The sequence below is a fragment of the Rhinoraja longicauda genome, chromosome 13, assembly GCF_053455715.1.
Source record: "Rhinoraja longicauda isolate Sanriku21f chromosome 13, sRhiLon1.1, whole genome shotgun sequence".
Taxonomy (NCBI): Eukaryota; Metazoa; Chordata; class Chondrichthyes; order Rajiformes; family Arhynchobatidae; genus Rhinoraja; species Rhinoraja longicauda.
Window position 1 is genome coordinate 31,467,927 of NC_135965.1, and position 1,153,433 is coordinate 32,621,359.

A 1,153,433-nucleotide genomic window follows, 5' to 3' on the forward strand; every position below is an offset into this window, starting at 1 on the left:
AGACTTTGCCTTCCATCACAGTGAGGGTATGCCTAGAGCAATCACTGTGATGGCTGTTTGTGTAAAAATTATATCTGTGTGTCTTGTGCTTTTTGATGTCTACTGCCGGACCCTGACGTGAGAGGACGCTGGCGTTGTGTATTCGCCGCTTTTCCTTCAGGATAGTTTGTCTGTTTGTTTCTATGTTAATTGTTTTTGTAAAGCGCTTTGAGCACCCGATAAGGCGCTATATAAAATAAATGAATTATTATTACTATTATTAAACTAACCTGTCTTCCTCCTCACGTGAAGCCACTCCCTCCATGGGTGGTTCTGCTCAGTTGCGATTCCCTCCACCAAGTGCATTCATAGAAACATAGAAAATAGGTGCAGGAGGAGGCCATTCGGCCCTTCGATCCAGCACCGCCATGCATTGTGATCACACTCAGTAACCATTCATTTCTTGTGTGTTACAATTTGAGTTCCCCAAACTACTTATGCAGAAATACTCTCATTGCAAAGATCAAGGTAAAACAGAACTTTGATTTTGAAAAGTTATTTATTGAAATATTTCCAACAGCTCATAGCTTTCAATAAGAAAACAAAGCAAAATACCACACTTAAAAACATCTGATAATATTCAGTTCAAGCAAATGTGAGTGAATTCATTGCTTTCCAGTTAGAAATAATATCTAACAAAAAAAACTGCTGGTGGAACTCAGCAGGTCAAACAGCATCTGCAGAGGCTAAGAGATTGTCCTCATTTTGGGTCGTGTCCCTGAATTATTAGGATGTTTGACTTGCTGCAGGACCTGATGAGTTCCTTCAGCAGTTTGCGTTTTGGCTCCAGAATCTGCAGCCTCTTGTGTCTCTGATGTCTGACAAATTGCTTTGTCAGTGCTTCAAAGCCAGCTGTGTAGAAGCAAATATGACAGCCTTCTTTTAGTAGATTTTAAGTCATAAGCAAAGATAGGAAAGAAGAATACAGCTCCAAACATTTAAATAAATCTTTCACAATTTCTCAATGCAAAGCATTACATGGATAGGACAGGTTTGGAGGGATATGGACTAAACGTGGGCAGGTGGGACTAGTGTAGCTGGGACATGTTGGCCGGTGTGGGCAAGTTGGACCGAAGGGCCTGTTTCCATGCTGTATTACTCTGACATTACTTTTGGAATTAGAAGAGGAAAGTGATCAGCTTTGTGGCCAACTTCAGGGGCGCAGCGATAGAGTTGCTGCCTTACAAAGACCTGGGTTCAATCCTGACTACGGGTACTGTCTGTGTGGAGTTTATCCATTCTCCCTGTCATGGCGAGGGTTTTCAGCTGGTACAAGTTCCATTTACCAATTTACCAGCACTTAGTCGGTAGTTGTTTAAGCCTTGGTGATTCAAGTATCACCTAGATCATTCTTAAATGTTATGGGAGTCTCTGCCTGTGAGAATACAGGGCATTCCTGGGTTACAAACACATATGACTAATGGATGCCCACAGATACTAAAGAGCTCCCATAATATTATTACATTCAAAAGTACAATGTCTGTTCATATGAATGGTAGAACAAGTTTCCTCTCTCTCTCCCTCGCTATTTTTAGTCATTGTTTTTTGTTATCAGTCTTGTGTGTTTTTGATGCCATCCATTAGATACTATGGAGGTATAGTTCAATTGCCACCTCTACCAATCCCCCCCCACCCCTCCCATATACATATTCCATTTCCCTGCCCGCTGAGTTCCTTCAGCACTTCAGCACTTTGATCTTTGTTCAAGATTCCAGCATCTGCAATCTTGTGCCTCCAGTTATGAAGTGAAACGTGTTTGGGTAAATCTTGTGTGAGCTGGTGGACACATTGGGTGATTGGCAAGGTGATAATAGAAAATAGACGATATGGTATCTGAAACTACAGCTTATACCCTTCATTCAATGGCAGGCCTTGAGAGAGGCTTTTTGTAGAAAATCGCTTCAGACAGGAAGGCAAAGCTGCAAAAGTGAGCATGTACAACGTATAAAACCCTTTGGGACAGTGAGCTCCATAACACACTCTTGAACTGCTGTTAATTGTGTGAGCCCTCAGGCTAGGAGGAGATGCAAGTGTTGACTAGGTGTTGTTTATCGGAAATTGTTCAGTCCACCTGGACGTGTCAATGAAAATGGAACAAGACCCATGGTAAAACCAGAGGCGTGGCAGGAAGCTATCAATAGTCCACACATCTTTACCACAATCATACGCTTCCAACTCCACGCTGTAGTCACCTTCCATTCCCTTCCAGTGGCCACCCGTAACATAGATCTTCCCAGCAATCGCCACCATGCCACCATTTTCATGTAATTTGTGGAGCAGTTGGACCTAAAAATGAATAAAGCAATGGATCAAGCATGCATGTACATCAGTATATGAAGTACATGAACATTGTGTATTACTGTACACACATGCCTCAAATACACCAGATACACCTTTTTGAATAGACAATAGACAATAGACAATAGGTGCAGGAGTAGGCCATTTGGCCCTTCGAGCCAGCACCGCCATTCAATGTGATCATGGCTGATCATTCTCAATCAGTACCCCGTTCCTGCTTTCTCCCCATACCCCCTGACTCTGCTATCCTTAAGAGCTCTATCTAGCTCTCTCTTGAATGCATTCAGAGAATTGGCCTCCACTGCCTTCTGAGGCAGAGAATTCCACAGATTCACAACTCTCTGACTGAAAAAGTATTTCCTCATCGCCGTTATAAATGGCCTACCCCTTATTCTTAAACTGTGGCCCCTGGTTCTGGACTCCCCCAACATTGGGAACATGTTTCCTGCCTCTAACGTGTCCAACCCCTTAATAATCTTATACGTTTCGATAAGATCCCCTCTCATCCTTCTAAATTCCAGTGTATACAAGCCTAGTCGCTCCAGTCTTTCAACATATGACAGTCCTGCCATTCCGGGAATTAACCTAGTGAACCCACGCTGCACGCCCTCAATAGCAAGAATATCCTTCCTCAAATTTGGAGACCAAAACTGCACACAGTACTTGATACACACAATACCTGTGCTTCCCACATATTTCTCTGAATTAAACAGAAACTCCACTGGGCCAGCCACATTAATATGGGGTACAGCCATATTAATAAGGCAGCAGAGGCTGGGTATCCTGCAGCAAGTAACTCACCTCCTGATTCTCCAAAGTTTTTCCACCATTTACCAGGCCACAGTACTCGATGTCCTCATTTTATGCTTCCAAGACTCAGACAAATTTAAGTCACTGGAAAAACATCACCAATGTAGATTCTTCCAATTTTTTGCAAATTCAGCGGAAGGATAAGTAATCCAACATCCGAGTCTTCTTCCAGGCCAGTCTCCAAACATTAAGGCCCAAGTTAGACTCAGTCAGCTACACTGGGCTGTCGCTTGGCCTTCCTGACACCAGACTCTTATTCTGAACTCATTCATGTGAAGGAATTGCCTGTTGCACAGAGAAAAAGATTCAAGGATGTGCTCAAAGGCTTCTTCAAAAGATGAAGCATCTCCACTGGCTCCTGGGAATCACTGGCCCATGACTGCACGAAGTAGAGAAGAAGCATTGATGATGGTAATGAGCACCCTGTGTCAAAGCATCAGGAGCACGCAGAAGCCCGGTGTAAATGCTAGACCTCACGATCTAGCACGTCAGGCACTTTCTCTCCTATCTCTGGAAGAGACTGTGGTCCTCACGTCAGCCTCAATGGACTTCCAAGAAACCAGAAATCTCAGAGAGATGAGGCTTGTTTCCAAGATGCTCGGAACCATTTATACGAAAACAAGCAAATTTCCTTGATGCTGAGGGGGATCGAAGAAGTAGACAAAGAAGGGGAAGAAAGTTTGAGAAGAAGAAGGAGGACAAGGAGAAAGAAAAGAAGATGTCACTTACCTTCTGCCAGATGTTGGCCTCGGAATCATATGCGTAGACCTTCTTTGTGTTGTCTCCAATTAAATAAATCACTCCATCCACTGCCACACACCGGGGAGATGAGAGGTATTTTGGAATGAAGGGAGATGCAATGACACTCCAGTTATCTGCAGAGGGAAAATTAAACACACAACCTTTTTTTAAATTCAAGTCACTTTAAGATGGGAACAGTGAAATATGCTGTTGAAAGAAGCATGGTCAGAAGGAAGGTGAAAGGTTTGTGATTATTGGAGCAAGAGGAAGTTTTTTATGTATAAACTCCATGCGGACAGCACCCGTGGTCAGGATAGAACCTGGGTCTCTGGCGCTGTAACGTGGCAGCTCTACCGCTGCACCACTGTGCTGCCCATTTAGCATTTAGCTCCTCGGAAAATGAAGCATTCAATTCCCACAGGCAGAAAGACCCTGATGACATAAAGGCTTGGCTGATAAGTACCAGGTAACATATAGCTCACATAAGCGAGGTAAAGATCACCTCCAGCATGAAAGATTCTTGTCACCTTCCCTTGACAATCAATGATGTGATCATTCCCAAGTCTCTGGCCATCCACAGCAGGGGATGCCGGTGGTCACTAGAAGCAATTGGAACAGCCACAGAAACACCGTGCTGAATAAAGCATGTCAGAGGTCATGCATTCCTCTACGTGGCTAACCTCCTGACTCCATAAATTATTTTTTAACCATTCACAAACTATGTTGATATACTCTGAATTTGTCCGATTGAGTGCAGCTTCTGTGACAATCAAAAGCATTAACAGCATCCAGGATGTTGCAGGCTACTTGTGGAGCAGCTCATCACTGCTTTAAGCATTCACTCCACCCACCGCTAATGCAGCGTGGACACACTGTGCACTATCTACAAAGTCCACTGCAACAACATGCTGAGGGTTCTTCGATAAGAAAAGCAAGGTTAGCCAGTGATTCTGATGCCATCGACTGCAAGTTCCCACCATTTCACAGATCACAAAGAAATGCAAATAAATATCAATTCTCTCCTGTCTTCTACACAGATGGCTCCATAGGTTTTTTGGAATTTTAAAAGAAAGAAATCTGAGGGTCATGATGTTAGCATGCCAACAGTTATCCTGGAGCTAATGGGGAAACCTAAAAAGTGGGAGTTGGTTGGCAGCTACAATCTGCAGAGTAGGTGATACATAAATGAGGATTGCTCCGATCTATATTTGTTCTTTTAAACATAGCGCCATGCCATCATTCCATCACCAGGTGCTGCAAACCTATTGACTAGCACAATACATTCAAGACATTTTGTAGCAAAATAATATTATTCCAGCGACATTCCTGGGACATTCCACTATTAAACACTGCAGGAGTATCTACACTACTCCACACCATCTGGTACTATTTGCACCTACTTCCTATGCTATGATATACTCAATGACTTCAACATATGAATGACTGTGGTACATGTAGGATAGAAGAAAAGGAACAAGGTCTCAAAATGAAGGTAGACACAAAATGCTGCAGTAACTCAGCGGGTCAGGCAGCATTTCCGGAGAGAAGGAATGGGTGACGTTTCGGATCGAGACCCTTCTTCAGACTGAAGAAGGGTCTCGACCCGAAACGTCACCCACTCCTTCTCTTCAGAGATGCTGCCTGACCGCTGAGTTACTCCAGCATTTTGTGTCTACCTTCGATTTAAACCAGCATCTGCAGTTTTCTTTCCTACTAAGGTTTCAAAATGAGTTTGAGTTGTCACCATTTCTACAGTTTAGATTGTGATTCCAACACTCACTGTCGCTGAAATAATATTCTTTTGCTAGTGAAATAACAGTGAAACTAGTATGGCAACTAGGGTGAGGGAGGGATGGAGAGAGAGGCAATACAAGGGTTACTTGAAGTTAGAGAAATCAATATTCATACCGCTGGGTTGTAAGCTGCCCAATGACTATATGTGTACAGTCATTATGGTGCACAAGGGAGCTATTCAGCCCATTGACAAAAGAAGCAAGGGAAAAGGAAAGGACTGGGAATGGCGTTCAGGTTATAAAATACAGCAAGGTATTTGAAAGAAATAACAATTAAGGTAGTACATTCACTTCTGCTTCTTGGGAATCAAACTGGGACCTACCGATGACAGGATTGTAACACTGTAAAGTGAGTACATTGTACTTGGCTGCACATGAACCAATCACATAGAGCTTTCCCCCGCATCCTGTGACTGTGAAGTTAGTCACGTACTTCACTGTGGGACCAATCAGAGTCCAGCTATTGACGTAGGGGTCATAGCGTTCCACCTCCACAACATCCAATGTCGTCCCTGCAATTCAGAAAGTGCCAGACCTCATTACAGAACAGTACAACTTAATTCCCTTCTGCTGTTTAGTTTAGTTTACTTTAGTTTAGTTTAGTTTAGAGATACAGCGCAGAAACAAGCCCTTCAGCCCATAACAGGTATAACAGAGCTTTATTTGTCGTTCGGTCCCGATGTACCGAACGAAACTACATAGCAGTCATAGAAAAAAAAAAGAACACAAGACACATAACCCCAACACAAACGTCCATCACAGTGACTCCAAACACCCCCTCACTGTGATGGAGGCAACAAAACTTCCCCTCTCTTCCCCACGCCCACGGACAGACAGCTCGTCCCCGACCGACCCGCACAGTCCCCGCACCGGGCGCTGAAACGTCTCGCGGCCGAACCGGGCGATGAAAGGCCCGCGACCAAGCCTTGCGCAGCTAAGTCCCGCAGCCGAGCCGCACCAGCGGTGAAAAGTCCCGCAGCCGAGCCACACCGGGCGGTGTTAAGTCCCGCAGCCGAGCCGCACCGGGCGGTGTTAAGTCCCGCAGCCGAGCCGCACCAGCGGTGAAAAGTCCCGCAGCCGAGCCGCACCGGGCGGTGTTAAGTCCCGCAGCTGAGTTGCACCGGGCGGTGTTAAGCCCCGCAGCCGAGCTGCACCGGGCGATGTAAAGTCCCGCAGCCGAGTTGCACTGGGCGGTGTTAAGCCCCGCAGCCGAGCTACACCGGGCGATGTAAGTCCAGCGGCCAAGCCGCACCGGGATGTAAAGTCCAGCGGCCAAGCCGCACCGGGATGTAAAGTCCAGCGGCCAAGCCGCACCGGGATGTAAAGTCCAGTGGCTGAGCCGCACCGGGGGATGTTAGGCCCCGCAGCCGAGCCGCACCCCGCGCCGTGAGGAAGAGAAAAGTTCCCCACACCCACCCACCCACACCCACCCCCCACACACCACCACCCCCTCCCACACATACACAACCAAAAAAATATATATAAAAATCATCCCAACACCGACACTCAACAAAAAAAAGACGGACAGACTGCTAGTCAGCCGCTGCCGTTAGGCGCCGCCACGTCCACACCGACCAGCGATCCCCGTACACTAACACTATCCGACACACACTAGGGACAATTTACAATTTTGCTGAAGCCAATTAACCTACAAAACGTCATGTCGTTGGAGTGTGGAAGGAAACCGGAGCATCTGGAGAAAATGTGTAAGAAAAAACTGCAGATGCTGGTTTAAATCGAAGGAAGACACAAAGTGCACCTGGAGAAAACCCACGCAGTCACAGGGAGAACGTACAAGCTCCGTAAAACAGCACCCATGTGCTCAGGTTCGAACCCGGGTCTCTGGCGCTGTAAGACAGCAACTCTACCGCTGCGCCATCATGCCGCCGTGCTGTATTAGGACATTTTATATGCTTCCCAAACACCCAGAAAACAGATGTTTCTTGCCTTGCATCTCAATACCTGCAGGGAATATTAGCAAGAAATGAATCCTCAGGCAATATTGTTTCTAATTAGGCTTGTTACTGCTTTCTATATCAAAACGTCCCGTGCAATAAGAGCAACAAGCAGGGTTAAATCCTCACTGCACTCAGAAGTATCTCTGGATTTTTTTGCCAGGGAAAGAGGTTCTCCCACAAGGAGAACTGTTTTACTCATGAATCCCCGAATTGTCTCCAAGAAAATGAAATTGCATTTGGGATGCCCAAGTTCAGTGGGAATTATGATCACCCCAAGAAAAACACACAAGGCAACAGGGATATCCTGAAAATAATTATTGAACAAAATTGTGGGGAGGTGCAACAAGGCAAGGACTAGGTGGCATGGTGGAGCACTAGTAAAGTCATTGTTTCGCAGTTCCAGAGATGCGAGTTCAATTCTCACCATCGGAGCTGTCTGTGGGGAGTTTGTAGCTTCCCCCTATGAACGCATGGGTTTATTTCATGTGTACTGATTGCCTTACACATCCCAAAGATATATGAATTGATAGGTTAATCAGCTACTGGAAACGCCCCATAGTGGTGGAGTCTGGGATGAGCTGATGAGAAAATGGCAAGAATAAAAAAATGGGGTTATTATAAGGATTAGTATAAATGGGTGGGTTGATGGTTGGTGTGGATCTGATCGTAGGATTTAGATTTGTGCTGTTTCTCTCTATGACTCCATTGTGAACAAGGATTAAGGCAGAAACTTTCATCACGTTGAGAAAGTACTTGGATGCGTGCACAAATGGCTGTAACCAAGGCCCATGGAACAAGGGCCAAAAAGTGGGATTAGGATTAGTTTAGTTTGGAGAACCCAAGACCCCAGCAGTGCTCTGCATTGGAGCCCTGCCAGATCTCAGCATTTTGTTTCATTGCCCGAGACCTGCCTTCTCCACTGCCTCGAGGACCTTTGTCCTTCTCCGTCCTCTGCTATATTATTGGTCTTGTGTCCCAAAGATCCTTATAATGTACAGCCCAGAAGCCCTTCTTCCCCGATCTAATGCAGAGTGTATCCAAATGGTTGGTCAATGTGACTTAATAACATTGAATTCAGTTAAATTTAACTGTGAACCTTTTTACTTCAGTTGATATGTTTAACACTTACAGTACCTACAATGCTTCAATGAACTTTCTTCTGTCATAGTGTGAGCTACCTCAGACAGAGGTGGAAACTAGTCTCCAGGGTTACACTGAACTCTTTGAATGGGGTATTGCTAAATTAGAATATCAACGTTTCTATGCCACAATAAACAAACAAGCGTGAAATTGATTTGTATTCCTGGAAAACCTAACCACAATGGCAATAAAAGAGCTTGTTCGTAACACCAATTTCCTCCGCGTGTCGCTCTTTGCTTCATGCCACTATGCTACCTCCAATGGCGTAGATTTCTCCATTTAGTGCTGCCATCGTGTGGTTAGTTCTGGGTTTGAGCATTGGAGCGATGGGCTTCCAGGCCCCATCTTTGGAATCAAATTTCCAAGCCTGGGTGGTCGACCATGTATCTGTCTTGCTGCCTCTGGAGCCTCCTGGAAGGACAAAAGTAAAACTGTTTGTCAACTGATCTTTGCTTAACAACCTGTACAGTGAACAGTAGGGCTATGGGAAGTGTTGTGGAGCATAGAGAAAAAGGAGTACAGGTACATTGTTCATTGACAGTGGCATTGCCAGTTTAGAGGGTGGTTAAAAAGGCTTTTGGCATATTGGCCTTTAACAGTCAGAGCAATGAATAAAGAAGTTGGGAGGTCATGTCGTATTGGTGAGTATTTAGAGTATTGTATTCAGTTTTGGGCACCATGTTATAGGAAAGATTTTGTCAAGTTGGAAAGGTGCAGAAAAGATTTACAAAGATGTTGCCTGCCAGGACACGAGGGTTTGAGCTATAGGGAGCAGTTGAGCAGGCTAGGACACTATTCATTGGAGCACAAGAGGATGAGGGGTGATCTTATAGAGGTGTACAAAGTCATGAGAGGGATAGATAGGGTGAATGCACAGAGTATCTTATCCAGAATGGGGGAATCAAGAACCAGAGAACATAGGTTTAAGATGAGGGAGGAAAGACTTAATAGGAACCTGAAGGGCAACTTTTTTTACACAAAGGGTAGTAGGTATATGGAACAAGCTGCCAGAGGCAATGGTTGAGGCAGGTTCTATCACATTTAAATAACATTTAAACAGGTATAAGGATAGGATAGGTTTAGAGGGAAATGGCCCAAATGCAGGCAGGTGGGACTAGTGTAGATGGAGCATGTTAGTCGGCATGGGCAAGTTGGGCTGAAGAGCCTGTTTCCATGCTTTATGACTCTATGAATGAAAATTCCTTGCAGGTAGCACAAGAAATAAATGAAGAAGTGAATTTATTTCCTGTGCTCTGTGCCCTTTTTAGCTGTGCAGATTATTGTTTCCAATTTGACAGGAAGGATTTTTTCACACTGGTCAATACTGTGAGGCCCCCAGTTTAGTGGACAGAGCTCTGAATTATTGCACATGAACTAATCTCACAATATCTTGGGATGCAAATTCCAGCTCCCTTCGTTTGATCATTACCAGAATCCAGCTACAGCAAATATATAGAAATAAAGAACTGCAGATGCTGGTTTGCATAGAGGACATAAAGTGCTTGAGTAACTCAGCAGTCATGCAGCACCTCTAGAGAACATGGATAGATGACGTTTCAGGTTGGGACCCTTCTTCAGACAGAAGAGTCTGAAGAAGGCTCCTAACCCAGAATGTCACCTATCCATGTTCTCTGGAGATGCTGCCTGACCCGCCGCTGATTACTTCAGTAATTTGTATCCTTTTGCAGGAAATATGCCATGGAGCACAGATAGGTTCATTGAACATGGTGGATGGCAATAGCAAGCCTCCCAGATTTAAACCCAGTGCCAGGTGGTAGCTCCACTTCCTGGGATTTTGTCCAGAAATCCATCCTATCTGCCCTGCCCACTCGCTTTCTCCCCAACCCTGATGGAGTATCCATGACTACTTTGAAAGACTATCCACTTTCAACATCCACAACATATTTCTTGGGATTGTTCCAACACACTGGGATGGTGGCTATCAACAAATCTGTTTGCTGAGTTGCTGCAGCATTCCTATCTGTCATGACATTTTTGCTTATGTTTTAATCCATGCTAATGCAACGTCATATTAAAGTTACAGATGCAGCATTTCACAGGACCTTCAGCCCACCACAGGTTGCGTCGATCAACCACACCTGTTTACAATAATTATACCTTAATCCAATGTTTTTATTTTCCCCACATTGCCATCAACTCCCCCCAGATTCTACCACTTTCCTACACACTAGACACACTAGAAGCAATTTTACAGAGGCCAATTAAACTACTTTGTCTTTGGGAATGGGAGGAAAGCAGAGCACCTGATGATCACATAGAGAACAGCAGCAGAAGTCAGAATTGAACTGGGATCTCTGGAGGTCTGAGGCAATAGATCTAATGGACGTGCAGATGCTGATTCAAACCGAAGATAAACACAAAAAGCTGGTGTAACTCAGCGGGTCAAACAGCATCTCTGGAGAAAAGGATTAGGTGATCTTTCGGGTCGAGAAGGGTCTGAAGAAGGGTGTCAACATGAAACGTTACCTATTCCTTTTTTCCAGAGATGTTGTCAAACCCGTTGAGTTACTCCTGCATTTTGTGCCTATCTTCGATCCACTAGACGTGTCACCTTACTGCTTGCAAAGATCCCATTGGCAGAGGTAGAGGGATAAGGTTTCTGCTTTGACCACAATCATTAGGCTGGACACAAATAGTAGTAATTTTGGAAAGAGATTGTTTTCCTTGAATATCTATTCCAGCTCATTCATACATCATCCAATGTTAATTTGCCTATGGAATCAGAAAGAGTTTTAAAACAAACTTCCAATAAAAACAACTCTGCTTTAAATTTATTTTTGCATATACCCAAGAGTGATAACTTGGTGGAGTTTGTTGAACATAGATTTATCACAAAAAATAGGCAGTTTTAATCTCAGTGTTGATCCACCACCCATAAATAAACTGATTTTAAATGACTGAAAATAATTTTTAATTTTATACAAAACTTTTTGTTAGTTGCATTAGGACACAGAAGTCAGTTTCTTAGTAAAGTAAAATAATTATCTTGAGAAGTTTTTAAAATGTGCCCATTAGTATCCTTGTAAAATAACCATCTCAGTATGTAGGGGTTCCTCAAATGCAGTAAATGAGTGCAAATCCCAGAAATTCCCAATGACAATTAATCCACCTTACAGATATGTCTGTTTTTTGCAGGTCCAATCTGCTTTCTGACTAGTGCCTCTTAAAATCAATGCTGAAGGTCAAAGAAAACCACACTAACATATCTGACACTTAAAATTCTGCAATAATCTGTGTGCGCTATAATTGACCGTGACTAAGCAGGAATCTCATAATAAAGCTCATTCATCCGAGTCAAGCAGCCAATTCAATCTTGTAGCAAGGCACTGTAAACCACAGGATCCTACTGACCATAAATGTGCTGAAATAGTGGGACGATATCACACTTTACAACAAAGTAGGAGGCCATTTGGCCCATCAAACATGGTACTCTTAGAGGAATGCCATCAATCCTATAATGACGCCCGCAATGGCCGCCTCGCCAACAGTCTGTCTCGTTCTTTCCATCTTTGTTGTTTTTTAGTATGTGTTAAATGTATGCTTTAGTGTTCTTTAGCTTGGTATATGTGGAGGGTGTGGTTGTGGGAAACCTTTTTTTAAATCTCTTACCTCGACGGAGATGCAATTTTTTTCCATATCGTATCAACATCCCCACTGTGGCCTAACATCGAGGAGCTGGCTGGCCTTTGCTGGAGACCGACTTCGGGGGCTCCAACCACGGGAGCCTGCAGGACTTAACATCATGGAGCTGGTGGTCCCTGTCGGGGATCGACCTTTGGAGCTCCTACCGTGGGAGCCTGCGGACTTTAACATGGTGGAGCTCCTGATCCCTGGCTAGAGACTGACTTCGGGTGCTCCAAGCCGCAGGAGCTTCGATCGCCCCACCGCAGGAGCTTCGATCGCCCCGACGCGGAAGCTTCGACTGCCCAGATTGCGGATGGATCGACTGACGCGTCCATGGGAGAATAAAGGGGAAGGAGATTGAACTTTTTTGCCTTCCATCACAGTGAGGAATGTGGGGAATCCGCTGTGGTGGTTGTGTGTCTTGTTGCTTTTTTTTTTAGTATGGCTGTATGGTATTTCAAGTTTCACTGTGCCATAATTGGTACACGTGACAATAAACTGACCTTTGAACCTTTGAATCCCTTTCTCCCACTTATTTCCTTGCAATTCATTTTCCCACGCATGACCTTAAACAGTCCCCCAGCATAACTTCTCCCACTTACACTGAGAGCAATCTACAATGGCCATTTAACCTAACAACCAACATGTCTTTGAGATATGGAAGGAAACTGGGAATCCTGGAGGAAACCTATATTTTTACAAGAAAAAACGTGCAAACTCCACTCAGACAGCACCCAAAGTCAGAATCAAACTGGAGTGGTGAGACAGCCACTCTACCAGCAACATTACAGAGCAGTCCTAGGTCATAAAGCTCAGGAAGAGTACACTCCCACCTGCACCCTCCGCTCTGCTGCTGCCAATCTCCTATCCCCCCACATCCGGACCAAACTCAGATCCTGGGGGGACAGGGCTTTCTCCATCGCTGCTCCCACCCTATGGAACTCACTACCCCAAACCGTTAGAGACTCCTCCACACTCACCACATTCAAAACATCGCTGAAGTCTCACCTGTTCAGTACTGCCTTCAACCACTGAAGGTCACCTCACCTTCTGTCTCCTTCCTCTGTTCATTTACTTATTTACTTATTTATCTATTTATTCATTTCCCTATGTTCTCTAAATCTCTGTAAAGCGTCTTTGAGTATATGAAAAGCGCTATATAAATGTAATGCATTATTATTATTATTATTATTATGTTTGATCCATATCATTATCTGATCTCATCAGGGTATTACCAAGTTCCAATTGGTCCAATCATTATAGTTAATTCTACAAACATTTGAAAAAATGCATTCTGATCAAGTTTTGAGAAATCACTCAAAAAGACTGGAAGATCCAGATTGCTCTGACCGGGAACACTTCTTGTGCACTCTTTGGCTCAGAAGAACATCAGAGGATTAAGCAAGGTTTAATCATATTGGCTAAACTAACATTTACTGCCCAACGTTTTATTTTCAGGTGAGATTTTAAAATCCCATTCCGTTCTAATTATTTAGAGAAAGATTAAAGTTCTAGGCCTGTTTGAAGGGTTCATCCAAAATCACCAGACGTAGATGAACTGTTTAGTCACTTTACTGCTGTTTGCAGCTCCCCACTGCACCCATCAGATGCAGCGTGTGTTATTAAATCTATTTATTACCTGTGACATTTCTTGGGATATTCTGAGGAAGTGAATGGTGACAAGTAAAGGCTAGCTCTTCCTTGCACAAGTTTCTATTGAATGTATCTAATAACTCACCCGTGATGTAGACGTCATTGTTCAGTGCTGTGATGGCAAATCCCCACTTGTTATAATCGGGGAAGTCTGGCAGAACGGACCACTGCTCTGGGGATGGAAGGGCAACAGATCAGCAGCAACATCATCACCCGTATCTTGAAAGATTGCATTCAAATCCTAGCAGCACCCAGTATCCAGAAGCCACCGCAGGAATAGACACAAAGTGCTGAAGTAATTCAGTGGTACAGGCAGCATCTCTGGAGAGAAGGAATGGGTGACATTTCGGGTTGAGACCCTCTTTCAGACTCCCACTGTCCCTCCCTGTCCCACTGCTGGAATATTGGGTTGGTGGGCTCACGTGCAAGCTAAGTATTATTTGATAATAATTTGAGCCTACTACATTCCTCTCTGGAGATGTAAATCTGTCTGTGCAATTGTAATTTTGCAACACAATTCTCAATCTGTAAAACGTACTCCTAAATTTATATGAAAAAAAAATCGGGGATCTGCTATAAACAAACATTAAAACCACAGAACATATAAAAGTATAGCACATGACAGGCCCTTCAGCTTATTATGTCTGTGCTGAACATGATGTCAAATTAAGATAATCCCTTCTGCCTGTACATGATCCATGTCCTACTATTTCTTGCGTATTGAAGTGTGTATCTAAAAGCCCCTTAAATTGCCATTATCTACTTTCCACCATCATCCCTGGCAATGTGTTCTGGTACCTACTATCCTTTGTATAAAAAACTTGTCCTGTATATCTCTTTTAAACTTTCCCTCTCTCACCTGAACGCTCTGTCCTCTGGTAATTGATAGTTCCACCCTGGGTAAAAGCTTCTGTCTACCATATCTATACCTCTCATCATTTTGTATATTTTTATCACGTCTCCCCTCGGCCTCCAACTCTGCAGAGAAAACAATTCAAGTATGTCCAACCTCTCCTTACAGCTAATAGATTCTAATCCAGGAAGCATCCTGTAAACCTCTTTTGTACCCTCTCAAAGGCTCCCATACTATAATGGAGCAACCAGAACTACCCACAAAAGTTCCATAAAGCTGCAATGTGACTTCCTGCCTCTTGTACTCAATGCTTCAACTAATGACACTCTGATATGCATATCCTTCAACATGCCTCTCTTACCACTTTATACATGGGGTACAAATCTCGGAGAGACATGAACTTGGACTCTATGATCTCCCTTACATCAATACTGTTTATGGACTTGCAATTCACTGTATACTTTCCCCTTACATTTAACCTTCCATAAACACCTCACAATTGCCATCTGCCTTTTCTCTGCCCATATCTGTAAATAATCTATACCCCGCTGTATCCTTTGATAGTTTCCTTCAATTTCTGCAAGTATGCACCAATGTTTGTGCCATTTGCAAACTCACTCACCAACCCATCTACATTTTCATCCATGTCATTTATATATAATCACAAACAAGAGCCCCAGCAATGATCCCTATGGAGCACCACCTCCAGCCAAAATAACACCCTTCCACTACTAGCCTGTCTTCCTTCAATCCCATATATCTTCATTTTCTGCATCAGCATACTATGAAGGACCTTGTTGACTGCCTTAGTAAAGTCTAAGTGGACAACATCCATTGCCCTGTATTGATCAATCATCTTTGAAAACTCCCCATAAAAATCAATAAGACATGACTTGCCGTGAACAAACTTATGCTGCCTGTCCCTGATTAGCCCATTCTCTTTGAAATAAACCTAAATCCTGGCCCCCAACATGGAGAACATTTTTCTTGCAATTAGCCTGTCCAATCTCTTCTGAATTTTATATGCTTCTATAAGATCCCCTCTCATCCTTCCAAATTCCAGTGAAAAAAAGAACAGTCGACCCATTTTTTCATCATAGGTCAGTCCCGCCATCCCAGGAATTAACCTGGTGAACCTGCACTGCACTCCCCCAATAGCAAGAATATCCTTCCTCAAATTAGGAGACCACATCTGCACACAATACTCCAGGTGTGGTCTTACCAGGGCCCTGTACAACTGCAATAAGACCCAGGGGTGCAGTGCTGCCAGAGATCACAGGAGCGCCGCTCCGGCACCTCTGTAAAGAAAAAAGCCAAAATAAACAGCGGGGAATTTTAACAGCGGCCGCTCTGGCACCAGTGACAGCTCCGGCACCTAAAAAATCAGCACTGCAACACTGGTAAGACCTCCTTACTCCCAAACTCAAATCCTGGCGCTCTGAAGGCCAACTTGCCATTTGCTTTCTTCACTGCCTGCTGTACCTGCATGCTTACTTTCAGTGCCTGATGTACAGAGAGACCCAGGTCTCGTTGCACCTCCCCTTTTCCTAATTTGACACCATTCAGATAATAATCTGGCTTCTTGTTCAATATGCAACTGTTCACAATGAAATGTGAACAGAAGCAATCAAACTGTTATATTTTTAGGTTGTGACATGTATTACTTTATTTTAGTTTTGGTTTTTTATTGTCGCTGGTACCGAGGTAGAGTGAAAAGCTTTTGTCGGAGTAGTAATCCTCCGAGGTTTAATCACTATAATTATCTGCCATCCCTTACATCCACAGAACATCCCGTTGTACATATCACAGCACCACTCACTGGTCCTAATGTTGTAAAAAGCACAATTTTTTGACAAGATCTCATTATCTTCATAATCTTCATCCGAGTCCTCCAATGCCCGTCCTCCAATGACTACCAGAACCTCCTGAAATTTCTTGAGACCGGGTTCAGGTCTTTGCTGGGCTTCAACCTAAGGCAGAGGAATGAAGAGCAGAGACAGTTTCAGCCACATGCAGAATTCAGCACTTTTGCAACTGGGAATGTTCAACAATACAATTCTGAAACTGGAAGAAAGCAAAGGATCCCTCATCATGAGACCTCGTGCTAAGTATGCAGGGTAAATTTGGAAATGTTTCATTTATAAAGTTTTAGGTTCTACAGCTGGCCCTGTGGTAGACAGAGCATCTTCACTGCTGACCTACCCACCCTCTCTGCCATTACCCCAGCACCCACTAGTCTAGTCTAGTTTAGTTTAGTTTAGAGATTCAGCATGGAAACAGGCCCTTCAGCCCACTGAGTCCACATCCACCAGTGATCCCTGCATATTAACACTATCCTTCGCACTCGAGGACAATTTACACTTATACCGAAGCCAATTAACCTACAAACCTGTACTTTTTTGGAATGTGGGAGGAAACCGAAAATCTTGGAGAAAACCCGTGCGGTCAGGGGGAGAAAGTAGAAATTCCGTACAGACAGCACCCATTGTCGGGATCGAACCTGGGTTTCTGGCACTGGCAAATTTGAGGAAGGACATTATTGCTATTGAGGGAGTGCAGCGTAGGTTCACCAGGTTAATTCCTGGGATGGCGGGCGGGACTGACATATGATGAAAGAATGGGTCGACTGAGCTTATATTCACAGGAATTTCGAAGGATGAGAGGGGATATAAAAGAGACATAAATTTGTTAAAGGATTGGACAGGCTAGATGCACGAAAAATGATTCCAATGTTGGGGGAGTCCATAACTAGGGGTCACAGTTTAAGAATAAGAGGTAGGCCATTTAGGACTGAGATGAGGAAACATTTTTTCAGCCAGAGTTGTGAATCTGTGGAATTCTCTGCCACAGAAGGCAGTCGAGGTCAATTCACTGGATGTTTTCAAGAGAGAGTTAGATTTAGCTCTTGGGGCTAAAGGAATCAAGGGATATGGGGAAAAAGCAGGAATGGGGTACTGATTTTAGATGATCAGCCATGATCATATTGAATGGTGGTGCTGGCTCGAAGCACCGAATGGCCGACTCCTGTACCTATTTTTCTGTTTCTATGTTTCTATCTTAGGTCTAGGGAGGAGACAAATCAAATGGTTCAGCAATTGTGTTTCTATATATGCTCAGTGACTCTTGTTTGAAAATGTGTGGACATTAGGAAAATAAGAATTAGGGTAGAAGGATTTAGGGGATTGTCTACAAAGATTGCTGAAAATAGCGACATGGGTTAGCGAAAGCATTTACAAATGCATCAAGATGGTGAAGTTCATTGCTAAGAGAATAATCTGTAGAAGCAGTGATCCTTGGTTAAATTTTACTTGGAACACAATGTAGGGTTGTGGATACAGAAACAATGGAGAATATGCAAAACCTAATTTATGAAAATAGTACTACAAATGATTATGGTGACTAGGGAAACTAAACAGAGCTTAGACAATAGACAATAGGTGCAGGAGTAGGCCATTCGGCCCTTCGAGCCAGCACCACCATTCAATGTGATCATGGCTGATCATTCTCAGTATTCCGTTCCTGCCTTCTCCCCATACCCCCTGACTCCGCTTTCCTTAAGAGCACTATTTAGCTCTCTCTTGAATGCATTCAGAGAATTGGCCTCCACTGCTTTCTGAGGCAGAGAATTCCACAGATTTACAACTCTCTGACTGAAAAGGTTTTTCCTCATCTCCGTTCTAAGTGGCCTACCCCTTATTCTTAAACTGTGGCCCCTGGTTCTGGACTCCCCCAACATTGGGAACATGTTTCCTGCCTCTAATGTGTCCAACCCCTTAATAATCCTTTTAAGAGCTTGGTGCTCTTTCTTCTGCCAAAGTAAGACTATGTGACAATTGAGGACTTCAGGATTATGAAGGCATTTGGTGAGCTGGAGGAAGAGAAGCAAAGTCACTGAGAACTAAAATTCATAAATGTAAAAAAAAATAATAGGAATTATGGAGTGAAATGTTGGCCATGCAATGACTGAAGAAGGCACAAAGTGCTGGAGTAACTCAGCGGGTCAGGCAGTATCCCCGGAGAATGTGGATAGGTGACGTTTCGAGTCGGGATCCTTCTTCATCAGTCTGACCCCCTGGGGACTTTGTGCCTTTTTTTGTAAGCCGGCATCTGCAGTAAAGTTAATAGAGCAGAGCAAGATAGGCCACTCGACCCTAAAAACCGTAGTATGACATGGCACTATTTTAGTAGGCAGAAACTTGCAGTAACATTTTAAAAGAAAAATAACGAAAATCTGTGAATTGATAGATGAGATATATTCTGCATTTTAATGGTATCATCACACATACTGTTCCCCAAAACACTGATTACACTGCGAGAGGCAGGGTTTTACTTACTAAAATGGCTCCTTTGCGTACAACACTTCAGTATAGGTGATTTCGACGGAGTGGTCTATCTTGTACTGCTCTATTATCTTTGATCTGCAGTCCCTTATTTCTACATTGAATGACTGAGTTGTGGAACTAGAAAACTGGTATTGGTATTTTCAAAGGGAAACTTGATATGCTGAAGAAGGAGAAGGGAATAGAAGGTAAACAGATGTTAGAAAGGGTGGCATGGACATTCTTTGATTATTTGGACCGCATGTCCTGTCCCTGTGCTTTAAGTAATACTTGACAATTTGCCGGGAATAGTGCGATAAACAAACTACAGTTGCAATTCAGTGGGTGCAGCAATATCTATGGATGGGAAATGGACAGTCAATGTTTCAGGTCAAGACCCTTTCCCTGTTTTCTTTGCTCCAGATTCAGCATCTGCAGTTTTTTCTCTTCTTCATGTTAGGAATGGAATTGGATTCTTGGCCAAATCACAAAATAAAAATCCATTGTTGCTCAAGTTTGGATGTTGTGGTGCTAAACCTCACTACATAACCATGTATTTTTTCTAACCGCCGAATATCCCACTTAAATTGAATGGTGAAACAAAATTTATCCATGGACTTTTGAGGCTCCATGCAAGCTGGGTCTGGGTGCTGATTAAATATGGTTTTAATGCTGCGCTCTGCAATAAGTCTAATGATTGGTCTACATAATTTTCTAGTCAGTCATATGTTGTCTATGCAGTCATGATCCAAAGATACTTCCAGCCTGTTATACAATATTCGTTGTAAGGTAATAGCACAAAATGTTATTTTTTCCTTCTCGGATAACACTGGAGATTCAAAACAGTATAAAGTTACTCAACAATGAAACCACCACAAGGTGTCATTGCTGGAAGAAACCAAATGCTGTCGTGACATCAAAAACTATCAGAGCAAAACATAGGCAATTTAGAACTGTCAAGGAGATGGCTTGATTTAATTTCAGGCTGGAATTAATCTCCAGCGATCTTTTCTTTGTATATAAACCACTGGCCGGCCTTGATAAAATTACAGGCTGTGATGCCAGGCATCTCTTAGTCACATGTAAAACTGAATCACTCAATGTTGGTCATCCCGTATCTCAAAAATGTCCGGCACTGATTACATTCCAACTTGTAACTCTCTCCCGGATACTCAACGTCATCTCCCATTTATAAAGCATCTTACTCGCAGTAAACAGTTCATCGTGCTTCCAGGCAGTGTTATTAAAAAATAAAACATGATGCTGGGTCACAACAGGAAACATTAAGGTGGGTGAACAAAATATTGGTCCGAAAGATCAGTTTAGTTTATTGTCACGTTTCAGAAAATGGAGATTTGCTTAAACTACCTAAGGATATTAATCAGAGATTTTTGCAATTTTATCAGTCATTATATTCATCAAAAATAACAGATACTTCTGCGCAGATGCAAATTTTTTTGCAGGAATGTAACCTTCCTGGTTTGAATGTGAGTGATAGAAATTTACTGGGCGCAGAAATAACTATGAAAGACGTTGAAGAGACCATTAAATCCATGAAAAATGGGAAGACTCCTGGCCCTGATGGCTTAAATAATGAATTTTATAAAAAATTCAGTGGTTTGATCTCTCCACGTTTGCAAACCGTATATAGTCACGCCTTTAAACAACAGAGATTACCACAAACTCTGACAGAATCAACAATAATCCTCATTCCTAAAAAAGATAAGGATTCTGAAGACCCTGGTTCGTATAGGGCGATAGCTCTTTTAAATACTGATCAGAAGATATTAGCGAAAATCATGGGTGAAACTTTTATATACATCCCCAACAGCTAGAATATTAACTAATCAAATGCTGTCATCTAAATTTCATTTAGCTAGGGGTTGTAGACAAGGATGTCCACTATCACCACTTCTATTTGCCCTTATTATAGAACCACTTGCTGAGAGTATTAGATCAAATTCAGATATTCATGGCTATAACACTAAACATACAACCAATAAAATTTCTTTATATGCGGATGATGTATTAATATATATTACAAAGCCAGAAATTAGCATTCCGAATTTATTAAATCTCATAACTCAATTTGGTTCATTTTCAGGTTATAGAATTAACTGGTATAAAAGTGAAATTATGCCAATAATGGAGCATAATCCGGCCATACTTCAACAATTTCCTTTTAAAATTGCCTATGAAAAGTTTAAATATCTTGGAATTTACGTGACTAGGAAATATACTTCTTTATTTAAATTAAATTTTCCTCCTTTACTCGCTAAATTACACAGAAATATCCAATTTTGGAAAACACTCCCTATATCATTAGTTGGTCGTAGTAATGCTATAAAGATGATCTTTCTTCCACAGCTACTATACTTATTTCAAGCAATTCCGATCTATCTTCCAAAAAAGTTTTTTTTTTAAATTGATTCAATTGTTACTAATTTTATTTGGGACTACAAGACTCATAGAATAAATAAAAGACATCTATGTAAGTCTAAAATTAATGGAGGAATTGCTTTACCTAACTTTTTATTTTATTATTGGGCGCTTAATATTAAAAATATAACCTGCTGGTTGGATGATTCTGATCAACAACCGGATTGGTTAAAGATGGAGAAAGAGGATTGTTTACCATTCGATATTGGTGCGATCCTCTTAGCTCCAATAAATTTAAATAAAAAAACATATGGAGGTAATCCCATTATACATAGTGTTATCCGTACCTGGAAACAATTAAAGCTTACGTTAAAATTGAGTAAATTATTTGTTTTCCTTCCTATTGTGAATAATCCTTCTTTTAAACCGTCTGTCTTAGATAGAGGCTTTGCTCAATGGAAAAGTTATGGAATCAAAAGGGTGGGAGATCTTTATCATAAGGGAACTTTTCTTTCTTTTCAGGATTTACAGCAGAAGTACGGATTACATGTTAATAATTATTTTAGATATTTACAACTTAGAGATTATGTAAAATCACACATGCATGAATATAAGTTTAGAGGTCCAGAAACACTTGATGTATGCCTGAATCGACATTATAACTCAAATAAATTAATATCCTTTATTTACAATACTCTCCTTGACACTGACATTCCATCATCAGAATCTTATAGACGAGCATGGGAGGACGAATTGAATCAATTTATAATGCAAGATATATGGGATGAAAGTTTACAACATATACATCAATGTTCATTGAATACTAGACATTCCTTAATACAATTTAAAATAATACATAGATTACATTATTCGAAGACGAAATTAAATAGGATTTTTCCTAGTATCTCTCCTATTTGTGATAAATGTCAATTTCAAGAAGCTAATTTAACTCATATTTTCGTAACTTGTATAAAAATGCAAAACTTCTGGTTGGAGATTTTTAAAATAGTTTCTAAAGTTATTAATAAAAAATTAGATATGGACCCAAAATTAATTATATTAGGATTATCAGAACATACTACAAATTTTACAGTAAGTCAGGTACATTTTCTTGATTACAGTCTAATAACTGTGAAAAAATTAATACTTAAATTTTGGAAAAAACCAATAACCCCCACAATTAAAATGTGGACTACGGAAATGACAGAGACCCTGCATTTGGAAAAAATAAGGTTTGCCTTAATCGACAAACCTGAGTTATTTTTAAAAATATGGTCTCCATTTATTGAATTTTTAGAAAAGTAAATGGGTTTGGCACAGGACTAAAATAAAAAATTTAAATTAAAAGTTGAAACTTGAGTTAGGGGTTGGATGTACAACTGTGGTTATTGTCTCCCGGATCTACTCCCGTTAATTTTTATTGTTAGATCCTTTTTTTTAACCCTCTTATTCTCTCTCCCCAAGTTTATAGTTTTTTATTTTTATTTTTACTTTCTCTCTTCAAAAATTAAAAAATTGAAGCTATGTAAGAACTTTGTAACAAATGTGGTTTTTTTCTTATTTCTATTTGTACATATGCTTTTCAAAAAAATAAATAAATAAATAAATAAATAAATAAATAAATAAAATAAAAAGAAAAGCGTTCGTTGCATGCTGACCAGTAAGGAGAAAGTCAATACATGATTACAATCGATCCGTTTACAGTAAATAGATTCACTTAAGGCAATAACGTTTAGTGCAAGGTAAAGCCAGAAAAGTCCAATCAAGGATAGTCCAAGGGTCACCAAAGAGGTAGAAAGTAATTCAGCACCGCTGTCTGGGTGTGGTAGGATGATTCAGTTCCCTGATAACAGCTGGGAAGAAACTGTCCCTAAATCAGGTGGTGTGCATTTTCCCACTTCTATATCTTTTGCCTGATGGGAGAGGGGAGGAGAGGGAGTGGCCTGGGTGCGACTTGTCCTTCATTATGCTGCTGTCCTTGCCGAGGCAGTGTGAGGTAAAAATGGAGTCAATAGATGGGAGGTTGCTTTGTGTGATGGTCTGGGCTGCGTCCACAATTCGCTGCAATTTCTTGCGGTCTTGGATGGAGCTGTTCCCAAACCAAGCTGCGATGCATCCTGATAAAATGCTTTCTATGGTGCATCTATAGAAATTGGTGAGAGTTGTGGAAGTTTGTGAAGTTGGTGAGATGTTTTAAGCAATGTCAAAAGAGGAAAAAGAAGTGGAAATTAAAAGGTTGAGGAATGAAATTCCAGAGTCTCAGCAGCTGAGGGAACACTTACCATCCATGGTTAGAAATGGAAGAGCACAAAGATTTGTGGAAAAGAGGAGGTTATAGTGATACGGTAAACTATGGATAAGTTTGAGATGATAGATCTGAGATCATAGATGACAATTTTCAAATACAGATTTGGAAACCAATAGAAGACAGTAAGCCCAAGGATAATAAGTAATGAGTGGTGGTAAATGGGGTGGAGTGAGGTAAGAAATAGGCCTTAGACTTTTACTTTAGAGATACAATGTGGAAACAGGCCCTTTAGCCCAAAGAGTCCACACCAAACAGCGATCACCCCGTACATTAGCACTATCTCACACACTAGGGACAATTTGCAATTTTATCAAACCCATTAACCTATAAACCTGAATGTTTTTGGAGTGTGGTGGGAAACTGGAACGCACAGAGTAAAACCTCACTGTCAGAGGGAGAACGTAAATACTCCATAGAAACAGCACCCATAGTCAGGATGGAACCCGGGTCCCTGGCACTGCAAGACAGCAACTCTACCACTGCGCCACCCCAAAGGCAGAATGCTCAAAGATAGGAAGTTGTTTATTAAGGGTAGCTCAGCTCTGAGGCTAGCAGACCCAGAAACCTGGGTTTAATCCTGACCTCGGGTGCTGTCTGTATGGAGTTTGCATGCTTCCTCTGTGCCACGTGGGTTTCTCCCTGATAATCTGGTCTCCTCCCACATTCCAAAGGCAATGAATTGAGTAGATGAATTAAGTGCTCTATATTATCCCAAATGTACAGGTGGGTAGTGGAATCAGGAGGGAGCTGATGGGAATGTGGGCAGACTAGATTACAAAGAAAATTAGACTGTAGGGGAAGGGATTGCACTGTGAACCAGCATAGACCTGATGGGCTGAAATAGCTCTCTTCTTACATTGTTTCTCTTGAAGCTCATGTTTTTTTCATGGAGTAATCTCTTTTTATTCGATAAATTATTTGGGTCAGTTGGCACAATAAACATGAACCCTTACCTTGTTGTGAAAGCCTTCAATCCTTTTCCTGCAGTGCTCACACTCCTGAATGAGTTTGTCAGGCAAGAGCTGGTCTCTCAGATATTCCACATTCAGCAGTGGAAGGTGTACTAGCTCAAAGAGCTTGGGAAGGAAGCAACTCCGCTCCACCTCGTTGTACCTTATCCACCTGAGGAGGGCTTGGACCAGGCTTTCCTCCTCTTGGACCTGCAACATCTCAGCCCCCAGGTAGGCCAGGAGCCTCTCGATGCCCAGCAGCAGAAACTCCTCACTCAGGGACACCGCCTCAAAGTTCTCCAGAAGGAAGGAGTGCGCCTTGGCGATGACCTCTGGACACCCATAGATCACTCCAAACTCGTAGATGCCGAGGCAGTTGGTGGGGGCCATCTGCTGCTGGAGATAGCGACTGCACACCTTCTGCACTGCGCTGAACTGAAGCCGGTTGGCGGTCTGGGTCAGGGACTCCACGTTCTGCTGGTTAATGGTCAGCTTCCCCGTGTAGGCAAAGCCGATCAGGGTCTCCATCATGGCCGGATCCACATCCTTGAGCTCCACCCGGGCCGAGATGCTTTCCACAAATTCCCCCGTGAACATGGCGTGGAAGTACATGCTGCAGAGCGCCAGCACGCTCCGGTGGCAGGGGAACTCCTGGCCGCCCACCAGCAGGGTAACATCCGAGAGTTTGGGGTTGGACCTCAGGGTTCTCAACCCCTCCAGGAGGCTCTGTGAGTGGGATGGCAGGCAGAAGTCAAAGTCATCCACGTTCCGCACCATTTTGGGATCTTGCAGAAAGTCGGATTCTTCTACAGACCGGTGGCGGCCATCGCCTGCAAAAGCGGACAAAAGCAGAGAAGTAACCATTACTTTACAGCTCAGGGGACTGCTCATGGAACGGGTATCGGCAGGGCTGTTGGGTCTAGGAGCCCTCTCAGGTCTACTCAGGTAGCTGACTACAACTTCACCAGCTGCCTCCGACAATGTACATGGGCTGAGCACTCTGATGCTCCAGGTCCACACCAACAATAGGGTCATAGAGTCATACAGCATGGAAACAGGCCCTTCAGCCCAATTTGCCATATCGACCAAGATGCTCCATTTACACTAATCCCACCTCCTGCATTTGTCCCATATCCCTCTAAATTCTTCCTATCCATGGACCTGTCCAAATATCCTTTAAATGTTGTTATAGTACCTGCCTCAACTACCTCATAGAGCAGCTCATTCCATATATCCAAGTTGCTTCTCGGGTTCCTATTAGATTTTTCCCCTCTAACCTTAAACCTATATTCTCTGGTTCTCGATTCCCCTATTCTGGGCAAGAGGATTGGTGAAGGATTAGTGTAATTAGTGCTTGATGGTTGGAGTGGGCTTGAACTGAAGGCCTGTTTCTGAGCTGTATGACTCCATGATTCCATGACATAATTAGCTGCAAACACTTTGTGATATCCTAAAAGCAGTGTCAATGGGCTTATTAATATATCTTTCTTCCTTAAGAGGTTAGAAGCCGAAAAGGTGTCCGGACGTGAGAGTATCTTTCAGAGAAGTTCAAATATTTGTGTTACTGAGAAGCTGGCAATATGATCTGCAACATCCTGACTCTCAGTGATGAGGCACTCTGTCTCCTGGAGTGACTGTGCATGCAGTGTCTCTCAGGGAGGGTGGTGACAGTGAGAAACCTGCCTGACGTTGGAGGTTGTGGACGTCTCAATGATGGTGTGGGAGTGGAGTGACTGTGCACGCAGTGTCTCTCAGGGAGGGTGGTGACAGTGAGAAACCTGCCTGACGTTGCAGGTTGTGGACATCTCACTGATGGTGTGGGGAACTGTGCAGCCTGTCACATGGAACAGCTTGCGACGTGTGAACTGATGACAGGGGAGCGACCAGTTTCACAGGAGCGGCCCGTGAAACACGGAGAACCCTGTGACACGCAGTGGTCTATGAAACATGACGGGCCTGGGAAACAGGGAGGGTTCTGCAACGCCCAGCGGTCTATAAAACACGGAGTGCCCTGTGAAAAGGTGGGTGGTGTGACTCACAATAGTCCATGAAACACGGAGTGGCCTGTGAAACACGCAGGTGCCCGTGACACGCAGTGGTCCATGTGACACACATTAGTCCCTGAAACATGGAGTGGCCTGTGATACCCGGAGGGTCTAGCGACACGCCATGGTCCATGAAACACGGAGTGGCCTGTGAAACATGCAGGTTCCTATGACACGCAGTGATCCATGACACACGGAGTGGCCTGTGAAACACGCAGGTTCCTGTGGCACGCAGTGGTCCATGACCCATGGAGTGGCCTGTGAAAGGGAAGGATCTGTGACATAGAGCAAGGCCTGTGAAACGTGGGGCAGCCTGTGACTCAGGGTAGCTTCTTATACAAACCGGCCTCTTAGATTTTGGGGCCTGTGATTCAGGGGAACCTGTGACATGGAGCAGTTTGTAACTCAGAGCGATCTTTGAAACGGAGCAGTGCATGAAGCAAAACAGCGTGTGAAACCCAGAGCGGCTTTGAAATCGCAGAGGCATGTGACACAAATCATTATGAAACAGTTAATGGAAGGAGAATCCTGTGAAGAGGTGGGAGGGAATTGTGGCCTGGCACTTACCATCAAACACATTCGGGGCTGAGAGACTTTTCCAAGGTCTTTTGCTCCATGGACGAGCAGCGATTTTCCTTGAAATCTTGTTCCTCCCAGCAGAGCTCTTCAATCTGGTCCAACGCTTCCCATATACCCCGAGCACAAACTTATTCCAGCTCTTCAAATGATTTCTTGGAAGTTTAAAAATGTTTTTTTTTTGGCAGATTCTTCACCAACTGTAGACTTCACTTGAAACAGAGGACTTGTACGGGCGAGGAGCTGAGCTGTCAAAGCCGTGTGGGTGTTGTGTCTTTTTTTACACCATCATGCTCCCGCTGTGTGCAGTTATATTTATCCTCTCTGGGAGCACAGTGCTGCCTGGGTATCAGGCTTCCTGCCCAGCCACCTGTTCTTAAAGCAACACTGCAGCAAAATAATTTCTACCAGTAAACAAGTCCTTCATTTCAATTGATATGTGTGGGAAAGAACTGCAGATGCTGGTTTACACCAAAAATAGACACAAATGCTGGAGTAACTCAGCGGGACAGGCTGCATCTCTGGAGAAAAGGAATTGGTGACTTTTCGGTTTGAGACCCTTCAATTTATATTGTGGTCAATAGATCCAAAGTTGGATAATTGCCCACATTGTTTCATTGGTAAGGCCAGATATTGACAGTGTGTTCAACACTCCTTCTCAGGCAGTTCCCAATAAAGTCATAGAGTCATAGAGAAATACAACATGGAAGCAAGTCTGTGATAATAATAATAATAATAATAATAATAATAATAATAAGTACTTTATTCATCCCAGAACGGGGAAATTTGCAGGGTTACAGCAGCAAAGTGGATAGCAAAAATAAATAAGCATTCATTAAAAAAATAAAATAACAGTAATTATCTTTATTTACTGGTGATGTCCCACTGGGTCTGTGATATCCATCAACTATTCATTTACACTAATCCTACATTAATGTCTTTTTTTTTAACTCTGTCTTCATGTCCATGAACTCCAGATTCCATAGCTCTCACTCCACACAGAAGCTAGGCCTGTCCACCTGGCAGAGAACAGGGAGGTGACAATTATCCATGGCAGTGATTTATAGATCAACAGTCAAGTTGTGCAGAAATAAATAAACTCTCTTTGAGACGATTATCTCAAGGAAAAGACTGCAGTATGAACTACAAAGGAGCAAAAGACTGTTGGAAAAATTGAGTGGTTCAGGCAGCATGCGTGGAGGTAAACTGACAGATAACCTTTTGGGTCAGGACCCTTCTACAAAATGTTGTGTACATTTTCTACCACAGATGCTGCCAGACCCATCGACTTCCTACAGCAGTGTGTTTTTTGCTAATTATTCCAGCATCTGCAGTCTCTTGGTTCTCCAAGGTATAAAGGAGAATGATTAAAGTGTTTTTTCTTATAGCAGGGGATCTTGGCAGCACCCACTGTGAAACTGAGATATCTAGCATGTACATTTTTTTAATATGAAATCAACACTTTTATACTTCTATCTTTGCAGTGGCTCAGTATAATAAACCTACTGTTTATTCCAAACAGTACAGCTATGAACTGATAGCCTCATTTAGTTTGTCAACAAAGTAACTTTGTTTAATTTCCAAAAACAAACTTTATTCTGAATAAAAACTAGATAGTAAACAAAAACTATGCAAACATCCTTCAGACATTCTCCACATTTATATATCCATTAGTGTCATATTCAGTTGTGTTTGCACCTTTCTTTAAAGAAAACACCCTTGCAACCATGGCCCCACTGGAGTGATATCCCTTCCCTTGTTTGACTTGCCTTTGGAAAGGTTGTACTGACTGACTGAAATTTACCAGCACCTTTACTTGGTCCATGCCTCGTTGAAGGGTGAGACTGCCCTTGCTCTACTTGTGCATCCCTTTTCAACTCGCAATGCATTGTCTTCACTGGAATGTAAGGAATCTGAGACATGATCTTACTGCTATACTTGGAAACACACTCAAGGTCCTTTGTAAAACTACCAGCAACAGGCATAGCTGTGCAATGCCTGCCCTTCAGCCAACACATACACACAGCTGCTGATTTCACACCGCATCACTATGCTTCCGCTGTCACACTCACTCCGTTGGTGCAAAAAGGTGCAAGGAGACCTGGAATGTGCTCTAAATTGTTATTAATTAAATAATCAGCCTGTTTCCTAAAGAAACTTTAGACACACACAAGACTGAAGATATTTATTATTAATATATGATAAAATTTACATTGAAATTCAAACAAATTTTGTTTTGTTTATTATTGTCACCTCTACCAAGGTACAGTGAAAAGCTTTTTGGCACAGAAGGCCGTGGTGTTAATATCCAAAGTGCCACCTCTTAACTTGCTCCCGGTGGTGATGGAAGGCTTAAGCACTCACCCAAGCTCCTCCGATGTTGAGAAAGGCTGGGCAGACACGTCATTGGGGTTATCAAGTAGGCTCCTACTTTCATCAACATTTTGCTGACTGGGCCCACGACGTCTCCAGTAGGCTCAGAGGTGCGTTCTGGTGTCCCAAAACCACCCCCCCTCTGCATCTGCCTAGCCTGCTTATTTGGGAGACAAGATGGGGTCTTTCCTCTTCAGCCAGAGCCACTGGCTACTCCGCTCTGCCACCCCTGATTTTAAGGCAGAGATAGATAGATTTTTGATTAGTACAGGTGCCAGAGGTTATGGGAAGAAGGCAGGAGAATGGGGTTAGGAGGGAGAGATAGATCAGCCATGATTGAATGGCAGAGTAGACTTGATGGGTCGAATGGCCTAATTCTACTCCTATCACTTATGACCTTTTGACTAACCTTGCATGACTAAAGCGTAGCTAAAAGGCGTGAGGGGGAAAATATAATGGAAATGAGCGGGGCAAGTGTTTTACATTGTGGGTGGTGGGGGCCTGGAATGCACGGCCAGGGGTGCTGGTGGAGGCAGATACAACAGTAGAGTTTAAGAAGCTTAGATATGTAGGGAATGGAGGGATAGGGATCGCTTTCAGGCAGATGGGATCAGTTCAGCTAGATCAGGCATCGTGATCGACACAAATATTCTGGTTTGTGCTGTACTATTCTATGTTCTATGAAGAAAGAGGCGAATCAAGGAGGTATAGGGATTCCAGTAGCATCTAATCGGGGTGGGTGTCTCAGCTTGGAGGTGGATCCAACTCCCGAGTCCTTTAGAGGATGGGCCTCTGTTGGGTGGTGGGGTTTGAGGTTGGGATGGGTGTTGGGGGGCCTAAATCTCAAACTCTTCATGAGCGAACTGCAGGATTGCGAAGGATCTTAACTTTTCCCTCAAGCCGTCTACACCTCCCTCCGCCCTCTAGGTTTTCCAGATGTGGACAACGGTTTACCTCGGGAAAGAGCTCTTCATCAGGCACTGCAAACTCTGTTTGCCGATGAACCAATATATAATTTACAAAATCTTTCACTGCTTTTACAAAACCACTCGGCAATTGTTAATCCCGGAACACAGTGCAGGAGGGATTCACATTTGGACCCCAAATGGAGAAAACCCGCAAAAAATATATAAAGCAGGACTTTGGAAGTGTCTTGGACAAGGCGTGACACCTCCATCAACGTTGATTAATGGAACTCAAAGTTCAAAGCAGTGCCCCACACAAAGCACCAGAAGTCATACCTTGCAACAACATGATAAATGTGTTTCTCCATTACAACCATACAGTCACAGCACTGGAGGCGACTAGCAGCTTTCTATCCAATTTACTAAAATTACCTTTACCCTCTCTGTTCCTTAACTCATGGCTATGGAGGCAGTATACCACTGGAAGACTCGCAAGAACGTTCTCTACTGACATTCAGAGCTTCGTTCAACTTGAAAATGTGTGTTTTGCTTCACATTCTACCAGTCCTTCTAACAAGTGAGAATGATTCAAATCAAGAACAAGGGAGATGTCACCACAGTCCCCGAGAATCCTATGACAAACCCTCAGACATCTGAAGTCTGAAGAAGGGTCTCGACCCGAAACGTCACCCATTCCTTCTCTCCTGCGATGCTGCCTGACCCGCTGAGTTACTCCAGCATTTTGTGTCTGCCTCAGACATCCGTATTGGAACCAACTCCATGAGAGAGAGATTGGCTATCAGAGAGGGATTGACAGAAGTCCTAAATGGCAGAGCTTGTTTAATCAGTTGACATAAAATACTTCTTTGCTCAATGGTATAGATATCCACCTAGAATGGCAAAGGATCTGATACCTGCAATAAACCATTTGGATAATGGCAAGAGAGACGGAGGAGACTAAAGTTCACTAAGGAAGGAGGTTGGAGCAAAAATGGTCCAAGCCTGTGTAATGTTGGTGATAAAAAGGGAGGAAAAAGTGAGATGTAGAAATAGTTTGTTCATTTCAGGGGTGTGATAAGGTGAAGACATGGCCGTCTGCTTACATTTGTTGTCATGAAGTATCCGTGTTGGGATGCAATGCTCCTCCTGGACAATAACACAGTGACAGATTCCCCCATGTGGTTTGATTGAGAACTAAATCATGACACAAAAATTCTTCAGTGACTAGATTTACTAATGTGCAAAAGTGGTGCCAAGTTGGAGGGCATGCACCATTTGTACATAGAATCCTGCAACCTGGCAGATATATTCTCTCCGTTATGGAATGAACATGGGAATAAGATAATCAGATCAGGTATGGATCATTTGGGAGTGGTTTGAGAGAATGCAGAGCTGGGGCAGGAGAGGAATAGAGGTATCAGGATATTGAGAGAAAGGCAATCTGGGGAAGAGATGTTAAAGATTGAACACATGATTGGTGGTGAAGATGGGGTTCAGATCGAGACATCGGGGCAACTAATGCTGAAACTGAACTCAACTCACTCAGTTCTCTGCATCAGTGGCCTATGCCACGTACTAATTAAATTTGAAACGGTACTATCAAAATATGTGTTGCATGTTATGTGACATGACAGCCTGACCACTGACCTCTCTGTATGTCTGTGCAGAATGCATGGAAGACATCTTATAAATTCTCATTGCGACACAGCTGGTATGTAATGGACTCTTTGTGTTTGTTGATCAGGTTTTAGACTGATCTACCTTAACCAGTTCAAAATGATTGAAGCAGCAGAGAGATCTGAGCCTAATGCTAGTAAACCTCTGGTTTGTAAAGGCCGAGGTGAATGATGCTTTTTATTGTGAATTGACCTGTCCCTGCGGTTCCTGAGTTAACCAGAAACTCATTGGCAAAACCGCAGTTAAAAACAGAAAGTCTTGCATTTCTACAACTCTTCCTAAAACTTTGAGAAGTCCCCTAGCACTCCACAGTCAGTAAAGTATTGAAGTGTGGTCAGTGCTATAATGTAGCAGGGGAGAGCTCAGTACAGCACGATCAATGGGATCTGACTTTGAGTTGTTGATTGTGATAAATATTGGCCAAGACGTTTGGGATAAGTCTCAAACTGATTTTAACTCCATAGGCAGCCTTCATTTTTGCTTAGAAACAGAAACATGGAAAATAGGTGCAGGAGGAGGCCATTTGGCCCTTCGAGCCAGCACCGCCATTCATTGTGATCATGGCTGATCATCCACAATCAGTAACCTGAGCCCAACTTCTCCCCATATCCCTTGATTCCACCAGCCCCCATAACTCTATCTAACTCTCTCTCAAATTCATCCAGTGATTTGGCCTCCACTGCCTTCTGTGGCAAAGAATTCCACAAATTCACAACTCTCTGGGTGAAAAAGTTCCTTCTCATCTCAGTTCTAAATGGCCTTCCCTTTATTCTAAGACTGTGGCCCCAGGTTCTAGACTCCCCCAACATTGGGAACATTTTTCCTGCATCTAGCTTGTCCAGTCATATCATATCATATCATATATCTACAGCCGGAAACAGGCCTTTTCGGCCCTCCAAGTCCGTGCCGCCCAGTGATCCCCGTACATTAACACTATCCTACACCCACTAGGGACAATTTTTACATTTACCCAGCCAATTAACCTACATACCTGTACGTCTTTGGAGTGTGGGAGGAAACCGAAGATCCCGGAGAAAACCCACGCAGGTCACGGGGAGAACGTACAAACTCCTTACAGTGCAGCACCCGTAGTCAGGATCGAACCTGTGTCTCCGGCGCTGCATTCGCTGTAAAGCAGCAACTCTACCACTGCGCTACCGTGCCGCGCTACCGTGCAGTCCTTTTATAATTTTATATGTCTCTATAAGATCCCCTCTCATCCTTCTAAACTCCAGTGAATACAAGCCTAGTCTTTTCAATCTTTCCTCATATGACAGTCCCGCCATCCCAGGGATCAATCTCGTGAACCAATGCTGCACTGCCTCAATTACAAGGATATCCTTCCTCAAATTAGGAGACCAAAAATGTACACAATACTCCAGATGTGGTCTTACCAGGGCCCTATACAACTGCAGAAGAACCCCTTTACTCCGATACTGAAATCCTCTCGTTCTTTCTGCTAAGAACCAAAATAAGACAGCATGTTAAAAATGCCACAGAGTTGGTCTAAATAACCATTGACAGACATAAGCAGAACCTGGTGAACAGCCTTTCACTGGGGAACCAAATGTAGATTCAACAACTGCAGGCACATTGGTGAACACACACTGCACTGTTTCTAGTGCAGAGGTGGATGCTGATATGGTCGCTACATTCAGGATCTAATCCTCAACATTTGATGGGTCAGGTAGTCCCTGCCGAGCTCAATGTCTTGAGGCTAGTGTGGAAGAACTATTGTTCACCATGGTTCCTGCTTCTAATCATTCTCCTGTGTCCACCACCATACTATATGTGGTTCTCAACTGAAGACAAGATTGAGCTGTGGTGTGATATATCTAATAACAGTTAATAAGTAAAATTGTTCCCAGGGTAAGGTTCAAGATGTTGGTGGGGTGGTGGAAGAGGCGGAGGTCAGTGGCCACGGAGTAAAACCCAAACAATAAAGGAGTAAACGTAACATAACAAGAGATCGACGACAGTGTGTTAATGAATAAAGTGGCGGGTTGGTGAGAGGGGCAAGGATTAGGGTCATTTTAAGAACCCACCATTAGCATAGAGAACCTCAAAAGATTGAGCAGACCCCCTACTCTTTGGATTTGCATGATAACTGAACTAAGAATGTATTCAGGGTCAAGCTGGAAGTAGGCTACACCATATAAAACCTATCCTTGTGTATGTTACTCAAGGAGTGGTCACTCAAGGTGTGAGACATTCAAGGAGCAAGACACTTCAGGAGTAAGTCACTCAAGGAGTAAAACAACCTGGCTACAGAGGACTCTGGGTCTGACAATTAATGACTGGAGTGAGTTGCACCTTCTGGAGGTCATTAAGGGTGTGAATCAACCCAAGCAGCTCTGGAGACTGGATAGTGTATACCCAGGTTATAAATAACTTTCTTCAATTACAGACTGCACACTTGGCTGCACTGCTGTTTTCAGATAACACTTACCTTTTCTTGTTCCGTTTCTGATTCATCATTTTCCTCTTCCAAGGAGGCACAACAGTGAAAACTATTTCCTCTTCCTTTTCTTGTCAAGAGTGAGTGAAGCCACGGATTAAAAACTTTAGCCAAATTGCAGAATGTCTTCAATTCCCAAGCCGTGTGTGGAGTGCCTCACAGCTTCAACCAAACTGAGAAATAAATCAGATGGCCGGTGTCTAACTGTCCAGAAAAAAACGTTATTAGTTTGCCCACAAAGTCCCAATCTGATCCTTCCCACCTGAGAACATGTATCTCCTTCAGAGCTCCTCCTCTATCACTGCTCCCACCATCCCCTCCCAAACATTGCAACCTCTCCTGGGAACCCCAACCTTTCAATCTCCTGCTGACTATAATATTCTCCCCCAGCTGCTCGTCCTTTAACCTCCCCTCCAACCTCCAGACCTTCACCCTCAGTCCCCTGTATAAACTCGCACTGAGTCCGGATACCAGAAATTTCTCAGCCATGTCTCCTTACAATCTTCTAAGCATCCTTGTTTCTGGCCAGTGAAAGGCAGTGGTTACAGAGATGCAGGTCACAAAAAACAAAACCAGTTTGGTGCGGCCACATTCGGAATGAGTGTGTTCAGTTTTCGTCACCCTGCTATAGGAAAGATGATAAGTTGGTAAGAGTGCAAAGAAGGTTTGTGAGGACATTGCCAGGAAATTGGGGCATGAGCTATAGGGAGAGGTTGGGCAAGCTACGAGTTTATTCCTTGGAGTGCAGGAGGATGAGGGTTGCCTAAGAACATGAGAGGAATAGGGAGAGTAGATGCACAATCTTTTACCCAGAGTAGGAAAATCAAGAACCAGATGACATAGGTTTAAGGGGCAACTTTTTCAAACAGAAGGTGATGGTATATGGAATGAGTTGCCAGAGCAGCTAGTTGAGGCAGATACTATAACAATGTCTAAAATATATTTGGACAGGTATATGGACAGGAAAAGTTTAGTGGGATATGGGCCAAAGGCAGGCAGTTGGGATGTGTCGATAGAGCAGGTTGGTTGGCATGGGCAAGTTGGGCTGAAGTGCCTGTTTCCATGCTGTAGGACTCTACAACTGGCATAGTGTTGATGGACCAAATAGCAATTGAGGTCATGAGGAAAATGGGAAATAGTATTTAACTGGATAAATGTTTGCTGGTGCAGAGAATGGGCAAGTTTCATTCAGTGACTGGCCTATCCACGTGGACATTAGATGCCACGATTCTACAGTGGAATCTGGTTCTACAGTGGAAAGAATTCCAAAATACATATCTAGCAATCCCACAAGCTGATGAACTACATTGTGAATTGGTTTGGCTGACCAACATACGAGTTGTCACGTATGTCATAGAGTTGTAGAGTCCTACAGCTGTAGAGTCTTACAGCACGGAAACCAGTCCTTCAGCCCAACTTGCCCTCAACGGCCAATATGTCCCATCTGCACTAATTCTACCTGCCTGCGTTTGGCGTATATCGCTCCAACCCTGTCCTATCCACATACCTGTCTAAATGTTTCTTAAACTTTGCGATAGTACCTGCCTCAGCTATCTCCTCCGGCAGCTCGTTCCATACACCCACCACTCCTTCTGTGAAAACGATACCTCTCAGGATCCTCTTAAATTTTTCCCCCCTCACTTTAAATTTATGTCCTCTGGGTCTCGTTTCTCCTACTCTGGGCAAGAGTGTGCGTCTACTCGATCTATTCCTCTCACGATTTTGCACAGTTCTATAAGATCATGTATACCTGCATAAAATCAAATATGAGAGCTTTTACCAGGTAAAGATTGTAATGATAATATACAAGGCTTTTTTATATATACACCAATGACTTCAAGTTGTTAGCTCACAGTATTATCTCTTGGTATGATCTAGTTCCATGATCAGACAGGCCACATTTCAATTGGTGCACGTGAAGCAGCTGATAACGTCAAACATCTCCAACATTAATCCTTTCCATCAAACCACGAGAAGTACTTTGAAAATAATTTACATTTCATTTTAATTATTCTGCTGAACAAACAGTGGCACACCAACACACACTATTGACATTTTACAAGACATCTTATAGCAAAACTTCCACTTAAATTTATCCAGTCTCAACAAGATAACCCGAAGGAAGGGACTCGTAATGATTCTTCGAGTCCTCATGCTGTTGAGGTGAAGTGGGGTCCTTTTGTTTTGTTTGTATTAAATCTGTGTGGTATCTGGAAGAATTTGTTGGCTGTTGTTAACCTCTAGGGGCAAATAGGGAAGAACTAATGGGTTTCTTCAGGACATCCAAACTGCACTTGCATTCACTCAAACAAACCTTGTCTAATAATCAGCACAACCTTGAAAAGCCCAGAATGGAGTTGGACAAATCTGAGAGGATGAATAGGAGTTCCAGAGTCTTGGAAAAGGTGTAAACTTGTCGTGTTCCTTCAACTGCCAGAACCTAAGCTTTCAATTTACGATGCGATACGATAGGACTTTATTTATCACAGGAGGGAATTTGAGATCTGTGCTGAGCCACATCCAACCTCTCCTCTGGGGAAGTTTTAAGTTACATCCACTCAAACTGGTCAGGCCAGCACAGAGCCCAAAGACGTCCCATTCTGGTGACAGAGAGGCAAGGAAGCACTAACGAGATGGAATTTCTTCTGTTGGATTAAATTTCACTCTGATACAGGTCAATTTGATTCAGTGAAGCGAAGAAAAGGGAGACTGCAGATTCTGGAGTCTGGACCAAAAGTGGAATACTGGAAGATTTTAACGGGACAAGCAGCATTTGTGGAGGCAAAAGAGTGAGGCAACGTTTCAGGTTGAGATCCTGCATCAGGACTGAGGGGGGAAGAGGAAAGATTGCCAGCCGATACCAGTGTGAGGGGGGGAGAGGGGTGGGAGGAAGACTGAAGGGTGGAACCAGCTGGGGATGGAATAATGGGCAAATGGAACTAAGTGTGTGGGTGAGGGTGGGAAAGGGAAATGAAGGGAGAAATAAACTAGGTAGACAGGTGGCTCTGTGTGAGTGGAGATGAAGGGGGCATGGGCTACCTGAAACTGGACAATTCAATGTTCAGACCTTCGGTTGTAAGCTACCAAAACAGAATGCGAGAAGTCGTTCTTCCCATTTGTGTTTGGCCTTTCTGTAGCATTGGAGATGGCTATGGATGCAAGAGTTGGTGTGGGAGTGGGAAAGCGACTTAGAACGACATGCAACTGGAAGCTCATGGACATCAGGTGAACCCATCAATCATTGTATGCAAGACAGATGTTACTGTACATAAACATGGCTACCAAATTTGTACATTACAACATTAATAACACTTCAAATGGTGCTTCATCAGATGCAGTGATTTTTTTTTTAGGTTCTGCTATTCAGTGACTATGCATTGATTTTGTACAGGTAATTAACATTTAGGAAGAATTGAAACATAAGACCATTCAGGATTAACGTTAACAACGCTGCAAAAGGAATTTCCATACAACAAGACATCTGTGCTCTTTATTCTAGGTGGCAAAACCTCCAAGTCTTTGAACCTTGAATCCACTTTAGACATTGTGGCACGGTGTCTTCCATCGGTTGAAGGAACTCTATGTGTGCCCGCAGAATGGATAGTCCTTCAGAACTTATTCCTCGAAATCAAAAATTTCTGCTTCCTTGTCCTTCCAGAAAGCAAAGCTTCTGTCAATGTACTTGCAAATCTCATCATTGCTGAAAGCGCCGAGGTCAGAGGAGTAGCCGTAGCCCGTGAGCAGTTCATCCTCTTCGGGTGTGGCACTTTGCACAATGACTTTGGGCACCGGTCTTATAGTCGGCTCGGACTGTGTGGGCGTGGCGATCATTTTCTCAGGTTTGCTGAAGAACCTTTGTTTAATGTCTTCAAATCCATTCGCCCATTCCCTTTTGCCAGCATCGATCTCCTCAATGACTGCCTTGTGGAATGCACGGACCAAGTCCCAACTGAATTTTCCCAAGTGGTCAAACACCTCAAAGCACAAAAGGTGCCTCATTTTCCTTTCATCCGGTGGCAGGTCAAGTTCAAGGATGTGAAAGTATCCCAACATGAAAAGGTCAAGGGTCAGACTATTGTAGTCAGCAGGAACACCATTGACACGAGGGAGAAACTGTTCAGGTGAAAAGGTCACCCTCTGGCGATACAACCGCCTAATTTGTCTGGATGGGACATGGGAGATGATGTTTCTCCAGTTGCCGATGAGTTTGGTAATGGTCCTTTTCTGCAGGAACAGATGCCTAAGTTTTTCATTTGGAATGGACAGTTTGGACTGGGGTTCAGCGTGTGTTTCCAGCTCAGGCTTACCACCACACTCTGTTTCAGTCATCTCTCCATCATTTGGTGGTTCATTGCTATTTTCAACAATGGCAGATGTACACAGGTTTTTGAGTTTCACTTTCAAAGACATGGTGTAAGTTGATTTTTTCCAGTGACCCAGGAATAACACAACTATTCGTTCTTTCCTCAGGCTAGTCGATTCCGTCACGGGGGAACGGGAGGCGTGGTCTTCCACCACCTCGTTCTTTGAGTTAATTCCCGATTCACTCATGCCCCCCATGCCGCCTGACCGCCGGACCTCATGCGTTTGTTCCCCACTCAACTCACTCCCTTGAATCCCAGTGATATCCTTTTGCCAAGATTCACCTTCACAAGTAGTGGTACCATGACACACATCTTCTGCACCTCGAGCCTCATCTCTATGTTCAGGGCCCATTGGAAAGGACTCATTATTACTTTTGTTTTCAAAGACACTTTCCTGATTTTCCAGTGGATTGGTGCTTGCCAACGTTTTATCTTTCAACACACATTGCTTTTCAAAGTTGGCCCTGAGGGTGCGTACCGACACGCCAAACTGGTGAATCTCTTTTTCTACTTTGTTCCTGCTCTTTCTTGAAGATGTTTGGTCAAGCCTTGGGGTGAAGGCGGCTGCCAGTTCCACATTAGGTATTCTAGTAATCTCCTTGCTTTCATAATCTGGGCGATCTTTATCATTCACGTTTGACAAGAGGAGTGACATAGTCCTCACGATCCCAGATATCCTGTTGCACCACACTGGCAAGGGCGTGTTCTCCTCCTTGCCTGAATCCTGAAGCTGAGTATTGACGGTGATGTTGACGATGGGAGCAGGAAGAATCGTTCGCAGCTGAACTGCCAAACGGTTCAGCTCGCCTTCGTATTCCTGGCACCTTTTCATCACTTGGACATTTTCAATCTGCTTCTCCAGGTAGATAAGGTCATCCTCAGTCAGTAGCTCTCCAAAGGGGCCCAATATGGCATTGTGTTCCTGGGAATACCTCCATATCTCTGTCTGTGGGTAACCTCGTCCTTTGTGCTTGATAGAAAAAAAAATTGAAATGGACGGTCAGTATCCATCATAGTCACCGACTAAGGACAAGACAGGCTTTCAAATCAAGTGTTATAAAGAGTGCAACTCGTGTTCTTTATTCACAGATTGGACTATTTATGTGTTATTTGAATCTTTCTCAAATATGTATCAATTCTATTAGTTTGAATAATTCACTGCTTCAGATGGTGATGAACATCACTGGCTTCTCCAGACATATCTAAATGAATGTTTGTTCAGTCTTCTGAAATTAAGTGTCATCGGTGAGAAAAAAGAGATATTTTTACCCAAAATCACATTGACAACAGAGTTATCCTAAAGCTTCAACTGAAACATTACTGCCCTCATCTTCTGCCATTGGTGCTTCCAACCAAACAGATGTTCTGACTCCTGGGTAACTCTAACAATCTTGCTCACCAACATCACTTCAACTAATGAATCCTGCAACCTAAGGGGCATTCTAGCCTGCCCCCTGCCCCCCTCCCCTCCACACCCTCCCCACCCAACTTGAGTCATCCTAACTGCTGTGTCAATCTAACCAAACATGCTAAGCTCCAGTCACCAATGATTTATGGATCATTTTAAATCCTCACACGCTCCACACTCTTAAGTCACTCCAACTATAGTTATTGCTGGATGTTAGATTAGATGTATTCAGTTTGAAAAACATTTTTAAGAGCTTTATTTTAAAATTATATCGGTTTTTGTTTTATATGCCTTGTACTCATGAGAAGTTTCATTGTAGGAGTGCAGAACCGAGCTTTACATTACCTAAACCCAGGGAACAATTTGCCTGCTTCAGTTTTGTCAATTCCCACAAACCTGCCCTGCTACTGAGCATTGACATCAGGCTGCTTTTTACTATCACATGTTCACATTAAGAGAGAGATTCTCAGAAAGATCGTGATGCAGACTCTGCCTTTACCTCTCTCCGTAGCTCTTCCTCATCCTGCCGTCGAGCCTGCAGTTTCCGGACCATTACCTGGCGCTTCCACTCTGGTATGGGGCGCCCTTTCTCATCATGTGTGGGCACCAGCAAATCCACGTCAGTGGAAGGGACCTCCTCAACAGACAGTGGGACCAATGCTTTCTCTTTTGACTTGTCTTTCAGCTTTAGGTTTTCGCTCTGAAATGTGAGTACAATAAAACTTTTTCAGGACCAGAGATTCGAGGAGGAGATGTTGTCAATAACGTTTGACTTCCTTTCCCACCTTCATTACAACTTTCCATGAATACCTGCAGTCATATGACACCATTTTGCATTTCTTAGCATATTACACACCATGAAGTATTAAAGACAAGCCAATGTGACTCACTTTGCAGCATTCGCACTCTAGTTATATCATTTGAACTTTAAGTCTCATTTGCGAAGTTAAAAACCTTTCGGAACAATACAATTTAGCTAATCAGAGGCACAAAACACATGCATAGTTTTAATTTCACCATGGGAAGTGGCCATTACCTGTGCCCAATTGACCTTGAGTGTCTTGCATGGTGATTTCAGAGGCAATTCAGAGTCAATCACATTAGTGGATAACCAAATTTCCTTCTCTCAATGTGATCAACAATTCAATCGTTTCCTGGTCACCTCCAGCACTTCCGGCATTCCTTTAATATTTTGCATTTCAATGTAATAAATATTTGGTATAAATAGCCCAGCTGCTATGGTGAGATTTGAACTTGTATTTGATTCATTAATTCACTGTAATATTTGGTAATTAACTGCCAGTTACCGTGGTTTGAAGAAAAGTAAAGAAATAACAAAAGGACAAGATTTGTTCAAAAAAGGTTTTGGAAGAATGATAGGTGATCTCATTGAAATATACAAAATTCTTGTGCACATTTCCCCTATTAGAGATGCCTAGAACAATTGAACACCTGTCTCAACACAAGGCACCGACCATTCCAGACAGGATTTTTTTTTTTCACCCAGATGATGGTAAATTTTTGGAAGGGGTTATAAAGATTTCAATACTCAGTATATTCAAAACAATATTCCATCCACTTTTAGACATTATGGAACTTAAGAGATATAGGGTTAGGACTAATCTAAAAGATAAGATGGAGTCTCAATGAAGGGCAGAAATGGTACAAGGGTCCATATGCCCTGCCACTGCTTCTTTTAGAAATCAAAAACGGCTACAGAATGCTGTTGCACAATGTCATAAAGTCATAGGGCAAGGAAATATACCCTTCAGCCCACCGTCTATGTAAACCGTTTAAATTAATCCTACACTAATCCCATTTTGCTTCCCCTACCTTTTCATTAATCTCCCCAGTTTGCATTGCTCACCCACACACAAGGGATAGTTGATATAGATGGTTAATCAATCAACCATGTGATTTTGGGAAGCAGGAGTAAACCAGGGTACCCCCACAATCACAGGGAGTGTGTGCAAAGTCCATACAGACCCGTGGTCAGGATTGAAATCTGGCACCTGCATCTGTGAGGCAGCAGCTCTACCCGCTGCACCAATTGTACAGAGCGGCACGGTAGCGCAGCGGTAGAGTTGCTGCTTTACAGCGAATGCAGCGCCGGAGACTCAGGTTCGATCCTGACTACGGGTGCTGCACTGTAAGGAGTTTGTACGTTCTCCCCGTGACCTGCGTGGGTTTTCTCCGAGATCTTCGGTTTCCTCCCACACTCCAAAGACGTACAGGTATGTAGGTTAATTGGCTGGGTAAATGTAAAAATTGTCCCTAGTGGGTGTAGGATAGTGTTAATGTGCGGGGATCGCTGGGCGGCACGGACTTGGAGGGCCGAAAAGGCCTGTTTCCGGCTGTATAGATATGATGATATGATATGATAATCAGTGCTAGGAACAGTGAACAATCACTGTCATATAGACCAAGCATTTAAAAACAGGTTCAACAGGCATTCCATGCCAGGTACAAGAAGTATTCAGCAGCAGATGCCATAAGCCTTCAATGCCTGGGAGGTAAGTATTCACTGTCAAGAACAAGTTCTCAACAACAAATGCAAATAGCATTTGCAGCCACGTACAGTGTGCGTTCAGCATCAGCTAAAGTGAACCTACAGGACAAGAAGATAATTTAGTGCCAAAGGCAGTAAGCATGTAAACCAGGTGCAGCAAACATATGATGCCAGTTCTACTTAACACTCAGTGCCACTTAAAGAGAGCATTCAGTGCCAGATATGGCAAATATACACTGACAGCTACAGGGCACATTGAATGCCTGCTACAGTGCACATCCAGTGCCAGGTACAACATACAACCAGTGCCAACTGCAGCACACACTCAGTGCCAGGTACAAAGTACTGTCAGTGTGAGGTGCAACGCACATTGGGCATTCAGCATAACTTAGATAGGTAAGTTCTAGATTCATTGATAGGTAAAGTGTTCAATATGGCAATATGTTCAATATGTTCAATAGGTTCAATAGGCAGTATTCAATATGGAGAGTTTTGAATACCACTTAAAGTGAGAATTCAATGCCTGGAACAGTAACTATTCGCTGTCATACAAAGTGAGCAACCTATTCCAGGCACATCAAGCATTCAGTCCACAATACAATGGTACCATGAGCACGGCCGTCTTAACGCATGGGCCTAATGGGCACTTGCCCGGGGGCCCATGAGCATAGGGGCCCCATGCTGATCTGTGTATGTTAAGTGACTTGCAATAAATAAATACTACTTTAAAAATGTAGGTTCAATAAGTGCTTTTTTCGCAACATTTTCGGTCACTAAGTGCTTCTCACAGCGATCTGTAAGTGCTTTTCACAACAATGTAGCACCCTAAGTCCATCGCTAAGTGCTTTTCGGTAAGTGCTTTTCGCCGGCACGACAGGGGGGGGGGCTGGTAGGGAAAGGGGGGTGGGGGAGAGTAACGGTAGGGGCCCCAGTACACTGCTTTGCCCGGGGGCCCATAATGCTGTAAAAACAGCCCTGACCATGAGCATTACAATGCCAGCATTTGATGTTCCAAGTATTCAGTAGCAGATATGCTGAGCATTCTGCATCATGTAAAATGAGCATTCAATGCCAGGTACAGTCTACAATCAGTATGGGGCACAGAAAATGATCAGTGCCGGGATCGACACAAAATGCTGGAGTAACTCAGCGGGTCAGACAACACTCTGGAGAAAAGGAATGGGTGACGTTTTGGGTCGAGACCCTTCTTCAGCCAGAGTCTGGGGAAAGGGAAATGAAAGATATAGACAGTGATCAAGGGAGATGTAGAACAAATGAACGAAAGATATGCAAAAGATTAACGATGATAAAGGAAACAGACCATTGTTAGCTGTGGCCTAGGTGAGAATGAGTTCCAGATACAGCCGGGCACAGTCACCAAGCAGCACTGGGCACAGTCACCAATCAGTGCCGGGCACGGTGAATATACAGTGTTGGACACGGTGAATATACAGTGTTGGACACATAGAAACATAGAAAATATGTGCAGGAGTAGGCCATTCGGCCCTTCGAGCCTGCACCGCCATTCAATATGATCATGGCTGATCATCCAGATCAGTAACCTGTACCTGCCTTCTCTCCATACCCCCTGATCCCTTTAGCCATAAGGGCCACATCTAACTCCCTCTTAAATATAGCCAATGAACTGGCCTCAACTACCTTCTGTGGCAGAGAATTCCACAGACTCACCACTCTCTGTGTGAAGAAATGTTTTCTCATCTCGGTCCTAAAAGACTTCCCCCTTATCCTCAAGCTGTGACCCCTGGTTCTGGACTTCCCCAACATCGGGAACAATCTTCCCGCATCTAGCCTCTCCAACCCCTTAAGAATTTTATATGTTTCAATAAGATCCCCCCCCAGTCTTCTAAATTTCAGCGAGTATAAGCCTAGTCTATCCAGTCTTTCTTCATATGAAAGTCCTGCCATCCCAGGGATCAATCTGGTGAACCTTCTCTGTACTCCCTCTAAGGCTAGAATGTCTTTCCTCAGATTAGGAGACCAAAACTGTACACAATACGCCAGGTGCGGTCTCACCAAGGCCCTGTACAACTGCAGCAGAACCTCCCTGCGCCTATACTCAAATCCTCTTGCTATGAATGCTAACATACCATTCGCACGGTCAACAAACAGTGCCAGGCACAGTCAACAAGCAGTGCCGGGCACGATGAATATACAGTGTTGGACACAGTCAACAAGCAATGCCGGGCACGGTCAATGTACATTGTTGGGCACGGTGAATATACAGTGTTGGACACAGTCAACAAGCAGTGCCGGGCACGGTGAATATACAGTGTTGGACACAGTCAACAAGCAATGCCGGGCATGGTCAACGTACAGTGTTGGGCACGGTCAATATACAGTGTTGGGCACGGTCAATATACAGTGTTGGCCCAGTCAATATACAGTGTTGGGCACGTTCAACAATCAATGTTGTGGACGGACAAAGATGGGTACTCTGTACATATTCAGTAGCAGTTTCTGAAAGGATTTAATGCAAGGTATAGAGATCATTCAGTAGCAGATACAGCATGCATGCAGTGCCAACTATGGAACACTAAATGCTCAATACAATGCAATTACAAAAACAGTGAACATGCATGGCAGTCCCGCCCTGTTGAATGGTAATGGCAACCTGAATGGAACTGACAACATTTGCGGCTGCATCCGAGTGCCCACACACGTACACACACACACACCACATGTACATACACACAAACATAAGCACGCGCACACGCACACGCATGCACGCACACACAGCATACATCTAGACATAAATGCAAAAATAAGCACGCAATTGACAGGAAGTTGGAACTGGTGAAATGCACCATGAATTCCGACTGTTTGGTCTTGACAGTCTTGGGTCAACCATAGACCATGGCAACAGTGAGCATCTGCAATACCGTTTCCATGCATGTATTTGAACCGATGTAGATTTTGCCAGGACCTTATTCAAAAAATGAAATTGTTGCAGAATAAGTAAAATCGCCATTCACTGCAGTGCGACTGGGTAACAGCTCAAGGGGTTCACTGTACACAAGAGGGCAAGCCTCTCTGCAAATCTCATTGTTAACCATTGCATCCCTGATACTCTCGCAGTGACCGCACCAACCATTCTAATGTATTTAACAACATGAACCTGCAGTGAGTGGAGGCTCTCTGTCCCTACCTTTCCCACTTCAAGTCCCTCAGCCTGACCGAGAATATGCTATAAACGGACTGCCTGGTTCAGTCGGCAGTTACAGAAGTCCTGAACTTGCTAAATCCCTGCCAACACTGTGTTCCACTGGATTCCACGTGATTTACAGCAGCAAAGGACAAACCACTGAATCTCCCAGTATTTAAACTGGGGCTCCATTCACAAAACCTGTGCTGGGTTAAACCTGTCATTGGACCTGGATGCCCACTTATTTGAATGGAGACTTTTTCAGTAGTGCAAAAGATTTTTTTCAGTAGTGCGGTGATGGTGGCGCAGCGGTAGAGTTGCTGCCTTACAGCGAATGCAGCGCCGGAGACCCGGGTTCGATCCTGACTACGGGTGCTGTCTGTACGGAGTTTGTAAATTCTCCCTGTGACCTGCGTGGGTTTTCTCCGGGATCTCCGGTTTCCTCCCACACTCCAAAGACGTACAGGTTTGTAGGTTAATTGGCTTGGTATATGGGTTAAAAAAAAATTGTCCTTAGTGGGTGAAGGATTGTGTTAATGTGCGGGGATCGCTGGTTGGCACGGACCCGGTGTGCTGAAAGGGCCTGTTTCCGTGCGGTATTTCTAAACTAAAGGCAAGAATTAAGAAAGTTAGGTTTCATTTAATTATTTTGTTTGTGCGGTAACATTTTCAGTTATCCTTGTGATTGTTTAATTTTTTTAATATTGTTAATTTTTTCATATTTTATTTGATTTTTAATGCTTCTCAAGGTCATGCAGGTTCAGAAAAATTGAAAGCAAAAATTGACAGCTATGGCAAACAGCAAAGCTGGGAAAGGGGCACTGGCAAAGGTCACAGGTTTTCTCAGTAGTGTTGGAAGCAAGGCTTGGCTGCCCAGTGATAGTGTACAAGCAAGGCTCCACACCCTTGGTGTTTAAGTTATCTTTCATTGGATTCAACCGTCTGGATATATGAATCAGGTAAAAGTGAGCAGCACAGTGGCGCAGTGGTAGAGTTGCTGCCATACAGAGACCCAGGGACGATCCTGACTATGGCTGCTGTCTGTACAGATTTTGTACATTCTCCCTGTGACTGCGTGGGTTTTCTCTGGATTCTCCGGTTTCCTGCCACGCTCCAAAGAAGTACAGGTTTGCAGGTTAAATGGCTTTTGTAAATTGTAAATTGTCCCTCGTGTGTTGGATAGTGCAGTGTATGGGGTGATTGCTGGTTGGCACGGACTCAGTGGGTCGAAGAACCCATTTCCACGCAGTATCTCTAAAGTCTGAAGTATAATCAAAAACCTGTCAGTCTCTGCTTTAAATACACCCAATGACATCGCCTCCACAGTCGTCTGTGGCAATGAATTCCTCCTTTCCAAAGGTGCAGTCAAGACCCAATTCAACAAACAGTGGACAGACCACACTCACAAATCTGCCTGGTTAAAAGAGGAAGACCCTGAGGAAGTCTCAGTATTCTTTACAACACAGGGTACAAGTCACCACTCATGTGGAAGGGCCTTCATTACCTTGCCATCCTCCATTCCTTGCTGAAAGTTGCTCAGCTGCCTGCGGCCCTCGTTAATTGACTGGTAGTAGTCACCTCTGCTCTGCTGTTTCACGATGCTTTTTGATCTGCAAATCGATTCTTGCCTTTGCACAGAAACAGGAGGCTCCTTCAGTGGGAACTGGAAATGAAGCAGAAACCAGCGTCGAACGTTAATCGCTCAGAAACATAATGCAAAGTCTAGAATTTAGAACTTAGACTGGAAAGCACCAAATGTATTGCACCATTTCAGAAAAAAAGTGAGAGAGAGAATGGAAGTGCGCGCAGGCATCCTGACATTAATACTGCATCAAATAGAGGTCATAGCCTCAGAATTAAAGGGCATTCTTTTGAGAAGGAGATGAGGAGGAATTTCATTAGTCAGAGGGTGGTGAATCTGTGGAATTCTTTGTCACAGAAGGCTGTGGAGGCCAAGTCAGTGGATATATTTAAGACAGAGATAGATAGATTCTTGATTAGTATGGGTGCCAGAAGTTATGGGGAGAAGGCAGGAGAATGGGGTTAGGAGAAAGAGAAAAATCAGCCATGATTGAATGGTGGAGTAGACTTGAAGGGCCGAATGGCCTAATTCTGCTCCTATCGCTTATGATCTTATGATCAAATCTTATAGTCTATTGTAAGGAGCCCTGTAACAAAGCATTTGGAGAAATCGTAAAATGCCTGGGAAAGGCAAGCTGTTTTTCCCAATAGCATTTAGAGGTTTCAGCTAGCAAGCAATAAGGAAGGGTAGTCAGTGATATAGTACATTTAAACTGGAAAAGCCTTGAGAGTTGAAGGAAGAGCAGTTATTACCTGAAATTGGATTTCATATGATGCAGGCAATTTCTATGCACAGTGAAGCAGCTGGTTGAGGTGTTGCCTCACAGCGCCAGAGACCAGGGTTCGATCCTGACCTCAGATGCTGTCTGTGCAGAGTTTGTACATTCTCACTGTGACTGGTTTCCACCCACATCCAAAAGGCAAGCGAATTTGGAGTTTAATTGGCCTCGGTGAAATTGCCCCTGGTATGTAGGGAGTTGTTGAGAAAGTGGGGTAATATAGAACTAATATGAATGAGTGGGGTAATATAGAACTAATATGAATGAGTGGGTAATATAGAACTAATATGAGTGAGTGGTCAGTGGTTGGGGAGGACTTTATACGTTGGTGGGACCTGTTTCCATACTGTATCTCTAAAACTAAAAACTCAATCTAAAGTTTTTAACACCTAGTTGGAATAAATGGGCAATTTGTGTGTTGCAAGCCTTGGACTATTGGAGCTTCATAAAGATCCATGTTTGGGGTCTCAGACATTTACAAACTATTTCACGTAATTAGATGAGGGGACTGTCCACAATAGATACAAATGTGCTGCAATGGATCATCTGGTCAGTGCTCAAGTCAGATTTCATCACTCTAAATAGGTGTGAATACTTGGAGTCCGCTATCTCGGAAAATTGCGGGCATTATATAATATTACGAACCAAATTGATACATACTGAAGGAAATAAGAAGTATTGGATTGATCAGGAAGGAAGAATGTAGGATCAGCCTTGGTTGGCCAATGTAAATTGTCCCGAGCGTACAGTGTAAGTGATAGAATCTGGAGGGCATTGATGAGCATGGTGGATGAATAAAGTGCAGGATTAGTGCAGATTAGTATGACTGAGTGCATAATGCAGCAAATGTCATTAAGATGGAAAGAGTGCAAAGAAGATTTATGAGGATGGTGCCAGAGCTTTAGGGGCTGAACTATACGGAGAGGTTGGGCAAGCTAGGACTTTATTGACTGGAGTGCAGGTGGCTGAGGGGTGAGGGGTGATCTTATAGAACTGTACAAAATCATGAGGGCAATAGGTAAGGTGAATGCACAGGGTGGACACAAAATGCTGGAGTAACTCAGCGGGACAGGCAGCATCTCTGGAGAGAAGGAATGGGTGATGTTTCGGGTCGAGACCCTTCTTCAGACCGCAGAATGCACACTGTCTTTTACCCAGAGTAGGGGAATCAAAAACAAGAGGACATATGTTTAAGGTGAGAGGAGCAAGATTTAATATGAACCTAAGGGGCAACCTTTGCCCTCAGAGGGTCATGGGTACCTCCCGGGGGAGGTAGTTGAGGCAGATACTTTCATTTCATTTCATTTCATTTTATTTTATTTCGAACATGTTAAAAGACATCAATTAAAAAACAAAATAAACAAAAAAACAGAAGAAATACAAGGAATTTCATCCATTACTTAACATGTGCGAAAAGGAGTAGGAAGAAGTGTGAACTTATTTAATCCTACCCCCATTCCCTAATCAATATTTATCGTATCAGATATTAATACAAAAATACTCATACACCCTTATATGTTCATATAGATATACTTATTTAAATAATGATGTGTTATAATATGTAGACCCCTGGTGACTGTTAATCCCCTCCTCACTGAACCTAGAAAAAATCATGTGTTTATATTTGTTTTTAAACTGGATGATGTTTGAACATTGTTTTAATTCCGCATTCATTCTGTTCCATAGCTTTACTCCACTGATTGATATAGAAAATCTTTTCATTGTTGTTCGAGTATTGCGAATCTTGAAATTTAATGTTCCCCTTAAATTATATCCCCCCTCTCTTTCATAAAACATTTCCTGTAAGTTACTTGGTAGCAAATTGTTTCTCACTTTGTACATGAATTGAGCTGTTTGATATTCCACAATGTCATAAAATTTGATTATTTTAGACTTTATAAATAATGAGTTGGTGTGTTCACAAAAACCGACATTATGAATTATTCTAATGGCTCTTTTTTGCAGTATGAATAGTGGTTGTAGTGAACTTATATATGTACTTCCCCACACCTCTATACAGTAACTTAAATAAGGTGAGACTAGTGAACAGAACAGAATGCGAAGTGATTTGTTATCTAGGAAATGTTTTGCTTTGGCCAGAACTGAAATGCTTCTAGATACTTTACTGTGGATATGTTTAATGTGAGATTTCCAGCAAATTTTTTCATCTATTATCACCCCAAGGAATTTAGTTTCATTTACTCTTTCTATGTTAACACCCTCTATCTGTACCTGTGCTTGATTGTTTATTTTACTGTTCCCAAATATCATCATTTTTGTTTTGCTCAAGTTTAGTGATAATTTGTTAATGTCAAACCATTTTTTAATTTTGCTAAATACTATAACAGCATTTAAAAGACACTTGGTACATGGATAAAATAGATTAGATGGGTATGGGCCAAACGCGGGAAAATGGGATTAGTTTCGGGGGGCATCTTGATTGGCATGGAGTTGTTGGGCCGAAGAGCCTGTTTATGTGTTGTATGATGCTATGACTAACTCTGTTAATCTGCCACACTGTAGAACTGAATGATACCCAAACAGCAGATTTTCTGAACGATTGCACATTTTTTTATTAATAGTCTAAAACACTTCTGTTTTAAAACAATGTTACATGGTAACATTTAAATGAACCTATTAAGGTCAAAGGGTGCATGAGGAACAGTTATAGAGTTATAGAGTCATAGAGTCATACAGCATAGAAACAGGCCCATTGGCCCAACTTGCCCACACCAACCAACATGCCCCATCTACACTAGTCCTACTGCCTGCGTTTGGCCCATATCCCTCGAAATGTCCTATCCATGTACCTGTCTAAATGTTTCTTAATCATTGCGATAGTGCCTGCCTCGAATACGTCCTCCAGCAGCTCGTCCCATGTACCCACATCCTTTGTGTAAGAAAGTTACTCCTCAGGTTCCTACTAAATCTTTCCCCCCCTCACCTTAAACCTATATCCCCTGGTTCTCAATTCCCCTACTCTGTGTGTTTACCAAGGACGGACCAAGTGAAAGGGTTTGTGTGATCCATGGCCAAAATGCCTGCTTCCAGCCCTGGTGAGCAGGGAGCACAAGGTGAGTGAAAAGTACAAATATCACCTGGTGAGCCAGACGTTGAACCATCAGGATTTCCAAATGGTTGGAGAGTGGATTATTGGAGTTTTAGTGACATCAGTGCTGAGTTAGTGGGCCAAAGGGCCTGTACAGCTCTATGACTCAATTGTCCTATGACTCAATCCAGCATCTTAACCTCTAGTGGCAAAACACTGTCAAGTGAATCTTCACCACCAGAACCGATGCTTGATAAAGAATCCATAAATAGCCAACGGATATTGTTACAGAAACATTTTTCAAAGGTTACATCATTTTGTCAGTACTTAAGAATGGAATTAGCACAACTGACTGCCTGATTACAGAAATTAAAAATCTTTCCATACACAAAGTTCATTCTCACTTGCTCTTTGCCCTCTGTACAATGTCATTAAGTCAAAGACAATTCATCCATGTTTTTTTTCATTCTTCACCAAGTACTGACCATTCACCCATTCCACAATTGCACGGTCCTTCCCTATTACACAAAGTTCCCCAGTAATGCGACGCTCACCATATACAGTGCTCCTCAGCTCACCCTTTACATTACATTCTTTAACATCTGTAAGTCACACTGTGCTAACCCACTTCATGCTGATGTTCAGCCATGTGCAAATTGCCCCTCACAGATGCTTCCTAGTTACATGCTTGGTCTTATATGCCTCTCCTCAGTTACATGGCACTCTGCTTACAGCACCCGCTTCACCGTTTCAGAGTGCCTGCCTGTTAACAACATCCTCAGTTATTCAGCAGTTGCTCAGCACGCCACAGTTACATTCCATCAACCCACTCAATGCTTACCCGTTACCAAGTGCCTGCTCAATGTGCTGGTCAATCACACAAGCAGCACTCAGTCCTTATGGATGGATTAATCTTCTCAACCAACAATCACATCCAGCTTGTGCCTCCCTTAATTGTAACACAATTTCAGGAAAGGTCAGAGGGTTCGCATTGTTTGGTATTTGACATTACCTGAAACTGAAGTGATACTGCTCACCATCCCAATTCTAAAACCGTTGGCTGACCAGCTTATATTCACTGCCTGTGCAGAGTTTACTGTTGAACTGTCTGATGGAGTCAGGGTCACTCAGCTCACTGATTTAGTATGTATTACAGACCAACTGAAAGCTGAATCTTGCCTAAATAACAACAGACATCCCTTCCTCTGTTCTTGGATTGACATTCTCTCTGCTACAGTTGCCGGTTAGATTCCCATATCAATTGTGTCTTGAAATGGCCTGAGTTATAAAGACTATAGCACCGGATTATGGAGCTGTAATTAGCAGCCACTCAATTATTTAGTGGTGGGATCGGGTGCCTAATTAACTCGTCAGTCAAGAGCCAGCCCAGAGCGAGATATTGATGCTATTGTGGCGGGCTACAGTCTCCCTACTCTGCATCACTGCTCTCCTCTTCTCTTGTGTCACTGAGACAAAGAAAGGGTTTTAAAATATATGAGATTGTTTCCTACTTAAGTGATGCTCCTGTTTTCCTGCATGCAGAGCTGAGGCAACGAAATGAGCACACAGCAACACTGAAGGGACCAGAACTGTTTCTCAGCAATAGATATCCTTGCAATAGCTTTGTTCAACAATGTGCTAGCCAGTCAGATTAATCTATGCCCTTGCTGATTTTTAATGCTCTATCGAGATGGTGTTTTACAGAGTTTTAATACTTCATTAGGCATCATTGAACTTTGCCAAAAACGATGCTAAAGTTTTGGAAAATAGCTTTCAACTCCCAAAGTGTAAGAAAATAACTGCAGATGCAGAGTCTGAAGAAGGGTCTCAACCCGAAACGTCACCCATTCCTTCTGCCTGACCTGCTGAGTTACTCTAGCATTTTGTGAATAAATATCTTCAACTCCCAAAGTAATTCATTAAAAAAAATGTAATTTTCCTCTCATCGCTAGTTCTCCAAGACCTCTGTATTTCTCCTTGGACCATTTTAAATGTGTTTAAATGCATTTTAAACAAAGATAACGGACATATCTTTAGCTGCCTGGGACTAAGGGTCTGACACCCACCTTTATCTCTACTTTCCCCCCTAAAGCAACTTTATCTCTACTTTCCCCCCTAAAACCCACCCTGTTGACTAGATTCTCGAGTCTGAAGAAGGGTCTCGACCCGAAACGTCACCCATTCCTTCTCTCCCGAGATGCTGCCTGACCCGCTGAGTTACTCCAGCATTTTGTGTCCACCTTTGATTTAAACCAGCATCTGCAGTATTTTTTCCTACCGTTGACTAGATTGTTGGAAAGCTGCCTTTGAGGGACAGATTTACCACTCCAATACCAGTACTAATGCCAGAGCTTACCCAGATATCCTTGTGGAACTCCAGGTTTCTAGCATGTGCTGGCTGTGGCATCTTCTGCCTGTCCCTCACCTGCTGTATCATGGACCGTTCATGGGATCTCATAGGGCATCATGAACATCTGCAAGCCTCCCTCCTCTCAGGCAGGACAACTGATCAATGGATCTGTGCCAGTTCAAACCTGGTGCAAGGATGGCAGTCCCCGCTAAAATAAGCAGGAGACATCAGCTCCGTGGAGAAGAATCAGGAGTCAAACATTCACTGATCACACCAACTCCTTTACCTTAACTCAGAACTTGATGCTGGCCACAGTAATGAACAACTAAACCTTTTCATAGATTGCCCTTTATGACCTTATACTCAATCATCTCTTTACTCTATAAATGGCATTCAACCTCCACACAAAGTATTCCATTCGTGTTTATCAGACCACATCCATGCACGCACAAAGAGATTTGGTCAAGAAGAAGGTCTGTGTGTGCATTGAGTGACCAGGTCAATGAAACTCCACCGGGTTACACACTGGTGCATTCTAGTCACTAATTCCCACCCGACCCAAAGTGAGACATAGCAACTCCTTTCAGGCAGAACGCTTGGAATGGAATAAGTTCAATCAACTCCTTCATTCTCTTATCTTACAACGTCCCAGTGTGTTGGGCAGTGGTTAAAAGGATCAGACACAGCAACCGACTGTGATTGTAGCGGTTTCTGTGGCCACTATGTCTGAGCTCAGAAACCTGATCGGTATTCTATGTTTAATGAGGAATGTGATCCCCTTGTTACATCCTGTTCCGTTGTGTAGTTATTTAGTAAATACAGAGCTTCATGGGGCACAACAATGATGGATGATCATCATGAAAACTATGGTACTCTTCTTCACTCATTATCATGCACATCCATGCCTGAAAACAAGTGCAGAAGAAGTCCTTTCAAGCCTATTTTGTCCACAGACCCCAAGAGGTGGTTCTGCCATAGAATCTCCTTGACTCACTCAATCTTCTGGCAAATCCATAAAGTCCCAGGAAACTCTTCCCTAACTCAAGAAGGTAATTAGGTGAAAAATTATGGCATCACTTCACTTGCATCTAAACACTAAACTTACAACAGATTTGCCTCTAATGGTAATATATATATATATATATATATCTATCTATATACTACTAAAACTCAGATCTTGTAGCGTTGTTTGTATATATATTCCACTGATGTCGGCTGAAGGCAATTCCGGCAAAACGGTGAACCGTAGCGCCACGATTTTTGTACCGCCTTAATCAGCATGCGGTTCGCTGCTGGAAAATGATATTTTTATTTAATTCGGACGCATATTTTTTAAGTTACAGAGGTCTAAAAGTGCTGCCCCCCCTCATTTATCGAAGTTTTGACAGAAGGGGGGCGCTGCGGTCCGGCAGTGCTCAGTACGCATGCGCGGAATCTCCTCACTCTGTACTCAGCACGCATGCGCGGCATCTCCTCACTCGCACCAAAACAATGGACGCCGTTAGCGGCGCCAGCCCGCGATCACCGGCTCACCTCTCCTCTCTCCCCTTGCTTCTCTCCTCTCTCCCACACCCGGAAAAACATCTCCCCGCTATCCCCCCCCCCCCCGGACCTTTGAATGATGAGATCTCCCGAAGCCCACCCCCCACCGGGCCTTTAACTGATGCTAAGAGTGTGTCTGGGGGAGAGAGAATGGGGGGTGTGGGGACGGGCCCAACGGGCCCGCATAGAACGGGCACACTTGTTCTAGTATAATACTAAAACTCAGAGCTGCGGTGCAGATTTAGTTTTCAGCTTGTGACGGCTACATTGTTTCGAAAAGTTTCCAGAAAAGCACTGATTGTTTTGTTATTGCAAGTCAAGTCAAGTCAAGTCAAGTCAATTATATTTGTATAACACATTTAAAAACAACCCATGTTGACCAAAGTGCTGCACATCTGATTAGGAAAAAAAAAAAAAAAGAAAGCTATAGTGGTCACTTGACATACACAGATCAGGAGGACGGGCCCAACGGGCACACTTGGAGAGTAAGAGTGGGGCTGGGGGAGGAGAGAATGGGGGGTGTGGGGACGGGCCCAACGGGCCCGCTTTGCTAGTATATATATAGAAGGTAGACACAAAATGCTGGAGTAACTCAATGGGTTAGGCAGCATCTCAGGAGAGAAGGAATGGGTGACATTTCGGGTCGAGACCCTTCTTCAGTCTGAACAAGGGTCTTGACCCGAAACGTCACCCATTCCTTCACTCCTGAGATGCTTCCTGACCCGCTGAGTTACTCCAGCATTTTGTGTCTACCTTCAATTTGAACCAGCATCTGCAGTTATTTTCCTACATATATATATATATATATAGATATTTATATAGATATATACCCACTCTCAGATATTCAAATACAAACTCGTTATTAAGGCCCCACTCACCTCTTTCTTTCCAACGTGATCTTTAATGAATCAATTCAAACAATTTCACACCACCCATCTGCATCCTGACAAGTGCAGTTGAAAGAAATAGATATATTGAACTGAATGGCCCTGAAACTGAAACCTCATGATCTCACATCAGCAGAATGTGTAACTCCTGGGATGTGGTGTGACTGAGTCAGGCAATATTTAGCTTAGCAGCATGTTCCTACAATAGTTCATTCACAACAATAAAATTGTAATTCGAGCAGTTCTTCCTTTAATACATTTTGCTCTGATTGCAGGCACTGATCTTAATGATAGGGATTGGAGCCCAGTCCACCCTTAAAACGGCTGCAATATTGGACACAAAGTGTTGGAGTAACTCTGCAGGTCAGGCAGTATCTCTGGAGAACGTGGATGAAGGGTCTGAAGAATGGTTCTTATTCAAAATGTCACCTATCCATGTTTTCTCGCCATGCTGCCTGACCCGTTGAGTTACTCCAGCAGTTTGTGTCATTTTTTGTAAATCAGCATCTGCTGTTAATTATTTCTACAGCCATACGTTTTTATTGTAGGTCATTGTGATGGCAGATTTTTGCACTGACTAATTATTTCCTCCTCGGCCTTGTGCTATCCACCATCATAGGTGGTGGCATATCATCAACAATTGCCTCAAAAACTCCGAGATCATCACTCCCGTGGGAAGCAAGGGCAATAGATACCCCATTGTTCTTGTGCCAGTAACTAGTTTCTGACTCTAACACGTTTCGTAATTTATTTTTACTCACTTTGTTTTCAAATATTTACTCAGTTTCTTTTCAAAATATATTTTTTAACACAGCGTTTTCTGTGAATAGTGTCTCACTTGCACAAGGAGTTGAAAACCACGTTCACTCATAGTCTGACTTATTGCATCAACTGACCCAGCATATTGGGTGAGAATTGCCTCTTGCTTTCCTATCGCCAGACAGGGTGAAAATACCAGATCTCCTACCAGTATGGTAAGTACGGCTGTATTGATAACACTGCTGATTTAACCCATTTCTGCTAATAATGCTGGCCCCATTTTACCATTATGCCACACCAACCTTCACTGGATTACTTTCACTTCCTTCACCATTCCCAGATTAGTGAAATCCCCATTGAGTTACATGAACTGTGGGTCATTAAGCATTCATGATGGGTTCCCAAAAGACCGTTGTCATCAGCTGGAAATTCTCTTTTGGATACAATGCAGATATTGCTTCAAGAGTGGAGGAGGTAAGAGCTACATTATAAAAAATAAAATAACTCAAAATAACCTCAAGAGTCCAGCACTCAAGACCTCAGTGAGTAAGTATTTGTGGGGATGGAAAGGGATGGAGAAAAATGAAAGGTGAGGATGTTACAATGTTTTAAACTGATTTAATGGGTTGTATACTCTTCCCACTATTTCTTCACATCTCATTTTGGCATCCTGAACACAAAGACCCAGGCTGCTTTCATAGTGAATTATCAATGGAGAGCTACACTATCGGAGGTCCATGTTAAATAAAAAGCCGAGTCTTGGTCAACCCTTTCAAAATGATATAAAGCATTGGTATTGGTTTATATTTGTCGTGTGTACCAAGATGCAGCAAAACGCTTTGTTTGCGTATTATCGAGATGCACCAACTATACACCAGTACAATCACGTTATATACAAGTACAACAGGTAGTGCAAAGAGAAAAATACCAGAGTGCACAATATCGTGTTTCAGCATTATAGCATTACAATTACAAAGAAAATGTCCAAGGTCCGCAATGAGTTAGGTTGGAAAATTGGGACTACACCCCGGTTTATGGAAGGACTGTCCAGTAGTCAGTTAACAGCAGAGAAGCTGTTCCTGCATCTGGTGGTATGTGCTTTCAAGCTTTTGTATCTTCTGTCCAACGGGAGACGGGAGAAGAGGGAATGACTGGGTGAAAAAGGTTCTTTCCAAAGGCAACATGAAATGCAGATGGAATCGAGGGTGGGGAGACAGGTCTGTGTGATTTACTGGGCCACATCCACAACTTGCTGCAAGGAACCGTGCACTCTGAATCACAGTAGAAATGTTTCCACCGATTTTCTGGCCCATGTCGATCGACATGATTGATATATGTTACTGGTCTCACTACACAACCATTTGTAGGGGTTGCCAGGTGTAAATTGGGTGCTGCAATTCCCATATTGTTCCAGTGCCTGTCTACAAAATGTAGTTTTGTAAATTGTGAAAGGAAATATCGAACTGTGTGCCTGTTTTACTTCATTATGTGGCTGTTTCCTCTCAATCAAAACGCGAGAGGAGGTTTCTTCCACACTCCAAGGAATCACAATTAAATGTTGTCCAATGTGTCTGTACAAATGGTGGGAATGGAACAGAATCAGAGGGAGTATATGGGTTTCATTTTCATTTCATGAGTTCACAAGTTATAGGACTAGAATTAAGCCATTTGGCCCACCGAGTCCGCTCCGCCATGGCTGATCTCTGCCTCCTTACTCCATTTTCCTGCCTTCTCCCCATAACCCTTGACACCCATTCTAATCAAAAATGTGTCTATCTCTGCCTTAAAAATGTCCACTGACTTGGCCTCCACAGCCCAGCCCTCTGTGGCAATGGGTTCCACATGCAGGGAAGGGACAGCCAGCAGTGACTGGACATCGGGGATGGGGAGTTGGTCGGAAGCGAATAAATCAAAGGGCTTTGGGCTAGGGAGGCGAGGTGGTGACATGCCAGCTGATCACACTGTGCTTTTTTTTAAATCATGAAACAGTGGAGAATAACCCAGCATGCAATGACAGATCAGGATCACTAAGTAAATGTGTAGCATTCGACTTAAATCTATTTCAACTTGCTTTAGTGTGTTGATTGACAGCTCGTTTTGAGTTTAAACAACAGGTGTTTAAACCTTGTCTTTCCACAGGTTATTTTGGGGATAGTATTTCTCATTAAAATTCAATGATCTTTCTTAAACCACCTGAGAGAGAAATGCTCAACAACAAAAAGCCATGTAAAATTCAGCTCTCTGGTCCTTGGCTCAGTTTATGTTACAACTTTGTAAAGCAGATGAAACTGTTTGTTGATTTCTACCTCCCTAGGAAGCTGGTTAACTCTATAGCTACTGGCTGTTATTAGTCCTGTTTGCATATCCATCAACTGGCTAGTATAAGGCTACAGCTCAGTTACACAAGGTATTGTGACACCACAACTGGAATACTGAATATAGCACTGGCCTTATGTACAGGAGGATCAGAGGTTTGTAGACGTAGACTAAATCATGGAATGGCTGAGCTGTCTTATGAGAAAAGGCTTGCCTTATGGAGGCTAGGCTTGCATCCATTGGTGTTTTGAAGAGTAAGATGTTTGCTCCTGTAAGATTTTTTGGACTCGGGAGTCACTGTTAAGAAATAAGGAGTTGGTAACAGAGTGATGAGGATTTTTTTTCTCTTCAAGATTCATCAATCTGAGGCACTGGTAGACTGGTAATTAGCAGAGGGGTGAAAGGTAAATGCAGATAGACTGAGATGTGGATAAGACACTGAGATTCAGTGTCACGGAGCATGGAAACAGGCCCTTCGGCCCAACTTGCCGATGCTAACCAAGATATTCAGTCTACGTTCGTCCCACCTATCTACATTTGGCCCATATCCCTCTAAACCTTTCCTATCCATGCATCTGTCATAACCTTACTAAATAATGAGCAGACATGAGGGGCAGAGTGCTCGTGCTCCTTATTCATGTACACATATAAAAATATTTGTTTTGTTATAAGCCATAACCACATTGCATTTGAAGTCGTTAACAAAGATATCTATTTATATAGGTCATTAATACTTATAAAGTCCCAATGCATTCAAGCAAAAACTAACACAAAGCCACTTAAGGAGATATTTTGGCAAATGACCAATTGTTTGTTCAAAGAGGTAGATTCTAACCAATGGCAAAAATGGATAGAGAAGATAACCCTGACAATAGGGGGCGGCATGGTGGCGCAGCGGTAGAGTTGCTGCCTTACGGCACTTGCAGCGCCGGAGACCCGGGTTCGATCCCGACTACAGGTGCTGTCTGTACGAATTTTATACATTCTCCCCGTGACCGTGTGGGTTATATAGGATAGTGTTAATGTGTGGGGATCACTGGTCGGCGAGGACTCGGTGGGCCAAAGGGCCTGTTTCCGAGCTGTATCTCTAAACTAAACTAAGCTAAACTGACATTTCATTTGCATGCACTGCAGCACATTGCAGAAGGAAGATACAATGGTCCCAACCCAAAACCACCATGTTCTCCAGAGATGCTACCTGACCCACTGTATTACTCCAGTGCTTTGTGTGTGTTTTTCTTTTTGTAAACTAGCCTCTACAGTTCCTCCTTTCTTAATTTCTGTAGGACTCAGATGAAACCATGCGCCGAGTAAATGTAGAATTCAGGAATAAATGAAAGAGCTTGATGGGATTTGAATGCATGTCACTGGATCAGTGGTCCAGAACGCTGGTTACTGTTCCACTGACTTTACCACCACTGCTATCATATTACCAGATGCACTTGGTTGATTTTCCAGTGGGAGGAGAGATGGGGTCATGTTTGATGATCTCAGTCAGATGAGCTCTGAAGAAGGGTCTCGAACCGAAACATCACCCATTCCTTCTCTCCTGAGATGCTGCCTGACCTGCTGAGTTACTCCAGCATTTTGTAAATAAATACCTTCGATTTGTACCAGCATCTGCAGTTATTTTCTTACACTACTCAGTCAGATGAGGAGTTATTTCTATATATTCTTATTACTGTATTGTTTAAAAGTTCAGTGTATTAACGGGCTTGACCAAGAGGTGAGCTATAAATTTGTTCCAACAATCAAATTCTGATGGGTTTCAGGTTAACTGTTGGATTCAATTACGAACTCATCCTTGACTAGTAATTGTGCCTCGGCTGAATGCTGCCAAGCATATCTTGTCTCTTTGATACCAGTATCATCTCAGGAAAAAAATCACATACTTTGCCATTTGCAAGATATCTTCTGCACTATTATTCATTCATCTTCTGCTATTAGAGCCACACAAGTGGCTCCACTTTAACCTTGTGTCATATCCTTTAAAAATGTCAGCTCAAGTTGGGAAAGATATGGAATGATACTGCTGGATAATTCTCATGGGTCAGGGATGAAGTGATATCCCGTTATTCCTACTTGCTCTTCATTGCTACTTACTACTGAAAGTAGTAATGAAGAGGTGAGGGATTCAGAGAGAGCTGCTGGTCATCGGTCATGAACAGCCTGCAGGGGAATGGAAATTGAGCAGATAAATGGAAAACGAATGGAACTGTGGAAAATTTGGGGAAAAAACCCCAATCCTTAAACATGACAGTCCATTGTGCAGAATTTAAAGTCAGGAAACTGCAGATGCTGGAAATCTGCTGCAAATAGAGGTTTTGTCCTTCTGTCTCCCAGTCTTAAGACACTTTCCCTTGCATCTACTGGGGGTACAACATCTATCCTTTCACCTCTTCCCTTTCCATCGCGCAGGGACCCAAATGGTTATCCAAGTGAAGTAGTGGTTCACTTAAAGTAATGGAGTCATCCAGCATGGAACCGGGCCAATTCATCCATGCCCACCATGGTATTCCCATCTAGGTTTGTCCCATTTGCAAATTTCTGATCCATATACCTTTGAAATATTCCTAGCCATTTAATTGTCCATGTGGTTTTAAATACTGTTAGAGTACATGCCTCACCACTACCTCTGTCAGCTCATTCCATATGCATACCACAAACATACACCTTTTTTAATCCATTCTACCGCTTTCAGTGTTAAGTATGTAGTTTCTTCTACACTGATGACATTGGATGGTGACTTTGTGGAGCACCTGTACTCAGTCTGTAAAATGACCCTGAACTTTGGTTGACTCCCACTTATCCCACTCCCCCTCTGACCCCTGCAGCCTCCTGCACTGCTACAATAAGGCCCAACACAAGGTTGGTGAACAACACCTTGTCTTCTGTCTGGGCACATTGCAGCCTGCAGGACTCAATATTATATTCTCCCCCAGTAGTTATTTCACTCTTCCTTTCTCCTTGTGCCAGGTCTGGCTATTTCTAAATGTCATCGTCATGAGCCAGTTTTTTTGTTGTGTACAGTTTCTCGCTGGACATGTCCCACAGGAAGTTCACAACACATTATATGAACAAAGAAGCTTAATCTCACTTTAACTGCTCCTTAACTGCACAATAGCGTCACACATGATCAGAGACATTCCCTTGTTGCATATCCCCTCCTCTACCATTTCTGCTACCTAAAATTAACCTGTTATTATCTTTCCCAGTTCTGATGAAAGACTCAGGGCCTGAAATATGAGCTGTTCTTTCTACAGATGCTGCCTGATCAGCTGAGTATTTCAAGCATTTTCTGTTTTTATATCAGATTTTTAGCATCTGGAGTTTTCCTACAATCTCCAAAGGGTGGTTGGAGCGTGTGAGTTATCTTTATGATGTTACAATGATCTCAGGAATAGGTAGCAGAGAAAATGAGCTCACAGTCCACTGCTTTAGATAGTTTAGATACAACTTTAGACAGTTCCTCTGTCCCTCTCTTCCCCTCCCCTTCCCAGTTCGCCCTCTATCTTCCTGTCTCCACCTATATCCTTCCTTTGTCCCACCCCCTAACATCAGTCTGAAGAAGGGTCTCGACCCGAAACGTCACCCATTCCTTCTCTCCTGAGATGCTACCTGGCCTGCTGAGTTACTCCAGCATTTTGTGAATAAATACCTTCGATTTGTACCAGCATCTGCAGTTATTTTCCTTCACAGTCCATGGCAGCGGTTTGAGCATTTATTTATTGGATATGCAAAGCTAGTCTACTTGTGCACTGGAACGATTATGGTGGATGTCATAGTGGGAGATCATGGGGCGGTTGGAGAAATTCCTCTTCCCAGTGGGAGAGGCCAGATTAACCATACGTTTAGAGTCAGATGGATAGACAGTTATGTGAGGAAGCTATATTTTTATAAAAAGTGATGAAAATCATTGAACTGTCCCCCCAAAAGTTATTAATGCCCCGTCAACTGCAAATATCAAAATTCAAATTGATTTTTGTTGCAAAAGGTTATTAAAGGAAACTTTGGCAGACAAATGGAGTTCAGAGATAGACTGGCTATAATAGAACTGGATTTATATTATATTCAGTTATATGAAATAACAATATAACTTATTATATAAAAATATATATTTTATTATATATAATAAAATATATATATTTAATATAATAAGTTATATTGTTATTTCATATAACTGAATATTAATAATAAATGAGTTATACACAAAGTACTGATGCACCTCAACAGGTCAGGCAGCATCTCTGGAGAAAAAGGGTGGGTGACGTTTCGGATCGGGACCCTTTTTCATCACCCGATCCGAAACCTCGCCCATCCTTTTTCTCCAGAGATGATGCCTGACTGGCTGAGTTACTCTGGCACTTTGTGTCTATCTTTGATATAAACCAGCATCAGCAGCTCTTTGTTTTGGCAAAACAGAGTTGATGGGTTCAATGGCCTCATGCTGTTACTCCTTTATGTTCTGTATTCCTCTACCCCCCCTCCCCCCCTCCCCCCCCCCTTCACTGATGCACAATTGTTGCCCAGAAATCATGGAAGTAGTGCAGAAGGGCAGGGAGGCAAGGTAGGGAGCAGCTCCCACCAGATATTCCACCGGAGACCGGTCCTGACCGGAGACCAGTACGACCAGGGGAAAACCTGCCCTCCTTGCCTTGCCGTGCACACCACAACTTGTAACAACACAAGCCAGGTCAATAAACAAAACAAAAGAGGATGTCATGCTTCCCATTTAAAAGGTCCCAATAAAAAAATCATATTTACTAACGGTAGCCTTAATGAAATATTAACAAGGAAAACAGACAGATCAAATGGTAGAGCAGCAGTCAAGTGGAGACCCCGAACAATGCAGACTGAACACAACATTCCCTTCAGCTGTGACTGTTGCAAGAGCAACACAAAATATAGCTGCTGTCTTGAGGTCGGTCACAGTTAGAACTCATCCATTCCCTTCCATTACTAATTCATTGCAGTGTGTTTTAGTAGACAGGAGCTCAAGCACCATGCAACAACAACTAGATGTGGGTCAAATGCTGTACTTCTATAAAAGATAAGAGAAACCTTTTAGCATCTGATTTCTGAATCAACCTTTCTCCTACACACTACTACTGCTTATACAAAATACCAGTTGCTGTAGTGATGGCCCATCGTAGTGATTGCTACTACTTCCTTTACTTCATCTGCTCTTTTCCATCAGGCCAATGACCGTCCAATAACTCTGAAGTTATCCTGTTCTGCCGAGCTGTGCATCTTTCACTCCCTTTGCTCCATCATAAGTGGCTGTGTGTTCAACTGATTGGATCCAGGGTTCTGGAATTCCTTCTCCAAATCCTTCCACTGTTCTAACATATCCCCTTACATAAGACACCCCAGAATGGCTACCTCCAAGGTTTCACACTCTCAGCCTGACAGTGAGAATAGGAGCAGGAATAGACCCATCACGCCTGCACTGTCATTTGATTAAATTATCACTGACCAGCCCTAAGCCTCCTCTGCTTCCTCTACAGTACAGAAGACCATTCTGGCCATCATGTCAGTGCTGTCTTTCTCACAGCTGTCCCACTTAATTTATCTCTTTCATCACCCAGCAAAAGTTCACATCAAGTATTTAACAATTGCCTTTTAGTTATTATCTCAATTTCTCCCTCTACACTTTTGGGCAGTATATTGTAGACCTTAACTGCTCTACATGTCATCTCGAGTTTGTTTGCTAATTATCTTAATTCAGAGTCCTTTTGTTTCTGACTCTCATCTGTTTTATTTATTCCATGAAAATAATCCATCACATTCTTAAACATTGCCATCAAATCTCATCATAATCTTCTCTGCTGTAAAATTTTGATTTCCTTCCTAAAAATATACTGGACACAATTCTCTACCAATGGATAATGATTCACAAGGTTGGTCCATATTATTGTGACTTTCTCTTTAAGAAACCAAGGATTTGATGTGAATAATTTACTGTCTTCTAAAATTATCTGGATGAGTTGAAATAATTATACAATTTTCCCAAGTAACTGCTGTTTCTACAACTTCTTTGTCCTATTTATGTAACTCAACATGAAGGTTTGCCCAGGGTGTATGGAGTGTGGCTCAGGATATTTTCCAATGCAGTATGAATGCAGTATTATTATTGTTACTGTATATAGTGCCCGTACCCTCTTCTGCATGTCTAACATTTTCACATGGGTTTCTCAATAAAACAAAAGACTAATTTTGCCCACCATCTTGAAGCACATCATGCACATGGTCTATCCACCTAATCTCAAAAAGCACCAGTGACCCAAAAGGTAAATCATGCTTAAATAAGTAGCCAACAGTAGATTCCAATATTCCTGCAGTCCGTACAGTAAATTCCAACATTCCTGCAGTCACCAACATCATCTCCAAAGCAAAGGTTCTACCATCTCATACATTGTCACTGGGTATTGATTTGGCCTTGTTGGTTTAGTTCAAGGGCATTTGAACCAATGTAACCTCAAGAGTTGACACTGGACCATTCTGCCTTCCGTTTCTTGGAAATCCAGTGCCTTTACTAATTAGCATCAATAATTCCAGTTCATGAAGGGCCAAAGATGCTTCCTGCAATTCTGATGACCATTTTAAACTAGAACCAAAAAGCATGCCAGCTTCAGCAAACGTTTGGATGCTCCTTACCATTTTTTCAACGTGCCGCAAGTACATGGCACACTCCACGTTTCCATTGTAGTCTGCCAGCTCTACAGCAGTATAACCATCGTCGTCTTGAATGGTGGGGTCGACATGATTCATGACAAGGATCTGACAGCACTGAAATGCAAGGAAAAAAGTGTGATGGGGTGGAAAGAGGTTTGTGACATTCTGCAGAAGATACACTGCATTATTCCGTTTCTAAGCTTGCCTTCACTAACATCGTCAAAAAGTGCAACAGCTCCTTGAGCAACATTCAGTCTCTCCCATATCCCACTGTCTCTCTCGTCACCCTTACAGCTTTCTCACTCTCACCAATGCATCACTCACCCCAGAGCCTCTGACTCCTTCTCCTCTCTCGGCTGTCTGTCCCTTCTGATGCTCCCTGATATATCAGCCTCTCCTGATATTTCACTTTCCTGTCCCAACATAATACAATACAATACAATACAATACAGTACAATACAATACAATATCTTTATGGTCATTGTACAAGTACAACGAGATTAAGAATGCCACTTCCATATCAATGCTATAAAATATATAAATAAATCACGGCGAAAACTAAAACAACAAGGGGGGGGGGGAAGGTAAACAAGGTAAAGTGCAAAAAAGGTTCATGCAGGGGTCAGTTGTGCCAGATGACCCTGGGGGCAGAGACAGATCATGGCGGGCTCTCAGCAGGTCCAATGCAGAGCAGCTATAGCTCTAGGGATAAAGCTGTTTCTTAGTCTGGAGGTGCGGGCGTAGAAGGCTTTGTAACGTCTGCCAGATGGAAGTAGTTCAAACAGACGGTGGCATGGGTGTGTGGAGTCCTTGTAGATGCTGGTGGTTTCCAGAGGCAGCGTGCATTGTAGATGTCCTCCAGGGCTGGTAGCTGTGTCCCAATGATCCTCTGCGCTCTGCAGACGACCCGCTGAAGAGCTCTCCTATCCGCTGCCGTGCATCTGAGATACCACACATATATGCCGTACGGATATGTGTGCCTTTCTTGCCCCAAAATATCAGTCTCTTCTTCCAAAATTACTATCTGTATTGATGCATTCACTACTCCCTCTCTTCTTCCAAATGACTTTTTTTCTCCTGATATATCTGTCATTCCATTTCCAACACATCTGTTTCTTCCACCCCTTCCAACTTTCTTTCCCCCCTGATATACTAACTTATTTTACTAATATCTTGCTGTAATACTGTAAATACCATCTATAATGTTATTAATCTGTTAAAGTGCTAGTCTTTCTTTTTTATCTTAATCACTTCAGAAATTTTAAGTTAGTTGCCCGGAATCTATTGAATTTCTTTTTACAAAAACATAGGTTCTCGGTGCAGTCTTCTCAACTTGTCCTACCAAATACAAAGAGTTGTTTAAACAGAACCTATGCACCCCCTTTAAAACTGTACAATTTGTGTGCCTCAGTGGAAAGTTGGTGCTTCTGTTAAATTGAATCAAGACAGCAGAAGCAACCCAAATTATCATGGGTTTCTTTTAGTTGAGCTATTACTTGTCATGTTGGAAATTTGTGAAATGATAATTATTCTTTAGAATGGCACATGTACATGCCAATGGATAATCATGATCTATAATTCATCAGGTAAGTTGCAGATGTAGGCAGCAAGTTTTGTAACGACTATATCCTGACAATGTCACAGAGCCATACAGCACACAAACAGGGCCACAGTGGTCGAGCTGCTGCCTCACAGCGCCAGAGACCCAGGTTCAATCCTGACCTTGGGTGCAGTCTCGGGGGAGTTTGCATGTTCTCCCTGTTCTCCCTTCTCCGGGAGCTCTGGTTTTCTCCCACATTCCAAAGACATGCAGGTCTGAAGGTTAATTGGCTTCTGTAAATTGCCCATAGTGTGTAGGATGCGAAAGTGGGATAACATGGAACTAGTGTATGGTCGATCAATGGTCGCTGTGGACTAGGTGGGCCAAAGGGCCTGTTTCCATGCTGCATCTCTAAACTAAACTAAAAACTAAATTCCATCAAACCATCAAATTTTGCTCACAATCAGGCTCAGTTTCTTTCAGTTGTCAGGGAGATGGACGGAGTAGAATCAGTTGAGGGATCAAGATGTGTTGAAGAATCAAATAGCATGGAAACAGGCCCATTAATCAACTGTGTCCATGGCAACCATCAGGCACCCTCCACCTTCCATTCACGTTAATTCTTGTGAATGAATGCAAGATCCATTCACAAGGGGAAACCTACAGTGGACAATTACAACCTGTATATCGTTTGGATGAAGGAGGAAATGGGAGCACCCAGGAGAAATCCACACAGTCACAGGCAGAACTTGCAAACTCCTAATAGGCAGCACTAGAGGCCAGGACTGAAGCCAAGTTGCTGCAGCTGTGAGGCAGCAGCTCTACCAGCTGCACCACTGTCGTCATTATCAATATGCAAAATTAAGTTATGGTTTTGGATGATGCAAAGTTGAAAATTATGCACAAAAAAGGCTAAGGCTTGATCCCACTTTTCAAGAAAGGAGGGAGAGAGAAAACGGGAAATTATAGACCAGTTAGTCTGACATCAGTGGTGGGGAAGATGCTGGAGTCAATTATAAAAGACGAAATTGCGGAGCATTTTGATCGCAGTAACAGGATCGTTCCGAGTCAGCATGGATTTACGAAGGGGAAATCGTGCTTGACTAATCTACTGGAATTTTTTGAGGATGTAACTAGGAAAATTGACAGGGGAGATCCGGTGGATGTGGTGTACCTCGACTTTCAGAAAGCCTTCGACAAGGTCCCACATAGGAGATTGGTGGGCAAAATTAGAGCACATGGTATTGGAGGTAGGGTACTGACATGGATAGAAAGTTGGTTGACAGACAGAAAGCAAAGAGTGGGGATAAATGGGTCCCTTTCAGAATGGCAGGCAGTGACTAGTGGGGTACCGCAAGGCTCGGTGACGGGACCGCAGCTATTTACAATATACATCAATGACTTGGATGAAGGGATTAAAAGTACCATTAGCAAATTTGCCGATGACACAAAGCTAGGTGGCAGTGTGAACTGTGAGGAAGATGCTATGAGGTTGCAGGGTGACTTGGACAGGTTGTGTGAGTGGGCGGATGCATGGCAGATGCAGTTTAATGTGGATAAGTGTGAGGTTATCCACTTTGGTGGTAAGAATAGGAAGGCAAATTATTATTTGAATGGTGTCCAGTTAGGAAAAGGGGACGTACAACGTGATCTGGGTGTCTTAGTGCATCAGTCACTGAAAGGAAGCATGCAGGTACAGCAGGCAGTGAAGAAAGCCAATGGAATGTTGGCATTCATAACGAGAGGAGTTGAGTATAGGAGCAAAGAGGTCCTTCTGTAGTTGTACAGGGCCCTAGTGAGACCGCACCTGGAGTACTGTGTGCAGTTTTGGTCTCCAAATTTGAGGAAGGATATTCTTGCTAGTGAGGGCGTGCAGCGTAGGTTTACTAGGTTAATTCCCGGAATGGCGGGACTGTCATATGTTGAAAGACTAGAGCGATTAGGTTTGTATACACTGGAATTTAGAAGGATGAGAGGGGATCTTATCGAAACGTATAAGATTATTAAGGGGTTGGACATGTTAGAGGCAGGAAACATGTTCCCAATGTTGGGGGAGTCCAGAACCAGGGGCCACAGTTTAAGAATAAGGGGTAGGCCATTTAGAACAGAGATGAGGAAACACTTTTTTAGTCAGAGAGTTGTGAATCTGTGGAATTCTCTGCCTCAGAGGGCAGTGGAGGCCAATTCTCTGAATACATTCAAGAGAGAGCTAAATAGAGCTCTTAAGGATAGCGGAGTCAGGGGGTATGGGGAGAAAGCAGGAACGGGGTACTGATTGAGAATGATCAGCCATGATCACATTGAATGGCGGTGCTGGCTCAAAGGGCCGAATGGCCCACTCCTGCACCTATTGTCTATTGTCTATTGTCTATCCTTGAGGGAAACCGAAGGTAATGGGATGAGCACTGGAAGATAAGCAATTACTGTATGGAGTTTTGTACGTTCTCCCTTTGGGTTTTCTCAGGGTTCTCCGGTTTCCTCCCACACTCCAAAGACAAACAGATTTGTACATTAATTGCCTTCTGTTAATTGTAAATTGTCCCTAGTGCAAATAATAGTGCTAGCATACAGGGTTATCGCTGGTCAGCACGGACCCGGTGGACCAATGATCCTGTTTCCATGCTGTATCTCCAAACTCTCTGTAGATTCTCTGCCTATTACTGGAGAGATCTGAATGAAAAATAAAAAGAAGCATTGGAAATAGAAAGCAGATCAGCCAACATCTGTGGAGGAACAGACTCAGTATGTTGGGTTAATAAACTTTCATCAGAACATCAGTATTTGGCTTTTAAGACAAGAATGGGTTGTGCTGTTCCACCTAACTGACCACCATGAGAGGTCCCAGATAACGATGGCATGATCAACCACATCAAAGGCTGGAGACAGCACGAGACTCATGAAGAGGGATGAATTGTCCTGATCCTAGTTGCTTAGGATGTTGTTAATGGTTTTTCATTAACGCTGTTTCAGCAGCACAGGTAATGAGCGGCAGGGATTTAATCAAAGGGTTCTAGCAAAGATGAGCAGAGGTTAGGGAAGCTATCCCATGCTCCAGGACTTCAGAGAAAAGGCAGATTGGAGATAAGACATGAGTTTATAAAGACAGAGAGATCAAGGAGTAGGTGGTTTGAGAAGAGTGCCCATGACAGCAAATTTGGAGGGGGAAGGGGAATCGTATTTAGACAAGAACCATTAGCAATGTTGATTAATATGGCGCTAGGAAGGGACGATCTTAGTTTATTAGAAATAGGGTTAAGGGAATATTAGCTGGATACAGAGAGTGCATGAGTGGATAAAGCAGAGAAAGTAAAAATGCATTTTTGAAGTTCGGGCTAGGTGGCTTTGAATGGGTGGGGCGAGGGTGTTCACTAAAACTATTGGTTCACAGGGCTAGGGCTAGAAGGGGAAAGGGCAGAAGCAAACCAAGTGGTCTCAATTTTAGTCAGAAAGAAGCCCATGTTCTGGCTATCGGAGGCAAGGGTGGGAGAAACAAGGGCGAGGGGTTTAAGAAGATGGATTGTACTACAGCTTAGAAGCCAGTTAACTTTCCATTTCAGGATGAATCCATTTTGGCAGATGAGAGCAGGAGCTAATCCCGTGTGTGTCGTCTTCCCGGCTCTGATGAGGAATATCTGTATGAGGCCGTGTCTCATCGGTAAAACAGGAAAGAAGAGGACAGGAATGAGGGGGAACAGCAGAGTGAAAGGAAATAATAGGTTTACAATAATAACTGGAGGCAGGGGATCACAAAATGGAAGGTCTGGCTGAGCTGATCAGTAACCACAGAAATGTGACAAGGAAGTGTTAAAGATTAGTCAAAGAAGATTTCAATACTTTTTGGATTGAGACCACCAAATCTACATTGAACCAGTTTATAACTCCATTGGACAAAGAGGCATCACGTCCTTTACAAGATTTTCCATTATACTTGCCAAGAACCCAATTAAATATGATGACAGGCAACCAATTCATTAAATCTTAACTATTTCTTTTATTCCGCAAATGAACCTTTCTTCGCAGTTGCTTTGAAGAAGCAAATTCAGTCCGATAGGAAAGAGATCAAAAATCTTGAAAAGTCCTATTGCAAAATTCTGCTGTCAGTCTCTTGAACGCTGGGTTTTCCACCTTGCCATTCCACGTTGCTTCCTTTAGTTCATTACCCTACTAATTTGGCTTCTATGTTTCTCTCATCATCGAGTGAATATTTAGCATTTGCACAGCATTTACCAGCTTAAGAAAATACCTTTTTTTTCCTACAAAACCAAAAGCCTGGTGTCTGCACCGGCAGTTCCTCATTCAACAACCTAACAAACTAACTGGGCAGCACGGTGGCGCAACGGTGGAGTTGCTGCCTTTCAGCACTAGAGACCTGAGATCGATCCTGACTTCAGCCGCTGTTTGTACGGAGTTTGTGGGTTAACCCTGTGACAGCGTGGGTTTTCTCTTGGTACACCGGTTTCCTCCCACACTCCAAAGACGTACAGGTTTGTAGGTTAGTTGGCTTCGTTTGGTTGAAAAAAAATTGTCCCTAGTGCATATAGGTTAGTGGGGTGACTGCTGGTTGGAGCTAACTCAGTGGGCCGAAGAGCCTGTTTCTGTGCTTCCTCTCGAAAGTCTAAAGGTACTTTAGATCTGTTTGCATTCTTTCCATTACACCCTCACTCCACAATGCAGGAAAACGCTTTAACATCATTTAAAAAAAAATGCTCCTCCAAACTCCTCATTCTGGGCACTATTTCAATTGGTTAATGTCCTTTCTATAGGTAAATCTATCTATGGATAAAACACTAGGCCATCACACCCCCGAATGAATTTGTTGACGACACACCCGAATACTGTGCAGCAGGAGTGCTGTACCCACCTCCAGCTCCCCATTCTCCGCAGCATCATGCAATGGTGTGCCACCCCAGTTATCCTTCAGCATCCCGACCCCCATCCTTGATAATTGTTCCAAGACCTTGGCGTGCCCTCCGCTGGCAGCAAAATGCATTGCAGTTGCTCCCTCATTATCCTGTGCAGAGACATCTGTGCTGGTGAACGATTTCTGCATTAAACATAAGAGAAGAGGTTAAATGTGGCACAGGATAGATTCAGTGCAGATAGAATGGCAACAGCACGCATTTACACTTGCAGCTAGCTTCTCTCTCTAAGGAACAATATAACGTTTTGGGTCGAGATCCTTCTTCAGACTGATGTCAGGGGGGCGGGACAATGGAAGGATATAGGTGGAGACAGGAAGATAGAGGGAGAACTGGGAAGGGGGAGGGGAAGATAGGGACAGAGGAACTATCTAAAGTTGGAGAAGTCAATGTTCATACTGCTGGGCTGCAAGCTGCCCCAGCGAAATATGAGGTGCTGTTCCTGGTTCATGTTCATGGTTCCTGGTTCATGTTCATGGTTCCTGGTTCATGTTCATGGTTAAACACATGACATTTTACAAACACGCTGATATATTTCCAACATAACTATACATATGCACACACATGCACTTATATACATGTACATATTCTGCGTACACAGCCTCCATACATCCCGTACTGATGCACACACGCTCCCCATCATGCACACACAAATATACCACACACAGCCAAACACACCAAAACACAATCTTGCATTTTGATATGGCAACACATGAAGTAGAGTAACACACCTCTTCCTAAATGTTTCTGTGTCCTTTAAGAAAGGTTATTATCCCATGGAGCAATGCCCATGTCTGCTGACATGAAATGCTGTCCTACATCAATGCAGAGATGGTCCTGTCCCATTAAACAACTTGCTGGTTCCACACTGAGTTCAATGACACATCCGGATGACACTGACTTACCAGCCACAGCACCAGGGCACAGTGGCCCATCTGTGCGGCTGCATGAAGAACTGTCATCCCATCGTGTGTTCGCAGGTTCAAATTGGCCTTGCAGTCTTTGATGAGGAATTCAACGATGTGATGGTGTCCTTCCTGACAGGCCAAGTAGAGAGGAGTAGCACCATTATGAGTCTGCTTATTCAGCGCCCTGCAGAGAAATGTTGGGACTTCAGTACAATTCCAGAGCCAGGTTCTTGGATAATAACCAGGAACGGCGAAAAACCACAGCAAGTTAGGAACGTAAAACCTTGTGCTAGAAGTTCCTCTATTCTTGGGCCATATCAGGTTACGGTCAGGTTAAATACTTGAAAATGCCCTTCCCATCAACCGACTAACAGTACGATTATGTAAAAATGGATGCACATATCTTTCAGAACTGTAACATATGACCCAGTATGATGTAGTTGTAGATGATTCAATGCTTTGGGTTCCAGAGTCTGGTTATGAAGAGGAAACCTCTGCAATAAATGCTGCATGCACAGTGAATAATTATTTGGCTGAAATTGATACAATGACACATTCTATGCTGATAGTTTTATGAACAACTTGAATTTCTGGATTCAACCCTGGGACTGCAGAGACGTGGGAAAATTACCAGTGCACAAGGATCAAACTTGCAAACTCCTGGTTCCCACAAACTCAGGCTTCAGTGCAGACACAACACCTTTGGTCTCAGACAAGGAAAGTCGTGTTTCCGATTGAGATACAACATTAAGACTCCAGTCAGCTACTTGTGAAATTTCCCAGCTGTTATGATAGCAATGTTTAGCTGCTTAGATATCCCGTGCAGACTGATGTACATTGGAGCAAGAAGCAGAACTGCTCAAAGTTAAAAAGAGGCACAAATAAAACAGAATAAAGATTAAATGCAATCGTGGGTGTCACAGAGGCGCTGCAGTAGAATTGCTGCCTTACAACGGCAGAGACTCAAGTTCGATCCTGACTACGGGTGCTGTGTTTACAGAGATTGTACATTCTTCCTGTGATGGCGTGTGTTTTCTCTGAGTGTTTCAGTTACTTGCAGCATTCCAAAGATGTGCAGGTTTGTAGGTTAATTGGCTTCTGTAAATTGTGCCTAGAATGTAGGATAGATTCTGGTGGACGGGGTGATTGATGGTCGGCACTGACTCGGTGGGCCAAAGGGTCTGCTTCCATGCTGTATCTTTAAATCTGAGGTAAAATAAATGCAGTTACTTGGAATGGAACAATTGCAAACATGACAGTTATCACAAGGTGGCAGAAGATACAAGGGCCTTTAAACTATGAATTGGAAAATTGAAACAAGGCACAAGCATATAGAGAACTTCAATAATTCAGGAAGACAGAGCTAGTAATTTAAGGTATTAATGGTTTCATGAAGATGCTATGGTGGACTAAAAGGATTTTCTGCAGTTCCTAAATGGATGAAATGTTAATTTTTATATTCCAATGGGATTGGGGAGTTTTCCAAAAGACAAATGAGATTATGTGACCTGAATACCTGGGAATGAAGAAAATTCTCGACCCGAAACATCACCCATTCCTTCTCTCCAGAGATGCTGCCTGTTCCGCCAAGTTACTCCAGCATTTTGTGACTATCCTCGGTGTAAATCAGCATCTGCAGTTCCTTCCTACAATTACCTGGGTATAGTTATTAACTTGATTTTGGAGTTAATGCCAGGAAAGTACAATTTAGTTAAGAAGTAGAGGACAATTAACTATTCTCTTTCCCTCTTTTCCATTGACTTGAAATGTTCACTCTGTTTCCCTTTCTATGGCTGCAGTCTGAGCTGTTGTTCCACCACTTTCTGTTTTTGGTCACAGCATCTGCAATTTTAAAATTTCATTTCAATTATTCTGTTTCTTGGAGGAGTTTGTGTCTATGAACACAGAGATTTTTTTTTTAAGAGAACATTTGAAAACATGAACACTACCTGAGACATGGGGTGTCAGGACTGGACCTGGATAGATTGTGTCCCTTTGAGGATCAACATTGCCTCCCATTGTAGTGGCACAATACTGCAAAATCCAAAAAAAAATCCAAAATAACTTTATTTGTCATTCGTTCCGGACGAGATTACTTAGCCAGCAGTACAAAAAACACAAGACACAACCCCAACACAAACATCCATCACAGTGACTCCAAACACCCCCTCACTGTGATGGAGGCCAAAAACTTCCCCTCTCTCTTCCCCCATGCCCCTCCCACGTACAGACAACTCGACCCCTACCGAGGCGACCGACCCGCACAAGGAGATGGAAATTCCACGCGGCCGAGCCGCACCGGGCGATGGAAAGTCCCGCGGCCGTGCCGCGCTGGAAGGTCCCGCGGCCGAGCCGCGCCGGGCGCTGTTCAGTCCCATGGCCGCGCCGCACCGGGCGATGGAAGGCCCCGCGGCCGCGCTGGGCGCTGTTCAGTCCCGTGGCCGCGCCGCACCGGGCGATGGAAGGCCCCGCGGCCGAGCCGCACCGGGCACTGTTCAGCCCCGCGGCCGCGCCGCACCGGGCAATGGAAGGCCCCGCGGCCGAGCCGCACCGGGCGATGGAAGGCCCCACGGCCGAGCCGCACCGGGCACTGTTCAGTCCCGCGGCCGCGCCGCACCGGGCACTGTTCAGTCCCATGGCCGAGCCGCACCGGGCGATGGAAGGCCCCGCGGCCGCGCTGCACCGGGCACTGTTCAGTCCCATGGCCGAGCCGCACCGGGCACTGTTCAGTCCCGTGGCCGAGCCGCACCGGGCGATGGAAGGCCCCGTGGCCAGCCTCGCCCCGAGGAAGAGACCTAAAAAAGGAAAGATTTTCCCCCCCTCACATACACCCCCTCCCACTCATACACCCCCCCCCCATACATACACAACCAAAAACAAAACACCCCAACACCAACACACAAACAAAAAAAGGACAAAGGACAAACAGACTGCCAGCGAGCCGCAGCCGTTAGGCGCCGCCACACGTCCACAGTGAGTGTGTAAAAGTGACTGGTTGCAAGTGAGTCACAGAGAAGGACAGAAAGTGCTGGAGTGACTCAGCAGGTCAAACAGCATCTTTGGAGAACATGGACATTTGGCATTTTGTGACAGGCCCCGTCAGACTGAATGAAGTGTCAGAAATTACTCAGGGACCTTCAGCAGCTTCCAACAAAAATTACACTGCAACTGGAGGTGAAGGCTGCCAGCAGCTTTTAGTTTTTAAAGATACAGCGTGGCCATACGAGAACTGAACACTACTTTCTGCACTAGGTCACACTGTTAAAACTTTTGTATTTAATACATTTGTATTTATTTGTTTTGCATTTATTGCATATATGTTTTACTTTTCGTGTTACGCACTGTCAGGATTGCTATTTTTAATTTTGTTGTACCTGTTGCAACGACAATAAAGGAATTCTATTCTATCTATTCTATTCAGCCCACCGAATCCACGCCGACCATTGATCACCCATACACACCATCACCCCTATACATAAAGCTGGAGTAGCTCAGCGGGTCAGGCAGCATCTCTGGAGAGAAGGAATGGGTGACGTTTCGAGTCAAGACCCTTCTTCAGACTGAAGAAGATGGCAGACTGAAGAAGATGATCCTTCTTCAGACCGAAGAAGATGCTGCCTGGCCGGCTGAGTTACTCCAGCTTTTTGTGTCTATCTTCAGTTTAAACCAGCATCTGCAGTTCCTTCTTACACATCACTCCTACACACTAGGGGCAATTTACAAGAGCCAACTACAAACCTGCACATCTTTGGAATTTGGTAAGAAACCGGAGTTCCCAGAGAAACCCCACAGGGGGAAACACACAATCTCCGCACAGGCAGCACGCGTAGTCAGGATCGAATCTGGGTCTGGCGCTGTGAGGCAGCAGCTCTACTACTGCTCTACGGTGCCACCCCAAGTCTGAGGAAACAATCAGTGGGAGTCTCACTAATCCTGAACGAACCTTGGCAACATTATGGTGTTTACCAAAAGAGAGTTTGAAAGTAGTTTCAAGCGTTGCAGCTAAATTGTCAAGGAGAGAGTGATGTTTCTGGATCTTGGAAAGAAAGTTACGGTGGACAGAAGGCCTGATGCTGTACAGGGAACGGGAGAAAAGGAGGTGGACCCCTCAATTAATTCCACCAGATGCTGGTATACGCAAGGTTGCTCCTTGGACTGTAGCTATTCTCAGGAGCATCAAGTGCTGGAAGGAAAAACACTGCATTAGATATGAGGTACTGACTGATCCTTAAACAGACTGCACCTCCGAGTGGGGATTAGCTCTTTGAAAGGCCATGGTTGTTCCATGCATAGCCAATCATCTAAACAGGTGGCAGACTGAAGAGCACAATAGAGGTTAAAGAAGCCTGGTAACCGGATGATTCAATACACGTTCCGTGGCTATCAGAGTTCAGGCTTCCACACAGAGGTCTCCGTCCCAAAGTCAATCATTTGCATTTTATTTATGGTGAAACGGCAATGAAGTGTGTCATTTGGTATCAAATAAAAGACGACTAATTACAAAATAAAAAGAGAAAGATTGCTGGTTACCTGCCATTTCCCATTATCTCAGGCAGTGCCAACGAGAACACTGTACTGAAGTGGACATGCATGTATTAGTGAAATGGGACTTGGACCCACAATTTTAAGATACAAAGTCAAGAGTCTTCGAGTAAGGAAAGATAAAGAAAAGAAAATACATTTCATTTCAACCCCTCATTAGCGTGGCCATTCTTCATTTGGATGCCCAGACAATGAGCCCATTTGGTAGTCAAGCATCACACTAAATACAGTTACTGTATATTCCATCATACAGTAAGATCAAGACCAAAGCCGTAAAAGTATGTAAATTCTGCATGCGTCATGGCACTATCTTAAGGAAACAGAGGAGAGTTCTCACTGGTGTTCTGGCAATCTTAACTCCTCAAACAATACCATCTGTTTGCTGGTTTATACAAAACTGCTCTTTGGACTGTAGCTGCTCACAGCACCTTCGTAAGGGATTTTTGAAGTGCGGCCTAGTTATGGCTTCACAGTGGCCTATTCCAGTTATCTAGATGTCAGTCCCCTAGAAAGCCACACTGGAGAAAGGCTGTTGGTATCCACAAGAGCTGACCAAGGGACACAACCATGTATGCTGCCTCCAAATAATTCTCCATAAAAGACCACAAGAATTTAAAAAAAATGAACAGTAGCTGAGTCTCACCTTTAATTAATTTTTTTAGGATGTGAGTATCAGAGGAAAGGTCAGCTTTTACTTCCCAGCATTAATTGTTCTGAATAAGGTGTGGTGAGCTGCCATTTTGAAACGCTGCAGTCCTGCTGTTGAAAGTACTCCCATGGATGCTGGCAGATGGGGAGATCTTGATGTACAACAGCAGAGGTACTGGATCCAAAGAGCCTTGCCCATGTAAACCACCCACAGTGAAAGGAATAATTTGCAATCTCTTGTTTTAAATATGACCTCAGGGTGTCCCAAGTCACTCAACAGATTTACAATACTTTTACCAGCATGGGAATAGACACACAAACCTGCAAAACAGCAGCCAGAGTAAACAATTGAGCCCTTCGAAACAACTCCATCATACAGTGAGATCGTGGCTGATCCTATTGTAATCTTGCTGCTAAGGCGATGAAAGTATATCAAAGCCTCTACTCAGAAGTCTAAGGAAATTCTGCACATCTGCAAAGACTCCATTTCTACAGATACACCAAAAGAATCTGTCAGAAGTAGTTTATCAACTTTTATTTTCACCTGGATGCCTTTGAATGCCACTTACCTTGGAGCGTGTGCGATTAGCAGTTTCAGGCTTGCAAAGTCTCCCTTAGCAGCTGCATAGTGTGCTGGCACTGCCCCACTGTCCGTCTCCAGCATGGGATCACACCCAGCCTGCAGCAGCCACTGCACAGTTTCCAATCGGCCAAATCGAGCTGCAAGGTGCAGAACATTTGCTCCGTGGTCATCCCGGTCCTAGAGATGAAATATTTTCCTGTGGATCTTTTGTCAAAACAAGGGCCATCATTGTTTAAATAAAACCAAGTGTTCCACGTGGTAGTGTTTGCATTTATTGTCTGCTGCCTCATGAGAGCCCTGTTACAAACGACTTTAGATAACTTCAATCCTGTTCTTGCCATGCAGTATTCTACAGCACAAGATGTGTGTTGTGTGTACCTTTGCCCAGAATGAACACGATGGACAGGATACCCTCTCTGTTCCATAACTATCATTTCTAAGGGTGTGGGGTGAAAATGGAGGTCCCAGACAGATCTCATGTGGACATAGGGAGAACATGCAAACTCCACATAGACAGTACCCGAGGTCAGGATCAAACCTGGGTCACTGAAGCTGAGACAGTAACCCTGCTGGCTTTTCTACACTTCCTTAATTCATCAATCATCAATGATCCTTCTCCTTTGTGTAAATATTTCCATTGTCTACAGCTTCTCCTCATGACCCAGTGCTAAAACCTAACATATAACAGAGAACAGTTCTGCTCAGGAACCCACGATGTCCATGCCAAACATGATGGCATCATGTTGTTCTTTGCTATATACTTCTCAGTGCCTTTGTACCTTTCTTATAACACAAAAGCAGAGCAGTTCACAATAGTTCAGGTAGGCCTGGGAAATAGTTAGTACAAAACTCCAGCAAATATTTAGTACTGCCACACACAATGCTGATGACTTTACACATTTATCCAGCACTATCCTTGTAGTGTATATAATGGTAACTGTAACTTTAAGAACTGAGTACTAGAATGGTATGATTTGTGTCATGTGATATATTCAACATCTTATCAGTCTCGTGAGTATGCGCAGTGTACTTTTACAAAAACAAAGACCAACAGTGTGTACTGAAAACCTGTGCTGGTTTCTACCGACATGCTGAAGACATAATATCTTACAATCCTCAAATTCCTTTTCTGAGATACCTATAGATTAACCTTTTGCAGCTTCAGAAATTTCCACCTGCCCAGAACAATCACCTTTCATTAACCCAGCATTTCAGTCAATAAACACTCCTCTGTCAATAGCAATCCTGCCAATTCCGTCTATGAACATAGATTCCATCTATAAGCAGCACTGGCCATATTTCTGATCCATGACATATCCCAAATGCTGCCTTCATTCACAACTTCAGAGGTGCTTCATTTAAGCCTTCTAACCCATCAACCTGAGAATATATCAATACCCTCACCAGCATAAACAGAACCTAGTGATCTACTCTCTCTACAGGACATGTTGTTGCTACAAAAATTCCAGGAAGCCTGTGGATGTGTGACTTACCCCAGGTAGAGCCAAAGCTTGTTATTTGTTCCTTCACAGCACCTTTCTATCTATACAGTCCAGTCCTGTTTTACGTCCAGCATTTAGGACATGCTCCCTGCATACCTCCTGTTTAATATATCCCACAATTCCTGTTATACCTCCTATACATAATGTACAGTCTTGTTAATACCTTGTGAACGTATTGTACAGTCCCTGTTGTATCTCCTGTGTGAATTGTCCTGTCCCTGTGTATCGCCTGCTTCAAACTCATGGTTCCTGTGTGCCTCCTGCATATATTTCACTGTCTCCCTTCACCTCCTGAATATATGTTTAGTTCCTGACACTTCTGTTAGTAATGGTATATGCAGTCCATGTTTACCTCGTGTGCGTTTGTGCTGTAATTACTGCTCGACATCCCTAAAGTTCAATGTACTGACCCTGTAAACCTATATTTTTATGAGCTAACTAGACAAAGTGGACCCGTTGGGCACAAACCTCTCCTGCATTGGTGCAGCACCCTGTCCTCCCCCCCCCCCTCCCCTCAACCCCCCTCCCCTCTCCCTTCTCCCCCACTCCCCCCTCCCTCCTCCCCTGCCCTCCTTTTAAACTTTAAAATGTGAATAACTTTAAAAATATAACACCGATTTCAATAAAACTACTTGCATTATCACTAAAGTGACAATGGTGAGTAAGGTGGGCCTAAAATTGTTGTGCTATCGTGTACCGTTTTGGCTGAAGTTCAGTCACAAACAAGATGACAAACGAGAGTTTTAGTATATAGATGTCATTATTCCTCTCCTATATAAAGTACATGTATACTTTAGGTATGAAAATGTGCAACCACTGTAGAAATCCATTATGTAATGTTCTCTCCCTGCAATACACTGTACATATTAGAATAGTCCTTTTACATCTTCTGTGTACAGTTGGTTTGTAGCTCTCGAGCACATTACACGGCTCCTGAGTTTGACTTTAGTACTGTGCTCTTGTCTTACATCCTGCTGTGCTAATTATGTTTTGTTGCCGTGCTACAGCTCCCCTGTGTGTTGCTTAGCCTCCTTTACTCTCTGTGACACCAACTAAAGCTGCCGCCTCGGTCGCCTACCTGAATGTCACAGCCACCGGAGCTGGTCAGCCACTGGAGTGCCCTCAAGTTCCCGGTGGCAGCGGCGTCGTGGGTGGGGGTCGCTCCATTTTTGGCCCTTTTGTTCGCTGACAACTTAGCCTGTGTGATGAGAAACTTCAAACAGTCCAGCCTGCCGGCTCTGGCCGCCAGGTGGACCGGGGAGGCGCCCAGGTGATCCTCGATGTTCCCATTCAGCCTGCCGTGGGCGTCCAAGCCCTTCAGCGCCTCCAGGTCCCCGTCCTTGGCGGCCAGCAGGCACGGGTGAGGAACCATCCCTGTGTGCGCCACTCAACCATTTGTCCCGCTGCCGGCCGCTGTCCCCAGCTTCGAGCTGCCTTCTGTCAGCACGTTGTCACAGGAGGGCTCAGTTACCGGATCGGGTGTAGTCGGTTAATAGTACAGCTCAATAGTCAGTCCACAATAATGCTAATTACTCCGCAGCGATGCTAGTTCCTGACCCCTTGGCCCCGGCCCCGGCCCCGGCTCTCCCGGTCCCCACCAGGGAAGGGTGAATGAACAAACCGCTTTTATAAATAAGAATAGGAAGAGTACTTGCTTCTCTGCACTGTCATGTATCACATTACTCCCCCTCCCCCTCTACCTCCCTTCCTCAGGTTCGTTCCTAGGAGCAGGTCAAAGGCAACTGCTGGGGGTGGTGATCAGGCAGCCCAAAGGAGTTGGGTGTGGAATCAAGGAATTGCAAAGGCAAAGGAAGACACAAAGTGCTGGAGTAACTAACTCAGCAGGTCAGGCAGAGCATCTTTGGCTTTGGAAAGGCTTGGGTAGAGTGGATGAGGAGAGGATGTTTCCACTAGCGGGAGAGTCTAGGACCAGAGGTCATAGCCTTAGAATTAAAGGATGTCCCTGTAGGAAGGAGATGGGGAGGAATTTATTTAGTCAGAGGGTGGTGAATCTGTGGACATCTTTGCCGCAGAAGGTTGTGGAGTCCGTCAGTGGATATTTCTAAGGCAGAGATAGATGGATTCTTCATTAGTACGTGTGTCAGGGGTTATGGGGAGAAGGCAGGAGAATGGGGTTAGAAGGGGAAGATAGATCAGCCACGATTGAATGGCGGAGCAGATTTGATGGGCCGAATGACCTAATTCTGCTTTTATCACTTATGAGTCATGACCTTATGATCTTTAGAGATAGTATGCAGAAACAAAGAATTGCAGATGCTGGTTAATACACAAAAGGACACAAAGTGCTGGAGTTAACTCAGCGTGTCAGGCAGCATCTCTGGAGAACATGGATAGGTGATGTTTCAGGTCGAGACTCTTCTTCAGGAATCCATGTTCTCCAGAGATGATGCCTGACCCACTGAGTTACTCCAGCACCTAGGGTCCCCGGGGTTGGTGACTGATTGTGGTGCCGGTCAGTGGTGGAGTTTTATCTGGGCAACCAGAACCGCCAGAGCTCGGAGAAATCCCTACACGCAGACCCATTGGAGGCAGAAGTCACTGTAGATGCTGGAATCTTGAGCAAAACACAACGAACAGGGTCAGGCAGCATCTGTGAAGGGAATGGGCAGGTGACGTTTCTGGTCGGGAATCTTCCTCAAACTGACCCAACATTGTCAGCTTTCCATTCCTTCCACAGATACTGCAAGGTCCGCAGAGTTACTCCAGTTCTTTGTGTTTTGCTTGCAGACCCATTGGGATGGAATTCTGTATCCTCTGTAAACTGTGCCCTGATTGGAGGACCCCCAGGAGTTCTCTACAGTTCAGGGTCCCTCGGTAATTTGTATGCACTTTTAAGCATCAGACGTTACTTCAGGTGCCGGGCACTCATTCGCTAAAGGAAAGGTGCTCATTGCCTACGACCTCTGCTGGAAGGCGTCGCACAGTCGGGAGCACTCGGGAGCATCCAGCCAGAGATGGGACTGTGCACCCAGCTTCTTTAATGCTGCAATGCTGCTGTTCTGGATGTGTTTTCGGAGAAAGTCAACACCAGGAGACACCTTGTTCTTATTGTCCAAGTGGTCCAGTGCAGAGCGAGAGGCACCAATGGAAAGAGAAACGGTTAACATTTCACCTTGAAGATTCCTCATCACAAGCTGGTCTTTGACTTGACTCATTCACTTTTGCTCTTCCCATTATTGCAGCCAAACTTGTTGAATTTATTGTTTTCAAGAGAGAGTTAGATTTAGCTCTTAGGGCTAAAGGAATCATGTGATATGGGGAAAAGCAGGAACGGGGTGCAGATTTTAGGTGATCAGCTATGATCATATTGAATGGCGGTGCTGGCTCGAATGACCAAATGGCCTATTTTTCTATGTTTCTATGAGAGCCAGCCAGATTGCTTCCCTGTTGATCTGTTATGGCGTTTGGCAAGTTTTCTTGGGTCCAGGTCCTTATTAAGGCAGGGGTTGATCTGCATCACAACCAACCTCTCAGAGTACTTCATCACAATGGATGCTAGTGCCACTGGTCAGTAGTCACTGAGATATGTCACCTTGTTCTTCATGGGGGTACCAGTCATATGAATGTCCTTTTAAAGCAAATGGGTACTTCAGACCTAATGGTAAGTGGTTAAAAATGTCTGCAAAAACTCCACATTCAGTTGGTCCGCACAGGTTTTAAGAATAAAGCCCGATACAACATCAAGGCCGGATGCTTTTTGGGGGTTCACCCTCATGAAGGATCTCTGCCATTGGCCTTGGTGATTTAGATTAGTGTTGTCGGGGGGATGTGGGGGCTCAAGATGTATATTGATGATCTCCCTTTTAAAGCAAGCATTGAGCTCGTCCAGCAGTGATGCATTACTGTTACGTGAGCTAATATTTGGTTTCACCTTTTGGGAAGTGATGGCGTGCAAGAATTGCTACTGCTGCCGAACATTCATCTGATCCTCCAGTTTCTGCCCAAACTATCTTCACTTTCCCAATGGTATTGTTGAGGTTGCATTTGGATTTCTTGTATGACCATATATCGCCAGACTTGAATGCCCAAGCTCGGGTCCTCAGTAGATTACAGGTGTCCTCGTTCATCCAAGGCTTGTTTAGGGATCACTCAGATTGTCTTGGTTGGAACACATTCCTCCACACATTTCCTTTTGAAGTTAATAACAACGATGATGTATTTGTTCAGGTCCGTTGTCGAGTCCTTGAACATCACCCAGGTGTCACCAAGCCTCCTGATGTCAAGTAGGTGCAACTTTGTTCCTCTGCCTCCCCTGACCAGCTCCGTGCAATCTTCTCCACTGGAGTTGCGCTCTTTAGTTGCTGCATAGACACGGCAGTGAGCATAGCAAGCTAGTCCGATTTTCGAAAGTGAAGGTAAGGGATGGAGCAATGTGCTTTATTGGCGGTGAAGTTGCAGGGGTTGAGAGTGTTTGGTCCTCTGGTTCTGCTGGAAATGTGCTGGGGGTAGTTTGGAAGTGACTTCTTCAACCTAGACTTGTTTAAGTCACCGGCGATGAGTGGGATATGTTGTCCCATGTTTGTTTACCATGGCTAGCTTTCAGCCACTAGCCAAATGTCTGCCCGTGGTAGGATGTAGACTGGAGTCATGATGATGGAGGTGAATTCTCTTGGGAGGTAGAAGGGATGGCACTTCGCTGCTAGATGTCCAAGGTGTGGGGAGCAGGGGTTGGGTAAGACCACTATGAGCAGTTGACCATGAGACAGAGGCCACTGTGTCTCCCTTTTCCTGAAGTTGTGGGGAGCAGGGGTTGGGTAAGACCACTACGAACAGTTGACCATGACACAGTGACCACTGAGTCTCCCTTTTCCTGAAGAAGCCGCCCGGTTTAGACAATGGATCAAGAAATCTTTGGATTGGAGGATTGAGTCTGTTGGCCTGGGAAGAGCCCTGTCTCTGTGAAACAAGAGTACACAGCATTCCTTCATGTCCCTTTGGTAAAGCAGTCTTGTCTTTAAGCCCTCAAGTCTACTACTCTTGGGACAGCATGTTGGCCAACAGGATGCTGGTGGCTGGTGTTCACAGTCCCTGGGGCTTCATTCTTACTTGCAAGCTGCCCTAGTGACCACTTTTCTGGATACAGTGGAAGTTCCCCCAATGTCTTCTGGTACTACACTCAGTTTGTGTAGGTCACGGGGTCGAGAACTCCACTGCCGTCAGGAATTCTGTTGCCATTGGGAGATCGTTATATCGCTCATTAACGTTGTCTATTTCAGTGCTGAGTGGTGCTGTTTCTCTTCATTTAAATCATTTAAAAAGCACTGTTCTGCTGTTGGCAAAATGTTGTCGCACTCTGGTGTCATTTTTTTAAATCCACTTCTCCTGCAGAATAAATTTGCAACCTCGTTGTTCTGTTTCCTGGAATTTAGACAGTTTTAGATATTTATATGCAACAGAACCTTCCGGTAAGCTGCTGGCACTTTATTCACATAGATGCAAAATGCATGGTGAACAGGGCAATTAATCTCCCTGCTAGATTGTGCAAAGCAGTTATTATTTTTAGAGGGCAGAGAAAATTGTGTTAAGGATTCAGCATAGGGAGACTTTGCAGTTGATTTCAACATTCCTGCTTGTGGGCTTTTTGGTGATTGAGGCACTCCCAGCACCTAAATATCCAAGATAAACATGTTCACTTTCAATTAATGAAATTAAGCTAAATGCTTTAGCATAGTAGCTAATTGTCCCACCCCAACCACACATTTTCTATTTATAGAGATGACAAGAAACTAATCTCAGAAATTTATTAACCCAGCTGAGATAGGGTGCTGGAGATTTGGTTGCCTGATACATTTATTTTCAAATGTGTGACATTTGATTGAATTGTATCTCCTCATCTGCCAAGGAAATCAAGGGATAAGATAGAAGGTAAAATACCTATCATGGATCAGTGGTAATATTGAACTGAGGAGCAGTCTGGAGTGCATACATAACCTACTCTTGCAGAGGTGCTTACAACTTTCAGTATATCACATTACAATGGTCGTTAGGTGGAGTACATGCTCCGGATAAATGGTGCAAAGTGGAGATGGCCGAGAGCTTTAAGATCCTTGATGTAGATATCACCAACAATGTGTCCTGGTCTAACCACATTGACACTCTGACCAAAAGCATACCAATTTCTCAAATTCCTCAGAAGACAAAGGACATTTGCCATGTCTCCAATAACTCTTACCAATTTCTACAGGTGCACCATGAAAAGCATCCTATATGGATGTATCTCGGCTCGTTATGACAACTGCAGTCCAGTCCATCATGCAAACCAGTCACCCCCCCCCCCTATCAACTCTATCCATACTCTAAGCTACCTTGGAAAACCTGTGAACAATATCAAGGACGACTCACATCCAGGTCATTCTCTCTCTCTCTCCCCTCTCCCATCGGACAGAAGATTCAAAAGTTTGAAAGTATGTACCATCAGTTTCTTCCCAGCTGCTATCACTCTTGAACAAACCTCACATCTGCTTGGGGCAAATTCCCGATCTTCCAATCGTCCTCAATGCAGCCCTTGCATTTTTTTATATCTGCACTTTTTAAAAATTTGTTACATTATATTTTGCACGGTTTATTTTCTCTTTTGTACGACCTCGTGTGCTTAAATGTGGTATGATTTGCCCGGATTGCACGCAAAACAAGGTTTTTCACTTTATCTCGGTACTTGACAATAATAAAGCATCACCAATAAACAGTCCTGTTGTGCCTCAAGCATTGATTTTGGTATGTTTTATTTGATACATAATACTACATAAATAAAAAATGTTAGGAAAATTCCCAATAGTATGCTAGAAGTTATATGAAGGAACTTGTTGTCCATATAAATTGATATAAACTTCAATTTGTTATTTCTGGATCACTCCAGTTATATATGATGGCTTCTGAAAAGAATAAAAATGATTTTAAAAAATGACAGGTATAATGCTTCTAATGTAATAAAATATTTCAATGTATATATAGGGCTCAATCTAGCTATTTACGGTTACTACCTGAAGCCTCTAATTGTTGATCATCTCATTTCTTGCAGTATTAACACCACGAGGCTTCAATGAAGCCTCGTGGTGTTAATACTGCAAGAAATGAGATTGATGTTCCATCTAAACATTGCTTATTTTAAGAGTGACCTACTTAAGATGCTGTGAAGTTGACCTTTCCCAAATTCAGCCAATACATTCTAAACTGGAACACGGTCTCCTCATTCTTACAACTCTTTACACATGATTCTAAGGATCATACGGATTCATATCGATAGCTTCCCTACATGTGCTGGTTACAACAGACATTCCATTCTAGCCTCACGGGTGTATAACTTGACTTAGCGACAGATCTTGTTCATGTATAAGGGATACGAGATGGCTTATGTGTAACAGTAACTACTCCTGTAGACATACAGTAACTGCAGAGAAGCCGAGTGATTCCAACCTGCCTTGTAATATATATCTCGTGCCTCGCTGCCAGGTCCTGTACATTTACATGCAAGGTAGTTTTGAATAAAATCAAGAAGAACTATGGATACTGGAAATCTGAAATAAATATGCTGGGAACAGAAGATCGGCTGCACCTAACGACAGAGGAATAGATTTTGTATTTCAGATTAAAGATCCTTCATCAGAACTGGGAAAGAAACAAAACATTACATTTTAAGTTGCGGAGAAGTTGCGGAGAACAATGGATAGGCCCAAGGGAATATTTGTGATACGGTGAGACCAGGTAAAATAAATTGGTCGGGACTGCTAGATGGTGATTACATTGTTTTTTCTGATTTGTTGTTGCTAATAGCAGGATTGTGAAACATGTCCTGCAGATCAGGCTGTATGAGTGGAGAGGAAAAAAACCTGAATTAATATCATGGATGGATGACTGGAAATGGCCAGTCCTGATACAGGCAGAGAAAGATGAGGTGTTGTTCCTCAAGTTGTGTTGGGCATTGTTGTAACAGTGCAGGATAGGGACATGGAGCATGGAAAGAGGGACTTCCGCCCAACCTGACCATGCAGAGAAAGATGCCCCATATTAGTCGGCATTGGCGAGTTGGGTTGAGGAACTATTTCCCATTTGCTGGCGTTTGGCCCATATCCCTCTAAACCTTTATGATCCATGTACCTGTCCCAAGTGTCTTTTACATACTCTGATACGTCAGAGTGCGAATGGGATGGAGAATTGAAAAGACAAGAGAACTGTAAATCAGTGTGACTCAAGGGGATTGGTAGCAGTTGTTCTGCAAAGTGGTGACCCAGGCTGTCTGGTTTCTATCATGCAGAGGAGACTACACTGTCATCACCAAATGCAGTGCTCCAGATTTAGAGAAATGCAATTGAATCACTGCTTCATCTGGAAAGATTGTTTGTGTTCCTTAATAATAGGAAGGGAAGAGGTGAAAGGACAGATACTGCATCCCCGGCAGTAGTACGGGAATCTGTCTTCAGACGAGAAAGTGGTAGGGATGGAAAAGCTGACTAAGAATTCGCAAAGGGAACTGTCCTTTTTAAATGCTGATGGCGGTATCATGCGGAAGCTGGGAAAATAGTGAAGGATGATCCATTCTGGGTGAAAGGGAGTGAGGTAAATTGTGGGAAATAGATGGGATTTGAACTGTACACTACAGCACATGGTAAGCCATGGAGAAAGACTTTCCAGACATAACCCTGTTTGGAAAATACATATCTGTTCCTCGATGATTCAAGTCATAGCTTTGTTTAGAGGGTATTCTGACTGATTCTGTAGGATGAGCTTAGAGATGCAAATTGTTCTATGTCAAATTTCACACATTCAAGCCAAGCCATTATACAGTGAGGTGAAACTATGCTTATTATAGTTTGATCTTTATTGCATAGTTTCGACATCAGCATGGAAAGGTTTAAGCCCAAATTATGCAGTAAAGTATATAATTTGGACTTTGCAAAAAGTAGATTGGCAACAGTTGTACTTCCTCTGCTTTTTCAGTCTTTTCTTCATACCCATTAAGCATCTTTTTATGAGATTGTATGAACCCGTGTATTGCAGATGTGGCCTAGGGTTGTGCTGCATTCTACATCAGATGTGGATATGGGATGCAGTGCATTCTATAGTAGGTATGATTGTGGAGTATCGGTCCAGACTGCTGTAGTGTGCAGAAGGGTTGTGTTTTTCATCTTATCTGCAGATGTGTAGTCCTTTCTGTAATGAGTTTAGCTGCACCACCTCCATGGTTCACGATGAACATTATTCTTGGATGTCGATGAGCATCGTTCATGGCTATGATGAGCATCCTTCATCGGTCACCAGTTTGGTGGTTTTTGACCAGATGAGCTGCATGGCCCCAATTCTGTCAACATCTTGGACATTGTAAACCTGGAACTAAAGACAGTGGAGGACAATTAAAATTTGGGGCCCTTCTTGGCTCACCCTGTGAAAATGACAGCAAATATAAAGAACATTTACAGCTCCTAATTCTGGCTGAGTGACCAGAAGGCCCATGAACAATCATTTAGATGGCAAAGGTGAGTACCCAGACTCTTCCTTCAAAGCACATTTATTCTAAACTCTTTATATTGATGTCCGATTATTAACAGAGAGAAACAAATCTATATGTCATCCCCAGGTTATTGTAAAATAAACATGCAGCCAAAGAATGAGATACTTATAAGGTGAAAAATTGTTCAAATAGATAATGTGTAAGTGGGCCTTAAAGAGGGAGACATTATCTGAGAGCTGTAGTATGTAAGGGGAGGATACAGATGCTGAATGGCTGTGAACTTACCATCGGAGCCTGCGATCCCTTGCCTGCGGGAGCCAAGATCGTCCCCGACAACGGAAGGTTCGTGTGCCCCGACCGCGGGAGAACAAAGAAGGGAAGTAGATTGAACTTTTTTTGCCTTCCATCACAGTGAGGAATGTGGGGGAGTCGTTGTGGTGGATGTTCAAGTTAAAAAATTATTTGGGTGGCTTGTTGCTCTTTATTGGTATGACTGTACGGCAAATCAAATTCCTCGTATGTTGCAAAACATACTTGACTAATAAAGTACTATTATGATTATGATTTAAGGCTGTGCTGTACCTGCCCTGGCAATATATGATGGAATAGCGTGGGGGGGGGGGGGGGGGGGGGAGGGGGTGCTGTGAGTGAATTTAATTCTGTACTAAGCCATGCTGCCTTTGGGTTGCAAGATCTTTAATAATGTATGCATGTTGATTAATTAGCTAGGTTCCTATATTCGTTCCTCAGTTTTTCTTACAAGCTTACCTTGTTCAGAATAACGTCAAAATAAGCCGTGTTCCAGTAAAGACCCTCGATGTCCTGGATTTGCAGCAGCATCTTTACGTAACTGTCAATGTGTCGGTGCTGTGCAGGCAGGAGGTGGGTCAAATGTATCTGGAGGCATTTCTCAGGGAAGCCAGCAAACTCTTCCACCTTCTTGTAGACAGTTTGAAAATCAAACGGTGGCTGAAAATCTTCATTGAAAACGTTGATCTCAGGCATGAAGTAGTTGGGGAGATCCCTGAGGACAAGGCAGCGTAGCAACACCACCAACATCCGATAAACAGATGACTCCAGGTTAACCCAGTCTTCGGAAGATGGAAAGAACTTCATGGCCCAAAGTAACACCGTCTGGTAAAATAGAACATATGGATGGCAACCAGAAATTGATTCAACCAGAGTTGCTAAGTCATTGGTAAGCATGGGGTTCCAGATAAGCTTGATGTTCTTTACTCATAGAAGCTTTAATTTGTGGCTGCGGGATATCCCTCAGTTTCTTATTTAGTAAGCGGTACGGACAAATCCTCTCATTGTGAGTGCCAGCAAGCTCAACAATATTTCTCAAAGCCTTTTCCATCAACGGCCTTATGTTCAGGATTACAACTTTATATCCATAAAAAGACATAAAACTCTGGAGTAATTCAACAGGTCAGGCAGCATCTCTGAAGAACATGGATAGGTTACATTTTGGATTGGGACCTTTCTTCAGACTGATTGTAGAGTGGGGTGAAGAAAGTTAGAAGACAGGTGGGGCAGGACTAAGCGTGGCAGGTAATAGGCAAACAAAGGTGAGGGGGGGCGGGTTAATAGGCAGATGGTTGGACAAAGGATGGTTGGACAGAGAGAAGAAAAAAAGGTGTGAGACAAAAGGAGTTGTGAAGCCAGAGGTAGTTGGAGGGGGGAGAGGAAGGGGAGAAATAGGTGCAATGGGGCACAGGGGATGGGAGGATGGGGGGGGGGGGGGAGAGAAGAAAGGGGGGTGTGGGGAAAAAAGGGGAGGGGGAGGGATGGATGGTTGTTAGAGGTACCTAAAATTGGAGAATTCAATATTGGGTTGTAATCTATGCAAGCGGAATATGAGGTGCTGTTCCTCCAGTTTGCATGCTGAGTTACTCCAGCAATTTGTGTCTTTTGTTTTGTAAACCAGCAGCTGCATTTCCTTGTTTCTATATTCTGACTTTCAATATTAAATTGGCAGTAGAAGCAACATAGTGTCCATGGTCATGGTGAGCCTCCCGAGAGCCCTGTGTACCTCCTGAGTTCATCAACTGATTGCAGACCAATTATATTTACTGAGGCCATCCATCAAGCTGAGTATATTTTTTACTTTATTAGTTGGCGGTTCCTCACCATTTCTTTGTGATTAGTATGAATTGAATGCCCAGTGTTGTCACAGTAGTTGAATGGCCAGGACTTGCTCCCTCTTGAAATCCTACCTTGAGTGAATATATTAATATTTTATCAGTTTTTAGAGCTCTGTTCAGGATGTGTGGTGAAGGTTTGGTGGAATCAGGATACCACTATTGCCCCTTTGGATTGCTCTTCGGGGGTTGGGATGGGATGCACATGCTGTTACCAATTGAGCGGCTCACGGAGACAGGCTTACCTGCTCCTTCATGGTTAGAAACCTGCTAGTCTATCCAACTATGCAGGAAATATACTGACTATGGAAATAATTATGTGAGTTACGAGATCGTACCAAGGATTTGAAATTAGAAATCCAACAATACAAGCAGGAAAGAAGTGCGCACAAGCCCATCAGTTCTGCAGCTTGTTCAATCCATTTTTGAAAAGCAGAAAACACATCCAGATCTCCAGCCAATTATCATGTTATGTGCCCAATCGCAGATATCAAATAATTTTACATGACAAAAACACATGACATTTTTGGAATTACAGATACCACTGTATTTGATCGATGTTTGATCAAAGTCTTGGATGATAATGATACATTTTCTTTCAAAGAGCTCTTGTTGGGAGAGTGTAGTGGTGAGCAGTAGAGTTACTGCCTGAGCTCTGGGTTCGATCCTGATAACGGGTGCTGTCTGTATTTTCTTCCTGTGACCGCATGGGTTTTGCTCCTGGTGCCCCTGTTTCCTCCCACACTCCAAAAACGCACAGGTTTGTAGGTTAATTGGTTTTGGTAAAAACTATAAATTGTCCCTAGTGTGTCGGATAGTGTTAGTGTACGGGGTGATCGATGGTCAGCGTGTGGACTCGGTGGACCGAAGGACCTGTTTCCGCACTGTACCTCTAAAGTCGAAAGTAAAATTGACATAATCGATATGCACCATCAAATTGAAAAAGAGCACTCACCTTAAAATGCTTAAATTTGAGTCCTCTCTTGTTTGGCTCTGGGAGCCAGTGGTCAGAGTTAATTCTGTCCAGAAGGCACAGGGTGTCAAGCCGATGGCCTCCATCAGCATCTGCTTTCTCAAGCAACTTTTTCATCGGTCGCCCAAAACTAAATCTGAAACACATAGTGCCATGGGTCATCTTTGTGGAAACAGTGTAATTCTTCCAAGGTAGCAGAGATGGCTTTAAAGGCAATTGGACCTGTGCAGGCACAGATACGCTGCACTCAACAGTTACTCAGCATGGTTGTGGACACTTAGTACTGTTATTTATAATGGCATTGCACATCAACACTACTATTATGAAATGTGATATTGGAAGTGACCACTATTGTTATATATAGTAGATTTCAACCTCATTGTTATTGTTATTCACTAAGAAGTTGAAGATCATCACTATTGCATACAGTGCCATTGGATGTAACCCCTGTCATTATTTGATATGGAATTGGATATGAACACGTATCACTTTATGGATTCACAAGAGATTGCAGATGCTGGAATCTTGAGCACAAAACAAAGTGCTGGAGGAACTCAGCAGGCCAGGCAGCATCTGTGGAGGGAATGGACAGATGATGTTTCAAGTCGAGTTCCTTCTTCAGACTAATTCAGACCGATTTGGGTCTGAAGAAAGATCCTAACCCGAAAAGTCGTCTGTCGATTCGCTTCATAGATGTTGCTGGACCTGCAGATTCCTCCAGCAAGGTTGATTTCTGCTCAAGGTCACTTTATGGTATTGGCTAGCAAGGCAACTTTTCAGAATTGTAGTTTAGGGTATCAACACGACAGATAATGACTACAATATTGATTACATTTAGTCTTTATATTTTAACCAAGTTTAAGAAGCATTTGAAGAGAATGTGAATCCCCAAGGTGTAGGAAGCTAGATACCTTGTGCTGGCAAATGGGATTAGTATAGGTAGGTACTTGGCGGTCAACATGGACATGGTGGGCTGAAAGTTTTTTTCTGTACTGTACGAGTCCACTTTTACTCACTGTGGTATTGGACATCAATACTACTATTACTCACTGTGATATCCAATGTTAGTACTTGCAATATACCGTGGAATTAGATATCAATGTTACTGCCACTCCTCATCATATTAGACCAAGATTATCATTGATTGTGGTTTGGGACATCAATACTACAGTTAGGAGCCATGATATCGGACATCATGTCCAGTGTAACTGTGGAACGGGAAATCATTACTACTGTTAAATACTGTGGACACTGACTACTAATTGTTGAGTTGGACATCAATCATACTGATCCTCGCTGTGGATGCAGACATTAACATTGCTGTCATTATCATTTTGGGCACCAATACTAGAATTGTACAGTAACGCAACTGTTACACGCTGTGGTGCTGGCCAGCAGACCTCTTGACAATAGACAATAGACAATAGGTGCAGGAGTAGGCCATTCGGCCCTTTGAGCCAGCACCACCATTCAATGTGATCATGGCTGATCATTCTCAATCAGTACCCCGTTCCTGCCTTCTCCCCATACCCCCTGACCGCTATCCTTAAGAGCTCTATCCAGCTCTCTCTTGAAAGCATTCAGAGAATTGGCCTCCACTGCCTTCTGAGGCAGAGAATTCCACAGATTTACAACTCTCTGACTGAAAAAGTTTTTCCGCATCTCCGTTCTAAATGGCCTACCCCTTATTCTTAAAATGTGGCCCCTGGTTCTGGACTCCCCCAACATTGGGAACATGTTTCCTGCCTCTAATGTGTCCAACCCCTTAATAATCTTATATGTTTCAATAAGATTCCCTCTCATCCTTCTAAATTCCAGTTTATACAAGCCTAGTCACTCCAGTCTTTCAACATACGACAGTCCCGCCATTCCGGGAATTAAACTAGTGAATCTACACTGCACGCCCCCAATAGCAAGAATATCCTTCCTCAAATTTGGAGACCAAAACTGCACAAAGTACTCCAGGTGCAGTCTCACTAGGGCCATGTACAACTGCAGAAGGACCTCTTTGCTCCTATACTCAACTCCTCTTGTTATGAAGGCCAACATTCCATTGGCTTTCTTCACTGCCTGCTGTACCTGCATGCTTCCTTTCAGTGGCTGATGCACTAGGACACCCAGATCTCGTTGTACGTCCAATTTTCCTAACTTGACACCATTCAGATAATAATCTGCCTTCCTATTCTTACCACCAAAGTGGATAACCTCACACCTATCCACATTAAACTGCATCTGCCATGCATCCGCCCACTCACACAACCTGTCCAAGTCACCCTGCAACCTCATAGCATCTTCCTCACAGTTCACACTGCCACCCAGCTTTGTGTCATCTGCAAATTTGCTAATGTTACTTTTAATCCCTTCCTCCAAGTCATTAATGTATATTGTAAATAGCTGCGGTCCCAGCACCGAGCCTCGGGGTACCCCACTAGCCACTGCCTGCCATTCTGAAAGGGACCCATTTATCCCCACTCTTTGCTTTCTGTCTGCCAACCAATTTTCTATCCATGTCAGTACCCTACCCCCAATACCATGTGCTCTAATTTTGCCCACTAATCTCCTATGTGGGACCTTGTCGAAGGCTTTCTGAAAGTCAAGGTACACTCCATCCGCCGGCTCTCCCCTGTCCATTTTCCTAGTTACATCCTCAAAAAATTCCAGAAAATTAGTCAAGCGTAAATCCATGCTGACTCGGAACAATCCTGTTACTGCTATCCAAATGCTCCGCAATTTCGTCTTTTATAATTGACTCCAGCGTCTTCCCCACCACTGATGTCAGACTAACTGGTCTATAATTTCCTGTCTTCTCTCTCCCTCCTTACTTAAAAAGTGGGATAACATTAGCTACCCTCCAATCCACAGGAACTGTTCCTGAATCTATAGAACATTGGAAAATGATCACCAATGCGTCCATGATTTCTAGAGCCACCTCCTTAAGTACCCAGGGATGCAGACCATCAGGGGATTTATCACCCTTCAGTTCCATCAGTCTACCCAACACCATTTCCTGCCTAATGTGAATTTCCTTCAGTTCCTCCATTACCCTAGGATCTGGGGCCACGAGAGCATCTGGGAGATTGTTTGTATCTTCCTTAGTGAAGACAGATCCAAAGTACCAGTTCAACCCGTCTGCCATTTCCTTGTTCCCCATAATAAATTCCCCTGCTTCTGTCTTCAAGGTACCCACATTTGCTTTAGCTATTATTTTCCTCTTCACATACCTAAAGAAGCTTTTACTATCCTCCTTTATATTATTGGCTAGCTTACCTTCGCACCTCATCTTTTCTCCCCGTATTGCCTTTTTAGTTATCTTCTGTTGCTCTTTAAAAGAGTCCCAATCCTCTGGCTTCCCACTCTTCTTTGCTATGTTATACTTCTCTTTTATTTTTAATGCTGTCCTTGACTTCCCTTGTCAGCCACGGGTGCCTCTTACTCCCCTTAGAATCTTTTCTCCTCTTTGGGATGAATTGATCTTGCAACTTCTGCATTATTCCCAGGAATACCTGCCATTGCTATTCCACCATCTTCCCTGCGAGGGTCTCCTTCCAGTCAAATCTGGCCAGCTCCTGCCTCCTGCCTCTGTAATCCCCTTTGCTGTACTGTAATACTGACACTTCCGATTTTCCCTTCTCCCTCTCAATTTGAAGATTAAAACTTATCATATTATGATCACTGCCTCCTAATGGCTCTTTTACCTTGAGTTCCCTTATCAAATCAGGTTCATTACACAACACTAAATCCAGAATTGCCTTCTCCCTAGTAGGCTCCAGTACAAGCTGTTCTAAGAATCCTTCAATGCTATTCATTGTGATATTGGACAGCAACATCACCGTTATTCACCTAAGTAACGGACATCAAACTGTTTGCCTTAATGATAGATTCCTCCTGCTACCATGGCAAACAGTTTATTAGACTAATCAAGATGACCACCAGGACAATTTAGTTCTCAATCACTTCCAAAACAAAACCTACTAAGGGGTGCAATCTGATGCTCACAGGTGCAAATACCAAGGAGTGCAGAAGGAGAACTTTTCAAAGTGCAACCTCCTGCCTGTGAAGTTAAAACATAATGTCAAAGGCCTGAGGTGGTTGATGTGTTTGATTTATGTTCTCTTATCTTTGGCACCTCACTTCAAATCCAAATAACACAGAGAATGCTGATTTGGTGGACACAAAATGCTAGAGTAACTCAGCGGATCAGGCAGCATCTCTGGAGATGCTGCCTTTTCGGGTCAGAACCCTTCTCCAAAGATGCTGCCTGACCAGCTGAGTTACTCCAGCATTTTGTGTCAATCTTCAGTATAAACCAGCATTTGCAGTTCCTTCCGACACATTCTGGCTGAATTGGTGGGATTGAGTACAAGGGCTAATCTATTTTCATAATTCTATTTGCCAAGAAATAACATAATTTTATGGAAAAACAATCAGAATTGCCAAATGACACTGGTCAAAGTTCCAAAATCTGTGATAACTTGGCATTGTTTTCCAGTTGCTCCAATTATAAATGGTTGCACTTACCTCCAGTGATAATAAGTTCCATTCTGAATGTCAATGTTTGAGAGTGCCACCTGATTGATTGGCTCAGGAAAGATCTTGTCATCCTCACTTCCAAACTCCAAAAGGGTATTGGTTCTCCGAAGTACGGGAATGATATTAACTCGTAAGGGCCTCATCAAATTTCTTAGAACCAGTGTTATCCTGGGATCATCAAAATTTAACAAAGAAGCATTCACATCTCCTGTAAAGGCAAGGGGTATATTGAGGTGAGATGCTCTACTAAACCAAATAAAGTATTGGAATAAACTTGTTACACTTGTATGAAGTTGAGTCACTATAACAAAATCCCATGATATCAAACTAAACTAAACTAAACTAAGCTAAACTAAACTAAACTAATGCAGTCTCCACACACCCTTCAGGGGAAGTTCCTGCACTCCACAAAATATGTTCCCAATGCAACAATTGCCTGTAGGAACTAAAATTAATCATATCATATCATATCATATATATACAGCCGGAAACAGGCCTTTTCGGCCCTCCAAGTCCGTGCCGCCCAGCGATCCCCGTACATTAACACTATCCTACACCCACTAGGGACAATTTTTACATTTACCCAGCCAATTAACCTACATACCTGTACGTCTTTGGAGTGTGGGAGGAAACCGAAGATCTCGGAGAAAACCCACGCAGGTCACGGGGAGAACGTACAAACTCCTTACAGTGCAGCACCCGTAGTCAGGATCGAACCTGAGTCTCCGGCGCTGCATTCGCTGTAAAGCAGCAACTCTACCGCTGCGCTACCGTGCCGCTGGGGTGTGACTGACTAACCAAAATCTCATACAACAACAATAATACAATTTGTAGTGATATAACAATAACTGTAACAACAATAATATTTCTTTGTATAACAACCTAAATAATATTACAGAGTTGACTATGTCAAGTTGAAATTGTATTATCGCAGGAACAAGATAATGCAGATGCTGGTTTACCAAGGAAAGACACAAAATGCTGGGGTAACTCAACGGGTCAGACAGCATCCCTGGAGAAAGTCTGAAGGGTCCCAACCCAAAACCACATTTATGTTTTCCAGGGATGCTGCCTGACTTGCTGATTTGCTCCAGAATTCTTTTTGTGTCTTCCATTGTATTATCATATATAGTATTATTATAAACCTTACAAAATAAATGCAATATAACTCAGAATACTCTACTATGAGAGTTCCAATGATCTGAATATAAGAACTGGAGTTTGTCACATTTAAGCATTAATTTTTTAGGAAAGTTTTAACAAATGGATACATTTGTGACAAATAGATCTTTATTTAAGCAACAGTAACATAATTCAAAACATTTTTGAAACATTTAACAGATCAGGCCATATCCATGGAAAGAGAAGCAGCATTAAAATTTCAGGCCAAAGATTCTTCGTCTGAGTTAACTCTGTTTCTCTCGGGTAATGCTTCTAATACTGTGATATGTGGCAAACGTCAGCAGCTGCAAAGGGAATGAAGGTTGGAAGTTGGGACTGTGACAGTGATACCAATGTAGAGACCAGTGTCCAGGTGTATGTTCATGCTTAAAGGTCATCTCACAGGATGTCTCAGTGATCACAAGCTTACAAATTCATTGCTCATCAGGGAGGTTGAGGTACAACCTTGGATTGCACAACCTTCCTTTATATTGGATCTCTGCCTCTGTGCATTTTGGTGTTTCCTTCTCAGAGATGCCCTGAGTTGCCAATAACATCTAGCACTTCAAAAAGTGCTGCCAGCAGTATATCCATTGTGATACCCACTTGTTCAGGTTTCAAATTCTTCTAAAAGCACAAGATATTAGTGAACACCCTTTAAACACTTTGAGAGATGTGTAAACAGTGCAAAGGAGCTTTGGAGCTGCCTCCGAAGTGTCCAGTTATAGTCATAAAGCCATACAGCATGGAAACAGATCCTTCAGTTTAATTTGTCCATGCCGACCAAATTGGCATTCTGGGCTATCCTATTGGCCTGCATTGGGCCTATATCCCTTTAAACTCCGATTCATGAATCTGTCCAAATTTATTTTGAAAATCATAATTGTATCCACTCCTATAGCTTCCTCTGGCAGCTCATTTCAGATACTAACCATCCCCTGAGTGAAAAAGTTGCCTCTGAGGTCTCTCTTAAATCTCTCCCCATAAGCCTATGCTTTCAGCAGAATGCCATGAGTTGTGTTTTGTTTTTGGCAGCTGCCAAAGAGACATCATTTTCTGTAGCCAAGAGCTTATGTTTATGCGGAGATTGTTATTGGGATCACATCTGGTGTAGAGCATGGATCCTGGCCTGAAATACCCAGTCCAACTTTGTGTTTAACATGTTTTCTCCTGGAATGATCAGTAATGTTATTTACTAATGCCATCTTGGGTCTGAAGAGGGTGCCGACCCAAAATACCGTCTGTTAATTCCATCCACAAATGCAGCCTGACCCACTGACTTCGTCCAGCGCTATGTGTTTTGCTCAAGATTCCATCATCTACAGTTTCTTGTGTCTCCAGTAAAATGCTATTTACTCCGAATTAAGTTGATTTTGAGAAATAACAGTGCAATACAATCTAGTTTCTTGCCACCTATCTTCAGAGCCTGTCCCACTTAGGCGATTGTTTAGGCGACTGCCGGCGACTGTCATAGTCATAGCAGGTCGCTGAAAAACCAGCGACTGGACCCCCACGACAATGTCTACGACAAGCTACAACAACCTACCACCCAGTCGATGTCAAGCTAGGGCAAGCTAACGCCAACCGGCGACCCAGTCGTCGTGACTTAGGACGTCCACCTACGACCGAAATTTTTTTAACATTTTAAAATCCAGCGGCGACCAGAAAAATGCTACGACTCTCTGAAGACTAATCAAGACCATATAGCCGACACCGCGGCGACCATGTGGTGACAGTCTAGTTGCCTAAAAAATCGTCTAAATGGGACAGGGGCTTTAGCAGAATGGACTTTGCTGATGTAATCAAGGCAGGATATTTAAAGTGGAAGTATTTGGTTCAAGTGAAAGGAGAAATTGAAATCAGAAGGCACCTTGAAAAGTGAGTTAATTTTACTTTTTGTTCTTTCATTGTTGTCCAGAATGTAGAGGGTATGTGTTCCTTTGGGGCACACAATAAAACTTTCAGACTCGTCCACCTCACCCCATCTTTGATGTTAATTCATTCCTGATCCTTCTTGCCACCTCATGCCTGATTTCCTGGGACCATTCTTTTAAATCTACATCAACCTTCCACCACCCCACACCCTTCTGCCTGCTGGATTCATGTAGGAGGCTAATAGGTATCACAAGGCAGGTATGCATACTTAATAAAATAAAAAACGCAGAGCAATAAATCTCAAATGAATATAGAAAATAATAAATTCAGCAGGTCAGGTGCATCTGTGGAATAAGCAACAGTTTTGGGGTTTGTGACTCTTCGTCAGAAGGTATGTACAAAGATATGGTAGACACAAAATGCTGCAGTAACTCAGCGGGACAGGCAGCATCTCTGGAGAGAAGGAATGGGCGACGTTTCGGGTCGAGACCGTTCTTCAGATATTGTGGCTTCAAAATCTTCTAAGTGAATGCTGGCCCTTAAGAATCATTCAGTCATAGTATTGAATAGCATGGAAAGACTAGAATTGTACCTATTTCTACCGCTTCTTCTGGCAGCTCGTTCCTTACACCCACCATCCTCTGAGTGAAAAGGTTGCCACCCCATGTCACTTTTAAATCTCCCCACATTCATCTTAAACCTATGTTCTCTAGTTTTGGACGCCCAACTCTGGGAAAATGACTGTGATCATCCAACGCCCCTCATAATTTTATATACCTCCATAGGGCCACCCCTCAGCCTGCTGTGCTCCAGTGACAACAGACCCAGCCTATTCAGCCACTCCCTATAACTCAAGCCCTCCAGTCCTGGTAACGTCCTCGTGAATCTCCCCTGCACCCTTTCCAGTATAATGATATCCTTAATGAAAGACTTCAGAAACACATAATAACCTATTAAAAACTGAGGCATAGATTAGCGTTGGCTAACAAAGTGCATAGTATGATGCAAGTTGAGAGAAATCCCAGGGCAATATGCACTGAATTGAAGTTTGCCTCGAGCAGCTCTACACAACTCTTATGCCTGTTATGCTCGCAACTCTTATGCTCGCCCTCTCCGCTCCCCCTCCCCCCTAACCCTCCCCTCTTCCTCTCTCTCCCCTCCCCCCACCCTTCCCCCTGTCTCTCCCCCTCCCCCTTCTACTCTCTCCCCCCTCCTCTCCCCCTCCCCCCTACCCCTCCCCCTCTCCATCTCTCTCCCCTCCTCTCCCCCTCCACCCCTACCACTCCCCCTCTCCCTCTCTCCCCCCTCCTCTAGGTCTAGAGCTGCAAACAAATGATATTCCTGATCGCCACCCTCGTGTGCATTGGTGATGTTATTTTAGGATCAAGAAGTCTGATTCACTGTTCTACTTTTAATTGTGGTGTGGCAAGGGGTACTCGTGAATGAATTCCCTTTACACTGACTCACTCCGAAGTCAACACCCGGTATAGTGCGTGATTCTTGTGCTTCGCCCTGTATGAAATTCAGAACAGCTGACTGAGAAGAGAAGAATTTCATTTTGTGCAATTTGTTAGAATGAAAGAGGGCAGAGTGTCTCGTAAGCAGGGTGTAAATCAACAGCCCATCCTGCATTTTTTTTTAAATTACCATCCAGAAAATGGGATGGTTGGTACATCACATAATCGTCGGTTGAAGTCATCAGTTTGGCATTGAATGATGAAGTGAAGTTGAGAGTTCCAGAAGTGCTCAGCAGGTCTGCCAATAATTGTGAGAAAGGAGAGAGATAAGATTTGAGAACTGGAAGATGCTTGGGATTGAAAGAATGTAACTAATGCAGAAAAATGGTAAGGACAAAGATGAAAGGTCTGAAATAGAGAACACATGGAGTTAAATAATAAAAATAATGGTGATCCTTCGCATAAAGATGATAAAGGAATGACCATGGAAACAAAGCACGCATTCTAAGAAGCCATTACAATATATCCACATAAAAGAGAGTGCCAGTTAAAATTTAAAGTTGCTACACCCAATTTTAACACCAGAAATTTGGAAATTGCTTAGAAGTGTTTTTACTCAGAATGCTTTACTTAGTTTTGCAAAGAAAATAAAGGTCAGGTACTGAGCTAATCTTGAATTGATTAAAATAAATTTTACTTTGGCTTATAAATGAGTTTTAAATGAGTTGAGCACAACTGTCAGGTTAAATCTCAAGGGTTAGAATGCTAAATTAAGGACTTGTCCCACTTAGGCGATTTTTTTGGCGACTGCCGGCGATTGTCAAAGTCGTAGCGGATCGCCAAAATTTTATTTTACCCGACGACAATGCCGAGTCAGGTCGAGATTACACCATCTTCGGAAACATCACGAAATTCCCACGCTGTCAATGCTTCTCCGGCATCCTAATTTTCACTGAAATCGCTGACTTGAGAGTTTTGAACTATAACATCTTGTATGGGTTACTTAAAAACCAAGCTTCACTGTAAAAAGGCATAAACTGGATTTACTTCCAGTTTACTAATAGCTGTATTAAAAAAAAAATTCAAAAGTGGTTAAATGGTTTTTTGTGAAAAGTGTGTGGGCATTCTTTGAAAATGTACGGGAGTTGCATATCTGGGTTGGGAGCCCACTTTAAATGTAATGGCTGATGGCCATAAACATTGCGAAAATTCCCACGCTTATCTGACTGTCAAACTGTCGCCTCCAATCTACCTGTCCAATGTCCTGACGGTAAATAAATTGGTTAAACACAAGCATTTTATGGTATTTTGAAATGACTTTACTTATTTTAATATTATGTGCTTCTAAATGCATCTAAGAGAACCTATCAAACCTGGGGACGGCATGCGACAGCGCCCGCAATAAGCAACGATACCTGGCGACAAGAAATTTCACTCCGGATGATTTCACAGCGACGCGCTGAGATCCACTACAGTTTTTGGAAGACTCCTTACGATCATGCCCGCGACACCCCGGCGAACTGTCGGCGACAGCCTAGTCGCCGGCAGTCGCCTTAAAATCGGCTAACTGGGACAGGCCCTTAAAGCAAGTCTGGTAGCTGCCAGTGTTGTGAAAACATGTCTCAGCAGTTAAACCAGTTTTCTGGTGCTTAAGTAGAAGTTGCTGACAACACAAAGGCAACAGTGAAGAGAAGTGAAACAGATCAGTCAAGTCAAGTCAAGTCAAGTCAATTTTATTTGTTTCGCACATTTAAAAACAACCCACGTTGACCAAAGTGCTGTACACCAGTTCAGGTACTAAGAACGAACATACAATGGCACACAAACATAGCAGCACATACATAAACAGTTCACAGCACCCCCTCAGAGGGCCTCAAATGCTAGGGAGTAGAAATAGGTTTTGAGCCTGGACTTAAAGGAGTCGATGGAGGGGGCAGTTCTGATGGGGAGAGGGATGCTGTTCCACAGTCTAGGAGCTGCAACCGCAAAAGCGCGGTCATCCCTGAGCTTAAGCCTAGACCGCGGGATAGTCAGTAGCCCCAAGTCGGCCGACCTGAGGGACCTGGAGGGTTAGAGGGTTGAGTGGTGGGTTAGAGGATTTTTGATATAGGGGGGGGCAAGCCCGTTTAGGGCTTTGTATGTGAATAGGAGGAGCTTGAAGTTGATTCTGTACTGTACTGGGAGCCAGCAATTCCCTTGCTGGGAAGATGCAATGTCTCAAGTACAGCTCCATAAAGAACAATTAAACAACCCACAAAAAAAACACTCAACGTGCTAACTCGTTCCAACTGAAGCAAAATAACAATAAATGTGAGTGTAAATTCATAGAATTTAAAACTTCTACTGAGAAAGGGTGGCACAGCTTGTAGAGCTGCTGCCTCACTGCGTCAGACACCCGCATTCGATCGTGATCTTGGGTGCTATCTGTCTGTGTGGAGTTTGTACGTTCTCCGTGAGGCCACATGGGTTTTCTCCATGTGCTCTGGTTCCCTCCCACATCCCAAAGACATGCAGGTTTGTAGGTTAATTGGCCTCTGTAAATTGCCCCCATTTGTGCAGTGGGTGGATGAGAAAGTGGAATAAGATAGAACTAGTGTAAACGGGTGATGAACGGCTGACATGGACTCAGTGGGCTTAAGGGCATGCTTCCATGCTGTATCTCCAAACTAATTAGGAGAGGGAAGCAGAAATTTGTTTGCTTGAAAGGTTGTTTAAGCATTTTTAGCTTAGTTTAGTTTAGTTTGGAGATACAGCACGGAAACAGGCCCTTCGGCCCACCGGGTCCGCGCCAACCAGCGAGCCCCGCATATTAACACTATTCTACACCCACTAGGGACAATTTTTACATTTACAAACCTGTACATCTTTGGATAGTGGGAGGAAACCGAAGATCTCGGGGAAAACCCACGCAAGTCATGGGGAGAACGTACAAACTCCGTACAGACAGCACCCGTAGTCGGGATCGAACCCGGGTGTCCAGCGCTGCATTCGCTGCAAGGCAGCTACTCTACTGCTGCGCCACTGTGACCGCCCATCTGTTGCTTTGCGAAAGAGTTTTTTAAAGCAGATACAATGAAATCTTTCTAATAATAGAAAGCATGGAAGAAATGTAACATTGAACCAGTCTCTACTTACAGAGGTTTAGGGCTGTAACAGGAGACCATCCTGACAAAGCTCTAAGTGCTCTGTGGGCCAGACAACAAAGTAAATGACCATTCATCGGAACTGAAGGAAAGGCCATTGACCTAAAAATCAAATGCTGTTTTTCTCCCAGGTGTTGCCTGACCTGCTGTTTTTTTCCCATCATTTCCTGTTGTTACTTCAAATTTGCAGCATTTTGTAATAATGAAAAGAACAACATTGGAGGAAAGTAGGATATAATGTTAAAGAGGCAATAAAGGATTAGCTCTGGATTATTGTAGCAAAAAGACTGCACTATCACGATGGTCCAATGTTTCAGTCGTAAACTCACTTATTTTGTAAATACAGACTGGTTCAATTTTTATAAAACGGTTCTTATTACCCTGCTGTCAAAGGATAGCACAACTTTTAGATGATGTTTGGATGATAGGATGTTTGAAGATCAAAACCTCAGACCCAGCACAAATCTCATGGTCTATCGAGGAACAGTGATTCATGCCCTCCTGTCTGCTTCCGAGACCAGAATTGCCTACAGAAGGCACTTTAATGCACTTGAAAGATACCGTCAACACTTTGTCTGCAAAATTCTCTAATTCACCAGGATAGGTCCTTACCTGGACTAACGTTGCTAGTACTGAGCATGTCAGCTAACATCTCTGGAGAACATGAACACTTGATGTTTCAGGTCAGGAACGGGGAGAGGGGAGGATAAAAAGGGGAAAGGAAAAGAGAGGGGGAGGCGGGGTTGTTTGGAGGATAGTTACCTAAAATTGGAGAATTCAATGTCATGCCATTGAGTTGTAAGCCTCACAAAGAGATGCTATTCCTTGAGTTTGCATGTGGCCTTACTCTGGTAATGGAGGAGGCCCAGAACAGAGAGCTCAGTATGGGAATTGGAAGGGGAGTTAAAATGGTTAGCAACCAGGAGATCCAGCAGGCCTTGGCTGAGTTAGATTTGGCTCTTGGAGCTAAGGGAATCAAGGGATATGGTGAAAAAGCCGGAACGAGGTACAGATTCTGGATGATCAGCCATTATCATATTGAACGGCCGAATGGCCTAATCCTGCACCTATTTTCTATGTTTCTATGACCAAGCGCAAGTGTTCAACGAAACGGTCGCCGAGTCAGCACTTGGTCTCGCTGATGTAAAAGAGGCCACATTGGGAAATGCGGGTGCAGTAGATGAAGTTAGAGGAGGTACATGAACCTTTCTCACATGGTTAAATAAATTCTCCAATTTGAGATAGTAAAATACAAACAACAAACATCCTCCCCCCCCCATCCCCCCACCGCTCTTCCCTGTGCCCCACCTGGACCTGCACTCATTTTCCCCTTTCTCACTTCTCTTCCACCTATATTCCTTTCTCTGGCTTCACAATTCATACCGCTCATATCCTTATCTCACACCTTTTGTCTTTTCATCTCTGGCCTTTGTCCAAACGTCTGTCTATCAAAACCCTCGCGCACCTGTCAATCTTTGCCTTGCCCCTCCTCCCAGCTTTCTTCCCCCACCCCCTGCAATATGAACAATTCACTGGAATGCAATCCTGCTTTGTCTTGCCGCTCCTCCCTTCCAGCTTCCCCCCTCCCCCCTTCCAGCTTCCCCCCTCCCCCTCCCCCCCCTCCCCCCCTCCCCCCCCTCCCCCTCCCCCCCTCCCCCCCCCCTCCCCCTCCCCCTCCCCCCCTCCCCTCCCCCCCCCCCTCCCCCCCTCCCCTCCCCCCTGCAATATGAACAATTCACTGGAATGCAATCCTGCCAGAACCTGGGGGCAACCTGCAACCAGAATGTTGACATAGTTATGTATGTAAAGCCGATCTCTTCCACAGGCACTTCTAGATTATTGCTTTGTTTGCAAGAATAATAGGATATAGAGGTGAAGAGAAATATTTGCTTCTAACCATTTAATTCTCTTGACATATTGCAATCAGGTGGTGCAAAAGATAACACAAATTAAATATGGGATACCCCTACGATAATACATCATTCTATTGAACAAGCTATCCATACACACCTGCACACTGGGAGATATCAATTATCCTGAATTTATAAGACCCATGTGGGATCGTGGTTTTACATACCACTGACATTATCTACTCATTTAAACCGGGTGACGTCCGTTATAGTTGCCTCGCCTACTGTCTGTCTCGTCCTTTTCCTTCTTTGGTGTTTTTTAGTATGTGTTATATGTGTGTTTTAGTGTTCTTTAGCTTGTTTTATGTGGTGTTGGGGGGAGATTGGCGGAAACTTTTTTTAGTCTCTTACCTCGACAGAGATGTGATTTTTTTCCGTATCGTATCTCCCTCCGTCTGCTTTGCGGCCTAACATCGTGGAGTTGGCGGCCTCTTGCTGGAGATCGACTTCAGGGAGCTCCAAACTGCGGGAGCTTGCAGGACTTACCATCGTGGAGCTGGCGGTCCCTGTCGGGGATCGACCTTGGTTCTCCATGCATTGGAGCCTGGGGACTTTAGCATCATGGAGCTCGCAGTCCCTGGTTAGGGACCGACTTCGGGAGCTCCAAGCTGCAGGAGCTTCAACCGCCCCGATGCGGGAGCTTTGATCCCCCCGACGCAGGAGCTTTAATCACCCCGACTGCGGATGGATCGACTGCCCCGACCGTGGGAGAATAAAGAGGGAAGATTAGACCTTATTGCCTTGCATCACAGTGAGGAATGTGGGGAATCTGCTGTGGTGGACGTTTATGGTAACTTTCATGTTGTTGTGTGTCTTGTTGCTTTTTTTAGTATGGCTGTATGGTAAATCGAATATCACTGTACCTTAGTTGGTACACGTGACAATAAAAGATCTTTGAACCTTTACTAACCCAGTATGTACATTAAATATATCATGAGTAAGTCTCCAAGCTGAATTCTTGGCTATTGTTCACTAATCTGCCCAGCAACACCTCAGGCCCAAGACATTCAAAGTAAAGTAGAAGTGAAAGATTCCTTACCTGGTTTGAGAAGGAAATTCTGCTCACAGTAAACAATAGCTCCTATGAGAAGCTCTTTCAGGACATTTATGACTCTGCCTGGAACAATATGCCCACTGCACTGGGATGATTTGGGAAGCCTGTGGAATAGGTCACTCTCCAGCCATCTGCCTTCACTTTCCTTTGGAACAGCCAGGTAAACAAACCCCTTTCTTGCCTGGGTTTGATCGGAGATTCCGTCCACAGTTTTGGAGGTGTCACAACTCTCTTCAATCCTTAAAGACAAATCGTTGAAGTGCAGAGGCACCTCCATGTCCAATTCACTAAACTCTGTCCTGAGAGTAAGCTCAAAGCATGCCAGCTCCCTGAAGTAATCCACCTGAAATCTGCTGTCTTGCTGCTGGACCCGGTCGAGTATTGTAAAGAGAATATCTTCGCATTTCTGTATTTCAATAATCTTCATGTCCTGGTGGGATTTTATCCCCAATAAATATCTCTGATACCAGCCCAAACTACTCATCTTTGACAGCGACATGTTGACAGTCTTTTTAAGAACACCTGTAGTCTGTGGCTTCAACTCCCTGCTCATGCAGATTGTGTGCGAGCATGTGAAGTTAAACTAAAGGTAAGACGCTTTGAAACTCTGGGAGGGGTTTGGGAGTGTCACAGCACAGCCTGAGTACTGTAATCCGTGTAAATCAAGCCCAGCCACTTTATTTTGATAGACGAGGATTGATAAATGGGCAAAAGCAAAGAGCAGACGGGATGCAGGAGAAACTTAAAATTGGTGGATGGAAGGAAAGGACTGATCTTTCATCTCTAAAATTCAGTCCAGAAAGAAGGGATCACATTTTTCTTTGAATGTCTGCTGTAATAAGGAAGGGGGCAAAAATTCAACATGTAGTGACAGCTTTAACCCTTTGTTTCTGGTACCAAATCAACCCTGCCTCACAACCAATTGATACTGACACAGACAGAAGGGAGTGCAGATGCTGGAATCTTGAGCAAAAACAAGAGGGACTCAGAAGGACAGGCAGCATCTGAGGAGGGGCCAGATGACTTTTTGGGTCACGTCTCATCTTTAGACTAAATGAATGAATGAATGAATGAGTAAGTTTATTGGCCAAGTGTGTACACATACAAGGAATGTGCCTTGGTGCTCCACGCAAGTAACAACACGAACATACAGTAAACAATTAAGAATAAAGCATAAAACATTAAAACATTAAGAATACAACATTACGGTTTAAACATGTGAGTGAAATAAACCAGAGCAAAAAGAGACAACAGACTTTTGGTTATTGAGTAGAGCTGCTACTCACAGAAAAAAAGCAGTTTTTATGTCTGGCTGTGGCTGATTTGACAGTCCGGAGTCGCCTTCCAGAGGAAAGTGCCTCAAAGAGTTTATGGCCAGGGTGAGAGGGGTCAGAGATGATCGTACCCACTCGCTTCCTGGCCCTTGCAGTGTACAGTTCATCAATGGGAGGAAGGTTGCAGCCAACAACCTTCTCAGCTGATCGAATGATTCATTGCAGCCTCTGGATGTCGTGCTTGGTGGCTGAGCCAAACCAGACCATGATGGAGAAGGTGAGGACGGACTCAACGATGGCAGTATAGAATTGGACCATCATTGCCTGTGGTAGATTGTGTTTCCTCAGCTGCCGCAGGAAGTACATCCTCTGTTGGGCCTTTTTGACTGTGGAGTCGATGGTGACCCCCTCATTTAAGGTCCTAGGAGATGATGGTTCCAAGGAACTTAAATGATTGATAATTTTAAGTCACAGCACACTCCATGTGAGACCAAGCATAGCTCAAAGTTATGACTGTTTATCATTCACATCCCAAAAAATGGATTGATGCACAGTTGCAAGTCGGACTATTTTGGCCTTGCATTGAAGAAATATTTAAATGTTTTCTGACTGAATTTGAGTTTAGTTTATTGCCACCTGTACCAAGGCACAGTGAAAAGCATTTGTCGCGTGCTACCCTGTCAGCGGAAAGACAATATATAACTACGAGCCTTCCACAGTGTACAAATTAAAGGGAATAAGGTGAGTAATGTTTAGTGCAAGATAAAGTCTAGTAAAGTTCAATCAAGGATAGTGCGAGGGTCTCCAACGAGGTAGATAGTAGCTCAGGAATCTTTCTAGTTGGCAGGATGGTTCAGTTGCCTGATAATAGCTGGGAAGAAACTGTCCCTAAATCTGGACGTGTTCGTTTTCACACATATACCTCTTGCCCGATATGAGAGGGGTGAAGAGGGAGTGGTCGGGGTGTGACTGGTCCTCGATTACGCTGTTGGCCTTGCCGAGGCAGCGTGAGGTATAAAATGAAAAGGAGGTTGGTTGGTGTGATGGTCTGGATTGCGTCCACAATTCTCTGCACCAAATGGAAATGAAAATTAATGATCTAAGTCTAAAAGAATATCAAATACACTTGCAGAAAATTCCAATAGGAGCTAGGAATGTGTTACATTTGAAAAGATTGTGTGATGACATGACGTGGCAATGCTGAATGATGGCACTCATTCTGGTTGTTTGCAGAAACCTGTTGGCAATACCGTCAGCTTCACAAAGCACAGGTGTGCAGTTGCACAGAGCTGGGTGTGCACCACTAAAGAAGCCATTAAGCAGGAATGGACCTCCACCATCACCATGTTAGGCGGTATTACACAAAGAGGCATAGACCCAAATTGTTGAACAGTTTCTCTTAATGGCTTCTTTAGTGGTGGGCACCCAGCTCTGTGCAACTGCTCACCTGTGCTTTGTGACGGTATTGCCAACAAGTTTCTGCAAACAACCAGAATGAGTGCCATCATTCAGCATATTCTTCAGATACTGCCTGACCTACCTAGTGTTTTCAATGTTTTCTGTTGTTACAGATTTCCAACGCTTTTGCAGTTCTATGGCATTTTGTCTTCCACAGCAGCATCAGTTTTGCTGGAGGCATTGACAATGACACATGGAGTGGTGTTGTGACTTAAAATGATCAATAATTTGAAATATGCTGCTGAAGATATCAATGGAATTTAGGTGGGGCAGAGACTATATCTTACCTTAAACACAGTGCATGCATTAACAACAAGTCCCACCAGCTGTTTCCTGAATCCAGCCTGCTCAACATCTAAGCATATTGCTAAGTACACCCGACCCGAAGCCTCACAACATCTGAAAAAAATAGCAAGACTTTGGGAGCAAATAGTATCTTCACTGAATTCTTAAAATTCAGAAAGTGAAAAGCTTTAATCATGAATCTATACTCTCATTGTCCACATCTATTATGAGGAGGATTCACAAGAGGACCTCTGAGATCAATGAATCACCACTATCTTCTTGAAATGTAGACATCCAATCGTGGTGACTACACAGGGGTCTCTTTGACATCTGCCATTAGTAAAGTTACCACAGGTGCTTCTGACAACCCCCCTTTCCACCACCCCCCCCCCCCCCCCCCCCGAACATTAATGCAGATTCAGTCCATCTGGAGGTTTCTAACATATGGACTATCTATAACAGACACCTCAAGGTACAGGACAGCTACTACATTCATTACCTCCACAGAATCCATCATATTAACACGAAGGATAAGCAAGCCAGTCAGTATCCTCTCCCAGGCCAACAGTGAGGATCTGATTATGCTCAAATGGCTCATCTTCTCACTTTTATATTCAATCTATTGGATTTGCAGAAAATCTGGTGGATGAAACATACTTCCACATTCACCTAGACACATCATGGAAATGTAATTGTTTCTGGCTTCCATTTATACAATCAATTCCAGTTATCAATTCCACAACTCACCTGTAAGCAAATATTCCTTGCACTTTCTTCCTTTACACCTGATATCTTTGCTGCTAATATTTGCAACTCTTCATCACAATCAGATTTGGCATTTTGCTCGATCATCTACAATCAAATCAGACGGTCATGGCTGATTAGGGGAATGCCCTTGCTGGCTTCAGGAGTCTACTCATAATGAGAATTTCATAATGCTGAATGAACCGGTGCCTACTCCAGCACTGTTCACTCAGGCAGGCAAGTGACCAAGACCAGCAGAAATATAATGTAATATATCGACAATAAAGCAGTTTTTTCATATGAGACCAAGGTAGAGAGAAGGAGCTTTACACTTCTCACATAACCTTGGAGTATTTTATGGGACAGCATAGAGAAAATCTCACACTATATCTAACCCATGAATGTATCTGTAAAATCCTTCACAATTTCCCCTTTGCATTGCTTGTCTGTCTTCTTCCATCCTTTTTCCAGATGTCCAAAGTTGTTTGAGTCCTTCCGGTATAGTCAATAGTCAATAGTCGTTTATTTGTCACATACACATAAATGTGTAGTGAAATGAAACATTACCCGCAGTTAAACAATAAGACCAATAAGAATAATCAATAAAAATGCAATAACACATACAATCACAACTAACACCAAACAAAAAGAAAAATCCATCACAGTGAGTCTCCTCCAGTCCCTCCTCACTGTGATGGAAGGCCAAAAATGTATTTTTCTCTTCCCTGCCGTCTTCTGTGACTTTATTTTGGGTTATTCGCCCTAGGTTTGTCATATACTCTCTTAAAGCCTCACTGTCAATTTGAATCGGTTTATGCACCAAAGAAACTTAGATGAAAATAGAAAATATATGCATTTTACAAAATGTTATAGTGATGGTCAGAGCTCATTCTGTCAGAAGGTGGGAAGTTGTGTCAGTTCTCAGATGATTGCTTTTCACCATTTACAATGAGATTTGAATTTGAGAATCAAAAGTATATTATCTATATTTCTGTACAAACAGGAGTGCCATAGAAATAGAACATGAAGATGATAACATAAAAAAGAGATTAACAAATTTGCAAGATAAGCATTTAAATAGTAAATGGATTACAATGTGAATCAAAGCATAAGGGATAAAGAACCCTTACAATTTTTAGAAAATGGTGCAGAGGCTGAAGGGGATATAGGGTTACAGTATTTTTTAAAAAATCATTACAAGTAGGTCACAGGTTAACAAAGCACTGGGATTAAAAGGGCTAACAAAGGGCTAACAAAACCCTTTGATTAATTTCTACAAGAATAGAACTGAAAAGCAGGGCAACTATGTTAAATTTATATAGGACTGTGGGTGGATGGCAATTGGAATGTATGTACTGCTCTGGAGAAGGGTCTCGACCCGAAACATCACCCATTCCTTCTCTCCAGAGATGCTGCCTGTCCCGCTGAGTTACTCCAGCTTTTTGTGACTATCTTGATGTTGAGAAGATGTGTGAGGAAGAGCGGAGTTGGGTGACCTCAAAAAAATAAAGAACGCAGGAGAAACTTCTTTATTTATGCAATGGCTAAAATGTGAAACTAAGTTCATAAATTCATAAGTTCAAAAGTTATAGGATTAAGTCTACTCCGCTATTCAATCTTTCCCTCTCATCCCCATTCTCCTATCTTCTCCCCATAACCCCGAACACCATTACTAATCAAGAATCTGCCAAATCACTGGCAACTTGCAGCCCAGTATGAACATTCACTTCTCCAACTTTAGATAGTTCCTCTGTCCCTCTCTTCCCCTCCCCCTTCCCAGTTCTCCCTCTATCTTCCTGTCTCCACCTATATCCTTCCTTTGTCCCGCCCCCCCTGACATCAGTCTGAAGAAGGGTCTCGACCCGAAACGTCACCCATTCCTTCTCTCCTGAGATGCTGCCTGACCTGCTGAGTTACTCCAGCATTTTGTGAATAAATGCCTTAATAATATCCAATCACTTGGCCTCCACAGCCATCAGTGGCAATGAATTCCACAGTTTTGCCACCCTCTGACTGAAGAAATTCCTCTTCCTCTCCGTTCTAAAGGTGCGTCCTTTTACTCTGAGGCTATGGCCTCTCGGCCTAGACACACCCACTAGTGGAAACATCCTCTCCACATCCACTCTATCCGGGAAACTAACTGCCCAATTAAGCAATTAGCATTAATATATTTAACCAGAGGCGAGAAAAGAAATAGAGGCAAAGGCAGTACAGTGATATGTTGACAGCCTGGGTTGAAGTGTGATAGAGGGGGCTTACATCAAACACAATCACTGCACTGTTGGGGCACATGTCCCATTTCTTTGCAGAAAGTTTGATACGATCCTGTGATCTCACTTTACCACTTACAATGATCTTGTAGATTTAGCATTCTAATCATGCATTCAAATCAACTTTATTTGCCATTTCTTTTCCACTCCCATTCCCTTATCTGCAAACATTTGTTTCCAAATTAACGAAGCCATCTTTTTTTTTAACATGTTGAAATTGACTCTTTTGAAACTCGATTGCTTTGCCCCTTGACTGTTCATGTTTTTCTCAAATGTTAAGGTTGTAATTAATTTTATTGTCATCACTTTTTAAAAAATAATAAAGTCAAGTGGGGCCGGGTATGAACTAAGCTTGCTTCTTCTTGTTATACAATTTGAATTAAAATCAGTAAAAAAAATCTTGAGAATCGGTCCTCACTCTGGATAGACACAAAAAGCTGGAATAAGTCAGCGGGACAGGCAGCATCTCTGGAGAGAAAGAATGGGTGACGTTTCGGGTTGAGACCCTTCTTCAGACTGTAGAGTCATCGCGCAAACCAACTTCCCTTCCATTGACTCCATCTGCACTTCACACTGCCTTTGCAAGGCCACCAGCATAATCAAGGATGAGTCTCACCCCATAACTCCCTCTTCTCCCCTCTCCCATCAGGCTAAAGGTACAGAAGTGTGAAAACGCATATTTCCAGATTCAGGGACAGTTTCTTCCCAGCTGTTTTCGGACAACTGAATCATCCTATCACTAATTATAGACTGGTCATGACTTTATCTTGCACTAAACATTATTCCCTTTATCCTGTATCTGTACACTATGGACAGCTTGATTGTAATCATTGTTTTTCCAATGACTGGATAACATACAACAAAAAAAGCTTTTCACTGTACCTCGGTACATGTAAAATAAAATAAACTAGATTTGATATGTCAACGAATAATCTCTTGAACTTCTTGAATAGGTGCACAGTCGGGGGTATATTGACTGGTTGCATCATGGCATGGTTTCGCAACTCAAATGCTCAGCAATGAAGGAGATTATGAAACCCGGTGGACAAAACCCGGTCCGTCACGGGTACTGATCTCCCCACCTTCGAAGGGATCTATAGTACACACTGTCTCAAAAAGGTAGATAGCATCATCAAGGATGCACACCACCCTGGCCACACTTCCATTTCACTCCTGCCATCAGGAAGAAGGTATAGGAGTTATGAAAACTGTGACCACTGGGTTCAGGAATAACTTCTTCCCAACAACCATTAGGCTCTTGACCACGACGTGACACTAACCGATGAACTGAGGACTGCCTTGGTTTGCACCAAGGAATTGGGGGTTTTTTCACAAGTAGAGGGGTTATTGATTTATTGAATTTTCATATTTATTATATGTTATCTATGTAGAATGCATTACTGGCCTGTAAAGCTGTTGCAAGTAAGAATGTCATGGTTCTGTTGCCGGCACATATGACAATGAACCACTCTTGACTCTTTTGACTCTCATGTTCAACAGTTCAACAGAGCTTTATTTGTCATTCGGTACCAAGGTACCGAACGAAACTACATAGCAAAACTGTGCCAATGACGTACAGGTTTGTAGGTAAATTGGCTGGGTAAATGTAAAAATTGTCCCTAGTGGGTGTAGGATAGTGTTAATGTACGGGGATCGCTGGGCGGCACGGACTTGGTGGGCCGAAAAGGCCTGTTTCCGGCTGTATATATATGATGATGATGATGATGATGATGAAAATATAGTTCATACCTCCTGCTGAAGCATTGATGTAAACCTCGATTACGTGCCAGTGTCATGTTTATCTTGCACCTGCCCCATTGTTGCCCAATAATCAATAAATCACAAATCTAGAATTAAACTATGCTTTGTTCATAAGATCACAAGGTATAGGAGCAGAATTAGGCCATTCGGCCCAATTACTCTTCTCTGGTATTTGACCATGGCTGATCTAATTTTCCCCCTCAACTGTTCTCCTGCCTTCTCCCCTATTTATTCTTTTCAATCTTCTTTTTATTTATTTATGTTTATCCTGTACATCAAGTCCATGAATTAGTTGATTCAGTGAATCAGTCCACTGTCAATAAATAAATAACCTTCTGTTTCAATGTTTTGATAGGCAAATTTACAAATGGATTCTTGGTGAAACTGCAGGAGCTCTTGATGTTTTAACTTGTAAATCTTATTTGCAACCAAAGCCAACTATTTCCATATTTCCTTCTGCTCACTGACTGTTTCTTTTATTATTCAATACAAAACCTCTTGATTTCATGCAAAATGCTGGGATGTTACATTTGCTCATGTTTTATGTGTGATGGACACAAAACTGCCTTTAGAGTACAGCAGAATTACTCCTTTAATTTAGTGGGCAGCACAGTGGCACAGCGGTAGATTTGCTGCCTGACAGCGCCAGAGACCCAGGTTCAATCCTGACTACAGGATCCTGTCTGTACAGAGTTTGCACTTCCTCCCTTTGTCTGTGTAGGTTTCACCCAGATGCTCGGGTTATCTCCTCTACTGTCGATTAATTGGTTTTGGTAAAAACTGTGAATTGTTCCTAGCGTGTGGGATAGTGATAGTGTTCAGGGATCGCTGGTCTGAGCGGACTCGGTGGACCGAATGGCCTGTTCCCATGCTGTATCTCTAAACTAAACTAAAACTTTAATGTAGGTCATTGTACGTAATGTAGGTTTGCTTACATGTGTTCTTGGTGCAGGTACAGTTTTCATTAAACTGCAAAACCGTATTTGTCAGAGAGGTATGTAGGTTAATTGGCTGGGTAAATGTAAAAATTGTCCCTAGTGGGTGTAGGATAGTGTTAATGTACGGGGATCGCTGGGCGGCGCGGACTTGGTGGGCCGAAAAGGCCTGTTTCCGCGCTGTATATATATGATATGATATATGATATATGATAACTCACCATGTGGATGAGACCTACAAATATATCTGCTGGCTTTTCAGATGTGCTCCTATGCTCGCCTGCTCCTTCCCCCATCACAATGGTATTTGTCTTGTCTTTTCAATCTTGAGGTACATTAGTAAGAATTGTAGGGAGATGGCTGGGATTAATAGAAACAATGAACTGCAGTTTCTGGTGTTAAATCAAGACCATTTGGTATGAATAGGCCGGAAAGCATCCAAATTCAGTCAACCTTCTCCTCTGAGACAGCCTTCAGGAATTTTCAAGGTGCAGGAATGCTGACGTTTTCCAGTTCTGAGCCTTTGCTTTCTGCAGGGTATTGTTGGTTCACGTGTCTCACGTGGTGACTGAACAGACAGTGACATAGGCATGACTCAAGGAATAATAGAAGCTCAAAGGAATTTATCTGCTGTTGCTCAGTGGGCGTGTTGAGCAAACTACCCCAAGTTCCATGGATGTAAAGCTGATTTATGGCCTGAGAATGTGGATGAGCTGGTTGAGAAACTTTTGCACACATTCCACTGACCTAACTCTTATCTTTTACAGAGAAGTGATACAAAGTCAGCCGTCCAGAATGTTAATCTCTGATTTCCCCCTCTTCTCTGACCCTCCAGGGCACCATGCATACTAATGTCTTCTGCACATTAGTAACTCAGCAGGAGTGCAACATGTTGCAAAATGTGGCATTCTGCTGTAGTTTAACAAAAGGTGTGTTAATCACTACCTCATTGACCAACCCTTGTGTTATTTGTTTCTTTAGTACTCTGACAGTTATCACTGATTACCACATCACTTGATTCTCAATGATGTGGTGAAATAATTTGTTCTTGATACCTATTTGTTTCACCAGCTCAATATGCACAATTAATGAAAATTATTGGAGACCAGTTCTTCTGAGAAACCATTGGCATGAGGCAATGGATCTAATTTCTTCCATATTACGTTCTATTGTAGAAAAGGACACAGAACGTTTCACCTCAATGTATAGAAAGGAACTGCAGATGCAGATGCTGGTTTATAATCGAAGATAAACACAAAATGTTGGAGTGGAAGAAGGGTTCGACTCAAAACGTCACCCGTCCTTTTTCTCCAGATGCTGCCTGACCTGACTCCTGCACTTTGTGTCTATATTTCACCTCAATACATTTTAAGAACTTATGAATAACTTTCTCATAAGAATCAATGCAATACTCACCAGCCTTTGTCTCCCATTCCCCTCCCCGTTCCCCTCCCCGTTACATCTGCTGCCCATCCTTGTCACCCATACCCTTCACCAGGCAGTTCCCGTCTCACCCTTCTCTCACTTTATATTCTATCTCTCCTCTACAATATCAGTCCTAACAAAGGGTCTCGGCCCAAAACATCAGTCATTCTCTCTGCCTGTACAGATGCTGCTTGACCAGCTGAGTTCCTTCAGCAGCTTGTTTTCTTTTTGCTCCAGGTTCCAGCCTGTGCTGTCTCCTATGTTTCCAAGAAAAAAAAAATGTTATTTCTGTGGACTCTATTTACCTCAACCTCCAGTTTTCATTCTACATTCGCTCTTGAGTATCTGCCACACCTGATCTAGATAATGAAGTAATAAATCCACACATGGAAGTGAGAAACACTTGGGGCAGCAATCACACGGTGAGATAATGACTCCCCGAAACAACATTTTGGAAAGAATTAGTGGTTGATATCTAAATCATATTGCCTGAGCAGGTGGTGGAATCAGATACAATTAGTACCTTTGACAGCCATTTAGACAGAGACTTAAATAGGAAAGGTAAGGATACGGTTGTAATGCAAAAAAATTGGATACATGTAGTTGTCATGAAGGTTGGCATAGACGTGGTGGCCTGAAGGGTCTGTTTCAATGCTGTATGACGCTATGGTTCCATAAATCAATAAATCCCTGCTGTAACGATCGGGAAGGAGTAGTGTCAAGTCAAGTTTATTTGTCACATACACATACACGATGTGCAGTGAAATGAAAGTGGCAATGCCTGCGGATTGTGCACAAAAAAGAATTACAGTTACAGCATATAAATAAAGATAATAACGTTAATATAGAGAAGACAAAATTTAGTCCCTGGAGTTATAAAAGTTGACAGTCCTGATGGCCTGTGGGAAGAAACTCCGTCTCATCCTCTCCGTTTTCACAGCGTGACAGCGGAGGCGCTTGCCTGACCGTAGCATCTGGAACAGTCCGTTGCTGGGGTGGCAGGGGTCCCTCATAATCTTGCTTGCTCTGGATCTGCACCTCCTGATGTATAGGTCCTGCAGGGGGACGAGTGTAGTTCCCATGGTGCGCTCTGTCGAACGCACTACTCTCTGCAGGGCCATCCTGTCCTGGGCAGAGCTGTTCCCAAACCAGACTGTAATGTTGCCGGACAGGATGCTCTCTACAGCCCCAGAGTAGAAGCAATGAAGGATCCTCAGAGACACTCTGAATTTCCTCAGCTGTCTAAGGTGGTAAAGGAGCTGCTTTGCTTTACCCACCAGTGCGGCAATGTGCGTTGCCCATGTCAGATCCTCTGTGATATGGACTCCCAAGTATTTAAAACTGCTCACCCTATCCACAGTAGACCCACTTATCTCCAGTGGCGTGTACGTCCTTGGATGTTTAGCCCTTCTAAAGTCCACAATCAGCTCCTTAGTTTTAGTGACATTCAAGAGGAGGCTATTGTCCTGACACCAGAGTGCCAAATCAGCCACCTCCTCCCGGTAGGCCTTCTCATCGTTGTCGGAGATCCGGCCCACCACCACAGTGTCATCAGCAAACTTGATGATGGAGTTTGAGCTGAACCTGGACCCACAGTCATGTGTGTACAGGGAGTACAGTAGGGGGCTAAGGATGCAACCCTGGGGGGATCCTATGTTCAGGGTGAGGGAGCTAGATGTGTGTTCCCCATCCTGACCACTTGGGGCCTGGCGGTGAGAAAGTCCAGGACCCAGGTACACAGAGGGGTGCTAAGCCCCAGTTCCAGCAGCTTCTCAACCAGTCTGCTGGGGACTATTGTGTTGAAAGCTGAACTAAAGTCAATGAACAGCATCCTCACATAGCCCCCCTGGCTGTCCAGATGAGAGAGAGCGGTGTGCAGAACCTGGGAGACAGCATCATCCGTGGACCTGTTCGGACGGTATGTGAACTGTAGTGGGTCCCTGTTGCGAGGAAGGAGGGCACAGATGTGATAAACAGGATGTGAAATGATAACTCTAAAATAACTCTTAAGTAGGATTAAGAGTCCTCAATTAAGTGTTCAGGAGAGGAGGTAACAGGTCCAACTGTATTTCTCTGGAATTAAGGCTCGCACAAGTGAGGTGCAAAGAAAACAATGTGGAGTGAATAAAACACACTTTTAGAAAGAGGAACTCATAGAACTAAAGGAGCCAAACTGATAACAGGTTTACAATGGAAAAATAATCTGTAGCTTCACCTGACAGAAGTTGGATAGCATTTGTTAGGACTCATAAAATGCTCTAAGGTATCACGTCGAAGAGGTGTCACGTCTAAGGTATCACGTCGAAAATGCTCTAAGATCAGTTCTAATGCATCTCAGACCCCCATTAGCATTCTAACCCACCTACTCCAAAAGGTGCCACATTTTCAGGCTGACATATCATATGTTTAAACTAAATGGACGTCTACAAATTGGATAGTTGCAGAAATAAAGTTGAATCAGTGGATCAAGTTCAAATGCATGGAATTATTAAAGATAGAATTTCTCCATGCACATTTAATATACCATTTAATGTATATTAGTGCACTGTGGTGCAGAGGTAGTGTTACTGCCTTACAGTGCCAGAGACCCGGGTTCGATCCTGACTACGGGTGCTGTCTGTACGAAGTTCGTACGTTTTCCCTGTGACCGCATGGGTTTTCTCCGAGTGCTCAGGTTTCCTCCCACATTCCAACAAGACGTGCAGGTTGGTTTGTTAAGTGGCTTTGGTAAATTGTCCCTAGTGTGTAGATAGAACTAGTGTACAGGTGAGTGGTTGTTGGCTGGAGGTCTACTTCCACACTGTATCTCTAAACTAAACCAAGCTTAAAATAGACATAAAAAGCTGGAGTAACTGAGCCGGTCTGACAGCATCTCTGGAGAAAAGGAATAGGTGACGTTTCGGTTTGAGATCCTTCGTCATACTTTCTTCTCAGACCTTGTGAAGAAGGGTCTCAACCCGAAACGTTGCCTATTCTTTTTCTCCAGAGATACTGTCTGACCTGCTCAGTTACTCCAGCTCGTTGTGACTATCTTCGGTTTAAACCAACAACTGCAGTAAACTAATCTATTCCTACACTAAATGAATCTGATTTTCCAAAGAAGTTGGATTGGCACATGCCCCTGGATTTAACATTTTAGAAGAATGTAGGCAGCATCTCAAATTCTTGAAAGAGTGCGTGACTCTCCTGTCATAACAGGTTCTACATGAATCCAGATTTTCATTCGCACATCACTGAGCCTTTCCCCTCCCCCACCTCCCTCACCTCCCCACCTCCCCCACCTCCCCCACCTCCCCCAACTCCCCCACCTCCCCCACCTGCCCATCCCCTTTCATCATGTGGTTGATAGGAAAGAATACACAAACAGGATTGCTGGATGGGATAAGCACCAATATCAATACTGATAGGCTCACCAAACATATTTATGTTTGGTATTGATTCTAAAAGTCCTTTGAAGAATCTAATTAATTTTAACACCTGTCTGGTGTTGTTCTGATATAACAAGCATAACTGGATTTCTGACGTACCCTTCTTGGTAATTAATCGTTTACCATTCCAATTATTCCTGTGGTTTTTGTGCATTTTGCATATGTTGCTGTTTATTTGCATTAGAGGGCAGCATTATTGAGAAGTTTTCTTTTCTAAGCATTACAGTCTCCAAATTACCCACTTGTGGTTCCAAGCCTGAGTAAACAAAAAATGATTTCATTCAATGAAATGAATGAGGCCCCCACTCCCTCATCTTTACCATGGATGTCCAGTCACTCTACACTTCCATCCCCCATAAGGATGGTCTCGAAGCCCTCCGTTTCTTCCTCGACCGTAGAACCAGCCAATCCCCATCTACCAACACTCTCCTCCGCCTAGCAGAGCTGGTTCTTACCCTCAACAACTTCTCCTTTGACTCCTCCCACTTCCTCCAAACCAGAGGCGTAGCTATGGGCACTCGCATGGGCCCTAGCTATGCCTGCCTCTTTGTCGGGTACGTCGAACAATCCCTGTTCCGGACGTACACCAGCCCCATCCCCGAACTCTACCTCCGCTACATCGACGACTGCATTGGTGCTACCTCTTATACCCATGCAGAACTCACTGACTTCATACACTTCACTTCCAATTTCCATCCTGCCCTTGAATATACCTGGACTATCACCGACATCTCCCTCCCGTTTCTGGACCTCACCATCTCCATCACAGGAGACAGACTAGTGACGGACATTTACTATAAACCCACTGACTCGCACACTAACCCTAACCCTAACCCTAACCCTAACCCTAACCCTAACCCTAACCCTAACCCTAACCCTAACCCTAACCCTAATCTGGACTACACTTCTTCCCACCCGGTCCCCTGCAAAAAGTCTATCCCCTACTCCCAATTCCTCCGTCTACGCTGCATCTGCGCCCGGGATGAGGTGTTTCACACTTGGGCATCAGAGATGTCCTCATTCTTCTGGAAACGGGGCTTCCCCTCCTCCATTATAGATGAGGCTCTCACTAGGGTCTCTTCTACATCCCGCAGCTCCGCTCTTGCTCCCCCTCCCCCCCACTCGCAACAAGGACAGAATCCCCCTCATTCTCACCTTCCACCCCACCAGCCAGCGGATCCAACAAATCATCCGCCAACATTTCCGTCACCTACAACGGGACCCCACCACTGGCCATATCTTCCCATCCCCTCCCCTCTCTGCGTTCCACAGAGACCGTTCCCTCCATAACTCCCTGGTCTACTTGTCCCTTCCTACCCAAACCACCCCATCCCCGGGCACTTTCCCCTGCAACCGCACGAGATGCAACACCTGTCCCTTTACCTCCCCCCTCAACTCCATCCAAGGACCCAGTCTTTCCAGGTGAGACAAAGGTTCACCTGCACCTCCTCCAACCTCATCTATTGCATCCACTGCTCTAGATGTCAACTTATTTACATTGGCGAAACCAAGCGCAGGCTCGGCAATCACTTCGCTGAACACCTGCGCTCGGTCCGCATTGACCAACCTGATCTCCCGGTGGCCGAGCACTTCAACTCCCCGTCCCATTCCCAGTCTGACCTTTCTGTCATGGGCCTCCTCCAGTGCCATAGTGAGGCCCACCGGAAATTGGAGGAACAGCACCTCATATTTCGCCTGGGCAGTTTGCAGCCCAGTGGTATGAACATCGACCTCCAACTTTAGATAGTTCCTCTGTCCCTCTCTTCCCCTCCTCCTTCCCAGATCTCCCTCTATCTTCCTGTCTCCACCTATATCCTTCCTTTGGACCCCCCCCCCCCTGACATCAGTCTGAAGAAGGGTCTCGACCTGAAACGTCACCCATTCCTTCTCTCCTGAGATGCTGCCTGACCTGCTGAGTTACTCCAGCATTTTGTGAAAAAATGATTCAATGTCATGGTTGTCTGGTGTTCCCTTCTACGCATAAGGATATAAAATCTGCACCCGAGCCGAGAAAATGCACAGCTGTCAGTCAAAGAGGCAAAAAAAAAAGCATTTCTGCTGTTTTAGGTATGAATTCAATGAAGTAAGGAGGATGAGGGGTGATCTTATTGAAATGTATAAAATCATGAGAAGAATAGATCGGGTAGATGCACAGAGTCTCTTGCCCTGAATAGGTGAATCGAGGACCAGAGGACATAGGTTTAAGGTGAAGGGGAAAATATTTAATAGAAATCTGAGATGTAACTTTTTCACTCAAAGGGTGGTGTATGGAACAAGTTGCCAGAGGAGGCGGTTGAGGCAGGATCTATCCCAACATTTAAGAAACAGTTAGACAGGTACATGGATAGGGCAGGTTTGGAGGGATATGGACCAAACATGGGCAGGTGGGACATGTTGGCCAGTGTGGGCAAGTTGGGCCGAAGAGCCTGTTTCCACACTGTATCACTCTATGACTCTATGACTAAGAGACCAACATAGTGAAGGTAACTTAAAGGTCATGCTGGAAATGGGCAATAAATATGTATAGAGGAAGTGTTTAGATTGCAAGGCATAGCCAGTAACGGTGAACAAAAAATGTAAAACAGGCTGAGGGTAATAAAACTGTGAAAGATGAGTCACTTTATGACACATATATGACACAGAAATGAGAGAAAAGTTTCCTAAACAAATGAAAGACAAGTCTTAGTTGTCAAAGGGTGAGAGGCAAATCTAAAAGTTGGAATTATAAATTATTTCAATAATGTAAAATCTGCATGCAACCTTTGTATTGTGAGCTATAAAATGCTGTAAGTGATGTGAATGAATGAATGAATGAATAAATGAATAGTTTATTGGCCAAGTATGTACACATACAAGGAATGTGCCTTGGTGCTCCGCTCGCAAGTAACATCACGAACATACAGTAAGCAATTAAGAATAAAGCATAAAACAATTGAAGCATTAAGAATACAACATTACGGTTATACATGTGAGTGAAATAAACCAGAGCATAAAGAGACTACAGACTTTTGGTTATTGAGTAGAGCTACTACTCATGGAAAAAAAACTATTTTTATGTCTGGCTGTGGCTGCTTTGACAGTCCGGAGTCGCCTTCCAGAAGGAAGTGCTTCAAAGAGTTTGTGGCTAGGGTGAGAGGGGTCAGAGATGATCATATCTGCTCGCCTCCTGGTCCTTGCAGTGTACAGTTCGTCAATGGGGGGGAAGGTTGAACCCAACAATCTTCTCAGCTGTGCGAACGATTCGTTGCAGCCTCCGGATGTCGTGCTTGGTGGCTGAGCCAAACCAGACCATGATGGAGAAGGTGAGGACAGACTCAACGATGGTAGTATAGAATTGGACCATCATAGCCTGTGGCAGATTGTGTTTCCTCAGCTGCTGCAGGAAGTACATCCTCCGTTGGGCCTTTTTGACTGTGGAGTCGATGGTGACCCCCCCATTTAATGTCCTTTGAGATGATGGTTCCAAGGAACTTAAATGACTCCACAGATATGAGTAGGGGGAGGGGAGGGTGAGCTCTCCTAAAGTCTACAATCAGTTCCACTGTCTTAAGAGCATTGAGCTCCAGGGTGTTGCGATGGCACCAGGACGCCAGCTGTGTGACTTGTGGTCTAGGTGCTGGAGGATGAAGTGCAGGCCTTGGTTGACTGTGTCATCCACTGATCTATTGGCCCGGTGTACAAACTGCAGAGGGTCCAGCAGGGGGTTTGTGATGTTTTTCAGCTGGGCCAGCACGTCTTTCAAAGGTCTTCATGACTACAGAGGTCAGTGCAACAGGCCTGGAGTCATTAAGACCAGTATCCTTGTCTTTTTGGGTACAGGGACAATAGTGGGGTCTTTGAAGCAGGCAGGGACAGTGCAGGTTTGCAGGGACTGTTTGAAAATGTCTGTATAGACCAGTGCCAGTTGTTTGGCACAGAGCTTGAGGGTAGAGGGGGAAACATTGTCCGGTCCTTCAGATTTTCAGTAACGCTCAATAGGTCCTTTCAGAGTGCTTAGTATATACTGTTGAGGCCTGAGTGACTTGGTCACGAAACTCAACATTGTTCTACGAGATTTTCTTTGTGCACACTCCCAATCTGAGCTGTAATTAAGACAGTGATTTTGCCCCATGTGAAAGACAGATTTAAGAGTCAAGTGTTTCATTTTCACATGGAACAAATAAATTCTTACTTGCAGCAAGCACAACAGAACATGTAAACATAATACACTGTAAACAATATAATAAACAAGAAAAAAAAAGTTCAGTGAGTGTATATATACAGATGTGTGTGTATATTCATACACACATGATGACATAAAATGGCAGGTACTGATGCAGTGAAATAAGACATAAGTAGATAGACACAAGTTCTGTAGTAACTCAGCGGGACAGGCAGCATCACTGGAGAGAAGGAATGGGTGATGTTTTGGGTCAAGACCCTACTTCAGAATGAGAGTTACGGGAGAGAGAGACTAGAGTTATGGAAGGGTCAGGTGCAAAAATGCCAGATCAAAGCAGACAAAGCTCAAGGAAATGTAGAATGGTTCCTTGCTAGCTGAGGGGAAGGTGAGGCATACAATCAGTAAACTTAATCAGAAGGACAGTGAAACTAGACGGAGAACTAGGGTGGGGGAGGGACGGAGAGAGAGGGAAATCAAGGGTTTATTGAAGTTAGAGAAATCAATATTCATGCCGCTAGGTTGTAAGCTGCCCAAGTGAAATATGGGGTGCTGTTCCTCCAAATTGGGTTGGGCCTCACTCTGACAGTGGAGGAAGCCCAGGACAGAAAGGTCAGTGTGGGAATGGGAGGGGGAGTTAAAGTGTTTAGCCACCAGGAGATGGCATAGGGCTGCTGCAGACTGAGTGGAGGTGTTCAGCTAAATGATCGCTGAGCCTGCATTTGGTCTTGCTGATATACGGAGTCCACACCTGGAACAGCGGATACCGTAGATGAGGTTGGAGGAGGTGCATGTGAACCTCTGCCTCACTTGAAAGGATTGTCGGGGTCCTTGGACGGAGTTGAGGGGGGAGGTATAGGGACAGATGTTGCATCTCTTGCAGTTGCAGGGGAAAGTACCTGGGGAGGGGCCGGGGTTTGAGTGCGAAGGGATGTTAACTAGGGAGTTGCAGAGGGAACAATCTCTGCGGAAAGCGGAAGGGGGTGGAGATGGGAAGATGCGGCTAGTGGTGGGATCCCGTTGGAGGTGGTGAAAATGTCAGAGGATTACGTGCTGAATGCGACGGCTGGAAGTGTGATAGGTGAGGACTAGGGAGAATCTGTCTCTGTTGTAACTGGGGGGAGGGGGAGCAAGAGCGGAGCTGTGGGATACCAAGGAGGCCCGTGTGAGGGCCGCATCTATGATGGAAGAGGGGAACCCCCGTTCCCTAAAGAATGAGGACATCTTGGATGTCCTGGTATGAAATACAAGTGCAGCTTGTGGTGGGAGAGACCTGAGGGTAGTATAAAATAATACAAAGTATTGGTAAGGCACTCGACATACTGATGTTGGCTACCGATAAAAGAAGCACTAACATTAAATGGGGACCCAAGAGATCTATAGTACAAACAATAGTGGATCTTATACAAAATTAATTCAAATAGTGGATAGAGAAATGATACGATTTGGAAGCACTCATCGCTGAGAAAAAAAAGGTTTGGTGACAGGGCCAAGGAAAAGGGCAATATGAAAAAGGACGAATTAAACTCACAGCCGTGACAATGAAACAACAAGAAAAGTATGAGGAATGTAAGAAATCATGCAAAAGAATGGTGGTGGCAGGCGCCTAATGCCCTGCTGGTGGAAGGAGACGATGTTGACTTAGGAAGTTTGGATGACATGGCATGTATATATGGGCAAGATGTGAACTATGGACCACCCTCACCTTATAAGAAGACATAAAGAAGGTGGCCTCAGAGCCAGTAGCTCCGATTCAGACAGTAGTCAGCATGACAAGGGAGACTATGCAGACGAGGAACATTTCACAGCCCCCAGAGAAACAAATGATATTAAATCAACTGCCTGTTTTAAAATGGAAATCAAACATTTTGGTGTAAGTTATGTTTAGGTTTATTGTTGTCACGTGTACCAAGGTACAGTGAGAAGCTTTAGGTAAAGGAGGCTAAGGTGGAGAAATGATGGACCAGCGAAGGAAGAGATATCAGTGGGGACGTGTCTTAATTGTCGAAAACCAAGAATGTAGGTCACCCCGACAACATCAAAGGGAAGCACCAGGATGTCTCACAATTTTAAATGCTAATGTGAATTGGAACCTGTGAGAATCTGGGTTGATGTGGGGATGTTTAGATGTATGTCTTTGCATGAACAATGTATTCCAGCATTATTGTATATCATAGTTTGAATTATTTCCTGAATGTGTGTGTAATTGTGTTCTACTCTTGTCTGGATTTTGAAGTGAAAATTGTACTGTATTTGAAGGGTGTGAATTGTCTGTGAGTTTTAGCATTTAGCACAAGAAGGTATGGGAGCCTGAAAACTGTAATGTCCAGGTTCAGGAGCAGTTTCTTCCCTATATCCATCAGGCTATTGGGGCTCACGTTGTCGACCTCCCCGTGGTGAGCCCTGTCAACTGACCTCAGTCAGGCGCACGACAACAAACAGAGACAGCAGAAGCAGATGCAGCTTCATAACTTCTGCTGCCTCAAACACAAGAAGAAGATCAGGCTATTATACACTCCAACCTCCAAATAAGTTCCGAACTTTTCAGTTATGAGGAGGTACTGGAGAAGTTAGGTCTGATTTCCCTGGAGTGTAGGAAGTTAAATGGGGACATGATCAAGATAGATAAAATTATGAGGGCTACACAGAGGTTAGACTGCAGAAACGTTTCCCTGCATCAGATGAAGACAAAACTAGAGGACATAGATTTAGGGTAAGAAGTAAGAGATTTACAAGTGATCGAAGGAGGATCTTTTTCACCCAGCAAGTGGTGAGTACCAGAATACACTGCATGAGAGGATGGTGGAATCAGTCACTGACTGCATCTTAGATGTGTCCAGAGTGTTTGAATAAGGCTCACAGCCGAATGATAAAAGACAGGATTGATACAGATGGGTGCACACTGGTTGGCATGGATGCGATGGACCGAATGGCCTGGTTTCATGCTGTGTGACTCGACAAATTGCATGACCGTCATCCAATCGCTTTCCCGTCAATCATCATGTACTGTTTACTCCCAATAGATTGTTGTTTTGTGTCGCTGAAGGTTTCTCGCTCAAGGCTGACCGGTTCCAGTCTGTCATCACCTCCCAATAATGAATAATGCTCTGTGCCTACAGCAGGCAATCTAACTCACAGCTGGAACAGGGAGAACTAATACATACCAATATATATGGCACTTCACTCATGTAGCAAGAATCAATGAATCGCGCACCATATCCATACCGACCGTTAAGCCGTATCGATGCCCATTTCTGTGCCCACTCACATAAGAAAACTTCTTTTTCTGGGTGTGCAGGTTTTATCCTCCTGTGCAGCAGAAATGATCGGTTCTGGTTCATGACACCCTGAGTCAGGGTGTACAGAGTGCTGCGTAATTACAGTGACATCTGGTGGAAAGTCTCAATAATGATTGTACAGCATCACAGGCTGGACATTAAATGGCTCACTGCCTTGTTCCATGAAGCAATCCTTGGGGAAGAGACCTGAGGGGCAATAGCCAATGTGCTTACATCACCTTGTGGGTGAAGGTAGGGAAAATAAATGGTTGGCAGGTATTTTTCTAATAGGGGTACATCTTTAAAGTTTATAGAAAGGGGTGCTGCAAGTAAGGTCAACATATATTGTCACTCCTACTTAGAACATAAGAACATAAGAGACATGAGCAGGAGAGTACCGTCTGTTCTTTCGAGTTTACTCTATTACCACTGTTACACAGATTTCTAATTGAGCAGATTTGTTATGTCGTACATTCTTTAACTTCGACAGGTGTGGACAAGAGAGCACATTGACTGGTTGCATCACCGCCCAGTTTACAACTCGCATGTCCAGGAACAAAGGGGATTGCAAAAAGTGGTGAACACTGACCGGTCCATCTTGGGTACTGACCTTCCCACCATCAAAGGGATCTAAAGGAGGCGCTGTCTCAAAAGGCTGCCAGCATCATCAAAGACCCATACTACACTGGCCATACTCTCATTTCAGTCCTGCCATTGTGATCAATGTATAGGAGTCTGAAAACCATCACTTCCAAGTTCAGAAACGGCTTCTTCCGAAAAACCATCAGGCCCTTAAACATGACAAAACACCAAGTTTGAACTGTGAACTGTCTTGGTTGCATAAAGGACTTCGGGGCTATTTTGTACCAGTAATAGTGTTTAGTAGATAGCACATGCTGTAGACCTGGCAGGCTGGTGATAGAGTGGGTGAGTGCTTAAACGTGGAGAGGTTATTAGGTTGGATTTTTTTCAATGGTATTGGGCTTTATACGTATTAGAGGCAAAGAGAGATACAGCATGGAACCAGGTAATTTTGCCCACTGGGTCATCACCAACCACCAAACACCCATTTACAAAAATCCTATTTTATTTTCTCCACATTACCATCAACTAACCCCAGATACTAACACTCACCCACATACCATGGACAATGTGCAGTGGCCGTTACTATTTTTAAGTACATAATAACTACATAACTCTCCTCCTCTCCATTCTTCACCCATATAAGCCCTCTCCTTCTCCACCCCTTCCTTTTTACCTCCCCCCTCTCCAGTGCTCCACCCGGACTCACACCTATTTCTCCCCTCCCGTCCATCTACTGTACATTCTTTCCATCAACTGCACATTTCACAACCCTTCAATCTTTTTGCCTCACATCTTCTGTCTTTTCATCTCTGGCCTTTAGTTCAAAGCTTTGTCTTGCTCCACATTTCTTCTAGATTATTCCCCTGCCCCCCCCCCCCCCCCTCCCCCCCATTCAGTCAGAAGAACTGAGTGACTATTGTACAATATTTAGTCTATATTATTCTGTTGCAGCCATGGTGTTTATGTGACTGGTCCAATTATGTTTCTAGTCAATGATGTGGATTATTGTAATGGAGATGTTAAAACAAAGTGTAAAAGTGTATATAATTGAAAGCCTCAACCAAGTGCGTAATGTTACACAAAACATCTGAAATGTGAGAGCCTTAAGTAGCAAACTTTCCCATTTAAAAAAATGCCAAAAACAAGTTCTCACCATATATTTTCAATGTAATTTCATTTGGTTTCAATTTAAATTGTTATTATTAATGATCAAATATTGCAGTTTGGAGGTATTAAATCTTGTTGTTTTGTATTTAAATTAATCCAAAGACTTGTAATCTTGAATATTTATCCATGAACACACTTAACTACAATAAATCAATGTATGTGATCTTTTTAACGTTTTTCACAGTGCGCTCATTTATATTATCTCATGCATGAGTGAAAAAAATGCTTTGAACATATATTATTTTTTATTGCTCCTCTTGATATAGTTCTCCCTACCACCTCAACACAGACTCTCTCCCCAGCTTTCTTGATGTGAACAAATTGTTCTCAATGTAGAAAACAAAGAACTGCAAACACGACACGCCTTTCTCATTTTACTGTGATCAGCCCATCCCTACCACCTCTTCATTCCACCCACTATCATATGGTCAATGGTGTGTGGCAAGGAATGACTCTGAGGCACAGTGACAACTTTTATTATGAGAAATAAAATAAATATACAAACAGAGAGAGGCCAGTGTGACTGTACAGGTGCTGTTGGAATTGGTATCTGGGAGAGAATATTTAACGATGGGGGCGAAAGGGAGGGGGGAGAGGGGAGCGGGAGAGGGAGAGCGGAGGGGACGGAAGGGGAGGGAGGGGGAGGGATGGGGAAGGGGTGAAGGGGGAGTGGGTGGGGGGAGAGGGAGGAGGGGAGAGAGAGGATGGGGGAGGAGTGGATGGGGAGGGTGAAGGGGAGGGGGAGGGGGGAGAGGGGAGGGGGAGGGGGATGAGGGGCGAGGGGGAGAGGGGAGGAGGGGGTGCTGCATCAATGCAGGTGAGGTTTGGACCCAACGGGTCCACTTGGTCTAGTTCACTCTAAAGGTTACCATCACTTATTCTACCTATGTCGTTTGTACCAATGTGTACAACAAGCTCTGGCTGTTCACATGCCAGTTTGAGAATGCTCTGCAACTGTTTGGAGATGTCCTTGACCCTGGCACCAGTAAGCAACATACCATCCTTGAGTTTCGCTTGACACAGAATCTCCTGACTGTCCCCCTAAATGATTTGGGACTGATCTCTGTCGATCTGCAATCATGGAGTATTTCTTAAAATGGATTTATTGTAACACACAGAATATTGCCACAGAAATCTAAAAACCACATCTTCCAAAATCTAAACTATTTTGCCTGCTGATGTTGAAAAAGTGAAAACCATTCTGAGATCAGAAACCTTGTCAAAATGGATCTAAGTTAACACTGGGTGCAGCTGACAGTTGGAAGTTCCCCGCTCAAACAATTAGTTTGGATAGAACCCTGGCATATGCACAGATCATGTTAACGATGAAACAAAAGCCCTCTGGAATTAGCAATGCACAAAGTTTTGGAAAATTTCCTGAAATAATTTTCAGGTTTATTTGAAGTGGTACATCACTGCGAGTAACTTTTACCCTGTAGTCTGAAAAGTGATACGGTTACACACTAAATAACCCTTACACTTCCAAAATAAGTTGGGGGGAGTTTATCAACTTGCTACCCCAGCAGCAGACTGACATTGCGGATTAGTCTCCCAATATGGAAATCCCTGGCAGCTATCAGCCTCTTGCACTCAGCATTTATCGCTCAACATTTCCATCGCATGTCTGTGGAAACTTTTCTATTTCTGCATTTACAGCTTTTTTTTTTATCAACAAAAAAACAATCTACAGATAAGACAAAATTAATTATGAGCACAGAACCCCAGTTTAAGCACAGTGAAATATGCCAAGAATTGGCTTCCATGGATTAAGAAAATGGTATCCAGAACACTCCATCCTGTTTTGGAAATATATTCCAGGTCTCTCAGACATACTGGATCAAAATCCTAGATCCACAACTCCCCCCCCCCCCAAAAGGACAGTAAATGAACGTTTATCACACATTAATGTTCTATAATGTGGCTTACCATTACCATCTTAAGAGTAATTAAGAATGGGGAATAAATGCAGGTCTGCGCTGCCCTAGCAGCTGTGGTTCACCTGCAGTCCATTTGTCTTTTGTGTTTTTTGTTGTTTTTTGTCTTAATTGTAGTGTGTAGATGTGATGTAGTGTTTTTTGTGGTTGTGTACTATGTGAGGGGGGGGACTGTAAAATTGTCTCTTCCGAACGGAGACCCGACCTTTTTTTCTGGGTGGTGTCTCCGTTCCCGCTGCGGCCTACCATCGGCCAAACACCTGCAGCTGGCGGCCTCCAGCTGGGACCACCTGAGCTCTGGTTCGCAGAGCCCGCGGACCGGACTTACCATCTGTGGAGCTGGCTGCCTTCGGAGGCTGTGGTGGCGCTGCGAGAGCGGCTGCGACTCGCCTTCGGAGGCTCCGGAGGCTTCGGCCGCAACGTCGGAAGCTCGCAGCCCCCTGGGTGGGGGCCGACATCGGGAGCTCCGGCAGCTGCAGCGTCTTCGCCCGCCCTGGATCGCGGGTTTTTCTCTGCTCGGCGGGGGCTTCAATGTCGGGAGCCACGACCGCCCCGACGTGCAGCGGCGGCGTCTTCGCCCGCCCCGGATCGCGGGGCTTGGGTCGACCCGCTGCACACCTTTCACCGTCCGGCGTGGCCTGAAACGTGGCAACTTCAACAGCCTGACCGCGGGTGAAGACGGCAGGGGAAGAGAAAAGACATCCTGGCCTTCCATCACAGTGAGGAGGTGACTGGAGGAGACTCACTGTGATGGATGTTTCTTTTTTTTGTTTTGTGATTGTGTGTGAAATTGCTTATTTTTATTGCTCTTATTGCTGGACCGTGGGTGACCTTTCATTTCACTGCACATCTTGTATGTGTATGTGACAAATAAACTTGACTTGACTAGTGTCCTCATCAGAAAATTGTTTAAAAAATCACTTTAATTTCAAGCATTCATGTGACATCAAAGACATTGTTGTGATAATCACCCTTCCATTTAAACAATGGTGCTCAGGATGAGTGGTTTATTTCCTCCTTCACTTTAGGATGTGATCCAGAGGGATTGGGCGCCCTTTAAAGGACACGGTTTAATGGCCATTGTGGGTGCACCTAATGGAGAAGCCAAACAGATTTGTGTATCAGGTAAACTAGATTCACAGTTCAAAACAGCCATCTGACTCTTCAGTTCTGCCCGCCCAACCCAGACCAACTTTGTGGATGATGGATGGGGAATATTTGATGGCTGTCATGAGAGATACTTATAAGTGCAGCTGACTAAGACTGATCAGCTCCCCGCCTGTTATTGTTAATGGGCTACACCAGATTTTTATAAAATTCCACATGCTTATTTGTAGATGGCTTTATAAAAAAAAATCTATTATCCTGCTGCATTCATCCCAGAAACTTCTCAGGGGATTACTCCATTGTAATAAAGGTATGTTCACAATTCTGATGATAATACAGTTCATTTTTACTCTATTTAAAATTAAAATACAGTAGCTAATAGTACAACAGTCAATTCGAATTAAGGTTCATTAGCTTAAAATGTCTGTTTTTTGGCAATAAATTGTATTAGTCTAATGTGCTGTATATTATTCCACAGGAATAAAGCTCTGTCAATGGAATCCTGTATTGAAAGCAGTGGAGTCAAGTAAGATATGTATTTATTTAGGTGCATTCTCCGCTGGTGTAATTGAAACAAGCTATGTACAAAGAGTTTATTTAGAGCTCAGTGATTAAACCTTTTGGGGCAATTGTTTCCACCGTCAAACTTCTTATTCAAAACAGCTTCTAGTGGAGAGGCCTATGGAAATGCCTCCACAACTGCTTTCCAAACTCTCTTCATGAAGTTTATGATTAAGAAACATTTCAAAATGCTTGATGTGAAATTGCGTATCCTGGCTTCAAACTGGTACCATGGATAAGAATTCCTCCCTGAGATACCAATTAGCAGAACCCTCTGAAACTGGCTTGAATGTGCAAGATTCATTTATAACAAGCTCTTATGTTCAAGACCCTCTCTACACAGAGAAATAATGGACCTGACACCGAATAGAACCGTTTTAAAGGATAAAACATTCTCTTTTTCATAAGAAATTCAAATGGATGGGAGGGTTTCTAATGAGATTGAATTGGCATGGTTCCCTGTCCTTTATTAGCTCGGTGAAGTTCCTCAGATGGCAGCTGAATGATAAAAGGTAGGAAGATGCCAGATTTCAACTTTACTGCATCTGACCATACCATGGTGTGGAAAATCAATAATTCCTTGAAATCTGTTCATGGCTGGGTTTTTTTAATGCACTTTTGAGATGGGGACTTTGCTGGTCAAGCTAACATTTATCATCCATCCCTAGCTGCTCTTAAGAAGGGGAAAAATGTCATTCTGAACCAAAGTGTTATGGTGCTCATATGTTGATAAAAATAAATGCAGATTATTCTTTAAAGCCAGCCAGTCTAGTAGTAAATAATGACATTAGCTACAGATTTTACCATGCAAGAAGAAATCCCTTTACTTGCTCTCTTACGTTTCAACATTATTTTCCTTTTCTTAATGGTTGTAATTAATCTTAGAAGACACCACTTACCTCAAAGCCATTTCCATTTATAATAATTGTGTATTTGTGTTCAAGATAAGAGGAGGGATAAACCTTGTAACCACAGGCCAGTTACGATAATGTTAGTGTGGGTAATGTCAAGGGCAACATTAATTTCTACTCAGGGAAAATACAGAGCAGATGGGCAATGAAGAACTAAGATGGATTTGTAAAAAAACCCAATCATATTTGGGATGGGAGACAGAAAAGAGTGGTGTATGATTATAGAATATATTTTATTAGTTCATATTTGAATGTGTATGTCCTGGATTTGGTTGCAGGCATACAATTTTAAATAGACAATAGACAATAGACAATAGGTGCAGGAGTAGGCCATTCAGCCCTTCGAGCCAGCACCGCCATTCAATGCGATCATGGCTGATCACTCTCAATCAGTACCCCGTTCCTGCCTTCTCCCCATACCCCCTCACTCCGCTATCCTTAAGAGCTCTATCCAGCTCTCTCTTGAAAGCATCCAACGAACTGGCCTCCACTGCCTTCTGAGGCAGAGAATTCCACACCTTCACCACCCTCTGACTGAAAAAGTTCTTCCTCATCTCCGTTCTAAATGGCCTACCCCTTATTCTCAAACTGTGGCCCCTTGTTCTGGACTCCCCCAACATTGGGAACATGTTATCTGCCTCTAATGTGTCCAATCCCCTAATTATCTTATATGTTTCAATAAGATCCCCCCTCATCCTTCTAAATTCCAGTGTATACAAGCCCAATCGCTCCAGCCTTTCAACAAGTTGGAAAATGAAGCAAGAACCTCACAATGCATTTCTTATGAGGAAGGCGGTAACAGAAAGACAGACAGCAGATAATTTAGTTCCCATGTACTTTGAGAGGAAGAACATAGAGAAGAGGTTTAAGCCAAATGGTACCATTACAAGGGGAATGCAAGAGCAGAGGGACCTATGGCTACACATTCAGAAATCTCTGAAGGCACCTGCACACATTAATAAGGGTAATTAAGAAAGTGAATGTAATAGTTGTATTAATGAAACTAGGAAGTTTGGCTAAATCTTTCCAAGTCATTGATTTGGCCTCTGCTAAAGCAAGGTGTCTCATGCTGGGGAGACACAAAATGCTGGAGTAACTCAGCGGGTCAGGCAGCATCTCGGGAAAGAAGGAATGGGTGACATTTCGGGTCGAGACCCTTCTTCAGACCCGACTTGTCTGAAGAAGGGTCTCGATCCGAAACGTCACTCATTCCTTCTCTCCCGAGATGCTGCCTGACCCGCTGAGTAACTCCAGCATTTTGTGTCTACCTTCGATTTAAACCAACATCTGTAGTTTTTTTCCCTACTGTCTCATGCTGGGCATTGCCGAAGCCTTTGAAAGGGGGACAGAAGAGATTTGTTACAATACTTCCCAAACTTCAGATAATATGTTTTGAGGAAAAATACAAGCAATTGATATTATTTTCCAGGAAGCATGAAAGATCAAGGAAATTTCAGGTGTTCAAACCTATAAGCGTTTTGAAAAGTACAAGCAAAGTGAATCTGTTTCCAGTCAGATGGTTCAGTACCCAAGGTCATAGATGTAAACATTGCAAAAAAGTAAAAGAGGAAGATATTTCTCACATGATGGAATACATCTTCTGCATGGGTGCCAGAATGCATTAGAATTTTCAACAGACAATTGAAAGTATATTGGGTATTGACTAATTTGTATAGTTATAGGGAAAACGGTGGTGTAGAAATAAACTGGCGAATGAGAGGCAATAGTCTCACCTGTGCAGAGATTCTACGCTTCACTGATTCCACTGTCTGGTCTAGAATATAATCTCAAACTTTGTTCAAGGCTTGTGCACTTTATGTAGAAAATTATGATCAAACGATGTAATTTGGCCCATATTTCAAGAACCAGCCAATATAAAAGGCTAAACTCACTTCTCAATCTTGGTCAATATCTCTGGAGACGTTCCATTTCTATTACTCATCAGGCACATTTTAAATGTGGCAAAACGTGTCTGAAGAACGTGTCTCAAGTTGAAATGTCATTTGCCCATTTCCCTCCACAGGTGCTGCCTGACCTGCTGAGTTCCTCTTGCAGTTTGTGTTTTGCTTTGAATGTAACCGTGTCTTCTGCCTTCACAGCCATTTCAGTCAACAAGTTGCAGATTGCCACTAGTCTTCCAGTGAAAATAACCCTCTCTAATCTTTCCACCAAATATCTTAACTCGGTATCTTAATTGTTGACTTTATTACAAAATAAAATAATTTATTCAACCTCTCCTATCTTCCTGTTTCAAAGTAAACAACTGCAGCCTAGATAATAACCAGTATTCTCATTGCATGGTAGTAAACTTGCCACTCTCTCCTGCACCCTTGCTAATACAATCACATCCTTCCTGTAACATAGGCCCAGCTTAGTGAATTTTTAATTTTAGTTTAAAAATAACCTCTGGTACAAACTTCACATTCTAGTTTATATTACAATTTTTGGTCTTGGTTTAGATTCTTGACTATGCTTCACAGTTTTTTCATGATCTCAGAATAAAGTTTAGGCATTGCTCCCATTTTGGGAACAATTTCTGATTTAGCTATTTCCGTCTTTCATTACTTTATTGGATTGCTCACCTTAGACTCCTTACCTTGCCCTCCTTTATCCACAGAATGTCAGGCTGTGATAAAGCTCTAGAATTGGATCTCAGGCAAATGCTGAAGGTGAATAGGACTGAGATTTCAATGGCCATTGACGATCTTTTCCCATTTCTACATGGACTGGTGGATCATGACATCATCACAGAGCAAATATTCAAGGTATGGAAGTGGTTCATGTACTCCGCCTATTGATACAACCTTCTGGTAACAGGTCATGGTAATATAATTTTCAGTATTAGAAAGACTGTAATAGAACCGATGTATCCCACGAGGTCTACAGCATTCGCAAATGGTACCTGGACAGCTGTTAGACAATATAAACATGGGTTTAAGCCACCATTTATTTTGTAGATGCCAGCAACTCATTAGTACATTAGCTATGGGGCCAGAATTAGGCCATTCGGCCCAACAAGTCTACTCCATCATTCAATCATGGCTGATCTATCTTTCCCTCTCAACCCCATTCTCTGGCCTTCTCCCCATAACCCTTGACACCCACACTAATCAAGAATCTATCAATCATGCATCCTTCATGGAAAGCACAGTAATAAGTTTAAATGAACAGAACATGCCTATGCGATTTGTTGGTTTCCATCAACCAAGGCACATGGCAAGTGCGCATCATTTTCTATCAAGTGCTTCAGGCCTTGTGTACTTGATATCAGCTGCTTAACCCCTTTTTACAATTATGTCTATTGATGAAGATGCATGCCAACCAGGAGGGTGACTGATCTCTTTGTAACTGTAAACTCGTCTTAACAGACCTCTTTATAACGGATGTTGGTTATAGCGGATGGACCTAGTGACGGCTGCCCTCGCTGCCCCCGGCTCGCGCCACTTCCAGGCTGGACCTACTGCTGCCACTGCTATCCCACATCACTTCCTCCGCTGCTTCCAAGCCGCGCCTGTTGCCACCACCGCCATTGTCCACCCTTACCTGCACCCACAAGCCCTGACTATTGACTCCACCAATCCTCGCCTCTTGCCAACGCATCTGGATTCCAGGCCCAGTTCTGGACCGAAAGTCTGGAGAAAGATCACCTATCCATGTTCTCCAGAGATGCTGCCTGCCCTACTGAGTTACTCCAGCACTTTGTGACCTTTTGTGTCTTATCCAGCAACTGCAATTGGCTGCTTCTTCTACTATACAATGATAACATCCCACTCAGTTAAAATGGACAATCAGCAATAACGGACACCTTTCGCCTCCCCCCCCATCCCCCTCTCCACCTATGGTCTGTTACAATGAAAGTTTACTGTATTCAACGGGTCCCTGGAATTGTTTTACCTCCCTACCATAAATCAACTTCATAGTTTTAGATCCCCAACAGGGATGTGAATAACAGAGATTATGAGAGAGCATATGTAAGAGAAAGAAAATGTAGGTAAGAATAAGTGTGTGTGTGTGTGTGTGTGTGTGTGTGTGTGTGTGTGTGTGTGTGTGTGTGTGTGTGTGTGTGTTGTGTGTGTGTGTGTGTGTGTGTGTGTGTGTGTGTGTGTGTGTGTTGTGAGAGAGGGAGTTATGAAAGTAAACAGGACAATGTGAGAAAGAAAATATGAAACAACGAAAACAAGAAATTATGGTTATCAGAGAAAAAAGGAAGGAGATTGTGATGAATGCAGAGGGAGAATGTGAATTAAGTTTTGACAGAAAAGGTACAGCAGGGAGAAAAATAAGGATAAATAAACAGTTAAAAATTGTGAAAGAACTGTAAGTGAAAGAGAAACTTTTAAAATTTGACTTTAAATGTGATTGACAGAGGAATCGTTTTGCATCCCCCATACCCATCAGCCCAAATTATCATGACTAAAATATCCTGAATGGTTTCAAGTTGTTGCAAAGTTAATAATCCTTCTCCCACAGGAAACATTGCAACTGAAGGAGCAGAAGGGCAGCAACAAGGCTGTGTACGCTGTCCTCACTTGGCTTCTGGAGAAGAGCAACAGCTCCATCAGGGAGTTCTGGAGAAATCTGTTCAAAGATTATAATTTGGAGCGCTATCCTAAACTCCAGCCAGTTTATCAGAGCTTTTCAAAAGGTCAGTGCAGTGACTTCTGTCTATATTATACCTAGCACACGGGGAACAAATAAGTATGGAATGACGTGGGAGATATTCATTATTGGGTTTGAGAGTATTGGCCGCCAAATCTTTATTGTTCACCCGTCTCATTCAATCAGACCTTCCATGGAAATGAATAATTGCTGATGCATGTTATGACCGATAAACCAGCAAACCATGGTGATGAATTCATTGATGGTATTGCCACCAATGGAGAGCAGAAATGGTTCAAATTTGTTTTTTTGATTTTGGTTAATGCCTAATCCAAGTGTCTTGTTCAATGATTAAGCACTCAGAGCACATAGTGGTCAAGATTGCCAAAGATGTAAAACCCCATGCATAATTTTATGCATTATAAATATGTGGCCTATTTTATGCAGTTTATTTATCCTTTTTCTCTGTGCTGTACTTTCCCTGTCAAAACTTAATTCACATTCTACCTCTGTATTCGTCACATCTTCCCATTATTTTTTCTTTTATAACTTCATTATTTCTTGTTTTGATTGTTCCATATTTTCTTTCTCACATTGTTCTGCTTCCTCTCTTAACTCTCTCACAACACACACACACGTGTGTATTCTTAGCTAAGTTTTCTTTCTCTTACATAAAGAAATTTCTCCACATCTCATCTCTAAACATCTAAGACCACGCTCTCTACTTCAAGGTGCTCCAACTCAAGAAAACTGTTTCGAGCTTTTTCCCTGTCAATCGGATTCAGGATTTTCATTTTATTGAAGAATGAGATAATCACAGATTTCTAAATTCCAGTGTGTAAAGGCCAACCTCTCTCAGTCTCTCCTCACAAGACAACTTCAACTCATGAATCAACCCTCAGATTTTTCCGATTGTTTACTCTCCCTCCAGCCATAACATTTGGTAACCCTGCCCCTTGTAAACAGTTTAAAGAATGCTTCATAAAACTCAGAGAAATCCACGAGGACGAAAACAAAAATTAAACTCCATGTTGATTGGAATTTACAGATTTAGAGCTAAGCAAACTAAGACGAGGAAAGAAGATTCCCAAAGTGCCTCCTGATCAGGTAACAGCAAGACTACTATTGAAGCGGAAATCTCCAGAGGAACCCGCAGAGAATGCACCCATTGCAAATGCAAAGTGTGCAAACAGTAAGATGACATTGGGTAAGAGATAATGCAAGAGGGACAGTTGGAGAAACAGAACTGTACCATAAACATTGTTTGAGTCTGAATCACATCTCTCTGAATCACACCAGCCCTACAAACCCACAACTCCAGGAACTAAAACACACACTCATTAGGTGATGTCTCTCACATACTAAGTATTGCAACATCCCCCCTTTGGTCTGACTCATACCACCGAGATATTGTCCATGCTAGCTTCTGAGCTTTCATATGAAACATAGAAACATAGAAAATTGGTGCAGGAGTAGCTCATTCAATATGATCATGGCTGAACATCCAAAATCAGTACCCCTTTCCTGCTTTCTCCCCATATCCTTGATTCCGTTAGCTCTAGGAGCGATATCTAACTCTCTCTCGAAAACATCCGGTGAATTGGCCTCCACTGCCTTCTGTGGCAGCGTATTGCACAAATTCACAACTCTCTGGGTGAATTATTTTTCCTAATCTCAGTCCTAAATGGCCTACCCCTTATTCATAAACTGTGACCCCTGGTTCTGGACTACCCCAACATCAGGAACATTTTTCCTGCAACTAGCGTGTACAATCCCGTAAGAATTTTATATGTTTCTATAAGAACACCTCATCCTTCTAAATTCCAGTGAATATAAGCCCAGTCAATCCATTCTATCATCATATGTCAGTCCCGCCATCCCGGGAATTCACCTGGTGAACCTAATGGTGAAGACTGGCTACCTGTGTAATGGGCTATGTGCATGTTCTATAACTATAATATTGCATTTATGTATAACTTTATTTCACCCTCACCATCCCAGTTCTATCTCTGGATATGCAAAATTACCTTTTAGTTTAGTTTATTGTCATGTGTACCGAGGAAAAGTGAAAAGCTTTTGTTGCGTGTTAACCAGTCAGCAGAAAGGCAATACATGATTACAATCGATCCATTTATAGTGTATAGATACATGATAAGGGAATAATGTTTAGTGCAAGGTAATTTACGCCAGCAAGGTAAAGTCCGATCAAGGATAGTCTGAGGGTTATCAAAGAGGTAGAAAGTAGTTTAGCACTGCTCTCAGGTTGTGGTAGGATGATTTAGTTGCCTGATAACAGCTGTGAAGAACCTGTCCCTGAATCTGGTGGTGTGCGTTTTCACACTTCTGTACCTTTTGGCTGATGTGAGAGGGGAGAAGAGGGAGCGGCCAGGGTGCAACTTGTCCTTGATTATGTTGCTGGCATCTGTAGAGGTTGGTGAGAGTTGTAGGGGACATGCCAAACTTCCTAAGCCTTCACATTGGTGTGCCTTCTTGGTCGTTGCTTCAATATGGGTGGTACAAGAGAAGTTGTTGATGATATTAACTCCTAGGAATTTGATTTTTTTCACCGCTTTGCTTCCTGAAGTCAATCACCATCTCCTTTGTCTTGCTGACATTGAGAGAAAGGATGTTGCCTCCTCACCAGGACATGAGGTTCTTAATCTCCTTCCTGTACTGCATCTCATCATTATTTGATTCCTGGCGCCCAATAGGGCACTCCAAATGCAGTTTTACTACACTAGGTGCTCTAAAATCCAGAATCCCAGTTTGGAGGTGGTGATTGTGAGAATAAATGTAATTGAGATTCCGAAATGTGTATTGAATCCTCCTTCACGAAAGAAGGCCATAGCTGCACATAGTCCTCCAAATGAGTTCTCACAAAAACTCAAAGCTTTCAGTGAAAATCACCATGGATTTTTTTCAATTTACTTGTGTAGACAGTCGGTAAATGTAAGCCTTATCTGAAATACAGCACGTCAGTACTGCACCATCAACTTATCACAACACTGAAGAATCAATCTTAATTATGTAGCTCACAATATTGCTGCAACATGTGTACCTCTTAATCTGAGAGGAGTATGGGTGATTAGTACGATTAGTACGGGTGTCAAAGATTATGGGGAGAAGGCAGGAGAATGGGGTTAGGAGGGAGAGATCAGCCATGATTGAATGGCAGACTAGTCTTGATAGGCCAAATGACTTGACTTATAACCTTATGTTCTTATGACTACAGGGGATACCAACTGAATCATGTTTTGGTAAAAAAAAAGATAGCAGCAAAGCATCAATGAATAATCTGGATTCTTGTTGTAGACTCTTCCAATGATGATATATTAACCTTGTTGCTTTTTAGGAATGGCAGCAAAAGGAAGAATAACAAGAAAAGCAGAGAACACAAACATTCTTAGGCCATCTCCAAGAAGTGGTAAGTGACCCCGATTTCCAACACACCCAGATAGAGATAAAGAGACACTGTGGGAATGAGTTTATTAGAATTCGGAGAGCCCCTAAGCATTTCACGTCCCTAAATAAGACAGCTCCCATCAGCAGGAGCACGGTAGCATCATGTTATAGAATTTTAAAACAAAGCATGAACAAAATCTTAAAATATTACTATGTCCATGAGATGCTATCCTGAGTCTTTAAGATACATCTTCAGGTGTTAGTGAAATGCTATTTTGACAACTGGAGCAGACTTGTTGGGCCCTCTGAGTTACTCTTGATCTTGTTTCTCAACTTATTTGTTCTTATGGTAGTGAAATGTAACTTTAGCTCAGCAAGATATTAAGCAGTGTTAGTGAGATGTTACTCAATATGTCACTGAAAATAAAGTTAAATGTTATTTGGATGCAGCATTGCTCTGACCTTTTATAATGAATTGTAAATGAAGACTTTTTTTTAACAAATATTTTGTTTTCTATTTTTCCTTCCCATCAGGAGCACAGTCAACCACTTCCTTGGTTCAGAAACAAAACAGCCTTTCAACTAATGATCCTCCTGCTTCCAGTGCAAAAGGGATTCTCATCAAGCAAGTTTTTGAGTCAGGTCATAAATCAATACAATTTGACGAATTTCTTCTTTGAGTAGCATGTTAAAAGAAAAATGCCTTGGGGTGAGGTTGAACTGAAAGTTGTCTATTGATGGAAACAAGAATGACCCAGCAAAGAATTAGGACACTTATGTCTTCGCAAAAACAGCTCTTCATTTAACTCTATTTCCATGTTATTTCATCATAGCTCCCCAAAAATTATTCCTTAGCCATATAATTTTGTTTTATATCATTATCAATTTACCCTTTTCAAGTTATTATCTCATGACACACTAGAATTCAGATTATAAGAACTTGTAGGGTAAAAAGTAATTTATTTATGTTTCCTCAGTTTCTTTTCCCATTATCATCTACAACAAGTACTTTCACCTGATTAACTGAAATAAAATTAGTAATTGTTTTAAACAACTCCATAAAATTTCAACATAACCTTCTTTGCTCTAAGAACAACAACTTCAACATCTCCAATCCTTCAGTCCTGTAACACATTAGATTAAATGGATGGTTGCTGGTCACTGCAGTCTCATTAGGCCAAAACGCTGTTTTCATGCTGCATCTTTCGACGACCTTATGACTATTGGAAAATAATGATTTACAAACTTTATGATTTCCCACCTTTATTGGAAAAGTGCGGCAGACAAAAAGCAGGAAAGTAAGGGCCAGTTAGCTCAATATCTGTCATCGGAAAATTGTTATAACCTCTTGTTCAGGGCACAATAAAATTCAATGTAATACGCCAAAGCAACATGAATTTGTGAAATGGAATTCATGTCTAAGCATTATATTAGAATTCTCTGAAAGGGCAATATGTTTTGTGGGTAAAGAAGAATCAGTGAACATACTATACTAGATTTTCAGATGGCATTTAATAAGGTTGTGCTTCAAGGCTTGTTAGGGAATGAAAGCTTTGTGCGTAGGTGGTAATGTTTTGCTGTAGATTGAAGATCTAGTTGGTTGAATAAATATTCCAATTAAGACTGTTTTAACAGGAAGCAGAATAAATCGGTCCTTCTGGCAATAAGTACTGAGTGGTGTGTGACCAGGATTGGGTGTTGGAACCTCTATTTTTTACAATGTGTATAAATTACTAGGATCAAGTTGCGATTGCTAAATTTGCCGATGATACAAAGATAAGTAAGAAAATAAATTGTAAACAGGACCTAAGGAGGCTACTGAGGAATTATAGATGTGCTAAGTGAGTGGGCAATGATCTGGCAAAAGGTGGGAATCCGTGGGTTAATATTAGGACCATTTACCCTATATTGCACATTAATGATTTGGACTAGGGTATACAAGATATAACTTGAAAAAATTATGAAGGCAGGAATCTTGGAAGTGTAGCAAATGATAAGAAGCATGGTGACACTTCGGGAATATGTAGAATTCTGGTTACATGGACAGAAATATGGCACAAAGAATTCAAGAGAATGGAATGATAACTATTACAAGGAAGAATGAGGAGAGATGATATAAGCCAATTGGTAAAATAGATCAGGGTTTCAAGTATTCCAGGATTTGAGTATGGTAGAACAAGTAGATGAGGCTATTAAAAAGTCAGATAGGATCCTTGGGCTTGTAAATGGAAACAAGAAGCATGAAAATAAGAAATCTATCCCTTTATCCCTATATCCCATACCACACGGGCCTTGGTGCATTTTGGTCGGAAAAATGAATAAAGATAATAAAAATGTAAACAGTACATTTTCAGAAACATTTGAAAGTGGCAGGGTTAAGAAAACTACCAGAAAAATGTGAAATTCTTGGTTTTGTTAATAAAAATATTGAATGGAAAGGCAAGAATTTGTACAAAACAGCACAGCAATCCCATCAGTTCCATTCCTGTTCTTCTCCATAACACTTCAATTTATTCTCTCGCACACTCCATCGACTCTCATTTAGTTCTTTTTGCTACTTACCTCCGTGAGGGATCATTTGGATTATTCTATCAGCACCACTTTGAGATGTGGAATGAAACGGGAGCACTGCAGGCCAACACATGTGGTCATAGGGAGAATGTCTACACTCCAAGATCAGATTTCTGAGGCCATGAGGCAGCATCACTAACTGCTGCTTCACTGCGCCAGGAATGCTTGGGTAGCTATTTTACAGATTCAGAACAAGCACATTGAACAAAATTACCTTCCAAAATGATGTAATGAGTTACAGTACATTCCATGCAGGAATTTCACAAAAAGGAATTAAGTTTGGTGGAGATACACACACACTCAATAAGACCGACGATCTTGGAGGGAAAAGTCGAAGCAAAACCTTGAAGATGGCTGCACGCTATAAAGGAACACCCCTGGCACATCTCAGAGGGGTGAGTCAGGTATTGCAGAAGGGTAGCGATAACAAGGTACATTCATAATCATCTTTAATGTTGAAAATACAAGACAAAGCACTAAACTGATTCATAAATCAGGCAAAAATAGACACGGAACCAAATAGAAAAATGAGCAGAGAATGCAGGAAATATTCATCAGAGCCAAAGTACTTCAGCAGATAAAGTTTCAGGTTGCATCAAAAGGAGAGATTAGAGTTATCATGAACTTGCTCAAAGAGTATCTTTGAAAAGATAGATTTTTTGGGGGGTGAGGTAGGTACAGCCACAGATGGTGGGACAAAAGACAAGAGTCAGAGCAATGGTTGTAGAGTAGAGCTAAATGAATTTGGAGTTAATAAGAAATGATGCAATGGGGAACTTAAACATTTAGTTCGCAGAAAAAGAGTCAAAGTAGGTTAATAAATATAGGTGACATGATGAACAAAATCTGGTGGGTAGTAGTATTCAGAATGCCTTCCCTTTGCAGAACATGAAGGATGAGATTCTAATCTGAAGAACATTGAAATAATCAGGTCTGAAGCTGAGAAAGGTTTATATAATAATCGCAATAGCAAATAACTGAGATTAGAGTGGAGCAGCCAATAGAAGTATGTGATCAATAGGGAGTTCTCAACGGAATTTTACATATTTTTCCCAACTAGATTTTTACTTGGCTGTTAACATTGGTGGTTAAATAGACGTGAAGAGCTTCAAAAAGGCTCTGAGTTTGAGAACTAAATGGGAGATTCTGGAAGGATTATATGATTTCCAACCCCCGCACCCTCCCCCCCACTCATGCCCTGTTTAATTTATTTCCCCTGTAATCTGAATGGATCGTGATAGAATAATACAGACAAATGAGAATGGTCCCAACATTTAGGGGTAGGGTTTAGGTCCAATGTCTGCAATGGTGCATCAGACAGTGTGCTAGTTTATGGAAGGCCCAATTCAGAAGCCTGATAACAGAGAGGAAAAAGCTGTTACTGAGTCTGATGCTGCTCGCTTTCAATATTCAGTCCCTCCTGCTGAACAGGAGCTGGGAGGAGAAGGAATGACTGGGGTGGGAAAAGTCTTTGGTATGTTGGCTGCTTTTGCCAGTCTGAGTGATTGACTAGGCTACATCGACTGGGCTCGGGAATTTCCTGTGGTCTTGGACAGAACTTCTCCCAAACCAAGCTGTGATACAACCTAACAGTACACCTTCTATGGTGCATTCATATAAATTTGTAAGAGTATTGGAGCCATGCCAAATTTCCTCAATCTCCTCAGAAAATAGAAGTATTGGTCTGCCTTTTTGGCTAACGCATCAATGTGGTTGATCCACAATATATCGTTGGTATTATTAACAACAAGGAATTTGAAGTTCTCAACCATTTGAGAACATTACAAAACATTATACATAATAGTGTGAATTATGGACTGGTTTAAACTTTGCACACTATATTACAAGCACCCTGAGAAAGTTTAGGGGATTTCTGTCTGGCTGTGTATTTTCACGATTTAATACAGTGTGATTATTAAAGAGAAGGGGATCATTGGCATAAATTATCATTCTTCATTTGTTAACAAAATGAAAGGCAGGGCTAAGCATTGAAGTTTCAAATTTCCAACATTTGCTTTAGAGCAGAGTGAATCAAAATAGTCAGAGACCTGTTGGTAGAATTAAATTACAGTATAAACATTTCAATGCTGTATTAAATGATAGTTTACTCCAACATTCTTCTTGCAACCTTTTCTTGTTTTCATCCAAGCCAAAGAATGATGATGAATGTGCAATATGCAGAGATGGAGGTGAACTGATCTGCTGTGATGGTTGTCCAAGAGCCTTCCACTTAAATTGTCTCATCCCTCCTATCAAAGAAATACCCAAGTAAGTAGTAAGATTGTGGAAAAGCACATCACTTCATAAAATCATAAATAATAAAAGAACTGTTAAGGCCATTCTGCCAGTTCATTTCTTAAAGTCCAATGTTGAATATCTCTGTTTCCTCACCCAACCTGTCAGTCTTCACTTGTGAGCACAGTAGGATTACTTTCAATTTGGATCAGCAACAGTTAACCTTTCTCCGTCCCCTCATCCCCTTTCACCCACATTCCTTCCTCTGGCTTCACAACGTACCCCTCTTCTCTCTATGTCTTAGTATTCTTTCTCCTTTTCAAATCTGGTCTTTATGTACCATCTGCTATCTTCTTACCCACTCATCTGACTTGTTCTTCCTTTACATACTTTTAGTGACCAAGATGTATTTTCCCACCTGTCTAGCAACCTAGGATACATCAGATTTGGTCTCTCTGTCTATGTCATTCCTACAGATGAACAAAGACATTTCCAGTATTTACAACTTGGCCCATTTATCCATTATCTCTGTTCTCTGCCTGCAAACTCAAGCTATGATGCTCCAACTCCATAAGCCTTTAATTTTTATGTGACTATTTATTGAATGTTTTTGTAAATCCAAACATATTATTGGTTCCCACTGTAACTCACATCATTAGAGAATTACAATTAATTTAATAAACACTACTTCTCTTTCATAAAATGGGATTTTCCAGCCCTTAGCATTAGCTTGCCTAGTACTTTTTTTCTGGTTTAATTCCTACTCCTTTTACCCTTGGATTATAACATGTCAATTTTTCAATGTATCTTAACCAGGTTGTCTGGCATTCTTAAGTATTTTTTATTTAAGCATAAGTTGAGTTCATGAGCATTCTCAGTGAAAATATCCAAAGGTTACAGACTGTCCTCCTGTATGAAACTTCCATTATAACACTCAATGCCCATTTTATAATATTCTTATATTTACATTTTAAGACTACTATCGGTTAATAAACATGCATTTGGAATAAATTTGATCAAGCCTTTTTGCCTCTGACGTCTTCCTACTTTTGGTCCGAGCTATGTCATCTATTGATTGTGTTTCTTTGTCTGCTCAGTGGCACCTGGAGATGTTTGTCTTGTAGAAGCAAAGATGGTGACACTCGAGCTACATTAACTGCAGTGTCTGAAAAGAGTCAGCAATCACAAGGCACAGCTGGAGTCCAAGTAAGTAAACACAAGCTTTTCACTGTACCTCGGTACGCATGATAATAAACTAAACTGAATTAAGTTAATTGGAAGGTAGACACAAAATGCTGGAGTAACTCAGCATGAAAGGCAGCATCTCTAGAGAGAAGGAATGGGTGACATTTCGGATCAAGACCCTTCTTCAGACTAAGTCAACTGGAAGATTGCTGCCATCAACCCATTGTTTTTCATCTTAAAGGTTCAAAATAAATAGCATCAATTATTTGTCAAGAAAAAAATATGTGTGGGGAATTAACAATTATAGAAATCATGAACTGCTAAAATATATTCCTCCAAAGTAAGCCAGGTGCTCTGCCATCAGAAAGCAAAGGGGCAAAAACCTCTCTGGTTAGATTTAGATTTTTAGATTTAGAGATACAGCGCGGAAACAGGCCCTTCGGCCCACCGAGTCCGCGCCACCCAGCGATCCCCGCACATTAACACTATCCTACACACACTAGGGACAATTAAAAAAAACCATTTTACCCAGTCAATTAACCTACATACCTGTACGTCTTTAGAGTGTGGGAGGAAACCGAAGATCTCGGAGAAAACCCACGCAGGTCACGGGGAGAACATACAAACTCCGTACAGACAGCGCCCGTAGTCAGGATCGAACCTGAGTCTCAGGCACTGCATTCGCTGTAAGGCAGCAACTCTACCGCTGCGCCACCGTGCCGCCCACAGATCATGCTTCACCACTTCTTTTCAGACTAATCTCCACAGCACATTTTTTGTGGTACACTCATACCAGTCCCAAATAGTATCTGACTGAGAATATTTATTTCTCCCATGCTTTTACTCAATTGCTGGTGGCACATCATCTTATCCAGACCGGATCCTGGTCGATCCATTCTCTTTTCAATGCAGTGACTGTTTTTTTCTGCACTAGGTGGTCTTGTACCAGCAGAGGTTGGTGGGGGAGTTGGAGCAGCTGCTGAAATCAACATCATTTGCTAGCAGGGAGCATCCTCCTAGCTCTGGACCCCTCTCTACAGCAATAAGTACACCATCATCTTCAACACCCTCCTCAACTTCATCTTCCTCTTCAACCCCTTTTACTGGCAATGAGAAGCAACAGGTAACACATTATGAACGTTACATCATATGGTTGGCATTTGCTTCTCCTCCAGTCATCGAGCGCTTCATTCACTGTCCCGCAAACCAACCCATGCTCACAGCTTGGAGTGTGCATTCTCCCAGCTCTACACAAAATGTACTTTTTTTCTTCACCTTATAGTCATAGTCTCTCACGTCCACCATCAGCTGCTGACCCTTTCCGAACATCATTGTCCTGGAGCCATAGTTTCAGATTGACATGCCATCATAAATACTGATCTAATTTTTTGTCTCCCAACATCAATCTGCGTTTTGAGATTTTGTGCACACCACCTCCTCCTACTCTCCCCCCCTTACCCCGTATATCCTGATATCATCAGAATTTCTCCTTGCCCCTGCTCCCCCCAGTGAACCATCATTGTCTGTATTCCCTGTGCTGTCTGTTCCTATCTTTTCACTGCTTTTCTACCTCTAGGCCTGCAGTGAAGTGACATTCTTCTTTCTCCCTCTTCCTAATTATGGTTTCACCTTCTCTCTTCTCCATCCAAGGAAGTTATTCCTTCTAATTCTGCTCTTTTTAAAATTCCCTTTTCCCTCCTTCCTTCAACTCAATCTTGCCTCCTTTTCCTTCCTATCTTTCCCATTCATTGGAGCCATTCCTCTTCCACTCCCATCTACACCAATTTCTCAAATTTTTCAACATCTTCTTCAAAAATGCCTAGTTGCTCCAGACTATAGTTAACAATAAACTAAGTGCAGGAAGCAATGGACATTCGATGTTTCGGGTCGTGAAACTTCTTCAGCCTCAAGAAGAGTCCCAACTCAAAACGTCATCTGTCCAGTTCCTCTATAGATGCTGCCTGGCCACTGAGATCCTCCAGCACTTAGTTTACTGTTGACTGTAACTTGGAGCGACAGGACTTTGTTGGGGAAGTTGTGACTGACCCTCCGAGTTCCTCCAGCATCTTGTTTTTACTCAGGATTCCAGAATCTGCAGCCTCTCGTGTCTCTATACTAACAATATTTATTCCTATTAACAACCCTGCCTGCAAGAGAGTAATGCTGTGCTGAATGTTTTCTGTTCATACCTTCAGGTGCGGACTAGTGATAATGAAATATTCAATTCCAGTTGTGGGGTGTGCAAAGCCAGTGGAGATCTAAAACGCTGCACTCAGTGCCAAGGGACTTTCCATTTCCACTGCCACTTCTCATCCAGCCCAGAGAATGTGAGGTAAGTCCTCATCATTAATATGTTGAACTGACCTGGATGAGTACAGTTCCTAAAATCTCTCCATCAAACAAAAAAAAACACTTCTATCCGTCTAACACTTAACTTGGTCTGCAGCATTTGCCTGCTTAGCTCAATAAGAGGACTTGGCTAACAGACTAAGAATAACCTGAAGTGGCTTGATGATTGATGTTTTTCTCCATAGCATTTTGCTGACACATTCATTTATGGCAAGGAGGGGTTTCTTAGCTTTCGAGTGGGTTTGGCTTCACAATCTGTCATTACTAAAAACTGCAATAATAGTGCTTGTTGAATAAAGTCGGAGTGAGGAACAATGTTGGAATTCTTATTCAGCTTTCTGATTCTTTGAAATACCGGCTGTACTGATAATTGCAGGCAATATTTAAAAAAATACCAGAATTGCTAAAAAATATACAGATAAAATGCATTATATTGCTATTCGCACCACTGTGCACACAGTAGATCTTTTGCTGGCAAATTCTGTTAATTTTAACAAAAACAAAACAACACCCAAGAAATTTAATGACACTTGAAGGCTGGCTTACTACCACAAGGCTGAAACCTGTTTTCATTATGCAAAAATCTTGCTGATTTTATATGCAATGGGATCCCCTACCTCTCCCACTGTCACCCTGCCCAGGGAAATATGCCATTATCCCCACCCCAGCAAGTTTGAAAACCAATGTTCAAATTGAAATTGGTTGTGGTTTTGAGAACAGGTAGCAAAATAATCTTGGCAGGTTGAGGGAAATAATATTAACTGTAAGCATGCTAATGCTGAAGTGAATATTTAAGGTGAGGAAAGGATACAAATCAAGCAGACTGCATTACTGTGACGTGTTGGGCTACTTGAGTTGCACAAATGTAGGAAATTGGAGCAGTTTCTATCTGTTCCTGTTATCTGATGGTTGAAAGCCTTGTAGAGTCAGAAGATATATTAGTCATGTCACAATATTTGGCCACAGACATGGTCTTGCAGCTAATATTTTATGTGGTTGTGCCAATGATGATAATAGTCAATAATGACCTCAAGATGTGGATGATGGGGCATTCAAAAATAATAGAACTGGCAAGTTTAATGGAAGCAAAAATCAAAATGCTGCAGAACGTAGTAGGTTGAGCAAAAACTGTGGGGGGAGGAGGGTGGGTGAGGAAGGAACTGCCTTTCTCCCCCACTGATGTTATTTGACCCGCTGAGTTCCAACAGCAGCTCGTTTTTTTGCTCCAGTTTCCATCATCTGTAGTCTCTTGTGTTTCCACGTTTAAAAAGGTCTGGCATCAAATTTACACTATCTGACATTGAATTAGAAATACAAAAAGTTCATTCTGCATTGAGACCGTCACTGAGTTCATGACTTTAACTGTGTCATAGGTCAGGCAAATGTAATTCATGTTCAAACATGGCAGCGCTGAATATAACAACTGAGCCTGACGTGCATCAGAAACATCCAACGACACAAACATCCTCGGTGAGTTAAAGATACTTTATGAATAAAATGGTGGAGAGACTCAGTGGATTGGGCAACATCAGTGAAGAGAAATGGACAAATGGTGTTTCAGGTTGGGATACTACTTCAAGAGAGGGAATAGTTAGTAGAGAGGTAAGGGTCGGGCAAGAGCTGGCAAGTGTAAGGAGAGATCCAGCTAAGGAGATGTTGATTGGCAAATATCAGGTCGAGACCCTGCTTCAGGCTGATTGTGTGTGTGGGGTGAGGGTGGGTGGGGGAGGGGGGGGGAGAGGAGGGAGGGGGAGTACTCCAGGACCTCGCCTGTGGCGAGAGGATACAATGCTCTTTGTCAAGGCCCTTGCAATCTCCTCTCTTGCCTGTCTCAATAACGTGGGATAGATCCCATTAGGCTTAGGAATTTATCCACCTTAATGCTTTTCAAGAGACTCAGCACCACTTCCTGGTTGCGTCTGTGGAGAAAAAGTATAGGTGACGTTTCAGGCTGGGACCCTTCTTCAGACTGAAAGTAGGGGGTGGGGATGAAGAGCTGGAGGCGAGAAAAGACCAGGACCAATCAGGGTTTCGCAACAGATGACCTGAGGCAGGGAGGTGCCCTGGTAGGCTCGTTGTTTGCAAGGGAAGGTGTGAACTTTTCACCCATCCACCGCCATCCCCTATTTTCAGTCTCTAGAAGGGTCCCGAGCCAAAATGTCACCCATCCTTTTTCTCCTGAGATGCTGCCTGATCCGCTGAGTTACTTCAGCACTTTGTGTCTATCTTTGGGATAGACCAGCATCTGCAGTTATTCGTTTCTACAGCTGTTTATCTTATTCTATGAGAGGAATGGTTGCTGTGCTTCATATATTAAAATGGTGATGAACTCACTTTCTGCTGTTTTAACCATACCATTGATATTTTAAAATACCGAGTATCTATTCAAACATTTTATAAAATTATTTAGAATCTAAATTGCTGTTGAATAGCATTGGTTCTGATAGATTTTACACTTGGTAAAATGGAAATAGCTTGAGCAGTAGTGGAATTTTGACCACATTTGCATCCACATCAGACCTGCAATTGCACTGAAGCATACCATTTTCTCCACCAAGTTTAACATTCAGTCTCATGATTTTTTTTCTTTTACATCAGATGGTTGTTGAACAAGAACCAGAAATGGATTCATTTGGCAACGAGCACCTCCTCAACAAGGAAGAATTAGATTCAATCTTCAGAGAGGTGAGCTTAGGTGAACTACAAAAGAAACAACTGCAGAATGGCAGAGGGTTTAACAATGTGCATTCATAATTTAGGTCAGAGTGGTTTGATGGACCAAACCAATGTCCTTTCAAACTCTGGGGCTGGTTAACAGTGTATCAAACTGTGCCTGGATGGATCAAACACGATCCTTTCACATTATGTGATTGCATTTACATAGGCTTACAATATATCTTGTTCATGTAAAATTATATTAATTTATTTAGAGGGCACTGCCTGAGAGAACGCCAGTACACACAACATCTTATTGGACAATAATGGACAGTGTGAGAATGAGGTATTCTGATTGTTTTGATGATGCTGATGGTAAATGACAGGGAGCAAAATAAGGAAAAAAGTCACTGTACTGAGATTCCTTTCCCACTTTCTCATTCATTCCAATATCATTATTTTGCAGTTTTCATTCTCTTTCATGCAGCTCCTGATTCTACCAAACTTTTCTATGGGCTTATACTTTCAGTAATAAAACTCTGCATGTGTTGCACCCAAGACCAGAAGACATAGGAGCAGAATTCTGCCATTCGATCATGGGTGATCTATTTTCCCCTCTCAACCCCGTTCTCCTGCCTTCTCCCCGTAACCCTTGACAACCTTTATTCTGTAAATCCTGCTTATATATATCGTTTTGGTTTGTGCTAACTGAACGATGTTATTTAAAAAACATTTGTTAAGGAGCATATACTTCACACTTCAAGTGCAATTTTAGCCTGCCTTGCACAAGACAAGCAGTCACTATTATATTTTGAATGGCATGTAGATTATACCCAGTGTGGTCTGAGTAGATTTTATCTTGTGCATGGCCTCCAGTCATCTACTTTGCCCAAGTACTGACATTGTCCTTGTTCAGACATTGAGTTGGCATGACCATGTGGTTAGGTGTGCAATCCAACCTGATATTTGTAACTTTGTTCTTTGATTTTTGTCACAGGGCTCGATTGATGGCATCTTGCAGTGGGCTCTGCAAAACATACCCCGGCCCTTGGCTGAGAGCCCCAGCCTCATTCATTAATGGAGGCTTTCTCCGTAGAGGGGCTGACCTAATCCAAGCAGAAAGGTACGATGTGCAAAATCTTGCAGGTTTAGCAACAAGAGATAGTAAAATGTATCAGGTAGCCGATCTGACAGTGTTATGAGGAAAAATAAATCTTTGTTAGCCCAAACCTCTGAACACTGACACTGAACAGGTCATTGCAGGAGGTCCTGATGGTGATGGGACCAAATTTCCCTGACTGCCATCTAACTTACCATCTTTGAACAGAGAAAAACAGACAAGAATCAGGCAGCTAAGTCCTTGGTTAAGGGCTAAGAAACAAATCTGACGGTACCCAATAAAACACTGCGATTAGATCTCCAATTTCCTCTTTATTTCCCTGCTGTAATAATATTTTAGGCAGCATAACAGGAAAACAAAGGACTGTATGTACTTGGATTCTGAATTTATTCAAACCAAGAAAGGTGCTGCTCACTCTAATTGACCATGCATACAGATTGATGCTGAGCCATTGAATGATCAAGGCATGTGATTGGGATTAATGTTACTTTATCTAGTACCTGTTGGAGCAGAAAGACAATGCTAGTATCAAAATCGGCAAAATGTCAATCTATTAGTAAGAATGCAGCAGATTGCTGGAGAACATTAAACAGTTAGCATAATGGTCAATAGTATTGCATAACCAGAAAGAAAATTCTTCGGAAATAAAAAATGAAATGAAGAATGGAGAGAAGGCCAGATGTTTTGGAAGCTGTTGTCTGGGATATTAGAGAATATAAAATTGATCAAAAGGAGAGTTCCAGTTTTGAAAACTTTGAGAGGATAAATAGTGTACTAGTGAAATTACCTGTCAATTTTCAATACAAGAAAAAAAACTAAGAGAAAATAACGTATTTCTTGCAGAAGGTTATTAGAACATCGGATGCTTTACCTCAGATGACCCTTGAAGCATAGATACCAACATTATTTCAGAGGAAACTGAATAAGTAATTCAAGACAAAATATAATTGTATGCTATGTTTTAACACAGCAAGAATACAAAGGTAATTTACAGGAATATAATGAAATCGGAACACAAGCTACATGAGGCAGATGATAGGTGGTGTTGAAGACAGTGAAGATAGTTATTAAGAATTACAATGGGGTCTTGATCACCTGAGCAAGTGAACTGAGGAATGGCAAATGGAGTTTAATTCAGATGAGTGTGAGGTGTTGCAATTTGGAAAGTCAAACAAGGGCAGTGAATGGTAACATAGAAACATAGACATAGAAAATAGGTGCAGGAGTAGGCCATTCGGCCCTTCGAGCCTGCACCGCCATTCAATATGATCATGGCTGATCATCCAGCTCAGTAATCTGTACCTGCCTTCTCTCCATACCCCCTGATCCCTTTAGCCACAAGGGCCACATCTAACTCCCTCTTAAATATAGCCAATGAACTGGCCTCAACTACCTTCTGTGGCAGAGAATTCCACAGACTCACCACTCTCTGTGTGAAGAAATGTTTTCTCATCTCGGTCCTAAAAGACTTCTCCCTTATCCTTAAGCTGTGACCCCTGGTTCTGGAAGGAGGGCCCTGTGGGGACTTGTAGAGCAGTGGGATCCACGGGTACGTACATAGTTCCCTGAAAGTAACCTTACAGGTAGATAGAGTGATGATGAAGGCATGTTGGGATTCATCAGTCAGGGAATTGAGCATAGATGTTGGGATATTATGTAACAGTTACGCAAGATGTTGCTGAGGCTGCACCTGGAACATTGTGTTCAGTTCTGATCACCTTTTGATAGGAAAAGTGGCATTAAGTTGCAATGTGTACAGCGAAGATTTACGAGGATATTGCCTGGACTTGAGGACCTGAGCTTTAGGGAGAGAATGGACAGGCTAGAACTTTATTCGTGGACTGCAAGTGGCTGAGGTGTGATCTTTTAAAGGTGTATAAAATCATGAGGGGAATAGATAGGGTGAATGTACAGTGTCTTTTTTTCCCCAGGATGGGGGAATCAAGAACAAGAGTTCCTAGGTTTAAAATTTGAGGGGAGAGATTCAATAGGAACCTGAGGGGCAACCTTTTCACACAGAGGACGGTAGGTATATGGAACTAGACGACAGAGGAATTTGTTGAGAAAGGATTAGAGTAGGAAAAGATTTGAGGGAAAAGGGCCAAATGTGGGTAAATGAGCCTAGGTTAGATGGGCATCTTGGTTTGCATGGATGAGTTGGGCTGAAGGACCTGTTTCCATGCGGTATTACTCTACGATCATGAATGTGGTTAAAGAGGTATCTTTTAAGGAGTGTCACAAAGAAAAAGTGAGAGACTAATTGATGCAGAGGTTTTGGGGAAAAAATTCCAGAGAGAGTCCTAGCAATGATTAAACTTGGAAGGCTGTGACATCGGAATCGGAAGGTAACAGCTATCAGGCTGTTAGGACTGGTTGAATTACATGGCAGGGATGGTGCCTGACCTGCTGAGTTACTGTGACACTGTGTCCTTTTGTGTATTAACCAGAAACTGCAGTTTCTACTACTTATACAATGATAATACCTTACTCGGTTAAAGCGGACTATCGGCAATAACAGACACCATTCCACCCTCTCCGCCACCACCCCACACCCCCCCTCCCCCCGCCCCCCATTGTCCATTTTAACAAGGATTTACTGAAGAGGTATAATAATGCAATCTTGATAACTTCTAAATTAAAAGAAAAAGTATTAAAAGATCCAGCAAAAGTGAATACAAATTGATTGGTGAGATCAATAGAACTTCATTGATACTTGATTCAAATATTTTGTAAACCTTCCTGGACAGAACGATAATCTGTCCTACTGATCCACCCACTCCTGGAATGTGACCTTATGAAGCAGCCAGTCCCACGGTGTAACAGGATAAAGCCTGACACTCCACACCATCCAATTTCAACATGTGAAAGGAAAATATTTGATTCGTGGTTTGTCCTGATAATTTTCAAAGCAAAATACTGCAGAAATCCTAAAAATACTGAATAAAATCAGATATACTGAAAATGCCCATGGTGGGCATATTTGGTCTCGCGAATCCTCTTGATCAGCCCAAACTGTGGTTATCATTGTAAATTGAGAATGGTATATTCTAACCATAATCTTTTGTTTTGTCCTGGCATAGGTCCACCTGCATTGAAAATGAACAAACCAAACATGTTTCAACTGGTGTGGGAAATGACTACAGCTCTTGATTAAAAACAAACCATAATTGAACTGTATTTAGAATGTATTATCTTCCCTGTACACAATCCTTTAAAGGGAAGCTGAATTGGGCTGATATCAAACAGCTGATACTCTGCCTAACAATTCTAGAATAGTTTGATCAGAGAAACCCTGAGAATCCACAGATGTATTCAGTTATATAATTAATCTTTGCTCCATTAACATTGTTTTACCTTGTTTATCTTATTCTGTTACTGTGAGAAATCTTTCCTTATTAATGTAGTATTGATTTTAACATAGAAAACCATTTCAAAGAAAATGAGACACAGAGGTTTTGTTTCCTTAATCATGTCCTATAAACTCAGGGAGGGACCTGCGCTACATCGACCTTGCCGTGAACATCACTCGGGTGGTGATGGGACCAAAGTCCCAGTGGAAATGATTGGTCTGCATTTGCACCAGCAAGAGAGATGAGTCATGTTGTAAGCATGTCATCTTGTATATGGCAAGAAGATAGAACTCAAAGCTCAGTGAGGATGTTTATTGTTGAGCTCAGACTGAACAAATAGCTAGGAAGACAAGTGGAGGCTGAGAAGAAATTGGAAGATTAAGGATGGAAGAATACATAGATGAAAGGCTGCACAATAATGTTCAGGTTGGCAGGTCCAAGTTGTATAACAACATACAATGGCATAATTTTAAGTTGATGATTACAGTAAAAATCCACCATCCTTTTGTTCAAGAATTCTGATGTTTTAGCATCTAATTCACTTGGGGTTTTATTCCGATATTCCCTTAAAGCATTCTGCAGTCCTGATTCTAATGCTCCCATAAACTCACCAAGGCCCCATTGAGAACACTCCTTGTTAACTTACCAGATTCATTGGAAAACTTATTACACAACTACATAACATTTAAAAAAGTGAATTAAAAGTGTGCTGATGTATTAATATGAGTTGTATCCAATAATAAAGAAAATCTGATAGTCCAGCATCACCTCCAAACAGTTCTGGATTAATGGAGTTTCACTGCAATGGCTTTATGCGCTATTTTCCCCATTTATACAAAGGTTACAGCAATTTGTAATGTAAGTATAGAAAACTAGGTAGGAGGCTGAAAAGCAGGACCTCTTGGGTGGTTATCTCTGGGTTGCTTCCAGTACCTCGTGCTAGTGAGGGTAGGATAAAGGAGATATGGCATCTGAATGTGTAGCTGAGGAGTTGGTGCAAGGGGCAGGGATTTAGATTTCTAGATCACTGGGATCTCTTCTGGGACAGGGATGACCTGTACAAAAGGGACGGTTTGCACCTTAATTGCACAACGTGGAAGAGCATGCGTGCTGTTAACGGGAAAAAGAGTGCAGGAAAGGTCATGTTTAAACTAACAGGGCAAGGGGATGGGAACCATTGCAAGGAGACAGAGGGACATAAAAGGAGGACAGAAGCAAAAGGTAGATAAGAAAAACAAACCAGAAAACTTTGTGCCTTAATGCGAGGAGCATTCGTAATAAGGTGGATGAATTGAATGTGCAGTTAGTAGTTAAGGAATATGAGATAGGTGGAATTACGGAGACATGGCTCCAGGATGACCAAGGCTGGGAGCTGAACATGCAGGGGTATTCGACATTCAGGAAGGGTAGACAGAAAGGAAGAGGAGGTGGGGTGGCAAGAGGAGATTAATACAATAGCAAGGAGAGACATTAGCTTGGATGCTGTAGAATTGGTATGGGTAGAACTGCAAAATAGCCACGGGCAGAAAACGTTTGTTGGAGTTGTATACAGACCACCAAACGGCAGTAGGGAGGTTGGGGATAGCATCTAGCAGGAAATTAGGGATGTGTGTAGCAAAGGTACAGCAGTTATCATGAGTGACTTTAATCTACATATAGATTGGGCCAACCAAATTGGAAGGTATGAAAACGGAATTGGCTACGATCGACTGACAAATTATACTTAAAGGGTTGACGGTGGAGATGCTATGGCAAAGATTTAAAGACCGCATGGATGAACTCCAGAAATTGTTCATCCCTGTCTGGCAAAAAAATAAAATGAGAAAGACGGCTCAACCATGGCTAACGAGGGCAATCAAGGATAGTGTTACATCTAAGGAAAAGGCATATAAATTGGCCAGAGGAAGCAGCAAACCCAAGGACTGGGAGAAACTTAGAACTCAACAGAGGAGGACAAAGGGGTTAATTAAGAGGGGGGAAAAAAGAGCATGAAAGAAAGCTTGTGGGGAATATAAAAACTGACTCTAAATGTTCATACTGCTGGGGTGTAAGCTCCTCCCGTCCCATTCACAATCTGATCTTTCTCTCCTGGGCCTATTCCGTTGTCAGAGTGGTTGACCCCAGCGGTTTGATCATTGACTTCTCTAACTTCAAATAGCCCTTGCTTTCCCTTTCTCTCCATCCCTTCCCTCTTCCCAGTTCTCCCACCAGTCTTACTGTCTCCGATACATTCTATCTTTGTCCCGCCACTCCCCTGACATCAGTCTGAAGGAGGGTCTCGACCCGAAAAATTGCCCATTCCTTCTCTCCAGAGATGCTTCCTGTCCCGCTGAGTTACTCCAGCATTTTGTGTCTACATTATCTTAATGGTGTCAGATTAGGAAAAGGGGAGGTGCCACGAGACCTGGGTGTGCTTGTACGTCAGTCACTGGAAGCATGCAGGTACAGCAAGCATTGAAGAACGCCAGCATGTTGGCCTTCATTGCGAGAGGATTTGAGTTTCGGAGCAAGGAGGTCCTATTGCAGTTGTACAGGGCCCTGGTGAGGCTGCAACTGGAGTATTGTGTGCAATTCTGGTCTCCTAATTTGGGGATGAACATTATTGCTATTGAGGGAGTGCAGCGTAAGTTCACCAGGTTCATTCCCGGGATGGCGGGACTGACTTATGATGAAAGAATGGGTCGACTGAGCTAGTATTCACTGGATGTTAGATGGATGAGAGGGGATCTTATAGAAACGTATTAAATTCTTAAAGGATTGGACAAGCTAGATGCAGGAAAAATGTTCCCGATGTTGGGAGAGTCCAGAACCAGGGGTCACAGTTTAAGAATAAGGTGTCGGCCATATAGGACTGAGATGAGGAAAAACCTCTTCACCCAGAGAGTTGTGAATCTGTGAAATTCTCTGCCACAGAAGGCAGTGGAGGCCAATTCACTGGATGTTCTCAAGAGCGTGTTAGATCCAGCTCTTAGGACTAAAGGAATCAGGGGGTATGGGGAAAAAGCAGGAACGGGGTACTGATTTTAGATGACCAGCCATGATTATATTGGCTTGAAGGGCCGAATGGCCTACTCCTGCACTTAGTTTTCTATGTTTCTGTTTCTATAATATTTTGCATTCTCTGCTTGATATAGGGATGTGGCTCTAAAAGATCAACCCATCATCCTGCACTCAAAGGAATAATGTCCCAGCCTGCTCAATCTCTCTCTTTCGCTCAGACCCTCAAGTCCTGGCAACATCCTCGTAAATCTTCTCTGCACCCTTTCTAGCTTAACAACATGTGCAAAAGATTAAAAATCACCTTTTTTTTCTTATTTATTATAGACCTGTAGAAGATTTCTGCATAGTCTTGACGTCAAAGCGAAAGTATTTGTTTAATTCCCCTACACGTTCTCTCCCCTCAGTCTGAAAGGGATCCACATCAACTTCCCCTTATTCCATCAATCTGAACAAGGGTCCCAATCCTAAATATTGTCAGTCCATTCCCTCAACAGATGCTACCTGACCCACTGAGTTCATCCAGCACTTTTGTTTGTTTGTTTCTCTGTTTTGTTCTCCCATCTCTTCCTGCCTCTATACTTGCTCAAAAAACCTGCCTAGTCTGATGGAAAGCTATTAATTTGAATTACACCATTTCTCTTCCTGTAGATGTCAGTTTCCTTTCAATCTGCTAATATCCTCGATATTTTACCTCAATTAAACAGAAATGTTGACAATTTCAATAAGGCAAATAAAAGTGCCAATTCACCTGAAAGAAGAATTTAGTACCCTGAAAGGTGGGACAGAATGGAAAGCAATTTTTTCCCCAAAGTGCAATGGGATGGCCTCATCCTAGATTTGTTTTATCCTTTGAAAAAATAAACTTTATTCAGAATAAAACTATGTACAAAACAAAAACTGTGCAAAAACTCTTCAGAAATTCTCAGCATCCACACATTCATTAGTGTCATACCTTGTAGTGTTCGCACCAATCTTTAGATAACATACCTTTGCCATCCATGTAGCCCCTGGGGTGATATCCCTACGCTTGTCTGTGGAGCCCCGACCAGTGTCCAGCTTTTCAGGTCATCGGTTCTAAAAGGGAATACATTTTTCCCCTAAAGTGCAATGGAATAGCCTCGTCCTGGGGTATTTGTTTTATATATTGAAAAATAAACTTTATTCAGAATAGAAATATATACAAAACAAAACCTGTGCAAAAATGGTTCAGACATCCTTCGTGTCTATACATTAATTAGTTGTCATACCTTATACTGTTGACAGCAATCCTTTGATAAAACACCCTGGGGTGATATCCCTCCCCTCGTCAGATGGAAGCCCCTCAGTGTCCAACGGCGGAAGGGTCAGCATTGTACCCTTACTGTACACTCGAGCAGACAAAATCATTAGGAATAAATTGGGTAGACACACAGTTTCTTGCCCAGAGCAGGGGAATCAAGAACCAGAGAACATAAGTTTAAGGTGAGGGGGGGAGATTTAATAGGAACCTGAGGGGTAACTTTTTCACACAAAGAGTTGTGGGTGTATGGAACGAGCTGCTGGAGGAGATAGTTGAGGCTGGTACTGTCGTAGCTTTTAAGAAACATTTAGACTGGTACATGGATAGGACAGGTTTAGAGGGATGTGGGCCAGGTGGGACTAGTGTCTGTTTCCATACTGTAAGACTCCATGACTATTAAAGACAACAACCACGCACCGGATCGCGGGGCTGGGGTCGGCCCACTGCGGACCTTTCACCGTCCGGCGCGGCCTGGAACGTGGCAAGTTCAACAGCCTGACCGCGGGAGAAGACGGCAGGGGAAGAGAAATGACATTCTGGCCTTCCATCACAGTGAGAAGGTGACTGGAGGAGACTCACTGTGATGGATGTTTCTTTTTGTTTTGTGTTGGTTGGGGTTGTGTAATTTGCTTATTTTATTGCTCTATTGTTGGACTGTGTGTGGGTGACGAAATCTCGTCCAAAAGACCTGTTTTTTGGATGACAAATAAAGGTAATTCTGATTCTGAGGTGTGTCCTCTGAATGTGCTCCCCTCCTCGTGAACTCCGCACCTGATGCTTCTGCGCATGCTCGCGCTTGACAATCGCCGGGCAGCTTCGGTCACGTGCTCCGTGACCTCCGAACCCACGCGCGTGCGCAGTATGTCGGCGTGTGAGGGCCGCAGGAGCGGTTACCATTTTGCAAATACACAGACAGCGGGTTAAGCCAGGGTGTGTGGGGTCGGCACGGAATTAAAAGCGGGCTGACACCTGCCCGCGGACATGGACGATGAGTACTACCCAGACGGAGAGGGTAAGAGCGGTGTCGGGGGATGGATGGATCACTCACTCACTGCCAGGCAGGGAATGCGGAACCTTGGCCTCCCCGGGGCTCGGCTCCGACACATCCCCGCAACCAGCGCTTGTGTGTTGGCCCGATGGAGTTCTCACTGATCCCACCAGGCAGGGCACACAAGCACTTCACTCGTCAGCAACAGAGTGAGACACGACAGACTGTAGATGCTGCAATCTGGAGCAAAACAAACCTGCTGGAGGAACTCAGTCCGAAAAGTATCCATTCATGGATGCTGCTCCTTAACCCTCCTAACAGTTCCTCCAACAGTTTTTTTTTTGCTTTAGTCAACAGCAAGTGTATTTACGACATTACAACACACTACAATTAGTTAAGCAAACTACATACGTGAACTTCAGAACGGATTCAAAGCATGTTTTCTGTATCTAAATTTAAGATAAATCAATAAAGGAAGATACTCGGGAATTAGATTGTGGAGTTTGATGTCCAAGCATGTGAAAACATATCTTTCTGAAAAAGAGTGCAGGAATCCCCTGTGGCCATTTCCCTCTGAAACAAGTACACCCATTTGGATACTGTGTGTAGGAAAGATGCTGGTTTAAATCGAAGGTAAACACAATGCTAGAGTAATTCAGCGGGTTGGGCAGCATCTCTGGAAAGAAGGAATGGGTGACATTTTGGGTCAAGACGCTTCTTCAGACTGAAGAAGGGTCTCGACCCGAAACGTCACCCATTCCTTCTCTCCAGAGATGCTGCCTGTCCCACTGAGTTACTCCAGCATTTTGTGTCTACCTCCCATTTAGATACCTTTGGGGTGGGGTGACTGTTCAGAGGAGAACATAAGTCAGGTGTGTGGCAGTCGGTCTGGTTCTGATGCACAGTGGGGTTGAGTGAGATCAGACAGGATAATAGCGGTAGGATAAGAAAATAACTGCAGATGCTGGTACAAATCGATTTATTCACAAAATGCTGGAGTAACTCAGCAGGTCAGGCAGCATCTCGGGAGAGAAGGAATGGGTGACGTTAGTGGTAGGAGATGCATTAGTTACTGGGGCAGATAGGAAATTCTGTGGCACTAACATAACTCCAGGATGGCGTGTTGATTACCTGGTCCAGGATGTCTTGGAGGGGCTGCAGAACATTTTCAAGGAGAAAGGGCAGCAGCAAGAAGTTGTGTGTATTGGCACAAATGACACAGGTAGGAAAAGGAGTGAGATCCTGCAGAGTGAATACAGGGAGTTAGGCAAAAGGTTAAAATGTAGGACATCAAGGGCAGCGATCTCTGGATTAGACCTGGTGCAACATGCTCGTGAGGGTAAGAATAGGAAGCTAGCACAGCTGAATGCATGGCTGAGGAGTTGGTGCATGTGGCTAGGATTCAGATTTTTGGACCATTTAATGTGCGGGGATCGCTGGTCAGTGTGGACTTGGTGAGCCGGAGCCTGTTTCTGTGCTGTATCTTGAAACTAAAGCTAAAAACTAATTGCAGTGTGATCTTGATCAACTGGGCAAATGGTCCAAGGAAGGGCAAATGGAGTTTAATTCTGCCAAGTGTGAGGTGTTGCATTTGGGAAATCAACCAGGGCAAAACTTTCACTCTGAATGGTAGGTCCCTGGGGAGTGTTGTAGACCAAAGGCATGTAAGAATACAAGTACATAGTTCCCTGAAATTAGCATCACTGGTTGATAGGGTGGTGAAGAAGGCTTTTGGCACATTGGCCTTCATCAGGTAGGGAATTGAGTAAAGAAGTTGTAATGTTATTTACAGTTGTGCAAGATGTTGGGGAGGCTGCCCTTGGAGTATTGTGTTTGGTTTTGCTCATCCAAACATTTCTTGTTGCCATTAAGCTGGAAAGGATGCAGAGAAATTTTACAAGGCATTGCCAGAACTGAGCTGTATGGAGAGGTTGGACAGGCTAAGATTTTATTACTTGGAGTGCAGAGGCTGAGGGGTGAGCTTATGGAGGTATATACAATAATGAGGGGAATAGATAGAGTGAATGCACAAATTATTTTCTCAAGGTAGAGGGAATCAAGAACTAGAGGGCATAGGTTTAATATGAGAGGAGAAAGATTTAATAGGAGCCTGATGGACATATTTATACAGAAAATGGTGGAAATATGAAACAATCTGCCTAAGGGATTATAAGAAAATAACTGCAGATGCTGGTACAAATCGAAGGTATTTATTTCACAAAATGCTGGAGTAACTCAGCAGGTCAGGAGAGAAGGAATGGGTGACGTTTCGGGTCGAGACCCTTCTTCAGACTGATGTCAGGGGGGCGGGACAAAGGAAAGATATAGGTGGAGGCAGGAAGATAGAGGGAGAACTGGGAAGGGGAGGGGAAGAGAGGGACAGAACTATTTAAAGTTGGAGGTCAATGTTCATACCGCTGGGCTGCAAGCTGCCCAAGCGAAATATGAGGTGCTGTTCCTCTAATTTCCGGTGGGTCTCACTATGGCACTGGAGGAGGCCCATGACAGAAAGTTCAGACTGGGAGGGGGAGTTGAAGTGCTCAGCCACCGGGAGATCAGGTTGGTTAAGGCGGACTGAGCGAAGGTGTTGAGCGAAACAATCGCCGAGCCTGCATTTGGTTTCGCCGATGTAAAGAAATTGACATCTAGAGCAGCGGATACAATAGATGAGGTTGGAGGAGGTGCAGATGAACCTCTGTCTCACCTGGAAAGACTGTTTGGGTTCTTGGATGGAGTTGAGGGGGGAGGTAAAGGGACAGGTGTTGCATCTCCTGCGATTGCAGGGGAAAGTACCCAGGGATGGGGTGGTTTGGGTAGGAAGGGATGAGTGGATCAGGGAGTGACGGAGGGAGTGGTCTCTGCGGAACGCAAAAAGGGGAGGGGATGGGAAGATGTGGCCTGTGGTGGTGTCCCGTTGTAGGTGACGGAAATATTGGAGGATGATTTGTTGGATACGCTGGCTGATGGGGTGGAAGGTAAGAATGAGGGGGATTCTGTCCTTGTTATGAATGTGGGGAGGGGGAGCAAGAGCGGAGCTGCGGCATATAGAAGAGGCCCTAGTGAAAGCCTCATCTATAATGGAAGAGGGAAGTCCCGTTTCCTGAAGAATGAGGACATTTCTGATGCCCTAGTGTGAAACACCTCATCCCGGGCGCAGATGCAGCATAGACGGAGGAATTGGGAGTAGGGGATAGACTTTTTGCAGGAGACAGGGTGGGAAGAAGTGTAGTCCAGATAGCTGTGCGAGTCAGTGAGTTTATAGTAGATGTCAGTCACTAGTCTGTCTCCTGTGATGGAGATGGTGAGGTCGGAGATAGTCCAAGTATATTTAAGAGCCGGATGGAAATTGGAAGTGAAGTGTATGAAGTCAGTGAGTTCTGCATGGGTACAAGAGGTAGCACCAATGCAGTCGTCGATATAGCGGAGGTAGAGTTCGTGGACGGGGCCAGTGTACGTCCGGAACAGGGATTGTTCGACGTACCCGACAAAGAGGCAGGCATAGCTAGGGCCCATGCGAGTGCCCATAGCTACATGCTGTGGGGAAATTCATTTAGATTTTATCATGTCATATTTTCAAATTACAGTGTGTTCCATTTTGTGATTGTCAATTGCAAACAGGATAATTTGGATAATTGTGAATGATAGCGATCTTTGTTGAGAACTATTATTTTTATTTTGGAATGAATAGCTCCAGGAGGAGTGATTGTAGTTCATTTTCTTATGGAAGGAAATTAATGTATCAGTACTGTAGTGATGACCTTTATGTCATTATTTCAATCATGTGTTTGAATATGTAGAGCATTTGGGGTGATGTTCGTATCCCTTTACATTGGCGTCCAAGCTTATTGCATTCCCTTTGCATTTTCTCTTTCATGTTCTATTACAGTTTATGCAATATGGTATACATTTCTTGGTTGGCCGTTTATCATTTCAATCCAAGCTTGTATTTTTGGCTCTACATTTATCATATCATATCATATATATACAGCCGGAAACAGGCCTTTTCGGCCCACCAAGTCCGTGCCGCCCAGCTATCCCCGTACATTAACACTATCCTACACCCACTAGGGACAATTTTTACATTTACCCAGCCAATTAACCTACAAACCTTATTGGATATAATTTTAATAGAGTAATAAAGATATACTCAATCCATCTCATTTGATAATACACAACGGTTTTTGTCATAGTGATTCTTAATTGCTGAGCTCTCGTGCATTGTTATGGAATTTGCTGCTAATTAATGTATTCTGATTTGAAAACCACAGTATATTCCTCAGTAGTAAAATCTAAAGGTCTTTTGGGGGGGGGGGATGGAATAAAACAGAAAATACTGGAAATTCTCAGCAAGTTAGGTAGCATCAGTAGAAAGAAGAATCAGTAACATTCATGTTTGTGGACCCTTCATAAAACTTGGTTACATACTAAAACAAATTCGTTTTTAATTGCAGATAGGGTAGGGAAGGATAGCTAAAACCAAGGGAATATTGTGGATAAGATATTTATTGTATGGGATAAAGGGAATATCTCAGGTCACCTGGGACAAGACCAGGATCGCCCAGTTGATTCCAATGTTTTTAAGGTACAAGGCTATCCATCTGTAATATTGAGTCAAATTCTCTCCATTGACACCTTTTGGTCAGCTGAACATTTCTAGCATTCTCCTTTTATTTTAGGGTTTCAGCAATAATTTTTAATCTGTATTTCACAGCTTTAACACGTCTTTACGTGATATTTATCCAACTGCTTTCATTAATGTATTAATCAGATTGCTCTATAAAGAATGAGATCACCTGGTCTCATTCGATAAGAGAGATTTCTTTTTCTCATCCATTTCTCTCATCTCTGCAACTTAAAACAATGTTATTTTCTCACTTTCCTAGTTCTGAAGAAGGGTTTTTGACAAATATTAACTTTTCTTCTCCTAAAGCAGATGCTATCTGGCCTTTTGAGTATTTCCAACATCATCTGTTTATATAACAGCACAGTTACATAGAAACATTAAAAAAATAGGTGCAGGAGTAGGCCATTCGGCCCTTTGAGCCAAAACCGCCATTCAATATGATCATGGCTGATCATCTAAAATCAGTACCCCGTTTCTGCTTTTTTCCCATATCCCTTGATTTCTTCAGCCCTAAGAGCTAAATCTAACCCTCTCTTGAAAACATCCAGTGAATTGGCCTCCACAGCCTTCTGTGGCCGAGAATTCCACAGATTCATAACACTCTGGGTGAAAAAGATTTTCCTCATCTCAGTCCTAAATGGCCGACCCCTCATATGTCAGTCCCACCATCCCGGGAATTAACTTGGTGAACCTACGCTGCACTCCCTCAATAGCAATAATGTCCTTCCTCAAATTAGGAGACCAAAACTGCACACAATACTCCGGGTGCGGTCTCACCAGGGCCCTGTACAACTGCAGTAGTACCTCCTTCCTCCTAAACTCAAATCCTCTCGCAATGAACGCCAAAATGCCATTAGCTTTCTTCATTGCCTGCTCTACTGGCATGCTTACTTTCAGTGACTGATGTACAAGCACACCCAGGTCTCGTTATACCTCCCCTATTCCTACTCTGACTCCATTCAGATAATAATCTGCCTTCCTGTTCTTGCCACCAAAGTGCATAACCTTACATTTATCCACATTATACTGCATCTGCCATGCATCTGCCCACTCACCCAACCTATCCAAATCACTCTGCAGCCTCATAGCATCCTCGTCGCAGTTCACACTGCCACCCAGCTTTGCGTCATCCGCAAACTTGGAGATGTCACATTTAATTCCCTTGTCTAAATCGTTAATATATATAGTAAATAACTGGGGTCCCAGCACCAAGCCTTGCGGCACCCCAATAGTCACATTCTGAAAAGGACCCGTTAATTCCTACTGTCTGCTTCCTGCGTACTAACCTGTTGTCTGTCCAGGTCAATACCCTACCCCCAATACCATGTCCTCCACTTTTACACACCACTCTGTTGTGTGGGACCTTGTCAGAGGCTTTCTGAAAGTCTGGATACACCACATCCACTGGCTCTCCGTTATCCATTCTACATTCCACTTGTTACATCCTCAAAAAATTCCAGAAGATTAGTCAAACATGATTTCCCCTTCATAAATCCATGCTGACTTTGACCGATCCCATCACTGCTTTCCAAATGCGCTGCTATAACATCTTTAACAATCGACTCAAGCATCTTCCCCACTACCGATGTAAGGCTAACTGGTTTATAATTCCCCATTTTTCTCTCCCTCCTTTCTTAAAAAGTGAGATTACATTGGCTACCCTCCAGTACACAGGAACTGATCCAGATCCCATTCAGCATTTCTATTGCTAACAGGCATTTTAATGAGAAATAAATCTTCATGTACATTCTAATAAGACAAAAACACATATAAACGATATACCGGTGAAATTAGGTAAAAGAGTTGTAGCTGTAGCTGCAATGAGACTAACAGAGATTAAAAGATATGTACAATTACAGCGAGTGAAAAATCTGCAACAAGACTAGTTGGGGCAGGGGAATGATTTAAAAAAAATAACAGGTTAGGCAAGGTGTAAAGAGATCTGAAACATGACTATTGATAGGAAAACAAAACTGCAGATGCTGGTTTAAATCAAAGGTAGACATAAAATGCTGGAGTAACTCAGTGGATCAGGCAGCATCTCGGAAGAGAAGGAATGGGTGATGTTTCGGGTCGAGACCCTTCTTCAGACTGAAGATGGATCTCGACCCGAAATGTCACTCATTCCTTCCTTCCTGAGATGCTGCCTGATCCGCTGTTACTCCGGCATTTTATATCTACCTGACTATTGATTGTTGTTTAGGTTTATCTGGGTTTCTTGTCCAAATACAACATTTTTGTGTAAGTATTAGCAATTAATTAGTAAGGTCAGTGGGACATTGTGATGGAATAGAAGAACAAGGAAGTCTCACTAGAGTTTCCAGGAGCTTGAAGCACACATGGAGAATTGTACCGTTTTGAGCTGCTTTATTTAGTGAAGAACATACGTTGGAGATAGTGTTTGATTGTTTTGGGTTTGTTTTACGATTGTTGCGATTGGGATTATTCTCTGGATTTTAGAATTTAAAAAATGGTCTCACTGAAACGAAGAAGACTTTGAGGTGGCTTCACATCGATTCTGAGGGATATTTTACCTGCTGGGCAAATTTAGATGCAGGGAGCTAAGTCTCAAAATAAGAGGTCAGCTATTTAAATGAGAATGGAGGAAGAATATCTTCTCTCAGGTTTGTGAACAGCAATTTTCAGCTTGGGCTGGCAGGGTGTGGATACTAAGGTGTTTAATTACATTCAAGTTCGACATTGATATTTACATTACATGGCAATTGATGCTTTTGGTGATCAATTGCCATTGAGTGGCGATATGTTCTATTCTTGCTTCTGTTCATTATGTTCTGTTTGGAAATACATTGCCTGTATTTAATTGTTGCAAGGGCAACATCTTGTGTGGAGCTTTTAATGAACAGCACTGGGAATACCTTACCATGAAGGCTGGGACAGTTCAAGGAGGCTGCTTGCTTCTATCCTCTCAATAAATGGACAATAATGATATTTGTGCATCAGGGCATCCTAAAATAGCAATGCAACTAAGAGAGTAGTTTTGGTTATATCCAGTTGGGTAGTAGTGTGCTGCAATGCCAGTGACTTATTTTACTTTCAATAGATGACGGTGGAGCAACGCCAGTACAGGATGAACACAATTCAGGCTCAGACGATCCAGAAGACTCAAATGAACAGTGTGCAGCATCTGAAGCCAGCAGTGTAGGGCATCACAGTGAGGTGAGAGACTTGCCATCCCAGTCCTATACCTCCCTTAGAGTTTATTTTCTCCATGGTCATTTCTACAAGTAATTGTGACGACCTCATGAACTTATTGGTAAATAAAGATAAGCTCTTTTGTATGTATTACTACTGTTTGGCTGCCCTGTCCCCATTTGCCTTGTATGTTAACCGTACTTCTTTTGGGACTTCTAGGTCTTGGCTCTCGATGTGTTTTTCTCCATTTTTTCCTCCAATCTCCACACTTTTTCAACCTTCTGCTCGCAAGACTTGCATCCTGTTCCTGCTAAACTGCTTTTGTAATTTGAGCGTAATTGCTTGGATGAGACACATTTTCCCCCAGTTAATCATTGGACAGGGTGGCCCCAGCATAACCTCTAGCTTTGTCTCTACTTCTATAATTTTTAGACCATGGCTCTGCAACAGTCAGTTCATATTTTTTGTTTGATCTTTGCCAGGGCCTATCACCACATTCAAAGCATTGCCCATCATCAGTTTATTTGTTGTTAAAGCACCAGTTTATAATCGCACATCAAGTTCTGACCATGTCATGGAGGGATACAGCACGGAAATAGGTCCATTGATTGTGCACCAATGTTTTACACTAACATTACTTTAACCCCATTCATTATTTGCCCCACAATCTCCAGAATCTACTTCCCCAGTCAGTGCAAATTTTCGTTTAACTTATATTTCAGGATGAAAGCCACAAGGAAGATCAGAGCGATGCAGAAGACAGTGATGGTCCTGGCCGCCCACCAAGCAGAGAAGAAAATAACGTGAGCACAGACTCTGAGAGTGAAAAACCCAAGAAAGTTTGCAGTGTTGAACCATCAGATAATGAAGCAGGTAGTGATAAAGAGAATCACTTCACAAATGAAGGTAGTGGAGGGGAGCGTGAAGAAAAACACGATCAAATTAGTGACACGGACAGTGAAAAGGATGCTGGAGCGTCACCTGAGCATCATGAGAGCAGAGAAGGCAATGAAGATGACAGTCCTGGCCCCCCCAGGTCTTCCAACAGTGATGATGAGCAGGAAGAGAATGAGAAAACAGGTACTTACTGCTATTGTTTAAATAATTGTTGAGAATGGAGATTACATTTTTATTCTTCAGAACATCCGAAGACCTGAATGTCTTGATAACCTAAATTATATCTGGTGCATGCTGAACACGGTGGCGCAGCGGTAGAGTTGCTGCCTTACAGCGAATGCAGCGCCAGAGACCCAGGTTCGGTCCTGACTGCGGGTGCTGTCTGTACGGTGTTTGTACGTTCCCCCGTGACCTGCGTGGGTTTTCTCTGAGATTTTCTGTTTCCTCCCACACTCCAAAGACGTACAGGTTTGTAGGTTAATTGGCTTGGTAAAATGTTTTTAAAAATTGCCCCTAATGGGTGTAGGATAGTGTTAATATGTGGGGATTCTGGTCGGTGGGGACCCGGTGGGCCGAAGGGCCTATTTCCACACTGTATCACTAAACTAAACTAAACTAAAAAAAATTAGTCTGCATTATTTGAACACATTTTATGTGATGGTTTAATCTAATATTCTGTTAAATTTATTAATTCCAGGAAAAATAACATAGTAATCATGCTAAAAATTCTATCACATAAATAGAATACATGCAAATTTTAATTTTACGTTTAGTATGTAGTAGTTAACATTTGTCAGTATTGTATTTCTCTGCTCAGTTGATGTTTTTCAAAGTTAATTCTGCTTTTCCTAAGTCTATAGTGCTTGACTTGCCCCCCCCATAAGTTAATTTATTGCAAATTGTGATTCTTGAACATTTATGCATTTCAGAAATGCAAAGTTCCAGCGCAGATCTCAAGGACCGTCCCTTGTATCCTGCAATTTATTTTCAGAAGTTTGTTGACCAGCCTGAATTCATGTGAACACAGGTTTTGTGTTTGAATTTTATTTTGCCCCTTGATCTCTGTTGGTTAAGGTAGTTTAAGTTATGACCTGCTGAGCCTTACTGATAAGGTATGATATTTGATTCGTATCTCTACATTAGAGAGGGATGAATATGCTCATTGCCAATCCTAATAACTGTTTAGTAAGAGATTTTGTTGTGGTCAGTGAGGATAGCATTGGGCTTCACCTGATGGGCTCCATGATTGAGTAGTGGGCCTACCAGAAGAGTACTCACTTGTGGGAGACACTGATACTGCCCTTTATTTTAAAATGTCCACAGTTCTGCTGCAGCTTTACATGTATTAAGTTTGGAGCACAATATCATTTTCACAGCGGGTTTGAAATTAAAGATGGGGCCTATATTATTAGCCTGGCATGAAATGCTGCTTGCATTAGTTCATACTGTGATGATAATCAGTGGTTTGAGAGTTTGATGCTCAGCCCGGCTGAGTTTGGAATAAAGCAGCACACAGCAAAAGGTCTGAGGGTACTCTTTTACCCATGACTTCAGGTGCTGATTTCAAGTCCCAAATCATCTAATTTGCAACTTGAGTTGCAATTAAAGTTTTAGGGTGAAAATGTGAAATTCTGTGTAGCTTGTTCTTCTTGTGCGGGGTCCCTCAAATACTTTGGAGCTTGAAGTTGATGTTGGCTAATTGGGGATTAACTGCCACTGCAAAAAAGACACTATGTTGGAAAACTCAGCAGGTCAGGCAGCATAGACAAAAAAAGCTGGAGTAAATTAGCAGGACAGGCAGCATCTCTGGAGAGAAGGAAAGGGTGACATTTCGGGAGACCCTTCTTCAGACTGGTTAGGGACAAGGGAAACGAGAGATATAGACAGTGATGTGTAGAGATAAAGAAAAATGAATGAAAGATATGCAAAAAAGTAATGATAATAAAGGAAACAGGCCATTGTAAGCTGTTTGTAGGGTGAAAATGAGAAGCTAGTGTGACTTGGGTGGGGGCGGGATAGAGAGAGAGGGAATACGAGAGAAATCAATATTCATACCACTGGGCTGTAAGCTACCCAAGCGAAATATGAGATGCTGTTCCTCCTATTTGCGTTTAGCCTCACTCTGACAATGGACGAGACCTAGGACTGTCCACAGGTCTGTTGGAATGGGAAGGAAAATTAAAGTGTCCAGCAACCCGGAGATCAGGTAGGTTCAGGCGGGCTGAGCGAAGATGTTTCGCGAAACGATGGCCCAGTCTGTGTTTGGTTTTCACGAAACGATCATCTCTGAAAAACATTAATAAGCAATGTTTTGGGTCAGGGCCCTTCAGACTGAATGCGGTGGAGGGTTGGAGGGGCAAAGTCTGGCAAATGATAGGTGGAGACTGATGAGGTAGGTTTCTTGATAGGCAGATGGTTGGACAAAAGCCAGAGATGTAAAAGACAATACGATACAATGGAACTTTATTTGTCCCAGGAGGGAAATTAATTTGCCAATAGTCATAAAAAACACAAAATACATGAAACATAAAAATAAAGTGACGAATGGTAAGGCTTTGGGGATGTGCAAAGATTGAGGAGGTGGGAAGGACAGGAATAATGACTATTAGAATCATTGATGGATCTAGACGTTCTTGTTCTTGATCACTATCCTATGCATCTTATAGCAAGTGCATATGTGGATATCGGACAAGACAAGGCTTTGATTGAAATGTTCTCTATTCAGGAAACGTTAACGCTATTATAACTCATGCATGAGGAATAGCCAATACGTCTTTGCAATGAAACCAATCAAAGGAACTAATTGACTCAAGTAATTTCTAAATCTCACCTCCACCCCCTCCCCCATAATTAACATTATGAACGAAGCAGAAACAATGGCTGCTGATTTCCCTAATAACTTATAATTGGTAAATAAATCCAATAACATTTGCTGCCATCCAGTACTTCACTCAGTCAATGTTCTGTCAATTTTCATTTGAGCATAACTGTAAATGGACAATCTTCGGTTTCAACCAGCATCTGCAGTTCCTTCTTACACAAGTCAGTATCCATAAGCTATTCCTGTTATTGACCAAGTTCCAGCAAGGACCTCGTATTTCCTCATGATGTCGAAGGCCATTAATTCTATGCCAGCTCTCAAAGAAATCCCACCAATCCCATTACCTCACGTATTCCGATATAATGGCACAGTGGCGCAGTGGTAGAGTTGCAACCTTGCACTGCCAGAGACCAGGTTCGATCCTAACTACGGTTGCTGTCTGTATGGAGTTTGCATGTTCTCCCTGTGACTGCGTTTTTTTTTCCAGGTGCTCCAGATCTCTCCCGCATTCCAAAAACATATGGGTTTGTAGGTTAATTGGCTTTGGCAAAATTGTAAATTGTCCCTAGTGTGTAGGATAGTGTTAGTGTACAGGGTGATTGCTGGTCGGCGCAGACCCGTTGGGCTGCAGGGCCTGCTGCCACAGTGTATCACTAATGTCTAAAGTGAAGTAACCTATTCTCTCACTTGTCCATCAACGCCATCTGATTCTCTTAATGCCCCCCCCCCCCCCCCCCCCCACCATGGAATTGTTTTGAAGAACAGTGAGTCTCGATGGATTTTTTTTTTTCCCTTCTGATTCTATGGTGTCACCATATATGGTGTCAATTCCCTTGTTGAGGTCAACATGCTATTGGTATAATCTACTGTGTAAATCTAAATGCTGACCAACTGTTAGATTTAAACATTCTGTGTTCAGTGAACCCTTAACCAAAGGATTTCATAGCAGAATAGTGAACGACAGAGGGAAGTGGATCTTGCAAGTTACTTCCAGAGAGCTGGCAAAGGTGTGTTAGGGTAAATGGTCTGAATACAACCAATCCTAAAGTTAAATTTATTTCCTAATACAGTGTTATTTTATTTCAGCGAAGAGGAAGAAACCTGTCCTATCTGATAATGAGGATGAAGAGAAAGAAGTACAGAATAAATGTAAGTATCCAGGAGGAATCGGGTAGCTGAATGTACTTTATTTTAAATAAGCATTGATCTAAAAGTGATATGTCGAGCTATCCATCACTCCCTCAAGATGAGAAATCAGCCTGACACTGTTGCATTGTTGTACTTTTTGAAGAATGTGTGGTTGGGCTATCAAAACACATTTCCAACACCTTGAACAAATAAGTGTTTTGGGAAGGGTTAACAAGCTGATGCAATTTGTAGGATAGGTCTAAATGAGATGTTCTTTATTTTCCCACAGCTGCTAAGAAAACTCGTATAATGTCAGACAGTGAGGATTCGGACAGTGACTTTGCTCCCACCAAGAAAAGTGTCATTGACTCGGATAAGGAGGAATCGGGTAGTGATGCTGGTGATTTAAAAAGAAAGCGGGCGACCCCACAAGGCCAGGAATCAGACAGCGAAGCTGATGTTGCCCCAGTGAAGAGGGTTGTTTCAAATGATGATGATTCTGACAGCAGTGTGGATGTCCCAAAAGCCAAGCCCGTAGCTTCTGATGATGACGACTCCGACAGTGAATCAAACACTCGTGTGAAAAAGCAGGTTGTTTCCGATGCTGAAGATTCTGATAGCAATATAGGTGTGAGAAAAAAGCGGGTCTTCTCCGATGATGATGGTTCAGAGAGTGACACTGCTCCAAAGGGAAAACCCGTTGTGTCAGAGGATGAGGACTCAAACTCGGACAGTGATATCGTCGCTAAGAAGAAACGCATTCCTTCTGCTGGTGAGGATTCAGATAGTGATGCTGCACCAGGAAAACAAGAGTCTAAAGCCATCATATCTGATAGTGATGAAGAGAATAAACAGCCCTCCCAAAAAGCTGAGCCTGGTCTATTCGGCAGTGACAGTGAATCTGAGGATGAGTAAGTGAAAAGCGCTTCTAAATACAGGGTATGAGTATTGTAGATGCATGGCAGTATTTCCCCAACTCTCCATCCTAGAATATGTTGTATGGTATCAGCAAATCTTGATGGACTTTTCACAATTTTCTTAATTTTTTTTCTTTTCTTAATTTTCTCTGCGGCACGGTGGCGCAGCAGTAGAGTTGCTGCCTTACAGCGAACACAGCGCCGGAGACTCAGGTTCGATCCTGACTACGGGTGCTGTCTGTACGGAGTTTGTGCGTTCTCCCCGTGACCTGCGTGGGTTTTCTCCGAGATCTTCGGTTTCCTCCCACACTCCAAAGACGTACAGGTTTGTAGGTTAATTGGCCGGGCATATGTAAAAAAAAATTGTCCCTAGTGGGGTATGCAGGGATCGCTGGGCAGCGCGGACTCGGTGGGCCGAAGGGCCTGTTTCTGCGCTGTATCTCTAAATCTAAATCTAAAAAAATCTAATGGTTCACCAAAATATAATGAGTGAGTACCCTAATCCAGTGCTCAGTCCTCCTGCCATATAACACTAGTCTGCAGTAGTGAGGAGTAATGCTAAACTACAGATGTATTCCAGTGTACCTCCAGGATAGGATAGAAATGTAATCACTGTTTAATACAAGGATGAAGTACTGGTGGGTATAGATAATCCAGTGTAGGGTATAGGAGAAATTTAAGTCGGGTGCCATTAGAAGAAACACCTCATGCATCAAGTTGTTTTGCCTATAATGGGATTTTGTTTCCTTGTTGTTTGTGAAGTAACTCAATAAGCGAAAAAAATAATCCTCATCTGTGGTAAATCATTTTCTGAAACATTCTGGTGTGAGTACTGTATTTTAATGCTTTTAGAATTTGATGTGAACCCCTCAATTACGTTGTACAAATGAAGTTTGAGGTATTTATTATTCTATATATATATTTTCTTAACTCAATAATTGAATCTGTATCACACTCTTTTGATACTGTTTACATTTTATCTCTTTTATGTTTCTCATCCTCTATTTTTGGACCAAAAAGTCAATATTTGCGTGGAACACCTCATAGAACAGCCTCTTTTGTTTTGTCTCATGCCTTATTTCGCCATCATAACTGTTGCACGAAAACCGTTCAAACTTACCACGTGATGAATATGTTAAATTGTCCTATTAACCAGCTTTTAAGTTTCTACATAGATATCCATCTTGTTTCTTCCACACTAGCTTTTATGTTGTTTCTGTTGTTATTATTCTGAACACTTGTGTAATATTTCAAGATATTGATTGCTCATCAATGACTTATTATTTACATATAGCATTACATTTATGGTGAACAAAATCAGTCATAGTTCCATTCAATTCTATCTCCTGGTTCTGAAGTAATAGATATGTGATCTATTAACTTTCACATAACAAGACAAGCTCTCCGCTGCTTAATAAAGTAATTGTTATGTAGCATTCCATTAAGTAATTGCAGTACATCTAGTTACTAATTTGCCATAATGGTAAAACTATTGAAAATAGCATTGAAAATTTTATATAAACAAAAAGCCATATTCCTCCGTGAAATGTAAAAGTCCATGAAATGTATTTGCTACTCTCATTGTACTGTGTATTAGAGCTATAGGTTCCTTTACACTGGTTTGCTAGACTTCAGAATGTGTGCTGCCATTTAATCTCCTTTTGCCATATCTGTTGCAGGTGAGAAATTGCACAGATAGAATCAAAGGAGATAGACACAAAGGGGATTCTGGTGGAGTTAAAATTAGACCTCTTTGCTCGTTGTTGACGTATGGTTGACGTAACCAATTGTATTTTTAACTATGAATTTTGTTAAAGAAGTATAATGTAGAAGCAGGTGAGGATAATTCAGAGTGAGATTAATCTGGGCTGATAGAAAATTTGTATATTCTGATATATTAGCGCATATGAGCTATGTATTAGATTTGTGTGGATCTATGACTTGGTATGAAGCCGCAAACAGCAAATATACAGGAGTTATAGAACTTGGTGATATAATTTTGCCAATGTGATAAACTTATTCAGACATTAGCCAGTTTTTTGGTACTACATAATGATCAGGCTGTAAAGCGAAGGGTACAGAAGGCAAGGCAAAAATTGGCAAAACGAGAGACAGCAATCACTGTATGTAAGTGGAACAGGGTTGTCAACGAGAGGGAAATTGACGAAGCAGCAGGTACTGTTTACTGTGCATATAAATTATTCAGAACTGGGAAACAGAAATAAGAGTGTCCATTGTTGCAGGTGCTGGGAAGTCCATTTGTGCAACATGTATTTAGGTCAACTAAGCACAAAGGAAAGTTGGTTAATGTGGCAAATCGTACAGAACGGTGGAAAATGCAATTCAGTGAGCCCAATAAGGGAATATAGTAGTGGACATACTTTATGCAGCGAAAATATGCAGATACCAGTCAAAATCAACAGAGAAAAAGGCAAAACAGTGATTTCTTGGTGTTTCCAATTCATTAGCTATCTAGGGCTTATAGCTTACCCTTTTCATTTAAACAAAATGCCCAACACAGGAGTGGGATCTAGGACATTGTGAAAAGCTCACTGAAAGAAACAGCATGTGGTATTGCTTATTGAAGCAATAAGGAATTCCAACCAGTTAGAACATCTAGTCAGATGAGCACAGCTTTCATGATGATGTCTGGATAGGTAACGGTCCAGGGGGATGGAGCGATTGTTTTTTAATCAACTTCATTTTCAAATCCACAAATATAATAGATAATTCACAACACCTGTTTTATATCTCGGTTGTAAATCTATCTTAAAGAATTTTCAACAAGCACTGCACCCGACACTGAAGTATTTAATGCAGTTCAAGCTGCTGAGCCCAAGGTTTCCTATCTGGTTCTCATTGGAAGGAATAGCTAGAAGCTCAATTAAGTGGATCGTGGCTCCCCCGTTGTAGTCGCAGTTTATGGCCTTTGTGCCACCTTGGATCATTATGCTCCAATTTTACGACTGTAAAGTAGGCAGGAAAAAAACAGTTTCACTTCTTTGGAATAGGATTTATGATGCTGTCAGTTATCATGGGTGACTTTAATCTACATACAGATTGGGCCAACCAAATTGGTAACAGCGCTGAGGAGGAGGATTTCCTGGAATGTATACGGGATGGTTTTTTAAACCAATATGTAGAAGAATCGACTAGAGGACAGGCCATCCTAGACTGGGTATTGTGTAATGAGGAAGGATTAGTTAGCAATCTTGTTGTGCAAAGCCCCTTGGGCAATAGTGGTGGATTCTGCATTAGGATGGAAAGTGACACAGTTAATTCAGAGACTAAGGTCCTGAACTTAAAGAAAGGAGACTTTGAAGGTATGAGACGGGACTTGGCTAGGAGAGACTGGCAAATTATACTTAAAGGGTTGACGGTAGAGATGCTAGGGCAAAGATTTAACGACCGCATGGATGAACTCCAGTAATTGTTCATCCTTGTCTGGCAAAACAATAAAACAGGGAAGGCGGCTCAACCGTGGCTAATGAGGGAAATCAAGGATAGTGTTAAATCCCAAGAAAAGGCATATAAATTGGCCAGAGGAAGCTGCAAACCGGAGGACTGGGAGAAATTTAGAAGTCAACAGAGGAGGACAAAGGTGTTAATTAAGGGGGGGGGGGCATGAAATAAAGCTTCTTTCATGGGGAATGAAAGGGGAATATAAAAACTGACTCTAAAAGCTTCTTTAGATATGTAAAAAGGAAAAGATTAGTGAAGCTTATGGATACTGACAAATGTAGGTCCCTTACAATCAGAGACAGGTGAATTCAAAATGGAAAACAAAGCAATGGCAGAATAGTTAAACGAGTACTTTAATTCTGTGTTCACTAAGGAAGACACAAACAATCTCCCAGAAATACTGGACCGACGATCTAGTGGGAGGGAGCAAATGAAGGGAATCCACATTAGTCAGGAAATGGTGTTAGGTAAACTGTTGGAATTGAAGGCAGATAAATCCCCAGAGCCTGATGGTCTGCATCCCAGAGTACTCAAGGAGATGGCCCTAGAAATTGTGGATGCATTGGTGATCATTTTCCAATGTTCTCTCGACTGGATCAGTTCCAGTGGACTGGAGGCTAGCTAATGGAAGCTAATTTTAAGAAAGGAGGGAGAGTGAAAACAGGGAATTATAGACCAGTTAGCCTGACATTGGTAGTGGGGAAGATGCTTGAGTCGATTATTGAAGATGTAATAGCAGAGCATTTGGCAGGCATTGACAGGATCGGCCAAAGTCAGCATGGATTTATGAAGGGGAATCATGTTTGACTAATCTTCTGGTATTTTTTGAGGATGCAACAAGTAGAATGGATAAGGGAGTGCCAGTGGATATGTGTATCTGGACTTTCAAAAAACCTTTGACAAGGTCCCATACAAGAGACTAGTGTGCAAAATTAGAGCACATAGTATTAGGGGTAAGGTATTGACATGGTTAAAGAATTGGTTGGCAGACAGGAAGCATAGAGTAGGAATTCACGGGTCCTTTTCAGAATGGCAGCTAGTGACTAGTGGGATGTCGCAAGGCCCAGTGCTGGGATCCCAGTTATTTACAATATATATTAACGATTTAGACAAAGGAATTAAACGTAACGTCTCCAAGTTTGCGGATGACACTAAGCTGGGTGGCAGTGTGAGCTGTGACGAGGGGGCTATGAGGCTGCAGGGTGACTTGGAAAGGTTGGGTGAGTGGGCAGATGCATGGCAGATGCAGTATAATGTGGATAAATGTGAGGTTATCCACTTTGGTGGCAAGAAAGAAAGGCAGATTATTATCTCAATGGTGTCAGATTAGGACAAGGGGAGGTGCAACACTCACTGAAAGTAAGCATGCAGGTACAGCAGGCAATGAAGAAAGCTAATGGCAGGTTGGCCTTCATTGCGAGAGGATTTGAGTTTAGGAGCAAGGAGGTCCTACTGCAGTTGTACAGGGCCCTGATGAGACCGCAACTGGAGTATTGTGAGCAATTTTGGTCTAATTTGAGGAAGGAGATTATTGCTATTGAGGGAGTGCAGCGTGGGTTCACCAGGTTAATTCCCGGGAAGGCGGGACAGACATGATGAAAGAATGGGTCGACTGGGCTTGTATTCACTGGAATTTAGGATGAGAGGGGATCTTATAGAAACATATAAAATTCTTAAAGGATTGGACAGGCTAGATGCAGGAAAAATGTTCCCCATGTTGGGGGAGTCCAGAACCAGCGGTCACAGTTTAAGAATAAGAGGTAGGCCATTTAGGACTGAGATAAGGAAAAACTTCACGCCATATCTATGACTCTGTAACTCCAAATACTGCTACAATTATTTTTATCTAATGAAATTATCCTGTACTGTATTATCCTTATCCTGTATTGTACTGTAAGTAGTAAAGAACCAACACTTAAGTAGTATTTTGTTGCTTCATCAAATTTTCAATAGTCTTTTGTAACAGGAACTTTTTCATTATGTAGAAACATAGAAACATAGAAAAAGGTGCAGGAGGAGGCCATTCTGCCCTTCGAGCCAGCACCGCCATTCATTGTGATCATGGCTGATCATCCACAATCAGTAACCCGTGCCTGCCTTCTCCCCATATCCCTTGATTGTAGTCATGGTTTTATGGGTATCTAATCAGAGCACAAGGTACCATAAATATCAGTGATGGTCAGTTAATTTACTTTTGCACTTTGGTAGAAAAATAAAGTTAGCTGTTCAGCAGCAGAATGCCCAAGTTCTGCCCAACAATCATAATAGGAACAAAAACAAACCACTAGGGAGAACTCAATGGGTTAAGCAATTTCTGTGGAGGGAACGGATAGATTTTTGGATCAGGAACCTTTCATCGTATTGATGGAGTGGGGGTGGGAGAAAACTGGAAAAGGGAGGTGGGGATGGGGCAAATACTGGCAAAGCTAATTACAGTGAAGGGGGTATACGGCAGATGGGTGGAGTAAATGAGAAAGGCTGGAAGTCAAAAGGGTGTCAAAAGAGGAAAGAAATGTAAAGCTGGAGGGTGGAATGGGACATGGAGGAGGGGAAAGAGGAGGGATAAAATTGAAATATGGTGCTCAAGGATAGGAGATGAGCATAGGAAGGAGGAAGAAGCAGGGTGACTCGAGCCATGGGAGAAATGTTTGTGCACCGGGGTGGGGATGGGGGCAAAGGACAAAGAGGAGGTGGGGCTGGTATGACTTGAAATTGGAGAATTCATTGCCCAGACCATTGGGTTGTAACTTGTCTAATTGGGTTGTAACTTGAGGTGCTGTTCTTCCATTTTGTGTGTGACCTCACTCTGGCAATGGAGGAGGCCAAGGACAGAAATATCAATACAGGAACGGGAGTTAACATGGTTAGCAACTGAGAGCTCCTTGGCGGACAGAACACAAAAGTTTTGTGAAATATTTTGGTGCTCCCAACTTGGCTTCCTTTGAAACATTCACTGCTCCCAACATGGTCTCCTTTACAGGAGGCCGTGTTGGGACCATCACATATAATAGATGAGGTTGAAAGAGGTGAAACTTTGCCTCAATTGAAAGGGCTGCTGGGGTTCCTGGATGAAAGCTTGAGAATATGTGTTAGTACAAGTGTTACATCTCCTGCAGTTGCAGGGCAAGTGCACGAGGAGAGGGCAGGTTAGATAGGAAGGGATGAGAGATCAAAGGAGATGCAGAGGGAGTGGTCTCTACAGGAAAAAGGTGGGGATGGGAAGATGTGACTGGTGGTAGGATCAAATTGAAGGTGCGGAAAAGTCAGAGAATGTGTTGGATGCAGAGGGCTTGAAGGTAAGGACCAGGAGAAATCTATCCTTGTTCCTTCTGAGGGGAGAGGGGGCGGGAACAGAACTGCGGGACACATAGAAGACACAGGTGAGGGCTTAATCTACAATAGTGGGGGAGAGCTACATTTATTGAAGGAAGGGACATCTTGGATGTCCTAGAATGGAAAGCCTCATCTTGAGAGAAGATGTGGCCGCAACAGAAAAAGTGAGAGTAAGAGATGGCGTCCTCACAAGAGGCAGGGTGGGAGGATGTGTAGTCAAGGTAGCTGTGGGAATCAGTGAGTATATGTCAGTCAATAGTCTGTTCCCTATGATAGAGACGGAGAGATCGAAAAAGATGATGTGGCGTCAGATGTGGTCCAAGTAAATTTGAGGGCAATGTGGAAGTTTGTAGTAAAGTTGATGAAATGAACAGGTTCTGCATGGATGCAGGAGGCCCCTCAACTGGCACTGGTAGCTTGCAACCATTGGTATGAACATTAAATTCTCTACTTTCAAGTAATTACCCCCAATCTTTCCTCTCTTTCAAAGACAGACACAAAGTGCTGAAGTAACACTGGAGAAAAGGGATGAGGACCCTTCTTCAGAACCTGACCCAAAACGTCAACCATCCTTTTTTTCTCCAGAGATACTGCCTAATCTGCTGAATTACTCCATTATTTTTTGTCTATCTTTGGTATAAACCAGCATCTGCAGTTCTTTGTTTCAACACTCCTTTTTTTCTCATTGGCATGACAGGTTAAGTGCCACTCACTGCTCAGTGATGTTACAACTTATAGGGAGGTACTGGAGTGAAATGTGAGAATAGTCCCTCACATATCGATGATATCTCCTGTTCGGTGGTCTCCAGGTATCTTGGTAACGTTTTCCTCTGCTTCCTCTAAACAGGACTGGTGTTGGAAACTTGATAGCTGACATTTTTGGTGAATCGGATGATGAAGGGGAAGAGTTTACAGTACGTATAGTGTTTGTCTGTAAGCACTCTGGTTTAGCTGATTTATTATCACTGATTTTTTTTTAAAGCCCTGCTTATTGTTGTAAACTTCCAACAAAACGTTAAATTCTGTAAAATAATTTTTGAAATTCATGTATGCAGTCTTTCTGGGGAAGGTGTGAGGAAAACAACGTATACGAAATGTATGTTTTAATGCTAAATACCTTCTTACAGCATTTTCAATCTGATACTTGGTGTTTTTTTTACTGTCAACCAAGTAATCTCAAATTGTCATAGAAGTTTCATTTCAGCCTACCTTGTCGACCATAAAAGCATCTTCAGGCATAAGTTACAAGGTGGTCTCTATCTTTGTAAGTTATGGCAAATGGAATGCTGGTCCTGTTTAAAATGTATAAAGGTAAGAACCAAATGCCCATAAATCAAGTTAGAAAAATTTCCATCACTCCTCAAAAATCCGAAATAATAACTCAAAGCTATGCATCTGTTACTTTTGTGTTTGTAATCAAGAGAAGAAATACTTCCTGTTCATTTGTTCCAAGCATCTTATAATTTTATATACCATGATTAAATCTTTTGAAAGTTTGTCAACCATTAACCTTTACTTCCTGCACAAAGCCATTGTTACACCCCTTGGGATCCCACAGGCTTTTAGATTTTGATCATTCTACCAAATGCAGTACCATCATCATCCCTCTTTGTTACCTCCTCAACAAATCTATATCAACTGTTCTTTATCATCTGTGCTTTTCTGAGCAATGTTTTTCCCCATCCATCAGAGATTTTCCAATAATTTTCTTCCCTGGGGCATTGGTCTAATGAGCCTGCATGTACTCAATCTATCCCTTTCTCCCTTTTTGAATGAATGTAACCACTTTATAATCCTCTTGCATCTGCTCCCCATCCAGATCAATGACTCTACAGTTTATTACTTTACTTTATTAATGACCAGGGATACATGTTTCTGGGCCTGTTGATTCATCTACATACATAGATGCTGAGTCCATTAATATTAAATATATTCTCGGTCTGTTATTTGGGCAGAGATTTGGTTTTCCAAGTGCCAGTGGTCTAGCGCCAGACGACTTAAAGCTAATGATCAGGTGTTTCGGAGCACATAACCAGTTCTTATGTTTCGTCTAAAAATTAATGCAGTAATATGCCATCTATTTGGGAGAAATGGATGATCTATCATTCAGCCAGTGTTCATTTCGTACATCACTAAGTATATCTTAGTTCCAACCATCACCATATCTTAGTAATTTAAATTTTATTTGATGCTAATTTGGATCGCACATGCTTACAACACTTACAATGTTTGCAAAGAGTCTACTTGGCTCATCATATCTGCAATAGCTCTTAGCTAAATAATTCCAAAATTAACGCTTCTATACATTTAGTAACGTGCTTTAGGTGTATTATAAGTCAGTGATTATATATTCTCAATCCCTTTTGGATTTGTTTTTGTCCCCTGTAGACTAAATTCTCCAATCCCGTGTCCTATTTTGAGTTCCCTAATAAACAGAATTTAGTAATTTCATGCACTTTTACCACTCCTCACATGATTGGCAAAAGTTGCATTGCTTCACAATCCCATTTTAAGTCAGCCCGTGGCTTTACGGATGTATGCAACAAATGGTTGGTGTAAAGACAAGGAACGGCAGATGCTGGAATCTTGTCCAGAACACAAAGTACTGCAGTAACCCAACGGGTCGGGCAGCATCATTGGAGGATATGGATAGGCAACATTTTGTATCTGGACTTTTCTTCAGACTGATGGGAGAGAGAGAGTCTATTTGGCTCATCATATCTGCAATAGCTCTTAGCTAAATAATTCTAAAATTAACACTTCTGTATTAGTAATGTACTAACGATAGGGGAGAGAAAGCTAGAAAAGAGTTGGGTTGGGACAAAGCCTGCCAAGTCATAGTTGGATACAGGTGAGGGGTGCTTTTTGGTGGCAGATGTGTGGAAAGGAGACAAAATGGGAATAAAGAAGACAAAAGAGTGTCAGATAAGAAGTCAAATGTAAAGCCAGAGTGAGGGATATAGGTAGAAAGAGAATGGGAGGGGGGAGTTGTTGGGGGGAGTTGTTGGGGGGGGGGGGGGGGGGGGGAGGCAGAATAGTGTGAGAAATGGGTGTGTTATGCATCCATCAATTTCCACATAAAACTGACAGGTATTTTGGTGGTGTTGATTGAGGAACTGGGATATTTCTGGTTTTCTGGGATAGTCAAAGAATTGAACAGTTGAAAGATAAATTTTTTTTTACATCTAACCATACAGCAGATCTCAGTAAAGCAATAAAGACCACTCCCACCAGGCCAGTACTAGCTCCCTAGTAAATGTAAAATGAATTTGACCTCGTACACAATAGAAGGCATTGTAACTGTCATATTTCAGGATTGTGTTACCATAGAATATTTGGAAATACATTTTTTATAAATGGTGTGTTTTTAATCTATGGCAAATTCAAGTAACTTTAAAATTCTCTTCACAGCCACATGGCAGAGTTTAAACAATAACAAGCCTGGCATTCGAGTTGTATTCCACAATGACTGGACAATGGCTAATTATCTGTTTTCAAAATTCCTACAAGCATCTGCTTCTATTATTGGGATGACCTTATTCACTTAAGCTCGGCATGAGGTAACTGCCAAGATTCCACTCTTGGGAGGTGGGGAGTGTTGGAGTGCAGTTTATTTTGCTGACCTGAATTGCTGAGCAGGGAATCAGTTATGGATGTTGTTTACCTTATGGAAGTTGCTTCCCCTCTTCCCCCAGACTGGATATAATTAAAGCAATAAGAAGAACACACCTTTAAATAGTAAGGAGATGTGGAATGGATTGAATGCTATAGAACGGATTAAACGTTATTCCCTGATCATGTATTTATACACTGGAAATGGATCGATTTTCTTTCATGTATTGTCTTTCTGCTGACTGGTTAGCATGCAACAAAAGCTTTTCACTGCACCTAGGTACATGTGACAATAAACTAAACTGAAACTGATTTCCTGATTTAATAGTGTCAACAAAACCGAGAGAGGAAACATAGAAACATAGAAAATAGGTGCAGGAGTAGGCCATTCGGCCCTTCGAGCCTGCACCGCCATTCAATATGATCATAGCTGATCATCCAACTCAGTATCCCGTACCTGCCTTCTCTCCATACCCCCTGATCCCTTTAGCCACAAGGGCCACATCTAACTCCCTCTTAAATATAGCCAATGAACTGGCCTCAACTACCTTCTGTGGCAGAGAATTCCACAGACTATTAAATAACTTAATTATTAAGAAGGAACGATAAAAATTAAGTCCTTTAAAATTGAAAACATAGTGTACTTATTTTGTATTTGTGATAAAAGAATTCTGGCTAGTTTGATTAAAGTGAGACTTAAATATAACTAACTTGTTAGTTACTATCTGATTTAATACTGCCCTCTTCTCTCAAAATTATTGACTAATCTATTGGCAGATTGGAGAAGAACATGAAAGATGCTTTAGTCTGTTCGCTTTGCAAGTGGCGTTGTTACATAAATGCACAGGTTTTACTGTTACATGATTAGAAGTTGGTAGCGTAGGTGCACGCTTAAAAATACACAAGGGAACCGTACTGTATTGAGATTTACTAGCAGTTCTGAACCCAAGAAAATAAATGAGATATTCCAGGATTAGTAACAGCGGCATGGCCCAATGGTCAAAAACACTTTCAACAAAATTGTTATAATTGTGTTCTCCCTACTGGATAGGGCAAGTTTTCTTCCAGCAAAGGAAATAAAGTCAATCAAGCTCTATTTGATCAGTGACCATTAGCTAGTTGGTGTAAACCGTACGGGCTACTATGTTTAATGAAGCAATCTAAAGGCTGCTGTTTGCACCCCATGCCTTCTCTGACTTGGAAGTGCTTGGTACATGGTATATACTTGGTAACAATAGCTTGACCCAGGAGATTTGACCCAGAGGGCATGCAGTATTTAAAATGAAAGAGATCCAGGTAAATATGGTATTTGAAGTCCAGCCCATCTAATTAGTAATGGCTCTCAGAAGATTAGATATTGACTGTACTAACATTTAAAGTTGCAATGCACTTCAAGCCATTTTTTTTCCAAATACATTTTTAAGATTGAGCTCGTGTGTTGTTCATTTTTTTCCCAGAGTAAGCTTAACTTGTTGTAGAAGATCATTTTAATTGCATTCATAATACTATAGTTATACACTATGGCACACTGGGACCACCAAGCTTTCATACAGAATAGGATTTATTTAGACCATAAAGCAAGAGCTTGATTCAAGCAATCTCCATCCAGCTATCTTCTGGAACTGTAATCCATAACTAAACTGTGTCTTTCCTCTTAGGGTTTTAACCAAGAAGACCTAGATGGTGAAAAAGCTGCACAGGAGGCAGAGAGGAAGAAAATGGTTGCTGAAGAGTCGGACTCTGACAGTGAAGTTAGAGGAAAAGGGTTAGAGTAAGTAGATGCATTGTGTCAAAATTGAGTTTGTTCTGTATTGGCCCTTTCTGCTGTTTTGGGATTGTTGAGATTTTTGGAAAGAACGTTTATTGTTTTAGTGCTCCAGAATTTATACAAGTTCCTTGTTTGGCAAAAATGCTGACTTGAATCCCAACACTCCAGAATAGACAAAAATGCTACAGAAATTCTAGGCATGGTAGAATGTGAACACATTAGAAAAATGGTGAATTAACAGCTAACCGGGTTAAAGAACCTTGCCGTATAAATTTACTATGGCACATTTAGGATGACCATGTGCATCGGGCAGAGAGTTATAGTTCGGATAGCTTGACCTACAGACTTTGGGCTTCACAGATAATTAAAATGTGAAATTACAAGCTGTACTATCCCTGGGGGAGTTCCATGTGGTCAAGGCAGCCCTATCCTTATGTTATTGTAATTTTTATAGAATCAGACTTGTTTGATGTTCTCTATCTACTGTATCCTGTGTAAGGTAATCTTTTATTTGTTGATGAGTTTGTTTTTGTTGCAGTTCAGACTTTGTTTCTGATTTTGAGATGATGTTACAGAAGAAGAAAGATCAAAACCGGAGGCGGCGGCGAAATCGGGATGGTGGCACTTTCATCAGTGATGCGGATGATGTGGTTAGTGCTATGATCACCAAAATGAACGAAGCAGCAGAGGTAAGTCAACTGGTTACTGACAGTGAGGCTAGATGGGGCTTGAGTAATTAGTCAAAGTACTCAAAATAGGAGGAGACATAGGCCACCTTTCCTCTTAAGTATGCCCAGCCATTCACTATAATGACTGGTTAACCCTCAGCTCCTCCTCCTGTGTTTTCCATTAAATTTGCTTCCATCATGCTGTTGGATTATGAAGACTGGATGGTAATAGCTCCTTCAGTGACAGACTCCTTCACCCCAAGTGCGTGAAGGAGAGATATAGGAGGTCCTTCCTTCCCGCTGCTGTGAGACTGCACAACCAGCACTGCTCCCAGCAGACGAGTCAACAGTAACAGCTAAGAACACACAGAAAACTGATGACAATTTATATATCTTTTATTTATAATGAATGATCTCTTGCTCTCTTTCTATCCACTTTGCTGCTGTAACACTGTAAATTCCCCGGTGTGGGACGAATAAAGGAATATATTAAATATTAATATCCCATCATTTGGATGTTGGTATGTCAGCATCATCCTGTCCCCTATTCATCTTTTGAATGAATAGAATATTTTGACATTAGATTTTGTAAAATATTCCACTGATGTCAGCCAGGTAGTTTAAGAAAATTACTGCAGATGCTGGTACAAATCGAAGGTATTCACAAAATGCTGGAGTAACTCAGCAGGTCAGGCAGCATCTCAGGAGAGAAAGGAATAGGTGACGTTTCGGGTCGAGACCCTTCTTCAGACTGATGTCAGGGGGGCGGGACAAAGGAAGGATATAGGTGGAGACAGGAAGATAGAGGGAGATCTGGGAAGGCGAGGGGAAGAGAGGGACAGAGGACCAGGTAGTTGATTAGCAAGCATAGTTTTGCGCATTTCATTGGATTATAGATAACCCGATTGAATGGGAGTAATCAGCAACAAAGCAAATCAAAGTGAGTGGAATATATCACACAATCTAGTGCTGAAAACACTCTGTACCTCTGATGAAAGAATAGGGAACAGGATGATACTAAATGAGAATGTAAAAATAACTTCAAATGCTGGAAAACTAAAACAAGTAGAAAATGTTCAAAATATTCAACACTAGCAGGTCAGGCAGCATCTGTTCAAAGTGAAACAAAATTAGCATTTCACTTCAAAGACCCTTGGTTTAAGTGTTTCTAGATTTTCTGTTTTTGTTGCAGGATCATTTGCCTGTACTACACTGTAATATAGTGATTGGATTACTAGATTATTGTTTTGTAGTTTTCATCATTTGATTTAAAAGGAAAGGAGCTTGAGCTATGATGGTAGTATGAACATGTTGGAAACCATGGAGATAGTAAAGGAAAGATAGATGAATTAGTGTAGCAAATAGAAACTAGTTTTAACAGTTTCAACTTTGGTGTATCTCATTCAGAATTGTCTAATTTCTCATCATAGAAACATAGTTAAAAAAAGGGCTCAATGCTTCAGGATATAGAAGTTGCATGTGGGCAAAAACAAGTAAAAGAAAATTAGAGCAGAGAAGGCTGAGGGGTCACTTGCCAGAGGTATAAAATTACGAGAGGGATAGAAGGGGTAGATATTATTTCCCCCCCCCCCCATGGTGGGAGTGTCAAACGCAAGAGGGTATGAGTGAATGATGAGAAATAGGTTCAGAGGAATCTGAGTGAACTTTTTCATAGAAGTGTGGTTATAGTCTGGAACATGCTGTCTGACAAAGTGGTGTAGGCCAAGACTATTAGGACATTTAAGAAATATCCAATCACGTACCTGAATTGCCAAAGAACAGAAGTCTACAGATGCAATGCAAGTAAATGAGATTAGTGTAGATAACTACAACAGACGTGGCAGTCTGAAGGACTTGTTTCTGTTCTGTGGACAATATGATGTGATTGCTAAGGATCAGATGCAATTACTTGTATCTTTCCAGACTCTGTGCTATGTTTGTTGTTTTTTTTTGTCTTGGCAGGAAGATAGGCAACTCAATGGCCAAAAGAAGCCAGCTTTGAAGAAACTGACCCTTCTCCCGACAGTCGTAATGCATTTGAAAAAGTTAGTAGTGATTCACCCCAATTAGAACATAGAACAATGCAGCACGGACGAGCCCTTCGGTCTTCAGTGTCTGTACTTGAACGTGGTGCAAAGTTAAACTAATCCTGACAGCATCCTGGTAAACCTCTTCTGCACCCTGTCAAAATCTTCCACATCCTTCCTGTAAAGGGGTGAACAGAACTGCACAAAATATTCCAAGTACATCCTAATCAAAATTTTATAAAGCTGCAACATGACTTCCAGACTTAGAATACAGGATTCTTCTGTACATTAATGCTGTTAAGGTTCTTGCCATCAACTATACCTTCCCCTTGCATTCAACCTCCCAAACTGCAACACCTCACCTTCGCTTAGATTAAACTTTGTCATTTCTCGGCCCATTTCTGTACTTTTAGTTTTTAGTTTTAGAGGTACTGCGGGGAAACAGGCCCTTCGGCCTACTGAGTCCGCGCAGACCAGTGATCCCCGTACACTAGCGCGATCCTACACACTAGGGCCAATTTATAATTTTCACCGAAGCCAATTAACCTACAAACCTGTACGTCTTTTAAGCATGGGAGGAAACCCGAACACCCGGGGAAAGCCCACCTGATCATGGGGAGAACGTACAAAATTTGTACAGACAGCACTCGTAGTCAGGATCTAACCCAGATCTCTGACGTAGTAAGGCAGCAACTCTATAGCTGTGCCACCATGCCTGCCCAAACTGTGACTGCTCCATATCTTGCTATATCCTTTGACAGCCTTAAGTGTTCACAATTTCACCAATTTTAATGTCTGCAAACTTACCAATCAACCCATCTACATTTTAATTTTAAGTAATTTATACGCATCTCACAAACAACAGAGACCCCAGCGCAAATCCCTGTGGATCAAAATTACAATCTATCTGGTCATCCAAGAATCCCTACCTTGCCATCCCTATATTTCCTCCTTACTGGAACACGCTGGTCCTGAACTCTCTTCTGTTGGTCTTTAAATGTCTCTCCACATCAGATGTGGACGTGCCCAATAACACCTGTTCCCAATTTTCTCTCCCTAGCTTCTGCCTTATAATAATCTACCTTACTCCAATTTATTACTTTCTCCCAAGATCCAAACATATCTTTATTCATAACTAGTTAAGGCGTAATGGTGTTGTGATCACTGTTCCCAAATGTTCTCCCACTGTAATGCCAGTCACTTGGCCAGGCTCATTTCCCAATTCAAGGTCCAGTGTGATCCTTCTTCAAATTGGTCTATCCAGAAATTGTTTCAAGAAACCCCCTTTGAGATTTCAGGGAAACAAAGTGTTGAGTTTATTCATTCCCATTCGCATTAGTAACGCATCCACTGGCAAGAGATCCAAGCTGTACGGATTGGGCAGATACAATGATATCTTGCGTGTATGCGTGATCTCCAGATGTTCAATGACCTCGCCGACCTCAAACGGTAACTTATTGGCGCAGTTAGATTGAAACTGACAAATGCAGCGATGAACTTAAGAAAAGTGTTAATTCACAGGCCAAGCAGTGAAACGCATTTTGAGTTGAGATGCATTTTGTCAGTGACTTGTATTCCACAATGACTTCTTAATGTTAGGCCAATCCATTGCATTGAGGGTATTATTTCATAATCAACACAGATTGGAATTAATACTTTGAATGCCTTTTTATTATATCTATCAAATTTTAATTTGTGAAAGGACATGTTCTGCAGTTCCCTTTAAGAACTGTAAAAGATCCTGTGCCCAGTGTGATTGTATATTTATAAGAACTGTGAAATCCTGAATACATCTACATGTACACAATTTAAATTGCATTTTTCTTGCCTTTTTTGAATACCATTAAAACATTTTTAAGGAACATCTTTTAAATGTTGCTCTGAGATGGTGATTTAAAATACCTGATTGCATGATAATAATTTTGTAGAGCACGGCATGGATTCAAGCCCTTCAGCCCACCAGGTTCATGCTGTCCAGCAATTAGCTAACTGCACTCCATTTTCCTGCTTGCACATCCACCAACTCCTTCTCCTAATCCCTTTCCCACAATTAATTTTCCTGCCATGGATCTTTATCAGGGGAACTTTAGATTGGCCAATCAACCTGCCAACCAGCACGTTTTTGGCATGTGGATGAGGACACAAGCTTGCAAGAAAACTCTCCCACTCATAGGATGAATATGTAAACACCACACAGCCAGCACCCAAGGTCAGGATTAAGCCTGGGTCAGTGTAGCAATTAGAATTCCTTTTTATGGAGAGTTTTTTTATTATCCTGTAATAGAAAATATCAATAATAGCAAAATTTGCATGAATCACTCTCAGGTGATGTGCAGAGAAAAGACATGTAGTTGCTCGGGATCCTGAGATAGCCACAGGTTTAAAGGAGTGTGAAAACCTCTTGACCTAGGAGAATTAAAGTAATGTGTGTCTAGTTTGAGAGAAATATTTTGAGAATAATCGCAACTAAATTGTCTTATTTCTTCCTGTTGATGCTGAGTTTCCTCTCAATTCTTGCAGACAGGATTTGAAGGACACTTTTATTGACAGTGGGGTGATGTCTGCTGTAAAGGAATGGCTCACCCCATTACCAGACAAGAGTTTGCCACATCTCAAGATCCGTGAGGAGTTACTAAAGATACTACAGGAGGTAAGCAAGTGTGCACGGCCCTATGATATGAGCATTGGATTTTAAAGGCCAGTTTTAATATCTGTAATTAACATTTCAATTATTTTTGAACAGCTTTTTCTCCTCTACCCATAACCCATCACCCCACTGTACATCTTCACATTTTCTAAAGCTTAATAAGGACATTTTTAATTAAGATTGCAATCATCCAACATAGCACTCCTTCAAGTGAAAACGCTGCTCATTTATATTTTTTCTTTAATTACCCAAGCCTCCAGAAAAACCTTTGTCCAGTATGTAGTACATCTTAATTCATCTTCTGTAAGAAAATCCATTAACCCCTCTTCAGATACACCCACTTTTGTACAGGTCTCACAAGGCTGAGAGGTGAACGGACATTTGAGTTTGGTGCCAACAGGTCAAAAAGTCAGGTTGAGAATCACTTCTGTGCCTGTTCATATTTGCCTAAGATTTACCAAATCATCAACTAGACCAAATGTCTTCACTACTTTCTTCAGAGATTGGTACTGTGAAACCATTATGCCAATTGCATCCCGATGTAGAAGAAAAAAATGAAGAGGTGGGTGCACAAAAATGTTCCCCCTCTGAAGACACTGAATATTGCAGGGTAAATAGACACATAATGCTGGAGTAACTCAGCGGGCCAGGCAGCATCTTTGGATAGAAGGAATGGGTGATGCTTTAGGCCGAGACCCTTCTTCAGGCTACAGATTGCAGGTTCATGTGAGCTGCAAGTCTCAGTCTCCATTGTAAAGAAAGTGATCACAACGTTGTCAATATTCATAACGTGCCCAGTCTTGGCAACATTCTCATGCATTATCCTTGTCCCTTTCTTGGTGCTGTGGTGACTAGTACTGAATAAAACTCAGTAGTTTAACTCAATGGAGTTATCTCCTAAACTTGCCTTAGCATCTTTGAATGTAATTGATTATGTTTTTGCTTGCAGTTGCCCAGTGTGAGTCAGGAGACTCTGAAGCACAGTGGGATTGGGCGTTGTGTGATGTACTTGTATAAACATCCCAAGGAAAATAGAATTAACAAGGAACTTGCAGGAAAGCTCATCAGTATGTTTGTCTTAACTCTTACTTTCTTAATTTTTCTCCTTATTTTATAATGTATGTTGGGATATAATCCAATGGAGCTGGTTATCCCCCAGCACGTCAGTTTTCAGTAATTTATTGCCATAAACACCTGGATATAATGAAATCCCTTATTCACTTGAAGCTCACAGAATAAATGGCACACATACAGTAATGATAAATTACTGTAAATAATAAATACAATGACAAGTGCAAATCAGCAGAATGCTACAAGATTGTAGTGCAATCCAGATCAGTGCAAATAAAAATTAAAGCACAGTAATGGAGTAACCAATTGAGTTAGAGTTAACATTAAGAGTGTTAAAGAAAAAGAAACAGTACTTCTAGCCGGGGAGTATGAAAGAGGTGATTGGTTCAGGAGTCTGTTGGCAGTGGAGAGGAAACTGTTTTTAAGTGGATGTCTCAGCTTTCAAGCTCCTGTATCTTCTCCAAAAAGGTAGAAAAAGGAATGGCCAGGGTGGCAGGCATTCTGATACGATGCACCATGAAGATGGATTGAATTGAAGGAAGTATTGAGCCTGTGACAGACTGGATTGTATTCACCACACTGCAGATCCAGTCAGCCAAGAGCAGAGTAGTTGTCAAGCATTTTGTCAGTGCTTGCAACTCTGCCAGTTGCACCAGTTCTAATAAAGATTGATGGTTCCAAGAATTCCTTTGAAATAGCAATGATGGACAGGAGGCTTTTATTGCTGAAACTAATGGGTTTCTCAGAGTGGAATGGATAATAAGGAAAAATTATCACAGGGAGCAGTTTTAACTGTCCCAGTACTGTTCCTCAAAGAAAACCCAGATGGTTACACTATTTATCCGAAGAACCCCTCTCTCAGAGTACAATTCTTTGCGTGAAAGTATCTTCATGTTGTTGTGCAGGGACCAGAGGATCTATGTACATACTTCAGAAATGGTTTTGATTCTGCATGCGTTTTTCAGTGGGTCCATTGGGACCTGTCAAGTTTGAATTTTCAGTTTTACCAAACATAGGAAGGACTGATATATCCCTTAATGTTGAAGCCCATGTTTTATTTGCAGGGATCATTATCACCCCCACTCTGAAAATCTCTAGACTTTGCTGAGGTTTTGTTTCCATCGCTGCTCAATTCCCACTGTTACCCTTCCATGTAATCAGTCAACGGGCCAGTCTTCTGAGTTTGACAGCACCAGCAGGCAGAATTGGCACTGAGACATGAAGTGCCCTTGCTCTGTGTTAGTTCTTTTTGTCCAGAAGGTTTCACCTTGCAGATTATTGAAATCTGAGCGAAAAGCTCTTAATTTTCTGGCTTTCTAATTGTGATTGTAATTGTAATTTGTTTTTCTCCCAGATGAGTGGTCAAGACCCATTTTTGGCTTGACATCAAATTATAAAGGAATGACTCGAGAGGAACGAGAGCAGAGAGACCTTGACCAGATGCCAACCCGTCGACGTCTGAGCAGGTACATGATCATGAATTGTAATTAGAGGATGTACCATACATCTGTCCTTTAGGTTTCTTGTGAATGGGACCTTTTTTCACCCTCTTGCATCACTCCAGAATATGTCTAATTCATACAAAAGTGGCTGGTGTCAAACTGCTGTTGTTACACCAACAAAAAATGATCACAGTTGGTCAGGTTGACAGGGACGAAAAGATTACAATCAATGTATGAGTAGAATTTTACTCTAAAAACCAACCTCTAATCTCTCAAAATTTACCCGTCCATAAATTTGCATACGTAACAAGACTGGTGAATTCAGCAGTGTCAAAGAGAATGGGCATTGTCTAAAATAGGAATGAAAGTTGAAAGCTTGATAATCTTGCAAGTTCTCAGAAAATAGTCGTCTTGTTACCTCATCTCGTTTAATCATCTCGCAGATGATGTACCATTCAAATAATGTAGGCATTAGAAATCAGTGAATAACTATAAATTACTTCCTACTCTGTGATCTGGTGCACAGTGCAGCAGGATCATAATCACAGTGTAGCAAGAATATAAAGCCTCTAATAGTATGGTATGCAAGGTGATGTTTAGTCAGGTGGACCTGGTGTGATTGGTTCCAACGTGAGTCTTTGTTTCCAGGCCAGGCTGATGAGATGACAACTTTTAGGGACCTTGCCTGGAATCCCAGACTGAGCTGGGGATTGGAGGGGGGGGGGGGGGGGCGGTGAACTGCTACTATTGCTTCAAATGACCTAGGATTTGAATGTGATTAATTGTCATTTGATCGCATTTTTTTTGTGCTCAACTTCCTGTGCGTGTTCAGGATCTACATAAAAATAGGAATTGCTGACAAAAAGAATTAAAATTATCCTCAACATTGTCTCATCTAAAGATTTTTTTTCTGCTCTGGCCTTTCCATTTTGCATTGTAACAATTTCATGCTGTGTCCTCTATCGTCAAATTCAACATCCCCTTTTCCATTCGACAGAAAGGCTCTGTTATTCTACTGGTTAGTAAATTTAAGAACCTGTCTTCAGTTATTGATTGTCTGGAAGTGAAAATCCAAAAGGCTTCAACTGCCAAATCTGATCACAGATGTGCACTGCAATTTCACAGTATCATAGGACCGTTGAAATCAACAACATCACGTGGTATTTTGTGCCAGTTATTGGGAACAAGCCAATGCTAATCACACTATTGCCTTTGTCCTTCCCTGTTTGTTTCTTTGCTGCAAATAGTTAAGAAGCAAGACCAAGATGCAGTAATTCCTATAATGTTAGAGTTAAATGAATATGGTTTATTGTTCAAAGCCTATATTGTTATGGGTTCCCTCCTAAATTGAAGATGTTCTCCATCAATCCCTTATTTACATTCTCATCTTGGACTGATATGGTCCTCCAATGCTGATTTACCATTGGGTATTCTAGCTTTAGCTTTCCAAGCAAAATAAAAACAGAGGTCAGAATGTTGTTGTTACATAGATTAGGAAATCACCAGACAGTCAAGATGGGAAATTTCATAAAGGAAGCTATATATACGACACCATTAATAGTGAAAAAGGATTAGTGAAAATAAGTTTTGCTTAAGTCTCCCCATTCCCAATAAAGGCACAGTGCCTTTTATATCTTCTACTTCCTCTGTGTCAGCAATCCTATTAATATGATGAGATTGAACATCTTTCAAAGAATGGAGAAGGATTTACCTTCTGTATGTAACTCGGTGTTTTCTGGAATAACACTGGTGGAAAGTTCTACTGCAGGAGAATGTAAAGAATGTACCTCTTCGCCAGATTTCACCTTGGTAGGTAAAAATCACTACTGTGGTTATATTCTCAATTGGAATGTTGGTGCCTGGGTGGTTTATGTGATGACTCTTTATCTTTTCATTTGTATAGCTATATATTTGCAAAAGTTTTCGTATTGCATTAAATCTCCACTGTTGGGTCCAAAGCGCTTTCACAATATGTTAAATGATGTTTGCTGCACAAGGTTCTGGTGTTGGGAATTAGCGAATGGTGAACACGGTGTTTTTCTAGATCAATGGGAAATGTGTGATCATCTCATTGACTGTAATCATGTGATTTTGTTTTTAAGAACCAAATTTATTGTGGTGGTTGGGAGATCACCAAATGGATTGTTAAAATGGAAAGACTAGTTTGCAATTATAGCTAACCCCCTAATGAAATGAACAGAACAGATCTGCTCAGCTGCCAGACTGATAAGGAATCCATGATGGACACACATCACTCCTCACTCCATATCACCACTCCTCACTCCATATCATTTCACTAAACTTATCCAGTCCAGTTCTGAGTTTGTACTAATTCTTGCACAGTTTCTTTCACCTGATTATCTATTTCCAGTTTGTCTTTCTGTCTCCACTCTGCCTTATTATTATTATTTCATTGTTTACTGTGAATAGCCATCTTGCGGAGTTTCCGTAACATTTGCAATCTATTCTTTTTCTCCAATGTGGCTGCCCACCCTGTCCCTTAAACTCTGCCTCATTCATTCCATTTATTAAAAAATGCTAGGTACGAAGAGAGTGATGACAACGAAGCTGATGCCTTCTCCATTGATCAAGGACGCTACCCCAGGTTTCCAATTTAGTAATTTTATTACTTTTTTGGCATTTCAAAAACTTTATTTTTTTACTGCTTGTTAAATAACATTCCAGGTTTCTCTAATAATGGAATTTTTCAAAAAAATTGAACTGTTCTGAAAAATCTAGTTCCTCTTTTATTGCGTGTGGTTGAATCCTTGGGGAAAACTTCTCTATATTGTTAATATCTGTAAGTGAACATTCAGGCTAATTCCTGCCCCAGAGCCAGCCAGGCTGCAGTTCACTATGACAGTGACTAAATATTAAAATTGGCTTGGCTATGGAACACAATTTTGATTGTTTTTCATAATTTTGCTGTGATATCCCTGGTCAATATCAATAAATAGTCAAAGCTTTGTGATAAGATACCACGTTGCTGGTGTAGGAAACCAGGTTTTACTTGAACAACGCCTCATATTCCCCTTGGGTATTCTACAGCTCAATGGCATGAATGTTGAATTTTCCAATTAAAGGGAACCCTTGCCTCCATTACTCTTTTCAGTCTCTCCTTCTGATCCACCTTTTGTAATCCATTCGTATTTTCTTTCCCATATTGTCCTTCCAGCACCTCCCCCCCCAACCCTATAACCCATTTTTGATGTCATCTCCTACCTGGTTCCATCTGCCTTTAACCTCTCCCCTAATAAGTCCCTTTAACACCTTCCTTATTTATCAGATTGCACCACTCTAAGCCTTTCTGTTGCTGTTTATCTATTTTGTTAACATATGAACATTCAACCTCCACCTTCATCCTCCTTACATCTGGCTCCATCTGCCCTTTTGTTTCCTTGTTTGCTTCCACCCATCAATCCCTTGCCTCTTTCTCCCAACTCCACATCTTCCCCTCCCCACCTGGTTCATCTGCTCATCATCCATCACCCCTCCTCTGCTCACTTGTTGGCCCTTGTCTCACCCTCTCCTCCCCTCTCTTAATGCCAGGTGTCTTCCCTCCATCCTCTGTCCTGATACAGGATCTTGACCCAAAGTGTAGATAATTTATTTTCCCCCCACAGATGCTGTTTGATCCACAGAGTTCCCATCACAATTTTCTGCACTATGTTTGCACTTTTCTTTCTCTAAGAGAAGGCAATATGTTTCTTTTAAAGGTGATGAAAGACAATAATTAATCAAGTAGGGTGTGAAATGTGCAGGTCTACCAAGTGTAATTAGGTCACTGTAAGAGAAGTAATGCAGGGGGAAAGTACGATTAATTTCAGGATCAGGAATGAGAATGCAAGCATCTACTTTTTTTGCCCCTTTACTAGAGTTGTAATTTTTCATAAATTTTCAAGGTGAACATTGTCTGAATAATATTAATTATCCCAAGCGCTGGTTTTGCTATGGTGTAACTTCAGCTGTTGTAGCAAATCTTGAAATCCTATCTATGCAGATGGAGGATATAGAGATTGTTAATTTATGCTGGTTTCCTTTAAAGTAGTGCAAGTATCTTTGTCAGGTCTGTAAGTGCATTTGCAAGGAATTAAACAACTTATTTTCATTCTTTTGTAGTTCTGGTGGGCAGACCCCTCGCAGAGATCTGGATAAGGTGTTGACAGGAGAGGAAAAGTAAGTGATGAAGAAGGCAAAGTGGAGCTGAAGCACTGATGCAAAAAGCTGGAATTTAGGACTCACACGTCCATCATTCCTTATATAATCGCGTTTTTTAAAATAACTGAAAGGGGAGAGAATATAGATTGAAAGTATTTTAAAGCGTTCAGTATAAATCACTATCAAATATTAAGATCGTTTTAAATACTTCACTAAGCTGTCATTTGTTTTGCTCAACTTTAGGGCGCTTCGACCTGGTGATCCGGGATTCTGTACAAGAGCCAGAGTGCCACGGCCATCAAATCGGGACTACGTTGTTAGACCAAAGTGGAATGTAGAAATAGAGGCGAGCAGGGTGAGTAAGGAAGAGCGACTTGAGTTGGCAGTGTGATTGTGGTTTAACAAAACATGTTATGGGGCAGCTGTAGAGTTGCTGCCTTCCAGAGCCAGAGACCCGGGTTCGATCCTGACTACGGGTGCTGTCGCACAGAGTTTGTATGTTCTCCCTGTGACCTGCGTGGATTTTCTCCGAGATCTTCGGTTTCCTCCTACACTCCAAAGACACAGATTTATAGGTTAATTCGCTTGGTATAAATGTAAATAGTGTGTGTGTAGGATAGTGTTAGTGTGCAGGGATCGCTGGTCGGTGCGGACTCGGTGGGCCGAAGGGCCCGTTTCCGTGCTGTATCTAAACTAAACTAACCATTCTTTTGTAGTCTTTCTGCTGAAGGGTTAGCACGCAACAAAAGCTTTTCACTGTACCTCAGTACACATGATAATAAACTAAACTCAACTCGGGAAGGAAAGAATAACTTGATCAACTTTTTTTTCAATACTTGTCTGCTAGGGTTGATTACAGAATAGGAAACTTCTTCATTTAGAGATAACCCTGGAATAAATGTTGTTTTGGTAGGTAAGGTGACCACCCACATGCTGAGCATATAAACATTGTCAGTAGTGATACAAGGTGTTTTTGTGATGTGTTACATACATTAATAGGTCTTGCAGTTAATAATTGTCTGACAATGCCAAATCTATCTCTAGTAGTTTAAATATAAAACTGTCCAAGTTGCCGATGTGTCTATGATGTTATTTGGTTCAGTTGGCCACTGCAAGTTGTAGAGTGGCTGGTCTCTTGAGTATTCAGAGCCAGAATTTCAAGACCTTTCTGCCATTAGATTCCTGCCATGTGCACAGTCCAGTTCCACTAGGTATCTTCGGCAACTGGACTGCTGCACAGTTGGAAGGCACAGACTGAGTAGGTCCTAGCCATTCGTGGTATGGTTTGTACTCCAGAATGGGGGTGAATTGGAGTGATTTGCCCAGAATACATGACAAGGCAAATAGGACAATTAAATGGAAGATGGAAGTTGATCCATAATATTTTTTAAATCTCCACTTTGTCCCAGCTGATTAATAAAGAAGCCTTGTTGATATTTTTCTGCTATTGTTTTTGCATGAAGGTTAGTATGATTCTATTACCTCTCCAAATAGGCATGCTGAGAGTCAGCCACACTTCGCCAAGAGTTCCCATGTCATTTATCTGTGAAACACTGGATGTTAATCATTTTCCAAAAATCTTTTAAAAGTCGGGTTTTCTAAGAACATCACAAACCCTTGTTCTGAGACATTCCTTTGGTCCAATATCAGATTTGCTATTTGAACTTTTTTCTAAAGATTTTCAGTTGCTAAACTGTAAACATGTCAGGTTGTTTGAAGTTACAGGAGAAATTTTAATGATGTGTGTTGCAAGGGAACAAGGATCTGACTAGTAGAACAGAAAAAGGCTCACTCGTCTGTTTAGTTACAAATCAGATTTATTGGCAAGAGAAAACAAGAACAATATTTGTCTCCGTCCGTTTTACGGCAGCAAACCTTCTCTCACTGCCTCTGTCTGCAACGCTGATCGTGCCTCAGCCCATCGGTGAACCCCTCTTGCACATGAACTACCTTATGAACTACCTTATGGCCTGGTGAATAGTGCCGCTCCCAAATTGAAACTACAACCAATGGCAGGGGCCTGCATCCAAGCAAGGACCCCCACCCTTAGGAAACAAAGCACTATCAGCTGCAGACTTGGCACATAAAGCAATACACACAGCATTGCCGGCCGCAGACTTAGAGACTCGAGAGTATTCAGTCTGAAGAAGGGTCTTGACCCAAATTGTCACCTATTCCTTATCTCCAGAGATACGGCCTTACTCCAACATTTTGTGTCCATTGTCGAGAGTATTTTGTGGAAATACTGTACTTGTGCAGTGTTAAGGTATGTTTACCAGTCTTCTGTCTTGTCCCCTCAGGGAGCTGTGAAGAAAACATTGAATCGTCTTGACAAACAAATGCGTCGATTTCAAGACATCAAGAAAATGACCAAATCGTCTCGAGCAGTAAAAATCAGCATTGAAGGCAATCGCATGCCTCTGTGATTGTTTACTCATCAGTAACCTGGAGCTGGCGAATGTAATACAACAGCTTACATACACAATTGTGTGCTCCTACCGTCCAGCCCCATGGAATTGATATACCTCCTCTGCCCTCTTCTGTCTTCAAGCATTCTTTTCAAGTGTTTTTTTAAAAAGTCTTGAAATGGTGAACTAAAGGTACCTGTCGTGTCCGAGCTCCAGATATCCAGTCACCGTTTTGGACCACAGCATATTTGAAGAACCCAGTCTACATGTTGAGCGGATGAGTTTATTTTACTGAAGACTGCATGTATAGAAGTTGAATAAACTCTTTACAAAATTACAAAGGTGCCCAGTAGAGGATGAACACAGCTATCTGGCAGTAAGCCAAGTTGTCTAATTAAGTGGAGAGCAAGGGTTAAAAAAAGGACTTAATTAAATATAAACGTGTGCTGTGTTTGGATTTATGGCTTGAAACGTGTGCTATCTCTGCGAGATCAGCAATATGGAAACGTGCTGGTCTTTACATCTTTCAGTAAGCTCATTAACTGGGTAGGTCTGTAATTGGGTATCGTTGTTAAAGGTTGGGCTGATTGTCTTGAGCAAGCATAGATTGTAATGAAATATGTGATTGTAGACACATGCTGTATTTTTTAAACAAATAAATTCCTCTTTGTAAAGGTTTGGACTTCTCAGGAGTTGATGGTTAGTTGTAGACATCACTCCCCTTACACGCAAGCTCAGTTATTAGTGTGGTATTTGAAAATTGCCTAATCAGAAAGTTGTCTTAATAAAATCCTAACATGTATTCCCATTAATTTTAGGAGTAGAAGCTGAGGAGAACTATCATGGTGCCTTTGGTTGCCTGTAACGTAACTAATTGTTTTATTATTTCCTACAAAGCATTTGTCAAAGAATGCTATTCTTTTGTAGGAAGCTGTACAGAATAATGTGAGACAGATTTTCCAAGAGAAGGAGAAATAAATTTGTGTCTTTATTAAAAAATAAATTAGAAGGATATCATTTTGACTTTAGAAAGCAAGATACTATGTTAGGGAACGTGATAGGATGGAGAGGAATTGGATAGAAGCCGAGCAAGTGTGAGATGTTGCACTTTGTAAGGTTGAATGTAAGGGGAAAGTATACAATTAATGGCAAGACCCATAATAGCAGTGATGTACAGAGATCTTGGAGTCCAAGTTCAGAGCATACTGTAGATAAGGTGGTAAAGAAGGCATATGGTATGGTTGCCTTCATTGCTAGGGGCATTGAATATGAGGCACGAAGTCATGATGTAGCTCAAAAGGACTTTGGTTTGGTCGCATTTGGAGTATAACGTGTAGTTCTGGTCGCCCCATTAGAGAAAAGAAGTGGAAGCTTGGAAAGGGATCAGAGGAGGTTTACCAAAATGCTGCCTGGATTAGAGGGTTTCAGCTACAGGCAGAGATTGGATAGAAGGCATAGATCGGGTAGACAGTCGGAAACTTTTTCCCATGGTGGAATCGTCCAACGTTAGAGTGCATGGTTATAAGGTGAGAGGGGGAAAGTTTAATGGAGATGTGTGTGGCAAGATTTTTTTTACATAGGGAACCTGTAACATATTGCCTGAGATGGTAGTGAAGGCAGATACGAAAGTGGTGTTTAAGAGGCTTTTAAATATGCACATGAAAGTGCAGAGAGTAGAGAGATAATGGTTTATGTACAGGCAAATGATATCAGTTTAATTTGGCATCATGCCCTGTACTTTACTGTTCTATGAAGCACAATGAAAAAATTTTAGGATGAGGTTTGAGCTTTGAATGGAGGAATACCAGGTATTTTTGTTCACAATTGAAACAAAAGAATAAATTAAAAAAAATATATATATATGTAGATAATAAGCACAATTTCCACGAGTGTCTCTGTTTAACAGGTTTATTCTCTTAACAATTTAAAAATATGTAAGATTGTACACATGTCAGAAAGCTAATTACAGTAACGAGTGTATTTTTAAACCCTGTTAACGATATATTACATGCTAAAGACCATTTAGTAGATGCTTTGGATGAGGGTTGTCACTTACTGCTATCCCATGCAAGAAAAGGTGCGGGCTGCGTGTAGCGAATGGAGTAGCTAAAGCATTTGGAACACATGCTTTGTGACTAAGTTTGAATTTATTGCTGGGACTATGCAAAATGGCTACTGTGTATTGTCTTCCTGGTTCAAACCATGTCGACGGTTGGTTGGGATGATGAAATGTGCGCTGAGAAAATGTTAGAACTAATGTTTGAATGCAGATTAACCTAAAAATGAAATGACAGGAAGGTGTTGCGGAAGATCTCAACAGACAAAAATACAACTTAAAAGTTATTAGACTTTTGGCATTGTTTTGTAGTTGGTGCTTATTTCATCTGACTTTTGTATAATGAAGGTGCTGGATTAATAGATGGTGGCTATTCTAGGCTGAAGCTTCTGTTAAGCAAAAGTGCTTGGTTAATTTCTATTTCAGTGAAAATATTTTGGATTTGCATCTTTAACTATTAGTTCACCTGCTGCCATGTTGTGATTACTTTTTTTTCTTGACCAGAGCTTTTTCCGATGTCATGGTGATGGTTAAAAATCCACTGTGTATCAGTCGTTGAACAGTAACGAATTATGTATCCATGATAGGTAACCTGGCACCCTGGTGTATATCCCATATCTTTCTCTTTTGCCACAGCCTTCACCCCAACTAATGACACCAAGCAGATACCACGTCTCCCGATACAAAACTGCATATGGTCCCCCACTGTCCCCTTTACAGGAATCCTTATACTCATCTGTGTATCCAGCACAGAACATATTATCTGTAATTGTCAATTTTGTTGATTCCACGCAAGGCGTCTGATCAACATAAGGAAGCTGGACTCGCCTCAAGAATCGGGATGCCCTACCTTTTTCCTGGGTCACTCCCCAGCCACTTACCATTCCTACTTTCCCATTTTGCAGTAGGAGCTGGCCCAGGTTGGGATTCGGCAGGCAAATTGGAGCAACGGCAAAAGTAAAATTCACAGATTGATTCAAATACAAAAGGGCAATGTCATTGTCATATGTCACTGCGTTATATTGAGGGTGCGTCAGAAACTTCTTCACTAAAACCTTTTGATCCCAGACCTCTGTTCGAAGTGTATCAAATTCACCTAGAAGAATTAAGAGCAAAGGGTCAGAACCAGTTTCTGTCATTTAAATTCTGTTTTTTTAATAATCTAAAATGCATTGAGCATTTAGTGGAAGCAGATTAAATAGGCATCTACTTCCTTTCCGAAATATACTAAGAGGAAACAAAAGATGAATAGGACTAATTATATCATTCCTTAAAACACCCAAAATGGAAACAATTGGCTAGATGATCTCTTTTGTACTATAATAGACTATAATTTAATCTGAAGCAAAGGCATTATCAAAATAAAATTGAGATATAGGATTCTGCAGATGCTGGAAACAACCAATCAGCTGGAGGAATGCAGGGGGTGAGCACCATCACTAGGATAGGGAAGGAATGGTCGACATTTCAGTTTTTGTCTCTAACGACCTCGACTAAACTCTACCTCGACTAAACCTTTATCCATCAATCAGCTCTGTCTCCTGTCTCACTACTCCCACTCTATTACTGGCCATCTCCGCTCTCAGTCCAGATGCAGGGCTTCAACCTGACAATTTGACAATTCCTTTTACCCCATAGATGCTGCTCGACTCGCTGAGGGGCCTCAGCACATTATTTATTGATCAAAATAAAATCAATTTCTGAAAATCAAAAACAAACCTGCAGGTAAAGGAGATCTGAAAACAGTAAATGCTGAAATACAGGCAACATTTTAAAAAACATCTTAAAAATAGTTTCCATCTGACTTTCTGATGAAAATTCACTGACCTCTATTTCTCTCTCCCAAGCTGCTGCCAAACCTGATTCTTCAACTGTCAGATTTGCAACATCCGTAGCATTTTGTCTTTAAATGAAGGGTGTCAAAAGTGAAGAGAGAAAAGTAGCGAAGAAAAAGGTAACACGAGGTGAGAAAGGAATATTGGGGGGGGTGTGAGAATGAGAATGAACCGATGTTGCCAGAGAGAGATTGAAGTTTTCAATACTAAGGAAATACTAATACAATTTTGGCACATTGGTCTTCATCAGAGTATTGAGTATAGAAGTCGGGAGGTCATGTTGCAGTTGTGTAAGACGTTGGTGAGACTGCATTTAGAATATTGTGTTCAGTTCTGGGCACTGTTACAGGAAAGATTTTGTCAAGCTTGAAAGGGTTCAGAGAAGATTTAGGAGGATGTCAGAACTAGAGGGTGTGAGCTATAGGGAGAGGTTGAGTAGGCTAGGTCTCTATTCCTTGGAGCGCAGGAGGATGAGGGGTGATCTATTGAGGTGTATAAAATCATGAGAGGAATAGATCGGGTAGATGCACTGAATCTCTTGCCCAGAATAAGGGATTCGAGGACCAGAGGACATAGGTTCAAGGTTAAGGGAAAAAGATTTAATAGGAATCTGAGGGGTGACTTTTTCACAGAAAGGGTGGTGGGCATATGGAACAAGCTGCCAGAGGAGGTAGTTGAGGCTGGAACTATCCCAACATTTAAGAAACAGATAGGACAGGTTTGGAGGGATATGGGCCAAGCTCTGGCAGGTGGGACTAGTGTAGCTGGGACATGTTGGCTGGTGTGCCAAGTTGGGCCGAAGGGCCTGTTTCCACACTATCGTTCTATGACTGACTAAGGTGAAGTAAAAAGATACAATCGGAATGGCAATTTACACAACTGAAGGAAGGAGAAAGAAAATGGAGAAAGGGAAAAAATCAAAATGAAGAGATAGAACCATTGTACAAATACTGTTCCCTATCTAGTTTTTAAAAAGGAATAGCTCAGACTAAAGTAAAAGATACAAAGTGCAGGACTAACTCAGTGCATGGTCAGGCAGCATCCCTGGAGAACATGGATTGGTGACATTTTGGGCTGGACCCTTTTAACTGCAGTAAAACGTACACATTTCCAAAATTAGACCTGGTAGAATTCAACATCTATTTTTCAAAATGCCATCGCCTAGAAATTGGATCAGTTTTCAAACAGATTTTCATGTGTAAATCACACTTAAAGTAACTTTACCCAGCTTCAATTACACTAGCTATGATTTCCCAGTGAAATCATGCTCACTGAAATTGGCCCTGGCAATTCCATGTTTCCATAGCTGCTATTTACAGGGGATTAATTGTGCAGATGGTGATGCCACAACTCTCATACTTTGTTTTCTCCATTGCTAGCATAAATTTGACCTTTTGGGTACAACCTAAGACGTTTTGTCTGCTCTGCAGAAAAGATTTGTGCACATAGGCACTAACAATGAGGTATAAATTGAAGGACTTGTATTGTCTGATGTTTTGCTTGCAATACCTATCAGTCTTGATTTTTAATAGTCAGGATATAAACATTCAATTATGTTCCTGCAAGAGCTGCAAGCAACAATCTGCTCCTTGATTGACCTCCACCTCAGAGTGATGTGGATGCACTTGCAACACACCTTGATTGGGGCAGATCATCACTTGGGGAGTCCGCAAACATGCATGTGCCCCTCTCTCCCACACTTTCTCATTGCAGCTTTTTAGGCAGCTTTTTTTTTTTGTGACTGCCAATAAGGTCACCATCCAAAGATCAACAAACAATGTGCTTGAGGAACTCAGCAAGTCAGGCAGCATATGTGGAGGGTGATGGACAGACAATGTTTCGGGTCCGGCCCTAAACTCACCTGTCCATTCCCTCCACAGATGCTGTGTGACCTGCTGAGTTCCTCCTGTGTTTTATTTTTGGCTCAAGATTCCAGCATCTGCAGTCTTTTATTTCTCTGAATTCAACCAGTTTCAAATGGGTCCACGCAGATTCCATTTTAGATCATGCTTACAACTCCACTAGCATTGCTTCCAATGCATTTTCATACTATTTCACGGATTTTGTGGAGGTTTCAACTGGATGTGGTGTTATACAAATGTCACTATTCAGCACACCAAAGTTTCAATATTTAGGCATATTTTTGTTGTCTTTTTATGTTTGTTCATTTTAACTTAATGTCACTTGAAGCAATGAAATCCTAAAGTTAAACATTATTAACCCAAAACTTTTAGGAATGGATATCAAAATAATTTTAAACTGAAGAAAGGTGGTTTCCTAAAATTAATATCTCCGAAAGGGAAGAGCTACTGATACATCAGTGTGACTAATATGCCAGATTTACGGCAATTGCTGATTTATTTTTGATGGTTAAAGCGATATTTTAAAAACATTGCTACATCTTACCTGCTGTAATTGAGTGTGGCCGTATTGTATCAAAGCAATGAGCAGCAGATATAACCCAATGACTGTTAATCAAAGTCCCGCCACAGAATCCATAACCATCCCTGCTATGTATCAATACCTAAAAAAAAGCAAGAGAGGTAATACCTCAAATCTGTGTTATTGTAAGAGATAGTGTCCCGTTTAGGGCTTTTTTCGCAGTACATCTGTGAAGGTTAAGGCTGATTTATTATTACATTTTAGATTATGTAGGGTTGGTAATTGTTTCTGTTTCACAAATACCCTAAATTAAAGGCGATAGCAAAATGTAGATGGTTTAGTAAGTTTGCAAGCAACACCTAAATTAGTGGAGTTGCAGACAATGAGGAAGACTGTCAAAGATATAGATCAATAACAGATGTGGGTGGAGAAATAACGGATGGAGTTTAATGCGAGCAAGTGTGAGGTGTTGCACTTTGGAAGATCAACAGCAAGGAGAAAATGTACAGTTAATGGCATGACCATAAATAACATTGATGTACTGACGGATCTTGGGGTCCAAGTAGATAGAGTGGTAAAGAAGGCAAATGGTAAGCTTGTCTTCATCAGTTGGGACATTGAGTACAAGAATCAGGAAGTCATGCTGCAGCATAATAAAACTTTGGTTAAGCTGTGTTTGGAAGAATGTGTACAGTTCTGGACACCCCATTACAGCAAGGTTACAGAAGAGTTTGCCAGAATGCTGTCTGGATTAGAGAACATTAGGTCAAAGGAGAGGATGAACAAACTTGTACTGTTTCTCTGGAACACTGGAGGTTGAGGGGAGACCTGATAGAAGTATATAAAATAATGAGAGACATTGATAAACAGTCAGAACCTTTTCCCTTTGATGGAATTGAAAAGGCTAGAGGCCAAAAGGTTAAGGTCAGAGGAGGTTTAAAGGAGATGTGCGAAGAAAGTTTCAAAATACCACTCGTGAACCACATGCTGCCGAATTAGGCAGCAGGAGACTCAGGGCATAAGTGGTAATTAGGGTTCTTTGAATGCTTACTTCTGGAAAATATATCATTTTGGTATTGCACAAAATAGCCAGACTTCAAATATTCCAATTAAATCTCCACTATACGTTGCTAACAAACACATTTCCGCAGCCCAAGAACCTCTGAGCCAAATGAATAAAGCACGCCTCACCTGCCAAGGACAGAGACCTCGTCGGCAAATGGTTCCACCTACAATTCGTGTCTGAGCTTCTGGTTCACTGTAATTTAACTTTGTTAAGTAGTCATAGTCCGTATCTGTATCATTGAGGGAATATTCTTCCTCATCAATTCCGCGAGTTTGTAATCCATACAGTGGCATTCTTCCACATGGGTATTGCTCTGGGTTTAGAGAGGAAAGTAACAAATTCAAAGGAATATGAAAAATGTGCAGGTAAACTAGTTAAGTATTATCCAGAAGGTTAATTTAAATAATTGAGCAGAGGCAGATTCATATTTGATCAACTATAAATGGTTAAAGATTAAAATGTTTTCACAGCTGACCGCATGGGAGTAGTGAGCCATGAGGGGGAATTTCTCCTGCCACTAAGGTTCTGATTTAAAAACTGGCATAGATTGGGCTTCCTGACTATTATTTCCATTTTTGAGAAGTATGGGAACCATCACATTCCATGAAACATAGATCATATTTGGCTATTCATATACCCAGTGAACTCACAGCCACACCAAAGTTAGGACAACTAATTACTGTATCTGATCGCTGCACTAAAGGTGGTAGTTTCACATCCTTAGATTTCCGATCCCAATCTTTACACACTGATATCAAAACCTCAACCAATTTGCAACTAGAAATTTATGCCTTGCATGTTGATGCTGACATCACACACGCCATTTTCCCATTGCGTTTGCTTATGTGCTGAGATGAATTTGTTTGTGCTTAATCCAAATTACCATTGAATTAATTTGGCTGGACAACTGCAAAATATATTTTTGATGGAAGATTTTCTTGAAAAAGGAGTACATATTTTTGCTATAATCAAATATTTATGCTAAAAATTCTTAACCAAAATCTCATATCCAAATCCCAGTATTAATGCTCTTAAAGATTATTTTAAACACCCAGCTGAGATGCAAATCATGGCCTTGAAATCTGCCTGTCTTAAGTGTGCTAGTCAATACGTAACTCCAGACCTACCATTTTCATTGACTATTAACTAGCCTTTGAAGTGGTCTAACAAGCAATTTAATTCAAGGAAAATTTGGGAATAGATAAATATATTGGTTGAGCGATACAAATTAAACAGCGATATAAATATGAGATAGTGACAAAGTCTAATCAATACCGCTCACGGAACAGGTCTGTTGATCTTCATTTAGTCGATAACCTTCTCCACAGGAGCATGTTGGCATTTGTGTTGTCCTGCTGATGCTACAGTACTGCTGACAGTAGCCATTCTTATATTCACAATCCAGGTTCTCTGAATTAAAGAATGACAAACAAGGAAAATATCATTTCTCTATAAGGATTCGATTGTGACTACGGAGTCAGAGAGGCCCAAGTGATTAACAGACAAACTGACAATGGGAAGAAGGCAGAGAGTAATGATAGGTGGCTCGTCTTTCAGACCAAAGGGAAGTGTACAGGGCCTTGGTGAGACCGCACCTGGAGTATTGTGTGCCGTTTTGGGCTCCTAATCTGAGGAAAGACGCTCTTGCCTTAGAGGGAGTACAGAGAAGGTTCACTAGATTGATCCCTGGGATGGCGGGACTTTCATATGAAGAAAGACCGGATAGACTAGGCTTGTACTCGCTGGAATTTAGAAGACTGAGGGGGGATCTTATAGAAACATATAAAATTCTTAAGGGGTTGGAGAGGCTAGATGCGGGAAGATTGTTCCCGATGTTGGGGGAGTCCAGAACCAGGGGTCACAGCTTAAGGATAAGGGGGAAGTCTTTTAGGACCGAGATGAGAAAACATTTCTTCACACAGAGAGTGGTGAGTCTGTGGAATTCTCTGCCACAGAAGGTAGTTGAGGCCAGTTCATTGGCTATATTTAAGAGGGAGTTAGATGTGGCCCTGTTTGCTAAAGGGATCAGGGGGTATGGAGAGAAGGCAGGTACAGGTTACTGAGCTGGATGATCAGCCATGATTATAGTGAATGGCGGTGCAGGCTCGAAGGGCCGAATGGCTTACTCCTGTACCTATTTTCTATGTTTCTAAGTGTGCATTGGTGTCTCTTGGGGGCTAATTTAAGAACTACTGATTTTAAAAAATATTTTGGCTTTTACATTTTGGCGGCACGGTAGCGCAGCGGTAGAGTTGCTGCTTTACAGCGAATGCAGCGCCGGAGACTCAGGTTCGATCCTGACTACGGGTGCTGCACTGTAAGGAGTTTGTACGTTCTCCCCGTGACCTGCGTGGGTTTTCTCCGAGATCTTCGGTTTCCTCCCACACTCCAAAGACGTACAGGTATGTAGGTTAATTGGCTGGGTAAATGTTTTTTTTAAAATTGTCCCTAGTGGGTGTAGGATAGTGTTAATGTGCGGGGATCACTGGGCGGCACGGACTTGGAGGGCCGAAAAGGCCTGTTTCCGGCTGTATATATATGATATGATATGATATGATACATGCAGGACAGGATCACAAAGTTAACGCAAAACTTGGAAATGGTGAATGTCCAAGTTTTGCGTTAACTTTGGAATTCTGTCCTGAAACTGAAATGGATAAATAACAGGTGTAAGGAGGACATGGATAGAATTGTTAAATAACCTGATATATGGCAAATTAACAATGCATAAAAGCATAAAATATTACATTTCAATAGGAAGAAGAGGCATGGAAGTAAACCAATGGTATAATTTTAAACAGGGTACAAAATCTTGAGGGTATGAGCACCCGTGAAGATGGCAAAATAAGTTGAGACGGCTTCATAGAATTACAGGGCGTGAAAGCATTCTTGGATTACCTTTGAAAAACCAATATGAGTATTATGCCAAGTTGGTGGCATCACAATTTAGAAAGGTTTTAAAGGTCATAGAAGGTATGTCGAATGGCAGGAAAGATATGGGGATTCATTACATGCAGAGAATAAAATGTTGGCTTGTACAATTTCTACCTTCTGACCTTAAAAAAACATGAAACCCTATAGAAAGTATAATATAGTCACGTATGTGGATTTAATAATTGTGCCATTTGGCAAAATCAATGGGGCACTTCACTTTTATCTTTTTCTTTTGCATGGCACCTAATGACCATGTGAAGCACAAATTATCTTGGCTAGATATTGACCGCTAACAGTTACCACAACCCATATGAAAGTATAAAAAGCAATAAGTCAAACAACCACATGCACCCTCACATGTACACTGCAATGATGCATGTATGGCTGGTGACACACATGAGGAGGATAGGTTGATGCATATTCTCCATAGCAACCACTAACCTATTTCACAATTGGCTCCTTTCCACAGAGGGGGGCAGAGACAGATGAATAGGTAGCTGTCAAGCTTGCACAAACCGCCATTTAGGCATGGATTTGATTGACAAGGATTCAAATCTAGGAGTGACCGAGAAAAAAAAGCATTCAGGGAAACAGTTGAAGAACCTGTTTATCAGAAATTTTACTGATTTATACAATAGTCAATAGTCGTTTATTTGTCACATACACATAAATGTGTAGTGAAATGAAACATTACCCGCATTCAACAATAAGACCAATAAGAATAATCAATAAAAATGCAATAACACATACAATCATAAACTAACACCAAACAAAAAGAAACATCCATCACAGTGAGTCTCCTCCAGTCTCACAGCATGGAAACAGGCCCTTCAGCCCACCACATTACACTGACCATTAACCACTCATTTTCACTATTCCTACATTAATCCCCAAAAAATTTCTCTTCAACTACTACGACATTCTACAATTCACGTACGGTCTCGGAGCAATTTACATTGGACAATTAACTTAACAGCCTGAATGTCTTTGGGGTGACCCATGTGGTTACAGAAGGAACGTGCAGCCTCCACACATTCAGAACCTGAAGTTAGAATTGAACTCATACATCTGTCACTGTGAGGCAGCAGGCTCTACCACCTGGGGCACTGCACTGTCCTCTTGCAGAACAAGAATCCCCCAGGATTCTTGATAGGGGAATTCATTTTGGGAAGAATTAAATAAATGTCCCTTGGATTGATCAGCATTCATTGCATTCTTACCATGCCTGCAAGAAATTTAATTCCCCCTCCTGACCAATTCACAATTTTGGTCTGTTAATTCTTAACGTGCATCTTCTAATGCTAGAAATAACATGCAACTACTTCACATGAAAGATTATGAAAATCGTTTTACAATCGTTGACACAGGCATTGTAGACTGCTATCTTTGTCTTCACTGTCAGCTTTGGATTGGTTCACACTCGAGTTGTGAGGCGAGCGAGTGTTGTAGCTGCCTTCCCCAACCTCTTGTCAATCTCTGTGTCCAAGGAGAGGTTGTCGGTGATGGTGGAGCCGAGGTACGTGAACTGATGGACGGCATCGAGTTCGTAGTCGTCAATGGTAATGACAGGTGGTACCTCTGTATCCTGTCCCAGGACGTTCGTCTTCTTCAGGCTGATGGTCAGCCCAAAGTCCTTGCAAGGTAGATAGAAGCGGTCCATCAGTGACTGTAGTTCCTGCTGGGTGTGGGACACAACTGTTGTGTCATCGGCGAACAACATGTCTCTGATGAGAGCTTCACGTACTTTTATCTTTGCTCGGAGGCGGGTGAGGTTGAAGAGCTTGTCGTCTGATCTAGTACGCAGGTAGATCCCCTCTGTTGCAGTGCCGAAGGCATGGTTCAGGAACAGAGTGAAGAAAATCCCAAAGAGTGTGGAAGTGAGGACACAGCCTTGTTTGACGCCACTGCAGATGTCGAAGGGCTCCGAGAAACTGCCATTGAACTGCACTGTCCCCTTCGTGTTGATGTGGAAGGATTCTATCATGCTCTGCAGTTTTGGTGGGCAGCCGATCTTTGGGAGAGCCTTGAATAGGCCATCTCTGCTGACGAAATCGAACGCCTTGGTGAGGTCAATGAAAGCAATATACAGGGGCATCCGCTGTTCTTTGCACTTCTCCTGGAGCTGGCGAAGGGAGAAGACCATGTCTACTGTTGACCTTCCAGCTCGGAAACCGCACTGTGACTCTGGGTAGACACGTTCTGCCAGCTTCTGCAGGCGGATCAAGATGACCCGAGCAAAGCCCTTGCTGACAATGTTGAGGAGGGAGATGCCTCTGTAGTTGTTGCAGGTTCTCTCGCCCTTGTTCTTGTAGAGGGTAATGATCATGTTATCCCTCATGTCCTGCGGTACAGCTCCTTCTTGCCAGCACTGGCAGAGGACTTCATGCAAAGGAAGCAGTAAGGTAGTCTTGCAATGTTTAATCAGGTCAGGGGGAATCCTGTCGCTACCTCTGGTCTTGCCTAAGGCCAGGCTATCAATGGCCTTGCTGAGCTCTTCTACTGTTGGCTCTCCATCTAACTTATTCATGGTTGGCAGGCACTCGATGGCATCAAGGGCTGAGGGGGACACGGTGTTCTCTCTCGAGTAGAGGTCGGAGTAGTGTTCCACCCATCTCTCCATCTGTGGCATTTGTCTGTGATTACTTCCCCAGTGGAGGATTTGAGGGGGACTGTCTTGCTCTGGACTGGTCCTAGTGCCTTCTTAATGCCATCGTGCATTCCCCTGATGTTCCCTGTTATGGCGGCCGTCTGGATGTCCTCACTAAGCTGTGTCCAGTACTCATTGGCGCAACGCCTGGCAGTCTGCTGAGCCTTGCTCCTGGCAGCCCTGAGGATCTGCAGGTTCTTCTCGCTGGCTGACCGCTTGTATTCGGCTAGGGCGGCGCGCTTGGCTTCGATGACGGGAGTCATGTCGGTCGACTTGGCCTCAAACTAGTCATGTGTCTTTGAGATCTTCTTCCCAAAGCTAGCCAAGGCTGTGCAGTGCATGGTGTCCCGCAGAGTTTCCCACTTCTCTGTTGCAGTCTCCAGGACACGAGGTGCCAAGTTCTCTCTCCAGGAGTGGTCTGTGTCGCAGTCCAACACACCAAGGAGTGGTCTGTGTCGCAGTCTGCACTGTGGTAGGAGCGTGTGTGGAGTACGTTCCTGAGGGTGGCATGTCTGACTAGGATCAGATCCAGTTGATGCCAATGCTTTGAGCGTGGGTGCCTCCAGGATACCTTGCGCTGGGGCTTTGTCTGGAAGTACGAGTTGGCGATGCACAGGTCATGGTAAGTGCACAGCTAGAGCAGTCGCTGGCCGTTCTCATTCATTTTGCCCACACCAAACTGCCCAAGGCAGGAAGACCATGATTCATGGTCTGCACCCACTCTGGCGTTGAGGTCGCCCAAGAGAACAAGTTCTTCCTAGCTGGGGATGCTGCTGATGATGGATGCGAGGTTCTCGTAGAACTCATTCTTTGTGTGTGATGTGGAGGACAGTGTCGGGGCATACACGCTGACAAGGGTGACTGGGCCTGCGGTGGTGTTGAGGCGGAGAGTCAGGATTCGCTCTGAGCCATTTCTGCCTGGTTCCACTGTGTTCAGCAGGTTGTTCCTTACTGCGAAGCCCACTCCACGCTCTCTGGGCTCGTCAGAGTCCTTCCCCTGCCAGTAAAACATGTGGTCCTTCTCCTTCAATGTGCCCGAATCTGCCAGCCTTGTTTCCTGAAGGGTGGCTTTGTCTACGTTGAGTCTCTTGAGCTCGTTGTTTATGACAGCTGTTTTCCTAGAATCGCTGGTGTCTTGTGGGTTTCCAGAGAGGCCGGTCATCATTGTCCAGACATTCCAAGTTCCCAGTTTTAGAGCTGGTCTCTTTTGATGTGTTCTTTTGTTTGCAGGTGCGATGGTTGCGATCTGCTGTTGGGATGGTTCCTATTCCCCGTGCACCCAGTGAGGATAGCAGACCGTGGTGGGACAGCACCTTATTGGCTGGGGGCTGCCCAGCTTAAGGCGGGCGGTAGCTGTCCAATGAGATCCGAAAATCCCTCCCACCGTCGGGAGCAACCCCTGGCGCCTCGCTTTACGCCAATCTATAACCGGTAACTGTTGCTCCCCGTGTTGTGTCGACGCTGCAGGCGAAGCTGGAGTGTCCTCTCCAGGTTGTAGGCGTAGGTTTGCAGTGATGTGTGGTCGGATGCAAGCCTGGACGATGTCATATGAAGGACAGGCTGTTGCCCGTGCAGCACGTCCCCCCTCTCCACGTCGCTGATTGATCCAAAGGAACAGCAGAGCCGTTACAGTTCGGGCACCAGCACCGTCGCAGGAGCTGCCAGAACGATGTTGTAGACCACGACGAACTGCCTTCGGGACTCCGACTCCGGATTTTCTTGAGGTTTACTCCTGGAGCCTTTTCCATGACTGGATATGGCCACAAGGCAGTGGAGGTTTTAGATTTGAGTTTTCCCTCTCCAAGATGGGCTGCCTTCCCAGGCTGATGAGCCTCAACTGCCTGAGACTCGTGGGGGCGGGAGCGTTTACCTTCCCGTGCAGGTCTATGAAACCTGCCCACTGCCCAGGCAGCACTATATTACACACAGATAACTGGACAGGAGCACTGAGAGGTGATAATCTTTCATAGACTTCATTTAGACTGAGTGTCACACAATATAGGGAATGGGACCATGGAAATGAATAATTTCATTCCAAGGTGACACAGCATTACTTACTTTTGTAGGCAAACCAAAACTCCGTCTGTTTAAAACAAAGAAAAGTGTTAAAAATTCTATTAGTGGGAGTTATTAACCAACAACCCATGTAGAGCAAGATCCCACAATGTATACTTAAATAACCCTTGCATTTGAACCACAACTCCAATCAGCTCCAAACCTCTCCTGCATTGGTCTAGCACCATTCTCATCCCCCCAGAATCAGTCAGACCCCCCACATCCCCCTCCCCTGCAGTGATTAATAAATATTAATAGATATACAGTTATAACATAATATTCGTACATTATTATATTTTAAATATTATTATTATTATTATTATTATTATTATTATTATTATTATTATTATTATTATTATTATTATTATTATTATTATTATTATTATTATTATTATTATTATTATTATTATTATTTCATTATAATTTTTATTATTACCCTGAAGGTGTGTGTGTGTGTGTGTGTGTGTGCGTGTGTGCGTGTGTGTGTGTGAGGAGGAGGAGAAGAAGGCGCCCTTTTCAGGACGGATGATGACAGTGATGTAACATTTCAAACATAAATGATGGACACGAAAGAAGAAGTAGAGAAAAGGTATTGGAGAGATTAATGAGAGGAAAAACTAAGATCCCTTTGATCTGATGGATTACATTCCTATGCATTTTAATATTTGTTTTAACTGCACTGAATGTAGATAAAAAAATGCTGGAGTAACTCAGCGGAGCAGGCAGCATCTCTGGAGAGAAGGAATGGGTGAAATTTCGGGTCGAGACCCTTCTTCAGACTAAGATTGTAAATGCATTGGTTTTGATCTTCCAGAATTCCTTAGGTTATCATTGATTAAATGGATAGCAAATGTAATGTGGTTATTTATCACATTCCCTCTATACTACCATATACATATAATCTAATTATATATCACAAGCAACATACGTCCCAGTGCAGATCCCTTTGGAACTCTGCTGGTCATGGATGTCCAGCCAAAAAAATCCCTTCCACCACAACCCTTGGTCTTCTCTGAGTATGCAAGTTCTGAAAGTCTTACTGAAGTTATTTTAGGGGCCTCTATTGCATATCTTAATCCTGCGGGCACATTTCATGAGTAAAATTACATCTGAAATCAGTCCTGCACACAAAGACATGCATGATGTATACCCACAGAAGCACATGGACACAGACAAAATCGACAAGCTTGCAGTTGTGTGCACATAACCCACATGCATTATCAGAGTAAATACGCTTACAGTTTTCTCTCTGGATTTATAAATTTCTCCTGCTTCCTCAAATGAACATAATTCCTCATAGCATTCTCTCTCCAGAGATCCCGGCTTAAACTCTTCCCAGAGCCAGTTTGAACGTTTCTGAACTTTCAGCACCCTTGTCGCTTCATTCTTCTGGAAAAACACTGTAAAAATATTGTGTTGGGTGGGGTGTGGGGAGGAGAGTTTGGGGAGGGGTTGACATTTCAAGGTTAAGATCACAATGGTTAATGCAAACTGGTTCCAGCACTGCTCAGAATCCAAACTTTAAGAAACACAGAGCAAGATTCATTGTATCATGCATATTGCCTGCAGATAAAACACAGCCTATGATCTAAGGATGAAGATAGAGGGAGAGTGAAATCTCCTCATCGTTTCCCTCCCAAGAAGTGAGTTCAAAACAAATTCACAGAGTGCCCATATCTTCTCTGTACCTTTAAACTATTCTGTGATGTGACCACAAATCTTAATTGTGTATGTTTGCCTCTCAGTTGATGACAATGTGGATTTGTTTCCAAGTGCTTGAGATAATTTATGCCAGTTTGTACAGGGCTCAACAGATGGCAGGTTTTTCTGCTAAAATCAGAAGTTACTGTGGAAAGTGAACTTTACAAATGAAAGGTTCCACATCCATTATCTGGTTGTCAAATTAGCTTACTTCTTTCTTGCTTGCTCTGCCTTTGAATTTAGTAAGCTTGGCTATTAAAATTGCCCGGTCATCTTGCTGGAGACACTTGTACTGAACATTGGAATTAGCAATCAGCAGCCTGTAAATCTCCAAGTCTGAAGCCTCAAAAAGAATAAAAATATATTTTATTTTTGTTTTCAACCTGATGTTTCTCCAACTTGAGGAAGATTCTCATGTGAATCCCCACTCTTAGTTGTAGGATGTTGTTGCATAGGATGTCGGTCTGGAAACCATCCCACTATTTCTTAAACTTTCCCCTTTTCAAGCCTAGCTCTAACTGATAACAGGTTTGAAGTGAAAATTGACTCTATGAAGGGCAATGGAATGTAGATAATGTGGATGGTTTAAATAAAAATTGGATAGATAATTGATGGAACGGGGTTGAAGATCAAGGATATTATTTTTTTAATAAATCAAAGGAGAAGACATCAGTAAACAAGATAGATGGATTGGTTCCATAAGGGCAGCAACTTCAAAAGGTAGGTCATCTTGAAAGCAGCTAACCCACAGGGTCACAACCATTAAACATCAAGCAAATGGCTCCTGGCTGAAATGGACTTAATTTGTTTGTATTTTTTAACTTCACAAAAGATTAGTCCATTAGATGTTTCTACTCCCATTCAAGAAACCATACCAAAATGACGTCAAGATCAGTAGTTTCACATCATGGACAATATGAAAATTCATTAATGATATCTGGCAATTTTCTCTTTGGGAAACAGCAACGCGGTCAGTTTTATTTCTGAACACAATATGTGAATATGGGAATCTTAAGCAGAGCGAGTAAGATCTGGCACCACCTACCTGAGCTCTCAACACTCGCGCTGTAGCTGGCCAGCATCAGTGGTGCCAAACACCAATAACATCCCAGCATTTTCAGGATCTGAATGCAAAACTGGTCTGTCTGGGTAAGAGAAAGCAAGGTCAGAAAACAGAATCAGCCTTGTGATGAACCTTCTTGGTTCCTCAGAACTGTAATCCACAAATGATGACCCCGTAAAACACACCTTTTACTGATATTTTGTTTTGATGTGTTTTTGATGTGAACTGGGAAACAGTTATTTACAAGTAACAAAGGCCAATGTTTCAAACCAATTATCAACCTATGACCCATTTCAGTAATCATAACTGTCAGAGGGTACAAAATACAATTGCTTTTTGTACTCCAACTTTTAAAACAAGTTATTCGTGAACACTGGGAATTCAGTAACGAATACTTTAATACTACCTCTTGATAAATCAAACTATTCAGTGTAAGTAAAACTTTACAAAAAGTTTCCGATTACATTTTGAGTCCTTTCTTAGAGTCTCCCTTAATCAGAAAGATATTCAGAGAAATACCAGTAAAGCCAACCCCTGTTAATATATTGCCGGATCTATGCTGGCTGCCCTTTCCCAAGTCTTACCTAAATTGTTGCCAGCACATCCCACCCACTCACCCCCATGCTAGTGAATATCTGACTGGCCAGAGACTAAAACACAAATGTAAACACATTTCAAACTCTAGAATTGCACTTAAGCCCACTGTCCTAACAGCCTTTCCTGCATCTGCCAGCAGACTATTTTTGATTGATATGACCGGACAAATAATTATCAATCAGCGGTTTTCTCTCTCTAGAATAACAAAGGAAACTTTGATGATCAATCGACTAATTTTTCTTCTTACACCCTGTAAAACTCTTAGATTTCAATAGAGACACTGCCCGTGACACAGATCTTGGAACAGTTTCTGGACGACATCTAAATGTCTGATTGCTCCTGATCTTTTCTCACCTCTAGCTCTTCACCTTCCTGCGCCAAACGACAAAAAATCCAATTTCCAAGTCAATGGAAAAAAGGCGAAATATAAAGAAATTAATCATAATAAACTTTCTCTGTGTGACATTGGAAAGCGAGGTTTTTAAAACATGGAATTGGTCGTTAAATGGAAGGAGTAAACAAGCAAATCCCCAACTCTCTAAAAGCAGTCCCTCTATTACACCATCATGGGTAGAACAGAAAATGGTCAAACACTCAACATAGACACAAAGAGGAACAACAGTTTTAAATGATTCTTTGACATTGAAAACTCTCTGTATAATGGAACCCCTTTGGTTTCCTGTCCCCAACAGACAAGTGATTCATAAAATTAAGAAAAATCCCTGAAGTTCACATTGTAAACTTCCCCGCTGTTAAAAAAAACATGAATTCATACTCTGAAAAAATATATTAACTGCATTACAAGTTGAATATAAAAATGTATTTGAATTATTTGTTGAAGTTAATATTATAACTAGATTGTTCAGGTTTAAGCTATTATTCACTTACCATGTCCTTGTCCCTCTGCTAAATTCTAATTCTTTCAACTGGTTGTTAACTAACTTATCCCAAATATTGACTCAGCTAATCAATCAGTTGGAATTTGTATTTTTTCCTTTGACCAGATAGCAGACCTAAACTGTGAGCAAAAGGCAATCTGCTAGAGGAACTCAGCCATTCAGTGCACAGGAAGGGTCCCGACCCCAAACATTTTCTGTCCATTTCTCTCCACAGTTGCCTGACTCACTAAGATCCTCCATTTAATTTCCTTTTGCTTAAAAATCCAGCATTTATAGCCTCTTGTGTCTCCATTAAGTAAAACTGTAATATTTTCACTGATGCTCAATGTGCCTCAGATTTTATTTCTGGTTTGAGTTGATAGAGTAAAACTTTAACCATTTCCAGAACAGCAGGTTATTCAGTCCAGGCAGTATCTACGGTGGGAATGGTTAGTCGAAGTATTGGGTCGGGACCCTTCTAGAGTCCGAAGATGCTGCCTTACCTGCTGATTTACTCCAACACTTTGTGTTTTACTCAAAATTCCAGCATCTGCATTTCCTTGTATTTCCAGGTTATTCAATCCAATGTTTTGAGGCTATTAGAAAAAGGACCATCGCTTGTCTTGGGGACTGCAGGTTTATAGATTACTAGACCAAGTGGTCCCATTGGGCCCAAACCTCCCTTGCATTGGTGCTGCACCCTGTCCTCCCCCCCTCCCCCCTCCCCTCTCTCCTCAACTCCCCCTCCCCTCTCCCTTCCCCACTCCCCCCTTCCCCCCTCCCTCCCTCCTCTCCTCCCCCTCCCCTCCTTTTAAACTTTAAAATGTGAATAACAAAAAATTTAAGACTGATTTCAATAAAACTACTTGCATTATCACAAAAGTGACAATGGCGAGTAAGGTGGGCCTAAAATTGTCGTGCTATCGTGTACCGCTTTGGCTGAAGTTCAGTCACAAACAAGATAACAAACGAGAGTTTTAGTATATAGATGATGTTTTAAGGTGTCATAAAATATTACCATTTGGCTGAACATAGATGCTTCATTCATTTCCAATTGTTTTACAGTTAACTGAAATCTCCATCCCAGTATTAATTCCTCTACTTAAACCCAACTTCTTCAATCTATTCATGAGGCTAAAGTCCCACGTTCCTGGAATCTTTTCAGTGAATTTCTTATGTACCCTCTCCAAAGTTTTCACATCATTCTAAACTATGTCACCAGAACTGTCACCAGAACTGGTTTAGGTATAAGGAGAGGTTAGACAAAGTTGGATTGTTTTCTCCCGAGCATTGGAGGTGGAGAGGTGACCCGGTAGAAATTTATAAAATTACTAGACCAAGTAATTTTGGTCCCAAACCTCTCCTGCATTGGTGCAGCACCCCCTCCCCCTCCCTCCTCCCCCTCCCCTCTTTTGTACTTCACAGGATGTCATATGTCCTTTTAAACATTTTAACAAGCGTTTTTACACTGACCTTTTACATTCAAAGATACAGCATGAAACAAGGCCCTTTATCCCACTGAGTCCACACCGCCCATTGATCAGCCGTTCCCACTAGTTCTATAAGAAAATAACTGCAGATGCTGGTACAAATCGAAGGTATTTATTTCACAAAATGCTGGAGTAACTCAGCAGGTCAGGCAGCATCTCAGGAGAGAAGGACCCCCTTCAAGGGTCTCGACCCGAAACGTCACCCATTCCTTCTCTCCTGAGATGCTGCCTGACCCACTAATTCTATGTTATTCCACTTCCTCATCAACTCGACAGACTACGGTCAATTTACAGAGGCCAATTAACTTACAGACCCGCACGTTATGGAGTCATACAGATAGAAACAGGCCCTTTGGCCCAACTTGCCCATGCCGATCAAGATACCCTAGTCGCATCTGCCCGCGTTTGGTCCATCTCCCTCTAAACCTTTTCCATTCATGTACCTGTTCAAATGTCTTTTAAATATTGTCATAGTACCAGCCTCATCTACCTCCTCTGGCAGTTCGTTCCATATACCACCCACCACCCACTGTGTGAACCATCTTTGCAATGTGGGAGGAAACTAGGGCACCTGGAGGAAACCCATGCAGTCACAGGGAAAACGTGCAAATTCCACACAGATTGCACCCAAGGTTAGGATTGAACCTGGGTCTCTGGCGTTGTGAGGCAGCAGCTCGACCAGTTGTGCCACTAATCACCACCCAAGAATCTGAGATAAAAAATAAAACTCACACTCAAGGAATTTATGGGAATAACAATTAAATAAATCAACACAGAATTTCTTTTTTTTTTCACCTTGCGTTTCTTAAAACATGCATACATCTTAAGTTTAGGAAACTATGATAAGGACCGCTATCTACGAACACTGAAAACTCCCAGCAGCTCACAGAGTAGGCACAGTGGCGCAGCGGCAGAGTTGCTGCCTTAGAGCACCAGAGACCCGGGTTTGATGAATATAGGTGCTGTCTGTACCAAGTTTGTACGTTCTCCCTGTGACTGTGTAGGTTTTCTCTGGGTACTCTGGTTTCCTCCCAAATTCCAAAGATGTACAGGTGTTTAGGTTAATTGTCTTCACTAAAATTGTAAATTGTCCCCAGTGTGTAGGATACTGCTAGTGTATGAGGTGATTGCTGATCGGCGCAGACTCACTATGCCGAAGGGTCTGTTTCCATGCTGTATCTCTAAAAAAGCTAAGGAAAATAGGAAAGGAATAGGTGACTTTTCGGGTTGAGACCCTTCTTCATACCCGAAACGTCACCTATTCCTTTTCCCCAGAGATGCTGTCTGACCCATTGAGTTACTCCAGCTTTTTGTGTCTATTTTTGGTTTAAACCAGCATCTGCTGTTCCTTCCAACACAAAGAGAGTAGTAATGCAGGAGTCACCTGTACAATGCATAGATATCCCAGTCTCTCATGAATTTATGCTCTCTAATTTATACTGCCTTCTTTTCTCTTTCCAAAAGATTTGCAAAATTACATTTCAAATGAACAGAGGGACCTCCATGCACAAGTCCATAGATGCCTGAAGGTGGCAGTACAAGTAGATAAGGAGGTAAAGGCAGTGTATGGGAAAGTTACCTTCATTACACATAGCACAGAACAGAAGAAATACAAACAGAAACTGCTGGAAAATCTCAATGCGTCAGGTAGCACCTGCAAAAACAAAAAGTATTAAAAAAAATTAGGTGATCAGGTCCTGAACTCTTCATTAATGCCAAGAAAGAGAGAGACTATCAATGGATCAATGGTTCTTTATTGTCACATACGCACAAAACAGTGAAATTCTTTTGCACAACCCACAAATGCACAGTCACCATATTTTGGCGGCGTTTACACAGAAAATGTTCAAAGTCCAGTCCAGGTACTGGAACCCCCCCGATCCAGGTATTAGTCCAGGTGGCAGAGAAGATGGGGGAGATAGGTGGAACAAAGGGAATTTCTCCGATATGGTGAAATAGTGTGGGCATTAAGAAGTAAGTTAGCTCCTTTGCCTGCGTAATGTGTTGCTAATGTTGCAAAGTCCAGGTAATGTAGTCTGGTCAACTGGATCGAACCTGGATCTCTGGCGCTCTGAGGCAGCAGCTTTACCGGCTGCGCCATTGTGCTGCCCTGTACAATTTAAATTCAAATATACCCTGTCCTAGTTTAAACTCTCCTGAGTAGCACCATCAAACTTATCGGTTCCCCAGTTGTGGTGTAAGCTGCCTGTTTGCTTCGAGTCCCCCCTTCTCTGGAAGCGAGCACAATGATTTGGAACTCTCCCTCCTGCACCAGTTCCTCAGCTACACATTGAGCTGCACTATTTTTTTCTTTCCTCACTAGCATGTGACATGGCTAATAATTCTGAATGCTGTGGCAGGTGGAAATCTGATTGTAAGGGTCAAAAACAAACAGCTTGCAAGCAGACACAGGCTTAGGAAGCCACAAGTTCAAGGATCTTGGAGTGAAAAGGGAAGTTGATGGAAGCATTTTAAAAGGATATTGAAACTATGGTGTCATTGGAGAGAGCTTTGATAAAGATGTCTGCAAAGATGTAAGCATATGATGAGCGTTCCACAGCCTCGACTCGCTGGAGTTTAGAAGGTTGAGGGGGGACCTCATTGAAACACAGAATAATAAAAGGCATAGCTAGAGTGGATGTGGAAAGGATGTTTTCACTGGTGGGAGAGTCTAGGACCAGAGGTCATAGCCTCAGAATTAAAGGGGGCTCTTTTAAAAAGGAGGTGAGGAGGAACTTCTTCAGTCAGAGGGTAGTTAATCTGTGGAACTCATTGCCACAGAGGGCTGTGGCGGCCAAGTCAGTGGATATTTTTAAGGCAGAGACAGACAAATTCTTGATTAGAACGGGCATCAAGGGTTATGGGGAGAAGGCAGGAAAATGGGATAAGGAGGCAGAGATCAGCCATGATTGAATGGCGGAGTAGACTTGATGGGACGAATGGCCTAATTCTACTCTTATAACTTGTGAACGTAAGGGGAGGGGGGGACGGTATCTGAGTGGAAGGAACTGTAGATAATATCAGCCAACATTTGTAGAGGAAAATAACAGCATTCATCCATTACAAACATGCTCAAAGTTTGTACATATGAGATAGTATCTGTCAATATTTGGAAAAAGTTAATTATCATCTTGTGTCCTGTTTGATTCAACAATAATTTACCAAAGAACTGAAAAGTCTATGAACTCAGCCTTGTTAGACACTGGCAAATAAAACTCTAGATCCAGATTTTTGTGGCAATAACACTGATGTAAAAGTGACTGGTAATTTTATATTAAAACTCATACCGTTGGCAATTTTGAAATACCACAACTTGAGGCAATTTGTAATCGCCACTTTGCAATTCTCACTATTTGACACATTTTTTTAAAAGCATATTCATTTGGCATTGATTATAAGGTCACCAGTGGAAAAGGAGGCAAATCTGATTGCTACAACCACAGAGGAGTCTCTTGGCTATCATGTCGAGTAGGATAAATGAACGAACTGCAACATAAAAATTAATGGGAATAAAAATCTAAAAATGTTTTTTAGAAGGAATGTTGCATGATTTGTATTCATATAATGTTGAATATCACAATCCTTCTTAAACTTTCACCCAGTGGCTGAAAAGCTGATCCCTGAATCCTATAGTGGATTCCGTCCATTTAAAGATACAATGGGCAGGATTTCCACTGTATGCCAACACCAAGAAAGATTCAGATAGCAGTAACAACCACTCTAATCTATTTTGACTACAAAAGTTCCTCTATTTTTAAGCAAATTTCTTAAAGTTGTCTGCCCACATAAATCGGTCTCCATTTTACACCTGCTGCATGATGGTATGCAAGGTTTGATCTAAACAAATGATTCAATCTCAGTGCTGATCCTTGTCCAGCGAGATTGTATTGGCATCCCAATACTTCCCAATCTTTATTGCACTTCACCTCCAATGAGCTTCCATCGGGAGTGGTGTAAATCGACAAGAATGCCTCCCACCAAAATCCACCAAACACACGGGTAGAATAAATGAACTAATTACAGCATGAATATTAATGGCGATACAAATTTTAAAAAGTATTTTAGAAGGAATAATGATGTTGCATGATTTGTGTTGATATAATGTTGAAAATAAAGCAATTGGACTAGATTATACCCAGCAAACTAACTGCCGAAGACTTGGAAAATGTTCATACAAGTCAAGCCCAAAATGTTGATAGCGCATTGCACTAAGTTGGTTCCTGTATGGTGGATCTACATTCATGTTTGACCCATCTTTGGAAAAAAATGCCAGAAATGGGAAATATTTGAAGAGAATCACTAAGGATGCAGAAACAGATTGTGTGGACAGTACAAGTCAATAAAAGGGTTTATAAAATAGCACCATGTTCATCTATTTTTTTTGTTTGAAGAGTAATGAAGGTGCTTGATATGCTCTGGGATGTCAGAAGTGAGTCACTCCTTGCAGAACATTCAGCTTCTGATCTGCACATTGCACCCTGTGTTTACATGGCTTGTTCAGTTCGGTTTCTGGTCAATTGTGACCCCTAGGACATTGATGGTGGAGGATCTAACACTGGTAACATCTAGTTTAGTTTAGAGATACAGCGCAGAAACAGGACCTTCGGTGCACCAAGTCCGCACCGGGCAGCGATCATCCCGTTCACTAGCACTATCCTATGCACAAGGGACAATTTTACCCAAGCAAATTAACCTACAAACTTACACATCTTTGGAGTGTGGGAGGAAGCCGGAGTACCTGGAGAAAACCTAAATGATCACAGGGAGAACATACAAACTCCGTACAGACAGCACCCAAGGTCTGGATTGAACCCGGGTCTCTGGCGCTGTAAGGCAGCAACTCCACCGCTGTGCCACTGTCCTTGAATATTAAAAGGTGGTCTTCTTGGAGGTGGAATTTTTGTGGAACAAATATCAACTGCCATTTATTATCTCGTACTTGAATGTTCTCCAGGTCTTGCTCAAGATGGGTTTAGATGGGTTTGTTTGTTCTACAGATGTGACTGGAATCAAACATTGTGCAATCATTAGTTGACATCCTCCTTTCTGAACTTTGATGGAAAGAAGGTCATTGATGAAGCAACCAAGGATCATTGGGAGTTGAAGAATTTCTGCAGTGTTTTGCTGTGACTAGGATGATTGATTTCCATTATTCAATAGCCACCTTCAATCGTGTGAGATATGAAACCAATAATTTTTCTCTTTTTGTTTTTAATTAATGTCAGTTTTCCCAGAGGGCCTTGATGGCATTCCGGGCCAAATGCTGTCTCGATGTCAAGGGCAGCCCCACTCACTTCACCTCTACAATTCTGCTCTTTGGACCAGATTTGGACTAAGGGTGTGAAGAGATCTGGACCAGGTAAAATTCAAATTTGCAATGACGACAAAGTTACTGGTGAGTAAGTACCAGCCAATACAATACAATACAATACAATATATCTTTATTGTCATTGTACAGGGGTACAACGAGATTGGGAATGCGACTTCCATTCGATGCAATAAATTCATTAGCTAATCAACAGCAATTTAGACAGCTCAGAGAAACAAAATTAGAAACAATTAAAACAGTATAAAGTGCAAATAGGTCTGTGCCGGGTCGCTGTGTGATGTGACCATCCGAAGGAGACAGTTCATAGGTGGGGGGGGGGCACTCAGCCGGACTAGTTCAGAGCAGCTATAGCTCTGGGGATGAAGCTGTTCCTAAGTCTGGAGGTGCGGGCGTAGAAGGCCTTGTAACGTCTTCCAGATGGTAGAAGTTCGAACAGACTATTGCAAGGGTGTGAGGAGTCTTTATGAATGCTGGTGGCTTTCCTGAGGCATCATGTATTGTAGCCCTTCAAGGCTGGAAGCTGAATCCCGATAATCTTCTGAGCTCTGTAGACTACCTGCTGAAGAGCTCTCCTCTCCACCTCCGTGCAGCTGAGATACCACAGAGATGCCATGCGTTAGGATGCTCTCTGCGGTGCAGCGGTAGAAGGTCGTCAGCAGCTGTTGGGGCAGACCTGTTCTTAGGAAAAACAGTCGTTGCTGTGCCTTCTTGACCAGCGCAGTGGTTTTAGTGGACCGTGTGAGGTCCTCCAGAAACCTGAAGCTGGACACTCTCTCCACACTGTCCCCGTTGATAGAGATCAGGGCATATTCCCCATTATGTGACGTCCTGAAGTTGATGATCTATATAAAAGGAGTGTTACTTATATAAGCATAACATTTCATCCTAGTACAAACCTGAGTTGGAATCTAGTTTTGGCTTTTTCACACAATGGTTATGTAGTGACGTTGAAAATGGTGCAGAGGAGAACCTAATGTCAATTTCCAGTATAAAGTTACCAAGATGGACTGAAATAATTGAGAATGAACACTTTAGTGAAGCATATATTTGAAAGGAATACGTGCTTTGCTCTGGTTTTCTTTATTTCCTTTACATATTGCTCCACAGTAACAAAGCCAATTAAAATTATTTTTAAAATATAGTCACTGTTGTCAAGCAGGAAACGTATCCATCAATTTGTACATAGTAAGCTCCTGCAAACAGAGATTTGATCATGAACAGGTGATTTTGTTTTGAAATATTGAGAAATGGAATGCCTTGTACACGGTTAGATTGTTAATGCTCCTTCTGTTCATCTTATAATCTTATGTACCCTAATTAAATATTATCCCTTTAGCCACCTCGGTTTCAAAATAAAAACCCCAAGTCTGGCCAATCTTTCCTTTCTTAGCCAACTATTATCAGCCCAAACAACATCCTCCCTGTGGAGGTGATTAGAAAGGACCAACAATCAGTTCCAATGGTTTCAGGAATGAGGGATTTCAGCTACAGGGTTAAACAGTAGAAGCTGGGCTTGTTTTCTTTGGAACCAAGGAGGCCGAGAACAGATTTGGCAGAGATGTAAAAGCACATGACTGGTTAAAATGGGGGTAAATAGAAAGAAGTATTCCATTGGAGGTTGATTTAATGACTGGAATTATTATTTTCGGAGGAAAGGTGCAAGGATGAATTTTTGTTTTGCTTAAATTAGTTGAGATTTGGAATTCACTTCCTGGAAGGGTGGTGGAAAAGAATCAATTGATGCACTGCAGATGGCAACTGAATTATCACTGTTATCAAATATTCTCTTAACTTTTCCCTTTTATAGGAAAGATCCAGTCCACTGATTGACCAGTCCTCTAATCTGCTGACCAGTGGAAATTGTTTTTTCCATTTACACTATTAAAACTCACTTGTAATTTTGAATATTTCTGTAACTCTTTCTCACCTTTACTCTAATGAAGATCCCAAAGTTTCTGTGCCTTTATTCAAAGCCTTGCAATGATGGCCATATATTTTAGTGAAACTCTTCCATATCCTTTCCAGTGTCTAGATATTCTTCATGTTGCAGCATGGCGAAGCTGGCTGTGTTATTCTAAATGTAGTGCTCTTTGGTTTGGGTTTCCAGTTATTGCTAAAAACAGCTACAGCATTTTCTTTCTTTAAAAAGGCAGACAACGCAGAAAAGTTGCAAAAGCATCTACATGCAAAGATTTCCCCTTGCTGTTGTACCGATGTAACACTATAGGCCAAGCAAAGATTGTTGCTCTTCTACACTGCATTCTAGTTAACACTTTGATGTCCAATTTACAAATCCTATCGGGAGACAGCTTTTTAATCTGTCAAGAGCATTTAAAACTTCATCTGCAGTAAAACATTTAAAAATAATATAATTATTAGTTTGAGGTATTCTCAGAATAAATGTAATTTAGTTTAGAGATGCAGTGTGGACGCAGGCCCTTCAGCCCACCAAGTCTACACACACTAGGAACAAAGTGCAATTTTATCAAGCCAATTAACCAACCTGTACATCTTTGGAGTATGGGAAGAAACCAGAGATCCCGGAGAAAACCCACGCGGGTCACGGGGAGAACGTGCAAACTCCGTACAGACAGCACCCAAAGTTAGGATTGAACCCGGGCCTCTGGCGCTGCGCCACTGTGCCATTGATATCAGCTTTATTATTATCAATGGCAAAATGAGATTTAAAATATTTCTCCATGCTATCTATTTCATTGTGACATCCCACCTCCGCAGGCATCTTCTGCAATGTGGAAAATTGGTTTGTGGCTGTATTTTTGACGTAAACTAATTTGGGTTATGAACAGTTCCCAGGAACAGAACATGTCACAATCCAGAGAGGACTTGTGTCTACTAAATAATACAGCTGAAATGAACTATCCATTATTCACAGCCAAAAGTACAGCACCTGTATGAGACAGGGTTGTTTCTTCAGAAGAAGGCAATCAAGATAATGAAATCTTACAACATGAATTAATTGTTACTGAGAATAGCTTTGTCTCTATACAGGATGACTGTTACATGCTTTATTTTGTCCAATGTTTAATGTAAATTTGTTCTGTTGAAGCAGTTGGTTCTTGTGCAAAGAAAAATGTCATTTTCCTCTATAGGAGATATGACCATCCTATTTTGCTTGCCCTAACAATACTTCTTGTAACCCCTCTTGCTCTGCACATTCGCCACATGGTTTATTATTTTCAGGAATTTCTTTGTGATTTGTACTACACTGAAAATGTATCAAGGAAATCAAGGTTGAATTTTGAAAGAAAGTCTGCTCCTTGTTTCATACTAAATCCATTTTGAACTAAGTCTTGGTGAAATAATGAAGGAGGCAAATAATGGTCTTGTTGCCTTTCTTTCCCCTCTCTTGGGCCCCATTAGCCTCGACTAAGAGACTCTGCTGAAGGCAGAATTAAAATTAAGAATTCAATAATGGATAATTAGAAACAGAAACTTATTTCCTTGCTGAATATTATACGGTGCACCAATGAATGGTGTTCCATAATGACAGAACCCCGGGAAGATCTGATTTACTTAAAATGATTCAGTCATCACTTTCAACATTTACATTTTGGAATTTGGGGGGAAAAATCATGGAATACACTGGCAACACTGGCTAAGAATGCAAGCAAGGTAAAAGATCAAAACTGATTACTTATTTCTTCGGTAAGGCTAAGTTACTATTCTTTCCAAACTATTTACATTAGTCATTATGCTCAAAACCTATTTGCTTATTGATCATATTTATTCTTCGCAGATTAATTCATAGTATTTCACACTTCACTTGAAATATTGAAAGCTTGAAATATTTGTCCAATATTATTTATTACAATTGTAGGTGAATCAGGTACAGATTAGAAAAATCTCTTCCGCCTTCAAATCCATCAATCTAAGGAGAGTAGATCTGAAAATAATTAGTTTTCAATTATGCTTTCTATCCATTCCAGGTAATTGGATACTTTTGTGTAAACTCCAAATCGTTGGTAACGGCCACATCCTTCTCCCCAGCTGACCAGTCCCACCAGAAACTTTGTTCCATTGGCTGGAGCAACCATCGGGCCACCACTATCACCTTTACAAGCATCTTTTTTGAAACTCGGGTCTCCTGCACAGATCATATTGTGTGTAAGATTATGTCCCAGTTTGTCCTTGCACTTGTTATGGGAAACCAGTTTGACATCGATGTATAATAGAGTACTAGGGCGGATTCTGTCATCATTTTCATCCATAGCTCCCCAACCTGTGACCGTCACTTGGGTGTTTGGAATAAGTAGTTTTTCCTCTGCCATCATTTGGATGGGCAAGCAAATTGGTAGGGTGTAGTTAGTGAAGATTGCAGCTTGGGATAATTGGAGGAGAGCAATGTCATTATCCATGGTGCGACGACTGAAGTTAGGATGGATGCGCACATTATGTATGACGATAATATCCTCCGTATTTTCAATGACCGTTCTGTTATGCTCACCTGAAACAGAGATGGGAATAATGTTATTTGGGCAGTTAGTATCACTTAAAGTCGTGCTGCCTCCTCTACAAACTATTAACGGCAAGGAAAAGAACAATTCTGCTGCAGGGCTAATTTCCCCCTCCAGTCCCCAAATGATGCCATCCTTCGAAACAAAGGAAGTATGCTTCTACTTTATCAAATCTGGTTCCATTTGTTATCTGAAATCTATCAGTAGAGCCTTGCGCTAGGAGTTAACAGTAGTAGACCTATAGTTCAAAGACACAAGGGTCCTCTGTCACGAGTACCTGACCTGATATTATGTCTCCTTCTGTTGGGTAGTGCCAGGATCCCCACAGAGAATGTGACCTAAAGAGAGTCTCACTGCAGTCCCACTGACAGAGTTTAAGAACTGTCCCCTTCTTCCTGTTTCTACAGGTGAAGTTTGAAGGGAATGAAGCAGGAGAATGGAAACCGCAATATCACCTCTTTACCCTCTGTAGACCGGACCCACTCACTGTGACATGAAACCCTGGAGGTCCAAGAAAACGTTGTGGGGTGGAGACCCGATGCAATGGGTGAGTGCTCTCATTTCCTCTCGGTGTCACCCTGGAGAAGAGTCAAGGGAAATTAACTGGGGGCTCACTAGCAAAGATTACAACATCTACCTCACAGCTGCACTTTGCCAGTGAGAGATGCATGCCAACAGAAACAAAAAAATAGAATTTCATTCAGTGAGACAATAATGAATAAAATTTACAATATGGCTTTAGGTGTTTCACATTAGATATCCTCATGGTTTCAATAGAGACCAGAAAGATGATGGGGGAGTTGAGTGAACAAATTTCAAGAGCTAAAAGCACGGCCACAGATAGTGATGAAGGTAATGCTGTGTATTGCTTACGGGTGAGAGAAAGCTGTTACATTGTCAGCATACATATAAAACTGCAACTTGTCTTTGGATGACCTTGCCAACAGAAAACATTGTTGATGAGGAATAAAAAATCTGGGCAGCAAAGTGTTAGGATGCAACTCCATGTAGGCATTAAAAATAGTGAGCCTTAAGGTGAAAAGCACATTTTGCATCAGGGATGCAGGCAGCTGTATTGCTATAGCATGACTGAGTTTCCCGTACCAAGAATGACTTTAAATCGCTTTCCTTGGTTAACGCAATGAGCAGCTGTCAATATCCAAAATCGATGAATGAGGACTCCTCCACATATGAAGCGCCCACTTGCATCCATCAGGAGAACCTGTCAGCAAAAGACAAAGCAGCCTCATAAACATTAGACACGACTCCACATACATAGATTATTCACAATCCTCAACCAATAAATCCTCCGCCCACACAGACCTATAAAGTACTGTACTTCACTCTAAGCCTGGTAAAAGCAGCTCAACCTATAGGGCCCTGTAAAAGCAGGATGCCTCAAGGATTTACCTCTGACATTTCACTGTCCCAATGGCGGAGATCATGTGGCTGATATAGAGATTCAGTTTTGCTCCCTCTGAGTGGAGGGAGATAAGAAGGAAGATGTTGCTTGTCCGCATATATAGAGTTATAGACTCATTTGGCAAAGATAGAGATCCTTCAGCCAAATGGGGTGTGGATGCTTTGGGCTGAATGGCCTGTTTCTGTGCTGCTTAACTCTGATTCATATCCATGCCAACCACCAAGTACTTACCTGCAGTAATCCCATTTACCCGTACTAGGACTGTAACATACTGCACCTTGGCGATTTATTATTGGCCAGATATTTCATAAATGTCCCACCTTCTCAGGCTGTATGTTCCAGATTGCAACTAATATCAGGCTATTAAATCCTATAACCTCCAATAAGCTCTGAACTACATTGGAGCATTGGTTTTGTCTTTTTGCACTATTATTGTTCGTTTTTCATTCAAGAGATTCAAGATTCAAGATAGCTTTATTTGTCATCCAATATTGGACGAAATTCAGTCACCCACAGTCCAACAATAAAAGCATTAAATAGGCATTAAAATTACACAACCCCCAAAACACACAAAAAAAGAAACATCCATCAAAGAAACATCCATCACAGTGAGTCTCCTCCAGTCCTCTCCTCACTGTGATGGAAGGCCACAATGTCTTTCCCATCTCCTGCTGTCCTCTCCCGCAGTCAGGTTGTTGTGGTTGCAGGCCGCGCCGGACGGTCCGCAGCGGGCCGAGCCCAAGGCGAGTCGCAGCCGCTCCCGCAGCCTCCGAAGACGGCCGGCTCTGCTGATGATAAGTCCGATCCGGGGCGGGCGAACACGCTGCTGCTGTTGCTGCACGTCGGGGCGGTCGTGGCTCCCGACATTGAAGCCCCCGCCCAGCAGAGAAATATCCCGCGGCCTATCTTAGGCCGGTGAAATGTCCGCGACCCAAGCCCCGCGATCCGGGGCGGGCGAACACGCTGCCGCTGCCGGAGCTCCCGATGTCGGCATCCACGCGGCCCGAGCCTAAGGCGAGTCGCAGCCGCTCCCGCAGCCTCCGAGGACGGCCGGCTCCGCTGATGGTAAGTCCGATCCGTGGGCTCTGCGAACCGGAGCCCTGGAAGGCGCCAGCTCCAGGAGTTGGGCCGATGGTAGGCCGCAGCAGGAACGGAGACAACACCCAGAAAACAAAGGTCGGGTCTCCGTTCGGAAGGGACACCTATTTACAATTTTACAGTTCCCCCCCCCCACATACACACATAGTACACAAACACAAAAACACGACATCACAACTACAATTAAGACAAAAAAACAACAAAAACACAAAGACAAATGGACCGCAGCGCCGCTATTTTGGAACATGTGTACTAATGTGTGTGTGCATATATATATATATATACACACAATGAACTTTTTATTCTTCTCATCCATGATCGCATTGAATGGCGGTGCTGGCTCGAAGGGCTGAATGGCCTACTCCTGCACCTATTGTCTATTGTCTATTGTTTATTACATTGTTTACAGTGTACTATGTTTACATGTTCTGTTGTGCTGCTGCAAGTAAGAATTTCATTGTTCCATCTGGGACATATGACAAAAAAACTTGTTATTATCCATTGTTGGTGCTGTAGACTGTAAAAAAAAAAGGTTATTAAAGAATGTAAACAATTAAAAAATCATTGGGCTGGCATTCTCTGTGATTCTCGAGGATTTTCTGCATTGTTTGGGAACTTAAAATAAGCCTCCTTGGCTCTTGGATGGACGCGAGATGTCAAGGCACTGGAAAACAGCAGTAGAGGCACACAGTGTTCTGATCAAAGTTAACCCCTAAACCGCACAGGTAAAAGAAGCAATTTGCTGTTATTAACAGGGGTGCAGTGCTGCTCCGACACCTCTGTAAAAAAAAACCCACATAAACAGTGGGGAATTTTAACAAGCGGGGAATTTAACAGCAGCTGTTCCGGCACCAGTGACAGCTCCGGCATCTAAAAAATTAGCGCTGCAACACTGGGTAGTGAGACTTAAGTCTGTGCAAATATCTTAGTGAATTTCTCATATCACATAAGTGACAGCACTCCAAAAAGTTATTGCATGTTTAAGAATAAATATATATTCATTAATATAAATGCTGAGTAAAATATGTCAGTAAATCTATTGTGAAGAATTAAGAACGCATAACTGCAATAGTTACTCTCACAGCTGTAATTGCAGTGTATATAATGGAAACTGTAACTTTAAGATCTGAGTACTAGAATGGTATGATTTGTGTCACGTGATATATTCAATATCTTATCAGTCTCGTGAATATGTGTGAGTATGCACAGCATGCTTTGTAAAATAAAGAAGACCCACTCTGGCAACAGCGTGTACTGAAAACCTGTGCTTTGTTTCTATCTACATGCTGAAGCTGTAATATCTTACAATGGCAACGAGGATTGGATAGAGTTTGTCAACTCAACATTTAAATTCAGCGCAGGACTGTTTTGCAATATGCAGTATTGTTTAACATTTTAAACAGCAAATACAGAGCTGTGTCGCAGTTTGCGAACTGGACACGATCTTTCTATGCATGGGGTTGTAGTACAAAACAGCAGCTGTACAAATCGTCTAGAGTTTGTCAGGATATCTTAATGCTGTGTGTACATGGCAAGATGGCGTCTTTAGGGGCTAGTGGAATCAAGGGATATTGGGAGAAGGCAGGCACGGGTTATTGATTGAGGACAATTAACCATGATCACAATGAATGGCGGTGCTGACTCGAAGGGCCGAATGGCCTCCTCCTGCACCTATTTTCTATGTTTCTATGTCCCCATCGCAACCCTGGTCTAACCCTATCAGAGATATTGCCTTAGACCTGCACATACTCTCTGCACTTAACACCAATGTCCTAATCTTTTTTCCCGTTCCGACAAATTGTTTGCAGTCTGAAAGTCAACTTGTTTCTCGCTACGCAAATGCTACATGATGTGATGTTGCCCACATTTTCTGGATCACTACCACTGATTTTCCCGCAGCAATATTTGTGTTGTCACTGCTGTTATGGGGCAAGACTAGACACAAAATGCTGGAGTAACTCAGCGGGTCAGGCAGCTTCTCTAGAGAAAAGGAATAGGTGACTTTTGGGTCGAGACCCATCATCAGACTAAGAGTCAGGGAAGGGAAAACTGGAAGTATGGGAAGGTGCAGAACAAAGCAAAGCCTGCATCAATGACTTAGGAAAGGTGGAGCCCACAATGGGGACAAGGTGATAGTTAAGGGATACAAACGGTGAAATTAGTAAAAGGACTAGGGCAGTGGAGAAACGGAGTCTGATGAAGGGTCTTGACCTGAAACATCACCTATTCCTTTTCTCCAGAGATGCTGCCTGACCTGCTGAGTTACTCCAGCATTTTGAGTCTATCTTCGGTGTGAACCAGTGTCTGCAGTTCTTTCTTACACATGGGGCGAGACTGATGGGTATAGAATGAAATAGGTCGTCCAACAGTCACTGTGCCTGCGATAGCATGCTCAATCTGGGTGTCCTTGTGTTTTCTTATCTGGATAGTGTTAAAATCCAATAGGTTCTAGTGCCTGGATCAGGCATGTTTTCAAGAGGGCTTGAATTTGTCACTTGTTGAAATAGGCTGTAGTTTTTGTCAATGCTGTGCTCTGAATTTTGACCTCCTTGCTGCTCATTCCTTGTTAAAGTTTTGTGCCTGTGCCACTGCTGGCATTACAATCACGCAAGGATCCAGGGGGCCATTTTCTCTTCTTCTGGGAAGTGCTGAGAGTTTTTCAAAGAAAAGACAGAAATCCTCTTTGGTCATGTCCATACTTTCAAGGCACAGGAGCAAATATTTTGACAATGGTAGTGTGCTGGTTCTGTGTTGGAGTGAGCTATGGGGCTGTGAAGCTGTTATCTATTCCATAGAGAGAGTTGCAAAGAAAGAAGACTAACTCAACATTAAAAAAACTCACCTCATTACGACAACCTGTCTTCTGGTAGACACAAATTGCTGGAGTAACTCAATGGGTCAGGCAGCATCTCTGAAGAAAATGAGATAGGTGACATTTCAGGTTGGGACCCTTCTTCAGACTGATGGGAACTGGAAGCAAATTTTTCTACTCCCCCACCCCTACCCAATTAATATGAAAAAAGGGTCCCGACCCAAAATGTCACCTATCCGTGTTCTCCAGAGATGCCGCCTGACCCGTTGAGTTACTCCAGCATCTTGTGTCTATCTTTGGTATAAACCAGCATCTGCAGTTCAGTTTTATTACAATTCGTCTTCTGATTTTCTCTTCCAGAAAATGGAATATCCAGTGTTTGTTCTTTGTGCTGGACATCTCCTGTTCATTGTGACTCATTTGTGTCAACACCAAAGCATCTGAGTTCTTGAGCTGCAGTAGCAGAGCAGCCTTCAGCCTTCTCTCTCACTGTTGGCTCTGTCCATTAAACTCCCGAGATTCCACGTCTTCAATTTCACATTGAGGAGTGGCTGGTCCTTGTGCATGATTTCTTGAAGTGTCAGATTGCTGTTGCACACCAACCACCACACAGCATTGAAAGAGCAATGCTGAGGAGAGCAAAGATCCAGTGGCAAAGTGTCCAAGATGACTTGAGCCTAGGCCCTGCTGCATGATTATTAATACTAACTTGCAGCTCAATATTCACTGACAGCTATTACTGGGGATACAGATTGAAAATAACCTGACTTAAAAAGGAAAATATTTACAGGGAAAGCACAAAGGAATAGCACTAACTGGTTGTGCAGAAAAGAACTGCAGTTGCTGGTATATACTGAAGATTGACACAAAGTGCTGGAGTAACTCAGCAGATCAGGCAGCATCTCTTCTTTGGGGTCTCGATCTGAAACGTCACCCATCCTTTGCAGTTTGAAGAAGGTCCTGACCTGATACGTCACTCATCTCTTTTCTCCAGAAATGCTGCCTGACCCGCTAAGTTACTTCAGAACTTGTTGTCTATCTTCAGCACTAACTGGTTGTTCTTTCAGAACACCAGCACAATCTGAGTGTGGTCCTTTGTGACGTGGAATTCAATGTTGATTCTATGCTTTCCTGATCTTTCTCATTACTATTTATTATCATCCCCTTCCTAAATACTTTCACCATCTTTGGCACACCACTTATCTCTTATCCTTCAACATTTAGCTAAAACACACTGAGATCTGATCTGAAAAGAAGTTCAGGAACATGGAGCCTGTGGCCATATGTAGATAAATTCTTGAAGGCAGCAGAACAAGTTGAGAAATTAATTAAAAATGCAATAGATTGCACAGCATATCTTTACAAAACCAAGAACATCATTCTAAACACTTGTAATTCACTAGTTCTGCCTAGGCAGGAAAAATCACCTGCTTTAGTTTAAATATTATATTTGGACCTTTTATAAAGATCGGAACACAGCAATGAAAGAAATGTTGGCTGAAAAAAGGAATCTACAGAGTCAGCACCAATATTTAGTTGCCTGTACACAGAATACTTAGATAGGGTCACTACAATAAAACAGCTCACCTGCCAAGGGCTACTTCCTTTCTTCACAACACTCCCTCCTGTGATCCGAGGATCTATTTTTTCACCTTTGATAAGTCCACAAGAATATTCTTCTGTAACATACATTGGAATATATATCAATGTAATGCACAGGGGGATACAGTGTCCCCACGAGTCCATTCTTCTGCTTATTCTCCAGTAAGGGAATTTCTCCCACGTGCCCCCCAACTTCTTATGATTCTCCTTTCATCCACCCACGCAATGGGTAATTTACAGTTGTCAACCCAGCAACCACACATTTTACATTATTGATCTGATATAATTTAGTGAATCAAGGAAATCAAGAAAATTATTATCTTTAGGTTGGCAAATTCCTCACCTTGAGGTGTGCAGGAGTACCCGTTGTCACTCAGTATGTAGTCTTTCACACATGAGCATTCTCGCCTATTGATGTCTGGAATTTCTTGGCAGTTATGTGCACAGTAACCATAGTGGTCTGTGCAGTTTGTTGCCACCAGCTCTGAAATCACAAAGTGCTGAAATTATTATTATTTTTTCTGACGGATGACTCTAGATTGATTAGACTAAGAAACAGAGCTGAACAAACAAACTGAAAAATAACCACAGCAAAGTGTTCACCAAAGATATGACAGGATTATGCCATACAACACATATCCATTATTCCGAAGAGTTTATTCAGAGCTATGGGGAAATTGCAGCACTTTGATCAGGTCAGTTGAACACTGACTTCTTTTAACAAATTATCTATATTTTTAAAGTATACTAGACCAAGTGGGCCTGTTCCTCCTAGGGTTTCCATTGTGACCTGGGGAAATTGATTTTTTCTTTAAAATAAATTGTCTGTTAAAAAAAAAAAAATAATGTCAGTGGGGGGGAGAGGAGGAGGGGGGGGGGGCGGAGAGGAGGGGGTGGTGGCGGAGAGGACAGGGGGGTGGCGAGGAGTGGGGTGGGTGAGGAGGGGGGAATGGGGTGGGGGAGGGGAACGGGGAGAGGGAGCCACTGACACCATCCTTCCAGCGGCCATCTTCTTTCTCCTTCACTCCAAAATTCTTAAGGGGTTGGACAGGCTAGATGCAGGAAGATTGTTCCCGATGTTGGGGAAGTCCAGAAGAAAGGGTCACAGTTTAAGGATAAGGGGGAAGTCTTTTAGGACCGAGATGAGAATATTTTTTTTCACACAGAGAGTGGTGAATCTGTGGAATTCTCTGCCACAGAGGGTAGTTGAGACCAGTTCATTGGCTATAATTAAGAGGGAGTTAGATGTGGCCCTTGTGGCTAAAGGGATCAGGGGGTATGGAGAGAAGGCAGGTACAGGATACTGAGTTGGATGATCAGCCATGATCATATTGAATGGCGGTGCATACTCGAAGGGCCGAATGGCCTACTCCTGCACCTATTTTCTATGTTTCACTGTGGTGTCGTGCTCCTCCAGGGGAGGGGGAGCACAATTAAAGGCAGTACAGGGAAGGGGAGAGGGTGTGACCGAGGAGCCTTGGACCAAAAGCCTCTCCTGTATTGGTGTAGCACCGTCAGCCCCCCTTATCAATCCCCCTTATCCCCCCCACTCTCCGTGAATAACATATATGAATCTGTCTACATTTTTCGATTCATTGCAGTTCCTTTAGAGTGTTACCACAGTAGTGTCACAGGTAACTCTGGTGCAAGTGAAGAATTTTTATGTTACCCGAGAAAGAATATCAGGAACTCTGACACACAGCAGGTGCCTACATCAATTTCAATTTTTAATTAAATATTGGCTTTCTCATTTCCTGTTGCATTTATGCCAGCATGAAGCAGGACTACAGGAGTGCAGACTCTGACTAAAGTTTCATTATACATTATCTAGAAGCTGTCAATACATCAACTCCTATTGGCAAAAGGACCCACTTGGTAAGGGAAGACAAAGGTGAAGTGATTGAGACCTCATATTTTTGATTGGTTCCCCAAAAATCATGTTGGAGCTAACTTAGAGAGGTTGGTTATGGTGCATATCAACTCCTACCTCAACAAGAACCTCAACACATTATAATTTGCCTACTGCCACAACAGGTCAACAGAGGACGTAATCTCACTGGCTCTCCACTCTGCACAGGACGGCTTGGACAATAAAAACATTTGCGTCAGGCTGGTGTTTATAGTGTACAGCTTGGCGTTCAATACCATCATCCTCTCCAAGCTGGTTAGCAAAGTGACAGAACTGGGTTTCTGCCAATCCCTCTGCACCTGGATCATTGACTTCATCAACAGACCACGGTCTGTATGAAATGGCAGCAAATCCTCTTCCTCGATAACCATCAGTACGGGAGCACCTCAAGGCTGTGTGCTCAGCCCCCGGCTCTATTCACTCTATATTCACGACTGTGTAGCCAGACAGAGTTCGAACTCCATCTTCTAGTTCGCCGACAGCACCACCGTTTTTGGACAAATTATAGATGATAATGAGTCAAAGTATAGAAGTGAGATCGATCGACTAAGCAAATGTTGCCAGCACAACAACCTGGCTGTCAATGTCAGTAAAACCAAGGAACTGATTGTGGACTTTGGAAGAGGAATGATGAAGGCCTACAAACCCATCTATATCGACGGGACGATGGTGGGGAGAGTCAAAAACTTCAAATTCCTGGGCATGCACATCTCTGAAGAATTTTTCCTGGACCCAGCACACTGATGCAATTATAAAGAAAGCACATCAACTTCCTGAGAAGATTGCAGCGAATCGGTATGTCAGAGTACTCTCTTGAACTTCTACTGGTGTACAGTAGAGGTCATATTGACTGGTTGCATCACGGCCTGGTTTGACAAATTGAGCATCCAGGAGCGAAGACTGCAAAAAGTGGTAAATACTGCCCAGTCCATCGCGGGTTCCGACCTTCCATCATTGAAGGGATTTATCAGAAGTCGCCGACTCAAAAAGGCAACCAGCTTCATCAGAGACCCACACCACTCTGGTCACACACTCATTTCACTCCTGTCATCGGGAAGAAGATAAAGGAGCCTGAAAACTGTAACGCCAATACATCGACTCCTATTGGCAAAAGTAAAGATTATATATGTGTATATATAAATCCAGATTATATACGTGTATATTTATACACATTTATATATATATATATATATATATAGATTTTTGTTTTTGTTTATTATATTGTTTGCAGAGTATTATGTTTACACATTCTGTTGTGCTGCTGCAAGTAAGAATTTTAATGTGCTATTTGGGACATATGACAATAAAATACTTTTGACTCTCTTGGATCAATTGATTCGGTTGTGCTCCTAGGCACGTACACCTGTATATGTGTGCTCATGCTTAATGTGTATTGAAACAGCTTCAATTCTGAATTTGAGATGGATTCACCAGGATTGACAAACCAAAAGGAGGTTCTGCTTAGTCACACCCTTGACTTAGAAGAGGCACTGTTGGGACTTCCAGACTCTAACATTTGGCAGTCCACTGGAGAACATTGAGAGTTAAGGTTCACTGGGGTGGTCATGTTGTTGGTGGCACTGCCCAATTTGTGAGTCAGGAGGAGCAGGGTTGGTTGCTCATAGACCCAAGACGTAATTCTCCTTCCATTGCTGCAGTCGATTCCATATTCTTGATGTTTCACTCTCCCTACATACTCTCCACCTCCTCTCAGGTAAAAGAGTTTTGCATTGTAGAGCAAGCGTGTGATATTAAAACTCTGATTGTAACTCTCTTTGCATGCTCTATGCTGTCATTAAAGAAATAATTGCAACCGTTTAATTTTGTTGAGCACAAACAACAAGGAATTGATTTCAAATGAAAAGAAATTCAACATTACCATATTGACATCGTGGCCCATCAAATTCATTAGGACAATGACATCTATAGCTCCCAATCAAATCCTGGCAAGTTGCATTGTTGGCACATGGAGTCTCCTTACACTGGTCACCATCTATGACGAACATTTTTACTGAATCACAGAGTTTCTTGACAAATATGAACTATTCTAATAGACATCATGAACCATTCTTCGTAAGCCTTTCTTAAATGTGATACGGCTTCAGATATGGGTACACACATTCCATGAATATGGAGGTTGCTCTCTTAAATTCAAATACAGCCCTGATGAAGGAGAATATTTATTCAGAATAGGACATGTTGATTTTTTTGGTAATATATGAACCTGCTTACACTATTGCATATGACTTAAAACATCCATTTGAACATAGTGAATACCACCCTTAGGCTTCCATAAACTACTTCGAAACTTAATCATCATCCTCTTCTTTTTGAAAAAAATATTTAAATCAGTGACCAAATTCATTTCTCAGGAAACACATGGATGGGCCAACAGCTACTCTGACAGATGATACACTGGAAAAGGGCAGGTAGAAGTGCACCGGGAAATGTTCTAAACTAAAGCTCATTATTTGATATTTGATTCTTTGATATATTCACAACTGAGATCAGTATATTTTTGGATACTAAGGAACTTCTGCCGATATTGCAGGAAGGTGTTGAAGCAGCAAATCAGTAATGATCTCTCTGAATACACAATATGTTCAAAGGCTCTACTCTAATTCCTCATGTTCTCAGAATAGAAAACAGGTAAAAATAGTGCGTAATGCACAGTTCACATAAGCAATGGGAGTGTAAAGCATTTATGAAAGTCTACTAATTTGACGCAGAACAGTTGAACTAACTTCATAAGTATGATTTATTATGTCGATTAGTAAAGTACTTAGTTTAATTTCACTCCATGCAGACTTACTATATAAAAAAAAGCAAAATAATTAAATAATGAAATTGCCTGACAATGAAGTTCCCCACATGGAAATCGTTTAATACTGGATACCACAGATTCCTCACATGTTAATCTGCTGGAAACAATGTAAATTTCCCCGGTGTGGGACGAATAAGCAAATATATTATTAATATAGCATGGAAAGTTCCTGGTGGACTTATAAAAAAATATTGCATAGGATGTGAGCTGAAAAATTGGGCTTAAAGCGGGTATTTCGCATAGAAGTAAATATATGTCATGAAAGTATGGAATTGTTTGTTTCTATGGCAGAACATTTTTTTAAATTCTATGTTTTATTTGTTACCAATGTACTCTGGCTGATGTATGAACGAACATCTAATAATAAATCTAACTCCTAATCTCTTTTCAAACACCTTGAAAATAGTCAATAATCGTAATACCAGGGTGTAAATATTGAAAGTAAACATTGCTTTACTGGTGTGTATCTTTTTAAAAATCTTTTTCTACGGCATATGAAAAAGTGTTTTACTCACCCACATATTGATTCCAAAATATTAACTGTCAAAAAGATATGCAATTGATTAGATGACTTAGCAAAAAAAAACGGAATACTATAAATCTCGCATCCTGTGTTAATACAATGGTCGAAAACTTTCTATTCTATGCATTATAACTAGAACAAAACAATGTGATAGCAAAATCCTACCCATAACACACAGCCTATTCGCTTTTTAAAAATTATTCTCTCTTTACCACCATTTCACCATATCACACAATCTTGCTCATTGAATTCATCATTTTTTTCCTCAATCACACTTCCTCTGCAGATTCCCCAATCCCACTAACCCACTTTCTTGCCAAACTCACCAATCCAACTTTTCTCTATATCCCTCTATTTATTTTCCTGAGGCTTTGGTCCCTTCACCGTGGCAAAGAGATTTTTTAGTCCTGCTGATAATGTTGGTGTTGATTAAACCAGCGTGAACACTTATTCATATCCTCAAATCATATTCCTGAGAATTTAGTCTATGATTTAGAACAATTCAAACTGTTGCAAAGTAACCGTGAAGACTGTTACACTAGAGGTTCTCCTGCTTGTCAAGTTGGCAAATGTAATTATGATTAATGTAACTGCAACATGGTTTACAGGTCAAAGGTTTACCACATGCAGGCTCCATGATAATGTAAAAATTGGCTCAAAGTGCTGGGGTAGTTCAGCAGGTCAGGCAGCATCACTGGAGAACACATTTCAGGTCAGGACTCTTCTTCAGACCTGAAGAATTATCTCGACCCAAACCTTCGCTATATCAGTGATCTCCATAGATGTTGTCTGACCTACGGAATTACTCCAGCACTTTGTGTCTTTTTTTGTAAAAGCATCTGTCGTGTCTCCATGATAATGCAGTCAGTCTCCAAGATGCCTATTTACTTTAACTCACAAATATGTAAGGTTTGGATTTTCTGCTTTCTGTGTTGGAAAGGTGCTCCACAGGTAAGGCCCTGCAGCTGATCCACACTATCCAAATAATTCCGAGGAAAGGCCTAAGTATGATCAACAGCAGAAACTCGAGTAACTCATAACGTTGAGAGCAACCATAGGACAGCTATTGCCACCTGAGATTAAGTAACTCATTACATAACAGAGGTGTGGGATGGACAGAAGGAGTGCACAAGAGAGGTAAGTTTAGACATTCCCATGTTTAATGCCAATACCACTCATACAATGACACCACCAACTATTTAAGGTTGCGGATGACCACTGTGGCAGTGGAAGTCATGAACAAAGATGAGGCGGAGATGTGGACCTTAGTAACATGGAGTCAGAACAACAACTTTTCCTTCAATCTTTCACAAGATGAAGTTAGTTATCAACATTAGGAAGCATGGTAAAGTACATGCCCCAGTCAGCATCAATGGTGCCAAAGTGGAAATGATTGAGTGCTTCAAGTTCCTTGGTGTAATTACCAACAATCTATCATGGACCAACCACATTGAAGTGACAGTCAAGAAGGCACACCAATACCTCTACCCCCTCAGGAGACTGAAGAAAGTTGGCACGTCTCCAATGACTCTAACATACTTCTACAGATGCACCATAGAAGCTTGAAGCATGCACCACCAGACTCAGAAACAGCTTCTTTCCCTCAGTTACCAGGCTTCTGAATGGTCCTTCCATAAGTTAAGATACAGTTTGAGTGTCCTCGATCTCCTTGTGGAAACTGGGCCTTGTCTCTGGAACCGTTGCATTACAATGTTGAGAAATATATCCAGCATTCTGTATCTTTCTCTTTGCTCTATTGTACTTGAGTTTGGGTTGATTGTATTTATGTATGGTATTATCTGATTTGATTAGATAGCGTACAAAACAAACCTTTTCACTGTACTTGAGTCCACGTGACAATAATATACCTAAACCTTTGGTGTAGATTCAAGGGATGGAAATCTTCCCTTCAGTGTATATAAAATTACAATAGCTTTACTGAGGGAACCAGCATGCTGAGTTGATTGACTGCAGGATACTTACAGATGTATTTGTTGCCCGGAAGATCTCCCTCACCTCCTCAAATTCACATATTTCTTCATTACACTCTCTTTCTAAATCTCCAGCCTTGAATTCTTCAAGGAGCCCATTAGCCCGTTTCCTAATTCTCAAGACTTCAGTGGCTTCTCTTTCTGGTAAAAATACTGAAATATAACATGAGAAATTATTGTAATTTTTACAGTTGACGGAACAGCCTGCCACCGGTGCCATGAAACGTGGCATTGATGCCAAGAGAGGGCATCGCACACGCCAGGGCAGTGTTTGATCTAAACAAGGATGGCCTATCACTATGTCAGGGTAGCGTGCCATCTGTTCCTGGGAATGTTGCATCCTCAACAAAGGATATAATCTACACAGGGAGGAGATTCAAGTGGCTGAAGTGAAGTGGCTGCAAATGAAGGAGTGATTAAAACTGCAATTCAGAAGATGGCAGAATTCGTGGAACACAAGAGATCTCAGGGGATTGTTGGTCTGGAGGAGGCTGCACAGTTATGAAGGAGTTGCGATAAGATTTCAAGTACTCTGGACTGAGTACAATTTGTAGTGTGGTGAATTATCTATACCAGGAAAGGCTGCCCCTGTACCAATAGAAGTGTCATCTACAATTTGAACCCATGTCAGGGTTAAGAGGTTTCTCTTTATTATCCCCAGCATAATAATCTGAATTTCATACTGACCTGAGTGGCTGGATGCCTCCATAAAAGTAACCATGAGAAATGTGAAGCAACAGCAAACCTTCACCATTGTGTAGTCACGATATTCAAGCCCTCACCTGCAAAGGGAAAGGAACATCCCAATTTCCAATCAGATAGCAACTGACCACATAACTCCCTGAAGCTTCCAATCATCATTATTAAATCTTACAACGAATGTATCCTTTTCTTCTGTGTCCTTTGCCTTGTAAAATTCTCTACTTTAAAAAATTCATCCACTGAACTTGAGAATCACACACACCATTCCTCATCGCATTTGAACCCAGTAGCTTTCTGGACCATTTAGAGGGCAATTCTTGATTGCACTTTAATATTTTACAGAAGTAACAGCTCTAAACCTGCTTACCTCAGCACCATGACAAGCTTACCTGAGGATTCCTCAACCCAAACGTACAGGTTTCACCTCGCTTCACTACAAAGGCAGACAGCATCAATTAATAGTCAAATCCACCAAACAAATCCTGCCAACATTGATCAAATAAATCACCAATCATTCTTGAACAAAACCAGTCCTGCGTGCTTATTTTCTATACCTAATTTCTATTCTAATTGTTTGAAGTTTACTGAGAACATAAATATGCAGGCGTGAAATACGTGCAGGCAGAAGGAATTAGTTTCAGTCGGCGTTATGTTGGCCCATGTATCATCATGGCTGATGGGTCTGTTCCATGGGTATGTTCTATGCAGTATGAGAAGATCTTTGTCAGATTTCATCAGAGGCCCTGGCTTCAGACTGCAGTGTTTTTCGGCACCAGATACAGCATGCTTATTCTATCTTGAGAGAGATCAGGAGGAATCTGCTCATGGAATCAAGACTGAACACGATACTCTAGAAGCACCCTTTAAATGAGAGAAAATACTTAATTTGTCATATTCTGATCTGTTGCTGTCAGATTAAATGCATATTCATACCATTGGAATGCAGACTACCCTGGCAGAATATGAGGTGTTATTCTTCTAGTTTTACGTTTGGTCTTACCCAATTTCTGTTAACTGTTACCCGTATTCCCTCACATTTCCACCACTCTACCTCTGGTTCTCCCAATTTTGATTCCTTTACTATACCCCCCCCCAACCAAACCCCTAGCATTCCATCACATATTTCGACCCATTTCCCCTTGGTTTCATCCATCTGCGACTCTCACTTCACACACTGAATCCTCTCTCCCTCTGGCTCCCATTATCAACTTTCTTACTTATGAGATTCCAGCACTTGTAGCATTTGCATCCCTACTCAAAACCTCCAGAGATAGACACAAAAAGCTGGAGTAACAGCAGTATAGGAAGCATCTCTGGAGAGAAGGAATGGGAGATGTTTTGGATCGAGACCATTCTTGAGTCTGAAGAAGGGTCTCGATCTGAAACGTCACCCATTCCTTCTCTCCAGAGATGCTGCCTGTCCCGCTGAGTTACTCCAGCTTTTTGTGTCCAACTTCGATTTCAACCAACGTCTGCATTCTTCCTATTCAAAACCTCCAGCCTCTGTCTCCACCTCCGCCTCCACCTTCCCCTTCCCCCCCAGAACTGGCTCCCACTCCGCATCTGTTTTCTTTTATCCACCACCTGCTTCTTTCTCCCACTCGCAGATTCCTTATTCCTTCTTGGTCCACTAATCACTTACTGGCCTGTCTCACCCATCCCCCGCCCCACCTCCCCACTCAGGTTTACATTAGCTACCTTCCCTCTCCACTTTTGGTCCTGATTCAGAGTCTTGATCTGAAACGTTAAAAATTAGTCCACCCCACCCCTCCCCTCAAATTTTGCTTGACCCACTGAGTTTTTCCAGTGTATTGTTTTTGCTCTAGATTCCAGTATCTGCAGTCTCTTGAGTTTCTTGAGTGTTATGTTGTTGTTAACAATTCATCTATTTGCAGTTCCTTGATATCCTCAACATTCTTGAAACATGAAAACCCTATCCTCATTATTATGTGAGGTATTACTATCAGCTTGGTCTCCTGTGAGGTATAATGTCCAATTGGCTGTCCAAGACAGCTCGCGTTCAACAGAGCAAGCTGTCTTGCATCAGTAAATTAAAATATGACATACTGATGCATGGTTTCAGGCATCAGAAGCAGATGTCCTACCAGAAGAAATCCAAGGCTAATATACCTGTATGTTTCACATGACAGGAACACATACTTATTGCCCATTCAGGTTAGACAAAATGCATTTACAATTATCTCAAAAATATTTTCTGTTCTTAATACTCCTCAGGTACTTTCTCAACTGCTGCAAAATCTGTGCAGACCCAGCATAATGGCTGGAGATCCCCAGATACCCAACATGCAAGTGGGATAATCAGTGAGCCAGAACACAGGTCAGTGAACATAAGCGACCCAACTCATGTATCAGGGAACAAATGGTGATCCAGCACAAATGCCAAAGTTGTTACTTAGATACTACACCTTGGATAGCAGAGACGTAAATGATAGGTGAGGGAATATCAGTGACGTGGCTCACAGGTCAAGGAATATCAGTGAACCGTAACAGATGCTGAAGACCATCACTGACTAAATGTCCAAGTCAGGGATTATTACTGATCATACACACAGGAATTCTCTGAGCAGTGTTGGTAAAGTCAAAAAACATCAGTGCCCGGTCCACAGAACAGGGTACATCACCAATACATCATAAAGCAGCCCACGAGCATCTGAGATTCATGGTACAGGACAAGGAAGTGTAACAATTATTGCAGTGATCTGAGAACAGTTCCAATCCATTGCACAGGTCAGTACTGACCCGAAACAAAACCCAGACACCAACATTGGCACAAGACAAACCTGGGAACCAACACTGACCCATCAGAAATACCAGGAACCAACAATGACCCACCACAAAACCCAGGAACTAACACTGACTCACTGCAAACCCAGGAACTAACACTGTCCCACCGCAAACCCTAGAACTAACACTGTCCCACCGAAAACCCTAGAACTAACACTGTCCCACTGCAAACCCTGGAACTAACACTGACTCACCGCAAACCCTGACACTAACACTGTCCCACCGCAAACCCTAGAACTAACACTGACCCACCACAAACCCTGGAACTAACACTGACCCACCGCAAACCCTAGAACTAACACTGACCCACCGCAAACCCTGGAACCAACACTAACCCACCAGTAAACCCAGGAACAAACGCTAACCAACCGCAAAACTTAGGAACCAAGACTAAACTACCACACAACCCAGGAACCAACAATAACCCACTGGAACACACAGCAACCAAAATCAAATCACTATAGAACTCAAAAATTAGCATGGATCCACTGCACCATCCAGGCAAAGTATAGACTCATTGCAGAGGCCAGGGATCAATACAGACCCCCCCACCAGAGGTTGGGGATTAGCACTGACCCACCATCGAAACTCGGGGATCACCACTGACCTTCCGCACAGACCGGGGATCTGCACCACAGAGGTCAGCATTGACGATATAAAGATCTGTTTTCGTTAAAATAGAAATTGAAAGAAAGGCTGGTCTACTATATGGTGCGGTACCTTCAAATATATTTTGTTCACAAAATTCCAGATGCAATACTTTCCATCACACGATATTTAGGTAGCTCCCTGCATTTAAAATACCAAACACAATCAAACTCCAGAAAGCCTCAGTTAATGAGTAACTTCAAATATTTACCGGAGAGCTCTCAGAATCCATGGGTAAATAAATGATGGCTGACAAATCCGCACACTAGTTCGAGCATAATTTGTGCAACACTTAAAGTGGTTCGACATATTCTGATGCTCAGGAAGCACAACATGGGCAAAGTGAGGGGGAAATACAGTTGGTATTTGAAAGATTGATCAATGGAAATATGTTCTCGTCGTGAGCCCTTCAACTGATACAACGGCTAACATGTGAACAAAACACAAAGTTCTGGAACAACTCAGGCTGCATCTGGGGAAGGAGCAGACAGGAGATATTTCGGGTTGGACCCATTCCCAAGACGTGAACTTGGTTCCCTGCTCACTCTGCATCTTTGAGCCCTCCATCCATCCCCGACATCCTGCACCTGCAGGATTTCCCCGTCATAAATCCATGCTGACTTGGACCAATTATTTTACTGCTATCCAAATGCGCCGTTATTACCTCTTTAATAATTGACTCCAGCATCTTCCCCACCACCGATGTCAGGCTAACGGGTCTATAATTCCCCATTTTCTCTCCCGCTCCTTTCTTGAAAAGTGGGATAACATTAGCTACCCTCCAATCCACAGGAACTGATCCTGAATCCATTGAACATTGGAAAATGATCACCAATGCGTCTGCGATTTCTAGAGCTACCACCTTGAGTACCCCGGGATGCAGACCATCATGCCCTGGGGATTTATCAGCCTTCAGTCCCATCAGTCTACCCAATACTATTTCTCGCCTAATGCAACTTTCTATCAGTTCCTCTGTCTCCCTAGATCCTCTGTCCTCTTCCTTAGTGAAGACAGATCCAAAGTACCTATTCAACTCTTCCATCATTTCCTTGTTACCCTTAATAATTTCACCCGTTTCTGCCTTCAAGGGATCTACATTTGTCTTTACTAATCTTTTTCTCTTAACATACCTAAAGAAGCTTTTACTGTACTTCTTTATGTTCTTGGCCAGCTTCGCTTCGTACCTCATCTTTTCAGCCGATATAGCCCTTTTTGCTACCTTCTGTTGTCCTTTGAAAGCTGCCCAATCCTCTGGCTTCCCGCAACTCTTTGCTATCTTATACACCTTTTCTTTTAGTTTTATTCCATCTCTAACTTCCTTTGTCAGCCACGGTTGCCTCTTACTCCCCTTAGAATCTTTCTTCCTCTTTGGAATGAAATGATCCTGCATCTTCTGGATTATGCCCAGAAACATTGCTGTTCCACCGTCATTCCTGCTGGGATCCTTTTCCATTCGACCTTGGCCAGCTCCTCTCTCATGCCTTCACAGTCCCCTTTGTTCAACTGCAATACTGACATTCCTGGTTTAACCTTCTCCCTCTCAAATTGCAGATTAAAACTAATCATATTATGGTCACTACCTCCAAGCGGTTCCTTTACTTTGAGTTCCCTTATTAAATCTGGTTCATTGGACAACACTAAATCCAGAATTGCCTTCTCTCTGGTAGGCTCTAGTACAAGCTGCTCTAAGAATCCATCTCGGAGGTACTCTACAAACCCCCTTTCCTGGGGTCCAGAACCAACCTGATTTTCCCAGTCTACCTGCATATTGAAATCCCTCATAACCACAGTGGCATTACCTTTGTTACATGCCAATTTTAACTCCTGCTGCAACTTACACCCCATATCCAGGCTACTGTTTGGGGGGGGGGGGGGGGGGTCTGTAGATAACTCCCATTAGTGTCTTCTTACCTTTACAATTCCTCAACTCTATCCACAGTGACTCTACATCATCAGCCCCTATGTCACCCCTCGCAAGGGACTGAATTCCACCCCTCACCAACAGAGCTACCCCACCTCCTCTGCCCACCTGCCTGTCCTTTCTATTGGACGTATCACCCTGAATATTCAGCTCCCAGGCCTGATCCTTCTGCAGTCACGTCTCTGTAATCCCCACAATGTCATATCTACCAATCTCTAACTGAGCCTCAAGTTCATCCACTTTATTTCTTATACTTTGTGCATTCATATATAGTACTTTTAAACCTTTGCTCATCTCACCTTTCACATCGATTCCTATTACACTTGGCCATTCTCTCCACAGCCAGGAAGTCTCTGCCTAGGTGGAGTGAACTCTGAGAGGCAAAGTAGACTCATGCCAGCCACCTCTGAGGTGCAGAATGATATGAGGGACTTTCACAGCTAGAGAGCTGTCAAATACATTTGAGGTGTTTTTCAATTTTTCTCTGCTAGGGACTCTTAAACCTATTTAAATATATTTAATACAAAAAATGCAAATCAACCTAAAAACAGAAAACTAATTCAAAAACTTTGAAATAAAGTAAACTAATTTGCACACTTACCTGCAAGTTCTTCCCTGTAGAGCTGAAGATCACATTTAAATTAATGGAATTTGTTTGCCCTCCTTTTTCTGTTCGTTTACTTATTTATCTATTTATTTTCTTCTCTATGTTCTAGTAATCCCTGTAAAGCGTCTTTGAGTGTTTGAAAAGCGCTATATAAATGTAATGCATTATTATTATTATTATAATGTTGACTTCCAGCTGGCATCTGATGCAACATCTTGGCTTTTGACTTGCTCCTTTGGTTGACCACATGCAGAGCTCTTGGACAATCTGAGCTGAGATCAGATGTTACTTAGCTCATTTGGCACATCATTCAAAAACAAGAAATTAAGGGTGCAAATATCACCATGATTCACGTATGTAGAAAGGGATGTTAAAATTGTGGGGTACGGTAGTCTGCGAATTAAGTCACTGGTCTAGCATTCAGAAGTCTGGGCTATTGACCTGCAGGCAGGAGTTTGGCATTACTATTTCATACTTACCATTTCGTAGATGGGGAAGTTACATTTAAGCAATTTAACAAATCTGGAGAATCAGTAATACTAACAATGAAACTGCAGGTTATTATTAAACCTGGTTTGTTTTTGTTTTCTTCATGGGAGGAAACGTATCATCCTTGGTCTCGGCCTTAAGTCCTTCGACCCATGGCAATGTGGTTTACGCTCATTTGCCCTTAAAATCGCCTAGTATGCGACTTGTTAGGGATGACAATCAATGCTACCCTAACCAATATGCCCACAATTGGCAAATGAATAAGCATGTAGCCATTCCTCAGTAAAATTTTAGATTTCATATTGTTGAGCAATGCTCAAGTATTAAAATAGAAAATAGGTGCAGGAGGAGGCCATTTGGCCCTTTGAGCCAGCACCGCCATTCATTGTGAACATGGCCGATCATCCACAATCAGTAACCCGTGCCTGCCTTCTCCCCATATCCCTTGATCCGCTCGCCCCTAGAGCTCCTTTGGTTGACCACATGACCATATTCTAATTGAACTTTTTGAGTTGCTCACCTAGTATGGTGGAAATTATTTATTGTCTTTGGTCATTTCTACTTTGGCTAAGGCCGATCTGAATTTGAATGCTTTTTTTAATAAGCACAGGTACAAAACTAAATAAGGGGTATCCAGAGATAAAGAGAACTGCAGATGCTGGAATCATGTGCAAAACACAAAGTGCTGCAGTAACTCAGCGGGTTTGGCAGTATCACTGGAATGAATCGGTAGGCGGCATTTCAGGTCATGAGCCTTCTCCAGAATCAGGAAAGGTCCCGAACTATAATGTTACCTATTCAGTCCCTCCAGAGATGCTGCCTGACTCCCTGAGTTACTCCAGCACTGTGCGCTGTGTCTAGAGATAATGCCATTGGTAGGACAGAGGGACTCATGAATGACGAATTTAAAGGAATTGTGATAATTAAAAAAATAGAAAAACAGAATTTTAATTTTTTCTGATGATACTATGCACAAAGATGTGTACTTGATGATCTGCTAATTGCTAAGATTAAATTGACACCAGATGAAAACCATGTAAGTTTATGTCATAAGAGCAGAATTAGGCCATTTGGCCCATCGAGTCTACTCCACCATTTACTCATGGGTGATCTATCTTTCTCTCTCAACCCCATTCTCCTGCCTTCTCCCCATAACCTTTGACAGCCTTACAAATCAAGAACCTGTCAATTTCCATTTTAAAAATACGCAATGACTTGGCCACCACAGCCATCTGTGACAATGAATTCCGCAGATCAACCACCCTCTAAACTAAAGAAATTCCTCATCTCCTTTCTAAAGGTACGTCCATTTATTCTGAGGCTGTGTCCTCTGATCCTAGCCTCTCCCACTAGTGGAAGCATCCTCTCCACATCCACTCTATCCAGGTAGGTTGAGATACAGAGGAAAGAAGCAAGCCACAACTTTGGTACTGTGGAAATGGTACGGCCTGCATACATGGGTGCTCAAAATCTATCATATCCAATGTCTCCTTCTTGCCCGATTGTTGCAATCATGCTCAGAATGTCCATTGGACAATAAAAAGGATTTCATATCTGATCGTTACCTATTTAGTACTACACACTGTTCATTTAGAAAAACTAGCAATTCATGAGACCTTAGAACATGACACCTCACTGAGAAGTCAAATTCTTCTTCCCAGAGACATCTAAGATTTAAGTTGACTAAATAACCCCCGTTCCATACCTAGTTTAAGAACATAAAGTGGACTGTACATGTGGGACAGCCACAATATAAATTGCTAGCCACATATAAATGCATACATTGCGTGAGCTCAATGAACTTCATCTCGGACTGGAATACAGAACGAATCGTGCCAAGACCTTGAAGTTCGCTAGGCCAGGACATTGTTAAAGAAGTTCTCAATGCAGTAAAAAGGCGTCCAACTCACTTTGGTTGTTTTGTTGCTGTTCATTTTAATAAATATTTCATTTTTAATTTTATATGGTTATAGTGTTCTTTCTCCACCACTGATCCGAATCCTTGAAACCTGCTTGAATCATTACACCCACTCTGTCCCTTAAGTTCTTGACTAAGGCAATCTTAATTGATCTTTTAATTTGTAGCAATTTCATTTCAGAGAAAAGAAACAAGATAATCAAATGGAAATTTAAGCTCTTCACTACTGTCCCAACTTGATGCTTGCCTTGAGTAGTTGTGACTTTCAGTTTAAGATCAGTTACATCTTGCTTGACTTCACATCAATTAAGAACATATTTTGTTTCTTCTGTGGACCATACTCTTGGGTAAAAGATTTATTGTCTTTTTATTAACTTTGCAGGGTTGATTAGTTATCTTTCAGTTTACATGTCCTCGAGAATAAACTTGTTCTTCAGATTTCAACCTGAAAAAGACATTCGACAACAAACAGCTCACAGACTGGAGGGATCCTGGACGACATCGGTAATAAGTGAGTAGGGGGGCAATAAGTGGGTAAGCTTAGGAATGGTTGAGTGTGTGGGTGTGTGTGTGTGTGTGTGTGTGTGTGTGTATGTGTGTGTGTGTGTGTGTATGTGTGTGTGTGTGCGTGTGTGTGTGTGTGTATATGTGTGTGTGTGTGTGTGAGTACAGGGTTGAGTGAGTGAATGAATGAGTGGAGTAGCATTATCGGTTAGCATTTTCTGTCAAATAATGGAATGAAACAAGATATTCTTGAATGGTGTCTCTGCAACAGGTGACACATGGATTCCTGGTTACCTTTCCAATGTAGTTCCTGCCAAAATGTAATTCAAATAACAAAAAAGCATGGGGTAGATATTCACTTGCTTATCACAATGTACCATACAAAACGTGCAAAGAATTCTAAGGAACAGGAAAATAAGAAAAAAACATTTTACTGGAAGATTGGATCCAATCCCACTGTATTTACAGGAAATATGTACATTGATTGACAATTAATATGTACAAAACTACAGTCACAGCCATATTTATATATAAATTAAGAATAAATACCAATATGTCGACCTCATGACAAGGCAGAAGATAGAACCAAAAAAGACAATCCACTTTCTGCTCTCCAAAGGGAGAGCAAGGTTAATAACAAGGAACTATGACTTGATGAGTTAAAGTGGGTGCAGTGAAACCTTGTCTCTTGCAAGCAGTCGGATAATTCTTATTACAATAATCATTAGACCAACCTAGAAATATCAACACTGTGGAGCAGCTCTCTTCAAACAGTGCCACCAATACTTTCAAATAGGGAACCATAATCGCCCATTAAACAGATCTATTATGCTTTTAAACATTACGTTATAACCATTCGTCAAGTATTTTGAATAAAGCTAGGATCTATCTTTAAAGAAAAAGAGCAAAATCTCTCTCTCTAAAGGCAGTCATCAGTCTTAGAGAGACTATTTCTTTCAAAGGGATTTGCAGACTGTTTTTGACAGAAACCCACAGTTCCACTAAATGGAGCTATAGTCACTATAAATGTCAATAGTTTGTTGTTGAAAAGTAACTACCAATGTCTTTTCCAGACATAGAGAGCAACTCCACAGGTTTCACTGCACCAAAATGTAAGGTCTCAAAACAAGATGGTTGATACTTTGTGTATCTCTCTCACTTGATTAAAGTACCATGTTTCTTCATTTTCCTTTCTAACTTTTCCTGCTAATAGAAGATCTTTTATTTCCTCCTCTCTAGTAGAGGTATCGCTCTTCACATTTCCCTGATCTCAAATCATTTTATAGGTTTGTGGTTTACTTGATATGTATAATGAGCTCTTGCCCACAAATAAATGCAATGTGCTCCACAAAAAGAAACTCGATTGGAAGTAACTGGAGGACAGAGAAGATGAGGTTGCTTTGCCTTGGGGAAAGTCAAGGCCATTATAGAATTTTTGCCAAGCCTTCAGTACTTTCTCGTTGAGGATGACATACAGATTCCAATTCCAAAGAGATCCTGGTACCTAACATGCCCATCGTAATCTGCATGCGATGGATAACGGCAACTAATGGTGGCCACTGAGAGAGGAAATTTGAGAATAGTTGACATAATTCACATAATTATGAATGAAATTACGTGACATAATTTCACCTCTATCAGAAAACGTCTCATTCTTTATTGCTACCCCATGTTATTTTTGGCAGGATCATGGAGAAGAAAGCAACCCAATATCTCCATTTGATAGTCAATAAACCTCCATTACTGCACTTATTATTTTACTTGTTGCTGTAATAACACTATTATACTTCCATTAAGCCTTCCTCTCCACAACACTACCTCAATTTCTCCAATGTCTCTGATATACATTTGTTGTTTTCCTCAAGATTTTTCTCTTGGTTTCGGCTGAAAGTGGTCAACATGGATTCTCCAAAAACAGGAAAAACAGGTTGACCTTCAACACCAGGGACAATAAAAAACTAAATTAGACTAAAAGGTATGGACCAAACACAGGCAAATGGGACTAGCTTAGATGTGAAATTTTAGTCTGCATGTAAAAGTTGGGCCAAAGAACCTGTTTCATTGCTGTATGATTCTAAGACTATGACCATCCTTTAAAAGGGCATTTAAAAATACACCAGGAAAATAAATGTTACCATTTGTTTTCAACAACAGCCTTTGCTAACACATAAAAGTTACCTCTCCCCAGATGACTTGTGAACTACCCCTTGCAACCCTGCCAATATTCTTACTTATTACATAACAGAAGGCCATTCGGTCCATCTGATGTCTGTCTGCTCCCAATGGAACTATCCCATTCATCCTCTCCTTATTTCCCTGTGACCCAGCAATTTATTCTGTTTCATATACTCATCGACTGCTCTGATTCTTTTGTCATTTATTCACAAAAAGGAATAGTTTACAATTGCCAATTAGCCTATCAATATGCCTTTGGGATAATGGGAAGGAAATCAGAGCACCTGGGGAGTCGGTAAATTATGGGGGCCTAGATCTACCTTCAGTTCTGAGTGATTGCACTATAGCAAAGATATCCATGCATAGGAGGAGCTAAAATGCTGTAATCGTAATGATTACTAGTTTAAACAGACCGGAGTACAACATGGAAAAAATGAGGCAAGGTACATCAAAGACATGTCTGCAAATGAATGAATATCAGTTCATAGAAACATGATACTAAGTAGAGACCAAAAACATGGATAGAGAATTACATACTTGTTAAAGAGATAGAGAATAGGTCAGGAAGACCAGCAGTTAATTGAATTGGGTACAATGTCTCAATGGTCCTGAAATCAGGCCTTTATCGGCTTCATTCTTCTAAGCATTCTTCAAGGGATGTGCAAACCAGAAGATCAAACATAAAAAAGGCAATTGGCAAAAAAGTCTTGAAGGAGATGCATTATGATCTACAACCTGTCAACCTGTCGCCTCGGTCAACCTGTTTTCTTCCAAATCAAAATGATTTTTTAATTGGCAAAAGAATTACAACCCTATGGGATGTACAGGGTGTGAGATGACTCACAGTGATACAGCATGGAAATGGGCCTTTCATCCCAACGAGTCGCCAACGACTTCAACTATCCATTTACGCTTATCTTATATTAATCCCATCTTAAAAATATTCTTCACTTTCTCATCAACACCCATCCAGATTCTATCACTCATCTGTAACTATGGGCAATTTACAGTAGCCAATTAACCTAGCAAACTGTACGCCTGGAAGAAACTCACAGGGTCACAGAGAGAATAAACGACACTTGAGGTCAGGATTGAACCCCAACCTCTGGCACTGTGCGGCAACAGCTTTATTAACTTTACCACTGAGACAGGACAACAGCCAGTCCATGCCTGCACATAATAAAATCTCTGCTTAATTCACTCTCACACATTCCAGGATTCACTCTTATACATCACATGATTTAGCATTCACTCGACCACATTCCATACTCTCCAGGTATCAACTGTGGCTCAGTAGATTGCACTCTGACCATACTAAGAGTGCTGCACTATCAGAGAGGGTATATTTCAAATGAGAGATGAAAACCAAATGTTCCCTCATAATTGGATACAAACAATTCCATAACTTTATATGGAGTAGATAGTGGACATTTATGCTCCAAGGATATGATTAATGTTTTTTATGTGGTCATTATCAATGACTATTTGTGGGATGTTGCTATTGCGGTTTTCAATATTAAAAAAAGAATATACTTCAGAATTATGAGTTCTATGCTTTTTGGCATTCTTGAGTCTGTCAAAATTGTTGAAAAAACACAATTATTTTTAAGTACTCATTCTCATACATCCCAAATGCTTCTGAAATGACTCTCACGCAATGCAAACACTTCTGAAATTAGTCTCACGCATTCCAGTCACCTCAGGACCGATTCCTTTAGTTCCCAGACATACCAGGACTGATTCTCATATATCTTTAATACTCCAGAATGATATCATCCAGGGTGCACTTCCAAAGAGTAAGGCTGGGCCTAGAAGATGCCTGTTGGCAGTGTTGCACTAAAAGCTCCACTGTTGAGAGTATGAGTATGAACCCAAGCTCCTACATATCCACACACTGAAGTTCACCTATGTTTTTTTTTGTTTAGGCAATAGAAAACAACGCATTAATGGCAGGAGCTTTGAAGGCAACCTGTACAGGAAGACACTGTCATAGCATTCCCAGTTTCTTCAAGTTGATGTTCTGTAAAAGGCCTCCTTAAAGATTCCGGGTTCTGAAAAAATGTAGGGCCCGACACAAACCAAATGCCTCTTACAGACCACAATACAAATTTCTGTGGATGAGAGTTACAGTTTCATTAGGCCATATACAGTTTTTAAATGAAAGAGATGCTTCGTCCCTTTCGTAACGGAGTTTTTGAGGTTAGGTCACTGTTGTGCAGAACATTCCTTAGTCGACGAGGCATAATCCCGCTTCATTGGGATCGCTACTGAATTTTACATCAATCACACTCAATTTTACTCCGAGCTAACTTTCCGAGTAATAATCCCAACTCGTTGCCATGGATACCATGCTTGAGGTAACTTCCATTTCGAGTGGACGTTTTTTTTTTATACCTTGAATCCAGCAATATTTTGATAGCTTCGATAAACCTCGCTCCCATTTTCCTTTGGCCGTGAGATTGAGTACGAAGTCCCTTATAACTTTGATATTGGTTAGATTCTCCAAAGCCACACTTTCTAATTAACTGAAGGTGAGGCAAACACGTACGGCCAAAGGCTCGCCACTCTCATCCTCTACTCAACGGGCTGGAGACTTAGGTCGCTCTGTATACACAAGAGCTGAACACGTACATCATACTTCGCTGACAGGTGTATTCCGGCTCAACTCCTTGATCCCATGTAGGATCCGCTTCATGTGACCCACTCTTGTTATCCCCAAGTCCTGCCAAACACAGGATAGAAGACAGATGTTTAATAGTGGTGTGATAATTTGATAAATACTATAATAATACCAATGATAATCTAGATCAGGAAATTAAAATAACCTGCAAAGGAAATAGGTTTAAATGGATAGAGTAATGCTCCAAGGTGTCTGAATGCAATGCAGTACCTTCCACTCTGGTAGACCACATATAATTCACTGGAACATAATTCACAAGTCCTCACCAACTGGTCATTACACAGACCAATTAATAAATTACCTCTCTGATCAGCCTGTTCTGTGGAGAAGATGCAGGCATGTACATTTTCTATTGAGTTTTCCCAGTCGAATATGATGCCCCAGATCTGGTTATACCATGATGCTCTCCTTTAACACAGCTCAATGATGGACTTGCTGAAATAAAGCATGCTTTTGATATGGGTAGTAATAGGGGAATTTAGATTAAAGAGACCAGTGGTTGCCTCACCTGCAGAATTGCACAAGTCAATGTAGGTCACTGTCAAAATATTCATCTTCTGGCCTCATGAAAGTCCAGTTGGAAAATGTTTAACTACAAGGTACACACAGTATGTGATCATGTAGTTGCAGTACATACTGAGCATCTTGTTAGTAAACAGTGCCTTTCCATTAGTGCAGAGCTTGTATTTTGCTGGTGAAAAGCAATATCCCGCTCATGCAGAGTCTTATTGCATGAATGGACATGCCACACGTACTGAGTGTGTGGATACTCTGGCAAACACTGGCACATTTTGCACACAACCCTTATATAGCCAGTCATTCCTACAAGATCAGCTTGTAATGCATCACTTTTCTCAGCTTGCTTGGGGAAGTAGGTGAAACTAAAACACTGCGCTGTTCATATTTCTCATGTTCTGAATTTAATGTTCCCGACTAAGTTCACTGAAAAGGATTAGCTGGGCAATGTGGCATTTCAGATGAAATGGTGGAGGTCAAATCTTTTTAATAATTGTACATTTGCTTTTGGTTCGTGAATGGGAGTGATGGTGACTTAGTGAAGGAGTTTAATATTAATTGTTCTTTCAGGCCTTCAAATGGCAAATGGTACAGTTTGCAATTCTTGAAAAAATATAATTGAAGCTTAAACATTAACATGAAGCACCTGGAGAAAAGAGAGAGCTTTCCAAAACATATCTGGCAGAAAAACCACAATCATGTAATGATCTTTAACTTCTTTTGACAGCCATTATCTTGATCCTATGCAGTTCATGTGACAATGGTACAATCACAGAGCTTTGATAAGTTATTCCAGAATGGTGATGCTTTGGCATTTCAAAGTTACCTGGGTACATGACTTGGAGGGGAATTTGCTAATGGTGGCATTCCTACTTCTGCCCTTGTTCTTCCAAGTGTCAGAGGATGTGGGTTCTAGAATTATACTAATGAAGCCTCGGTGGTTGCTAGAAAATGTATTTTGTATTGGTAAACAGTGCAGACAGGGTGTGTCAATGGTGGAAACATAGAAACATAACTGACATTCAGGATGGCTGACTGAGTGCCTACCAAACCTCGATGTTGAGTTGCATGTTGAATATTCCTAGAATTACAGTCATCCATGTCTTCATTTAATCAGCCAGGTCCCGACCTACTTCCCTGCCCACAGTTTCCAGAAGTTCATGATTTGGTGATCGCAAGATCACCAAACGTCACTTGTGAAGTAGTTAAGATGGTCTCTTGTTGGAAATGCTTATTGCTTAGTATTTGAATGGTGCAAATATTACTTGCCACCTAACAGCACATCTGCCAATGATAGATTAGCAGCATGCAGGTATTTCAATATTAGAGGGATTGTGAATGAACCATTCACAAACATCCCACTTCTGACATGATGATAGGGAAGGCTACTTAGGAAGGCTGGTCCTTGGACATTCAGGGCCTAAAGTGATAGGTTTCCCACAACTACAATCTTCTCCCTTTGTTTAGATATGATTCCAATCATTGAAGTCTTTTCCCCTTGGTTACCACTGGCTCCTGATGCCACACTTTGTCATTTGCTATCTCGATATCATGGACAGCTTCTCTCACCGTCCTTTTGCATTTCAGCTTTTTTAATGACCATGTGTGGAGCTGGGAGCCCATGCAAACTGAGCATCTGCAAAGTGGATTGCAGCGAATAAATGGTCTGATGGCTTTCCATCATCTGCCTGATATTTGAAAGCAGATTGATGGGGCAGTAGCTTGTCAAACAGGACCAACTACATTTGGCCTGCCATCTTACTTGGGCTACTTGACCAATGAAGATTCATCAAAGATTGGTCAAACAACATAGTTTCAGAGTGTTGTCAAATGCAATTCCGAATCTACTGAAGGCTCATAGCACACCATTGATGATCTGTTTATAACTGCCAGATTTGTTCTGAATTTATTCCCCGTTACATGGTGTGGCACCTCGTGGAACAATGCTTCCTCTGAATATGGATATAGGAGCGTGTCTCCACGTAAATATGTTGTGGTCATTCCTACTAATAATGTCATGGATGAATCCAACAGCAAAATCTAGATCCGTGAGGAGGAAATTAAAATAAGGTCCATTATAATTCATGTTCCAAATGTAACAGAAATACAAACATGTTATATAAACGTGTTGTTCAAAATTCTTGACAGAAAGCTGCTACTGTGCAAGGAAAAGCATGCAAAAATATATACATTAAACATGCTGGGTTTCTGTTGGGTTGCACTTGAACAGTACAGTAGTACAAATCGTTGATTCGGCTGCGCTTGCAATACTGTGTGCACTTCTGGCTGCCACGCTGTAAGCAGCTTGCGGAAACGATTCACATGATGTTGCCAGGATTGGAGTGGTTGAGTTATGAGGAGAGTTTGGGGAGGCTGGGGCAGTTTTTTAAAAAGAGATACAGCATGGAAAAAGGCCCTTTGGCCCACTGAGCCCACACTGACCATTGATCACCTGTACACAAGTTATATGTTATCCCACTTTCGCATCCTAGACACTAGAGGCAATTTACAGAAGCCAATTATTGACAAACCTGCATGTCTTTGGAATGTGGCAAGGTACCAGAGCACCTGGAGAAAACCTACAGGATCAAAGGGTGAATGTACAAACTCCATGCAGACAGCACCCATGCTCAGGATCGAACTGGGTCTCTGGCGCTGTGAGGCAGTAGCTCTACCACTGAGGTGTGACCTTATAGAGGGACATAGTTATGGTAGATACCATGTTTTTTGCATGGTCGGGGAATCTAAAACCAGAGGGCATAGTTTTAAGGTAAGAGAAGAAAGATTTAACAGGGATCCAAGAGGCAAAGGTTTTGACAATTGTATGGAACAAGCTGCCAGAGGAAGCATTAAAAGGCAGGTACAATTGCAATGTTTAAATTACACTTGGACAGTTACATAGTTAGGAAAGGTTTTGAAGGGTACAGGCCAAATGGGATAAACGTTGGTAGGCATCTTAGTTAACATGGATCAGTTGGGATGAAGAGTCTGCTTCTCTGCTGTATGACTATGAATCTATGAGCGGTAAAACATCCAGCATCAAATAAAGTGTTATTTTTATAAATATACTTTACTGCAAAGTTGCCCAGATATTTCAGATTAGACAATGATTACCCTGAAAATAGTTTAAGATTGAGAATCTTGCACAAAAAATGAAAGGGAAAAAAAGTGTTTGAAATACCCACAAAGCTTGGCAACAACTGACATCACATCAGATTGTTAACCCACAAAGGCAATTTTGATAATTTTCCTTAAGATTATAATTTCTGATGTCTCTTGTCTCACCTTGTTGATAATTCTTAATTGTTCAAAAGTCAACAGGCTGGATCCAAATTTCATTCCCATCCTAAACATTTTATTTGTCCCCTGCAGGGTCTAAAATATTTTGGGATGTAAAAATTTATAGTGCATGAACTGTCCCGGTAATTTTTGTAAATGTAATTCTATTACCCATTCTTTTAAGTATCCTTTACAAACTCCTTTAGGAGTAATAAATTCAAAATTCCTTCCAACTGATGTGATCTCAGCCCACCCAGGAAATTAATGCAGATAGACGATACTGACAAGGCCAGGCCACACTAGCTTGTCATTCATGCAGAAGTGAGAATGTCACTTGCAGTACCTTCAGATCTCGCCTCTCCAGATGCAAGAGCTCTGAGCCACGGATGTCGTGTCCGATGAAGATGTCTCTGTATTCGAACAGGCTAAGATGCTCTAACCAGGCCGCCACCTCCTCAGTACCCCACTGATGCACTGTAGGAAAGCCAAGAGCAGCGCCACCTTCAGTACCCACAATCCCAAAGGCAAAGAGAAATGCACAACCATCACCCGCTAGCAATGAAGAGGCCCACAGAAATTTCAGAGAGTGCAAAGAGGAATTTCAAGAGGATTCTGTGAATCAGTGAACATGCAACCTGGTGATCGACACAGCTGTTGAAATGAAATACGTGCTTTTAAAGCTCCAAGGTACAACATCAAATGTACAAAAAACATACTTAACATAGAACAGTACAGAACAGGAATGGGGCCTTCGGCCTACAATATTTGCACCGAACATGATGCCTAGATAAACTGATCTCATCTGCCTGCACATGATCCATATTCCTCTATTCCCTGCACTTCCACGTGACTATCTAAAAATCTCTTCAACGCCACTATTATATCTGCTTCCACCACCACCCCAGGCAATGTCAATCTAACTCCAGCAAAGGAATACCCTGCTGGACAAAGAAAATAGCGTTGACATAAAAAAATCATCTGAAATACTTAGGTACAGTAAACAACAACATCCCATGTATCACTGATGATCTATTCAAATTTAGCTGATGCCTATCCTGCTACGGTTTTTTATTTTACCTGGGCTATCCACCAGGTATTGGTTGGAAATAGTGGAGGAAGCTGCCTTGTGTTCCTGTTTCATCGGGTCTATGAGTGTCCGAATGAAGAAGTGTCTGAAGAAAGAACTGGGTTTGGCTTTGGTACTATCCTAACAATCACTGCCTGAATCTATACATGAAGAAAAATCAACTGAGTGAAATTTCAGAGGAAAACTAGTGCCTTTCGAATCTGCACATAAATATAAACTTTTGAGGGAGAAGAGAAACAGAAAGGAAAAAAAGTAATTTGGTAGTGTTGGTAATTTGGTTGTGTCCATTTATCTCCACCCCATGTCCAGCCTGTGTGATTGCACACTGAATGTGTTGCACACCTTGTTAAGCTGCTCCCAGAACCTTCTGCTCAACTTCATGGCAATGGTTTAAATGGTTTGTACTCAGGTACTGGAAGGAAAGTACAAAATTAACCCAGATATAATGTCAGGATGTAGTTTACCCAAGTCCGATACCATCTATAGTTATTACTCAAAGTAAGATTATATGCCCAAACAACACTATATTTTCTTGTGCAGGAAACCTTGCAGTTTATGTTGATGTAGGTCCCATTTAAAACTAACCTGGAGCATGTCCTCAATTAATTGTGCAATACATTAGTGTCCACAAACAGGTAAGGCAGCTACTTAATCCGAACAGCTTATAATTTCCTGCAGTGTTTAAATTAAATATTCAGAACCTAATATTTTTTATATTAGATGGACAATGCCGCATAGATCAGGTGCAAAAAGAAATTCTGATAAAGTGAAAAAAGCCAGGCTCAGAATAACCAGCAATCTCCATTTGTTTGGCTTATTCTGAGCTGAATAACAAATGGTTCTCTACAGCCAAACTTGAGGCCAGGATGAGTGGAGCTGAGAGGCCTAATCTCTCTGTCTGCCTCACAGCTGACCCTCAATTGTAATTAAAATTCAGGCTTAAACATTTTGCGTTTTGAGAGAAAATTAATCTTCTTAAAAAAATTAAAGTAACTGCATTTATATATGATCACACTCCATTCTGAAAGTTGCTCCTCCACACGTACATCTGCAACAGCTTTGCTATTTCATCCAACCCATGCTCATTTGCAATTTTCTATTCTTAACAGTGTGTTGTGGCGGCTCCCAAGGGTCGGGCCATACCACTACCGACCCCTCGGCACGGGAATGGACCGGTCCAGGGGGGGCGGCCCTTTGCTACGGTTATAAAGGACGAGGTTTTGGGTGCAGATTTACTGTGGCAGACTTGACAGGTCTAGCAAACGTATTAAATTCATTCCTCCCGAAATACCCGGCTCCTCGCCTTTATTTCGGGCCTTTTTCGACGGGCCACAGTATACTGGCAATACATTTGACCAATGGAAGACTGTGACTTTCTAGTGGATAGTTCCTTTCCCTGAGACATGGCATGGTTAGCAAGATGAGATCAGATAGAATATGCTCACACCTGGCAGCATATTATACTACAAAAACATCATAGTGATAGTTATAGTCGTGGTTTGAAACTTCCACCAGCATCATCTAATCAAACAGAGACTACTTACTTCCAATGCAAATCCTGGAATGGCATGGCATGATTTCTACTCCTGAACTGTTTTCCCAGTATTTCAATGGATGACGAATGCAGACTAATTAACAAGGATATCATTGGGGAAGTCTACCTAGAGGCCCCTTATCAAAACAATCAATGATGTCTCTATGAGGCATCAAATTTTGAGATAGATAGATATCGGAGGGCACTGATTTCTTTGAATGCACTTAGCTTGAGCCAGATCGCTAACATTAAAATGGCCTCTTGAAAAATGCCTTCCACGTATCAAAGCTGTTACCATCAGCAACCACAGATAGTACTGTGAACTTGTATCACACCTGACTTGAATGAAGACACACATAGGCAAACCTGGATAACGATAAAACACACACAAACACACACAAATGATGGAGAACCAAAGTCCATATACACACCTGGCAAACCCATATTCCCTCTGGTTTCCTTATTCTTGTTATTTTTCTCTTTTTTTAACTTTGACACAAGGCGGAACTTGGCACTATGAGTGCGTTTGGAATATTCCAACAACTGACCCTGGAAAGGCACAGGAAGAAAGAAGCAGTGATAACTTTCAGTTTATTAGACACATACAGAGGAAAATATCCCACTCACACTCATGCCTTTGACGTCAGGATCAAGTGGGAAGCAGATCTAATGTGTAAACAAGATTTGACCTTGCTCATAGCATACCAGGCTATGACTCACACCAGCAAACCCTTTCAAACGTTTGTAGGAACCAGACTTTGCTAGACTTTTGGATTACTTATGCCCATTTGAGGTCACAAGGAGCTTTCATAAAAAGTCAGCTTGCATCTTCAGGAGGAAAATAAATTAGAAAAGAAACAAAGACATGGGTTTTCGACTGAACATATTCTAAAAATCAATCATTAAGTAAAATTCTTTATTTGTCTCTGAGCCTACCTCATCATCGCTTGGCTCGATGAGCTGACACAGCCAGGGGATTTCTGCCAGTTTGCGAAGCTGAAGGTCCACATTAGCCAGAGCCCCAGTGAGCTCGTCCTTCTGAGGGGGATCCAACTGCTGCACCCAGAAAAGGAAAGCATACAGCAGCATGCTCAGTAATAATCACTAAACAGTAAAATGCTAGCCTTAAACATGGGGTTGCAAATGTTTTTTTTTTCTATTCAATACATTTTCTCTCTTTTTTGAATTGTTTTATGATCAGAAATGATTGAACAAATAATTTTAGTTTCTGGGTTTCAGTGCCATCACCAGGGAGTGCTTCAGGCTAGCCAACTCTGAAAGCCCAGCAGTCTGTATGTATGTGAAATGGCCACCAAACAGTAGCAGTTTACAGAGTCTGTCAGCAATCCAATCTTGTGTGAATTAGTAATACACTATCAACCCCAGTTTATACAACACGTTATCTCTTAGAAAGGCATCAGTTACTTAAAAAGTCTCCGTAACGTTGCAAATAAAAATGAATTGGAAACATCCGAGGTTAACTAATTTTATTTCAATGTCATTCATTGTAATTAACGGAAAAAAGAATAGTACAGCACAGGAACAGGCCTTTCATCCCATAATATCTCTGTCGATGGCAATGCCAATTTAAACATCTGCCTCCACAAAGTTTATATCCCACCATTCCCTGCCTGTTCAAGTGCTTGTCTAAATGCTTCTTAAACACTGCTGTCATATTTGCTTCCTCTGGACCATGATCCTCTGGTGGGTTCCAGCCATCTACCACTCTTTATAAAGCAAACAAAATGCCTTGCAAATCTTTTTTAAACGTCCTCCTCTCACCTTAAATCCATGCTCTCTAATATTTAACATTTCCACTCTGGGAAAAAGACTGACGATTTACCCTATCTATAACTCTCATAATTCCATATATTTCTTTCATATCGCCCCTCAACCTCCGAAGTTTTAGAGAAAACAATCCAAGTTTGTCCAAGCTCTCCTTATAACAAGTACACTCTAATCCAGCTGCACCCTGGTGAATTTCTTCTGTAGCCTCTCCAAAGCCTTCACATTGTTCCTTAATGCAGTGATCAGGTAAGGAGAAAATTAGAAACAAGGAATGCAGATGCTGGTTTCCCCCCAAAGGATACAAAGTGCTGGAGTAACTCAGCAGATCAGACAGCATCGCTGGCGAACTTACCCATATTCTTCAGAGAGGCAGTTTGACCCGCTGTATTACTCCAGCACTTTGGGTCCCTAGGGGAAAATTACGCTGCATTCTTGCTTTTAATTATTTTCCATTCAACAACTCTGGACAGTGATTCTATGGGCATTATATCAAGAAAATCTAGTCTTGGTCATGATTGCCTTGAGTTGAATTCCTTGCCCTACCTCAGTGCCCAGTATCAAATGAGGATGATCTGGAAATAGTATTAGAAGGCTGGTAACCCAGCAAGTGTCATCTGCGATGAACCTGACAATGTAGGAATATATTAACAACTACAAACATATACATATAAAAGGATATGCACTCTCTTGAGCAACGATAAAAATTAGATAAATGAAATAATTATTTCCATATGCACCAGCTGATATCAGGATTCATAAGGTGATTACTAAATACTGTTGCACACTCAAAATATATATTTTTGAGATCATAGATTCACTTATCATTTTAAATGTTGGAGCACTTAATTGCACACAAATGTCGTTGATATTAAAGCTTCTTTTTACATATTGCCTTGCAACTGTAGAAAACTTACCCTCACCATTTGCATTGCACTATATTTAACATAATTCATATATTTCTTATGAAAGCATTTAATTTAAACAGTTGCTTATTCCCAACTTATCTGTTACTTATATGCAGAATAAACCTTCCAAACCTTGATCCAGCCTGCACTCACTTAATTCTATGTTATTCTTTTTATAGAACAAAGCTCATGAATATTTTCCAGCTTGTAATTTACTCCAGCGTTTCCACTATTCTATATATAAACCATCTCTACACTTCAATTAGACTCCAGTCCTGAAATCGCCAGTTGGGCAATTTGATATGAAGATCATTTGAATCTTCCTATAGCATCAGTCATTAACTTATTTTAACCATTGGAACATTTCATTTAACTTTTGATTCACTTAATTATTCTAAATTTAAGTACTAAAACCCATTAGTTCCTTCCATTTGGATCATTCCTTACCAGTGACATTTTGCCTGCCAGCAGCAACTCTGTCTCATTATGCAGGGCTTTTCCATTGTTGACCATTTCCATCACCAGACTGCAACTCAAACCCTTTAGGAAACAAAGACAAGATAACTTTAAATCCATTTTGCATCTCGAGATCTGCTCAGTGGCATAATCATCGCTGTCGCACATTACATCTTACATTTCCTGCAATTCACACAGCTTGCACTTATAAACTATCCTTTATGAAGTAAATGTTTTAATGCTCTTCACAGAAAGGAAGCAAGCATGAATCAGTAAGGAAAGGTCAGTTGAGTTAACTAAAACCATAGTCCAGAGAGGGATACCGAAAATACTTTTCAAAATGGGATGCTACCAGAAGAGTATGGACAGAGAGCTGGATTAAATGACAGGGATGCTTTCAATTGGCTGAAAGACTGAATGTAATTAGAGATTTAATTTGAAGACCAGATGAGATGGGAAATAGGAGGATGCAGAGGTTATGTTAATGAACTTCAATGTAAGGCTGGAGGGAGTTGTAGAGATCAAATGGGATGTTTTTTTAGGGATTTCTAAGCATGGGAGAAGTTATTGAATTGAATCTATCGGGGATAGGGCTCCAGTTGACACCAACTAAGGTTGTCATCATAGATGAGCAACACTCATTGCAGGCAGAATGTAGATGGTATAGGTTCCTCTTCCATATACCAGCTGAGTGGCTCTTTATAACTAGGCTAGTCTACAAAGCCCAGGTAATTGGGTTACTGAACTACACAATGGCGCAGTGGTAGAGTTGCTGCCTTACTGCACCAGAGACCCGGGTTAGATCCTGATACGGGTGCTGTTTTGTACGGAGTTTGTACGTCCTTTCCATGACCTGCGCAGATTTTCTCCGCGAGCTCCAGTTTCCTCCTACATTCTGAAGACGTACAGGTTTGTAAGCTAATTGGGCTGGTAAAATTGTAAATTGTCCCTAGTGTGTAGGATCGAGTTAGAGTGCGGGGATTGCTGGTCGGCACGGATTCAGTTTGTCGGAACGCTTTATTGGCTAGATTTATTGGGCAAGTTGCTCAAAACCTGTGTAGATGACTTGAATTAATATTGGTCAATCTCTTACACTTAAGGGGGTGATAAATAGCCAGGATGCAGAGGCAAATTCCAACAAGTTTTCTGGAGTAGGGTTTTGGCAAACTGTGGCAACTTCTGGCCCAATGGCAATAGAGTCCTTTTTGTGTAACTGCACTTCCCCCTCTTCTCCTCAGCATAGTTGCTTTTTCCCTAAGTGGATGTCAGTAGTAAGTCCAGCTCTCTCACTAAAATTCTCCAAAGAAAAACATGAAACATGGACCAAGAAAACTCAGTGCGTCAAGTAGCATTGCGGAGGCAAAGTAGCTATCTTTCCACTGTGCTCTCAGTTCTGATGCAGGGTCGCAACTCAAAATGTCGACTATCCCTGTGTCTCCAATGATGCGGCTTAACCCGCTCAGCTCGTCCAGCAGTTTATTCCTTTGCTCCAGACTCCACAATCTGCAGTCTCTCGTGTCTACATTAAACTCTCAAATGGAAAGCTTAGGCATGGGGTTTAATAGTGTAGATATCTCAGCACCAAGTTGCTGTTATCTAAAGTTACATACTTCAGATCAAGGTGTGAATTGTGCATGTTTTTTAGCTTTCTCTGCCTGCTTCTGACTATTGCTTAATTGCTGATTGTCCTTAGATCTCAATGGGACCAAGGGCAAGTTATAGCCTATACATTGTTTTGCCTGGGAGTGATGTTGAAAAACCAAAGCCAAGTCTGATCTTTTGTTATATGTGCATTTATCAAAAAGAAGCCACCAGACTATGACCTGGAAAGCCAACATGAACCATCATACTCCAGTATTCCAACACTCCCTAAAAACCCAGTCCTCTCCTCTCCCAACTGCTCACGAATAACTTGGTTCTGATTTTCACCACCAATGGAAAATATCATTCAAATCCTACATTATATCACTGCTTAATTTTCCATTTCTTAGCTGCAATCAATTTTGGCACTGATTCTTGGTAGAGTCTTGGTGGTGGGAGCAGCTCAGCAAATTGTAATATTGCCTATAGCAACTCTGTATATCAATGACAACTCTGGCCCAACTATGAACGTCACTGGCAAACCAGTAAAGAACATAACGACATTCACTTCCTTATATTTGTTGTATCTAGCCTGACTATAGATCTGGATGGCCTCTCCAGTCTAGCTGGCTGCACAGCCCACAGTTATTATTACCATTTCTTACCTCCGTTGTTTTTGACTTTGCATAAACTTTATCCATTGATTTGGCACTGGCATTTACCGCATGTGCAAGCTCTTGTTCCATGGTATGATGAAGCTGTGCTGTCTCCCGAATCCTGGAGAGACAGAGGAGGAGGAAGGTCATTGTAGGGAACAAAAATAAAAGACGGGGAACAATAGCTCTCAGAACTATAGCAAAAAGGAAGATGGGAGACGAATCAAACAGGACAGCGCACTGTTGGGGAAGCAAAGGTTGCTCCTTCATCAAGACATATCAGGAGAGTAAATTCTGACCTGACCAGTTTCGTTGTGAATCAGTCAAAGCCGAAACGTCATCGGACACTCAATTGAACTATACGAGGGATCAAAAGAAGAAGCTTGGCATTGCCTAACCTTTGAGGTCCAGCGAAATATGTGTCAATAATATTGGATGAGAATATTAGTTACACCTCTAACCCGTTCTCGAAAATGCACAGCTTATAGCAATGAAATACGTGCAATTTATACTTGATTAGCATAGATCAGTTGGGGCAAAGGGTCTGTTTCTGTGATCATAGCTCCATGACTATGACTATTACTTCTCACACCTGCGCATTAGCCTGTTTTACTGCATTGAACAGTTTATGGCACTGAACTACGAGGGGACCGAGGAATCCACATTAGTCAGGAAATGGTGTTAGGTAAACTGTTGGGACTGAAGGCTGACAAATCTCCAGGGTCTGCATCCCAGAATACTCAAGGACGTGGCCCTGGAAATCGTGGATGCATTGGTGATCATTTTCCAATGTTCTCTCGACTCTGGATCAGTTCCTGTGGACTGGAGGGTAGCCAATGTAACCCCACTTTTTAAGAAAGGAGGGAGAGCGAAAACAGGGAATTGTAGACCAGTTAGCTTTATATTGGTAGTGGGGAAGATGCTTGAGTCGATTATTAAAGTTGTAATAGCAGCGCTTTTGGAAAACAGTGATGGGATCTGTCAAAGTCAGCATGGATTTATGAAGGGGAAATCACGCTTGACTAATCTTCTGGAATTTTTTGAGGATATAACAAGTAAAATGTAGAATGGGTAAGGGAGAGCCAATGGATATGGTGTATCTGGACTTTCAAAAAGCAATTGACAAGATCCCACACAAGAGATTAGTGTGCATAATTAGAGCACATGGTATTGGGGGTAGGGTATTGATATTGATAGAGAACTGGTTTTGCAGACAGGAAGCAAAGAGTAGAAAGTAACAGGTTATTTTCAGAATGGCAGGCAGTGACGAATGGGGTGCCGCAAGGCTCGGTGCTGGGAACCCAGTTATTTACATTATATATTAACGACTTAGACGAGGGAATTAAATGTAACACCTCCAAGTTTGCGGATGACACTAAGCTGGGTGGCAGTGTGAGCTGCGACGAGGACGCTATGAGGCTGCAGGGTGACTTGGATAGGTTGGGTGAGTGGGCAGATGCATGGCAGATGCAGTATAATGTGGATAAATGTGAGGTTATCCACTTTGGTGGCAAGAACAAGAAGGCAGATTATCTGAATAATGTCAGATTAGGAAAAGGGGAGGTGCAACGAGACCTGGGTGTCCTTGTACATCAGTCACTGAAAGTAAGCATGCAGGTACAGTAGGCAGTGATGAAAGCTAATGGCATGTTGACCTTCATTGCGAGAGAATTTGAGTTTAGGAGCAAGGAGGTCCTACTGCAGTTGTACAGGGCCCTGGTGAGACCGCACCTGGAGTATTGTGTGCAGTTTTGGTCTCCTAATTTGAGGAAGACATTCTTGCTATTGAGGGAGTGCAGCGTAGGTTCACCAGGTTAATTCCCGGGAGTGTGGAATTGACATATGATGTAAGAATGGGTCTACTGGGTTAGTATTCACTGTAGTTTAGAAGGATGAAAGGGGATCTTATAGAAACATATAAAATTCTTAAGGGATTGGACAGGCTGGATGCAGGAAAAATGGTCCCCATGTTGAGGGAGTCCAGAACCAGGGGTCACAGTTTAAGAATAAGAGGTAGGTCATTTAGGACTGAGAAGAGGAAAAGCTTTTTCATCCAGAGAGTTGTGAACCTGTGGAATTCTCTGCCACAGAAGGCAGTGGAGGCCAATTCACTGGAAGTTTTCATGAGTTAGATTTAGATCTTAGGACTAACGGAATCAAGCAATATGGGGATAAAGCAGGAACAGGATACTGAATTTGGATGATCAGCCATGATCATATTGAATGACGGCGCTGGCTCGAAGGGCCGAATGGCATACTCCTGCATTGATTTTCTATATTTCTATGTAACTCTGTGTATAACAAGCAGCCCCTTTTTAAATCATGTCACAGGTAACTTGCACCTCCGATCCACTTATAGTTTGTTACACATGCAAAAGATAAGCAACTTATACATTCCCCTTAAAGCTTACAGTGTGCCATTGCATATAGCAGATGGATGTTAGCTTTTATTCTGCACATTACATCCTCTGACAATCATTCACCACAATGAACATTGCAATTTGCTGCTTGCAGCACCGAAGTTTCTCTTGCACAGGAGACTATCTCAACATTTATGTTGGAAATAAATTTTAGCAGAGATTAGACAATAAACTTTCCCTCTTTAATATTCAATGTTGAAGAACAACTCTCTTCAAACAGGAAGCCCATTCAAGATTTAGGGTTAGAGGTCTGTCCAGTCTTCTGCCACAATTGCAGTGCTCATTCCCAGGATATCTGTAGTTTGGTCTGTCCTGCTGTCTCAGCTGAAGGAAGATGTGTAGTAGGGGAAAATTAGGCAAATGTCCTTTGAGCCACTTACCGATGGATGAGTGTTCCAGCCGCTCGGCCAAACTGATTGATCTCAGCAGCTTCCTCTTCTGAAACTGTCTCGGGTTGCAAGGCGTTCTGTGATGATGGACGAGGTAGTTCACATTTTTGCTTATCTTCCCAAGACTTCAGTGTATTTTCAAAAGCCTGTGGGAGGGGCAAACACAAACACATTCAAGATTGATGAGAAATCACCCATTCAAACTCAAACTTTGAGTGCACTGGAATTTACTGCCATTCCATCTCCTTTTTCACCTTGGAGTTACAGGAAGCAAAGGTGTGACATTAAGATGCAGTATATTTTCCTCCTGTGTAGTATTTCTTGAGAAAGGCAATAAACCTTCTGCCATTGTTACATGTCAGGAAACCTTCTCGTTATGCCCTAACTATTACAAAATGACTAAAGTAACAGGCAATTAAGCATATCAATTCAATTAAGAGTAGCTGTTCATTGAAATCTGTCCATGTTATGGAGCTGGCTAATCATTGCATACATATGCAATTTGCAACAGGTAGGGCTAAACGATTTCACAAGCAACAGACCATATCATAGCTCTAGTCATCAATAGTGTGATCAATTAAACAACAAATGAAAGAAGTCTCCAAAAATAAATGCATCATCAATGACAGTAAGTCCTTGCAGGCAAGTGCACGACAGGCTGACGCATTCGTAATCATGTTCAGAGAGAAATGCTAAGTGAGTGATCCATCTGGTTTCTTTCTGGGCTCCCCGCCAACATGGAAGGCAGTCTACAGTCAATTTGATTCATTCCACATGATATCAAGAGAAGGCTGAGAGTAGTGGATACAGCGATGGGACCAGACAACAGCCAACCTCTAATACCAATGATCCCTGCTCCTGAATTGACTGTGCTCCAGCCAAGGTCTTCCAATACGGTTACAATGCAATCATTTATCCAACCAAGAGGAAAATTGCTCAAACATATACTATTCAAAATAAAAGGCAAATCTAATTGGCTATTTATCTCCCAGTCAGTTCATTCTCAATCATCAGTAAGGCGACGCAGGGGTATCATAGACAGCAGTTCCATAAGAACAGGAATAAGAGTAGGCAAATTGACTAACTGAACCCGCTTCACCATTTTATAGGTGTACAATCTTGGCAATCTTGCTACTTTTGCCATCATCCATCTTCACATCTCTTGACCCCTTGCTGTTTAAATGTCTGTCAACTTTTGCCTGGCATATATTCTATGACTACCTCAGCAGATGTGAGATTTTTAAATTCCAAAGATTAATGCTCTTGGAAAGAAAGATTACCTCCTCAACTCCAATTTAAATGGGCGAGCCATTATTCTGAAACTATGCTCTGTAGTTCCCCACAAGAGAAATTTACTGCCAGGATCACAATGTCAATATCCTTCAGAATCTTCTATTTCAATAGTTACACTTCCCATTCTTCTATCCTCCTCTGCACACAGTCCCAATTTTTTTTTTCATATGTTAACCCTTCCTACCTGGAATCAATCTAGTGAATATTCTTTGCACTGTCTCCTTTACAGGGACATTCTTCCTTAAATATGTAGAGCAGAACTGTAGGCAATATTCCTTGTGCAGTCTCAATGCCCTGTAAAGTTATTTCAAACTTCCCTTGTTTTAGACTCCACACCCTTTGCAATAAAAGTAAATGTTCCATCAGCCTTCTTAATCAATTTCTGTACCTGCATGCTAATTCTTTTTGCTTCATGTTCTCGGACTTTTAGATTCCTTTGTCCTGAAACAGTTTTTATCTTCATTCCATATAAATAATTATGTTTTTTTAAATTCTTCCTTCCAAAGTAGATAACCTCACATTTATCACATTATACTCCATCTGCCAATTCCTTACCCACTCACTTAAACTACCCAAGTAACAATGCAGGGTCTTTGTATACATCTTGCAACATCAGCAATGATACAGTAAATGGCAACTATACAGTTCTGCGTTGTTGACATTTACTGCCGATGTAAAATTTTAAAGTGTACAATAAAAACTATTTTTCAAAGTTGGCCTCTCTGGAATTTACTTTGGCTTTCCTTACTTAAAATCAAGAAGAAATTTGTACATATTGTGTGCTCAACCAGTCTTCAAGCTATAACTTACCCGGTCTCTGGTCAACATCTGTGCACGATTCTTGTGAATGATTTTGATGTAGCCAGGGGGTTGGATCCATGCTTCCCCATCCACTTGTACCGGGACTCCTTCATCACCGAGGATTGTAATCTTTACTGAACGACACTAAGGGTGGGGAAGAAAATGAATCAAGGTTAAACAGTCTTAAAAACAGCCGTGGAAGAATCCACTGCTTTAACATTTGCCCTCACCATCTCTATTCCACATAACAAGAAATAAGTCAAATATATTCAACCAATTTATTCCATTGTTGTTACACAGAAAACAAATAACCTATTCCTATGGGATTAATAATTGTGCAGTGTTTAAGATGAAAACAAAACTAAGTATTTTATGTTCAGTGGTACATATACAGGAATAACAAGAAATAGGAGTTTAATCTATTACTGGAGAGAAGGTGCAGGAGGTTACGACCGAGAGTCCTCTGACACAACGACCAAGAATATAATCTGTGCAGAATAGATCACTTAAACAAAGTGGGAACAGATATCCTTGGCATGGCAATAAAGGTTGATATGGAGAAGAGAATTGACTCAAACTGATTGAGTGGAAGAGGAAATAAACAAGCAGAGAAGAAAATAAAACAAGTAGGGGTGACCATTCTTACTTGAGTAATTCGATGATGTTGTAGATTGATGACTCGTGAAACTGCCATTTGCATGCTTCCAAATACAGCCACTACTTCCAATATCTTATCATCAAAAGAAGGGGCTGTGAATATCTGCAGAGTGAAGAGCAAGGGTTAGGTCAGCAATGATATTAATGCACATGAGATTGCAGCATTCAGCATTAATGCACATGAGATTGCAGCATACAGAGATAAGTACCAAGGCGCTGTGCTTTCTGTCTTCTATATTTCAAAAGGAATACTCCATGTGCAATCCCATTTACCTTTATATACCATCATTGGCTCTTAAAGTTGTACTTACATCGTCTTCCTTGGTTCCACCCCAAAAGTTGGTACCACCAGCATAGCTGGGGATGTTTAGCACTGCAATACCCTGCAGGCTGGGCAGGAGAATGCGCTGTCCATCACACTGCATTATAGAAGAAAACAGAAAAGATCAATACCGAAATATAGCGACACCATCAAATGGTCCAGATCAGCATTAATAACAGGAGTAAAGCAAAAAAAAAAGAAATGTCTGAGGTCAATGAATATAATCAATCATAATATACACAGAGACACAATAAACCTGTTGCAGCCAAACCAATGCTTAAAAAGATTAATCATGATTTCTTTGCCATGATTTGCCACTATACATAAAGACAAGAAACATGTTTAAAATACTTTGTCAACCTGCCTTGTAACTTAAAAAGAATTGTGTAAAGAATTATTCACAGATCTCTTTATTCTTGTATCCACTTTTAAATTGTGTCTTTACTTGTTATGCCTCTTCTTCTGTCAAGCAAAATGTAATGCCACATTTCTAGGTATAGAATGCCACCTGGCAGCTATCTGTTCATTTCACCAGCTTGGCTCTATCTTTTTGAAGTCCACTGTAGCTTCCTCACAGATCACTTCACCTTCATGTTTTGTGTCATTTGCAACGGAAATAGTACTCTGCACACTTAAGTACAAATCATTAATGTATAATAAGAAAAGCTGTGATGCCAGCAGCGACACCTGAGGAACTGTATTGCACATTGCTGAGGAACAGTCTGAGGAACAATCTCTCGCTACTATTGTTTCTTGTTTCTTTGCCAATTTCCTATCCATGCTGTTCCATCCTCTTCTGTGGTCTTCAATCTTGATGACAAGCCTATCACGCACCACTTTATCAAATGCTTTTTGGGCCAAAAAAACCATAACAATTTCATTGCCCTCATCGACTGTTCATGTAACTTCATCAAAAAACTCAGTCAAGTTATTAAATACTCAATTGCATATCTCTGCAATTTCCCCAGCAGATTTGCTCCAATATAGTCCCTGTATTCTCATCACACTTCCAGACGATCATATTCTGTCTTTGATTATTCCAGAATATCCACTGCAATATTCTCATTAATCCTCCTCCGTCTTTCCTGCATTATCGTTTTGGACCATTAGTTACTTAGAGATATTTGAAAAACATTCCTGCCTTTAGCTGTGGCTGTTTTACCACAGCTTCATAACACTGATTAATTGCACATGCAACCCATCAAACTTGTTTAATATGCTTCTTACGTTTATGTCATGCACTCTAAACCTATCTTTGACCCCTCCCCCCCACCCCCCTCTATTCTCCCTGAGACTGGTTTTGTTTTAAATCGTTCTACTTCTTCTTTGGTGCTGTTTATCTTTTCTGTATCTATTTTTCTCTTTTTCAATGCTTCCCTTCTGTACCCTATTCTTTACCAAATAACATTTTTTAATTCCCAGACTTTATTTAAACCAAATGCTTGCTTAAATTCATTGGGACTCTGATTTCTGTATTTTTTTTACTCAACAGGACTGTTTTTACCAACCTTTTAAAATTAATGGCAGTCCATCTCCCTTGCTTCTTTTACTAACTGGGGTTCTCTTTCCCTAGAGAATGTATCTCTATCTCTTGTGTTGCTTTTAAGCATCCAGAATCTCTCCCAAACTCCACATTCAATCGGGCTGTGCTTTCCATGCTCCTTTTAAATTATCTGGGTCTGTTTCCGATGCCCCTCTGAGCTCACCGGGGCTCTGTCTCTCATGCATCTTTTACTGTAGGGCCGAAACCTCTGTTTATTTTTGTTACACAGAGGGACACTATTTTTGAAGAAGAAAAGTTAGAAAAATTACCCCCAGAGAATTTCCTGTTCTTCATCAATTAATACTGGGGAATATTTTGTAGCTACCTCAATAGGCAGCTCGGGACTTATTTGAACATCTGAAAGATAGTTTATACTGATATAGCATTGTTTGTCCATGAATTGGGGGCTTGAACTCACAAACCTCTGGGTATCAACATGGACAAAGTTGCCATGCACAGTATAGATGTGCCATGCACAGGATAGGGCAGACTGAGCTTTACTGCGTCTGATCCCTGAATTTCACTCGAGGCAGCCTGGTGAAAGTTTCATTCCCTAGCTCTAATATGTGATGCAGGGAAAAACCAAAACAAATTACTTAAAACGTCGGCCACAGACAGATGGTATAGAAATTGCGGAAGTGAACAGGATACCTACCTCTAAAAGTACTTTCTGCTCCAGGTTTTTGTACGTTCTGTGTAGTAGCTCCTTGGTTCCAAGAACCCCATACCACATCATATTTTTTGTCCGACTCCTGAGAAAAAACTATAAAAAGTTAAATACAATTCATAAGACACCAACAACGAAAAACAAATTCTATCACTTCTGAGTCATAATGACGTCCCAGTCAATTCTGGACCGGTTGAAACTAAATCTGAGGATTGTTGTCTGCCACTTGTGAATACTGAGTAGGAGGAAAATTAATGCAGTCTATGACAAAGGTTCAGGACAGAGTGCACTACCAGGAATGAGAATGTAACTGAAGAGGAGAATAGACATATGGAACAATGAGACAAAAATGATAAGGTAAGAAAGTAGAAGAGGAGGAAAATTCAGCCATAAATTAAATTGGCAATAATGAAAGTTGTTGGGTTAAGTATGAACAGCAGCATAGAGATTTTCACATCTACACAATGTGAAGTACAATGTGAACTGCAATGATTTCTGACTTTTTGCTCTTCATCTGATGTTAACAATTATCTCCTTCAATGTCATGGAACATGAAGAGTGGAGAAAGAAAACTAAATGAGCAGCTTGTGGATAGATTGTAGGTTGGCTATTCTTTTAGTTCAGCTTTCAACAGTGCTCCTGAAGGATGCATTCTCAGACCGTACTAGACTCCCTGTTACACCCCCAACTGTGCAGCCATATTACGCTCTATGTCCATTTACAAACTTTGCAGTAGATGGTAGAGGACCGTATCATGAACATTGACGAGACGGAGTACTGGAAGAAGGCAGAGAGCTTAGTAAGATGGTGTCAAGAGACAGCAACTTCTCCCTCATTGTCAGCAACACAAAGAAGCTACTTATTTAGTTCAGGAAGCATGGTGGCGTACACACGATGCCCCAATCAGCATCAAAGAGTGCTTCAAGTTCGAAGGCATAAATATCACCATTAATATTTATGCCTTGAAACATTGAAACCACATAGAAACTAAGCACACCAATGCATCTTCTGAGGAAGTTCAACATTTTGTCCTACAACCTTTAGTAACATATACAGATGTACTGTAGAAAGTATACTGTTGGGTTGCATCACAGCTTGGTTTGGGAATAGCTTTGCCCAAGACTGCAAGAAATTGCAGAGTTGTGGATGTAGCTCAGCCAGCAAACGCATCAACCTCACCTCACCAACATCAACTATATTTATACATTATGGTGCCCCAGGAATGGGGACAAAATAATCAAAGACCACTTTCATCCAGATCATTCCATCTTCTCCTCTCTCCCATTGAACAGAAGATGCAAAATCTAGAAAGCATGTACAATCAGATTCAGGAACAGCTTCTTCCAGCTTACCTCATTGGAGAAGTTGGACTTTTGCTCTGGAACTGTAATGTTATAGTACTTTTAAAGAACTATAAGAATATTCTGTATTCTGGTATTTTTCTTTTTGCACTACCTGCGATGCTTTTATATGGTTTGATTGTGCTTATGTTTAATTTGACGCACAAACAAAAGGTTTTCACTGGATCTCGTTGCACGTAATGATAAACCAATGGGAGGACCAACTGAATTTTGGTTTCCTCACCTGCATTTTTCTGGATGTTCGTCACGTTTGTTGTTGAAATCTAGGGATATTTTTGCATCCAAACCAATCCCAAAGTAATTGTTCATGACGCATTTTTCCATGTACCCATTTCTAAAGAACAAAATAAATCAAACTTAGTTTTATTATCAATAAGATTCCACAGGTAAAATATCCTTTATTTCAGTTTATTTCACCTTGCAAAGGTATATTCACCAGCTGGGAGGACCTGGCCCGGACCCTGGGAGGACCCGACCCCAACCCTGGGAGGACCCGACCCCGACCCTGAGAGGACCCGACCCCGACCCTGGGAGGATCCGACCCCGACCCTGGGAGGATCTGACCCCAACCCTGGGAGGATCTGACCCGACCCTGGGAGGACCTGACCCGACCCTGGGAGGATCTGACCCGGACCCTGGGAGGACCCGACCCCGACCCTGGGAGGACCCGACCCCGACCCTGGGAGGACCCGACCCAAACCCTGGGAGGACCCGACCCCGACCCTGGGAGGACCGGACCCCGACCCTGGGAGGACCCGACCCCGACCCTGGGAGGACCCGACCCCAACCCTGGGAGGACCCAGCCCTGATCCTGGGAGGACCCAGCCCTGACAGGACCCAACCCCCACCCTGGGAGGATCTGACCCCAACCCTGGGAGGATCTGACCCGGACCCTGGGAGGACCCGACCCCGACCCTGGGAGAGACAAAAGGTGAGAATAGGAGTAATGAATAATAGGTTTCAGGGAACAGAATCAACACCTGAAATAACAGGAGTCATGAACAGGAATATATTTTAGGAAGGAATATAAAAATAAACAAAAAAAACATAAAATAATCAGTACAACTAAGTTCAATTTAATTTATGGAGTGAGCAAGAAGAATTTGCGGTACAAATCCGCATTGCCATCTCTACAAAATGCTAAACATTATAATAATCAGCTTTGTAAAGGATTATCAGAGATGTCAATAGATTTTTTTCTACAGTTTCTTTATTTTTTTAAAATAACATGTTCTCCCTTTTTCTTTGATAGACACTTCTGCAGAAGAGATAATGGGTTCACTGGCTGCTCCCTGGTTGTGACCATCACTCCTATATCTGGCCATAAAGTCAAGATAAATACCATCCTGGTGTGATCTTTAATTTCTGCACTTTCCGATGCCTAAATGAGAGATCCTCAGCTCCACTTTTTGCTTCTATCCTTCATGCAGATCGGAAGAGTGTGCAATTCATTCTCAAACTTGCAGTACTCCCACTCTCACTCCATCAACTTTGTATTAGCTAAGGAGACTTTCTTGCCAATTGCTCTTGCTTTCATGAAAGTGCTGAATGTGACCTGGGTACTGACTCACAGGCAATTCGCTCCTCTCCATCTAACTTGCCTCACCACTCTTCTCTACTTCTTCTAGACTGTGTGTCCACACACAATGGATCAGTGTATTCTGCAGCTAACACTTGCTGTATCAGATCTGATAAAGTCTGATGAGCTGTACGCTTTACGTAATCTCGACTGCAATTTCCCAATGATCACTTGATGGGAGAGTGGAGGATGCTTTATCCTGTATCTAATCCATGTTATGCCTTATGTGGGAGCATCAATAAAACAGCAAGGAGGTGTTTTAATTCTCTGTATAACATACACTGCATTTGACCTGGGAATGTTTGTTGGAACATTTTAAAGGAAGGTTAAAATTGTTTCAAACTGTTCAATGCAATGTATGACCTGTAAGTAAGTGGTACTTGCATCAGCTGTAAAGAAGTGATTAATAATCCTCTGTAATTATTACTCATCTTGAATGGCACAAAGAAAATTCATAAAAACAGATTCTGGAATTACACTGTGAAACTTTTGAAAACAGATCAAAACATTTGAAATTGTATGCCAAACACAGGGGGGAGTAATTTGGGGATTAATAAAAAACTGCAGCATCTTACAGTACATACAGCGCATCAGGTTCCGAGTTTACAGGGTCAGCATGGACAAATAACATTTTGCTGATGACAGATCCTCCGGCCAAGGAAGCAGCCAGTCCAGCTCGTAAACCTGAAGGGAGGTGCACAGGACAGAGTCAGTGACAAGGTCGACAGTGCAAGCACTTGCAGCACAAAATGGAACCAGCCACACCCCCACCTGAATAAAAGATAAGTCCCCCGAGTTAACATTGCTGAGTCCAGTATGAAAGCAGCGTTCAGATCCTCAGCCCCCTCTCCCCACACTTTGTGACACATAATGTCCCAGATGGTGATGTCAGCCATTGAACTGAGAAAGGAAAGTCAAAAGACAAAATAATTTGCAGATTATTGTGAGAGAGTAACGGCAGGATCAGAACAATCCATTTAACATGCACCAACAATTAAAACTCAGAAAGTTAGAATATCAAGTTCAAATTCTATGTTACAGTTGAGATAGATCCTCAGAGTGGTACTTATTTCTGGCTATCCTCCATAACTTGTTGAAGTAATCTGTGATATTTGACTGCAGTTTAGATCTGTCTCCCTTAAGTCTGCATTGATTAGCACTGCTGATGTGATCTCACTGGGCCAACCACAAGAGGTCCCTGCGGCATGTTAGATTTCAGTTTAATAAAATCACTTACTTGGATAAAGAATCTTGGAGTTTAACATTGGCAAATTGTCTCGATTTCCTGTTGGAGTGGGAAGTGAAGAGGAACTCCCAATGGACAGGTTTCCTTTACTGATCCTCCTCTCACATGGAGACTTTGGCACTGCAATAAGGACAGCATATTGGTCTTCAGCTACATTTTGCTGACGATTACTTGGTCAGAATACATCCATTTACACTTAAGATATATCCAAAAAAACGACTTAATATTTAGAAACCTTTTATGGATGGAACCACAAGAAGACCTCAAATCAGCAAACGTCTGCAACTCAATGAAAAACGACATGTACGTTTGTACGGTGCTTTATTTTTTAGAGCTCATATTCAATTCATTTCAAAAAACAGGCACCGTTAGCAGCAGGCTCAAGAAAGAAAAAACAATCGCTGAGTTTGCTGCTTTGAGTTTTCTGAATCGTCTGCATAAAAACAAGGTTCTATTTTTACCGTTTGACTAAATTTTCTGATATTTCACCCCCCACTGTTTAACATTCTCTTCTCTAACAGCTAGACGCAACAGTCAAATATCATTGCCACTTTTGCCATTGGACATTCGACAATGTCATTCCTAGAACTCAGCATTGTTTTTTCACAAACCTCAGTCGGTGCAATTTCTACTCTCAGACCTTGGTTGGTATTACTCCGGGCCCAGACAATGAATGACATTGTCCTTGCCTCATGACTTCAGTTCAAGTCCCTTTACTCCATGGAGCATGAACCTTGAACCACAGTTTGAATATTGACATTCTCTCCTGACCCCAGTAGGTGGCATCCCTGCCTGAAACTTTGCAGTGCTTGGTCAATGCACCAGTGTGTCAAGTTCATTTTTGCCCAAAGGCCTTGCTCAACAGCATCTTTAATATTTTTTCAGTGCTTAATGCTCTCCTAATATTCTCGCCTTGTCCATTGCCACTAACATAAAGTATCTTCTAACTTTGCCCGTATCCTAAACCTTGATCAGTGACAATCTTGATAAATAACTTAGTTAATTGTTGTTTCTGTGCTATTTCCATTCATTTCATTCACCTCCTTTAATGCCATCCTCAATTGCTAATCAATTTTCCTTTCTTATAAACACACCTTTCCTCTTTCTCGCAAGCTTTTTATAATAACCCTCAATCTCACTTTAGCCCATCTTCTTTTCCCAAGTTCCTTCCACAACCTTTTTTTTTATCTACTGTGTAGAAAGGAGCTGCAGATGTTGGTTTACACCGTAGACACAAAATGCTGGAGTAACTCAGTGGGATAGACAGCATCTTTGGATAGAAGGAATGGTCTGGATAGAAGGAATGGGTGACATCATCCATTCCTTCTATCCTTCTATCCAGAGATGCTGTCTATCCCACTGAGTTACTCCAGCATTTTGCATCTATCTATTTTCTCTACTACTATCTTTCTCCATTTCCCTCCATGATTCTCTTGAAAACCCAGAATCCCGTACCATCCATGGGCACAAGCCACCCCAGCTGCGTCTATGTTGTGCACTCTTTACACTACTACATCATAGGCAATTACTTATCCGACGTTTGATACCTTTCCGGTTGACCCTTCCTTTAATGTTGGTGCTATATGAGGACTGCAGAGAGATTTTGTCTTCGTTTTGGGTGTCTTTTCCTTCTTCTTCAGAGCAAACTCCAAAGCTATAACCTTCTTGGTCTTGTGTCTGTGCGTTCTGTTCATCAACAGCTGTATAATGCAAAAATAATAGGATCACGTATATCAGAACTTATTCAATATTTATGAAGCTTTCTTCTCTCAAATGTGCTTCGTCCAAAATAAAGATACATTAATAATTGATGGCATACTGCTATTTTAAAAAACATTTGTTGATACAAGTCAAATTTCTGCAGAAAATTAAATAGCTAGCATCATCATCGTCTTTGCACATACAGAAATTCCAGTATTTGCTGTTCCTGCAGTGGAACAGTGGTCATTTTAGATGCTCTTCTATCACATTAAAATATAATTGTAAGATTTTGGTTGCATGATAATAGGCATTGCATATTTCTGGACTTGAAAGTTTGCCACCAGTTTTCCTGTCCAATCATCACCTTCAAGAGATTGGCCCTGGCCTGGAGGGAAGAGATCCTTCAAAAAGTGCCACCTTAATTGACTAGCACAATGTGGGCAGGTGAGAGTTATAATGTAGCATTTGGTGAAGTGAATCAGAAACTGGCTGTATAATAGAGCATGATATGAATTGTGGATTAGAGTGGAGTGTGGACTGGAGACTCACCATGTACTTAAGGGAAGTGTGAGGGACATCTCTTGAGAATTGTGAGATTGGTGTAATGGGAATGTGAACATATAACATATAACATATAACAACTACAGCATGGAAACAGGCCTGTCCGGCCCTACCAGTCCACGCCGACCATTCTCCCTGACCTAGTCTCATCTACCTGCACTCAGACCATAACCCTCCAATCCCCTCCTATCCATATACCTATCCAATTTACTCTTAAATAATAAAATCGAGCCAGCCTCCACCACTTCCACCGGAAGCCCATTCCATACAGCCACCACCCTCTGAGTAAAGAAGTTCCCCCTCATGTTACCCCTAAACCTTTGTCCCTCAATTCTGAAGCTATGTCCCCTTGTTGGAATCTTCCCCACTCTCAAAGGGAAAAGCCTACCCACGTCAACTCTGTCCGTCCCTCTCAAAATTTTAAAAACCTCTATCAAGTCCCCCCTCAACCTTCTACGCTCCAAAGAATAAAGACCCAACCTGTTCAACCTCTCTCTGTAGCCTAAGTGCTGAAACCCAGGCAACATTCTAGTAAATCTCCTCTGTACCCTCTCCATTTTGTCGACATCCTTCCTATAATTTGGCGACCAGAACTGCACACCATACTCCAGATTCGGCCTCACCAATGCCCTGTACAATTTTAACATTACATCCCAACTTCTATACTCGATGCTCTGATTTATAAAGGCAAGCATACCAAACGCCTTCTTCACCACCCTATCCACATGAGATTCCACCTTCAGGGAACAATGCACAGTTATTCCCAGATCCCTCTGTTCCACTGCATTCCTCAATTCCCTACCATTTACCCTGTACGTCCTATTTTGATTTGTCCTACCAAAATGCAGCACCTCACACTTATCAGCATTAAACTCCATCTGCCATCTTTCAGCCCACCCTTCCAAAAGGCCCAAGTCTCTCTGTAGACTTTGAAAATCTACCTCACTATCAACTACTCCACCTATCTTAGTATCATCTGCATATTTACTAATCCAATTTGCCACACCATCATCCAGATCATTAATGTAAATGACAAACAACAGTGGACCCAACACAGATCCTTGGGGTACTCCACTAGACACTGGCCTCCAACCTGACATACAATTGTCAACCGTTACCCTCTGGTATCTCCCATTCAGCCATTGTTGAATCCATCTTGCAACCTCACTATTAATACCCAACGATTTAACCTTCTTAATCAACCTTCCATGTGGAACCTTGTCAAATGCCTTACTGAAGTCCATATAGACAACATCCACAGCCTTGCCCTTATCAATTTCCCTGGTAACCTCTTCAAAAAATTCAAGAAGATTAGTCAAACATGACCTTCCAGGCACAAATCCATGTTGACTGTTTCTAATCAGGCCTTGATTATACAAATAATTATATATATTGTCCCTAAGTATCTTTTCCATTAATTTTCCCACCACAGACGTCAAACTAATAGGTCTATAATTGCTAGGTTTACTTTTAGAACCTTTTTTAAACAAGGGCACAACATGCGCAATGCGCCAATCTTCCGGCACCATCCCCGTTTCTAATGACGTTTGAAATATTTCCGTCATAGCCCCTGCTATTTCTGCACTAACTTCCCTCAATGTCCTAGGGAATATCCTATCAGGACCTGGAGACTTATCCACTTTTATATTTTTCAAAAGTGTCCGTACCTCCTCTTCTTTAATCCTCCTAATTTCCATCACTACTCTACTTGTTTCGCTTACCTCACATAATTCAATATCCTTCTCCTCTGTAAATACCGAAGAAAAGAAATTGTTTAATATCTCCCCCATTTCTTCCGGCTCAGCACATAGCTGACCACTCTGACTCTCTAATGGACCAATTTTATCCCTCACTATCCTTTTGCTATTGACATATCTGTAGAACCCCTTGGGGTTTACTTTTACATTACTTGCCAAAGCAGCCTCATATCTTTTTTTCGCTTTTCTAATTTCCTTCTTAAGATTCCTTTTACATTCTTTATATTCCTCAAGAACCTCATTTACTCCCTGCCGCTTATATTTATTGTATATCTCCCTCTTTTTCCGAACCGTGTCCAATTTCCCTGGAAAACCACGGCTCTTTCAAATTATTATTCTTTCCTTTCCACCGAACAGGGACATAAAGACTCTGTACTCTCAAAATTTCACCTTTAAATATCCTCCATTTCTCTATTATATCCTTTTCATAAAACAAAAATTTCCATTTCACTCCTTTTAAATCCTTTCTCATCTCCTCAAAATTAGCCTTTCTCCAATCCAAAATCTCAACCCTTGGTCCAGATTTGACCTTCTCCATAATGATATTAAAACTAATGGCATTGTGATCACTAGACCCAAAGTGCTCCTCAACGCATACCTCCGTCACCTGACCCATCTCATTTCCTAACAGGAGGTCCAACACTGCCCCTTCTCTGGTAGGCACCTCTACGTATTGCTGCAAAAAACTATCCTGCACACATTTTACAAACTCCAAACCATCCAGCCCTTTAACAGAATGCGATTCCCAGTCTATATACGGAAAATTGAAATCACCCACAATCACCACTCTGTGCTTACTACTAATATCTGCTATCTCCTTACATATTTGCTCTTCCAATTCTCGTTCCCTATTTGGCGGTCTATAATACACCCCTATAAGTGTTGCTAAACCTTTCTCATTTCTGAGTTCCACCCAAACAGCCTCCCTAATCGAGCCTTCTAGTCTGTCCTGCCAAAGCACTGCTGTGATATCCTCCCTGACAAGCAATGCAACACCCCCACCTCTTGCCCCTCCGATTCTATCACATCTGAAACAATGAAATCCTGGAATATTTAATTGCCAATCGCAACCCTCCTGCAACCATGTTTCACTGATCGCCACAACATCATACTTCCAGATGTCAATCCAGGCTCTAAGCTCATCCACCTTTCTTACAATGCTCCTAGCATTAAAATATACACATTTAAGGGACCCATCATTTCTTATTCTCAGTTTATTTCTTTTCCCTTCTTTCTCTCCTACATATTGGGTCTGAGTGTTTCCCTTTTCTGCCTCCTGCCTCACACACTGCCTGTTAGCTATCTGTGTTTGAGTCCCTCCCCCCAACCGTACTAGTTTAAAGTCTCCGCAATTATTTTAGCAAATCTCTCCGCCAGGATATTGGTTCCCCTCAGGTTCAGATGCAACCCGTCCTTTTTGTACAAGTCATACTTCCCCCAGAAGAGGTCCCAATGATCCAGAAACTTGAAACCCTGCTCCCTGCACCAGTTCCTCAGCCACTTATTTATCCTCCACCTCACTCCATTCCTATTCTCACTATCGCGTGGCACAGGCAGTAAGCCTGAGATTATTACTTTGGAAGTCCTTTTTTTTAACTCTCTTCCTAGCCCCCTAAATTCTCCTTTCAGGACCTCTTCCCTTATCCTACCTATATTGTTGGTACCTATATGTACCACGACCTCTGGCTCCTCTCCCTCCCCTTTCAGGATATCCTGGACACGCTCAGACACATCCCGGACACCGGCACCAGGGAGGCAAACCACCATCCGGGTCTCCCGACTGCGTCCACAGAAACGCCTATCTGACCCCCTCACTATAGAGTCCCCTATTACTATCGCTCTCCTCTTCCTTTCCCTACCCTTCTGAGCAACAGGGCCGGACTCCTTGCCAGAGGCCCGGGCACCGTCGCTGCCCCCAGGTAGGCTGTCCCCCCCAACAGTACTTAAACAGGAGTACTTATTTCCAAGGGGTACAGCCACCGGGGTACAAGGACCCAAGGACCCAATTAAACATTTTCTTTACTTAATTAAACCCTTGGGCCCTTCACATCCTCCAAGGTTGATGGCTACAGGATTAAAACTATCCTAGAAATACCCAACAAAGGGCATCCTTAGGGCATGATCCAAGCTCCTCAGCAATGCTCTAAGTGGTGCATTGCAGAGATATCACAGCGCAGAAATCATATGGAGGTCACAGGTTTACAACACAGCAAGAAATGTCTAGTTGAATTTCATGATTCAAACTGGAAAATCATATAAACCATGATTTCAAACTGGTTGCAATTGTAGGGCAAAATGCAATCAAATTTTCAGAAAGTAATGGTTCAGCCATGAAAGGAAGAGTGAATCATATGTCAGTTTGGTTGTTGCTAATCTTTAATTCAATGGAACTGGAGCCTGAGGTTTGTGTACAAAGTGGTTTGATACCTTTGTATGAACTGATCAGAATGCCTAATGCCTGTAGATATTGCACAATTACAGAGTGAGCTGCTGTTGATTTCTCACCTTTTTCTGCATGTTCTATGATCTGTCGAATTGCTTTCTTTAAACTATTTGCCCGCAACATTAATTGCTCCCTGGGCCGGAATATCTGTGGCCTGGGTGAGCAGGCTGGCCTTTCATCGGCAATGTCGCACATGATGTTGGCTGTCTCGCCATCTTCCTGCTCTTCTGCAATTGTTGGCGGTGGGTTTGGTAGAGAGGATATTGCCTGAGATTCATCATTGAGTGTTTTGAGCAGCGAGTCCAGTTTTTCTTTTAGGACAGAGCACTGTAGTTAAGAGATAACATAAATCAGTCAGTCCTCCTAATCTGGCAATAAACAATGATAGTGGAAGGATGGATACAAAATTTAGATTTATGGTTTAAAGCAAGCATTGGGAGTTAGACAGAAAAAGCTGGAGTAACTCAGCGGGACAGGCAGCATCTCTGGAGAGAAGGAATGGGTGACGTTTCGGGTCAAGACCCTTCTTCAGACTTAAGCATTAGGAGTTGACTGTTGAGGTGTATATTAAAAACAAAACTGAATGACACAGAGATCTACATATAACTGCTGGGATATTATAGAGATAAGGCAGCATCCTAGGTATGCATGTTTTTACATACCACTCAACATCCTCATATTTACTGCATACTTTCTTGTTTGTGGCATTCTCCCAGTTTTGTGAATGAAATTCCAGTTGCCATTTTATAGTCCACATCACACATCTAATTCCTGCAATTGAAAGCCTACTGATTCAATGTTGCCACTCTCCCTCTGCTAAATAAAGGTAAAAGCTGATTCTGAAGAAGCTCCATTAACGTGCAAAGAGTCAGCAGAAAGACATCAGTGGGAAATCAGTGATACAGATGATTTTGTTTTTTATCACTAAAAGACAAACCACTGGAGGGAACTCAGCAGGTCAAGCAGCATCTGTGGAGGCAAAGCAATGGTCAATGTTTGAATTGGACCCTAATAAATTTTGCAATAAGCCCAATGAATTTCAAGGAAGTGCTGGAAACAGGACCCAGGTGATTTCAAGGAAATGTTGGAAACAGAATCAGGTGAGTTTATAGGAGCCCAGAGAAGATTAGTGGGAGCACAGGAACCTGGCCTTGGTGAGCCTATTGCCATACCAATGGTATTTCCAACCAGTGGAATAGTTGATTATCAGAGTTTCACTGCATAAAGGAATCCAGATCAGCAAGAAATGTGCAGAGTGTGAGAGTAAAAAGTGTATTCTGTTCAGTTAAATGGGTCTCACACCTCATGGTCCCATGCACAAGGAATGGAACACTTGTTAATGTACACAGTGAATACTAGGAACTGTAGAAATGTATGCCAAGAAGTGTCACAGTGACTAAAAACTGGAACATGAATCAGATGCCAACAGTCGCCAACAGCACTGGTCTTCCTGCATACCTTTCTTGCCATGGTCTCAGATTCTTCCCTGTTCTCTGTTGTCCTTTCATATGCCTTCCCAACCCGGGCCACAAAATCTTTAACTGTTTCACAAAGCACTCTGTAAGGAGAAAATGGGTGTACAAAGCACATGATATTATTCAATCGTGCACCTGTACATTTTGCTCTACTAGGTATAATACTAATTAGGCTCTATATTTATTTCAGTCCACTAATTTGCAATGGTTAATGAAGCCATTAAACTATTAGCACTGTCGACTAATTGCAGTAAGTTTTTGTGATTAATGCATTTAAAAAATATATATACTCCATTGCACACCTCTGTAAGGTCCAGTCCAAGTTCTGAAATGTATGGTTCTGAGACAGCAACTGTCCTCGAACCCCCTGAGCTGTGACGGCCATTTCACTTCAGTGGTGCCCATCCATTCTGGCCCATGCAGAACTAGTCATCAGCCGCTGAGCACTGAACCGAACTCCTGAAGAACTGAAGCTATGTGCTTTGCAGTGCAAAGTCTGCTTAGTCCTTCATTGTGTTGACAGGGCCACTCCAAATTCAAAATAATCACAAACAATGGTCTATTACTATTTAACAGTGCGATGAAACTGCAATGAATCAATAATTATTCTTTTTAATCTCGTGGTTAAAGTTTTAAATTTTGACACCTCAGGTAACTATATAACTATCATTGAATTAGAGTAACTGCTGGGGATGCTCTTTGGGGTCGGAAATCACATTCCTGGTCAATAAAGACCAAGAAGTTACAGCACTTAGCTATATTTATTACAATATAACTTGATTATATCTTTTGCTTTCATCGCATTTCATCTGATTTTTGTTGATACGTTCGAGAAAGCCAAACTGTTCTTAATGCCAGAGTAGTCATGCACTACAATTTTGCTTCCACTGGTCAAATAATATTTGATTCAAATTATGACAGCAGCTATTTCAATGCTCAGAACAGTGGCTGCTATTCTGATTTGGGGAATAAAAGCCACTTTATACTTTGGCCTACATTTAGAATGGGATCAGTAGAAGAAGAGGACTTGCAGATGGATAAAGTAATAAGGATGGAGGAGGGAGTATTTGAAGTAATTCAGATTGGTAAAATGAGCTGGCATATTCCAGGTTCTTCTTGTTGCAAGATACTCACTTTGCTGATGATATTACCACCGAATGTTGATCTGATGTCAGGATTTTGGACAGATGTGCTGCAACTGAATCCTCATAAGATGAAATCTGTGGTACCTGAGCAAAATTGGAATGATAAGTAAATCAGCTGCTCTTACAATTTACCCTACACCACTTCAACAAAATAAGGTGGCTATTGTTTTTCTTGCTTGGGACTAAAGGAGGGAACTCTAGAAAACAACCTGGACAATCAAACCTGCAATGAGATTAATGTGTTACTCAATATGACCATGTTTGATTTCTATCTTTTACCATTGGAACACCCATCAAATTATCCCTTACTCTTGTCAATTGTTTTTTTTTTACCATTTGTTAAAAGTTATCATTGCAAAGGAATTGTGATTAGAGCTACATGCAGACCTGACAGAGAACTCAGATTTAAAGACCAAGTTGGAACTTGCTAAAATCTGCAAACATCTGTGCCCCATGGCAAGGCTATATCTGTGAACACTTCCTCTGAGTCGCACTATAATGTTTAATATGATAATGTGTACAATGTGCTATGTTTGAAGGCTCACCACTTTCGCACCAGGCGGGTGATGAATTCATTAGATAACCATTGTTTTCAACTAATGAAATCTATTAAACAGAATTAAGGGGTGGCTCAATGGCGCAGTGGTAGAGTTGCTGCCTTACAGTGTCAGAGACCCGGGTTTGATCCTGACTACGGGGGCTGTCTGTACGGAGTTTTCTCCCTGTGACTGCATGGGGTTTCTCCGGGTGCTCCAGTTTCCTTCCACATTCCAAAGATATACAGGTTTGTAGGCTTCAGCAAAAATTGTAAATTGTCCCTAGTATGTAGGATAGTGTTAATGTACGGGGATCACTGGTTGGCGCGGACTCATGCCGAAGGGCCTGTTTCCGCGCCGTAACTCGAAACTAAACTAAACTTCAGAAGGGCAGTACAATGTGCAGCATGTGACCGAGGATAAAATTCTACTCCATTTTGTTTTTCTCTCATACTGTGCAACTCTTTACCTCTAAAACATCACAGAAATCTTCTGTTCCTATTGAAGGGGAGAGATGTCGAGGGAGTTTTGTTTCATAAACCATGATACCCCACCTGTAAAAACGAAGATAACGGTTAGTCATTCTTTACTGTTTTTTTCATTTTCTGAAAGGCAGTCCATTATCTTTAGTTACAGTGCCCTACACAATGTTTGGGACAAAGACCCAATCGTTAAAGTGCATATTGTCAGATTTTAATAAAGGCCATTTTTACACATTTTGGTTTCACCATGTAGAAATTACAGCAGTGTTTATACATACCGTATAATGCCACGCTCATTAACGCACTCTTACTCGTTCACCTTATGCCTGGCACCTTTACTCCGTTCCCTGCAGCACGCACCATTCTTTTTCCACCACAACATGTGCCATTAACCCTCTATGGCTTGGAAAGCCATATGAACATCATTATGTTCCAGCATTATCCCATTCCCACTGCCACACTGAATTCCCTTCCAAATATTTCCAACTAACCGGAGTTAGCATGTGCATCCTCAGTGAATAGCTTCTACCATATGCAGAACTTCCTGTTACTGCTCGCTGCTGTTTCCTAGTTGCTCGGCCCTCATTCCCTGAGCTGGCTCATTTGTAAAACTTCCAAGAGTTGGTAAACATGCTATTGTCTCAGCAATATGCACAGTATGTAGTGATGTTTAGTTATTAGGTCAGTAAACAATTTTATCTTTACTCAATCACTAACCATTTTTGGTTTCATCTCAAATTTTCACTGCTTCTGGATGGGTTTTCTTATATCCTCTATTCCTTGTTAATCCACCATTTTGAGTTAGCAATTCAGCAAACATAAACAAACGCCCAAGCCCAGAATTTCAGAAGATGACTTGACTTAGCAGCCGAGATTGGGAATTGTAATTAGAAGCAGGAACTCTGATTGCTTAGTCCTCCAAAGATTAAAGGTGGCAAATTCATTATGTCTCCAAATATGGAAGCAACAATTGTGTACATTAATGAAATCAGTAAAAGAGGGATATAGCCATATCTCACTGATTTATCAATAGAAAGGATAGCCAGTGCACTCTCAAATGATGCTCTCACCGATCCAGCATCTTTGTACTTGCTCGTTCCAGTTTCTCCAGGATTTGTGGAAGTTGCGTGTCATCATCACAGGCTGATCCCCATCCCAGCACTCGTGCTAAGTCATTCCCTGTGCCCAAAGGCAGTACTCCCATCTGGCACTGAAGAATGTTTAAAGTTATTAAAAAAGAAAACAGACCCAACATCAATTTCTAGAAACATCCCATCCTAAAACACAATCGCCTGTGAGCCATTATGAAACGCACCCTTCATCCTTGAACTGTTTCCAACTTTGGAATATAACCTCCTGTACCATATCTCTCTCAAATTCTTGTACTATACTACCTTCATAGGCTGCGGCAAGAATATAATAGTTCGGACATACAAATCATTGCTTGGACTACCACTTGGAGTATTATATACAATTCTGATTGCCACAGTATCAGAGAATTTGGTAGCAATAGAGAATGTAGGAAAGATTCACCTGGGTGTTGCCTTGAATGGAGGGCTGTAGTTGTAAGGTGAGATTAAATACTCTGGTTGTATTCTCATTGGAACATAGATGGCTGAGGTGGCTTTATGGAGGTTTACAAAATGATGTAGGGTATAGATAGGCTCAATAATCAGTATTTTACAGAGTGAAGATTATATCCAATGGGGCACTGGATGGACAGAATGCACACTATGATTTAGAGAAGACAGTCGTGGATGACTTTCTCTTTCATAGACAACAGGGAGACTCCTCTCTAATTATCCAGTTGCACTTGAAGATGGTCCCAATTACAGCAACTGGTATATCCTCTTCTTGGATGTGGGTGATGAGATAGTGGTTCGTGATAGAGTCTCTTTATTACCTGTAGAACCAGTTTTAGGATTTCAAATAGGGTACTGTCTGCTCCAGATAATTTGTTATTTTCGAATTGGGATATCAGCTACTTGTTCATCAGAAGAGCAAGACTAGCCCGACTAGTTTGTTGGAGGATGGAGTGAACAGCAAACACAGCCTCCTGTGTCTCAAACTTTTCCCCATAACCATCCTCAAAAACAATCTCCCCCACCATAAATATAGCTCCTTATATGTGAGAGGTTAGTTGATTCAATGTTGGAATTGACAGATATATAATCAGAATGGATCTGGACAGATTGACCTAAAGGTAGAATAACCAGATAAACCAGACATACTCTAATAAGTGTGAAGACGCATATAATGACTGATCCACCTTTTCTTGTTCTGAATTTACAAAGCTGGGACCTTGAAACATAGAAACATAGAAAATAGGTGCAGGAGTAGGCCATTCGGCCCTTCGAGCCTGCACCGCCATTCAATATGATCATGGCTGATCATCCAGCTCATTAACCTGTACCTGCCTTCTCTCCATACCCCCTGATCCCTTTAGCCACAAGGGCCACATCTAACTCCCTCTTAAATATAGCCAATGAACTGGCCTCAACTACCTTCTGTGGCAGAGAATTCCACAGACTCACCACTCTCTGTGTAAAGAAATGTTTTCTCATCTCGGTCCTAAAAGACTTCCCCCTTATCCTTAAGCTGTGACCCCTGGTTCTGGACTTCCCCAACATCGGGAACAATCTTCCCGCATCTAGCCTCTCCAACCCCTTAAGAATTTTATACGTTTCTATAAGCTCCACTCAGTCTTCTAAATTCCAGCGAGTATAAGCCTAGTCTATCCAGTCTTTCTTCATATGAAAGTCCTGCCATCCCAACAACCAATACAGATTGCCATTGCGCCTCTGGCTCAAATCAAACGAGACAGTGGATTTTTTTTTCAATAAGCCATATATAATAAGGCAATACCTGTTTGTGGAGATTGAGGCTATCGATTTCAGACAGCACCCATCCAACACTTCCGTCTCCGCCACACACAAGGATGCGAAATGTGTCAAACTTCTGGAATAATCGCAAACTGAAAATGAAAGCAGCATTTAAAATGAAATATTAGATCTTCTATGCCATTTGAAAACACATGTAGGAAATTACAAGATATAGAAACACAGAAAATAGATGCAGGAGTAGGCCATTCGACCCTTCGAGCCAGCACCGCCATTCAATATGATCATGGCTAATCATCCAAAATCAGTTTCCCGTTCCGGCTTTTACCCCATATCCCTTGATTCCCTTAACCCTAAGAGCTAAATCTAACTCTCTCTTGAAAACATGCTCAAGTTCATTTCATGTTCCTATTTTGTCTGCTTGTACCCCTTGGTCACTGTCTTCATTTTTTCCAACAATCCCTCAACTTAATTTGTTTTCATTCATCCACCTTTATTGTTCTAGCAGTGATGGCACACTCCAAAAAAGCAGTAAACTCTCAGAATGACATTGTGGTTAATCCTGGTGCCTTCCATCTCCAGGGAAGGATCGATTCTGATCTTGGTCTAGTCTGTAGTAGTTTCCATGTCTCTTTGACTACGTTCTCTTGCCACATGCTGAAGATTTCCTGATACACAGGCTAACTGCCCAGTGTAAATGGCCTAAATGTAGGTGGGTGGCAGGAAAAATGAGGTGCTGGGGGGGCAGAGAATGTGGAGGGGAGTTAATGGATTTGTATGAGAAAAAATAATTACTGTAGTCGGTCCAGACCCAGTGGGCTGAAGGACCCGTTTCTGTGCTGCATGACATGAATCCATGAAAACATCCCTGTACGTTTTCCTTTGCATATGACACAAAAGATGATAAGAGTGCAGGGATAGTCATCGACTACAGGTTGATATTGATCAATTGTTAAGATGGACAAAGGAATGAAAGAGGGAATTTAATCCTGACATATTTAAGATGCTGGGTTTTGAGAAGACTAATAAAGCTAGGACTTACACAATGAACGGTATGCCCTAGGGTGTACTGAGGAACAGAGGGAGTTTGGGTGTACAGAACCAAAAAACCCTTAAAGTGGACTTACAAGTAAATAAGGTGGTGAAGCAGGTATTTGGGACATTTAGTTGGCTAAAGGCATAGAATATAACAGCAGGGAGATTGTGGGAAAACTTTATAAAACATTGGTTAGGCCACAACTGGAATACTGTAGTCACTGTTGGTCATCATACTCTACCAATAATGTGATTGCATTGGAGAGGGTGCAGAGGGCATTCACCATGACATTTCACTTATGAAGGAAGGCTAGACAGGTTGGGTTTGCTCTCCCTGGAGCGGAGGAAGCCGAGGAGGGAAACATTAGAGATATGCACAATTATGAAAGGCATAAACAGGGTACATAACAGGGAACATTTCCTCACGGCAGATATATTGAAAACTAGAAAGCATATTTTTAGGATAAGGGGTCAGAGGTTCAGCGAGGATCTGAGGAATAACTTTTTTTCACGCTGAAGCAGGTACTTTCACAATATTTAAGTATCTGAATGAGCACTTAAATGACCTAGGCGCAGAAGTGCTCAAAAATGTAATTACAAAATCAATAATTGATGGTTGGTAAGGACAGATTGGGCCAATTTCTTTGTTGTATGGCTTTATAAGAATGGCATAACATTGAAAGTGTCCCAAAATCATCCACAAGAAACACTATCATCCCAATTTCCTGCTTAGTATTTTGTTTATTTGCCTTGTCAATCTTCTGTTTGAATACTTCCAGCTTACTTGTGACTCCATTTCTCAATTTTGAATTTAATAAATAATTTATATGTCACTGTTATTTAATTTGCTCTCGTCATCATTCCCTTTCTTCAACTTGAATCAAATCATAGTGTAGTTATTGCATTCAAGCATTTCTCTCCTTTTAGATCATCTCCTTGCTATGAATCATTATGAAGAAACATTATACATATTGTCCCCATCCTCAATGGAGTAGCAACTTAGTCACTAAGAAATAAATCAGCCATAAATGGATATCAAGGAATCAATATGCTACAACAGAAAGTTTTCACGTATCCAATATTTATAAATAATTGAACATCTCCAATCAAAATATTTGATACACCCATAATTCAAACTACTATAATTCCCAAACATACAATATCTACAATTTTAATATTGTAATTCTTGCATCTCAATAATAATTCATATATCTACAGGCCATCCTGGATTACAAACACCCCACTTATATACATCCGTACATATGAACGAACTCCCATAACATTATTAAACTCAGAAGTCTGACGTAGGTACACACGTTTGTTCCTATGAGGAGCAGAATTGGTTTCTTATCTCTTTCCATTTTTAGTAATCTGTCGTCCACACAGTTTAATGTGCTTTTGATGCCATTCATTACAAAACTGTAGAGGTTTGGTTACCGTATTAAGTATTTTTAGGTATTTTCGAACCTATGGACAAAATTGATTTATGGATGCCTGTAAAAATGGAACCCTTTCGTTACCCAGGGATGGCCTGTACGGCTATGTTTTGGCTCCTCAAACATGTTCTAAGCGGAACAATTAACACCATGGGTCTGATGGTTTAAGGTCATTTCTTCCCACAGGCCATCAAGACTGTCAACTTTTATAACTCCAGAGACTACATTTTTGTCTACACTATAGTAACTTATTAACTTTATTTATATGCCGTAACTGTAATTCTTTTTTGTGCACAATCCGCAGGCATTGCCACTTTCATTTCACTGCACATCGTGTATGTGTATGTGACAAATAAACTTGACTTGACTTGTTGGATATAGATTCAGCAAAAACACCCCAGTTTGTCACCATGGCCTTGATTTAAATAAGGGACTAAGGCAGCGAGGACAGCAAGGGAAACAAGAGTATCACACAGTAAGGATCAATTCAGTCATGATCTGATATCCATTCATGAAGACTTTAATGCAAAATTCACTGGATGGTAATGAGAAATAGGAAGTTTAAATGATCTTTCCCTTCCTAAACCAAAAGCCAACATACATCATTGCCCACCACCCATCTTCCCTATCACCCTACTCTATCCTCCACCATTCCAATCTATTTGACAGCAATTCTGCTTTTGTTCTAATAAAATGCACCTTTCAATTCAACCAAATAACAAGAGAGAAAGCTGGAAATATTCTGTAAGATAGGCATATATAGGTGGGGCAAGAAAAAGATTTGACATTTTATGTCAAGGATTTTTCAACAGAACTGGAAAAGTGTGGAAACATGCATTTTTTTTCAAAGTTGTAGAGAGGGGAAGGTTGAGAGAAGAAACATAATGTCTTTAATTGGGTGCAGAAAAGAGTTATCAAGTAAATAATCACTTTAAAAATTGGTAGTTGGAACAAAATGATACAGAGGCAAACCAAAATGGTAAATGGACACAGGAAGGACCGGCCACATCTGTGGGTGTAAAACAAAGGTTGATCTTACATTATTAAGCGTAATATTAAGTTCTGAGGGTTGAAGTTGGAAGAAGAGGTGCTGTTTCAGTGGGGATTGTTTCTCCAGCTTTCCACGAGATCTTATAATCCCCACTTTTATATTGAGTTTAACAATTGCAGATAAATCCCTTTTTCTGGCGAATACCCTTCTGTGCTAATTTGTTGTCTTTCAATTTGTCTCTATTATTTTGTTCCATCAGCTAGTTTACCTGCAATGTATCACATACTTTCCCTCAGTTCTCTCTACCTCCCTTTCCACAACTCGAAACATGCTTTTCCTCTCACCTTTCTAGCTCTGACAAAGGATCCTGACTCTAAACATTAACTTTGTTTCTCTCCCCACTGATGTTCTTTGTCAGCATTTCGCTTTTGTTTCAGATTTCTAGCATCTGTGTTTTTTTGCTCGAAAATGAGATGATACCTATTAAATATGAACTGCAAAGATATGCGCACTGAGGAAACTTGAAGCACCTCCTACCCAAGATGTGGGCCTCCATTCATCAAGTCAAACACCTGAGCCGGGTTCAGTAACTGCTTGAATCTCCTCAAAAACTTCACCCCTTGATTATCTCCACTCTTCGAATTCACAAAGACCAGCAGCGGACTCGTACAGGATGGTGGGCATGTCGCTTTCCAAAATCCTAGAGAACAATATTGTGAACAGAATGTTACTGAATTAGTTGTGCTCTCGGTTACTCACTCAAAGAGGCGCTTTTAGCATTTACATGACCATAACCCTTCAACCTTCTCCACTATGATATCCCTATTTTTGACCCCATTCCATCCCTGTCGTTCTAGTTCCTAATATCTCTTGCACTGTCTAACTTGTAACTGGATTACTGTTACTTTTTCCACCTTGTTAAGCTAGATGTTATTGTTAATAAGTGTAGCACGGAGGGCAGGTATGTATTTGTCATCCGAGCAGATACCAGTTGACAGCAAAAGCTGGAATTTACAAGACTGGAAGAGTTATGGGTTGACACAGCATCCTTAAGCATAGTTATGGTGCCATATTTTACAAGCCGTCCCCTCTCGCCCATGCAAAGCTATTCAGATACTCTCCCAGGTCTTCTAACAGACACTCATACATTTTATTGCAGTATCTGCAAATGCCTGCAGACTCAGCCATTCGCACTCTCACAGTCACTCACAAACTCTTGTGCACTGTCTCCAAATAATTGCTGTCAACCACGCTCGATCTTTTTCCAGACTCACTTACAATCACACCCTCAACTGCTCAAACCTATCAACAAACTATCCTAAACTCTTTAAGAGTTATTTACTCCCATAAGACAACAGTCAGCTATAAACTCTCTTTCATGCAGTCCAACAACAGTTTTGCTTAGCTTCACAAGGTCTTTCTAACTTGCACTCAAATATGTCATTCATTGCTATAATCACAAATAACCTCAACCATGCACTGTTCCAGGAAACCTTATATTTCTCAATACGTCTTATATTGATTTTATGCTGGTTATTAGCTCTAGTTAGCACTATGCATATAGACAATCGGCTCTTTGAACCGCAACTAGAAATAAGGTCTACAACTCACCATCAGAGTCTATACTGTTGAGTGCAGTTGGAGGAATAACAGAAACTTTACATTGCCCCAAAGGACATTTGATGGAAAGCATGTCTTTACAAGCTGTGTGCACCTGGAGATAATGAATATTACATGGAAATTAGCAATCAGAGCTCCACACGGGTGGAGTGTATATGAACACACGAGAAGTAAATAGAACACTGATTTAGAGATACAGAATTGAAACAGGGGCTTCAGGTCACAGAGTCCATGCCGACTATCTATCACCCGTTGACACTGGTTCTACGTTATTCCACTTCCTCACTCCCTACATATCAGGGACAATTTGTCGAGGCCAATTAACCTACAAACCCGCACATCTTTTGGATGTGGAAAGAAACCGGAGGATCCAGAGGATCGCAGGAAGAACACGCAAACTCCAGACAGACAGCACCCGAGGTCACGACCGAACTCGGGGTTCTGGTGCTGCGAGGCGGCTCTACCAGCTGCACCGCTGTGCCACCTGAAAACTTTCTCATAAAGTGTGCTTTACTCTGCAAACGTAAGGGAGAACATTCCAAATGAGTGCACACAATTGCCTCCTGTAAAATTCCAATTTAACCGGGATGATGTCTTAATTCATTTTCTCTGTATACCGAGGCAACCGACACGTTAATTCAACAGCCTAAATACTTTTAAAATTTCAAATACACCTGGTTAATTTGAAATAAACTACAAGGTGTCAATATGTACATCATTTCTTATTGATTGATATTGATTATGTAATTCATCAAGGCTAAATTAACTTCTAACTAAGACTTGAACAGTTGGGACTATAGTAAGACACATTTGGGGTCGGGAGACAAGGAGCCGGGAGGGCCAGTAGAGCAAAGATAGCAATTGGTGAGCTGGCATAAGAAAGGGCAATGAGACAGAATTCAACGCAAATGGAAGCTAAGTTTATGAAGACAGCTGGTTGGATTATGAGAAATTTATGTAGATAGGGAGCAGAGGTAAGAGGGGAAAACTAATTTCTATCAGACAAATGGCAAATGAAATGTTCACAGATTAAAAATAAAAATCCTATTTTTATCTCTTCAATTTGTTAGGCTTTAAAATATAAAGCATCTACTGGGCTCACTTAAATCCAAGTGTAAGAAATCAACAGGAAATTTAATTCATTGCAAAGGTATTAGGACCTTGCTCTGATTTACAACATCGTAAAATTACTTATACTCACCATCGCCTTACACCACAGGCAGCGCCAATCCTGCAGGCGCAACACACTACCACACGTCTTGTCACAGACAGTACATTTTGCACTGACAGGCAAGTTACCTTCTAACCACTGGTGTGGCATTGAAACCTAAATAAAAAAGAATCAGGATACAAAATAACCACCAATAACAGCTATATTAGCAAAAATAGAACACAAATCAAACTAAACTCGATGACATGCCGATTTTTCAATGTAAATGAACAGTTCCTGAATTATAGTCATATTATGGAACCTGCAATGTTCTCAGCTACGCTTCAAATCTTGGAATGGGATTTGAAATGTTTAGCATCATAAGATTCTGTTTCGTGTTTATATTATTTACAGTAATCTTGATGAGTCTTTGGTTGTGTTTCTTTTTTCCAGGATATCCTGGATGGTATATTGAGCTTTCTTAACAATAACAAATAACAATTATTCAACCTGCCATTTGCTTCTTCTCATTCATAGAATCACTAGTATACTTTATAAAGAGCCCCAAAGAACTTCCCATTTTCCTAAAATTGTAACTGTTAAGAAACTGGCACAGATCCGAGTGAAAGAAATCAGTAAACAGTTCAGCCGAGTTAGCTTTGACACGAGCAAAGACTACACAGTCTCAGCTGTGTGCCAGGATCAGCACTCACCCTAGCAAAAGGAACTAACTTAGCTAAAGGGACTGGCACAGACTCCAGCTAAAGGGACTAGCACACAACTGGGCTAAATGACTAGCATATATCCCGGCTAATGGACCAACACAGTTACCCACTAAATGACTAGCATACACCATGGCTCAAAAGGACCAGCACAGACCCAGGCTAAAAGGACCGGCACACATTCAGGCTAACAGGACCACCACAGACACAAGCACAAAAATAATAAATCACTGCAGACCCAGGTTTAAAAAAATTACTGCAGACACAAGCTAAAAGGACTACCACGGACCCAGGCTTAAAAGAATATCACAAAACCAGTTAGGAGAACTACAACGGACCACGATTAAAAGGACCAGCACAGTTACCGGCCAAAGAACCGGCACAGACTGAGCCAATGAACCAGCAAAGACACCAATTGATTTTCAGCATTTATCCTAGTTAAAGTACACAGCATCAATGCAGGAAGAAGCTGCCAGCATCATAGAACTAATTCAGACAACCTAAAAGATGCTTAGATTCCTGCATAAGGGACCAGTTAAGAGCCCAACTATGAACTCAACTAAATGCTACAGAATTGTTGACACAAAAGGGCCAGCAGAAATCCCAGCATCTTAGGACCAGTACCAATCTCTGCAGAAACTATTTTTGATTTTTTGTGCAAGAGTTCAGCACGGATCCCAGCTAAAAGACTCGTAGAGATCTCAACTAAAAGATGCAATTAAGTGTACAAACACTGAAGTAATGTGAACCAGTGCAGCTCTCAAAATAAAGGCGTCAAGTCTATGCAGCAAATGCAGCGATGAAAATGAATGGATATTGTGAAAAGGTTTACGTGGTGCTTTGTACAGTGGTGAGCAAGTAAGCAGAACAAACCCCAGCATAGATGACTGGGCATGTGGCCAGAAATGGCTTCACTGCCTCAACTCTTCACTCAGCTACAGCAATGAAATTAAATGAAAGTGAAAAACTTCAATGTACGTAGGTGAGCAAGTAAGCTAATATGGAAGCAAAGGATGAAACATATCACCAGCTCATAATTGCAACATTGGCAAAGACTTCCTCTGGCACTGTCAAAAAAACTAAATGAAGGGAACAGAGAAATAATTCAATCCTTGCAAAAGCATCAATGTAAATTAATATCCTCCTTAGTTCAATTGAAGCATCTGTGCGAGATCCTGTCAATATAAATGCCATTGAGAACACTGGGGGATATAATCTAGGCTGACATATCAGTGCCATAGTGATGAAGTGCTGCATTGTGAGAGGTGTTATTATTTAGATAAATTTTAAACAGAAAAGCTGCTTGTTCGGTTTGATGTAAAAAAAAGCACAACTTGAAGAATAATTTGGGAATGCTCCTGATGTTCCGGAAAATATTTATCCCTCAATCCAGTTTGCTATAAACAATCGGGCCATTTACACCATTGCTTATGTTACAACAATGACTCTACTACTAAAGTATTTACTTGATCTTCAAGGGCTTTAAAATAGTTTGAGACTGTGAGAGAAGATAGTTCATTTTTTTCTTCTGTCACAAACATCTCATTAAACTAGAAAAAAAGGTTTGCCTTCACCAAGCTCTACCAATGGGTGGAGCCCCAATATTCAAAACTCAGATATTGGGATTTTCAAAGAGAGTTCAAGCTTTAAACTTTTAGACTTTAGAGGTACAGTGCGGAAACAGGCCCTTTGGCCCACTGGGTCTGTGCCAACCAGCATTCACCCTGTACATTAGCACTGTCCTACACACTAGGGACAATTTACAATTTTTACCGAAGCCTATTAACCTACAAGCTTGTACGTCTTTGGAGTAAGGGAGGAAACTGGAGCTCCCAGTGAAAACCCACGCGATCACAGGGAGAACGTACAAACTCCGTACAGACAACAGCTGTAGTCAGGATCAAACCTGTGTCCCTGGTGCTGTAAGGCAGCGACTCTACCACTGTGCCACCCAAGTTCTGCAGCTGTCCAACACATTATTATTTTTATAAACCATCAGCTATCAGGCATGAATTCTCACTGGAAACCACTTGAAGTACTTTGTTCTGCTTCATAAGCTATCACAGCCCAGTCCCATCTTTCAAAGTAACTGCTTGTTGTATATTGCTGTGCTCTTTCCACCAGCAACTGCTCAGCACCCAGTGCCATATTCTTTTGGTAATCATTTGCTGTCCTGGTCTACATTCTTCATGGTAAACATTTAGGGTAATCTTGATAATCTTTTACAAGTTTGATGTAAATAATTTAATGCAACATTTTAAATTCAATCCTAATTGGTCTGGACTCCAACTATAAAAGGATCTGAACGCTCAATATCAACATCACAATCATGTTAAATCATTCAAAAGCAGTGAATGATTTCCAGACTTTGATCAGCATTTGCTCAGTTTTTCATTTTATCAGCATTTCCTTGACTCCCATTCACAACATACCCCATCTTCATCTTCAATTATATCTTTGGCAATTGAGGCCAGCGTTGTCCACTTGCAGTTGTTGGTGGCTCTCACAGCACAGCGTTTGTGAGCTTTGAACTTACATACTGTGAACCAGAAAGGAAAGGACACATGTGAGAGTAAGAGAGAGCGAGAGAGAGTGAGAGAATCATCATCAGCTATTCTGTATGTACGCGTGTGTGTTACGTTTGTGTGAGTATGTGTATGTTGGATAGCCACAAGGACAAGTACTAATGTTTTCATGGAGCGATGGGAGAAAAGGCTATGAAAGGGGACTTCCCATGCACTAAATGCAAGTTCTCAAAACCCAAAGCCAAGCACGTACTAATCCATTCCCATAAGGACGTTCAAGGCGGAAGTGTCTTATTGTCATTAACTAAGCTTGTAGGGGTCACTGTTGGGTAAGATATGATGGTCCCTTCGGTATAACTTGCTATCATTTGGGCAGTTGGAGGTTAAGTCTCTGAATCGGGACAGCAGTCACTCTATGCAGATTAGGCTGTATCTGTGTACAGAGAAACAAAGCTAACCTTTTAGATCAAAAGTCTTTAATTAGAACTGTGAAAGTGAGAAACAAAACTAAAAGTTGTAGGGGGGTGGGGGGGATGGATGGATAGGACAAAGGAAATATGTCCAATAGGATAAGGACACGGTTGGCAAGGTGATTTTGCTCTTCACAGTCAAGTGGTTGATGGAGGGCAATTAGAGGGAAAAAGAATGCAAACAAGATTTAGGATCTTCCACTTAAAGCTTTAACTCTGTGTCTTTTTCCACAGATCTTGCATGATGCTAAGTATTTCTGGCATTTTTTTTTTCATATGCAGCATCTGAATGTTTTTGATTTTCAAAAGCTTTGGAAATGCCTTGTTTAAAGCCTTTGAACCACTGGGATCCAAGTTGTCCATTTAACCTTACAGAGTGAACCTGTCGCTTATCACAGGATCCCATGTGATTTTTTTGGCACAATGGCATTATTGAGGCCTCAGGCACCAAGGGTTACATTATAAAGATTTAATGTTTGAAGACATTTTGCAGACTGAAATTTTACACTACTAAATGCACAAGGCTCATTATCAGGAACTCGTTCTGAGAGTCATACTTTGACAACTACTTTGGGGTTTGGTTAATTCTAGAGTTTATTTTTCTCAAATGTAAGTATTAAGTATTGTTAATTATATAAAATGGTCAAATTGGTCACATTATCGGCACAATGCAGAAAAGGATTAACAAACACAACATGAAAATCGATACTGACTGACTTTGGTCATTAATAAGTGCAGCGATTTAAAAAAATTAAAAATGAAGGGCATTCTTTATAGTTTATTTTCAAAATAATCAAACTCTCCTTATGAAGATGCATGGCACATCAACAGCCAATTCCATACAATGAGGGTAAATTACCTCACATTTTATAAATCAATAAAGCATCTCTCCTAATGAGGGGAAATCTGCCAAGATCTGCAGATAAAAAGCACATTCTTTCAATTAGAAAGAATATAACCAATACGCTCCAGATCAACATTCTATTCCTCCTTGTGGGATGAACTGCAAATATCCTGCGTGCAAAGTATTGCACAAAACCAAAGCTCACCAATATAATGAAATTATACCTACTCGATCTTTTTCTTTTTGCAGTAATTAAAATGTATAGCAACTTTGATTGTCCTCAATAGGACTGGTGGCACAAGGAGAGTGCTGAAAATAGCACATTTAGAATTGTTAACAGGATAAGCTGGGGCATGAAGAGGACTGAAACAGGAAAGGGTGGTGTTGTTAACAAGACACATTAAAAGTAGTATAACCATTAGACCTCATATCAGCAAGATAGACTTAGTGAGAATGAATGAACTGAGACATCATTCTTATATCATCCGCTTACCTTCACAGGACAATCCATGAGATGTGACACCAGACAGAGCTTCTCGGCAGACGTTGCAATAAGTAGGCCGTGCGTGCGAACAAGCGTACCAGTTGTGCATTCCTGAGAAATGGTCCATACTGTATTGGGTTGACTGCTCAGAGAAAAAAAGTATACAAAATATTTAGCAGATTTTACAAAATAACTTCTTGCCGTTCCGGTCACTCTGTTGGATTCAATTAAGGCAAAAAGAATCGTGGATTTTGTAGGAGCAGTTATCAAACAATGGAAAATGTGCTCAGTTGTATGCCATTTTGGAAATCATTTCAATGTAAAGTCAGCATTTCTTAACTGCCAGTTTATGTATAGTTTGACCTAAATTATCTGGTGATGGCCATAGTTCGTTTGCAGCACATGAGGAAAATGCAGAAGCACCATTTAGTTCTTTACTCCAAAGCTGTGAATGTAACCACAGTTCTGAAATATACTGGTTAAATGAATCACAATGCAATTTTGTACAGGTTCATCATCTCAACTGCATAACTTAATGATAGTTAATTCCTCAATTAGGATTTGAATGTCTAAACTGGTGTCCAAAGGAATCAACTGCTTATTGTAGCTTGTGGGCAGATTGGGATAGTGAGAGTAGATGTGATGAATCGTAGAATGTGGTCAAATTTTTATCAGAACTCAACTACTATGTTTAAGAGATTTCAATGAACTTACTGCAAACAGGCTTTTTAAAATGTATTCTTCTGTCGGATTCAATCATTTCACTCGATTAAATAAAGATTAGACAGAAACTGGCAAAATAGTCTCTTGTGAGCTTACTATGCTTACACAATAGATAAGGTAAGTAAAACAGGAAAGGGGTAATTATGAGCAACATCATGAGCGCATTTACCGTGACAGAGTACAGTTCTCAAAAATTGACACGTCATGCAGTCAATTAGAAGAAGACATATTTAACTGCTTATTTAACTGCGTTCTGAGTTTCAAATGGTGCCTCACCTTGCAGAGTGAGAAACTTAACATTCATAAGTAGATCAAGAAAATCATGGAAAAAGCCACAACTAATGACCTATATGGAAATTAATCAAGCACAACAACGCAGGCTGGAAATTCTACCCAGAAATTTTGAGAAATTAAGTGTCAGTGGTGGATAATGGAATAGCATTTGAGAACAAAAGATGGAAAATAGCTAATTAAACAAATTGTCATCATGCCAATCCCAGACCTGTCAGAAATGAAAGGCAGAAGATCCAGCAAAAGGAAATGAGATGGTAAACATCACAGAGATCTGCCTGCACTCCAGGCAAAGGTGAGCGCCCAACAAAATAGAATGTGATTTTAGAAAGAAGCAAACAAAAAAAAACACAAGTTGTGATGGGGAGGGTGGGGGAAGTGTGCAACCACTATTGAAATACATTTTTCGGATGACTGGAAGCATTCTAACTGGATGTAATCAGACAGGTAGAATTGAGGAAGGAAAAGAACAAAATGTTGGAAAGAGATGTAGCGGATATCCTTGTGATTATATTGCATTGGGATTTATACACTGAAGGAGGCTTCCAGACTAAAACAATTGTGGCAGTAATAGACTTTAAGCTCTGCACGGACAGGAAGGAGCAATCTCTTTATCCAGAAATTGGTTAGCATACAGAAACTTGCTACTACAAGGAATAGCTGCATCTCATAACAGAGAGGAACTTAAAAGAAAAGCTGGATGAAAGGAGTAGAAGGATATGTTGAAGACGTTTGATAAAGAAGGGTGGGAAGAATCCAATGTGGTGCACTGGCATGGACCTCTTGAGTTGAATGGCCAATTTCTGTTTTGTAAATACATTGTAGCATTAGACAAGGAGAAGAGAGCACTTTTATTAAATAATTTAAATTGAACTGCATAGGAAGCAACATCATCATCATCATCATCATATATATACAGTCGGAAACAGGCCTTTTCGGCCCTCCAAGTCCGTGCCGCCCAGTGATCCCCGTACATTAACACTATCCTACACCCACTAGGGACAATTTTTACATTTACATTTACCCAGCCAATTAACCTACATACCTGTACGTCTTTGGAGTATGGGAGGAAACCGAAGATCTCGGAGAAAACCCACGCAGGTCACGGGGAGAACGTACAAACTCCTTACAGTGACAAATAAAATGCAACACTGGGTTGATAATTATAAAAGGAGGAGGAGGAGGTGCATTCAGAAGTAGGACAACAGTAGGGCATAAATTCCAAGATGGAATTTCTAAATTACCATTATGTTTAGATGTGCCACACAGTAACAGAAAATCAGGAAATCTGGAAATGTGACAGGTAAAATAGGATTACAATAAAGGCAAAAGTGCTGACAAGTGAAACAAATGTATTTGAAAAAACCCCAGAAAAGTATAAATTTATTACATATAACCTCCCCAAAACCTGCTATGTAATATCCATGAATTAGAAGGCAGTCAAGATGACCTTTATTCAAAAATGAGATAAATCAACTAACTATTGGTCAACTAATTTAGACTCAAGATTGAGAAAAAAAACACCAGGCTTCGTTGCTAGGGAAGTGAGCAATGGTAAGGATGGAATTTAGTTGAGAAGATCAGCTTGGTTCTGTTAATCAGACCTGGATTTTCATTTGGAAAACAATTTTCCTAACAGAAGCAACAATCTTTGGGACTTCAGAACTTGTCAAATCTACCTCTCAATCTCAAACCTTTTTTACTTTTGGTCAACCATCTCACTGTTATCCCATCTCATATCCTCCACATGTAAACATTTTATTCTTGGTGCTTTACTAATATTAATGTTCATGGAAACTTTACATGTGCACTTATTAGTTCACACTGGGATTTCAATTTGCTCAATGCTTCTTTTCATGCCTAGCTCCACATATGGCAAATAGTCACCTGGAGAAATTATTGGAGGATCTGCATCCCAGCCTCAGACAATACATTAATGGTGGGTGAGGAGAAAAAGATAAACATTGATTGCAGCATGTTCTGGGAAAGCTATCTACCTCAGGCAGCTGGAAAGGATAAGAAAAAGAAGGTCCTTTAAAAATGAGAGCAAAGATTACAAGTATTTTAAAGAATATGGGGCAAAGCATCACAAACATCCCGGTTGTTTAGTTTCCAATAGAAATACCTGTGCAATTAAAAAAAACACTATTTACACAACATATAGATTAAATACCTTGAAATAAAACAGTCCCCATAAATAGTTCTTGAATGGATGCGCTAACCACTCTTATGTTTACAACATAAAAAAACAGCTATTTACCTTTGACATCAAAGATTCAACTGCCTTAACTGAGTCCTAGCACTTATGGTAGAGGCTGGGTCGTTTTAATTTACTACACATTTAAATGCAGTGCATAGAACTACGGTTCAGGAAAGTTGTGGCAACAAATTTAATAAATCTTTAAATAGCTTCTCTTTTATGTGTGCACAGCATTGACTATCATAAAAACCAATATGTTCACAAACATCCTACCAGGAAGGCCAAGTGCCATCTATATCTGATTTCACCAATATGTATTGCTAACAATGCAAATTCTTACTACCCAGCAAACAGTTTCAAAGCAGTTAGGTGATAAATAACATTGCCTTTCTAATGCCAGCTAATTTCAGAAACAAATAATAAAAATATAGTGTTGTTAATTCAGAATCATCATTCTAGGAAATGGAAGATACAATAGACTGCCAATACAAATGACATTTAGGAGTGAATAGAGGATGCAATGATGCCTGGTTACAGAAAACACTTTTCTATATAGAGCAATCTATTTTCCTGTTTTCCTGAAATGTTTGAAGGCTTTCACAGAAATCAGGTATTAAAATCCATAACACTGTTTAAATTCTTCTTTAAGATTTGAAACCTTTCAGCTTACCTCTCCTCTCCTGTAACTGCCCAGTACTCAGTAGGTAACTCACATGCAAATTACTGATTCACATACGTAAATGCCTGAAGGTGTTGAAACTGCCAGGCTTTGAGCTATCTCACCTCAAAGTGATCCCTGTTTTGGATCATTTTCATTGCTGCAATCCAGTCTTCCATTTCCTTACGGTTTTCAGCACACAAAATTAACTTTCGGAAAGGAGTAATTATCTGCAAAAGCAAACGGGACATTTCAATTCTCTGGGGGGTGATATTTGGTATTAGTGCAAAAACTGGCTAAAAACTGTAAAAGATAAATAACATTCAAGTTTTGTCTGTAATGCAATTGTCTGCTTACATTTCACTACACGAGCACGAGCAATTAGTCTTTAAATGCCATCAGATTAACTCTATACAAAAGGTTTCCAGTGCAGCACCTCCAGAGGAAGATCGAGCTGGATCTTGTTTGCTCAGTTAGCGACTGAAATGGCTAAATGACAAGTGAAAATGAGATTTGTCTTGGTCAAGGCCGAGCAGCCCATTGGCATTCATTGTTATGCTTATTCTTGACAAACGGGATAATTTGGATTTGGTGTCAGTACGGCTATTTTCAACCAACAGCCAATGTGTTCTGGACTAGGAGAAATGTTCTCACTAAAAGTCTTTGCCATAATCAAAACATCCAAAAATAGAGCAAGTTAAAAATAAAACACCACCAACATCTGTTTGAGATTTCAGCATTTCACAAAAATAGAGAAGGCTTTCAAATGTATTAATGAAACTATTTGAGGAATTAGCTGGAGCTCCAGCATTTAATCCTGCATGGTGAAACTTCTCTTGACAAAACTTTTCCCAGAATGAACTATGTAGTAATGTCTGTGGGCTTCTCCCTCATACTGATTGTGCTAACTTCTCACTCAGACTTATGCACGACTCACCTCTTGCTCATACTGTCAGCGTCTACTAACCTTTCCATTGCACTGACAGGCTCTGCCCTACTATCCCTCTATTGTCTTCCCGGTAAATGGTTATGCAATTGCTGTTTCTGTTCTTATTTATTCTACTGTTGACAGAGGATAACCAGAAGAACACATGCTCTGCCTCGACCACTGGTATTTTTTTACAGAGGATCTATCATTAGGTCCCTCCTTATTTTTCATTTCCATGCCATGTTTCTACTTGATGGAAAAAGTATTGCACCAGTTTCTGTATGCAAATCCAGCCTTGCCTCACCAATTCCAAATCGTGAACAAGTATGTGACATTCAGGACAGGATGTGCAAAAATCTCCAATTAAATATTAAGAAACCTGTCTGAGGTCTCCACCATATACTGCGTTCTTCTGCTACTGATTCCATTCCTCTCCTTAGCAACTATTTAAAACTAAATCAGCCAGTTTGCAGATGTTGGTGTCATATGTGAGCTTAAGTTGAGTGGCGGATCTTATACCTGTGCGTATGTAAGACCACCAATTTCTACCTTGACCCCCAATCTTACATCAGCTCATTTGCTGCTCAGTCCTTATCAATAGTTTTGTTACCTAGTAGAACAACTGACTGGATTCAGTATTTCTACTACGCAAAAAAATACCATCTAAAACTTAAGGTCGATTGTGCCTTAACTCATTGAGTGAGTCATAGGGAGAGTCATAGAGAGATGCAGCAGGGAAACAGGCCCTTCGGCCTATTTAGTATGTGACGATCATCAATCACCCATTTACACTAATCCTACATTAATCCTACATTTATACCAACTCCCTTCAGATTTTACCACTCATCAACACAATGGGGGAGATTTAGTTGCTATTTAATCTACCAATCTACAAATCTTTGGGATGTGGGAGAAAACCAGAATACAGACAACTTCCTGAGTTACAGCCGTTTAGAAATTTACCCGTACAGAATTCACAATTCACAACTGAAAATTCACAGCAGAAGCTTCAAACAATAATCATATGCAGGTTTAGAAAACAACTCTGGGAGGTAGAGGAACGATTATGGAAAACAGAAGATACAAAAGCTGAACTGAACAAAACAAAACAATAAATTTGGTACCATTTCATTGTTTTACTGCTTCAATACAAGGATTCTTGCAAATATGAAGGCAATGAACTAAGAGCATAGATAGAAATGCATTAGAGTCATAGAGTGTGGAAACAGGCCCTTCGGCCCAAGTTGCCCCCAAGTTGCCGGCCAACATGTCCCAGCTACACTAGTCCCACTTGCTTGTGTTTGGTCCATATCCCTCCAAACCTGTCCTATCCATGTACCTATCTAACTGCTTCTTAAATGTTGGGATAGTCCCAGCCTCAACTACCTCCTCTGGCAGCTTGTTTTACACCCACCACCCTTTGTGTGAAAAAGTTACCCCTCAGATTCCTATTAAATCTTTTCCCCTTCACCTTAAACCTATGTCCTCTGGTTCTCGATTCACCTACTCTGGGCAAGAGACTCTGTGCATCTACCTGATCTATTCCTCTCATGATTTTATACACCTCTATAAGATCAACTCTCATCCTCCTGCGCTACAGGGAATGGAGTCCCAGCCTACACAACCGCTCCCTACAGTTCAGACCCTCTAGTCCTGGCAACATCCTCATAAAGAATGTTGCAAACAGAAGTAACAAACCAAGGGCAGTATTAAAATGTGACTTAAAGATTAAAATAGAACTGGACTGAAGATGTTGGAAATCTAAATTAAAAAAACAAAGATGGTGGAAATACTCAGTTGGTCAGGGTAAATCTGTGGAAAAGAAATAGAGTTAACTTTTCAGATTGACAGCTCTTGATTATATCTGAGAAGGAGAGACACAAAAATTTAGTAAGGAGCAGGGAGGGTGACGATGTCCCTGACTGGGTAGCACCAGAGTAACCGTATAGATAAGCTGTTGAGCCAGCAAGATCCATCTCCTGTCACACAAATGGAAGCTAGAATCTCTTAGCTTTTGCAATGTCAGGTAGCCTCCATCGTTCAGTGATTCAAGATTCAAGATCAAGGTTCAAGATAGCTTTATTTGTCATCCAAATTGGATGAAATTCAGTCACCCACAGTCCAACAATAAAAGCATTAAATAGGCATTAAAATTACACAACCCCAAAAACACACAAAAAAAGAAACATCCATCAAAGAAACATCCATCACAGTGAGTCTCCTCCAGTCCTCTCCTCACTGTGATGGAAGGCCACAATGTCTTTCCCTTCTCCTGCCGTCTTCTCCCGCAGTCAGGTTGTTGTGGTTGCAGGCCGCGCCGGACGGTCCGCAGCGGCCCGAGCCTAAGGCGAGTCGCAGCCGCTCCCGCAGCCTCCAAAGACGGTCGGCTCCGCCGATGATAAGTCCGATCCGGGGGCGGGCGAACACGCTGCTGCTGCCGCTGTTGCTGCACGTCGGGGCGGTCGTGGCTCCCGACATTGAAGCCCCCGCCCAGCAGAGAAAAATCCCGCGGCATATTTTAGGCCGCGCCGGACGGTGAAATGTCCGCGACCCAAGCCCCGCGATCCGGGGCGGGCGAACACGCTGCCGCTGCCGGAGCTCCCGATGTCGGCATCCACGCGGCCCAAGCCTAAGGCGAGTCGCAGCCGCTCCCGCAGCCTCCGAGGACGGCCGGCTCCGCTGATGGTTAGTCCGGTCCGCGGGCTCTGCGAACCAGAGCCCTGGAGGCCGCCAGTTCCAGGAGTTGGGCCGATGGTAGGCCGCAGCAGGAACGGAGACAACACCCAGAAAACAAAGGTCGGGTCTCCGTTCGGAAGGGACACATATTTACAATTTTACAGTTCCCCCCCTCCCCCCCACATACACACATAGTACATAGTACACAAACACAAAAACACGACATCACAACAATTAAGACAACAAAAACAACAAAAACACAAAGACAAATGGACCGCAGGTAAGCCGCAGCTGCTATGGCAGCGCCGCCATTTTGGTTAATGATCAAGTTCTGACAAGATTTTTATTGTACAGATGAGTGACCTCAAGCTGAGTGTGACCATGGACATTTCTGGAACATCTGGCTCAGTTTGGGCCTCAGGTGGTGAGAAGTGAATTTTATAGTAGACACAAAATGTTGGAGTAACTCAGTGGGACAGGCAGCATCTCTGTAGAAGGAATGGGTAACGTTTCGGGTCGAGACCCTTCTTCAGACAAATTTTATGACAGTTTGCTCAAATTACCAGCCAATAAGAGACATTTTAAGCAGTTCAAGATAAAACTTGACTGTAATATTTTTCTAATATCTAAAAAATGTTTCTAATCCATGCTTCATCCTAGATGATTGATGTAGTAATGCTGAATGCCATTTTAAACTTTATTTTAGGATGGTTAGATGGATAAGGCTTCATTCCAAAAGAGGGCACATTTAAGAGATATTACCCAGAGTGTCCATGTCAATCAGTATGAAACGGAATAATTCTATAAGCAACCGTGAAGGCAGATAATATGACCTTCTCCACACATCATTGTTCAGGGTACTTTATCTATTCTTCAGTGCGCAGAATGGTTACCTGCTGAACTCAGAGATGTGGCACTCATCAATATTGCTGAAAGGCAAATGCTGTGGTTGTAATTAAGAGATGAGTGAGAGGTAGATGCCAAATGGGATGATCTAACTTTCAGCAAAGTGTAAAAAATAACATGACAATGATATTAAAGATCATTTACTATCCTAACATTGACCGGGACAAGAACATGTTTCCTCCCCTTATAACATTATGCAAGCACTGTTCCATCTGCTAATATTGCTGAACTTTTACATATATGCCATTTTCCCTATTCAAAATGTACAATTTATTCCATTTCTTCCCATTTACAATCCATTGATCTATGCCTCCGTGCGATTATGTCAATTCTAATCCCTTGGACATTGATGTGTCAACAGACTATTGTGTAGCACTTTATCAAATGTCATGAAAATCCATACACACTACTTTCACTTGTTCAACCTTAACTGTTCTGCCAGAACTCTAATAGATGTGTCAAATATGATATCTTTTGGTGAGTCTATCTAAACAGTGTGCAGAACAATCCAGGATAGGTAATTGTTTTACAAATTCTTCCAAACACATTCAGTCCTGTCCAACAAAAGTTTTGTTTAGTTTGGAGACACAGCGTGGAAACTGACCCTTCAGCCCACTGAGTCTGCGTCGACCAACGATCACCTGTACACCAATTCTATCTTCCACGTAAGGGACAAATGACAGAATCTAATTAACCTACAAACCTGCACATCTTTAGAATCTGGGAGGAAACTGGGGAACCTAAAGGAAACCCATATGGTCACAGGGAGAATGTACATACTCCTAAAAAAAAGCACCCGTAGTCAGGGTCAAACCGGGTTTCTGGCGCAGTAAGGCAGCAATTGAACCAACTGTGCCACCCTAAAAAGCTAATAGAAATTCAAAGCACTTCACATCTTGATCAGGCAACATACAACTAACTTCCAAACTCAATGCTGAGCTCAATAATTTTAGATCATAATTACTGCTCTTTTATTAATAGCAGATATAGTAATAATTTTGCTGTTCTAATCTGCAGCTCCTCCAAACATATCTTTCATTTCTTTAGCCCATTTCTGCTCCCTTTTGGCTTGTAACAACGTCTCACTTACACATAAGTTTATAGGTTTTGTGTGCTTTTCTAATTTTCTTTTGTGTGTTTGTTTCCATTCTGTATTGCTAAAACTAAAAACAAATGACTTCCATCCCATTAAGAACTCTAACAAGGCCTTTGAGTAGCTTGATGGTAGGCTAGTCTGGATCACATAGCATCCAAGGTGAGATATACAATTGGCTTGTTGGAAGGAGACAGAGGGTGGTAGTGGAGGCATTGTGCACATTTCTCGTCACCCACCTATTGGAAGGATACCATTACACTGGAAAAGGTGCAGAAAAGATTCATGCAGATGTCATTGGGACTGGGGGGCTTGAGTTATAAAGAAAGGCTGGATAGGATGGGATATTTTTTCCCTGGAGCTTTAAAGGCTGAGGGATGACCTTCTGGAGGTACATGAAATCATGAGTGGCAGAAGGATGGTCAGTCTATTTTCCAGGATAGACGAGTCTAAAGCTAGAGAGGAAAAAAATTTAAAAGAAACCCGAGGGCTAATTTTTATCTCAGATGATGGTAGGTTTATAGAAAAGCTGGCAAAGATGTAAAGGCAGGTAGAATTATAATATTTGAAATACTTGACCAGAGAAACCTGACAGAAAAGATTTAAAAATATACGGGCCACATGTAGCTAAATGGGATGAGCCGATTGAGACATTTTGGTCAGTATGGACAAGTTGGCATAAAGAGCCTATTTCCATGCTTTATGACTCTATAGACCTTTCCATTGACTCTTTCCATTTCTCTGCCCCTGCAAACAGATGAAGTACGCTGTACACCTCCATCATCCAGCAGTTTTGACAAGTGGTCATACCTGGAAGTTTAACTCTACTTCATCCTCCACAGATACTCTCTGATCACTTATTTTCAGAAATTTGCTTTTTTTTGTTGGAAAGTTATTTTGCCCTTGTTGTTTTTACACAATATTCTATCCATTCTCAATAACATAATCAGCAAAGAGAATCAAGTTCTGATGAAAGGTCTTTGACCTGACATGTTAACTGGTTTATCCTTGCACACCTGTTGCTAGACTGGACGAGTTATTCCAGTATTTCTGTTTTACTGTAACTTCATCAACTATGCCAGCTTAAAAAGGGTCCTAAGACTCTGTGGCAAAAGCTGGCAGAATCTGCAGAGCACCTCAATGAGTTGTCAATGCTAACATTTTCATAATGTTATTTCTTTCTTTGCACGCTTAGTGGTTTTCAACTTTCACAGCTTATAGCTTGAATCATGGTCACATTTTGTATACGTAACCAAGTGGAACGGATAGTTCTTCATATCGGAAGCAAGTTTGATCACTGACCTAAAGATTATATCAGTGCTAAAGTTATATTTAGCATGACACCAGTAAGTATATGTGTGACTGAGAGCCTCTTACCTGTATCTTCTTTTGCTCACATCCTCCAACAAACCACATCTTAAATGAATATACTCATATTTTCCATTCAAATGTTTTTCAGAGCAGTCAATTTAACATTATAGATTCTACCTGTTACCATACAATCCTAACCCCACAGGAAAGTTAGAGAAGAAGTCAGATTCTTCATCACTTTCTTAAATGGGAGACCCATTAAACTAAACTACACATCCCCTAAGATCTATATTCCCTCATTGGGGAAACATTTGTACACCATCTCCCACATCAAGTCTCCTTGAATCTTTTTTAAGGAACAAACATGGGCCCACCTACTCAACAATTTCCTATACAACAACCCATTCATCACAGGAATCAACTTCAAGAATCTTCTCTGAACTAGTTCCAATGCAAGTATATTCCTTTCTGAGCAAGGAGATCAAAATTTGACATAATAACTTGGTGCGCTATTTATCAATACCTTGTTTGGTCATACTTTCCCACTTTTATATTCCATTCTCTATGCAATAAAGGCCAACATTTCTAAATAGTTGAAGCAGCTCTATGTTAACTTTTAAAGTTTCATGTGGTCTCCTGCAGAAAGTGAGTCACCTCCTGACATTCCTAAATCTTTCCATCATCAGTCAGAAGCACTATAGAATACTTTCCACTTGCCTGAATGAGAGAAGTCCCAGAATTTCTCAAGAAGCGTGATGTGAATCAGTTTGCTCCTTTTGTTCCTCATACATCACTGTATATATGCATTTCCTGTATTATCAGCGCATAAACATTTAGGAGTCTAATGCCTACAAATCACATTGCAGATATTTACTTAGATTACTCTAATAATATCTTCAATCCTGTAGCCTATACCAACAAGTAGCAGAAGGTAAAAAGGTATATAAGAATATCCTCGCCTACAGATTCTCCTCTAAGTCACACAACAACCTGATTTGCAAATATATCTTCATTCTCACTGGGTCTAAATCCTGGAACTGTCAACCTAACACCACTTTGGGAGTACCTCCAATAGAAGGATCATAAAGGTTCAAACAGTTGGCGCACCATCAGCTCAAAGGTAAAATGGGATGGGTGATATATATTGGCCTTACCTGTGACATCCAGATCAGAAAAAATGAATCATGAAAGAGTACAAAGATATCCCTCTGTATAGGAACAGTATATGGTTTCTTTCCTTTAAGACAATGTTCTATGTTCTATTCTTCCTACTGTTGAGGATAATCTCACATTTCCCAAATTACACTCTAATACCAGATCCAAAAGTCAACTTCAACTCAGAGACCAGCTCAGGTCTAAAGTGAAGCACAATTCAGATCAAAATACTCTCACACCTGAATAACTAACTGTTCAAAAGCTGTCTGCCTTAAAGCTTGGCTGTTTAGCCAAGTATAGTCCAATTATTCACTCGCTGGTCATTAACCTTATAACTAGAACTGAAAAAGTCACAAGAAAGTTACAATTTTGACATGGATGACAGTGTGCTTTAATTTAGTTCACAGAGGTATGGATGAGAGCAATAATGCAATACTGCAATCATGTTGGTTGAAAGCAGTGAGAACTGATGGGAATCAATGCTGTGCTGCGGTCTGAATAAATGATTTGTAAATACCTCAAATAACCTGTTCTTATCACCCTTTCCCTCACGCAACATTCTGAGCAACAAAGGCTGACGATTTCTCTTTTGAATAGAAAGCAAGAACCAAATGAATCAAAAGCACAGATAAACCCAAATCCCGATAATTCAACACACCGAACTCAACCTTGGCTCTGAGGTACTGACTGATAAGCACCAAAGCTTTTCTCATTTATTTCTGATTCTGGGCTTGTTAATGGTGGGTTAATCATACCTAATGTACTGTTCTACTATAGTGAATGAATTATTCAGTCCTTTGAGCCTCCTTTGCCTTCATAGTTTACCTGTAATGCATTATCATTTTCCCTCCTTGGAGTCACAGAATGTTAGAGCACAAGACATCATACATAGCTATTCATAACTATGAGAATTAATTACACCATCATGCTCTTTTCCTGCACCTTTGTAATTTAATCCTCAAATATTTCATCGAATTCTCTTTTGAAAGTTACCATTGAATTTTCTTCTGACATCCTTTCACCCAGTGCATTAATGATCTTAACAACTTTTGTGTAAAAAAATCTACCTTTATTTCATAATCTTTGACATCCTTCTCTTAAGAGAATCTATCAATCGCAGTCCTGTAAACCTAAATTATCTCATCAACATCTATGGCATCATATATCTATTCTAGAATTCTATTTCAATGCCTCTAGGAAAAGTACTTGCTGATTATCCTTCTAAATAATTTTGTGATTTAAGATTTCCTCTCATTTTGATTCCCTCACTGGAGGAAACTGTTTGTTTGCAGTTATGCTATCAAATCTTTTTGTTATTTAAACATCTCATCCTATCACAATTCTATCTTCTAAATTCAACCAAACACAAGTTTATACGTGTTCTTATGATTTAACTCTCTCAGACCTGGATTTATGATACATCGTATTAGCCCCAACAAAACCAAATAACTTCTGCAACGATACAGATCTGGTATTGTGCAATAACCAGTCAATGTTAGGAATGGGCACAACCTGAACAATACTGGTGAAACCAGTTCTGATGTTAACGAATGCCAGAAGAGCTGGAGGGTCTGTATCAGTATATCCCTCGTAGTTTATCAGTATAAGCCATTCTAATACTTTCCAGTATAACTGACTGCTTATGATGCTTTAACTAAGCTCACAAAAAACCTGAGCACAATATGTCATTTTTCCTTAGGTAATAAACCTTGGAGAACAGAGCTTCCCTTTAACTCTGTACTTTTGTGTACGTCCCACTTTGATACCACTACCAGTTGTGCCTTCAGTTCACTTTCTGTCTCTACATCTTCCTCTCCTATAAGAAATTTCTTATAAAGTGTTTTATGGTTTATTACACTTCCATGGGGCTCCGAAGTAAACCTAAGTTTTTGCAGAAAACAATCAGCAGACTTTCTTTGAACAATTATTTCAGTAAAGGTAACACAACTTTCTTTCTAAAACGGCCTTGTTTCATAGCTGAATCCAAAATCTTCTTCATCTTTGTCTAAAATTCCTTCCATTCTTTATCACCTTAACTTTTAGACAATAGACAATAGACAATAGATGCAGGAGTAGGCCATTCAGCCCTTCGAGCCAGCACCGCCATTCAATGCGATCATGGCTGATCACTCTCAATCAGTACCCCGTTCCTGCCTTCTCCCCATACCCCCTCACTCCGCTATCCTTAACTTTTCTCTCCAAGTTTTCATTGCATTAATACATGCCTTGTCTATTTCTGTATCAGTTATATTTTTAATATTTATACATACAGTATATTTTCACCAGCGTTTTACTGACTGTTAAAATCTCCCGAATCTTTCAGTTTTGACTAGTTTGCACTCAAACCAACAATTTGTCGTTCTTTCTACAGATATTGACTGTTCCTTTCTGTTATGACACAGTCGATGTTTCACAAGTGTGCATATGCAATATTTTCACCTTTTATTGCTTTTCCATTAGTTACTCCAGAGATTTGCCACTAGTCGCAAAGAACTTAATTTTTTTAAATATGTAGGCATAGGCTCAAAGTAATACCCTAAGCCTCATCTATTTTCTTCCTTCTTTTTAATCTAATGCCTCATTTTTATGATGCATCTTTGACAACATGTTATCCTGATTTCTACAAAATTGGACATTAAGGATGAAAACGGAAACAATCTAATTCACAAGGTCGAATCAAGCCTTCTCTGTCCTTCCCTGTTGCACAATATATCAATGCTTCATATTTTAAATCCATTATTACCTGGCATTTAACTTAAAAAATATAATCTCAGGAACTGAAAAAAGGTTATGTTTTCAATATGCTCTTGCAATATACAAAGAGATGAACCTGCGTCTGAATACCCAATGGTTGTTAAAATAAGTTTAAAAACTATCTGTTTGAAAACTTAGACCCCAAAAAATGACAGGGTCAATCGTATTCTTGAACAAAATTACCACCACACCAGATAAATGAACAAAATAATGCAATCGTCCTTCTGGGTTACTTGTTATGCATTTATGCAGTTAATTTTTTACTGTATTTCTGCTGTTTTCTCAGCTCCCTTTTTAATGACTGATACCATTTTTAAAAGTCTAGTTCCGCTCAATTTTATTTCAGATCCTCATCCTCGCTATCTTTAATATTTTCTTTGCTACATAGCATTCTTCATTGGATTGCTAATGCAGTGGAAGTGATGTTAAAATCGGCTAAGAATATAGAAAGTTGAGAGTTGTGAGATGCTGGATACAGTACACAATTCGAGCTACAAACTAGGGTGCACCATTTGCTACCTCATTACAAGTTGCTCTTGGATTCACTTGGACAAATGGACCAAACAGAACTCTGTTACTGCGGCTATACCAATTCATGCTTCTACCTCCCTGTGCAACAGAGAGTATCATAGCTGTCTAGGTATCCCAAGAGCAATGAAGTATAAGAAGACAAAAAATAGACAATAGACAATAGACAATAGGTGCAGGAGTAGGCCATTCAGCCCTTCGAGCCAGCACCGCCATTCAATGCGATCATGGCTGATCACTCTCAATCAGTACCCCGTTCCTGCCTTCTCCCCATACCCCCTCACTCCGCTATCCTTAAGAGCTCTAACCAGCTCTCTCTTGAAAGCATCCAACGAACTGGCCTCCACTGCCTTCTGAGGCAGAGAATTCCACACCTTCACCACCCTCTGACTGAAAAAGTTCTTCCTCATCTCCGTTCTAAATGGCCTACCCCTTATTCTTAAACTGTGGCCCCTTGTTCTGGACTCCCCCAACACTGGGAACATGTTATCTGCCTCTAATGTGTCCAATCCCCTAATTATCTTATATGTTTCAATAAGATCCCCCCTCATCCTTCTAAATTCCAGTGTATACAAGCCCAATCGCTCCAGCCTTTCAACATACGACAGTCCCGCCATTCCGGGAATTAACCTAGTGAACCTACGCTGCACGCCCTCCATAGCAAGAATATCCTTCCTCAAATTTGGAGACCAAAACTGCACACAGTACTCCAGGTGCGGTCTCACCAGGGCCCGGTACAACTGTAGAAGGACCTCTTTGCTCCTATACTCAACTCCTCTTGTTACGAAGGCCAACATTCCATTGGCTTTCTTCACTGCCTGCTGTACCTGCATGCTTCCTTTCATTGACTGATGCACTAGGACACCCAGATCTCGTTGAACTCCCCCTCCTCCTAACTTGACACCATTCAGATAATAATCTGCCTTTCTATTCTTACTTCCAAAGTGAATAACCTCACACTTATCTACATTAAACTGCATCTGCCATGTATCCGCCCACTCACACAACCTGTCCAAGTCACCCTGCAGCCTTATTGCATCTTCCTCACAATTCACACTACCCCCCAACTTAGTATCATCTGCAAATTTGCTAATGGTACTTTTAATCCCTTCGTCTAAGTCATTAATGTATATCGTAAATAGCTGGGGTCCCAGCACCGAACCTTGCGGTACCCCACTGGTCACTGCCTGCCATTCCGAAAGGGACCCATTTATCCCCACTCTTTGCTTTCTGTCTGTCAACCAATTTTCTATCCATGTCAGTACCCTACCCCCAATACCATGTGCCCTAATTTTGCCCACTAATCTCCTATGTGGGACCTTGTCGAAGGCTTTCTGAAAGTCGAGGTACACCACATCCACTGACTCTCCCTTGTCAATTTTCCTAGTTACATCCTCAAAAAATTCCAGTAGATTTGTCAAGCATGATTTCCCCTTCGTAAATCCATGCTGACTCGGAATGATCCCGTTACTGCTATCCAAATGCTCAGCAATTTCGTCTTTTATAATTGACTCCAGCATCTTCCCCACCACTGATGTCAGACTAACTGGTCTATAATTACCCGTTTTCTCTCTCCCTCCTTTCTTAAAAAGTGGGATAACATTTGCTATCCTCCAATCCACAGGAACTGATCCTGAATCTATAGAACATTGAAAAATGATCTCCAATGCTTCCACTATTTCTAGAGCCACCTCCTTAAGTACTCTGGGATGCAGACCATCAGGCCCTGAGGATTTATCAGCCTTCAGTCCCATCAGTCTACCCAAAACCATTTCCTGCCTAATGTGGCAAAGACAGAAAACAAACCAGCAACATGAAGCTAACAGCCACTTGTGACACATATTGTCCTATTTTGATTAACACCAGCTTTAACACCGTTGAAGGAAATTTAATTCAGTTGAACTCTGGCATAGAAGGAATTAATATGAAGAGAGTGAATCAGTCAATAATGTGCGTTTGCCTGTTAGTTTGCCTGAAACAGATGGAAGATTTATACATCTTGCACGTTGGGGTTTAATGGCATTTTAACAGCCAAATGAGCCATAGGTCTGTTCTGTTAAAGCTGCCATGCCCTGTAAAATAAGTATTAACCAGCCATTGGAATGAAGTGGAACACTCTCAAAACCCGGCCAAAACCACACCTGCAAATCAGTCTGAAGAAAGGTCTCAACCCGAAACGTCACCTATTCCTTCTCGCCGGAGATGCTGCCTGTCCCGCTGAGTTACTCCGGCATTTTGTGTCTACCTGCAAATTACTTGACAGCCAAAAGCAATCCACCACCTTTGCCTTATCCTGCTAGCAAATAACTGGACAGCTGAAAATAACTGAGGATCCAGGATTAAACTGACTAGTCTCCAGTTGTCATATCAGATTCCGTTTGGCACATCCAGTATGTCATGTTTTTTTAAAAAAATGCCACAGTTAAAACTATTTTAGTAAATATATAAAAATAGAAAGCTAGTTATTTTCTGCTAGCATTTTGACCTGCAGTAAAAAGGAGCGGTTACTAATTTGGAAAAAAAAAAGGAACCTTAAAAAAATCCTACTGCAGCAACTCAGTAAGTCAGGCAGTATTTGTGCAGCCTAAGGGATAGTTGACATTTTGGGTTGAGACCCCTGCATCAGGATTTTGACTATCATAACATTGCAGATTACTTTGCCTCCACAGATGCTACCTGATCTGCTAAATTCTTCCAGTAGTTTGTTTTTCTAATCCAGATTGCAGCAGTCTCTTGTGTCATTCTCAAAGCCAATACTAGATTCCAATTAATAAAACTACTTCATAAAATGAATTTAAGAGGAGAAACTAATTAGTAATTAAACATTAAAACAATTAATTAATTCCAGGAATATCCATTAGGTTTAGGTTGATTAGATAAGCAAAATAGAAAGTGGGCCCTTTGTGCTCTTGCCCTCAATGTGGTTGGCAGGCAACTGTTAATCTGCCAGATAAGAGTACACAAAATAACTGCTGTCAACAATAGACAGCTTCTTTGTTTAAAAATAGTAAATAGTAAATGACAGCTCATCGGCCAATATTCATGTAAACTTCAGTGTGTGATAGTGCCTTAATAGTGTTATGTTCATGGCTATTCAAACTCAAAGTATCCAATTTCATTCATTCACACCTTGCATTCACTGCAGCAACTCAACTACAACTGAAAACTGACATAATTCCCAGCTCAGAATCAAAACAGCAAATTAATTTAATCACTTTCCCTTCAATACTTAAAATAAATTCAAAAAGGTTTCCCCACCAATAGCAGAAAATGGAAAAAAAATCCACTTCCTCTCTTCGCCTGACTACTCAGTTTTTGCACGAGTTGTTACTTCATTCAGACACTACTGTACACATCTCATCCCAAACACAATGTCACCCAGTTGATAAATGTGCAAGATGCAAATTACAATCAATAAAAAAATAATTTATTACTGTTGATAAAGATTTAATCAAATCAACACTCCATTCTCTTTCTAAGATTTCCACCTGCTTCTAGGTTCCTAGTTAGCACTGTAAGAGGCTGTTAAAATTCTACCAATATTTAGTTTACAGAGTTGAAGGATCAGGTAGCTAATCAGGAAATGCCTTTATCAATTATTACTTGGGAAGGAACATCACTGGCATTCACTGCACAGCCCCACCTCGCCTTGAGAAGGTGTGGTGAGTGGTAGTTCTTTTGCCAAGGTAACATTACACCTACGGTAATAAATAGGGAGCTCTGGGATATTAATTCAATGACAATATAGGCATGACAATGCACTTTCACATCAGGATAGTGTGTGCTGTGGGAAAGAACGTGGAGGTTGTAGATGTCCTATACACCTTATGCCCTTCTCCCAAGATTACAATCGTAACTGCTTCAATTCAGATTCAGGTCAAAGATCCTTTTGTATCAGGATGTGAGGAAATCACCAAGGGATTTCAGGAAAAAATGGTGGTGATGGTCGGGTACTGTTCTGTGGTTCACCCATCCCTAGCATCTGAGTACATCCATTTGTTTCTACCCTGCATCTCCCCCAGATGTCAGCCAGAACCTCAGTTTAATTTCTCATCTAAACATGGCACCTCCAACAGTGCAGCACGGAGTGCCAGCCTCAACTGTACGTCTACATCTCTACAGTGAGCTCTGAGCCTCTTTAACTCAGAGTCCAGGTGCCAGCCATTGAATAGCAACCAAGGCCATTAGGAAACATAAAAAGGGTGATGAAAATATGGAATTCCCTCTTCTGAAAAGTTAATAAGCCCATGGATGAATGAAAAATTAAAAAACTAAGACCGATAGACCTTGTTTGACAACATTATAAAGGGGCATTGGACAAGATAAGCCACAATCTACGGGGGGAACTGGCGGGTCGGCCGCCTGCTGCCACATGTGGCGGCAGGCAGAAGATAGGACTGCTCGGTGTACTTTGTAACATTGTTGGTGCCAGGCATGAGGCGACTCTTGTGTGCAGCCGAGGTGAGGTTTGCTGTACGATTTGTATGCAAAACAAACCATTTCACTGTACCTAGCTATATGTGAAAATAAAGTAAAGTATAATTGAATCAGAACTGAAAATGTTTTGAGGGACTGATTCAACATAAGCTTCCAAGCATCCGGGCCCAGCGTGGTTGTTCCAGATTGGGATTAGATAGCCGTGTTAGATGTAAATTCTGAGTAAGGGGATCCAGTACACATTCCTGTGCTTCAAAAGAGGAGGACAGGCAGTGTTAATCTGTTTTTCACAACAAGATTAGCGTTATAGATGAATGACAGTCAGTTAGCCAAAGCTTCGAGCTGCCTGTCCCTTTGATTTCCTCAATCAAACACACAAACCTCAGTCTCTCCTACCTACATTGGTCTGATGTTAAGTTATTAGCCCTGAAATGATAATGCCGATTCCCTCCTGGAAAAATATTTCCAGAATTTTTGTTTTGTTCTCTGAATTATAGCAGAACTATAATCCTGGTTCCATCAGTTTCTTCAATACAGTATTATATTGTCACAAACTCCTACTTTACAGTACAGTAACAGATCTGTACTCTTCAGAAATTCACCATAAGTGGCAAACATTGACAGGCCTGCACCAATAAATTCACTTGTTTAATATTATATTGTGAATCCTACCCCAAATCAGTACATTGCACCATCATTTTAGACCTGCAATCACCAGGACATTAGTTCCAAAGTTCTCATTTGATACATCTTAAGTTTGACACAGAGTATCCTGAATTGTGTTTCCAGTAGTTTCCATACTTACAGTTAATAAAATTTTGCCTCGCTTGTTATAATTTTGTTGAAATCCCTGTAACAAAGGTTTGGCTGGTATATGTTCATACTTGGTGCAAAGTGTTGTTTTAAAATCACAAAAAGTAGAATTTTGAGCATGAGGAAAACAAAATTAATATCTTTGAACTTTAATGGATCCCCTCAATACAATACAAAGTAATCCATGTATTAACTCCAAGCAGCGTTTACTTTAATCTTAAACTAGGATTGTTGTAAGAATTGCACCTGGAGTTTCAGCAGGAAAACAACTTTTCGGAGCAGTTTATATATTTCACATCGTAATTATCTAATTCTAGTTCTAAGCATTCATCTTTTGAAGGACAAGGACAAATCACTTTAGCCCACGAGCAATGAAAGAAACACATAAGAACACATTTTGAAAGAGTCAAGTAAGTACTCAACCCCTAAAGGGTTAGTAAATCTCGTGGTTAAGAATGAAAAGCGTCACTTACTGCTGACGTTTCGCAGGATGCACCATCATGGACTGGGTTTAAAATCTGAGAGAGCTCAGCACTCAGGCCTTCTCTATCTCATGTATCATTCCAAAATGGCCAGATTACTACTGGAGGAAATCCTTTCACAAATGTGAAATGTAAACGCCTTGTAACACCTCAGACTTCAGTAAACATTCAGCGGCAGTTATACAACACGAACAGCAAGGTGGCAGAAGTTCCCGCATCACTTAGGGAACTCTAATGCCTTCGACACTCTGTTTGACTGTGGCTCTGACTGTGTGACTAATACACACATCCTGCTGTGGGAGAGCCAATCCTGTGGTGAAAAGCTTCTCCAGTAGAGCTCCAAACAGTGGCACCAGGAAGATCTGAGGTACTTCAAATTCCTGACTATCTTTAAACCACACCCTTCACAGAAATGAGGAAGGTCTGTTAGAGACAAACAGACTAAAATAGTACAGAGCCCTCAGGGAATGCCCTGCAGCGGAACTGACCCATACAGAACTCCCAAGGACAAATTGTACTGCTCCTTCAACCTTTTAACACTGTCAATGCTGGAAGTAGTGGGACAATTTAAACCTAACTTGTGTGAGAAACTCATGGAACCTTGTCATTTATTTTAAACCTCCACCTTTGAGAAGAATCAACAAATGGATCCCTGCTATGTAGAGAAAAACATTTTTCTATTATGCTAAAAGCCGTGGCACTCAAAATTTAAGGATTCTACATTGAACTAAGATCTGTGCTGGTGCTGCTGTTTCCTAATTCAACCCATTTCTTCTTCAGCAAGCAACGATAATATAAACTAAAGACGTACTTTAGCAAGCAACGATAACATAAGCTAAAGATCTTACTTTACATCAAGTACATTTTACACTTAATTTCACTGGCTGATAAGCCCCTTAACTGTGGTGGAACTGTTGCTGTTGCCCATTTTGGTAAGGCAGCTTCCAAGTACTGAATTCATGTTATGTATTTATGATAATTGATTATGGAATGAGTCATAATGCATGGAAACAGGCCCTTTGGTCCAACTTGCCCATGCCGACCCATTTACACTAGTCCCACCTGCCCGGGTTTGATCCATATCCGTCTAATCTTTTCCTATCCCTGTACTTTTCCAAATGTCCTTTAAAGGTTGTTATAGTCCCTGCCTCAATAACCTCCTCTGGCAACTCGTTCCATATACCCACCACTCTCACTATGGAAGAAGTTGCCGCTCAAGTTTCTATCACCTTTCCCCTCTCGCCTTAAACCTATGTGTTCTGGTTCTTGATTCCCCTACCCTGGGTAAAAGGCTGTGCATCCCTATCTATTCCCCTCATAATCTTATATACTTCTTAAAAAATTGCCCCTCATCCTCCTGCATCCCAAGGAATAAAGTTTTAGACTGCCCAACCTCTCCCGATAGCTCAGGCCCTCAGGTCCTGGCAACATCCGAGTGAATCGTCCCTGCCCTCATCCTTCTTGTAGCAGAGTGACCAGAACTGAACACAATACTCCAAATGTGGCCTCACCAACTTCTTGGACAACTGTAACATAACATTATGGTACCGATAAATGTTACTGATTTTCATAATTGGCACATCAGGGAAATTCTGATCTGCTTGGCATATTTAGAAACATAGAAAATAGGTGCAGGAGTAGGCCATTCGGCCCTTCGAGCCTGCACCGCCATTCAATATGATCATGGCTGATCATCCAGCTCAGTAGCCTGTACCTGCCTTCTCTCCATACCCCCTGATCCCTTTAGCAAAAAGGGCCACATCTAACTCCCTCTTAAATATAGCCAATGAACTGGCCTCAACTACCTTCTGTGGCAGAGAATTCCACAGACTCACCACTCTCTGTGTGAAGAAATGTTTTCTCATCTCGGTCCTAAAAGACTTCCCCCTTATCCTTAAGCTGTGACCCCTGGTTCTGGACTCCCCCAACATCGGGAACAATCTTCCCGCATCTAGCCTCTCCAACCCCTTAAGAATTTTATATGTTTCTATAAGATCCCCCCTCAGTCTTCTAAATTCCAGCGAGTACAAGCCCAGTCTATCCAGTCTTTCCTCATATGTAAGTCCCGCCATCCCAAGGATCAATCTGGTGAACCTTCTCTGTACTCCCTCTAAGTCCCTCTAACGCAAGAACGTCTTTCCTCAGGTTAGGAGACCAAAACTGCACACAATACTCCAGGTGCGGTCTCACCAAGGCCCTGTACAATTTCCAATGGAGCAGCTAAAATGCATTAAACAACTATTTTTTGAAGTGCATACACAATGCATGTTCACAGAGTAAGCAGGTTGGCGAGCATTTAAGTGGGCAGTGTGTGTGTGAGTGTGTGTGTGTGCTGCGTGAGAGGGAGGCAGAGGCGAGAGAAAGGAGGAGTGGGAGGAGAAGGGGCAGAGGGAGGGGGTGGGGAGAGGGTGGTGGTGGAGCAGGGAGTGAGAGAGGGTGAAGGGGAGGGTGAGGGTAAGGGTTGAGGAGGAGGAAGGATGGAAGGAGGGAGGGATAGGAGGGAGGAAGGCAAAGAGGGAGGGGTGAGGGGAAGGGAGAGAGAGTTTGAGTCTGTAAATTGCTGGATAGGGTACGTAACTTTAAAAAAAAACTAAGTGAGGCAAATATGCTGGCCTGCAGGGGAACACATTTGCAGATATTACGGAATGGGCTGATTCAGTTTCAATATATTTGTAGCTCAATCCTAAAAAATGTGCAATCAATTTACTGCATGTGGGAGGCTTGGATTAAGATCAGCATGAACTGCAAATGTAATAGCTAACCTAGAAATCTTGTCATCACACTACCATTTGATAAATTGTTGAGTAAAATAACTGAAATGAACAAAGAGCATGCATATAAACTGAAGATTTTTTTGAAAGAGTAAATGCTTGTTTGCAAGAAAAAGATTAAAGGATCTGATGTGTTAATATTAGTAATCTAGGCTGCACATCACATAGTGAATGAACATCTGATCATTGATGAAAAAGGATCGATGATAAGAGCCACTAATTATAATTTAGTATCAAGTTTAAAGTGATCAAATACTATGTGGCCTATACTGAACTGATTCTGTGCTAGATAAGTCCAATATCAACTTCCATTTCAAATGTTTACCCTGTTTTCTGGTTAAAAATTAATGGGAAGGCTCAATTATTGAGGGAGAGGGTGAGTTCAGAGGCTTAAGGGTTGAGAAAGAGACAGGATGGAGGGACAGAAGCATAACTGAGGGTGGAAGAGAAAGCATAACTGAGGGTGGGAGAGAATTAAAAGCAAACCTAGTGAGGTCTCGGGCGTTGGTGGAAGACAGCTTGGTCAAGTGCACAATTTATTGTCTGTCAGTGGTTAGAATTCTCTAGACATGTGCGTGTGACTATGTGTGTAATTTGTCTATATACGTCCATATGTGCCTGCAAGGTGTGATAAGTGAGTATAGCAGAGCCATTGGACCAAGACTTGACTCTGGTAAATGCTTTCGCTGGTTGGTGTGCAGAGTCCACACATATCAAGGGAAATTTTGAAATCTTCCACTTCTTAAAATACTGGAGCAAGAATAGTCCTCCTCAACTCGGTGACTGTGTAAGAAGTCTATCTTTGAGAGAAAATCTCTGACCTCATAAGAGCACTCAAAATTGAAAACTGATGACTATTCATCATTTATTTTGGAAAGGAAATAACATCTACAGCCTGTCATTGAAGTTCTGCAAAAGGACATTAAAATATAGGAGGTTCTTAATGATAATCAAAATAAGAATTTAAAAAATCAAAGAGATGGTAAAATACTAGGGTCCAGCTTGTATTAAAACTCCTATCATTTAATTCCCATATTTTATTTTGGACTGTCAAAAATTACTGAACTATTTAAATATGCTGAAACATTCAATTTCCTTTCTTCTTTTTTGTTTAGTAACCTTAGTTGGACTTGTCAATACTCATTTAAGAGTGTATGATTATATAAGTTATTGAAAGCATGCAAAAGAAGCCAAGTGGCAATCTCTCCAGAGAATCTGGGATCAGTACCAAGGGACAATCAGAACAGTCCAGGTTTTCAACAAGTACAAGAAAGAGCTGTTGAATCCAAATCTCTCATCAGCTATAGTATGTAAAAAAGAGAAAGACATTTTGGATTATGAGAAAAACAAGAAACATAGCAAATCAGCAAGTACTAACTTCTGTGATGTGCTTCCTTCAGATATATATTAGAATACAAAAAGTTCATCTCATTTTTTGTATTTTCTAGGCTACAAACTGCATTGCAGATGACAAACTTTGAATTTCAACTCATTTGGGATTTTTGTATTTGCATTTAAATAACAGTCACATTTACCTCTTATTATTTTGTGCCATTGGGATTATTTTGTGCCATTGCTTCTATCTATTAGAATCTGTGCTACATCCATACACTGTGTTTAAATAATATCCCAGAAATAATTAATTACTATCCACTTCTTTGTCCTGAGGCAAATAGACTTCATCTGAAGTTCCTTGTCTCAAACAGCAGTCTGGTCAACACTAACAGGATGAAATGAGGAAGTGAGTTCATGTCCAGTGGGATAAACAGCAGGAAATCCTCATCCAAGGACATTGAAAGTTAACCTGCAGAGAATGGCAGTGGTAGTCAAATTCCGATCATCGTTGTCACAGAATTTTATTGTTATTCCTATCATCTCTCAATCTTATTTCTTTAGTGGGATTTCTATCCCTTTAAAGGATTCACAGTAATTCAGGAAAAACAAAAAAATGCTGGAAAACTCAGCAGGGCAGACATCTGAGGAAAGAAAAAAAAAATTTTTCCCCCACAGATGTTGCCTGCCCTGCTGCGTTTTGTCTACATTTTTTACTTTTATTACAAATTTTCAGCATCTGCATTTTTTAAATTTCCATGATAATACAAGACTGGCATTTGAAGTAAAAAGGACTGTTCGCCTACTCTAATACAGTATTAATAAGACATTTCACTTCCTGTCAGGATTTGGATTTCTCTACTTGTTTCCTTCTTCTGAAGGTAAAGACAGGCTAAATCCATGATACAGGGAATCATTTGGGAGAATTGGAACTAAATTAATCCTTGTCCAACATTTGTGCCACTCTGCTGCGGCTAGGGGTGACTTGTACAAAAGGGACGGGTTACATCTTAACAGCAGGGGGACAAACATTCTGGCAGGCAGGTTTGCTAGTGCGACACCTGTGGCTTTAAACTAAGTAGTGGGGGGGAGGGGTTAACAAATTGTGAATATGAAGATGAGGTTAAAGGAAATATAGGAGATATTGCAGAAGACTCTCGGAAGAATGGGAACAGAAGTTCTAGAGGGGAAAAGAGATTAAGGGCAGGGCCATTTGTGACCGATGTGAGAGGGGAGGTAAATACAGAAGTTAAAGTGTTGTACTTAAATGCGCGTAGTATAAAAAATAAAGTGGATGAGCTTGAGGCTCAGTTAGTCATGGGCAAGTATGATGTTGTAGGGATCACTGAGACATGGCTACAAGAGGACCAGGGCTGGGAACTGAATATTCAGGGGTATACAACGTATAGAAAAGACAGACAGGTGGGCAGAGGGGGTGGGGTTGCTCTGCTGGTAAGGAATGATATTCATTCCCATGCAAGGGGTGACATAGAATCAGGAGATGTTGAATCAGTATGGATAGAAATGAGGAATTGTAAGTGTAAAAAGACCCTAATGGGAGTTATCTATAGGCCCCCAAACAGTAGCCTCGACATAGGGTGCAAGTTGAATCAGGAGATAAAATTGGCGTGTCACAAATGTAATGCTACGGTGGTTATGGGAGATTTCAACATGCAGGTAGACTGGGAAAATCAGGTTGGAAATGGACCCCAGGAAAGAGAGTTTGTAGAGTGCCTTCGAGATGGATTATTAGAACAGCTTGTACTGGAGCCTACCAGGGAGAAGGCAATTCTGGATTTAGTGTTGTGTAATGATCCTGATCTGATAAGGGGACTAGAGGTAAAAGAGCCATTAGGAGGCAGTGATCACATGATAAGTTTTACTCTGCAAATGGAAAGGCAGAAGGGAAAATCGGAAGTGTCAGTATTACAGTATAGCAAAGGGGATTACAGAGGCATGAGGCAGGAGCTGGCTAAAATTGACTGGAAGGAGGCCCTAGCAGGGAAGACGGTAGAACAGCAATGGCAGGTATTCCTGGGAATAATGCAGAGGTTGCAGGATCAATTTATCCCAAAGAGGCGGAAAGACTCTAAGGGGAGTAAGAGACACCTGTGGCTGACAAGGGAAGTCAAGGACAGCATAAAAATTAAGGAGAGGAAGTATAACACAGCAAAGAAGAGTGGGAAGACAGAGGATTGGGACTCTTTTAAAGAGCAACAAAAGTTAACTAAAAAGGCAATACGGGGAGAAAAGATGAGGTACGAGGGTAAACTAGCCAATAATATATAGGAGGATAGCAAAAGTTTTTTTAGGTACGTGAAAAGGAAAAAAATAGTCAAGGCAAATGTGGGTCCCTTGAAGACAGAAGCAGGGGAATTTATTATGGGAAACAAAGAAATGGCAGACGAGTTAAACTGTTACTTTGGATCTGTCTTCACTGAGGAAGATACACACAATCTCCCAAATATTCTAGGGGCCGGAGAACCTAGGGTGATGGAGGATCTGAAGGAAATCCACATTAGGCAGGAAATGGTTTTGGGTAGACTGATGGGACTGAAGGCTGATAAATCCCCAGGGCCTGATGGTCTGCATCCCAGGGTACTTAAGGAGGTGGCTCTAGAAATAGTGGAAGCATTGGAGATCATTTTTCAATGTTCTATAGATTCAGGATCAGTTCCTGTGGATTGGAGGATAGCAAATGTTATCCCACTTTTTAAGAAAGGAGGGAGAGAGAAAACGGGTAATTATAGACCAGTTAGTCTGACATCAGTGGTGGGGAAGATGCTGGAGTCAATTATAAAAGACAAAATTGCTGAGCATTTGGATAGCAGTAACAGGATCATTCCGAGTCAGCATGGATTTACGAAGGGGAAATCATGCTTGACAAATCTACTGGAATTTTTTGAGGATGTAACTAGGAAAATTGACAGGGGAGAGTCAGTGGATGTGGTGTACCTCGACTTTCAGAAAGCCTTCGACAAGGTCCCACATAGGAGATTAGTGGGCAAAATTAGAGCACATGGTATTGGGGGTAGGGTACTGACATGGATAGAAAATTGGTTGACAGACAGAAAGCAAAGAGTGGGGATAAATGGGTCCCTTTCGGAATGGCAGGCAGTGACCAGTGGGGTACCGCAAGGTTCGGTGCTGGGACCCCAGCTATTTACGATATACATTAATGACTTAGATGAAGGGATTAAAAATACCATTAGCAAATTTGCAGATGATACTAAGTTGGGGGGTAGTGTGAATTGTGAGGAAGATGCAATAAGGCTGCAGGGTGACTTGGACAGGTTGTGTGAGTGGGCGGATACATGGCAGATGCAGTTTAATGTAGATAAGTGTGAGGTTATTCACTTTGGAAGTAAGAATAGAAAGGCAGATTATTATCTGAATGGTGTCAAGTTAGGAAGAGGGGATGTTCAACGAGATCTGGGTGTCCTGGTGCATCAGTCACTGAAAAGAAGCATGCAGGTACAGCAGGCAGTGAAGAAAGCCAATGGAATGTTGGCCTTCATAACAAGAGGAGTTGAGTATAGGAGCAAAGAGGACCTTCTACAGTTGTACCGGGCCCTGGTGAGACCGCACCTGGAGTACTGTGTGCAGTTTTGGTCTCCAAATTTGAGGAAGGATATTCTTGCTATTGAGGGCGTGCAGCGTAGGTTCACTAGGTTAATTCCCGGAATGGCGGGACTGTCGTATGTTGAAAGGCTGGAGCAATTGGGCTTGTATACACTGGAATTTAGAAGGATGAGGGGGGATCTTATTGAAACATATAAGATAATTAGGGGATTGGACACATTAGAGGCAGGAAACATGTTCCCAATGTTGGGGGAGTCCAGAACAAGGGGCCACAGTTTAAGAATAAGGGGTAGGCCATTTAGAACGGAGATGAGGAAGAACTTTTTCAGTCAGAGAGTGGTGAAGGTGTGGAATTCTCTGCCTCAGAAGGCAGTGGAGGCCAGTTCGTTGGATGCTTTCAAGAGAGAGCTGGATACAGCTCTTAAGGATAGCGGAGTGAGGGGGTATGGGGAGAAGGCAGGAACGGGGTACTGATTGAGAGTGATCAGCCATGATCGCATTGAATGGCGGTGCTGGCTCGAAGGGCTGAATGGCCTACTCCTGCACCTATTGTCTATTGTCTATTGTCTATCTGTGCCACTGGTATTGACAATGTGCAGCGTTGTAGCCACCCAGTAGCTATGTTAACCTCACTGTACAACGCAATTACTGTGGCAAATGTAATTTCTTTAATTATATTAAAGTCACAGGAAAAAACCCCAGAGCAAGCTGATGTGGGAAAATGAATGAAGCCAGGTGAGATGACTCATCCAGTTTGTACAATCTGTACCTTGTAGCCTTGCTCTGCCTGATGTATCTGGCTAAAATCTGCTTTCAGGTCATCCACTTCATTGGCCTAAGGGACTGTATAAACTTGACCCAAGGACTTCCCTACTCTTGACCCTAATCAATGAGATAACTATGGTCAGGAAGTTTTACAGATGGCAGGCCAGAGACAAATTCCCTATCATTACAGAGCACTGGAACTACTGCCCTAAGGAGCAGTGACGTAGGTAGTAACGCCTTACAGTTCCCTGTGACCCAGGATCAACTCTAACCTCCAATGCTGTCTGCATGGCCTCATTCGTTCCCTATTGGTGCTCCAGTTACCTCTCACATATCAATGACTTTGTTAATCACCCACAGTAAATCGCCCTTAGTACATAGTTGTATGGTAGAATCTAACGCAAAACGATGGGAACATAGAGAGAAATGAAAAGAATTAGTATAGGATCAGCATTGTGGATGCTTGATGATTGACACAGATTTGGTGAGCCTAAGAGGTACAGCGCAAGCCAGACAAAGAGTAAAGCTCTCTCAATAATGTCAAAAATAAAATTCCCAGGTTAGGAACAGCGGGGATTGGATTCAGAATAAAGCACCTTCAAAAAAAAATCTCAATTTCCACACGAGTGGGCATACACATAGAATAAGTCTCCCTTAATCTTTCTCATAAAAAACTCCCAGGTCAGGTGCTGCAGAAAACAAGTGGAATTATATTTTCTCTAAACATACCTTCACTTTCACTCCTTCAACATGATGCCTCGTGCTCTTCCTGGATAAGGTTATGGAAGGGAAAGGCCTTTTCGGATAGAAGGCATTCCGCAAATATCCGGCAAATTGAACAAATATCCAGGCGGTGCAGCAGCGCAGCCAGTGGAGTCGCTGATTTATAGTACCAGCAACTTGGGTTCAATCCTGACCGCCAGTTCTGAATGTGTGGAGTTTGGACATTGTCCCTGTAATCTTATGGGTTTCCTCCCACATCCTAAAAATGTGTGGGTTAGGTAGGTTAATTGGCCACTGTAAATTGTCCCAAGGTAAAAATATGAAGGGGGAGGAGATGATGGAAACGTTGGAAGAATAAAATGAGCAAGGGAGGATTGGTGTAGGTGCTTGATAATTGGTATGGACTAAGTGGTCCCAAGTGCCTGCTTCTATGATACATCTTGATTCCATGATTCTAAAATTCTCGCTGTTCCCATGTACAACTATAACTGTTCTTCCAATGATATTTCTCCCACTAAAGAGGGGATGAGATGCCATTTTCATTCACTTTGTGTAGCCAAGGCTTAGTGGTCTGTTTTATAAAGTAGTGAAAAAAAGAATTGTGAAGGCAGTGTTTTGAATGTACAGGTAATAGCAAGATGTTTAGGTGACAGTGCCTATTTCAATGCCACACACGCGCGGAATAAATAGTCATACTGGTAACGGTGTGGCAAAGTCAAAGGGAACTTGCTACCAGCAAGACCTGAATCAGCCAGACTGAATGAGTTTCTCCAGGATGAGATCATGGAAAGGTAAAGTCTTTTTTTTGATAAAAGGCATTTTGCAAACACATAGGAGGAAATGGGCAAAGAAATAAATTACTGATTGTGTTTGACAGGAAATAGGAACTTCGATATCAGAAAGTTAAGGAGAAAAATTCACTGGTAATCAGCAGCTGTACAGAAGATGGATAAGGGAATAGGAAGCAGAGGAGAGTAGGAAATGGAATAAGCAACAGGACAAAGAAACAGGGTTGAGGGGAATTAATTGATCTGGGTGGAAACGCAACAAATTAGGAGAGATAGAGGCCTGAAAATGAAGAAAAATGATACAGAAGATATGATATGCTAGATATATCAGAAGTGTGTTAAGATACAGGATGGAGAGAGCAGGAATCAAAGTAAAGCACTTTTCACAGGCAGACTGGCTATTTATCTAGCTTGGTTGATTTCCTCTAGCCAGAACTGGTCTTGTTTATTTTCCTGGTGACCTGAACATGGCTAAATAAATCCCACCTGTCAAGGCAATTCAGCTGCACACTGGCAGGAATATGTGCATTCCATGGCTGTGGCATTATAAGCATCATCGCCATAGCAAGAATGATGGCTGCACAAATAACGAACAAAGATTCATTCACTTACCATTCCTCCAACTATTTTTTTAAATTTCCTAACAAGCATGCCTATCTCAGTCTGTCTGCCTCCCCAGGAGAAGAAAGCAAATCAATTCAAGTGCAGGGAGTGAAAGGATTCATGAACATGCACAGCACAATGGATAAACAGCATAATACCAGATTTACCTGCAGCACCCCAAAATTCTAAGTTATCTTGATATCACTGGGTATAACTGATTCCTAGAATGGGAAACGGAAATAATCTCCAAAATATTGGAAGGAGAGCAACAGGAAGGGTGGCAGAAACACAGGTACTGATGTGGACCTCAAGCATCTGAGAATAAAGGGCTATCATAGAGCAATTAGGTTTCACATTGTCTTTCTAGATGTCATGAAAGTTGGTGTTGATTCATTTTTTTGAAATATTCATCCACTGTCAGATCCATGATACCTCAATGACTTTAATTGTATGATGACAAGGAACTAAAAGAGTGTTGTTGTGTTTGAACATGGTGAACATTTCACAAAAAGAGGACAAGCGTTAAACTTGGGAATTAAATCATACACAAAGGAAAATGAGTCTTTAAATATACTAGAGTGGTCGTCTCAGCATTAAATGGTCTTATGAAAAATATGTGTAATTAATATCTGATTTACTTCCTCTTTTGACTAACTGTCATATAAAAATTATATCAAAAGAATGCATAAATATTTTCCTGCATTATAACAATGGCTATACTTTAAAAATACTTTGGGATATCCTGAATTTACATCCTTGATATCCTATATATAAATTCAAATCTATTTTTAACCACAGTTCACAAACATTTCTGTCAACTCAGCGCAAAGGCACACTAATTCAGAGCATTGTGCTCAAAGACAGCTGCTCAGCTACCTTTTAAGCAGATACCTCCCAAAAGTGTTGGAAGGCACCCTCTCCTCTCCCAAGCATTGATCATGTCTAAGTAAATTCTGTCTGATGCAAAAAACACAGGAGAGTGATATTAAAATGCAGACCGCGCAATATCTCATTTTTCAGAAAAACACTCAGCAGGACTTCTGATCTCACTGGACTGGTGACTGGAGGAGCTCAGAGTGCAAGCATGCTGAACTTCTCAGCAGAAACAACCTGTGTTCCCCTTGTGGTGAAAATTAATGAAAATCCTCTGGCATGAGAGGAAGTGGGGCTGCCTCAGGCAATAACTCAAGGCACATACATTTGTGTCATCTGAGCTATTCACAAGATGGACTTCCTGGCATTAACAGATGCTTTTTAAGCCAAAGCTGATTCTAATTGGTCAGTCAAGAGCAATTTGTGTAAGGAGTGTAAACTGGCACAGTATGTTCTGAAGTTCAAAGGAAATGCACAAAACCATCATATTTTGAAGCGAATAGTACAGAATCAATTGGGTTACAATCTAGTCCTTACATCAATGCTATATCAACTTGTTTGGACAATGATGCCATTATTCAGGTCTGTCCTGTCACTGATCCAAGCAAAGATTGGAATATATCTGAGCTGTTTGGGTTAAGGATACATTTAATCTAATATGTTTAGTAAAAATAGATTTTATTTTCATAGTGTTTTGGTTGAATACCAAGTCACTTAACTTTGTATTCCTTGTCTAATTTATTTTCCCATATTGAGGGCGTGCAGCATAGGTTCACTAGGTTGATTCCCGGAATGGCGGGACTGTCGTATGTTGAAAGGCTGGAGCAATTAGGCTTGTATACACTGGAATTTAGAAGGATGAGGGGGGGGCCTTATTGAAACATATAAGATAATTAGGGGATTGGACACATTAGAGGCAGGAAACATGTTCCCAATGTTGGGGGAGTCCAGAACAAGGGGCCACAGTTTAAGAATAAGGGGTAGGCCATTTAGAACGGAGATGAGGAAGAACTTTTTCAGTCAGAGAGTGGTGAAGGTGTGGAATTCTCTGCCTCAGAAGGCAGTGGAGGCCAGTTCGTTGGATGCTTTCAAGAGAGAGCTGGATAGAGCTCTTAAGGATAGCGGAGTGAGGGGGTATGGGGAGAAGGCAGGAACGGGGTACTGATTGAGAGTGATCAGCCATGATCGCATTGAATGGCGGTGCTGGCTCGAAGGGCTGAATGGCCTACTCCTGCACCTATTGTCTATTGTCTATTGTCTAATATCTTTTGATTAAGAATTCCTGTTTGTAGTTAATCTCTAGAGGCTGCCCTATCTGAGTGATTAGGAGTACAAGCCTAAAAAATGCTGAAATTAAAATTCTGAATTTAAAACAACACGTTAAAAACACACATCAGAAAAGGCAGCATCAGTGAAGAGAGAAACACAAGGAATGCTGATCTGATTTCCTTAACTAAAGAAGGACACACAGGCATTTGAAGGAGTGCAATAAAGTTTCCTGGAATGGGGAGGATTTGATTATTGAGATCTAACGAATTGAGATCAAGTAGCCTCGGCCTATATTCTTCTTAGTTTAAAAGATTGAAAGATGATCTAATTGATCCTTGTAGGACCTATCAGAGTGGATCCAAGGATGATATTTCCTCTGGTAAGGTATCTAGAACCCGGGGTTACAGTCCCAACTGGAGGGGTTGATCATTGAGAACTGCGATGAGAAAAAAATTATTTGACCAATTGTCTACCCAGGAGAGGTGGGATGATTCAGTTACTGAGTTTATTCAAGACAGAGTCTGATAGCTGCTAGGGTACCTAGGGAACCCAAGGTCTGATGTTCGTGCAAGACAATAGGATGAAGCAGACGATGAGCCATGATCATATTAAATGGTGCAGCACGCAAAAGGGCCGAATGGCCGACTCCCGTTTTTTACCTCTTTGCTCTCTTGTCGATTGCTTAAGTTTGTCTTATCAGCAGTGTCTATTTGCCCTTATACTCACAAATTTCCTTATGAAAATATAGTGATCTCTTCATCGCTTCTTGGTCATCCCCATCATTAGTACTCAAATACGATTAATCTAATTCTATCTTCTTCATATGCTTGGGTTTTGTGACAGAACTTTAAGGTTCACCGGCCTAAAAGTTTATCTGCATAATGCCCCAAATAAGTGCTATGCAACAGAAAAGAATTGCTTTAAAAACAACGTTAATTAAATGTTGTTCTCTTTCTGGGCAAAATAGCATCTGGCATTAATAAGGGAAGGACATTTTGCTGCAAGCTTTCTGGTGCCCAACCCACCCAAATTATGTCAGATACTGCAGTACACAAAATTAATTTTGGGCACGATTTTCAAGCATGCTGGTTTGAACTATAGATGACACTGTTCAGTTACCAAAGATCCAGCATTTAATAACAATGAAGGCTTGCTTTTAAAGAGTCAGACGCATCCTATCAACATCAAGAGGCAGAGTGCTGTACAGCTCTCTGCCTGAAAATCCATAAGTAAACTGACCCAAACTGAATGTCTGTCCTCACATTTCCAAGTGGTTATCGCAGCTTTTCCTTCAAAACTAAAAAATCAGAAATGTGAAAAGAAATCCTTCAAACAGAAACGGTTTAATATTCATCAGATGAGAATTGAGTAATTAAAAAAAGGATTGGACAGAAAAGGTGTCACAAATGGCAGAAGATTACTAAGGAGATGTATAGAAGGCATGAGTATCCTCTGTGAATGGTGAAAATGCAAACGCTGCGTTCCAGGTGTGAATGCAAACGTTGCATTTGTTGAACTTTATCCACTTTGACAGCAGAGCTATTCTCTACTCCTGCAAATATAACGTGGATGATTAAGCCCATAAATTTCATATATCACTCGCGGTCTTGAGGAAAGCTTTTTGAAAGCAAGGGCGACCTTGAATTTGACTCTGAGAGAAGTACTCGCACTTGTGTTAGTTTGCTCGATAAACCTCAAATAGCAAACAAACGCAAGTGTTGGCAAATAGTCTCAAAGTCAAAGTCATTGTCATCGTTACCTTTGCTCTTGGAAACCATACCTCAGGATTCTTGTAGAATCTCTCGAGATATGCCTCACATAGCACATTGCTGCTCGCTGAAAAGTGACCAATAGGACAGAGTGGGGGACACTCCATTTTTGAAAACTTTTGCATTTGTCTACAGTGCCTGCCTCCCCAAGTGCTGGCCTTCAGAGAGTGCCCAAATTCCATTACAGCTATATTTTTGGAAGGTTTCTACCATTATGATGCCCCTTGTACAAGGAGACTGACCTGTGACTTAACTAATTTGCAGTACCTGGGCAGGACCTTCTATTCTCTAGGAAGAACACAGCCAATCATCCTTCCATCATTGTAGCTCACACTCAACGCCTGCCAACACTCACCAGGGTGAAAGTGCTGGTTTTGTGGTGTCATTGTATCAGGATTATTGCCCAAGGTTAGAGTTGTGAGAGCAGCATTTATTGACACAAGAAATTCCACCACTAATGCCTGATGTTCCTGGAACAGATTAGCACTGTGTGAGGAGCCTGCAAGCTGGTTCTTGGACTTGGAGCAATACATTTTATTTTTTTAATAAAAAGATCTTTTCGAAATAGGGAGATTTAATGCAAAACAAAAACTACAAACTTCTCAGCCTTGGGACCCCAATAAATCAAAGTTAAAAAACCCAAATTCTTCTTTGACCTTGCCCGTTCATTTCTCTGTAATCTATCCACACAATTCTGTTCATTATATCTGACTTCTGCCACTGCATGTTGTGTAAGAAGGAACTGAGATCACTGCATGTCTACATATTAGACTCCATATCCAGCTGTGTCTAACCTCTGCAACTACTTTGCTCCTACATCCTAGTTTGCTTCACCTGACATGTCCACTTTTGACCCTACATGTTAGCTCATTTCACCTAATTCCTGGAAGTGCACTGTCTTGTATCCTAACACAGCACCCCACTTCTGCAACCTTTTGCGCCTAATATACAAATTTCCAACACCTGATTTCTACAGTCTCTCAAAGTCTTAAGATGTAACATTATGCACTAGATGTTCAGAATTATTGCATAGAGAAAAAATCTTGATAAATATCATTCATTTCAGGGCTACTCACTGTAAAACTGTTGTTAACATTTTTGGTGCTGGATTCTGCAACACTGGCATCTGTTAAATCGACCTCATCAAATATGATGGACTGGAAGGAAAAAATACAAGACTGTTATTGAAATCACAGTGCTGTACGTAAGAGACCAAGCAAATAGACGGAAATACATCAAAGAAGGTCGAGCTGTGAAACTGGCCCCATACCCCCTGGCAATGAGATTAATGGTGTGGGATGACCCCACACTCCCATTAGTGAGATCAGTGGGAGGATCCTATCTAAAACTTACATCGCAGTGATCAATCATAGAATCATAGAAATGTTACGACACAGGAGGTCCATTGTGTCTGTTGAAAAAGAACTACCCAACCTAATCCTATCTCCCAGTACTTACTCGATAGCCCTGCTCTTTACTGTTAGCTCATTTCACCTAATTCCTGGAAGTGCACTGTCTTGTATCCTAACACAAGCACTGTTTTAAAGCATTGAGGGCTTCTACCTCCACAACCCTCTCAGGCAATGAGTTTCAGACCTATACCATCCATTAAATATATATTTAAATATATATTTTAAAAAACATCAATCTACTCCCCTCCTACTCCCCTGTCTATTACATTAAACTTGTGCCTTTCGGTTTTTGACTCTTCGGTTAAGGGAAATAGGTCCTTCTCAATCAGTCTGTGTAGTTTCCTCATAATTTTCAATGAAACAGTCCCTCAGCTACCTCTGTTGCAAAGAAAACAAAACTATCGTCTCTATTATTTCCTTATTGCTATAATATTTCAGTCCTGGCATCATTCTTGACGATCATCTCTGTACCTTCTCCTGTGAAATCACTTCTTTCCTTCTAACGTGGTGACCTAAAATGCTTGTAGAATTCAAGCTATTATCTCAAGCTAAAAGTCACCTAATATCTCTAAAAGAAGCCTATAATTGTAGAACCACCTTATAGCTGCTTAACAGAGCAGCCTAATGTTGGCTGAATATATTTCCAAGATATCTTCCCTGCTCTTACATTTTGGGCCTTGACTAAAAAAGGAAATAATACTGTATCCTTTTTATCACCTTTTGACCTGTCTACCAACAACCTGTTATGGTCTGTGGATATATACTACAAGGTTGCTCTGTTCCTTCACATCCTTTATGATCCCATTTATTGTATATTCCCTTGCTTTGTTGCACCTCCCCAAATGCATTAACTGGCACTTCCCTTTTCAAATGACCAGACTACCTTGTCCTTCCTGCAATCTAAAACTTTCCACTCACATGGTCAATTTTTGCATCATCTGCTAACTTCTTTATCAAACTGTCTAAATTTAGGGCTGAACTATCTTGCAAAAAGCAAAGAGCTGAGTACTGAGGTCTTTCAGTCACAAAAAAAATAACACTCATCAACCATAACCCTTTAGTTCTTGTCACTGAGAAATTTGGATCCAATCTGCCATTTCCATGGGGATTAACTTTAGAGGGACCTTTTCAAAAAGCTTGTAAAAATCCATGCAGACTGCATCAAATGCACTGCTTTTGTCAACTTTGTTAATTTCTCAAAGAATTCAAACACATTTGTCATTACAAATCTATGCAGACTGCCTTTCATTAATATGTACCTATCCAAATTAATGTTAATACTGTCCAAATGAAAACTAATAATCCTATCCAAAAACGATGTTTAACTGCCCTGTAATTAATTTAATCCCTTTTTCCCTTTTCTAAAAATGTACAAAATTGTGAGTCCTCCAATTCTCTGGCACTACTCTTTTAAGCCAGGCAGAAATGAAAACTGCAGTCAAAGCTCTGCAATTTTCACACTTCTTCTGACATGTATTTAATCTATCCCTAATGATTTATCGATTTTCAAAGAGATAAACTCCTTTAAATTTTCTTCTTCACTGTGGGTGGGAATAGAGTGATGGGGCTTATTTTGGAGAGGCGAGAGAGGAAAGTTGATCTGTTGTTACATTACTAAGAGATCAAAGACATACAATGATCCAAAGATAAATTACAGTAAGATTAATGAAAGGTAGAACCCCACTCCAGCCCATTGAGGGCGGCACAAAGCTGCTGCCTCACAGAGGCAGAGTCCCAGGATTGATCCTGACCTCGGGTGCTGTCTATGTGGAGTTTGCAATTCTCGCTGTGGGTTTCCTCCGGGTCATTCTCCCACATCTCAAAGTTGTGTGGGTTTGTAGGTTACTTGGCCTCTGTGAATTACCCGTATGTGTAGAGAGTGAAGGAGAAAGTGGGATAACATAGAACTAAGTTAACCATTGATCACTCGTACAAAGTGGTCAATGGTTAGCATGGACTTGGTGGGCTGAAGGTCCTGTTTCTCTATCTCTACAATAAACTAAAACTAAAGTAATTATAAAGATCTATGAGTGAAATGGGACGCAGTTATGTCCCATTTCGGGAGATCTAATTAGGGGAGCTTGATGTACAAGATCATCTTGTAAATTCACTCCTAGGGAGAAAGGAGAATCATGTTCCTTTGGATATAACAATAAATAATAATGTTCATAGAATAAAAGATCATCATAGTATCAACTATTATATTAAGAGAGCTATTCTGCTACACGTTAGGTTGGGAATAATAGGAGAATTTGAGTTGGAGCACTGTGCCTCTAACCACTTCCTGCTTGAGCATATTACATTTTTGTTTGTCTTTAGATAGCTGCCAAATTATTGAGGCCTTTGGCCCTGGGAGCTGGAAATCTAAATTTATACCGTGTGAATTTGTAGATGGCACTGAACAGTCAGAAAAGAATTTTCCAGTGTGTGTGTCATTCTTAAACATTTCTCATGACTGCAAACTATAGCCACAATGTGGACAATCTTTCCATTCCAAGAATGACCATTTCAGAACCAGTGGCTCAGAACAAATCTGTCACTTAGTAATAATAAGAATGCCATTGATCACACTACAAATTGGTTTATATTAGAGAATTAAAATGTACTGTGCACTCTACCATATTAGGATTAGGAGTGATAGAAGCACAATGTCAGTGGAGTGTGTTTATTTTGTTTAGAGCCGTAATCCCTGTTTTGTTGGCTACTCCTACCATTCAGTCAAGAAATCTACTTGTAATGTGCTTTCACAAAATTAGAATACTTTGTACATTGGTTATAAAGTTTGAGAATTGAACTGCAGCTAAACCCTAACCAAGCATGCCAAGAAGAGGACAATTAAAATAACACAAATGAAGGGGGAAAAGGAGAAACCAGGCTTTCAGGAATAGTGGCCATCAGCAATACAAGATCAAATTTTTATCTTCTAATTTCTGTGCTTTTTGGCTTTAATGAAACTACTATAAATTAAAACTCATTACAAATGACCTCAGCATTCTTAAGACTACACTCCTGATCAATATCTAGTGATAATTCATGGAAAGGTTAAGAGTGAGAGCATGATCAGGACCTGTACATTATTTCATGCCTACCAATGCCTTGAACAATATTTTAATGCCTTAAAGAGTACTGCCTTAAACGATCAGAATGGCAGTGCTGGCTCAAAGGGCCAAACGGCCTCCTCCTGCACCTATTTTCTATGTTCTATGTCCATGTCACAACCTGGCTCTTGACAAGACTCCACCAAGAATCCCAAAGCAAAATACCCAAGAAGTTGAAAACTTGAGATCAAATATACTTTGGCAATACTCATCAACTTATCAGTGAACGGAAATATTGAATCTGTTTCACTCTTCACAAATGTCATCTAACTTGCTGAACATTTCCATCGTTTCCTGTTTTATTCCATAGTCAATAACTTCTTGCAAGATGAGGGAAAAAAACTCACAAAAGATTGGGGAATGTATTTAAAAGCAGCACAAATATAATAAACAGAAGGAATATAACCACAAATAAATCTGATGAGCAAAGCTTAAGATGTAGGCCTCAATATTAACCATCCCCTGACAGCAGGATAGCTAATACTGGGCCTTTACCTCAACCTTTTTTATATACTCATTTTTATGAGAAGGGTTAAAGTGCTGGGTGCAATTTAGATCCTAATATAAATTTAACTCTTGCCACATCTGTTTCTCTGAAAAACATGAACTTAAAAGGTTTTGATGGCTCAATAAGATAAGACTTTTATTTCAGTCCTTGTGAATTAGAAGCAGGAATGATTATCCCACGGCCTTTAAGAAAGTCATCCATTTTTCTCTGTTGATAACAGCCTTTCAACATCACCAAATGCCTACTCACTCCTGACAAACCCTGACTAATCGCGTGAGTCCTTCCCAAAACACGTCTCTTTGCCTATTCCCAACAAGCATTATCATTTTGCTTAAATCTTTCCCTGCATTTAGCCTAAACATTTGTACCTTCCCCAATACCAAGGATGTTCTTAAAGGCACTTCACCATGACGTTCTGCCCGTCTCCCCAACTTTGTAGCCTTTCATCTCAATTAGTGGAAAGGCAGGAAATTTAAGAAAAAAAACCCAATTTGGTTCTTCTTTTAAATTTACTCAGTATTCCTAGAACTTGATCTTATATTTTCTCTTTGTTAATTAACTTCCCCATCATCTGTCCATAAATACTGCGGGTTATTAAAAAAATACACAAAAGGGAATATTCATTACTTTTGACAATTTGTTTAAAAAAAATCACATTCAGTTTTAAATTCTAAGAAAGTAATAGATTTGGATTCAATTCTACATCTATGTTTTCTGTAAACCAACAAAACCAAAACTTTCTGTCCACAAAAGGTTCGGCTTATTTGTCCAATAGTTTGTTGATCTCATTAGGTATTGGTCTCTCAACAATATAAACATAAAATTCTCACCCTCATGTATAAAGATCTTAAAAACATTAACTCTTCCTCTTTCCATCCCTTTGACTTATTCAATTCCATTTTCCTCATCACTGATAACAGCCAATGACGGCCATTCAATTTAGAATTCCTTCCAATATTCCTTCCAAAGGCAACACAGTAGCACAGCTGGTGGAGCTGCTGCCTCACAGTGCCAGAGACCTGGGTTTGATCCTGACCTACTCTAAACTAAGTATCTCTAAACTTAACAAAACATTTTTAACGGCTTTACTTCCTTCAAGATAGTCCTCAAAACCCTCATCTGACCCACTTTCATTAGCTCCCAGCATTTACATTTTGGCATAAAGATTACAGATAGTGTAAAATTAAAAAAACTGTTTGGGAAACCGTGTCGCACAGTCAACTACACCATGGAAAGTTTGGATAGGATAATGCCACATCTGCTGCTATAAAACTGTAAATGAAAATTCAGCATTTATTTTTACCTTTGAATTCTTTGCATAGTACAGTATCCGTCCACGAAGCTTAAAGTATCTTCTCTTCCAGCGCTGAAATGAACTTGTCTGTTTCATTAGAAGTCCTTCTTTGATAATAGCCTGTGGGGATTGAAAACTCTGCATTTATAACTGAAAATAGAGTTAACCTACATAATTATGCAATGTGCTAGGCTTTAAAAGCACAGGACATGCAAATTAAATACAGAAACCCCAAACTACTATCCACCTCTAACCACAGAAGCACACAATATATAAAGCAAGAACATTCAAGCTGGAGGCACTACTGAGCAAACCATAATATAAAACCTACCTCTTTGCCTCGGCTTTTGGTCAGTTAACCTTTTCATATTACATCATATTCAATCTCCTGTGAACCACTTCTGTCACTTTTACAACACCAAAGGGCTACATGAGTGCAGGTTATTGCTTTATTACCATTGTAAGCATTTTCCCGTTTATCAATTGTCCACACCACAGAAACAGACCTACGGTCCAACCTGTTTTCAAGCTCTATACAAACAAATTCTCAGAGTATTTTTGCATACAATTATCCAGCTTGACATTTTTCTGTTACTTTCCCATGAACTCTCCAAAGCCTTCACGTCCTTTCTTTTATATGATATTTAGACTCTGATTCGGGTCTTGATTTAAGTTCAAACTATAGTTAAATAGATTCAGCATAATTCTAAGCTAAACGAAGATACTAACTTTTGTATTCTACGTCTCTGTTCATAAAACCCAAGATCCCAGATGCACTATTAACCCTGCTTTTCTAAACAGTCTTTAAAACCTTCAGAATTGAGCAAACACCTACCTTCAGACTTGTTCTCTGCTATTATTAAATTTGTACGAGTTAGCTTATATTATTGCTCCTAATAGACGAGCATTGAATTTTATCTGCCTTATCCTTGCCCATTCCAAATGTTTTCTTTATCATCTTGAAGTCTTTCTATCTCCCTTAAATTTTACCTGATCTCTCAATTTCAACTGCACCCTTCACACACAAATCTAAATTAATAATGCGTAGCAAAAATAGCAGTGGTCCCCAGCATTGTACAGTAGCAGCCAGTCATTAAAAAATCAAGCTAAATCACAAATATTCCAGCCAAGATCACGACTGGGAAGATCACAATGAACGTTTAACATTGGCTTTGTTAGTTCACCATGATATGTCCCTGTCATTGCCTCTCTTCTCAGTGGTTTTAGTGACAGTTTTGAGAAAGTACCACAAGCTTTTTTTTAGGATTCGACCAGTATAATAATATCTCAGGAATAAATACTTTCAATTTTCAGCATCCTATTTTAAACTATTTCAGTTGTGTAGTCTGGGTCCAGCTTTTCCAAAGCATTGATGATCTACAGTGACCATAACCACGCATATATTGACACACCATTAGTGAAAATAATGTATCCTGGTATTTATCGATCAAACCTATTGATTAACTTAAAGGGCTCTACCATGTTACTCTTAGTTGTCTGTGTTCTGAAAAAAGGTCCAGCTTGTCAGCCTTTCTGGAAGCCTCTCAGTGCAACTTTAATCATTGTAAACCTTGGAGAGACAGCCTCACACTTTGGAATTGTTTTCCTACCCCACTATCTTTTTTTGCTTCACTAAAGGTAATCACAATTTGTGCAGATGATCTCAAAGACTGCTACCAAGCGGCTTTATCCACTGGAGCATTCTGCAAATTAATAGTATCAGATTTTAAAATCCTGGAACAGAATTCGCTCCTGTTTTCTGGAGTGGAATTGGTAAGTGAATTACTGAATGAAATATCAGCAGAGGATCTGTGGAAACAACACTGCCTGAAAGGAGGAGTTATCAAATCTGACAACATGAACGAGTTGCCCTGATATTAAATGTTGGTGTTCTGGGATTTACATTACTATATATTTCAGTGAAATTTACCAAGATTCGCTGGTGGTTTATAAATTATCCACAATAGTTTCACTAAATTATCCATAATAGTTGGAAAAATAATCTCTTCTGTAGATAGACACAAAATGCTGAAGTAACTCAGCGGGTCAGGCAGCATCTCTGAAGAGAAGACATGGGTGATGTTTCAGGGACAAGACCCTTCTACTACGAATCTCTTCTGTAGTTGGAGACAAAATTCTACTGTTTAGTTTAGTTTAGAGATACAGCGCGGAAACAAGCCCTTCGGCACACCGAGTTCGCGCTGACTAGCGATCCCAGTTATCGCCGAACAGCGATCTATCTTTTCCTCTCAACCCCATTCTCCTGTCTCATACCCAATGGTATGAAATGGTAGTTTATACCCCAGCGGTATGAACATTGACCTCTAACTTCAAATAGCCCTTGCTTTCCCTCTCTATCCCCTCCCCTTTCCAGTTCTCCCACCAGTCTTACTGTCTCCGACTACATTCTATCTTTGTACCGTCCATTCCCCTGACATCAGTCTGAAGAAGAGTCTCGACCCGAAACATCACCCATTCCTTCTTTCCAGAGATGCTGCCTGTCGCGCTGAGTTACTCCAACATTTTGTGTCTACCTTCTTCCCATAACCTCTGAGGCAGGAGGCATTTTGGCTGCCACTGAAAGTCTCAATATGACTAAAATGCCATCCTGTTTAAAAGATATTAAAAATACCTTGGTGACAGCTTGAGAGAATATTGCTCTGTATGACCATTGGTTTCACACTTGCACAAGCTCTATAGATTGACAGATGCATTAACTGAAGCCAAAAGATGGTGATACAAGTCTAATGTGCCATCATCTATTTTTTGCATTAAATTATACCAACATGGCACAGTCACAGCAATACAAGAGCACAATGCAGGAAAAAAAAGGAAATGTGACAGGTCTGAATGTTAACCTTAACCAGCCATTCTTTTAATGTATCATGTGTTGAGACTGTATGTGTTGCTTGGTAGATAGGAACGTTCTGAAACAATTAAAGACTGTTAAACCTCAAAAGGTCAATTTTTTTAATGCAGGCAAGCCCCACCTGCCACGTTCTCAGTGTTTCTTTAATCATGCATTCAGTATCAAGCAAATTTATGTAAATTCAAACTATTAGCAGAAATACCACTGAATTACCTGAAGCAACTGAGCACACTTGGGATTCCTGACAAACTACTTTATCTATGTTGTTGTGAAGAAACAGGAAACACGGTGAAACCATTTCGTCTGTTGAGCATCATAAGCCCAAGGCAATTGTGACAACTCGTGGTCTCTTGTTTACACTACGATGACTGTAAGTGTCCGCGATAGAGCACTTTTTACAGTAACTAATGCATTTGGCTGATCCGGGTGGAATACTGAACTGACTAAGCAAGAATAAGGTGCATTTATTAAAACTAAAAAGTGAAAGGACATTAGTTCTCTTCCTATTTCAGACATCTTATGTCGTCTCAATTGTTGCAGAGTCAAAAGAAGAATGAATCACCTTCTTTTCCATATGCACAGCCCCAACTGATAGAAGATCAACAGGATTTGCAATAGCTTCCTACTTTTCTCCAAGACACGTCTTGACTTGTCGTAAACAGATTACCATTTAGGGTCAAAAGAACATGGGTTTCTGATGCCTAATAAGAAACATGCCTGGTCTGATCAATTTGCATTAGCTTCCTAAAGTCAGCAGAATAACCTCATTCCCTTCATTCTGCCCACAGGGACACCCAGACCCCAGAGTATCTAAACCACTGCTCCACCCAACTGTCAAGAGGAATTTAGTTTGTCTTGCTTCAGACAATGGCCCATGTGAGTCAGGGATGATGGTAGTACAAAAAACTCTGCTCAGATGTACTGTAACTGAGACGCAGTTGTGTGTAAAATTCTAATTTGTACTTAATTGCATTTGCGTCATATTTTCGATCATACATTAAACTGAGCCCATCTCTATCTTTATAGGGTGTTAAAAAACTAATGGCACCACATGCAGAAGGCCAGGGAATTCAAGAGTCAAGAGTATTAAATTTTTATATGTCCCAGATAGAACAATGAAATTCTTACTTGCAGCAGCTCAACAGAATATGTAAACATAGTACATTGTAAACAATATAATACATGAGAAAATGTTCAGTGTGTATAAATATACATTAGTGTGTTTCCGTAAATAAGGGTACCAACCTGTGACATGGGTGGCCAAATTTGAAATCATTAAAACAAAACAAGCAAAATACACTTGAGCAACCATTTCTGATACCCCACCGAGATCCTCATTTATCTTGAACCTGTCTCAATGCTATCCCCTTAATGTGCTCTTTTCTCTTTAATACTTCTAAGCATGTTTCTATGCAATGCCCTCACATTTATCTACACTGTATATGTTAATAAAAATATATATTTAAGAAACATCTGTGGAATTCTCTGCCAAAGAAGGCAGTGAAGACCAATTCACTGGGTGTTTTCAAGAGAGAGTTAAATTTAGCTCTTTGGGCTAAAGGAATCAAGGGATATGGGAAAAAGCAGGAACGGGGTACTGATTTTCAATGATCAGCCATGATCATATTGAATTGGCTCGAAGGGCCGAATGGCCAACTCCAGCACCTATTTTTTAATGTTTCTATGTTTCTATAACACACCTTTAACAAATCCATACAGTCTCTGAGTAGGTCATGCTTTTCTCAGTCAACAAGAATTCTAACTTGTACTTTGAATTCTGAACGTTGACACAAAACTGATAAGATTATCTGGCTTGTTCCCTTTTCTTGAACACACCTTAAACTTATCACTTATGCTTATCACTTGGCATCACTTATCACTTATGCTTATCACTTGGGAAAATTATGCTTTGTGCAATCTCCTTTCAATAGTGGTGATACATGCCATTCAGAACCACAAACCGAAAAAACAAACTGATGGAAGAGCTCAGCGGGTCCAGCAGCACCTATGGGAAGGAATTGTCCATGCAGGTTGAGACCCCAGATCAGGACATGTACTTTTAAGGCAGTGTGTCTCTTTATGTTCTAAAGACCAATTTGAAAGTCCTTTGCATCATATAATGAAGGGATATCACCTCAGTGGTAGACTATCGAGTTATTGTGAATCATAAAATGATCAGAGAAATAATTTAATTTCAGTCTGAAGGGCCTCGATCTGAAATGTCACCCATTCCTTCTATCCAGAGATGCCGCCTGCAACGCAGAGTTGCTCCAGCATTCGGTGTCTATCTTTAACATTTTAATTCATTTGGAAGAAATGTTTAAGATGCAGAAAACTTTAAATAGATTCAACAAAGATTGCAGCAGAAAGTGACTGCAGCTTATGGGCAAAGTGGTCAGGAGTGAATGATTTTCTGGTTATAGCTCTCTGTGGGCTTGCGTTTGGTTTTCAACAATACAATTGTCCTCGTCCTATCCCTGGCCTCCCACTTTGCATCCAACCAATAATATTTGGGACCAAACCGCTGGTACAGTAATCTAAAACTATCAAGAGAAAATTATTTAAAAAAATCAAATGTGTTATTGCATTTGCACATTGATCAGAATTTTGAAAACTGAATTATACTAAACCATATGGTCTGAAAGGCAAACATTATTTACAATAGTTAAAAGCACAAAGCCTGCCCTCGGAGTTCATGAACTACATATGAATAGGATTTGTGCAAGTCCAGCATCAGGAATATATATTTTCCACTCTTCAATTTAACAGGAAGGGTAAATGCAAATATAGGTGGTAAGTTAATGGCACCCAGAACACTCAGTCAGTACAAATCAATCTGATACTTAGTGTGGTTGCATGAAAAGTCACCAAGGCTAATTATTGTGCAAATTAATATTTAATCCCCAGGTCAGACTGTTTCTGCCTGTACTACAAACTCTGTACCTGCCAGCACTGAACACTATTGTTGTATTATTATCCTTTATCTTGTAAAAACACAAAATGGGGCCTTTTTGCACTCTCGGCCTTTGCCTGTTCCGAGGGTGCAATCACATTTGTCTGATCGACCCTTTCCTCACTGCCCTTCAATTAATTCCCACTCACATGTAGTCATCAATTTTCTTTTTGTTTTGCCATTAACCTACGCTGATGGGTAATTTACAGAAGCCACTTCAACCAAAGACAAACTAGGAACACTATGAATCAAAAGATATGGGGATAGCCAAGGATGTAGTTTTGAGATGCAGGATGAGCACTTATCAACTTGTCAAGATGATCAGAAACGAGAGGTCACTTGGCCTTTCCTACCTCTCACGATGCACCCAGCCTGCTGTACATCGACAGGCCTGCACTCACCATTGTTTCACCACAGTGCATGACCAGCATATCATAGAACATTTTGCAAGCTAATAAACACTAATACTGAGGTGATAGAAATAGACCTACAAACATTGGTAATGCTTTGATTGCTATACAGTAGATGGTTTATTGACCACACCCTATTCCATTATTACGTGGCAATACATTTCTATTCACTCGTGCTTCACTTTTTGTGGCTTACCTGTAAACATGCTGCCCCCTGGTGTTATACAATGCTAGACCTAAACTCACCCTTTTCCTTCTTAGCAGTCCTCCAGGATTGAGGATAACTCAGAAGTGAACGAACAAGGAACCGCAGATGCTGGGTTACAAAAGACACAAAGTGTCTGGAATAGCTCAGCGGGTCAGACAGCATCTTAGGTAAAGTCTGAAGAAAGGTCCCGACTCAAAACATTACCTATCCATATTCCAGTCTGAAGAACAGATGGGCAAGTCAAAATTTTATCTGAAACTTTGCCTATACACATTCTAGCCTGAACAAGGGTCGCCACCCAAAACGTCACCTATCCATGTTCTGGTGTGAAGTATGGTTCCTATCAGAATTATTGTCTATCCATGTTCTCCCGAGATGCTGCCTGACCCGCTGACCTATTCCAGCACTCTGTCTTATCTTGAGGATAACTCGCTTTCACTCCAATCAGTTCTGTGGTGGCGATTAAAGACCATATCATAACTGCAAACTCTGCCACTGGAGCAACAGGAGCACCTTGACGTTCACCGGATGGATAGTTGCTACATTCCCACCACTTTTTAGGATGAGCTTCTATATGCTCCTGATATATGACTCTGTTTTCAATTCTATCCTGAAAGCTCCTTCTCCATATGGAGCAGCTGTGAGCCAAGGATTTCCAGAAGCCAGCAGCGAAGTTACTATATTTTCAGAAGGCTTTGAATACATCCGTGAATTGTTTCCCCTGTCCATCTGTTAACTACTTGCCATAACCGAGCTCAGAACAGATCATGTTTCGGGTAAAAAAGTGCTGGACGAAAGCACCAGGTCAAGCAGCATCTGTGGAGGGAATGGACTAGCGACCCGTTTTGAGGGACCTTTCTGCAGACTCGCTTCTGATCTGTTTTGGGACTCTGTTGTCAGGCAATCAAATGATCTTTGAGACTGCAGACGATGAAATTTGGAGCAAAACTAGACTACTGGCAAATCTCAGTGGTTAAGCAGCATTTGTTGACATTAAGTCTCTGAGATCCTATATTGGGACTAATGACGGCTGCCCAAAGGAATTGATTGGGTGATTAGGACTTCTATGCTAGACTTATTTGCTCACATTTCATACCAGTGAATTTGGAGGATGTTGTACAGTCAGCCTTGGTGGTATTTCTTTGATACACCATGTAGCTAGTCTAGAACAAGAGCTTACAAGAGGGCAGGGATCACTTCTGCAGGGATCCATATGATATAAAAGGCCATTTCAGCCCATCAAGCCTATGCCAGCTCACAGAACAATCCTCTTCCTCTACTAATTTTACGTGCAATTTCTTCATCCCTCCCCTACCCTCGATTTAAAATGACCAATAAACCAACCAATCTGGGATGTGGGAGGAAACTGCAGCATCCCAAACACAAGAAGAAGCTGCAAACTCCACACCACAGCAATCAAAGTCAGGTTTGAACCTGCTTCCTAGATGTGTGAGGAAGCAGTTCTACAAGCTGCACCTTTTAAGATTTTGATCTTCAAACTCTCATTTCTCAGCTATAGACCGTGTTGGCACATTCAAGGCGATGGTGAAGTTCTGGTAGAGGACTTTCATTTTGTGGGCATGAATTGTAAGAACCTTTCTCGCTTGATGTTTCAGTGAATGAGTCGACAATAACCTGGAGCTCTCACAAAATGCTGGAGTAACTCAGCAGCATCTTGGAGAGATCCTTCAGACTGAGTCGAGACCCTTCAGACTGATGTCGGGGGGGGGGGGACGGACGGACGGATGGGGACGACGACAAAGAAAGGATATAGGTGGAGACAGGAATTCAGTGGGAGAACTGGGAAGGGGGAGGGGAAGAGAGGGACAGAGGAACTATCTAAAGTTAGAGAAGTCAATGTTCACACTGCTGGGCTGTAAGCTGCCCAAGCGAAATAGGAGGTGCTGTTCCTCCAATTTCCGGTGGGCCTCACTATGACACTGGAGGAGGCCCATGACAGAAAGGTCAGACTGGGAGTGGGAGGGGGAGTTGAAGTGCTCAGCCATCGGGAAATCAGGTTGGTTAAGGCGGACAGAGTGAAGGTGTTGAGCGAAACGATCGCCGAGCCTGCGTTTGGTCTTGCCGATGTAGAGAAGTTGACAACTTCCAGAGAAGTTGATAACCTGGAGCTCAGTCGACAAACGTGCCCAAGAACCATCTGTGCATTTCAGCTCAACGACTGAGCTATGGTGAATGTGCTTCTCAAGTGGAGGCAATGTAAGTTGAAAAACAGTGTTAAAGGACAAGGATCCTGCAAAGATGGCTCTTTCAGTGTCTCACTCTCAATCCTTTGACCCACCCGAACCAACAGAAATTTTAATTTAACTCAACTCTGAAGGCTAAGGTTCATTAATAAACCTGAAGAATAGATGTTGAATAGAATGAGCAGAGGAGATCTAGCAATCCATTAATAACCATGGTGCTCACTGATTCGTTACTCATTTCAAGGGCATCTTTACACTTTTCAGATTGGTATTCAGGACCTGCTTGAAGGAACATATTGAAGCACTGCTCAACTATGACTATATCCTCGAATGGATCACTGTTGACTATTCCACAGCAAGCAATCCTAACCAATTGTCACCATCCCTAAAGGACAAAAAGTTGGAAAGTCATAAGCCAACTGAGAAACAACAAAACCACAGGAATATGGATTACGCAGCTGGAGTCCTAAAGTTTGAAGAAATGGAAGTTCAGTCACAAATTCACAACCTCCTCTCCCACATTTGGGGAAAAAAAGGCATGCCAGAGGACCAGTTTTGGATGCTGGTTTGCATATACTTCGATGAATCCAGGTTCAGCTGTACCATCTTTCTGTGGTCTCTCATCAGATGATTGGTAACATCAGTGAGAGTGAACAAAAACCTTTCATTTGGCACGTATTCCTACCGGCAGCTTAATGAAAATGGCTACTATAATCATTGAATCTTTTTGCACAAGGAGCCCCTGTAAGCCATGATGTTCAGATCCTTAAAAATTAGCGCAGTCCGCCGTCTTTTCCCTGGTGGCGGTAAAGGAACAACAGTCCCATTTTTAACTTCAAGTAAGGGAAAACATTCTGAAATAAATATTTACTATTTTGCAGGATAGTTTCCAGACCAGTGCAATGAGCCTGTCATTTTTAAAGTTTGTGCTTGTTATACATTCTGAACCACCACCTCAGGAAAACAAATATTAAAAATATATTCAAATAATAAATTCTTGAGATGTAAGCAGAGCAATAGCAATGTCATGGGACACGATAATCATCATCTGTTTGGAGAATCACAGAATCATGCAGCACAGAAACTGACCCATTGACCACCGAGTCCAGGCCAACCATTAAGCGCCGATCTTCACTAATCCAATTTTGTTCTCCAAAATCCCCTGAATTCCACTCACATTTTACCATGCACCTACACACTGGGGGAAATTTACAGTGGCCAGTTAACCTACATGTCTTTGGGCATGTGGGAGGAAAATGGAGTGCGGTTGCAGTTGTACAAAATATTGCTTAGACCGTACTTAGAGTATTGTGGAGAGCTCTGGTCACCACATTACAAGAAGCAGAGATAGTGCAGAAGAGATTCACCAGGACGTTGCTTGGAATGGAGGGTTTTGGTTAAAAGGAGAGATTGTATAGGCCTGAATATATTCTCACTGGAATGTAGAAGGCCGAGGGATGACCCTATAGGGGCTTATAAAATTATGACGTGCAAAGATAATATTTTTCCCATGGCCATGGAGTCTAGAACTTTACAGCATAGGTTTAAGATGGGGAGGGAACTGTAAAGATTACTGAGAGGTATGTTTTTTACAAAGAGGGTGGTAAACATCTGGAACATGTGGCCAGAGGTAGTGGAGGCAGATCCAATTAAGTTTAAAAGTATTTGAACAGGTACTTGGATCGAAAAGGCATAGAGGGATACAGGCCTAATGCAGGCAAATGAGATTAGTGTAGAAAGGCAACATGGTCGGCATGGATGAGGCCATTGAATCAATGATTGACTGAATCGTTGACAGATTTAGCATGGAAACAGTCCTTCGGCCCACTGAGTCCATACCGACCATCAATCACACTAGGTCTACGTTATATCACTTTTCCATCCCTACATTCTCCCTACACACCAGGGGCAATTTACAGAGACCAATTAACCTACAAACCCGCATGTCTTTGCAATGTTGGAGGAAACCCGGGAACCCTGAGGAAACCCACGCGATCACAGGGAGAATGTGCAAACTCCACATGGACAGCACCAAAGTTAGGATCGAAGCTGGATCTCTGGCGCTGTAAGGCAGCAGCTCTATCAGCTGTGCCACCATGTTGTCTTTGGAACGAATGTTGGAAGGAATTCTAAATTGAATGGCCTTGGTGAATGAGGAGGACTGAAATTTCTAACTTTTATGTTTCCATGATTTTATGATTCACCTGGGGGATGTCATAGGCAGAACATGGAAACTCCATAACACCAGCACCTGAGTTCAGGATTGTTCTCAGGCTGCTGGAGCTGTGAGGCATCAGCTCCATTAGCTGCAACTCCATTATCAGCTCCATTAGCTGCTAATGTTATCCCACTTTTTAAGAAAGGAGGGAGAGAGAAAACAGGAAATTATAGACCAGTTAGTCTTACATCAGTGGTGGGGAAGATGCTGGAGTCAATTATAAAAGGCAAAATTGCAGAGCATTTGGATAGCAGTAGCAGGATTGTTCCGAGTCAGCATGGATTTACAAAGAGGAAATCATGCTTGACTAATCTTCTGGAATTTTTTGAGGATGTAACTAAGAAAATGGATAGGGGAGAGCCGGTGGATGTAGTGTACCTTGACTTTCAGAAAGCCTTCGACAAGGTCACACATAGAAGATTAGTGGGCAAAATTAGAGCACATGGTATTGGGGGTAGGGTACTGACATGGATAGAAAATTGGTTGGCAGACAGAAAGCAAAGAGTGGGTATAATGGGTCCCTTTCAGAATGGCAGGCAGTGACTAATGGGGAACCGCAAGGCTCGGTGCTGGGACCGCAGCTATTTACAATATACATTAATGACTTGGATGAAGGGATTAAAAGTAACATTAGCAAATTTGCAGATGACACAAAGCTGGGTGGCAGTGTGAACTGTGAAGACGATGCTATGAGGTTGCAGGGTGTCTTGGACACGTTGTGTGAGTGGGTGGATGCATGGCAGATGCAGTTTAATGTGGATAAGTGTGAGGTTATCCACTTTGGTGGTAAGAATACGAAGGCAGATTATTATCTGAATGGTGTCAAGTTAGGAAAAGGGGACACACAACGAGATCTGGGTGTCCTAGTGCATCAGTCATTGAAAGGAAGCATGCTGGTACAGCAGGCAGTGAAGAATGCCAATGGAATGTTGGCCTTCTTAACAAGAGGAGTTGAGTATAGGAGCAAAGAGGTCCTTCTGCAGTTGTACAGAGCCCTAGTGAGACCGCAACTGGAGTACTGTGTGCAGTTTTGGTCTCCAAATTTGAGGAAGGATATTCTTGCTATTGAGGGCGTGCAGCGTAGTTTCACTAGGTTAATTCCTAGAATGGCGGGACTGTCGTATGTTGAAAGACTGGAGCGACTAGGCTTATATACACTGGAATTTAGAAGGATGAGAGGGGATCTTATTGAAACATATAAGATTATAAAGGGGTTGGACACTTTAGAGGCAGGAAACATGTTCCCAATGTTGGGGGAGTCCAGAACCAGGGGCCACGGTTTAAGAATAAGGGGTAGGCCCTTTAGAACGGAGAAGGGCGGCACGGTGGCGCAACGGTAGAGTTGCTGCTTTACAGCGAATGCAGCACCGGAGACTCAGGTTCAATCCTGACTACGGGTGCTGTACTGTAAGGAGTTTGTACGTTCTCCCCGTGACCTGCGTGGGTTTTCTCCGAGATCTTCGGTTTCCTCCCACACTCCAAAGACGTACAGGTATGTAGGTTAATTGACTGGGTAAATGTAAAAAAAAATAATAATAATAATATTTAAAAAATTGTCCCTAGTGTGTGTAGGATAGTGTTAATGTGCGGGGATCGCTGGGCGGCGCGGACTTGGTGGGCCGAAAAGGCCTGTTTCCGCGCTGTATCTGAAATATGAAAATATGAAATATGAGGAAAAACTTTTTCAGTCAGAGAGTTGTAAATCTGTGGCATTCTCTGCCTCAGAAAGCAGTGGAGGCCAATTCCCTGAATCCTTTCAAGAGAGAGCGAGAAAAAGCTCAAGGATAGCAGAGTCAGGGGGTATGGGGAGAAGGCAGGAACGGGGTACTGATTGAGAATGATCAGCCATGATCCCATTGAATGGTGGTGCTGGCTCGAAGGGCCGAATGGCCTACTCCTGCACCTATTGTCTATTGACTCTGTACCCCAGTCCTGCAATGAAATCTTCAAATGAACAGCACGAGGGCAAGAACTCACCAATTCCCACAACATCCTCTCTACGAAATATATAATTGCTGGGCCAAAATCCCAGAATATCTTACTTCATGGTCCTCTGGGACTATCTCCACCACACACACCGCAGTGGCTCACTAACACTTTCTCAAAGGCAATTGGAGTCTAGGATTAAATATCAGCCTGTCCTTGACTCATTCTGTTCAGTTGCTTCTTCCATTTTCACCCTCTCCTATCTGCCCTGTACTCAATCTCAAATCTCACCTTTTATTCACAGCAGTCTTATCCTCAAGTTAGCAACCTCAGTGTACACAGCAATATTTCCATAAATTTTCCATTTCTTATTAAACAAGGTTGTGAAATCGTTTCAGCATGCAAGCAATTGATGCCCCTCATTTTGTTGTTTAATTCAAAAGTGTCCATTCCTTCATCATCCCTTATGTATCTAAAATACCAAACCTATTTCTCTTTTTCTGAATTTGATCGTGCCTTTGATAACAGTAAAGTAAGGGGTCTCAGTGCTCTGATGTTACAGCATAGCAGCGTGTCCCACACCGTAAGTGTCCCCAAACATATTGTTCAGGAATTGCCTCTTCTATTTCAAGCTGCATCTTCCCTGGAGATGGACAGGAAGAAACAACATAATTTACTTGTAAGTCATTTCCATCTGTTTGCTATTAAGTCCGCTTACTTTTAAAATGAAATATTAAATCACTTTTAGCTGGACAGTTGTTAATTGCACAGTTGTTAATTCTTGCTATTGAGGGCGTGCAGCTTAGGTTTACTAGGTTAATTCCCGGAATGGCGGGACTGTCATATGTTGAAAGACTGGAGCGACTAGGCTTGTATACACTGGAATTTAGAAGGATGAGAGGGGATTTTATCGAAACGTATGATTATTAAGGGGTTGGACACGTTAGAGGCAGGAAACATGTTCCCAATGTTGGGGGAGTCCAGAACCAGGGACCACAGTTTAAGAATAAGGGGTAGGCCATTTAGAACAGAGATGAGGATAAACCTTTTCAGTCAGAGAGTTGTGAATCTGTGGAATTCTCTGCCTCAGAAGGCAGTGGAGGCCAATTCTCTGAATGCATTCAAGAGAGAGCTAGACAGAGCTCTTAAGGATAGCAGAGTCAGGGGGTATGGGAAGAAGGCAGGAACGGGGTATTGATTGAGAATGATCAGCCATGATCACATTGAATGACGGTGCTGGCTCGAAGGGCCGAATGGCCTACTCCTACACCTATTGTCTATTGTCTATTGCACGTCGATGCCATATCTAAGTGGGATGTTGTAATGTGAAGCATAGTTGAACTATCTGAAGTGAACAGCTGTTCTGTACAAGGTGACAATAGACAATAGGTGCAGGAGTAGGCCATTCAGCCCTTCGAGCCAGCACCGCCATTCAATGCGATCATGGCTGATCACTCTCAATCAGTACCCCGTTCTTGCCTTCTCCCCATACCCCCTCACTCCGCTATCCTTAAGAGCTCTATCCAGCTCTCTCTTGAAAGCATCCAACGAACTGGCCTCCACTGCCTTCTGAGGCAGAGAATTCCACACCTTCACCACTCTCTGACTGAAAATGTTCTTCCTCATCTCCGTTCTAAATGGCCTACCCCTTATTCTTAAACTGTGGCCCCTTGTTCTGGACTCCCCCAACATTGGGAACATGTTTCCTGCCTCTAATGTGCCCAATCCCCTAATTATCTTATATGTTTCAATAAGATCCCCCCCTCATCCTTCTAAATTCCAGTGTATACAAGCCTAATTGCTCCAGCCTTTCAACATACGACAGCCCCGCCATTCCGGGAATTAACCTAGTGAACCTACGCTGCACGCCCTCAATAGCAAGAATATCCTTCCTCAAATTTGGAGACCAAAACTGCACACAGTACTCCAGGTGCGGTCTCACCAGGGCCCGGTACAACTGTAGAAGGACCTCTTTGCTCCTATACTCAACTCCTCTTGTTACGAAGGCCAACATTCCATTGGCTTTCCACTGCCTGCTGTACCTGCATGCTTCCTTTCAGTGACTGATGCACCAGGACACCCAGATCTCGTTGAACATCCCCTCTTCCTAACTTGACACCATTCAGATAATAATCTGCCTTTCTATTCTTACTTCCAAAGTGAATAACCTCACACTTATCTACATTAAACTGCATCTGCCATGTATCCATCCGCCCACTCACACAACCTGTCCAAGTCACCCTGCAGCCTTATTGCATCTTCCTCACAATTCACACTACCCCCCAGCTTAGTATCATCTGCAAATTTGCTAATGGTACTTTTAATCCCTTCATCTGTCATTAATGTATATCGTAAATAGCTGGGGCCCCAGCGCCATACCTTGCGGTACCCCACTGGTCACTGCCTGCCATTCCCAAAGGGACCCATTTATCCCCACTCTTTGCTTTCTGTCTGTCAACCAATTTTCTATCCATGTCAGTACCTTACCCCCAATACCATGTGCTCTAAATTTGCCCACTAATCTCCTATGTGGGACCTTGTCGAAGGCTTTCTGAAAGTCGAGGTACACCACATCCACTGACTCTCCCCTGTCAATTTTCCTAGTTACATCCTCAAAAAATTCCAGTAGATTTGTCAAGCATGATTTCCCCTTCGTAAATCCATGCTGACTCGGAATGATCCTGTTACTGCTATCCAAATGCTCAGCAATTTCGTCTTTTATAATTGACGCCAGCATCTTCCCCACCACTGATGTCAGACTAACTGGTCTATAATCACCCGTTTTCTCTCTCCCTCCTTTCTTAAAAAGTGGGATAACATTTGCTATCCTCCAATCCACAGGAACTGATCCTGAATCTTTAGAACATTGAAAAATGATCTCCAATGCTTCCACTATTTCTAGAGTCACCTCCTTAAGTACCCTGGGATGCAGACCATCAGGCCCTGGGGATTTATCAGCCTTCAGTCCCATCAGTCTACCCAAAACAATTTCCTGCCTAATGTGGATTTCCTTCAGTTCCTCCATCACCCTAGGTTCTCCGGCCCCTAGAACATTTGGGAGATTGTGTGTATCTTCCTCAGTGAAGACAGATCCAAAGTAACGGTTTAACTCGTCTGCCATTTCTTTGTTCCCCATAATAAATTCCCCTGCTTCTGTATTCAAGGGACCCACATTTGCCTTGACTATTTTTTTCCTCTTCACGTACCTAAAAAAACTTTTGCTATCCTCCTTTATATTATTGGCTAGTTTACCCTCGTACCTCATCTTTTCTCCCCGTATTGCCTTTTTAGTTAACTTTTGTTGCTCTTTAAAAGAGTCCCAATCCTCTGTCTTCCAACTCTTCTTTGCTGTTATACTTCCTCTCCTTAATTTTTATGCTGTTCTTGACTTCCCTTGTCAGCCACAGGTGTCTCTTACTCCCCTTAGAGTCTTTCCGCCTCTTTGGGATAAATTGATCCTGCAACCTCTGCATTATTCCCAGGAATACCTGCCATTGCAGTTCTACCGTCTTCCCTGCTAGGGCCTCCTTCCAGTCAATTTTGGCCAGCTCCTGCCTCATGCCTCTGTAATCAACGTGGAGTCTGCAGCTGAGCTGGAGCTACTGTGCAAATGCTTGTAAACAATCGGTGGCGCGGCGGTAGAGTTGCTGCCTTACTGTGCTTGCAGCACTCGAGACCCAGGTTCAATCCCGAATATGGATGCTGTCTGTATGGAGTTTGTACGTTCTCCCCATGACCGCGTGGGTTTTCTCCGAGATCTTTGGATTCCTCCCACACTCCAAAGACGTACAAGTATATAGGTTGCTTGGTGTATATGTAAGTGTGTGTAGGCTAGTGTTAATGTGCGGGAATCGCTTGTCGGTGCGGGCTCGGTGGGCCGAAGGGCCTGTTTCAAACTTTCTGCGCTGTATCTCTAAACTAAACTACACAATCAGGTTCCTTCTATTTTAGTGAGCAGGTAAACCTTCCAAGAAACAATCTGTTTTCCAGAAATGCTTCCATTTAATTCTTCATTTAGTTACAGACTGGAAGGATGATTGAATGAGGATTACACGGTGCACAGGTGAGGAGATGCTGGATGTTGTAACTGCCTGTAGAGTGCGGAGTGTGTTGGTTAAAATGTCCATTTGCCACACTCTGCCAAATCAAGCACCAGCCTAGAAAATGCTCACACTTAATGTGGTTTTTATTTCAGTAAAATCACACCATATTAGATAAGTGTGCTCAGCTCCAATGGAATTATTGTTTTAGAAGTTACAGCATACTGGGCAACCATCAGGGCTGCACAGTGCCACAGCAGATAAAACTGCTGACGCACATCGCCAGAGACCCAGGTTCAATCCTGACCCCGGGTGCTGTCTGTATGGAGTTTACACATTCTCTCCCACATCCCAAAGACATGGGAGTTTACAAGTTAATTAGCCTGTGTAAATTGCCCCTTGTGTGTATGGAGTGGATATGACAGTGGTATAACATAGAACTTGTGTGAAACGGGTGATCAATGGTCGGCATGGACTCGGTGGGCCGAAGGGCCTGTTTCCATGCAGTATCTTTCAATCACCAGGCTGGCATTCTATTCTCTCTCTATTTTGGACGTTATTAAATGCAAATATAAATTGTTCATATGTCGAACAGATAGCATATCATATTTTTAGATTGATTAGTAGGACTAGATGTTACAATCCCTAAGGTTTGCACTACAATTGACTGGTGTTGTTCTTGGCGGTGACCACAAGGTAATGTTGCTACCATTCAGACACATCTTCAATTGTGTACCTCAACGTCACTGGGTGTTTCGGCCTTATATCACAATTATTATTATGCATTGCAGGAAATGAAATAGTGAGAAGCATGCAAACAAGCATGTTACTTACTCACAAGGCACACAAAGGCAGTCACATTAAAATATAATCTATTTTAATGTGGCTGCCTTTGTGTGTCTTGTGAGTAAGAAACATGCTTGATTGCATGCTTCTCACAGGTCACGCAGATAGTTTCAATATATGTAATTATCCACTGTAATTAATGGTGCGAATACGCTCATGGATCATCATAATTTAACATAGATTGGAATGCCATATGAAAATATATAGTTCATACCACATCGCGCATAAATATCTCCTTTTAGCATATCCTGTGCAAACAGAGAGTCGTACGTCACTTGTGAATTTATGGACGCCACATCCTTGTGTCAATATACAGACCCAAGTCACGTATAAACATATTGGCAGCATGCCTGTATAAAATACTGTGATAACTCATCAAGTGTAAATAAATGAATAGTATGTATCTCACAATTAAAGAAGGAACATCACATAAGGAAAGCACATCACTTATAAACATAAGACATAAGATATAGAATGCTAAGCTAAGATGCACAAATTGGGACTGCATGTCACGTTAATTGTCCAAACACATTACCTACATCTGCACAGATGGCAAATACTCGTTCATAAAAAGATTGTACATCATATTTTTTTAATGTATAATCTTCATCATATAAATCAAATATATTTTGTGATGTTATATACAGATGAGATATCACACCAAAATATTAACACGTTACTTAAAGGTGGTATGCCAAATGTAAATATATAGACACACAAGACACTGTAGATGCTGTAATCTTCTAAAAACAATGTGCTGGTGGAACTCAGCAGTCCAGGCAGTCTCTGAGGAAGGGAAAGGGACAGACGATGTTTCCGATTGGGACCCTTCATACTTTTGAAGAAGGGTCCCAATTTCCCTCCACGGATGCAGCCTGTACTGCCGAGTTCTTCAAGTACTTTGTTGTTTGCTCACTTTAAATACATAGGTAGCAAGTCACATATATGCCAAGTGGCACAGGTCACATCACACGGCATTTCAGATGCAAGTTTACAGTAAATAATAAAGTATCAATCAATCAAGAACGAGGACCCAGCTTCAATGTACTGGAGGATATCTCATATCAATGAACAGGCAACAAAACAGATCGCAAGTATAGAATTGCCATGTCATGTGCAAACATACAACTAATTTGGCACAAGTAAATGACACATCAAGTCACCCAGTATTAATATTCAAACAACATGTAACATAAATATGCAGATGGTATCAGTAGAAAAGATTGATTGCACATGATGCATATCAAAATACAGGCCTTATGTTAAAAGCACCTAATGGAGCATGCATGCATCCATTGCTAATGGTAATCGGAGATTTTGTGTAAAAATAAATTCCACTTATTTATAGGGGAATTCAGTGAAACAACTTAGTACATGATGTGCTCATACAAACATTATATCAACAACAACTTGCATTTTATGTAGCTTAGTTAATGTCAGGACAGCAAAATCACGATAGGATGGGAAGGATGTGAGGATATTTAAAGTATGAGTTGATGGCAGACTGGGTACCAAGGAGACGAAGGCAGGACAGGGCACACCAAGGGGCAGAAGAACGCTGGGGGAGCTCAGGTTTCTTGTGGGGGCAGAATGCCTGGCAGGGATGTCAGAGGAGTTAAGTCTGTAGGTTTCAAAGGCATGTGTGAAAGTTTCAGCGGGTGAAGCGAGGCCAGAGGCAGGTGGCATCAGGAAGGAGGAACAGATGATCACAGTGAAGACAGATGTGCTGTGAGAAACTCAGCTTAAGTCAAACGGGAGGCCGAGAGTGCGCAGGAGGGATCCGTTATGACAGGAGCCAGGTGGAGGGGCAGAATTGGCAGTTCAGATTTGCAGTGGAGGTAGTTTAGACGTACATGGATAGGATAGGTTTAGAGTTATATGGGCCAAAGCAAGCAGGTGGGACTATTGTAGATGGGACGTTGGTGGGTGTGGGAAAGTTGGGCTGAAGGGCCTGTTTCCACACTTCGTGATTCTATGACTCTAAAGACAAGGCTTCTCTTTGTGGGCATGCTGGCTAAGAATGGTACCATTTAAACTCAAATACAGTGTGGAATAAACAGGGTCATTCCTCAAATTCTAATATCTGGCGCCATGATCATCCATTGCTGATTGCCAAGGGACCAGGAAGAAAGCACAATGTGGGAAGTGAGTGGGACACTGTTCAAAGACCAGATTCCTCCCACCATGATTGGATCTTTTCCCAACTGCACCCACTGACCCTCTGCCCCATCTACTTTGGCTGCCAGAAATCACTGCCGTCTCTCTTCTTCCCGCACACCCGTTGATACTCTTCATGCTCCTCCATGTCATTTTCTTTGTCCCAACTTTAAATGTCCACAACCAGGCCAATCGCACCTCCAAAGTCCTCAGTGTCCCCTCCGTTCCCCCATCCACACCGTTGCACACGCAGGGGAGGTGATGTAAGGGCAAGTCAGTGTGGTCCCAATTTCAAACCTGAACTTTAGGTTAGGATGTGATACATGCGTAACATTTTTAAATCATTAAACAAACCTCAGGAAAAAAAACACATATAGCAAACTGAATGTTTTGTTGTTTGTCTGCATGCTGAATTCCATCTGGCGGGTGAATTCCATCTGGCCAGCATCAGTCAGCATGCTTAGTGAGAACAGACGGCGAGAGCTATTTATAGCTGGCCAGGACCCCTCAAGAGACTAAATATTTTCAGAGAAATACCAGGAAGTTGGGCTCATTTAGGTTAAACCACACGGCTCTATATTTTACACATGTCATCAGTTGGAGCAGGGAACCTTGGCCTCCCTGTGCAGTGAAGAATTATTTTAGTCTGCTTTCTGTGGATCACATTACCACTTGTGGAAACTAACTTTCATACTTAACATCAATATGGGACAAAAAAAGAATCTTTTGAGGCCTGTCCCGGTAAAACTGTACGTACTGACCAAACTCAAACGATCTCTCCTAAAAACTGATCTACTGACTGAACTTCAAACAAGATCACTGTCGGGGATGTGCGGAAAAAAATAAGAACATCCATCCAAATTTCTTGGAATGTTCAAAGAAATAAATTAAATGTCTCTTAAGACCATTGGAGATGAAACTCTCGTACCATGTCGTTGCACTGAATACTAACACATTGTTGCTTGTTCATATAATTATGTTAGCAATTTTGAACTCTACATCACATTTAATATTGAGAGTCGTGCTCCATTTTTGGATCTCAGTTCGGTCATGTCTCTCAACAATAACCGGATGAGAAATCCCAATTATTACACTCCCTGCTGTGTGCATGCTGATGTAAACCGTTCGGCAGATAACGAGTTCCATACACCCCAAATCCCAAAGGCATCACCTGCAGCAACACCAATGCTTCTTATGACAAGAACACTTACTTCTAACTCTCAGTTTAGAGTAAACTTACTGCTAAAAAATGTCTCCAGTTTTTTCTTTATTACTTAAACCTCTCATAACCTCACACAAACTGGCAGTAAGGAAGGCAAATGCAATGTTCACATTTATTCCAAAAGGACTAGTATATAAAAACAGGATGTAATGCTGAGGCTATAATAGGCACTGGTCAGACAACATTTGGAGTATCGTGTGCAGTTTTAGGCCCATATTAGTTTAGTTTAATTTAGTTTAGAGATACAGCGTGGAAACAGGCCCTTCGGTCCACTGAGTCCACACCGACCAGCGACCCCTGTGCACTAGCACTATCCTACACATGAGGGACAATATTGCCAAAGTTAATTAACCTACAACCTAGTACTTCTTTGGAATGTGTCCCGGAGAAAACCCACGCGGTCACGGGAGAACGTACAAACTCCATAGAAGGATGAGGGGGGACTCATTGAAACATAGTGAAAGTTCTGGATAAAGTGGATGTGGGGAGGATGTTTCCACTAGTGGGAGAATTTAGGACTAGAGAGCACAGTCTCGGACAAAAAGGTGGTACCTTTCAAAAGGATATGAGGGGGAACCTCTTTAGTCAGAGGGTGATGAATCTGAGGAGGGCAAGTCATTGGGTATTTTTAAGATGGAGAATGACAGATTCTTGATTAGCAAGGGTGTCACGGGTTATGGGGAGAAGGCAAGAAAATGGGGTTGAGAGGGAAAGATACAACCGCCATGATTGAATGGTGGAGTAGACGCGATGGACTATTTCTGCTCCTACGATTTATGAACCTATGATCACAGTAGCACAGTGCTTATGCACAGTAGAACTCTGTCAGACCAGACCCAATCCTATCCCCTGCTGCTATCAGCGTCAAGTTTGCAGGCCCGCTGTAAGTTAGTAGGGCAATTGGCCGATGTAAATTGCCCCAAGTGCAGATGCGTTGTGTGGAGAATTTGTTAAAGGGAAAATTCATGGAAAAATGAGATTGCTCTTTGAGCCAGCAGACTAAATGAGCTGAATGGCCACCGTCTACGTTATAGGGAAATATGGAAATTTCCAGAAATGTTTCACCAAAACCCCCTAAACTCATTTCTGATTTTCAAGTCAAGTATGTTTATTGTTATTTGTGCGGTGAAGTACAGGTACAATGAAAATTGCCGCAACATCACAGACACAGAGACTCAGGTAACACACAAAAATATTAATAGAACATAAAACATAGAACAGTGCAGCATAAAAACAGGCCGCTCAGCCCATCATGTCTATATCAAACATGATGCCAAGACCATATCTACCTCCACACAATCCATATCCCTCCATTCCTTGCACATCCACATGACTATCCTAAGTCTCTTAAATGCCACTATTGTATTTGCCTCAACCACCACCCCGGCAGCATGTTCCAGGCATTCACCACCTTCTGTGTAAAAAAACGTTGCCTCGCACATCTCCTTTCAACTTTGCCCCTCATCATACTTAAGTACTACAAAAGTTACACATAAATTCTGTTGCTTTTTTATGGTTGGATTGCAATCAAAGACATCCAAGGTCTAGTCGGTGTTTGGTGCAAAATTAGGATGTTTTTACACACTTGCATTCTATCACCATAACAGTGACTGCGCTTCAGAAAACATTTTATTGGATACAAGGTGTTAGGAGAGAGCGCTGGACCGACAAAAACCCCGGACGAATGGAAATCCTTGTTTTAAATGGACCCTTGAATGAGTGTTCCGAGATGAACTATAAGCATATGAATGGAAAGAAACGGTCATCTGGCACCAAGCAGAATTACAGCAAGTGATTCAATACAAATGTTTGACATTTTCTTTGAATCCCTCATGACTATAAACCCTTCTTCATTCAACACGGTTCTTATTAGGTACCATTAATCATTTAATCTTTTCCAGACCTCAATGGCTGATCAGTTGTTTAGAATTGTTTTCCATTAAGGTGCATTTTCACAGTAAATTTACAACACAGGTCTATTTTGCCCAAATCCTTGATAAAAGACCCAGTTGACCTAATTTAATCTTCTAGCACTTGGTCCATGGCCCTTCAACTGCACACCCAAGCACCATTTAAAAGTGATGAGGTTTTCTGCCTTCACCAACCTTTCTGTGAGGTCCAGTCGATCCCATAGAATTTCACAGTGAGGAAACAGGACAATCTGCTGGTCTCTTTTGTTTGTTGTAGCCACTTTGCTGTTTGATGTAATTTTCCTTACTGCAGCATCTACTTTCCAAATTCATGGCTTAGATCACAAGGCCAAAGCTTTGCTTTACTTTACTTGCATTTCCTGTGTCTTGGTCTTAGTGGACAGTTAGTTGCCCTCGTACGACATTGTAGGTGACACCTTTCGCACCACTCCCACACTGCCCCATTATACTTACCCATGGAGAATTTGGGAGTCCATTCACATACAATATGTTCAGAGAAATTTTGTGAAGAGTTATTAGAATAAGTAGATACAAAATGCTGGAGTAACTCAGCAGGGCAGGCAGCATCTCTGGAGAGACGGAATGGGTGATTTTTTGGATTGAGATCCATTCCTTCTCTCCAGAGATGCTGCCTGTCCAGCCGAGTTATTCCAGCATTTTGTATCTATCTTCGGTGTAATCTGCAGTTCCTTCCTACACATATCAGAGTAACTAGTTGTGTGGGACATCTTGTCTAAATCTTTGTGAAGGGAATCCTTCAAAGGGCGCTTCAGGTGATTTCTCCAAGGGGGAAGGAGAGCTGGGCAAGTGTTGTGGCTACGATACTAATGATTAGGTGTAGAGTACAGAGGAATTGAGGATTGCAATGTCTGGATCACTTGAGGTATGATAGTAAGTTCAATGTTGAGACCAATTTGCCAGGCTTGTCGCTCTGGCTAGAAGTTGGAGCTAGGCTGCTTCAAATAGACTGAGTGGCTGGTGGACCAAATGTACAATGAATATCAGACACATGACTGGATAACCTCCAAAACTGGCTGATGTAGAGCTAAGACAGTCAACCCTCCTTCACACCTGGGAGAGCAAATTGACCGACCATTGCAGCACTATTGATCTTCCGAAGAGCTGAAATGCTGTGAACTGTACAACAGTAGCATCTTGGTTCCACTCAACCATGAACACATGAGGATTTGGAGACGGTTTATATCAGGGATGAGATTCAGGGATATATTACTGTTTTGTCTTAACATCTCAATTTTACCTGTGCCATTGACTTGTAAGTGAGCTTTAAATCCTTGCTGATTTAATAATAGTCACCCTGGAATCACAAAAGGGGGCCTCTATTGTATATGGTGTTATTGAACCACACCCACCCACCTCTCGTCCTGTATAACCAAACGAAGATGCTTAAACATGAGGAGCCCAATTAATAATGTAATATCTCGTACATTGTACATGTTGTTTAGAACGTAAATGGATGTATATACAGGTAGAAACAAAGAACTGTAGTTGCTGGTTTACACATAAGGACACAAAGTGCTGGAGTAACTTAGCGGGTCAGGCAGCATCTCTGGACAACATAGATAAGTGACAGTTCGGATCGGGACTCGAAAACGTCACCAATCCATGTTCCCCAGAGATGCTGCCTGACCTGCTGAATTACTACGTGTGTCAGTCTGAAGAAGAGTCTCGGCCCGAAACATCAGCCATTCCTTCTCTCCAGAAATGCTGCCTGACCTGCTGAGTTACTCCAGCATTTTGTGTCTGCTGAATTACTACAGTACTTTCTGTCCTTTCAATGATCTACACCTTTTTCTGATGCATCTATTCCAAAGAGTATAGCACATAGGAGATGTTTTGGGTTGGGACCCTTCTTCTCACTGATTCAGACAGGTAGTTTTGCTGTCGTCTACATTTCCACAATTGGATATAAGGCGATCGATGATTTAGGGATGTATTTGTATTACGTGGGCTGATTGCAAAAAACGTATTTCACGGTACCTTGGTACAGATAAGAAAGAAACCATTGAACCATTGAATTTTTCATCACACAATTTTGATTAGGAACTAGAGAACTGCATAAGTTATTTTGGAAACTGACAAGTATTGAAAAATGTTGTCTAAAAAAAGTTTGCATGTAACCTCCCAATGGATGTAATCAGATAACACTAACCCGCAAGACCGTCTGTCAGTTTCACTGCCGGTAGTTATTGGAATTGACAAGCAATGGTTCCTATTGACACTTGCACAATATTTCTCTATTAAACAATGTAACATGAAGCCTTTACTATTTTTAGCTTATGGTAACAAAATTAAACATAGTTATTTTTTTTAAAACTTTATTTTTGTAAATCCTACAGGGAAGAATAACAGAACCAAAGAACTGCAGATGATGGTCAAAACACAAAAGGACACAAAGTGCTGGAGCAACTAAGCAGGTCAAGCAGCATCTCTGGAGAAGATGGATAGGTGACGTTTAGGATTGAAACGAGTCTCGGATTGAAACGAGTCCAAAAAGTCAGGGTTACTCCAGCACTTTGTGTCCTTTTAGGGAGAAAAATAACTTTGCTAGTTATCAGAAATTCTTGAGCCACCCTTTCCCCCATTGACACAATTATTTTACAACAGATGTTCTATAACATGAGCACTCCGAGTATCACACCTATCACATTATAGCAGAACTACCTGTGTACTTGCCCACCTTTAAACATGCCCTGTGATATGAATATTTTAAGAACTATTTCAGCTCTCAAGTGGACTTGAAAAAATCATGAAATATAATGTTCGGAGACAGATCTAACCTGATCTACACTGCTTTCTCAGCCAAGCTTAACATGAAGTTGTTGGCCTTGATGTTTTCTTGAAACATAAGAAGACAGGAAGAGAAAGTCTAACCAGTACATCAAGCCCATACCCCACTGATGTGCATCAACATTTTCGATTCCCAGCACACTCCCTTTTCCTTAGCTACTCTAATCTTCCCCACCGCCCAGAAATGGCAGGCAAATCAATTCATTTGAAGAAATAAGACGACATGCTAAATGCATAACATTTTGAAAACTGCGGTTTGAATGGACCTTCCGGGAGGACGCCCAGCCAATTTTCCTGTCGCATACACACAAGGTTGACCAGTGACAGCTGATCAAAGACTCCATCACTCTTCAATAAGTCAGGTCAACAACCACAGATTAACATTGAAAGAACAGTCAATCTCCGGCAATATCACAGTCCTATCCAATAAACAGTTAACATCACAAAATCATGACAATGGTTTTCCACAGATAGTCTACCTTATGAAACGATGCACAGTAACATTTAAGGAAAGCCACTACTGCAGGCAGGATACAGGGAAGTTATATGTGAAATTGTTTTCTGAATAAGATTCAGAGAAAAGTTCTCATCTGGAGATTCAAATGGGGGAAAAAATATTCCAAGGGATTGGATCTGGACACAACTTCTGCCCCAGGATAGGATCTAGGTATATATCGTTCACAAAGACTGCGTCCGTAGACATGTAATACTCATGGAATAGACCCAGGGACTGATTTTTGAGCCAGGCACAAGTCTGATCCAGAGATTGAACCCAGACAATGATGATTCTTAGAAATATGACCAATTCCAGGGATTTAATCTAAGGAAAGTACAGATGAACCAGTTCGTCTCTGGGAATGAACAGAGATGGTCATTCGTGGAATTGGACTGATTACTCCCATGAATTGGGGGCTCAGGGGTGCGTGTTCCCCGGACTAGACCCTTGGGTTTTTACACACGGGCTGGTTATACCCTGTAGTCTGGACTCAGCTCAGGGGTCGGTTGTTCCCAGGGTTTGTGCCCAGCGCTGGCTGTGCCCGGCTTTGGACCAAGGGGGTTCCCTGGGACCGGACCCGGGGACAGAGCAGAGCAGAGGGGTCGGTCGGGCGGGCTGTGCTTGCCAACAGGGCTCTGCTGCACCTCCAGCTCAGCTCCCGGAGGCGCCTCACTCGAGGCTGAGGCTGAGGCTGAGGCGGGCGTGTGTGGCCTGTCCGGCATCGGCTGCAGGGCAGGGGTCCCGGCCGCGCCTCCCGCTGCCCCGACCCCGGCCTCACCTTGCTGCGGATCTGGCCCGAGGTCGACACCTTGCGGATCAGTTTCTGCGCGGACTCGTGCTCGGCTTCGCTGTCGGACGACTCGTCTCCCACCGTGCTCCCGCTGGCGAGCCGCTCCCGAGCCCCCAACTCGCACATAGACCCGGCGGCCTGCGCTTCCCGAGCCGCCATCATTACCGCAGCAACCGGGCCTCGGCTGAACGCAGTCGCCAGGGGGCGCGCCGGAGGCTGCGGTACCTCGACCCGCCGACGGGGGGAGCGCCGGAGCCCGCTGTACCAGGACCCGCCGACGGGGGGAGCGCCTGAGCCCGCGGTACCAGGACCCGCCGACGGGGGGAGCGCAGGAGCCCGCGGTACCTCGACCCGCCGACGGGGGGAGCGCCGGAGCCCGCGGTACCTCGACCCGCCGACGGGGGGGGAGGGGGGGAGAGCCGGAGCCCGCGGTAACAGGACCCGCCGACGGGGGGAGCGCCAGAGCCCGCGGTACCTTGACCCGCCGTCAGGGCAGTGTGACTCGCCCTCAAAGGAGATGAGCTCCTGAGGTATCCAGTTCTAACCCCCCGGCCGGTTAACAACGGGGTGACTCTCAGTCAGACAACCAGCAGAGGGCGATCCAGCCACCGGACATTGCGAGTCAAGTGCAATGCCAATTGTAGGTGATGGTTTTCAGAAGATACTAGACCGAGTGGGCCCGTTGGGCCCGTCCTCGTAGGGTTTCCATTGTAACCGGGAGGGGAGGAAAGGGGGAGGGTTAGGGGAGGGAAGGGGGAGGGAGGAGGGGAGGGAGGGGAGGGGGGAGGGGGGAAGGGGGGAGGGAGAGGGGAGGGAGGGGGGTAGGGGGGAGGGAGGGGGGAGAGGGGGGGATGGGAGGGGGGAGGGGGGAAGGGAGGAGGGAAGGGGGGAGGGAGAGGGGAGGGAGGTGGGTAGGGGGGAGGGAGGGAGGGGGACCTCCCCTTTTCCCAGTACCCCTCTTTCCCCGTTGGGCCCGTCCTCGTAGGGTTTCCATTGTAACCGGGAGGACGGGAGGGCGGGAAGGGGGAGGGAGGGAGGAGGGAGGTGTGGAGGGAGGAGGGGAGGGGAGGGAGGGGGGAGGGGAGGGAGGGGGGTAGGGGGGAGGGGGAGGGAGAGGGGAGGGGGGAGGGGAGCGGGAAGGGGGGAGGGAGGGGGACCTCCCCTTTTCCCAGTACTCCTCTTTCCCCGTTGGGCCCGTCCTCGTAGGGTTTCCATTGTAACCGGGAGGGGGGAGGGAGGGAGGAGGGAGGTGTGGAGGGAGGAGGGGAGGGTGAGGGAGGGGAGGGGGAGGGGGGAAGAGGGGTAGGGGGGAGGGGAGGGAGGAGGGGAGGGAGGGGGAACTCCCCTTTTCCCAGTACCCCTCTTTCACCGTTGGGCCCGTCCCCGTAGGGTTTCCATTGTAACCGGGAGGGGGGGAGGGAGGGTGGAAGGAGGGGGAGAGGGGTGGAAGGGTGGAGGGAGGGGGGGAGGGAGTGGGGGAGGGTCGGATGGAGGGAAGGAGGGAGGGGTGAGTTAGGGGCTGAGTGGTGATGGAGGTTGGGATTGAGGGGGGAGAGAGTCGGGATGGAGGTGGGAAGGAGGGGGGAGGAAGAGGTTGAGGGGGAAGTGGGACCTCCCCTTTTCCCAGTACCCCTCTTTCCCCCACCACCAAGCCCCCACCGCAACGACCCCTGTTGTCCCCCTACCCAGTCCCCATTCTCAGACCCCCCCCCCATTCTCTTGGAATAAAAAAAAATACTTTTTTAAAAAAAGTGCTTTTTAATTGCTTGTTTTGAAACATTCGCGGTTAAGTGCTTTTTAAAAAAACATTCGCGGTTAAGTGCTGGTTTTGAAACATTCGCGGCTACTTAGTGCTTCTGTCAGTTGCTTTTCGAGGGAGGGAGTAGGGAGGTGTGGAGGGGGGAGGGGAGGGGGAGGGGAGGGGGAGGGGAGGGGGGAAGGGAGGAGGGAGAGGGGAGGGAAGGGGGTAGGGGGGAGGGGTAGGGAGGGGGGAGGGGGGAAGGGGAGGGAGGGGGGAAGGGGAGGGGGAGGGAGGGGGGGAGGGAGAAGGGAGGGAGGGGGGAGGGAGGGGAACCTCCCATTTTCCCAGTACCCCTCTTTCACCATTGGGCCCGTCCTCGTAGGGTTTCCATTGTAACCGGGAGGAGGGGAGGGAGGGAAGGGGGAGGGAGGGAGGGAGGAGGGAGGTGTGGAGGGAGGAGGGGAGGGGGAGGGGAGGGGGGGAGGGGGGAAGGGGGGAGGAGGGAGGGAGAGGGGAGGGAGGGGGGGAGGTAAGGGGGAGAGGGGGGAAGGGGGAGGGAGGGGGATCTCCCCTTTTCCCAGTACCCCTCTTTCCCCGTTGGGCCCGTCCTCGTAGGGTTTCCATTGTAACCGTGAGGAGGGGAGGGAGGGAAGGGGGAGGGAGGGAGGAGGGAGGGGTGGAGGGAGGAGGGGAGGGGAGGGAGGGGGAGGGGAGGGAGGGGGGAGGGGGAGGGAGGGGAAGGGGGGAGGGGAGGGGGAAGGGGGTAGTGAGGGGGACCTCCCCTTTTCCCAGTACCCCTCTTTCCCCGTTGGGCCCGTCCTCGTAGGGTTTCAATTGTAACCGGGAGGGGGGAGAGAGGGTGGAAGGAGGGGGGAGGGGGAGAGGGATGGAAGGGTGGAGGGAGGGGGAGGGATTGGGGGAGGGAGGGATGGAGGGAAGGAGGGAGGGGGGAGTTAGGGGGGAGGGAGTTGGGGAGGAGGGGGGGAGGGAGTGGGGATGGAGGTGGGAAGGAGGGGGGATGAAGGGGTTGAGGGGGGAAGGGGGACCTCCCCTTTTCCCAGTACCCCTCTTTCCCCGTTGGGCCCGTCCCCGTAGGGTTTCCATTGTAACCGGGAGGGGGGAGGGAGGGTGGAAGGAGGGGGGAGGGGGAGAGGGATGGAATGGTGGAGGGAGGGGGGAGGGAGTGGGGGAGGGTGGGATGGAGGGAAGGAGGGAGCGGGGGAGTTAGGGGCTGAGTGGTGATGGAGGTTGGGATTGAGGGGGGAGGGAGGGGGGAGGGAGTGGGGATTGAGGTGGGAAGGAGGGGGGAGGAAGGGGTTGAGGGGGGAAGTGGGACCTCCCCTTTTCCCAGTACCCCTCTTTCCCCGTTGGGCCCGTCCCCGTATAGTTTCCATTGTAACCGGGAGGGGGGGAGGGAGGGTGGAAGGAGGGGGGAGGGGGAGAGGGATGGAATGGTGGAGGGAGGGGGGAGGGAGTGGGGGAGGGTGGGATGGAGGGAAGGAGGGAGGGGGGGAGTTAGGGGCTGAGTGGTGATGGAGGTTGGGATTGAGGGGGGAGGGAGGGGGGGAGGGAGTGGGGATGGAGGTGGGAAGGAGTGGGGAGGAAGGGGTTGAGGGGAGAAGGGGGGGGGAGGGAGGGAATAGGGGCCCCATGCTGATCTGTGTATGTTAAGTGACTTGCACAACTTTAAAAAACTGGCAGTTGCCTTTCGCAACAATGTTGCAACAATCTCACACAAGCATTGTGACGTCACAAGCTGAAGATGTAAATTTAAAACCGAGCTGATCTCTGATTGGTGCACGGGTGCCATTGTGACATCACGCGCTGAAGCCCCTTCAAGAAAAGGGTTAGAAATGAAAATTTAAACTTTAATATCTCTCTAGCTTTAAAAAGGTAACTTCAATTTGAACGAAAGTACTTACAATAGTTGCCCACGTTAATGGTGAATATGGCGGTACAAAAATCGTAGCGCTTTGGTGTACCTTCAGGGAGGAGTAGGGTTTGTAAGTTATGGACAGAAATTCTTCGGAATCTTCCGTACATACACATATACATACATACATACGGAATGTTGGACCGCAGAGTTTTAGTAGTATACTAGAAAAGAGGGCCCGTTGGGCCCGTCCCCACACCCCCCATTCTCTCCTCCCCCAGCCCCACTCTTACTCTCCAAGTGTGCCCGTTGGGGAGGGCCCGTTGGGCCCGTCCCCACACCCCCCATTCTCACTCCCCCAGCCCCACTCTTACTCTCCAAGTGTGCCCGTTGGGCCCGGAAAAGAGGGCCCGTTGGGCCCGTCCCCACACCCCCCATTCTCTCCTCCCCCAGCCCCACTCTTACTCTCCAAGTGTGCCCGTTGGGCCCGTCCTCCTGATCTGTGTATGTCAAGTGACCACTATAGCCTTCATTCTTTTTTTTTTTCCCTAATCAGATGTTTGTTTTTTTTTTCCTATTCAGATGTGCAGTACTTTGGTCAACGTGGGTTGTTTTTAAATGTGCTATACAAATAAAACTGACTTGACTTGACTTGACTTGCAATAACAAAAAAGACTTCTTGGAAGCTTTTCGAAACAATGTAGCCGTCACAAGCTGAAAACTAAATCCTTGCTGAAAACTAAATCCTTTTCTGGAAACTTTTGGAAACAAATGTAGCCCCTTGAAGAAAAGGGTTAGAAATGAAAAATTTAAGGTAGCTTCAATTTGAACGAAAGTACTTACAATAGTTGCCCAGGTTAATGGTGAATACGGCGGTACAAAAATCGTAGCGCTTTGGTGTACCGTCTAGGAGGAGTAGGGTTTGTAAGTAATCTTCCGTACATACACATATACATACATACATACGGAATGTTGGACCGCAGAGTTTTAGTATTATATAGATAGATACATTTCTTTATTGTAGTTATTCGTTTTGTTTCTAAATGAAGTGAATTTATGATTAGTCCAAAGAATCAGTCTACACTCTAACCAGGCAGTCTAGTGAGCAACAGTAAGTGAATATTAATTTGAATCAATACATTTTTACATTCACTCAAGAGTTTTACTGCAAACATTTTTCAAGTTGTTTAGTTTGGGGAGAAACCATAATGTGGTAAATTATAGCAACACGAGAAATCGCAGATGTTGGAATCATGCACAAAAAAGTGCCAGAGGAATTCTCCACAACTCCTTCGGGAATGTTTGCTCATCCTTGTCCACACAACCAACCCCCTTCCCAGGCACTTGCCCCTGGAACTGCAGGAGATGCAACATGTGTCCCTGTCACTTCCATCCACAGTCACCAACAGCCCTTCCAGGTGAGACGTTTCGAAGCGGGCAAATAAGGTGTTAGGCTCTTTGGTTAGTGTGACATCGCTGTGGGGGCAGGCAGACAATAGACAATAGGTGCAGGAGTAGGCCATTCGGCCCTTCGAGCCAGCACCACCATTCAATGTGATCATGGCTGATCATTCTCAATCAGTACCCCGTTCCTGCCTTCTCCCCATACCCCCTGACTCCGGTATCCTTAAGAACTCTATCTAGCTGTCTCTTGAATGCAGCTCTATCTAGCTCTGTTGAATGCAGCTCTATCTAGCTCTCTCTTGAATGCAGCTCTATCTAGCTCTCTCATGAGGCAGGGCTGCTCTTGTAGTCAGTGATGTCCCTGACACCCTGCCACATGCTTCTGGTGTCCATGGTATTGAAGTGATCTTCCACCCGTTGCCTGTGTGTGTCTTTGGCCCTTTTTATACCTTTGTTCAGGTTTGACCTGGCAACACTGTATGCTGGAGTGTCACCAGATTTAAAGGCATTGTTGCGTGCCCTCAACAGATTCTGTACCTCCTTGTTCATCCATGGTTTCCAGTTTGGGGACATCTTTGTTTCCTTGTCCACTGTGACATTCTCCACACAGCAGTTGATGTAGGAGAGCATAGTGGATGTGTACTCCTCCAAGTCTACCTCTGAACCACAGGTGGCCTGTTGTGCAAACAGGTCCCAGTCGGTGCGATCAAAGCAGTCCTGGAGTTGTAGGGTGGCATCCTCGGGCCATATTTTAACCGTCTTAATTGTAGGTTTGGTCTTGCGGATGGGGGGTTTGTATGCGGGCAGTAGAAGCAGTGAGAGGTGATCGGATTGTCCCAGAGGTGGGCATGGGAGAGCTCTGTAGGCGTCCTTTATGTTGGTGTACACTTTATCCAGCGTGCTTGAGCCCCTGGTAGGCACCGCACATGCTGGTGGAATTTGTGGAGTGCAGCTCTTAGGTCGTCCTGATTAAAGTCCCCAGCAACAATGAAGGCACCGTCGGGGTGGGCATCCTGCTGCTTGCTGATGGCCGAGTGTGGCTGTGCTAGCGCTAGGTTAACATTAGCCTGTGGGGGAATGTATGCGGCCATGATGATGACCACAGAAAACTCCCGAGGAAGGTAAAACGGCCTACATTTAAGCAGTAGGTACTCCAGGTCTGGGGAACAGTAGCTCTCTATTGCAGTGTGGTTGGTGCACCAGTCATCGTTAATGTAGATACAGAGCCCCCCGCCCTTGCTCTTACCCGAGTCCTTTGTTCTATCGGCCCGATGTAGTGACCGATTCATTAGCTCCACAGCCCCGTCGGGAACCAGCACATTGAGCCACGTCTCCGTGAAAATCAGCACACAGCAGTCTTTCAAGGATCGCTGAGTGTTGATCTATGCCTTACCTCATCCAGCTTGTTGGAGAGTGACCGGACATTTGCGAGAAAGACGCTTGGTAGGGATGGTCTTTGTGTGGCCCTCCGTAGCCTGGCCTGCACCCCCGCTCTCCGGCCACGTTTTTGCTTCCTCTCCCTGCTCTAACTCCGTCTCCTTCCTTCTGGTGTGGTGATCCAGGGGGCTGTTCTGCCTAGCTCCGTTGGGATTTTGGTGAGGGATTTATAGTACTCACCAGCCAATCTCTCGCAGCCACGTCCGATGTTAAGTAGCTCGGCGCGGCTCCATGTGCGATCCGCCTTCAATGAGCTGCAGTGCCTTGGGGAGCGCGCTGCCGCTGTGTCCGGACTCGCCGCCACGGGCTCCGAATGGGTTTCGGTGGAGGTAAGGGTCGCGGATTTTAAATGAAGATTTAGTGACCTGATTTTCCCACCACGTCCACTGCTGGGCTGCTCCGTGTGGCTCCATGAGCGGTCCACCTTGCGTGGTCTGCAGCGCTTTGGAGAGCGCGATGTCGCTGTGTCCGGACGTGCTGCCGTCGGGATTTTGGTGCTGGTGCTGGATTTCCTCGTATAGTTTTAGTGTTTACCCGAGTTTTATGGGTGTACTTTCCTGGGTTTTATCGCAGCCGCGTTGGGTGCTGGGCTGCTCCGAGTTGCATCGGTCTGGAGAGCGCAAAGCCGCTGCGTCTGGACGCGCCACCATCTTGCCGTTTTGCGGCCTCCTTTACACCAGCGAGACAAAGTGTAGATGGGGGGACTGCTTCTCCATACACATGTTATCTGCTAAGGCTGAAGCTCCCAGTTGCAAATCCTTTTAACTCTTCCCAGACTTTCAGTGCTTGGCCTCCTCCATTGCCAGAGCGAATCCACTTGGAAATTGGGTCTTGTATTCCACTTGGGTAGATTAAAACCATCAGCTTGAACATTGAATTCTCCAATTTCAGGTAATACCCTTTACCCTCTTTTTTGCCCTGCACCTATCCCACCATACCTATTTCACCCAGTCACCCTGCTCCTTCTTCCCCTATACTCATTTCCCATCCCCAAATTTCCTTTTATCCCCTCTCCTATCCCCTTCCACACATATCCCTTCCTTTAATTTTATGTTTCACTCCTTATCGATACCCTTGTCTTCTTTTCACCTCTAGTCTTTGGCACCACCTCCACCCATTTGCCAATAATCACCCTCACATGTATCTACCTATCACTTTCCAGGCTTTGCTCCACCATCATTTCTCTTCCCTCTACTCCCAGTCTGATGGATATTGACCTGAAGCATCATCTGTCCATTCCCTCCACAGATGCTGCCTGACGCACATGATAAATCATTTTACAAAATAACATTATCCCAACAGAAAGAATGCATTACTGTGAAGGTCAGTTTATATCCATTATTTTTATTTGCTTATAAATGAACAAGACGAGATGTTGGCAAGTTAACAACAAGCAATACAAAAGCACTGATAACATCAATACTAAATGTAGGAAATATCAGTTTGATCCACTCGAGGCAGACAGACACAGCAAACACCACACAGCCAATATCTGCATTTTGCCAAACCCTCAGCATCAGAAGTATGACTTCTGGATTGTACAGTCTCAGTACTTTTACAGGTCAACATTGAGTATCCATTGTTTTCACACAGACAGCATGTCACGTTCCCTTTGACATTCCTTCATGCTACTTTAACAAGCCATGTTTCTAAAACGCTAATGTCTGCCTCGCCTTCATCTGCTTTGTTCCCTCTCACACTGCACTCTGCAAACTCGATCTTCATCGGTCCCTGGGAAAAATCATACTCTTTGCCCTTCCGTCCTAAGGGTACTGAGCCAACAGTGCCAGATCCATCCATGGCCTTGGGTGCACCAGAGCGAATTGTCCGCAGAGTGTTTCTATGAGAAAAAAAAACATGTTTTGAATATTGTAATGAAAAGTGAAGGCCAAGTAAAAGGCTCAGCAAACATTAGTTCATTTAACTCTCTGCACAGGACAGCTGTGAAGCAACTTTAAGCACAAATATTGGACATTAGACTTCTAAAGATCATCCTCAAGTGTGTTAAGTTAAACATTATATAAACTAAGAATTTCAGCAAACAGCAATTTTGCATTCGATTGAAAATTTGAGCATATGCCGAGTCACACTACAGTAAAACTTGTTTATTCTTCAGCAAGAGGCAAAGTTGAAGATAATCTATGTTGGTGCATCTATTTAATAACACTCAGGCAAAATGTAGCCCAATTACAAAGAGGAACGCGATAGGAAAAATAAATGATCAAACTATTGGGATTGAAGGCAGACAAGCCACCAGTACCCAATGGTCTGCATCCTGGTAGCTGCAGATAGAAACCCATGTGGTGACATTAATCAAAAATCCAAGGGAGAGGAGAATATCAATGGATTGGCCATCTCTATACACAATGCCCTTGTTCACAAAGTGAGGGAGACAAAAATAGTAAGAAACTGCAACTCTAAGTTCTGTTGCTGTAGTCTATAATAAGGAAGAAATAACTAGTCGCTGAGAGTTTAATCCAATTAAACCAAGTCAACATGGTTTACGGCTTGGTTCTCCTGCCCTCATGTTTTCTTGTGCTCTTACGTATTCCTATCGAATGCATTTCACTCGTTCCGAATAACATCAAATGCAAATCACTTAAATTTATACGGAACGGATGACATGTTTTTCCCACTCCACAATACAAACATTATTCACAGCCAAGATCTAGAAAACAACTTAGATACCAGCTTCAGAAGTATAATTAAAATGCAGAATAAAAAAGAAATTAGGTTATGAAATATATACATCTTCTGTAACCTAAGTTAGCGATGTAAACAGAAACAACCACCACCTCAAAGAGAAAAGCAAGTTCCAGGAACTCCACAATTGTATTCAACTGGACCTGTTATCAATTCTATAAATCTGATAACATTTATAGCATAGTAGCACATTTGTAGTACCTTCAGAATTCTTAAATCACACATGATTTTTTAACTGTTTTTTATTCCAGCATCACGCCTGCAAGAGGACAATACTTACAGCTCCTTTTCCAATTGTTGCTGAATTAATTTTGCAGATTTGGCCATAGTCACATCTGGAATTCAATAGAAGGACAACATTTAATTTTTAGTTCTACTGGTTTACAAGAATGATCCTAGGAATTAGTTGGTTAACTTATGTAACCTTAACATCTGTAAGCACTGACAAGTTGGAAGCGAAGCAAGCATTTTAGGGAGCACTCAGAATGGAAGCTTTTAAATCGGACAAATATCATCTCACCTTGCTTGTTACAAGCTATTAGAAACGGAGGTGCATTCTTCACAATCACTGCATCGGTTAGCAACATGTAGAGGAATTCAGCAACATCCTTCACTTCTTTTTGAAACGACACACTGTCCACTACAAAGACAATAGCTCTGTGTGAAAAGAACACTGAATTATGCCCACACTCACTCTCAGCAGTTTAGGCTCTCTTTTCCAAATGGTAGAATTCTACTTTATTTTTATTGTTCTTCGGCACCTTGTATATTTAATACAACAAATAACTAGTAGTAATCAAATCAAATTCTATGCTTTCGTTCACAAATAACAGCACATAAGATAAATCAAGTGGCTCACTAATGCCTCCAAACAATATTTCTAATGCTTCAAGCAAAATGGTCAATGATCAATCAACATATCGATCAGCTGACATACCAATATTTTAGTTAAGTAATGTCTTTAAACCAATGCAAATTTGCATTGAAAACATTGATTAAAGAAAAATGGATGGGACTGGCATTGACTGCAATTTGGCAAACCTTCATCACCAACTATATTGACCACTGCAACGGGTCGTGAAAGGTTCTTTTGGAGTTGCTAATTTTGAGGGGGTGGAGGTCGGGATATGGGAATCTCAAACAGAATTCAGGAAGGAATAAAGGTAGGAAGTAGAACTGAGAAGATGCAGTAACCAAATTAAAGAGTCAGCAGGAACAAGGGTAAGTAGCAAGCAGGGTCAAGGTGCTATATCCAAATGTTCAAAGTCTTTGCAACATAATCATTCAACTAAATTAATAGATGGAAGAGAATAAGCTTGATCTCATTGTCACAGACATATTTGCTGAGGGGGCTAAAGCTAGCAACTGAACATTTAAAGATGCGACATTTAGGAAGCACAGGCAAAATGAAAAACGAAGGTGGGTTAGCAGTATAAATAAGACAAGATCAGTACAATGGTGAGAAACCATCTTCAGTTGGCAGAAAATGATGTAGAATTAGATTCTGCTTGAGTTTACCCAAGAAATGGCAAAAGGCCAAAATCAATGGTGAGAGTTCTTTATCGTTCACCAAACAGCTATAATATTAGCCTACCGGAAATTATGAAATTAGAGTTGGTCCCATTCTTATCCAGAAATCCCAAGTAGTCTACATCCCATATCCCTACCTCCACCCCCTCATACCTGGTAACTCCAAAAGAACCTTTCACAAGCCCTTGCAATGTAAACTAATATAGTTGTTGCCAAAGACAGGATACCGCACAAAATGAACAACGAAAATAACGCTTATCAGCAGACAATTCTCTAAACCCGGTCTTCTTGTGGACATAAGAAAATAACTGCAGATGCTGGTACAAATCGATTTATTCACAAAATGCTGGAGTAACTCAGCAGGTCAGGCAGCATCTCGGGAGAGAAGGAATGGGTGACGTTTCGGGTCGAAACCCTTCTTCAGTCCATGAAGTTAATCTGCTCTCACGCAAACCATACATTGCGCTTGAGAGTTCTCAAATGCTGGGTCTAAATTCACATTGAAGAAACAGAAAGCTAATTGCGACATACAATGTTTTACCTGGCATCGTTCTTGTGCTTCTCCAAATACAGATGACGCAGACTCTCGTGACCAGGAAGATCGTGTAATGTAACGGCAGGCGCCTGTGAAAAGAGCCAGAAACTCAGTCCTTTGAGGAACTAGTTAGTTTGCTACCTTAACTAATCCTGAAATCCATAATGTCCAAAATCAGCTGGGTTAGATTGCAAAAATAATTTCACCTAAATAGTAATACAGATGATGAAAATTTTAAACAAACGCATTGTAAGAAATATCACGCACGTTGAGCAATGCTTCTAGAAAAAAGAAGCAGAATTAAAGCAGATTTTATCAGAACAGGGAAAATCTCAGGATAATCGATTGTTAAGGTGTAGAGATAGGACAGAGCAAGATTAATAGATAAGATCCGTTGCCTTCTGAAATTGTAAGACAATAAGGATTATAACAGAATGTACTGAAGCAAAAGATTGGTCTTGAAGAACTACAAATAGGAAGCAACATCATTATCTGAAACACCAAAGGAAAAATACTAAAGATGCTGGTGATAATGTAAAAATATTAAATATTAGGAATAATCATCCAAAATTGTTGAGTTCAACGCTGGTTCTAGACTCGTATACATTGGGAAGAAAGATTTGACAGTTACATTATTTAAAGTATATTACAAAGTCTAAGGAAGGTTTATAAATAGTCATTCATGTACTCCATTGGACATTGGCAATATCCTACTGATTTGTCCACACACAAGGCTCAAAGCCACATGAGGTAAATGCTCTAAAAATGTGGACAAGTTGAAATGTCCAACTTTAGCAACAATTGAAGGAAGTAGAATTGGCAGCTTTTGGATGAGATGTTAAAACAGATTCCTACTAAGTCCTCCAGTTCTAGGTAAATATTAATGAACCTACTGTGTTGCATGGATAAGGAAAATTAATCTTTCCTGTGCCTATAATCCTCCCAGTCAATACAACAGGAGTATAAAATGACCGTTATCACATTTGATGGAATCTTGAGTGTGTGAAATAGCTTGTTTTTGACTACTTATGAAATGACACAATTGAGCGATTAATGACTGCAAAGTATCCCAATAGACAAGAAAGTGTGTCAGAAAAATGTGAGCTTTTTTAACAACATACTCAAAAACCGTAAAAATTTACACATTCCCTTTTGAACTTAAGAAATCAAAAAGTGCAATAAATGAAACACAATTTTTAAATAATTATAGTTTAGTGAAAAATACATAATTATAGTGTTAATTTTATTCAAATGAGAAACATTCTTTACAATCATTCCTCTCTGTCCACTATTCAGCCAGATAATCATCGAATACCATCGGGTGGCATCAGCAATGGCTGCCTCACTAAGTCTGTCTGTCCCATCTCTGTTGTTTCTTTAGCATGTGTTAAACGTATGTTTTAGTGCTCTTTAACTTGTTTATGTGGGGGGTGGAGGTTGGGGGAAACTTTTTAAAAATCTCTGACTTCGACGGAGATACGATTTTTTCCTGCATCATATCTCCATCTGCACTGCCGCCTAACATCGAGGAGTTGGCGGCCTTTGCTGGAGACCGACTTTGGGAGCTCCAAACGCGGGAGCCTGTGGGACTTACCATCATGGAGCTCGCGATCACTTTGCCAGGGATCGACCTCGGAGCTCCAACCACGGGAGCCTGTGGACTTTAACTTCGTGGAGCTCGTGGTCTCTGGTTAGAGACCGACTTCGGGAGCTCCGACCGACGCGGGAGCATCGATCGCCCCAAATCGGGAGCTTCGAACGCCTCAATGGATGGTTCGACTGCCCTGACTGCGGGCGAAAAAATGAGGGAAGATTAGATTTTATTGCCTTCCATCACAGTGAGGAATGTGGGGAATCTGCTGTAGTGGATGTTTATGTTAACTTTTATGTAGTTGTGTGTCTTGTTACTTTTTTTAGTATGGTTGTATGGCAATGCGAATATCACTGTACCTTAATTGGTACACATGACATCAAAAGACCTTTGAAATATGCCCAGGGTGTATTTACATGGAAGGACGCCACCATATTCTATGTTTCCCTCTATTGATTTTTGGAATCAGGCATGGTTTAGGAAGCCATCGTGATAGCAAGTAGAGTACTACAATAAATGCAGGGACATCAGTATTACATACCTACCTTGTCACCTTTAACTTTGTACAATGCAGAGTTACTGGTGATAGATGTATGTGTCATTTTAAACTTCCCTGACAGTAGCTGCAATCAGAAACAAGCATGTTAGAGACTGGATGGTCATTTTTCTTTTATATGTAAAAAGGTTAGACATTTTTGTATTATATGCATCCAATATCTGTCAAACATATTCCAAGCAACATTTTCATTAATAATTATACTAGACCATTATAGTAGTGAGTTAACATAGTCTACTCTTTACTCTGATGATGAGCCAATATACTACTGGAAAAGTATGACTAAAATACACAAACATAGAAAATAGGTGCAGGAGTAGGCCATTCGGCCCTTCGAGCCTGCACCGCCATTCAATATGATCATGGCTGATCAACCAGCTCAGTAACATGTATCTGCCTTCTCTCCATACCCCCTGATCCCTTTAGCCACAAGAGCCACATCTAAGTCCCTCTTAAATATAGCCAATGAACTGGCCTCAACTACCTTCTGTGGCAGAGAATTCCACAGACTCAACACTCTCTGTGTGAAGAAATGTTTTCTCATCTCGGTCCTAAAAGATTTCCCCCTTATCCTTAAGCTGTGACCCCTGGTTCTGGACTTCCCCAACATCGGGAACAATCTTCCCGCATCTAGCCTCTCCAACCCCTTAAGAATTTATGTTTCTATAAGATCCCCCCTCAGTCTTCTAAATCCCAGCGAGTATAAGCCTAGTCTATCCAGTCTTTCTTCATATGAAAGTCCTGCCATCCCAGGGATCAATCTGATGAACCTTCTCTGTACTCCCTCTAAGGCTAGAATGTCTTTCCTCAGATTAGGAGACCAAAACTGCACACAATACTCCATGTGCGGTCTCACCAAGGCCCTGTACAACTGTAGCAGAACCTCCCTGCTCCTATACTTAAATCCTCTTGCTATGAATGCTAACATACCATTCGCTTTCTTCACTGCCTGCTGCACCTGCACGCTTGCTTACAATGACTGGTGCATCATGACACCCAGGTCACGTTGCATCTCCCCTTTTCTTAATTGGCCACCATTCAGGTAATACTCTGCTTTCCTGTTCTTGCCGCCAAAGTGGATAACCTCACATTTATCCACGTTATATTGCATCTGCCATGCATTTGACCAAAATGTACACATTATACAGTACGAAAATAACTTCTTGTGAAATCAAAAAATAAAGCCACAGATGATAGGAGTAAAATAACACAGGAATTCCCCCCCCCCCCCAAAAACATGGAATATATTTTGTCTCCCTAACGAGGAGGTATGTACAAAGAAAGTTAACAAAAGATGAAAGGGCATTAAAACTACAAACAAGCAGCTTCTTGTTTCAAGATACAGGGCAGGGAGACACGTGATAAGAGTAGGTAAAACAGTTTCATCAAATTGTTTCATGGGATGAGGAGAGGTTATTCCATTTGTCCTGTGATAAAAGATTAAAAATTGTTTAATCTCTCCAAAGTTCAGAAGAATGACATTGGGTGGAGAGGGGTTGGTGGGCATGGGGGAGAGAACGTGTCTCAATGAAACATGCAAAATTGTTTCCGGGAGTAAAAGGGTAGATACAGGAATGAAGTAGAACCCCCCCCCTCCCGCCCAAATAGAGTGTTATGGAATTCTGACCTTCGGTTTTAAACAGAGTGGATCAACCAAGACAAGTAATTGCTTCACTCAGAAGAAAGATTGCAAACACATTGTTAAACAAGTTGCTAAACACTTTAACTCCCCCTCCCACTGACCTTTCTGTCCTGGGCCTCCTCCAGTGTCAGAGTGAGGCCCAATGCAAATTGGAGGAACAGCACCTCATTTTTCGTTTGGGCAGCTTACAACCCAGCGGCATGAATTTAATTTCTCTAACTTCAAGTAACCCTGGCTTTTCCTCTCTCTCCTTCCATCCTCCATTTTAGTTCTCTGACTAGTTTCACTGTCCTCCTGATTAAATTTTACTGTTGTATGCCTCATTGTCACCTTCTCTCAGTTAACAATGAACCATTCTACATTTTCTTTGACCATTGTCCCCTTGGATCTGTCGATTTCACACCTTACCCTTCCATATCTCTATGTCTGTCTCTCCCCTGGCTGAAGGGCTGACCCGAAAAGTCATCCATTCCTTCTCTCTAGAGATGTTGTTTGTCCTGCTGAGTTACTCCCCCATTTTGTTTCTATCTTCGGTGTAAACCAGCATCTGCAATTCCTTCCTACACCCCAAATGTAGGCTTCCCTCAAGATTTAAATATAGTTTCAAACAAATGTTTACGAACTATTCTCAGGAATGCCATATTCAATAGAAATTCATACTGATCCAATACAATCAATTTTCAACCAAGAATACTGCACATTATAGGTTAAAGCACGACTGTCCTTATCAAATAGAATCACTTAAACGAAGAAAATGAACAATCTATGCAAAAGTTTTTAGGAAATGCACGATTAGGAAAGTTATGATATTCTCAATTATAAAAGGTACTTCATCAGAAAGCAATGCATCAGAACCAATTTTATTTTAGATTCTGAGACTTACCCTGCAGCATAAGAGCGTCTTCCCAGAATCACACAAACCAGTCAGAAGCACTGCTCTGCGACTACTCTTTCTGCCCCGTAGTAGAATGAAAATAACTGCAACAAAATCATAAATATAGATCAATAATCTTCACTTGAAACTATTATCTTGATTTTTTTTGTCATCTATCCACAGCTTCTGATCCCAAGACGCGTACTGTTTTGTTATTCTTTAGCTGCTGATATTTAAAGCTCTATTTAGCTCCATTTGCTTCCTATGGCTTTTTAAACCTTTGGCTGGAAGGAAAACAATTTTCTATCCCACCACACCTGAGCACATCTATTTCATCGTGCAAGATCCACACTTTGTCAAGTGGCATATCATCCTACGGTTTACTGCTCCATGTAAATACAGCAAAGATCATAAGTGATAGAAGTAGAATTAGGTCATTCGGCCCATCAAGTCTACTCCACCTTTCAATCATGGCTGATCAATCTCTCCCTCCTTACCCCATTCTCCTGCCTTCTCCCCATAACTTTGGACATCAGTACTTATCAAGAAAATTTGTCACTTCTGTGTGAAACAATTACCAGAATACCAGAAAAAACAGCAGTTTCTTTCCATATATCTGGCAATGGCCTGGCAGTTAGCACTCATGTGCGTTACTTCAGACACAGGAACACACAGATGCACCAATGTGGGTGTGCTACCAAGTCTTTTAGATGAGGCTGCTCTTTGTCCTCTCAAGTGGATGCAAAATATTCCATTGCACCTGCAGAACTGGGAGTAAATAATTGTTGCCAAGTATTATCCCTCAATGAACAATTAAAAACATCAGATATTTTATCATTATTTGTTGAACGTTGACACACTGTTTCATATTACAATGACACTGTTGAATGAAACCATCTTTAGTATTACAGAATATTTACCTACTGCAAGACTTTCTTTTCCCCGGATTGTTAACAGTCACTTAAACAAACGGGATCAGTTTAACAATTTAAGGTTGCTCCTCTCAAAATTTAGTAGTTAAATGAAAGTAAGGTTCAACACCAGATTGGAGCAGCAGCAGCAACTGGGGCTAAAACACACTCCAAAATAAAAAGACAATTAGTCTGAAGAAACATTACCCCATTCCTTCTCTCCAGAGATGCTGCCTGCCCCACTGAGTTTCTCCAGCATTTTTTGTCTATCTTCGATTTAAACCAGCTTTCTTTCCTAGACAATATTGTAAATCGTTCTCACTGTCATATTATTTTACAGTTGAACTCGTCTACAGAAACATAGAAAATAGGTGCAGGAGTAGGCCATTCGGCCCTTCGAGCCTGCACCGCCATTCATTATGATCATGGCTGATCATCCAGCTCAGTAGCCTGTACCTGCCTTCTCTCCATACCCCCTGATCCCTTTAGCAAAAAGGGCCACATCTAACTCCCTCTTAAATATAACCAATGAACTGGGAAACCGTCCACTCTTCATCACCTCCACTCAAGGTGAAGCTTGCGTAGGTGCCTACTTGATAGTCAAGCCCCAGGTCATTGTCACCTCATTCACTGAAACACCTAATACTATGGACCTTATATCAATTTCTACATCCAACCCTGTAGTCATACGATATGCATTCTGCCCTAAGCAGTGTCCAGGCAAGCGTGTAATTCCGAAACGTAGAAAACTTATCACAGGCGTCCTCAACAAATCTAACATCTATACCCATGTGAGAATTTCCTAGCCTGAGACAGATCAAATTACAGGACGGGGTGGCACTGGGCCACTTGAGTGTTCACAGAAGCCCAATATTCAAGCAAGGAGTGTCAAACAAGGATGGGAAGAAGGCGCACGTTGTCTGCCACCTCGACTGTCACACCTGCAACAGCCGGCGGATCCCACACTGGCTTCATCAATAACATCAAATCCCACAGACTTGCGGAAGCAAACACTCGTGGGATTCGGAGCAAATTAAATGCTTGTTTAATTCGCGGGCAGGTGATTAAATCCGTCGGGCAGATGGATCCCAACCAATACATGTTAACTCCTTAGCTCCTCACACCGACAATATGCGTTGGAGAGTTTTAATTTATGTGCCAAACATTATATCGGTTACTTTTTTTCACAAAGTGCTGGAGTAACTCAGCAGGTCAGGCAGCATCTCAGGAGAGAAGGAATGGGTGACGTTTCGGGTCGAGACCCTTCTTCAGACTGCAGGCTATTTTTACTGCTGATTGGCAGATTCAATAATCCTATACTTTTTATTCCTTGCATAATGAAGTTCACATCTGGCTGAGACGGGCTCCATCCAGACCAGGTGCAGCCTGAGCCTGAGGGACACGTCGGCAGCCCGGAGAGCGGTTTTGCCCACCCGGATCCGGACGCCAGCGCGCTTTCCCAGCCTCACCTACGGTGAGCAGCACCGCCACCACGGCCACGGCGATCCCGAGCGCGCTCGGCTCCTGGTACTCCTTCAGCTCCTCCCAGAGCGATTCCATGTAGAGCTGCACTGAGGCGGCCGCCATCGTTCCGCTCCCACCTTGCGCGGTACGCTGGGAAGTTCAGTGGTCCGCGCGGCACGTTGGGAAGTGCACTGCCCCCGCGCGGCACGCTGGGAAGTGCACTGCCCCCGCGCGGCACGCTGGGAAGTGCACTGCCCCCGCGCGGCACGCTGGGAAGTGCACTGCCCCCGCGCGGCACGCTGGGAAGTGCACTGCCCCCGCGCGGCACGCTGGGAAGTGCACTGCCCCCGCGCGGCACGCTGGGAAGTGCACTGGCCCGCGCGGCACGCTGGGAAGTGCACTGGTCCGCGCGGCACGCTGGGAAGCAAAGATACGAGTGTGACAATATGACAATATGACATGTGACAATATGACATGTGACAATATGACATGTGACAATATGACATGTGACAATATGACATGTGACAATATGACATGTGACAATATGACATGTGACAATATGACATGTGACAATATGACATGTGACAATAAAGTTTATTCACTTCAATTCAATTTTTCCTCTTCCCTATCAATCTTGATTTTCGACAGAACATACCATGATGGCAATCCAGGATATTCTGCCTACTCTCTTGTAAATCCCCTCCATACTCTGAGATTGTTTATTCAGTGCTTCATGTTTTGCATTTGCTGTTCTCCCATTCTTCTGGAATCTCAGATGCATGTCAGCACTGTCCATATTGTTGGGTGTAGAGGAGATTGGAATGAGGTGGAGAGCACAGTTAGTTTTGAAATGCTGAGCCCTGTATAATATTGCTACACAAGCAATGTCAAAAACATGATACTCTAATGATGGAGTACCTACATTTGAGTACTGAACTTCTAACTGGACAATGTAGAAGCAAGGAACTGATGATGCTGGATTACAAAAAAGGCACAGTGTTGGAGTAACTCAACAGATCAAAGGTTCAAAGGTTTTTATTGTCACATGTACCAATTAAGGTACAGTGATATGCAAATTACCATAGAGCCATACAAAAAAAAGCAACAAGACACACAACTACATAAAAGTTAACATAAACATCCACCACAGCGGATTCCCCACATTCATCACTGTGATGGAAAGCAAAAAAGTCCAATCTTCCTCCTCTTTATTCTCCCGTGGTCAGGGCAGTCGAACCATCAGTTGGGGCGATTAAAGCTCCCGCAACCGGCGGTCGACGCTCCCGCATTGGGGCGATCTAAACACCTGCGTCGGGGTGATTAAAACTCCCGTGTTGAGGCAGTCAAAACTCCCGTGTTGGGGCAGTCGAAACTCTCGCGGCTTGGAGTTCCAGAAGTCAGTCTCTGATGAGAGACCATGGGCTCCGTGATGTTAAAGTCCGCAAGCACCCACGTTGGAGCTCCGAGGTCGATCCCTGGCAAAGGGATCACGGGCTCCACGATGTCAAAGTCCCGTTGGTGGTGCTCTCGAAATCTCAAAGGCCGCCAACTCCTCGATGTCAGGCCGCAGTGCGGACGGAGATACGATACAGAAGAAATTGCATTTCCATCGAGGTAAGAGATTAAGAAAAGTTTCCCCCAACCCTCACCACCCCCCACATTAAAAAAAGCTAAAGAACATTAAAAACATACATTTAACACCTACAATTAAAATAAGGAAAGGACAGACTGTTGGCGAGGCAGCCATTGCTGGCGCCATCCGGTGATCAGGCAGCATCTCTGGATGGTAGGGTACTTTATTTGTCACATGTACCGAGGTACAATGAAATTTATTTTTGCATACAGTTCAGTACAAGTATCACTTTACATAAGCACTTAGATACATATTAGATAAGCATCTGAGTTACAGTACAAGTGTATAACAGTGGTACACTGAAACAAAGTCACAACATGGATAGATGGCACTTCAGGTTGGGACCCTTCTGAAGAAAGCTCCAGACCTGAAACGTCAGCAACCCATGTCCTCCAGTGATGCTGCCTGAACTGATTAGTTACTCCAGCACTTTGTATATTTTCTAACTGGACAAAGTTTGCTTGTGCTGCAAAGGGAGCCCATTATGCTTACTGACCAGCAGGGGCCACCAGAGACCAGAGTATCAACAGGAAACCACTTTAGTTCTCATAATGCTTTTAATGCAGTAGAAAGCTGTAGGACTCTAGAGAGACAAATCAGACAGAAATGCATGCTGAGATAAAGAATTAGAATCCCGGACAAGAAATTTAATCTGAGCATGAGGACATTATTGGAGAAGGAGATTGCGGTAGGGATATAGAGGGATTTAGGAATCCAGAACTTACAGGGTGAGTAAACATAGTTGTCATTGTTGGAAGGGCAGGGAGCCACAGACACACACACAGGACCAAATAAAGAAATGATTATCACCTTTATATTATGTATACACCAATATTTCAGGTGCTGGAAATCTGAAATAAACATCAGATTTTGGATCAATTCCAGGCATCATCACTGGAGAATGAATGGTTCTGGTTGATTACCTTTGGTCTTGTCTAATGAAATTAAAGAGATAATATGGCGAGTCCGAGACTTGTAGTTGTAGATGAAGTTTATTGCAATCGCAATACACGAATACAGAATCAAAACAACAAGTCGCAGGACAACCAATATAAACTTACTGTCTTCCTTGAAGACTCAGACGAACTAACTAAATCGGGCGCCAAACGCACCCATGACATCGCTGACCAATCAGCGATGTCCTTCCCTGGACCAATCCCCATGGTCGCGTTCCCACGTGACCTCGCTGGCCAATCCGAGGGTTCGACGACCTAGACCATTCTCCATGGTCGCTACATGACTCCCCCCAGAACCCGAGGTGCGGAACCTAGCTGGGAGCCTGATTTCGCGACCACAACGAGTACGGAGAGGGACAGCCTGAACCACAGGAGCCGGAGGTTCCGGACTTGGTGGAACAGCCGGAACGAGAGGTTCTGGAGGAACTACCGGCACGGGGGGCTCTGGAGGAACTGCCGAAACGGGAGGTCCTGAAGGAACTGTCAGAACGGGGGTTTCTGGACTGGGCGGAACTAACGGAGGTCGGCCTCTCCGAGGGGTTTGACCGACCAAAACTGGTTGATCCGGGTCCAAATGGGCAGGTTTGAGCCGGGACACCGAGACTAGTTCGCTCTTGCCGCCCATGTCTAAGGTGAAAGTAGCCGTTCCCTTACGTAACACCCGGAACGGCCCTTGATAGACCCTCTGCAACGGGGCGCGATGGGCATCCTTACGCAGAAAAACAAACTCACAGTCTTTCAGGGCAGCCGGTTCATGCACCATGGAACACCCATGGCGTGAAGTCGGCACTGGAGCCAGGGAGCCCACCCGTTCCCGGAGAGATGCTAACGCTGATGGGACCGAAGGGAGCAGGGCTGAAGGGTCCGAAAAAAGGTCTCCGGGTACTCGAAGTGTCGAGCCATATACTAGCTCTGCAGACGACGCACCGAGATCTGGCTTAGGAGCAGTCCGGATGCCCAAAAGAACCCAAGGGAGTTGGTCCACCCAGTCCGGGCCTTCAAGCCTTGCACTGAGGGACGCCTTAAGTTGGCGGTGGAACCTTTCTACGAGTCCATTTGCCTGGGGGTGATATGCAGTTGTGGGTTGTAACTTGGACCCGTACAGTTCCGCCAGCGCGGCCCAGAGGGACGAAGTGAACTGTGGTCCTCTGTCAGTGGTAATAACTGCCGGGACCCCAAAACGAGCTACCCAATGGAGGGCCAAAGTCCTAGCACAAGACGCTGACGAGATATCAAACAATGGGAAAGCCTCTGGCCACCGGGTGAACCGATCCACCACCGTGAGGAGGTGGGTGTAGCCCTGGGAGGAAGGCAAAGGTCCGACCAAATCCACGTGGATGTGAAAAAAACGAAAGGCCGGGACCTCGAAATCCTGTACGGGGGGCTGGACGTGGCGCTGGACTTTAGCGGTCTGACAGGGCACGCAGGAACGTGCCCACCCCGCTACCTGTTTTCTCAGGCCATGCCAGACAAACCTCGCTGCTACCAAGGCAGAGGTGGAGCGGATGGACGGGTGCGCCAACCCATGAATGGCATCGAAAACTCGGCGCTGAAGGGAAGGCGGCACTACCGGCCTGGGACGAGGAAGAGAAATATCGCACCAGACTTTCGTGCCCTCCGACCCACAAGCCACCTGGGCCAACTTTAATCCCGAAGTGGTGGACCGGTAAGCCGAAACGGTATCCGCCAGAAGCTGCGCCTCCGCGAGCTCCTGGGGATCCACCTCGCAGTCCACCGCCGAAATAGGGGGAAAAGCAGGTCTAGACAGGGCGTCAGCAACGGCATTAAGCTTACCCGCGATATGACGGACATCTGTTGTAAATTCGGAGATAGCAGTCAGGTGCCGCTGCTGGCGGGCCGACCATGGGTCAGACAATTTCAAAAACGCAAATGTTAATGGCTTGTGGTCCGTAAATGCCACAAATGGGCGGCCCTCGAGGAAATACCTAAAATGACGGACAGCTAAATAGAGAGCTAGAAGCTCTCGGTCAAATGCACTATATTTCAGCTCGGCCGAATTTAGTTGCCGGCTGAAAAAGGCTAAAGGCTGCCAATGGCCACCAACCTGCTGCTCCAGAACCCCACCCACCGCCACGTCAGAGGCGTCAACCGTCAGGGCCGTGGGGGCGGAGGGGCTCGGATGGACCAACATGGTGGCGTCTGCCAGGGCTGCCTTAGCTGCCGTAAAAGCCGACTCTGCGGCCGGGGACCACAACAACTCTACCGGGTTCCCTGCAAGGCATTGGAAAAGCGGGCGCAGGACTCGCGCCGCTGCCGGAACGAATCTATGGTAGAAATTAACCATACCGACGAACTCCTGCAGCCCTTTTACAGTGGTGGGCCTGGGAAAGGCCCGGATGGCTTCCACCTTCTCGGGTAAAGGGGCGGCACCGGCAGGAGTAATTCTGTGCCCTAGAAAATCAAGGGCAGGCAGGCCGAATTGACATTTGGAGGGTTGGATAATGAGCCCGTGGTCTTGGAGCCGCTGGAACACGGTCCTCAAATGGGCCTGGTGTTCCAGCACGGAGGGGCTGGCTATCAGGATGTCGTCTAGATAAATAAACAAAAAGGGTAAACCCCGGCCCACGCGGTCCATCAGTCGCTGGAAAGCCTGTGCCGCGTTCTTTAAACCGAAAGGCATACGCAACCATTCAAACAACCCGAACGGAGTTATAGTTGCAGTTTTTTGTATGTCCTCCGGTCGCACCGGAATCTGATGATATCCTCGCACCAAATCGATTTTGGAAAACACTACCGCACCTTCCAGCCCAGATGAAAAGTCCTGTAGGTGCGGTATGGGGTAGCGATCAGCCGTGGTGACAGCATTGAGACGCCGATAATCGCCACATGGCCTCCACCCCCTAGATGCCTTGGAGACCATGTGTAACGGCGAGGCCCACGGGCTGTCAGACTGACGGACAATTCCCATTTCCTCCATCTTCCTGAACTCCTCCTTTGCCACCACCAGTTTGTCTGGCGGCAGTCTCCTGGCCCGAGCGAAAACGGGAGGGCCTTCGGTGCGGATATGATGGACCACACCGTGTTTAGCCGAAGGTGCGTCGAAACGTTGAACGAGCAGCTCTGGGAACTCGGCCAGAATCGCAGCATACGAGTCGGGGGCCGCGACGACGGCCTGGACAGTAGGGCTGAGCGAGGAGGCGATTGTCGGAGCAACGTGCTCGTCTTCGGCGGAAGGTCGGAGGTCGTTACCGCGGACATCAGGAACCAGTGAAAAAGCCCAGAGAAAATCTGCGCCCAGGATCGCTTGTTTGACGTCGGCTATGATGAATGGCCATTCGTACGTGCGGAGGCCTAAACCCAGGGACATTTTCCGTGTACCGAAAGTGCGAATTGGGCTGCCGTTCACCGCGATGAGGGTGGGACCTGTCTTACCCGATCTGGTTTCGAGGTCGGTCGGCGGCACTATGCTGACGATGGCTCCCGTGTCTACCAAAAATTCTGTGTCCGTGAATCGATCATGGACATAGAGGCGCCGGTTCTGGCCAATCGTAACTGCCCCTATGTACGATCGGCCGAGGCATTTCCCGCGAAGGTACAAGGCAAACGGCAGTTGCGGGATTCGTTACCCCATCGTAGGTGATAATAGCACCAGCCGCCCTTGTGCGGATCTTTTTGGCGGGCTTTCGGAGAATTGGCGGGAGACGTGGCGCCATCTTGCCGTCGCTGTGGCGTGGTCACCGATGTCGAGACTTTGTTGATGGAATCCCCTGCCTTGTTTTTTCCCGCTATGAGCGCGTCCGCTTTCGCTGCATATGCTTCGGGGTCCTTAAAAGAACAATCCGTAAGCAGCAGTCGGACATCCTCGGGAAGTTTCTCGCGGAATGCCTGTTCAAACATCGGGCACTGAAACGTCCCGCGGCCGAACAGCGCTGACGATGTTAAGTCCAGCGGCCAAGCCGCACCGGGCACTGAAACGTCCCGCGGCCACACCGGGCGATGTTAAGTCCAGCGGCCGAGCCGCACCGGGCACTGAAACGTCCCGCGGCCACACCGGGCACTGAAACGTCCCGCGGCCACACCGGGCGATGTTAAGTCCAGCGGCCGAGCCGCACCGGGCACTGAAACGTCCCGCGGCCGAGCTGCGCCGGCAATGTTAAGGCCCGCAGCCGAGCCGCACCGGGCACTGAAACGTCCCGCAGCCGAGCTGCGCCGGCAATGTTAAGGCCCGCAGCCGAGCCGCGCCCCGGGGAAGAGACCTAATAAAATAAAGGTTTCCCCCCGCCCCACCCCACCCCACACCCCCACCACACACCCCCACCACACATACACAGCCAAAAACAGAAACAAAAACCATCCCAACACCGACACAAACAAAAAAAAAGAAAAAAAGACAACAGACTGCCAGAGAGCCGCAGAGAGCCGCAGCCGTTAGGCGCAGCCAACTAACTGCAAGAGACTTAAAAGGTTGGTCATTTAAATATGTATAAAACTTGGATCAAACCAACACGATCTCTGTAGTCACCGAATGTTTAATAGGTACAGAGATACACAGTTATTAAAACAAAGAGAATCAAAATATTTTACATCAAGACTCCTTAGCTAGATCATCTATATACTAAAACTCTCGTTTGTTTGTTTGTTTGTTTGTTTGTTCCTGAACTACAGCCAAAACAGGGGGGAGGGTGTTGCACCAATGCAGGAGAGGTTTGGGCCCAACGGGTCCACTTGGTCTAGTTTTATATAAATGGTTGACAGGAGGGTGTGATGCAGGCATGTTATCTGTGCAACATGGAGATTCAGTGCCATGTGCAGTTATTAATGAAACATCAGAATCTTTTTAAAGATGATAATTGTTTTAAAACAAACAGACCTACATTTTCCCAAGCTACTATACAAATCTAGTGAGACCATAGCAACTGCATCCATTACATGCTGTCATACCTTCGATGATAATGTTGTGTCAGATAAAATCAGAGCATTCGTGCAACAGGATACACCAAAATTAGCACGATGGACCAACCTGACTAGATGAAGGTGCAGTCACCGAAGGAATGGTAGAAATTAAAATTGGAATTGCCAGAATTCTGATCATTTGAAACTCTTGTATTTAAGGTAGTGTCCTGAAGGCTAATGTGCCCAGTAGCAGCATTGATTACTGCTGCTGGAGCTTAAGCTGAGCTTTTTTGAAATGTAGGAGACTGAGAGGTCAGTGAGACGTGGAATTAAAATTATGGGCACCTGGTGGCTTGGGGTAATGCTAACAATTTGACAGGTGCCTCGATAGATCAGCCGTTGTTCTTCAATGCTCGCCAGACAGGGTCTTCAGAATGGTGGCAGTGTGTTACACTGAGCACAACATTGCTCAGCATGACATCTTTTCACCTCCAGGAAGACCATGTTTTACTGTTCATCTCAAGCAAAATACCACTCATCAAATGTGAAACAAAAATAGGTAGAATCAGAAAAGAGTGGAAATCTATATTATTTCCATGGCTTGAAAATGAAAGAGATCAATGTATCATTCAGTAAAACCCCTATCCTGGCGTAACTACAAAGCTTTTCTTTATCGTTTCTTAAGATTTCTACTATAAATCTTATGTACCTTATAAGACTCTTATAAGTACCTTGGTGTTTACCCTAATAATAAACTGGACTGGACCAAAAACACCGATGCGCTATAGAGAAAGGGCCAGAGCAGACTTTATCTGCTAAGGAGACTCAGGTCCTTTGGAGTGCAGGGGGCACTACTAAGGACCTTCTACAACACAGTGGTTGCATCAGCCATTTTCTATGGAGTGGTCTGCTGGAGCAGCAGCATCTCAGCAGTGGAAGGGAAGAGACTTGACAAGCTGGTCAGGAAGGCCAGCTCTGTCCTGGGTTGCCCCCTCGACTCAGTGCAGGCAGTGGGAGAGAGGAGGATGATGGCAAAGTTAACATCGCTGCTGGACAACAACTCCCACCCCATGCAGGACACGGTCACTGCACTGAGTAGCTCCTTCAGTGACAGACTTCTTCACCTCACGTGCGTGAAGGAGAGATATAGGAGGTCCTTCCTTCCCGCTGCTGTGAGACTGCACAACCAGCACTGCTCCCAGCAGACGAGTCAACAGCAATAGTTAAGGAATACACAGTAAACTGATGACAATTTATCCTTGTCTACACTTTTATTTATAATGAATGATGTCTTGCTATCCACTTTGCTGCTGTAACACTGTAAATTTCCCCGGTTTGGGACGAATAAGGGAATATATTATACCATATACCACCGTGCAAGTTCAGTTAAAACAAAACTCTTTAGATTCCCGCTGAATGCTAATTTTCTTTTAACTCACACTGTCTTGATTTTGGATCCATGTAGGCTCCATAATGGACAGTCCACTTACAATTATGTGAGAATAGATTGGCGTGCCCTCATTGATTGTGCTGTTTAATGCTTCGTCACCCACTTTCCCCAAGGGGATCTATGCAAGGACTTGAAATAACATACTGCTTGTGCTCAAGGAAGAGTCCCAACTCTCTGCAGTTTTATAGTGCGATTGGAAAATCTGCTCCAACATTGCATATTCTTTGCAAGTGCTATGTTATTAATCAATAGGCTGTGAGGTGCAGTGTCTGTCTCCAGCTGAGAGGAATGTCCTACAACCTCCAACGGCAAATGTTCATTGAGCAAAACACAAAGTGCTGGATGAACTCAGCTGGCCAGGCAGGATCTGTGGAAGGAAATGGACAGACTACGTTTTGGGTCAGGACCCCCTTCCAGACTGATGTTCAGCAAAGTTCAGTGGACAGATAGGCCTGTTTCTGTACTGTTGTAGGGGCACAGGGATTGGTCCAGACCATCGAACCCTCTGATTGGTAGAAGAGGTGAGGAGGTGCGCAGGTAAAGGTACAGAGCAATCTGGTTTAGAACTCCGAGAGAGACAGTAAGATTTATGGTTGTCTGTCATTTGGCGCGTTGGTTGTCACGGTTGTTAATATTACAATAAACGTCTACCTCAATGCACATCGCCTACGACTCGCCATAGTGGTGACCCCGACGTGATCACAGGTCACCAAGATGTCCCATCGGGAGGCATCGACGCCGAACGCAGTCAGCATTCATCTGCCCCCGTTCTGGGCCCACCAACCACGCCTGCGGTTCGCCCAAGCGGAGGCACAGTTCTACCTCCAGGGAGTACAGGAGGACGAGACCAGGTTCTACCATCTATTGAGCGTCCTGCCGTCGGAGACGTCCACACGGGTCGCACAGTACGTCACCGACCCGCCAGAAACCGGCAAGTATGCGGGCCTCAAGTCGCTGCTGCTGAAAACCTTCAGCCGCAGCCAACAACAGCGGGCCAGCACACTCCTGCACTTACCTGAGCTCGGGGACCGACCGCCGTCGGTCCTCATGACGGAGATGATGACTCTAGCGGGAGAGCACACCAAATGCCTCATGTTCGAGGAGGCATTCCGCGAGAAGCTGCCAGAGGACGTCCGCGTAGTCCTAGCAGACGTTACTTTCGGGGACCCGATGGATTTCGCAGAAAAGGCGGACGCACTGGTCGCGGCAAAGGCGAGGCGCCCCGGCTCAGTAAATCGGGTTTCCACACCGGTGAGCTACCGACCGCGCGGCCAAGATGGCGCCCATCCGCCCGCCACTTTTCAAAAAACCCGCCAAGCTGCTACGTCGACGGCGGCCATTTTGAAACAGGCCCGCAACATAGAAACACACCAGCGCGGCTGGTGTTTCTTTCATAGACGGTGTGGAGCAGCGGCACGCAACTGTAGAAGCCCCTGCACATTCTCGGGAAATGCCTCGGCCGATCAAATGTAGAGGCAATCTCGATCGGCCAGAACCATCGCCTCTACCTTGCGGAGCAACATACAGGTACCGTTTTCCTCGTGGACACCGGGGCGATCGTCAGCATTGTGCCTCCATCCTGCCAGGAAGCACGATCAGGTAAGACCGGCCCCCCACTCATTGCGGTGAACGGCAGCCCTGTCCATACCTACGGAACACGGGACATGTCCCTGTCCTTTGGTTCCAGGACCTACAACTGGACTTTCATCATCGCGGATGTAGGCCAGGCAATCCTGGGAGCGGATTTCCTTTGGGCTTTTTCATTGATCCCTGACGTCCGCGGGAAGAGCCTGCAGCCGTCGTCCAGTAGCGTTGACCTCCCCGCTCCTTCGGTTTCCGTGTCATCCAGCCCGACCGTCCAGGCCGTCACCACGACCTCCGACCCGTTTGCTGCGATACTCGCTGAATTCCCGGAGCTCCTAGTCCAGTGTTTCGACACACCTGCCGCCAAGCACGGAGTCGTGCACTTCATCCCTACGGAGGGACCGCCTGTTTTCGACCGAGCCCGACGCCTACCCCCTGATAAGCTGGCAGTCGCTCACGAAGAGTTCCTCACTTTGGAACGGCTGGGGATCATACGCCCGTCAGACAGCCCGTGGGCCTCACCGTTACACATGGTCCCAAAAGCATCTGGGGGGTGGAGACCATGTGGCGATTACCGACGTCTGAACGCCATCACCACGGCTGACCGATACCCGATCCCGCATATTCAGGTTTTTTCTGCCAGCCTAGAAGGTGCCACGGTATTCTCAAAACTGGATTTAGTCCGAGGGTATCACCAGATCCCGGTTCGCCCTGCAGACATCCCTAAGACCGCCACGATCACCCCGTTCGGGCTTTTTGAGTGGCTGCGGATGCCTTTCGGCCTCAAAAACGCCGCCCAGGCATTTCAATGCCTCATGGATCATGTGGGTTGGGGTATGCCTTTTGTATTCATATATCTGGACGATATTCTCATGGCAAGTCGGTCGGCTCACGAACACCGGTCCCACCTGCGCTCCATATTCCAAAGGTTGCAGGACCACGGTCTGATCCTACACCCGTCCAAATGCCAATTCGGACTATCCTCAGTCGATTTCCTGGGTCATCGGATCACACAGGCCGGTGCCGTTCCCTTGCCCGAGAAGGTGGCTGCTATCCGCTCCTTCCCCCGCCCCGACCCTATCAAAGGGTATCCCCACCGAGCTCGTGTGGTCCCCTTCTGCCGACGCGGCTTTCGCGGCGGCCAAGCTGGCCCTCGCGAACGCCACCATGCTCGTCCACCCGCGCTCCTCTGCCCCCACCGCCCTCACCGTCGATGCCTCTGGCGTGGCGGTGGGGGGCGTCTTAGAACAGCAGGTTAACGGCCTCTGGCACCCTTTGGCGTTTTTCAGCCACCAGCTCACTCGCCCCGAGATAGCTTACAGTGCCTTTGATCGGGAACTCCTGGCCCTCTACCTGGCGATCCGTCATTTTCGCTATTTTTTAGAGGGTCGCTTTTTCGTGGCTTCACTGACCACAAGCCACTGACGTTTGCTTTTTTGAAGGTTTCTGATCCGTGGTCGGCCCGCCAGCAGAGACACATCACTTTCGTTTCGGAATTTACCACCGACGTTCGGCACATTGCGGGAAAACTAAACGCCGGTGCGGATGCCCTGTCCAGACCGGCGGTTTCCCCGGTTGCCGAGGTAAGTTCCGGGGTGGATTTCCAGGAGCTCGCGGAGGCTCAGCGCCTGGAAGACACCCCCTCCCTGTACCCCACACCACCTCGGGATTGCGGTTGGCACAGGTAGCCTGTGGTCCCACGCGTACCAAACTCTGGTGCGATGTTTCTCTGCCGCGCACCCGCCCGGTAGTGCCCACTTCCATGCGGCGCCAGGTTTTCGATACTATTCACGGCCTGGCACATCCGTCCATCTGGGCCACTTCGGCTCTGGTTGCGGCTCGATTTGTCTGGCACGGGCTGCGGAGGCAGGTGGCCGCCTGGTCCCGCTTCTGCATTCCATGCCAAACCTCCAAGGTACACCGGCACACTCGGCCCCCCGTCCAGCAGTTCACGGTCCCCGCAGTCCGATTCCTCCACATCCATGTGGATCTCGTCGGCCCGTTACCCCACTCCAGGGGCTACACCCACCTCCTCACGGTAGTCGAGCGGTTCACCCGGTGGCCAGAGGCGCTCCCGTTGTCCGACATCTCAGCAGCCTCCTGCGCGCGGGCTCTGGCACTAAATTGGTTTGCCCGTTTCGGCGTCCCGGACGTCATCACTACCGACCGGGGCACCCAATTCACCTCGTCTCTGTGGGTGGCTCTGACTCAGCTGTGCGGGTCCCGATTACAGCAAACCACCGCCTATCACCCCCAGGCCAACGGGATGGTGGAACGGTTCCACAGGCAGCTTAAAGCGTCACTCACTGCCCGCCTGTCCGGCCCCGACTGGGCCGACCAGCTCCCATGGGTTCTCCTGGGTATCCGCACGGCTCCGAAGCACGATCTCGGAGCTTCCTCGGCAGACCTGGTCTATGGCTCGCCCCTGCGGGTACCAGGCGACGTTCTCCCTCAATGTTCTACCCCCCCTCCCTCCATGCCAGCACTCTTAGCTTCACTCCGAGCGCGGATGGGGTCCCTGGCCCCTGTCCCTGCTTCTCGTCACGGGGATCCCCCTTCACATGTCCCGCCGGCCTTGGGCGACTGCGAGTTTGTGTTCCGGCGCATTGTTGCCCACCGTCCCCCGTTCCGGCCGGTTTACCAGGGTCCGTTCAGGGTAGTGAAGAAAGGTACAGTCACCTTCACGTTAGAAGTGGGTACACGACAAGAGGTCGTTTCGGTGTCCCGCCTCAAGCCTGCCTATTTGGACCCAGACCAGCCCGTCACAGCGGCTCAACCTCCTCGCCGGGGCCGACCTCCGGCCGCGGCTCCCGTACAGCAGTTTTCCCCCTCGCTGCCCCCGTTCGGGACTCCTCTTCCCCCGGTCGCCTTGCCACTGCCGCCTCCGGCTCCGTCAGTTTCCCCTCCTCCCGCGGTGCCGGCTTCCCCGTCCCCACTCCCGGTGGGGCCTCCCTCTCCTCTCCGCACCCGCTCCGGTCGGGTGGTCCGGGCACCTGCCCGGTACCACGCCGAGGGTTCTGGGGGGGGGGGGGTCATGTAGGGGCACAGGGATTGGTCCAGACCATCGAACCCTCTGATTGGTAGAAGAGGTGAGGAGGTGCGCAGGTAAAGGTACAGAGCAGTCTGGTTTAGAACTCCGAGAGAGACAGTAAGATTTATGGTTGTCTGTCGTTTGGCGCGTTGGTTGTCACGGTTGTTAATATTACAATAAACGTCTACCTCAACGCACATCGCCTACGACTCGCCATACTGTACAGAAATTCCTTTAAATGTTCCTAACATTTCAAAAGAATGTCAATGTATTAAAACTATATATTTTTTTAAATGATCACTTAAAACATATTAACAGTTAAAACTCATTGATCCCCCCAAAATTATGTGTTTTTTCAGCCACTCCTTTTTATATGTGTTTTTTCAGTCACTCCTTTTAAATGGCCTGAAAGTTCCTGAGGAATTCAGCATATTTATGTTCATCCACTAGATTCTTGTCAGGATTTGAATGTCAGCCAGGAGTGCTTGCAAAAGTTGACAGGAGTGTGGGAGAATAAATGGGGTCAATATAAATGAGTTTTTGATTGTCAGCATGGAATACTGGGACCTGTTTCTGTTCTGTATGACTCTAACTTAGCCAGCAAGTTCAGGACACTAGCAGTAGACAAATATACAGCAGTTTGACACTGAATTAATGCCATTTCCCTGCAAACCCCAGCCTATTCTGCTAGTTGTCCCGTCAGTAACATGCCCGTGACCGAGTCTGGAGGTCCAATAACCCAGAGTTAAAAAATCCTCCTAAAATTTGTGGAAGGAAACCTTTAATTCATAAGATTTTTCTAATTGTGAAGCTAAACTGTATATTTTCACTTTTTTTATTGGTAATCTATTTAATCACACCAAATTATTAATCTGATTCCTACGAACATTACAAGCAGTATCCCTGCACTGACAGATGCTCCAAGGATAAACATGATGATTGTAATTAAGTAATGAGAGATCAAAGAAAAGTGTAATCAGTCAGTGCAATCAAACCCTTTTAGCCCCGGTTCTAGCCCAGTTGATTGGTACTGTGGTAGCTCCCATGCCAGTATATCCTTCCTAACACATAGTGTCTGCTGTATTCCAAGTGGCATCTATTGAGGGCTCAATACATATATATTATTAATTTTGCCAATTGTATTCTTTCTGAACTAAAGGTAATGTTCAATTAGTCTTTTAATTTGTTTCCATCTACCCTCTGGTGATATTTGTAGTCTGATTCCTTAGTTTGCATACTCAGATGCTTGACTCTGTTCTTTCATTGCAGACATTTATAATAAAAATAGTTAAATATCTCAGACCCCATTACAAACTACTGGGGTAGCACAGCTAGTCACATCCTGACATTTTGAATACAAGCTCGTTATAACAATAGACAATAGACAATAGGTGCAGGAGGAGGCCATTCAGCCCTTCGAGCCAGCACCGCCATTCAATGTGATCATGGCTGATCATTCTCAATCAGTATCCCGTTCCTGCCTTCTCCCCATACCCCCTGACTCCGCTATCCTTAACAGCTCTATCTAGCTCTCTCTTGAATGCATTCAGAGAATTGGCCTCCACAGCCTTCTGAGGCAGAGAATTCCACTCTTATCGCCTGTATTTTGTAATCCAAACCATTAATTGTCAGTAGTTTTAGTTTTTAGAGGCACAGCATGGAAACAGGCCCACCGAGTCCGTGCCGACCAACGATCACCCATACCCTATCCCACATATTAGCGGGAATTTACATAAGCCAATTAGCCTACAAACCTGCTTGTCAATGGAATGTGGGAGGAAACCGGTGTACCTGCAGAAAACAGACATACAATTTCCTTACAGACAGTACCCGTGGTCAGGATTGAATCTGGGTCTCTGGCACTGTAAGGAAGCAATTCTACCGCTGCGCCACTGTGCCGTACCCTACGTGGACCAATCCACTTTGGAAGCTAATATAGAGTAAATAATATTCATAGGCATTCCCCTACTTACTACCAATGTCAGCTCCTCAGCAAATTCAAGCAGATTTAATAAACATTCCTACCCAAACTGGTCCCCAATCTTAAACACTTTTCTGAAATCTTGTTTGTGATTGTAAATTATATAGGCATTACTATCTCTGCTTCCTTTCACTGTCAAATTGGATCAGTTGATAACACTCTCCTTGAGCCAAGTAGTTGTGAATTATTTATCAAATGCGACACCAATCTATTATCGGTGCTAAAACTGTCTTGATGCAGCAATATGGAAATGCTACAGTTTTGGAGATCCGGGTGTGATCATGAGCCTCCTTGTGCAAGGCTCTCTCATCAAAAGTCTGAAATTCAATGCATCTCTGACTCCTTTAAGTTGTTCATTAAAATCTATCTTTTTTAATCAATGTTTTAATTATGTCTGGAATTTCTTTCTTTTGCTCAATGTCAGTCTTTGTTGTTTGAGAACATTTATTCGTAACCTCGAGGTTTTACAATATTTTAGCTACCATATGTGCAAATTATTCTTGTTATCTAAAAATGTGGAAGAAAGGAATTCATCGGCAAAAGAAGGAATTCATCATTTATAAGCGAAAGGAATAATGGAGTGGGGAATTATATTCAGATGGTTCTTTAAATTGAATGTAAAAACCCACCTGCCTCGCACCGATTCTAGAAGCAAAAGAATGTCAATGTTTGTAAATCAATATACAATCCACATGATTTATGGACATCTAATTTTATGCATAATTCTCCCAAATCTAGCTCTCAGTACACTACTCAAATCTCTTTGCAATACATAGAAAAAGCCAATGTCTTCTCCAAACTCTCCTTCTGGTAAGATCAAACATTATGAATTCTGCGCCATCTCTTGTTAACACACACTTTCACTGATAGTTTTCTCACGGATCAGCACAGTGCAGAAGATTTGATACTTAAATATGAAATGAATTGAAATGGAGCAAAATCTATGCATAGTCCATAGTGGCTCACTTACTTAGAAAATGATAATGGTGAATAAATACATACCAGACAATTGTCACCAGTCCCATCCCCAGGTGGATCTATTTGGCCACCTATGGCAGATATCTCAATGACTTGAAAGATACAACTGTTGCTGCCTTCACAAAATCATCCACTGGAGAGATAAGCAAGTGTGATTACAACACTGGTATCAACCTAACAATGTGTAAAATTGTCCAGGTATGTCTTGCCAGATGTTATATCTTCCATCTGGTTTTCTTTGCTCTCAGTGAAGTCTGCTCTCCCAAATGCTTCTCTCCACTTTGACTCTGTTAGCAATATTGTTGCATTTTCTCAGGGGAAATGGAAAGGACTTGAATGCAGGCTCATGGAGAAGTACTGAAGAAAACCCAAAATCCAAACTCAAATGGAACCGAAAGAAATAGACCAGGAACCGACAGAATACAGAACTGATTAGTCAGCACCCGGTGATGATCTCAGCTATTTATACCAAGTGATAGATCAGGGGAGCAGATTAAATGCAGGTGTAACTCCAAATAGCTCAGTGGAGGAGTGTGGAGTCTCAAGTGTCTGGAGGCATGGCACATGTGCCACAAGGAGACTTTGCAAACATCCTTGAAGTGAGCGGATCGGTGCAATCTGTGCCTTGATGCTGAATATGTTGGCTTAAGAGAAGATGCTAATATTGTCCAACAACATTGGGAGATTTTTTATTGATAGTGTTGGGAGTACTTTTCTAGTGTTTTAAACACCTTGTTGTAAGTTGTTCCATGTTTGAGTCATGCAAGAAGATTGGATAGCAGCTGCTCAGTAGATCATGGGATTGGCATTGGGTTTGATGTCTTTGTCCTCACATACTCTCCTCAGGTGGCTGAAGCCTATGTTAGCACACTGAAGGCAGTATTGAATTTCATGGCTCTTCACTGAAAGTGAATGCTGCAAGAGCTTTGGGACGATGCAGAGTGCCCATATTTCAAAGGTTTCCTGGATTATGACTGGTTAGGTGGTATCACAGGAGATAGTTGGCAATGGACTTCTGTTTTCTGGACATTTGTTTCACCCATTCTCTTCGGCATTTTGGTGAAGAATGAGTAAAACTTCAATAATCAACTATCAATAATGAACTATCAACTTAAATGCTGATGGCATCTGGCTCTCTGAGTGCTGATTCCCACTCTCCCTTTAAAATACCAGAACCCTGGTTGGTGCCCATCCTCCCACATACCACGGCACCGAATCCCACAATTTCTTCCACTCACAGGGGGCTCAGGTTCCTGCATTTTCTTCCACCTGCTGGAGCCTTAGTTCTTGCAATCATTTTAAACTCATCTAATTCTGTCACTGTAAAAATTATGATTCTACAGGGTGACACCTTAATAAAATGCATTATGTGTGTGTGCGAGTTGCATTTACATGTAATTACATCTCCATACAAATCCATTCATCCAGCGCCACCAAAGTCCCACCTATGGTGTATTATCAGACCTCTGCTATATCTACGATGATCCAAATATGTGCACAAACAGATTTATTTTGTGTATTGTATTTGATTGATGTTGGAGTGATCTTGGCTTAGAGGTAGAGGTGGTGAAGATTTATCGGTTTTCTTAACTCCACATTATAAGGAATTTGTGGAAGATGGGGTAACTAATTGTGGCAAGGAAAATTCGGAAGATAGTTGGTGATGAGACAATCCGACTTGCTTGGAATAGATGAAATCATTGAAATATGAAAACATTTTTAGGATATAGAGTACTAATGTGAATTCATATACAGTTCTTCATCTGGGAAGAGGGGAGCATACTAGGAGGTTAGGATTATGATCATCTTCAAATTTGATCATGGTATATACTGTGGAATATTCCTGTTGTCTGCTACAGGAAAAATAACCACAACAAAGTCCTCCTTGCATTGATAGAAATGCTCTTCCCAAAGTCATCACAATGTCAAATCATAATGGATATGCTCATTAATTTACAACAATTCCAGTAAAAATGTGGAAGGAGCTATAATCATGACACACAAAAGCTTTTAACTCCATTAGCCAGAGTCATGATGAAAAATTCTCCTCAAGTTTGGGCACCCAGAAAACAAATTACCATCTTTTCTTCAGAAGAACATGCATTTTACCAATGGATGCACCATGGACCTGGTTCTTTATTAATTACATAGAAAGGGAATGCAATTGAGCTACACTACAAGGGAATATAATACAAACACTCTGAAGGGAAGTCATACACACATTACAAATAAAACATTTTGAGCTGTGGGTATTACTGACAACTGAACATTTATTAGCCCTTGAGAAAGAGGTAGTAAGTTACCTTTTGAACTGCTGTAGTCATCACGGTGAAGATGTTCACACAATAGAGTAGGACGTTTCAAAATTTGCACCAAGAAATACTGAAGGGGCAATGAAATATTTCTAAGTCAGGATGATGTGTGACATAGAAACATGTAGATGTCCCCAAATGACCTCTGCACTGAATTCAACAACATCTCCAGACAAAGCCATTCATCCAGCACCATGGATTTGAGAGGTTCTATTGGAATAAGCAAGGAAAGTGATTGCAGTGCAAGTTGCAAGTGGCACACAGCGTAGCTATAGCACTTGGTTGGTGGGGGGAATCAATGTTTAGGTGGATGGATGTCTTGCCATTCAAGCAATCCTTGAGGAAAGGAAGGTGCTTCAAATAGATAACAAGTGAATTTCATACAACACACCTCCAGAGAATGTAATACGACCACATAGCAAGGAAATGCAATAGAAATACAGAACCTTGGCATTAAATATCCCCAACAGTTCACAGAGGCGGAATGGTGGAGTGCAGCACATACTGTATATTATCGCTTGTAGGGCGATTGAGAATCGGATGGCTCACAATGGATTTCGTTAAAGCATTTTTGAAACACCGACCAGTCACATAACGGACTGCCATCTGCTGAAATAATTAGGTTGATTCGACAGGCGACATCGGAGTCAATAAATCAAGGTATTGTTTTATGCGATTTTCTTTTGTTGCGACTGTTTAATCAAACACCACGAGCTTCATTCTGGACATGCCTCGTTTCCAAATTGAACCATGCTTGGACATTCATGTGAAATATTTCGCAAAAAGAAAGCTTTTCTCAGATTCCGCGCTCCAATTGTTTTAATAGGTTTCTTCAAAAATGTGTGTTGTTCGTTTGAGACTGTAGACATCTCCATTATTTAATTATCATGAATATTAATATAAGAATCGTGACAGCGCAAAATGTAGTGAATTGGGATGTGTATTTACTGCAAAGTATTCCTATTCTGGAAACAAACAGAGATTCTAAGATCGATAATGTAATGTGTTGCCCGAACTGTGCACATAGCAGATTTTTCAACATTTATTTGATTTCCTCAAAATGTGGGCGAGACAGTTGTAGTTTCTGGCAAAGGCGGCTTACTTGTACACATGGCAACGCTCGGGTAGGTTGTTACACGATTTCGGGGGTTATTCGGTTTTTAATCTCACCACTGATCCACTCAGTCACCTTGAATTTATTGATTCATCTCGGGTATTTTTAAAAAAAAATTCCCTGGCGAAGATTTTCCTCCAAGTGTCAGTCAGATACGTTTGTGCCTGTGCGGAGGCGGCTACACCGAGTTGGCATGTAGACCGGCAATGATTGCAATGAATGGCTTAAGCAGACTCAAACGTTAAAGTGCCCAGTCCTTCTCTGAGGTTCCCCTGACTTGGACGCAGCCGACCAACCCGCGGTGTTACAGGTATGATGGCTTCCTACAGATCAGGGCGAATGCCAAGAGCAGCGCAACGTGCCTGAAGCAATGAGATCTACAAAAATTACCAGCACCTGGATCTTTGTGCAAGGAGATTCTGAAAGAATTGTATCCCTAATCGAATCGTCCTGCATCACAAAACGGTAGATGACACGGGGCAGGACTGGTAAAAGGCGCATGCGATTATTCAGGTATGTATTACCCGGAAAATACCTCCTGCCTAAAGGTCTCAGTTAAGAAACACGGGCAGGACAAATGTCACTCCCAGGGGCAGGGCAATTGGCGAACTGGTTTACAGCTAAATAGTGTTCCCCAGAATTAACGAGGGAATGGCCCTGAATAGTTCGTTTGGACACGATAAAGAAGGGTTGAAGATTTGGGCGGATTGCTGATTAACTCGGTTCCCCGGCTTTGCTGTACACTGATCGTAGTATCAAATTGTTGCTGCCTCGTCAGTGGTCTGAGAGTTGCCACGGCGTTGGTGAGCAGCTGCTTGGAGGTAGAACTGGCCTTGGTGCTGAAAATGGCCATCGCGGCTGCCTCGGGCTACAGTTTGATTTGCAAGAGCGTAGAATCCATTTTCATGCGCATATGTCCCTGTCACCTGCAATATGCAGCGCTCACGAAAGGACAATTTCATTGCGGAAATGGCCTCATGTCCATGTTCACTTTAAAAGCACCGAGAGTGCTTCTCACCCATCTCACTCTTATTTGATACAGAGGTTTCTTTGAGGGACCATTCAAAATCTGTTAATTCAAAATGCACCGCTTGTCCAGATGTTTATTCCCAAAAGGCTGATTTTGTAAAGCAAACTGCTTAAAATGCGCAACAGAATGTTTAAAACAAATTCATCCATGCCAATCCATAAACAAATTGTAATGGATGCCGCGCTCATTACAATTTATAACAGCAACGTTGTGGCGTGAACTGCAGAGCACTATATTATGGTGTACTTGTCATGTGTAATTTATGGCCCTGTATATATGGTATAAAATAGCCATTGTTTGAAAACATTTGAAAGTGACAATTTGCTGTCCAATCCATTAGAATGAAGCCCCTTCACTTTACAGCCAACGTGCTTCGATACATTCATGTAATGTAATTCCCGTCTGATATTCAGCCTTTACAGCTTAAATCTGGTTGCGTGTTCAATTTGACCTCACGACCGAGCGAGAAAACCAAGTGTCGAGCAAGGGTTAAACGTGAAAATATGTTTCTTTAATTCAGAGCATTCATTTCCGTTCGGCAGTATTTACTTTTAAAAGAAACAATTACCAAATTATTCTGAGTATGTTCATATATTTATTCGCAAATGATCAGTGTATTTTTTTTGTTGCGGGACGGAGTGCACTATAATGTTTAGTATTGTCATCTCCACTATTTTTTTGTTTTTCGCCCCAGTTTAAAAGAATATGAGCAATATTTGAAACAAATACTTGGTATGACTATATAATCCGCAAAAAGACCAGGTATATGTTTCCCAGGAGAAAACTTCCAATACTTCCCGGACAAAATACCACCTGCGGTGTACATAGTGGTGATAAACTCTCGTTTGTTTAAATATGTATAATGTTTGCGCATTAGTCATGTATTTTATCTGGACCAAATTGGATATGTTCATCATTTAACATTGGAAAAGCTAATATTGGTTTCATCTTTATTCTTCGGCATGATCCGACCTAATATTTGCATTGATGTTTGTGTAGACATTTGACGAGGGGAGGTCGCGACTCGCAAGGATTTCTTAAAAGGATTAAAATAAATAGTTTTGGAGCACTTAATTGTGAATGTTTTGTCTAACGAGCTAAAAATGAGACGTGGGAGTATGATGTTGCAGTCAGTACTGAAACGTAGTTTAAGGATAGGCATCGTTGTCTTTTCAACCTCCTTGGTCTGGGCAAGATAGAATGGGGGTACAAAAGGAGATAGTATAGCAATATTTGTTACAACACTAGTTAAAAGAAGGCGTAACTTTCCACCAGATAATCCAATAAATAAGGCAATATGTCAGTTATAGTTCTTTGAGTACTAATCCATTACTTTTTTAAAGACCATACCTGTTGAACTAATGAACAAAAGTAGAGCCAATCACATTGCAGGGAATATACATCAAAGGGAGGTAGAAGTTACGTGCTTACAAGCTTTTGAGAACAAGGCAGTAATGGATAAGCAGCAGTGCAAATGGTGTGGAAGCAACAGAATTCATGGATTCCCTTAGAAAGAGTCCCCTTTTTTGAATCAGTATTGAATAAACATAACAATTAAGCAAAGTGATTTTATGGAATGAACATCAGGAAAATCGAAAATCTAGGATAGTGTCTTGGAGGAAACGATTGTCATTTGGTTAGATTTTAGAATAATAATGGGAAATACACCAAGATTATTGTGAATGGTACCAAGAGTTCAACATTGTGAAGAGAGTAGAGGGATATGAAAAGTGCATTGGTCTTCTTCTTTCATGTCCATCATCTATGTTTCAAATGTTCGGCCAGGCTCTTGCACAGTGGACAGCCTTCTCTTTTGCCACCGCTAGATCTTCCAGGCAGCATTGTTCACCAAGAAATGGGCACCTTAGTAGGTGTGGCATTGATTGTACAGAGGTTCGACATTCACATTCTATGTCTGCTGCATCTGCATAGCCCTATTTGCTCATAGTGGTCTTGCATCAGCCCATCTCTGTACAAAGTCTATTGAGGGACTTCCAGGTCTTCCAGTCACACCTGTGACCAGGTGGTAGCTGTTCCTTGGTTGGAATTGGCAGCTTTTCGTGGTGGTGGTTTTCACTGCGTTTCTTTTCCCACAAGGCTAGTCTGCTTGCTTGAGGAGACTGTGACAGTGACTGGACTGTGTGAAGGAAGGTCTTCCTCGACTTCAGGTGGTTTGGGGCTGGGTGATGGGAGTGACAGGATGTCCCCAACTTGCCTACTATGTTCAGTTCTACCGGCAACTGATCTGTGGATTCCTGGTGGAGCAATATCAGCCAAGACATGCAAGCTATCCACATCCGTTGGTTTTAAGCAGCCAGTGATGCATCTGCAGTTGTCATTAAGGGCAGCATCAACTTTCTTCGCATGAGATGATCTCTCCCAAACAGGACAAGCATACTCTGCAGCAGAGTAGCACAGCGCAAGAGCAGTTGACCACAGTGTGGATGCATTGGTACCCAACAACGAGTTTGCCAGCTTGTGTAGGAGGCTTTTCCTCATCCTCACTTTGCCCTTCACCTTTTTAATGTGTTGCTTGAAGGAAAGGGTTCGGTCCAGAAGTGCAATGGTGAGATTTAAAGGGAAATTAAAGAGGTAACAATGTCACATAAAAATATAGTGGCAGGCAATCCAAAAGTTATCCATTGCATTAAAAAAAAAAAAAATGTGTAGGAAGTTAGAAGAGGATAGATTAGCTCCTGTTGAAGATCAAAATGGCAGTTTGTGAATCATACACAGGAGTACATTTCAAGATTTTTTTGGCATCTATCTTTATGACTTGGTAATAATGAGGAAGAATGTGAAGAATTAAAAATGATAAACAGTGAGAAAAGCCGAACTAAGTGTTAAAGTATTACTAAATGGATAATAGGGCTAGAATAAACTCTATCCCTGATCTTGAAAGAAGCAGGGTGAGAAATAAGAAAGGCTCCTCTGATTATTTTCCAGACTTCTTTGGCTTCACATGTGGTGTTTATGGTGAACTGCAAAATTAATCACAGGTTGACCGTTGGTCGTGCTCTTATCCTCTTGATTGCCTTGAGCTATGACACCTGGGTCTACATTATCCCTGTGCTTCAACATTTTAATCATCCTTTGCATGAAGATTTATTCATTTCTAATCTCCCTTCCAATTTATTTTGCAATAATTTAAAAATTATATCCTCTCATCATTATTTTGCGAACTAGTGAAACCAATGCCTTATTATTTATTCATGGTTCTTGATCACACTGAAGACATTATTCTGATTACTCTAAATTCCAAGGGTCTTTAAAACATAAACCCAGATAATGTTACAAAGCAACAACTTGCATGAAATCTAGGCATTCTATATGGTTGATCCATAACATCATCCCAACAGCAATGATCATTGTACAGAAAACAATCTTTCTATTCAGTCAATACTAATATTTTTTTAATCTCTCAGTATTTTGCTGGTTTATTGAAGTTCAAAGTTCAAGTCCTAAATTTCTTTTATTCTCAATTAACAATAACTTCACTCACACATGACAAAAATGCCCTTGACATATGTGCTATACTGTATTAGCCTGCATATGTCTGAGACATGAGTTAAATTTATATTATGAAATTATGGACCTTATGTAATTATGGACCTTAAGCTTGTGCTGTTTCAGTACAGTTGCTAAACCACCTGGGCTCACAGTATTAGTCTGCCTATAATTTGGCATAATCTCAGTCAAATGATTAGCATGAAAACTGAAGTGTATTCTGTTTTAGGAAAACATACTCTTTAATGGTGGAATCAAAATATTGTGGACATAGACAAGAGTGGATTTTACACTGTCATATCCCATGGCATCGATAAAATTGTTCGATGTTGACACATAATTTTGAAATTATGAAAGAGCTTGTAAGAATTTTAGTATATTTAGTAGACTTTCTAGTGATGTAGTTGAAGTAACACAGGGCCTTTTACATGTGCATTAAACAACTGTAGACTTAAGCACTGTTTAATTTTGAGCACTGTTTGAAGATAGAAATATATTTTATTTTCTCACCTCCCTCTCTCAATTTGCTGATTGCAATGTCTGATAATGATAGGATTGCTAAATGTATATTTCCTAATGAAAGAGTGATGATTATGTCAGTATGAAAATGGGGATGAAAAATTTATAAATGATGTTTTCCTCTCCCTAACAGAGAACATATAATGTATTGCAATGGATGCAAGAAGAACAAAAAACTTTCGGAAGTACAGCCTGCAACAAGCTGTTAAAAATGCAGAGACCTTCATTGATATTGACTTTGAGAGAAAGTCAGTCAATAAATATTCATTTACTGGTGGAGGAAGCTGCATTGATGAAAAAGTGAAGAAATTGTTTTTGAGAGCAGGGCAAGCTCGGAGCGTTACAAGTGCTTCTGCACAAGGAGCCAAGGGGGATGATCAGTTTGGACTTTGGAATATGCAGAGGTCTGTACGAAAAAGCAAGACCCATGACTGTTTTGTATCCATGGCGCAAGATGGTGATCATACTGAAGTGGTTAAACCCCACGAAAGTAAGGTGATAACGTCAGATGAAAAACATAAAGATAGGATTATTAATGCTGCAAATATCTCAGAAATTGCTGTGCCCTCTGGGCCTTTTGTTATGAATAGATTGTGTGAAAGCAAGGCAAAAGCCCAATCTAAACATTCAGTAATTGACCTTCCAAGTCCTTCCTCACAATCACTTCCATCAATCACAAAATGCATAACAAATAGACGAATTTCACTGAGAAAACCCAAAAGAGGATTCCGAGGCCTATTTACAATAAGAAGAAACAGGCAGGAAAAAGCACCTTTGAGAACAAAGGACAACAAAGCAGATTCCAAAATTTTCAGTAGTAAAGTGACATTAAGACCCAACAAAAGTATATCCAGAAGTTCAAAGATTTTAACTCATGCTGGTGATTCTTTAGCACAATACTTCACTGACAGCGACCCTCCCTCAGACTCATCTTTTGAATGTAGCAGCACACTCTGTGAGGATGTTGCTTCACTGAAGAGCTTTGATTCCCTCACAGGTTGTGGGGAAATCTTTGCTGATGAGGAAACCACTGACCAGCTAGAGGCAGGGCACAACTTTAAAAATTCAGCTGAAAAATGTGAAGACAAACAAACTCCTTCAGGTGAATCTTTCCAAGGTGGAGGAGAACAACTTGCATCACCGGGACAAACGGATGGCTTGGAGCTGAATGGATTTTGGAAAAATATGAGCAACTCTGATGAAGCACATGAAACAGTTCAGGAACCCACCATAAATGAAGAACCCAAACACTCCTTGGGACTCAATGCTGAGGTTGAACAGTTAGCTCTTGCACCTTTAGTATTTCAAAATGTCACAGAGAAAGAAGATGTTGAGGAAGCTGAAAAAAATTTAGTTGCCTATGTGGAACTAGGAACACCACAGAGTGACCATCAGGAATCAACATCAACCAGTGACGAAGGATACTATGATTCATTTTCTCCAGGGCAAGAAGAGGATGAAAGCAAACGTCCACAAAGTCCGTGTGTAAATAGACAGTTTCCCAGAGACAGCTACAGTGGTGATGCCCTCTATGAACTTTTCTGCGATCCAGAGGAGCCCAGGATGAGTCCTATCTTAGATGAAGAAGGCTCCTCATTGCAAAACATTGTGGCTCAACCCCAAACTCCTTTGTCTATGTATAGTTTTTATGTAGGAGCTGAAGAAAACATGGCTCCATCTCCTACTGTGGATATAAACTGTCACGAGTTCTTCCAAGGCAGTTGGAAAGGTAAAGAATGCTTATTAAAGCTTTGCGATACTGAACTTTCTTTGGCAATGGGACTAGTAAACTGGCTTAGGCAAAAGACAGAAGTAAATGAGTTTGGTTTGAACATTCAAAATAACACTGAGAATCATGACCAAACAAGAACAGACATAATCAATTTAACAAATAGATCTGCTGCCCATTCTGTTTCCCACATGGATGGAGTTCCAAAGGAGAGTGAGGTTAGCAATTTAGCCAAAGCCACATCAGTAATACAGAATGGAAAATTTGAAAATAGAATGAATCTTTATGATCAAAATGCAACATCCTCACTTGTTATATCAACGAACAATGTCCAATCATCTATGAATTTAATGTCCAGGGACAATGATTCTGAGCCCTTAGAGAATAATCATTGCTCTGCAAACAAAGTTATCCCTGTATTAACGAGAAATGTGGTATTGAAATCTCCCTCTCAAGGAGAGTTAAACGAGACATTGGAAACAGCACGAGAAAACACAGCACCATTGGAGCCTATGATCATTGTGAAAATCAGTAAAACTATTCTTTGCCCAAAGTGTAGACAATCAGTAGAATCCAATCTTCCTGAAGTGATGCTGTGTTCTTCTTGCTTTTCAGTTGTTGGAAAACACAGCATATCTGATGTATTGAGCACTTATGATAAAAAAGATTGTCACTCAGGACCAACGAAGGATGATCAGTGCAATTCCAGCAAACCAAGGCAACAGGATACAGACCATTACGTGTCTCAGCTGCTGGAGGACTGTATTAGAAATGTCGCATCCTTAAAAATCAATACTGGTGAGACAGGGCAGTTCGGTAAGGAAGCTACCATTGAGGATTGCCTATTTGTTCTTGGTTTGCAAGCTGATCAACAAAACAAAGAAAGAAAAAATATTGGACGATCTGAAAACAATTTGAATCACAACGGAAGAGCTAAGGAAACAAATGAAGACAGAACTAATTGTGCACAGGACAGTACCAAGAAGACAAAGGAAAATGTTTCTGCTTTAAGCCCTGGGTTTAATGGACTGGAATCAACTAAAAAAAATAAGATTCCGACAGGTTCAGATACTCATCAGTCTACATCCTTGATTAGAGACGCAAAAGAGAAACCTGTGTCAAGGAAATCACTGCAGTGCAGCAATAGTACTGTTTTAAACTGTGACGATGCATGGCCTCTCTGTCAGGATGCAGCTAATCAGTCTGATGAATTACAGTATGAAATTATTTTTGGTGGAAACACCAAAGCCACATGCCCCAAGAGAAAAGGGTGCAGCTCAAATGTCAGTGAAAGTGCTTTTACATCTTCTCGACCTTTCTGCTTGCCTCTTTCAAAATCTGTCTGCTCCAGTCTCCAAAGAAGTACTCTCCAAGTAGAAAACCCCAAACGTTGTAAGAAATCTTTCTCTCATCATGACGGTCTTTGTTTCACCTCATCTCCCAGCTCGTCTTCTCTTCAGCCAACTTCCAGAGACAAGCCACTTGCATTGCAGGGTATATGCAGCCACATCAGCACTCAAGAAGATGGCAGTCACAAAGAAAGAGAGAAATCTGAGAAAACCAAACAATGAGTAAGTCATGCTGTATTCACTTGAAATGCTATTGAGAAAGTTAACGCCTTTACTTAATTCAAGCAAATAGCAATACGAGCAAATGCAAGGCAGTGAGCTGAATTAATGAGAGGCGGAATGAATGTAAAAGTAGCTTGTACAAAAATGATATGCAATTTGTCTTGCCGTTTGATTCAAATCAATTGAAAAAGAACATGGGGTGTAATAAGAGGTTGACAATTAAGGTGTCAGTGATGTAATCTCAGGTCAGTGACTTGAGTTAAGCAGTATGAAAATAACATAATTAAATATATTTATTTAATTAAATAATTACCACCACCATTTGATCGGCTGATTTCAAATTTCTGGAATGAATTGGTAGTTGAGTATACATGTCCCACAGCAGGATTCTCCAGGTATAAAGCTCCATATACTGCCCACACATTGCTTCTTGTGGTTTCTCGATGGGCAACTTGCATTGAAGTGGAAGAATGTGCAGGATAACACATGGGTATTCAGAGTCACTGTTGTCTTTTGTATGCTTTAAATGTTCCCGTGTTTACTGGCCAATCTTTAGTATTACCCCGGGACAAGAAGTGCAGAAAGGTTGGGTCTGCAATCTTCTGCTATGTATGTTTTATTTTTTATTGGAGGAAATAATTATCAAAATTAAACTTCAGGGGGAAGTTTAAACAAAAAGGTTATATTATGAAGAATCACCAATTCTGGGACAACTGGACCCCAATGTGTATGGAATCCAAGAGGAAAATGCAACTTACACACATTTTACAGCACGTAAGCTGGGGAGTTTTTTCACTGAGCCTTCTCCAGCCATCCCAACCAAGTCTGGTGAACTCCAGTAGAGGCAGCCACCAATAACGATGCAGTGTAATTTCCTTTAATTGATTTAAGTGTATTTGTCTTTAAGCGTTTCAGAGCAAATAGCTGTCATCATTGTTGAAATTGTTCTCAACAATCTTAAACATATTAAGACTATTTTTAACAGACGGCACAGTGGCGCAGCAGTAGAGTTGCTGCCTTACAGCGCCAGAAACCCAGGTTCAATCCTGACAATGGATGCTGTTTGTACGGAGTTTGTATGTTCTTCCTGTATCCTCATGGGATTTTCCCAGGTGCTCCTGTTTCCTCCCTCATTCCAAAGGCGAGTACGTTTATAGGTTAATTGGCTTCTGTAAATTGTCCCCGGTGTGTAGGATGGAACTAGTGCACGGGTGATCGTTGGCCGGCGCAGACTCAATGGGCCGAGGAATCTGTTACCTCTAAAACTAAAACCAAAAAGATATTCAAAAGTATCAATCTCTGTGACGGCTTTCACAACTGGTGAGTCTGAGGATGGACCTTAGCCATTTCTCAAAACAATTAGTGGATACGGTGTTTGCAGGGAAGTCTCTGTGCCCTGCTGACCTTGCCAATCAGCTAGGATCCACCTCCCCAGCTGAACATTGCATCTGGGGACATGCTTCAGGTTACAGAGGCTCCAAGGGCAGGTGACTGCTGCGGCAAGGTTACTGACAAGCTCACAGTTTGCTGTCTAATCAGGAAGGCATATGCTGGACCATGAGATCAGGGTATGTTTGACAAAAATGAAACATAATTACTGTATAAATATGAAAGGGACAAAAATCAAGGCTGCTATACATGATTAACAAAAAGTCTAGTGTGATTAGAAATAGAATGTTTTATGCCAATGATATATAATTGCTGAATTTGAACTTGGTTCAGTTATCAACTATTGATTCATGGTATTTACTGATTCTAGATCACCAGCTTTTTTGCATGATTTGTGTCCCAATAGACATTTATTTCATTCGCCAAGTTTCAGACAAATGTAAAGAACTGCATGTTCAGTTAGCCACTTTACTGAAATGTTAAAATGCCTTATTCCCTGGGAAGCAAAGTGCTGTATTGTCTAAGCAATAGGCAGGGGGTTGCTCAAGAGCTACTCAAATGAAGGATATGAGGGTACTTTGCATGTTTTTTATCTCTACTGGGAAAATCATAGAATCATTTGTTGCATTAAGCTGTTTATTTTTACTCATTTCCTTTTTACACTTAGAGCTAATGAATCACTTGGATTACATGGCTGGTTGTTATTGACAATTCTGCTATTTTTTCTTAACTGATAATTGAGAGAAAGGTTGGGGTGTTCGTTTTTACTCCGATCCGTTTAATATTTACAAGCTGGAGGGCTTTCGCATCACAATTACGCTGCAACTTTGATTCATTTCACAATATTGCCTTTGGGAAAGCAGCAAATAAAGGGAAACGACACGAGAGTGCTTGGGATACATTGTGCTTCAGTGCACCAGCTGTCATCTGTTATCTGCCAACATTTATGATTATCTCTGTGCTGCACACGTATGTAACACTGATAAACCAAAGAGTCAGCTCTGTACTGTATCTTCTCAGTCATTCTGACAGCACATCAACAGAGTTTGAAATGGGGGTCAAAGATGGGGGTTGAGGGTGCAGTGGTAAGCCTATCTTAAAACCCTTGGCGAAAATAGCCTGAGAGTTGAACAGAATGGCAATCCTCACGATGAGGGGCGAGATTTAATATGGACCTCGTTGTCAGAAGGCAACGAGCCTAAATAAGTGTATCACAACAAGGAGACATTAGCTTCAGAAAAGGTGGAGATTTGGCAAGGGGTGACAGCCGGAAAAGGATTAGAAATTGATGGGGTGATGTGGTGAAGTGACTTGGAAGCAAAGAAAGAGATGTGCTTTATTACTGCATTAGATTGGAAATTTATACAACAATAGACGTTAGCAATTTCAGTCAAAATCCCATTACAGTTAATTTCTTATTTCACAAATATTGTGACACCTCTCATCAAACAGAATAGTATATTTTTAGAAATGTGTGCATATTATTATTAATGGTACAACAGTGCCAGTTGGATGTCACAGTCATAAAATGATACAGCAAAGAAACAAGTTCTTCTGCCCACAAAATCTGCACGACCATCAAACACCTATTTGCATGGATGCCGCACTGATCTCATTTTATTCTCCCCACATTCCCATCAAGCCCTCATGATTTCACCACTCACCCACACACTCAGGGCAATTTATAATGGCCACTAATCCTACAAATCTGCACATCTTTGGGATGTGGGTGGAGATCAGAGCACCTGGAAGAAATCCAAGTGATCACAGGGAGGATGTGCACATTCCACACTGACGGGGCAGAATTAAATCCAGGTTACTGGAGTCGTGAGATGGCAGCTCTTCTGGTTGAGCCATGGTGCTGCCTTCACGTGTTCCTCATCTAGTGTCTGCCCAGTTCCTCGAGTACACTACTAATATGCATTGCAACAAAAATAGAAAAACACAAAATTTCCAGCCTTAACATCCCTCACTACATGGAGAAGATGCATTTTACACTTTCTTTGCTTCTACGCTCCACAAACATTGTAAAGGTTTGATGATTTGTTCTCCTTTAATTACAGAATAACGTTTTTGTTATTTATAAATAGGTAGTAATATTTAGTTGTACCTATTTCATCCTATGGCCAAATTCTGACATATTTGATTTTAAAATCACAGATTGGTTAATATGGAAGGAGACCATTTCAGACAGCTTGAAACAAATATTTGGTGAAGCTTGTTACTGAACTACAGAAACATATATAAAGGTAGATTAAAGAGTGAGTCAAAATGGTTGGTTTTAAGGTGCATTTCACAGATAAAGAGAACAATATAGTGAGGTAGAGAGGTTTAAGATGGGAATTCCAGATCTTGCATCATAGTCAGCTGAAAGTCCAGATGGCAATGGTGAAGTGAAAAACAGCTGAGTGCAGAAGCCTATAATTGTATGAGTGGAGAAATTTGTAGGTGGTACGGCTGGAGGAAAGAGAGTATTTATTTCCATCTCTTTTGGGAGTCTGAAGCTCAATTGGGCATGAGATGCATGTGCTATGCAGTGTTTCCTGATTACTTGCAAAAACCCAGCAGCAATATTTAAGAATACTTTTGCACTTATTTTTGTCTGATACAAAAATGCTCTCCATTTTTAAAAAATATTAAAAGTAGAAAAGACAAACGTGGCAGAAATGTCAAATCTCTATATTATTATTCTATTAATGAATAAATGATATAACTGGATGGTGCTTCTTTACATCAAGACTTAAAAATATATATTTTTAGTAATCTACTAAAAAAGTACTGTTGGTAAAAAAACAATATGCATTGTCTGTGTTTTTCTATTTTCAAATCAAAATGTGAAATGGTTTTCGTTGGAAGTTTTTCCACCGTAAAATCAGATATTTTGTTTATATTTGTGCCTGAATTTGCCTGTGTTAGGAAAGTAGCAAAAGCCAATCATTATTAGATATAATTTATTGATTTTCTTTGGTCATCAATTGTATTTTCAGGTGAAATGCCATGAAATGACCTTAAATTAGAAAATTTAAAGTATACGGGGGTATCAGAACTATGATTATTTTAAAATATGCTAAAACTGGGCTTTTGTTCTTTTGCAGAGCTTTTATACTCCCGAGTTCCACATGCAGTTCAATTTTTTGCTCCAGATTCCAGCATCTGCAATATTTATTTTATACTTTGTGCTTGCAATATATAATCACATCTCTGAATTTACCTTGCAAATAAAACAGTACACACCTAAGAATAAAACAATACAACTGAAAAGGAAATGCTGCATCATACTCAAGAATACTTTTTCTTTGCAGGACAAAGGTGGCATCGAGTCACAAAGAATTGCAGGTGCTGGAATCTTGAGCAAAACGCAAAGCACTAAACTATCTCAGCAGATCAGGCAGCATCTACAGAGAGAATAGGAGTGGATAAGCAATGTTTCAGGTCAGGACCCTTCTTAGCACGAAACACCATCAATCCATTCTCCCCAGAGATGTTATCTGACCCACTGAGTTATTCCAGCACTTTGTGTTTTGCTCAAGTGGCAATGAGTATTCATTCATTGTACAACAGAAATGCTTGTCATAACTGTACTAATAAGACTTGAGTGCCCTGAGATAACTCATGAATGTGTGAGATTGTGGTAGAGACCACAGCCCTGAAGCAATGTCTAGTGTAGAATAATAGTACAACTTGATGTAAGCTGGAACACTGAATCCTGTTTCACACAATTAGGTTGTGGCGCATATTGGTAGCATGTTATAATATAGCATGCTCATCTGTTTTCGCACCAGCCCATAAGTCAACTGCAGTTGGATGAAACATGAAGATTGAAGTGCTCTATCACAGGACACTTTGAGTTGCTTGACTTCAATTGATGACAGATCATTACATCAGACAGCAGAGAAGTTGGTTTTCCATTCAGTCCATTTTGGCAATTGCAAAGAGAGAGCTGGATAGAGCTCTTAAGGATAGTGGAGTCAGGGGGTATGGGGAGAAGGCAGGAACGGGGTACTGATTGAGAATGATCAGCCATGATCACATTGAATGGCGGTGCTGGCTCGAAGGGCCGAATGGCCTCCTCCTGCACCTATTGTCTATTGTCTATTGACCCAACCTCTCCTCAGGCCTTTGGAAGTGTGAAATCATTACTCATGTGGGTGACTAAATCTTATTGTTCTCAATCAGCAAGGTGGGGAGCTGTGGGAATAACACAAAGTTCCTCGGTGAGATTTTATCTCTGGCAAGTGGTTTCACAAATCTAGAGTGACAATCAATGAGCATGAGAATGTATATATATTTTTGTCCAGCAGATTGGCAGTCAGGTTGTTCATGTTCATAAAGATGTCAATAAAATAAGGCGGCAGATACATAGGATCAATATCACACAGAAACGTCACAAATTCTTAGTCAACTGTATACACACATATCTCATCAATAAATTCAAAGAATTGTTCAAGTGTTTTTAATCTCCTGACAGGCATCAAGTTTCAGTGTTGAGTAGCAGACCACTGCGCCGTCCCCTATTTTCTTGCACAACTGGATAAAGAGGCAAGCTTGCAATGACTGAGCCTTGAAGAAATTTACAAACGTGGGCAGGAGGGACTAGTGTAGCTGCGACATGTTATAGACAATAGACAATAGGTGCCGAGTAGGCCATCCGGCCCTTCGAGCCAGCACTGCCATTCACTGTGATCATGGCTGATCATCCACAATCAGTACCCCATTCCTGGCCTTCTCCCCATATCCCTTGACTCCACTATCTTTAAGAGCTCTATCTAACTCTCTCTTGAAAGCATCCAGAGAATTGGCCCCCACTGCCTGAGGCAGAGAATTCCACAGATTCACACCTCTCTGAGTGAAAAAGTTTTTCTTCATCTCCGTTCTAAATGGGCTGCCCCTTATTCTTAAACCGTGGACCCTGGTTCTGGACTCCCCCAACATCGGAAACATGTTTCCTACCTCTAGCGTGTCCAATCCCTTAATAATCTTATATGTTTCAATAAGATCCCCTCTCATGCTTCTAAATTCCAGCATATACTTTCCAGTGTATGTTGACCGGTGTGGGCAAGTTGGGCTGAAGGGCTGGTTTCCATACTGTCTCACTCTATGACTCTATGCATTACTTCTTTCAGTGCTCATATTGATCAGAAGGGATTTGTTGAAGCCATTTGGCCAGTGGTTCCCTGTGAAACACAATTGCTTATGCCCCAGATTTCATCAAATGTTTGACGGAGGTATTGTTATATATTTTTAATATCCCACAAGGATAATTCCAGTCATGTAAATTGCAGAAGGCAAGGTTGACATTTCTTCACCACTCAGAGGTTCCTTGACTGAGTAAAAAGTTAAGTCTGCTCAGATCAAGTGCTCCATCATTGAAATATATAGACATAGCATTCTGGAATCTTAATTTCGGACATTTCTCTTTCATATTACTTGTAAAATGACCAAGGTTATTAATCATGCTCCCAATAACATGAACTTATTTGCCCTTTAAGTTTAAAGTGTTTTGTGTTCTTTGCAGTCAAAAGTGCTTTGTGCTTTTGGTTTGACACAAAACACACTGCAGATTGTCTTCCCTGTTTGGTTAAGTGATCATCAAATTTGTGCTTCTGTTTCTTGGACTGTTTTTATTTCTTGATCTCAAATTTGTCAAGAGATTTATTGTTAGACTGCAATGCAAAAACATTTAGATGTTTTAACATATCTGGTACATCTAGCTATCATTTAAATTTTAACGGAACCAGCCACAACTGATGATAGTTATTCCATGAATTGGAACCCCTTTCTCTCACGCCACCTCTATTAGTATGTGCCTACTCTGGGTCAAATCTATGGTGATTTGTGTGCAGGTCAGGTTAGAATACTAGAGATGATTACCTCTGACGTTCTATGTTTTAATTTCACTCTTTAACATACTCAGTCTTCCAGCAGAACCTCATTTCTGATTTAAACCATATCAAAATAGCTTGAGCAGAGATATCTTAATGCTAGTGATTGCTGTTATTATTGACAAGCCTAAATCATTTATTGTGAATTTGAGGACATTGTCAGTCAATGGTTTCAAGTAGTCCTTTGCTTCATTGATGGTTTAACCGTGCTCTTCAGCTGATGGATTGGTGCCATTTTTTTCTTGTGTAGTTACCACAAGAAATGAGGTGACTGTGCTGTCAGACAAATTAATTTGCATTCAAATTGTGTTAGCAGGCTCAGGGGATGCCTATCAAACGTATGAGGCTGTGCTAAATATAGTATCAATTTTTACATGGGATTTAGCATGCAGGGTGACGGGCTGCAGAGAAAACACTGGTGTCTTCTTGTTCCGCCGAGTGTTTACCATGCTGATTATTAAATCAATTAACAAATGACAATATAAACCATTTCCTTTCTCCAAGAAATAAATGATGTTTAAAAGTCCTTGAATTTAATTTCAATTTCTTTTTCCTAAATTTCTGCCCAATTGAGGCTTTAATTATTAAAATCCTTTTCTGTTTTCCTTATTTTTCGATTCACTGTTTCCATACTATAATTCTCTTTCTTCACTTGCACTTCCCTGTATTTCTCCCCAGCAGTATTCTTCTACCATGGCAGTTTCTTTTCTCTTTGGTCTGTTTACAGCTTCTATCGCATTAGCTCCCTGGTCCTCTCATTGCGACCGGCTCTTTTTAAATATTCCTGTAGCCGGTTCTCTTCTTTTTATTATCCACATCTCTCTGGTATTCCACTATCTTCAGACTCATTATCAACATTTCCGTTTGCATTTATTAAAGTGAACCGCTTTGTTTAGCAGAGAATTGAACAAATTTGTATTGTCAATGTTTGCATAGTATAACCTTGTGGAGTGTTGTGCATCAGCAGAGATTTTAAATAGTCACTTTAACAACTAATTGGCAGAAGGGTTATGACAGGGACTAATGACCTGATTGCACATCACATCAATCAGGCTTACTCTCAACTGACTGGCTGTCCACAAGGGAGTGATATTTGATCTTCAACAACCTTCTGTGTAAAGACATGCTCAATGAACTATCTCCACATGACAGCTTTAAATGGCCTATCCATACTCTTTAACAATTTCAAGGTTCCCTTTTTGGCTCAGCTTATTGTCACTTCTCCAATGTTGTCTCCTATGGATCAATGGTTACTACATGTCTATCCCATTTGTTTCCCACCTGCTGCTGTAAAACAATTAGGGGAGATTTCTACATTTCAGGCGCAATAAAAGATATTTAGAAATAAAAGATCTTTCTTGAAAGTCACACAAATTGCCACTCTTCTGTCATTAGCAATCAAATTATTGTGCTTTTTCATTACATCCCTTCCTTAAATGTAGGCTGAGCAGAAATTACATGTTGCAGTTATCATGAACCACCCCAGTGCTCAGCACACCATTTTGAGTGGTAGTAAGCAGTTTGCTACATCTTTGTACAAAGATCCACTCCGATAATAGAGATGATACCTGAAACGTCACCTATCCATGTTCTTCAGTGATGCTGCCTATTCTGCCCTAACATGGGTTCACTTTTCATACAGATTTGGAAGGAAAATAACACAAGCAATACTCCTATTGGAGAACTTGTGTGTGCTGTACGAGAAATAGCAGTTCTATATTGGTTTATCTTCACATCTTCTGTAGCTTGCTACAGTCTACATTACATGTAGCAACCTGGACAACAAGATATGGTCTCCATGCATAAGCAATGTAAAATGCTAAGGGTGTGAGTTTTCTCATGAACTAGGCCACTGAGCATTGATGAAAAAAAAAACCTGGTACTATTTCAAATAAGATATCATTCCTTAATTTTCAGCAATATTCTGGGGTGACAGTTGATGTGATTTCAAATCGACAATGAATTAACTTCAACAAAACAAGATAATTTAAAGTTTTTGGTTGTCACAGTTATTACTCTAGTCATGGAAGACAAGGTAGTATTGATAACCCAGCTCTAAAATGAGCCATGGATCGTCTGACCAAGGGGTCTTATTTACTGGAGGTTGATTATGACATTTAATGCAATGTGAGGGAACTGAGAGTGACATTGTCACAAAACAATTGTGGAAAACAATTGTCATTCAAGCAATTTTAATTCATCCAACTAGAGAGACGCCAATAGCTCTTTAATTTAACATTCTGTTATTATGTGAATAATTTCAAAGAATTTGCTTCCATCTGGAGATCTATTTCACATTTATTCTCAGTTGCGTGAATGAATATTTTGAATAACCATTCTGGTTCGTTTGAATCCATATTCCCTTGCTCTATTTTTGGAATTAATTTAAAGTAATTAATTTAAAGTAATACTTTTTTTCCATATCCTTAAGTTGAAAATCTTAGGCATTCTGTTGTTTTTTTTTGCATTACCCGGGAGAATTGAGTCCTGTGCTTGTTCTCTGCACCTCATCCTGAATTTTCCTGTCTTACTTGTGCCTGGGTGAATGGAACAGGATGCAGAATGGTTAAAGAGCAATTAAAATCTGATGCTCTTTTAACTCATTTGAGCTTCTGAATTGGTGGCATATTTTTCTGCTGTTTTGAATGCATTTGGTTTACTAAACAATCTTTATCCGTACCCATTAGTATATTGTTCAGGGCACATTTGTAACCTCTATTCATTTCTTCCTGAGTTGCTTCTTTGATTTCATAGCCCCTCTTCGTTTCATTCACTGCTGTGCGTTGTGTGGTCAAAAAGAGAGAGTTAGATTTAGCTCTTGGGGCTAAAGGAATCAAGGGATATGGGGAAAAAGAAGATTATGTTGGACAATCAGCCATGATCATATTGAATGGCGGTGCTGGCTCAAAGGGCGGAATGGTCTACTCCTGCGCCTATTTTTCTATGTTTCTATGTTTCTAAAAACCAGGTTGTATGTATGATTTCAGAGAACATTTTCTGCCCTCGATCTCTAAGGCTTTTAGTACTTCTCCCCACTCTGACTAAGCACCTCTGAGGGAACTCAGTGTTTTCTGACATGTAATGAGTTACTTTTACATTCTTGGTATTTACCCTGAATCACCAGTCTTCAATTTAATCAACAATGTTTTGAGTGAAATTGAGAATACTTTTTAAAGTGTATTTATTGAATACAATTATAATGTAAAATTAGAGAGAGAATTCAACATTAAATCTTTTCTGCCTAGAGTATTTGCACTAAAACATGGATGCATTTAACACTAATGCCCAGGGAGGTCTCCAACAGAATTTCACATGGGTAGCTTACATCCCAACAGCATGAACATTGAATTTTTCCATTTTCACGTAACCCACACCCTAGTTGATCTCCTCCCACACATACTCACCTGTGCACCCAGGTTTCTTTCCCTTTTGTTCACCTTCTCCGTTCCCTCACCCAGATCCCACCTGTATGCCATATCCCCCCCCCACACCAGCCCATCTGGTGCCACTTATCGCCTCCAGCTTCTGTTCTACCCCTCGCTTATACTGCTAATTGCCGGCAACGTTTCCTCTTTCCTCTCAGCCATGCAGGGTCAGGGCCCAAACCGTCAACGTACACATTTTGTATCCACAGATGCTATTTGACCTGCTGATTTCCTCCAACATTCCATTTTTTGAATTGGATAAGAATATTAGAGCTTAAAGATGGACTCCCAGTGGCAACCAGCTGGCAGAAATAGACAATAGACAATAGACAATAGGTGCAGGAGTAGGCCATTCGGCCCTTCGAGCCAGCATTGCCATTCAATGTGATCATGGCTGATCATTCTCAATCAGTACCCCGTTCCTGCCTTCTCCCCATACCCCCTGACTCCGCTATCCTTAAGAGCTCTATCTAGCTCTCTCTTGAATGCATTCAGAGAATTGGCCTCCACTGCCTTTTGAGGCAGAGAATTCCACAGATTCACAACTCTCTGACTGAAAACATTTTTCCTCATCTCCGTTCTAAATGGTCTACCCCTTATTCTTAAACTGTGGCCCCTTGTTCTGGACTCCCCCAACATTGGGAACATGTTTCCTGCCTCAAACGTGTCCAACCCCTTAATAATCTTATACGTTTCGATAAGATCCCCTCTCATCCTTCTAAACACATACATCTGCTTTCATAGAGGAAGCAGGGAGGAAGGGTTTGAGGTAGAGGGAGACAGTTCCCGCATTCACCTAAAGGTATATGGAAATATTACAGATAAGGTTGAACATGGACTGCATTGTACCAAAAAAAATGGTAACCACACCATCTGATTTTCAAGGCTTTTGAATTATATGCTACATGATTTGTTGATATTTAGGAATCAAATCAAGAGTCAAGTGTGTTTTATTGTCGCATGTCCCGAAAGGAAACAATAAATTCTTGCTTGCAGCAACACAGCAGATATGTAAGCATATCTGTTCTTTTATAAATAAGTTGTTTGACTGCATTTTTCTCACCAGGAGGTGCTGTTGGTTCTCATCTGTGCGATGATTCCTGGGAGGGCTGACATCATGGCTGTGTGTTTATTCTATAAAGCTCACAAGTGCTGCACTATAAAACAAGTCCTCTTTGTTTCCTGAAAATAACACATGCGTTATTTTGTTGAACAGCCAGGATTTTCTGGGAGGTTTTACAGCATGACTACAAAATAAAAGTCTGTTGTGATCATGCAACCCTATAAAGAAGAGGACAAAGCTTCTGCCCCCTTTCTACTAGCTCACACAGCTCTTCTGCCCAACTCTCCCCCCGAGTTCATTAACCTGGTTATAAACAAATAGTTGATTGATTTAAATTTCTCCTCTTCCTTCATTTGGTGCAGATGCTACTTTGCACATATACCTTGGATAAATTACTCCCTTTATCTCACACCTGTATTTTCATCTCCGGCTTTTGTCCACCATCTGCCTATCAAACCCCCATCTCACCTATTACCTGCCAGACCTGCCCTGCCCTGCCCCTCCTCTCTTCTGCCTTTCTTCCCACCCCTACAATCAGACTGAAGATGGGTCCCAACCCGAAGCATCACCAATCCATGTTCTCCAGAGATGCTGCCTAACCCGTTGAATTACTCCCGCACTTCGTGCCTACTTTGCAGATATTTGAACAGGAAATCCCAGTTGAGCTTGAAAAACACTTTGCAATATGTTCCTGGCAAAGAACAACCTATAAAGGAACACAGTGCAGTACAGGAGGCAAAGCAAATTACAAAAACAGATAAATATGGTAACAATCTATGACAGTTTCAGTCACTCAGTTCAATGTCGGTTACACTTTGCTGTAATAAAACCAGATTCTTCAGATTTGTGCGATTGTATAATGGCTGTTGACTCAGATGTGTTGAATGGCACACTTCCCTTTGCAACAGCTTGTTTTGCATGAAGTGTTTACTGATGTACCATTACTATAATCAGTATCACTCTCCAAGATATTGGAAGATAGCCAGTAACCAGTAAAATGTTCCATTAAATAAATAAAGGACAGAGAAACATGCATCAATTTTGTGCAGAAATCCCACTTCACACAAATGAGCAGACATCTTCTCAACAGGGATGGGCTTTTGTAGATTTTTTCGCAGGGCATTGCTGCAATATATACATAGCAGTTAGTCATATGCCCTTCGGCACCAACCTGCAGCAAACACCCTGTGCACAGAACCAAACATCCTTTTGAATGGAGTTAGTTTATTATTGTCACGTGTACCAAGATAAAGTGAAACACTTTGTTACCCAGTCAAATCATACCATATTCCAGTACAATCAAGCCGAACATAAGTACCACAGGTAGGCAAAGAGTAAGGTACTAGAATGTTCAATATAGAGCTACAGCATTATAGCGGTATAGTTACAGATAAAATGTCCATAAATAAAAAGTGCAAGGTTCACAATGGGGTAAGTTGGGAGATTGGAACCATATCTCGGCTTTTGGAAGAACCATTCAATAATGTATTAACAGAACCTGTTCCTGAATTTGATTGTACGTGTCTTCCAAATTTTGTATCTTCTGTTTGATGGGAGAGGGGAGAAGAGAGAATGACCAGGGTGAAAATAATTATATTGAGTACTTTCCTGTGGCAGCATGAAGTGTAGATGGAGTCGATGGGCAGGAGGCTGGTTTGTCTGATGGACTACAGGTACTATCACAATATATAAGAAACATTTAGACAGGTACATGGATAGGATACGTTTAAGATATGTTTAGATGGATATGGGTTAAACACAGGCAGGTGGGACTAGTGTAGGTGAAACATGTTGGTCGGTGTGGGCAAGTTGGGCCGAATGGCCTGTTTCCACGATGTATGACTCTATGACGATGACTGGGATAATTCTTGGCAATTTCTTGTGGTCTTGGGCAGTGCTGTTACCAACCAATCAGTGATGCACCCCAACAGGATGCTTTCAATGGTGCACATGTAGAAGTTAATAAGTGTTATTAAAGACTTCTGAAACTGCATGGTTGTTAATGTGCTTTTTTTGGCTTTTGCTTCAATGTGTTTGATGCAAGACAAATTGTTGGTAATATTTCCATCAGGGAATTTGAAGCTGTCGACCATCTCTGCTTCAGTACCATTGTTGCTGATTAGGGTGTGTATGTACACTGTGTGGGAAGGAACTGCAGACATTGGTTTATACCAAAGATAGCCACACAATGCTAGAGTAACTCTTCGGGTCAGGCAGCATCTCTGGAGAAAATGAAAAGCCTTATTTCCTGAATGCAATAACTAGTATCTTTGTCTTGCTGAATTTGAGGAAGAGCTTGTTGTCTGACACCAGATTATTAAACTCTCCATCTCCTTCCTGTACTCTGTCTCATCATTGTTCGAGATCTACAAAATTGTATATGGAGTTAGAGTAGAATTTGGCCATGCAGTCATGAGTATATACTGTAGGGAATATAGTACGGGGCTGAGAATGCATCCTTACGAGGCACTAATGTTTTGGGTTATCGTGGAGGTTGTTTGGTCACATATCCTCATTGATTATAGTCTATGGATCAGGAAGTTGATATAGTTGTAGAAGGTGTTGCTGACTGCTAGGTTCAGAAGCTTGGAGATGTGTTTGGTTGGGATTGTGGTGTTGCAGATGGAGCTATGCTCAATAAATGGACTCTGACGAAGGTGTCCTTGTTATTCAGATGTCCAATGATGGGTTCAGGGCCATGGACTTTCTGTAGTGGAGGAGTTCACATATCTTGGCAGCACTTTCTCAAGATCAGTTAACATTCATAATGAAGTCAACAACAGGGTAACACAAGCCAGTCTGCTTTTGAAAGACGAAGAAGTAAAGTGTGGGAATAAAGAGCAATCAGTCTGAAGGCCAAGCTGAAGTTGTATTGTGCTGTTGTTATACTCACCTTACTTTCTGCTTGCTGTAACTGTTCTGCACAAACTATTTCACATGAAGTGGTAAGACAAGATTCCAGATGCACATATTCTGTCCCTAATGATCCTCCCCAGTATCTACAGATTGTTAAAAGAATCACAGATAAGTGGGTAAGACATGTCAAAAAATGTCTGATGACAGAATACCAAAACACCTACTTTATAAAGAGCTGTCTGAGGGCAAACAATCACATTTGGTTTAGTTTAGTTTAGTTTAGAGAAACAGCACGAAAACATGTCCTTCGGCCTATCGAGTCCACACCGAACAGTGAACACCTGTACACTAATTCTATCCTACACACCGGGAACAATTTACAGAAGCCACTTAACTTACAAACTTGCATGTCTTTGGAATGTGGGACAAAATCGGAGCACCTGGAGAAAACCCTTGAAGTCACAGGGAGAACATACAAACTCCATACTAACAGCACTTGTAGTCAAGTTCGAACCTGGATCTCTCTGCCTGTAAGTCAGCAACTCCACCACTATGCCACCGTAGACTGAAAAAGAGATTGAACATCCCTGAAGAGTTTCAACATTGACACATACCACTGAACAGCAAGTATTAGTGTCCTTTTTGCCGTATACGCTTAACATGGGTTCATATGAGAAAGCTAGAATAGAGGAAGCAAAGAGGAAGTGAGAATCTCAAAAATCAAGAATCACTGATGCTACAACATCCCTACAATTCTGTCATCTGTGTGAAAGGAACTTTAAACCCCAGATTGGTGTAATCACCACCTCTGTTCACATGACAACAGTATTAATTAGTTACCATAGTCTTAGTTAAGAATGAGTGACAAACAACACAAGAAATCTCGACCCAAACCGTTACTTATCGATGTTCTCTCGAGATTCTGCCTGATCTGCTGAGTTACTCCAGCACTTTGTGTCCTTTTGTTCTTTCAAGGAGGTATTTATCTTCGTAATATAAGCTACATTTGTTACATCCTTTATTTAATAATGAAAATAGAGAATAAAACAACTCATCCAAAATTGTCTGTTGGCACTGTTTTATTTAATTGAAGTGCTACAGATCTGGATCACATTCTATGCCTGTTGCTCAGATCTAGGACACACTACTCTGGCATGCCCTTGTATGCTCCTGTGTGGTCTTTGTTGCATTACCTCTGTCTGCTGCCAGGTTTGATCATCTTCACCTTCACCATATCTCTGGCTCTCTCTCAGTGCTGACTGGTCTTCTGTCAGCTGCCTCCAGGATCCACTCATGATGATCTTTATCAGTTCCTTCATTCAAGCAGAGGTTGAAAATCCTTCTGGTTTACTCTGATGAAATCTATATCATATCTTTCCTGATTTTTGGGGTTGAACACCTTCATGTAGTATCTTCCAGTGGAGTTCTGTGTAGTCTTGCTATGCATCAACAGAACATAACTCGGTTTTGGCATAATCACATCGAAACTCATGACTTCCTTTGGAAGGGCATTATACATTGTTCCTTAGGCAAGTTGAACTAACGTTTTTTGGCACCAAATACATTATGTTTCACCAATATTCTGAATGATGACCCTGGCCATGCTCATGCTCAACACATCTCATGCACTCCATGAACTTCCAAAGTCCACCTTATGGAGCCTGAACTGTAGAAATAATTTTTTCAATCCTCATTTCCCATTTCCCATAAGCAGGCCATTTCTTTTTCAGCTGTTCTTGTTGCTAAACATAATACTTTCAGCTCTCAACCAGTTTTACACAATATTTTACACATTTTTCTCTTATTCTGCCTTTTGTCTCATGCTTCACTGAAGTTACTTTCTTCTGACACACCCTCAACATCACTAACTTGGTAGTGCCATCGCTTTGCAAGTTAATTATAGCTATAGTAATCAATGCATCAGGCATCTCTCAAATTCCCACATATAATTCAACCTCCACTGAGGAAGTTCTTCAAACCTGCAAAAGTGCAATCATCTTTTTTGGCTCTAATAGGAAAAATATCAAAGGATTTGAATTATTTTTTTGGCTCGAATAGGAAAATATCAAAGGATTCACCCCACTCTTCGATATGACTAAAGGACTGCTAAGAGTCAACTGTTTAATTTCTAAATAAATTGCAATGTGTTTGTAATACAACCAATGCATTCTGCAGGGCCTCATTTAAGTGATTTATGTTAAGGGTAGAGTTCTTTCCCCTTGCAACAAAAGCAATATTTTTATCTTGCTTCTTTCATTTCAGCTGTTCTGGTTTGCTATGCATTGTCATTTCAGTACATCCTGTGAAGCTTTCTTACCACTGTCTACATTTGTTAAACAGATTATTTGCCTGGAAATCCAGTGACTTAGGCACATCTAGTTATTCCATAGTGTGCTATCTCATTTGAATTATGCAGCCAGTGGTATCTAAGAGCACTCCCGTGTTCTCCTAACATCAGTGTTCTGTTATTTAGATTGAAACTGGGAGTTTAAATTTCATTATCCCAACCTTCCAATGCCATGTTTCAGTATCACTTTGAAACCCAGAGATTGCTCATAAATTAAACTAGCACAGTGCTTCTTTGAGGAAAAAATGCTTGCAGAGACATATACACCATTTCTATAAAATGGTGTCTACAATATACAATCAAGGAGGCAGTTTCTGCATGGAGCTATTGATCTTTCTGTCAGCTTCTTCCTAAACAATAATGCAATGTATACATAGGATAGTTGGTCATGTGCTACAATTCTTTCAAGGGTGCATACCCAATATTATGTTACAGCAATCTCTGGTGTATGAGAGATTGCTGGGCACAGTGACCAATATTGGTAATAGGAAAGGAATCAATGATTTGATTGGAACATAAGACTTTTCCGATGAAGGGTGTACTTACACACTTCAATCAGGCTTAGCTTCATATTTTGGGGGAGTGATTTTAAGTGTTTAATATAGCTGTTCCACAAAGGAGACTAACGAGGTTTTGAGACATTAGGTGGATACTTTCATTTATTGCTTAATATAATGTTTGGCGATGGCATGGAAAAAATTGGCAAAACTTTCCCTTGGGATGTTAAATGGAAAATAACTATACATCATCTTGATGGGCTAAGTTTATTTTAATGCAGTGCACCATCCAGCGTGAACATGAAGGAATTTTGTACTGTAAGTAACGCTTCAGGGAGATTCCAAAATGTGGTTCTATCTATTCCAATAAATGTTACTTTTTGATCTATCTCATTGGTGTGTACAGACAATGTGGAAAATCACTTAAATTGGTTCTGTTTACAAAAGGGGTTATTTGTAGTTCAGAGGCATATTTTGAAAGCTTCATGGGGCATCTTAGAAAACAAAGTGAATGTGAATCTAAATTATACATGGTAGTCATTTATAGCAGGAACTGCATTTTATCAATGAAAGTATGAAGAAATAACTTACAAGTGCAAGGTGTTATTATGTTTTATTGATTCATACCAAAAAAATGTTTATTTCCTTCTTATCACAAATCCCTCCAAGTTCTTTCCACAATTGTACTTATTATGACACAGAAGGAGGACTTTCAGCCCATTGGGTTTATGCTATCTTCTAGAGCAGTCATCCTTTATGCGAGTCTCATCCCCCACTTGATTTCACTGCAACCTTACAACTTATTCTCTCACTTATGTCCATTCATCTCCTGTTTATTATTTTGCCGCTTACCCATGATAAGAGGTAAATTTTAGGAGATAATTAACTGACCAGCATGTCTTAAAATGGGAGGCAGGCAGAATACCCAGGAGAAGCCCACATGCTCAATGGGAGAGTGAGCAAATTCTCAATACGGAGAGCAGCGGAAGCAAGGAATGTTCCGAGTCACTGAGGAGCCATTGTATGGTTCTCAATTTTACTTCAAAGCATGGTGCATCACATGAAAAGAATATTAACAGGAAACAACAGAGATACAATACACAAACAACTTCAGATGCTGGAATCTGGAGCAAAAAAAACAAACTACTGGGATCATTCAATCCTGATTCAGGGTCTTGACCCAAAATATTGACCATCCCTATATCTCCACATATGCTGCATGGCCGTTGAATTCGTCTAGCAGTTTATTGTTTTAACAACAGAGTTAGAATTATTTGGCGCACTGTGCCAACTCTTGATCAGAAAAATATACAAAATTAATCCCCCCTCATCATCTTCACTTAAATTATGCTCCCAGTTTTCCCACAAAAAAAGACCTTTGCCTCAGTTACTCTGAAACATTTCATATTTAAATGCAAAGGCATTTCTTTGAGTAATGTCTTTACAATGATGATTATCCTGATGCTCGCATTCATATCTCATGCTCAGCCAGAATGATTTTATCCTCCATTTGTGCACTTGCCATAAAAAAAAACTGATTTTATTTTTACCTTGCTAATAAATCACTTCTTAACTTTGGCTGGCTGATTTGTGAAATTATTTCCAGAATCTTACATCTCTTCACAATTATAGAGATCCTGATCTCTGGTATCACCTCAATGCACCCATGCCTTGCATTGCTGTGGCGTTACTCCCTTTTCCATGATGCAATGTCCAAAGGACACTCGGTCTCTAGTTGCAGCCAAAGCTTTGTCATTCTGATCCCATGTTATAAACCAAGTTGCTATTCATTTTATTTATGTGTCTAGCTACCTGTTCTCATATTTAGGTATTTGATCTTTATTTGCTCTATCACATTGAGCAGAATTGATTTATATACAAATTTGTTGGGTTATTTCAAAAAAATCCATTGCTTTATAATTTCTGTCCTTCAACATTTTACTACTTGCCCATTGTGCCAATCTATCTGGGCCTTGAAGTCTTTAAAATCCTGCCCATTGATTAATACTTCTGTTGTTAGGAAATATTTTGAGGATGTTCAGTAAACTATAAGAAAATAACTGCAGATGCTGGTACAAATCAAAGGTATTTATTCACAAAATGCTGGAGTAACTCAGCAGGCCAGGCAGCATCTCAGGAGAGAAGGAATGGGTGACGTTTAGGGTCGAAACTATCATTATCTTTATCTAGTCAAAACAATAGATCTAAAATTAGAACTATTGTATGGATGTTCTTCTTTCGTATGTCAACTACAACAATCAAAAGTGGCAATTGGTGTTTCAGTGTACCGTAGTTGACGCTTTGTTGCACATTTTGCCAATTCTGTAGAACTACCCAGGGTGGAAGACGAGGATGTAAAGCAGCTCCCACCCCTGTATGGATGTGAATAGAATAGAAAAGTCAGGTTTGGATTTTTATCAGTTCATTCATTTTGGAAATGCTGCTTTTTGCCAGTACATGCCAAATAAAGTGATGCAAATAATACATTTTGTTAGTTAGTCTGGGATCGCTTAGAAGGATGCGATTATGGAAATGGAAATTAAACCCTTCAATTGATTTACCTCCGATCCATTGAATGGTTGTTCAATAATAGATTAATGTAATTCTGTTTCAGTGTATATGCAAGGATTGGATGGGATTAAATTGCCAGCAATATGCCCTGTTCTATAAGGATATTGTTGACAAACAATAAACTATCATAAATAAATAACTATTAATGAAACATTACCCACTATAAAATATGTACTTGGTCACAATGCAAATGAATTTTGATGCAGTATGTAGTTAATTTCTACTGCATTATGTGAGGTCTATGATCAATAGAAATTCCTGCAGCATAGTTGTTAGAAGATCAAATCTACTATGGAAAGTGCTATTTTGAAGGAATTAAGGAGCTTTAATGGTTTACAGATGCCTCTGAAAAATCCTTTCCTTTCTAGGAATCCTCCTTGCATTACGAGCTTATGGGATACTACAGAGTCAAGCCAACCTAGTGATGGTTTACAATAAATGGCACTTTGCAACAACTACAAACAAAGCCACTGAAATTATTGATGCCACAAAACGAGTTGCCACCTTTAGCTGAACTACAAAATCCAAAGTGGTTATTAAGTTACAAAGATTACAATAAATGCTTGCTGAATGATTTATCAATATCTCAACACTGTTTCATTGTTGAATGGATTTATACTCAGTAGAAGGTAAATTAAATAATACTCTTTAAGTCACACATTTCTATATTACTTGTTGAGGCACTTTAGAATATTTTTAAAAATCTTGCCTTCGTGATTGAAATATAAACACATTTTGGTATGCAGAGTATGAGTATTGTCTTTTCCCAAAGAGTGCAAAAATCTCCTTGTTATTTGCAGTAAGCTCCTGGATAATACTGGTGAGCTTTGAAGAGAACACTAATGTTTTCACAGGCAATTGAGATGTCCCTGCAGAATGTGCAATTGGAGCCTTTTTGCCTCACCATCCAAAGCACTCAGGAAATAGCCTTCCTGAATGCATTGCCTGTGCCAGGTCTTTGTTAGTTACCCATTTCGTACCAGTCTCTTAAGGGCCTGTCCCATTTAGGCGATTTTAAGGCGACTGCCGTCGCTGAGAAATCAACCGGAGTGAAATTTCTCGGCAACAGCTGGCTTGTCGCCAGGTATCGTTGCTTATTGTGGGCGCTGTCACATGCTGTCCCCAGGTTTGCTAGGTTCTCTTAGATGCATTTAGAAGCACATAATATTAAAATAAGTAAAGTCATTTCAAGATACCATAAAATACTTGTGTTTAACCAATTTATTTACCATCAGGACATTTAACAGGTAGATTGGAGGTGACAGTTTGACGGTCAGGTAAGCGTGGGAATTTTTGCGATGTTTATGGCCATCAGCCATTACATTTAAAGTGGGCTCCCAACCCAGATATGCAACCCAGAAACCAAATATGCATCTCCCGTACATTTTCAAAGAATGCCCACACACTTTTCACAAAAATCCACTTAACCACTTAAATTTTTTTTTTTTTAATACAGCTATTAGTAAACTGAATGTAAATCAAGTTTATGCCTTGTTACAGTGAAGCTTGGTTTTTAAGCAACCCAAACAAGATGTTATAGTTCAAAACTCTCAAGTACTTACCAACTTGTCACTGATTTCAGCGAAAATTAGGATGCCGGAGAAGCATTGACAGCATGGGAATTTCGCGATGTTTCCGAAGACGGTGTAATCTCGACCTGACTCGGCATTGTCGTGGTCATTGTCGTCGGGTAATAGAAAATTTTGGCGATCTGCTACGTCTTTGACAGTCGCCGGCAGTCGCCTAAAAAATCGCCTAAGTGGGACAGGCCCTTTATTCATTCATCTTGCCTTGGCAAATTTCTCTTTTCTAGTATTGTAAGGGGTTTCTGCGCCGAGCTTTCGCCCGACCTAAGGTCCCCGTGCCTTGCTCTGATCCCTTGACCAGGCCGTGCACACTGGTTCCCCGTGAGTGGTTCGACCCACTCACCCCTTACGGTTCTAGACACTGGGCTTAGGTGCAGGAGCTCTTATAGTGCAGAAAAAATTCAACCAGACCAGATTTTAAAACCAGGGTTTAAATGAAAAGGGCTTTTATTCAGCACTTGGGACTATTGTCCATGAATACTTATTATACAGTTCGATAAGACATATCTATAATACACATACCGAATACATGAATATCTTTTATTTATTAATCACAAAACGCACAGTTCACAAGACATATACCCGAATACCCTTTTTCGCTGAAAACTTAAAAGCACACAGTTCCACGAGACATATATCCGAATACCTTCTTCGCTGAATTCTTGAAACACACACAGTTACACAAAACGTATACACGAATACCCTTTTACTTATGAATTCTTAAACACAGTTCTGCAAGACACATACACGACTGTCAGATGGGGAACGCACGACGCATCGCAACCTTGACCAAACCCTATTTTTAATACACACCCAACGTTTATTCACAACCACCCTCCTCTCTACACTAAACTATGTCCAGGATATGTAGGATTTGAAGTGCATGCTCACCATGGGGTTATTACTGGGGTTACTGGCTGTTCGGTTTTGCAGTATTTCTTTTCGAGTTGCGTGCCTGTTCCTCTCTCTTGCATCCGTTCTTCTTTCCGACTTTCTTCTTGACTTCAGACTTCGAACCCGGTTTTCTCTGCGCTTCTTGCCTCCTGTCCGTCTTCTTGCCTGCTTGCGTTTCTTGCAGGTTTTCTTCTAGCTTCAGCTTCTTCTTCCAGTATTTCTTCTTCAGTTTAAAACCCAAAAGTAGTGGCCAGTTATACTGTTTCTGACCCGTCCTATCTCCCGCCAGATCTTGGAATCTCCTTGTTCAAAAAGATATGTATGAGGTTTTCTTCTGATCTGCGCTTATGTTCGGGGATACCGGGGATGGCCAGAAGGTGTAAATTGGTATTTCATTGTGAGGTGATGGGTGTTAACTGGTTTCCCATCACCTACCAGGTAGTTTTCTATGGGCTATTGTGCCCCCTCACTGAGATGAACTGTTTAGGTCGGCTTGGGGCATTGTGAGTATGCTGATGTCAGCGCCCCAGTGTCTGGACTCCGACCTGGTTTCGTAGGTTTCTGCATGGCCAATACCCATCCTTTGTTCTGGCCATGGCTTTGCAGAAAACCTAGAGACTGGGATGTAAGGTTTTTACCTTTTTTTGTGGCTGGTCACGAGGTCCTGCAGCCATTTTAGGACCCACAGATTGTGACATCCTTTGGTAAACTGACTGCAGCCTTTCTCCGCTATCAGCCCCAGTCTCCCGTTTAAAATGTCCAAACTGCAGCTCTTTGGTTTTGTGTTGATTTCAGAATGAGGGAAAACTTCTCAAATCTTACAGTATATATCTGATATCTCTGACTGATTTCATGGAGAGGTTTGTAGATAAGTAAGAGTCAGAGTTACGCAGCATGGTAAGAGACCCTTCGGCCCAACTCATCCATGCCGACCAAGATGCCTCATCTAAGATAATCCTATTTACTATGTTGCCTCCTATCCTAATGCCATATACCTGCCTCTCTTCGTATCTCTTAGCAACTTTGGTTATCTTAAAGCCAAATGCGCCTTCTGGATCAATTTTTATATTTCTACTATAATTTGTGTAAAGAATTGTTTCCAAACTTCATTCTCAGTGTGGTTCTTGATTCCCCAACTGGTGGATCTATATTATCTCTATCAATCCCTCTTAAGAATAAGGACTTGTTTCTTAAGAATATGGTGCTCAGAGCTGCTCACATTGCTCTGGATGAGAGTTAACCAGTACCATAACATAACTTTGAGACATAGATTAGGGTCTTCAATTCATACAGCAGGAAAATGGGCCCATCAGTCAGCCTGATAACCCAACACCCAATTATACTAATCAAGCACTAATCACATTTATTTCCACTATATTCCCATCAACACATAGATGTTATTATACACCTACATGCAAGGGGCACTTTGGAGTGGCAAATTGCATCAACCTGCATGTGTTTGAAATGTGGAAGGAACTGGAGCACCCATGAGTCCCAGGGAGTGCACACAAACATATACAAGATTGAAGATTGGAATTGAACCTGGCTCGTTGGAACTATGAGGCAACAACACTATGATCCGTGCCACTGCCACATCCACTTTTCTTTACTCACTTGTTTCCTATTTATTCACAAATGTTCTTGATTTTTGTTTTGAATTAAATAGATATTGTAGTAATCTCAAATCAAACAAATTTCCTAATCTCTGGATCTCCAATGCATTAGGCTTTCATTGCCAGTGATATATTCTTTACCGTCCCGTTTAGATTCTAAGTGGCTTCCTTTGTATTTGCTGTTGAAACCCATTTTCAAAATTGGGAGTCATCATGCTCAAATATCCTCAGGATCCCATTAGATCCATTCTACCAATTTGAGTACCTGCCCATTATCCTTCCTCTATCATATTACTCAGCTGATATTCCGGACAGGACAATTGATTTCAGCGTCAATTTAGTTTACTATTTTTTTTGACGGGCTTCATCCGATGGCTACGTCCATGTGAATAACATCCATGGACATTCCCTTGTTCACTATTGTTGCAGCCATTTCAAAAAATATCAGCTCAAAAGGCATAACCCTACCCTTTACAAATCCATGCCAGCTTTTCCTGATTAATTGAATTTTTATTTAATGTGTTTTGTGAATTTATCCTCGAGCGATTTCCTGAGCACAGATGGTGTATAAATATCTAGTTTCCTTCTCTCACTTAAAAAAAATAACACATTAAATTGTTCAATTTTGGGAATGGCTCCCAAATCAAGAGAACTTTAGAAAGTTTTAGTCTGTAAATCTGCCATGTTCTCAATCATTTCCTTTAAATGTTTGGATGGAAAAAAAGACCCTTGGAACTGGAGCTGGTAATTTGCCACTCTTTGGAACCCTTGTTCATTTTGCCACCATGACTTTGTTTGCATTAATTTTGCTATGTCCCTGTCAACATTTTAATATGAAGTCATTTGAAGATGATCATGTTGTTATTCTCCCCCTCCACTCTAAATACTGATGCAAAGGAATTATTCAACATGTCTGCCATGTAGCTGTTTTCAGTTACAACGATACCATTGGATCACACTCCTTTTTCAAATGTGATACATTTGAATATAAAATGTTTTTCACACTGCAGATTTCTTTCCATTGCCCTTTTTCACCATTTGTTGTTATATCTATCTCTCTCTATTACAGTTAGTTTTTGCCCTCTAACATGCTTACAAAAAGCATTCTCATGATCTGTGGAAATCTTATTATATTTAATGTCCTATGAAAACATAAACCGTTGTTGTCTCAATTACAGAAACATGCTGGTGCTAACCATCAAGAGATCACATGTCTACATTTCTAATTTGTGCTTTTTCAGTAGAGTCACAGCACGGAAAGAGGCCTTTCAGTCCAATTTGTCCATGCCCATCAAGGTGTCTTCTTGAGATGATCCCACTTGTCTGTGTTTGACCCATATCCCCGTTCAAAACGTTTCTATCCATGAACCTGTCCAAATGCCTTTTAAACATTGCAATTGTACCCTCCTCCCCTTCTCTACCACTTTGTCTGGCAGCTTGTTTCAAATACCCTCCATCCGCCACGTTATAAGCCTATCCCTTGGGTCTTCTTTAAATCATTTCCTTCTCTCTTTAAACTTATGTCTTCTAGTTTTAGACTTTCCAACTCTGGAAAAAGAGTATGATCATCCCCCTTATTCTTGCCTCTTTTATGATTTTATATACTTGTACAAGGTCGCTCCTCAGCATACTTTGCCCAAGGGAAAAATGTCCCAGTCTGTATAGTTTCTCCTAATAATTCGAGGCCTCCAGACCCAGCAACATCCTTAAGAATTTTCAGTGTACATCCTCTAAATTAACCACGTCTTGCCTATAGTAGTGTGATCAGAGCTGCACACAATATTGCAGGTGCCTTCTAACCAATATCTTGTACAGCTGCAACATAAAGTCCTAACAATTGTATTCAATGCCCCATCCAATGATAACAAACATACAATACACCTTCTTCACCAACCTGCCTACCAGTGTCACCACTCTCGGAACTATGTACTTTACCTTTGGGTATCTCTGTTCTACGGCACTCTCCAGAGCCCTGTCATTCACTGTGAATATCCTGCCCTGGTTTAACTTCCCAAAGTGCATAATTTCTCATATGTCTGAGTTGTATTCTATCTATCATTCCTTTGCCCACTTTCGCAATTGATCAAGAACCATAGATAACCTTCTTTACTGTCCTGTACCCCACAATTTCTGGTGTCAAAAGGTCATTGTCATAAGTGATAGCAGCAGAATTAGGCCATTTGGCCCATCAAGTCTACTCCACCATTCAATCATGGCTGATCTTTCTCTTCCTCCTAAGCCCATTCTCCTGCCTTCTCCCCATAACTCCTGACACCCGTCTGCACCTTATCTGCACATTTACTTGTCATGACACCAGTATTCACATCCAAATTGATAATGTAAATGACACGTAAACAACACTGGTCCCTGCAGCACACCACGTGACAGGCCTCCATGTAAAATCTACAAACAAAACTCAGTTTATTCCATATCATTCTCACTGACCAACAAGACTATACAACCATCAGACCAAGGAGCAGAATTAGGCCTTCAGCTCATCGAGTCTACTGTGCCATTCAATCACGGTTGATCTATTTTTCCCTCTCAACCCCATTCTCCTGCCTTCTCCCCATAACCTTTGATGCCCCTTCCTATTGAAGAACAAGTTCAAATGATGTCAGCAATGTTATTTTATTTGTTTATATATGTGGCCACAATCTTTTTGTGCCTTATTGACTTAATCCTTTACAAATGTTAAACATAAAGCTTTTCCAGCTTCTGATGGTAAATTTTCCCCTGCCAGTCAGATTTTTCCTGGCAATGCAATTCAGATGGACTGAGATCAGGAAATACGATAATGTTCAAACCCGCCTATTCCCTGTTGGAAACCCAAAGCAACAAATTTCCAGTTGAGCGTGAAACTGGCATTGATTTTTAATGAAAATTGAGTAACTATTGCATTTATAATTGCTTTCCCTTTTCTTCCTTGCTGTGTTTCTTAAATATTTATGCAAATTGTACATTTTTTAATAAAATTTGTTTTGATTTTTTGGCAGTAGAATATAATAAAAATGCTTCAGTTGAAATAGAATATTGTTTTCAAGATCTCCATGCAAGAATACTGCAGTCCCATCATTTATAAGAGATGAAAGAAAAATTGTTAGTGAGCTGACAAGGAGTGAGAAATCATTTAATAATTACAGAATCCATGCTCTTGAGAACTAATTAAAATGGAGGATGGGCTGCCTTGAAATGAATCCACGCTGCATTATTTATCTTTTAGATAAGATGGTGCAGGTTGAAAGAAGCTATGCTATGCAGTTTAGAAAGCTCCAGAGCTGAGCTGCGCTTTCATTATGCCACAGCTTTAATTGTAGTAGCATCTTTCTGTGTGGGATCTCAATCAGTTATACCCTCTTTAGAGTGAAGAGTCAAGATTGTTTCATTGTCATATGTACCACCAATGGAACAATTAAATTCTTACCTGCTGCTTACCTGATCAGGCACACTAATGCAATAATACACAAATAAATATACAATAATCAATATTGCAATAAATTCATATTCAGTGATACTAGGTAACCAGATCAGAATAATCCATAGTACAACCAAAAACAAAGTTGACAGAAGATAATAGTTGCTGAGATAGAGGTTAATGTTATACAATGTTCAAGAGCATGATGGTTGATGGGAAGAAGCTGTTCTTGAACCTGGTGGTCACGATTTTTATGCTCCTGTACCTTCTTCCTAATGGCAGTAGCAAGATGATAGTATGGCCATAGTAGTCTGGGTCTTTGACGATATTGGTTGCCTTTTTGAGGCACCTCCTCTTGTAGATCCCTCTGATGGTGAGGAGATCAGCACCGGTGATGGACCTCATTGGCAAATGCAAGAAAACCTGCAGACATCAAAGATACAGCACCATCTGCTTATTGTTTGCATTTGTTTTCTTTCAGAACAGTTTAGGGATTGTCCCAGGTCTCAATCAGATAACAAAAGCATGGGTTAGTCCACTCATATTTCATAGGAAGATGATATTGCAGAACAATGTCACAATGAACGCTAGAAGACAAAGGGAAAGAGTGTAAAGAGGGTTGAATAGTGGTGCAGCATGTAGAACTGCATCCTCTCAATTCCAGGGTTCAATCCCAATCGCCGGTGCTATCAAAATGTAGTTTATTTACTCTCTCTATATCTGAATCAGTTTTGCCCAGCTGCTCTGATTTCCTCTCCTGTGATGCTCAATATGTTAATTGGTTGTTGTGAAGTACCACAGGGAGCAGTTGATGGGCATGATAGAGAACAGGTGAATGTGATTGGTAAGGATTTCTCTGAGAGCTGACTGACTGAAAGGCTGAATTACCTCCTTCTACATCATTGGGAAATCTAACATGAGAAGAACTAGGAGATTGAAGCTTTCAGTAGCAAACAATGGGATATGTCTAATGGTGTGCAGCTGTAGGTTAAATATGTCTAATGGCACACATGAAGGATAAATTGAGGAAAATAATTTAAATGTTAATAACATCATGGTAAAATTACGTATCAAAAGATGAATTGACTCAGAACGTTGGGGGGATAAAAGACCCTCTAAAAATATTTTTTAAAGGAGACTACTTCAAAGAGTGAATTACCACTTTATTAAGATGTTTGTCAGTACTGTACGATCAAGACCTTGTTCATATTGTGGCCGGTTACATACGGTTGAAAGTAAAGCAAATTTATTAACATACTGAATTATTGTAAACACTAATTATAAACAAATCCAAGCTGTCAGCTATGATTTGGTCAATGGCACAGTTGTCTCTGTTTCAGAATGTTGTTGTTTCATATCTTATTTTAGAGACAGGTTGAATCCATAGCACACATAAATTAGAAAAAAGGCTGATAAATCCGATGGACCCAATGAAATGGATCTTTAAAATGAAGATTGTGCAGAGATAGTTGATGCATTTTGGTGGTCTTCCAAAATTCCTGAGATTTGGAAAGATCACAGTGGATTGGAAAAGTGCCAATGCTATGCCCATATTCAAGAATCGAGGAAGACCAATCTAGAAACTCTAGTTTGGTTAGTCTAACACGTGTTATTGCAAACATGCTAGAATTCATAATTGAGGAATTAGTTAAATATGGCTTGGGTGAGAATGTTTGGTATATTTGCTGATAATACTAAAATTGGTGGAGTTACAAATATTGAAGAAGGTTGTGGAATGATACAGAGAGATATAGAACATTTGGAAAGTCGGGTGGTGTGGTGGCAAATGGAATTTAATCCAGACAAGTGTGAGGTAATGCATTTTGGGGCAGCAAATACCAATAGAATACATACAATAAATCGCAAACACCATGACACTTAGGGCATCCAAAAGGCTGAGCACCAGATTGGACATGGCCTGCAGTAGCACTGTGTAGCAGAGCAGTGATGGAAGACATCAACAACATTGGAAAGATAGGCCAACCCCTGCAATTCCAACCAGTGCTGCCACCAGGATAATGGGCCTTTATGGCCAAGTTAAAGAAAACAACATCTTTAATAACTGAACTTGAACGGTAAAAGGCAGCACCAGAAACATGGCGACTCTTTCATACTGCCTCAGTGTAATCTACTATCTTACATTATTGTACTTAAGTATGATTATGCCGATGTTTTGTAAGACTTTAATTGAACTGTACGCAAAGAAAGAATTTCACTATATGTAGTTACATGTGACAATAATGTGCCATTGCATTGAGAGTTGGGCAGTTTGGCCGTCGGTTTAAAATGAGAGGGAAGAAATTTAAAGGAGAGTTGAGGGGCAAGTTTTTCATATAGACCTTTGTGGTTATATAGGACAAGTTGCCACAGGAAATGGTAGAGGCAGATACAATTAGAATATTTGAAAGACATTTGGACATACACTGGATAGGAATGGAATATAGGTCATAAGGCTTAATGCAGGCAAATGATATCAGAGCAGATTGGCATCCATCAAGGTCAGCAATGGATGATTATGGCCGAAGGGCCTGTTTCTGTGCTGAATAACTTGAGTTGCGTGCTTTTTAGAAAATTGTCTTGAAAATCAGTACAGTCAACATCAAAATGAAACTGTCTGAAGAATTTATTGGAGGACTTTAAGGATGTAGCACACAGGTTGGATAAAGGGTTGGAGAATGAAGTGGAGGCCAAGATCAGATAAACCATGCTTTTATAGGATGGGAAACAGACGCGAGGGGCTGAGTAGCATTCCGCTGCTCAAACATATACTATATGCAATGGTAATTCCAGTAACAGCGTGCGAGGTAAGATGTGCCAACATCTGATCTCCAAGCTGTTTTGGATGGGTTTATGGCCAATATGAATGGAAATCGAAGACAATCTGAGCCATGAGTGGCTGAGAGCCAGATGTTCCCCATGGAAGTACTGAGTTTCAGTCAGGTCAGTTCGGCTGAATTTCGGTTGATTTCTGCTGACTGAACAGAAGATTGAGATCATTTAGCCAAAATTATAGGCAACCCTGAGCAGCCTAAACTCAACTTTTGTCATTGAGGCACATGGGAAACATTCATGGCCCAGAAGACATTTAGAGATGGGCTCAATGATTTAGCTCTAATATATAATTATTCATTTGGGAACTGCACTTGGGGAAATTTGGACCTGACATTTGGAGCTATGCATTTATTTTACTTAAGTATGTAGAATATTAAATATGATCTATGGTTTAATTCTGACTCTTACTGCATAATTGAAGATGGACCTCGCACAATTGGAACAATGTTTGAAAATACAGTATCAGTATAGGGCTGAAAATGCTCATTTATATACAGTAATTAGTATCTGGAATGATATTGTGAATAAGATTTTGAGACAAAAACTTTCAAGATGAAGATGAATGAATGGAGGATAGTGGGATTGTGTAGAGCAGTGCTCTTAGGGGGTAGAATGGACCTTTTCAAAATGTACTTATATTTGTGGATGATTGCTGCAGCTTTGTTACCAGACAACAGGTTCAAGTCATATTGAGTTTATTGTCATATGCACAGGTATGGTCAGATACAGGTACAATGAAAATCTTGCAACAGTTTCCCAGGCACATAGATTCAGGCCACACGTAAAAACATAAATTGTGCATAAATTATAGAGAGATGCTACAATACAGTGAAAAGAAAAAGACTGGAAAATAATGAGTCATTGGTACTAACACAATTAGAAAACAGGTGCATTGTCATGCACAAGGTGGACCGTAGTCTTCTGCTTCTGAGTAGGATTAACGTTGCCCAGATCTGTTGAAGAAGCTGATGGTTGCTGGAAAGTAACTGTCCCTGAACCTGTTGGTGTGGGATTTCAGGCTTTGGTGTCTGCTGCCTATTGGTTTGGATTAGTTTGATTAAGTTTAGAGATACAGCGTGGAAACTGGCATTTCGGCCCTCCGAGTCAGCACCGACCAATGATCACCTGTACACTAGTTCTATCTTACACACGAGGGACGATTTACAGAGGTCAATTAAAGTACAAACCTGCATGTCTTTGGGATAAGGGAGGAAACCGGAGAACCCAAGGAAAACCCACGCAGTCACAGGAAGAACATACATACTTTGCATAGACAGCTCCCGTAGTCAGGGTCAACTCGGGTCTCTGGCGCTGTGATGCAGCAACTCTACCACTGTGCTGCCACTATGGTAGCAAGGAGAAGAGAGTATGGGCTGGAGGGTGGAGATTCTTGATGATAGATGCCACCTTTTTGAGGTAGTACTTCATGTAGCTGCTTTTGATGGTGGTGAGGGCTGTGCTCGTGATGGTCTGGGGTGTCCACCACTCTCTACAACCTCTTGCCTTCCTGTATATTGAAATTGCCATACTAGGTCATGATGTAACCAATCAGAATGCTTTTTGCAGTACTTCTGTAGAAGATTAGATTATTGGAGTATTGGGTGACATGCCAAATGTCTTCAAACTTCTAAGAAAGTAGAAGTGGGAGTCATGCTTTCATTGTGATTCCTCATTAGTGCATGATTATTTTATTCCTGTGTTTGACACCATCTGATATCAGCTCCTCAGGCTCACTGACCTACATCTGCAGAGTATTCTTGGCTCCAAATGGTGTGTTTTGGAATATTAATACTAAATTTCTGCTGTGTTCTCTGAATCTCCTGTCACTAGCACAAGATTGGTAGTTGTTGTGTATGTAGCCATCTTTAGCCATTTACAGCTTATTTCTCTTGAGGTTCTGTTGCTTCATTGCTTGAGAAAGCTACACACTAATCATGTATTTTCCTGGCTTCTGGCAGAGCTGACAGGGTTCAGTTCCAAGCCCATAATGATAAGAGCAGATGTCTTTGCAGCACACTGTGCCGCAGAGTTTGCAGTGTTGGAGACAGTGTATGTTGCTGTGTGTAAGTGTGAAGAGACAGCAGCAGTAAAACCATGAGTAAACCCCAAGGCTGGGCCATTCCTCATTTACTCCATATTCTGTACACACAATTGATCAATGTCCAAAGAAAGAAAAAGCCTTTGATTTCTGAGGCCAGTGACAGTTCAAGTATTTCTGCATTGATTAATTGAGACTTTATTATCACAATTGACATGTCACAGTGAAATTCTTTATTTTAATGTACGGACTGCCAAACACAAAGTATGCAAAGAGTCGCCACATAAAGGGTGCCCTGACTCGCATGGAGAATTAATCTCCTGCTTCCACAACTATTTACCTGGCAGTTTTATTTAACAGTTACCATTTGTCCTATTTTGATTCTTTTAATGGCTGAAATTATTAGCTTCACTCCTGATAGGTATGACCTCTGCCCACTTTATTTTATATTTGACTTGATTGATATAGATCAAGAATTCACTGAATAGATAATTACAGTCAGAGTGGCACAGCTGGTGTTCCTGTTTCTTTCTTTTATTAGAGATACAGCGCAGAAACAGGCCCTTCGGCCCACCGAGTCCGTGCCACCCAGCGATCCCTGCACATTAACACTATCCTACACACACTAGGGACAATTAAAAAATTTTTTTTTAAACATTTACCCAGTTAATTAACCTACAAACCTGTACGTCTTTGGAGTGTGGGAGGAAACCGAAGATCTCGGGGAAAACCCACGCAGGTCACGGGGAGAACGTACAAACTCCGTACAGACGGCGCCCGTAGTCAAGATCGAACCTAACTCTCCGGCGCTGCATTCGCTGTAAGGCAGCAACTCTACTGCTGCGCCACCATGCCGCCACTTCACCGTCATATCCCAAAGACGTGTGAATTTGTAGGTTACTTGGGCTTTGTAAATTGCCTCCAGTGTGTATGGAGTGGCTGAGGAAGTTGGCTAACAAAGAACTAGTGTGAATAAGTTGTCAGTGGTTAGCGTGGTCTCGATGGGACAAAGAGTATGTTTGCATGCTCTATCTCTAAACAAAAATCTGAACAATTAAACATTATCTAAGGTCACTGACTCATGCAATAGCCTCATAATCATTGAAGAGAATCCTGATATTGGGATGACTTTTTTCTACATAACAAGCTACTCATCAGAAATATTCATAGCTCTATAAAGCATCGAACAATGTGGATGAAATATGTCGATCCATTGAGGCAAACCTCTTAGAATTCCAGCTGAAGCTTTGGTTTCTACTCACTTTTTGATGGCTGGTAAAAGAAAATGGCCTGAATTTTACAGGGTAACACAGAGAGTTATTTATTTGTGTGGTGAGCTGCAATGATTGGTGGCTCCATTTTTAGATCATTATGGGAACTTACACAATGTACCATATCCCAGGTTTTCAGTGTCAGAATATGTTTCTAAAGGTAATATACCTGTTGTTGAAGGTACTTGGCTGGACATTTAGATGTCAATATCTCTATCCACAAGTGAACCATCAGCAGCTCTTTATCGATGTTCATATCAAAATGATGATCATTAACTTTAATGTTTAAATCACTTAGTTTTTCCAGTGAGTTTTACTGCTGGTGGCATAGATACTGTTTTGCTCCTTTTTTCCCCACTGGTTATCAGCTTTTATATTATATTATATAATAAATAAAAATCAAAAACCTCCAGATGCTTGGTCAGAAATAAAAAAAAGAGTGCTGAAAACATCCAATAGCTCAGCAGCTTCTGTGGAAACAGAACCGAGTTAACATTTCAGGTCAAAGTCCCTTTGTTATAACCCTGGCGGGGAGAAAGCTAGTTCACTTGTGTTTTTCTCTTTCTCACTTCTGACAAAGAGTCCTCAACATGAAACATCATGGATTTCTCTTTGCACAGACACTGCCTGACCTGCTGAATGTTCCACAATTAGAGGCAATATCTGAAATTCCTGTGTTGGTTTCCTTGATCAACCACAGTTTCTCTCTTTCTCTCTCTCTCTCCTTGCATCCTTGCATGCACCACCCTTTATTTCTCTTGCGCTTGAGTTTGAACTATTGCTTAAATCTTTGTGTTAAAGGTAGTGTGACTATGTGGGAGTTTTCAGACTTGACAGACCACCACAATTGTACAGTCTCTCCAGGCATGTGATGGTTTTTACTTACCTATTTTTTCCATCCCATTATCATGAGCAGGATGATCTGTATGTCCTCTTGGGTTCCTCATCTCTAGTGAACTAATGTTTAGAGTGTGCAGAGAACCATATGGAAAATGCCGTGCCCTAAATTGTATGTTTACATTATTTAAGGTTTCTCTCAAATTGCTCAACAATGTGTATGATCAAATCATCATAAGGTGACATCATGCTTGCTTACATGTACGATGGATGATAAAGATGGGTCTTAAATTTTCTAAGATGGTATCTCAGGTACAGGTTTGGTAACTTGCAAATTCTTTCAGATACATTATGAATTTCAAAATCTTCCTAAACCTATTCAATTTAAAAAAAAACCTAATGTCTTGTTAATTTATATTTATAGTGCTTAAAGATGTCTAAAGATGCCTTGAAGTGTTATAAATCTTTCTAAACACCAGTGAGTACAGGCCAACTGCCATCATTCCTGGGTTCATTCTCGTAAAGCTCCTCTGGACCCTCTCCAGAGCCAGCACATCCTTCCTCAGATATGGGACCCAAAACTGCTCACAATACTCCAAATGTGGCCTGACCAATGCTTTATAAAGCCTCAGCTTTACATCTCTGTTTTTACATTCTAATTCTCTCAAAATAAATGCATTGCATTGCACTTGCCTTCCTTACTATCAATACTGTGTGTAAATTAACTTTTTGGGAATCCTGTACCAGGATGTAACTAGGAAAATTGACAGGGGAGAGCCGGTGGATGTGGTGTACCTCGACTTTCAGAAAGCCTTCGACAAGGTCCCACATAGGAGATTGGTGGGCAAAATTAGAGCACATGGTATTGGAGGTAGGGTACTGACATGGATAGAAAGTTGGTTGACAGACAGAAAGCAAAGAGTGGGGATAAATGGGTCCCTTTCAGAATGGCAGGCAGTGACTAGTGGGGTACCGCAAGGCTCGGTGTTGGGACCGCAGCTATTTACAATATACATCAATGACTTGGATGAAGGGATTAAAAGTACCATTAGCAAATTTGCCGATGATACAAAGCTAGGTGGCAGTGTGAACTGTGAGGAAGATGCTATGAGGTTGCAGGGTGACTTGAACAGGTTGTGTGAGTGGGCGGATGCATGACAGATGCAGTTTAATGTGGATAAGTGTGAGGTTATCCACTTTGGTGGTAAGAATAGGAAGGCAGATTATTATTTGAATGGTGTCAAGTTAGGAAAAGGGGACGTACAACGTGATCTGGGTGTCTTAGTGCATCAGTCACTGAAAGGAAGCATGCAGGTACAGCAGGCAGTGAAGAAAGCCAATGGAATGTTGGCATTCATAACAAGAGGAGTTGAGTATAGGAGCAAAGAGGTCCTTCTGCAGTTGTACAGGGCCCTAGTGAGACTGCACCTGGAGTACTGTGTGCAGTTTTGGTCTCCAAATTTGAGGAAGGATATTCTTGCTATTGAGGGCATGCAGCGTAGGTTTACTAGGTTAATTCCAGGAATGGCGGGACTGTCCTATGTTGAAAGACTGGAGCGACTAGGTTTGTATACACTGGAATTTAGAAGGATGAGAGGGGATCTTATCGAAACGTATAAGATTATTAAGGGGTTGGACATGTTAGAGGCAGGAAACATGTTCCCAATGTTGGGGGAGTCCAGAACCAGGGGCCACAGTTTAAGAATAAGGGGTAGGCCATTTAGAACAGAGATGAGGAAAAACTTTTTTAGTCAGAGAGTTGTGAATCTGTGGAATTCTCTGCCTCAGAGGGCAGTGGAGGCCAATTCTCTGAATACATTCAAGAGAGAGCTAGATAGAGCTCTTAAGGATAGCGGAGTCAGGGGGTATGGGGAGAAAGCAGGAACGGGGTACTGATTGAGAATGATCAGCCATGATCACATTGAATGGCGGTGCTGGCTCGAAGGGCCGAATGGCCTACTCCTGCACCTATTGTCTATTGTCTATTGTCTCACAAGTCCCTTTGTACCTCTATTTTCTGAATTCTCTCCCCATTTAGAAAATAGCCTACGTCTTTATTCCAACTACCAAAATGTATGACTCCTCACTTTGCTGCACTGTACTCCATTTGTCACTTTTTTGCCCATTCTCCTAACCTGTCCTTCAATTCCCTCATCCAAATCATTGATATACAATGTGAAGCTGAACTTGTGAACTGTTTGGCTTAAGGCAGGTTATGGGAGAGGCTCTGCCAGATTTGACGTGTTTTGCTTTGAGAGAACAGTTATATGGTAAATTACACAATTCTTTTCTGCTCATTTAACATTTGTCTTCCTTGCCAAGGGCAAAGTACAAATAGTGGCTCAATTGCATGTTTCCCTCACTGTCAATAACAAACCTGACCAGCCCAAGCATAAAGCGAGCTGTACTAACACTTAAATGAGCATTTGACAATGCAATATCAAAATAAGATTCGAAGACTTTCATTATGCAAAGCCATGTCCATTTCAAATTATTGACATGAAAAGATGTATTATCTCAAGTTAGTAGCAGGAACTTATATTATTTAACATTTTATTAAAAATGTCAAAAGATCAACTCGTGGCGCTATTTGGATAGCTCTCAACAAAGGGTGCTACATTTCTCAAACATTGACATGCATGAATCCAGCAATTGCTGCATTAGCTCCTAATGTTCAACATAGATAGACTTCCCGCAGTTAGATTCAGCTCAAATCCAAGAGGACAGTGTTCCAGAGGCTAATGTTTCACCTCCCAAAGTAGAGTGGAAAGGCTTTTTGGCATTGGGGATTCAACCTCCAATGTTTCACCTCCCAATGCATGGAGGCTGGGCTTCTAATAGCTAATGTTTCGATATCTAGTGCTCAGTGGTTAGGCTTTCAGCTTAGGATGTTTCACCTCCCATGTTCTCATGTTCTCAAGCGATGCTGCCTGGCCCACTGAATTACTCCAGCACTTTTGTAAACCAGAATTTGCTGTTCCTTGTTTCAACAATCGAGAGATGCAAGTTCAAATCACATCATGGTAGTTATGGAATTTATGGATGAGGGGTTGTCTTTGGATACAATGGTGGGTGGTTAAACAGTGAGACAATTAGGCGGTGTTGGCTTTTGAGAAAACCAGGGAATCATTTGGAGAGTTGAACCATGAAAGGGGAGGTCAAGCAGAAATTATCAGGTAGCGAGAGGAAGTTGATTAGCTGGGGTGGTTCAATTTTGGAAATAATAAGGGATGTGTCAGTTGGGGAGATGATGTGTGTACCATGGAGATGATTAAGGTGGCCCGAAGATGATGCCTGGGAGCTGGTTTGGAGGCATGTACAATCAACGGGGAAGTTTAAAGTGGATTTTATCTGGATGAGTGGATGTCAGGGACTTCCTTGTAATTAGGGTCCTTTAATTAATGCTGAATCTTGTCTCAAGATCTGCCTCGGGGTTTGGGGCATGCGCTATTCACAAATCTTAAATATTCTTCAGAATTCCATGGAAGGAGCAATGCAAGGAGCATTTGCATAATATTGATAGGAATGTCAAGCAGTAATTAACCGTGTATATATATGTATCTTATACTTGACTGTGAAATGTGTCCTGCCTCCTTTCTGGATCACTTATCTGGAGTCCCCTTGACTGGCATTCTGACCGACCGTACTCTCTCTCTCCTGAGTCCCTGACGTGGGTCCTGTTTGTCATATTGAATCAAGGCATATGGGGAGAAGGCAGGCACAGGTTACTGATTGTAGACGATCAGCCATGATCACAGTGAATGGCGGTGCTGGCTCGAAGGGACAAATGGTCTCCTCCTGCACCTATTTTCTATGTTTCTATTTTCCTTCACCTGTTCCACATAAAAATATGTAAAAGTGAGTGGGGCAAGGCCTTGGGGTCTTGGCGGTGTGGAGGTTTGCTGTGGCGGAGTCATAAATGAAATGGTTGTTGCCACAAAGTAAGCATGTGGCATGCCTTTCACAGTGTACATAGCTTTTTAGACCAGAGGTTTCGAAAGTAGGGCCAGAGAGAGGGAAATGGGCAAAAGAGAGTGCAACTAAGGCGTTCATTTCAAGAGCTGGCCCTGTGTTGATGCTGAGAAAGACATCCTTCAGTGCTGTACTTGTTATGTTTTCATGGGAGAAGAATAACATCGCAGAAGCAATGATGGCAGTAACATCATCGCCACAGGACCTGACACACACAAGAAAAAGCAGGAACAGAAACAATGGGAACAGGTCGCAAATGAACTAAGCAAAGCCCCATCTTCTTCATATTACTTGCATGACATAAAGCCAAACATGTAATAGAAAGCCATGGGATACAATTTAGATCCACTACTTGCTGAAACCATTGGCAAAAAATGTAATATCTATGAATTGTACCATATATTAATTAAATAATCATCAAGCAACTGATGCAGACTAAAACTAGCAATGATAGTAGGAAAATAATAAAAAGTAAATATGATATAAAACTTCTAATTTGTGAATACTAATACTTTTAATGCTTTCCTTTATGTATACATTTTTTTGGGTGTGAACTTGCTAACTTTTAATTAATACTAGAATAAAAATATCTCACACTAATAAACATTGCTATATATATAACCCTTGTTCAGTTTATATCATTTTATATCATTTAATTAAATCACTCTATACGTAATTGTTGCAATGAAAGTTTTTGTGAAAAACATTTGGAGGTGGCTCCAATGGAATTTTGATTTTGTTTATTATGTGAATCTCCCATCACTTGGACAACTCCATAGTTAAAATTGGAAATGGGCAACACAAGCCAGATTGATCTTAACTGCATATAAACTCTAAATGTATTAAATTCTCACTGGTCTCTGCCTGCCACAGTCTAGGTGGGTAAATGCAGCATATTTTTTAAATGAGTCCCAATGCAGTGACAGTGTACCAGGGGAGGAGGGAATGAATAACTATCAAAATGGTTGTCTGTATGCCTAAAATGTTTTTTATGTATGTTGTGATGTACTAATTATCCTGACTTTTAATGCTGAAGGTATTAATGTGAAAGAATATACACTGAAGGAACTAAACCCAGGTACCAACATAAATTGATTTCAACAATTGATTTGATGTCAAAAGATTGTTTATTGACAGCATATTAAATGATAATAAAGTTGTTCCTTAATGTGAATATCAATCTGAATGAGCCTTTCAATGAAACAGTGAATCAATGTCTTCTCACCAAGAGCAAGCTGCATGCCTATGTGTTAAACAAAGAGTAAGAGGCCAATTTGAAATAGTGATCTCCAATGACGAGCAAATTAAACAATTAAAAAACAAAATTGAATGATTGCCATAAATGAATACTTCAGCCCACATCTCCTCCTTCCCTGAAGCTCATGCATTTATATCATTTTTCTCCAGAGATGCACCTGAACTGCTGACCAGCACTTCGTGTCTATCTTTAGTATAATCCAGCATCTGCAGTTTGGTTCTAGATTCTGGAGAATATGAGTTGAGGATCCAAGGCTCTTACTTGATGCTTAGCCGGAGAAGTTTAGGAAATGGAATCTGCTTTTTCCAACTGTGAGGTTCAGATCGACAAAGGTTTGAATGAATGTTGCAATGCTGTGGGGATGATGCGATTATTAGTAATGGATCAGCATCAGATTACTCATGCTGATTACTCTTAGTTCCTTTACAGACCCAAGTTGTTACCCCAAGTATCCCTTTTTCCTGAGATTACACGTAGAATAAACCTCCTTAACTCTTCAATATGCACAGTGGAATTGGGATTAATCTCAGATAATGCTACATTGCAGTGGAAAGTCTGGAGGCTGGAAGTGAAATAAATATTTGATTCCTTTAGGTATCTTGTCCCCTCAGAGAGCCAGAAATACTTAATAAAAGTCTAATGATGCTTTAACATTCATTGCTGAGCTTTAAATGACTCTGCTTAGATATTTGATGTCCCATTGTTTCAGTTTACTGATGGACTGGTACAGATTGAATTTCATTCCTTACGTGCATTTCATTCCTTGCGTGACATGCATTTATGTCAATCTTTTGCATCTATGCTTGAATACAGTGGGAGGTAAGGAATGCAATCTGTTTTTACATGGTTCAATGATTCCCCAGTTAATGGCTGCAAAGTTCAGCTCGGCAGCACCATTTTTAGACACCGTGGGCAGCAAACAAATATAGCAAAATGCAGCAAATACAGTGCATTTTTTGTAACGCTACACTCTGGTTCAGCATGCCAGCATAACTAAAATATAAAAAACTAGATTTTTACATTTTTAATATTACAAAAAAGTTACTAAAATAAAAAAAATAAAAAATATTAATTAAATTGGACTGTCAGACCCTTGATCAGTTTAAGCATCTTATAGGACGGCAATCCACCTTAGACATCAACAGCAAGAACAATATGCATACCCTCGCCTGTTTATCTACGAAAAGGATATGTATCCACTAAGTGTGATGTGAGTCACATTGGTGATTTAGTTAGGGCATAGAGTAAAGGCTTGCCTGATATCCACAGAGCGGGCAGATCAAGATGTTAATTAGTGTCCAAAATGCGTTAACATAGCACTGGTATTTTGGAAATCAAAAGACTGCAAATGCTGGGAATCTGAAATAAAACCAGAAAATACTGGAAACACTCAGCAGGTCAGGCAACATCTGTGGAAAAAGAAAATTAATTGGTATTTAATGTTGAGGATCTTTCATCAGAACTGCAAAGGTGAGGAAACAATTCTAAATTACTGAAGGTGTCATTGAGGTATAGATAGTATAAAGGGATTATCTCAAATAGGATGAGGTCAGGGTTGCCAAAGTTATTTTAATGTTTAGGAAATTGCCTTTCAGTTTAATGAGACCAACTGGAGAGGAGGAAAAAGCTATGAGATGCAGTCCAGGTATAGTTGAAAACCAAAACCTGGAAGAAAAGTTGGAAACATTTGGATGAGATGTACAAGGCATGATTCGTAAGTTTGCAGTTGACACTAAAGTGGTTGGTATTTGTAGAAAGCAAAGATGATGGTCAAGAATTGAAGCAGGATCTTGATCAGGTGGACTGAGGCTTTTGGCACATTGGCCTTCTTCAATCAGGGCGTTGAGTACAGACGTTGGGAGGTCATGTTGCAGTTGTACAAGACATCGATGAAGCCACATTTAGAGTATAGTGTTCAGTTTCGGTTACCCTATTACAGGAAAGATATTGTTAAGCTGGAAAGGGTGCAGAAAAGATTTACAAGGATGCTGCCAGGATAAGGGCCTGAGCTATAGGGAGAGGTTGAGCAGGTTAGGACTAAATTCTTTGAAGTGCAGGAGGATGAGGGATGATCTTATATAAAAGTTTTTATATATAACACAGCTTTTTGCCAGAGTAGGGAAATCGAGAAACAGAAGGCACAGGTTTAAGGTGAAGGGTGAAAGATTTAATAGGAACCTGAGGGGCAACTTTTTTACACAAAGTGTGATAGGTGTATGGAACAAGTCAACGGAGAAGGTAGATGAGGCAGGTACTATTCCAACATTTATGAAACATTTAGACAGGTACATGGATAAGATAGATTTAGAGGGATATAGGCCAAACACAGGCAGGTTGTACTAGTGTGGATGAGGCATGTTGGTAGGCGTGGACAAGTTGGACTGAAGGGCCTGTTTTCATGCTGTATGACTCTATGACGCAATGACCAAATATGAGATGAATAACCTTACTGCATAACTGACCAGGTGTGATACAAGCAGAGAAAATGTGTTACCTGACATTGATAACTTTTATATTGAGAAAGGTAGGCTGCCACATGGCTTTTTTGGAAGATATCCGATGTAGAATCTCTTTGGAACAGTGCAATGGGTAACTTGGCCATGGGTTTGTGCTGTTGGCTGATCAACCTGGCCCAGGCCATCAAACTGGTCAATGGAAGAAGAAAATGATAAGGTCAGCCTACCGTTATAGTTGACTGCCCTATCCCTGGATTCACCCATCACTGTTCGTCTCTGTAAACACCAGGCCTTTATTTTTGGTTGTATTTAATTCTCCTATTGAGCACTGGATTTTGAGTTCCACACTGCCTGCACTCCAGTTATTTTTAAGGACCTGACTGAATGGCAGATAGTGCTGTTTGCATCCTGTTAGCACATATATTTGAGGTTTCCTTGATAAGTAATATTGCATACTGTGAAGAAGGCACAGTCTCGGTCCAAACCAATGTATCCAATTTGCCAAAATTATATACACATGAGATTTAATTTAAAGATATTCATAGTAGAAGTGATCCGACTGAGTGCAATTTATTCCATGATTGATTGCTCGTGGGCCTGGAAAAAGTACATTGTGTGCCTAGATTTGAATTTTCAATTTTAATATGTGGTAAAGAATTGTGTACAATTCTGATGACTTAAACAGCAGATTATTTTCCAGAATCATATTTTTGCTTTAAATTGTGTTTACAAATAGACATGACAGTTGTAGATTTTACAGTTAAGGTTAATTTTTATTATATTGTTTTTATTTTTATTTCCCCCTGTTGTAAGCCCATTCACAAAATATAAACTGCCCCTCATCACACTTCTCTGGTTAAACAAAAGGTGGAACAACAGCCTCAACGGACTCTTGGGAAGAGGACCTACTGATTCCCAGGCCCCAGGAGATCACGACAACCAGCCTGAACTCTTAAACCTTTTCCTGCTATCACGTTCCAAAATCTGTGCTTCTATCATGTCCCTTCTCAGCAAAAGGAAATCAAAAAGAATTTTTGAAAAGCAGTGTAAAGCAGGAGCGAAAAATGGGGATCAGCTATCGATGAAAAGAGGCTTAGTGAGAAAGATACGATAACTGGAGATGATTCAGAAAGTAGGGAAGGTTTGTTTTGAGTCCAATGGACTCAAATGACAAATAGGGACTGGTCAAATGTTGCAAAGGCCAGGAGTACAGGAGGCCAAAAGGATACACGATACGCTAGGTTTGGAGAGTGGCCTAGGTGTGACCATGGATATGAAAACAAAGAGGAGAAATTTGAAATAAACCAATGAGCTATGAGTTAGTTGAGAAAGTCAAGGGTGTACATGTTATGCAACACTGTGCTATTGTGGGCATGGTCATCAGCTTTCTGACGAGTTCAAATATAACTAAAGAGAAACAAAGAAACACCAACTGGTTATGTTGCTGTTTTGGGGGAGATTGCCAAACAAAAATTAGTTGTCAAGCTTCCTATATTTCAGGAGTACCTTACAGCTGTAATACATTTCAGGGTGAGCTGAAACCACATATGGAACATAAAAAATGCAAGCCATTCTTTAAAAATAATCAAATTAAGAGATCTCTCTTGCATTGACACACCCCATTATCTCAGTACATTGGTAATACTGGCAAGATTGCGTTGTTACCCATCCCAAGATGGATTGGGAAAGTGGTGATGAATTGCTTGTCCATTTGTTGGTTTGAAAAGATTTTGCTGGCAATTCATTGTACTATCATATGGTTTTTTAGGTCATTTTAAAAAGCCAACTATTAATCATGCATATATTGTGAACAAGAGTCATGAGTTACTGTCCATTATTAATTATGCAATAGTTTAGAATATTTGAAACAGCCAGACACGATCTAGATAACAAACCATGAATTTAAACTACAATAATTTAGTGAATTTGCAGACTTTATTCATGTCAGTCCATAGAAGATGCATAGTGTGTTCAATACACTAAGGAGAGCTGTTGAATGACTTGAAAATGGTTCAGCATGTCCTCTGCAAAATATTTAAGGATCCATTCATAATTCATATGACTTCTACGAATTATTCAATTAATGGGAGAGGAGAGAAGAAGAATTGGCGATGCACTCTGTTCAAAATGATTCAAAGTAAGATGTGTCGCAGAATTTAGCACCATCTTAAAAATCTAACTAAATCTAAAAATGATATAAGGGTGTGAAATGCAGCAAGAGTATCAGGTTTAACAGTTTGAGTGATCAGCAAACGGCAAACTCCCTAAAGACACAAAAGATGATGCTGAAGGGCAGAGCCAAACATATTAACAGAGACAGACTCGACCATACAGTATTCATGGGCCGAGGTCACGAGGAAGGACGGTGAATGAAAAAGAAACAGATAAACTGAAGAGCAATTAACAATGGCATAACATCATTAAGAAATGACATGTTCTAATTGCAAAATAAAATTAAGAATTAAAGGAAACAAGCAATAATTAATTGGATTAATTTTGGTGAAAAGAGGTAAAATAAAGCAGTAAATTGTAAACGCTTCTGATAATGTTAACCATTTGAAATATTCCCTCATTTTATACAATTATGGTGCAGTTTTGCTGAAACGTTGTTGTTCTCTCATTCCTGTTCCAAATGAAGAAGAAAACTAGGGAGCAGCTGGAACCTTGGAATGATGATTGAGGTTTTATTTCACAGACGGGACTTCTGCGATCAGGACTAATAAACCAATTATGGACATAAAATGTAACTCAGCAGGTCACGCTGCATCTCTGGAGAAGAGGAAGAGTTTCTGTCTGAAAAAGGGTTCCGACTCTAAACATCACCTATTCCTTTTCTCCAGAGATTGCTGCCTGACCCGACGAGTTACTCCAGCATTTTTTTGTCTATCTTTGGCATAAACCAGCATCTGTAGTTCCTTCCTAACAAACCAGTTGACAGAGACAAAGAACATCAAATTCATGCAATAAACAAAAAAAAAAGTTTTGTCCAGAGAAGGCAAAAAACTTCTATCACCAAGCATATGAATTATTAGAGAGAAATTGTACTGAAATTGTGACTGCACTGTTAGTAGGAAGGTAAAGAAAATTTTAGATTAATAAGTTTCCCTGTGTTATTTTTCTTCTTCCCCACTCCCCTTTGCTGCATCACTCACTTTGTAGGAGACAGGCCAAAGCACCCATTATTTATGATGCAATATGACAAGTAATGGCCAGCAGCATGTAAAATGGAATCTTGGGTTCATCTACTATCCACAAGTATATTTCAACGAACCAACCTCCTTCAGTAACATTCAATGAATCTGTGAATAATGTTTTCACTTTCTCGCATTTCATTGAAGTATCCTCTGCCCTTTGAGTATCTTTACTTCTTTATTTCACTCCATTGGAGAGTTAAATGTGGTTTCCTGTAGCCAAATAGTTTACATAATATGTTCATAATGAATTTGGGCCTTGAAACTAGAACTATCTCTCAATGATGTCAATTGGTACAGGAGCCCTGTGATAGTTGTGAAAGAACAAACCTCAAATTATATTTCTTCATTTCTTCGTTCAATATTATTTTTGAAGGAAAAGTAACACTCAATAGCCTGTTTCCTGCTTATGGGAATCATGAAAAAGCTGTCGATAATATTAGCCTTGCACATGGAAAGAGGCTGGAATTTTAAAATGCATCATTACTACAGTAAACTTCTCTGTAAGATCATTTGTTTCAGAATAAATAAATATAAGCTGATAAACAGCATGGTTACTTTGTTTATTGGTAATTGAATAAAAGGTCAAGCTGGAATATTTGTTTCAGAAAAGCTGATGCTACAAATATATGAACATACAAATTAAGAACAAGAAAAGGCCAATCTGGCCTTTTCCTTGAGCCTGATTCATCATTTAATAACTTCATAGCTGATTGGAAATGTATCTCTGTGTTCCTGACTACCTGTGATATCCACTCACCCTCTTGCTCTCAAGAATCCATCTACCACTGCTATGAAAAAGGTTGAAAGAGTTTGTTTCCATTGCCCTTTAAGGAAGATATTTCCCTTTCCCAACACCACCCGCTGGGAAAAAAATAAAACACACCATTACTCTTAAATACGCAACTCGTAGAAGAGTTATCCTCGTGTTCCAGACTGCCCCACAGAGGAAACATCCACTCCATATTCTACCCTGTCAAGATCCTTCAGGGTCATGTCTGTTTCAATCAAGTCTCCTCTGAGTCTTGTAATAATGCCATCAATGTGACTGTAAACACCATGCAGAAGAAACAGAGGCAACAGAAGATTGATCTTGGATTTTATTAGCCACTCAGGATTATTGTCGTTAGCACAAAAGAATCATGTTTTCTAACAACCACCTGAAATTTAACATCGACTTCCTCTCTTCACCTCTTGAATGTTTCTCGCACCTTAGGAATTGAGCTAAAGAGTCAGGAAGCTGTGTGGCATCTTTTTTGAGTGAGGCTATGCTACATTTGGAGTACAGATGCTCCCCGACTTACCTAAGGGTTACACCCCACGGACCGTTCCGTAAGTCGAATGTTACCTAAGTTGGAAACGGAAGTGTTACTGCGCATACGGAAATTTACTAATCTCGCAGAGACCAGAGTTCCCATGTGGAGATCACGTGGGAGCATCCGCGAGAACAGCTGACGGGTTTACAGAAATGGCTATATACACAGTAGCGATTCCTATCAAGACCATTGAGATGCGCGACTTGGAAATAAAGCAATAGGCTTAAAGAATTGCTTACGCAAGTGCAAGTTTACATAAGTCACCTATTACGTAAGTCGGGGAGAGCCTGTATTGTGTGCAGTTTTGGTTGCCCCATTACGGGAAGGATGTGGAGGCTTTGGAGAGGGTGCAGAAGATGTTTATCAGAATTCTGCCTTAATTAGACGCTATTAACTATAAGGAGAGTTGGAGAAACATGGAATGTTTTCTCTGGGGGTTCACATGTTGAGGGGAGACTACATGGAAGTAGTCAAAGAGTCATAATGTCATACAGCATAGATACAGGCTCTTCTGCTTAAATCATTCATGACAACCAAGTTGCTCCATCTACGCTAGTTTAGAGATACAGCGTGGAAACAGGCCCACCGAGTCTGCACCAATCAGCGATCCCCGCATATTAACATTATCCTTAACACACTCGGGGCAATTTACATTTATACCAAGCCAATTAGCTTACAAACCTGTACATCTTTGGAGTGTGGAAGCTAACCAAAAATCTCAGAGAAAACCCACGCGGTCACGGGGAGAATGTACAAAATCCGTACCGACAAGCACCGGTAGTCAGGATCAAACCCGGGTCTCTGGCTCTGCAAGGTAGCAACTCTACCACTCCGCCACCATGCCGCCCAAGCTAGTCCCATGTATATAAAATTATGAGAGGTATCGATGGGGTAGACAGTCAGAACTTTTTTTCCAGGGAGGAAGGGTCAAAGACGAAAGAGGGTCTATTTTTAAGGTGAGAATGGAAAAGTTTAAAAGACATGTATAGAGCAAGTTTTTTTTTTACCCAGAAAGTAGAAGGCTCCGGGAACGCATTGCCAGGGGTGGTGCTGATGGAAGCAGATATGATGGTGGTGTTTTAGAGGCTTACAGATGCCACTATCATGTCTAGATCTGTAGGGAATGGAGGCATATGGATCACATGCAAGTGATTGGTTTAACTTGGGTTCATGTTCGGTACAGACACTGTGGACTGAAGGGCCTGTTCATGAGCTGCACCGTTCTATGTTCTCTGTTATAATGTTAAATCCTTGCCTAGAAATTGGATTGCATAAAGAAACATCTGTCCATGATACATAACAAATGGACATGCTTTTGCACTGTATATGCATTTCTTGATGGTCATTTCCATTGGGAAACTAAACGGTGCACTTCTTGTGGTGATCCTCCCCAATGTTGATATATATTTCCTGTTGTGTTTTGCACACATAATAATGCCACTAATGTGCTTAGTATATATTATTCACTTGCAGGTGCTGACAGAAAAGTTTGATCTAAAGTTTGCAATTTATGTTATTAATGTCCTGAAAAAAAAAAGAGATGTGAATCATCACTTGTAATTATTACTTATATAACATTTGGTGCTGGCAGTCCTCAGCGTATATCAAAGCTTCTATGAATTGTTAAATACAGTTCAGCGATCCCTCAAGTTGGGATCCAAAACTATTGGCTTTTTTGCAGGGCATCAGGAGCACCAGAGGCCACAATAGCCTCTCCGCGTTTTTTTGGGGGGAGGAAGGTGGCAGGGGGGAGAAGGTCTCGCCCAGGAATCCCAGGCACTATCATCCTCTCTACAGCTTTCTTCCCCAGCGTTAGTATTAGACTGTAACATTTCTGTTGATGCCACTCATGTCAGCTATTTTTGAAGCCTCTTCCACTCCCTGTTGTCACTGGTAACTATGATTTGTCCTACATCTGCTACTGACTCACATAATTACTGCAGTTATTCTTCTCAAAACTGTCAAACTGTTAAATAAAGGGATGGAAATTAATTTCCAATCTACCGGTACGACAGCTTGTCGGACAAATCTGGTTACCTGAATTGAGCAGAATATGGTTAAGGGACATTCATTCCACTGTCTGTATTATAATGACACCAGTGCTGAATTTAGTAATGAATCACTAACATCATCTTCAAATTTGCAATTACAAATGCATGGCAAGAGAAATGTCATGTTCGCAAAGAAGGAACAAAGGACTGTAGTAACAGTAACATGGCCAAAGCTGTCTCAAATCTGTTCAGTCATTCAATTAGATCATGTCTGATCTTTATCTTAACTCTGTTTATCTGCCTTTGTTATGTAACCCTTAGTAACCTTGTTCAATTGACCTTAATTTTGAAATGTTTCAATTGACTGAGGCTGATCAGCATTTCAGAGAGTGCTTTCATGTTTCCATAGCCCTTTGTGTGAAGATGGGTATCGTCCCATCACCCCTCAGTAGGTTAGCTTAAATATTGCAATGGCCCCTTGTCTAGATCAGCACCTTCAACTCCTCACAGTTACAGTACCTCCGGTTTCCTTATTTAAAGTATTGACAATTTTCTACAGAACTACATCACCCCTTTATTTTTTACCAGAATGCTGCCTGGATTAGAGGGCTTGAGCTGTTGGGGGAGGTTGGATAAACATGGATTTATTTTCCCTGGAATATCAGAAGTTGAGGGAAGACTTGATAAAAGTATATAAAATTTTGGGAGACATAGATCGGGTGGACGGTCAGAACCTTTCTCTGTCCAACACTAGAGGACATAGCTATAAGGCGAGAGGGGGCCTGGAACTGGTGGTGGTGGAACAGGTACGATAGTGGTGCTTAAGAGGCTTTTAGATAGCCACATGAAAGTGCAAGGAATAGAGGGATATGGATCATGTACAGGCAGATGAGATCAGTTTAGCTTAGCATCATGTTTGGCACAACCATTTTGGGCCAAAGGGCCCGTTCATATGGTTTACTGTTCTGTGTTCTATATTTTTCATACTCAATACTCGTTTTACATTATATCCTCACAAAAGATTTCCACCCTTTTCGGCAAATAGTTTTTTATTAAAGTCAGAAAGAAAAAAATAACCAATTAATCGGTTCAGCGGTCACATTGCTGGAAGCTCAGCTTAATGCAGACATCACAGAGAGTTATTGCAAGAATCTGCTTTCATTGTGGAGCTTCATCTCAGGTGTGGCCGGGTGGAGGAAAGTGAAACATCTTTCCTCATGTTTTAGCAAGACTGTATGCAAACAAGAGACTTATAATTTCTGATCTTGCAGTTCTCCTAGCATTTAGCCACAATTCGGCTTTTCCTTTCAATAGTAATATTCAAATGATTATTTCTGGGGGGGTATTCAAAGTGGAGCATCACTGCTGTGGAATGGAAGATATATGTGCCAGATATCAAGCTTGTGAACGTACAAGCTTGTGAACAGGCAATGGATAAAGAAAGCGCTCCTTTCTGATTTGTCAGCCTTGACTCAGTGATCATGCTCCCGTGTATGAGGTAGAACGTTGCATGTTTATGTCCCGCTGCAGATTCATTGCCATTTAACTTAGACTGATTGCTCACTGAGCTACTAAAGGTCTGCTCCATTGACGTAAGGGCCTTCTTACAGACGAGGCATTAGATTGATCTCTCTTCATTAAGTCACCTCTCATAGCTCACTGAGAAAGAATTTCTGCCTTTGTTTGTATTCCCTCGTTGTTTTGTCATTAAGACTGACATTTAGTCCTGATTTGTAATTGGCCGTGAGAAGGCAGACTTGAATAACTATTCATTAAAAACAACTTAATTATAACATGACTTATAATATACCCAACTGCATTAATGTCCCTATAATTTAACCTGTTTTAACCCTTTTAGGTGTGTTCATCTCTTTAAAGACATTTTAGTTCAGTTGTGCTAGCCACTTTACTAAAAAAGTGTTGCTTGCCACCAACCCCATGGAGCAGATATTCCAAGGATCTGCCATAAGTGTAGAACCTAGGCTCATGTGAATACCTGTTTTAGATTCCACATTGTTGATCGGCAGAGTTCCAGGATTAGACACAATGATTTCCAAGTCAAGATGATGTGTAACGTGAAGTGGGTTTGTGCGTAATTGAACCGTTTGAAATGTTGCTGCTATACATTTGTAGATGGAGATGCTGAAGCCAAAGTGTGCTGGCAATGGGGAGAGTGTTTAATCTGCATGGTGGATGAGGTGCTAAACAAGTTGACTTCTTGAATGTTGTTGGAGAGGTGCTCATCAGGCTAAGGAAGAGTGTTCCATCAAACTTCTGACCTGTGCCTCATAAATGGTGGAAGATATAAGTCACCCCAGCAGTAAATTTGCAGCTGTCTGCTTCTAAACCCTCTGCTCCTCTCACCTAGCTCTCTCTTCCCTTGTTTTTTCCTCTTTTTTTCTCTTTGGTCTGCCTCCATCCAACATCTACCTGCCTCTGACTCCCAATTCTATCCTCCCCCTCCCCTACCTGGTCCCATCGGTCTGTCATCTTTCACCCCTCCCCAATCCTTCAATCAACTCTCACCTCTGCCTCACTATTTAAGAGTACAAATAATTGAGTATATTTACATTAAGAACACATTGGTAAATTAGCAACCTGCTTGTGAACTGTTGAATCTAGCTACATTCAAGAATATGCACACATAAACATAAATAACAAATGCAGGCTTATCACCAGTTTCTTAATCCTCTGAAACTTTCTCACATCATCCCCCACGCATCTGTTCCAAGCGACGTTGATGGGCTTTCTTCACAGAACCACTCATGGCTTCCCTTCCCTTCGATTCTGTACCTGAACTTCACACTGCCTTACATCCTACTCTACAGGGAGATCTCCCTCAGGATCTTCCCGTAAATGCTTCTGACCACCGTCAGTTTTATATTCACCAACATCTTGCCAAACACACCTATTCCTTGCAACCATTTTGGAGAAACCTGCAGAATTAATTTATTTCCTGTCCACGTTCTGGACTAAGGAGTTATCTCTGTGCACTGATGTGTATTCTGATCACTGGATTCCCTAATGCCTTGACCCTCTTAATTGTTTCCCCTTTAGATGTTGCACTGTGGTCTTCTCTCTAGCTATCTTCAGTGTCCTTTCCTGTGGGCCGTATTCACGGCACAGCTCTTTGGTTCTGTTCTATTGAAATAACTGCATGCTGTGCAAACAGCACCAGTGGCCCTCCAACTCCATCTCTTTGAATGGATCAACCACTTATCCCAGACCCTGATGCTGCTGTCATGATGTTGAGTATTTTCATTGTAATGCATCCAATTCTACATGTAATTGATTTACCTCGTTCAGGAGAACCATGTTCATCAGTAATCTGCTGGTTGACAAGCATCCAGCCAGTGATGACAAATTTTGAGACAAATGCTTTATTTGAACTTTAATATTCAATATGGTCTTGTCTTAACTTTTTCTATGACCATAGCCAAATGTGCTATGGGCTATATTTCCCACTGGGCCACTAGTCTCTGGAGCTTTATTTATTCCAGCTGCGGAACTAGCCAAACTTATGTCACTGTTATTGTCATAAGGAATAGTAGAATTAGGCCATTCGGCCCATCGAGTTTACTCCGCCATTAAAATCATGGCGATCTGTTTCTCCCTCCTAACCCTGCCTTCTCCCCATAACATCTGACACCTGTACTAATCTATCTATCTCTGCCTTAAAAATATCCACTGGCTTGGCCTCCACAGCCTTCTGTGGCAAATAATTCACCACCTTCTGACTAAAGAAATTTCTCCTCAACTCCTTCCTAAAAGAACATCTATAACGGCCAGCTTCTCGTCTGTCAAATTAGCTCCCAGGTTGCCGCAGACACAGATTAGGTGGAACAAAATTTTCTGACGCAAGCAATCACAATAACAGAGACTTCCACGATGTTTAAATTAGTTGGTCGTTTATTTGAAGTTGCAATATAACATATTGGCATATCTCTTGTCACTTGTTATTGATTCGCTTGATAAAAATCTATATCCTACCCCAATCCATGCAATTGATATGAACTGCCAGATCTATATTCGGCAGAGATTTTTTTCTGATCTTCTTGTCAGTAAGTTCTTCAGCCGATTACATATCGGCTGTACTTCTATCAGCTCTTTCTTGGCTTGAACTGCCGAACACGTCGAAGCTGGATGTTCTCTGACTCCGCCCAGCCCACACGTAAGCAAAGCATTAACCTCTTAGTGTCAAAAATACAGCAGGATACAAAGTAATATAATAATATGCAAAAAAAACGAATAAACGCAAAATGGCTCCTCCAAATTGTTATGTGTATAGCGCAACAATTACTAATATTAAAAGGAGCCATAAAAATTCCATACATAATCAAAAGCATGCACTATATATCTCGGGCAGATGAGACTCATCAGCCTGGGAAGGCAGTTCATCTAGGAGAGGGAAAACTCTGATCTAAAACCTCCACTGCCTTGTGGCCATATCCAGTCATGGAAAAGGCTCCAGGAGTAAACCTCAAGAAAAATCCGGAGTCGGAATCCCTAAGGCAGTTCGTCGTTGCCTACAACCTCGTTCTGGCAGCTCCTACGACAGTGCTGGTGCCAAACTGTAACGGCTCTGCTGTTCCTTTGGTTCGATCAGCGACGTGGAGAGGGGGGACTGCATGCATGGGCAACAGCCTGTCCTTCATATGACATCGTCCAGGCTTGCATCCGACCACACATCTACGCTTCTCTAGCTGAGGTGTGGAGCAAGCAGCCCACAATCAGGATGCATCACCCATGGTCAGCCATGACCGAGGGGGGGGTCTTAGCACTATATATTGGCATCTAATCTATTAGTGATTTTTCAATCTTCAAAATCACCAGTCCATGCAGTAGTCAAGTATCAGCTTCCAGTAGCAGACATATCTTGGTTATCGGTATTTCTAAGATGTTGTGCTCAGTCTGAAGCCGAACTGTGCGCACATGCCCTCATGCGTCTGGTATAGTCTCCAACATTTTGCCCATCGGCCAGAATCTTCTTCAAGCTTCTTCTTCTTTTCCAGCTTAACAAGTGGCCTGCTGTCAGTCCTCTTGATGCTTCATCTGCAGGATTTTTATTTGTGCTAACATATCTCCATTGCGATACGTCAGTAACATCCCTTACAAAAGTTAGCTACAAACGTTTGAAAGCGTTTGTTTTTGTTGTTGATGTACATAAGCACTGTTGTGCTATCGGTCCAGAGAATGGATTTGTCCTGTTGAAGCTGTAATTCTGATTCTATGATTCCAAGTATATTTGGTAGTAAGGAAAGCAAATTCAATTATATCAAGAGGACTAGAATAAAAAACAGATGTAATGCTGAGGCTCTATAAGGTGCTGGTCAGACCGCATTTGGAGTACTATGAGCATATTTGGGCCCGATATCTGAGGAAGGATCTGCTGGTTCTGGAGAGGGTCTAGAGGAGGTTTACACGAATGATTCCAGGAACGAATGGGTTAGCATAAGATGAGCATTTGACAGCACTGAGCTTCTCTTCCCTGGAGTTTAGAAGGTTGAGGGGGGACCTCATTGAACCTTACAGCACAATGAAAGGCATAGATAAAGTGGATGTGGAAAGGGTTTTTCCACTGGTGGAAGAGTCTAGGACCAGAGGTCATAGCCTCAGAATTAAAGGGCGCTCTTTTAGAAAGGAGGTGAGGAGGAACTCATTGCCACAGAGGGCTGTGGATGCCAAGTTAGTGGATATTTTTAAGGCAGAGATAGACAAATTCTTGATTAGAACGTGTGTCAAGGGTTATGGGAAGGCAGGAAAATGGGATCAGGAGGCAGGGATCATCAGCCATGATTGAATGGCGGAGTAGACTCAATGGGTCGAATGGCCTAATTCTACTCCTATAACTTGTGAACTTTGGATATTTTTAATTTTTCAACCGCTTTTTCAAACAGAACATCAGCACTACTGTGTGGTGCCAATAAAGTAACTGGTGTCATGTTATATGTATCTGATCCCACTTACACAAATAGACAGCCTTTTCTTTGCTCATGGTAAATAGTGAAGGGCTTGGATAGAGTGGATATGGAGAGGATGTTTCCTCTAGTGGGAAAGTCTAGGACTAGAGATCATAGGCTCAGAATTAAAGGACGTTCATTTAGGAAGGAGATGAGGATTAATTTCTTTAGTCAGAGGGTGGTGAATCTGTGGAATTCTTTATCACAGGCTGTGGAGGCTGTCAATTGGTATTTTTAAGGCAGAGATAGATACTTGATTAGCATAGGTGTCATGGGTTATGGAGAGAAGACAGGAGAATGGGGTTTGGAAGGAGATATAGATCAGCCATGATTGAATGATGGAGTAGACTTGATGGGCTAAATGGCCTAATTCTGCTCCAATTTCTTATGACATATATAACATATAACATATAACAACTACAGCATGGAAACAGGCCTGTCCGGCCCTACCAGTCCACGCCGACCATTTTCCCTGACCTAGTCTCATCTACCTGCACTCAGACCATAACCCTCCAATCCCCTCCTATCCATATACCTATCCAATTTATTCTTAAATAATAAAATCGAGCCAGCCTCCACCACTTCCACCGAAAGCCCATTCCATACAGCCACAACCCTCTGAGTAAAGAAGTTCCCCCTCATGTTACCCCTAAACCTTTGTCCCTCAATTCTGAAGCTATGTCCCCTTGTTGGAATCTTCCCCACTCTCAAAGGGAAAAGCCTACCCACGTCAACTCTGTCCGTCCCTCTCAAAATTTAAAAAACCTCTATCAAGTCCCCCCTCAACCTTCTACGCTCCAAAGAATAAAGACCCAACCTGTTCAACCTCTCTCTGTAGCCTAAGTGCTGAAACCCAGGCAACATTCTAGTAAATCTCCTCTGTACCCTCTCCATTTTGTCGACATCCTTCCTATAATTTGGCGACCAGAACTGCACACCATACTCCAGATTTGGCCTCACCAATGCCCTGTACAATTTCAACATTACATCCCAACTTCTATACTCGATGCTCTGATTTATAAAGGCAAGCATACCAAACGCCTTCTTCACCACCCTATCCACATGAGATTCCACCTTCAGGGAACAATGCACAGTTATTCCCAGATCCCTCTGTTCCACTGCATTCCTCAATTCCCTACCATTTACCCTGTACGTCCTATTTTGATTTGTCCTACCAAAATGCAGCACCTCACACTTATCAGCATTAAACTCCATCTGCCATCTTTCAGCCCACCCTTCCAAAAGGCCCAAGTCTCTCTGTAGACTTTGAAAATCTACCTCACTATCAACTACTCCACCTATCTTAGTATCATCTGCATATTTACTAATCCAATTTGCCACACCATCATCCAGATCATTAATGTAAATGACAAACAACAGTGGACCCAACACAGATCCTTGGGGCACTCCACTAGACACTGGCCTCCAACCTGACATACAATTGTCAACCGTTACCCTCTGGTATCTCCCATTCAGCCATTGTTGAATCCATCTTGCAACCTCATTATTAATACCCAACGATTTAACCTTCTTAATCAACCTTCCATGTGGAACCTTGTCAAATGCCTTACTGAAGTCCATATAGACAACATCCACAGTCTTGCCCTTATCAATTTCCCTGGTAACCTCTTCAAAAAATTCAAGAAGATTAGTCAAACATGACCTTCCAGGCACAAATCCATGTTGACTGTTTCTAATCAGGCCTTGATTATCCAAATAATTATATATATTGTCCCTAAGTATCTTTTCCATTAATTTTCCCACCACAGACGTCAAAGTAATAGGTCTATAATTGCTAGGTTTACTTTTAGAACCTTTTTTAAACAAAGGCACAACATGCGCAATGCGCCAATCTTCCGGCACCATCCCTGTTTCTAATGACGTTTGAAATATTTTCGTCATAGCCCCTGCAATTTCTGCACTAACTTCCCTCAATGTCCTAGGGAATATCCTATCAGGACCTGGAGACTTATCCACTTTTATATTCTTCAAAAGTGTCCGTACCTCCTCTTCTTTAATCCTCCTAATTTCCATCACTACTCTACTTGTTTCGCTTACCTCACATAATTCAATATCCTTCTCCTCGGTAAATACCGAAGAAAATAAATTGTTTAATATCTCCCCCATTTCTTCCGGCTCAGCACATAGCTGTCCACTCTGACTCTCTAATGGACCAATTTTATCCCTCACTATCCTTTTGCTATTGACATATCTGTAGAACCCCTTGGGGTTTACTTTTACATTACTTGCCAAAGCAGCCTCATATCTTTTTTTCGCTTTTCTAATTTCCTTTTTAAGATTCCTTTTACATTCTTTATATTCCTCAAGAACCTCATTTACTCCCTGCCGCTTATATTTATTGTATATCTCCCTCTTTTTCCGAACCAAGTGTCCAATTTCCCTGGAAAACCATGGCTCTTTCAAATTATTATTCTTTCCTTTCCACCGAACAGGGACATAAAGACTCTGTACTCTCAAAATTATGACTTTATGACTAATCACAGTATCTTGTTCTTTGACAATTTTACCTACACGTTCTACAGTGTTGTTGGCATTAAGCAATATATCCAATTGTTCAACAAAAAACATAACACCTATTCTGTTCTATAATACAGCATTCTCTGATATTCCCATCTGTGTCATCTCACCATCTTATCTTGAGCCCCTTTACATCGGCTATTTTCTTTACACACGCGGTATTTACCCAGTTTCTTTCAATTACATTCTCAGCAATGTTATTTTTAACAAAAGTACTGTCACAATACCTGATTTGTATCACCAGTCCAGTGATTTGCACTCATTCTGTGAAGCATTATAGACAAAGATCGTGAAAGAAAAAATGTCTATTTATTTTAGCAGGGGACTCTCAGCTGAACCTGAAATGTGGTACATGTAATAGACAATAGCAATATAGCAATAGTTAGCCATATAACAGTTTCTTATGGTAATATTGACTCCTCTGACCTTAATGTACCAGTTGCAATTTAACAAATGAGGCAGAAGAAATATACTTGTACTGCAATGCAATTCTGTGAAACTGAATATATGTTAATCATGAGCCATGAGATATGTTAATGTTGAATTTAGAACATTTTCGATAGCTTCATACCCCTACTAAATTAGGGTGGGCTAAATATTTCCATGCAGCCAATTGCCCTGAAATTTGATCATGTAGTGCCATATTTTTAATAACAGGGAAAAATGAGACAAAGAAAAATGACAGACTAACTGCAAGCTGCATAAAATATAGGGTGTTCTTCCCACATCCTTTTTACATCTGATCACAAATGCAGCAGAGAGCCCAGGCAGGTGCAGTGACATCTAGTGGTGTTCAACACATGCCTGGATACTACTGGGATTTTCATCCACAACCCACTTGTGTAGAAGGGGGGCTCCGCGACTTGTGAGGCAACTCTATTATCACTTAATGACACTTAACCTAACCCAGCTAACAGTGATTGATACTGGCTTTATAGGGCTTTCTCTCACACTGATCCCTCACGCCCCCAACAGATTCAGATACAGCAGGTGAGCGTCTCTGGAGAAGATGGATAGATGACATTTCGGGTCGGGACCCATCTTCAGTCTGAAGTTCGACCTGCAGTTCCTTTTTAGTCGATTCAGATAGAGTCTAGTTTATTGCCATATACACCCGGCGTGCAATGTAATTCCTCGCTTGCATGAAACTCGCGGAGGAAACACTATACATGGTGATAATAAATACAATAAGTGCCACAAGTGAAAACAGGAGAATGGTGTAAGACTGTAGTGCAATCTGAAGTAGTGCAAAAAAATACCGAAATACAATGATAAAATAACTGATTAAGGTAGAATTAATAGTAAGATTAGGTACCAGTCACCTCTGGGAAGGGGGTATGAAAGAGGTGATTGATCCAGGAACTTGATAGCCATTCTTAAGTCTGAACATTTAGGCTTTTAAGCTCCTGTATCTTCTCCCAGAGAATAGAAGAGAGTAAAGGGAAAGGCCAGGGCGGCAGGCATCCTTGACATTACTCCCAGCCTTCCTTATTCAATGTACAGTGTAGAAGGAAGTGACAAGCCTGTGATGGGCTCCGATCACCAGCACCACATTAAAGTCCCACCCATCCTGCGCAGAATCCTCCACCAACCACTCCCACTGAATAATATCAACTTGACCCACACCGGTCTTCTAACTATCTATCCCATGGTTATTTATCCCATCTGCATTCTTTTCCCTGCCCTTAGCCCCTTCTCTTATCCAAACACCCCCCAGCAGTTGACCCTGGTGACAAGACCAACAGTAATTTCTTCTGTCCACTCAATGTAGGTGTGGAGCGGAGGCCTTAGCCCCTTGTAAGGTCTTTTCAGGAGAGTGCAACATATTAGATCTTGTATTCCACTGAATTCATAGCAGTGAGCCCAAAACTAAATGTGTGTCGTCCACCTTCTAACTTTACTTGCCTAAGGTGTCACTATTCAATTTGTAGACAAATGAATACTCCCCCATCTTTCCAACCATGTTCAAATCCTTGAAGCAACTGAATACTTTCAAATCCTCAAGGTTGATAAGATCCAACTTTCATTAGCACCATCAGAGAGTATGTGCTTCTACACTTGCAACTAGTTTGTCAAGTTAAAAAGCAGTAAACAGAACATGGGAAAGCGCCCACAACCCATGTCCTTCGCCCGCAATGGACTGTGCAGGTGCTAGAACTTCCTCTGTGATTGGCTTCCCCTGGAGGAGCAGCATTTACCACACAGCATGGGGTTGGGTAATTATGGATAAGCTGCCCAAGATTTTTGTATCCATTATTAATGTATGAGAGACAATCCTGCTGTCAGGCGTTAACTTACTGTATACCCTTTGGAAGCTTATCCCAATGTCAAACATAAAGTCAAATCTGATATGTATCTCTTTCTGAGAGGACTCAGTGGATATATTCATAATTTCCACATTCAGAATCTCACAGGTTTTACATGAAGATGAATAATGCATTTAATTAAATGACAGGCTAGTAAATGTCAGCATCATGTATGATTACTATAGTGGGCAAACATGTAAGTTAGAAAAAACCTGTCAGCTAAAGAAATTGATTACTGTCAAATTTGCTCCAGCAATACATACAAATGAAATATCCATACATGTATCAAATTGTATAGACGAGAAGACCATTTACCCCAAAGATGGTCAGCAATGCAGAATAACATTAACACTTCTTCCTTGCTTTTCTGCAGCTCATTTTATAATAATTGCAAAGTTTTCATCTCTATTATTTCATTCTGTTCTGTGTTCTGAGGACACTGCATTAAAATAACTTTTAAAGTTGATAGATCAGTATATAGAGAACTTTGCGTTTTTCTTTTTCCAATCCTTCTTGGAAATACATACATAGATACATAGACAATAGGTGCAGGAGTAGGCCATTCGGCCCTTCGAGCCAGCACCGCCATTCAATGTGATCATGGCAGATCATTCACAATCAGTCCCCGTACCTACCTTCTCCCCATATCTCTTGATTCTGCCAGCCCTAAGAGCTCTATCTAGGTCTCTTTTGAATGCATCCAATGAATTGGCCTCCACTGCCCTCTGAGGCAGAGAATTCCACAAATTCACAATTCTCTGTGTGAAAAAGTTTTTCCTCATCTCAGTTCTAAATGGTCTACCCCTTATTCTTAAACTGTGGCACCAGGTTCTGGACTCCCCGACATCGGGAACAATTTGTTTTAGTTAAAACTATTCAGATAGGTTGCGGTAACCAAAGGATACATAAAGTAACTTTGGACGCTTTATGTGAAGCTCATGCCTGGGCAGACAAATGGGCAGAACTTCAGTGGATGTTAAATCCTCAAATCAATGCAAAATTTGAAAAAAGCCAAGTATTGCTTTAGTTATGGAATTGGCAAATAACAATATACTTCAAACTGATTTCACATAATAATCTCACGGTTCGATTAATAAAAAAAACACTGACTACTTGTTCATGAAAGCAGGACTATTTAAGTTATGCAAGGCGATGTATTATATTTTCATTATAAAACAGTAACTGTCTGAGGCAATTTCCTGAGAAGCCAAATAAAGAGACTCGGAAGCTCTATTGAGATTAAACACCATGTTTAACAAGGGAATGAAGAGAAGAATAACATAATTTTTAGCTGATCAAAACCTTCTTTGACTCCCTGAGATCTGGTGATAGTTTACTCAAGCCTGTAATTGGTTTAGAGTCCCACATCCAAAGGAACGTTGGATTGAATTCTCACTACGTTGATTCAAATGGTGTCTCATTTTTATGCAAGATGGAATTTTGTCAAAAGCATTAAAGAACTCTTTATTGCGTCCAAAACATCTTATTTGCATCAGGCATTTAGAAAAAATGCAAAATCTTGATCAGCGGCAGCAGATGTAAAATTATATATTTTCCCCTATTGGTAATTTCATGATGTAACTACATGTAAGATTTATTGATTCTGAAGGAATCGCTCAACAACGGAATAAGTCTTCTCCACAACAGTACTTTATAAAAGCTAGCAAAGCATGGAGTGTAACCCGATTCATTGAACTTTAATAATGGAGTCCTCTGTGTAACTTGCTCTCTGTTAGTTCTTAAGAGTTCAGGGCAGCAAACATTGGACGTTATTTATATTCAGTCATATGACAGGAACAAGAGCACTGAGGGAGTGAGTGAATGGAATAATGAAATTCGGGTCTGTTTGGCAGAATAGAGGCTTCTTCAAATCATTTAACTTAAAAGTTATAGAGCAGCAAGCATTTTCTTTATATTACTATTTCTCATTCTTCCCAAATCAGATTTCTTCATTGTTGGTCATGGATTTTGTTCTAGGTTCAACTGTTATTTTTGTGCTTCAATGAACAAAAATGAACTTCAAAAAAACAGTAAGACCGTAAATTATTCAACAGCTTTGAAAAAAAAACACTTCAGTGATAAATTATTCAGATTGATCTGTCATTTAAATGAGAGCAAGATTATTGGAAAATAATCTTTGAATATTTCTTCATGACTATTAAATAACTTTGCCTTTCCAAGCACCTCAATATCACAGAGCAGCTGTTAGGGGTGGGGGGTGGAGAAAGACCTAAGAAGGTCATGGAAAAAATAAAAAACACCCAGGATTCTCATTTGTTCCAAATAGACCACACTGTTATTTACAAAATTCCTGCTCTGGCCTTAGCACATTTCTCCCATTCAACCTCCATATAGTGGTTTAATCCTGCAAATATATTTATCTGGGATGTCTTTCTGGGCATTCAACAAGCTTTCTGCTTTCAAAAGCCATAGACAAAGGAATATCAGCCATGGACAAAAGGACACTTTAAACGATGCACTTTTGAAAGATGGCTATAATGCAATAATTACAACCAAGGTGACTGTAGTATTTTGAAACATATATCGAATGATTATTTTGTACTGGATTAAATGAATTGTATTTGTGAATAAACAGTTCAGAAAAAAGTAGAGATAAAAAGAGAATATTTCAATAAACTGGAAGGTTTACATCAGAAATATAAAGTGCTTAACACAGTGCTAAGGCAAAGTGACTTTATATTTTTAATAAACTAACAGATGGTAACAATCGTTGCGCTAATTGTCCCCCTAACACCCCTACCCTACACTCCTGATCTCGTATGCCTGTATTTTTCCCAGCAATTTCTATGTACATTTGTATTGTATTCTTGGCAGCTCCACAAATAATGACTAGCAAGCGTCTGCAATGAAACTCTAATCTGCCAAATCCTTTTACATTTTTCAGAACCAACAGAAGAGGTTCCACGTTTTAACAGATCGGGAATCACAGTGCCTGGTGATTTAAGATATTGTAGATCTTTACGTCCTCCAGGACTGATTGATTTTCCTGTTCTTGCAACGGCAATCATTTTTTTTCACATTGCGAGCTTGCCTCTATTGTGCTGACCCTGCAAATATGCAAGTGGTTATAAATGCACTGCAGGTCAAGTATCAGCTGTTTTCATTCTGGCAACATGCCAGGCATGTTTATAGCCACGTAGAAAATCTGGGGTTAGACAGATCACAAGAAAGAACTATATATCGATGCAATTTCAATTAGATTATGTATGGACTAATAGGAGTCAGATGGGAGTTTGCAGGAAAGTTCACTTAATTTTGGCAGGGGTTTGGGTTTTGTTTTGCTGAGGACAGTATTTTGCAGATTGACGTAATCAAATTCCTGCAAATTAACCGTATGAATTTCATTGACATTGCCTGTGTGTTTTGAAAAGGAATTAACATTATTCAATAAAAAAAAACAGGAAATGCTGGAAAGATCAGAGGGTTAAACAGCTTCTGTGAGGAGATTAATCTCACGTCCCTAACCTCGTGGACAGACAATGGATTATTGATCTCAGGCCCTATGAATTTCTTTGAGTATATTGTCATTCTCATCTTCACAACTTATAATAGCAACATCAGTACAGCAAGCAATCAGAACAGCAAATACTATGCTGGTCTTTCTTTGCACAAAGGTTGGAAAAGATTACAAAGGTAAGAAAGTCTTGCTAAAAGCACACCAGAAATGCCATGCGGTTTTTAGTTTTCATTAGCTTTGGGAGTCATTGCATTATAGATTTATTAGATTGCTTCCTTGTATGACAGGGTTTGTCATTCAGGAATGATAGAAGAAGATTTATACTTACCCGAGTATGGAATGATGAGAGCAGGTTTCAGTGAACCATAAACATAGTTGCATCGAGAGGGCATATGCAGAGAAGTAGTTTTGAACCAGCAAAATTCAGAACGGGGGAAAATTATTCCAAGTCAAAGGATCAGACATTTGGGATTCAGCTGAGGAGAAATATCCTTGCTTGTAGATCTATTTTTTTCCTTGGAATTCTCTACTTCAAAGGGTGCAGCTCCCAAAGGGTACACTCTGTAAATGAGTAAAGCTCAAGCAATCTTCCAACCCATGGAAATTATTCAACCCATGGTACTGCACTCCAGAATGAAGGCTATCCAAACTCCAGCAGCTGTTCTGCAACATGCAGATGATGCTTGTGTTTGCGCATTCTAAGATGTTAAGCTCCACGATACACTAATGTTGCCATTGAAGCATACGACATTTTAGGTGTTGCGCTTAATATCTGCAAGGCTAATCTGCCCCTGTGCTATCTTTTAGCAATAAACGTTCAGCATGAGATCCTGGAAAACTTCGACCTCTCGGCAAAGGCAGACATAGATGATGAAATTCAACACTGCCTTCAATACACCATCACAACCTTTCATTGATTGAGGATGTATATATTTGAAGATCAAACCTAAAACTTGTAAAACGAAAAGCATTAATGGGTACTCTGCAGCAGTAGTCCTTGTGGTCCTAGATGCTGCTTAGACTTGGACTACCTACAGCAGTCACCTCAAGGCATTAGGGGGAAATAGTTTGTTTTCATTTTGTTTTAAAGATACAGTGTGAAAACAGGCCCTTCGGCCCAATGAGTCCGCACCGACCAGCGATCCCCACACATTAACACTACCCTACACATACTAGGGACTTTTTTTAAACACTTATACCAAACCAATTAACCTGCAAACCGGTACGTCTTTAGAGTGTGGGAGGAAACTGAAGATCTCGGAGAAAACCCACGTGGACATGGGGAGAACGTTCAAACCCTGTATGGACAGCACCTGTAGTCGCAAACGAACCGGTGTCTCTGGCGCTGCAAGCACTGTAAAGCAGGGACTCCACCACTGCATCACCGTGCCTGCACAAAATTCTTCAACTTCACTGGAAGAATAAAATAAAAGAACCAATGCCCGTGTCATCTCCTCAGCCACTTATCTCAGTCTCATGGTACTCAATGGTACTCAGTTGACTGCGCTGAACAGGCCATATCATTTCCATGCACAAAACCAGACTCCCAAACAGTTACCCTACTCCAAGTTCTGTCATAGGAAGATATTACCAGGTAGACAGAGGAAGAGATTCAAGAAAATGATCAAAGCCTTTTTGAAGAAATACAGCATCTCAATTGACTCCTGGGATCTCTGGCCATGTAACCTGAACCGTGTCAACTCTCTCCCAAACTCATTGGCCATGGAACCTTAACCTTATGAAGCATCTCCCAAACTGACATCTTACTCCATTCACTGCAATCTGGCCCAACAGAGGTTCCCACACTGGCCTTGTTATCTTCCTCAGAATCCACAATCATGAGGAAAAGTAGTCTTCCTCAATCTTGAGCTAAGGTATTTAAGATAATTCATAGATTATGCAGTTACATAGAAACATATAAAATAGGTGCAGGAGGAGGCCATTCGGCCCTTCGAGCCAGCACCATCATTCATTGTGATCATGGCTGATCATCCACAATCAGTAACGTGTGCCCAACCTCTCCCCATATCCCTTGATTCCACTAGCCCCCAGAGCTCTATCTAACTCTCTCTTAAATCCTTCCAGTGACTTGGCTTCCACTCCCCTCCGTGGCAGAGAATTCCACAAATTCACGACTCTCTGGGTGAAAAAGTTCCTTTTCACCTCAGTTTTAAAAGGCCTCCCCTTTATTCTAAGACTGTGGCCCTTGGTTCTGGATTCCCCCAACATTGGGAACACTTTTCCTGCATCTAACTTGTCCAGTCCTTTTATAATTTTATATGTCTTTATAAGATCCCCTCTCATCCTTCTAAACTCCAGTCAATACAAGCCTAGTCTTTTCAATCTTTCCTCATATGACAGTCCTGCCATCCCAGGGATTAATCTCATGAACCAACGCTGCACTGCCTCAATTACCAGAATGTCCTTCCTCAAATTATGAGACCAAAACTGTACACAATACTCCAGATGTGGTCTTACCAGTTGAAGAGTTTATTCTGGGAATTTCATAAATATAGACCAAAGAATTTAGGAATCCCAGTCAAATGCAATCAATATTAATTGTTCAGAAAGGCGAGAGTTGGACCTCTCAATTAGTAAAAATGAAATTTCTTTAAACACTTTTGAGACAATGTTTAGTTGTTTAACTGTAATGGAATTTTAGTTGATGAAATCGATAAACAGGTTGCTCCATATAATTGTTAGCATTGTCTTGTTGTGTACTGTGTATTTTGAATGTCAAGAAAAATTATTAAAGGACTTTTGGTGCATTGCCAACATTTGTCCAAGGTATGAGGTAGGCTATATGGCCCAATGTTTGCTATACTGCTTTACCTGCATTGGTGTTCCTCATTGGGCATTGAAAATAAAGGTATTGCATGCAACGAGAGCTGTTGAAAGAGCAAACTATTCTTAATTGCTGTTTAGTTTATCGATACAACGCGGAAACAGGCCCATCGGCCCACCGAGTCCGTGGTGACCAGCAAACCCCGTACACCAGTACGATCCTGCACACTAGGGATCATTTACAATCTTTACCAAAGCCAATTAATATACAAACCTGTATGTCTTTGGAGGAAGCCGGAGCACCGGGGAAAACCCACGCGGTCACGGGAAGAACGTACAAACTCTGTACAGACAACACCCATAATAAGGATTGAACCCGGGTCTCTGGCACTGTACGGCAGCAACTCTACCGCTGCACCCAGTGTGGTGTGTCCGAGATCTTCTAATGATTGAATAGCTATGCATGAATGTTTCACTAAACAGTACAGCCAAAAAGAACGTGTAAAGCATTGAGAGAATAGTACGCAAGACAGACTATAAAAAAGATATAACATGAGCATATTTTCATTGCAGACATTAAAACAATGACTCAGTTTAAATAGGAAGCACATTCCAAATTTCCCAGTGGTTATATACCACAATGTTCAACTTCACCACTTACTTGGAAATTCAGTGATTAATTTTATTAGTTTCTCTTTGCTCTAATTTATCACTGTTATCCTTCATTATTTGTGCTATAGTCTTTAACAAATTAAAATGATGTAGAGTTGGCAAGCGCAAGTGGCGGGCAAGATACTTATCACAGAACATCAGCACCAATTCGGGATTAGTGCTTCTGAGTTCTTGCAGTGACTCACAAATGGCTTGGCTAATCAAACCCATATCATCCAAAGGCATTTCCACAATCACATTCAAAAATGATTCTGCTTTGCAGCGTGCCATTTTACTTTTCATCAAGTAGAAATCCAAGAATTCAAGGTAGCTGCCAGTAGTGATTGTAGTAATATTTGCTGGTCCTACAACAGGGTTCTTAATCATGAACAATGTTCTCTTCAGTTTTTACATTTTTTTTAGATCTGCCAAAACCAATATCAATTTTTCTGGTCTTGCAATCTGTTAATTTCTCTCAGATTTTCTTTTCTTCAATTCTATGTTGCAGAAATGGGTTCATTTCATGAAGTCAACTTGTGACAAACAAACTAGCTAATTGCAGCAGGCACGTCTTCACAACTTCTGATGTACAGCAGTTGTTTTTTTCTAAATCTTGATCTTTTCCACTTTCTGCTTCTAATTGGACACTAGATGTTTTGTATGACAGCAGTATTTCCTGTTCAACCATCCAATACAACTTTTTTGAATGTGCTGTTTACAATGGAACCAAGTTGCATTTCCTGAAAACACGGAATTCTCTCAAAAGTAGCAATAATTTTGTCCGGAAGATTGGGAGAGAAATGTTAGTTTTCCATTTTCATCTACAATTTCAACTTCTTTTGATGCACTATCTCAAGTAGCATTGATGCACTTTAAGTCACAAAATTCTAGAAGTTGTTTTACTCCATATATCTGGTTTCCGTTCCACCTTGTTTCAGAGACGCCTTCTCACATCAATACACCAGTAACTCCTCATCAGTCGTCTCCAGCGGATTTTGTTCTTTATATCGATTTACTTTTTCGGTTTGTTAGTTTTCTGATGAACTAGTAATAGAAGATTTCTTCATAAAAGTAGAAGTTTGTTCTTTTAAGTATTGACTTGGAATATATTGTAAAGATTTGATTCACTCATTTTTTGCCAGAATTTGTTGTAAATTGAGAGGGGAAATAAAATGTGTTCAGTGTTTTCTATGCTATGGCACAGAGCTCAATTGATCGTCATAGATCTTATCAAATAGTGGCCGTTTGATATTGATTTGTTGAAGATATGTCACTTCTAAACTCTTATCCAAGGAATCTGTCTCTGTTGAGTAAAATAATCCCCTGAGCACTTGCCAGAACACCCAGCATCTCTTACTACAGTCACCTAAGTTTGATTGCTAAATATTCACTCAGCAAACATTGCCATTGTGTCAGCATTTCCAACTGTAATGCAGTCATCAAACCCATTGTGACATCTTGCAGTTTAAACTGTCACCTGCTGACCTCATTAATATTTGTTAGCCAACCTTTTCATTTTGGCCAATCTCTTTATGGCAGAATTTTCTACTTAAAAAAAATTATATTGTGGGTATTGTAAATTAAGCTGCAGGTGTATTTGAAAAATCCTACTGATAAGTCAGCCTCTATATTAAAATTATGGTCTGGGGTGAAGCTTTACAGCTCCATTTAGGTGAAAAATGCATGAGATACGATTATGAGGGATTGTTCCATCTAATTGTTATTTACACATTTTGTTTTCCTTAAATTGACTCAAAAATGTGGTACCAAAGGAAAAGGGGAGCCTGGTGAGTACAGGCATGAAAAAACCTGCCAGAGGAACTCATCTGTGGCGTGTGCCATACTGGCATAATTGTTATGTGGAACGGAAAACAGTTTACTTTTTGGGATGGAGGCCATATACCGTTTCCAGTAGTTTTTTGCAGCAGTTATATTGTTTCCAATAGTTTCTGTTTTTATTTCAGATTTTCAGCCTCTGCAGTTTTTTGGGATTTTTTATCAATTGTTTGGTTAGTTGCTTTGGTTCATCGTAATTATATAATTACACCATAATTACATTGAGCAGACACTTTAGTTTCCCAAAGAACCACATTAATGCCATCTGTTGGCAAGGATACTCGACAGGGGAGACCGAAGTCTGGAAGAGCCGTAGTGGTCGGTGACTCCATAGTCCGAGGGACGGACAGAAGATTCTGTGGCAGCAGGAGGGACTTGAGGATGGTCTGTTGCCTCCCTGGTGCCAGGGTTCAACACATCACAGACCGGCTTCAGAAAATCCTAGTGAGGGAAGGCGATCAACCTGAAGTCGTTGTGCACGTGGGCACGAATGACGTCGGGCGGAAGAGGAAGGAGGTGCTACAGCGGGAGTTTAGAGAGTTGGGAAAAGCACTGAGAAGTAGGACGTCGAAGGTGGTTATCTCTGGACTGCTACCGGTACCTCGTGCTGGTGAGGCCAGGAACAGAGAGATAGAGGGTATGAATTTATGGCTGAGGGGCTGGTGCAGAGAGCAGGGATTTCGATTTCTGGACCACTGGGATCTCTTCTGGGCTAGGGGTGACTTGTACAAAAGGGACGGGTTGCATCTTAACAGCAGGGGGACAAACATTCTGGCAGGCAGGTTTGCTAGTGTGACACCTGTGGCTTTAAACTAAGTAGTGGGGGGGAGGGGTTAACAAATTGTGAATATGAAGATGAGGTAAAAGGGAATACAGGAGATATTGCAAAAGACTCTCGGAAGAATGGGAACAGAAGTTCTAGAGCGGAAAAGAAATTAAGGGCAGGGCCAATTGTGAACGATGTGAGAGAGGAGGTAAATACAGAAGTTAAAGTGTTGTACTTAAATGCGCGTAGTATAAAAAATAAAGTGGATGAGCTTGAGGCTCAGTTAGTCATGGGCAAGTATGATGTTGTAGGGATCACTGAGACATGGTTACAAGAGGACCAGGGCTGGGAACTGAATATCCAGGGGTACACAACGTATAGAAAAGACAGACAGGTGGGCAGAGGGGGTGGGGTTGCTCTGATGGTAAGGAATGATATTCATTCCCTTGCAAGGGGTGACATAGAATCAGGAGATGTTGAATCAGTATGGATAGAAATGAGAAATTGTAAGGGTAAAAAGACCCTAATGGGAGTTATCTATAGGCCCCCAAACAGTAGCCTCGACATAGGGTGCAAGTTGAATCAGGAGATAAAATTGGCGTGTCAAAAATGTAATGCTACTGTGGTTATGGGAGATTTCAACATGCAGGTAGACTGGGAAAATCAGGTTGGAAATGGACCCCAGGAAAGAGAGTTTGTAGAGTGCCTTCGAGATGGATTCTTAGAACAGCTTGTACTGGAGCCTACCAGGGAGAAGGCAATTCTGGATTTAGTGTTGTGTAATGATCCTGATCTGATAAGGGGACTAGAGGTAAAAGAGCCATTAGGAGGCAGTGATCACAACATGATAAGTTTTACTCTGCAAATGGAAAGGCAGAAGGGAAAATCGGAAGTGTCGGTATTACAGTATAGCAAAGGGGATTACAGAGGCATGAGGCGGGAGCTGGCCAAAATTGATTGGAAGGAGGCCCTAGCAGGGAAGGCGGTAGAACAGCAATGGCAGGTATTCCTGGGAATAATGCAGAGGTTGCAGGATCAATTTATTCCAAAGAGGTGGAAAGACTCTAAGGGGAGTAAGAGACACCTGTGGCTGACGAGGGAAGTCAGGGACAGCATAAAAATTAAGGAGAGGAAGTATAACATAGCAAAGAAGAGTGGGAAGACAGAGGATTGGGACTCTTTTAAAGAGCAACAAAAGTTAACTAAAAAGGCAATACGGGGAGAAAAGATGAGGTACGAGGGTAAACTAGCCAATAATATAAAGGAGGATAGCAAAAGTTTTTTTAGGTACGTGAAGAGGAAAAAAATAGTCAAGGCAAATGTGGGTCCCTTGAAGACAGAAGCAGGGGAATTTATTATGGGGAACAAAGAAATGGCAGACGAGTTAAACCGTTACTTTGGATCTGTCTTCACTGAGGAAGATACACACAATCTCCCAAATGTTCTAGGGGCCGGAGAACCTAGGGTGATGGAGGAACTGAAGGAAATCCACATTAGGCAGGAAATGGTTTTGGGTAGACTGATGGGACTGAAGGCTGATAAATCCCCAGGGCCTGATGGTCTGCATCCCAGAGTACTTAAGGAGGTGGCTCTAGAAATAGTGGAAGCATTGGAGATCATTTTTCAATGTTCTATAGATTCAGGATCAGTTCCTGTGGATTGGAGGATAGCAAATGTTATCCCACTTTTTAAGAAAGGAGGGAGAGAGAAAACGGGGAATTATAGACCAGTTAGTCTGACATCAGTGGTGGGGAAGATGCTGGAGTCAATTATAAAAGACGAAATTGCTGAGCATTTGGATAGCAGTAACGGGATCATTCCGAGTCAGCATGGATTTACGAAGGGGAAATCATGCTTGACAAATCTACTGGAATTTTTTGAGGATGTAACTAGGAAAATTGACAAGGGAGAGTCAGTGGATGTGGTGTACCTCGACTTTCAGAAAGCCTTCGACAAGGTCCCACATAGGAGATTAGTGGGCAAAATTAGGGCACATGGTATTGGGGGTAGGGTACTGACATGGATAGAAAATTGGTTGACAGACAGAAAGCAAAGAGTGGGGATAAATGGGTCCCTTTCGGAATGGCAGGCAGTGACCAGTGGGGTACCGCAAGGTTCGGTGCTGGGACCCCAGCTATTTACGATATACATTAATGACTTAGACGAAGGGATTAAAAGTACCATTAGCAAATTTGCAGATGATACTAAGTTGGGGGGTAGTGTGAATTGTGAGGAAGATGCAATAAGGCTGCAGGGTGACTTGGACAGGTTGTGTGAGTGGGCGGATACATGGCAGATGCAGTTTAATGTAGATAAGTGTGAGGTTATTCACTTTGGAAGTAAGAATAGAAAGGCAGATTATTATCTGAATGGTGTCAAGTTAGGAGGAGGGGGAGTTCAACGAGATCTGGGTGTCCTAGTGCATCAGTCAATGAAAGGAAGCATGCAGGTACAGCAGGCAGTGAAGAAAGCCAATGGAATGTTGGCCTTCGTAACAAGAGGAGTTGAGTATAGGAGCAAAGAGGTCCTTCTACAGTTGTACCGGGCCCTGGTGAGACCGCACCTGGAGTACTGTGTGCAGTTTTGGTCTCCAAATTTGAGGAAGGATATTCTTGCTATGGAGGGCGTGCAGCGTAGGTTCACTAGGTTAATTCCCGGAATGGCGGGACTGTCGTATGTTGAAAGGCTGGAGCGATTGGGCTTGTATACACTGGAATTTAGAAGGATGAGGGGGGATCTTATTGAAACATATAAGATAATTAGGGGATTGGACACATTAGAGGCAGATAACATGTTCCCAATGTTAGGGGAGTCCAGAACAAGGGGCCACAGTTTGAGAATAAGGGGTAGGCCATTTAGAACGGAGATGAGGAAGAACTTTTTCAGTCAGAGGGTGGTGAAGGTGTGGAATTCTCTGCCTCAGAAGGCAGTGGAGGCCAGTTCGTTGGATGCTTTCAAGAGAGAGCTGGATAGAGCTCTTGAGGATAGCGGAGTGAGGGGGTATGGGGAGAAGGCAGGAACGGGGTACTGATTGAGTGATCAGCCATGATCGCATTGAATGGCGGTGCTGGCTCGAAGGGCTGAATGGCCTACTCCTGCACCTATTGTCTATTGTCTATTGTCTATTGTCTTGGATCCAGATGAAATCTCTTTACACGTTTTTCAAGCAAGTTTATTACAGGCTCCTTCAATGATTCATTCAATGAATTTATGCGGTTTATTTAGGTGACTGCAGGTAGTGGGACTCATTGTGAACATCCTGGTGTTTTCATGTGTTATAAAAACACCAAGTGCTGGAGGAACTCAGTGGGTCATGCAACATCTGTGGACCGAATGGACAGACATTTCACTTTGGGACCCTTCTCCAGACTGATTGCAGTCGGGGGAAGAAAGCTGGAAAAGAGAGGTGGGATAAAGCCTGGAAAGTGATAGATGGATGCAGTTGAGAGAGGGGTGAGTGGCAGTTAGGTGGAGTAAGCGGCAAAGGCTGGAGGTGGAAATAAAATAAAAGGGTGTCAGATAAGGAAAGAGGAGGAGTGAAACTTCATCTGTTTATTCCGTCCACAGATGTTGCCTGGCACGCTGAGTTCCTCCAGCACCTTTGTGTTTTGCTCAAGACCCAGCATCTGCAGTTTCTTGTGTTTCCATATGTTATGCAGTACCCAGAATAGGAATATAAGGAGATCTAATTCTTCCTTGCTCAGTTATTTGAGGAGGCTTTGGAATTGAAGGAAAGTTTTGTGTCCTCTAACATGGAGAACGAGGAAGCAGAGAGTGAGTGAGCAGGAAGGAAGAGCTGAATGGCCTGTGGTTGATTTTAGTTTTCATGTTATTATGTATATGTTGTCAGCTGGTAAACAATGGTGAGACACAGAAGAATATCATTCTAGATCCAGGGTCAAATGAACAGAAGATATTTAAGTGCTGGGAGGCAAAAACGTAGCAGAGGAGAAATAGCAGAGGAAGTGATGTTGGAAATGTCTTGACCTGATCGATGAAAAATGCTGTAACTTTTGCAGCCTTGATGTTACCCTTCAAAGGTTTAAATAAAATATTTAGTTTAAACTAACCACAGAATGAAAGCTCCAATGGAAAGGCATCGTGATCCCTTTCTCTGAGATGAGTAAAACATATAAGTAATCACAAAGAAAGCTCATAAAACCTCTATTCCCTCAGGGGTTTGAGGAGATTTGGTTTGTCACCGAATGCTCTATCAAACTTCTGTAGATGTGCAGTAGAGAGCATGCCGACTGGTTGCATCATGGCCTGGTTCGGCTAACTTGAACGCCCAAGAATGAAGGAGGCTGCAGAAAGCTGTGGATATTGTCCGGTCCATCGGGGCAATATCCCGACCTTCATCCCTTCAAAAGGATCTGCTGCCTCAGAATGGCAGCTAATATCAGCAAAACCCACACCGCCCAGGCCATGCTCTCACTCGCTGCTATCAACATGAAATTGGTACAGGAGCGTGAATTCCAGGTTCAAGAACAGCTTCTTCCCATCAACCATCATACACTTGAACCACACTGCACAACCCCAAACACAACCCTACCTCAACAAAGATCTGCTATGGACTTTGTTTAGGTTGCAATGTGTACTTTGGTTAGCACTATTATAGTCTATTACCTACTATTATGGATAATTTATTGTATTATTTATTATTGCATATTTATATGTGTTAATACACCTGTAAAGCTGCAGCAAGTAAGAATTTTATTGTACTGTTCTTGATGCATATGGCAATTAAACATTCCTGACACAGGACTCTTGACGTAATGTGGTAGCAGGAGAGATCAAGAAAGTTTAGACATGTCGAAACAAATAACTGCAGATGCTGGTTTACAAAAAAAGGAAACAAAGTGCTGGAGTAACTCATCCAGTCAGGCAACATCCCAAGAAGTGTCCCAACCTGAAATATCACCTATCGTGTTCTCTAGAGATACTGCCTGACCCATTGAGCTGCTCCAGCATTTTGTGTCCAAGTTTAGAAATGTGCTGTGCAGCATCATCTAGTGGACAGATGGATAAATTACAGTTTCTTGTGGACAGGTTCCAATCTAAATGAAGCATGGAAATTTGGGAAACATTAACAAGATGTCACAAAAAAGGTGATAACAATATGTGTATCTTTTTCTTGAGTGTAAGTAAGTCCCTTATTGGTAGGAAGCTACATCAATGGCTAAATATCTCCCGATGGAATAACTTAGCCTTTGAGGTACTTAATGCAGAAAATGGAAAGACACAAAAGAGGAGGGAAGAGACAAGCAAAATTAACACCAGGTCAAATGCTTTCATCAGAACTGAAAAATGCAACAGTTTTTTAGCAACTGCAGAGGAAGCTGGTTGACACAGACCCTCCAACTGCAAAATGAGGCTCTGTGCCTGGGTGGGATGAGGAGATATTAAGTGACAAAAGGAGGCATTGTGCAAGGCCGAAGAGAATGGTGATGGGATGAGAGCACTTGTGTCCCTCTTTAAACCCTCCCACACTCACGGTTCTTTATTAACACATCTTTCAGCCAATCTAACTCATGTTCATCCCCATCCATTTCTGCCGCCTCTGCTGCTACACACTAGCTCATGTTAATGTCTACAGTGCAGGCATGGTTGCTTCGGGAGTAGATAAAAGACTAATTTTGTGCTCCATGCTAACTTGGATATCTGCACGCATCCATTGCTGGTCTTGAAATTTCATAGCATTTCCATCATCAGGGAACCTACTGTAGATTTGTGTTGCTCATCATATAAGTTTAGTTTAGTTTAGAGTTTAGAGGTACAGCGTTGAAACAAACCCTTCAGCCGACCGAGTTCGCGCCGATCAGCGATCACCCCCTGCACTCATACTATCCTACACACTACAGACAATTTACAGAAGCCAATTAACCTACAAACCTGTATGTCTTGAAGTGTGGGGGGAACCGCACCTGGAGAAAACCCACATGGCCATGTGGAGAACATACGACCACTATACAGACAGCACCCCCAATCAAGATTGAACCTGGGTCCCTGGTGCTGCAAGGCAGCACTTCAACCGCTGCACCACTGTGCCACCACAATACAAAAGCAAGGTTTCACAATGCATGGTACTTGCAATATCTGGCCCATCTCACTCAGTGACTTGTCCCCTGCTTTTGTAACACCTCATCCTCACTGCCTGGAACATGTTCCCGGAGCTCCTGATCAACAGGCAGAATATTCCAATTGTAAATGGGTAGCCCAAGCCCCAGAATTGTTTTGACAGCAAGGTATAGCATCCCCCCACTTACCACAAGCATCCAGAAGTATTTATGAATGTACCTAACATTCATAAACATTCAAATAATTACATCGCTATGAGAAATTGATCCAGATTTTAAGAAAATTGAAAAATGTTTTAACTATTAAATATTGCAAAAAGACTTTGAAGATTAAACACTCAACAACACTAGAAAACATTAAAAATAATAAATTACATTCAAGTATGAGTGTAAATTAACTTAAATCTACTTATTTCCCTTATAACTGTCTGTCTCCACTGAAATGAATGGAACCTGTCCAGGTTTAAGCAGACATAGGTCAGTGCCCAGATTTTCCATAAATACAGCTGGACGGTTTCCATGCTATACAATGTTATGACTGTGGTGGCAGGAAGGTGCACGCTTCCACTGAATTACATGTGGAGTTCCATATTAGATGACACAAAAGTGAGTAGCATTGCAGATAGCGAAAATGGTTATCAGAAATTACAGCTGGCAAATGAGCAAATGGGCAAATGGACAGAGGAATAGTTACTAGAGTTTAATGTAGAGAAGTGCAAGGTGTTGCTTTTTGGGAAGTTAAACCAGGGCAGGACCTTCACAGTGAATGACAGGGCTCTGGAGAGTGTTGTAGAGCAGAGAGTTCTAAGAGTACAGGTACATAGTTCCTTCAAAGTGATGTCACAGGTAGAGAGGGTGGCCAAGAAGGCTTTCAGCACATTGGCCTTCAGCAGTCAAGACATTGAGAATAGAAGTTAGGATGTTATGTTACAGTTGTACAAGACGTTGGTGAGGTTACAATTTGGAGTACTGTGTTCAGTTTTGGTCACCTTGCTCTAGGAAAGATGTTGTTAAACTGGAAAGAGTGCAGAGAAGTATTACAAGAATGTTGCCAGGACTTGAGAGCCTGAGCTATAGGAAAGTGTTGGGCAGGCTAGGACTTTATTCCTTGGAGCGCAAGAGGGTGAGGGGTGATTGTACAGAGGTGTATTAGATCACAAGGGGAATCGATAGGGTGAATGCACAGTTTTTTACCCAGAGCAGGGGAATCAAGAACCAGAGGGTGTAGTTTAAGGTGAGAGGGGAAAGATTTAATAGGAACCTGAGGAGCAACTTTTTCACATAAAGGAGGCAGTTGAGGCAGGTACAGTTTGGACACGTGTATGGATAGGAAAGGTTTAGAGGGATGTGGGCCAAACGTGGGCAGGTGGGACTAGTGTAGATGGGGCATCATGGTTGGCATGAGCAAGTTAGGCTGAAGGGCCTGTTTCCATGCTGTATCACTCTATGACTGTTGGGAGTTGCTCCCTTCCACTGGATTACATGAGGAGTTCAATATTAGAGCACAGTTGAAATATAATTCACAGACTGATGGCACTGACTTCACACATCATGAAGTTCCTGGTGAGGCTGGTGCTCACTCACCTGCGACCCCTGGTTAAACCCTACCTGGACCTCTGCAGGTCGCTTACCAAACAAAGATGGGGGTTGAGGAAGCCATCATCCACCTGCTCCATCATTCCTATGCTCACCAGGATAAGACAGGTGAGAGCCATGTTTTTTTTACTTCTCCAGCACTTTTAACACCATCCGGCCTTCACTGCCAGGGAGCAAACTGACAAAGATGCGGGTAGATGCTTGATGGAATCCTGGACAACTACCTGACTGGATGATCACACTATGTCAGGGTACAGAACTGTGTCTCGGACATGGCAGTGAGCAACACAGGGGCCCCACAGGGGACAGTCCTCTCTCCCTTCCTGTTCACCATCTATACCTCGGACCAGATATAACTCGGACTCCTGCCACCTACAGAAGTTTTCAGATGACTCTGCAATTATGGGCGGCATCAGTGAGGGGAGGGAAGTTGAATCCCGAGGTGTAGTCAACTATGTTGTTGAGTGGTGTGGGCTGAATCACCTGCAGCTCAACACCAACAAGACTTAGTCGTGGACTTTAGGAGGAGAGGAACACCCCTGTCCCCTATCTCCATCAATGGGGTGGATATGCAGTTTATCAGGTTGTACAAATACATTGGACTGTACCTGGATAATAAATTGGACTGGTCTAGGTACGCTGAGGCTCTGTACAAGAAGGGACAGAGCCGGCTGTATTTTATAAGAAAGGTCTGCTCCTTGAATGTCTGCAGTAAGAGGCTACAGATATTCTACCAAATGGTGGTAACTAGTGCCATCTTCTTCACTGTCATGTGCTGGGGCAGCAGGGCAAAGACCGCGGACGGCAATGGGTTTAACAAAGGAAGGCTGGCCCTGTCCTGGGAGCGGAGTTGGATTCATGGGAGGTGGTCTTGGAGGGGAGGATGCTCCTCAAACTGCGGAGCATCCTGGACAATACAGCTCACCCCCTCCATGACACACTGGACAACCTGAGGAGTACCTTCAGCAACAGACTGGTCCCACCCAGATGCAGTACAGAACGCCACAGGCTATCAAACTGTACAACTCCTCCCCCTTCTGTCGTGGGGTGGACTGACTTCCCTCCTAACCCCCCCCTCAAATCTTTGCACATCCCCAATCCTTTCCACTTGTCACTTTAATTTCATGTTTCATGTATCTTGTGTTTTATAACTTTTGGTAGATCAATTTCCCTCCTAAGATAAATAAAGTTCCATCGTAGTGTATTTTATCGTACAAGAGTCTCTTGGAAAGTTCAGGGCTTGTGTGGCCTTCAGAGCTGATTTGGATTGTCCTTCTGCCCCTCTATACTAAAGAAACTAGTCCACAGACTTAAAACCAGCCTCCATTTCTAATGCTGTGGTGCATGGTAGCCATTGTGTATCATTTTCCAACTTGGGATATGTATATCTGTGGGTTGGTGTAGTTTTAAGAGCTAAGATTACTATGTGGCATGAGAACGTGGAAGGCAAAAGGGTTAGCACAGTGTAATGTAATTAGATAAGTTCAATTGAATCCAGCACAGGCGATCCCGTTGCAGAAGATAAGATTGTGTATATTTTACAGGATTGGTGTCCAGACTGAGGCTCTTGTTTACAGAGTTACTGAATTGCCTCAATTAACTGTAGATGGAATGGGTGTTTTAAGGTAGTATGGCAGAGACAGTTTAACAACTCCATTAATCCTGTGGGATATCACAGACGTACTGATATCAGCCCAATGCTTGAGGATAGATAGAACATGAAACACTGAAACAATTATGACCAAACTATGGGCCTTGGATACAGTCCAGAAGGAGAAAATATGAAGAAATGTCTCAGTTTCCCCAGAAAACACAGAAGGCAGGAAGGAAGACAGAGGCAGGGAGTCAGAGCGCATCAGTATATAATATGGTTTGAAAGCAGTGGCACAAAGAGGGAGACCTTTAAGAAGAAACTAAAATATAAATTGTTGTTTTTGGTCGCTTTTGCTACAATTGGCTACATTGCACTGACATTAGTAAGTCCATAATTATGGTATCTAAATTCATTGTATTAAAAAATATACCAAAACAAATGTGTAAATGTCACCGATGTAGTACAGGAAAATATTGTTAACTTGTGTTAAGTTTAATGTAAACAGTTGGTAGTTAGCAAATATTTAATGTAATGTATAATTCTAGAGGCAATTACATTAAGGTACCAATTATAGTGTATGGTATTAAATTAGATGTATATGAAGTTTAACTGAAAACATGATCCACAGGAACGACAGGTGCCTGGAGTTCATGCTTTGGGGACGTCAAGTGCGACAAACACATAAATTTGGTTAAATTTATAACTAGATAATTTCATACCTGCAGATGGTTATTTGACGATGTTATTTTATTTGTGTAAATAGTTGGTAAGTTGTTTGGGTTTATTAATCTTGTAAGGAGAAGAAGTGCATTGTATTCACAAAATGCTGGAGTAACTCAGCAGGTCAGGCAGCATCTCGGGAGAGAAGGAATGGGTGACGTTTCGGGTCGAGACCCTTCTTCAGACCCGAAACGTCACCCATTCCTTCTCTCCCGAGATGCTGCCTGACCTGCTGAGTTACTCCAGCATTTTGTGAATAAAAACCTTCGATTTGTAACAGCATCTGCAGTTATCTTCTTATACTAGAAGTGCACTGTACTTGAGAGTCAGCCTACATTTTATATTGTAGTACTAGTGACTGCTGTTAATTGGTAGTTGATTGCCTTCAATAAAGTCAATTTTGTTTTTTGGCTCTACCCTCAGTTATGTAACAGCATCAAAGAGCTAATGGACATTACAGGAGACATTCAAGAATGTCTAATATGAAAAACTGGACCACCATTTCTTGATATTATACAGGGGGCTATTTTGGTCCCTTGAAGTCAGTAGTCTTCCTCCAGCACTGGGGCAGCACTGTACTGGACAAAAGCACATGGAAGATAGGCAGTGATGAGTGGCACAAGGGTTATTCATCATATCATATCATATATATACAGCCGGAAACAGGCCTTTTCGGCCCTCCAAGTCCGTGCCGCCCAGCGATCCCCGTACATTAACACTATCCTACACCCACTAGGGACAATTTTTACATTTACCCAGCCAATTAACCTACATACCTGTACGTCTTTGGAGTGTGGGAGGAAACCGAAGATCTCGGAGAAAACCCACGCAGGTCACGGGGAGAACGTACAAACTCCTTACAGTGCAGCACCCGTAGTCAGGATCGAACCTGAGTCTCCGGCGCTGCATTCGCTGTAAAGCAGCAACTCTACCGCTGCGCTACCGTGCCGCCCATGTTATTACTTGATGTTTATTCATAATTTGAAAAATATTTATTTCTAATTTTGGTCTGAATGTTTACTTTTAATTGGCAGATTATTATCGTGATGGACAGCAAGACAAAAAGTCAGGGACTGTTAATTGTGGAATTGGGGTCATGTCTACATGTATCACAGTTGGATGCGTTGCCATGGGGCTAAAAAGGTTGTGTTTTATCCTCATTCTCCTGCTATCCTTCCTCCTTTTGTTGAGGTGCTGCTCACCTTCTTCCTGTTAGGAATAGCTATACCCTTCAAATGGTGTAAATCTAAGATACAACGGACCACAATGAAACCTGAAACTTGCTCTGCCTAGTACATCAGCGGTCCTGCAATGTTCTGCAGGGCTAATTGTTCCTTTAGCGTACCAATGGTTGTTGCTATCATTTTCCATTTGACAGTATGGGTTTCAATGTGCGTAAGCTGGCCACATTTATATGGCCTGACTGCTGGAGTCATGAGCTGACTTACCAACATTCCCTTAGTAGTCAGCCTCTTATTTTTTTTGAAATAGCCCAAATGCTAGTGGACTGCAGCAGATTAAAGCCATCAAGAAGGCAACCAGAATACTGGGCGCTGATGTGCATGACTCACTGTATATGATTATACACAGACGGACAGTGATGAAGTGGAATCTGTCTCAGTTATTGCATCTCTGAGTTGACAAGCAGCATGGCAGATCATTGTGCCCACAGGTGATGACACCCTGAGGTATGAGTAAGCCTGCAGTCCTCCCAAAGCTGCAAGTTTGCTCTGCCCACTGCTCAATGGGACCAGAGAAGGCAGCATACTCAGCACTCCCTGAGCAGAGAATATCAGTGATATCCCATATGCAATATTAAACAGTAAGCTGCAAGTATTTGAAAATATCTCCAGCTGCCGCCTGGAACAATCCCAATGCATGTTATAGGCCATGATGAACTTGACAATACAGTTCTTGTCCCGCTCTCTGGAAGAGCTTGAATGGAAAGCAGTTTGCATCTATCAATGAACACATCCTTACTGGTCCAGCTGTCTAATGCTCTGCTCCCTGCTAGGATGAAATACTCCTTGAACATCATAGGTGAATATGGCCTCCTATTCAGAGGACTTTGGTTCACCTTCCTTCCGTACTTTGCACTGCTCTGTGTGCTCTCTGGTTTCTCCGCTGACCATTCTGTATTCCCAAGGGAATGACTGCTAATGCAGCCAGACCATGAAGGTCACTGGCATGTGCGGAAAGTGAGAGCAAAGTTGTCATCAGCTGACGCTCCACTCCTGCTCGGCCTTGGCAAATTTAAACAACTCAATTAAATGCCAGATCCTTTCAGAACTGCAGTTAACAGCGAATGAATGTCCATCTGCGATGAACTGAACACAGCTGATAATCTCTTTAAATAACATGGCAGAGGGAGTTCTTCCTGCTGGTGAAAGCCTATTCAGCTTTGCCCCATTAGGCGGGGAGGCGAGCTGGCATGGACTGATGTTACTCTGCATACATCCGGTGCTCACGCACTAATGCTCTCACCAATATGGTTGCTGGCACATCTTACTTCACAAATGCATGCATTCACATTGGGATAAAACAAAAGCTACTGTGACACCCAAAAGATGTATACAATGGAAGCAGATTTGTGCAGTGTCTGAATTCAGCCATAGAATTCACTTTGCACAAACAAAATATATGTGGCTTGTCACAGCTGCAACACAAGCACCAAAACATACTTGTTCCTGCATAGGAGGGGAACCGAATGTAAGGTTGACCTGCTGTTACTGAGGGAACACAATAGGGCCCCATTCCCTCAATGAGAGGCTTGTTGCCAAGGGAACAGAACAAAGGCCAGATCTTGGATTTGTTTATTGATTCCCCTTTTCCCTAGAGTTAAGTTTGCTGTGAGTTAATTTGAATGTATTAGGTTTTCCTGCAGCACTGATTTATTACTTAATTTTCAGTCTGAGACATTTTGTTTGCCGACAAGTGACTGAAAACAATTTTTTTTTTTTTGAAGATTGAAAGACGAGCTCTATCGAGCATCACATTAAAAAAAGATGATAGGTATTTAGGATTACCGATAAAATCTATCTTGTCGCATTCTGCCTTGCTAAATAAATGAGCATGGCTGTTCGTGAACTGAATTCTCGATGTCACAAATGCCACAAAGATTTCTTCACTATTGTCATTCTGTGGTGCATAAGTTATATAAATATGCACTGAAGTGCTATCTTTACATTTGCTACACATTCATCTGTAATCTCCACAGCAAGTTGCCAATGTCTGTAGCCAGCCATACACACATTGATGGCAATCCCAGAGGCAGATTAAACTGTTGATTAAGTCTGGACTTCAAAGCAGCCCTGGATAGATGTTGAGCCCTTTCCTCTCTCTCCAACTCATAATATTTATGTACCTAATTGGTGTGTTTTCAATACTTGAGCATGAATAGGGTGGCATAGTGGCGCAGCAGTAGTGTTGCTGCCTTACAGCGCCAGAGACCCGGGTTTGATTCTGACTGCAGGTGCTGTCTGTACGGAGCCTTCCCTGTTCATTCTCCCTGTGACCGCGCGGGTTTTCTCCGGATGCTTTGTTTTCCTCCCACACTCCAAAGACATACGGGTTTGTAGGTTAATTGGCTTCGGTAAAATTGTAATTTGTTCCTAGTGTGTAGGATGGTGCTGGTGCCATTAGCACGGCTACCAGACATATTGTACGGATCCTAGGATTCATTTGAATCAGAGTTTCGTACACTATCTCTGGAAACATACAGTTTCATATCTTGATGTACTGAGGGAAGTAGGACTGTAAAGTGGATGGATTTTAAACCACAGTGTGCTTCACCATTCAGAGGTGCACGTAGCCTAATTTAGTACAGGGAAGTTTCACCCATTTTGCTCACCACTCCAGATAGGGTTCCTGCTGTGGTCCTCAAAGCATAGGGCAGTTGGCAGTTTGTAGACACCACATTCATTTTACTGAGCTGTCAGCAAGAAGTTCAAGTGTTCCTACAAAAGAAAGAACTGCTGTGGCTTAGCTACACTTTGTAAAGCAGCATCAGTTTTCTGATTCCGTCTAATTTTTAAAATCTTTGATGTTTTACGTAATAAAGTGGCTTCCACCAATTGCCCACAACAACCAGCCCGTCCCCTTTACTGCAACCCATCCTCTGATGCATTATATAATTATTAGTTGGGGGAATCTGATGATCCTCATTATCAAGACATTTGAACAAATATAGCATCAAGCAGCACTCATAAAGCTGAAGTCAATGGGCATTGGGTGGACAACACAGCACTGGTTGGAGTGATACCTCACACAATGGAAGCTGCCTGTGCTTCTAGGAAGTCAAACGGCTTAATGTTTCACTGTGGGAGTTGCTCGGGGCAGAAGCTGGAAAGAGTTATCAATTACCTTTCTTCTATTTACAGTTGACTGCACAGCTTTCATTTCTATTTTCAACTTCCCAACTAATTGGTGCTTGTATCCAACAAGATCAAGATATGATTGGGACATAAATAGCAAATAATGCACACACTACACAAGTATCAGGCAATGGCCATCTTCACTGAGCGCCAATTCGTTCATGCTTGCCATTCAATGCTGCTATTGTTGCTAAATCCTTCACCTTCAATATCACTATTAATCAAAAACATAACTGGGCCAGCCTCATAAATGTTGCAGTTTCACATGCCCCTTAACTCCCGATTGTTTTTTCACCACCTAAAATGCAGATGTCGCCCTAGCCCTACACCCATCCCTAGAACACCTGGATAAGAGAGACACCTACGTCAGGCTCCTATTCATAGACTACAGCTCTGCCTTTAATACCTTTTTACCATCCAAGCTTATCACCAAACTCGCAGGACTTTGTGTCAGCACTCACCTCTGCAACTGGATCCTCGACATCCTGACCAACAGACCCCAATCAGTGAGGATAGAGACAAATTATCCTCCTCGACAATCCTCAACACAGAACTGGAAGGAAGCGTTCTCAGCCCCTTTCTTTACTCCTTGAACACCCACAACTCTGCAGCCATGTACAAATCTAATTCAATTTTCAAATTTGCAGACAACATCACCATTGTGGGCCGGATGACAAATAATGATGAGACGGAGTATAGGAATGAGATCAAGAGCCTCGTGTCCTGGTGTTGAGTCAACCTTTCTCTCAATGTCAGCAAGACAAAGGAAATAGTGATAGACTTCAGGTATACATACCCCAGTTTGCATTGGCAGTACCGAAGTAGAGATGGTTGAAAGGTTCAAATTTCTAGGAATCAATATCACCAACAGCTTCTCCTGGACCACCCATATTGAAGCAACGACCAAGAGGCACACCAATGCCTCTACTTCTTTAGAAGGTTTAGGAGGTTTGGCATGTCCCCTACATCTCTCATAATTCCACCGGGTGGCGCCAGCAATTGCTTCCTCGCCAACAGTCTATCCCGTCCCTTCCTTCTTTGTTGTTTTATTAGTATGTGTTAAATGTATGTTTTAGTGTTCTTTAGCTTGTTTTATGTGGGGGGGTTTGGGGGAAACTTTTTTTAATCTCTTATCTCGATGGAGATGCGATTTCTTTCCATATCGTATCTCCGTCTGCACTGCGGCCTAAATGTTATTCCCTTATTATGCATCTATGCACTGTAAATGGATTGATTGTATTCATGTATTGTCTTTCTGCTGACTGGATAACACGCTACAAAAGCTTTTCACTGTACCTCGGTACACGTGACAATAAACTAAACTGAACTGATGTCAGGAAGGCATTTGAATATTCTTAACTTGCCTGGAATAATCTGCTCAAAAAATACTTACGAGGTTTTACACCTACCAAGTCACTTGAATCTAATTGGGTAAATATTTCCTCCCACCATCCCACCACTACTGACATATCATGAGTATAGACACAAAAAACGGGAGTAACAGCAGGTCAGGCAGCATCTCTGGAGAAAAGGAATAGGTGACATTTTGGAGTGCGACACTTCTTCAAACTGAGAATCAGGGGAAAGGGAAACGAGAGATATAGAAGGTATATAGAACGTATGAAACATCACATATTCCTTTTCTCCAGAGATGCTGCCTGACCCGCTGAGTTACTCCAGCTTTTTGTGTCTATCTTCGGTATAAACCAGCGTCTGCACTTCCTTCCTACACATATCAAGAGAATAGTTTGTTCTGCTTACAAACAGATTGCCACAAGCCTTATGTGACAGCATCTTCCGAATTGGCAATCTTTGTCAGTTATGAGGGCAAGGTCACAAACCCAGAGGTACAACAGGCCTCCTTCCAAGTTGCACACTTCCCTAATTGGGAAACATATTGCTGCCCCTTCATCGACACTGGGTCTAAATGCTGCAACTACTTAGACATTAGCACCATGGGGGTATCTTCACCAGGACTGCAGTGGTTCAAGAAGATGGTTCACTATAATCTTCCTCATGATATGTGTAGGAAGGAACTGCACATTACTTTACAGTGCAGTTTACACCGAGGATGTACACAAAAAGCTGGAGTTACTCAGCGGGTCAGGCAGCATCTCTGGAGAAAAGGAATAGGTGACCTTTCATTTGTTCTATGTCCCTTCTCTATCTCACGTTTCCTTTTCCCCTGAATCTCTGTCTGAAGACGAGTCTTGACCCCGAAACGTCACCTATTCCTTTTCTCCAGGGATGCTGCCTGACCCATTGAGTTACTAATTAAGGGATGAAAAGAAAAAGACCCAATCCTGCACACAAAACGTCCTGACCCTACAAAGGCATAAACAGTTTCTGGAACTTTAAGTGAGTGAACAGGAAGAGGTTGGTTTAATTTACCTTGTAACAATCATCTTTGAGTGAGCAAGTTGGAAAGAAGTTTCCACATGGAGGGAATTTTATAGATGGAGCACTCAAGTAGCAATTGAGTCAAAATATTAAGGCAAACTTGCATAATTACTTGAAAAGAAAAGGTGCGTGGAAAGGGCAGATTTGAGGGTTACATTTCATGTATTTTAATCAATCGAGTCTGATTGATAAGCAAGATGAACTAGGAGTGTTGATTTGTACATGAGGGAATTTGACATTGTTGCTATCAGAGAGAAGGACAGGACTGGCAACGCAACATACCGGGACATCAAATCTTCAGGTTTGACTGGGTGATGTAAAAGAGAAGGAGGCATTGAAATATTGATTAAGGACAGGATTACCACAGTAATGAGGGAGGATATCCTAGAAGCCTCTTGCATTGAAGCCAGATGGATATGCAGCAATCACGTTTTTGGGGGTATGCTAGGAGCCTTCTAACATTCAGCATGAGACAGAGGAGCAAATATGGTGCAGTTACTTAAATCTACATCAAACAAATGGGAGTCTTTCAAAAGTGAAAAAGTGGCAGTAGGTTTCTGTAAAGGTGAAAGTCAAGGAATGCATATTGAGGGCTAAATATTATCCAGGACATAGACAGAGTTCCCCGGGTCTTATTGAAATAATGCAATGACCATTTTTTTTCTTCTCCTGAACAACCTGACAGGGTATTGATGTAATGTCTCTGCCAAATAGCCTCTCGAACAGTGCAGCATTCCTCAAATTCTATTCTGAAACGTCAGCCAAGCTTTTGTGTTTGCAGTTTTTCCATGGAGCAATAAATGAACACTTTCTGAGCGAGAAAAATAAACTACAAAGTTTAAAATGCTGACACTTTAAGAGACTGTGCACTCTCATTTTCGAGTGAAAGGTCCTTTACTTAAGAAAGTTATATTCAGTTCTATTCAATTCAGGACATGTTACTCCATACACGCATTTGTATTTTGTAACATGCAATTTTAGATATCTAGATGTTAGATTTAAATGAGAGAACTTCTTCCAACATGTTTGAACAAGCAAACTGTTTTGGCTCGAGTCAGGCTGATAGCTTCTATCTTTGAACTGTGGTGTACGGTGTCAACATTCAGCTTCGGTTTGTGTCCCTCGAGATGTTCCTAAGAATGATGGCTATGGTTCTGACTGGATTAACATGATAAATTTTAAAAATGTTTATTACAGATAAAGTGTAATCGCCAGATACAGTGCTAACGTATTAGAAGCCGGCAGCATTAAACAAAACGTAAATGGATAATAATTAACAGAATTTTACTTGACCGATAGAGGGGAAATTAGCAGCCAGATTGTACTTAAAATGCAACAGTTAGTTATTGGGAAATCTACCATCTATATACTAAAATTCTCATTTGTTTGTTTATTTGTTCCTGAACTACTGCCAAAGCGGTGCACGATAGCACGACAATTTTTTAGGCCCACCTTACCCACCGTCGTCCCTTTGGTGCTAATGGAAGAAGTTTCATTTAAATTGGTGTTATATTTTAAAAGTTATTCACATTTTAAAGTTTTGATCTATCTCCTAGGGAGGGAGGGGGGAGGGAGGAAGGGAGGGGGTGGTTGGGGGAGAGGGAGGGAAGAGGAGGAGGGAGGATAAGGGGGGTTGAGAGGAATGGAGTGGGGGGGGATAGGGGGGAGGGGAAGGGGGGAGGGGAGGGGGAGGGAGGGGGGAGGGGAGGAGGGAGGGGGGGAGGAGAGGGTGCCACACCAATGCAGGAGAGGTTTGGGCCCATAGGGTCCACTAGGTCTAGTGTCTACCTAAATATCTTGCTTGTTTGATTGGGTGCGACACTTTGTTGGTTAATGCTCCTGTGATGTGGCTCAGGATGGCTTTTATAGGGACATAGTGCACATAAAATAAATATGGACCAAAGAGCTGAACTGATTTTAATATTAAGGTAGCATTTGATTGAGTGTGGCATCAAAGAACACTAATAAAATTTAAATTCACATGAATTTCGGGAAAAACATCCTAATGGAAGGAATAACACCTTGCACAAAGGACAATAGTCACAAGTCATTGCAGGTTAATCACTGGAGTCCCACAACATAGCTGCAGGAATGGCTCTGGACAGTGTCATATGCTAATCTGTTTCCGCTTCATCAATGAACTTCCATAAAGAAGGTCAAAGGGTAGGATGATTGCAATGATAATTGCACGATATTTAACTCCTCAGAAAATGAAATAGTTTCTGCCTGTGTTCATTGTTCTTTTGATTACATTCAGGCACTGTAAATGTGAGATGATATTGGCACTCAAGAAGCACCAGACAATGACTATCTTCAATCAGAGAAAGTTTATCTATTTCCCTTGACTTCTATTAACAATAGTATTTCCAAGTCACTTAATAACATCCCAAGGTTCACTCTTGACCAGAAACTTTACCATGACTGGCAATACATACTGTGGCATAAAGGCACATGCACTTGGTAACATGCACAATATAATGCACAAGCTGTTCTCTATTTTAGACTAAAGGGATCTCAATCATTCATAAGATTATTGCTGCGAATTGGACGATATTATTAGTTGTCATTCTCCACTTTTCACTTTCGTTCAAACTTAACCCTGGCTGAGGGATGAAAGTCTCTTTTGTTCATTCCTTGGAAAAAGTTATTTGTTAACTCAGTTGGGCACTCACTATCCAGGCTCTAATAGCAAAATTATGGAATGAAATACGTGCCAGTACTGATACACATGAAACCTATCTGTTATTCTTACCAAATTTGGCTCTGGAACTACAAAAAGCTTAGCTCTTCACTTAACTATTCTGAGGAATGGCCAATCATTTGGTGAATCAAGACCACTACAAAGTCAATCACTATATATTTGGAGAGAGTGAATCACCTGTATCTTTTCTATGCAACAGGGAGGAACAGTACATCATCTGATTCCACAATCATTATGAGTGTTTGCTTATTGATGGAAGGATAGCCTTTGGATAAAGACAAATAAGCAGGAGCTTTTGAGTGTGATATCAATGTTTAATAAGCAAATTTGTAAATTATGTACAGCAAGAACAGATGAATGGTTTAATAATTCAATCATTTCTTTATTATCACGTGTACCAAGGTACGGTGGAATACTTTGTTTGCATCCAGATCAGCAAGACTATCACCATACATAAGCACCATCCCTCAGTCAGTACAAAACAGCCCATTCAGTCCATATGCAAGAGGCACCATTTTGGCACCATTTTACAGACCAAGCTGCAGCAGGCGACAAAGGGCCATTGCAGCCATTTATGACAACTGATTCAGTGGGTTGATCTTTAACTTACTGGAGGTCAAAAGAATGAGAATTAAGCTTCTTGAAACATAGGGCTCTGAGGGGCCCTAAGAGGGTAGATGCTGAGAAGAAATTTCCCTTGTCAGATATCTAGAGCTGTGGGATATAGTTTTAGACTAAGGGGTTGTCTATTTAAGATGCAGTTGAGGAAGAACTTCTTCTTTCAGAAAGTTGCCAATCCTTGGAATGTCGTATCCTCGAGACCTGAGTCATTGATTATATTCAAAGACGTGGAAAGAATGGACAAGTGGAGCAGAGGCCAAATTAGATCAATTATGAAAATATCGAATGGCAGAGAGATTCAAGGAGGCAGAAAACCTAATCCTGCTTCTTCTACTTACATTCATTCCATGGGCCAACTATTTCTGGGAAATGATGGCTGTTCCAAGTGTTGAGAAATTTAGGATACCCATGCAAACTTCTCGAGAGATCTCACCAAAGATTTCCTGATTGCATTCTGACATTGTATTCCTAATGGAGTCCTGCACCATGCACTGGCATCCTTCCATTACACTGGGGAATCAATCTGATGAACCTGCACCAGTTTAGTCACTGACTCAGTGCCTTCTACTGTTGTATGGGTGACAAACAGCGACACAGATACGCTTCAGAATGTATGCTTTGTTTTCAATTGTTTGAGTTAAATTAGCAATTACTGCCCCATTGGCCTGAGCTTGCTATAAGTAGTGGCAGGTTGGGGTACTTCTAAATTTTCAAATAGGTCACTAGGTCACAACCTTAGCCTTGAAGATAAGAGCTGAATTTCTAGGCAAATAAATCTGAATAGTAAAAATCTATATGTCTAATTGATTTTTAATGGTTTTCAAATGGTTGTGAATATCAGGGGCATTGTCACTAGGAAACAATGGAAATCGCAGCTTTGAAATCAGTTTAGCTATGCACTATTCTCTTGTTAAATGCTTCTCATCTATGGTGTTAACGGGAATGCATGTCTCTAATGGCTTCTGCTGAGATTCTGGTCTGAGTGATGTGCCTAAATCTTTCACTGTTTGTCTGTTGTAGCTGAACCACTGGGCTTCACCCACTGCAGTCAAAGGAAGTGGAGAGAACCACGTTCATCACTGACCACAAGAGAGAAGACAGCAAAGAGATTGTACTGTGCTGCCACAGTGAAAACATTATAAACTTTCTCTTCTCTTGCAATATCAGTCCTTAACACTGGCCTCTCAGCTCAGCATCATTGGGAATGCTCCACACCTTCAAGGCAAGCTATGCTGTGAGAGCCACATATCTGGAATAATTACCTATAGCATCTGGCTTTAGCTGAGAATAACAACAACTATAATTAAACACATGAGACGACTGAAAGGACTCAATTCAACTCTGGGCATCTAATACAATGTCAGAGATCAACTTTCATCCTCTGTTACTGGAAGATACAGGCTCATCTATTAGTTGTGTGCAAAGATTTGAATGTTAGGTTATGATTGTATATAATTACATTGTACATTTCACAACAATTTAAGAAACTAGCATTTATGTTTCTCAGTAAGAGTAAAGTGGTTCTACCACACTTTTACAGCCAAGCAGTCATTTTAATCCTCTCTTTGGCTGTTTCAGCACAATGGTGCCTATATTCTGAAACATTTGAGCAGAACTTCCTCAGGACCGCACCAACATGCAGCCTTGGTCCATGCATTCACATTTCTGAACCGGGACTTGAACCCATTACCTCACTTGTTTACCTTATCTCTCATTTATGCAGTGTGGTTTCATTTGTCTTTTCATCTGACAAACCCTCAACAAAATACAGAAAGCTACTTTTTCCTGAAATAAAGGTGTCCTTACGCTGAGACAGAAGATTACAATGCAGTCGCACATGTGCCAGCCAATGATTTTACATATCCCTGCAGCTGTCTTTCCCATACATTTTAATTGATTTCTGTCATATAAAAAGAACTTGGCTTCATTTTATCGACATTAGAATTGAATTGTCTTTCTCCCTGAAAGCAGTGGCTGCAAAATAATCACACGTGTTTCATGTTTCATGGCTGATTTGTTCTTTAGCTCCATTAATTATTGATTGTATTCTTCATAATTTCAAGTGGCATCCATAATCTTTGGGGAAAAAGTAAGATCTAGATCTTCAGAACCCATATGTGAAAAAAGTATTTCACTCCTCCTCGACCTCAAGGATCATATTTTGAATTGTCTTTGAAAATGATGTTTCACTCTGCAGTCATTTTTGTTTAATAAGAAACAGTGAGGTACAAACTTAAAGGGTCAACAATGATCCTTTAAAAGATCAACACTTGATGATCTAAAGTAGAATGCAAAGGCCCTGATGGCTGCAATTGGCAATGCTCATGTTAACTGGGACTGTTATTGGGTGCTCTCATGTCTACAGGAGTGACAAATATATGCTATGTAAACTTTTCATTTTGGTTTGACGCATGGCTTTTTGGAATGCTACACAAACTGGTGATCGACTGACACCTTCTTGTAAATAAAACCATTGGAATTAGGTCAATTTTGCTGACTGCTTGGTTGGCTTCATTCCAATGCGACATTTGCCAGAAAGGTCCTGGTGGCAATGGTCACTACAAACCTATATTTGTCCAACAAATTCATTTTGTCCTCATTTCCACCTTACATTTGTAAAGAGGTAAAGAGGTCGAAACACTTGGTCTAGTTCTCACTTGATCTTAAGGGACCGAATTAAATGAATTAATTTTTAATTGAAATATTTTTATATTGATTTTCAGAATAAAGTCAAGAATTCTGGTTAATTAGGAATGGGAGACCAAACATTCTTTTAACATTGGAATCATTCCATTGTCGCAAGCTTCAGGAAACAGAAATATTTGGCTCGGTTCTAATGCCAGCAAGATTGGAATGTTTAACGGAGTGCAATTCAGTAACCATTTGACTCTTAAAGTCTCCAAACTTTTTTTGAGGTAGTGGGTTCAAGTCCCGGTTTGGAAATATGAATACATGGACCAAGGCTGCATGTTGGTGCGGTCCTGAGGAAGTTCTGCTCAAATGGAGGTGCCATCTTTCAGACTGCGGCGCCTCTTTCTACTTATAAAAATGTAAAAGATCCCATGAAACAAATTTGATAGAAACCTCTAGAGTTCTTAACTTTGAAATAGCCAATATAATATTCCTTAACTGGTTAATATCACCTTGCTGTTTGTGGGACCGTGTCTGTTCAAATGGGCTGCTATGACTCCCAACAGTTCGCAGAAAAGCACTTCATTAGCTATAAAGCACTTAAAGAGCTGGGGAAATTTACAAATGGATGTTTACTTTCTGTTGGCAAGCTGAAGAGGCAGAAACATTGAAATATAATTAAAAATGCCATTTCAACTTAAATATATATTTTCAGGGAAGATTTACTGATGGAAGAGACTGGGTTAAGAAAAAATATTCAGGCAACTTTCAGTTCTTAGAACTTGATGCTCATGTGAATATTTATGTGTGTAGCTCATCACTAAACAAACTGCTTTATGGGTTGGTTCCAATGAAACCACTGAATGGACTATTTTATCTTCAGAGCATTTTGCTTGAGGACTGGGTAATGCAGGATTAATTCTGCAATGCTTTACTTCCATCACAGCCTATCACTGGACAGAAAAGCCAGCCTCATCTTTAGTTCACGTTGCCATTGAACAAGCATCATAAGAGTGCGCCTCATGTATTTATCTGTAATTCACTTGCTACTTTGTACTTGGGGCATGAAGAAAGAAATGAAAGACTTGAAGTAAAGTGGTGCTTTTCACTATCAGAATATCGCAAAGAGCTTTGCAGTCAATGAAGTGTGATCATGATAGTAATTTGGGAACAGTAACATCCAATTTACCACAAACAAATTTTGACACTCAGTAAAGTAATAAATACCAGATAACTGGTTTGGTGGTGTTAATGGGGGGAGGGAAATATTGGGTAAGTCCCCTAGATTCTTCATCCTTGTCTTCAATTGAACATGAACACATTAATTGGCTGCATGACAAGAAGAGTTACTGAAGAAGGGTCTCAACCTAAAATGTCACCCATTCCTTCTCTCCTGAGATGCTGCCTGACCTGCTGAGTTACTCCAGCATTTTGTGAAATAAATACCTTAGAAGAGTTACTTTGACTCATCAGCAGAGAAAAAAAAACTTCTTGTGTATAAATTTTGACATCAAGACCAAGAGCATTTACAGATTACAAAACATCAGTTAAAGTAAAGATAAAATAGGAGCAAATACAGCAACAAAAATGATGACACATACAAGTGTTACTCAAAAGCTATAGATTCATGTTTTCATTGTCTTATTTTCCTCTTTCTGCTTAGCTATATGTACTCCTCTAAGTTGCTGTTTTCCCTCAAATATTCATTCTTACCCTTTTCTCTATTTTACTTCCAATCACCATCTTCTCTCCATCTCCCTTGTCTCAATTCACATTTCTCCTGTCTCTTGATCTTCTCATTCTGTCTCTCACTTTTGTTTTAAACTTTGCTTCTCTCACTCATTCCAGCTACTTGGAGATTATTTTTCACTCTCACGTGGTTTTAGATGGAGTTCAAACTCCAGGCTGAACACATGGCTAAGTTATAACTAGAAGAGTGTGCAACAGGGGAAAAATAATATTATGTTTGCAGATTTAAAGAGAGTTCCTTTTCCAGACATGCTCCAATCCTACATCTGCTGGAAATTAAGTCCTTTAAACAATACCATTAACCTCTTGGAAAAGATCTATGCAGTTTCCATGAAAACCTCAGCGAAAGTATGACGGCAGATTAAAATATTCTTGCCACATATTCCTAAGGCAGAGATGGTGTGGCAGTACCACACAGAGCAAAGTGGTAGCATGGAACATGGCATATCATATCTTGTGTACATTGCCCACATTATGCTAGGTTAAAATGTGCAGAATGGACAGACCCTATGGGATTATTTTGTTTCCAATATGACTATGGTTAGAGGTTAACTATATATTTGCCCATTCCCTCACAGTTTATAAAATAAATTACTGCCCTTCAAATTATTGTTGGCCACCATGCACCCATGCACAGACAGTTTCCCATTGTTGCTAGTGACAAACTGAGGCAGAAGATTGATTTAAGAGTTGCAAGGCCATGGGAGACTATCTTCTGTCAGGACTGGAGTACTTGCAACATAATTTAAAATGTAGCTTACTTTCAATGCAAAAGAGTTTGCAAACTAACCTCGGAATGCTAGAGAATGGAAAATTGTAATGCCATAATGGCATCGATGGTGAATATTTTTACCCACAATAAATTTTGGCAGCTGTTTCAGTCAACGTATAGAGTGGTGTTAAAATGAATCACAGGGTGCTGAAGCTGTAGATAAATACATATCTCTAGGTTTTACACATGGTTTTGTACATAATTTTGGAGAACGAATATTGAGTTGAGTCAGGCTATCATGGACTGGACCACACTTCTCTGCCAGGCGTTTTGATAAGTCAAATATTATGCGTGCAATACAGGTCTACAAGAAAGTTTCAAATGAGAATGGAATATGTTTCGATAGCATGAGTTTTGTTGTACATTCATTCAAATGCTTGAACGGCAGTTTCGTTTGTGCTGTTGTGCTTTGCTCTTTTAAGTGAATTTTAGAAATCTTGCAGATTTAGAACTGTACAAATTGAACTTTAGTATTCATGGAATCTTCATTGTGTTGTGTTTCAATTACTTTTCCAAAGATATCTGATGATGTGGTCTAGACCTTTTCTTGAAAATTGACTGAAAGACATTTCTTTCAAGCTGTGATGTCCCTGTTTGAGTATTTGTGTACAGTGTATTGATGTTATGCACATGTGATTGGTATATTTGTTGATTCAGAAAGTTGGGACCAAGGTATCATTGTAAGAATTTTTGTATTATTGCACAACGTACAGCTTTGAAAATGACTGTCCTGATAGAACAAAATAACCTGTATACAATTCAGAGTCACTATGTGGAGCAGACTCATCTTATTCTAAAATATTGGCAGTGACAAGTAAGATATCCATTTAGTCTGTCTAATGGTTCCAATGTTGGTAAGAAGGCCCCCTTTTTACATTAACAGAGCAAGATGTTTTTAGAGGTCTTTTCTCAAAAGCAAAGACCTGATTTGTGTATGGATTGCACTGGTGGGGGCAATGATTCTGTCAAGTAACAAAGTATGATTTTGCATTAGCAACTTACAGCACTTTGCACGGACATCTTCCACAAATTGGAATTGTTTGAACTCAAAAGTGGACAATGGAGATATTGATCTCATTGCAGCCTGATGGAGCGGAGACAGGAAGACTCACTGAGAAAATGGCAGAGTGCCTGACTGACAATCAGCACAGTGATATATTCTTCCTCTGTTCATTTTATTTACTGATTCCAATAGGAAAGGTGTGGAGGACTGAAAAGATGGAAGATGCTTGTTTGCAATGCCTTTTAATTTTATGACTGATTTGGGAAATATTCCACTAACACTGTGACAACTGTGAAAGGAATGTCTGATAGCAATAGCCTTATCATGAAATACTGATCTACTTGGGAATTCCACCTTTTATATTTAGCATTAAAACTGGTGTTTTCATGGTTGACTTTTACTCCACAAACGTCCTGTAGTGCACTCTTTGTGCAGGAGTTTAATTGAACAAAATCATGGCTTTACATCAACTTAAACCGACATGAATTTCACAGCCGACATCACGGATGGTACCAACACCACCAGGTTAGATAAATCATATCCTGGCATTGATGGCTTTTTAATAAAATGTTTATATTTTGAGTGATTGCGGAATTGCAATTTGAAAAATTGCTCAGTGGTTTAGTACAGTATTACCAACCCTCCTTTCAGATGTAAACTTCTTTGTTCTAGCTAAGGCTGCTATCCCACCCTAACTCCACGTTGCTCCTTTCGCCTGCACCCCATGCAATATTCTCATACCATGAGCATACCAGTCAGCTCGATATTAAATATAACAGAGAAAGCAAACTTTTGGAATGTATATTCAATGAGTTGTTTTTGTACTGTAACTGGATGTTTTAGTAACTAAATTAATATTTCAGACTTTCATTGAAACTTTGGTAAGATGATTAATGGCTTTCATAAGATTTTTCTGAAACAGTTAATTGAAATGGCTGTGATTTTACTCTTTTTTTATTTGATGAATGTCAAGTTATTTCTGTAACTGGAAAATATGTATGTACAACATGTTTTAGAATACTTTTAAGTAAACAGTAAATATAACAGATAGGTGTCTTGCTTCCTGTTTGTGTTGGGGAGAACAGGTTAACAAACCAACCGAGGCTAATTTATAGATCCACTGCCAAGAAATACTTTGTTTTCGGCTGGCCTGTGAGCGATGCCAAGGAATGTGAAAAAGTCCAACAGCAATCTTCATAGGACTCCTTACAGAGTTTCTAATATGGACTCAATGGACATATCCATTAGCACCTGTGCAGCATCTGATGTCCAGTGTCCCAGCTTCTGTTCCAATAGGCCTTGGCAAAGAACCCAAAGCACAGAGCCCATGTACATTTTCACTATTTATACAGAATATATCTTGTATGCACAATGCATGTGCATTATCAGGTGGTATGGCACAGGTAGCTTCAAAACACAGTAGCTGTGAAATTAAACCCTGTGGTATCTTCTGTTTCAGCTTACAGCATTAATTTAGTTTCATATTTATGCCTGTTGTGCATAGAACTTACAGCACAGGAACAGGCCCTTCAACCCACAAAGTCTGTGCTGAACATGTGTCGGCATGGTGGCGCAGCGGTAGAGTTGCTGCCTTACAGCGAATGCAGCGCCGGAGACTCAGGTTCGATCCTGACTACGGGTGCTGTCTGTACGGAGTTTGTACGTTCTCCCTGTGACCTGCGTGGGTTTTCTCCGAGATCTTCGGTTTCCTCCCACACTCCAAAGACGTACAGGTATGTAGGTTAATTGACTGGGTAATTATAGCAACAAAAAAAATAGCATCATATAGCATGAAGCAGGCCCTTTGGTCCAATTTGCCTATGCTGACCAGGATGCCCATCTACCCTAGTCCCACCTGCCCACATTTAGCCCATATCTCTCTAAACCTTTCCTATCCAGGTATCTGTCCAAATGACTTTTAACTGTTGTTACAGTACTTGCCTCAACTACCTCCTCTGGCAGCACATTCCATATACCTACCACCCTCTGTGTGAAAAAGTTGCCCCTCAGGTTCCTATTAAACCTTCCCCTCTCAGCAATCTTGATGTTTTTGAACATATTTTTTACACATCTCACTCTGACTGGCACCATGGAAAGGATGATGGCATAAACAACATAGACACATGCTATACACCACAGCTCTCTTGTCCTGATGATCAGATGCTATGCATGGGGATTCCATCAATTACCATCAATTGATATCAATCAATTAGATCGATATCATATATAATAATCCAAATATAGAATTTCATAGATCATAAATGATAGGAGCAGAATTAGGCCATTTGGCCCATCATGTTTACTCTGCCATTCAATCATGGCTGATCTATCTCTCCCTCCTAACCCCATTCTCCTCTCTTCTCCCCATAACCTCCGACACCCGTACTAATCAAGAATATTCTGTACATGTCAATGAGGCCCCCCCCCTCATTCTTCTAAACTCCAGCGAGTACAGGCCCAGTGTTGTCAAACGCTCATCATGTTAACCTACTCATTCCTGGAATCATTCTTGTAAACCTCCTCTGGACCCTCTCAAGTTGGAAAAACTTCCACTTCCCACAATTCTTATATTTAATAGGATCATGCCTAGCTTTCAGATTTAGTCAAAAGGTTACATAGCACAGAAACAAGTTATTAAGTCCCCAGCTCACACTGACCACATGCACACATTTACACTAATCCAATCTGAATCTCTTTTTAGAGTTTTTCCCACATTCGCTTCAATGCCACAAGATTCAACCATTCACTTGCATTTGAGGGGAAATTTACAATGGCCGATTAACTTTACACTATGCCTTTGGAATGTGGGAGAAAACCAGAGCAAGTGGAAGAAGCTCATGTGGAGAGGGAAAATATACAAACTCAGCACAGAGTGAACCTGAGGTCAGGATTGAGCCCATGCAACTGGAGTTAAGATGCAACACCAGCTGACCCACTTTGCAGCACTTGTTGGTGAAAGTGAAGGGAAAGTGCTGGAGGTGTTCGTGATTTGAACAAGTATGAAACGTTTCTGGAGTCTTCAGGGAATGGTATGGAAGAGGCCTGGATTCTTTTATAACTCTGGTATTTTATTACAACTGGTTGTTGCTAACCGTGAGGTTCAATGGTCGACATTCCTCTGGAACTTCAACAGACAGGATATGAGAAGAGTTTCCACTGAGCAGAGCACCCTGCCAACAGAGCGGAGGGAAGGAATGGGGATGGGCTTCAGCAGGAGGCTCTCTTTGTAAAGAAGGTTATGAATGGAGTTGTGGAACAGAAGGAAGAACAGAAGAAGGCGGAAGGGAGATGCCAACACCTGCAGCCATTCCTTGCTATGGCTATTAAGTCACAGAGTCATAGTTATACACCACAGAAATGGTCCAGCTCATCCATGCTGCCAAGTTGCCTGACCCGCTGAGTTACTACAGCACTTTATGTCTTTTTTTTTTGTAAACCAATATCTGCAGTTCTTTGCTTCCACCTAGTATCCCACCTGGTATAGTCCCATTTGCCTGCATTTGGCCCAAATCCCTGAGCTTTGTGATTTCACTAAACAACATCCCGTTTCCGTATTTCACTGAAATTCCCAATGTGTGAATTAACTAATCATTCTAGAGTATCAGCTTGGTGCCTATTTTCCTGAGAGACTTCGCTTGTTTTGATGCTTCTGTGCAACAATTCCACCATGATTGTGGCACACCTGGTGGAAGGTTGCTAACATGTAGTGAAAGAGGATGCAATTCATCTGGAGCAGCTCTGAGTCAAGGGGGCCCAACTTCAGAGTGCTTCTATTACCATCAGTGTTATTAGTCTGGTTGGCTTGTTCAGTTGTAAGGGCAACGTGAGGCGACTTAACAGATGTCAGGATGGGAGGAAGAATCATGTCTTTCTGAGAGGAAAGTGGGCTCTGACCATTACCATTCGCCAAGGCACTGTGGCTCAGTGGTAGAGCTGCTGCCTTATAGCACTTTTGTAAGCCAGGTTTGATCCTGACTACGGTGCTGTCTACATGGAGTTTGTACATTCTCCCTGTGACCATGTGGGTTTCTCTAAGTGCTCCAGTTTCCTCCCACACAACATTATTATTGCCCAATTTAAATCATCATTCACCCTTTCGAAACTCAGCCAAAGAAGATATTGATAAGATCTCTTAACCAGGGTACCTGGTCACTGTTATTCTGTTAATGAGGTTATAAATTTGCTCTCTGATATGTTTTATCAGAAGTAAAATAACTTCCATCACCATTTTAGTCACTAAAGAAGCAGACCTGGCTTTACCATGTCTGTCCTCTCTCCCCTTTCTTGATCTCTGTCTCCATCCCAGGGGACAGACTGTTGTTTGCATTCCCTGACCAGGTTAAGCACACATCGTAATTGCCACAATAAAAGATACACAATGCTGGAGTAACGCAGTGATTTGGGCAGCATATCTGGAGAACATTGGTAGGTGAAATTTGGGGTCGTGATCCTACTTCAGACTGATCATCATTACAAATCCATGTTCTCCAGCTATGCTCCCTGACCTGTTGAGTTCTTCAGTACTTTGTGCCTTTTTTGTAAACCAGCATCAGCAGTTCCTTGTTTATTCATAATTGCTGCATCTATTTGCCACTCCCATCCAATTTAGACCATATGAGCATTGTCTTCAACACAATGATATCCTTAATCCATCTGCTTTCTACAGGGGCCTGTTTCCACTTTGGCAGCGATCAGCAGATTCGCTGCAGATTGCACCAGATAGTAATTCTCTTTTATGCTAACTTTGATTTCCGCTGAAACTTCCAAATTAATTCTCCCTGGGTTGGAGATGGGGTTGAAATTAGGTATTGGGTTGAGAATGGTTGTCTCTGGTTTGTTTTGAGCAATGCTTTATAAACTGACGCAGAAAATCATGAAAATTTGAATAGTACTGATTGCACTTTTTGCTCAACATTTTGTAAATTCAGACATTGATTTTGACACTTATTCTGCAAGAGCAGAAATACAGGTTTAACAACAGGTGTAGGACTTGGTTTGTTTCATTGTCCTGGCATTTGCTCATTGCAGGCAGGAACGATGAAGAATGTGCAAGGGCCAGAGTTTGGACTTTTTGTTTCTTGTCTAATTAAGTCTGTTGTTTAATCCTGCTCCATTAATTTTAATTTCTCCAAAGCTCTATGAACTTGATGTCAATTCACTTTGCTGTGGTCTCCCCATATTTCGCATTGCTGTTTGCTCAGACGAGCACAGAAGCTGATCCTGACTGCCCACGTAGTTGGCCTAGTGGTGACAATAGACAATAGACAATAATAATAATAATAATAATAATAAACATTTATTTTTTATAGCGCTTTTCCAGATGCTCAAAGAAGCTTTACAAAAACAGTCAAGACATAAAAACAAACAAACGAACTGTCCTGACGGAGAAGCGGCGAACAAATAGCGCCAGCGTCCTCTCACGTCAGGGTCCGGCAGTAGACAATAAAGAACACAAGACACACAATTACAATTTTTAACACAAACAGCCATCACAGTGATTGCTCTAGGCACACCCTCACTGTGATGGAAGGCAAAGAAAAGTCTTATCTCCTCCTCATTCTTCTCCCGTGGTGCCACGAGGCGATCGAGGCTCCCGACTTTTGAAGCCCCCACCGGGCGATGGAAGGCCTCAGGGCCGAGCCGAGCAGGCCGATGAAGGTCCTGAGCCCCCACCGGGCGATGGAAAGTGCCGCGGCCAGGCCACGTAGGACGATGAGGGGCCTGCGAGCGGGTCAATCAAACCTCGCGCTTCGGGGCGGTCGAAGCTGCTATGGCTGGAGCTCCCGAAAGCCGGTCGCCAGCCAGGGACCTGCGAACTCCCGATGTTGCGGTCTGCAGGGCCCACGGCCGAAGCCTCCGAGATGGTAAGTTCAGGCCCTGCGACCGGAGTCTTCAAGGTCGATCCCAGCTGGAGGCCGCCGACTCCACGGTGTTAGGCCGTAGCGCGAACGGAGATACGACACGGTAAAGGTTTCCCCCACCCACCCCCACCACCCCCCACATATACAGAGTTAAAAATAAATCAAAAGATGCATTTAAACGATAACAATAGACAAAAAACAAAAAAAAAGCCAGAGAGACTGCCGGTAAGCCGCAGCTGCAGAACGCAGCCAAGCCCCTAATGACAGCCACGCCCCCAATAGGTGCAGGAGTAGGCCATTCGGCCCTTCGAGCCAGCACCGCCATTCAATGTGATCATGGCTGATCATTCTCAATCAGTACCCAGTCCCTGCCTTCTCCCCATGCCCCCTAACTCCGCTGCCTCACTGCACCAGAGATCTGGGTTTGATTCTGACCTTGGGTGCTGTCAGTGTGGAGTTTCAAAGGTCTTTTATTGTCACGTGTACCAATTATGGTACAGTGATATTCGAATTACCATACAGCCATACTAAAAAAAAGGATCAAGTCACATAACTACATAAAAGTTACCATAAACATCCACCACAGTGGATTCCTCACATTCCTCACTGTGATGGAAGGCGATAAAGTCCACTTTTCTTCCCTCTTTATTCTCCAATCCGTTCCCGCAATTGAAGCTCCCGCAGCCGGCGATCGAAGTCCCCGCGTCGGGGCGATAGAAGCTCCTGCTTCAGGGCAGTGGAAGCTCCCGGGTCAGGGCGGTGGAAGCTCCCACTTCGGGGCGGTCGAAGCTCCTGTGGCTTAGAGCTCCCGAAGTCGGTCTCTAACCAGGGAGCACAAGCTCCACAATGTTAAAGTCCACAGGCTCCCGCGGTTGGAGCTCAGAGGCCGATCCCTGGCAAAGGGATCGCCAGCTCCATGATAAGTCCGCAGGCTTCCGCGGTTGGAGCTCCAGCAGTTGGTCTCCAGATGCTAGTCCACGTCAGGTTAAGACCATTAACATTATTGTGGCAAGTAAATAGCATTTAGGATCAGATATAGTCATAACTTTGGCTTAGTTTTTTTCAATGTCTAGTGGTATATAGACACTAGACAATAGACAATAGGTGCAGGAGGAGGCCATTCGGTCCTTCGAGCCAGCACCACCATTCAATGTGATCATGGCTGATTATTCTCAATCAGTACCCCGTTCCTGCCTTCTCCCCATACCCCCTGACTTCGCTATGCTTAAGAGCTCTATCTAGCTAGCTTGCAGGGGAAGTCCCAAATGCTTAATATTGGCAAGTCTGAAGGGTCTTGACCTGAAACATCACCCATTCCTTCTCTCCAGAGATGCTGCCTGACCCGCTGAGTTACTCCAGCATTTTGAGATACCTTCGATTTGTACCAGCATCTGCAGTTATTTTCCGACACAACTTGCCGCTCCACTGCGATTTCTCCTCAAGGTATGTCTACTTTGAAGAAGTTCTCCTCCTCCCTTCGACAAGAGTTTAGGCGACATATTCTCTGGCTGCACCACCTCTGTGATTCCTCCTGCCCTCCTACTCTACGACCACGTTTTGACCCACATCAGTCTGAAGAAGGGTCTCGACCCGAAACGTCACCCATTCCTTCTCTCCCGAGATGCTGCCTGACCCGCTGAGTTACTCCAGCATTTTGTGTATACCTTATTATTAACAGCACATCATGCAGAAAAACAATCATAATCTGATCCTATGGGAGGTGCGTTAACTCTGGCTTTGCCACATTACCCAGGAGAATAATTGAAAATGAAAACTTTACAGGGAAATGATGTACAATTCCACGTACAACCTTCACAGTACATTGTGCAATCTTTGTGCCAATAGAGGTTGGCTTCTTTAATTGATTAACAATCTGTGTCTGTCAAAAAATGCTGCAGTAAGCTCTTTGCAATTTCATTGATCGGAAAGCAGTAGAAATGTTACTTTGCAACTCATTGATACATCAACAACATAAACTGTGAGTGGCACAATTTGGCTGGTAGTGCCAAATATCTGGGTTCAACCCTGACCTCGGGCACTGTCTGTGTAGTGTTTGCATGTTCTCCCTGTGTCTGCATGGATTTCCCTCAGGTGCCCCGGTTTCTTCCAATATCCCAAAGACGTGCAGTTAATAGGCCTCTGTAAATTCACCCTCGTGTGTAAGGAGTGGATGCGTAAATGGGTTGACATAGAACTTGTGTAAATAGGCGATCAACAGTCGGCACTGACTCGGTGGGCCGACGGGCCTGTTTCCATGCTATATCTCTAAGTTAAATGAAACTCCATAGAACAGGGTGATAAGCAGCATTAGGGATGATTTCCACCCCTGTACACCAGCCCTAATGATAATCTTTACTTCTGTCTGATCCCCTAGAGCTTGAAATTGAAGCATCACTCTGTCTGTGAAGAGGGACAAACACGGTGTAAAGTTCACATGCCAGAAAAAAAAGGCTGAATAAAAAAGGTAAGAGTTTATCTACTTGCCTCATATCTCCAGGCAGATTCCAGGCAAGCAGAATAAATGCACAGCATGATGAGCAGACGAGCAGTGAAGATACCACTTAGATCTTGTGAGAAACATTTATTCTGTCCATTGATTAGAGTAGTGGAATACTGAGCAGAGATTTTGCTGAATATAAAGAACATTTTGTTGGCATTTGTTTTCTGAGTGCACCGCTGTCACACTTGCATTATAATTTGTCCCTGCTTAAAATTTGAAGAGAATAGTTTGGATTTTAAGCAAATATATAGTGACTACTTGCTGCAGTGCAGCAGAGATTTATGCACCACTTTTCCCTTTTCCCAAAGTGCCGAAGAGTACACATTATGGGGGTCTCTTATCACAGCCTGCGCCACTCATTCAATTTTCTTCATTGAACACAGGATCTGTGATGGGTTGGGCACAAAGGGATGATAAAAGGCAAAAAGCTGACAAGTTTCCACTTGTACCGTAGGCACAGATTTAACACCCTTGTGTTAGATTGAGCTCAGACAGGTTTTGCTGGGGGTGGTGTCAGATCAAGTTGACCTTGCTGAAAACTCTTTGAGTGTGTAATTATTTCACTGGTTATAAATGGTTTAGATTTCTCTTCTCTGCGTGGGGCACTCTGTCTAATTTCATTGCAAGGTTTCGCTCTAATTAGAAGTCTTCCCCAAATAGTCACTTTTGGTCACTTGAATCCCAGACCTGTCCCCGCAATTGGTTATAATGGAGCCGAATGCTCAGGGAATACAGAAACTCGGAATTGATAGAAGACTTAAACGGTGCAGTTGTCATTTAAGGATACAACAAAGGAATGATTTGTGACATTCATGACTAATACAGTGTGGGCCTAAACAGCTTGTGGCTTCAAAATCTGGGTCTTTGTATCACTGTGACTAGTGCAGTGAAGTGCCGAATCAGAACAAAGCCCATCAGTCATTATTAAAGTGCAGGAAAGAATGGTTGCACTGTGGAATCTGTATTGCACACAGTTAAAAAAAAGTCACTGTGCAGATCTCAGGGGGTTAAGGTGATGGAGCGCTATTTCCCATCCCCCGTTCCAACAGCTGTTCTTGAAGACCTGTTACAGATGCGTAGGGTCCAGCAAAGGAACACTCCGGAAAACAGGGCTGAAAAGTTTTAGAAGGCAACTGTGTACTAATCAGATGAAAGCAAAGTGTTACTAATTTCAACATATTGTATAGTTTGGAGGAGGAGCTTCTTTCCTTTCAACGCAGAGGTTCTGCTCTGCGTGAAACAGACTTCAGAACCGATCTCTCTCTCTCTCTCGCTTTCTCTCGCTCTCTCTTCTCTCTGGCTTCTACAAAGCTTGAAACGGGGCCAGCAAATTAAGAGCAAAGTGGATAATATTTGTCTTTGAGGAGCGTTGCAAGATTCCGAACAAGTGGAACATGACTGGCGTTAATGCAAGATTTGGAATTTCAAAAGTTGTTCAGCTAAGACAAAAACAGGGGGTCTGTTGCTACGTGCGTGGTATTCCCAGAGTTCCTCAGACGAATTTAGAGCAACTTGCAGGCTTTTCAGCTGCTGAATTCTGCTGAAAGGAAGAGACAGCCAAGTCAAGAAAAGTGAGACTTTAAAACGCTCAAAGGCAGAGGAGAGAAGAAAACAGACAAGGCAATTTATTACTTACCAGCCAGTCTCTAATTCACTAACTGACTTCTGGTCATCTGAAGGTAACTTACTTAAATGGGTGGTGTGGTGGCAGGGTGGTCTCTGTGCAAGATGAGATCACCCCGGTGAAGAAATTTAATGTTTCTTTTCTGTTGTAAAAGTGATCAGCAGAAATGCTGCCTGCAGGAGTCACTGCGTGTCTGGCTAGTACACCAGACTTGGACTTGCTTGTTTGATTTCTATTACAGTTTATCGTATCACTCGGAAAAACACAGCAGAGTTTTTTCTTCATCATCTATGTGTGAGCAACAATTTCCATGGGGACCCACTTTAAGTGAATCGATTCATGTTTCAAGCAACAGGAGGCAGCGCTGAAGTGACATTAGGTTTACAAGGCTCGGATTATGAACCTTTCTCCTGTTACACTGTGTGCCTAGTGATTAACCACCGTACACATTGCATCAACAAGTTTGCATGTAAAGAATGAGCAACCCCCCAACTTTTTCTAATAATGGGATTGCTATTCCTGATATGCACAGAGCTAAACTATGACTATATTTATCTAGAGGCAGACAGTCTGTGGTAGAGGCTATATTGGACCGTTTAAAATAGATACTGAACTCTTGTTTTCAATTCAAGCTGGTTCCAACCGAGAGCTGAATTATGCTGTTGAAATTGCATTTGAGAAATAGTTTTGCAGGTGCTAATTTATGTGCAGGTTAAGATCGTTTGCCTCTGAAGAGCCAGTGCATACCAATGTCCTGAAGGCAAAAGCAAGGATAATTGGTGAGTGTTCGGCATACATAGTGAAGTATCACAGATCAAAATGGAGGAAGCCTCTGGAAATCACTATTCGAATGGAGATGATGCTGGAAGACCTGAATCCATGGAATTACCCATTGCTGAGCCTGACCTGCACCGAATGTACCTGTCTTGTTTACCTGACCGCTACATGAAGGCAAAAATGAGCTTGGCAGCCTACCTCATTGATTGGGCCATTGCATTACTTTGCAAGGTAAGAATTTCACCACAATGTAGAATGAGCTAGGATGCTTTACTGTGAATTATGCACCCTTGCTATGGAAAACAATATAGTAGACCATGCAGAAATATCAGACTCTGGATATTACTTTCACCGTAGATGGTAGTGCCCTGGGGAATGTGGTAGAACCGAGTACAAGTACATGGTTCCTGAGGATTTACTGCAAGGTTGCTTGGACTTGAGGTACTGGGTTACAGGGAGGTTGGATAGACTAGGGCTCTACTGTTTGGAGCAAAGGAGATTGACGGGTGATCTTACAGATGTGTTTAAAATCATGATGGTCATAGATACAGTGAATGCACAGTCCGTTCCCCAGGGTTGGGGAATGAAGAACTAGGCTTAAGGTGAGAGGGGAAAGATTTAATAGGAACCTGAGAGTTCCTAAATATATAAAATTAACTGCCAGATGAAATGGTTGAGCAGATACAATAACAATATTTAAGGGATATTTGGGCTTGGATAGGAGAGATTTAAAGGGATATGGATCAAGTGCTGGCAAATAGGACTACCATAGACTAGCATCTTGGTCCGCATGGACAAATTGGATGACGGGGCCTGTTTCCATGCTGTATGACTCTGATTTTATGACTCTGACGTGCAGTATCTTTCATAATCATTTTGTTATGCTTCAAAACAAAGGATATATTTTGAATTGATGGCTATTGCAATTTAGGACAATTGGCAGCAAATTTGCATTTATCTCGGTACTAGAAACAACTTTGAATTTACATATGGCGGAGAAGGAGGCCATTTGGCCCATTGAATTCATGCTAGCTCTGAACAATCCTACCGAACTTGTTCCTTCATTTATTTCTTTTAACCTATTCTCTCTCACGTGCCTCCCACCTACACTTGGGGTAATTTACAGCAACCAATTAACCAACAATCAGCGTGTCTTTGGGATTTGGAAGAAAACAGGAGCAGTCTTTGGAGAAATACACAGTTACAGGAAAGATGTGCAAATTACACAGACAGCACCGAAAATCTCGATTGAACTCGAAACCTGGGGCTGTGAGGCAGCAGCAACACTACCTGCAGTGTCAGATTACCATAGACACAAAATGCTGGAGTCACTCAGCAGGGCAGGCAGCATCTCTGGAGAGAAGGAATGGGTGAGGTTTCAGGTCGAGTCCCTTCTTCAGACTTCTGCAGTGTTAGATCATCAGTTTACTTAATACTAGCTGATTGAGGGATAACAATTGACCAGGATACCGGGGGAACTCTCGCTGTTCTTCTCTGATTAATTCCTTGGGATCTTTTATATTCACCTGAGATGGCAGCCAGGACCCTTTACTAATCCAAAAGCAATATATTTGGAAAGGATGAGATATGAATCTGGAACATTTGGTGTTTTAATTAAACTCTCAGCAACCTGACTCAGAAGAAGGAGTTAAATCAAATGAGCTTCAGCTTTGGTTAGTTGCAGTATATACTTACATTATCTGAGTAATAGAATTTGGTTTCTTATTATATGTGGAGGAGAACTGAGGCATTGTAAATAAGGTGCGACGTATAGAAGTTTGAGTATAGAAGTTGGGAGGTCATGTTGCAGTTATGTAAGACGTTGGTGAGGCTGCACTTAGAGTATTGTGTTCAGTTCCATGTTAAAGGAAAGATGTCGTTAGAAAGGGTGCAGCGAAGATTTACGAGAATGTTGTCAGAACTCGAGGGTCTGAACTATAGGGAGAGGTTGAACAGGCTGGGACTCTATTCCCTGGAACACAGGAGGATAAGGGGTGATCTTATAAATGTGTATAAAATCATGAGAGCAATATATTGGGTGGATGCGCAGAGTTTGCCCAGAGTGGGGGAATCAAGAACCAGAGGGCATAGGTTTGAGGTGAAGGGAGAAAGATTTTATAGGAACCTGAGGGATAACTTTTTCCGCAAAGGGTGGTGGGTGTATGGAATGAGCTGCAAGGGAAAGTAGTTGTGGCAGGGACTATCGCAACGTTTAGGAAACAACAATTAGACAGGTACGTGGATAGGACAGGTTTAGAGGGATATGGGCTAAATGTAGGCAAGTGGGACTAGTGTAGATGGGACATGTTGTTTGGTGTGGGCGGGTATGGCCAAAGCGCCTATTTCCACACTATATAACTCTATGATTCTATGTGTACTCTGGAAGAAAAAAATGATGTGAAACAAACTCTTCTTGTTCCTGTGCTTTCTCCCATTGTTGAAAATAGGTTCAGTTTTTTCTTTCTTATCATGTTCTTTTTGGCACATAACATAACACAGTAGCATCAAAGTCAACAAAGAACCCAAGGCCATTGTTGAATCAGTATAGTTTAGATTTATAAAGAACAAATCTGTTTGGACTCCAGATGGCACTTGGCTGTGCCATGTGGGCAGGGTCAATGTCATGGAGTTTAGCTCATAACCATAAGCCCTGCTGCATCTTTAACAAATTAGTGGCTCCTCAGTATGAATAAAAGCAATTGATACAGGATTGAGTATAACAGTGCATGAAAATCTTAGTTCTGCTTCGTGGTCTGTGAAGTTAACTGAACTTGCTTGAGATTATAAAGCTAGATTTACAATTGCCTTTCGTGTTCCTGACCTTGTTCATGAGGAAATCAGCCAAGGTTCCAAATATATAAGGACCTCGAGAGGTTAATTAGTTTAGTTTAGTTTAGTTTAGCGATACAGCATGGAAACAGGCCCTTCGGCCCACCGAGTCCATGCCAACCAATGATCACGCGTACACTAGTTCTATGTTATCCCAGTTTTGCGATCTACTCACTAGGGACAATTTACAGAAGCTAATTAACCTACAAACCTGCATGTCTGGAATGTGGGAGGAAACCGGAGCACCCAGAGAAAACCCACGCGGCCACAGGGATATAAACTCCGTACAGACAGCACCCACAGTCAGGATTGAACCCGGTTTCCAGTGCTGTAAGACAGCAACTCTACCACTGTGCCACTGTTTAAATCCATCTATGTTGTGAAGCATTCACAGTTGAGTAAACTATTGATAATTCCTGAAGATAAAGATATTCTATATTAGCACCTCTACTAGCTGTGCTGGTGCCTCATAGTTCCAGTAACCTAGGTTCAATTCCGACCACTGTTGCTATCTGTGTGGAGTTTGCCTGTTCTCTCTGCATGGGTTTCTTTCCATTACATTTCATTGCCTCTTCAGATAAATGTAAAGGATCCCAGTGAATAAATCAAAAAAGACCAGGGAGATATGGTTTACTTCTACATTCCTAAGCTGTACAGGTTGGTAGATTGATTGGCAAGTGTAAGTTACCTTCTGTATAGGTAGGTGATAGAATCGGGTGTGTAGTTGACAGGGAATGTGAGGGGGGAAAAAAAATGACTATCAATGAGTGCTTGATGGTTGGCCCAGACTTGATGGACACAGGGCCTGTTTCCCTGCTAATGACTCTGTGAGATGGGGTGCCAACGTTATAATTGTAACAATCTAGGAAGTTCTGTGATCAAACATTCCTATCAACAGTGCAGCAGTCAAAGCTCATTGCACAAATTATGCTTCACATGCTCATTTATTTTATGCACAATGAATGTTCTCTTCACTCATTTGTAAGATGAAGGCATAGGCAGCAAGGATGCATGTGTTGCCCATTATTTAATTGTTGATAATAGTTTGCTGTGACAGAGCCATTTCTAGATGACTCGGAGGACAGTTAAGAGAAAATCATCCTCGTTTGGGACATGTCAGACTTTTGAAGATGACAATTTTCCTTCCGCAGAGGGTATGTGGAGTATTGTGCACAACATTGGTCTCTTTTTGAATGGAAGACTGTAAATGCATCGGGAAGAGTTCAGGGCTGGTTTACTAAACTGATACCTGGAATGTACAAACTGTCTAATGAGGAGAGGATGGTATTGGTCAGTTTGGTATTGGTGTTGGTTTATTATTGTCAAGTGTACTGGGGTACAGTGAAAATCATTATTTGCATGCTTGATATGCACTCGGACTCCTGGAGTGTAAGTCTAATATTACTGCTCTCCCAGCATATCTTTTTACACTGAAGACACACTGTGTAATCCTACTGTATCGACAAGGGCATATATTGTGCATATTGAATGAGGAAAGAACTGACCACTGATCTGCTTATCCTCCTACAAATATTTCAACTAGTACGAAAGTCAAATCTTGCAATAACACATGCATGTAATGCCATTTACACAAGATGCATCTTAAGCTGACACTCATCTAACAACATTATAATGTTCTTTACATTCTTTGCTAGATTTCCAACCTTACCACCTGCATGGAAGATTTTCTGCTTTTTTATGATGGTTTGGCTAATTCTTCATCTATAGATTTCATTATATTTATTTTAATGTGATGAAAATAAGGCAGGAACTACAAAGGTATGAGGAGCCCTCTCTGGCAGGCTGCTCTCCAGATAGTGCAGGCAAAAATCAGCTCCTAAAAAAATCATGTTTAATGCACTTCACGATGTGAAATGAGTTCTCAGTCACCTCGCGATTATTGGTTGGGGATGTTGGGCCATGTCGGGGAGGCACCGGGACAGTATGGTGGTGAGGAGGGCCAGCCAATGTAAGTGCCTCCACCTTGCACCTTCATGTTGGCACCCTGCACCTAAGCCAGCCTCATCAAGTAGTAGGAGCAGAAGATCTCGGAGAGGAGGCTACATTCAGTGTGATGCATGAGTCGTCCCCAATAGCTGGAAACGTGGTATAAAATCATAAGATTATTAAGGGACAGAATGAGGCCATGAATCTTAAAAGAGCTATTCTGCCAGTCACATTTCCTTGCCTCAAGTCTGAGAAAATGGGGCAGTTTGAAGAGTTGCAGGGAAGTCAAGGACATGGAAAGAGACTTTTAGAGACACTTAGACAGGTGCATGGATAGGATAGGTTTAGAGGGATATGGGCCAAATGCAGGCAGGTGGGACTAATGTAGATAAAGCTTGGTGGTCGGCTTAGGCTAGTTGGGCCAAAGGGCCTGTTTACACACTGTATGACTCCATGACTCTGAGAAAATAGAGTTATCAGAGTCCAATCTATATACTTCTAAAGGAGCTCAGATGCCTGGGGTATTTGTCCTGCTCTAAAGACCATTAGAAAGTCTAAAGATTCAGTGGAGGCAAGCCTTCCCATTGTAAATCCATCTGCCGCTTGATTTCAATAGGTATGGAGGGTTAAAATTGAGACTGCAGTGTTTAAAAGAAACTAATGAGGTACATGAGCAATAAAATCTAACGAGAAGACTGCGATTCAGTGAAATCATTCTTATAAGTAGGGAAGAGAGAGATGATGCAAGTATTGGAGAAAACAGTTAAAAGGTCTCTGGAAATGTTGAAAACTACACAATGGAATGTGTGCTATCATTAATGAAACAAGTACCAACAAGTGCTTCCAACAACATTTGAAGTTACAATTCTGTATGTGCTTAAATCTATTAAACCGGGCAAGAACGCACAAAAAATATACATTAAACTGCTACTTCCTAAATCTTCACATTTATTCATACAACTCTGGCTACATGTCCTTAAATGGAACCTCTGAGGACTTTCGCCATAGATATCCGCCTCTTTTTAAGCCTTCTTATAACACCAAAAAGCAATCTGCGTGCATAGGGTTACACAGCTCTGTGGAATGACAACAGCTTCAAGGTTTGAGTAGATATCTTGCCAAGGCTCACTAATCATCACTCGGTAATCTATTAATACATTTTCCACAAGTGAAAGCTAAACTTGAAAAATATCTTGTGAACTTGCTTTGTGGCCTTCACTGACACTGATACTCCCTTTAACTCTTCAATTTTTGCACTGATCTGTAAAATTGCAATGCATTGAGGCAGTACCATACAGGGGGACCAGGCAGTCTGAAGAAAGGTCCTGACCCAAAATGTTACCTATCCGTGTCCTCCAGAGTTGCTGCCTGACTTGCTGATTTCCTCCAGCACTTTGTGTCTTTTTATGTAAACCAGCATCAGCCTACAATATGTTGTCATATAGTCAGAGTCGTGGAGAGATAAAGCACAGAAACGGGCCCTTCACTTGACCGTGTTCACACTTAAAGTCATAATTTTACAGTATTGAAAGAGGCCGTTCGGTCCAACTTCCCCATGCTGACCAAGATGCCCCATCTGTAATAGTCCCACCTGCCCACATTTGGCCCATATCCCCATAAAACTTGCCTATCCATGTACCTGTCCAGATGTCTTTTAAATATTGTTATAGTATCTACCTCCTCTGGCAGCTTATTCCATATACCCGTTGTCCCTCATGTTCCTAGTATATCTTTCCCCTCTCATCTTAGTGTAACATAACATACAATGATCCTATCCCAACCCACTTTATTTACTCCACATTTCCATCAAACCCTACCCCTTCAGATAGACACAAAATGCTGCAGCGGGTCATAGAAACATGAATACCTAGAAAATAGGTGCAGGTGTAGGCCATTTGGCCCTTTGAGCCAGCACCGCCATCCAAAATCAGTACCCCGTTCCTGCTTTCTACCCATATCCCTTGATTCCATTAGCCCTAAGTGCTATATCTAACTCTCTCTTGAAAACATCCAGACAATTGGCCTCCACTGCCTTCTGCGGCAGAGAATTCCGCAGATTCAAGTGTCAGGCAGCATCTCTGGAGAAAAGGAATAAGTGACTTTTTGGATTGAGACCCTTCTTCAGACCCACCTCTTCAGATTCTACCACTTACCTTTTCTTTGCTAATTAACTTCTAACCTGTGCTTGTGTGTAAATTTCACACAGATGGATGCCAAGGTTAGGATCTAACCCAAATCCCTGAACCTGTGAGGCAGTGTCTCTACTAGTTCTGTTATTTTGCTGCCTCTCACTTCCTCCACCTTTCAGCTCCTCCAACTATTTTACACTCCTCTCTGTCACAACTAAAACATCTGTACTCTGGAATATTGAATGAGGGGTCAAGGCAATAGAGTGGCACTTTCACGCATAAACTACCCAAAGGCTTTTCTTCCACTGCCTCTTACAATTATGGAATGTGGAGGTCAACAAGAGATTGTGCTGGCGTCTGATTTGGGATTTGCAGGTAGTAGAATATGGCAGTATGAAATTGGTGGAAGACTGAAATGTATGGGGAGAAAAGACAAGATCCTAGAGAAAGGTGTTGAAAAGATGATTAGAAGTCGTAGGCTAGAGCTAGTTTCTCCTCGGCTGAATTATTACGTATGTTCTTTGATTGCTGCCACTATGTGAAATACTATCCAAGTAAGAGACCACAGTATTCATTTGCAGCACCAGATTAACACTTGTTTTAGAAAGTTAATAACAACTGGAAGTAAATAAGGCCATGACATAGAAAGAGGTTCCTTTATTTCTAGTACCTATGTTCAAATCCAACCTAATCTGACAGAAAGAAAGTCTTATTCCTCAAACACTGTTGTTCATATCAAAACAATCATTACTTAAGGAGCACAAAAGGATACAAAGGGCTTGAGTAACTCAGCAGGTCAGGCAGCATAAATGGAGTACATGGATAGATGAAATTTTGGGTCTTTAGTTTAGATACAGTGAGGAAACAGGCCCTTGGGTCCACCGAGTCCGCACTGACCAGCGACCGCTGTAAACCAGCACTATCCTACACGCTAGGGCCAATTTACAATCTTTACCGATGCCAATTAACCTACAATCCTGTGCATCCTTGGAGTGTGGGAGGAAACCTGAGCTCCCAGGGATAACTCATGTGATCAAAGGGTGAACTTTAAAACTATGTACAGTCAACACCCGGGTCTCTGGCTCTGTAAGGCAGCAACTCTACCGCTGCGCCACCGTGCCACCCTTCGAGACCCTCTTTCAGACCTTAAGTCTTTAGCATCAGTTAGGAGAAAAATTTTGACTCTTCGAACATCCCACAAATAATTCAGTTTAACCTTATGAAGCACTTTCCATGAGAAAGACATGTGGAATGTGACAGTGTACCATGGTGACACGATATCGATGGCACTCTTGAAATGACAGATGTGGAAACTAAATCTTCTTGGTGAGGAAATACAATATTGCACAAATAGCCAGAGAAACAGAAGAAACCCTGTGGGCTTTTGCAATCAATGTGAACAGGGGATCATTTATTTTGGAGAAGTATTACGTTGGAAACAATATCACATTGATATGCACCAAAATCAATTTTAGGATTAAGGCATGGGAATGGCCTCCTCCTGCACCTATTTTCTATGTTTCTATGTTTCTAAGTTTCTAACTGCAGATACTAGAAAACAAAAAATATATACACAGTGCTAAAGTAGCTCAGTGGGTCAAGCAGCATCCATGGAGTGAGTCTGAAAAATGGTCCCGACTCGAAACGTCACCTACCCATGTTCTCCAGGGTTATTGTATGACCCGCTGAGTGACTCCGGCGCTTTGTGTCTAAAAATGGTAGCTTAATTGTCCCTAGTGTGAAAGCGAGTGGTTTAATCTGGGAGGTGTTGTTGAAAGTGCGTGGAGAATAAAATGGGGTTAGTATAGGATTAGTGTAAAGGGCAGTTGTTGGTTGGTACAGATTTAGTGGGATGAAGGGCCAATTTCTGTGGTGAATCTCTCAATGACTCTAAAACCAGTAGTCATTGGGTGACCTCTGTTAACATTTTAAACAGTAGAGTGGCTCAGTAAACTAACGAGCAAGCCAGAGTATCATCAATAAATGGTGTAAATTGCTGCAGTCCTGAAATGGAGATTAAAATAAGAAGGGTCTCGACCTGAAACGTCATCCATTCCTTCTCTCCAGAGATGCTGCCTGTCCAGTTGTGTTATTCCCGCATTTTGTGTCTATTTTCGGTGTAAACCAGCATCTTCAGTTCCTTCCTACATATTAAAATCTCTTGGTTGACTCTTGTGTAAATTACACACGTGAAATGCACCCAAGAATATCACCCTTTTCAAAACAATAAATATTTTCAAACAAAGCATTTTAAAGTCAGAGTCACACAGCATGCAAACAGATCATTTGGCCCAACTAGCCCATGCCAACTAAAATGCCCCACCTGCCTGCATTTGGCCCATATCCCTCTCAATCCTTTCTCTCCGTGTATCTGTCCACACTTTCGCACGCTATCTCTTTTGGAAATACTCAAAGAATTTTGTCTGTTACCATAATCTTAGTTCTGCAGAATATCTGTGTCATGGGGGAACTACTGATTACATCGCCTCTCCGACTAACTTAATCAGGGGCAGTGCTGGAGGTGAGGAAGTGTACGATTTATGGGGAAGATAGAGAGGATTTTTGAAAAGCCATCAATTAAAAATGAGAAATTTGACACCAGATAAGGGATCAGTGCCCAGAATTTTCAGCTTCTCAACAAATTGAACAAAAACAACGTGACTGGTGAACTCCATTTTCAGGCTGCACTTCTGTGTATAAATATAAGAGGAAAATACATTTAGTTTTTTTTCTGTTCTGAGGTAGAAAACCTTATGGAAACATAAATTAATGTGCTTCTCTTGCTTTTATTCTTAATAATGTTTTGAGACATTCAGAGTGCACAAAGTGTTATGATCATACATTGACACTCCTTTCCCCTTGGAAATTAATACAGAATCTGAAGTTTTCTTCAGAATGGGGTTTGGGAAAAGGGGATGAAATGACTTCCAGCGTATTAAATTCAGTTTGGGCAGATGGCTGCCCTGTCAGGCTGTTCACCCAAGGTCATCCTCCAACAAGCATCAGATCAAGTGACAGGTTCATTAATCTGCAAACTCATAAGGAATAGATCACTAGCTCAATGCATTCTCTGTAGCAGGGATGAGTTTGAATGTTCATGTTGGGATCAAGGGGGTGTGCAATTTTCCATTAGTGTGTGGTGGATATTTTACAGATACTATAATAGTCCAATTCATTCCAAACTGAACACTCTTAAAGTGACCTGGGAACCTGTGTGACCTCCAAGTCCATTGCAAAATCAGCAGATGCCAAGGGCACTGTGAAAAGCTTCACTTGGCTCTGAAAACCCTGGAACTGTGGCTGAAAACGTTGCCTCACAGAAATCAAGACCGACCACGTTCACAGCAGCTTCTGTAATTCATCTGTCAGATTGCCATTGATTTATGTTGCCACTACAAAGTACACACTGGTATAATCCCATAAAAAAATAAGTTCTCAACCTTAAGAATAGAAGTTATTAATCACATTGTTGAAGCCACCATCTCTGAAAGAGGTTAATTCATTGAGGGCAACTCAGTGTGCTGTGTTCATATATTTTGAAACAATAGTTAAATTCTTTACAAGCCGTTATAGAATGCCACATGCTTTGAATTTTTGCTTAAACGGTTCTATGCTGAATGAATTATTTCTCCTCTGTGCTTTCAAAATGTAAGCACAATTTAAGCAACGATGGAAACATTGATAATAACGTTCCAATGTTACTGAATTACAGGCACATTATTTAACAAAATGATAATCTATATTGAAAAAATATTACCCTGACCTGCAGACAGTCCAATTCAGGAATAGTTAATCATTGAAAAATATCTATGTAGACATATTTGTGTAGACATTCTTTACATTACAAAAATTGATTAGCTTTGCAACCTTGATGTACTTTTCTAATTTATTACCACATCTCTGAAAGGCATTAAAGTCTTTGCAAAAATTACTTTGAAGTTTCCTTATTGCTTTGATGTAAGTAAACGTAACACACTTTTGGTGCATACAATACGATTGTACAACAGTGTCTGTGAGTTTTCAGATATCACAGTTTGTGCCTAGTGATCCCATATGTGGAAAAAACATAGTTCGGGACACTAGTAGAATTTCACACTGTTTTACGTCAACCTGCACAACCTGACATCAGTCTGAAGAAGGGTCTCGACCCGAAACGTCACCCATTCCTTCTCTCCAGAGATGCTGCCTGGCCTGCTGAGTTACGCCAGCATTTTGTGTCTATCTTCGGTGCAAACCAGCATCTGAAGTTCCTTCCAATACATCGCATCAGAAGTTTTGATGTTTCAAACAATTGTCAAAAAATCATAGTGCTTCACTCCTTCAACATTGTAATGAAGTGTTAGTCTATGACATGTACTCATGTCACCAATTTGATTAAATGGTACAAAGCTTTCTCAAGGTGACAGATAGATTCTTTTGATGAAGACTAGACATGATAAATCATAAGTCACTACATAGTAGGATAGAAACATATTGGGCAAGTGGTTTTAATGAGAAAGCATAACAGGAAACAGGAAATTTTGAGAGGAATAACAAGAGGAAGTTATCATATTAATTGATAAAGTATTAAAACAAAACTAGAAGCAGAGAGGGGCAATTGCGCAAGCAGGAGGGAAAATTTTAAAAGCTGTTCTTAAAGAAAAAAGTATATAGCATCCTCATTATAAGGTAAAGGATTAGACTGGAGGCCCATGCCACTTGATATGCCTCAAGAGTTGGTGCTGGGCCTATTTGTGTTTGTCATCTGCACCAATGATTGGGCATGTACAAGGCATGCATGGTTAGTACGTTTGCAGCTGACACTAAAATAGGTGTTATTGTAGATAGTGGAGAATGTTAGCAAGAATTACACCAGGATCTTGATCAGATGAGGAATGGCAAATGGAGTTTAATTCAGATAAGTGCGCGGTGTTGCGGTTTGGGAAATCAAAGCGGTACTTTCACAGTGAACGGTAGGGCCTTGAGAAACCTTGTGGAACAGATTAATAGGGAGTACAAGTATATACTTCCCTGCAAGTGGTGTCAGGGTGGTGTAAAAGGCTTTTGACACGCTGGCCTTCAATCGTCAAGGCATTGGGTGCAGAGGTTGGAATGTTATGTTGCAGCTGTATGAGATGTTGGTGAGGCTGCATTTGGAGTATTGTTATTAAATTTGGTTACACAAGTGTAGAAAAAATGTCCTTAAATTAGAAATAGTGCAAAAAATTTGTGAAGATATTGTCGGGACTCGAGACTGAGTTATAGGGAGACTTTGGGCAGGCTAGGATTTTATTCCTTGGAGCATAGATAGGATGAATGCACACAGGCTTTTTCCCCAGGGTTGGGGAATAGAGAACTAGAAGGCATATGTTTGTGGAGAGAGGGGAAAGACTTAATAGGAACCTGAGGGGCAACGTTTTCACACAGAGCATAGTATATGGAACGAGTTACCAGAGGAAGTGGTTGAGGCAGGTATAATGGCAATATTAAAGGATATTTGGACAATTATATGGATAGAAAATGGTTTGGGCGGATATGGATCAAAAATGGGGAAATCGAACAAGCTTAGGAAGTGTGTAGGAAAGAAAACTGCAGATGCTGGTTTAAATCGAAGGTAGACACAAAATGCTGGAGTAACTCAACGGGTCAGGCAGCATCTCTGGAGAGAAGGAATAGGTGACGTTTCGGGTCGAGACCCTTCTTCAAGGTATCTTGGTTGATATGAATGAGTTGGACCAAAGAGTCTGTTTCCATACTGTTTGGCATCTATGATTTAATTTTACAGAGTAGCCTGACCAAATGTGTGCAGCTTTGATCTTGTGACCTAAGTAAGAATATACAGCACTTGCCAAAAAGAGTGTACAGCTTGAAGGACACCATATGAGGGGAAAATTCAATATCACAGAAGACTACAGATGCCAATGCAATGAATCTTTAAAAAAATATATGTATCAATTTCTGAATGAAAAAGGCATCACATAGAATGGAGAGTGAAAAAGATTGATGTTCAACCATCATTATGTTGAATTGCTTGAAGGGCTGAATGACCTAATCCTGCTGTACTTCATTTCTACATAATAGCAGATGGTTAAGAGGAGGTTTGAGAGCAATGTTCAAAATTTTGAATGGCTTTTGTATGATTAAACTGTTGATTGCAAGAGGGAGTAACTTTGAATATCTTAAATCAATAAAACAGAGTGTAATTAAGAAAAAAATGGCTTTATCCTGAAATGTATTTGATCGTATAATTTTCTATGTTGTAATTATTAGATGTTGTCATAGAAGCAGAAACCATGATATCTTTTGAAATGTATTGGATAAATATTTTCAAAATAAATAATTTAGGAAGAAATAATGGAAGGGTTGATGACGGTGAAATTAATTGAACAGACTTTTTTTCAGAAAACTGGAACTGCTCCAATGGGGTGACTAGCCTCACCCTGCGAAAGTCTACATTTCTCTGTCGCTCAGCGGATCTATATTTAAACTTGAACAGGTGTTAAGGAATTTCAAGTTATGCAACTAAAACATATTGGAAAATGAGACAGAAATTGCAGTAACATAGAAATCATCCGAAGGTTAGAGACAGTTTAAGGATATTGCAATATTATCCCTTTATGAAGAATCGCATGCATGTTGTGTGAATGGCATGGAGGATTTATAATTAGATAAAATGATGCCTTACACATTCCCATTGGTTTGGATTGTCGTATAATTATTGTGAAGTGCTGCCTGGGTTGCATACTCATTCTATTCAGATTTAAGACATCAAAATGAGATGCCAATATACTACTTGAATTATCATACCAAAGGCAGAAATGTCTGGTGGACTGGGATGGATAGGTGGAGAGAACAAATCCACCCAAATATTCCTCGTACAAGTTATATTTATCGATAAATAAAGGTGATATTCATGTAAATTGTAGAGGAGTCAAAAAGATGTTTTTGTTGAAGGATCAAAAAACAGTAAAAACACCAAGCTCAAAATTTGCTCAAACTTGAAATTTACATCCATATCTTTGAAACGTTATAAATGCAACATTACAACATTGTCCCAAGCAAAATTAATTGGTTTAAATAATCTATGTTGGCACAAAAAGACATGTAAACAATAGTTTGCTGGGACTGTCAGAACAAGGTACAGAGACATTAGGCAAGAGGGTTAAGATTGTTCAATTATCATATGTATCAAAAGCGGAAAAGTGAAATTCTTATTTGCAGCAGCATAACAGTCTGTAAGCACAGATCTGTATTGCTGTAGACATAGATTCAACAGAATAAAACATTAATAATCAGCATTTACAATATAATATCACGCGACTGTAATTGAAAATGTCCATCATAATTGTTTAAAAGTGCAACAATTATTATATGTGATCTTTCCTCATTTATCTGATATCATCTGTAAAATAATTATGTCTTCTACTCAAAACCTTATGAAACTAATTTCCGTACATTCTGAAAATGAGTCACTCATCACAACACAATGTTTCCTATGCCTTAGCCAATTCTACATCATACTGCAAATGTTCCCTTTTTTCTGTAGGCTCCAGTTTTTCTAACAAGTGGTACCTAAAGATGTTTGGGAAAATCATTTGAATAATGTCATCAATTATCATCCATCCCACTGTTACATCACCAAAAACTTCAAACAAATGAGTGAAGAGTGACTTACCCTTAACCCGTTTGTGCTGGATCGTCACTGTTGCCAGGTTTCTCTCCTTTTATTGGACAGTGCAACATTTGTAATCATCCAGTCACTGACAATGTTACAATACGCATGGAAGATGGTAGTCAGCACCATAATGTCTAGCCTTACATCTCCTTGGAATTTCGAATGCAATCTATCCACAGTGTCTTCACCACTGCTTCAACGAAGCACTCTGGGCATTGAAAGTGCCCAGAATAGATCTTGCATTGGACTCTTACAGTCCAGGGAAGACGGGGTAAATGGCAGATCTGCAAGGAAATAAAGAGAGGGGGAATATGATTGATGAGATTGATTTTCTGGGTGTTGGACATGGATCTGGTGAGATGAGCAGCTCCTGTATTATGTTAGAACGCTTAATTCATGGCATGATTTAAGTTCAGACACACCAGGAGAAAGACCAGAACTCTCTTGCCATGATTTCCCATTCAGCATTTTTTGCAATAATTTTTTTTAAAAATTAGGATTATGTTACATCGATAAAACTTTTTTTCTCTTTCAAGGATACACCTTCTAATTTTCATGTACATGGACATTTACTTATTTTTATCTCTTTATCTATTTGGGGATCTGGAGCTTTCTCATACAAATAGTTGGAAGGTAATCTGTTTTTCCTTAATGCTCTCCAAAGAAAAACTGTACCCAAAGCAGATTCAGCACAGTTGTAGATCTCCCCACAAGGCATGAAACTGTCAATACTGACTTTATTGACTTTAAATTGTCAGGAACACACATTTGTCGACAGCCGATCAACAGAGACATCAAATCTGCCTCATTTATTTTACAGTATTCCCTTTGACCTAATATAAAGACTATAATGATCGAGGTTCGGGCCAAAATGACTATAATGATTGAGAAGTTCGGCCCCTGCACCCAAATAATTATTAAGTACATAAATATATATTTATTGTATGTGTTAACCATAGTAGTCAAATTTAATTTTCTGTGCTACACATGTAATAGAAGATTCACAGATTGAAGAAGAAACTTCTAACGCTTAAATATATTTTGAATTATAACACAGGCTCAAAAGGCAAAGTGCATTTAATCCATTGTTTCACCCGGTCCATACTGCCCATTTTGTTCATCAATAGTTTTTTTTATGATACTTCTATCTAAGGCACATTACCTATTCCTCTGGGACCTTGTAGAATATAATATGATCTCCCCATTTCATTCCATTAAAATGGCCCGACATGTTCTGAATATTTATTGGTTTATTATTGTCACGTGTTTCAGTGAAAATATATATTTTTACGTGCTGTCCAATTAAATCAGATTATACTATACATGATTACAATCAAGCCCTACATAGGTACACGGGTTGGGAAGCGAGTAAAATACCAGTGTGCAGAATATAGTTTGCAGCATTGTAGTGTTACAATTCCAGAGAAAATATCCAATATCTTCAATGAGGTCAATCGGAAGATTTGGACTACACCCCGGCTAATGGGATAACCAATAGAAGTCTGATAACAGAAGTGAAGAAGTTGCTCCTGAGTCTGAGCATGTGCTTTCATGTGCTTTTTCTATTCACCGCATAACAGGAGAGGGGAGAAGATGGAATGACCATGGTGAAAAAGGTCCTTATTATGTTGAAACAAGGATCTGCAGATGCTGGTTTATAAAAAACGACTCAAAGTAATTCAGTGGGTCAGGCAGCATCTCTGGAGAACATGGACAGGAGACATTTCAGGACCTTTCTTCTCACTCTCTGTGATGGACTGAACTACATCCACAACTCTCTGCAATTTATTTCTGTCTTGGGCAGTGCTGTTTCCAAACCAAGCTGTGAGGCAACCTGATAAAATGCTTTCCATAGTGCAACTATAGAATTTGATAAGTCATTGGAAACAAACGTTCTTAGTCCCCTGTGGAAGTAGAGGCGTTGGTGTGCTTTTTTTGGTTGCGACTTTGATGTGGTTTGACCAGGGCAGATTGTTGGTGATATTTACTTGAAGGTCAGTAAAAGTCCTTTTTAGACCATTTCCACTCTGGCGCCATTAATGCTGATTGGGGCATATACTTCGCCATGTTTCCTGAAGTCAAGAACTTGCTCCTTCATCTTGCTGACATTGAGGAATAGGCTTTTATCTTGACACCATGTTACAAAGTTCTCTATCTCCTTCCTGTACTCCTTCTTGTCATTGTTCAAGATCCGGCCCAGTACAGTGGTGACATCTGTAAACCTGTAGATTGAGTTACAGCAGAATTTGGTCACACCATTGTGAGCGTATAAGGATTATAGTAAAAGGCTTAGAACGCATCCTTGTTGGGAATTATTTTTGAGGATCTATTGTCATCTATACATTGATTGTGGTTGATAGGTCAGAAAGTTAAGGATCCAGTGGTGGGGGGGGGGGGGGGGGGGGGGGGGCTGACTCCTAGGTCTAGGTGATTAGAGATGAGTTTGGATGCGATTATGGTGTTTAAGGTGGAACTATACCCAATAAATAGGAGTTTGGCATGGGTTTCCTTGTTATCTAGATGTTCCAGAAATGAGTGTAGTGCCAGGGATATGGCGTCTGCCATGGACTTGTTGGGACTGAAGCCAAACTGCAGTGGATCAAGTCTGACTGTGAACTTATTTTATCACTTATTTTATCAGCGGGACAGGCAGCATCTCTGGAGAGAAGGAATGGGTGATGTTTCAGGACAATCCCCTTCTTCAGACATACTCCAGCACTTTGCGTCTATCTTCGGCGTAAACCAGCATCTGCAATGAGAAAAATGTGAACATGTCAAGTGAGTTGCTGCTTTACAGCGAATGCAGCGCCGGAGACTCAGGTTCGATCCTGACTACGGGTGCTGCACTGTAAGGAGTTCGTACGTTCTCCCCGTGACCTGCGTGGGTTTTCTCCGAGATCTTCGGTTTCCTCCCACACTCCAAAGACGTACAGTTATGTAGGTTAATTGGCTGGGTAAATGTAAATGTAAAAATTGTCCCTAGTGGGTGTAGGATAGTGTTAATGTACGGGGATCACTGGGCGGCACGGACTTGGAGGGCCGAAAAAGGCCTGTTTCCGGCTGTATATATATGATATGATATGATAACATGGGTAATATGTAACCAAGTACATACTTCTCATATCAACAGCAGATCTAAGCACAATCCTACAGATAGTGTGGATTTGATATGAAAAATAAGGGCAGAGGAAATAAACATGAGACTGAACACGTACAGCTGGGCTAAGTTAAAAGAGAGCCTAAACTGCAGTTTGAGGTTGCACAATACCCACGTTGTACTTTCATTGCCATCATTATCTCTCTGTCCTGTATGCTGCTGCATGTTAATAAGTCTTTTACAAACACTGTGCCAGTCCTCTTCCCATTATTAATGTGCATTTGATAATGCAGATGCCATGTTGATGGGATTAAAATACTTTGCAGAACCAATAGTATGGGCATTATCAAGTTCCAGTTTCTTCCAAGTGGCACCTGGAGTTGCAGATAGAGGGTTGACACTGACACTTCCCAGAGGCAGAAAAACTACTCCCATCACATTTCCAATGCAAATCAAACCCTGTTATACCTAGAATTATAATTCCTATATAATGTTGTTTTCATAGGAATTGTGAATATAAAATTGACTGGACTCCCTGTGCTTTTTCCAGACATATCAAGTTTGGATTCAGGCTCATCTCTATGGGAGGTAGGGAGGAGAGAGCACAGCCTATCTGTTTTAACTTGGCCCTGGGATACTGATAGATTCAAGGTCACAGCTGGGATAAAACTAAATATCGCCGCTCCAACCATCAAAGTGGTTCCCTTGTCAGACAAGATTCTTAAATGCCATGTTTGAAATATTGATTGAGAACAAAACATTGAAGGAGAGAACATTGCAGTTCACGCCTTCTCCGTGATTAATGCCCTCATTAAAATTAATTTATTCTTCCATGCAAGGCACGTAACCTTTAGAAAGTTTCTGGATAGCAGTCCTCAGATGGTCAATTCTTTCAGTGCTACATGTTTTAAGTGCATGCAACTTACTGAAGCAAAGCATCACAGCTTAAGTGATCTGGGGGCAACCACTGAGATAAATTGTATTTTTCTCAATGACTTAAGTGACTTATTTTTCTCAATGACAAATCGCCGTATGCATGTAGTTTCTTATTGATTTAAACCTTATAGGTACAGATTCGAATGTTGTGCTATTTTGCAGTACTAAACTCCACTAAAGCACACCAAAAATACTTAATAGCGCGCTAGGTTATTAGCAAAGCTTGGATCTAGTATCTCTGCATCTGAATAACTCCGGGACACTGCTTTGGTCTACTCATCCTGATGACACCAAGATATGTAGGAGGACATGCTGTGATGAGAGTATTTGGACTCTGCAACAGGAAACAGATAGATTGGTAGAGTGGGCGAAAGCGTGGAAAATGGAGCTGAATCAGGGGAATGGTGAGCTCAGACTTTTTGTTGAAGTAATTAAAAAGTGGATTATTATCCAAATGTGGAGTACAGGGGGATCTAAGTGTTCTTGCATGCATGAAACGCAAAAAGAAAGTAGGCAGATACAGCAAATAGTCAGGAATGGAAATGACATATTGCTTTTCATTGTAATGGACTGGATTTTAGAAATGGAGAGGCCTTGTTACAACTATACAGTGTTGGAGAGGCCACACAGGAACACTGTGCATACTTTAAAGAAATTATTAACTAGCACTGAAGACAGAGCAGAGGAGATTCACCATGCTTAATCCTGGAATAAGAGGTTATCTTATCACAAATGGCAAGAAGGATAGATCTATATTCTTTGGAGTTTAGAAGAATGAGGGATAATTTTATTAAAATCTTAATGGGGCACAGCAGGCTTGATATTGAGATGCTTTTGCTAATCGTAAAGTCTCAATTGAAGGGAGTAATTTACTTTATAGGGCACAGGTCAATCAAAACTGAGGTTCTTCCTGATGAACCTGCGCAACTCGCTTCCCCAAAAGACAATGAAGGCTCGTTCATTAGGTATTTTATAGTAGAAAGATTGTGAAATTAATTGAATAGTGAAACTAGTGTAGTTGAGGCTCGGGGTAGATGAGCCACAATGACATTAACCTCCACCTGCTCCTATATTCTTGTGTTCCTCTTGTGTTCTCTTAATTCTTTTTTTTTTTTTTTGTGATAAGATTAGTATTGAAAATGGCAATAGATAAGAATGCAGTGTCAATTTGACCTGGATTGCTCAATTAATTATTTTAATACAGAAGTGACCTGCTTAATTTAAGTGGGTTATTATTCCGATTATTAAAACCCCTTTGGAAAAAAAATCTAGATGTGTGCAAAGTAGGTACTAATTTCTATCGAGAGATGCATCCAGAATATTTTTTTCATCATATTTTGTCATGAGTTAATCTTTGGGGAGCTGATGAACTGTCTGCAATGCAGCACATTGATTGAGAAGGAAGAGCCAGCACCTGTAGGTAATGGTGCCAAAGATCACAAAGGGGAAATCACAATGATTCAATTATACTTTATTGTCACATGTACTTAGGTACAGTGAAATTCTTTGGTTTGCACACAACCCAGTAAAATCATATAGCAGACCTCACCTAGGCTGTACACAAGAACTGCCAAGTTTCTGGTGACAGACAAAAATACAAATGTACACTGAACAGCGTAATACTGAGTGAAAATGGCACACCAATGATTCAAACGTGAGACAACAGCACAGTAAAGACAAGCAAGTGTGGCACTGGGGATGTAAACTCAGAACATGTTGTGATCCTAAATACAGGACATTGGACTCAGTTCCTTGTTGCAATCATTAAGAATGAGTGGTTTCCAAAAAGACAAGTGTAGCAGAGACATGAGGACTGCTGCTGCAGGATACAGTGGGAGGAGCCATTGTATCTTTGTATAAAGCATGGCATTAGCCCTTACAACCATAAGATCATACAGTACAGAAATAATCACCTTGGATGTAAATCAAGTACGGGCCTTAAAACCCTTTCAATATGCCATATTAGACACATAACGTGCTGACGTGCTGCATTACAGTCTGGTACGGGAACTGTTCTGCCCACAGCCACAAAACACTACAGAGAGTGGTGAAGACGGCACAGCACATCACTGGCAACTGTCTCCCGGCCATTCAGGACACGTTCTACCGGCGGTGCCTGCGGAAGGCACGCAGCATCATCAAGGACCACAGCCACCCAGCATGCAGGCTGTACTCCTTGTTACCGTCAGGCAGACGATACAGGAGTATGGCTGCGCGTACCACCAGACTTAAGAACAGTTTCTACCATCAGGCCATCAAGCTTCTGAATTCATAAACACATTTCAAATCATATATGTTGATTATTTTTTAATATTGTCTTTTTAACTATTTTTAATATTGTCTTTTTACCTTACTAATGTCATTTTTTAATCTTATGTATCTTTGGAATATTACTACTGAGGTGACCCGTTGTCTTGTCAAATACATTTCATTGTACCGTTGACCCTGTGCCAACCTACATATGACAAATAAAAATGTATTATTATTATTATAATGATGAGTCTGTCACTTACACAGGAAATGGTGAGTGGGTAGCATAAGGTCAAAATAACATTGAACCAAAGAAGCTAGACCCAAAAAGCTAGAGTAACTCAGTGGGACAGGCAGCATCTTTGGAGAGAAGGAATGGGTGATGTTTTGGGTCGAGGCGCAGCCGGCAGAGATAGATTCCCGAGTGCAACCTAACCTGGGCTGGAACTTCCATGATTCCATGCCTGTGAACGCATGGGTTTCCTCCGAGTTCTCCAGTTTCTGCCCACATCCCATGGGTTGATAGGTAGCTTGGACATTGTCAATTGTCCCTAGTGTTTTGGTGAGTGATGGAAGCAGGAGGGAGTTGATGAGAATGCACGGGGGGAAAAAATAATTAACGTAGGATTACTGTAACTGGGCAGGGTGGACTTTGTGAACCAAGGGGCCTGTTCGGGTGTCATCACTCTCTGATTCTATCAAAGGATGGGTTGGCTGGAATATATGGAGATGCACAGTACTAACTCAAAGTGGTGGGATCAGGAGGGGGGAAATTGAAGGAGCAGGCAGTCATTCGCCAAAACGCCACTTGGTACATAGCAGATATGGGGAACCCGTTTAGTGTGACCTGAACGGGACTGATGATTTCAACAAAGGATTGTGTGGTTCAGGTGGAGAGCAGAAGCTCACAATTCATTCAAAGCTCATGCAATCATTTCAGCCTGAGAACCCTTTGGTTTCATGAAGACATATGATAAGGTGCAATTAAGGATCAAAATTATACCCCATTCACAAACTTCTGTTCAATTACTGGACAACAAAGGGAGCCATATTGTTTGCACAGCAGATAGAATGGTGAGTTTCTCAGGAGAGAGCATTTCTTTTGTTAGTTACTGGTTATATGGGCAACAACAGAAATTTGGAAAATTATCACACAGCTTTTCACCATGAAATGAGAGAAGTCTGCATTTCAAAATGCCAGGCACAGGGAATGCATTGCCAGTTATGTGCATCCTGCCACCTAGTGTACAAGACAATATCAATGATTAGGATCAAGATGTCATTGATGTATGGCAATTCAATGACTGGAAAGAATTCCTCACATCTCGGCACGGTGGCGCAGCAGTAGAGTTGCTGCCTTGCAGCGTTTTCAGCACCAGAGACGAGGGTTTGATGCCAACTGCGGGTGCTGTCTGTACGGAGTTTGTACGTTCTCCCCGTGTCCGCCTGGGTTTTCTCTGAGATCATTTTCCTCTTACCCTCCTAAGATGTACAGGTTTGTAGGTTAATTGGCTAGGTATAAAATGTAAAATTGTCTCTCGTGTGTCGGGCACTGTTAATTTGCGGGGATCGCTGGTCGGTGCGGACTTGGTGGGCTGAAGGGCCTGTTTCCGCGCTGTATCTCTAAACTAAACTACACTAAAAACTAATCTCATGGAGGGTTTTCAGTTAGATAAAAATACTCTTTGCAGATTCATGTGAGCAGAGCAGAACTGGCACCAGTGATTCAAGACTGAACCATTCTCTCAGGATGGTTTTTATATGTTCTTCCTGTGATCTGGGGATGGGGGGGAGTGGGGGAGGAGAGGGTGCTGCACCAATGCAGGAGAGGTTTGGGCACAACGGGTCCACTTGTTCTAGTAATATATAAACCCAAGGAGAAAAACTTCTGTATGTGTCATTTATCTTTTTGCTCTGAACCTAATTAGAAGGAAAATGAACTTAAATTATTTGTCAGCTGCAATTAAGTCATAGTGGTTGGAAAGTCATACACTATAAAAAAAACAGACCCTTTGGCCTCTGATCATCAAGCACTGAACTGCATTGAACTCATTTCTATTCGCCCCATTTCCCATCAACTCTCCCCAGATTCTACCACTCACCTTGTCTTCGAGCAATTTACAGATGCCAATGAAATTGCCAACCTGCACTTTTTTGAGGTGTGGGAACAAAAATAAAATAACGATAGGAAATCCACATGGTCACAGCGAGAATGTGCAAACTCCACACAAACAGCACCAGACGGCAGGATTGAATCGAGGTCCCTGGGGCTGTGAGATAGCGGCTCCGTCACCTACATCATCATGCCACTCTGATTCTTCTTTAGATTCAGGCTTCTTCTCACGGTTCCCACAATGTGCATCAGGTATGAAATATAATTAAAGAGTGCCTGCCACAGATTTCCATAAATACAGTAAACCCTCGTTATAACGGACCACATGGGAGGGGGGGGGGGTGGGGGGGGATGGTGTCCGTTAGTGCTGTTTGATCTCTACAACCGAGTAAGCTATTATCATTGTACTGTATGTAGTTGAAACAAAGAACTGCAGGTGACAGTTAATACACAAAATGACAAATGACACAAAGTGCTGGAGTAACTCAGCGGGTCAGGCAGCATCTCTGGAGAACATGAATAGGTGACATCGGGAGCATTCTTCGGACTGATTCAGTCTGCTGTTTTACTCCACCACTTTGTGTCGTTTCACCTTAAAACTAGCCGCCAGTGCTGCGGGTCTGCACCAGTGAGCCCTTCTTCACCAGTTGCCACAGCTGTTGCCGTGGCTCACATTGTAGCCTCTGTCAGGACACATGTTCTTCAGGCCGTCGCTACCACCAGGATGCTTTGGTCACTGTGGGGCTCCCTCCCCTCTCACCTGATGCTTTGTTCACTCCCCCGCTACCTCCTCCTCCTCTTTCTCCCCCGCAGTCGCCAACATCTTCCAAGGTGGAGTACGTCAGTGACTCCAGAGGAGAAGGAGGAGGAAACCACAGTGGAGGGAGGAGAAGGTTGGAGTGGACAGATTGTTGGCCAACAAAATGCAGCAGCAGCAGGTGAGAGGGGAGGGAGCCCCACTGTGACCTGTTGGTGGCAGCAGCCTGAAGAAAGCGCTGAGCCCAGCGGCTACAACGTGAGCCTCAACAAGAGCCGCATCAACTGAACCATGTGGTGGGTGAAGAAGGGCTCTTTGGTGCACATAGCAAGTCGGGGATCGTGTTGGATGCCAGGGTGGTGCCAGACGAGGTATACCAAACCCGCTATAACCGAAATTCGTTAAAAAAACGGTGCGTTAAACAAAGGGTTTTCTGTACTGCAGATCCCACAATAAACAAACTTATAAAGTAACAATAGATCTAACTGGAGCCACCTATACTCCATTCACGTGCTGCAGAATGAAATAGTCTCACATAACTATGCAAGACTAGTTGTGTGAGTTGTGTGAGTACTACTAATGTGTATATATCAAGGGAAAACTGTCACCCAAATCATGGGAAGTACAATCTTGTCACTTCTGCTTAGCAATAAGTACACTTTGTCTGTAACCAGTGAAAACTTTGAGTTGATGAGTTGAATTACCCAAGAACATATTCCTATTTAAAAAGAAATTGCAGGTGGTTTTTAGCCTGCTATAATTAAATTTAGTAGAGAGGTTTAGTGCATTTAAGTGTGGCTAACAACACGTTTCAGAGGCTGGTGCAGCATAGAGAAGAAAATCGGTTGCTTGGTCTGCAAAATTGTAAGAAGGAGCTAGACGTAATTTACATGAAGTACAATAGGCTAATGTTAGTTGGATTTTATATTCAGTATTTAAAATGAGGCAAGAAAGAAACAGAAACGGGAATATTTCCTCTCGTCTTGTGCTAGGGTGCCTTACGAACAGTGTTGGAAAGACCATTTCTCTATTTATTAAAGAGAAGCCTGTTAGTTACAGGTGCAGGGAGCTGAAAGAACACCCACGGCTTAAATAAAGCCATCTGTACTTGAGCACGGAAGTGGAGGAGTCAACTTGTTTTGCTGTTGCTTAACCTCTCCACACAAACCTGAATTGTTGATGACAGTTATGTGCTCGGGGCACAACATTGCCTGGACTTGCATTTTGTTTTTGATAAAGTGAAAAATCCTTCAGAGTTTGACATTGAAATGTAAATTGGCAATGCTTACAATGCAGCTATTTTAATTCCAGCTGATTTTTTCGTAGTAAGTAAAAATTAGATGAATTAATGTGGATCTATGCTTCTGCACATATCCAATGAAAGTTTTCCATTAATGTATTATATAATGTCCTATGAATATCATTTACCTCTTAGAACTAAAAAAAAATGTCACCGAAGGCATTAAGACAATGATATCCTTTGCATGCTCAATCTCTTGGCAGGATGCACATTTAGCAGCTGCAAGCTTCCAATTCTCAAAAGACTTTTAGAAACTATAAAACTAAGCTTATTGAAATCTGATGCTTTTGTCACATTTCAAGTACAGCTCGTCATTAGTTATTGTGTAGCAAGGAACTGGAGATGCTGGTTTAAACTGAAAATAGACACAAAAAGCTCAGCGGGACTGGTAGCCTCCCTGGAGAGAGGGAATGGGTGATGTTTTGGTTTAAGACCCTTCGTCAGACTGGTCAGGGAAATCGAGAAACGAGAGATAGAGACAATGATGTAGAGAAATAAAGAACAATGAATTCAAGATATGCAAAAAAGTAACGATGAAAAAGGAAACAAGCCATTGTTAGCTGTTTGTTGGGTGAAAACGAGAAGCTGGTGCAACTTGGGTGGGGGAGGGATAGAGAGAGGGGGAATGCCGGGGTTACTTGAAGTTAGAGAAATCAATATTCATACCATTGGGCTGTAAGTTGCCCAAGTGAAATATGAGATGCTGCTCCTCCAATTTGTGTTTAGCGTCACTCTGACAATGGAGGAGACCGAGAACAGGAAGGTCAGTGTGGGAATGGGAAGGCAAATTAACGTGTTTAGCAACCGGGAGATTAGGTAGGTTCAGGTGGACTGAGCGAAGGTGTTCAACGAAACGATCGCCCAGTCTACGTTTGGTCTCGCCGATGTAGAAGAGTACACATGTTGAACAACGAATACAGCAGATGAGGTTGGAGGAGGTGCAAGTGAACCTCTGCCTAACTTGAAAGGACTGTCAGGGTCCCTGGACCGAGTCAAGGGAGGAGGTATAGGGACAGGTGTTGCATCACCTGCGGTTGCGGGGAAAGGCACCTGAGGAGGGGGTGGTTTGGGTGGGAATGGATGAGCTAAGCAGGGAGTTGTGGAGGGAACGGTCTCTGTGGAAGGTGGAAAGGGGTGGAGATGGGAAGATGTGACTAGTGTTGGGATTCCGTTGGAGATAACGAAAATGTCGGAGATTATGTGTTGTATGCAGCAGCTGATGGGGTGAAAGGTAAGGACTAGGGGGACTCTGTCTCTGTTGCGAATAGGGGCAGGGGGAGCAAGGGCAGAGCTGGGGAGACACAAGTGAGACCCTCATGTATGATGTGAGAAGGGCACCTCCGTGCCCCGAAGAATGAGGACATCTCAGATGTCCTGGTATGGAACCAGTTATTAGTTATTGTTACAGTTAGCCATGTTAGTTATTACATGAATATATCAGTCTATTTATTTCTAAATGTTTAGCATTAAACTGTTTTTTTCCTTATGAATGATAGACATAAAACTACCAAAAATATAGCACGAAACAAGCAGTTTGGCCTATCATGCCCATGCTGATAATCAAGTACCATTCTTGGCCATAACATCTAACACTATTTGATCCATACCCTTTGCCTTGCCTCGGAGATAGGTGAGATTTACATCTCATTAGAGTGCTTGCCTCCACCACTTTCTCAGGCATCAAATCAGCCATCCAAGTGATAATTTTTTCCGCCCAGACTCCCTCTGATCTTACCTTAAACCTATGCCCCCTAGTTTTAGACAATTCCATTATGGGGAAAATTTTCTCACTTGCTGCCCTCTATCTTCCCCTCATAATTTTATATACCTCTTCATGTTCTCCTTCAGTTTGAAGAAGGGTTCTGACATGAAATGTTTCCCACGGATGATGCTTGACCCGCTGAGTTACTCCAACATTTTATGTCCAGCCTATCTAGTATCTCCTCAGTATTGCTTGGTCCATCCCAGGCAACATCCTGGTAGATCTCCACTGTGCCTTCTCCAGTGCATCATGTCCTTCCTACAGTATGGTGACTTGATACTGCACTTGGGCGACAGTGCTCCAGTTATGGCACAACCAACATTTTATGAAGTTGTGCCATGACCTCTGCTGTTATATTCCATGCCCCGCTAATGATGACCTGCATCCTGTATGCCTTCTAATCTTCTGATTCATTCAGACTGACCGATACAATTATGATATCTTGTGAGCCAACACCACCCAAAACCATGTTGCCTATTGGGAGAAGTTCAAAGCCAGGTTTATTTATCCAAACCAATACAGGAACAATAATTTGAAGAATTTGAAGAATACTGCAACCCAGCACCACTGAATCATCTCATTTAGTCAAGGAAATCACATTGACTCTGATCATCCCATGCAGTCACTAGCTTTAACACAAACTAACATTCACCAGAGGATAGAAACATCCAAATCAAATGACAGAAATGCAGTGAATCATCTTCCACCACTAAAACGTTCGATCTGGAGTTCCGCTTCCCACTGTGCAATGAACCACTATTTGGTACTTAATTTACTGCTGGCATTTTACAATCTAAAACCATGACTCATGGTCCTCCATTGCCTTGTTTGTTGGAACAAATTGTCAGTTTAAATATGAGAAATATGAAATTGTCTCAATAATTAAAATACTGTCATCTCCTCCACAGTACTCAGTACGTCACAACTTCGGCAAATATCAGTAGACCAAAGCTGGAATTTTTTTTCAAATGTAGGGCCTGACCAAGAACCGGTCTAAAGACAAAATATTAGATTCTGCTTTGTACTAACTGCCTTGCAATTTATGCATCCAAACTGATCTGCAATCAGTATTGTGTAGGAAGGAACTGCAGATGCTGGTTTAAACTGAAGATAGAGACAAAATGTTGGAGTAACTCAGCGGGACAGGCACCATCTCTGGAGAGAAGCAATGGGTGACGTTGCAGGTCTGAAGAAAGGTCTTTACCCAAAATCTATCTGCAATCAGTATTGTTTTGCAGTTAGTTTATTTATAAATCTTTGGAAATCCCTGCACCAGAATGCCTAAATCTCTTTTTATTCACTCTTCCTTGAATGATTTTCTCTGAAGCTGAATGACCGCTGGCTTTCCCATGCGTTCAAATCACACTTCACCAAATGAAACACCATTTGTTGATCTCAGTGTCAGCTGCCATAGTCCCAACTCCCTGCAGTGCATCGAGAAGCAGTCAGCATCATCTACTGTTCCAAAAATTGAACCGTTCTTGGGACAAAGCGCAAATTTGTTGACCACGCTCGAAATTCCGACATCAATCATTCACATAAGAAAAAAGCACAAAAGCTCCAGTGCTAATCTCCATGGGGCACCATTAAAAACAATTCTTTAAACACATCCAAATTCTTCAATGGCTACATTCTGCCTACAATCTTCCAGGCAATTTTCAATCCAGCTCTCAATTTTACAACCACCATCAAAAACTGCAATCTTGTAGAGAAGCCTAATACTTTACCAACAGGTTTTTGAAAGAAAAAAAAAGTAGGCAAGCCTGGGTTTGATCAACTTCCAAAAATAAAATAAAATTTGTTGTACCTAATATTCTTTTATTTGAAGTGTTGGAAATCTCTGATGTTCTGGTAAACAACATTACATTATTATCAGTCTTCCACTGATGTAAAATGAATGAACTTATTGTCACTTGGGTCCTTTTTGACTTGTCTGATAAAGATGGGCGTACATTTTCTCCCTGCCTCCATTCAGTCTATACTGACCATCCCAGTGAACAGTGTAATATTAAAAGTAATGGCAATGTGTTCACACAGCATGTATCCTACCTCCCAAAGATTTTCAGATATTCCACCAATTTTAATTCCATCCCACATATCAATCTATATTAAGATTATGAGTTTTATAATTAGCATCATTATTAAATTATAAGGATTGAGAATAAAGGTGAATATTAGTACTCGGTTAGTAGTATTTTCCCATAATCATTGTTCAATGGTCTGACATAATCATTGCACCTTTACATTGCTGTGAAAGATTTTCTCTTTTCCCAAACAATTGTCTATCCATGATGGTCTTTTCCGATATGCTTTAGATTGATGCACACGCTGTCTTTACTTTCCTTACTTAGTTCATTTCAATTGAGCTCACAGTAGCAATTCAGATGCAACCCCCACTGCCCCCTCCCCCCACCCCCTCCTCCCCCCTCCCCCCACCCTCACTATCCTTGACCCCCCCCACCCCCACTCCCCCCTACCGCCGCCCTCCCCCTTGCCCCACCCTCCCCTTCACCCAGTCGGCCACCACGCCCACTCCCCTCCATGGAGCCATTGGCTGCGAAAGGCACTTACCAGTGCCCGTGCGTTCAACACTGACTGCCGACGTGCAAGTCTCTGCTGGGGCGGGGCAGGGGCCAGGCGAGAGGTGAGGGGAGAGGAGAGAGGAGAGGGGGGAGGTGCGAGGGGGGAGGTGCGAGGGGAGAGGGGAGAGGGGAGAGGGAACGACTGAGGCCGGGCGGGTGGCGGCCATCTTGTTTTGGTGGGTGAGGAGCAAATGAAGTCGAACGTGGAGCATTGTGACGTCAGACGCTGAGGAGTTTCAGGAAATGGGTTAGAAAGTGAATTTTTAAACTTTAAAATGTCTGTAGCTTTAAAAATATAGCTTCAATTTGAATGAGAGTCGTTGCATAATATGCCCAGGATAATGGTGAGTAACGTGGTGCAAAAATTGTGGCGCTACGGTGTACCATTTTGGCTGTGCGAAGCACCAAAGTTATGGTGTGCACAAACATGCATACACACGGACAGAGAGTTTTAGATAGATATAGATAGATAGATAGATAGATAGATAGATAGATAGATAGATAGATAGATAGATAGATAGATAGATAGATAGATAGATAGATAGATAGATAGATAGATAGATAGATAGATAGATAGATAGATAGATAGATGTTGGGATTATTGCTGAGTGAGTGGAGGGTTGTGTGTTCAGAGAGGGCAAGATTGGAGGAGGTAAAGGGAGTGGAGAAGTCAAGAGGGGGAAATTCTGGATTGTTCTCACATCTATGTGGCCTTTAGCTACCTAATTGCAATAACCAGCCATAAGAGCTGTTGGGAGCACAGATGCTGAGGATGAAGTTGAATGATTTAAAAGCTCTTAAATACTTCCCGATCTGACATCTTCATATTTCATATTCCTCGGCCTCATACTTATCCTAATATAACCAAAACGCTGAAGCGGGAATTTGAGCTGTAACCGTTAAACTTTCCACAGACTACAGCCAGCACAATGACTACTAGAGCAAAGAACTTGAAGGATTATTACGGGCTAATTTGTTGGGCTGCTTCACTTGCTGAGTACAATCTGTTCCAAACACACACTTGAGTGCTGCCAGGAAAGTCACATGTTGCTCACAATGCTGCAAGGTTTATCACTTGCAACTGGCTTTCCTACTTGATCTACACAATACAATATTAGAAACTGTCAGTAATGCAACACATTTCCCCTCTCTGTATTCGCAGACCAGGTACAGTTTGAACTTAATGCAAAATACCGAGCGTGCACAGAGGAGATCTATAACGATGTAACTTGCATTGGAGAGGTTTAGCGCCGAGGAAATATTTAGACAGATTGTGCAATTATAAAGTGCAAAATAGAAGATACGGATAGAAAGGATTTATTTTCCTATCAGCCTTGGCAGAGATTTCTTGTAGCCCATACTTCCTTTTGAAATCGGGGCTCACCTGACCCATCGAGTCTGTGCGAGCTCTCTGAGGAATCTCCTCAATTTCATTCCCTCCCCACCTCTTCCTGCCCCCCTCCCCCCCCGCCCCCTCCCTTTAGATTTAGATGCTCTTTAAATTTCTCCCCTCACCTTAAAGCCATTCTAGATTGCCCTGGCCTGGGAAAAAGACTATGATTATCCTTCCCACATGTGCCCATGATAATTTTATAAACCTGTACAAGGTCACCTGTACTCTCCTTCAGTACAATGAGAATCCACGCAAACATATCCACTCTCTTATTGTGACTGCAGCCCTTCATTCCGGGTAACAAACATCCTGGTGAATCTCTTCTCCATTGCCACCACATCATGCCTGCAGTGTGGCAACCAGAAATGTACACTATACTCCACATCTAATCAAACCAATATTCTGTGCAGCTCCAACACGATGTTCTAAATCTTATACTTAATACCTCGCTTTGAAGGCAACTGTGCCACCTGTCTTCCCATCTGAAAGACGTGCAAGTTAGGAGGTTAATTGGTTGCTGTAAAGATCTCCAGAGGAGGAAATTCAGAGTGGATTTGATGAGCATATGCCTCAAATTCTAGTAGGTCACATAGAGTAAATGGTAGGGACATTAAGAGCATTGATGTACAAATGATCCTCAATGATTCAGTATAAGAAAATAACTGCAGATGCTGGTACAAATCGAAGGTATTTATTCACAAAATGCTGGAGTAACTCAGCAGGTCAGGCAGCATCTCAGGAGAGAAGGAATGGGTGACGTTTGTGGTTCAATGGTACTTTATTATCAAATGTACTTAGGTACAGTGAAATCCATTTTTTGCATTCAGTTCAGTAAAAATCTTACTGTACATAGGCACAATTATACTTAAGTACAAGAGTGTAGGAATAGCAGATTACGTTGAGACAGTACACAAGAGTCGCCACATCTTCAGCACCATTTTGTATGATTCAAGTTCAAAGTTGTTAAAAATGTGGAGTCTTAACTTGGTCATAAAGGCCTGTTGTCCTGGTGGCAGCACTGGGTCCGAGTTGCAGGGTCACCCTAGCTAGGCAATGTTGCTGGTGTCCTCCCCCTCTGCTATGCCGCTCCATGTCGCTCCAGGCTGTGTTCGATCAGTGCAGTCAGTCATTTGGAGCAGTGGCTAAACTAAACGATTCCCAGTCTACTGGAGGGCTTCCAGTGGCCTCCTCCACTGATGCCTCGATCCAGACACATCGACCCAGGAACACACCAACCCTCGCCTCACGTGGCCACTATTTAGCCTCCGTGCACCTACTACAGCTGACCTTGGGGCACCAACGAGGGTACACGAGGCAAAGCACCAGCCCACTCATCGACACCATTGTTCTATGTCTGCTGCCACCACCATAACTTGCCGAATGTCTTGACACGGGTGGATAACTAATAAACCTACTGCCTCAAAGCACCAGCAGCCAGGTTCAATTCTGACACCAAATGTTGTCAGTGTGGAGATGGTACATTCTCCTTGAGACTGTGTTTGTTTTCCCCAGTACTCCAGTTTCCTCTACACTCAAAAGACATGTGGGTTGGTAGGTTAATTGCATGTTGTGTGTGTAAGTGAGGAATAGAATCTGGGGTGGTGATGAGAATGTCAGTAGAATAAGAAAAAGCGTGATTAGTGTAACTGGGTAGTTGATGGTTGGCGTGAACTTGGTGAGCTGTGGGGCCTGTTTTGGAGTTGTATCTCTCTCTGATTCTATGAAACTGGAGGACCCAGGGGAAATCCACACAGTTGTAGGGTGAGTGCACAAACTCCACACAGATAGGACCCAAGAAGAGAAAAAACCCAAATCCAGGAACACCATTTGGTGCTGCACAATGGCGCAGCAGTAGAGTTGCTGCTTTACAGCGCCAGAGAGCCGGGTTCAATGCTGCCTACCGGTCCTGTCTGTACGGAGTTAGTGTGTTCTCCCTGTGACCACATGGATGTTCTCCGGGTGCTCCAGTTTCCTCCCATATTTCAAAGACGTGCAATTTTGTGCATTAATTACTTCTGTAAATTGATCTTAGTGTGTAGGATAGAACTAGAGTTCACAAAATGCTGGTGTAACTCAGCAGGTCAGGCAGCATCTCGGGAGAGAAGGAATGGGCGATGTTTCGGGTCGAGACCCTTCTTCATACTGAAGTTTATGAGTGTGTCCCAGACTGACACAGAAGAACTATACAGCCTAATCCCACTCCACAGCTCTGAGGCTGTTGCCCATACTGAAGAAGGGTCTCAACCCGAAACGTCGCCCATTCCTTCTCTCCTAGATGCTGCCTGACCTGCTGAGTTGCTCCAGCATTTTGTGAATAAATACCTTCGATTTGTACCAACATCTGCAGTTATTTTCTTATAGAACTAGAGTTGGTCGATGTAGACTCACTGGGCCGAAAGGCCTATTTCCACGCTGTATCTCTAAACTAAACTAAACAGAAGAGGGAAAAATCCTCATTGCTTTTACACTTGGTTGCTGGGCAACAGCCTCAGAGCTGTGGAGTGGGATTAGGCTGTATAGTTCTTCTGTGTCAGTCTGGGACACACTTTACTGAATAGATTCCTTAGGTGCTGTAAATTTCTAAAGCCTAAGGTTTTTAATGCCTTTTCTACTCGGGGCTTACAGAGATATTTACAATGTTTAGTTTATTTTAGTTTATTATCACCAAAATTATTATGTACCAAAATGAAAAGCTTTTTTATTGCGTGTTATCCAGTCAACGAAAAAACTAAATATGATCACAATGTTTTATTTCATCTTCATACTCTCAGCAAGGAGGGTGTTTATTAAAAATCATGAAGACAGCAGTGTTAACATATTGCACTACATTATTCTTCAGGATCAAACGTCGCTCAGTCCACTGAAGTGAATATTTGTAATGGAAAACTCTGCTATTTTAGTTCATTTGCTTAACATTATCCGTGCCTTTGGTTCCAATCAAGAATGAATTAATGTACTGGAAAGATTAGATAACTTTTCAATGTAAGTGAAGAGACAATGGGCTATTTACTGACATTCTATAGTTCTTTAAAGTTTGTGCTGAGCTTCTAAATACATTTTCGCTTTTGCTTTGCATTGATTGCAGTTATACTGCAGCAGGCACAAAACCGAAGATCACACCACTTCATTTGACTAAAACTAAGCTGGTCTCTCTCCCATCCTTTTACATAATCTGTCAATTTGATCTGATTTTCATTGCAAATTGGTACTGTGCAAAAAATAACTGGCTAGTTGGTAGGGATGATTATTTATAAGAACTGTTCTGTGGTGATGCTGTATAATGTTCAAGATATTAGAAACATAGAAACATAGAAAATAGATGCAGGAGGAGGCCATTTGGCCCTTCGAGCCAGCACCGCCATTCATTATGATCATGGCTGATCATCCACACTCAGTAACCTGTGCCTGCCTTCTCCCCATATCCCATGATTCCACTAGCCCCTAGAGCTCTATCTAACTCTCTTTTAAATTCATCCAATGAATTGGCCTCCACTGCCTTCTGTGGCAGAGAATTCCACGAATTCACAACTCTCTGGGTGAAAAAGTTTCTTCTCACCTCAGTTTTAAATGGCCTCCCCTTTATTCTTAGACTGTGGCCCCTGGTTCTGGACTCCCCCAACATTGGGAACATTTTCCCTGCAGCTAGCTTGTCCAGTCCTTTTATAATTTTATACATCTCTATAAGATTCCCTCTCATCCTTCTAAACTCCAGTGAATACAAGCCCAGTCTTTCCAATCTTTCCTCATATGTTAACCTCGTGAACCTACACTGCACTGTCTCAATAGCAAGGATGTCCTTCCTCAAATTAGGAGACCAAAGTGGCACACAATACTCCAGATGTGGTCTCACCAGGGCCCTATACATCTGCAGAAGGACTTCCTTACCCTTATACTCAAATCCTCTCGTTATGAAGGCCAACATGCCATTAGCTTTCTTCACTGCCTGCTGTGCCTGCACGCTTAATTTCAGTGCAAGGACACACAGGTCTCGTTGCACTTCCACTTTCACTTTCCCTAATCTGACACCATTGAGATAATAATCTGCCTCCTTGTTTTTGTCGTCAATTTACCTAATGTCTATGGAATGTGGGAGGAAACCGGAGCACCCGGAGAAAACCCATGTGGTCACAGGTAGAACGTACAGACAGTACCTGTAGTCAGGATCGAACCCTTGTCTCTAGCAGTGTAAGGCCACAACTCTACTGTTGCACCACTGTGCTGTCCTCATCTCACTGTTTCATTCCCCATTCATAAATCTTTACCTTCCTTTGTTTCCAATAATTATCTCCTTTTGTTTTACAAGGTTACTTCTGTGAAGTAATGAGCAGGGCACTGTGACACCAACATCTGTGTCAACAGAATGAAAACAACATTTCAGCTTCCATTACTATAATTTTCAACCCTCTCATTTACTGATATTGCACAACAGTGAGATCGAAGGTTAATATTACACATCTGTGAAAGTATTATTCAATGTCCCTACAGCCTTACATCACAGGAAGGCAAGAAAGTACTACCAGCAAAGCAGGGCCAAAAAGCTTCATCAGCATGGGAGCGACCAACAACAGCAACAAGAACCTAAAAACACCACTCTTTCATTAAAAGAAATACAGAGCTCATTTGAAAAAAAATGGCAGCTCAGGCCACAACCGAAAAAAAAACTTAATTTACGATACAAGTCTTAACACTTTTTTTTCAGATGTTTGAATGTTTCGAGCACTTTTTAATTTTATTTTAGAATCTGGCTAACTGTGTTTTGATTTTCACGTACCAATGTCTAATTTTACTCAAGTAATTGGTAACAGAAACAAGGCAGATGAGACTTCTCACTCCTCTCCCTGTCTTGATAGAAATAAAGGGTTGGACATCCAGCTTGACAGTCCCCCAATCCTTCTTTCATCCTGTAATAAGATTTGAAGTTGCACGTGCTGGGCATTGCTTAGTTTAGTTTCGTTTCATTTAGAGATACAGTGTGAAAACAGGCCCTTCGGCCCGCCAGGTCTGTGCCAACCAGCGATCCCCATACACAAGGACTATCCTGCACACTCGGGACAATTTACAATCTTTCCCGAAGCCAATTAATCTACAAACCTGTATGTCTTTGGAGCATGGGAGGAAACCGGAGCATCCGGAGAAAACCCAAACAATCACAGGGAGAATGTACAAACTCCTTACAGACAGCACCCATAGTCAGGATTGAACCCTGGTCTCTGGCGCTGTAAGGCAGCAACTCTACCACTGCGCCACCGTGCTGCCCATTGATAAGGTGATACTCAAGCCTAAGCTCTTGCAGAACTTTTACAGTTTGTGACAGGCAATGAACAGGTAACTTGAGGTAACTGATCTGAAAACATGCAAGCTCCTCCCATTCAGATTCTTTTCCAATTAAACGTTTATCAACTTCACAATACTTATACGAGGCTTTGATGGATATAGACTGTTCAACTTTCAGCTTTATGCCACACCTTGTCAAATTAGATCCCAAAGCCCATCACTAAGAGGAATAATAAATGACGACCTCCCATCTACCTCATTGGAGACCTTTGATGCTGGTTTAAATCGAAGGTAGACACAAAATGCTGGAGTAATCCAGCATCTGCAGTTCTTTCCTACACATTGAATCATTGAACTTTGGTACACGTGATAATAATAAACTAAACTGAAAGGGCCAGGAAAAAAAGGAACCAAAGAAAGTGACATTAGCAAAGCTGACCAAAGCAAGAACAGTCTTGAAGGAGATCAAGAAGGTTTAGGAATAAAGGGAATTTTACAGTATGTGGTCTGAATGATTAAGGGTATCCCTTTACAGTAATGGAACACAAGAAGGTGCACAAGGGTGCAATGCCAGAATTGGAAAGAATTAGATTTCTGAGAGATTTGACACAAGGCATTAAGTTGAAGGGATAATGAGGAAAATGTCAAGGGCTTTAACACGAGAGGAACAATTTTCAATTTAAAAACCGCAGACCAATGCTGTGTAGTGGGATCAGTAAAGAGCCGCATTGGCTGTGGGCTTGGATTAGGGCTCAACAACTTTGGATAAGCTTAATATTACAGGAGATACAGGATGGGAGGCTGGCCAGGAAAGTATTGGAATAATGGAGTGCAGCTGACAAAGGCATGCATGTGGATTTCAGAAGAAAGTCACATGAGCAGCGGATACTGCATGTTATGGTGGTGCATATTGGTAGCCCATTCTAAAATTGGCACTTGTTTAAGCTGCCTTTTCAAATGACGTATATGTTTGAAGTGACAAGTAAATTAATTAAAAACAGAATAACAGAGTTAGTGGGAATGTGCCGATTGGATGACTGCCATTTTAATATTCATCTCACCAGAAATCCTTTCAGTATTTGACACAAATGTTTTTCCATTGTTCCTTCTTAGATCTCCTGTTGTGGCAAAAAATGAAACACGCATACAAGGTTTACAACAATCAGTAAAGCATGAAACGCAAATACATAAGTGATAAAACAAATGACCCAAAAGTAGATTTGAGCATAAAAGTTCTGAGCTAGATGCAGTTTAAGTTTAGAATTGGCTTCAGGTTGTGCCAAAGTATCCTCTCGTGACATGATATTATTTCAGCACTTTGTAAAAATGACTTAAACAAGCCGTGAATAGTTTAGTACTTCCACGTGTTTATTTTTCAAAAAGCTTCAGAAAGTAGAAATCACCCTTAATATGCCTGTATGGTTGGGGCAAGATGAATGGCGAGGGTAAGAAAGCTTGGCAGAAACAAAAGAGAAGGTGGAAGGATTTGTACTTCAGAGGTGCTGAGAACGAGCAACATAACTCTCCCAACTATTGTCCGAAGGAAGTCAATAATATTTCCAAATTATTTTAAATTGTTTAGCATTGTCTCGATCTTTTCTCACACTGATTGATCAAAAAGAAGAGTTTATATCCTTGAAGGAAATGTGGTATTGCACTAATACAGATACTTTGTTAAAACTTTATTTAAAAATGTCCAGTTTTCCGACTCCATAATTTATTTCAAATAAAACTCTGAACATGGACAGTATTTTAAATTAATTAATTTGTTTGTTATTAGTCTTCTCACTGCTATTGTTCAACAAGATTTGATGGGCACTTGAGCACAGATGGGATACCTTGGCCGGCATGGACGAGTTGGGCCAAAGGGCCTGTTTCCATGTTTTATAACTGACTGCATGCCTCCCCTGACCATCTCTCCCATACCATCTGAAAGCTGCTGCATCATTAACATGTAAAATACTGAAGCATTGCTTATAGCTATCACAAAATGCTGGAGTAACTCAACGGGTCAGGCAGCATCTCAGGAGAGAAGGAATGGGTGACGTTTTGGGTCGAGACCCCTCTTCAGATTGATGTCATGGGAGGTTTCAGGACAAAGAAAGGAGACAGGAAGACAGTGGGAGAACTGAGAAGGGAGAGGGGAAAGAGAGGGACAGAGGAGCTATCTGAAGTTAGAGAAATCAATGGTCATATCGCTGGGCTGTAAGCTGCCCAAGCAAAATATGAGATGCTATTCCTCCAATTTGCGGTGGGCCTCACTATAACAATGGAGTAGGCCCATGACAGAAAGGTTAGACTGGGAGTGGGAGGGGGAGTTGAAGTGCTGAGCCACCGGGAGATCAGAACATCGCTCAGAACTGGTTGACTCCCCTGCAAGAAGAACAAATATCTTGCACACAGTTCCTTGAGTTGGAGATCACAAACTGTATTCCATAGATGTGAACGTTATTCACTTTGGTATGTTAACTGGATGGCGCATGTAGTACTAATGCAAATCAGATGTCAGAAAAAAATAGCAATAAGGAAAGATACTTATTTTACGAAATCTTTGTCATTATTTGTTTCTCTTTAACAGCATTAAAACCTGGGCTTTGCATTTCACAAATGGTAGCTTTTTGCGAGACACAACTATAACATCAGTTGCTGTTGATGTTGGGAAGTGTGCCAATGAAATATTTAAAGCTATCTTACCATGGCAGTTATAGACCATGCCAGATAGGAAGAATAAGTGAATAAGTGAATAAGTTTAAGTTCATTGGCCAAGTATGTGCATATACAAGGAATGTGCCTTGGTGCTCCGCTCACAAATGACAACACAAACATACAGTTAACAATTAAGAATAAAGCATAAACACATCAAAACAATAAGGATACAACATTACGGTCTAAAAATGTGGGTGAAAATAAACCAGAACAAAAAAGGGACTACAGACTTAGGTTATTGAGTAGAACTACCACTCGTGGAAAAAAAGCTGTTTTTATGTCTGGCTGTGGCTGCTTTGACAGTCCGGAGTCGTCTTCCAGAGGGAAGTGCTTCAAATGATGGGATCGGAGATAGGGAAATATCAGGAAATGGTAGGGTGAGGGAAAAGCCTTACTGTGTGTAGTGTACAGTCTGATTCTTTTCATCTCTGCAGACATTGGACTTTGGCTCTGGAAATCTTGCACTATATTGCTGAGAACTATATTTTGCAAAGCGTATCTTTACCCTGCCCTACCTATTGTACGTGTTATGCTTGACCGTATTTATCTATGGTATTATCTGACTTGATTGGATAGCATGCAAAACAAAGCCTTTCACTGTACCTCGGCGCATGTGACAATAATAAACCTAAACCTAAACCTAAAAGCAGAATGGGAGAGGTTAATGATACGTGGATATTGTGAGACAGTTTTTCACTGATGATGAAGCTGGCAAAATGATGTCGCAGGTGCTTCCCAGCCGGTGTGTGGCAGCACTGACTCGTTAATGAAGATGTCTGCAAGTTATTGTTAAGCCTTCACAAAGACTTGTTGGCATGATTATTTTCGATAGGAATGTCATGTTTTTTTAACATAAAAATCGATACTTTTTGGCTTCTTGTAAATTACGCATAATTCACTATGTTCAGTATAATGGACTCCACAGTGTTGTGAGTTGACAAAGCACTATAACAATTAATAACATAATCACATGAAAAAAAATGGATGGGCAAGTGAAATCAGCTTTAGGAAGGATGATATCCAAAGTGCACAGTCCAGGTCAGTCACAAAGTGTTCCTCCAAACTGCTCAAAACCAATAGAAGACTTCTCAGCTACACAAGGTATTATGTGTAATACAGATGATCAGTTCCATTAGTTTACTCAGTATTAAAGTGAAATTCTACTATAGTTATGTTGTCCTGTCTTTCTTAGACAATAGACAATAGATGCAGGAGGAGGCCATTCGGCCCTTCGAGCCAGCACCGCCATTCAATGTGATCATGGCTGATCATTCTCAATCAGTACCCTGTTCCTGCCTTCTCCCCATACCCCCTGACTCCGCTATCCTTAAGAGCTCTATCTAGCTCTCTCTTGAATGCATTCAGAGAATTGGCCTCTACTGCCTTCTGAGGCAGAGAATTCCACAGATTCACAACTCTCTGACTGAAAATGTTTTTCCTCATCTCAGTTCTAAATGGCCTACCCCTTATTCTTAAACTGTGGCCCCTTGTTCTGGACTCCCCCAAAATTGGGAACATGTTTCCTGCCTCTAACGTGTCCAACCCCTTAATAATCTTATACATTTCGATAAGATCTCCTCTCATCCTAAATTCCAGTGTATACAAGCCTAGTCGCTCCAGTCTTTCAACATATGACAGTCCCGCCATTCCGGGAATTAACCTAGTAAACCTACGCTGCACGCCCTCAATAGCAAGAATTCTTTATCATGTTTTGTAGAAATGAGCCCCACTTTAAGCTATATCATATGCACTCTCCTACTTTCTCCCTCACCTTTCTAGGATAAATGCAATTTTATATTTTGTTTCAAGCCATCTTAACTAACTAAGGATTCAAGTTAGCAAAGTCATCCTTGGTTATCTAAGCCTGGAGAGGGCAGGTTGCTTACACATTAGTCATTGAGTATTTGGAGGAAGCATTCATTCATTATATTATGTGCCCTGTGTCTGTTCTCTGTTTTCATTCCATTTAATTTGTATCTCCTTTCCATCAGCTTGCTTTCTGACAAACACGGAAACAATTTCCTGCTGTTAGATTTTGTTTCCGCCCACACCTTTTAACACATTGTCTCCCATTTTACCCAATGGGATCCATAATGTCCATGCTCAGTCAGTCAGGCAAACCACCATAGCTACCATGCACGATGGTCATTACACTTCATTGCATTCCATTCACTGTAAAGCAGACTGGGAGGTCTCATCATGACCAACCATCTAATATAAAGGGAAAACTTTCCATATGCATTCTTTAAATCTGGCAAGAGATCTTCAAAGGTTGCCATTTCTACAGGTCCCTTTTATTAAAAAGTCATTCCATTTATGAAGTGTTTGGGATGTAAATCTGTTGTGAATACAAGCATTATGAACTACTTTCTCCCTGTATTTTCCCTCAGTGGAACTATTGGTTGCTTATAAAGAATTCGGGCATAATTAACAATCTCTCTTAATGTGGAGTAGTTACACAGAGTTTTAAAGCATTAAAAGTCGTGGTTCATATATAGTGGGGCATGACTCACTGCGCTATGAATCTCCATGGATTCAGACAGGAAGCAAACTAGCAGCAGAATGAATGACAAGCCAGACATGTTCTTTCTTTGGGTGTTCTTTCACTGCTTCATTCAAGAGACAAAAGACTGGTGGAAGGCCATCAGGACATGAGTCATGGTGTGGAGTTAGATGAATACGTTCCACTCTGATATTATTAAATCAGCAATCTCTCAAGTTTCATGCTGCTCATGGCTTGTTTCACTGGAAAAGAGTGTCCATCATAGGTACTGACCTCCCCACCACCAACGAGATCTACAAAAATCATTGCCTCAAAAAGGTAGCCAGCATTGTCAGAGACCCACGCCACCCTGGCCCCACTCTCATTTCATTCCTGCCATCGGGAAGAAGGTATAGGAGCCTTAAAACTGTAACGTTCAGCTTCAGGAGCAGCTTCTTCCCTACAACCGTTAGGCTATTAAACACCACAACCTCCATAGAAGCTCCAAACTATATAGTCAAGTCAAGTCAAGTCAATTTTATTTGTATAGCACATTTAAAAACAACCCACGTTGACCAAAGTGCTGTACATCAGTTCAGGTACTAAGAACAAACATACAATGGCACACAAACATAACAGCACATACATAAACAGTTCACAGAGCCCCCTCAGAGGGCTTCAAATGCTAAGGAGTAGAAATAGGTTTTGAGCCTGGACCTAAAGGAGTCGATGGAAGGGGCAGTTCTGATGGGGAGAGGGATGCTGTTCCACAGTCTGGGAGCTGCAACCGCAAAAGCGGGACATTTTTATTTTTTATTTTACAATTCTTAAGGGGTTGGAGAGGCTAGATGTGGGAAGATTGTTCCCGATGTTGGGGAAGTCTAGAACCAGGGGTCACAGCTTAAGGATAAGGGGGAAGTCTTTTAGGACCGAGATGAGAAAACATTTCTTCACACAGAGAGTGGTGAGTCTGTGGAATTCTCTGCCACAGAAGGTAGTTGAGGCCAGTTCATTGGCTATATTTAAGAGTTAGATGTGGCCCTTGTGGCTAAAGGGATCAGGGGGTATGGAGAGAAGGCAGGTACAGGTTACTGAGCTGGATGATCAGCCATGATCATATTGAATGGCGGTGCAGGCTCGAAGGGCCGAATGGCACCTATTTTCTAAGTTTCTATGTTTCTATATATACAGAACCTTTTTTGTTGTTTATCATGGGTTTCACAGAGTACTATATTTATATGTCTGAAGAAGGGTCTTGACCCGAAATATCACCCATTCCTTTTCTCCACAGATGCTGCCTGTTCCGCTGAGTTACATTTTGTGTCTACCTTCGATTTAAACCAGCATCTGCAGTTCTTTCTTACACATGTTTATATATCAGCTTTGCTGCTGCAAGTAAGAATTCCATTGTTCTGGTTTGGGACTCATGACTGTAAAACACTCTTCACTTTCGACTCGACTCTTGACTCTAATTGAGTCTAAAGAGGGGAAGTTATTAGAAAAATTCTGAGGGACAGAATTAAAGTGCAATTGGAAGATAAAGGATTGGTCATGGATAGTCAGCATGTTTGGTTAATAGAAGATCCTGTCTGACTAATTTGATTACATTTTTTGAAGAAGTAGCACATTACCTTGATGAAGGCAGTACAGTTAATGTAGTCTACATTTTAGCACCTTCAGTAAGATCCCACATGGAAGACTGGTTCAAAAGTCTGGAAACAATGGGGTCCAAGGCAACTTGATTGTAATAGGGAACAGTGGATAATGGTGGAGTGTTGCTTTTTATGATTGGAACCTTGTTCTGTATTACAGGGATCAGTGCTCTAACTCTTGGTAACCGTTTTATACTTCAATTACAGATAGAAATGTAGGAAATCCAATTAGGAACTTTGCAAATGACTTGGAAATTGGCGACATTGTTGATAATGAGGAGAGTAGTCACAGAATACAGTACAATATTAACCAGCTGGTGAGTTGGGCTAATGGACTTTAATCCTACTAAGTATGAGGTGAAGCATTTGAGCATGTCCTTAAATATTTTTCTTTGGTAACCTCTCACTTCACTCTTGCAACATTTAAAAAATATATCTGGATGAGAACTTCGATTACAAAGGAAGATGAGGCTATTGACCAAGTACTGGTACATGGGATAGGTACTGAGTGGTACTAAATGGTTGGCATGGAGATGGTGGATCTAAGAACCTATTTCTGTGCCTATGACTATGAATTGTTAGCATTAATTAATAATTGCATTCTGAGAAAGGAAAGGAGATCTTGATCTTTAAACACAGGACAAGAGAACGACACCATCAATGTTGTCTCTGCAAAATCCTCCAAATGGACTGAAGAATAAATAAAGTAGTGTCGCTGTTCTCCGCCAGATTAACATCCCCAGCATTGAGGCCTTAGATACACAATCACTCTGCCGGGCAGGCCTCACCATCCACACGCCTGACACCAAACCTCTGAAATTGACACTCTATTCTAATTTCTCTGAAGTGAGAAATTACCAAAGAAAAATATTTAAGGACATGCTCAAATCCTCCTTGATCAAATGCAATATCTCCACTGGTGGTTGAGAACCCCTGATTCATGACTGCTCAAAATGAGGAGGGAGTTTTGTGTTGTTGCTGGGGACCATGCAAATGGGGGCAGGGCAGAAGGAGCAGGCCACCTCACTAGCTACCACCAGTGCCATCTCCCGTCACATCTTTGGAGGAGTCTCTGCTTCCCATCGCCTGTGTGCCTGATCGATCAAGAGCACACAAAACTGGTGTGAAAGTAAGTCACCGGTGATCGCAAGGAAGTTCTGAAAAGAAGAAGCAGTGTCCCATTTCAGATTATATCAGGCTCTGCATGTAAACTTAAATCAAGTAATCCACATGTAATGTAGATGAGGACATGCGGATGTGTGGTTTCATTCAGAGGGATACAAAAGCATGCGGGCTTTGAATGATCTGCGATTTTTGTACAGGAGAAAATATATCTTACCAAAATTGTACAGGGCCTCAGTATATCACACATGGAGCATTCTGTGCAGTTTTTGTATCCTTACCCAAGTAAGGATATGCTTGCCATAAAGAGAGTGCAATGAAAGTTTACCAGGCTGATTCTTGGGATAATGGAATTGTTGAATAAGGAGCCTTTTGGTTGTCTTCTTATGTTTTATAAAAATGGTGAAAAAATCTTTGACAACTGCCTCAAGGGTTTCAAGCCTGTCAAACGCCTGTGAAGCTCCTTGGAGTTCAGAAATATTCAAAATCTATCAAAAAATATAAAATCAAAATATTTATTAAAAATAATAAAACCCTGAAAGTCATTTAAAACAATCAATTCAACTCAATTAATTCATAAGATGGTTTTCCATTGAAGCTATTCCTCAATATCCTGTGCCATATCTAGTCATGTAGAGGTTAGTTAGCAGATTCCCCAGAGTATGTACTGAGATGAATGCAGCAAGTTTGGGCTCCACAATGGGGCTCCATGAAGAGTCTAACATCAGAATGTAGATACCAAAGCCCCTCTAAAGGGTGGTCTGCAAGTATAGTATCTTTGCATACACATGGATAATCTAAAGTTTGTGGCTCTTACAATGAAAAATGCGAGCAGTTCAGCATGGAACTACAAATATTGTCAAATTTTTTTTGGCCTGATAAAATTTAGAAAAAAACTTGATCGAGGTCCACAATATTAAAAGCGCAATATTAATTTGCACAACATGCAACATTCCACCACATCCCTCATTAAGAGATAAAAAATAAATCCAAAGCAGAAATTTTGAAGCCTTCAATTTGTTGAAACAGATTTGAAGCTAAGATCCCATCATCTCTCTCAAGTGAACTTAACAGGTTACATGAAGCCATGTGAAAAAAAAAGCATGGGTGTTTAACATTTTAATTTATGCATTCATTTTTGGGATGTGAGCAAGACCAGCATTCATTACCTGGCCTAGATGCCATTGAGACGGCAGCAGTGAACCAGAGTCTTAAGCTTCAGGTGAATAATGCTGTTTGGTGGAGGTTCAAAAGTAGACTCAGCGATGTTTAAGAAACAGCAATATTGTTCCATCTTCGGATGCTGAGTATCCTTTTGACTTGGGGAGCAACCAGCTAATGGTAATGTTCCTGTGCACATGCTTCCCTTTGTGCTACTTAAGAGTCATAGAGCATACAGCATGGAAACAGACCCTTCAGCTCAACTTGCCTATGCTGACCAAGATGTCCCATCTCCCTACCTGTATTAGGTCCTTATCCCACTAAACCTTTCCTTTCCATGTACCTATTTGAATGTACAAATTATGAGAAAGATATTGGGTGTAGGAGGAACTATTGGAGTATCCTTGGTGTATACCACCAGTTCACTTGTACCCATTGTGCTGTTGGCAGAGGGAGGGAATGTTAAGATGGTGGATGGGTTCCAATTAAGTTGGCTGATGAGTGGTGCCACGCTTCTTGAGAGTTTCCCGAGTTCTACTTGTCCAGGAGAGTAGAGAGTATTATAACATTCATCACTGATGTCTTTAGATTCTTGGAAAAGCTGACCTTCTCTTGTCTACCTCAGTGATTATGTGGCTGGTCCAGTTGAATTTCTAGTTCATTGTAATGCAAGAGATGCAACGTTGTAGTGTTAGTGGTGGGGAATTATGTGATGGTAATGTAGACTGATGTAACATAGAGTGAATCATATTGGCTGAATAGTGTTTTGGTGGGAATCTCAATAGGAGGCTAGGTTGGCACATCCACTCTGCACTGAGAATGGCTGCAAATGCATCTGCCAGGTCCCACCAGAATTTATATTTCAATCTCGCACGCTCTCAACAACTATATACTAAAACTCTCGTTTGTTTGTTTGTTTATTCCTGAACTACAGCCAAAATGGTACACGATAGTGCGACAATTTTAGGCCCACCTTACTCACCATCGTCCCTTTGGTGTGAATGGAAGAAATTTCATTGAAATCGGTGTTATATTTTTTAAGTTATTCACATTTTAAAGTTTAAATCTATCTCCTAGGGAGGGAGGGGGGAGGAGGGAGGAGAGGAGGGAAGGAGGGGGGAGGAGGGAGGATAAAGGGGGTTGAGGGGGATGGAGTGGTGGGGAGTGGGAGGGGGGGAGGAGGGGGGGAGGGGGAGGGTATGGTGAGGGGAGGAGGGGGCGAGGGGGGAGGGGGAGGAGCAGGTGCTGCACCAATGCAGGAGAGGTTTGGGCCCAACGGGTCCACATGGTCTAGTATCCCTTAAATCTAAAGATATTAAAGCAGTGAATCTAAATCTAAAGCAGTGAAACCATTTTGGTATAAAATTAGAGATAATCGATTGCAATCCACGAGAAGTATTTATTAAAATTGTGAGCATCCTGATCAACTTTCCACATCATCTCTCTGACAAGGCTGTCTGACTAGGGAATACTAGTAATTATTCTCAATGAGATAACGATCAACAGTGGTGTTCCTCAGTCATCAGGTATTACCAATCTGCTATATTTTGAAAATCAGTGACATTGTTGTCACAGCAAGCTTCTTCTCAGACTTTTAACCTTTGTGATCACTTTCTGATTTTTTTTTTCATTTCTCGCATCTCAAACATGCAGATTCATTTTGTTGAGTTCTGATTTTAATTTTCTGAAACTTTCCCACGATGATGCACATGCAATTACAATCATTATCTACCCAAGATAGTCCTCACTTTTGCATCTATTTCAGCACCTGCCAAATCAATGGGTTCATACTGCTGCAAGTGACAATTTTAAGAGACAATCACTTTCAGCATGTGCACTGAGAACCAGTAAAGAGAGAACTATTTTACTTTGTTGGGCCAGATTTGTTCATGTGCTAGTAATGCTACTTTATTTTGTTCTACTGCATATACTAGTTATTTTGAGAACACTCGATAAAATTGATTTCCCTTATCTTACTCAGACAGCTTGTGTCCTTGACAAGTCTGGGTCTACCCAGCTCCAGCCATGAAGTGGAAACAGCTGCTAGTTGTAAGAATCCTTTGTCCTGAGAATGTTGGCTGAATTGACAAATAAATACTTTCTATGCCCTGGTATCTTCCTTTGCGTTTGTTCATAATTGAGGCAGTTTAAGGAGCCTTGGCTTACAAGCAAACCATTCCTTCAGAGCATCACCTTGGCTCACATGGCACCATTCTGTCCTCCGAACCAGAAAGTTGTTGGTTCAAGCCCTATTCCAGGTCTTGAGCACAAAATATACATTCACACTACATAGATGGAGCAGTGCAGTTCCAGTCCTTGGGACCTGATGTTAATCTAAACCTTGGTGGATATTAAAGATCCCGTGGAATGGATTGAAGATCAGGAAAACCTTCCTTTAACCAGAAACTGATAAACTTATCTCATTACCAAATGGTTGAAGATTTTTACGGACATATCGACAGTAATTGTGTTTTAAGGTAATTGGGTGCACGTATAGTGATATTTTATGATGGGCTGGAGGAACGGGGCAAAACAGCTTTTCCCAGTTATGGTATTTAATCTTTTGATCCCTGCATATTTTTTTCCCCATTTTAATATGGTATGTTAATGTGGTATGTTAATTATAAAGGACTTATTATTTCTTTATATATAAATAGAAGCTGATTTTATTTTTCTTTGCCTTGTCACTAAAGGTCTTCACAATCTTGAATATTCAACCTTAAATAATATTTTGGTCAAAATGTATGCCGAATGGAGTCCAACAGCCAAACATGGTGTGGACAAAGCACTTTGATAAAGTCAAGGCAGATCATGACACTGAAAGTAAAAATGGGAATTGTAAATTTTCAATGTTCCTATATTGTCTTTAATTTTTTCAGTCAATTATCCGTCTTTTCTGAAAACCTGACATGGTTTATTTCCTCCCACAGAGAGCACTGGATAGAAACACAGTTATCCAGCACAAGGTAAGAACACTGTTTTTTCTCCTTTACTGTTGAGTTTGTTGTTGTCTTGTGTTCTGCAAGTTCTGATGCAATAGCCTTCATCTACTTAACCTACTTGTAACCAATTGTTGCTTTTGTGCACCTAGTTCCGCTGAAATGCTGTCAAAATTTGTAATGAGTATGACAAATTTGTTGGGAGTTACTTAGTGTAAAGTCTGGTATAATAGGCACCAATTTCTGTGATCATTTACTTTCACTGATAAAAATAATCACTTACAGTGTGTGAAGGATCTTATAAAAACAGATTTATTCAGCACTACAGGGATTGAGTCCAAACTTTAAAAGTGCATGCTCAAGCTCTTCAGTAAAGGTGCTTTGCAGATTGTGATCTACACAGACCATTCAGATGTGGTACTCATGTTTGCTATTGAGATTCACCTTGTGCATACAAGGTTGCACGTCCACAATAGTACTACTTTCTGCTCCTGAACACCCTCAGTTAGTATAATTTGGGTTATGCTGCCTCTCTATAGTTCATCACTACTTAGTTTAATATGTCCTGCCAATGTCTATCACAAACTGACTCAGAATTTATCATGTAGTTAAATGTTATATTTTGTATCGACCACAAAAGTCGAAAATTCTGCACTTTTATTCTCAACTGCATTTTTTTATTTTTTAAAAGAATTGTAATACTCCTGATACTATTGTTTGGGGTAACTAATACAAAACAAAACATCCTCTCATCACTGTCATCTGCTCCAAAACCCTTTCCAAATTACCAAATGTTTCTATTAATCAAGCAAATCAATTTTTTTTGGAAACCTTTTTTAAATTGGAATCTTCAACTCCATCTGCTACTTAACAGAAATAAACAAATGCAATGGTCAAATATAATTTATTGTCAATAAACATTTGTGCTTTACAACTCATGACATTCTCTATTAGATTTTCCACCACTGGTATTTGATTGACTGACCTGCAGTTATCAGCTTAGCCCTGTTTCAGATTGGAGTGTGGAATTCACCTGGACTGAGCTTCATGCCAACTCATTTGTCATCACTGTTCTATCTTTTATTTTTACCTTATTCATTGTCTTTTATTCTCTCTTCCTCTCATTTGTCACTCATCCTCTTTTGATAAAACCCTCATTCAATTACAAAATCAAAAGATTTTCTACATTATCCCTAGTCTATCCTTCCTTTACTTTATACGATTATGTGTATCTAAGGTTCCTTTGAATTAATTAGCTATTTTTTTCTCACAATTCACTTTGTTTTTTCGAACTTTTTGTCAATTTTCTCTGCATTGCTTCTCCCTGTTTTGTTCTGCTATACATGATATTTGCCATAAATTTCCTATCCTTGCAATTTTGACCTCTATTTCCTTGTGTCCATAGAAATCCAGCTTTGAATGTCCATCTTCTCCATGTCTTGAAAGTCTGCAATTGTTCATTTATTATTTACTTGGCCAGTCTTTGTTTTCCATTTGTTCACCAGTGTTTTGTTACCCAGTGCGCATTTCAGCAACGCTGGAAATAAAACTTTAAGCAACTGCCTTTAGTTAGAAATTACCTTTTTTTATTTGCATTAGCAATGGTTTGCTGATAACCACTTCTGGGGCACAATGGTTAGCTGTAGAGGTAGAGTTATGTTTTGGCTTCCCTGGAAAATTTATCATCAAATCTGCAAATTCCAAGACCAGACATCTATATTTCAACCATTTTATGGGCTCCTAAAATTGCTCGTATAGTTCTGCCACTGGATCACAACTGCGCAAGAAACGGTTAGTTGTTGTATTTTAAATACCGTATATTACCACATACCGGGAAATGTGACGGTCGTGCTGTGGCACATGTAACAGCACATGGAGTTTTGCAGGTTAGGGTGGCAAGGGTTTGGAAAACCTTTATCTGTAGTTCTTGTCCAATTGTTGGGCCATTTGCAATCTATCTTTTTTGCTCTTGAAATTATGGGAACACTGGGAAATGGGAAATGCAGATTAAAATATCTTGATTGGTCATAGTGTCGCAGCGGTAGAGTTGCTGCTTTACAGCGAATGCAGCGCCGGAGACTCAGGTTCGATCCTGACTACGGGTGCTGCACTGTAAGGAGTTTGTACGTTCTCCCCGTGACCTGCGTGGGTTTTCTCCGAGATCTTCAGTTTCCTCCCACACTGGCATTGTGAAAAGACATTGAAGCCTCTATTCTTGGAAAAGCTTCCCACTAAAACAGTTGCAAATCCAATCCCAACAACGTCAAAAATCAGTTATAGCAGTGATAGCAGCAATGTGGGGTCCTTTTGAATCTCTTGATAGCTTTTTAGTAGCTTCACACGAGTACTCTAATCCCTTGTTTATAGAAACAGAAGTCCAAGCCAAATATTCTTCAGTGGCCACAATGACCTTCAAACATTCAAGCAAAGTTGTCTTTCATTATACTCTTTCTCAATAGACTTGCAAACCCATTTCCATCTTCTTTATTTCTTTAGACTACTTTACTTCTTTAAAGCTACTTTAGTTCCATTGTCATCTAGAGAAAGTAATTTTGCAATGAATATAATCTGTACAGCTGGCTTCAGAATGGAATGTGACCAGTTGCTAACTGAAGGCCAGGCTTTGAGGTCAGGCCAATGACATCTGACCGTTTATTTAAATATAACAACCAGTGAAGCAAGTTTAGCGACTAGAGCGTGGCATTTTAACCTTTAACAAGTGACTGTGAGAGAGAATAGCATGAAGGCCAAAGCATTCATCACCTTGAGATGATGAGACCTGCAGCAAAATCCATTGCAGGTGTACAGCCTTCTGCTACATTTAATGCGTACAACGCCAGTCTCCAATGGCATAAGCTGCAGCTAGGCTCAGAACATAGCAGTAGTAGTGAATGAAAAACTAAGTAACAAATGTGCAATACCACCTTCATTGGTAATGGCATGGAGGAGTTATGCTCTCCTGTTATTTCAGTTCCTATAAGATTTGAAAACAATGCTTTAGCAGGAGTGCCCAGCAATGATTTACAAGTTTTGTAACTGATTCATCGAACTGGAAATGTAACTTAAAACCTGGAATTAGAAAATGAATCACAATTACTACTAAAAGCTTGAATAATGTCTGCAAAATGTCTTTTTGGAAACTCAGTTGGAGGACATGAATTCATCCATCAGTCTCTGAGCTGAGAGAATATGATATATCATTTAACGAGTAAGGGAATGCTGATACCAGCTTTGAGTCAGCACCAAGCTGTGTTGCCTGCATGAGAACCTCTGTTTGGTGGGAGCTGGATATGATGCACTAACAATAATAATAATAATAATAAACATTTATTTTATATAGCGCTTTTCCAAGTGCTCAAAGACACTTTACAAAACAGTCATGACATAAAAACAAACAGACGAACTGTCCTGACGGAGAAGCGGCGAACAAATAGCGTCAGGGTCCGGCAGTAGACAATAAAGAACACAAGACACACAATTACAATTTTAACACAAACAGCCATCACAGTGATTGCTCCAGGCACACCCTCACTGTGATGGAAGGCAAAAAAAAGTCTTATCTCCTCCTCATTCTTCTCCCGTGGTGCCACGAGGCGATCGAGGCTCCTGACTTTTGAAGCCCCCACCGGGCGATGGAAAGTCCCAGGGCCGAGCCGAGCAGGCCAATGAAGGTCCTGAGCCCCCACCGGGCGATGGAAAGTGCCGCGGCCAGGCCACGCAGGGCGATGAAGGGCCTGCGAGCGGGTCAATCAAACCTCGCGCTCCGGGGCAGTCGAAGCTGCTACGGCTGGAGCTCCCGAAAGCCGGTCGCCAGCCAGGGACCTGCGAACTCCCGATGTTGTGGTCTGCAGGGCCCACGGCCGAAGCCTCTGAGATGGTAAGTCCAGGCCCTGCGACCGGAGTCTTCAAGGTCGATCCCAGCTGGAGGCCGCCGACTCCATGGTGTTAGGCCGTAGCGCGAACGGAGATACGACACGATAAAGGTCGCATCTCCATTGAGGAGGAGATTGGAAAAAAAGGTTTCCCCCCCCCCCCCACCACCCCCCACATAAACAGAGTTAAAAATAGATCAAAACATACATTTAAACGATGACAATAGACAAAAACAAAAAAAAAGACAGAGAGACTGCCGGTGAGCCGCAGCTGCAGAACGCAGCCACGCCCCTAATGACAGCCACGCCCCCAATAGGTGCAGGAGTAGGCCATTCGGCCCTTCGAGCCAGCACCGCCATTCAATGTGATCATGGCTGATCATTCTCAATCAGTACCCAGTCCCTGCCTTTTCCAATGTTGGGTCCTCACCATTTAGCGTGGTTTAAGGAGTATTAGAATCTATCCTTATCCTAACTTCAATTTCAATTTAAACTGGATTCAATTAGATTTTGACTGGATTCATGTGATTCCATCAGAACATTCTGGTCCAGGCTTCTATGCCTAATTTCATTCTTGTTTGGAGAATTTGGCCTTGATGTTGATGATTTGATGTTCAGCTGCTCCAAGGGATGGAGGTTTTGGGTGACGAGATGATCTAACTATTGGAAAGCAAAACCTAGGGAAAGAACCAGACCAACTCCTGCTGCTCTTGCGGCTAAAAAAGAGATATCAGGTTGGATGAAGTAGGTGGGTTTTAAGATCTTAATGGAGAAGAATCAGATGTTTGGGGAATGTTTCAAAGATTATAGCCCAGATTAATACTAATGTTAAGGTGAGGGGAGTGTAGTTACTGTTGGAGGATAACATTGAAGAACAGTAACACAAAATGCTGGAGTAACTCAGCGGGTCAGGCAGCATCTCTGGAGAGAAGGAATGGGTGACGTTTCAGGTCGAGACCCTTCTTCAGACTGAAGAAGACTTCATCCGTCTGAAGAAGGGTCTCAACCCGAAACGTCACCCATTCCTTCTCTCCAGAGATGCTGCCTAACTCGCTGAGTTACTCCAGCATTTTGTGCCTACCTTCGATTTAAACCAGCATCTGCAGTTTTTTTCCCCCTACACATCTTGGAGAACAATGAGATCATAGAGGAATGAAAGGTTGGCAACATTTATAAAGAAACGGTGAGGAGTGGAGTACATTGGCTTTTTTTTGTACATTGGCCTTGTTCAGTTAGGGTATTGAGTATAGATGTTGGGACATTATGTTACAGTTGCACAGTTGTTGGTGAGACCACACTTGGGGTACTGTGTTCAATTTTGGTCACCCTGCTTTAGGAAGGATGTCATTAAGCTGGAAAGAGTGCTGACAAGATTTACAAGGATGTTGCGAGGACTTGAGGGGTTGAGCTATCGGGAGAGGTGGGGCAGGCTGGAACTTCACTTTTTGGAGCACAGGAGGTTGAGGGATGATCTTACAGAGGTGTAGAAAAATAATTTTCACTCAGGGTAAGGGAATCAAAAACAAGAGGACAGATGTCTAAGGCGAGAAGGACAAGATTTAATACAAACCTTTTATCATTCAGAGGGTGGTGGGTAGGTGGAACGCTCTGCCGGTGGAGCTAGTTGAGGCAGATACGATATCAGCATTTAAAAGACAATTGGCCAGGTACACGGATAAGAAAGGCTTAGAAGGATATGGGCTAAATGCAGGCATTTGGGACAAGCCTAGATTGGGCATCTTGGTCGGAATGGATGAGTTGGGCTGAAGGACCTGTTTTCGTGCTGTATGATTCTATGATTCTATGATTGAGGCACATAGGCAATCATCTTCAATCTACAGACTTGAGAAAAAATGAAAGAAATCTGGTGACTGGATCAAGCATGTACTAGTCCCCAGGCTGTAATGTATCTTCTCATGCGTATTCTACCTAGAGGGCTTGCAAACAGTCAAATCTGCTTCCAACACTGCAATTATTTAAACCATCTAACTACAGATCATCGGCATGCTTAATCACCTGAACTATTTCATCCATTCATCTTTAACCCTATCTTGACTAATGGTGGGAATGCTTATCAAATGTGAAAAAAGAACACTGTGTGCTGGAAAGAACTATTATTGGATTTTTGTTTTAGGATTCGCCATGAATCTCCTATTTTTGAAAAGGATTTCGTCTCACACATTGAGTTTTTAAAACACACAAAAGCAAATTTGATAGAATGTCAGCTAGGTTGCAATTTTTCACCACAGAATGTTAAATTGAATGTTTGGCTCTCTCAGATTCCTCCCAACTTCATGGTCCATAGGCCTTTTCAAAGAAGTTGCTTTTAATATCTGATGGGAGATAATAATAATAATGGGCTTGGGAATATATTTTTACATCTTAGCTGCTCCATGTTACTATGGAATGCAACTTTGGCATTCGTTCATTTACAGAATGGTGTTGCTGGCAAGGCCAAGGTTTAATGCCCTGCCATTTGCCTTTGTGAGAGACTACTCGCAACTCGAGTGTAAATGTATTTTGAGCCTTGGTTTGTAACAACAGCTTCACGTTGCACCACAATCCATCACTTCTTGCAAAGAAAGCACCAATAAACCGTATCAGTCTGAAGAAGGGTCTCGACCCGAAACGTCACCCATTCCTTCTCTCCAGAAATGCTGCCTGAGTTACTCCAGCATTTTGTGTCTCTCTTCAATTTGAAACCAGCATCTGCAGATCTTTCCTACCAATAAACATCGGTCTTGCCAATGACACCCACATCCTGTAAAGTGAGTTTACTGCCCACACTCTGTCTAATTGACAGGCCTCGGGCCATGGTGGTGGTTTTCTTGTGTCACAAATCCTGAGAGAGGCAAAGAGTAGTGTTGGAGGAGGGAAAGAAATCTTGAGGGTTGAAGTGAATGGATGCCTGCAACATCATGTTATTGGAGGTGGTGGGAGGTGGAGTGTGGGAGGGACATGGATGTCTGAATACAGGATGGTGACCAGATTTTGGCATGGGATTGGCATCTCGGGAAGAGAGCCCTGAATGTTGAATGCATTTGGAGAGGAGTTGTGTGGTGTTCTGATTGTAAATAAAATGAGCGTATGGGATTTGGGGGGCTCCAATAATGCTCGGGTAGCTTGGAGAATGGAGGGAGATAAGAGAGAGAAAGCCAATTATTATTGAGCTGGTTAGTTTCCAGGGCAGCCTGTCCGGTCTGGAGGAAATAGACTCGATCCTCTGACCTTACAACCTTTGTAGGTTCAATGCTCATGGCCTCCTTCAATGACCATTCCAACAACATTATTGTTTTTAACTAAACACCCAGTTTTCATGAGTGGATTGGTCTTAAAACCAGAAGTGGATGTGGTTTGAGGTGGTTCAATTCATGTTTAGGGATACAGCGCAGAAACAGGCCCTTTTGGCCCACTGGGTCCGCGCCAACCAGTGATCCCCACACATTAACACTATCCTCTCCCCACTAGGGACAATTTTTTTTAACCTTTACCAAGCCAATTAACCTACAGACCTGTACGTCTTTGGAGTGTGGGAGGAAACCGAAGATCTCGGCGAAAACCTAAGCAGGTCACGGGGAGAACGTACAAACTCCATACAGACAGCACCCGTAGTCGGGATCGAACCCAGGTCTCCGGCGCTGCATTCGCTGTAAGGCAACAACTCTACCGCTGCGCCACCGTGCTGCCACCATTCTGAGCATTGCAATTTTAGTATCTTGTATGGCTCTAATCCATCCACTTTTAAAGACATAATTCAGCTCATGATGTCTTGGATACAATAGGGCAAATAACTTTGGAAAACTGCTCTTCCATGCCATCTAGCTGCAAAAGAAGACAACTACGTTGTGGCTGAAGATCAAGGAATTAAAAGTACCATTAGCAAATTTACAGATGACACAAAGCTGGGTGGGAGTGTGAACTGTGAAGTGGATGCTATGAGGATGCAGGGTGACTTGGACAGGTTGTGTGAGTGGGCAGATGCAGTATAATGTGGATAAATGTGAGGTTATCCACTTTGGTGGCAAGAACGGGAAGGCAGATTATTATCTGAATGGTGTCAAGTTCAGGAAAAACTTTTTCATACAGAGTTGTGAATTTGTGGAATTCTCTGCCTCAGAAGGCAGTGGAGGCCGATTCACTGGATGCATTCAAAAGACAGTTGGATAGAGCTCTTAAAGCTAGCGGAATCAAGGGATATGGGGAGAAGGCAGGAATGGGGTACTGATTGTGGATGATCAGCTATGATCACATGGAATGGCGGTGCTGGCTCGAAGGGCCGAATGGTCTACTCCTGCACCTATTGTCTATGTATCTATGTATCTATAAAACAGAAACATTTGACATTGGAATTTACATTGGAGAGCAGGAATTAAGGGTTGTGACCAGGAAGTTCTCATTCTATGTTATAATTAAGTTATTAAAACATTACCAAACAATCTTTATCTCCTTCATAATTTAGATGTTATATACATCTAATGAAAATTTATGTTCCATACTTGGCAGAAAAAATGCAATCACAGGGAACAAACAGTATCTGTAGCTTCTTGACCTGTTTATGAACCCACTGTATTTATTTAACTTCAAAGTAGTTTTACTAGCTTTAAAGGAGCACATATCCATATCGAAACAGAAGTCAAGTATATTCTGTGGTCATGTCTGCAAAATTAAAAACTTGCTTTGTAATTTTTCTTGGATGCTGACATAAGGTTAGAGTAAACAACTTGAAAGGAGATTGATTCAAAAGCTGGTTGATTTTCTGGTCCTGAATTGTTCCTGTTTATCTCTGTAACTTCAGTCTCTCCTCACATATCCTGCAAATCCCCAACTCAGATTATCGGATCCATACTTGTGGGGGCATTGCTTTTATTGTCGTTGTCTAAGCGCCATATTTTTTGTTTGTTTCCATATATTGAGCTTTTTTTAAATGTTTATTATGCTGTCGACTGAATACTATGTTTACATTTCTCTTGTGCTACAGTAAGAAAGAAAGAATTTCATTGTTACATTTTAGGACAAATGATCATAAAACACTCGACTCTACTTGAGAACAACTTCTCTTCGTCTTCTGCCACTTCACCTCTTATCCAAATTAAGGCCTTCATTGAAAACTACCTCTTTTGTTGGCTCGACATTCATTGTATATGAATATATGTCACTGAAACATCTTGAGCTAGAGATTGCTGGCTATTATCAACAATTACACAGGGGACACTCAACATTTTAGCGTTTAAACATCAGTGAATCCCGGACTTCTGTGTGTGCACTGCAGAGAGGCGAGGTCTGGGCAAGAAAGCTAAATTCCGTGTTGAATCCACAATCGGAATCTAGTCTTGTTGGGATTCCAGGGAATTATGCCAGGAAATTATGTCTTGGCTCCTGTGAACTTCAGATCTGTCACAGGACCTGAGGCCACATTTGTTTCAAGGGGTAGAACTGAACATTAAGAGCAAAGGAGAACATCTTTGAAATAAAGACTTTAGACTTTAGACGACGGATCAAGATCTGAACCATTGTGTCTTTTTCTAGGCTAAACGTTCTACATGAATAACATTTACCTGTCTTCCCTGTAACTGTTGCTATCCTCATCGCTCCCCTCTGCACCTTTTTTAGCACCTTGATATCTGCTCTGAAGTTTAGTGCTAGGATTTCTCTGCTATGTTTCAGTTGATGTTTAACAACTTTACTTTGTAAAAATGTTATCTTAGTTTCCTTGCCTTTCCATAAGACACCCTTACCCTTAATGAGCACAGCTCTTAACCTATTAATCCTGACCTAAACGTTTGACAAGAAAATGGGAGCAAGGGTAGGCCACCTGGCCCTTCAAGCTTACCATTCCGTTCAATATGATTAAAGGGTATATGCACCAGGGTTCAATTCCTCATAGCGTTCAATTCTCCTGTCTTTCAAAAATGTATAATTTTCTTTGAGTGGCAATATATCACGTTCTATGTTCAAAGACACAGAATACAGCTATAACATCACAGTCATTTTTTGTAACTTGCAACTGGCAACCAGCTGAAGAGACCACAAAAAAAAATGTTTGCAGATATTAAAGACTTTTAAAATAATTTATCGGGAACTTTTTAATTTCTGTGGAGATTTACTTTAAGAACTCACATTAAGTTGTCATGATGCCTGGAGTGTTACCTCGATGCAAGGATATGGAGTTTCTGTAAAATGTATATGTTGATAATGGATGAACAGACATAGAAATGAATGCTGGTATGTTAAGTGCTTGCATCTAACGATGTTGTAGTAGCTGCAGACTTAATCTCTTTGAGGTAGAAGTGGGAATTAAAGCTCCTCTCAGATTTACAGCTGTTGTTAGGTCAAGGTGCTGACAAGATCAGTTGCAAGCCTGAGGGCAGGAGCCCGGCTTATCCAGCTCATCCAGACTGGCTAAGATCTGACATGGTCTTTTTTTATCTTTTTGTCTCTTTTCCCCCCACTGAGATGAGCAAAATGACTTTCATTTTTTAAATTTTGGGTGCTGTCTCAATAATCTTCCCCCACTCCCCCTTCTCCACCCCCCTTCCCCCCCCAAAAAAAATCTGACCGAGTTTAGGGAGTGTTGTGTGAAATTCTCCATGTGAGATAGTCACCTTTGAGGACGATGCCACTCTACTAATTTTTGAAAGAGCGATTTTGCAATTTCTGGAACCGGAACCCCAATTGTGCATTGAGAGCCATCACACGAGGGACGGGTTTCAGGATGGGCATACTTCCTTTCTCCTTTGTGTGTTGTTGAGTCATTACAGACTCTGAGGTGGCACCGTGCCCATCATAATGTGATGCTTTCAAGCAGGTGTGGATTATTTTAAGAATTAAATGGACAAGATGAGTTTGATTGCATTCAGGTATTTGACCCTTAAAGTTTTTCTGGTTACATTTGATCCAAAGGAAAATTGTTTATTCTTTGGTCTAATTGTTTTAGTTTTACATGGTCCTTCCATATAAAACCAAAAAAATGAACCTAAAGTTGTTCGATTACACCATAAATAAGGAATTGCTCCAACATTTTAAAGCTGGCTTGATGATAGCTATTTCATTTCTCGGTCCGAAGGTTCATCCCTAGCCAGGAATATTTCACCCTCCAACCCCGGCCAAACTAAAACTGAGCAAAGTGACTGCCACAGGAAGAGTCTTTCTTTAGTTGGTATGCTAAAACAAGGCCTTCTTTTTTTTTTCTCTCTGGGGGCTTTTTTAAACATTATCCTCAGTTTCATAGCTAATATTGATCAACTATAAAGCAACTTTATAGTTGTCATTATGATAGTTATCATTATCCTACAAGACTTTTAAACATAAAAGCCTTAAAACCATAGGAGCAGCAGTAGGTTATTCAGCCCTTTGTAGCTGAACCACCACTCAATACTATCATGTCTGATCATCTGCCTCAATATCCTGTGCCCGCTGCCTCCTTGTGCCCTTTGATGGTTGTAAAGCCTAGATTATTGAGAGTATTTGAAGAGGAGGTAGATTTTTTTTTTTAAGATCAGGGAATTAAAGGCTGTGAGGAACTGTCACAGTGTCACGGAAGAGTTGAAGCTTGAGGCAGATCAGCCATGATCACATTGAAAGGCTTAAGGGGCCGGGTGGCCCACTCCTCCTGCTCCTCTGCTCTTGTATTCTTATGAAGTATCTTGTGTCTCCTTAAATATATTCAGTGACTTGCCCTTCAGATCCTGCTGTGAGAGAGAACTCGAAAGGTTCACCACTCTCTGAATGAAGACATTTCTCCTCATCTCTTCCTAAATCTCTTGCCCTCCATGCTAAGACAAGAAATCCAATGTCCGTCAATTGCTCTTTATATGTTTCAGTGATATCTCCTCTCATTTCATTAAACTCTGGTAAACATGGCCCATTCACTCCTTATATGACAGCCCTGCTATCCCAAGAATCAGTTTGGTGAACCTAAATCGCACTCTCTCTACAACAAGTATATCTTGTCGCAGATAATGGGATTGATACAACTGTGAGAACTCTCCCAGTATCCACCTCACCTCACATCCGGAATCTTGGAATCATCCTTGATCAAACCCTCTCCTTCGACAAACACATCAAACACATCACAAAGACAGCCTTCTTCCACCTCAAAAACATTGCCCGTCTCCGTCCATCCCTCTCCTCCACAGCTGCAGAAACCCTCATCCACGCCTTCATCACCTCCCGTCTGGACTACTGCAACAGCCTCCTCTATGGCGCACCCTCAAAAATCATCAATAAACTTCAATACATTCAAAACTCCGCTGCCCGTCTACTCACACACACCTCGATCCGTGACCATATCACCCCCGTCCTTTATAAACTCCACTGGCTCCCCATCCCACAGAGAATCCAGTACAAAATCCTCCTCATAACCTACAAAGCCCTCCATAACCTGGCCCCATCCTACCTGACCGACCTTCTCCACAGGCACACTCCCACCTGCACCCTCCGCTCTGCCGCTGCCAATCTCCTATCCCCCCACATCCGGACTAAACTCAGATCCTGGGGGGACAGGGCTTTCTCCATCGCTGCTCCCACCCTATGGAACTCACTACCCCAAACCGTTAGAGACTCCCCCACACTCACCACATTCAAAACATCGCTGAAGTCTCACCTGTTCAGTACTGCCTTCAACCACTGAAGGTCACCTCACCTTCTGTCTCCTTTCTCTGTTCATTTATTTATTTACTTATTTATCTATTTATTCATTTCCCTATGTTCTCAAAATCTCTGTAAAGCGTCTTTGAGTATATGAAAAGCGCTATATAAATAAAATGTATTATTATTATTATTATTATTATTATTATTTATTCTGGCACAATTTTCTCCCCAATTTCCATAAAATGATGAAGGATACCAAAAGTTCAACCATTTGGAAGTAAAACCAAAGAGCGATGAAATGTGAAAATTGAAAATAACCCTGTAGATGCTGGAAATCTAAAATAAAAATGGAAAATGTTGGATGGACTCAGCAGGTCAGGTCGCAAGCATAGGAAGAGGAATAGTCAAATTTTCGGGTCAAGACCTTTCATCAGAATGGAATAATAACATGTATTGGGAATACAGAAGCTGAGCCACGAGCATCCTTCAAGACATCACTGTGAGATGTGGGGTGGAGAGTCATGGTTTAACTTTCTATTTGTGAATAATCAAAATAGAGCTGGCATGAGAAGAGTTGGGTTTAACCCAAGTGTAAATCCTTTTACTATTGAGCCTGCTTGTTTCTCATCTCAGGCTATTGAATCAAAACTCCAGTTGGAATTTTATAGAAAATGCATCACAGAACAGTACAGTAGGTGCAGGAAGGAGCTACGGATGCTGGTTCATACCGAAGATAGGGACAAAATGTTGGATTACTTCAGTGGGTCAGGCAGTATCTCTGGAGAAAAGGAATAGGTGGTGTTTTGACATGGACTGAAGAAGGATTCCGACCTGAAATGGCACCTATTCCTTTTCTCCATTCTCTTCCAATGGGAGCAAATCCTATCCCAAGGATTCCTCTCCAATAGTTTTGGAGAAGATCCAGTATTTGACATTTTCTATCCTGCGAAAGAGACCATCTATCCTGTCTATTTCTTCCATAATTTGATTACCTCCAACTAGGTTGTCCCTCAGGCTCCAATGTTCCAGAGAAAACACTCCAGATTTGTCGAGCCTCTCCTTTTTCCTACTATTCTCTAATCCAGGCAACATCCTGGTGAAACTTGTCAGCACCCTCACAAAAGCTTTCTTGTAATGCGGTGATCGCAATACTCCAGATATGGTTTAATCCTACGGCTGCAAGGTGTTTATGAATTTTTTACTCAAATCCCTAGCAGCTAAAGATGAGGACATTGCATGACCTTTTTACCACACTCTCCTCTTGTCTAGCCATTTTCAGGGAGATTCAGACCTGCACCATAAGAGGCCTCTGTATATCAATGATGCTAAGGATCTTGCCAATTACTTTATACTTTCCTCATACATTTAACTCCCACGTCAGATTTGTCTGAATTAAACTCTATTTGCCATTTCTCTGCCTAAATCTCCAACTAGAACGATATCCTGTTGTATCCTTTGACAATCTTCTTCACCATCTGCCAATTTTTGTGCCATCTGTAAACTTACTAATCGGTCCACCTACATATTTGTCCAAATCATTTACATATATATCGCAAACAACAGAGGTCCCAGCACTGAAAATGCTGACAATTCTGTCTTATTGTTATTCTACACTTCCTCTTCTTCTTCTCTTTACCAGTAGTGAGCAACCCATTGACAAAACTATGCATTATTGAGTATGCATATTGGTTTATGATTTTCCTTGTCCATATCTTCTTCCTGCCCGCAGAAGAAAACACCACCCTACCAAAAGTAGCATGTGAGCAATCATTAGTTAGCCATCTTTTGGTCAATTCATGATTATCCTTGACCAATGACCAATTTTCAAGATTTCAGGATTTCAAGATCAAGATCAATTTATTGTCACGTACTGATTAAGGTACGGTGAAATTTGAGTTACCGTACAGCCATACCAAGTGAAAAGCAACAAGACACACAGCCACATAACATAAAATTTAACATAAACATCCAGCACAGCGGATTCCACATTCCTCACTGTGATGGAAGGTAATAAAGTTCAATTATCTTCCTCTTTGTTCTCCCGCGGTCGGGGCTGTTAAACCATCTGCAGTTGGGGCCCCTGATCGAAGCCCCCGCAGCCGACGGTCCGAAGCCCTCCCGATGGTCCAAAGCCCTCGCGCCGGGATGATTGAAACTCTCGCATCGGGGCGGTTGAAACTCTCTCCACGGCATGGAGCGCCCGAGTCGGCCTCTTCTTACCAGAGACCATGGCCTTTACAATGTCAAAGTCCACAGGCCCTGCAGTTGAAGCTCTCCACAATCGATCGCAGCTCCGCGATGTTAAAGTCCGCGCCGCGCCGGTGGCATGGAGCGCTGGGTTTCAGGAAAGGCTGCCAACTCCTCGATGTTAGGCCGCAGTGGGGATGGAGGTAAGAGATGGAAAAAAAGTTTCCCCCAACTCCCACCCCTCCACCCCCCACATAAAACAAACCAAGGAACAATAAAACATACTTTGAACACATACTTAAAATAACAAAAACAGAACTGTTGGCGAGGCAGCCAATGCTGGTGGCGCCACCCGGTGGGAAAAAAAATTGTCTTGTGACCAGAGTTTCTTTCTGGTAGTGTAACATGTTAGAATTTTTTAAAATCTTAGCATCATATTCTTATTGAAATTTGGTGTCTCAGGGGCAAGAAATTGTTTGGTCATATAAAAAGGTTACGAAACTGATATGCAGAAGGTGGTCGGGTGAGTGGAAGAAATCAGCTACTGGGAGTTGTAATCAGACCAGGCAATCATCAAGAAAGGGATTGATGATGTTATACTGGTAGTGGAAGATGGAAAGGCCCTACTCTGTGAGTGTGATGGGCATGAATAAAAACCCTAAAGAGAACATACTTTGGATTTAACAGCACCGTACCAAGTGAACTGCGTTCCTATAGGTAATGTAGATACAAGCTCCAACTGCTTAACACTGCGTGTTAAGATCCGCTTTTGTGTGAGCACTCCATGCTATCTCCACACCATGTCTATTACAAACAAAGTTTGCACAAGTGTTGCCAAAACTTGGATTGCACATGGACTGGTGCTATTGCACATATTTGGAACCTCCTTGTGTACGTGCGTCATGCGCATGCAGGGTTCAAACCTAATTGAGCAAACTGCCTGCACTGTGCACAAAAGGCTGATCACATTTCAAGATCAAGCTTTCGATTACATTCCTTTAAGTATTGCACACAAATATTTTGCATTAAGAAAACTGTAGAGTGAGTTTTTTAGATTGATTTGCCAGAATATTCAGCGTTCTTGAGGAAGTGTTGGTGAGCCATCTTCTTGATAATTAATAACTCTTAATTAATAATTAATAATTGATAATTCTTTGCTTTTTAAGGGTAAACAATGCTCTGTCACACATGGATGGGACTACATCGGGATGGCAGCTTTTTTCTCTGGAATATGTATGTAAATTGGACAGCATTTTACAATAATCCAGTGATTTTTTGGGATAAACACAAAAAGTTGGATTAACCACATCTTGAATACAGTAGATGAGATGGAGGAGGTGCATTGAACCTCTGCCTAACCTGAAAAGACTGTCGTGGTCCCTGGACAGAGTCGAGTGAGGACAGAGGCAACATAGACAGAGTCCCCCTCATCCTTAACTTCCACCCCGTCAGCTGTCGCATACAACACCTAATCCTCTGAAATTTACGCCACCTCCAACGGGATCCCACTACTAGCCAAATTTTCCCATCTCCATTCCTTTCTGCCTTATGCAGAGATCGTTCCCTGATTAACTTATCCCTTCCAACCCAAACCACCCCCGCCCCAGGTACCTTCACATGCAACCGCAGAAGATGCAACACCTGTCCCTATACCTCCTCCCTCGACTCTGTCCAGGGACCCCGACACTCCTTTCAGGTTAAGCAGAGGTTCACTTGCACCTCCTCCAACCTCATCTACTGTATCTATTGTTCAAGATGTGAACTCTTATACATCGGCGAAACCATATGTAGACTGGGCGATCGTTTTGCGGAACACCTTCGCTCAGCCCGCCTGAACCTATCTGATCTCCCGGTTGCCGGACACTTATATTCTCCTTCCCATTCCTACACAGACCTTTCTATCCTGGGTCTTCTCCATTGTCAGAGTGATGCTATACGCAAATTGAAGTAACAGCATCTCATATTTTGTTTGGGCAGCTTACAGCCCAGTGGTAGGAATATTGATTGATAGGCCCTATCCAAGTTTAGGATGGGAGGTGTCTTCCCAGGAGACCTATTTGCTATTTCCCCTTTCCCCTCCTCTATTTCCTCACAGGCCTGTTTATTGGAATTCCCTTCCTCACGAGCTCCATCTCCATGGCTGCTGCTGTAAAGCGATGACTGTTGCCTATAGATCAGTGGCTAATGAAAGTGGTCTGTCTGCCAAGCCAGCAGCTGTGTGTGAAACAAACAGATTGGGTTCTCATGTTTCTTAAAATGCATAAATCACAGCAACACTTTGGTGGGGCAAGCTTGTCTCAATTTATGCCACTTTTGTTGCCCTTCCAATCTGACAGTAGCAATTAAATAAGCACACATGTAACAACTAAATATGGGTGAAATCCAACTTGTCGCATTTGCTTATCATCTTTAGGAAAGTTTGCCATCTTCATAGCAGTGGCCAGTATTATCTTCAGACTGATAGGTTGACTTTTGCAATGGTACCTCCCTTCGTGATGTTGCATTGCAACTTTTTTCATTGTGTGGGTGTGACTTTTCTGATACTGTGCTTACCAGTTGCAAACTTTGTTTCACCATTTGCAGATAGCATTACATTGTGATCAGGAAGTTTCGGGTTGATGTGTAAACCAGCAGTTTCTTGTTTCTCCTTGACTCATGAATTTGTCAGGCAATGGGAAAATGTTCCCACTGGTGGTTCTGATGGATGGAAATAAGCAAAGCAATTTCACCCACATAATATTAACACAGCCCGAGTGGAAGGTGAGCTGAACCTGTCCATCTGTGGATTCACCCAGATGTCGAGCAAAGTTTTGACCAGCTGAGCTAGGACATCATTAGCCATGACATTGCGTTAATAATGGTAGTAGCAGAATTGTTTTTTGATCTTTCTCTTCACGATAACAACCCTCATATACACAGCGCAAGGTAGCATTGTTTCCTCTGGTGTGGCCTGACCTATAACATTGCAGTTAACTCCAATCGATCAGCGCGGTGGCAGCAGATAGTGCTGCTGCCTGACAGCCTCAGTAGCCTAGGTTTGATGCAGACCTCAGGTGCTATCTGTGTGGAGTTAGTATGTTCTCCCTGTGATCACTTGGTTTTACCCTACTGGTTTCTTTGCACATCCCAAAGACATGCTGGTTGTTGGGTTAATTGGCCTCTGTAAGCTATCTCTGGTGTAGATGCGCTGTATGAGAGTCAGGGAGGAAAGAGAGAATAGGTTACAGAGAAATAATTGGGAAATAAGGATTGGTCTGAGAGCTGGCTGGCATGGGCAGTGGAGGGATGGCCCAATTCTATGTTGTAAAATAAAAATAATATAAAGCTTTGGAAATCTTAATACTTTTTTCATTGGCAGAGTGCCACGCTGTCTTCCACACATTAGCCACATAAGCATCCCCTTGTAAAGTTTGCTGGTTCGTTCCTCTTTCGTGTCAGTTTAGATGAGATAGTTTTATAATATTATTTAACAGTATTTGACTACATGACAAACACAGTGGCTGCGTGTTCACTAAATCCAGTTCAGATTATCTCCTGTTTCAATGCATATTTTGATCATATTCACATTTCATTGAGGTAAGTACTGTTTTGTGACTCTTGCCAAAGTTTTGCATCACAGTGAAAATGTTGCATGTTGTATTGCTTCATCAGTGATTTCATCTTGTGCACTGTTTCTGGCAAAGTAAATGTTATCATTGCAGTACTCACCACTGGTATTGTGCTTAACAATACCTGCCTTTAACCCTCTATCCATTTTTCATTGTTATGGCCCAGCAAATAGAGTTACAGTGTGATGCACTTGAGTGATAAAGCACGTTTTTGATCTGAGCTATTATGGAAAGTCGAGTGAAAGTGAAACTAAGCCATAGAAAGTGGTGATTGAGGGTGGATGGTGGGGTGGGGTGAGAGCTCCATGGACCTCTGGCCCACCATCTTTGCATTAGAAGATTGTTCAGACATCTCAAAGTAAAACAATTTCCTTTAAAGAAAACAAAACTTCAAGGAGTTTTAAAGGTCCAACTGAGTAGTGTATCACAAAAATATACCAGGCAATAAATGGACCCATTGAATACAATCAATTATTCAGCCCGCTCTCTCTGTGTTAGATCTTTTCCAGAGTGACCCACAATCAATGAGTCCTGATGTAGGGTTTCGACCTGAAACAACGACTATTCTTTCCGCCCACATATGCTGCTTGACCTGCTTGAGTTCCTCCAGCAAATTGTTGAATCAATCAATGAATGGTTTTGTTCTCTCTTTATGGTGCTGTGGCTTTCATAGCATCATTTAAGGATAAATATTTAACGCTGTGGTTTCTGCTTAACTGCTTCCAGTGTTATATCATGCTATGCTTCAAAAACAAGATACAGAGGAAGTAGGACATGAGATTTTTGCATGCACAGTTTAGGCTAACATCAGCCCAATAGTGAGAGCATGTTAAATATCTCGCCTGTTGGGATATTTAAGCAAGGTTTCAAGTAAAGTATATGTCAAATTCTTTAAAAAAATGCAGGAGAGTTTTGTAATTGTTCCAACCAAAATTGAAACTTCAACCAACACAACTAACAGATAGATTATGTGGTTCATGTATTTAGTATGTGAGATCAGATAATGTATCTCAACTCTCTCCTTATAATTATAGATTCCCATCTTTAGCATCATTCCAAAAATAATTTGACTCTTTTAATGATTCCTCTTGTTTCTATATAATTTTTACAAAACTGTGCACACACACCATACTAATGATAGTCAAGGTTTTCCTGGGAAAAACAGTCAGAGTTGCAAGGACTGCCAGCATTTCTCCAGCTAAACATCGGAAGGTTCACGATTCAAGGCGCAAATGCAAAAGTCTTGAATTTCCTGAGCATAATTTCCTTTTGCTTACATTGGGAAATTTGCCTGTTCCACCTGTGCAGGTTCAGAGATTCCATTCATTTCAAGCAACAGAACAGTTGGAAGGCAAATGGGAAAATATTAGATCATTTCTATTCTTTGCATGGCTTGGGTTAATTTGTATGATTTTTTAAATTAATTTTAGATACTTTTTGCTTTTAAGTAGTTTATTTTTTATCTCTTTTCAATCATTAAACAAGACTCTGTGTTTTTATTGCTTTTGAATATTTTTGAATATATATTCATGGACAAGCTATTTGATTAGTGAGCCGGTTTAGCCTGGAGCATGGCTTAAATGACTGCTAAAGCATTTCTGCAGGATTGCAATTTGATCTGCAGGTCTAATGGGTAAGTGTATGCAGCTTGCTGCTCCCTGAAAATCATCAGAATAATTAGTTGTCTCCTTTGCATTAGATCCCGATTTATGAAACTCCAAATTAGATTTGAATGACATTTGCCTATTGTATGTTTTTGAGACCTTGGAACTGGTTCAAATGAGGACACAGTGGGACAATATTATGAAACCTTTGCTCACACAGTAGTTCACCCCTGTAACTTGGTTAATGCCATCTTCCAAGAGAATTAAAGAGGGCAAAGAAAAATTATTATATTGATCAATACTTTTAAAAAAAACGTTTGCATGGTGCCTTTATCATGGAGCTGTCTGAAAGCTATCCATAGGAATGCTCAGGGAAATTTTGACATTGGGTCATGTTAGGATGCACAAGTATAAGATGCAAATGTGTGCTTAAGAAAGTAGATTGTAAAACAAAACAAGATCGTAGTTTGCGATCAATTTGGGCAATGGAAAGGAGTCACTGGTGGTGGTCATCTATAGGACTCCTAACTCCTCCTATCAATATAGGATACAGCATAAATCAAGAAATGGAAGCAACATGTAATGAATATGGCTGCTTTAATAATACATTAATTTAATCTTCTTATGGACTGGTTAGTTTAGTTTAGAGATACAGTGCGGAAACAGGCCCTTTGGCCCACTAAGTCCGCCCCGATCAGCAATCCCTGTACATTAACACTATCCTACACACACTAGGGAGAATTTACATTTATATCAAGCCAATTAACCTACAAACCTGTATATCTTTGGAGTGTAGGAGGAAATCAAAGATCTTGGATCAAACCCATGCGGTCACGGGGAGATCGTACAAACTCCGTACAGACTGCACCCATAGTCGAGATCGAACCCGGGTCTCTGGCGCAGTAAGCGCTGTAAGGTAGCAACTCAACCGCTGTGCCGCCGTGTCGCCCACAAATTGAACAAATTGTATTTACAAAAATAGTTTTGAAGATGACTGAATCGAGTATATTCAAGAGAGATTATCAAGACAACCCTTTGTGAAACCTAACCAGGGAACAGGATTTAAAATGTGGTCTTGTGTAGTGAGACAGAATTAATCAATGTTCTGGAGAAGGGTGGTTATAACATGATCAAATATTTCAGATAGTTTCAGCGTGAAAAAACTAAGTCTGAAATTAAATCCTTAAACTTAAATATGGGCAATGATAAAGAAATAACAGTAAATTGGGAAAAGAGATTGCATGGTAACATGGTTGAGAAGCAGCAACAGATATTTTCTGAATCATTTCATTATTCTCTCTATATTTCATTTGGAAATAAGAATTATGAGAAGGATGAACTATCTGTGGCTGAGGAAAATAATATCAAACTGGAAGAGTTGAAATATGTCGAGTATTAATAGTAAGTTAGACAACCCTGTGAAAAGTTTAGAATCCAGTATGTGATAACTAAAACAATAAAGAGAATAAAGTAGTTTAGGAGATTAAGCTATCAGGGGAAAAATAAAAGCATGCATATTGAAGGGAAGGAACTATCCAATGTAAACTCTTCCCCATTAGGGAAAGAGCGGAAAATTAGTAAAGTGAAATAATTGGTTCATAGAAATTAAAAAATATATATATTTTAGTTTTATTCTTAAGATCAAAAACACAAAGCATTCCATTATAACAGAAAAACAGGGGGAAAAGCTTGAAATTATTGTTTTCACTACAGATAAAGTACTGGACAAAATAATGGGACTAAAGGCTAATCACTTGCATATGACATCAAAGTGGGTGGTATCATATGCAGTGAAGATGATTATCAAAAATTACAGCAGGCTCTTGATCCGCTGGGCAAGTGAGGTGAAGAATGGCTAATGGAGTTTAATGCATTTGATGTTGTATTTTGATGAAGTCAAACCAGGGCAGGACCTTCACAATGAATGGCAGATCCCTGGGGATGTTGTAGAGCAGAGGGATCCAGGAGAACCAAGACATAATTCCCTGAAAGTAGTGCCACAGTTAGATTGGATGGTCAAGAAGGTTTTTGGTACATTGACCTTCAGTCAGGGTATTGAGTGTAGAAGTTGGGACATTAGGTTTCAACTATGTTACAGAGGCTGCGCTATAGGGAGGGTAATCTAAAACTAGGGAGCATGGTTCAAAATAACAGGTTGCCCATTAAAGAAAGTGAGAAGGGATTTCTTATTTCAGAGGGTACAAAACTTTGAAATTCTCTATTCCAGAGACTTGTGAAGATTGGAGTTCATTTGCTATATTTTAGATTCCAGGAAGTCAAGGAAAATGGGTAAGAAAGTGAAATTGAAGCCAAGATCAGATCATTGACAATCTTATTGAATGGCAGAATTACCCCAAGGTGCTCCTAATTTTAAGCAAAATGAGTCACGTTGGATAGAGAGTTGGAGAGGTTTAAGAAGAGAATATTAGACCCTATCTTATTGTAGCTGCATTTATGAGTACAAGTGGCGATGTGATTAAATTATGGGACCCACATATGTCAGGCTCAGAAGAGTACAAAGATCTTATCAGGATGAGTTTATAGAAATGGTGGGGATGGGAGGGCAGGTGCTGAGTGCAGCTCTGTTGACTAATCATTAAACAGGGATGAAAACTTTAATGTTGAGCATTGCTTAATTCAGTGGCAATGTAGCATGAAAGGAGTGGTGATGGATGAAACGACTGGTTGTGCAAGAACAGCGGATGTTTGAACAGTCTCAGTCTTGTGCAGAGAAAAAATGAAGGAAGCAAGCCAAAAATGTATGGGATAAACGAGGAACTGGAACTGAGGTAACCCGCATGGAGCAGCAAAATCAGGGTCAGAGTTGGTCAATTTTGTAGCTGCACATTAGTGGACTTGGTGACGGCATTGCTATGTGGTAAAAAGCAGACCTTAGGATTTAAACAAGAACAGAAGTTAGAGCAGGAGCCTGCCACATGTCCCCTGGGGTGTGCTCTGTATGTATTGCAATCCATATGTAGCAGATTCCATAGTGGTGAAAAAGAACAGATGTTGAAATAAAATAAATTAATATAGTTCGAAAATGTAAAAAAACTGTCTCCAGAAATTCCCCATGTGCTATTCCAAGCACCATGCAGTCTGGTTCAAATCTCTCATGAACCTTACAATTCTTAATGACTTAAATAAGCTGTGTGTTATTTCAAGAGTAAAGAGTCAAGAGTGCTTTATTGTCATGTGTCCCAGGTAGAACAATGGAATTCTTACTTGCTGCAGCACAACAGAATATGTAAACATAGTACTCTGTAAATAATATGATAAACGAGAGAGAAAAAAAGTTCACTGTATATATACACATACTTACAAGTACATGCACACACACACACACACACACACACACAGACACAGACACACACACACACACACACACACACACACACACACACACACACACACACACACACACACACACACACACACACACACACACACACACACACATACGGGTCCACTTGGCCTTTTATATATATATATATATATATATATTATAAAAGATATATATATTTATTTATATTTTATATATATATTATATATATATGTTATATGCGTGTGTATATATATATATATCCTCCTCCCCCTCCCCCCTCGCCTCCTCTCCTCCTCTCCCCACCCCTCTTCCCCTCCCCCATTCCCCTCCCCCCAACTCCATTCCCCCCAACCCCCCTTATCCTCCCTCCTTCCCCCTCCCTCCCTCCCTCCCTCCACCCCTTCCCTCCTTCCCTCCCCCCTCCCTAGGAGATGGATTTAAACTTTAAGATGTGAATAACTAAAAAATATAACACCGATTTCAATGAAACTTCTTCCATTAGCACCAAAGGGACAGCGGTGAGTAAGGTGGGCCTAAAATTGTTGCGCTGTCGTATACCGTTTTGGCTGTTCAGGAACAAACAAATGAGAGTTTTAGTATATAGATATATATCCATATACATACACACACACACCCACACACACACACATACACACGCACACGCGCACACACACACACACATATATATATATATATATATATATGTGTGTGTGTGAGTGTGTGTGTGTGTGTGTGTGTATATATGTCTATATGTCTATATATATATATACACACACAGATACTCAAAAAAACACAAAAGTAGTGCAATAATAATAATAGTAATAATAATAGTCTATTGAAGTTCAGAGCTTATTTGAGGTTGTAGTGTTTAATAGCCTGATGGATATAGGGAAGAAGCTGTTCCTGAACCTGGACATTACAGTTTTCAGGCTCCCGTACCTTCTTCCCGATGGCAGGGGTGAAATGAATGTGTGGCCAGGATGGTGTGGTTCTTTGATGATGCTGGCTGCCTTTTTGAGGCAGTGACTCCAGTAAATCCCTACGATGGCGGGGAGGTCAGAGCTGATGATGGACTGGGCAGTGTTCACAACTTTTTGCAGTCTTTTCCACTCCTGGGCATTCAAGTTGCCGAACCAGTCAATGTGCTGTCTACTGTACACCCATGATCACAAATTCTCAACTTGTCACTGCTTTGAAATAGAGTGCTGACTTATGAATCACATACTTATTTCTGATTATAAGTGAAACATGTCTATAACGCAATAAAATTCTTGTGCATGCTCAAAGTCCTCTTAACCTTTATCGTGCTATTGCAAACCGCTTATACGACCTCGCCACATAAGTGGAGAAACATTGAAAATGGCTAAATAAAATAAGAACCGAATATATGACTTTGAGTTGGAGTTTTTAATCATGGGCTGGATTTGTCTTTTGCAGCCCTATAGGATTCAACAGCTTTTAGGTGTGTATTCTGCTCTGTCCTCATAAGTGATAGGAGCAGAATTAGGCCATTCGGCCCATCAACTCTACTCCGCTATTCAATCATGGCTGATCTACGTTTCCCTCTCAACCCCATTCTCCTGCCTTCTCCACATAACCCTTGACACGCTTACTAATCATGAATCTGTCAATCTCTGTCTTAAAAATACCCAATGACTAGGCTTCCACAGCCACCTGTGGCAAATAATTCCACAGATTCACCACCCTGTCTTCTTGCTGCCCCACAAGGAAGATCAGGCTAGCGGTAGGCTAATGACCTGTGAATTATTGGCTGACACAAAGCCGATGGGTCAGATACAAAGTACATCCAAACCCTGGAATCAGTGATCTGACTGAGCCATGTGTCCAGTACATTGTCACCTCACCTTATGCTTGCCTCCAATCAATATCAATAGTTGTTTATTTGTCACATACACGTAAATGTGTAGTGAAATGAAAAATTACCCGGAGTTCAACAATAAGACCAATAAGAATAATCAATAAAAATGCAATAACACATACAATCATAAACTAACACCAAACAAAAAAGAAACATCCATCACAGTGAGTCTCCTCCAGTCACCTCCTCACTGTGATGGAAGGCCAGAATGTCTTTCTCTCTTCCCCTGCCGTCTTCTCCCGCGGTCAGGCTGTTGGAGTTGCCACGTCGGGGCGGTCGGGGCTCCCGACATTGAAGCCCCCGCCGGGCGGAGAAAATCCCGCTGCCTGAAATAGGCCGATTACTGCATTTCAATGTGCTGGCATGGAAATCAGAGATGAGCTAACTCGTGCATTGCAGCAGGTGGCAGATGTGTTTCCTGATCTAAGTGTCCATGATCCTCCAGCCTTGCTTCAACTGAAGAATGTAGTTGGCCTTGACTCTCCATGTGCAATGCCATAACAGACTAGTTTTTGATGTAAAAACAAATGCAAAATTGAATTCTGCAGTCCAACTGCTCCTGGTACATTCTGTAGGTCCTAGAGTGGATGTTGTTGATCTGTTTAAAAATAGCTCCAAAGGATAAATTCGGTGAAAGGTTACACAGGGTGGAATGAGATATGTAAATATTTGAAGTGTTTTTTCAATGTGAAACTGTTCAGAGACAAGTGTTAGGTAGCTTTCTGGTAGAGCAAGGATGGGTGGTAAAATGATTCCTTCTTGTCTGTAGGCAATGTGAGGCAAATCCAGTGTGCACAAATAGAAGTCAACTGGGACTCTGTTCTTCCTTTCTATTCAAATGTTGCATGCATTCACAGAGACATTTGCCTCATAAATTAAAGTGCATATATGTCCCTCCAAAAGTTAAAAAAAGAAAATCCCGAGTGTTCCTCTAGAAATGAATTCACAGTTGTCTCCTAAACTTGCAGCAGTTACTTCAAAAATCTTGAATATTTACTGCTTTTATAACAGATCTTGTTGATAAATACTTTGGAATGCGTCCTTGGCACTGTCTGTAATAAAACACATTGTTTTGTAATGAACACTCTGGACTGGATCAGATCAAAACATGTTGAGTTGTAGCACAACTTGGTGGCCAGTATAAATATTGATTGTTGGTCAGTGCAGTGATGGCATTGATGTTAACCCAACTGTGATAGACGGAAGTTGTCCATGTTGGCTACAGCCCACTAATCGCACTTTACTGGAATTCCAGTTTTATCTTCTCTCAATCCAACTTAATCACAAACTTTCTTCCTCCTGGACTCTGATAGCAACCCCTGTCACCTCCTGATTTCCCGATTCTCCAGTCCCAATTCACTCCAGTTGGAGTCTCACCTGATTCCAGTCTGCCCAACCCCATGCTTATCGTGCTCCTCTCTCTTCCAGAATGCTGTGTCCTTCGGCCAATTCCAATGAGACATCTATAGATGGCAGACTACCCAGTCCCACCCTGATATTCATAGAGTGGGAGAATCATACAAGCACAGTAACAGACATTCAGCTCACTCTGTCCATGCTGATCATTATGTACAAACCTATACTAATCCTTTCGAATCAGCATTTGGTACATAGTCTTCTATGGCATGGAGAATCTAATGGTTGTCTAGATACTTCTTAAATGCTGTGAGTGTCCTTGCCTCCACCGCCCTTTCAGGCAGTGTGTTCCAAACCCTGTGGATAAAGAAATTTCTTCTTAATATCCCTTCCTCCAAACCCCTTACTTTTTACCTTCATGGCCCTTCATTTACCTTCATTGACATCTTCAGGGACTAATAATCTGTAAAATGAATGCAGTATAACTTACTCTAGAACTCAGTGCAGGGCCGTCTTAACGCATGGGCCTGATGGGCACTTGCCCGGGGCCCCACGAGCATAGGGGCCCCATGCTGATCTGTGTATGTTAAGTGACTTGCAATAAATAAATACTACTTTAAAAATGTAGTTTCAATAAGTGCTTTTTTCGCAACATTTTCGGTCCCTAAGTGCTTCTCACAGCGATCTGTAAGTACTTTTCGCAACAATGTAGCACCCTAAGTCCATCGCTAAGTGCTTTTCAGTAAGTGCTTTTCGCCGGCACGACAGGGGGGGGCTGGTAGGGAAAGGGGGTGGGGAGAGTAACGGTAGGGGCCCCAGTACACTGCTTTGCCCGGGGGCCCATAATGCTGTAAAAAAGGCCCTGACTCAGTGGCATATCATATCCCAAAGAAATGTGGTTTGGTAGGTTAATCGGCCACTGTAATTTACCCCTTATACAGGTGAGTGGTAGAATCTGGGGGGAATAAGAATGTGCGAAGAATAAAAATAAGATTACTGTAGGATTAATTTAAACGGTGTTAATGATCGATGTAAGCTTGGTGGGCTGAAGGGCATGTTTCTGTGCTGTATGTCTCTCTGTGACTATATGACCAAATTGGTTATTCTCTTGGTTCAAATCCAATTTGAGCAAATTGGATTAAAGTCAGCTCTCATATAGCATTTAAAGGTTGTTTGTGATCTGAATTTGCAGAGAGACAATCTAATTTTGGCTTGTCTGCAAATCATTACCATCCGCAGGTCAGACTCATAAAACTAAGAATGGTTTATTTAAACCTCGGATTACTAGACCATGCACTATTTGAATCTAACACTGCATTTCTCTGCCTGCTACAAAACCCATCCCCAGTAATCACTGCAATAATAGAGTTGGCGTTTATAAGGTACCCACTTCCTACAAATATACATCCCACGTAACTTAGCAGAAGGTATTATGTGAAGAAAAGGACATCTAGCAGCTAATGCTCAATCGTCAGTAGCCATATTAATGTTTGTAAAGTATTTATTTCACACACTGCGCCATGGGTTAGCCTGACAAAATCTTGTGGTTTTGAAAATATCCACTTTGGCCATGGCGCTCTGTGCAGGCGGGCAACAAAATCAAGCTGTGAGTCATTTTTTACAAACCTGTTTTCTAATTTCAATGACCTGGAAATTCACTTACATACCATAACACATTGATGCAGTTTTTAAAAACTGAACCCTGGTCACAAAAATGCTTGCCTATGTTTTCTGAGTATAAATTTCTGGAAAATATTCAATTGAAGTTCACCAACAATGTGGGTCCTTAACGTTGAAGCATACCTTAACCAGAGCATCGAGGGCTTATCCAACATTCTAAGGTCTAACATTTCAGAATAGAAACATAGAAACATAGAAAATAGGTGCAGGAGTAGGCCATTCGGCCCTTCGAGCCTGCACCGCCATTCAATATGATCATGGCTGATCATCCAGCTCAGTAACCTGTACCTGCCTTCTCTCCATACCCCCTGATCCCTTTAGCCACAAGGGCCACATCTAACTCCCTCTTAAATATAGCCAATGAACTGGCCTCAACTACCTTCTGTGGCAGAGAATTCCACAGACTCACCATTCTCTGTGTGAAGAAATGTTTTCTCATCTCGGTCCTAAAAGACTTCCCCCTTATCCTTAAGCAGTGACTAATGGGGTACCGCAAGGCTCGGTGCTGGGACCGCAGCTATTTACAATATACATTAATGACTTGGATGAAGGGATTAAAAGTTCCATTAGCAAATTTGCAGATGATACAAAGCTGGGTGGTAGTGTGAGCTGTGAGGAAGATGCTATGAGGTTGCAGGGTGACTTGGACAGGTTGTGTGAGTGGACGGATGCATGGCAGATGCAGTTTAATGTGGATAACTGTGAGGTTGTCCACTTTGGTGGTAAGACTAAGAAGGCAGATTATTATCTGAATAGTGTCAAGTTTGGAAAAGGGGACGTACAACGAGATCTGGGTGTCCTAGTGCATCAGTCACTGAAAGGAAGCATGCAGGTACAGCAGGCAGTGAAGAAAGTCAATGGAATGTTGGCCTTCATAACAAGAGGAGTTGAGTATAGGAGCAAAGAGGTCCTTCTGCAGTTGTATAGGGCCCTAGTGAGACCGCACCTGGAATACTGTGTGCAGTTTTGGTCTCCAAATTTGAGGAACGATATTCTTGCTATTGAGGGCGTGCAGCGTAGGTTTACTAGGTTAATTCCCCGGAATGGCGGGACTGTCGTATGTTGAAAGACTGGAGCGGCTAGGCTTGTATACACTGGAATTTAGAAAAATGAGAGGGGATCTTATCGAAACATATAAGATTATTAAGGGGTTGGACACGTTAGAGACAGGAAACATGTTCCCAATGTTGGGGGAGTCCAGAACCAGGGGCCACAGTTTAAGAATAAGGGGTAGGCCATTTAGAACGGAGATGAGGAAAAACTTTTTCAGTCAGAGAGTTGTAAATCTGTGGAATTCACTGCCTCAGAAGACAGTGGAGGCCAAGTCTCTGAATGCATTCAAGAGAGAGCTAGATAGAGCTCTTAAGGATAGCGGAGTCAGGGGTATGGGGAGAAGGCAGGAACGGGGTACTGATTGAGAATGATCAGCCATGATCACATTGAATGGTGGTGCTGGCTCGAAGGGCCAAATGGCCTACTCCTGCATCTATTGTCTATTTCCAGGTTGTAAATCTTTTTATCCTATCCCTAACAATAACTCCTATATCTCCCCTTTTCCTGCTCATGTCTTTCTTTGCTACTGTTCCAATAATCTTCTCAGTCCCATTAATCATCTCCTCATCCTCTTCTCTGGCTTTTTGCTTGTTGCCCTGGAACATCTCCTCAGTACTTTCTAAGCAACTTTTCAACAGTGCAGGCAACCATCTCCTGAACTGTTCCCTCACTCCTGAACATCTCCTTGCACCTCTCTCTCAACCTGACCATCTCCTCAGATGGCACTCTCCGATTATCTCCTGAGCACTTCCCCACTCACAACATCTCCTCAACCCAACTCTGGGATCTTACCACAAACCTTTCAGATCCTCTTCCCAGTTTTCACTCCAAAAGGAAGCCATTTTACGTAGAAACCACGAACTGCAGATGCCGTTTTACCAAGGAAAGATACAAAATGCTGGAATAACTCAGTAGGTCAGGCAGCATCCGTGGAGAACATGGATAAGTGGCGTTCTGGGTCGAACCCTTCTTCAGTGCTTTTTACATGGTTACCTTACCTTGGGCTTCATTTATGAAAGAATGTCAGTGCATGGACCTTAAACTAGATTGTTATGTACCTTTGTGCAGTTCAAAGTTCTGTCACTGATGTTCTAACTTCAAATGTTTTAACATCCCTTCCACCAGATGAATTTCCCAATCCTGAAGAGGTTCCAGCATCTGAATTGTTCTCATTTTTTTCTCCCACCCTCTCCAAATTCTCTGATCAGTCCAGCAAAAATATGATTTCCTAATGCCCATGATGGAGACATCAATCTCTAACCACCAACCAGCACAGATTGCTGTGGAACTCCACTAGTCACAGACCTCTAGTCTGAATATTGTCCTTCCACCACAACCCTTTGTCTACTATCAGTAAACCAGTTCCGAATCCATACGACCAAGTCACTGTTAATCCCATGCATCTTAATCTTCTGGATCAGCCTACCATGGGCTACTTTATCAAATCCATATACTAAAACTCTCGCTTATTTGTTTGTTTGTTCCAGAACTACAGCCAAAACGGTACACGATAGCGCGACAATTTTAGGCCCACCTTACTCACTGTCATCCCTTTGGTGCTAATGGAAGAGATTTCATTGACATCGGTGTTTTATTTTTTAAGTTATTCATATTTTAAAGTTTAAATCAATCTCCTCGGGAGGGAGGGAGGGAGGGAGGGGGTGGTGGGAGGGGGGAGGGAGGGAAGGGGGAGGAGGGAGGATAAGGGGGGTTGAGGGGGATGGAGTGGGGGGAGGAGAAGGGGGAATGGAAGGGGAGGGGAAGGGGGGAGGGGGAGGGGAGGGGGGAGAAGAGGATGCTGCACCAATGCAGGAGAGGTTTGGGCCAAACGGGTCCACTTGGTCTAGTGTTTTACTAAAATCCATGTAGACCACATACACAGCCCTACCCACATCAATCTCCTTCATCACCTCTCCAAAAATCTTCATCAAATTAGTAAGACATGACCATGCTGACTTTCCCCAATTAACCCATTCTCTTCCAAATGGGAGTAAATCCTACACTGAAGAAATCTCTCCAATAGATCCAATGCTAGGCTCACTGGCCTATAATTCCCTGGATTCTCTCTACTTTCTTACTTAAATAAAGGGACAACATCAGCTACTCTCCAGTCCTCCGTGATCTCGCCTGTGGTGAGAGAAAACGCAAAGATCTTGCAGTCTCTTTTCTTGCCTCTTTCAATAATCTGGGATAGATCCCATCAGGTATTGGGGATTTATCCTCTTTAATTCTCTTCGAGCCTCAACACCTCCTCATTCTTAAACTGCCCTTGGATATTAGATTTCTCCACATTGGGCTCACTGTTCTCCATTAATTTCTGCTTGCTGAAAACAGATGCAAAGTACTTGTTTAGTACCTTGCCTACATCCGCTGACTCCGAGGACAAATTCCATCCTTTATCCTTGAATGATCCAACCTTCTCCCTGTTTCCCCTCTTGTTTTTTAATGTAGGCAGAAAACGATTTTCTTCATTCTGTCTTGCCAAAGCCATTCCGTGACCATTTTGTACTCTTCTAATCGCCCGCTTAGACACTAAGACACAATGGAATGGAAGGGTACGGATCATGTGCAGGCAGATAAGAGTTGGTCTTGGCATCATGTTCAACAGACATTTTGGGCTGGAGAGCCTATTTCTATGTTGTACCGTACTATATTCTATGATTAATGCTTTTGATTAATAGACTACTGGATTTAAGTTATCATCCTTTAACACCTTATTGCTGAGATTTTCTAATAACCTGGTAATGTCCAGAAGTAACACCTGGAGTGATTTAATGCTTTCCCTTCACATTCTGATTTACCAGACACTAATTTAATAGTCTTAATGAAGCATGATGCCATTTTCAGGATTAATATCTTCCAGATAACCTATACCCCCCCTCCCCCCCCCCCCCCCCCCATCCCCCACCCCTACCCACCCGCCCCTGAAAGGGTCATGCTATTCCATGATCTGTAGGCTGGATCAACTTTGAGCTTGTGGTAGTATTTTTAGTGCTTGAAATTGCTTGAAGCAGCATCAAAATATCAGCCTAAAATTCATCCATTATGCCCAGATAAGGGACAAACAGACCGTGTGTTGTACTCTGAAGTTCTTTCCATTGATTTCAATCAAAATTAATTTTAGATACAAGGTACAACACTGATGTGATTTTGCAGTATGGTTAATGTTGTCAATAGAGGTGAATGTCCTGGCAATCACGCGAGATGTCAAGCCATCCCACTAAACTGGTAGTAACATATGCACAGATTGATTGGATTCAGTTCTCTAAAATCACTTTCCCGAGCAAATGAATCAAGCCTGTGTAAATAGTACTCTTTTGCAGGCTTTCAAAGAAGTTCTCAAAAATAAGTTCACTTGAAACACAAGACTAAAATGAGCATTTTAAAATATTTAGTTTACTGCAAAGCTATGCAATGATTTTAAAGTCATTTCCAGTTCTTGAAATTGACTTTGAGTGGTAAATTGGTCAAGGGCTCATTTTAGTGATGAAACCTATTTTCAGCTACGATAATAAAACCAACAAATCCACAAATATTTTTAATGCAGAGAAAGTTAAATTCTACAATTGTGCTCATAAGGACGAAAAGTTAAAGTAAATATAGGTTGCACCCCTAGATTTGATTGTAATCTCAATTTTGCATTCCTGTTAACCCTGGTAACTCTGCACCCCTTGCTTATTGTGAATCTATTTTACTACCTGACTTCTGGAGGCAGATTTTTATCTTTGCTCTTTGCATGTAAGTTTCAGATTTCATTAAATTCTCTTTGGCAATAAAAAAGGAGCACAATTTATACCTGGGTTGGTGGTTGCTTGCAAAGTGAAATATGGCTTCATCTTCAAATCAGTACGAACAACATATTTTCACCTTACCTCCAGGTTCCCAGACATGGGAATACCTTAACAGTCCAATGAATGGTCCTGACCCAAAATGCTGTCTGTTCATTCCCTCCACAGTTGCTGCCTGACTGGCTGAGTTTCTCCAGCACCTTTTTTTTTGATCAAGGTTCCTGTATCTGCAGTTTCTTGTGTCTCCTCCTTTCTTGTTTAGCATGTGTCTAAATGCATTAATCTACTTTACTTTTTATAATATAATAAAAAGGAACTGCGGATGCTGGTTTATATGAAAAATAATCACAAAATTCTGGAGTAACTCAGCACATCAAGCAGCATCTCTAGAAAAAATGGATGTGATATTTCTGGGTCCTCGGGCTCACACTGTCTCGAGCCTCCTTTCTTGAGGTCATCTGTTGCTGGCCCTGATTTTTCCTGGTTTTATTTTTGCTTCCGTTTCCACCCCCCCCAACAACAATCAGTCTGAAGAAATGTCCCAACCTGAAATGTTACCTATCCATTTTTTTCCAGAGGTGCTGCCTGACCTGCTGAATTACTCTAGCATTTTGACTCGATTGTGCTTGACTGAAGCAATCGGTACCAATAGTCCACTCATTATTTCTCTGCACAAATTGATTTAAATATGTAGGAAAGAACTGTAGATGCTGGTTTAAATCGAAGGTAGACACAAAATGCTGGAGTAACTCAACGGGACAGGCAGCATCTCTGGAGAGAAGGAATGGGCGACGTTTTGGGTCTGAAGAAGGGTCTCGACCCAAAATGTCACCCATTCCTTCTTTCCAGAGATGCAGCCTGTCCTGCTGAGTTACTCCAGCATTTTGTGTCTACCTGCTTTAAATATGGATGGATACCTGTTTTCATCCTCCCATTTTTCTCATTGTTCATTTTCTTTACATTGTCTGCTAAAGGATACCAGTGGGCCAGCTGTGGCGTAAATGTTTCAAGGTTTGCAACAATTTACGATCCAGACATTTTAAATCCTGCCATCAGCAATGGGGTGTGTAATCACCCCGTCGGTTAGGTGCAAGATTCTCACAGCAGTCATTACAGAGTTAATGATTCCTTTTAGTAAAAACAGATTTTCGTTTCCAAAATGTTTGTCACAACACATCCATGGTATGAATACATCAGTTTAGTAAGCTTATCTCAAACCCGAACTATAGCAGCTGCTCTATGTACAGCAGTGCTTTTCAAAAGTTGGAAGAATAAAAGAGATGGAATTTGCTCAGGAATTCTGTTGATGTTCAGATTTATAGACCCTCATCCTCCACAATTTCTCTGCCTGCCTTGTTTTGAATTCATTCTCTTGCTCTCTCTTTTTGGCTTTTTTTTTTAGTATTTAACATAAATATTGCGCCTCAGTGGGTTAAGGACTACAGTGGCCAAACAGAGGGCATGGTCTATAACAGAAATTCAAAAGTGCTTGATCAGTGATCCAGTGAATAGTTGCCATGGTTCCAATGCTAATCTGCAGCCTAATATTTGGTAGACAATAAAGACATTTTCCCACACTTACAGAATGTGACTTGGAAGCAAGTAGTCGTTCAGCTGATAAAAGTAAGGGCTTCTCCAGCAGTGCTGGAGATGCAGTTTGTTACTGGGACAGCCAAGCATGTTACAATCTCTAACAACGTGAAGAGCATTCTGTGGAGTGCTGTTCCTCTGAGTGTGCTTTCACTGCCATTACAATACCCGAGGCACCATGCTTATTGCCCAAGAGATGAGCGCTGGGAAATTTGAGAAGGTAAGTTCTATTGCACATTTACTGGTGAATATATATATATATATGTATATATATATATTTAAATGTGCTCTCTCAACAGATTATTTGATGAGATGTGAGCATTTTCCATTCAGAGTCCATGAAAATGGTTTCACAAAATTGTGAATACTCAGAATAGTTTAGTTTAGTTTATTGTCGTGTGTACCGAGGTACAGTGAAATGCTTTTGTTGCATGCTAACCAGTCAGCGGAAAGATAATACATGATTCCAATTGAGCCATCCACAGTGTACAGATACACAATAAAGGGGACAACGTTTAGTGCAAGATAAAGTCCGATTAAAGACAATGCAAGGGACTCCAATGAGGTAAATAGTAGCTCAGGGCCGTTCTCTTGTTGTTGATAGAATAGTTTAGGTTGCCTGATAACGAATGGGAAGAAACTGTCCCTGAACCTGGAGGTGTGCATTTGCACACCTCTACACAACACAATATAAAACACATACATTTCAATAGCATATGGTTTAATTCAAACTAAGATCACAAGTTTATATTTTTCACAACAGAATTAAAACTAAGTTTTAATGTCAAACAGACATTTCATTGTTGGCAGTCAAACTTTAACAACATAAATGAATGGAGAAAATTCCTATCCCAATCAAGGACAATGTTTGAAATTTGAATGCATTTTTCCAATTTTTAATTTCTTTATTTTGCCCAGTCATTGTTTTGTTTTTTTGGTTGCTAATAAAGGCCATTTTTAGTTACAGTGAAAAGTTCAATGTGCACTCAACAACATTTTCTTGTTTAGATTTACTTTAGTTAGTATACTCTTACACAGTCTTCCCTTCTAACCATGTCCCATAATGATGAAGTATAGACTTATCTTAAGTGATATCATTCAGATTTGGGCACACGTGTTTATTTAAACTGGTGAAATTATGTAGTTCCTTATATCATGTTCTTGACTGATACTGGGGGAAGTCCTTTTAGAAATTACAAATTAATTAAAAAACACAGGCTTTATCTTCCCACCCATGAGATTGGGTGCCAATTCCATCATTTAATATCATCAAGGTTCGTGGTTACTTGTTTCCACTACCATTTGAAATGCCTTGTCATTGATGTTGCAGCTTACAATGCAAAGGTGGTCATGGCATTTTGGCACAATTTGAGCACTAGATGTTGTTTTATATCAATATTATTTTTGTGTTCTTGAGTCATGCTTGGCACAACTATAGCACTTTGTCACTTTCCCAGAGCACATTAGGAAGCAGGATGAGAGTCAGATATCAGGTGACCCATCAGAAGGTAACAGGTCTTCTCCCTGAAGCTTTGAGCAAAGCAGCAGAGCTTTATTGAGATAAAAACATAAATTGCTGGTTAAGTATCATCCATGGTGAGTAAAATGTGGGGCTCATACGTCAGTTGGATGTTCGATGTAACTACCTTCTGATTAGGTTAGGTTTTCGGCAGTTCCACAACGTGTCTTTAGAAGTTATCCATACTAATCGCTTACAGTTTGATGTCATTAATTAATCTGTTTTGGCACTAGACTGACGTTCCTTGTACAAATATTTTTGTCTAATTTCTCTGATCTAGGTCAGAGTTTTCATCAGTTCTCTGGAGAGGTGATAACAGTTGGATTGATTAACTCATAGTTTACTTCCACTGGTACGTGACCACTCCCAATGATTCTGAGTGTTGATGTTTGAGTTCTTGGGAGTGCTCCCACCTGATGATTGTCTCAATCTGTTGGGAGTTGTTGAGTCCCTCAGTCCTAATACCTGATTGTCCAAAGAGGAGCTATATAACTTGCTGCTCGTCAGTGTGAGAATGGGCATTGATCTGATTACCCACAGTTCAGGAGAGTAATGAAGACAAAGACATTGTTGCACAGCCTTCTTTGACTAAATTGCTTTGTAATCCAAAAACAGTTGATTGTAGTCCTGAATATCTTTTAGAAAAATACATGTACATGTTTTTTATAAGTTACATGCAAACTTTAACGCTCCTTTTATGCTGCCCGCGATTTTTAATCTTTGAGGATATAATTCATTACTTTTACCGAATTCCATCATAACTTTTCAGTCAAAGGAAAATGTGTTCTCATTACTATGTCCTATGACATTTACAGACATCCCCTGCTTGGTATTCGGGCCAAACCTTAGAGTTTTCACATTTCAGCATCATTGTGGGCTGCACAGTGGCACAGCGGTAGAACTTCTGTCTTACAGCACCAGAGACCCAGGTTAGATCTGGACTACAGATGCTGTCTGTACGGAGTTTGTAGGTCCTCCCTGTGACCACGTGGGTTTTCTCCGGGTGCTCGGGTTTCTTCCCACATTCCAAAGACCATATAACCATATAACCATATAACAACTACAGCACGGAAACAGGCCCGTTCGGCCCTACCAGTCCACGCCGACCACTCTCTCTGACCTAGTCTCATCTACCTGCTCTCAGACCATAACCCTCTAATCCCCTCTTATCCATATACCTATCCAATTTACTCTTAAATAATAAAATCGAGCCTGCCTCCACCACTTCCACCGGAAGCCCATTCCATACAGCCACCACCCTCTGAGTAAAGAAGTTACCCCTCATGTTACCCCTAAACTTTTGTCCCTCAATTCTGAAGCTATGTCCCCTTGTTGGAATCTTCCCCACTCTCAAAGGGAAAAGCCTACCCACGTCAACTCTGTCCGTCCCTCTTAAAATTTTAAAAACCTCTATCAAGTCCCCCCTCAACCTTGTACGCTCCAAAGAATAAAGACCCAACCTGTTCAACCTCTCTCTGTAGCTTAAGTGCTGAAAGACGTAAAGATTTGTAGGTTAATTATCCATAGTGCGTAGGATAGTGCAAGTGTATGGGTCGGCGTGGACTCAGTGGGCCAAAGGGCCTGTTTCCACACTGTATCTCAAAACTAAATGTTAAAAAAAACTACACTGGTGAAGCACTTACCCCCAAGTTCACAAAATGTCAATGTACTCAGTGAAACTGAATGTTAGTAAATGTCTTAAACATTCATAGAGATGCAAGGTGGCCTTGATGTATTAAAGTAGATAAGAGGTATTTAAAGTAAAGTGAAAATCATTACATATTCATTACATTCAAACACTAGAAAGCGAACACATAAGCATGAAAGAGTTGCATGTAGAACAAAATGTTTACAAATGCACATCTATACGAACAGGTAATTATTTCAGCCTCGGACAGCTGTAAAGTGCTTGGAAGTTTGTTCTACCCCATTAGACTGCAAAAGGAGTCAACCACTGGAATAGTCAGACATTCAGGCAACATAATGGAAAGTACCACATACTGTTTACGTCCATGCCAGTGTTGCACTTCCACCCAGATCAGTTCTGAATTTCACTTCCTCACAGTTTGCATATTCTGGATCCACTGTTCTGGATGAGGTGAAACAGGTTGTGGACGTTCTTTATACAATATAATGATGACAATGTAGTCAAACTGATTTAAAGAAAGGCATAATTTGCCCTATAACAAGGATGACACTTAACATCAACTTGCAAAGTACCCGTTCTTTCTGCACATGGTTTTCAACCATTTCAGCTCAAACCTTTCAATGATTTTCAATGGTTTTCAAGATAACAAGGCAGAGTTATCCATCACTGCAGTGTTCACACAGCACAGCATGGTTTCTGTGGAAGACAAGTGCTGACATTTCAAATAACAGTGCCTCACTCTTCCATTAGCCATAAATATATCAAAATATTTTTGATAGCTGTGATTCATCTGAAGCAAATGTAAAACTCTATTTACTCATTTGATTTGTGTGAATGTTTTAAAAGGTTAAGCATTGCTGGCAGAGTCTGGGTCACTGGGAAGAAACATATCCTTGTGATTTATTGTACAGATGAAGGAAAACGGCAGAGCCCATGATTCAGCATGTTCATCACTGCGATTTACACAAAAATGATCAGTTAAAAGAATATTCTAAATGTTTGCGGTTACACTTTCATTTTAATAATGTATATAGATACTTCTCAGACACCACATTCTATGAGACAGCTCAAATTAAACTATTTTTTCTTTTGCTCTTTCCTTTTTCTCTCTTAAAATTTTATTTTTCTTGGTTACTTTATATATATTGTTTACAAATTACTGAAAAATACTTCCAACAAGCCGGCACAGTGGCACTACTGGTAAAGCTCCTGTCTCACAATGCTAGAGATCCGGGTTCGATCCTGATCTCGGAGTTTGCACATTCTCCCTGTGACCACACGGGTTCCTCCAGGTGCTCGGGTTTCCTCCCACATCGCAAAGACATGTGGGTTTGTTGGTTAAATAGACTCTGTAAATTGCTCCTAGCATATATAGGGATAGGATGCGAAAGTGGGATAACATGGAACTAGTATGACCAGGTGATCAATAGTCAGTGTGGACTTGGTGGGCCGAAGGGCCTGTTCCCATGCTGTAAATTTCAATCAATTGATTCAATCAATCAAATGAGGCTCTGCACATGTGAGAGTAATTTTTGGCTCAGTTGTGAACTTGCCTATCAATCAGGAAGATCTGACTTTAAACTCTATTTACGGCTGATTTGTGAGTTGTTTGCAGAATTCTTGGAGGCAATTTTAGTATTTTGAAGAGGTAATAAATAGTGGTCCTAACTGTTTACTCTAGTGGTTGTAACAGGTCCGTAAGAACTTTTTGTAAAGTATTCACACAGGGAGTGGTGGGTATTTGTAATGAGTTGACAGAGGAGGTAGTTGTGGCAGAAAATGTAACAACATTTATGAGGCATTTGGACATGGATAGGAAAGGCTTAGAGGGATATGGGCCAAAAGAGGGCAGGTGGGACTGGTGTAGATGGGGCACCTTGGTCAGCATGAAAAGGCTGGGCTGAAGGGCCTGTTTTCATGCTATATGACTAAAGAGTTATCATGCTTACTGACCAAGAACCATCCTTCAATCAACACTGTCAAACCAAAAAAATACCAGACAAACAAAGATAAGTTATTTGTATAACAGTGTTGCATAGAAACCAATAGCCTTCTTTTCCAACAAAGTATCAGTGATTGTTCTTTAGAAGTGCGCCACTAGCTTTAGAAATCTTGGTAGGCAGGCATGAAACCTCATCCTATCTCTGTATCTCCACTTGTTAGTTCCCACTTGTACCACCCTGCCACACCAATCAATATTACTCCGTCCAAACCAGGCAACAATTAGTTACTTCCCTTTTACACCACAAAAATATTTTGAGATGAAGATAAACATCAATGACGTCCTGTTTTCCTTGGGCAGCCACTTGCCTAGTAATCTTGGCATAGATCCAGTGAAAAACAGAGAGGTGAACAAGATCACAAGTATCTTGAAATCTCTAAAGTAGAACTCTGGTACAGAAAATTAGTGTCAGACCACACATTGATACTTTTGTTATGCTTCCCAATTTCACCCTGATACTCAGGGTAAAAGTTAACATTGAACAAAATGAGGAATCAGATCATATTGCGCGTCTTTTTTATCAGTGCAAAGTCAGGAAGCTTGTAATCTAATTTACCAGCATTTAAATCACAATGAATTGTACGATTCATAAGGAAACAGCACTATGCCATGCTGCATCGATAGAGATATTGACTATCTGTTGGTGATCATAGTAATACTTAGATCTGGGACATTATAAATGAGTTTGTGTTTGGTAGTACTGAAATGAAATAACAAAGGCTTCCAGCATTTTTGAAGTTACTTCAAGGAAGAACAGAGAATGTTTTAGATATGAAATAACTGGATTAAGTAGTATTTTAAAAAGAGTTTTCATTTAAAATTGGCAGATAGACAGTAATTGATTGGCCTATATTATTTACCCAGATTTTCGAAGGGAAGCACAATATTTGTTAGAGTGCTATGAGTACATGTGTTAACTAATAGTGAAATCATATATGTTTTACAACATAAAAACAAAGGCTCACAATTTCCAGGTGTATATTTTGAAAAATATTCCTTGCTTCTCAGAAGACTCTAGAATTGCATCTATTGTTTCTTAATTAATTCCATTATTTCTTCCTCCAAGACCCTCTTCTATCTGTCAGCAGTTTACCTTGGGTTTTGGTGATTTGTCTCTATACGCTTGTTTGTCTTTACTGAAATGAATTTATGTTAGTTTAGTTTAGTTTAGTTTAGAAACACAGTGCGGAAACAGGCCCTTAGGTCCACTGAGTCCAGATTTTGATCAGATCAGCCAAACCAGCGTAACACCACAATTTCCACCCACCAGCGCACACTAGTTCACACAGCCACTTGATCCTCTTTGGATTCAGGTCATGAATGATATACAGTCTAAATCCATGCCTTTCACAATTACATTCATCCATTTGGGTTCTACCTTTTTCTTTCTTTCTCTTTTGAAATGTTTTCTCTTATCCCAACAAGTTCCAGTTGCTATCACCTCAAACCAGCTCCTAACATGCTTCAGTTCAATCTGCTGCACTTTCCTCTTGTCTATTTAATGTTGCCAATTTCTCACACCCTCCAATCCTCAAAGCATCAGTCTTCTCCTTCACTTTGCCCCAACTGTCCTTAAATGCCATCCATTCCCCTTCTTCCTTCTCCTTCTATTATTCTCTGCCTCAGAAGGCAGTGGAGACCAATTCTCTGGATGCTTTCAAGAGAGAGTTAGATAAAGCTCTTAATGATAGCAGAGTCAGGGGATATGGGGAGAAGGCAGGAACGGGGTACTGATTGTGCATGATCAGCCATGATCACGGTGAAAGGCGGTGCTGACTCGAAGGGCCGAATGGCCTACTCCTGCACCTATTGTCTATTGTCTATTGTCAATTACTACCAATTTATTTCACTCTCTGCCCTCCACTGTCACTCATTTCTCACTTTCCTGGAATAAAAACAGAAATTGACAAAAATATTCATCAGGTCTTTACCGATTCAGGGTAAGTACCTTCATCAGAATTGACATTTCATCCCTCTTTCTAGTCCTCTCCAAAGTTTCTACTGGATAAATCTCTGAGTAGGGAGGTGAATCTGCTGCATTGCTCTCAAACTGAGACTTTCTATCTCGATAAGACTCTGACTACATTATTATAAGAACAACCTGTTGACTGGCAGGGTGAATTGAGAATGTATTTTCCTCATATCCTCAGAGAGCGGCACAGTGTGCAGCGGTAGAGTTGCTGCCTTAATGCACCTGGCAGAGACCCGGGTTTGATCTTGACTCTGGGTGCTATCTGTATGGAGTTTGTACGTTCTCCCCGTGACCTGTGTGGGTTTTTCCCGGATGCCCTATTTACTGCCTACACTCCAAAGATGTACAGGTTTGTAGGTTAATTGGCTTTGGTAGACAATGTAAATAGTCCTTAGTTTGTAGGATAGTGCTATTGTACAGGGATCGCTGGTCAGAGTGGACTCAGTGGACCTAAGGGCCTGTTTCCGCACTGTTTCTAAACTAAACTAAACTAAACTAACATAAATTCATTTCACGCTGTTCCGCATTTTTCTTTTTTTGTGTCTATTAAATATGAAGGAGAAATGTGTTTCATTCTCCTCAATTTGTTTTGAAGTATTTTCTGGGGTCTCTCTCCTCGGTTCCTTTATTTTCAGGTATAAGTGAAAGAAAGTGGGAGCTATTCAAACCTTTTAGCTGCAAGGTCTATGTAACTATATTAAGAGAGAGGCTGAATCTTCTGCCCCCTAGAGGTGTTGATGCTGGGAATTACTCATGTTTTTCAGTGGTTGGGTCCAGCACTAGCCTGGACTTTGTGTCAAAGTATATTCTGCCCATCACCTGCCCCTCATGGATTTGGGTGGCTTTGGTACGGCGGTAAAGTTGCTGCCTTACAGTGTCAGGATCCCAGGTTTGATCCTGACTGTGGGTGCTGTCTGTATGGAGTTTGTATGTTCTCCCAATGATCATGTGGGTTTCCTCCAGGTGCTCCGGTTTCCTCCCACATTCCAAACATGTACAGGTTTGTAGGTTAATTGGCTTTGGTAAAATTGTAAATTGTCCCCAGTGTGTAGCATAGAACGAATGTATGGGGTGATCGCTGGTCGGCGTGGAGTCGGTGGGTCGAAGGGCCTGTTTCCACAGTGTATCTCAAATCTAAAGTCTAAAGATTCGAGTATGCCAGCACCACCTTCATACTGAGGAATCTGCCTGATGCGCCAAGACCCGGGTAAACCCTGCACTAGTACAGTGGCATTTTTTAAGTGAATAGGAAAAAATCAGCTGTGGAGAATAATAAATGGCATTTTCTTTTAATCTAATCAGGTTGGATTGTAGTGGGTTTTCCCATTGCCTTAAAATTACTGGGTGCATGATGTTGCTTCACAATTTTAGTTCCACTTTGACCTCGGCCAGTCTTTGCGGCTCATTGAGTGAGTGGACATCTGGGATATACGCACAGATTGGTTGCTTGTCCTACACTAACCGCTGACAAATAGCTTGTGTGGGTGAGGCAGTGAATGTTTGTTGCTCTGTTTGATATTTGCACACACCCTCCGCTTTCAGGACACTAAAAAAAAATCATTGAAAAACAGACAGGAGCCACAGGAAGAGAAGGTAATGGAGGGGAAATATGACACTGCCAACTTTAATCAATGCTAGTGCATGAACATAGAACGCAGAACAGTACAGCGCAGGAATAAGCCCAACAGCCAACATTGTCTGTACTAAACTTGATGCCAAGGTAAACTAATCCCATCTGCCAGCACATAATTCTTATGCATCCATTCCATGTAGGTCCAGGCGCCTATCTGAAAAGCTCTTAAATGCCACTATTGTAACTGCCTTCATCACCACCACGGCAATTTGTTCCAGGCACGCACCATCTTCTGAGTAAAAGCGAGGCAGCACGATGGTGCAATGGTAGAGTTGCTGCCTTACAGCGCCAGTGATCCTGACTAGGGGTGCATCTCTGCATGGACTTTGCACGTTCTCCCCATGACTCGTGGGTTTTCTCTGAGATCTTTGGTTTCCTCCCACACTGCAAAGACATGTAGCTTTGTAGGATAATTGGCTTGGTATAAATGTAAATTGTCCTGAGTGTGTGAAGGGTAGTGTTAATGTGCAGGGACCACTGGTCAGTGCGGGCTCGGTGGGCCGAAGGGCCTGTTTCTGTGCTGTATCACTAAACTAAACTCAATTAAACTAAACTTGCCCTGCACATCTCCTTTAAACTTTTCCCCTCTTGATCGTGAGGCTATGTTTGCTCGTCTTTGACTTTTCCTCCCTAGGTTGTGACTATCTACCCCACGAAATTGTAACATCTGCAGAGATGGGCAAAAGGATTTGAGCATGATTGCTGGTGTGGGGAGGAAGATCTGCATTTCAGGGGGGGGGGGGGGGGTGATTAGCATTTGTGTTTTTGAGTCATTAAACTTTTTGAAATAGTTTTGGTTTTTGTCAATGTTTTTTCATGAGTCCCATGTGATTTTGGCTGAAATATTTGTAAGCAGCAACAGCTTTAACAGCTGGTGAGGCAGGAGGCAGGGCCTCAATGTGCTTCACTTGACCATGTTAATGTGCTGGGAACCGGGTTCTCTGTCAAAGACACACTAGAATTCAACTGGAAGAAGCCAATGATCCAGTGAAAGCCAGCAATGATTTTGGGCAATGGAAAATCATTTTACAATTTTAGAATTGAAATCATTGTTTATCTTTCAAAATGTAGAAGGTCTTGCAAACTTATATTGGTCAATTTATCGCTATTCCAGAATTGGCATAGTAAGAAAAGAAAGTCATCACTCTTAATTGCTCCCTCCTCTTGGTTTAAATCCCTTTGCATTGGAATATTATTGTGGCTTAATGACCATGAAGCAGTGTTTGGAACAGTCTGTTTCTTTGATATTTACAAAGTTAGAAGGTTGCCTCTTAGTTGTGTCATTGAAGTGACAGCAAATCTCCTGTCAAAGACCTTCACAAGACAAATGTTTATTTACATGATTTCAAAGCAGAAAATCCAAAACCTTGAGGAATTAAATCTTTGATAACAGTCAGCTCCGTAAACAATCATAGCTGCACAACTCACAGAGCTTCTGCTTCACAACTTCAGTCACCCTGGTTCAATCATTGGTGTCTGTGGTTAGGTTGCTCATTCTGCCTGCAACTGTATGGCTACCTTTTGGGTGCTCAGGTTTCCTCTCACATCCCAAAGATGCGCAGAATGGCAAATTGGCCATATTGTGTAGGTCGGCAGTGGAGTTCATGGGAGTGTGAAAATGGGATCAGCGACGAATAGGGTTTAATGTTCAGGATAGATTTGGAGGGCTTAAGTAATTTTCTCTATGCTGTATGGGTCTATGTCTCAATGACTCTGTCCTATTTGAGCAGTTCCATGGACGGCAGGTTCTGGCACATAAGCCAGAAATTCCTGATTGAACAGTCAGTTCAAACCTGAGGTTGCAGCTTCGTTATTCCAGAATGTGCCAGTAAGGGCCAGCTTGTGGGAGAAACAACATGACTGTAATATTTAAGGTAAAATGAGAGCAGATGTTGAGAAACTATGGGAAAAAAACTCCATTGACATGCAAAGTCAGAACCCCATCTGAAACACAGTTATTGAAATCAGAAATCTTATTTTGAAGTTTCCTTCTAAATGTTTTCCAAATGATCAGATGCATTAGCCAAGCCCTCGATGTGCATCATATGCAACAAGAGTTTGGTGAAAACTTCGATCTGTAATACCACACAAAGGATTCGCCTACATGTAACATTAGCTGGGTAAATAATTTCTTATTGAAAGGCTAACGATGACTTCCTTGACACTTCCAACTCTCCACCTCGGTCCCATTAAGACCATCCTTAATACAAAGCTCTTTAAAAATAGCCTTTGATTGCCATTGTAATATCTCCTCCTTTATTGTCATTGTACAGGGGAACAACCACTTTCTGATCATCAGTCTGAAGAAGGGTCTCGACCCGAAACGTCACCCATTCCTTCTCTCCTGAGATGCTGCCTGACCTGCTGAGTTACTCCAGCATTTTGTAAATAAATACCTTCGAATTGTACCAGCATCTGCAGTTATTTTCTTACACTTTCTGATTATCCATCTTTAAAGACCTTTTGGGCGGTTTTCAACATAAAGATACATTAGTGGCATTAAAAGAGTTTGGGATATGCAGGGAATGGAAGGATATGGATTATGTAGAGGCAGATAAGAGTTGGTCTTGGCATCATATTCGGTGCAATGTGGGCCAAAGGGCCTGTTCCTGTGCTGTATTGTTCTATGTTCTAAAGATGCTCTATCCATATAATTTGTCGACAGTAGTGTTGGCTAATGAGAAACAGAATGCTAGAAATCAGGAAATTGGTCTCTGTACAAATCTGTAATACTTTTGAAGTGAGTTGTGAGCCACAATTACCCTGAGACACATTCTCTGTTTTTGGGAATTCCTCTATTGTTGACTAAACTCTGACCAAAGTGTGACAAACCAAAGAATGTGTTGCTTGCTAGCAGCGTGGTAATGATCAGGATTCTATCCTTCTGAGCTACATTCATAATATGTTGCAGTTGGTGCAGATGGAAGCTGTTTGCCACTACCTTTGATCTGAATGTAGAGTCCACATCTAACTATCACACGATGCTGTGTTAATGACACAGGCTTTATATAAGCAGATGTCTATAAGAAGGGTCTCGACCCGAAACATCGCCCATTCCTTCTCTCCCATTCCTTCTCTCTTCCTTCTCTGACCTGCTGAGTTACTCCAGCATTTTGTGAATAAATACCTTCGATTTGTACCAGCATCTGCAGTTATTTTCTTATTCTATAAGCTCAATTGGCTTGTTTAGACTTTAGAGTTACAGCACGGGAACAGGTCCTCCAGCCCACTGACCAACGATCACCCCGTGCACTAACACTATCCTACACACAAGGTAAAATGTACAATTATGCCAAAGCCAATTAACCTACAAACCTGCACATCTTTGGAGTGTGGGAGAAAACCAGAGCACCCTGAGAAAATCAACGTGGTCACAGGGAGAACGTAAAAACTACATACAGACAGCACCTATAGTCGGGATCGAACCTGGGTCTCTGGCGATGTAAGGCAGCAACTCTATCACTACGCCACTGTGCTGCCTTCGTTATTCAACTGCATCCTTGCTGTAGGCCTGCAAGAGGTTGTTATAGTTTTAGTGATGTTGTCACAGCTGGTGAGCATTGTTGCTGATGCTGAAGGTTTTCCTTTAACAAAGTACACAGGTCACTCTCAGCAACCGTAAACCAAGGTCCACACATGGAGAACTATGTGGGGTTCTGGTTGCCCAGCTATCGGAAGGAATTTATTAGGTTAGAATGGATGCAGAAGAGGTTCACCGGGATGTTGACTGAACTCGTGGGCTTGAGTTATAGGGAAAGGTTGGATAGGCTGGGACTTTTGAGGGCGTGCAGCGTAGGTTTACTAGGTTAATTCCCGGAATGGCGGGACTGTCATATGTTGAAAGACTGGAGCGACTAGGTTTGTATACACTGGAATTTAGAAGGATGAGAGGGGATCTTATCGAAATGTATAAGATTATTAAGGGGTTGGACATGTTAGAGGCAGGAAACATGTTCCCAATGTTGGGGGAGTCCAGAACCAGGGGCCACAGTTTAAGAATAAGGGGTAGGCCATTTAGAACAGAGATGAGGAAAAACTTTTTTAGTCAGAGAGTTGAGAATCTGTGGAATTCTCTGCCTCAGAGGGCAGTGGAGGCCAATTCTCTGAATACATTCAAGAGAGAGCTAGATAGAGCTCTTAAGGATAGCGGAGTCAGGGGGTATGGGGAGAAAGCAGGAATGGGGTGCTGATTGAGAATGATCAGCCATGATCACATTGAATGGCAGTGCTGGCTCGAAGGGCCGAATGGCCTACTCCTGCACCTATTGTCTATTGTCTATTGTTTTCTCTTTGGAGGGTAGGTGGCTGAAGGTTTGCCTTATTGAGGTGTACAAGATCATGAGGGGCATGGATAAAGTGAATGCTCGTAGTCGTTTTCCCATAGTAGAGGATTCTAAAACTGGAGGCATAGACTTAAGATGAGAGGGTAGCGATCACATAAACCTCAGGCAACTTTTTCATACAGTAGCTCTTACCTGGAATGAGCTGCCAGAGGAAGTTATAGAAACAGATACAATTGTGACTTTTAAAACACATTTAGACATATATATGGATGGAAAATGTTTAGAGGGTGATGGGCAAAGTATAGGCCAATGAGACTAGCCCAGAAGGTCAGCATGGTAAGCATGGACAAGATGTGCTATAGGTTCTGTTTCTGTGTGGGTAGGTCTAAGACTCTATGACCACAATTTGTGCCAATAATGAGGTAATGGAAACTTGAGATGCACTAACAACCACAAATATGCAAACACCACTGACACTAGTTACCATGGAGTTTGATGTGTAAAAATATCTGGAAGAGGCCCACAGTGTCAGCAGTATCTAAGGGACAACGTGTCACCACTCTTTTGTTGCTTTTTTGGTTCTGAATTCCTTCCTTTGTTTTGAGGAGAGTTTTGAGGAGAGCTTGTATGAAATGGACTTTGGTAAACATTTGCACTTCCTTCACAAGCTCAAGGCGTTTGATAGACATACACTGCTGCATTTTGTTTGGGTGACATTACTTTGAAGAAACATGTATTTATCTTCAGGTCCATTTTCTGTCCAACTGCTTATGTGATATTCGGTAAACATTTTTCTTTCTGTTAAACTGACCAAAAGGTTACATTCTTTCTGATGGAAGAAGGCACAAAATGCTGGAGTAACTCAGCGGGTCAGGCAGCATCTCTGGAGAAAAGGAATCGGTGATATTTCGAAATGTCATCCAAAAAAACTCACCCTATCAATTCCTCATGATTTTATACAGATGTATAAGATCATCCCTCAGCCTCCTGCACTCCAAGGAATAAAGTCCCATCCTCCACACCCTCTCCCTATTGTTAATGCCCTTGTGGCCTGGTAACATTCTTGTAAATCTTTCTTTTAGCAGGGTGCCCAAAACTGAACACAATATTCTAAGTGCGGCCTTACTAACATCTTGTATAACTGTTACTGATAGGCAGATGGTGGACTAAGGCCTGAGATCAAAAGACAGATAGGGGCGCCCCAGTGGCGCAGTGGTAGAGATGCTGCTTTATAGCGCCAGAGACCAGGGTTTGATCCTGACTACGGGTGCTGTCTGTATGGAGTTCTTACGTTCTCCCTGTGACTGCATGGATTTTCTCTGGGTGGTCTGGTTTTCACCCATTTTCTATACATGTGTAGGTTTGGATGCCAATTGGGTTCTGTAAATTGTCCCTTGTGTGTAGGATATAATTAGTGCACAGGTGTTTGTGGTTGACTTGGACTCAGTAGGCCGAAGGGACAGTTTCTAAACTAAACTACTTGTGCTCCTGGATCCCTTTGTTCTACAACACTACCCAGGGCCCTAACGTTTACTGTGACGTTCCTGCCCTGGTTGGACTTCCCAAAACACAACACCTCACATTATTTGAATTAAACTCCATTGCTTGAATGATTTTGATATGGATGTAAGAGGGTAGATCAGTTAGTTCGCAGATGGCACTAAGACAGTTGGAGATGTTATGATTTGAAGGGTAGCCTGGGTTTATAGAGTGATACTGTATTGCCGTGTTGGTGAAATTTGTTGAGACATGATAGAAGGAGTTTAATACAGGTAAACGTGAGATGATGTATGAGGCTTAGTCATCCACCATGTATAGAAAGGTCTCAGGGAATATTGAGGAACAGAGGGACCTTGATGTAGGTCCAAAGACCCTTGAAGGTCACAGGGCAGGCAAATAATGGGGATAAGAAAGTAAATGGGAAATTGACCTTCAGCAGTTGGTGTATTGAATGCAAGTGCAAGGACTTAATAATTGACAGGACTTAATAATTGGCACGATAAATACTTGAATCACCTAAGCATCAAAGGCTACAGACCAAGTGCTGAAAGATGGGCTTAATACAGACGGGTGCTCACTAGTCAGTGTGGTGTGGTGAGCTGTATGGCTTGTTTCCATGCTTTCTGACTCTATGAGGTATACATATTATTCTCCACAAATAGTAATGAGCAATACTCACAATTAAAGATGTACAGTATTATTCATAATATGAATGTCAGTCAAAAATCGAATTCAACAACAAAAGTCATAATAATAATAATAATAATAAACATTTATTTTATATAGCGCTTTTCCAAGTGCTCAAAGACGCTTTACAAAACAGTCATGACATAAAAACAAACAGACGAACTGTCCTGATGGAGAAGCGGCGAACAAATAGCGCCTGTGTCCTCTCACGTCAGGGTCCGGCAGTAGACAATAAAGAACACAAGACACACAATTACAATTTTAACACAAACAGCCATCACAGTGATTGCTCCAGGCACACCCTCATTGTGATGGAAGGCAAAGAAAAGTCTTATCTCCTCCTCATTCTTCTCCCGTGGTGCCACGAGGCGATCGAGGCTCCTGACTTTTGAAGCCCCCACTGGGCGATGGAAAGTCCCAGGGCCGAGCCGAGCAGGCCGATGAAGGTCCTGAGCCCCCACCAGGCGATGGAAAGTGCCGTGGCCAGGCCACGCAGGGTGATGAAGGTCCTGCGAGCGGGTCGATCAAACCTCGCGCTCCGGGGCGGTCGAAGTTGCTACGGCTGGAGCTCCCGAAAGCCGGTCATGTCTCTTACCTTGATTTATATTCCCACAACGGGCACATCTAGAGTTGGGATTTGATATTTTGAACATCTTAAGTCTGTGTGTAACTACTTTCCTCAACAGTAATTTTCTCTTTAATAGAAAGCAATACTCTTTCAAAATATTGTAATTCTATAAATTGACATATCTTGGGTGCATCTACTTTTTTCTTAATAATATGCTAAAATGACAAGCCCATCAAAACGATTATAAAATCATTCCTCTTATTAATCTTTAAAATACGAGCTAATTTTCAAAAAACAGTTTAGTACAGTAAGGGTCACCATTAGCCAAGTAGTAAATCTACGCAATGCAATTGCAAAAGGGTTAAAGGTCTTGATGCCAAAAGCTTTAAACTGTATTTGGTTCATTTTTACACTTTAGTCAAGGTTGGAGCAGTGGAATTACCAGGAAATGTCACGACACATGGCTATGGTCAACAGTGCAGAAACATGGTCAGCGTGGCTGAAGGGATAATAAAATGGAGTAATTATACAAGGAATGAAACAAACTGAATAAGCTAAAGCACGAAGCCGGGAATTGTACAATACTCCAGCAGTACTTTTCAGAGGTAATAAATGATGTCTGAATGCTATAAACTGATTTTATTAGAACTGAGAAACATTCCCAATCCTAAAATGTCACTTTTTCTCCAATTTTTTTTCTCCACTTCTTGGTTTGTAAAAATAAAGCATAACAGATATGATAATCAGTGTCTCTCCAGCTTACCTTTGCAATTCATTTCGATTTTAAGCTAATAAATAGAAAGGGAACTCTTTACTCACATTACATTTGTGTCTGAACCATAAATGACTGTAAACTACTTTGGTACAATCTGAGATTGTGAATACTTTAATATATAATTTTAAATCTCTCTTTGTTTTCCTTTTAAGTCCATTAAGCCTTAAGACCTCTGTCTGCTGTAGACATGGGGTTTTTTTCTGTAAAAATACAGCAATTTGCAACCGACATAGTGAAGAGAAAGATCTCCTAAATTTATTTAAAAGGATCTCATCAGAAAGAAAATACATCTTCAATAGTCGTTTATTTGTTACATACACATAAATGTGTAGTGAAATGAAACATTACCCGCAGTTGAACAATAAGACCAATAAGATTAATCAATAAAAATGCAATAACACATACAATCACAAACTAACACCAAACAAAAAGAAACGTCCATCACAGTGAGTCTCCTCCAGTCCCTCCTCACTGTGATGGAAGGCCACAATGTCTTTTCTCTTCCCCTGCCGTCTTGTCCCGCGGTCAGGCTGTTGGAGTTGCCACGTCGGGGCGGTCGGGGCTCCCGACATTGAAGCCCCCGCTGGGCGGTGAAAATCCCGTGGCCTATTCCAGGCCGCGCCGGACGGTGAAAGGGCTGCGAATCGGGGCGGGTGAACACACTGCCGCTGCCACTGCCGGAGCTCCCGATGTCGGCCCCCACCCAGGGGCCTGCGGGCTTCCGACGTCCACGCAGCCCGCGCCGGAGCCTCCGGAGACGAGTCGCAGCCGCTCCCACAGCATCCGAAGGTGGCCAGCGCCACAGGTGGTGAGTCCGGGCCGCGGGCTCTGCGAACCAGAGCCCCAGGTGGTCCCAGGTGCATGGCCGCTGGTAGGCCGCAGCGGGAACGGAGACACGACACAGAAACAAAGGTCGCGTCTCCGTTCGGGAGAGAGAATTTTACTGTTCCCGTTCCCTCCCACCCCCCCCCCCCAAACATAACATACAAACCCTACACCATATTAAAACTACAATTCAGACAAAAACAACAAAAAACACAAAAGACAGACGGACTTTTGTTCTTAAATACTTAATTGAAGTGCTATTCATTTGTGAAGCTACTTTATTCTTCAAAGACCTATTCTTCAAGTAAAATACTTCAAAAGAAGCACACTTCACTTTCTTTACAATTATAACCAAACCAGAATAACCCGAGCTAGGCATTTATTTCACAAAACATTCTGGCAAATATTTCATGGTGTCAGGGAGGAGACTGGAAAAAGTCCATGTTTGATTTAGTTTGGTTTAGTTGAGAGATACAGCGCGGAAACAGCCTTCGGCCCACCGAGCCGAACAGCAATCCCTACACATTAACACTATCCTACACACACTAAGGACAATTTACAATTATACCAAGCCAATTAACCTACAAACCTGTACGTCTTTGGAGTGTGGGAGGAAACTGGAGCACCCAGGGAAAACTCATGCAGGACACTGGGAGATCATACAAACTCCATAGCGACAGCACCCGTAGTCAGGATCGAACCCGGGTCTCTGGTGCTGTAAGGTAGCAACTCCACCGCTGCACCACCGGGCCGCATAAAATTATCATGGTCAAATCAGAGGCTGTCACTGCACTGTCTGCAGAGAGAACAGTGAGCGGAGAGGAGCATCAGCTTACTGGTGATCTGTTAACATTGCAGTAGCATTTCTTGACTTGGTGATCCAATTCCTTCTTCATGAATGAAGGTACAAAGGATGATCTACTTCCACTCTGTTTTCTGTTTATTCCGGGGTTGTTGATGAGGCCATTGTGGGAACTCAAATTATTCGCATGATCCTGCTAGATCAATCTTTATCTTTTTGTTAGGGCAAGGTTATCTAACCATTTTCTATCAGTTTTCCCTCACAGTTGGTCTGAGGGCTGAAGATATTAACACCGCCAGCAAGCATTGAAAAGTACACTAATATACCAGAGTCTTAACATGTAACATCTCTAATCTCCAAATGTTGGGCTTACGGATCAAGGGACTTATCTCAAGTTATTTGGTTAGTGTGTTGTTTGCGGGATCTTGCAATGTGAAAATTATCTACTCTCTTTCCTGTGCTTCAGCAGTGAATCCACTTTAAGATGTCCTGCAAACATGGTGAGGTACTTGTTACATTTTAACATTGAGAAAATGGCCCTAGAAAGTTCTTATTCTCAAAGAAGTAAAATTCTTTCTTTCATTACATGATGAAAATCTTCGGAATAAATGCGCTATTTGTCTTGGACAGGTTGATATTTCCTTCTCGATACTTCAAATATTTAGTTTTTAAATGGTGGCAATTGCAAATGGTTCCATTCAGTGGAAATAATTCACTCAGAAGGGACTGGATTTTGGAGTCAAGGGTGATGGGATGGTCTAAAACTGTTAAGCTCAAAGAAAGCCACCTGCAAAGACTTAGCCAGTTATTGTGTGTCATTTCCCCCTTTTCTGATGTGACTTAATCATAATTATAATCATAATCATAACAATAATTTATTAGCCAAGCATGTTTTGCAACATACGAGGAATTTGATTTGCGGTATAGTCATATCAATAAAGAGCAACAAGACACCCAAATAAATTTTAAACATGAACATCCACCACAGCGACTCCACATTCCTCACTGTGATGGAAGGCAAAAAAAGTTAAATCTTCCTCCCTTCTTTGTTCTCCCGTGGTCGGGACATTCGAACCTTCCATTGTCGGGGCGACCTTGGCTCCCGCAGTCGGCGGTTGGGCCAATCAAGCTCCCGCATTGAGGGGATCTCAGCTCCCTGCGCCAGGCGATCAGACCCGAGTCAGGGCTAGTGGAAACTCCTGTGGCTTGGAGCTTCCCGACATCAGTCTCTACCCGAGACTGCAACCTCCTCGAGGTTGAAGTCCACAGGCAGCGGTTAGAGCGTCGATCCCAGACAAGGGATCGCAGGCTCCGATGGTAAGTCCACGGCCCTGCAGTGGTGCTCAAAGTCAGTCTCGAGCAAGGCCGCCAGCTCCATGATGTTAGGCCGCAGAGCGACCAGAGATAAGATCCAAAAAAAATCACATCTCCGGCAAGGTAAGAGATTGAAAAAAAGTTCCCCCCAACCACCCCCCCCCCCCAACCCTCTACATAAAACAAACCAAAGAACATAAACACATACTTTGTAAAACACACTAAAAATAACAAAAAATAGGAAAAGACATACAGACTGTTGGCGAGTCTGCCATCGCTGACGGTACCACCCGGTGATTATATCAATAGAGAGATGTTGTCCAAAACAGGGACAAGTCTTCAAGTTCACGATAATACAAAAAACAGATAATGTTAGAAAACCTGAGCAGGTCATTAGCATCTGTAGAAAGGGAAACAGAGTTATAGTTTCGAAACAAAGATTTTTGATTGAACTGAGCGATAATAACAAAATGTTATTTTGAAATTGCAGAGGGGGCTGTTGAAGAATGGATGGAACACCAAATTATCTATGATAGGGTGAGACTAATGTTGCCATTGGGGTAAGAGGCAGCTGAAATCATCTGATTGGTCCCATCCTTGCTGAGTAGCTCATCTGACTGAAAAAATCACTCAGATGACAAAGCCTGACAAAAATATATATATATTGCTCACTTTTTCATCTACTGAAGAAAATGGAATAGAAATTGGAACAATAAAAGGATTTAGGGACAATAACACATATTATATATAATACATATTATATATAATACATAGAAATATATTTTTAAAGACTTTCTGGAGAATTAATCCTGATCGGTGACTTGTTTCAATTACAGCGAAATTCCAATCGGAAAATAAATTCACAAACTCATTACAAGTTTGCGAAGTCCATAATTTTTCTTCCCATTCATCCTTGCACCTGATTCCAACTGTAGAAATAATAATATGTAGGAAGGAACTGCAGATGCTGGTTTATGCTGAAGATAGACACGCTCAGTCATAGTGGTGACTGATGGCGTGCAGGCAGAAGCAAGCCTTTGCAATGTTGTGTTAATTGCTTCATCATTACTCAAGAGTGATCTGGCTGAGCAGGCTTCAGGCCATGTAAACTGGGCTTGGAACCCACCTCAGGTCGAGCTGTTTTAATGTATGGTTATGGATAACCTGGCATACAGAAATCCAACTCTATGCAAATTCTTCCATACATTATTAAAGTATTTTTCGAGATAGCCCTAATAATAACATGCCTTGTAGTATTAATTAATGACTAGATACAGTATATATTATATTCGTTTCATTGTGAGTAGTGTTAGGGTGAATATTCAGTGAAATAAAATAATTTTACTAAATACTGTATATGTACAGACACATTATGGATTAGTATTGAAAGTTCTCAGGACCAGAACCCTTACATAACCCAAGGAATTGCCTGTGCTTTGAAAAGATGCGTATGTTCGGGTTTCAGCAGATCCTTTCTTTCAGTTGGACCCTGTCCCATAGAAAAGACTACACTGATCATCACAGGCATCAGGCAGAGATATTCATGGAGTATCCTTGAGGCTGAGTGAGTAAAGGGAATGGTGTATTTAGGGTCATTGCCTGAGCGGACCATCCAGGTTACTTGGCAGAATGCTGCATCACCAGAGCTAACATGCGAGCACCAAGACTCTGTTTGACTGCTGGTGAAAAGAGTCAGGATCTTCATGCAGAGCAGATGTATCAGCAACGGTACACACTCCTCCTCTTGAGGCCGAAATGTAAATGTAAATAAGAGTGTCATCAATATGTTTCTCGAATATATGTTTGTCAAAAAGGTTTGGAAGGGGATGCAGCGGTGTTTGACTTGATTCATCTTGTACAATAGCATAAGACATTACACCCTGCTCCTTCCTCTTAGGGACATACATTAAGACAAAGCTCAACTGCTCCAGCTTTCACTGATGCTCAGTCAAAGATGTAGATTGGTCTGCCTGAAAGCTACCAGTGCAAGGAGCTGTTCATTAGCGAATGCTGCAAACTGCAGGACTTGTGTGCTTTGAGATACACTGTTGTTTGGTACAGCCATTGCAATGACTATGGGGAAAGGCTATAGTATAAGGCTCTCTTGTTCTTACATTCTGAGGGTCTGGAATATGTATAAACAAACTCTCTCAGACTTATTGTTCATTTATTGTCTGTGAAAGAAAAATTGATGTCATATTGATGTAATGTTTATCCTTTAAATGCAATGATAGTCACAATGTAGAAATAAGGAATTGCAGATGCTGATTTACCAAGGGAAGACACAAAATGCCAGAGTAACACAGCAGGTCAGGTAGCATCCCTGGAGAACATGGATAGCTGATGTTTTGGGTCGGGACCCTTCCTCAGACGGTTTTTGTACATTGACAACAATCCATCTGCAGAAAGGTGTGTGAAGAGTGTAACCATAAGTTGTCAGGTGATATTCTCTCTCTCTCTCTCTCTCTCTCTCCCTCTCTCCCTCTCCCTTTCTCCCTCTCTCCCTCTCTCCCTCTCTCCCTCTCTCCCTCTCTCCCTCGCTCCCTCCCTCTCTCCCTCTCTCCCTCTCTCTCTCTCTCTCTCTCTCTCTCTCTCTCTCTCTCTCTCTCTCTCTCTCTCTCTCTCTCTCTCTCTCTCTCTCTCTCTCTCTCTCTCCTCCTCCTCCTCCTCCTCCCTCCCTCCCTCCCTCCCTCCCTCCCTCCCTCCCTCCCTCCCTCCCTCCCTCCCTCCCTCCCTCCCTCCCTCCCTCCCTCCCTCCCTCCCTCCCTCCCTCCCTCCCTCCCTCCCTCCCTCCCTCTCTCCCTCTCTCCCTCTCTCTCTCCCTCTCTTGCTCTCTCTCTCCCCCCCCCCCCCCAACTGCTTAAAGAGCAACCTGCCAGCCATTCCTCCCCCTCAGCCTCCATAATGCCTTGGTAATTCTGCTGACTGAACCTCTTCCCCTCTCACTGCAAAATCACAAAGCTGGCTCAGACTCACCCGGTTTCCTTTAGACACTCCACAATGGTGAAGTGTGCAAAGGGAAGTCCTGTTTTATAATGCCCTGGCTTTACAGCGCTACTGAATTTTACAAGTTGGGCCCTTCGACAAAATTCTATTGGCCAGCCACATAGAAGTCCGTGAGCACGTCTTTCTCATCTTCCAGCCAATAAAACAGAAGACATTTCACTCACTTGGTTAAGCAAAGTTTTGTTGTACTTGAGGGTCAAAGACGATTTTCCACAGATAAGCTAATTGTTCTTTTATATCTCATTCAATGACACTTGATATTTTCGTTAATTTTTACAGAGGAAATAATTCCACAGTTAACGTTAAGAAGGTGAAGTTCATGAAGCCTGCATTGTTTGAATTAACACAAATACAGCAGAATTACCTGTGAGGCAGCATTTTTACGAGATTACCTGCATGTGTGGGTGTTAAAACTTTCAAACTGGTCTGTGTAGTAATGTTGCAGAGAGCTGACAACTTTGCCATCAGTATCAGCCCATGTACTCAGCCGTGATTCATTAATTTAATTGAGAAGTGTGCAGTAACATCCCGTGGTCTCATGTGGGCACTATTGATATCTTTGCAGAGACAGTGGTGACTGTGAGATGAAATACAATGGTTCATGGCTGTAGATTTGTATCATTGGTAAAGAATGACCTGACTTTAAGTTAAGAATGTAAAATATCAAAATTTATGTAATTTCATTTTAATTCCTCATAGGTCTATTTATGAATTGGAATTATTCACTGAATCTTAGTGGGAGTAGGAAACTTCCATTGTATACAAGTGTGTCTTTTGATCTTATAGTGGCAAACAATTCGTGTTAACAACCAATTTAAAAATGCAGCTTAAAAGATTAAATAAAGACTAGCTCCCCTTATGTTGAATGTAAGTCACACATATTATCTATTTTGCTATTTCCCATTCATCATCCTTCTCAGACAGAAAATGGGAAGTCAGTCCTTGGCTTTGTGCCGGTCTGATTCGCCATCAGCTGCAGAAAGGTGTGTGAAGACTGCAAGCATAAGTTGTCAAGTTCTCCCTCACTTACTCTTCCTCTGTGCTTTCTCCTTCCTTTGCTCGGCACCACCCAGATGACCTGAACAAAGTACAGACTGTTGCCTGGATTGCCCCATATCACTGCCCCCATTTAATGGTGCAATGACAATAAGCAAAAATCCTACTAAGCAATTTCCATCTTTATGCCATCTTTCTGGGTGTTATTCCATGTTATTCTGGGTGATATTTCATGTGGCTGAGCATTTGACAGGTTCAGGCTTCCTATTCAGACTGTACGTCCCTAATACTGTAGTTATGAATGAATACTTTATCTCTTCTCTGTCTAAGTGATTAGGAAAATAACTGCAGATGCTGGTACAGATCGAAGGTATCACAAAATGCTGGAGTAACTCAGCAGGTCAGGCAGCATCTCAGGAGAGAAGGAATGGGTGACGTTTCGGGCCGAGACAATTCTTCAGACTGATGTCAAGGGAGGGGGCGGGACAAAGATAGGATACAGTTGGAGACAGGGAGAACTGAGAAGGGGGAGGGGAATGAGAGGGACAGAGGAACTATCTGAAGTTAAAGAAATCAATGTTCATACTGCTGGGGTGTAAGCTGCCCAAGCGAAATATGAGGTGCTGTTCCTCCAATTTGCAGTGGGCCTGACTATGACAATGGAGGAGGCCCATGACAGAAAGTTCGGACTGGGAGTGGGAGGGGGAGTTGAAGTGCTGAGCCACCAGGACATCAGGTTGGTTAAGGCGGACTGAGCGAAGGTGTTGAGCGAAACAATCGCCGAGCCTGCGTTTGGTCTAAGTGAGGATCAGCTTACGTTTGAGGCCATGTTTTGTTTAAATACTCACCAGACTGGCAATAACCATTGCTCTGGAGAATAAAGTGTGTCCATTCAGTCCAACATACTTTTGGTTTTTTAAAAGAGTTATTCAATTAGTTTCACTCTCAAACTGTCTATTTTCCTTTTCAGCTCTCTTTTACAACTTATTAAATCAGTTCCCATCGTACTGTTGAACAGTGCAATCCAGTTCAGCATAATTTACTGCATGAAATAAATCTTCTCAGCTTTCTCTGACTCCACCCCATTCTTTTGACATCTGGTCATTAATGCCAGTGGAAACAATTTCTCCCCAGCTGACAATATAAACGTTCACATCACAATTAATATTCACCAGAGGAAAGTTTCTTGTTTTCATAATAGCAACTGTGGCCACAATAAAAAGCCAATGAAGCAGACCTGTCCATTATTGGAATCCAATCATCGTGTAATTTAGAGGGACAAGCACTCTTGATCTCATCTGAGTTAAAAGTTATGTCTCCAAAATCAAAATGAATGCATTTATTTAAAAATAACGAATAAAAATGTGTAGCAGGGAGAGAGTTAATGGTACTTTGTAGAACTCAGTTATTTATTTATGTTATGTTATCTAAGCTTAGATTGGGTAATATTCTGAATTCAGGGCTTGTATTTGGTCTCCATTGAAACCCACTCGGTTCTCCGAGGAATGACCAGAAAGAGTTACTTACAAAAAAAAGTTACAGCATCATTTCCAAACTTACATTATACTTGTAAAGTTTATTAATACAGCTCTGCAACTGACCGCCTCGTGAAACAAACGAGAAATACACATCACAAGCGTAAAAATGCCCCTCTCTCTCTGACGAGGCTTTGGCATTCCAGTGAACTGTTTTCGCCAGTTACATTATACGCTCAGACAAACCACAGTTTTACATTTGTATAAGATTACTCCGAGAACATTTTTCCGGCCGTGCTTCGCCCGCACACAGCAACTGCTTTGCAAAGGGGAAATAGATAAGCTCTGATTATTATGCAACTCCTTATTGTAAGCTGCTGGCAGAGTTCGTGTCTAGCACTAGCACTAAGTCTCTCTAAAATAGTGACAATAAACACCGTCAAACTCAGGCACCGCAGGAGATCGGCAACTGAAATGAACAACGTCCCTCAGACAAACTCTCGGAAATTCGCAGCAACAAAATGCTCAGTATTATCTATTTCATGCGGTCGCTTTTCAAGGTAAGCTTTTATTTAATCCGAGGCGGAGTGCGGGAGCGGCGCTGCCCGGGTCACATATACAAAAGAGTTGGAACAGGGATGTTCCTTGCTTTAGTTAGGCATTTGCCCAGATTTCAGCACTGTGCCAGTAAACATTGTTCACATTGCTCCTCATATTCTGGAGCTCTTGTGGTTGTTCCTTGCTCCTAGATTTGCTGTGACATGTTGATTTGTTTTGTTTTTTTTCCCCTTTGCAAAACAGACATTGTTATCACCCCCTGTCCAAGGGCAGAAGAAGTTTACGCTTTTCTCCCATTAGGCAAGTTGGGTACTTTGGGACGCGGGGCGTTTGCTGTTGACTTGCCGGCCGGCGAGTGTGTTCACTCACCTGCATCGTTCCTATGGGGGACTAAAACACAGCGTTAACTTGTCCGCCTCGGTTACCCTCCCATTCTGCGATTAAGATATAGGAATTATTAGCTCACCGCGGAAATGTGAACACCAGCGAGTATGGGTGGGTGTTACCAGTTTAACACTGGGTGAACTTGCTAAGAGAATCGTTGCTCACTTTAGATGTGTTCACGCCGGGAAAGGTGAGAAGGGGTTTGCAGAGCACGGGTCTGTCTGCAAGCACACATCAATCACAGGTCAGGTCAGGCACGCAAACACCCCCGTGCAGGTCAGGACAGGACAGGCAGGTGCGCCAAACACAAGCATCGAGCAAGAGTGAAGTCGGTAGTGACTTTGCCCTGATTTATGCAATACAGTCATAGACCGACGAGGCACTCCCAGCCGCGCTCAAGTGAAGTGAGACACAAAATGCTGGAAACATAGAAAATAGGTGCAGGAGTAGGCCATTCGGCCCTTCGAGCCTGCACCGCCATTCAACATGATCATGGCTGATCATCCAACTCAGTATCCCGTACCTGCCTTCTCTCCATACCCCCTGATCCCTTTAGCCACAAGGGCCACATCTAACTCCCTCTTAAACATAGCCAATGAACTGGCCTCAACTACCTTCTGTGGCAGAGAATTCCACAGATTCACCACTCTCTGTGTGAAAAAAAACGTTCTCATCTCGGTCCTAAAAGACTTCCCCCTTATCCTTAAACTGTGACCCCCTTTTTCTGGACTTCCCCAACATCGGGAACAATCTTCCTGCATCTAGCCTGTCCAACCCCTTAAGAATTTTGTAAGTTTCTATAAGATCCCCCCTCAATCTTCTAAATTCCAGCGAGTACAAGCCGAGTCTATCCAGTCTTCATATGAAAGTCCTGCCATCCCAGGAATCAATCTGGTGAACCTTCTCTGTACTCCCTCTATGGCAAGAATGTCTTTCCTCAGATTAGGAGACCAAAACTGTATGCAATACTCCATTGTTGGCTGTGGAGGTGATAAGGAGTAACTCAGCGGGGTTGGCAGCATTTCTGGAGAAAAGGAATAGGTGACGTTTCGGGTCCAGACCCTTCTTCAGACCGAGAGTCAGTGGAGAGGGAACTAGAAATAATGAAAAGGTACAAAGAACAAATGAATGAAAGGTATGCAATAGGACAAATCAACGGCAGCAACGATGACCAAGGAAAGGTGGAGCCCACAATGCTCCATTGTTGGCTGTGGAGGAGGTGATAAGGAGTGAATATGTTACCTGTTCCTTTTCTCCAGAGATGCTGCCTGACCAGCTGAGTTACTCCAGCATTTTGTGTCTATGGAGGAGGAGGTGATAAGGAGTGAATATGTTACCTGTTCCTTCTCTCCAGAGATGCTGCCTGACCCGCTGAGTTACTCCAGCATTTTGTGTCTATCTTCAGTGTAAACCAGCATCTGCAGGATCACAGCTGTTCAGTCAAGCTGACACCTCGTGGGTCAGGTGCACACACAACTCAGGTCAAGTCTGAAGAAGGGTCTTGACCCGAAACGTCACCCATTCCTTCTCTCCGGAGATGCTACCTGTCCCGCTGAGTTACTCCAGCATTTTGTGTCTATCTATGGTTTAAACCAGCATCTTCAGTTCCTTCTTACACATCAGGTCAAGTGCATTTGACACAAGCACATTACACACCAAAACATGGTCAACATAGAGCAGACATGTATAATAAATTAATCTCTGGAATTCTCTACCCTAAAGGGTTGTGGTAGTTGGATATTTGGGGGTAGTTAAATAGGAGTTTAGTTTAGTTTAGTTTCTTGTCACGTGTCAGTGGAAAGACCATGCATGGTTACAATCTAGCCATCCATAGTGTACTGATAAAGGATAAAGGGAATAATGTTTAGTGTATTACAGTATAAAGTTCTGTAAGATAAATTTCCTGTTGAAAGGTGAGGGAATTGAGGGGTATAGGAAACATCCACAATGACCTGGGATGGTGAAGCAGGCTTGAGGGGTTGTGTCACCTACTCCTGCTCCATTTACATTCTAATGAAGGTCAAGCACTCATCTTGCAGGCACAACCAACTCACATCAGGCACAACTTTACCACTCCTTGGTGCATTGGCATTTTAAAATGCGTGTTTTATTATTAAATTCTACCTGCTGCTTCTAATAGCAGAGTGATCTCTGCCCTTCTCCCATGCCAGTTGAAGCAGAATTATAATGGAATCATGAGGTTTGGAGTACAGAAGGAATTCATTCCAACCATTGTACTTGTTTTGTCTCTTCTACTTCCACTGCTCAGCTCTCCCTTCACTGTCCCAAATTGTTGTCAGCTCCAAATATACCTTTCATGTAGAGCCCGGGTAGTTATCTCAGCTATTCACAATGGTCTGGCATTCAAGCACTCTATACACAGTAGTTTATCTAAATCTTGGTCCACACTCTTCGTTTCAAATTTAAGTTGAATGTTATTCATTGGTAATTTCTTGAGAAACGTAACATTTAATATTAAAATCCTTTGTTACATCTCTTCAATCTCTCCTGTATTCAAGTGGCATAGTGACACTCAGAAGGTGCCTCTTACAATTATAACCCACAAATTTACTGGGAGTTGAAAACAAAACAAAACATCTGCTTTGTTATAATTTGGAGTTTAACATGCACTATTTTAAAAATTACATTTATTATTTTGCTTGATTGAATTGATTGAAAGATACCACATGGAAACAGGCCCTTTGGCCCACCGGTCCAGGCTGTCCATCGATGACCAGTTCACACTCTTTATATGTTATCCCACTTTTGCAGCCACTCCCTACACACTAGAGAGCAATTAACCGACAGACCTGCACGTCTGGGAGGAAACCCAAGCACCTAAAAGAAAACCATGCAGTTACAGTGAGAACAATAGACAATAGACAATAGACAATAGACAATAGACAATAGGTGCAGGAGTAGGCCATTCAGCCCTTCGAGCCAGCACCGCCATTCAATGCGATCATGGCTGATCACTCTCAATCAGTACCCCGTTCCTGCCTTCTCCCCATACCCCCTCACTCCGCTATCCTTAAGAGCTCTATCCAGCTCTCTCTTGAAAGCATCCAACGAACTGGCCTCCACTGCCTTGCGAGGCAGAGAATTCCACACCTTCACCACTCTCTGACTGAAAAAGTTCTTCCTCATCTCCGTTCTAAATGGCCTACCCCTTATTCTTAAACTGTGGCCCCTTGTTCTGGACTCCCCCAACATTGGGAACATGTTTCCTGCCTCTAATGTGTCCAATCCCCTAATTATCTTATACGTTTCAATAAGAACCTGTAAACTCCACACACACAGACACCACTGAGGTTAGGATCGAACCCAGGTCTCTGGAGCTGTGAGGCAGCGGCTCAACCAACTTTGCCACTGTGCTTTTAGACATCGATTTTGTGCCTGACACTTTCCACTTTTTCACAGCATTTGACTGTAACTTTCATCAAACTTCAATTTCTTCAAGTTGCCATGGCATAAGGTATTTCAGTGGACAAGTCAGTGACTATAAAAATAAGATGCTACCATGATGTTGTTGATCAATATTGCATAGCTTTATATTAATTTATTTGGACAAAAGCACAATTTCTCCTATGCAAGGGTTAAAATAATGGCTGTTCTCTTCCAAAATTTGAAAGGATTGAGTAACCAGTGTTCTTGTAAATGAAATTACATTTTTATTGGTTAAAGCAATTTTTGCTTGGGCAGTTTACACCCCAGTGGTATGAACATTGACTTCTTCAACTTCAGATAGTTCCTCTGTCCCTCTCTTTCCCCTCCCCTTCCCAATTCTCCCAGTAGTCTCCTACTACATCCTGTCTTTGTCCCGCCCCCTCCCCTGAGATCAGTCTGAAGAAGGGTCTCGACCCGAAACGTCACCCATTCCTTCTCTCCATGACCCGCTGAGTTACTCCAGCATTTTGTGTCGACCTTGGATATAAATATATATATGGGTCGGTTAGTAAGTTTGCAGACAACAAAATTGATGGAGTTGCCGACTGTGAGGAGGGCTGTCAACCTTTACAGTGTGATATAGATAAGCTACAGAAAAGGGCGGAGTAATTGCAGATAGAGTTTAATCCAAGCAGGTGTGAAGTGTTGCACTTTCGGAAGTTGAATGTAAGGAGAAAGTACACAGTTAATAGCAGGCCCCTTAACAGTATTGATGTACACAAGGATCTTGGAGTCCAAATCCATCGGTCACCTAAAAGTGGCAACACAAGTGGTAAAGAAGGCAAAGGTTATGCTTGTCTTCACCCATCAGGTCATTGAATAAAAGAGCCAGGAAGTCATCTTGCAGCTTTATCGGACTTTGACTAGGTCACATTTGGAATATTGTGTGCAGTTCTGGTCACCCGATTATGGGAAGGATGTGAAGGTCTTGGAGAGGGTGCAGAAGAGGTTTGGCAGAATGGTGCCTGGGTTAGAGGGTATTATCTGTAAGGAGAGATTGGACAGACTTTGATTGTTTTTTTTGGAATGTCTCAAGCTAAGGGAAGGCCTGATAGAAGTAAATAAAACGATGGGAGGTATAGATAGAGTAGAGAACCAGAACCATGTTCCCAGGGTGGAAACGGGAAAGACCAGACTGCGTAGCTTTAAAATGACAGGGGCAAAGTTTAGAAGAAACTAGACCAAGTGGACCCGTTGGGAAATGAGCTAGGCATATTTTTGACAGCAAGTGGAGGGTGCCTGAAGTGTGCTGCCATGGTTGATAGTGAAAGCAGATTTGTAATTGGCGTCTAAGACATTTTTTGATAGGCATATAGGTATGCAAGGGATAGAGGGGTAAGATTATGTGCAGGCAGAAGAGATTAGTTTTCCTTGGCATCATGTTTGACACGAACATTGTGGGCCAAAGGGTCTGTTCCTGTGCTGTGCGGTTCTATGTTCTAAACCCTACTTGATTGATTTTCAAGACATCCTTTCCACTTGCTGCTTTCCTTTGGAGAACCAGGTGCTCCAGCACCTTGATTCATACAGAGTATTGTAATTATTTTGTTACTTACAGCACTGGTTCTCTGGATTGAGATGTTTTGATCAATTCACTTACAATTCAATAAAAACCTTTCAAGCAACATGGGTGGGGAAGTGGGATGAGGGTTTGTACTTTCTTTTAAGCCACTCTGGTGGCCACGACCACAACTTTACAGCTGTGACATTAACGAGTAATGTGCAATATATTTTCCGAAGCTCTGAGCTAACCTAACAATTTATATAATTTGAGTTTGTGAAATTTATCCAGTTCTAGGAACGTCTTAGTTCATTTTAATTACATCGGGATCCTTTCTTTCTGTTTTGCCCAACCACTGCAATTTGAAGTGTAGAGTGACAAGAATATTAACAACAGGCACTTCAGAAACAGCTTTGTTCTTTTTTTTCCGACAAATTTGCACAGCAATGCCCATCTCCCACAGGCTTTCAGACTCATGTGTACATCTTTGAACTCAGCCCGTCAAAGCCCCATTTGAAACGGAGGGCTGTGTAATGAAAAAGCCTTCTGCTTACATTTACAAATGTCTAACTTCTGTAACTTTTAAGACTGGACTTAACAGAGGGAACACCCCAAAGGTTTTGCATAGTGTCATAAGACTGCATCTTGATGCTTCGTGCTCCACAGTGCAAATCTAAGATTGAAAACTGTCTTTCAGCTGGTTTGTCCCTATTGTTTAATTGTACAGATGTCAATCTTTAATGTTAACAATCTCAGTCATCGCAAGTTGTCAAAATGGAGGATCAAGAAGTAGTAGGATTCCATAGGTAAGCAAATGTCTGCTCGCCTGTAACGTAACTAGAACCACTTTTTTGCTCTTTTTTTCTCACTGTAACCAGTCTGTTACCTGTAATCTCAACTGGTCTACCCTTGATGGAAATACCAATTTTCCTTCTTCACTCAAGAATTATTGAATGATGTTAAAATGGTGTCAGTGATTTGTAAAGATGAATTTGAAACCTCCCAGAAACCCTTGAACCATGGATGATAAATCTGTATCGGTGACATTTTCAATGGCAGAAATTTACTCTGAGGCCAAGCTATTTTAAGTATTAAAAAAAGACACAAAGTTTTGTAGTAACTCAATGGGTCAGACAGCATCCCAGGAGAACATGGATTGGTGACATTTTGGATCAGCACCCTTCTTCGTACAATAGTCTGAAACATGGTCATGTTTTCTGGGGATGTTGCCTGATCCGCTGAGTTACTCTAGCACTTTGTGTCTTTTTTTGGAAGTCTTCCCAGTTTCTATTCTCTTTTTTAAGTATTGTTTACATATAAGATATTGGCTGCAAATATTGTTACTTTCATTTTGCCCTCCCTTTATAGACAAAGTCACATTGACTAACTATTCTCAGGGTTTTTTCAATATTTACCTTTTTTGCTTCCAATTTCTAGCATCTGCAACTCTTTTTATTTTTATAAAAGACAATAATATGTGAAACTGGCAGCAGAGCTGGAATGACCAGATTGCCATTATGTCAGTGGCAGAAAATGGCATCTTGGCACTTCCAGTGATAACTTCTCCACAGTTCAGGTTAGCAAGGCAGCAGTGGCACACGTCTATTCAGGAGAGCAATCCTGCAAAATACACTAACAAGACTACCAGTGATAATCAATTGGCCATTGTCTGATAGCCTTGCAACAGCTCATCTGGGAAATACCCATCCTATCTCTTTCTCTCTTTCTCTATTCTCTCTTTCTAACTCTCTTTCTCTTTCTCTCTCTTTCTCCCTTCCTCACTTTATTTTCTTTCTCACTTTCTCTCCCTCTATCTCTCTTTCTCTTTCTTTCACTCTCTCACGCTCACTCTCTCTCATGCTCTCTTTTTCTCTTTCTTTCTCTCTCGTTCCCTCTTGCATTCTCTCACGCTAGTGCTCCCTCTCTCACATAAAGGATCCCAGACAAGTTTCTCTTTGCTGCTTGACCTATTGAATGTTTCCAATCTTTTCTGTTTTATTTTAGATTTCCAGCATTACTGTTTTTAAATGTTCATCTGCAGGTGAGTGTACTTCCATTGTGCTGCGATATAGGGGGACTTAAGACCTGTAACAGTGACAGAACAGTGATATACTTCCATGTCACAGTAGTGTGCAACTTCAAGGGAATTTACTGGTGTTGGTGTGCACTTGTTGCCCTAATCGAACTAAGTGACAAACGCTACGGTTTTGAAAGATGTTCAAGAAGCCTTGGTGAGTTAATTGTAAATTTTCTGAATGGAACACAGTGCAGCTATGGGACACCAATAGTGGAGAATTTAGGCAGGGTACTCCTACTGTGAATTTCTTGAGACCTTGTTTGACCTTGTCAAAGTATAAGGGGTATTGCGTTCCTCTTCATCACAGATGATTCTTGAGTTGGCTCTGGAGCACAAACTTGTATCCCAGTCAAAAACGTTTGAGTGTTCAGTGCGGTCTGTGCGCCCTGGAGGTCAGATTTCTGATTGGTCTCATTGGTGACCCAAGGAATGTTATACAACATCAAACCTGTTCAATTTCTTGTTCTATTTGCAATATGTAACCCAGCTTTCACAGCTGTCATGAAGCACCCAGATAACACGAGGCAAAGACACCGTTGCGTGCAGGATTATCAATTTATTATCCAGCCACAGTTAATTTGTCAAAGAGAATGGAGATTTTGCTATTTTTTGTAATAACCTCTATCAAGACTGACTGATGCATTAAAAGTAAGACAAAATGAAAGAGTACCCCACAACATTGAATTTTGATTATTAAATATTATATCCTGCAACATCACAGGGTTTCCTTTGATGTGTGCATCAGAGAACTTAATCATTGTAATTTGCAATTCATCAGGTGAATTAAGTAGAAATACAGCATGACCTGCAAAGAAGCAACATGGAATAATGAGTTGGGTGACATGCATTTTGTTCAGAAATGGTGTGATATTGGACAAGCTGCTCCATGATTCAGACAGCGAGCAGTGTAAAGCATGAGTGTTCAGCGTTTTATTAACCTCCAATGATCCATTGCAGAGGATACAGAAACAGTTCAAGTGAAATGTGTAGTTAATTCAGGTGCTCTTAACATAACATAGCTTGCAGGCCTGGTATTGATTAGTAACAAACGGAAAAAACTAATTGTAAAATGGAAATAAAAGGCAAAATTCTGTGAATATTTCTGCATGCAAAATATTAACGGCATGGATTTTCATGGATACTGCATAATCTGCTGAGTTTACAGCATTCTTTATTCCTTAAAGGCATGGCAACCTTAAAAAAACAATTATTGTTTACAACAATTTTATATTTACTATATTGCTTCTTTTTGTTTTATTGAAATGAAAGCAAACTAATTAACATATTTGCATATGTTTGTAAATTTAACAGTGTCACGAGTTTTGCACTTCCTGTGATACTAAAAGTGTAGCTGATGTTGTTTTTGTTCAGCTTTCATTTGCACCAGATGTTGGAGAAATATTATGCCTATCTGGACTACATGATACTGTGACATTTTGGTCTTATCAGAAATATTTTGCACACTGAGTCTGTATGCCCTTTTCTACAGATTACGCATCTTGCTGGTTGAACTGACACACTTGTGCCTAGTAATTCCAATTGCAATGGTAACAGGGTTGCAGCCACATCTGGTTTGGATGCCATTCATCATGTGTGATCAAGACTTGATGCTGGAATTCATGTCATTGCTCCTGCCATTTCCATAGGTATATGTATCTTACTTGCCTGCTCAAATATTAGGACTGGAGATCTGATGAAAATATTACTGACCTGAAACATTGCCCATTTCTCTAACCATTCATGTTGCCCGAATTGCTGGGTATTTCCAGCAATCCCCATCGTATTCCTGCTATTTGCAGCGTGCTTAATGTCTTGGACTGGATATGTTCATCCGTTAGTCCACACATAAATGTAATTTGCTGTGCATTTGGTCCAAAAACATGCTGAAGTTGGAATGTTGCAAAATATGTTTTTAGAAGGGTTAAATAATTGCCGATTGTGTTATCTTGAACCAACAAGAGGCAGAAGCTGAGCTTTGACTTTAATCTGTATATTTATTTATTTAAACCCTCTGAGTTTACATGTTGAAAATATAGTCTTAAAGAGATCAACTAAAATGGTGTCCAGCAATGAAAAATAAGATCTAAAAGCACCAAGATCCATGCCAACTTGGAGATGAACAACTATCAGCTTTATACATTAATTTATACATGGACATTTTATACACTATCCTATCTAGGGTTGCCAATTTCTCACTCCCAAATAAGGGACAAAAGGTGACATCACCGCCCCGCGCTCCACGTGACCTCACCCAGCCATGTGCTCCCGCTCCACCAATGGCGATTGCCCGAGCAGGGAGGCGGGTTGCTATGCAACCTCCGTGAGGCGGCGCCCGGACCTCCGGGCCTATAGTGTCCGGGCCTAATACGGGACAAGGGCGGTCCCATATGGGACAAACCAATTTAGCCCAAAATGCCGGATGTCCCGGCTAATACGGGACATCTAGCAACCCTAATACTATCCTCCACCCGCACCACAGTTAATTCAAAAATTATTTAACAAAATCTTTCAAGTAGTCTGGAGATCTCTTCACATCAGTAAAGTGGGCTATTGTGTCTGGAATGTGTCAAGCTTCTTGCAAAATCTTGGATCTGATTTCAGTCAGGCAAATATTCCTTCATGCTTCTAAATGTAGATGCTAGAAAGGCCTTTCAGTGTAAGCAGGTGAGTCACACACTGCATGATACCCAGCTTCCAACCCGATCTCATAACCACAGCATTTATGTGGCTGATTCTGCTGAATTTTTAGTATTGGTCGGTAATCATATTGAAAAAGACATCTGACCATCTTCAATTCCTTTTAGCAGCACTTCCCAATTCTCCGTGTAGTCCACTATTTTTTAGTGGCCATGATGTCCTGGGATACACATAAGGACAATTTCCTTCACCCCCACCTCAGGAAAGATCTTCATTTTGCCATCCATCTGTTTGCTTCGGTGTTCTGGTTGGATTCAGTGTTGTGTCTCTGTGTTTCTTGCCATTGACTAATATTCCTGACACTCTTCTGCTTCAGACAACTCTTGGAAAAGGCCCCAGAAATGTTACACCATCTGCAACCACTTATCTTTTTAAATAGGTTCCCAAAAGGGGAATCTGCCATTACCAAGGGCTTGTTTTCTCATGAAGTTGAGAATAGCAGACGTCTTGGTTTAGTTTCCTGTTCATAACTTGGTTCAAAGCAGACCTTGTGATGCAGTGTACGTTCTGTAGGAAGTCCTTGGGTGTCAAGGGGAGGATTGGAGCACCTCTGAGGCAGCCTGGCATATGTACCATCATTCTACTTATCCTACCATTCTTTGGAACCAGAATTTCCAGTGGTAAACCCTTCCCACACCACAGATTCAAGGGCACCGGAGTTATCGCAAGGGATCAAGGTATATCCTTTCACCTCTGGAACCTGCATTTGAATTTAGCCTTGAGTAAAACGAATAAAGTTTTGAAAGTCCTTCCTAACTTTGGAAGGTAACAGTACAAAGCCAAGCATTAAATTGTCTGATTGAAGGAGAGTTAATAAACATGGTTTGTGTGGGAAATTGAAATGTGATACTGAAGGGTTTCTGATCATGCGCTAAAGGCATGTTGACAAGACAATGTAGAGCGAATATTATGCTATAATCATCTGTGTTCTGGATGACCTGCGAGTACTTCATAATGCCAAGTGTAAAACAAAAGGCATAGCCAAGCAACAAAATCTCTCAAGAAGGGAAAAGGAAACGGGATACAGAGCTGTATTTAATTTGACAGATGATGTCATCTGTATCATAGCCATATTGTTACTAAGGGTTGCTTTAATTGGGACTTTATTAATCGCTGTGGATTCAATTACGCAATACAAAATATTTCTCTTCAACTTTGTTTATATTAAGAGGACCACCACTGCCTACTGCAGAATTGTGCCTCTATTCTTGATTGGTACCCTTGTCACCACTCTAAAAACACCCATTCTCTCCAACACTAACATAAAGTAGCCAAAGTGTCCACCATCGACAAAATGCATTGCATTTCCTTGTCCTACATCATTAGATGTAGGGCGGCACAGTGGCACAGTGGTAGACTTGCTGCCTTACAGCGCCAGAGACCCGGGTTCGATCCTGACTAGAGGTGCTGCCTGTAAGGAGCTTGTACGTTCTCCCTGTGACCACGTGGGTTTTCTCCAGGGGCACCGGTTTTCTCCCACACTCCAAAGGCATGCAGGTTTGTAGATTATTTGGCTTCAGTAAAAATTGTAAATTGTCCCTCGTGTGAAGTGCACTGGTCCCACTGGTGGGCGCGGACTCAGTGGGACAAAGGACCTGTTTCCGCACAGTATCCCTAGAGTACTAGGGATTCTTGCCATAGAGGGCGAGACATTCTTGCCATAGAGGGAGTACAGAGAAGGTTCACCAGATTGATTCCTGGGATGGCAGGACTTTCATATGAAGAAAGACTGGATAGACTCGGTTTGTACTCGCTGGAATTTAGAAGATTGAGGGGGGATCTTATAGAAACTTACAAAATTCTTAAGGGGTTGGCCAGGCTAGATGCAGGAAAATTGTTCCCGATGTTGGGGAAGTCCAGAACAAGGGGTCACAGTTTAAGGATAAGGGGGAAGTCTTTTAGGACCGAGATGAGAAAGTTTTTTTTCACACAGAGAGTGGTGAATCTGTGGAATTCTCTGCCCCAGAAGGTTAGTTGAGGCCAGTTCATTGGCTATATTTAAGAGGGAGTTAGATGTGGCCCTTGTGGCTAAAGGATCAGGGGGTATGGAGAGAAGGCAGGTACAGGATACTGAGTTGGATGATCAGCCATGATCATATTGAATGGCGGTGCAGGCTCGAAGGGCCGAATGGCCTACTCCTGCACCTATTTTCTATGTTTTCTATGTCTATGTTTTCTATATACTAAAGATGACTAGATGGAGAATTGGGAAGAGCTTCAAAAAGTAATGGAAGCGTGTCAGACGTTTATTTCAATATGATTACCGGCCAATAAGTCCTGAGTCATCATGATTTGGAAACATAACAATTCCTTCCTCATCACTGGGTCTAAATCCCAGAACTCACTACCACCAGCATCATGGAAGCACCATCACCAGTACAAACACAGTGACTCACTACCACTTTCTCAAAGGCAACTGGGAATGGGTAATAGAAGCTGGCCTTGCCAGCGACACACAACTCCAAAAAAATGAATCATTAAAATCAAGTCTGAACAGGACTTGGTAAGAACAGAGACGAGCCCAACGTCAAAGCTGCACGAGGCCTGTCCTCAGAGATTCACAACCTAAAACTGTTGTTAATCAGGAAAAATCACTACTCAATGAACAGATGATTTTCCTTGAAAATATACTGCTCAGACACTAATTACTGTGACAAAGTGTTCTTTTAAGAATGCATTTTTAAAATTGACATTCTTAGTTCTAAACATAGCAATTCAGGTCCTAAATGTTTTGGGTAAAGGAGTGTGAGAGATATGGGCCATACATGGGAGATAGACACAAAATGCTGGAGCAACTCAACGGGACAGGCAGCATCTCTGGAGAGAAGGAATGGGTGACGTTTCGGGTCAAGATCCTTCTTCAGACTGATGTCAGGAGGGTGGGAGGTACATAGATAAGGAAGTGTATAGATGAGGAAGTGTAAGGTGTGAAAACAGGACAAAGGGAATCATTGTTAGTTGGGAGAAGGTAACAACAAAGCAAACAGAGATAAAATGTAGTCGGAGACAGTAAAACTGGTTGGAGAGCTGGGAAGGGGGAGGGAGTGGAGAGAGGGGGAAAGCAAGGGTTACATGGGCCTTACATAGGGTTGCTTTCCTCCCTCAGCCAGTTGATGGGGTCCAAAAGGCGATCATCTAAAGCTTGAGTCAGACTGAGGTGGTTAGAAGAAAGCAGAATAAATCTATATCTGGCCTGTCCTTTCTTTTGCCAGATTCTACATGGTCAATAAGAAGTGAGAGTTAAAAAAAAATCCTCATCTAGGTATAGAAAAGAACAATAACTCTCAAATATAGAAGGTAGACACAAAATGCTGGAGTAACTCAGCGGGACAGGCAGCATCTCTGGAGAGAAGGAATGGGCGACGTTTCGGGTCGAGCCCTGAAACCTCGCCCATTCCTTCTCTCCAGCGATGCTGCCTAACCTGCTGAGTTACTCCAGCATTTTGTGTCTACCTTCGATTTAAACCAGCATCTGCAGTTCTTTCCTACACAACTCTCACATATATTTGTATAAAGGATTTTTGTATAAAGGATTTTGCATATAAAATGTTTAATATATTGTACAGATTATATATATATATATATATATTCCCAGACAGAAAGAATTGCCAGCTCTTCTTGAATTTCTCTGAGTCTCCTGTAACACATACCTTGGCAAGGCAGCATAAATGTTAGCCAGCTGGATAGTGAACTTTATAATGTGGCTGTAATTTGGAGCTTTACCATCTGAACATCATTGTTGGCATGACTCTTTAAAGTAAACACTCAATATGTGACTAAGATCACCCAGTCATCCTCGAACTGAGAAAGAGGAAACTGGCATTGACACTTCCAGGAAGACTCTTCATCTACTGGCTATATGAACAGGGAGCTGGTGATACATTCCAAAGTAAAACAGTTCACATTTAGTAATCTTCCCTGTCTCATACCATATTTTAGAGTGAAAATATGCAATGAAGTTGCTTGAATGTCGCAGCTGTTGAACTGGGCACTTGGAGGTGCGGAAAGAATAACCTAGCGTTAATTTGTCTATGATGAAATGAACAAAGTTCACTCAATGCCTCTCTTATGGGAGGGACAAGTTTGAAAAATAAATCCTTTGTAGAAATGAAGACACTAAGTATCATTTTAATATGAGAGCTGTTAGCAGCTTAATATCTTTCCTTAAACAGTGGGTGAAATCAGTTGGATGAAACTGCGATGCTAATCTGAAGAAGGGTCTCAACTTGAAACGTCACCTATTCCGTTTCTCCAAAGATGCTGCCTGACCCACTGAGTTACTCCAGCATTGTGTGTCTATCTTTGGTGTAAACCAGCATCTACAGTTCCTTCCTACATGTGCTAATCTGCAAAATGGGTTCTCCAGAGAAGGATGGATGCCTTTCACCAATTCTGTCTTCTTCTTGATTTCACTGAGATAATCCCATTGTAACAGGTAGGATTCTGGAGGCAGTATAGATAATTTGAGAATCTAACTTGGTGGGGGAATATTCCCAATAGGATAAGTAGGAATAGTCTCATAATATGTGGTCAGACAAGTAAGAATTTGATGGAGAGAATTTGCTGTTCTTAGAAGGTTGCCAACCACAGCTCTGTTTGCTGAGACTGAATATATTCAGGACTGAAACAGACAGATGTTTGGGAATCAAAGATTCTAGGGACTGGCAGGGAAATAGAGTTGTGATTAAAGATTAAGATGGCCATGATCTCTTTTCAATGTGGATTGGACTCCAGGGGCTTCTATTTCTTATGTCCTGTGGGAGAAATAGGCACAGTGAGCTCAACTACTATGTGAGGCAAGGACTTGAGCATCCTCTAGATTTTCAACTTGTGCATATATATCTCTAGTTTGAATGTCCATTTTACATAGATACATTAAAAAACTGGGTGTTGGAAATTATTGGCAGGTCAAGCAGAAAATGGAGACAAACAAAGTGAATGCTCCGTCATAATTTGTTCTAATGAAGGATCACTTACTTAAGAAGTCAACCGCACTTCTTTGCAGACAATGCCTGATCGGTTGAGTATTTTAAGCGTTTGCTGTCTCTTTTCAGATTCTAAAATCTATGGTTTAGTGTTATGTGGCAGAATATGGGGTTTCATTGACAATACTGGTATCTCTAGGGATCTATTTTGGAGCCATGTCTTTAATCTCTCAGAAGGTACCATTTTTTTTGCTTTAAATGAGTTAGATGCTCTTGGTGTAGAAGTATTTGTGAGAGAGAAACTGTGAACATGATCATGTTTAAAAGGATAAAGAGGGGATAGAGAAGTATGAATATATCTTGAGAAAGACATCTATTAGATTTGCACAATGTGGATAAGTGTGAGGTTATCCACTTTGGTAGAGTTGCTGCTTTACAGCGAATGCAGCGCCAGAGACTCAGGTTCGATCCTGACTACGGGTGCTGTACTGTAAGGAGTTTGTACGTTCTCCCCGTGACCTGCGTGGGTTTTCTCCGAGATCTTCGGTTTCCTCCCACACTCCAAAGACGTACAGGTATGTAGGTTAATTGGCTGGGTAAATGTAAAAATTGTCCCTAGTGGGTGTAGGATAGTGTTAATGTACGGGGATCGCTGGGCGGCACGGACTTGGTGGGCCGAAAAGGCCTGTTTCCGGCTGTATATATATGATATGATATGATAACAGGACGGCAGATTATTATCTGAATGGTGTCAGATTAGGCAAAGGGGAGGTGCAACAAGATCTGGGTGTGCTTGTACGTCAGTCACTGAAAGTAAGCATGCAGGTACAGCAGACAGTGAAGAAAGCTTATGGCATGTTGGCCCTTATTGCGAGATGATTTGAGTTTAGGAAAAAGGAGGTCCTACTGCTATTGAACAGGGCCCTGGTGAGACCTCATCTGGAGTATTGTGTGCAATTTTGGTCTCCTAATTTGAAGAAGGACATTATTGCTATTGAGGGAGTGCAGCGTAGGTTCACCAGGTTAATTCCCGGGATGGCGGGACTGACATATGATGAAAGAATGGGTCCACTAGGCTTGTATTCACTGGAATTTAGAAGAATGAGAGGGGATCCTATAGAAACATACAACATTCTTAAAGGATTTTACAGGTTAGATGCAGGATAAATGTTCCCAATTTTGGGGGAGTCCAGAACCAGGGGTCACAGTTTAAGAATAAGGGGTAGGCCATTTAGGACTGAGATGAGGAAAAACTTTTTCACCCAGAGAGTTGTGAATCTGTGGAATTCTCTGCCACAGAAGGCAGTGGAGGCCAATTCATTGGATGTTTTCAAGGGGGAGTTAAATTTAACTCTTAGAGCTAAAGGAATCAAGGGCTAGGGGGAGAAAGCAGGAACGGGGTACTGATTTTAGATGATCAACCATGATCATATTGAATGGCAGTGCTAGCTCAAAGGGCCGAATGGCCTACTCCTGCACCTATTTTTCTATGTTTTCCAATCATGGTGGTACTAATAATGTGTGAATATTGTTTGCATATCTGATAGTTCTATCTTAGTCACTCATTCAACAGACCATTGTGCCATTTGGCAGGGTTAGCTACATTTAATCAATCTGACATGCAAGCAAGAACACCATGACCAGATTTTAATCAGACTTTGATTAAGCCTTCAAGCTACCTATCAGCTATAGAAATAGATATTTTGAAGAAAGACAGAATTTTATTTTACATTTTGGAACTGTGATAGTTAAGGATTTCAGTTTTCCAAACTCTCTATGGGAGAGTGCCTTATCCCAGGAATCCTGGGGTTAATGGGTTAACATATGATGAGTGTTTGAAAGCACTGGGCCTGTACTCGCTGGAGTTTAGAAAGATGATGGGGGACCTCTGAAACTTAACAAATAGTGAAAGGCCTGGATAGAGAGGACGTGGAGAGGATGTTTCCATTAGTGGGAGAGTTCAGGACCAGAGGTCATAACCTCAGAATAAAAAGACGTACCTTTAGAAAGGAGACGAGGAGGAATTTCTTTAGTCAGAGGGTGGTGAATCTGTGGAATTCATTGCCACAGACGGCTGTGGAGGCCATCAATGGATATTTTTAAGGCAGAGATTGACAGATTAGTAAGGGTGTCAGGGGTTATGGGGAGAAGGCAGGAGAATGGGGTTGAGAGGGAAAGATAGATCAGCCATGAGTAGACTATATGAGTAGGCGGAGTGGACTTGATGGGCCGAATGGCCTAATTCTGCTCCTAAAACATATGAACTTATAAACCTATCAGAAGTACAAACTGTGAAGTTTCCCTCAATAGATAAAGGCATTTACTTCTTGTTTACATGCCCCATGTTTGTTTGTCCCTTAGACATTTGCACATACAGCAGGTAAGACGTATAATTATTTCATTCTACCATTCAGTGCATAAAAGATTACATAGAGTTTGTTAAGATTAAGAAGCATTTGTGTACTCTGTCATAATCATAACACATCTGATCACAGCATTAATAAGCTCAATGTTTTGGCATACATTTTATCAAAACTAATTGTGCACTAAAAGCAACAGTTAAAAATGTACAGTGGCTTCTTAGATGCCATGTTCACAGCACTCAGTTATAGTGGACAATCAGCAATAACAGGCACCAAATCCGCCCTTATGGTCTGTTATAACGAGGGTTTATTGTATTCCCACATTGCAGATACCAAATAGTACTTTGAGATTAAGATACAGAACAAAACATTGCTTACAAAAGGACACAAAATACTGCAGTCACTCAATGGGTCATGCAACATGAAAAGGTGATTTTTCAGGTCGGAATCCTTCTTCAGACTCCCGACTCGAAATGTCACCTATCCACATTCTCCAGAGATGCTGCCTGAGCCATTGAATTACTCCAGCACTTTGTGTCCTTTAGTGTAAACCAACATCTGCTGTTCCTTGTTTCTACATTCTAAAACATTTCCTATGGTGTTTAGAAATGTACCTTAATCCCCAGAGAGCATCTACAGTTGTATTAGGTTAAATTATCAATTTCTCACTGAGCCAAATATAATTCTTGAATGGCTGCATCAAATTGGTCATGATTTGACCCAAATAATGAGCAGCTTTGTACAGTAACTGAGGAATATGATTAAAAATAGCCAAATATCATTTAAACATGGACATTTGAAGAGAGATTATTGTCTCCCTATGTATCTGTATCAGATTAAAATTTGCTGCAACTAAGTTATACTCCAGTTTACATGTTTCTTCACCTAAAAAGCATACTGCACTTAAACTTGTAGGACAATTAATTTGTGTGAACACATAAGATAATAAAGCTTGCAGTAATACTCTTTACCGAACATGGTGCTTATTTATTCGCTTTGCAATTTGTTCAATCATATGCATTGGCTTTATGGATACAAATTTTAGACTGTAAAGTTAAAATAAAGCAAAATGTATCAAAGTGGACAATCTCAATTTAAAGTTTCTTGTGCTCATTAATTTTAATGAAATGTACATATAGGCCTATTTTTATTTTCAATTTAATATTTAGTTCAAGCAGAAAGGGAGAACTTGCAAAATCTGCATAATCAGCGCCCATGGTCAGGATGGAACCCAGGTTCCTGGCATTTAAATTTGAGTAAAAGATTAATCTTGAACCACATGTTTTTTAGCTGTAAGCCTCTCAAAGTTCCCACCATTTACACTAATTAATAACAGGATTGTTAATTTTAATTTGCTGTCAATTTGCTCGGCTGTTGAAATAACAGAAAGTACACGGGATGCTTTGGAAGAAATCCCTGCACAGAATTAGACCATAAACGTATTTGAAGAGATATTACATTTTCTTTTCAGAAGTGTACAGCTAATATTACCCCATGGCCAAGATTTGAATCCAGTGCAAATAGACAAGGAATTCAGATATTTGAACTTACTCAACAGAAAAAGATTTTTTTTTTTAACGAAGTGAGTATTAGTATGCACACAGATAAATCTAATGTTTCTTTAATGTGCAATGTGCATAATGTAAGCTTTTGTGTCCTCAGTGTAGGCATGTGTAGAATGTAGGCAATTTCATTTCTAAACATCTGGGTATTTGATTACCAGTCCTGCATGATTCTTATGGTGATATGGATCAAAGTACAGGACTAATATGGACACATGAAGTTTATTTTAAGCCTCCAAGAATGGCTTGCTGCCCATACCCTTTAAAACTGGCATATCGTTGATGGGCTCCTCACATATCATGCAATTCTGGATGCTTTGAATTGTTGGTGTACAAAATAACGTACATCACAAGAGGAAAAGCCGAAGTGCCACAGTGAGGTGGAGGAACGCTCCATGGTGTGGTCTATCGGCCTGCGTAGATGTGTACAGCAGGCTCGCCTTCATCTGTTGGGGCATTGAATGGAAGAGGCAGGAAGTCATGTTGCAGCTGGAAAAACTTTAGCTAGACTGCATCTTGAGTAGTGTGTGCAGTTCAGGTCACCCCACTAGAGTAAGGATGTAGAGTTTTTGGAAAGGGTGCAGAAGAGATTAACTAAGATGGTGCCTGGATTGGAGAATATTATTTATAAAAGGAGCTTTGGCAAATTTGGAGTGTTGTCTCTGGAGTGTTGGAGGCTGAAGGAATACCTGATAGGAGTAATGTATATAAAATGATGACAGGCACGTATAGGGTAGATTCCCAGAGTCTTTATCCTAGAAAGGAACTGTCAAATACAGGAGAGAGAACCCAGGTTTGACGTGAGAGGGGAAAGATTGCAGTGGTTTTATGAGCCAAAATATTTACACATGGAGTGGTAGGTGCCTGGAACGAGTTGCCAAGGTGGACGCAGATATCATCATGACGTTTAAGAGTCGTTTAGACAGACATATGAACAGACAGGAAATAGGGTCTTACGGTTCATGTGTGAGCAGATGAGGTTAGTTAGATTGACATCATGGTCGGTACAAACACGATGGCCAAAGGGCCTGTTCCTGTGCTCTTCCTCTATTTCTATGTTAAAATACCACTGAATTCCAGATATCCATTTTCTTAATGAGGAAATGGCACAAGCGGTTTAAAACATACCCCTTTCATCACTAGGACATGAACAACTTGGAGTGAGTCACTTTTCTTTGGGTTTGGAAGTTTAGTTTAGTTTAGTTTAGAGATACAGCATGGAAACAAGGTCTTTAGCCCTCCGAGTCCGCACTGCACTTGTACTGCTGAACAAGCCTTACTTCACTTACTTCAAAAACAACAAGGATGCCCAATACAAAAAGGCACTATCGGCAGCATTTAAATTTTCTGACAAAATGTCCCAGACCTGAATCATTATCTGTTACTCGTTCCACGGAGGGTTCCTGATCTGATGAGAGGTTCCAACAAATTTCTGTTTTGATTACCAATGTTATCAACGATTGCAGTACGATCTTGATCTGTTGAACAGGTGGGCTGAGGAAGGATTAATAAAGTTTAATACAGATATGTGCGAGATGTTGCATTTTGGGAAGTTGAACCAGAGCAGGACCTTTACAATGAATGGCAGAGCTCTGGTGAGTGTTGTGTAGAGCAGAGGGATCTAGGAGTACAGGTACATAGTTCCTTGAGAGTGTTGTCACAAGTAGATAGGGTGGTCAAGAGGACTTTTGGCACATTGGCCTTCATCAGTCAAAGTACTGAATGTAGACGTTGACAGGCTGTCACAAATCTACAAGACATTGGTGAGGCCACATTTGGAGTATTGTGTTCAGTTTTGGTCACCCCGTTATAAAGATGTTGTTAAACTGGAAAGGGAACAGAGAAGATTAATGAGGATGTCGCCAGGATCTGAGGGCCTGAGGTATAGGGCGAGGTTGAGCAGGCTAGGAATTTATTCCTTATGGAGGTGTATAAGATCATGAGGGGACTAGATAGGGTAGATGACAAAGTATTTTACCCAGAGTAGGGGATTGAAGAACCAGATAATATAGTATTAAGGTAAGAGGGGGAATATTTAATGGGAACCTAAGGGGCAGGTTATTATACAAAGGGTGGTAGGTGTATGTAATGAGCTGCCAGAGGTGGCAGTTGAGGCAGGTATATCACAACATTTAAAAGACATTTGGACAGGTACATAGATAAGATAAGTTTAGAAGAATATGGGCCAAACGCAGGCAGGTGGGACGAGTGTAGATGGGACATATTGGTTGGCGTGGGCAAGTTGGGCCAAATGGTCTGTTTCCACACGGTATGATTCTATGACTCTATTTAAGATTTTATATTTCCATTTTCATCACCAATATGGTTGTTAACTTAGTGTCAGTTTACATTATTCATAACATGCGGCAAAGAAACAGGAGCATGTATGAGCTCTGCAAAATTGCTCTGTTTATCATTAAAGGCAGATCTTCAACATGAATCCAACTTACCCTTTCTATATCATTCTAACAGAGAGCAACTATCAATCTCTGTCATATATATTTGCCGAACATCTACATTACTTTGGTAGACACAAAATGCTGGAGTAACTCAGGAGAGAAGGAATGGGTGACATTTCGGGTTGAGACCCTTCTTCAGACCCTTCTTCAGCCAAAACATCACCTATTCCTCTCCAGAGATGCTGCCTGTCCCACTGAATTACTCCAGCTTTTTGTGTCTATCTTCAGTTTAAACCAGCATCTGCAGTTCCTTCCTACACATATACATATTACTTTGGTGTTGAGGAGCACAAAGATTTCTGACTCTCTAAATATTAAAAAAAATGCAACCCCATTTAGTTCTAAATTGCTGACCCATTATCCTGAGAGTTTAACCATTAGGTCTATATATAAGGGCCTTGATTGCTATTGTCCTATTTGCATCATTTATGAGCTGTACATCTTAAGAATGATTTAAAGCTAAAATGCAGAGATAAAAGATCATTAATTAATGATGCTACTGCAGTGGGAAAGTAAAAAAGTTCACTGGCACAGTAAAAACAATTCTCACATCAAATAACAATGTCAATAAGGTCAAATGGCTAGATTGTTATCACTACTTGTTAAAAAAAATTGCAGATGTAGTCACTATACTGGTTATTATGTAAACATGAGAATTGAACCTTGTTGAAGCTCACCATCCCAATTTATTATAGTCTTAATAACCTTACATGGACATTTTTGATTGTGTTACACACAAAGTGCTGGAATAACTCAATGGGTCAGGCAGCATCTCTGGAGAAAAAGGATGGGTGACGTTTCGGGTCAGAACCCTTCTTCAGACTGAAACATTTTATTGCGTTACATATTATGGATATGTAGTACTTAATCGGTCAACATTTTAAAACATGCTCTCAGACTCAACACCCATTTGATATTATACTGCATTGCAGTGCAATCCCAGTGGCTTCATTGACTTTGGCTGTGATGCTGTGCTGTGGTACTAGTTCAAGCAGGTTTTCTGTACCATTGCAGCTTGTGAAAGTAGCATAGAGTACAGAATGAAGATTGCTAATTGGGCTGAGTTCATTGTGGTTCCTATCACAGATTTTAAATTCCTACTTCTTTCCAGCAATCAAAGCTGCAGATCTAAAGGGCCAAAGATAGAATGATAATAAAGTTCCTTTAAATACCACAACATATCCTCACACGAGCAGCATTATAATTATGTTTCAACAATTCTTTGTCTCTGTCAGAGAAAGCTTGATGTTTTGGCGTGACTATGGGTGAGTATGCAGAAAACATCTTATGGGAAGGCAGAGACAGCAACTTATGTTACATCCAGTTTTGGAACAGACCACAATCTGGTATAACTGTCGATGTTAGCCACGTGCCTTATAAAATATTGTAGTGAGCAGTTCTCAATGATGTGTTCCATTGTTTGACTTTCATTGCTGCAGACGTATGAAGTGACAGTCACAGATGAGTATAAAAGAGAGTTAGATAGAGCTCTAGGGGCTAGTGGAATCAAGGGATTCGGGGAGCAGGCAGGCACAGGTTACTGATTGTGGATGATGAGCCATGATCACAATGAATGGTGGTGCTGGCTCGAAGGGCCGAATGGCCTCCTCCTGCACCTATTTTCCATGTTTCCATATTTCTATGTTCTGATTTGAGTGCCTATCAGTCTGAAGATTATCACACCTTCTTCTTTAGTTTATATTCAGTTCAGACTGCAGATGCATTGGATTTAAAGATTAGCCCAGATACTGCTTACAGAGGGTCGGTAATGAGATCCTAGTTTGTTATTATTTCATTGACACCTATGTTGTTCCACACTCTCAAATTGCTGAAGTCTTGGATTAGGTGGATGAAAGGAATACGTGATACTTGTGCAGGATATAACAGCAGGGAAGGTAAGGTACGATTGTATAAATCATTTGTTAAGCCACCGGTAGAATGCTTTGTGCAGTTCTGGTGAATCATCACTGGAGAAAGGTGCAGAGGAGATTTGTCAGGATGTTGGAATAGAGCATTTGAGGAGAGACTAGAAATCTAGGTTTCTTTTCCTTGGAGTTGAGAAGGTTGTGCGAGGGGAGCTTATCATGAGTTGTAATATTATGAAGGACATGAATAGGATCGATTGTAAAATAAAGTTTCCCATTAGCCGAGGTGTGTACAACCAGGCAACATAGGTTGAAGGCAAGGGGTAGGATGTGAAATTAGAAAGGATGTGCGGAAGAATTTTTAGATCTCAACAATAATGGAATCTGAAATGCACTATCGAAGAATATGGTGAAGGCAAGTACTCTCACAACATCTAAGTATTTAATTAGCACTTGAAACTCCATGTCATAGAAGACAATGGACTGAAGACAATGGGCGGCACGGTAGCGCAGCGGTAGAGTTGCTGCTTTACAGCGAATGCAGCGCCGGAGACTCAGGTTCGATCCTGACTACGGGTGCTGTACTGTAAGGAGTTTGTACGTTCTCCCCGTGACCTGCGTGGGTTTTCTCCGAGATCTTCGGTTTCCTCCCACACTCCAAAGACGTACAGGTATGTAGGTTAATTGGCTGGGTAAATGTAAAAATTGTCCCTAGTGGGTGTAGGATAGTGTTAATGTACGGGGATCGCTGGGCGGCACGGACTTGGTGGGCCGAAAAGGCCTGTTTCCGGCTGTATATATATATGATATGAACACTAGAAAATGGAATTAGTATAGATGGGTACTTGATGATCAGTGTGTAAATATTGGGCCAAAGGGCCTGTTTCAATGGTGTATGACTAAATCTATGAATCAGAAGACTGGAATATTTCTGAGCCAATTCAGCCCACTATGATCTCAGACAAGTCCTTCCTTCTGGTGTTTGTGGGAATATTTCCATCGCAAACGAGTTCAATTCCATTGACATGAATAATGCAGAAAGTTGCAGCTCAACTATGAGAGTGTTGGAGAACCAGCAGAAGCTATATATCTAACTGAATGAGCAGAGAAAAGGACTGACTTTACCTCACTCATAGCTTTAATGTTCCTTTTAGCTGAACAATGTGGTTGCTATTGCTTGGCTGCACTGTATCTTGCCCAATCTATCCAACACACTAGGGAAACTTTGCACATAAATTAAATAATTTCTGTTTATCTGGCTAGCATATGAAATCAATCTGAAGTCTTTGGTTACTCAAAATACTGTTAGCTACCATCCTCTGCCGGTTTCACCGTAGAGGTCCTCTTCTTAGATGCTAATTTGTCGGGAACCTCCTCCTGGACCTGCCTGCTATGAGTGAACCTGCCAGGACCTACAGCTCCAGATGGTTTAGCCTTAGGATCTTTAGGCACACATGAAACTTCTTCACCACAACAAGATGATGATCCTCAGAGAAATGCAAAGAAACCAAAGCATGAGGACACCATTAATTAAATAAAGTTTGTGTCTGTGGTCAGTAACGTTTTTTAGAGCTGTTATCCAAGTTGTGCTTACCAGAGGGAATTCCACTCAGAGGTTTATGCATAATCATGGGGAAACAATGAAGAAAGCAAGAGGAGGCTTTGGATGAAAATACTGCATTATAATTTCATTTTTGTGCCAGAACATTGCCAGTGGACTTGATTCAAATGTTATATTATTGCAAGAAAAAAAAAAAAGAAATATCAATATGAAAATGTGATGCACATTAGCCTTTGAAAGAATTTAGAAGTTTTAAAGCAATTTTCTCAAAATTTTAAGGAAAGGTATGATATGATTATGGGACTAGAGGCAGTGGATGGAAGAATGCAAGGTTGTAGGTTGGCATCCAAAATAGGTGAGATGCTCCATTGGGCATTTACAAAGAAGATTACTCCTTGTCGCATCTACATCACCATCTTGAATGGCCATCATACTTGCAAACTGGTGAAGCAAATTACAGGTGGCACAATTGATGTCTGACCCTTTGAGGTGTGCAATTAGACCGTGCAATTCTATCTTTTGCGTTCTGTTGATCCCAAGTCAAGACCTGCAGATACTGATTGGCAACATCTTGGGAGATTTGGCTAATAAGCAATTCCCATTATTAACATTGAAATACTTGCACTGGTTCTGGTATCTCTCATTGGCTCAAGGTGGTCTTAGCTTGCAAAAAAGGGATGAATTGACAAGGTCATGTCACCTGAAGATGCTGCTACTTTCAAATGGAAAAAAAAAGTGGAATTCACTGCTTAAATCTAATAGATTTTTAAAACTTATTTGACAGGATATGGACATCATTGGCAAGAGTAGGACATTTTGGCACAATCCTTAAGCTCCTCAAACACCGTTTACACGCTTTAATCCCCTGTTTATATGTATTGTATTGTATTGCACTGTCTAATTGTATTGTACTGTATCGTATTGTACTGCACTGTCATCCCCTGTCTATATGTTTTGCATTTGTATTGCACCATGGCCCCCGGAGGCATTCTGTTTGGTCCCATTCGTTGCATGATCTGTAAGGAGTGGAATGACAAATAAACTAACTACTACTAACTACTATACTGTGGCAGTGGGGGCACTTCAGAGAGAAGTTACGAAACAACGAAAATATACCACTTTTAATTGTTATGTTTTTGTTTTAAATATCACTAGTTTTAGCAGCTGCACTGCAGTCTGTCTTTGGATGCTGTTAGTTACATTGCTGTGTAATTTTACAATCTTGTCTGTATGTGTAGTTCCACGTTCAGTCTGTGTGTGAATGTTGCTGTCTTTTATCAAAATATCTTGAAGGGAGGAATAATCAGTGACAGTGCCAGGCAGTGGTGAGCCAGTGTGGAATTAGCAGCTGGCCCAAAGCTGGATATTATTAGTCTGAAATGTTTTCCGTTCTGGCAGAAAAGGGTTGTTCCTTTCCATGTGTAAGGAATGGGGAGTTCTGAGATTGTATTTCTTGTATGCTGGTTGCTGCGTATCTGATCAAATTGCTTTGCTCGGAAAGTGAAGGGTAATGTGAAATCTCCACAAGCAGCTTTCTAAATGTTGAAACAATGAACTGCAGATGCTGGATGTATACCAAACACTGACATATGGTGTTGGAGTAACTCAGTGGCTCAAAAAGGATTTAAATGTACTGCATGAATAATTTCTGCATGTTGGAAGATCAGAGTGTTAGCCCAGGGACTTGGTGGGCTTGTTCAGTAGCCAAGTCAGCTGTAAATTCTAGTCCTGAGTCTGTGATGCTGTGAGTTCTCAGGTGGGAGTGGAGTAACGCCACTTCAGCTAGTTTCATCTGGGGATGGAAAAAATCAACACCAGGTTTCCTGATTGGGGAAGAGAATGAACCATCTTGGAAAGCACACATGAAAGATATTTGGAATGGTACTGGGATAGGAAAAGCTTAGAGGAATACGGACCAAATGCAGACAAATGGAATTAGTTTAGATGCGGCATATTGGTTGGCATAGACAAGTTGGGCTAAAGGGCCTGTTTCCGTGCCGTATGACTCTAAGAATTGTAACAATACTTGGATCGCAGATTAGGCTTGATTTTAGTGTATGGTAGGAAATAGATTGAGCCACTGAACAAGGAGTTGGAGTAGAGGGTCGTTGACTTAAGATGTTGTTGATGTGTCATTTTAATGCGGCGCCAGCATATACAGACGTACCTCTATTGGCATTATCAATGCATGTTGTAGAACATGCTGTTTGCATTTGTGTCTATCACCAGCTCAGGAAGGTCAAGCTGGGAGAAAATGGTCCACTTTTGTCTGTAAAGTGGTGCATACTTGTTGGGGACCAAAGCTACACTACAGGGAGATGAACTAAATAATTCACCAGTTAAGAATAGCAACTAAGGATCAGAAATAGCTCACTTTAATTCATCACTTAATAGGTTTTCATTCAAAAAGCTCCAATTTGGGAAATAAAATGGCGAAGAAAGAATTATATTTCAATCCATACTGCAATTCCCACAAACTCAAAACTTTAAAGTCAGTAATTGTGAAGTATAATTCCAGTTTTGATGAAGGAAATGCAATGTCTGGTTTGCAAAGTCCCACTGAAAACAATAAGAATATAGACCAGTTCATAAGCTAAAAATTTGAATGTCCTCAGAAAGGATGGGAATTCAGAGGGCAATGCAGCAGGGTATTAATGACTATTTCAGTTGTATATTCAAGTTCCTATGCCTTGCATGTAATTCAATGGCACACATCCTAATTTCAAAATATGTGTTGTGATCTTATTCAGGGATAAAGCTTGCAGATAGTCACAGGTCTGATTAGGCTATGCTGTGTATCAGGTGGGTGGGTGAAGTGAAAGGCACATGAGGCATGTGATTTACCATCAGAGTGGTTGAGGGAAAAGGTGGGGGGTTGTTCAGTGAGGTTCTGCATTGTGCCATGGTCATAGGAAGTGGAAACGAGTCTCTCTCTAACCCGAGATGTTTGGGAGGGAGATTGTGTCAGGGGAATGAATTGAAGGTGCAGTAAGTGGTACTGGGGATGGGGCTGGGATTTGGAAAAGTGTTTTCTGGGGAAGGGAAAGATCTGGGTCAGTGATCAGGTGCAAAGAATGGGGATAGTCCAAAGCATGGAGGATAAGGAAGGAATGTATCCCATTGGAATCCCAGCCCAGCAAAGACTGGAGAAATACCATGCTGGCCCAAGTGTGCCTGACACTCAGTACTGGGGCAACGCTGCCCATGTTCCCTGCAGTGCTCCGAATGGTGTGTTAGACTGGAATCATCATTATCCATTATCCTGACATAAGCATTGCTCCTGCATTGAAGACCCACCTTCTATTGCTGAGTGATATGAAATGACCTGGAAATGATTCCTATCACATTTCACTTCAGAAAACAAAAATGTTGGGGTTTTTATCATGTATTCCTGCAAAATATATTGTCACAACAATTGAATTTTGAAGCAAATGCACTTTGGTAGTTCACCAGAATGGAAAGTTACTAAATAGGCCCCAAGTGAAACAATTGTGAGACAAATCATAATCCGCACCAATGCTTGTTGCCTGGAGAATGAATACAATCAGAATAAGCAGGAATAGAATTCTGTGTAGGAAGGGACTGCAGATGATGGTTTACACTGAAGATAGACACAAAATGTTAGAGTAACTCAGCCTGTCAGGCAGCATCTCGGGAGAGAAGGAATGGGCGATATTTCAGATCAAGACCCTTGTTCAGACTGAGAGTCAGGGGACGGGGTGACATAGAGATATGGAAGGGTAAGGTGTGAAAATGGGAGATCAAAGGGGGTGATAATTAAGGAAAGTGTAGAATGGATCATTGTAAGCTGAGGGGAAGGTGACAATGAGCCATACAATCAATAACATTCAATCAGGACTGTGAGGGATGAAGCGGGAAAACAAGGGTTCCTTGAAGTTAGAGAAGTCAATATTCATGCCGCTGAGTTGTAAGCTGCCGTGTATAATTGTAGTAATGAACAAAACCATTTGTGAAATGGAGTTTGTCATGGTTGAGAAATATCCGCGTTAGTTTATTGCCTTGTATTCCACAAGAGGACTGTACCCAGCTGAAAGAACTGTTGTAAAAAGGCACATCTACCATGAGTGACTTTCCATCTGATACCAAGTGTTGAAACTGCACAATTTACCATGGTGGACAGTACTTTTTGTTTGTTGGACTTTTGCTGAAAGTTTGCTTTAAAATTTACTGTGTTAAACTGATACCAATTAGTTTTTTTTCCAGCTAGTCCCTCTGTTGTAATGGAATCAGCTTTATCAGGCTGATGTTATGAATTTCAGATAAGTCCATGAATGTCCACGTATATATTTTTAAAAGCTGTGAGTATTATGGCATTTTTTATGTGACATGAAGCAGAACATATGGGTAACAGGGTTCTAAAATTCTCAATTTGACTTGACAGTTTCTGACCATTTTATCGTTTAGTAAATAGTAAGCCACAACATTCAGTGTTCTGTAAAAAATATTAAAAATTCCAAGTTAACATGAATTTGCCAAAAATAAAAATTGGCCTTGTTAGAAATCTTTTGCTTAACATAATTATCATTGCTTGTCAAAGATTATTACAACTGTCCACTCCCTTTCTTACTCTGACGAAAAAGGTTGATTAAATGCTAAGAGCATTTGACTAACACATGTCTACAGTAAGGCAGATATATTACAGTTTACTCCATAATTAAAGAACTTACAGGCTTACATTTTTTTTAAAATATGAAGTGCCATCAAAATAAAAATCCCAGGGAAACTGGCAAAAGTTGACAATCTGTTTATGCTCAGTTGCGCAATATTGCCTGATTGTATTAACATGTGAATAAATTTATATTTATTATAGCTCCTCAGTACAGTGGTACAACTATTCCATCAGTGAAATATATGGGATTTTGATTACTTAGTCATTAAACTGCAATGAAAACTGAAACTTCCTCATTTTTATTCCCTTTGAGATCCATTTTCAAACTGGTGAAAAAAATTGTTGACACTTCATAAAATCTTATTTGGTTTCTTTTTCAGTTATATTGAAGCCCTTCTAGGTACTTTTAAAAATTATTCACACTATTTTTTCAAAACAAATATTATAATAAGTTGACTTTTGATATTTACATAGCACTATAGTCACATAGAGACCTGATTTTAACCTTTAAGTGTCTTCAGAGATGGAGGAAAACAATATAAATCACAAGATGAAGGTATTTATTCACTAAATGCTGGAGTAACTCAGCAGGTCAGGCAGCATCTCGGGAGAGAAGGAATGGGTGACTTTTCAGGTCGAGACCCTTCTTCAGACTGATGTCAGGGGCGCGGGACAAAGGAAGGATATAGGTGGAGACAGGAAGATAGAGGGAGATCTGGGAAGGAGGAGGGGAAAGAGGGACAGAGGAACTACCTAAAGTTGGAGAAGTCGATGTTCATACCACTGGGCTGCAAGCTGCCCAGGCGAAATATGAGGTGCCGTTCCCCCAATTTCCGGTGGGCCTCGCTATGGCACTGGAGGAGCCCCATGACAGAAAAGTCAGACTGAGAATGGGAAGGGGAGTTGAAGTGCTCGGCCACCGGGTGATCAGTTTGGTCAATGCGGAACGAGCGCAGTTGTTGAGCGAAGCGATCGCCGAGCCTGCGCTTGGTTTCGCCGATGTAAATAAGTTGACATCTAGTGCAGCGGATGCAATAGATGAGGTTGGAGGAGGTGCAGGTGAACCTTTGTCTCACCTGGAAAGACTGTTTGGGTCCCTGGATGGAGTTGAGGGGGGAGGTAAAGGGACACGTGTTGCATCTCGTGCGGTTGCAGGGGAAAGTGCCCGGGGATGGGGTGGTTTGGGTAGGAAGGGACGAGTGGACCAGGGAGTTACGGAGGGAACGGTCTCTGCGGAACGCAGAGAGGGGAGGGAATGGGAAGATATGGCCAGTGGTGGGGTCCCGTTGTAGGTGACGGAAATGTTGGCGGATGATTTGTTGGATCCGCTGGCTGGTGGGGTGGAAGGTGAGAACGAGGGGGATTCTGTCCTTGTTGCGAGTGGCGGTTGGGGGAGCAATAGTGGAGCTGCGGGATGTAGAAGAGACCCTAGTGAGAGCCTCATCTATAATGGAGGAGGGGAAGCCCCGTTTCCTGAAGAATGAGGACATCTCTGACGCCCTAGTGTGAAACACCTCATCCCGGGCGCAGATGCGGCGTAGACGGAGGAATTGGGAGTAGGGGATAGACTTTTTGCAGGGGACCGGGTGGGAAGAAGTGTAGTCCAGATAGCTGTGCAAGTCAGTGGGTTTATAGTAAATGTCCGTCACTGGTCTGTCTCCTGTGAATCACAAGATGGCTTTTCAATTTCCCGTTGAACCCCAAGAAGGGCAAATTAACTACATCATGGGCATGCCGTTCCTTCTATACCCCACACAACCCAATCTCAAAAACATCTGTGAAATTGCCTAGTTAACGCCATCCTGGGATCACTTGAGTTTGATTTGGGACACTTGAGTCTGAAGAAGGGTTCCTACTCGAAATTTTACCTAGCAATATTCTCCAGAGAGGCTGCTTGACCTGCTGAGTTACTCCAGCACTTTGTGTACTTGGGTTCGACAATTGGTGGGAAAAAGCAAATTGGAGATTTATGACGCTGATCTACAATTCTGATGAAGCGGAATATTTCCTCTCCATCAGGAGGAAGATAACGTTTTTAAAAGTTGAACCCATTGCCCTTTTAAAAAGGACCAAATTTAAAAATCTTCTAATGGAAAAGCCCATGAAATATTCAGGCGTTTCATCTCCAATTGCCATATTCCATATGATAATTCTTTGTGTGGCTTCACAATTAGTTGTTTGTTTATGAGATGCCTGCCATGCAATGAATACATTGGTCTAAATGAGACTACACATAAAGGAATGCTGAATCAAGTGTTCTGTGTAGCGTGGCACTTACTGAAAATAGAGAGAGCAGTGGGAGAGGTGAGGAATTTCCTTATTTCCATGAATATTTAGTTAAAGCTCAACACCACTCTTGTTTAATAAATGAGTCTAGTCAGAAATAATATTTAAAATGTCAAGAAGTCAATGTTTTAGAAATTACTTTGATCTGATTGGTGGATGAATTGAGATGGTGCACATTTAATTATCTCGTAGAGTGGACGACACCCTTTAGACCTTTCAGAAACTCAATACAATAAAATAACTTAGAAGTTATTTTAGCATTTTGATGTTTTCAAAAGTCCATTAACTTAATGCACATAATCCGAATTCATGGGGTGAGTTGTTAAATTTTGACTATTCTTGTCTGTTTTATCCTCGAGAAGCAAAATAACTGGGCACAGTTGATCTGGAGATTCAATTGCAAACAACTTTTTTTATTGAAATGCAGTGAAAATGATTTTTCCCCGGAGGGAAGCATAAAGTGCATTTCTGGGACCTCTTTATATCACTCTGAAAATTCTGTCAAAATCTTCTGTACAAACGTGGCCACTGGGAAATATCCGAAGGTGCTTCATATGCAGTAACAATAGACAATAGGTGCAGGAGTAGGCCATTCGGCCCTTCGAGCCAGCATCACCATTCAATGTGATCATGGCTGATCATTCTCAATCAGTACCCCATTCATGCCTTCTCCCCATAACTTACATTGGAGATTAGTGCAAACTTTGTAGGAATAAAATCTGGGCCATTGAAGGTGGAAAGACCCACTTCCAGTGCAAGAGTGTGAACCCAATATGGGGACTGCTCATATTCTCTTCAGGCTAGGATTTCATTTAGTTTACCTGTTGGAAAAATCCAAAGGTTTATACTTAGTTGATGTGATGTATTAATGTTGATTGAGAGAAGAGTATGGTTTGGGCCATTTCCGTGTTTTTTTAGGTAGTTCAATTAGGATATTTAAAGTCTGAAATGGCAAAGGAAACAGATTGTGACAGTGGTTAAATAATCTCATACAAAAAATAAAACTTCTGTGCTTGCACAGGTATTTGCCAGCACAGAATTTGTATCTGCACTCTTCTCAATGAAAAGGGGACAGTAACTGACCAACAACATGTTTAACGGATACCGTTAATCTATTGCCTTGATGTAGGTGCAATGGACTGTCCCATTGAAGGTTTTTGTCACCAGTGTGTATAAAATCATGAGGGGAATAGATAGTGTGAATGCACGGAGTCTTTTACCCTGAGTAAGGGAGTCAAAAATTAGAGGACATAGGTTTAAGCGGATTGGGGAAAGTTTTAATAAGAGACTGAGGGGCAACATTTTCACTCAGAGAGTTGTGGTTATATGGATCAAGCTGCCAGAAGAGGTAGTTAAGAAAGTTTATACAACAGATATAAATTACACATACTGGCATATGGACAGGGAAGGTTTAGAGGGATATTGGCCAAACACTGTCAAATGTGATTGGCTTAGAAGAAATGTTTCAGGTTAGTATCCTGACTGAAGCTATAGTTGATAATTGGATTTTCCACAACAGTGCCTGTATCAGAATAATTCTCTTCACTAAAGTCAAGTTGCAGAAGATCAATAATGCAATGTAATTACATCACTCTTTACTTTTCAAAAACTTGGCCTAACTGAAAGGATAAACATTTCCTCTTCTGTCCTGGTATGAGATTATTCTTAAGAAGGGCCTTGTCCTGAAACATCACCTATTGTTTTTTTCCAGTGATGCTGTCTGACCTGCTGAGTTACTCCAGCTTTTCATGTGTATCTATGAGATTACAAATATGTTCCTGAAGCAAACTGCTCAAAATGATGTCAAATTCAAGATGGATTTGCTTGTTTCTGACAGAATGAAAAAACAACATTCCTTCCCAGTGGCCTTTGTAGTCATAGGACATAGCATGGAAACAAGCCATTTGGCCCATTGAGTCCATGCCGACCAGGATATTCGATTCACTGTACAAAAGTTCTTTATGCTGCATTATGAGGTGTACTTAAGTATTGCTGATGCTTTGATTGTTCCTCTACATTTGCGTTCAATAGGTTCATTTGTGATCAATGCGTGAACTCTCTGTTGGAATCAAAAGGCATGGCACATTTTTGCATTCATAAAATACACTCCTGAGGCTGGACCATAGCTATAGGGACAAAGGGCAACTGAGATGAGGAGCAGTTGTGGGATTGTGGAGTAAACAGGATGCTACTGCATGTAGGCAAAGAAGGAGAGAATTGATGGGTCAGGAGAAGGAGGAGAAGCAAACTGGAGAGCAGTGGAAGTTGGAGCATCTTAGGATTGAAGTCAGTATAAAGCCTCCCAGGTCGACAGGAGAAGTAAGATTATTGTTTTGGGAATGCCCAATGACAGGTACCACCAGGAAAGTATGGTAATGTATCCCAGCAATGCCTCCTTGTATTAAAATCATGTTGGGATCGTAAGATGGTTCAAAACTGTAAGTACCTGGCTGCATTTCTCGATTGTCCTAATTTGACCTGGAAATGGCTGCAAACTGAAGCCCAGAACCCAATTGTCAGAAGCCAATTGCCAGAAGTCACTTCAATTGAAGAATGATGTTGCTTAGGTTCTGATGCACTGACACACTTCCTTCTCTTCATTCCAAAGAGAGGACATACCTCTGTCCAACAATCTGCCTATCAAATAACCCCCTCGCCTGTATTCATCTAATACCGGCCATGCTCTGTCCTGTTCCTTCTCCTTCCCAGTTTTCTATCTGGCCTCCTACATTCGGTCTGAAGAAGGGTTCCGACTCGAAACGTCATCTATCCATGTTCTCCATGGATGCTGCCTGTCCTGCTGAGTTACTCCAGCATTTTGTGTCTATCTTTGGTATAAGCCAGCATCTGCAGTTTCTTGTTATTACATAATGGACATACTTTTAGTTTTAAATTGTGCATGTGTGTGAGCATGTGTGTTTCTCACTATAGACTTTCCATGTGGAAGTCGAGAGAACCAAATGGCCAGCAGCAGTTAGCTTTGTTTATGATGGCACTCAGCCACCAACACATCTGGTTCAAAAAGAAAATACTTTTGGAGGGGTGTTACAGCCATTGAGGCTGTTAGGAACAGTATGCTACATTATTGTAACCCTTCCACAGTCTGATTTGCCACTCATGCCATTGTAGAAAGTTGCCATTAAATTGGCAATTTGACGTGGAAAACATGGAATCGGAAATTGAACATTTGAAGAAACTATTTACATTTGGATAGTATCTTTCATCATCTCTGAACATTTCAATGTATTTCTTACCCTCAAAGTACTCTTGATGTAAAGTGGGTGTTGTAAATACAAACAGGTTGAGCAATTTGTACAGAGAAAGCTCCCACAAATAGTAATGGGATCATCATGGACTGATACAAATAGCTAGCTCATTGTGGCTCTGCTAACACTTGGTATAGCAATCGTTAATTCCAGTCTTTACCCCGATTATTTTTTTTCTTTCAACCATTCGTATAATTTTCTCCATAAGTTACAAATATCAGAATCGAGCTCCTTTACCTCAACACAACAACTCACTTCATAGAAAAATTGTTACAATATGATCTTTTTCCAGTCACCTTAAATCCACTATAGATCACTACCATCATCTATTGACTCATATACTGACATGGATATGTACAACATGGATATGTGACATTTCAAGTTTAGAACCTTCTTCAAATTGAATTGAGGGTGTGAGAAGAAAGTTGGAGAAGGGGAGAGGCAGGTCACAGTGTGGCAGGTAATAGGTCGACATTAGCGAGAGTGTTTTTTGAAAGAGTTGCAGATTATGAAAGCCAAAGGGAGGAAAGTAGCAGGTGGGAGGGGGGGGTGAGGAGAGAGGTGGAGGGGAGACGTAGGTGGAAGTCCAAGTGGGGCCCATGAGAGGGAAGGGAGGGGGGGAAGAGAAGTGAGTGTGGGGGAGAAGAGGGGAGGGGGCTCCATGCTTTTGCACCCTATCTACTCCTCTTCGAAGATCAACGTGGAAGGTGTTACCTCTACGAGGAACAACTGACAGGGTCAGCATACCTCAGATCTCCCTGGCTTTAACTTGGATTCATCAGATGAGTGAACCCTGGGCTGCAGAAGGTGGGTAAGACTGCCTGCCACGATCATGAAATACACATGCACAATGGCAGTGTCTGTGCTCCATGACCTGAAACATCTCTGTGTCAACTCAACATTAGAGCTTCGGTGTCTGGGCTCAGATTTAAACTGAAATATTGTATGTACTCAAATCCTGGGGCTGAATAGCAACAGGATTAATCTGTTGTTTGCAGTGGTTTCTTCAAATTGTCAGGACAATTTGTTGTTTTGTTCTCCACCAATGCCAGCCCCGTTGGGACAATACTTATGCTGCTCCTCCATTCTGTGTACAGAATGTTTTTCAGTGAGGTTCAGTGGAACATTTACCTATTCTGAGATTTCGTGGAATTAGTTGGAGTTCTGTGGCAAGATAATCCCATGCCAAACATCTGACTCATAATTTAATAATTGCCTCAACAACTCATTACCCATGAACAGGGGAGGTGGGGGGGGGGGGGGAATCTCACAAAAAACTTACCAAATAATGAAAAGTCTAGATAGCGTGGGTGAGGCGAGGATGTTTCATGCAGTGGATGAGTCTAGGACCAGAGGCCACATTCTCAGAATAAAAGGATGTACCTTCAGAATGGAGATGAGGAGGAACACCAGGAGGCGCCACTAGCAGTGGCTGCCTCGCCAACAGTCTGTCTGTCTTTTCTTATTTTTTGTTATTTTTAGAATGTGTTAAAAGTATGTTTTAGTGTTCCTTGCTTTGTTTTATGTGTGGGGTGGGGGATTGCAAGTACCTTGACGGAGATGCCATTTTTTTTTCTGTATCGTATCTCCGTCCCCACTGCGGCCTAACATCATGGAGTTGGCGGCCTCTCCTGGAGACTGACCCGGCGCTACAAGCCGCAGGAGTCTGCGGGACTTTAACATCGTGGAGCTTGCGATCCCTTTGCCGGAGATCGAAGCTCCAACCGTGGGGCCTGTGGACTTTAACATCGTGAAGCCCATGGTCTCTGGTAAGAAGAGGCAGATTCGGGAGCTCCATGCCGTGGAGAGAGTTTCAACCGCCCCGACGCGGGACTTTTGAGCACCCTGACGGGGCCTTCGATCGTTGGCTGCAGGGGCTTTGATCGCCCCGACTGCGGATGGTTTGACTGTCCCGACCGTGGGAGAACAAAGAGGAAGAAGTTTGAACTTTATTGCCTTCCATCACAGTGAGGAATGTGGAATCCACTATGGTGGATTTCTATGCTAACTTTTATGTGGTTGTGTGCCTTGTTGCTTTTCACTTAGTACGGTAACTCAAGTCTCACTGGACCTTAACTGGTGCAGCTGACAATAAACTGACCTTGAAGCCTTGAAACCTTGAATTTCTTTGGCCAGAGGGTGGTGAATCTGTGTAATTCATTGCCAAGAAGGAGGTGGAGGCCAGGTCATTAGCTATTTTTAAAGCGTAGATTGATAGATTCTTGATTAGCAAGGGTGTCCAAGGTTACGGGGAGAAGGCAGGAGAATGGCGTTGAGAGGGAAAAATAGATCAGCCATGATCGAATAGCAGAGCAGACTCAATGGACCGAATTCTGCTCCTGTCTTATGATCTTAGTCATTCATTAATTATATTAAAATAGATGGGCCTTAAAATAAAATGCAACTATCAGATATTTGGGTGGGAAATGTGAGGTGGATTGGATTGTAAATCGGTGGCAGAATGGGTTAATCGGAGTAAAGCATTAAGCAGATGTTCACTGTGTCCTTCAGTAAATTGAATTGTACTATCAATTTGTGTTTGTTCTTGAAATGCATGATTGAAAAAATAATCTATCTTCGATGTGAGTTTAAGAGGCAAAGAAAACATGAAAACAAAGAAAACAAAGAAAGTTTGAAAAAATCTCCTGATGACTGACAAAGTGTGTCCTTGGAGGAAAACATCACTGATGGTGTGCCAGGGTAATGAGGCTGATGCAAAGAGGTGAAGGGATTAAATGCTGTAAGTACTCATCTGAAAGAAGACCAAACTCTCTTAAGTGGAAGTTCACTTAGGTCATACTTTAAAATTCACACACTTATTATCTTTCTCATCCTCGCAGTTTCTGATTTCAATGTTCACTTGTAAAATATTTAATTATTACTGCATTATTGTTTGGCAATTTGTTTAAAACATTGCTTAAAACAGGTCAGACCAGACAATGCTTAAAACAGGTAATGGACTATAAGACAACGATTTATAATGCAACAAATAAGACCAATTTGTTTGCAGAATAATGGAGGCAAGAATCTCATCAAGAGCTTCAGATGATTTGTGAACTTTGACAGCAAGATTCAAATGGTTAAGAGCTTTGTATAAATGTAGAATAGTGGCCTAAGGTTTGCCATGAAAAGTACAGTGTTTTCATATCATCTGTACATTCCATGGTGGGAGTTCTGTTCATCTTAGTTTATTTTCCCTCAGTGATGGCTGAGTCCCTTTTGGCTGCAAAATGGGAAAATGGGATGGGATGCATTCTGATGGCTTGAGGTTGGTGATGTAATTGAGAAAAGTGTATTGACATCTTTTGATTTCAAAGACAAATATTACCAGAGCCATGTTCAGAGAGTTTGAATTTACTGCAGTTGACCTTGCATGAAGTCTTGATGGCTTTTTGTGAATAATCATGGCATGAACATAGTTGTCGGCTCCATTAACTCTACCTAAGTTTCATGCAACACAAGTTTCAAACCCCTTTCAGTGGAATGTCTTTCCGTGTTGAAATGAAAACATAATTAAAGGCTTAAAGCTATTGAAATAGAACACTGACATTTTATACTTGAGGAGGAGGCTATTTGGCCTCTGGTGTTGGTTCTGGCTGATTGGTGATAAAATGCAAATGAAATCCCAGCAATCTCTATAGCCACAACCTTGAATCTTTGCCATAAAAGATGTAATAATCTCTGCCTCAACATTTCTTTGAGGGCAAATGCATTTCAGGATCCCAAAGAAATGGCTCTTACACTTTCAGTAACAGTTTTCAATTGATTACCCTTTTTCATTGATTCCCTCACTTTCCCACAAATCTAATAATTATGCTAAAAGCCTTTCAGGAAATTCCTTAATTTTTCCCTGCTCCCGTGGAAATTAAAGCTGGTGTAATACTGGGACATAGCTGGGCAGAGGTATGTTCACGTGATGTATTCTTGATAAACATTCATCAAGGGAGGTGTCTCTTCCATTTCTGACTTTTCCAAAAATGCTGGTAGGACATCAGTTAATGCTCATGGCTCCATGGGTCAGGGTTTAATCCTGATTTTGCTGTCTATGTGTGGTTTGCACGTTCTCCCTGTGACAGGTCCTCTGATTTCCTCCCTGGTTACAAAGGAGCACCAGTAGGCTAATTGGCTGCTCCAAATTATCCCTTGGCAAAATAATCAAAAATGGGGAATTGCTAGTTCTGTGAGTGAGAATAAGTCAAGGGGTACAGGGAAATACAAAATGGGGCTGATGGTAGTGGCTTTTTGAAGACTTCCATGAACCTGATGGACCAAATGGCCTCAATAATGTGAAAGAAAAGTTACAAAGGGTGGAGTGACCTTTGAGCTGCATGCTTCTAATTCTATAAATAATTGTCGAAAGCTTAAAAGGGAAATCCACAGATACGATTCCTAATCTTGAGGATATTTTTGTCACGGCCTTCATGCGACCAACTAGGTCAAAAGACAAACAACAAAATCTACTGTGCCTAAGAGTCGATTCTAGCAAGTTAAAACATGCATGAATTATGAAGGAGCATGTTACTGGGCTTGTGAATCGACTTGTTTGCACCGTTAAAAGTCTTTATTAAGAAAATCAGGATATCAGTAAAGATTTGTATTCTGCAATTATTCAGAAAGGGGAACATGTGTAAACATTAATAAAGTATATTTGAAAAGTAATAGTGATGAGCACAATATATCCGATATTCTGACATTGTTATTATAAAAGTACAAATTGCTTAAGAAAATTAGTACTTATACAAGAAATATGAATACCTTTTAAGGAATGGCAACTATTCAAGTTAACCCAATATATTGATGCTCTTAATAACAACTCATTATTTGGAACAGATGAAATTGAGACCAAATGGGAGATTTCACTCCTCCTCCATCTCTCTACACTACGTTACTTACGATACAGACATTCTTATCAGTATTTCAGTCAGATTTTGCTCTGGTTTGTTGAATATCTGCTGCTCATTATTGCACCATGAAACACACACAAGATGATAGATCCATGATCTCACCACTGGCATTCTGCCCAGTACCCTTACTGACCCTTATGTCAACCAGCTATACCAGCCGTGTTGAAAATGCCTCAAAGTTTCTTTCTGACGTTCCGTTCTCTAGGGCCAGAGATAATTGAAATTATTTTATTATCTTCCATGCCTATTTGCAGCCTCCTGCACTGAGAGTCGGCAATTCACTAGCTTTGTTGCTCTTTGACATGCCAGAATGAAATGTGCTGGGACTCATTGAATAGAGAACATAAGGGAGTTTCCTCCTGCAATGTGGGCAGCAAACATGGAGGTGTTGTGTACAGTCATAACCACGAAAGGGCTCAACGTATAAAAGTTCGTAACCACAGCTCGTGGCTAATCTTGTCTTCAACCTGTTGTACTTGAAGAAGTTACCAGGCCTCAGGGAGGACATTCTTGAAGCACTGACGAGGAGTACATTGTTGTTTATTAAAGCTTATGGAGAGTTCCTCTTTGAAATCTTAGAGCATTTGTGGTCTTTTACCACAAACGTTTCACCCTCACTTCCAACTCCTCCCAATTTTCTTACCACAGTATCCTCAGTGCACTCTACTCATGCTATATTCCAAGTAGAATTTTTTCCTACCAGGGCACCCATGTCTCAAAGCAATTGTTTTTTTGTTGTAGAAGATAGACAATTTCTTTAGTACCTTACAAACAACTCCCTGTGGACTTGTCAGGGCCACTTTACCAGCAACTTTACGAAAATCTAGAACGTATTGTACCCTTGAATAATCAGAAAAAAAGGCAAATAGAAATCAGTCAACACTAACCTGAGGTTGAGGACTCCTTCATAAGTGTACCAGGAGGGAAGTTTGGATCCTTTCAACTAGTTAATGCATGCACTTAAATTTAACCAAAACGATTTTCACAGACTGGAACCTTGAAATTCAAATTGGCTGTGCTGGTATAAAAATAGTGCCGATGGGTCCCAAACTGCCGGTTCTGCACTTTTGATGTGTATCTTAGCTGCTCATTCACTCATACAACCACCAAAGATGATGCATCACAGTGGTAAGTGCATATCTGATTCTACTTTGGAACTAATTTACCACCCTGAAAAACATGGTTTTACTGTGTTTATAAGTACGGTAAACCCTCATTTTAATGCTCCTTTATAACGGATTTTGGTTACAGAGGACAGACTCCCAACTCACGGCACCTCCCCGGCTGCTTAGCACGCAGGTTTCTGAGAGCCCCCGCCCGAATCGCAGGGTGCGCCAGCGAGCACTTCTTCACCCACAACAAGGTCCAGTGACAAGGCTGTTGGTGCAGCTCACGTGGTAGCCCTCGGGTACAGCGCTTTCTTCAGGCCACTGCCACCGAAAGGACGTGCTCGGTCACTGTGGGGCACGCTCACTTTTCACCAGCTGCCGTTTCTTCCTTCGCTTTGTCCGCTCCACTGCTGCCGCCTCCTCCTTCTCCCAATCGCTCTGTCCATTGCTCCACTTTCTCCTCTGGAGTCGCCGACATACCGCACTTTGGAAGTGGCAGGAGGTGAGAGGGTAGGGAGCCCCAAGGTGACCGAGCCCCACGGTCAGGCACTCTTCCATTGGGCAAAAGATACAAAGGCTTTAAAGCACATACCACCAGACTCAGGAACAGCTTCTTCCCCCTCTGTATCAGACGACAGCATGGTCTATATGTTAGGGGGTAGTCCTGATCTTCTAGCCTACGTTAATTGTGGATGTTGGAGTTTTTGTCTGTAACTGCAACTCTGCAAGTATATCCAAATAGTTAAACTTTAAATGTATATTCTACACTCTGGCATTTTCTGCAATGCACTACCTGCTGCATTTGTGTTGGTCTTGATTGTACTCATATGATCTGATTTAATTGGATAGCATGCAAACACAAGCTTTCCACTGTCTCTCAGTACATGTGACAATCACTAATCAATACCAATGCCAATAGTTTGTTTACAGCTTATTCCTCTTCAAGATTTCTTTGAGGCAAACGCATGTATTTTGAACCAGGAATTGGTTGAGTAGGCTTGAAGATTTGGCCCAAGAAGGTATTTGCTCTTAATCATTTGCACCACAATTTTAAACTCAGCAACATGGAGTTGGTTGTTTGCCTGACTATAAACTTAATCATTTTAACAAGTTTCATATGTGTTTAAAGAGTGTTAAATATAGTAGTCTTTAAACACAATTGAATAGTTAAGTTCAATTTTTATAACGTTATTATGATGTTAAAACAGTGAGCACTGGTGAGATTTTTGGATTAATCAGTATTACTGAGCCAATCAAACTATAGTGCACAATTGAGATAATTTAGCCCTAACAGTACTCTAGACTAGGAGCTGGATGTGAAGGATCTATGGTTAGTGGTTTCTTTATTGTCACGTGTACCAGGTACAGTGAAGTACATTTTTGCATACAGATCCGCAAGACTATCCCCGTACATAAGGACAGTCGCCACAGTTAGTGCAGTACGCACAGAGCAGCCCACCGAATCCATATGCAAGAGGTGCCATTTTGGCGCCATTTTACAGTCCCAGCTGTAGCTGGCCACAAAGGCCTGTTGCAGCCGTCTCCTAACGTGTTCCCTCATGTTTCTGGTCTCTGGAGTCCTTTGTAATCAATTGCATTCAATGCGAAAACAAGCCAATAAAAATATTTAGACCAATAAAAATAGAGAAAAAATGGTTGTTAAATTAGCATTCTTTGGATCTGTTTGATTTCTAAAGATTGTTCCAATGGTGGAAATCCTGTTTTAAAATCTGCTGTTTACACTTCTGCTGGTCTCATCAGTTTGTGGTTCATATCCATCGACTATGACACTGTGCTGCTGGACATGAGTTATACTTTCAGGTCAGTATTATTTCCAGCAAAAGTCAAGACTTCAAGCACTTTACCGCTTGCTAAATTTCAACACTTGCAGAGGCAAACCCCGTGTTACAGAATTTAGGTCCCTAATGATATTTTCCCCAATGAAACTCACAAATCACTACCACAAAATCTGACACACGGAATAAAATTTGAACTCACAGAATTAATATGGAAAAATAAACAGGTAAATGAACACAATCTTTTACTCAACTTTTATTTGTAGACATATTTGCAGATGATGTGGCTCTGTGTTATGGAAAATAATGATACAGATCGTTTTCTAAGACCTTAACCTCCCTGTAATGCAAAGGTTGCCGGTATGATACTGGAACAGCTACTGAGAGAAAATTAATAATTAAGTTTGAAGGTTTGTTTTGAAGATTAAAAAAATGTTGTTAACCTCAACATCCAGTGAGGGAGGGCAATAATTTGATTTTGGGAGAGGGGTTAATAGAGTCATAGACTCGCACAGAGTGGAAGCAGGCCATTCACCCCAACTTGGCCACACTGACTAACATGCCCCATCTACACTACTTCCACCTGGCCGCGCTTGGCCCATAATCCTCTAAACCTATCCTATCCATTTACCTGTCCAAATGTCTCTTAGATCTTATGATAATACCTGCCTCAACTATCTCTTCCAACAGCTCGTTCCATCCATCCACCACCTTTTGTATAAAAAAGGTACCCCTCAGGTTCCTATTAAATCACATTAAACCTATGTCCTATTGTTCTCAATTCCCCTATTCTGTGCATTTACCTGATCTATTCCTCCCATGTTATCATTTAAAAAAATGAAACTAGTGCAATATTACATTTACATAGAAAGGTTGTTGCCTCAGTCTTTAAATAGATGTCAGATCAGCAAGAGATTCTGTTGGTCAAAAATCAAGGGTTCAGGCCAGAGACCCAAACATGCAATTCAAGCTGGCACATTCAGGAAAGTGGCATTTAGTGTCCAAAGTGTTAAACTGAGGCATGTGTATCCATCCTAGTTTATGTAAGAATCATTCAAATTTCTCCAGCTTACTTCTACTTTCCAGCCTTTGGTCCAGACCCTTGGATAAATACTATTTTAAGATGTGCCATCTTCTGGTATCCTAGCCAAACCTTCTTTGACAAAAAGCATCATCTAACTGATTAGTTGACTATTAATTCATGCTATTTGCTGCTGTTAAAATGGGGTCCAAAGTTTGCCTGCAGAACCACATTGGTTGCTGAACTGTGCTTTCTGAAGATGTAAATGACAATAAATCATGTCAAGCTATTTTTGTCATTTGTTACAGAATAATATGTTAAGCACCTTGGTCCTATTCCAGTTAGATATTTTTGGTGAATGGTGCATAATCAGAGTTTCCCCTGGAATATGTGATATCAACGTTTTGGTATTTGAAAATTAGAAGCATTTTAAAGTGCAGAGCTTTTATCCACAACATGATTGCCAGCAAATCAGACAAGGATTGTTATGATTTAGTGGTTTATTCCAGACATTTTATACACTGTATGAGTGTTTTTTCATTTGCCGGTGAATCACTTTGCATATTGTCCATGGTCAGTCATGAATATAAGATTGTTGCTAATATTTGAGCTGGCAACCGACGAATGTTAGCTCCTGGACCCATCTACTGGCTTTAGCCTGCAACCACATATTGATAGTTGACATCGCAAAACTGAATAGGAAATAATATAACAGAGTGACAAAACAAAAACGTTTTTATAACAACCAACTATTTTATTAATGTGCTAATCATCCAGCAAGCTTAGGGCACGAGAGAGATACACAATGAGTGGCAAATATTGCTGGGCTTGACCCATTCCTCTCCAAAGATGCTGCCTGAGTTACTCCAGCTTTTTGTGTCTATCTTCTATTGCTGGCTAGTTATCTGGACTTTAACAATTTTCTCACACAAGTAGTTGCTTGCCCTTAAAGGTCTTATACTCTTCAAGAAGTTGTTAATTCAGTACATTAATTGTCCATAAATCCAATTAGTATTTAATGGCACAAGAACGTCTTTGGGACATGGTCATTGTTAATGCAATATTAATCACTCTGTCTTCAGGGAACAGTTTACATTTTTGATTTTTTTCCTTCGTGGGCCAAATTATTCTCAGATGTTTAAATAAAACACAATTTCAATGTTCTCTTAATTATTCCGAACAATAAACTTCCAATCTCTGTTTTCCCTTTCTGTAACTGGATGACCTCAATTCAGGCACAAGAAATTGCAGATGCCAGAATCTTCAGTAAAACACAAAGTGCTGGAGGAACTCAAAGGGTCAGCCAACATCTGTGGAGGGAATGAACAAATTATGTTTTGCATCGGGACCCTTTTTCAGACTCTAATTGACACTAGGCGAGTACCTCCGAAACCATCATCTGCACAGCCACCAAGATTACGGTTCCCCACCCCCACACTGCCTGTTTATATCTCCTTTCTAAAATTCCTCAGCAGGAATTCCCTGGCAGATCCTTTGCCTGCTGCTACCCTACCGAACTGATCACCAAATACATCAATTCCAACTTGCCCAGCCACTGCTAACCTACATCCCAGTCTGAAGGGTTCCAACCTAAAACAGCATCTGCCTATTCACTCCACAGATGCTGCCTGACCCACTGAGTTCATGGAGCACTTTGTGTTTTGACTTCAATTCACCTTTTCTCTTTCCTCCTATATTCCTCTTTCTCAATGCTTTCTCATTGGAGTATGTTTGTTGTCCAAGGTCCCAGCTAGTCATTGCCCCATCATTGGCAGGTACATTGACAGAAATGTGAGTTGCCAATGATGTGGAATGACCAGGTGTCACAACAAGGCACAAAGGAACTTTGAGTTGAAGGTTCCAGAAAAATGTTTAATTAAGGCAACATTGTTGTGAGCTAGCAAGATTTAACCCTTTAAATATGTTTGTATGAAAAAAACATAGAAGCCAAGACTGTCCACTAAATTGATTTTTATGTCTTCAGGCAGAAGGTCAAAAAGATCAGAAAATATATGAAACTAATTAGGGTGTATTGATTGTCTTCTTTACACTGAATTTAAAGGTTTGAACTGGTGAATGTTATTGTCCTACAAAAGTATTATGTGTATTAAAGAAGACAGAACTAATTATTAAATCTAATTTGTAATGATGACATTGAGTGGAGATGGGAGTTTGATTCCCTCAAGCCTTACACCTGAAAACTGATGGAGCACAGCCACTGACAATATTGACAGCCGTATGTCAGTGGCACCATCCTCACTGGAGTTGGTTGACTGCAAGCACCACTCCTGTGTTGCAGCAATTAATCTAGGTACAGTGCCCTCCATTATGTTTGGGACAAAGACCCATCATTTATTTATTTGCCACTGTACTCCACAATTTGAGATTTGTAATAGAAAAAAAATCACATGTGGTTAAAGTGCACATTGTCAGATTTTAATAAAGGCCATTTTTATACATTTTGGTTTCACCATGTAGAAATTACAGCTGTGTTTATACAAAGTGCCCCCATTTCAGGGCACCATAATGTTTGGGACACAGCAATGTCATGTAAATGAAAGTAGTCATGTTTAGTATTTTGTTGCATATCCTTTGCATGCAATGACAGCTTGAAGTCTGCGATTCATGGACATCACCAGTTGCTGGGTGTCTTCTCTGGTGATGCTCTGCCAGGCCTGTATTGCAGCCATCTTTAGCTTATGCTTGTTTTGTGGGCTACTCCCCTTCAGTTTTCTCTTCAGCATATAAAAGGCATGCTCTTAGGTTAAGATCGGGTGATTGACTTGGCCACTCAAGAATTGACCATTTTTTAGCTTTGAAGAACTACTTTGTTGCTTTCGCAGTATGTTTGGGATCATTGTCTTGCTGTAGAATGAACCGCCGGCCAATGAGTTTTGAGGCGTTTGTTTGAACTTGAGCAGATAGGATGTGTCTATACACTTCAGAATTCATTCTGCTACCACCATCAGCAGTTGTATCATCAATGAAGATAAGTGAGCCAGTACTTTCAGCAACCATACATGCCCAGGCCATAACACCCCACCACAGTGTTTCACAGATGAGGTGGTATGCTTTGGATCTTGGGCATTTCCTTCGCTCCTCCATACTTTGCTCTTGCCATCACTCTGATATAAGTTAATCTTCGTCTCATCTGTCCATAAGACCTTTTTCCAGAACTGTGGTATCTCTTTTAAGTACTTCTTGGCAAACTGTAACCCGGGCATCCTGTTTTTGTAGCTAACCAGTGGTTTGCATCTTGCAGTGTAGCCTCTGTATTTCTGTTTGTGATGTCTTCTGCAGACAGTGGTCATTGATGGGAGAATTGATGGGTGTTTGTCCCAAACATTATGGAGAGCACTGTAGTGTGATACTGAGCGTGAGGTGTGCAGTTGATAATGTTGCCCTATGAAGGATTCATGCACAGAGGTTCCTTCTAGCTCCTAGCTGGATGATAAACAGCCTATGGTGCTGTTTCCGGAACCGAATAGTGACTTGCCTGACAATTTCAGGAGTTAGTTAAGATCGGCCATATTGGTCAATGTTGAGTCACCTATAGGTTAAACTAAACAAAGGGGCAGGACGATGGCGCAGTGGTAGAGATGCTGCCTCACAGTGCCAGAGACTGAGATTCGATCCTGATTACGTGCACTGTCTGTATGGAGTTTATGCATCTTTCTGTGACCATGCAGATTTTCTCCGGGTGCTCCGGTTTCCTCTCACACCCCATAGACATACAGGTTTGTAGGTTAATTGGCTTTAGTAAGAATCGTAAATTGTCCCTAGTGTGTAGGATAGTGCTATTATACTGAGTAATCGCTGGTCGGCACGGACTCGGTGGGTTGAAGGGCTTGTTTCCACACTGTATCTCTGGACTAAACTAAACGGAGAAGTCAAATTTACCTCCCTGAAGATGTTAGTAACTCTGGGTGTTTATGATACTCCAGTTGTTACACGGTTACTATTTTTGATTCTAGTTTGATATATAATTCCACAGCTGCTCCGATGGAATTCAAACCTATATCTCTGATTGAATGATCCAGGGCACAGAATACTAGTCCAGCAATTGAACTGCAATGCATGAACATTTATCAATAGACTCAACATGGTAATGCACGTACAATAGAAAAGGAACCGAACTTACCAAACTTATTTAAGTGTCTAAATGTATTTTTATGTTTCAGTGCCTGCAGTTTTTTCTTTGTTGTCAGTAAGTCAAGCATGGTTTTGTGAAATATAATGAATGCTATATTCCTTATATATCATTGGTAAACCGAGATGTGAACATTGTGTTAAAAGACATGTTAACAAATGTCAGAAAGAAAAGCTGAATTACACAGCAGGTTTGTGCTGTGCTACAGAGCTGTCTTGTGTTAACTGAAATGGATTTTCTAGTCCTCTGCCACAGGAATAGAAACAGTGTATAACATTCTGACATTGCAATAATGTCCTTTTGAATGAAGGAGCAAAACTTGCCTTTATATTGTGCACATTTTGATGTCCCAAAGCATTTTACAGTCAATTAAGACCCTTTGAATTTTAGTCAGCGCTGTAAAGAAGGAAACACAACAGTCAATTTGTGCAGAGAAAACGAACGTAACAATAAAATTGTTATCGCAGAAGAAAATATTTTACTCATCACCATGTATGTTATTGTTCCCTCCTCTGAATAACTTGATAAGCATTCACCTCAGTGACCTCTTCAGTGGAACAATTACAGCCTTATGGAGTGTATTATTGAGGAGTTTTAATTGCCAGGCTTGGCCCGCCACAGAGGTACCATTTTAACTTGTTGAATTGTGTGTGAATGAAATGCTGACAGTAGTGGTCTATTTTTCCCAAGGGCATAACAATTGTGCACAGGCTTATCCTTTTCAGAAAGCCATTGGTGTAAATTATCTGACCATGTGTGCACCGCATCAATGCAGATGTCAAATTTCATTTGTTGCCTAATTGGTTGAAAGGAGCAAATTTGCAGGCAATGACGATGCAGGTCCCCTGGGGGATATTTGCTTGGACTGTTTCAAGATGGGCTCACCCTGACTTTTTGTAATAAACACACAATACAATGTGTATTTCTGACTTAAGGAAACTCATTCAATCTTTGAAGATTTCAAAATCTTTTCAGAAATGTTGGTCAAATGCGTGGGAAGGTTTGAATCGAAAGTGTGGAGAATGCGTGATTTACAAGAGCTACCCGACAAGAAAGGCTATAACTTTCTTTGGGCCACCTCTTGGCTTACAGTATTTCCTTATTGTCTGGAGAATCACTGACAGTTCAGGGCGTTACTGTTCAGTTTTATTAGGAAAGATAACCTGACAGCAAATAGGTTGAAGGGAATGTTGTTGAACCAGATTTTGTTAAAATGATCTTTGCTCTCGTCTCTGGTACCCTGACCCTGAAAATCATTAGACTTGGTTCAACAAACTTATATTTATTTATATCCTTTGAAACATGATAAAAAACATCCCCAGGCCAAGCACAGGAGAGTTATTAAAACAAAGTTCAATCCTGCGCTGCCTTTGACATTGTGATGGCTGTCAAACTGGCTTGAAAGAAAGGGAGGCAAGCAGATTTAATGAATTCAAAAGAACATTAGCCAGGTAGCTGAAGGCTGCCAAGAATTGGGTGAGTAAACAAATTCTTCAGTTCTTACAGCACAATCACAATTCATTGAATGTGATCTGTTTGGGGGGGGGGGGGGCTCTATCCATTGTGAAAGACAAAACATAAATGTGACTTCTTCTCTCCTGCGTAACTTTAAAGTTGCCTGACTTTTCACAATAGACATGGATTGAAGATAGACACAAAATGATGGAGTAACTGAGCGGGACAGGCAGCATCTCTGGAGAGAAGGAATGGGTGACGTTTCGGGTCGAGACCCTTCTTCTGAGATGCTGCCTGTCCTGCTGAGTTACTCCAGCATTTTGTGTCTATCTTCGATTTCAACCAGCATCTGCAGTTCTTTCCTAGACAAGGATTGAATGTCCTCTCTACCCCCAACAGTCATTCAATCTGAGGTTGAACTTCTTGCCACCTCATGTCTTCATACCTGACTCTCACCTGCTTTTGGTGGGCTCCCAGTGCCATTCCTGTTCGGCCACTAGGAGGCCCAGTGGAAGCAGGGTGGGAGTGGCAGTGGATGCACAGGAGGAAGTGGTAGTGAGGTTTTGTTGCAGATTCTGGGAGCTGAATACTTCCCTGCGGATCCAGGAAAATCTCACTGCAACCACTGTATTCCCTCAGAGCTAATCAAAATGAAATGATTCCCCCCATGACCACAATGTAGCTGCATGCCAAACTAATACAAGGTGCTCCTCATGTCCAGCAAAGCTATGGAATAAATGATTACTATATTTCTATACATAGCCCATGCTGGCTCACAGTGTAATACCCTAACCAACTAATTTCCGTGTAACCTATCCTTCTCACATTCCCATCAGCAATCCCCACCTACATTATTAATTGAGAGAGGACGGTTAAACTACCAAACTTGAGACAAATAAACCCAACTTTTTTAAGTGGGGAAAATCCATGCAGTCACTGGGAAAATATGCAACCTGTCCTCCCTGTCCCCTTCCACCTATATTCCTCCTCCTAGCTTTACATTTCACTTCTCCACTTATCTACCAGACTCTTTTTTACCTTTATCCTTTGTCATTTACTCCACACATTTGCTAATCAAACCCCCCTCAAATGTATTCACCTATCACTTGCAAGGCTTTGTCCTATCCCCACCTCTCTTTTCCAGTTTTCTCTTCCCCTACTACAATCAGCCTGAAGAAGGGTCCTGACCCGAAACGTTGCCTGTCATTCCCTCCATGGATGCTGCCAGACCCACTGATCCTCCAGCACTTTGTATTTTGGTCAAGATTACAGCATCTGCAGTTCCTTGTATCTTCCGTACTTAATTTACTGCCAGTGTGCCAAAAGTTTTCTTTACCACCCTTTATACTTGCAATGCCATGTGCTATGTACCTATACTTCTATCTGAAGAAGGGTTTTGTCCTGAAACATCACCCATTCCTTCTCTCCAGAGATGCTGCCTGTCCCACTGAGTTACTCCAGCATTTTGTGTCTACCTGTACTCCTAGATCCCTCTGCTCTACAACATTCCTGCGACCCAACCATTCACAGTGAAGATCCTGCCCTAGTCCAACTTCCCAAGATAGATCACATCACACTTATCTCAATTAAACTCCATTAGTCGTTCCTCGGCCCACTTGCCCAGCTGATTAAAATCTTGAGCACAATGGGTTTTGCTCAAAACTTCAGCATCTGCAGTTACTTGATGGAAAGGGATATACTTCCATTAACTGGAAGGCAAAAATATTAATCCAGGCTGGATTTCATGTCTTGTTGTGGCTTGTCCCCAATATTTTTTTTTATCAGCAGCTTTCAGGGGGTCTCTTGTGCTTTAGAAATTTGATTTACAAAATTGTGACATTTCCAACAAATCCAGATCTATGAATTCAAACTTCAAGACTTCAGTGTGTAGTTGACAGCTCTGGGCAATTTTCAGTGAGTCCAGTATCAGCAGAGGAGCTGACCGGGTTTCCTAGAAGGTGGGCAAATTGTCACTGCTGTACTTGTTTATTACCACCACTGCGTGAGCCAATGCCTTGGGGCTGGGTGAGGGGTATGACTCACAATAACACTCTTACCTTTGTTTTAGTCATTGCTTAAGCCGACACTGTACCACAATCATAAACAAATGGGGTAACGTTGGACCTGCTGTCATTTGGCAGACATATTAAACCACGGCCTTGACTGATTGTTCTGGTGGGATTTAACAGTCTTAAAATAAATTCTGAAAAAGATTAGGGAATTGTAGAAGACCATAAGAACAGGAGTGGGCAACCAGCCCTTGTGTCTGTTCCACCATTCAATTAGATCATGATTAATTTTCTGTCTGGAATGCTTCCAATATTCAAGCCAAAATTATTTCTTCAGCCATCAATAAAAACCTTAACTAGCCATTCTGCGTTTGATAGGATTTCTCTACATGCAGATACGGCTATAATGCTCTCTTGTAGAAAGAGTCAGTGTGCTTTAAATGCACATGGGGCATGCAGAGATATTTCAGAGGAGGACTAAGGGCCAGATAGATACAAGCCTTTCAATTATCACTTTGCACAGTAATCCACTTATGCAGACAGTATCTATTCAATCAACATTAATTTAGCCTGAATTTTTAGACCTTTTTTCTCAATTAAATAAATCTCTCAGGTGGGGAAGACAGGATTTTGAATACTGTAAAGTCTATGATCCATTGTTTAAAGCTGAAAGCCAATAAGTGTAGGTATAGGCACAGTGTGATCTCAATCCGGCATCCTTCCAAATCTCTTCATTCCTTGGGCTATCTCTTCATTCCTTGGGCAATCTCTTCATTCCTTGGGCTATCAAATGTCAATTAACATCTTGTGGTCTGGTGGATGATGAGCATTTCTTGCCCCTTCAAAAAGTGCCAATACCAAAAGGTCATAGAATGTAGAATATAGAACAGTAAGGCACACGAACAGGCCCTTTGGCCCACATGTCTGTGCCGAATATGATGTCAAGACAATCTCCTATCACCTGTACATAATTCATATCCCTCCATCCTATGCATATTCATATGCCTATATAAAAAGCTCTCAAATGTCTGTCTTATCTGTTTCAATCACTATCCCGAGCAGCACGTTCCATGCACTCAATAACTTCTGTGTACAAAATGTTGCCCCGCACATCTCCTTTGAATTTTGCCCCTCATACCTTAAAGCTATGCCCTCTAGTATTTGATTTGTCCCTATTGGGAAAAAGTTTCTAGCTGTCTACCCTCTCTATGACAATAGACAATAGACAATAGGTGCAGGAGTAGGTCATTCGGCACTTCGAGCCAGCACCGCCATTCACTGTGATCATGGCTGATCATCCACAATCAGTTACCCGTTCCTGCCTTCTCCCCATATCACTTGACTCCGCTATCTTTAAGAGCTCTATCTAACGCTCTCTTGAAAGCATCTAGAGAATCGATCTCCACTGCCTTCTAAGGTAGAGAATTCCACAGATTCACAACTCTCTGGGTGAAGAAGTTTTTTCTCATCTCCTTTCTGCCCCTTATTCTTAAACTGTGGCCCCTGGATCTGCACTTATCAAAGGCTTTCTGAAAGTCCAGGTACACTACATCCACTGGTTCTCCCTTATCCATTTTCAGTTACATCCTCAAAAAATGCCAGAAGGTTAGTTAAGCATGATTTCCCCTTCGGAAATAGACAATAGACAATAGGTGCAGGAGTAGGCCATTCGGCCCTTCGAGCCAGCACCACCATTCAATGTGATCATGGCTGATCATTCTCAATCAGTACCCCGTTCCTGCCTTCTCCCCATACTCCCTGACTCCGCTATCCTTATGAGCTCTATCTAGCTCTTGGACCATGCTGACTTGGACCAATCCTGTTACTGCTATCCAAATGTGCCACTATTTCATCTTTTATCATTTGCTCCAGCATCTTCCCCATCACCGATGTCAGGCTAACTAGTCTATATTTCCCTGTTTTCTCTCACCCTCCTTACTTAAAAAGTGGGATGACATTAGCTACCCTCCAATCCACAGGAACTGATGCTGAATCTATAGAACATTGGAAAATGATCACCAATGCATCCACGATTTGCAGAGCCACCTCCTTAAGTACCCTGAAACTATCAGGCCCTGGGGATTTATCAGCCGTCAGTCCCATCAGTCTACCCAACACCATCTCCTGCCAATTATGCTTCTCATGATTTTATATACTTCTATTAGTAGGCCAGTTCTCAATCCATTCAACCACTATTAATCCTGTGCATCTCAATCTTCTGGATCAGTCTACCATGGGAGACTTTATGAAATGCCTTACTAAAATCCATGTAGACAACATCCACTATTTTATTCATTATCACCTCCTGAAAGAACTCGAGACACGAGTTAGTAAGACACGACCTGCCATACACAAAGCCATGCTGACCATCCTTAATTCACCCATTCCACCAACTAGAAAACGAACAAAGATTCTACAATAATAAACCAGTGAAGAGTTTTAAATAAAAGTTAAACTTGTTTTGCACAATTCCATTTAAAACAGTCTTTTGTTGATTTTATTTCCTGCTGTTGGATTCAGACATTCCCTTGTCCTCAAATGAATCTCAGCACCCGGAGAAGCCAAAGATGACAAAATATGCCATCCAGCACTGTGTGAGACTGGCATATCAACTGCTCTCCGTGCCTAGAAAATGTCTCATCAGTGAGATGTCCATTGTTTTAGTGTCTGCATTTATAAAAGTTGCTGGGCGATAATAGGGACAAAGAAATTTGAATGTAATTTTAAACATGAGAAAATTGGCCTGATACTGCATTTCCTTTTTTACTGATCAACCATGAAAATTGGAAGAGCCAGCGCACATGCCCTTCATCATCTTCAGTAGGATACAGAACCTACGCAAAACAAAATGTGGGTGAAATGTCTTTACAAAACACGTGCGCGTGTGTGTTTGTGCAGGTAGCAGACCAGTTGTCAACAACGTTAATGTGTATAACTAATATTTCAGTCACACCGAAGGCCCCCACTCCCTCAACTTTACCATGAAACCAGGCCCCCACTCCCTCATCTTTACCATGAAACCAGGCCCCCGCCCTCATCTTTACCATGAAACCAGGCCCCCACTCCCTCATCTTTACCATGAACCAGGCCTCCACTCCTTCATCTTTACCATGAAGCCCGCCTCCCCCGACATCAGTCTGAAGAAGGGTCTCGACCCGAAACGTCACCCATTCCTTCTCTCCTGAGATGCTGCCTGACCTGCTGAGTTACTCCAGCATTTTGTGAATAAATACCTTCGATTTGTACCAGCATCTGCAGTTATTTTCTTATACTACAGATAAGTTGGAAATGTACTTCTTGAAACAAAAATTGATTTTGTTGTTGGGATACACAATTTACACAACTTAATGCTTGACGGGTGCTATACGGCCAGCATAAGCAGGTGAGTTTCTACCAATAATTTACAAAGTTCTCATTCCTGGGATTTGCTTTGCCTCATGCCAGAATTCCACTGTTGATCAACTTAGAAAGATCGATTGCGAAGACTGCTCGGGAATTCCATTTTTGTAATAACATATAACGAGCGGGATCGCAGGACATGAACTGGGTGGTCTTTATTTAATCTAGTAATTCCTATGTCATTTGCTGTTACATTCAGTATGTATTAAGCTTTTTAGGTGTTTCAGTAACCAAAGTACAAATGTACCAATGTGTAGGAAGGAACTGCATATGTTGGTTTAAACCGAGACACAAAATGCTGGAGTAACCCGGCGGGACAGAAGTATGGGTGACATTTCGGGTCTAGACCCTTCTTCAGACTCAGTACCAAGATACGTATTTCTCTTTATTGAGGTGATGGGTAGAGAGAAGCTCTTATTTAAATGCCTGTATAAAGATATATTTGCGGAATTGTCTGGGTCAGTCTCTGGAGGGTTCTGAATCTTTTGGTTCTTTCAGGATAATCCATGTCAATTTGTCCTGTTTCAAGAGAGGATTTATTTAAGAGAAATGCAAAGCTGTGATTGTAGCCATGGCTGTCCTTTCAATGTCTCTGCCATGTTAGTTCTATAAGCAAAAGGCTGGCAACATGAATTGATTTTGGTTTTCAACAAGGTTCTGAACGAAGATTTAAAACATATACACCCCCACATTCTCTCCACTATTCAAGGAACAAATCTATTCTCTTGAATTGATTGCTTTTAATGACTGTGCTTTCAAATTGGCCTATCCAATATTCTTGCCAAGAATGCTTGAGTTATGATTGAAGGCTTCCCAAAAGAAGGGTCTCGACCCGAAACGTCACCCATTCCTTCTCTCCAGAGATGCTGCCTGACCCGCTGAGTTACTCCAGCATTTTGTGATACCTTTGAAGGCTTCCTAGAAATAAGTTGACCCCATTGATAAATGGGATTGCAAAAAAAAATCTGAGAATTTAAAGCATCATTTGGTATTAAACACTTGACAACTAAAGACAGATGTTGGTACAAATCGAAGGTATTTATTCACAAAGTGCTGGAGTAACTCAGCAGGTCAGGCAGCATCTCGGGAGAGAAGAAATGGGTGATGTTTCGGGTCGAGACCCTTCTTCAGACTGAATTGTCTACTTCTTCCTACATAGAACTGTCTACTTCTTCCTACATAGAACTGGTATTGATAGTTTCAATATAATGGCTTGTTTTCTGTATCATACTTTATTTTAAAAATATGGCAGATGATTTATTAAATAAAAATTTTAATGTCTTGTAGATTCAGTGTATTTAATTTCATGTTTTATTTATTTTTTCCATTTTAGTTCTTTTTAAGATAATCTTCCCTTTTGCTGCACATAGGGTCATAGAGAAATTCGGCACAGGAACAGGGCCTTCGGCTCACTGAGTCACTGAGTCCATACTGATCATCAAACAATCATTTCTACACTAATTGTACAGCTGTAATTGTAGAAATATATCTCTACCCTGGGCTATTTCTATTCAATATGTCAGTAATGAATGTGCAGCACAGCCATTTACAGTGAATCATTGCTAATCGATGTTGTGAAAAAAAATAACTAGCTCCAACTCAAGTGCATTCTCCCCAAACCACCACCACAGTGAGTAATCAAAGAAACAGCCATTTCCAATTACACAATTTCTTGAAACTTATGTCTCTCATTCATTCCTGCCAATATAGAGAGAAAAGTTGAATGCTTTTCAAATCAATAATCATGTGCCTATGAGAATATGACAAAATATAAATTCATTGCTGAATTCCCCTTTCTTAAATCTTAAGTGTAAGGCCACCAGTTACACATATAGTCATGGCACATATCCCGTTGTGCCATTTCAGGGAGATTTGTACTATAACTCTATCTGTAACTGATGGCCTCTTTCTATGATACAAATGCAGAAATTGTGACTTTTTTGCAAGAAGTTGCAATTTCTGCATTTGGACCACAGAAAGGACATGAATGATGCTTTATTTGCATCTTTTCAGGAAAGGGAACCTGCTGCCTTTGTTCTTTTTGACCCATACTTGACCATTTATCTTTAAATGCCCTCTGAATGTTGGCCATACCGTCCCAGATGAGATATTAATAGACAATAAATTGGTGAAGAAGCAGAGTTTACATCCCCAGGGGACAAACTTCAAAAGTCTTTTATTTGGGGTCAGAACTGGTTTGATTGCATATGAATTCAAATAAAGGATAAATCATAAAGAAATGGATGGCTGAGAAAAGTTAGACCACTTTGGTTTACCAACTATATCTGGTTTCTTACACAACACAGAGAGTGACAGGTTTCAGTTACCTCAGCAGAGTCAGAATATTACGATGAAAATATCATGATCAGAATATTAGAATTTAATATCTGTGAGTTGCAGTCATCAAACCTCATTAGATGTGTTCCTTGTGCTTAATCAAGAATGACATCTTGAAGATGTGGTCACATGATAATTATTTCACAAGTTCACCAACCCTAGAGATTTTCAGCCACAGTGACACAGCGGTAGAGTTGCTGCCTGAGTCAGAGACACAGGTTCGATCCTGACCACGGGTGCTGTTTGTACGGAGTTTGTATATTCTCCCAGTGAACAGCTGGGTTTTCTCCAGTTTCCTCCCACGTTTCAAAACATGCAGGTTTGTAGCTTAATTGGCTTCTGTAAATTGTCCATATATATAGGATAGAACTAGTGTACGGGTGATCGCTGGTCGGCATGGACTCAGTGGGCCGTAGGGCTTGTTTTCATGCTGTACAGTATCTCTAATCTAAACTAAACTATGGCTATTCATTCCTTACAATTTGTGTCGCTGCATACTTCCCTTTGGGACTCTCTTGAGTTGATCTGCATTGGTTGACTGTTAATTGACCAATTACTGATATTTTTATGTGGTAAAGGTTGGGAGTTATTGATGTGTAATATTTCAGATGTCGCTGGTACCATAACTGATTATTTGTTAAACTATTCATGTATAAGTTAGGAAAAGCCATCAAAGATGGACTCAAATTGAAAGCAATTTGGACACAGGTTCAATTTGATCATTGAGCGGCCTGAACTCTTGGCCCGATTTGGAAGGTCCTGTTTCCCCTCCCACCCTCCTGAGGCTGCATCATTATTCCTTTTAATGCTTTTATTCACTTCCTCTTATTTCATGAACTCTTTCTGCTTCCAATGTGCTGAATTTGAACAGAGTCCAGAATTTTCTGGAATGGATTCATCTCAGAACAACAAAAAAAACAACACACGTGGGCAATCCCTCCGCGCTGTCCTATGGGAGCAACATGAAAGATCAGTCACCGTCAGATGTTGCCACCTAGCAGCCTGACCAAGAACTGCAGGAGCAAAACGGAACCAATAATCTGCAGACGCTGAGACTGCAGATGCTGGAATCTTGAGCAAAACACAAAGTCCTGGAGGATCTCACGGGTCAGGCAGCGTCTGTGGATGGAATGGACAGACAACGTTTCACGTCGGGACCCTTCAATCTTCATCCTGGATAGAATTCTCATTGATCCCAGTTGGATAACTTATTTTACAGCTACATGATAAACTGGAGCCAATTCTGATGACGGACTGCAGAATGAATCCTGGAAATCCACACATGCACCTTATGTTTTTAAGCATTGCACAGCTGATTTAGTGTGTAGCCCAGTGGAGAATTGATAGAATACAAAACACATAATGATCTAAAGATTGCTATCAGTTGTAAGTTACGTGTGTCTGTTGCCAGCCTTTGGGACAATCTTGTTGCTACCTCTGTGAGAACTAGCTGGGAGATGTTGGCCCACACCTCACTTTAGGGGCTGGTATAGACCTACAGTCTCATATCACTTGAGATGGATGGATGGTAGGGATGGGAGTTTGGGGGTGTGGTGGACGGAGGAGACCGTTCCCTCTGCAACTCCCTGGTTAACTCATCCCTTCCCACCCAAACCACCCTGACAAAGAACAGCAGGAGCAAAATGGAACCAACAATCTGCAGACCTTCCCCTCCAACCGCAGAAGATGCAACACCTGTCGCTATACCTCCTCCCCTGACTCCATCCAGGGACCCCGACAGTCCTTTCAGGTTAGGCACAGGTTCACTTGCACCTCCTCCAACCTCATCTACTGTATCCGTTGTTCAAGATGTGGACTGTTATATATCGGCGAGACCAACCACAGACTGGGCGATCGTTTCACTGAACACCTTCACTCAGCCCGCCTGAACCAACCTGATCTCCCGGTTGCTGGACACTTTAATTCTCCTTCCCATTCCTACACAGACCTTTCTGTCCTCGGTCTCCCCCATTGTCAGAGTGAGGCTAAACGCAAATTGGACAAACAGCGTCTCATATTTTGCTTGGGCAGCTTGTAGCCCTGGCATTCCCTCTCTCTCTATCCCTCTCCCACCCAAGTCATACTGGCTTCTCATTTTCACTCTACAAACAGCTTACAATGGCTTGTTTCCTTTATCATCGTTACTTTTTTGAATATCTTTCATTCATTGTTCTTTATCTCTCCACATCACAGTCTATATCTCTCTTTTCCCTTATCCCTAACCAGTCTGAAGAAGAATCTCGACCCAGAACGTCACCCAATCCTTCTCTCCAGAGATGCGCTGAGTTCCTCCAGCTTTTTGTGTCTATACACGATAATTAGAAACTGTTGAGAGCAATGGCTGAAAGCATAGGTTCAGCACTCATGTGGGTTCTGGAGGAAATGTTGAGCCCAATGTTGGACTTTGCCACAGTTGATGCAGCAAGTGTCTGCCAAGGTTGGTTAATGGTTGAAGATTATTTCTACAATTTACACTTGCTCCCATCTCAAAGACTCCATGTGGTCAATGCTCCTACATTTTGATGAGTCACAGGCATTGGAATCTCATAGGATCCTCGGAATGACTTTCCGAGGAATGACCATGGAAACCCTGGAATGTCCTTTATGTATTTTCACTGATTTTCTGAAATCTGTTGCCTTCATGTAGCTCAGAGTAAAATGCTGATTGCAGGATTTTGTTGTTAGGTATATAAAAGGGATGACAGAGCTGATTGTCCATAAACATTGCAGATTAATTTAAAAGAGAGTTAGATAGAGCTCTAGGGGCTAGTGGAATCAAGGGATATGGGGAGAAGGCAGGCACAGGTTACTGATTGTGGATGATGAGCCATGATCACAATGAATGGCGGTGCTGGCTCAAGGGACCAAATAGCCTCCTCCTGCACCTATTTTCTGTTTCTATCTATGTTTCTATATGTCCACCCGGAAGGGAATACTGACATTAGCTCACTTACCCTGCAAAAGGTTTGGAGGAGTTTGTGAGGGAGTTTTTGTGGTATTTCTGCAATCCCTTGGGTCACCACTTATTAGGTGTTCTTATCTCTGGTGCATGTAGAAGGGCAGCAATCAATATTGATAAGAAACCTTGGTCCTGGAGCCAGTTTTCTGGTCCTGATCTTTGAAAGGTATTCTCTTCAGTCATTAGAACATATAAACATGAGGACTAGAAGCAGGAGTGGTCCTTTAACATGTCTTGGCTGTCCGCCATTCCGTAAGATCTAGAATGTTCTTTTACATCAAACATCTTTCCTGCATTAACCCTCACATAGTCAGTTTACCAGCCTATCCAGAAAACCACTCAGTGTATAATCTGGCTAAATTGCTAAGATTACATCCAAGTGTAAATTCTGGCCAGTGAACTGCCTCTGTGGTCATGACTAATGCCCTCAGCTCTTGGGCACTGCATTAACATGGACCAGTGAACGGTTTGGATAGAGTGATTGTGGAGAGGATGCTCCCACTAGTGGGAGAGTCAAGGACTGGAGGTCATAGCCTCTGAATTAAAGGACATTATTTTAGGAAGGAGACGAGGAGAAATCTCTTTAGTCAGAGGGTGGTGAACCTGTGGAATTCTTTGCCACAGAAGGCTGTGGAGGCCAAGTCAGTGGATATATTTAAGGCAGAGATAAATAAATTCTTGATTAGTACAGGTGTCAGAGGCTATGGGGAGAAGGCAGGAGAATGGGGTTAGGAGGGAGAGATAGATTAGCCATGATTGAATGGTGGAGTAGACTTGGTGGGCCGAATGGCCTAATTCTACTCCTATTCCTTATGACCTTATGACCAATTTGCCTTGGTCCTGCCAGTCTGGCAGGTCTTCTACTCTGCGATCATACAGCAATTCAGTTGTTCTTCTTTATCTGGGCCAGTTCCACATTCAACATCGCAGCAATGGGGAAGTATCACTTGTTTAGATAGGACTGAGGTAACCCTAGTTAAACTAGTTTATTATCAAAGGTTTAAATTTATTCACTGTCATTTTTTCCCAGCTCTGCCCAGTGTGAGCCCAGAAATTTATAAGTATTTAGAATCAACAAAGGGATATTGATACTATTTGAAATGCTTTTTTACATTTTTTAAATATGTACCAAAAAAACTTATTGTAACTTAGTGTCTCCAAACTAAACTATTTTCTTCATCATATTCATGTGCTGCTGAGCTGGCACTGTGTATTAACTATGTACTGGGTGTGGTGTAGACACAGGTGTGGTGCAGATTTATCTACATTTCAAAGCGTGTCTATATATAATGGGTTGTTCCAGTTTTGGCAATACTGGAATATAGTCATATTTAAATCACCAATGATTTGGATGCAACGTATTGCAATGCGACAGCATGTAATGTGACAAAATGTAATATCTTTCACAATGCTTTAACAGCATCCTAACCATTCATTTTCATTAAATTCACATTACATTATCCACTTTATCTTCACCTATCCATCTGTCATAGAGTCGTAGAACATGAAGGCAGAGGCCATTGGTCCCAATTGACTCATGCTGACCAAGTTGCCTAACTGAACTAGTCCCACATCTTGAATGAGGGATTCTGCTGTGAAGTTAAGCTGCACTCTAATGAACTTAAATTGTAGGAATGTGTCAAGCGACATGATGGGCACATAGTCGACAGAGGGAAACTACAAACGGGCCCTGACAATCCTTGGTTTTTTAGACAAGTGCACAGAATTGTTTATATTGCAGAACTGACGCGACAGTGAGGCGTGCCATGCAAATGAGGTAGAAAGTTCAAGCACAAAACAGGCTGGTGATTTGTTTCGGAGAATGAAGTGTTAAGCATTCGGATTCCTTCGAAAGGCACATATTCTCCCTGAGCTCCACAAATAACGAGACAGAGTGGCCAAACACATGAGTTCACTGCTGCCGATTGATGAATGGGGAGAGGGGGAAAATACGAACTTCTTTCGCTTTGAAGCCAAACATCTGTCAGCTTCAATACTGCAACGCAGGCCACGCTACAGGTTCTGCAGGTCATTACCCAGTGGCATCTTTCAGAGGCTACTTTCCCTGAAACTCACGGAACGGCACTGATGCATTCTGCACGACTGCTTTTGACTGTTGACTTCCAAAGGGAACATCTCTTCTGCCTTCGCCTAACCAGTTTTTAGCTCTGCCGTGAATTTAAAAGGTAAAGTTTTAAACTGTTCCCTCGCCCGTACTGAAAGATTCATATGTATGCTGGAAGATAAAGCAATTGTAGGTAAGGTATTGGTTGCTGAACTGTCTTTTGCTGAAAGGTGTATATCGAATGACAGATCATCACAACATGAAGTGGAGAGCCTGTGTGATAAAGACGAACCTTTGATTCAGATTCTTGCTTCTGGAGAGCAACATGAGTGCCAGTTTATTGTGAGGCCTGGGAGTTGTGATGAAATCTAAGAGTAACTGAGTACATTTGTAAGTCAGGCTTGGACTAGCATGGCATTTACCTTGAAAATATTGCAAATTCTTTTGAGGATTGTCGTCAAAAAGTAAAGTATTTTTAACTATTTAGGAGACAATACAATGTTATTTGGGGAAATGATAATTCGTTTTTACAATATTAGACATTTCAGAAATGTGTTTTGCTCTTGATTTGGGCTCTAAACAGGAATTGAGAGTTGTTTATCCAATGGGGAATCTGCAATTTTAAGCTACATAATGAACAAAATATAACTTTTGTAATAGTTTTGAATCTAAAATGAAGCAAGTATCCTGCAGTTATCACACATGCAACAGAGCAATTGCTGCATATTTTTAACTACTATTACATATAATGCACTTTGTTTTTAAGATGAACATCATAACGATGGTGAGATATGTTTAATTCCTGCAAAATAGAGCAGACAAAGTTGAGTAATGGCTTTGGGGAGATATTCGAAGATTACAGGTTTGTAAAGTAATCTTTTTCTGGGTTATGTCGAGTGGAGTGGGAGCTCCCAGAACTGGAACAGAAGCAGTCTTTGCCCAAGTTGTGTGTGTGACTTTACCATAGAGTTGCTGACATTCCCAGAAGTAAAATCCACGGAGGTCAATATTGTTAAATTACATGACTGACCCCTCATGTAGGGGGGAAAGCTTGGCCCACACGCAATAAAATGGTGGAAAGCAGAACTGAGTAGCTCCAGCATATTGTGTCTTGATTTTAGCAGGATGTTACCTGGACTTGCATTGTTGCGTTCTAGGAAGAGGCTGGATAGGCTGGGACTTTTTTCTTTGGAGTGTAGATGGCTGAGGGATGACCTTACTGAGGAGTATAAGATCTTGAGGGATATAGTGAATGCTCAGAAAATACAGCAGGTCAGGCAGCATTCAGGAGAGAAGGAATGGATGACGTTTCGGGTCAGAACCCTTCTTCAGAATGACACTATGTTAACAGATGAGGGGGTGATTGGCGGGTGGGTGGAGTGAGTGACAGAGGCGAGAGAAAACAAGCAAATAAAAGGGTGTGAGATAAGGAGAGAGGAATGTAAACGTGCAGCTTTAAGGGACATTGGTCAGGTAGCATTTGGAGCATTGCATACAGTTCTGGTCACTCCATTACAGGACTGATGTGGAGGCTTTGGGGAAGGTGCAAAGTGGATTTACTAGAATGGTTTAAAAACAAGGAACTGCAGATGCTGGTTTACAAAAAAGGGACAAAATGCTGGAGTAACTCAGCGGGACAGGCAGCACCTCTGGAGTGACCCTCTGAGGCTGGACACACGGGATAAACCCTTGCCACACTCAGCGCACTCAAAGGGTCTCTCTCCGGTGTGTATTCGCTGGTGCTCCCTCTGCCCCCGTGCACTCTTGAAACGCTTGTTGCGCTGGGAAGAGCCGCTCGCCGGCGTGGGCCTGCCGATGCTGCTGCAGCCCCAGTACTGGCAGTCGTAGGGCTGGCCACTGGTGTGCACACGCTGGTGAGACAGGGAGTGGGAGGCCACGGCAAACCGCTCGCCACTCACCGGTCTGAGGATGGTACGGTTGCTGCCGTGCCCCCGTTGGTGCTTCTGCAGCTGGTAGGAGCGGGTGAAGACCTTGCCGCACTGGGCACAGGTGAAGGGGCGCTCGCTGGTGTGGATGGGCAGGTGCTGCAGCAGGCAGAAAGAGCGGCTGAAGCGATTGGCGCACTTGGCACAGGTGAAGGGGCGCTCGCCGGTATGGATGCGCTGGTGCCTCAGCAGCTTGGAGGACTGGGTAAAGCCCTTGCCTCACTGGGTGTAGGTGAAGGGAGGCTCGCAGGTGTGGGTGTGCCGGTGCTCATGCAGCCTGGAGGACTGGGTGAAGCCCTTGCTGCAGTCGCTGCAGGTGTAGGGGCGCTCCCCGGTGTGCACCAGCCGGTGCATCAACAGCCTCGACGATGACTTGAAGCCCTTGCCGCAGTTGGAGCAGGTGAAGGGCATCTCACCGCTGTGCACCCACTGGTGCCGCCTCAGCCCCGACGACTGGGCAAAGCTCTTGCCGTAGGTGGAGCAGCCAAAGGGCTTCTTGCCCGTGTGCACGTGCCAGTGGCTCTTCAGGTCCTGCACCGTCTTGAAGGTCTTGCTGCAGTCGAAGGGGCATTCTCCCGTGTGCGCCCGCCGGTGGGTCTCCAGCTGGCACGGCTTCTGCCAGGACTCGCCACACACGTCGCATTCATAACGCTTCTCCTTGTTGGGCCCCGCCATGTGGTCCTCCACCAAAGCTCAGCCCACGCACCGAGCAGATGGGGGGGGGGGGGCTCACCGGCACCCTGGCCGCCCTCAATGGCCACTCACGTCCCCCCGTCTCTCCGTTCACAGCAACGGCTCCTAAACCCTGGGGGCGCCGAGCAACTGGGCGCCGCGTCGAGCCGCCCAACGCCGGGAGCTGGGCCTCGGAGGTCTCAGGTCTGCAACCTGGCGTGGCCCCTGATTGGCCGGCCGCGCCCAGGCAACTAGGGAATGCTCACGATCTTTTTCCCAGGATAGAGTATTCCAAAACTAGAGGACATAGTTGTAGGGTGAGAAGGGAGAGATTTATGAAGGATCTCAGTGTCAACTTTTTTACTCAGAAAGTAGTCCATATCTGGAATGGGCTGCCATAGTAAGCTGTAGAAGAAGAGGCAATAAGACATTTGGACACATATATAGATAAAAAAGGCTTTGGAGGGATATGAGCCAAATGCAGATAAATGGGACTACCCCACGGACAAGGCGGGACAAAGGGTCTGTTTCCATGCTGCAGAGTTCAATGACTCCATAAAATATTGTTGTTCAGTATTCTACGTACGCTATCTATGTAACCCGGACATTGGGAAGCTTGAGGATATTGTGCTCTCACTTCCAAGAACAGGATAATATACTCAGCATAAAACTGCAATTTCCTTCACAACCAAAGCAACATAAATCAGACAGAAAGGCTGACGCAGTCATGGTTCGTGATTAAAGACTAGTAAAGAAAGAAATAGAATTTCATTCAAAAATATACATAAGGGGTAATGAATAAATGAATAGCTGCTCGTCTGTAAGGAGTGTGTTTCCTCTCGCACTCGAAAGATGTACAGGTTTGTAGGTTAATTGGGTTGGAATAATTGTAAATTGTCCCCAGTGTGTAGGATTGTGGTAATGTGCTGGTCAGCGCGGACTCGGTGGGCCGAAGGCCCCGTTTCCGTGTTGTATCGCTAAACTAAACCAAACTAAATTTAAAAGAAGCACAATGTTGAAAAATTAATGCATGGCTACAAGTCTCTCTCAACTTTCTCACTCACGTAGGTGATACACGTTTAACACCATTTATATGGGTGCACATGGTTTCGGGGGAATAATGCAATTGTTGAATAGTTTTTCACGAAGGACGAATCTCAGTAATGGAAACTTGGTTATCTTGTGTCAGCGTTGTGATGTATTAAAGGTGATTGGAAGCTCAATCTCAGTAATGGAAACTTGGTTATCTTGTGTCAGCGTTGTGATGTATTAAAGGTGATTGGAAGCAGGAGGACGTGCAAAGAGAGCAATTGGGCCATACATCCCTCCAATAACCATTCACAAATAAATCTATGTATAATGTAGGTTTATAGAAGCAAACGCATTGTAATGTTAAGGTGTGCACCTCTGAATAGCATACAGGGCAGCAGGCAGTGCTGCTGCTCACAGCTCCAGCCTCTCAGGTTCATCATGGCCTTCAAAGCTGACTGAATGGAGTTTGCACATTTTTTTCTGTGACTGTGTGGACATCCACTGGTCACTCTGGTTCCCCTCCCCCCCCCCCCCCCCCCCCCCATATCCAAAGACATGCAGATTGGTTTGTTAAATGTTTACTGTAAATGACCTCAAATGGAAGCAGTGGCATGAAAATCACGGGGAATGGGATTATGAGAAAGAATGGGGTACATAGAAGCAAATGGTATCATGGGATTGAAGACTATGGTCTGAGGGCCAACATCAAATTAATGGGTCAAATGGCCTCATGCCATATCATGAAAAAATATCAGAAACAGGAGGAAAAACACCAAAATATCATTCCTTGCATGTGCCTCGGTTGCAGGAAGTACAGGGAGAAAGTTACTGTAATGCATGTATGGCTGCAGATAGATATGGAATTTATAATTAACGGAGAGATTATTCAATACCACACTGGAGGCTACAAACTTGACCAAACTAGTCATGCAGTCAATTCTCTTCTCATCCAGCTGCTGTTTTGTGAAAATAAAAAGTTTTGGGCACTTTATATTCAGTCTTTCTTACTCTGCCAAATTCAGAGACTCCCCATTGTGAAGTCATCAATCATCGGACTAAACACGGTCACAAATGAGACTTTCTCAGCCCTTCTACAATTTACTGCAGGTTTACTGCACAAGTTGGCAAGCCGAAGCCTCAACCATCAAGGGGAATCTTTTCCACTTTTAAAAGAGGAATGATAGCTTTGCTACTAAATCGTTCTAACTGCAATGAAAAGAAATGTGAATTACTTCAATTTTCTAGAGTGAGTTATTCTATAAGATTTTGTCTGCTTGCGCAGCAGAAAAAGAACCAATTATTACTTAACTACAATAATGTACATTTTGAAATTTTCAAGTGACTTAATAGTCTGGTTGAATAATGAGCTGGGACATTTGTTCATCTCACAGAACTGATGCTGTCAGGCTCAGTCTGAAGAAGCATCTCAACCTGAAATGTCACCTATTCCTTTTCTCCAGAGATGATGCCTGATCCGTTGAGTTACTCCTGCTTTTTGTGTCTGTCTTTGATGCTATGAGGAAATTGGCAGGACAGCAAACCTCTACACTTGAGTTCACTACATGGTGATTCCGAGTTTTGAATATATATATCTGTATACTAAAACTCTCGTTTGTTTGTTTGTTCCTGAACTACAGCCAAAACGGTACACGACAGCGGAACACTTTTTGGCCCACCTTACTCACCATCGTCCCTTTGGTGCTAATGGAAGAAGTTTCATTGAAATCGGTGTTATATTTTAAAAGTTATTCACATTTTAAAGTTTAAATCTATCTCCTAGGGAGGGTGGGGAGGAGGGAGGATAAGGGGGGTTGAGGGAGATGGAGTGGGGAGGGGGAGGGAAGGGGGAGAGGAGAAAGAGGGAGGGGGAGAGGAGGGGAGGGGAGGGGGGGGGGAGGGGAGGAGAGGGTGCTGCACCAATGCAGGAAAGGTTTGGACCCAACGGGTCGACTTGGTCTAGAATACATTAAAAACAGTGAGAGAAATTACAACCCCAAAATAGAGTAGTATTTGCTCTGAAGAGACGTGGAAATATAAAAGGTCTAAAACTTGCCTCCAACTCATTCGCTTCCATGTTTTACAGACATGTAGCACTGGGCAGGCCATTGTTCTCCGCCATTGTTCAAAAATAAAATTGTCATTAAGGTAGTGGCACCCTTTGGGATAAATAATGGCTTTTGACAATATATTCCAGCCTTTGTGACAATACATCAACCATTTAATTGTGCAAACCCATCAGCTTTTATCCCTTCAAATTCTTCATCTGAGTTATTTGCTGCAGACTTTCCTCCCCCAAGAAGCACCTGAGGTATCCTGTGTAGGCAGGACCTGCAGATGCTGGTTTATACCAAAGATAGAATGACTCAGTGGGTCAGGCAGCATCTCTAGAGAAAAAGGATGGGTGATATTTTGGGACGGGACCCTTCTTCAGAATGGCGGGTCCCATCCAAATCCTTGATATTGTATGTTCTCATCCATATCGTTGATATCATTCACATATTAGACCATAAATAACTCATTTCGTGTTCAGCACTAGATATCTTCTTTTACTTTTTATAACTCTAAAGAAAGATAGATGTTTGCGATCATTTGATTGGAGATGTTGTCCTGAAGCTGATAGTCTGACTGCAGTTGATGGTGTTGTAGCTGAAGCAGAGGAGGGTACTGAAGGTACTCCAGAATTAACATTGCAGGAACACCAGATAAGATTTTATTCCCAATATTCCCCATCTATATAGCGTGCAACTAATTGCAAGAGGTGAAGAACAAATGGGAAGAATTGAAAAAATATGGTGTGAATGACTTGTAATAAGCTGGGGAGATGTCAATGAAGAACAGTGGGGGGGGGGGGGGGGGGGATATTGGATCATGAGGGTCATGAAAGATCCCTGTTACCTGTCGGGGCTTTAAAAAAGTATGAAGTAGGGTCTTGACCCGAAACGTCAACCATTCCTTCTCTCCGGAGATGCTGCCTGTCCCGCTGAGTTACTCTAGCATTTTGTGTCTATCTGGGCCTTAAGGCTCCTTGGTCTTGAGGCAAGGAATGAATCTTGACGAAAGACAATGAAAAGTGGAGTTGTGGGATTCTCTGAAGCGTAGGATGATGATGGAGATTTGATAAGGAAAGGGCCAGGACCTGCGGAGAGGGAACCTTTAACAATGTAAATTAGGATGGGTAATATGATGGGAAACTGAGTGATCTAAGAGGAAATAATGTCAAATTAGAAGTAGTAGGAAAAAAAAGCAGAAAATGCTGGGAATACCCGACAGGTTATCCAGCATCTGTGGAAAGAAACAAAGTTACAATTTGGGGTTGAGGGCCTCTCATGAGAACAGGCAAAATGAGTGAAGGTGGAGACTGAAACCATTGAACATATATAATGGGGTTTTTCTACATCATTGATAGTTGTAAAATAGACCATAGATTTCCCAGTTTGATAAAACTCTTGATAGATGCAGGTGTTAGAAAACTTTTCCTTTTGTGCTGAAATTTGTAACATTCTGCTGTTTATCAGATTGTATTTAGAAGCATGACATTTCGCCAGCAAGCTACAAACCTACTGCTGGCCGTTGGAAACAGGCTGGTTTGCTCTTTCTTAAGCAGCAGACATGATGAGTCGGGTCATGACTACTTTTTGTCTCATAAGTTTTCTATCCTTCTATGAGAATTATTTAGAGAAATAGAATCGGAATTAGCATCGGATGTTGCGTGCACGTTTTTAGTAAGGCATTAGATAATGCCAAACTAAAATCCAAGTAGGCTGATCCAGAAGATTAAGATGCATGGAATGCACAGTTACTTTGACATTTGGATTCAGAACTGACTCACTCATGGAAGGCAGAGGGTTGTGTTGGAAGAGTGTTATTGTGGCTGGAGGTCTATGACCAGTGAAGTTCCACATGGATCTGTGCTGGGACCATCACTTTTTCTGATATATATATATAAATATTGGGAGGTATTGCATTTTGAAAAGTCATATATATACGGGGAAAGTATCCAGTTAATGGAAAGACCCTTAACAGCATTGATGCACAGGGGGATATTGGAGTCCTAGTCCATAGCTTCCGCAAATTGGCACACAAGTAGAAAGAGTGGTAAAGAAGGCTTGTGGTCTGCTTGCCTTCATTGGTTGGGGCATTGGGTATAAGAACCAGAAAGTCATGTTACACTGTTATAGGACTTTTGTTCGGCCGCATTCGGAGTTTTGTGTGCATTTCTGGTTGTCCCATTACAGGAAGGATGTGCAGATCTTTAGAGAGGATGCAGAGGAGATTTACCCGATTAGTGAATATTAGCTATAAAGAGAGTTTGAACAAATTTGGATTGATTTTTCTGGAATGTCAGAAATTCAGGGGAGATCTGATGGAAGTATATAAAATTATGTGAGGCATAGAGAAGGTAGACAGCCAGAAACCTTTTCCCAGGGTGAACATTTCAGAGATTAGAGAGCATAGCTTTAAGGTGAGAAAGATACAGTCTAAAGGAGACGTGTGGGGAAAGTTGTTACACAGAATAGTGCATGCCTGAAACGTGCTGCTGGAGGTGGTGGAGGAGGGAGATATGATAGGGGCATTTTCGAGGCTTTTAGTTAGGCACATGGATATGCAGGGAATGGAGCAATATGAACAAGCTGCAGACAGACTAGATTAGTTTAACTTGGCATCATGTTTGGCTTGGACATTGTGGATTGAAGGACTTGTTCCGATGCTGCAACTTGAACCAGATGTTGAATGTTCCAATAATTGTTTTAGACCAGTAGCCACACTTTAGTTAATCATCTTCGTAAGTGGTCCCTTGAGGTCGAGGATTACTTGCTTCCATTTCCGTTTTGTGAAGCGATTGATGAAGTAATGTGGGAACCGCAAACTCTTTCACAAATGGGGCAGGAGGCTGCTGATGTGGATGGCAGGCAGGTAGTTTATGGTCAGGTGCATTCCTCCTGACATTGCACACCTGTTACACAACAGTGCATAAAATGGGAAGACACTGATGAATCCCTGTTATGAAGTTTCAAGAATACTGTTTTAATCTGCTTATCAAGCACTTTCCTGTCTTTGTGGGAGAGGCCTGTCATTAATCCTATGGACAGGGATTCTGCTGTTTTTCCAAGTGATGTTTGTGCCACCAATTGACAGAGCATTGGTGTTGCAGAGAGATAGTGTCCTATTGTTAAAAATTAAGAGTAAAATTGCACGTATGAACATTTGTTTTGCAAACACCCTTGTACGCATGCCATCAGGCGTGCAGGTTTCAACCCTTCACTGCTCCTGTTTTCATCTCGCCAAGTCCAAACAAGAAATGCTGGGCAGGAAAGGTACAGAGACAAAGAGAGAGCGTGCAAGAAGATGGAACAGAGAGAGTAAACAAAAAATAAAATAGTGAATTAAATGCCGGCAAAATAAAAACAGCACGAAATTATGTTATGAAAGGGAAAATAAAACTGAGAGAATTAACTTGTAGCATATTAAGTTGTCAACTCACTGTGTTTGACTGTCAAGGGTTGCCATTGTAGTTGGTTACCAGCAGTTAATTAGCAAGGGCATTGGTAGAGAAATGATGGCTACATTTCAATCATCAGTTTTAAAGCCCAAGCCTATTGTTATTGCAGAATGTTTTAGATTTCAGCAATGGCACCAAAAGATAGGAAGAGCACTGACTACAATGATGTCATATTATCTCAACAATGCAAATATTGACTTTTGAATAGCAAGTGGTTGGGACACTATGATTCAGAAAAGCCCATGGGACTTGTTTGTGCTGTATTCCCAAATGGAGTTCGTGCAGTCAGATCACATATATCACCTTGAGATGTAGAACCCCAATCGCTTTTCATTTTAAGGCCTTGACATAAAGACAACATTCCTCAGTTTATTGCTCCTGCACGAGCTCTCCCTGAAAAAATGGGTCTGACACATGTAGTCCCTGGGGCCACTCCATCTTCTCCCCTCTCCCATCAGGCAAGAGGTACAGAGGTGTGAAAACGCACACCTCCAGATTCAGGGACAGTTTCTTCCCAGCTGTCTGGCAACTGAACCATCTTATCACCAACTAGAGAGCCAAGAAATTAATACCACTGTTTGGAACTTGAAATAAGACCAAAACTTACACACAGGCATAAAATCTGAAAGGAGGGGGGGGGGGGGGGGGGGTTGTACAATTGAAGTATGCTTAAGCTGTCAATTAAATCCAAAGTGAATCCAATGGATATTACTGGATCAAGAAATTGGATCATGTTCCTCTGGAGTGTAGATGTTGATGTGCACTCTCAGAACTAGGTTATGACAGCCCTTTTTTGTCGGCAGGTTCCAAACCTCGCTAGGAACCCCACTTAGAAGGGTTATGTTATTTACTTTCTTTTCTTTGGCACTCTCCTCTCCAAATAACAGTACCAGTCTCACTCTCACTCTACCCTACCACACCCACCTATTTCACACTATAATTTCCCAGTTCCCTCTGGCCTCATCTTCCTGGAACTAACTACAGTGACAGGTAGGTCCAATGCTTGGGAGCAGATTGGTCGTGATCCAGGGTTGGATCCTAACTCTAAAAGGACGTCTGATGCCAAAAGCTCCATTCCCCAACCAAGGAGTATTTTGTAAGGGATGTGGGAACTCTAATGTGGGAAACTTGGACGTTAGAAGGAGGAAAACCTCCAGCTCACATTTCCCTGCTTGCTGAAGCTGTCCTCCCTTCCCTTTTGTGTCAGAAGGAACACAAAAGATGAGATGCTTTTGATCTCATTAGAAGTTGGTTAGGTTAGATGCTGGTTTATACCGAAGGTAGGCACAAAACTCTGGAGTAACCCAGCGGGTTAGGCAGCATCTCTGGAAAAAAAGAATAGGTGATGTTTTGGGTCTGAAGAAGGTTTCTGACCCGGACAGAAGAAGGGCTCTGACCCTAAAGGTCACCTATTCTTTTTCTCCAGAGATGCTGCCTGACCCACGGAGTTACTCCAGCATTTTGGGTCTATCTCCTTTCCCTGTTTCATTCCAAGTCTCTTGGAGCCTTGGAAACCCAGTCACTCTCTGTTAAACTTGTAAAACAGGTTAAATCGGAAGTTAATGCACTCAATAAAATAGTTGAATTGCTAATGAAGACACATGAGACTGCCAATGCTGCAATCTTGCACAAACACCGAACTGCTGGAGGGACTCAGTGGGCCAGGCAGCTTCTCTGGAAGGAAATGGACAAGTCTGAAGAAGGGTCCTGACCTGAAAGGTCGACTGTCCATTTCCCTGCCTGATCTCCTGAGTACCTCCAGCAGTTTGCTTTTTGCAGTTGAGTTGCCAATGTGCCTACTGGCAGCTCAAAGGTATCATAAAATGCTGGAGTAACTCAGTGGATCAGGCATCATCTCTGGAAAGAAGGAATGGGTGACGTTTCCGGGTCGAGACTCTTCTTCAGACCGTCTGTTTTCTCGAGAGTTTCGGCTGGATATTTTATTCAGTGAGCAATAACATTTTGTGAGGATTTTATTCAGTGTGTAGTAGCATTTTGTGTGAAGAATGAGCAATAATGTGCTCATTGTGTGTGCTGATCACAACATCCCTTTGCTGTCACAGATACCAAATTAAGGATGATAAACATATTAGTCGCACAACTCACAAAATGAGATTATTTAATGTTCTCGAGCTTTTAACATGCTTATGAATAAAATCTATCATTATCAATCCCCCAAAAGAACAATCATTGAATCCATCCCAATATACAATATATATTTTACATATACGGTGTAGGACATCGTGATATTAGAGGCTAACTTGAAAAAAAACATATATTACAGATTCCCTTTGGATTTTAACATTTCATATTCTCTCCTGATTTAGAAAGGATTTTCAGAGCAATCACATTAACGCTGTTCCCCATCTTGTTTCCTTTTGACCCATGCAGTTCAAATGTCCATCAACTCTATTCTAATTCTCCTATCTCCCAGCTGCACTGAGGGCAATTTACAGTTGCCAATTAATTTACCAAACACCAAGTACTTGGGATGTGGGAGGAAACCAGAACACTTTGAGGAAACCCACAAAGTCATAGAGAGAATGTGCAACCTCAATGCAGACAACAGTAGAGGTCAGGATTGAACCTGGGTCAGCACAGTTGTGAGAAAGGTGCACAATCTGCCTAGTTTTAGTTTCAGTTTCAGAGATACAGCGCGGAAATAGGCCCTTCGGCCCAGCTGACCAATGATCCCCACAAACTAACACAAGCCTACACACACTAGGGACAATTTATACTTATATTAAGTATACAAACCCAGGCCCAATTAACCTACAAACTGTTACGTCTTTGGAATGTGGCAGAAACCGAAGATTTCAGAGAAACCCCATGTGGTCATGGGGAGAAGGTACAAACTCCGTACAGACAGCACCTGTAGCCGGGATCGAACCCAGGTCTCTGACGCTGCAAGCACAGTAAGGCAGCAACTCTACCACAAACCCACCGTGCTGCTGTGCAACTGATTCCCTTTAAAAGCAGATTACCGCAGGGGTATGGAAAAAGATCACATCCCTGAACCCCTGTTATTAATTGGACTGTGACTTAATTTAGTCGCCTGATTTTGTGTCCCTTGACATAGCCTGGAGAGTGTTCAGCGATCTTCTGAATGTTATCCAGCGATACATGTTTGGAATTGTGTGTAGCAAGAGCAGACTCGTGCTTGACTGTAAGAATTCCATCCTCAAATGGACTGCTGCCTCTCACTGTCAAGGTTAATGTAGCCATTGATGGGGCACTGCGAGATGGTTGACACCATGCTCCACAAAGAAGTCAAGGTGCTCAGGATCCAAGGAGAAACAAAGTGAATTCTTTCTAAAATTTGTACACAGTCATGACTATTCATTTTCAGCTTATACATTCTGGCCTGCATGTTCTATTGCAAAACAGTGTGACAGTATAATGTAATTACCGTCAACTTTTGTGCTGTACAAAGAACTGTGATCAGAGTTTTCATTTAGGGGCTGGGAGAGAAAATGGTGACCTTGACTGTGTCATTAAAGATTGTGCTGGACTGAAGATGAACACAAAGTGCTGGAATAACTTTGGGGGTCAGGCAGCATCTCTGGAGAAAAAGGATGTGTGACATTTCAGGTCGGGACCCTTCTTCAGACATAAATCAAATCGGATCCTTTTGCTCAGCTGAAGATGAACTTTGAATCAAATATATTTTTCTCTATCCACTGATCTGCCTGATTGGCATTTACAGCATTTTGTTTCATTCATGTTCCGGCATCTGCAGTTTTATTTGTTTTCTCTCAATGAAGTCTGGTTGCCTGGTAACCATCTAAACGGTTTAGACAAACAACCTATAGCACTGGTATATTGATGAGAGCTACTGAGAAAAGAAAAAAGCTAAAATTTAAATGGAGATATTTTTGAAAAATATTTCAATTATGGAATGACTGGTTATATATTTTACTTGCAGTGTTTGTTTTTCCACTCAATTCACAGTTAAATACAATCCAAACATAGTATTTCAATATATAAAGATATATAAAGATACTAAAAGTTAAGAAATGTTCATAAATTCTTCTCAAAACATTAGATTTCCATGCTGGCCACTGCTGTTTTTTTTTTAAAAAAAGGAATGAAACCCAAATGGGAAGGCAAACTGACGAAGGCCCAGATTTAATCAACTGGCATTGTGATGGTTAAAATAAAATGATAATCCCCTGTGAGATATCAGAAGCTAATTGCAATTTCACTTATCGTCAGGGAAAAATAATTAAAATTCAGATAAAATGGAGAAAAGCAGTGCTAGTGAAAACAGTACTTTTTGGATTAAAGATCATGAAAACATCAAATCTACCACATCGAACTGGATCATTATGTAACAGCCCATCACTCAACTACATTCTGCACAGGGACTGGGCAAAAAGAAAGGTTCACATTCAACAGGAACCGATCAAATCCCACTGCAGCTTTTTAGCTAACTCCCTATCCACGTTTCTCAGCTGAATATGAACTTTGAAGGAAATACGTTTCTCTTTCCAGAATGCTGCCTGCTTGACTGTGTCCTCGCAGCATCTCACTCGTCTTCCAAAACAAATATCAGAAGACACGCTCACATAGTGCCTTTCATAATCTGAGAGGAGCTTTAAATCTAAAGTGCTTTACATCTAGTAACAAACTTCTGCACATTTGTGGGAAATGCACAGCATACAATGAAATAAATGACCAGGCAATCTGCTTTAGATGTTAGTTGACTTAGCACCATAGACAGGTCACCTGGCATCCTTCAACATTGGGCGATGAGATATTTTACATTCAGGGGAGAGGTGAGGCCACAATTTAATATCTGCTCAAAAGTATAGAGACCAATGATAGAGTAGCAGACCCTAAGTAGAGAGTCTGGTGTTTGAATTACAAACTCGTGTTGTAAGTCATGAATTAACACAAGGCTTATGTTAAGTCTTATGACTCAGTGATGTGAATGCCTCTTCATTCCAAGCATGTTATCAGAAATAAGGTTTGGATTATAAAGAGAAGCTTAGAAACATAGAAACATAGAAACATAGAAACATGGAAAATAGGTGCAGGAGTAGGCCATTCGGCCCTTCAAGCCTGCACCGCCATTCAATATGATCATGGCTGATCATCCAGATCAGTAGCCTGTACCAACCTTCTCTCCATACCCCCTGATCCCTTTAGCAAAAAGGGACACATCTAACTCCCTCTTCAATATAGCCAATGAACTGGCCTCAACTACCTTCTGTGGCAGAGAATTCCACAGACTCACCACTCTCTGTGTGAAGAAATGTTTTCTCATCTCGGTCCTAAAAGACTTCCCCCTTATTCTTAAGCTGTGACCCCTGGTTCTGGACTCCCCCAACATCGGGAACAATCTTCCCGCTTCTAGCCTCTCCAACCCCTTAAGAATTCTATATGTTTCTATAAGATCCCCCCTCAGTCTTCTAAATTCCAGCGAGTACAAGCCCAGTCTATCCAGTCTTTCCTCATATGTAAGTCCCGCCATCCCAGGGATCAATCTGGTGAACCTTCTCTGTACTCCCTCTAAGGCAAGAACGTCTTTCCTCAGGTTAGGAGACCAAAACTGCACACAATACTCCAGGTGCGGTCTCACCAAGGCCCTGTACAACTGCAACAGAACCTCCCTGCTCCTAAACTCAAATCCTCTTGCTATGAATGCCAACATACCATTCACTTTCTTCACTGCCTGCTGCACCTGCATGCTTGCTTTCAATGACTGGTGCACCATGACACCCAGGTCACGTTGCATCTCCCCTTCTCCCAATCGGTCACCATTAAGGTAATACTCTGCTTTCCTGTTCTTGCCGCCAAAGTGGATAACCTCACATTTATCCACATTATATTGCATCTGCCATGCATTTGCCCACTCGCCTAATCTATCCAAGTCACTCTGCAGCCTCCTAGCATCTTCCTCGCAGCTAACACTGCCACCCAGCTTCGTGTCATCCGCAAACTTAGAGATGTTGCATTCAATTCCCTCGTCCAAATCATTAATATACACTGTAAATAACTGGGGTCCCAGCACTGAGCCTTGCGGTACTACACTAGTCACTGCCTGCCATTCCGAAAAGGACCCGTTTATTCCTACTCTTTGCTTCCTGTCCGCCAACCAATTTTCTTAAATTTTGAGATCTGATGATAGGGTGTTTAAGAATATGAGGGAAAATTATAAATAATGGTAGAGAAATTTACTCTACATGCATCTTTGGGAAACCATGTGGAAGCAGATTCCATAAAGTTTTTCAGAAAATAATTGATTGCTTAAAAAAGCAGGTGACAGGGGAGGCAATTGGCACAGCTGGTAGAGCTGCTGCCTAGCAGCCTCAGAGACCCGGTTTCCATCTTGATCTCAGGTGCTGTGTGTGTAGAGTTTGCACGTTCTTTCTGTGACCGTGTGAATTTTCTCTGGGTGCTTCGATTTCCTCCCACATCCCTAAGATATGCAGGTTTGCAGGTTAATCAGCCTCTGTAAATTGCCTCTAATGTGTCGGGAATGGAGGCAAAAGTGGGATAATAGAACTGATATGAATGAGTATTATTCGATGGTCAGTGCCAACTTGGTGACTGAAGGGTCCGTTTCCACGCTGTATCTTTAAGCTTAATCTAAACTAAATGACAACCAGGTTTCACAGGCTGTTTGCAATGTAATATATTATAATTTTATGTTTGTTAATCCAACAAACTCTCCCTTATTTATATTATAAAGGACATAACATTTTATAGTAGAAACCATTGACAAAACATATCAAATTAAAAATCCATCTTTGACCACATTAAAAATCAAAAAGGCAACTGCACGTATTGAAATCTGCACAAAAATTAGAAAATGCCGGAAACATCAGCCTGAAATGTTAACTCAGCTTCTCCTTCCACTGATGCTGCCTGATCTGCTGGGTGTTTCCAGCACTTCCTGTTTTTATTAGTGAAAATTACAAGGTTTTTGGGAACAAACTACCAGTTACTTCCAAACTTGCTGAGGTTATTGGATTCTCAGGCCAGAGCACTGAGAGGCTCTAACTAATGCACCTCCTGCAGCAAACAGCATGCATACTCTGTTTCAGTTCAGTTTTAGTTTATTGTCAAGTGTTGTCACGAGGTACAGTGAAAAGCTTTTGTTGCGTGCTAACCAGCTAGCAGAAAGACAATACATGATTACAATCGAGCCATTCACAACATACAGAAACATGATAAGGGAACAATGTTTAGTGCAAGGTAAAGCCAGTAGAGTCCGATCAAAGTTAGTCGAAGGGTCACCAATGAGGTAGATAGTAGTTCAGGACTGCTTTCTAGTTGCGGTCGGATGGTTGAGTTGCCTGATAACAGCTGGGAAGAAACTGTCCCTAAATCTGGAGGTGTGCGTTTTCACACTTCTACACTTTTTGTCTGATGGAGAGGGGAGGAGTGGCCAATGTGCGACTCATCCTTGATTATGCTGCTGTAATCTGCATGTGTACTCTGTTGCAGACATAAAATGTAATGTTTTGTGACACATAGCATTTGCTATGTAAATGTGTTGTATGTAATTTATTGCAACGCTTTTTTGCTTCGCTTGCTTGCCTGTTATGCAAATTCCAAATCTCCCATTGTCAATTTTATTTAGATTTACCTTTTTATTTTACTATCTTTTGATGCAAGAATTGGGTGCATTTTTATTGCCGCACTTTCTGGTTATTGACATCAATTTTGAAAAATAATTTCCAAGCCCCAAGTGTTTTCAAAAATAATGACTGTACTGGAAGAAAATTTGCCACTGGAAATTTAAACAATAAATTAAATACAACACATCTCTCCAAGCTCTGAATTTTAAAGCCAAAACAAATCTTTTATTCCCCTGAACTAAGTCCCTGCATTATATTGTACATTTTCATTTAATATTGGGATGTCTGTAATGCTGGCAGCCTATCTTGATGACTTCCATGATCAGACAAAACAAGACGACTGTAGAACCAGCCAATCCCCATCTACTAACACTCTCCTCCGCCTAGCAGAGCTGGTTCTTACCCTTAACAACTTCTCCTTCGACTCCTCCCACTTCCTCCAATCCAGAGGCGTAGCTATGGGCACTCGCATGGGCCCTAGCTATGCCTCCCTGTTTGTCGGGTACGTCGAACAATCCCTGTTCCGGGGGTACACCGGCCCCATCCCCGAACTCTACCTCCGCTACATCAACGACTGCATTGGTGCTACCTCTTGTACCCATGCAGAACTCACTGACTTCATACACTTCACTTCCAATTTCCATCCTTCCCTTAAATATACCTGGACTATCTCCGACATCTTTCTCCCGTTTCTGGACCTCACCATCTCCATCACAGGAGACAGACTAGTGACTGACATCTACTATAAACCCACTGACTTGCACAGCTATCTGGACTACACTTTTTCCCACCCGGTTTCCTGAAAAAGGCTATCCCCTACTCCCAATTCCTCCGCCTACGCCGCATCTGCGCCCGGGATGAGATGTTTCACACTAGGGCATCAAAGATGTCCTCATTCTTCAGGAAACGGGGCTTCCCCTCTTCCATTATAGATGAGGCACTCTCTAGGGTCTCTTCCACATCCCGCAGCTCCGCTCTTGCTCCCCCTACCCCCACTCGTTACAAGGACAGAATCCCCCTTGTTCTCACCTTCCACCCCACCAGCCAGCAGATCCAACAAATCATTCGCCAACATTTCCGTCACCTACAACGGGACCCCACTACTGGCCACATCTTCCTGTCCCCTCCCCTTTCTGCGTTCTGCAGAGACCGTTCCCTCCATAACTCCCTGGTCCACTCTTCCCTTCCTACTCAAACCACCCCATCCCCGGGCACTTTCCCCTGCAACCGCACGAGATGCAACACCTGTCCCTTTACCTCCCCCCTCAACTCCATCCAAGGACCCAAACAGTCTTTCCAGGTGAGACAGAGGTTCATCAGCACCTCCTCCAACCTCATCTATTGCATCCGCTGCTCTAGATGTCAACTCATTTACATCGGCGAAACCAAACGCAGGCTCGGCGATCGCTTCGCTCAACACCTGCGCTCGGTCCGCATTAACCAATCGGATCTCCCGGTGGCTGAGCACTTCAACTCCCCCTCCCATTCCCAGTCTGAACTTTCTGTCATGGGCCTCCTCCAGTGCCATAGTGAGGCCCACCGGAAATTGGAGGAACAGCACCTCATATTTCGCCTGGGCAGCTTTCAGCCCAGTTGTATGAACATTGGATTGTCCAACTTTAGATAGTTCCTCTGTCCCTTTCCTCCCTTCCCCTTTCCCAGATCTCCCACTGTCTTCCTGTCTCCACCTATATCCTTCCTTTATCCCGCCCCCCTGACATCAGTCTGAAGAAGGGTCTCGACCCGAAACGTCCCCCGTTCCTTCTCTCCTGAGATGCTGCCTGACCTGCTGAGTTACTCCAGCATTTTTTGAAAAGACAAAACAAGTTTGTCACCGAGATACCACCCACATGAAGACTTCATCTCAATGGGCTTAGAATCAAAAATGCCGACTATCCATTTCCCTCCACGGATGCTGCTTGACCTGCTGTGTTCCTCCAGCAGTTTGTTTTATTGCAGCAGATTTCTGCATTTGCAGTCTTTTATGTCTTTGTAAATGATAAGGCTTAATCCATACAGGAAATACTGTGTTCAGCCTTTGACTGAGGGATTGTGTCATTGAAAAATTTAACATGCACTGAATAAAAGACCAGTACAAAGGAATTTCATTTGATGCCTGCCTGTAATAACACTGGTTTGACACAATTAATTTATCATTCTCCAAATGCATTCAATTGAAATGAATATTTAATGACAATCCATTATAATGAAGCTCAGTTTATGGAGAATGTATGTGATATAATAAGTTTTTGTTCAGAGTTTTCGACCTTCTTTTGTTCCATTTTGGCTACTGACCTGACCGCAAATGCAATCAGATCTGCACCAGTTCACTGTTCGCTGACTCACCTAGCTAGGATGTGTTAAAGTCAAGTCATGTCAAGTCAAAGCCATTTATTGCCATGTACACATGTACGGTGAGGTATATTTACTGTAAAACGCATCACCAGCGCATAGACTAAGATTTGTTGTGATGCTCAGTTGCAATCCTGCAGCCCATTTATTAACACAAAAGCTTAATTGAAAAGAAATTGCACTTATAGATTTGGAACACAAAGTTCTTGTAATGCATTTAGTTTCATTTAATTTAGAGATACTGTACAGAAACAGGCCCTTCGGCCCACCGAAGCCACTATCCTACACACGCTAGGGACAATTTACATTTATACCAAGTCAATTAACCTATAAACATGTAGGTCTTTGGAGTGTGGGAGGGAACCGAAGATCTCGTAGAAAACCCACACAGTCACGGGGAGAACGTACAAACTGCCTACAGACAGCACCTGTAATCGGGATCGAACCGGGGTCTCTGGCACTGCAAGGGTTGTAAGGCAGCAACTCTACTGCTGCGCCTCCGTGCCGCCGACTCGCATCCTTGGGTTAAAGAGCACAAATTGCTGAATCTGAAAGCAGTTCCAAAAGAAACATGCACAACATCTGAATGTAATGGTTCCTAAACCTACAGAGAGCAGGGTTTTTTGTTGCATTCTCTTCTGGTCTTCTTACCTGTTGTTATGTGGTAGAAGCTCAGTGAAAGCCGTCACCAGCGGAGCAGTCTGAGGCTCTGTGTAATTTCCCAATGTAATTCTCAGGAGGTGTATGCACTGGGAGGAGGATATAAAGTGGCTCCAAAACCTACTTGAATCCACTCAAGGACAGTCAAACCACTACCCCCCCCCCCCCCCCCCCCACTTTCATCTCAGGCCCCATCTCCAATCATTATCACAAGCTACTTGTGAAAGCATCTTCTTACTCGTCAACAAAACTGCCAGCGGATTAACAAATGTATATATATATATATATATATATATATAAAGGACTCATTTCCTCATAACCTAACACTTGACCAATCCTATCATTGCAGGGCTTATAGTCACTCGGTCTGAAAATCCCTCAATATTGAAATCAAATCCCTTCATGTCCTTTTCATTCGTTTATTGTATTTTCTCCAACCTTACAACCCTTTAATCCAATTTTGCAATCCTTCAAATTTGTCCATTTGGTCATTATCCTTCCTTTACCCTGAAAATGCCTACACCTGCCAAGACCCATCTTTATACACTTCTCTTCCCTGAAAAAACCTCCTTAACATTTTTCTTCTTTGTCTCAGCTTTTGTTCCTCAGTTGCTTTCTTTGGCCTTTGACAATTGTATGATTATGACTGGGGATAGAGCCTTAAGGCGTATGGCTAATTTAACAATGGATTCCTTCAGACATGAGTTTAAAGTGTTTTTGTTGCAATCAATGAAAGGGCTAGGAAACAAAACTCTGCACACGCCTTTAAGTTCCAGTACACAAGACTCTGACTTACCTAGCTGGCAGGAACACCATAGCTCTCTGCATGTCATAATGTGAACAAGTCTAATAATTCATCCTTGAGAGTATCACATAATTGTACAAGTTACTGCACAAAATGCCCGTCAATGTAAAGAATTCTGGGGTTTAAAAATAAGATCATGACTGATGTTAATTTAAGTAAGTAAAAATAAGCATTTACTTTCTTCTGGCAGGTTTCAGAATCCATAGAAGGCCTTTCTGATCCATGTGAATCTGAAGGGGAAGGCGGCTCAGAGGAAGAATCTCCAGCTCCAAGCCAAGTTTCTCCTGGTGCACTGCGTGGATCAAATAAAAGTGTCCTAGGAACACCAACAGCAAGTGGGACAACATTGGAACCTGCTGGTACATATTCGGAGATAACAGTGACAGGTCCTGACTTAAAAGTAGAAACAACCAGTGTTCGTGCTGATGATTTGGAAAGGCTAGTTGATATATTCACAGAACCACAGCTCAGTGCTAGTTCCTCTGATACATTGCAACTGCATGCAGCTCAAGTAAGGACTTGTACAACTTCTTTCTGCGGTGATTCTGAGCCGCAAAGTGTGTCCTCCAATTCACAGGTGAGAAATGAAGCCGCACAAGGTGCAGAATTAGAGCAAAGTGACATTTCAGAAGAGACATCTGAGGCCAAGTTTAGCAGTTGTTCCAGCGTATGCCCTGAGCAAAGTATTGCCCATTCAAGAGCTAGTCACCCTGTTGACGCAGACCCTAAACCAAGTGATCAATCCTCAGAAGCTGAAGCAGAGGCAAGTGAATTCTTCCTTCTATCAAAACCACAGGGAACTGAGCTTTCTGATCAATTTAATTTGGAAAAAGGCACAATTTCTTTAGAAACAACAACACAACATAATGTAGTAACTTCTAGTTCAGGAACACCATTAAGCGTTGCTTTTGATGGACACACGAGTAACTGTTGTCCTGAGTTGAAATGGGACTCTAATAAGAATTCTCCGCATACTCGAGAACAGATTGTGATTCCTCCAGAAACAAAAGCATTACTAAGTGGGATTTCTTTGGACATTAATACACAGCCAAGTGTGCAATCATCAGAAGCAACAGAGCCAGCAAGGATTTCCCCAGATAAACAATCTGAACCTGCTGCAATTTGTCTTGGGATACATCAGACTTCCAATGGAATTAAATCCAATCCAAGTAAAAGCCCTTTGGCAGAAGCAGACTGGCCTTCTTTGAATGAGGAACAGGTTTTAAGTGAAATTCCCTCAGAAATAAATCAAGATCCCTCTCCTGATGCAAAAAGGATTCCTCCAGTAATTGTCACGGAATCCAAACCCATCCAGGCTCCACTGGATGTGAATGAACTCAGAAGTGAAATTCCAGTTGAAGTAGAATCATACATCGTTGGAGCCATCCCAGGGACTGAGGACATTTTGGGTGGAATTATAGAATCAAACTGCTCTTCTCAGGATACAAATGAAAATCTAAATGAAATTTTCACTGAAGTACTGTCAAATTCCATTGAAAATTATCCTGAAAGAAGTGAAGACTCTGTGGAATCAAAATCAATTTGGTCTTGTCAGAGTATAGATCAAAGTCAAAGTCTACTTCCCGACCAAAGAAAAACAGATTCCACCAGGACCATTCTCGGACCAAGTGAAAACTGCAGTGGTTTTGAATCTAACCAAATCTGGCTTTCTGAGCAAACAAGTCAAGATACCAGTGAAATTCTTTTTGACATTGAATCACATGTCCCCGCTATTGAGACAAACAAAATTTGTGGTGAAATTATATCAGAATCAATCTGGGCCTTGCTCCATGCAGACAAAGATTTAAGTGAATTTTCCTCTGAAGTTGAATCGGATTCCACAAAAAGAATTCCCGAAACAGATGATATTTTTGCTGGACTTAAATCAGAACCAGTCTGGACTTCTGTGGATTCAGAGCAAGACATAAATGAAACCCCATTTAAAACTGAACCACATTGCACAGTGATCAGTGCAGAGGCAAATGTAGCTTCTGATGGGCTCATTTCAGATTCAGAACCAGTCTGGGTTTCCCAGGATACCGACCAAGAACCAAGTGAAACACCTTTTGAAATAGAACCAGACTGCTCTGAGACTTCTCTTGGCATACGATCAAATATAAGTAAAGCCTCAGACCTGATAAATTCAGAGGAAAATAGTTTATCTGATTTAGATGGTAGTTGTCCAAAGATAGAAACAAGCGGGACTGCTCATGAATCTAAATCAGAAGCAGCTTTAGCTCTAATTTGTCCAGAGAGTGAATTAGAGCTTTTTGAGGTTTGTGTTGCAATTCAACAAGACATCAATGGAACAAATACCATAGAAAACCTGAAGCCAAGTCCAGAAACCTCTCACCGACTGGGATTTGTTGTTGAAAGCCAATTAGAGCAAACTGCGTTTTCTCGGGAGTCCGAAAGATTTACGGATATAAGTGAAACCGGTGAAACTGAGGCAAGCAACAATGAAGTGTATGAAGACCTAAATGAAATTTCTGAAAGCGTAACTGTGGGCATAAGTGACATTACTGCTGAAAGAGGTTCAGCTTGTTGTGATTCACTTGGACCGCAGTCTGGAGAAATTACTTGCGCAATTCTTTCAGCTTGGCCAGAAACTGAGCAAATTTCTTTTGAAGAGGGAGTACTCAACAAGAACATTAGAGTTGAACTGGAATTAGCAAGCTCTCCCATTGAAATTGATTTTGAAAGAACTAGTGTAGATTCCCTCGGGACAGGATCTGGGACTAATGAAGAAACAACAACGATAGCTGCAATAAAAACAACAAAAGGTAATTTTACAGAAAGGCATGTTGAAGATTCTGAAGAGGCTGAATTGAAACTTACTCAGATTTTCTCAGCAACTCAAACTGAACCACACAGGGATATTTTGGAGGAAAAGCAAAGGGAAATCAATGACTTACTGTTACCCAGAGGACACCAATGTGAGGATTTTGGCAGTGATTTTGAGACACATCTGTCAAGTCCGAGGAATACTGAAATACTAGTTTTGGGGGACATCTATTCACACTCTGATGCAGAGGCTGGAAGTATAGAAACGCCTGAAATTGACTTTCAGAACGACAGGCAAACAAATACATTTTCAGCTAATGCAAGGACAGATTCAAAAGAAAGTCCTTTTGACACAAGGCCAGAGGGTGAAGCCCCCATTGCTGAGACAGCAGCTGAGGTTTACATTGAAAGGACAATAGGAGCAAGTGAAATCGATCCGACAGCGACTGGTGTCAGAAGGGAAAATGGTATCAAACTCACTGGTAAGGAAAGTGCATGTACACTTCAATTGATCGAGCAGTCTATTAAGCACAGCACTGGAGAAGCACCGGAAAATTATAATTTGTATTCAGCATTTGAAGCAACCACAAGACAAAGTGTAAATGTAAGCAATATCTCAGCTGAAGAAAACACAGGAGTGGGTGATATTCCTGACCAAACTAGCATTGAACCAAACGAGACGTGTCTTGCTTCAAAGACTGAACCAACAAACATATTTGTCGAAGGATTGTCAATATCAGATATCACTGACTCCTTAGAATTGACTAGTGCAACTGGAGTAATTGAAAAGGAGATAACTGATGCTGAGTTAGAGCGAGCGAGGTTTTTTGTTGAGGGAGGATCCTGGATCATTAGTGCAGCTCCTGAAAACAATTTTGAAAATGATCCCATCTTCTTTCACGATGTTGAGTCAAAGACAACTGATCTTCTGTTAGAGGCAAAATTAGAAGACACTGGAATTGCAAGCACTCATCTGCACAGAACATATATAGGCTCATCTGCAGAGGTAGATACTCTGCAGGGTAAAGACACTGACAGTATGAATTATGACATGACACTAGATGAGGATCTGGCCCATTGCGAACACGGCAGCCAAGAGACAATTAAATTAGATGGTGAACCCAGTGATATTCCTCCAATTATTTATGATACTGATGGGAACAGTACAACTAGTGAGGAACTAGAGGAAAGGTCTTACCCATTTGGAAGTAACAGTAGCCTACAAAAAGCGCTGCAGAGAAAAACAAACACGAAAGGAGAAGAACAGTTTGGATCTTTGTCCTCCTTAAACTCCTTCACCACTTCTTTGAAAAACTCTAAATTTTCAGTTTTTACCAAAATGGCATCATTTAGGAGAAACAAATCCTTATCACAAGAGCATCAAACGGAAAGTAGCAGTAGAGATGGAAACAAAAGGCCACAGGCGAGAGATGGGGACGAGAATAAAGCACAAACAAAGAGCAATGCAATTTGTATCCCTGAGTATAAAGTGCATGGTCCAAATTATAAAATCCATCTGCCTCACCAGGTCAGGGGTAGCATCAGGAGTGAATATTCAACTTTGGATGGTTCGGACGAAGATGATGATGTTTTTGAAAGTTGCAGCCAAATGAACCAAAGTGTGAATCAAGGGTTTGGCTCTGATGCACGACAGGATGTGGGAGATATGGACGAGGTTCAGAGAGTGGCCGAAAATGGTCATCATTTCCATAGAAGGAGCACAGACTCGATGGAGGGAGAAGACATTAATACAGAGGATCAAAACACCAAGATACAATCTGCGACAGATAGCAGTTGCAAAAAGAGCAGAAGTGCCGATAGCATTAATCTTAGAATGAAGCGGGCTTTTGCCAGTAAATCTCTTTCCATTTTCTTTGAATCTAAATCTGGAGACAAAGAAAATGCCAATCAGAACGCAAAATCGCAGAAGAAAATTGATGGTGAAGATGGCAAAGCAAGACACATGTCCTGGAAAAAGTTCATGAGGTTAAGTGAATCGGAGTCGACAAAGGGATCAAACGCATTAAGCAGTTCAAGTACAAGCAGCGGGGAAAGTCAACTCATACGGACCCATTCGCAGGTACACAGTGAATATGCAAGACGGATCTCAATAGAACAGGCCGACAACGCCTCACTTTTAGCATCCTCGTCATTCTCACCCTCTCGGAGGTCAAGCAAACCTCAGCTTTCTAACTGCTCTTTTGACTCGGATCATGTACCGAAAATGGGAGAGCAAAGAGCAAAAAGAACATCTCCAAATGGATTAAGACTTACATTGATGTCCAACAGTGGCGTGGAACCTGAGGATGGTTTTAAAACTACGTCGAATCAAACCATCCCGCAAAGCTTAATGAATCAATTGAGTCCGACGTGGAATAGGCCTGGTGTGATTTCGGAATGCTTTGATGGTTCTTTCCCTGCAAGGCCGATGAGTCCTAAACCTCAAAGTCCAAGGTCAAGTTTTCGGAGGAGCTTTCGGTCGAACAACAGAGGCAGCACTTCATCGTGGACCTCCCTGGATTCGAGCAGGACAACCGATGGCGTGTTGGAGAGTCCTGAAAGGCCAATAACATTGAAACCAAGAGGAAGTCTCCTTCTTTCAGTGCAATCCCTGAATTATGAATGTCAGAAAGAGGACAGTGGAATTAGCAGTCAATCACAGACAAGTCTCAATACGACATCCTCAGTCATAGACATTGCCAAAGATGAGGTGAGTGGTTCGGAAATTATATCATACAATAGAGATATAAAAACAGCATAGTAATTGCACTTCCACAATGAATGTTATTAGTTTCTATCTCATGATGTATTGACAACTCAATGCATAAAATAATGAGATTATAGGCAAGGATAAAAATTTCAATGACTAAATCCAACGTTGTGGCCTTATACTTGCAGAATGAATTGAGAGAGACTACAAATTTAAAATTTGCAAGTTAAATAGGATATTCTTTTGTCCGCATTTCAAGCATGTATGTTAAATATCCAATATGAAACGACTTGATTTTTTAACGTGACAATGTGGAAAATCTTTGTACTGCAATAACCAAGCCCCAGATTTTATGACTTTATACATAGACTGTTCAAAGCCCAGGGTGCTGAGTTAGGATGGGCATCAAATAGAGGTAGTCCCCTTTTAAAAGAATGGGAATTTGATCTGGTAACTTGGCCATAGATTCTTCATGTCAGTGAAGCATATCCAAAAATCATTATTTTCTGGAGTGGAACCTGATAGCAATCATTTCATGGTCTAATTGTTCCATTTACAAAATTTCACCAGGCACAAGTATGGTTCACCCTTGAACAAACACCTGGTGTGATTTTCAGCCCGGTCATGCATGGGGTCATGGAGCATTACCCATGGAATCATAGTTTATGTTCCTTGCTGAACAGGGGCAACTGTGACCATTTAATTCTCTGTACAAAGCATGTGTGCTTTTCTTTACTGTTAGATAATAATCCAGCAAGCAGCTTTCCTTCTGTTACCCTATGATTGCCCTCTACGATGTGACCATCTCTTGTTTTTTTTCTCTGGTAAAGAGCATCTTGCACAACACTGACTAAATTAAATGACCAAATTATTGGTAGGATTTAGAAACAGAAATATAGAAAATAGGTGCAGGAATAGGCCATTCGGCCCTTCGAGCCAGCACCACCATTCAATATGATCATGGCTGATCATCCAAAATCAACACCCTGTTCCTGTTTTCTCTCCATATCCTTGGATTCCATTAGCCCTAAGAGCAATATCTAACTCTCTTGAAAACATCCAGTCAATTGGCCTCCACTGCCGTCTGTGGATGAGAATTCCACAGATTCACAACTCTCTGGGTGAAAACGTTTTTTCTCATCTCAGTCCTAAATGGCCTACCCCTTATTCTTAAACTGTGATCCCTGGTTCTGTGGAATCCCCCAACATCGGAACATTTTTCCTGCATCTAGCCTGTCCAATCCCTTAAGAATTTTATATAAGAACCTCTCTCATCCTTCTAAATTCCAATGAATATAAGCCCAATCGACCCATTCTTTCATCATATGCCAGTCCCACCATCCGTGGGAATTAACCTGGTGAACCTATGCTGCTCACCCTGAATAGTAAGAATGTCTTTCCTAAAATTAGGAGACCAAAACTGCACACAATGCTCCAGGTGTGGTCTCACTTTACTTTCAGTGACTGGTGTACAAGGACACCCAGTTCTCATTGCACCTCCCCTTTTCCTAATCTGACACCATTCAGATAATAATCTGCCTTCTTGTTCTTGCCACCAAAGTGGATAACCTCACATTTATCCACATCATACTGCATCTGCCAAGAATCTGCCAACTCACACAACCTATCCAAGTCACCCTGCAGCCTCATAGCATCTTCCTCGCAGCTCACACTGCCACCCAACTTTGTGTCATCCGTAAACTTGGAGATGTTACATTTAATTCCTGTCTTAATCGTTAATATATATTGTAAATAATATTTCTTTCCTGTAAATGAATAGCAATTATCTTTTGTAAATATTAGCATAAAATAGGGGTTTATATATATATATTTTTGATTACAACTGTTTTTTGAAGAACAATTGACAATACTTTGCAAGGAGTGTTTCTTGAGATCACGAGGCAAGTGACTAACGCAAAATTCTCAGTAGAATTCTCAGTAATATTCATCATATTCATCAAAAGGCATGGTGTGGAGCTGATTTGAATGAACACTGAGGCAGGTAACCAAACTTTCAAAGTGTTTCAAGATCATCATATTCTTCAATCATTAATACTGTTTTCTCCCCAATTTCAATTGGATCAGGGCAACAAAGCAATTTTTAAGTGGCTTAATTTTAAAAGATAAAAGTTAGCCAAGCTTAAAACAATGATTGCTGCCTCTTTTAATATGATTTTAATTTGATTTTGAAATGGTGAATCTACCACCTACTGGCCAATGGTAGTAAATGCAGTTACATTATTTCTGGATCACTGTGGATCAAGTTATTTCCATTTTACATAAGTAAATTGCACCAAAGCACATCATATGAACTTTATGGAGAGAAGGAATGGGTGACATTTTGGGTCGAGACCCTTCTTCAGACTGAATCTCCTTCTCTCCGGAGATGCTGTCTATGCCGCTGAGTTACTCCAGCATTTTGTGTCTATCTTTGGTTTAAACCAGCATCTGCAGTTCCTTCATACACATCGAGTCATAGAGTCATAGAATGATACAGTGTGGAAACAGGCCCTTCGGCCCAACTTGCCCACACTGACCAACAATGTCCCAGCTACACTAGTCCCACTTGCTTGCACTTGGTCCATATCCCTCCAAACCCGTCCCATCCATGTACCTGTCCAACTGTTTCTTAAACGATGGGATAGTCCCAGCATCAACTACCTCCTCTGGCAGCTTGTTCCATACACCCACCATCCTTTGTGTGAAAAAGTTACCCCTTGGATTCCTATTAAATCTTTTCCCCCTGACCCTGAACCTATGTTCTCTGGTCCTCGATTCACCTACTCTGGCAAGAGACTCTGTGCATCTACCCGAACTATTTCTCTCATGATTTTGTACACCTCTATAATATCCCCCTTCATCCTCCTGCGCTCCATGCAAAGAGATCCAGCCTACTCAACCTCTCCCTCTAGCTCACACCCTCTACTCCTGGCAACATTCTCGTAAATCTTCTCTGAACCCTTTCAAGCTTGACAATATATTTCCTATAACATGGTGCCCAGAACTGAACACAATATTCTAAATGCAGTCTCACCAATATCTTATACAATTGCAACATGACCTCCCAACTTCTATACTCAATATTCTGACTGATGAAGGCCAAAGTGCTTTTTGACCACCTTATCTACCTGTTACTTGACCTTCAAGGAATCGGGCACCTGTACTCCTAGATCCCTCTGCTCTACAGTACCCAGAGGCCTACCATTTACTGTGTAGGTCCTGCCCTTGTTCGACGTCCCAAAATGCAACACCATACTTCTCTGCATTAAATTCCATCAACTATTCCTCCGCCCACCTGGCCAATCGATCCAGATCCTGCTGCAATCTTTCACAACCATCTTCACTATCTGCAAAACCACTTACTTTTGTATCATCAACAAACTTGCTAATCTTGCCCTCTATGTTCTCATAAATCATTGATGTAGATGACAAACAGTAATGGGCCCAGCACCGAACCCTGAGGCACACCACTAGTCACAGGCCTCCAGTCTGAGAAGCAACCTTCCACCATCACCCTCTGCTTCCTTCCATGGAGTCAATTTGGTATCCATTCAGCTATCTCTCCTTGGATCCCATGCGATCTAACCTTCCAGAGCAGCATACCATGTGGAACCTTTTCGAATGCCTTATTGAAATCCATGCACACAACATCTACAGCTCTACCCTCATCGTCCTTTTTGGTCACGTCTTCAAAAAAATCAATCAGATTTGTGAGACACGACCTCCCACGTACAAAACCATGCTGACTATCCCTAATCAGCCCTTGCCCATCCAAATGCCTGTATAACCTATCGCTCAGAATACTCTCTAGTAACTTTCCAACTACAGATGTGAAGCTCACCGGCCTTTAGTTCCCAGCATTTTCCCTGCAGCCCTTCTTGAAAAGAGGCACAACATTTACCACCCTCCAGTCTTCCAGCACCTCTCCTGTACTAAAGGACGACTCGTAAATTTCAACCAGGGGTCCCGCAATTTCCTCTCTAGTTTCCCGTAATGTCCTCGGATATATCTGATCACATATGAATTTTATGGTCAAGTCATAAGCCATGCACATTTGTATCTCCTTTTCTCATCCACCCGTGGAGACTTCCTCGACTAAACCAGTTTCAATCACAGTGGCAAGATCTATTCACATGTAGGCATGTTTGCGAGTAGTTGAGCCAAAGGAGCCCAACTCGCATAAGTGCTGATTAAACTTTGATAGTCTGCAAATTTCACTTACTTGTTTAGTCATCGTTAAAGTTTCTGAAAAGTTTGGAAACATTTGAGATCCGTGAACATTAATCAAATGACTAAACCACTTTTTTTTTAAAAACACACATCTTTAATAAAAATTCAAAAATGAAATAGACACATTTAAATAAACTAGAATAATTAAAAGATAATTAAAATAATATAGCATATGTACATTAATCCTTCACAGGCTATGCAAGCAGATTGTACATTTTAAGTGATATGGAATTTCCCCAACTTTGACCTCCACCGATGCATCCCACGAGGAATGGCAGAGAGATGTTCGGTAATTTGGGGCTTCTATCTTACATGCTCTCCTTCACATGTGGAAAACCCAAACATTTTGGGAGTTACATGAAGAAATGAGGAGTGTGTGAAACCTTCAGTTTCTCACTGCATAATCCACCCAACAATGCAAGGAGTACATAGTGTTCACCTTGGTGTTTGTGTCCAGTAACAATTGGATTAAATTGTTGAGTAAAGAAAGTGGGGGATTCTTGCACATGCACATGAATAAAATGAAACCCTTTTATTCACTTACTCCGGGCATAGGTACTTAATGTTTATCTGATTACTTTTCCACCTACCCATTCAGCTAGTTCTAATACATAGAGCATTTGCAAGGAATCAATTTGGACCAATTTTATACCAAATTAACAATGTCAATTGTCAATAATAGGTTCATTGGCATCAATCTAACACGTTTATATATTACATTGATTTTGGTGCATTCCTTGACCATCATCAGTTTTATTAAGTGTAGTATGAACTTTATAGTGTAGTATGAAGGTCATGTCTGAGCCAAAGCAAATGATGTCCTGAAATAACATAACTATTATGACCGAAATAACATAACACATAATGCACACCTATTAAAATTCATCCAATGTTACCTGCTCTTGGGTAAGTGGGCAAACTCTCCTCAACGGTTCCCTCATCTCCCACACATGTATACTTCAGTGGAACATGTGTTAGATACATTACACTTGAAGATCTTGAGTCAAAAAATATAGTGAAACACACATCAACAGCTTGCAAAAGCCTCATAAAGAGATTTCACAACATTTACAAGTTTTAGTAAGTTTGTTTACATCTGTAACATTTGAATGAAAGTGGTTAAAAACTGTAATTATTTTTCAGATCCACGCTCAGCATAATATATCTTCAAATGTTGTTGCCAACTTACAATATTCTTTTTTCATTCAGAGGATTCATTCTTGAAAAAAATTATTATTTTTGAACTGTTCAATAGGAAATAAATGCCTGCATGTTTTACTTGATTTGCCATCTGCTGACGGAGGGGGAAGAGATGAGTTCTATTTTCTTAAAATGTTTAGGAGCAGATATTTCTATGGGTGATCAAAGGGTTTGTTTTAACTACCTGCATAACAAGAAGAATATCAATTCTGATATTCGTGAAGGCACAGAAAGTAAGCCTCAATTTCCATCATTATGTCACATGTGCTCATGTTCATTCCATGAATGTTTGAATCTGACACGTTTCTCTACCGGCACTGCCACACAGGAAGTAAGTAAGCATCCTACCCAAACCTCGCAGGAGATGAACCCAACTGCTTCCACGGTCCTGAGAAGCCACCAACAGAACCGTCCTCGGCAGCGCCCATTCTCAGACATTGGCCAGATGGCCTGGTTACTTGGTCGCACTGAACATGTGGTGAAATATAAACTAGACAGTGAAGATGACACGGAAGAGTTATATTTATCACCTTACAAACGATGCAGCTCAGACGAACTGTTGCAAGAAGAAGCGAGAAAGAGGCGGAGGAAGTTGATTGCAGACCTAGAGAACAGCAGAACACAGCATGGCAGGACCTCCGTTGAGGTTTGCAATGAAGTAAGATAAAGCATCATGTCCTCTGATGGGTTATGAGCTGCCGCCACTTTTACACCTTCACCTTCCTCTCATAGCTATGTGTCTCTGGATGCCTCACTTCACAAACTGTCCTCTCAATCATTTGTCTTCTGCGATAGTTTCATTTCATAGTTGGCTCTGGGCTTCGTCTGGCTGTCTCATCTTGGCAGATCGCTATCTTTTCAGAATTATTAGCAGTTTCTTTGGATTTGAAGCATACACTGGAAGATTGGTGTTAAGTAATATGAGATAACATGAAGAGAATGTGTAAATGATACATGGTTTCTAAAATTATTCTATGTTAATCAAATAACTTGGGAAGTTTCAATGAATGTCCTAGTTTCTTATTCTCTTTGCTCTCCTTCCATCACCAACCATTGTGTTAATATAACGTCATACCAAACTAGAAAGAAATATCTTCATATCTAACTGATATTTTGGGATTATGAGCTTGCATGTGACTATGCATCGTCTAAGTTATGTTGATTGACGATTTCCCCTGTTATTCTAAGTGAAATTGTCAAAATGTTCCTTTATGCAATGTTTAAAGTCTGACTTGGGATAGCAAATGGGAGAAGTTTCCCCAGAATTATTTAATTTGTCACAATGCATATCAGCTGGAGATACCCTGACCGCATAACTCCAACAGTGCACCATTTAATTTATTGTTGTAACAGGATCCCTTACTCTATCCTCACCCCATAGAGCATTGGCAATAACCAAGTAACAACATCAGTTTTGAACTCATCTTTCATCAACGATTCACCCAAGCAAATTCATCTTGTTCCTTCTGTGTGCGCAGGTTGCTGAGCAAGCAAATACACTGCTCACATGATTTTCTATAACTGTCGATGTTTTTTGTCTGTGGGATTTGTTTCATCTCTTGGCTTTCTCTCCCTGACTGCTTTCCTTTGTTTTGGGTATATATTTACTAAAGTGCTTCCAGTCCTACATTGTAGCTTATACCAGGACAGGAGCGCATAATCATCTCATCTACCTGGAGGTGTTGCATGTAGTCCATTCTTCATCTTTGAGGATAGCTAAATAATCATTTTATAAATATCAAATAATTTAATATGGGTTTGTTCCAACTGTGTTAATTATAAATTTTATTATATTTAAAAGACAAAATTATCTGTGTTACATTATTGTGTGCTTTATTTAGATAAATGGGTCAAATCTTTTTATTCTTTTTGCATATTTTGGGTGAATGGACTGACTGGTTTCTATGTATCTAATGAGCAGTCAATGACTTATGGTCAGAATAGAGCAAAACTGAACTGGTTAGTTATTTAGAGAATACAACTATATTGAATTATTTATCTTCTCCATAGGTTGGAAAGAGATTACCGTATCTGCCACCTCTCTCTGCTACCTTCAAAGACATTCCCCTGAGATTTCTTACCTTATCCCAGAGCACACCGACAGGACTGGACTGTATAGGGCATAAACGATGGATGGCAACTTCTGGTAAGTAATCCAAGATTATTTAACAAGGGTTTTTCTTTGAAAAAGCAAATGGTACATCAGTTGGTACATCAAGAGGAGGAAAAATCCTTGCGTCTTTGCAGGCCAGGCCCCGATAAACTCTGTTTCAAAATGTTCACAATTCTGACTCATATATATATATATTTTTTTATTTTATCTATTATGTATTGTCGGAAACAAATTTGAAAAGACCCAGAATTGTGTATACTGCACCACAGTAAACTACTTGTCCTGATTTGTCCAGTTCACAATGTTTGATCTGTAGCTTAGTCCTTCCCTCAGCAAAGTCTACTGAATGCACACTCGCCCCAGACTGTGGACCTCATGAACATTGAGCTATCTATAACTTTCCAGAGCGAAACAATGACTTAGTTACCTGAAAATGCCGGGTGTTCTATGTAAAGTTCTTATGAATTTTGTTGACATTATATGCAATATTTTTTTCATTTAAACTAATAGTTAATCAATGAATTATCAACTGAAGTACTTAGATTTGATACAGCAAGAGCAACTGAAGACTGAATTTTTTATACACAGCTTACATATTAAGAGCGATTTAGGCTGTGGTGACTGGTAAAAATTGACTTCAGATCTCTTGTTGAGATGGAGAGAAATAGGATCAAATAGGTTCTTCACTCCTGCTTTCCATCCATTGTTCGATGGAAAATTACCATTAGGTGTACCAGTTGAGACAAGACTTGGTAAACTGGAATGCCCATTTCCATTAAATCCATCACTATTTCGCTTGGGAGGAACAGCACCTCATATTTCGCTTGGGTAACTTACACCCCAGTGGTATGAACATTGACTTCTCTAACTTCAAATAGCCCTTGCTTTCCCTCTCTCTCCATCCCATCCCCCTTCCCAGTTCTCCCACCAGTCTTACTGTCTCCGACATTCTATCTCTGTCCCGCCCGCTCCCCTGACAACAGTCTGAAGAAGGGTCTCGACCTGAAACGTCACCCATTCCTTTTCTCCCGGGATGCTGCCTGTCCCGCTGAGTTATTCCAGCATTTTGTGACTACTCACTGTAATCTAATTTTAAGTCCCTGTTCTACTCTCCCAATGTAGGGGTTACTGCTGCTTCTTTACATATTAGATGCTTGTTTTATCAAGGGTGTAGTGGTCCCCACAAGAGGTAGATGGGCAACATTGTTTTCCATTCTCCCCATGTTGTGTACATTGCGCAGCCAGCATATTTGAGGTTTGCCTGAGTTGTGAACTTCCACAAAACCTGTGGTCTGCCCTGGGATTGGCTCCAATCAATGGCTACACAGGTACTGATATGCTTGGCCAGGTCATTCACCAGGCTAATGTGTCCAAAGAATTGGTGCCTCCTTGTTAGGTAGCAAAAATGAAAGAGAATTAATAACCAACATGCCGGGATTATTGTCCTGAAGAGAAGAGTCCTTTTCTAATTATTTGAATTTAGGGAAGTCTGTTGGCATTGGAAAGGAATGTGTTGTTAACTATACTGCTATTGCGGAACCTTTATTTGCAATGAATACAACTCCTGGGAGACAAATATCCATGTATTTTTGAGTATGGTAGCTAAGAAAAATAATGTACAGTAAATAAGATGACAATACCGGTTGTTTTATAACCATTGATTAATATACTTCTTTAAAACAAACTGCTTTTTACAAATTCGGAGACCACTATTGAAAACAATCCACAGGTAAATACATGTTAAAAGCTTGACTGCTTTTTTTCTTCTGCCTTGTTTGATGATTCAAAGCCATCCAACACAAAAACAATCTTTATAGCATTCAGATTTTGAATCACATTGAATGCTCAGGATATTATGTGGAAATGATTGCTGCAACTCATTTATTTCATAAAGTATCTGGGAAACAATGTCAAAAGTTATTCCTCAGACAGGGTTGCCATGAAGTGTAGAGCTATGAGTTCTCATGAAATAGGGGCAAATATGAGCAGAATACCTGGGTGATCTTGTTCTAAAGAAGCAGCAGTAACCCTAGGCTTGTATACACTGGAATTTAGAAGGATGAGAGGAGATCTTATCGAAACGTATAAGATTATTAAGGGGTTGGACACGTTAGAGGCAGGAAACATGTTCCCAATGTTGGGGTAGTCCAGAACAAGGGGCCACAGTTTAAGAATAAGGGGTAGGCCATTTAGAACTGAGATGAGGAAAAACTTTTTCAGTCAGAGAATTGTGAATCTGTGGAATTCTCTGCCTCAGAAGGCAGTGGAGGCCAATTCTCTGAATGCATTCAAGAGAGAGCTGGATAGAGCTCTTAAGGATAGAGGAGTCAGGGGGTATGGGGAGAAGGCAGGAACGGGGTACTGATTGAGAATGATCAGCCATGATCACATTGAATGGCGGTGCTGGCTCGAAGGACCAAATGGCCCCCTCCTGCACCTATTGCCTATTATCTATTGTCTAATGAGATGTCTGATATCCACACGATCTTTGATGTCTATTCAGTTGACATCAGGTGTGTTTTCGTTGGTGTGTTTGTCACGTGTTAATATGGCATCTGGTGTGAATCGAGCAAACATGTTGTGGCATTAAATTGCACACAATACTGATGTGACACTGCAGTGCCATTTTGTGAATTGGCATTTCAGCTTGCACTCCCTTTTAATCTTGCATAGCTGAAGGTGCAAGCAAGAATAACAATGATCTCTCACCAGTGCTACTTAAAGAAAAACTCAACTACCTCCTCTGGCAGCTCATTTTCCATATACCCATCACCCCATCTTGCTTGAAAAGGTTCCTATTAAATCTTTCCCCTCTAACCTTAAACCTATAACTTTGTCTGTGTAAAATACTCTGTGCATTCACTCTCCGTTCTCTCATGATTTTAATGACCTTTTTCACCATTGCCATCTCTCAGCATCCTGCGCTCAAGTCCTAGCCTGCCTAACCTCTCCCTATAACTCAAGCCCGCAAGTCCTGGCAACATCCTCGTAAATCTTATCTCACTCTTTCCATTCTTTGTATGGCAGGGTGATCAAAACTGAACACATTACTCCAAATGCGCCCTCACCTGCTGTTGTACAACTGTAACATAACGCCCTAACTTCTGTATTCAGTACCCTGACCGATGAAGGCCAATGTACTGTAAGCCTTTTTCACCACCCTGTCTACCTGTGATATCACTTTCGGGAAATGATGCACCTGCACTCCGAGATCTCTCTTGCTCCACAACACACCCCAGAGCCCAGCCATTCAATATGAAGGTCCTACTCTGATTTCACTTCCCAAAATGCACCTCAAACCTATCTGCATTAAACTTCATTTGTCATACTGCAGCCTGCCTGTCCAGCTATCATTTTTTGATAACCATCTTCACTGTGATACTACCCAGTTTACTGTCATCTGCTAATTTATTCATTTCACCCATGCTGTTGCTTATATTAAAATAAAATGTTTAGGTTTTTCAAGCAAAACTCTTTCACATGACACCAACTGCATAGTACACATGTATAATTTTTATCAGATACAGACGTAACTGTTATATTCATTTTTAATCGGCTTTAACAAAGTAGAGGAGCAGAGCACAATGGGACAGGTGACTCCAAATTAACTCACAACAACCACCTTTATCATAGGTAGTCCCACAGGATAGAGGATGACTGGTTTTATTCTGGTTCTATGGATTCTAAAGTCATGTTGTGAACAATAAATACTTTCAGAGATGCAGCTTGTAAAGTGGTTCACTCGTCTTGCCATTTATGCAGGGTCTCTGTGCGTTACCAATACATGGACTCTAGATTCTCAATGCCATCCCAAATGCTCCTTTTCCAAATTGAGTAGCGAGGAGAAAGAGGTTCCCAACAGTTAGGGGAGAATGACAGACACACAATGCTGGAGCAACTCAGCGGGACAGGCAGCATCTCTGGACAGAAGGAGTGGGCGACCTTTCGGGTCGAGATCCTTCCTCAGACTGAGTATCAGGGTAGTGGGAGGAGATAGAGGAAGGGTAAGGTGTGAAAATGAGACATCAAAAGAGATGTGGTTCAAGGAAAATGAAGATCAAGGCGAATGATTTGAGCACATCTTTGGATCTTTTCCTTTAAAATCCTTTTCCCATGGCAGCTCAGGAGAGTTTTGGGAGTCTAAAGAAATAAGCAGTATCCTCAAGGGAGCAATTATTCCTCTAGTTTTTTGAAACAATTTATTGGCAGTGAAATTCTTATGAACCTATAGGTGGCGTACAATAGCCAAAGATGGTCGGTTAGGAAAATGGATTCTAACCTCATTGCTTTGTTCTCATCCTCAAGTCAAGTTGAATTTACTGTCATATGCTCAAGTCCAGTGAGGTACAGGTGTAAGGAAAATCTTCCTTACAGCAGCATCACAGATTGATAGACTTGAATTGAAACACAAAAACATAAATTATACATAAATTTACATTAATTACATGTAAAAATTAAAAGTGCTGCGAGGCAGTACAAAGAAAAACAGGTCTGAAAAAACTATAAGGCATTGATGAGAAACACAATGGGGGAAAAAAAAACAAATCCACGGTGTGGAAGAGGTGTGGTCTGTTGTATTCCAATGTTGAGTTAGAGTTGTGCAGATTGGTTCACGAAACTGAGAGTTGTAGCAAAGTAGCTGTTCCTGTACATGCAGGTGGCAGCTTCAGGCCTCCGTACCTCCTGCCCGATGGCAGCAGTGAGAAGGGGGCATAACTCGAATGGGTAGGGATCCTTGATGATAGTGGCCCTTGTGGCTAAAGGGATCAGGGGGTATGGAGAGAAGGCAGGTACAGGTTACTGAGCTGGATGATCAGCCATGATCATATTGAATGGCGGTGCAGGCTCGAAGGGCCGAATGGCCTACTCCTGCACCTATTTTCTATGTTTCTATGTTTCTATTGAGACTAGCTTCTTGAGGCAGCGTCCCATGTAGATGCTATTGATGGCGGGGAGGGGGTTGTCCATGATGGACAGGGCTGAATCCACCTCACCCTGCTGCCTCTTGTGTTCCTGTGCCATTCCAGACCACAATGTAATCAGTCAGGACATTTTCTTCAGTGCGTTCATGACCTCATAAAGCACTTTGCAGTTAATGTAGCACTTGTTGGAATGTAGTCACAATGAAATGTAGTTACAAATTTATATGCAGCAAGGTTCCGCCAGCAATGCCGTGGTGTTGGCTGAGGTATGAATGTTAGTCACAGAGCGGGGATGTGTCGTGGGATTTTCTACCTCTGCCTGTACTTGATTTCTGGTTTCACCAGACAGGCTGTGCATCTGGCACTGCAGTACTCCCCCAGTATCACCCTGCGACCCCAGCCTAAACCTCCCTGACAACCTTACCATCTGTTTATTTGATAACAAATTAAATTGACTCGAGTATGACAATTATCTTTTTTTTTTAAATCAATAAAATTCCTCTATAAGAACACAAAGAAGCTGTCGGCAAAGAACCACTGGTGTAAACTCAGATTTATTACAAGCTTCACCACAGTTTGAGAATGTTATTGAACGTTAAATTATACCTGTTGCATCTCCCTCTTCAAATTTATTTCAATTCTAATTTCAAGCTTCATAAAATTGGTTATCTAACTTTATTTGATGTAGGAGAACAATTTTCAGGAGCTATTAAAGGGCTCAGGTCTTCCTCCAGATTAAACACAACCCCTTCTCTATGCAACAAAGGTCCATCATATTTTCCACAAAGACTCAGAGATTTAACAGAGGTACCAGCCTCCTGAAAGGTTGTCATAAGATTTTTTGATCTTCCTTTAAATAAATTGTTTCACAGTGGCAGCAGCTGTGAGATGCTGCCTCACAGTACTGGAGAACTGGGTTTGATCCTGACCTCTTGGTGTCGTCTGTGTGGAGTTTGCACGTTCTCCCTGTGACCATGTGGGTTTTCTCCGGGTGCTCCAGTTTTCTCCCACATCCCAAAGATGTGTGGGTTTGTAGGTTAGTTGGCCTCTGTAAATTGCCCCTCGTGTGTAGGGAGTGGATGAGAAAATGGGATAACATAGAACCAGTGTGAATGGGTGATTGATGGTCAGTGTGGAAACGGTGGGCTGAAGGGGCTGGTTTCATGCTAAAAAACAAGAAACCAAATTGTAAAGTAGCAATGAGATATGGTCATCCTTAATCCAAGTGGTTCTAACAGTTCATAAGTTCATGTGATAGGTGCAGAATTAGACCATTCGGCCCATCAAGTCTACTCCGCCATTCAATCATGGCTGATCTATCTTACCCTCTTAACCCCATTCTCCTGTCTTCTCCCTGCAACCTCTGGCACCCGTACTAATCAAGTTAAATTTACAGCTGAAACCAAACACTCCAGACATAACTATACAATGCACCATTCCTGAAGATTAACGATCCATGGTCTCAGTAATTGGTTGTTGATACTGTTGGAGGAAACCTTTAATCAAATATGACATCCTCCTTTATGGATCAGTGTAACAGTACTGTCTTTTTCTCTTTAAATGTTGTTGAGCAGTAAGGCATTAAAACAGTCTCTTCAGCCACCGAGTCTATGCTGACCATCACACCTACTGTATTTACACTAATCCCATTTTATTCTCTCCACATCCTCATCAATTCACCCCAGATTTTTGCAATATATGCACACACTAGGAGAAATTTACAACGGCAAATGAACCCACCAACTCATGGGTTTTTCGGATGCAGGAGGAAACTGTAGTAACTGCGAGTAACCCATGTTGCCACGAGAAAACGCAATCTCCACTCAGACAACATACAGACTCCACACAAAGTCGGGCCTGATGCCACAGGTCTGACTGCTGCCGCTGCTCTCCACTGAACAGTCATTCACATCAACGATATCCAAAAGGATATACATTTTTTAAGGGAAATGGCCACAGGAGATTCCTGTGCTCTGACTACTCCTGGTGGTCACCCATCTCCTGGGTGTGACCACTATATTATAATTCATATCTATGACACACTCCGTCTCTGGACAATCCTGAGGTCGTCGAGTTGCAGTTCCCTCAAGAGGTTGTCCAGGAGCTGCAGCTGGATGCACATCCCACATGTGTAGTCCTCAGGAACACTAAGTTCCCACATCCTGCAGGAGGAGCATACCAATACCCTAACTGCCATTCCTACTGCACTAAGACCAAGGAAGAATTACAAATAAAAACAGACCTTACCTTATCTTGCCTGGCTGAAGTCTCCTGAGCCATAACTTCAGCACTTACCCTCAAAAAAAGCACTTCACCTCAACACAGCTTTTCCCAATGCAGGTGCTCCCAATAGGCCACTCCGCTCGTGCCTGCCTTCCATATTACACTCCATTTGCCAGATCTTTGCCCAAATCACATAATCTGTCCTTTGTGGGTTATTTTGGCCTGTCCACTTTATTTTCATCTCTAGCTTTGTTTTGTCATCAGCATTTGGCAACTCTTAAGTGATAATTGGACAGATATTTCACGGAATCCTCCTAATTCTTAGGATTGTCAGAGCAACTATCTGGTCCAACCTGGTCCTATGCTGCCCTACATCTATAAGAATAAATTAGTTTAGTTCCACTGGAGAAGACCTTGCATACTTTCCTAATCCCTTCTAATTCTTCTGCTAAAACAATAGTGTACTGTATAGCCATAACTAACAGCTGCTATTTTCTGGTTTGCTGTAGTCATTCTCTCGAGTAAAGTGCTGCTGATCCAGTTCTTCATCCTCTTGGCCCAGGAATTAACCAAGTGAATCCTTTTTGGATTGCCTCCAATGCCAGAATAGTTGTTTTTAAAGAATGCCTGAGTAATTCAGGTGTGGCCTCATTAATACCTTGAACACTTGTAACAATGCTTTTTTTCCTTCCAGTCTCTAACCTTCTTTATATAACATATAACATATAACAACTACAGCATGGAAACAGGCCTGTCCGGCCCTACCAGTCCACGCCGACCATTCTCCCTGACCTAGTCTCATCTACCTGCACTCAGACCATAACCCTCTAATCCCCTCCTATCCATATACCTATCCAATTTACTCTTAAATAATAAAATCGAGCCAGCCTCCACCACTTCCACCGGAAGCCCATTCCATACAGCCACCACCCTCTGAGTAAAGAAGTTCCCCCTCATGTTACCCCTAAACCTTTGTCCCTCAATTCTGAAGCTATGTCCCCTTGTTGGAATCTTCCCCACTCTCAAAGGGAAAAGCCTACCCACGTCAACTCTGTCCGTCCCTCTCAAAATTTTTAAAACCTCTATCAAGTCCCCCCTCAACCTTCTACGCTCCAAAGAATAAAGACCCAACCTGTTCAACCTCTCTCTGTAGCCTAAGTGCTGAAACCCAGGCAATATTCTAGTAAATCTCCTCTGTACCCTCTCCATTTTGTCGACATCCTTCCTATAATTTGGCGACCAGAACTGCACACCATACTCCAGATTCGGCCTCACCAATGCCCTGTACAATTTTAACATTACATCCCAACTTCTATACTCGATGCTCTGATTTATAAAGGCAAGCATACCAAACGCCTTCTTCACCACCCTATCCACATGAGATTCCACCTTCAGGGAACAATGCACAGTTATTCCCAGATCCCTCTGTTCCACTGCATTCCTCAATTCCCTACCATTTACCCTGTACGTCCTTTTTTGATTTGTCCTACCAAAATGCAGCACCTCACACTTATCAGCATTAAACTCCATCTGCCATCTTTCAGCCCACCCTTCCAAAAGGCCCAAGTCTCTCTGTAGACTTTGAAAATCTACCTCACTATCAACTACACCACCTATCTTAGTATCATCTGCATATTTACTAATCCAATTTGCCACACCATCATCCAGATCATTAATGTAAATGACAAACAACAGTGGACCCAACACAGATCCTTGGGGTACTCCACTAGATACTGGCCTCCAACCTGACATACAATTGTCAACCGTTACCCTCTGGTATCTCCCATTCAGCCATTGTTGAATCCATCTTGCAACCTCACTATTAATACCCAACGATTTAACCTTCTTAATCAACCTTCCATGTGGAACCTTGTCAAATGCCTTACTGAAGTCCATATAGACAACATCCACAGCCTTGCCCTTATCAATTTCCCTGGTAACCTCTTCAAAAAATTCAAGAAGATTAGTCAAATTAGTTTAATAAAGGCTAATGCGCTATTTACTTTAAAAAAAGACACCAAGTGTAAGAGTAACTCAGCGGGTCAGATAGCACCTCTGGAGAACATAAATAGGTGAGGTCTCAGGTCGGGACACTTCTTTAGACTTTCCTAACTTGTCTGTTTTTTTTGTGAACTGTGCACATGAACACCTACATCCCCCAGTACTTTGTTACTTTTATATTCTTCTGACAAAAGTGCATGACCTCACATTTTCCTACATTAAAATCCATTTTTGAAGTTTTTTTTCCCACTCACTCACTCAATCTATCTCTGCCCTGTGGCAGTTGAAATATCCTCATTGCAATATGTTCTCACACCTATTTTGTGTCGTGAGAAAAATTCAATACATTACAATCAGCCCCCTCCCTCCAAGTCATTAATATAAATTGTAGACAACAGAGGGACAAGAATTGATCTAAGTTATATTCCTCCAGCTTCAAAAAGACCCACTTATGCTGACCTTATTTATTTTTCTATGTAATACCCAGTCACCTTGTTAATTATTTCTGAATCAAAATTCATTACATCTACAGGTTCTCTTCTGCTGAATCTGCAGATGCATATTTGTATTTTCAGAAGGCATTTAACAAAGTGCCACATAAAAAGGCTGGTGCATAAAGGAAAAGAAAATAGATTTAATCTTCCTTGATGCATTAAATGATCAACGAGTACAGCTGCAGTGCCTAATCAAGACCCCCCCCCCCCTCCCTCAGCAGAATATTTCAAAATTGGCTCCAAACAAGTGTCCCAACATAGGCATAAAGTGCTGGAGTAACTCAACGGGTCAGGCAGTATCTCTGGAGAAGGAGATGTGACGTTTTGGGTCGGGACCTCAGACAGTCACCTATCTTCCTCCAGAGATGCTGCCTGATCCATTGAGTTACTCTATCATTGATATAAACCAGCATCTGCAATTCTTTGTTTCTACATTTGGCTTACTCAACTGTGTCTACAAGTGTCCAAACAAGTTGGTGTCCACCAATTGAAAGGATATGTATAATCGTGAGCGGCCTTCTAATAGGAAGCATTCCTAATGTATGGCAGCTATTGTCACATGGTTATCAGAAATCAGAGAAGCACACCACTCAAGACATTTAAATGCCAGTTGCACATTGTGGCTGTCATGGAGGAGAGGGAGGCTGGAGGGGAAATGGAGAGAGCCCCAGTGCCTTGTGAAAGGAGGGAGACACATGTTCACAAACATACACCTGTACCACCCATCATAGATGGTTGCCCTGAACCACTGAATAGATCTAGCCTAGAAATGATAATAAAAAGTGTGTTTGCATCATCGCTTCTATCGTGACAGAAACTTCCATCGGTATGCGTGAAGTCAGCTAGACTGGAAGAGACACTGTGTGGGAAATGGCATTTCATCTGGATAAGAAAATAATCCTCCTCCTTCTTCTGAGAATTCAGAGCACTGATGCATCAATTATGTGCATTCCTCAGTGTTACATTCTCCTGAAGCCTCCCTGTGGTATTTTGAGCACAGCCTGAGCACGCAGGAGAAGGGAGAGGGAGCAAGGGGAGGAGTGTCACAGTTGAGTTTTGGTGCTTTCTTCTGGTGGCCCATTTTGCACCAGGTGGACTTAAGCACAAAACCTAACTGGTCATCTCCATTGTTTATTTGTCATGGCGAACCACAGTTGTTTTCTAGATCTGGGAACTCTCATGAAGTTTGGTGAACACCTGACACTGGGAAAAGAGTGAAGTTACGGTGATGCAATGGCCCATTTCATGCACTGGGCTACATTGACTCTTGTTCACATAGCGTTGAAAAATCCAGCAATATGTGGTACAATTTCCAGGCAATATTGGGTGATATTGAAACAATTCAGGAATTATTGAATAGTAAACTGCAATGCAATCCAGGAGTGTAATAACAGTGAACCTTTGCAATCTGAATTGAATGGCTTACCTTATGTAACAGATATTTTATAACTTTAACAATGCCAGAATAAATCACTTAATAAGAAGCAGGGAAGTAAAAATCATGAAGTTGATTTATTTTATACTCAGCAAATGAATACAAAGTGAGGGAGGTAATCAGCTCTCACCTTTACTTGATCTACTCCAGAAAATTAACCCAGATAACACATAACAAAGGAAAGCATGCCAATACAAAATAAAATACTGCAGATGCTAGAAATCAAACACCAAAACATAAAAAGATGGAAATGCTCAGGAAAACAGGCAGCATCTATATAAGGAGAGGAAAAGGGAATTGTTGTTGCAGGTCAGTGACGTTGCATCAAAACTCAGTATCCCGTTCTATTTATACTTACATCAACTTTAATTTCCCGATCAGCTTTTGGATAGTAACTAGCTTTGACTTTGAGATTAGTCATTTTGCATTAATTAAGTCAGAGTAGGTCTCCAGATAGAGGTGCCAAGAGTCAAGAGTGTTTTATTGTCATACATCCCAGATAGAACAATGAAATTCTTACTTGCTGCAGCACAACAGAATATGTAAGTATAGTACACAGTAAATGAGAGAGAAAAAAGTCCAGTGTGTATATATACACATACTCACAAATACACACTCACACACATATATATATATACACACATATATATATATATATATATATACACACACACACACACATATATACACACACACACACACACACACACACACACACACACACACATTATATATAGGTACATGCGTGCATATGGATTCTTCTCATGTTTAATGCTTACTGGTGAGATCTTTGCCTGCGATCTCCCCTCAGCCATCTCCTGCCCTTACATCCTGTTCTTAATCCTCGGCGGTGGCCTGTTCACATGCCCCCTTTCCAGGAAATGTGAGGATGATCTTGCTTCTTTTCCATTCAGTGGCCTGATCAGGGCGCAGCTGTGAATGAACAACCGGTTTTATCTGAATGTTGCTTTCGCTCGCAGAGCTTAAATTAAAATCGTGAGCTTGGCTTCCTTAAAAAAATTCTAACATACAGAAACCTGGCAATGCTGTTCTGTCTGCCTTGCAGCTTGTTCCTGCTCTTTGAGCAGCTTTCGCCAGCAGCATTAGGATGACCACAATTATATTCTCAAGGCCTGAAGACAATCGCATGGAGCAATTCCTCGGCTTACATTTCAACATAATTCATCCCAAAAATCTTTCATGCAATGAAACATAAACATAAATGTCCAAAAATATAACACTGACCTATGAAGCATGACTAACCCTTTAGAGCACTGACTTTGCCACATACCAAAGCAAACTAAATAATGATGCAACATACTCGGTCTTTAAATTCCAAATTGTTCCGCCTGGGTTTATGGAATAGGAGAGTTTTGCACAGTGCGTTACAGACTCCTGTACCTTCCACAGATGGGAGTTGTACACTCCATCTATGATTCCCCTACAAATGGTTTTTGTGCTCTGTGCAAATTACCTGACGTTGCCATCATAACGAGGGAAATAAATTTTTAACATGGATAGTTTTATCGTGCCATTAACAACAAATATTGTGAAGACCCCTACAGAGAAGCAATACTGGATATCAAAAGCTTTACTTTCTTCTCACCAAACCAGCTATTTGTTCCATTAATATAGATATTACTTTTCAAACATGTGCATTTCTCATTCTCAGTATGTGTGTTCTGCAATATAAATGTATTTTGTGTTTAAACACAAATTCTATAGCAGATCTGCAGTTTTCTGGGCTGGTTCTACAGTAAGTCATGGAGCCCCCTTCAGTGGACCCCTGTGACATCACTGCATGTATGTGAGACTGATGCAGCTAGTGTTCAGTGAGGGATTTGCAGCCAGTCTGTCATCAGAATGTAAGTAGTAGGTAGGTACCACGCTGAAGGCTGATTGCGACAAGGGCGGATCCTTCAGCTCGGGCTTGCAGCCGGCTTAGCACAGGGGAGAGGGCAACTCTCTCTCGGACAGCCTGTCCACATGAGGACCGAACAGTGTGGTGAGTCGAGTGGGTCACACACTGCTGGAAGCTGCAGCAGCAACAGCGGCAGCTCAGGGCTGTCTCCTGGCTCAGAGTCGGAAAGCAGTTACGGTATCAGAGGAGTCCTGTCAAGGTACTGGAGCTTGGAGAGCCTGCACTCCACTTGTGGTAAGCATCTCTTGATCTCTGTGCAATTGATTGACCTTGTGTAACATCATCTGCAAACACGGGGAGATAAATCTAGCTGATACCTTAGGCACAGAATGAGGGGACTCTCCCTTTTTTCGACAGGTTGCTCCTTTTAATCAGCAATTTATTTGGCTGTCCCCTTCTATTTTAATTGGGTAATATCTAGGTATGACAGATGAGGGAAGAAATACTTTTAAAAACATCTAATGATGATTTATATAACAAAGGAAGCCTTAAATCTCTCTAATTCCAGTGTGAGTTATAAGCATTCAGATACCCGAATCCCTGAAAATCCTAGGCAGCTTTCCCTAGTTCAGTCTAGTGGGAGTTCGTGACACTCACTGAATGTAATGAATTTCAAACATGGGTTACTGGATTGTTGCCCAGGTCAGAACTAATTGAATTAATTCGGTGCTGTGCCTTTGGAAACAGTTTTGGTTCCAAAAGGTTTGTTTTCATGTGTTTTGTGTGGAAAAAAAACCCACATTGTTTCTCCACATTCTCTCTGCTTTCTGATCCTTCACCTTGAAGACATTTTTGAGGCCAAAGAATGAACTGTTCTGGTGTTTTTTTTTGTTGCCGGCAAGAAGCCACCAAAAGTTTGAACAGAATGTTAGTTCATTCTAAACCTGTTGTAATGTCTTTCTTTGCAACTAAATTACCATCAATTAGCTTTTAAAACTTAACAGGTTAGAAAAGCATAGAAAGGAATCTTACTCGTGGCACACCATCGAAGTAATGCTTTTATTCAATGCCTCACCAGAGGAAGTGAAACCCGAAGGATCTTGACACCTTTCTTGTTAGGATTTGAAGATTATAATAAATAATATCATTTAACTTTGTCATTTAAACTTAAATCCTAATTAAGCAAAGTTAAGATTCTAATTAGAGGTAACACCACCCCCCACCCCAACCTATTTTCTTCCCCCTCTCTTCTCCCTGCCCCACCCGGGTGCGCACCCATTTCTCTCACTATCCTGCCCCTCCCACTTTCCCTTCCCCTGTCCCCTTCCACCAATATCCCTTCTTCTCGCTTCACATTTATTATCTTACACCTTGGTGTCTCCTTTTCATCTCCAGCCTTTGTCCACTAATTTGCCAATCAAACCCATCCTCACCTGTATCAATCTATTTCATGCCAGGCTTTATCCCGCCACACCTCTTTGACAGTTTTCTCCCCTCTATTACCATCAGTCTGAAGAACAATATGATATGATACAATACAACACCATATAACTTTATTTATCCCAGTAGGGAAATTGATCTGCCAACCGTTATAAAAACACAAAATCCATGAAACATGAAATTAAAGTGACGAGTGGAAAGGATTGGATTTGCAAAGATTGGGAAGGGTGGGGTGGGGGAGTCAGTCTACCCCACGACAGAAGGGGGAGGAGATGTACAGTTTGATAGCCACAGGGATGAAGGATCTCCTGTGGCTTTCTGTTCGGCATCTTGGTGGAACCAGTCTGTTGCTGAAGGTACTCCTCAGGTTGACCAGTGTGTCATGGAGGGGGTGAGCTGTTTTGTCCAGGATGCTCCGCAGTTTGAGGAGCATCCTCCCCTCCAAGACCACCTCCCATGAATCCAACTCCGCCCCCAGGACGGAGCCAACCTTCCTGAGGAGTTTGTTAATCCTATTGATGTCCGCGACCTTCGCCCTGCTGCCCCAGCACATGGCTGTGAAGAAGATGGCACTGGCTACCACTGATTGGTAGAACATCTGCAGCATCTTACTGCAGATGTTGAAGGTGCGGAGCCTTGTCAAAAAGTGCAGTCGGCTCTGTCCCTTCTTGAACTGGGCTTCAGGGCCTCAGCATTGAAGAGTGCTGATCCAAAACATCACCGATCCTGGTCTTCCAGAGATGCTGCCTGACCCGCTGAGTTACTCCAGCAATTTGTGTTTTATTTTAAATAAACTAGCATCTGCAGTTCTTTGCATCTCCAGCTTAAGATTCTACATCATCTGTTTAAAAAGATGCCGATGCTGAAATAAAGTAAAATGGGCTAAAATGCTTCTTCAATTTACTTTTGCTTGATGCCAATGACAACTCATGGCTTTTCTTCCTCAATGCAAGGGAAGGCTTGGCTTATATTTATGCATACTCAGTAATGTAAATGCAGTGTTGAAACTAAGAACAGCAGATTTTCATTTCAAATTATTAGCATCTCTCACCTTGATGAATCTCAAGTAAAAATAAAACTGTTATATTATAATAATAATCTGCATATTATAATCTGTATTCTCAGATACAAAGAAAGAGTTTAAAAGCCTTTACGCATCTTTTAGAGATTCAGAATATCATAAAGATTTTCACAATGACACTAAACTTACTACTTAAATTTAGGATATCAGGGCCTCAGCAAATTCCAGAGAAAACTGACCTGAGGTCCCCTAGAGAATGTTGTCCCGTTTAGCTGAAGTACACATCACATGGAGTAAAGCATCTCAAGGCCAAATAAATAGCTTTTAATTGTAGTCACTGTTATAAGGTGAAAAAAAACCCCCAAAGCCTTCATATTGATAAAATAAAAAGACTTTTTAAGAACTTATGTTGAATTCGCACTTCAAGTCTTGGTGGCCATTGCTTCGTATTTAGGGTTGGAGAGGGGAAAACAAACTGTTGCCTCCGTGGAATTGGAGGATATTTACACTTATTCCCTGAAATACTGCTGCTAAATTTGGGGAAATTTAAACCATAACTTCAAATACACAGGGAATATTGAAATTACATCTTAAAAACCGTGAGAAAGGGGAGACAATGTTCGCCTTCTCCTGCCCCCCCCCCCTCCCCCCATGAGCTCATGGTGATGGTGCAATTTGCTGGTTGTGGAAGGGGAAGGAATCATTATCCCTAATGCAAGTGGGCTTTGGACAAGTTACTTATCCACGGGGATAGTATAATTACACTCTGGCAGTGGTCTGCAGTATTCATAAAGATCCTAGAATAGGTACAGATAGAATGTTCACTTCACCCATTTGTACTTCTGAAATGTAGTTGGGGTAGTGATAAAAATGAAGACCTCTATTGTCAGGTCACCAGAAACCTATGTTGGACATCCTTTGGCGTCCACAGTGGCCTCCCCCACAAATCCCACCTTCAACTCCATTCCTTAAGGTAGGAGGTGGCCATTGGAAATTAAAAGGGTAATGCCTCTCAAATATCTGTTAGTGAACTGAAATCCACTAATCAGAATGAATAATCCATAGGCAGGTGCTCCACTCCCACCATGGCAGCGGTATATTTAAAAAATAATATAAATATAGCACCAGGTTGTCATTAAAAAATGTGCCGAATGGCCTAATTCTGCACCTATGATTTATGAACATGAAAAAATGAATCAATATATGAAATGTTATAATTAAGGCTTAAGCAGAGACCAAACATTTCCTGACCTTGCTTCCGGAGCTGGTTGATCAAACAATTCCAGCATTTGAAACACAAGAAAAGAAACCACTGTTGGCAGTAATTTTAGACAAAAGCTTAATCTGTTTGTACAACAGATTTTCAATTATGTTAACCGACTTGAAGGAAGCAAGATCATAGCAACCAATAGTAGAGTGAGAAAATTCAGTGCTGCATATTATCATCAGTGACATTCACATTTAGCCAATACAGCCATCTTATTTCAGCTTGCCGAACAAAGTAAATTTTCCCTTAAAAAGACACACAAATTACTGGAGTGACTCAATGGGCGAGGCAGCATTGACCATAGTCAATTCAAACAGGTCCTTCGGGCCAAATTGTCCATGCTGAGCAAGATGCCCATTCAACAATAGTCCCACCTGCCTGATTATGTCCCATATCCTTTTAAACCTTTCCTATCCATGTACCTGTCCAAATGTCTTTTAAATGTTGTGATAAAATCTGCCTTAACTACCTCCTCTGGCAGCTTGTTCCATATATCCACCATCCTTTGCGTGAAAAAGTTGTCCCTCAGGATCCTATTAAATCTTTCCCCACTCATCTTGAACTTATATCATTTGGTTCCTGATTCCCCTACTAGCTGGCATTTACCCTATATATTTCCCTCATGATCTTATACTCCTCCATAAGATACCCCTCATCTAAGGAATAAACCCCTAGCCTGCTCAACCTCTCCCTCGAGTCCTGGCAACATACTCGTAAATCTTCTCTGCACCTTTTCCAGCTTAACACCATCTTTTCTGCAACAGGGTGACCGGAACTGAACACAATACTCTAAATGTGGCCTCACCAATGGCTAGTACAACTGTAACATAACATCCCTACTTCTCTACTCTCAGGAGCATCTCCGGTGAAGATGGATTGGTGATGTTTTTGGTTGGAGCGCTTCTTCAGGCTGATTGTGGTGGGTGCAGGACAAAACCTGACAAGTGATAGGTGGATACAGATGATGGGGGGGAGGGATGGGGTGGGGGGGGGGGGGGTGAGGGTTGATAGGTAGATGTTTGGGCAACGGCCAGAGATAAAGAGCCAAAAATTGTGAGATATGGAGAGAAGCATCCAACAATGTGTCTATCAAAAACTCCCCTTACCTGTATCTACCTATCACTTGCCAGGCTTTGTCCTGCCCCCACCTCTCTTGAGTGACCCAATGATATTCCGGCACAGTGGGTATCATCTTTTTGTAAACCAGCATTTGCAGCTCCTTATGTTTCAATTTTCTTTTCCTGGAAATAAAAATAAGCACAGTACATCACAAGGAACCATAATGTGTTTTGCTTTGCAGCAAAATCCATGAGGCACCGTGTTTTGTGCTCACAGATAAAGTAAGCTAATGGTTCCAATCTGGATTTGGCTTTCTATGACATTGTTTTATAGATTAATATGTCATTTCTCAGACTTGCCAGGGAAGATGCCCACTCTGTTAAGTTCAGACTTTCTCTCGTATTCGTACTCAGTAATGAAGGGACCTCCACTCCATGCACAAAAACACATCAAATAGTTTTCAGTTAAGGGTCTGACATAACAAATGCAGAAGCTCATGCCACCAACAGTACATGTGGCAGTTAGAGGCTACAGTAAAAAAACAAAATGTGGGCAACAAACTGGAATTCTTGACGTAATGCCAAACCCGCACTGCACTAAAGTAGCAACACTAACCGTTTCCAATCCACGTACCTATCCATGTTGTTATAATACCTGCACTACTATACTAGTATAATAACTACATGACTATACCTGTAGCTGTATAGTAATAAAGTCTATGGATTTTTCACAACAAGGCTTTTTATTTTAGAACCAGCCTAACAAAATTAGGTAGGTGTCACATTGGAAGCATCGAACATTGTTTACAGGTAACTTTGTTGCATTTTAATAAGCTGTAAATATGAATCTCCCAAACCATCAGCTCATCTCAAAGCATTTCTGCCAAAACAAGAGAGAAATACATTTCCAATTGGTTGTTCTTCAATGTTGATCTAATTGCATTTGTTCCAGTCACTGACACTGATCAAGAAATCCAACATCTGCAGTCAAACAGATATTCTGCTATACAGTTACTGATTACAGTCTCATGGTTGAAATTCAGCTATTTGCACTATGTGAGGTTTTTTTCTCTTAAATTCTAAACAGTTCTCAGATTACTGTTTAAGCCCCCCCTCTATTTCCCATTGGGCATTCTTGACTCTGAGATGATGGCTGATTTAGCACCAACCTTGTCTTGTCTTGTCGCTACTGCACCAACCGCCGCTGTTGGGCTATAAGCGTGCAGTCCCTCATGCATGCAGTTGCAGATTTAAAATGTAGTGTTTGCAAGCAACAGTTTAAAAGATTTACTATCAGCAGCAGATTTTATATGCGGTGGCAAAGGATTCCAAACAGGGATGGTTCTGGGGAACAGCGAGTAGCGGAAACAGTCTTTGTTGGTCTTGATGGTTATATAATTCAAGGATTGGTTTAGTCGAGTTCCTGGTCTGTTATTCCGACTGTATGAAAGATGGGCAATGTTGGATGGAGCTAATGAGTGGGTTTCTTTGTAGACTGCAGTAAGCCTGGTTATTGGAGGGTTGTGAGGTGGATCCGCTTTATCAGACTTATGGCCCAGTACATGTATTTTATGTGAATTTACACAGGGCTCACATTGACCTGGGCTAATAACAATGGGCTTACCTTGCTGAACTTCTGCACCCTTGAGTACAGTCTCAAGTTCCAGATGGTGATTTGGTGCACATGCCTCGCTCTAGAAACACCCAATGGCCTGTGACAGAAGGCAAAACTGGAATAGAGGAATGGCACTGGTGAGAATTGCATAACACGTTTATAATCCTTAAGGATCCATGAGTTTTGAGGATAGACACGAAATTCTGGAGTCTTCTTCTTGCGTTTGAGGCAACAGAAGTTATGAAACTGCTTCTGCTTCTGCTGTCTCTGTTTGTTGTCGTTCGCCTGACTGAGGTCAGTTGACAGGGCTCACCACGGGGAGGTCGACCACATGAGCCCCAAATTCTGGAGTAACTCATCGGGACAGGCAGCATTTCTGGAGAGAAATAATGGGTGACCTTTCAGGTCGAGACCCTTCTGCAGACTCATAATGTCACCCATTCCTTTTGTGCCTATCTTCAGTGTAAACCTGCATCTGCAGTTCCTTCCTACACATGACTTTTGAGGCATTAAAAAGTTACAATATTAAGGTAATTTTCCAACTATTAATACAAACAAATTAATTGAAACACCAGTAAATGGTAAATAAATAAATAACCAATACCATCAAACTAAAGTAAAATAACTTTAATAAAGATTACCCAGCCCTTTTGTCTCTGAATATGCACGCCTGAAATCCCCATTGAAATCAACAAAGCCTCTGGTCTGACTGGGCACACATGCAGTCCAGCAGTGTAGGGCACTGGCAGATGCAATGCCATCTGGCCTTCAGTAAGTCCCAGACCTCTGTGCCTGACAGCACATGCACAGAAGTGTGGGATTTATGGGCATTTTCAAATGATTGGGCACCAGTGGTGCTGAACCACTGGCAAAGCTCAGCAAGATCTGGGGCTTTGAGATAAGAGTCTGTCACAGATTCCCCACGAGAGATGGGAAATTTGTCAATGCACAACATGTATTAATCAGCCGTATACTCAATGTTTCCCATCAGTTGCAGAGACACATAAGTCATAAACAGTTTATATTATGTAATGATTGGCAATCAGGCCTCTTTCTTGAATGGAAAGTTTTTTTAATTTGGAAATAAGTTCTTCTAGTGATTGTGCTTTACATAGATGCTCAACATTATAAATTTAAATTTTAGAAAAGTGTTATTTTCTGTGCTGTGCAAAGTAAGATATATATATATATATATTTAAATTGCAGATATTGGAAATCTGAAGCAAAAAACTGAAAATGCTGAAACACTGAGCAGACCAGGCACCACCTGGGGATAGAGAAACACTTACTATTTTAGGTTGACTGAAACTCATATGCTTGTCTGAAATGAAAGAGGAGAAAAAAGTGTAATTGACTTGAAAATGTTAGCTCTGTTTTTCATTTCACAAATGCTGCCTGATCTGCTCTGTATTCATATTTTCTGTTTATCTTTGACAAGATGGTAAAGCGATTCAAGTGCAGTCTTTCAAACTAGATCGTGTTCAACTCAGACTGAGGAAAAATATTTTTAACTGCATCCTAAGTAGCACAGTCATTTTTGAGCCATTTTCTTGTGAGCCTGTGACCACAGTGCAGCTTTGATTACAGTCCCACACAACATTGCAAAACAGAGGAATGCAACAAAGAATGCCTTAAAATGTTAAAACAAAACATGCTAGAGTGGGCGTGAAAAAAATCACAAGGATGTTGCCTGGGATGGAGGACTCGAGTTATAAGGAGAGATTGGACTGGCTGGATCTGTTTTCCTTGGAGCAAAGGAGGCTGAAGGTTGTGTAATCATGAGAGGCATAAATTAGGGGAGCCTAAAACTAGAGGGGGTAGGTTTAAGATGAGAGGGAAAAGACTTAAAGGAGGTGTCATACAGAGGGTTGTAGTATTGTAGAACTGGTAGAGGTGGGTAAAATTATAATATTTTAAAGACATTTGGACGTACATGGTTGGGAAAGGTTTAGAATGAAATAGGTCAGACTCAAACAAATGGGACTAGCTTACTTGGGCTTCTTGGGAAGCATGATTGAGTTGAGCTGAAGGGGTTGCAGATGCACGCCCTCCCCAGCACTGATGCGACAAGCGTTGCCTAGGCGACCATTTTGCAGAGCAACTGCGCTCTGAATGCAACAACCATTTTGAGATGTTGGTTACATATCACTTCAAACCTCGTTCCCACTCAGAAACTAACTTATCTGTCTTTGGCCCTCTCCAATGCTGCGGTGAGGCCAAACACAAACTGGAAGAACAGCATCCAACTTTCTGCTTGGGTAGCCTACCTACTGCCCAATGATATGAATATTGAATTTTCCAATTTCAGGTTTCCCCACACCCTCTGTGTTCTTTTTGCATTCCACCAGACCATCGAGGTTCTCTCTCCCTTTGTTCACCTTTCCATTTTCCATCTGCCCATTTCCCACATACCTATCCCAGTTTTTCTTCCCTGGACTACCTTCCCCATATCCTCCCCTATCCAGTTCCATCTGCCCACAATACCTCCCTTATCTGAATACACATTACCTTCCACCGTCTGCCTCCACCTTCCACCTCCCCTTTTCCTACCTGGCTATATCTGTGCATTGTTTTGAGTTCTTTCATTATCTATTTACACCCATCATAGTCCAGCCTCCATCTCTTAACTATCTCTTCCCCTGCAACCCGCTCTATCTGTACATCACCTCCCATCTCACCTGGTTCCACCTATTACCTGCCAACCCACGTCTCATCCATTGCCCTCACTCTTTATATTGGGTGTCTTCCTTCCACACTCTCAGTCCTGATACAAGGGTCATTAGCCCTTTGCCTCCACAGATGTTGCTCAACCTGCTATGTTCCTCCAGCAGTTTGTTCTTTGCCCAAGGTTCCAGCAGCCCCTTGTGTCTGCATGTTTTATGACTCCATTACTCGTGTATTCCATGCATTTGCCTACAAAGCACTGGAATCAAAAAGCTTTGATTAACTAATTTTACAAACTGCCCAACCATGTTCAATGAGTTTTGCTCACATACACTCAGACCCCTAGTCCTACATTACTTTAGAATGTTGCCCTAAGAGTTATTTTGCCTCACCTCATTTTCCTCCCAAAATCCCACACCACATCTTTGTTGTTAAATTTTAACTGCCGCATATGTGTCCACTTCAGCAGATTATCCCGATGCTGTTTAAGTCCATTGCTGTCCTTCTCAGTTAATTGCTTCCAAGTTTAGTGTCATCAGCAAATTTGGAGTCTATGCCTTCTTCACCAAAGCCATTAATTAATATTGATTAATAACAATAGCTTTGTGTCAACCACCAGAGAACACCACCAAATATTTAACTCCACTGTGAAACAAAAATAATGCAATATAGATAGTGTATTTAAAATCAGAACATAATAGACTTACGAAAAATAAATCAGATTGGTCCCTGCTTTGGTTATATTGCTCCCCAACCAATCAATTCATGTCAACAATGACAACCAAGAATGGGGATTAGTCTTAAATGGGTTACTTCCTGAACTACTGATTGATAATTTATATTTTCTCTGCCAAGGATTCACCAAGATACACATTTAACTGACTCTTTAGCTCAGCTTGATGTTGATGATAATGTTCTGGTAAATTATGCCAAGCGGAGCCATCTGAAAAGAAATTAAATATATTCAGAGGTCTGTCTCCCCACATAGTTTCATAAATAATAAGACAACAAGCTATTTACTACAGTGAAGAGTATTGAGGCTGGATCTCATGGGTAAAAATCAGAGTTCCAAATGAACCAGGTCAGCATGTTCTGTCCAGTGACATTGTGAAGAGATTGGTGAAAGAAAGAATATGAGTTCCATGGTTAGTGCTACCTCATTGACTGCATGGTGTTGCAGTTTGAAGTAACTAATACGTAATTAATATTCAATGTTGATATTTAATTAAACCCTCAACAAGAAAGGTTGCTTGACTGAACTGTAACCTAATATTGTGTTACATGATCAATTTATGTCAAAGAATGTGTTTCACAGATGGTAAAATAATCATTGTAATTTGTCATCAGATTTCGAACAAATTTATGTGAATACAGATTTTTCATTTTGACCTTGGAAGCAAAAGAATTGGAACTAGGCCCAAAACAAAAATGAGTGTATTTCTCTTATCCTGGGTCAGTGCTCTCACCAATAGATTTCATACTTGCAAATATGAGCATTGATCACCGAGCAGATTGAATGATGAATGCTCAGGAGGGTCACAAGGCTTTAAAATACTATCATAGATTAGGTGATGATAAAATTAAAATATTTAATTTCAGTATCCTATTCAACAAATGTCATTTTATTGAAAAAATCCACTCCTGTATTGACAGGGGAGAAATCAATTTAAAGGAGCATTTTTATTAAAATATTGGATATGCCTGCAACAAGACCGCCAACGTTATTATTGGATTATTTACTTTTGGAAACAACATGCTTTTAGTCTCTTTTGATGTCTCTCCCACCCTGTGCCCCAAATAACTCATCACAATGAAATGAAAAGAATATTCCTTTAAATTGATTTACGCCAGGGAATGTAGCTATCCTCCAATGTAATTTTGTTTTGTTAAAAATCGGAATGAAGTTAAAGTTTGAATAACAATGTAAATATTCAGCAAGAGGAAAATCAACTTCTCCGAAGGTTTACAGCAGATTTACAGAGAATTTATTGAAGGAGCATCAGATAAGTGGGTTTGAGCTAAAAGACGAGACTGAGAATGATGAGAGAGAGAAGAACTGTTGACTTCAGACAGATGGGATAAACGTTTCCAACAACTATAAACATTTAGCTAATTGCGGCTCAAATTCTAGGGTGCTTTTATCTTTCAAAATTATCTGATAAATTGGCGAAAATGCTCAAAATATTAATTTATTTTAAGTGGCGTTAAGTGCATTTATAATGGGCGGTGCAGTGCTAGAGTTGCTGCCTTACAGCGCCAGAGACCCAGGCTCGATCCTGACTACGGGTGTTGTCTGTACAGAGTTTATATGTTCTCCCAGTGACCTGCGTGGGTTTTCTCTGGGATGCTCCGGTTTCCTCCCACACTCCGAGACGTGCTTTGTTTATTTGCTTGGTATAAATGGAAATTGTCCCTTGTGTGTGTGTAGAATAGTGTTGGTGATTACTGATTGGCGTGTACTCAGTGGGCTGCCGGGCCTGTTTCGACTCTGTATCTCTAACCTAAACTAAACTAAACTAAAAGATGCTGAACCTCAACTTTTGATACTCCAGCAAATTATAATTTATGGCGACGAGGATCATCATAAGAATGTAACAGGAATAAAATAGTCCTGTTGATATTTTAATTTTTTTCTTAGACATATGATACTTCTTCAAAAATAACTAAAGTTGTAAGGAATTTCGCTTACCATTGCTCATTTCTGACCCAGCTGGCTAACTGAAGAACCGCTGCCGAGATTAGAATGTTAGGCCTTCACTCTTAGTTGAATTACATTCAGAAATCTGTGATCCACTAATATCTGCACAGCATCTTATGACTCAACCAATTTACTCATTAAATGATAAAAGTAAGTCAAATTGAAACTCTCAAAGAATTTAGCTGGCATTTGTTATGTAACTGCTTGACAAACCTCAAACCACAACCAGCAAGACAAATGAACTTGTTCTTTAGAGCAGAGCCACCCTGTAGGAAGCCTTATGTTTTATACTATGTCACAAGGATATCCTTAATTCAATTTTTATAAACCAATTTTTAACTTATTAGTCGATTTCCTGTGAACCTGTAATTGTACAAAGGATGAATTACACATTCAAGGGAGCAATTTCAAATCAGTAATCTAATCTGAGTTCAGATAACAGCAATAAATCTCTCCAGCTTTGCTTTTCACGTCATCTGAGTCTCTCAATTAGACTTCTCAGCTTTCATCTTCTGTCAGATAGTCCTTCCCCATATCTTTGCCACGAATGTTGGCGATAATGTGCACTTACATAAAAAGGAAGGAAAGTATGCTTTAGAATGATATCTCTCCTCTCCCCCTTCCCCTCCCCCTCCCCCTCCCCCTCCCCCTCCCCCTCTCCCTCTCCCTCCCCCTCCCACATCTCAAGAGAGGGTCAAGAGTGTTTAATTGTTATTTATACCGACAAGAGAACATTGGCATTCTTACCTGCTGCATCTTTACAGACCCATTAATGCATTGGGACATAAATAAATATACAGTAAGTAGTAACACAATAAGTTAGTAACCAGACCTTAACTGTGCAAAACTGAAATATGTAGGTGTAACCAAAATCCACACAGTAGATCATAGTTGCTGAGGTAGGGTTATGCTTAGTGTTGTGCAGTGTTCAAGAGCCAAAACTCTGTAACTATAACTCTAGAATCTTTGATTGTTATTGAGGTACAATTTGAAAGGCAGAGAAAGATAGATTCTTGATTAGAACAGGTGTCAGGGGATATGGGGAGAAGCCAGGGAGAATGGGGTTAGGAGGGAGAGATATATCAGCCATGATTGAATGGCACAGTAGCCTTGATGGGCCGAATGACCTAATTCTGTTCCTATCACATGACCTTGTGACCTAAATCTATCTTGGGAAATGATTTGAAATTGTCAAATCATGCATCATGTGTTATCCCATCGAAGGCCAGGGTAGTATTAATCATCACAGACTCTTGGATGAAAATAAAGGCTTAATGAATCATAAAAGCAATCTTATTTTGTAGAATATACTGAGCAGTAGACTTTTGCACGATGTTCTGGTTGCTAAGCAACCTCCTATATTTCTGCTTCTTCAGCTAAATTTTTTATTCACTTGCAAAATTTACAGAATCAGATCAGAAAACAAAGAAATGATCACTGCGGAACAAAAAACTGTAATAAAATGTCCTTGTAAGAGATAAAACATCACACGCTGCCAGTTGCACCCCTTATCTCTGTTCCTCAGCGAAATGCATCCTGATGTCAGAGGCTGGGAAACAAGGGATTGTATATTCTGCTATAGCATTAACAGTGCTCAATAAAACATGCCCTTTCTAACAGCTCTATTTCTACCTACGATTGTTCTTTTAGATTTTGTTTTTTTAGATTTAGAGATACAGCGCAGAAACAAGCCCTTCGGCCCACCGGGTCCGCGCCGCCCAGCGATCCCCGCACACTAACACTAACCTACACCCACTAGGGACAATTCTTTTGTTGATGATTAATATGTAATGCATGACATATTTCAGAACCACACAACTGCAGAGTTTTAACTGCAGGAGTAGCAGCATGTTTTTCAATTATGAGGTTTAGAAACAACTCAGCTACTTGAGGATGGGTGTTAGGAAGCATTTCCATTTTCCCCTTCACTTTTCAATCAGCCTTCCCAAGATGAAGATTTGTTCATTTTGGGTAGTACAAGGAGCTGATGATCTCCAACAATTGAAAGGCTGTTCTTCATGGGTATCCATGGATGATGTGCACAGGTCATAAAATCATAGTCATACAGGCTTCAGCCTAACTTGCCCATGTTAACCAAGATGCCCCATCTACACTGGTCCCACCTGCCCGTGTTTAGTCCATATCCCTCTCTAAACCTTTCCTATCCAGGCACTTGTCCAAATATATTTTAAATGTTGTTATAGTACCTCCTCTGGCAACTCATTCCATATACCCACCACCCTCTCTGTGAAAAAGGTTGTACCTCAAGTTCCTATTCCTCAGTTTCCTATTAAATCTTTCTCCCTCTCACCTTAAACCTACATCCGCTGGTTCATGATTCCCTACTCTGGCGAAAAGACTCTGTGCATTCACCCTGTCTATTCCCCTCATTACTTTATACATCCTTTGAGAGAAGTAGGGTACAGCCTTTGAAATGTACAATTTTGTTTAGAAAACTGAACAAGATAGACACAGGGAGGATGCTTCCCCAGTAGAAGAGACTGAATTCAGATAGAGCAGTAACCAAGTTAAGTATGGTTTTTATGGATTTTAGGGTAGTCTCATACAGGCAGCGGTCTCATGAGTAAACATTTATAACTCCATAACTGGACCCGCAAGACAGCAATGCACGCCCCCCTCATGCAAACTTCATTTGTGAACCTGTTCGCATATTTCCTGCTCATCACCTCCCAGATTAAACCTCCCCTTCATCGGAGGTTGTGTAGACCATCTAGTGAGAAGGCAACTCCAACTGCCTGGCCCTTGATTTCCATGCTACCCATCAACTCTTTGGACTTCATGGAGAGATGGTGCAGATACCCAGCAGAGCTGGTGAGCAGCAGAAAGAAGCCATCTGGTGACACTTCAAGCTTCTTCTCCCATCCCTGCAGCCCTTGGACACAGCTGACAGGAATGACCTTCCCAGCCATCATACGGTAGAACATTTTGCCACAGTCGCTTATGGCAATAACCTGCTCAGCACATTGAAATGAAGAAACATTTCTTCAGAAAGTAGTGAATCTTCAGAATTCTCTGCATTGAAGGGATGTTGAGATTCAGTCATTGATTACAGATAAAATTATTAATATATATTGTCTGTATGTGTTGCATTTGCAGACCTTTTATGCTGCTGCAAGTAAGCATTTCATTGCCCCATTGTCAGTACATACGACAATTAAACACTCTTGACTCATGGTTTAAAACCAAAACCAAGAGTGAAACAGTGGTACAGCAATTAGCACTACTGCCACAGGCATTGAGCGACCCAAATTTAATCCTGACTTCCAGTGTAGAGTTTGACTGATACGTTTATTACATTCAGAGATGAACTTCCTCGTTGTTAATTAAGAAGTAATTGTACGTTAGCTACTCAAGGGGCAAATTGCATCGTATTAACATCCAATAGATCTGGAATTGTTTCTGCTTGAAGCAAATGGAGTGGGACGGAATGCCAATGGCAAGATTATCTTCAAACTCAGCATGACGTCTATATCACATTAGATAGGAGGAAAAGCATTGCATCAACATGTATTTCCTGAGCCATTGACTGCAAGTTGTAAATACTGGTGACAATATGTTGTTTCTGTCAAATCTCAGGAGAGATGCATATCACTGAGATATGAAATGACCCAAGGGATGTAGAGTTAAAAATAGTTGGGCTTTGAATTCCAGAGGATTGGGCTGAGATTTAGATATACTGCATGGAAACAAGCCCTTCGGCCCACCGAGTCTGCGCCGACCATCACCCATATACTTGTTCTATCCTACGCACTAGGCACAATTTACAGAGGCCAATTAACCTACAAACCTGCTTATCTTTGGGATGTGGGTGGAGAACACAGCACCCACTCCATACGGACAGCACCCACAGTCAGGATCAAACCCAGGTGTCTGGCACTGTAAGGCAGCAACTACCACTGCGCCACTGTGCTGCCCCTATTTACCATTTTGTTTTAACAGAATGTGCACCTTGTTCATGTTAGTTTCTCTTGAGAAGGCATTGGTGAGCCATCTTATTGAATTGTTGCAATGTACATATATGTGCCCACAATGAATTGGAAGTTTCAGGATTATTTCTTAGGTTAATGAAAGAATATTGATTTGTGGAATGGCTGTCTTGGTGGTTAACTTGTTCATGGAGGTGTAGGTGTTCCCATTCAGCTTCCATGATGGCCCTCTGCAATTGTGGAGGTCATAGGTTTACAAAGTACTCTTGAGGGGGCATGGTGAGTTACAATTGTAGAGATGGTGGAATGACATGTAATAGTGACACAAGAAACTGCAGATGCTGGTTTACAAAAACGAAACAAAACGCTGGAGTAACTCAGCAGGTCAGGCAGCATTTTTGGAGGACATGGATAGGTGACATCTCAAGTGGGGACCCTCCTTCAGACTGTGACCGTGGTGACATACTTGTGAACTACTGCATTTGTTTGACTTTAGCTTCCTATAAGAAATAGAATGCAATGCGAATGCAATGCGATGCATGTGTGGTCTGTTATGTGGGTTGGGGGCACGTTGCATTAACAGATTCGCTCGACGTAGACATAGTGTGAAGTGGTCCCATTTTGTATCACAAGTAAAACTGATGTTGTGTTATACTTTGGACTGTCCATTTAAATGTTTGCTTGTAGTTTTTAGTCACATCTTGGGTCTCTTGATCTCTGATGACCATCCTGCTGAACTCCAACTCAGCCTAACTTCAATGCCACTCAGCAGTAGAGATCATATGACCAGCCCTTGCCTGCATGGATAATGCCACCTCTGGATGACTGACATGGATAACCTTGGCAACATTTCTTGATGGTATGAAAATAGACACAAAGTGCTGGAGTAAATCAATGGGTCAGGCAGCATCTCTGGAGAACATGGATAGGTGACACTTAGGTGATCCTTCTTCAGACTGATTGTCGGGGGTGGTGGGGAGAAAGATCATCAATTATACCACACTACACAACACGCAATTTACAGTGGCCAAATAACCTTTCACTCCATTTGTCTTTGGGATGCAGGAAGAAATTGGAGCATGCCTGGGGGATCCTGCATATTCATGGGGAGAGTGTGCAAACTCCAGAGATCGGGATTGATTCCAGGTCAATGAAGCTCTGAGACATTATGGCGGCCACTTCATGCCCAAGATTTTGACAGTAATACTTACAACCTAATTGCACACTTGTGTGGTGCATGGTACATTTAGGTTATTGCAAGAATGAAGTCAGTCGGGAATTTAAGTTTCATTAAACATTCACATGCAAAATAGTGAAAGACGAGTGACATCGCATCTCTATGGCAACCCAGGTAGTTTGGGCAACCCCCTCTCGATCCCTCTCTCCTGACTCTCAGTCTGAAGAAGTGGCTCGACCTGAAACGTCACCCATTTCTTCTCTCCAGAGATGCTGCCCACCCCGCTGAGTTACTCCAGCATTTTGTGTCCATCTTCGGTGTAAACCAGCATCTGCAGGTCCTTCCCACACCCCTTCAGAACCTTATCTTCCAAGCATACCAGCTAAGAAAGTTGGCGACAGCAGTACTGGCATCCGAATTGGAGCTGAGCATTTAATAACGTTAAACAAGAACTGTGGTATAAAAACGAATCGCCAAAAATATAGAAACAAAATAGCTCCAGAGGGCTTTTTTATTTTTATTGCCTTTTAAATCTTCTTTCATTGAAGGTTTCATTTTAGTGTCTGGGCATTCAGGAGCCTGGACAGTGATAACGTTTTATCTTAGGCAGTGAAAACAGGTGCCAATTGATGCTTTAATATTTTATGTCTAGCTTTTGCATATATTTTTGGTTTTAATTGTTAATTATCATCATTTAAACCAGCTTTCATGTTCTGTGCTGAAATCCTGCAAATTAGAAGCAATTTTCAAGGAACAGTGTGTTATTGCTTCCTTGCATCCATTTCCATTGATGGTGTGGAGTCATTGGACCGTAGGAGTATGTTGCAGAGTGACTCTGCTGGTGGCCTGATGCCACCTTGTTCCTTCCAACAGAAGATGTGGTGCTTTTCTTTTGCCCAATTGTCGCCCAGATTGTGTTGGGTGTCTTACAAGCTGCCACAGATCAGGAACTCCTTTCATCTGGTGAATCTTTTCAGATAGTATAGCTGGGTATTTATAAATGTTTCAGATGAAATAATTCCCAGAGTAATAACTTTATGTTTGGAATATGTCCATTCTCCCTGTTGTCCAATGGGTTTCCCCTGGGTGCTCTCGTTTACTCTTACAACGATAAGACAAGTAGGTTGGTAGGTTAATTAGTTGTTGCAAACTGCCCCCAGCATGTGGGTGAGTAGTAGAATTGGGGTGGGTTGGGAATAGTTGATGCCAATGGAGTTGATGGGAATGCAGTTACAAGGTTAGGCGGAAAATTAATAGGTTACAAGGGAAATTAGTAGTGGAATGGGATCGCTCAACAAGTCAGCAACTCAACAAGGTTAGCTCTTAGGGCTAAAGGAATCAAGGGATATGGGGAAAAAGTAGGAATGGGGTACTGATTTTAGATGATCAGCCATGATCATATTGAATGGCGGTGCTGGCTTGAAGGGCCCTTCTATGTTTCTATGTCAGCATAAACTTTACAGAAAGAAGCCACTTTCATACTACAACATACTAAAATATGGAAATTCACAGGCCAAGCAGTAAACAGCTCCACATACAGCGCAATAAATGGAGAAGGAAAAAAATCCATTTCATCATGATGTCCCCTGATCAGCATGTTTACGGCAAGATAATTTCTGCTTCTACAATCTGTGGGCAGATGGACAGGAAGACAACAACAGAGCCCCGGAACGCCGATTCAATTTAAAAAGTATTGAACAGATGCTGAGCTTGCTGCATAATTGTAACAGTTCAACTGTGCATTTTGCCAGAAGGTGGCAGTATTCCTTAAACGTACATATGCCTGCTTGGGATCACTCACTCATGTTCTTTGTAGTGGGCAATTGTCCAATTGTCACTTATCCTAACACAAACCAAACATCTGCAAGTGTTCTCAGTCAACTTTTTCCAACCATCTTTAATTCTTGAAGGACCTATTAAAAGTAGTCAAATGGAAGACTTCACTGGAAGCCCTTCATGGTAAATTATTTTCTCTATCAAACAACTTTTTAAACTACTAATAGTCTTTCCCGTATTAAGTCCAAATTCATAATTATAGCCCCATTTTTACTGACGTTTTTATTAAATTTAAAATGATACTATTTTTAATATTTAAATAGGTACTGCCACATAATGCAGACATTGAGATAAAGAGGACTGGTATTATTACAGGTGGAAATCTGTGATCTCGGTGATGATGCGGTGTCAAATTGGGATTATAAACTCTTATGATCCCCATTGGGTAGCGTATGGATTGATTGGGTTGAGAAATAGAGTTGGTGACCCACATCATGCAATTATTTCCAAATGCAAATGGTTACATCATTGTTCCATTGGAGCCCAATAATATTCTTCACTGCAGAAACAAAGAACAGCAGATTTGTTGGTTTCTTGGTTGTGTTAAACAGGTAGACAAAAAGTGGTGGAGTAACTCAGCAGGCCAGGTAGCATCTCTGGAGAAAAAGTATAGATGACGTTTCAGGTTGGGATCCTTCCTCAGACACATACCCTTGACCATTGTTTAAAAATATCCACCCTTACCACTGACAGCACTATCAAAAGGAAAATAAATCTTCCTATATTGTTGGGAACTAATTAAGTTCACAGTGCTGGAACGTAAAGCAAACTTACACTGCGTAACAAATAATCCTTTAAACCAAACATTAGCTTATCAAGAGGTAATTACTGGCATGCATTACATCAAGACATTGCAGTCCTTTGCAGGCAGATTAATTTAAGAGATGCTGATAAAGAATTTATAGGCATATCAGGCAATAGCACAATATTAACTGAAGCCATTCCACCCCACATCGAGCTAGAGAAATTAAAACAATGATGACCCATTAGTACTTTTCGACACAATCATTTTAATCTGGAACTAGGAAAGAGGGTAGTTAAAATCAACATGGGGTTTCATGATAGTTGTTTCATTACAAATCCATCTGACTCACATATATGCTGAATTTCCTATCTCTAACAGCGTCATACTGGATTGGAACATCTTGTTTAATGCCCTGTCAAATTACATCATTAACCATGTCTATCGTGACTTTTCTGTGAGGTCTTGTTTTCATAACATAAGCAAATTTGTGCAAGATAAGGAGGAATTACTATTTATATTCATTATTTTGAAGGACATTATTTGGTTGGCGAGGCATTGATTCATCTGCTCAGATTCACTCCCCATCATCTTCCTTTGCATTGCTCTTCAAATGTCCACTCAAACAAGAGTCTTGCCACTCACCGCCTGCCTGCTCCAGAGTAATGGCACTGATTTCATATTCATTTTCAGTTCCACATAACTTATTTTTATCTCCTCAATGCCTGAACAGAAAGACTCATGATAATGAATATTGAGTGGAAATAGTGAACTACTGACCTATTCATGTTCAGAATTTCCAAGTTAAATGATATTCATAAAGGAACTGAATTTTACCTTGCTGAGAGCGACTATCTACCTCTTTGATGACCCTCGGACTATCCTTGATTGGACTTTGCTGGCTTTACCTTGCACTAAACGTTATTCCCTTATCATGTATCTGTATACTGTAAATGGATCGATTGTAATCATGTATTGTCTTTCTGCTGACTGGTTAGCATGCAACAAAAGCTTTTCAGTGTACCTCGGTAATCGTGACAATAAACTGAAATGAACTGCAATGGAAATAGAACAACGGCCAAGATTTCAGTCAAAGTGGTGGTTTTATGATGGCTCATGATTATTTAGGGAGTGTGTTTCGGAGCGAGAGGCCTTTGAAGGCAACAACTAATTCTCTGTTCAGCTGTCAATGGCTGTGTCCTTGCATTGCACATTGTTTAAATACTTCATTTCCATTTAGAAATAGCCAGAGATTAGCTTCTTAAAACAAAATGTGCAATATTCACCTTCTGCTTCTTGGTCTAACCAAAATTTGGTTTGTTTCCTTAGAAACATCTGGTCAAACATTTAGTTCAGTTTAGTTTATTATTGTCACATGTACCGAAGTACAGGAAAAGCATTTGTTTGCATGCTATCCAGTCAAAGACTATACATAAATACAATCAAGCCATACACAGTGTACAGATAAAGGATAAAGGGTACAACATTTAATGCAAGATAAAGTTCGATAAAGTCCAATTAAAGATAGTTTAAAGGTCTCCAATGCAGCAGATGGGAGGTCAGGACTGCACTCTAGTTGATGAGAGGAATGTTCAGTTATCTGATGAAACAGGGATGGGCTGGGATGAAACTGTCCCTGAATCTGGAGATATGCATTTTCAAACATCTGTACTTCTTATCTGATGGGAGAACGGTGGAGGGACTGATTGGGGTGAGACTTGATTATGTTGGTAGCCTTGCCAGGGCAGCATGAAGTGTAGATTGAGTCAGTGGAAATGAACTTGGTTTGCATGATGGTCAGGGCTATGTCCATAACTCTCTGCTATTTCGTGTGGTTTTGGATGGAGTTGTTCCTAAACCAGGCTGTGATGCATCCCGACAAAATGCTTTTTATGGTGCAACCTCATTTGCACTGCAATTTTTACTTGCCCAATATTTGCCTGGAATCTTGGTGAGAATATGACCACATTGCTTCAAATATCAATCCCCTGCCAGCTGCGTTGAGGGAACATTGCAGCTCTAACTTTATTAAATCTACTTGTATTTGACTTGTTTGCTCGGGGCATCACTGTGTCACCTAAATAAGTAGCATTTGGCAATTACTCACTTGTTTCATCTGCATAAAGTGTATCCTGCTCAAAATGAAAGATAATAGCAGTATTATTGTAACTTATGTGCATTTGAAACATTGTGTTGTAACATCTAGCAGTTGTGGGATTTGTCCATGTGACCAGCTCCTTGTGCTTGTGTGCATTTGCATCAACAATGACAATATTTGGTGACAGGTTGCTCAAAGTCTGTCGTTGTTGATAAAGCCATTGTTTCTGTATACATAGAAACATAGAAACATAGAAAACAGGTGCAGGAATAGGCCATTCGGCCCTTTGAGCCAGCTCCGCCATTCAATATGATTATTGCTGATCATCCAAAATCAGTACCCCATTCCTGCTTTTCCCCCCTTATACCTTGATTCCATTAGCCCTAAGAGCTAAATGTAACGCTCTCTTGAAAACATCCAGTGTATTGCCTCCACTGCCTTCTGTGGCAAAGACTTCCACAGATTCACAACTCTCTGGGTGCAAAGTTTTTCTTATCTCAGTCTTAAATGGCCTACCCCTTATTCACAAACTGTGACCCCTGGTTCAGGACTTCCCCAAAATTGGGAACATTTTTCCTGCATCTAACCTGTCCAATCCTTTAAGAATTTTGTATATTTCTAGAAAATCCTCTCTCGTCCTTCTAAATTCCAGTGAATACAAGTGATTCCAATATACAGAAATACTGAAATATATTTCTGTATAGTGTTTCTGTTGTTTCTCTATAACACTGTATTGCACATCAACGTAAATAAACCAACCAAAATGTCACCTATCCAAAATGTCTGAAGAAGGGTCTCGACCCGAAACGTCACCCATTCCTTCTCTCCCGAGATGCTGCCTGACCTGCTGAGTTACTCCAGCATTTTGTGAATATGTCACCTATCCATTTTCTCCAGAGATGCTGGCTGACCTGCCGAGTTATTCCAGCGCTTTGTGTATTGTGTATTAACCAGTATCTGCAGTTCCTTGTTTCTAAATTTGTGAATGAAGTAAATTGGTAGATTGAAGTTTTGTTGACAAGAAAAATGAATTCATCAAAGATCATATTTTCGTGGGATCCTTAAGTTTAGCCCGTGATAACACATGAATGTGAGACATTACCACGGTTAACCTTCAGAATGATTAAACCAGTCAGAAATGCAATGTGGCCAACATAAGGAAGGACCCGCTGAGTTACTCCAGCATTTTGTGTTTACCATAAGGATGTACATGTGGTAAATTGCCAGACAGCAGGCAGAACAAGGAATGTACAATCAAGGTCGCTAAGCCATCAACAGAATGATAGAAAACCACACCAGGAGCTAAAGAACATTTCATACAATGACGTTAAAAGTGGATGAGATGAAGTATGCAGACAGAATCAGATTCAGTCAACCAGTGAATACAATTTACTTGGTGCCAAACCAAGTCAGGTCTATGGAAGGGACTAGCTGTGCCAAAGTGCAAATGTAGCAAGTGGCATCTCAACTTGACTATGGAGCAATGCATAACATTCTCCTGCATCAAAATATTAATCTCAAGGCAAAGTAGTTGCAATCACAGCATGCAGTATCAAAATACAAGGAGACAATATTGAAGCCAATATTGTTGCCTGAGGGCATTGAATCCAAAGAATGTGGATTTCATCATGGTTATCCAGCCGCCCGTAGAAGCAGAGTAGGTCTATAAATGGGAATGCTAAAGGCTCACCATGGTAGGATAAAGAAGACTAATTCACAAGAAGTAATTGGTTTGGCAATGATTGAAGATTTATTCATGGGACAGGGAGGCCAGAAGTGTGAAAAAGTGCAGGTGGTATCAGGTGGCAAATGCCACCCAACCCCTGCTGTGTGTTGTTGGAGTAGTGAATATCAAGCCCACGACAGAACAGTGGCAGAAAGCAATGGTGTCACGAAGCACACAAACCACCCAGATTGTCCAAGGTCATGGCAGGATATCAACGTGGATTACTGGATAGATATATCACCAAGTGTGAAAAAACAGTTCATTAATTCAATGTACCTGGTAGAGCTGCTGCCTCACAGTGCCAGAGACCCAGATTCCATCCTGACCTGGGTTGCTGTCTGTGTGGAATTTGCACATTGGAGTTGACGTCCTTGTGACCACTTGAGTTTCCTCTGGGTGCTCCTACAGTACTTCCTTGCATATTCCAAATCGGCGGGTTTATGGATTAATTGGCCTCCAAAATATTACCACTAATGTATAAGAAAATAACTGCAGATGCTGGTACAAATCGATTTATTCACAAAATGATGGAGTAACTCAGCAGGTCAGGCAGCATCTCGAAGGGTCTCGACCCGAAACGTCACCCATTCCTTCTCTCCCGAGATGCTGCCTGACCTGCTGAGTTACTCCAGCATTTTGTGAATATTACCACTAATGTGTTGGGAGTGGACGGGAAAATGGGAATTAGATAACACAGAACTAGTAAGCATCGATGGATGGCATGGAGTCAGTGGCCTGTTTCCATGCTGTATCTCTAAACTAAACTACATGGAGGATGTTGTGCTGGCATAAAGAAGAGAGACAGGATTTTTATCTTTGTTGTTTTTTTCCTTCCTCATTAATAGAGAGATGTGTCATCTCATTGCACAATGCAGGTTTTTAATCATTTAACCTGAGAATTTATGTATCGGTTATGCTCCAGTATCTTGCAGCCACTGAGACATTTTCTATCTTACAAATTCCAATTTGAAACCGACTTCTCCACCCACACAGTCTCCATCCATGGCCAAGTACAAGCTGAGAAGAAGAATCAGAGCTGCCAAGGAAAGGTACTCTGAGAAGCTGAGGAGGAAGTTCTCAGCTAATGATGCTTCTACAGTTTGGAAGGGCTTGCAAGAAATCACCAAGTACAAGAGGAAAACCCCACTCTCCTTGGACAATCGTCAGCTGACCAACGACCTGAACGAGTTTTACTGCAGGTTCGAGAAACAGAAACATAACCCTGGGAGCCCCTCCCCCCCCCACCCCCAATCATCACTTCACACGTACTCAAAGACTGACTCCAGTTTGTAAAGACTGGATCCATCCCCACCCACTCCTTCCCAAGCAGCAATTCACACCTACTCAGAGACTGGCTGGACTTTGCAAAGACTGGCCCTGTTTGTGGACTTTAGCTCTGCTTTTAACAACATTGTGCCAGAGCTACTACACTACAAACCCTCCCAGCTGACTGTGCCTGAACCCCTCTGTCAGTGGATCATCAACTTCCTGACGGACAGGAAGCAGCATGTGAGGCTGGGAAAGCACATCTCAGACCCGCAGACCCTCAGCATAGGAGCTCCGCAAGGCTGCGTACTCTCCCGTCTCCTTTATTCTCTCTACATCAACTACTGCACCTCCACAGACTCCTCTGTCAAGCTCCTCAAGTTTGCAGATGACACTACCCTGATTGGACTAATCCAGGATGGGGAGGAATCTGCCTACAGAGGGGAAATGACACAGCTGGCGTCCAGGTGTCATCGCAACAACCTGGAGTTCAAAGCTCTCAAGACAGTAGAACTAATTGTAGACGTTCAAAGTGATCCCCCTCCCCTCCCCCCACGCACCATCAACAACACCATAGTCACATCTGTGGAGTCATTTAAGTTTCCTGGAACCATCATCTTCAGGAACCTTAAATGGGGGGGCCACCATCGACTCCACAGTCAAAAAGGCCCAACAGAGGATGTACTTCCTGCGATAATTGAAGAAACACAATCTGCCACAGGCAATGATGGTCCAATTCTATACTGCTATCATTGAATCTGTCTTCACCTTCTCCATCAAGAGGAAACACACTCACAGTCTCAGGGAGAATGTCCAAACTGCACACAGACAGTGCCAGGGGTCAGGATTGAACCCACAACCCTGGAACTGTTTGGCAGCAGCTCTAGCTGCAACACTGCGCCCAGATTGTCCTAAAATGGGAACAGGCTGAGTGACTAAACAGCTAAGAGTAATTTTCTATTGACGAATATTCTCAGTGCCATCATATTTTATACATGGCAGTTGGTGTTAAAGTGGATGAGTCATTCATTATTATTTCTTCTTTACATTGTGTCTTGCATAACAATTCTGCCTCCTTGATCATTGCAAAGCTGCGTCAACTGATTCCGTCTGTGAAATTCAACATTGCAGGGGTACAAAGACCAAAATAGTTTGGTGCATTCAATAGTTTTGCGAAGTTGTCCTAACAAGGAAAGTTTTAAAGTTTTAAAGTGATTTACTAGATAGACAATGTAGCAGACAACACCGAAGATAGACACAAAATGCTGGAGTAATGCAGCGGGACAGGCAGCATCTCTGGAGAGAAGGAATGGGTGACGTTTCAGGTCGAGACCCTGCTTCAGATTGAGAGCCAGGGGCGAAGGGAGAGAAACAACACCACAGGCATATTCTTGCTATTGAGGGCGTGCAGCGTAGGTTTACTAGGTTAATTCCCGGAATGGCGGGACTGTCATATGTCATATGTCATCCACTTCCCCCTTTGATTCTTTTGAAACTAGATATAGTTTACAGCTTCCAATTAACCTCCCAATACATCCAAGGGAATGGGAGCAAACTGGAGTGACTGGAGTACATTCACAACTTATAGGAGTGGAGTTAGGCCATTCGGCCCATCGAGTCTACTCCGCCATTCAATCATGGCTGATGATCATCCTCATCCCATTTTACTTATATTCCCATAACTCTTGACATCCGTTTCCTTGCCTGGAGTACTCGGTGAAACCAATGCGGTCACAGTGGGAACCAGCAAACTCCACACACAGAACGCAAGGTGAAGATTGAACCTGGGTCACTGGCTTTCTGAGGCAGCAATATTAATTTCTGCACCACTATTCTCTGGGTAAAACAATGGGATTTCAAATTGTATGTTAGGAATGAATGCAACATTGGTCAAATACAGGTAAAATACTTTGTATTTGAAATCAGAGAATCATAATTTAATGGGTGATTAGTTATAATGTTAGTGTCAGTTTAAGAGTATTGCAATTAGTTCCACATGTCTGTTTCCCTCCTGCAGTACAATATCTTTTCCTTGCATTAGGGGTCATAGTTATATACCAGAGAAGCAAGCCCTTCAGGTACAGCATAGCTAATATTCCTTTAATTTCTAAGGTGTAAGCGTAGGATTCAGGTGTAATTCCAGTGCAAAATTTGGATGCTGTGCTGTCAGTTATCATCTCCATTCATTGCCATTAAAATGCAAGTAAAGAGAAAGTGCATGTCAGCAATATTTCAGTCATGGTCATTCTTCAGCAATCTTTGCCAGAAGCCAAGGTGTTGGATGCTCTGGATTATCTGATTCAGCTGGAATGCACAAAGGAAATTGAGTCCAGGATCAGGACAGTGGCACCATGACAGTGGCCGTCACGTGGCGGCGCCTAACGGCAGCGGCTGACTAGCAGTCTGTCCGTCTTTTTTTTGTTGAGTGTCGGTGTTGGGATGATTTTTATATATATTTTTTTGGTTGTGTATGTGTGGGAGGGGGTGGTGGTGTGTGGGGGGTGGGTGTGGGGAACTTTTCTCTTCCTCACGGCGCGGGGTGCGGCTCGGCTGCGGGGCCTAACATCCCCCGGTGCGGCTCGGCCGCTGGACTTTACATCCCGGTGCGGCTTGGCCGCTGGACTTTACATCCCGGTGCGGCTTGGCCGCTGGACTTTACATCCCGGTGCGGCTTGGCCGCTGGACTTACATCGCCCGGTGCAGCTCGGCTGCGGGGCTTAACACCGCCCGGTGCAACTCGGCTGCGGGATTTTACATCGCCCGGTGCAGCTCGGCTGCGGGGCTTAACACCGCCCGGTGCAGCTCGGCTGCGGGGCTTAACACCGCCCGGTGCAACTCGGCTGCGGGACTTTACATCGCCCGGTGCAGCTCAGCTGCGGGGCTTAACACCGCCCAGTGCAGCTCGGCTGCGGGGCTTAACACCGCCCGGTGCAGCTCGGCTGCGGGGCTTAACACCGCCCGGTGCAACTCGGCTGCGGGACTTAACACCGCCCGGTGCGGCTCGGCTGCGGGACTTTTCACCGCTGGTGCGGCTCGGCTGCGGGACTTAGCTGCGCAAGGCTTGGTCGCGGGCCTTTCATCGCCCGGTTCGGCCGCGAGACGTTTCAGCGCCCGGTGCGGGGACTGTTCGGGTCGGTTGGGGACGAGCTGTCTGTCCGTGGGCGTGGGGAAGAGAGGGGAAGTTTTGTTGCCTCCATCACAGTGAGGGGGTGTTTGGAGTCACTGTGATGGACGTTTGTGTTGGCGTTATGTGTCTTGTGTTCTTTTTTTTTTCTATGACTGCTATGTAGTTTCGTTCGGTACTTCGGTACCGAACGACAAATAAAGCTCTGTTATACTGTTATGAAAGTGAACAATGATGCTCATTGTCAGAATGGGATCTAATTTCTCAGGCTGCAAGGAATGATGCCATGCTGTGCCTTTCATATAGAAATCATGTCACAGGTGCCCGGATTATTCCTGGTCAGAGGTCCCCAGTTGAATTGCCAGAGTGGTCCATTTCAATCTTTCAACCTTGATGTGATGACAAAATGGCTGACTTTCCAGTCCCTTGTCTTTTAGATGTGATGTTGCCCCCGACTAAATCTTGGAGGACATCCATGTTGCAAGGTTTTATTTAAGGAAGAGCAGGGGAGATTTTTGTTGAGACTAGTTTTGTATCCCTTTTGAGGATTTGACGGCACTGGGCCTGTCCTCAATGGAGTTTAGAGAATGAGGGAGGACCTCATGGTAACTTAACGAATAGTGAAAGGCCTGGATAGAGTGGATGTGGAGAGGATGTTTCCACCAGTGGGAGAGTCTGGCGCAGCTTTAGAATAAAAGGACATTCCTTTAAATAAGAGATGAGAAGGAATTTCTGTCGTCAGAGGGTAGTGAATCTGTGGAGTTCATAGCCACAGATGGCTATGGAGGCCGTGTCATTAGGTATTTTAAAATCAGAGATTGATAGATTCTTGATGAGTAAGCATGTCAAGAATTGTGGGGGAAGGCAGGAAAATGGGGCTGAGAGGGAAAGATATATCAGCCATTATTGAATGGCGGTGTGGATTTGATGGGCAGAATGGCCTAATTCTGCTCCTATGATTTATGAACTTATGAACTTTGGCAACTTCACCATTAAAAAAATTGATTATCTAGGCATTGACATAATTCTGTTGGTAGACTTGGCCATGTGCAAAATGGCCGACGTGTTTCACAGCTTACAGCAGTGACTAGACTTCAAAGTATTTAATTGACCGTAAAGCACTTAGCGTTGTCAAAAGGTCATGGACAGTGCTGCATCAATGCAAGTCTCGTACTTTTACAAGGCTGGACGAGTCACATTATGCAGCGCAATGCAATTGTAAACTCACACCCTGAATCCCCATGAAATAAAAATGCAATTCTCAGCGGAGACATAAAGTCTTCCTCTGTTGCTTTGTCACTTACGAGGCATGGTGTAAAGTACAATCATGGACTTAAATGGGAAGGGAGCTTGGCCTGAATGAACAACAACTAACAAACTGAATTCGGCAGTGTGGCTTTTTAGATCTGAGTATAAATCGGATTTAAGTAATATTTTGATGGTGTTATTATTTTCAACAATACATTTACAAAGAAAATATACTAGCTTTATGAAATGAATCAAAACAAGAATATCTTCATAGTTTAGTTATTGCATTCCATAGTCCAGTTTCACTTGATAAATATTAATATTTTTCTAATTCCTTTTAATGACATTGGTAGATAAAATTCATAATAGCAAATGCAGGTAATTTATCAGATTACAAACTACGTCACCTTTTACATCACTCTACTATTTTTATTAAAAGTCTCCTTGCCAAGCCTCAGATACTGCAGTTGAACATGTTGCATCTGTTCCTCGGTAATTCAGCAATAGGGTGTCATGCACCCAACTTGAGCAGCTGCCACTCCCACTGAAGGCTGAGGGGTCTCACTGCGTCCAAGTAAACTTGTCACCGTGGCGCAGCGGTACGATTACTGCCTTACAGCGAATGCAGGCCTGGAGACCTGGGTTCGATCCTGACTACGGGTGCTGTCTGTACAGAGTTTGTATGTTCTCCCCGTGATCTGCGTGGGTTTCCTCCCACACTCCAAAGACGTACAGGTTTGTAGGTTAATTAGCTTGGTAAATGTAAAAGTTGTCCCCAGTGGGTATAGGATAGTGTTAAAAAAATTGTCCCTAGTGGGTGTAGGATACTTCAAGTATCGTCCCTGATGGACCCTTCGGAATTGATGACCACAAGATACAAGATACTCATCCTGCTGAGCTGCAGCTCACTAATAATCGTCAATAAGCCATCATTATAAATCCAAATATTTATGGGATTACTGCACTGTCCACTCATGGTTGGCTTAGTACGCAAATATGCCAGGACTCGAGGGCCTGAGCTTTAAGGAGAGGTTGAGCAGGCTGGGACTTTATTCCTTGGAGCACGGGAGAATGATGGGGTGATCTTATAGAGGTGTACAAGATCATGAGAAGAATAGATCAGGTAAATGAACAGAGTCCTTTACCCAGTGTTGGGAAATCAAGAACCAGAGGACATGAGGGGTGAAAGATTTAATAGGAACCTGAGGTGTAACTTACACAAAGTTTGGTGGGTATGGAATGGGTTGCCGGAGGAGGTAGTTGTGGCAGGTACTATCATAAGATTTAAGAGACATTTGGACAGGGTACATGAATAGGATAGGTTAAGAGGGTTATGGGCCAAGCGCAGGCAGGTGGGACTAGTGTCCAGTCGGTCGTGGGTCATGGGGCATGTCGGTCGGCATGGGCAAGCTGGGCCGAAGAATCTGTTTCCATGCTACATGACTCTATGACTCATTTTTGATTATGATAATCGCAAACACCAATTTTGTGGAGAATAAAATCACATTCATTTACAAGAGTACCTAAATCACTTGCTGTGATGTTGCTTTTAATTTTTTAAGACATGGTTCCTTTGTCCCTTTTCCCTTTCCGAAGGAGATCAGACCGATTAACAGAATGTGATGAGGAAGCTGCCTCCTCAACAATGGAAACAAACAGAGCTGAGGGTGTAGTTGATCTCTCATGATTCAGTCACGACAGTTCCTGCACTCTGGCTACACAATCTCGTGAACTGTAATTAACCCACAGAGATCGTGTAATAGGTTTGAGCTCATCTCAGCTGGATTGCATTAGTATGTAAATGGGGCCAGCAGATTTATTGTGGGAGGATGGAAGGAATGATGTGGAGAGAAATGCAGGCCAAGAAATTTCAACCAAGGGTCACACATAGATGTGGAACAACACCTCATATTTCACTTGAGTAGTTTACAACCCAATGATATGAACACTGAATTCTCCAATTTTATGTAACTACAAAGTCCTGCTTGTCTCCCTTCTCTTCCAATCCTCCCTCCTCCCCTGTGCCCCTCCTGAACTGACACCGATTTCTCCCCTCTGCGTCCCCTTCCATTTACATTCCTTCCTCTGACTTCAAGATTTGCAACTATTAAATCCTTTTGTCTCACACCTCTGCTATTTCATCTCTGCCTATCAAAAGCCCCCCCGCCCTCACCCGTTTCAATCTATTACCTGACGTAATTCTGCTCTTGTACTTTGGTTATCTTTTTGCACTACAATGTTTGCACTGTCCTGCCAGTTTGCACTTGATATTTATTGTTGTATCAATCATTATAATGTATACTGTGCATTCTAAGAAGTTCATGCAAATAAGAAATTTCCATGACGTATATCTGAAATCTGAATCTGAGTCTGGGTGCCGGACCGGAAACATTAGCTACTTCTCTTTTCATAGACACCACTTGATTTTATCCACTGGAACCAAGTAAATGGAGTTATCATGAACATTGCTTCTGGACTCCCACTCCATACCTAGAGTCAACAAGGTGGATGTTTGTGGAGATATCTAGGAATTTACATTGTAAAGTGATTACATTGTAAAGCAATGTTTGATTACCTGAGATAAACAACTTCAAATTTTGTTTGGGTTTAAGAGAGTTGCCAAAAGTATATTGCGTGTACTTAGCCATTTCTGAAACATTTACACCACAATTTGAAACTTGGTTTTAATACGTGGTCACACAATTTGCTGGAGCATAAACCAATAAATAATTACTGTATACTGTGCTTCTCAGAACCCTCTAAACAAAAGGCTCAGTACAATGTTACATGAAGATTATAAGATGTTGCTAAGAAGATGACAAATATAAACTAAATATATATCTTTGGTTGGTGATGCCAACGCGCTATTTAGTTCCTCAAAATTCATTTTCATTGATTTAGTCCATTAAATTTTAGATGTAAATGTGCAGTGTACTGTTTTTATTGTGCTGTGCAGATAACACAATAAAGTGGAAATTAATTTCCAGACAGCAGCAACTAAAATAAGATTTCTAAGATTTCAAATTATGACTTTACGACCCATTAACAGTTTAATTGCAATGTTGCCAATAATATTTTTATTACATTTTTATTTTGGATATGTTTTTAACAAAAGATTAAAAGCTGTACCCATGAGTGAAACTATTTTCAAACAAATAATTGCTTGGGAAAAAAAAAATCTATTCCTGCAGATTGACTGTTATTAGTCAATGTCATCAGTCACTTAACTGACCTCGAACAAATGTTACTTTAGAAATTATCCTTGTAGAAACATAGAAACATAGAAAATAGGTGCAGGAGTAGGCCATTCGGCCCTTCGAGCCTGCACCGCCATTCAATATGATCATGGCTGATCATCCAGCTCAGTAACCTGTACCTGCCTTCTCTCCATACCCCCTGATCCCTTTAGCCACAATGGCCACATCTAACTCCCTCTTAAACATAGCCAATGAACTGGCCTCAACTACCTTCTGTGGCAGAGAATTCCACAGACTCACCACTCTCTGTGTGAAGAAATGTTTTCTCATCTCGGTCCTAAAAGACTTCCCCCTTATCCTTAAGCTGTGACCCCTGGTTCTGGACTCCCCCAACATCGGGAACAATCTTCCCGCATCTAGCCTCTCCAACCCCTTAAGAATTTTATATGTTTCAATAAGATCCCCCCTCAGTCTTCTAAATTCCAGCGAGTATAAGCCTAATCTATCCAGTCTTTCTTCATATGAAAGTCCTGCCATTCCAGGGATCAATCTGGTGAACCTTCTCTGTACTCTCTCTAAGGCTAGAATGTCTTTCTTCAGATTAGGAGACCAAAACTGTACACAATACTCCAGGTGCGGTCTCACCAAGGCCCTGTACAACTGCAGCAGAACCTCCCTTCTCCTATACTCAAATCCTATGGATGTAAGGGGACGAGCTGGGTCACATATTATTTCAGGAAAAGATCTAAATGAGTTTAAAACAAGGAATATGAATGTAATCTATTCCAAAAGATACTCCTTTGATATCACCCATTTTCTCCATATCTAGAGTACAAAACCAGTTCACCAAAACTATGTCCCAGATAAGGAACCTTTATACAACATTTTACAATGGACAATGGCTCATTTCCGGAGATGTGTTTTATCAATAAAGCTGTCTATGGGTCGGAATGCTTCATGATATCATCCTAACCCTCGAATAACACACTGGTTTTAGCAAATGCACAAATCCAATTGTCCACAGGCACCCTCCAGTGCCTTGTGATAAAACCAAATCTTAATTAATTTATTTTTCAGATAATTATTTTGAGCTATCACTTAAACAAAAAAAAAAAACAATTGTCTCTCCAACCAGAAAATCTAGCTGAAAGCATCGCTCCTCTGTTTTAAAGTACCCTTTCTTTTGCATGCAGACATCTGAGCAAAAACCCAGGAAAAGAAATCTATTCCTAGCAACAAATCATGATTTATAGCTGAATATGATAAAGTAGAGAGAGCATGTTGAATTCGCTTTGAAATGCATTCCATTCCAGTCAACTACTACATACCATGACTAGGGTGGGCTGGCATAGCAGGGATGAACCAAATGGCAGCCTCTTGTGCCACAACAGTCACTTTTCTATGAATAATAATTGCAGGGACAAAAGCTGTAAAAACTGTAAAGATCCAACCGAGATGGAAAATGTCTTAGACAATAGACAATAGACAATAGGTGCAGGAGTAGGCCATTCAGCCCTTCGAGCCAGCACCGCCATTCAATGCGATCATGCCTGATCACTCTCAATCAGTACCCCGTTCCTGCCTTCTCCCCATACCTCCTCACTCCGCTATCCTTAAGAGCTCTATCCAGCTCTCTCTTGAAAGCATCCAACGAACTGGCCTCCACTGCCTTCTGAGGCAGAGAATTCCACACCTTCACCACCCTCTGACTGAAAAAGTTCTTCCTCATCTCCGTTCTAAATGGCCTACCCCTTATTCTTAAACTGTGGCCCCTTGTTCTGGACTCCCCCAACACTGGGAACATGTTATCTGCCTCTAATGTGTCCAATCCCCTAATTATCTTATATGTTTCAATAAGATCCCCCCTCATCCTTCTAAATTCCAGTGTATACAAGCCCAATCGCTCCAGCCTTTCAACATACGACAGTCCCGCCATTCCGGGAATTAACCTAGTGAACCTACGCTGCACGCCCTCCATAGCAAGAATATCCTTCCTCAAATTTGGAGACCAAAACTGCACACAGTACTCCAGGTGCGGTCTCACCAGGGCCCGGTACAACTGTAGAAGGACCTCTTTGCTCCTATACTCAACTCCTCTTGTTACGAAGGCCAACATTCCATTGGCTTTCTTCACTGCCTGCTGTACCTGCATGCTTCCTTTCATTGACTGATGCACTAGGACACCCAGATCTCGTTGAACTCCCCCTCCTCCTAACTTGACACCATTCAGATAATAATCTGCCTTTCTATTCTTACTTCCAAAGTGAATAACCTCACACTTATCTACATTAAACTGCATCTGCCATGTATCCGCCCACTCACACAACCTGTCCAAGTCACCCTGCAGCCTTATTGCATCTTCCTCACAATTCACACTACCCCCCAACTTAGTATCATCTGCAAATTTGCTAATGGTACTTTTAATCCCTTCGTCTAAGTCTAATGCAGATAAATGACGTTTCAGGTTGGGGCCCTTCTTCATACTGACCCAGCATGTCACCTATCCATGTTCTCCATGTTCTCCAGGAATGTTGCCTGACCCATTCAGTTACTCCAGCACTTTGTATCTTTTATTGTAAACCAGCGTCTGCCATTCCTTTTTTTTCCTTTCCATTGAAATGAGCAGAAACAAAATCCAACAAAATGTTTAAAGGGCATGTGATTAATCCAGTCATAACGAGTGCTTAAAGCCGAATAAAAACAAAAATGAACCATGCAGATGATCAGTACATCTGTGGCCCTGCGTGGCTCGGCCGCAGCACTTTCCATCGCCCGGTGGGGGCTCAGGACCTTCATCGGCCTGCTCGGCTCGGCTCGGCCCTGGGTCTTTCCATCGCCCGGTGGGGGCTCAGGACCTTCATCGGCCTGCTCGGCTTGGCCCTGGGACTTTCCATCGCCCGGTGGGGGCTTCAAAAAGTTGGGAGCCTCGATCACCTCGTGGCACCACGGGAGAAGAATGAGGAGGAGATAAGACTTTTCTTTGCCTTCCATCACAGTGAGGGTGTGCCTAGAGCAATCACTGTGATGGCTGTTTGTGTAAAAATTGTATCTGTGTTTCCTGTGCTTTTTGTTGTCTACTGCCGGACCCTGACGTGAGAGGACGCTGGCGCTGTTTATTCGCCCCTTCTCCGTTAGGATAGTTTGTCTGTTTGTTTTTATGTTATGATTGTTTTTGTAAAGCGCTTTGAGCTTCTGGTAAGGCGCTATATAAAATAAATGCTTATTATTATTATTATTATTAATATTTTTAGTTAATATTTTTGCATAATTTTCTTGGTTTGCTGCTAACATTGCATCATCGAGTTGTTATGGCACTGAAGAAATTCCCTCGGCCTACTGATTTTGTGCTGCCTCCAGGCGGTTCATTGTACAGTAGGCCAATTATCCATTCCTTGCGCTAGAGCTGTGCAAATCGTTATTTCACCTTTGAATGTGCTGATTGACTATTTCACCACCTTTCATAAGGATGAATTGCAGACCATGACTACTTTCCGCAGTCAAAATTCCCCTACATTTTTCCCCATACTATGGATCTGTATCCCGCAGTCTTTGAACCATTCACTAATAGGAACAACCTCTCTCTGTTGGCCCATCTTAACCTACCATGATCTTGCTCACTTCAATTAAATCTCCTCTCAACCTATGGCTCCATGAGGAACAATCCCAGCTTCCCCATTCTATCCTTGTAAATCTCCATTAGATGCCTACATCTATCAGGCAAAATGATTTCCAGAATCAAACATGTGTAAGAAGGAACTGCAGATGCTGGTTTAAAACTAAGGTAGACACAATAACCTGGAATAACTCAGCAGGACAGGCAGACAGAGAGAAGGAATGGGTGACGTTTTCGGTTGAGACCTCTGAAGAAGGGTCTCGACCAGAAACCGCACCCATTTCTTCTCTCCAGAGATGCTGCCTGTCCCACTGACTTACTCCAGCTTTTTGTGTCTATCTCCAGAATCAAACATTGTAGGAGTTAGACATAAACAACCACTGCTAAATTCTTATTAAGAGATTGTTGCAGTTGAAGCATGCAGGAAGCATGAACAAAATGTCACTGATCCACCATTTTTGGCTCCCAATCTCTTTAATCAATCATTTGGGCACTTGTTTTAATTCCTTACCAATGTTTGTTCCTGATTATACACTTGCAATTTATCTAGGAATATCTTAGAAAGTTAAAGGACTGTTTAAATGCAAGATATTTTTGCTGAGTATAGACTTACCGATCTTTCTGTTTTTATTCACAATGCAGTCATCAATGATGGCGCCCTGGACAAGAGTGCTTTTGCCGATGAAGCTGGAAGTGAGGAGGATTTGTATGAGGAGTATCGGAGTGGGAATCACCGATATGGGCATCAAGGAGGAGGTGGAGAGCAACTGGCCATCAATGAGGTATCAAGCATCAGATAATTAAGCAGAATATTGTATTCTCAGAAGTTAGGTGTAAGCACAGAAGGTTATCATAATACAATATCCTTTATGTAGATCAAACTTGTTAATATATTAATGATCCAGGATAATTTCTTTGACATTTTTGACAGATCAAATCTCCAGGTAATGTGAATACTTTGCTCACCAGGTATTCAATAAGATATACGGCAAAACCTTATTAAATTTAGCTAACATATTTGACCAATATTTGCATGTTCTGAATTTTTTTTAAGATGGGAGATCTTCATCACAATAATTTATTCTGCAAATTAATTCAAATGGCAACAGTTTTTATTTGTTTGCCATACCCCCCCCACGCGCAAGATACCTACATTTACTGCTGTCTCAAGATGATTGCTGTTGATTTACTGTGTTATGAATCATTACTTAAATTGTGCGTTATTACTTAAATAATAATAACTCATGGTGCATAAATGTGCTTGAAGAAACCGTGGCTTGGTCAGCTTCATTCTGGCCTACTATTTCCCATCTGCATCTTCTCAATCATGGTTCCCCAAATCAATTGCAATTCACCAATGCCATCCTGCAGAGATATCCTTCAGGATGTATATTCTTCAATTCAATTTGATGCTGATACTAAGAGTGTGATAGAAAGAAACTGATGGGCAAATGCTTAATATCTTTGGAGACACTGTGTAATAGAGGGAATTGAGGAGAGATCTGATAAATCTGGATGATAGATGTAAAATGAGGTGACTGGCAAATTGAGACTGGATGAAAACAAATGCAGATTTATCGTTAGCTTTCATCTAGTGAAAATGTATTTATGGCCCTCTGAATATCATCTTGATTGCTACTAATACTTGTTCTGCATGGGTTGGTTTAAATTTGACATTTCAGTAGATTTCTATTTCTGTTACAAAAGCATAGCAAAAGCTATACTAATAATATAAAACATATTTATTGTGCTATATTTTTTCTTGGGAGATAAATTTATGGACAGGATATCTTGTGTTGAGGTTGGAATCTGACTTGTTGGAGATATGTGTCGTTAAGGTGTAAGTAAAATGGGATAGAATTTGGTGCATAATGTGAAGATTAACAAATAGCAATAAAACAAAAGAGGAGTTCTCAATCATTCACTGATTTGGATAACAATGGGGCTAATTTCACGAGCTCTCTTATGACTTTCCTGGTCTGTACCTATTGAAGTCAATCAAATGTAGTTCAATTGGATTATCTGGTTGGCAGGTGACCTGATCAGCTGGTGAAATTGAAAATTGCCTCCAGTGTCTTTTTGTAACAAGATATTGTTTGTGGCAGTCATGCATATAACTATGTTCTGTTATGATGAGTTAGTTTTCTCTGTCATTGATTCTTGCGGCACAGTAGTTATTATGTGACATTACACAGATTGAAGGACTGATAACAATGAAACAATAAGAATCTTACTGATCTACAATCTGCAGTGAATGTCTGTAAAACATCAGTATCTATTAAAGGTAAAGCTTGCATCTTTGGGTTTAATGTCTGAAAACACGAGATAACCCCAAAGGCTATATAGAGAATTCAATTCTTATCTTTTCTTATCAATAAACTATGCCAACAATAGATGGCAACCCTGCAGAAATTCTCTTAACATCTTTCTAAATGAGAGTGCAAGGAATGTCATCGTTTATGCATTACTAGGTTTACTAGGTTAATTCCCGGAATGGCGGGACTGTCAAATGTTGAAAGACTAGAGCGACTAGGCTTGTATACACTGGAATTTAGAAGGATGAGAGGGGATCTTATCGAAACATATAAGATTATTAAGGGGTTGGACATGTTAGAGGCAGGAAACATGTTCCCAATGTTGGGGGAGCCCAGAACAAGAGGCCACAGTTTAAGAATAAGGGGTAGGCCATTTAGAACTGAGATGAGGAAAAACTTTTTCAGTCAGAGAGTTGTGAATCTGTGGAATTCTCTGCCTCAGAAGGCAGCGGAGGCCAATTCTCTGAATGCATTCAAGAGAGAGCTAGATAGAGCTCTTAAGGATAGCGGAGTCAGGGGGGTATGGGGAGAAGGCAGGATAGGGGTACTGATTGAGAATGATCAGCCATGATTACATTGAATGGCGGTGCTGGCTCGAAGGGCCGTATGGCCTCCTCCTGCACCTATTGTCTATTGTCTATTGTCTATTGCATGCCTCATGAACAGAAATTGATATGATCAAATTTCTAAAGAAGGGTGATTTGAAATCAAGCCAGACTAATTGCCCTTCATTGCGAAAAATATTGATTCTCATATGTGTTGCTTTGTAAAGTGTGGTGCTACCCACTCAAGCCTTAGACAAGCAAGTGCATTTGTATGCTCTGATATGTTTGGTTAGATTATGTGTTGCATTGTACGGACTGGGTCTTGAACAGATGGATAATAAACGTCAGGATTGCCAGTGATGTTCATATCCTGTGAATTAATGAAATAAGTAGTCAGGCTAATCAGCCAGTCACTGTGAAGATGTCTTATGGGCATCAAATCAGAGCAAATATCTCATACTTTTAACTATTTGGCTTTCTGTGAATTGTTTAAAAAGAGGATTGCCACTACCTCATGAAATTAGAAATGTTCTCATGTAAATTGTCCCTAGTGTGTGTAGGATAGTGTTAGTGTGCAGGGATCGCTGGTCGGACCAGACTCGGTGGGCCAAAGGGCCTGTTTCCGCGCTGTATCTCTAAACTAAACTAAAACTAACTACATGCTACTGCAGCGCAGGTTATTGCTGAGATAAACTTCTGGATTTCCATGTTTGACTGTGCATGTGTAGAGGTTGCTTTCAGTTTCAGTGGGTAATGAGGTGAACCATGGCAGTTTCAATATCATTGTAACTGCAGAATTACAGATCATTGACTTTGACAGAAAATAAACCTGTTGTGTATGAAATTGATTGTTTATTCACCACTATCCACCTTAAGACGCTGTGTAATTTCAAGATGGACATTATTTCTTGCTCCCGCACTATGGCACTTTTCTGGCTAGCAGTCTGCAAGATACTTGACTAAGTCCTGCTGTTTGGCCTTGATGGTAGTAATGTTCTGTAAGATAATTGGAGGAGGTGAATTTGGCCAGTTGCCCATCTTTCTGATCCTTGCTTCTGAAGTAGTAGTTGCAATATTTTTGAAAAAGGCAAATGCCCATAATTTTACTCTTGTTGCACAAACTCTTGTAGCTTCTTAGATAACAAAACCGGTTAATTTCACATTGACCAAAACTATAACTCTGCACCTTGTCAGGATTTACAAGTGAAAACCACTTATCCAAGGAACCTTTGAGCAATTGCTTGGCCTCATTTTGCTTGGCCTCTTTCGATTGGGAATGCAGACATTTTATTCAGCCCTCTGTGGGTTAAATCAGAGAATTTCCCCCTCTCCACCAGCTATGCACAAAAATAATGTTTCTTAAAAATAAACAATACAGTTAACATTATGTGTGACAAATGACTTTAGTCTTAAAGAAAAATACCTTCCAACCTTCCTTTGTTCTCTACCCCCACCCCCCCTCCCCAGTACCCCCTCCCCCTCTGTACCCCCTACCCTCCCCCACCCTGCATTCACCCCACCACTGAATAAAGGAATGGACTGAGGTTCAGATTGTCTGGTTCAAAGAGCTGCTGGTATTGGCACTTGCCTTCGGTACTGTGTTGTAACGAACACTGTTGTTTCCCCCACGCCCTGGTAGGCAGTGCCTTGATCTCTGCCTCCCAGGGGTCCAAGGCAGCAATCAAGGCAGTTACATCGATTGGCATTTTAATAAAGGACCGTGTGTTCATAATTGTGTGCAAAGCTCTGCTTGCGAGAAAGGAAAAAAAACCCACTATTAGTTTCCGTTGCCGCAAACAGAAGAGCAATCAAGGCATTGACAGTAAGTGGGCGAGAGTGATTTTAAAAATCTACTGCAAATGCTTTAAGTACTGATTTTTTTCCCTCCATTATTGTAATGTGGCCTCCAGTGACATTTTGTTATAGTGTCACGCTTGTGAATGGAGAATATTGTTGATTCTCTTGCAGCTGTGGTGTCTCAAGTTGTTGCTTTATTGTGGCTGCATTTCCAATAAGTTCATGCAGCATTGCAGCTGTTAAAATTAGATCTCCAATTTTATTTTTACCTTTTTTTGTATTTTTGGTGGATTTGACATTCACCCAAATGAAGGCAATTATGGAAAGAAAGATTTGCTGGAACTTTAATTGCCCAGCAATAAGTTTTAACAGCTGTGCAATTGAAAAATTATATTTATTTCCAGAGTGAAATTTGCTGAAAGCCATTTTAATATCATTTTGTGTCAATGCAGGTGCAACTAGGTACTTCCAAGACTGGCACACCAGCTTCAAATGTGCATATTATTATATATATTCCCATTGCAAAGTTCCATTTAGGGAACGGAGTCCATGCTGTCATTCTAATGACATCCGGGGGCACACATTGTTCAGCATAGTTTCCCAAGTGTAGTACTGGTCTGGGATCCTGATTTGATGTTCATTATATGGGCCCCGAGCCAAACTGCACCAGCCTTCACTGCACCCCAACATCCCTGATTTTGCAAGGCTCAGGTCCCCAACACTAGCTCCGCAATCTGAATGAAGCTCCCTTGGAAGGGTATAATCTGCAATCCTCCACCATTTACCACCTCCCCATTCCTCTGCTCACTGATTTAAGGAAAAACACTCAGCGCCCTATCTCTACTCTTCAGGTGCTTGCTTCTGATATCTGTCTCTTTTCCGACAAGGGAAGGTTCCCAAAGTCTTTTTTCATCTTTCAACTTAAGACGGGTCTTTAAAAAAGGCACAGTGTCCAAATATGCCCTCCCCCCCCCCCCCCCCCCCCCCCCACTCCCAATGTACTCTGCACTATAGCCCACCAGTGGCCCACTAGAACTTTCAGGGCACCCAAAAGTGCCTTAAAGTAAACCCAAAGTGTGTTTACTTTGGGTTACTGCACCTCAATTTCTTCCAGGTGAAAAATAGCATAGTAGACATAAGCAGTATCTAGAACATCTCCATAGCAATAGAATTATAAAATGCCCCTTGTGTTGCTTCTTTCACAACCTCAGAATGTTACAATATGTTTTTCAATAAAATAGTATTTTTGAAATGCACCCTGACATTACATAGAAAACAAAACAGCTTATTTGTACAGTGCAAATTCCGGCTGTAGATATATGATATGATATGATATGTGTCATTGACACAACAAGCATTAATTGCCCAGTCTTAATTCTGTGGCAAATGAGCAACATTCCAGAATTCAGCGATCCTTACGGCAGCTGTGCTGCAAAGGAATGCTTTCAGGGGTTTTGAAGATGAGGTATAATATGGGACATTAACAACTTAGATTTATTAGAATGTCAGCAATAAACAATTCACTAATGCACTCTTTGTGCCTTGTCCAAAATATTCTCCTTCAAATTTCACCACCACTTTAACCCAGACAAGATATGAATGCCTGAAGAAAGATGAGAGTAGTCATTCTCAGTATCATTGCTGCAATGTTTATTGCACCAAGAAATCTGAGCATAACCAAGATGGAGGTGGAGAGGTGATACAGCAGAATGCCTTTAAATAATTGGAGTGATGATACCTGACCTGGGATACCTGGGAGTAAGAGGCGACCGTGGCTGACAAGGGAAGTATAAGAAAGAGTAAAGTAGTAAATAAATAAATAAATGGACAAATAAATGGATAAATAAATAAATGGATGAATAAATAAATAAATAAATAAATAAATGAATAAATAAATAAACAGATAAATAAATAAATAAACAGACAAATAAATAAATACATAGATGGGTGGACGAATAAATAAATAAATAGATCAATAAATAGACAGATAAATAAATAGACAAATTAAAATAAAAAGAGAAGAAGAATAACATAGCAAAGATGAGCGGGAAGCCAGAGGATTGGGAAACTTTTAAAGAGCAACAGAAGATAACTAAAAAGGCAATTAGGGGAGAAAGGATGAGGTACGAAGGTAAGCTAGCCAAGAATATAAAGGAGGATAGTAAAAGCTTCTTTAGGTATGTGAAGCGGAAAAAAATAGGTAAGACAAATGTGGGTCCCTTGAAGACAGAAACAGGTGAATTTATTATGGGGATCAAGGAAATGGCAGACGAGTTGAACAGGTACTTTGGATCTGTCTTCACTAAGGAAGACACAAATAATCTCCCAGATGTACTAGTGGCCAGAGATCCTAGGGTGACATAAGAACTGAAGGAAATTCACATTAGGCAGGAAATGGTGTTGGGTAGACTGATGGGACTGAAGGCTGATAAATCCCCAAGGCCTGCATCCCATGGTACTTAAGGAAGTGGCTCTAGAAATCATGGACGCATTGGTGATTATTTTCCAATGTTCTATAGATTCAGGTTCAGTTCCTGTGGATTGGAGGGTAGCTAATGTTATCCCACTTTTTAAGAAAGGAGGGAGAGAGAAAACAGGGAATCATGGACCAGTTAGCCTGACATCAATGGCTGGGAAGATGCTGGAGTTAATTAGAAAAGATGAAATAGCGGCACATTTGGATAGCAGTAACAGGATTGGTCTGAGTCAGCATGGATTTATGATGGGGAAATCATGCTTGACTAACCTTCTGGAATTTTTTGAGGATGCAACTAGGAAAATAGACAAGGGAGAGCCAGTGGATGCAGTGTACCTGGACTTTCAGAAAGCCTTTGATAAGGTCCCACATAGAAGATCAGTGGGCAAAATTAGAGCACACGGTATTGGGGGTAGGGTACTGACATGGATAGAAAATTGATTGCCAGACAGGAAACAAAGAGTAGGGATTAACTGGTCCCTTTCAGAATGGCAGGCAGTGACTAGTGGGGTACCGCAAGGCTCGGTGCTGGGACAGCAGCTATTTACAATATATATTAATGACTTAGATGAAGGGATTAATAGTAACATTAGCAAATTTGTAGATGACACAAAGCTGGGTGGCAGTGTGAACTATGAGGAGGATGCCATGAGGATGCAGTGTGACTTGGACAGGTTGGGTGAGTGGGCAGATGCCTGGCAGATGCAGTTTAATGTGGATAAATGTGAGGTTATCCACTTTAGTGGCAAGAACAGGAAGGCAGATTATTATCTGAATGGTGTCAATTTACGAAAAGGGGAAGTACAATGAGATCTGGGTGTCCTTGTTCATCAGTCACTGAAAGAAAGCGTGCAGGTACAGCAGGCAGTGAAGAAAGCTAATGGCATGTTGGCCTTCTTAACAAGAGGAGTTGAGTATAGGAGCAAATAAGTCCTTCTGCAGTTGTACAGGGCCCTAGTGAGAACACAGCTGGAGTATTGTGTGCCGTTTTGGTCTCCAAATGTGAGGAAGGACATTCTTACTATTGAGGGAGTTCAGCGTTGGTTCACGAGGTTAATTCCCGGGATGGCGGGACTGTCATATATTGAAAGATTGGAGCGACTGGGCTTGTATACACTGGAATGTAGAAGGATGAGAGGGGATCTTATTGAAACATATAAGATTATTAAGGGATTGGACACGCTAGAGGCAGGGAACATGTTCCCGATGTTGGGGGAGTCCAGAACCAGGGCCCACAGTTTAAGAATAAGGGATAGGCCATTTAGAACGGAGATGAGGAAGAACTTTTTCACCCAGAGAGTTGTGAATCTGTGGAATTCTCTCCCTCAAAAGGCAGTGGAGGCCAATTTTCTTGATGCTTTCAAGAGAGTTAAATAGAGCTCTAAATAGAGCTTTAAATAGTTAAATATAGCTATCTTAGCAGAGTCAAGGGATATGGGGAGAAGGCAGGGACGGGGAACTGATTGTGGATGATCCGCCATGATCACATTGAATGGCAGTGCTGGCGCGAGGGACCAAATGGCCTACTCCTGCACCTATTGTCTATTGTCTATTGACATACTATCGACTGTGGGTGTCATGGCCTGGGGCTTTAACCCAGTAATTCCTCATTGAGTGCTTCGTTATGAAGCATACAAATCGTACATGTTCAAATTGCCTCACGGTTGTTCAATATTCTCATCCTCATTCCCGCATTTTCAGAGTAATGATAACACTTGCAAATAATTGCCATAGAGTGGTAAATATTCTTGCATTATTAAGAGCAGGCAAATCCTCCCAAATGGCAAGTGAATATAAATCCCAGCCTTTTACTAACAGCATTACTTCCTTCGCATGTATAAACAGGTCAAAATTAGATCAAACAACTGCAGTGTTTCAGCAAACAAGCTTCTGTAAGCTCAGGAGAAATCACTCCCAGACATCAGTGCCACATCTAGTTTGGCCATGTCATTTGTGGTTAAAGCCTGACTGGATAATATTGCTTGGTTTGCGCCGTAATTGCTAGTGGTGTATCCAGAGGGAATTGGATTACATTGGTCAGCATTTTACCTCATACATTTTTAAGCTATGCTGCAGGGGCAGGGCTTCTCCTCTCCTCTAATCTGTACTTGTGGCGTTAATTGTTATGTGGGGATGAGCCTCATAGACAAAGCCTCACATTTGCCACCACGGGATCCCCACGGTCCCAATGTTTAGGAGACCTCGCTGGCACATCCACTGTGCCAGGCAGAATAGTTCCTGACTGATGAGTGTGCATCAGGAAGCAGGATCCAAACACCACCTGATTACTTCTGACTGCGTTTACCAAAAGGAGCCCTCGTCCACCATTTCTAATTGCCTCTGATGATCCTTTAGAAATGGCCCAAGAACGTTTTTAAAAGATCATTCGTCTAAAACATAATAAATGATATCAAAGCACATTCTATCTTATTACATTAAACAGCCATTTAAATTAAAATATAATAAATTAAAATACAGCCACACTGTCCTTTGTACTGAAAGTTGGAATCTCTATGCAAACAAATAGGGCCCATTAAATGTGACTATTGCAAGCCCCAGAGTCTTAGCTCGGTAAGATTTAGATTCACCTATGGATTCTGTACTCAGTTGAGGAACAGAGTAGGAGGTTAAATACCTAATGCCACAAGAGAGAATTGCACAGCAAGCACACATGCAGTAAGAAATTGCTTTAATCTCTATTAGTGGTGCTAAAACAGCATCAGAGATTTGCTACTTCATGGTGTAATGATGGGAGGAAGGTGGTGCCATCTGCCTTGAGGTTCAGAGGAACTTGGACAAGTTGGTGAAGAACAATGCCTGCAGGAGGAATATTCTTTACACACAGGCCGGTAGAGACATTCCATGCTTGCAGTCAGAGGTTGCCATACTGAAAGGACATGAGTGCAGTTTATGCCCAGCAAATGCTTATGACTTCCCTGTCTTTTCCTGTGGACCGAAAGAAGAGGAGATGACAGTTTATTTTCCTTGTGCGTGAACTTTAGATGACCTCCCTCATGAGCACAAGCTCTGCAATCTGCGAGAAATCAGCAGTGGTGTGGAATGCTACCGAGGCTTAGAAACTGACCGTATCCAAGACCCAGGCACACATGGAGGGTTGCAAGAGGGGGCAGATTTCGGTTAGCAGAAGAAAAAAACAGGAGTATTATTCCTTCCAAATTGGTATGTCTTCAGATGAAACCAGCAATATTTCTACTAATGGGAGAGTCTAAGACATGAGGCCACAGCTCAGAATAAAAGGATGTACCTTTAGAAAGGAGATGAGGAGGAATTTATTTAGTCAGAGGGTGGTGAATCTGTGGAATTTATTGCCACAGACGGCTGTAGAGGCCAAGTCATTGGATATTTTTAAGGTGCAGATTGGCAGATTCTTGATTACTAAGGGCGTCATGGGTTATGGAGAGAAGGCAGGAGAATGGGGCTGTGAGGGAATGGTTGTGATCAGCCATAATTGAATGGCGGAGTAGACTTGATGGGCCGAATGGCCTAATTCTGCTCCTATATAACTTATGAAACAAGGTTATTTAATGTTAATTGTTTGTAAGTAAATAAGAATTCTTGTTTTCAGAGCAGTGAGGTTGACCTAGGGACAATGTATACATATTGCAATGCATTTGGCAGCCACGGTGGCGAAGTGGTAGAGTTGCTGCCATACGGCGCTTTGCACTAAGGCATTGCAGCACTGGAGTCCCGGGTTCGATCCTGACTACGGGTGCTGTCTGGACGGAGTTTGCATGTTCTCCCCGTGACCACATGGGTTTTCACTGAGATCTTCGATTTCCTCCCGCACTGCAAAGACGTGCATGTTTGTAGGTTAATTGTCTTGGTGTATGTGTAAATTGGCCCTAGTGTGTGTAGGGTAGTGTTAATGTGCTGGGATCACTGGTCGGTGCGGACTCGGTGGGCCGAAGGGCCTGTTTCTGCGCTGTATCTCTAAACTAAACCAAACTAAACATTACTGGTGCTGTCATTTGTAGGAGTTTTAAACATGAAAAAAGATACCAGTCCACACTAATGGAATGGTATGAATTTTATGAATATATATAAAGAACTAAAGGGTAACTAGGGAAAGAATATTGCCCATTAGGGACTGAAGAGGAAATCTGTTCATGGAGTCAGAACATAGGTTAGATCTTAATGAATACTTTTCATCTGTTGTTGCGAAGGAGAAAGACATTGTGGTTGGAGATATAATTTGGGCCGATGAAATTCCCGAGCAAATTAAGAATTAAATGAGGGAGGTATTAGAGATCTTAAGGAAGGCAGTCCAGTCCCAACTAACAGTTGTCCAGGTACAACAATGTATTAAAAGTCATAGCATACTCCATAGTTAGAGGCACACTTGTACTCAGATACAGACAGTGCAGTACCTTTTGACCTTTCAAACTGAAAACATTGATATTCAGAGAGATTTAAAAGCTTAAAATTGTTTAAAATTAATAAAAACATTTCCAGGGTAGATCATTTAGAATAAAAACCCCCTATCAAAGAAATAAAATAAATAAATAAAACCAAGTTAATTTTTTTTTAGTAGAGACAAGGAACTGCGGATGCTGATTGAGACAAAGTGTTGGCGTAACTCAGTGGGTCAGGCAGTATCTCTGGAGAACATTGATAGGTGACTTTTTGGGTCAGGACCCTTCTTCAGATCAATTATTCTGACCTGATTTCCCGAGGGAGAAAGTGAGTGGAGACTTTAATATTTTGTGAGTGGAGACCTTTAATATTTTGGTCCCATGGCAGGTGTGACTGCATCAAGGCTGGCATTCTTCACCCATCATGTCCCGCCTGTTGTAGTGGGTCAACCTGACCCCGTCACTGACTCACCCGGCAGAGGCTGAATGATGGCAGCACCCCTCTGCCACAAGACCAATTTGCCTTTTCCACGTGTTTATGAGGAGATTCTAGCTTTAATTCAGTCCATAACATTTCTGGTATTTCCGTTTAGTTTAGAAATACAGCGCGGAAACAGACCCTTTGGCCCATCGAGTCCATGCTGACTGGCGATCACCCCGTACACTAGCACTATCCTACACACTAGGGAAATTTTACAATTTTTACCAAAGTCACATTAAAGAGGAAATCGGAGTACCCGAGGAAAATCCACGCAGTCACAGGGAGAACGTACGAACACCGTATAGGCAGCACCCTGGGTCAGGATTGAACCCGGGTCTCTGGCACTGTAAGGCAGCAACTCTACCGCTGCGCCACTGTGCTGCCCTAAATTTCAGGGCCTATGGTATTCAAAGGAAACATTTTTTCAACCCATCAATTCTGTTTGAAATTCTATGGTCTTGGAAATGTCTATTTAATATGTTATTGTTTACTGTGTATTTTGGTCAATGTCAAAGAGCTTAGTTATATATAAGAGGGTAGGATAATGAAACAAAACCTTGCCCAATTAACAGAGATTATACCTTGCAAGGTAGAATAGAGTGGAATGAATTACATACAGAATTACACTGAATTTGCAGCAAAGTAATGTGCTATATAATCCATCTGGTTTACGCTCTTCGCAGGCCTCCTCCCAATGCACTTTACCTAGCTCTAACCACATGCTCCATTCCTTTTACTAACATTTGCTAATCTGACCTTTACTTGTATATGTTTTTATCAATCACTCTTCCCTTTGCTATGGCAAGCACTGCATCCCGTGACTCTCTGGTTTAAGAGACCTTCCCTGAAACCTGTATTAGTCTCATTTTATGTTTATGTACTCTGTTCTAAAGCAAACACTGAGGGAATTAGTTTGCTTTGCATGACGTTCAAAAACATGTCTCAGATGGTAATGCCGTGTGCTTAACTCGCTCTCCGCTGTGCCGTCGTGGGCCATCAGCATTTCAGTTTCACACCCACACAGTTGCATATTTTCCACTCACTCGTCACTCTGCTGCCGTTGTGGAGGTGTTTGGAATAGGAAATCACCAGTGTGAAGAAGTGATGAGCGGAGCAAATTGGTAGGAAATAATTAATCTGCAATCCCAACTGGGAAGGCTTAAAGATTCGAAGTGACATGTTCAGAAATCATGAAAACCTAAATGCAATGTGTAATTATCCTCATGATTTATAGTACATTACACTTGTCAAAAAAAAGTTGTTTCAAATTCAACTGTAGAAGCTGAGTTTTTTGTTGTTTTTTTCTCACAATGACGTTGGATACTAGGATCAGTAAATCTATTTTATACTGTTCAAAAAGGGGAAATCGAGACCATTGTCTTAAGGAGAATAAGAAGTAGAAGTTAGAATAGAATGTGAAGAGCAATTTTATTGACGTTACTTTTACCTTTAATATTTTGTCTGGTTCTTCTGCTTTTCAATCTGTTCATTCTTTCAAACAGAAGGGAGACAGTTAGATGCTGTAGTGCGCTGCCCACAACACTTTTCTAACAGTCATAAAAATCAAAATGATATTTTAATGGCTTTAACGACCTTATGCGTGCTTGGCGAAAGCTGAATTAATGTTGCTGCTAATAACTGCTCTGGCAGATTGCAGTTCTTCATCAATGAAATGATATGATAGTGAACCCATAGTCTCTATTTCAGTGACCACTTGTCACCCCTCTCCCTCTTTATCGTCCACTCTCTTCCCTTCCTTCCCTTGACCCTCGCCTCTCTTCCCTGTTCTCTTTCCCCTTTCTTCTCCCTTCCTCTTTGTGAGAAAAATAAAAAAGGTTGATGAAATGAGGTCAAAGGTTTATATAAGAAAAAGGCCAAATTGTGAACTGCATACGATTGTGCGGCACATAATGTTGGGAAGCTAACTCAGTTATAAATGAGGTTGACCCAAGTGCACATTCCTGGTCGGAGTGATGCAGTAACGCCCAGATTGACTGTGGTGTCAGTCAGCATGAAATGTTCATTTACTGCCAGCATTGCCATTTTAAAAGTCATTTGTACAATTCGATGAATCTTGCACAGCTGGACTGGATTCTGTCAAAGGTGAGTTTCTCTGACATTGGAAGGATCCACAGCATCCTTCAATGGAGGATTTTCCATTTCAATGGAGTGCTTTTTTTGCACTCTGTGTGGTGGCTGCTTTCCAGATTTCTTTAAAGTTTGTGAAAGTCAAGAGAGAATGGTCAGGCAAGAGCTGAAGGATTTGATCTAAAGGCTTCTCCATTAACTATTTGATCCAGGGGTAGGGCATTGGTAGACATTGCAGCTGGATTAAAGCACATGGTGTAGTAAGCAGGGGGTACACCAAGTTTGCAAGGGGAAGAAGGAGAGGAGGAATGCTCCCTTCAGCGGTCACGTCTGGCCAGGTTGTTAAAGGTGCAATTCTTCCACTTCCACCTTAATGAGAAGCAGTATAACTTCAGTAAGACCATCCCTACTGAAACCTGCTACCTACTACAAAGCCAAGGGCACCTCAGAGCAGGGCAAGGGCTGCTTTGTCAGTGCGTGCCAATGGCCATAGACTTTGATGCACTGGTCTACTTCCATGCTAAAGTGGGAATATTTACAACATCAGTAGTTGTTCAATATTGGTAAACACTCTTTCCAAAGTGCACTGATTAAACATCATCCCAAATTGTCATGGAGCTATGTAATAAGGAGGAACTGCAGATGCTGGTTTATACTGAAGATGGACAGATATTGCTGGAGCAACTCAGCAGGTCAGGTGCTGATCCTGAATGAATGACTGGCACTGCAAGTATGTAATAAGCTGCTTGCATGCAGTTTGGAGCAGTATGAGAGTGAAATTAACCTTTTCTATGGTATATTTCTCCTGATTTATTGACACCTTTGGTAGGTAAGCAATGAGTTGTAGTACATTGGGATGTGGCACTTGATAGTGTGTTCATGTGATCATTGATATACCTTGCACCACTGCATCCAAAACCATGTTTCTTCACCCCTGACATGGCCATCTGAAAGAAATCAGAAAGCCCTCTGACTCCCTTTAAATAGAACACATTTACCCTTCAATTCTGCATCAAGGCCTGCAGTGGGGCTTAGCTTATGCTAAGCTTAGCCTTCCCCCATGCTTCACCATTCTTAATTGTCCACTGGGTCAGAATGTGTTCCTGCAGGTCTGGCAACACCAGCTTCACGTGCAATGCATTTTTACTCTAACAGGTCCACTTTGGCTGTGAGAAATGCAGGCCCATTGTTGCTGGCCACTCGTAAATGTTATCTGCTGCACAGGCATGTTGCTAGTGAAAGCAGACTTAATGCTGTTACATGAAGCCACCATGTAGCTTATGCAGCTGCAAAATATTTTTTATTTTGTAGGGGACTAGACCAAGTGGACCCGTTGGGCCCAAACCTCTCCTGCATTGGTGCAACACCCTCTCCTCTCCCCCTCCCCCACCCTCCCACCCCACCCTCCCCTCTCCACCCCTCTCCCCCTCCCCACCTCTCCCTCCCCACCTCTCCCTCCCTCTCGCCCTCCCTCCCTCCCTCCCTCCCTCTACCCCCTCTCCCCCTACCCCCCTCTCCCCTCTCCCCCCCACCCCCCTCCCTCCCCCAACCTCCTTATCCACCCTCCCTCCCTCTCTACCTCCCCCTCTTTCCCTAGGAGATAGATTTAAACTTTAAAATGTGAATAACTTAAAAAATATAACACCGATTTCAATGAAACTTCTTCCATTAGCACCAAAGGGACGACGGTGAGTAAGGTGGGCCTAAAATTGTCGCGCTATTGTGTACAGTTTTGGCTGTAGTTCAGGAACAAACAAACAAACAAACGAGAGTTTTAGTATATAGATGAAACATAGAAAAAAAGGTGCAGGAGTAGGCCATCCGGCCCTTTGAGCCAGCACTGCCTTTCAATATGATCATGGCTGATCATCCAAAATCAGTACCCGTTCCTCCTTCCTCCCCATATCCCTTGATTCCGTTAGCCCCATTAGTTATATCTAACTCTCTTGAAAACATCCAGTGAATTGGTCTCCACTGCCTTCTGTGGCAGAGAATTCCACAGATTCACAACTCTCTGGGTGAAAAAGTTTTTCCTCATCTCAGGCCTAAATGGCTTACCCCTTATTCTTACACTGTGACCACTGGTTCTGGACTTCTCCAACATCGGGAATTTTTTTCCTGTATCTAGCCTTAAGATCCAATCCCTTAAGAATTTTATATGTTTCTATAAGATTCCCTCTCATCCTTCTAAATATCAGTGAATATAAGCCCAGTCGATCATCATTCTTTCATCATATATCAGTCCCACCATCCCGGGAATTAACCTGGTGAACCTACGAAGGCAGGAACGGGGTACTGATTGAGAGTGATCAGCCATGATCGCATTGAATGGCGGTGCTGGCTCGAAGGGCTGAATGGCCTACTCCTGCACCTATTGTCTATTGTCTATTGTCTATTGTCTATGACTTTCACTCATTTATTTTTCCAGCATAATATTGCATTGACAACTGTCACCTGCCACGATGCTCTCATTGGTGTAGCAAATAAATGGTGCCGGTCTGGACTTTTCACAATTATGTAAAATACTTGCTGCAAATAAGGGCAACCCTTTTTCTATATGTTTTAAAATATCCAAACTAATATTGAGAATAAGAAATATAAAGAAATGAAATCTGAGAAAATTCACAAAAAATGTGATTGAATATTAAAAAAATAGAACAGTATTCCAATGGAACAGGCCCTCTGGCCCATGATGTTTGTGGTGCACAGGATTCCCAATTAAACTAATCCCTTCTGCCTGCATATGATCCACATCATTCCATTTCCTGCATACTAACCTCCAATGAGCTCTGAACTACAAAGACCTGACGGCATCGGTTTTGTTTTTTTGACTATGTTTACATATTCTGTTGTGCTGCTGCAAGTAAGAATTTCATTGTTCTATCTGGGACTTATGATAATAAAACACTCTTAACACTTGACTCTTGATTCATGTGCCTATCTAAATGCCTTTTAAATTCAGCACTCTATTTTCTGCTTCCACCATCACTCCTGGCAGCACAGACCAGGCACCCACCACTCTCTGTTTAAAAAAAACTTGACCCACACATCTCCTTTAAACTTTCTTCCTCTCACCTCTCACCTTGTCTGCTGGAATGTGACATTTCCACCATGGGGGAAAAGGTTCTAACTGTCTATCCTATCAATGCCTCTCATAATTTTATGAAGTTCGATCAAGTCTCCCCTCAGCCTCCTACACTCCAGAGAAACAATCCAAGTTTGTCCAACCTCTCTGCATAGCTAAAACCCACTAATCCAGGCAGTATTCTGGTGAACCTTTTCTGCACCCTTTCCAGAGCCTCCACTTCCTTTCTATAATAGGGTGACTAGAAACGTAGTGAACTATCTCACATTTTAATGGTTTCTCTGATCTTTTTTATTTAAGGGTCTTAACTCTCTTGAAAGCCCAAGATTGATGTTGTTGCTCTGAGTTATGTGCTGGTTGAATGCAGATTGTGGGGACTGAGCATGTTTCTTGATGTTTTGCCCAAAATGGTATAACTGTTCCTACTGTTATAAAACAATGTATTCACAGACAGACTGTGTTTTACTGTGAAAGATCTACCAGTGACGAAGGAAGGAATGAGGCATGCCGTTAATCTGTCGGGATGCATAGGACTGTGTTTATTTTTAGGAATGAGATTCATGAAAATTCATCACCTTTTTAAAACAGTTCCCAGTCCAAATGAATTAGTGTTCAATCCCGGATTTTCTTACTGGCTGCATCAATGAACCTTGAACAATACAAACACTGGTGGACATTATTTGTGTAGATTTGAATGATCTCCTAGACAACGATTCACTAAGAGTTCTGTAAAGCATTCTGCTTATTGAATAATGATGAAAGTGTAGGACGCAGTCAGTAATAAGCTGCATGGAACTCCCAAAGACACAGAAGGAAGCCACTTGGCCTATCAAGTCTATGCTGGTCCCTGCTATCTCATTTCACCCATTTACTTTCTCACATTGCTTTCTCCTTTGCATACTCATGGAAATTGCCCCTCGTTTACCCGCCACCCATTTACCCCACTGGCAAACTACACTGGCGAATTTAATTTCCCAACCTGTACGTCTTTGCGATGCTGCAGGAAACTGGAAGACCCAGGACCTGCTGTTGGTGGGAGAACATGCAGACTCCACACAGTCAGAACCTGAGGTGGGGGATCATAACTGGGACTCTTGAGCTGTGCAGTAGCAGCATGCATGTTAGGGCTACCCTCTGTACAGCTGGTATATTCCAAATAAGTGCTTTACAGGGTTTATTCATTAAATAACCTTGATTTTGTTTTATTTTGCTGGTACATATTTAACATGGGACAAGAAGGGTAGTGCTGCAGAGGATTTTGAAAAAATGAATTTTGACAGCAAGATTCAGTACTCATGAAAGTGTAGGGGCTGCAACACTGGTTGCAGAAGACCTGCTGCTATAGAACATGACTGAACTCATGGCTTGCAACTTCTCCAGGCTTTACCATGGGGGGGGGGTAAACAGGTTGTTTCCAAGCAGAAATAATTCTGAGAATATTAATGCAGTTGTTTTGGACGCATGCAATTCAGACTGGCTGTGTATCAAATAATTTGATACACTGCCATTGATTCTGTGTGGGAAAGGTACAACTTGTCTTTGTATAATGCCACACAAACATTCAGCTTTTATTAAATTCAGTGGGTTTGCAATTTGCTTCACTGTTTTTTAATAAAACCTCACTGCTGGTAATGTTTTGAGCTGAGTTATTACAGCAGGGTCGAGCCCATATGGTGTTATTGAATCAAAGTCCCTGGAGTTGAAATCTTGGTAAGCCTGAGTATATTAATGATGACCAACATTTATAAGGTAAAATGTAGAGTTTTCATAGTGGCTGAAACAAAATAAGATGTTCGGACAAGTGAAGGAAAGCTTGGTTAAAGACGTAGACTTTATGAAGCCAGAGAGTCAGAGAGAAGGACATCCAGCACTTTGGACCAAGAGAATGAAGGTACTGTGGGCACATGGTGGACTGAAGGAACAAATGGTTGGAGTTGGGGGACTGTAGATTCTTAATAGGATTGTAAGATTGGAGGAGGTCGAAGGGACTGCATGGAACCAAACCAATGGAAGGATCTGAACATGAGGATGTGGGGATCTTAAAATAAATATGTGTTAGTGCATCAGGAGCTAGTGCAGGATTTATGAATGTAAATTTACGAACAGCTCTCAGGAACAGTACCCTATTGTAAACTGGGGATCTTCTGGCATTATGGCTTACCCATGCACACGTGGTCAAGTATAGAAATATTGAGAAGAACTGGCAACTGGGTGTATTCACAACTGAGTCACCCAGCAGAAGTGCGGCACAGTGGCGCATTGGTTGAGTTGCTGCTTTACAGCACCAGAGTCAAGTCAAGTCGAGTTTATTTGCACGATGTGCAGTGAAATGAAAGTGGCAATGCCTGTGGATTGTGCAAAAAAAAATTACCGGGTTCAATCCTGACTATGGGTGCTGCCTGTGTGAAATTTGTATGTTCTCTCTGTGACCCTGTGGATTTTCTCTGGGTGCTCTGGTTTCCTCCCACACTCCAGGTTAATTGGCTTCGGTAAAATTGTGAATAGTCTCTAGTATGTAGGATCGTGCTAGTGTACGGGGTGTTTGCTGGTCGGCGCAGACTCGGTGGGCCGAAGAGCCTGTCTCCGCGATATATCTCTAAACTCTAAAGTCTAAGGACTGGACACTCTTTTGCCCAAACTCCTAATCCACTGCTGGCTGGCAATGTAATGGAATGGCACAGTAATGAAGCACACCCACTATCATCCTGTGAAAGAGGTTAGTGTGTGCACTTACATTATTTTTATGCTTCCAATTGTTTATCACCTATTTCAGGTCAGTTTAATTGAATTAAGTCATGACATGTGATAGGAGTAGAATTAGGCCATTCGGCCCATCAAGACTACTCCGCCATTCAATCATAACTGATCTATCTCTCACTCCTAACTCCATTCTCCTGCCTTCTCCCCATAACCTCTGACACCTGTACTAATCAAAAATCTATCTCTCTGCCTTAAAAATATCCACTGACGGCCTCTGCAGCCTTCTGTGGCAAAGAATTCCACAGATTCACCACCCTCTGACTAAAGAAACTTCTCCTCATCTCCGTCAAGGGTGTTCACCTTTAATTCTGAGGCTATGACCTCGAGTCCTGGACTCTCCCACTAGTGGAAACATTCTCTCCGCATCCACTCTATCCAAGCCTTTCACTATTCTGTATGTTTCAATGAGGTCCCCCCTCATTCTCCTAATTTACTCTAACTATTTTTAAAAGAATTGTGAAAGTTCTCTTGAATGACTCTGACAATCTATTTAACAATTTCCAGAGGTCTACAACAGCAGTGACCTGCATTTTGGGTGCCTCTCAGGTACAAGGGTGAACTCAACCAAACCCCTGTACCCCGAAGAGGTTAGCGTAGGTGGTGCACAGGCAGAGGGGACAGATCCAGGTTGACTGGGTCGGGTCCTTTAATTCTACTCGCCCCTTTAAATATTGCCACCCAGATTGGAGACTGCAGTTGCTCCTGTTGTTTCTTGTTGCGGTTATCAAAAAAAGCCAAGTGATGAGTGTTGTCCTAATGTTTAGGAAGTGAACAAAGCTAAATGTGGCAGTGTTAGGAATCTATCATTGATTGATTGATACTTTATTGTAACGTGTACCTGGTATAGTGAAATTCTTTGTTTTGCATAAGGTACACCAATAAAGGGCACTGACAAAGTAACAAAAGTATTCAGTATAGTCCCTCTTCCTCCTCTACCCCCCCCCCCCCCACGCCGGGGTCCCTCTTTGTTCTCGGCAGCTCCTCCACGCCTGGTCCCTCTTTGTTCTCGGTGGTGATCTTCCCTCGACCGCCAACACTCACGTGGGCAATCAACAACACAGCTGTTTTGATTATAATTCTGTGTCTCCAAACGTAATTATTTAATTAAACATAGTGTGTTTAAACTCCATTTGTATGCTATTTTCACTGAGGGGACGGACCGTTGCATAGCTTTGCTCATCCCTCCACCTTGCTGAGGCCTGCAGGTTGCTGTGAGGCTTGCATTCGGTGCTGATCACCTGATTGGTCTCAGCCTCTCAGATAATCACAGTAGTTGCCTGAGTTCAGCATTTGTAACAATTCGCATCTGTTGTACAAAAGGATGTGTGAAGGAAAGCCTGACTGTGCCCACCGGGATACAGCAGTCCAAAGTACGGTGGGATAGAAGACCTTTGCTGCAGTAACGATTCGAGTGCGATAGGTACCGACGATCAGTTTTGTAACTACAGTAGATTGAATGCTGCATTTGCCTGAAGGTGCGTCTCTTTTGATCGCTGAACAGCATAGTAAAACCGATGGAATCAGCAGAGCTGCTGCTGGATTCATTTGCACGGCTGACACAGGGAACTGCACCATAAAAAAGGATAAGGAAAGTCAAGGAATTCCCAATCTTTGGCCTCTGAGACAGAGCAGATCTGACCCGTTGATTGCAAATAGGGTGCTGGTTATAATGCTGTCCTTCTGCCAATCGATCCAGACAGGTACCATTCTTGCTTTTGATAATAGATGTCTAGGATTATATCTAATCACCACAAGCTGGCAACAACAATACTGAACACTGAGTGATTTCCCTTTCAGAGCTTAATATAATTATCGGGACCTTATTACAGAATCACATTTAATACCCATGAGAATTTTGTGGTGAAACTCTTATTCACCGTGGGGTGTTTCTTTATTATAAGTACTTAGTGAAAAATCTGAAAGCCTATTATTATGAGCTATGTAACATGGTTGAGTTTTTTTTGAGGGTTTAGCTGTAGTTCCGCTATTTTCTAATCGGTATCTGGCACCTAGGCTGCAGGGTTGCAAGAAAAATATGGAAAGGTGGAATAGGACTGATTGGATTGCTCTGTTGGGAGCTGGCATAAATGCAATGGGCCAATTGGCCTCCTGTGTAATAATAATAATCTCCCTTCAGCACAGCCAAGAACTCGGAAACAAATGCCAGCCGATTTCTGTGTGTTTATTAGTCTTTACCCCTCTCAAAATTTAGAACTGATCTAGCCTATCAAAATCTATTGCTGAACCTCAACCTGCAAATCTCTAATATTTAATATGGTCAGACTCAACTCAAGCATTTATCTTGTCCATTTCTTCTCCTATTATCACAATGCCTGGATTTCCATGATTAGGTTCAACTCTTCTTTCTGTACATTCTCTGAAGATCCTTTTATTCCCTGTGAGCATCAAACCCATTTGCCCCAACCTCCTCTTTCTGATTGCCCTTTCCAGTATATCTGGGGTTAATTCTCATAGAGTCATAGAGTCCTACGGCACAGAAAGAGGCCCTTCGGCCCATCGTGTCGTGCCACCCGTTACCAAACACAGTCTAATTTTAATCCCATTTTCCCGCATTTGGACCGTAGCCCTGACATTCTGTCAATGATGTATGTTCTACTGTTCAACCCTCCCATCAACCCCTCCTTAAACACCAGGTCAACAGTATTAACCAATGTCCACGTAATTATAGGCAGTGCATTGCCATCAATAGCTGTACCGCAGTCTACTGCACAACCTCATCGATTTGATTGGAAATTTGATCGTATTTTTGGACCCTTTCATCTTCCTGGTAGGCATTGGTTTCAATGAAATGCCTTACTAAAACAACACAAACAATAATCATTTAAAGGCTACCTCACTTCCTACTCTGGCACGTAATGTCTTCAAGCTTTCAACACTCTTCTCAGCAAATGCTTTTCCTCTAGTTCTCATTAAAGCACCAATCTGAGTTTCTTACAAAGATATGCTCTAATTTTCTCCATATTCCTGTCATTCCTTCTCTAGATTTTTTATTTTCCATTTGGCCTGAATCATATTTATTTTATCCATCCAATCCACCTCCTAAATTTAGTTTAACCTAACATCATGTCTGTTAGGGACATTGTGTAGGCTGAAGGAGCTGTTCCTGCACTGTACTGTTCTATGTTCTGTGTTCTAATCAGTTGATCCCTTCCCTCCTAACTCTCACTGCCCAACTTTCTGCACAGGAAAATGCTGGCAGAAGTTTTCAAAATGTCCCATTTTGCAGTAGCCCTTGCCAAAACATTAACATTGTTAATGTTAACAATGTTAATGTTTTTAACATCTTGCTTTTGAATGAAATGTAATTTCATTAAAGTCCTTCAACATGCCGACCTCTATGCTGTTCGGCTCACTCAACCTTAACAATATATTCAAAAAGCCATAACATGTTTTCAGTTATGTATCTCATTGCCCCAAATTATCCAGGATCTCTGCAGCATTTAACATGCTTAACAATTTGCCAATCAGCTGTTCTCCATCTCTGCCTGAATAGCTTCCACCTATCCAACAAAGACTGAGGGCACCGGCAATGGCTTCACTTCCTATTCCCATAACACTATTGTTAGAGCCCCTAAAAATCTTCTCATCAGCTTTCCATCACCCCTCATTTACCTGGTGCTCCTGGGTGTTGTCAGTTTGCTCATTTATGCTGTCAATGTGGGATATGGATTTTGGGCCAAATATTCTGCAGTAATACTTCAATTTATCCAATGTTTAACTGGAAAGATTGCATCTGCTTCAGTAACGATGTCAACTAAGCAGTCTGACAGGACGAGAACAGACAATGAAGTGGTCGAACTCTGTGTGTTGTCAGCATACATGAGCACGTTGCTGACACCAGGAGCACCGTGTAAATGAGGGATGCCGGAAAGCTTTGGAGAGGAAATCGTGGCAATCACTGAATTAGATTTGTACATAAGTGCATTCATGAGTTACATGTGCAAATGACAAAATGGCATTATCATGTGTGTGATGTTAGTGTCCATGACAATTGTTCATCTGCAATAAAATGTACACTATATTCTGAAGCTCCCGATGTCTCAAAGAGATTATTACACATAGTCCACTCGAGCATTGCAAGACTTGCTCACAGTTCACTGACAAATAATTATCATCACCTTCAGAAACTGACACAAATTCCATACCTGGTCACAAATTTAATCTTCCTTAAATGCCGTGATGCTATATTAGAGTTGTAGAGATGTAGATCACAGAAACAGGCTTTCTAGAAAATTAAGTCCACAATGACTGTCAATCACCTGTTTTAACATTAATTCCATTTTTATTCTCTTCACATTCTCTTCAACTCCTCCTAGATTCTATCTGTCACCCATAAGGGAGCGGCAGTTTACAGTGGTCAATTGACCTACCAGCCGAAACATCTTTGGGATATGGGAGGAAACCGGAGCACCAAACAAATTAAAAGCACTTGCATCCAGGTGGAAAGTACAAACTCCGCACTGACAGCACTTGAGGTCAGGATTGAACCCGGGTCTCTGGTACAGTGAGGTGTTGGCTTAACTAACTGCAACACTGTGCATCTAATCATTGAGCTAGACAGTTGTCCACATGGGCATTCTGTTTAATGCTAAACTGAGCTGTTGCCTAATGCCATCCTAATGGCCTATTGCCATCCACAGAACATTGTCCACCTCCTTTCATATCATCCCATCTTCCGCTGTATTTCATCCAAAAATAACCATTTGCCACCTCCGACCTCAACTTTTCCAATACTGTGATGTAGTGTGCTCTTTCTCCATTGAGCATTAACTTTAACTCATCTTGATTTAGCTGTTTGTGTTCCGTATTCCTGGTGCTCCCTGACCTGTGTGACTTTCTCTCCCAGGGCCAGCGTCTCCAATAAAAATTGATCACCCTTGTAAATAAAAATGGCACAAAAGAAATATTTACTGAATTCAAAATATATTAAAGAGGATTTTAGGTTTTTGGGGAAAAAACCCAATAAAGCACAAATGTTGTACTCAAAATGAAAGACTGTCTCAAAGCTATTCATGGATAGCATTAACAGAATTTTCACTTCATTCAATGACAAATTACATTTTCTTTAATAATCCCAATGCCTTTGAGTGGTCCATAATTAGCATTATTAGCAATGCTACGGTTCTACATTTTATACCTTATATCTTTGTTGATAAAGTACTGCCATGTTATACGTCAGCTAAAAGCAGCAAGGGTTTATTCCCTCTATCAACAAGAACATGCATTTTTATAGCGCCTTTAACTGCCCCAATGCATTAAAAAAATTAAGTTATGTACTTTAGAGGTTTTACCACAATTGTAATTTATGGTACAGCTAAATTACAGACAGCACCATTCCCAAAATAATAATGTGATAATTAACAGGGTGACCTTTATAAAACTACTAATTTAACCCCAGTTTGGAGTAAAGTGTCTAATTCTGGAATGAGGACACAAAGATTTTGGAGAGAATACAGTAGATGTTTATTTGGTCTTAGTATTACCCTGGATTTTCAAGCTGAAGCCAATGGAGTGGATGAGAACTCGCACCCTACTGACTAAATGTGTGATCTTTCAGAACAGTTGAATGGGATGCCATTTAGAATATGTTTTGTACAGACTTTGGCCTGGAAAACATTGAGTGGTTCGTTTCCACATGACGCCTTTCTTAGTTCTAACCTTTCCTTTCTTGAACCGGTGCCATACACTGAATTTCTGGCGATGCCAAATGATTATACTGTGAAAGAATGTCAAATCATTGTCGCCAAACTGAATGGTTTCTCTGTCTGAAACCTCTGAGGCCGATAGGGATACTGCCACTTGTGAATAGACATGTTTTCCATTTTGTTTTTTCCTTTTTCTGAAATGCTCAAATATAGTACAGAATCGTACAGAAATAAAGGTCAGAGTCAAAGAAATCTCTTACTGAAGAAATCTCTCCTTTCTACTTTTTGCTGGTTCTGGATATAAAGCAGAGATCCTACTACTTCACAACGCAGGTGAAAATGAGTAAGCATATTAATATTTTCAAGTTATATGCTGATTAATCTTCCTGACATTTCTGCAGGATCATCGTCATATATCTTTGCTATAAGCCATTAATGATCCTGCTGTCATTTTGTACTAAATCTGCTGATCATTCTGGTTTTGAAAGACTTGCATTTGTCACAGCCACAGGGCCACAGTCTTAGAATAAAGGGGAGGCCATTTAAAACTGAGGTGAGAAGGAACTTTTTCAACCATAGAGTTGTGAATTTGTGGAATTCTCTGCCACGGAGGGCAGTGGAGGCCAGGTCACTATAAGAATTTAAGAGAGAGTTAGTTAGAGCTCTGGGGGCTAGTGGAATCAGGGGATATGGGGAGAAGTTGGGCACAGGCTACTGATTGTGGATGATCAGCCATGATCACAATGAATGGCGGTGCTGGCTCGAAGGGCCAAATGGCCTCCTCCTGCACCTATTTTCTATGTTTCTATGTCATTGTGGCATTCAAATCTGTCGAAAATATCAATAGTAGGAGTTTTAAAGGTTTGGAAATCCTTTAATTACCATGAAACTATTTATGTATGGGTCAGAAGTCAGGCATTCGCTGAGCCGTGAGTTCAGAACTAGGTTGAATTACTTATATTTTTGTTTTTTTTCCCAAGGGGCATATGGTAACAAAATGCAGGGGAAACTGGTTGCTGTTTTACTGTTCTGATTAGAAACTGTTTGCTGCTTCACTGTACTTTTGAGGCAGGTTTAGTATGTCTAGATATACTATTTTCTCACCTGTGGCCCTTGTGGCTGCATTGCTTACAACGGCATGTTCAATGGGCAGATCAGCTGCTGTTTGTTTGAGGGCCACCAGCCAGAATGTTGCAGCCAAGTGTACGTGGAGCCTATGAGGATTTATGATTATTTGTGCAGCAATGAAGGTGTGAATCATACAGCAGATAATTAGGTTTTCAGCTCTGCTCCATGCCAGTAAGTTCATAAAGTGAGGCTGCTCCTGACCCGTGGTACTATGTGAAAGGAGCTCTGCCATCTTTACCTTCAGGAAGGTTGTCTGGAAGTTGTCCCGGAAGGGCTGAGTTAAGCCTATTTCTACACTGTGCTGACCCCATGTATGTGAGAGGGGGGATGTAAGGGGGATGAGATGTGGTGTTGGCCGTGACGTGTGTGGGATGGAAATGTGGGAGTCAGCAATCCTGAGCTCCCATCTTCATCCCAGTGGCCATCTTTCTGGAGGGATGTGTGAGTTAAAGGCCAAGAATGGTTGATATTGTTCTCCCGCCCAGGCAACATTCAGGGCCTTGCTTTCTTTTTCTGCTTGCTTTTTAAGATGGTCCAGTGAGCACCTTTAATACAAATAGTCAACAGTAAAAATAAGTACTTTAGAAACAAATTGACTTTATGTAGGTAAACATGCAAACTAATATGGATGCAAGGTCACCAAAACACAATGATCAATGAGCGAAACACACAGCGCTGGAGTAACCCAGCAGGTCAGGCAGCATCTGTGGAGGGAACAAAATGTGTAGGAAAGAACAGCTGATGCTGGTTTAAATCGAAGGGAGACACAAAATGCTGGAGTAACTCAGCGGGACAGGCAGCGTCTCTGGAGAGAAGGAATGAGTGAGGTTTCGGGTCGAGACCGAATGGGTCAACAACATTTTGGATCGGGACCCTTCTTCAGAATGATCAATGGTGTTGTTCTGTTTTTTGGAACTGTTGAGATAAAATTATTGCCGGTCTCATAATACGTTCATTGGAAATCTTTAATTATTTTCAGTTGCTGCCAGTTTGGAATATTATGGTGTCAGATACAAGAGCTGGTTTATAAGGTTCAAGTGTTTCATAGGGTATGAAACGGTCTCCTTTATGCTGGATTGAAGTGCATGATTAGTTTTACTCCTGCTGCTATATTCATCAGCTCATAACACATTGCTGGGATGTTATGGGCTAATGATATTGGGATACTATGGTAAGGTATGTTTTATTTGCGCCTAATTGTTTTTAGCTCTTGTACGTTCTTAGCACTTATCTGGAATGCACTATGTCCGTTCCCAATTACAAGTGCTCTGTATTTTAAGTACAGAATTCACCAAGAACCAAAAAAGCTGAATGAAGAAAGGAATATAAATGCCTTTGTATTTCCTCACAGTGCCCGAGACCTAGGTTATAGACAATAGACAATAGGTGCAGGAGGAGGCCATTCGGCCCTTCGAGCCAGCACGACCATTCAATGTGATCATGGCTGATCATTCTCAATCAGTACCCCGTTCCTGCCTTCTCCCCAAACCCCCTGACTCCGCTATCTTTAAGAGCTCTATCTAGCTCTCTCTTGAATGCATTCAGAGAATTGGCCTCCACTGCCTTCTGAGGCAGTGAATTCCACAGATTTACAACTCTCTGACTGAAAAGGATTTTCCTCATCTCCATTCTAAATGGCCTACCCCTTATTCTTAAACTGTGGCCCCTAGTTCTGGACTCCCTCAACATTGGGAACATGTTTCCTGCCTCTAACATGTCCAACCCCATAATAATCATATATATTTCGATAAGATCCCCTCTCATCCTTCTAAATTCCAGTGTATACAAGCCTAGCTGCTCCAGTCTTTCAACATATGACAGTCCCGCCATTCCGGGAATTAACCTAGTAAACCTACGCTGCATGCCCTCAATAGCAAGAATATCCTTCCTCAAATTTGGAGACCAAAACAGCACACAGTACTCCAGGTGCGGTCTCACTAGGGCCCTATACAACTGCAGAAGGACCTCTTTGCTCCTATACTCAACTCCTCTTGTTATGAAGGCCAACATCCCTTGGCTTTCTTCACTGCCTGCTGTACCTGCATGCTTCCTTTCAGTGACTGATGCACTAGGACACCCAGATCTCGTTGTACGTCCCCTTTTCCTAACTTGACACCATTCAGATAATAATCTGCCTTCTTATTCTTACCACCAAGGTGGATAACCTCACACTTATCCACATTAGACTGCATCTGCCAGGCATCTGCCCACTCACACAACCTGTCCAAGTCACCCTGCAATCTCATAGCATCTTCCTCACAGCTCACACTACCACCCAGCTTTGTATCATCAGCAAATTTGCTAATGGTACTTTTAATCCCTTCATCCAAGTCATTAATGTATATTGTAAATAGCTGCGGTCCCAGCACCGAGCCTTGCGGCACCCCACTAGTCACTGCCTGCCATTCTGAAAGGGACCCATTTATCCCCACTCTTTGCTTTCTGTCTGCCAACCAATTTTCTATCCATGTCAGTACCCTACCCCCAATACCATGTGCTCTAATTTTGCCCACTAATCTCCTATGTGGGACCTTGTCGAAGGCTTTCTGAAAGTCGAGGTACACCACATCCACCAGCTCTCCCCTGTCAATTTTCCTAGTTACATCCTCAAAAAATTCCAGAAGATTAGTCAAGCATGATTTCCCCTTCGTAAATCCATGCTGACTCAGAACGATCCTGTTACTGCTTTCCTCAATTTCAATTTCAGACCATATATGTGCGGGATTTAAATGTTCTCCCTGTGACCACGTTGGTTTCCTCCAGGTGCTCAGGTTTCCTCCCACATGCGAAAGATGTGAGGGATGGTAGTTTCAGCGGTTACTGGAAGTTATTCCTAGTGTGTAGATGAGTGTAGTTTAGTTTAGTTTAGAGATACAGCGCAGAAACAGGCCCTTCGGCCCACCGGGTCCACGCTGTTCCCCGCGATCCCTGCATATTAATACCATCCTACACACTAAGGACAATTTTTACATTTACCAAGCCAATTAACCTACATACCTGTACGTCTTTGGAGTGTGGGAGGAAACCGAAGATCTCGGAGAAAACCCACGCAGGTCACGGGGAGAACATACAAACTGCGTACAGATAGCACCCGTAGTCAGGATCGAACTCTGGCACTGCATTCGCTGTAAGGCAGCAACTCTACCGCTACGCCACCATGCCACTGCTGTAGTATCTTGCAAAAGTTTCTGAGAGTGTGGAGGAATACAAAAAGGGGATTAATCTACCATTAGTGTAAATGGGTGGTTAATTTTTAGCGTGGATCGGCGAGTCAAATGAACTGTTTCTGTGCTGTATCTCTCTATGACTCAAAAATCTGGCAGCTAATGTGATGATAATGGCCGTTTATTTCATTGTTGTATTTTACATTAATACTGTTTAGCCTTAAAATATAAAAATACAGTGTAAAACATTGTTACTTAAACAGGTAAGGAGATGATATGTAATTTGTCCATTTAAGGTTTTATGCATAGAATACAAGTGAGTGATGTATAATAGTGTTTTATGAGTGGCATATTCCTGAAATTGGCATCGCCCATGGATACTAGATCACTGTACGAATACTGTATCTTGGTTATATCAGGCCATATTTCTTATGACAAAATATTTGTTTTGCTTTGCCTTATTGGAGAATGCACTGATTATTATTTTTTATTTCAGCCTTAGAAGCATTCCTTACTGACTTATCTTTCTGTTTATTGAAACACGCACTGGATCTTACATGTTAGCATATTAGTGAGCGATCAGAATGTACTCTGAGATCACATTAAGAGGTTTAAACATACACAGTTCTTGTACCTAAACAATTCATCGTAACAACACAGATTGGCTGCTCCAATATTAAAGGATTCATTTCCTGTCATTAACGTTGATAGATTTATCACTATTCCATTAACTCAATGTCATTTCCTTTATCCAGAACACCAGAAGGTACTTAACATTGTAATCATTTATGAGGTGATTTTAATGTTTTATGGAACAACAGGAGTAATCTTACAGTGCCTCCTCGTTGACAAATTTGCAATTTAGTATTGAAATTAAACCATTCTCCTCCAATGGAAAGTGGGAGAAAATCTATTCGAGCTGTGCTAGCTGTATATATATATTTTTCTCACCTGTGATTGCAATGCTTGTTTATATCATGTGGAAAACTAGGAGATCCATGGAGATAAAGGCCAGGTTGTTGCTTTCTTTTATCTATTCTCTGCAAGTTTATCTACTGTAATAAATAGATTTTCAAGATACTTGACAATAAATCTTCCACAAGTAAAGTTTTGCATTTCCACCCTGCCCCTTACCCCCTTCTCCTGCTACTCCCATGACACACCCCTTTCCCTCCTCTTTTGCCCTCTTCTCTGACATTCACCCTTTTCCCCATTATCTCCCATCTCCTTCTCCCACCCCATCTTTTCCCCATCCCCCACGCAGCCCATACTCTTGGCACATTCAATGGTGGCTTTCTGGGGGCTCACTTTGCCAGCCGTCCAGGAGTGTCTGGATCACGGCTCTTGGTATTTGTCCACTGAAGTAAAGGTGATTCCCAGCTCCAGTGGCGTGTGAGGAATCAGTGAGATCATTGCTTGGGAAAGGTGGGGAGATCAGAGGATCAACGACCAGGCAGTAGCTTTTCCATCCCCTGATACAAAGCACAGGTACAGGAAAGCTGTTACTGTTGCAGCAATCAGAAGTTGGATGATTGGGACTAATATTTATACCTATTAAACAATCTGTCTGAAGCATCTCATCCCAATATCACAAGAACACATAGATAGGTAATTCATGTCCTCTGGAAATGTGTGCTCCTCACATTTACGTTAGGTTGAGCACTTTGACCTTTAATCCTTTGATCTTGCAATGAGCAGTAACGTTGAGTGCAATGAGTTCTGATTCTAATCACCTATCACATTTTTTTGTCGAGCTGGTGTTGGTTGTTACTCAACTTTCAGACTATTTATTGCTAACTCTGTGCTAACCCATGCATTTTAAGTATGCAGAGGTGTATATCCCAGAGAGCTAACTGTGTAATCAATTCACTCAATAAACAGGCTTTTTAAAAACCAGAGGAAACAAGCTATACCATCATTGATCACTAAAAGCAATATTTTTGCATTGATAGTTACATGTTAAATGTGCGCCTAAATTCAATTTCTATCAACAAGCTTGAAGAACAGAGAACCTCCTCCATCATCCTCTGACTGTTTGTCCATAGAGTTTCCATCATGTGCACTTTTGTTTTTACATCTCCTCAGGATCCACCTATAATTTAGTTCCTTGCCTTATTTCCATTCCCTTTCACCACGGGCAGTACGTTGGCGTAGCGGTAGAGCTACTGCCTTACAGCGCCAGAGGCCCGGGTTGTACGTGCTTCCCGTGACCTGTGTGAGTTTTCTCTGAGACCTTCGGTTTCCTCCCACACACCAAAGACGTACAGGTTTGTAGGTTAATTAGCTTGGTATAAATGTACAATTGGCCCCAGTGTGTGTAGGATAGTGTTAATGTACGGAGGTCGCAGGTTGGTGTGTAATTAGGTAAAATACTTTTTTTGGTAGTTCATTTGTTAAACCTCTGTGCAGCATTGAATAACTGCAATTCCTTAAATTATATTTCTTCTGAGGAGCTTCCTTTCTCGTGAAGATTAACACTTATTAAGGCTAGTTAGTGGAAGTAATGTGCAGGTTAAATTGTTTGTGCGTTACTGCACATTGATCAGCATCCCAATCTGTCTCCCTGTTGAACATCATGAGGCGTCCTTTATTTCCAGCAGATAACTGTGATACCAACATATTAAAGTGGTTTCTAGAGGCTTCCAATGTGTTGTCCAATATGCAAGCATGAAATTATGTTACAAGTATTGAGTATAGAAGTTGGGAGGTCATGTTGCTGTTGTATAAGAGGTTGGTGAGACCGCATTTAGAATATTGCATTCAGTTTTGGGCACCATGTTACAGGTAGGATATTGACAAGCTTGAAAGGGTTCAGAGAAGGTTTACGAGGATGTTTCCAGGACTAGAGGGCGTGAGCTAAAGGAAAAGGTTGAGTAGGCTGGGATTCTATTCCTTGGAGCGCAGGAAGATGAGGGGTGATCATATAGAGGTATATAAAATCATGAGAGGAATAGATCGGGTAGATGCACAGAATCTCTTGCCCAGAGTAGGGGAATCGAGGACCAGAGGATATAGGTTCAAGGTGAAGGGGAAAAGATTTGATAGGAATCTGAGGGGTAACTTTTTCACACGAAGGGTGGTGGGTGTATGGAACAAGCTGCCAGAGGAGGTCATTGAGGCTGGAACTATCCCAACGTTTAAGAAACAGTTAGACAGGTACATGGATAGGATAGGTTTGGAGGGATATGGGCCAAACGTGGGCAGGTGGGACTAGTGTAGCAGGGACATGTTGGCCGGTATGGACAAGTTGGGCCAAAGGGCTTGTTTCCATACTATATCACTCTATGACTCTGAGATGAGAATGTCAGTGTTCATCTAGTTAACAACCAGTGGAACCATGGAAAATGTGACATGAAACAATGTGCAAGATTGATGTCATGCCTCACTGCCAATGTGAAACTAGGCATTTCAACTACAATTAGAAATGGTGTTGTGCTGTTGATGATTAGTTTAACCTGGAACAGAACAATTTTTGCATAATCTTGGGCATCTCAGGTGCTGTAGGAAATGTTTCCTCATTTTACAGAAGGCTTTTTATTTGCACCAGCACATTTTGACACCAGTGAGATTTTAAACCTCTTCGATCTGAAAAGTAGTTCTACTTTACTCAGGGAATAATAGAACAGCTTACCCAGCTGTGCTATTTACGTCACGTAAACGTTATACTTATTGAGATCTTTAACTTCCAGAAGCTCAAATATGAACTCATGTGTCCGGACTGCTTTGCTCATGGAGGTCAGGGTCAGAGAATGGTCAACCTCTGGAATTCTCTACCCCAGATGATTGTGGTGGCTAAAATTCTGGAGGTCTTTAAAGAGAAGAGTTAAAATGGCGGGTTTAAACAAGAGAGGCGGGGGGGGGGTGAGAACCAGAGTGGTAGGTAAGAAATTGGAAGGAGTGATTGGAAGATAGATGTGAGGTCCAGTAAGTCACAAAGGAAGGACAGGCAAGGAGAGGTGAAGGAATATGGTGAAGCTGATGGACAATTTCAACGTAAGGAGTATTGTGGGAATAGCAGATGAACTTAGACCCTGGATCAGTGCAAGGAAATATGATATTGTGGCCATTGTGGAAACATGGTTGCGAGAGATACATGACTGGTCGGTCAATGTTCCAAGGTTTCGATGTTTCGGATATGATAGAGAGAGAGGAATAAGAGGTGGAGGAGTTGCTTTTATAATCAGGGAGACTGGCACGGCAGCGCTCAAAGAGGACATACCGGAGGGTTCATCGGCTGAAGCCATATGGGTAGAGCTAAAAAATCAGAAAGGTGTAAGCACTCTAATAGGTTCGTAGTATAGAACCCCCAATAGCCAGCAGGGTGTAGAGGAACAGATGTGTAGATGGATTACCAAAAGATGCAAAGCAACAGGGCTGTTCTAGTGGGTGACTTTAACTTCCCCGTTATTGACTGGGACTTGCTCAATGCCAAAGGCTTAGGCGGGGCAGTATTTGTGAGATGTATCGAAGTGGGTTTCCTGAAACAGTATGAGGATAGTCCAACCCGAGAAGGGAACATCCTGGATATTGTGTTGGAAAATGAGCCTGGCCAGGTGATGGTGCTTCAGTGGTAGAGCATTTTGGGGGATACTCATCACAACTCCAATGGTGTTAAGATTGTTTTGAATAGGGATAAGTTTGGACCTCGCAGGAAGGCGCTAAGTTGGAGGAAGGCAAATTACTATGTAATTAGGCAGGAGCTCGGGCAGGTACATTGGGAGCAGTTATTTATTGGGTACGTCCACATCTGACGTGGGAGTCGTTTGAAGGACAGTTGATTCATGTTTAGAGCTAAGACAGAGGGATAAGGATGGCAAAGTAAGGGAACTTTGGATGACCAAACAGGTGGTAAATTTGGACAAAAAGAAAAAGGAAGTGTATGCAAGGTTTAAGAAGATTAAATCAGACAGGGCCTTTGAGAAATATAACGCAAGCAGGAAAGAGCTCAAGCGGGCGAATGGAAGAGCCAAAAGGGCCATAAAATGGCAAGTTGGATGAAAGCAAACAGTTACTGTCAAAGGGGTCTGTGCACATCGGTTTATATATTTCCAGCTATTATATTATAATGAAACTTTCTATCCATCCTATTTATGAATAAGTACATCATTATTATTCTTTCTCCTTCATGTTCTTGAATACTTTGACACTCAAGTCAATGTGACACAGTGTTCACTGAATCTCCACTTTCCAAAGTTTCACTGCTTACTCCAACACAAGGCTCCAGGCAATGTTAGATGAACAAGACGAAGGGTCTCGACCCGAAACCTCACCCATTCCTTCTCTCCAGAGATGCTGCCTGTCCCGCTGAGTTACCCCAGCTTTTTGTGTTTATCTTCTGTTTAAATCAGCATCTGCAGTTCCTTCCTACACAAGACAGAGGACTATTGCAGACAGTGCCTCAGCTGCAGAGTAATTTACAATCCTTTTTGTTTATATTAAATATTTTCAATATTAACCATTAATGCTAATATTTTAAATGTTTAATAAAAATGAAAAAAATTGTAAATCTTAACCATTAGTGACACAGGAGGTGATGAGGGGGGAGAGGAGAGTATTACCTGCTGATTTATTCCTCTTGTCTTGGGAGGTGAGTTATTGGAAAAGACTAGACAATGTTCCATTACTCCATCCTAATGACAATGACCTCTCAGTATTGATGAGTCAGATAGGAATTCCTAAAACAAAATTCCCCTGTTAACACCAAACACCATAAAATGGGCCTTAATGAATGAGATAAGTACAATGTGCTGATGCCCTACTATGTAGCACCACAGACTAGCAGTGAGTTGCAAGGCAGGGGCCTGTGGCTTGGCTGATGCTACTGCCACCAACAGGAAGAAAATAGATTGTTGCAGCATCATTCAGTCTCTGCTTTAATTCACAAGTCTTTCGTTTTTCTATTTGATGGAGATAATTTTTCTCCTTTGAAGTTAATTTTATGAAATAATTTGGATCCTTTAACTGTCATTTATTCACATGTTGGATGGAGTGTATTGTATCAGGACTTTAAGAGGTTTCAATGGATGTTATGTAACATTTCTTTTACATAAATAGCGTGCCATTTTCTCTCTGTTACCTACCACTGACAACCTGTGCGCATTGACCGTCACTGGCTCAGTTACCAAGCAGCATTTATTTCATCTCTAGCTTTGCTGAGCTTCTCAGCAGCCTTGTCACATTTACATCTGGGGCAGCAATCCAGTTAAAAGTGAGGTCCAGTCTGGAGTGCTTGGCGTGCTGCAGGTAGGTGTTGACCTGAAGTATTCTATGTGAAGTCGCTGATATTTCATCTGACTTAAACAGCCACAGTTTAGTTCACAATTTATAACAGAATCTCGCATTCTCATTCAGAGCATGATTGAGCAAATGTGAACTGCTTATTTTTGTAAGAGGAAAGCTGAAGTTTGTACACCCCATTGGAAAGGTGACTCTAATAACATGTTCCCTGATTCCTTGCAGCTCATCAGCGATGGCAGTGTGGTATATGCAGAGGCCCTCTGGGACCACATCACCATGGATGACCAGGAGCTGGGCTTCAAAGCTGGAGATGTCATTGAAGTAGTGGATGCGACGAACAAAGAGTGGTGGTGGGGGCGGATTGCAGACAGTGAAGGCTGGTTCCCTGCCAGCTTTGTGCGGGTAAGAGCCGATCCAGGTTGGAGCAATGACAGGACACAAAGAGGGCCAAGCAATATCAGTGAACCGAAGACATACACAAAAAGCTGGAGTAACTCAGCGGGACAGGCAGCATCTCTGGAGAGAAGGAATGGGTGACGTTTCAGGTCGAGACCCTTCTCCAGCTTTTTGTGTCTATCTTCGGTTTAAACCAACATCTGCAGTTCCTTCTTACACAATATCAATGGGCCAGCCTGATAGGATCATAAACAAGAACTAAAGTAAAGGAAGGTTGCGAACATTGGCAACACAGGAATGTTGAACACTGCCTAGAATGTACTGATCAAAAGGGCATAAGAGATACGAGCAGAATGAAGCCATTCAGCCCATCGAGTCTGCGCTGCCATTCAATGATAATTAATCTACTTTTCCCGATCAACCCCATTCTCCTGCCTTCTGCTTGCAGTTCCTTGTATTTTCAGCCTCATTTTTTGTTCTGACTTTCTATTATCTAACTGACCTCATTAGCAGGATGCAGACTAGAATCTGAAAATGCTTGCAATCCTCGGAGTTTTTCTATTTTCTGTTTTTATTTCAGATCAGCAGTTTTCTATTGGTTTTCAAACTGCAGTAAAGATAGGCATAATAAATTGTTTAACTGCTGCTCGTAGGAAAGTGGTTTGAAAATTGATAATTGAAAACATAGATTTTTGTTTAATATGTAGGGAGAGAAATGCATCTTAGGACACTATCACCATGCATGTGAGTTCATTAACACTGGCTATGCTCATTCCTTTCCTGCCCAGTTCTCTTAACATCATAGAACACAGAACAGTACAGCAAAGGAACTGTCCCTTCAGCCCACAATGTCCACATGATGCCAAGATTAACTAACATCTGCCTGCACATGATCCATTTCCCCCCATTCACTGCATTTACATGTCCCTATTTAAAAGCCTCTTAAACACCACTATTCAGTGAGACTGAATGCTAATTGTCAGGGCGAGATCATAAAGAGCAGCTGATACTTTCACCTTCCCATTGGTGCTAGTGACTAGGTGGGACCAGTGTAGATGGGACAAGTTAGCTGGTGTGGGCATTGGGCCTGTATGACGCTGTATGACTTAATGACTAAAGATGAGATGATATTTTCCCTCAACTCCATTGTCAGGGTTTAAATTTGATGAAAGAGTGAAGACAGACATTAAATTAAAACAGGTTTGTCTGAAAGTCAAGGTTTTAACACATAATTTAGGTCTGAATTGTTTGAGTACTAAAATTTGGATTTTCCAGCTGGAGCTCAACCGGACACTCCAGGATTGAATAGTAACAATTGTTATCGAGCTGCACACGAGAGCTCCGGTCACCAACGTCACTGAAGCTGTGGCCTATCCCGGCTGGCTCACTCTGTGCACCTCAGGGTGGTTTGGGAACTGAATCAGAGGTAGCGCAGGACCTTGGACTCTGCCTTGCTGGATGATGTCCAGAGGAAAAAAGGGCTCCTGCTCCCACAAAGGGAAGGAAGCCATCCTGCCTTGTGTCATGCAGCAGTTGCCCTGTTCTGTGCCTTCCCTTCATTCCATTGCATGAGAATGCCCCCCCAAAAGATAATAAAAGGGCCCTAATGAGACCGCACCTGGAGTACTGTGTGCAGTTTTGGTCTCCAAATTTGAGGAAGGATATTCTTGCTATTGAGGGCGTGCAGCGTAGGTTTACTAGGTTAATTCCCGGAATGGCAGGACTATCATATGTTGAAAGACTGGAGCGACTAGGCTTGTATACACTGGAATTTAGAAGGATGAGAGGAGATCTTATCGAAACGTATAAGATTATCAAGGGGTTGGACACGTTAGAGCCAGGATACATGTTCCCAATTTTGGGGGAGTCCAGAACAAGGGGCCACAGTTTAAGAATAAGGGTTAGGCCATTTAGAACTGAGACGAGGAAAAACCTTTTCAGTCACAGAGTTGTGAATCTGTGGAATTCTCTGCCTCAGAAGGCAGTGGAGGCCAATTCTCTGAATGCATTCAAGAGAGAGCTAGATAGAGCTCTTAAGGATAACGGAGTCAGGGGGTATGGGGAGAAGGCAGGAACGGGGTACTGATTGAGAATGATCAGCCATGATCACATTGAATGGCGGTGCTGGCTCGAAGGGCCGAATGGCCTCCTCCTGCACCTATTGTCTATTGTCTATAATAACCAACCCCTTCCAGCCTTCTACTAATTTGAATAAAGTGACCTATAAGGCAGCGCAGCAGTGTGCTTCCACCTTTGTTTGCTGAGCTCCTCATAGAATAAAGAGATTTGGACAGGTATAAGGACAGAAAAGGATTAGAAGAATATTTTACTTTATTACCACTTTCCTACAATAACCCCATATCCCTTTTTTCCTTTAATATATAACAATATATCCACTAATTCTTGGGGAAATTTCCAAAGATTCACCATCCGCTGGGTAAATACGTTTTCCCTAATTTCTGTCGTGAATTGCAAAAGCCTTATTCGGAGACAGTAACCTCCAATGCTCAGCCCCAGAGCCAGGGGAAACCTCGATTCCACATCTGCCCTGTCAACCTCTTAACATCTGTCTAAATCTTGTGATATATTGGGAGTAATTCCCTACTCTTTTCCAACATTGCAGCTTTATTGAATCAAAAGCAACACTGCTTGGTACCTGGACAAGTGTTGTTTAAAAAGTCCCTTGAAGGGCTGGCTGCAAAGATTTGGTCGACTGAACTAAATGCTGCCACCCATGAGAATTCATGAAGAGTCAGATGACACTGATACAGGCAATACCAGGTTCAATGTGCTGTCCGACAGAGTAACCAACATCACTCTTCTGTCAAATTAAGCTCCCACACTTTGTGCTACTTCCTCAAACAGAGCTAGGATGGCCCACAGTGATCTATTAACGTCGTCAACAGATGCTAAGCCAATTTGTAGCCCCACAATCCCATCCTGTGTTCACTTCCATCAGCTGATTGCTTTTAGGAGAGGGTTTCGGTGATTTATTAACCCAATCATAGAGTTATAGAGAGACATACAGTCATACAGCATGGAAACAGGTTCTTCGGCCCAACTTGCCCACAACCAACATGCCCCATCTATGCTCATCCCACCTGCTTGCATTTGGCCCATATCCCTCTAAACCTATCCTATCCATGTACCTACCAATTTTTTTTAAAACGTTGTGATAGTATCTGTCTCAACTACCTCCTCTGGCTGTACGTTCCATATACCTACCACCTTTGTGTAAAAAAAATATACCCCTTAGGTTCCTATTAAATCTTTTTCTCCTCATCTCAATGCCCTATGGTTCTTGATTCCCCATCTCTAGGTAAAATTCCCAGTGTATTTACCCGATCTATTCCTCTCATGACCTCTATAATATTACCCCTCATCCTTCTGTGTTCCAAAGAATAAAGTCCTAACCTGCTCAACCTCCCCCATACCTCTGGCCCTTGAGTCCTTACAACATCCATCAAACTGCCAATGTGCCCACTGATAGTCATAAATATTATGGAGGAATGGTTAGAAATATAGCTATAATTGTGGGCAATGGTTAAGTTGACCAGAAACAATACTTTTTCGTTTATGTAATTTTTAATAATAATCAATTGATGGTTATTTATTGTTGATAATTACACATGCAACTGTCAAAGAATTTGAAATATAACGAAATGTTGAAAAAATGCTTTACAGCAGTAGAGGTCAGAGCAAAGTAATCAATTTGTTTGGTCAAAAGTGGGGGCTTAAAGAGTGCCTTCATGAGACGATCGGTGTATGGAGGCTTAGGAAGGGAATATCTAAATGCTGGTGTGGTAAAGAAAAATTGTGTGATGCACAAAAATAGATAAGAAATAGAGTAGCTGGGATTGATGGCTGAAGGAGTTTACAGAGACAATGATATGAATTCATCAGGCCATATTCTTGGAACAACCCAGCATAAATGTCTAATCCCATTATGAACACAGTATTGCTAAGAGGGTCTGTAAATCTACCTTTCCTTTCATTCCTAAAGTTGTGGGTCAACCAGGATGAACCCATGGAAGAATATCCAGTGAAGGTAGAAGATGGGAAACTTGATGATCCCAACAGTGTTAATCGTTGCCTGGCTACGGGCCAGTCAAAGAAAGACCAGATGAGGACAAATGTCATCAGTGAGATTATGAGCACTGAGAATGATTACATCAAACACTTAAAGGATATCTGTGAGGTAAGGAGTAGATGCTACTTTACCAGTATGACTTGTGTGTGGGTTTTGAAGAGAACGATTACAGCCCAAATACCAGTCATCTTATATTTCTTGCTACAGAGAGTTGATAAATTGATATGGATCTTGTTCATAAAGTTTTCAATTGGAACTTCTGAAGTGGTGCCAAATCAACAGCATCACTGGAGAAAATGGGAGCACAGATTCATCTCATCAGTAATAGATCTGTAGATTAATTCAGTGCACTGGCGTTATTCAAATGGACGAACACCTGAACAAAATAAAACCTTTTTAAAAAAGGGCTCTTGTGAGCTCACTTGAAAACAGTACTCTATTGATCTCAAATATGTGGGAAGTGTTGATAAAATATTTTAACATATACCTAGATTTCCAGAAAATATTTCATATGGTGCTGCATCAAAGACTATAAACGCTAATGGTGGAGGAAAATCCTCTGGCATGGGTAGAAGATTGGCTAGCTAACGAGAAGCAGAGTGTGGACATAGAAGGACTTTACCTAGTTGACGAGATCAAATGAGGAGTCGGTGCTGAACTCAGATTTTTGTAATACTTATTTTGTAAACTTGTAATACTTTTGTGATACTTTTGTAAACTTGAATAAAATCAGTAAAAGTCTGGTTGGCAAACGTATTGAGGAAACAGAGATAGAGATAAGCTGGAAGTTATGAAGAGAACATAAGGAAGCTAAAAGATAGATAGGTTAAAAGTGAACAGGCAAGTGTTGTATAGTGTGGGAAAATGTGAAATTGTTCAGTCTGAGAGGAAAAAAAATAAAATAAACATATGATCTAAATGGTGAATCATTGCAGAGAGTCTGTGGAACTCTCCACAAAGTGGTGACGGAAACTGACCCTTGAATATTTTTAAGACAAAGGATTTTAATAAACAAAGAGGAAACGATTCCCAAGGCCAGTTGGGGATGGTGAGCAGACGCGACAATCAGATCATCCATTGTCCTGCTCAACGGTGGAGAAGACCTGTGTGACGTTGTCCTCATTTATCAGTTCATACACATCATAGCAGAGGCAAGATCTACCAATTCCATTCACACTAAGGATCAAATTTGGGACCTAATGCTCTGCCGAATTGTCGCTGACCTAAGACATTAACATTTTTTTTCCTCCAGAGATGCTGGTTGATCTGCTTAGATTTTCCAGTATTTTCTATGTTTGTGGTCTTTCTGATCTACATTGTTCAGTTCACTGTCAAAATTCACTGGTGGGGCACCAATACCAACAGGACGTATTAAAATAATGTTCCTTGTGTGAGTAACATTTTTGAATTTGCTGTGCAGAAAATTTTCCAAAGCAAGTAATTTTCATCCTGTCATAATTGTAATGTTGGAGCATTAATAACATACTGGCCATTGCTTTGGAAATTCAAGGAGGGTATGAATTTGCTTTAAGTGCTGACTCATTCCTAATAGTGTTATCCATCCCACTCCAAGTGCAGAATCAATCTTTGTCCGCCCACCCCTACTATCAGGTAAAGCTGCTCATTTATTCCCTACAGGGTTATGTTAAGCAATGCCGTAAAAGGACAGACATGTTCGCAGAAGAACAGCTGCGCACCATTTTTGGGAACATTGAAGACATCTACAGATTCCAGAAAAGGTTTCTGAAAGACCTGGAAAAGAAATTCAACAAAGATGAGCCCCATCTGAGTGAGATTGGATCCTGTTTTCTTGAATTTGTGAGTAATTTTAGCCATTCCTCTAAAGAAGGCATTTAAGCAAATGGTATTTGTTTTACAAATAATGATTTTTTTGTTTCTTTTAGCTTTTGAATCAGATGTGCAGAGATATTAGAACTCACATTTATCAAGTTATGTCTGTCCTCTGGGGGCTGGGCTAAAGTAAACCCATTACTGAGGATAGACTCAAAAAGCTGCAGTAACTCAGTGGGTCAGATAGCATCTCTGGAGAAAAGGATTCGGGTCAAGATCCTTCTTCAGTCTGAGAGTCTGAGAGTCAGGGGAAAGGGAAACGAGAGATATATGGATGGTGATGTAGCGAGATATAGAACAAATGAATGAAAGATATGCAAAGAACCCACTGAGTTACTCCAGCTTGTTGTGTCTATCTTCGGTTTAAACCAGCATCTGCAGTTCCATCCTACCCATTTATAGAAATAGACAATGGAAAATAGGTGCAGGAGAAGGCCATTCGGCCCTTCGAGCCAGCACCGCCATTCAATGTGATCATGGCTGATCATTCTCAATCAGTACCCCGTTCCTGCCTTCTCCCCATACCCCCTGACTCCGCTATCCTTAAGAGCTCCATCTAGCTCTCTCTTGAATGTATTCAGAGAACTGGCCTCCACTGCCTTCTGAGGCAGAGAATTCCACAGATTCACAACTTTCTGACTAAAAAAGTTTTTCCTCATCTCTGTTCTAAATGGCCTACCCCTTATTCTTAAACTGTGGCCCCTGGTTCTGGATCCCCCCTCATCCTTCTAAATTCCAGTGTATACAAACCTAGTCGCTACAGTCTTTCAACATATGACAGTTCCTCCATTCCGGGAATTAACCTAGTAAACCTACGCTGCACGCCCTCAATAGCAAGAATATCCTTCCTCAAATTTGGAGACCAAAACTGCACACAGTACTCCAGGTGCGGTCTCACTAGGGCCCTGTACAACTGCAGAAGGACCTCTTTGCTCCTATACTCAACTCCTCTTGTTATGAAGGCCAACATTCCATTGGCTTTCTTCACTGCCTGCTGTATCTGCATGCTTCCTTTCAGTGACTGATGCACTAAGACACCCAGATCACGTTGCATGTCCCCTTTTCCTAACTTGACACCATTCAGATAATAATCTGCCTTCCTATTCTTACCACCAAAGTGGATAACCTTACACTTATCTACATTAAACTGCATCTGCCATGCATCCGCCCACTCACACAACCTGTCCAAGTCACCCTGCAACCTCATAGCATCTTCCTCACAGTTCACACTGCCACCTAGCTTTGTATCATCGGCAAATTTGCTAATGGTACTTTTAATCCCTTCATCCAAGTCATTGATGTATATTGTAAATAGCTGCGGTCCCAACACCGAGCCTTGTGGTACCCCACTAGTCACTGCCTGCCATTCTGAAAGGGACCCATTTATCCCCACTCTTTGCTTTCTGTCTGTCAACCAACTTTCTATCCATGTCAGTACCCTACCTCCAATACCATGTGCTCTAATTTTGCCCACCAATCTCCTATGTGGGACCTTGTCGAAGGCTTTCTGAAAGTCGAGGTACACCACATCCACCGGCTCTCCCCTGTCAATTTTCCTAGTTACATCCTCAAAAAATTCCAGTAGATTAGTCAAGCACGATTTCCCCTTCGTAAATCCATGCTGACTCGGAACGATCCTGTTACTGCGATCCAAATGCTCCGCAATTTCGTCTTTTATAATTAACTCCAGCATCTTCCCCACCACTGAGGAGATTTCTGAGGAGATGTTTCTTTTATTTGTCATAGACAATAGACAATAGACAATAGGTGCAGGAGTAGGCCATTCAGCCCTTCAAGCCAGCACCGCCATTCAATGCGATCATGGCTGATCACTCTCAATCAGTACCCCGTTCCTGCCTTCTCCCCATACCCCCTCACTCCGCTATCCTTAAGAGCTCTATCCAGCTCTCTCTTGAAAGCATCCAACGAACTGGCCTCCACTGCCTTCTGAGGCAGAGAATTCCACACCTTCACCACCCTCTGACTGAAAAAGTTCTTCCTCATCTCCGTTCTAAATGGCCTACCCCTTATTCTTAAACTGTGGCCCCTTGTTCTGGACTCCCCCAACATTGGGAACATGTTATCTGCCTCTAATGTGTCCAATCCCCTAATTATCTTATATGTTTCAATAAGATCCCCCCTCATCCTTCTAAATTCCATCTACTGACTTTTCTGTACTGTTCGTCTTTTCCAGCAGGCAGATTTCCAGATATACTCAGAATACTGCAACAACCATCCTAATGCTTATGCAGAGCTCTCCAAACTCATGAAGATCAACAAATATGTTTACTTTTTTGAAGCTTGCCGACTGCTCCAGAAGATGATTGACATCTCTCTGGATGGGTTTCTGCTCACACCAGTGCAGAAGATTTGTAAATATCCCCTCCAACTGGCAGAATTGCTCAAGTACACCAACCCTGAGCACAGGTAAGGACCAAGGGACACTGCACTGTCCAGTGCATCTTCAGGCCGTGAACTGGCAATTCAGCACACCAGATCATTGTTTGGTCAAACCAAAGTGGGAAGCATTTGACACCAAATAACTGGATTTTCATTCTATTCTGGTTTAAGCTGCAACAATTTATAGTTTCACATTTTCATCAGAACCACCTACAGTCATTAATGTAACAATGAATTCCCAATTACAATCACCATCCCAGTTCCCTGACAGTAACTAACTGAGTAATGGGAGACTGAGTTATTTTGGATTGTCTCAAAACTGAGTTAGGTGAGGCATTGGAAAAAGGCAAAAAATGATTGCTAGTTGGTGTAAAAATGGGTATGTCGGGCGTCAATGTAATGCTTCAGCACTGACTGAAGAGATGTGTTTAAATTACTCCATGGAATAATAAGGATTGAACAATAGGACATAAATTTAAATTAGACCTGATACCTGATTCAATTAGGATTCCAGGCAGATCTCATTTTATCATGCAATGGGCAATGGACAGCTCTCTCCCAAAAGGTGTGCATGCTAGGTAATAGAAACTTTCAAGACTAGGATTAATTGATTTTTCAAAAGTTGCCAGAAATATCGTAATGCTGAGAAGGATGCTGGTTTAGAGGAAAGGTAGGACAGGCTGGAAGGATGTGTAAATATAACAACCCATAATTTTACCCTGGATCCACAGCCATCTTATCCAAAATCTACAATGAGACCCACAAAATGTTCCTTTTCTTCATCTTGCACACCATCACCGTAACAAATACAAAAGGTGTACAGTACAGAAGAAAGCTAAGGAGTGCATCATGAATGGTGCCATAAAGCTTACGAGGATGGCAACATTTTGTTCCTCAAGCAAAAGACCATGATTGGTTGTGATCCATATCTTTATGTTTGTCAAGGTCATTTCAGTTGGTTAAAAATTTATAATGATTAAGAAATGGACAATGCTATTTCTTTCTCCATAGATACTGGCCAACCTGCTGATCATTTCTAATAATTGTTGTCGTTATTTCAGATGTTAAGTATTTGCAGTTTTTTTTGCTTTTGAGTTATTTGTTTTGCATTGTTGTATTACCTTGATTAGACTGAGTTATAGCTTCTTGGGTTGTCTTAAGGGAGATAAATATCACAGGAGGAAATGCAACTGCATTTGCTTTGAACACATAAAGTTCACTGCAGTCCTAAAATATATCAATTAGATGCTTAAGAAAATAACTGCAGATGCTGGTACAAATCGATTTATTCACAAAATCCTGGAGTAACTCAGCAGGTCAGGCAGCATCTCCCGAGATGCTGCCTGACCTGCTGAGTTACTCCAGCATTTTGTGAATAAAACAATTAGATGCTTATATCTTACTGAAAATCGGGGCTGTCTTAGGAGAACATATGGTTCTTGTGTTCATTTTTTGCACCTGGACTATATTACATGTGATTTCTTTCATTAAGGGATTACAATGACGTTGAGGCTGCACTAAATGCCATGAAGAATGTGGCCAAGCTCATCAATGAACGCAAGAGGCGGCTGGAGAACCTTGATAAAATAGCGCAGTGGCAGAGTTCAATTGAAAATTGGGAGGTAGGAAAAAGCAATATTTTTAAATTAAATTCCAGTCTAATTTTGGTTTAATTGAAAAATATATAGCTTGGTGACTATATGTATTCAAACCCAAATTTGGTGGGTTTTTGGAATCAAGAGATACAAGGTTAAGGCTGAGAAAGTGGGTTGATGAAAATATTAAACCATTATTGCAGGGAGGTGTGGGCTTCAGGGACAGTGGGATCTCCTCCTGCTTCTCTTTCTCGTGTTCTTAGTCACCACTATAATTTTCTGCTGTCGGCCCAATTGCACAACGTAAAATCCCTCAGATTATTTTGAAGGCACCTCCACATATCTGTGGGTTTGGCTGGTCGGGAATAAAGTATAAAATGCCTATTCTTACCATTTGTCTGGCTTAAGACGGTAACCCACTTACAACATCAACTAACATTGCAATCTGTAAAATAAATGGACTCCCAAAGCTCCATCCTAATTAAACTTACTGTAATTAATATCAGATGGGAGCACTTGCCTCATCCTGAAAGTCCTTTTCCTGTTCACTGTGGCTAATGTTCTGACAGGAGTGTGAATGTTTGTGGTGTGAACATAAAGAAATTAGAGTTTTAACTAATTACAGTCAATGGTTGACATGATTGCGCATCATGTTATCATAAATAATTTGTATGATGTGGTATTTTGAGGGCAGTGTTTGGGGATATCTTGAAAAAAATTTTAAAGCTGTGAACGATACACTTTCCTATTGTTTGGATGAATTTCCTATTATTGCGATCTTATGCATTAAATGCTTGTAAGGTACAGCGATGGATAACCCTTCGTGACAATTTAACAACTCAACAACAAGTGTCCTGTAAATTTTACTTATTAGCACGGACTTGATACAGCTTATGGCAGTAAGAAAGAATGATAGAAGTCCACTTAAGCCTGTAATTTAATGCCTGGTCACACAGTGTAGACCACACAGAGATTGTTCTTTGCTCTGACGTGCCTGCAGTGCTTATTACCAGAAAACACAAGGTCACATCAAAATGGAAGTGTCAGTCTTTGGGACCCTAATTTAGTTTAGTTTAACTATACAGCGCGGAAACAGGCCCTTTCGGCCCACCGGGTCCATGCCGACCAGCGATCCCCGCCATCCTATTAATACTATCCTATACCCACTAGGGACAATTTTTTTAAACATTTACCAAGCCAATTAACCTACAAACCTGTACGCTTTGGAGTGTGGGAGGAAACCGAAGATCTCGGAGAAAACCCACGCAGGTCACGGGGAGAACGTACAAACTCCGTACAGACAGTACCCGTAGTCGGGATCGAACCCGGATCTCCGGCGCTGCATTCGCTGTAAGGCAGCAACTCTACCGCTGCGCCACCGTGCCACATACACGTGGGATCACGGCCAATTTCCTGTATTATGTAACTTCAATATTCAAAAATCCATCGGTTCTATGAGGGAGAGACTTTCAAAAATTCAACAATTTCTGCGTGAAGAAACTTTGTCTAATCAGAGTTCTGAATGGTTCTTGACAGCCCCATCTATCTGTATCTCACTTCCTGCTTATCTCTGGCTTTTGTTCCAACCACGTCCCTATCAAATAAAATTCTTGCCTGTGTCCACCTATTCCCTGCCACACTTTGTCCTCATCTCCCTTCCTCCAGCTTTCTCCCTCTCCCCCCCACCTCCCTTCCCTCCCCCCACAATCAGTCTGAAGAAGGGTCCAGACCCAAACTATCACATTCTTCAATCTAATGGGACAACATTGGTAAGCTTGTAAGCAAGCACTAATTTTAACGAACAGCTGAAATTGTGACAGCGGGGGTTGGCGCCAGAGAACAGTTTCTGTGGAGGCATAGATTTTTTTCACAAAAAAGCCTACCCTCTTGAGCAGTTCGGTTTAGTTTATTGTCACGTGTACCGAGGTACAGTGAAAAGCTTTTGTTGCATGCTATCCAGCCAGCAGACTTTCTTCCAAGTTTAAACTATGTTTACAAGTTTAAACTATGATGTGACCAGTGGTACATTATCCTAGCGTGAAATAGGCAGCCAATGTATTGTCCACATCCTGACCCTGTTAATCTTTTAAAATGGAGGACCACACGACATGGACGACAATGAGGGACATTTGTATCATTTCAGAAATTTCAATCTACTTAACTTGACCACCATTCAGCCCTTATATGGTGTACATTTCAGAAGATGCAAATACTAATAATTTAGGGAAATTATCTGAATAGCTACTGAACACATAAGGAGTTCCAATGAACATATGAATTTTCTTTCTGAAGATCTTTGTTTTCCTCAGGGTGAGGATGTTTTGGCACGAAGCTCGGAGCTTATCCATTCTGGTGAATTGACAAAGATTTCGCAGCCACAGGCCAAGAGTAAACAACGAACCTTCTTCCTCTTTGACCATCAGGTGGTCTTTTGCAAAAAGGTAAAATCACTGTTAGTGGATCCCTTGATGTTCAGTATGTGTTCTTGAATATTTAGTTGAGTTTAGAGATACAGCGCGGAAGCAGGCAGTTCGGCCCACCGTGTCAGCATGGACCAGCGATCCCCGCACATTAACGCTATCCTACACACAATAGGGACAATTCACATTTTTTTAATACCAAGTCAATTAACCTACAAACCTGGATGTCTTTGGAGTGTGGGAGGAAACTGAAGCTCTCGGAGAAAACCCACGCAGGTCAACGTACAAACCTCATACTGACAAGCACCCATAGTCAGGATTGAACCCGGGTCTCTGGTGCTGTAAGGCAGTTGCTCTACTGCTACGCCATGGTGCTGCCATGTAGTTGATTACGTCTCTTGAGATTTTCATTTTCATACTACTAATCATCCAAACACATTTGGTTGTATTTTATTGTTAGTTTAATAGAAACATTTTATCTATGCCTCTAGCTGCCCTGATCCTGCGCTAAGGAAATCCTTCCTCGTATATACATCCCACTCCTCCTTTTAGGCCCATCTTAAAATCTACCTTGAGCAGAAAATGCTGGAAATACTCAGCAGGTCAGGTTGCATATTTGATCTGAAATGTTAACTCTGTTTCTCTTCCCATAGATGTGGTCTGACCTGTTGAGTATTTCAAGCATCTTCTGCTTTATTTTTGGCTTGCTATTGAGGGCGTGCAGCGTAGGTTTACTAGGTTAATTCCCGGAATGGCGGGACTGTCATATGTTGAAAGACTAGAGCGACTAGGTTTGTATACACTGGAATTTAGAAGGATGAGAGGGGATCTTATCGAAATGTATAAGATTATTAAGGGGTTGGACATGTTAGAGGCAGGAAACATGTTCCCAATGTTGGGGGAGTCCAGAACCAGGGGCCACAGTTTAAGAATAAGGGGTAGGCCATTTAGAACAGAGATGAGGGAAAACTTTTTTAGTCAGAGAGTTGTGAATCTGTGGAATTCTCTGCCTCAGAGGGCAGTGGAGGCCAATTCTCTGAATACATTCAAGAGAGAGCTAGATAGATATCTTAAGGATAGCGGAGTCAGGGGGTATGGGGAGAAAGCAGGAACGGGGTACTGATTGAGAATGATCAGCCATGATCACATTGAATGGCAGTGCTGGCTCGAAGTGCCAAATGGCCCACTCCTGCACCTATTGTCTATTGTCTATTGTCTATTGATTTGCAGTATCTGCAGTTTTTTTAATTTTGCCTCATTGGCCAAGTTTTTTGTCACTGCTTTGTATGCCTTACATTTCAACTATATGCAACTTTATGATTTTGCCTCTGCAAAACACTCTTGAGACACATGATCTAAATGTTTACTTTTGAAATTTAATTTACCGCTACTAATGCAGCATAAGAAAGTGTACAAATATGATGGTCAAAAGAGTTGGATGTAGTGGCCTGGCGGATCAAGCCACATGGAGGTCTATTTTTTGAGTTTAGAGTTTGGAGATACAGCATGGATACGCTTCGGCCCACCAAGTCCACGCCAACCATCGATCACCTGTTCACACTATGTCATCCCACTTTCTTATCCACGCCCTATATACTAGGGGCAATTTACAGAAGCTAATTAATCTACACATCTTCGGAATGTGGGAGGAAACCAGAGCACCCAGAAGGAACACACGTGGTCACAGGGAAGAAGGTACAAACTCCACAGACAGTACACGAGGTCAGAATCAACCCCAGGTCCCTGGCCCTGTGAAGCAGTAGCTTCACTAGCTGTGCCACTGTTTTGCCTTCAGAACAGGCATTTTGATAGAACTAAGCAATATTTAGTAGATTGTGAAAACTGATCCGTGTTGCAATTCACAGGATCTTCTACGTCGGGACATCCTGTACTACAAAAGCAGGATAGATACGGACAGCATGGAAGTGGTGGATGTCGAAGATGGGAAGGACAAGGACTTTAACATCAGTGTAAAGAATGCTTTCAAACTTCAAAACAAGTTCACAAATGAGATCCATTTGTTCTGTGCGAAAAAGTCCTCAGTGAAACAACGATGGCTTCAAGCCTTTGAAAATGAAAGAAAACAGGTTCAACTGGACAAGGAGACAGGTAAGTATCTTAATTGCATGAAATGTATCAAAATAGCTTTTGGTGAGAATTATTCTTTAATCATTGCATAATCTTACAGGGTCAGATTATGCAATGTGCAATTTTTTCATATTAATGGTGCCTGACAGTTTCCTGCCTTCATTCAGAACATCTGACTCCATTCTTACCCATTGTTGTGTTTCACAACTAACATTTGGTTGATGCACAGTATTTATTACTTACTCGTATCCTTCCTTACCATTGATGTCGGTAATTTGAAATACAATGTGAGTTAGTGCTTACCAAAACTGTAAGATTTTCCCTTTACATATTTTCTTAAGCTTGTAAACTCTGTCTCATTTTTCTTACCTAAGCTTTTTCAATCAAACCTCTTACATGACTCCTCATGACTTCTTCACAGCAATGGGATTTGTTAACTCACACTTGTATGTGACTTTTAATGTTCTTGTTCCCATAAATTAATTTGACTCTTTCATACTAGTATACCCCTGTCTCTGCTTTCTTAATTTCAAAGATCATATGGTTGAAGATGTTTGTTGAAAATTTGGTTAACTTTCCCAAATCTTGCCTCCATGATCAAAATGGATTATTTTTCTTAAATTAGCCAAGCAGGTTAAGATATTCTCTGGCTTTATCACCATACACTAGCATCTTAAGCCAACCAGATCATCCTGATCCATCCTCACTAAAAACATACGAGACGTTCATGGATGTTTGTTCTCAAAGATTGCATTTATCCTTTCATTTGCTTCTATTTTTAATTCCTTCCCTTTGGGCACCTGACCAAACTTCCCAAAGCTCCTGCTCACTATGTTGAAATCACGTTTTTCCCTAGAACCATTACACTTATCTCCCTTGCTTTGGCTGAGCTCATCTTATCTACCAATCTTCTCTCATGATCACTTTGTTGCCATTCCGACCAAACTGTTGATATTGTTAATGGTTTTCACTCCTCAGGCATTGTTCCTTGAACTTCCCTCAAAAGAATCCACTTCAACTCTGTTGTTCTTGCAAACTCCACCAAACCTCAACCTGTTTTTCCCAACATGAGCTTTTGAATATGTGGTCCCCTCTCAAATTCAAGGCTATCTTTCCTTGAATTTGAAATTGGAATCCCCCAATCTGTTTCTGATGCAGATACACACCTAAAAGGGCTCAAAAAAGAGCCATAAATAATATTAAAACACAAGTTTAAGGAGCTCAGCAGGTCAGGCAACATCTGTGGAGGGACTAGATGTTTGGGTCATGATTCTTCTTCAGATCGTGGCCTGGTGTCCGTCCATGGGATCATGGTCAAGGGGTAGGTATGAGAAGGTGTCTGAGAGCTGATGCCTGGCCTCCGCATGGAAGGGGTCAGCCTGCCAGACTACAACGGCATTTCCTTTGTCAGTTGATTTACTGACAATATTGGGATTGTTAATGAATGAGCGGAGGAGGACTGTGTAGACAGAGGGGGGCAGATTGGAGTGGGTAAAGGGAGTGGAGAAGTCATGAAGGTTGATAACGGAGTGGTAGTTGGAAAAGGAAAGAGTCAGAGAGGTTAGAAGCCAATAATGGGAATCCATGAGGAGGTGGAATGTGGTAGATTGGAGAAGAGGTCGCCACTGGGGGAGAGGGGGGGGGGGGGGGGGTGAGGACTTCTTACTGGAGAAATAGGCCCAGAGATGGAGACAACAAAGGAAGAGCTCAACATCATTTTGGGTCTAGAACACATTGAAACATAGAAAATAGGTGCTGGAGTAGGGCATTCGGCCCTTCGAGCCTGCACCGCCATTCAATATGATCATGGCTGATCATCCAGCTCAGTAGCCTGTACCTGCCTTCTCTCCATACCCCCTGATCCCTTTAGCAAAATGGGGCACATCTAACTCCCTCTTAAATATAGCCAATGAACTGGCCTCAACTACCTTCTGTGGCAGAGAATTCCACAGACTCACCACTCTCTGTGTGAAGAAATGTTCTCGGTCCTAAAAGACTTCCCCCTTATCCTTAAGCTGTGACCCCTGGTTCTGGACTCCCCCAACATCGGGAACAATCTTCCCGCATCTAGCCTCTCCAACCCCTTAAGAATTTTATATGTTTCTATAAGATCCCCCCTCAGTCTTCTAAATTCCAGCGAGTACAAGCCCAGTCTATCCAGTCTTTCCTCATATGAAAGTCCCGCCATCCCAGGGATCAATCTGGTGAACCTTCTCTGTACTCCCTCTAAGGCAAGAACGTCTTTCCTCAGGTTAGGAGACCAAAACTGCACACAATACTCCAGGTGCGGTCTCACCAAGGCCCTGTACAACTGCAGCAGAACCTCCCTGCTCCTAAACTCAAATCCTCTTGCTATGAATGCCAACATACCATTCGCTTTCTTCACTGCCTGCTGCACCTGCATGCTTGCTTTCAATGAGATATGGGCGCAGCGTTACAAAGGTAAAGCTTCTGCAGAGGACAGACCTTTGAACATTGGAGAGCTCATGGTCATGTTTGGTTTGGGGGGAAGAGAGGATCAGGGGAAGTACCATGGAGGGGGGCTCAGAGGAGAGAGGGGTGTTCAGATTGGTGTAGGAGTGGGAAATAGGGGGAGTGACATGGTTAACATAGAAGGAAAGGCAACAAGAGGAATCAGTGTTAAAGGCACCAGTTGGAACAGCTGGGGCAGCAGTGGAACCAAGGAATGTCAACAGTCTGGTCAGTGGAGAGTCAACAGATGGGAGGGGAAGCTGGCAGAGCCAACAGCAGCAATGCCCCTGGCCTGGAGGTTGCTAAGGGAGCATCATAATCATCGACAACCCCAGCCCATGGCGGGGCCGGGAGCAAGTAAAGACCATCAAAGTCAGTGGCCAGACCCTGGGGCCGCTGGTGAGGCGAGAAGCAGTTGATACCATAGATCCTATTTGGGTTCGGTGGAAGGTCTGGAAATGGAGTTGGAAGCCGCATGGGACAAGATGGCAGCAAAGGCAAATGCTGAGGAAAGTCACATGGCAGTGGTAGCGAGCCAGTGTGAAGAAGTGCCCCGAATGTCCATTCCCTCCACAGATGCTGCCTGACTTGCTGACTTCCTCCAGCACTTTGTGTGTTGCTTAAGATTCCAACATCTGCAGTTTCTTGTGTCTCTATAAATAATATTTGTGAAAAATGTAGTGGGCTAACCTTCCTCTTCTGTTTCTTGGCCGCAGCTTCTCTCTGATCCTTGTGTCTCCGTTCCTTTTTCCTCATCATCCAGTGGAATGGAATTGCTTTTCTTTGATTTCATTCTTCTGTATTAAACTGGAGCTTGGAGGATTTTCCAAAGATTTCCCTTTGGAGTTGGTCTCTGAGTGGTACGAGGTTTGCAATGCGCAGTTAAAGAACCTCTGGCAAGTGGGTGATAGGCAGCATCAGTGGGGGTGCCACTGGTGAAATGAAATATTTAGGATGGTGGATAAGGTGCAGATCAAGTAGGCTGTGTTGAACAGAATGGTGATGAGCATTTGTGAGTGTTGTTGCAGTTGCACTCATCTTGGAAAATGATGAGTAAGTAGTCCATCACAATATTTTTATTGTTAAGCAGGTGAGTCACACAGAATTCAACAGAAGCCCCTTGTAGCCATATTACTGATCACAACACTATCACAAAGAATGTGTTATGGTTAACAGTATGCAATCTTTCACAATCGTGGTGATAATAAGGCTTTCTGCTCCTTTTACCATGGGTCAGTTACTTTTTTTGTTCTGGCGTTTATTTTGAAATACGTAATTCAGGTTGTTTTCTCACCAAGAACAAATATGTTTTGTTCCATTTGTAGGAACTTAAAATTATACTTATATATAACACTGTGCTCTTTCTCAAGGCTTTGCTATCACAGAAGTTCAAAAGAAACAGGCCATGATGAATGCAAAGAAATCACATCCAGCTGGAAAGCCAAAAGGTGATTTTTTTTCTCTTTAATAAAATCTCTGAACATTGGGTCAGACATATTAATTTGAATTGTATGATTTAAGAATTTATTAGAAATGCAATTTTACATCGGTGTATGTGTGTGTGTGTGTGTGTGTGTGTGGAAGAGGGGAGAGGATGAGGGAGGGGTGAAGTACAGAAATAGTGGGTTACTCTAGTGAAGAGCTAGAAGGGCACAATGGGCTAAATAATCTGTATAAGAAAATAACTGCAGATGCTGGTACAAATCGATTTATTCACAAAATGCTGGAGTGACTCAGCAGGTCAGGCAGCATCTCGGGAGAGAAGGAATGGGTGACGTTTCGGGTCGAGACCCTTCTTCAGACTGATGTCAGGGGGGCGGGACAAAGGAAGGATATAGGTGGAGACAGGAAGATAGAGGGAGAACTGGGAAGGAGGAGGGGAAGGGAGGGACAGAGGAACTATCTAAAGTTGGACAGGAAGATAGAGGGAGATCTGGGAAGGAGGAGGGGAAGGGGACAGGAAGATAGAGGGAGATCTGGGACAGGAAGATAGAGGGAGATCCGGTGCTCTAATTGTTCTGTGATTCTGTTTTCTGCATTTTAACAAAGACTACTCCTCCAATGTATTTTATTGATTGTAAAGATTATTAAGATATGCTGGTTGTTAAAATTGATATATATATAAGTGAGCCATTTTATTTACCAGACGGATCTAAATTTAAAAAATAAACAATGCATTTTACTGTTGATAGAACACCACAAGCCAGCAATTGCCTTCTTCAATACAACATGGTTAATAATGCTCCTTGATTGCAATACCAATTGTCTCAATGTGACCATAATTAGTGTACAGAGTGAATTCACTCACTGTGTGAGCTATACCCTTATTCCAACTGTGGACTGACGGCGTTATTTTCTCAGCTACATTAGAATGTGATGTCAAAAATATTATATTCCATTCTATAACAGTCTATCCAATCTTGAAATATCTTAGACAATATATGCGCCACATTCTCAAATTCTCACTGATGCACGAATCCTATGCCATAATTTTCCATTTCACTTGAATTTGCTGAGTTAACCCAATCTCATCAATGATTTTCAAGTTTATTAGTCTATTATCCAATCTGGCAGTCCAGAACCAGGGGTCACAGTTTAAGAATAAGAGGTAGGCCATTTAGGACTGCGATGAGGAAAAACTTTTCCACCCAGAGAGTTGTAAATCTGTGGAATTCTCTGCCACAGAAGGCAGTGGAGGCCAATTCACTGGATGTTTTCTAGCGAGAGTTAGATTTAGCTCCTAGGCCAACAAAATCAAGGGATATGGGGAAAAAGCAGGAACGTGTTACTGATTTTGGAAGATCAGCCATGATCATATTGAATGGCAGTGCTGGCTCGAAGGACAGAATGGCCTACTCCTGCACCTATTTTCTATGTTTCTATTAGTTGAGTATAAGGGCTAAGAACTTATGCTAATCTTACTCAAGGTAAATTATTTCTGTTTGTTGAATAACAGCAACATACCAATGACAAATATCAAATATAGAATCCTTGCACCGAAACACATTTAGAATAGTCCTTTACTTTCTCATTGACATAGGACCATGGGCAATTCTTGTGTTAACTACACATTGACAGTGGAATCTCATGAGTCAGTTTGCAGCTCAGGTGCATTGCTGTCAGAGTAAATGTCATTGATTTGATCATGTCTGGCTATTTAAAGCTAACGGGGTGGGTTCCTATTGCCAATTAAGTAGTTAATTTACACATGATATAATCCATATGCAGGTAAGTGTGTCAACATATCTGCAAAATATATTTGTGTTGCACATGGTGTATAATTTATTATATGAAAAGGGCCTCCACTTTCTTTTAATGTATGCGATTTACAATGTCAGCTTTTACACAGTATGTGCTTTGTTTGATATGTTTCAAATGCTATGGTTCCTTCTTTATCATTCTTTCATCCTTTCTGAATTCATGCACTTTTCGGGGCAAGGTATTGTTGCTTCTCGTGACTGTAATTTTATGTGTTCTATCTCTTTTTCTCTTTTCTTCTTCTTACTCTTTTCTATCTCCACTGCTATTTCTCGAACAAGATCTCCGGCAGCTGCTGAATGTGACCTCATCTCTGTCTCAGTCAACCACATGTCTGCATAAGCCTCCTCCCCAGCATCCAAAACACCCACCAGCTACTAAACTCCTCGAGACTCCACGGATGTCGCAGGCTCGTCTTCTGCTGCGCAAAGGGGGGGATGTGACTCCCAACATTTTACGTAGGGCTATGTCCTGGATGTCCACTCTCAGCCGAGACCTCTTTCAATAATGCCAGAAAAGGTGATCAGCCACTTGCCCTTTGATTTTAACCAACGTAACTAACATATGTGTGTCGTTACTTAAGAGATGCTAATTCTGTGAAAATTGGTCTTTAGGTCAACAGGGATTTTTTTTGCCATTAGTCATCTGTTATATGTATTCACCTTTGCTTAAATAAAAAAAATAGCTTTCTGAAAGAAGTTGTATTGTTCTTTAACCAGGCAAATCTGTTAACAATTCTGGCATAGACCAATGTCTAATTATATGTATATAATATATTATATACAAATATAGATATATATATATATATATATATATATATACACGTGTGTGTGTGTGTGTATATATATATATATATATATATATGTGTGTGTGTGTGTATATTATATATATATATATATATTCACACAGAAGCTTCAGGTTTCCGCCTCTAGCAGTCAATACAATATATCTATTCATCGAAGAATCATACAATAAGATACAGCCTAATGAGACCATTGTATCCCTGTCCCTTGATAAATCACATGTAAGAAGTATCTCGATGAGCACTTGTATTGCAAAGGTATTGCAAGTTACACACCAATTTATTGGTGAACAGGAGTGGTGTAGATGGACACTTGATAGTAGGCAAGAACTTGACAGGCCAAAGGCCCTGTTTCTGTGTTGTACGACTATTCATTTTCCAGTTTGTATTTCCCCTGCATGCCTTCGCAATAGATTTGCATTGTTTCTCCAGAGTTGGTGCTGTTGCCTCACTGCTCCAGCAACCCAGGTTCAATCCTGATCTCATGTGCTGTCTGTGTACAATTCCCATGTTCTCTCTGTAACTATCTTAGTTCTCTCTGGGTGCTGTGGTTTCTCCCTCTTCCTAAAAACCTGTTGGCAGATTAATTGTCAGCTGATTAATAGGTGGTGAACCATTGGAATTCTGTACCCTGGATGGCTGCAGGGACTTCAGTGAATTCATTCAAAACAGAGACTGACTGATGGATTTCTGGATTATGAGGGAATCAAGGGGACAGTGCACAAAAGTGATGCTGAGTTACAAGATAAACCAGGACCTCGATGAATGACAGAGGATGAACAGCCTGCCTCTCCCCACTCCTGTTTCTTATGTTAATGTTATGTTAACCCTTCTAGATTCATGACCCTACATTAAATACAACACTCATTCAATTCCAATAAAATTGGCAGAGTGTTGGTAAGAGTTTTCTCGACCTATAATCCACAGTAAGAACACATTCTAGGCTTTGCTGTTAAATCAAGGTATGAGAACTTTGGAGTAAATGTTACATCTTGTGAGTTCCGCATGTTTAGTTTCACAGCAATTGAAACTATTGAAACATGGGCTGTACAGTGGTGCAGCTGTATAAAGTAGATTAATTGTAAATTGCTCCTAATGGGGGGTGGGTAATGAAGCTGGGGGGGGGGGGGGGGGGGGGGGGAGTGGATGTGAAAGTGGGATAACATAAAATGACTGGGAATTAGTGATTGATGTTCGCCATTGGTTCGATGAGCCGTCCGGTCTGTTTCAATACTGTATCTCTAAACTAAACTAAACTAATAGTGGGTTGTGCCATGATGGGTGATGGAATATGATGGGCCTCTTCCTCAATGGAGCAGTGACGTCCTAGGAGGATTTGACAGGTGAATGCCAAAGTGGTTCCCTTGGCTCAAGTTCATAGCTCAGGATAATGGTCTCTGGAGAATGGTGCTGACCATTTAAAATTAGGAGAATTCCCTTCATGTAGGCTGTGAACTTTTTGCAATTATCTTTCTTTGAGGCCAGTGGATTGTTAGTTGTTGGGTATATTCAGAACTGAGAACAATAGAATTTTGGACACCAGGGTTGGTGGATATTGAGTTGGTGTAGGATGGATTTGAGGAACTGGATCACCTTGATCTCACTGAATGATGGAGCAGCCTATTTCTGCTGCCCTTTCTGTTTTTCTTTGTGGAATAGCAGTGTAGCTGAATTTAAAACAGCATCATCAGGGCAATCATAAACAATAAAGGTGTAGAGATTTGGGGATTTGTAAAGAAAATTAAAATGGCAGAATTACATTCCTTGGTTCTGCATTAATTGATTTGATATACCATAATTAATGCGTGCAATTCATAAATTGCTATCTGCTCTCTCATAGTGCTATTTAATCATTTACACCATGTTATCCATCAGTTTGAAAAAGAGTTTAATATTTGCCTAATCCCATTCAATAAATTATAATAGGGTAGAGGCAGCAACTTGCTTCTGATGAAAGTGATATCTTGGCAGACAGTTTGGACTTTATCTTCACGAGATTGAGTAATTACAGAGCGGGACCTCAACACATTTGGTCATGAACCCCAAATCTTACTGAATTGAATGTAGTCACCTGCGAGGAAGAATCAATTATATATTTAAAAGACAATAATGAGATAAGGGCTGCACATTGCCCTTTTACCGTGCCTCAGGAGACACCATAAGTCCGTAGGCCATGTGGACTTTATATCATATCCACTTTCTCCACATATTATTTTTGAGGAAAACTCAAGTCTACAAAGTGATAAAACTACCTCACCATTAACCATTTTAAACCACCTTTTGCATCTCATGCTGTAGTTCCAGGCCTTCATTGAGTGGGTGAGTGCAGCGCAGATCACCCTCATACACCTCCATGAGGGAGAGATTCAATCCTGGTTGCTGATACCAAATACGTGCAATTGCAGCAGCTACCAGCAGCACTGATCTTCATATATTCATGTTGATCCCAAGCTACGTAAGGAAGTATCAGAGCAGATGGCAAAAAAAAACCTGCCCAGAGAGCTTGACGAAAGAGATTTCAAAGAGGAGAGGGACAAGGAAATACAGAGAAGGTTAAACACAAAAAGCTGGAGTAACTCAGCAGGACAGGCAGCATCTCTGGAGAGAAGGAATGGATGATTGCAGTCTGAAGAACGGTCTCGACCCGATACATCACCCACTCCTTCTCTCCAGAGATGCTGCCTGTCCCGCTGAGTTACTACAGCGTATTTTGGCTTTCTTCAGTTTAAACCAGCATCTGCAGTTCCTTCTTGCACAGAGGAGGTTAAGGTGGGAATTCCTAAACTTAGAATCATGGCAAATGAAAATATGGGAGGGGCCTGAGAAAATTCAGATGTGATCAAGTGGCCACTTTTATTGAGCCAGCACGTCACCATAATTCCCCAGTATTTTTAAAGGGACATTATTGATTTATATAGTCCCACAGCAGAGCTCAGTTCAAATATGTATCTGAAATTGTGCACTTAATTTCTTCAGATGGGACTGAACACTTTTTTTTTCCTGAAATGACCAAGGGGATAATTAATGAATCCTGGGAGTAGTTTGAGGATGAATGTACGTTTTGGGGTTCATAAAACATAAGATATAAATCAGCCAAGGAAACCTGGTGATCATTTACTTGCACAGTGTCAGGTTAGAATACAGAGCTTCCAACCAGGTGGAGATGTTGAGGGGAAACTATGATTAGATCATGGTGAGAGAGAAGCTAGGAGGTACCAGTATAGAACAGTAGTACAAAACCTACTTCTAATTCTATCCAACCCAGACAAGTGTGATAAAACATTTACCAATTCTGTTGTCTAAGTAAAAGGCATAAATAAAGAAACAGTTCGGAGAAATAACAATAATCTGTGTGGCGTTTGCATGTTCTCCATGTGACCGCATGCGTTTTCTCCAGGTGCTCCGGTTTAAGACATCCTAAAGACCTGCGGGTTTGTAAGTTTATTGGCCTCTATAAATTGCCCCTAATGTGTAGGGAGTGGATGCAAAGGTGGGATAACATAGAACTAGTGTGAATGATGATCAATGGTCGGCATGGACTCAGTGGCCGAAGAGCCTGTTTCCATGCTGTATCTTTCAATCAATTCAATCAATGTTTGTACTTGAATTGGGGATCGGAAACATTTGCATGTGAATTCTAACCAGATTTTCTCCTCCTTTTCTCAGCTGTAACAAGGCCTTACTATGATTTTCTGACATTGAGGCAGAAACATCCGATGCTACCTTCAACCATTCCCCAACAGCAGGTGTACATGTTGGCTGAGCCCAAACGCAAGCCCTCCAACTTTTGGCAGAACATCGGGCGACTGACACCGTTCAAGAAGTGAAGGGACAGCTTTGTGAAGATGATTTAACGCCATTCCAAGGGAGCACTTTAGAAACCAGTTGCAATGGGAATGAATGAATGCTCTGTGTGTGTTGGGTTATGTATATAAATGCCAACGAACGCGAACGTGTTGGCAATCTCCTCGCGAGAAGAAGATGGCATTTCCTTCACCCGGTGACTTTGTTGGTTGGACAGCTTCACACTAATCAGACCATCAACAGTGCCAGTTGCAGAGCTGCCTAAATATATATTGATGTTGGCAACGACAGCTGAGCTCACCATTTTCCAAATTCCCCAGGACAAGGTTTTTCCTTTCTATTTTAAATGGGACGAATCATAACGAGAGAAGCTGCATCTTTGCAAAGAATACAGATTTCTATCGAGCATTTGCTGTATTTGTGAAGGTGTGCAAGCATTAAGCAACAGCTAAACTCTACTGTGAACAAACAACTTGTCAGAGACCTCTAAATGCTGCAGTTTGACCTTTTGTGCTTTCACTGGAATGAAACACTGTGTGTGCCTATGTGCAAGGGATGAACATTATTATTTAAGACACTTGGTGAATTTAAAAGGAGTTATTTCGCAATCTTTTTGCCAATTATTTTTCAGTGTGGGCAATGCCAATTTAATTGTGCAAGGATGAATTACTTGGGGCTCCTGGATTGTAAACATTGCTGCGTGTGATTGCTGGACTCCTGTCAGAGCTTGTGCCAGCTATGAGAAATAGAAGCAGCAGCAACAATTAAACTGTAGCTCGACATTCAATGTTTTCATCTCTAAAGCCCGGAGTTTAAATCGACTCAAGCAGATGGGAAAAAAAATGTTTTGGCCTTCTTGCGTTGATGGGATTTAAAATAAGATGCACTTGCAGTTGGCACTGAAATGATAGTGAGTAGTCACATCCTCAAGTCTTTAAAGTATTACCTTTCTAGCAAGCTAGTAAAAAGGTTAAATTCAATCAGTGTATCGGAGGAGAGAGTGGCATGTCACGATATCATATCCTAATGTTTATAAATGGGTTGTGTAAATATTAACAAAATGATTTATTTATGTATATTGAATTCACTGTACTTGTACTTGTTGTTTGGCTTCTCCACATTCTTTCCGGTACAAATGCCTTATTAAGGAATGCACTTACCCAAATGCTTGCCTTGTCCTACCCTGACCCCTTCCCTGGTGTAGAAGTGAGTTTACGTCAACATTTTCTTTGCAGGGGAAGTTCAAAAATTCCATCTGAGAAAACTAACGATTATAGTTATTTGTTTAGATGCTGCTGTTCCAGTTTTACAACCCAGCCTGCTCCCTAGATTTCAAGACAACTTTACAAAGAAACTAATAATTTGCAGGATGAGTTTTGAATGCAGACTGTAAATATGAAGAACAAACATTGATAGTTAAAAATGCTTTGTTACCTTGAGCAATTGATTACAATCCCAAACTAAGATGACAACCTGGGTTTTCAATGAACCCAGCACAGTGACAATTGGGATTAACGCAAAAACCGAAAGATGCTCTTAATATTTTCTAGTAATCCTTGCCAAATTAGCAAAGTGATGATTGTTAAGCCATGATAACAAGAGAGCACAGTTAGAACTAGGTAGAATAGATGTGGTGCCATAAACAAAGTATCCAAGCAGATTCTATATAAAGGAAGGAAAAGTTAAAGTGAAACAATTACCCATCCAACAAAATTCATCTCTCCACTTTGAATAGGAAAATAACATATTGCTCCCTCTGCTTTACAAGCTCAATAGTTAAGTCATTCTTACTCCCTTTCTGCATGGTTGCTTTGATTAGCTATGCCAGTCGTGGGCTCTGCAATCTGAAAAAATCAGCACAAGTTGTGGAATCCCCAAGAACAATGAAAAACACTAGCAAAATAGTCCGTGCAGTTTGTTGACCTGAAACACTTACTTATTTCCTGTGCCCACTGATGCTGTTGGACCTGCTAAGCATCTCCAACATTTTCTAGTTTTTATTTCAGATTTCTAGCCTGTCCAAATTTTTTTTACCATTCCTCAGTTTATGCCATTTGCAAAGACTGTTATTTACACAAATAATAACTTGCAAACAATTTGCCTATCAATCATTTGACAAGATAACCATGTAATGGATGGGGCTTCCTTGCTCTGAAACAATGATTGTCTTACAACCATGGCGAAAAGTCATTATTTTTTATGGTTCTTCATTAAAAGTCACTTACTCATCATTTTTTCTTTACACGAGATAAAGTCATATAGTGATACAGTGTGGAATCTTTCTCTTCTCCCCTAAAACTTGTCCTCAGGTTCTTGATTCCATTACTTTGAACAAAAGACGCATTCATCTTATCTATAAGATCTATACACCTCTATGAGGTCACCCCTCAGCCGACTGCATGTTAAGAAATAAAGTCCTAGCTTGCCCAATCTCTCCCTAAAGCTCCGGCCTTCAAGCTCTGGCAACATCCTCATAAATTTTCTCTGCACTCTTTCCAGCTTAACAACATCCTTTCTGTAGCAGGGTGACCAAAACTGAATACAATGTTCAAAATGTGGCCTCACCAACGTGTGTTATAACTGTAATATGATATCCGGAGCAGCCACAATGGGCCAAACGGCTTACTCACTACCCTGATAGATGAAGGCCAATATAGCAAAAGCCTTCTTGACCACCCTGTCCACCTGTGACACTAGTTTCAGGGAACGATATCCTATATTCCTTGATCCCTCTGCTCTACAAAACTCCCCAGGCCCCAGCTATTCACTGTGAGGGTCCTGCCCTGGTTTGACTTCTGAAAGTGCAACGCCTTGCATGTATCTGCATTAAACTCCATTAGCCATTCCTCAGTCCATTTGCCCAGCTGATCAAGATCTTGCTGTAATTTTTAATAACCATCTTCACTATCTATTATACCACCCACTGCAATATCATTTTCAAAATTACTAATCATGCCTTCTACATTTTCATCCAAATGATTAATCATAGAAGATAGAAAATTACAGCACCGAAACAGGCCCTTCGGCCCACAATGTCGGTGTCGAACATGATGTCATGATAAACCAATCTCACCTGCCAGCACATGATCCCAGCATGTCACAAGGTCATAAGTGATAGGAATCTGGGGTAACCTTTTCATGAAAAGAGTGGTAGGTGTATGGAATGAGCTGCCAGAGGAGGTAGTTGAGGCAGGTACAATCGCAACGTTTAAGAAACATTTAGAAAGGATAGGACAGATTTGGAGGGATATGGGCCAAACGCAGGTAGGTGGGACTAGTGTAGCTGAGACATGTATGACTGTATGACTCTATGAGATATCTTGGACTGCAGTTGCACACTCTATAAGAATTTGCCGCTCAAATGCACTGTCAAATCGGATTGTGTCCTAGCTGACATTGAAGGCAATGATATTCATTACTGACAAAAGATATCCAATAGGGGTATTCCAAGTTTTGGAAAGTTTTAGTATAATGATGAAAGGAAAATTAATTTTCAGAGCATTTCATATTGAGCATAAAGCACATAAATTCATTGTCATCAAAAAGAGCAACAGAAAAGTAATGCAAAAGTCTGGTTTATTCAGACATGGAATTGTAGAATTTTAGCTCTGGTCACCAGCACTAATTTACCACTGGAAGAGCAATGTACTCTAATCCCTGGAATTAATTTCACAGAGAGTGCAATGTGCAAAGCCGATCATTTAGCAGCCAGGGAACTGGATAAATATTTGAAAGGGGTGGGAGAAAAGGCATCATAAAGTGTCAAAGAAAGGAGATGAGTGAAGAAAGTGAAGAGCTTTATCAGGATGCTGGAGCAGACTTGGGGTTTTATGATGCCTTGTCGTGAACTACAGTGATTCTAGGCCTAGTTGAAACAATATCAGTGTTATGTGACTGCAAGGAGGAACTTTTTTATTTATTCGTGTCATCACACAACTGTTTGCCAATAACGAGCAAATTTTAGTGCCACATCGTTGGCCTCTGCAAGATCCTTTACCGTGCATCTGTCGTGCAACATGTCACAGGTCAGGAGAAGGTCCATAGTCTGGAGGCCCCGTCCGCACTCGCAGTCTGCCGCATCTTCAGTATATCCCCACTTCAGCATGTTCGATTTGCTCCTCCCCATGCTTGTCCGCAGTCTGCTGAGACTGCGCCAAGTTATCCACGGTTGGTCGGAACCTGGTGGGAGTTTCTCAGAGGGATCGATTGCCATGTGAATGTCTTCCGGAGATTTCTCTAGTCTCTCTTCCCAGAGTTTGAGCCTTCTGGGTGATGCACTGCGGTCCAGGGGATGGACAGAAGAGAGGAAACTTCTGCGTGATTTCAAAAAGGAGGAATTACAAATACAGCGCATTGGCCCCTAAATTAAATGAAATGGAAGTTGCAGCTCTTTCATCAGTTTTAAAGTTCAGGTGAGGTTAGTGTAGATGTGGCATCTGGTTGGTGTGGGCAAGTTGGGCAAAGGGCCTGTTTCCATGCTGTATGACTCTGTGACTTTCTGGATGAACTTGCGACCCAATTTCCTTGTTTAATTTATTCTTGCATGTAGTCAATCAGTTTTGTAAGCTAACAGTTGAACAGCTTTGCATTTTGTTCATTCAGTTTAGTTAGTCGCAAACAGATATTTAATTCCCCCATCTACAAGTTAGAGTAATTATCAATAATGTTTATGCAGTCGAGGCCTAACCACCTGATAAATGTCAGAAAGCTTGCCATCCAGACTTTAAACAAGGCATCAGCTGTCTCTAATGAATTTTCATTGACTTGAGGCTGCTTGTAAATAAAGCTTCCAGAACTATCCGGCAAAAGCCTATTTATTTTGGAACCTTAAGAAATCATTCAAACATGGTTAAAGTAAATGTAGAAATTGTACTTTTGTCAGTGTAATTTCTCCATTGAAGAAGTCAAATGCAGATTGAGTGACCCATCTACAGAACGTATCCATTCAGTTCACAACATGACCCTGAGATCTCAGTTACCCGTCACTTTAATTCTCTGAGGACACAAAGTGCTGTAGTAACTTTTCATTCTGGTAAACCTCTTCTGCATCCTTTCCAAAGCCTTCACATCCTTCCCGGATTGGGGTGATCAGATCTGCACGCAATCCTCCCAGTAAATACCAGCAACAATAGCAATCATCTTCCTCTGTGAGTAGTACAACTCCAACCATTATATGTTTCCCCCTTAGTGTCCTTTCACTTAAACTTCTCAGGGCTCCCTGGTGCCACAGCTTATTAAGGTCCATATTTGCATGAAGGTGATGATGGGATCTGCAGCGAATGAATCCTGGAATAATCCAATCTGTTTGCATCAGCAAACCGACTATTATTGAGTGACACTTGTTAATACTGTCAATGACACTTTCCATCACTTTGGTCATGATGGAGATAAGATGGAATTAGCTGAATTTAACTGGTCCATTTTGTAAACAGGATATGCCTGTGAATCTTCTGCATTGCTGGGCTGGTGCCAGCGATGTAATTGCACTGGAATAGCTTGGCTAGAACTGTGGCTATTTCAAATGCATGTCACAATAAACTGTGAAAAAGAGAACAATTTTAAAGACATCTCATTGATCCATTCGACATTATTGCACAAAGCTCAATCCAATTATTTTTCAGTAACATTTGGGAGGGATAGTCCTCTAACTGGAGGAGAGATGAGATGGTGTATCTATTTGCAACCCCTGAAATGACACAATATTTCTAAACTAGCATCTTTCAGCACTGAAAGATGATTTTTCTCAGTCAAGACTGGCGTGATGCGCTATTATTTAGATTAAAGCCATTCAGACATTTAGCGAGACTGAATTTAATCAACATTTCGATGTTTAGATTTATTGTACAGCTCAAACAGCAATGTGGAGTTTTATATCAAGGAAGATCTCATTGCCTGCCGTGATAAAGTAATGTGCCTAAAGATTTCAGTATACCGTGAGGGGTAAACTGCAATGGTGTAGACACAGTGAGGCAATGACTGCCTGGAATGAGGCCTTCAAAGGAAGCTCATGCTTTGATTTGAAATGGTATCATCTGCCCCAGGGAAATCAGCTGAACTGTGGAGAGAAATAGGGTGTTTTGTGGAGGAATGGAGATGCCTGTGGTGATCCAGTGCAGTGGTATGGCCTGATAATTCATGGAGGACTTTCATGTATCTTCAGGCCTCCCCAGTCAGATCCATTCATCCTGTTGTCTCCTTGAAGTACAGTAAGATGAACATCCCACCTGACAACATGGTACAAATTCAACGGCACAGTAGTTCGGTGGCAGAATTGCCGCTTTGCAGCACCAGAGACCTGGGTTCGATCCAGACTATGGGTGCTGTCTGTATGGAGTTTGCACGTTCTCCCTGTGACCACGTGGGTTTTCTCTGGGTGCCCGTTTCCTTCCACATTCCAAAGACGTGCAGGTTTGTAGGTTAATTGGCTTCTGTAAATTGCCCCTAGTGTGTAACATGCAAAACTGGGATAACGCAGAATTAGTGTACAGGTCATCGTTGTTCGGCACAGATTTGGTGAGTCGAAGAGTCTGTTTCCACAGTAACTCTAAACTATACTGAACTAAACTAACTTCCCTTTGCAGTGGCCCAAAAGGAGGATTACCCTCGCAGCCCACATGTGGGAATGACAAGAGGCTTTAGTTTCTTATTGTTAATTTCCCAAATTGGTTGTGGGCTTTTCCAAATTAATTTCCCAAATCTGGTTGTGGGCTTTCAACTTTGTTGTCCTTTATGGCTTATGGCAGTTACACCCAGCCTGATTTTGTTGATTTTTTTTAATACAGGATTAAACCACCAAATTTGATTCAATCAAAATGAGGATGTGTTTGAACTAGTTTTATTCAGCGTGCATTAAGGTGAAACAGCCAACTTAAAGTGATGGTCTTCAGATCACTTTAGAACTTTCTATGTTTTTTAAGCTACCTGTGAAAGATCGCACTATTATTAAAACACTGGTTCTGAAATACAGCATTCGGCAGCCGAGGTGTTAAACAAGATTGTGACATGCCTTGGTACCAATCAAGAAGTACATGTTGTTTTATCTGTGGTATGGCTTCATATGTTTTGTGAAGTAATGAAAAATCGAGGGAGACAAGCTTCCCTCTGGGCCTTTATTTGTGAGCAGCAGGGGTTGGTGATCGCCTGTCGATGGGAGAAGATAGAATTAAATATTTGTACATATGGAGGAACTGCCTATTATTTTTGTCTGTGGCATTGGATTAACTATCAGCACTACAATGTTTTAACAGTATTTTTGAAACCTGTGGTGTAGATTTCAAATGACTACATTACTAATATATTCAGCCCATTCACTGTCATCAAGAAAAGTTGTCGATCTTTGTACATACAACTCGTTTGGTTTGTCAACCAATTTTGTAGCTCTTAAGTTCCAGGGGAAATTACGTTTATGGACTCAATTTTTCTTTGATGTGTGCTGAAAGCTTGTGATATGCAAGTAGAATTTACTGAAAATTACATGACAGTGTTTGTAAAAAGTTTCTCTTTGTACGTGGATGGTTGTTTACATAAACACTACAAGCACGATATGAGGAATAAAATGTTTTCATTGTGCCAAAAAAAAAACTGCTTGATATTTAAAGCCTTTATTTTATATAGCCCTGTGTTATACTGAGTGTCATTTCAAAGTGGGTGAGAAATTGTTCTTGGAACTCAGTGCTTTTTAGGAGAAACTTTATTCAGCGGAAAGTGGCAAGTGTAGGAGTTGCGGGGCAAGCCACTCAACACATGAATCAACCCTAAAGGGAAATATTTAAGAAGTGATGGTTATTTTCTCCTTTCTGATATTAATGAATTCTGGTACACTATCAGTAAATACCACTAATTAGTTCTCATGATTATATTGGAGAAATTCAGTTGCATTATCCAAGTGAAATCTCAAAACCTTAAGAATGTAAGGCCGATTTTCTATCTTACAGAACATGTTCATCAGCTCACAAGTATTTCCCCTAGTGTGTTATATAGTTTTGAATGTTCCAAACAATTGTCTGCATTTTATTTTCCTTCCTGGTGCATCAGTCTAAATATCAGTCATGCTTCAAAACAAAGATTACCTTTCTTTATATCTGTTTTAAGACAACAACTTCTCCCAAAATCATGCAGCCTAGATCTAACCCCAGCATACTCCAAATGCAATTTTCTGGGCTTCTATTAACACCATTTCATTATAATCAGAAGAACCAAATAATGATAGGGAAAATTCAATCATACCAGCAAATTAATAATTATTTTAAAAAGGAGTGGAAAAGAAATATAAAGTGTTTTAGATCATGTGCAAGCAGTTAAAACCTATTGCCCACAGTTCCTGTGTATTGTAGACACTCAGAGCCAATGTGCCCTAGGACCATGTGTGTAGGAAGTGTCTCCAGGAGCTCGAATTCAAGCTCAAGGTTTCAACAGAACAAGGATTCTAAGACTGAGGGAGAGGTGACTCCACCTGGGAGTCACTGTGGACGAGAAGGAGCCTGGATCATATATTTTTGGAGATAATCACTTCAGAATAATATGAGTGTGATCGATTGCAAGAGCAAGAAGAGGCACGATGGGCATGAATCATCAGGGTAGGATGACACTCTCAAACCAGTATCCAGCACTGGAAGGATACAAAGTGCTAAACGCATCAGGCAGCAACCATGGAGAACATGGAAAGGTGATGTTTGGGTCGAGACCTTGATGAAGCATCTCACAGTCGACCCTAAACGCCATCTATCCATGTTCTCCAGAGATGCTGCTGGACCCACTGAGTTACTCCAACACTTTGTGTCCTTTTGTTTGTTAACCAGCATCTGCGATTCTTTGTTTCTCCAGCACAGGAAGATGATTGATTCAGATGGAGTGCAATAAAGGATATGGCCCCATGGGACAAAGAATTGCAAAGCAGTGGGGACGGGGGGGGGGGGGGGGGGGGGGGCGGGGGAAGCAGCAACATTAATAGAATAGTCATGAGGGTTTCCATTATCAAGGTGAAGACAAGTGTTTCTGAAACCATCTGTGTAATGAATTGTAGACAATAGACAATAGGTGCAGGAGTAGGCCATTCGGCCCTTTGAGCCAGTACTGCCATTCAATGTGATCATGACTGATCATTCACAATCAGTACCCCATTCCTGCCTTCTCCCCATATCCCATGACTCCGCTATCTTTAAGAGCTCGATCTAGCTCTCTCTTGAAAGCATCCAGAGAATTGGCCTCCACTGCCTTCTGAGGCAGAGAATTCCACAGATTTACAACTCTGACTGAAAAAGTTATTCCCTGATGACAAGTCAATGGGCATCATGAAGAGGGTGCAGCATATGATGCAGGAGGGGAGAAGGGGTGATCTTCTATACACTGGAACCGACAGCATTGGAGGGCTTCCAGTGACCAATTTACAGGAACCAGGAGAAAGTAAGACCTTGAACATTATAATCTTTGGGTTACTCCTACAACCACATGCTACCCAATGGCAAAAATTGGAAGACAATCAGTGTTGGGAGATAAAGATACACATAGATACTTAACCATGGGACTTCCAGACAATTTTCTATCCTCCACCAAATTCTCTTCTATTCATCCACAATTGTGAGAAATTTCAACTGCTTACAAACTCATTGTATTTTAGCACAAGAAGTGTATGCGATGATTAGAACAATAACATTTCTTTTAACTTCCATCTCTGTAGTATAGTGCTGGGAAAAGGAATGGAAAGTAATTTGGAGAATTTATGCCTTTGACTCACAAATCTCCCCAGAGACAGCGGGAATTAGAAACTAATTCCCTCATTGGTCAGAATATCACAAGCACCAAATGCCTGAACATCTAATTTGTTCATGGACAGTAAAAGATCCAATCTGCAAAATACTGTCGAGTAGCATTGGCCACATTGTGTGTTCCCATAAAAGTGCTTACAGTTGGAGCTCATGGCTCTACAGTCAGGCACAATTTGTGCACATTCACCAAGAAGAAGAGTCAATTCCATCATGAACACAGATCTGAAGGTGAAATATATGTATTTCTCGGGAACAAGGAGTTCATCATTAGTTCACGTATAAATACTCTATGGATTTGTTTTTGTATTATAGCAGCACATTGTGCAATAAATTGGGCGATGCTAGTCTCTCCAATTTACTAAATTTCTTACCCATTCCTTTTCAGTCCAGTCCAGTCCAACCAACTTCTAACATCTGAATCCTGCCTCCTTCAGATCATTTCACTGGACTACCAGTATATTGTGCAATTCACAATTAACATCTTTTCAATCCTTTTGCCTCACACCATTTATTCATCTCTGGATTTTGCCAACCATCTGCCTATCCCCCCTTACCTGTGTTCACCTATTATTTGCCATGCTTTGTCCTTTCCCTCCTCTCCTCTCACTTTATTTCCCCCCTCACCCCTTCAATCTGTCTGAAGAAGGGTCCCAACCCGAAATGTCACCTATTCATGTTCTCCATCAATGCTTCCTGACCCGGCTGAGTTACTCTAGCACTGTCTTTTTTTTCTAAGTTCTTTGAGGCCTTCTGCACTGTGATGTAAGAAAGAACTTTCTATCACAGTGATGTAAGATAGAACATTAAAGACAATAGTTCAAACTAAATAAACAAATACACAAAATACTGGACAATTAGCGAAGGATTAGATGCATCACTCTCATTGTTTGTGACATCAGTAGAAATCTGTGGCATTCTACTCTCACCAGTCAAATACTTGAGGTCTCTTGATTAATCTCAGATGTGGTTTTAATCATATTTTATAGTGCAAAGAGCAAAGGATGTCTCCGCTAGGTTGGATATCCAAGAAGGAGTGTCTAAGGCAAATAAAAATAACTACGGCTTCCAAACCTCAGTACCATTCAGGCAAGGAAAGTATTACTTTTTGGATGCTTTCAGCTTGTAAAGGTGAAGTACTGTCCAGCAGGTTACAGAAGTGACCTCCGCATCAGCCTCTGTGTGATGTACATTATGACACATGTTTTGCACCTGTACAACACAAGTAAATGGCTTACTGATAAAGCCCTAAATGACGAGTTAGGTTTTTTTAATACAAATTTGACCAGGACTGATTTCCTTATTCAAGCAAGTTGGTCATACAAATGGGAGCCTGATAATGGAAATTTTGAACTTTGTTGACTCCCACTCTGACTACCACGAGAATGTACAGCATTTTTAATTGCTTCAAGGCAATAATAAATGCATGGGTAAGTAATCCTAATGATACATTTTCTTCCATCCTTGTTGCACGACCTGTTTAATTCAGCAATCATTGGAGCACATTTTCTACAGGTCGGAGTATGGGGAACAATGTGTTACATGCTCAGAGATTACTTCCTTTTTGGAAGGCAATGGTTGAATAGAAATACTCCTTTAATTGCATTGAATTACCATTTGCTTGGACATTAAAACACCATAATAGAAATCAAATATGCAAAATTAAGCATTTTCATAAATGTAGAGATTAAATGAAATAAATACTTTGGGCTTTTGTTTGGCAATTCACAACTTGACAGCAAGCGAGCAAGGAGAACAGAGAGATGTCTTATTCCCCTTGTTTAGACCTTGCTATGAGCAAATTGGCAGTTGCATTATGACAATGACTACATTATGACTGACAACAATTCCACAGGTTGAGGCACAGTGAACAAGGTGTTACATCTTCAGAGAGATCCCTTCTTTTTAGGAAAGCAATGTGTGATATGCACTCATTTAATTGCATCTGTGCATTATGTTACCATTATCTTAAAATAAATGACCCTCATGTCCCTTTTGTGATTGTGAGAGGGAGATGGCTGGCATCTCAATGTTCCAGGGTTTGATATTTCAGATGTATTAGAGAGGGAGGGAAAAGAGGTGGGGGAGTTGCTCTACTAATCAGGAGACTGTCACAGTGGCACTCAAAGAGGACCCATTGGAGGGTTTGTCTTCTGAGGCAATATGTGTAGAACTTAAAAATAAGAAAGGTGCAAACACTCTGAAGTGATTGTACTATTGGCTCCCCAAGAGCAAGCGGTAGACAGAGGAACAGGTATGAAGACATAGAAATGCAAAAGCAACAGGATTTTCATAGTGGGTGATTTTAATTTCCCCAATATTGACTGGGACTTGGTAAATGCCTAGGGCTTAGACATGGCAGAATGTGTTAGATAAATCCAAGAGAGTTTCTTGAAACAGTATGTGGAGAGTCCAACGGGAGAAGGGAATATACTGGACCTTGTGTTGGGAATTGAGCTGGTGATTGGTCTTTCAGTGGAAGGGTATTTTGGAATAGTGATCACAACTCCATAAGTTCGAAGGTTGTTTTGAAAAGGGATCAGTCTGGACCTTGCAGGAAGGTACTAAATTGGAGTATGGCAAATTACAACGTTATACTTCAAGAGCTCAGGAGGATACATTGGGAGCATTTGTTATTAGCTAAGTCCTCATCTGACATGTAGAGGTTGTTAAAGACCAGTTGATCAAAGTTCATGACTGACATGGAAACTTGGAGGATCAAAGTGGTTCTAAATTTAGTCAAAAAGGAAAAAAAAAAGTGCATGCAAGGTTGAAGAAGATGAAATCAGTCAAGACTTTTTGGGAATATAAAACAAGGAGGAAAAAACTCAAGTGGGTGATTAGAAGGGCCAAAAGGGACCACAGAATGGTTTTGGCAAGTCAGATTAATGAAAATCCCAAGGCTTTTTATATCACCATTAATAACAATAGGATAAATTGGGAGAAGATAGGACCACTGAAGGATAAATGAGGGAGTATGTGCTTTGAGTCAGCAGATGTTGGCGAGGTTTTAAACAAATACTTTGCATCTATTTTCACCAAGGAGAAGGATGTAGAGGACAGTGAGATCAGTGTGGAGATTACTAATAAGCAAGGGCAGTTTGCAAAGAAAGAAGGAGGATGTGTTAAGGATCTCGATGAGCATTAAGGTGGATAAATCATCAGGACCTGTTGGAATCTATCCCAGGTTATTGAGAAAGGCAAGAGAGGAGATTGCGGGAGCCTTGGCAAAGATCTGTGGGTTTTAGCTAACCACAAGCAAGATACAGGAGGATCGGAGAGAACCTAATGTTGTTCCTTTGTTTAAGAAGGGAAGTACGGTGGAGAGAATCAAGGGAATTATAGGGCAGTGTGCCAACCATCAGTGGAAGTAGTAGGAAAGTATTAGTGGAATATAGGGATATTCAGAAGGGAAGCCATTGGAGAGGATTCTTTGAGATATGATTTATTCACATTTGGAAGGAAATGGGTTAATTAATAATAATAATAATGCATTACATTTATATAGCGCTTTTCAAACACTCAAAGATGCTTTACAGGGATTACTAGAACATAGAGAAGAAAATAAATAGATAAATAAGTAAACGAACAGAAAAAGGAGACAGAAGGTGAGGTGACGGTCAGTGGTTGAAGGCAGTGCTGAACAGGTGAGACTTCAGTGATGTTTTGAATGTGGTGAGTGAGGAGGAGTCTCTGACGGTTTGGGGTAGTGTGTTCCAGAGGGTGGGAGCAGCGATGGAGAAAGCCCTGTCCCCCCAGGATCTGAGTTTGGTCCGGATGGGGGGGGGACAGGAGGTTGGCAGCAGCAGAGCGGAGCGTGCAGGTGGGAGTGTGCCTGTGGAGGAGGTCAGTCAGGTAGGATGGGGCCAGGTTATGGAGGGCTTTGTAGGTCACGAGGAGGATTTTGTACTGGATTCTCTGGGGGATGGGGAGCTAGTGGAGCTTGTAAAGGACGGGGGTGATATGGTCACGGATCGGGGAGTGGGTGAGTAGACGGGCAGCGGAGTTTTGAATGTATTGAAGTTTACTGACAATTTCCTTAATTTACTGACAATTAAGGACAGCCAACATGGCCTTCGTACACAGCTGGACGTGTCTTACTAACTTGATTGAGTATTTTTGAGGCGGTGACAAAGCTGAACGATGAGGATAGGGTGGTGTGCGTTTCTACATGCATTTTAGTCAGGTATTTGATAAAGACGCTGGGTGACAAGAGAGGTTGTAAATTTAATCAAAAAGAGGAAGCATATTTAAGGTTTAGGAAGATGAAATCAGCCATGGCCTTTGATAAGAATGAAGAAAGTAGGAAAGAACTCAAACAGGGAATTAAGAGAGCCTAAAAGGGCTATGAAATGTCCTTAGCAACTAGACATTTTACACATATGTTAAAAAGAAGAGGATAACTAGGGAGATTATTTGGACTTGGTTCATACCATTACACGAAGGAGGTCGAGGCTTTGGGGTCGGTTGAAAAGGAATTTGTTAGGATGCTTCCTGGATTCGAGATTTTACCTTTAAAGAGATGTTGGATGAGCCTGGGTTGGGTTTTTTTCTGGATCCAAAACTCTTGCTGCTGCTAATTCAAACATTGGCACCCTTCATGTTCCTGAATTTGTAATATTGTTGGAAATATTTCCATGAGGCTGGAAACCAAAACCCATCCAACACATTGACCTCTGGACAGAGAACCTGTTGAGACATTCCACATACATAGAGAAATTGGGATAAGAAAATAACTGCAGATGCTGGTACAAATCGAAGGTATTTATTCACGAAATGCTGGACTAACTCAGCAGGTCAGGCAGCATCTCAGGAGAGAAGGAATATCTTCCCATCCCCTCCCCTCTCTGTGTTCCGCAGAGACCGTTCCCTCCGTAACTCCCTGGTCCAGAAGGGTCTCGACCCGAAACGTCACCCATTCCTTCTCTCCCGAGATGCTGCCTGACCTGCTGAGTTACTCGAGCATTTTGTGAATAAATCGATTTGTACCAGCATCTGTAGTTATTTTCTTATATCCCTGGTCCACTCGTCCCTTCCTACCCAAACCACCCCATCCCCGGGCACTTTCCCTTGCAACCGCAACACCTGTCCCTTTACCTCCCCCCTCAACTCCATCCAAGGACCCAAAAAGTCTTTCCAGGTGAGACAGAGGTTCATCTGCACCTCCTCCAACCTCATCTATTGCATCCGCTGCTCTAGATGTCAACTTATTTACATAGGCGAAGCCAAGCGCAGGCTCGGCGATCGCTTCACTCAACACCTGCGCTTGGTCCGCATTGGCCAAACTGGTCTGGTGGCCGAGCACTTCAACTCCCCCCACCCATTCCCAGTCTGACCTTTCTGTCATGGGCCTCCTCCAGTGCCATAGTGAGGCCCACCGGAAATTGGAGGAACAGCACCTCGTATTTCGCCTGGGCAGCTTGCAGCCCAGTGGTATGAACATCGACTTCTCCAACTTTAGATAGTTCCTGTCCCTTTCTTCCCCTCCCCCTTCCCCTTCCCAGATCTCCCTCTATCTTCCTGTCTCCACCTATATCCTTCCTTTGTCCCGCCCCCCTGACATCAGTCTGAAGAAGGATCTCGACCCGAAACGTCACCCATTCCTTCTCTCCTGAGATGCTGCCTGACCTGCTGAGTTACTCCAGCATTTTGTGAATAAATACCTTAGAGAAGTTGGGAGGTCACGTTGCAGTTCTGTACGACATTGGTGAGGCCGCATTTAGAATATTGTGTTCAGTTCTGGGCACCCTGTTATGGGAAAGATGTTGTCAAGTTAAAAAGGGTGCAGAGAAGATTTACAAGGAAGTTTCCAGGACTCGAGGGTCTGAGCTACAGGGAGAGGTTGAGCCGGCTGGGACTGTATTCCATGGAACGCAGGAGGATGAGAGGTGATCTTGTAGAGAGTGCATAAAATTGAGAGAGGAGTAGGAATAGGTGGATGCACAAATTCTCTTGCCCTGAGTGGGGGAATCGAGAACCAGAGAGCTTAGATTTAAGGTGAAGGGGAAAAGATTTCATGGGAATATGAGGTGTAACCTTTTCACACAAAGGGTAGTGGGTATGTGGAATGAGCTGCTGGAGGAGGTAGTAGAGGCAGGGACTATCGCAATATTTATGAAGCAATCTGACCGGTACATGGATAAGACAGGTTTAGAGGGAAATGAGCCAAAGGCTGGCAAGTAGGATAATGTAGATGGGACATGTTGGTTGGCGTGGGCAAGTTGGGCCTAAGTGCCTGTTTCCACACTTTATGACTCTATGATTCAATGACACTCTCCTCCTTCTCACTCTTCAACCAAACTCATTCACCAACCTCTGTCAAGGCAATACCAGGGGCAAGAATTGTAGGATATCATTGTGATGTTCCTACCAATTTTAATATATAGCCAGCTGGTTAAGTGGTACTCTGATTTGAAACTAGTTCTCAGTGATGTGACAGTGTATGAATTGTAATACTCAGGTTGTTGCTATTTTGTAGGCATTTTGTATGGCCAGTTTTTGTCTCTCAATGTCAGCGTGAAAATCATTAGCAGTTAAAATCTGTCTGTGATTTGAATGTATACAACAGGAATATTTTACTGAATAGTCATACGTATTCTTGACCTCATCATGAACAGAGAGATTAATTCCATTCTTCAGTTTCTGAAGATACAAGGAACTGCAGATGCTGGTTTACAAGCAAAGACACAAATTGTTGGTGTAACTCAGCAGGTCAAGCAGCATCTCTGTAGAAGAGGGGTAGGCTCATGTGGCCATGTTCTCCAGAGATGCTGCCTGACCCATTGAGCTACTCCAGCACTTTGTGTCATTCTTCCATTTCTGAAGAGGTGCCATCAAGGTTCAATGACAGAATTTTAATTGTACAATTTAATGGTGTAGAAACAAGAGAAATGGAACCAGGTGTGGGCACTCCGAGTCTGCTTGGACAATAAATACAATCACACTGACCTTGCGCTTCATCTAATTTTCTGCCCAATGCCCACAAATTCTGACATCTCGATGTCCAAAAATCCCTCAGTTGCAACCTTGAGCAGCCACAGTTGTAAGGTGAAGAAGCCAAATAGTTTACAATCTCCGAGTTCCATATAATAAGAATATTTCTTAATTGATTTCAGTGGTGCTAACATTATACTTATAAATGGGAGTGTCATATTGATAGTGCACACTAAATCCAATTTTCTTCTTTGTTCTTGTAGTATGGACGAAGTGAAACACCAAATGAGGAATCCACACAAGACAGCACATTATCAATAACAAAATCTGAAACTGTTGAAATGGAACCATCAGTGGGAGTTGAGTCAGAAAATAACATCATAATCACTGAAATGCTCGCATCTCTCTCAATATTGGAGGAGGCAGAGGCTTCTGTGTTTGAAAAGCACACAATGAACCCAAATCCCATCAAAATGATTGCTCAGTTAAGTGAAATTATGGAGGTAAGATGCAGGGCCAAATCAGAAATCACTGTAACATACACTTATATGTCAATCAAGGCACTTTTTAAGTTTCTACAGATATATTGCCAAAAGAAACACATGGAAATCTTCACTCTAAATGTAATGTTACAAAGCTTGCAGGGCCATGGATCTGAAACCACCCCTGACGTTGCAGAGAAAAAAAAATACATGAACATGTGAATGTCCATTATTTAAAATGTTGGACTGAGTTCTAGATAGTGTAATTATGTTTACTCAAGGTATTTAAAGAAGGTTCTACTTATGTTCTTGAAGATGGATTCTGAGGAAGAAATGCAAGCAAATGAGCCCATGGAGACATCGATACCTGAACGTAAGCCACGTCCACAAAGAAAGGCACATTTACCAGATATAGCGAATAAAAGAGCACACGTCATCACGGAGATCATAAACACGGAGAGGGACTATGTCAAAAATCTACGGGATATTCATGTGGTAAGCAGTCTATGGATGTTTAGTGAACTCGTGATACTTTTTTAATTTAAAGATGCAAGAACATGAGAAATAGAATTAGGAGCGAGCATCTGCTTTCAATGTGATCACATATGGTCCTGAACCTTATCTATTTTCCAACCCTCTGCCCACAATGTCTAAGAGTTTCCATCTTGAGAATGAATCAGACTTTAGGTGACGAATTCCAAAGGTTCGCAATCCACTGAAAAATAAATTAGGGCCTTTAGGACTGTGAGAGCAACTTCTTATCTTCCATATATTAATTCCCTTTTAAAAGTCATATTTGAATCTGCCTGCATTCCAAACATTGACAGCTGTGTAAAAACCGCCTTGTGCATTTTCGACCAGAGCATTTGGCCTGATGCATGGTCTCGACTCGGAATATTAACTGTCTCTATCACTCCATAGCTACTTTCCAACCTGCTGTGTTCTTCCCACATTTTTGCACCCTCAATTTTGCATACATGGCCTCTGTTTGTGTTGGTTAAATAATAATATAATCCCCATAATTTGTTTTATGCTTTTACATTTATGACCATTTTCATTTTCAATTTTTCTATTGACACTTTCTCTCTACCCTTTCCATGGTTTTCCCAATATAATAATAATAATATTCATTTATTGTCATTGCAACGAGTACAACGAAATTAAAAAATAGCCAATCCTGACGGTGCGTACAAACATATATGCAATAAATGCAAAAGCAAATAAATACATAAATACAATTAAATACAATTATATTAAGTACAAGATTTTTTAACGGTGTTGCCTAGTGCAAAGGTAGTGTTCAGTTCTCGTATGGCCCTGGGGTAAAAACTGTTCTTAAGTCTGTTTGTTCGGGATTTGATCGACCTGAAACGTCGACCAGAGGGCAGATGAACAAACAGACGGTGGCCGGGGTGGGATGGATCTTTTATTATTTTGCCTGCTCTACTGAGGCAGCGTAGGCTGAACAGGTGCTCCAGGGAGCGCAGTGAGCAGCCGATGATCTTCTGGGCCGTCGTGATGACCCTCTGAAGGGCCTTCCTGTCCTTTTCTGAGCAGCTGGCATACCATGTGGTTATACAGTATGCCAGCACACTCTCGATGGAGCAGCGATAGAAGGACAACATGAGCTTCTCCTGCAGGTTGGTTTTCCTGAGGATCCTCAGGAAGTGGAGTCTCTGCTGTGCCTTCTTTACTGTGGTGATGGTGTTGGTAGACCAGGTAAGATCCTCTGCGATGTGCGTACCCAGGAACCTGAAAGCTGGTACCCTTTCCACACAGACCCCATTGATGTAGAGTGGGTCGTAATCTCCACTGGTTTTTCTAAAGTCAATTATAAGTTCCTCATATTCAAGGCCCCTTTCATTTGTAAGCTTAAGTTAAATTTCCCTGTTAAGTCAATAGGCTGAATTAGCAGAAACTCATAGAAAATGCATCCCTGCATCGACTAACTGCACCAAGGTTGGTGCCAGGAGGTTTAATAAATGATCTACATGTACTGAAAAAGGCACAGAGTTCTGGAGTAACTCAACGGACCTGGCAGCATCACTGGAGAACATGGATAGGTGACATTTTTGGTCAAGATCCTTCTTCAGACTGATTGTAGGGGGAGGGGGGGAAATAAAGCTAGAAGAGGGGAGGGTAGGATGAAGTGTGGCAAATAATAGGTGAATGCAGGCAAGGGGGGAGGTTGATAGGCCAATGGTTGGGCACAAGGCAAAGATGAAGAAAATGGTGTGAGCCAAAAGGATTGAAAAGTTATGAATTGTGGTGGCAGATGGTAGGTGGAGGGGGAGAGGTGAAATAGGTGCAAGTCCAGGTGCGGCACATGGAAGTGGGTGGTGAAGAAAGGGGAGTATGTGGGAGATAGGGAAGGGGGGGGATGGCTGGGGGATTAGACAATAGGTGCAGGAGTAGACCATTCGGCCCTTCGAGCCAGCAACGCCATTCAATGTGATCATGGCTGATCATTCTCAATCAGTACCCCGTTCCTGCCTTCTCCCCACCCCCCATGACTCCGCTATCCTTAAGAGCTCTATCTAGCTCTCTCTTGAATGCATTCAGAGAATTGGTCTCCACTGCCTTCTGAGGCCGAGAATTCCACAGATTCACAACTCTCTGACTGAAAAAGATTTTCCTCATCTCCGTTCTAAATGGCCTACCCCTTATTCTTAAACTGTGGCCCCTTGTTCTGGACTCCCCCAACATTCAGAACATGTATCCTGCCTCTAACATGTCCAACCCCTTAATAATCTTATACGTTTCGATAAGATCCCCTCTCATCCTTCTAAATTCCAGTGTATACAAGCCTAGTCTCTCCAGTCTTTTAACATACGACAGTCCCGCCATTCCGGAAATTAACCTAGTAAACCTACGCTGCACGCCCTCAATAGCAAGAATATCCTTCCTCAAATTTGGAGACCAAAACTGCACACAGGTGCGGTTTCACTAGGGCCCTGTACAACTGCAGAAGGATCTCTTTGCTCCTATACTCAAGTCCTCTTGTTATGAAGGCCAACATTCCATTGGCTTTCTTCACTGCCTGCCGTACCTGCATGCTTCCTTTCAGTGACTGATGCACTAGGACAACCAGATCTCGTTGTACGTCCCCTTTTCCTAACTTGACACCATTCAGATAATACTCTGCCTTCCTATTCTTACCACCAAAGTGGATAACCTCACACTTATCCACATTAAACTGCAACTGCCATGCATTCACCCACTCACACAACCTATCCAAGTCATCCTGCAACCTCATAGCATCTTCCTCACAGTTCACACTACCACCCAGCTTTGTATCATCTGCAAATTTGCTAATGGAACTTTTAATCCCTTCATCCAAGTCATTAATATATATTGTAAATAGCTGCGGTCCTAGCACCGAGCCTTGCGGTACCCCACTAGTTACTGCCTGCCATTCCGAAAGGGACCCATTTATCCCCACTCTTTTCTTTCTGTCTGTCAACCAATTTTCTATCCATGTCAATACCATACCTCCAATAACACGTGCTCTAATTAGCCTACTAATCTCCTATGTGGGACCTTGTCGAAGGCTTTCTGAAAGTCGAGGTACACCACATCCACCGGCTCTCCCCTGTCAATTTTCCTAGTTACATCCTCAAAGAATTCCAGAAGATTAGTCAAGCATGATTTCCCCTTCGTAAATCCATGCTGACTCGGAACGGTCCTGTTACTACTATCCAAATGTTCCGCAATTTTGTCTTTTATAATTGACTCCAGCATCCTCCCCACCACTGATGTAAGACTAACTGGTCTATAATTTCCTGTTTTCTCTCTCCCTCATTTCTTAAAAAGTGAGTCAACATTAGCTACCCTCCAATCCACAGGAACTGATCCTGAATCTATAGAACATTGGAAAATTATCACCAATGCGTCCACAATTTCTAGCCTCCTTAAGTTCCACCTCCTTAAGTACCCTGGGATGCAGACCATCAGGCCCTGGGGATTTATCAGCCTTCAGTCCCATCAGTCTACCCAACACCATTTCCTGCCTAATGTGGGTTTCCTTCAGTTCCCCTAGGAACTCTATGTCACCCTAGGATCTCTTGCCACTAGAACATCTGGGAGATTGCTTGTATCTTCCTTAGTGAAGACAGATCCAAAGTACCGGCTCAACTCGTCTGCCATTTCCTTGTTCCCCATAATAAATTCCCCTGCTTTTGTCTTCAAGGGACCCACATTTGCCTTGACTATTTTTTTCCTCTTTACATACCTAAAAAAGCTTTTACAATCCTCCTTTATATTATTGGCTAGTTTACCCTCGTACCTCATCTTTTCTCCCCGTATTTCCTTTTTAGTTATCTTCTGTTGCTCTTTAAAAGAGTCCCAATCCTCTGGCTTCCCACTCTTCTTTGCTTTGTTGAACTTCTCTTTTATTTTTATGCTGTCCTTGACTTCCTTTGTCAGCCACGGGTGCCTCTTACTCCTCTTTGGGATAAATTGATCCTGCAACTTCTGCATTATTCCCAGGAATACCTGCCATTGCTGTTCCACCGTCTTCCCTGCTAGGGCCTCCCTCCAGTCAATTCTGGCCAGCTCCTGCCTCATGCCTCTGTAATCCCCTTTGCTATACTGTAATACTGACACTTCCGATTTTCTCTTCTCCCTCTCAATTTGTAGAGTAAAACTTATCATATTGTGATCACTGCCTCCTAATGGCTCTTTTACCTCGAGTCCCCTTATCAGCTCATGTTCGTTACACAACACTAAATCCAGAATTGCCTTCTCCCTGGTAGGCTCCAGTACAAGCTGTTCTAAAAATCCATCTCGGAGGCACTCCACAAAACTCTCTTTCCTGGGGTCCATTACCAACCTGATTTTCCCAGTCTACCTGCATGTTGAAATCTCCCATAACCACCGTAGCATTACATTTGCGACACGCCAATTTTAGCTCCTGATTCAACTTGCACCCTATGTCGAGGCTACTGTTTGGGGGCCTGTAGATAACTCCCATTAGAGTCTTTTTACCCTTACGATTCCTCATTTCTACCCATACTGATTCTACATCTCCTAATTCTATGTCACCCCTTGCAAGGGAATGAATATCATTCCTCACCAACAGAGCAACCCCACCCCCTCTGCCCACCTGTCTGTTTTTTCTATATGTTGTGTACCCCTGAATATTCAGTTCCCAGCCCTAGTCCTCTTGTAGCCATGTCTCAGTGATTCTCACAACATCATACTTGCCAATGTCTAACTGAGCCTCAAGCTCACCCACTTTATATTTTATACTTCGCGCATTTAAATACAACACTTTAATTTCGGTATTCACCTCCCCTCTCACACAATTGGCCCTGACCTTACTCTCATATCCCTTCTAGAACTCCCTATTTATTCGAGAGTCCTTTGCATTTTCTCTTGTATTCGCTTCCCCTTTAACTCCATCTTCATATTCCCAATTTGTCGACCCCTCCCCCCCACTACTTAGTTTAAAGCCACACTTGTAGCACTAGCAAACTTGCCTGCCAGAATGTTGGTCCCCCTGCTGTTAAATGCAACCCATCCCTCTTGTACAGGTCACCCCTACCCCAGAAGATATCCCAGTGGTCTAGAAATCTAAATCCCTGCTCCAGCCCCTCAGCCATACATTCATATCCCCGATCTCTCTGTTCCTGCCCTCACCAGCACGAGGTACAGGTAGCAGTCCAGAGACAACCACCTTCGATGTCCTACTTCTCAGTCTTCTTCCTAACTCTCTAAACTCACGTCGCAGTATCTCCTTCCTCTTCCTCCCGATGTCGTTCGTGCCCACGTGCACAACTACTTCCGGTTGATCGCCTTCCCTCACTAGGATGTTCTGAAGCCGGTCCGTGATGTCTTGAACCCTGGCACCAGGGAGGCAACAGACCATCCTCAAGTCCCACCTGTCACCACAGAATCTACTGTCCATACCTCGGACAATGGAGTCGCCCACTACTATGACTCTTCCCAACTTCCGCCTCCCCGATCGAGTCTCCTTGCCTGGATTAGAGCCGCCAACATGTCTGCCGCTCGGACTGGAAGCATCTTCTGCCCCAACAGTTCCCAAGAGGGTGTACCTGTTTGCAATAGGCCCAGCCACCGGGGTCTCCTGTAGTCCACGTTCGCTCCCCTCCGAGACGGTCTCCCACCTTCGCTCGACCTGGACCCTTGGTGTGACAGCCTCGCAGTAGGTCCTGTCCAGGAAACTTTCGCATTCCCGGATGGCCCCGAGGTCTTCCAGCTGCTTTTCCAACTCCACCACACGTCCATTCAGGAGCTGCACCTGGACACAGTTCGTGCAGGTGTAGCTCCCAGAAGCTCCAGCAGTGTCCCTACCTTCCCACATCCTGCAGGAAACACACTGCACCAACTTATCGCCATTACTTTATTGTCTAATAAAAAAATCGGGCTCGAAAACAAGTGTAACCTCCTCACCTCAGCCTTCTCGCCGAAGACTCGCACTTTTCTCACAGGGCACTTCCCTCAATAGGGCTACACCCCTTGTGCAAGCCTTGTTAATATCAGTCTCTAAATTACCTAATTGGCCAATTTGCCAAACATCCAATTTAATTGATCAGCTAATCCACGCACTTACTTCTATCCTGTCTTCCTGACAAGCTTGGAGGTATGTGCTTTATTGACTGACTGCTAGTGTTCCTTTGGCACTCTTTTTAAACTGCCTTTCTACCTGCGATTAACACTCACTTACTTTGCTCGCTTTCAGCCAACGGTCGCCCTTGCTCCTTCTCTCCCGACCTTTTCCTGACTGATTGTTAGCTCTTAGAATTGGAGAATGTTCAGACCGTTGGGTTGTAAGCTACCCAAGCGAAATATGATGTGCTGTTCTTCCAGTTTGCATGTGGCCTCACTCTGGCAATGGCGGAAACCCGGGACACAAAGGTCAGTGTGGGAATGGGAAGGGGAATTAAAATGGTCAGCATCCAGGAGATCAGATAGGCACTGGCAAAAATGTGCACAGTGGGTAGAAGGTTGGCAGGGGGAATCCAAGAGGAAGAGGACATTTTCGAGACAGGAAAAGGGGTTGTGATGGGCGGTAAGAAATCTTTACCAGGGAAAAAGGCCCGGAGGCAAAGGCGACAGAAGAAGAGCTCTACATCATGGCGAGCCCGGAACTCATTCAGGTGTGGGCATAGGGATACAAAGGTAAGGCCTCTGTTGAGTACTGACAGAACTTAAGCTGCGAAAAATGTAAGAAAACCGACCAGTGCATTTTTTTAGAAAGTAACAAGATTAATGTGACGAGTTTCGAGCGATGTCATCAAACTTTGAGTCACATATCATTATGATATTTCCCCCCGAACTACTGTTCATTCTAACCTTTAAGATCTGTATTGCTGGCACTATAATATAATACACTGTTGGTCCAGTGAAAAGATCTGAATGAGTGGGATTCTAATGTTGGAAGTTGGCTGGATGGGAGGAATTGTCGCAAATGGAATGGGTAAGACGCCGAGTCAATCAGGGAGACTAGCACCTCCCAATTTACTTCACAACATGCTTCTGTAATATCAAAGAAAAACCCATAGAGTATGTATGCTTGTGAACTAATAATAAGCTCCTTGCTCCAAAGAACTACACTTATTTGACCTTTCAGATGGAATTGACAGTATAACAGTATAACAGAGCTTTATTTGTCATTCGGTACCAAGGTACCGAATGAAACTACATAGCAGTCATACAAAAAAAGAACACAAGACACATAACCCCAACACAAACGTCCATCACAGTGACTCCAAACACCCCCTCACTGTGATGGAGGCAACAAAACTTCCACTCTCTTCCCCACGCCCACGCCCACGGACAGACAGCTCGTTCCCGACCGACCCGCACAGTCCCCGCAAGGGGATGGAAGTCCCTGCGGCTGAGTCGCACTGGGCGCTGAAACGTCTTGCGGCCGAGCCGGGCGATGGAAGGCCCCGCGACCAAGCCTTGGCGAATGTGCACAAACTGTATAGCCATGAGCTCCAACTGTGTGCAATTTTTTAAGAGCACACTTGATATTGGAAACCCTTATGGCTATTATATTCATTTTGCTGCTTCCTGCCCCCCTCCACTGCCATGCATTTATTTGTCCCATAGTGCCATATCCTTTATTGCACCCCATCTGGATCAATCATCTTCTTGTGCTGGAGAAAGAAAGAACTGCAGATGCTGGTTTACAAAAAAGGACACAAAGTGATGGTGTAACTCAGCGGATCAGACAGCATCCCTGGAGAACATGGATTGGTGACGTTTTTGGGTTGGGACCCTTCAGGAAATGTCACCTATCCCTGTCCTCCAGGGATGCAGCCTGACCAGTACTGTGTCTTTTTTTTGTAAACCAGCATCTGCAGTTTCTTGTTTCTAGATTCTTATTGACTTTTTCAAATCAACCTTTTGGGGCAGTTTTTAATTTTGCACAACGGTGTGCCCCTGTTGGGACGGATGCTATATTGAACATTTACGATATGAACTATTTGAACCCTTTTAGTTAATAAGATAAAGCAAAGCAGAGGTTTTTTTTTTAACCAGGATGCTGCCTGGATTAGAGGGTTTCAGCTACAGGGAGAAGTTGGACAGATTTGGATTGTTTTTTTGTGGAATGTCAGAGGATGAGGGAAGTCTTGATAGGAGTATATAAAACGATGAGAGACATACAGAGGGTAGACAGCCATAACCTTATTTCGCAGGCTGGAAATGTCCAACACTAGAGGGCATAACTATAAGGTGGGGGGGTGGGGGGTGGGGGGTGGGGGGGGGGGGGGGAATATAATGAAGATATGTGGGGAAGGTTTTTTATATAGATGGTGGTAGGGTCTGAAACATTGCCAGGGATGGTGATGGAGTCAGATACAATAGTGGTATTTAAGAAACTTTTAGGAAGGCACATAGAAGTGATATATATCATGTGCAGGCAGATAAGTTCAGTTCAGCTAGGTATCATGTTTGGCACAAACATTGTGGGCCGAAGGACCTGTTCCTGTGCAGACCTGATACTGCTCTGTGTTCTATATTCCACTTTAAGTTTCTGCATCACTTCCTAATATTCCACTGGCAGAGTGGGCTGGCAGTGTGGTTGGAATATTAAGGCAAATGTATTGCATTGAAGCAAACCTGATCTAGTAATTGAATAAAACTTTGTCGTGGCTCAGTATGAAACTCGTGTTTAAAAAAATGGTATCCATTTCTCCTCTCTACCTCAGGGCTACTACAAACAGTGTCAGAAAGCAAAAGACTTGTTTCCTCATGCACGACTGGTAACTCTCTTTTCAAACATCGTGGACATTTACAAAATGCACAAGAAATTGCTATCCAGCATGGAGAAGAATTACAACTTAGAACAACCCCACTTGAGTGAGTTTGGTGTCTGCTTCACTGAGCAAGTGAGTGCTGATGAGCTATACCGATTCTCTTTTGACAGGTGTAAAATACACATAAATCCCTCCAGCCACAAAGTTGGCTGTTGAAATGTTCAAGAATTTTAAAACGGCTTCAATACTATGGACAATGCGAGCGAGCATGGCAAATATGTTGATGTTGGACATCTGAAATTTAAAAAAAGAGATTGTTGAAAATACTCTGCGGGACAAATGTGTAGGAAGGAACTGCAGATGCTGGTTTACACTGAAGATAGACACAAAATGTTGGAGTAACTCAGAGGGTCAGGCAGCATCTCTGGAGAAAAGGAGTTGGAGACGTTTCGAATCAGGCAGAAGAAGGGTCTCAACCCAAAACATCACCTATTCCTTTTCTCCAGAAAGATGGAAGAGAGGCGGGGCAGGGCAAAGCCTGGCAGGCAATATGTTTTGTCCTTTGTCCCGCCCCCCTGACATCAGTCTGAAGAAGGGTCTCGAACAGAAACGTCACCCATTCCTTCTCTCCCGAGATGCTGCCTGACCTGCTGAGTTACTCCAGCATTTTGTGAATAAATACCTTCGATTTGTACCAGCATCTGCAGTTATTTTCTTATACTTCTTAGGCAATAGGTTTATACATGTGAGGAGGTTTTTTTGATAGGCAGATGTTTGGACAAAGGCCGGAGGTAAAAAGGCAGAGGAGTGAGACTGAATGATCGAGGAGTTGCAATTTGTGATGCTAGAGGAAGGAACATAGCAAACAAATCCACAAGAGACCAACTGGGGATGGGAGCTGAGTATTGGTGCCACTGATGAAGAGTGCATCCTGTGAATTACATTTAAAGATAATGAACATTTTGCCTTTGCTTCTCCATCCCCATCTTTTCTTAGACTCACCTCTTCTGCATTCCATCCTTCTTTCAAAGCCATTTTACGGTTATGTGCCATCCCCCCCCAGAAGTCAGGCTTTGACTTTTCTTTATAATGCCTCACATCCTTAAAATCCATTGTGCTTCTCTAAACAATATCCAGCCTCCTTTCCAGAAATGCAAGCTGTTATTTTAATTCCCTGTGAGTATATAATGAACGATCTATCACTGATAGTTTTTGCTGTTATCAGGCAACTGAATTATCCTACCACATCCAGAGAGCAGTCCTGAACTACTATCTACCTCTTTGGACTATCGTTGATCGGACTTTGGTGACTTTACCTTGCACTAAACGTTATTCCCTTATGTATCTATACACTGTAAATGGCTCGATTGTAATCATGTATTGTCTTTCTGCTAACTAGATAGCGTGTACCAAAATCTTTTCACAGTACTTCGGTACACGTGACAATAAGCTAAACTGTACTGTACTGAATGGCTCTGCTCACCTCTGGTTCATCTCAGCTTCACCGACTGACTGGTCTCTCTTTATTTCTACTCGCAGATGAAAAGTTTCATGTTGTATTCTGAATACTGCAAAAACCACCTAGATGCCCTTGAGGAATGGTCTAAACTTGTAATGGTGGAAAAATATTCTTACTTTTTTGAGGTCTGTCGAATGCATCAACAGATGATCAACCTCACACTAGATGGGTTTCTGATTATGCCGGTGCAAAAGATTTGTAAATATCCACTACTGCTGAAGGAGCTACTGAAAACGACCATACCGTCCCACCCGTAAGTGTTAAACCTGATGCCCATTGACTTTAGTCGGCATGTATAAAAATGGGACGGATCCATGTAACAGAAATTCTATGAACAGAATATGAATAATTATCAATATCTGAATGTACGGAATGTAGAAATATGTTATCCAAAATAGTTTCCTTAATTACTTTGTTCACCATGACAACGAAATCTGCCAAACAATATTTTGCCACTCAGCAAACATTTCATTTCAACCTTACTTCAGTGAGATGGAGAAATTGACCCAGTTAATCTCTAGAAAAAGTGCTAGGCAAATTTAAAATTGCTCCATGCACCTAGATGAAGAATATTATTGTGTTGGCTGTGTGCCAAAAATCTGGGGATGTAATGCAGTCAGAAGCAGCCGGAGATTTTGATGATTAATCTGAATGCATTTTGAAACTAATTCCAATTGCTATCCATAGGATTTATTAGGAAGCAACTGAACATTAATTTCCAGTTATTCACAAAATGCTGGAGTAACTCAGCCGGTCAGGCAGCATCTCGGGAGAGAAGGAATGGGTGACGTTTTGGGTCGAGACCCTTCTTCAGACTGATGTCGGGGGTGGGACAAAGGAAGGATATAGGTGGAGACAGGAAGATAGAGGGAGATCTGGGAAGGGAAGGACAGAGGAGCTATCTGAAGTTGGAGAAGTCGACGTTCATACCACCGGGCCGCAAACTGCCCAGGCGAAATATGAGGTGCTGCTCCTCCAATTTCTGGCGGGCCTCACTATGGCACTGGAGGAGGCCCATGACAGAGAGGTCAGACTGGGAATGGGAGGGGGAGTTAAAGTGCTGGGCCACCGGGAGATCAGTTGCGTTAATGCGGACCGAACGCAGGTGTTCAGCGAAGCGATCGCCGAGCCTGCGCTTGGTTTTGCCGATATAAATAAGTTGACATCTAGAGCAGCGGATGCAATAGATGAGGTTGGAGGAGGTGCAGGTGAACCTCTGTCTCACCTGGAAAGACTGTTTGGGTCCTTTGATGGAGTTGAGGGGGGAGGTAAAGGGACAGGTTTTGCATCTCGTGCGGTTGCAAGGGAAAGTGCCCGGGGTTGGGGTGGTTTGGGTAGGAAAGGACGAGTGGACCAGGGAGTTACGGAGGGAACGGTCTCTGCAGAACGCAGAGAGGGGAGGGGATGGGAAGATATGGCCAGTGGTGGGGTCCCGTTGTAGGTGACGGAAATGTTGGTGGATGATATGTTGGATCCGCTGGCTGGTGGGGTGGAAGGTGAGAACGAGGGTGATCCTGTCCTTGTTGCGAGTGGGGGGAGGGGGAGCAAGAGCGGAGCTGCGGGATGTAGAAGAGACCCTAGTGAGAACCTCATCTATAATGGAGGAGGGGAAGCCCCGTTTTCTGAAGAATGAGGACATCTCGGAAGCCCTAGTCTGAAACACCTCATCCCGGGCGCAGATGCGGCGTAGACGGAGGAATTGGGAGTAGGGGATAGACTTTTTGCAGGGGACCGGGTGGGAGGAAGTGTAGTCCAGATAGCTGTGCGAGTCGATGGGCTTGTAGTAAATGTCCGTCACTAGTCTGTCTCCTGTGATGGAGATGTTGAGGTCCAGAAACGGGAGGGAGATGTCCAGTTGCTTGAAAAGATCTACTAAGTGTGTAGCCCTGTCAGCTGAGTTAACGATCTCCACTCGGCTGATAGGAAGAATACTTCAGGTGTCTACATGTGAGAAGGAGGAAAGTCCCTGTCCAAGGTTTCTGCTTTACAAGAATGAGGGGGGACCTCTTTGAAATGTACCGAATAGTGAAAGGTTTTGATAGAATGGATGTGAAGAGGATGTTTCCGATAGTGGAAGAGTGTAGAACTAGAGATCATGGCCTCAAAATTAAAGGACGTTACTTTGGGAAGGAGATGAGGATGAATTTGTTTAGTCAGAGGGTTGTGAATCTGTGGAATTCTTTGCCACAGAAGGCTGTGGAGGCTAAGTCAATGGATATTTTTGAGGCAGAGATAGCTAGATTCTTGATTAGTACAGATGTCAAGGGTTACGGGGAGAAGGCAAGTGAATGGTGTTAAGGGCTAGAGATAGATCAGCCATGATTGAATGGCGGAGTAGACTTGATGGGCCGAATGGCCCAATTCTGCTCCTATGACATGACCTTATGACCTTACTTTTGGTCATTATGCATGACTCTTGAGGATCATGCATGTGTATAGATATTATGCGAGGATTATGGCTAGGCTCCGTTGTTATGTTGTCTGTGGAAAACATTGTTTTATTAGTTACCACTCGTACTCAGCCCAAGGTGCTGGGTTATGAGCATCCATGTTCTCAGTGTTTCCGGCTTTAAAGCTCTGAAATAAACGCATAGCAAACTGAGCGAAAATGTAACGCCCACATTTTTCACTGAAATTAAAGGAAAAGCGGACCTCTCTCACTCATTTGCTTCCTTGAGTAAGGAGAAAGTGACAATAATGGATCTCTCTGGAAATAAAGAAACACAGACCCGTGGTAACAGAATAGCAAGGTTTCCGAACCGTTGTGAAGAAGGTTGATCCGTTGATCCAGGGAAATGAGTTCAAATTCCACCAAAGCATCAGGGAATTTATAAAACAAAAATCCTAAGAACCCAAGAAAATGACAGACCTGCCCTGCTGTTCTGTATAATCATAGCCGACCTATCCAGTTCTCATCTCCTTCCCTGGACCAGAGAGGGAGTTGAGACCAGGGGTAGTAGATCTGCCCCTCAATCCCCAACTGTTCAAATATTTTTCGAGTCCACTTAAGCACTCGAGTAAAACTGTGACATAAAAAAGTAGCAGCAATGGTGACCAGTAAACTATTGGACGGTTAAATAAACCTATCACATGTCCTTAAGGCAACAAAACCACCCATTCTTGTCGATCTGGTCCACATGCGATTTCAAGACCCATTACATTGAATCCTATGAATGATATCTGCATCTTGCCTCTTGAGGTAATTTTACGGTAATAGTGGACAGTGCGTTGATAAATTCTCTTCTTTATTCACTGAGGGATTGCTCGCATGTGGAAAAAGCTGTAATTGGCATGAGGGAAGTTCTTGACACGATAAATAGTGAGAAAGCAAAGGACGAGCAGGAAGATAAATTAAAAGCGTTTCAGATGACCGTTTCACAGTGGGAGGTAAAGACTGGGAAATTCAATCCCATTTTGCTATACTTGTACTTTAGCCTCCTTCAGTATGTTAAGATGAAATCTAGATATTTTAAGCATAGAAATTGGATTGGACATTTAGATGCATTAAAATATCATTGCACCAGTTTAACTCCCCATGAAAGAATTGCTAAATTGAGTAGAAAGAACATAGAACATAAAACAGAATGGTGCAACATGGGAACAGGCCCTTCGGCCCACAATTTCTGTGCCAATAACGATGCCTACTTAAACTAATCCCTTCTGCTTGTATGTGCTCCATATTCCTCCATTCCCTGCATATTCATGAGTCTATCTAAAACCCATTTAAATGCCGCAACTAACCCCAGTAGCATGTTTTGGTACTCATCACTCTCTGTGTAAAAAACTTGACCCACACATCACTTTTAAACTCTACTGCACCCTCTCCAAAGCCTTCTCATCCTTTTTATAATGGGGTGACCAGAACTATGCATAATACTCCAAATGCGGCCTAACCAAAGTACTATAAAGCTATCAATGACTTCCTGATTTTTAAACTTAATGCCCTGAACAATGAAGGCAAGCATACCAAATGCCTTCTTTAGGTATCACAAAATTCTGTTGTAACTCAGCAGGTCAGACAGCATCTCTGGAGAGAAGGAATGGGTGACGTTTCGGGTCGAGTCCCTTCTTCAGACTGATGTCAAGGGGGGCGGGACAAAGAAAGGATATAGTTGGAGACAGGAAGACAGTGGGAGAACTGGGAAAGGGGAGGGGAAGAGAGGGACAAAGGAGCTATCTAAAGTTAGAGAAGTCAATGTTCATACCGCTGGGCTGTAGGACAATGATGTGCTGTTCCTCCAATTCCTGGTGGGCCTCACTATGACACTGGAGGAGGCCCATGACAGAAAGGTCAGAGTGGGAGTTGAAGTGCTGAGCCACCGGGAGATCAGGTTGGTTAAGGTAGACTGAGCGAAGGTGTTGAGCGAAACGACCGCCGAGCCTGCGTTTGGTCTCGCCGATGTAGAGAATTTGACATCTGGAACAGCGGATACAATAGGTGAGGTTGGAGGAGGTGCAGGCGAACCTCTGCCTCACCTGGAAAGACTGTTTGGGTCTTTGGATGGAGTTGAGAGGGGAGGTAAAGGGACAGGTGTTGCATCTCCTGCGGTTGCAGGGGAAATTGCCTGGGGAGGGGGTGATTTGGGTAGGAAGGGACGAGTGGACCAGGGAGTTAGGGAGGGAACGGTCTCTGTGGAAAGCAGAAAGGGGAGGAGATGGGAAGATATGACCAGTAGTAGGATCCCATTGGAGGTGATGGAAATGTTGGAGGATAATTTACTAGATAAACTTCTCTAACTTTAGCTAGCTCCTCTGTCCATCTCTTCCCCTCCCCCTTCCCAGTTCTCCCACTGTCTTCCAGTCTCCAACTATATCCTTTCTTTGTCCCGCCCCCCCTGACATCAGTCTGAAGAAGGGTCTTGACCCGAAACATCACCCATTCCTTCTCTCCAGAGATGCTGCCTGACCCGCTGAGTTACTCCAGCATTTTGTGATACCTTTGATTTGTACCAGCATCTGCAGTTATTTTCCTACATAAAATGCCTTCTTTACCACTTTATCTAAGTGTATTGCTACTTTCAGAGAGTTATGGACTTGAACCCTAAGATTCTTCTCTACATCAATCTGTGGCAGGTCCTGGATTAACAGTATACTTTCCCCTTGCATTTGACAACCCAAAGTGCAACATCTCACATGTGTCCAAATTAAACTCCATCTGCCATTTTTCCATCTTATCCACAGCTGATCTCTATCCTGCTCTCTCCTTTGACAGCCTTCTTCACAGTCCACAAACTCCACTAATTATTGTGTTGTCTGCAAACCACTAGCCACCCATCTACTTTTTCCATCATAAAGATTTTTTGAAAGCATGTTAATCATCTAACCTACAGGTGAGTACAGTAGTTGCATTGATTTTGTGTGGCTAATTGCAGAGCTAACAACTGCTGCATTAGTGCCACAGTTATCTTAGTGAAGGTTATCAACCCTTAAAGGACCTCTGCACATGGCAGCCACAGTGAGCTGTCTAACATGTCATCATGGAGATCAGGAAGAAATGGCCTATTTACATGCTGTATAATTATGACTATCTTTTGAAAAAAAGATGTAAATACATGTTATTGAAAAGTAAGAGAAAAAGGTATAAATCCATCTGATTAATATGTCAAACAATAAACTTTATCTTGATTCCCTTCATTAACATCAAATGCTCCATGTCCACCCATTGTTTGTCCCCTTATTCATTTTGTCTTATACAGGACTATACATCAGTTTTCAGGGTCCATTAGCGACCGAAGGGGCAATCTGTGCACAGAGCCTGGGGATGTACTTGAGTCTTAAATTAATACATATTATATGTATTCGTTAAGCAGAAGAAGATGGAAGATGATCAGGGGGTGGAACAGTGATATTCTACAGGATTTTAGCATTGAGGAAGAGGAGGTGTTAGATGCCTTGGAGCAAATAAAGCTGCATAAATCCCCAGGGCCAGGTGAGATAAGCCCAAGATAGTTATGGAAAGCCAGAGAGGAGATTGCTGGGGCCTGATGGAGATATTTTCAACTTCACTAGCCATAGGTGAGGTATCAGCAGATTGGAAGACAACCATTGTGGTTCCTTATTCAAGAAGGCCGATAGAGATAAGCCAGGTAATGACAGATGGGTGAGTCTTACATCAGTGGTAGGAAATTGTTGGAAAGAATTTCAAGGGAAAATATTTATTTGCACTTGGGAAGGCAAGGACTGATTAGAGATAGTTATATTTGAGGGAAATCCTGTCTAACTAGTTTGAATCTTTTGAGGGGACAACAGTAAATTGATGAGGGCAGGATAGTTAATTTTGTCTGCCTGGATTTCATTGAAAAGGATTTTAACAAGGTCCCACATGTTAGTCTCATCCAAAACGTTAAACACCCTGGGATCTGGGGAGCCCTGCACAGTGGGTCCATAATTGGCCTAGTAATAGCAGGCAGTAATACAGGGATTGATTTTTTGATTGGAAGTCTGTGACTATTGACGTACCACAGGGATCGGTGCTGGAACCCTTTCATATTTGTGACATACATTAGCGACTTTGATGTCAATAGTCAATAGTCAATAGTCGTTTATTTGTTACATACACATAAATGTGTAGTAAAATGAAACATTACCCGCAGTTGAACAATAAGACCAATAAGATTAATCAATAAAAATGCAATAACACATACAATCACAACTAACACCAAACAAAAAGAAACATCCATCACAGTGAGTCTCCTCCAGTCCCTCCTCACTGTGATGGAAGGCCAAAAATGTCTTTTTCTCTTCCCTGCCGTCTTGTCCTGCGGCCAGGCTGTTGAAGTTGCCACGTCGGGGCGGTCGGGGCTCCCGATATTGAAGCCCCCACTGGACGGTGAAAGGTCCACGGCCTATTTCAGGCCGCGCCGGACGGTGAAAGGTCCGCGGCGGGCCGACCCAAGCCCCGCGATTCGGGACGGGCGAACACGCTGCCTCTGCCGCTGCCGGAGCTCCCGATGTCGGCCCCCACCCAGGGGCCTGCGGGCTTCCGACGTCCATGCGGCCCGCGCCGGAGCCTCCGGAGACGAGTCGCAGCCGTTCCCGCAGCATCCGCAGGCAGCCAGCGCCGCAGGTGGTGAGTCCGGGCCGCGGGCTCTGCAAACCAGAGCCCCAGGTGGTCCCAGGTGCATGGCCGGTGGTAGGCTGCAACGGGAACGGAGACACGACACAGAACAAAGGTCACGTCTCCGTTCGGGAGAGACAATGTTACAGTTCCCGTTCCTTTCCCTCCCCCCCCCCCCCCCCCCCCCCCCCCAAAACATAACATACAAACACTACACCATATTAAAACTACAATTCAGACAAAAACAACAAAAAACACAAAAGACAGACGGACTGCAGGCAAGCCGCAGCTGCAACGGCAGCGCTGGCTCCTCAGTGGCCAAGTAGGAGACATAATTAGTAAGTTAGCAGATGACACAGACAATTGAGGTGTTATGACTTGACATTGATCAACTGGACCAAGCAATGGGAGATAGAATTTAATCCTGACACATATGAGGTCATGTATTTTTGAAGGTCAAATAAGAGCAGTCCTATATATACACAGTAAATGATCCAGTCTTAGGGAGGGATGACAAACATGGGGGCCCTGGGGTACAAATCCACAACTCTCTGAATTCAGGTAGCACAGGTAGATGTGAATGAATGAATGAATGAATGAATGAATACGTTTATTGGCCAAGTATGTGCATATACAAATAATGTGCCTTGGTGCTCCGCTCACAAATGACAACACAAACATACAGTTAACAATTAAGAATAAAGCATAAACACATCAAAACAATAAGGATACACCATTACAGTCTAAACATGTGGGTGAAAATAAACCAGAGCAAAGAAGAGACTACAGACTTTGGTTATTGAGTAGAACTATCACTCATGGAAAAAAAGCTGTTTTTATGTCTGGCTGTGGCTGCTTTGACAGTCTGGAGTCGCCTTCCAGAGGGAAGTGCTTCGAAGAGTTTGTGGCCAGGGTGAGAGGGGTCAGAGATGATCTTGCCCGCTCGCTTCCTGGCCCTTGCCAGGAAGTGTACAGTTCGTCAATGGGGGGAAGGTTGCAGCTAACATCCTTCTCAGCTGTGCAAACGATCCGTTGTAGCCTTCGGATGTCGTGCTTGGTGGCTGAGCCAAACCGGACCATGATGGAGAAGGTGTGGACGGACTCAATGATAGCAGTATAGAATTGAACCATCATTGCCTGTGGCTGATTGTGTTTCTTCAGTTGCCGCAGGAAGTACATCCTCTGTTGGGCCTTTTTAACTGTGGAGTCGATGGTAGCCCCCCATTTAAGGTCCCTGGAGATGATGGTTCCAAGGAACTTAAATGACTCCACAGATGTGACTATGGTGTTGTTGATGGTGAGTGGGGGGAGGGGAGGGGGATCTCTTCGAAAGTCTACAATTAATTCCTCTGTCTTGAGAGCACAGGTTGTTGCGATGGCACCAGGACGCCAGCTGTGTCACTTCCCCTCTGTAGGCAGATTCCTCCCCATCCTGGATCAGTCCAATCAGGGTAGTGTCATCCGCAAACTTGAGGAGCTTGACAGAGGAGTCTGTGGAGGTGCAGTCGTTGGTGTAGAGAGAGTAAAGGAGAGGGGAGAGTACACAGCCTTGCGGTGCTCCTATGCTGAGGGTCTGCGGGTCCGAGATGTGCTTTCCCAGCCTCACATGCTGCTTCCTGTCCGTCAAGAAGTTGATGATCCACTGACAGGGATTCAGGCACAGTCAACTGGGAGAGTTTGTAGTGTAGTAGCTCTGGCACAATGGTGTTAAAAGCAGAGCTAAAGTCCACAAACAGAATCCTGGCATAGGTCCCCTTGTGGTCCAGGTGCTGGAGGATGAAGTGCAGGCCTAGATTGACTGCGTCGTCCACTAATCTATTGGCCCTGTATGCAAACTGCAGGGGGTCCAACAGGGGGGTTTGTGATGTTTTTCAGCTGGGCCAGCACGTCTTTCAAAGGTCTTCATGACTACAGAGGTAAGTGCGACATGCCAGTGATCCTTGTCTTTTTGGGTACAGGGACAATAGTGGAGACCTTGAAGCAGGCAGGGACAGTGCAGGTTTGCAGGGACTGGTTGAAAAATGTCTGTGTAGATCAGTGCCAGTTGTTCGGCACAGAGCTTGAGGGTAGAGGGGGAAACATTGTCCGGTCCTGGAGATTTCCGGCTTTTCTGTTTTCTGAATAGCCTCCACCTCCGCAATTTCTATTGTTAAACTGGAATGGTTAAACTAGATGTGGTGGAAAAGAGAGTGTATTGGATATTAGCTTTAATCGGCCGCTGTATGGAATATAAGAGCAAATTCATGATTTTCCAACTTTAGAAAACATTGGTTTGAGAACTGTGCATAGTTCTGGTTGCCTCACTAGAAGAAATATAACAGTGCTGGAGTGGTTTAAAAGGAGATTCGCCAGGATGTTGCCTGGATTGGAGCATTTCAGTTAAAAGGGGAGACTAGATACTGGTTTTGTTTTCCCTCAAGTAGGGAAGGCTGATGGGAGACTTTAATAGAGGTTTAGAAAATTATAAGGAGGATAGATATGTTAGACAATATGACTTTTTTTTCCTTTGTAGGATATGTATAATACAAGAGGGCATTATTTCAGGTGGGAGGTAGACGGTTTAGAGGAAACTTGAGGGGAGATCTTTTCACACAGAGCAATCTGAACTCATTGCCTGTAGGGATGGTGGAGGCAGATACTCTCACAACATTTAAGAAGCATCTAGACAATCACTTGACTGAGCAAAGCACAGAAATCTATGGGCTATATGTGAGTAAACAGAACTCGTGTAGATAAATACAATGGTCAGCATGGAGAAGGTGGGCTGAAACGCTTGTCTCTGTGATGACTCTATGGCTCCATGATGAAGGAAGTTGGTGAGAATGAATCAAATAGGTGTCTGGTATGAGTCAGCTTCTTGTTTTTTCTCAATTTACTGTTCAAAAGAACTATCACTGCTGACAAACTGCTTATCAGAGCCCTCTGTATATCACTGTTCTTGCAGATCTTGGATCCACAGAAGATTTTCCGTCATGTAGTTTGCCTTGATGAAGGTCACTGAAAATCTGCCATTGCATCTGCCAAAATCATCAGTAAACTCCAATACATTCAAAACCGCTGCCCGTCTACTCACCCACTCCCCGATCCGTGACCATATCACCCCCGTCCTTTACAAACTCCACTGGCTCCACATCCCCCAGAGAATCCAATACAAAATCCTCCTCATGACCTACAAAGCCCTCCATAACCTGGCCCCATCCTACCTGACTGACCTCCTCCACAGGCACACTCCCACCTGCACCCTCCGCTCTGCTGCTGCCAATCTCCTGTCGCCCCCCATCCGGACCAAACTCAGATCCCGGGGGGACAGGGCTTTCTCCATCGCTGCTCCCACCCTATGGAACTCACTACCCCAAACCGTCAGAGACTCCTCCTCACTCACCACATTCAAAACATCACTGAAGTCTCACCTCTTCAGCACTGCCTTCAACCACTGAAGGTCACCTCACCTTCTGTCTCCTTTCTCTGTTCGTTTACTTATTTATCTATTTATTCACTTCTCTATGTTCTAGAAATCCCTGTAAAGCGTCTTTGAGTGTTTGAAAAGCGCTATATAAATGTAATACATTATTATTATTATTATTATTGCTGATGTATTCAGCACAGCACGTTCTCTTCCATCTTCTCTTTGCAGCAGAAAACGCTAGGTTTTTGTTCCTAAGAAAAAACTGCGTGTATATTGCAAATACCACTCCACAGTTTCCACACTCCACAGAGCAGGTGTTCTTTAAACACGATGGATACTTAAAATTTGACCTAAAATCTCTAATCGTAATGGTCTTAGAGCACAGAAACATACCCTTCGACTGCCCTCTCTGTCCATCTACACCAATCCCATTTGCCCATGTTAGCTAGCTCTGCAGCCTTCTATCCCTTACCTGTCCAAGTGTCGGTCTAAATGCCTCTTAAATGTAATGATGGCATCTGATTCTACAAACTCCTAAAACGTGTTTGATAAATCAATAATTCTTTGCAAAAGATTTTCCCCTCAGATCTCTTAAAATGTCCTTCCTCACCTTAAACCTAAGCCCTCTTGTTTTTAATACCACTAACACTGGAGCAATATTCTAACTGTTACCCTATTAAAAGGCCATCTTTATTTTAATAAATCTATTATTCACAGCAGGGATTTTCAGTATTTTGATTGAGGATTTATTGCTGTTTTATTACTGAGTTGACATTAAAGGGCCAAATTTCCTTGGGACTTGCCTTTCACCACCACTGTTTATGATGGTTGAGATCCCCTTAGTGACATAGAGTCATAGAGTGATACAGTGTGGAAACAGGTCCTTCGGCCCAACTTGCCCACACTGGCTAACATGTCCCAGTTACACTAGTCCCTCCTGCCAGCATTTAGTCCACATCCGTCCAAACCTGTCCTATCCATGTACCTGTTTAACTGCCTCTTGAATGTTGGGATAGTCTCTGCCTCAACTACCTCCTCTGGCAGTTTGTTCCATTCATCCACCACCCTTTGTGTGAAAAGGTTAAAACCTCAGATTTCTATTAAATAATTTCCCCTTCACTTTAAACCTATGTCGTCTGGTCCTCGATTCACCTACACTTGACAAAAGACTGTGCATCTGCCCGATCTATTCCTCTCATGATCTTGTACACCACTATAAGATCACCTCCTGCACTCCAAGGAATAGAGTCACAGCCTGTTCACCCTCTGCCTATAGCTCAGCCCCTCTAGTCCTGGCAACATCCTCGTAAATCTTCTCTGTACCTTTCCAGCTTGACAACATACTTCCTATAACCTGGTGCCCATAACTGAGCACAATACTCAAAATGTGGCCTCACCAACATCTTACCCAACTGCAACATGACCTCCCAACCTCTGTACTCAATACTCTAGCTGATGAAGGCCAATGTGCCAAACGCCTTTTTGACCACCTGATCTACCTGTGACTCCACCTTCAGGGAGCTATGCACCTGCACTCCTAGATTCCTCTACTCTGAAACACTACCCAGAAACCTACCATTCACTGGTTAGGTCTTGCTCATGTTAGACTGCCCAAAATGCAACACCTCATATCTTTCTGCATTAAATTCCATCAACCAATCCTCAGCCCACTTGACGAATTGATCAAGATACTGCTGCAATTTTTCGCAACCATCTGCACTATCTGCAAAACCACCCACTTTTGTATCATCTGCAAACTTGCTAATCTTGCCGTGCATGTTCTCTACCAAATTGTTGATATTGTCGAGGGTCTGAATGAATTCGTCTGATTATTGGGTGATATAGCAAAAGATCTGACATGCCATTGTCCATTTGAGGAGTTTATCCACTGGAAAGGACTGCTCCATTTATATTATGGCAGAAATGATATTGTGAATACAATAAATTCAATATATACTAATTTCCACCCAGCACCTGGGTGGAGATTGATGGAGCTAATAACCAAGCTGGTGCGTATGATATGTTTATATTTACAGGGTGAAGATCTTTCATTCCGCAGCAGTCAAATGGTCCACCGTGGTGATTTAATCCTGATTTCCGAGCGAGGTGGCAGGGCAAAGAATTTTGTGACTATCCTCTTTGACCATCAGATGATTTTATGCAAAAAGGTAAAATCACAGCTAAAAAAATCTAAAAATCACATTTTCAATAGCTGTCTACAAGTTAAGCTTTTGCCTGCTAGCTGGGAATGTTAATAATATCCAAAATGTAAATGGTGATTTAACCTTTCTCTTACTTTCTCGGTTCATATGTACCGAGGTACAGTGTAAAGGTTTGTTTTGCACGCAATCCAAATGGGTCAGGTATATTATACAAACATAAATAAATCATCAAACTCAAGGGCAACAGATAGATCAATGGGGAAGATAGTAGGTCAGGTCTGTGTGATGAACTAGGCGATATTGGAATGGAATGGAAAGCGGAATGGAATGGAATACTTTATTGTCATATGTGACAAGTCAGTGAAATTCTTTGCTTACATTCACAAGGTATGCAATAGTCACCACATAAAGGGCGCTGACAAAGTTACAAAGTATCCCGTGCCGGGTCCTCCTTTGTTCTCTTCCCCACACCCCCACCACCCTTCACAGTGGTCCCCTCACACCAGGTCCTCCTTTGTTCCTCCTCCGACCCCCCCCCCCCCCCCCATCTGCAATTCTCTACAATCTCTTGTGGTCTTGCACAAAGCTCTTCCAAAACTAAGCTGTGTATGCTTTCTATGATTCATTAAATATGAAATTTTGTGAAAGTCATTGAAGACGCCCAAGAAGTCGAGGTGGTGTGCCTTCTTGGCTGTCGCATCAACGTGATTGGTCCATGACATATCATTTGCAATATTAATGCCAAGGAACTTGAAGCTCTCTACCATTTTCACTTCGACACCATTGATATTGTTTTGAGCATGTGTGCTCCACCATGGTTTTTAAAGTTGATAACTAGCTCCTTTGTCTTGCTGACATTGAAAGAGAGGCCGTTATAATGTGCAAGAGTTGCCACAATCTATGGATATCCATATCATTGCTTTAGGCCTCCAGCTTGGTCCGGAATTCCCTCTCGGCATCCCTAAAGGCGCTGCGAAAGTCATGGTTAGATTTCTTGTATTACTTGGGAACGGTTGACTTAAATGCTACAGACTGGAACTTCACTTGGCAATGAACCTTGCGGATCATCGATGGTTTTCATTTGAGGAACACATATATCATCTTTTCAGAATGCAGTCCTCAACACACTTACTGATGAAGTCAATATCGGCAGATGCATATTCATCTGGGCTAGCCACAGAGTCCTTGTATATATGGACCAGTGCTTGCATTAGAACATTTATCTTCATCCTTACACTGAACATAAACGTTGGATTTTCTTCACACTAAGTGTCCATGTTTGGGGTTATCCACATTACTTCACCTTCCCTGACTCTCTCTCTCTCTGCCTCTTTGACACTTCAGCTTCTGGTCCTCCTATTGCTTTAGTCTGATGGACTCAGTATTCCCTCAGTGCACACTCTAGCAATTCATCTCACCCATGTAGTGACCACAACCTGCTCGTAGTAGCCTCCTCGCCAACCACCATCCCCTCTCAATGTAATGAGCTCTTTCAACAATTTCCCCATCTGCTTCAAGCCAACAATTTCACCTCCTACTCACTGGATCCACAACTATTTTTGTTCTATATAAGGGCAGCACAATGGCACAGCTCATTGAACTGCAATTAGCTGGGTTCAATCATGATCCATCTTTGAACACGATATGTGCGAAGTTTACACATTGAGATTCCAAAGATGTGTGGATTGGTAGGTTAATTAGCTGCTGCAAATTTCCTTTGGGAGATTTCATGGTATCACAAAATGCAGGGGCAACTCAGCGGGTCAGTCAGCATCTCTGGAGAGAAGGAATCGGTGACATTTTGGGTCGAGACCCTTCTTCGGACTGATGTCAGGGGAGGCGGGACAAAGAAAGGATATAGGTGGAGACAGGAAGACAGTGGGAGAACTGGAAAGGGGGAGGGGAAGAGAGGGACAGAGGAAATATCTAAAGTTAGAGAAGTCAATGTTCATACTGCTGGGCTGTAAGCTGCCCAAGCGAAATATGATGAGCTGTTCCTCCAATTCATGGTGGGTCTCACTATGACACTGGAGGAGGCCCATGACAAAAAGGTCAGACTGGGAGTGGGAGGGGGAGTTGAAGTGCTGAGCCACCGGGAGATCAGGTTAGTTAAGGTGGACTGAGCGAAGGTGTTGAGCGAAATGATCGCCGAGCCTGCGTTTGGTCTCGCCGATGTAGAGAAATTGACATCTGGAACAGCGGATACAATAGATGAGGTTGGAGGAGGTGCAGGTGAACCTCTGCCTCACCTGGAAAGACTGTTTGGGTCTTTGAATGTAGTTGAGGGGGGAGGTAAAGGGACAGGTGTTGCATCTCCTGTGGTTGCAGGGCAAAGTGCCTGGGGAGGGGGTGGTTTGGGTGGCAAGGGACGAGTGGACCAGGGAGTTACGGAGGGAACGGTCTCTGTGGAAAGCAGAAAGGGGTGGAGATGGGAAGATGTGGCCAGTAGTGGGATCCCGTTCGAGGTGACGGAAATGTTGGAGGATAATTTGTTGGTTACCTTGGCTGATGGGGTGGAAGGTGAGGACAAGGGGGACTCTGTCCTTGTTACGAATGGGGGGAGAGGGAGCAAGAGCAGAGCTGCGGGATATAGAGGAGGCCCTAGTGAGAGCCTCATCTGTAATGGAGGAGGGGAAGCCCCGTTTCCTAAAGAATGAGGACATCTCTAATGCCCTAGTGTGAAACACCTCATCCTGGGCTCATATGCGGCGTAGACGGAGGAATTGGGAGTAAGGAATAGACTTTTTGCAGGCGACGGGGTGGGAAGAAGTGTAGTCCAGATAGCTGTGGGAGTCCGTGGTTTTGTAGTAGATGTCAGTCACTAGTCTGTCTCCTGTGATGGAGATGGTGAGATCCAGAAATGGTAGGGAGATGTCGGAGATGGTCCAAGTATTTTTAAGAGCGGGATGGAAATTAGTGGTGAAATGTATGAAGACAATGAGTTCTGCATGGGTACAAGAGGTAGCACCAATGCAGTTGTCAATGTAGCAGAGGTAGAGTTCAGGGATGGGGCCAGTGTACATCTGGAACAGGGATTGTTTGACGTACCCGACAAAGAGGCAGGCATAGCTAGGGCCCATGCGAGTGCCCATAGCTACGCCTCGGGTTTGGAGGAAGTGGGAGGAGTCAAAGGAGTTGTTGTTGAGGGTGAGAACCAGCTCTGCTAGGCGGAAGAGAGTGTTAGTAGATGGGGATTGGCTGGTTCTATGGTCGAGGAAGAAACGGAGGGCTTCAAGACCATCCATGTGGGGGATGGAAGTGTAGAGTGACTGGACATCCATGGTAAAGATGAGGGAGTGGGGGCCTGGAAACCGGAAGTTATTAAGGAGATGGAGAGCGTGTGAGGTGTCTTGGACGTAGGTGGGGAGGGATTTGACCAGGGGGGATAGGATGGAGTCGAGGTAGTTGGAAATTAATTTGGTTCGGTTCCTTTGGGAGATTGGTTGATGCAGCAGAGAGTTGATGAGAGTATGAAGAGAATAAAAAATGATTTAAGGGTGAAAGCCATGGTAACAGTAAAAGGAATCCTGGATGTCAAGGGGCATCAATGGATGGATAACAAAAAAGATAAAGAGAGCATCTGGTATGTATGGATAACTAAAGATAGAGAAGGCCCATTAAGGGCATTACAAGTGTAGGGAGATGCTTAAAAAGGAAATTAGGAAGGCAAAGAGAAGTTACAAAATTTACACTGGCTGTCAGGATTAAGGCAAATTTGAAGACATTTTTGTAAGTGTATTACGGACAAAACAATAATCTGTGAAAGAGTAGGGCCCAATGTCGACAGCAGGAACAATATGTCCTTGCAGCCAGAAAGTATATGTGAGGTCATAAATAAAAACATTTTATCGGTATTCACAAAAGAAACGCGACTTGGAATTGGAGAATTCAGTGAAAGGGAAGGTGGTTATTGTGCAAATTTCCATTATTATAGTGGACGTATTTGATGCCTATGTGTCTACACAAGCATTTGGATCACCTAGGCATAGGAGGCAATAGGATAAGTGCTGGATGATGGATGCTAACAGATAAGCATAGACATGGTGGGCTGAATAGCCAGTGTCCATGCTTTTATAACGAATAGAAACATAGAAACATAGAAACATAGAAACATAGAAAATAGGTGCAGGAGTAGGCCATTCGGCCCTTCGAGCCTGCACTGCCATTCAATATGATCATGGCTGATCATCCAGCTCAGTAACCTGTACCTGCCTTCTCTCCATATCCCCTGATCCCTTTAGCAAAAAGGGCCAAATCTAACTCCCTCTTAAATATAGCCAATGAACTGGCCTCAACTACCTTCTGTGGCAGAGAATTCCACAGACTCACCACTCTGTGTGAAGAAATGTTTTCTCATCTCGGTCCTAAAAGACTTCCCCCTTATCCTTAAGCTGTGACCCCTGGTTCTGGACTCCCCCAACATCGGGAACAATCTTCCTGCATCTAGCCTCTCCAACCCCTTAAGAATTTTATATGTTTCTATAAGATCCCCCCTCAGTCTTCTAAATTCCAGCGAGTACAAGCCTAGTCTATCCAGTCAATGGGTCAGTGTTGGTGATTAGCATGGATTCAGTCAGCAGAATGGCCTGTTTCCACATTATATCTCTCTGAGTCAATGGATAAGTGCTCCAATGCCAAACTAACTCTTTTGAAGATAACACAATTTAACACAATTTAATTCCAAACTTTTAATCTAGTTTCCACCACATTTGTGGCATTGGACAATCTTCTTTACTATCATGAACAACATTTGTTGCTCCTTAGACCTTTCCTGCCTTTGAAACTAATATTCAATCCTCCTCTCCTGCTTCTCCTTCATATTTTGAGTCTGTAAGTTTGACAGCTGATCTTACATGACATTTTTTATTACCATATTAAAAATATTCACTAAAAAATTTCTGCGTTATCGTTCTTGATGCACACCTGCATTGTATGACTTAAAATTGCACTCCTACCCTTGTCTTTCCATTAATTCAATGGCTGCAAAACCTTGGGCTGCCTGTGCATGATTTTTCAGCTATAGACTGACAGCAATATAAGTGGAAAGCTACTTCAAACAGCACACTGACTCACCCTTGATGATATGCCCGGATTTGCCTTGGTTCTGCCCTCTTCATCATTTACACATTACCCAACGGTCTATATATGAAACCCAAGTAAGTTATAATAGTCCAGCTGCCAGCTTGACGTTAAGGTTTGTAGCAAACAGAACTTCAATTTAGCACGAGGGACATACGCTGTATTTTTTTTCATTTTGAGGCATTCTTTCTGGCCATTGTGTCTGCTATTTCTCAATATATCAGCATTTCTGTTTGCTATTTTCTATGAAAGTTATAAACCTACAAACCAAAGCAATTAGGAGATTTTTTTTTGCGTCTAACAATTTGAATTGGATTCTTTCATCTTTTTGACCTCTCTTTAATTGTCTCAATGTATAAGATCTGTAAAATCTCCAAGGTTGCAGTGCAATGGTCGGCCTATCTGTGCAATCACTCATTGTTTCTCCCATTTTGTGATGCTGCCTGTGAAATTTATAACTCTCTATCTCAAACATTTATGGGTTAAAATGTTGTCTCTGTATTATCTTTTTAGCTCTCTGCAGAGATATTAAGCTGGCAGGTAAATGATATGCTCCAGAAGTTGATCTATGAACTAAATTGCTCTTTTAAATTCCCTTGATTCAACATTTAATTATTGGACATTCTCAGTACATCTTCCACCTCATGATGAAAAGATATCACCATTCCTTCCAGGCATGATGTGAATGAATCACACACTTTGTCATACACTCTGGGGAGTCTCCTATGCTTAGTCAAATAGTTTTTTCTTGTCCTGGACTCTAGTCTCCAGTGAGTTGGCATTTTACTGCTTCACCTTTGTATTGCATACTAACACTGCCTGCGTAGCTATATTTCTTAACTTTGAAAGCAGTTAGTGCAGATTGAAGAATTATAGCAGCTGCGATGTATGATCGTTGCAGCCCCGCAGTTCTCCTCTCCCGCTCTCTGTCTCCCTCTGCTTCTCCCACTCTCTCTCTCTCTCTCTCTCTCTCTCTCTCTCTGAGCTGAGTTGCTGTCGCCTGAGTTATGTGCAACCCACTGAGCCTGCATTAAGTAGTTTTCAGAGATTTCCTCCCTTTTCTGCAACTTTCATTTGGCAGTCGCAGAATCTTTCTAGAGCTCCATGATGCAAACTCTCCAGGAGGTGCAATGATAGCTGCTTTCTATTATTGTCCCTTGTGGTGCTGATCTTGTTGCCATTTTGGAAACTCTTGGGACCACGTTTTTAGCACACCAAGAGCTTCTAAAAAAGAATGTTCTTTATTAAGGACTAACAACAAGGCACCCAAGTAGTTGCTGCTTGCATCATGTGTACACACAATCACATAATTTTCTTTTACATTAATGACTTATTTATATATTGAGCATTAATGCACCACGTTTGCTACTTGTCAACCCAATTATGGATATTGTTCATAATTTGTGTGGGTCTGAGCTAATATTACAGATGGATGATTGATACAGATCAACAAATTAAGCTACCTGAAACCATCAAATTCTATATTGAACCAAAACACTGCAATGAGCCCAAATAGAAAATGAGTTTTTACACATTGACCCTGTTTCTTTTGCCACATTTTTCTACGTTTTGTTGATGCCGAGTATAATGGTCCCTAAGAGACAGTACTCAAGCTGTACCTTCTGGCTTGAACTTCAGCACAAATAAATGCAGTGAATACCAATTGTTGCTATCTTAGTTGGATATTGATATAATAGCTTAATAATTAAAACTGATAATAGGATTAACAGTTGCACTTTGGCATACTTGACAGGACCTGATACGTCGACAAATACTTTACTACAAAGAACGAATCTACACAGAAACCGGCATGATGGAAGATTTGGTTGATGGGCTCGACGAGGAATTTAACACTAAAGTCAAATATGCTTTCAAACTTAGAAGCAAGCATTTCGAAGACCGTTGTAGACTTTTCTTTGCAAAGAGTCTTGCAGACAAACAATTATGGCTTCGTTCCTTTCAAGAGGAGAGAAATATTGCTGAAGGCGATAAATTCGGTAAGACAAATGTATTCGTAGGCAGGTTAGAATGGCTGGGGAAACAAGGTCCCATATTTAAAGTATTTCCAAGTCCCTACCCTCGCGAAATATTGAAAGTGTCCTTGTGGTATGGATTAAAATAACAATGGAGAAAAGGTCCATTTTAAAGCTTTGAATAGTTGATTCAATAAGATTACTTATCCAAAATATTAGCTGGCATTGAGAGGATCCACAGATAACTAGGCAACAGTTTAGATGATAGTTATGCTTTACTTAACCCTTGACTTTTTCGGTTTTAAATTTAGTTCTGTTTAAGCTAATTTCATATTTCATTCGTTTTCAGTAATAATTGGGTTTTTAGTTTTGTAAATAAACCACTCAAACAATATATCAACTACGAGTCTCTGTAAACAAAATGGGAAATAATAACAATGATAGAAGACATTGGACTTCAGCTTCATTATATCTTCAACAAAACATTCCACTCCTTTAGGGCGGTGCAATGGTAGAGTTGCTGCCTTGCAGGGCCAGAGACCGGCGTTCGATCCTGCCTATGGGTGCTGTCCGTACAGAGTTTGTACGTTCGCCCTGAGATGGTATGGGTTATCGCCAGGTGCTCCGGTTTCCTCCTACATTCCAAAGATGTACAGGTTTGTAGGTTAATTGGCTATGTTAATTGTAAATTGTCCCTAGTATGTAGGATAGCGCTCCTATACAGGGTTATCGCTGGTCAACAGGTGTCGGTAGGACAAAGGGCCTGTTTCCACACTGTATCTCTAAAGTCTATAGCCTAAAATCCATGGCAGCATCACAAGCAGTTTTGTTTCTCAACTCTTTTCTTCATGTGTTGATCAAAGCACCCCACAAATGAATAGGATCGGTTGGTCGCCATTTCAATATTTGGACTTACTTAAGACCAATTCTTAAAACAATGAATTCGAACGTATATTCTACATAGTTGACATTTATCAATGAGCTTTTTTTCAATAATAAGGAAATAGTTGATTTTGCGTTTGAGAATTTTTGGGGACTTTTCTTTGGACTGAAAATAATCAAGCCCTCATTATGTGACATGTTGGGCTTCAGGAACACAATGGATTCCAGGCAGAGGACAAGGTATTAAAAGCTAAAGGGAAACCATAGAAATACCTGAAAATATGCCCCCAAACGTTGCTGCTCAGGGAATCCATGGATTGGCATTCTTACACTTATAATGTGCAGTTCATTTTGCATTTAAATGTTATGAGCCTTGAGTCATTGGCACAATTAAACACAGGAAATTTTATTTTAATGGCAATGTTGCGTACGATTGCTAACATTAAACTAAAAACAAAAGTATCATAAAATGGTTCTTTCAATAAATTCCAGCTTCACATAATGAGACTGAAATGGAGCAGTTTGTATCGGAGAAGCCATCTCTGACAGACAGAGATTGTCATAGAGTCATATAAGCACAGGAACAGGTCCTTTGGCTCGAAGATAGACGCAAAAAGCTGGATTAATTCAGCGGGTCAGGCAGCATCTCTGGAGAAAAGGAGTAGATGACGCTTCGGGTCGAGACCCTTCTTCAAACTGAGTGGCAGAGTAAACGGAAACGAGAGATATAGACGGTGATATAGAAAGATAGAGAACAAATGAATGAAAGATATGCAAAAAAGGAACGATGATCAAGGAAACAACCCATTGTTGGCTGTGGGCTTGGTGATAACGAATTATACAGATAGTGAAATTCACCAAGATGACAGAGAAACTAGAGTGTGGAGAGGGGTGGTGAGAGACTGGATGTAAGGGTTTCTTGAAGTTAGAGAAATGAATATTCATACCATTGAGTTGTAAGCTGCCCAAGCAAAATATGAGTTGCTGTTCTTCCAATTTGTGTTTGGCCTCACTCTGACAATGGAGGAGGCCCAGGACAGAAAGGTCAGTCCCAGGTCCTTTGGCTCACTGAGTCCATGCTCACCATTACCCATTTACACACCTCCCATTTTGTGCTCCTCACATTCCCATCAACTCTCCCAACAGCCACAGATTCTACCACTCACCAACATACTGGGGGACATTCAGAGTAGCCTAATGCCAATATAATGTAATTTTAAATTTTGGAACCTCCTCAGTCTGGAGGCAACTAAAATTAGCAGAAATCCCCAAAAATTAGCAGTTTGAGGTTGGCCTTCTCTGATATAATGTTTTCAAAACCAACACAAAGAAAGCAGAAATTGTAGAAATTCTATTTGCACTGAATATAAAAACAATTAGTACATTGCAGTCTTTGTGCTAATTAATCCAATAAGGGCAGAAATTATGCTGACAAATCAAAACACTCAAAATACTTTTAATTAGACAATCAAGACACTTTTGATTAGTTACTTCCAAGTGCTATGCTTGGAAAATTGCAACTTTCAAAATTATTCAATAGAAAATAGTTTCAACCCATGTTTTGCTTTGGTCTTTGACTTTTTTTTTTGTGGCTAGAAATTCATGCCCAACTAGAAATGCAAAGCATTTTCCATTATGGGTGTCAGTACCTTGTACTTTGCTTCCAGAATTCTGCTCTATTGACTTCAGTAGAATACATTTCAGAAGCCGAGCACAGTTTGGTGACACATTAGTGTAGTTAGTACAATCAAACGGGGGATGAGTTTCTTCATAATTTCATAATGCTTGGTTATGGATCCACATATTTTCCTTGCCATTATCCAGCACAACCTGAGAATTGTCAGTCCTCTCTAATGTATTGCCTGCAAATAAGTAATTATTTGTTATGTTGCAAATAAGTAATTATTTTAATGAATTGAGTTGAAATTGCTTAATGTGTAAAGATACAGTAAACCCATTGCCACTTACAAGGTGCACCAGCGAGCCCTTCCTGACCCACTGCAAGGTCCAGTTGATGCGGCTGTTGTTGTGGCTCACGTTGTAGTTCCTGGGGACAGCGCTTTCTTCAGACTGCTGCCACCTACAGGACATACTCGGTCCCCTCACACCAGCTGCTGCTTCTTCCTGTCGGCCGTTGCTTTGTCCACTCCCCGCTCCATCGCCGTCTCTTCCTCCTCCTCCACCTCCGGTTGTTCTCCTCCACTCGGCCGCTCCCTCCCCTACTGCTGCCTCCTCTTTCTCCCCCGGAGTTGCCGACACACTCCACCCTGGGAGAGAGGGAGGCGGAAGCAGAGATGGAGCGGGTAGCAAACAAAGTAACGGCCGACAGGAAGGAATGGCATGAGGTGAGGGGGGAAGGGAGTCCCATGGCGACTGAGCAAGTCTGTCAGTGGCAGCGGCCTGAAGGAAGCGTTGTCCCCAGGGGCTACAACGTGAGCCGCAACAACAGACACGTCAGGCAGCGGGTGAAGAAGGGCTCGCTGGTCTGAAAAAGTGTCCCGACGTCACCTATCCTTGTTCCCCAGAGATGCTGCCTAACCTGCTAAGTTACTCCAGCACTTTGTGTCCTTTTGTGCATTAATGATCGTCTGCAATCTTTGTTTCAAAGATGTGTAATGATAATACCGTACTCAATTATAGTGGACAATTGGCAATAACAGACACCATTACCCCTCTATGATCTGTTATAATGAGGGTTTACTGCATTATGAAGAAGGCAAAAATGATAGTGTCCCAACATTTCGCAGTCCAAAATAATAATATTTGCAATTTTTTTGCAAACATATTTGATGTAGGTTTCATCTATTTTTCTTATAGCGTGTCCAATCACATTATTAAACCTATTGCTTCTGTACCAAAATTCAGACAGATACTACAAAACAGTAGTCAGTAAAATACACAGTTGGACCTAATGATACCATATAAAGTCTGACAAAGTATAGATGGAAATAATTCTCAGTTTATAAACAAGGAAGTCAAAAACATGGTCTTCTAATACTGTCCACTTTAACTGATAGCCAGAGGTTATTTTTGCTCATTCTGTTTGATTTGAGATCTCTAACCATTTTTTCTTCTGTCTCAGACGAAACCAACTATGACTTTCCAGCACTGAACCAATCGACCGTGACGCAGGAACAGTTGTCTTTCTTATCTCAGCCCGGGCGCAGGAAGTCATCCAAGCTGCGCAATTTCAAGGGTAAAATTTTCTCGTAATGGAAATGTAGATGTGCTACTCCTTGGAGCCACTTGAAGATCATTTGCCCTGGCCACGCTCTTGTGCCTCCATGGATAGCCAAATAGGCAACACTTCCACTTGGCAATGGTAAATCTCAGCAGGATGTGGAGGCATGTGTTGTAACCTTTGGTATACTGAGTGTGAGAGACTCACCTGTTCAAAAGAAATTTCTTCAGAGAATATACATTTTTAGTGGGCTCTCTCCATCATTTGTATTTTTACAGCGTCATGCTCAAGGAAATTACTATAAACAAGGTCATTCCAAGACGTCCACTCGCAGTTTTGTTTTCTTTTGTGTTTTAAGTAGAATGCTCTGTAATTTTAATATTGTTAATTCCTGCATATAATTTCATCTGGCAGTACATTTGTGCTGTAATTTTGAAGTAATTTTGCCAATTATTTAGTGAGAATTGTACACAATTAACTCAGCTAGGACTCCTAAATTAAAAGCAGAATGCTTTGTCATCCTGTAAAAGACTACAGTGATGCACAAACCTGCAATTGAAGACTGGAGCGACTAGGCTTGTATACATTGGAATTTAGAAGGATGAGAGGGGATCTTATCGAAACGTATAAGATTATTAAGGGGTTGGACACGTTAGAGGCAGGAACCATGTTCCCAATGTTGGGGGAGTCCAGAACCAGGGGCCACAGTTTTAGAATAAGGGGTAGGCCATTTAGAATGGAGATGAGCAAAAACATTTTCAGTCAGAGAGTTGTGAATCTGTGGAATTCTCTGCCTCAGAAGGCAGTGGAGGCCAATTCTCTGAATGCATTCAAGAGAGAGATAGATAGAGCTCTTAAGGATAGCGGAGTCAGGGGGTATGGGGAGAAGGCAGGAACAGGGTACTGATTGAGAATGATCAGCCATGATCACATTGAATGACGGTGCTGGCTTGAAGGGCCGAAAGGCCTACTCCTGCACCTATTGTCAATTGTCTATTGTCTATCACTAGAAGTCATCAGTGAAAAATGGACTGTCGGGGTCCTTGGATGGAATCGAGGGAGGAGGTGTGGGGACAGGTGTTGCATCTCCTGCGGTTACAGGGGAAGGTTCCTGGGGAGGGGTTGGTTTGGGTGGGAAGGGATGAGTTAACCAGGGAGTTGCGGAAGGAACGGTCTCTGTGGAAAGCGGAAAGGGATGGAGATGAGCAGATATGGCTAGTGGTGGGATCCCTTTGGAGGTCCATAAGAGTACCCAAGCTGCATCTTAGAATTCGGAGAAAGTGGAAGGGGTCGAAGGAAACGTTGTTACACTATACTGGATGGAACTACACTAGACGGAGAAGAGTGTTGGTAGAGGGAAATTGACTGGCTCTGTGGCCAAGGAGGACTTTAAATAGCTAAATAATAAGAGAATTGGCTAACGGTTCAATAGTTCCTCGTTCAATAACCCATCAAAAGCTTGTTGAATGAGTTGTGTGAAATGAAATGGGGAACAAAATGAAAATAAGCGAAAGATAAAAGATCAGGATCGCAGCATAGCAGAGCTTGTATTGGTGTAAACATCAGAAGCAGTCGGGCAGTTGCTGAACTCACCTACTTCACTTTCATTGTTGCAACTTTATTTCAGAATAATAACCTAATCAAGAAATGCCAAACTATGAAGCCAACACCAATTAAATTCCCATACTTGAGCTTCATCCATTCAGATGACTGAATATTTTTTCACCTGGTGATACAGAGATTGCAATGTTCAAAAGGGTAGCTTGAGTGCCCATATTTAAACTCTTGAGAGGATCCATTAAGGGACAGGGGAACGGTATGACCATTCATAATTAAATAGGACTACAGAATACTATAAATGCTCATAGTCGGATCACAGTAACATGTTTTAATACTCAGATATTTTTACAAACACAAAATTGAAGATCTTGTGTTAATGCTGTAATGGACGAGCTATTGGAAAAGGAGTAGTTTAAGTTCCATAAGTCACTCATTACCGAGGATACTATACTTTGATGTTGTTTGTCGTAAAACGGTGAATGGTTTTCAAACAATAGCTTTTATTCTGCCACAGAAGTAATTTAATTTAGATAAACGTAGCATCTATGGGGCAAGCAGACAATTTGCAAAATGTGCTGTCATTCAGCAGACACACTTCACAATAAAAAGTACTTCATTATGTAATGTGAGGCTGGACCGTTTGGTAAATCAGCATTTGTAAGTCCTTGTGTCTGAACTTCATTACATAGTTAATATTTGCGTCTTGATCCAATCCCAATCACATAGCATAAAATGTAAGGACTAGTTTGCACACCTCCAGATTCAGGGACAGTTTCTTCCCTGTTATTATCAGGCACGTGAATCATTCTAACCGTAACCAGAGAGCAGTCCTGAACTGCTATCTATCTCATTAGTGACCCTCAGACTATCCTTGATCGGACTTTGCTGGCTTTACTTGCACTAAACGTTATTACCTTATGTATCTACACACTGTAAATGGCTCGATTATTGTAATCATGTATTATCTTTTCGCTGACTGGATAGCACGCAACAAAAGATTTTCACTGTACTTCAGTACACATGACAATAAACTAAACTGTAATTTCATGGTGGCGTAGCGGTAAAGCGGCTGCCTTACAGCGCCAGTGACCCAGGTTCGATCCTGACTAGGTGTACTGTCTGTATGGAGCTTGTACGTTCTCTCCGTGACCTGCATGGGTTTTCTCTGTAATCTTCAGTTTCCTTCCACACTCCAAAGACGTACAGGTTTGTAGGTTAATTGACTCGGTGTAAATGTAAAGTTATCCCTAATTTGTGTGTCGGGTAGTGTTAATGTGTGGGGATCGCCTGTCGGTGCAGACTCGATGGGCCGAAGGTCCTGTTTCCACACTGTATCTCTAAACTCAACTAAACCAAACTAAACTAATCTAAACTAAACTAAATGGTAACCTTTGTTTTAATTAAGATTTGATTCTAGTGTAGAAACAGATCTTCCAACTGTCCTTCTCTGGATTTACCAATTGGTTAACTGTTAACTGTAACCTGGACTGATCCAGGAACATTGAGGCCCTGAACACGAAGGGACAGAGCCGGCTGTACTTTTTGAGAAGGCTCCGCTCCTTCAACGTCTGCAGTAAAATGTTACAGATGTTCTACTAATCGGTGGCTGTCAGTGCCATCTTCTTCGCTGCCATGTGCTGGGGCAGCAGGGTTAAGGCCGTGGATGCCAATAGGATTAACAAACTCATCAGGAAGGCTGGCTTCGTCCTGGGGGCGGAGTTGGATTCATGGGAGGTGGTATTGGAGGGGAGGATGCTCCTCAACCTGCAGACCATCCTGGACAATACAGCTCAGCCCCACCATGACACACTGGTCAACCTGTAGAGAAGCTTCAGCAACAGACTGGTTGCAGGACAGTGTGCCAAAGGACATCCTTCTTCCCTGTGGCTATCAAACTGTACAACTCCTCCCCCTTCTGTCGTCGTGGGGTAGACTGAGACTGACTAACCCCCCGCCCTCCTCCCCAAACTTTGCACATCCCCAATCCTTTCCACTCATCACTTTAATTTCATGTTTCATGTGTTTTGTGTGTTTATGACTGTTGGCAGATCATTTTCCTTCCTTGGATAAATAAAGTTCTATTGTATTGTATTGTATTGTAATTGCACTTTTGCAAGGACCAGGGAGTTACGGAGGGAACGGTCTCTGTGGAAAGCAGAAAGGGGTGGAGATGGGAAGATGTGGCCAGTAGTGGGATCCCGTTCGAGGTGACGGAAATGTTGGAGGATAATTTGTTGGTTACCTTGGCTGATGGGGTGGAAGGTGAGGACAAGGGGGACTCTGTCCTTGTTACGAATGGGGGGAGAGGGAGCAAGAGCGGAGCTGCGGGATATAGAGGAGGCCCTAGTGAGAGCCTCATCTGTAATGGAGATGGGGAAGCCCCGTTTCCTAAAGAATGAGGACATCTCTAATGCCCTAGTGTGAAACACCTCATCCTGGGCGCAGATGCGGCGTAGACGGAGGAATTGGGAGTAAGGAATAGACTTTTTGCAGGAGACGGGGTGGGAAGAAGTGTAGTCCAGATAGCTGTGGGAGTCCGTGGTTTTGTAGTAGATGTCAGTCACTAGTCTGTCTCCTGTGATGGAGATGGTGAGATCCAGAAATGGTAGGGAGATGTCGGAGATGGTCCAAGTATTTTTAAGAGCGGGATGGAAATTAGTGGTGAAATGTATGAAGACAATGAGTTCTGCATGGGTACAAGAGGTAGCACCAATGCAGTTGTCAATGTAGCAGAGGTAGAGTTCAGGGATGGGGCCAGTGTACATCTGGAACAGGGATTGTTTGATGTGCCCGACAAAGAGGCAGGCATAGCTAGGGCCCATGCGAGTGCCCATAGCTACGCCTCGGGTTTGGTGGAAGTGGGAGGAGTCAAAGGAGTTGTTGTTGAGGGTGAGAACCAGCTCTGCTAGGCGGAAGAGAGTGTTAGTAGATGGGGATTGGCTGGTTCTATGGTCGAGGAAGAAACGGAGGGCTTCAAGACCATCCATGTGGGGGATGGAAGTGTAGAGTGACTGGACATCCATGGTAAAGATGAGGGAGTGGGGGCCTGGAAACCGGAAGTTATTAAGGAGATGGAGAGCGTGTGAGGTGTCTTGGACGTAGGTGGGGAGGGATTTGACTAGGGGGGATAGGATGGAGTCGAGGTAGTTGGAAATTAATTTGGTTCGGTTCCTTTGGGAGATTGGTTGATGCAGCAGAGAGTTGATGAGAGTATGAAGAGAATAAAAAATGATTTAAGGGTGAAAGCCATGGTAACAGTAAAAGGAATCCTGGATGTCAAGGGGCATCAATGGATGGATAACAAAAAAGATAAAGAGAGCATCTGGTATGTATGGATAACTAAAGATAGAGAAGGCCCATTAAGGGCATTACAAGTGTAGGGAGATGCTTAAAAAGGAAATTAGGAAGGCAAAGAGAAGTTACAAAATTTACACTGGCTGTCAGGATTAAGGCAAATTTGAAGACATTTTTGTAAGTGTATTACGGACAAAACAATAAAACGGATATTGATATAATAGCTTAATAATTAAAACTGATAATAGGATTAACAGTTGCACTTTGGCATACTTGACAGGACCTGATACGTCGACACATACTTTACTACAAAGAACGAATCTACACAGAAACCGGCATGATGGAAGATTTGGTTGATGGGCTCGACGAGGAATTTAACACTAAAGTCAAATATGCTTTCAAACTTAGAAGCAAGCATTTCGAAGACCGTTGTAGACTTTTCTTTGCAAAGAGTCTTGCAGACAAACAATTATGGCTTCGTTCCTTTCAAGAGGAGAGAAATATTGCTGAAGGCGATAAATTCGGTAAGACAAATGTATTCGTAGGCAGGTTAGAATGGCTGGGGAAACAAGGTCCCATATTTAAAGTATTTCCAAGTCCCTACCCTCGCGAAATATTGAAAGTGTCCTTGTGGTATGGATTAAAATAACAATGGAGAAAAGGTCCATTTTAAAGCTTTGAATAGTTGATTCAATAAGATTACTTATCCAAAATATTAGCTGGCATTGAGAGGATCCACAGATAACTAGGCAACAGTTTAGATGATAGTTATGCTTTACTTAACCCTCGACTTTTTCGGTTTTAAATTTAGTTCTGTTTAAGCTAATTTCATATTTCATTCGTTTTCAGTAATAATTGGGTGTTTTTAGTTTTGTAAATAAACCACTCAAACAATATATCAACTACGAGTCTCTGTAAACAAAATGGGAAATAATAACAATGATAGAAGACATTGGACTTCAGCTTCATTATATCTTCAACAAAACATTCCACTCCTTTAGGGCGGTGCAATGGTAGAGTTGCTGCCTTGCAGGGCCAGAGACCGGCGTTCGATCCTGCCTATGGGTGCTGTCCGTACAGAGTTTGTACGTTCGCCCTGAGATGGTATGGGTTATCGCCAGGTGCTCCGGTTTCCTCCTACATTCCAAAGATGTACAGGTTTGTAGGTTAATTGGCTATGTTAATTGTAAATTGTCCCTAGTATGTAGGATAGCGCTCCTATACAGGGTTATCGCTGGTCAACAGGTGTCGGTAGGACAAAGGGCCTGTTTCCACACTGTATCTCTAAAGTCTATAGCCTAAAATCCATGGCAGCATCACAAGCAGTTTTGTTTCTCAACTCTTTTCTTCATGTGTTGATCAAAGCACCCCACAAATGAATAGGATCGGTTGGTCGCCATTTCAATATTTGGACTTACTTAAGACCAATTCTTAAAACAATGAATTTGAACGTATATTCTACATAGTTGATATTTATCAATGAGCTTTTTTTCAATAATAAGGAAATAGTTGATTTTGCGTTTGAGAATTTTTGGGGACTTTTCTTTGGACTGAAAATAATCAAGCCCCCATTATGTGACATGTTGGGCTTCAGGAACACAATGGATTCCAGGCAGAGGACAAGGTATTAAAAGCTAAAGGGAAACCATAGAAATACCTGAAAATATGCCCCCAAACGTTGCTGCTCAGGGAATCCATGGATTGGCATTCTTACACTTATAATGTGCAGTTCATTTTGCATTTAAATGTTATGAGCCTTGAGTCATTGGCACAATTAAACACAGGAAATTTTATTTTAATGGCAATGTTGCGTACGATTGCTAACATTAAACTAAAAACAAACGTATCATAAAATGGTTCTTTCAATAAATTCCAGCTTCACATAATGAGACTGAAATGGAGCAGTTTGTATCGGAGAAGCCATCTCTGACAGACAGAGATTGTCATAGAGTCATATAAGCACAGGAACAGGTCCTTTGGCTCGAAGATAGACGCAAAAAGCTGGATTAATTCAGCGGGTCAGGCAGCATCTCTGGAGAAAAGGAGTAGATGACGCTTCGGGTCGAGACCCTTCTTCAAACTGAGTGGCAGAGTAAACGGAAACGAGAGATATAGACGGTGATATAGAAAGATAGAGAACAAATGAATGAAAGATATGCAAAAAAGGAACGATGATCAAGGAAACAACCCATTGTTGGCTGTGGGCTTGGTGATAACGAATTATACAGATAGTGAAATTCACCAAGATGACAGAGAAACTAGAGTGTGGAGAGGGGTGGTGAGAGACTGGATGTAAGGGTTTCTTGAAGTTAGAGAAATGAATATTCATACCATTGAGTTGTAAGCTGCCCAAGCAAAATATGAGTTGCTGTTCTTCCAATTTGTGTTTGGCCTCACTCTGACAATGGAGGAGGCCCAGGACAGAAAGGTCAGTCCCAGGTCCTTTGGCTCACTGAGTCCATGCTCACCATTACCCATTTACACACCTCCCATTTTGTGCTCCTCACATTCCCATCAACTCTCCCAACAGCCACAGATTCTACCACTCACCAACATACTGGGGGACATTCAGAGTAGCCTAATGCCAATATAATGTAATTTTAAATTTTGGAACCTCCTCAGTCTGGAGGCAACTAAAATTAGCAGAAATCCCCAAAAATTAGCAGTTTGAGGTTGGCCTTCTCTGATATAATGTTTTCAAAACCAACACAAAGAAAGCAGAAATTGTAGAAATTCTATTTGCACTGAATATAAAAACAATTAGTACATTGCAGTCTTTGTGCTAATTAATCCAATAAGGGCAGAAATTATGCTGACAAATCAAAACACTCAAAATACTTTTAATTAGACAATCAAGACACTTTTGATTAGTTACTTCCAAGTGCTATGCTTGGAAAATTGCAACTTTCAAAATTATTCAATAGAAAATAGTTTCAACCCATGTTTTGCTTTGGTCTTTGACTTTTTTTTTTGTGGCTAGAAATTCATGCCCAACTAGAAATGCAAAGCATTTTCCATTATGGGTGTCAGTACCTTGTACTTTGCTTCCAGAATTCTGCTCTATTGACTTCAGTAGAATACATTTCAGAAGCCGAGCACAGTTTGGTGACACATTAGTGTAGTTAGTACAATCAAACGGGGGATGAGTTTCTTCATAATTTCATAATGCTTGGTTATGGATCCACATATTTTCCTTGCCATTATCCAGCACAACCTGAGAATTGTCAGTCCTCTCTAATGTATTGCCTGCAAATAAGTAATTATTTGTTATGTTGCAAATAAGTAATTATTTTAATGAATTGAGTTGAAATTGCTTAATGTGTAAAGATACGGTAAACCCATTGCCACTTACAAGGTGCACCAGCGAGCCCTTCCTGACCCACTGCAAGGTCCAGTTGATGCGGCTGTTGTTGTGGCTCACGTTGTAGTTCCTGGGGACAGCGCTTTCTTCAGACTGCTGCCACCTACAGGACATACTCGGTCCCCTCACACCAGCTGCTGCTTCTTCCTGTCGGCCGTTGCTTTGTCCACTCCCCGCTCCATCGCCGTCTCTTCCTCCTCCTCCACCTCCGGTTGTTCTCCTCCACTCGGCCGCTCCCTCCCCTACTGCTGCCTCCTCTTTCTCCCCCGGAGTTGCCGACACACTCCACCCTGGGAGAGGGAGGCGGAAGCAGAGATGGAGCGGGTAGCAAACAAAGTAACGGCCGACAGGAAGGAATGGCATGAGGTGAGGGGGGAAGGGAGTCCCATGGCGACTGAGCAAGTCTGTCAGTGGCAGCGGCCTGAAGGAAGCGTTGTCCCCAGGGGCTACAACGTGAGCCGCAACAACAGACACGTCAGGCAGCGGGTGAAGAAGGGCTCGCTGGTCTGAAAAAGTGTCCCGACGTCACCTATCCTTGTTCCCCAGAGATGCTGCCTAACCTGCTAAGTTACTCCAGCACTTTGTGTCCTTTTGTGCATTAATGATCGTCTGCAATCTTTGTTTCAAAGATGTGTAATGATAATACCGTACTCAATTATAGTGGACAATTGGCAATAACAGACACCATTACCCCTCTATGATCTGTTATAATGAGGGTTTACTGCATTATGAAGAAGGCAAAAATGATAGTGTCCCAACATTTCGCAGTCCAAAATAATAATATTTGCAATTTTTTTGCAAACATATTTGATGTAGGTTTCATCTATTTTTCTTATAGCGTGTCCAATCACATTATTAAACCTATTGCTTCTGTACCAAAATTCAGACAGATACTACAAAACAGTAGTCAGTAAAATACACAGTTGGACCTAATGATACCATATAAAGTCTGACAAAGTATAGATGGAAATAATTCTCAGTTTATAAACAAGGAAGTCAAAAACATGGTCTTCTAATACTGTCCACTTTAACTGATAGCCAGAGGTTATTGTTGCTCATTCTGTTTGATTTGAGATCTCTAACCATTTTTTCTTCTGTCTCAGACGAAACCAACTATGACTTTCCAGCACTGAACCAATCGACCGTGACGCAGGAACAGTTGTCTTTCTTATCTCAGCCCGGGCGCAGGAAGTCATCCAAGCTGCGCAATTTCAAGGGTAAAATTTTCTCGTAATGGAAATGTAGATGTGCTACTCCTTGGAGCCACTTGAAGATCATTTGCCCTGGCCACGCTCTTGTGCCTCCATGGATAGCCAAATAGGCAACACTTCCACTTGGCAATGGTAAATCTTAGCAGGATGTGGAGGCATGTGTTGTAACCTTTGGTATACTGAGTGTGAGAGACTCACCTGTTCAAAAGAAATTTCTTCAGAGAATATACATTTTTAGTGGGCTCTCTCCATCATTTGTATTTTTACAGCGTCATGCTCAAGGAAATTACTATAAACAAGGTCATTCCAAGACGTCCACTCGCAGTTTTGTTTTCTTTTGTGTTTTAAGTAGAATGCTCTGTAATTTTAATATTGTTAATTCCTGCATATAATTTCATCTGGCAGTACATTTGTGCTGTAATTTTGAAGTAATTTTGCCAATTATTTAGTGAGAATTGTACACAATTAACTCAGCTAGGACTCCTAAATTAAAAGCAGAATGCTTTGTCATCCTGTAAAAGACTACAGTGATGCACAAACCTGCAATTGAAGACTGGAGCGACTAGGCTTGTATACATTGGAATTTAGAAGGATGAGAGGGGATCTTATCGAAACGTATAAGATTATTAAGGGGTTGGACACGTTAGAGGCAGGAACCATGTTCCCAATGTTGGGGGAGTCCAGAACCAGGGGCCACAGTTTTAGAATAAGGGGTAGGCCATTTAGAATGGAGATGAGCAAAAACATTTTCAGTCAGAGAGTTGTGAATCTGTGGAATTCTCTGCCTCAGAAGGCAGTGGAGGCCAATTCTCTGAATGCATTCAAGAGAGAGATAGATAGAGCTCTTAAGGATAGCGGAGTCAGGGGGTATGGGGAGAAGGCAGGAACAGGGTACTGATTGAGAATGATCAGCCATGATCACATTGAATGACGGTGCTGGCTTGAAGGGCCGAAAGGCCTACTCCTGCACCTATTGTCAATTGTCTATTGTCTATCACTAGAAGTCATCAGTGAAAAATGGACTGTCGGGGTCCTTGGATGGAATCGAGGGAGGAGGTGTGGGGACAGGTGTTGCATCTCCTGCGGTTACAGGGGAAGGTTCCTGGGGAGGGGTTGGTTTGGGTGGCAAGGGATGAGTTAACCAGGGAGTTGCGGAAGGAACGGTCTCTGTGGAAAGCGGAAAGGGATGGAGATGAGCAGATATGGCTAGTGGTGGGATCCCTTTGGAGGTCCATAAGAGTACCCAAGCTGCATCTTAGAATTCGGAGAAAGTGGAAGGGGTCGAAGAAAACGTTGTTACACTATACTGGATGGAACTACACTAGACGGAGAAGAGTGTTGGTAGAGGGAAATTGACTGGCTCTGTGGCCAAGGAGGACTTTAAATAGCTAAATAATAAGAGAATTGGCTAACGGTTCAATAGTTCCTCGTTCAATAACCCATCAAAAGCTTGTTGAATGAGTTGTGTGAAATGAAATGGGGAACAAAATGAAAATAAGCGAAAGATAAAAGATCAGGATCGCAGCATAGCAGAGCTTGTATTGGTGTAAACATCAGAAGCAGCCGGGCAGTTGCTGAAGTCACCTACTTCACTTTCATTGTTGCAACTTTATTTCAGAATAATAACCTAATCAAGAAATGCCAAACTATGAAGCCAACACCAATTAAATTCCCATACTTGAGCTTCATCCATTCAGATGACTGAATATTTTTTCACCTGGTGATACAGAGATTGCAATGTTCAAAAGGGTAGCTTGAGTGCCCATATTTAAACTCTTGAGAGGATCCATTAAGGGACAGGGGAACGGTATGACCATTCATAATTAAATAGGACTACAGAATACTATAAATGCTCATAGTCGGATCACAGTAACATGTTTTAATACTCAGATATTTTTACAAACACAAAATTGAAGATCTTGTGTTAATGCTGTAATGGACGAGCTATTGGAAAAGGAGTAGTTTAAGTTCCATAAGTCACTCATTACCGAGGATACTATACTTTGATGTTCTTTTGTCATAAAACGGTGAATGGTTTTCAAACAATAGCTTTTATTCTGCCACAGAAGTAATTTAATTTAGATAAACGTAGCATCTATGGGGCAAGCAGACAATTTGCAAAATGTGCTGTAATTCAGCAGACACACTTCACAATAAAAAGTACTTCATTATGTAATGTGAGGCTGGACCGTTTGGTAAATCAGCATTTGTAAGTCCTTGTGTCTGAACTTCATTACATAGTTAATATTTGCGTCTTGATCCAATCCCAATCACATAGCATAAAATGTAAGGACTAGTTTGCACACCTCCAGATTCAGGGACAGTTTCTTCCCTGTTATTATCAGGCACGTGAATCATTCTACCGTAACCAGAGAGCAGTCCTGAACTGCTATCTATCTCATTAGTGACCCTCAGACTATCCTTGATCGGACTTTGCTGGCTTTACTTGCACTAAACGTTATTACCTTATGTATCTACACACTGTAAATGGCTCGATTATTGTAATCATGTATTATCTTTTCGCTGACTGGATAGCACGCAACAAAAGATTTTCACTGTACTTCAGTACACATGACAATAAACTAAACTGTAATTTCATGGTGGCGAAGCGGTAAAGCGGCTGCCTTACAGCGCCAGTGACCCAGGTTCGATCCTGACTAGGTGTACTGTCTGTATGGAGCTTGTACGTTCTCTCCGTGACCTGCATGGGTTTTCTCTGTAATCTTCAGTTTCCTTCCACACTCCAAAGACGTACAGGTTTGTAGGTTAATTGACTCGGTGTAAATGTAAAGTTATCCCTAATTTGTGTGTCGGGTAGTGTTAATGTGTGGGGATCGCCTGTCGGTGCAGACTCGATGGGCCGAAGGTCCTGTTTCCACACTATCTCTAAACTCAACTAAACCAAACTAAACTAATCTAAACTAAACTAAATGGTAACCTTTGTTTTAATTAAGATTTGATTCTAGTGTAGAAACAGATCTTCCAACTGTCCTTCTCTGGATTTACCAATTGGTTAACTGTTAACTGTAACCTGGACTGATCCAGGAACATTGAGGCCCTGAACACGAAGGGACAGAGCCGGCTGTACTTTTTGAGAAGGCTCCGCTCCTTCAACGTCTGCAGTAAAATGTTACAGATGTTCTACTAATCGGTGGCTGTCAGTGCCATCTTCTTCGCTGCCATGTGCTGGGGCAGCAGGGTTAAGGCCGTGGATGCCAATAGGATTAACAAACTCATCAGGAAGGCTGGCTTCGTCCTGGGGGCGGAGTTGGATTCATGGGAGGTGGTATTGGAGGGGAGGATGCTCCTCAACCTGCAGACCATCCTGGACAATACAGCTCAGCCCCACCATGACACACTGGTCAACCTGTAGAGAAGCTTCAGCAACAGACTGGTTGCAGGACAGTGTGCCAAAGGACATCCTTCTTCCCTGTGGCTATCAAACTGTACAACTCCTCCCCCTTCTGTCGTCGTGGGGTAGACTGAGACTGACTAACCCCCCGCCCTCCTCCCCAAACTTTGCACATCCCCAATCCTTTCCACTCATCACTTTAATTTCATGTTTCATGTGTTTTGTGTGTTTATGACTGTTGGCAGATCATTTTCCTTCCTTGGATAAATAAAGTTCTATTGTATTGTATTGTATTGTATTGTAATTGCACTTTTGCAAGGACCAGGGAGTTACGGAGGGAACGGTCTCTGTGGAAAGCAGAAAGGGGTGGAGATGGGAAGATGTGGCCAGTAGTGGGATCCCGTTCGAGGTGACGGAAATGTTGGAGGATAATTTGTTGGTTACCTTGGCTGATGGGGTGGAAGGTGAGGACAAGGGGGACTCTGTCCTTGTTACGAATGGGGGGAGAGGGAGCAAGAGCGGAGCTGCGGGATATAGAGGAGGCCCTAGTGAGAGCCTCATCTGTAATGGAGATGGGGAAGCCCCGTTTCCTAAAGAATGAGGACATCTCTAATGCCCTAGTGTGAAACACCTCATCCTGGGCGCAGATGCGGCGTAGACGGAGGAATTGGGAGTAAGGAATAGACTTTTTGCAGGAGACGGGGTGGGAAGAAGTGTAGTCCAGATAGCTGTGGGAGTCCGTGGTTTTGTAGTAGATGTCAGTCTCTAGTCTGTCTCCTGTGATGGAGATGGTGAGATCCAGAAATGGTAGGGAGATGTCGGAGATGGTCCAAGTATTTTTAAGAGCGGGATGGAAATTAGTGGTGAAATGTATGAAGACAATGAGTTCTGCATGGGTACAAGAGGTAGCACCAATGCAGTTGTCAATGTAGCAGAGGTAGAGTTCAGGGATGGGGCCAGTGTACATCTGGAACAGGGATTGTTTGACGTGCCCGACAAAGAGGCAGGCATAGCTAGGGCCCATGCGAGTGCCCATAGCTACGCCTCGGGTTTGGTGGAAGTGGGAGGAGTCAAAGGAGTTGTTGTTGAGGGTGAGAACCAGCTCTGCTAGGCGGAAGAGAGTGTTAGTAGATGGGGATTGGCTGGTTCTATGGTCGAGGAAGAAACGGAGGGCTTCAAGACCATCCATGTGGGGGATGGAAGTGTAGAGTGACTGGACATCCATGGTAAAGATGAGGGAGTGGGGGCCTGGAAACCGGAAGTTATTAAGGAGATGGAGAGCGTGTGAGGTGTCTTGGACGTAGGTGGGGAGGGATTTGACTAGGGGGGATAGGATGGAGTCGAGGTAGTTGGAAATTAATTTGGTTCGGTTCCTTTGGGAGATTGGTTGATGCAGCAGAGAGTTGATGAGAGTATGAAGAGAATAAAAAATGATTTAAGGGTGAAAGCCATGGTAACAGTAAAAGGAATCCTGGATGTCAAGGGGCATCAATGGATGGATAACAAAAAAGATAAAGAGAGCATCTGGTATGTATGGATAACTAAAGATAGAGAAGGCCCATTAAGGGCATTACAAGTGTAGGGAGATGCTTAAAAAGGAAATTAGGAAGGCAAAGAGAAGTTACAAAATTTACACTGGCTGTCAGGATTAAGGCAAATTTGAAGACATTTTTGTAAGTGTATTACGGACAAAACAATAAAACGGATATTGATATAATAGCTTAATAATTAAAACTGATAATAGGATTAACAGTTGCACTTTGGCATACTTGACAGGACCTGATACGTCGACACATACTTTACTACAAAGAACGAATCTACACAGAAACCGGCATGATGGAAGATTTGGTTGATGGGCTCGACGAGGAATTTAACACTAAAGTCAAATATGCTTTCAAACTTAGAAGCAAGCATTTCGAAGACCGTTGTAGACTTTTCTTTGCAAAGAGTCTTGCAGACAAACAATTATGGCTTTGTTCCTTTCAAGAGGAGAGAAATATTGCTGAAGGCGATAAATTCGGTAAGACAAATGTATTCGTAGGCAGGTTAGAATGGCTGGGGAAACAAGGTCCCATATTTAAAGTATTTCCAAGTCCCTACCCTCGCGAAATATTGAAAGTGTCCTTGTGGTATGGATTAAAATAACAATGGAGAAAAGGTCCATTTTAAAGCTTTGAATAGTTGATTCAATAAGATTACTTATCCAAAATATTAGCTGGCATTGAGAGGATCCACAGATAACTAGGCAACAGTTTAGATGATAGTTATGCTTTACTTAACCCTCGACTTTTTCGGTTTTAAATTTAGTTCTGTTTAAGCTAATTTCATATTTCATTCGTTTTCAGTAATAATTGGGTTTTTAGTTTTGTAAATAAACCACTCAAACAATATATCAACTACGAGTCTCTGTAAACAAAATGGGAAATAATAACAATGATAGAAGACATTGGACTTCAGCTTCATTATATCTTCAACAAAACATTCCACTCCTTTAGGGCGGTGCAATGGTAGAGTTGCTGCCTTGCAGGGCCAGAGACCGGCGTTCGATCCTGCCTATGGGTGCTGTCCGTACAGAGTTTGTACGTTCGCCCTGAGATGGTATGGGTTATCGCCAGGTGCTCCGGTTTCCTCCTACATTCCAAAGATGTACAGGTTTGTAGGTTAATTGGCTATGTTAATTGTAAATTGTCCCTAGTATGTAGGATAGCGCTCCTATACAGGGTTATCGCTGGTCAACAGGTGTCGGTAGGACAAAGGGCCTGTTTCCACACTGTATCTCTAAAGTCTATAGCCTAAAATCCATGGCAGCATCACAAGCAGTTTTGTTTCTCAACTCTTTTCTTCATGTGTTGATCAAAGCACCCCACAAATGAATAGGATCGGTTGGTCGCCATTTCAATATTTGGACTTACTTAAGACCAATTCTTAAAACAATGAATTCGAACGTATATTCTACATAGTTGACATTTATCAATGAGCTTTTTTTCAATAATAAGGAAATAGTTGATTTTGCGTTTGAGAATTTTTGGGGACTTTTCTTTGGACTGAAAATAATCAAGCCCTCATTATGTGACATGTTGGGCTTCAGGAACACAATGGATTCCAGGCAGAGGACAAGGTATTAAAAGCTAAAGGGAAACCATAGAAATACCTGAAAATATGCCCCCAAACGTTGCTGCTCAGGGAATCCATGGATTGGCATTCTTACACTTATAATGTGCAGTTCATTTTGCATTTAAATGTTATGAGCCTTGAGTCATTGGCACAATTAAACACAGGAAATTTTATTTTAATGGCAATGTTGCGTACGATTGCTAACATTAAACTAAAAACAAACGTATCATAAAATGGTTCTTTCAATAAATTCCAGCTTCACATAATGAGACTGAAATGGAGCAGTTTGTATCGGAGAAGCCATCTCTGACAGACAGAGATTGTCATAGAGTCATATAAGCACAGGAACAGGTCCTTTGGCTCGAAGATAGACGCAAAAAGCTGGATTAATTCAGCGGGTCAGGCAGCATCTCTGGAGAAAAGGAGTAGATGACGCTTCGGGTCGAGACCCTTCTTCAAACTGAGTGGCAGAGTAAACGGAAACGAGAGATATAGACGGTGATATAGAAAGATAGAGAACAAATGAATGAAAGATATGCAAAAAAGGAACGATGATCAAGGAAACAACCCATTGTTGGCTGTGGGCTTGGTGATAACGAATTATACAGATAGTGAAATTCACCAAGATGACAGAGAAACTAGAGTGTGGAGAGGGGTGGTGAGAGACTGGATGTAAGGGTTTCTTGAAGTTAGAGAAATGAATATTCATACCATTGAGTTGTAAGCTGCCCAAGCAAAATATGAGTTGCTGTTCTTCCAATTTGTGTTTGGCCTCACTCTGACAATGGAGGAGGCCCAGGACAGAAAGGTCAGTCCCAGGTCCTTTGGCTCACTGAGTCCATGCTCACCATTACCCATTTACACACCTCCCATTTTGTGCTCCTCACATTCCCATCAACTCTCCCAACAGCCACAGATTCTACCACTCACCAACATACTGGGGGACATTCAGAGTAGCCTAATGCTAATATAATGTAATTTTAAATTTTGGAACCTCCTCAGTCTGGAGGCAACTAAAATTAGCAGAAATCCCCAAAAATTAGCAGTTTGAGGTTGGCCTTCTCTGATATAATGTTTTCAAAACCAACACAAAGAAAGCAGAAATTGTAGAAATTCTATTTGCACTGAATATAAAAACAATTAGTACATTGCAGTCTTTGTGCTAATTAATCCAATAAGGGCAGAAATTATGCTGACAAATCAAAACACTCAAAATACTTTTAATTAGACAATCAAGACACTTTTGATTAGTTACTTCCAAGTGCTATGCTTGGAAAATTGCAACTTTCAAAATTATTCAATAGAAAATAGTTTCAACCCATGTTTTGCTTTGGTCTTTGACTTTTTTTTTTGTGGCTAGAAATTCATGCCCAACTAGAAATGCAAAGCATTTTCCATTATGGGTGTCAGTACCTTGTACTTTGCTTCCAGAATTCTGCTCTATTGACTTCAGTAGAATACATTTCAGAAGCCGAGCACAGTTTGGTGACACATTAGTGTAGTTAGTACAATCAAACGGGGGATGAGTTTCTTCATAATTTCATAATGCTTGGTTATGGATCCACATATTTTCCTTGCCATTATCCAGCACAACCTGAGAATTGTCAGTCCTCTCTAATGTATTGCCTGCAAATAAGTAATTATTTGTTATGTTGCAAATAAGTAATTATTTTAATGAATTGAGTTGAAATTGCTTAATGTGTAAAGATACAGTAAACCCATTGCCACTTACAAGGTGCACCAGCGAGCCCTTCCTGACCCACTGCAAGGTCCAGTTGATGCGGCTGTTGTTGTGGCTCACGTTGTAGTTCCTGGGGACAGCGCTTTCTTCAGACTGCTGCCACCTACAGGACATACTCGGTCCCCTCACACCAGCTGCTGCTTCTTCCTGTCGGCCGTTGCTTTGTCCACTCCCCGCTCCATCGCCGTCTCTTCCTCCTCCTCCACCTCCGGTTGTTCTCCTCCACTCGGCCGCTCCCTCCCCTACTGCTGCCTCCTCTTTCTCCCCCGGAGTTGCCGACACACTCCACCCTGGGAGAGGGAGGCGGAAGCAGAGATGGAGCGGGTAGCAAACAAAGTAACGGCCGACAGGAAGGAATGGCATGAGGTGAGGGGGGAAGGGAGTCCCATGGCGACTGAGCAAGTCTGTCAGTGGCAGCGGCCTGAAGGAAGCGTTGTCCCCAGGGGCTACAACGTGAGCCGCAACAACAGACACGTCAGGCAGCGGGTGAAGAAGGGCTCGCTGGTCTGAAAAAGTGTCCCGACGTCACCTATCCTTGTTCCCCAGAGATGCTGCCTAACCTGCTAAGTTACTCCAGCACTTTGTGTCCTTTTGTGCATTAATGATCGTCTGCAATCTTTGTTTCAAAGATGTGTAATGATAATACCGTACTCAATTATAGTGGACAATTGGCAATAACAGACACCATTACCCCTCTATGATCTGTTATAATGAGGGTTTACTGCATTATGAAGAAGGCAAAAATGATAGTGTCCCAACATTTCGCAGTCCAAAATAATAATATTTGCAATTTTTTTGCAAACATATTTGATGTAGGTTTCATCTATTTTTGTTATAGCGTGTCCAATCACATTATTAAACCTATTGCTTCTGTACCAAAATTCAGACAGATACTACAAAACAGTAGTCAGTAAAATACACAGTTGGACCTAATGATACCATATAAAGTCTGACAAAGTATAGATGGAAATAATTCTCAGTTTATAAACAAGGAAGTCAAAAACATGGTCTTCTAATACTGTCCACTTTAACTGATAGCCAGAGGTTATTGTTGCTCATTCTGTTTGATTTGAGATCTCTAACCATTTTTTCTTCTGTCTCAGACGAAACCAACTATGACTTTCCAGCACTGAACCAATCGACCGTGACGCAGGAACAGTTGTCTTTCTTATCTCAGCCCGGGCGCAGGAAGTCATCCAAGCTGCGCAATTTCAAGGGTAAAATTTTCTCGTAATGGAAATGTAGATGTGCTACTCCTTGGAGCCACTTGAAGATCATTTGCCCTGGCCACGCTCTTGTGCCTCCATGGATAGCCAAATAGGCAACACTTCCACTTGGCAATGGTAAATCTCAGCAGGATGTGGAGGCATGTGTTGTAACCTTTGGTATACTGAGTGTGAGAGACTCACCTGTTCAAAAGAAATTTCTTCAGAGAATATACATTTTTAGTGGGCTCTCTCCATCATTTGTATTTTTACAGCGTCATGCTCAAGGAAATTACTATAAACAAGGTCATTCCAAGACGTCCACTCGCAGTTTTGTTTTCTTTTGTGTTTTAAGTAGAATGCTCTGTAATTTTAATATTGTTAATTCCTGCATATAATTTCATCTGGCAGTACATTTGTGCTGTAATTTTGAAGTAATTTTGCCAATTATTTAGTGAGAATTGTACACAATTAACTCAGCTAGGACTCCTAAATTAAAAGCAGAATGCTTTGTCATCCTGTAAAAGACTACAGTGATGCACAAACCTGCAATTGAAGACTGGAGCGACTAGGCTTGTATACATTGGAATTTAGAAGGATGAGAGGGGATCTTATCGAAACGTATAAGATTATTAAGGGGTTGGACACGTTAGAGGCAGGAACCATGTTCCCAATGTTGGGGGAGTCCAGAACCAGGGGCCACAGTTTTAGAATAAGGGGTAGGCCATTTAGAATGGAGATGAGCAAAAACATTTTCAGTCAGAGAGTTGTGAATCTGTGGAATTCTCTGCCTCAGAAGGCAGTGGAGGCCAATTCTCTGAATGCATTCAAGAGAGAGATAGATAGAGCTCTTAAGGATAGCGGAGTCAGGGGGTATGGGGAGAAGGCAGGAACAGGGTACTGATTGAGAATGATCAGCCATGATCACATTGAATGACGGTGCTGGCTTGAAGGGCCGAAAGGCCTACTCCTGCACCTATTGTCAATTGTCTATTGTCTATCACTAGAAGTCATCAGTGAAAAATGGACTGTCGGGGTCCTTGGATGGAATCGAGGGAGGAGGTGTGGGGACAGGTGTTGCATCTCCTGCGGTTACAGGGGAAGGTTCCTGGGGAGGGGTTGGTTTGGGTGGCAAGGGATGAGTTAACCAGGGAGTTGCGGAAGGAACGGTCTCTGTGGAAAGCGGAAAGGGATGGAGATGAGCAGATATGGCTAGTGGTGGGATCCCTTTGGAGGTCCATAAGAGTACCCAAGCTGCATCTTAGAATTCGGAGAAAGTGGAAGGGGTCGAAGAAAACGTTGTTACACTATACTGGATGGAACTACACTAGACGGAGAAGAGTGTTGGTAGAGGGAAATTGACTGGCTCTGTGGCCAAGGAGGACTTTAAATAGCTAAATAATAAGAGAATTGGCTAACGGTTCAATAGTTCCTCGTTCAATAACCCATCAAAAGCTTGTTGAATGAGTTGTGTGAAATGAAATGGGGAACAAAATGAAAATAAGCGAAAGATAAAAGATCAGGATCGCAGCATAGCAGAGCTTGTATTGGTGTAAACATCAGAAGCAGCCGGGCAGTTGCTGAAGTCACCTACTTCACTTTCATTGTTGCAACTTTATTTCAGAATAATAACCTAATCAAGAAATGCCAAACTATGAAGCCAACACCAATTAAATTCCCATACTTGAGCTTCATCCATTCAGATGACTGAATATTTTTTCACCTGGTGATACAGAGATTGCAATGTTCAAAAGGGTAGCTTGAGTGCCCATATTTAAACTCTTGAGAGGATCCATTAAGGGACAGGGGAACGGTATGACCATTCATAATTAAATAGGACTACAGAATACTATAAATGCTCATAGTCGGATCACAGTAACATGTTTTAATACTCAGATATTTTTACAAACACAAAATTGAAGATCTTGTGTTAATGCTGTAATGGACGAGCTATTGGAAAAGGAGTAGTTTAAGTTCCATAAGTCACTCATTACCGAGGATACTATACTTTGATGTTCTTTTGTCATAAAACGGTGAATGGTTTTCAAACAATAGCTTTTATTCTGCCACAGAAGTAATTTAATTTAGATAAACGTAGCATCTATGGGGCAAGCAGACAATTTGCAAAATGTGCTGTAATTCAGCAGACACACTTCACAATAAAAAGTACTTCATTATGTAATGTGAGGCTGGACCGTTTGGTAAATCAGCATTTGTAAGTCCTTGTGTCTGAACTTCATTACATAGTTAATATTTGCGTCTTGATCCAATCCCAATCACATAGCATAAAATGTAAGGACTAGTTTGCACACCTCCAGATTCAGGGACAGTTTCTTCCCTGTTATTATCAGGCACGTGAATCATTCTACCGTAACCAGAGAGCAGTCCTGAACTGCTATCTATCTCATTAGTGACCCTCAGACTATCCTTGATCGGACTTTGCTGGCTTTACTTGCACTAAACGTTATTACCTTATGTATCTACACACTGTAAATGGCTCGATTATTGTAATCATGTATTATCTTTTCGCTGACTGGATAGCACGCAACAAAAGATTTTCACTGTACTTCAGTACACATGACAATAAACTAAACTGTAATTTCATGGTGGTGTAGCGGTAAAGCGGCTGCCTTACAGCGCCAGTGACCCAGGTTCGATCCTGACTAGGTGTACTGTCTGTATGGAGCTTGTACGTTCTCTCCGTGACCTGCATGGGTTTTCTCTGTAATCTTCAGTTTCCTTCCACACTCCAAAGACGTACAGGTTTGTAGGTTAATTGACTCGGTGTAAATGTAAAGTTATCCCTAATTTGTGTGTCGGGTAGTGTTAATGTGTGGGGATCGCCTGTCGGTGCAGACTCGATGGGCCGAAGGTCCTGTTTCCACACTGTATCTCTAAACTCAACTAAACCAAACTAAACTAATCTAAACTAAACTAAATGGTAACCTTTGTTTTAATTAAGATTTGATTCTAGTGTAGAAACAGATCTTCCAACTGTCCTTCTCTGGATTTACCAATTGGTTAACTGTTAACTGTAACCTGGACTGATCCAGGAACATTGAGGCCCTGAACACGAAGGGACAGAGCCGGCTGTACTTTTTGAGAAGGCTCCGCTCCTTCAACGTCTGCAGTAAAATGTTACAGATGTTCTACTAATCGGTGGCTGTCAGTGCCATCTTCTTCGCTGCCATGTGCTGGGGCAGCAGGGTTAAGGCCGTGGATGCCAATAGGATTAACAAACTCATCAGGAAGGCTGGCTTCGTCCTGGGGGCGGAGTTGGATTCATGGGAGGTGGTATTGGAGGGGAGGATGCTCCTCAACCTGCAGACCATCCTGGACAATACAGCTCAGCCCCACCATGACACACTGGTCAACCTGTAGAGAAGCTTCAGCAACAGACTGGTTGCAGGACAGTGTGCCAAAGGACATCCTTCTTCCCTGTGGCTATCAAACTGTACAACTCCTCCCCCTTCTGTCGTCGTGGGGTAGACTGAGACTGACTAACCCCCCGCCCTCCTCCCCAAACTTTGCACATCCCCAATCCTTTCCACTCATCACTTTAATTTCATGTTTCATGTGTTTTGTGTGTTTATGACTGTTGGCAGATCATTTTCCTTCCTTGGATAAATAAAGTTCTATTGTATTGTATTGTATTGTATTGTAATTGCACTTTTGCAAGGACCAGGGAGTTACGGAGGGAACGGTCTCTGTGGAAAGCAGAAAGGGGTGGAGATGGGAAGATGTGGCCAGTAGTGGGATCCCGTTCGAGGTGACGGAAATGTTGGAGGATAATTTGTTGGTTACCTTGGCTGATGGGGTGGAAGGTGAGGACAAGGGGGACTCTGTCCTTGTTACGAATGGGGGGAGAGGGAGCAAGAGCGGAGCTGCGGGATATAGAGGAGGCCCTAGTGAGAGCCTCATCTGTAATGGAGATGGGGAAGCCCCGTTTCCTAAAGAATGAGGACATCTCTAATGCCCTAGTGTGAAACACCTCATCCTGGGCGCAGATGCGGCGTAGACGGAGGAATTGGGAGTAAGGAATAGACTTTTTGCAGGAGACGGGGTGGGAAGAAGTGTAGTCCAGATAGCTGTGGGAGTCCGTGGTTTTGTAGTAGATGTCAGTCTCTAGTCTGTCTCCTGTGATGGAGATGGTGAGATCCAGAAATGGTAGGGAGATGTCGGAGATGGTCCAAGTATTTTTAAGAGCGGGATGGAAATTAGTGGTGAAATGTATGAAGACAATGAGTTCTGCATGGGTACAAGAGGTAGCACCAATGCAGTTGTCAATGTAGCAGAGGTAGAGTTCAGGGATGGGGCCAGTGTACATCTGGAACAGGGATTGTTTGACGTGCCCGACAAAGAGGCAGGCATAGCTAGGGCCCATGCGAGTGCCCATAGCTACGCCTCGGGTTTGGTGGAAGTGGGAGGAGTCAAAGGAGTTGTTGTTGAGGGTGAGAACCAGCTCTGCTAGGCGGAAGAGAGTGTTAGTAGATGGGGATTGGCTGGTTCTATGGTCGAGGAAGAAACGGAGGGCTTCAAGACCATCCATGTGGGGGATGGAAGTGTAGAGTGACTGGACATCCATGGTAAAGATGAGGGAGTGGGGGCCTGGAAACCGGAAGTTATTAAGGAGATGGAGAGCGTGTGAGGTGTCTTGGACGTAGGTGGGGAGGGATTTGACTAGGGGGGATAGGATGGAGTCGAGGTAGTTGGAAATTAATTTGGTTCGGTTCCTTTGGGAGATTGGTTGATGCAGCAGAGAGTTGATGAGAGTATGAAGAGAATAAAAAATGATTTAAGGGTGAAAGCCATGGTAACAGTAAAAGGAATCCTGGATGTCAAGGGGCATCAATGGATGGATAACAAAAAAGATAAAGAGAGCATCTGGTATGTATGGATAACTAAAGATAGAGAAGGCCCATTAAGGGCATTACAAGTGTAGGGAGATGCTTAAAAAGGAAATTAGGAAGGCAAAGAGAAGTTACAAAATTTACACTGGCTGTCAGGATTAAGGCAAATTTGAAGACATTTTTGTAAGTGTATTACGGACAAAACAATAAAACGGATATTGATATAATAGCTTAATAATTAAAACTGATAATAGGATTAACAGTTGCACTTTGGCATACTTGACAGGACCTGATACGTCGACACATACTTTACTACAAAGAACGAATCTACACAGAAACCGGCATGATGGAAGATTTGGTTGATGGGCTCGACGAGGAATTTAACACTAAAGTCAAATATGCTTTCAAACTTAGAAGCAAGCATTTCGAAGACCGTTGTAGACTTTTCTTTGCAAAGAGTCTTGCAGACAAACAATTATGGCTTCGTTCCTTTCAAGAGGAGAGAAATATTGCTGAAGGCGATAAATTCGGTAAGACAAATGTATTCGTAGGCAGGTTAGAATGGCTGGGGAAACAAGGTCCCATATTTAAAGTATTTCCAAGTCCCTACCCTCGCGAAATATTGAAAGTGTCCTTGTGGTATGGATTAAAATAACAATGGAGAAAAGGTCCATTTTAAAGCTTTGAATAGTTGATTCAATAAGATTACTTATCCAAAATATTAGCTGGCATTGAGAGGATCCACAGATAACTAGGCAACAGTTTAGATGATAGTTATGCTTTACTTAACCCTCGACTTTTTCGGTTTTAAATTTAGTTCTGTTTAAGCTAATTTCATATTTCATTCGTTTTCAGTAATAATTGGGTTTTTAGTTTTGTAAATAAACCACTCAAACAATATATCAACTACGAGTCTCTGTAAACAAAATGGGAAATAATAACAATGATAGAAGACATTGGACTTCAGCTTCATTATATCTTCAACAAAACATTCCACTCCTTTAGGGCGGTGCAATGGTAGAGTTGCTGCCTTGCAGGGCCAGAGACCGGCGTTCGATCCTGCCTATGGGTGCTGTCCGTACAGAGTTTGTACGTTCGCCCTGAGATGGTATGGGTTATCGCCAGGTGCTCCGGTTTCCTCCTACATTCCAAAGATGTACAGGTTTGTAGGTTAATTGGCTATGTTAATTGTAAATTGTCCCTAGTATGTAGGATAGCGCTCCTATACAGGGTTATCGCTGGTCAACAGGTGTCGGTAGGACAAAGGGCCTGTTTCCACACTGTATCTCTAAAGTCTATAGCCTAAAATCCATGGCAGCATCACAAGCAGTTTTGTTTCTCAACTCTTTTCTTCATGTGTTGATCAAAGCACCCCACAAATGAATAGGATCGGTTGGTCGCCATTTCAATATTTGGACTTACTTAAGACCAATTCTTAAAACAATGAATTCGAACGTATATTCTACATAGTTGACATTTATCAATGAGCTTTTTTTCAATAATAAGGAAATAGTTGATTTTGCGTTTGAGAATTTTTGGGGACTTTTCTTTGGACTGAAAATAATCAAGCCCTCATTATGTGACATGTTGGGCTTCAGGAACACAATGGATTCCAGGCAGAGGACAAGGTATTAAAAGCTAAAGGGAAACCATAGAAATACCTGAAAATATGCCCCCAAACGTTGCTGCTCAGGGAATCCATGGATTGGCATTCTTACACTTATAATGTGCAGTTCATTTTGCATTTAAATGTTATGAGCCTTGAGTCATTGGCACAATTAAACACAGGAAATTTTATTTTAATGGCAATGTTGCGTACGATTGCTAACATTAAACTAAAAACAAACGTATCATAAAATGGTTCTTTCAATAAATTCCAGCTTCACATAATGAGACTGAAATGGAGCAGTTTGTATCGGAGAAGCCATCTCTGACAGACAGAGATTGTCATAGAGTCATATAAGCACAGGAACAGGTCCTTTGGCTCGAAGATAGACGCAAAAAGCTGGATTAATTCAGCGGGTCAGGCAGCATCTCTGGAGAAAAGGAGTAGATGACGCTTCGGGTCGAGACCCTTCTTCAAACTGAGTGGCAGAGTAAACGGAAACGAGAGATATAGACGGTGATATAGAAAGATAGAGAACAAATGAATGAAAGATATGCAAAAAAGGAACGATGATCAAGGAAACAACCCATTGTTGGCTGTGGGCTTGGTGATAACGAATTATACAGATAGTGAAATTCACCAAGATGACAGAGAAACTAGAGTGTGGAGAGGGGTGGTGAGAGACTGGATGTAAGGGTTTCTTGAAGTTAGAGAAATGAATATTCATACCATTGAGTTGTAAGCTGCCCAAGCAAAATATGAGTTGCTGTTCTTCCAATTTGTGTTTGGCCTCACTCTGACAATGGAGGAGGCCCAGGACAGAAAGGTCAGTCCCAGGTCCTTTGGCTCACTGAGTCCATGCTCACCATTACCCATTTACACACCTCCCATTTTGTGCTCCTCACATTCCCATCAACTCTCCCAACAGCCACAGATTCTACCACTCACCAACATACTGGGGGACATTCAGAGTAGCCTAATGCTAATATAATGTAATTTTAAATTTTGGAACCTCCTCAGTCTGGAGGCAACTAAAATTAGCAGAAATCCCCAAAAATTAGCAGTTTGAGGTTGGCCTTCTCTGATATAATGTTTTCAAAACCAACACAAAGAAAGCAGAAATTGTAGAAATTCTATTTGCACTGAATATAAAAACAATTAGTACATTGCAGTCTTTGTGCTAATTAATCCAATAAGGGCAGAAATTATGCTGACAAATCAAAACACTCAAAATACTTTTAATTAGACAATCAAGACACTTTTGATTAGTTACTTCCAAGTGCTATGCTTGGAAAATTGCAACTTTCAAAATTATTCAATAGAAAATAGTTTCAACCCATGTTTTGCTTTGGTCTTTGACTTTTTTTTTTGTGGCTAGAAATTCATGCCCAACTAGAAATGCAAAGCATTTTCCATTATGGGTGTCAGTACCTTGTACTTTGCTTCCAGAATTCTGCTCTATTGACTTCAGTAGAATACATTTCAGAAGCCGAGCACAGTTTGGTGACACATTAGTGTAGTTAGTACAATCAAACGGGGGATGAGTTTCTTCATAATTTCATAATGCTTGGTTATGGATCCACATATTTTCCTTGCCATTATCCAGCACAACCTGAGAATTGTCAGTCCTCTCTAATGTATTGCCTGCAAATAAGTAATTATTTGTTATGTTGCAAATAAGTAATTATTTTAATGAATTGAGTTGAAATTGCTTAATGTGTAAAGATACAGTAAACCCATTGCCACTTACAAGGTGCACCAGCGAGCCCTTCCTGACCCACTGCAAGGTCCAGTTGATGCGGCTGTTGTTGTGGCTCACGTTGTAGTTCCTGGGGACAGCGCTTTCTTCAGACTGCTGCCACCTACAGGACATACTCGGTCCCCTCACACCAGCTGCTGCTTCTTCCTGTCGGCCGTTGCTTTGTCCACTCCCCGCTCCATCGCCGTCTCTTCCTCCTCCTCCACCTCCGGTTGTTCTCCTCCACTCGGCCGCTCCCTCCCCTACTGCTGCCTCCTCTTTCTCCCCCGGAGTTGCCGACACACTCCACCCTGGGAGAGGGAGGCGGAAGCAGAGATGGAGCGGGTAGCAAACAAAGTAACGGCCGACAGGAAGGAATGGCATGAGGTGAGGGGGGAAGGGAGTCCCATGGCGACTGAGCAAGTCTGTCAGTGGCAGCGGCCTGAAGGAAGCGTTGTCCCCAGGGGCTACAACGTGAGCCGCAACAACAGACACGTCAGGCAGCGGGTGAAGAAGGGCTCGCTGGTCTGAAAAAGTGTCCCGACGTCACCTATCCTTGTTCCCCAGAGATGCTGCCTAACCTGCTAAGTTACTCCAGCACTTTGTGTCCTTTTGTGCATTAATGATCGTCTGCAATCTTTGTTTCAAAGATGTGTAATGATAATACCGTACTCAATTATAGTGGACAATTGGCAATAACAGACACCATTACCCCTCTATGATCTGTTATAATGAGGGTTTACTGCATTATGAAGAAGGCAAAAATGATAGTGTCCCAACATTTCGCAGTCCAAAATAATAATATTTGCAATTTTTTTGCAAACATATTTGATGTAGGTTTCATCTATTTTTGTTATAGCGTGTCCAATCACATTATTAAACCTATTGCTTCTGTACCAAAATTCAGACAGATACTACAAAACAGTAGTCAGTAAAATACACAGTTGGACCTAATGATACCATATAAAGTCTGACAAAGTATAGATGGAAATAATTCTCAGTTTATAAACAAGGAAGTCAAAAACATGGTCTTCTAATACTGTCCACTTTAACTGATAGCCAGAGGTTATTGTTGCTCATTCTGTTTGATTTGAGATCTCTAACCATTTTTTCTTCTGTCTCAGACGAAACCAACTATGACTTTCCAGCACTGAACCAATCGACCGTGACGCAGGAACAGTTGTCTTTCTTATCTCAGCCCGGGCGCAGGAAGTCATCCAAGCTGCGCAATTTCAAGGGTAAAATTTTCTCGTAATGGAAATGTAGATGTGCTACTCCTTGGAGCCACTTGAAGATCATTTGCCCTGGCCACGCTCTTGTGCCTCCATGGATAGCCAAATAGGCAACACTTCCACTTGGCAATGGTAAATCTCAGCAGGATGTGGAGGCATGTGTTGTAACCTTTGGTATACTGAGTGTGAGAGACTCACCTGTTCAAAAGAAATTTCTTCAGAGAATATACATTTTTAGTGGGCTCTCTCCATCATTTGTATTTTTACAGCGTCATGCTCAAGGAAATTACTATAAACAAGGTCATTCCAAGACGTCCACTCGCAGTTTTGTTTTCTTTTGTGTTTTAAGTAGAATGCTCTGTAATTTTAATATTGTTAATTCCTGCATATAATTTCATCTGGCAGTACATTTGTGCTGTAATTTTGAAGTAATTTTGCCAATTATTTAGTGAGAATTGTACACAATTAACTCAGCTAGGACTCCTAAATTAAAAGCAGAATGCTTTGTCATCCTGTAAAAGACTACAGTGATGCACAAACCTGCAATTGAAGACTGGAGCGACTAGGCTTGTATACATTGGAATTTAGAAGGATGAGAGGGGATCTTATCGAAACGTATAAGATTATTAAGGGGTTGGACACGTTAGAGGCAGGAACCATGTTCCCAATGTTGGGGGAGTCCAGAACCAGGGGCCACAGTTTTAGAATAAGGGGTAGGCCATTTAGAATGGAGATGAGCAAAAACATTTTCAGTCAGAGAGTTGTGAATCTGTGGAATTCTCTGCCTCAGAAGGCAGTGGAGGCCAATTCTCTGAATGCATTCAAGAGAGAGATAGATAGAGCTCTTAAGGATAGCGGAGTCAGGGGGTATGGGGAGAAGGCAGGAACAGGGTACTGATTGAGAATGATCAGCCATGATCACATTGAATGACGGTGCTGGCTTGAAGGGCCGAAAGGCCTACTCCTGCACCTATTGTCAATTGTCTATTGTCTATCACTAGAAGTCATCAGTGAAAAATGGACTGTCGGGGTCCTTGGATGGAATCGAGGGAGGAGGTGTGGGGACAGGTGTTGCATCTCCTGCGGTTACAGGGGAAGGTTCCTGGGGAGGGGTTGGTTTGGGTGGGAAGGGATGAGTTAACCAGGGAGTTGCGGAAGGAACGGTCTCTGTGGAAAGCGGAAAGGGATGGAGATGAGCAGATATGGCTAGTGGTGGGATCCCTTTGGAGGTCCATAAGAGTACCCAAGCTGCATCTTAGAATTCGGAGAAAGTGGAAGGGGTCGAAGGAAACGTTGTTACACTATACTGGATGGAACTACACTAGACGGAGAAGAGTGTTGGTAGAGGGAAATTGACTGGCTCTGTGGCCAAGGAGGACTTTAAATAGCTAAATAATAAGAGAATTGGCTAATGGTTCAATAGTTCCTCGTTCAATAACCCATCAAAAGCTTGTTGAATGAGTAGTGTGAAATGAAATGGGGAACAAAATGAAAATAAGCGAAAGATAAAAGATCAGGATCGCAGCATAGCAGAGCTTGTATTGGTGTAAACATCAGAAGCAGCCGGGCAGTTGCTGAACTCACCTACTTCACTTTCATTGTTGCAACTTTATTTCAGAATAATAACCTAATCAAGAAATGCCAAACTATGAAGCCAACACCAATTAAATTCCCATACTTGAGCTTCATCCATTCAGATGACTGAATATTTTTTCACCTGGTGATACAGAGATTGCAATGTTCAAACGGGTAGCTTGAGTGCCCATATTTAAACTCTTGAGAGGATCCATTAAGGGACAGGGGAACGGTATGACCATTCATAATTAAATAGGACTACAGAATACTATAAATGCTCATAGTCGGATCACAGTAACATGTTTTAATACTCAGATATTTTTACAAACACAAAATTGAAGATCTTGTGTTAATGCTGTAATGGACGAGCTATTGGAAAAGGAGTAGTTTAAGTTCCATAAGTCACTCATTACCGAGGATACTATACTTTGATGTTCTTTTGTCATAAAACGGTGAATGGTTTTCAAACAATAGCTTTTATTCTGCCACAGAAGTAATTTAATTTAGATAAACGTAGCATCTATGGGGCAAGCAGACAATTTGCAAAATGTGCTGTAATTCAGCAGACACACTTCACAATAAAAAGTACTTCATTATGTAATGTGAGGCTGGACCGTTTGGTAAATCAGCATTTGTAAGTCCTTGTGTCTGAACTTCATTACATAGTTAATATTTGCGTCTTGATCCAATCCCAATCACATAGCATAAAATGTAAGGACTAGTTTGCACACCTCCAGATTCAGGGACAGTTTCTTCCCTGTTATTATCAGGCACGTGAATCATTCTACCGTAACCAGAGAGCAGTCCTGAACTGCTATCTATCTCATTAGTGACCCTCAGACTATCCTTGATCGGACTTTGCTGGCTTTACTTGCACTAAACGTTATTACCTTATGTATCTACACACTGTAAATGGCTCGATTATTGTAATCATGTATTATCTTTTCGCTGACTGGATAGCACGCAACAAAAGATTTTCACTGTACTTCAGTACACATGACAATAAACTAAACTGTACTTTCATGGTGGCGTAGCGGTAAAGCGGCTGCCTTACAGCGCCAGTGACCCAGGTTCGATCCTGACTAGGTGTACTGTCTGTATGGAGCTTGTAAGTCCTCTCCGTGACCTGCATGGGTTTTCTCTGTAATCTTCGGTTTCCTTCCACACTCCAAAGACGTACAGGTTTGTAGGTTAATTGACTCGGTGTAAATGTAAAGTTATCCCTAATTTGTGTGTCGGGTAGTGTTAATGTGTGGGGATCGCCTGTCGGTGCAGACTCGATGGGCCGAAGGTCCTGTTTCCACACTGTATCTCTAAACTCAACTAAACCAAACTAAACTAATCTAAACTAAACTAAATGGTAACCTTTGTTTTAATTAAGATTTGATTCTAGTGTAGAAACAGATCTTCCAACTGTCCTTCTCTGGATTTACCAATTGGTTAACTGTTAACTGTAACCTGGACTGATCCAGGAACATTGAGGCCCTGAACACGAAGGGACAGAGCCGGCTGTACTTTTTGAGAAGGCTCCGCTCCTTCAACGTCTGCAGTAAAATGTTACAGATGTTCTACTAATCGGTGGCTGTCAGTGCCATCTTCTTCGCTGCCATGTGCTGGGGCAGCAGGGTTAAGGCCGTGGATGCCAATAGGATTAACAAACTCATCAGGAAGGCTGGCTTCGTCCTGGGGGCGGAGTTGGATTCATGGGAGGTGGTATTGGAGGGGAGGATGCTCCTCAACCTGCAGACCATCCTGGACAATACAGCTCAGCCCCACCATGACACACTGGTCAACCTGTAGAGAAGCTTCAGCAACAGACTGGTTGCAGGACAGTGTGCCAAAGGACATCCTTCTTCCCTGTGGCTATCAAACTGTACAACTCCTCCCCCTTCTGTCGTCGTGGGGTAGACTGAGACTGACTAACCCCCCGCCCTCCTCCCCAAACTTTGCACATCCCCAATCCTTTCCACTCATCACTTTAATTTCATGTTTCATGTGTTTTGTGTGTTTATGACTGTTGGCAGATCATTTTCCTTCCTTGGATAAATAAAGTTCTATTGTATTGTATTGTATTGTATTGTAATTGCACTTTTGCAAGGACCAGGGAGTTACGGAGGGAACGGTCTCTGTGGAAAGCAGAAAGGGGTGGAGATGGGAAGATGTGGCCAGTAGTGGGATCCCGTTCGAGGTGACGGAAATGTTGGAGGATAATTTGTTGGTTACCTTGGCTGATGGGGTGGAAGGTGAGGACAAGGGGGACTCTGTCCTTGTTACGAATGGGGGGAGAGGGAGCAAGAGCGGAGCTGCGGGATATAGAGGAGGCCCTAGTGAGAGCCTCATCTGTAATGGAGATGGGGAAGCCCCGTTTCCTAAAGAATGAGGACATCTCTAATGCCCTAGTGTGAAACACCTCATCCTGGGCGCAGATGCGGCGTAGACGGAGGAATTGGGAGTAAGGAATAGACTTTTTGCAGGAGACGGGGTGGGAAGAAGTGTAGTCCAGATAGCTGTGGGAGTCCGTGGTTTTGTAGTAGATGTCAGTCTCTAGTCTGTCTCCTGTGATGGAGATGGTGAGATCCAGAAATGGTAGGGAGATGTCGGAGATGGTCCAAGTATTTTTAAGAGCGGGATGGAAATTAGTGGTGAAATGTATGAAGACAATGAGTTCTGCATGGGTACAAGAGGTAGCACCAATGCAGTTGTCAATGTAGCAGAGGTAGAGTTCAGGGATGGGGCCAGTGTACATCTGGAACAGGGATTGTTTGACGTGCCCGACAAAGAGGCAGGCATAGCTAGGGCCCATGCGAGTGCCCATAGCTACGCCTCGGGTTTGGTGGAAGTGGGAGGAGTCAAAGGAGTTGTTGTTGAGGGTGAGAACCAGCTCTGCTAGGCGGAAGAGAGTGTTAGTAGATGGGGATTGGCTGGTTCTATGGTCGAGGAAGAAACGGAGGGCTTCAAGACCATCCATGTGGGGGATGGAAGTGTAGAGTGACTGGACATCCATGGTAAAGATGAGGGAGTGGGGGCCTGGAAACCGGAAGTTATTAAGGAGATGGAGAGCGTGTGAGGTGTCTTGGACGTAGGTGGGGAGGGATTTGACCAGGGGGGATAGGATGGAGTCGAGGTAGTTGGAAATTAATTTGGTTCGGTTCCTTTGGGAGATTGGTTGATGCAGCAGAGAGTTGATGAGAGTATGAAGAGAATAAAAAATGATTTAAGGGTGAAAGCCATGGTAACAGTAAAAGGAATCCTGGATGTCAAGGGGCATCAATGGATGGATAACAAAAAAGATAAAGAGAGCATCTGGTATGTATGGATAACTAAAGATAGAGAAGGCCCATTAAGGGCATTACAAGTGTAGGGAGATGCTTAAAAAGGAAATTAGGAAGGCAAAGAGAAGTTACAAAATTTACACTGGCTGTCAGGATTAAGGCAAATTTGAAGACATTTTTGTAAGTGTATTACGGACAAAACAATAAAACGGATATTGATATAATAGCTTAATAATTAAAACTGATAATAGGATTAACAGTTGCACTTTGGCATACTTGACAGGACCTGATACGTCGACACATACTTTACTACAAAGAACGAATCTACACAGAAACCGGCATGATGGAAGATTTGGTTGATGGGCTCGACGAGGAATTTAACACTAAAGTCAAATATGCTTTCAAACTTAGAAGCAAGCATTTCGATGACCGTTGTAGACTTTTCTTTGCAAAGAGTCTTGCAGACAAACAATTATGGCTTCGTTCCTTTCAAGAGGAGAGAAATATTGCTGAAGGCGATAAATTCGGTAAGACAAATGTATTCGTAGGCAGGTTAGAATGGCTGGGGAAACAAGGTCCCATATTTAAAGTATTTCCAAGTCCCTACCCTCGCGAAATATTGAAAGTGTCCTTGTGGTATGGATTAAAATAACAATGGAGAAAAGGTCCATTTTAAAGCTTTGAATAGTTGATTCAATAAGATTACTTATCCAAAATATTAGCTGGCATTGAGAGGATCCACAGATAACTAGGCAACAGTTTAGATGATAGTTATGCTTTACTTAACCCTCGACTTTTTCGGTTTTAAATTTAGTTCTGTTTAAGCTAATTTCATATTTCATTCGTTTTCAGTAATAATTGGGTTTTTAGTTTTGTAAATAAACCACTCAAACAATATATCAACTACGAGTCTCTGTAAACAAAATGGGAAATAATAACAATGATAGAAGACATTGGACTTCAGCTTCATTATATCTTCAACAAAACATTCCACTCCTTTAGGGCGGTGCAATGGTAGAGTTGCTGCCTTGCAGGGCCAGAGACCGGCGTTCGATCCTGCCTATGGGTGCTGTCCGTACAGAGTTTGTACGTTCGCCCTGAGATGGTATGGGTTATCGCCAGGTGCTCCGGTTTCCTCCTACATTCCAAAGATGTACAGGTTTGGAGGTTAATTGGCTATGTTAATTGTAAATTGTCCCTAGTATGTTGGATAGCGCTCCCATACAGGGTTATCGCTGGTCAACAGGTGTCGGTAGGACAAAGGGCCTGTTTCCACACTGTATCTCTAAAGTCTATAGCCTAAAATCCATGGCAGCATCACAAGCAGTTTTGTTTCTCAACTCTTTTCTTCATGTGTTGATCAAAGCACCCCACAAATGAATAGGATCGGTTGGTCGCCATTTCAATATTTGGACTTACTTAAGACCAATTCTTAAAACAATGAATTCGAACGTATATTCTACATAGTTGACATTTATCAATGAGCTTTTTTTCAATAATAAGGAAATAGTTGATTTTGCGTTTGAGAATTTTTGGGGACTTTTCTTTGGACTGAAAATAATCAAGCCCTCATTATGTGACATGTTGGGCTTCAGGAACACAATGGATTCCAGGCAGAGGACAAGGTATTAAAAGCTAAAGGGAAACCATAGAAATACCTGAAAATATGCCCCCAAACGTTGCTGCTCAGGGAATCCATGGATTGGCATTCTAACACTTATAATGTGCAGTTCATTTTGCATTTAAATGTTATGAGCCTTGAGTCATTGGCACAATTAAACACAGGAAATTTTATTTTAATGGCAATGTTGCGTACGATTGCTAACATTAAACTAAAAACAAACGTATCATAAAATGGTTCTTTCAATAAATTCCAGCTTCACATAATGAGACTGAAATGGAGCAGTTTGTATCGGAGAAGCCATCTCTGACAGACAGAGATTGTCATAGAGTCATATAAGCACAGGAACAGGTCCTTTGGCTCGAAGATAGACGCAAAAAGCTGGATTAATTCAGCGGGTCAGGCAGCATCTCTGGAGAAAAGGAGTAGATGACGCTTCGGGTCGAGACCCTTCTTCAAACTGAGTGGCAGAGTAAACGGAAACGAGAGATATAGACGGTGATATAGAAAGATAGAGAACAAATGAATGAAAGATATGCAAAAAAGGAACGATGATCAAGGAAACAACCCATTGTTGGCTGTGGGCTTGGTGATAACGAATTATACAGATAGTGAAATTCACCAAGATGACAGAGAAACTAGAGTGTGGAGAGGGGTGGTGAGAGACTGGATGTAAGGGTTTCTTGAAGTTAGAGAAATGAATATTCATACCATTGAGTTGTAAGCTGCCCAAGCAAAATATGAGTTGCTGTTCTTCCAATTTGTGTTTGGCCTCACTCTGACAATGGAGGAGGCCCAGGACAGAAAGGTCAGTCCCAGGTCCTTTGGCTCACTGAGTCCATGCTCACCATTACCCATTTACACACCTCCCATTTTGTGCTCCTCACATTCCCATCAACTCTCCCAACAGCCACAGATTCTACCACTCACCAACATACTGGGGGACATTCAGAGTAGCCTAATGCCAATATAATGTAATTTTAAATTTTGGAACCTCCTCAGTCTGGAGGCAACTAAAATTAGCAGAAATCCCCAAAAATTAGCAGTTTGAGGTTGGCCTTCTCTGATATAATGTTTTCAAAACCAACACAAAGAAAGCAGAAATTGTAGAAATTCTATTTGCACTGAATATAAAAACAATTAGTACATTGCAGTCTTTGTGCTAATTAATCCAATAAGGGCAGAAATTATGCTGACAAATCAAAACACTCAAAATACTTTTAATTAGACAATCAAGACACTTTTGATTAGTTACTTCCAAGTGCTATGCTTGGAAAATTGCAACTTTCAAAATTATTCAATAGAAAATAGTTTCAACCCATGTTTTGCTTTGGTCTTTGACTTTTTTTTTTGTGGCTAGAAATTCATGCCCAACTAGAAATGCAAAGCATTTTCCATTATGGGTGTCAGTACCTTGTACTTTGCTTTCAGAATTCTGCTCTATTGACTTCAGTAGAATACATTTCAGAAGCCGAGCACAGTTTGGTGACACATTAGTGTAGTTAGTACAATCAAACGGGGGATGAGTTTCTTCATAATTTCATAATGCTTGGTTATGGATCCACATATTTTCCTTGCCATTATCCAGCACAACCTGAGAATTGTCAGTCCTCTCTAATGTATTGCCTGCAAATAAGTAATTATTTGTTATGTTGCAAATAAGTAATTATTTTAATGAATTGAGTTGAAATTGCTTAATGTGTAAAGATACAGTAAACCCATTGCCACTTACAAGGTGCACCAGCGAGCCCTTCCTGACCCACTGCAAGGTCCAGTTGATGCGGCTGTTGTTGTGGCTCACGTTGTAGTTCCTGGGGACAGCGCTTTCTTCAGACTGCTGCCACCTACAGGACATACTCGGTCCCCTCACACCAGCTGCTGCTTCTTCCTGTCGGCCGTTGCTTTGTCCACTCCCCGCTCCATCGCCGTCTCTTCCTCCTCCTCCACCTCCGGTTGTTCTCCTCCACTCGGCCGCTCCCTCCCCTACTGCTGCCTCCTCTTTCTCCCCCGGAGTTGCCGACACACTCCACCCTGGGAGAGGGAGGCGGAAGCAGAGATGGAGCGGGTAGCAAACAAAGTAACGGCCGACAGGAAGGAATGGCATGAGGTGAGGGGGGAAGGGAGTCCCATGGCGACTGAGCAAGTCTGTCAGTGGCAGCGGCCTGAAGGAAGCGTTGTCCCCAGGGGCTACAACGTGAGCCGCAACAACAGACACGTCAGGCAGCGGGTGAAGAAGGGCTCGCTGGTCTGAAAAAGTGTCCCGACGTCACCTATCCTTGTTCCCCAGAGATGCTGCCTAACCTGCTAAGTTACTCCAGCACTTTGTGTCCTTTTGTGCATTAATGATCGTCTGCAATCTTTGTTTCAAAGATGTGTAATGATAATACCGTACTCAATTATAGTGGACAATTGGCAATAACAGACACCATTACCCCTCTATGATCTGTTATAATGAGGGTTTACTGCATTATGAAGAAGGCAAAAATGATAGTGTCCCAACATTTCGCAGTCCAAAATAATAATATTTGCAATTTTTTTGCAAACATATTTGATGTAGGTTTCATCTATTTTTGTTATAGCGTGTCCAATCCACATTATTAAACCTATTGCTTCTGTACCAAAATTCAGACAGATACTACAAAACAGTAGTCAGTAAAATACACAGTTGGACCTAATGATACCATATAAAGTCTGACAAAGTATAGATGGAAATAATTCTCAGTTTATAAACAAGGAAGTCAAAAACATGGTCTTCTAATACTGTCCACTTTAACTGATAGCCAGAGGTTATTGTTGCTCATTCTGTTTGATTTGAGATCTCTAACCATTTTTTCTTCTGTCTCAGACGAAACCAACTATGACTTTCCAGCACTGAACCAATCGACCGTGACGCAGGAACAGTTGTCTTTCTTATCTCAGCCCGGGCGCAGGAAGTCATCCAAGCTGCGCAATTTCAAGGGTAAAATTTTCTCGTAATGGAAATGTAGATGTGCTACTCCTTGGAGCCACTTGAAGATCATTTGCCCTGGCCACGCTCTTGTGCCTCCATGGATAGCCAAATAGGCAACACTTCCACTTGGCAATGGTAAATCTCAGCAGGATGTGGAGGCATGTGTTGTAACCTTTGGTATACTGAGTGTGAGAGACTCACCTGTTCAAAAGAAATTTCTTCAGAGAATATACATTTTTAGTGGGCTCTCTCCATCATTTGTATTTTTACAGCGTCATGCTCAAGGAAATTACTATAAACAAGGTCATTCCAAGACGTCCACTCGCAGTTTTGTTTTCTTTTGTGTTTTAAGTAGAATGCTCTGTAATTTTAATATTGTTAATTCCTGCATATAATTTCATCTGGCAGTACATTTGTGCTGTAATTTTGAAGTAATTTTGCCAATTATTTAGTGAGAATTGTACACAATTAACTCAGCTAGGACTCCTAAATTAAAAGCAGAATGCTTTGTCATCCTGTAAAAGACTACAGTGATGCACAAACCTGCAATTGAAGACTGGAGCGACTAGGCTTGTATACATTGGAATTTAGAAGGATGAGAGGGGATCTTATCGAAACGTATAAGATTATTAAGGGGTTGGACACGTTAGAGGCAGGAACCATGTTCCCAATGTTGGGGGAGTCCAGAACCAGGGGCCACAGTTTTAGAATAAGGGGTAGGCCATTTAGAATGGAGATGAGCAAAAACATTTTCAGTCAGAGAGTTGTGAATCTGTGGAATTCTCTGCCTCAGAAGGCAGTGGAGGCCAATTCTCTGAATGCATTCAAGAGAGAGATAGATAGAGCTCTTAAGGATAGCGGAGTCAGGGGGTATGGGGAGAAGGCAGGAACAGGGTACTGATTGAGAATGATCAGCCATGATCACATTGAATGACGGTGCTGGCTTGAAGGGCCGAAAGGCCTACTCCTGCACCTATTGTCAATTGTCTATTGTCTATCACTAGAAGTCATCAGTGAAAAATGGACTGTCGGGGTCCTTGGATGGAATCGAGGGAGGAGGTGTGGGGACAGGTGTTGCATCTCCTGCGGTTACAGGGGAAGGTTCCTGGGGAGGGGTTGGTTTGGGTGGGAAGGGATGAGTTAACCAGGGAGTTGCGGAAGGAACGGTCTCTGTGGAAAGCGGAAAGGGATGGAGATGAGCAGATATGGCTAGTGGTGGGATCCCTTTGGAGGTCCATAAGAGTACCCAAGCTGCATCTTAGAATTCGGAGAAAGTGGAAGGGGTCGAAGAAAACGTTGTTACACTATACTGGATGGAACTACACTAGACGGAGAAGAGTGTTGGTAGAGGGAAATTGACTGGCTCTGTGGCCAAGGAGGACTTTAAATAGCTAAATAATAAGAGAATTGGCTAACGGTTCAATAGTTCCTCGTTCAATAACCCATCAAAAGCTTGTTGAATGAGTTGTGTGAAATGAAATGGGGAACAAAATGAAAATAAGCGAAAGATAAAAGATCAGGATCGCAGCATAGCAGAGCTTGTATTGGTGTAAACATCAGAAGCAGCCGGGCAGTTGCTGAACTCACCTACTTCACTTTCATTGTTGCAACTTTATTTCAGAATAATAACCTAATCAAGAAATGCCAAACTATGAAGCCAACACCAATTAAATTCCCATACTTGAGCTTCATCCATTCAGATGACTGAATATTTTTTCACCTGGTGATACAGAGATTGCAATGTTCAAAAGGGTAGCTTGAGTGCCCATATTTAAACTCTTGAGAGGATCCATTAAGGGACAGGGGAACGGTATGACCATTCATAATTAAATAGGACTACAGAATACTATAAATGCTCATAGTCGGATCACAGTAACATGTTTTAATACTCAGATATTTTTACAAACACAAAATTGAAGATCTTGTGTTAATGCTGTAATGGACGAGCTATTGGAAAAGGAGTAGTTTAAGTTCCATAAGTCACTCATTACCGAGGATACTATACTTTGATGTTGTTTGTCGTAAAACGGTGAATGGTTTTCAAACAATAGCTTTTATTCTGCCACAGAAGTAATTTAATTTAGATAAACGTAGCATCTATGGGGCAAGCAGACAATTTGCAAAATGTGCTGTAATTCAGCAGACACACTTCACAATAAAAAGTACTTCATTATGTAATGTGAGGCTGGACCGTTTGGTAAATCAGCATTTGTAAGTCCTTGGGTCTGAACTTCATTACATAGTTAATATTTGCGTCTTGATCCAATCCCAATCACATAGCATAAAATGTAAGGACTAGTTTGCACACCTCCAGATTCAGGGACAGTTTCTTCCCTGTTATTATCAGGCACGTGAATCATTCTACCGTAACCAGAGAGCAGTCCTGAACTGCTATCTATCTCATTAGTGACCCTCAGACTATCCTTGATCGGACTTTGCTGGCTTTACTTGCACTAAACGTTATTACCTTATGTATCTACACACTGTAAATGGCTCGATTATTGTAATCATGTATTATCTTTTCGCTGACTGGATAGCACGCAACAAAAGATTTTCACTGTACTTCAGTACACATGACAATAAACTAAACTGTAATTTCATGGTGGCGTAGCGGTAAAGCGGCTGCCTTACAGCGCCAGTGACCCAGGTTCGATCCTGACTAGGTGTACTGTCTGTATGGAGCTTGTAAGTCCTCTCCGTGACCTGCATGGGTTTTCTCTGTAATCTTCGGTTTCCTTCCACACTCCAAAGACGTACAGGTTTGTAGGTTAATTGACTCGGTGTAAATGTAAAGTTATCCCTAATTTGTGTGTCGGGTAGTGTTAATGTGTGGGGATCGCCTGTCGGTGCAGACTCGATGGGCCGAAGGTCCTGTTTCCACACTGTATCTCTAAACTCAACTAAACCAAACTAAACTAATCTAAACTAAACTAAATGGTAACCTTTGTTTTAATTAAGATTTGATTCTAGTGTAGAAACAGATCTTCCAACTGTCCTTCTCTGGATTTACCAATTGGTTAACTGTTAACTGTAACCTGGACTGATCCAGGAACATTGAGGCCCTGAACACGAAGGGACAGAGCCGGCTGTACTTTTTGAGAAGGCTCCGCTTCTTCAACGTCTGCAGTAAAATGTTACAGATGTTCTACTAATCGGTGGCAGTCAGTGCCATCTTCTTCGCTGCCATGTGCTGGGGCAGCAGGGTTAAGGCCGTGGACGCCAATAGGATTAACAAACTCATCAGGAAGGCTGGCTTCGTCCTGGGGGCGGAGTTGGATTCATGGGAGGTGGTATTGGAGGGGAGGATGCTCCTCAACCTGCAGACCATCCTGGACAATACAGCTCAGCCCCACCATGACACACTGGTCAACCTGTAGAGAAGCTTCAGCAACAGACTGGTTGCAGGACAGTGTGCCAAAGGACATCCTTCTTCCCTGTGGCTATCAAACTGTACAACTCCTCCCCCTTCTGTCGTCGTGGGGTAGACTGAGACTGACTAACCCCCCGCCCTCCTCCCCAAACTTTGCACATCCCCAATCCTTTCCACTCATCACTTTAATTTCATGTTTCATGTGTTTTGTGTGTTTATGACTGTTGGCAGATCATTTTCCTTCCTTGGATAAATAAAGTTCTATTGTATTGTATTGTATTGTAATTGCACTTTTGCTGGATCCATGTTTGGCACCATAATTGGCTGGTTGCAGAATATCGTAATTCGAAGAGGTTGGAACACACACCTGTGAAGGAACCTGCTCATGTCTCAAACACCACAGCAATATACGCCACTAGACGCACAGATCAATAGTTTCATCTGCTGGTGGGGGTCAAACACAATCTTTGTACTGAATATTATTTGCTTTCCAGTTGATGAAGTGTTCTGGCATCACATTGAGCCCCAGAATACCACAAGAGAGCTGTCTTTTGCGTCCTGGACCCAATGGTAGCCTGTGATCAGAGAAATCCTGTTTATATAAAAGGACAAGCTTCTTATCTGAACCCCATGCCGTGTATGAATGACACTGCAGTTACTAGCCATCACAAAAATAACAAGATGATTGTCGTGTGTTCACCTCTATGCTCATGGTTATTTAAGGGTGAATCGGAGTTAAAATATTTGTAAACAAGTTTGAGACTGCTGATAAATACAACAAAACATTACCCACTGACATACCTTTTTTGTGCTAAATGGTTAGACATTACACATGGGACAGAGTGGAGATGTTACAATCATAGAATAGTACAGCACTGGAACAGGCCCTTCAGCCCACAATGTTTGTGCTGAACTGCACACATATTCCAAAGCAATGAAGGCAAGCATACCATGCACCATTGCTAAAGGACAATAACATTAACCGTTTAAAATTGTTTGTTTTCCTGATGAATTAAATTATTGATAAATCCATTAATACAATCCTTCCGATTGTAGAATATGCAGAAATAGGTGGACAAATGGCAGGCACACTATGCATGGTATGCATGGTGGCACACTATCTACTTGTGTTGCCACCTTCAGTGAGCGATGAACTTGGACTCCACGATCCCTCTTCACATCAATGTTGTTAAGGGTCTTGCCATTATCTGTATATTATCCCCTTACATTCAATCTCCCAAAGTGCAACACCTCACACTTGCTCGGCTTAATCTCCATCTGCCATTTGTCCACCTATTTCTGCATATTCTACAATCGGAAGGATTGTATTAATGGATTTATCAATAATTTAATTCATCAGGAAAATAAACTATTTTAAACGGTTAATGTTATTGTCCTTTAGTTAGAACTGGAGAAGTCAGAAAAGGGATGTGTTTTCAGTTGCAAAGTACAGAGTCATTTAGAAAACCTACCCTCCAACCTATCACGACCAGTCCCATTGTTCTCTTCATCCATTCATCCCTCCCTCCCTCCCCACTCATGAAATCAAAACACATTTATTTTGTTTCACTTTTCCAATTCTATTGAAAAGTCATGGATCTGAAAATGGCCAGAGTCTTTTCGTTTTGCACTCCATTCTGACAAAGGGTCTTGTTAAAATCTGCTTCCATCTCCACAGATGTTGTGTGACTTAAGAAGCAGAGAATATAGAACATAAAACAGTACAGAACCAGAACAGGCTCTTTGGCTCACCATCGCAGTGTCAACGGCATACTTATAGATGGAGTTAGAGCCAAATTACTGTAAGTCATACAGTCGTGAGGCTATAGGGAGTATAGTAGGGAACTGAGAACGCAACCTTGCAGGGCACCAGTGTTGAAAATTATTGTTAAGGAGGCGTTGTCATGGAATATTAATCTCAAATAATAGCTTGTGACTTTAAGCAAGGTTAATCCCAGCAGAACCATTGAATAACACAGAACCATCCGTAAATCAGGTTCAAATCAGACAGTTATAATCAAACACCAAAATCAACACTCGATTGTGTTTATTGCATTGGGAACAAGAATAGGTTTAGAGAATAATCATTTATCTTGATGCTACAAAGTCACATTTATCCTGCATTCCTCATAGATCTCATGTGAAGTCTAAAGAAGGTGTGGATGATAGTCCTCACAAGGCATGTGGAACTGAGATGAGTTGGTTGCTTTCTTAATAATTTCTGGTATCAACTTCCAAATTATCAGATCTGCTTAGTCCAAATTTCAACCATTCATAAGGACATAATTCAAAATCTGCTCGTGGCATAGTAAATTGTGGGTTCCCAGAATACAGTGCTATCAGCTCATATTTAATTCTGGTATTAAAATAGCTTTTCCTTTACATTTAAGCAAGGGTCTGGACTATTATCTCCAATGGTACGTATACTGAGATGTCAATTGAACCATAACAGGATGTATCCATCTTGTTTGGCGCCTTGTTTGAAGTAGTCAAACATAAAGGATAGAAACCAGTAATTTGAAAGCCAAAGACAAAATATTAAAACCCATCCATTTTCGTGTTTTCCCAACGATAGAAAACACATATTAGGATTTCTAGGAAAGTTAGGATTTCTTTAACCCAGTTGAAGCTCTATGCACTTTATATCCAGTTTACTATCCATTCAATTCATACTTTACACTGCTGTTAATCCAAATACAAGACATGCTCTTGTCATGCTGGTTTTCTCGACTTAACAAAAGAACAATAATTCCTTCAGTCGCACAGACAAGGTTAAATATTTTCCAGTCGGGTCAGGTGCATAAGTATTGAAAGAAAAGAATGGAAATGTACATTTGGAGAATTAAAAATTTCTCATCTTTGAGAAGTACCAATGCCAACAGGGAAAGATTTATTATTGTTCATTCCTAGATGCTGTTAATCCATGAGGAGACAATCAATTGAATCTCATAAAAGCTGCAACAGAATGATTGATTCCTGAAAAGGTGCATGTGAACAGGGTGAGCTTTTTATGCCAATCCAAGCGTGCTGTCAGGAATCAATCCACAACCTGACAGATTTAATGACACAATTTTATCATGGTAGGAAATGAATCATACCTTCTACATTGCTAGTCAATACCATAACCCCCAGGCTATCATAATTTATGACCCATCATCTTATAGATTACTCAGATATTCATACAAACATACATATGCATTCAGACATCCAATTCCCCTGAGCCGTACTCAATTGATGGAAACACAAGGAACTACAGGTGTCGGTTTACAAAAAATACACGAGGTGCTCGAGTAACTCAGTGGCTCAGGCAGCTTCTCTGGAGAAGATGGGTAGGAGACGTTTCAGGTCAGGACCCTTCTTCAGACTGATTGCAGTGGGGGGAAGAAAGCTGATGGGGGCAAGAGAACGTCTGGAAAGTGATAGGTAAATACAGGTGAGGGAGGGGGGGGGAGGGGTTGATTGGTGGGGTGAGGAAGGGGAGGATAGATCGTTGAACAAAGGCCTGAGATGAAAAGACAAAAACTGAGATAAAGTGTGAAAAAGGTAGATAAAGATAGAAGCTGTGCAAATTGTGAAGCCAGAGGAAGGAATACAAATAGAAGGGAATGGAGGAGAGAAATGGGTGCGCATCCAAATGGGGCACATAGAAGAGAGGGGGGTATAAGTTGGGGGAGGGGTGTTGTTTGTAGGTTAGTTACCCAAAATTGGAGAATTGAATGTTCATATCATCAGGTTTTAAGCTACCCAAGCAGAATAAGAGGTGCTATTCCACTAGTTTGGCAAAGGAGGGGGCCCAGGCTAGAAGGGTCAGAATGGGAAGGGGAATTAAAATAATGAGTAACTGGGAGATCTAGTAGGCCTTGGCGGACTGAGCACGTGTACAACAAAACTGTCGCCTAGTCTACGCTTCGTCTCACCGATGTAAATGAGACCACATCGGGAACACCAAATGCAATAGATGAGGTTAGTGGAGGTTCACTGGAAGGACTGCTGGGATCCCTGGATGGATGTGAGGGAGGAGGTAAAGGAACACATGTACACCTTCTGTGGTAGCAGGGGTCAGTACCTGGGGAGGGGTGGGTTGGGTGGAAAGGGATGAGTGACCAAGGAGTTGTGGAGGGAGTGGTCTCTGCGGAAGGCAGAAAGGTGTAGAGATGGGAAGATGTGATTGTTGGTGGGATCACGTTGAAAGTGGCGGAAATGTTGGAGTCTGATGCGTTGGATGCGTTGGCTGTTGGGGTGAAAGGTAAGGATCAGAGGAAACTCTAACCTTGTTCTGTCTCGTGAGTGGGGGAGCAAGAGCAGAACTTTGGGAGACAGAGTTGACAGGGCTGAGGGATTCATCTATGACAGCAGGGCATAAACCACGTTTACTAAAGAAAGAGGGCATTTCAGATGTCCAAAAATGGAAAACCTCATCTTGGCGGCAGGTGCAGCGGAGACAGAGGAATTGAGAGTGGGGGATAGTGCTTTTGAAAGAGGCAGGGAGGGAGGAGGTGTAGTTCAGATAACTGGGAGTTGGTGGATTGGCATTTGATGTCAATCGATAGTTTGTCTGTTGTGATGGTCAGAGAGATCAAGAAAGGGGACAGAGATTAGTTTTAGTTTAGTTTAATTTAGTTTAGTTTAGTTTAGTTTATAGTCACACAGTGAAAAGCATTTTATTTGTTACATGCTGCCCAGTCAGCAGAAACCCTATACATGATTACCATCAATTGAATTTCTTAATTTCTTTATTTGACATTCAAAACAAGTTTGAATGAAATATGTTTACCATGCAGTCACAACAATAAAAAAGCAACTAAAACACACAACTACATAATTCAACACAAACATCTATCACAGTGACTTTCCACCAGGCACCTCCACACTGTGATGGAAGGTAAAAAAGAAAGTCTTATCCCTTTCTTGCTTCTTCACCCGCGGTCGGGTAGTCAAAACAGCTGCGTCGATGCGATCGAAGCTCCCGACGCTGAAGCCCCCGCTGGGCGATGGAAGATCCCGCGGATGATTTTAAGCCGCGCCGGACGATGAAAAGTCCTGTGAATGGGCCGACCCAAGGCCCACGATTCTGAGCGGATGGAGATGCTATTGCTGGAGCCCCCGAAAATCGGTCGCCAACCAGGGACCTGCGAGCTCCCGATGTCACAGTCCACAGGACCTGCGGCCGAAGCCTCCGAAGCCTCCGGAGCCTCCGAAGTCAACCAGTAAGTTCACGGGCTCTGCGGCTGGAGCTCTCAAGGTCGATTCCAGCTGGAGGCCGCCAGCTCCCTGATGCTAGGCCGCAGCGCGAACGGAGATGCGACCCGGGAAAAGGTCACATCTCTGTTGAAGAAAGAGATTTTTTTAAAGTTTCCCCTACCCCCCCCCCCCACCCCCCACCATCCCCCACACACTACACAACTAAAAGTAAACTATAACATACATCTAACATTAAAAATAAGACAAGAAGGAAAAAAGACAAACGGACCGCAGGCGAGCCGCAGCTGCTACGGCAGCGCCGCCACTCGAGCAGTTCAAGTGAATTAGCAGGCAGTCAGTGGTAAAGTTAATGAAATCAACAAGTTCTGCACGGGTGCAGGAGGCAACCCAATGCAATCACCAACGTTGTAAAGATGGAGTTGCGTGATGGGTCCGAGTGTACATTTGGAACAAGGTCCATTCAATGCAAGTGGCAAAATGGCACGCATAGCTGGGGAGCCCATGCAAATGCCCACAGCTACACCTTTAACTTGAAGAAAGTGAGAGGAGTCAAGAGAAGATGTTGAGCGTGAGCACAAGTTCCACCAAGGGGAGCAGAGTGTTACTGGAGGGAAACTGATTGGGTCTCTATTCAAGGAAGAAACACAGGGCCTTGAGACCTTCTTGATGGGGGAAGGAGGTATAAAAGGATTGAACGTTCATGATAAAGATGAGGCAATGGAGACCAAAGAATTGAAAGTCATTGAAATGTTGAAGGGTGCGTGAGGTTTCTTGGTCGTAGTCCAGAAGTGACTGGATAAGGGGGAATGGAATGGAATAAAGGCATTTGAAGATGAGTCTTTTGGGGGCAGGAACAGGCAGAAACAATGTTTCTGCTCGGGGAGTTTGTGGATTTTGTGAAGGAGATAGAAGCGGGCTGGATGGGACCGGGGAATTAGAAGGTTTCCTTTGGGGGGGGGGGAGAGATCGCCATAGGCGCAGACAAAATGTGTAGGAAAGAATTGCAGATGCTGGTTTAAATTGAAGGTCGACACAAAATGCTGAAGGAACTCAACGGGACAGGCAGCATCTCTGGAGAGAAGGAATGGGTGACATTTCGGGTCGAGACCCTTCTTCAGCTAGAGGTGCAGAGGTTGGTAACGGTCTGGAAGGTGATGGCCTGATGTTTGTCTGTGTGGTCACAAGGAACTGCAGATGCTGGTTTACAAAAAAGGACACACAAAGTGCTGGAGTAACTCAACGGGTCAGGCAGCATTTCTGGAGAGCATGGACAGGCAACATTTCGGATTGGGATGCCTCTTCAAACCGATTGGGTTGATTGGGGCGGGGGGGATGAGTGTAGGGGAGAAAGCTGGAAGAGGTGAAAAGCTGGCCAGCCGCCAGCTCTCAGACACCTCCTCATACATACCCCTTGACCATGACACCACAAAATAAACAGACTGGGCCAATGCTCCCTTGAGTATAGTAGAGTGAAAGGTGACCTTATTGAAGCATAGAAAATTCCTCTGGGCTTCAAAGAGCAGATACATTGATGATGTTTGCTCAGATGATGTTTCTAAAACTAGAATAAGGGGGCAGCCATTCAGGATGGAGATGAGAAACATTTTTTTTTATCCAGAGGGTGGTGAATCCTTAGAAGTCTCCATTCAGATTAGAGGTTCCGTTTGCCTCAATCAAACTGGATGAAGGAAGAGTGACAAGACAGCAAATGGGTTAGTCCTACGTCCATTTCTTATGTTGCAGTATAGTCTAAATTATACCATAGAATGCACATTGTAATATTACCGAAGGATCATCTTATTTTACTGCAGCCTTCCTATTTGCTTCAATTCTTTGTTCAAATAACCACTTGAATGGTCAATTTGATCAGCCGCTCCCATTATTTAATACAGCCCTTTGTGCTATATTCTTGTTCACCTGTTAAATCCTTCAATTTATTTATTGCAACTTTCCTAGCTTCCCAGTGATGTGCTGTACCTTCTTCAACGGAGCCAGCTGGGTTGTAGACCATATGTATTAATGAGAAGAATGGAAATATTATATTTGGAGCATAAAAGATTATCGGTGTGTTCCTGATTATTATTTCCCATTCCTAATTGCTGTGAGAACTAGTTGTTAAGTATCAACCCTTAGCTTCACTTTGGCAAAACGCATAGAGGGATGGTCAGTTTGCACATGTAAACCGGATGGATTTTTAAGGCAATCCAAACACGTCTTAATCTGATATCGGCCAACGCATTGCCTGATTTAATGAATCCAATTTGCCATAAAGGGGAATCGATTCACAACCTTTGCAGTGCTAATCTAATATCAAAGCCATTAAACTGTCATTCTCCACGATGCATCTTAAATGGAGTTCTCACTTAATCACACCCAATCCCCTTGCATTTTACAGGAGTTACCTCATATAAATACCGTGGAAGTAATTTGACAGTAAAACCTTCAGGAACAAACATTCAAGACAAATAGGACTTTGGGAACCAATATTTGGCAGGAATGGGGTACTGATTGAGAATGATCAGCCATGATCACATTGAATGGCGGTGCTGGCTCGAAGGGCCGAATGGCCTCCTCCTGCACCTATTGTCTATTGTCTAAAATGGGATACATTTTAAATTTCTACAAGGCTTCATCCGTATCCTACACATCTATAAGTCATAAATAAGTCAATTCCAGAAAAATGTGTGATAGATGATATTCAACTGTACATTAATTCTATCTGTACCAATACCAAGTGTTAGCACAATAAAAAAGTTAGGACGTCCATTAAATGTTAAATTAATTGCTGATTTGATTTATGAAACAGTGCTCTGAAGTACAGTACACCAGGAATCCTGGGACAGTCAGAAGGAGACACCACATAAGATTCCAGGGGAGATTTATTGATCTATAAAATATATAAAGGAAGTCAATAACAATCAGAGAATCAATGAGAAAATTAGTATGTCACAATACAAGTGATATCACAATTCATAAAGCTGTTTCATAAGTTCTTTCATAATGTTAGTACGCATAGCCAGTACAGCCTACTTCTTTATCCTACCTGAGTTTAAGGTCTGTATATTTGATGCAAGTAATGCAGGGTTTTGTTCTGTATTATGCAGGTAAAGAATGTTTTGCTGTTTGCTTGTGACTGATATTATGAAGTGGAAGAATGCACCCGACAAGCATCATGGGAACATTGTTACCATAAATACTTTACACTCTCTTTCATGCAATCTGGTCTTTGGACCAATATATAAACATCCTTATGCTATAAATAAACCGACCCACAACGTTATGGAATTCTCATTAATTTAATGCAAATGTCCCTAAATTTGGACAGAATTATCCCAAGAATCCCTGCAGATAATGAAATGCTGACACAAGGAACACCTGATGCTGTAATCTTGAGCAAAAAAAGCGATCTTCTGGAGGAATTCAATGGGTCAGGCAGTACCTCAGATTGAAGTAAGGTCTCGACCCGAAATGTCGTCTGTCCATTTCCTTCCATAGATGCTGCCTGACCCATTGAGTTCCTCAAGCAATTTATTTTTTAATCAATGAGATTGATTGTTGGTTAAACCTCAAAGGACACATTTTTGAACAACAAATTGAGATAAATTATTTTGTTGTGTCCTGCTTTATTTTCTCCACGTGGGTCTAGTGAAGATTCAATGAGCACTGTGAATTCCTAGTGCATCTCATGACGATGTCAACCTAACAATGCGTTCACTGCCCAAAAGGAATTCAGTTGAGAAGGATCTAATTCTTAAGGAGTTCCACAGACTTGCACTAACATTATAGAGATGTTAATTTAGATCAGAAGAGCAGTGGAGGCTGATTATTTCAACTACAATATCTAAGTCTCAAATATGTTCTCAATTGACAGTCTTTAAGTAGAGAATTGCAAAGATTAACAGCAGTGAGTGAAGAAGTTATTCATCCTTCCAGTTCCAAATAATTGATAATTGGAGCATACAGGAAGGGAATCAATGTCCCAACATCCATCATGTGACCTGTGTGTAAAAATACACAAATCCATCTGAGTGCAGATATTTAACAGAAACTTACCTTAAAAAAACATTTGGATAATTTCACACATTTTCTCAGATTTCCACTCCATCTACCTCCTTCTTGTCTAATTACTTAATTTGTGATGTCCCTGTGCAGACGTTTAACATCTCCTCACAGATGACGATACTAAGTCTGAAGAAGGGTCTCGACCCGAAACATCACCCATTCCTTCTCTCCTGAGATGCTGCCTGACCTGCTGAGTTACTCCAGCATTTTGTGAATAAATTACCTTCGATGTGTACCAGCATCTGCAATTATTTTCCTATACTAAATATCAATATCACTAATACATTCCTGTATATGTAAAAGTGTAGGACCAAATGTATTCGCTGATAGTTGGCGCTGCATCTTTCAATACACCGTGTAGTTTGATTTAACATATCGTCCAGCCATGAACCTGAATCTTGTTGGGCATTTTTCGATAAATGCAGTGATTCCTAATAGGTGGCTGCAAGGTTACAATAGTCCTTTGCTTTAGCTCAGTGTTACCCACCCCTAGAAAACATCAGGTTAATGTAGATCCTCTGCCATTGAGGTTTAGGCCTTCATGCTCAGGTTTAGGCCTTCAGAGTTGTGAAGACCCAATGCCACTGCAAGAAAAAACCCCAAAGGGGCACAGAGTGAGATAAAAGTGACAAAGTAGAAAATAGTTTACTGAACACTTGTACTTGGTCCAACAAGACCTATTGGATCTCCTGGTTGTGAAACATTTTAACTCCTCTCCCCCCTTCCAAGTTGCCAAGTACAAGAGCTAATGCTACCAAACAAAGCAACAAGGGTATTTCCCACATTAAAAAATCGTTGGACTTTAGTTCTCCCATGCTACTAAACCTCGTGTCTCAGTGACAAATGCTACTAAAGTAAAACACAACATCTCTCACCACGGACCCTCCCCTCACCATCTACTTGGAAATCCCACCTCACTTTGCAGCTCTCCCTCTCACCATGCAGCTTGGAAGAGCCAGAAACCCACCCCCAATCATAAACATCTTAATATTTTGCTGTACATTCTGAGATTTAAGGAAAGTAACAGAAAATGAGGTAACAAGATTGACAAATTAATGATGTTAAGAAGTCACTTTTTAGTTTTTAGTTTTAGAGATACAGCGCGGAATCAGGCTCTTCTGCTACCGAGTCTGCGCTGACTAGCGATCCCCATTAACTAGAACTAATCTACACACTAGGGACAATTTACAATTTTTACCGAAGCCAAATTAATCTACAAACCTGTACATCTTTGGAGTGGGAGAGGAAACCAGAGCACCCTAGGAAAAACCACGTGGTCATGGGGAGAATGTACAGGATCGAAATGTGGAGCTTGAACTCATGTGATTTGTTCATCACCCTGATCATGTTCTTGATGTACAAAACCCTGTTTTTTACAAAATTAAGCATTGAACAGCCATGTAGAATCCCACAGGAGCTCCAGAATCTATTATCACAATAATCTATAATATAGATGGATATTAATATCCCCATTCCGTGAGGGTTGAATGGAATGTGTCTATTTAAATATGTCCTATTAACATCATAATATCAAGTGTTGTGATGTTTAATTAAAAACTCACTTAATTCAATTAAGCCAAATGTCAATTATTAGCCAGAGTTCAGTTTACAATTGGTGAATGACTGTGACTTAGATTACAAATGTGACCTACACAATAGCCATTGTGTGAGGTATTGTGACACAATATTCATATCTGTAAATCATAAATCAATGGTTTCACACCATCACCCTGAGATTATTTCCCAGTGGTATAATAGTGGAATTAATATGCCTCTCTGCTCATCTCAAGTTGATCACTCAATGTTTAAAAAAGGGGCTTTGAACAGGTAAGCTAACTACAACTAATATGTCACGTAATCAACACAAGAATATCTTTGTGGGTAAGTCATAGGGCAACTTTATATTCTTATTTTTCTTTCCATTATATTTGAGCGATGAACTTTAAAAGTTACATTATTCCTTGGGAAAATAATGGATTATGGGACTAAGGATATGGCGAATATGAACATTGAAATTATTTATGAGGTGTGCTCAAAGATGGTGAAGTGGTTATTAATTGGTTTCAAGCAATTTTGTAAGTTTGGCACCTAAGTAAGCAGGCAGTCTATTTATATATGTGTAAGTTGATGTCCAATTCATTTAGGTTGCTCTCTTTGCCTTGTATTCCGTTTTTGGCTTGTCCCCCCCCCCCCCCCCCTCGTCCCTATTCTCTCTATGTTGCACTCTAAATGAAATGAATGATTTTAACCATAAAGAGCTGGTTCCCAGAATACTACAAAATGCTGGAGTAACTCGGCAGGTCAGGAGACACAGTTCCCAGAATACTGTCAGGAATTAGCAAAGGTTTCAAAAAGGAGGAGAGGCCACGTGGTTTGCAGTCAGGAATAGAGCAGCTGAGGTTTAATTCCGTTTAAAGACGCACCATGGAAACAGGCCCTTCAGCTCCCAGAGTCTGTGCCAACCAACGATCACCCATGCACTAGTTCTATCATACACACTAGGGACAATTTACAGAAGCTAATTTACCTACAAACCTACTACACAGGACGAAATGCGGGACGAAACAGAGAAAACACACACGGTCACGGAGAGCACGTACAAACTCTATACAGACAGCACCCGTAGTCAGGATTGAATCCAGGTATCTGGGGCTGTAAGGCAGCAACTCTACTGTTGCGCCACTTGTGCCAGTGTGTCACCGTAAGGTGTGGAGTTAGATGTGTAGGATGGTGAGGGGGGGGGGGGGGGGGGCAACACCAGCAGCAAGTGTTGCAACCAGCCCTAGTGGAGGCAAAAACTATACCGTTTCTGTATTCTTTAAAGATTACAGGACTTCAGGACTTCAGCTATTCAAATTTGAATGGTGATAGCAATAAGAAAAGGGGTAAAGAGGGTGAGGCAAATGGCTTCCAAGAGCTCTTGGCAACATTGCTCAGTTTTATTGAGTACACCACCATGAGACGTAATACTGTTCGCCGTTGTTGCTCTTGGATATTGGCATCAAGTTTGGGGCTGTCTTATATTCTGACCGGTGCTATTTACCTAAGGTCCTTGTGGTGGGTCTCAGTGCTCCATCCAACATCTTTCTTTTCAGAAGGGGTAGAGGAGAACTTGGGTAACAGGATAGGCTGTCAGGGACTGAGTTCCTTGCTATTACCTCAGCATAGTTGGGGTACCTATGAGAAAATATAGGTTGCAGTATCTAAAGGTAACAAGCAATCCTTTACCTGGATTACAGTGAGAGAATGTCCTGATTTTATCATGACCCCAGTCCTGGGCAGGAGGAGTTTCTCATGCTAAATTGATGTCATTAACTTCTGTTTTGCCCAGTCAAGCCCTGAAAGAGTGGAACAAGAACCTGTGAAGAACCCATTCGAGGCACATTGGAAATGAAGCCCAATGTAAAAGAGGTAAAGGCAGAGCCAGGATCAGAGAGCAAAGATCAATGCAGGAAAGTACACCATCACATCAGGTCCAAATGACACTCTCGTTCAAAGGCAACAAGACCAATGCACAGTAATATTTGCACAGCTAATGCACAGTAATATTTGCAGAGAATAAAATGTTGCAAATGTCAGAAATAAACAGACTATGCTGGAGATCTTCAGTTGGTCAGGCAGCACTGGAGTAGGGGGAAATGGAGTTTAATATTTCCGATTAATGGCTTCCATCAGACTTGGTATTAAGAATGAAAAGAAACAATGAAAATCTAAGACAGGTGGAGGTGGTATTTGAGGACAGAAGTGGAATAAGGAGGGGGGGGGGAGAACTGAAATTAAGATAGAGGGCAGGACAGAGTCAGTAAAGAGGTTGATATTTCACAAAAACAATTGGCAGGGTGAAAGTTTAAAAAAATAGGTGTATTTAAAGGAACTAAAAATAGTCTTAAACCAAAGATAGACACAAAAAAACTGGCGGGCGACACACTGTAAGTGTCGGCAGCTCATGTGGACGTGTATTGGGGCAGGTCAGGTGCGTTAAACACAGCGTTGAGCAAGAGTGAAGAGAAGTTGGTTGTGGCTTTGCCCTGATTTGTGCAATACATAGACCCAACGAGGCAGTCCCAACCGTGCTCAAGTGCAGATAGACACAATATGCTGGAGTAACTCAATGGGTCGGACAGCATCCCTGGAGAAAATATTTATACCGCTGGATTGTAAGTTGCCCAGTTTGAGTTGGAAAATAGTCTTATTTCATTTTGACTGAAATATCTTGTGTAACGACACCAGACTTACAAATAAGTTTGCCAAATATCAGTCTCACCATCTTCCTTGCTTCAAACCTTTTCACCCACCATGCATTTTTGGGGGATTTTTAATTGCAGTGACCATTTGAATTTGGGTGGAGATAGGGAGCTGTGTACATTTGAGGAAATGACGCACCAACATATTTTCTTGATTAGTACAAGTGTCAGAGGTTATGGGGAGAAGGCAGGAGAATGGGGTTAGGAGGGAGAGATAGATCAGCCATAATTGAATGGCAGAGTAGACTTGATGGGCCGAATCGTCTAATTTTACTCTTATCATCTATGATCTTATGACATCCCTATACTTCAGTCTTCACTGAAACACCTGGGCTGCTTGCAGAAATCCTGCTCACTAATAATTTCTGCACGATATTCATTCATTGAAAGCAATAATAATAAAAGTTTAGGACTTTTATCTTGATTCTTGGATCTCGACACCCTCTCCCTCAATTCTAACCAGGGACCTAAACTTTCCTTCCAGGTGAGGCAGAGATTAATTTGCACCTCCTCTAAACTCATCTGTTGCATTTAGTGTTCTCGATATGACCTCCTGTACATCGGTGAGACTAAATACAGACTAGGCGACCACTTTGTCGAGCGTCTGCACCATGTTCATCATGGCCAAAACACAGCCATGATTGGGCAAAAGTTCCTGCTTCTAGTTCTTATGTGTAGGGAAAAAACTGCAGATGCTGATTTAAATCGAAGGTAGACACAAAATGCTGGAGTAACTCAGTGGGTCAGGCAGCATCTCGGGAGAAATGCTGCCTGATACCATCGAGTCTGAAGAAGGGTTTCGACCCGAAACGTCATCCATTCCTTCTCTCCTGAGATGCTGCCTGACCCGCTGAGTTACTCCAGCATTTTGTGTCTACCTTCTAGTTCTTATGTTCTTATTTAGTGTAATTATTGTGTTTAAATGGAGACTGGAACAGCTGGGTTAGAGAAAAAAGTTAAATGGTGATCTGACCAAAATATTGAAGATTATTACCTATCGTTACAGAAACAACCAAGAAAGTGGCAGTGCTTTCCCCAATCACCATTCCACCATATTTTAGGGTGGTCGAATTGTAATTTTTTTTCTTTTTTCTTGAAGGCAAAAACTCAACAGGAGGCTAATGCCCTGACGTATAGAGATCATGAAATGACCAGAGAGAAGGGCACAAATAAAGATATTCTGAAACATGAAGTACCTGAACTCAAGGTAAAGAATAGTCTTACCAAACAAGTGACAAGAATATATATCCTTTCATATATGTCATATATATAAATATACAGATTGATTAGTAGGACTAGATGTTACAATCCCTAAGGTTTGCACTACAACTGACTGGTGTTGTTCTTGGGGGTGACCACTAGGTGATGTTGCTACCATTCAGACACATCTTCAGTTGTGTACCTCAACGTCACTGGGTGTTTCGGCCTTTTATCACAAGACACCCTCAGTCGAGGCAGGCCCACCGCAGGGTGATCATCCCTGGGTGTGTGTCATATATATATACACACACACACACACACACACACACACACACACACATATATATATATATACACACACACACACACACACACACACATATACATATATTTCATATATGTACAGTCTGAAGTAGGGTCTCGACCCAAAACGGCACCCATTCCTTCTCTCCAGAGATGCTGCCTGTCCCGCTGAGTTACGCCAGGATTTGTGTTTATTTCCTTTCATATATGTTGATCTGTCCTTAATATTCAGCAATAATTCCAGATTCTGTCACAATAAAGTGTGGGCGAAGGAAATTATTATATGTTGAAGTTTGCAGTGGTTTGAGTATCAGAGAATGCTGATACAGGGGTACAACAGACAAGTATAAAGTATAAACACTATATTAGCTTTTTGCACAGTTGTTTAAGCACAAAAGGAATGATTTGCTGAAGTTGGATAAGGCTCACATGAGATTGTATCTCAAGTTTTGGGCACAATTCTGACCTTCATATCTCTAGAATGATATGCTTGGCTTGGAGACAAAGCAATGGAAGTTTTATAGAGATTAGGACTTCACCTTTAATTTATGGGATGACTGTTCAGTAATTTGACAACAGTGGGGAAGACACTGTTCATGAATCTGGAGTTACATGCATTCAACCTTTGCATCTTCTGTCCTATTGGAGAAGGGAGAATCGGGAATGACTGGAATGTAAATGGTACTTGATTATTGTAGCTGTTTTGCCAAAGCAATGTGAAGTGTTGATGGAGTCAATTGTGGGAAGGATGGTTTCCCTGATGGACTGGGCTGCATCCATAACTTTCTGTAATTTCTTGTGGTCTTGGGCAGAGCAGTTGCCAAAGCAAGTTGTAATGCAAGCATCTCAATATGATGCTTTCAACAATGCACTTGTAGAAGTTTGATAAGAGTCATGAACTTGTGGGGGTGTGGGGGGTGGAAGGAAATGTCACATTGCAATATCTGGCACCATTTAACCTTTGCTCTCCTGGTGATCTCCGGTTTTATTACCCAGTGCAGTGCTGTTTTGAAACCATATACCTCCATATTCAGGGACAGTTTCTTCCCAACTATTATACCCTTTATCCTATATCTGTACACTGTGGACAGCTTGTTTGTAATCATGTATCATCTTTTTGCTGACTGAATAGCACGCAACAAAAAATTTCAAGAGTCAAGAGAGTCAAAGTGGTGTATTGTCAAATGTCCCAGACAGAACAATGAAATTCTTCCTTGCAGCAGCACAACAGAATATGTAAACATAGTACTCAGAGTACTCCAGTACATATTATAGACAATAGACAATAGACAATAGATGCAGGAGGAGGCCATTCGGCCCTTCGAGCCAGCACCGCCATTCAATGTGATCATGGCTGATCATTCTCAATCAGTACCCCGTTCCTGCCTTCTCCCCATACCTTCTCCCCATATAATATACCAAAAAAGAACAATAAAATATACCAAAAAATAATGGTTTTTTCCACATAAGTGACATATAATTGTAAAGGCTCTTCCACATTTCGTAAAACCTACATTGTCACTGGGAAAATAAGTACATGGCTCTGATTGTTCAGGTTAAAGATTAGATTGTACAGCTAAAATAGACTTTAATTTTGACTTTGGTTTCAGAAGCCTGAATATGAGACGAAACAAAGTGACAGGCAACATGTGAAGCAAAAAGCAAAGACTAGGCATAGCTCTGGAAAAAGATCTCAGCCACCCACTGATATGGTAAAGAAACGTAAGGGCCTACAATGGATTGCTGTACAGTTCTTGCAGGGTTGACAATGCAGAGTGCTCTAATTTCATTATTCTGATCCCTTTCGCCAGTCATTACTAATTTTACTGTATCGTATCTTAGCACATCTATTGCGCCTGGTACTGTGCACGGTTAGCATTGGTTGAAGTGCTGATTGCATTAATGCATGGATACACGGCTGCTACTAGCATTGTTTTGGATACATTTCTTGCACAGGTTCAAATATAATGACGACCACTGGCAGAATCCCAGGTGATTGAGCTCTCCTTAGTCTTCAGGCATGGCTCTGAAATGAGATAGGAAGAAACAATCTGGTCACGTTGTCACACGCGGACAGCAGGCGCAGCAGGCAGAGAGTCAAACGGCAGTGGGAAGAGTTGTTAGTGAGATCATTCTTTCTTCCCCCTGTTCCAGTCGGGCAGAAGGTACAGAAGCTTCAAAATATGCACCACTAGACTCAGAAACACCTTCTACGCCCCTGTTACCTGAATGGTCCTTTCATAAGCTGATGTACAGTACTGCTACATCAGATGGGGCACAGTGGAAGGGGGGAATGGGAGGGGAGTTAGTGGGGGGGGGGGAGAAGGGAGAGGGCGAGGGTGTTTTAAATACTTAAAATTAGTGAATTCAATGTTCATACTATTAGGTTGCAAGCTAACCAAGCAGAAGATGATGTGATGTTTCTTCAGTTTGTGTGTGGCCTCACTCTGCTGGAGGCCCAGGATAGAAAGGTCAGTATGGGGATAGGGAGAGAGTTGGAATGGTTAGAAACTGCGAGATCTCATAGGCCTTGGCGGACCAAGTGAAAGTGTTTGACAAAACGGTCGTTGTGGCTGTGCTTGGTCTCGCTGATGTACAGGACCAGATTGGGAACCAAATGTAGTAGATGAGGATAGAGAACGTGCACGTGAACCTCTGTCTCACCTGGAAAGACTGTTATAGTTTCTGGATGATAGTGATGGAGGACGTATACAGGCAGGTGTTACATCTCTTGGGGTTGTAGGGGAATATACCTGGGAATCAGGTGGTTTGGGTGGGAAGGAATGAGGGAATCAAGGAGTTGCAGCAGAAACGGTCTCTGCAGATGGCAGAAAGGGTGGGGATGGGAAGATTAGACTGGTGGTGGGATCACGTTGGAGGTGACAGAAGGGTCAGGCGATGATGTTTTGGATGCAGAGCTGGTGGGGTGAAAGGTGAGGTCCTTTCAATCCTTGTTCCATTTGGGGGAAGGGGGAGTGAGAACAGAACTACAGGACACAGAGGAGAAGTAGGTGAGGGATCCATCAGGGATAGCAGAGGGAAAGTCACGTTTACTAAAGAATGAGAACATCTCAGATATCCTAGAATGGAAAGCCTAATCTTGGGAGCAGATGCAGTGGAGATGGAGAAATTGAGAGTAGAGGATAACATCTTTGCAAAAGGCAGGTTGGAAGGAAGTGTAGTTCGGATAACTGTGGGAGTCGGAGGTTAGTAGTAGGTATCAGTTAATGGTCTGTTCCCTATGATGGAGGCACAGAGAAATTTGTCGAAAGGGATAAGGGATGTCTTTACTCTGTAGTTCTATAACTGCCACCTCCAATGTCTAGGTTTAACACAAATAAATTTCAATAATTTGTCTTTTGTTAATAGGTATATAACTGTAAACTATGTTAATGTTACGCATGTGTCTATGTTCTGTGTGTGTGTGTGTGTGTGTGTGTGTGTGTGTGTGTGTGTGTGTGTGTGTGTGTGTGTGTGTGTGTGTGTGTGTGTGTGTGTGTTTGTTTGTTTACTGCTCTGACAGTGTGTGTGCCTGCATGTGTTTGTTTACATATGTGTATGTATGTATTATACACGTATGTGCATGTGTGCCTCAGTGTATCCATGTGTGCGAGTGTAACTGTCTTTGCAAGCATGCAAGTAAGTTGTATGTGTTTGAGAGTGTGTGTCTGGCATGTGTATGTTTGTGTCTCTGTGTCTATGCACATGTGTGCATGCTCATGTGCATGTATGTGTGTTTCTCTGTGTGTCCGTCTATCTATGAAAGCAAATGGGACAGGGAAATTGGAGATAGTAAAATTATTATTTTGCTTTTATTTTGAAGCCCACTCCTGAAGCTCGTAGATATGGTACCATTGGAGAAAATGCTAACAGAACAGATGGAAACAAAGATAAATCTATGGGAGAGTACTCAAAGAAAAAGGAAGATCCCAGATATGAAAATATTGGAAAAAGCAGCAAAGTTACAAAAGAAACACCAAAGAAAGCTGGACCAAGTGGAAGGCAGGTAATAACAGATTATTTTAACGAGAAAATAAACCAAATAATTGCAAGTCCTTTGCTCCCTGAAACTAGCAAGGCAAATAGAACGCGTGATAAAGAAGGCAAATAGTATACTTGCCTTCATCAGTCGTAGCACAGAGTAGAAGAGCCAGGAAGTCATGCTGCAACTTTATAAAACTTTAGTTAGGCTGCATTAGGTGTGCAGTTCTGGTCACCCCATTACAAGGAAGGATATGGAGGCCAAAGAGAGGATGCAGAAAAGGTTTACCAAGATGCTGCATGAATCAGAGGATATTAGCTATAAAGAGAGGTTGGACAAACTTGAGTTGTTTATAAAATTATGAGAGGAAGAGAAAGGTTTGAGAGTCAGTATCCTTTCTTCCCTAGGTGGATATGTCAAGTACTAGAGGGCACAGTTTTAAGATGAGAGGGGCAATGTTTAAAGAAAATGTGTCGATCTTTTCCACGTGGTGTCCATGTGTGTGCAAGTGCATATGTCTTTGTTGTGCACATGTTGTATGTGTTTGTGTGTGTGTGTGTGTGTGTGTGTATGTGTGCATGTGTGTTTGTGTCGGTGTGTTTGTGTCTGTGTGTGTCTGCACATGTGTGCATGCTCATGGGTGTTCCTAAATGTGTCCGTGTGTGTCCATCTGTCTATGAATTATTATTTTGCTTTGATTTTGTAGCCAACTCCTGAAGATCGTAGATATGGTAGGATTAGAGGAAATGCTAACAGAACAGATGGAGACAAATATGAATCTATTGGAGAGAATACTAAGAAGAAGGGAGATCCCAAATATGAAAATATTGGAGAAAGCAGCAACGTTACAAAAGAAACTCCAAATAAAGCTGGACCTAGTGGAAGGCAGGTAAGAATAGATTGTCTTAATGAGGAAATGAACTAAATCATTGCAAGTCCTTCGTTCCCTGAAACTAGCAAGCCAAATAGGAAGCGTGATAAAGAAGGCAAATAGTATTCTTGGCTTCATCAGCCGGGGCACAGAGTAGGAGCCAGGAAGCCATGTTGCAGCTGTATAAAACTTTAGCTAGGTTGCATTTGGAGTATTGTGTTCAGTTGTGGTTGCCCCTTCACAAGGAAGTATATGGAGGCTTTGGAGAGAGTTTGCAGAAAAGGTTTACCAAGATGCTGCATGGATCAGAGGATATTAGCTATAAGTAGAGGTTGGACAAACTTGGATTGTTTATTAAATTATGAGAGGAAGAGAAAGGTTAGAGAGTCAGATTTCTTCTCTTCCCAGGGTGGATAATTCAAATACTAGAGGGCATGGTTTCAAGGTGAGTGGGGCAACGTTTAAAGGAAATGTGTGGATATTTTTGACACAGAGTGGTGGGTGCCGATAACACTCTGCCAGGGCTGGCAGTGGAAGCAGATACAATGGTGGCATGAAAGGGTTTCAGATATGAACATGGGCATGCAGGGGATAGTGGGAAATGATCATGTACAGCAGAAGGAAGTTGTTTCATTTGGCATCATGTTCAGCGTCAACATTGTGGGACAATGAGCTTGTCCTGTGTTGTACTCTACTGAGTTCTGTGTGCTCTCTGTTAAAACAAACACTCAGAATGTTTTAAAATGCCTCATCACGTCAATGGTCAGTGATCAATGCAGCTTTGTTGTCACATGTGGAAATGCAGAGCAACATTCTTTCTGTGCATACAGTTCAGTAATGTATTGCCATACCTAAGCACAATGCCCAAATAACAAAGTGTACAGAAATAGTCCACTGCAAGAGGCTCCAGGTTGGCGCCAGTTCAGCCTCCCTCTAGGTCTTATAGAGCGGAACCCGATCCAGGCGAGCCCCAGGCTGCAGCAGGGCTTCCAGCCGTTACCTCCATCCAGATTGTCCAGCGAACTGTTGTCCCTCTCCTTACCTGTCCACCTTTGTGCCCTGCAGCACTTCCCTCAGCCGACTTTGAGAGCGCTTGAAGGCAAGACCCTGGTTCACTCTCCTACCAGCCATGCTCCTCATGTCCATGGTCACCAGCTCTCTCCTCCGGTCTCTGGACTTTAGGGGAGGAGCAGGGGCCTGCTTGGCACGGGGTCCGCCATGTCTTGCACGTCCGGCCACGGGAAGGAATCATCTTTGAAGTGTGATGATTGTTGTTACATAGACAAATTGAACTTGACCAAAATTTGTCCCAGATACCAAATATTATGAATTGGGAAATTGGTTTGTTCCTCGTGATGTTAATTGGTCAGGAAATGAATAGAACCTCTTTGAACATTTGCTCAAGAAGCAGATAATCGTTCAGCATAATACTTCATCAGAAACATGGTGTCTCTGTCATTACAGTTGTCCTAGAGAACAGAACTGGAAAGTGAGTTGAAGTTCTAGAGAAGAAAACTGAACAGATTTTGATTGAACTTTATCTTCCCAACAACCATTACTGCAAAAGAAAAGGTACAAAGTCCTGAAATAACCCAGTGGGTCATACAGCATCTCTGGATAACATGGATAGATGACATTTTGGATCGGGACACTTTGGGTCTGAAGAAGGATCCCAACCCAAAAAGTCACCTATCCCAATTGAATCTGAAGAAGGGTTCCAACCCAAAACATTATCTATCCATGTTCTCCAGGGATGCTGCCTGGCCCGCTGAGTTACTCCAGCACTTTGTGTCTTTTTTTTGGTAAAAGGGCATCTGCAGTTCTTTGTTGCTAGCCATTACTGTGGCTTGGAAGTGCCACGGAAGCAGGAAAAAAAAGATGACTTTTTTCAGAGACCTGTGTTCTCTGGCCAGCGGTCTACCTAAAATCTATGGAGAGGGGGAAAGGTTATTGTTCATTACAAAGAATGGCCATTTACGATTTGGTTAGCATCCAAAAGCCATTTTTATATCAATCAACACTGCCACCATTGCTTTATCAAGGTGGTTAAAGCAGAGTCTGGAAAGCAATACCTAAGGAGACCAGGTAATGATGGAAAGCTAAAAGAAATCTGCAGATGCCAGAAATCTGAAACAAACCCAGATAATGCTGGAAGAATTCAGTGGATCAGGCAGTAACTACGGAGCGACATTTGATAAAATACATCTCTTGATGCTCCTGAACACATCACCAGTGATTTATCCTGGGGTCATTGGGTGTTTTGGGTCTTTCAACATCAGACACCCTCGCCCAGGCGACCCAGCCGTGGTTGATCAGACCACGACTTGTGTTCAGCTGGCATTTGCTCCTCCCCATGAACCTCCTCTCCTGATCCAGAGCCATCTCAAGGCTTTCTCCGCTGCCTCTGTGGTATTCTTGATGGCAAACACTTAATGTTTTAGGTTTTATCAGCATAATCAAAAGTCTTCAACCTAAAACATATTTCTGCTATCTGACCTATTGTGTATTTCCAGTATTTTCTGTTCTAATTCTGGGCGATGCCTTTGTTGTTTTGTGGGTTAAAATCCCTTGCTGCTTCCATCTATTTTCCTTGGTAACTCTAATGACTTCCTAGATCTTGCTTTTGCAATTGCTGGAGGATTCCTTCTGCCTGAGGGAATTTCTCCTGCTTACGCAATTGGCAAGTTGCTGATAAGCTGTATGAATATTCCCGCAAAGCAGCTTGCATATATAAATAAGGGCTGTGACAAAGGTGAAGTGGATCTGATGAGCTAACGACCATTGTAAAAGAGACACAATTATCAATTTTCTGACCTGAACATTAGGAGAAAGTATGAACCACTCAAACTGACAGATAGGGGATACAATGGAACAAGGGAGTAGACATGGATTCACCATCACATAATAGGACTAGTTTCAGAAGTTCATCTTATTTTTTTAACTGAACAAATCCATCAACCATTTCACCTCTGGTTGGGGGCATGAAATACAGCATTAAGCAGCCTCAGCAAATTATACACTCCCTTTGAAATTCATTCCATTGACTTTATATCCTATCACTCTTCCAAGAAGACAGAATTATTACTACACGATGAAGGATACCGTTCATCAAAATTCAATCATTATGCCGATACAGTCCAAAATCACAGAGTGATGGAGCAGATAGATGAGATGTTTTTACATTCGGAGGCCACTCAAATGCTTATCTCTCTCTCTCTCTCTCTCTCTCTCTCTCTCTCTCTCTCTCTCTCTCTCTCTCTCTCTCTCTCTCTCTCTCTCTCTCTCTCTCTCTCTCTCTCTCTCTCTCTCTCTCTCTCTCTCTCTCTCTCTCTCTCTCTCTCTCTCTCTCTCTCTCTCTCTCTCTCTCTCTCTCTCTCTCTCTCTCTCTCAATCTCTCAGTATGTAATGTTAAATCTAGCAACTATATACACAACTTACCAAAGTATCTTGAAGATAAGCCATTGATCTGAAAGGTTGCTCCAATTTCCTCTCTACTAGTGCTATTGAAGACTTCCAGCATTTCTTATTTTCAGCATGCTCCAGCTAGTGATTGCTCAATTGTTCTACAGGAAAAATGTTCCCAATGTTGGGGGAGTCCAGAACCAGGGCACACAGTCCAAGAATAAAGGGAAGGCCATTTAAAACTGAGGTGAGAAGAAACGTTTTCACCCAGAGAGTTGTGAATTTGTGGAATTCTCTGCCACAGAAGGCAGTGGAGGCAAATTCACTGGATGAATTTAAAAGAGAGTTAGATAGCGGTCTCGGGGCTAGTGGAATCAAGGGATATGGGGAGAAGGCAAGCAGAGGTTACTGATTGTAGATGATCAGCCATGATCACAATGAATGGCGGTGCTGGCTCGAAGGGCCAAATGGCCCCCTCCAGCACCTATTTTCTATATTTCTGTTTCTATTAACAAGACAATGATTACAATCTGTAAGAACTAGGCATTCAATAAGATTTTAAACACATCACATATCAAATTAAATTCTATTTGAAGAATTAGTCTGAAAAAGTGTCCTGACCTGAAACTTCACTGATCCATGTTCTCCAAAATTGCTGCGTGTTCTTTTGTGTCCTGTTTTTGCAAACCAGCACCTACAGTTCCTTGTTTCTAAGTTTTGAGTTAGTTTGTCACCAATCCAGTTTGTGAAAGGTCCTATATTGTTTTGATCCGCACCATTTTAAAACTTCATTTTCCATAGTTCACTTTAAACAGGTGCAAGAAAACCATCATGTAAATTTGTGTTAGCTTCTTAATCATTATAATTAATCAGCAGAAATTTTAGGCACCATGTTATAGGAAAGATATTGTCAAGTATGAAAGGGTTCAGAGAAGATTTACGAGGATGTTGCCAGGACTAGAGGGTCTGAGCTATCGGGAGAAGTTGAGTAGGCTGGGTCTCTATTCCTTGGAGCGTAGGAGTACGAGGGGTGATCTTATAGAGGTGTATAAGATCATGAGAGGAATAAATTGGGTAGATGCCCAGAATCTCTTGCCCAGTGTAGGGGAATCAAGGACCAGAGGACATAGGTTCGTGAAGGGGAAAAGATTTAATAGGAATCTGAGGGGTAACTTTTTCACACAAAGAGTGGTGGGTGTATGGAACAAGCTGTCAGAGGAGGTAGTTGAGGCTGGAACTGTCCCAACGTTTAAGAAACAGTTAGACAGGTACATGGATAGGATAAGTTTGGAGGGATATGGACCAAATGCAGGCAGGTGGGACTAGTGTAGCTGGGACATGTTGGCTGGTGTGGGCAAGTTGGGCCGAACGGCCTGTTTCCACACTGTATCACTCTATGACTACACAGTGATACATAAGAATGTGAGTAGCCCAATAAATCTCTTGCTATTACTGAATTCAAAAAACACACTCAAAAAGTTGATATGAGGAGCAAAAATACAAGAGAGAAGATGAAAAATCAAATTGCTAGGACAGAACAAGCAGACAGATGTCAAAACAAAACATCATACACTGTTGTCTATGACATAATTAGAATTTGACTATAGGAAATATGGTTTGCATTCTATTGCAAACTGTTGTGCGATTTATTGCATGCTACAACGACAGTAAACAAACAATTGTTAGTATAATTCAACAGATAAGCGAAGATTTTTCTCAATAAACTATCATAGGGACAAAAAAACAGTTGTGTCATTATGCAAAATTTAATTCCTGTCCCTATCAAGAACCATTCTTGTTTTTAATTGACGTGCTTAAAATGTGTGAAAAATAACCATTGCTGAAGTATCCGCGTTATGATGATAAAATGTCCTACACCTGGTTACAGAAGTGACCTACCCACCAGTCATTGTATAGTACAATTATGACAACATAGGGTGGTATAAGTGCAACCCTGAGTGAATGATTTGCTGCTATAATGTATACTTACAGTCAGTGCTGGCATTAAGCAAAGCTAAAGCAAAGCTGTTTTGGTCATGTCAACTAGTTGATCAGTTGATTTACATCCAAGAGCCTAATGTGGGAAATTGGAGCCTTTTCAGTATCCATTCTGACCACCACTTAAAATGACCGGAGCAATAGGCTTTGTCAAGTCGAGGCTAAATTCATTTGTAAGTACTCTTAATTGTGAAATGTGATTCTGGCTTGTGAACCTCTCTTTGTGATACGCTACAGGAGGCCTAGAATTCCCCAATTCTGCAGAAGGAAATATCATGTTAGCATTTGACAAAGCATAAAGGCTCTCAAAAGATAGCTTGGAGATACACTCACGTGCGTGGTTCCCTGCGGAATTTGGAAGCACGTTTAAGTGTCATAAATTTCCTGGGTGGTTTCTCATAGTTGAAGGGGACAGAGTCACAGCTTTCCAATTACTCCCTGGGCATCTTTGTCGTCCTGTGCCACTCCTTGGTGCCAGCTGCTAACCAGCAAAAAAGCAACTTTTGATAGACACCAGAGTGTGTGGACAATGGCAGCTTTGGATCACAGGGGAGCTGGACAGGTGAGGAGAATAAACATTCACTGGGCTCTGGCAAGTCCTTTGAGAAAAAAATGTTTGCAATTCTTTGAGATATGTATAACAGTTTGTGCATGTCTATTAGTGGATAATGATGGAAGATATCAAACTAAGATTTTTGAGATCTGTTTACTTCCCCTTCTACTCTTTAGAGCACAGAATATAGAATAGAGAACAGCACAGCACAGGAACAGGCCCTTTGGCTCAAAATGTCTGTACCGAACATGATGCCAAGACCAAATCTTATTTGCCGGCACAAAATCCATATCCCTTCGTTCTCGACTTATTCAAAAGTCTCTTAAAATCCACTATCGTATCTGCCTAAACCACCATCCCCAGCAGTGCCTTCTAGGCATTGACCACCCTTAGTGTAAGAAATTTACCCCACACATCTCCTTTAAACTTTGCCTCTCTCATCTTTAAGCTACACCCAGTAGTATTTGACTTTTCCATCCATGGAAACCATAAATGCAGCAATTCCAACCATTGTCCATGTCCATCCACCCCCCCCCCCCCCCAAACACACACACACACACCTTCTCCCAACATTTAATTTGCTTCTTTTCCCATTTCTTATCGATATTTTCTCCCTTCTCTATTCCATTTTAGTTATAAACCATTTTAACCTTTTCCAAAACAAAAAGACTGTGGATTATGGGAACAAAAACAAAAAATACTTAAAATACTCAGTGGAACTCATAGTTTTAACACGGAGAGAACACAGTTAATATTTCAGATAGATTATACTTTATCAGGGCATTCATTTGCCTCCCTCCTGCTGAATTTCTCTGTGCTCCCCATAACCTCTCATGCTTGAGAATAGTTGCTCAATATGGGCACAATTTCCCCATTGATCTCCTCCCTTTCCCCGAAGCATTTTCTTTTTTTTTTTCCAGTGCTAGTCCTCTTAGGCTTGTAGAACTTTATAGGATCAAATTAAAGACTTTTTAAGGTTATACATCTGAGACTAAGAAAGGCACACAACTAATGAAGAACATTTGAAGGTTTCCTACATTATTTCAGCTTAAGAACACTGCAGACCACTGAACTGGCATTGGGTCTGAGAGAATGTTAAATAAAACATGGGGGACAATTGAGAGGCAAATGAGAAAAGGGAGGGTCGCCCACATGGTATTTTGGTGTTTTTTTATTTATGTATTATGTTTTCAAAGGTTTGTCTATATCTTAAAATTCTTCATTAATTCTCTTTTTAAAACAATGTGGGACAAGCAATTCCATGCCTTAACTATCCTTTGCCCCAAGCAATACCCCAACCTCTTCAAATATGGTGATCTTAAACATAACACTAACTCACTCAGCTTTGAGCAGAAATAGTTTTATCAAAATGATTTTTTTATCAAAAGCTTTCATATTACTGTATAAATCGTTCTTCGTCTAAAAGGAGGTAGATTTTTAATCTATCCTCATTGCCAAAGCTATATGTCTCCAAAATTTTGACACTTTTAGTAAATTAAAATGCAAAACCTGTTATAATCTACTGGCCTTGGTTGCTAATCCTGTCATTGTGAGTCTCCCACCAGCCTCCATCTCACTACATTGTTTCACCTGTGTGCTTGCCTTCCAACCTATTTGCCACCATATTCCACCTGCCCTTCTTTCCTTTCCTTTTCAGCCATTCTCTGCTCCCCCCCGCATCATCTCATCTCTTCCTTCATCCTTTTTCTCAACTTGCCCAGCTCCTCTTCTGCTCCTCCTGTTCACCATGCCATTCTAAATTCCCTTTCCTCACTGTACCTCCTGTGTTCCTCCTCAAGACCCTTCCATCTCTCCATCTTTTCTCTTGGAATTGAGATAAATATTGGTGCAATAGAAGTGATTGTGGGTGAAATCCTAATAGAGGGAGGGTGGGTAGTGGGTATGTGCAGTGATGGGACAGGGCTTGCAATTGTAAACACAGGGTGTGCATGCAAAACACAGTCTTAAGTGATGGAGGGGGGCAGTAGACTATGATCAGGAGATAATTGTTTGGAGGTGACTCACTTGTGTGGGTACTCGAGCCTCTAACCTGCTCCTGTGAACATTATATTTACCTGACAAAACTAGTTAAGTTTCTGTCAACGGTGACCTCTCGATATTGACCAGGGGGGTAGCAATTCCATTCCATGCTCATGAAAAGTAAATGGACATCCTTGCTGAAAATGGTCATTCCCTGGCATTTTCACGGAACAAGTTTAATATTTAACATTCTATTATAGTTCTTTTTGGTCATGCCTGCATATTACCTAGGTATTGCTGTGCACAAGCATGTACTGCTTTATTTTTCTCTTGCCTAGTACCTTGTACCGGGCCCTTGTGAGACCGCACCTGGAGTACTGTGTGCAGTTTTGGTCTCCAAATTTGAGAAAGGATATTCTTGCTATTGAGGGCGTGCAGCGTAGGTTCACTAGGTTAATTCCCGGAATGGCGGGACTGTCATATGTTGAAAGGCTGGAGCGATTAGGCTTGTATACACTGGAATTTAGAAGGATGAGGGGGGATCTTATTGAAACATATAAGATAATTAGGGGATTGGACACATTAGAGGCAGGAAACATGTTCCCAATGTTGGGGGAGTCCAGAACAAGGGGCCACAGTTTAAGAATAAGGGGTTGGCCATTTAGAACGGAGATGAGGAAGAACTTTTTCAGTCAGAGAGTGGTGAAGGTGTGGAATTCTCTGCCTCAGAAGGCAGTGGAGGCCAGTTCGTTGGATGCTTTCAAGAGAGAGATGGATAGAGCTCTTAAGGATAGTGGAGTGAGGGGGTATGGGGAGGAGGCAGGAACGGGGTACTGATTGAGAGTGATCAGCCATGATCGCATTGAATGGCGGTGCTGGCTCGAAGGGCTGAATGGCCTACTCCTGCAACTATTGTCTATTGTCTATTGTCTATTGTTACAATTTGGAATTGCTTGGCAATAGAAGGGTGAACCTACAGGCAGAGGGACTGCACCTAAATATAAGTCTATATAAATATATTTTATTGATATGATTATTTTGAGTTAAGTATGGGATAAGGTAAAGTGATATTACATTACTAGCATATTTGCCTGTGGTTTTTTTCTGGAGTGTCAGAGGTTGAGGGAAATCCTGCTGGAAGTATATAAAATTGTGAGACATTGATAGGTAGATAGCCAGAACTCCAGGTGGAAATGCCAAAGACTAGAGGGTGTAACTTTAAAGTCAGAAGGGGAAAGTGCAAAGGAGATGTGCAGAACAAGTTTTTACACAGAGAGTGGCATATTGCTGAGAACATGCTTCTAGGGTTGATGTTGAAAGCAGGTACAAAAATAGTGTGTAAGAGGCTTTTAGACAGGCACATGGATGTGCAAGGATTGGAAAGAAATGGATCACATGCAAGCAGAGGAGAATCATTATGTTCATTATGTTCAGCAGAGACATTGTGGGTCGGAGAGCCTTTTCCTGTGCTGTACTTTTCTATATAGTCTCTGTCAAGAATCAAGAGGATGTCAAGAGTGTTTAATTGTTTTCTCTATCAACAATGGAACAATGAAATTCTTACTTGCGGCAACTTAATAGGCCTGCAAATGCAATACACACAGAACATATATAATAAACAAAACAATTCAATAAATTAATAACCACAGGACTAATGTCCTTTGTGCAACCAGAGAGTCCATAAAAGTTAATAGTTAAGGTTACTGTTGTGCAGTGTTCAAGAGCCTGATGATGGTTAGGAAGAAGTTGTTGTTCAACCTAGTGGTCCTGGTTTTATAGACTCCTATATGTTCTTCCTGATGGTAGGAGATGGGAGCATGGTCAGGTATATATGTTCCGACTTTAGTTAAAGTGGTGATCAAATGCCAGATCTGAAACCAAACAGAGTGTGAAGCATTACATTTCCTGGTCTGACCCCTTGCTTATCTACTCAACTGGGATGTAATGCTGAGGCTTTATTGGGCACTGGTCAGACTGCATTTGGAATCTCGTGAGCAATTTTAGCCCCATATCTGAGGAAGGATGTGCTGGCATTGGAGAAGGTCTGAAGGAGGTTTATGAGAATGACCCAAGGAATTATTGGGTTAACATATGATGAGCGTCTGACCTCTCTGAGCTTGCATGAGTTTAGAAGGATGAGGGGGGATTTCATTGAAACTTACCGAACAATGAAAGGCCTGGATAGAGTGGATGTGAAGAGGATGTTTCCACTAGTGGGAGAGTCTAGGACCAGAAGGTGCAGCCCCAGAATAAAAGGTTGTACCTTTAGAAAGAAGGTGAGGAGGGATTTCTTTATCCAGAAGGCAGTGATTCTGTGGAATTCAAAGCCACAGACCAAGACTTTGGGTATTTCTAAAGTGGAAATGGAAAGGTTCTTGATTAGTAAAAGTGTCAAATTTTACAGGGAGAAGGCAAGAGAAGGGGTTAAGAGGAAAAGATAGATCAGCCATGATTGAATGGTGGAGTAGACATGTGCTGAATGGCCTAATTCCACTTCTGTAATCTTATGAACATGAACTGGTGCAGGAAATAACATTAGAATCAGCATGAGTGTATTCTCAGGTCTTGTTATGAACTTGGTTTGAGAAGATTTTGTTTATTTAAGATGTTAAGATAGTTTTATTTTATGTTCTTGAAGTTAGGATATGATGCAGAAAAGGACGACTACGTTTTCTACGGTGAATACAGTGAGTGCCAATCTGTCAATGTAGCACCTCCACCTCCACCAAAACAGCTGACCGCGGCAGAACGGGAGAAGAAAAATCTGCAAAGAACCAATGTCATCGATGAGATAATAAACAGGGAACGAGACTACGTCAAGAACTTAAAGATCATCTATGAGGTATTTGTGGGTGTGGTGGGTGGTGCTGGAGTGAGGGGGGGGGAGGGGGGGCTATATTATCTTTGGGATTGTCCTCTTGAGAATTCTTCTTGCTGCCAAATTTTCTTCATAACTTGCCACCAAACAGTACTGGAATATTATAAGAAAATAACTGCAGATGCTGGTACAAATCGATTTATTCACAAAATGCTGGAGTAACTCGGGAGAGAAGGAATGGGTGACGTTTCGGGTCGAGACCCTTCTTCAGACTGATGTCAGGGGGGCAGGACATAGGAAGGATATAGGTGGAGACAGGAAGATAAAGGGAGATCTGGGAAGGAGGAGGGGAAGGGAGGGACAGAGGAACTATTTAAAGTTGGAGAAGTCGATGTTCATACCACTGGGCTGCAAACTGCCCAGGCGAAATATGAGGTGCTGTTCCTCCAATTTGCGGTAGGCCTCACTATGGCACTGGAGGAGGCCCATGACAGAAAGGTCAGACTGGGAATGGGAGGGGGAGTTGAAGTGCTCGGCCACCGGGAGATCATTTTGGTTAATGCGGACCGAGCGCAGGTGTTCAGCGAAGCAATCGCCGAGCCTGCGCTTGGTTTCGCCGATGTAAATAAGTTGACATCTAGTACTGGAATATTGTCCTGTTACTGTACTAATACAAAACCTAAATGGCTAAACATTAAAAAAATAATTGAAGGAAAAGTATAATTCTTGGTATTTGTTTATTATTGTCATATGTATCAAGGTACAGTGAAAAAACTTTGTTTCACGTGCTATCCAGGCAATTATACATTACGCATGTACATCAGGCAGCGCAAAAGAGAACAAAAAAAACAGAGTGCAGAAAATAGTGACACAGCTGCAGAGAAAGTGCAGATAAGAAAAAGTGCAAGGGCTGCAACAAGGTAGAATGGAAGATCAGGAATTCATCCTCAGCATTCAGATGTCCATTCAATATTCTGATAACAGCAGGAAGAAGTTGTTCTTGAATCTGGTGGTACTTGGTTTCAACCTCTTGTATCTTCTGCCTGATGGGAGAGGGGTGAAGAGAGAATGATTGTGGTGCGAGTGGTCCTTGATTGTGTTGGCTGTTTTCCTGAGACAGTGTGAAATATAGAAGGAGTTGATGGGGTGAGGCTCGTTTGAGTGATAAGATAACTACTCCCCACAACATCACGAGGAATAGTATTTGGATAGGATGCTCTCTATGGTGCACCAGTAGAAATTTGTAAGTCATTGGAGACAAGCCTTCTGAGTACAGGTGTTGCTGTACTTTCTTGGCCATAGCATCAATATGGTTGGATCAGGAGAAATTATTAGTGATCTTTACACCAAGGAACTTGAAACTCTCAACCGTATCGACTTCAGCACCATTAATGCAAAATGAGGTGTGTCCTACACTCTGCTTTATGAAGTCAACGACCAACTCTTCCATATTGTTGACATTAAGGTAGAGGTGTTGTCCTGATACCTTGCTGCTAATCTCTCTTCTCTCCCTGTAGTTGGTCTCATCATAGTTTGAGATCTGACCCACTGAGTTGGTATCATCTGCAAACATAAGTGAAGTTAGAGCAGAATTTGGCCACACACCCTTGGGTATATAGGGAGTATAACAAGGAACTAAGACCACAGTCTTGTGGACATTGTCAATTATCACGGAAGATGTTTTGTCTACCTATCCTTAATGATTGCAACCTATTGGTCAGGAGGTCAAGGATCCAGTTGCAGAGGAAGGTGCTGAGTCCTAGGTCTCTGAGTTTGGAGATGACTGTTTAAATCAGATTCCCAATGCAATGATAGTTTTAGTGAACAATTCTTCCCCATGTTTCCGTGTATGTGGTGTGCTCATGCTTGTGGCAATATTTTATGCACTAACCCTGCAGGCAATATTCATATGAAGGCTCCATGCTGAAATTCTACCACATATTTCTGTTTCTTACACAACTTTATCCACCAACAATAATGGCGGGTTTTACAGCACCATCTGACTTTGGACTTTGGAAGCAATTATCAGTTACTTGCACCTTTGAAAGGGAGTTGAATGCAGGTTGGCCCAAGGAATGCTGGTGTAAATGGTGTGAGGAATGTGGGTGAGACCTGAACAACACTCTATCCTTATTTCTTCTTTGCTATGGGAGCTTCAGCGATGATCCTTGGATTCCAGCACAATAATGATCAGAAGTAAAGGGTCTAGAGTCAACTCAGACCTCCTGTCGGACATTGGAGAAAGAAGGGAGAAGCAGGTGTACATAGGTAAACCCTATTCCTTGTATCTATATATAGCCGTTGCTTCCATGATCCTCTTGGCTGAATATACATCTAATAACATAACACTGATCATTTTATCTAATTGCCTTGGGTTTCCTGCTATGTATTGCTGTTCCGCTTGCTTTTGCCTGCCTCAGTATTTCTCCCTTTTCCACAAAGGTTCAGCTGAGTTTGTGGATAGTTGTGTATGAAGGAACTGCAGATGCTGGTTTAAACCAAAGATAGACACAAAACGCTGGAGTAACTCAGCGGGGCAGGCAGCATCTCTGGAGCAAAGGAATGGGTGATGTTTCGGGTTGAGACCCTTCTTCAGACTGATGTCAGGGGGAAGGAGATACATACATGAGGAAGTGTGAAGGTGTGAAAACAGGGCAAAGGGAATGGAGATCAAGGAGAAAATGTAGAATAGACCATTGTAGCTAGGAAAAGGTAACAACAAAGCAAACAGATAAAATGTAGTCAGAGACGGTAAGACTGGTCGTAGAACTGGGAAGGGGGAGGGATGGAGAGAGAGAGAGAGAAAGCAAGGTTTACTTGAAGTTAGAGAAGTCAATGTTCATACTGCTGGGGTGTAAGCTGCCCAATCAAAATATAAGATGCTGTTTCTCCAATTTGTGTAGTTGTGTCCTTGCAGTCATGGAGATTGCAGATGGTTTTGAAGGGAAGCAAAGCTGCTCTGGGGCTAGATGGCCCTGTTCATGGGGCTAGATGCTCTGGGGCTAGATGGCCCTGTTCATGGGGCTAGATGCTCTGGGGCTAGATGGCCCTGTTCATGTGGCTAGATAGCCCTGTTCATGGGGCTAGATGCTCTGGAGCTAGATGGCCCTGTTCAGGCTGCATCATCTCTCGATGAGTCTACAGATTGAGCTAGTTTGCTGAGGGAAAGCTGCGAGAGTGCCAATGGTGGGACATGAATGTTGTTGTCCTGAGAGAGACTATCTCATTCTTCCTCCACAATTACTTGCACTCTCTAAGGCCAGGGATCTTGCACTCTAATGGAGAATGGATCATAACACTATTGTTCAAATTTTGAGACCCTTGGCGACAGTGGAATGCAGGGACAACTTGACAGTAGACTGCACCCAGCGGCAGAACACTGAGCTGAGATGGCAACAAGCAACGACAGGCTGGTGGTAAGCCATGCTTTGAAGGTCGCAATCTGAGATTCCATTGAGATGTGTGCTGGGCTTCAACTGTGCTGCAATGCCAGCTGAGTGTGCCCAACAGCTGCCAGCTGGCATGTGTGTGGAATCAGATTTAAAAGCTTACATCTTTGAATGTAACTAAACATTCATTGAGCCCTACTGACTTATCAGTGTAGTTGAGTCCCCAATGAGAGTTACATTGTATGGTAAACCCTCATTATAACAGACCATGGGGGCATGTGGAATGGTATCCTTTATTGCCGATAGTCTGCTATAATCGAACAAGGGATTACCGAGTAATAGAGTATCATTGTATCTGTATATAACTTACATTTACACCTCACGCAGCCTGGGCAAGTTCACAAGCACAAACAAGGTCGAGTCGCACCCTGGCCACTCCGTCCTCTCGCCTCTCCCATCAGGCAAGAGGTACAGAAGTGTGAAAACGCACACCTCCAAAGTCAGGGATAGTTTCTTCCCAGCTACTATCAGGCAACTGAACCATCCTACCAACAACTAGAGAGCAGTCCTGAGCTATTATCTACTTCATTGGGGACCCTAGGACAATTTTTAGACCCTAGGCCTTTTCCTTTCACTAAATGTTATCCCCTTTATCATATATCTATACACTGTGGATGGCTCATTTGTAATCTTGTCTTTCCATTGACTGGTTAGCGGACGACAAAGCTTTTCACTGTACACGTGACAATAAACTAAACTAAACTAAACTAAACCAAAAGCTAAACAGTAGTAGAACCAAAGAACTGCAGCTGCTGGTTAATACACAAAAGGACACAAAGTGCTGAAATAACCCAACAGGTCAGACAGCATCTCTCTGGAAAAAAATGGGTACGTGAAGTTTTGTGTTGAAACCCATCTTCAGACTTTCGGGATCTGGAACAGGGCCTGGAATCCAGGTAAGTTGCGGGCTCTGGCCTGTTGGTGGCTGGGTGAGAGGTGATGATCGGCAGAGCCAGTGGTCGTGGCCTGTGGGGGGATGGAGCACAGGTAAGGGTTGGCGTTGGCAGAGGTGGAAGCAAGCGCGATCTGGAAGCGGCAACGGAGGTTGTACGGGGCCAGAGGTGGCGGCGAAGGCAGTAGGTCCATCCACTATAACCGAAATCCATTATTAAGAGTGCCATAATAACGAGGGTTTACGGTATTGTTCTCTTCTTTCTTGTTATAGGGAGATGTAGTGCAATGTATGTTCAATAGCTGTGAGGTTATAAACAAAGATACTAGAGGAACAAGATGGACCACTGTTGAAATCGCCTATACTGAAGTGTAATGCACAAAGGAGCGGAACGGCCGCCATTTTAGTAGGCAAAACCCGCCATTCACTATGCCTCTCGTAGAGTAATCAGTGTTTTGGGGGAACAGTATGTGTGATTATACCATTAAAATGCAGAATATATCTCATCTATCAATTTGGAGATTTTTGTTGTTTTTCTTCTTAAGTGTTTCTACAGGTTTCTGCCTACTAAAATGGCGACATGGCAGAGTACGGTTTTTAGGGTCGAGTGGTCTATCTTGCTCCTCTATTATCTTTGGTTATAGGTTACAGTGGAATTATGTTACATGGTTAATTACTGAGAGATTGATAGTAAAATGCTTACAGATCTAGTTGGATACTAATTGATGCAACAATGCTTTTGAACTTGATACTTTGTGTGTGAGAGACTGAATGAATTAAGTGTTGTACTCAGTTGTAGAACAGTTCAGAAGAACCCAGCACACATTGCAAAGTTTCAACAGATTTCAACAGAGCTTTATTTGTCATTCGGTACCAAGGTACCGAACGAAACTACATAGCAGTCACACAAAAAAGAAAAAGAACACAAGACACATGACCCCAACACAAACATCCATCACAGTGACTCCAAACACCCCCTCACTGTGATGGAGGCAACAAAACTTCCACTCTCTTCCCCACGCCCACGGACAGACAGCTCGTCCCCGACCGACCCGCACAGTCCCCGCAAGGGGATGGCCCGCGGCCGAGCCGCACCGGGCGCTGAAACGTCTCGCGGCCGAGCCGTGAGCATGCACATTTGATAAGGAAACACTTTGCAACGGAGAGAAACTGTGCACAACGTGAATAGCTACAAACAGTGCATGATGAAGAGGAAATTGAAAGTCAACTGAGTGGATGAAGTTAGTTATGCAGAAATGAAAGCAATGATAGGAAACGCTTCCCTAACATGTTAAGATGTTATTTAATGAAGTAATCCTACCATTAGTTTAAACACTAACTATCTTCCAGTTTCTTACAAAGAGATATTGAGTTGGGTAGGGGTTGCATAAGTGTCAGCAACATGAGGGGGTAGCTGAAAGATCGGGAGGTCAACCTAATAAGTGAGTTGGGTTATCAATAGACATCTGCTCAGGTATAAAATTAAACCTTGAAGTGAAGGTGATCTGACCTTGCCAGCTGAACCTGCCCCAAGTCTGATGGTCACAACTTTTCCCAGACCCAGTCTGTCCACCATGTAAATATAAGAATCTTAATGACGATTTTCATTCACCAGAATATCAAACAAATCAAACAAATCATCCTGATGGGATGAAGTACTGAGCTGAGCGATCCCTAAACTGGCCTGAGCCAAATATGGCACATATAGCAAGTGACTGAAATAGCTTTGTGGTTGTTTCCCTGAACACATTCCAATCAGTGCAGTCAAAGCAGGACTGTAGTTTTTCAATGCCCTCGCTTGTCCACCTTTTCGTTGTTCTGACCACAGGCTTAGCAGATTTTAATTTCTGCCTGTAGATCGGAATAAAGTGAACTAAACAATGATCGGAGAGACCCAGAGCTGCCCGGGGAACAGAGCGATATGCGTTCTTGATTGAAGGGCAGCAGTGATCAAGTGTCCTCTCCCCTCTGGTGGGGCAGGTAACATGAAGTCTGTACATTGGGAGCTCACAACTGAGGTTAGCCTTGTTAAAGTCCTCCAAAACAATGACCATGGAGTCCGGGAAGTCACTGTCTACCCTCAATACCTGGTCAGCGAGTTGCGTTTGTGCCTCACGTAGGCAGGCTTGGGGGGGGGGATGTAAACTCCAGCAAGAATAAAAGAGGTAAATTCCATCAGTTAATAAAAGGGTTTGCAGTTTATAAAGAAAGATTGGGGGAACAGAAGTTAGACAGTACCGTGATGTTGCTGCATCAGTCCTGGTTAGTGTAGAAGTATATTCCATCTCCTCTTGATTTCCCCGCTGCCTCTGTGTCGCGGTCCGCTCTGTGTAGTTGAAAGCCTTCCAGTTGCAGCGCGTTGTCCGGGATCGACTCACACAGCCAGGTCTCGGTGAAGCACAGGGCAGCGGCTCGAGAGAAGTCCTTGTTAGTGTGGCAGTTCGTCCACTTTGTTGTTGAGAGAACGTAGATTTGCGAGGAATATACTTGGGAGCGGTGTGCGTAACCTTCGTCGCCGGAGTCGGGTGAGTGCTCCAGAGCGCTTCCTACCAGGGCCGTCTTAATGCATGGGCCTGATGGGCACTTGTCCGGGGCCCCACGAGCATAGGGGCCCCATGCTGATCTGTGTATGTTAAGTGACTTGCAATAAATAAATACTACTTTAAAAATGTAGGTTCAATAAGTGCTTTTTTCGCAACATTTTCCATCCCTAAGTGCTTCTCACAGCGATCTGTAAGTGCTTTTCGCAACAATGTAGCACCCTAAGTCCATCGCTAAGTGCTTTTCGGTAAGTGCTTTTCGCCGGCACGACAGGGGGGGGCTGGTAGGGAAAGGGGGGTGGGGGAGAGTAACGGTAGGGGCCCCAGTACACTGCTTTGCCCGGGGGCCCATAATGCTGTAAAAACGGCCCTGCTTCCTACGGGTCCTCCCCCACCGACAAGTATGTCCAAATAATCCAGCGAGTGAGAGAAATCCAGAATGATGTTTAAAGGTACCGTATGTCTGATGTCAAGGAGTACCTCTCTCATGAAAGTGATCTTTGTGGGATTTCCACAGAAGGCACAAACGAACAAGCACATACAAAACAGCAAGGAGCAGTGCACCATGGGAGCAATCGTCTGTGCCGTCCGGAAGTAATTGATGTTCCTGTTCCCACTATAAAAACATCCACACTAAGTAGAAAACCGTGCTCCAACAACATCAAGACAAATAGTCACAGATCTGCCACACAGCCACATCTCAGGACAAGTTTTCAAAGGAGGGAGAATTTTTCTCTTTATATCTTACTGTTAAATATGAACTGGCAACAGCAAAGAGGTGGCGCAGTGGTAGAGTTGGGGCCTTACAGTGCCAGAGACCCCGGTTCGATCCTGACTACCGGTGCTGTCTGTACGGAGTTTGTATGTACTCCCCATGACTGCGTGGGCTTTCTCCGGGATCTCCAAATTCCTCCCACACTCCAAAGACAATACAGGTTTGTAGGCTAATTGGGTTGGTATGATTGTAAATTGTCCTTAATGTGTGTAGGATAGTGTTAGTGTGTGGGAATTGCTGGCCGGCGCAGACTCGGTGGACCCTCTGTTTCCGTGCTGTATCTCTAAACTAAACTCAACTAAAGGTTAAAAATTGAGAAGAGCCGGATGTTTACCTGTGCATTGCAATTCTGTTTCGGCCTTTAAATTAGGTGGTGTCTTTAATAAATTGCTTGTAAAAATTCACGTTCTAGTAAATTCTGCTGTAAAATAAGCTATTTTAATTTGGAACCTTGCTGTCTATTTTTATTCCAGGTTTACTACAAGCAGTGCAAGAAAAAACCAGACATGTTCTCAGAGGACCGGCTGTACACTTTATTTTCAAACATCGAGGAACTTTACCGATGGCAGAAAAAGTTTCTGAAAAGTTTGGAGAGGATGTACAATTCAACACATCCATACATGAGTGAGTTTGGAATCAGCTTCCTTCAACAAGTGAGTTGTTATTTGGTTCATCCAGCTAACAATGTGCTAACTCTTTAATCAAAAGATTTGTTGAGAAACCTCGCTATTAACCACCTAATTTAATGGCCTGAACAGAATTACAATGAACAGGTCGACATCCAGGGCTTTTTGCAGAATTGCACATCTCTGGAATGTGAAATTTGTGAGTCAAGGGAGACCATAAGTCAGGGAAAAGAATTCCGTCTTTTACATAAGAAGGGAGAGATAACTGCAATTCACTGACTGAACATTTGAGAAGTAAGAAATGAAAATAAGACAAGTTGACTCACAGGTCCTTTTATTCTATAGATCATCTCACAAATTACTCTCAGTTTCATTCAGTCTTCCCAGCAAAGGTAGCTATAGTCTGTACAAATATATCTCATCTTTATAGTCAGTGAAGTGAAACTATTGTTATACCAAGCCATGACATGAATCATATCCAGCATGTAAGAGGGACCTGGCATGGGGGGGGGGGGGCGAGAATGAAGAGGAACCCAGTGTGGAAGGGGTTCATTCATTCATTCATTCATTCATTCATATTTTAACAAGATATCAAAGGGTACTTGGCTGGCACTATATTTTCCATTATATTCTTCAGTAAATACATGAAATGCATTCATTAGTGTTATTATTTTTGAAATAAAAACAATTCTAATTCTCACGGCCAGTGAATATGTTAGTTACTTACTTCATGCTTTGCTTTGCTAAAACTTTAATTGCGCATCATATGTTTAGAGGGTTAAAGATTCATAATAAAATACATATTGATAGATGGAAGTTTGATTGCTCCTTAACAGGAGCATTAAAAATTGCAATAAATTGTCTCATGCTGGAATATAATTGCAAATAATCGAATGTGAGCTTTCATCAAGATACACTTCCAGAAATGCATCGAGTGAATATGGAAATACCCTTTGGTTATCAAGGGGCTACTATCAATTAATCATGCAGCAATCACCAAAGGGCTTCTTCCCTCAGAAGCACATACCTTTGGTAGCCCAACAGCAGCAATGGTGAGAGAAGAGCAGCCTGAGAGAAAGGAGAGAGTCCTCTATATAGTACTGACCATGGTGAAATCAATGTCAGGGGATGTGCCATATGCCCAGAGGAGTCAGGAGACCCTCATGACAGAATAGCAGGAGGTGTGCCAGTCAGGCTGGAGTAACAATCCAGAAAATATTCACAAAATGCTAGAGTAACAGCGAGACAAGCAGTGGCTCTGGAGAGAAGGAATTGGTGATGTTTCGGGTCAAGACCCTTCAGGTCAATGCAGAAAATATAGCATGATTTCATGAGGTATGCCGGGCAGGGAGTTCTTACAGTAGAAGGATGTCTTCCTCAAGGATTCTGCTTGCAGCAGCAAGATTCACATAAACCCGGGCACATACTTCCATTCTTACTCAACACCACTCACCCCCACACTATCTGCATGTGTGATAGTCACCTAGACTTATCTATGAAATAATTCAAAGAACACAAGACTCAGTTAAAACTTTTTACTTTAACACCAAGGTGGGAGAAGACACAGAGACCTGAGTGTACTGTTGTTCACCCAAGCACCTGCTTCCGTCCTCTCAAAGAATACCCAGATTACAGGCAATATTTATACAGCTCAAAGCAGCACAAAGCACATTCAGTAGTTTTCCACAATTACATGACATAAGCTAGTCTTAACAATAACATAGTAGAGTTCCCATAGTATAGTTCCTTTAATTGTGTTAGGGAGTCAAACAGGAGTAAAGAGTTGCATGGCTAAGTTGATTAGAGAGGCACCGTTGTGCGATAAGGAGGCACCATAGGATCTAGTTCAGAACATTGGAATGTCCAGTCCTCAATAAACCCTGAGGAACAACTTCTTATCTGCAGGTGTCTGGTACTGTGAAGGCCGACCCCACAGGCCCGTTTTTAGTATATAGCATATTCAGCTTAAAATGTCTGCCATAGTTAGCACAAAATGTCTTCCACAGTATTAACCCTCACATTCCCCCCTTTGAGTATTCTATAATCACAATTCTAACTTAAAGCATAGATCAAATAATGAAACTAGAAGCGATACAATTGCGAATACATGGCGCACAGCAGTTTGGCAGTAAAGCAACAATTACAATTATCCAAATAATACTTCCATAGTGCCACACAAGACCCCAGATCGATCCCCATCCATTAAACCGGTTGGTCATCCCGATACCTTCACTTGGGGAGATATACTGCTTTGTTGATTGAGATCTGGGTGCAGGGTTTTTAAAGGTGGGATGATCTGTTATTAGATTAAAATGGCATATAGCAGGAACAACATAAGCAAGATAGCAGCACCCCTTCCAATGATGGGGGCCATCAATCGTCTTACCACACTTTCATCATCCGGTGGCATCCCCGGTAACCACGGGTAAGCCCATGATCCACATATAAAGCAGGTGCCATTAACTGGTCGGGGTGGGCCGGAGGTGGTGCTTGTGTCCATTTCTGTGCACAAACTACTTCCCAGCAAAACCCCTGTGCCCTTGTTGTAGCAATGACAGGTGGTGTTAATTGGCTCCTGGGAAACTTCCATTATCTTTAATCGTGGAAGTTCAGCCCCCCTTTTCTTACATTTATTTTCCAATCTGACTTAAAAGGTGGGACGTACCGTTCCTTAAAATTATTGTACTTCGGGGACCCATCCCTGTTACTCTGGCAAATTGTTTTATTAACGGAAGAAGAAAAACACTGTAAGGCATATCTTTCAGTGATATTCAGTGGAATAGGAACCAAGGGAATCCCTCCTTTCCCATTGCGTGGCATTGCCACACAAATCCAGCATGACTGGTTGGCAGGGGTGAAACGTCGTGCGTACAAGTAAGCCGCTTTAAGATACACGTTTTTTTTCCATGCCTCAGTTTGTGGGGCTAGGGAACTGGTAACTATAAACACTGTCCACCACATAGTCATGGCAGGAGTTTTTTTTCATTCCTGGCTCAGTACAGTTGTCTTCTTGCAATCAGAGTGAAGTATCCACCGAGGGTGTCCTTCTACCTTAACGGCTGTTGGAGTGGTGAGTAGCACTAGTTGTGGATCCCTCCAGCGGTCGCACAACTTCGTCCGGTCCCAATTCCGTATCAGGACGTGGTCACCGGCCTGTAATCGTCCTTCTTTAGTCATCTCATCTACGGGCTGCTGGGCTCCACATACCTGTGAATGCAAAACTGACAAGGAATCTGTCAATAATTGCATGTGGGCTAACAGGCGCTTATCTAAGGCATGGAGATCGTAAGTTATTTCAACAATCTCTGAGGCCCCCCAGGGAGTCCTGAGAGGTCTTCCATACATTACTTCCGCAGGGGTTAACTGTGTAGTAGAATGGGGAGTAACACGCATAGCAAAAAGAGCCATGGGAAGAACTTGGACCCAGTTAAGCTTGGTTTCCTCCGTTAACTTAGCAAGCTTGTTTTTCAATGTTCCATTTGCTCGTTCCACAATTCCTGCAGCTTGTGGATGGTGAACATAGTGAAATTGCTGTCGTATATTCAATTGTTTACACATTTCATCATTTACTTTAGCGGTAAAGTGTGGTCCATTGTCTGAACTGATAACAGTAGGCAGTCCAAACCTCAGTATTATCTCGCGTAGTAAAACAGCAACAGTAGTCTGGGCTGTTGCATTAGTAGTAGGGACTGCTTCAACCCGTCGACTGAAAAGATCTATAATAACTAAACAATACTTGTAATTTTGCACTCTAGGTAGGTCAATAAAATCGATTTGTATGCACTGGAAGGGCCGGTGCGGTACAGGCGTACGTCCTGGTTCGGTCCGCACGGCACTTCCACGGTTGTGCCTCTGGCAAATCTGACATTGGGACACAATGTGTAGCACCGCCTTTGTCAAATGCGGGTGCCACCATGTGGCTTTACAATTATCCAACATTCCCCTCCTAACCTCCGTGGGCAAGGGAGTGTACATAGTGTAGCAAAATAGGTAATAAAACATCGGGAACGCAAACTTTGCCAGTCAGGGTGACCCATAGGGAGTCGGAGGGTCATTGTCAGCAATTCGCCTTGCGCCATTCGGTAATCTCCCTTGCTGGGGCGTCCCCCTGCGTTTGCAAGATTTCCCTGTTGTCTGGTAAGGCAAGGACTGAGTGGTAAATACTCAACTCTCCGGGGGGTACTACAAGGGTTCATGCAGTCGAAGCACGGCGTGCTGTAACATCAGCAGCATGGTTGCCACGGGAGATAGGGTCTTTAGAGGCGGTGTGTGCAGCGCATTTAACAACCGCTAGCTGTGCGGGTGTAAGGTTATCGCCTGTAACAAATTGGTCACGAACAGGGCATTTTTGATGGGAGTTCCCGTAGCGGTTAAGAATCCCCGGTGCTGCCAAAGGGCGCCAAAGTCGTGGGCAACACCGAAGGCATACCGGGAATCTGTGTAGATATTTGCAGTCTGCCCAGTCATAAGGATGCAGGCACGGGTAAATGCAGAGTGCTCTGCCTGTTGTGCGGATAGTGGCTGCTGAAAAGCTGCATTCTCAAGGATAACCTGATCGTGAGTAACGGCATATCATCATATCATCATATCATATATATACAGCGCGGAAACAGGCCTTTTCGGCCCACCAAGTCCGCGCCGCCCAGCGATCCCCGCACATTAACACTATCCTACACCCACTAGGGACAATTTTTTTACATTTACCCAGTCAATTAACCTACAAACCTGTACGTCTTTGGAGTGTGGGAGGAAACCGAAGACCTCGGAGAAAACCCACGCAGGTCACGGGGAGGACGTACAAACTCCTTACAGTGCAGCACCTTTTACCCTGAACAGCGGTGACTCAGATGATCAATAAAGGAGGATCCATCAACAAAAATATCAGGGGATATTGGACAGGTCGACACGAGACTGGGTGAAACCATGGTTAAGGGCCAGGCAGTCGTGGGGCACTGTAGTGGTGTGAGTCGGGGTGCCCTGCAAACAAGGTGGCTGGGTTGATTAGGGAGCGATTATAGAAACTGAGGTAGGTGTTTGCAAGTAATGCTAATTTGAAACAGTCGTGTCGCGCCTGGGACAGATGTTGGGATCGCTGGGAGTTTAATAATGCAACGACAGCATGTTCCGTGAAGACTGAGATAGGTTGGTGCAGGGTAATATTAGCAGCGGCACCAACCATGGCATGTAGGGCTGGAAAGATTTGGGTCCTCGGCGGGTAGCCGCGGGCAACGGCATCCAGCTTGGAGGAATAGTAGGCTACCGGTCGACGGAAATCTCCGTGGTACTGCGTCAGTATTGCCGTCGCACAGCCATCTTTTACAGTAACATAGAGCTGAAAGGGTCGGTCGTAAAGTGGTCTTCCTAGTGCTGGGGCTGCAGCCAGGGAGTCTTTTAATTCGGGAAAACGCTTGCCTGTTCCGCTGTCAGAGTGTATTTCTGCGGAGCTTTAACGGAAGATAAAGGTGAAAGGTGCTGGGAGTAGAGGGCCACATTTGGAATCCATTGTCGACAAAAGGTCACAGGTCCCAGGAAGGCTCGCATGCCCTTCGGCGTCGTAGGTGGCTTGAACTGCAGAATTGAAGTCAGGCGAGTTTGGGTGAGCGATCTTTCCGTAGCACTGATGGTGACACCTAGAAAAAGGACTGAAGACTGATTAGATTTCACTTTCCGTTTAGGTATCACATAGCCCAGGGAATGAAGGGCTAACAGTAGTGTCTGTGTGTCTTGTTCGTTTGCATCGGCAGACGCGCTGGCCAGTAGTAGATCATCGACATATTGGATCACGGTGGAGCCTCCAGTCAGCTGAACGTCCCATAGCTGTGAATTCAACACTTGCGAGAAGATAGTAGGTGAATGGACAAAACCTTGTGGAAGCCGAGTCCATGTGTACTGTTGACCCTCATAGGTAAACGCAAATAAGTACTGAGAGTCCGGGTGCAATGGAATTGCGAAAAAGGCGTGTTGTAAGTCCACAATTGTAAATACCGAGGCATTTGCAGGTATCAGGCTGAGGATGGTGGCCGGATTGGGAACTACGGCATGTCATGGCACAACAATCTCATTGATGGCCCGAAGGTCTTGTACCAATCACCACTCAGAACGTGCAGGTTTGGGAACCGGGAAGATAGGAGTATTGCAGGGAGAATCGCAAGGGACCAGTATCCCTTGTGCGAGTAGAGCTCCAATTAATTGTCGAACCCCTTCTGTAGCCTGTGGTTTAAGGGGATATTGTTGGATAGCTGGAAGTGGCACCCCTGGCTTAACGTCGATATGGATAGGATCACAATTGGTGCTGCCCACTTCTAAAAGACTGGCGGACCTCAAATGCTGTTCAACCTCCGGGGGACCTGACGCTCGATGGTAGGCAATCACCCCTGTTGAGGTATTCTTTTCTGGCCAGAACATAATAAAATCTTCAGGGAAAGCCTGATCTTCATCGAGACACATCTGATCTGCCTTGTTCAGTAAAGTGTAGGCTAAACTTCTCGGTTCTTTAGCAGTATGTCCCTCATTTACAGCAATGGTCACACGTGGGCTCTGTCGCTTCAAGGAAGGTAAAATGTCGGGCAGGAGGGCTGTTCCACAGGGTCCCTCTACGTGACAGTAGATAGTGACAGGGGTCTGTTGTCCCAGATGATTAGTATAGTATTCTTCGTCCTCAGTGTTTACACCGGTAGGGTCACAGCAAAGGGTCACATGACGGGTGGTCAAGTTATCAGACAGTGCGCGTGGGGTCAGGTCAATGGCCCACTACTGTGGTAGCATCCCTGTTTGCAGGACCATAACGTGTGATGTGGGACCCCCCCCCCCCCCCTCTATCGCTATGCCCTCATTTGTGCATGTGATGGTGACAAACAAGCCTTGTAGCAGGTCACGGCCTGCTCGGCAGCAGCTGATACCGGTGGTGACTGAGAATGGGATCGTGCAGTATCGACTCATCGCCTGAACCTGAAGAGGCACAGTTAGGGGGTAGCTTCAGAACTTTCCTTCAAGTCCAGAGAGGTGTATGTTGGTGCCGGAAAGGGGAAAGCGGTGGCGCTCAACCAGTTGTCGGTCGAGGGTGGATAGGGTCGCTTCAGTATCAATTAAAAAGGATATCTCAACTCCCTCCACTAATATGTTCATCATTGGTCGTCGTCCCCCCTCCCCCTTCCCTGGCAACGACGGGGAACATAGTCTTTCGAGAATCACCGGGGAAGTGTCAATCCTGGTTGTGAAAGGGGTGCCTGGTGCTAAAAGAGGTTTCCCGGGGTGCGGGACGTTGATCCAGGGCTCTTGGAGCAGTGGGGCAGTCACGTCTCCAGTGTCCGCGTCCCCCACAATTAAAGCAGGTGCTTGGGTTTGGGTCAGGGCCACAGGAACCTTGGTCACCATTATAGTTAAAACGACGATCCCGTCGGTCACGGGGAGGTCCCCTATAAGCCAGGCGATTCAAATCCCGTGGGGGTGGCCGGTTCTGTTGTTGATAATAAATGGTAGAGGGGTCCAAAGGAGGTGGCAGGGTCCATCCATTCACTCCCTCCCTCTGCATCCGCAGTGGTTCCTAATGAATTACGAAACGGGCGGGCGGCATATTCACATACACTCTGCTCGTCGCATGCCATCTGTCGTTTTTCCTGCCTGCCCATTCCAAGTCAACTTTAATCATTTGGGAGGTGACAGGAGGTAGACACTGCATTAACATAGCATTAAACTGCATGGAAACCCGACCATTGTTAAAGGCGTCATCACCAGCATAGTTCCAGTAGAGGGCTGTGAATCGTTTCCAGAACTGGATACCGGTTTCCTTCTGAAGCGGTTTACATTCTAATATTCGGGCCATGTCTAGAGGGAGCTGCAAGATCTGGCGCAAGGCTCTCAGCATTAGAGCCTTTTGTCTATCGCCGTGTGCTTCGGCAGCTATTATTTATAGGTATTCATAGGTGGGTTGGCAGGGACATTGTGGGACATCTGAGCTGTCTATTTTCCGAATTCGGTAGCAACTAATACAATACAATACAATACAATATATCTTTATTGTCATTGTACAGGGGTACAACGAGATTGGGAATGCGCCTCCAATAAGATGCAATAATTTAATAATAATAATAATAATACATTTTATTTATATAGCGCTTTTCATATACTCAAAGACGCTTTACAGAGATTTTGAGAACATAGGGAAATGAATAAATAGATAAATAAGTAAATAAATAAATGAACAGAGAAAGGAGACAGAAGGTGAGGTGACCTTCAGTGGTTGAAGGCAGTACTGAACAGGTGAGACTTCAGCGATGTTTTGAATGTGGTGAGTGTGGGGGAGAGTCTAACGGTTTGGGGTAGTGAGTTCCATAGGGTGGGAGCAGCGATGGAGAAAGCCCTGTCCCCCCAGGATCTGAGTTTAGTCCGGATGTGGGGGGATAGGAGATTGGCAGCGGCAGAGCGGAGGGTGCAGGTGGGAGTGTGCCTGTGGAGGAGGTCGGTCAGGTAGGATGGGGCCAGGTTATGGAGGGCTTTGTAGGTTATGAGGAGGATTTTGTACTGGATTCTCTGGGGGATGGGGAGCCAGTGGAGTTTATAAAGGACGGGGGTAATATGGTCATATTTAATTAATTTAAACAGCAACAACCCAATGAAACAAATTGTAACAGTTTTGAGACAGAATAAAGTGCAAGTAGATCTGTGCCGGTTCACTGTGCGATGTGAGCATCCGGCTCAGCAGGACCGGTTCATAGCAGCTATGGCCCTGGGGATGAAGCTGTTCCTGAGTCTGGAGATGCGGGCGTAGAAGGCCTTGTATCGTCTGCCCGATGGAAGGAGTTCGAACAGGCTGTTGCATGGGTGTGAAGTGTCTTTGTGGATGCTGGTGGCTTTTCTGAGGCATTGTGTGTTGTAGATGCCCTCCAAGTCTGGTAGCTGTGTTCCGATGATCCTCTGAGCTCTATGGACTACCCGCTAATGAGCTTTCCTTTCTGCCTCCGTGCAGCTAAGGTACCACACAGGGATGCTATGTGTTAGGATAATAGTGAGGAGAGGGCTGTAAAATGGTCTTCAGGGCTGGCTGAATAAACTCGCATCATTGTGGCAAAGTAATCTGTGAATTGTGCTCCCTGTGTATGCTTATCAGGTGTCTTCTGGACTATGAGGGCCATGTCTGCCAGCTTCCATGGGACAGCCAGTGGAATGGGCGGTTGCCCATTCTGAGGATTAGGCATCAGACCAGTTGTACCGAATTGCATCGTCTGTTTTCTGTCAGTGCGATTTTTAACTCTTTCACCAATGGTCTGTTGTGGGGTTACGGTAATGTGTGTCTGGTATAATTGTGGAGGTGTGGGTGAAAGGGGAGCTGAGGCAGGAGAAGCCGTAGCATCGACAGAACCTGTGGCTGCCGAATATGGTGGTGGCAAATTTTGGGCTAGTTGTGGGGCAGGGAGTTGTGGTCTTAGTCCCCAGTCATCCTCTGACTCTAAATCCAAGGATGCAAATAATTCAGCTATTCCAGACAACAGGTCCTCCTCCAGTACTGGATACAAACCTCCCTTGTTTTCATCTGAGCGCGCACCGGATTTGGTTTTTGTATTGTTTTGATTCGAAGACTCACGGCCGCCTGTATTACCCCTACTATCATAAGTCTGACACTCAACCTGAAATACCTCCCAACCTTTCCTGGCCCCCGTGGGCCCACATACCGCAATCTCTCGGGTACATGCATTGCTCGTCCAACTCCGATCTCGCACTTCCTCATGGCATTTGACTGCTTCCTCCTTCCATTCTTTAATATGCTTTTCCCATTTCTTTCTCACATCACGCTACCACATCAATTGTTCTGCCCTTTTTAAAGTCTCAACATTCCATGTTCCCCCTGCCGGCCAGGCGTCAGGAGTGGCACGCACTGGCATGCGACGAGCAATGTGTGCTCAATGGCCCAGAGCTAAGAGTGAGACTAGCGCTCCACAACCCGTGGTAGTCAAACATGAATATGCCGCCCGCCCATTTGGTGATTCATTAGGAACCACTGCGTATGCAGAGGGAGGGAGATCTTTTAGGTGAATGAAACAGCAGGAGCAGAGCTGATGGGCAGGCATTGTGGTGGCAGGATATCCAATTCAATTCAGAAAGCATTTGTGAATGGACGAAGGTGGAGGTGGAAGAATGGACGAATGGAAGGTGCAAATGAAATGATGATATTTTTATGCTACGTTTTCTTTTGTTCTTGTGATCTGTGTCAGGCTGATTAAATTGTTACCTTCAAAGTGGCTCACTTTTATTCCATTTATACTGTTATATTTAAGAGTAACACAGAGGAAACCAGTCATTTTACAGCGGCACCTAGAATTTCACATTCTCTGCACACTCAGGGGTTTCCTTTCAGCCAAAGAACATTCAATTGGAAAGTTTATTAAGTACCAAATGTTAGTGCTTTCTTTCTTCACATTCACCCACCCCTTTCTCACAGTTACCAACTATTCCGTCCGACTATTGATGCAAACCCACCCTGGCTACTGGCCCATTCCCACACAACCGTCTCTTATCCTTAATCACACCACCACCACTCCACTAACAACTGGTCTCGGTCCCTTTCCAAATTTCCTGGCCGTCTCGAACAAACCCCTCTCTCTCATTTCCCCCTCTCTTCCTTGTGGGGCACCTGGTTATTCTTCCATGTTCCAGCAGCAGGCTATGAAACAAGATACTTGTTGGCCTTCTGCAAACCAACCTTTTGATGCACATAAATATGTTCTTTTCAGCTTCTAAACAGGTGTGTCTTTGGCATTGACTATAACTCCGCTTTTTAAATTCGTGACTTAGAAATAACAACCAGATGCCTGTTGTTTCACTTCTCAACTTTAAACGACTAGGTCATGACACAATGCTTATTCTCCAAGGTACAGTGTGATTTATATTACCCTCAATGAACAAACTTCTTCACATTTAATCTGGTAGGGCTCCATTTTATAGCGTTCCCTACGTTTTTATGTAATCTGATTATAATGTACAACACCACAAATATTTTGGCCATACCTGAATTTTAACCTGATTTAACCCATAAATTTTAATGTTACTTTCCATCCAGACTACATTAAAAATTAACCTTGTGATCCCCATTTCCAGCAAATCTTATTTAAATGACTAACATCTTTGCGTCTAAGACAATAGATTCAGCAGTTAAGATCTAACAAAAGGCAGATAATCAAATCGAATGAGCTTACTTATCTGACTTTTATCTCTACTGATGCCTTATTTCATAGCAAATATTCTTCATCTGGAACAAGAGACAACATGAGGAATATATATTTTACACAGGAGGCTTTGTGATGTTTAATATACTTCCTCAAATCCTGGTGCAAGCAAGTACAATAGTAATTTTTGAGGAAAATTACATATATACTTTGAGTCAGTTGCAGGGCCTGGGGGAGGGGGGGGGGGGGGGAGAAGGGAATGGCGCTAATAGGAAAACTCTTACTACTGGAAACAACACCAAATAGTGCTCTTTGATACTATATTATCCATTGATAATTTATACTGTTGTTAGAACCATGTGAAGTTCCAATGTTACACAAAACTAAAGTTGCCGTTTGTCTTGTTCCAATGGAATAATGTATATGTTAGCAGTAGTGTTGCATTTCCACAGATGTTCTCTGCTCTAATATATGAAATAACATTGACAGTGAATAGATGGATAATGTACTGTATGTGTGTGCATACTGTGCAAACTCAATGCGCCTTACAAACACATTCTATCAACTTGCTGTGAATATTATAAATTAAAGCTTTCAGGAGCAGTTTCTTCCCTTGCATTGAAGATTATTCCATAAGCAAATTTTTTTTGCAGCTCTTCAGAATCTATACTTTTCAATTTGCAGTCCTCAGCAGATATGTGCAGCCCTAAAACTTAGTACTCCGCTATTGCATTTAGGACCCAAGTCAGAAGTTTTGAAGACTGAAGTAACTAATATAGCACTGGAATTAATTCCAATTCTGACTGTAATGTATCCTGATGGGCACTGGGACTGCCCACCTGGGCATCCTCCAGCAGGCCCTAGCAAGCCCACCGTGGACCGAGGACTCATTCATCAAGAACGGAGGACCCACCCGGTCAGCCCGGCTCACCCATCGCAGACTCAGAACGTGCCACCGGCGCACCGAGAGCGAGGAGGGACCCACGAGCAACTGCCGAGAGTGTAGGTGGACCGTCGCGAGCAAGGAGGGCCACTGAGAGTGAGGTGGACTGTCGATAGAGCGTGGGTGGACTATCGAGAGCGAGGTAGATCGTTGAGAGTGAGGGGGACCACCACTGAGAGTGAGGAGGACCACCGTGTGAGGAGGACCGTGAGTGAGGAGGACCACCGTGAGTTAGGAGGACCACCGAGAGTGAGGAGGACCACTGTGAGTGAGGAGGGCCACTGTGAGTGAGGAGGACCACTGTGAGTGAGGAGGACCACTGTGAGTGAGGAGGACCACCATGAGTGAGGAGGACCACCATGAGTGAGGAGGACCACTGATAGTGAGGAGAACCGTTGAGAGTGAGGAGGACCACCATGGGTGAGGAGGACCATGAGTAAGGAGGACACCCGTGAGTGAGGAGGACCGTTGAGAGTGAGGACCACCATGAGTGAGGAGGACCATTGTGAGTGAGGAGGACCACCGTGAGTGAGGAGAACTACCATGAGCGAGGAGGACCGTGAATGAGGAGGACCACCGAGAGTGAGGAGGACCACCGTGAGTGAGGAGGACCACCGTGAGTGAGGAAAACCACCATGAGTGAGGAGGACCACCGAGAGTGAGGAGGGCCGCTGCGAACGATGAGGGGTCCTGGCAGGGAGGGTGGGCGCTGACAACATAGTTGGGTCCCGGCGGGAGAACGCCTGCTTCCACGTGCGGCGGCAGGCCTGGTTCCCCACTGCGAGCAGAAGACAGGACTGTTTGGTGAACGTTTGTAACTTTGTCTGCGCCAGAACCTGGCGACACTTATGTACTGTCTTGGTGAGGTCTGCTATATGCTTTTACCGGGTTGTATGAAAACATAGCATTTTATTGTATCTTTTTTTATACAAAAATAATTTATTCAATTATATACACAATAATATGTACAGTACGAAATAAATCAAAACAAAACCCACCACCATAATACAAGTCAAACAAATATTCATCAATACTAAATAAACTATTGAACAACTATGTTATAATCCTTGTCAAGGATGCATTCCACCCCCCGCGCTGCCCAGCGATCCTGGAAATCCCCCAGGGCACCCGTGGACAGTGTGCAGTCACTTTCTAATGCCACCCGGGCGCGGACGTAACCCCAGAAAAGGGGCAGGCAGCCAGCTCAGGCAGAGCCCTCTTCCGCCTGGAGTCGTGCCTCGCAGATGGCCAGATTGGTCAGGCCTAGGAGCACCCCAACCAGGACATCTTCAGCCCTACCCTCTCCCCTAGGTACAGGGTGTCCAAAGATGGGGATGGTGGGTGTGAAGTGCAACCAGGAGGCAAGCAGCACCCCCGTTAGGTATTGGCAACAGGGGCAATCAGTATATCTTTGATGGGTTGGACCGAAATAGACTTTCCACAGTGTCTTCCCTCCATCCATGCCTCCACCTTTTCATGTGCTCTCAGTAGTTGACCCTACATGACTGTTAATGTTAGGAGTTTGAAACAAGTACATTTAAGATTTTCCGGCCCAGCTTCTGGCAAAATGGTACCACACTCTGGCGCAGAATAGGAAACGTCGTGGTAAATGTAATTATTGACAAGTTGTGTAAGAAAATAACTGCAGATGCTGGTACAAATTGAAGGTATTATTGGCAAGTCATGAGTTTTTGGTCCATGATGTGAAAGATTACTTTTGTAATTAAAAACAATGAATAGCTGTAAATTTAATTATCAATTCTCCCAGTTTACTCACTGACAAGCTTCATCTTGCCGCAGCAAGTCAACAGTAAGATGAAAGTCAATTGTGAAGCAATCTCTCCATCCCCATCTCTGATTTGTGACCCTTTGTCAGAACCTCTGATGAAGGATTGTAGACCTGAAACTTTGACTGGTATTTTGTATGTCTTTCAAACCATATTTAGAAGGATGAGGGGGGATCTTATTGAAACATATAAGATCATTAGGGGATTGGACACATTAGAGGCAGGAAACATGTTCCCAATGATGGGGGAGTCCAGAACAAGGGGCCACAGTTTAAGAATAAGGGGTAGGCCATTTAGAACGGAGATGAGGAAGAACTTTTTCAGTCAGAGAGTGGTGAAGGTGTGGAATTCTCTGCCTCAGAAGGCAGTGGAGGCCAGTTCGTTGGATGCTTCAAGAGAGAGCTGGATAGAGCTCTTAAGGATAGCGGAGTGAGGGGGTATGGGGAGAAGGCAGGAACGGGGTACTGATTGAGAGTGATCAGCCATGATCGCATTGAATGGCGGTGCTGGCTCGAAGGGCTGAATGGCCTACTCCTGCACCTATTGTCTATTGTCTATTGTACAGGTTTGTAGGTTAATTGGCTTGGTAAAATTGTAAATTGTCCCTAGGGTGTGTAGGATAGTGTTAGTGTGTGGGAATGGCTGGTTGGCGTGAACACGGTGGGCCAAAGGGCCTGTTTCCACGCTGTAACTCTAAACTAAACTAAGCCTCATATGTTATTGGTGAATGGCCTACTCCTGCACCTATTGTCTATTGTCTATTGTCTATTGTCATATCTTGAGCGACACTCTGAAAAGGAGCTGTGCTCAGTATTTCAGTTTGGTGTGAAAAATCATATTGCAGCAGTTATTAAGGATCTGAATATGTTCATCACATGACAATATCAGTGTGGAATTTAGGTTAGTTTAGAGAAACAGCGATGAAACAGGACCTTCGGCCCACTGAATCCATGCTGACCAACAGTCACCCATAGACTAGTTCTGTGTTATCCCAATTTCGCATCCTACACACTAGAGGCACTTTACAGAAGCCAATCGACCTATAAACATACACATCTTCGGAATATGGGAGGAAACTGGAGCACCCAGATAAAACACAAGCGGTCACAGGGAGAACGTACAAACTCTGTACTGACAGCACTGATAGTCAGGATCGAATCCGGGTCTCTGGTTCTATAATGCAGCAACTCTACCGCTGTGCCACTGAGGCACCGTGTAGTTTTATGGTGTACGTAAGATTGTATTTTGCTCTCACTTTCACATTTCACCAGCAGCAACAATTGCAAATGACGAGCAATTCTTTTACAATTGTGATTTATCTCTGTTCATGGCTTGAATCTTCACTTGCAGCATCAAAGTTTTCTGATCTACTCCGAATACTGCAACAACCACCCCTATGCTGCAGCCGAGTACTCGAAACTCAATAAACTGCAAGACTATGCCATGTTTTTTGTGTGCTGCCGACAACACCATCCCATGAGCAGGCTCTCGCTAGATGCATTTCTGATTATGCCAGTACAGAAGATCTGCAAATATCCTTTACAGCTCCTGGAACTTCAAAAGGCCACTCTATCCTGCCACAGGTATGTACCAAAATACCACCCAGTCTCTTGCCACAGGGACAATAATCCAATGGAGTGGCTCCCAATTTAATCTAATAATTAAATTTTTGTATCTTCCTTTCCCCCTCTAATCACTGGAGGTTTTATTATGGTTGTTATTACGCACAACACTAGAATGCCAGATAATGCTTGTAAGAAACCCAATTACCGAGATTTTCCATTTTTCTCTGATCAGCAATTCCTTGATTGCAGCCTTACTGTCAAGGATCTTCAAAAGAGGGATCTGGGTGAGCTTCACCTCAGCTCCTTCCTGTTAAACTTGTAGCATTTAGCTCAAAAAGTAGATTACCAGATCCCAGCTTGGGATACAAGCTAAATGGTTAATTGTGGTTCTTTTGATTGGTGGCTCCAAGGATTGTCTTGATAACAGAGTAAGAAACACACTTCCTTGCCATGTGGTTTTACCTTTAACACGAGAGATAGTCTCATTCCAAGCTTTACTTATTTAAATATGAATTGGAATATTTTTGTGAAGGTCCACAATATAGCAATGCGGGCATGTCTGGTCGCTGCAGGCCAGGTACAATCAGCAACTGGCAATGTCTGGTCACTGTCTGGTCACTGCAGGCCAGGTACAATCAGCAACTGGCAATGTCTGGTCACTGTCTGGTCGCTGCAGGCCAGGTACAATCAGCAACTGGCAATCAGTGCCAGAAGCAAACATAGCATTTATGTATGAGTGGAAAACAGATTATTTTGAATATTCTCAGATGACAATCCAAACTTTGTTGCTTATGGCTTGTGACAACATGCCAAGTGTTGTCCCCCATCACTCTGGTGTATGCTGCCCACATTAAGAGGATCGCAGTCCTCTTTCACAGCATGTGGTTTGGATTGTCTTTCAAAGGAGGTCACATTGTACTCGCTGGAATTTAGAAGACTGAGGGGGGATCTTATAGAAACATATAAAATTCTTAAGGGGTTGGAGAGGCTAGATGCGGGAAGATTGTTCCCGATGATGGGGGAGTCCAGAACCAGGGGTCACAGCTTAAGGATAAGGGGGAAGTATTTTAGGACCGAGATGAGAAAACATTTCTTCACACAGAGAGTGGTGAGTCTGTGGAATTCTCTGCCACAGAAGGTAGTTTAGGCCAGTTCATTGGCTATATTTAAGAGGGAGTTAGATGTGGCCCTTTTTGCTAAAGGGATCAAGGGGGATGGAGAGAAGGCAGGTACAGGCTACTAAGCTGGATGATCAGCCATGATCATATTGAATGGCGGTGCAGGCTCGAAGGGCCGAATGGCCTACTCCTGCACCTATTTTCTATGTTTCTATGTTTCTATTGTTGATGCCAGGGCAGTGAACATTGAGTATATGGACTTTGGTAAGACCTTTCACAAGGAACCCGCATGGTAGATGAGTATGGTAGGTTAAATGGCATGAAATCCAAGGTGTGAAGGACAATTAGATTTAAATTTGGCTTGGAGGAAGGAGTCAAAGGATACGCGGAGAGTTGGCTTTCTGATTGGAGGCCTAAGACCAGTGGAGTGCCACAGAGGTCAGTGCTGGGTCCACTAATGTTTATTATCTACATTAACAATTCAGTAAATTTGTTAATAAACATTGTTAGTAAATTTGCTGATGACACCAAAATTGGTGATACAGTGGATAGTGAGGAAAGATGTCTAGATGGGGAAAATGGACCAAGGAATGGCAAATGGAATTGAACTCTTGACAAGTGTGAAAGGTTGCACTTTGGTATGTCAAACCAGGGCAGGACATATACAGCAGGGCCTTTGAAGGTGTGGCAGAACAGTGAGATTGGGAGTACGGTGGACTCTTCCCTATAATGTGGCGAGTCAGGTGGACAATGTGCTGAAGAAGGCATTTGGCATGCTTGCCTTTATTGGGAAGGGTATTGAGCACAAAAGTTGGGATATCATGATGCAGCAGTGCAAGTCGTTGGTAGGACCACACTTGGAGTACTGCAATTCTGGTCGCCCAGCTATAAGAGGAATGTCGTTCAGTTCAAAATGGTGCAGAGTACATCCAGCAGGATATTACATGGGGTTACAGCAAGCTTGAGCTCCAGGGAGAGATTGGATAAGCTGGGACTTTTTTTCTCAGGAGTGTTGAAAGTTGAGGGGTTCAATGGTACTTTGATGTGCTTTTTATAAGCAGTAAACTTAATGAAATGACAAAGACCATGAGGGTAGTATAAGAAAATAACTGCAGATGCTGGTACAAATCGAAGGTATTTATTCACAAAATGCTGGAGTAACTCACTCAGCAGGTCAGGCAGCATCTCAGGAGAGAAGGAATGGGTGACGTTTCGGGTCAAGACCCTTCTTCAGACTTTCCATTCCCAGTCTGACCTTTCTGTCATGGGCCTCCTCCAGTGCCATAGTGAGGCCCACCGGAAATTGGAGGAACAGCACCTCATATTTCGCATGGGCAGCTTGCAGCCCAGTGGTATGAACATCGACTTCTCAAACTTTAGATAGTTCCTCTGTCCCTCTCTTCCCCTCCCCCTTCCCAGATCTCCCTCTATCTTCCTGTCTCCACCTATATCCTTCCTTTGTCCCGCGCCCCTGACATCGGTCTGAAGAAGGGTCTCGACCCGAAGCATCACCCATTCATTCTCTCCTGAGATGCTGCCTGACCTGCTGAGTTACTCCAGCATTTTGTGAAAAAAGACCACGAGGGGCATGGTCAAATGCTTGCTCACTGATTTCTTATGGAAGAGGATTCTAAAACTAGAGGAAATAGGTGAGGTATTTAAGAGGGACCTCAGGCGTAACCTTTTCATTCAGAGGGTAATCTGTATCTGAATGAGCTGCCAGACCAATCTACAGAAGAGGATTCAATTACGACTTTAAAAGAAATGTGGACAGATGTATAGATAGTCAATGTTTAGAGGGCTAGGCTAAAGGCAGACAAATGGGACTGGCCCAGTATGCCAACTTAATTTGCATGGACAAGATGGGCTGAAGGACTTGTTTCCATGCTGTGTGGCTCCATAGATCTATAACTCTAGGCCCTGAAAAGCAGGGCAGGTCCGAATTAATTCCTGTTTTGATCTTTAAGCTTTAATAGCGTATTCACATTCAGTATTTATATGGCAAACGTATTAACTCACTTCTTTCCTTCATGGAGGGATGCCAAAAACCTGGATGCTGCTCTAATTGCCATGAAGAATATCGCCAACGTGGTCAACGAACGCAAAAGACGAGTTGAAACCCTTGATAAGATTCCAAGGTGGCAAAATTCAATTTTAAATTGGAAGGTATTCTTCAGGCGCTTCTGTCCAACATCATTTTCTCTGTTAATTGACACAAACATGCAGATGTGGTTTGGTCTAAATGCCCTACATAAAGCAAATTGTTAAATCTCAAGACAGGACATGAGAGGCTCCATAACGTAGCATCTCTAGAAAAGAGCCAGGCCAGATACAATTTTTTTCATATTATTTGCCATATTGACTAGTAACTTGTTCCCATCAAATCCATTTTCCATATTTTCTTCTGGAAATTTGGCTCTTTGCAACTCAGCCTGCTCAAGAGTCAAGAGTTTTTGTTTGTCATATGTCCTGAAATTGAGCGATTAAATTCTTACTTGCAGCACCACAAAAGATATGTAAACATAGTACTCTATAAACACCATAAGTAAACAACAAAGAAAAAAACAGACCAACCCCTTTCCCCATTGATTTTCCCTATCACCTATTTGCCCTGACTACCAGTCATCTACACAACTGGGGAATTTACAGCAGCCAATTCTTCTACCCACTTGCTCGTCTCTGGGGTCTGAGAGGAAACCAGACCACTGAGGGAAAACCCACGCAATCACAGGGAGAGATTGCAAATTCGGTACCACTGGCACCAGAGGTCAGGATTGAACTTGGACTGCTGAAGCTGTGCAGAATCAGCCCTCACAGTGTTGCCCTTTTGCAACACATTGCCTCACTTTTACATCTAAGATCTGTGGTATCAACAAGCTCTGTTGATTGAACCCAACTAGGTTCCCAACTGCTTCCAAATGTAGCTCCTTAGACATACAAATAGTTCAAAACCTATTTTTAATATAAATGTTTACCTATGCAAATTAAATTTGGTTAAAGCTGCTTCCTTCTCCAGTTGTCATTGAAAAACTAATATGTTGTCTACTGAAATTTAAGGTAAAATATCACTTTATTTTGTCAGGGAGAAGACCTGTTGGATCGTAGTACAGACCTTATTCAAAGTGGGGACTTAATTGTGATCATGAAACCACAAGGCAAGAGCAAAGAAATGCTTTTTCTCCTCTTTGACCATCAAGCAGTCTTATGTAAGAAGGTAATATTACAGCCAGCCTCCAGTCACTACATAAAATACACTTCTAACTTCGATGCCATTTTATAAAAATAGTGTCCGGGAGAATCATATAGAATTCTGCTATACTGGGGACTCGGATATTGCAAGCTAAATGTTTCAGAATTTTGCAATTTGTATGTCCTATTTTAGCTTGCGTGTTATTTTATTTGCTTTACCACACTAAAAATGAATACAGTTTTCCAATGAAGCTTTCTCTTAAGTGGTAAATGCTGGTAGTCAGAGGTTAGGACAGGCTGTCTCCAGAATTTCAAGCTTTTCAGACAGGCTGTATCCTGCCAATATTTGCTCACACACCCACAAAGATCAGAGTTCTATATTTTGGATGGAAACTAGATCCAATAATGAAAAGAAAGTAAAATAACATTATTGTTGATTGATCACTCCCAAATTAAAAGGCAAAGCTTCCTCCAAATGCATGCTTAATTAGCAAAACATTGAGAATGATGGGATGGGGGGGAGAGTATTTGAGGCTCTGAAAAGGATAAAGGAGTTCATGGCATTTAGAACAAATGAGAAAAATGGGCAATCTTTTCATGCCATGTCGGAAAATTGAAACACAGGCAGCTTCTAAAGGGCCTGTCCCACTTAGGCGATTTTAAGGCGACTGGTGGCGACTAGGCTGTCGCCGACAGTTTGCCGGGGTGTCGCGGGCATGATCGTGAGGAGTCTTCATAGAATCGTAGTGGATCTCGGCATGTCGCTGAGAAATTTACTGGATAGAAATTTCTCCGGTAGCTTCACAGCTGGCTTGTCGCCAGGTATTGTAGTTTATTGTGGACGCTGTCGCATGCTGTCCCCAGGTTTGCTAGGTTGTCGCAGATGCATTTAGAAGCACGTAATATTAAATTAAGTAAAGTCATTTGAAGATACCATAAAATACGTGTTTAACCAATTTATTTACCGTCAGGACATTTGACAGGTAGATTGGAGGCGACAGTTTGACAGTCAGGTAAGCGTGGGAATTTCGCGATGTTTATGGCCATCAGCGATTACTTTTAAAGTAGGCTCCCAACCCAGATATTCAACCCAGAAACCAGATATGCATCTCCCGTACATTTTCAAAGAATGCCCACATTCCACACAAAAATCCATTTAACCTTGTTTAAAATTAAATTTCTTAATACTGCTATTAGTAAACTGTAAATCAATCCAGTTTATGCCTTGTTACCATGAAGCTTGGTTTTCAAGTAACCCGGGCAAGATGTAATATTTCAAAACTCTCAAGTAATTACAGACTTGTCAGTGATTTCAGTGAAAATTAGGATGTTGGAGAAGCATTGATAAGCGTGGGAATTTTGCGATGTTTCCGAAGACGGTGTAATCTCTTAGCCAGGGGCATTGTCATGGTCATTGTCGTAGGGTAAAAGAAAATTTTGGTGATCTGCTACGACTTTGACAGTCGCCGGCAGTCGCCTAAAAAATCGCCAAAGTGGGACAGGCCCTTAAGACTGCCTTTTCAAAAATATCCTGTCTTGAAACTCTGTTGGGAAATTAATATGTAATCTGGTACTCCTTTTTCCTGAGTTGCGATATTCCCAGTGATCTGATCATAAAACGATAAGTTTAACATGATTTAATCCCACTGGCCATCAGGATCAATACTGTACTGGTTGTTGACAAACAAAAATAGACAAAGACAGAGGTACAATGGGACTTGGGAGTGCTGGTACAGGATTCCCAAAAAGTTAATTTGCAAGTCAAATCGATAGTAAAGAAGGCAAACGCAATGCTAGCGTATATTTCGAGAGGACTAGAATACAAAAACAGGGATGTAATGCTGAGGCTTTATGAATCACTGGCCAGACCGCATTTGGAGTATAGTGAACACTTTTGGGCCCATATCTGAGGAAGGATGTGCTGGCGCTGGAGAGGATCCAGAGAAGGTTTACGAGAATGATCCCAGGAATGAGTGGGTTAACATATGATGAGCGTTTGACGACATTGGGCCTCTACTCGGGGGGACCTCATTGAAACTTACTGTATAATGAAAGGCTTGGATGGAGTGGATGTGGAGAGGATGATTCCCCCAGTGGCAGAGTCTAGGACCAGAGGTCATAGCCTCAGAATAAAAGGACGTTCATTTAGGAAGGAGATGAGGTGGAATTTCTTTAGTCAGAGGGTGGTGAATCTGTGGAATTCATTGCCACAGAAGCCTCTGGAGGCCAAGTCAATGGGTATGTTTAAGGCAGAGATAGATAGATTCTCGATTAGTATGGTTGTCACGGGTTATGGTGAGAAAACAGGAGAATGTGGTTGAGAGGGAGAGATAGATCAGCCATGATTGAATGGTGGTGTAGACTTGATGGGCCAAATGGCCTAATTCTGTTCCTATCACATATGAACATTAAATCATTCCCCTCTCACCTGAAATCTACATCCTCTGGCTCTTGATTCCTCTACCCTGGGTAAAAGATTCTGTGCATTCACCCTATCAATTCCCCTTATAATTTTATACACCTCTATAAGATTACCCTTTAACCTCAGCTTGCACAAGCTCTCCCTGTAGCTCAGGCCTTCGAGTTCTGGCAACATCCTTGTAAATCTTCTCCGCTTGCTTTCCAGCTTAATTACATCTTTAAAAGCTAAACTGCCGGGAATATGTGGGAGAATGGAAGCACAGGTGGCTCTAGCAAAGAACTTGCAAAGGGATGATGTGCTGAATGATCTTCTTTCTGCAAGATTCTATAGATCTATAGAGCTCTTAGATGCTGACCACAAGATGTTAAAAAACCAATATTCTTAATTATGATGTGTGACCCTTTTTACAGGATCTACTACGCCGTGACATCTTATACTATAAGTACAGAATAGACATGGACACCATGCTAATGGTAGACGTAAAAGATGGCAAGGACTGGGAATTCAATGTCAAGGTCAAGAACGCTTTCAAACTTCAAAACAAGCTTGTAGACGATGAAGTACACCTATTTTGCACAAAGAAAGCAGCAGACAAACTGTTGTGGGTTCATGCCTTTGAGGATGAAAGAAAAATAGTAAAAAATGATGAAGACACAGGTAAAGATTTTATATTATTATATTTATATATATATATATATATATATATATCTAATGCTTAGATATTTCAGAATATCTATATGGTGGATTGCTACCAGCAAGTATTTAATACAGGATATCTTTGATTTATCAATTAATGTGTTCGACTTATGGGAAAATATGGGATTTGGAATGAGGAGGCACAATTGCTTGCTTCTACATGCAATGATAGGTGCTTTTTCAGGTTGGCTGCCAATGACTTGTGTAGTTCCACAAGGGTCAGTGCTGGGGCCGCTTCTCCTCACGATGTATATTCATGATATGGATAAGGGGATTGAAGGCTTTGTGGCCAAGTTTGCAGATGATGCTAAGATAGGTGGAGGGGCAGGCAGTGTAGAGGGAGCAAGGACTTTGCAGAAGTACTTGTACAGGTTAGGAGAGTGGGCAGAGAAGTGGCAGATAAAATTCAGTATAGCAAAGTCCAGTCAGCATTTTGGTAATAAAAATAAAGGGGTAGATTATTTTTGAAAAAGAGAGAGAATCCAGAAATCAGAGGTGTCAAGGGATTTGGGAGTGTTGGTGCAGGACTCCCAAAATGTTAATTTGCAAGTTGAATCTATAATAAGGAAGGCAAATTCAATGCTAGCATTATTTCAAGAGGACTGGAATACAAAAACAGAGATGTAATACTGAGGCTCTTCATATGCTACCCCACTCATTCCTGGAATCATTCGTGTAAACCTGGTCAGGCCGCATTTGGAGTACTGTGGGCCCCATATCTGAGGAAGGATGTGTTGGCTCTGGAGAGGGTCCAGAGGAGGTTTACACGAATGATTCCAGGAATGAGTGGGGTAGCATATGAAGAGCATTTGACAGCTGTGTTTTACACGCTGGAGTTTAGAAGGTTGAGGGGATCCTAATGGAAACTTACAGGATAATGAAAGGCATAGATAGAGTGGATGTGGAAAGGATGTTTCCACTGGTGGGAGAGTCTAGGACCAGAGGTCATAGCCTCAGAATTAAAGGGCACTCTTTGAGAAAGGAGATGAGGAGGAACTTCTTTAGTCAGAGTGTAGTTATTAATCTGTGGAAATCATTGCCGCAGAGGGCTGTGGAGGCCAAGTCAGTGGATATTTTTAAGGCAGAGATAAACAAATTCTTGATTAGAATTGGTGTCAAGGGTTATGGGGAGTAGGCAGGAAAATGGGATTAGAAGGCAGAGATCAGTCATGGTTGAATGGCGGAGGAGACTCGATGGGATGAATGGCCTAATTCTACTCCTACAACTTGTGAACTTGTGAAGGTCTACCCTCGACTGAGTGACAAAAACATCTCAACAGTTACTTTTTATATATTACAAATGGTCCAATTGCTTTGGTCAGCCAAAAGGCATCTCTCTTTTTTTTAATCATTGCACTAAGCTGCTACAACTCAACCATATATTGATGTACCATAGCGAGAACACAGCAAGAGCATTTCTCATCAGTTCCAACATATTGTTCCATGACGGGACAGGCTCCCTTGTCAATTCCCACACTGTGGGACTACTGCATTCACTTGAACCACCAATGACTGATCCCTTTTGTGGTTAGTATTAGTTATGCAGGCAGTAGGAATTTTGTGTTTTGCACAGGAAGTGTTCCAAAATTGCGACCAGCCTACATTCGGTGGAAGGGGTGCGCAGAATATTTCTGTCTGAGAAAAGTCTACATATGAGGGGAATTATTTTATATCTAAATCTAAATAGATTTCAAGAGGTTTCAGTTGTCAGCCTAATCGTTTGCACAGTGAGAAATCCGGAAGACAGTGGTCCAAAATGTGGGGTGAACACAACATCCAAACCTTTTTTCCAAGTGCATTATAGAAGCAGCACTGCATTGATACAGTGTATGATGTATTCCCTTGAGACTCTTCCCAGAGGATGCAGGTGAAATTAGACCTGACAGGATGTGGTAGACATTGCAAGATTGTACTTGCTCGTAGAACAAGATGCTTGATGTGTTTACACAACAGCCTCACATGTTTGATCAATTATACAACCACTGTTGAACCTGGCTTACTTTTCAACTTGACAGCACTTTCAATGCTCATTGAGTGTTTCCATGCTCTAATAAGATATGCTTTTATTATGAAACTCATAATGGCAAGTTTTTCACACAGGCATTGTCCCATGCAATGCCATATTATGCACAGCCGTTTATTGGCACTAACTCTGGCTTCTAACATGAAGGCATATCTATTGCTGTGTGTTTCTTCGATTTGCAGTACCTTAAGGAATTTTGAAGCTTCCACTCATGACATTCAAATTGGAGGACAAAATTATTCACACTTCAACCTCTTTCTCTACTTCATCACAGGATATATTGAAACATATAAGATAATTAGGGGATTGGACACATTAGAGGCAGGAAACATGTTCCCAATGTTGGGGGAGTCCAGAACAAGGGGCCACAGTTTAAGAATAAGGGGTAGGCCATTTAGAACGGAGATGAGGAAGAACTTTTTCAGTCAGAGAGTGATGAAGGTGTGGAATTCTCAGCCTCAAAAGGCAGTGGAGGCCAGTTCGTTGGATGCTTTCAAGAGAGAGCTGGATAGAGCTCTTAAGGATAGCGGAGTGAGGGGGTATGGGGAGAAGGCAGGAACGGGGTACTGATTGAGAGTGATCAGCCATGATCGCATTGAATGGCGGTGCTGGCTCGAAGGGCTGAATGGCCTACTCCTGCACCTATTGTCTATTGTCTATTGACATCTTTGTCCGTAGAAGTAACAAATTAACAGGGCAATTTGACGCTGGAATCCACCTTTGGACATAGATTACGTTTCTTCTTTCTGACTCACACATATACAGAATCATAGACTCATGCAAAGGATATTTTGTGAGTTCCTCCAGCACATTGTGATTTGCCACTGATCTAGATGCACCCCAGTATATTACAGTGTCTTGCCACTTTTCACGTCAACTATAGAAGTTGAATATTTTATAATGTCAATGAATGGAAACACAATATAGAGGTAATGGATAAAGTAATTGTATTCAAAGAAACATCATTCTTAATTCATGTTCTTAGTGCTTGGAACTTGACTTAGTATCATATTTGGCACAGACTCTATGGGCTGAAGGGCCTGTTCCTGTTCCGTACTATTCTATGTTCTTTGATGTACTTAAATCATTGTAAATTGATGAGAACCTAAAGGAAGAAGCATTAGTTATACCAGCTTCAATGTGAACAAATGCTCTTCAATTGTAAATCCTGTTTAAAAATATAAACAAATGGTGTCTTTGAAACATCAAGAACTGTTAACTTTTTAATGATGTAAAACATATAATATTGCAAATTATTCAAGAAAAAAAAAGTTTATTTGCAATGCAAAGCTTGGAACAAAATTGCGCTTAAAAGTTCCCTCAATGAAGATAAATGGGACATTAACCACTCTGCAGCAAGTTCATGCTTGAATATTATCCTGTGCTTTGTCTTGTGCTTTGAGGAAAGCTGTTGGATTCTCTTTGTACTGACATCCCTGTAGTTGCAGGACCGTGTCCTTACATATTTTAGTCCTTGGCATTGGAGCTCTCTCCCATTCACTCTATTTAGCTTGGGATAGCAGCAGAGAGCTCTGATGGAACACCCCTCTTGCAGAAAGTCCGTACATGATACCTGTAGAAATGTGATGACTTCTAGGCAGCACCATTAAGGGATTTATTTCTTCAGCAACCACAACATTCTGCTTTGGATCAATTAGCCCTTGAAGGAGAATGACCCTCAGAAAGAAAGATACACTTCAATTACTGTGTGAATAGGCCAATACTAAGAATAATATTGCCAAATCGTACAGCGATCATGTATATTTAAATAAATGAGAATGATTTAACTGGCCCTACCACTGCAAAAAGACTTGAACATACTTTACGTTAAGACAGACTACTAACTAAGAATAAAAGTTGAAGTAGTGATGTAATTAGGCCATAGTTTGATTAAATAATTTGTTCACACTTAAGAGAATCAGTTGAGTATCAGGTATTGTCCTATCACACATCATATAATACTCGAGTCACACTTTTTTTAATATGCTATCTGGAAATAATCTTCGGCGCATTCTTTGGCTTACTTCTTTTCTGATTGATGGAGAGAAAGGCTTTTGAGAGGTGAGAAAAGTTCCTTGCATTTGATGCTCCCTGGATTTTTCTACAAATCAAGCGTTCTCTGACCCTGCCCATTGTGCAACACCGTTCAACATTCAACATATTTTCAAGATGAGTTCCTGAAAAAAATGGACCAGGTCATGTGCGGGCTAAATTATGTTGACACTGTGAGTGGTGGGCACCTGAACAGGCTGGCAACGGTGGAGGTGGAGGCATATACAATAGGGACATTTAAAAAGGCTTTTAGATAGGCACGTGGATATGCAGGAAATGGAGGGATATGGCTTGAGTGCAGGCAAAGGAGTTTGGTTTAACATGGCAATGTGTTCGGTACAAAGCCATTATGGGCTGAAAGGCCTACTGTACTGTTCTATGTTCCATGTAATAAATTAGTTACAGACAAAACATGAGTGATTGTAATGAAATATGCAATGATTATGTATAATTACGATAGATGCATTGCTAATCTGGCAGCTGGCATTCACTTTTTATGATTCTTCAATCTAGTCAGCCTCTCTTCAGAGAATATACTTAAGCTGCCTATTTATCCAAATTGTTACTCAAGAGAAAAATAAAACAATGGCTGAGTAATTCATTCACTGCTGAGAAGGTTCTAAAGCCCCAGTCTGTCCCTGTACTGTTGCTGCAGATGTGTGTGCACTCTGCCTACCAGAGTTGCGTTTTGAATTCTCCAGTCATATCACCTATTTATGGATGTTAAATGTGAATAATTTCAGGATTAAAACAGCTCTATTAAAGGGGAAGTTGCAGATTAATCCAACCATAGTCAATTATAAAAAGCACTACACGCCAACAATAATTAGGACTGCAAAGAAACAAGTGACGCTCCAATTCATGATGCCTTGCGAATGGAGTAGACACCCAGAAAGGGAGAGTATGCTAGTCAGATCACCCAGGAGCTGGCTGCTTACAACAGCTATTTAAGATGAGATAGGGCCAATACAAGCATCTACTGAAACCAATAAAGGAGCACTGTGTAGCGGAAGAACAATAAGAAAACACGCATGCAAGGCAGGCATTACGGTAATGCACAAGGATGATTTGCTAATCATTTTGTTCTTTGGCAGCTGCATAGTAATAGTCTTGGTTTTCGGGATTTGTTGAGAAGACAACATGCATATCTCTGAAGATCTGTCCTGGGCCCAGCAAGGGTGCAAACACAAAGAAAGCTCTTCAATTCCCTGGAAGATTGAGGATATTTGGTGTTTCGACAAATACTTTATCAAACCTCTACAGGCACACAGTGGAGAGCATATTGACAGGTTGCATCACGGCCTGGTACAGCAACGCAAACTCCCAGGAACCAAGGAGACTACAGAGAGACACTGCTGGGGCCCATCACAGATACTGACCTCCCTATGATTGAAGAGATCTACATTGTAGGAGGTGCACCTCAACAAGGCAGCAAATATCATCAAAGAACCGCACAAGTCTGGCCAAGCTCTCACTTCACTGCTACCATTGGGTAGAAGATAAAGGATCCTCAAAATAGTGGCAACCAGATTCAAGACATCTTCTGAGGTACCATCAGGGTCTAGAACCTCAGCAACGATGATCTTCTATAGACTGTGATATACCTCGGACTTCGGTTTTGCACTATTATGGTTACCATAGTATTACAGTGATTAATTTATTGTATTTTTGATTATTATATATTCTGTGTTATTGTGCTGACTGGCTTGTTAAGCTGCAATAAGTAGGAATTTCATTGCTCCATTGCAACAAATGACAATTAAACATTCTTGACTTGAGACACTCAGATGCTTGGGAATAGGGAGATGGCAATGTTAGGATTTGGGTTTGCTCTTCCTTTGTTATCCTTTATGAGTTGTGTGGATTTAAGCACATGGTGCGGAATCTCAAGGTAGCTGTTTTGACATGAATGGTGGTTTTAGAATTCCATACATCCAGGCAAGTGGAGAGTGGTTGATCACATTCCTAATTTATATGTTATGGATGGTGAAGAGACTTTGTGTTGTCAGAAGGTGAGCGACTCACCTAACCTTTGTCGTTGTACTCTTACACTCACAACATCTCATAAGACTGGTCCATTTGAGTTTTTCTGTCGAAGGTGTTGAACTACGAAGCTGGTGGGAGGAGTACCTGCCGGGGGGATAGTAATGCCATTAAATATCAAGTGAAGGTGGTTAAACTTTCTCTTGTTGGAGATTGTCATTGCATGACATTTGTGCAGTTTGGATGCTCCCACTCATCAGATCTTATCACATGCAGATATGGACTTGCTCATTTTGTTCACTAGTTGCACGTGGCATTGGACATTATGTATTCATCAGCGAACATCCCCACTTCCGAATTTATGGTGGACGTAACACCATTGATGAAACAGCTGAAGATAATTGGCCTTGGAAACTATGCTGAGAAGCTCTGGTGGTCTGGGATCGAGTCTGGGATGTTTGACATCTAACAGTCATAAACATCTTTCTTTGAGGAGGTACAAGTCCAGCCATTGACAGCTTTTCCCCTTGATGCCCTCTGATTTAAATTTTACCAGGCCTCATTCAAACGCTGTCCTGATGTCAATGGCAATTACTCTCACCTGCACCCTGAAGCTCAGGTCTTTGCTCCAAATATGGCCCAGACTGGGTATGGTGAGCAGGTTATTGGTGAGTACATGCCACTTGTTAGCACTGTAAATGCTCATCACTTTGCTGCTGAGATGAAGGGGCAATTAACCAGACTGGATTTTTCCTGATTTTGGTGAATAAAAGTGAATAAGACATAATTGGGATTTTGTTCACATTTATTTCTCATACAGGTTCATTCTCACCTGCTGCAGGCTGTGTCCTTCAGCACTTTAGCAGCTCAGTTTAAAATGGTGCAGTGAAGATAGTCTTAGTGTTGGTCATTGATGTTCCCCATCTTGAGTTCATTCTGTGTCCTTACTGTGACGGATTTCTGCCTCATGTTAGATGATATCCTCTCTGATCATATTTTGTGGGCCGCATTATGTGTTCGTCACATTCAACATGAATTTCACAGGAGAGGAGTCAATTGAGGATTATTGTCTTCCTTGTGTGATCTGCACAGTTTGCATACATCTAAGTTACACACATTCTCGATTTGGAACACAGTCCAAATTTACTTTGTGGACCACATGTGTGGTCAAAACACGATCAATTTTACCCTGTAATTTAACTGAATACTGCTAAAAGCATACAAAATGTTTGATGTTCCCTGTTAGTGAGCCAAGTCCAGTAAATTTTCCAAGATATTCTTATCAATGAAACTTTCTTTATCCCTTACTTTCTAAAATAGTTTAATTATCACATATTTGAATGCTTCAAGTATCTGGTATACAATACCGTTTCAATGTGATTTCTTTGTAATTATTGAAAAAATGAAATTAATTATAATATAGCTCTGATTGTTGTAAACTGTGCTAATATATCACATGATGTCATTTTTAAAGGCTTTGTCATCACCGAAGCACAAAAATACAAGGCCAAACTGCTTGCACGTAAGCCAGTAAAGAAGAAAAAAGGTGATTTTGATAATGCTAAATATTTAAATCGTAAGCAGCCATTCTGGAAAAAAAAAAGATAAGACATGAAACAGGAATTAAATGGAGAGTCAGACATGTGAAATTATGGACCTTATGATCTGTGCATTAATGATTAAAATGGTAAGCCTGTCGTGCAGAGCAGATCAATGGCTTTTCAACAACAGAGGAAATCATCTTATCTTGAGAGCAATTGAGAAATGTATGCTCTCTAACACTTGCAAATTATTCCATTAAATATCTAATTTTAGTGTTTTATAGTTTAAGTAAATCTCATAAGTGGAGACATGTCAACTTTTTACTATCGTGCTTAGTTTAATGTTTTGAATATTTGTCACCATATGGTAAAACGCATCTATGTAGAATCTTATGAAACAACTATAAGCCAAAAATAGTGATAAGGGATAATGTCCGAGAACTAAAAGATGAGACAATGGCTAAATTTACTTGTACAAATCAATCTTAACACTAGTCAGGATCGTTGCATGCAAATAAAATGGGTTTAGAAGCCTGGATAAGCAATATGAGTTGGCACCCATTTTTAAACCATGCGTATCATGCATATATAATCATTCACACATGAATAAAACATCATATAGAGTTTAGGAGTCAATAACGTTATGGAATCATACAATAATACACCAGTGTCAGGCCTTTCAGCCCATCATGTCCATACTGATGATCAAGTAGCCATAAATACTAATCCCTTTTTCTTAGCACTTAACCTATAGTCTTCCATGTCCCTGAGATTCGTGCATTTAGGCACAACTTTAGTATTAAAAAAGGAGTCTGACGATACCACCCACTCAAGAGAGATGTTCGAGATTCCAACCACTATATGGGTGAAAACAAACTATCTTCAGATGCCTTCTAAATCCTCTAGAACTCATAACTTCATCCTCAACTTCATCCTCAAAACTTCATCCTCAAAACTTCACCCAAAACTTCATCCTCAATATTGATGGTCTCCCAGTATCCACCTCCCCTCACATCCGGAATCTTGGAATCATCTTTGATCAAACCCTCCCCTTCGACAAACACATCAAACAATAGACAATAGACAATAGGTGCAGGAGTAGGCCATTCAGCCCTTCAAGCCAGCACCGCCATTCAATGCGATCATGGCTGATCACTCTCAATCAGTACCCCGTTCCTGCCTTCTCCCCATACCCCCTCACTCCGCTATCCTTAAGAGCTCTATCCAGCTCTCTCTTGAAAGCATCCAACGAACTGGCCTCCACTGCCTTCTGAGGCAGAGAATTCCACACCTTCACCACTCTCTGACTGAAAAAGTTCTTCCTCATCTCCGTTCTAAATGGCCTACCCCTTATTCTTAAACTGTGGCCCCTTGTTCTGGACTCCCCCAACATTGGGAACATGTTTCCTGCCTCTAATGTGTCCAATCCCCTAATTATCTTCTATGTTTCAATAAGATCCCCCCTCATCCTTCTAAATTCCAGTGTATACAAGCCCAATCGCTCCAGCCTTTCAACATACGACAGTCCCGCCATTCTGGGAATTAACCTAGTGAACCTACGCTGCACGCCCTCCATAGCAAGAATATCCTTCCTCAAATTTGGAGACCAAAACTGCACACAGTACTCCAGGTGCGGTCTCACCAGGGCCCGGTACAACTGTAGAAGGACCTCTTTGCTCCTATACTCAACTCCTCTTGTTACGAAGGCCAACATTCCATTGGCTTTCTTCACTGCCTGCTGTACCTGCATGCTTCCTTTCATTGACTGATGCACTAGGACACCCAGATCTCGTTGAACTCCCCCTCCTCCTAACTTGACACCATTCAGATAATAATCTGCCTTTCTATTCTTACTTCCAAAGTGAATAACCTCACACTTATCTACATTAAACTGCATCTGCCATGTATCCGCCCACTCACACAACCTGTCCAAGTCACCCTGCAGCCTTATTGCATCTTAGTATCATCTGCAAATTTGCTAATGGTACTTTTAATCCCTTCGTCTAAGTCATTAATGTATATCGTAAATAGCTGGGGTCCCAGCACCGAACCTTGCGGTACCCCACTGGTCACTGCCTGCCATTCCGAAAGGGCCCCATTTATCCCCACTCTTTGCTTTCTGTCTGTCAACCAATTTTCTATCCATGTCAGTACCCTACCCCCAATACCATGTGCCCTAATTTTGCCCACTAATCTCCTATGTGGGACCTTGTCCACATCCACTGACTCTCCCCTGTCAATTTTCCTAGTTACATCCTCAAAAAATTCCAGTAGATTTGTCAAGCATGATTTCCCCTTTGTAAATCCATGCTGACTCGGAATGATCCCGTTACTGCTATCCAAATGCTCAGCAATTTTGTCTTTTATAATTGACTCCAGCATCTTCCCCACCACTGATGTCAGACTAACTGGTCTATAATTACCCGTTTTCTCTCTCCCTCCTTTCTTAAAAAGTGGGATAACATTTGCTATCCTCCAATCCACAGGAACTGATCCTGAATCTATAGAACATTGAAAAATGATCTCCAATGCTTCCACTATTTCTAGAGCCACCTCCTTAAGTACCCTGGGATGCAGACCATCAGGCCCTGGGGATTTATCAGCCTTCAGTCCCATCAGTCTACCCAAAACCATTTCCTGCCTAATGTGGATTTCCTTCAGTTCCTCCATCACCCTAGGTTCTCCGGCCCCTAGAACATTTGGGAGATTGTGTGTATCTTCCTCAGTGAAGACAGATCCAAGGTAACGGTTTAACTCGTCTGCCATTTCTTTGTTCCCCATAATAAATTCCCCTGTTTCTGTCTTCAAGGGACCCACATTTGCCTTGACTATTTTTTTCCTCTTCACGTACCTAAAAAAACTTTTGCTATCCTCCTTTATATTATTGGCTAGTTTACCCTCGTACCTCATCTTTTCTCCCCGTATTGCCTTTTTAGTTAACTTTTGTTGCTCTTTAAAAGAGTCCCAATCCTCTGTCTTCCCACTCTTCTTTGCTATGTTATACTTCCTCTCCTTAAGACAGCCTTCTTCCACCTCAAAAACATTGCCCGTCTCCGTCCATCCCTCTCCTTCACAGCTGCAGAAACCCTCATCCACGCCTTCATCACCTCCCGTCTGGACTACTGCAACAGCCTCCTCTATGGCTCACCCTCAAAAATCATCAGTAAACTTCAATACATTCAAAACTCCGCTGCCCGTCTACTCACCCACTCCCCGATCCGTGACCATATCACCCCCGTCCTTTACAAACTCCACTGGCTCCCATCCCCCAGAGAATCCAGTACAAAATCCTCCTCATGACCTACAAAGTCCTCCATAACCTGGCCCCATCCTACCTGACTGACCTCCTCCACAGGCACACTCCCACCTGCACCCTCCGCTCTGCTGCTGCCAATCTCCTGTCCCCCCCCATCCGGACCAAACTCAGATCCTGGGGGGACAGGGCCTTCTCCATCGCTGCTCCCACCCTATGGAACTCACTACCCCAAACCGTCAGAGACTCCTCCTCACTCACCACATTCAAAACATCACTGAAGTCTCACCTCTTCAGCACTGCCTTCAACCACTGAAGGTCACCTCACCTTCTGTCTCCTTTCTCTGTTCGTTTACTTATTTATCTATTTATTCACTTCTCTATGTTCTAGAAATCCCTGTAAAGCGTCTTTGAGTGTTTGAAAAGCGCTATATAAATGTAATGCATTATTATTATTATTATTATAATAAACCAATTACCTCTGATTTTAGACTCCTCTGCTGTGGAGAAACATTTCTTACTCTCTTCCTTGTTTACAACTCTCATTAGTTTGATTACTTCAATCAGGATCCATTTCAGCCACTCCTGCTCCAAGGAAATTAAACCCAGCATGTCCAGACTCTCTTCATATCCAGACTTTCTTCATATCCAGACTCTCTTCATATTCAGACTCTCATCTATCGACAGACCAGTTAAATTGAAAGATTTCCGTGGTAGACATTCGTGAACCACATGGTGGTGGTGTGGGGGACAGGAGCGGAGACAACCTGGTAGTTTCATTGTTAAAGTTCCTGAGACCAGATTTAATTTTAAATCCATATTTATTTAATAATTTGAGTTTGAATTTGCAAGTTACCACTGTGGAATTCACATTGTCATTCCTGCTCTAGCAGCTCCTCCAGTAAGTAAATACCATGCCACTATAGTGAATAAATGGTATGAAAATTAAAGGGACAATGGGTTTGTGTACTATTCATGGGAATGCAATAGCGAAGACTCTCGGCTTACAAATAAAATTAAAACCTATTGGCATGAAGTACAAATTGGATATGGAAGAAATAAAGTGATCAGCAAAAATGTGTAGGTAGACAAAATGCTGGAGTAACAGCGGGACAGGCAGCATCTCTGGAGAGCAGGAATGGGTGACGTTTTGGGTCGAGACCCTTCTTCAGACTGATGTTAAGGGAGAGGGAGATACATAGATAAGGAAGTGTAAGTTGTGAAAATAGGACAAAGGGAATGGAGATCAAGGAAAATGTAGAATATATCATTGATAGTTGGGAGAAGGCAACAACAAAACAAACAGAGATAAAATGTAGTCAGTGGCAGTAAGACTGGTTGGAGAACTGGGAAGGGGAGGGGGAGAGAGGGAAAGCAAGGGCTACTTGAAGTTAGAGAAGTCAATGTTCATACCGCTGGGGTGTAAGCTGCCCAAGCGAAATATGAGGTGCTGTTCCTCCAATTTGTGTTGGACCTCACTCTGACAATGGAGGAGGCCCAGAACAGAAAGATCAGCGTGGGAATGGGGGGGGGGGGGGGGAGTTAAGGTTTAGGAGCACTGAGGGGAGGTGTTCAGCAAAACGATTGTTGAGCTTGCGCTTTGTCTCGCCAATATATAGGAGCCCGGAACAGCGGATAGTGTAAATGAGGTTGGAGGAGTTGCAAGTGAACCTCTGCCTCACCTGAAAAGCCCGTCGGGGTCCTTGGACTGAGTCAAGGGGGGAGGTATAGGGACAGGTGTTTCATCTCCTGTGATTGCAGGGGAAAGTACTTGGGGAGGGGGTGGTTTGGTGGGAAGGGACGAGTTGAGCAGGGAGTTGCGGAGGAAACGGACTCTGCGGAAAGCGGAAAGGGGTGGAGATGGGAAGACGTGGTTAGTGGTGGGATCCCGTTGGAAGTGGCAAAAATGTTGGAGGATTATGTGCTGTATGCGACGGCTGATGGGGTAGAAGGTGAGGATTTGGGGGATTCTGTCCCTGTTACATCTGGGGGGAAGGGGAGTTCCCCCTCCCATTCCCACACTGACCTTTCCGTCCTGGGTCTCCTCCATTGTCAGAGTGAAGGCCCAGCGCAAATTGGAGGAACAGCACCTCATATTTCACTTGGGCAGCTTACACCCCAGTGGTATGAACATTGACTTCTCTATCTTCAAGTAACCCTTGCTTTCCCTCTATCTCCATCCCTCCCTCTTCCCAGTTCTCCGACCAGTCTTACTGTCTCCGACTATATTTTATCTCTGTTTGCTTTGTTGTTACCTTCTCCCAGCTAACAATGTCCTATTCTACATCTTCCTTGATCGCCATTCCCTTTGTCCGATTTTCACAACTTACACTTCCTTATCTATGTATCTCCCTCTCCCGACATCAGCCTGAAAAAGGGTCTTGACCCAAAATGTCACCCATTCCTTCTCTCCAGGGATGCTGCCTGCCCCGCTGAGTTATTCCAGCATCTTGTGTCTATCTTCAGTTTAATCCAGCATCCGCAGTTCCTTTCTACACATACTGAAATTGAGGTTTTACAAATGTTTATGCGACTAGATCACTGTGGAAAAAGTTAAATAAGGAATGCAAAGGGAAAATACTGGGTGCATAGACAGAATATTGACAACAATCAGCTTTTTAACAGTAAATTAAAGTATTCAGCAAATGTGATGTTGCTGTGAAAATTCTATATACTCAAGGGCACCTTGGAGTTTGGGTGATACAATAATAATAAAATCAGGAACTTCTGAAAGAAGGAGTACATGAGATAGCTTTGGTAGATATGGCAAAGGAAAGCCAAAGATATTCTACAGTATATTAAATGGAAAAGAGTAAGTAGAGATAGAATAAGGGCCCTTAAAGATCACTGTGAAACTACAATAGACGAGTGAGGTGTTAAAAGAATATTTCTCATCTGCTTTTACTATGGAAAAAGACATGGATGATAAAGATTTTGTGTAAGTTAATAACAATATCTCGAAGAGAGTTGACATTACTGAAGAGGTGGTGCTGGAGGTCAAAAATCACATTAATGTAGATAAATCTCAGGGAACTGATCAAATGTCTCCTGGGATATGTTTGGGAACCAGAGACAAAATTGCAGGATCCATGACAGAAGCGTCTTTCTTATCAATAGCCATGGATGAGGTGCCGGAAGACTGGTGAGTGGCTAATGTTATGCCTCTATGTAAGAGAGGCTGCAAGGGAAGCCTGGGACCTGCACACCAGTGAGTCGAACATCAATGCTGGGTAGGTTATTGGAGGGAATTCCAAGATAGGAGGGGATTCTGAGATAGGATCTGCTCCAATTTGTAAAGGCATGGACTGATTAGGGATATTTAGCATGGCTTTGTGCATGCAAGAGGTCTCACAAAATTGACTGAGGTTTTTTTTTGACCAAGAGGATGGATGAGGGTAGTGCGGTAGACTTTGTCTACATGGGTTTTGTAACAGAAGGCTGCATTTGGGGACTTAGAGTTTGGTCACCCTACTATAGGAAGGATATCATTAAGCTGGAAAGGGTGCAAAAAATTTTTTTGACATGGTTTGAATGTTACATGGTTTGTAGGGTTTGAGTTAAAAAGGAGAGGCTGAATCGGCTGAGCCTATTTTATTTTGGATTGTACAAGGCTGAGGAATAATAATCTTAGAGGTTTATAAATTCATGTGATAAGATGAATAGCCATAGTGTTTCGCCCAGGATTGTAATCCAAAACTAGAGTGGATAGCTTTAAGGTGAGAGGGGGACATGGATAAGGAAGATTTGGAGAGATATTAGCCAGGCTTAGGCAAATGGGTTTAGCTTGGTTAGGCAAACTGGTCGACATGGACACGTTGGTCTGAAGGGCCTATTTTAGTGCTGTTTAGCTCTATGACTCTCTCATAATATTGTGATTGTGATAAAATAAAGTAAAATATTGGCAGTTTTATGAACTGTATTAGAGGCAGGCAAGAAATAGAAACATTAAAGCAATTATTGTAAGAAACCATTCCACTTAATCATTATTATCTCTTAGTACAGGTATTTTATGTTCAATAAACTCAGACATCTGAAGTGCCATTTTTACGCACATGCTAAGTGTAAGAATATCTAATAAAGCTTACAGAACTAATTTAGTCAACTGCATATTATTCAACACTTTGGATAGTACAAAAATCAAATAAAATGAGGTCTGCCATTAAGCAGGTATAAAACCGGCCCAGCAGAGATTTATACCAGTAAATTGCATATAATTAATTAGAAATTATGATGTATTGTTTCAGATATAACTGAAACAATAGCTTCCAACTGGTTTCTGTGACTGAAAATAGCCCATCCAGGTTAGGATTTCCGTCCAACGTCAAGAAACTGATGGTTCTCTGTTGTCTCCCACTCCTCATCCTGGTCTTGTCGACAAATTTGAAGTGGATGAGCTGATGTCACATCTCTGTCCTCTTGATTTCATGAATTTGTCAGATAAACGTCCTCTGAATGATCTGCAGTACCACTATATCCATTTGCTAAGATGGAGACCCAAACTAAATATAATATTCCAGGTATAAACCCATTAAATCTGTCCAACATTTAAAATCACTCCTTTTGATTTCTGACACTCATTTCTGGCTATAGATTATAGCATTCTGTTTATCTTTATGATAACAGACAGCTTCTGAACTTAATGAGCAAAGTTCCCAAATCACATTGATTTCATTAAAAAAAAATTCCTGCGTACTTTGTACTCCATCCTTTTCTATCTCATCTTATCACTGATGAGCCTAATCGATCAGATCCCTCTGATCTATTGAAATCAGCTAGCTTGATTGATTGCTGCAACATGTGATGCTATTGCATATGTCATCAACATTCTATCCTCATAGTTAAAAAGTTATAAACAATTTCAAAACCAAATTCTTTGAAAATTTGGTGGTGACTTATAATGCTGTCTGCATTTTACATTAGTCTTCCATTGTATTGCCTCCATGCAGATAATAGGGCTGTCCAAAAACCCAAAGAAAATTGAGTGCAATGAGAGGCAGGAATTATTGACGGACCCACCACTATTCTGAAACAGAAGCAGCAGCCGAATAGCACACAAACAGAAGCTTTTCACTGTACACGTGACAATAAACGAAACTAAGTTAAACATCTGACAGGAGATACAGAAACCTGCAATCCTGCAGCACCAGGTTCAGGAACAACTACTTCCCACAGCTATCAGAACTGCACAACCATAATCCTACCGCAGCAAGAAAAACCCTATTGATAACCTCTTGCACTATCTTGTTTCCTATTTGTTTATTTTCACACTCTTGTCTTTATTCTGCAGACTTTTTCTTTTCACTTTCTTATAGAATTTATGTGCAATTTATGTGTAATTTATGTTTTTGTGTTGTCTGTCTATCTGCCTGTGGTGATGCCGTAAGCCATTTTTTCATTGTATCTGTACCTCACTATACTTGTGCATATGACAATAAACTCAACTTGACTTGAAATAATTTTGTCACATTCATCACAGTTATATTTCCCTGCCAATTCCTGCTGATTAAATATATCCATTCAAATCAGTGTATCCTCTCCTTCCACATAAATTGGTTTAGAATATTTTAGCTTGGGGAAAGCTGTAATCTGGCGAATTGTCAGAATTTATGTTATTCCTCACAACATTCTCAAGAACTCTTCTCCATCCTAAAATGATGCAATATTTTGGCTTTCTGCTTTAGAATTCTTCTATGCAATGCAATCCATTTGTATTCAACCTCAATATATTTATATATACATTTCCAAATGATGTTGGATCTTGATCTTGCCATAAATTTCCCCCAATTATTTCAATGTTTTACAAAGTTAAACCAAGAAAATTCTCACTTACTCTAGATGAATTGCAGAACTTCTTTTGTGGATACTTATTCCTCATCCTTTGTTTCTTAGTCCTGAGCTTTATATATAAATTCATTCCAGTTCCTGAGACTTTCAAATAATGTCAAGATGCCCGTCAAATGGAAAGAAAGGCAGATCATTTGTGGCTTTGTATTTAATACTCTTGGTACTTTTACTCAACATGTTCATTAGGATTGGGTTTCTGGATCTCACCGTCTCCATCACAGGAAACAGACTATTGACCGACATCTACTACAAACCTACTGACACCCATAGCAATCTAGACTACACTTCTTCCCACCCTGCTTCCTGCTTCTTCCCACCCTACTCCCAATTCCTCCTCCTACGCCGCACCTGTGCCCAGGATGAGATTTTCCATATGAGATCATTGGAGATGTCCTCATTCTTTACGAAACGGGGGTTCCCCTCTTCCATTATAGATGAGGCTCTAACTAGGGTCTCCTCGATATCCCCCAGCTCCGCTCTTTCTCCCCCTCCCCCCATTCGCATCAACGACAGAGTCCCCTTTGTCCTCACTTCCACCCCATCAGCCGTCGCATACAGCATATAATCCTCCAACACTTTCACCACCTCCAAAGGGATCCCACCACTGGTCACATCTTTCCAACTCCACAGCCTTCTGCTTTCCTCAGAGACCGCTCCCTCCGCAACTCCCTGATCAACTCGTCCCTTCCCACCCAAACCACTCCCTCCCCAGGTACTTTTCCATGCAGCCGCAGGAGATGCAACACCTGTCCCTTTACCTCCCCCCTTGACTTCATCCAAGGACCCCGACAGTATTTTCAGGTGAGGCAGAGGTTCACTTGCACCTCATCCAACCTCATCGACTGTATCCAGATGTCAACTTCAGTACATCAGCGAGACCAAGTGCAGGCTCGGCGATTGTTTCGCTGAACACCTCCGCTCAGTCCGCCTTAACCTACCTGATCTCCTGGTTGCTCAGCACTTTAATTCCCCCTCCCATTCCCAATCAGACCTATCTGCCCTGGGCCTCCTCCATTGTCAGAGTGAGGCCCAGCGCAAATTGGAGGAACAGCAGCTCATATGTCGCTTGGGTAGCTTACACCCTAGCGGTATGAACATTGACTTCTCTAACTTCAAATAGCCCTTGCTTTCCCTCTCTCTCCATCCCCTCCCCCTTTTCCCACCAGTCTTACTGTCTCCGACTACATTCTACCTCTGTCGCACCCACTCCCCTGACATCAGTTTGAAGAGGGGTCTCGACCCGAAACATCACCCATTCCTTCTCTTCAGAGAGGCTGCCTGTCCCGCTGAGTTACTCCAGCATTTTGTGTCCACCTGTTCATTGGAATTGCTGCTCTTGCTTCAGTATTCTTGCTAGTTCTCCAAAGTTGAAATATTGTCCTCGATCTTGATTATTTTGCCTTGAAATAATCCAATCTGAAAGTTGCTACAAATAAGATATTAGGCACATTGAATGACAGCATTTTGGATATCACTTCCAGCTCTTAATTATATCCGATGAACATGCTTAATTTATTAAGCCGTTAGTAATTATTAACATTATTTATTATTTTTGTTACTATTAAAATATTTAAGAACTATATCTGATGAACATGCTCAATTTATTAAACTGTATTAGTAATTATTCTTATTTTTCTGTTACTATTAAAATATTAATCAATAATAATGAAACTTATTAAGCTATCTTGGAAACCAGTTTTTAAGTAATGAATTTTTCAGAGCACGAGGCTTGGATAAATAAGCAAGCGTATGCTGAATTAATTCAGTTCAGTTATATTTTTAAGGTCAGACTTACTTTGATCACACTTTTTTCTCTACCTTTTTAGTATAAATTGAGTAACTCAGCGTAACAAAGTTAACATTGGAGACAATTGGAGTTTGGACTAACCGAGTCTTAATCTGAATTTGTAATCATTATTCAAAGAATAGATATTCATATGCATAATAGTGGACGCATTCAATGTAAAATATTCCTATTTGCTGTTTTTAGTATAGGACAGATTTAAATTATATATCTAATAGTATCAAATTATTGTATAATGGGGTGATTAACGGTAATTTATGTGGATGCATTAGCTGGTGACAGAGTACATAAATTTAAAGGATTTAAATGACTACAATGATGCTCACGGGCTACTATGTACAATTCTCACCTCTGTTTTATAGGAAGGGTAAAACTGCCATCAAGTGTATGAGCTCATCCATCAGGAATTTGCTTAAAAGAGCTGCAGAAGAAATTATCTTTAGTTGGATGTGCTCATTCACGACATAGAAACCTGTTTGGGTTACACTCTGCTTCAGAAATTTGGCCCATCTGATTTCAGTGGAACCATATTTCAGAAGTGCAGTGCAATGTGTGATTGCTACATGGTGCCATTTAATGTGGAAGCCTAAGGGAGAAAAAAAAGTTTATTTTCTTAGGAAAAGGAGGAAAATTGTAAGAGGCCTAACTGAAATTTTCAACATTCGAATGAGCTGTGAGAGCCTGATTAAAGTCTTCACCACAGTGTACAGCCACATTTCAGTCTTTAAAAGGTGAATCAGGCAGAATGGTTATATTGCACGAGGAGGGGAAGTTGTGGATTGTTCCCGGAAAAGCTCATGGTTTTGAGGGATTGCAAAGCCAGCAAAGAAGGTTACTGTGGATTCCTGACACTAATCAGCTTCTTTATACCTTTCTTACACAGCACGAGTCAGTATGTTCACTTGTGACTCACAACGCGAATGCGAACAAGTACCAATCAAGAAACCTTCACCATGTCCCCACAGGCCACCAAGGCATCCAATAATGACCCCACTGCCCATTTCCTCCAGCTCCTCATCAAGCACAACCACTGATGAATCAATGACATCGGAAGACCAAGAAATGGAATCGGATGTAATTTCATGTCGCAGTTATTCATTAACTTGAGGAGCTTTTGCTTTGCTTTTAAAAAAACAACGGCAAATTCTTTGCACTGAATGTCTGCCTCTGAAACCTTAATCTATGCAGATAAACGGGGAAAATGCGAGACAGTACAAGGGAACCAGCTACCTCAAAAATCTGAACGGCGTACGGTGTGTAACATGTCTTTGAACTAAGTGGACGTGACTCACTCCGTGCTCTTCAGCAGAAGTAGTTTATCTTATTTACCCTCTGCCGGTAGAAACATCTTATGCTCAGCACCGCCTTTGTACATATATCTTGGCTACCATTTTGTCCTTTCTTTGTCACCTTTTGTTAGCATTGCTTTCATAGAGACACTTAGATCGGTTTTAATTAACATCAATCCTTTTGACAATTTTCATTCTGTAATTCTGATCTCCATGCTATGGAGATATTGCAAACAAGTTGGGCTCCACAGATCCTCCAAGAATATTAAAAGGAAATATACTTTAATGTATATCAGAATAAAAGGATGTAACTTTAGAAAGGAGATGAGGAGGAATTTCTTTAGTCAGAGTGTGGTAAATCCATGGAATTGCCACAGACCACTGCGGAGGCCAAATCATTGGGTATTTTGTATTTTTAAAGCGGAGATTTACATGGTTTTAATTACTAAGGGTGAGAAAGGTTACGGAGAGAAGGAAGAAGAGGTTGAGAGTGAAAGATAGATCAGTCGTAATTGAATGACGGAGTGGACTCAATGGGCCAAATGGCCTAATTCTGCTCCCATGACTTATGACCTACAATGGATCACATATAAATAATGCAATGCCTTTTAGAGATGGTTTGGGAGCCAATTCCCTCTGCGCAAACGTCTATTCCACTTATGCTGCGAATGGGAAGTAGTGCAATTAGGAATCATGAATTTAGTTGGGAAACCCAATTTTCATTATTTATTATGAAGTAACATTTCAGTATGGTTCATTTCCATTTTTACATATGCTTTAAGGTGTTAAAATGTACTTTTTTCTTTCTGTAACCACAAACAAAAATCCAGCTTGATATATTTTCCAGTTTTAGTTGATTTATTTCTGACTGCCAAACTATCTTACTGAAATGTTGCAAACTTAAAGCACCACCAAGATTGAAAACCAATGCACCTCAAGCTTTGGCATCAGTGGTCAAAGAATCAAACGTGTATACATACAGGATCTACAATACACACACACACACACACATAAAACAAACAAACAAACAAACTAACCATAGTACAAAAAAACAAACCAATGTCCCCAAGTCTATGTTATTCAGAGCTTATTTCGAGGTTGTTGTGTTTAATAGCCTGATGGCTGCAGGGAAGAAGCTGTTCCTGAACCTCGACGTTAGTTTTCAGGCTCCTATATCTTCTTCCCGATGGCAGCAGTGAAATGAGTGTGCGGCCAGGGAGCTGGGGGTCTTAGATGATGCTGGCTGCCTTTTTGAGGCAGCGACTCCTATAAAGGCAGCGACTCCTGTAAATCCCTTCGATGGTGGGAAGGTTACAACCCATGATGGACTGGGCAGTGTTGACCACTTTTTGCAGTCTTCTTCGCTCCTGGGCATTCAAGTTGCCAAACCAGGCCATGATGCAACTAATCAATATGCTCTCTGCTGTACACCTGTAGAAGTTCTCTAACATACCAAATCTCATTAATCTTCTCAGGAGGTAGAGGCATTGATGGGCTTTCTTTATAATTGCATCAGCGAGGTGGGTCTGGGTGTTGGGAATGAGGGAGGCTGATCTTGAAGTCATTGGAAGAGGTGAAGAGATTTATAATTTTAGAGCTGAAGGGTTAGGCAGTTAAAGGAAAGTTGGTGGGATGAAGGAAGGAGGTGATACACAGTACCATATCTTAATCGTCCACTTTGTCATTAGTGCTCCAAACTGGCAATGTTCACCCAAATGAAGCAGCCTTTGGTTCAATTGAAGGTGAAGATTGGGTTGATCAGGTATATTAAAACATGAACCTTTCTTTTGAAAGTATCAAAGTACTGTTCACAACACCACCCGTATCCTTAATGGGTTTTTTCTCCCGTACAACATGAAGGAAGATCATTCTGCCCATCGAGTCTATGCCAACTCAAGGCAATCTCATCAATCCCATCCCCCTACTTTTCTTCCCCGTAACTTAGTCCCTTCTCTCAGAGTTGAACATAGGTCATCAAAGTGGTGCGGCAGCAACATTATCTGCTTCACTTCCACCATTTTATTGCTAATTTTTTATGGCTTGATCCAATCCTTATTTTTGTTTTGTCAAAATAAATGATCTCATGTTGGCGCTCTGACATTATAAGTCCAGTTCTAAACTATTCTTCATCCACACCAGCTTGAGGGGAAAACCTCCCATTTGGTACTTGTCTACAAATGATTTGTCATTTCCTCCCTCCCTTCCAAAGTTTTGACAGCTTATTTAGTATAAATAGCTTTTATTATATTATGTGTTCATGTTCCAATTAAATTTGATATGTTAGCATCAACATCTTCTATTCTTATATCAGGTTTTTAATTTTTGATGTAGCTCAATCAAACCACAAACTACTAAGAAAATGTTTTAAATTGTGTATTTTAAGGTCTCCACAAAAAGCAAAATGATAATGACCAGATAACTTAGTTTTATTGATGTTGTGATGAATATTGGGCAGGACACTAATGATTACCTGGGATCTTTTAACATACATTTGTGAGAGCAAATTACGGCTTTAATTTATACTCTCATCTGATAATGCAATGTTGTCAGTTTTGAATCAGTGTCACCCTGGATTCTGGTGCTCATATCCATAGAGTCTTGAAACCTCAACCTTCAAAATTGGGTAGGAATGCCACTGTTATTATGTTATTACCTGAGCCACTGTTATTATGCAAGTCAGAGATAAATAAGCTCCTGGCTATTGTAATGAATTTACTAATTCATAACTGGCAGCATTTATATAAAAAGAGGTAGCTGTCAATCCCACAACTAAAGAACCAAAGAAACTAAATTTTCTCTCTTCATTTATGGGGGGGGGGGGGGGGGGGGGGGGGCGGCGGAGAATTAATGACATAAATAGTTCAAGTATAAGTGTCATTTAAAGTCTCAAATATATTTATTCATTAAAAAGTAGTTTCTACAACAAAATGGAACCATCCTGTAAATAAAACGTCAGTCCATTTGGCTGGAAAAATAAACTATGTGCTGCAACCTGTCATCATTTGCCAGTTGAAGATGTAAAGAAAAATAACATCCAAATCCAAAATAAGTTACCTAGAAATATAAACTATTTAAACAGGTCATTGCTGGCAAGGGGCCTGACCAAACATTGACTCCTTTCAAGTCATGTCTCCCTATTAGTTTGACTTGCAATTATTATCAGACTATGGTGTTTCATCAGGCAGGTCACTAATCTTGAAGCACTGAAGAATAATCCATGTAAAACATTTAGATTTCTCAGATATGGTAATCATTGAGGCTGTAATTATCTCCCCAGCCAAAACAAGGTCTGTTTAACAGACACATTGTATTTTACATCAAATAACCCATTTGATGCAACTGCTCCATGCTGCTGTTGATGCCCCACACAAGCTTCTTCCCATCTCATACTATCCATCTATCCTTCTTTGCCATCTCCATGGTTTTTCCTTGCTTTCATCCAGGTTATTTTTCCAAACCGTTGAATGTGGTGATGTAACCTATGTTGTAACCACTAGGGGTAATGAACACGTAACCTCTCCAAATTCTGAACGTCAAATTGCTCTTCCCTTGTCCTTCACCGTAGAACTTGATTTACCATTTACCTTTACCTATAAGTCATTCTACCTTTATTTTTGGAAGTACATGACTTTTCCCTGCACAGAACTATATCACCCCACTTCTTTTGTCATTTTGTTAACAAAGTTTACTTTCTTACCTAAAATGATTCAAACTTGCAGCTACAAATTGGCATTTACTAAATTATTCATATGTCCATTGAAAGGCAGCCAGGTCTATTCTGTGGACAATAAAAAAAGTAACTTTTACCCATGACAGAGAATAGTAACCACGACTCCTTTATGATGTCACCTAGCTTTGGATAGAAACCTCAGTTATGAACAATAATATACAAAACAAGCCAAAAAGCTGGAACAATAATTAGTTGTGTGATGAGAGCAAATGCTAACAAAAAAATACTTGGTCACCATTAGTCATAAAATATAAGACAGATGTTGCCATTTAATGGTTTATGGGTTATGATTGGAAGCTACTTATCAGTTCTAGGAGCTTGAGATTCTATGGAAAAGATTTGAATATCATTCTACATTAACACGAAATCCCACCATCATTAAATATATTTAAACTGCAAATCTTTCATGAGGACCGTCCAGTGTACTACAGTATAGGAAGTTAAAACAATTGTTCTCCAACCTTCCCTACAAAAGTGGGCAAAGATTTGGGAGGGTGGGGGGGGGGGGGGGGGGGGGAGGGGAGAGGAGGAAGGGGAGTCAGACCTACCTTACAAAGCAATGAAGAGTTGTACAGTTTGATAGACGCAAGGAAAAAGGATGTCCTGTGGCATTCTGTGCCGCATCTTGGTGGGATCAGTCTGTTGCTGAAGGTGCTCCTCAGGTTGACCAGTGTGTGATGGAGGGGGTCAGCAGTATTGTCTAAGATGCTCCACAGTTTGAGGAGCATCCTCCCCTTCAAGATCACCTTTAGCGAATCTAACTCCACCCCCAGGATGCGCCAGCCATCCCAATGAGCATTGGTTTCTGAGCACAGCAAGCAAGCATTGTGACCCAGATTTTGCATCAGTTCTGCATAGAACTGCCCTTACCATGCCAAGGATTTTGGGACTTGTGCGTAAATCTGAAAGTCCTGACCTTCTTATATTTTGCAAGACTTGTTTTAGTCCTGATCTTGTTGCATCCTCCATTGATGCTGTGGAATCCATTTTCAGAATCCTGCCCCAAGCTTGACTTGCAAAATCCACAAGCCCATCATGAACAAGCTGTACATAAGCCTGTTCGCAGAGCTGTTGGTGTACTTTCTCTGCTGCACCATCAATGTGGTTGCACAGGACAAATTGTTTGTAATATTTATGCCTAGGAAATGGGGTACAAATAATGTGGAATTTGTTAAGTGTATCCAAGAGTTTTCTGAGACAATATATTGGACTCCTGAAATATTCAGCTATTTATCCAAATGTTAGTTTATTATTTAAGGATATTCTTGTCATTGAGGAAGTACAGCAAATATTCATCTAACTGCTTCCAGCGATGGCAGATTGACCATACAAACGGGGAATTAGCAGACTGGGGTGGTATTCTTTACAACGGTGGCGCAGCGGTAGAGTTGCTGCCTTACAGCGCCAGAGACCCAGGTTAGATCCTGACTACAGGTGCTGCTGTATGGAGTTCTCCCCGTGACCTGCGTGGGTTTACTCCGAGATCTTCAGTTTCCTCCCACACTCCAAAGACGTGCAGGTTTGGTATAAATGTAAATAGTCCCTAATGTGGTCGACGCAGGCCCGGTGGGCCGAAGGGCCGGTTTCTACACTGTATCTCTAAACTAAACGTGATCTCATCAAAACTTATAAAATTATTTTAAGAGGCCATATGGAGGATGTTTGCGCCAACTGAGGTGTCTAGGACCAGGCACATAGACTGAGACAAGGAGACATTTATTCACTCCACATGTGCGTGCTGAATCATTTGAGTTCTGTACCCCGGCTATGGTGACTAAGCCATTATGTTCATTCAAAGCAGAAATGGATATATTTTGGGAATTTATAAGAATCAAAGGATATGGGGATAGTGCTATAAAATGAGGATGAAGTGGAAGACAAACCACAATCTTAAGGAATGGCATAGGATGTTCTGAGGGCTGACTAGCTTACTCTTGCACCCTTTCTTATGTAATATTGTATGTTACAATGAAAAACTAGCTGAAGACATACAACTAATTTACAAGTTTGATGAACCAAACCTCTGCTGCAGACCAAAATCAATATCATGATCATGCTCTCCACTTTCCCAACAGTACATTAAACTGGCCATACTGATCAGGAACAAAGTGTATAACAGAATTATATTCTCAAGCATATTTGCCATTCAACATTGTTTTTATTACTCCATCATATTACTTTTGCTTTAGACATTTTTATATAATTGCCTGGCAAAATGTTATCAATTTCACTTTAAATAATTAACCTGATTGCTGTGGACATTTTTTGCAGAGAGCCAAACTTTGAATTCTCTCCTCACCATCTTGAACCTCTAATTTCAAGCTCCCCACTCAGCACATTTATTATCCAATTAGTTCCTTTCAAAATATCTAATAACCTCTTGATGTTCTTTATTGCTGGAAATTCCTGTCTAATTTCTCTGAATAATCTTACCATTGGATCCTTGTTCATTATCTTACATAAAACTGTTGGATTTTTCCAGTCAAATATCTTTTTCTATGTTGATTCATTTAGAACTGAATAGAATGTAGATCATGTTGGAGAAACATTTGGACAGGTACATGGATAGGACAGGTTTAGAAGGATAAAATGCAGACAGGTGGGACTCGTGTAGATTGGACACGTTGGTTGGTTTGTGCAAGTTGGGCAGCAGGGCCTTTCCACGCTGTATGACTATTATATCTGCCTTGATAAAGGATCTCAACCCAAAATGTCAGCAATACCTTAACCCCCACAAATGCAGCTTGATTTCTTCCAATAATTTGTTTCTTACTAGATTCTAGCATCTGTTTTGATTTTATCTTCTTACATGCTTCTTCGAAACTTTCTCTCCTTGAGTCTAACATCCCATTATTAAGCTGTTTATGAATGTATAGTATCTTTGTTTGCAGTCTTCCCTCATTCAACTGACTGCAAACATTACATTTCTTAAAAAAGACAAATCCATTAATGAAATTTTAATTTAAAAGCCAACCCATATCAATCAAAATTGTTTCCTGAAGTGTTCATATAAAATTATGCACTTATGTGGCAGCACGTCATACATTTGCTGATTTTCTACCATTCCGAACTGATGAAACTTGCATTGGACAGAAAAATAGCTGAGTCACCTGCAGCAACCAGTTAACAGAATCTAATGGAAAACCCCTCAATACAACTTTTCCCCAAAAATATTAATGCCCCAACTCACCTTTATCACATTTTTGAATGTTACACGGTGCAGGTCCTCCATAGTTTAAGCAGAGGGTTATGTACAGCCCGTTCATAAGCCTGAGCGGGATGGAGTTGCCAGCTGCTATGAACAGGTTACAGGGATGGAATCCTGCCGCAGCCTGGGAAACACCTGTAATTTATTTCAGTGAATCTGGAGTTTACGGAGAGCAAAAAATAGAATCTGGTGGAGTTCAGCTTGAATGGTTCAGCCCACACTCCCAGATCCAGCTGTGACTGCAAGCCTACCCATGCTTAAGACCACATACCAGTTCCATCAACACTTCGTTACCCGCACTCCAGACCCTAGGCTCGCACTGTAGACTGATTGTAGCAGATGACTAGAAGGTATCACAAAATGCTGGAGTAACTCAGCAGGTCAGACAGCATCTAGGAGAGAGGGAATGGGTGACATTTCAGGTCGAGACCCTTCTTCAGACTGATGTCGGGGGGGGACGACGACAAAGAAAGGATATTGGTGGAGACAGGAAGACAGTGGGAGAACTGGGAAGGGGAGGGGAAGAGAGGATGAATATGTCAAAGCAACAGGATTTCCAAATAATCGGATAGTTAAGAGGATTAGTGTTTTACCGTACTGCAAACAATTAAGTGTTCTTCCCTTAAATGTGATCAAATGACATATCATTTTTTTTAAAGAGTACAAAATATTTTCACACCAGTGATGTAAGCAACACAAGTCAATCTTTATTGAAAACTTAAGTATTAATACATAACAATTCTTGTTACAATAAACATGCCTTGAAGTTTCTTTTTGAAATCTGAGCTCACCTACTTGTTAGATTGCTTTAAAAAAAAGTATGAATTGACACATAATTGAACTGGCTCAGAAAGGAAATGCCAAAATTTCTGGTTTATATTATCCAATGTAAAACGGTGCTTTGCTTTAAAACTGATTTTTGGAAGACAACACTAACTGACCTAGACTAAATATGTACCAAAATAATATGTTTATATTTATTAAGCAGAATGTTCAATCGTCATTTTTTTAAAGAAAAAAGTGTGCCTCCAACAAAAACATACATAAACTATCTGGGGTGATTCTGCTGTGCCTTTGTGTTGCATCCGATTATTTTATTTTGAACAGAAAAGCTGTCATACAGCACCTTACTGCACACCAACATACACAAATCTATACTCAGTCAGTAAAATGTTGCAATTCACAATTGCAACCTCTTAAGACAGAGAAACATTTTGGATCAAGTCCATCTCAAATGCTGCGGAGTATATTGGCTCTGCTAAGAATATGAACAGGAGATGGATGGATGGAGCGGTGAATAGATATTCTCACGACATATTCTGTTTTATAATCTTATGATTCCTTATTCTGCTTCTCGGTTGATGCTCAAAGCAGAAAGAAAATAGGGAGAGAAAAGGAGACCCTCTGCATCACCACCATACAAAGAATTAATGAGAAAAGTAGCATCCAGTAGCTTGGCAGGGATCCAACATTTGTGACAATCCAACTGTTAAATGCTTTCATACAGATGTGCATATACCAAATGCAGAAATATATATTTTTGCCCAGGAATCTATATCGGCCTTTTTATTTGTCCCAATCCAAGTCAACTGCAAATTATTTTAACCAAACACTGAATATCATTGAAGGAATACATGCAATCTATTTCAAATTTAAGAACTGCTGAGGCATTAGGGTTGATTGGAAAATAGACTTCAATTAGAAATAATATTCATGAACCAAACAAAATACTCATTCAACAACATATGTCATTTTTAATCAGTCAGTCTCTAAGCCAAGGCATGCATTACTCAAGCAGCTTGAAAACATTTCAAAGTCTCAAAATTGCATGAGGCTAGTACACTTTGCAGTAAATTTTAACACCACAAGACGGTTAATTAGCTTCCCCGAATAGAACCTTTAGATGGTGGAAAATAATTAGTCTCAAAATTACATATTCCTTTCAAAAGTTCAACAATGGCTCAGAATCAGTCTGCCTGCATTCCAAAGTGCAGCAAAGTTACTTATCCGTTTGCAAATTTCAAACGTAGCCTATGAAGAGTTTCTGGATGCTAAAGAAAGTCATGTTTTGGATTTCCTTCAACCCACACTTTAAAAACTTGACTCAACGAGCACTCACAAAACTGCAAGTAGGAATGTGAACACCAAATGAGAGCGATTTGTCATAATTTGTGCAATAAAGCATAATGTGGTCTGCCAAGTTTTAAAAACGATGCCAAACTCTGCATGAATGCGTGTACAGCAGTGTAATATGAAGAATCTCCCAGATTATAACAGTGCTTTATATTAAACCCTCGACAGGTTTCCATGGTTTTATTTTTCTCATCAGTACCCATTATTTTCTCCTTAAAATATACATTAAAGAAAAGGAAGTGTACAAGCTGGTTACAAACACTGCCCTCAGCACTGTTAATCTGTCTCCACAACCTGTTTATCCACTAACCATAGGTATACAACAAATACCACAGAAACGGCAAATGATTCCAAATCAACTTGGCAGAAGCGAAGACTGCGTATTTGAAAAGCTACACTAAATTTTCCATTCAGCACTCGGGTACATTGCCTACATTGATGCCACCGTAGAAATAAGAGCAACATTTTAGTATATTATCAGTTTAGTTGGTGGGCTGAAATAAAATTAGTGGAGATATGTTACTTTCCATAAAGGGGAAATTAAAGCATTAGTCCAGTGTATAGTGTTGATAATTTTTGGTTCACTTTTCACGTAAATTTTAATTTGTAAATCTTTAAAAGAACAAGCATCGAAAACACTTTTTAAAAGAATCTTGCTATGATGGTCATGTCTGTAAATGTTATTAAAATCAGGGATCTTTCTGAAAGTCTGTACTGTGAATGTTTAAAGATTAAAAAGCCACAGTGCAGTTCGATGAAATAATGATCACTTTGTTTAATCACATTTGTTTCCAACACCTGTAAAAACCAGGTTAGAAAACAGCCTGCAAACTTCACTGGATAAATCCCACATTGAAAAATGAGCAAAGACTTCATTATCAAACTCACATCAAACTGAAGAGGAATCAAGAATACAATTACAATTTTAAAACTCCTTCCTTGTTTGTGGCATTTTAATGTAAGGTTTGTAATAGAACCTCCAAAGTCCCAGCTAAAATTGCCCTTTTGAAATGCAGCTACATAGGAGACCTGCAGAATTCCATTTTCCGGCATCTACACAACTGGATATTAAATTTGAGTTCAGAACCATTAAGATTCATAATGCTCTACTTCCAAAAGTTAAATTCCTTGACATTTAATATTACCAGCAGCAATGCACTGACTATGCAAATAATTGAAGAACTGGGCTTGGGAATATTTTAAATATGAAATTAACATACATGCTAAGTCCATTATAAAATTTCAATATAGAAAAATGGAATAGGAAAGATTTGAATCTAAAAGTTGTGTGCTTTACCCCTTAAATACTTCTTTGCTAGCTACTATCAAAACAATTCTAATTCATCAACTGACTAAATCCTCTACATAAAATGGTTTCCACAACTATTTTCCTCCATTTGTGCTAATTTAGGTAGAATCTGACAAGAGTTCAGAAAGTAACAATCCCATAGAATTTGGATCCTTTATGCATCATGTATGATACCAGCAGCAACCTGTTAAAGTCCCTATATCTATCATATATCATATCACAAACACATACAGGAAGACAGCTGTACACCCTCAACTGCACTGCAAGACAATTGTAAACCTCGGACAATTAGAATTTGCTATAGTGTAGGTATATTTCTGCAATGAAATTTCATGATAAATGAATGTTATGACCATTATTGATTTCTTAGAGGGCACCATTTTACATGGCTGTAACAATTTGTTTCTTGATGTTATATAACAAGTATCCTTTAATTGAAACTTTTAGGTCCTATGAAATATATTTAAAAAAACAAAATAACCTCATCATTTTCAACGGTCAGTTGTACTATCCAATTTACCAACCGAGCCCATTAGATGCACACGACTGATTTTTTTTGTTACAAATCAAAATAATGCAAGCAGGACTCAAATATTTTACATTGGATACTATAAATCAAGCTTCTTAACTTCTGTTTTCCCTCTAAGTTTTTGTCCGAAACTGCTAGGTCTAGATTTTAGCCAAGTCTTCTGTGTAATGCAATTCGCCCAAACAAGAAAAGCTGGTAGGTCAAGCTATTTTATACCATTCATTTTCTGGTCCGAAATAAAGCTCAATAATGACATTACCAGGCAGGGCATGGAAACAAATAACGCTCTACTGCAGCGATTTGAGTGAAAGCTTTTAACAAATGCTGAAAAACTATCTGCCTTTCTTATCATTATCAGTGAAGCAGTTTTTAACTGCGGCAGTCTACAGATCACAATTAGTGCATAAACTAGCATGCCCTGCAGAAGTCAGATTACAAATGGATGTAATGGGCAGATTCCTTAAACCAGCAAAAGAGAAATTTATTTCCTTTGTTTTTATACTAGTGTCAATATTTGCAAGCATGAAATCATTTATGCCATCAAAGATGTTATTCAAGCTTGCTTAACCAAGTAAGCCATCCTATGCGATACAGAGCCTGGAACAAATCAGAATAATTCAAATTATATATGAAGACTGAAAAAAACAATATCACTTTTGTTATTTTTGCCCACTACCAGACATCACTCAGGCGCTCTTTCTATATTCAAAATAATCCAAGGTTTATTTGTGAAAACGGAACCATAAATTTTATAATGTCTTATTACAATAAGGATCCTCATCCTGGAAGTGTAACCATGTAAGGATTGTTATTAAGCACTGGTAATGTATTTTTTTATTGCCCAGTGATTTTGAATTTTCCAAAAAAAAAGAACTTAGACATGAACAAAATATGAATGTAAAGATTGCCAAATTCAAAAACTACAAATCATCAAGTGCCATGATTGTAAGTCAGAGGCATACTGAAATATTAAATCAAAGATTATAAAAATACTTTATTTTACCATACTACTGCCCATTTCAGATCCTTTTAAAAGTTAATACATTTCCTTTATCCGTCTTGTTTTAACCCCTACAATTGCCTCTCCCTAATATAATACTGAATCTAATGCAGTTTTAAATGAAAAAGGGCTGGTAAGTCAATGCCTGCAGGCTTCATGTCATGCTTACCAGAACACCATCTCCAGGTGATGTGTTGTAAATGCACCAGTTGCTCAAGAAAGTAAATTAACATACTGGTTAAAGGAATTTGACTGCTCCCATTAAAAAAAACAAATATAACAGATCAGCCAGAAGTTTTTCTATCTGTTATAGAAATTCACTTGCACAATTTGTTTTAAAGATTACATACATAAGACTCTGCATTATTAAAATTAAGTTGCAAAACATTTTTGAATCTCAGTTCCTTTGGATTTTGCATATGATGGTTTGCATCAGTCATTGCAGGTAGATTTGAACAAGCATTTTGTAACATGCATTGAACTAGATATGAATCCAAATATACTTATACTCCCTTTTGTATAATGTATAAAATTGCAAGACAGTCCACAAAACAGGTTTTTCATGACTTGAGTACTGCTGAGTTCCAAGATGCAAGATATGCAGCCACGATAATCTTCGTGATATTTTTGGTAGTGTTTGGCAAGTAGAGAGCATTGATGAACTGGAAGGAAGGATCCTGGTTGGAGGCATGTGGGAATCAGCACCAAGTGTTAAAACTTGTTTGATTGCATATCTCCCACCTTTCAACCTGTGAAAGAGTGTTTTAAATATTTAGTCTTGAATACTTTCCTTTCACATTCTCCAAGCTAACAATAAGCTAAAACTACAGGTGCCTACCAAAAACATCTTTGTTACATATTAAGTCCATGATTAAAAAAACCTTGAGGGGTTCATCTATACAAAATGCCCTCACTTCTCAGTGAGAGACCTTGTACAAACATTAATTGCAAAATTATGAAAAAGCATAGATTTATAGTGCCACGCAGATGTGCTTAATGTGGAAAAATAAAGTAATTGGGTGTAGTCAAGGTACACAACAGCAAAGTAATGATAAACAGTACTGACATTGGAGCCAAACTCCCATCAAAAATGTCCATGGCTGGGAACTTTGTTTCTGATGTTGATAGCTATCAAGCATCAGTTGAAAGGAGACCATTGGCCTCCAGCAATTGCGATGTCAGCACAATCGCTGAGCTACCAGTCTCATGAAAGGATTCTCAGGCAAAGGAAAATGCCAAACATTAATTTTAAATAAAGACTGGAAAACACAAATATTTTAAGTAGAAACTAAACTGACTTAAAAATCATTCGATTTTGAAATAGTTGTCAGGAATTTACAGCTCACATTCCAATAAAGTTGGACTTTTAAGACACAGTTTACGACTTTGTTAAGCAGTACCTATAATTTGGTATTCAAAACATATTTTAACCGTGGGCAATTTAATATTTGCTTTTTTTTAATAAGAAAAATAGTTTGGAAGTAACTAGCAGATGTTAATTTCAGTGATGTTCCATCTGTTGAGAAGACTTGGAAAAATAATGAATCAACAACAGAAATTTTGGGATTTACACATTAAACTACATGTGCAGATATTAAACCTGCTGTGAAGCTTCACGGTTTAATGTCCAGCAATTGTTGATACTATTGCCATGATTTACAAATTCATAATCTAGATTATAAATTACAAAATCAGGATTTTACTGGTGAACTTTTGCCAGATACATGCTCAAGAACCATAGGGATTTAACAATTTGACAAGCTGCACGATAAACATGTGATGAAAATGTCAACCAGTGGAGTTACTGAGGCAACACATTGATTACATCTGTAAATCGTTAAACCCCCCCCGGCTAATGGTTTTTGTTTGTAACCAGTTCTGCAATCCAAAAACCTATTTCCCTTAAAATATGGATATATCCAATGTGTTTAATTGGACAGATGCTTAGTGAGTAAACTTGCCCAGAATCTCATCTTGAACCCACATTCTAGAATAAGTTAACCATTTTTTTGTCGGCAGTAAATTAACATTTCATTAGTTTTCTAATGTAAACTTGCGATTTTCCTGTGTACATTAGGAAATACCAAAATGAAGGAAGGCAATGCTCAAAAGGCATCTAGAAAGTGTGCAACTAAATAATTCCTATGTTGCATTATAATGAACAACAAATCCGATCTTAGTTTTGTCATTTGCCCTGAAATCTCAAATTCGGGTGATGGCAGGAAGAGGGCTTATGTGATTTAATTATTAAAAAAGGATATTCTGTAATAAAGTCAAACATGTGACCACACTTTCTGTTAAACAATCAATAGTTTGTTACCATGACTTGGCAAAATATTGGAGTCCAATATAAATATACACAGGAAAACTATAAAAGATAAAACCTATGATGCATTTCCACACTTTTGCTAAGAGTTGTGCTGTGCCAATTTCCACAATTCTCAGGCTTTCCACTGGCAAATCTCTAACTGCTACCTAGAATATCTTTATCACTTACGTGTCCAGCTATAAAAGAGAGAAGGACAGCATTTTACAGCAGAGTGATTTTTTTGCCCTAAACATTATCAGTTCATCAAGTGGAGTGATCCAATGCTCTCGTTGCCATCATGTGCCTTATTTAGCTGGAGAATGCATTAGAATATATTATCATGAAAATACTGGCAATCAGAAGGGGCATCATGGAGAAAAATTACCTATCAATTATGATTTTGAATATATGTGGAGTTGCACTAAATGCTTAAACTTGTTCTGGTTTACCATAATTTAATTTGCTTTGTGAAGTTTGCACAAATCCGATAATCAAGTTAATTATTTTTCTTTCTAAAATTACGTAAATATCTGGGATAACAAGGACAAGCATATGTGGCTACAGATGTCCAAGCTAACTCAAGGCTTGTAAATTACAATTGCAAACAGATGGTTGGCAAATTTATTTCAAAACACTTCCTGCACTTTGCAGAGGCATGTATGTAAAATTCAATGCAAGCTCTGAGGGGAATAATTATCTAATAATTCAATTCTCTGATATTGTTGTCTTTAACCAGAACGGCTGTGTTTTCTTTCAGTGATTTAACTCTTTAAATAGATTGATGCGCTATGTTAGCAATTGACATGCGAAGGAACTAGAGATCTATTAATGGATATAAATGTTAAATAGCCAACAAAAATCAATTCTATTTATTAGAAAATATCGCAGTCTGCTAGTATGTCTGAATCCCAATTATGTTTTTTAGCTAAATAAACTAGACAAGTTTAACAAAATGAAAACAAATGCTGGAAAATGAAAGACCTCTCCCAAATCAACATTCCTATTCTCAATCATAAAGCAATAAGCAGCACCACTGGAAACTGGATATCACAATTCGATTTTTTTGTGGTGTGGCTAAAAAGTTTAAAATGTCGTTCCACTGTGAGTTGACAGAAAAGCAAAGAGCTTGGTTTGGCGAATGCAGGTCATGACCAGTATCTCTCACACCTGGAGATTATGTGGTAGATCAATGGTGCAGCCATAAACATGCCTTTCACATCACTTGAACTTTCAGCAAATTCTAATTCTCAAAATGAGATTTAAAAATGGATCCCAAGCTTATCTTCCTAAAAAAATTCAACATGCCTTCCCCATTTGTTCCTTTTTAATGGAGGGCACACTAATTCATGCCCATCATTCCAGTAATTAAGTAATGTTTATAAATAAAAGGACACCACTAAACTAGATTTTAATCAGTTCAATGTCTGAAAGTAGTAGCAATTCCATAATTTGGTCCATTCAGGAATTGTACACTTCGCTAAATCCAGTGTAGATCTGGCTGACTGACTTCCCCGATATTGAATTGCAGTAAATTCCATACACAGTTCTAATTTATTATCTTGCACAGCAAATGCATTTCTTTATCATCTGTTTTGGTTGAAATACTAAATGGGAACTACTTTACAACAAAAGAAGACTTGCATTTCCAGTAACAGCTTGATCACCACTGCGAGGGTACATAGTTGTAAGTTGGTGTTCCCGGAGTCCTATAAGCCGGCATGGAAACAGGATGAGTAGCTACTGGTGTTGGGGAATGGGTTGTCAACAAAGTGCCTGCAAGGAAGAATACAACACAGTCAAATCTCAGTTACATTCAGTTCTGAATACTGAAAGGTAGAAGACAAAATCATCAGAAAACCTGAAGCATTAAATAAATTTACAGTAAGATAATTGACTAATATGCAACACAGACGTAGTCATCATTTTTATATTTTCATTCCCTGCCAAGAAATTCAAACATTATGGGTGTAATATCAACATATTGTTGGTCTACTTGAGCGTAGAAAAAAAATGCTGTTTTAGCCAAGAACTAAAGCGTAAGGAAATGAACTCATTTGAATGGAAATCAACCATATACTCAAAAAATGATTTTTTTTAAAAAAGTGAACAATTCTCTATCTTCAAACGGCAATTTTCGTCCCAACAGAAGCTGGTTCAGCTTCTGAAAACAACTCGCCACATGTGCCTAAAACAATCAAAAACTGCTTAACTCAAGCAGTTGACTTAGCATTTAATATCAGAAACACATGGAGACATACAACGATGAACAGATTTGACAATATTAGAGCTTTAAGATAAGACAGTGCATGACTAACACCCAAAGCAAGCTAAAAAAACACTTGCATGAGTGTAACACTTGCATAGTTGGGATAAGAGTGCAAGTGCTTTGGATGCTCTCAAACTTATGGAAGGATTAGAATGAGATGTTGGCACAGAGTACTAGATAAGTCAAGTTCGGACATAACATAGTTACGGGTAAAATTTTCAGCAATATGAGCCGAGGCAGAACAGGCATTGGGCAGTGGAATCAGATATGTGGTTAGAAGCTCATCTTGATATATTTTGTTTCAGCTTCCAATTATTAACATGGAGAGAATCAGATTTGGAGCAAAGGGAAAGGGATGGTGTTGCTCTTCACAATATCTAATTAATAATCGAATTATTAGTTATCCTGCACTGGATGTCAGAGAGCAACATGATGAATTAGATAGTGAAAGATTAAAGAATGATGGAAAGAGAGCATCATTAGCATTAAAACAGGGTCAATAATAGAGGAAAAATACTTTGAAGAATCAAGAGATATGCATGGAGTACGAATAGGTGTATTGCAAGCATAGATTGTAGGAATGAAACCATACAAGGGAATGCCCATTCTGTTCGAAGAAATAGAGCAGGACCTGGAGGGAAAGGGTCGCGATCAATTGTGTTAACGGTTGCAGACAGTTGAGAAAGTTGAACGATATTTTGCCTTGGACAAAGCTATTGGTTTTTCATACGAATTTCACAAAAGGCTGTTACAGAAATTGGTAGGGCAGAAAATGATTAGATGGAATTATGCATGGAATCATAGAAAATTGGGCATGAATTTGAGGGGTGCCAATTCAATAAATTTGCTATTTTGTTCAATACTAAAAGTCGTAAAACAAATTTACTATTGTTATATTTATTAATGAAAATTCAATTTTCTGGCTAAGAGCTAAACTGATATTCTGGTTCACACAATTTTTAAATGTAATGTTCTGTGAACAACTTGAACTATATAACATCTGCCTTACTTAATCCTTTTTCCAATTTACTGTTTTTTTGTAGCATGTTGTACATTAGATATTATTGATAGTCAAATACAAAACATTTATCTCAAAAGAACTAAAACCCACCTGCTGACATTGCCATGGTGGTCCCGGCTACCATTCCCATGGCAACACCGTTTGCTCTGGGTGATGGAATTGGTTGTGGGTACATGGCAGCAGGCATTCCATTTGGCTGGACAACTGTGGTATGATGAATTACATGAGGTGGTGCTGCATATAGTGGCTGTGTGTAGTAAGTGCCTTGCTATTTTAAAAAAAAGTGAAGGAGACTATTGAGGGATAATCAAAGTAAATTAGAACATCTATAGAGAACACAATAAGAATTTTCAAATTCAAGCTAAATTATATAATATTTTAAAATATCATACAATTTCACAAAAGCAGTTGAAATATTACACTGGGGACAGTGCAGCTTAGCTATGTTGTAGCATAAATACACAAAGTCTATAACCCCAAACTGCTCAAATAAAGCTGCTTCAACTAGGAAAACAATTTTCAGTGAATATTATTACAAAATGGAGAATGGTTAAATGTTTAATAGACCAGGCAGCATCGTGCAGATAGAAACAGGTCTTCAGGTCAATTATCATTCACTGGAACTGAGAAAATCACAAGTAAAACGAGTGTTGAGGTATAGTGAAGATTTAAAAAAATAAACAACAAGATAGATGGTGGAAGAGGATTTAAGACATATTCATAAATAATATGTGGATTTGGAAGGATTGTAAATTCAACATAGACAAATATCTGAAATAATCGTGAGAAACAAAATGACCGGTGCTAATATAGAATACAAAGACTCGCACTGCTGATTATTTGAAATTACTTAACTAAGCATGAGTTAAGTGTTGAGCCCAGAATGTTGTAATACATCTAGCTGAAAAGTGAATTGTTGTTCCTCAAGCTTGCCCATCCTTTGTTAGAACATAGATACAGGGTGGCAATGAAAACATTGCAAAACCTGAGCCTGCCTAAGTGTAATTTATTATTCTTACATTCCTGTACTTAAGTATGATTGTGCCCATATACAATATGATTTTTACTGAAGTGTATGCAAAAAAAGGAATTTCATTGTATCACTGTATCATTATATCACTGAATTTCAAAGTATCACTGAAACCATTGCATCCTCAGGACCTGCACGAACCAGATGGCAGGAGTATTCAGACATCTTTAATCTTTCCCTACTCTATTCTGAAGTTCCCACATGCATTAAGACCACCTCAATCATCTGTACTAAAGCAAAGTGTGCTTTAATGACGACTGTGGAGTGACTATGACATCCACCATCAGGAGGTTCTTCTGGAGGGTGGTCATGGCACACGATAATTCCAGCCTCCAAGACAGTCCAGTTGCTGCAGATCCAATACAGACACCATCTCCACATCTTGACACAGACTGCAATCAGTGAGGTTTGACGACAGAATATCTGCCATGATAATTCTCAGTATTGGTTCATCTGCAAGATTGTGTTCTCAGCCCTTTCTCCTTATGCACTCATGACGGTGCAGACAAATGAATACATTCTATGCTTTCAAGCACATGGTCCAGACAGGATTTGAGAAAAATGCTGGCTTATTACTCAACGCTGCAAATGCATTGGTTGACAATATCAGATCCTGCATAAAATGCACTGATATCACAAAAGGTCTGCATTTGGAAAGTCTTTACAAAAACACTTGGCTGGCCTCTTCGATTTAGTGCCACAAATTTCAATGCACAACGTAAAACTTATTTATAGATACAGATCCATGATGTAATCCTTGCTCTATGGAAAAACCAAATTTACAGATTAAATATTCCAGGATTTTTAAGTTTTAAGATGCAAGTATATATCGGGTTGGAAAAATGCTTTATAGAATCGTGTTTGGTGATAACCAGAATGTCAGAACAACCATTAATCATAGAAGTACATGACATTCCATAACATTTTATTAATCCATTTAAAACCTGTGCAACTGAAACAAACATCTTAGACCAACATTCATATTGTTCAAATTCAAAGGTGGCTAAAATGTAAAATACAAATTGATTTGCATTTTGCAAATTCTGCAACGATATATCTGGTCCATTAAATACCAGATTTTTTTTTGCTAGTCGCATTTAAAGAAACAGCGCACCCTCAAAAAGACACGCCTTAAAGACATGCATTTTTTAACAGGAAATTGTTTCATTTCTAACCTGTGCATAAGGATTCTGTTGTGCATAGGCACTTCGAACTGGGTATACAGCAGCCTGGTATGGGTTGGGAGAGGAGGAGTAGGGTGGTACAGCTCCACTGGTCGGAGAACACGAGACTTTATACGGTGTGCCTGGTGTATAACCTGAGAAAGCAGAGTCCAAGAATGTCAGAACCACCATTAATCAGGGATCATTCACAATGATACAAAATGGTGGGGATACAGTGGAATGGCACTTCCATTTCTAGTTCTAAAGCAAGCAACCACATTACTTTTACTGCAAGCGTATAAATCACATTTTACCTATTTGAATAAAAATGGAATAGGAAGCTATACCAACTATTAATCACCATGTTTTCATCTTAAATCTCCCCCAAGTAAGAAAGCAAAAATAATGTCTAATGTGGGATTGCGACCGATCTTCAGACAGTGGTCCTGGAGATTATCCCTTTTGTCTACAGAATAATATTTGAATATTCAACAGGCGAATTGAAAATTTGTTCTCTGCTGGCTGCAAAGGGTTATGGCTCCATCAGGACCACTAATTAGTTCTTATTTATTCACAATCTTTATTCATGACAGACAAAGTAATTGAGTCCACAACAGCCAAATTTGCTGATAGAAAGATAAAGTAAAGGTAGACACAAAATGTTGGAATATCTCAGCGGGACAGGAAACATCTCTGGAGAGAAGGAATGGGTGATGTTTCAGGTTGAGACCCTTCTTCAGATAAATAAAGCAATGGTGATGAGGACATAAGAACTTGTAATGTGGGCAAATATTTGAAAAATGAATACAAAATTATGAAATTAAGCTGTTCATTTTGTTTGCACAAGAATATTGTTCTTATGGATTTAATACAATTTTCTGTATTACATAGGAATCTGGGTGTCCTTGTACAAAAATCAGTTAGCTTGCATTTAGTAAATTATTAGGAAGGCAAACGGAATGATGGGATTTATTGCAAAAAGAGTTGGAGTATATACCATGGAAGTCTGGCTTCAACTGTGCTGTGACTTAATGATACCCTGGAGGATAGGACTTTAGTGAGATCACACAAGTCCAGAGTCCAGGTTTGATCTTCTTATGATGGATAATGGAGGTCTCTCAGAGAAGAGTCACCAGATTGATTCTTGGGATGAAGAAACCATTTTGTAAGAAAAGGTTTAACATAATTGTCTTGTAAATTCACTTTTTCTGCCTTAAACGTATTAAAGATTTAAATGAATTAATGATTTATGACCACTTTCTCATCAACCAACTTTTTTAAAGCAATAAAATTATATCAGTATATTACAACACTGAGTTTTAGTCCTTATTAATATATTAAAATAACCAGGCTACTTCTAAATCAGTTAATGCTGCACGGGTAAACAGTCATTTTTGCTAATCACAAGGTTGCATATAACAATTAATTAGGTTGTATACCTGTCGGGAAGGCTGGATTGGTACCAGCATACATAGTTGGAGAAAAAGCAGGAGCAGCCGCATAGCCAACTGGAAAACCTGCTTTGTTCAAAACAGATCAAATAATCAAGCCCAAAACATTACCAGCCAAAAAACAAACAAAAAAAATGCACAGATCTATTAGCACACGGAACAATTAAAACAATTATGAAAGTTAAAACTGTATTGTGTCGCCTCATACTAAAACTTGTTTGAGAAACAGAACTGAAGAAGCAAAGGTTTAAAAATGATTTTTCTCTTTTGTCACCAAACACTCCATTGATTGTCAACTGACTTTCTCATCACTGATGACAAGATGAAGTAGTGAAAACAGAGTAGAAATTATAAAAATCGACAACTCACAGAACATTTCATCTACATGACTACAGGATGGTGCACATTAAAGAAATGGAACCTTAGCTCAATTTCACACAGTCCCAGAAATTATACTGTTCAAGCATAACATTCATGAGTCTTTCAAAGTAGTGAAATTGTGTGCCCCTGCAGTCAGACCTGATTCTTACTACTTGATATCGTTTTTAAAAAAATCCTCACTCCTTCCCTTTGTCATCATCTTCCACGCAATAGCGCATTTTTTTTCTTAACATAGTAAATTAAACTAATAGTTTACCTGGGTATCCAATTCCTTTTGGATTTGCATATGGAATCCCTGAAGCACCTGAACTATAGACTGGGTTCATGGTTTCGATGAGGAGCTGTGGAGTAGAAAATACATAAAAATTAAAATTTGAAACTGGAGCACAAAAAGAATATTTTTCATTCTTCCTTATATAAAGGAACTAATTACAGGAAGCAGTGAGAAAATTTTAATATAACGTGATTTTTTTTTGCAGATGAAATCCACTGGCAAAACAATCGCTTGTTGAGAGAATTTTATTTTTGCTAAACTTGAATGAGTTTCAGATTTTATCAATTCCCATTAGTACAAACCAACATTGTGAAGGGCCTATGGCGAACATTATTGCTCACAAGCTACAACAAACATTCACCAGGCCCACGTAATCATTAAACTCAACTGGTTTGAAATATACAAGTTTCTGTAAATTATACAGACTGATGTAGATTTAACTTTTTGGAAGGCTTATATGACTATGTTGGCACAAGAAATTGCAGATGGTGGGATCCTGAGCACAAAACAAAAGCCTAGAGGAATTCAGCAGGTCAGACATTATCCAAAAAAGGCCAGAAAAGAGTGTTGGGTGGAGCAAGGCCTGGAAACTGACAGGTGGATACAAGTGAGTAAACTTGGTGGATGGGTGGAGTAAGTGACACAAGATAGCGGTGAAAAGATGACAAAAGGGTGCAAGAGGAGTGAAATGTAAAACTGGAGGGAGAGATATGGGTGGAAGGAAACATGGGGAAGGGATGGGGTGGAGATAAAAGCAAAATATGGAATGCAATGGGAGATGAAACAGAGGGGAAAAGAGCTAATAATTTGGCTCATTTAACTAATAGTTTTCTTTGACAAAAAGGATAATAGAAGCCACAAATTTTCCAACAATGATCTCAATTGATTTAATAAATCATCTTAACATGGACCAACATTATGATGGACAATTAGTTTCAAATGCTCCTTTGTGGAAAGAGGTCAAGTTCAAATAAAACTAAAGCAGAATTTCATTCAATGGATATACCTAGGGAACTGGGGACGGAAAGGTGGTTGGTTCGAGGAAATGTTGAAATAATTTTGGGATTCTTGTGAATTACAAGATAGGTCAGGAAGTGAAAATTACAAAACAGAATCACAAGTATTATTGCTGCACAGAAAGTCACCATCTGGTCCATAGATCTACATTCAGAGCAGATACACTTTTTGGCGACAGTATTTTGACAAAATTAGATCAAGTTCAAGGAACCCGGAATAGCATTGATTTGCAATGAAAGCCAATTGTTTCATGACAAAAAAAAAATCACATCAACTCAATGTGTAAAATAATAGATTTCAGAGCTAGGAATTAAAAATACAACACATGATATATCAATTTTCTTTGGACAACCATAACCAGTAAGGAAATTCCAATCATAAACAATGAATATTTTATGTTTCATGTTTTATTCTCTTTATTAGACTAGAAGAAATGTACTATTTCTTGAACCTTACTCTTTGATTCAGTATTTTGACAATTAATATTATGAATTAATCCAGCTCATCATTTGCAATTTGTACAAAATATGAATAAAATACACCAGTCCAGATTCAGAAGCCATTCACACAAAACGTGAAATAGGGCTCCAAATAACCGGCAGTACAATTGGAGCGAACTAGAAGGAAGCATGCACAGCCTGGTCTGCTTTCCTGGATATTCAGCCATATTGTACCGGTTTGAAGGGAGTAAAAATTCCTTTTGTTTGTCTTCAATAATCACAATGTGGAATCATGAATGTACGTTCTAGAGAGAAATACAGCATACAATTGTTGTACTATCCCTTCCAACCACCCAGCCTTTACACGATTTATCACTGGGATTGTTTTTGCAAGGGTCAATTGATGGTGCAGCACTAGAGCCATGATTAACATACAAAATGTGCCGGTACAATGAAAAGGGTGTTGGTGGTCAAAAGGCACAAAACTAAGAACCCTTCTCTAAAGTGAATATGAATTTCATACAAAGTGTTGTTATAAAATCAACTGCTTCTCACATGGAGAAACATATGCAACCGTTGCATTTGAACATTTGGAGACTAATGATTAGATTTTTGACCTTGAGTTTACAGATTAATAGAAGGCCAAAAGAAAATGATATAACATCATTCAAGATCACTGTTGCTCCCTGTGCATTTCCCCAGGCAGGTGGAGCATATTCCATCACACTCCTGGTGTGAATTGTCGATGACAGAACAGCCTTTGCGAGTCTTACAACACCGTCCTGGGGTCCAGATGACTGGCGTCCAATAGCTTCAGACTTTCCTTTGTCAAAGAATGACTGGCCAGTAGAGAATCTTTGCATTAATTCTCGCAATAATTCTTTTAATTATACCTTTTCCATGGCACACTTGATTTTTTTAACGTTATGAATAAAATTAGATTTTATATTGCTAGTGTTTTATTTCCATTCCAAATTTCCCCTGAACCAAATAGCCACGAACACAATTCAGTCAGTCACATTGCTGTGGGTTTAGAGACACATGTATTGCAGTCTGATTAAAAACAATAGATTTCATTTCCTTCGATGGCATTAGTGAATGAGACAGGTTTTTACAAAGACGGTTAAATTTGGTAAATTTATGTGAATTTAAAATCCCCCAGCAGCTGTGGTAGTATTTCAGCACATATCTACATCATTAGTGTATGCTGATGGATCACTACTCTAGAAACATCTCATGCTATTATAATTTGAAGCTGAATATTTGGATAATTAATTGTCTGAGCAACATGTTTATTCAGTAGAATAATTACAAACACCATTTGCAAAAAATTAAATAAATGACAGGCAAATTTGAAGCAATCAATAAAGATCATGACCAAAAATCATTACTGAGACAAGTTTGGAGCAAGTTGGACTAAATTAAATATCAAAAGATAATTCAAGCTGCAGTGAAGTTTGAATTATTAAATTATTTTAAAAATAGAGTACACATTAATGTTACTAAGTATTGCAAGTATTAAACGTTGAAGCTAGCATCGGTTACCAAATTAACTTCCAATATTATTTTCTTTACATGGTTAATTCTCCTATTTTCTAATTGCAAGGTTTATTGTAAAAGACCTGAATCAAATGATTCTGAATCCCATTTTTAATTTAACCATTTTAAATTGTATTCCCATTCCGACTTTTCTGTTCGAGGCGTCCTCCATTAGTGACGCCATATGCAAAGTGGGGGAATAGCACCTCATATTCCATGGGTAGCTTACAATCCAACAGTAGGAACATAAAATTCTGCATTTTTGGGTAATATCCCCACTTTTCCCCCTCTCTCCCCCAACCATGGTGTGTACCGTTCGCCCACTAACCTGCCCCCTTTCCCATTCCACCCGTCTTCACATTTCACCCCACTTCTCCTTATCTTGCACCCCTTTTGTCTCTTTTTCATTGTGAATCTATGCCCAGTCATCTGCTATTTAGACCAACTTCAGCTGCATCCACTTATCACCAGCCAGGCTTTGGTCCGTCCCGACCTTGCACTCAAGAGAGAGCTAGATAGAGCTCTTACGGATAGCGGAGTCAGGGGGTATGGGGAGAAGGCAGGAATGGGGTACTGATTCAGAATGATCAGCCATGATCACATTGAATGATGGTGCTGGCTCGAAGGGCCGAATGGCCTCCTCCTGCCCCTATTGTCTATTCTCCAACTTACTGCCTCCACTACAATGAGTTTGAAGAAAAGCCTTGACGGAATGCCCACAACGATAAGTATTATTTCCATATTTAGTTTAGTGACACAGCTTGGCAACAGGCTCTTTGGCCAACCGAGTCCACGCCGACCATTGATCACCGCTTCATACTCATACTATTCTATCTCACTTTCTCATCCACTGCCTACACACTAGGGACAATTTACAGAGGCCAATTAATGTACAAACTCACACGTCTTTGAGATGTGGGAGGAAACCAGAGCATCCGGAAGAAACCTACGCGATCACAGGGAGAATGATCACTGTGCGGCAGCAGCTCTACCTCCGTTCTACTGTGCCACCCAAAAGGATCAAAGTAAAAAAACAAATGTAAACATTGAAAGACAGTCTGATAAGAGTATGGAAGAAAGCTCTTTGGTTAATGGTCGATACACAGATACCCAAATGCTGATGCATCTTGATCTACAAAGATTACCTACCCTGATGTCCTGACATCTGATCTAACAAAGGTGAAGCAATGAAAATGTCAATCCAGCTCCAATAAACTGCACATCTAATCTAGCTCTTTGGCTTGAGGAGTAGCAGCAAAGTGCAAATAAGCAATATTTGCTCTGGCAAAATTACCAGATCTAACAAACTGCGCTTTGACATGGTACTTTACAGCATTTATAAACCTTGGAGAATTTGTTTCCTTTCCATTGGTATTAAAGATTTTAACTTGGTCCTCGAGAATTCAACAGCACTGGAAAGTATCTAGTATATTTCTTTCATCTCAAGAACAAGTTCCATTAAGGATGGGCTGAAATTTTATAATTAAATTCAAGGACCTATTGTTGGACCGATTCTGATCAACTTTTGCGAATGAATATCCAGTACCCCAAGATGCAGACTCTAATTTGTCACTTAACAAGATATCTGCATGTTAACATTTTCAAATTCAACTTGCATGAAAAAGCAGAGGTAGCAGCTGAATCTGGTATTGATTTGTCAACCATTCTGGACAAAATTGATTGTCAACCATTCTGGTGCCTTCATTAAGGCAAAGTTTTATCAAAAGCAATTAGCATGGAGGTGTCACAGGAATAATTTGGACTTAAAATGCAAGGATCATTATCAAGAGTGATGCACAAGAAACCAAAATTGGCAATGTGGGTTATGGTATGAAAATTGCAGGTGACAGGAAAATGTTAATGGGCTGTCAAGTGGGTAAGAAGAGTAAAGGATGCTGAAAGAAAGGGTTCTGAAAAATATAAACAAACAGAGGATCATGGAATGAATAAATAAGGGACAGGAGGTTATGCTTCAGCTGCAGTACAATATATATCTGGTCACCATATTACATGAAGGATGCAATAGTATTGGAAAGGATTCAGAAGCAATATACAGAGCTTTACCTGGGCTACCAAATTAGAGTGAAGAGACAATGACCACAACAGGTCTTTAGAATTAAAGGAAACTGGGGAATTTTATCAGTGTTGGAAATTATAACAGAATGACAGGATGCACAGGAAGGACACTTCCTTTACCAGAGAAGCTGAAACTTTAGTTTAGAGATAGTGTGGAAACAGGCCCTTTGGCCCACCATGTCCGCCCCGCCGACCAATGATCACCTGTACACTAGTTCATTCCTACACACTAGGGACAATTTACAGAAGCCAAATAACCTACAAACATGCATGGTTTCGGAATGTGGGAGGAGACCGGAGCTGGCAGAGGAAATCCACGCGGTCACAGCGCGAACGTGCAAACTCTCTACAGACAGTACCCGTAGTCAAGATCGAACTAGCCCTTATCAAGGGATTTAATGTAACTAGTAAAAGGTTAAAAGGAATGATGAAGATCCTACTCTCTACCTAGCCAAAGACTCAAAGTGCTTCTATAGACAAAATGTTGGGAGTTAGATTAGCCAAACAGACCTTTATCAGCCAGCTTAGAAGAGATGGACCAATAGGTTACATGCAGACATCCCAACAGTTGATTTTCCAAATTCATAATTTTGATTTCCAAAATTCAGAATTTTACACAAAAATTCATAATATGGCACATAATGCAACTTTTCAGCAAAAAAAAGTATGCACGTCAAATGCGCATACGCGTTGCGCTACATTCATGAGTGAAGACTATTATTTCCAACAGTCTGTAGTTCTTGGACTATATGTAAAATGTCAGGCCTATCATGAGTATATTTTGCTATTTATAGAAAGGTTATTGTACCGAAATACTGTTTACAACACAAAGAATAAATTGTTTTGTTTTGTTTTTTCTATTTTGCTTTTTCCTTACACATCCTAATTCTCTTGGTATTGAATAAAAGAACAATGGTCATAAAATGCATGACTAAGTTATGAATAAAGAGTTTCATTTAAAATTGCACATACCTAATTTCATTGAAGACATACTTGCTCCAGTGGTCTTCAACAGCAAATCACAAAGGTCCATGTTCCCCTCCTTCCTCCCCAATCCCCTCCCACCCCACCCCTTTCCTCCGCCACTCCCACCCCCACTCCCCTCGACCTCCACTCCTCCCCTGCCCCACTCCCCTCGACCCCCACCCTTCCCCTGCCCCCCCATTCACTCACCCCATCCCCTCTCAACATCAACGGGCCTCACGCTACACGGCGAGGTGAGGCCAGGTGAGCGGTGGGGCAGGGCAAGGGGTGGAGCGAGGCCAGCGGCGAGGCCGGGCCAGGTCAGCCGCGAGGCGGAGCGAGGGCAAGCAGCGAGGCAGGTGTTTTGCGGAAAAATGTGAGGTGAAATCGGAATGGTGGAAATGAAATAAGAAATAACTTTCCGCCAAATTCGAAATGGTAGAGTTATACAATACAGAGACATTTCCTACCCACGTATCTGCCCAAGTGCCTTTAAAATTGTATTATATTACCTGGCTCAACTACCTCCTCTGGCAACTCATCTCATATTCTAACCACCCTTAGAATGGTATATTTAATGCAGTAAAATTGAATGATTCATGATATGGCACGTGGCCTTACTAGAGCACAAATGTTTCATCTAAGTTTGTACTAAATTATTATTATTTTTGCTAGTTTCAAATATTAACTATAATTAGCAGGTAATTCTTTCAAATTTGAAATATAAACCAATTATTAAATGAAAAACCAAGCCTTGAAAGTTACCAATAGTTGGTGATATTGTTTGTGCAGGAATCTCCCTCCTATAGAAGGTTCATCAGACAAGACTAAGATAGGCTTATGTTCATTGGAGTTTAGAAGAATGAGAGGAATTTCAAACAAACCTGCAAAGTTTAAACAGGGCAGGACTAATTAGATGCAAAAAGGATGTTCCAAAGTCTAGGGCTCCGAGGACTAGAGATCACAGTTTAAAGATAAGGAGCAAGCCATTTAAAACCGAGTACAGGAAATTTTCCGTTATCAGAGAATGGTACATCTGAGAATTCCATATCACAGAAAGCAATAGAAGCCAAATCATTGAATGTATTCATGTGTACGAAGGAACTGCAGATGCTGGTTTACACCAAAGATAGACACAAAATGCTGGAGAAACTCAGTGGGACAGGCAGCATCTCTGGATAGAAGGAATGGGTGGCATTTCAGGTCGAGACCCTTCTTCAGACTGAAAATCAGGGGAGAGGGGGGACACAGATAAGGAAGGATAAGATGTAAAAACGGGACATCAAAAGAGATGAATTCAAGGAAAATGTCGAATAGATCATTGTTAACTGGGAGAAGATGACAACGAAGCAAACAGATAAAATTTAATCGGGGCACTCAGACTGGTCGGAGAACTAGGAAGGAGGAGGGATGGTGAGAGAGGGAAAACAAGGGTTACTTGAAGTTAGAGAAGTCAATATTTATACTGCTAGGGTGTAAGCTGCCAAAGCTAAATATGAGGTATTGAGTTGAATATATTCAATTCGTTAAACTCAATAAAGGCCTCAAAAGATGAAGGCTACATTCCCTTCCCTCGAGATAAATAATGATTGGCACAGGTATCAACTTGCCTTGGTCTATTCAACATGGAGCCCAGAGAGCTTTGAAAATATTCATGCCAGTGGCTGGGAAATACAATGCAACTGTCAGGCTTTTAAAAATTCACTAACATATCAACTCTGATGTTGCTGGGTCAACTTAAATTTTGCTAAATCAATATGTACAAGTAACGATGGGTAGATACTTTTAATGGAAATTAGTTAACTGGAAGTTAAGCTGATTTGAGATGCTGAGTCTGATCTTTATCCTATGATAAAAAGTGTTAGATCATCCAATGCAGAATATATCATTTGCCACATATTTACAGTGCCAAAGTCAAATCTGTTCTCACTAAACTAGCACTGAATTGCAGCATTGTGACAACTTAGATAATGTGATGCTTTATAATGGAAGCGGCAAACAAGACACAAAATAAGTATGAAATTTAGACGGGCACCCAGGCTTGGGAGTCAATTTTCAACTGACATGTTTTGTATGAAAATGATAAAATAAGCAAAACTGATATTCACAATCACCTATGCAAGTGCTTCTTATAAATTGAATGAGAAGGCAATATATATTTGCCCATTCTTTTGTGTGATGGACTTATTTTTCAGGAGGGCTTAGTTGGCAAGGCTAGAATATATCATTTTCTTGAAATTGCCCAAATCGAGAGGCAGCCTGGTGAAGAGGAAGGGCAGATTTATTTCCCAAAGGACACATGTGAATCTGAAGGACTACAACAATCCAATAGTTTAGTGGTCATTAATGATTCATGGTGAGATTTGAACTATGACCTCAGGATTATGCCCAGTAGATGTTGCCACTGCACCACTGCCTTAAACGTATTGTGCTGAAGGCACATAATGCAAGCATATAACGGAAATCACATACCAGCCAAATTACAAGTTTTGCTGGTTAACCATTTCAAGGAGTTTAAGCACATTTTGTCATCATTTTCTGTGTGGTATTGGCCTTGAACAGCCCAACTCTGATTTTAATGATTAGCTTTATAATTGGATGGATTTTCTCAGAAATAAGGAAACAACGTTGTTATTTTAATGGAAAGTTAGAATCTGCTTGCATTAACTAATTCCAGATATACTTGAACATAGGAACAGAAGTTCTTTCACCCCTTTGATTCTATTATGTTATTTATTCTATTCAATCTGGCTAAATTATATCTTGACTCAATCTACCTACCACAACATTTACCAACACAGAAGTTCAAAGTTCCTAACTGCAGTTTACCAGCATTTTTGTCATCCATTCTGGTCTGGACATTATGAAGAACATGGAACAACTTCAAAGTTGGAGAAAATTGCTTGAACAAGTTGTGCCTCGTTTTGACACTCTGACAGCCAGCTATGATGCACGACTTTTTAAAAACTTCCTTATGTACTTTCTAAACAGAATTTAGGGTAGAATCTCATCAGCCTGGCTGGTTGTGGCTCTGTTCAGAAAGGCTCATGCAGAAATAACTGGGCGCCAAGAATATTTTATTGTTACATGTACTGGAACGAAACACTGACGTGCAGCACAACAGGTTTGTAAACACATAATTCAATACATAATGTGATAAACAAACAAACATGGTCGATACATTAAAAAATATATAGTACAAATTACAAAACAAAGCCCAAAGTTTCTAGTGCAACCAAGGCAGTTGTAGTTTAGTTGGAGTTCGTAGTGTTCAATAGCCTGATGGTTTTTGGGAAAAAGCTGTTTCTGATGTTATAGTTCTCAGTCTCCTATATCTTCTTATTGTCAGGAGTGAGACAAGAGCATGGTCAGGGTGGTGTGCGTCCTTGATGATACTGGCTGCCTTTTTGGGACAGTGCCTGTGTTGTATCTTTGATCCTGGAAGTCAGTACTGGACCGAGCAGTTTTCACCACTTTTTGTAATCTCTTTTGTTCCTGGGATTCCTGTGCGTAGGGGAGAGCGTAGGGCCGAAGATGTCCTGGTTGGGTTGCTCCTGGGCCTGGCCAAGCTGGCCACCCGCGAGTCACGGCACCAGGCAGAAGAGGACTGCCCGAGACAGCAGCCTGCACCTTTTCCGGGGTTACGTCCGCACCTGGGTGGTGTTAGAGAGGGACTACGCGCTGTCCATGGGTACCCTGGGGATTTCCGGGATCGTTGGACACCGTGGGGGGGGTTGAATGCATCCTTGACAAGGATTGTAACATAGTTGTATAATAGTTTATTGTTTGTCTTGTATTATGGTGGTGGGTTCTGTTTTGGTTTCATTGAACTGTGTATATTATTTTAATATTTAAATAAATATTTTTGATTAATAAAAAGAGGTTCAAGAGAATATACATTGTACTGAATGTCGTTAATCTTCTGAGAAAGTAGAGGTGTTGATAAGCTTTCTTTGTGATTGTATCAATGTGCAACCAAACTTATTCCTATATCAATAGTGAAACTTGGAGGCCAGTCGTTGATGACTAAAAGGAGGTCAATAGCTTCCATCATTCCTTTACACAGATCTGTAATGTTTTTTAAACCACTGACAGTTGCTGGCTTTTATTTATAATATTCTGTTTTAGCTTCCTTATATTTGAAATACAAGATCGCATATTTCACCATGATAAACTCCACCTCATATTTTCACTTCTGACTAAAGAATTAATGTCCTTTTGCTCCCACATACATCATTTTGCCATCCAAGATGAAACTGTCAGCAAATAGATTTGTGGGGATGATTTTTCTTAAACTAATTTATTTATAAATACTGTGACATAACCTCTTTTCATCAGTTGGCTAGCGAGTTTCAATAGGCCAGATTGTCCAATAAACAACCGCAGTTGTGAAGTAAATGCTTTGCATTTATTCGGTTTACTGATGGGACCACACATTGATCGCCAATCTTCAAACCATCCCGTAAACATTTAATCCAATGCATCACTGAGCTCCTGTGGAGTTCAGAATCCTCAGTCTCCATAGATTGCTTTCACTACTGTGATCCATGCAGTTGGACAAATGGTATGATGAATGACAAGAGGCCTTTGGAAATCTGCAAAAACTCGACGAGCAACACTACTGTTGCTGTAAGCACGCAGAAAATAGTTGATGAGTGGAGGATGACGTGATCCAATAAACTGCCTTTAATTTTATTTCTGTCCTTTTGCTAATACCATAGAAACATAGAAAATAGGTGCAGGAGTAGGCCATTCGGCCCTTCAAGCCTGCACCGCCATTCAATATGATCATGGCTGATCATCCAGCTCAGTAACCTGTACCTGCCTTCTCTCCATACCCCCTGATCCCTTTAGCCACAAGGGCCACATCTAACTCATTAATGCACATTTTGGTCGAGAGTCTTCCAAAAAGATATGCAAACGTCCAATGATTCCCTTGTCTACCACAATAGTTAATTTCCCAAAAACTATGTTAAATGTACCTTGTCAAAACAGTTCAATACTGATTTTTCTGATTAGATCATATTGTCTATGTACTCAACTGTAGACACTAGGAATCTGTAAAAGCAGAAAATCCTGGAAACATTCAGCAGGTCAGATGACATCTGTGGAAGAGGAATTCATGTTCCTAGTCAGAACCCCTTTGATTTTACTGGCAACATGATGAAAAAGGTAATTTTTAGTTGCAGAGAAGGTGGGGTCGGGGATGTATAAATAAAATGGAAAGTCCACGATAAGGGAAGACCAGATTTCAGCATATGCAATCTTCTATCTTTCCCATACATATGTGATCATGCAAAAAACATTTATTTATTCAACTGTCCACTTTACTCAGTTTGGACATCAAAGCTGCAATGGAAATCAAGTACATATTTCTTCTGCTATAAAAAAGAACCGTTCATTCCTCTTCCCCAGTAACATTCTGAGTTTGGCCTATTTCTGCCAATTTTGTTGTAGAGAGTAGGCCAAATACATGCTCAGCATTGACTGGTATTTTCTTGCAAGATCTAGAGCATTGTACAAGAGGGAAAAGCAATTAATTGCAAAAACATTATTTTCGGAAAAGGAACATTAATAAATTTGGGTTGAAGATCACTATTGCACAATACCATTTCATTAAAGTACCAAATAAACCAATAACATTAATTTTTCAAGTAAAGGCATTCTACTAAGATTTCAATACTTTTGTGAATTTTAAGATAGGAAGGCAAGACTATCATGTTTTTTAGAAACATTAAATTAATGTAGATGCACAAGAGTTGTGGGCGGCACGGTAGCGCAGCGGTAGAGTTGCTGCTTTACAGCGAATGCAGCGCCGGAGACTCAGGTTCGATCCTGACTACGGGTGCTGCACTGTAAGGAGTTTGTACGTTCTCCCCGGGACCTGCGTGGGTTTTCTCCGAGATCTTCGGTTTCCTCCCACACTCCAAAGACAATAGACAATAGACAATAGGTGCAGGAGTAGGCCATTCAGCCCTTCGAGCCAGCACCGCCATTCAATGCGATCATGGCTGATCACTCTCAATCAGTACCCCGTTCCTGCCTTCTCCCCATACCCCCTCACTCCGCTATCCTTAAGAGCTCTATCCAGCTCTCTCTTGAAAGCATCCAACGAACTGGCCTCCACTGCCTTCTGAGGCAGAGAATTCCACACCTTCACCACCCTCTGACTGAAAAAGTTCTTCCTCATCTCCGTTCTAAATGGCCTACCCCTTATTCTCAAACTGTGGCCCCTTGTTCTGGACTCCCCCAACATTGGGAACATGTTATCTGCCTCTAATGTGTCCAATCCCCTAATTATCTTATATGTTTCAATAAGATCCCCCCTCATCCTTCTAAATTCCAGTGTATACAAGCCCAATCGCTCCAGCCTTTCAACATACGACAGTCCCGCCATTCCGGGAATTAACCTAGTGAACCTACGCTGCACGCCCTCCATAGCAAGAATATCCTTCCTCAAATTTGGAGACCAAAACTGCACACAGTACTCCAGGTGCGGTCTCACCAGGGCCCGGTACAACTGTAGAAGGACCTCTTTGCTCCTATACTCAACTCCTCTTGTTACGAGTACAATAAGACGTACAGGTATGTAGGTTAATTGGCTGGGTAAATGTAAAAATTGTCCCTAGTGGGTGTAGGATAGTGTTAATGTATGGGGATCACTGGGCGGCACGGACTTGGAGGGCCGAAAAGGCCTGTTTCCGGCTGTATATATATGATATGATATGATATGAGTTGAGGACCCAAGGCTCAATTGGAAACAATATCTAAAACTAACAAGAAGTTTTCTCCTTTACATTAAATAAAGCCAACATATCCTCAAGAATTTATAGTACTGGGACACTGTTGTGTGCATCAATATCAAATTTCAATTTTGGCTAGTAATTGAAGGCTCAAATGATGTTCCTATACCCACATCAGCTGTAATCAAACAATATTAGATAGGAACTGCAAGGAAGCATTCCTGTAGTAGAAGCTCAAATGATATTCCCATACCCACATCAGTTGTAATCAAACAATATTAGATAGGAACTACAAGGAAGCATTCCATTCAAGAGTCAAAAGTATATGTACTGACTAATGAACAATAAAATTCCTACTTGCTACAGCTTAACAGGCCCATAAATAACACAGATAAATATATAACCAAAAATACAATAAATTAATTACCAGAACACTAGTAATGCAACCATAGTAATGCAAAACATGAAGCCCACCATGAAACAAAAAAATCGTACAGCGGGTCATAGTTTCTGAGGTTAGTGTTGTGCAGTTCTTGAACCCAACGATCAGTTTTCAGGCTCCTGTGCCTGCTTACTAATGGTAATAGTGAAATCAGAGCATTGCGCAGGTGGTAGAAAACAGAACAGTACAACACAAGAACTGGCCCTTTGGGCCAATGTCTGTGCCGAATATGATGCCAGGACTATCTCTTAGTCTGAAGAAGAGTCTCAACCTGAAACATCACCCATTCCTCTCTCCAGAGATGCTGCCTGTCCCGCTGAGTTACTCCAGCTTTTTGTGTCTATCTCTTATCAACCTGTGCATAATCCATATCCCACCATTCCCTGCATATTGCCTATCCAAAATCTTATTAAATCCTATGAGACGATCGCCGAGCAGAAACTGGAGGGACAGCACCTCATATTTCGCTTGGGTAGCTTACACCCCAGTGGTATCTAACTTCAAGTAGCCTTTGCTTTCCCTCTCTCTCCATCCCCTCCCCCTTCCCAGTTCTCCTACCAGTCTTAATGTCTCCGACAACATTTTGTCTCTGTACCGCCCACTCCCTTGACATCAGTCTGAAGAAGCGTCTCGACCCGAAACGTCACCCATTCCTTCGCTCCAGAGATGCTGCCTGTCCCGCTCAGTTATTCCAGCATTTTGTGTCTATCTTCAATTTAAACCGTCATCTGCAGTTCTTTCCTACACATTTAGCTACTTGGGTTGCCACATTCAGGGAGCTATGGACTTGGACCCCAAGATCCCTCTGTACATCAATGCTATTGAGTGTCATGCCATTAATTGTATAATTTCCCCTTAAATATGACCTACCAAAGAGCAACACCTCACACACTCAGATTAAACTCCATCTACCATTTCTCCGGTGTGGGTCTGATGATATTAGCTGCCTTTTTGAGGAAGCACCTGCTATCGACCTCCTCCCTTCTGTGATGGACCGAGCAATGTCCAACACTCTCTGTAAGAGTGGGCTTTCCCATTGTCGAACCAGGCCGTGCAATCAGTGAGTATGCTCTCCACCATACACCTATAGAAGTTCAATTGAGTATTTATTGACCTACTGAATCTCCTCTATTCCAAATTAACATCTCGACTTGAACCTGGTACAAGAGTCATACGATATTCAGCTAATGTTCTAACTCACATCCTTCCTGTTGATAAAATACTGCGATTATAAAGGTATTGGGTTTGTCCCACTCTGAGACTTCAGCATATAAACTTGCACAGCAACTCCTTTCCAATTCAGTGGGAAGGATATTTTGTCATGAATGCAGCCCTTCAGAAGAGAAATTAAATTGAAGCACTCATCTGATTCCCTGGGTGTATGGATTAAGCCCCTATGTAACCATTTTGAAAATCAATGAGCAGCTCAAGTTTTGATCAATTATTGTACCTCATTCAGAATTACATTGAAAAAGTCTTTAAAAAAACCCCCAAAACATTGTTTCCTGTCATTCAATAGTGATTACAGTTCAAAAATTGTAAAAGCCCAATGGAGTCCTTTGAGACACATTGAAAAGAAACAAAAAAAAATTGGGGGTTTTCAGCAATAATACAAATCAGAAAATGCATTTATTATTTCTCAGGTGAATTATATATTTGAAACATATAGGCATTTCCTGTTATCCTGTCAGTAGGTGAAATTTTTCCAATAAAAAAATGATTAAATGATCCACATATAATTAACATAACATATCTGAAGGGTCTCGACTCGAAACGTCACCCATTCCTTCTCTCCAGAGATGCTGCCTGTCCCGCTGAGTTACTCCAGCATTTTGTGTCCACCTTCGATTTAAACCAGCATCTACAGTTCTATCCTACACATATATAATTAACATATTTTAGCTGTGGTACAATCTGTAGCTCAGAAATGCACATTTTGGATTGACATGGCACAGAATCATGCCACAAGTTTTAACCTGGTTTAAATGCTGAACGACTAAAAAAACATTTGCACATTTATTTTCAACTGATGCTGCCACCAGGAACATCTAAAAGAGAGAGAGGAAACAAGGTTGCTGATCCTGATGCAACATTAACTCTGTGACTCTCCACACAAATGCTGTTGAACAGACAAAATACTGTCAACATTATTTTCATACAAGACTATTTTTTTCTCCTGCTACAAAGCATATGATCATTAAAATGGATGACGTAATTATATTTAGAACCTGAATATAAAAATGTTAAACCATTTATCACCATCTCAACAATGTACAGTCATAAAACACAGCAACAAAAAAACTGATTTTGAAATATATATATTGAATTTTTGAATAATCAGGGATAAGAGGAGAATTTGGTCTAAAGAAAACACATGCAAGTCTAATCTTTAATCAACATCACAAGTTAATCTATTACTTTGCCTTCCATGCTACATACAAAAAAAAGTTCCTGCTAGTCAAATAACAGGTTCTCAATTTCACACCAAATAAACTTACAAACTTAAGTTGAAAACGAATAAGAATGTATAACTGACCACAAATTTCATGAACTGCCACTGGATTTCTAGTAGAGAATGATAGTGCTTGCCATTTTGTCAACTTCAACTTGAAAGGGGTGGAATTTATTTCAAGAACAAAGTTAATCATGTGAAATAAAGGTGAATCAATGATAAAAAGAACTATATGCCCAATCGTGCAAAAAATGTGAGAAAATGGAGGCATCAAATAAGCACCCTAATGCCAAAGCTAAATTTACATTAAAATTCATTATCTTATGCCAGACAGTAGGAACGTGCAATCTTGAAATGGAGGCTTTTTTTAGTTTTTAAAAAAGGAAAAGATATTCAGAAATATGAACCAAAAGAAGATAAATGGAATTGAAATACAGATCAGCTGAGAAATGGCCTTTTAACTCCATCAAGCACAAACTTCCGAAGGCCTACCTTGAACTTAATTTTTGATTGCAAATGGGGTGGTCAAAACCTTGATGTTTTCAGATTGAGGATTCTAAACTTTCTGAATTTTCATCACTGCAAGCAAATTTTGTTTCCATTGCTCGAAATATTAGATATGTAACTGGCCATAATGTCCAATACATACTATAAACAAAAATTTCCAGACTTAAAATGATAAAGCTGTTCTTTTGTCTAGCATAGAATTATGTCACTACTGCTGCTCACATATAGACAAAAGAATTGGGCTTTATTATTGACTCAATTTCCATCGTCTTACAATGTACAATTTAAAAAGGTCAAAAAAGAATGCTCTACTCATTAATATGACATTTTAGTGCTTCCAGATGCTTCACAATTTTTTTTATTTTCTTTTAAAATTAGAAGGCAATTCACCCCTTGTTCCGCTCTGCTATTCAAAAAGATAATGTTGATCATATATTATACTTCACTAACACTTTTGTGCACTAAACCCATATTCTAAACCCATATTCCTCATTTCCAATAATCTAGATGCCCTCAATATAACCAATACTGAGGGGAGACACAAAATGCTGGAGTGACTCAGCGGGTCTGGCAGCATCTCTGGAGAGAAGGAAGGGGTGGGGGCGGGACAAAGATAGGATGTAGTCGGAGATAGGAAGACTCGTGGGAGAACTGGGAAGGAGGGGATAGAGGGGGAAAGCAGGGACCATCTGAAGTTAGAGAAGTTAATGTTCCTACTGCTGGGGTGCAAACTACCCAAGCAAAATATGAGGTGCTGTTCCTCCAATTTGCACTGGGCCTCACTCTGACAATGGAGGAGGCCCAAGACAGAAAGGTCAGATTGGGAATGGGAGTTGAAGTGCTGAGCCACTGGGAGATCAGGCTGGTTAAGGCGGACTGAGCGGAGGTGATAAGCAAAACGATCGCCGAGCCTGCGTTTGGTCTCGCCGATGTAGAGAAGTTGAAAGTTTGGGTCCTTGGATGGAGTCGAGGGGGGAGGTAAAGGGACAAGTGTTGCATCTCCTGCAGTTGCAGGGGAAAGTACCTGGGATATGGATATAATGAGACAGGATATACTCTGGAATTGTGATGGAACGATCTGGCAATATTGTATGGTGTAAATTCTGTGAGGACACCAGGTGATTGCAAGGAGAATTTTGCATGGGATATTTGGGCTGTATCTGAACTAAGTGCGAAAGTCTGTCTGGTTTTAAACAGTGGTTATGATACAAATGAATAGCCATTCCAGATTTAATTGCATTAAGGTTTGTACTGACAACTGTGACGAACATTAATATGATCTGCTCTTATATCAAGAAAGTAGTTTTGTGGGCAGCATTACCAATGCGTAGCCTGTATATTTTTGTGGAAAAAAAATCCAGATCATGAACAGTTCCACAGTTTTATGTTCACTAAATTGTTAGCTCAGGTCTCTGAATTACTAGTTCAGTAAATTAATTTCTATGCCACGACAGTGCCAACCCAATTACTTCTTTTTAATTGAGATGATGATTGGAATATAGCTAAATAAGGTTTTAACAGACATGGCTGCAAAAGACTGGATGGATTGGTTATAACATGCCAAAACCCCCAGGATTCTAGAGAGATTCCAGAGATTTGAAAACAAAAAGATGAACGTGATACCATTCTTGAAGGGAGGGATATAAAGATTAAAAACCAGGTGGCCTAACATCTGCCATTGTTAAACTGCAGGAAGATGTTACTGAAATAATAGCAAGACATTTAGAAAAATCACAGAACAGAGACAACATGGTTCTATGATAGGTTAAATAGTGCCTTACAGATTTTCTAGCGTTTGTTGGAGATGCAACATATAGGGTAAATAACGTGGAAAGTAGATGTAGCATATTTAGATTTCCATATCTTTGCGATTATTGTACAAGATTGTATGTAATATTGGCATAAATAAGGGAATGGCAAACAGATAACCTAGAAATGATAAATGATTCATTTCAATTGGCCATCAGTAACTTGTGATGCCATGGGGATCAGTGCCATGGTCTCCATTATTTGCGACCTATTGATGGTTTGAATAAAGGAACCAAGTTTACAGCAATAAAATATGTTGATAAAAAATAAGTGAGCTTGCAAGTTGTGAGGTTGATACAGGAAGTGGAAAAGGTTATCATGTGTAGGAAAGAACTGCAGATGCTGATTAAAATCAAAGGTGGACACAAAATGCTAGAGTAATTCAGCAGGACAGGCAGCATCTGAAGAAGGGTCTCAACCCAAAACGTCACCCATTCCTTTTCTCCAGCAATGCCTGGCCCGTTGAGTTACTCCAGCATTTTGTGTCGACCTTGGAAAAACATAGTTTGGCCAAGCAGCAGGCGTGAGGTTGGGAGATGGAGTATAATGTGATAAAGGATTATCCACCTTGGAAGGAAAAATTAAAAAGCAAATTAATATTTAAGAGCAAGACAATAAATTATTGTAGTTGAAATAGATACCAAACACTGATGATATGCAAGAGTGAAGGCTAATGGAAGGAATACCCCATGGTATTGGGGGTAGGGTGTTGACATGGATAGAGAATTGGTTGGCAGGAAGCAAAGAGTAGGAGTAAACGTGTCCTTTTCAGAATGGCAGGCAGTGGCGAGTGGAGTGCCGCAAGGCTCGGTGTTGGGCCGCAACTGTTTACAGAAATTAATAATTTGGAAGAAGGAATTAGAAGTAACACTAGCAAGTTTGGAGATGTCACAAAGCTGGGAGGCAGTGTGAACTGCGAAGAGGATGTTAGGAGGTTGCAGGGTGACCTGGGCAGGTTGAGTGAGTGGGCAGATGCGTGGCAGATGCAGTATAATATAGATAAATGTGAGGTTATCCACTTTGGCGGCAAAAACAAGGAGGCAGATTATTATCTCAATGGTGTCAGGTTAGATAAGGGGGAAGTGCAGCGAGACCTGGATGTCCTTGTATGCCAGTCACTGAAAGTTGGCGTGCAGGTACAGCAGGCAGTTAAGAAAGCTAATGGCATGTTGGCCTTCACAACGAGAGGATTTCAGTATAGGAGTAAAGAGGTTCTTCTGCAGTTGTACAGGGCCCTGGTAAGACCACATCTGGAGTATTGTGTACAGTTTTGGTCTCCTAATTTGAGGAAGGACATCCTTGTAATTGAGGCAGTGTAGCGTAGGTTCACGAGATTGATCCCTGGGATGGCGGGACTGTCATTTGAGGAAAGATTGAAAAGACATCAGCCATGATCACAATCTCAAAGGGCCGAATGGCCTCCTCCTGCACCTATTTTATATGTTTCTATGAATATGGAGTAGAAAGATTTTGATTTTTTTTTTGGATGCAATTTCATTTAAATATAAAGTTCTGAGGGAGATTGTCAATGTAGTTCCTGAGACATTTCTCCCAGAATCGACATCTATAAGGGGAGGCAAAATTTCAGAGAAAGATCAGTCGTTTTGGACAGATACCAGGAGGAATTGCTCTCACGGCCGTGAATTTTCAAAATCCTCTACAATGGCAAACGTGGAGGTAGAATTATTGAATACACTTCAAGATTGACAGACCTTTGAACCACAATGCAGTCAAGGGCTATGAAGGGAACAAGAAGATAATACCGATGCCAAGATTCGATCTGTCACATCTTATTCAATGGTGGAAAAGGCTCGAGGGGCCAACTCCCAATCTTTTTCGTATATTCTTATGTCCAGATTTTTTTTAAATGGGTATATTACAGATTCCAAAATATCTCTACACAGTTTTGGTATGCATTCCAAGTCTAACAGATTTCGTAATCAATGTTACCAAAATGTTAAACCAATTTTAGGGAAATAACGATCGCCGCGGTTTAATTTTAAGCTGAAGACAACACTTATCAGGAACAGGCCTGTTGACAGAACCAACAAATTAAGGGTAATGAAAAGTGGTCGCAATATTCAATTCCGCTTCAATGGGCCTACAATATTCGTACGTTTAATTGCAACCTCCAGCGGGACTGCTGGTGGGGGTCTGCCCGCCCGATGCCATCATCAGTGTGACAGTGGCTCTCGGGGGAACAGGTAACAGACCTGCAAAACCAACCACCAAACCTCGAGCGTTCAGCGGCGCCTCCCAGCACAGCGGTCGGTCGCTGCCTCCCTCCCTCCCTGCCACAAACCGCGGTCCGTGCCCAGCAGTGTCGTCGTCCGTCCGTCCCCGTCCCCACCCACCCCCTCCCCCGGGCCGGGGCGCGGGGAGGCGAGGGCACGGATCGAGAGCCCGAGGCCTCCGCGCACAGCAACAATAATAAAGCCCGGGGCCCAGCGAGCTCTGTGCGGAGGAGGCGCTGGCTGAAGGAGCGGGTCTCAAGCCCACACAGACTGACCGATCAACGGCGATGTCGTCTCGGTTCGGTTCTGCTCTGTTCTGTTCGGCTGGACTGGGCTGGGCTCGGCTCTGGGCACGGACGCTGCTTCACTCTCCGGCGTTGACACCGCGGATCAATCTCTCATCAGCGGCGCTGCGCAGCAACTCCTACCCCAATACCACTTCCGGCCCCACTCTGGCGTCGCCACGCAGGGAGGTGGGGTGGGGGGCGTAATGACGTCAGGGGCACGGGGAGCGTGATGGCGTCATTGACCGGGGAGGGGGGGGACAAGAGCTGGTTTGGTCTGGAGAAGGGTCTCGACCCGAAATGTCACCCGTTCCTTCTCTCCAGAGATGTTGCCTGTCCCGCTGATTTGCCCCAGCATTTTGTGTCTGTGTTTGGTCAGAAATGGTCGCCCAGGTCGAAGTTCTCCAGATTTTGTCTAATCAAATAGATGCAACCATCAAAGGGAGGAGAGGGAAGGGAGGGAAAATAAAGTGCATGTCTGTTTCAGGTTGGGCAATTCCAACTGCACATTGGTTCATGGGCCTCCTCCATTGTCATAGTGAGGCCCACCCCAAATTTGAGGAGCAGAACCTCATATTTCGCTTGGGCAGCTTACAGCCCAGTGGTATGAACATTGACCTCGAACTTTACATAGCTCCTCTGTCCCTCTCTTCCCCATCCCTTCCCAGTTCTCCCTCTATCTTCCTGTCTCCACCTATATCCTTTGTCCCGTCCCCCTGACATTAGTCTGAAGAAGGGTCTCGATCTGAAACGTCACCCATTCCTTCTCTCCAGAGATGCTGCCTGACCCGCTGAGTTACTCCAGCATTTTGTGATTCCTTTGGTTCAAAGGGCAGTCTTTAACCAAAGTGTGGTGAATGTGTGGAATTCATTGCCACCAACATTGGGTACTTTCATAGTGGAGATTGCTAAATTCTTGATTAGTAAGGGCGTCAAAGGTTACGGGAAGGCAGGAGAGTGGGGTTAAGAGGGAAAAATAGGTCGGCCATGATCAAATGGCAGAGCAGTCTCGATGGGCCGAATGGCCTAATTTTGCTCCTGGAGCAAAATTAGGTTTTCTATGGTCTTATGGTGTTTGCCCTGACTTGGGTGTCCAGAACGAGGGCCAAAGTCTCATTTCTTATTAGCTATCATGGAAAACCAAAAGGTAGGTGAAATTGATTGACAGTTAATAACAAGCTGCTGTCATTGAAAGTTATACAAAAATGATCATACTAATCAGTTCCATGTATGACAATTTTCTGCTGCTGGGATACATCAGAAGAAGCATTGTAGTACAGATATTAAACTGAGTGGTGAGAAGAGATTATGGTGGTTTGTTGAATGCTGCCCAAAATTTTACCATGTAAGCTACTTGCTGAGCAGCTGAGAAGCAAGAGGATTCAAAAGAGGCAAATAAACAAACTGCATGTAGCTGCTGCGTGTATACAGACCTGTATTCCATCCGTATTTTCCAGTTTTGCTTCTTCGAGGTAAGAAAATACTGCTTTCAAAATCATTAATTAGGTGTATTTATAGTTAATTTATGAATAATATAATGATTTTGTAGGTTTGTTTTTCTTTTACATCACCGACAATCCAAGAACTACTTAGAAAACCAAGAATAACTCAAGGTTTGGGAAGTGCGATATATTCCCACTTGAGGAGCAGCTCCAATACAAGTTACAATGCAAAAGAAAATTGTCAGGATCTTGCTCGCTCACCGAAGCATAATAATAATAATAATAATACATTTATTTTATATAGCGCTTTTCAGGAAACTCAAAGACGCTTTACAGAGCAAACAAGACATAAAAACAAACAAACAATCAAAAGATTTGTCCAGACGGAGAAGCGGCGAACAAACAGCGCCAGCGTCCTCTCACGTCGGTCCGGCGTAAATGGTTGACAATAAACAATAAACAGTAAATGGTTAACAGTAAACAATAAAGAACACAAGACACTCAATTACAATTTAACACAGACAACCATCACAGTGATTGCTCCAGGCACACCCTCACTGTAATGGAAGGCAAAGAAAAGTCTTATCTCCTCCTCATTCTTCACCCGCGGTCAGGCAGTCAAACTGCTGCCTCGAGGCGATCGAGGCTCCCGACTTTTGAAACCCCCGCCGGGCGATGGAAGGCCCCAGGGACGAGCCGAGCAGGCCGGTGAAGGTCCTAAGCCCCCACCGGGCGATGGAAAGTGCCGAGCCACGATGAAGGTCCTGCGAGCTGGTCGATCAAGCCTCGCGATTCGATGCTGCTACGGCTGGAGCTCCCGAAAGCCAGTCGCCAGCCAGGGACCTGCGAGCTCCCGATGTCTCCGAGGCCGAAGCCTCCGGGATGGTAAGTCCAGGCCCTGCGACCGGAGTCTTCAAGGTCGATCCCAGCTGGAGGCCACCAACTGCACAGTGTTAGGCCGTAGCGCGAACGGAGATACGACACGGAAAAAGGTTGCATCTCCGTTGAGGAGGAGATTTAGAAAAAAGGGATTCCCCACCCCCCCACCACCCCCCACATATACACAGCTAAAATTAGGTCAATACATACATTTAAATGGTAACAATAGACAAAGACAGCAATAAAACCTACCAAATCATCGTATTTTTCACAAATTAACCATCAATACACCTAATTAATAGTTTTGAAAGCAGTATTTTCTTACCTCAAAGAAGCAAAACTGGAAAATACGGATGAAACGCAGATCTGTATACACACAGCAGCTCAGCCGGTGAGAAATGTTTAGCACAAGTGACCTATGACCTGCGCATGTGCAGTCGAGATAACGAACTCGCTTAGGCCTGAAGAAGTGTCCTGACCTGAAACGTTGTTAAAGATGTTGCTAGAAACGTCCAGAGATGCTGTCTGACCCACTGTGTTACTCCAGCACTTTGTGTTTTTTTTTAAACCATGTTTAAAATAAGTGACCACATCTCAATTCCCGGTTCACAAATGGTGAATTACTACTTTACCTTCCCTCTATCATAGAGAACCATAAAACCACTGAATGAGCAGCATCAAGACAGTTTACTCGTTTGAGCAGCATGAATGCTGAACGAAGTCTCACCAGAAGCATGGATTGATTGGTGTGAGCAATAATCCGTTAGACTGGTGATTACAGCTGTGTCTGATACATTCGAACAGCCCCAATACAATGTACTTTTTCAAAAAATAATTCTGCCTTTTGACAGAAAGTATTGATCAATCTTGTGTGTGCTTCCAATTTTGTTTCAACCATAATAATCAGATTGAAAGAGCACTAATTTATATATTTAAGGAAACAAGCTTATTTTAGACAACTACCAGGGGCATCGCAATAATAGGTCGAGGTAATTATCTGACTTAAAAAAAATAGTTATGCTTGTATTTATCTGGATAATTTATGCATATACAGACTTTTAAGCAGAACAAGAGAGACCTGCCTACTGATATCACTTCACAGGGAACAATTAGGAGTTTTTTAATGTGGCGTACTAATGAACTGAGTTATGCTATTGCATTTTTCTTTGGAGAACACATTCAGAAATAACTTTTATGCTTGATTTCCAATTTCATACTGAAGTAAAGGAAAACTCCAGTACTAGATTGTTAATTTTATAATCCAGAATTCCAAACTCACCATAAGCCTTAGAGGGTTTACACTTGTATACCTCTACACTTTATGAAATAGCTAAATTTAGTTCAAGGTTGAGCACAAAAGCAGTGTACCCCAAATAAATAACTGCATATCTTTTTTACAATATCTGTTGAACAGAAGAAAGAAGATGCATGCACGTTAATCAGAATTAAATTAAAAGTGAATTGAATTGAATAAATTTTATTAGCCAGGTATGTATACATACAAGGCATTTGCCTTGGCACTTTGCTCTCAAGTAACAACACGATATACAGTAGACAATTAAAAATAAAACATTATATAATTTAAACATGTGAAGAATGAAATAAAATACCAGAGCAAAAGGAGGCTAAAGACTTTTGGCTGTTGAGTAGAGCTACTGCTTGTGGAAAAAAGCTGTTTTTATGTCTGGCTGTTGCAGCTTTGACAGTCCAGGGTCGCCTTCCAGAGGGAAATGCTTCAAAGCGTTTGTGGCCAGGGTGAGAGGGGTCAGAGATGATCTTGCCTGCCCGCTTCCTGACCCTTGCAGTGTACAATTCGTCGATGGGGGGAAGGTTGCAGCCAACAACCTTCTCAGCTGATCTAACAATGCACTGCAGCCTCCTGATGTCATGCTTGGTGACTGAGCCAAACCAGACCATGATGGAGAAGGTGAGGACATAGTCTATGGTGGCAGTATAAAACTGGACCATCATTGCATGTGGCAGCTTGTGTTTTCTCAGCTGCCGCAGGAAGTCTCTGTTGGGCCTTTTTGACTGAGGAGTCGATGGTGGCCTCCCATTTAAGGTCCCTAGAGATGATGGTTCCAAGGACCTTAAATGACTCCACAGATGTGACTGTGGTGTTGTTGATGGTGAGTGGGGGAAGGGGAGGGGAGTTCTAAGTCAACAATCAATTCCACTGTCTCGAGCATTGAGCTCCAGCTTGTTGCAATGGCACCAGGATGCCAGCTGTGTCACTTCCTGTCTGTAGGCAGATTCCTCCCCATCCTGGATCAGTTCTTTCAGGGTTGTGTCATCCGCAAACTTGAGAAGCTTGACAGAGGAGTCTGTGGAGGTGCAGTCATTGGTGTAGAGAGAGTAAAGGAGGGAGGAGAGTACGCAGCCTTGCGGTGCTTCTATGCTGAGGGTTAGCGGGACTGAAATCTGTTTTCCCAGCCTCACATGCTGCTTCCTGTCTGTCAGGAAGTTGGTGATCCACTGACAGAGATGTTCAGGCACAGTCAACTGGAGTGTAGTAGCTCTGGCACAATAGTGTTGAATGCAGAGCTAAAATCCACGAACAAAATCCTTGCATAGGTCCCCTGACGGTCTAGGTGCTGGAGGATGAAGTGAAGGCCGTGCATTATCCACTGATCTATTGGCCAGTGAGTCCAAACTGCAGTGAGTCCAGCAGGGGGTTTGTGATATTTTTCAGGTGGGCCAACACAAGTCTTTCAAGAAAAGGTCTGATTTAAAAATGTCTTGATTTTTGACATTTGTCTACTTATTTATCTCTTTCTATGAGGAAATTGACAAAGATCATAAACTTCTGTAAATGTTATGAGAAAATATTGTGCATAACACAGGGAAAACATGATTATAATCTAAATCTGTTATAACTATTTCATTGCCTGGCTGATAGATTGAGGATTATACAGCATTGCCTGAACAATGTAGTGCAAAGGAGAATAGTGAATTCAATATCTAATCAGACACAGAAAACAAAAGAAAGAGGTAAAGGAGGACTAAGCTGAGAATGAAAAAAAGTTTCATAAACATTTAAAAAAATTCAAAGACAATTAATAGTGATGGAATGAGACTCCAGATGTCAATCACAATCTCCTTTGTCTTGCTGACATTGACGGAGAGGTTGTTGTCTTGGCACCAGGTTATGAGGTTCTCAATCTCCTTTCTGTACTCCGTCTAGTCATTATTTTTGGTATCCCACCCACTACGGTGGGGTCATCTGCGAACTTGTAGATTGAGTTGGATTGGCATTTTGCATAATCACGAGTGTTTATGGAGTGTAGGAGAGGCTGAGAATGCTTCCTCGCCAGTTGTGGAAGAAAAATTAATATCCTTCCTTACTTAATTTTGATTGGAATTGAATAAGGTAATGAAAGGGTGCTTGGATGTGACAATTGGCATCTCTCGTTGACCAGGTGCAGCAGAGGTTCATGGGAATCGGCAAAGTAAGATTAGACGCATTACTTGTCGGGGAATGTATTGAAGGGTGGATGGAAAAGGTAAACATGAAATAGCAGAAATAACGAAGCTTGTTTTTCTTTTGTGAAAAGTTACAGTAGATCACCCGCTGTCTAAGCTACCACTAGTAGCTTAGATACGTTGCAGTGAATGGGGGGCTTATGATTGGCTCGGAGAAGGGATGGTGGCACGGGCCGCCTGAAAGGTGAGATAGAATAATGTCAAGATGCCCTTGTATTGTGTTTGACTTGTATTAATCATCTGTTGTTGAATAAGATTGACATAAACATTAGTATGTTATGACTAATGAAATAATTAGTACTCATGTAGTTGATAGAATATTTTCGTAGAGTTGTGTCTAACAAAAAACAAGTTCTTTCCTGCACAGTATAACAAATTCACAAATTCTGCTGTGAAGTCAGAGAACTGGTGGGCAGTTTATTGCCGCCATCTCTCCATGATATCATACAATAAAGGCTCAAAGTAAACCTGCGAAGTCTCCACTTTTCATTTTCATTTAATTTCCCTCTAAATTAATTTCTTCCACACCAGTGGTGAGGCTTATAGAGGACTAGACCAAGTGGACCCATTGGGCCCAAACCTCTCCTGCATTGGTGCAACACCCTCTCCTCCCCCCCCTCCCCTCTCCCCCCCCCTCCTCCCCCCTCCCTCCCTAGGAGATAGATTTAAACTTTAAAATGTGAATAACTTAAAAAATATAACACTGTTTCCATTAGCATCAAAGGGACAACGGTGAGTAAGGTGGGCCTAAAATTGTTGCGCTATCGTGAACCGTTTTGGCTGTAGTTCAGGAACAAACAAACAAGAGGTTTAGTATATAGATGACTTCTCACCTATCTTTGCTGATCTGTTGGTCAGGAAGTTGGTCAGGAAGTCAGGGATCCAATTGCAGATGGGTGCTGACTCCAAGTTGCACAAGTTTAGAGATGAGCTTGGTTAGGATAATGGTATCGAAAGCAGAGTTATAATCTAGCAATGAATAGAAGTCTGACGTGGGTGTCCTTCTTATCCAGGTGATCCAGGGATGAGTGCGGGGCCAGGGAGATGGCATCAACCGTGGTCCTGTTGTGGTGGTGCAGTGGAACAAGGCTGCTTGGTATGCTGGATTTAATGCATGCCATAACCAGCCTATAGAGGCACTTCATGATGATGGATGTCAAGGCTACTGGACGGTAGTCTTTAAAGCATGACATCTTGGAAACCGACTGATGAAATTCTTACTTGCAGCAGCACCACAGCAAGTTTGTAAACACAGTACTCAATTGATAATATAATATACAGATAAACAAGAACAAATAATTCATTTTGTAATTGATTTATACGTTGAGAGATACATATCACACCCTTGGAAGGTGCTGGAGTAACTCAGCAGGTCAGGCAGCATCTCAGGAGAGAAGGAATGGATGACGTTTCGGATCGAAACGACCCGAAACGTCATCCATTCCTTCTCTCCTGAGATGCTGCCTGACCTGCTGAGTTACTCCAGCATTTTGTGAATAAATACCTTTGATTTGTCCCAGGATCTGCAGTTATTTTCTTGCACCCTTGGAAGGGATGACCATATGCAAATAGACAAGCCCTAGTTCACTGCTGTTCATATCATGCATTACATTTGTGTAGTCAGCCAACCAGCAAAATACTATTTATTCAAAGCTAGTAGAAGACTGCCCCTCTACCATACCAATTATCAAATGTAACTATTCCCTGCCCTCAAAAGAAATCGCTGTGGAAGTTGGGTGTGGGGCAGTGTGTGGGAGAGGGAAGGGGAGGTGTTCACATAAATAATTATACAGAGGTTGCCCACTGTTGTGCAGAATGTTTTCAAGATGCATAGTCTCGGACCATGTGGGTAGTTAAACCTTGAGACCAGAGAAGTGGTGAAGGTCAGGGGCCACTGCAACTGACTAAACGCTGTGTGACTGGACTCGCGTTGTGCCCCCAATGGTGGAGCAGTAACTTGGAGAGGGTCTGACCACATTGCATCCTGCCATCAGCGTTTGTCATAGAGTTACGCAGTGTGGAAACAGGCCCTTCGGCCCATCATGCCCACACCGACCAACATCTACACTAGTCCCACCTGCCTGCCTTTGGCCCATATCCCTCTAAACCTATCCTATCCATGTATCTGTCTCATTGTTTCTTAAACATTGCAATAATCCCTGCCTCTACTGCTTCCTTTGGCAGCTCGTTCCATGCACCCACCACCCTTTGTGTGAAGAGTCAGATGGGACTGACGATCAGAATGAAACCTGTGTATTTGAATGGATTTGTTGTCCCTATGGAAAATGTGTTTCTCTTATTTTATCCTACTGCAAATTCATTATTTTATTTATTGATGTTTTGAGTTGCATTTAATCAACTGTACAGATTTTGTTTAAAAAAAATTATAACTTAAATCTAGATGAATAATTATGAAATGGCTCACCTTCATGGGCCATTACAACAGTTGGATACAGGTGTCAGAGTGAGGCCCAGCGCAAATTGGAGGAACAGCACCTCATATTTTGCTTGGGTAGCTTACACCACAGCGGTATGAACATTGACCTCCTTGCTTTCCCTCTCTCTCCATCCCTCCCCCTTCCAAGTTTTCCGACCAGTCTGATTGTTCCCGATTACATTTTATTTCTGTTGTTTGCTTTGTTGTTAGCTTCTCCTAGCTAACAATGATCTATTCTACAATTTCCTTGATCTCCATCCCCTTTAATGTCTTGTTCTCACACCTTCCACTTCCTTATCTCTGTATCTCCCCCTCCCCTGACTCAGTCTGAAGAAGTTTGTCGACCCAAAAGATCACCCGTTCCTTCTCTCCGGAGATGCTGCCTGTCCCGCTGAGTTACTCCAGCATTTTGTGTCTATCTTCGGTTTAAACCAGCATCTGCAGTTCCTTCCGACACAGCTCGATACAGGTAGTCTGGAAGAAGTGTGAGCTGGATTGGACATGAATAGCAGGTCTGGGCAGTGAGCCACATCCAAGATAATCTAGCACCACAGTGGCTGTCATTGGGCTCACCATGTGACAAGGAAGTCATTGTTTTAGGCCTAAAAAAATAGGATAATAAGTAGAAAAACACATTTTGAAGTGTTGCACTTGAAAGCTTATTTCCTCAAAGCAAAAACTTGATTTTTCAAAATAATTCTTGGTAGTTTTTGTTTATAATTTTGAGGTAGGTAGGATATGATCATATGAAATACAGGTCTCCCCTCGTTACTGAGCATTCGCTTAATGAATCCTCATGACAAGAAACAGTTTTATTTAATCTGTTTCTTCACAAAGGCTTTGTTTGCCATAATGAAAGGTGGGGAACAGGTTTCACTTCTCATGATGTCCCTGGGCTCAAATGAACTCACTACACCAGGCAGCAAGCTGTTAACTTGAGAACAATAGGCACACGCTCAATTGCTTCAGGTGGTGAGCTGTCTACTTGGGATTCACTTTGCAGGAGCTGGCTCAGCTGCGCGTTCCCACTCTGTCAAATTGGATAAGCAAATGCAAGTGACGATCATGGATTGGTGAACCAGATCCGTTCCAAAATGTTCACTTCTCCCTTCACCATTATCTTCTTAATGCTAGATACCAAACTGCATATTTTTATAGCTGGAAAGCTACCTTCTTAATGCTGGAGTAATTCATCAGGTCAGGCAGAATCCCTGGAGTACATGGATAGGTGACGTCTCGGAATGGGAACCTTCTTCAGACCCAACCCAAAAGATCACCTAACTAACATGTTTTCCAGGGGTGTGCCTAACTGCTGAGTTATTCCAACACTTTGTGTGTTTTTTTGTTGTAAATCAGCATCTGCAGTTCCTTCTTTCTCCATTTTGGCCGCTCCATTGAAAAATCTCCTCGGGTTATGCCTATTTTGGACATTCTCTTCTTCTCTCTGACGGGAGCTCTGTGAGGCCCTCACTCACTGCACCCCCTCTGTGGAGTCCGAAGAAGGATCACGACCCGAAACGTCACCTGTCCATGTTCACCAGGAATGCTGCCTGACCTGCTGAGTTGCCTCAGCACTTTGTGTTTGCCTTTTCCACTCAATTAATTTTCACATAATGAAGGGTGCTTAAGGAATGTAACCCCATTGTTACCCAGTGGAAAATACCTCCACTTTTGTCTACTTTCAGAAAGATCTGAAACAATACCTTTGGTCTAAGTTTGAAAAACATATTGGAGGTGGTTTGGGTGGGGGAATATCTGTTGTCAATGATCTTGTGCATGGCCTTTTCTACTTCTTCCTGTATTACATTCCATCTGCCCCTTGAGTGCATGTTTGTTCTCTTGCAGTACCAACAATCTTCCTCACTGCTTACTACACTTCCATCCACGCTGCATCTTGTATAGATTTGGACATTTTACTTTGTACATAATCCATTTCAAAAATGGTAATTTCAGCACTGACCTTCCTGAAAACAAAGGGCACCTTCGCTCAGTCCGCCTTAACCAACCTGATCTCCCGGTGGTTCAGCACTTCAACTCCCCCTTCCACTCCCAGTCTGTCATGGGCCTCCTCCATTGTCATAGTGAGGCCCACTGCAAATTGGAGAAGCATCTCATATTTCGCTTGGGCAGCTTACACCCCAGCGGTATGAACATTGATTTCTCTAACTTCAGATAGTTCCTCTGTCCCTCTCTTTCTCCTTCCCCTTCCCAGTTCTCCCACTGTCTTCCTGTCTCCAACTACATCCTATCTTTGTCCCGCCCCCTCCCCTGACATCAGTCTGAAGAAGGGTCTCGACCTGAAACGTCACACATTCCTTCTCTCCTGAGATGCAGCCTAACCCGCTGAGTTACACCAGCACTTTGTGATACCTTCCTGAAAACAATGTCACCCTGAAAACAAGAGTTACTTTTTCTTTTGCCTTGAAGTCAGTTTCTCAGCCACGTTGCTATTGACCTTTTAATTCCATGGATCTCCATTTTTGCTACAGTAGATTCATAATGGCACAGTTCACATCCTGGAACCTTTAACAGCTTAAAAACAAAATTGTGTTTTCTCAAACTCTGAGTGACTGGACTCGCGTTGTGCCCCCAATGGTGAAGCAGTAACTTGGAGAGGGTCTGGCCACATTGCATCCTGCCATCAGTGTTTGTCAGATGGGATTGACGATCAGAATGAAACCTGTGTATTTGAATGGATTTGTTGTCCCTCTGGAAAATGTGCTTCTCTTATTTTATCCTACTGCAAATTCATTATTTTATTTATTGATGTTTTGATTTGCATTTAATCAACTGCACAGATTTTGTTTAAAAACAAAATTATAGCACTTAAATCTAAATGAATAATTATGAAATGGCTCACCTTCGTGGGCCATTACCACAGTTGGATAAAGGTGTCAGAGTGAGGCCCAGCGCAAATTGGAGGAACAGCACCTCATATTTTGCTTGGGCAGCTTACACCACAGCAGTATGAACATTGACTTCTCTAACTTCAAGTAATCCTTGCTTTCCCTCTCTCTCCATCCCTCCCCCTTCCCAGTTTTCCGACCAGTCTGATTGTTCCCGATTATATTTTATCTCTGTTGTTTACTTTGTTGTTAGTTTCTCCTAGCTAACGATTTGTTGTTAGTTTCTCCTAGCCTTTGCTGTTAGTTTCTCCTAGCTAAATGATCTATTCTACATTTTCCTTGATCTCCATCCCCTTTTGTCAAACGTTTCTCACAGCTCATGACCTTCCCTTTCACAGCCTTTTCTGGCTGCATTAGTCAAACACAATTTTTCTCTGTGACTTAGCCATTCTTTGATAAACTGACTCTCCGGGTATTAGTTAAAATCTGTCCATTTTTCCACTAATTATTATTTTTTAAAGCTTCCCCACAACCAAGCTTAAACTGATTGACCTGGCATTTCATTATGTGGGTGTTACATGTGTATTTTCCCAGCCCTTACCTGAGTACATGGACACAAGCAAATCTGTAATAGGAATCTGTGTAAGAAAATAACTGCAGGTGCTGGTACAAATCGAAGGTATTTATTCACAAAATGCTGGAGTAACTCAGCAGGTCAGGCAGCATCTCAGGAGAGAAGGAATGGGCGACGTTTCGGGTCGTGACCCTTCTTCAGACTGATGTCGGGGGAGGGACAAAGGAAGGATATAGGTAGAGACAGGAAGACAGTGGGAGATCTGGGAAGGGGGAGGGGAAGAGAGGGACAGAGGAACTATCTAAAGTTGGAGAAGTCTACTTTCTTCCACATCTCTGGACATGAGGCCCTGAACCAAATGCATATCTGGCCTTTTTAACTGATGCTCACCCACATTTGTTGGTGAGCCAAAACCTCTTGTCTCCAAGCAAACAAACATCTTCCTTAACATGACAAAGCTGGCTCATAATGGCATGGCTCATATCCTGACACTCTTCACAACCTTGAGGCAAAAGGTAATTAGTGACATTGAGGATATTGGAAATACACTCTTCAAGATAAAAAACAACTTCCAGTAGTTTCTTGATTATAGGTCATTTTGGGAAGGGGGGGGGGGGGAATAGGGATGGATTCTAAATAAAGCTTTGCCTTCGACTATTAACTTGCTTTGATAAAGTATTTGACAAGGTTCCTCATGGTAGGCCGGCCCAGAAGAGTAAGTAACGTAAGATTCATGGTAAATTGAATCCAAAATAGTGATGTAAGGTTATTTTTTTCCCCTCAATGGAGGCCTGTGATCTGTAATGTTCCACTGTGACCATGGTTATTTGTGATATATGTACAGAGGTGGGCTGATTAGTAAGTTAGCCATCAACACGGAAATTAGTGGTGTTGTGGATTGTGATGAAGTTTGTCAAAGGATATAACATAGTATAGATCAGTTGGTAATTTGGGAAGAAAAATGACAGATTAATCCAGACAAGTGTAAGGTGATGCGTTTTGGGAGGACAAATGCAAGAAGAAAATATGCAGTAAATGCCAGGACCCCAAGGAGTATTCATGTATAGAGAGATTTGGTGTGCAAATTAATAGCTCCCAAAGGTGGCAACAAACGTGGATAGGTTGGTGAAGAATGCATGTAACATGCTTGCTTTCATTGCTTGGGGCATGAGTAAAAAAGTTGATATGTCATATTACAACTGTTAGGACACATGGAGTATTGTATGTAGTTCTGCTTGCCGCATTATGGGAAAGATTTGGAGGGTTTGGTAAGGGTGAAGAAAAGATTCTCCAGTAGTATTAGCCTGAAGAAGAGGTTGGACAATCTTGGATTGCCTTCCCTGGAGGGTCAAAGGCTGAAGGGCAACTCAATAGATATAGCATTATGAGATGCATAGATACGGTGACAGTCCGAATCTCTTTCTCAGAGTGGAAATGTCAAATACGAGAAGTCATTGTTTAAGGTAGATGGAGCAAAGGCAAGTTTTTTATATCACACAAAGAGGTGGGTGGGTGGGTGGCTGGAACACGCTGTCGGGGAGGTGATAGCAGATAGGACTGTAGTGTTAAAGAGGCATTTAGATGGACACATGAACAGATAGGAAATGGAGGGATGATGGACCATGTACACACAGATGGAATTAGTTTGATTGGCATGATCGGCACATATATGGTGCGCCTTAGGGCTTATTTTTCTGATGTACTGTTCTATGTTCAATGCTTCATCTGCTGGTCAATCCGTGGTGAATTTTAAATATTTTATGCCTTTTAAAACCTTTGTACAGATTAAACAAGAAATTCCAGTTACTCAGGTTAGCAAGTGTGTGATTAATGGGTGGGGATGATGTTCCTCCATTTGGTGTTTTAACAGAACCAGAATAGCAGAGTGAGAGAAATTTCATTCAGACAGATTAGGCATTTATTCGGTGTTATCATCTAAAGTAATACCTTGCAGCTTGATCCTATGGGGGGAAATGATTGTTCTTGTGCCATTATTAAACATAATACAGTTTGCAATACTTAAAAGAAAAATCAAGTGCATCTGAAAATAGAAATCATTATGAGTTTTGTGCTCTCAGGAAGATTCAGCTGACAACCTTTAATCTGAGTCTGAGATCAGTGGTACTGTTATTGATTAAAAATCCCACTTCTCATATATTATTGTCATTGTTGTCCATGTACATAGGCTGAGTAGACTATTCTGTAAATGGCATTGTGGCAAAGTGATACCCACAAGCAGTGCACAGGTAAAATTAAATGCAAACAGTAAAGTAGCAGGTCAGAACTATTTATTCATTTAAAACACTGCACATCATTCAACGCAATTCAGAGATGTTAAGATCAAAACAGTGTTGCAAAGTAATTACAGCCTTATAAATTTATTATGTTTTTTTCTCCAATCGGCTATATAATGGTACATTGACAGTATGATTGTATCATTTTGAGAACTCAACATACTTCCAGTATTGTAATGGGGTTATTCAAAGAGGAAGGTGTAACAATTTCCAAATATGAATTGGGGATTTTGGAAATTTATTACTGGCTGGCTCGAAGGGCCAAATGGCCTCCTCCAGCACCTATTTTCTATTTTCTATGATAATGTGTAGGAAGGAACTGCAGATACAGGTGTACATCGGAGATAGACACAAAATGCTGGAGTAACTCAGCGGGACAGGCAGCATCTCTGGAGAAAAGGAATTGATGATGTTTCGGATCGTGACCGTTCTTCAGACCGAGTCTGGGGAGAGGGAAACTGGAGGTATGAAAAGGTAGAAAAAACACAATACTGGCCAAACCTTGCATAGCAAGGAGAAACTATATCCCATCAGAGAGAGAGAGAACCCAGCACAATTCTTCTGGATCCAAATGAGACTGCAGTTGCTGGAATTGAAACAATGTGTCTGAAGAAGGGTCTCGACCCGAAACATCATCCATTCCTTCTCTCCAGAGATGCTCCCTGTCCCGCTGAGTTACGCCAGCATTTTGTGCAAAACAATTTTTCTAATGATCATTCTGGAGTTCTTACATGCCACTGGCTTGACAGCTATGCATGAAGCCCAAAGATTTGAATTAATTTCATTTTAGGAGGACAAGGTTAAAATAAACAGAAGAATGAAGTGCCAGAGTGGAACAAAATATTGCTGGAGAAGAATATGTGGCCTTAGGCCGAAGTGTATTTCTCAGATTAAGAGTGAGAATAAAGCAATGAAGAATGAGAAAATAGTAACAAAAGGCCACGAGATACAGAAAAAAGAGGTCCTTTTAGTTACCTAAAATTGGAGAATTTAATGTTCATACCATTGGGTTATAAGCTACCCAAGCAGAATATGAGTTGCTGTTCCTACAGTTTGCATAACCAACAACAACCTTTTCCCTTTCCCTTATCTCCTTCCAACTATAACCCCTTCTTTTAGCTTCACATTTTGTGTCCCCTCTGTTCGTACCTCACAGCCTTTTGTCTTCTTCCCATTTCTGGTCATTGTCCACACGTCTGACAATCAAACCACATCATCTGCATCCATCTATCATTGCCAGGCTTTGTTCTGTCCCACCTCTTCCAGCTTTCTTCCCCCAACTAGTCTGAAGAAGGGTACTGACCCAAAGTGTTGCCTATCCATGTTTTTCAGGTTTGCTTCCTGACCCACTGAGTTACTCCAGTATTTTGTGAAGGACTTTGCGATTGACATTAAGAACCATGGTGCTATATGCCCCAGTCAGCATTTTTGCTGCCAAGTTCCGAGGTGTAAATATCACCAACAATCTGTCCTGGACCAACTGCATTGAAACTATGGCCAAGATAGTACACCAATGCCTCTACTTATTCAGAAGACTAAATCGGTTTGGCATGGTTCCAACAACTCTTACCAACTTCTACCCAAGTACTGCAAAAAGCATCCTATTGGAATGCATTGCAGCTTGGTTTGGCAACAGCTCTGCTCATGATCGCTAGAAATTGTGGATGATTCCCTGTCTATCACACAAAACTAGCCTCACCATCAACTCCATGTTAGTTCGTGCTGCCTCAGGAAAGCAGCAAGAATAATTTACACCCAGGTCGTTCCTTCTTCTCCCCCCACCTCTTGGTTATCGAAACGTATAAGATTATTAAGGGGTTGGACACGTTAGAGGCAGGAAACATGTTCCCAATGTTGGGGGAGTCCAGAACAAGGGGCCACAGTTTAAGAATAAGGGGTAGGCCATTTAGAACTGAGATGAGGAAAAACTTTTTCAGTCAGAGAGTTGTGAATCTGTGGAATTCTCTGCCTCAGAAGGCAGTGGAGGCCAATTTTCTGAATGCATTCAATAGAGAGCTAGATAGAGCTCTTAAGGATAGCGGAGTCAGGTGGAATGGGGAGAAGGCAGGAACGGGGTATTGATTGAGAATGATCAGCCATGATCACATTGAATGGCGGTGCTGGCTCGAAGGGCCGAATGGCCTCCTCCTGCACCTATTGTCTCTCCTGAAGATACAACTGCTTTAAAGCACATACCACCAGCTTCTTCCCTGCGACAGTCAGATTACTGATAGACATCTTATAAGCCAAGGGTCTAGTCCCCACCTCTTTACACTTTCTCTGCAAAGTTATGCTATAATGCTGCAACACCATATTCTGCATTCTGATATTTTTCTCTTTGCACTACCTGTTGCAATTATGTATGGCTAGATTGTAGTCATGTATAGTATGGGGTGCAGAGAAACCAAAGCTAATTTAGCAAATTCATCTGGAGATGTGGGGGCGGAGAAGGAGGAGAAGTGGAGAGAGCGCAAAGAGGAATCAGATGTAGCAGGACTCATGGGGAGGCAGGAGTAGTGGTAGCTCCAGCATGTATAAGCCGAATACTGCTGAAGCCATATCCTGGGGCGAAACAAGGGAGAAGACATAGTATGAGCGCTACCCTCCTGCAGGCTTGGTGGTAGTGTTGGATGGGCAGAGACATGGAGAAATTATGTCAGCAGGATCACATAAATGCAGCTTCAGGGACCCCGGGGAACATCCAGATGGACTTCATGTGGCCTCTAGAGAAGCTACTGCTTAATGATAGTGGGTAGAGGCTTTCCCAACAAGAGGCTGTATCGCCAGCAAAACTGCATGGATTGTAGCTCAGGAAATCTTCTCCAGGTGCGGCATCTTTCCGGTGTGATTACGGGTTGCGGTAAATCAGGAGTATATAGAGATAAAGTGACCCAGTCTATAAAATAACTTCGGAATCAACTTGAGATGTTGAGGGACTGAACACAACAGCGGCAACTCATTGCTGATCAGAAAGAGCCAGAGGAAGAAAGGTAATGCTATTGCAGCAAATAATTGTAAGGGAACTCCCAGCTGAATAGGGCCACAGGTGATGCTACTGACAAATGACACCTGTGTTTATGTGTGGACTCAGCGAGGCAGCTAGTGGAAACACTGGACTCAGATTAAACATTATGACTCACCGTGTGTTCACAAACACATGCAGACCAATGAACCATATCTAACAATCTTATTACAGAGGATTCAAATGAAGAACGCCAGCCTCCTATTTTACATCTGACCACTCCCGATGGATCAAATGCAGGCAGAGGATATTAGTTCAACATGGCATCATGTCTGGCACAGCCATTGTGGGTCAAAGGGCCTGTCCTCGTGCTGTACTGTTTTATGTTCTATTAAGTGAATCTGAAGAACTATGTGCAGCACGGCTATAAGACCAGGATCATTTAAGAACTCCAGAAAGATGTACTGAAAATACCTCATTTGATGTCCCAGTAGCAAGAATACCACCTGGCACAGAATGGATGACTGCTATATTAGATGCTTTGACTAACTAACGATACAAATGCAGATATCTGTATGTTTGGATTTCTAATGCATGCCAGTTATCTGGATTTCCCATTATCCTGTGGGCAGACAGAGCTAATATCCAGGAAATAGTTATCAAACCATGCCTTTATTGTCTCTGCCCATTGATGCCTTGGCACCGGCAAAGAATTATCCGTTACCATCTAACAGCGCCAGAGACCCGGGTTTGAGCCTGACTGCGGGTGCTGTCTGTACAGAGTTTATACATTCTCCCTGTGTCTGCAAGGGCTTTCCCCGTGTGCTCCTTTACCCCCCCCCCCCACATTCCAAAGCCATACAGTTTTGTAGGTTAATTAGCTTTGATAAAGATTGTAATTGTCCCGTGTGTGTAGGATAGCGCTGGTGTACAGGGATTGCTGTTGACGTGGACTCGTTAGGCCGAATGACCTGTTTCTGTTGTAGCGACCATAGAGAATGGTCCTGGTCGTCGAACCCTCAGATTGGCCAGCAAGGTCACGTGTGGGCGCGACCGTAGGGATTGGTCCAGAGAGCGACATCGCTGATTGGACAGCGTTGTCATGTGCGCTTTTGGCGCCCGAAAAGAGTTAGTTCGGAGACGTCTTCGAAGAAGACAGTGAGTTTTTGATGGTTGTCCGTTATCTTGTTGTTAAACCTTTGTATTCGAATATTGCTGTCGCAATAAACTTCTTCAACAAAGAACAAGTTTCCGGACTCGCCATACTGTGCTGTATCTCTAAATTAAACTATTGACATTAATCAGGAGGCTTTTTTGAAAGACATAAACATCCAGAATGTTACCTCGTTCCTACATTTGTTGACGAAAGTTTACTGCACAACTCTCCTAGATATGCAATTGCAATTGAGACTGACCCTCAGAACACAGTTTTAACTATTCTATAATGATTCTGATGAGATAATATATATTATTAGTGTCATGAGAAACTGAACTATAGACATAAGAGACTGCTACGAAAACCCCTGATCTCCGAAACACCTAGACGACTGTTAATCATGTTTCATTGCATCTAAACAAACTAATTACTTTATAGTTCTGTTGCAAATCCTTGCTCAACACAGAGAATGAATAGATTAATAATAAGGGATAGCAACAATTGATGCCTCATGAGCAAAATTAAATAGAACATAGTCAGTTGAAACAAGCCCCAATAGATTTAGATTATAAATCGCTGCCAAACACTGGAGAGACTCCAGAATGTTTATGTCGTCATGTAAAATGGGACTAACCAGCTCAGTATTACATAAATTTCCTGCATTTTTCACTCAATGTTCTGTTTGTTAAAACCCTGCAGCAATGAATAAAAAATGTAAGAGTATGAACGGAAGTTGTGATTTAACAGCCGTAATCTTTTAGTAACCAGGCTGTCATCTGGAATTACTTCACGTTCAGATGCAGTGATCTAATATGACACAATCTGCTTAATAACATTTAATCCAAGAGACATGATTTGAGCTCTGCTTTGTAATCAAACCTCGAGCGGGTCAATCAAACCTCGCGCTCCGGGGTGGTCGAAGCTGCTGCGGCTGGAGCTCCCGAAAGCCGGTCGCCAGCCAGGGACCTGCGAGCTCCCGATGTTGCGGTCTGCAGGGCCCACGGCCGAAGCCTCCGAGATGATAAGTCCAGGCCCTGCGACCGGAGTCTTCAAGGTCGATCCCAGCTGGAGGCCGCCAACTCCACGGTGTTAGGCCGTAGCACGAACGGAAACACAACACGGTAAAGGTCGCATCTCCATTGAGGAGGAGATTAGAAATAAAGGTCTCCCAACCACCCCCCACATATACAGAGTTAAAAATAAATCAAAAGAAACATTTAAACGATAACAAAGACAAAAACAAAAAAAGGACAGAGAGACTGCCGGTGAGTTGCAGAACGCAGTCACGCCCCCGAATCAAGAAATGCATTCCTCTTCCAGATAGTGTAGTCCGCAATTATGGTATATAATGATGGAGGGGCTAAAGATTTAAGATGGGTGCCAATCAAGAAGACTACTGGTTGAAACTGATGATAAGATTTGTTGTGATTATGGAGTTGCACTTCTGCAGGAATATGAAAAATATTTCAGAAAATTCCTAACATGATTTATAAAAGAGCAGGAAAAAGTTTTGGGAGTCAGAGGGCCAGTATCAGCTACTGAACCACTCTTGTAACCACAATGATAACATGGAACATTGAGTAAACCTTTTGATGAAGAGTGGTTCGAACAATGTTGATGGTGAAGAATTCAGTAAATGATAGATGTGCATTAAATGCTAACCTGATATGTTAGATTTTCCAATGAAGCTGTCCCTTGTGAATAGCAAACATTTCTTGAAACCTATCAGGCCAGGCCAGGATGTCAAGTCAAGTCAAGTCAATTTATTTGTATAGCACATTTAAAAACAACCCACGTTGACCAAAGTGCTGCACATCTGACTAGGAAAAAAAAGAAACATACAGTGGCAGGCAGCCAAACACAACGGCGCGGCCATCTTGAACAAAATGTTAATTCAATCACCCACAGTCCAACAACAAAAGCATTAAATAAGCATCAAAATTACACCCCCAAAAAACCCCCAAAAACACAGTCCAACAATAAAAGCACTAAACAGGCACCCAAATTACCCAACCCCAAAAACCCCCAAAAACACAGTCCAACAATAAAAGCATTAAATAGGCATTCAAATCACACAACCCCAAAACCCCCAAAAACACAGTCCAACAATAAAAGCGCTAAACAGGCATTCAAATTACACAACCCCAAAAAAAACCCAAAAACACAGTCCAACAATAAAAGCATCAAACAGGCACTCAAACCTTGTGGTTTACTGCACATGAACACAAGCCGTACATTGTTAATCCAATATAGGCAGCAATTGAGGTAAGGATGGAACCTTGGGCACTTTCAGTTGAGGCTGCACTATTATAGACAATAGACAATATAGACAATAGACAATAGGTGCAGGAGTAGGCCATTCGGCCTTTCGAGCCAGCACCGCCATTCAATGTGAACATGGCTGATCATTCACAATCAGTACCCCGTTCCTGCCGGGGTAATGCTGTAACACTTGACCACATATCATCTTGATATGAAGTACAGTCACTCTATGATCAACTCTGGAATTCTGAGACATTCAACACTAAAAATAGTAACAATTATAATCCAATCGCCAATTCCTGAAGTTGCTGACTATCCTACATGGATCCTGCATGAAGCAAAAGCCCCAGTAAGGATAACAAATCCACCCCTTTCGGCTTCCCACAGAGACCACTGTCTCCGCAGCTCCTTGGTTCAATTATCCCTCCCCACCCAACCTGCCCTTTCCCCAGACACTTTCCCATGCAGCTGCAGGAGATGTAACACCTGACCCTATACCTACTCTCGCACTTCCATTCATGGATTTCAGCAGCTCTTTCAGGCGAGACAGATGAGTCAACAAATGAGCCAGGACTCGATCCTTGAAGTGAAACACCGTCTTTGGCAATAACAGCCAATAATTTAAACAATCATCATTGATGTTTGTCCTGGATGGGAGTGTCATTAAGCTGTTCTGTAAACAACTGATATTTAACTTGTGCTGATGTAAGAGGAGGGAGAAACATGGTGTGTAGGCAGGGGGGAGGAGAAAATAATAGGTTTGCAAACAATCCCATACTAGTTAGGATGCCCTGTGTTTAAATTGGAAATTAGCTTCCCCATTCAGTTTGTGTATCTGATGTTTTTGTTTTGCCTATGTCATTGAGCACTGGCACACAGCCTTACAAAGATTGAGTCCTGGAGTCATGCAACCATCGAATCATAGAGTCATACAGCACAGAAACAGGCCCATTGGCCAAATCTATCCATGCTGACCAGGATGCCCTATCTCAGCTAGTTCAATTTACCTGCTTTGGGGCCTTTTCCCTCTGCACCTTTCCGGCCCATGTACCTGTCCAAATGTCTGTGAAGTTATTATTCCACCTGCCTCAACTATTTCCTCTGGCAGCTCGTTCCATGTACCCACCACCCTCTGTGTGAAAAAGTTCCTCTTTAGGGCCCTATTAATTCTTTCCTCTCATATCTTAAACCTAAACTGTCTAGCTCTTGATTCCCCAACCCTGGGATAAAGACTTAGCTGAACGATTGTTGTTAACAATTCCAGGTGATGAGTCACTTGGCAGTCACTTGGGATTTTATTGCTAACTGCCAATTTGTCATTGATCTGAAATAAATTGAATCTTGCCTCAGATTGATCCTCACAGCAGGTATTTCCAAGAATAATCTAATCCTTCTGACAAATTGGAACCCTAATTTAGAGCATTATTGAGATGTCTCATGATGACCAGTCGATGTTAACACCAAAATGACTTCCCTGTGCAGATTATCGGATAGGTCCCAAAACAACAGTTTTTTCACTACTTTGCCAATTGCTTTTCAAATACACATAATATATGAAATAATCAGGGCATTTGATTTCACCTGTGTCTGCGAGTATTTATGCTTCCCTGGGTCTCTTCCCACCTTTGCTTACTTAGAACTACAGCTGATAATCGACAAAGGGTTCCACAGCATTAACTCTGATTCTCTTTCTACAGATGCTGCCTGACTTCCTAAGTGTTTCCAGCATTTTCTGGTTTTATATCTATTACCCCTCTCTCATAGGTGTGTACTGCTTCCTCTTAACTACATCTGTAAAATTTGCTGCAGCGCCCATTCCACAACTCGCAACTCTGGGTAAAGAATATTTAAAACAATCCTTATGGTATTGCTGGACGATTGGCATTTATTTATGGCCTACAGTTGTGCAGGTTATCACAAGTGATAACATTCTGCCTGTTTATCTCGCCATAATCTTTAATTATGTAAAGGTTAATATAAGCATCTATATAATTATTTATACGATTGTGTAATTATTCATGCGATTATATAAAATAAGATTTTTTATGGAAAGAGTATAGCCTGGCTGATTTTATAAAACAGATGTAATGGATAGGAAAGGTTTAGAGGGATATGGGCCAAACGCAGACAGGTGGGATGAGTGTAGATGAGGCAGTTTTGGTCTCCTAAATTGAGGAATGACATTATTGCGATTGAGGGAGTGCAGCATAAGTTCACCAGGTTAATTCCCGGGATGGCGGGACTGACACATGATGAAAGAATGGGTCGACTGGGCTTGTATTCACTGGAATTTAGAAGGATGAGAGGGGATCTTATAGAAACCTATAAAATTCTTAAAGGATTGGACAGGCTAGATGCAGGAAAAATGTTCTTGATGTTGGGGGGAGTCCAGAAACAGGATTCATAATAATAATAATAATAATAATGTATTTTATTTATATAGCGCTTTTCATATACTCAAAGACGCTTTACAGAGATTTAGAGAACATAGGGAAATTAATAAATAGATAAATAAGTAAATAAATAAACGAACAGAGAAAGGAGACAGAAGGTGAGGTGAGCTTCAGTGGTTGAAGGCGGTACTGAACAGGTGAGACTTCAGCGATGTTTTGAATGTGGTGAGTGTGGAGGAGTCTCTAACGTTTTGGGGTAGTGAGTTCCATAGGGTGGGAGCAGCGATGGAGAAAGCCCTGTCCCCCCAGGATCTGAGTTTGGTCCGGATGTGGGGGGATAGGAGATTGGCAGCAGCAGAGCGGAGGGTGCAGGTGGGAGTGTGCCTGTGGAGGAGGTCGGTCAGGTAGGATGGGGCCAGGTTATGGAGGGCTTTGTAGGTTATGAGGAGGATTTTGTACTGAATTCTCTGGGGGATGGGGAGCCAGTGGAGTTTATAAAGGACGGGGGTGATATGGTCACGGATCGGGGTGTGGGTGAGTAGACGGGCAGCGGAGTTTTGAATGTATTGAAGTTTACTGATGATTTTTGAGGGTGCGCCATAGAGGAGGCTGTTGCAGTACTCCAGACGGGAGGTGATGAAGGCGTGGATGAGGGTTTCTGCAGCTGTGGAGGAGAGGGATGGACGGAGACGGGCAATGTTTTTGAGGTGGAAGAAGGCTGTCTTTGTGATGTGTTTGATGTGTTTGTCGAAGGAGAGGGCTTGATCAAAGATGATTCCAAGATTCCGGATGTGAGGTGAGGTGGATACTGGGAGACCATCAATGTTGAGGATGAAGTTTTGGGTGGATTTGGTGAGCGTTTTTGGACCAATGATGATGATTTCAGATTTGTTGCAATTGAGTTTGAGGAAATTTGATTGAAGCCAAGATTTTATTTCAGTGATGCAGTTTGTCAGTGTAGAATGTGTGGTGGGGGAGATTGACTTGGTGGAGATGAGGAGCTGGATATCATCGGCGAAGCAGTGGAAGTTGAGACCATGACGGCGGATTAATTGACCAAGTTTCATGGTTATTCATGGTTTAAGAATTATTCATGGTTTAAGAATAAGGGGTAGGCTATTTAGGACTGAGATGAGGAAAACGTTTTCACACAGAGAGTTGTGAATCTGTGGAATTCTCTGCCACAGAAGGCAGTGGAGGCCATTTCACTGGATGTTTTCAAGAGTTAGATTTAGTTCTTAGGGCTAAATGAATCAAGGGATATGGGAAAAAAGTAGGAACAGGGTACTGATTTTGGATGATCAGTCATGATCAACACAAAATCCTCTGAAATTTCCTTCACTTCCAATGGGATTCCACCATTAGCCACATTTTCCCATCTCCACCCCTTTCCACCTTCCGCAGAGACCGTTCCCTCTGCAATTCCCTGGTTAACATCCCTTCCCACCCAAACCACCCCCTCCCCAGGTACCTTCCTCTGCAACCGCAGAAGATGCAACACCAAGTCACTACACCTCCTCCCTCGACTCTGTCCAGGGTCCCCGACAGTCCTTTCAAGTTAGGCAGAGGTTCACTTGCACCTCCTCCAACCACATCTACTGCATCCGTTATTCAAGATGTGGACTCTTATACATCGGCGAGACAAAACGCAGACCGGGCAATCGTTTCGCGGAAAACTATCGCTCAGCCCGCCTGATCCTACCTGACCTCCCGGTTGCTGGACACTTTAATTCTCCTTCCCATTCCCACAGACCTTTCTGTCTTTGGTCTCCTCCATTGTCAGGGTGAGGCTAAATGCAAATTGAAGTAACAGCATCTCATATTTCGCTTGGGCAGCTTACATCCCAGTGGTATGAGTATTGATTTCTCTCACTTCAGGTAGCCCCGTCATTCCCTCTCTCTCTATCCCTCCCCCACCCAAGTCACACTAGCTTCTCATTTTCACCCAACAAACAGCTCACAAAGGCCTGTTTCCTTTATCATTGTTACTTTTTTTGCATATTTTTTTGCATTCATTGTTCTTTGTCTCTCCACATCGCCGTCTACATCTCTCGTTTCCCTTATCCCTAACCAGTCTGAAGAAAGGTCTCAACCCAAAACGTCACCCATTCCTTCTCTCCAGAGATGCTGCCTGTCCCGCTGAGCTGCTCCAGCATTTTGTGTCTATCTTCGGTTTAAACCGGCATCTGCAGTTCCTTGATCACATTGAATGGCGGTGCTGGCTCGAAGGGCAGAATGCCCTACTCCTGCGCCTATGTCTCTCTTGGATGGCCGAAGCAAGGGCCTGTGTCCATGGTGTCGCATTCCCAATCTCGTTGTATCCCTGTACAATGACAATAAAGATATATTGTATTGCATTGTGCTGTCTGAGTCTCTTTGGGGAGCCGCAGGACTACAATGATGTAACGTGGGGTGGGGTGGGGTGGGGAGGGCTGGTTGCTGTTTGTGCTGGGCGCAGCTGATCAGGCCAGGGAATGGTCGCCATGGGATTTGTAGTGAGCATGGCCCGGCTATGTAGACTACAACTCCCAGCCGACCCCAGGCCAGGGACGGAGCAGGCGCATCTGGGAGCTTGGCCCGGCTGCGGAGACTACAACTCCCAGCCGACCCCAGGCCAGGGACGGAGCAGGCGCGTCTGGGAGCTTGGCCCGGCTGTCGAGACTACAACTCCCAGCCGACCCCAGGCCAGGGACGGAGCAGGCGCGTCTGGGACGTCGGCGTGACTGAGTGAACCTGGAGCGAAGCGAAGCGTCGTTCGTTGAAGTAAACAACCCAGTTGCCTTCTTTCGGGTGTCTGGTGTTGACGGTGGCCTGTCCGCCGGTAAGTGAGTTGTTCTGTTGCACTATAAGGAAGGAAGGGAGGGAGGTGGTGACCGGTGAATGGGGTGGGATGTAACGGTTAATGGACCCAGTTCCATTCAGTACCAGAATTGTAGCTGGAAACATCGGCGGCCGGGCTTGGCCCAGGCCCCATCCTGATCCCCATCCCTCTGCGGGTCGTGGGAGGTGGGTCACACACAGCCAGGTTGTGCTTAGGGCAGAGGAGCAGTTTCATAACTCGGCCGGGATGTCCCTACCCTGTTGCTGATGTTTACAGAGAAGAGGCAGCCATCATATCTGGGCGTCTGCTGCTGAGAATCTATCCTTCACTTCTTGCACCTTCTTCACTCCTTGCTCTAGACTCTGGTCTGCCTCACTTAAAATCGGGATTTTCGTAACCAGGGTTTCATTAAGTTTAAAATAAGATAATCTCGCGGTGTTTGCATCTTTTGGGTGTATTAGTTAAATGGCGTTTGGTTCAGAGTGTGATTGTTATCAATGGCATCATGTGATAACGGATCACTCCTAAAAGCAAACAATGTTTTCTATTTTTGATTCATTTCCGCCCCCCTTCCAAAAAAAGTTTAATCCATTCTTTGTCTCCAATACCACATCGATGTGTATTTGTGTATTTCAAGAAGTTAAGATGTAATGCCAAGAATTAAATTAATTGTGCAAGATAAGCACACTACGCGATGATGTAATTGGTTTTAATTTTCCAGGAAAACTTGTGGGTTTAATTACCATATTTTTCCTGACGATTAAAATAATTTGCGTATCCTAATCTGAATAACCTGTTTCTTGTTTGGAAAGAGGATTGGACAGTTCCCTGTGGTTGTTCATAACTGATCCCTTTTCTAAGCAGGTCACATCTGTGATCCCGGAAAAGTAACTTTGCTGTTACTTTCAGTTCTTAATTCTGTTAATACTGCACTGAAAACAACATAATCTGTCCATCTTGGTATTAAAATCATCCTAACTACTTTTATAGTGGCAAATAGAGGGGGTTAAAGATAACCAGGGGGAGATAAAAAATGCATTGACATTAACAATCAGATCAGTACACCTTATAATGTGGCGGAGATGTTTTGAGTGCCAGTGTACTGACCCCTGCTAATTTGTATATTCATATCTATGAATGTCAACAGTGAAGGGGGACATGTATAAGCATGTCAATTCGCATAATGTTTTGAGCCCAAACACACCACGTTTCCTCAGGATTAACACATGAATAATTTCAGGTTTTTGGTGAGAACGGAAGGGCAACGAGGGGAAGTTTAGGATTGTGTAAAAATATTGCCTCACACATAGTTATAATCTTTCTGAGAAATATGTTTCATGTTTCCATGTTTCATATTTGCTTATTAAATATTTAATACAGTTATCGATTAACTTCCCAGCAATAATAGTAATTTTTATTTTGACTCTCCTGGGTTTCATCCATCTCCATATTGGTTGCAGCAACTAAATAAATAGTCCGGTTGTAATTTCAATTATAAAATAACTAAATGGTACTTCTACTTACGGTTTTATAAAGGGAGTAGCCTTCCACTAAAACATTGAGTGAAATTTCAATGGATGTTCTTGGGAGGAAATAACAAATGCTGGTTAATTCTGGAAAAAAAAGATCCAAAATGTAGGCCTAAATACAAAGCTGATATTATGATTGTCAATAGATGTGAACATAACTGTTTTAGATTTTCCTTGCTGGTTCAGTGGTACTAACTTGTAATTATCTAGTACATTCAGTGTATCAGAAACCCCTGAGAAGCTGCAATAGAACATCAGAAATTTGATGCTGAATATTGGGATCACTAAAAGTTTGGTGACAAAAAAGGTTTTAAGCAGCATTTTAATGCAGGGTAGAGAGATTTAGGCATTAAATTCCATGAAAGTCTGGAAATTTGCCAGTGGCACAACCCAAGTACTGAGAGTGCCACTTTTTCAGAGCTTCATTGTAATAAGAATTTTTTTTGGCTTGGATAAAAGCATTGATGCCTATTGTGTTGAAGGGATAGATATGATGACACTGGAATTGCAGCTCAGAATTGACAAGGTTATAGTATTTAATTTTGTAAAACTGTTTATTGCCGGGGAAAATGATTGTGAAAACATCCAAGTTTATATATGACATCCATCTATCAGAGAAGGCAGTTATTTTTCTGACAGTTCCAACCTGTGTGCCACTTCAAGCCAGCAGTATTGGATGACATACCTTTGTGACTAGGCAAGTGCTTGCAAAACGGCTTGGTCCAGAAGACAAAATAAATGCAGTTCGGCCGTTGTCACCCTAGCACCAAATCATGGAAGTGGCTCCTTTTTTCTGCCACTAAATAAGTTGATTTACAAAAAAAACATTCATTTACTACTTTCATTGTAGAATTAAATGCTGACACTGGTCAATTAAATGCAACCAATCCAAGTCTTTTGTTGAATGTTGACGGTGGCATATAAATGATGGGACAGCTTTTTTTCTTGCCTTATGGTCTTCATTTGTGTGCTGGCAGAATTTTTGGATTTCTAATACTTGGAACCTTTTCAACTGCCCTTTTGATTCAATTTGAACCTACAAAACGTTAGTTGAAAGAAGTTGTGCATTCTCCCTTATTTCACATGCCTGTAACATGCAGGATATAACTTATGGGTTTTTGGTTTGTTCTGATCCCTTTCTCTTTCCACAGGTCATTTATTATTACAAACATGGCCTACATTAAAAGTGGATGGCTGCTTCGGCAAAGTAAGTTGTTCTTTCTGACGTGCTGAAAGAAGCTGGTGACTTTTAAGCAAAGGTCAAGATTTGTCCTAAGAGATTTGTAAAGAGACTGTTTACTAGATGATAGAATGTAAACAGTTTTTGCTGGTATGAATCATTGTAAGCAAAATAATTCAAAATGAGAAGTTTACATTTATTGATCTAATACAATTCAATGGTTTTTCATTTTCCAAGAAATCTTTGTCCTTGCTCTGGCTGTCTGCTTATTTAGTCCATGCACTATATTGAACTCGGTCTGCTGATTGGATAGCTTGTTTTCTTGGGCATTAAGCCCATCACATCTGGTATTCCCAGGTGGTTTTCCATTCATGTTGTGATTGGGCTCAGTCTGCCAGACTTGGGCTCAGTCTGGGTGCCAGCAAGAAGTGAGAAGAGTGCAATCCCCACACGTCAACACTATCCCACAGACACCAGGGACAATTTACACCTACACCAAGCCAATTAACCTACAAACCTGTACGTCTTTGGAGTGTGGGAGGAACCGAAAGTCACGGGGAGAATGTACAAACTCTGTACAGACAGCACCCATAGTCGGGATCGAACCCGAGTCTCTGGCTCTGCAATCGATGTAAGGCAGTAACTCTATGGCTGCGCCACAGTTCCAACCTGTGTGGGAGCCGCCCTGGATGGGGTGGGTGTGGAGGCATAGAGCTGTCTGTAATAGAATTGCTTCATATTTGAGAAGCATGGTGTGGCAATGGCTTTTAGGGATAATCAAGAATGTGTTTTTGTGTTTTGGGTGTTTGATAGCTTTGTTCACTATTTCCTGTTTCATGGCCAAAGAAGGAGCTGTGGACCTTGTACTGAATGACAAAGCTTCATGTTTTGAGTGTTGCATTTTGAATTGTTTCAGGTACTATTTTAAAGCGATGGAAGAACAACTGGTTTGACTTGTGGTCCAGTGGTCAGCTCTTTTACTATGATGATCAGCTGCGTGTAGACATGGAAGATAAAATCCATATTAAGGTGGACTGTGTTAACATCCGATCTGAATATGAGTGCAGAGGTATTGTCATTTTTTTCCTTTTTTCTCCATTCTATCAAAGGTATTCAATCAAAGCAGTACTTGATTAAATTTACTACTTAAAATAAAGGCCTGAGAGGTTTATTAAATACCTTCCCAACTGTAGTTGTTTATTTATATCGTGCATTTTCTAAAAGCTCGAGATTTGGCTGACTTGTCCAACCTGAAAGTTGTACAAAATTTCACAGATGTAAGTTGACTGGGGATTTTATTGTGTAAATTTGCAAGGAAATTATGCTTGAAGCTATAGTACAAACAGTTAAAGATAAATAGATGCTAAGCTCCAGTGGCTTTGAGAGAAGCAGATTCTTTCCAGTTACATGACTTGTTGCATATTTTTTTTCACTTATTTTTTGCACAAATTAGATTTCCAGCCTCCAGAAGGAAAGTCGAAAGATTGTTTACTCCAGATTTTGTGCAGAGATGGAAGAACTATCAATCTCTGTGCTGAAAGCCCTGATGATTGCTTGTAAGTTTTTTTTTCCAAGTTTCCCTCTGTTTTTAACATTTTTGTTAAAACCTTGATTTGTTTTTCGTGATGGATTATAAAAACAAAATTTATTCCTGCAATTGACACTCATTCCTTTTAATGGCACAGAAGGAGGCAGTTCGACCCATCGGTTTAATGCCAGCTGCTCAGCGAATGATTTTCCCCATTTCCCCCTATCCTTATTTCAACTTGTTTTCACTTATAGTTAAAAGATACATCATGGACACAGACCCTTCAGCCCACCACATCCACATAAACCAACAATCACCCTTTCATGCTAGTTCTATGTTGTCCATCTTTCTCATCCACTCCCTACACACTCAGGGCAATTTACAAGGCCAATTAAGTTACAAACCTGCACATTTTTGGGATGTGGGAAAAGCCAGAGCTCTCGGAGAGAACCCATGCAGTCACAGTCACATGCATACTCCACACAGATAGCACCTGAAGTCAGGATTGAACCCAGGTCTCTGGTGCCGTGAGGCAGCCGCTCCAGCTAATGTGCCATTATGCCGTCCACAATACATGCCCATCAACTCCCCTATTGCCGTTCACCTACGTAAAGGGTAAATTACTGTGGCCAATTAACCTCCCAGCATAACTTTGGAATGTGGGTGTAAACTGGAACACCCATAAAGAACCCACGGGCGGCACGGTGGCGCAGCGGTAGAGTTGCTGCCTTACAACGAATGCAGCACTGGAGACTCGGGTTCGATCCTGGCTATGGGCGCCGTCTGTACGGAGTTTGTACGTTCTCCCCGTGACCTGCGTGGGTTTTCTCCGAGATCTTCGGTTTCCTCCCACACTCCAAAGACGTACAGGTATGTAGGTTAATTGACTGGGTAAATGTGAAAATTGTCCCTAGTGTAGGATAGTGTTAATGTGCGGGGATCGCTGGGCGGCGCCGACTAGCATAAATAAATAATGTCACCAGAGAAAATGCAAACTTTGCGTAGACAGCACCCAAAATGAGAATTGGTTGGTTCCTTTGAGCTGTGGGGCAGCAGCATTAGTTTGTACCTACTATTACATCTTCTCTCTCCGGTTCCTTCCCTCGTAAAATATGTATTGAAAATGCATTGGGTTTCTTGTTACCAGGATTTCAACAGATTTCAAAATGAACTGCTCTCAGATATTGCGCCTGTTTAAAGGAATTAGTATCCTATATTGAATGGCATAACATTGCTATCTTGTTGAACAGCTTACTTCTCTGACTAAGTTTGTAGTACATCACAAGCATTTAAAAAGTTTTAAATGTTAATTGGGTTACGTCAGATATCAATTATTTAGAATTTAGTTGTATAAATGGGTTAAGAATTAAAAGAACAGGAACTTGAGTGCACCCAAATTATTTCTGTTTTATTCTTCGTGCAGGGCTTGGACAATTGCTCTTCAAGATGTACGGACAAATTCAGTAAGTGGAAAATCTTTTGGACTGGGAGAAATTATCTTTTGTCTTTTGTTTGAATGGATTCAGATTATGATTGATTTGTGCCTTCAGATTTCACTTATTGCGTTGTACATGGGATTATTGTTAGAAAATAGTGAGATACTTTTCATCACTCCTAATGCTGTTGCTTAGACATGTCTTCGTCATTAACAACAATACTTTCCTTTCACCTAACCATCCTCCCTCCTTATCCCTTGTTTCCAGTGTGGCAGGTGTTTACAATTGATGGGTAAAGCTAAATGTTGAGTTGCCATCTCAACATGAGGCAGTCCATTTACAGGTAGAAAATTGCTAGATTCTTCACTTCACTAAGTACAGGGGTTTCAAGATTTTATTTTAGCCTCTTTCAATTAAAAAATGCAAAATAAATTTGCTAATGCTTCGCATGGATTGTGTTCGTGCAGTCTATTGGTCATTGAAAATATGAGATGTTTTAAATGTCATTGCCTGTTATTATAACATTTTCAATGCATCATGATCGTTTATAAAATTTCATTCTTATGCTTTGTTTACAATGTATTTGTAAGTCTTCATGTCTGAAACACACAGTCCCAAAATAAGTTGATGCTCAGTGCACCGTTGGGTGTCACTGTTTTTAGGAGGATCCTATAATGATTATCAAAGTTCTTTATAATATTATTTGTTTTTTTAAGACTTCTAATTAACAAATTCTATTATTTAAATTCTAAGTGAATTGTAAAAATAAATCTTGTTTTAATGTATGTGACTCTGCAGAATTTTGCGGTTGGTCCTGAATTTCTCATGGATGATGCTATTTTGGACTCTGCACCTCCACCCTACACAGCTTATCCCACAGCACCGGCACAGGTAGCTACAGCCATTGATCAAACTGATATTGCCTTTTGGAGTGGAAGCTTTTATTTGTTGTGCACATGGGATTTTGCTTGAATCGATTCTTTGCTTCGCTAAAGTATACAAGATGGTTACTTGGGCAGTGCAGAAGGGGAAGCAAAACCAAGTGCATTTTTCGGGTCAGAGTTCTGGGATGTTGTCAATAATTCGACCACACATTGCCAGAGGAAGAATGGGAGCATTTGATTTGATAAAAAGGAATCCGAGAGTAAGCGACCTGGGAATGGAATGATAGTTGAAGGTGTATACAAATTGGACATTGAAAGCTAGACAGAGTAGAAGATGTAAACATGAGGAGTTCAGAATTAAGAACTCTGGTAAGAAAGTGGTGGAAGGTCAGGAGAGCAAAAGAAAGGACTCCTTGTCAGCTGAGATAAACAGTTAATCTTTTGTGTGAGTGAAGATTTGGTCAGCTCTATCCACTGTACCTGCCCTGAATTTCCTCGTGATGCGATGCAGGAGAGTTGCTGTTGCATCTTCTCTTCCAGGGTAAGATTTTTATTCGGCCTCGGACTTTGCTTTTGTTTTCTTGGAGACTCTCGGACTTCCAATGATAACCTGCAAAGACAAAACCTAAGAACAGGAGGCGTTATGAAGGCCTAGGTGCTGAATCTTATGCTGCTGTGGTATTGTTGAGTTCTGCGAGGATATGTATACTGAAGAACTTGGGAAAGTCGACATCAGAATGAAACATTGGAGCACATTGCTTGCATGTTTCACTTGTTCTTCTGGGTGTCTGCAGCTCTACGCCCCGCCCCTTCCATTGCATTATTATTCTTGCCTTTTCCTGCCAAGTTCTGCTTAAATGGGGAAGGATATGAACATTAGCATATGCTTATGTCATGGTTTTCTTTTATGTTTAAATGCTCTTTGTTTGAATGGGGCCATTGGTGTGTGACGTGGGAGTCACTGCTATTATACGAGAGAGGAGTCCCTTTGAAGGAGTAATAAATATGCATCTTATGGTTTTACATTTCATCTTGACATTTCTGCTTAAACCACGGAGCTAGCTGTAACATAGCTCCAAGGTACATTTATTGTCACTGTGACAAGGCACTATGCCAATTTCCAAGCTTTCCAGATAATGCTCCAGCAGAGTGTTCTTGCAATACAGGGCTTCCCTTCTCATCTATTACATCAATCAGCACGGAAGCCAGGCAATTGAAAGGAGTAACTCTCACCTCTCTCCCTCTTCCCATGAAGCCCATTTGTCTCTTGCCGCCATTCTGTGTCATTGCTATCTGTACTTATGGTGTGCCTTTTAGGAGTTGACGCTGGTGGGATTGGGGCCTAACATGGTGTACAGCACAATTCCAGGTGGAAAGCGTGTAGCAGATTTTTTTGTTTAAAAGGTTGCTGGTCAATTTTTGCCTTTTTGTTTGCAGGAAAATGTGTAAGCATTAGTGTTGTGTGCAGAGCCCCTAAAGCAAAACCAAAAGTGCCTAAAACCTTGTCACTAAATAAAAATGTATAAAAATCCATCAATTTTTAAACTTTAGGAAATAGTAATAGCTTGTATTAAATCAATTTTTATCCCGGGAATCTGATTACTGTCCTAGTGTATCTTGGTTAAAACTCGATACCAACAAAAAGAGAATTATACAATAATTGATGTGAAAAGTAAATGAATTGATTTTGAAAACTGCACTTAGAAAAAACCTTGGGTAAACAGTCCACTTGAACATTGTAAATGATTTGGCTTAAATTGGCCAATGATAACTTCTTTTTTCTCTCTGCTGAATTTCTGCAGATTTTTCTTCTTGCCAATAGATGGCAGTCACCTGCTGTTGGACAGACATTATTTGCACAAAGTTGGAGGCTGCTGTAAAAGGCAGTGCAAGTGGATGTAACACTATGACAGGACGTCATTAATGTTTTTCTTATCAAGCTTGGAAGGAGGCATAGAGGCATTGGACGGAATGGCCTTATTTAGGGATTTAAATGTCATTTAACGTTGACACAGCTTTGAATGTCAATCACTAATTCTGCATTAATCCTCTTCATCTTTTGAAATGTTGTGCTGACAGCTCCAAGAGGCTGGCTCCTAAGTCAAACTTGCCCCAGCGCAGAATCGTGCAGAACAGCTGTTTTCCCAGTACAAGTGGGCATCAGCTCTCTCAGAAAGACCGACAGTCAGGGAGTGCCTCGTCCCCAGGCTCACCCATGATCAAAGCCCTCACTCAAACTGTGTGCTTGGCTGTGGATGTCTTTCACAAAAATTTACAAAAATAAATCTTAAGATGTATTCAATTTAATACTACAGTTACTCCAGCATTTTGTGTCTATCTTTTGTGTAAACCAGCATCTGCAGTTCCTTCCTACAATTTAGTAATTCAACCAGAAGGCGCCTATTTATGCTTAGATTAAATTAAATGTGAAATAAAAAAGACACATACTGGAAATAAACAGCTGGTGAGCTAATCCGTGTTTAGAGAAAAAAGTTGCATTGCTTTCTGTTCTCTTCCTAATGGAATTAGTATAGATAGCACTTAATGGTCAGTGTGGACACAGTGAAGAGTCTCGACCCGAAACGTCACTCATTCCTTCTCTCCAGAGTTGCTGTCTGTCCCATTGAGTTACTCCAGCATTTTGTGCCTATCTTCGATTTAAACCAGCATTTGCAGTTCTTTCCTACCCACTGGTGGTCTTAAGAGCCTGTTTCTGTGTTGCAGACTCTTCACTTATAATTTACAGTTGCTAGTGAAGTCAATGCGGAGGAAATTGGAGAACCTGCAGGAAATCCATGCAGTCACAGAGAACATGCAAACTCCACACAGACCGCACTGGAGATTAGGATCAGGACTGTGGCTGTGAGACAGCTATACTAACTGCAGCACCATTGCTACACTGTTGAAGAGGAAGGCCATTCAGTCATTTGGGTCCATGCTGGTTCTTGAGGCATTTCTATCAGTCCCATCTGTACTTATTTTCACTGCAAGTTATTCTCTTCCACATGCCCATCAACACTTCTCCTGCTGCCCCCACCCCCTCCCTTCCACTGCATTGTATTGAGGGTCGTGAACAATGGCCAGTGGAGCTATTACATGGTAAATCTTTGGAAATCTTTGGGATGTGGGCTGAAACTGGAACACCTAGTGGAAATCCTCTCAGTCAAGGAAATAATTTGCACATCGAGAGGATTAGCCTCTGAAGAAGGGTCTCGACAGGAAACATCACCTATTCCTTCTCTCCAGAGATGCTGCCTGTTCCGCTGAGTTACTCCAACATTTTGTGTCTACCTTCGATTTTAACCAGCATGTGCAGTTCTTTCCTACACATTAAAGATCAGGATTGAACCTTTGGCTGTACGTACCCCTCGTCACACTATTTTCAACAAATGGATACATTTTCATTTTTTGGGGAGCAAAGATTAAATTTGTTCCTGACAGCAGACATTGGAAATTTTTGTGCCACTCATGTGAATCTGGTCCTCGTTTATTTGGGTTAATTGACTATTTTAAGATAGGGTGACAGATTTTTGCTGAATAAGGGGATCAAAAAAAGGTAGAAAATATTCTTGCATGACAACACCATTTATTCCGAAATGCTTTCACCTTGCCGAAATACATGAAAGGTGCTGTACAAATGCATGTTTCTCCCCTTTAAGTAACTTGTTTGGGAAATATGTATGGACTGATTGTTGTGGCAAACGGAGTCCTGCAAAGACAAAACCTAAGAACAGGAGGCGTTCTATTCAGCCATTTCATCAAATGACTGAATAGGTTTAAGGATCTGAAAAATCTGCTTTTATTATCTAGCTGGCTTTGTTTTAGTTTGTAAGCTTCCTTTGGGAAAGCAGTAAGTAAGGCCTTCCACTGCATTCGGAAAACGAAAATAAATTGCTAAAATTATTGGCCTGTTGAGAAATAGCTCGAGATGGCTTCAGAAGATTGTTGTTTGTGTGAAATCTTCCTTGATTTGGCTTGATTGACTGCTCTTTTCTCTCGAGTCCCTTGAAGCATTACATTTTACAGGCTGTTGGCGGGTTTCAGTATTTGTCTTGAATGCTGACTTCAAGACAAAAGCAAAACTCCTTTCAGGCATGTATACAAAGATACTATCAGACATCATTGACAGCTTGTTGCTCTGTGGGAAAATATGCTTTTTACTCTTTCAAATGCCACAGGCATAGACAATTGAAGTTTAAAAAATATTACGAATAATATCAGACTTTAATTTGCATAAGTTATTCCATCTATATTTACATTGTATATTCAGAGATTCCAACTTTATTATTGTCATGTTGATCTCGGTGTGCAAAAATTCTTTTGGCATCAATCTGAAAATTATTTTTGAGATGCACCAAATTATTTTGGAGATGAAATCTTGAGCAATACTGTGCTGGAGGAACTCAGTGGGATAGGCAGTATCTGGGGAGGCGATGTTTTGGGTCGGACCACTTCAGACTGATTGGCATAGGGGGAGAAAGTTGGAAAGGAGAGGTGAGGGTAGGGCGAAGCCTGGCAAATAAGAAGTGGATAAAGGTAAGGGATATTTCATAGCAGATGGGTGGAGTAGGAGACAAAGGCAAGCGATGAAAAGAACACATTGGTGTCCGATATGGAGAGGAGTGAAATGGAAACCTGGACGGAGAGATGTGGCTGGCAGTGAATGGGGAAAAAAGGCCAGTAAAAAGGGGATTCTGATGCAAGATGAGTGTACAAAGGAGGGGAATTGAGAGCCAATGTTTTTCTGACACTTCTGCCACCTTCAACTTCTCTGACATTTCTGCCTCCTTCAATGTGATCCCACTACCAGTGACATCTTCCCATTTCCATCCCTATTCGCTTTCCGAAGAGCTCATTCTTTTTCACCCCAATCCTAACTCTCTCCAGGTACTTCCTTCTAGAAGCGCAGGGGCTGTAATACTTCATCCCTACACCTCTTCCCTCACTTTCATCCAGGGACCCCAGTAGCCCTTCCAGGTAAGACAGATTTACATAATCTTCAAAACTCTTCTACTGCATTTGTTGCTCCGATGTGGCTTCCTTTAACTGGCGAGACCAAGTCTAGACAATTTTGCTGAATAATTGTGCTCAGTCCCCTTGAGCCGTTGGATCTCCTGGTGCCATTTTAGTTCCCCTTGCCCTTCCCTTTCCCCATCCCATACCTGTTTTTCCATCTTTTGCCTCCTTCATTGCCAGAGTGAAGAAACATGCAAATTGGAGGAACAGCACCTTGTATTCCGCTTGGGTAGCTTGCACCCCAATATTACGCCCATTGAGTTCTCCAAATTCAACAGTTCTCCAATTTCTTTCCCATGCTATCCATCTCACCCAGTGCTCTCTCATGTTTCCCCACTATGTCCTTCCTTTTGCTCCTTTGTACGCTCATCTCCCCTTTCCATGTTATCCGGGTTTACATTTCACTCCTCTTATCTGACGCCCTTTTGTCTCCTTTTCAACTCTAGCCTTTGCTACTTAGTCGACCCACCCACCAATTAAAGCCTCCACACCTGCATCTACCTATCATGTGCCAGGCTGTGGTCTAATTACCTTCACTCCTTTCCATCTTTCTGCTCCCTACTCTAATCAGTCTGAAGACGTGTTATGACACAAATTGTCACCTGTCCATTCCCTCCCTAGATGCTGCCTAAAAAATCTTTTGCCAGTTTGTAGCCATATCGCTCCACAGGTTAATCAGAGTTAACTTTCTCCATTCTAGATTCAGTATCTCACAGGCCGGATTGAGCCACCCCAACCCCCGAATGCAACTGACCCCTTTCCACCCAAACTTGCACGTAACCTGACTGTGTGCAAAGGAGATATCATTCCTGGCCCACTGCACTCTGGATGGTTAAAGCATGGGCATTCTGTTATTCAGTGACATAAAGCAAAGTTGGGGCTGGGGCATGAACAATTCAAAGCTATGAAAATTGAAGTAAACCATCAAATGTTCTTCAAGATAATTGAAAAGACCCAAAATGCATGGAAATAAAAACTTTGAACTGAGGCAAAATAATTTAGAAAAGTAATTTCGCTGCCTAAACCATTGTCCTCAAGACCTTATTGAAATCTGTTCAGTCCTGGTATTTGTACCAGATGTGACAGCACACAATCTGAGAGGGGATTTTATTCTTCCTCCTTCCATTTGTCCAACTAATCCTGGGAGGGAAAGAGAGTGTGTAAAACCTGGCAAGAATAGGCTTGGCTTCCCAGTGGCAATGCAACTAGAGACAGTTTCTAATAGTAAATTGATAGCTTCCAGTGTCTTGTACTTGTAGAATTCCAGGACATGAGTTTGTCATTAATGTTAAACATTGACTGTTAATGTACGGTCTGCCTGCTTCGGTGAACACAATTTGGCCCTGAGTTTTCCCAGTCATTACTTAATAATGTTTGGGGCATGAACTGTGTTGTCAAAACCTGTCCCAAGTAGCCTTGAATGAAATTACAATTATGAAGTCGGCTAATGTTGTGACTATGCTACTCAGATATGATCATCAAATAACAGTGGCAGTAAATAAAAGAATCCCTAGGGCCAATTACCACTTTCAGCCAAGTTACTGTTGACCTGTGCACCTCACCTCCCACATCGTTTCAATTTGCATTTGGATCACCAGTCCTTATTGCTGCAAGATCAAATCTGTGAGCTCCTACCTAGTAATAGTATAAGGATTTTCACCACCATGGGGACTGCAGCAAGTTGAGAACGAAGCCCATCAGTAAAAAACTTTAGTATCCTTTTTATTTAGTTGATTAGCGCTGCATTAACTGGTCATGTTTTTGGTAATGACTGCGTGAAGGTAGCTTTCCTCCCTGCAGAAGAAGGATCTCAATTTGTTTTGTTCCAATGCGTAACAATTCCTAGCTTTGCACCAGATTTCATCTGTTTGCTTGGATATTTTGTATCTTGTTGGATTTCACTGCCCCCTTTGATAGAATCTGCATATATGACCATGTGGCTTTATCTCCATCGGCAGCACAGAGAAAGCATTCACTTAGAATATTCCTACTACTTGTGCATGCTCCAGTTTGACTCTAGTTTGTGCTGTCTAGCTATGGTGCAAATTTAATTCTGGCATATAAATTTGAATGAATTAGGTTTATATTTCTTGTTATAGGTATTTTGGTGTGCATCACTGGCCATGGGTGTTTCCCTCAATGATACATCAAGATAAACAAATCTAGTAAGGCTGTGAATTGCCACTCAAAGGCATGTTCATAACTCATAGGAGCAGAATTAGGCCATTTGGCCCATCAAGTCTGCTCCTCCATTCAATCATGGCTCATTCTTTCCCTCTCAGCCCCATTCTCATGCCTTTACCCATACCCCTGATATCCGTACTAATTACAAATCTGTCAATCTCCATCTTAAAAATATCCATCGACTTGGCCAATCAAATCCACGGATTCACCACCCTCTGACTAAAGAAATTCCTTCTCATCTCCTTTCTAAAGGTCCATGCATTCTTTTATTCTGTGGTGATGGCCTCTGGTCCTAGACTCTCCCACTAGTGGAAACATCCTCTCCACATTCACTATCCAAGCCTTTCACTATTCAGTAAGTTTCAATGGGTTCCCCCCACATCCTTCTAAACTCCAGCGAGAATGTGGGGGCTGACAGGCTGAAAATCAAACATCATTGTCATTCCTAGAATAACTAATAGCTATGCAATGATTTACGCCCTGGGGGGGGGGGGGGGGGGGGGGGGTGAATGGCAGAGAAAGAGGAAAGAGTCTTGCAAATAGCACTTTGCTCGGTAAAGATGAAGGTATATTTGTCTTCTAGTTGGGATGTGGTGTGATTATCCTGAATTAAAGGATTACTGTCATTATGTACTGCAGATGCTGAACAATTAATATGGACTTTTTCAGGTCTACAGCTACGATTCGTACAGTGGTACCTATACTCCTCACCAGCCTCCTGCATCGCAGCAAGTCATGTACACCCCCAGTGGTCAGGCTTATGCTGTGGCCTATCAGTATCCCAACCATGGTAAGTCTGTTTCCATCAATGGTTTCTGTATCCTTCGTAGAAATCCAGACCTAATGAGACAATGAAAGTTACAGGCTAAAGGGTAACTTCCCTCTTGAGGATATAATCCTCATTCAGTATAATATTTTTGGACCTCTGAGTTTCAGGAAAAAAACCTTTGTCAGCTTGCTTTTGGTAGTCAGCTGAATTGTGCTTTAATTGCTGATGAATTTCATGTTGCTGATTCCTTCCCCATTTCAGGAACTTTGGCAGGTCACATGAACGCTGGGTTGTTTTGCCAGACTGAGGACAAAATCAGGACTATATCGCAAATATTTTTGATCAGTTAAAATTACATGACATGCCTCTTTCAATGTTGTCAATAACAGGCCAGATGGTGGCAGTGTTAAGCTTAGTTTCAAAACTATGAATTCAACTTCTGGTAAATTGAACTTGCATTTGTTGCTGACCTTGAATCCTTGGCGTTTTATTATTTTACAAAGACTTGGCATTGATGGGTCAATGTGAAAATGATTAGTGGATGACAACTATTCTCATAAACTTGGAGTAAATTTTTGTGTTGAACATCTGCTAATCATTGCTGAATTTGACACTGCTTGAGGAAAACTATATCAGGATGCAATTATCCAAGTGGGGTTTTTTTTCCCCCCATGCTGTGATACGACTTCTATTTACATTGGCATACAGGACGCACTTGGATGGGTCTTTCCCATATGGGCTGAATCAGTTTTGTATCGACAAATGTGTAATGTAACTGCCAATGTGAGATGATCGGCAGGGCAACTAATTTTGGAGAAATCCTTGTATAACAATCCATTAGTCTGCAGTGTACCTTTTTTCTCAGGATATTTACTGATGTCATCTTTTGTTTGCTTTCTGTCACAATCGCTTGTACTAATTGATGGTGGCTAGTTGTTTCTTTGTTTCATGCTAGTTTTCATTTTGAGACTATTTGGCCCATTGTCTTGGAGTTAGCCACTGAATCTTTCCCATTCATTCTGCCCCACCTCCCCAAACCTTTAATCCAGTTCTTTGGAAAGTGTACTTCAGTCCGCTTCCTTCAATGGGGTTTTGTAGATCATTGAAACCTATTGCATGAGGGGTTTTTTCTTGTCTCCTTGTCTGTTTTCCAATTCTTTCACATTATAAATCGTTCATCTGGTTTCTGACCCAGTTGTCAATGGAAGTAGTTCTATTTTTTAACTTTTAAACAATGCAATAAATTATCTAATTTTTGAACATCTCTAAAAAAATTCCCTTAACTCTCTCTGTTGTTGGAGCAATCCCAACTTAGCTGGTGAATGAAAATTAGGTGTCCTTTACTTTTCCCTGCTGTAGTATAGGAGTTCTAAATAAAAATTCTGCTTGCATTGCCACTTAATTCCATGGCCTGCAAAGTCTCGCGATGCCTCCAGTTCAGTTTTGGCTCAATAGTTGCCCATCAACCATTGACAGTTGATTATCATCACAAAGTCAAACAAAATGCTTTTGCAGGGTTTTACACTCGTTCTATGCTTGCTTTGACCTCATTATCAAAAATAATCACTTTCAATCATGTGGTTCTTCACGCATCTCCCCAAATGTCCTTCAGCTCATGATCCTTCCCAAATGGAACAAGTAGCTGGTCCATATTTTGGTGATGCACCTGTTTCTCGTGGCACAGAGGCACAGTTAGTAGATCTGCTGCCTCACAGCTCCAGCAACCTAAATCCAATCCTCATCTCTGGTACTGTCTGTTTAGAGATTACATGGTCTCCCTATGATTATGTGATTTTCATTGATGCTCCAATTTCCTGCCACATTCCAAGGACCATGGTAGTTTAATTGGCTACTGTAAATTGACCATAGTGTACAAGGTGAGAGATAGAATTGAGAAGGAGTTAATGGGCATGTGGGAAGAATAGGCTACACCGAAAATTAGTAAGGAATGAGATTGTTTTGTGAGCCGACATTGATAAAAATATGCTAAAGCAGCTACCTCCTTGTAAGGAATATGGGAAAATCAGAAGGAATATGGGAAAATCGGAATGGCATTTGTCATTTACGGAATACATCATGAAACACCTCTTACTAACAAAATGTTCCTTAGATAGGGTGATCAAAAAGGCTTTTGGCACATTGGACTTCATCAGTCAGAGTATTGAGTATATAAGTTGGGAGGTCATGGTGCAGTTGTATAAGACTTTGGCGAGGCCACATTTACAGTATTGTGTTCAGTTTTGGGCACCATGTTATAGGAAAGATGGTATCAAGCTGGAAAGGGTACAGGAACGATTTACGAGGATGTTGCCAGAACTAGAATGTCAGCGAAATACAGAGTTTGAGTAGGCTGGGACTCTATTCCTTGGAGCGCAGGAGGATGAGGGGTGATCTTATGGGGTGTATAAAATCATGGGAGGAATAGATCAGGTAGATGCACAGAGTCCCTTGCCCAGAGTAGGTGAATCAAGGACCAGAGGACATACATTTAAGGCGAAGGGGAAAACATTTAATAGGAATCTGAGGGGCAACTTTTTCACACAAAGGATAGTGGGTGTATGGAACAATCTGCCAGAGGAGGTAGTTGACTGCATATCAATGCATATCAATTTAGCAAGTAAATAAGATTTGTAGACAATAGTCCATGTGCCTCATGCAAAACGAGGCTTACATTCTGGAGCCCAATGGTATAATCTATTGGGTCAACAATTTTAATTTGTATTGTTAATTTTTCTTGGTTAATCATAAAAGCCACTGTTAAAATCAAAGCAATATTTGAATGTATTCAAGGTAAGTGTTCCCCACCTTTTCCAGCCAAGCAGGCAAGATTTATCAACTTTTTTTGCTGGGTGTGCATGCACTCACACCATCTCCATTCTTTGTGCAACATCCTTCTGAATTTTTAAACAAAATTAAATTTCATTATTGAATCTGGAGTTTATCCTGCAGGAATGGATGATGGTGCAACTCAATACACCTGCTCCCCCAATCCCAGATGCTCTGCTTGTTTGGATATAAACAAAACATAGAAAAAAACACGTACAAATATAGTTAAAAATTATAACAAAACTGGGATTGTGCATTTAGCGCGTACTGGATATTCATTTGCAGTTGTCTTTAATTGCTTAAATATTGCATTGGGAAATGCTCTGCTGGTGTTGCCAAGAGGAGTTTTTCAAAGCTGCCTCTGGCCTTGAATTTTAAGAAACTGAGAGTCAACTTCCATCTAAACCCATACAGTTTATCAGGGCTGGTGAGAAGTTTTCAATTCATTTGAGATGTCACTTAAGTTGGGCTTTGTGCTGCATGATGTATTATCAAGGAGCCTGCTGTATTGTAAATGGCTGTGATGTTTTTAAGAAAAAAACATTTCCTCTCTCGGGTAATATAAATGTGTTTGAACTTTTCCAATGGAAAGCCAGCATATTACTTTGTGTAACAGCAGTCCCCAATGTGCTCTCATATACCCACACAACAATGAAAAAAGGCAACTTCAAAGACTCTGTATGGTTCACTATTATTGCTTTATTCATTACCAAGGAGAGTAGTTCTGGCAATGCTTTGGGCATAAGTGTTTCCTATGGTGAAGGAAGTAGGGGATCACAACGTATCCGGGGGTTTCTGTTTACCTTGCTTTTAAGAATGTAGTTATTTGGAGAATTTATCCATTCCATTTGTCTTTTCTCAAGATAAGCCATTGTCATTGTAAATATTTTCTCCTATGACATATTATTTATTGCAAAATGATTTCTTAAATCTCCATGAGTGTACCAGATGTTAACCTAGAGCTGAACAGACCCCTCCCTATCTGTTGGTCCATCCAGCTGCAAAATGTTTCATTGTCTACAGGCATGCACTCTATGTGGTAACTTATTGTTGAAAGGGGAACCTTTCTATTTTATTGAATGCAGATTATGTTCAATTTACATTTTCAATGTTTTTAAATGGTGGTAATATAAAGAATGCAGATGCATGTTGTTGCATCATCTGCACACCAAGCTGTGACCAAGTAGCTTGCCACTAGTGGTTTATCAGAGACTTGCATTCTTTCACAATTGACTCTTGGTTTTTCTTTTGGGGAAGAAAAAAACCTTAAAGATAAGAGACAGGGGTTTGGTTGTAAGATGTAATTTCAACATAATTGGCAGGGAGATGTTGACATAATTTTCTTCTGCATTTATGTCAGCCAATTTACAAAGTCAAAACCACTTATTACAAAATCTGCTGTAAATTAAGTGAGAAACTGACTATGGTGGTACTTTTCAGATCAAGCTTGTCAAAGGCAAATTCAGAAAGGTCCCAACCTAATCATTTTTTCTAATTTGTCCCTTAATGATTATTCTCATTTCCACACTCCCCTTCTGTCTCATTCAGTGTTCCTTGAGCAGCAGCATTTAAATGGCTTGTTGAATTTTCATGAGCATCACACGGAGGCAGCAGCAGTTATTGTTGTTCACATTACCTCTCCATTTTCTTCCTCCCAATATGTAATAATGTGCATTCTTGTTGCATTAAGTTTCAGCTACCATGCAAGTGTGCGCACACATTTCCTCAGCCCATCTTTATCTGCCTGATCTATTATTGCTATCCTCACTTGTTCTGAAGTCCAAGTTATTAAAATATATTAATAAAATCAGTGATCCTAGTACTACCTCCTAGAAGCCCCACTATACACTTCCCTCCAGTCTGAACAGCAACCTTTCACTAATATTGTGTTACTGAGGTAATATTCCACCCATCTCCCACAGAGCCACAGTTCAATCATCATGACAAGCTTATTACGTGATATCTTATTAAATGCCTCTTTGGAAGTTCAATGCAATGTCAACTTCAACATGCCAATAGAGAATCACATTTGCTATCATGGGGTTGTCTCTCTACTCCCCTAAATACAAAAACCCATGTTGCGATTTGCTCCGCCTGTCCCCTGTATAGCAGAGTTGCCCATGGTGCTGTAGTCTTGATTCTGGCTGCACCTCCACGTGGAGACCTCTTAATCTATCGGTATTCAAAACTTAATACTGGTTAGAAAATAAGATGCCCTTTAGAATCTCTTGAATTTCCTGCCTGACAGTCATCCACTCCCTCTCTGGCTGCGTGTTCTTTACGCTACAGGGTAACCACTTGCTGAAGCGTGCTGCTCATGACGTGCTCAACCTTGCAGATAAACTGACTGCAGTGATAAATCTTTGCTGTTGCTTAGACTGGCCCCTGGCTGCCCACACTCAAATGGCCTGAATGCAGATTCCTGTTCTTATATGGCCTCCACACCCCAGATTTGAGTAGCTCAAGTCATAGCAGCATCCATGGCTCAGTGACTCATTGTCAATATTTGCCGATTACATTCCAGTGGAGAGCCCCGGGATGTTTGCTAAGTTTAAGGCACAATGTAACTGCAAGTTGTTAATTTTAAATGCAAAAAGGGATATTTGTCTCGGAGATTAACTTCTCGCATTCATTCCCTGCAGGCCCTTACCCCACAGCAACCAATCATGTTATCATTCAAGACCGAAGACGTGATGATGGGGACTTGGCGCTGGGCATGGTGGCAGGAGCTGCCACCGGTATGGCACTGGGATCATTATTCTGGGCGTTCTAGAACTCCTGAACCGCTGCCTACATAGCTGCCACTTCCCCTGTGGAGAAGCTGCTTTCAATTCGCACCCATCACGTAATTTCTTAACACATGTTGCCCTCAACACTTGCTTAGTGTCTACATTGCACCTTAACCTTGTTGAAGTAGTTCCTGAGATTTGGAGTGATATTTCTGTAGCAAAATGAAAGCGTATTTATAGACTATATATATATATATATATATATATATATATATATATAGAGCAAGATTATAATTAACTTATCTCAGAAATGCTATGAATAAAAATGTGTTTCTCTAATTCTAATTTTATAACACAAAATGTTATTGCTGATGGTATAGAAGGAGAAGAATGAAATATTTGATGCGATGTAGTGAGTTGCTGCTCTCTGGGAGCCTGATTTTTAAATTCCGCTTGAATTATTGAAATGAAGGTTCTTGCATTCATTGAAGTGTCCCTTTTGCTGTGCAGATAAAACTGTTAATTGTTAAAGTAAATTTTCAACAGATTGCACAAGGTGTGAATTTGGCCTATCTCAGTTGCAGTTGTGGCAGGTAAAAATTGATGCTTTGGAGGAAAGTACAGTTTCAAGCTACATTACTACCTGTTTAGTCGATAGTTACCAAGGATGTTCTATCTTTACTGTGGGATATTGAAAAGTTACGGCCACAATCACAAAATGAGTTTTCAAGACTCATTACACTTTTGTCCCTGAAAAATATCTTTGTGTTGAAAGTTGATTTTTGTATTTGCAAAGCGAATCCAAACATATTGAAGTCTGCCCATAAGCTGTTTTGCCATAGCACATGAAATGCCAAGTAGCAACAAAGGAAAATTAAGTCCTGAATGCTTTATGGGACAATGTAATAGAAAAGAAAGCCACCTGTCGGATCCTAACTCACCTATGTTGTATGCCTTAAGTGTTTGTAGCTCAGCTTTTATCACTATGTCAAGTATTCTGATCCTTCCTACATTTTTCACAAGTATAAATTTACGGTATGTGTGCAGACTGAAAGTCCTGAATAGACCTCACTAGAAAAGTCTTAATCCCACCTGTGACTTTTTTCTGTTGGCCCAGTGTGTATTTCCAGCATGTTCTGAGTCTTGTTTCCCTAGTCAACTAATCTTGGGCATATGTAAACTTCAATTATTAAAGTTTTTGGTTTAGATCCTTGCATTACTACTGTGTGTGTTTGTGTGTGTGGGGAATGTTTATTTCCTGAATCGTCTTTCAAGGCTTTATACTTGGGATCAATTATATTGATTTTTTTCACCATTTTCAAATGCATGCAGGGTTGTTTTATTTTGTTTTATTTCACCAGGCGTGGAGATAATATTCCATGGGTTCTGACTAAAACCTTGTATAAGCTCCAGACCTTAACTGTTTCTAGGTTTAAGTTTATTTTTGGTTTACTCTTCACATTGCCTTGAGATGGAATCTGACTTTCAACAGTGTGTGCTAATGTAGTTCTGTTTGTTCTTTAATTAAATTGTGCATTTATTGGTATTAAATGTTGGTGCCCATTTTTCCAATCGTATTACTTTTCATTTTTTTGTGTAGTTATATATCATCCTGGCTTTTGGACAAATGAGGTCCTGGATCAATCTGCTTGCTTCCACTTAATCTCTGTCGCGTTGACCCTTTCTCAGTCCTTGACTGGTCTGGGGTTGGGCAAGAGTTTCACTGATGTCCATTGTCTGTAGCTTGAAATGATTAACTCGCCAGATGTTGTAAAATGTTTTGGAGACTAAGATTCTGCTGGTTTACTTTTCAGCACATCTCACTGTGCTTCCTAACATTAATTTATTGCTTTGCTTATGCAATCTATATATATTCTGACAATCTTAATCCCCTGTCACTTGGGACCAAATACTGCCTCCTTTTCTCACAATGTTGTCCACAGCACCATCATAAAATATACATGCCTTTGACTGACGTTTCAACCTGACAGAGTGATATGTGCTCAACCTATCCTTGAGGGTACAGAAACAGTAAATACAGAAGTGAACTTAGTAGGAATCAATAGGGCTGACAATGAAATTGAAACATTAGTGTGGTCCATTCAGAGAACCTGCAAATACGTAATCTGGGTGGTGAGGTATTGATCTCATAAATGTGTGCCTTTAAAAATAAAACGTACTCTGAAATAAAGGAACCATTTGTGTTGTTTCAACAATCTAAACAATCTTGTCTGTTGACTGGGGTAACCAATAACATTTTCTTTTAATTGTCAAGTCTGTAGCCTCCAATTTTTTTTGCGAAGTCTTTAACTGTAGTGTCCCATCTGGAGATGCAGTTTAAATTCAACTCTGCTGGCTGCAGTAACAACACAGATCAGTACAGATTTGCAATGAGTATTGCACACATGAGCTGTGAAATACTAATATCCAGGCCCCTGAAAGAGAAAGGCAGTGATCATTGAGATATTGGATGATGCTGGTCGGCACAGGCTTACCAGAGCACTATTGCAAAGTGCTTGAAGTGCAGGCACCAAGGAAAAAAAAAATTTAATTGAAAGAGGAGAGGGAAAGATTGTTTTCAATTCATCTTGTACTTGTATTGACAACTTTAAATTGCTTTTGGGTAATTTGTTGTGCCTTTGGTTTTAACTCCTTTGTCAAAATCAGAGTTTTGGTGTAAAATGCTACAATAAAGTGTTTTTCTTTCAAAGGTTGCCCACAAATTCCAATTAATTGATTGGACCATTGAAAATACAGCTGCAGTTTCAATTTCAGGAGTACCAGCTGTTCCTGAGCTTCATTCTCTTTTGGCATACTGATTTAACAAATCCCTGACAAGTTAGAGACTCCACATGTGGCCTTGTGCTCGCAATTCGGGATATTTGTTTATAATGGGAAGAAGGCGAATAAAGGTAAATATTGATCTAACCCCTCTCCTCCATTGATGGGAAGGTAGGAATTTGATGGTCACTAATCCTTCTACATTCTGATAGTTTTGTGCAAGGCTACTTATTGCTTTGGTTGAATAGTGTGGATAGAATTTCCAGTGCAAATGGCAAACTTAGAAGGGTAGCCCTCGATGGCCAGACCCACAGTACTTGACAATTTCTTTAATCCATACGAGAGGTTTTAATGGCTCTCACTGACTTACTTCCTATTTGTGGTATATTGCCTGATAGAGGAAAGCAGTGCAGTTGCTTTAAAGGGGTAAAGGGAAGGAATGTCACGCTGCAGATCACTGCTCTTGAAGCAAACTGCAGTGATGCTGAATCATTCATCATCTCACAGCAGTTGTGTTTTTAACAGCTAAGTTTAAAGAATAAATGAAAATGTTACTTCAGTCATAACCATAACAATCAATGTTTATATTTGTATTGTCCTCCAGTGTGTTCTGTATTTTTCAGCAGGTTAATAGTGTTAAGAGCAAGCAGTATTTTACTTTGTTAAAAACAATTCTTATAACCCTTGAAGGATTAACTCAGGGCCATATTTGAGAAAGTGGGGATGGGGGCAAGGAAGGAATTAACAAACCAAGAGAAGATAGTCAAGTATGAGACATTGGATTGTTGGAAGTGAAAAGGGTGGGCGAGGTGCAAGAATATAAAAACAGTTAGTAGGAGAATAAAGGGAGAGATAGAAATCGATAGAGTTTGGTTTTGATTGCTGAAATATTGAAGCAACACCAAAATGCTAGAGGAACTCAGCAGGCCAGGCAGCATTAATGGAGGGAAAAAGAACATACAGCATTTCAGGTTGGGACCTTTCTTTAGACTGAACATATTTGAGTTAGGCAGTGACAGGTAGCGAATGGAAAAATTGTGAGTGAGGTTTGAAAATGGTTTTAGACATTGGCTACTGGTTCTGATTTTTAATATTTATTTGCTGTACTGATGCTTGGCAAAACATCTTGTCCTATGAAATCACAATGTGTGCATATTTAAGGGTATCCTTTAATCATTTGTTTAATCAGCTGTTAAAAATGCTTTTAGAAATTCAGTCAGCTGCAGTAGGTTGAATTATAAACTTCATTGCTCTTACTGATTGCGCTATGTTTCTGTGGAATGTAATGATATGTAATTAAATAAATGTGATTGCCTTACCCTTGTCTTGTCTGATTTTAAGATTAGGGTTCCAATTTTAATAACTTTGTGGTGTGAGGTTAGCACTGGGGTAACTTCAGTGTCAGTGTGCACACAAAACTCTCTTTTACTCCCTTGTTCTTTTACTCTCCCTTTCCCTCTGCTCTCCTGAAAGGATTTTCACCTGTGAATGTTGTTGAATGTCAGCAATTTCTATCTGTGGGGAAGACTACCAATGGTCATTGGTTCAGATGTGCACAACACCCCTAGATATATGAAGACATGTGGGATCAATATGGCAAAAACAAGTAGTTAGACAAAGGAATCATTGTTGCAACACTTGGGTTTACTTGTGTTGCATGCTGTCAGGTCTCCCCTTGTCTACCATCATATGCTGTTTTTGATAAATTCAATGCTGTAATTTACAAGATGTTCAGTTGTCTGAAGTAGGAGGCTTGTGGAGTTTAAACTGGTGTAAACCAGTTGGACCAAGATATTTGCCTCCTGTGTAATTTAGCAGTTCTATGTGAGCAAATAGACACTTTTAAAGAGAGAGAATCTCAATTGGAGGTCATTCGACCAGGCCTCTGTTTTATCAGTCCAAGCTATTTTTATTACTGGTCTGGTAACACAAACGGCATACTACTTCATCTCTGCTAAGTGTCCATTCAGACCTTGTAATACAGGAAGATTTTGTCTTGTGTTCAAACTGTCCTGGAGCTGACTATTCTGTCTTGAGCTAACTGATCTATCACTATTAAACTCGTTATTTGGGGACTTCAAGTTACCAAACTTTAAGTTGAAAGGTTACCAACTTGATTAAAGGGAGGAATTTCAGGGCATCTAAAGACAAAAAAAAATAATGAGAGGCCATTATAGATTTCAGAAAAGAAATTCTTCACCAAATGTTATGACTTTTTTTTACCTGGACTGAAGCCAATGGCCTATATTTATGGGCAACACTGACACAGCTAATATAGCTGCTGCCTCACAGCTCCAGCTACCTGGGTTTGATCCTGACCTCGTGTGATATTTGTGTGGAGTTTGCACACTCTCCCTGTGATTGTGTGGGTTTCCTCAGTGTTCTGGTTTTCTCCCACGTTCTTAAAATGTACAAATTAGTAGGTTAGTTGGCCACTGTGAATTATCCCTCGTGTTTAGATAAATAGTAGAATTTGGAGAGAATGAACTGATTGGGGAGGGGTTGGTATAAAATGTGTGTTTGGGCAATGTGGATTTGATAGGCTGAAGGGCCTATGTTTTCATGCTGTATCTCTGATTCCATGATGGTAATGCAGCAGATATAATTTATCTAGGTTTTCAAATCCACATTAAATATTCCACAGAGAAATGAACAAGGTTGCGGAGTTGGAACAAGTAGCAGAATTAGTTGCCTGCTGGGTTTGAGACGAAGCAGATTGAGACCAAAAAACAACAATTCACAGAGAGGCCACAAGAGATTGCAGATGCTGGAATCCTGGAAGATGGGTGCAAAAAAAGGATGAGTGTTGGGACCACTATTGTTCACAATTTACCTTTTAGCAATTTCCACAATTTCTAAGTTTGCAGATAAGACAAATATTTTGATGTAAAGGGCCACATCGAAATACAGAACGTGACAAAATGGCTGAATACATCCATGTACGTATTTCCTATCAATATATGTGATCATGTTCATGTGGGGCAAGAGGAAAAAGGGATTGGAGTACAAATTATTAAGTACTGTCACGGATTCACAAGACATGGAACCTGAGTTTTTTCCTTTTTCAAATTCAGAACAATGGAATTGAAAGGTAAGGAAGTTATATGGCAATTCTACACTTGTGATATTTTGCACAGTTCTGAACACAATATTATAGAAAGGATATAAAGTCATTGGAGAAAGTAGAGAATATATAAGGATACCAGAAATATAATGGTATGTATGTCAGGAAAGGATAAACATTTGGGTTTCATGACCAAGGAAAGCTGAGGAATAACCTCTTAGAGGTCTTTAAAAAATAAAAATGATGCTGTTAAAAATAGTCCATTCGCACTGATGCAATGATCAAGAAAGCACATCAGAGTATATACTTAGCCTTCTGATAAGATTCGGCATGACCACAAGGATTCTCCCAAACATCGGCAGCTCTATAGAGTTTTAGATGCGATCATCTCAACCTGATAGGGCAAATGCATTTGACTGCCTGGATCTGCAGAGAATGGTGAACTCAGCCCAGTCTATCACAGCTCGTCACTTCCATCCAGTCCACCTTTACGGTGTATTACAACAGGAAGGATGGAAATATTATCAAGGATGTTTGCTACCGTGACTGTTCCCTTTTCTCTTTTCCACCTTCTGGGAGAATTTACAGGAACTTGAAAATGTGGACATCCAGACTTAAGAACAGCTGCCTTTCCCACAGCCATCAGACCCGTGAACCTCTTTCACACTCCTTTCCCAGAGGTGCTGCCACATACTCTTACTCTGAACTCCACCTCATTCGGTTATTCTGTTATTGCAATTTAGTAATTTTTCACTACAATCTTTGCCATTCGGCTGATCTTGCATTTGTCGTACTTATTGTTTACACTGGGCTTCATGCGAACTAGGAATTTCATTGCATCTTGGTGTTTTTTGACAAATTAATCTGAATTTGATAAAGTAGCTTCAGAAAGTGTTTCTATTTATGCAGAAAAAGCATTACTAGTAGCCATCATTGTAAGATAGTCCACCAGGAATCGAATAAGGATTTTGGAAGAATACTTTCTCTTCCTACCATCCCCCTCAATCCTAAGGATGTGGAACTTGCTAATACTGGGAGTAATTAAGGCTATAGAGAGAATGGGCAAGCATGTGAGGGAGGAGGCTTATATTGTTTGATTTTAATAAGCAACAATATTTTTTAATGGGGTGTCATGGTGGCACAGAGGTAAAGTTGATGCCTTAGATCGCCTGAGACCCGGGTTCGATCCTGACTACTGGTGCTGTCTGTATAGTTTAGACGTTCTCCCCGTGACCTCATGGGATTTCCCCGGGTGCTCCGATTTTCTCTCGCACATCAAAAATGTACAGGCTTGTAGGGTTAATTGGCTTTGGTAAAAATTGTAAATTGTCCCTAATATGTAGGATAGTGTTAGTGTACAGGGATCACTGGTCGGCACCTGTTTCCACGCTGTATCTCTTAACTAAACTAATTGAAAGAGGCTCAAATCGAACAACAGTGTTGACATAGATTGGTTGAGCTAAATGCCTCATTTTATGTCCCTTTTTAGTTGTGATCAAAATTGGACCCTTCTCAAACATTTTAATTTCTTCCCTTTAAGACCAGGAACACAGATGCTCCCTCTACATTCACCTCCATGTCGTGGAACATATTAGGAATTGATGTAAGAGTTATTTCCTAGATTGTTCAGCTTCCTCTTGAAGCCGGCAGAGGTTTTGTCCAATATCAAGTGGATTGCTAAAAGCAAGCTATTCCCAAAACAGCATTGAACTGCTGGAAAAAGTGAAATACTAAAAGCATCTGAAAAGACCTCTGTTTGAATTATTTATTATTTTGTCTATTTTACAATTATAGCTTACACTTTTCATTACTTGGGCGTGAGTTGCTTCTGCTGGTGTATATTATCCAGTGGGCTATTATATTGAATTTTATTCCTTCAGTGTCATCGTGTTATAGAGCATGTTAACAGGCCTTTCACCCTAACTTGCTCATGCCAACCAAGATGCCTCATTTAAGCTAGTCCCAATTGCCCATGTGTGACCTCTATCCTTCTACATCTTTCCAATCCATGTCACTCAAATGTGTTTTGAATGTTGTACCTTCCCGAATTACTTCCACTAGCAGCTCATTCTATATACCCACTACACTCCTGGAAAAAATTGCTTCTCGGGTGCCTATTAAATCTTTTCCATTTCATCTTAAAGCTATGCTCTTTTAGTTCTTGATTCCCCTACCCTGGGAAAAGACTGCACTCACCCGATCTGTTCCCCTCATGATTTTATACTCCTCCTCTAAGATCATTCCTCAGCCCCCTGTGATCCAAGGAATGAAGTCCTAACCTGCCTAACCTCTCCCATAATAATAATAATAATAATAATAATAATAATAATATTCATTTATTGTCATTGCAACGAGTACAACGAAATTAAAAAATAGCCAATCCTGACGGTGCGTACAAACATATATGCAATAAATGCAAAAACAAATAAATACATAAATACAATTAATTACAATTATATTAAGTACAAGATTTTTTAACGGTGTTGCCTAGTGCAAAGGTAGAGTTCAGTTCTCGTATGGCCCTGGGGTAAAAACTGTTCTTAAGTCTGTTTGTTCGGGATTTGATCGACCTGAAACGTCGACCAGAGGGCAGATGAACAAACAGACGGTGGCCGGGGTGGGATGGATCTTTTATTATTTTGCCTGCTCTACTGAGGCAGCGTAGTCTGAACAGGTGCTCCAGGGAGGGCAGTGAGCAGCCGATGATCTTCTGGGCCGTCGTGATGACCCTCTGAAGGGCCTTCCTGTCCTTTTCTGAGCAGCTGGCATACCATGTGGTTATACAGTATGCCAGCACACTCTCGATGGAGCAGCGATAGAAGGACAACATGAGCTTCTCCTGCAGGTTGGTTTTCCTGAGGATCCTCAGGAAGTGGAGTCTCTGCTGTGCCTTCTTTACTGTGGTGATGGTGTTGGTAGACCAGGTAAGATCCTCTGCGATGTGCGTACCCAGGAACCTGAAAGCTGGTACCCTTTCCACACAGACCCCATTGATGTAGAGTGGGTCGTAATCTCCACTGGTTTTTCTAAAGTCAATTATAAGTTCCTTTGTTTTGGAGGAGTTCAGGACCAGATTGTTCACTGAACACCATGCTGCCAGCCTTTGGATTTCATCCCTATAGGCTGTCTCATCTCCTTCTGAGATGAGTCCAACCACAGTCGTGTCATCCGCGAACTTGATGATGGTGTTGGTGGGATGGGTGGGGGCGCAGTCGTGAGTGTAGAGGGAGTAAAGGATGGGGCTCAACACACAGCCCTGTGGTGAGCCGGTGCTCAGTGTAATGGTGGAGGAGAGGTGAGGGCCTATTTTGACGGTCTGGCCCTCAAATCCTAGCAACATACTCGTAAATCTCTGCTCTTTTTCCAGCTTAATGCCATCTTTCCTAGAGCAGCGGGGCCAAAATTGAACACAATACTCCAAATGCGGCCTCAACAACGTCTTGTACAACTGTTGCATAACCTCCCAATTACTATGTGTGGAAAGGAACCGCAGATGCTGGTTTAAACTGAGGATAGACACAAAAAGCGGGAGCATTTCTGGAGAGAAGGAATGGGGGATGTTTCGGGTTGAGTCTCAAAAAGCGTCTCCACCTGAAACGTTCTTCCCTCCGGAGATGGTGCCTGTCCCGCTGAGCTACTCCAGCTTTTTGTGTCCCAATTACTATACTCAATTCCCAGATCAAGGCCTATATCCCAAAACCGTTCTTCAGTGGATCAATAGTACTTTATTGTCACATTGATCTAGATGCAGTGTAATTCTTAGTTATGCATACACTCTGGAAAATCATATTATACATAAGAAAAATCACAAGTAAGTACAAAAATACAGCGATAGCAGGGTAAGGGTAGCAGACTTCATTGAGGCAGTACACAAGGGGTCATTATGGTTCTGTGACTTTCACGTTGCATTCTTAAAATAGTCCTTGGCCTTAAAGGCCCGTTGTCCTGGCGGCAGAACTGGATTAGTGTTGCAGGAGTTGACCTGGCCTGGTGATGTTGTTGATATCCTCCTTCACTGCTCCGTGTTGCTGTAGGCTTTGGGATCTCCAGAGGTGCCCAATCCCTGGGATCCCCAGACTGCCATAGGGCTTCCAGCAGACACATCGACACACAAATGACTGTCCCCACATCTCCTGAAGCCACCTCCCACAGCCACCTGCATTGGAGCACTTCCTGCAGCCAAACACCCAGAGCACCTCCGAAGGTGTGGGAGGCGAACCCCCAGACCAATCACCAGCACCGATTCTCTCCTCTGTCAGCCGCCATCTTAAAGGTCCTGTTCACTTCCCAGTGGCAGGAAGAAGAGACTCATGTCCATAGTGAAAGAACAGTCGGGCCAACGAGACTCCCACCAGTCAGGTCCCAGATCGACATGGGAAAGGCAGAGAGCAAGGACCAGCTCTTTTGATATAATGCTCATCTTCTCCATTTCTCTAAATCAGTCTCCATTAGCGGGTCCAGGCCATTCCCCCTCCTTAGGCCTCGCTGCCCTATCTACCTGTGATGGCACTTTCAGGGAATAATGTACGTACTCCTCGATCCCTCTGCTCTCCAGCACTCCCCAGAGCCCTACTGTGAAGGTCTGGCCCTGGTTTGACTTCCCAAAATGCAACACCTCTCACTTATCTGAATTAAACTCCATTTGCCATTCCTTTGCACACGTGCCCAGGTTATCAAGTTCACGCTGTAATTCTTGATAGCCATCTGCACTCTACCATCTGTGCAATACCACCTATTTTAGTGTTATCTGTAAACTTACTAACAATCCCTTGTACATTCTCATTTAAATTGTAGATAAATGACAAACGGCAATGGTTCCAGCACTGATCCCTGAGACACCACAACTAGCCAGCCCTCCAGTCCAAAAATCAGCTCTCTGCCATCACCCTCTGCTTCCTACTGTGAAGCCAATTCTGTATCCAGTTAGCATGCTTTCCTTGGATCACATGCCCTCCAGAGCAGCCTACCATGCAGAAAGACTTGGCCTATTGAATGCAAGGAAATAAGGTCTCAAAGTAATTCCTTGTGTGCTTTATTGAAATGGCCGAGCAGAGAAAAGGAGTGATTAATTTTTAAAAGTGCAGCACCGATCCCCTTTTCTATTACCAGTTGCCTAGGTGACAAGATATTCAGTCGTTTGTTGACATCTGAAGGCTTTGCTTTTTATTTAATTTGCCTCAAGGCGTGTAAACACATTTACATTCAAGCACAACATTTCTCCCAAAAAGAGCAACAAAGCAACCGAAGCAGCATTTAGTCTTTCTGTGTTAGCTCAACACTTTTAATGTTGCTGCCTGAGCAAAATGAGAAGCTGTACTGTGGTGTGTAAACCTTAGCAGAACAACTTGGACATTCCTCTTTGAGTTTTAAAGTTGATATTAATTTGCGGGGTGGGACGGCTATAAAATTGTGCTAAACAGACAATGCAGATGTGCTTTGAGCTAGAAGTGTCTTCTCTCCGACTTTATTTCCCCGAGATTCGTCTGGCAATAAACTTTTGAGAGCATCAGTCAGCCTAGAGTTGAACAAGTCTTGCAAGATTGTGACGTTTCATCTTACTTGGACATTGCTCATAAGTTCGAAATGATTGATTGTTCCTTGTGTTCCTTTAATGTTTAGAGTTCAAATCAAACTGTCAGTAAGTGTTGCTTTTATCAGCTGGCCACTCATCATTTTAACGTGATTGAAGATGCACTTAGAGGTCAGGTTGAGCCTCGCTGCATTGTACTGGTCCAAATGGAAAACAAAGCAATTCTCTTAACAGAATGGCAGGGCTATTTTCATTTTTCTTCTCAATCCGATGCAGTTGTCAATTTACAAAAAAACTTGCAAGTGTGATTGAGTGGCAATACAGCAGCTAAACTGAAGCAGACAATTGCAGCTCAGCAGCTGACTCAGAGTATCAGCTCTGGAAGTATTGCACATTCATCTGTGCTTGCCTTCCACATTGGAGCTCTTGGGGAATCAAGGGATATGGGGAGAAGGCAGGCACGATTTACTGATTGTGGATGATCAGCCATGATCACAATGAATGGCGTTGCTGGCTCGAAGGGCCAAATGGCCTCCTCCAGCACCTATGTCTGTTTCTATTCATGGGGAACATATTTCAAAACATATTCCACTTTCCAATACGATAGACGTACCTATTTTAATTGCTGTGTGGTTCTGATGGGCAAACTTGGAGAAAGGCCATGTGTATATATATTAAGAACTTGGGGAAAGGCCATGCACATATATTGGTAAGTGATTCATAAAAAGCAACAAAAGAAAGTTTGAGATCACATTTTGATAACGTTTGCTTATTGGTGTCCATGTTACTCGATTGTATAAAGCCATGAATACCATAGGCAAAGTGGATACAGAGCTTTTAAGTTAGTGAAACTGATTTTGATAAATTCTTTACACAACAGCTGATATTGTTTGAAATTAGAAATGTGTGCTGTGTGCATGGTGTGGAAGAAGCCACAGGCTAGTGGTGAAGTTTGAAGTGTGGATGGACTGCCACTTTAGTTTAAGTGTAGGATCAGTATACCAGATAGCCTCTCAAATCTATTCCACTGTTCAATGTGATAAAGGTTAATCTGTACTATCACTCTGCATCCACTTTGTTAGATAAGTAGAGTCATACAGCACGGAAACGGATCCTTCGACCCAACTTAACTATGCTGACCAAGATGTCCCATCTAAGCTGGTCCCGTTTGCTTGCGTTTTGCCCATGTCCCTCTAAACCTTTACTATCCACGTAGCTGTCCAAATGGCTTTTTAAATGTTGTTATTATACCTGCCTCAACTACTGCTGGCAGCTGGTTCCATATACCTATCACCCTCTGTATGAAAAATTAACCCTTCAGGTTCCTTTTCAATTTTTTTCCCCCACTTACCTTAAACCTATGCTCTCTAGTTCTTGATTTGCCTACTCTGAGAAAGACTCTGCACGCTCCAGATCTATTTGCCTCATGATTTTGTACACCTTTATAAGATCCAATGTCTTCTTCCTGCACTTCAAGGAATAACGTCCTAGCTCATCCAACCTCTCCCTTTTAGCTCGGGCCCTTGTGTCCTGGTGACATCCTGATAAATCTTCCCTACATCTTTTTCATCTTTCCTGTAGCAGGATGACCAAAACTGAACATTGGTATGGCCTCGCCAATTAGTACTACTCTAACTTGGTGTCCCAACCTTTTTATTCAATTACCTGGCTGATGAAGGCACTGTGCAGGCATCTCCTGCACGGGTTCCTCCTCCATACCCTGCACTTTCTCGCCCTGGTGCACCGTCCGGACGCAAAGTGGCGGTCGGTGTGGCCTTTTGGTCGCGAGAGGGCCCTCCAGTGGGGGTCCCTCTACGCAGGGATTCTGCCCCATTACATCGGGGACCTGGGGTGGAGGGTACTGCACCGAGAAGTCCCTTGTAACCTGTTTCGCGGTTCACAGACTCGCCAGCCGCCTGTCACTTTTGCGGGCTGGAAGAGTCTGTGTTCCACGTGTACATGGAGTGTGAGGTTGCAGCCCCTGTTCCAGTGTGTAGAGGGGCTGCTCCTTGCCTTCTGGCTGCACTTCACACCCATCATCCCCATCTTTGGGCACCCTGTGCGTAGGGTAGGGCCGAAGATGCCCTGGTTGGGTTGTTCCTCGGCCTGGCCAAGTTGACCATCCATGAGTCACGGCGCCAGGCGGAAGAGGACTGCCTGCCCGCCCCTTTTCCGGGGTTACGTCTGCACCCGGGTGGTTTTAGAAAGGGACTAGGCACAGTCCAAGGGCACCCTTGGGGATTTCTGGGACCGCTGGGCACTACGGGGGGTGGAATGCATCCTCAATAAGAATGATGATAGAGTTGTGTCGTATTTATTCACAAAATGCTGGAGTAACTCAGCAGGTCAGGATTTGTACCAGCATCTGCAGTTATTTTCTAACATATAGTGTCTTAGTTTATTTGTATATTTGACTTGTATTAAGGTGGCTGGTTTTGGTTTGATTTATTTTGTACTGTAAATATAATTGTAAATAATTGATTGATTTTTTTTTAAAGTGCAATGTGCAAAAACGGCCTTCACCCTCTCTCTTATGACATGATGCCATTCTCAGGGAACTAGGTACCCTGATGTACCCTCAATTTTCCTGGTTGTTTGGAGTCCTTTTACTCCTCAAATCATCAAAGTTGGCCCTGCCCAAATTTAGAATTTTAACTTGTGGGCCAGCCATGTCCATATCTATAACTATTTTAAAGCTAATAAAACTGTGGTCGCTGGTCCCTAAAGACTTGCCCCACTGACACTTCAGTCACTTGCTCTGCCCCATTCCCTAAAACTAGTTCAAGCTTTGCTCTCTCCTTTGTCAGACCCATTAGAGGAAGGAAATTTTCCTGAGCACATTTGACAAATTTCACCCCATCTAAGCCTTTGCTATTATGACAGTCCCAGTCTATATTGGAGAAAATTCCCTACTATGACAACCCTATTGGTCTTGCAGCTGTCTGCAATCTCTGAGCATATCTGTTCCTCTAATTTCTAATGACTATTTGGGGCCAATCCCATCAAGGGATATGATAATGGATATACACCCAAAAATGTCAATGACATCTCGTTTGAAATTTTCAAGTAACCAACCATTTTTGGATTGGAGGGATCCAGATTTCCTACTACTTGTGTTTGGAAGCACGTTGACATCAACTCTGAATATTCTAATTCCAATTTTAAAGGTGTGGCCCTTGTTCTTGGGGCCGATCCCAGCTGTTATGGGAAGATAACGAGCTGATAATTGGCACTAGACAGAATGAATGTGTAGAGGATGTATCCACTAATGGGAGAGCCTAGGATCAGAGGCCATAACCTCAGAATAAAAGGACGGACCTATAGAAAGGAGACGAGGAGGAATTTCTTTAATCAGAGGGTGGTGAATACGTGGAATTCATTGCCACAGATGGCTGTGGAGGCCAAGTCAATGGATATTTTTAAGGCAGATTCTTAATTAGTACGGGTGTCAGGGGTTATGGGGAGAAGGCAGTAGAATGGGGTTGAGAAGGAAAGATAGATCAGCCATGATTGTATGGCAGAGTAGACATGAAGGGCCAAATGGCCTAGTTCTCCTCAAACTTATAAACCTGTTTGGGCTGACCTTGCAATATATTAACAACTGAGCACAATAATCAGGATGCCAGTAAGATTGTACCTAATCAATGCAAACTAACCTCATTATTTAATTCTTTGAACCAGCTATGATGGCTGTGCATCTAATGCCAAGATACCCTCCTCGAGATTCCATGCCCAGAAATAAATGCGGTGTAAGAAGTGTTGACTGGCCAAATACATTTTCTCATCATCATTGAGTACAAAAGGATGTGACGGCACCTGTGCAGCGCATAGTATTGAAGAGAGATGTCAGAAAGAGTCTCTCTACATTGAGTAATCAATGGCTGGAGTTTGTGATGCAGCAGCTGGGCTCAGCTAATGTCCCAGGATGAAATAATGGGAAATTGATATTTTAGAAGGATTTGATTTATAGGTTAAAGGATCACCTTCGCCCTTGGCTCTTGTAGCAGAAGAGTACTGTACTGCATAATCAAATTTGTACACGGAACTGCAGAACCAAATGGGAAATGGTGGAATTTGTCTATCCATGGCAGGCCTCTGCTGGAGATGTAAACTGCTTAATCTTCAGTGTTTGGAATGAGAAGCCTAATGCATTAGCAGTCTTGAAGGAATGGAACATTTCACAGAATGTAATCAAACACCAGTTTGATTCCTACATACTTGACATAATAGCAATTCCTTCCTCCCCTGCCAGAAAGTCCTACATTAAGCCAGGGTGCAGTTGCACCATCTGCCTTCCTATAATTTCTTCCATGGGACTGTTCTTCATCAGAATGGCAGCAGACTTTCCTATTTGGATGAGTGGACTGTCATAATAAAATTCATCCTTTCCACGTGAATACCCTTTGTAGCGGATCATAAATAATGGTCTGGAAAGGGAACATTTTATCAAACTCAGACATGACAGAAGCCTTACTAATAACAGCTAGTTCAATGATGAAATGCAGTTGATCTCTTGGCAAGTCAGCTGATTGGGCTGAAATGGGTAGTTTTGTATTTGGGGGAAAGAAAACCGGTTTCAATATAATTTAAACTGCGCCCACTGTGTAAGGGGTTTCTGCGCCGAGCTTTCGCCCGACCTAAGGTCCCCGTGCCTTGCTCTGATCCCTTGACCAGGCCGTGCACACTGGTTCCCCGTGAGTGGTTCGACCCACTCACCCCTTACGGTTCTAGACACTGGGCTTAGATGCAGGAGCTCTTATAGTGCAGAAAAAATTCAACCAGACCAGATTTTAAAACCAGGGTTTAAATGAAAAAGGCTTTTATTCAGCACTTGGGACTATTGTCCATGAATACTTATACAGTTCTATAATACATGACTATGAAACACATACCGAATCACACGAATACTTATAACTATGAATCATAAAACACACACAGTTCTATAAGGCATATACACGAATACCTTTTACTTATGAATTCTTAAACACAGTTCTGCAAGACACATACACGACTGTAAGATGGGGAACGCACGACGCATCGCAACCTTGACCAACACATATTTTAGTACACACCCAACGTTTATTCACAACCACCCTCCCCTCTACACTAAACTATGTCCAGGATATGTAGGATTTGGAATGCATGCTCACCATGGGGCTATTACTGGGGTTACTGGCTGATCGTTTGGCAGTATTTCTCCTCGAGTTGCGTGCCTGTTCCTCTCTCTTGCATCCGTTTTTCTTGCCTGTCTTTTCTTCCTCCTGCATCCGTTTTCTTGCCTGCTTGCGTTTCCTGCAGGTTTTCTTCTAGCTTCAGCTTCTTCTTCCAGTATTTCTTCTTCGAGTTTTAAAACCCAAAAGTAGTGGCCAGTTATACTGTTTCTGACCCGTCCTATCTCCCGCCAGATCTTGGAATCTCTTTGTTCAAAAAGATATGTATGAGGTTTTCTTCTGATCTGCGCTTATGTTCGGGGATACCGGGGATGGCCAGAAGGTGTAAATTGGGATTTCATTGTGAGGTGATGGGTGTTAACTGGTTTCCCATCACCTACCAGGTAGTTTTCTATGGGCTATTGTGCCCCCTCACTGAGATGAACTGTTTAGGTCGGCTTGGGGCATTGTGAGTATGCTGATGTCAGCGCCCCAGTGTCTGGACTCCGACCTGGTTTCGTAGGTTTCTGCATGGCCAATACCCATCCTTTGTTCTGGCCATGGCTTTGCAGAAAACCTAGAGACTGGGATGTAAGGTTTTTACCTTTTTTTTTGTGGCTGGTCACGAGGTCCTGCAGCCATTTTAGGACCCACAGATTGTGACATCCTTTGGTAAACTGACTGCAGCCTTTCTCCGCTATCAGCCCCAGTCTCCCGTTTAAAATGTCCAAACTGCAGCTCTTTGGTTTTGTGTTGATTTCAGAATGAGGGAAAACTTCTCAAATCTTACAGTCCCTCCTGTTGATTTGCATAACCCCAGCTTATCGAATCAATTAAATAATGTGGTTGAGCAATGTTTTCCCGATTCTCCATATCCAGACCCCTGAGGTTTTAACTAAACTAGTGTTTCATTGCGAACGTACAGTCCCCATCTTAGGCTGACATTTACTGCCCGTGTCCCGGGCAAAACTATATTACAAGTATGTACATTTTCATGTCGGACATATACACCTACACCTTGTCCCAGGCCGATGCCTCCGCCATCCTCCTACTGGTGTCAGCTGTAATGTAGGACACGAAAACAACACAACAGCAAAACGATACATTTTGTACATTTCTTCACAATCACTCTTGATACAAATTTGAAGAAAACAATACAAAAAACACAGTTTATACAAATTTTAAAGGGGACAATATAAAACACAGTCTACTCGGTGTGGAGGGGGGCACGTCCTCCTAGCAGCTTGCGGCTGGGTCCTGCTCGCCCACCCGCACGTAACGGTCTCTCCATTCTCCTTGATATACCCGGTAAGTCTTTCAGTTTCCCTGGGGCACCACTCCGGCAACCGCACCTCGGTGAGGTTTAAAATCACCGAGGCTACCGCGTAGTGCACCCCCTGGTACAATACCTGGTCAGTCAGTATTAGTACCAGGCCATTCCCGGGCCCCTTAGTGGTTTTTGGGCACTCACCCTCCTGTGCTACTGCCAGCGGAACTGTGGGAGGTGTCATGCGTGGTCTGGTGACGAGTTCAGTGGCGTTTACCGGGATCGGGGAAAGGGGGACCCCACAAGCCCGCGAGCTAACATCCCACCTCATCCCCTTACCGTCATCCTGCCACTGTCTCTGAAAAAAATATGCTGTTGCCCGTGGGGCAGCGATACCTTGAACCCCACATACACATATAAATCCCATCATCCGGTTCCCACCATTTGTCCCAACACACACTCAACTGTTCTTTAGTCCCAGAAATAGTTCTGTGAGTGTTATTGTTAAGTCTCTCCCACTCAACAGTGGAGTTGGCCATTGTCCTGCTCATTTTCCTCAGCCACCACCGCCTGCTCGCGGGGACCTTCCCCGTGCATACCAGGCAGATCCTTTTGCCAACGGTGGCGCTGATCTTTTGGGCGATGATCTTGATTCTCGGGCACAATAATGAAGAGTCCCGATAAGCAAAACCTGGGGCGCTGGAATACTCTGAAGAGTTCGATCCCAGCCACCCCGGCCACCATGGAAGTAAACTGCGGTCTCCTCCGCTTCTCTCCTTCCAGTCCCATCGGTCGCGATGGGAGCCGTGTCCCCGGAGCAGCCGTAGAAGATGATGTCCTTGGTGTGGCCCCGATAGGTCCACCCACATCCGATCGCCGTGGCAAAGATCCACCATACGATTGCCTCCTTCCACTCCAGAAAACAGATAAAGAAGAATGGTATAGCCAGCCTCTTGGGGAGCGCTTGGCTTTGTTAAACGCCTCTGCGGGCGGGTCTCTTGACCCCCAGCCTGCACCCCACACCCACACATCCTGGACGCATCAACTTTATTTAAACGCTAACTATCCCCACAAAACTTATCTAAAATACTTAAACTTATCTAAAATACCTATCCTTATCTATATTACCTAAAATATCCATATCTATAATAGCTTATCCTTATCTAAATTTACCTAAAATATAATACAGTGCCGCCTTCCCAGGGCGGCTCAGCTAATCCCTGTCAGGGCTGCAGCGGGTCGTCCCCTGCGGCTGCACCACGCTGTCTCCCACCTTTGATCCTCTGCAGCCTGTCGCTGCCTGGCGGGGGCTAGGTCCCCTCCGGGACGTAAGCTCCCTCCTCCCTACTTGGCTCCCGTACCTCGGGGCGTGATTGACCTCTGGCCAAAACTTCCTAAGTTGGGGTTTCCTGCTGGACCTACGGAGGATCACCTTAGGCACTGCCCCCTGGACAGCCTGGCTGAGGACCGGTTCCTGCCATGCCGCAGCTCGGGTACCCCCCGCAGCTGCCGACCCTGGCCCCGTCTCATCCAGCTCTGCCCCCTTGGTGCTGGGTATACCCGCGGCATCCGGCCTCACTCTACCTGTATCTACAGGTGGTGAGCCTTCGCTCGCTACCCCCGCCTTCCTGGTGCTTGAGTCGGGGACGTTACTGTCGTCCCCCTCCGACTCCTCTTCCTCCGTAATGGGATCCAGCCCCTGGTCGAGCTGATCAGGCTCTTCCTCACCTGAATCCCACCCAAAACGGGAGACCCTCCATTCCTGGAGAATGTCCTCCCCCCTCACGCAGGCAACCTTGCCTGTCTGCGTGACCTGCCTCATCCTTGGCTGTGAACGCGCGCCAGCCTGTTCCTTCCCTGTGAACCCCGCCAGTGCGAAAGGGACCCCCGTGGACAGGGGAGAGTCAAAGGGTTGCTCTGTGTGGACCACGGTGCATGAAGCCCCCGTGTCCGACAGGTAACTGCCCCTTTGCCTCTCCACTACCATCTCCACATGCGGTCTCTTCCACGCATCGTAGCGGAGAGGACACAGATAGGCAGGCTGCGTGGGCTGATGTCATTGGGGAATGTCCAGTGCCCCCCTCGCACCCGGGGAGCTGGTAGCGACTGCCACCTTCCCCTGGGCGGCCATGAGGGACTGCATCACCTCGATCATCGTTTCGATGATCTCGGGCTTAACTGGGACATCGGCGCGCAGGGTGGTGCCAACCCTATCTTCCTTGGTGTGGGCCCTGCAATCCTTCTGCCAGTGCCCCACCATACCGCACCTGAAACACTTGGACTGTGCGGTAGGGTTACCCTCCTGTCGCCACTCCTTTTTGGGCCGGTGCAGTAGCCTCCGCTACGTGCACCTTCCCTTTTACTAACCGGGTGGTCGTACTCCGGGTATTCCTATACCCTACCGTGAGACGGTCCAAAACCGCCTCCTCCGTGCTATTTGTGGGATCAAACCAGGCTTTCGCCTGTTCCCTGACGGCCGCCAGGCTGTTTGATACCAAACATCGGAGCCACTGGGCTCTCCCATTCCCGGCCAGGTCATCCCGCGCGGGGACGTGCGGGCAACTACTCTGATATACTGTCCATAGTCGCGCCGCAAAAACTCTTGGGGGTTCTCCCTCCATCTGGAGGGTCTTCCCTAATCGGGCAAAAGGACCCTCATCCCCCACCCCCAAGACTTCCAGGACCTCGTCCCGCAGGAGATCGTAGGTCCTGGTCCCTCTTTTACTCTCGTCTGAGAGGCATTGGAGGATCGAGCTGTCCAGGGAGAACAGCAACATTTTTGCCCGTTCTCCCTCGTCGCAACCGTTGATTGCGGCGGTTTGCTCGATCTCCCTGAAATGTATTGAGGGGTCCCCTGATCTGGACAATTTTGTTACATGCCCGATCATGGCTCTTAAATGCTGGGAGTTGTGGGGCACCACGATCTCACTCTGAATGGGTCCGGCGTCCCCATTCAGCGCGGTGGGTCCCCGTCTGGTTTCCAGGACCGGGCACATGGGTGCCGGTGCCGAGTATTCTACCGGGAGCTCCTCTCTCTCTCTCTCCCCTACACTACCCCTTTTCCAGGATGCCTCGTAGCTAGGGGAATTGTGGAGTCTGGGGGCTGAAGCCACCATGGTCTTTCTAGGGATCGGAACCGGGACCTTCGCACCCGCTAGTGACTGGCCCGCGGGGGGGTTCATCAAACAGACCAGCCCGCTTGCTTTATTTAAAGCACCCCGCAGACCCTCTATCTCCTGCAGGCAGGCCCCGTGGTCGGCCCCTTCCGACCTGTCCTCCAAAACCATTTTATAGGCTGCCCTAACTCCCTTAAGTTTCTCTTCCTGGGTCTCCAGCTGGTGGCTCAGGGAAGCGCACTGCTCCCTGAGCTTGCCCTTACTGCGCATAGCCTCAGTGATCTGGCACTCCATCAGCTCTACCCTGGCTTCGTGGCGGTTGGTCACGACCCGGCGCTCCTTGTTTAAAGAGTCCAGAGCCTCAATCAACTGGTTCCCACCCGCAGCCTTCTCCTCTACCACCTCCTGAAGGTCTCTGATCTGGGCTGCCTGTGCCACAACCACACGGTCCAAAAGCTGGACCTGCTTTTTATAGCAGGTCAGCCAGACCGCCTTCTCTACAGATTTCTTATGGGCTGTACTGGCCGTCCACCGGATTGCTGCATCCAGTGGGCGCTTGTCATCTAGTAACGCACACATCCATTGTTTGGTGATATTCACCTTACTAAACACATAGTCCGCAATGCGCTCGTCCATTATGTCCCTAGTTTTAAAATCCTTTTCTGGTACACTATCATCCTGCTGCCAGTGTCCCTTCGTGGTCGCCATTATCTGTAAGGGGTTTCTGCCCCGAGCTTTCGCCCGACCTAAGGTCCCCGTGCCTTGCTCTGATCCCTTGACCAGGCCGTGCACACTGGTTCCCCGTGAGTGGTTCGACCCACTCACCCCTTACGGTTCTAGACACTGGGCTTAGATGCAGGAGCTCTTATAGTGCAGAAAAAATTCAACCAGACCAGATTTTAAAACCAGGGTTTAAATGAAAAAGGCTTTTATTCAGCACTTGGGACTATTGTCCATGAATACTTATACAGTTCTATAATACATGACTATGAAACACATACCGAATCACACGAATACTTATAACTATGAATCATAAAACACACACAGTTCTATAAGGCATATACACGAATACCTTTTACTTATGAATTCTTAAACACAGTTCTGCAAGACACATACACGACTGTAAGATGGGGAACGCACGACGCATCGCAACCTTGACCAACACATATTTTAGTACACACCCAACGTTTATTCACAACCACCCTCCCCTCTACACTAAACTATGTCCAGGATATGTAGGATTTAGAATGCATGCTCACCATGGGGCTATTACTGGGGTTACTGGCTGATCGTTTGGCAGTATTTCTCCTCGAGTTGCGTGCCTGTTCCTCTCTCTTGCATCCGTTTTTCTTGCCTGTCTTTTCTTCCTCCTGCATCCGTTTTCTTGCCTGCTTGCGTTTCCTGCAGGTTTTCTTCTAGCTTCAGCTTCTTCTTCCAGTATTTCTTCTTCGAGTTTTAAAACCCAAAAGTAGTGGCCAGTTATACTGTTTCTGACCCGTCCTATCTCCCGCCAGATCTTGGAATCTCTTTGTTCAAAAAGATATGTATGAGGTTTTCTTCTGATCTGCGCTTATGTTCGGGGATACCGGGGATGGCCAGAAGGTGTAAATTGGGATTTCATTGTGAGGTGATGGGTGTTAACTGGTTTCCCATCACCTACCAGGTAGTTTTCTATGGGCTATTGTGCCCCCTCACTGAGATGAACTGTTTAGGTCGGCTTGGGGCATTGTGAGTATGCTGATGTCAGCGCCCCAGTGTCTGGACTCCGACCTGGTTTCGTAGGTTTCTGCATGGCCAATACCCATCCTTTGTTCTGGCCATGGCTTTGCAGAAAACCTAAAGACTGGGATGTAAGGTTTTTACCTTTTTTTTGTGGCTGGTCACGAGGTCCTGCAGCCATTTTAGGACCCACAGATTGTGACATCCTTTGGTAAACTGACTGCAGCCTTTCTCCGCTATCAGCCCCAGTCTCCCGTTTAAAATGTCCAAACTGCAGCTCTTTGGTTTTGTGTTGATTTCAGAATGAGGGAAAACTTCTCAAATCTTACAACTGTTTTATATGGAACCAGGAGCTAAGTGATACAGAAATAGAGATTCCATCATAGCTTTTCAGATCTAGTCAATTACAGTTTCTATTCTTGATTTCGATATATGTTTGCCCTGAAATTGTACAAAGTTTTCAAAGTTGCTAAAGTTCATCATAAGCTGTTGAGTATGTGATTTTTCAGAAAATTGGTTCTTACCAATAAAATAACCGTTTAGTTTAGAGATACAGCACGGAAACAGGCCCTTTGGCCCACCAAGTCTGCGTGATCCCGCACACTAACACTATCCTACACACTAGGGACAATTAACAATTTTTACCAATGTACAAACTCTGTGCAGACAGCACCTGTAGTCAGGAATGAACCCAGGACTCTGGTGCTCTACTCCTGCACCACTGTGCTGCCTTTTAGGACTTGGATCATTGGATATGGAGCTTGCCAATAATTTTTAAACAGCTTTGATAACAGGAAATGTTTGCTATATCGATGTGACTGGCTATAAATGGCAAGTGAATCCTTTGGATTCCTGTCAACAAAGAGTAAATTTGGCAAGTTGGATTTGTGTTTCCAGCCAAGGGACTATTTGAGGGATCATTCCTGGGTGTTAAAATGAGGGTTTAGGAAGAAATGCGTTTTTGGTCTATTACTGGATGAAAAGACCTTTGATTGTGCGTCAAATAGCAATGAAATTGTTTAGCGAGGTCGATTTATTTTATCAGTAGGTAGTTGTATTTCAAGACGGAGACTTTGAGAACAGCTTGTAATGGACATGCAATACATAAATTTGAGGCCTGTATTATTCTCAAATTTGAGCATTGTCCTGAAAGACAGAGTTTTTATCATGCCAACCTTTTGTCAATTTTCTGAGAAGTTATTAAGTTACTTTTTAAGATTCCAAGAATTTCCTGCTCAACCGTGGTAACTTATTTAAAACAGCTGCAGAAAATCTCTGAAGAATGGCAGACCAGCCCCGACCTTAAGAACGGAGATGAGGAAGAACTTTTTCAGTCAGAGAGTGGTGAAGGTGTGGAATTCTCTGCCTCAGAAGGCAGTGGAGGCCAGTTCGTTGGATGCTTTCAAGAGAGAGCTGGACAGAGCTCTTAAGGATAGCGGAGTGAGGGGGTATGGGGAGAAGGCAGGAACGGGGTACTGATTGAGAGTGATCAGCCATGATCGCATTGAATGGCGGTGCTGGCTCGAAGGGCTGAATGGCCTACTCCTGCACCTATTGTCTATTGTCTATTGTCTATTGACCTGGAGTCCAATTGCCCGGCGCAGGGGAGCTGAGATCCCCCCGATGCGGGAACTTGATCACCCAACGTGGAGAGCTCGACCGCTGGCTGCGGGAGCCAAGATCGCCCCGACAATGGAAGGTTCGAGTGTCCCGACCGTGGGAGAACAAAGAAGGGAAGACGATTTAACTTTTTTTGCCTTCCATCACAGTGAGGAATCTGTGGAGTTGCTGTGGTGGATATTCATGTTAAAAATTTATTTGGGTGTCTTGTTCTTTATTGGTATGATGACTGACTGTATGGCAAATCAAATTCCTCGTATGTTACAAAACATACTTGGCTAATAAAGTTCGATTATGATAATGATAGCCTGGTTGACCAAATTTTTGGTTATCTATCTTGATGTCTCTCTATGTGGTGAGATGTCATATTCTTTTTGAAATGCTTCTGTAAGTTGTGTGGGGACAATTCAAATCTGCTTACTACATATTTATGATTGTATATCACCGAAGGTATTTCAAAATTACATTCTATAACTCAAAGTGCAAGACGGTAAGTGAGGAAGGAATGTTAGGGATTAAAAGGGTAACCTTTACGTGGAGGTGGGCAGCGTGGGTAATGCCCTCGTTGAATATCTCACAAGAGGGGAGATGCCAATGATGTTTTTAAGGTAGAGGGCAAATATTAGATGGAATAAACATAGTAGGAGAGGAAGTATTGAAGGGTTTAGTATCTGTGAATGTATGAACTATGTCTCAAGTTGTGAAAAGAAGTGAAGAAATCGGGCAATAGCTACAAATTTAGTGACATAAGTTTGGGGAACTGCTAGCACTGTACCATTGTTTAAAGAAAGAGGAAAGGGGATAAACGTTATAACACTGAAACTTTAACTTGTGATGGGGAAATTGGGATCAATATAAGCCTTCATTTGGAAACCCTTCAATTAATCTAGGTCAGTGAGCACAGATAAGGGAGGCTGCATCTCACTAGCTCATTTGTACATTTTAAGAAGACAAGGAGTGTCATTGAAGGCAGTGGGTTTGAGGTGATTTTGTTTGTGCATTTGTAAGCAATCATTTGTTAAGATCCCATTTGGCAATCTGCTTAATGAAGCGAAAGCGCACGGGATCTACGAGAGCATGGCAGGAATGAAGGGGAATGTTTGATGAGTACTTTGTGAATGGAAACTGTTTCATGAGCTCATTCCACAGACCCTAGCAATTTGTAATATATATAATAATGACAGATTTAAATGTTGGGGCATGATCAAGGAGTTTGCAGATGATACAATAGTTGGCTATGTGGTTAATAATGAGAAGGAAAGACTGCAAGAGAGTATGGATGATATAGTCGATTTTGGAGAAACATGGCCATTGAAAGTAAGTCTGGAATAGTGGGAGGTAATGCATTTGGGGAAGTGCACCAAGAGAATATAAATAACAGGGGAGGATACCAAGAGTTGTGTAATAACAGTGTAACTTTGGAGAATATGTCCACAGATCCTGGTAAGTAGTAGGACAGGTTGAGAAGGTGTTGAAAATATCATTTGGGATGCTTTGAACTAAGGCATGGAATGTAGATGGTGCAAGCCCCCACAAAATTGTACCAAACTGACAGACCTCATTTCGAAAACAAAACTATTAACTGACCTTTCAGTCCGCAACTTTTTTGGGCAAGATTAGATTATATTCCAAGAGATGCTTGATGATGTGATTGTGCGGTTTAATTACATTTATATTTAAATGTTAATGATTTCCCATTCCAATCTGGGATTGGGAGCAGGATATTGAGCTGTCACCACGGAGTTTCATGAAGCAATTAGAAAACCTGCAGCTGAGAGCACTAGCATTCTTGAGTTTACGTTGATGAACCATTAATTGCAAACCATTAGCTGCAATGTTTGCATTATAAATCAAAATTGAGGAACACGGGGGTATCTTTTATCTTTTTTTCGTAGAGTCATAGGATCATAGAGTCATACAGTGTGGATACAGGCCCTTCGGCCCAACTTGCCCACACCAGCCAACATGCCCCATCTATACTAGTCCCACCTGCCTGCATTTGACTCATATCCATAAACCTGTCATCCATGTACTTGTGTAATTGTTTCTTAAACATTGCAATGGAACCTGCCTCAACTACCTCCTCTGGCAGCCCATTCCATATACCCACCATCCTTTGTGTGAAAAAGTTACCCCTCAGATTCCTATTAAATCTTTCCCCCTTGACCTTAAATCTATGTCCTCTGGTTCTCGATTCCCCTATTCTGGGCAAGAGACTGTTGTGTTATCATGCAATATTGCCACAGGTTTCAGTATCTGGATGATGGAATTGCTATATATTTTGTTCCGGTTTCCAGTGTTATTAATGACAGGTAATTTGAATTTTCTCCAATCGATTAGCAGGCATAATGAAATCAGTTTTGTTTTATCTCAGTCAGGTGTTCAGGGTGAATTGAATTCTGGTTGGCTGGTTTATCTCACTTTCCCTTTGATACAACATTAAGGTTGAACAATTTTGAATTAAAATGGATGTGTCAAGTCACTTAGTCTTTAGGGTGACTGATATTGCAGAGTAGTGCTATTTTTTGATTACTTCAGGCTGATCAGAAATTTTCGTTTAAATCAAAGTGATTGACCAGATTCATTCCTGAATATTTTATTTTTAAAATGTTCTGTGTAAGACTTGACAAAGTAAAATAAAAAAAGAAAATATTGTTTCTTTAGAAGAATAAGTAACAATAAATAGCAAATGAAAGCTCTAATGCGAAGGCCACATAACAAAGCCATTGATGCGCAGAAGATGAACAGCATCATATAGTCTGCTCGTACATCAGTTGTCGCAAGTCTGAATTATTATCCGTTACTCACAGTACTGGGAAATGTGCAAAGGAATGGTTTTATACATACAAATAGCTTTTGATGCAAATTACCTCGGGTTCCAAACATTATTTAAAGTTGGTTTATGTACACTTTGCTTTGATGGTCCAGATCTGAAAAGTTTGCATTAGTGAACAGGCAATTGTTTTTAAAATCTTGCAAATTATTTGTGACACTCAGGATCTGCAAATTGTTATCTTCCTTTAACGATCTGCAATCTCAAGAGGAGATAATAAGAAATCTCAAATATCAAGAAGTGCCGGAAATGAAAACATGTCCATCTATTTTCGAATCTCATCCATTTTACAAGGAGTTGAATTGCTCATGTGTATTGGTGTAAAAGAGTTCTTGGCAGTTGTCAAAGAATAGATGGGGAAATTGTGTTGGTGTTCTGTTCAGTTCTTCCCTCAATCAACATCACAGCAAATAATCTGGTGATTTATTTAATATCTGCGGACAAATTGGCTTTTGTGACATTCAGAGATGATAAACGAGCTGCAGGAAATTGGCAAAATATTGGGGAGGGAGCAAGAAGCTAAATTGATGATTAAATATTACTTTGTGTAATTTATTTTGCAACAGTCTAATATTGAACATGCATCAACATAAATTTATAATCACCAAATGAAACATTTCCAGAAAATATGTCCGAATTGGAAGCCTACCTATACATTACAGAATGAACATAAAAATTCCAGCCCAGTTGTCAAGACAGACAAAATAGCAGAAAATTAATAATTTTTATTAATAGCAGTAATTTAGCAAAAGTCAGTAGATATATTTGTTTCTGGGGGGTATAAACTGCTTAATCTACCTTGACAATTTTTGTGCTTATCAACAACAATTTCTGGCTGCCAATAACGTAATTATGGCATGACTCCTGCTGAGAAGCAGCTGTTGTCCTTCGTCTATTGTCATTCATCACTTGGTACTCTACTGTCATCATCACTCGGTACTGAAGACTGGGGAATGACCAGGGCAGCACTGATGGCCTGCTTTGCTCCATTTCACATTGGTCCCAACACTTGATCTCTAAGGCCATCTGAAAGCCAAAGAGACACTTTTGCTCTAAATTGAAGGATGTGATCGATGTTCAGCAGCTGTGGCAAGGCTTGCACGTCATCTCTTCCTACAAGGCAAAATCATGTGGCAGCTCCAGTGACAGCGAGGCAACACTCCCCGACATGCTCAGTGTGTCTACACTCACTTTGAAAGAGAGAACATCAGTGTGCCTCCTCGGACCCACATACCTCTCGACTCCATTGTAATGTGAGTCATGAAGGCCGATGTCAGAAGATCCTTCTTGGTGGTGAATCTTGGAGACTGTCGGGCCCTTATGGTGTACCTGGCCGTGTTCTTAAAACCCGTGCGGACCAACTGGCTGGGGTTGTTGCGGATATCTTCAACCTCTCGTTACTAAGGGCAAAGGTTCCCACCTGCTTTGAAAGGACATCAATAATACCAGTGCCCAAGAAGAGTAAGTAGGAAATAAAACTGCAGATGCCGGTTTAAATCGAAGTTAGACACAAAATGCTATAGTAACTCAGCTGGTTAGGCAGCATCTCTGGAGAGAAGGAATGGGTGACGTTTCAGGTCGAGACCCTTCTTCAGACCTGACCCGAAACGTCACCCATTCCTTCTCTCCAGAGATGCTGCCTGACCCGCTGAGTTACTCCAGCATTTTGTGTCTACTTTCGATTTATCCCAAGAAGAATAAGATGACTTACCTCAATGACTACTAACCAATGACTACTAACCATTTATATCAAGATGAATAGAATACAAAAATTGAGATGTTATGCTGAAGCTCTATAAGGCGCTGGTCAGGCCGCATTTGGAGTACTGTGAGCAAATTTGGGCCCTGATGCTGGCTCTGGAGATGGCCCAGAGGAGGTTAACAAAAGTGAATCCAGGAATGAGTGGGTTAGCATATGATGAGCGTTTGACAGCACTAGGCTTCTACTCGCTGGAATATAGAAAGTTGAGGGCGGACCTCATTAAAACTTATAGAATTATGAAAGGTATAAATAGAGTGGATGTGGAGAGGATGTTTTCACTGATGGGAGAGTCTAGGACTACAGGTCATAGGCTCAGAATTAAAGGGCGCTCTTTTAGAAAGGTGAGGAGGAACTTCTTTAGTCAGAGGGTAGTTAATCTGTGGAACTCATTGCCACAGAGGGTTGTGGAGGCTGTCAGTGGATATTTTTAAGGCAGCGATAGACAAATTTTTGATTAGAATGGGTGTCATGGGTTATGGGGAGAAGGCAGGAAAATGGGATTAGGAGGCAGAGATCAGCCATGATTGAATGGTGGAGTATATTCAATGAGCCAAATGGCCCAATTCTACTCCTAGAACTTGTGAACCATCCTGACCAGGCTCTCATTTCACTCCTACCATCAGGAAAAAGGTATAGGAGCCTGAAAACCATGACACCAAGTTCAAGAATAGTTTGTTCCCAACAACCACTAGGCTTTTGAACACTACACAACACTAACCTGAACTATGAACTTCTATGGACTGTCTTTGGTTGCACTCAGGACCATTATTTTTGCATTGGTATTGGGGTCGTTAACATGTTGAATTTTTGTTTATATATTATTTGCGTATATATTTACAGGCCTGTTATGCTGCTGCAAGTAAGAATTTCATTGTCCCATTGTCATTACTGAGGAAGGTTCCCGACCCAAAACACTACCTATCCAGATCTTCCAGAAATGCTGCCTGACCCGCTAAAATATTCCAGCATTTTGTGTCTTTTTTTTTGGACAATTAAACACACTTGACTCATCATTAATCCAGAATGGTTCCTCTCTTTCTCAGGCAGGGCAGGAAAACTCTCTGAAACCTCTGCATGCAATCAACCTCGCCCACTGATTGTCCTCTCAGCTGACGTTGACCTGGGCCTACATGCTGGGATGCTTATCTGTGAATTCCCCCAGCCTCATGCAGTCGATCCTTGTTCTCACTTTCCAGATCAGGTCTCTGGAAAAGCATGGGTTGGTGTGTGAGGGAGTGAGCTGGCTAGTGTGCGGGTGAGATGACCCGGACCAAAAATACCCATTAGAGTTTAGATAAACCAGGACCGATTACAATTTGCAATTGAGAAACAGATCGTCCTAGAAAATCACAGGCTAATTATATTCTCTCTGAATCGTCATTGGTTTGAACTGAAAGAGGAATGGTTGTTTTTCTACCTGGGATGCACATACGTTTCACGTATTTCAGCACTGTTAGGCCACAGGTTTGTTGATCCAGCATAAATTACTGGGATTTTAGATTTGCAGATGCATCATTGGAAGGATCTTTAGTCACCCACATTTATCATTTGTGTAGTTACTCCTTTTTGATGAAATACCAAGGCAAAACTTACTGACATGTTCTGGTGATTCAGTTACTTTTCATGACATAAAATGTAAGCACATGCATAGTGTAATAAAATGAACAAATGAAGACAGCTTTGTAGATGCCTTGATTTAAAACTTCCATTTGTCCTTCCTCAACAAGTTGCTTTTCGCATTGTTGATATGAATGCCTGACTACATGGGAGGGTTGTGATTGTGCATTGGTATCAAGGGGGTGGTTGGCTGCCTTGCAGCAGTGTTGGAAATATTGCCTGCCCTTCTAATGCAGCAAATGAATAATGTCTTTAACAGAATGCAAGGTGAGGGGGAGAAAATAAAAACACGCCATGGGAGGAAAAACAATGCGAATAATAAAAACCTATTTTGTTCAGCGAGTTAATTAATTTGCGTTTGAAATACTTTCCCGTGACTGTGTTTTCTAAATTTAATAATGAAAAAATTAAGATTTTTTACTGTGCTTAAAAGGTGAGAAAACACCTCAAGGCATATTAATTCAGTGTCAAGGCCAAGCAGAGGGGAAAGCAAACTAACAGAAGGGTTGAATAGGCAGGTTGGTCTCAAGGGCTCCTGAAAAATGAAATATAGAAGACTGAGGTTGAGGATAACTATTCTAGAGAATGTTGGAAAGATGACTAAGGCTGGCTGAACAAAAGAAGCAGGGAATAATCAAAGAGAGGCTCAAAGTGCTGAAGTAACTCAGAGGGGTCAGGCAGCATCTCTGGAGAAAAAGGAAGGTGACGTTTTGGATCGGAGCTCAGTCCACAGCTACGCCTCTGTGATAGAGGGTTTGAGATATGATTAAGTGCTGGAGAAGGTTGGAAGCATTTGGTCTATCCAAAGTAAGTACTAAGTGATTTTAAAATAAAGTGCTGTATTTCATATTGTGATATGAATAGAAAGCTTATCTTGAAGTCTTACGGATTCGTACCAAGGTTCTTGTGTCCCACAGTATGATTTGGATGCACCACACCAAATTTGTTCAACTGCTAATGAATCACATGGAGATTTGATTGCAACTGATTTAGTTTAGCATAAGGCCTCATGTTCCATATATATATTACTGACCGTTAACATTATGAGGCAGGTCCAAAAAGCTGTGATAAGAAAATTAAGAGAAAATAAATAAAAATTCTGTGGCTGCATTGACCCTATGGGACAGAGAGTTGTGAATCTGTGGAATTCTCTGCCTCAGAAGGCAGTGGAGGCCAATTCTCTGAATGCATTCAAGGGAGAGCTGGAGAGAGCTGGATAGACCTCTTAAGGATAGCGGAGTCAGGGGGTATGGGGAGAAGGCAGGAACGGGGTACTGATTGAGAATGATCAGCCATGATCACATTGAATGGCGGTGCTGACTCGAAGGGCCGAATGGCCTCCTCCTGCGTCTATTGCCTATTGTCGTAGGCTGCAGGGAAGAAAAAGCGTATGGCAGATCTCTGACAATGGAAAGTGGAGAAAGTGACCAAGTGTTATTTATTCAGTTATTCATTTTTCAGGATCCTGGTGCTACTTGAGCAGGCCAGCATTTTTAACCCATCTTTAACTACTCGTGATGTTGGCAGGAAGCCACCTACTGAAACTGCTGCAATCCCTGAACCAAATTGTGATGATTTGTTTGTGCAATTAAATCAATTTGAGCATGTATCCAACAGTATGATATTCTGGTAGCCACACTGGATTACGAGACCATTGGTGCTTGCCTCTTGCTTAGCTATAACTTTAGGTGAACTAAAATGGCAAAATGGATTTGGTTTTTTTAAGCAATAATGCTGGTTTTATTGATGAGACTGTTTAAGCTATTGTTCTTTTCATATGTTTGACAGAGGATTCAATATGGAATACTTTCTTAACCTATACACCCATCATTTAGTGGAATAGTTTATCTTCAATGCTACTGGTATATGGTACATTTAGTTTCGTTTAGAGATACAGCGTGGAAACAGACCCTTCGGCCCACCAAGTCCGAGCCGACTAGCGATCTCCGTACACTAACACTATCCTACACACTCTAGAGACAATTTACAATTTTACTAAGGCAATTAGCCTACAAACCTGTATGTTTTTGGAGTGTGGGGGGAAACCGGAGCTCCTGGAGAAAGCCCACGCAGTTCAAGGGGGAGAACATACAAACTCTGTACAGACAGCACCTGTAGTCAGGATCGAACCTGGGTCTCTGGCGCTGTAACACTATTGCTGCGCCTTCGTGACGTACTTATTTTTACATTGTTAATTATACGATTGGAGTTGCACTTTGATTTATGCAGCTACTACATGTATATCAGTGTGAACAAGAAATAAGTTTCAGATTACATCAATGAATGATTAAGGATCGAGTTTGCAGCTAAAGGAAAATGAAATCTTGCATTTATGAAGCACTTTTCATGATGCAAATCCCCACTTTTTAACAATGGTTTTGTTTCAATGGCGCTTTTTCTACTGCCAGACACTGCATTGCAAAAACTTCACATGCCAGCAATAGCAGCACCTGCATTTATTCCTTAATACTGTTCCTGGCTGCTCTGCTTCCTCTGATACTGATGCCGACACATTCTCACAACAGCTGGAAAAATCATCTTAAACAAACAGGTAAATCATTTATTTTTGCACGAGACTGGATTCTGAATATAATCTCAAATTTTTGTTTTTGATTTGTTTGAATGACTATCGACCGGTGGCTGATCAAGAACCACATCTGTGCCTTCCTCCCTCGCAATATGGACCCGCTGCAGTTCGGATATCGTCCGAACAGATCCACGGATGATGCAGTCTCCCAGGTTCTGCACACCGTTCTCTCTCATCTTGACAGCCAGAAGGGGGGTTATGTGAGGATGCTGTTCATTGATTTTAGTTCAGCTTTCAACACAATAGTCCCCACCAGACTGGCTGAGAAGTTGCTGAAACTGAGGCTTAACACTCCTCTGTGTGCCTGGGTCCTGGACTTTCTCACCGCCAGGCCCCAAGTGGTCAAGATGGGGAGACAAACATCTAACCCCCTCACCCTGAACACAGGATCCCGCCCCCCAGGGTTGCGTCCTTAGCCTCCTACTGTAATCCCTGTACACACATGATTGTGTGGCCAGGTTCAGCTCCAACTGCATCATCAAGTTTGCTGACGACACTGTGGTGGTGGGCCTGATCTCCGATAACGAGGAGAAGGCCTACCAGGAGGAGGTGGCTGATCTGGCACTCTAGTGTCAGAACAACAGCCTCCTCTTGAATGTCACAAAAACTAAGGAGCTGATTGTAGACTTTAGAAGGGCTCAACATCCGAGGACGTACACACCACTGGAGATAAATGGGATTACTGCGGATAGCGTGAGCATCTTTAAATACCTGGGCGTCCACATCACAGTGGATCTGACATGGACAACACACATTGCCGCACTGGGGAGTAAGGCAAGGCAGCGGCTTTACCACCTCAGACAGTTGATGAAATTCAGAGTCTCTCTGAGGATCCTTCAGTGCTTCTATTCTGGGGCTGTAGAGAGCATCTTGTCCGGAAACATCATAAACTGGTTTGGAAATAGCTCTGCCCAGGACAGGAAGGCTCTGAACGCACTATGGGAACTACACTCGCCCCCCTGCAGGACCTATACCTCAGGAGGTGCAGATCCAGAGCCAGCAACATTATGGGGGACCCCTACCACCCCAGCAACGGTCTGTTCCAGCTGCTACGGTCAGGCAAACGCTTCCGCTGTCACGCTGTGAAAACAGAGGATGAGACGGTTTCTACCCACAGGCCATCAGGACTGTTAACTCTCATATCACCAGGGACTAATTTATTTTACTGTATTAATTTATTTTTTGTGTTAATTTTTTTAATTTTTTTTCTATTCTGTTTTGTAGTTTTAATACAATCCGCAGGCGTTGCCACTTTCATTTCACTGCACATCTTGTATATGTATGTGACAAATAAAGTTGACTTGACTTGACTTGACTAATTTGATGTTGGGAAGGACACTTTGCCAGTGAGGTCGGTCTTCCTTGCCCATCACAAGAAAACTCCATAATTTCAACACTGCCAGTTTTATTTTGAAGGATAGAGAAGTGAGGGCTGTGAGGGAACTGCACAGCAGCAGAGTTCTGCACAAGAGCAGATCAGCCACGATTCATATTGAAGGTGCTAGGTGGCCTACACTTCTTCCTAATTTGTTGTGTATTGTTTCTGGGCTACTTCAGGGTATAGTCACAAATCCACCACCTCAGCATAGGATTGGAATTGGGCTTGGGCAGCTTACAACCTAGTGGCATGAATACTGATTTCTCTAACTTGAAGTAACCTAGCAGGGGACTTGACCTGAAACTGCCTGTTTTTCCACAGATGCTGCCTGACCTGCTGAATTTTTCTAGTATTTTCTCTTCTCATTATAAGTTTATGGACAACATGCAACAACCACTCTTTCAGCTCTTTGATTAGCTTATTTTAACGATGATTTGAAATGTTTTGCTCGAGAAGAAATTAGGATTTGGATTCAAAACAAATAGATGCAATTTGCATCTCACATTACCTTTCCATAAACAAACGGACCTTAACTAATTAAAGTTCATGTGAGGCCCCTTTAAGTGAGATAACTTGCACAAAGCATGGGGAGTCTGAAAAATAATTGAAGATGACTTATTTGAAAACAGCAAAGCATCCTGTGCTAAAGATGACTCATTGTCAGTTTCCCTGGGATTATAAATGGTACATTTTAAAAGCTAATGTTAAAGCTATTTGAAAGCTATTGGGAGTGAGTCATTAATAGGTGATTAACTGAACATTCTATCAGACTAAACAGCCACACTGCAGTTGAGAAACAACTCCAACCGGATTGTCCAATCCACCAACCAGTAGCTACTGGAGTAGCTTCTAGTGGCTAGCTTTGCTTCTCATTGGAAAATCAATGGAGTGCTGCTGATTGCTGGCATCTTCTGGACAACCCTCACCATCCCCACCCATCCTCCATCCCCAGCCTTGATTTTGGAAGGGGGCCTCTGGCATTCAGTAAGGCAGTTCACTGGGGTCTCGTGGTACAACTGGACTGTTGAAAGATAGGATGCTTCTAGTGGACTTGAGACCCAGGCCATTACTGAAGTCTCTGGCTCAATCTGCGACTCAAGGCATGGGGTGAGATGCATGCAGTCCATGTGAACTTTGTGCACACATGTGCAAACCCACTGATTCCCACAGTCATCTTGACTACATCCACTCTGCCACTTGCAAGGATGCCACCCCTAACTCTTAATTTTATCTTTCCCACTGCATCTGCCCCTAAGGTGAGATTTTCCACTCTAGGACATTCAAGATGTTGTTGATTGAATTGAGTGAAATATACAGCATGGGAACACGCCAAAATCCACACTGATCATTGATCACCCATTCATTATCCCACATTTGCATTTATCCTCTACACACTAGGGGCAAATTAGGGGCTAATTAATGCACAAACCCACATATTTTGGGGATGTGAGAGGAAACTGGAGCACCTGGAGGAAACTCACGCAGTCATAGGGAGAAGGTGCAAACTCCACACAGACAGCACCCGAGGTCAGGATTGAACCTGGGTCTCTGGGGCTATGAGGCCACTGCTGTGCCACTGTGCTGCCCTGTTGTGGATGGATCCCTCACCCATGTTGGAGTTCCCCTGGCCCTCACCTTTCACTCCACCAGGCTCTGCATCCAACGCACCATTCTCCGACATTTCCAGAACCTTAAACATGATCCTGCCACCAATTACACCTTCACATACCCACCCTATTTTGGGGAAACAGTTATAAGACTAAAACGGAAAGACTAAGTAGGTTAGGCAGCATCTGTGGAAGGATGAAATGTTAATTTTGTTTGTCTATCCAGAGAGGCTGCCTGACGTGCTCATTGTTTCCAACATTTCCCAGCTTTCTTTCAAACAGATTTCCAGCATCTGCAGAAACTTGAATTTAAGCTGATCTTAACACTTATTAAAAAGTGTTGAAAGTTTTTAAAAATCCCATTTTTTCCTAGAAGTTTGCTAATTAAACTACAGATGGCATTTTTCATCCGTCCTTTCTCTGGTGGGCGATGCATGAGGCCACTTAACATCGCCTCGAGTTTCCATGTCAATTGTCTCTAAGACAACGGAAGTGGTGTTATCAGTGGGCACGAAGACTGTTCATATGACCACACTGCATGCCAATGCGACCAGCATAGTGCAGGATTCAGTAGGTTCGCCTGTGACCCTCAAGTGGTGGGTGTTGTGACTGCTTGTAACTGCTTGGGTCCTCAATCCAGCCCTTTGGTACCCCAGTCTCTGGATTTAGATGCTGAACGTTCATTCAGAAAGCACAAAACGACCATGAAGCTCTCAGACTATCATGAATTCCCACCTGCCTCCTTAGTGTCCTTTCTATTAGGGAACTTGCCCTTACCCTGTGTGGTTTACTTACACAATCTGATGAAGGATTTCGACTGGAAACGTCACCTATTCCCTTTCTCCAGAGATGCTGCCTGACCCACTGAGTTACTCCAGCAATTTTGTATCTGTCTAGAGAGAAATATCTCTCAGGGTTAGAACAAATGTGTTGATGGGAGCAATTAGAATTATAAGCACATAATGATTCCTTATATACTGTGTGTGTGTAAATGTATTCCATCCATTAATTACCCCTGCTTCCTTTTACAAACTAGTGAGTAATTGTTGGAATACTAATTCACAAGCACCAAGACCAGTCATTTTCATATTAATACCTGGCTATTGAACCTGATTGTGTGTTCTTGAACTTCGAGCAATCGAGTATCTTTCAACACTGCAGCCCAACAAAATGTTTCCTTTTTAACCCACAAGCTGAGATTGACAAGGCCTGACCAATCAAAGATTCAACTTGTACCTTCCTGTGCCCCGTGGTGTCACTCAGGGATGGGAAAGCTTCATAATTTATCGAAGTTGAATATATTTAACCAGAAGAACAGAAGCATAACAGTGGTGGGGTAGTAGGGTTGCTGCCTCACAGCACCCATAGTCAGGATCGAATCTAGGTCGCTGGCACTGTAAGGCAGTAAATCTACTGCTGCACCACTGTGCCACCCACAATTTTGAGTATTGTGTTCAGTATTGATACCCTGCTATAGGAAGGATGGTGTTAAGCTCGAAAGGGTGCAGAGAAGATTTACGAGAATGTTGCAGGGACTCGAGGGCCTGAACTAAAAGGAGAAGTTGAGAAGACTTGGACTTTATTCCCTGGAACACAGGAGGCTGAGGGTTGACTTGTGGAGGTGTATAAAATTATGAGGGGAATAGATAGATACACAGGTCCAGAAACCAAGGTTCAATCCTGACCTCGAGTGCTGTCTGTGTGGAGTTTGCAGGTTCTCCCAGTGACCGTATGGGTTTTCTCCATGTGCCCTGGTTACCTCCCACGTCCTGGATTTATAGGTTAATTGTCCTCAGTAAATTTCCCCTAGTGCTGAGGGAGTGGATGCTTGATGCTAGAAATAGTGTGAACTGGTATTCGATGTCCGGCGTGGACGCTGTGGGCAAAGTGGCCTGTTTTCATGCTGGATCCTTCACTCAATCAATTGGACCAGAAGCAAACCATCCTCTTCGCAGAGACTGCGTCAGGAGGGTGATGCAAGATGAATGCTGCCAGGTTAATGAAATATAAATTTCCCTCTCCTCACACCAACGCCCACTCCACCTGGGTGAGTAGTCATTTGGAATAAGTTACGTTTTTTTCTGATACTGCAGTAGTGTCAGCTGGTGAAAGATACCCTTTAATTACCTGCTTAGAATGTTGGCCAATATACCTGCAGGAGCTGAGGTTATACTTTGTTTAGTTTAGTTTAGTTTGGAGATACTGTGTGGAAACAGGCCCTTCACCCCGCCGAGTCCGTGCCGGCCAGCAATCCCCCCATATTAACACTATCCTGCGCATACTAGGGACAATTTACACATATGCCAAGCCAATTAACCTATAAACCTGTACGTTTTTGGAGTGTGGAAGGAAACCAAAGAACTCGGAGAAAACCCACGTGGTCACGGGGAGAACCTACAAACTCTGTGCAGACAGCACCCGTAGTTGGGATCAAACCCGGGTCTCCGGCGCTGCAAGCATTGTAAGGCAGCAACTCTACTGCTGCGCCGCCATGCCACCACTTGTGGCATGAAAGGGCACAGGGAGTTCAGGCCAAGTAGTGAATGGTTTGCTCTTGGTCAGCCTTGGGGCACATTTTACCCACAGCCTCCATGCTGTCCTGAGCCTGCGGATCAATGACCAGAGCTGATCAACTCTTCCCACTAATACATTCTTCATTCATGCATTGTTTCAATGATATTTCTGACCCTCACACACAACCAAGAAGTTCTCCAGATCATACCAGTAAATCAAAATTTTAAGCAAAATTGCAGATCCTGGAAATTGGAAATAAAACAAAAGATGCTGGAAGCACTCAGCAGCATCTGTGGAAGGAGAAACAGAGTGCGATGAAGGATCTTGGACCTGAAACATGAACTCTTCTCTGTCCACAGATGCTGTCTGACCCACAGAGTGGTTCCCTTCTGTTGGGCAATGAAATCTGCTCAATAACCTTCCTGTTTTTATTCCTCATACCCAATGGATTTCTAAAGTGAATATCACACAACTGCAGCTCAACAAGTCTGTGCCTTCAATTATTTTGCACGTAACCAATGTTCACATTCTATGTGGGGCTTATTCTACAAATTCTCCGTATCTTCTTTTCAGTTGGTATTTTCTTCAATGTCACCATGATTTTGCCTTCAGCAACTTTCTCTGACAGGGCAGTCTATGGCCTTTCAACATTCTATAGAAGAACATGATAAATTAGCTGAGAAATCCATTCAGCCTTCATTGCCATTCAATATTATCATGGCTAATCTGTTACCTCAGTGTCACTTTCCTGCACTCATCTCCAAATCCCTGAATTAATCACCTCTTTTTTTCTAAAATATTTTAACAATGATTTTGTAAACCATATTCAAATACATTTTAAGCCTACGTGGATCCCATGAATCGTAATGCAAGACATAATTCAGTACTTGGCTCGAGTTTACTCTTGAGGGCATGTTTTAGTTTTCTTCAAAATCACTTCATTAAGCATATTTTAATAAATTATACACCTGGAGTTCATTTTCTTGCAATTAACTTGCAGAGATCAGATATTTGAAGAACGTATTCTGAGTCATGTTCCATCCACGAATTAATGTTTTTTTCTGTTAGATCTCCATGGTTATAACTAGGGGACAAATAATGCCATGCAGCTAGGTAAAAAGTTATGGTTAAATCTTGTAACCCAGGCCGGAAGAAATGTCTGCTGACTAAACCATTTTGTAAGATTGCCGAATATAATCTATATATAACTACTGTGCACGTGTGTGTGTTTTTTTAGTTTGTAATATTTTCTTGAGTTGTGTGCTTGACCTTGTATCGAAAGAACAAGAAGCGAGACAACCCATTAATCTCCTGCAGATGGGGTCTGACATCTAAAAAAAAATTGAATTTGGACTTTAAGTGGTTCAGGACAAAGTGTTTGGATTCAATGCAAGACTATCCTCTAAGGATGCAGAATGCATTCAAACTTAAGACTATTACTATATGTTGGTGATATGACTGGAAAAGATTATCTTCACTCTTCTAAGAAAGTAAGGAGATGGATAAGATCGAGTGCATAGGGTACTTTGTGCATTCATTTGCTGAGACCATCATCCCTGATCACTGTCAGCACATGGTATTTGCTGTTGGAATTTATTCTATTTTGTGCTTTGGAATGAATTTCTGATGCTGGGGACAACATGAAGATGTGACCATGATTTGGGTTTGGCATTATCGATCAGGATTGCATTTCAAGGCCGAAGATAGACACAAAATGATGAAGTAACTCAGCGGGTCTGGCAGCATCTCTGGAGAAAAGGAATAGGTGATGTTTCGGGATGAGACCCTTCTTCAGACTTTTGTTACTTTTGTTACCCATCAGGGACACCAGATGGCAGCAAAACACCTTCTAGATTGGTGGAGTTGTGTAATAGAAGCAACAAACCAAACAATGACCAAACGCAGGGCAATAAAGGCCTATGAACATTGGCTTGCACAAGATTACCAAGCATGTAACTCAGCCTCACAGGGAATAGAAGGTAGAACACAATGTGCTGATGTAGGTCAGTGGGTCAGGCATCATCTCTGGAGAACATGGATTGGTGACATTGGAGAACGAGACCCTTCTTCAGACTGATCATGGGAAGGGGAAGTCGAGGGGGGGGGGGGGGGGGGAGGGGTGCCAATACAAAGCCTGACAAATGATAGGTGGATACAGGTAAGGCCACATACAAACTGGAGGAACTGCACCTTATATTCCACATGGGTAGCTTACAACCCAATTGTGTTGCATTCTCCGATTTTATGTTGCGAACCTGCAAACATCCCCTACCCTTTTCTTCCCCCTGTCATCCCCATGCACCACACTTTAGTCCCTTTCGCTTCAATACCTTGTGTCTTTTCACTCTGGCCTTGGTCCATTCAAATGCCAATTACCCACTCAACTGTATCCACCTATCACTAGCTTGGCTTGAGTCCGGCCTGTATTTTTTTTTATAAACCAGCATCTGTGGTTCCTTGAGTCTAGGCAATAGAAGGCCCCAGCTTTGATTCTTTCTATGCACAGAGGGGAAACAGTAGGGCACAGCTAGTCATTCTACTTGGACATTTTAAACACAAATCAGGGATGGAGAGATACTTTGAGGACCACTACAGCCATGACTCTCCGATGTGAGGAAATGTTAAATCAATAATTACAGCATACAAACTAGCAATGAAAATTGATGAAAGAGGAGTATAACAATACCTTGAGTATTGTGTGTAGTTCTGGTGCCACACTGTGGGAAGGATGTGATTAATTTAGAAAGGGTGCAGAAGAAATTTACAGGAATGATGCCAGGACCAGCAACATTGAGTTATAAGGAGAAACTAGATATACTGGGATTGTTTTCTCTGGAGTGCAGGAGTGTTGAAGGATAACCTAATAAAGGTTTATAAAATTATGATAGGCAGAGACAGGGTAGATGGTCACATTCTTTTTCCCAGGATAGGGGAATCTAAAACTGAATGGCATTGCTTTAAGATGAGAGGGATACAATTTCAAGGAAATCTGAGGGACGTTTTTCACACAGAAATTGTGTGGGCTTATGCAACAAGTTGCCAGAGGTAGTGGTAGAGGTAGGTACAATTACAATGGTTAAAAGGCAGTTATGCAGGTACATGGATAGGAAGGATTTGGGGAATGTCGGCCAAATGCAGGCAAATAAATTGAGCATAGATAGGCATCTTGGTCAGCATGGAAGAGTTGGGCTGACAGGACTGTTTCAATGCTGTATGAAAATGTAAATCTATGAATCTTTATAAATGTATTTTACTAGTAATAGTTCATAAGAAGGGAAGGGGGACTGGCAAGAAAAGACTTCTGTGGATATGTAAAAATGAAGAGGGTGGCTCGGGTGAACTTGGGAGCCCCTAAAGTGAGTGATTGTGGAATTAATAACAAGTAACAGGGAAATGGCCAGTAAATGAATAACACCTTGCATTAATCTTGTAGTGGAAGACCCAGAGATTTCTGATTGGTTGGTTTCAAATAATATGGAAGAACTTGTAGCAATCACTTTCACTGAGGAACAAGATATGAATAAGTTTATTGGCCAAGTATGCATATACAAGGAATGTGCCTTGGTGCTCCGCTCACAAATGACAACACAAACATACAGTTAACAATTAAGAATAAAGCGTAACCACATCAAAACAATAAGGATACAACATTACCGTCTAAACATGTGGGTGAAAATAAACCAGAGCAAAAAAGGGACTACAGACTTTGGTTATTGAGTAGAACTATCACTCGTGGAAAAAAGCTGTTTTTATGTCTGGCTGTGGCTGCTTTGACTGTTGCCTTCCTGAGGGAAGTGCTTCGAAGAGTTTGTGGCCAGGGAACATTATTGGGAATATTAATGGGACTGAAGGTCCCAATGGCCTGTACACAAAGGTTATAATAATGAGTATAAGAAAATAACTGCAGATGCTGGTACAAATCGATTTATTCACAAAATGCTGGAGTAACTCAGCAGGTCAGGCAGCATCTCGGGAGAGAAGGAATGGGTGACGTTTCGGGTCGAGACCCTTCAGTCTGAAGAAGGGTCTCGACCCGAAACGTCACCCATTCCTTCTCTCCCGAGATGCTGCCTGACCTGCTGAGTTACTCCAGCATTTTGTGGTTATAATAATGATGTGGACGCCAAAATAATGAAGCCATTGGTTGAAAAATTTCAAACCTCACTGAGCTAGGGGAAGGTCCCATCAAACCGCAAATGTGAAACCATTGTTCAAGAGGGAGGAAGTCAGTAAGCGGGTAACTATAGGCCTGTTTGTTTAACAGCTGTTATTGGCAGGATGCTGGAGTCTATAACCAAGGAACAATTAGCCTGTTATTTACAGTAGCTTGATGTAATTAAACCTAAATGAACATGGTTTTGTGAAAGGGAAATTTTGCTTTATACATTTGCTGCAGTTTTGCAAGGATGTAACAAGCTGGATCTATATAGGCAAACTTGTGGATGCAGTGTATTTAGATTTTCAGAAGACACTCAACAAGGTGCCACATGTAAGGCTAGTGCACAAGGTAAGAATTCATGATAACAGGGGAAGTGTGTTAGCATGGATTGAAATTGGTTATTGCGTAGATGACCAAGACGGTCGTTTTCAGGCTAGAATGAGGTAACTAGTGGAATACTCCAAGATTCAGTGTTTTGTTTAGTTTAGAGATACAGCGCGGAAACAGGCCCTTCGGCCCACCAAGTCTGCGCCGACCAGCAATCCTTGCACACTAACACTATCCTTCACACAGTAAGTAGGGGCAATTTTACCAAGCCAATTAACCTACAAACCTGTATGTCTTTGGAATGCGGGAGGAAACCAGAACTCCCGGAGAAAACTCACACAGGTCACAGGGAGAACATACAAACTCCCTACAGTCAGCACCCATAGTCAGGATCAAACCCGGATCTCTGGCGCTGTAAGGCAGCAACACTGCCGCCGTGCTATGGTGCCACCCTTGGTGCTTGGCCCTCAATTATTTAAATCATATTAACGACCTGGTGGAAGGAGCAGAGTATCAGGTATCAAGTTTGCCAATGACGCACAAATAGGCACGAGGCCCTGTTGTAATGAGGATATACTCAGACTCAGCAACTGAATAAATGTAAGTTGAGTGCGTGGGCAAAACAA

General features: G+C 41.9%; 14 protein-coding genes across 31 annotated transcripts; 6 read left to right on the top strand and 8 right to left on the bottom strand.

Annotated features, from left to right (window-relative positions):
* Window positions 1–599: 599 nt before the first annotated feature.
* Window positions 600–27,815, bottom strand: klhl30 (kelch-like family member 30). Its single transcript, XM_078409971.1, has 8 exons — window positions 27,499–27,815; window positions 24,890–25,716; window positions 16,750–16,900; window positions 14,163–14,249; window positions 9,035–9,190; window positions 6,005–6,193; window positions 3,877–4,022; window positions 600–2,325 (listed from the first exon to the last, which is right to left on the bottom strand). The coding sequence occupies exons 2-8, from the start codon at window positions 25,661–25,663 to the stop codon at window positions 2,077–2,079; spliced, it is 1,752 nt and encodes a 583-aa protein (XP_078266097.1). The 5' UTR covers window positions 25,664–25,716; window positions 27,499–27,815; the 3' UTR covers window positions 600–2,076.
* Window positions 27,816–38,515: 10,700 nt separating this feature from the next.
* On the bottom strand, window positions 38,516–82,316 carry LOC144599214 (espin-like protein). Its single transcript, XM_078409972.1, has 8 exons — window positions 82,023–82,316; window positions 79,429–79,619; window positions 73,667–73,853; window positions 72,704–72,886; window positions 66,285–66,416; window positions 47,869–48,027; window positions 41,192–41,392; window positions 38,516–40,254 (listed from the first exon to the last, which is right to left on the bottom strand). The coding sequence occupies exons 1-8, from the start codon at window positions 82,314–82,316 to the stop codon at window positions 38,536–38,538; spliced, it is 3,066 nt and encodes a 1,021-aa protein (XP_078266098.1). The 3' UTR covers window positions 38,516–38,535.
* Window positions 82,317–90,190: 7,874 nt separating this feature from the next.
* On the bottom strand, window positions 90,191–109,156 carry LOC144599215 (protein mab-21-like 4). Its single transcript, XM_078409973.1, has 5 exons — window positions 108,643–109,156; window positions 98,046–98,265; window positions 93,510–93,663; window positions 91,179–91,544; window positions 90,191–90,292 (listed from the first exon to the last, which is right to left on the bottom strand). Exons 1-5 carry the CDS (start codon window positions 109,154–109,156, stop codon window positions 90,191–90,193), a joined length of 1,356 nt encoding a protein of 451 aa, XP_078266099.1.
* Window positions 109,157–128,086: 18,930 nt separating this feature from the next.
* aire (autoimmune regulator) lies at window positions 128,087–156,013 on the top strand. The gene is made up of 17 exons (XM_078409798.1): window positions 128,087–128,269; window positions 130,165–130,276; window positions 134,946–134,993; window positions 135,131–135,254; window positions 135,502–135,540; window positions 138,557–138,704; window positions 140,410–140,584; window positions 141,587–141,745; window positions 143,891–143,962; window positions 146,767–146,906; window positions 148,661–148,779; window positions 149,844–149,952; window positions 150,866–151,054; window positions 152,127–152,263; window positions 153,654–153,750; window positions 154,879–154,965; window positions 155,933–156,013. Exons 1-17 carry the CDS (start codon window positions 128,087–128,089, stop codon window positions 156,011–156,013), a joined length of 2,019 nt encoding a protein of 672 aa, XP_078265924.1.
* Window positions 156,014–164,539: 8,526 nt separating this feature from the next.
* iws1 (interacts with SUPT6H, CTD assembly factor 1) lies at window positions 164,540–207,144 on the top strand. The gene is made up of 15 exons (XM_078410728.1): window positions 164,540–164,696; window positions 172,358–172,473; window positions 173,172–173,529; window positions 177,254–177,316; window positions 177,585–178,206; window positions 185,855–185,921; window positions 190,278–190,390; window positions 190,926–191,076; window positions 193,018–193,100; window positions 195,603–195,732; window positions 196,679–196,796; window positions 198,155–198,266; window positions 202,362–202,418; window positions 202,644–202,755; window positions 204,701–207,144. The coding sequence occupies exons 1-15, from the start codon at window positions 164,666–164,668 to the stop codon at window positions 204,824–204,826; spliced, it is 2,259 nt and encodes a 752-aa protein (XP_078266854.1). The 5' UTR covers window positions 164,540–164,665; the 3' UTR covers window positions 204,827–207,144.
* On the bottom strand, window positions 206,703–227,113 carry LOC144599621 (coagulation factor IX). Of its 2 annotated transcripts, none has more exons than XM_078410729.1 (9): window positions 227,092–227,113; window positions 222,530–222,629; window positions 221,023–221,183; window positions 219,787–219,811; window positions 215,523–215,636; window positions 213,423–213,557; window positions 212,273–212,460; window positions 211,106–211,223; window positions 206,703–207,960 (listed from the first exon to the last, which is right to left on the bottom strand). In XM_078410729.1, the coding sequence occupies exons 1-9, from the start codon at window positions 227,095–227,097 to the stop codon at window positions 207,413–207,415; spliced, it is 1,395 nt and encodes a 464-aa protein (XP_078266855.1). In that variant the 5' UTR covers window positions 227,098–227,113; the 3' UTR covers window positions 206,703–207,412. The 2 variants fall into 2 exon arrangements, with proteins under 2 accessions (XP_078266855.1, XP_078266856.1); XM_078410730.1 differs by lacking the exon at window positions 227,092–227,113 and adding an exon at window positions 224,033–224,104.
* A 7,534-nt stretch (window positions 227,114–234,647) lies between these two features.
* Window positions 234,648–253,851, bottom strand: proca (protein C (inactivator of coagulation factors Va and VIIIa), a). 2 transcript variants are annotated; one of them, XM_078410731.1, is made up of 10 exons: window positions 253,726–253,832; window positions 250,590–250,633; window positions 250,186–250,280; window positions 249,491–249,651; window positions 247,500–247,524; window positions 246,040–246,153; window positions 242,595–242,735; window positions 242,237–242,328; window positions 236,421–236,538; window positions 234,648–235,306 (listed from the first exon to the last, which is right to left on the bottom strand). In XM_078410731.1, exons 3-10 carry the CDS (start codon window positions 250,250–250,252, stop codon window positions 234,756–234,758), a joined length of 1,269 nt encoding a protein of 422 aa, XP_078266857.1. In that variant the 5' UTR covers window positions 250,253–250,280; window positions 250,590–250,633; window positions 253,726–253,832; the 3' UTR covers window positions 234,648–234,755. The 2 variants fall into 2 exon arrangements, with proteins under 2 accessions (XP_078266857.1, XP_078266858.1); XM_078410732.1 differs by lacking the exon at window positions 250,590–250,633 and having other exon boundaries at window positions 253,726–253,851.
* A 5,656-nt stretch (window positions 253,852–259,507) lies between these two features.
* On the bottom strand, window positions 259,508–381,233 carry dgkd (diacylglycerol kinase delta). Of its 5 annotated transcripts, none has more exons than XM_078410736.1 (30): window positions 381,053–381,233; window positions 353,996–354,106; window positions 348,751–348,831; window positions 316,242–316,346; window positions 312,254–312,386; window positions 310,354–310,460; window positions 307,251–307,376; window positions 306,041–306,143; window positions 304,967–305,129; window positions 300,993–301,101; window positions 299,198–299,337; window positions 298,115–298,199; window positions 297,099–297,193; window positions 295,948–296,047; window positions 294,552–294,816; window positions 289,575–289,727; window positions 288,019–288,147; window positions 287,366–287,465; window positions 285,426–285,536; window positions 283,830–283,926; window positions 281,621–281,728; window positions 281,299–281,412; window positions 280,662–280,796; window positions 278,550–278,704; window positions 275,759–275,870; window positions 273,504–273,596; window positions 271,300–271,419; window positions 270,795–270,912; window positions 268,086–268,216; window positions 259,508–263,989 (listed from the first exon to the last, which is right to left on the bottom strand). In XM_078410736.1, exons 1-30 carry the CDS (start codon window positions 381,224–381,226, stop codon window positions 263,900–263,902), a joined length of 3,663 nt encoding a protein of 1,220 aa, XP_078266862.1. In that variant the 5' UTR covers window positions 381,227–381,233; the 3' UTR covers window positions 259,508–263,899. The 5 variants fall into 5 exon arrangements, with proteins under 5 accessions (XP_078266862.1, XP_078266860.1, XP_078266861.1 ...); XM_078410734.1 differs by having other exon boundaries at window positions 268,086–268,243; XM_078410735.1 differs by having other exon boundaries at window positions 287,357–287,465.
* A 7,624-nt stretch (window positions 381,234–388,857) lies between these two features.
* srprb (SRP receptor subunit beta) lies at window positions 388,858–399,499 on the bottom strand. Its single transcript, XM_078409974.1, has 7 exons — window positions 399,331–399,499; window positions 396,960–397,054; window positions 394,424–394,501; window positions 392,294–392,376; window positions 390,743–390,879; window positions 390,503–390,557; window positions 388,858–389,359 (listed from the first exon to the last, which is right to left on the bottom strand). The coding sequence occupies exons 1-7, from the start codon at window positions 399,446–399,448 to the stop codon at window positions 389,143–389,145; spliced, it is 783 nt and encodes a 260-aa protein (XP_078266100.1). The 5' UTR covers window positions 399,449–399,499; the 3' UTR covers window positions 388,858–389,142.
* A 19,075-nt stretch (window positions 399,500–418,574) lies between these two features.
* On the top strand, window positions 418,575–523,826 carry amer3 (APC membrane recruitment protein 3). 3 transcript variants are annotated; one of them, XM_078410749.1, is made up of 4 exons: window positions 418,575–418,764; window positions 419,548–419,731; window positions 424,408–427,574; window positions 517,696–523,826. In XM_078410749.1, exon 3 carries the CDS (start codon window positions 424,428–424,430, stop codon window positions 427,572–427,574), a length of 3,147 nt encoding a protein of 1,048 aa, XP_078266875.1. In that variant the 5' UTR covers window positions 418,575–418,764; window positions 419,548–419,731; window positions 424,408–424,427; the 3' UTR covers window positions 517,696–523,826. The 3 variants fall into 3 exon arrangements, with proteins under 3 accessions (XP_078266875.1, XP_078266876.1, XP_078266874.1); XM_078410750.1 differs by lacking the exon at window positions 419,548–419,731; XM_078410748.1 differs by lacking the exon at window positions 418,575–418,764 and having other exon boundaries at window positions 419,087–419,731.
* Window positions 523,827–532,476: 8,650 nt separating this feature from the next.
* Window positions 532,477–855,121, top strand: LOC144599625 (rho guanine nucleotide exchange factor 4-like). 9 transcript variants are annotated; one of them, XM_078410740.1, is made up of 15 exons: window positions 532,477–533,823; window positions 581,669–581,704; window positions 724,745–730,048; window positions 735,807–736,136; window positions 737,489–737,624; window positions 786,907–787,046; window positions 822,602–822,781; window positions 826,779–826,973; window positions 828,504–828,683; window positions 830,911–831,143; window positions 832,609–832,738; window positions 835,021–835,152; window positions 836,997–837,240; window positions 841,062–841,139; window positions 843,231–843,608. In XM_078410740.1, exons 1-15 carry the CDS (start codon window positions 533,635–533,637, stop codon window positions 843,455–843,457), a joined length of 7,734 nt encoding a protein of 2,577 aa, XP_078266866.1. In that variant the 5' UTR covers window positions 532,477–533,634; the 3' UTR covers window positions 843,458–843,608. The 9 variants fall into 9 exon arrangements, with proteins under 9 accessions (XP_078266866.1, XP_078266869.1, XP_078266865.1 ...); XM_078410739.1 differs by lacking the exons at window positions 532,477–533,823; window positions 581,669–581,704 and adding an exon at window positions 847,418–847,549 and having other exon boundaries at window positions 724,758–730,048; window positions 843,231–843,468; XM_078410743.1 differs by lacking the exons at window positions 724,745–730,048; window positions 735,807–736,136.
* A 3,580-nt stretch (window positions 855,122–858,701) lies between these two features.
* LOC144599218 (rho guanine nucleotide exchange factor 9-like) lies at window positions 858,702–908,669 on the top strand. Its single transcript, XM_078409975.1, has 9 exons — window positions 858,702–858,746; window positions 864,513–864,752; window positions 865,047–865,226; window positions 873,914–874,093; window positions 875,501–875,733; window positions 878,738–878,867; window positions 887,980–888,111; window positions 904,355–904,598; window positions 908,539–908,669. Exons 1-9 carry the CDS (start codon window positions 858,702–858,704, stop codon window positions 908,667–908,669), a joined length of 1,515 nt encoding a protein of 504 aa, XP_078266101.1.
* A 120,841-nt stretch (window positions 908,670–1,029,510) lies between these two features.
* Window positions 1,029,511–1,064,320, bottom strand: fam168b (family with sequence similarity 168 member B). 2 transcript variants are annotated; one of them, XM_078410753.1, is made up of 7 exons: window positions 1,064,138–1,064,320; window positions 1,043,623–1,043,707; window positions 1,042,974–1,043,051; window positions 1,041,547–1,041,689; window positions 1,039,432–1,039,609; window positions 1,037,696–1,037,827; window positions 1,029,511–1,034,495 (listed from the first exon to the last, which is right to left on the bottom strand). In XM_078410753.1, exons 2-6 carry the CDS (start codon window positions 1,043,690–1,043,692, stop codon window positions 1,037,715–1,037,717), a joined length of 582 nt encoding a protein of 193 aa, XP_078266879.1. In that variant the 5' UTR covers window positions 1,043,693–1,043,707; window positions 1,064,138–1,064,320; the 3' UTR covers window positions 1,029,511–1,034,495; window positions 1,037,696–1,037,714. The 2 variants fall into 2 exon arrangements, with proteins under 2 accessions (XP_078266879.1, XP_078266878.1); XM_078410752.1 differs by having other exon boundaries at window positions 1,042,974–1,043,054.
* Window positions 1,064,321–1,089,562: 25,242 nt separating this feature from the next.
* plekhb2 (pleckstrin homology domain containing, family B (evectins) member 2) lies at window positions 1,089,563–1,111,343 on the top strand. Its single transcript, XM_078410754.1, has 8 exons — window positions 1,089,563–1,089,695; window positions 1,092,376–1,092,431; window positions 1,093,321–1,093,473; window positions 1,093,858–1,093,960; window positions 1,095,356–1,095,395; window positions 1,096,167–1,096,259; window positions 1,104,122–1,104,242; window positions 1,109,690–1,111,343. The coding sequence occupies exons 2-8, from the start codon at window positions 1,092,395–1,092,397 to the stop codon at window positions 1,109,818–1,109,820; spliced, it is 678 nt and encodes a 225-aa protein (XP_078266880.1). The 5' UTR covers window positions 1,089,563–1,089,695; window positions 1,092,376–1,092,394; the 3' UTR covers window positions 1,109,821–1,111,343.
* Window positions 1,111,344–1,153,433: the final 42,090 nt, after the last annotated feature.

What these genes read in the sequence shown, in the direction of transcription:
- klhl30 (XM_078409971.1), bottom strand. Translation starts at nt 25,663, where the DNA reads ATGGTGCGGAACGTGGATGACTTTGACTTCTGCCTGCCATCCCACTCA. An exon ending in TTGAAGGCTTTCACAACAAG is followed by an intron (nt 16,901 to 24,889) that starts GTAAGGGTTCAT and finishes CCTCTGCCTTAG; the next exon opens with GTTGAAGCCCAGCAAAGACC. An exon ending in CAATGACGTCTACATCACGG is followed by an intron (nt 9,191 to 14,162) that starts GTGAGTTATTAG and finishes TTGTCCTTCCAG; the next exon opens with GAGGCTCCAGAGGCAGCAAG.
- LOC144599214 (XM_078409972.1), bottom strand. Translation starts at nt 82,316, where the DNA reads ATGGTTCCTCACCCGTGCCTGCTGGCCGCCAAGGACGGGGACCTGGAG. An exon ending in CCGGTGGCTGTGACATTCAG is followed by an intron (nt 79,620 to 82,022) that starts GTAGGCGACCGA and finishes TTTCATCTCTAG; the next exon opens with GACCGGGATGACCACGGAGC. An exon ending in AAGGAATGGAGGATGGCAAG is followed by an intron (nt 41,393 to 47,868) that starts GTAATGAAGGCC and finishes CTCACATTTCAG; the next exon opens with AGCGAAAACCTAAAGCTGAA.
- LOC144599215 (XM_078409973.1), bottom strand. Translation starts at nt 109,156, where the DNA reads ATGTCGCTGTCAAAGATGAGTAGTTTGGGCTGGTATCAGAGATATTTA. An exon ending in GGAACTTATTATCACTGGAG is followed by an intron (nt 93,664 to 98,045) that starts GTAAGTGCAACC and finishes TATGTGTTTCAG; the next exon opens with ATTTAGTTTTGGGCGACCGA. An exon ending in TTGACGTTATTCTGAACAAG is followed by an intron (nt 90,293 to 91,178) that starts GTAAGCTTGTAA and finishes CACTGTCTTTAG; the next exon opens with TTCCAGGTTTACAATGTCCA.
- aire (XM_078409798.1), top strand. Translation starts at nt 128,087, where the DNA reads ATGGACCACCCTCACCTTATAAGAAGACATAAAGAAGGTGGCCTCAGA. An exon ending in CGTATCCTGGCTTCAAACTG is followed by an intron (nt 135,255 to 135,501) that starts GTACCATGGATA and finishes GTCCTTTATTAG; the next exon opens with CTCGGTGAAGTTCCTCAGAT. An exon ending in CCCTGGCACATCTCAGAGGG is followed by an intron (nt 146,907 to 148,660) that starts GTGAGTCAGGTA and finishes TTTTCATCCAAG; the next exon opens with CCAAAGAATGATGATGAATG.
- iws1 (XM_078410728.1), top strand. Translation starts at nt 164,666, where the DNA reads ATGGACGATGAGTACTACCCAGACGGAGAGG. An exon ending in GTGTAGGGCATCACAGTGAG is followed by an intron (nt 172,474 to 173,171) that starts GTGAGAGACTTG and finishes CTTATATTTCAG; the next exon opens with GATGAAAGCCACAAGGAAGA. An exon ending in TAGAAATAGAGGCGAGCAGG is followed by an intron (nt 202,756 to 204,700) that starts GTGAGTAAGGAA and finishes TTGTCCCCTCAG; the next exon opens with GGAGCTGTGAAGAAAACATT.
- LOC144599621 (XM_078410729.1), bottom strand. An exon ending in ACAGACCTGTTCCGTGAGCG is followed by an intron (nt 212,461 to 213,422) that starts GTATTGATTAGA and finishes CTCTAAACCCAG; the next exon opens with AGCAATACCCATGTGGAAGA. An exon ending in GAGGTCTCTGTCCTTGGCAG is followed by an intron (nt 211,224 to 212,272) that starts GTGAGGCGTGCT and finishes GCTTTTTTTTAG; the next exon opens with GTATTGATACATAGCAGGGA.
- proca (XM_078410732.1), bottom strand. Translation starts at nt 250,252, where the DNA reads ATGGTGAAGGTTTGCTGTTGCTTCACATTTCTCATGGTTACTTTTATG. An exon ending in GGAGGCATCCAGCCACTCAG is followed by an intron (nt 249,652 to 250,185) that starts GTCAGTATGAAA and finishes GTTATATTTCAG; the next exon opens with TATTTTTACCAGAAAGAGAA. An exon ending in TGGGCCACGATGTCAATATG is followed by an intron (nt 242,736 to 246,039) that starts GTAATGTTGAAT and finishes TTGTGATTTCAG; the next exon opens with AGCTGGTGGCAACAAACTGC.
- dgkd (XM_078410733.1), bottom strand. Translation starts at nt 381,226, where the DNA reads ATGATGGCGGCTCGGGAAGCGCAGGCCGCCGGGTCTATGTGCGAGTTG. An exon ending in CATAGAACATGCAGAAAAAG is followed by an intron (nt 289,728 to 294,551) that starts GTGAGAAATCAA and finishes TGCATTATACAG; the next exon opens with CTGTTGATGAACAGAACGCA. An exon ending in AGGGAATATGGGTTTGCCAG is followed by an intron (nt 268,244 to 270,794) that starts GTGTGTATATGG and finishes TGGGTACTGAAG; the next exon opens with GTGGCGCTGCTCTTGGCTTT.
- srprb (XM_078409974.1), bottom strand. Translation starts at nt 399,448, where the DNA reads ATGGCGGCCGCCTCAGTGCAGCTCTACATGGAATCGCTCTGGGAGGAG. An exon ending in ACAAAGTTAAAGGTGACAAG is followed by an intron (nt 392,377 to 394,423) that starts GTAGGTATGTAA and finishes CTCTTTTCACAG; the next exon opens with GCGCCTGCCGTTACATTACA. An exon ending in AATAGCTTGTAACAAGCAAG is followed by an intron (nt 390,558 to 390,742) that starts GTGAGATGATAT and finishes ATTGAATTCCAG; the next exon opens with ATGTGACTATGGCCAAATCT.
- amer3 (XM_078410749.1), top strand. Translation starts at nt 424,428, where the DNA reads ATGGATGCAAGAAGAACAAAAAACTTTCGGAAGTACAGCCTGCAACAA.
- LOC144599625 (XM_078410740.1), top strand. Translation starts at nt 533,635, where the DNA reads ATGGAGGAAGCCTCTGGAAATCACTATTCGAATGGAGATGATGCTGGA. An exon ending in TACACCAACCCTGAGCACAG is followed by an intron (nt 831,144 to 832,608) that starts GTAAGGACCAAG and finishes TCTTTCATTAAG; the next exon opens with GGATTACAATGACGTTGAGG. An exon ending in TCCAGCTGGAAAGCCAAAAG is followed by an intron (nt 841,140 to 843,230) that starts GTGATTTTTTTT and finishes TTCTCGAACAAG; the next exon opens with ATCTCCGGCAGCTGCTGAAT.
- LOC144599218 (XM_078409975.1), top strand. Translation starts at nt 858,702, where the DNA reads ATGTACAGCATTTTTAATTGCTTCAAGGCAATAATAAATGCATGG. An exon ending in AGGCAATAATAAATGCATGG is followed by an intron (nt 858,747 to 864,512) that starts GTAAGTAATCCT and finishes TTGTTCTTGTAG; the next exon opens with TATGGACGAAGTGAAACACC. An exon ending in ATCTACGGGATATTCATGTG is followed by an intron (nt 865,227 to 873,913) that starts GTAAGCAGTCTA and finishes TCTCTACCTCAG; the next exon opens with GGCTACTACAAACAGTGTCA.
- fam168b (XM_078410752.1), bottom strand. Translation starts at nt 1,043,692, where the DNA reads ATGAACCCAGTCTATAGTTCAGGTGCTTCAGGGATTCCATATGCAAAT. An exon ending in CAATCCAGCCTTCCCGACAG is followed by an intron (nt 1,041,690 to 1,042,973) that starts GTATACAACCTA and finishes CTGCTTTCTCAG; the next exon opens with GTTATACACCAGGCACACCG. An exon ending in CACCATGGCAATGTCAGCAG is followed by an intron (nt 1,037,828 to 1,039,431) that starts GTGGGTTTTAGT and finishes TCTTCCTTGCAG; the next exon opens with GCACTTTGTTGACAACCCAT.
- plekhb2 (XM_078410754.1), top strand. Translation starts at nt 1,092,395, where the DNA reads ATGGCCTACATTAAAAGTGGATGGCTGCTTCGGCAAA. An exon ending in TGGATGGCTGCTTCGGCAAA is followed by an intron (nt 1,092,432 to 1,093,320) that starts GTAAGTTGTTCT and finishes GAATTGTTTCAG; the next exon opens with GTACTATTTTAAAGCGATGG. An exon ending in GAAAGCCCTGATGATTGCTT is followed by an intron (nt 1,093,961 to 1,095,355) that starts GTAAGTTTTTTT and finishes TTCTTCGTGCAG; the next exon opens with GGCTTGGACAATTGCTCTTC.